At 45.1% G+C, this 1153433-nt stretch overlaps 2 protein-coding genes across 4 annotated transcripts; both read left to right on the top strand.

The window, feature by feature from the left end:
* The first annotated feature begins 321109 nt into the window (after nucleotides 1-321109).
* Nucleotides 321110-885538, top strand: LOC144826527 (stimulated by retinoic acid gene 6 protein-like). 3 transcript variants are annotated; one of them, XM_078684952.1, is made up of 19 exons: nucleotides 321110-321161; nucleotides 448152-448251; nucleotides 499316-499413; nucleotides 541988-542127; nucleotides 559049-559169; nucleotides 560746-560794; nucleotides 598429-598545; nucleotides 598973-599043; nucleotides 668300-668414; nucleotides 674130-674250; nucleotides 705116-705191; nucleotides 719704-719773; nucleotides 719876-719924; nucleotides 753607-753724; nucleotides 765567-765617; nucleotides 772467-772586; nucleotides 813472-813635; nucleotides 835868-836005; nucleotides 878871-885538. In XM_078684952.1, exons 1-19 carry the CDS (start codon nucleotides 321130-321132, stop codon nucleotides 879101-879103), a joined length of 1983 nt encoding a protein of 660 aa, XP_078541078.1. In that variant the 5' UTR covers nucleotides 321110-321129; the 3' UTR covers nucleotides 879104-885538. The 3 variants fall into 3 exon arrangements, with proteins under 3 accessions (XP_078541078.1, XP_078541079.1, XP_078541080.1); XM_078684953.1 differs by lacking the exon at nucleotides 765567-765617; XM_078684954.1 differs by lacking the exons at nucleotides 321110-321161; nucleotides 448152-448251; nucleotides 560746-560794.
* A 33246-nt stretch (nucleotides 885539-918784) lies between these two features.
* LOC144826253 (fibroblast growth factor 4A-like) lies at nucleotides 918785-1149334 on the top strand. The gene is made up of 3 exons (XM_078684619.1): nucleotides 918785-919094; nucleotides 981031-981134; nucleotides 1147303-1149334. The coding sequence occupies exons 1-3, from the start codon at nucleotides 918785-918787 to the stop codon at nucleotides 1147477-1147479; spliced, it is 591 nt and encodes a 196-aa protein (XP_078540745.1). The 3' UTR covers nucleotides 1147480-1149334.
* Nucleotides 1149335-1153433: the final 4099 nt, after the last annotated feature.

Raw genomic sequence — 1153433 nt, 5'->3', positions numbered from 1 at the left:
CTAAGACCCCCTTATGAGGAAGAGTCGAGACCCTTAGGCACAGGTAATCCATTCCTGAAACCTAATTATGGTGAAGGACTAAGTATGACACATCCGACTGCCCCGAATTTTACTCCAACCCTGACTCCGCAAATATTGCATGAAAACTCCATGGAAAGGGCACTGCAGGAGAGAGAGCGAGAGGCCCTGGCCAAACAGAGAACCAAATTAATTCAGAAAATCTCCCAAATCAATACAAGTCCTGAAGCCCTGACCATCCCAGTAACTATTGGACCAGTTGTTCCTTTGTACGGGGATAAACAGGGGAGTCCAAAGACTCCGATCATTACCCCAGCTGTAGTACAGCCGAGGAAAGAGCCCTTAATTGTAGATGATCAAGCGAGTGAATGTGAATCCGTGATTTCTTTAATGGATTTACCAAACAGGGAACCAGAAAGGAATTCACAGAGAAGAAACACTCCTTTCACTTCAAGAGAAACTCAAATGGAATCAACTTCAGGTACTAAAAATGTCACAGTAGTGACTCCTGAAGAAATTGAAAGATGGAGTCGAGAGTTAGAGAAACAAAATCCTCACCCGAAACCATTAGATATTTACAAACTAAGAATAGAATTGGAAGAACTGATGGCTGGAAATGTGGGGTTAGATAGACTAAATACTTTTTCTGAGGAAGAATTGCTGTTTATCTGCAAGAGTATCACCCATAATACCAGGGTGTTCCATGAGAAATTATTGGACACCGCGGCTAGTATGGGAATAGATATTGGTAAATCTAAAGTGTTGCAAAAACCCTACAGAGCAGAGTTTTCAGACAAAGATTTAGAAAACATGAATGTGTCAGGGAAAAAGGTACAGATCAGAGAATTGTTGAACCTGTTACAAAAATGGGGAGAGTTAGAGAAATGGAAAGCCAGATGGGCAAAGAAAAAGGAGGAGATTAGATCAAAACAGATGGCTTCCGAATATGTCTTAAAAGAAGCAGATAAGGCAGAGAAATTGTATCCTATGCGAGAAGTACCAGGTGGAAAATATGTGCAAGATCCATGGTCCCGACAGGATATTGTGTCCTTTACAAATGATTTCCCAAAATTACGAGAAAAACCTGTGGATTGGTACAGGCAGGTAGAAAGATTTGTGAAGGTTCAGAAGTGCCTTTGGAAAGATTTGGATTGTTTCTTTGACATAGTAGTTCCTGTAGATCTGTGGACAGAATGCAAAATTGCTGTTGATTGGCCTAGTGAGGAATTCCCGAGGGACCCTAACACAGGGGCTCCTTCTGCTGAAGTAATGAAAAAATACAACTAGGTAATGTTGCATCTGAAGGGAAAAGTGCCTGCAAAGGAAACTGATTGGACCCGAATAGATAGAACCACCCAGAATAGAGATGAAACTGTGCATTCCTATTATGAGCGACTGTTTCAGGTGTTCAAAAGGTACAGTGGTCTGGACAACATCGAGATGAAGGACATGACCCATTTCATTTACAGGTTTGTATTAGGCTTAAGACCTGAAATGTCACAATGGATCAAAGACAATAAAATCTGTTGGCAGTCAAAACCAATTGATGAGGTTCTGAAATACGCCAAATATTGTGAGAATGAGATGGCTGACAAACGAAAGGCATTGAAGGAAAAGTTCATGTGGGCACAGGTAAAATTGGCAGAACAGCAGGAACAACAGCTAAATAAATTGACCAGTAATCAGAATCAAGGCCCCGGGGTGGGGGAAAACCCAGAGTAAAAATGAGCAGAGAAGAGGCCAAAAAGAAGTTCCCCTGTCACGGGTGCGGACAGATAGGGCACTGGAGAGACGAGTGTCCTCATGTACTGAATGGTAATGTCCAAATCACTGATTTAAATCCACAGACGCAGAATGAGAAACCACGAAAGACCCAGCAACAGGGAAAACAGAATCAGTTGCCTCGTGCACCTAGACAAAGTTTTAGGAGCAAAGCACAGCAGGGTGAAGACACCGAAGTGTGGGAAGTAAGGGAAAATAAGAATGCAGCAACCTCACAATTTCTGTTAAATGACACGTTTCTCTGTGATGACACCTACTGACGGTGCCTGATGGGGGAGGACGAGGACTGCGTGCTTGGCGCCTCCTTGCCGGTGGACCAGTCAGGGCCATACATTGAAGGAAAGGTTGAAGGAAATGACGTCACCTTTCTGTTGGACACTGGTGCTACCCGTTCTACTGTAAGACCAGCAGACGTTCCAAACCTACCCCTCTCGGGAGAAGCGATCCAAGTAGTGGGCATTTCTAATCAGCTAATTAGTACCCCTGTTACAAAACCTTTGGAAATCAAAATTGGGAATTTTAAAGAAATGCATAGATTTGTTGTTTGTGACTCCAGTCCTGTGAACTTATTGGGACGAGATTTGCTGTGCAAAATGAACTGTACTATCTTTTGCACACCAAAAGGCTTCGAAATTCAAACCCCAGGCGAAGATGGAATTTATAAATTAATTTTAGCAAGACTTGACTCAGAAATTAAAAGACTGTCAATGCAGGACTTACCTGAAGAACTCCAAGAGACAGTGAATCCAGAAGTATGGGATTTTACTGGAAAAGATGTAGGAACAATGGAAAATGTTGACCCAATTAAAATAGCCATAAAGGAAAATGCAGCATACCCAAATATTAAACAGTACAAAATGAGTGCAGAAGTAAAAGCAGGAGTTGCCATTGAAATAAAAAGATTGTTAGAAGCAAACATCATACAAGAAGTAATGAGCAGCCCATGTAACTCACCCATAATTGGAATCAAGAAACCTAGTGGGAAGTACAGGGTAGTACAGGACCTGCGCAAGGTTAACAAAATTGTGGTCTCTTGTTTTCCTGTCGTGCCAAACCCTGCAGTGATTCTATACCAAATTCCATGGAATGCTGGATGGTTTACCGTCATTGACCTATGTCATGCATTCTTTTCCATTCCATTGCATCCAGACAGCAAATTTCTTTTCTCATTTGAATTCGACAGTCACGTGTACGTCTGGAATCGCGTCCCTCAGGGGTATACAGAAAGCCCCTCAATCTTTAATCAGATTTTCAAAAAATGCCTTGAGACCCTAATTTTGCCCAGAAAGTCAGTTTTGGTGCAATACATAGACGACCTTTTGGTGGCGTCTAAAAGTCAAAAAGACTGTGTAATTGACACCATTGCCTTGCTAAACCATCTAGGTGAAGGGGGGCATAAAGTATCACCAGAAAAGTTACCATTTTGTACCACATCAGTGAAATATCTGGGGCACCAGATAGAGAGTGGTATCAGGAAAGTCACCTCAGAAAGAATCAGGATAATTCGAAACATGGAATAACCAAATACCCAGAAGGGAATCAGAATGTTCCTTGGAGTTGTAGGGTACTGCAGGCAGTGGATTGTGGGGTTTGCAGTCCTAGCAAAACCATTAATAAAGATGACAAAGAAAGGAGCAAGTGACCCTGTAGATTGGGATGATGAAAGCATAACAGCTTTCACCAAATTACGAGACTGTCTCTGTACTGCTCCTGCCCTAGGAATGCCCGATTACTCAAAAGATTTTGCACTGTTCTGTGACACACGAGATAATTGTGCACTCTCAGTCCTGACCCAAATTTATGGTTTGACTCGACGTCCGGTGGCATACTTTTCTTCCACATTGGACCCAGTAGCAGCTGGATTTCCTGGATGTCTGAAAGCTGTAGCTGCAACTTGCATGAGTCTTGAACAGAGTGAGTCCATTGTGATGGGACATCCAGTAACTGTGTACGTTCCACATTCTGTTGTGATCTTACTGACAAGGACAAAAACCCAGTACCTCACACCTAGTCGGCTGACTAAGTATGAGAGGATCCTTGTAGGTGCAGGAAATGTAACCATCGAACGATGTAACATTCTGAATCCAGCTACTTTACTACCCAGCTCATTTGCAGAGGAAGTGAGGGAAGAATTTGCACATAATTGCATTTATTTGACTGAGTTCAGTACCAAGCCACGCCCAGACATCAAAGAAAACCCTCTGTATAGTGAAGATTGTGAGCTGTTTGTAGACGGCTCATGCATGAGACATGGGGAGGGGGGCCTGAGTGCCGCCTACTCAGTATGCACTCTAGAGCGACCAGTGGAAGCATCCTATTTACCTGGAGTTAAGTCTGCACAAATAGCCGAATTAATTGCATTAACAAAAGCTTGTAAAATTGGGAGAAATTTAAGAATAACCATATATACTGATAGCCAGTATGGTTATGGGGTTGTGCATGACTTTGGCCAATTGTGGCTACAGAGGGAGTTCCTGACTTCTTCAGGCACCCCTATACGAAATGGAAAATATGTACAGGATTTACTGGAAGCAATCCAGTTACCAAAAGAATTGGCTGTGGGCAAGTGTGCTGCTCACAAATCTGGCAATGACGATGTGACAGCAGGTAATTGTTATGCTGACCAGTTAGCAAAACATTGTGCAAAATACAAAATGGCAATCAACATAAAGGTTGGGGGAAACGGAAGCAGCTGCCAACTTCTGATGCTAGAGCGAGTGAATACCTGGGAAGAAGTGAGAGACTTACAGGAAGCAGCAGATCCACAGGAGAGGCAAAGATGGAGAAGCTTGGGTTGTCGTAGGAGGCATGAAGATGGTGTCATTGTTTACCTTGATGATATGCCTGTGTTGCCAGACTGTATGCTTGCTCCTATGGCTAGGCTGATACATGGAGATACCCATGTGGGCAGAGATGCGATGATTTGCATGTTCCGCCAGACATGGTTCAATTCGAAATTCAGAAGTGTAGCAGAGGCACTCTGCCAGAGGTGTTTGACCTGCCAACAATTTAACCCTGGAAAGAAAACTACCAGGGAAAATTGGAAATGCAGAAGGTCATTTTATCAGACTACAACTTGACTTCATTCAGTTGCCCCCTTGTCGAGGAATGAAATACCTACTTGTCATTGTCTGCCTGTTTTCAAAATGGGTGGAAGCTTTTCCTGCACGAAGAAATGACAGCATCACGGTAGCAAAGTTGTTACTTAGGGAACTAATACCTCGTTACGGTTTCCCAGTCTTAATTGAATCTGACAGAAGAAGTCATTTCCAGAATGAAATAATAAAACAGATCTGTGAAGCATTCAAAATCACGCAACATCTGCACTGTGCATATCGTCCAGAGGCTTCTGGAGTGGTAGAACAGATAAATGGCACGATCAGATCAAGATTGGGAAAGATGTGTGAATACACTCAACTGGAATGGCCAGATGCTCTGCCTCTTGTGTTGATGGGACTCAGAAGTACACGGGCTTGAGTCCCCACGAAATCCTAATGGGAAGAGCAATGCGGCAAGCATGGGTGCCTGGATACAAATTAATAAGCATATCTGATGATTTGGTACTGGAATACTGTAAGGAACTGGCTGACCAAGTGCGTTCTATCTCTCGCCAGGTTGGGGGAGAAGACGTCGCCAGGCCAACGACTCCAGCACATAACCTGAATCCAGGTGATTGGGTCGCAATAAAGAAGCACACTCGGAAAAGCTGCCTTGAACCCAGGTGGGGAAAGCCACGACAGGTGATCCTGGTAACCACCACAGCTGTAAAGTGTGCAGGAGTACCTCGCTGGATCCATGCCAGTCACACGAAGAAAGTGACTGAACCAGACCAAACTGAAGCCGAAGGTTGGACAGCTGAAGGATCCCATGACATCGGTCCTGAAGTAGCTGAAGAACAACCGAGCTCCAGTCAAGAAGAGTGGATTCCATTATTCGATCTGACAATCGACCCTATAAGAACTAGAAGTCAAGCCCAGTTAGATAGACATTGGGATAGTGAGGACGAGACAGGGGAAGAAGAAGCTACTCAGATCATCGAAATCCATGTAAAATCTGATTCTGAGGAGGACCAGGTAGGGAGAGAGCAGGTAATTGACACTCCTCCAAGAACACCTGCACCAAAAAAGGGACAGCTAGAAATTAGGGCGGAAGTTCATGCGGAAGAAAGTCAAGAGTTCGAAGAGCATGAACAGGAACAGGTAGGGTTAGACAATTGTGTTCAGGAAGAAGAGACCGAAACAGATCAAAACCAAGCTCAGCAAACAACTGAACAAGGCCAGTTTAGGGACCAGGCAGAAGAAACAGATGAAAGACCTGGACCTAGTCAGTTAGAGGACAATACAGGAGTTGAATTTGATCCAAATGTACCACAACTGAACGAAAACAAAAGAGTGTTTGAAAAAGGCCAAGACACAGTGCCAGTTAAAAGACTTAGAAAAGGTGACTCAGTTCCTCGATTTGTAAAAAGGCTGAGATTGCGTTTGAAGACAATAAACGAAGAGCCTAACCAAATAAATGAGGTTTCGAGTCAAACTGACCCAGTGGTGATAAAACAAAGGAGAAGAAGTGCTTGTATTAAAAAGCTGAATAACAAGTATTCGAGCCCTGAATGGACTTACTATGTACTGGAAGAATTCGAGAATCTAGAAATAAGTGACGCAAGTACTGAAAGTGCCGAAGAATTGATTGCTGAACAAAGCGAAGACGAAGCAGAACCACCCTGAAAAAGTTACTTGAGTAAGCAAATTGTGCAGAGTTACAAAGAGGGGTTGAAGCTTCTTTTAAGCCGAAATGTCTGATTCTTCTGAGAATGGGAGACCGAGACGAAGTTGTTGTAAAACATGCTGCCAAGTATGTTTATGTAGTGTAGCAATAGTACTGATCCTTTGGATAGGACTGACAGTAACCCTTCCGTCTATGATGAGTTAAAACCCGAGTTTGTACCCAAACAATAACTTACCTGATGACACTGTAGAAACGCACACAAGAATTACACCACGATGAGTAGACACTTTGGACAAACCACTTAGCCTGAAACGGAGACAGTTAGATTTAGAAGCACCAGACGAGGAAGGATTACACTTTAACAAAATAAAGAACAAGACACATTTAAATGTTTTCGCAAACCTGTTATTGCATTAGGTAGAAACTATGGAAGTATACGACTGTTATGTCTGCATGAAGCTACCTACTTCTGTAGCTGAAGGCGTGACTTATCATCACCTGCCCTTAACCTATGGAATTTCCTGTAGTATACTAACTAGCTTATATTACAAAAGAGGACCTTTACAGTATTACTATTCAAACTCTGACGTGACATTCTCTGAACTTCCTGTTCGAAGAAACCTGAACCCTGTACATACGACTAGAGATGTAGCTAAATACATGAGTGATTATTTTCTAACTGTAGGAAAAAGTAATATAGATGATGCACAGAAAAATAACCTGACCTGTTCTTTACATGAAAAGGAAAAAGAATTTCTGGACATGGTAGAGAAGAGAAGAGAGAGTTTCCAAAAGAAAGCCAAAGACAAGAACCATAAAGTTCCTCAATGGGCAGAGAGTATAGGGAGCATCCCAAATGGTGGAGCTAATGCTGCGATGCTTCTGGATTTCGAAAAGAAGGGGAAACTCTGTCTTAAAAGGGAAATGACTAGTTATTATAACAATATTTTCATTGGTTCCAGTGAATGCGAACATAATTATAAGGTAATTGGAGGTTGGGGTTTCAAAGATGGGACAGAGCCTGTGTTTCCTGGAATTTATTTTATTTGTGGGAACAAGGCTTACTTCAAATTGCCCGACCATTGGTACGGGAGTTGCTATTTTGGTATTGTCTTCCCATGTGGGGAAAATCACTGGAAACACTGAACAGACTAACCAATTAGTACGTACTAGAAGAGAAAGTGCTGCCGAAATTGTAGGAGATATTTTTAGCGCAATAATACCTGCAGTGGGAGTGGTTCTGAACACACACAAAATTTGCAAATTGTCAACAGTAGTAGATCGGTTATCTACCGACACTGCTGGAGGTTTCCTGATGGTCAATACCGAAATGGTTGCGGTCAGATCAATGGTTTTACAGAACAGACTTGCCCTAGATACTCTATTGGCAAAAGAGGGCGGAGTCTGCAGAATGTTGAAAGCGCAACATAGTTGCACTTACATACCTGATAAAAGTGTGGAAATCCAAAGGTATGTAAGCAACATTGCTAATTTGGCGAAAGAACTCAAACCACTGGAGGTTGACAGTGCCTGGAAGAGACTAACTGATGGTCTCTCCGCCGTAGGTCATTAGTTTGCTAATTTAGGTAGAAGTTTGTTGATTAAAGTACTGATGCCAATTGCAGGAATAGGTTTAGTGATATTCATTATATTCGTCTTTTGTAAATGTCGAAAGCACCAGAAAAAGTATACTGTGAACCAGAGAGGAGTAAAGAGAAATGTGGATGAACTCAAATTAGAAGAAAAGAATAACCAGCTTTATAAAAGGGTGAAAAATTCTCACCCTAATACAGAAACGAAAGAGAAATTGAACCGAATGTTTGAAGAAATTGAATTGGGAAAATTGTGAAAAGTTGGCATCTGGTTCTATTGATTTGTGATGATATAAAATATAATCAAAGAGGGGATTGATGGAGCAAGAATTCGCACGTAAAGCGGCTTGGTTGTATCAAGAACCTCGAATAACATTAATAAAATATAACCAACATGTTTGTTTTACTAATTTCCCCTTTATTCTGACATTTTGGGTGTCCCAGTGACGCTTGCCTATGTGTTTACTCATCTTAACACGCTTGCCACTAAAATGGCCGCTGCTTGGCGGGAGTTCGTCTGCGCATGCGTCGATCACACTCACGTGACGTGACGTACTCGCAGTTCTGGTGGGAATCTTTGCGCTTGCGCATTAGCATTAAGATGGCCGCTTTGTGTTCTCACATGCCGAAGCTTGCACTATCGCTTTCTGCATTTCTGTTCGTTTGCACTAATTTTAATGCTATAAGTTAGTATAACGTAAGGGGAGTCATATAGGGATTCTTGGTATACAGTGTATTCATTTATTTCTATATTCTAAATTGTTTTCCTTTACTTTTCATGTATCGTAAATCATTGGGCCTGGGAGGGATTCAAACCCCATCTTGGAAGTCCCTACTGCGCATGTCATCCTGGCAGAGGGAAGACAACCTTGTACCAGTGGAACCCAGCCAGCTGGCAGCCACAGTCAAGATGCTCATGAGAAATGACCTGCGACCCAGCACGAAGCTGAACTGTCCTGCATTTGACACAATTGTATATAAACTTTGTAGTCTCCATTGTATTTTGTAGAATATGTCATGGGAACCCCAAAATTCAAATAGGCGGTCCCAAAAGATGTAAATTAGGACTTGAGAAAGTAAATCCTGGTTGGTGTGTTGACTTATCCTACTTGAGGACCAATCGAAATTGGGGATTCTTACACTTGCAACATTTGGGGGGTGGTACACTGACCCGAAAACAGTATAACTAGCCTAGGTTTAGCTAGAGAAATTGTCCGACTTGTCCGAATAGCTGACTTGTCACTGACCCAACGCACTCAATAGGTGACTGATACAGAGAGCTGCGGAGCACTCTGTCCGTAATTTCCACAAACCCACGCGGGGTTTTAAAACTCTAAGTGCTGGCGGAGCACTTTGCTGGGGAAATTCGATAACCCAATCGGGGTTCTGGCTGATCGCTGCAAAGAGGGTGGAGCGCAGGCGTTGCTTCCGAACTGCGGGTGCTGGTCTTACCTTGGTGGTCCTGTCCTGATCCTAATCTGGTTTTCCTGTCCTGTCCTGGGGTGTCCATTCTGCACCTGCTGGCCTACTGGCGACTGTCCTTCCTTGGGGTTTCTCCTGTCCTTGACTGACCCGTGGCCAGGGTTGGTCTCCACACCGTTCTAGGTAAATATTAATCTGAGGGAACCCATTTTGCACTCTCCATTTCCTTGCTTTGAATAAATTCGTACTTGCCTTTATTCCTTTTTCTTTCCTTCCCTTTGCTGACAAATGTTAAAGTCCTACATTGTAGTTGTTATACTAGCATGTTCCAATCTTTCCCCATCCTATAAGCACTGTTCTAAATACTACTCATACAATATATAGATGTTCCTTTTCTTTACCCATCCTGTAGTCGATTCAAGTAATTGCACCGTTTTATTAGTATGGTCCATTCTTACTTTACCAATAGTTCCTCTTCATGGGGAAATATTTCACTGTGAAATTCTATGATGTTCCTTATTTTTCCCGTCCTTTAGACATCATACTGAGTCTAAGCTCTGAAACCTATACTAGTATGTTCCCTGTTCTTACCTTCCCTTAAGACTCAAAAATGATTGGCCTGATTTATTTCCTATATGGATATGTGCTCTTTATAATTTTAGTTATTGACAGTTTATTAACTGTAAACCTTATGCTTTCAGAATCTGACTAAACTAGATAAAGGTTTTTGAAACTTCCCGAGTTTGTGGTTATTTTATGAGTGCAAATATAGAAAAGGTATTTTGGTGTCTGCCTTTCTTTTACAGCTAGCTCCCTGATCCATTGTGGTCATTAGGTACCCGTGACAGTGGAATGGTAAGTCGGGTACACTGGAAAATACAATAGGAAGGAAGCAGGGTTACTGGTAGTAGAGTGTAAGGTTACCCGATTAATAAATATGGTAAATTGAAATACATGGGCCCAATGCGTATATGGTAGAATTATAGTCGGGTGACCTGCGCGCTCTCCCAACTCCACTGTGAAAATAGCAGGCTGAAGGAATTTTAATATTTAAATCTACTCAAAGAAGTTGCCTTCTTGATGCCCAACATGAAATCTAATTCCAAATGTATCAGTTGCTCATAGCTTGCTACGCTGCATAGCATGGCAGGGAAAGGGCAGGAATGCACCATATTTAACATTATACAGTGCATTTCTGTCTTTTCAAAAAAGTGCTTATGCGTTGTAAAAAGGATTATGTTTATGCAGGAAGGGGCACCTTCCTCTGAACAAACCATCCCCTGAGGCATTTTTCTCTTTTTGCGTGTACTGCAGAATGCAGAACACATATAAAGAGGAAATAAATGAGGAGAAATAAACATTATTCTCCTTGTTATGCCTCGCCTGGGAAGGCGTAGCAGTTTTGCACATTCCCCGGTCTAACACTTATGGTAAATCTGGGAATGTATCACAATCCATGGGTGTTGTGTGGGAACACCCATGCACTACCCAGAATACCAGCTCTTACTATTGATTATTGTGAAGCCCCAAATGAACTTCACTATTCATGCCGTTTGATGTAAATTATTGCTATGTCTCAATTCTCCTTGTTAACGGAGAAAGTCCATATGACCAACAGTGGGCATTATTTAGCGATTATACTCACAGAATGAGATACAAGAATCCCCTCACTGTAGGGGGCACCAAGTGCTTTAATGTGCTTAACATTTCTCCATTGCAGAGACAGAGTGGCTATGTTTGGTTGCTCTTTCAACTGCATCACCAAGTGTACCGGCTCTGCCTTTTGAACCAGTACTGCACACACCTTCAATGACGCCTGTGCTCTGTAAGTCTCTCTGTACAATAAAGATACCTACCATATTTTAGGAATTGATTGCCCCTCTTCGAGTGTATGTACTTGTCTTATAATTACCTTCTTCTGAAATATTTTATTTTCAAAATATGTTATGGAAATGATTCCCATCTTAATTCTTTTCTTGAAATTTTTTTTTACAATAAATTAATGATTTTCATGCTTTGCATCTGAAAAAAATATATTTGCTGAACGTCTGTTGAGAAATTTCATGTTTTTAAACTGGCTGAATAGTTTTTCTTTATCCTGTGAAAAGGAGTATTTTTTTTCAAAATGTTGGTTCCTGCCATTGGAGAAAAACAAATGTTATGAATTTGAAACACACTTTGCAAACAATTACTTTACATGTCTGTTTTGCAATTTTGCTCATGGTATTTTATTCTTATTGATTTTTCCTGTAACTAATTGTTAAAAAAGGTTGCCCGTGTTAGTGGAACAGTTGCTGAACTTATTTATCTAATGGATTGGCAAATTGTTCTGAATGCTGGTTTATTACCAAGTCTGGTATTTTTTAATGGAGGATAGTTTGATGTTGATCTATATTTTTGAAAAGAGTATGGAAAATGTTTTTACAATGAAATTAATTAACATGTCCTTTTATTCTACTTTGAGACACCTTCCTCGAGTTGGTCAGGGTGGAGTCGGAATAGGCAAACTGCCACTCAGCCGTAGTCCAGCACTCTCCTCAAATTGGCACAGCACGAAGTTGGAATAGTAAATATGCCCCAGCCATTGCCCACCACCTTCCGCGAGCTGCTACATGTCGGAGTTAGAATAGTAAATCTGCCTCCCTATCCGGGGTCCAGCACCTTCCGTGCGCTGGCACCAGGCAGAGTAGGAATAGTAAATCTGAACCCAGCCAATATCCATCACCTCCCCCAAGTTGTAAAGGGCAGAGTAGAAATACTAAATCTCCCCCCCAGCCATTGCCTACCGCCTTCTTCGAGTTTGCACAGGGCAGATAGGAATAGTAAATCTGCCCCCAGTCAATGTCCAGCACCTCCCGTGAGTTGGTAGAGGGCAGAAAGGGAAGAGTAAATCTGCTCCATATACAATGTCATCCACCTTCTCTAGTTGGCACAGGGTTGAGAAGGAATGGTATATATGCCCCATTCATTGTCCAGCACCTTCTCCGAGTTGGCACAGGGTGGAGTTGGAGTTGTAATTCTGCCGTCCAGCCCTTTTCCAGCACGTTCTACGAGTTGACAAAGTGTGGAGTTGAAATAGTAAATCTGACCCCCCAGCCATTGTACAGCACCTTCCCCAAATTTGCACAGGGCATAATAGGATTAGTAAATCTGTCCCCTAGCCATTGTTGAGCATCTTCTCAACGCTGGCACAGTGCAAATTTGGAAAAGTAAATGTTTACCCCAGCCAGTGTCCAGCACCTTCCGGGGTTGGTCCAGTTGTGTGACATATTCTACCTTTTAAAAAAAATAAATATATATATATATATATATATAATACTTTTTTTTAGAACTGAACATTTGAAATACTATATTAATATTTTAAATATAACTTACTTTATTATTTAAAAAAGTGTTTCTTTGTTTGCATCAGGCAAGACGACCAATCTTGAAGTCTGAGTAATTTTTTCACAAATCACTATAAAAGCTATTTAAACACTTTTTCTGAAAATATGTTTGAGTATTAGTAATTTTGAGATACAATACTGACGTTCAGCAATAGAAGGCACTGTGGAAACCAATTCAGTCAGGCAGTTGTCACTGCTCTGTTGCTGTTCCCTCAAGTTTGTGTAGTCACCTCAGTGGTTAATGACACACACATAGCAAAATGGTGGATGCCCATATATATACTACTTTTGAGGTAAAACCTAAATTAATTTGAAAAAATGCATCTGAAAGCTTGAATATTTATCTTTAAAAAACATGACTAAACAGAGTTTACATGGTATATTAATTTTAGTGTTTTAATCGTGACCTTATATTGTCTGGTGGTCCATCTTCTTGGTTGGGGCATGTATATATTGTGTTAAAAATGCGTATTCATGAAACAATTTATGGGTTACACTAAAAAAGTTCATTCACTTTGAAAATATTTTTTGTTATATAAAATAGGTTGTATAGAGATGCTTGGTAGTAATATGCATGGTAAAGGTATGCATAGTAAAGGTAGTTTTAATTATAGTGAATGAAGGTTCATGGTACAGACATGTGTGTGGTAAAGTCATGAGTGGTAAAGGTAGCATGGTAAAAGCTTGCATGATAAAGGCATGTGTTGTAATGTCATACAACCCATTAGACCTATTGACTTTGCCAATTCTTGTTTTCAAGGGATTAGCATCTGGAACATGTTGAGTTTTTAGCCTCATCCCCAATGCAAGAAGCCTTCAACATCATACGCTGATATTGGCGAAGGTTCCACTTTTGAATCACATCGCACTCTTTGTTTGGCAATGACACCCTATTCCATAGCACTGATCCAGATAAAAATTCCATTTACAGCATCATATAACAAACACCAAGTTATACAGACAAAACACCACAAGGAACTTGCCAGCTTCAATTAATTTTAATGTTGCACTGCTTCACACAAACCAATTTGAAACTACATCCTAAACAAACTATTAACTACACACAACCAATCACAGACAAATAACATGCACTATCAATTAATACTCCTCCAGTTCCAAATGAGAGGATGCTGAGTAGATGATAGCACTGCACACCGTAACAGTCTTTGAATGTGTATTACATAATATTACATATGACTTACATGGGTCGAGCACACTACTTTGCCACACTATCAGTGCCTAATTCAAAAAAGAATAAGGGCCTGGTTATGAGATTGGCAGTGTGGGAGCAGGGCGGCACACCATTGCCCTGCTTCCACACCTCCAAACACCACCGCCAACTGCCTGTTGGACTACAAGTTGTAATATGGGCGGGCGTTCCCAGGAGAGCCTTAGGAAGGCTAATGAGTCCATGCTTTATAGGAACTGTGAGTGCAGAAGGACAGGGCACACACCATGTGCCTCCCTGCATGCAATCCCATGCACAGAGGTACCTTAGTTTCCTCACAGCCTCCCTTTTTAGGCTCACCGCTGTGTAAAGGTGGGCAGTGAGGAAACTCATAATATGCTTGGCAGTGCTGCAACTGCACCAACAGCATAATGTGGCCTCAGACCGTTAGGAATCGTGGATCCCTAGCTGTAGCAGTGGTCCTATGGTGGTTTGATGGCCATAGTCATAATACGGCGGTTGGACCGCTGGTGAGGAGGTTTGCCACACCACAACTGTGGGTTTAGAGGTCCAACGGAATGCCATACTCATAATCTGGCCTTATGCATTGGGACCCAAAGTTTCACTCAAAAACCCTTGAACGCCAATATTGAATTTCGGCACACTGAATATCAAGGCTGTGTAGTCTTGATTTGACGTCTTGCCTCTTTATCCACAACCACCAGAGGCTTTCATTCACTGTATCTCACTCTTGTAGGTTATTTTTCATCTCTTCTTTTTCCCTTTGTCAGCTTTTTCCATCTTTCTCTTCCTACTTTTTCCCTGTTTGATTTTCTCTCTCTTGCTCTGGGTCAAAGTCAGATGGGGAAGAATATGGGTCGGTCCTGAAAAATTAGTGCTGGGAGCCCCACCTGCAACCACTTTCTCAAATTAAACAGTGAAGCTAGTCTAGAGTAACATTCATGATTGCATTAACTTTTACGCCTGGGCTTGGCAAAGATACTGCTACTCTTTGACCTTGTATTGTTGATCCACTGACCTTCTCATTTGTTGCGGGTGAGACAAATAACGATATATAGTCAAATGGTCTAGATAACGAGTCTATTACGGATTCACATGGTCTGGATGATGATGCTGCTACCATATTATGAGGCATTGGTGAGAATCTTGACATCCATTCATACTGTTTTGGTGACACACTGCTAATTATCAAACCATCCGCGTTGAAGATCCCGCATGCTGGAACATACTGTGCCCGTGCGAATATCGCTTCTGTGGCACCTCGAGTGCTTTGAGCCATGTGCAGTACTTAGTTTGTAAAAGAATGCGCACAGTCTCGAAGCTCTGCTCAGAAGACTGCATCTGGCACCATTGCATATCAGCACGCCGAATACCAAAGTTGCGCATTCTTTCATCCACTACCAGACACTTCCTGGCCCTTTATCTCAATTTTGCAGGTTCCTGCTTTCTCCATTTTTATGTTTTTTCTGTCCTTATCTATCTTCTTCCTCCTTTGTGAGTTTTTCTCTCCCGTGATCTCAGGAAAAGTCCAGTGAAGACAAATGAGTGCCAATTCCCCAAAAAAATGAGTGCCGGTGTTCCCCACCGGCAACCTTCAGATCAACTTAAGCTCTTCCCATTGGCTGAATGCCTCATTCTACAAAACATTCCATGCTTACTGGAAAAATGAATATGACTACAGGCTTGGAGGCCAAAACGGGGTCATGGTGTGGCGTTATGGCCAGAGCTGCTGACTTTGGAAGTAGGAACCATGGGCCTCATTTATGAGGCTGTGCGTGTGTTTTGCGCTTCGGATGCGTCACTTCGGCGGCGTAAAACATGCGTCGTGTTGCGCACTATTTACAAAGTGACGCATCTAAGCAGATGCGTCACTTTGTAAACCCCTGCGCTACATTTTACCTGCGTCAGGTATAATGTATGCAAGGGGGGCGTTCACACACAAAAAGCCTCGTAATAGTGACGCAGTGAAATCTATGAGATTTCACTGCGTCACTTTTAGGATGCTGTTGCGTCAAAATCTTGCGCCTGCCTCACAGCAGGCGTAAGACTGACGCAAGCCCTTTCACATGGGGCTTTCCCCATGTGAAAGGAAGCATTGTTGGAGTTGCGTCACTTTTGTGACACACCCCAGCAATGCGTGACTTTTGCGCTTACAGATACGTCAGAAATACTGACGTATCTGTAACTCCTTGCGACATGATGCGTCATATTATAAATATGACGCATCAATCATGTCGCAGGGAGAGCGCAGTGAAAAGTGACGCATCGCTGTTTTCACGCAGCGATGCGTCACTTTTCATAAATAAGGCCCCATGTTTGAGTCTGGGCATCGGCTCAACATCCTGTGATTCTGGACACATCACTTAATCTCCCGGTGCCGAAAAAAAGATGAATTTATCCTTGTGTAATGTAGCTGGTGCTAACGTTAAGAGCCCAATACCAGCAGATAGAGTTCGCGTTCTACAAAACTAATAAAAAAAGAATCGGAAAGGCCAGGGCCGGACTGGGACCCAAAACCGGCCCTGGCAAAGTGCTCGGCCAGCCCCCAGGGAGGGTTGGGGGTGCGACCGAGCTCTTTGCCAGTGCCGGTTTTCGGCCGATCTTAAAACCAGCCCCCACCCTTGCGGTTCACCGGCGGTTTCCGCCCTGGGAAAGGCATCACCTGTTCAAGACAAGTCAATTAAAAATGTAACCCTTTCTGTGTGAATCTTTGCAGTGAGTGCCCCCTCAGCACCATCCAATAATGAATAAAAAGGGAAACTGAGAAAAAGTGTAATGAGCACATTACAGCTGGTGATTTCTTTCCTTTCTTTCTTCCAATGTGATTTATAAATAATAAAAAAGGTAATACACTGAGGAAATGTCATCGATTGTAATTATAGGAACTGTCAGCTCTGGAATGAAATAATAACTGGCGAAAGTCATGTATCCTGAATGTGTCACCCTGATTTTATAGGAAGTTAATGAGACATGTGCTGTGCTCCATACATGTGTAGGGTGCAGCATCTATTTGTCCTGGGATGTCTGCTAATATTGCACGTTCGGCTCTTGGTCCAGCCGTCATTCTATGTTGAGCTCGTGAAGGGCACGTTCAATCTAGAACAGACAGTTGTCAGTCAGTATTATCCAGCCAGGGATGGGCGGAGGCACCGCCAGGGCACCTTCACAAGTTTGAGCCTATCCCTTGGAAGGCCAGTGTTGTGGTTAAAAAATATAAATATAACGACCCTCATGCTGCATTTTCTGTCAGTCTCGCGTAGTTAATCAGAGTGAGATTTGCACTTGATCCTTCTAAAACAGGCTCGGTAGTTTTAGAAATGGGTCACGCTTATGCACAGAGCCGTGGTTTTCATGCATTATGCATGATGTGCGTAGGAGCCCACCAGCTTTTAATTGTAACAGGATCTTATCAACAGTCCCACAGGAGGGCTTTACTTGCACGCAAGAGTGACCACTTGGAGTTTCCTGGTAATTAAAGCTGTGGCGTGTGTGCAAGTGTTGAGGGTCTGTGTGAACCGCTTGTGCCCTGATTACATCACTAAAGAATTATAAAAACTTGCCACATCTCGCCATTTATATAAATGTTGTCAAACTCTTGGAAATTCCTCTTTGTATATAGCGCCTACAGCAGAGCAACATTGCATGCATATGCAATTTACTTTTTTATTTGATTTCCCAGATAATGATGCTGCCAACTGATCTTATTACTGGTTATTGTTGGTCTCTTAGTAGACCTTGGGTATTTGCCTGTTTAAGCCTAATATTGAGGCCCTTGTTTGGTCTCCTAGTGTCAGACGCCATGGCCTGCCTTATTACAGCCTTGTTTTTCCACCTGTGAGGCTGCAGTGTTTTTCAACATGGCCAAGCATTCTGGGAAAACACGCCATATCTCTCCTGAGGAGCATCTTCATGGAGTTAACAGTGTGGGATCCCACTCTTCTCCTGCTTTGCATAGGGATTTTCAGGACATGGTCAGATCTCTGTCAGAGGCAACTAAGCTTCAACAAGAGAGATACTTTCACTCTCAGGACATCTGACAAGCCCCTTTTCCTACTCCGTTCTACATGGGCCTCACATGAGTACGATGAGCAAGATGTAGGTTTTCCAGGCGATCCATTTGTACCCAGAGGTAAACAGTTCGTTCCTGTTAGAAATTGGGGTTTCTGGTTGTCAGAGGTCTGCCCCCTGTCCAAGAAGGAACCACAATCCTAGGACCTGATTCACAATGATAAACGTACACATGTTGTGTAAGTTTTAGTTTGTTTGGAAATCAGATATTTGCATTTTAATCGTAAGTTTGCAAGTGTGGAGACTCTGTAGTCGGGCGCAGAACTCCGCATATAAAAAGACATGCGCTGTGTCTTTTAATGAGCAAATCTTTCTGCCCCTACTGCCGAATCTCCACATTTGTACATTTACATTTACAATGCAGTTTTTTGAATTCCAAACAAATGTAAACTTACAAAAAAGTGTAACTTTACCTTTGTGAATCAGTCCCCTAGTCATGGTAGGTCACACAACACAACCTAAATTATCCTGTGCTTACCCTCTGGTAGCATGGCGCAGAGCAGTCGGACTTAACTTAAGAGGCAATGTGTAAAGTAGTTGTGCAGCACTTCATACAAGAACACAGTGAAACCACCACAAAAAGACGCCACAGCAAGTTAGAAAAATAGCTTATGCTTTTATAAATAAAACAGGACAAAAACGACAAAAATCCATCCAGTAGAAGTAGAGGCATGAATTTTTTAAGATTAAATGCAAAATATAGTGCTTAGAAGCAAGAAGCGCTTAAAGATTTAATTGGTAGAGTTGGACCTGGACAAAGTCAAGAATCCAGACTAGCTAGGAATATGCAGTCTGGAAACAGGACACACTTCGGCCCCAGCGCAAGAGTACCTTGACCCATGTCACAACAGCGAGATCTGTCAGTAATGGATGTATGACGGTACCACGCGTACTTTTACAACGCGTACCGTTACAACGCTACTTTTACCACGCAAGTCGTTACCACGACTTGCGTGGAGGGGCGCTGGATAGTAAAATTTTTTATTTACTATTCCAACTCCAGTCCCCGTGGACTCTAGGGAAGGAGTTGGATAGTAAATTAAACTATTTACTATCCTGGAGCGCCCCCCAGCGCAAGTCGTGGTAACGACTTGCGTGGTAAAAGTAGCGTTGTAACGGTACCGCGTTGTAAAAAATGCGTGGTAACCGTTGTATACCGTCAGTAATGCCCACGCAGGTGAGGTGTTGCATTAAATTTCTTCATGCATCTGCGGATATGCGTCATTTCCGCGAGTGAAGCGCAAGTTTCGAAGTGCAGTGATTTCAAATGTGATGCACTGAGTTTCCCAATGCTGTAGAGACGATGCATCGATCTTCTCCATATTCTGACGGCAATGCGTCGGTGCCAAAGCAGTGGTTCCGAGTGTGATGCGAAACTTCCAAGTGCAATGCACCTGTCTGGTTTCCTGTAACAGCTGCAATGCACAGTTTGTTCTCGCAGCAGAGGATGCGTTGGATCCATTGGAAGAAACCACCAGGTCCAATTCCAAGGTCCTGTACTAGGGTGGCACCACTTGGCAGGACATACTCACAAGAAGATGAGCCCAAGCATTGGAACAGGAGGGTTCTAAGTCGTTGTGTCCCTGAGACTGGATGCATGCCAGCAAGCCTTTGGAGCCACTCTGGGTTCAAGTAATGCAGGTCCAGTACTTCTCACACAAGTAGTGAGAGAGCAGCAGACAACAGGGCAGCACAGCATGGCAAGAGCTCAGCAAACAACAGTTCCAGCAGAGTGATAGTCCATGAGCAGCAGAGCAGATCCTCTTCTTACTGGCAGATTGACCACAGATCCAGAAGTGTACTGATTTGGTAGTGACAGAGGTCCAGTACTTATACCCATAGATGCCTTTAAAGTGGGAGAGACTTCAAAGAAAGCTTTGATGTGTACAGAGGTTCTCCCTTCCTGCCCTGCCCCAGGCACAATACAGGTGGTAATCAATGCTTTGTTTAGGTGTGTCAGCTCCTCCCTCCCATCCTGCTCAGAATGGCTCATCTGCATACTGATGACTACTCAGGCACACCTAATCTTCCTTTGTGTTTGACTGTCTAGAGAGAGTGCAGGAAGCCAGCTGTCACCCACCCCAGACGTGTATTTCGGAGACAGGCAGAAGGCACCCAATATAAATGCCAACTTTCTATTTGTTTTTTTCTATTTAAGAGTTTTATATAACACTGGCAAGGCCAGAGGGTATCAAAGCACTTTACATCAGTGCATGTTTATAACAAATAACAAGTATAAACAGAACAGTTAAAATGAAACAAAAACAAATCACAGGTTCAGCACGAGGGAAGAAACATAACAAGGAAGGGGTACATAGAGAAATGGGGGTAGAGATCCTGTCTTGGTGGGCGATTAATGTCCTCCTAGTTTAGATGCTGGGTGAGGAGGAGATCATTTCGCTGTCTCTTGAAGCTCTAGAAGGAGGAGAACGTCCTGATATGTACTTGTATGGAGTTCCAGATATTAGGGGAATTGCTCGAGAAGGAGCATGCCAGGTTTTTTGTTGTTGTGAAAAGTGTGATTTAATATCTAACTTGTCCATAAGTTGTCATTTTAAATTGTGAGTTCAGTGACACTAAACATGAAAAGTCTATCTCTTCACAATTGGGTAATCCCAAAGTTATCCGTTGGGAGTGATAGACCTTGCAGTAGTGAAAAACAAAATTGGTGGTTTTTCACTACCAAGACATGCAAAGTTTAAAGGTACATATCCAGCCTCTTAAATACACTGCACCCTGCCCTGTGGGTTCTACAGGGCATATCTTAGGGGTGACCTATATGTATAAAATGGAAGGTTAAGACCTGACAAGAGGGTTAACTTGCCAGGTCAAAATGGCAGAGTGCAGTTGCACACACAGGCTCAGCAGTGGCAGGCCTGGGACATGGTTATGGGGCTACTTATGTTGGTGGCACAATCAGTGCTGCAATCACATGTACTGCACTCTAATAGTAAAGTGACTTATAAGTAAAGTTAATATGCCAGTTAAGGATAAGCCAATGTTACCATGTTTAGGGGAGAGTACAATGTCACTTTAGCACTTTTCAGCAGTGGTACAGTGCACAGAGTTCTAAAACCAGCAAAAATGAGTTCAGAAAAACAGAGGAATTAAGGTGAAAGGTTGGGGGAAGACCACCCTAAATCTATTAGCCCCAACAGTTCCAGGGAGAGGACCTTCAACCAATGCTCTCCTATATTTCTTCCAGTTTACAATTGCCCACATAGTGGAATTTCAGATACCCTCATACCCGAGGGTACTAGTTAATCCTGTTATCCAGAATGTCCTGTAGAGTGAATGAAAGGATCCAGACAGGGTGTCTGCTCCTAGATTTATGGGTCACCTCTATCCAAGCTGGAGCTACCCCAGTGTCTAATTGTCTAATTATAGACCTCTTACTGGCAAACCTGGTGGGAAAACTGTCCCTTCTGTCAAGAGAATTTTGTCCTCTCTGATCTGGCAGACTAGAAGGTAAAGTGGCCCCTCAAGATATCGCATTCTGGTTGAGCCTTGCTTCACGGGCTGGGATATATTGAGGCTCATGCCTTACAATCCTTAGTAAAGTAGTTTTATGCTGTACCATCCTCCATACAGGAAGGATAAGTCTTTTCCCAGTTAGTAAGCTGAACAGGTGTTCAGGCTAAGTTTGTCTCTGACATTATGTTTGATAACCTGAAGGCTTCAGCAATGGCTTCGGCTGGCGCGCTAGTGGCAGAGAGACATCTTTATATGGGGAATTGGAAGATGGGTCCTTCTCAGAAAAACTGTATAATGAAGATGCCTTTTTCTGGCTCTTTTGAAGATAATTAGAGGAGGTTTGAGTCAATCCTTTAGGAGTGAGAAACATGTGAACCCTTTTTGCCTCTAGCTCCTGTCGGAGGATGACTCCTTCTCTTCCTTCACATCTGAAGGCAACTCATTACAGACAACTGGGCAATTCAGATCATTGCTAAGGGCTATTCATTTCAGTGTCTCTCAAAGTTTTTGTGAACTCCATTTATTCGAACCTAATGACCAGTGTACGAGGTCAAACATATTTCCCTTTCGGACAGCTTTGCCCTCTTAGTGCTTAACAATTAAATTGTTCCTGTACTTACCCAAGTGAGGTGTTTGAGCTCTGTGAAAAACTGGGTTGTTGATTGATTGAAGTGTGAGCCCTGGTCAAGCCCAGCCACAATCACTTGCATTGTGAACCAAAAGAAATCACTAAGTTAGACTGTGCTTAACATCGGGTAGCTTGGCAAATAAAACTGTCAGGCTTAACTTAGAGGCAATGTGTAAATATTTACGCAGCACACAAACAGCAATACATTGAATACAAATAAAAAGAAAAATCACAAACCAATTCAGAAAAATAAAGTCAATTTTAATAATTTATTTAACATCAAAAGGACAACAATCTAAACAGTAGAACCACAATTATGAATTTCCAAAGTTGTTAGCAAAATTAGCGCGTAAATGTTCAAAGCGCCAACCGCGGACATCTAGTCACGTGAGACCGGGTCAAAGTTAAAAGTTAAGGCTGACCGCAACGGAGTTCAGTTCGGACACAAGTTATGAATTCGGACTGGTCAGAGCCTACCTTCTGGCTTAGACACATTTCTGAAGAAAAATATCTGACAAGGTAAAAGTTCAGTGGGGCAAGGCTGCAAGAGTGTTGAGGAGGGAGCGTCATTGTCAGATGGTCTTGGAACAAAGCTGCCGTGAAGATTTTTACCTTCAAACCTAGTCATCAAAATGGAAGTCCAAAATTCCCAATAGGACCAGGCAGAGGGATGTAGTCAAAGACAGTACCACAATGTCGGATATCCCTTTGCCGAAAGACCTCTGAAATGGATTTGTTGTTGCAGAGAAGAACATAGTGCAAGAGATCCAGGCAGTTCTGATGGGTGACGACTGGAGCCAAGACCTCTGAGAACTAACCTAGCTAGCAGCAGCTTAATGCTGCACTGGCGGTAGTTCCCAAAGGGAAGGGCTTCGGGATAGAGAAAGAAGACAAACTGCACTGGTATGGATATGTCTTCTCGCTCGTGTGTGCAGGATCAGGTGCTTTTGGGATAATGCAGTTATCGGGTAATCAATGCTGGGTTCAGGTACACAGTTACTCTGTGGAGGACAGTTATAATTAGTGCAATCACAGATAATGCATGGTAAGACACGATTAATATTCAAACATCGGCAAAGGCATGCCTTGCTACACTAACAAGAGGGCCTGTTAACATCAGAAATTGCGTTCTTTTCAGGTTTTGGCAGCACAATTGTCTTAGATAGGAGACATGGTAGTTTAAGGAATATTAAAACATACTGCTTAGTTCCTGATGGCTGTCCGAGAGATATTAACACATACACACTGTGTTCGAATGCACATACATAGATGTTAATTTATTCACATGAATATAGCATTTACAACACATTCTTTAAAAGTCTTTCCTGTGTCCACATTATCCATTCATTGTAAGGTATGCCATAGGCCGTACTCTAACAAACAACAATGTAGGAATAAGCCACTACATAATGCACAATTCAGTCTCAGGTCTTTGCTAGTCTCAATGCAGTGTGCGTTACAAAAAGCCCAAGTCTTTTGCTTGAGTGCTATTGTACAGAGTTCAGGCACACAAGGGAGGATTGGGGGGGGCGGCCGACCATAAGGAGGTCCCCCCGCTCGGGCTGCTTGGGAGGGGCGGGGGGGAGGGGGCTTGGGGCGACTAGCGGGCATTTTGTTTTGGGCATCTTTTGAGATAGCCCAAAAGCAGTCCAATGTTTAAAAGCATTGGGCTGCTTTTCCCAGCCACCATTTTATCCTTGGTGACCTGGTGGCTAGGAGCGTTAGTTAGGAACTTTTTTGCTTCAAGATTTTCTTGTCAGGCGTTTATTTTTGCTTGGTTTAGGGCATTCTGTATTTAGCGTGCTTTGTTCTAATGCGGTGGAAGATGGCGGCAGAAGATGTCAGGGTGCTCAAGGCACTTAGGCTATTAAGTGAGGCCGGCCGCATGGATTTGGTGTTGGGTGACGTTGCCGTACCGCTACGCCCGGCGCGGCAGGCCTCAGCGGGAGTTGTCACGGCAGTAGCGGCTTGTACGTCGCCGAAGAAGCCCAGGATCGCGGCAGCGTTGGAACGGAGACGCCGCGTTTGCGGAAGTAGGCCCCGGTGCGGCGGGCCCAGCCTGCAGGTCCGGGCAGTTAACAGGAGGTGAGCCTGGGGGTTCAGGAAGGAGGGAGGGCGGGGGGAGCGCGGCCGTATTGTCGGCGGTTGAGACGACAGATGTGTTTATTAGAGAGCAGCGGGCCCTCTCTGCACCCGCGCAGGGAGCTAAACATGGGGGGGCCCGAGGCGGGAAGAGGCGCTCTGCGTCTCTTTCCGCGGTTAGGGGCCTGGATCCCTTAGCGGGGAGGGGGGATTTTGGGCTCTATCGGCTCTCCCCTTCAGGTAGATTGGAGGCAGGAGGAGGAACAGCACCAGCAGCTGGTGCATCCAGCCTGTTTGCAGGCAATTTGCGGGGTCAAGCAGTGTTGCAGGGGGAGACCTAAGGCGAGAGGTCCCAATCTCATTTATTAGGGGAACATAGAGAGGTGGATTTGAGTAGGAGAGGAGGAGGGGAGTGGGCTACAGAGGCAAGGGTCTCAACGGGGGGTGAACATGGTGCTTGAGCAAAGGGACAGTGGTGCAAGGTTTACAAGGTAGGGGGGAGGGATTCAGTTAGCCCTCTTCTTTTTTCTCCGTCTCCTGCTGGAGGTAAGGCTTTCTCAGTTGGTGACAGCTCCCCTGGGGAGGGGTAATGGGCACAAGTTGGAGGGTGGGGGGTTTACAGCCCTTGGGTATGGGTCAAGGTCAGGTTTCTGGGGTGGAAGAAGGTGATGTTAGGGCATATGAGCTGTCAGATGAGGACTTGGATCCGGCGGCGGGGGGCCAAGCGTGGGAGGGCCTGGATGTTTTTCTATCTTGGGCAGAAGGATTGCGGGGCTTGGATGAAGGTGGGCACAGTGAGTCGGTTGCCTTTTCTCGAACAAGAGCGCGTGGAGGGGTGATGGGAAGGGAAAAGGGTTTTGATGGTTCTAGTTTTGAGTCTCTGGGGTCTGTTGGGGAGGGGTTTTCAAGTAGCGACAGTTTCTGCTCCATCGGTGCAGACGTAGTTGGAATGGAGCGAGTGTGAGCTGGAGGGGGACCCTTCCCCCCCAGTTTGCCCACGGGTAAGTAATGTTAGGTCGCTGGCTGTGGGTCAATGCGGCGCTGGGGCTGGAGTTGGCACTTTGTGGAGTGGGCAGGAGAGTAGGCCAGCTAGTTTGCAGCGAGATCCCAGCACACCGGTCCAAATTGTTTCTTCACAGGATAGGGAACGCCACGGGACAGCAGACTCAGTAGGGCGAGTTGCGGCCCAACTGCGCTGAGGAGAAGGGAGGGTGGAGACTAGCGCGGCACATTCCATACCGGTGGGGGATCCCAGCGCGGCCACCACACGAAGGTATAGCGCGACCTCGCTGGTCCCAAGAACCAGCAGGACCCGTTGGTCGGCTGGATCCCTGGATAGGAACCTTCAAGACAGTCAACCCAGGGGGAAGTATTGGCTAGTACAGTCAGCCCCCTCACCTGGAGCATTTTCAGAGGCCACTAGGGCTGGTGTCAGCAATATTGGGTCGGGCAAGGCCCGTAGTGTTGGTTTTGTGTCAGATCCTCTACAGATTGAGGAAGCAATGGTGTTGGATTATGATGACGACAGCTCGAGGAGGGGGAGTTGAGAGACAATGAGGAGGGGGGGTGCCTTCTCATATGTCTTCTAGTGTTTTACAGGCATTTCAGGGAGTGCAACCCAGGAGGGCGGTGTCGTTGGGACCCAGGAGAGAGCACAGCCCCTTGGTGAGGGCTCCTCGGCATGGAGATCGGTGCCTGGTTGGGCACCTTTGTTAGAGTCAGGTGAGAGTGTTGTCCCCCGGGCCCAACCAAAGATGGTGTCGGTGGGGACAGGGGGTGAGGATGTACGGGAGGAGCTGGATGGTAAGCTCCATAAGGGAAAACATGTTAAAGACCAGGATGTGGGTACTGTTGAGAACGTGGCACCAGGTGCTAAAGTGGAGAGTGGGATGAATACAGAACCAGAAGTGGCAAGTAAAGACCCTGTACCGAGTAAAGAGTTAAAGATTAAAAAGTTGCCATATATGGGCGTGATGAAGCTCCTGGGTGCACATTTGATGCTAGCCACGAAAGAGCGAATTTGGAAGGGGGAATATATTGACATTTTAAAGTTACTACACAGGGAAGTGCAATCCAAAGAAGGGTCTAAAGAGGAGTATGAGCTTGACAAGCGGCCTAAGGTTGCCGTTAATGATTGAAAATTGGATGGCAGCATTTCTAATATATGCCAGTGTATATTGCGAGAAATTTCCTGAGCACTGTGTGGCCATATTTAAATATATGGATGTGATTCAGAAAGCACAGATTACAGGGAGTGGGTATGCATGGGCGCAATATGATGAGGAGTTCAGGGCCGGATGGCGTGGGATCCAGAGGCAAAGTGGGGAGAATTGGATTCTGATCTATGGCAGCACACAATGGGGGCATCAGCTGGGGGTAAGACTATATTCACAACAAGCGGTTTACCTTAAGTGTACCGGCCCTTTCAAGGGAAACCCACCCGGGGAGGGGTGGGGATTACAACGGCCACACAAGTTGGGTCAGGGGCATGCTGGGAATTTAACAAGGGCATGTGCATAAGGGAGTATTGCAGGTTCAAGCACGAGTGCTCTCAGTGTGGTAAGAAACACCCTTTGGTTAGATATTGGGGAGTCAAGCCGCAAGGAAATCAGCAGTGGCAGCAGACAGGTGGGAACACAGCAGGGCCCTCACAGCAGTTTCAAAGTGGTAGGGAAGCTGAGGGACCTCAGGTGGCTGGGCCCAAGGGCTCTTACGTCAGTTAGACTGGCAGCATTGAGGGCTAGTTTGCGGGATTATGAAGATTTGGGAGCCAAGTGGGTACTGTTGGAGGGTTTTGAAGAGGGGTTTCGTTTGGGTTACGAGGGGCCACGGCAGAAAAACTTGAAGTCAGCTTTTGAGCATAAGTCAGTGGTGCAGGACAAATTGAATGAGGAAGTGCGAGAAGGGAGGGTGGCAGGTCCGTTTCATGACTGGCCCTTGGAAGGGTCCCCAATCGGGTTGGTGCCCAAAAAGGAAGTTGGACAGTACAGACTAATACAACACTTATCATGGCCTGAGGGGTTTTCTGTCAATGATTTTATTGACGAAGAGGCAGCCCCGGTGTCATATTCCTCAGTTGACGTTGCTATGTCACTGGTTGTGACCGCGGGTGCAACTGCAGAGATGGCGAAATGCAACATAAAATCTGCATTTCGTTTGCTTCCCGTACACCCGGATGATTGGAATCTTTTGGGAATCCATTTTGAAGTTCAATGGCACATAGGCAAGGCTTTGCCAATGGGTTGTTCTATGTCTTGTGCTTTGTTTGAATGTTTCAGTACTTTTTTACAGTGGTATTACACACTGAACGCTGGTCAGAGGCTAGTAACACACTACTTAGACAACTTCTTTTTTGTGGGTTCCCCGGACTCCGCGGAGTACAGGTAGCACTGGACAAGTTCCATGAGCTTATGGGTGAGCTGGGTGTGCCTTTGGCACCAGAAAAAATGATGGGTCCATGTACGACCATGTCTTTCTTGGGCATCAAAATTGATTCCGTTGGAATGCAGGCACGATTGCCAGTTGAGAAGAAAGAGAAAATGTTGGATTTGTTGGAAGATATGCTCTCAAAATATGAAGTAACGGTGAAAGACATACAGGTTTTGTTAGGACATCTCAATTTTGCCTGCAGGGTAGTGAGGGTGGGGAGGACCTTTTGCAGGAGACTGGGGCGTGCTTTGTCAGGACACCATCTGCCTCACCATCAGGTCCGCTTATCGGCGGGGGTGAAGGAAGATCTGTGTATGTGGAGAACATTTCTGCATTCCCTTAATGGTATACCATTGGCCAGGGAAGATGATTTTCAGTGGGATGTTCAGATTTTTTCAGATGCGGCGGGCAGTGATGGTTTTGGTATATACTGGCAGGGCAGGTGGTGTGCAGAGCGATGGCCTGAGCAGTGGAAAGATGGTGGGAGGAGCATCGCCTTTTTGAGCTTTTTCCTGTGCTAGTGGCGCTGTCATTGTGGGGCAAGGAACTGGCACATAAGAAAGTGTTGTTCAGGATTGATAACATGGCAGTGGTTCAAATCATCAACAGACAGTCGGCAAGAGACGAGCAGATTTTGAAGTTGCTGCGGGTGTTTGTTCTTGGTTGCCTGAGACATGATATTGCTTTCAGGGCTCTGCATATCCCTGGTGTGGACAATGACATTGCGGATGATTTGTCTCGTTCGCAGTGGGAGAGATTCCATGGCCTGGCCAAGGAGGCAGACAGGACACCGACACCAATGCCGGAACATCTGTGGTATGTAGGCAACATTGGGTTGTACAGCTGGTGGTAGTTTCGATGTCAGCTTCTATTCGTGCAGCTTATGCTTTGGCCTGGAGGGAATTCTTAGCATTGGGTGCCTGTTGGAGGGAGGAATTTTGGAGGCGCTCAGAGGATGTGATTCAGTTTTTGCTAGATCTTATTGGAAAAGGTCTTTCTAAGGTCACCATCGCAGGAAAATTGGCAGGTATTTCCATTATGGGAAAGCTTTTGTGGGGTTATTCCCCTTCTGCTGGGGAGGTAGGGAGGAGGATGTTGGAAGGATGGGAGAGGGAATGGGGCAGTACATGTTTGGCACGAAGGCCTTTATCTTGGCAGACTTTGGCACGTTTGTTGGCAGTGTTACCCCTCGTTTGCAGGGATGGTTTTGAGGCATGCTTGAATTCTACTCTTATGGTCTGGATGTTTTTTGGAGCCTTTAGGCTTTCCGGGTTGTTAGGTTCCAGGTTAAGAGTAGGTATCACTTGGCAAGAGGTTTTCTTCGCTGAGAAGGGCGTTCATATTTGGCTGGCCTGCGCAAAACAGATCAGAGAAGTCGTGGAAAGGGAGTTTGGTTGGAAGTAGCCTACCCGGTGGTGACATGCCCTTTACATTGGGCTAGGCGTTGGAGGAGGCTATCTGGCGGGGAAGATAGTGTGAGGGTTTTTCGACATGCTGACGGGGTAGGGTGACAGATTATCAACGGCGCATGGTGCTACGTAAAGCCTTGAGACAGGTAGGCCTGGATGGGGTTCAGTTTGGGACACATTCCTTTAGGATCGGAGTGGCAACAGAAGCTGGTAATTGAGGCTGGTCTAAGGGGGATATTATGCGACTTGGGCGCTGGTCATCCAACAGTTTTCAACGCTATGTGCGGAGCGATGCAGAAGAAGCGCTTGCATCAACCTCTTTTTCATGAAGCTCATATTGTTTTTTCTTGTTTCAGGTTCTGTGGCGGGCCCCCACTCTCCGGAGCTGACCATTTGGATACTGGGGCACTCTTTCATAAAATCGGCCCATGTCCAAGCTGGCAGTTGTCATTTCGGGAGAATGTTGGGTTTTAATGAGCGCTTGTTTAAAATTATTTGGAAGGGGAAGGGGGGGATGTTATAGAGGGAGTTGGTTCCGTCTTTGAACAAGTGGTTGGTCGGGGGCCAACGCCCTAGTTGTTTTGTTAATCCATTTGGGGGAAAATTACCTCTGTGGGGCAAAAGGCGTTGTTTTGTTAACCACTTGGATGCTAAGGCTATTTTAGATCTTTAATGCAATTTCCATTGAAATCAATGGAAACTCCATGACGAGCTGGGCTCGTCATGAGCGTCGAAGGGGTTAAGGGCAATGAAAAGGGATCTGGCGCTTTTGAAGGAGAAGTGGTCTGGTTGCCATGTTTTGTGGACTGAGCTTGTACCGCATAGAATTTGGAGGGGCGCGCGGAATCCCAGGGCGATTGATAGGGCTCGTAAGAAGGTCATTCTGGAGATCTCTAGATTTTGTAGGAGCCTAGGATTTGGGAGAGTGTGCCATAGGGATATTAAGTTTGAGTCTGTGGAGTTTTTCAGGAGCGATGGTGTCCACTTATCCAGGATGGGGATGGACCTTTATTTGTTGGAGGTTAGGGAAGTTCTATCTAGGTGTCTTCACGTGCAGGAGCATTCGAGGGTGGACTAATTGTGTGTTTTCATGGAACTGTAGGATTAGTGGATCAGTCAGGCGCTAATAGCGTTTTGGTTGGGGGGCACAAAGGGGGGGGTAGTCTCCTCCCCCCTGGCTTTCTTGGTGGCGGGGATTAGTGGAAGTTTTGCCAGGGTTGGCAGAGTTTTGGTGTTGGCTAGTTTAAAGTTGGGTCATCGACAGGGATGATTTGGGCAGGTTGATTGTTGGGGCACTTACAGAGGTTGGGTGATCGTTAAGTGGTGAAGGGGCAGGCAGGGGAGTTTTGGTATAATAGATGTTCAGTTTTATAAATCTATGTGTTATGCATTGTATTATGATATTGTAATTTTGTAATGTTGTAATGCTTGGGTGGGGGGGCGGGTGCCAAATAACTGTTAGGGGTGGGGCAGGGGACTAGGGGTTAGGTAAGTGTTTTATTTAGTGAGGTTTAGTTTTGTAAGGCAGTGGCCGAGGAGTTTTTAATTGTTATGTGCATCTGTTCCAATAAAATTACAAAAAGGGGGTGGTGATGGACAGAGTATCTGAGTTAATCAGAACACTCCTACCCAGTCAACAGATCAGGGCTTGATCCATCACCGTTTTTTAGCTCACTGCACCATCCCAGTTCAGAACCTGGCTATATGCAAATTAGTCTGTCCCTGGCCCAGTGCATCATGGGAACAGGGCAGACCAAACTACCAAGCCAATTCTTCACTGAAAAGGAAACAAGCTTCCGGGGACCGGTTTCTGGCATTACAGCCGTCTTCGGCCCGGCTTGCTTGAATCCTGATGGTGCAATGAGCAAGGGACTCATGTCTGAGCATACCCTTCCACACTCATGGTGGCCAAAATAATTACAAAAAGGGGGTGGTGATGGACAGAGTATCTGAGTTAATCAGAACACTCCTACCCAGTCAACAGATCAGGGCTTGATCCATCACCGTTTTTTAGCTCACTGCACCATCCCAGTTCAGAACCTGGCTATATGCAAATTAGTCTGTCCCTGGCCCAGTGCATCATGGGAACAGGGCAGACCAAACTACCAAGCCAATTCTTCACTGGAAAGGAAACAAGCTTCCGGGGACCGGTTTCTGGCATTACAGCCGTCTTCGGCCCGGCTTGCTTGAATCCTGATGGTGCAATGAGCAAGGGACTCATGTCTGAGCATACCCTTCCACACTCATGGTGGCCAAAATAATTACAAAAAGGGGGTGGTGATGGACAGAGTATCTGAGTTAATCAGAACACTCCTACCCAGTCAACAGATCAGGGCTTGATCCATCACCGTTTTTTAGCTCACTGCACCATCCCAGTTCAGAACCTGGCTATATGCAAATTAGTCTGTCCCTGGCCCAGTGCATCATGGGAACAGGGCAGACCAAACTACCAAGCCAATTCTTCACTGGAAAGGAAACAAGCTTCCGGGGACCGGTTTCTGGCATTACAGCCGTCTTCGGCCCGGCTTGCTTGAATCCTGATGGTGCAATGAGCAAGGGACTCATGTCTGAGCATACCCTTCCACACTCATGGTGGCCAAAATAATTACAAAAAGGGGGTGGTGATGGACAGAGTATCTGAGTTAATCAGAACACTCCTACCCAGTCAACAGATCAGGGCTTGATCCATCACCGTTTTTTAGCTCACTGCACCATCCCAGTACAGAACCTGGCTATATGCAAATTAGTCTGTCCCTGGCACAGTGCATCATGGGAACAGGGCAGACCAAACTACCAAGCCAATTCTTCACTGGAAAGGAAACAAGCTTCCGGGGACCGGTTTCTGGCATTACAGCCGTCTTCGGCCCGGCATGCTTGAATCCTGATGGTGCAATGAGCAAGGGACTCATGTCTGAGCATACCCTTCCACACTCATGGTGGCCCAACGGTGTTGGATCTAGCCCTGATCTCTTGACTGGGTGAGAGTACTCTGCTTAATTCAGAGACTCTGTCCATCACCACCCCTTGTTGTAAATATTTTTGTCCACCCTAAGCGTGGAAGGGTATACTCAGATGTGAGTCCCTTGCTCATTGCACCATCAGGATTCAAGCAAGCCGGGCCGAAGACGCCTGAAATGGCAGAAACCGGTCCCCGGAAGCTTGTTTCCTTCCTAGTGTAAGAATTGGCTTTTGTAGTCTGGTCTGCCCTGTTCCCATGATGCACTGGGCCAGGGACAGACTAATTTGCATACAGCCAGGTTCTGAAACTGGGATGGTGCAATGAGCTAAAAAACGGTGTTGGATCTAGCCCTGATCTCTTGACTGGGTGAGAGTACTCTGCTTAATTCAGAGACTCTGTCCATCACCACCCCTTGTTGTAAATATTTTTGTCCACCCTAAGCGTGGAAGGGTATACTCAGATGTGAGTCCCTTGCTCATTGCACCATCAGGATTCAAGCAAGCCGGGCCGAAGACGCCTGAAATGGCAGAAACCGGTCCCCGGAAGCTTGTTTCCTTCCTAGTGTAAGAATTGGCTTTTGTAGTCTGGTCTGCCCTGTTCCCATGATGCACTGGGCCAGGGACAGACTAATTTGCAGACAGCCAGGTTCTGAAACTGGGATGGTGCAATGAGCTAAAAAACGGTGTTGGATCTAGCCCTGATCTCTTGACTGGGTGAGAGTACTCTGCTTAATTCAGAGACTCTGTCCATCACCACCCCTTGTTGTAAATATTTTTGTCCACCCTAAGCGTGGAAGGGTATACTCAGATGTGAGTCCCTTGCTCATTGCACCATCAGGATTCAAGCAAGCCGGGCCGAAGACGCCTGAAATGGCAGAAACCGGTCCCCGGAAGCTTGTTTCCTTCCTAGTGTAAGAATTGGCTTTTGTAGTCTGGTCTGCCCAGTTCCCATGATGCACTGGGCCAGGGACAGACTAATTTGCATACAGCCAGGTTCTGAAACTGGGATGGTGCAATGAGCTAAAAAACGGTGTTGGATCTAGCCCTGATCTCTTGACTGGGTGAGAGTACTCTGCTTAATTCAGAGACTCTGTCCATCACCACCCCTTGTTGTAAATACATCTGTTCCAATAAAGCGGCCTTTTACACACACAGAAGTTGTTTGTAGTCTGATCTCCCCCACCCCTCCTTCCCAAGTCTTGAAGCATCAGCGCTGAGGTGATCCGGGCAGCTACAATGTTTTGAAACATGGTACCTGTGGCTTGCACGAAGTTCCGATGCGCCAACCGTGAAGCACGGTGCCAAAAATACCAGTTTGATGATTCTTTTCTGTTTTTCTTTTGTAGATCGGAAGTGTCTGATGCAGAGCGCGCTGAGCGGAAACTAGTTCGGGATCAGGAATGCTGCTGTTCAGGAGCTAGAAAAGTTAAGAGGCGCTGTCCGATGAGGCAAGGCGATTTCTGCACCACAAGTGTGGTTTAAATACCTGTGTATGTCTGCCATTGGTGAACACGCTTCCTAAACATTGTGCTACACATGGAGGGCATGGCAGCAAATAAAGGTTGTGGCGGCTCTCCACGCAGAGTTGCACCTACATGCATCAAACTGGTGTTCTGGAAGTGTCTGCTTCAAAAGGCTCGCGGGTTTTACTTCTACCACTGCCACGAGGGAATACAAACAAGCATTTGCAATTGGTCTCGCATTTTTGAAAGTTACAGCTATTGGCGCTGTAAATGATATTGGTTTTTACTAGAGGAGTCTAGAGAACTAAAAATGAGGAATTACCACTGGTAAGAGAGAGACAGTTGCAGCACTGCCTAGAGGACTTAGAATGAGGAATTACCACAGGGACCACAGAAGCACTGGCAGCACTGTCTAAGGGACTTAGAATTAGAAATTACTGACGGGACGAGAGAAGCAGCTAGCGGCACTGCCAAGGCAGTAGTCTTCAGGGGCAACATTTATAAATTAAAATGTTCCAACTTATTTTCACTCTTTTTCAATTTCAATAATATCTTACTTGGGAAAACCTTGAGAGAGGTACACAAATTACTCCTTGCTGGATTCAGCATGTTGCCTTGTTGTCAGTAATGTGTTGCTTTATGTGGTAAATCATGAATTTGCCACATCTTTCCCCCGCAAACTGTAAGTGGGTAGGAACTGAAAAATTGAAAATGTTGTCCGTAACTTAGAAATTTGCAAATACATTAATGAACGTGTTCTAAAATGCTCAACTAGACCCCACTCCAACACTCCTTTAATATGGTAGCCTCACACTCTGCATTTGCTCATTTAGTAACTCTTAGGTCAAATTTACAGGTCAGAAAATGTGGAAAACTGTTGCAAATAACTTTAGTGCATGTTGGTAAACATGCTTCAATTGCAAATGTAAGAACAAATTATTCCCAGGTTATTGCCCTACAATTTACCTCAACCTATGAGGTGGTAGTAAAAAAGGCTACAATGACAAGTGCAGAAATGGAAGGCTTCAGTTATGCTCCAAAAATGCTAAAGTGGGTGGTAAATGTTGTCACAAACAGCAATTGCCCAAAAAGGTGTTACCTCAATTTAGTGAAAGAACATTAGGGCCCTACATTTTCAGTGGCCCATCTTATTCTTTGGAAGATAAGACTTAGGGCCACTAGAATGATATGATTCCACAGTGCTGAGTTGGCTGCATAATTATGGAATAGAGTGGTTGCCAAAGTATCCCTAATTTTCTATGTGATTTGCAGATATAAAACATTTGTTCTAGCTCAAATAGATCAGATTACTAAAAATGCTGCCTCTTGTTTTGCTGCACAGAAGCAGGCCCTTTAAAGCACAATGAAATGTCAACTTTCTTTTCCTGAGTGCTGCATTTAGGTGTTAAAGGGATATCTCATTGTGAGGTATTTACTAAGAATGTTGTCTAATTTTCAGAAATAAAGGTTTCTCGGTTAATCATGGGTTTGTCACATCTTTCCCAAGCCAAATGCACTTAGGCAGGAACTTAAAAACATACTGGCTAAGTAACGAAGTCTAAGAGGAACGGTTTCTCGTACCATCAAACAATACAGAAAGCAGCCGCGGTGTCATCACATTAGTGCAAACTCGTAGTGCATCAGGAACGCTGGGTGCACTAAACAGTTTGATATGGAAAGCCTGAGTGACTAGAAGAGAGTTAAGGATCAGCACAGATTTGTAAAAGACCATAAAATAGGAAATGTTTGAATTTTAACATTATTTTGGGATTTATTGCCTCTCTGGTGTTTTGCTGGATATATGACTGCTACAGCTGCTTTAGTTCACGCTGGTTTCTAGGCACAGTAATTATTGTTTTAAATGAGCAGTTGTAGAACCTTGGAACAAAACGGGCCTTGGCTTGCCTGTCTTCCATGTCCATTAAGCAGTGTGTATGTGCACGTGCATGCTTCACCAACACAGATTGTATCACACCCACTGTTTCCCCCAGCCTCTCTGTTGGCCACATCACTGGACATAGTACGCGGGTCAATCATCTTTGGAATAAAGGTATCATTTATCCAGTCCTAAAACACCAGGGTGAAACACGTCTAGCTAAGTAATTATCTGATTAATTGGCGGGGAATCAGTCTGTCTTAATGTGTTTTAACATACACACAGAGAACAGCAGTTCTAGGAGAAGCCACATGGGAAGTGTACAACGTGTTTGGAGAAGGCCCACTTTAAAAACTGACTGGCACCGAGGCCCCTGGCCCTGCAACATATTATAAATACTCCATAAGGTGAACATACTTCTGCTGAACTTGGAGGAGTTCACAGCAACAACGGTGCCAAAGACTGGGAATTTCTGCCACCACATTGAGTGCTGAGGACAGAATTAGACAAAGTTTATGAATTAAAAAGAAAAGGTAGGAGTGATGAAAGTGAAACTACTGGGAGAGGGAAATATGGAACATACTAAAAAAAAGTTCCACAATGGCTAACTTCCACAAAAAAAGATATTGTTATAGGTTGTTTTGAAGCATAGTGGCTTTGGGGGGCAGAGGAAGGCTCTTCTGCTCATTACGCGCGTTTTCGTTAGAGATTTGTTCTCCTACAGCCTGATGTTAACAGTATAGTGTGGATTATAGCCCTCTCTGTATGCATTAACGCGTGCATTGAATCATCTGCTGTATAAATTTATAGTGTTATACTAGGATATATTTTTAGCAAGCGCCACAGGAGCTGGCTTCTTCTGAGAGACTGCTCCGGACTGCCAGAAGAACAACAATAAACATTCAACTAACTAATGCATGATGGGTGGCCGCTACTCCCAGGCTCCCCTTGCTACTTAGCCCCCTCACCTCCAGGTGTAAGTCGCATGCCGCAGGTACCATGGCGCCCGCTGCCTCCGGTTTTCCCTGGGCTATGCCCCTGAAGAGCTTTTACAGGAAGTGCAATGGCTCTGAGTGCCGCACCTCTAGCAGCTGCACCAGGGCGGGTACCTCAGTCAGCGCAATAACCTGCTTGGGCATGGTCCCTGCACTGTCACGGCACGGCGTCATAGGCGCCACAGCAACCATAGTCACAGAGGTGACGAGAGCAGCCTTGACTCCGCCCACTGAAGAATAACAATCTCTGTGCACCTACCAAAAATGAATGATTCCTTCTGTAACGTTTGTGGTGTGCACAGGGCTCAAATACCTCTGTATCGAGTTTGCGCTTTATATATAAAAAAAAATGCAAATAACAGACAGGTTGTTTCCCAGTCCAGCAGCGGGGTCATAGAGTGGTATTCACCCAGCCATTGTAAATACAGAGCATCTATCCCTGATAACCAGCAGGGCGGGCACAGTAAGCAATACACAATGTAGCAGCGGCAACCAGAGTCATGGAGGTATGGTGAGCAACCTTGACTCCGCCCACCCAGTCGTCATGAATAACTTAATCTGCTCGCCTACCAAAAATGAATGTGTACTTCTGTAACGTATGTGGTGTGCATGTAAAGCGCTCCAATACCTAGGGGTCCCGCTTCGTCCTGTAAGCTCCCTGTCACCGGAGCTGCTGCTGCGCCCAGAGAGGCTCTTTGACGAGGGCAGACCATCGAATCCCAGCTGAGGGGCAGAAAACTTGCATCCCACACGCCGCACGGGACTCCAGAGACCAGGAGCCCATGCGTGTCTACACCTGGGACGAGCCCCGCCTTCCTGCGCACCGGGACTTGAAAACATCTCGCCGAACCCGCTGGCGCGGGTCCCGCTTCGTCCTGTAAGCTCCCTGTCACCGGAGCTGCTGCTGCGCCCAGAGAGGCTCTTCGACGAGGGCAGACCATCAAATCCCAGCTGAGGGGCAGAAAACTTGCATCCCACACGCCGCACGGGACTCCAGAGACCAGAAGCCCGTGCATGTCTACACCTGGGACAAGCCCCGCCTTCCTGCGCACCGGTACCTGAAAACATCTAGCCGGACCCGCTAGCGCGGGTCCCGCTTCGTCCTGTAAGCTCCCTGTCACCGGAGCTGCTGCTGCGCCCAGAGAGGCTCTTCGACGAGGGCAGACCATCAAATCCCAGCTGAGGGGCAGAAAACTTGCATCCCACACGCCGCACGGGACTCCAGAGACCAGAAGCCCGTGCATGTCTACACCTGGGACGAGCCCCGCCTTCCTGCACACCGGGACCTGAAAACATCTCGCCGGACCCGCTGGCGCGGGTCCCGCTTCGTCCTGTAAGCTCCCTGTCACCGGAGCTGCTGCTGCTCCCAGAGAGGCTCTTCGACGAGGGCAGACCATCAAATCCCAGCTGAGGGGCAGAAAACTTGCATCCCACACTCCGCACGGGACTCCAGAGACCAGGAGCCCATGCGTGTCTACACCTGGGACGAGCCCCGCCTTCCTGCGAACCGGTATATACATCAACATCCGGTTTCCGCAGCGCGGGACGAGCCGGACGAAACCCGGACAAAGGGCGGACAGTCTGTGACAGTCCGTGGCTGAACGTGGTTGGGCCCCACCACCAACATCTGCCTTCGCCCACCTCACATCCAGGTACTGTGCCCAAGAGACAAATAACATGGGGAAGAGGAAAAATACAGAGGGGAAAGCAGAGTGTTCTACCACTCGTGCGAAGAGGAGAAAATCAAAGAAGGTTAGCAAAGCAGTTAGGCATGCAGGAGAGAACTGTGTCATGTCACGTATTGACGAACTGATCGAAGACTGCAATAACATACTTACATCTAAATCCCCCATCGAACATAATGTGGTTACTATCGAGAGGGAGAATGACATAGACCGTGCAAAGAATTGTGACAAACGGGGTCCTATTGTTATCCCTCAAATGTTCATGGATAGAAAAAACAGGGCTAGCTCTGATGCAATACATGGGATGGTTGAAAGCCCCACGACAATGGGTGCAGACACGGGGCAGGTTCGTCTAGCGTAACCCCGCTTGACCCCATTGTGCTTTGCACAAATAGATTTTCTAGCCTTGCTGATATTGACAGTTTTCTTGGTAACAAGGTGGATTCCCAGTGCCACATAGATCTAACAGCTTCTGATGGGCCTAGGGAGGGGACAAGTGTATCAGAAACGAATCCGATTGCAGTTGACTTGGGTGTTAGCAGCGATATTACTTATCTATGCAACCTTGTGAATCGTTTGTGTAATTTCATCCATTGCATCCAAGACAAGGTTGATAACTTAACTACCCAAGTACTTAATGTAATCTCTAAACCAAACACGTGCTCTAGATGTAGGTTAGATAATGAACAGCAGAGCATTGTACTCCCTGAGAAACAAAGATCACTAGCTATACAACCATTACTGCAACACCCTAGGGGTAGTATGAGAGGGAAGGCGGATGCACCATATAGTGCAGTTGTTAGAGGTAAAGAGGCACAACCCAATCCTTTACCCATGAAAACTTCTATTCATAAGCCACTCGAAAGAACAAACAACATTGGTAAAATAAAATCTGATCCTAGACCAACTAATGCCCCCAACACCTATAAGCCCTCCTCTAACAAAACCACAGGTAGTGGCCCGTATTATCCCACCGTATTCTTCCCGACCGATCCAAAGTATATATGGTAAATGTTCCAAAACTGAGCTCAGGGAAGGATATTGAAACCAAAGATTCTCTGACAAACAAAGCCATACATTGGATCAGGTACGAAAGAGGATGTCGCTCTGTGGTAAGGGAAGATATTGTTAGGGCTGACAGACTCTCACACCCAGGATCTAAAACTGACTGTATTGCACTTACGCTAAAAAATTTACATTCAGCCTACAATCTTACATTGCTGGAGTTTAGATCCTGTTCCCCCGATCACTCACTTATCCAAATGAGATCCTCATTGCCTCAAAACTGGTTAAATACCAGGGGAACCCAACTACCAAGGACAGATACGGATAGGTCTGGTTTGGACAATAATGATTGACTTCTACCAGATGTGCCAGAATTTGATCCCTGTAGTCACATAGTATCAGACCCTCCAACTATGCCCCAAGGCCCCTCTATGGGTATTCCCCCTATAACATCGGATTGCGAAATGGGTATGGGGGACATTAGGCCGCTAGATCTGACCTACGAAGCAGGTACTCTAGCGGGTTTTGATGCCTTTGGCTCTATAATATCCTGGAACGTTGCGGGGCTGAGTGCTAGGATGCAAAGCCCAGAATGGGCTTTGTTTGTTAGTCAGTTTACCATTTGCATATTCCAGGAAACTTGGCTCCTTGCCCCCCTGTATTTTCAGGGGTTTTTAAACTTTAGCATCCCCGAAGAAAAGAGTGAACATGGAAGACCCTCTGGTGGCCTTACAATTTGGATCAAGCAGGACTCCGGAATCACTATAAAGGAGTTCCCGAAGAGTCACAAGGACATCCAGATCCTTTCACTTTCCTATAATCAGTTAGAAACATTGGACATTTATAATGTTTACGCTAGAAGTACAGGGGGGCAGAAGTCTGGTATTTTTGTTGCACTCGATGATTTTATGGATAAATACTCCTCTCACTCACGGATAATAGTTGCAGGAGATTTTAATGTAAATTTCGAACCACTATCAAATGACGATACTTACCTTTCTGAGGAACAGGACAGCCAATGGGGGGTCCCTAAACTCGATTTGATCCCAGTCACGAGGTGGACTGATCTGGTCATCCAGATCAATTCCATCTGCTTAAACAAAGGGCTAAGGGCCGCCAATGGCAGAACCCCCAAAGATAAGATGGGCGCTGTCACATTTAAGAGTGGCAAAAGAGAAAGCAGAATCAACTACATTCTAGTCCACTTAGAGCTGTGGAAACATGTAGTTGACATGTCGGTCGTTGACCGCCTCGAGAGCGATCACAACCCTCTATGTATGACTTTCTCATATTGGAAAGTCCCAGTCGCATCAGAGGATTCGAGTATCCTAGCTCCCCAAACTGCCCTCCTCACAAATGATATGCGCCATTTGAAGTGGGCAAAAGTAGCGCAAAGTCAGTCAAACCTTGATTTTATTTGTAAAAATTTACAGCGAGCCACTAAGGAACTGAGCGCCTGTGCTGCTCATGACGCCTCTATGGAAGGGAGTGATAGTGCGGTTAAGGTGCACAAAACTCTCTTCACCCAAATAAAGGGTCTATTTGTTAAATTCCATATTCCGAATAAAACCCCAACTAACTATTCCCCCAGGTGGTACAATAACGACTGTAGAAAGGCCAGGTTAGATTTAGGACAGGCTATCAAAACCGGTTCTAGTGATGGTGTCCGTCTAGCTAGGAGCACATACAAAACCGTAATCCAAAAATCTAAGCGCGCCTGGGATGAAAAAAGATGGAGGGAGCTTAAGGAGGCTAGCACAATCAAGAATTCTAAGCAATTCTGGGATTAAGTAAAATGGGGGTCAGGAGGTTCTCCGGAAAAGCCCCAAAATTGGGTAGCCCAAGGAGATTGGGTGCCCTACTTCATGCCCCAGTATGCCAGAGGGCAGGACCTACCTACATATCGAAGCGAGAGAATAGAATATACCCCCTGGGTGGAAGATGCGTTCACTATTAGGGACATTGAATGCGCGCTGGACTCTGTCACACCTGGTAGAGCACCAGGAATAGACGGCGTCCCAGCTGACATCTTCCTGCATGACCGAGAACCATGGGGAAAGTATATCTTATTACTGGCAAACTCAATAGCCAAAGGATCACCCATACCAAAATCGTGGAAGGGGGCAGAAATAATCCCTGTCTTCAAAAAAGGCGATAAGTCCCTCCCAGGCAATTACCGCCCTATCAGTCTAATCGATACCATCCAAAAAATGTATGGCAGACTGGTATTAAATAAAGTTCTCGATTGGGAGCGCGAGATGCGAATCCTGTCTCATCTTCAAGCAGGGTTCAGGGCATGTATAAGTACAGTGGACCAAGTCCTACACTTTGCCATGCTTCACTGGAAGGTTGTCCAATTGGGAGGGGGTAGTCTGTATGCTGCCTTCATTGACCTGAGGGCCGCCTTTGATCTTGTTCCGCGCACAAATCTCTGGCTTGTATTGAAAGATATGGGCATGCCCCCCACCCTACTATCCATGATTGTGAAATTACACGAACACAACTATGCCCAAATAAGATGGGCACCCCCTGGTAGTGTCACCAACCAGTTCCCAGTAGAGAGAGGTGTGCGCCAAGGCTGCGTGTTAGCCCCAACGCTCTTCTCTCTCTACATTAATAATGTGGCAAAGGCCTTGATCGAGGCAAGTGTTGATGCTCCAATTCTAGCAGGCGCCAAAATACCTATTTTAATGTTCGCCGACGATTGTCTTATTATTTCAAAGACTACGAGTGGCTTACAAAAAGCACTTGGAATCTTTGGAGACTTCTGTATTGATCAGGGGCTCGAAATTAATGTTTTAAAATCGAAATTCATATCTTTTAATCAGCACAAGACATTTAAAGGGAAAATACTAATGAATAAACAACCCATGGAACAAGTAAAATCATTTTATACCTGGGTGTGACCATCCAGCATGACCTGCGATGGAATGAACAGATAGACCTTGCAGTATTAAAACATAGGCAACTTGCCGGGGTATTGAATAGAGAACATGCTAGGTCCCTGACCAAACCACTGGCCCCTGCAATTATGGTCTACAAAGCGAAGGCTATGGGTGCCGCCCTTTACGGTGTAGAAATTTGGGGGCAAGGAAACCTAGGCAAATTAACATGTTCTGAAAACAGCTTTTTGCGTAAACCTGCCACCCTCCCACAGAGCACCCCTATGGGGCCTGTTTTCCTGGACCTAGGTTTGATACCGATAAAAATCATTGCAAACCTTCGCCCGGTATTATACTGGAGGCGAATATGGGTAACACAGGAGCTGGAAATATTTGCAAGAGGCCTCTTGATATTATTAAAAGTGATGTCTTTCACCAGATAAGGTGGCTCTCTGGAATTGGAGCGGTTCTCAGAGAGCTGGGTCTGGTGGAGACCTGGGAGGACCCTGCGAATGCTACTTTCCCGTCAAAAAAGGCTCTAAAGGGCATGTATTTTTAAATGATATTTTCTAAATTGTTTAGGTCTACCCCCCACTTTCATTAACCGGGGTATTTATGGAGTTCAAGGACGAGACATCATTTGAGCCATTCTGGGACGACATAACTAAAACGCTGGATAGAAAGCTTTACTTTCAATTGAGACTTGGCAGTATTCCTGTCAGAGCATTTACATCCAGGTGGTCTAGTGGTGGTAATCCCTTATGCCCATTTTGCCCGAATTCTAGGGAAACAATTAGCCACTTACTCTTTGAATGTCAAGCATACTCTCCACCGCGTAGCGCTTGGTTGCGCCCAATGGCCAAGTTGTTGGGCACTAGGAGTGGACTACTGGCCCTTAGAATCATTTGTACGAATCCCAGCCCCCCAATCTACATAGCAGTTGCCAAATTTCTGGGTTGGGCATGGTTCATCAGAAGTAAATGTATCAAGGGATAAGTAATCCTACGATCAACATTATGACTCATGATGTCCCTAGTCTTGATGAAACATTACTATATGGATGGATTTTAGCTTTTGTAGTATTTCTAAGAAAATCTTATCACTATTTTTATAGGAAGAATTGTGTAATGTTCTGTTTTTATGGCAATCATTAGAAGTAAAACTTCTAAAGAATAAGTAATGTTGTGATTATCTCTATAATCCTTGAACTCCTCATACTTGATGATATTTTCCCGTTCTTATGAATTTTAGCTTTTCTATTGTCTTTGTGTGAATTTTATTCATTCCTATTGCATGAAATGTTATAATGTATTGCTTTTATGACAATCGTCGAATAAAGCTTTTTTGACTGACTGACCTATGGATCGAGTTTGTGCAATATATAAAAAAGAAAATGAATGCCAATAACTGACAATTCTTTTGCCAGTCCGGCAGCGCTACACCTGCGACAGCCAAAATGGAGGAGCTAAACCTGCAATAGCCAGATGGGAGGAGAGGTCATCACACACTGTAGAGTGTGATGGCCAACAAAAATATTCTCTTAGTGAAATCACCAGCGAGGGAGCTAAGCACACAAGGAGGGACAGTTACACAAATTCACAAATAACAAGCCAGCATTTCTGAATGCCACAGATAACAAACAATGGCCATCGATGGGTGTGCCACAAGCCCACTGAAGAGATACAACAGGCTTTGCAGATAGCGCATGCTCTGTCAAGGCTCGACCTAAAAACGTCACACATGTTTTTTTTACCCTACCTCTGCCACCAGGGAATATAAGCAGTGCTTGAGCAATTACATTATATGCAAACCCAAAGCAAATGTTCATAACACAGATCACAATAAGGTTATACATAAAGTGTAATCATTACTATGAACACCAAGTATTATTACACTGGGAGGTGGGTCCACCTTATAATAATCTTGAACATAAGTGTTCTGTTGCACGGTAGAGCATATTAGACCGGACAGTTGCCCCTCCCAAAGGCCACCCAGCTGGGCGGGATCTGTCTGGATGCAATGCGTAGATTCCCCTAGCTAGTTGGGAGTAAACAAAGGACACAGGTTACCATACATTTTCCAAATACTCATACCCTTTCCACAAAATTAAGTAACACAATTGACCCCTGACACATTTGAAGTCACTACATATTTCACATGATCATTCACTAGAATAGTAGGTGGTAGTGTATCTACTTGAGTGTCAGGAAGGTAGGGGTTTATGAGGTATATATGAAAGACCAGATGGATTGTGTATTGGGGAGGTAACTGTAACTTGATTGAGATGGGATTTAGGACCTCAGTGATGAGAAAGGGACCAATAAACCTTGGCTGATGTTTACATAGACAGTAGAGTTTTAGTTTGCATGTGGACAACCACACATAATCACTTGGTTTGTGAATGGGAGCTGGTGTTCTGTGTTAATCAGCCTAGGTCTTTATTGGTTCTTTTGATTTTGCCAAGCACTGTTTAGCACGACCTTGAATATTGTCTAACTGTTGTAGGCACTCAGTAACTGAGGGAACTCATGATGTGTTGGTAACAACAGGCAAGTCTCTAGGATGGTAACCTGCCATGAAATAGAACAATATATATATATATTGGGGCAGAATGAATTCTATGATTGTAAACAAATTCAGCTAATGGGAGTGCTAGGTCCCATTGACTATTGACAGAAGATAGGAGGGAGGAAAGGACCTGCTCCAAGGATTGATTTACCCTCTACGTCTGACTGTTCATTTGAGGATGATATGCAGATGATAGGGCTTGTCAACTCCCAGGGCAGCACACATTGTATTCCAGAACTTTGAAGCAAATTGTACACCACGGTCGGAGATGATCTTAGATAGAAGCCCATGCACCCTAACAACATTTTGGATAAAAATATTACTGAATTCACTTGCTGTTGGTAGACCAGTCAGGGAAATGAAGTGTGCCATCTAAGTTAGTAAATCAACAACCACAAGGGTAGTAGTATACTTATTTGACATTGGCAAAGCTGTGATAAAGTCTATGATCACAGTGTGCTGTGGACTAGAAGGTATTGGAAGTGGTTGTAAGAGACCAGATAGTGCCTGGTGTGGGGTGTTATTTCTAGCACATACTGCACAAGCTGAGACATAGTCCAATGCATCTTGATACATGGTGTCAAACCAGAAATCTTTTTTTACAATTAGCAAGGGTTTTCTGTCCCCTAGGTGACCGGCTAGAAGGAAATTGTGGTTCCCTTGTAGTGCTCTTTGGCACAGTGACTTTGTGAGGAAATATAACAGGTCATTATGATATAGTAATCCATCCTTCATACTGTTTTCGGGACCAATAGGTCACTCCTGGGTGCCCTGTTGTGGAGCCATAGTTTATAATTTGATCATAAAGATGCTTTGATCATAAAGATGTTTGCTGCTACTATTTTACTTACAGGATAATGCTGGAAGGATCTGGTTCTTGTATAATAGTAGAGGTGTGTCCCGACCTGGAAAGGATACCTGATAATAGCTGTGGATCGAGTTTGCCAATGCATTTGGCGTGAGGTTGGTGATTTGATGGAGCCAAAAACATGTAGGTTTTTGTGGTCAGTAAATAAAGTGACAGTGTGTTTTGCCCCTAACAAATGAAGTCTCCATTCCCCAAAAACAAGCTTAATACCCAATAGTTCACTCTCGCACACTGTATAGCTTTCTTCAGTCTGGAGTAGTTTTTTTGAGTAAAATGCTATGGTATGCAAATGTCCTGTTTTAGGGTATTTTAGCAATAATACTCCACCTATCGCTACCTGGGAAGAGTCCGCCTCCACAAAAAATGGTTGGTCAGATCCGGATGTTGTAGCACTGGTGCAGAAGTTAATTTTTTTGTTAACATATGAAGTACTTGAGCGGCTGCTTTGTACTAACAAAAGAGTTGACGCTTTTGTAAGAGTTGAGTAATTGGGGTCATTGTGTAGTAAACGTTGGCTATGAACTGCCTCTATAAATGGCAAAATCAAGCACCAGCTGAACCTCTTTTACGTTGGTTAGTTTTGGCCAGTTAGGGATGGCTCACATCATTTTAGGTTCCTTAGTAATACCAGCGGGTGATAGGAGATACACCAGGGAATCTACAGATTGGGCATGAAATGTGCATTTCTCTAGTTTTGCAAATGGAGCATGTTCTCTCAGGGAGTTGCAGGATTGGTTGGATGTGTTAAATGTGCTCCGTCTCACTATTGGAATAAATTCCGATCTCGTCTATGTAAACAACAGCGCATATATCCAGAAAATCCCAAAGTACTACATTTATAAAGTACTGGAATGCTGCTGGGGCATTGCACAGGCCGAAGAGCATGACAATGTATTCAAACAAACCGAATTTGCTTCTGATTTCTGTCTTCCATTCGTCATCCTTCTTGACCCGTACAAGATGTTAAGCCCCACAGAGAACCAGCTTGGTATAAATAGTTGAATGTTGTACTTGATCCAGTAAAACTGGAATTTAGGGAGCGGATAGCTGTTTTTTTTATGGTAGTCTTGTTAACCGCTCTGTAATCTATGCAGACCCACAATTCCCCATTCTTTTGACAACAAAAAAGAATGGGGCAGAAACAGTCAAGGTGGAATGGCAAATGAAACCCAATTGTATTGTGTTTCTGGTTTGTTGAGAGCATAGACCTACTACAGGGCAATGTGGCCTCTGGAGGTAAATCAATGCACCAATCAAAGGACCTGTGTGGTAGTAGCTGTGTTGCTTTCACTGGGTCAAAGATATCCTGAAAGTCATAGTAGACTTCAGGAAATGAAGGTGCAGTAGGAACCGCAATGACAGCCCAATGAAGGGAGCTATTGGCCCTGGGGCAGCTACCTGGTAACAAGTAGTCATACAATGAAGGGAGTCTAATGTGACAGTCCCAAGTACCCAGTCTATTTTAGGGTTGTGGCATGACTACGAATTGGGGTGTATTTATAAGGTCAAAAACTAGTTTCTCAATATGATTGTTGTAATAATAAGGTAAGGGATTCAGTCCGGAATATGATGAGGCCTTATGATAGTTCCGATTCGTCAATTGCATGGAAAGGTTACAGTTTGTCCTTTAATACTTTTGAAAGCCCAAATTTACTAGGTAGGAGTAAGTCAAAGAAGTTCCCAGTAACATTGGAATACTTTAGCATGGAAAGGACCTATCTCTGTTGTGTGTGTAAAATGATTGTCAAATGATTAGTAGAATGACGTGGTAGTCTGGTTATTGTGTTTGCTAGATACTGGGATATCTGGTGTTCTGTGTTTATTGATGCGGCGACCTCCATACCTGCCAAGAGTGTTCGTTTTCCTACTCTTCAGCTTTATATAGACAGGCCTCATGTTTACGAGGCTTCCTGGGCCTTACCGTACACTCACAGGCAAAACGCCCAACCTTACCACAATAATGACAGCCTACGCTGTTGTTCTTTTTCTTTGGCAAAAAAAGGCCCTTTGATGTTGCCTATTTGCATGGATTCCGTCTCAGGATTTTTTGCATCAGGTTCTTCATGCTCAGATTTCACTACAGTAACTCTTGTATCTCCTTGAAGGTCTTTCCCCCATACGTTCATCCAGTCGATGGTCAAGTTTGACCACCAGGTCTATGAAGTCTGAGCAGTTCTCAGGTAGGTCTACAATGTAAGATAATGCATATTTTAGGTTGTCCCTTAATCCCCAATAGAACAGGGACGTTCTCTTTCCCTCTGGTCTTCTAGTCTCAGCAATACGTTGATTGAGCGGGGTATTATAGGTTAAGAGATTCCTTGTACTCTGCTGAAAGCTCAGCAGCTTATTATCACTAGACTGGATAAAAATGTGCTTGGCTAACAGTCTGGTCATAGCCACCTTGAAGGCGGTCCAGTTGTACACAATAGGATCGTTAGTTTCAATTAGTGGTATGGACTATTCTGCTGCCACCTCTCCCAAATCAGAGATGGAAAATGCAACCTTTGCTGCGTCATTGGGAAAGGCCTGAGATTTGCACAGGAAGTGCAACTGACTCTGACTAACAAAACCTGTATATTTGGCACTATCCCCCAAAAACACTCAGGTGTAGTTAAGGGGGCTGGAGTAGGTATGGCAAGCATCACTTGTAACACGGTTGGTGGATCTAGATTAGAATGCTGTGGAGAAGTGGTTTTACCATGATTCCCTATGCTGGACAGGTGCATGTGAGGGCAAGTGTCCTTTACTGCCTGGTCCCCCATGGGCTAATTCTTGGTTTATATTGTAAAAGTTCACTCCTCAACTCGGAGTTATCTTCCCTAAGTTTATGCATCTCTATTTGTAAATTGTGTAGAACTCGGGTTAGATCCACAGGCCCAGTCTCATCAGCTGCAAAGGGCCTACACTAGGTCTTCTGCATCTGTCTGTTCCTGGGCATCTATGTCATCAAAAGGGAACTCTATTTTTGTGGATTGGTATTCTATCACAAGCCACTCATCAGAACTCCAGGCACTGCCATTGGGGTGACAACTGGACCCAACACCCACTAAAAACTAACCTTGGTAGCTGCAGCTTAACGCTGCACAGATGGAAGTTCCGAAAAAGAAAGGGGGGTTGGGCCAGAGAAAGAAAATAAACCGCACTGGTTTAGATATATCTTTTCATTGGGGTGTGCAGGATCTGGTGCTCTTGGGAAGATGCAGGTATCGGGTTCTCAATGCTGGGTTTTAGAACGCACGTCAGAAATACTTTTCGGAAGATAGCGATAATTAGTGTAATCACAAATGAAGCAGTGTAAGACAAGAGTAATATTGAAACATCACTAATGACGTACCTTGAGTCTCTTACATGAGGGCCTTATAACATCAAATATTGCTGCCCTCATTTACTAGATTTTGCCGTAGAGTAGAGCTGCAGGCCTTCCTGCTGCGCTGCACTATGGCAAAAAAAAGGGCAGGAATATGCCATTTCTATCAGACAAGGTGCATTCCTTTCCTTTTCCACTGCGCCACCGCACAATGGGCTGCTGTGCGCCAATGCAGGCACCTTTGCATCTTGGTGAAAGGGTGTCTGCATTGAGGGGAGGCTATTTCCTCTTTCTCCTCATTTTGCATTCTGCAGCACACATAGAAAAAGGAAAAATGAGGAGAGGCACACGTTTTGGCGCTGCCTCAGATTTACAATTCATCATAAATCTGGGGCAGTGTCAAAAAGCAATGGCTGTTGCTGGAAACGCCCCCAGCAACACCCATTGCACGCTCCTTTAACGCAGAAAACTGTGCTAAGCTAAAGGGGACAATATTTATCACGTAGCACTAAGCCAAAAAAAGTGGCTTAGTGCTGGCTGAAAAATATTGTGCAGGCTCCTGCACCACAGAACATCAGAAAAACTGATGCTCCAGTGGTGCCAGAGGCCTCATAAATAAGGCCCTGCATTCTTTTCAGGTTTTTGGCTGCACACATGTCAGGAGACATGGTAGTTCAAGGAATATTCATACACACTGATTGTTGCCCAACGAATATTAGCACAAACACACTGTGTTAGAATATACACAGTGATAATGCTTAGTCACTGATTGTCCCAGAGATATTAACACAAATGCACTGTATTAGAATACACACACAGCAATGATAATTCGTTCACACGGATATGCCATTTATAACACAGTGCTTAAAAGTGTTTCCTGTATTCACTGTGTCCATTGATATGCATGCCATAAGGCTTACTGTAACAAACAACAATGTAGGAATTAGCCACTATGTAATGCACAATTCAGTCTGAGGTCTTCGCTAGTCTCTGCATAATTACCAAAAGCTCAAGTCTTTTGCTTGAGTGCTATTCTACTCAATTCAGGCACAATTCTAGAAGTGCAAGGGCAGTTTCTATCTGTGTAGAATTCATGTTTTGAGACAAGGGGGCAGTTTTACAAGAAGTAACGCATCTCTGCATATCATCAGAGATGCGTCGGTTAATTTGCGTCACGCAAAAATCCTTGCGCCACCATGGTTGCATTGCATTTACAATGCAGGGCACTGTGTCGCAAGGAATAACAGATGCGTGATGCATCTGTTGGCGTAAAGGCAACACATTGCTGGAGCTGTATCACAAGCACAGCGCAACTCCAGCAATGCTCAGGAATGCCTATTCCGATTATGCTGCATCACTCAGGTTTTGATGGAGTGGCTTTGTGGAAGTGACCCAGTGAAATCTTGTAGATTTCACTGCGTCACTTTTATGAGGCTTTCATACATCGGAAATCCCACCCTGCACACATTACACCTGACACAGGTATTATGTATCGCAGGGCTTTATAGAGTGACACATCTCCCTAGATGCGTCACGTTGTAAATGTGTCGCATTGTTTACGATGCCGCTGAATCAAAAATGTGACGCAGCGGCAGCATAAAAATGTTGCAAGGAGCTTGTAAATCTGCCCCAAGTTCACGATAGCCGAGGGTGCATTGGAAGCGAGCATCACGATCTCATCCTTTAAAGCTAAATTGGATGAAATAAACAGTGAAGTATGCGAAAACAAGGAATATCTAATGAAACAAAAGGTGACCAAACTTCAGAAAGATATTGCCAAATTTAACAAAGAGAAAGTGTACCCCTACCTAAAAGAGGACTACTGCCCCCCAAATGAAGACAATTCTTCTGAGAGCCAGTCCTCTAGAAAGCGATACTCTTCCAACAGTAGTTATTCCAGCTCGGAAAACTGGGGGACTTCACATAACAGAAGAGAATTACCACCAACAATGTATGGATTTGGGGTGCCACCCTTTCAGGGGCCACCAATGTGGCAGTACCCAGGTTTTCCACATGGTCCCCAACAGCCCTTCGCTCCCTTCCAACAACAACCCCCTTTTTAGGCAGCGGCTGGGGCAGAGGGAGAGGAAGAAGAAGTGGAGGACAAAACCAACAAAAACAGGTCCAATGGCAGGACCAGCCACAGCCCCAACATATGGAGCTCAGAAGCCACATGGGAAAGAAAAATTAATAGTTAATCTATCTACCAGAACTATTAGTGAAGCAGAACAGAAGGTTCTAAGCAGAGGACTGGGTTGTGTTCCAACACCCAAACAAGATGAGTTCAGAACGAATTGTGAATTGCACAATTATTTCCGCAAAATACGACTAGAAGCATTCTTTGGAGACAAACCGAATACCCCAAAAAACGATTCTGGTCAACAGAAGTTCTCACCTTCGAGGGAGCAGTATTACAGGAAATAAACAGAAACAAGACCCTACTTTTACCCACTCCCAAAGACACTCCCAAAGACACATAAAGGGACCCTTCCACCACCAGGAAGACCGATGGTATCTCGGATAGGGTCCCTCTTGGAACCACTCTCCAAATTTTGTGATTACTTTTCTTTTTCAAACCATTGGTAAAGGAAAGACCTTCCTTCATCCAAGATACAAGAGATGTTCTGAATCTCATTGCCATGCAAAACACTGAGGGACTCCAAATGAACTGCATTGTCACGCTCGATGTTGAGGCATTATACACTATTATCCCTCATCAGGTAACTCTAGAAGTCATAGATGAAATCCGAAGATCACAAAACTGGGTGTCTCCGACCCCTGTAAGCTTTATAATGGAGTGTGCCAGCATAGCCCTAACCGAAAATGTCTTCCTATATGAAGACTGCCTCTTTCACCGGAAATAAGGAACTTCTATGGGCAGTACTTTCACCCCAAGTCTGGCATGCCTCTATATGTCAGACTTCGAGGCTAAACACATCCTACAACACACTAACCCCTGCAGTGAGAACATCACACTGTGGCGTTGATATATTAATGATATTTTATTCTTCTGGAGGGGAGATAATAAAAGTGTACCTCACTTTATTGACTGGGTATATAAACTCAACTCCGATCTGAGATTCACAGCCAACTCCTCAGAAAAAGAACTATCTTTCCTAGACCTAATGATTATGCTGGCGGACAACAAACTGCATAACCAAACCTTTAAAAAAAAACAGACATCCACTGCCCTCTTCTATACAGTAGTTACCACCCAAAAGCACTAAGGGAGAATCTACTGTATGGACAGTTCTTGCGCGTCCGTCGCAACTGTAGTAACATCAATGACTTCATGACTCAATTTGAGGACTTAGCACAACATTTAGCAAGACACGAATATCCCTTAAGGAAAATAAGGACTGCACAGAAAAGAGCTTGAAATAATCACAGAGAATTGCTCTTAGAGACACATCTTACACCAGAAACTAATGACCTTACCTGTGTTACCACCTATACCTCTCAACCAAATTTGATCAAACAAGTGGGTCAAAAACACTGGAGTATCCTCCAAATGGGCGATCTAACATTCTCCCAACCTGGGTTCATTTTTAAGAGGATGGCTAACCTAAAAGATATGCTGGTTAATATGAGGCCCAAAAGAAAAGGACCCAAACAAAATAGACCCCTGTGGGATTTACCCCCGATAGTAGGCACTACCTCTGTGGCCAATGCCCGAATTGTGCACTGACAAAAACCACAAAAAACATAAAACTAATGGATGCATCAACATGGAAACAGCTAAGAAATACCAATTGCAACACACGCAATTGTGTTTACCTGATAACCTGTCCCTGCCAAATATTTTATGTAGGAATGACAACATGTGCAGTTACATGTGCATAAGAATAACCGTACTCCGAAGCAATATCAGGTGTAAAAAGACTAACACAAAATGTGCATGAATTACTCAACCTTAGGACACACAGCTAATGATCTATATTGGACCATCCTTGAGTCCCACTCCCACCCCCAGTTACCAAAGGAGGCTCTTTTCAGAAAAGAAAAGAACTGGATTTTCAAACTTTCATCTCATACTAGAGGGTTAAATGATGATATCCCTTGGGGTGAGCTAAATGGATAACAACACACTGAGGGGCATATTCTCAGGCACCTATCGCCATGGGAACGTCACTTTTTCTGACATTCCCGTGGCGATAGTGTCAGCGCCTTATTCTCAAGGCAGCGTTAACCCACTTATCGTGGCTTTGAGACACGTTAAGTGGGTTAACGCTGCCTTGAGAATAAGGCCCCTTTCATGCTAAATTTAGCGTGAAAGGGCCGTGCAGTGGGTGTTGCGGTGGGCATTTAACCGCAACACTCATTGTGATCGACGCTGCCACCTATTATCAAGGGCGGCGATAATAGGTGGCAACTTAAAACCAGAAAAATCCTGGTCTTAAGTTGGCAAAACGAGGAGAAATGCTTTCTTTCTCCTCGTTTTTGCTTTTTCCATGTGTGCTGCCTTGTGCAGCACACATGGAAAAAGCAAAATGCCATGGCTTGTTCAAGTACAGGAAGTTGTCCCTTCCTGTACATGAACAAACCTTTTAAAAAATGCCATTTTGTAACTTTGATGTGTGCTGCACAAAGCAGCACACATGGAGGTTACAGAATGGTATTTTAGGATTGTTAATGGGCAGAAAGGGACACCTTCCTGTACATAAGCAACCCTCCCCTGCACACAGACACCCTTGCACTCTGGTGCAAGGGTGCCTGCGTTGGCGCTAAGTCTTGAAACTTAGTGATTATTCACCAGAGTGATTATTCATCTAACTTGCCCTGCACAGCACCCCGGTGGGACCCCCAACATGCCCTAGTGAACTGATTGTCCCCTCATTGGGCACACGTCCACTAAAAAAAACACTGATGGCACTTGGGTCACTTGGGTCCCATTGATGCATACACAGGTTGGGCCCTTCCACTTGTAGTGCACCAAATATAGAATACAAGTACAGGCTTTGATCGCTCCCCCTCCCCCACGCTTGCTGTGACTAAGCAAAAGAACACTAGTAATAGGCTGAGTAATCAGTGCACCAGCCAGTCCAACCAGTCCTCCTCCCCCCTCCCTCTTATGGTCCTATGGCCCGCCCCTCCCTACGAACGTTGGTTTCTGCCAGCAGGTGAAAAATAAGACGATGATAGAATATCGTTTTATTTGTCAGCTGCTGGCTCTGAGCCAGTGGGGCGACACTCCACCATTGCGGAGGAGCCGCATGTGTGGTTACCTAATGAGTGCCCGGGTCTATTTTTTGTCCGAGTCCAACCCTTCTGTCAGCAGTAAAACGTTACCTCTAATAATGAGAGTCTACTAGTGTTCATCTCATTGTGCATGCGCACATTTTAGGTAAGTAACACATGATATGGGTTATACATTCGAAACAGCTCCCGAGGTATATAAAACGGGGACTTAAATAAGTATATATATATATATATTCACTGAAAAAAACATAGGTTTCCGGCCTTATATAGTTAGGAATTAGCATTTTAAAAACCTTTGAAATTCACTGAAAAAACCATAGGTTTCAGAGTTATATAGTTAGGAATTAGTTTTTAAAAAAACTTTGAAATTCACTCAAAAAACTATAAGTTTTAGTGGTGTTATAGTTAGCTGGACATTTTACTCATACAAAACCAATGAAATTGCTCCTATATAGTTAGTTGTACTAACTATATTTCGCGCACCCGCAATCCACTGCTGATGATGTCACATATTAGATCATTCATGACATGGTCAGTGACATCACTGATGACATCTCAAATGACATCACTGATGACATCGCTGATGACATCATACAGTGAATGTGGTTTGCTTCGTTATTTAAATATGCATTATATATATAGCAATTTACATTGAAGAATGAGTGGATATATATAAATAAATATTTGGATGGAGGATTCAGTAGCAGTGCAATTGACTGTTTACTTTACCAATTTATAATGTCTCACTAAATATAGTGGATAGTGACTAAACTGTGTGAATATCTCTATCACTTTGTCAGTTGTTGTGTAAACTGATTCTACAGTTGGTTACTAGCTATGTGAAAGTCTATATTAGTTATTGATTAGTTAACTGAGTATTCGTATGGGAGTGTGAAAGTGTGTGTGGTTCGGTGGGAGGTGTGTGACTGTCCAAAGATGTGTGAATAGTTGATTCAGTAGATATATGAAGTTAAAACTACATGTTCTAACAGTTTGGGTGAGGGAATCTCTTTATGGGTGTGGTGATGAGCAAATATATTTCTCAAAGGTACAGGTCCAACAAACTAGAAAAATAAAAGGCAGTGTATGTGTCAGTTGTTGTATATAAATAAGTATACATAAGACACAATGATTGTGTGAGTGACTGTATGGATAACTGTGTACTTGTAATAATGATTTTATAATTCACTAAGTATGACTTACTATCTAAATGAATAGAAGAAGTGGTGTTTGTATAAGTGATTTGCTAAGTAAATATGTAAGTATGATCCATTGTTTGCATAAGTGAGTAGGATGACTTCATATGTGAATAGGATGCGTGCTGTTGTTTAATGTCGATATAGATGTATAAGTATTTTTGATAGTGTTCTATTGTTCATTGACAGCATGTATGAGTGAATCCATAGGTAAGTGATTAGGTGTGTGTATACATCTATGAATCACTGAGTGGATTTTTAGATACTTGTATTGCTGTGACAATGGATTTAAATATGATACTCTGTATTTTACAAACAGTGATGAAAAATTGTAATAGTGTATGAAAAGGTGTATGTGATTGTCACGTGGATGATGTCATTTGAGATGTCATCAGTGATGCAACTGACCATGTCATGAATGATCTAATATGTGACATCATCAGCAGTGGATTGCGGGTGCGCGAAATATAGTTAGTACAACTAACTATATAGGAGCAATTTCATTGGTTTTGTATGAGTAAAATGTCCGGCTAACTGTAACACCACTAAAACTTATAGTTTTTTGAGTGAATTTCAAAGGTTTTTTAAAATCTAATTCCTAACTATATAACTCCTGAAACCTATGGTTTTTTCAGTGAATTTCAAAGGTTTTTTAAATGCTAATTCCTAACTATATATGGCCGGAAACCTATGGTTTTTTCAATGTTTTTAAAAAAAAAAATGGATTGGTTAACTGGCTTATTAAGTGTATCTTAGTGAATACATATATTAGCGAGTAATGTTTAAATATTTAAATATATGCATGAATGATGTAATATGTGACGTCATCAGCAGTGCATTGCAGACGTGCAAGTTATAGTGAGTCAAACTAACTATAACGTGGGAATTTCAATGGTTTTATGCGAGTAAAATTTCCAGCTAACTATAACTGGTGTGAAACCTATAGTTTTTTCAGTGAATTTCAAAGGTTTTTAAATGCTAATTCCTAACTATAACTGGTGTGTAACCTATGGTTTTTTCAGTGAATATATATATATATAAAATTTCTATGGCAAAATTAAACCCCTTTTTTTGTTCCTTTTCAAATTAATGTATTAAGTGTTACCACTTTATTCCAATCAAGATGACTTCAGGTGTGCCATACTTTTGTCATAAGTAAGACTGTTAGCGTTCTAGTTGTTCTTTAGAACACTCTGGGACATTCTGTCATTGGGCTATAGTTGGGCTACATCTGGGTGATATTTGGGCTACATTTGGGCTCTTTTGTCTTGTTTGGTGGCCATCTTGGGAGACTGCATATCAGAATTTTTTAATGAAATTTAAGAGGATTTGAGAAGTCACTCAAAATGTGCCCTATTTTTTCTTTCTTCAGCACTAATCATAATTTCTATGGCAAAATGAACCCCCGCATTTTGTTCCTTTGCAAATTAAATGTTTTAAGTGTTAACACTTTATTCCAATCAAGATGACTTCAGGTGTGCCATACTTTTGGCATAAGTAAGTAAGACTGTTAGCGCTCTAGTTGTTTTTTAGAACACTCTGGGACATTCTGTCATTGGGCTATAGTTGGGCTACATCTGGCTGATATTTGGGCTACATTTGTTTTTTTTGTCTCTGGTGGCCATCTTTGGGCTACATTGGGCTACATTGGGCTACATTTGGGCTCTAACATATATATAGCCCAATGTAGCCCAGTATATATTTTTTCAAAGTAAATTTTCGTAAAAACCACTGGAGCACATATCTTGAGACATAGCAAAGGCACATCGGGCTACCAGTCCCTACAATTTTGCCAAGTTTGGTGGAAAACCATTCAGCCGTTCGGGCTAAAAGTGAGTCCAACCGCCCTATGGAAATTAACATGGGGAAAACACGTTTTGGGACCCCCCTTTTATCTCGGCCCCCACTTGACGAATCCCCCCCAAACTTTCAGGGAAGGAGCGGAGCGCCGCGAGGAAAAGTTAAGGAAAATTTCAGGAAGATTCCTCAACCGGCGCGAAAGTTATTCCCAATAGAATGTTGCTATTTCCCTATGGAAAACAATCCTAACTATATATACCTACTGGCTATCGCCAATAGGTAATATATATAGTTCTATATTAATGTATTCATAAAAATACATGTGTTTACATACTTTACTGATATAAACATTGCCATGAAAGATAAAACTGGTGTATTAGCATTTCGGGTGCATGTTGAGGTATTGGCTGTGGAGTGGATATGAAATGCTGCATTTAAAGAGGATTTACGACGAATACATTTGGAATAAGGAGTTCCTTTTTCTCGCTCAGCTCAGTGACAAAATACTAAGACTAGAAAGAAACTACACAATATTTTTTTTAAAAATCGGAAAGGCTGTCGCACATTTTGTCTTAAATGTTACTTTCTTTACTGACTTAAGCATTGCCTGCAAAGGTGTCCAAAATGCACTATTTCGCCTCTAAAATGCATTCCTTCTATTTTCTCTGGGAAATTCAACAGTTTTGTCTGTCTTTCGAAACAGCTTCAAAATGTAGTCGGATGCATTCAGACTAGCCACAGAGTTCGAGGAGGATCATGTGTCCAAACAAGTAATTTTACTGCTCATTCTGTGTCGCGCTGGAGGAGACACCACAGGCCTCTTGCTCCCAGTGACCCTTGTCAGACTGATGACTTGTCAGTGAATAAGACAGGCCTGCATCTGCTTTGCCTGTCTCTGGGCTTGGGGGTTTCAGCAAAGCTAATTGCTTATAGCAGATGCTGAGGTGACTGGGGCCTTTTGGTGCTGTTGAAGAGAACTGGCTCCCCTTACGACAGCTACAGCGCGATTGGGGTTTTCTATGGGCCTTTTCTGACTGTAACTGTGCAGACAAAAGCTCATAATTAACAATTTGTTGGATTTGGCCCTCTCTGTGGGGGAATCTCCAAACGTTTTGCCTTTTCTCCTCCGGTTTTTGCTGAACTCCTTTTTCTTGGCCTTAAGACTCTGTGCACTTTACTACTGCCAACCAGTGCTTAACACCTTCGACGCTCATGTCAAGCTGAGCTCGTCATGATGCACAGTGGAGCTGTGCTCATGACGAGCTGAGCTCGTCATAACTGCTGTGGAACGCCCACCCGGGGATAATTCCCCTGCTGGGCATTCCTTAAAGCGGGCGTGGTCATGACGAGCTCAGCTCGTCATGAGCACAGCGCCACCGTGCTGCATGACAAGCCGAGCTCGTCACAAGCACCGCGGCGCCGCAAGCGGCCCCCTCCCCCGCTTCATAGGGGAATTAGCCCCAGGGCAAAGGGGTTAAGTGGCTATGTTTTCTTCTTTCAGCAAAGGAAAATTTGGCTTACACCCAATTTGCACACACAGGGGCAGATTTACAATAAACTAATGCTGTACAGTGCAGCAATTGGCAACAAAAGGGGTTAGGTCCTTTATGTGGTGAGGGCTAGACCTAATAACATTAGTAAACAACACAAAATGCCCAAACCACAGTTACTCAATAAAATCTTTTGATATAGGGTAAGAAACACTTTATTATCGCTTCCCTGGACACCATTATTTTGTGTCAATCATTTTGTATTTTCTATAATTTGAAAAAATTGCTGACAGAAAAAAGACATTGATTGCAAATATTTACAAATATTTACAAGGCTGGACTAATGTTAGCAAACATTAAGAGCAAAGACTATTTACACATTTAGAAATTATTATAACACACAATAGAAAATATTCTCACATCAGACATTATTGAAAAAATAATAATACAAACATATCAATTTACGAACAACAAAAAGCTAACAAACACTGAATGAGAGAAACTAGGGGTTGGGAAGATAAATGATGAAATATCTTGTATATTTTAGTGCTGGACCTGCCGGTCCTAGCTTTAGTGCAACAGTAATACTTTATGTCTCCCAACCAATACTGCCGACGCGTTTCTAGACCAGACTGGAGTCACTGGTCTGTCATCAGGGCTGTATGTATCTTGTATCAAGGCTGCTCAGTGTTGAATTTCAGATCGGGTCTTTTGGGGGTCCGTTTAAATGAAATAACGTGGCCAGGCAGAGAAGCCTTTTACTTTCAGTAGTGCCAAGTGCTGGCAAGGTCCATTAAAAGTGCAGCAAGTCATTTTGCTGCACTGCACTGCATTCGTTTGGAAGCACAGGAATGCAAAATATTTACAGCAATATGTCGCATCACTGTGCTTAGCCCTGTGCTGCTGCACAAACTGCTGTCATGCGCCGATGCAGGCACCCCTGCACCATGGTCCAAGGATGCTGCATCATAGAGATGATTGTTTATGTGCAGGAAGGTGTCCCTTCCTGCATATAAACAATCAGAGATTACGTTTCACCACTTTTTTGTGTGCTGCATTAACACACATAGAACTTGTAAAGCATCATTATTTAAAGGATTGTTTATGTGCAGGAAGGGACACCTTCCTGTACATAAACAATCATTGGAGGTTATTTCTTCATTCTACCTGTGCTGTAGAATTCAGCACGCATAGAAAGAGGAAAACAACTAGGAGAAATTAAAACATTTTTCCTCAATGCGCCTCTCTACGCCTCCCCAGGGGAGGTGTAGCATTTAGACGCATTTCCAGACTTACGATTTCTTGTAAATCCGGAAGTATGTCTAGTTCCATGGGTGTTGAGTGGGAACACCCAAAGCAACAACCATGGAATGCTCCTTTCATGCTAAGTGCTGTGTGTAAAGGGGCCCTATTTACAAGGACAGGAAAAGCTACACAAGCTGGCTTTTCGTGTCCTTGTAAATGTGGGGCAGAAAAGTGCGCTGCTGGTGCGTCACAAAAACTGATGCACTGGCAGGGCAAGGTCCTTGTAAATCTGCCCCTTAATTTGTAAGTCCCTAGCAAAGTGATACTGCCCGCACCCAGGGCCTATAAATCAAATGCCACTTGTGGGTCTGCAGCACTAATTGTGCCACCCACTTAAGTAGGCTATTAAATATGGCTCAGGTCTGCCATTGCAGCCTGTGGGTGCAGTTTTAGGCTGATACTTTGACCTAACAAAATAAACCTGTTGCCGGTCTTAAACCTTCTTTTGTAATACATATAAGTCACGACAAGGTTGGCGTCTCTAAACAGCCCATATGACAGGGTGTAGTGTATTTAAAAAGTTGAACATGTACTTTTAATTTTTACATGGCCTGATAGTGAAAACCTCTTAAATTCGTGTTTCACTACTGCAAGGCCAGCCTCTCCCATTACATAACACTGGGTTACATTATTACATTTAATAAGTGATAACTCTCAGCTGGGATCATGTGGGAATTCGAGTTTGGTGTCTAAAGTATTGTAATTTAAACCCCTCTTTTATGGTGAGGTTGGGATGTTTAAGTCACTATTCTAAAAATGCCACTTTGAGAATGTTGGTATTTTTTGTTATAACCACTTGCTGCCTGCAACCAGTATAGTGGGCCACATGACTAGGTGTTGCTTGCAGTTGGGCTTCGAGTATTACTCCCAGACAGTGAGACAAAGAGGCAAAAGGTGTTGGAAAGATGGGACATCTGTGACTTGATAACACATTTGCACATCGGAAAGTCTCTGCCTCAGCACACTTACAAAGAGTTTCACACAGGTTTTTGGTGCCCCCAGAGAAGCTGGGGCCATGGCAGGGATGCAGTAAATTCCAGACACCTCTGTAGAAGGAGAACTCTAGAAACTCCTCCCACTTCAAAGGGGGCACCAGGTATAAATAATGGACCTTCAGATCCAACTCTTCAGATCACTTCTAGACCTGTAGAAGAAGGACTGTCCAGCTGTGAAGCCTGCCATGCTGACCTGTTTGCTGACCCAGGACTGCTTTGCTGCTCAAGGCTTGGTGTAGCTGTACCAGGACTCTTCTGCTCAGTTGGCTGGTCCTTTGTTTAAGCCCCAGGGACATAACAAGCTTCTTTGACCTTAATGTATCTCCATGCAACTCAACACAGCGGACCTAACCCGCCATTGACTCTGACCCAATGTGATGCAGCTCATCCTCTACAACAACACAGCTCAGCACAAGTACTTGCAAGCACCAGCGGCTCCTTTGATGCTGACAGCCCGTTGCCAACACTGTCCCAGCGCAAAACGTCTTGTATCCTGCTCCGACGCATCACAGCGCAAATTTCTGTAAGCTCCACCAGCTTTCTAGATAACAAAACAGGAGTTTGCATTACAGCTCTTTTTTTTATTGTTATTTCAGCAAATTACAGTTCCACATCATAGGAAATGTCAGCAAACTGTACAATCCCAATAAACGTCCGGTGGAATTTCAAACGTTGTCAAGAGCATTCTCAACATGTCACATAGCAACAAGTAAACAATATAAGATCAAAAAGTAAAAGATAACTTCCTCCTCCAGCTTGTGCTCTGTGCATTCTATTAGGTGGTGCCAATGGAGCACTTGTTTCAGAAGCAAGCTGCGGCAGGTCACTCATTCACCTAGTGCTCAGTCAAGGTGTCAACTTCTGGCCGTCCAACAATGCCACCACCCCTACCATTCGCATCAGGGGGTCTTTGCTGTTTGCCTCTGTGGAGGGTGTGGCATGGCTGCTGCTTGTGTGTGCGTGGATCATGGCTCCCCTTGCCAACAGCTCATCTGCCAGTTTTTCATCATGCCTAATCCATTTCATGCGTACTTCTTCTGCCTCAGCCGAATTGGTCGATTCCCATACCCAGTACGCCGTCAGGGGGGTGTCGGGCTGAGCCATTGAATGGCTACACGCCATTTTTCCAGTCAGTCCGAGAATTGTGAGATCTGGCACCTCTATACCCATTCCAATCTTAGAATAGCAAGCCCCAACCTGCACCATTTTCCAGCCCACAATAGTTCTACAAGGAGTTTGTCCAGTTCCCGAAACACGTCCTCGGGGATCTTGTACATTGTGCCGTGTAACACATAGAGGTATCAGGGCAAAACTACAATTTTATTTCAGGTGATCTTCCCAATCAGGGAGAATTTGAGGGGGCTCCAGAATTTAATGTGGTATTTGAGACTATGTATCACTTGCCCCATATATAGAGTGTGGCAGAGCTGTGCGCCATGTGCATACAGAGGTAGCAAACACTAGTGGTGGTCCAAGGTATTCCAGACTCAAGGAGCTGGGTAGCCTCTAGGCCTTTCAATTGACCCAGCCGGAACAGCACAGCTTTTGACAGATTAACAGACAAATTAACATGAAGGCCAGAAAGTTCACCAAATTCCCTCATTACATTCAATATGATTGGGGTCGATATGTCCGGCTGATGCAAGTACACCATAGTGTCATCCACATATAGAGAAACTACGTGGGTTGTAAGTCCTACCTGTATTCACATCACAGCTCTTTATCGACAGTCATCGAATCTGCCACTGTATAACGCATCTTAATACCACACCCCGGATGGCACCTCCTTGTCAATGGCTCCTCGACGCCAGCCTGCGCATCTTAACTTAAGGACTTTGCATCTTGACGCCCAGGCCACGAGGTACTTTTCAGTGGTCTGAACCCACTCTTGTATCCGGTGCTCCATCGTGGTGGGCCTGAACCAGTCTACCATTGCTAGATAACTGCGGTTGGCACTTTATGCTTATTAGCGCTTGATTTTCATGTGATTTTCAAATTCAATATCTGCGGTTCTACTAATTGGATTCTTGCCATTTTGGTCTAAATAAATTAATTACATTTTACTCTATTTTTCTAAATTGATGTGGCATTTTTCTTGTGCTGTGTTTTAATGTTATTACTGTTTGAATGCTGCATAAATACTTTACACAATGCCTCTAATTTCAGTATCACTGGTTTGTGCCAAGCTACCAGAGGGTAAAGCACATTTTAATTTAAGGTGTGCACGTGTTTCACCCTGACAAGAATTGTGATTGCTGTTGAGTAGGTTTTCACCCCCTCACCCGGAGTAGTGATAGGATGGATAATAAATGAGTGGGAGAATGAATGGTGAACAGAGAGGTGGACGGATGGAAGAAAGGGTGTGATAATTACTGCAAAATTATCTTAATGCAACTCTTCATATTGCAGTCTATCGTGGGAAAATAACGTCAAGTTTACTAAATATTAACAACACGGAGGTACCATGCTATCGGCCCACGACAACACGACAAATGTCTGCGATAAAGTCAACGTGATGCAGCAAAAATGCGAAACCCGAATGCCAAAAAAGTTGTGATGAGGCCAATCGCGATGCAAAAAGCAGCGAAAACCAGCAATAGGCCTGCAAATCCCAGGCGTCATGCAGCAAAATGCACTATAAAAGCATCAAAAAGAACACACCAAAAACAATTCAAAGTATACACGGGAGCAACTCCTACAGTTGAGACAAGGTAGGAGCGATGATCCCCATAATACTTCCTCCTTGCCGGCTGAAGTGCCCATTGTAGAGAGCAAGCCAGCTGGTCTCAAGTGCGGCTGTGTAAGGTCACTTGTAAAACACCAGCAGGAGATCAATATACTGATCAACACCCTTGATTTAGATGTACTATTCCTCACTGAATCCTGGACCCACCCTGACTCTGAGGTCGAACTGGGACTGGCATGCCCAGTCGGCTATAAGGTGCTTCATAAGCCGCGTGTTACTGGAAGAGGTTGGGGTGTTGTATTGGTATTTAAGGATATTTGGAACTTTGTGCAACTCTCTGTTGACAATACTGAGGGCATGGAGACTATGGGACTCTCCTTGATGAGCCCTAGTGGACATTTATTTTCTGGTATCATTTGTTACCACCCTCCTGGTGTGGTGAATTCCCACTTTCAGAATTTTATTAATAAATTGTTTAATCTGGCACTCACACACTCCAACTTGGTTGTTGTAGGGGACTTCTACCTCTGGGCTAATGGAATCAATGGGTCAGCACTTAACGATCTTGTGCAATCATGCGAGGACTTGAGCCTACAACAGCTGATATCGGTCCCTACCCACCAAGGCGGCCAAGTTTTAGACCTCATCTTTGCTAAGGAAAATATAGCCAAAATTGAGACTATCTCGCCTTTGTGCTGGACGGATCACTTTCTTGTCACCTTCTCAGTAGGTATCCCTACAAAAAACCCAGACTCCGCGTTTACAGCCAACTTTCTCAAAGGCAGGGAGTAGAATAAAATGCATGAATTAAATAATAAAATGTCCTTATTTTCTGCATCCAGCGTTTTTGACGCAAGCAAGTCTGTTGAAATCAATTACCAGGAATTCTGTAAGCAGATCAATAAGACGCTTGATCAGTTTATTCCTATAAAAAATCTAAGAACTAAACATAAACAATCTTCCCTCTGGTTTAATGAGAATTTGAAAGCTCTCAGATACAACTGCAAATTGTCTGAAAGAAAATGGAGGAAGGGCTATGCCACGGCCGATAAAGAAGTGTTGAAGGTCACCCTGAACAATTACAAAAATGAAATCTCTAAAGGTAAGGTGGAACTGTCTAAACCTGACTCCTTAAAAAATAAAACGATCGCAACTCAAGAACTTTGCGAGAGTTTTGCTATATTTTTTAGGAGAAAATTTCCAAGACAATAACAGGGTTGGCAGAAAAACAGAATAACTCGAGTAATATGGCCTCTGAGACTTACGATCAGTCATTGGTATGTCAAATAAATGAAGAGGTTCACGAGTACCAACAAACAACACTAAGCCACTTTGTTCTTCCTACAGACGATGAGTTTTACAAACTGGCTATGAGCACTAAATCTGGACCCTCTCCCCCCCAAGATCTAATAGAATCTGCAGTCATTCCTTCAGTATTGGGATGGTTCCTTCTTGCTGGAAACAGGCCTTAGAGACACACTTACTGAAGAAACCTACCCTTGACCCTCAGAGTCCGAACAACTACCACCCTATATCACCTCTCCCCTATCCGGTAAATATTCTTGAACGCCTGGTCAGCAGAGCTTTGTCTACCTTTTGTGAAACCAATTTGAGATTTGAAGATGAGCAATTCGGGTTTCGACTAGGCCACGGGACAGAGACAGCATTGGTTGTGTCCTTGGACGAACTTAGAATGAGGGCAGACAGAGGTCAATCAACTGTGTTGATTATACTCAATATGTCCGCCACTTTTGACACGGTCAGCCACAAAATCTTACTTAGGCGGCTGGGGGAACTTGGGCTGGAAGACCTTGCCTTCAAATGGCTCAAGTCCTATTTGGTGAATAGGCAACAGGCGGTACGACTCCCCCCCTTCTCATCCAAATTTAGAACAATTGAGCACGGGGTCCCTCAAGGTTCCTCCATTAGTCCTATCCTTTTCAATATTTATTTAAGACCTCTGATCCCCATCATTAAACCCTATAACATCAATTTGGTGAACAAATGCTAACGACATGCAGCTCGTCCTATCTCTGGAAGGCAGGGAGTCTGCGTCACTCAGTGATTTTCACAGTGTATGCAGAAGGTGGCGAGTTGGCGCATGGGCAATTCCCTGCAATTTAATGGTGGGAAAACAGAAATTTTGCATTGTACAATGAAAAAAATCCCACACCCACTTCCAGATGAATTTTGGCCTATCCAAGCACACCTCCCATTCCAGCGGCTGATGTGCGGAATCTGGGGGTAGTTTTTTATAACAAGCTGAGCATGGAGAAACATGTAAATCAATTAGCTGATACTTGTTTCTCCCTCATCTAGGCCTTGCGGAAGATCCTTCCCATGCTACCTCTGTCAGCTAGGGACCTAGTAGTCAGAAGCGTCATCTTGAGTCGGCTAGACTACTGTAATGCCCTGCTTCTTGGTGCACCTAGTTTTCTCATCAAGAGACTTCAAAGAATTCAAACAATGGCCGCCAAGTTAGGCTTAAAAAGGAGATGGGATGACTCTGCATCGGCAGCTCTTATCGATCTCCACTGGCTTTCTCTGGCCCAGAGAATCCAGTTCAAAGCTGCATGCATTGTGTTCAAAGCCCTTCATGGACTCGGACCCCAGCCTCTGCTGAAAGAATTTGTCTGGTACTCTCCTTCAAGAATGCTTCACTCTTCCACTGCATATCTGGCCTGTACCACTAGAGTACGAACTTCTAGATTTGGTGGCAGAGCTTTCAACTGGACAGCGGTACAGTTGTGGAATAACCTAACATTTAATATCAGAGTAGCAGAGGAGTTTGTACAGTTTAGAAAAAAACGTAAAACCCATCTTTTTCCCAGGGTGTAGTGTTTATCACTAGTGGTGGGCTAACTCTGCGTGTGTATTGGAACTTCTATCGTCAGCGCCAGGATACCCCTGGGGTGATAGAGCACTTTATAAATATTGGATACATTTCATTACAAAGTGCGTAGCAACATGGATGCACCAGGACCAGGTGCAGAGGTCAACGCGAACCCCACAAGCCCCACAGACCACCAGCAAGGAACAAAGAGGTCGGGGAAGGCCAAAGAGAAGAGGGAGAGGAAGACAGGGTGCAGTCAGCAGGAAAACCAGATCAGCGTCACGGAGGTGACAGAACACTACCATCAACTGACCTACAATTAGACTAGAGTGAATGCAGTCAGAGTGTCGAGAAGGTCAATGGAGGAAGCCATGAGGCGCTGGCATGATGTGAAAAGCAAAACCAAGCACAAACCCGCCTCCATCAGGAAGGCAGCAATGGTGACAGGAGGTGGGAGTCCAGCGCCACAGGAGGAGCTGGAGAAATGAAGGCTACAGTCATCAATGTGGAGGCAATGCATTTAGTTGGAAGTCCGGACTCAGCTAGAGAGGACCTGACACAACATCAACAGGGTGAGTAACAACCAGGGACTTGGGGCCGGGGGGTGATGGGGACAATGGCACACATACACAATGATGTGTAGCACACTTCACACCCACAATGACCCTGGATGATGTCCCTGATCCCCGTGGCACACTGCAGCACACACATAGCAATAACAGCACATCCACATTAACGACAATGTGGTACAATTTCCAACACCAATACTGCAGAACAGAGGACACAACTGGCTCTGCACATGCGCAGAAACAGGCCAACTACATCCAACAGAGCAGGAAACTGTGAGATGTAAATGTAAATGTAAATGTAAATGTAGTATACTTGTAAAGCGCACAGCTGCCCCAGCAACGGGGCGTCCCGGCGCTGTATAACTCTGGGGAACCCGTCCTGGCTTTCCCTGTGGGATGGTCCCTTGCTGGGAGTCCCCAAGGTGGAGCCAGGCATCCCCGGAATTGGTGGGGCCGTTGTGGAGATTAGGCAAGCTAATACCCAGAGTTGCCGAGTGGAACCCCTGATTAGAGTAAGCACCGAAGCGAGAATTATCGAGTCCGCTGACCAAGGTCCACGACCCTGCCGCGTCGGGAATTGAACCCTGGTCCCAGGCTGACTTCTGCTCTCAGGCCTGCCGACTCTAACCAGTGAGCCACACTACTCCGCTAAATGTACGCATACAGCCTCACATCCGTCATGTAATCCAAATGTCCACTGTCCCGCATCAAAATCCAGCACCGCCCAAACAGTCACAATTTACATTGTCATATAGTCTGCATGTAAACAAGAACAATGCACCAACGTACATGTCAACACAATGTCAATATGCACCTCCCCTTCACATTGCAGAGAGACAAACAACACCTCCAGCAGAGCGGGCCAGACAATTCCTCAGTGATGCTGGAGAGAACCAACACACCTTCGACACCGATGCCCTACAACAGCTCATGGACATCCCAGGCAACCCACCACCAGGACCAGGGCAGCCAAGCTAAATAGAGGAGAACCCAGACCCTGCACAGACCACACAGCAGAAAGCAGCCGCCAGCACGGCTGGGCCCAAAAACTTCACCGAGCCACATATGGAATTCCAATGCCAGGTGTCAGAATGCCAAAAGGAGGTGGTCAAACAGGTGCGGTGGGGTCCAAACCCATGGAAGACAAACTAGATCACATACATGGGTGTCTAATTACCTTCAGGGACCACCTACACCCCACAACGGAAACCCACACTGCGACAGAGACACATGCCTTTGCCCATTTCCAGTACTGAACCACACCGAGAGGCATGCTATTATCATTCACACACCCACGCTGGACCTGCGTAAGACAGCCCTGTACACTCCTGTTACCCATTGAGTGAGTGTCGACAAAGCTACATGTCCAAGGTCTAACCCGCTTCCTGCTGTGGCATGTTTGCGTCCGCTGTACACATATGACCCTCATGCATACATTATGAACACAAGAACACGCGCACATATTTTGTGGAACTGGCTACGGGCATGTGCGCCTGGGCCCCTTTATTGGCAGGGCCACATGTACAGTGACGCCTGTGCTAGATGTGTGTGTGGTGAGTGTAAGCCAGCCCTCACGGAGTGGCTGGTGCTGGCAACAACTTGAACAGTGAATACCATTAAAACGGAAACTAAAAACACCAGCATGACAGAGATAACTGCGGAGCATCATGGAGGTAGCCGGAGCAAGTACAGAGGTCACCCAATATGCAAACAGAAGTGTCCGTGAGTTGCAGTGCACTGAGTTTGGGGCAATAGAGCTGAGCGCGCTCATGTGAAGAAATTGTTTAGGATTGTGTCCCTTCGGGATATACCTGATGCAGCTGCAGTGGGGTGTGTTACACCTGCATCATCTTCCTCATCATTGTCCCAGGTCTCACACACTGCCTGAGGTGACATTGCTGTGTAACCTCTCCATAGGACAAAACTCAATCAGTGACGGTCCATGGGTTGCGGTGCACTGAGTTAGGGGCACCTGGAGAGCTGAGCAGGGTATCAGGCACATGATGGTATCCACGACAGGTGTGAGCAACTCCGTTAGTCTGCCAGTACGATGGTTTCGACTCTGGCAGTTGGAGGTGGTCCTGGTGGTGGTGGCATGTGCCTCCTGCGGTGACGCAACATCCGGGCCAGTCAGGACTCGATTTTATGTGTGAGCCCTGGTGTACTGCAGATGAGGCCGGAGGCAGCGGACAGTGCAGGGCCACATACGCATGGTGTCGATGACCCCAAGGCCATCATCTCAGAGGCCATCCAATATCTCAGAAGACAGGGTCCCTGACTTGAGTTGCACAGAGTTAGTGGCCCAGATGTACAGCGGCCAGCACAGGCAGACCGCCATGGGATGGTGACTTGCGGTGCACTGAGGTAGGGCCATGCGGACTGAGCGGGTCCTCATCGATGTCCGAGGTGAATGTGGTGGAGGGTTGGTGGGGACAGGGGGAGGCGTCCTACAGGGCATGATGCAAAGGGCAGAAGCCATCTGGAAGCGGCTAATTGAGGAGTAGAATGCTACAGCCTCGTTATTCCCAGCACTTTGGTATCAGTTACATGAGGATGAAGACAACCCCCAGTTCATAGGCTCAGACGCCACCAAAGTTCAACCAGAGAGTGTCCATGAATGTCGGCAAACAGACTTAGTGGCACCGGGGCTGAAAGGGGATGCAGTCTGCGATGATGCCAGTACAATGATATGAACTCGGCCATTACTTAATCAAGACTCAGTCCCAAATGTGTGATCTACTCGACCGCAGTGTAGGCCGGAGGCAACGGTCAGCAGTGGCTCACAGCCACATGTCGTTGGCTCACAATGCACAGAGTTAGTGACACCATGGCAGTTGCCGGTAGGGTTCGATCACCTCCGTAACAATGATCCTTTTTTTCTTCCTGACTGAAACGCGTCATCCTCTTACACCTCTCCTTGCATACAATGATATGTACTCTGCCATTGAAAAATAAAGACTTCGGGGCATATTACCAAGAATAAGCGAAAATTATCGCCAAGCTTGGTTAGAGGCAATAATTTTATCGCCGTGCTTCGCCTATTTTTATCTCTTAGAAACCTTGCAATTATCAAGGTTTATCTCCTAAGCGATAAAAATCGGCCGAAATGCATGAATATCGCTGTAAAGTCAGCGATATTCATACATTACCGAGCTAATGCTCTTAGCCATGTTATCCACCTACCATTGGATAACATGGCTAAGAACTGCTCTGGGCAGGCATTAGCTTTTGGAGATAATCGCGCTTAGCGCGATTATTTCCAAAAGTAGGTTATAGGAGGTAGCGATGTTAGCGACTGTTTCCTGTCGCTAACATCTTGGCACGCCCACTTTGCATGTCATTAGCGATAAATATCGCTGACATGCAAAGTGGGCCCCAAGATGATCGCTATCTCCTACTAGCTGTCGCTAACTGGTGTTAGCGACAGCTAGGTAATAGGGCGATAAAATTATCGCCGCTTTAGCGGGAAAAATTCCCGCTAAAGCGGCGTTAAGCCCCTTGGTAATATGCCCCTCAGTTCCAAAAAGTGTGACCTACTCGAGCGCAGTAGTCTGCATGGGTCCACAGACACGTATGGTTGGAATGCTATACACAGACTTGGTGGCACCACATCGAAGGGAGTATAGTAATATAAACTCTGCCATCAATAATGTTCTCTGCCATAGTGTAATCAAGACTCAGTTCCAAATGTGTGACCTACTAGTCCGCTGTGTATGCCGGTGGAGTAACGAGAAAGTCAACGAGAAAGGAGTACTGGGGGCCTGTATCGCGGAGGCCATGATGGTCTGAGGAGGCTGCCAGGGTCACGGCCCTCGGGCTTGGAGCTTGCACCGGCGCATGCTGGGCCCTCTTCGACACACGCCAGGGTGGGCAAGACTAGTTCGGGGACCAGTGGCCCGGGATGCAGCAGGTGCACAGGATTGCAGGCAACCCTGCTCATGGCGACAGCGTTGGCCTCGTGGCGGGGTGAGAGGCGCCGCCCTGGCAGAGACATTGGGCATTCTGGAAGAGAACAATGCCCAGAGTTACGTGCTTTTTAGTCACACCCCTACACTGGCCCACTTCGCTCACTCTTGCGGGAGGACATAACAAGATACATTTCTGCAAGCTTCCCCACTGGCTGGGGTGACATGGTTGCGTCCACTGTCCACCACACTCCAGACACCAGTGGAGTATGTCGACATGGATATATGTGGGGTCTGCATACTGCAGTCTGGCCATCACATCCACGCCACACTTGGCATTGTGTACATTCACATTCATCGGTCACTGGCCTCCTTCGCACATGCCTGGTCCCCACCTCTTCCCACAATCTGTTGTTTTGTGGCTGAGGTGCCATGCCGTTGATGGCTTATGTGCATGGCCATCCCAGGTTCCCACAGTAAGTTGTGCTGTTGTGTTTGGTGGGTGGGCATGTTGTTTGGCATGTTGTATGTGAGTTTGTAATGAGTGCATTCCCAGTGTTGTGAGTAGCATGATTGTGGAGTTTAGGTGTGTTCATTTGCTATTTGCCAACGAGCAGTGCATTTCTGTAGGTGCCATCCTGGTAGCACTGATTGATGATGGACTTTCGGAAGATGTAGGAATCATGCACACTGCCTGGGTGGTTGGCTTCGACGTTCGTTGCCAGGGGGCACAAGTAGGACATGCGTGCAGTCAATTGCCTCCTAAGAAGTGTGGAAAGCCAGCTATGGCGTAGATGCCTTGCTTGGTCTCCAGCTGTTCCTGCATGGTGTGGGGGAAGTATAGATAGTGGGGTACCAAGCTGATGCAGGCATCCACAACCGTTGGGAGGAACTTAGATTGGGCTGGCTGTGAGGCTCCTCCGACTCAGGCGGTTGTTGATTAGAAGGTACCAGAGGCCAACACATGCAGCACAGCCAGCAACTTTGTCTTAGGTGGGATGTTGGTTGTCCGCTATGTTGGTACCATCCGTCTGTGGCAATGGTGGTCAGGATGTGGAGGATGGTTGTCCCTTTGAGCCTGGAGTGGGCAATGACATTGTCTGGTGTTGGGTCTGTGAGGTTGGTGTGTTTTCTGAAGGCTGAAGGTTGCAGGCGGTGGCGATCCGTCCACCATCCTTGCCCGTCTGCCACCTTTCTTCCCCCCGCCATATTACAATGGCGGAGGGGAACCGTGGCGGAGGGGAAGACCGTCTGCCGCTTTTTTGCCACGGTCGCTTTGCGACCGCGGTGGAAAAGGCCTGATATGGTGGCAGTGTCTATCAGACACCGCCAGCCATATTAGGATGGGCTGGGAGGAATGCCTTTCCGTGATGGCAATGCCGCCACGAAAAGGCATACGGATCCTGCTTTGGGGGCCCGTTGCGGGCCCCCAGGGTGAAAGGGGGTGGGGGGTGCACATGGGGGGTACCGTTTCACAGCACAACATGGCAGGCACTATGCGGTGCCTGTCATGTTGTGCTGTGAAACGCACAACAAGCATTTTTCACATTGCGGCGGCCGGTGCTTTAAGCACCGTCCGCCGCAATGTTAAAAATGCGGGATGCGCCCGCCACTGTGGCGGGTGCATCCTAATTTGGAGCACGGTTCCTCCGCCCTTGTGGCGGACGGTACCTGACCCCGACAGGATGGCGGACGGACCTAATGGACTCCTTAGTGTCTGTGTAATTTACAACCCTTAAACATCTTCTTCACTGCACTATTTATCCCTACTTTGAACATGTGCAGGCCGGTCTCTTCTTCTGATATTTACGATCAAACAACCAGTCGAGAAGGCCCTTTATTGCAATGCAATGGGTCTCGCATTTGCGAGATTTTAGGCATTAGTATTGACAATGCCTTTTATTTATGTTTTAAAACCCAAAACATAAATAAAACGCATTGTCAGTTACAATGCCAATAGCTCAAACTCGATTGAATGAAAGACCTATTGCATTGCACATGCATATTTTTGTTCATTTATAGATGGAATGGGTGCTATGTAATTCGAAAAGTAAAGCTGCTGTTTTGATTTAGCCATCTTTGGCAAATGACAGGTCGTCAGACTTGATATTTTTCAGACATTGCTGTTTTTTTAGACAGGGCTCACTTATGCCTCTCCCAACAAGTAGAGTCACTTTATTTTACTGTAAATTACAATTGTTCAAGTTGAACTACCAATTGGCCATTTGGACATGAAATCGAATTTTTCATTTTTAATGTGCCTGTCCTTTAAATCATATGAGACTGCCTACACATCTGCCCAGTGTTACAAACGTGTTGGTACAATATGTAAGTGGTATACCAATCATATTATGGATGAGGCATATCAGAAATATGAAATGAACTTTACAATTTTTAATTTCCTGCAGGTATTTTGTGTAACATGATATGTTTTGATTCTCAACTTTTATGTATGATTTATATTTCTATTATATGACATACATATGTAACGCTGGCACAATAAAGTTGCAATATATTGGCTGTGACTAAAGCTGAATACTTTTTCTGCACACTTTGTGAAGGGAGCAATATGTAATTGGGAATGTGTCACTTCATGATGGGCTTTTTCTTCATTGAGGCTTTAACGGGTTTTCTCACAAAACAAATTAAGGATCTGGCGGAGAATGGTCTAGAAGGTGTCCTAAAAATTGAGAAGGAATCTTGTTGCTAGTATTGTATTCTATCTTATGGGTATTGCCAAATATTTTCTTGACATTCTTCCAACAACATCTTCTGCAATGTGCATCTGCCCATCATCGTTTTACAAGCTGCAAAACACCAACTAAACAGCTTAAACTATCCCTCAGGCAATCCAGTAGCAGGTTGGGAACAATTTACGGCTGATTTTGCAAATCAATACTCATCTATCGTACGGCACAGTTCATCTGCCGGCTCTGGTGCCCTAAGGAAGATCTCAAGCTCCCAGAAATCAGCCCTAAAAACCCACAAAAAAGAGATCAACAGACTGTTAAGAATGCTGAGAAAAAGCCCGGGGGACAGGGTCCTTCTTGCAAAACTTCAGAAGGATCGGACGGACCTAAAAAAACTGAAATGGTCAGTCAAAAGATCCAATGAAGACGACCTCTGGGCAAAACTTCATCACGACTCAAAGGGTAACAACAGCACCCAGTTTTGGTCTACAATAAACAAAATCATAAATCCAAAAAACTGCGGAATAACGTCTCACATTACCAAATCTTCTTGGGAATCCTTCTTAGACTCGCACTTTAACCAGCAGGTCGCCACAATAAGTAAGCCCCAGGAAGCCCCAGAGGGCCAACCGCTACAAACAATAACAACTTGGTTAGAATCCGAACCTGGAATCTCCGCGGTTCTGTTTAAACTCATTTCGAAGGGAAGGAAGGATGGTGCTGCAGGGCCAAACAGGATTCCTCCGGCACTGTTCAAACTTGAGCCAGAATACTGGGCAGAAACGCTGACCCCTCTTTACACGTCTGTGAGCCGATCCAGGATTCTTCCTGCATCACGGAGGGGCTCAATCATTTCACCAATTTACAAGGCGGGGGATAGAACGCTGCCAAAAAATTACCGGCTGATAGCACTCCTGGATATTGAGGCCAAATACTTTGCGGGGCTCCTACTGACCCACCTGTGCGAATGGGCAACACACCACAATATAATTCCGCCAAGCCAAACTGGTTTCAGTAGAGAAACGGGAACAACGTCAAACTTGCTGGCAATTTCGCAACTTATCGACAAAGCAAGGGCGACTAAACAGGCTCTCTACCTTTGCTTTGTCGACTTCAAGGCGGCGTTTGATAACGTCAACCGGGGCTACCTCTGGAGAAAATTAGCCTCCTGGGGGATCCCCGACCCCCTATTGCACCTTCTGATCGAACTGCACACCAACACGTGGGTCCAGGTAAAGCTCGGCAACGGCACACACCTTTCCAGGCGCATTCCGACCACCAACGGCCTAAAGCAAGGGTGCGTCTTAGCACCGACCCTTTTCAACCTACTTACAGCCGATTTACCACCTGCCCTAGAAACCTGTAACAAGCACGCTCCACGCCTGGGGGGCAAAGCGCTGCCTAGCATATCCTACGCAGACGACGTGGTCCTGGTCAGCCACACTAAAGTAGGTCTCCAAAATCTCATCAATGCACTGCATGGATATGCCGAAGCGAACCTGTTAGAAATAAACATTGACAAGACCAAAGTTCTGTCTATAAATGGGAACAAAAAGCTGCACACTTGGTTCCTTGGAACAAAGGTTGTCGCAAATTGTTCAGAATACAAATACCTCGGAATATTGTTCGATAAAGCGAACCAACTAGAGGCAATCAAGAGGAAAGGGATGCTGATAGCTACCACGCTTAAACAGCTAAAGTCTAATCTGAATGGTCCCACTCTTCTCCCACTGCTCCGTGTGGCACAAGTTAAGCTAGAGTCATCTATTACATACGGCAGTGAGGCTCTAAAAGGCATAGACGCGAAACTGCTGGACACAACCATTGCAAAGGCCTACCGACTTCTATTTAACCTGCCAACCTACACCTCACAAGCCCAGATCTGGTTAGAGTTTGGACTGACCTCCCAAAAGCTTGCAAGAAGAGGTTCATACATAAAGTGCTGGCAGAAAATAAAGAACTCGACAGAAAATTCACTGAACCATCTGCTATGGCTAGACCTAGAAAAGGGGGTGGTGATGAACAGAGTGTCTGAATTAAGCAGACCACTCTTACCCAGTCCAAAGATCAGGGCTTGATCCATCACCGTTATTTATCTCACTGCCCCATCCCAGCTCAGAACCTGGCTATATGCAAATTAGTCTGTCCCTGGCCCAGTGCATCATGGGAACAGGGCAAACCAAACTACCAAGCCAATTCTTCACCAGAAAGGAAACAAGCTACCGGGGACCGGTTTCTGGCATTTCAGCCTCTTCGGCCCGGCTTGCTTGAATCCTGATGGAGCAGTGAGAAAGGGACTCATGTCTGAGTATACCCTGCCACACCTATAGTGGCCAAAAACGATTCAGAAAAGGGGGTGGTGATGAACAGAGTGTCTGAATTAAGCAGACCACTCTTACCCAGTCCAAAGATCAGGGCTTGATCCATCACCGTTATTTATCTCACTGCCCCATCCCAGCTCAGAACCTGGCTATATGCAAATTAGTCTGTCCCTGGCCCAGTGCATCATGGGAACAGGGCAGACCAAACTACCAAGCCAATTCTTCACCAGAAAGGAGACAAGCTACCGGGGACCGGTTTCTGGCATTTCAGCCTCTTCGGCCCGGCTTGCTTGAATCCTGATGGAGCAGTGAGAAAGGGACTCATGTCTGAGTATACCCTGCCACACCTATAGTGGCCAAAAACTATTCAGAAAAGGGGGTGGTGATGAACAGAGTGTCTGAATTAAGCAGACCACTCTTACCCAGTCCAAAGATCAGGGCTTGATCCATCACCGTTATTTATCTCACTGCCCCATCCCAGCTCAGAACCTGGCTATATGCAAATTAGTCTGTCCCTGGCCCAGTGCATCATGGGAACAGGGCAGACCAAACTACCAAGCCAATTCTTCACCAGAAAGGAGACAAGCTACCGGGGACCGGTTTCTGGCATTTCAGCCTCTTCAGCCCGGCTTGCTTGAATCCTGATGGAGCAGTGAGAAGGGACTCATGTCTGAGTATACCCTGCCACACCTATAGTGGCCAAAAACGATTCAGAAAAGGGGGTGGTGATGAACAGAGTGTCTGAATTAAGCAGACCACTCTTACCCAGTCCAAAGATCAGGGCTTGATCCATCACCGTTATTTATCTCACTGCCCCATCCCAGCTCAGAACCTGGCTATATGCAAATTAGTCTGTCCCTGGCCCAGTGCATCATGGGAACAGGGCAGACCAAACTACCAATCCAATTCTTCACCAGAAAGGAGACAAGCTACCGGGTAAGAATTGGCTTTTGTAGTCTGGTCTGCCCTGTTCCCATGATGCACTGGGCCAGGGACAGACTAATTTGCATACAGCCAGGTTCTGAAACTGGGATGGTGCAATGAGCTAAAAAACGGTGTTGGATCTAGCCCTGATCTCTTGACTGGGTGAGAGTACTCTGCTTAATTCAGAGACTCTGTCCATCACCACCCCTTGTTGTAAATAATGGCTAGACCTAAGCAGCTCTCTTCAACTGCCGGCGAAAACTTTCCTGGAGGAATCCCTGACTGTCACAGGCCTAAAAGAACTATGGGAAACTCCATTACCGCATGTGCAATTCAAGCGTGTTGTAAACAAGAGCATAAAAAGACAATCGCACCTGGAAGATAAAGCGACCTTTTCACAAAGGCGACATGCATGGATGACTTTGTCCACATACAAATCGCCTGGGTTACAAGCATACTTTGGCCTGGGGTATGGCAGGAAATCAAAAGAAGCCTTCTTAAAACATTGGCTAGGAATTCTACCCTCTATTACACATCTGCAACCATGGCTGAGAAGGGACTGCGGGACAAAATGCTGGCTGTGCCGGGCAGAGAATGAAGACTTCGAACAACTACTATGCACCTGCCCAAGGCTGAAAGAGGAAAGAGTAGCCCTGTTAAAAACTGCCTTCAATGAACAAAAAATCCGCACACGCAGACAAGCGGTTCTCGCTTGTTTCGACCCAGGCCTTCCCCCACTAAATGGGAAGTTGGTCAAATTCCTGAAATGTTTGGAACTGAAACTAAAAAATCCGGAAGATGGCACCAGACCGTATTAGTTGAAAATTGGCCAAGACGCCATACTACGACCACACACCCGCACCAAACTGTTTTTATCAAAGTCCTCTTGTTTTAAAAATAATATACTTTTCTTATAATCTTTTATCCGAAGATATGAGCTATAAATGTACTTTTGTAATGGTTTTAATTAACCTAAATCAATAAAAATTACATACTACTACTTACTTACTTACCATCGTCCTTTTAGGTCAAACACCTATAGTTAGCAAGGTATTGCGTCACCCTTGTGCCACATAAGGGTGATGAAAAACCTAAAGGAGATTTATCAAGCCACGAAAGCGCATTGACCTTCATGTATTGATAAATCTGGAGTAATGCAAGTCAGTGCAAATCACTGCCTTGCGTTACTCTGCCCTAGGGAGGCCTTCCATGGGTGGAGTGTGTGTGTTCCCAAGCATCTACCCATGGATTTTGGTTCATTCCCAGATTTGCCATTAGTGGTAGACCTGGGATTGCATCAAAATGCTATGCCTGCCCAGGTGATGGGTAAAGATGAAAAATGTCTTTATTTCTCCTTGTCGTTTCCTCTATGTGTACTGCTCTTTGCAGCACACACAGAAAGAGGAGATTTCCTGCCTACAACATAGGCAGCCATGGCCAGACTGGGAACACAAAGGACCCCTGAAAATACAGCTGGACTGGCCACAGGGGGAGGGGGTATGCTAGTGAGAAGCACTGCTGCCACTTTAGCACTGCTGCCAGCCGGTTTTGTTACTGGGGGCCAATATTGCAGGACTGCTGCAAAACTGGACCCCGGTAACACGACCGGCCCCCACCATTTGAAAACCAGCCCCCACCCTTCCGGCTGACCAGGAAAACGCCCACATGATCACGCCAGGATATCTGTAACTGTGGAATGAGGAGGAAAGGTGGAGTTGATGGAGTATGTTTGGTTGAGGAGCGGGACGCTAAGTTCACCAAAGGAACACTTCTGTAATACAATCTACATCACCTTTGCATTGTATGCATGTTTCAAACAGCTTTCAGAGGGCCATAGGGTAAGCAGGGTTTACTGAAGCCAACCTTTGGGGCTCTGGCCTTTTACTCCTGCTGCCCGGTGCTCAACATACAATGGATCCTGAGTAACTGGGCCAAGTACTATCCTTGTTAGCACTTGACTCTCAGTGACAGTGCAGGTCGAGCAGCGCAAGTCAGTTTGTGGGGGAAGTTGATGGGAGGCATAAACGTGTGCAAGACTCAAAGTGCAAATAGTAATTGCAATAAGTTGTCTGGTTAGATACCTGCTTTTATGGAAAAAAAGTAATATACTAATATAAGCATACAAGCAGAGAGGCAACACACAAAATAATACCCACAGTCTCAGGGTCGGCACGCTAACACTGTCCTAGGTGGTAAGCCCTAGTCTTTCGGTGCCTTCTGGGGGGAGGGTGTTCCACATTCAAGAAAGGGGGTGACTTTCAGCTGTGGCTACTCTAGATTCAACTTCAGCAGTTCTACTGGCTAAGTTTGTGAAAGTCTCTGGCAGGCCTGAAGGCCTCAAACAATCTTATCAAACCCAATGGCTGTCAGCAAGTAGCATATCAGGCCTGCACTGCTGATGTCAGCAGAGCTATATAAGAAGGACCACAGCTCAGATCAGGCAGATGGTGCAGCCAGTCTTCAAGCTTATTCGTCTTCCTTAGAAAAGCCAAAGCTTATTGGAAGCAAGATTTCCTGAAACCAGAGACGTGTTCATGGATGATGCCAGTTGCACCACTTGGCAGCATGAATATGCCAGGTTTTAGACATGGCACAGAGATGGGCCCCTGTGTAATGTATAAAGTTACGTCATACGCCGCGTGGAGCCCCACGCGACGTGTGACGATATGTTCATGAACTCGTGCATAACATGTTATTATACAAATGTTTAGTCATCCGTGCATGGACGTTAGATCTACGGTTTGCCTTTGTAACCGTTGGCTTGCCGCTGATCAGACGCTCCATTGCCGGGTGGAGTTTCTTCATGTGAATAAATCCTTTAACTTAATTAACAAGTGCCTGCTTATTTCACTTGTTACATTTGGCGACGCTGGGGATCAAACTCCACCCTTTCCCACGCAAATAAGAGATAATTAATCACTTACGAGCTCGGATACCGGCACCTCATCTCCGACGCCTCATCTCTTCATCTTCAAGTTTGGCTACATTTTACAGACCCGGAGCATTTCAGCACGTCAGGACATCCAATAGGGTTACCAAAATTGAGAGAGGTTCGTTGATTCGCCACACATTCTTGTTTTGGCCAGACCGAACCTCACCCATTGGACGGTTACAATCGTGCATTTAAAACGCATTTCTATTGGTTGCGTTCGACGAGAGAAAACAAACAGAAAGGTAGACGTTTTTCCCGTCTGGAACAAGGTACTGTTAACCTTTTTGTTTATTTAAAAAAATATGTTCAAGACAGCTCAAGTACAAAGACTTATGCGCGTATGGCTTCAGCGATACGCACGCTCTTAACAATTCACATACTAATGTTACAAACAATTACAGCGATACGCACGCTATTTTATTCAATGGTATTCTCATCAGCGATGCGCACGCTTGAATAAATTACTCTCTGCGTGTCACTACTGCGATACGCACGCTCCATCAGTTCAAGACAAAACTTTATATTCTAATACCATTTCCTTTGTTTATTCACAATTTGGATGATATCCACATTATTTTAAAGTCTGTTAGGAGTTATTTATTTACATATTGGTGATAGCTGCATCATTTAAAGTCTATTAAGAGTTGCCTTGTTTACCTTTCAATTTTAAACATGACTGACAACCAATGGCACCAAATTACACAGCCACCTCCTTTCTTGAGTAAACCAGGGACCCCTAACATTATTTGGTCAGAATGGTTTGATCTATTCGAGAATCATTTAGTTGCCATTGATGCGGCTGGTTACTCTGCACAACGAAAATTTGCATTACTTTTTGGTTGTTTAGGTCAAGCTGGCCAACGAATTTTCAAAAGTATTGTTCCTATTGCCCCTCCTATCTCTCAAGACGAAAGTGGAGATAATACATGGAATATATATACTGAAGCCATCGCTAGACTTAAAAAACAATTTTGTGATGAGCCTAACATCATGCTTGAGAGACACAATTTTTATTCCAGGAAACAGAAGGAGGAAGAGAAGGTGGAAGAATACATTGCTGCGCTTAGAGTTCTTGCTATCACATGTAATTTTGAACCTTCCCCGGATAAATTCATAAGGGATCAGTTTGTGTTCAATTGTGTCTCTAGAAAAATCAAACAAAGAATTCTTGGATGTAAAAATCCATCTTTGAGCGAAGTCATCGACCTGGCTCTCAGTATTGAACGATCCACTTTAACCAGTAAGGTAGTGATGGAACCATCTAAACAAGGAATTAACGCTTTAGACTACTCTGATTCTGACCAGGAAGGTTCTGTTTGTGCAATTAATCCTAAAAACAAAGGTCAAAACAGAAATTCTCAAAAGAAAAAGAACGTTTTCTGTTACAGGTGTGGTTCAAGGGATCATTTAGCAAATGCTACAAAATGTCCAGCTATCAAAAAGCGTTGTTCCATTTGTAAAAAAATAGGCCATTTTCAAGGTGTTTGTAGATTTGCAAAGAAAAACTCTAATATTAATTGCATTGATGTAGATGATTGTGCAAATTCATTTAAAAACATTATTGTAACTCTGGATTCTAATGCCGATGTAGAATCTATTAAGGGTCCTTTATGTTCCGCCATTATTGATAATGTCCAATTACAGGTCATGGCGGATTCGGGTTCGCCATATACCATTCTCAGAGATTCTACTTTTTATGAAAAATGGGACAAAAGAGTTGAATTATTGGAATCTGATGTCAATCCAAGAGCGTTTGGTGAGAAGGATATTAATATGTTGGGTTATTTTGAAGGTTTGGTTCAGTGTTTGGGAAGAGAAACAGTTACGAAAATTTATGTGGCCGAAAAAGGTAAAAACATCGTGGGGTGGAAAGATTTAGCCTTGATGGGACTTTATCTGGTTCCTGGCGACGATAATCCCATCAAAGTTGGAGACTTACCTAAATTTAAAACAGTTTCCAATAGACTTTCTGTGACCAGCATTAAGAATTCAAGTGTAAACATTCAGGACATTTTATCAGAATTTAAACCCGTTTTTGAAGAGAAGATTGGGAGCGTGAAAGGATTCGAGCATAAAATAAGATTAACCCCAGGGGCTCAACCTGTAACACACAAAGTCAGATCAGTTCCGTTGAGCGTTAGAACAGAATTAAAAGAAATGTTAGATGAATTGTGCAAACAAGGTATCATTTCTCCTATTAATTCTTCTCAATGGGTCGCACCAATTGTAGTCATTCGAAAAAAGACTGGAAAAATTAGGATGTGTGCGGATTTACGCTCTTTAAATAAGAACATTATTATCGACTGTCATCCCCTACCAAGAATCCATGAGCTACTAGCAAACATTGGTCAGGCAAAGTGGTTTTCATTAATAGATTTGAGGTCAGCGTACCATCAGGTTGCTTTGTCTAAAGAGTCACAGGAACTCACCTCTTTCATTACTCCCTTTGGGGCTTTCAAATTCCTGCGTCTCCCTTTTGGACTGGCGTCCGCAGGTAGTGTTTTTCAGAAGTTAATGGATGAATTACTACAAGGAATTACAGGCGTCCAAGCATATCTGGACGACATTTTAATTTTTGCAGAAACTTTAGACGAACATAACAAAATTCTCAAAAAAGTACTATCAATTTTAATGTCTAAAAATATGACAGTTAATAAGGAAAAATGCAAAATTGCAGTAAATGAAATTGAATATTTGGGTCATACTGTTTCAGACAAAGGTATTACTCCCGAAGTTTCTGTTGTTAGGGCTATTGAAGATGCAAAACCCCCCCCAGATAAAGACGCCTTGCGATCTTTTCTCGGTCTGGCAGAATATTATGCCAGGTTTGTGCAATCTTATTCGCAGTTAGTTGAGCCACTGAGACAACTTTTAAGAAAAGGGTCAAGTTTCATTTGGACTGATGATTTAAATAAAGTTTTTTGTGAAGTCAAAAAAATTATTGTTTCTGCAAAAGCCATTCATGCATTTAGGGAGGATGCCACCTCGATTATTACAGTAGACGCAAGTATTTCTGGTTTAGGAGCAATTCTTACCCAGAAAGTGAACGGACAGGAACAAACAGTCGCATTCGCCTCTAGAGCATTAAAAGATTTTGAGCAAAGATACAGTACAATAGAAAGGGAAGCGTTAGCTTGTTCTTGGGCGGTTCACAAATTTAAAATGTACATTTGGGGAAGGAAATTCGAGTTAGTTACTGACCACAAACCCGACGCTCCGTTGCCGGGTGGAGTTTCTTCATGTGGAATAAATCCTTTAACTTAATTAGCAAGTGCCTGCTTATTTCACTTGTTACACCCTGGCCAGGAAAGACACAACCCTTGACCACTGCAGGTGAGGAACGGCATCTCTTGATGTCAGGATGTCCTTCTCCGGAGTCAGTTCAGAGGCTACGGAGTTTATTGAGCAAGTTCTGTACGTGCATATGTGTATCCATGCATGTAAGTGTGTACATATGTATATTAGAGAGAAAGAGAGTGAGATTGAGAGAGACAGAGGAAGAGAGAAAGAATGCAGGTATGAGAGACAGAAGAAGCACAGACAACACAAAAGGAATCATGCTGCGCAAACTTTCTATCAAATATGTAAGTAACTAATTCAGGCACATTTGGAGGGCCTGAATTTTACTTTCAGCAATTATATTTAATTATTTCTAGATGATTGTAATCTACGAAAGACATTGGAGTGTACCCACTAATAGCGGTTGTTCCAGAACTTCTTCTCCAACATTCTAATGTTTGTCTTTTTGTTTCTCCTATTTTTAATTTAGAACATTCTGCTCCAGTGGATAGTAGCATTATAGTCTTTCTGCCTACAATGGTTGTTAAAGGTGCTCTCATTTGTTCAGAGGCGGTTCTTCCGGTAAGGCGGAGGAGCGTCGCCCCACTGCTTTCAGAGCCAGATAAATAAAATAATAATAACCTTTATATTATCATTTTATTTTTCTCCACTGGGCTAGGTTACGGCAGGGCGGGACTTGGTCACAGGGGGAGGAGTGGTGGGCACACTCTAAGTGCGCATGACGGTTTGGATGCCATCTTGGGACGGACAAACAGTCATGCACAGTTTGCATGTTCCCCACCAGGTTGTAATACACAGCCCGGTAGGAAGTATGCACAAGCTCCTACTGCCCATGTGAGCGTTCGGCGCTTAGACCAATCACAACACTGCATTGCAGCCAGTGGTTAATTTGTAAAAAAAAAAGTGCCAGGGCTCTAGTCAGGAGGCAGTTTTTGGGGAATGAAACTGATTTGCATATGGTCGGCACTCTTCTGTAATGACATAGACCGCATAAGAACATGGAATGAAACACGTTCAGAATAATTAGCAGGGATTCGTATTAACTCAAGAATTGCCTTCTTTTGTTCATAATCTGTTTTAAGCAAATACATGTCTTCATTAGAGTGTGATTGTGGTCTTTTTTCCCAGTTTCCAGAATTTGCACTTTTTACTTTGAGCAGGATTGATTGTAACATCGTGTGGTAGACAAGGGTGTACACATTGAGCCCATTGAATAAAGTGTGTGCATACGCCGCAGTAAAGCAAATTCCATCAATGCCTAGTATATGTCGTGCAGTGCCCACTGCAAGCCTATGTCCTGCACGTAGCGCACGCAGCCCTTGAGCTGGTCATTTCCCGCTATAGACCTGTAGACTGTGCCGTTCTTATGAAGTGCAGAGAGGGCATTAATCCCCAGTGCTCCGTGCTCGGGGAGTGTGAAGGGCGTGCATACACATCGATCACCTAGTTCACCCTGGGATCATTTGTAAGCTGAATAACGTGGTGAGAAAACGAGCCATGTCAGGTTGTAATAAGTGAGTGATTAGAGACAAAAGGACTGCGGGGTTGGCACCTTCTTAGGGAAAGTCTTGGATTTCAGATCTGCTCCTGGCAGTGTAACGCAACGTTCATTAATGTCCCTGTTTATTTACTCTGTAAAGCACTGAATACTCTGATGTGCCGAGTTACTGAGTTAATTTAATTATATACTTTGACCATCTAGTGAAAGGCTACGCGTACGCCGCATTCACATTGCCATATGACGTGCAGAGTTGTAGAAGCGTGTTATTAAGTACATCCGGCCCGATGAATAAGTACCAGTGCTAAGCACCGGAAAGCTCTGGCACAAATTAAGCACTGATGCAGCGTTGTGATTGGCTAAGAAGAGCCTGTGTGCTTCCAGAAGCGAAGCTAAGGGAAGGCGGCCGTGAGAATGGACTGAAGCTGAGGAGAGACGGCGACCGTGAAAAGGTAAGAGTTTTATTTTTATTTTTTTGTCCCCTCCCGTCCATACCCCCATCCCTCCTGTCCCGCCACCCCAGTTCCCTGAAAGCCTCCACTGCATTTGTTATAGGGTTCAGAGCTTTTAACAATGTTAATAGCCCTTTGTAAACTGCTATAATGCTAAATTCTAGTTGTTATTCTTTTTGTTAGTTATCATGATGATGATAACGAACATTATTAGGATACGCTGAATATCTGGACCATATCTCCACTTGAAATCCGGAGGCTAATGGCGGGGATGGGAAGAGAGAGTTGGAGATGGAGGCAAAAAGGTCAGTGATGGGCGGAAAGAGATGCGTGGCTAGAAAGCACTTCTCTACACATATTCGCTTGAATCTTCATCAGGGGCGCCGGAGAAAAAGCCCTGGCATTTGGATCTTGTCAAGGTGTCCATCGCCATAGCAACAGAAGCACTGCCAAGGAGAGGCCAGCTGATCCCAGGCAGATTCAGTCCCCTTTGGTGACGTTTCATCTTTTGCTAATCGAATTCAGTAACTTTGTCTCATTGACTAAACGTCCTAAGAAAGCTGACCTCTCAAATCCACTTCCCGAGGCAGATAATGATGTCAGGGCTTAACTTCCATTATCTCCCATCACCCCCATGTGTATGAAAAACACCGGCAGTGCTTACCAGATGAAAGTGATGAGTTATTTTTTACATTCCGGAGCGGGGGATCAGCAGATAGTAGCCACTATTGAGAATGAATGAGAGAGGATAAGCGAGGCTTTAGCTCCATCTTCTGGCAGTGTTAAGCAACGACATGCTCCTTGGTTCCCTCGTGAGAACCATCATGTAGCATGTGTACTGTTTTGCCCACATGCATCAAAGTGAATTGCATTCGCAAACAGTGCGAATCGCAAAATTCGGCCGTTTGCGAATGCAATTCATTGTTTTGGGATGCATTAACCTTTTTGGCTTTTTCGCAATTTAAGAAATCTCAATTTATTTGCGATTTCTTAAATTGCGATTGCATTTAAGAAATCGCAATTTTGCGATTTCTTAAATGCAATGCATCATCTTAAAAAAATTGCAAATTCGCACATTAGAAGTGTTAAATTAGCATGAAGTCAACCTTCATGGTAATTTTAGAAAAGTGTCAAAAATGCACAAAAGTGCATTTTTAACACTTTCATTTTACACTCACACATGCCCTTGGGCATATATGTGTGAAAAATGGACTGTATTTTACATTTCAGGGGTGCAGGGGGGGGTCCTTTGGACCCCCCCCCTGCACCCTAGAAATTGCTTTCTCATTTTGCGATTCCTGAATTGCGAATTGCAAAATGAGAATGCCTTCCCATTGATTCCTATGGGCCTCTAGGTCCATAGGAGTCAATGTAAAGGAATTCCTTATTTGCGATTCGCAAAATTGGGAATCGCAAATACGGAAAAATAAGAAATCACAAAAAAATATGCACATTTTTAATGTATAGGTATTTGCGATTTCTAAATTACGATTCCTTAATTTTCGCAATTTAGGAATCGCAAATACCAACAATGATGCATGTGGCCGTTTGTTCCTTGTTGTGACCCCTGTCACGGGTAGAATGGCTATAGGGAAACTGGGGGTTTCCTACAAGGAGAAGGGTATTACTAAGTGGCTTCTTTGGGAAGGGCAGATTAGGCCAGATCTTACTGTTAGGGCCAGCTGTAAATAGGTTTTCGGCTGCGATTTCCTAATTTTGAATTTTTGCTATTCGCTATTTGGTAATGGTAAACAGCATTGCACTACAGTGTGTTTACACTGTTAGTGATTCCCAGAAGGACGCAAATAAAGCTGCCTTATTAATATTCATGAGTGAGGTCGCACGTTGCGACCCATTGGGAGTCGCTAAAATCACAGGGTTGGTGGCCTGCTGGGGTCAGTAGTCCACCATGTCTGTGAATGTTTTTAAATAAAGCAATGTTTTCTTAAACGCTGCACGTTTTCCTTAGAGGAAAATGGGATGCATTTGAAAATTCAAATGAAAAGTTTTCTCTTCATTTTTTAAGAATAGGCAGTGGTTCGTGGGACCACTGCCTGCTCTTAAAAAACGTTTTACATACAATCAAACAGAGGTCCATTGGCAGCCCCTTCCCATTTGTGAATGGGTTACCACCAACTTGGAGCTGGTGGTAAAACACTAATGTTTTGCAACCACCTTTTGGTCACAAAACATTAAAATATACCACTGCGAGTCGGCATTAGGAAGAGACTTATCAGGCACCTGCCTAATACCGAATTGCTGACCCATTTTGCGATTCGGTAATGGGTCACCAAATTGCAAAATAGGGTTTGGTACATGGAAAATGCTTTTGTCTGGTTTGCAAACAGCATCATACATCTTGCCCTAAGTCCTTCGGTTCAGCACTCAGAGAGTCATACATGTCAAAAACAATCTGGGATAGATTTCTGACACAGCTCAAACATGCAGCATTTGCAAAGATATTTTCACAAAAGTTGAAATGTGGCGTGCAGAAAACACTCACTGGCCCAAAGTACATTACAATACACTTTGCGCAATTTATCACTAAAACGATCCAGAGGAGAACACCAAAGATTTCACTAAAGTTGCTTTAAATAATATTCAACTCTACCAATGTTACGCACACATAATGTCACCACTGCACGTCCATATGAAAACGTCACTGGTGTCCTCAGGCAACTTTTAACATGCAGAAAGCAGAAGGCATAACATTTTAAATATTGATGCCCATTGCATTTAGGTGCACTGACAAACGCTCACAAAAAGCCACGTGTTCACTGTCATACAGTTACCAATAGACACAGATGTAGGGACAATGTTCAGTTGATAGTGATGGAAAGGGAGAACTATTTCAGCAAAGGCATTAAGGCAGTGCAGGATTTGTTTCCATGAAACGACATTTGCCTAAATTCCACTTAGTAAGAACACTATCATGACACCTTGAACATCCTGTACAAGGTCTGAACATCAATTGTGCAAATGTGATTGCTTGCTGTTCGTCAATGTGGTGAAGCAGCTATCAATAGAACATAAACAATGGCAGCCTGACTAAGGTTCGGCTTGGAGCAAGGATGCTTTTTGTTATAAATAAACAAGGGTTTAGTCAGAGGAGCACTTGCTGTCATTGCGAGGTCATAAGGTGTGAAATCTCACTATAGTTGCTTGCTGATCCCTCTGTGAGGAGGGATGTCCCACCCGTGACCAAGATGTTAAAAGGGCGGGCCCATATGTTCTTGATCTGTTCTAGAGTTGCAATTCGAGGGTTCTTTTTCTCAGTATGTGAGCGTAGAGGAGAGAAAATCATTAACAAATTAATCAATTATATAAGGAATTTCTCTCACACATAGTAACCTCAGACCACTTTTAAGGTTAGTTAATTTATTACAAAGCCAAAAATACCTGGGCATAAAGACACCTCAAGATGAGAGTGTAGAAATACATTGGAACCAACATAAAGCCAAATGTGCCGATAAAGTTGAGTCAGTGCAACATGCACAAGACAATTAATTCAAGGAATAGGTTACAGAGAATCAAAAATCATGAGTCCAAATTTCCCTGAATCGAGGGTTGATGAATATGAAGCATCAATCTATACCTATACTAACATGACATCCCTACTTAAGCATCACTCAGGAAAAAAGGGAATAGCAGGTGTCAGCATGTGGAGTGTTCCTAAGAAGCCGCTCCACTTTCAGTGAGTCAAATAGCATAAAGATATTGAGACAGAGTTCGTTCTGAGATGCTCTCTCTCCAAAGGCAGAGAAGAAGTGGGGTTCTTTCTCTACTTGCAACGTTCCAATATTAGAGGTATCTTCCCAAAATTCTTTTTGGATCACCCCATCTACTCTGACCATGTTCCCATAGATATTTTTCCACAGGACAGCAATGTTCCTGGATGTTCCGTTATGAAAGTACAACAGCTCTCCTTATCGTCCTTAAGTCTCAATGTATCCTCTTGTTTCCTTGCCTAACTCCAAAAAAACTTCTTCCACCTGCAACACTAATGTTCGAAAGAACGAAATCCAAAGAACACATGAAATTCAAACTGTTAATTCTAAAGTGAGAGCTTCCAGGGAAATGCATTTTAGGCATATAAGACTCAGCTAACATAAGCTAAAAGGAGCATTAGCCTTGTGAAATTGCACAGAAAATAAGGCACATTCAGTTCAAATTGCTACCTTCATAAAAAATGACACAATTATCAAACACATTTAATAATGAATGCTTGTCAGTTGCACAACACAAATTCTTCATGTTAGTGTTTTCTGCTAATTACTGTTGGTTCTTACATTAACTCATCACGTTTACTATCTATAACCTAAATACATCACATTTATGTTATTACATTTCAAAGTCCTAACACCTTATGTTAACATGACAAAGGGTAATCAGCAGGCGCGCTCTACACATGTTATTATAATGCACCCCTAAAAATGTAAATTAATTTTGCACTTTATCAACAGGGACCCCATACTTTCTCTTCAGGTAATTTGGGTTGGATCATCTAATAGGGGATTCTTGACAGAACACACACAAACCCTAGGCACTTAGGTTAGGGAACACATACTAGGAGAACGCTATCTAGATATTGTTTTATATGCTTGCATATATACTTTGTTTTACCAAGATGGTGAGGTATTCATTCTGTTCACTGTCCTCATATTGATAATTGCTCTTATCTGCTTCTGACTATTGATCATTGCAGCACATATATTCTCTACAAGAATCGCATGGTTCAATAAATATTGAAAATGCCCCTCTGTGTTTTCTTTGTATATTTCTCAGTGAGAGAGCATGAGTGACAGAGTGGAAGGGTTCTAGATCTGTTACCAAGATTCCTGGCGGAGTCAGGGTTGTCGTGTTCTGTGGTTGCCAAAACCATTTGCTACATGCCGAGGTTTAGGGGTGCTTATGGTGGCACTGTAAGCTAGCTGGTCTATAGGACAACAAATACTGAGGGGTGCACAGAATCAGTCTAGCACCATCCCAAAGTTTATGTTGTTCAGCAGATGCGCACTTCCTACTGAAAAGTGTAAACTACACAATAAGAGATCGTTCTCAATTGATTGTTTAACAAACTTTAGAAAGACTGAAACAATGAGTTTTGGAGTTTGAAAATTACATTTTACAACCAATGGATGAAAAATTAACCAACTAATGACCTCACCCTACCAAAGTCCTTCCATACAACTTGCAGACAACTCACACATCAGCCAAATCAAATCAATGAAGCTCCCAAGAGAAGCAGTCCTATCTTCAAGGCAATCAAGCACCACATCAACATCTTTGCTGTAGCATAGTGATGCTATACCCACTAATATTCTCATGGTTCTGGGCAGACTACATGCTATTTGGACAGGTGTTAGGTTGTGGTTCTAGGAAGTATGACATAAAATGCAGTGTATTACTGAATGTTGGCAAATAAAGACATACTAGATCACAACTCTTGTGTGTGACATAATCTATCTGCATGATCCAAGGCTCGGGGACACGCCGGGAGGCGTCACCAGGCGCTTTATAAGCCCCTTTAATAATAATAATAATAATAATAATGTGCCCCAAATCAAGGCAAAACAGGTAACGACCAGCATATGTGCTCTACTCCAGCCCATACACAGCCACAGAAGGAATCAAAGCCCCTGCAGAGGAGACTATTTCAAAACACTCACCAATATCTCCAATGAGATTGTTGGCAGAGACGCTGCACTGCGCTCTGAACATAGTGTTATTATTCGGACGACATCAGAAAATAACTATAGCGCCATCGAAATACAAAAGTAGAATGCAAAGAGAAAATCCTCTCCTTAAAGGGCAATTGAAGCCTAATGCAACTAATTTTGCCTGCAAGAGGCTGGTGTTTGCAGAATTTGCTGAGCCACCCCATAAAGTGCCATCAGCAGAAGACACACCCTTACACAATGGCGGCAGAAGGGAGCACTAAAAGCAATGCAACCATGTTCTTGAAGTCACTGCCTCCATTCGACACATCAAAGAGACAGAACATTAGTGACAGGTGGACTGCAAGGATTGAAACATTTGATGACTTCATAGATGAGCTAGAAAAAAGAACATGATAAGAAACTCATCAAATATTTGCAAAACCTTGCAGGTGTTGGATTGAATGAAGCATTAAAGAAAGTTCCACAGAACGGTGGCTTGAGCGCCGCACAAGATGGCGGCTTGACTGCGGAGCTCCGGACATCGAGCGCCGATTCCAGCGGCTTTCTCCTCTTTTACTGCACCTTTTGAGACGCCGACTTCATTTTCCTGCGTCGGAGCATGAGGTGAGCAGACTGACACCGCCTGCGTCCCTCTACTCCGTCTCAATGCATTTTCTCAGTGACTGACGCGGCGCGCTTTCCAGCGGCCGCCATTTTCTTTCAACTTTACCGCGTCTCCGGTCTCTGTCAGCGGAGACCCTGCGCCACGGTGCGGCGCTTTCCTGGTGATCCGTAATTATTGCAGCAAAGATGTTATACGCAATATTCATGCTCCTTATTAGCTGATTCCTCCTGTTGGCGTTTTTTCAGCTTTGGTGCCCCTATTTCCTCACGCTTTCTTCACGCTAAATGCTGTTTTCCAGCTGAGTGCATCATTTGGGCGCCGCTCTTCAATGAAATTCACTGAACAGGATACCATTTGTTTCTGGCTACCCTCAACTATGTCTATCTGTTCCTCCACATGATACAGACGGCCTTCTCATGTTCACCATATGCAGTGTAATTTCCAGTTTGCGTGCACCTTTATTTTATTGATGTCTTTTGTGTGACGCGTTTTTCTTTCATCTGCGTACCACAGTCCTGACATCATTGTGTTGAGCTCTACTTTCCACAACACTGCTATTTTGCCATTTTGAGGGGTACCTTCTTCACACAACTTATATCTTCGGAGTCTACTGGAACATTATTATTTATCTCACGTACCATATATGGGGAAACTGCGCACTCTCAAGTTCACGGCTTCCAAAACCAAACTGCCTCTTTCCTCAGACTCTGATTCGACGACGCAGGCCATGGAGGACACCATTCCTTCTAAAGCGGATATCACTCGTGGGGCAATTCCTAAGTCTACTGTCACTAGTAAACTTCCACAACCTGGCTCCACGAAACGTCACAAGAAAGATCCTCCATCTCCAGGTTCTGAGTTATCATCCGCTTCCATGGACCTGATTCTTGAAGAACTCCGAGCACTTAAACCCTTCATGGCTGAAACTACTAAAACACTGCAATTTCTTCATGATAAATGGTCCACTCTCGAATCCAGAGTCCTGTTAGTGGAACAATCTACGGAAGCTCTACAATCTTCTTGTTCTAGAATTTCTATATTGGAGAAGGATGTCTCTCTCTTAAGGCGGCAGACTGAGGAGTTGGAAAATAGAAATCGTCGCAATAACCTACGCCTTTACAATCTTCCAGAGCTCACAGAAGGGTCCAATCCAACCTCCTTCTTCCAAACCTTTTTACCGAAAATTCTAGATCTTCCACCTTCTGTCACTCTTAACATTCAGCGAGCTCATAGACTGGGTCCGAGAGTTTCCTCCAAACCACGCGGAGTCATAATGCTTTTCCTACAATATACTGATTTACTTCAAGTACTTTCAGCAGCCAAAGCAAAGAAACAGATTATCTGGGAAGGTCATCGTCTGTATCTGTCTCAAGATGTAGCCAAAGTGACAGCTGACCGAAGGAAACAATTTCTGGATCTACGACCACGATTGCGAGACCTTGGTGCCAGATTCGGTCTCCTTCATCCTTGCCTCTTCAAGGTTACATATAAAGAAAAGACAACGACTTTTGACGATCCACGAGTCCTTGAAGAATTCCTCCGTCGACATGAAACCATCAACATGGACACTGCCAGACCAGTTTAATAATTCATGTGTTTTCTTGATTAATTCAGTATTTCTCCTTTTGTTTCCCTACTGTGCCTAGTATCGACTTCCCTTATCCTACTGTTCACACATACCCCTTGTATATTTTATATATCTATTTTGTTATAATGTTACGTAGTTCCTACATTTGGCGTTCTTATGTACTCCTAACCTATCTTCTCCATTTTTGTCTCATCACAGATTATCTCCTTCTGTTCCCCATCCCGGTGTAGTTTTCTGCTCCCTTCAATTGATCCTAAGCTGGTTCCTCCGGTGTTCGATGACGTGAGTTTCTGTTGTTGATGTCGTCCTCTTCTGGCGTCGTCACCCCCCGGTTCTCATTTGTATTTGTTTTATGTCTCTTCTCTTGCTCTGTTCTCTTCTCTTCCTTTATACTCTTTTCTCTCTCTTATATTTTTCTTACTCTCACCTTTTCTCTCTATCTCTCGCATACGTCTGTTCTTGCAATCTTACTACTTCTCTCAACACTATTCAACTACTTTTTTCTTTCACCTTATCTTTTCTTTTATATCATTCTCTTGCTAATGTACATTCCGAGTAGTCACCTGGAATGTTAAGGGGTTAAATAACCCCATTAAACGTCAACGAGTTTTAACGCATTTAACCAGACTTAAAGCGGATGTAGCCCTCCTTCAAGAAACCCACCTTACAGATTCAGAGGCTACTAAACTTAAACGATGTTGGGTGGGTCATGTTCTCTATTCACCTGCTGTAGGTAAGAAAAATGGTACAGTTATACTCTGTCATAAAAAGTTAAATGTTTCAATTGTATCTCAAGAATGCGACGATGATGGTCGTTGGGTAATTGTTAATCTTCTTATAGATACAATACCTCTAGTTATTTTCAATGTTTATGCCCCAACTGGTGTTGACAAACTGTTCTGGCCTGCTATTTCCAACAAACTTGTTACCCTCAATGACCAATACGTTATTCTTGGCGGTGACTGTAACCAAGTTTATGACCCCTTTATTGATAGAAATTCAAAAGTTAAATTTGTTCCTTCCAAGATGCACACCCAGTTTATCTCCTCTATACAGAATAATGCATTAGTTGACATTTGGAGGCTTTGTCACCCTGACCTCAGAGAATACTCTTTTTACTCCCCTACACATCACTCCCAATCACGTATTGATTACCTTTTTCTTAGCAAACCATTGGCTCAACTTGCCATTCATTCAGATATAGGCTCCATTCTAATTTCAGACCATGCTCCCGTTTTTGTAGACATTGATCTTATTCCCTTCTCCCCTCATTCAGGCCGTTGGAGATTTAATAATTCTTTACTCCTTGATTCTAAGTTTTGCACCCAATTTAAGCAATTTTCTACTGAATTTTTTACACATAACCATCTTCCTGACTCCCCCTTTGTTATGATTTGGGACTCGTTTAAGGCAGCTGCACGAGGTTTTATCATTAATTTTGTTTCCCAAAAGAAAAAACAATCACTCTCTAAGTCAACTCAACTCTTGGATAATATTAAGAAATTGGAATATGCGTACTATAACTCAAATTCTGAATCTTCTTTACGTGAATTAATCGCAGCCAAATTTGATTTCAATAAATTCACTACCAACGCCGCCTCTAACTCTCTTCTCAAATGCAATTCCCGCTACTACGGCGGACAAAACAAGATGGGCAAGCTCCTAGCCAATTACCTTAAGATACGTAAAGAACATACAAAAATTGAATCCTTGCAAAACCCAAATGGAGTATCCTTCTTTAAAGATAAAGACATACTTGCTCAATTTGTTTCCTTTTACCAAAATCTCTACACTCCCGAATCTATTCCCGACCCTCAAGATCTTCTTTCATATTTTCAAAACATCCCTCCTCCAGAAGCTTCCCATCTTGACTTTCACTCATTAGACATGGACATTAGCCAATCGGAAATTTCTCATGCAATTTCTATTCTTCGTCGAGGTAAAGCCCCTGGCCCCGATGGTTTTACCATTGAATTCTATAATCACTTCTCCTCCCTTCTTCTCCCAAAATTGCATTCCCTATTCCAATCTTTTGCGGCCTCCGGATCCTCTCAAGGAACTTTCCAAGAAGCATTGATTTGCCTAATACCTAAACCGGAAAAAGATCATACCCTATGTAAGAACTATCGTCCCATATCACTAGTAAACACTGATTATAAAATTTTCGCCAAAATTATAGCTCTCCGACTAGATCCCTTATTACCAGAACTTATAGGTCCTGAACAATCCGGTTTCGTTAAGGGTCGCCTATCATCAGATAATTCTCGTGTCTTCTTTAACATTTTGAGTAAAGCTCCTTCCCTTGCCTCCCCCCTTGCTGCTATTTCCCTTGACGCTGAAAAAGCATTCGACAGAATTGGTTGGGATTTTATGTTTCAAGCTCTCAAATGGTTCGGCTTCCCCCCTAAATTCATATCTCTAATATCTCTACTATACTCTAGTCCCCATGCTTCAATCTTTGCAAATGGTATGATTTCCGATTACTTTCCTCTCCAAAGAGGTGTTCGTCAAGGATGCCCATTATCTCCTCTATTGTTTATTATAGCCTTAGAACCCTTTTTAACTAAGATTAGACTTGATGACACGATTACTGGTTTCCAATATGGTCCTCACCAACAAGCTAAATTATCTGTATACGCTGATGACATTTTATTTTATTGCTCAAATCCTCAATCAACTCTCCCTTCCTTCCTTCGTCAAGTTTCTTCTTTCTCTATCGTCTCAGGATATCGTCTTAACGTAGATAAATGTGAAATCTTACCTTTAAACCCATTATGCCAAAAACATCTCTTTGACTCTTCTGGTTTTTCCTGGCAGCCCATAAAGATTAAATACTTAGGTATCTGGTTTGCCCCCCGTATTCCAGACACTCTTAAATTTAATTTCGAATCTCTCTCTAACAAAATCAATACATCAATAACTCGTTGGAATCCTTTATTCCTTTCTTGGTGGGGTCGACTAGACTCCATCAAAATGATGCTAGCACCCCTAGCCCTCTATTCTGTTTCTATGATTCCCATCCGTATTCCAGATCATTACTTCAAATCGTTAGACTCCCTTCTATTAAAATTTCTTTGGAAAGGCAAAAAATCTCGGATTGCACTCTCTTCCCTGAAAAAAGACAAATCCCTTGGTGGTGTCAAGTTCCCCCACTTTAAGTCATATCATAACGCATTTTCTTTAAAACAATCTATGAGATGGCTCTCTTCAGATCTTCCTCGCATTCCTCCCCTATGGCTCACATTAGAATCTTCTCTTCTTCTTCCTTACGATTTTCGAGAAGTCCTCTCCTTTACCTCTAAGGTGTCATCCATATGTTCCCCCATCATTTCTCACTCTTGTTCTCTTCTTCGTCCATACTTAGTATCCACCTACCCATCTGCTTCCTCAACCCACGCTCAACCTATCTGGCATAATAAATTCCTCAAAATTCGCAACCGTTCCTTATATTGGAAATCCTGGCATTCCCTTGGTCTAAAGTGGATCTCACAACTTCTCTCAGATAATCAACCTCTTTCTTTCCAGGACCTTCAAATTCAATTCTCATTACCTGCCTCATCTCGTAAACAATATTTATCGATACTTCCATCCCTTACTCAATATCTTTCTTCACTCCCAACCTCTAACTCTATCCCTACCACACATCTTTTGATTTCTAATGCTATTGATCAATCTCTTTCTGCGTCATTTATTTATAAATCTCTACAATCCTCTGCTGATCGTTCAAAATCTAAGGTTGAGTTGGCTTGGGAAGAAGATTTATCTCACACATGGTCCATTATTTTATGGGACAAAATTTGGTCCAAGATTCACAGTACATCAAGAGCTGCAAATACCACACAAACCTTATTCTTTATCTATAATCGTATGTTATTCACTCCCTTATTCCTGTCCTCCTTTTCCCCAGACACTCCATCTACTTGTTGGTCCTGCACTTCCCTTTCAGCTGATTTGAAACACATGCTATTTGAATGTCCCCCTATATTACGTTTCTGGCACTTAGTTTGGTCCCAGCTACAGAAAATTTTCAAATTTAAGGTTTCATTCTCCATTTCACACATTTTCTTAGGTTCCCTATCTCCCACCCTTGCTGAATCCAGCTCTAACCACAAATTACTTGACCTATGCATAGCCATTGCTTTCCACCATATCACATCACACTGGAAACAAGCTAATGAGGTTTCTTTCCCTGCATGGTGGAATGCAATTTGCTTTAATCACCGACTTGACACTAATTTTGTCTCTCCTATCTCCTTAGCAATCAAACGTGATCTCTTATGGCTTCCCCTCACTGACTACCTATCTGCAGTTGCTAAATCTCCTTCACCACTTCCAATACGTACGGTTGAAGTTTGTAAACCTCCATGATTGCATTACTTTAATTTATTCGATTACCATATTATCATTTTACAGCTCATGTTTTATCATATTTTTACCCTGTTTACTCATTACCCATTTTTTCATATGTTATGCTTTAGTTTCCTAACTGTAATTCGCTACTTTGTAAGATTGATCCCATTTTCTCATGACTCTTGATTGTTTCTTCATTTTCTGTCTTTGCTTCTTTATATTTCAATAAACTTCAAACTTAAAAAAAAAAAAAAAAAGAAAGTTCCACAGACTGACGCAACATCATACCGAAAAGTGAAAGAAGCGCAGGAAGTCAGGTTCAATCCAATGCCGAATGTTGATTGTGAAAGGTATATTTTCAACAAGGCATGACAGCAGGCCGATGAAACAATGGATGAGTTTGTTGAAAGACTCAACTCACTTATCAAACATTGCAAGTTTTGTGACTTTACTGCTGAAGAAGCCATGAGCCTTAGATTCATCGATGACCGTCTTTAGGATTCATTTAGAAGGTGCATGGAGAGGGAGACGCTCAGTATGGAGAAAATCGTAATGGCTGCAAGTGCTGAGGAACGAGCAGAACAACAAGCCACTGAAATGGAAGCAGGGACAATCAATCAAATTTGGTCATGATAGGTAAGCACAAGACAGGTGAATGTTAGTCGACATCGTCAGAGAAGAATAAGCTATGCTTCCGATGTGAATTTTCATTTCCTCATGTAGGCAAATGTCCAGCCCTTCGACAAACTTCTAAAGGGTGTCAGAAAGAGAACTACTTCATAACTGCATGTCGAGCTCAAGAAAAATCAAGTGCATCATGACAGAGAGACAAGATGGAAGCAAGACCGCACCCGAAGCACTCTTGCCATGCCCACAAAACCAAAAAGCAAAATCAGCTAGATAAGTAGAGACCAGGCAGAATCAATTGTCATCAAGTTCCTCGTACAAAGGTCCTTCAACATCGCTATCAAGCACCAGCAAAGAAGAGGGATGTGTGCTGATGATGGCTACCAAAAATGGCACGCACATATAGGGTTAGCTGCCTTTGAAGGAGACTGAAGTAAAAAAAAAACACCAAAGAGCCGGACCTAATTCGGACACTGTCTCAAAATCACAGTGGAGGTGAATGGTGACCCCAGAACCTTCATTATCTATAGTAGGGCATCTAGTAATATCACACCAGTGGAAAGGTTCAACAGCCTGTTGCCTGTGCCACATATTACTCCTTCTGACACAAAGGTATACACATGGGTAGCTTCTATACCGTTAGGAAGCCAAGCGTTATTCTCAGAGAACATGCAGTACAAAACGATGTCAGTATGAGCCACACTTCAATTTCTGAAAGGCACTTCATCTAGTGCCTTTTTGCTCAGTTTTACCATTGCGGCTGATATGGGGTTGATAGCCCTTAACTTTAGCCTCTGTGCTCAGCCTGAGATTATGAGCCAATTCCTGTTGTTATTTCTTGGCCTGGAAAAGCTCAAGAAAATGAAAGTACAACTGCACAACTGTGAAGACTTTCATCCTGTTGCCCAGCAACACCATAGAGTCGCTTTTCACTTGCAAGAAGTGGTTGAGAAAGAGTTGGCAACACTTTTTAAACATTACATTATTGAACGTTCTCCATAGTAGTTGTACCAAAAAAGAACAGTAATGGAGCAGGCGTATTTATATTGATATGCACCAGCCAAACTGAACCACTGAAAGGGAGAGACACCCTGGACCACATATAGCGGACATGATCATGCAACTGAATGGGGCTAAAGTCTTATCCTGTCTTGACCTAAACAAACGGTGCCACCAACTCGAGCTAGATGAGAACTGCCTATATATTACCCCTTCTTCCACTCATGTTGGGTTGTTCAGAAACAAGAGACTAAGTTTTAGAGTATCCTCAGCTGCTGAAATATTCCAGAATGTTATCCCCAGAGTCATCCTACCTGTTACATATGCTTTTAATTACAGTGACAACATACTGGTTTTTGGGAGAACCCAGAAAATGGCCCTCTCTGAAGGGTCACCCCAAACTTTTTGCATAACTCCTTCTCTTTTTCTGAAGTTCTTTTTTTGAGTCGAATCACTTTACCACTGCTAAACAATGCTAAAGGGCATGTGCTTCCCCCTAAACATGATGACATTGGTGAATACCCAATTGACATATTTAGTTTACTTATAAGTCCCTTGTAAAGAAAGTCGAGGAAGCAAGATGGCGGCCGCTACTGCAGCCGAGTGAGCAGCTGTGTGGTGTCCTACCTGAGGTCCGACCGGCTCGCTGTCTGACGTTGCTGTTTTTTGCTGCCCCTTTCTGAGTGGAATCCTCTCGCTTCGCTGACGCCCTGCTCCCGGGACATTCTGTTGGGTCCTGTTTGGTGCCGTGCTTCAGGGACGGCGTGCTTTCCCCGGTTGAACTCAGCTTAGTTGTGATCAGAGCGGCGGAGAGTTGACGAGAGCCGTGGAGAGTCCCGGTCCGCGGTGGAAGGCGGAGGGCGTGAGATAGCGGAGGCGTGCAGAGGGTGGAAGACGCTGGATTGCTGGCGTTCGGCTCGGAGAACTGCAAGGCTGCAAGGCTGTAGCGGTGGACATGGAAAGTCTACATTCCGGCAGAGGTCAGGGTGGCTACGGAGCAGCTGTGAGAGGTGTGTGATTGAGAGGCGAGACGAAAGACCAGGAGTGGATACATTGTTGCAAATCTCTAGGCGTCTGCTGTAGTCGAGCAGGTTTGCTCCCATTTTCTTCATCGAAGGCACGATTGTTCAGGACATATTCAATAGAAGTTAGTTGTTTGTGAAATTGACTGATATTGTGATTTACTGCTACCAGGCACCGCTACAATTTAAATGATTAACTTACTCTGGCCAGTATAAGGGCATTCAATACAGCTATTCGCTTGCATTCTACCAATTTATTCAGCCCTTTAACAGCCTACGCGATAACTATGGCGCCTAAAGGCAGAGGACCAAAAACAAAAGCTGTTACTAACTCAGCTAATGCTGCTAATACGACGCTTAATAATGTGGAAAATACTGCAGTAACGCCAGCGACAGAGCTTAATTCGCTCAATAGAGCTATTCCTGAGACTCGAGCTCGTCAGCAGAATGAGGTCATTAAGGAGCCAGTAATACCTGATTTATTTAAAAGGAAGAACATAACTACTTCATCCAAGAGCACTACTCAGACACCCCGAGGTCTCATTCAAGGAAATGTGCAAGGAGCTGCTGACCCGTCTGGTGCTGTATCTGAAAACCAGGGTGCCAATCTCTTACAGACCCCTATAAATTCAATTTTGTCTACAACCGGGGATGGAGGGCCTCCCCCCCTTGAAAAAGACATTGATAAAGACTTAGTTGAACTCTGTCAAGCGGTGGGGGAGGTCAGAGTCTCGCCAAGGGTCAATGAAGGGGGCATTAGAGAGAAAAATGGAGTAGTTTTAACTATAAATGATGCAGAATCTATTGAATCGGGGGGCCAATTTTACTCCATGTCTGATGTCTCGTTAGGATCTGATGGTGAGATTGGCGAGGAGGTGATTAATGAAGGCCATTCGCTCTCAAAAGACTGGGCCGATGACTGTAATCAAACCTCCGAGGAAGAATTTCCTGGTCCCGATTATCTGGTGAATGAAGGAGCTCCCAACACAGTTCGTAGGGTTGCGGAGGTGCAGAACCCCCTTGCAGGTGATAATTTAGGTGTGATAGACCAACCGCACTGGGAAGGGGTTGGAGCGGCATCTGAAACTCAGGCTGAATTCCCAGAATTTTTGGAGGGAGATGAGGAAATTACACTAAAATCAATCTATAATTTGCAAACCTCGATGTACAGATTAATTATGGCGCATAGAGAGGAGACCAAGGCAGAAGGGCTCCGTACCCAAGGAGCTGTTCGTAAACTGCAGAACGTCGTTAATCGCTTAGCTAAATCCAGCAACGAAACTATTTCAAGAGTACAGGAGACCGAGGTTCGGATTTCTGCCATGGAAGATGAACTCTCCACACAGAAAAAGTCAATTAAGGACTTGGAGAATACTCGACAAGATATTGACTGGAAATTGACCGACCTGGAGAATCGCGCACGGCGCTATAATTTGCGCATATTGGGGATTGCTGAACAATCAGAGGGAAGAGACACTCGTCGTTTTGTTGTGGACTTGTTCTCGGACGCCTTTCCAGATCTCCAAGGATGGGTCTGGGATAAAGAAATTAAAAGAGCTCATCGCTTTCCTTTTAATCAAAAACGCGATCAGGGGGGTGAAAATAAGAACTCAAGAGCTATTCTCATATGCCTACAAAACTATTTGCTTCGTGAGATCTTGTATGACTTGGCTAGACCTTTAAAGACTAGAAAGGGCTTGGGGCATGAGTTCTTTGTACGGCCTGATTTTTGCTCGGCAACAGTGCAGCAACGCTGGAGGCTTAAACAGCTAATGATTCAGAAAAAGGGGGTGGAATGCCAGAAACCGGTCCCCGGAAGCTTGTTTCCTTTCCAGTAAAGAATTGGCTTGGTAGTTTGGTCTGCCCTGTTCCCATGATGCACTGGGCCAGGGACAGGCTAATTTGCATGTAGCCAGGTTCTGAACTGGGATGGTGTAGTGAGCTAAAAAACGGTGATGGATCAAGCCCTGATATTTTGACTGGGTATGAGTATTCTGTTTAATTCAGATGCTCTGTCCATCACCACCCCCTTTTGTGAATCATTAATCAGCTAATGGCACCAATTCAGTCTAAGGGGGGGCAAGAATTTTTACTATACCCTGCAAAACTCAAGGTGGTGCACAAGGGGAAAACTATTTTTTTTGTCTCTGAGGTTAAAGCACAGCAATTCTTAGATGCAATGTAGCAGAGATGGGATAAGGGTCATACACTTTCCTCATGCTTTTTGTGGTTTTTGTGGTTTCCTCTTTTAGGATTGCTGGGGGTAAGGCACAATATGGGTCTGGTTGGTTCGGGTAGAATCACATAGTTTATACTCACTTTCCATCAATGAGGGCATTTGCCCTTAAGCTTCCAGTGGTGGGGTTATGGGAGGAGGGTGGGCTGGGTGGGGTGGATTGTGGGGGGGGTATGGGTGGGAGAGGGTGTTATGTTGGGTGCAAGGAAGTACAGCTGAAGGATGTTTAGTTTTGATGTTTAGGATTTTTGCGTGGCCGGTGCCAAATTTGGAAATCTTCTGTTATTGTAAGTGTAAGTGTAAGTTTAATTGCAGAATTGTACTAATACAAAAAAATGGTTACATTCTCGATTTGCTCCATTAATGTTTGTGGCTTAAATGACAAAAGAAAAAGGGGTATAACGGCTCAGGTGTTTAAAGCTATGCGGGCAGATTTAATCTGTATAGAGGAGACCCGTGTTTCTTGGAAAAACAGAGGATGGCTCAAGGATCTCGGATTGGAGGTTGTGGAGTGTTCTCGTCAAATCTCTACGATAAGGGGGGTGGCCATTTTAAAGAGGTTTGGGTTGGGGGAAGTTAAGAGAGTTAAAGAAGTCCCATTGGGACGATGGGTTATTGCTGAGCTTAAACTTGGGGGCTCGACCATTACTATTTGCCCAGTTTATGCTTCTACTGTTGATGACCCCACAGTTTTGCATCAATTAAGTGTGGAGCTAGCTTTATGGCCACCTCAGTTAATATTATGTGGGGACCTCAACCTGCATTTGGATGAAACATTTGACATCTGTGGAAATATTGCATATGCAGGGAGAAAAAAGAATGTATTTAAGGCAGTTAAGGGGATGGTTCAAGAATTTCGATTGATAGATGTGGGGTATGAGAGAAGGGGGGAACTTTTAGTTGCCCTTTTTTTCTGCCCCCCCATCAAAGACACTTTAGGCTGGATTATTTTTTTGTTTGCTAGGACTTTATTTAATGAACTTGCTCAAATGGAATATAGGGTGTTACCTAAAATTATATTGGATCACAATCCTATTACTCTTAGTTTTGACTTAAATATTCTATTCAGCCCTCGGTCGTGGTCTTTTGATCGTAAGCTCCTGTTCGATGTATCCTACGTTGGGCATATGAATACTTGGATTCCTGAGTTTTTTGCCAATAATAGGGGATCTGTTTCGGCAGAGGTAGTTTGGGATACATTTAAGTGTGGGGTTCGAGGAGAAACCTTGAGCTATTCAATAAGAAAACAGAGGGAGACTCGAAAGAAAGAGGAAGCAGAGATGAATAAACTGAGACTGTTAGAGATTCACCTCATGCAGGCCTGTAACAAGGGCTTAGCTACAGATAACATTATTGAGGCGCTATTAGCTCATAAGGTCAAGATCCATCAAGGATTTGCTTCAAAGTTTGCCCAGCAACTTGCAGCTTTCCGAACGGAGGTCTACGAAGTAGGAGAAAACTCAGATAAAATCTGGCCAAGAGGGCGAGGCAGAAAGCTGTGTTTGCTAGTATTGATGAAATTAACAATACTGCAGGGGTGACTGTTAACAATACAGCTGACACACTTAAAGTGTTCTGTGACTTCTACTCAAAACTATATGCTGAGGATGTGGTAGGAGATTGCACAGACCGGATAACTCAATTTACTTAATTGGCTTTGAATGGTATTCTATCTACACAGGAGAGGGAGAAGTTGGATCTGCCTATTACTTGGGAGGAGATTGAGCTGTCATTGTTGTCTTTAGCTTCTGGAAAAGCTGCAGGCCCTGATGCCATTCCCCTGGAGTTTTTTAAGCATTTTTGTGGTATCTTAAGATTAGAACTGGTGGATTTATTTCTAAGAGCCCAACAAGGCATTGCCCCTCAGTCATGGCACGACTCTATAATAACTGTGTTTCTTAAAAAGGGCAAACCTCCTCTGCTACCGTCATCTTTCCGTCCCATTTCACTCATAAATGCCGATAGTAAAATCTTTTCTAAAATCCTTGCCGCACGATTATCCAATAATATTTCTCCGTTAGTTTCCAAATACCAACATGGTTTTATCCCCGCCCGTGACACCGCGGATCATATTCGACGGGTGATCACGTTTCTTGATTGGTCCCAGGCAACCCGGTCTAATGTTGGACTCGTATTTTTAGATGCTGAAAAAGCCTTTGACCGGGTTGCCTGGGGCTATCTGTGGGACGGGCTAGCCAGGAAGGGATTAGGCCCAGGTTTTTTAACGGCACTAAAAACTATGTATATCGCTCCAAAAGCTTGTATTCGAATTAATGGCCAACTTTCCCCTTTTTTTTCAATCACTAGGGGCACCCGTCAAGGATGCCCCTGCTCACCTTTACTTTTTGCACTTTATATTGACCCCCTAATTAACCGTTTTAATTTGGAACAAAAGATTAGCCCTATTTATTTAGCCAATACTAACTACCGAGCATTGGCTTATGCTGATGACATTGTGATAACCACCACCGATGTCCAGACTGCTCTTCCGGCAATCAATGAGCTTGCTAAACAATTTGGGTCATTCTCCGGTTATAAACTAAATCTGGAGAAAACACAGATCCTATGCTCTGGAGATAATCCACTCTCGAATATTTCTACCATCTCAGAGGTCACATACTTGGGAATCAAGATATCATTGCCCATAGAGAAAATACCGGAACTTAACATAAACCCCGCGATAGCCCAAATCAATATTATGTTACAGCGCTAAGACCATTTACATCTATCATTGTATGGTAGACTTAATATTTTAAAAATGCTGATCCTACCAAAAGTGCTGTATATGTACTGCACTATACCACTGGAATTCCATCCTTCCTGTTTTAAAAACTTAGAAAGGACTACTTCCAGGTTTTTGTGGGGCTATAAACGCCATCGGAAAGCCCTTAAAAAAATGATACTGAGTAAGGAGTGTGGGGGATGGAATGTCCCTTATTTTTTATTTTATTACTTAGCAGCAACACTCCAATTTATTAGTCCTCTTATAATTGGAGATAGAGTAAATATGCCTGCTTGTCAAACTCCAACTATATTCGAAATGACTATGGGCGAGAAAGTGAAAGGTAGCTTTCTTAAGGTTGTCGAGCCCAGCTACCATAAAAAAACAAAGTATAAGACGTTGAAGGCAGCTTTCGGAGTTTGGCAAAAAGTACGGAAGCACTTTGGCGTATCTAAACTAAATGCCTATACCCCCTTAGCTTCGCCTGGCTTCTTGCCAGCTATTTTTTGTGATTTAACGGTTTATAGGTGGGAGCAGAAAGGACTACGATATTTGGGTGATTTATTTACTAATGGTCAAATTGCTTCATTCCAGGAACTAGAGAACAAATTTTCTTTGGCAAGAAACGACTTTTTTAAATTTCTTCAGATCCGTAGTTTTTTACAGAGTTATCCATTTACTACTTCAGTTAGAATGACAAGAATTTCTTTACTGGAACTTTTGCAGAAAAAAGCCCCTATAGGCTCTCTTTATTTAAGTTTGATTCAAGAATGTGGGGACGATATGGAACAGTGCCAGTTGAAATGGGCTAATAAATTAGGTATGCCCGGTATCGATGTTTTGTCTTCCGTTAAGTGTGCTTCAGAATGTTTAAGTACAGGGATGATGAAATCTCAGCATTTTATGTGCATACATGACCTCTATTACACTCCAAGTAAGGTTGTTAAGTGGAGTACGACCATTGGAACAAACTGCAGTCGCTGTGGGTTTCATGCAGCTAATGATTTGCATATGTTTTTTCACTGCCCTAAACTTAGGATTTTTTTCAACAAATTGAAAGTTTTCTTGCTGCTGTCCTTAACTGTGATATCACGGTAACCACCGAGATGGTGTTACTGGGTATGGAGTCCTCTACCTCTAGACCAAAGCCAGTAACTTACTTCTTATTTATTTGTATGGCAGTAGCTAGAGCTTGCATTACTAGGGAGTGGATTAACTCAGACCCCCCTTCTTTTTTTACTTGGCGTGAAAAACTATTGTTTATGTATAATATTGAGTCTGCCATCCATAAGTTAAAAGGGATCAAAAGAAGAGCACTGGGGGAGAAAATCTGGGCACCAATTGCTGACTGGATCTAATCATTCTGTTTGATTTTTCAGGTCTTGTATTTTGTATGTTTTCAAGCTGAATTTTTGTTTGTTCTTATGTATTGCTGTATTTCCTTGCAAGAAAACAATAAAATTATAAATATTAAAAATAAATAAATAAATAAGTCCCTTGTAAAGTAGTATACCATACACCCAGGGCCTGCAATCTAAATGCTACTATTGGGTCTGCAGCACTGGTTGTGCCACCCACACAAGTAACCTTTCAAACATGTTTCACGCCTGTCATTGCAAGGACTGATTGGACTGTAGGGACAGCTGTACATAGGTTTTCGGCTGCGATTTCCTTATTTTGAATTTTTGCTATTCGGTATTTGGTAATGGTAAACAGCATTGCACTAAAGTGTGTTTTACACTGTTAATGATTCCCAGAGGGACGCAAATAAAGCTGTCTTATTAATATTCATGAGTTAGGTCGCACGTTGCGACCCATTGGAAGTCTCTAAAATCACAGGGTTGGTGGCCTGCTGGGGTCAGTAGTCCACCATGTTTGTGAATGTTTTAAAATAAAGCAATGTTTTTTTAAATGCTGCACGTTTTCCTTATAGGAAAATGGGATGCATTTTAAAATTCAAATGAAAAGTTTTCTCTTCATTTTTTAAGAATGGGCAGTGGTTTGTGGGACCACTGCCTGCTCTTAAAAAATGTTTTACATACATTCAAACAGAGGTCCATTGGCAACCCCTTCCCATTTGTGAATGGGTTACCACCAACTTGGAGCTGGTGGTAAAACACTAATGTTTTGCAACCACCTTTCGGTCACAAAACATTCAAATATACCACTGCGAGTCGGCATTAGGAAGAGACTGATCAGGCACCTGCCTAATACCGAATTGCTGACCCATTTTGCGATTCGGTAATAGGTCACCAAATTGCAAAATAGGGTTTGGTACATGGAAAATGCTTTTATCCGGTTTGCAAACAGCATCATACATCTTTCCCTAAGTCCTTCGGTTCAGCACTCAGAGAGTCATACATGTCAAAATCAATCTGGGATAGATTTCTGACACGGCTCAAATATGCAGCATTTGCAAAGATATTTTCACAAAAGTTGAAATATGGCGTGCAGAAAACACTCACTGGCCCAAAGTACATTACAATACACTGTTGCGTAATTTATCACCAAAACGATCCAGAGGAGAACACCAAAGATTTCACTAAAGTTGCTTTAAATAATATTCAACTCTACCAATGTTACGCACACATAATGTTACCACTGCACGTCCATATGAAAACGTCACTGGTGTCCTCAGGCAACTTTTAACATGCAGAAAGCAGAAGGCATAACATTTTAAATATCGATGCCCATTGCATTTAGGTGCACTGACAAACGCTCACAAAAAGCCACGTATTCACTGTCATACAGATACCAATAGACAGAGATGTAGAGGCAATGTTCAGTCGATAGTGATGGAAAAGGAGAACCATTTCAGCAAAGGCATTAAGGGAGTGCAGGATTTGTTTCCCTGAAACCACATTTGCCTAAATTCCACTTAGTAAGAACACTAACATGACACCTTGAACATCCTGTACAAGGTCTGAACATCAATTGTGCAAGTGTGATTGCTTGCTGTTTGTCAATGTGGCGATGCAGCTATCAAAAGACCATAAACAATGGCAGCCTGAGCAAGGATGCTTTTTGTTATAAATAAACAAGGGTTTAGTCAGAGGAGCACTTGCTGTCATTGCGAGGTCATAAGGTATGAAATCTCACTATAGTTGCTTGCTGATCCCTCTGTGAGGAGGGATGTCCCACCCGTGACCAAGATGTTAAAAGGGCGGGCCCATATGTTCTTGATCTGTTCTAGAGTTGCAATTCGATGGTTCTTTTTCGCAGTATGTGAGCATAGAGGAGAGAAAATCATTAACAAATTAATCAATTATATAAGGAATTTCTCTGACACATAGTAACCTCAGACCACTTTGTAAGGTTAGTTAATTTATTACAAAGCCAAAAATACCTGGACATAAAGACACCTCAAGATGAGAGTGTAGAAATACATTGGAACCAACATAAATTCAAATGTGCCGATAAAGTTGAGTCAGTGCAACATGCACAAGACAATTAATTCAAGGAATAGGGTACAGAGAATCAAAAAGCATGAGTCCAAATTCCCCTGAATCGAGGGCTGATGAATATGAAGCATCAATATATACCTATACTAACATGACATCCCTACTTAAGCATCACTCAGGAAAAAAAGGAATAGAAAGGTGTCAGCATGTGGAGTGTTCCTAAGAAGCCGCTCCACTATCGGTGAGTCAAATAGCATAAAGCTATTGAGACAGAGCTCGATCTGAGATGCTCTCTCTCCAAAGGCAGAGAAGAAGTGGGGTTCTTTCTCTACTTGCAACGTTCCAATATTACAGGTATCTTCCAAAGATTCTTTTTGGATCACCCCATCTACTCTGACCATGTTCTCATAGATATTTTTCCACAGGACAGCAATGTTCCTGAATGTTCCGTTATGAAAGTACAACAGCTCTCCTTATCGTCCTTAAGTCTCAATGTATCCTCTTGTTTCCTTGCCTAACTCCAAAAAACGTCTTCCACCTGCAACACTAATGTGAGAAAGAACGAAATCCAAAGAACACATGAAATTCAAACTGTTTATTCTAAAGCAAGAGCTTCCAGGTAAATGCATTTTAGGCCTATACGATTCAGCTAACATAAGCTAAAAGGAGCATTAGCTTTGTGATATTGCACAGAAAATAAGGCCCATTCAGTTAATATTGCTACCTTCATATTAAATGACACGATTAATAAACACATTTAATAATGCATGCTTGTGAGTTGCACAACAACAATTTTTCATGTTAGTGTTTTCTGCTAATTACAGTTGGTTCCCGCATTAACTCATCACGTTTACTATCTATAACCTAAATACATCACATTTATGTTATTACATTTCAAAGTCCTAACACCTTATGTTAACATGACAAAGTGATATATTCAGGTGTGCTCTACACATGTTATTATAATGCACCCCTAAAAATGTAAATTAATTTTGCACTTTATCAACAGGGACCACATACTTTCTCTTCAGGTAATGGGGGTTGGATCATCTAATAGGGGATTCTTGACAGAACACACACACACCCTAGGCACTTAGGTTAGGGAACACATACTAGGAGAACGCTATCTAGATATTGTTTTATATGCTTGCATATATACTTTGTTTTACCAAGATGGTGAGGTATTCATTCTGTTCACTGTCCTCATATTGATAATTGCTCTTATCTGCTTCTGACTATTGATCATTCCAGCACATATATTCTCTACAAGAATCGCATTGGTTAAATAAATATTGAAAATGCCCCTCTATGTTTTCTCTGTATATTTCTCAGTGAGAGAGCATGAGTGACTGAGTGGAAGGGTTCTTGGTCTGTTACCAAGCTTCCTGGGGGAGTCAGGCTTGTCATGTTCTGTGGTTGCCAAAACCATTTGCTACATGCCTAGGTTTAGGGGTGCTTATGGTGGCACTGTAAGCTAGCTGGTCTATAGGACAACATATCCTGAGGGGTGCACAGAATCAGTCTGGCACCATCCCAAAGTTTATGTTGCCCAGCAGATGAGAACTTCCTACTGAAAAGTGTAAACTACACAATAAGAGATCATTCTCCATTGATTGTTTAACAAACTTTAGAAAAATGAAACAATGAATTTCGGAGTTTGAAAATTACATTCTACAACCAATGGATGAAAAATGAACCAACTGGTGACCTCACCCTACCAAAGTCATTCCATGCAACTTGCAGACAACTCACACATCAGCCAAATCAAATCAATGAAGCTCCCAAGAGAAGCAGTCCTATCTTCAAGGAAATCAAGCACCACATCAACTTCTTTCCTGTAGCATAGTGATGCTATACCCACTAATATTCTCATGGTTCTGGGCAGACTACATGCTATTTGGACAGGTGTTATGTTGTGGTTCTAGGAAGTATGACATAAAATGCAGTGTATGACTGAATGTTGGCAAATAAAGACATACTAGATCACAACTCTTGTGTGTGACATAATCTATCTGCATGATCCAAGGCTGAGGAAGAGGCTACAGCTGGCGATGGGTAGGGGATGCGTACCTGTCGAACACTGCTCTCCTTGGGAGTTTGGAATGGTATTGCTTGTGCATGCTGCATGTGCCCAAAATCAAGGCAAAACAGGTAACGACGAGCATATGTGGATTTAAAGCTCTACTCCAGCCCATACACAGCCACAGAAGGAATCAAAGGCCCTGCAGAGGTGACTATTTCAAAACACTCACCAATATCTCCGATGAGATTGTTGGCAGAGACGCTGCACTGCACCCTGAACATAGTGTTATTATTCGGACGACATGAGAAAGTAACTATAGCGCCAACGAAATACAAAAGTAGAATGCAAAGAGAAAATCCTCTCCTTCAAGGGCAATTGAAGCCTAATGCAACTCATTTTCCTGCAAGAGGCTGGCGTTTGCAGAATTTGCTGAGCCACCCCACAAAGTGCCATCAGCAGAAGACACATCCTTACACAATGGCAGCAGAAGGGAGCACGAAAAACAATGCAACCATGTTCTTGAAGTCACTGCCTCCATTCGACACATCAAAGAGACAGAACAATAGTGACAGGTGGACTGCAAGTATTGAAACATTTGATGACTTCATAAATGAGCTAGAAAAAGAAGATGATAAGAAATTCATCTAATATTTGCAAAACCTTGCAGGTGTTGGATTGTATGAAGCATTAACGAAAGTTCCACAGACTGACGCAACATCATACCGAAAAGTGAAAGAAGCGCAGGAAGTCAGGTTCAATCCAATACCGAACGTTGATTGTGAAAGGTATATCTTCAACAAGGCATGACAGCAGGCCGATGAAACAATGGATGAGTTTGTTGAAAGACTCAACTCACTTATCAAACATTGCAAGTTTTGTGACTTTACTGCTGAAGAAGCCATGAGCCTTAGAGTCATCTATGGCCGTCTTTAGTATTCATTTAGAAGGTGCATGTTGAGAGAGATGCTCAGTATGGAGAAAATCGTAATGGCTGCAAGAGCTGAGAAACTAGCAGAACAACAAGCCACTGACATGGAAGCAGGGACAATCTATCAACTTTGGTCATGAAAAGTTAGCACAAGACAGGTGAATGTTAGTCGACATCGTCAGAGAAGAATAAGCTATGCTTCCGATGTGAATTTTCATTTCCCCATGAAGGCAAATGTCCAGCCCTTCGACAAACTTCTAAAGGGTGTCGGAAAGAAAACTACTTCATAACTGAGTGTCGAGCTAAAGAAAAATCAAGTGCATCATGACAGAGAGACAAGATGGAAGCAAGACCGCACCAGAAGCACTCTTGCCATGCCCACAAAACCAAAAAGCAAGATCAGCTAGATAAGTAGAGACCAGGCAGAATCAATTGTCATCAAGTTCCTCGTACAAAGGTCCTTCAACATCGCTATCAAGCACCAGCAAAGAAGAGGGATGTGTGCCGATGATGGCTACCAAAAATGGCACGCACATATAGGGTTAGCTGCCTGTGAAGGAGACTGAAGTTAAAAAAAAACACCAAAGAGCCGGACCTAATTCGTAAACTGTCTCAAAATCACAGTGGAGGAGAATGGTCACCCCAGAACCTTCATTATCTATAGTGGGGCATCTAGTAATATCACAGCAGTGGAAAGGTTCAACAGCCTGTTGCCTGTGCCATATATTACTCCTTCTGACACAAAGGTATACACATGGGTAGCTTCTAAAACGTTAGGAAGCCAAGGGTTATTCACAGAGAACATGCAGCACAAAACAATGTCAGTATGAGCCACACTTTAATTTCAGCAAGGCACTTCATCTAGTGCCTTTTTGCTCAGTTTTACCATTGCGGCTGATATGGGGTTTATAGCCCTTAACTTTAGCCTCTGTGCTCAGCCTGAGATTATGAGCCAATTCCTGTTGTTATTTCTTGGCCTGGAAAAGCTCAAGAAAATGAAAGTACAACTGCACAACTGTGAAGACTTTCATCCTGTTGCCCAGCAACGCCATATAGTCACTTTTCACTTGCAAGAAGTGGTAGAGAAAGAGTTGGCAACACTTCTTAAACATTACATTATTGAACGTTCTCCATAGTAGTTGTACCAAAAAAGAACAGTAATGGAGCAGGCGTATTTATATTGATATGCACCAGCCAAACTGAACCTTTGAAAGGGAGAGACACCCTGGTCCACATATAGCGGACATGATCATGCAACTGAATGGGGCTAAAGACTTATCCTGTCTTGACCTAAACAAAGGGTGCCCCCTACTCGAACTAGATGAGAACTGCCTATATATTACCCCTTTTTCCACTCATGTTCGGTTGTTCAGAAAAAAGAGACTAAGTTTTAGAGTATCCTCAGCTGCTGAAATATTCCAAAATGTTATCCCCAGAGTCATCCTACCTGTTACATATGCTTTTAATTACAGTGTCAACATACTGGTTTTTGGGAGAACCCAGAAAATGGCCCTCTCTGAAGGGTCACCCCAAACTTTTTGCATAACTCCTTCTCTTTTTCTGAAGTTCTTTTTGTTGGGTCGAAGCATTTTACCACTGCTAAACAATGCTAAAGTGCATGTGCTTTCTCTTAAACATGGTGACATTGGTGAATACCCAATTGACATATTTAGTTTACTTATAAGTCCCTTGTAAAGTAGTATACCATACACCCAGGGCCTGCAATCTAAATGCTACTATAGGGTCTGCAGCACTGGTTGTGCCACACACACAAGTAGCCTTTCAAACATGTCTCAGGCCTGTCATTGCAAGGACTGTGTGTGCAGTTTACAGCCACTTCGACTTGGCATTTTAAACCACATAACCAGGTCTTAAACTCCCCTTTTAAATCACATAGGTTACCCCAAAGGTAGGACCAAGGTAACCCTAAGGGCAGGGTGCTGTGTAACTAAAAGGTAAGACATTTACTTTTAAGTGTCCTGGTAGTGACAAACAACTAAATCCGTGTTTCATATTGTGAGGCCTACTTCTCTTATAGACTAAGATTGGGAATTCCTTAAAAAACTTTTAAGCTGTGATTCCTAATCAGAAAGAATTGCTGCATCATGTTTTATATCTTTGGAATGGCAATGAGAAATCATCTTTAAAGGTAAAGTTGGATTTAACATTACTATTATAGAAATGACACTTCTAGAAAGTAGACATGTCTCAGCTCTTACTGCTCTCTGTGCCTTGCAGCCTGTCTCCAATACGCATCTGGGATGGGTGACAGATATACTTTGTGCATTCCCTCTAGACAGCTACAACCACAGGAAGAGTGGGTGTGAAAGAGAACTCATATGTATTTTGTTAGCTCCTCCTGGGCAGGATGGAGGGGTAGCTGATACTTACATCTGACTTGCCAGTGTTCTGTATCCCACACAGAGGGGTGATTACCCACTATTGATAGTCTGGAGCCAGGACTAGGAAGAAAGGGAGACCTGTGCTCTTCAAGGTCCTGCTTCGAAGTCACCCCCATTTCTAAGGTACAACTGGGTATAAGTACTGGTCCTCAGACCCTACCAAGACAGTACACTACTAGACCTGTAAAGAACTCTGCCAGGAATAAAGACTGCTGAGCTACAAAGATTACTACTCTGCTTAACTGCTGCTCTGGAAGGACTGTGTTTCTTCTTTGCTGTGCTGTCCTGCTGAACTTTGCTGTGTGGGGGACAAGGACTGGACCCATTTCACTTGAACCCAGAGTAACTCAAAGGGCTTATATGTTTGCTTCCTATTCTAAAGGCTCGGGCCATCAAAAACATTCTTCAACTCTGCAAAAGCACCTGGACTCTGCCATCTGTGAGTCCTACCCTGCCAAGTGGTGCCAATCCAGTCCTTGGCCTTGAAAGGTGACTTCTGGTCTCCAGAACCATCAAAATTGGCAGTGATGAATTTACCCTGATCAGAACCAACATATTGCCCTTTGACGCAGGAATAGCAGCAAGAGCTGATCGACGATATCTTCAATGTACTGCGCAGCTCGATGATGATGGATAGTGTGGCTCGAACATTACAAAGCTTGGCCATCTGGCTCTGGAATGCATCGTAAAGGGATTCCTCAATGAGGCCTTCATTGCCAGCGCAGATTGGAACCAACGCATTAAGTCTTCAACTTCGATACTTGCTCCATTCAAGATACTTTTTCAGCAGGACCTGCATGAGTCCTATAGCCAACTTGCTCTCCATTGCAATAGGCCTGAACTTTGAATTTATCCTTGTCCAGCACGACCTCAAGTAACCCCTAAGTGATATTTGCTTCTAGGCACTGCATTTTGATGTAATCTTTAAAAATACATAACTCCTGATCTACTTGAAGTTGAAGTTGAAGTTAAGGTATTTATTAAGCGCACGACTACCAGGCGGTTTCTTGACGCTAGGGATACAGGCCCAGGGGGGTTGAGGGAGGCCACTAGGGCGAGAAAGCTTGTGAAAAGAGGAAAGTCTTAAGCGCTTTGCGGAACTCAAGATAGGAGGCAGAAGACCTGATAGTGAGAGGGAGGGTATTCCAGAAGGTGGGGGCAAGAGTGGAAAACTTCACGCCCCCAGATTTCCTCTTACTAAAACCAGGGACGAAGAGGAGGGACTGGGTAGAGGAACGGAGCTCTCGGCAAGGGGTGTAGGCTTTAATTTCAGAATTAATGAAAGCTGGAGCAGTTCCTGCGCGGGCCTGAAAAGTTGTGCAGCCCATCTTGAAAAGAGCTCGTTCCCGAATCGGGAGCCAATGCAGGGCTCGAAGTAAGGGAGTAACATAGTGTGATTTGGGAAGGTTGTAAATAAGTCGGGCAGCTTGATTTTGGACCGTTTGAAGGCGCCGGAGATCGTAAGCAGGGGCACCATTGTACAAGATGTTGCCATAGTCAAGGCGCGACATGACCATGGCCAAAAGAATAAGTTTTAAGGCGGAAAAGGAAAAAAAACGTGATATCTTTCGGATTGTGCGAAGAAAACAGGAAACAGGATGAGACCACTGAACTGATCTGGGAGTGCAAGGTGAGGTAATTATTAAGTTTTATCCCTAGAGTTTTAACTGAGGAGGAAGGTGAAGGAGAAGTACCCAAGGAGGGGGGCCAAAACAAAGGGGTCCAGGGACTGAAGCTGCCACCTGTAAGTACCAGTTCGGTTTTATCAGGGTTTAGCTTGAGGTGGTTGCAGTTCATCCAGTCCCTGATGAAAATCATAATGGATTGGAAATTGTGGATGGACTCGGGGGAAGAGGAAAGGTTAAAAATAAGCTGGAGGTCATCGGCATAATTAAATACCGTGACCGCCATCTGCTGTAATGCAAAAATAAGAGGGAAGATGTATAAATTAAACAAAAGAGGGGAAAGGGAAGAGCCCTGAGGGACTTATTGGATCTTTGTCGTTTTGGTCTTGTTTTACTCATAACAATGGAACATATTTTTCTAACCCTGTGTGGAGTATTTTATGTTGTTTTAATTTTGCTACTGGGTGTGTGTTGCACAAATACTTCTCACATTGTCTCTTTAGATAAGTCTGACTCCTCTGTGCTAAGCTACCAGAGGCTGAACACAGGTTATCTTTTATTGTGTATCTAGCTTACCCTAACTAGAATGGTGTTTCCTGCTTGCACAGGGTGAATACTCTGACAACCAGAAACCCCATTTCTAACAGAAGGCTAGGAGGTCAGAGAGAGGTTCACCACCTGACAACAACAACAACATGGTGACTTCAGACCGCTCAAAGTGTGCTTTGAGACTCTTGATGTTGAGAACCCTTTGGGAGTTTCCGGGGGCCATGAGGTCCACTAGGTAGCTGACCTTTCATTTCCTCTGAACAATCTCATAGGGCACAGTCTAATGGTCTTGGAGGGCCCTTGACTCCACAGGCCCTCCTCCATTACCCATACTTTCTGTCAAGGCAGAAATTACAGACAGGTAGCTGTTTGGTAATACCACTGCTACATTATTTCCTGGCTGTCTGTTAAGTTTTCAGAAGCTGGCTTCCAAAGCTTTTTCCATTTGGCTCTGGAATACTAGCAAATACCTAACAACCTCCTGGGGGGGAAGCGGTGTCCTGGGAGCTTGCTCCTATCGTTTCCTAACCAGACTGAGAGGTCCCATTACAGGATGAGCATTCAGAAGCTACAAAAGGCTAAATCCAACCCGTTTTCTGGTACCTCTCTGTAAGCAAAGAGTAGGCATGGCAAGAGGACATCTCACTTATGCCTCAGGTAGGCCATTGATCATGCCCTTGAGAGACTTGTTGAATAGCTCAACAAGCTCATTGGTTTGTGGATGGTAGGGTGTGAACAACTTTTAAGTAACTCCACACTCCCTCCATATTGAGTGCATATAGCAGACATGAAGTTGGTAAGCTGTCAGACTCCACTTCCTTGCGGAAATCCACTCTGGAAAAAATCCCCATTAGGGCCTTAGCCACTGCAGGTGCAGTTGCAGGGCTCAGAGGAATGACCTCTGGGGATCTCTGGGCCCTACGATGTCAATGCCCACCCTTTCAAAAGGGGTGCCAATGAGAGGCAAGGGATCCAGGGGAGCTTTCAGCTTCCGCCCTGTCTTTACGCTTGCCTGGCAGGTCAAGCAAGCCCTACAGAATTATCTGAGGAAATCTTCATCTGGGGCCAGTAACAGTTGGGGACAAGCCTGACAAAGGTCTTGTCCTGTCCCAGATGTCCTGGTGGGGGTAGCTCCTGAGCCAGCTCCAGTAGGAAGGTCCTGTAGCATTGGGGAAGAGCCAGTGTCCTTGTTGCCCTGGATCACATGTGCCTTAGGCTTTCCTCCCAAAAGATCCAGTGACCACCAGAGGCATCACCAACTACCTGGGCTTCAGCTTGTTGCCATATACACTCTAGAGCTGGGAACTCTTTATGTGCTTTATGTGCTGTACAGAAATCCTCCCTGGTGAGCCCTCCTTCCATGTGCCATCCTGCAAATTCAAGCAGGTCTCCAAGGGAGGCAATGTCCTCTCCAGGGATCTGGGTCAACCTTCAATGGGACCCAATCCACCTCAGCTGGGTGACATTCAGGTGCTGGTTTCCTATTCCTATGCCCGTGCCCTTCCCTCTTTAAGCAGATGTCTGGGCCTTTTTTCCAGGCACTAGAATTTCATGACTCCCTTCCAGGTCAGTCATGGGCCTGGTGGTAGCATAAATTCACTCAAGCTAACCCCAACATTTCCAGGTGAGACTTGAGCTCCAATTGCTTCCGGATAGTGTGCACAAGTTTATTCCCTAACAAACAATCCACAGGCATGGCGGGGATCACATAAACTTTCAGAAGACCTGGGGCCCCCACCCCTCAAGTGGAACAAAGGCCAGTAAATAGTGACTCTAACGGTTGTCTGCTTCTACAACCTTTTGGAATGTCTTGGGTACAGTCTGCTCTGGGGTCACCATTTGACTCCTTACCATAGTCATACTGACTCCTGGGTCTCTCAGAGCCTCAACACATTGTCCATTGTCAATTGATGATGACCCACTGCCCAGACTTTGCAGTATTGGAAGGCATATGGGTTTTAAGCACCATCTCTACATCACTAAAGGATGCTAGAGTAACCTCATTGAGATACCCACCCCTGCCACTAACTGAGACAAACTCCTACGCAAGCACTACACTAGCCAGTATTCCTGATGTATTTTCTCCAGTGAGAGGCTGTGTCCTCTTGGACACTTGAGATCCCCCTTTTAGTGCCCGTACTCATAGCACTCATAGCACTTGGGGGCTTTGTTCCGACTCTTGCTAGGGATGCTCTTTTTCTGGTGGCCAGATAGTGAATGGGACCCTTTCCCTTGAGAACTGACTTGCAAGATTCTTTTTATCTACCTCTCCCTCTTCTGATGGGAACTCTCAGCACCCTTTTGAGAGTTCCCTCCAGATGTATTTTGGGACACTCTAGTGCTGACACAGATGTCTAGCTCCTCAGCAACCTTCCTGGGATCAGTCAGCATGCCATCAGCCAGGTGTTGGCTCAACTCTGGAAAACAAATATCAAGCATGTGCTCCCTCATTATCAGGTTGGACAGCCCATGATAATCTTCTATCTTGCTGCCCTGTGCCCAGCCCTTCAGTGCCTTGCTGTAATAATTAGGAAAGTCCACAAAAGTCTGTGTGGCAAGATAGTGACTGCCCCTGAACTTCTGTCTATATCTCTTAGGGATCAATCAAAACTTACTGACAAGTATGGGCATCATGGGAGTATGGTGTCTGGTCCTCTTACTCTGATGTTAGGATTGTGTCCCTTCTCACAGTTGACATGTTCCTCCACAAGCTAATGCCCCAGATATCCTCAGGAACCTTGTGCACCCTCAAAGCCAGTTCATAAGCTGAGAACCATTTGTCACCATCATACCCCATCACAACACTGGGTACCAAATCTTTGGGTATGCAGACCCTTACTTCACCAGTGGGCACTGCCTGTTGCTGCTGGATTACATCTGTTTAGATCTGAGAAACAGCTCTCTGAGACTGAGCTGATGGGCCATCCTTCACTCCTCCTATGCAAGTCTTTTTCCTGCACAGCTTACTCTTTCTTTAATTTGGCAAGCTCCTCCTCCTCTCCTCCAGCTCCTCTGGGGACAGGAACCTTGAAGATACCCAGCTACCTGCACGGGGATGAATTGCCAATCCTGTGAGGATGTCCCCCCTCTCCTCAACAGGTTGCAGTTCAAGAGCCTCAGGCAGGTCTTGTTCCAATTCAACCTCAGAATTTTACCCTTCCTCCTCATGATCTGTGGGGGGTCTGGTGGACCTCCACCAATGCCCTCAAAGCCTTGTAGAGCTTTGCTTTTTAGTGCTCCTCTTGGCAGGCAACCCTCTTCTGGTAAAACTACTTGAGCTGGGCCACAGTGTAGGTCACCAGGTTGGCCAGCTCAAACTCCATTTTTGGAGTTGAGGTCACAGACACAATATGCTGGTAGGAATAGGAAGAATTTGGAGAAATCAAAAGGTGCTCATCAGGGAGAATTTACTTAAATTGGTCTTAGGTCTATAGGTGTAGAATAGTAGTGTACACCAAATTGCTGGATAGCACTGCACAAACTGAAGCCCTATCCTCACAGCTGATCACCAGTGTTAGAAATTGGGTTCTGGGCTGACTGTGGTGGAATCCTTGGTCTAACAGTAAACCACAGTCCCTGTCAGGGTAAGCCATAAACACACCCTAAATTAACCTATGTTCGCCTTCTGGTAGCATGGCACAGATCAGTCAGACTACGCTTAAGAGGCAATGTGTAAAGTATTTGTGCAACACTTCAAACAGTAACACAATGAGAAGACCGCAAAAGACTCCACACCAGGTTAGAAAAATAGAACACAATTTTAGAAACAAAACAAGATTAAAATGACAGATATCCATTAAGTAGAGAGTAAGCTATCATTTTTTTGCAGAATAAACTGTAAAATTGTGTTTAGAAGCATTAAGTGCTATTTTAGGATATCTGGTTGTGGCGGATTGGGACACAGTCAAAAGTTCAGGCCAACCGTGATGGAGCACTGGCCGGATACAGGGACCCAGTGAGACCTACTGAACAAAAGTACTTTGCTCCTGGTTGCAACAACAAAGATGCCGGGTGCAGCCAAGTGATGCGTCAGTGTTGATCCTGCAGTTGAGTTGAAGCATTGATTTTCTCTATTCAACAAAGACTATGTGCCAGTTTCGAGATGGAATGGTTTCTCCAAGCAGTAGAGTGAATGCGTCAATCTTCTCTCCACAGCGGCGGTGAGGTCTTGGTTTCGAAGTGGTAGTTCTGATGGCCAAGTGAGGGTTTCGAGTACGATGCACCAAACCCGTTCCCACAACAGTGGCAATGTATCGATTCAGCTGCCTACTTCCAATGATCCATGTGCAGGAGGAAGGTGGTTGGAAGTCTGTTATGTCCTTGAGACTTCAGATCAGGAGGCTAATTGGTGAGCCCTTGGAGTCACTCTGGGCTCAAGTGATGGAGGTCTAGTCTTTACCCACGCAGAGAGAGCAACAGGCAGAAGGGCAACACAGCAAGGCAGCAGTTTTTGCATAACTGCAGACGGGCAGTCCTTCAGCACAGCAGTTAGTCTTCCTGGCAGAGTGGTTTCATGTCCAGAAGTGTGCTGTGTTGGTGGTGTCAGAGGTTGTGTCCTTATACCCAGTTATGCTTTTGAAGTTGGGGAGAACTCGTAGAAAGGGTTCCTGGCTTGGCTCCAGGCTCACTACAGGAGGAGTATGCAGCCCTTTGTGTGTGGACAGGACACAGCATTTTAAGGTGTAACTGTCAGGCTGGGCACATCTCCTCCCTTCCATCCTCCCAGTAAGACCCATCAAGTCACACCTAAGTTCCCATTGCATGTGGCTGTCTCGAGGGAATACACAAAGTTCGCTGTTACCCAACCCAGACAGTGATCCGAGACAGGCAGAAGGCACCAAATGGCTAAGAGCAGGAAAATGCCTAACTTTCTAAAGGTGTTCTCCATGCCACTGGAAGTCAGGCTATCCTGGCTGATGAGGGTTGAAAACCCGAAACCGGTCCTAGGATGCTTGTTTCCAGTCCAGGGAGTACCTGGCCTGGGAGTTCGGGCTGGACTGTTCCCATTGGGCACAGGATCAAGACTGATTTGCATATTGCTGGGTTCAAACTGGAATGGCATGGGGAGCAGAAAAACGATGGATTTAGGCCCAGATCTCTGTACTGGGGTGAATGTATGGCATTGTTCTGCATTCTGTCCATCAATTTTTCTTTTTGCAATTGTAACTTTCTAAAAGTGGCATTTTCAAAATTGTAGCAATAAATCCGACATTGTGTGCCGGTGCTAGGAAAAGACAGGAATGCGCCTTAATATTTAAAATATGGTGCATACTTGCCTTTTCCCTGTCAAGCAGCGCAGGACAGCACAGCAAGGTGGCTGGCTGCGCTGTGTGACTTAATTATAAATATTCCCCTATTTGTCTTGCATTTATCCACAAGGAAAATATTTTCGATAATACTGCATTTCTTCTACAAAGAGCAAGGCAGTATTCTGTATGCACATTGTGGCCCATATTTGTGAAGTCTTTACATTGTTCCTGCGCCACGCAAAGCTATGCAAAGACAATGCAACGGCTTCAGTATTATTTACCAAGCCACGCAAGGCCTGATTTGCATGGCCTTGCCGGGCTTTGTAAAGAAATGTAATGCATTGCAGCTGATTGCACTGTGTCACGTTGTGGAGCATGAGATTTTGAAAAATTCCCAGATTTACAAAGACTTGTAAATTGGGAAGGCGTAATGAGGAGAAATATGTTATTTCCTCTTTCCACGTGTGCTGCACTCGACACCACACATAGAATAAGGGAAATGCCTCTAAGGATTGTTTTTGTGCCGGACGTGTTACTTTATGTCCATAAACAACCCTGCATATAACACAGTCTTCCTTGGGTGCCTGCGATGATGCTAGGCTACACACACTGCCCCAACTCAAAGAAAATGCAGAAATTCTCCATATATTTTAAAATATAAAGCATTTCGGGTCAGATTTATGAGGCCCTTGCGCCTCTTTGCGCCGAAATTGCGTCACTTTATTTGACGCAACGGCGGTGCAAACAATGCACCCTATTTACAACGTGACGCATCTAGGAGATGCGTCACGTTGTAAAGCCCTGCGCCATAAGGAGGCGTTCCTGCGCAGGGGGGGGGCGTTCCTGCGCAGGAACGCCTCCTGAAAGTGGCTGAGTGAAATCTATAAGATTTCACTCAGCCACTTTCAGGCCAATGCTGCGTCAAAACCCTGCGCCTGCTTGAAGCAGGCGTAGGTCTTGATGCAGCATTGTGAAGATGGGGCACCCCCGAGCCTTGCTGGAGCTGCGTCGCGCTTTTGACGCAACTCCAGCAATGCGCCACCTTTACGGCACAGATGCGTCACGCATCTGTGCCGTTTTTGCCCCATGGTGCGCCGCATTATAAATGCGGCGCACCATGGGTGGCGGAGCTGTGGCGCACTGTGGCGCACATTAACTGGCGCATCCCTGGGGATGCGCCAGTTAACATAAATCTGCCCCTTCTTTTCTATCTCTTTCAAGCAAAGCAGGGCAGCATCTTAACTTGCTATCCTGCATTGCGTGAAAGTTTCGTAAATGGAACAAACAAACCTGCAGACCTCTATTGTAAGTGAGCTTTTTAACCTTCGAATGTAAACTACACTTTCGTAGCTGTTTCAAGACCTCAGTGTAGGGCCATGTCTGCAGCTATGGTTGACTCATGATCAGCAGTCATAGATATAATAAAGTGTGATATTGTGTTCTACTGCCCTCTAGTGACTAATTTTGGTTTAATGTCATTTTCCAAATTTTGACATGCGGTGAAACTCTGCAGCTGTTTAATATACAGGACCACTAAATTATGTAACCCTGCAGGATTTGTGTGCGGGGGTTGTTTGACCTATAGATTGCCATGAAAAGGCAAATTATGGTACATAATCAGAGTACGTGCACGATTTGGTTGCATTATTATGCAGACATAATGTCAGGTTAACATCCTTGATTATTAATGCATCATTGTTTCAGAAAATAGAAGTTCCATAGCATTTCACAAATTTACAAGATACTATTCAAAGTGAACATCAATTTATTAATAATACCATCTCCTTCCCAAAACGAATATCAGAGTGTATGTCTTGCACAAAGCAAGCCTACAGGTAAATAATTCTTCAGATAAAAATTGTACTTCGTTTATTGTGTGCATGTCTGCTTTGTTTTCAGTCTTGTTCCTAAAATTCAGTGTTGGCTTGGTGCTTTCATGATGCAGCCTTCAGAAACACTCTATTCGAGCACGAATCAGCCCTGGCGAACCGTTGGGGCCTCATTTATGGGGTTTTGGCAAAGGGCAGCGCCGCAAGACACCTTGCTGCACTGCCCTATGTCAAAGTGAAGGGGCAGGAATGCACTGTTTTTATCCAATACGATACACTGCTGCTCTTTCCCCTGCATTGGAGCTGTTTCAGAAGCAAAGAGCCAACACAGGCACCCTTGCACCATGGCGCAGAGGTGTCTGTGTTGTCTGCAGGATTGTTTAAGTGCAGGGCACCTTCTTGCACAGAAACAGTCCATTGAGGTCTGTTCCTCTTTCTACATGTGCTGCATAATAAAGTTATTTCTCGTCATTACGCCTCATCTCGGGAGACACAAGGTTTTGGCGCATCCTCTGGTTTACATCCTCTTTTAAATCTGAGGAAGTGCCAAAATCCATGGGTGTTACATCGGGAAACCCACCGCAATGCCCATGGAACGCCTCCCTAGTGCAGAGTAAGGCAACTCAGTAATTTGCGTTTCCTTCCCTTACTCCATATGTATGAGGTCATTCAAAGTCACGCAAAGTGGCTTTGTGGGAACTCATAGATATGATTTTGTAATTTGTGCCACTGGAGCATCATGAAAGGTAATGCCACAGAGGTGTAAGGAGCTGATAAATATGCCTCTTCGTATCTGCATATTGTCTAAGTCGCTCAGTAGAGAGACTATCATATTAAAAACTGCAAACCTTAAAAGTGATGCTTACTTTAAATAAATTATGACATAATCATGATTAGGCATTAAGGGCCAGATACACAAAGCCATTTAACATTTCTGTACAGCCTGAATTGCAATTTTGGCCCGTTAAGAAATGCTAATTAGCCTTTTGTCATGTACAAAGGCCATTGGGGGTACAGCAAGGGAGGCTTTAGGCTGAACATCATCTTTGCTTTATCATTTCCTAATTTGCGATTTCCTATTAGGAATCCACGATTTAGGACATTTAAACCCATTCATACCTATGTGCCAGGAACTACAAATATATAAGTTACTTGGTGCCACCTGTCCCCTTCTGGTAAGACCACTTGGGGGCACAAGCTGCTGCTGTGTAGGGGAGTGGCCCCCACCAAGCAGCAGGCCCTCGAGTCAGACGGTCCCTGGCAGGGTGAAAGCTCTTTGCTTGAAGCAACAGCTGAGGCTGGCCAAACATTCCATCCCAAAACAGACCAAGCGTGCCCAATTGATCGAGGTTCTGGCCCTCCCTGGCAGGCTGCCCTGAACAGGGATGCCAGCTTCGCGTCCCTGCTCCCAGTGAAAGCAGGGTCGGAGGAGAGGCCCATCTGAAAGGATTGGGAGGAAAAGGTGGACCCGTGCCCCTGGAGGCCATGGCGGGCAGGCCCTGGCTTTTCCTGCCATAGAATTGCCAGACCTCAAGAAAGCCAAAGAAACCCTCTGCTTAGTAATCCAGATGAAAAATACCTCACTTTCTTGTAATTTGTGCGCACTGGGTAACCCTGGGCCCGCGGAAGCCCATCCGAGGGGCTTGGCCATGCCGTGCTGTAGAAGACAGAGTACAGGATGAGGGGACCCTCCCCCCCACACCCGCCGGGGCCGTGGTAAGAGGAGAAGCCTCGCCAGGCTCGATGGGCCCCCATCATCGGCCCTTGGCAGTGCAGCAGGCCAAAAGACAGAGCCCAGAGCAGGGGTGCCCACTTCCTGGCCCAGTGGGTGCCCTTGGGTCCAGTCGGCATCCTGGACACGGCCGTGTCAAGGAGGCCTCCCCGGACGCACTGGAGCCCGTGCCAGGGGTTGGCCATGCAGTAGGTCAGAAGACGGAGCCCAGAATGAGGGACAACCACCCCAGGGCTCACTGCGGTCCCGGTTAGAGTTTCTGAACAAGACCAAGCAAGGGAAGCCTACCCGGGCCCAATCGACCCCTGTCCCAGGTATTTAGCAGTGCAGCAGGCGGGAGGACAGAGTATAGGGCAGTGTCGCCCTGCAGCCTGGCGGGAACCAGTCGGAGTTCCTGGACCCAGCCACACCACGGAGGCCTCCCTAGGCCAATGAGAACCCATCCTAGGGACTTGGCAATGCGGTGAGCCGGAAGACGGAGCCCAGTGTTGTGTTTCGATTTAGATACCCATACATAGGTTTTCTGAATTTTGCCCTTTTATAGGCACAACTCACATTGCCCTTATTTAGGCATAGAATTCCAGTCCTTATTTAGGCATTAGACATGTTATCCAAATACAGGCATGGTCACCTACATCCATTACAATGAGTTCTTAGAAACCATGGGATATTCCCTGCTTGGATTATTCATTTCTCCAAGAACTCATTTATTATGCATGAACAACTATTTCCTAGGGGTTCATTCATGATGTTCCTCTGCCCGACTCATGGCTCACCATGGCAAGTTCAGAAGGAATTTGAGTCCCCGCCTGACGCACTGACCAGACGCTGTCATCCTCCTCGCAGAGAATCCAGCTTCCAGTTTTTCTGACTCCCTTCACGGGGTGTTAGAAATTGAGACCCGGAAAGAGATTCCAACTTCTCTCATTCTAAGGTATGGCGCAGACTAGAACCTAGAGGGACTTCTGGCAAATACAAACTATAGCTAAACTATACTATAGAAAACAGCACCTACTTCTTACCTTGTACTACACTTAGGTTAGGTACACTAGGGTAGAACTATTTAGAAGCACCAGATGAGTATTCACATTTTAGCCTGTGTTATTTATGTATGTTTATATGAATATATGTCAGAGCTACAAGACCATGCTATCGCAGTATTATTTCTTCTTAATGCTCACGCTGTGCTTATTATATTTCGCATACTGTCTTGCGATCGTAACAGCTCATATCTCTTGCACGAAAAATAAGACTGTTAAATAAATCCTTTTATTGAAACGCCCATCTATCTATTTCTGTGTAACTCTGAAGAAACTAAGCATGCACGATTGACTAAGTGAAACTGTTATCTATTGTTTCCACGATTCTGAGAACTGTTCCGATTCTAAGGGGAAAAAAAGTTGTCATGTTTATGTGTTTGTCAGAAACTATTCTCTTCTTTTTTATTCGAGACGTTTCTAGTGACCTCTGAGTTAGCTGGCACACAAAGTAATTAAGTTTAATATACTCGATAGGAGCATACTGACCTTAGTCCTATGCAAAAACTATAGTGTGTATTATTATACCAATGCACAGAGCCTATCAGGGAAATAGGAACTACACTACACCAGGATGGGAGGAACCCAACCCCGGGGCCTGCCGGGGCCTCGGTCAGAGAATCTGAAGAATGCCAAGCAGGGGAAGACTCCTCGGGTTAGATGGACCCCTGTCCATGGCCCTTGGCAGGGTGGCAGGCTGGAGGATGGAGCCTATAGTGGGAGGGCCCAGCAGAGGCCCCAGGGCTCCGTCAGAGCTCCTGGATCTGGCCAAGCAGGGGAGGCCTTCCAGGGCCAGCAGGAGCCTGTTCCAGGAGCTGGCCACGCAGTGGGTAGAAGACGGAGCCGAGGGTGGAAGGCATCCACCCCAGGGCCCACCGGGGCCCCTGTCTAAGCTTCTGAACCAGGCCAAGCAAGGTAAGCCTACCCAGGCCCAATGGACCCCCGTCCCAGGTATTTGGCAGTGGAGCAGGCGGGAGGACAGAGCCCAGGGTAGAGATATCTGCCCTTGGGCCTGGCAGGGTCCCAGGGCCTGGCCACACCAGGGAGGCCTCCCTGGGATGACGGGAGCCCATTCCAAGGGCTTGGCCATGCAGTGGGTCGGAAGCCGGAGCCCAGGATAGGGGGGCCCACCCCAGGGTCTGAGGGGGCACACCCTGGGACCTGCTGGTGTCCTGGTCAGTGCTTCTGAACCAGGCCAAGCAGGGGAAGTCTCCCAGAACCCAAAGGACACACATTCTGGGTCCTTTGCAGGGTGGCATGCTGCAGGGTGGAGCCCAGGGTGGGAGGACCCACCTAGGACCCACCCTGGAGCCCGGTAGGGGCCTCAGTGCCAGGTCAGACGTCCACCCTTTCAAAAGGGGTGCCAATGAGAGGCAAGGGATCCAGGGGAGCTTTCAGCTTCCGCCCTGTCTTTACGCTTGCCTGGCAGGTCAAGCAAGCCCTACAGAATTATCTGAGGAAATCTTCATCTGGGGCCAGTAACAGTTGGGGACAAGCCTGACAAAGGTCTTGTCCTGTCCCAGATGTCCTGGTGGGGGTAGCTCCTGAGCCAGCTCCAGTAGGAAGGTCCTGTAGCATTGGGGAAGAGCCAGTGTCCTTGTTGCCCTGGATCACATGTGCCTTAGGCTTTCCTCCCAAAAGATCCAGTGACCACCAGAGGCATCACCAACTACCTGGGCTTCAGCTTGTTGCCATATACACTCTAGAGCTGGGAACTCTTTATGTGCTTTATGTGCTGTACAGAAATCCTCCCTGGTGAGCCCTCCTTCCATGTGCCATCCTGCAAATTCAAGCAGGTCTCCAAGGGAGGCAATGTCCTCTCCAGGGATCTGGGTCAACCTTCAATGGGACCCAATCCACCTCAGCTGGGTGACATTCAGGTGCTGGTTTCCTATTCCTATGCCCGTGCCCTTCCCTCTTTAAGCAGATGTCTGGGCCTTTTTTCCAGGCACTAGAATTTCATGACTCCCTTCCAGGTCAGTCATGGGCCTGGTGGTAGCATAAATTCACTCAAGCTAACCCCAACATTTCCAGGTGAGACTTGAGCTCCAATTGCTTCCGGATAGTGTGCACAAGTTTATTCCCTAACAAACAATCCACAGGCATGGCGAGGATCACATAAACTTTCAGAAGACCTGGGGCCCCCACCCCTCAAGTGGAACAAAGGCCAGTGAATAGTGACCCTAACGGTTGTCTGCTTCTACAACCTTTTGGAATGTCTTGGGTACAGTCTGCTCTGGGGTCACCATTTGACTCCTTACCATAGTCATACTGACTCCTGGGTCTCTCAGAGCCTCAACACATTTGTCCATTGTCAATTGATGATGACCCACTGCCCAGACTTTGCAGTATTGGAAGGCATATGGGTTTTAAGCACCATCTCTACATCACTAAAGGATGCTAGAGTAACCTCATTGAGATACCCACCCCTGCCACTAACTGAGACAAACTCCTACGCAAGCACTACACTAGCCAGTATTCCTGATGTATTTTCTCCAGTGAGAGGCTGTGTCCTCTTGGACACTTGAGATCCCCCTTTTAGTGCCCGTACTCATAGCACTCATAGCACTTGGGGGCTTTGTTCCGACTCTTGCTAGGGATGCTCTTTTTCTGGTGGCCAGATAGTGAATGGGACCCTTTCCCTTGAGAACTGACTTGCAAGATTCTTTTTATCTACCTCTCCCTCTTCTGATGGGAACTCTCAGCACCCTTTTGAGAGTTCCCTCCAGATGTATTTTGGGACACTCTAGTGCTGACACAGATGTCTAGCTCCTCAGCAACCTTCCTGGGATCAGTCAGCATGCCATCAGCCAGGTGTTGGCTCAACTCTGGAAAACAAATATCAAGCATGTGCTCCCTCATTATCAGGTTGGACAGCCCATGATAATCTTCTATCTTGCTGCCCTGTGCCCAGCCCTTCAGTGCCTTGCTGTAATAATTAGGAAAGTCCACAAAAGTCTGTGTGGCAAGATAGTGACTGCCCCTGAACTTCTGTCTATATCTCTTAGGGATCAATCAAAACTTACTGACAAGTATGGGCATCATGGGAGTATGGTGTCTGGTCCTCTTACTCTGATGTTAGGATTGTGTCCCTTCTCACAGTTGACATGTTCCTCCACAAGCTAATGCCCCAGATATCCTCAGGAACCTTGTGCACCCTCAAAGCCAGTTCATAAGCTGAGAAACATTTGTCACCATCATACCCCATCACAACACTGGGTACCAAATCTTTGGGTATGCAGACCCTTACTTCACCAGTGGGCACTGCCTGTTGCTGCTGGATTACATCTGTTTAGATCTGAGAAACAGCTCTCTGAGACTGAGCTGATGGGCCATCTTTCACTCCTCCTATGCAAGTCTTTTTCCTGCACAGCTTACTCTTTCTTTAATTTGGCAAGCTCCTCCTCCTCTCCTCCAGCTCCTCTGGGGACAGGAACCTTGATCCTTGAACAGTGATCCGAGACAGGCAGAAGGCACCAAATGGCTAAGAGCAGGAAAATGCCTAACTTTCTAAAGGTGTTCTCCATGCCACTGGAAGTCAGGCTATCCTGGCTGATGAGGGTTGAAAACCCGAAACCGGTCCTAGGATGCTTGTTTCCAGTCCAGGGAGTACCTGGCCTGGGAGTTCGGGCTGGACTGTTCCCATTGGGCACAGGATCAAGACTGATTTGCATATTGCTGGGTTCAAACTGGAATGGCATGGGGAGCAGAAAAACGATGGATTTAGGCCCAGATCTCTGTACTGGGGTGAATGTATGGCATTGTTCTGCATTCTGTCCATCAATTTTTCTTTTTGCAATTGTAACTTTCTAAAAGTGGCATTTTCAAAATTGTAGCAATAAATCCGACATTGTGTGCCGGTGCTAGGAAAAGACAGGAATGCGCCTTAATATTTAAAATATGGTGCATACTTGCCTTTTCCCTGTCAAGCAGCGCAGGACAGCACAGCAAGGTGGCTGGCTGCGCTGTGTGACTTAATTATAAATATTCCCCTATTTGTCTTGCATTTATCCACAAGGAAAACATTTTCGATAATACTGCATTTCTTCTACAAAGAGCAAGGCAGTATTCTGTATGCACATTGTGGCCCATATTTGTGAAGTCTTTACATTGTTCCTGCGCCACGCAAAGCTATGCAAAGACAATGCAACGGCTTCAGTATTATTTACCAAGCCACGCAAGGCCTGATTTGCATGGCCTTGCCGGGCTTTGTAAAGAAATGTAATGCAATGCAGCTGATTGCACTGTGTCACGTTGTGGAGCATGAGATTTTGAAAAATTCCCAGATTTACAAAGACTTGTAAATTGGGAAGGCGTAATGAGGAGAAATATGTTATTTCCTCTTTCCACGTGTGCTGCACTCGACACCACACATAGAATAAGGGAAATGCCTCTAAGGATTGTTTTTGTGCCGGACGTGTTACTTTATGTCCATAAACAACCCTGCATATAACACAGTCTTCCTTGGGTGCCTGCGATGATGCTAGGCTACACACACTGCCCCAACTCAAAGAAAATGCAGAAATTCTCCATATATTTTAAAATATAAAGCATTTCGGGTCAGATTTATGAGGCCCTTGCGCCTCTTTGCGCCGAAATTGCGTCACTTTTTTTGACGCAACGGCGGTGCAAACAATGCACCCTATTTACAACGTGACGCATCTAGGAGATGCGTCACGTTGTAAAGCCCTGCGCCATAAGGAGGCGTTCCTGCGCAGGGGGGGGGGGCGTTCCTGCGCAGGAACGCCTCCTGAAAGTGGCTGAGTGAAATCTATAAGATTTCACTCAGCCACTTTCAGGCCAATGCTGCGTCAAAACCCTGCGCCTGCTTGAAGCAGGCGTAGGTCTTGATGCAGCATTGTGAAGATGGGGCACCCCCGAGCCTTGCTGGAGCTGCGTCGCGCTTTTGACGCAACTCCAGCAATGCGCCACCTTTACGGCACAGATGCGTCACGCATCTGTGCCGTTTTTGCCCCATGGTGCGCCGCATTATAAATGCGGCGCACCATGGGTGGCGGAGCTGTGGCGCACTGTGGCGCACATTAACTGGCGCATCCCTGGGGATGCGCCAGTTAACATAAATCTGCCCCTTCTTTTCTATCTCTTTCAAGCAAAGCAGGGCAGCATCTTAACTTGCTGTCCTGCATTGCGTGAAAGTTTCGTAAATGGAACAAACAAACCTGCAGACCTCTATTGTAAGTGAGCTTTTTAACCTTCGAATGTAAACTACACTTTCGTAGCTGTTTCAAGACCTCAGTGTAGGGCCATGTCTGCAGCTATGGTTGACTCATGATCAGCAGTCATAGATATAATAAAGTGTGATATTGTGTTCTACTGCCCTCTAGTGACTAATATTGGTTTAATGTAATTTTCCAAATTTTGACATGCGGTGAAACTCTGCAGCTGTTTAATATACAGGACCACTAAATTATGTAACCCTGCAGGATTTGTGTGCGGGGGTTGTTTGACCTATAGATTGCCATGAAAAGGCAAATTATGGTACATAATCAGAGTACGTGCACGATTTGGTTGCATTATTATGCAGACATAATGTCAGGTTAACATCCTTGATTATTAATGCATCATTGTTTCAGAAAATAGAAGTTCCATAGCATTTCACAAATTTACAAGATACTATTCAAAGTGAACATCAATTTATTAATAATACCATCTCCTTCCCAAAACGAATATCAGAGTGTATGTTTTGCACAAAGCAAGCCTACAGGTAAATAATTCTTCAGATAAAAATTGTACTTCGTTTATTGTGTGCATGTCTGCTTTGTTTTCAGTTTTGTTCCTAAAATTCAGTGTTGGCTTGGTGCTTTCATGATGCAGCCTTCAGAAACACTCTATTCGAGCACGAATCAGCCCTGGCGAACCGTTGGGGCCTCATTTATGGGGTTTTGGCAAAGGGCAGCGCCGCAAGACACCTTGCTGCACTGCCCTATGTCAAAGTGAAGGGGCAGGAATGCACTGTTTTTATCCAATACGATACACTGCTGCTCTTTCCCCTGCATTGGAGCTGTTTCAGAAGCAAAGAGCCAACACAGGCACCCTTGCACCATGGCGCAGAGGTGTCTGTGTTGTCTGCAGGATTGTTTAAGTGCAGGGCACCTTCTTGCACAGAAACAGTCCATTGAGGTCTGTTCCTCTTTCTACATGTGCTGCATAATAAAGTTATTTCTCCTCATTACGCCTCATCTCGGGAGACACAAGGTTTTGGCGCATCCTCTGGTTTACATCCTCTTTTAAATCTGAGGAAGTGCCAAAATTCATGGGTGTTACATCGGGAAACCCACCGCAATGCCCATGGAACGCCTCCCTAGTGCAGAGTAAGGCAACTCAGTAATTTGCGTTTCCTTCCCTTACTCCATATGTATGAGGTCATTCAAAGTCACGCAAAGTGGCTTTGTGGGAACTCATAGATATGATTTTGTAATTTGTGCCACTGGAGCATCATGAAAGGTAATGCCACAGAGGTGTAAGGAGCTGATAAATATGCCTCTTCGTATCTGCATATTGTCTAAGTCGCTCAGTAGAGAGACTATCATATTAAAAACTGCAAACCTTAAAAGTGATGCTTACTTTAAATAAATTATGACATAATCATGATTAGGCATTAAGGGCCAGATACACAAAGCCATTTAACATTTCTGTACAGCCTGAATTGCAATTTTGGCCCGTTAAGAAATGCTAATTAGCCTTTTGTCATGTACAAAGGCCATTGGGGGTGCAGCAAGGGAGGCTTTAGGCTGAACATCATCTTTGGTTTATCATTTCCTAATTTGCGATTTCCTATTAGGAATCCACGATTTAGGACATTTAAACCTATTCATACCTATGTGCCAGGAACTACAAATATATAAGTTACTTGGTGCCACCTGTCCCCTTCTGGTAAGACCACTTGGGGGCACAAGCTGCTGCTGTGTAGGGGAGTGGCCTCCACCAAGCAGCAGGCCCTCGAGTCAGACGGTCCCTGGCAGGGTGAAAGCTCTTTGCTTGAAGCAACAGCTGAGGCTGGCCAAACATTCCATCCCAAAACAGACCAAGCGTGCCCAATTGATCGAGGTTCTGGCCCTCCCTGGCAGGCTGCCCTGAACAGGGATGCCAGCTTCGCGTCCCTGCTCCCAGGGAAAGCAGGGTCGGAGGAGAGGCCCATCTGAAAGGATTGGGAGGAAAAGGTGGACCCGTGCCCCTGGAGGCCATGGCGGGCAGGCCCTGGCTTTTCCTGCCATAGAATTGCCAGACCTCAAGAAAGCCAAAGAAACCCTCTGCTTAGTAATCCAGATGAAAAAGACCTCACTTTCTTGTAATTTGTGCGCACTGGGTAACCCTGGGCCCGCGGAAGCCCATCCGAGGGGCTTGGCCATGCCGTGCTGTAGAAGACAGAGTACAGGATGAGGGGACCCTCCCCCCCACACCCGCCGGGGCCGTGGTAAGAGGAGAAGCCTCCCCAGGCTCGATGGGCCCCCATCATCGGCCCTTGGCAGTGCAGCAGGCCAAAAGACAGAGCCCAGAGCAGGGGTGCCCACTTCCTGGCCCAGTGGGTGCCCTGGGGTCCAGTCGGCATCCTGGACACGGCCGTGTCAAGGAGGCCTCCCCGGACCCACTGGAGCCCGTGCCAGGGGTTGGCCATGCAGTAGGTCAGAAGACGGAGCCCAGAATGAGGGACAACCACCCCAGGGCTCACTGCGGTCCCGGTTAGAGTTTCTGAACAAGACCAAGCAAGGGAAGCCTAGCCGGGCCCAATCGACCCCTGTACCAGGTATTTAGCAGTGCAGCAGGCGGGAGGACAGAGTATAGGGCAGTGTCGCCCTGCAGCCTGGCGGGAACCAGTCGGAGTTCCTGGACCCAGCCACACCACGGAGGCCTCCCTAGGCCAATGAGAACCCATCCTAGGGACTTGGCAATGCGGTGAGCCGGAAGACGGAGCCCAGTGTTGTGGTAAATAAATAATTAATTACCGGTTCTATTTTTCAGGATACTCTAATAACAGATAGCTCAGTAAATAAGAGTCAAGATTCGAGGTAGCTGAAGTATACAGGCTTTAATCAGGCATAAAAGGACAGGAACAGGACAGCCTGCATGGGAATAGGATAGCAGCTGCCGGGGGCAGGATCTGGGAATTGGCTGGCTTTTAATAACAGTGCATTAATATATATACTAAAAACAATTACATTGCATTCAATACAGTAGGCGTAGCAGTAGGCGGAGTTTGTAGCAGTCGCGAAAGATAAGGCATAAAGTGGGTGTAACAAGAGGTGTGTACAGGGCGTATACATAGACATGTGATGCAAACGTAACAGAATATGTCATAAACGGGGCGGAAACATGGAGGGGGCTACCTGAGCAGCTGGGACCTCTAACCTAGTGGTGCGCGTAAACTGGCAATGACGTGTTACCAGGGAGAACTGGGGGCTATGACTTCTGCACTAGAAGAGGAGACGAAAGTCTGGAGGGTCAGAGCGACATGTACCTAGGCATATCTAGTATCTGGTGTTTATAGTACATGTTGATAGAATCCAAAAGTTATCAGGGTAAAGGCTAATAGACTCTAAGACTGGTGCATGCATTATTCTATATGTAGTGCGTGTGTGAGGAATATTCTATGAATATTAATACAGTATTTCTCTTACATGCAGACATAAAGGCTAGACCATGACGGAAACTATTGATGCGATTCAGTAGCTTAGGAATGCAGAGAAGGAGGGCTGGACTGATAACTAGAAACATAACATACTCTTGGCAGACTGGGAGGCAGAGCCAGGCCTAGCCGGGCACTGCGAGGCATGAAAGTAAGTGAAGGGTCAGGGATACAGGTGGGGGCTGTATCGCTCCTCGGAGAGTTCAGGAAACAGGAGCTGAATCTGAGTCCGGGCCCTTTTGAGGCCTAGAAACGGGGACAATTCAATGAATTAATGTGCACACTGTAGAACGTGGCAACGTAGCTTTACATAGGCCTGATATTCGTTATATTCACGAGGACTGGAAACTGACATACTAGAGATGGACACAACTGTAATTGCGTCTTTAATTGATCAGAAGGGAATACATGCATATCGATCATGCACATATGACATAACATGGGGAACACGTAGGCACATATGACATGGCAAAATTTACTTTTCCACATTCCCTCCTTGTGCCCTACGTTTCCATCAGGAAACATCAATATTCATGATACCATCTATCATTTCATATAGCATCATTTGCTCGTCTCGAATTGTCTTGGAACGGGACTTAGGACTAGGAATACAAGAGGTAGCACAAATGCCGCAAATCGCAGGGCCACATTGTATACAGAGGCAGCAACTGAATAGGATCATTACTGCAATACCTAGAAATGACAATACTTTCCATCCCCAGGCAGATATGATACTCCAGAGCCAACCGGACCATGTCCAGGTGCCTGGATTCTGGTGTAACTGATGGGCAATTTTATGAAGTCTGGTTATAGCTGAATAAACAGACGGCGCGTTATTAGGAATGAAAATGCAGCAACTAGATCCGATGACTCTACATGCTCCTCCTCTATCGGCCAGTATGACGTCAAGAACGAGACGATTTTGGAGCACGACAAATCTCATAGCAGATTGCTCTTCGGTTAAGTTACCTAGAGCAGAAGTAGTCTCATTCACTACTGCTTCAAGGGTTCTGGTTAGTCTACGTATTAACTTACTATTCTGGATAGGTCCTATAAAGAAGAAGAAACCTTTATTGAAATCTTGATATTGTTCTAGAGTAGTTTCAGTTTGATCGACAATCGGGACTCAATCTCCCTTCTATGTCTGACCTGTACTAGATGTGTGTTTCTGTGATAATCAGATGGGGCTAGAAAAACTGGTGGCAGTAGGAAGGCAATGTAACATGTTCCATCCCAATCGAGGGGCAGACGAACATATGCGGTCTGACCACAAACAAAATAAGAATGACGTGATGCTTTGAAAATAGATTTCCCACTGTCACTATACTTGACAGTAGTAGTACAATCACTATGTCCTACATGTGCGGAACCATTATTTCTGACACATAATTCGCCTTTGACTGGTAGTACTGAAATAGCAGGTAAGTCTGGAGTAGTATCAGACTGAACATTCAATACCATAAAATTCGAAGAATAATTACCTAAATTATATACTTCATTTTCTAGATCTAACCCTGTTCTATGGGGGAGACCTTGCTTGTCTGGAAAACATGTTCTATTCAGAAGGGACATATCATTTGAAGATGACGTTAACATGGACCATGCTCCACACGAACCATTATGTGAAAACGGATAAGGAAAGAGTGGCAGAACTCCCTTCGGTGTCTGGAAAGGGGGGAGTCGACCACACACCCAACAATTAGTGGCATTGCTGGTCTGGTGTGAATAGTGTAACATTCGGATGAATGTATTATTACGCATAGCAAGACGATAGGATAGCTCGTGAGGAGGCAGATCACTAAATGTGTGCTCTACTGTAGCATTAGCAAACTTATTTACATGAGAAATTGGAAAACCTAAATGTAGTGCATAACTTGTGCAGGTAACCATCAAACTTAGAAACAATAAGAAACTTAGAAAAACGATACATCTTATAGAGTTTTGACTAACTCTCTCACTATGGGGGTCTATCTCATACATGTCAGATGCCTGTCTAACCGTTTCACCCGAGAGGGACTTAGACAATTAAACTGGCTGACTTATTTTACTAGACCGGAGCTTTAACTTATACTCCTGTTGCGGAGTTTTCTCTAACAGAGGAACTTTCAGTTCAGGATTTAGATCAATATCTGGTTTCAGGCAGTCTTTAGAAATGTCCTTTGCAAATGTTTTTTTTCGGACTCCATGGAACTTCTTTAGATGAGACAGATGGACCCACCCCTTGCGGCCCTCCAACTTCACGGCCGTGCGGGTGGTCAGGAGAACAAGTCGCGTCTCCTTCCAACGAGGCTCCAGCGGACTTGAACGATCAAAGTTCCTTACAAGAACGAGGTCCCCTGGTATGACCTCGTGCGGTTTCACTTCAGTATTGTCTGGAAATGCAGCGGCAACCTGTGAACGACAAGAGTGTAGGGCAGACATCAAGGAAGCTAGGTAATCTGTCAACATATTGCTGGAAACATCTGTAATACTGCGGGGTCTAGGTGTACCCCACATGTTTGGGGGGCGGCCGAATACGACCTCATAAGGGGACAGACCTGATCTGGAATGTGCGACCATTCTCATGTAGAATAAAGCAACTGGCAGGGCAACTAGCCAGTCTACACCTTTCTCTTTGCATATCTTAGCAATACGGATTTTCAGGGTTTGATTATGTCTCTCTACGAGACCGGCTGCTTCAGGATGGCGCACACAATGGAACTTCCACTGGTACCCTAACAGAAGGGAAACATGTTTCATTAACTCGGATGAGAATGGCTGGCCGTTATCAGAATACACGACCCTAGGGAGTCCATAACGGGGAAACAATTCACGAACCAACTGCTTGGCAGTGGTCGCTGCTGTGTAATCTGGAACTGGATATGCTTCTGTCCACCTGGACAAAGCGCATACAACTACAAGGACATACTTGAAACCTCGACATCGCTCCATCTGAATATAATCCATCTGGAGGACTTCAAAAGGGTGGTCAGGAGGTTGGAATCCACCTTGTTCCACCGGGACACTTTTACCTGGATTGAATTGACAACATATCATACAAGTACGGACTTTCTGCTTGGCTGCAGCTCGTAAGTGCTTGTTGAACCAAAGGTTCTGTATACTGTCTAACATGGCTTTTTCTCCTAGGTGTGCTGGACTATGTGCGGTATTGATAATGACTTGAACCATGGAGTCGGGGAGAAACCATGTGGCTTTTCCCTTCGTCACCCATCCCTGATCTGTCTGGACCCCTCCTTGTTCGGACCATTTCTTGATTTCTTCAGGAGTAGCATGTAACTGTATGTCTATGACATCTTGTGTAGGGTCCTTAACTGTCATACAGGTAGTCTGTTCTGGAGTGGATGTCTGTGTCTTGTTAACTGGAATGTCTGGTGTCTGAGCTGTAAGCTTGGCTGTTCGATCTGCTAGATCGTTACCTTGGGAAATGATGTCAGTAACTTTCGTATGTGCCTTGCACTTCATGATAGCGATAGCTGTCGGTAAATGTATTGCATCTAACAGAGCTTGAATGAGGAGACCATGCTGAATCTTGGTTCCATGAGAAGTCATGAAACCTCTCTCCTGCCAGAGTACTCCGAAGTCGTGTACAACTCCGAATGCGTAACGTGAATCTGTATATATGTTTACTTTCAGGTTCTTGGCACGTATGCAGGCTTGGGTCAGAGCAACTAGCTCTGCTGCTGGAGCAGACAGGATGTCAATACGGTGTGTTTCTATAACTTCAGTGTCAGTAGTCACTGCGTACGCGGCTGCTAGTTCTCCTGTACTAGTTCTCATACATGAACCGTCCACATAAAGTGTCAGGTCGGGGTTAGGTAATGCAATGTCTGTCAGGTCTTGTCTTGGCTTAGTCATAGTATTAATGACTTCCACACAGTCATGTGTGGCAGGATTTGAAGTAACTGATGGTAACAGGGTAGCAGGATTTAGAATGTTGCAGCGTCTGATTTCTATGTGTGGCTGGAACAGTGTCAGTTCATAACCTGTTAAACGTGCAATGGTCAAGTGCTGTGTCTGTGTTCGGTTTAAAAGAACTTCCACGGAATGTGGAACTTGTACTGTCAAGGAGTGTCCTAATACTATGGAATCACTTTGTCTGATTGCTAGAGCTGTGGCTGCAACTGACTTGAGGCACGCAGGCAAAGCCTGGGCTACTGGATCTAATGTGCTCGAAAAATAAGCACAAGGCTTGTACTGTCCTGCTTGATCTTGTGTGAGAACAGATAATGCAGTACCATCACGTTCTGTGACAAAAAGTGTAAAAGGCTTACTGTAGTTCGGTGTAGCTAGAACAGGTGCTTGGCATAAGGCTTTCTTTAATTCATTAAAAACAAGAGTATGTTCCTGGGTCCAAGGGAGGACAGTCGATACGGCTGCCTCCTGTGTCGTTAACTGTATTAGTGGCTTGGCTAGAAATGCATACTGAGGAATCCATTGTCTGCAATAAGAAGTGAGGCCAATAAAAGCTCGTACCTCCTTCTGTGTCTTGGGCTGTGGAAGACTCGCTATCAACTGGATACGGTCTGGTGTCAACTGCCTACCCCACTTGGACAGTAAGTGGCCTAAGTAGATCACTTGCTGAACACAGAACTGGAGCTTTGAAGGGGACACCTTGTGCCCCATCTCGGCCAGAAAATACAGAACTGTAAGTGACGCTCGTTCGCAGTTACGTTCAGAACGGGCTGTGATCAGTAGATCATCGACATACTGGAGCAGGGCAGTGTCAGTTGGCATGTGGATATTGTCTAGTTGTCTATTAAGTGCTTGACTGTAAATACTAGGACTTTCTGTGAAACCTTGAGGAGCTCGTGTGAATTTATAGCTCCTTCCATTTAAACAAAAACCGAAAAGGTACTGGCTGTCTGGATGAATGGGGACACTGAAAAATGCATTCTTGAGGTCGATGACAGTGAAAAATGTAGCTTCAGAATCAATGGCTGTCAATAGGGATGAAATATCTGGGACTACTGGATACTGGGGTATGATACATCTATTAAGTTCTCGAAGGTCAATCACTAATCGATATACTGGAGGTGCATTTGGATCAGTACGTTTCATGACTGGAATGATAGGAGAATTACATACATTGGAGTCAGTTTCTACAACCACTCCTTGAGCAATGAGCTCATCAATAATTTTGGATAAGGCTGCTACAGCCTCAGGTGGCAATCTATATTGTCTGATTCGTGGCAAGACTATACCTTGCTTGAGAGTCACACGATGGGGTGTGATTTGCATAAAACCTACATCAGTTGGACCTTGCGCCCATAAATGCTGCGGTACATTGGATAATCTTGGATCAAAATCGCGTAATACATAGTGACCTTTAAAGTCACGCAAAAACAATCGTATTCCTTCTGGAGAGCAGCAAATTACTGCACCTAATTCTTTCAATGTTTTAATGCCTAACAAATTTTCTGGACATGATTTCGTAAGTAACAAATCAGTAGTTCGGGACAATGGACCAACTTCTAGAGTAACTGGCTTTGAAATCTCGTTAACAATAGGCTTTCCTGAAAATCCAAGGGAAACATTTCTAGAGCCTGAGAGCGGAGCCCCTGGAACCTCGTCATGACTGATAGTAGTCCTACTTGCCCCTGTATCAATCAAAAACTTTCTGTCTTTCCCTAATACTTGACTGTGTACATAGGGACCCTCTTGATCTACAGGTATCTCGATGAGAGGCAAGCCTACCTCCCTCTCTAGGCTGTTTCATGAATACTGTTGATACTCTGGATACTCTGTCTGAGCATACTGGTACATTTGCTGTGTAACATGCTGTGTTGCAGCGATAGGCTGCGGTGCTGGAACTGTCTGTTGTGCATTCTGCGGTGACTGAGAAGTCTGTGAGACTTGTTCTGGTCTAGGCGGACGTGGTCTTTCTTTAGTCTTACCAGTAGCTATGTTGTGTTTCAGAACTGCACACTCGTTTATAAAATGACCTGGCTGTTTACAATAATTGCATGTCCCTTTAACGGGAGCTGCAGGATGACTGGCTTGATTCGGACCCCTCTTCTGACTGTCTTGTGGAACAGATTGTGCAACTAGTACTTTCATTTTCGTGTCTTTCATACGTCTCCTTTCGTGTTCTTGCTCTTCCCTGATTCTATTCTGGTGATACTGGAGCATCTGAAGCATTTGTGACGGGGTACTAGCTTGCCAGGTACTTTCGACTTTCAAAACTCGATTTTTAACTTGTGGACTTGAATTCTCGACTAGTTTAGAAACAAAAAGATGAGGGTATGATTCGCTACCTGTCTTCAAACCACTGTTAATAATAAAACATTTTTCAAATCTAGAATAGAAATCACTAGTGTCTTCATCCTGTTTCTGTTTACATGCTGAGATTTCATCCCAATCTTCCTTTTTCGTGGCTAGTAACCTTGGCAAAACTTGTATCAATAAATCGGGCAATTCTTTACATTTGTCCCCAAGACCGGTACCTGGTACTCGTATTTTATCTTCAGCTTCTAGAGCTGTCCAATCAATCTTTTTCTCTCCCACCTCCCATTCTTTTTCCTTGAGTTTTTCATATACCCCTGCGGGCAACAGGACCTTTAACATTTTAATGATATCGGGATATGTGTATTCTCCCATACGGAGCATGTCTTTTAATTCTCGATGGAACCCTGCTGGATCTTTGTCGTGACAAGGAATTAATTTCTTCATCTCTAAGAGTTCCATCTTTGTGATAGGGGTGTAAACAAATACTCGTTCTAGCTCACCACCCGCTGTCCTAACTGGGTGTACTTCTCGTAACGGATGCTGTCTATCTATGTAAAATGGTTTACTTTCTGGAGGTGAGACGTGAACAAAATGCGGATTCAGAAACGTTCTATATTTGTGGCGCTGTTCTAGAATGACACTAATTAAATCGGTACCTAAACCTTTCCATCTATACTGGAGCAACTCGTTCAGAACATCATGTAACGGACCTGGATCAGAATGTTGTCCCTCATACAGTGTAATGAGGTGCTGGATCATATACATACCCACCAGTCGCTGCTCGGCTGGGGGCAGTTTCAGAAACATTTGTGCCACTATTTCATCTGGAAAAGTGGTAGAATCAGTAGTCCATCGGACTGCTGATCGGGCTAGTTCTAGTTCATGCATGGTACTAAGTTCACTATAACCGATACGTGATTTCAGAATGTGATCTGTAGCTTGAAATACTTGTTCAAGATTCTCTTGTTCTAGTGCTGGAAGGTGAAAAACTTTCTTGTGTTCTAGGCGTGAATGTCGGTCTAGAAGTCTAGATTTACCTACATACGCTATTCTGGCGGTATTCTCGTCTTCTACCTCTTCAGTATCAGTGTTGTCTTCTTTCTCGCTTACTTGTGCTGCTTTGCGTTTCTCGTGTAACCTTATTATTTCCTTACGAATTTTCTTGTACATACTCTCTATACTACTGAGTGTCTTGTGTCTACCCTCGGCTATATGATCACTCCACTTTGTCAGAATTCTCATTTCGATCGGATCTTTAGTCGGACAATCTTGTTCCCTTACTAAACAATTGATTGGAAATTTTAATAGCATGAGCTGGGTCTCAGCTTTCCTTAGAGACATGATTTCGCCAATACTTTCTGGATCGTCTTCTGTACGGATGAAACGATATATTCTGTCTATATCTTCTTTCATATTCGGTAGGGTGTCCAAATACTCGGTCACCCGTCTTACACGCAATGAATATATAACCATATTATCATAGCCTGGGACTGGATCATAACGGCATTCGGTGAGAGCTCGTCTGATATCTGCAACGGACTGATATTTGGGCGTACGCTGTAACGCACGTTCATGTAACTCGACTAATGATACACGTTTGTGTGGCGGCGGGGTACCAGGAGGACCTCCCCCCGCGGCCCCTATACTAGAATCGTCGACTGATACTCTTCGTGCTGGCAGAGTGACCGATGTAGCGGGAACTTGTACTACGGGCTGGACCGGGGGTACCATAACAGGTGCTGTAACAGGTGCCCCGGTGGCTGGAGGAACAGGAATTACATTATTTACAGGAGCTGGCGGAACAGGATTTGCATATTCTGGGACTGTGTCGTCCAAATAGGACGAGAGAAAAATATCAGCTGCGGTCGGTTTGTGACGTAGCTTAATCGGAACCAATGTCGGCGGAAAATTACATGGGGCTTCCGGGGTTGCTTTTGGCAAGCCCTCGGCAAGAAGAGGATACATACCCTTAATAAGGGCATTTCTCTGTCTGTCTGACTGTTCGGCTTTAACTCGTTCACCTACTTCGATTAATTCCCTTTCTTGGGCTCTTTCTGAGGATTCTCTACTTAATTCTGACTTTCTGATTTCTTTTTCGGTTCTTTTATGAGATTCTTTGCGCCATAACTCGATGGCATCTTTCTGGGACTGTCTGGATTTCTTTTTCCATAATGCTTCTTCTACTCGCATGATGCACTCGGCATCCCATGTACCTGATACAGGCCATCTATATTTCTCTTCTAGATCTTTAGTATACTCGACCCATAAGTCTAGATATAATATGGCACTTATGCCATGCTTATGATACATAAAATGACCTGGACTGTCCCTAGGCGGGACAGGAACTGCTTCTTCGAGCAGACCTTTTCTGGTTTTTAACTGACGTAACTTCGAGAACAGAGGCATGACTTAGACTGGAATCTGGACACAAATACAATACACGATAAACACAATAATAACTTGAAAACAAATCACTCTTACCACAACATTGAAAACACATGAAATAACATTTAAAATAACAGTTCGGACAGAATACTACCTGGAATACTGAAAACAGCAACACATGAATTTCTCGAGAACAGAACAGAACTTACTGGAATGACTAGATGCACTGCTAAAACAGTACGAAACTTACCGGTCTCATAAAGAGACACGTCAGGACCCGCATCCACCTAGGTGGACACTTCGTGTTGGATCTGTGTACCCAAACCCACGGACCAGAGACAAATTAATTGACCCTGTCTAGATACTACCCCAGCAATGGTACTCACCGGGCAGCAAGAACGGAAGGCCTCGGACTGGACTGGACTGCTACGACGACGGACGGACGAACTTCGGACTTCAGTTACAGGTGGGCCTCCGGATACCTCGGACCTTGGACTCTCGGCTTGGGCTCTGGTCGGGACTCGCCGCGTTCCTCCACCGCCTCGTCTGGACGCTGGACCGCAACCTCCGTCTCCTCCGTGGGCCTGAGGGATACTTGAAGCAGAAATATCTGCACGTGGCCGGTATGGTTCCGTCACGGCTGCAGAGGATCAGGGGGCCTGCGTGGCTTCTCCGGCGCGTGGGGAAAGGGCAAGTCCCTATTCGGGCGCCATTATGTGGTAAATAAATAATTAATTACCGGTTCTATTTTTCAGGATACTCTAATAACAGATAGCTCAATAAATAAGAGTCAAGATTCGAGGTAGCTGAAGTATACAGGCTTTAATCAGGCATAAAAGGACAGGAACAGGACAGCCTGCATGGGAATAGGATGGCAGCTGCCGGGGGCAGGATCTGGGAATTGGCTGGCTTTTAATAACAGTGCATTAATATATATACTAAAAACAATTACATTGCATTCAATACAGTAGGCGGAGTTTGTAGCAGTCGCGAAAGATAAGGCATAAAGTGGGTGTAACAAGAGGTGTGTACAGGGCGTATACATAGACATGTGATGCAAACGTAACAGAATATGTCATAAACGGGGCGGAAACATGGAGGGGGCTACCTGAGCAGCTGGGACCTCTAACCTAGTGGTGCGCGTAAACTGGCAATGACGTGTTACCAGGGAGAACTGGGGGCTATGACTTCTGCACTAGAAGAGGAGACGAAAGTCTGGAGGGTCAGAGCGACATGTACCTAGGCATATCTAGTATCTGGTGTTTATAGTACATGTTGATAGAATCCAAAAGTTATCAGGGTAAAGGCTAATAGACTCTAAGACTGGTGCATGCATTATTCTATATGTAGTGCGTGTGTGAGGAATATTCTATGAATATTAATACAGTATTTCTCTTACATGCAGACATAAAGGCTAGACCATGACGGAAACTATTGATGCGATTCAGTAGCTTAGGAATGCAGAGAAGGAGGGCTGGACTGATAACTAGAAACATAACATACTCTTGGCAGACTGGGAGGCAGAGCCAGGCCTAGCCGGGCACTGCGAGGCATGAAAGTAAGTGAAGGGTCAGGGATACAGGTGGGGGCTGTATCGCTCCTCGGAGAGTTCAGGAAACAGGAGCTGAATCTGAGTCCGGGCCCTTTTGAGGCCTAGAAACGGGGACAATTCAATGAATTAACGTGCACACTGTAGAACGTGGCAACGTAGCTTTACATAGGCCTGATATTCGTTATATTCACGAGGACTGGAAACTGACATACTAGAGATGGACACAACTGTAATTGCGTCTTTAATTGATCAGAAGGGAATACATGCATATCGATCATGCACATATGACATAACATGGGGAACACGTAGGCACATATGACATGGCAAAATTTACTTTTCCACAGTGTTGTGTTTCGATTTAGATACCCATACATAGGTTTTCTGAATTTTGCCCTTTTATAGGCACAACTCACATTGCCCTTATTTAGGCATAGAATTCCAGTCCTTATTTAGGCATTAGACATGCTATCCAAATACAGGCATGGTCAGTCACCTACATCCATTACAATGAGTTCTTAGAAACCATGGGATATTCCCTGCTTGGATTATTCATTTCTCCAAGAACTCATTTATTATGCATGAACAACTATTCCCTAGGGGTTCATTCATGACGTTCCTCTGCCCGACTCATGGCTCACCATGGCAAGTTCAGAAGGAATTTGAGTCCCCGCCTGACGCACTGACCAGACGCTGTCATCCTCCTCGCAGAGAATCTAGCTTCCAGTTTTTCTGACTCCCTTCACGGGGTGTTAGAAATTGAGACCCGGAAAGAGATTCCAACTTCTCTCATTCTAAGGTATGGAGCAGACTAGAACCTAGAGGGACTTCTGGCAAATACAAACTATAGCTAAACTATACTATAGAAAACAGCACCTACTTCTTACCTTGTACTACACTTAGGTTAGGTACACTAGGGTAGAACTATTTAGAAGCACCAGATGAGTATTCACATTTTAGCCTGTGTTATTTATGTATGTTTATATGAATATATGTCAGAGCTACAAGGCCATGCTATCGCAGTATTATTTCTTCTTAATGCTCACGCTGTGCTTATTATATTTCGCATACTGTCTTGCGATCGTAACAGCTCATATCTCTTGCACGAAAAATAAGACTGTTAAATAAATCCTTTTATTGAAACGCCCATCTATCTATTTCTGTGTAACTCTGAAGAAACTAAGCATGCACGATTGACTAAGTGAAACTGTTATCTATTGTTTCCACGATTCTGAGAACTGTTCCGATTCTAAGGGGAAAAAAAGTTGTCATGTTTATGTGTTTGTCAGAAACTATTCTCTTCTTTTTTATTCGAGACGTTTCTAGTGACCTCTGAGTTAGCTGGCACACAAAGTAATTAAGTTTAATATACTCGATAGGAGCATACTGACCTTAGTCCTATGCAAAAACTATAGTGTGTATTATTATACCAATGCACAGAGCCTATCAGGGAAATAGGAACTACACTACACCAGGATGGGAGGAACCCAACCACGGGGCCTGCCGGGGCCTCGGTCAGAGAATCTGAAGAATGCCAAGCAGGGGAAGACTCCTCGGGTTAGATGGACCCCTGTCCATGGCCCTTGGCAGGGTGGCAGGCTGGAGGATGGAGCCCATAGTGGGAGGGCCCAGCAGAGGCCCCATGGCTCCGTCAGAGCTCCTGGATCTGGCCAAGCAGGGGAGGCCTTCCAGGGCCAGCAGGAGCCTGTTCCAGGAGCTGGCCACGCAGTGGGTAGAATACGGAGCCGAGGGTGGAAGGCATCCACCCCAGGGCCCACCGGGGCCCCTGTCTAAGCTTCTGAACCAGGCCAAGCAAGGTAAGCCTACCCAGGCCCAATGGACCCCCGTCCCAGGTATTTGGCAGTGGAGCAGGCGGGAGGACAGAGCCCAGGGTAGAGATATCTGCCCTTGGGCCTGGCAGGGTCCCAGGGCCTGGCCACACCAGGGAGGCCTCCCTGGGATGACGGGAGCCCATTCCAGGGGCTTGGCCATGCAGTGGGTCGGAAGCCGGAGCCCAGGATAGGGGGGCCCACCCCAGGGTCTGAGGGGGCACACCCTGGGACCTGCTGGTGTCCTGGTCAGTGCTTCTGAACCAGGCCAAGCAGGGGAAGTCTCCCAGAACCCAAAGGACACACATTCTGGGTCCTTTGCAGGGTGGCATGCTGCAGGGTGGAGCCCAGGGTGGGAGGACCCACCTAGGACCCACCCTGGAGCCCGGTAGGGGCCTCAGTGCCAGGTCAGAGGTCCTGGTCCCGGCTGAGCATTGGAGGCATTTCAGGTCCGCAGGAACCGGTCCCAGGCCCATTCCTGTCCCAGGCCATGCGATGGGCCAGAAGACGGAGCCCAGGATGGGGGGCACCCAACCCACAGCCCGCCGGGGCCCCTGTCAGAGCTTCTGACCTAGGCCAAGCAAAGAAAGCCTCCCTGAGCCATATGGACCCCATTCCGGGTATTTGGCAGTGCAGCAGACCAGAGGACAGAGCCCAGGGCAGGGATGTCTGCCCTGAGACCTGGTGGGACACTGGTGCCCAGTCAGAGCTCCTGGGCCCGGCCTTCCTGTGGAGATCTCCTTGGGACCGCAGGAGCTTGTAAAAGGGGCTGAGCCATGTGGTGGGCCAGAAGTCAGAGCCTAGGATGGTGGGCCCTCACCCCGAGGCCCGCCGGGGCCTCAGTCAGAGCTTCTGAACCCAGCCAAACAGGGGAAGACTTCCCGGACCTGATGGACCCCAGTACCAGGCCCTTGCCAATGCGGCAGGCTGGAAGGTAGAGCCCAGGGCAGGGCCGCCTACCCCATGGCCTGGCGGGGCACAGCCGGGGAGACCTCCCAGACCCATGAGGAGCTTGTCCATGCAGTGGGAGGGAAGACAAAGCCCAGGATGGAGGGACCCCCACCCAGGGGCCTGTTGTGGCCTTGTCAGAGCTTTTGAATCACACCAAGCAGGGAAAGCCTCACCGGGCACAATGGACTCACATCCCAGGCCCTTGGCCGGCTGAAGGGTGGAGCCCTGGGCAGGAGGGCCCGCCCTGGGGCCCAGCAAGGACCCCAAATCCGGTTGTGCCGCCTGGACCAGGCTGAGCAGGGGAGGCCTTCCCAGGCCCTCAGGAGCCCATCCCAGGGGCTTGGCCATGCGGTTGGCCAAAAGACAGAGCCCAGGATGGGGGGCTTCTAAACCAAGGCCCACCAGGTCAAGCAAGGGCAGCCTCCCCAGGACCGATGGATCCCCGGCTCTGTATTTGGTAGTGTGGCAGGCCAGAGAACAGACCCCAGGGAAGGGGTGTCTGCCCTGGGACCTCGATGGTCTTAGTCGGAGTTCCTGGACCCATCCACACTGGAGAGGCCTTCCCGGGCTCGCGCGACCCTGTCCGAGCACTATGCCATGCGACAGGTCTGAGGACGGCAATCAGGATAGTGTGGCCCCCACCTAAGGGTCCACAGGGACCCCTGTCCTGGGCCATCTGATCGCTGGTTGAAAACTAACAAGCAACACATGGGTCGTCCTGGGTACCCTGTCCCTAGTAATCCAAAGAAAAGCTACCCTCCTTTCTGTAATCCGTGGGCACAAAGTGACACACACCCGACCTCCTGGAACCCTTGCTGGGCTCAGAGAAGCAAATGAGCCCTGATAGGGACTTCCAGGACTGCCCAGCCATCTGGTTCTCCGCCCCTGGTGAAAAGCAAATGGCCAGGCTTAGGGGACCCTGTGGCCTGAGTGCTTGGAGTCCCAGCTGGGTCTCAGGCACGAGGCTGCAAGGAGGGCCCTGACGGAACTCCGACCCGGGGCCCGCAGTCACCTAATCATGCAGGCAAAGCTGGGAGGCCTCCCCAGGCCTGATGAAACCCCACCCTGGGCCTTTGGCAGTGGGACTGCCTGGAAGATGGAGCCCAGGAGCCTTTGGGCCCGGGCAGATCTCCTGGACCTGGCCATCCAGGTGAAGGCTCTCTGGGCCCGTAAAAATTATAATAACACTTGTTCTACCATTGTGTTCCCCTAGAGTTTGGTCCCTAGCTCATCCATCACCCAAGGAAACCTAGCCAACCTAGGGCTATCCAGGGTGGGCTACATTGGGTGGCTCTCACCACGTTTTATTACCCAGAATGCATTGCAAACCTCAAACTTTGACTATAAAAAAAACATTCTCCTCACATTTCTGTGATGAAAACTTCCTTCTACCCGGCATTCCCCCAGGTCTCCTGATACAAATGGCAGGGGAAGCACTTACCCTACTCCCGAGGCTAAAATAAAAATTGAAATCCCACTGCTGTATACAGCAGAGGTATTTCCTGGACGTGCAATGAGAGCAGTTATTTCCTCCGCACATGGCCACCGTGGCAGAGGACGTAACCGTTATGTCTTTGGCACAGAAAGGGGTTTAACTCAGACGGACAGCATCTGCTGCACACTTTGATCTTCAGCCCCAAAACGACTTTGCCTTACTCTGAAAGTTGAAGGAGTGGACTCCCTGAGATTAAGAGTTTAAAAGAGCTCCACCTGCATCATCTCAACCAAAAGTAAACCATCTGGACAGCGTTCAGTGGACTTTTGAGGATTTGAACAAGTGCACTGTGGGTCTTTTAGTCCCAACTTGCCAAAGAGAAACTCAGAGATTCTGGAACAATGGATTGGTGCTGTGGACCCTCAAAGACTCAAAAGAAACATCTTGCCTCTGTCCATTCAATCTACCTCGACAGAAGCAAGTTTTAAGAAGCTCCTAAAGACCTGGCTTTTTATGCAAAAAACTTAAACCATTTCACCAATGCTTCCTGTTCAGCTGACAGCACTCTTTCAGCGCCGGGACACCTCCTTGTGAGGTAGCTGTTCGCGCTATATAAGCATCAGTATTATTATTATTATTATTAAGGACCGCCGTGCTGGACCTTGGACTGCACAAAAGAGGACTGCACTCTTAAGGACTGCACCTGCTGCACTCACAAGGCTACCCAACAAAACGACTTTTTTAAAATTGTTATTTGATGCATGGATCAAGAAATTTAGATTGCCAAAATGTGAGACCTATTAAGTTACAGAACACTGAATCCATAGCTCATAGAATTAAAACTGATATTCGTGTAATACATGCTCCCAAATTATATAGGGACTTTGTTTGATGTTTTAACAGTATTTTGTTGTATTTTCTTTTATTGTTACTTTTACAAATGAGGGGGATGTGTTGCATTCTACATATCCTACATGTATCTTTATATATCTTCCTTTCCTCCCTTTCCCTGTTTCATATTCTTCTTACTGGCATGCCCCCTGTTTACAATTGTTCTCGGTTCTATATTCTTATGGAATGTTCCTGCCTATGATCCCTCTGAGTGAATGCCAGTTGGATCTTGATTTCATCTAGAGTGGATGTGGTAGCCGTGCTGTAAATAAATCCATTTGGAACTCAATTAAGGACTGCTTTCTAATTTAATACTTTAACACTAATCCTAATCTCCACTGGTCTCGCCAACCTAGGCCATTATTGCTTTTCCGGTAATATACAATTACATATCGGCACATCTTCCTTCATATTGTATTGGAACCTGAAAAAACCTTCAATATCTATTTTAGAACCTTCAAAACATTCAGCAATAATATCAGAAGGTTGTAAATTCTCATAACAATACATAGTGCTCACTTTTTCATTAAAATATTGTAAAGTGATAATTGTCCAAGGTGAACCAGAATCTATCATGAGTTCAATATCTCTGTCACCAATCTGAAAAATAGTCTCAGGAGAATACATGTGTACTTCATCAACTTGTGTATTATGTATGATGGATACTACATAGCCCTTGTTATGATCCGAAATTTCTTTGATAGAAGTAACTTTGTTGAGTTCAGAGGTACTTGTACTCCTAGACTGATTGTTGACACGTTTGTCTCTACATACACTTCGGAAATGACCAATTTTCCCGCAAATTTTACATTCCCTGTTAATAGCAGGACATCCTTGAAAAGAAGCAAGATGAAATTTGCTTCCACATTTGTAGCACCATTTACGCATGTTGGAATTTTCATTTCTTTTGTAAGAGTAATTATTAAGAGGACTGCACTCTTAAGGACTGCACCTGCTGCACTCACAAGGCCACCCAACAAAAGGACTTTGCCAATCGTAAAGGAAAGGGAGTGGACTCACTCATCAGCAACAGGTAGAAAAGTGCTGGAAGGGCTAACTGCAGCATCCACAATGAGGAGAACTCCAGCTGACAAGCTTGACCATGATTTTGCTTGGATTGACCAGGTGCATTGCGGGCTTTGTAATCCCAGACCCCAAGCAGAAAACCAGAGCTTCTGAAGCATTGGCTTGTGCTTTGGACCAGGTTCATGCGTCAAGAAACACTTCTGGAAGTCAGTGTAAAAGTGTTACAACGTGGATGGCCTCTTGACTTTGTCCCAGTCCAGCATGACGTGTTTTACTCTTTGAGTGCTATTTGATTCTAAGTGCTAGATTTAGTTTTAATATTTAAAAAATCATATCTCTGGTTCCTTACATTGGATTTGTGTCATTTTAATCATAATAATATTTTCCTTTTTTTGTATTGGTGTTGGGATTTTATTATGTGGTGTGTCTTATGTATTTAATGATTGGTTTTTTAAAAGCTTCCCGCTCCTGTCTCCTAAATGAAGCCTGTCTGCTCACAGCCAGGCTTCCAAGGATTGAGCAAGGATTAATTTATTGAGAACTTAACTGGACCATATATTGTGTTTATGGCTTTACTAGTGGTAGGTACCTACCAACCCCTAGTAAAAAACACCTTAGAACAGATCACAGTAGTTGTTTTTGATGAAACAATGTCAAGAATGATGGATGCTTCTGTCAATAATGTACTACCAGTCCACCATAATGTTATTCATGCTGATATGTGCTTTTTTAATATAGGACCAAACATGATGGATGACTGACGCATTTGTCATAGATGTAGAACTAGTAACTGAAGGCTGCATATAGTTTTTTGGCCTGCTCCAGTCCTGCATTATTTAGCATGGCTGGTGATTAACATAGTCCATAGTCTGCTGCAAAAGCATTTGTTGACTGAAAAACCTGCAGCATTGAGGTATACATTTTTTAAGCCGAGGTCACTTGCCTCCTAACCACCATCTGTAGCAGACTTCCTCCACCATTGCCACTCAATAGCTTCTCCTGGGACCCACCATGCCTGAAGGTGGAGGTGACAGGGCCCCAAAATGTATTCCTTCGGAATTGGACATCTTTGCCGAAGGGGCTCTGACCAACCACAGTCCACTATATGGACCAGCAGACAGTAAGGTAAGCTGCATGCATGAATGTCACTTAAAGTTATATTTATTTTGCCGTTATGAATATTGTTAGTGCCTGGACACTTTTATTTTATCATATTAAATGCCAGAATAGAAATGTTAAAATGGTTGCAAACCCGATAATCTCCAAATGTGTGCTTTACACACAAGATACTGTAACAATAACTGGCGCACCCCTGCAAATCGGCAGGGATGCGCCAGTTATTATGCGCTACAGCTCCGCCATCATGGATGCGCCGCATTTACAATGCGGCGCATCATGGTCCAAAAACGGCACAGATGCGTGACGCATCTGTGCCGTAAAAGTGACGCATTGCTGGAGTTACGTCGCAAGCGCAACGCAGCTCCAGCAATGCTCTGGAGGCCCTATCTGATTAATGCTGCGTCAATCCTTACGCCTGCTTCAGGCAGGCGCAGGGTTTTGACGCAGCATGGGCCTAAAAGTGACTGCGTGAAATCTTGTAGATTTCACTCAGCCACTTTTAGGAGGCGTTCCTGCGTCGGAACACCCCCCCTGCACAGGAACGCCTACATGTGGCGCAGGGCATTACAACGTGACGCATCTCCCATATGCGTCACATTGTAAGTACCCCCACACCATGGAGCAGGATTTGCGCCGCCGCTGTGTCACAAAAGTGACGCAACGGCGGCGTAAATGAGGCGCAGGGGGCTTGTAAATCTGCCCCCAAGTGTCTAATATTTTAGTATTGTCACTTTAGTTTACTTTTAGTTTACCGTGGCATATTAAAAAGGCAGAGCTGTGGGTGACTGCCCAGCTTTCACATGTAACAGGCAATGCATGACCAAAGACCACACATATATATTTTTAGATAATAAAGATCTTCATGGAACAATATTCTGTGCCTGGTTTTACATTTTTCAGACAGTAGTACGCCCGGATTTGTGATGTGATGAAGGCCCAAACCTTTATATACACAACACTAAAAATCTGTCTCACAGTACTTACCAAGCCAGGTATTTGTCAACATAATGTAGTCTGTCATACATTGGTCAGAGCATGCAGGGCCTCGCTTTTTCGTGGGGAAGCTGTGAAGTTGACCAGGGCAACAACAATATGAGGGACACATTGAATAACATCAGTTGTGTCACAAAGCATTTCATGTTTTTGTAATAAGGCTGACAGTATATCTTCCACTTTTGTGATGGAGTAACCTGTCAGCTGAACTATAAATAAGGTCCTAAATATTACTCAATAAATTGTTGAAGATGTGATTATCCATTGAAAACATAAATTGCATCCAATCTTCTACAAGTAATGGTATTGTAACATTACAAATAGGATGTTTGTCACACTACTGATAAAGTATCTCCTCTAAAAAACTTGAAACAAGGTCCTTCGTCAAGCGGTTCATGAGACTCACATTTTTGTGGTGCTGTTCAGATGTGCTGACACACTATTCTATTTGAAACAATCCGTTGCAAGGATAGTATCCCTTGGCCATTGCTTGAGGAAAAAATTTATACTGGATACCCAGATCATGGGCATGTATATGACTACACTATTGTCACAAAGGTGAAATTGCTGGTCTTCACACATATGCACGCACATGCGTGCACACACACAGGTTCATTTTGTTTGAGGTTAGGTCCATATAGTCTGCAAAGTGTGATATTGCTTAGCTACAAACGCTAATGCTGGGCATGGGCTAGAAGTCCACACTATGCATTAAACTTTTCTGTCAACAATATTTATAAAAACAATACAACTATAGGGCACGATTACGCTGCTGTCGGCTAAGGCTCCGAACGTTCGTCAAAGGCTTTCTGACAGCATTGTAATGTGGAGCTCAGATTCCTTTCAGCCCACCTCATTTCAATAGAGGCAGTCCGAAATGAATCTGGCTAGTCATTTTGATTGGCTTCCCCCATCCCCCAGTCGGAATGCTATTAGTAATCCAAAGGGCAGCTCTTTTTGCCCGAGGTATTACAATGTTGGGTTTTGACATTCTTTCTGTGCTGGCCTGTCTGACAGAGAAAGGCTGCCGGAGCTTGACTTTGGGGGCCCCCAGCAGGACCACCTTGATTGCGCGGCATTCGGTTGGAGGCCGAGGGGGAACCTATGGTGCCTCCCTGTTGATCCCTCCACCCGTGGCACTTTCAGGTACCTGCCACTGGGTGCAGGGATGAACTGTACCTCCTATTTTACAATGGAAGTATGTATTCGGCCGGAACACATGCCCCCTTTGTAAAATATAGGCATGCGACCGAACAGTGTTTCGTTGGGTCTTAATTAGACGGTTGTGACCACTAACCCTGTGTTGGTCGGTCCCTTGATAGAGACGATGTCGGGCAGAGGAAACTCACCCAACATCGCAGTGAGGCCCTATATGTGCCTTATTTTGAGTTTTGCAGATAGATACTCCTTCACTCATGTGGCAGAATACACTTAGACCATATTACAAGTGCAACAAAGCATCTCTAACTTGTAATGTGTCGGACAAAATGTATGTTACTTATGTGACTGAGTGCCCCAACCATCAAAGTTTGCTGATGATGCAGTGTTTAAGACGGGTAAATAATTGTGCATATTTGGAAATGTTAGCTTTGCTTGAAATTAGTATGTTAACAGATATTGAGTAAGTATGGGTGAAATTTGCGAATTCGCGTTCCGCGAATTCGCGCGAAATCGAATTCGCAATCCGCAAAATCCACGAATTCGTACGAATTTGCGGATTTTTGGTTTTTTGCGTGTTCGTGGGGTTTTTTGCGTGTTCGTGGGGTTTTTTGCGTGTTCGCGGGGCTTTTTGCGAGTTCGTGGGCCGCTTGCATGGCGAAGTTACCCATGCGGTCGTGTATGGGCACAGCACCCTCTGGTTCACCACTGCCACCCTCTGGTTCATCACTGCCACCCTCTGGTTCACCACTGCCACCCTCTGGTTCACCCCTGCCACCCTCTGGTTCACCCCTGCCACCCTCTGGTTCACCACTGCCACCCTCTGGTTCAACACTGCCACTCTCTGGTCACCCCTGCCACCCTCTGGTTCAACACTGTCACCCTCTGGTTCACCACTGCCACCCTCTGGTTCACCACTGCCACCCTCTGGTTCATCACAGCACCTCTGGTTCACCACTGCCACCCTCAGGTTAACCACTGCCACCCTCTGGTTCAGCACTGCCACCCTCTGGTTCACCACTGCCACCTTCTGGTTTACCCCTGCCACCCTCTGGTTCACCACTGCCACCCTCGGGTTCATCACAGCACCCTCTGGTTCACCCCTGCCACCCTCTGGTTCAGCACTGTCACCCTCTGGTTCACCACTGCCACCCTCTGGTTCACGACCGCCACCCTCTGGTTCATCACAGCACCTCTGGTTCACCACTGCCACCTTCTGGTTAACCACTGTCACTCTCTGGTTCAGCACTGCTACCCTCTGGTTCACCACTGCCACTCTCTGGTTCACCACTGCCACCCTCTGGTTCACCCATGCCACCCTCTGGTTCACCACTACCACCCTCTGGTTCAGCACTGCCACCCTCTGGTTCAGCACTGTCACCCTCTGGTTCACCCCTGCCACCCTCTGGTTCATCACTGTCACCCTCTGGTTCATCATTGCCACCCTCTGGCTCACCACTGCCACCCTCTACCGAGACCTTTTGTGATGCAGCGGCAGCACAAAAGATGCGCCATGGTGCTGGGTATTAACAACGTTGTAAAGCCTTGCGCCATCAGGAGGCGTTCCGGCGCAGGGGAGGGCGTTCCTGCGCAGGAACGCCTCCTAAAAGTGGCTGAGTGAAATCTACAAGATTTCACTCAGTCACTTTTAGGCCAATGCTGCGTCAAAACCCTGCGCCTGCTTGAAGCAGGCGAAAGGCTTGATGCAGCATTGGGGAGATAGGGCCCCCCAGAGCATTGCTGGAGCTGCGTCGCAAGCGCTGTAAATGCGGCGCACCATGGGTGGCGGGGCTGCGGCACACAATAACTGGCGCATCCCTGGGGATGCGCCAGTTATTGTAAATCTGCCCCAATACATTTAGCCAACGAAGGAGCACTTACTGATTAGACAGTAGAAAGTACTCCAGTTGAGTAGAGGTATTGCACAAAAAGGTGGCATCTTCGTGGACAAACACGCAGGGTGGGATTCATTTTGCCCCCTGTTAGACTCGTTTTTTGTGCCCTTCTGCCCTCTGTTAGACTCGTTTTTCCCTTGTTTTTGTGCCCTTCTGCCCTCTGTTAGACTTGTCTTTCCCTTGTTTTTCTGCCCTTCTGCCCCCTGTTAGACTCGTTTTTTGTGCCCTTGTGCCCTCTGTTAGACTCGTTTTTCCCTTGTTTTTCTGCCCTTCTGCCCTCTGTTAGACTCGTTTTTTGTGCCCTTCTGCCCTCTGTTATTCCCTTGTTTTTGTACCCTTCTGCCCTCTGTTAGACTCGTTTTTTGTGCCCTTCTGCCCTCTGTTAGGCTCGTTTTTGTGCCTTTCTGCCCCGTTAGACTCGTTTTTTGTGCCCTTCTGCCCTCTGTTAGACTTGTTTTTCCCTTGTTTTTCTGCCCTTCTGTCCTCTGTTAGACTGTTTTTTTGTGCCCTTCTGCCCTCTGTTAGACACGTTTTTCCCTTGTTTTTCTGCCCTTCTGCCCTTTGTTAGACTGCTTTTTGTGCCTTTCTGCCCTCTGCATCACCACATCATCACTCAGCGCTACCCCAGCATCACTCAGCACCACCACATCATCACTCAGCACCACCACAGCCTCACTCAGCACCACCACAGCACCACTCAGCACCACCACAGCACCACTCAGTGCCACCACAGCATCACTCAGCACCACCACAGCATCACTCAGCACCACCACATTATCACTCAGCACCACCACAGCACCACTCAGCACCACTCAGCACCACCACTGCATCACTCAGCACCACCACAGCATCACTCAGCACCACCACAGCACCACTCCGCACCACCACAGCACCACTCAGTGCCACCACAGCATCACTCAGCACCACCACAGCATCACTCAGCACCACCACATTATCACTCAGCACCACCACAGCACCACTCAGCACCACCACAGCATCACTCAGCACCACCACAGCATCACTCAACACCACCACAGCACCACTCAGCACCACCCCAGCATCACTCAGCACCATCAAAGCATCACTCAGCACCACCATAGCGCCACTCAGCGCCACCCCAGCATCAATCGGCGCAACCATTCAACAACAACTGGTTCAAATATGTTCTCTCAATATTTCACACTTTATTACAAATGTCACAAAAAGATGTTAATATTTCACTTCTGTTCTTGGATTTTCGTCACAATAAAATACACTGAACATAATCTGCACAAAAGTTATTTACAAAAGTTTAAGCTATTGCCATTATAAATTAAAATCACTTTTATTTAAGTATTAATTATTTAAAAAAATTAAAAGCCATTGTAATGTGTAATATCAATACAGCTAAGTCACGTAAATACAAAACATGTTGCATTACAAATGCTATAGGTGTCACATTTGCGAAAGTTATAACTATTGGCATTGTAAATGACAAAGCTATTAATTTAGCTATTTTCAAAACCAACACATAAATAAAAAACAATTGTCATTTACAAGACCAATAGCTCAAACTTTCCTAATGCGAGACCTATTGCATTGCAAATGCTTGTTTTTATATCTGTCAGTGCTTCCTGTTGAGGTTTAATTTTCGTGACAGGCGCCTCATTGCCTACTTGTAACTATTCTCTGACCCTGCTTCAAGGGTCAGAGCAGGGTCAGAGAATAGTTGCAAGTAGGCAACGAGGTGCCAGGAAGCACTTACAGGCTTACAGCAGCAGGTGCCCAAATTGAAGTTAATTTCTTTGTAACCCTTTTGTAAAAGGTTACAAAAAATTAGCTTCAACTTTTGCACCTGTTGCTGTAACCCTGTAAGTGCTTGGCTGAAAATTCGTCCCCACTGATTGGCGGATTTTACCGCGATTTCGCAAGATTCGCAGATCGCGAAATCGCGGAAAATCTGCAAATTCCGCGAGCGGAACAAATTTTCAGCCCATGCTTAATATTGAGCATAATTTGGTGCTTAGCAGATGGGTACTCATTCAAAAAAGTGATAAATATCCCATCAGCCTCATTAAAAAGTGTTATATATTACAAAGTACTTGTAAGAATGCAGATGGGATATCGATGATGTTTATGATAGAGCAACCAGTCTGCCAAATTCACAGCTGGCCCATGATGATATTACATTGTGTGCCCTTTCTTGAGAATATTGTGTAAATGATGGAGCTCTTTGATGTGTGCTTATTCTGTTAGTCCCCTCTGTAGTATATTACTGATGTGTGCACATGTCTGCTTTCTGCTTCCTTCGGAGCAAGCAGGGAAGATGCTGGATGCAGTTTGGGCAACCCTTAGGAGGGCCACTAGGAGTCAGGAGGTGGAACAACTGACACTGAGGTACTCAGTGGCACTGAAGGTGAGGGAGCTGGCCAGGAAGCCACTTCACCATCTGACCAGACCTTTGTGGTGGTGGTCGAAACATCACATGACACTACATATGTTCCTGCGACCACCACTAGCACCAGCACACCACCAACCTCATCCCTGTCCCTCCTGTTACCAAACCAGCACCCAGTTCATAAACAGACTGTAATCTCCTCCCTGGGCATCTGGCTCCCACAAGCACTGGTGCCAGAAGAGGCACTGGTGGTTCTTAAGAACCTTTCTGCGGGTCAGACAGCATTGTTGCATGCCATAGAGGGTGTCAGTCAGCAACTGTCTGAAGCAATTGGCATCCCGGATGACATTCTCCAACCGTGTTGTGGAATACAATGAAAATAGAGGTTGACTCAGTTTTACCTGCATCCAAGTTGTAGGTTTATTCTTGGGAAGAAGTCACAGGATAAACAGGATAAACAGCATAATAATTTATGTAAGTATGTTCAGCTTAATCAGCCCCACAGGGAGCAGCTTCACTGCGTCTCAGCCTACATAAAGCAACTGACAGATAGACTCAAACATACACAAAAGGAACATTCCATGACATCACAGAGACTGGCTGAGCAGCAGAGTACAGGACACAAAGAAAGGACAGAGTAGAGAAGAAGCAAGATATATAACACCTATGTTCCAAACTGTGTGGTCCTGTCTCTGTTAATTGCTCCTCTCACATAATTTCTTCCAACACACCGTCCCCTATTCCTCCTTCTGCCCCAGTACAACCCATGAGTCCATTCCACTACCTGAGCATAATCAAACCCATGGTCCCATTCTACAGCCCACCTCAATTTCTCCTGATGAACCAAATACTCCACTTCTCTCTACCATTGCATATATCCCCAACTCACCCCAATCTCCAGAACAATCCCAAATCCATTCCCAAAAACATTTCTACCCAGAAACCGAAGGCCCTGCCTATCCTCTAAAACAAAATCCATCAACCCCCACCCCATCCAAAAATGTAGAAGCCTGGGCTTCCACCTGCTCCTGAAGGATGGAAAGTCCCACAAGTAAGACATTGCTATGAAGATGTGAAGTCAAGCGCTAGGACTGAAAGTTAAAGAAAAGACCATGATTGGACATTCTTTTTTTTATCCTCACCCCCAAACCTTGATTTGGATTTTTTAAAAATCGATAGACTTATTCCTCCAAAGGATGAAGATATTCTTTGCCCCATTATATTTGACATTTAAAAAAAGTTACAGTTTGAACTTTTGTTTCTGTTGTTTACTTCTAAATATAGTTTCTTTGAACATGTTATAATGTTTACGAAATAGGATTGTGTATCCCAGTATATTGCTTATGTTAATGATTTGCTTCCAACTCCAGATGCTGTGATTTCCTGTGTGTTGTGATGTAGCATTGGAAATACAAAAAATGTTTGTACCCCCTTCAAAGTTAATGACCTCATAACTTTAATAATATTAACTGTGTGAAGCACGTAAACTAATCAACAAATGCACCTTTTAGTTAGACGCTACACGTGGGAAACTAACTGCTATTTGCAAAATTCTAATTTATTAATAAAATTTGAAATAATTTAACATAGGTTTGTGATTGCATAGAAATAAAGAGTAAATTGCATGTATTTTGGTCTGTAGTAGAGTTATATTGCGGCATAGAATGCAGATGGTAAGTAAAATGGCTTTGAATGTCGCTTTTGCTAGGTAATACCTAACACGGGTCATTAGAATCTTGGGCGGTAAATAGAAGGGCTTATTTTCAATATCGAATTTTTGTTATGTTTGCTTTCATATTAGTTCCGATTCGGGTCTGCTAGGCCTCGCCTGCAAAATGGCTGCTGTGAAATGCGACGGCGTAAAAGAAAATTAAGATGGCTCCCGCGCATTTGGAAAATGGAAGTTTCAGTCACAAGTGTATGGCCTATGCCCAGAGTGAGAGATGTCAAGGCCAGCCTGGCCTGCAACAGGAGTGGTGCCAAAGAGACTATCCTAAAAGCATGAGAAAGGATGAAAGAACTGAGTTCCAGAGGATGATCAAACTCATGACTGTAGAAGAATGTTACAAATAGTTTAAAAAAAGTATAAATGTGAACATTTTATGAAGTCGTGTGAACCTCGGAATGAGTCATGACATTACGGACTAGTTTGAGCTAGAAGGACAATGAGGTGACCAGCACCACGCCTCCAATGGGCTAATCAGTGGATGTAGCCCCTATAAGTTTCAATTTTGGGTATAGAAAGTTAGTGAAAGGGTGTAAAAAGAGCCTATGCTTTTGATGAAGTGTGGCTTATTTTTTCGCACCTTTGCTCAGCACGACATGCTGTCAGTTGAGACGATCTTCTTCTTTTATGGGGCAAGAGACTTTGAACTTTGATGGGGAAAAGGAACGAGACCGTAGCGGAAATTCTATCTCGGGAGGGATTCGTCCGAGGAGGTTAGAGGAACAAGTCAGCTTGGGAACCTATCCTAAGATCTGCGGTTCATGTTCTGATGAACCATTCTCATCATCGCCCTATGGCCAAGGGGTAATGAGTATTTTCCATTTTCTAATTTCCTATGCTTAAATGTATTGAAATAATGCTTAAATGTATTTGCCTAATAAAACTTACTTAATTTCAATTTCTCTTAAAATGAATTTAGATAAAATCTTATGAAAATATAAACTTAAGTCTGTGGTTATTAGAATAAAAGTCATGACAAATAAATGTTGAAGGTTTTAAATTGTAATTGAGCTGGACATAATCGCCATCAACTAATTCCTACTAGTTGGTCCATCGACCAAATAGCGGAGTACCTTGATGTTTTTGGAACTGACAGCTGTTATAAATTAGATGTATATAATGTATATGGTTAATGTATAGGTTAATAAGGTATCCCGCATGTCTTGCACCTCCTCTACTTATCACTGAATCGAGGAAACTGTGTGAATATATGTGTTTGCTGTGTTTTGGACCCCATCGATGAGTAAATGGTAAGAGTTTTTTGGGTTAGTGACACGAAAAAAGAGTTTTATGTTAGACCCGGTGCATCAGATTTCTTGGTAGCAGAGTTATGGTTTGTATTGGTCAGTTTGGAGAATATTGATTATCGATTTTTGATCATTAATGTTATATGTTTAACACTACATGTTAAGTTTGTATTACGTTATATGTAGTTGGAATTTTGAAGCTTCTGGGAAGTAGGAAGGTATATATGTGACAAGAGGAGTCACATAGAATTGTGCGTTGTCTGATTTCAATTTAGTGATAACACAGGACTCTGTTATGATATAGAATTCATGTATGCATTGAGTTGAGTGAGACAGCAAAAGGTATTCTTGTGAAACTCTGGTCTTAATTCCTAGGAGAAGAATAGTCTCCGCATGTTTTTTATCCCCAGAGAAACAGGTTTACTTCTTGCTTGAGAGAAGGGTACACTTATCAAACAAATGGTAAGCTTGGATGTTTGGACAAACTATCTCTTTGGTTTAGAGAAACAGACAATGGAAATGTGTTTTGTGTTGTAATTAACCGATTTGTGTCAAGAAAAGCTTATAAAATCAGTGCGGATAATTTTGTAAAGGAGGGGTCAGCAGAGGCAGGAGTAGAGCTGACATCAGCAAGAACCACGCTGGGATTGGACAGTTGCGGAAGAACGTAAGAGGTTCTGATTGGTGCGTTGGTGTGATAGCGTTGGGATAGGTCAGTGTGAGCGTGACGTAAAAGTGTTTTGATTGGTGCGTTAGTGTGATTCGCGCTGGGATAGAACAGAATACTCAAGCAGATTAAAGAAAAGTGTACTACTTTATTTCAGTGAATAATTATGAAAAATGTACTATTATCATGATGGACAAGAACAAGAGAAACCTTCATGGTTTACAAAAGTCAAGAATCTTTTTAAGAAAGATAAAGAGATTGTTACAAGAGAGGGAAAAATACTTCCTCTGCCGAAAACACTAGCATCTTACATGATAACGAAATATGGTTATCACACTTGTATTTGGTTAGAGAATTGGGTGAAATATACTAAAAATGATGGAGGATTGGCATTTCCAGAAACAGGTTTGTTTAGCACAGCTATATTACGAAATCTAAGAGATAGGATGCTGAAACTTGAACCGAGACCTAGACCAACACAATTTGAAGCTTTAAATGTATGGGAAGAAGAGATGTATGAGCAAGGGAGAGAGATACACAGAGATATAAAGGAGGACAGTTATATTCGAGAAAGAGTATGGGTTTCAAACCATGAAAACAGGATGAGACGATGGAGGTACGCTGATATGTCAGATGGCATGTTTCCTATTAGAACGGTTGATGAAATGGTAGCAAGAAAGTGTACTGAGAAAAATAAACATGTATTGCCAGAAAGGAGTGGATATGGAGTTAGAGATACTGAGGACAAAGTGTTGGAAGACATATTAAATCAAAGACGCCCTCCATATCAACAGGCTTCTACAGTGGTGACACCGAATGCACCGCCAATGGAGACTGAAATGAATGAAACCCCAAAACGATTTTCTGAAATAAATAGTCCATCTAATAAACAGAAGATAGCGCAGACTATAGAACCTAATACTTCAGAATTAGCAAGATCAACTAAAGAATTAGCTGAAAAGATAAAAGAATTGACAAAGAATATAGAAGCTGTAACTGTACCGGAAACTATAGGTACTGTGATACCGGTATTTGAGAATAAAAAAAAAAGATGAACATTCATTAACGATTCCTTTAAATTCCAGTATGCAGAAAGTCTGAGAAAAGATTTATCCTGACCTTAGTGAGACAAAAGATTTGGTTAGATCAACTCCACCTACAGATTTAACGATAAATCAGAGTCGGATAAATAGAATTCTTATGGGAACTGAATCAGCAACAGAAACGCCAGAGAAAAGGATATGATAGGATAGATTTAACTAAGACCCCTGTTGGTCCAACTGCAGAAGAATTAAATGAGTGGGTTAGGACTTTGCAAAAGAAAGCTAACGAACCACAACTTTTGGATGTGGTTAGATTAAAAATAGATATGGAAGAACTGATTATTGGAAAAAATGGTACAGATCGACTAAAAACATATCAGGATGACAAATTAATGTTTATGTGCAAAAGTATTACTCGGAGAGCCAAGAATTTGCATGACAAATTGGAAGAAACAACAAATGAGTTAGGAGTAGATTTTGCAAAAATTTGAAGATTGCAGAAACCATATGGAGTAGTTTTCACAGAGAAGATATAGAAAATCTGAACACATCAGGACGGTTAACTCAGATAAAAGAATGAATTGTATTACTGAGAAAATGGGGAGATGTAGACCGATGGAGAAGTAGGTTGGTAAAGAAAAAAGACTAAACGACTGATAAAGCAACATTAGCTTTCCCTGTAAAAGAAAAAGAATACGTGGCAGTAGAATGTCAGATGAGAGAAATTCCGGGAGGAGGTTATGTACATGTCCCATGGTCCAGACAAGATATATTGTCATTTACAAATGATTTCCCAAGATTGCGAGGAAAACCTGTAGAATGGTACAGACAAGTAGAAAGGTTTGTAAAGGTTTCAAAGGTTTTGTGGGAAGATTTGGACGGGTTATTTGAGATTGCTGTACCTGTTGATTTATGGAAAGAATGTAAAATTACAATTGACTGGCCATAGGAAGAATACCCTAGAGATGCAAAAATAAGAGCCCAGGTCCGGAAGTATTGAGGAAATATGAGCAGCCCAAAACATTTTTGAAAATAAGGTTCCTCCAAAAGAAACAGATTGTGTAAAGATCAATAGAACGACTCAGGAACCTAAAGAATCTGTGCACGCTTATTCTGAAAGGCTACTTCTAGTTTTCAAACAGTATAGTGGATATGAGACCTTTAGTGAAAAGGATATGAGTCACTTTGTATATCGATTTGTGTATGGGCTGAGACCTGAGATAAGTAAAATGATTAAGCAGCATATGTTGTGTTATCAATCCAGTACATTAGATGAGGGACTGAGATATGCAAAATATTGTAGTGATGACATCGACGCTAGGCAGCGTAAGCTCAAAGAAAAGGCAATGTGGGCACAGGTGAAAGTTGCAGAACAGCAAGAAGCTCAGATAATTAATCAGATTAATGAAACAGGGCAGACTAAAATGAAACCTAACATTGGTAAAGGAAAAGGTCGTCAGATGAATATAGAGCAAGCTAAAAAGAAATGGCCATGCCATAATTGCAGAAAATTAGGGCATTGGGAGAACAAGTGTAAATTACCACCAAAAATGAATACCGAAAATAAATAATTGAATCCACAGGTGTAGAATGAGGTGAGTTATCAATCACCGCCACAGCAACAGGTAGTTACTCAACAGAGTCAGGTGCCAAAACCAACTTTCCCACAGAGTGTAAATTCTCAGTGCAGTGCAGAACCAGGATTCAACGGTGGAGAGCAGGTAAAGAAATGGCAGCACGCAGCTGCTGTTTCGCAGTATTGGCTACGACCAGATGGAAATGAATTGGATGAAAATTTATGACAGTACCTAGGAGAGGAAGAGAAGTGCATGCTTGGCACAACTCTAGAGGTAGGCCAGTCAGGCCCCTTTGTGGATGTAAAGGTGAATGGTGTAAGTGTTACTTTCCTTGTGGACACTTGTGCTACCCGTTCTACTGTTAGATCAGTGGAAATTTCAAACCTTCCAATCTCAGGAGAATATATCCAAGTTGTAGGTGTGGCAAACAGACACATTAAAGCCCCTCTCACACAACCAGTAGAGGTGGAAATCAGTCCCTTTAAAGAGATGAACCATTTTGTGGTGTGTGATAGCAGTCCTGTAAATCTGCTTGGACGTGATATTTTATGCAAAATGAACTGTACCATTTACTGTACCCCAGGTGGCATTGCTTTCCAGACATCAGATGACAATGTTTTGTATACAATGACCATGTCAGTAATTGAATCAGGAAAAAGTAGCACATTCCCTATGTTTGATGAAGAGAAAATTCCAATGGAAGGAACAGTTAAGACTGAGGTGTGTGATTTTACAGGCGAAGATATAGGTTTAATGAAAGGAGTAAATCCTGTAAAAATTACTATAAAAGAAGAGGCAGTTTACCTGAATACCCCACAATACAAATTGACACCAGAAAATATTGAAGGAATAAAACCAGTAATTGATCAAATGGTTGAGTAAGGGATTCTAAAAGAAATAATGAGTAGTCCATGTAATTCACCTATAATGGGATTTAAAAAGCCTAATGGAACCTTTAAAATAGTGCAAGACTTGAGAAAGGTGAATAAAATTGTTGTCCCCTGTAGTCCAATTGTGCCAAATCCTGCTGTAATTCCGCACAATACAGAATCGTACACAGTTATTGATTTATGCAATGCATTCTTTTCAATTCCATTACAGCCAGATAGCCAATCAATATTTGCCTTCAGGTTTGGCGAGCGTATTTTGGCATGATGCCGAATTCCTCAGGGGTGTACTGAAAGTCCTTCCATTTTCAATCAGATATTAAAGAAATCCCTAGAAAGTATGGAAAATGCCTGGGAAATCTGTGTTGGTTGAATATATTGATGACCTATTAGTGGCATCAAGAACAAAGGAAGCTTGCATTTCTGATACAATTGCATTATTGAACCACTTGGCGGAATGACATAAGGTGTCCCCATCTAAACTACAGTTCTGTCAACAAGAAGTACACTATCTAGGTCATAAGATTGAAAAAGGGATGAGAAAGGTGATAACAAAAAGATTCAGTACCCCCAACGACACAGAACGAGGTGAGATTGTTCCTTGGAATGGTTGGTTATTGCCGACAGTGGATAAGTGGATTCTCATTGATTGCAAAACCTTTGCAGCGATGAACAAAAAGTGTTGTAAAGGACCCAATTGTGAGGAAATGAGAAAGAGATGGAAGCTTTTGAGCAATTGAGAAACAGTTTATGTGAAGCTCCAGCAATAGGCATGCCTGATTATGAGAAATAATTCAAACTGTACTGCAGTGAAAGAGATGGATGTGGACTTTCAGTACTAGTACAGAGGCATGGAAGAATGAGACGACCAACAGTTTATTTTTCAGCTGTTTTGGACCCAGTGGCAAAAGCATTGCCTGGATGACTGAATGCTGTTGAAGCTACTTGTGTACTTAGTACTTATTATTTGTTCATTCTTTAAAACTTTAAACTCACCTCATCTCCCCTCAGGGACCTCTGCTTTGCTCCGTGGCCCCCCGCGCAGCCGAGGTCAACGCTGCAGCGGGCCAGGCTTCCCTCGCTCGCCGCCAACAGCGAGCCGCCCCTTTAGCCACGCCCACCTCCACCAGGCCACGCCCACTCTAGTACATAACGAGGAGCTGAGTACTAGCTCGGATCGCCTGATTCTCCCCTGCCTTCCGCGGGAGCCTAGACTACCGAAGCCTTGTTTTTAAACTTTTAGTACTTATTTTTTTGTTCATTCTTTAAAACTTTAAACTCACCTCATCTCCCCTCAGGGACCTCTGCTTTGCTCCGTGGCCCCCCGCGCAGCCGAGGTCAATGCTGCAGCGGGCCAGGCTTCCCTCGCTCGCCGCCACCAGCGAGCCGCCCCTTTAGCCACGCCCACCTCCACCAGGCCACGCCCACTCTAGTACATAACGAGGAGCTGAGTACTAGCTCGGATCGCCTGATTCTCCCCTGCCTTCCGTGGGAGCCTAGACTACCGAAGCCTTGTTTTTAAACTTTTAGTACTTATTTTTTTGTTCATTCTTTAAAACTTTAAACTCACCTCATCTCCCCTCAGGGACCTCTGCTTTGCTCTGTGGCCCCCCGCGCAGCCGAGGTCAACGCTGCAGCGGGCCAGGCTTCCCTCGCTCGCCGCCACCAGCGAGCCGCCCCTTTAGCCACGCCCACCTCCACCAGGCCACGCCCACTCTAATACATAACGAGGAGCTGAGTACTAGCTCGGATCGCCTGATTCTCCCCTGCCTTCCGCGGGAGCCTAGACTACCGAAGCCTTGTTTTTAAACTTTTAGTACTTATTTTTTGTTAATTCTTTAAAACTTTAAACTCACCTCATCTCCCCTCAGGGACATCTGCTTTGCTCCGTGGCCCCCCGCGCAGCCGAGGTCAACGCTGCAGCGGGCCAGGCTTCACTCGCTCGCCGCCACCAGCGAGCCGCCCCTTTAGCCACGCCCACCTCCACCAGGCCACGCCCACTCTAGTACATAACGAGGAGCTGAGTACTAGCTCGGATCGCCTGATTCTCCCCTGCCTTCCGCGGGAGCCTAGACTACCGAAGCCTTGTTTTTAAACTTTTAGTACTTATTTTTGGTTCATTCTTTAAAACTTTAAACTCACCTCATCTCCCCTCAGGAACCTCTGCTTTGCTCCGTGGCCCCCCGCGCAGCCGAGGTCAACGCTGCAGCTGGCCAGGCTTCCCTCGCTCGCCGCCACCAGCGAGCCGCCCCTTTAGCCACGCCCACCTCCACCAGGCCACGCCCACTCTAGTACATAACGAGGAGCTGAGTACTAGCTCGGATCGCCTGATTCTCACCTGCCTTCCGCGGGAGCCTAGACTACCGAAGCCTTGTTTTTAAACTTTTAGTACTTATTTTTTTGTTCATTCTTTAAAACTTTAAACTCACCTCATCTCCCCTCAGGGACCTCTGCTTTGCACCGTGGCCCCCCGCGCAGCCGAGGTCAACGCTGCAGCGGGCCAGGCTTCCCTCGCTCGCCGCCACCAGTGAGCCGCCCCTTTAGCCACGCCCACCTCCACCAGGCCACGCCCACTTTAGTACATAACGAGGAGCTGAGTACTAGCTCGGATCGCCTGATTCTCCCCTGCCTTCCGCGGGAGCCTAGACTACCGAAGCCTTGTTTTTAAACTTTTAGTACTTATTTTTTTGTTCATTCTTTAAAACTTTAAACTCACCTCATCTCCCCTCAGGGACCTCTGCTTTGCTCCGTGGCCCCCCGCGCAGCCGAGGTCAACGCTGCAGCGGGCCAGGCTTCCCTCGCTCGCCGCCACCAGCGAGCCGCCCCTTTAGCCACGCCCACCTCCACCAGGCCACACCCACTCTAGTACATAACGAGGAGCTGAGTACTAGCTCGGATCGCGTGATTCTCCCCTGCCTTCCGCGGGAGCCTAGACTACCGAAGCCTTGTTTTTAAACTTTTAGTACTTATTTTTTGTTCATTCTTTAAAACTTTAAACTCACCTCATCTCCCCTCAGGGACCTCTGCTTTGCTCCGTGGCCCTCCGCGCAGCCGAGGTCAACGCTGCAGCGGGCCAGGCTTCCCTCGCTCGCCGCCACCAGCGAGCCGCCCCTTTAGCCACGCCCACCTCCACCAGGCCACGCCCACTCTAGTACATAACGAGGAGCTGAGTACTAGCTCGGATCGCCTGATTCTCCCCTGCCTTCCGCGGGAGCCTAGACTACCGAAGCCTTGTTTTTAAACTTTTAGTACTTATTTTTTTGTTCATTCTTTAAAACTTTAAACTCACCTCATCTCCCCTCAGGGACCTCTGCTTTTCTCCGTGGCCCCCCACGCAGCCGAGGTCAATGCTGCAGCGGGCCAGGCTTCCCTCGCTCGCCGCCACCAGCGAGCCGCCCCTTTAGCCACGCCCACCTCCACCAGGCCACGCCCTGAGCATCACTATAAATCATGTGTCTCCCCCATACGCGCAGCCTAAGGCAAGCCTGTCTGCGCCCGTCCGCGACCGGCCGGGACCAGGGGCCACAGACCCTGCCCGTCCCTTGGTCTACACATCCGCTCAACTCTCCGCACTTATGGTCCCTAGCCCGCTCTCCCCTTCCCTGGTGCAACGCATCGACACTCTCGGAATTCTCGAGTCCTGCCCTCCCTGGTTATCCTTTTCTTCTCGCAGTCTCACTTCTTCCTCTCCTATCCCTCTTGTAGTACCCTCACCCCCATCCTCCCTCTCTGCAGCCTCAGGTTGCCTGCTCAACACTCGTTCAGCAGTCAAGCATCAACTCGAACTTTTTGATCTTCTAAGCTCGGACTCTCCTGACTATTTATTCCTCACCGAAACTTGGTTCTCCATCGATTCACTTCCGGATCTCCTGGCCATCCTTCCTGACACCTACTACGCTCTTCGAGCGGATCGTCCGGCCGGAAAGGCCGGAGGAGGTGTGGCAATGATTCTTCGTTCCACCCTTAAATTCCAGCTTCTTGACCACCCACCCATACCCAATGTGGATTACCTTGTGGCTCGGTCCCTTAACCTCCCAGATCCTCTTACTTTTGTTCTTATGTATCGCCCTCCGTTACCCATTCCCCAATTTGTAGCCTCCTTGCAGGAGCTTCTGGCCACCCTGGCGGTCAATAATTCATCAGTCATCCTACTTTGAGATTTTAATTACTGGCCTGACGACCCAAGGGAAAATGCCATATCTAAAGATTTTTCTGCCACCCTTCTGTCCTTAAACTTCAAGTCCCATATCTCAGCCCCTACCCATGTTAAAGGCCACACTTTGGACCAAATATGGTCACTGCGCCGTGAAGTTTCCCCTCCATCCATCTTTCCGTGCATTTGGTCTGATCACTTCTCTATTTCCTTTAGTATTTTTTCTGCCTCTTCCGCTAAACCCCCCCTACTCAAAAATGTGTTAGGCCGTAGCTGGAACCAGACTGACCTCACTCTCCTCTCGACTTCTCTGACCTCCTCAGCGCCTGACCTGGCGGACCTCTCCCTCGAGTCTCAAACCAATGCCATCAGCACCTGGCTCTCTTCTTCCTGTGATCAGGTTGCCCCACTTAAGAAAGTCAAATCTGTCCGAACCACATGACGCTCATAGGTGGTTTTCTAGTGAGCTTAAAGTTCTTAAACTTAATCTCAGGCGCTCGGAACGTCACTGGAGACGAAATTATTGTCCGTTACTCCGCACCAAATATAAAATTTTGCTTAATAGCTACAATAAGGCAATCCTGTTGGCTAAAACAAATTACTTCACGGAGAGAGTTGCTCTCTCTGCAAATAAATCTCGGGAAATTTTTTCCCTTGTCCAGCAACTCGCCACTTCCGATCGTACAATCTCCAGCCCCGCCCCCACTCAATCCCTCTGTCTTACACTTAGCGATTATTTAATCGACAAGATTGCCAACATCAAAGCTAACATTCCTGCAGTCTGTCAACCCTGTGTCACTCCCCCCCTCCCTTGCCATCCTCCTCTCTGGACCATTTCCCTCCCATTTCCATTGACAGATTCCTCTACTTGCTTTCCAAAGTCAAGTCTGGTTCTCCAGCTGACTGTGCTCCGGCCCGGATTCTTAAAGTTCTTTTTACTAGCTGCCCTGCCCCCCCCCTTACGTTGCTCAACACTTCGTTGACTCTTGGTTCTGTTCCCGTTTCTTTTAAAACCGCTATGGTTCTTCCCATCATTAAAAAACCTGGCCTGGACCCTTCCCTCCTTATTAATTTCAGGCCTATCTCCCTCCTTCCCTACTTAGGGAAGATTTTGGAAAGTCACGTCACATCTTGCCTGTCCTCGTATATCGAGGAAAACTGCCTTCTTGCCCCCATCAGGCAGGCTTTCGTCCGGGTCACTCTACGGAGACTGTGATTACTGCCGTTCTGGACGAACTTAAGGAGAAAGCGGACGCCAACCTTCCTCAAGCCCTGGTGCTTCTCGACCTGTCAGCTGCATTTGACACGGTCGACCATGCCATTCTTCTTGACCGTGCCAGCGCAGCAGGCATCAGGGGAACAGCACTTTCCTGGCTGGCGCCCTTCCTTCAAGGCAGGTCACAAGCCGTCCATCTTTCAGGCTTCTCTTCTCCATCCCGCTCAGTCGTGTGTGGGGTGCCCCAAGGCTCTTCCCTTTCCCCCCTTCTTTTCAATCTCTATATCTATCCCCTCATTCTTTCTCTCCGCGAGCAGGGGGTCTCCGTGTATAACTACGCGGATGACCTCCAGCTCGTTTTCGATCTTTCCACCTCTTCGGATTCTCCTCTTCTTCTCAGTTCCACTTTAGTCTTTATTTCAGAATGGATGAGCTCTAACCACCTCAAGCTCAACCTGGATAAGACGTAGCTTGTCCTCACGGGTGGCCCCTCTAATCCTTGGTCCCCAATTCACTGGCCCCTTTCCTTTGGTTCTCCCCCTCTACCGGTTTCCTCTGTTCGTACCTTGGGCATCAAGGTCAGTAATGACCTTACCATGCATGCTCAAGTTAGTTCTGTTGTTTCTTCTTGTTTTTTCTCCCTTCGTCTTATCCGGAAAGTATCCCGATATTTCTCCATGGATGCCCTTAAATCCATAGTCATGGCCCTTATCACCTCCCGCCTTGACTATGGGAATGGCCTCTATGTGGGCATACCAGCCTTCGAAATGCGACGGTTACAGGCCATTCAAAACCAGGCAGCCCGTCTTATTTTTCACCTCCCAAAATCCTCCCACATCACGCCCGTACTCAAGTCCCTTCACTGGCTTCCTGTGCACTTTAGATCTTTTTTTAAATTGGCCTGCTTAGCCTTCCGGGCCTATACTCACTCCGCCCGCTCTTTATTGCTACCTTGATCACTCCCTACACCCCGGTTCGCACTCTCCGCTCTTCATCCCTCTCTTTACTCCAAGTCCCCCGCTTCCGCAAATCCAGAACAGGGGGCACCCGTTTTTCGGTTCTTGCCCCCCAGTTCTGGAATAGTCTCCCTCTCTCTATTCGCTCTATTCCTACCTACCCCTCTTTCCGCAAAGCCCTAACAACGTTTCTCTTCGCCCAGGCCTTCCCTTGTTTGCCCTCTCGGATGCTCTGTAGAGTCAGGCACCAGTTCTCAGCGCCAGGAAGCCGCTTGGCCACAGTGCGCTTTAGCAAGTCCCTTTTTCATTCATTCATTGTGTGAGTCCGGAACAGAGTGAAGGCATTGTGATGGCATACCATATAAAGGTATATGTCCCACATTCAGTTGAAATCCTTCTAACCAGAACCAAGACCCAATTTGTGACCCACAGTCGATTGACTAGATATGAGCAAGTGATTCTGGGTGCCGACAATGTAACATTTGTAAGATGCATAAATGTGAATCCCTCCACCTTATTGCCTGATGCAGTGAATGCAGAAGTCAAAGATGACGTTGATCACAATTGTTTGGGTGTACTTGAATTCTGTACAAAGCATCAACCTCACATTAGAGATGAACCTCTAGAAGAATCAGATTATGTAATGTTTGTGGATGGATCATGTTTGAGGACAAATGAAAGAGTTTTGAGTGCAGCGTATGCTGTATGTACAGTGACAGCCATAATGGAAGCATCTTGTTTGAGAGGAATACGTTCAGCCCAAGTTGCCTAGCTGATTGCTCTGATTTGAGCTTGCAAACTGGGAAAAATTATGAATCACTGTGATCACGGATAGCCAGTATGGCTTTGTAGTGGTTCATGATTTTGGACAGATTTGGTCCCAAAGGGGATTCCAGACCTCTTCGGGATCTCCAATCAGGAATGGTGAGTTTGTGAAAATGTTGCTTGAGGTGATACAGCTGCCTAAAATGATTGCGGTTGTGAAGTGTGTAGCCCACAAGAATGGAGATGATTACATCACAGAAGGAAATACATTTGCGGATGCAATAGCTCAATATTGTGCTAAACATATGAGCTTGATGAATCTGAGAAGGGAAAAAGAACATGTTTCATGTCCTTTATTACTTACTAACGTTGTTGAAAGTTAAGGAAAAGTGAGACAATTGCAGGAAGAAGCGAGTGATGAGGAAAAATATAGATGGATAAAATCAGGTTGCAGACAAAGAGAGGAGGATGAAGTTTGGGTTTACAGGGATGAAAGACCAGTTATGCCTGATAGCATGATCTCTAACATGGCACGGATATACCATGGACAAGCACACATTGGTAGGGATGCAATGATCAGACTTTTCAAACAGATTTGGTATAAACCAAAGTTTAGAATTATAGCTGAAAGCCTTTGCCAACGATGTCATATATATAAACAGTTGAATCCAGGAAGGAAGACGGTAGTGAGTCTAGGAACAATAGGACGAAAAGGAGGTCCTTTTTCCAGAATGCAACTCGATTTCATCGAAATGTTCCCTAGTAACAGATTGAGGTATGTTTTGGTGATTGTCTGTTTGTTATCTCGCTAGGTGGAAGCATATCCGACAAGAATGAATGATGGAGTTACAGTAGCCAAACTCCTGCTGGGAGAATTCATTCCTAGGTATGGTTTCCCAGTAACGATAGAGACAGATAGAGGAAGTCACTTCCAGAAAGAGATTATTCAACTGATATGTGAGACATTGGACATTCAAAAGAAATTGCATTGTGCCAACAGACCAGAGGATTCTGGGGTGGTTGAATGGCAGAATCAAAAACAGACTGGGAAAAATGTGTCTTGCCACAGGACTCAAATGGCCAGATGCCTTGCCACTTGTACTCATGAGCCTAAGGAATGTACCTGATAGAAAACCAGATTTGAGTCCTCATGAAATAATAATGGGACGAGTAATGAGACAAGCATTTGTACCTGTCAACAAACTGCTGACTATAACTGATGATCTTATTCTGTACAATTGCAAAGGATTGGCTGATGTGGTACATTCTGTGTTTCATCAGGTTGGAACAGACGCAAACACGCTTGAAAGACACCCAGCTCATGATCTGAGTCCTGGAGATTAGGTTCGCATAAAAGTACACAGAAGAAGAAATTGCCTGGTTCCTCGCTGGGATAAACCATGGCAAGTGATCCTGATCACTAGCACAGCAGTAAAGTGTGCAGGTGTGAAAAAGTTTATCCATGCCAGCCATACAATCAAAGTTCCAGAGCCTGAAGATCGACATGTGAGTCGGCATCTGGAAATATCAGATACCAGTTTAGCATCTGATACAGAAAATAAATCAAACAGAGTTTCAGATCTTGAAGATCAACCTGTAAGTCGACATCTGGAAAAATCAAACACCAGTTCTGCATCTGAAAAAGTATAGTTTGAAACTGGTGAAGGACAATTTCGGACTCTACAAACCAAACAGAAAATATTGAAAGACAAACTATTGATATTGAAACTGGTGAAACAGAAATAACCCACAGTGATGATGAGCAACCTAGTACAAGCTTTGGTGAAATTCCTCCTAAAAGAACTGAGATAACAAAAGAGGATCAAAATTCAGATGGAGAATCTGAGGTCATAAAGTTCAAAGTGAAAGAAAGTGAAATAAGGTCTGAAACAGATTCGGAGGAGAGTGAAGGAGAAATAAAACAAAGGAGAGGTCCAAGAAAGAGGGCTTGGAAAGTGGAACGAGAGATAACAGAGACTGAAGTAAAAAGGCCAAGAAAAGGAGATAATTGACCCAACAAAATTAAAGGACTGAAATTCAAAATAGTAAATATTAATAAAGATAAGGAGGAACAAGTGAATGAAATAACAAGTCAAGAGAGTCAAATAAAAGAAAATAAAGCGCAACACCTGAATTGACTTATATTGCGCTGCCTGATATTGAGGAAGTGGAAAGCAGTCAAGAAAACAAAGCGGAAAACTGTGAGCAGGAGGACTAAAAGTGAACTGTGTCATACTGAAAAGAATGGAGAAAACAGAATAAGGGTAATTTGACAAAAAATAAAGCTGGAAAAATCAAAGGGGCGTGAAAGCAGCGATGCATCACTTCTCAGTGCGCCCTCCTTGCGACATGATTGATTCATCATATTTACTGTATGACGCATCATGTCGCAAGGAGTTACAGATACGTCAGTATTTCTAACGTATCTGTATGGCGCAAAAGTGACGCATTGCTGGAGTGTGTCACAAAAGTGATGCAACTCCAGCAATGTGTCCATTCACATGGGGCAAACTCCATGTTAAAGGGCTTGCATCAGTCTTACGCCTGCTGTGAGGCAGGCGTAACATTTTAACGCATTTGAGTCCTAGAAGTGGCGCAGTGAAATCTGGTAGATTTCACTGCGTCACTTCTACTACCCTTTCTTGCGTGCGAACACCCCTCCCTGCATACATTATACCTGGTGCAGGTATTATGTAGCACAGGGGTTTACAAAGTGATGCATCTACCTAAATGCGTCATTTTGTAAACATGGCGCAACAAAGCGCATTTTTTACACTGCTGGTGCGTCACAAAAAGTGACGCACCAGTGGTGCAAAAGTGACAGAAGGGCTCATAAATGAGCTCCAAGAAATTTTGCAGGACCAAACAGTAAGCTAAGAGCGGCTGGATTAAAGGACATATTTCCAAGTGTGGAATGATAAATATTTTTTCCTATATATATATATCACCGAACAGTGGTCTAAAATTACCATCACAATTTCTGCCACAAATGCCCTCGGATGGTATTGACACTTTCTCTGATCTAATAATTAAAGATTTGATCACTTTCAGAGAGAGAATAAGACAGTCTTTAGAAAATCCGACAGTCTAACCAAGGCACAGAGGATGGCGATACAAAATCTGGAAGATGATAAATCAGTGATTTACAAACCCTCGGATAAGGGAGGGAATATAGTTTTACTCTCCCAGGAACAATATATAAAGGAAGCCATGCAACAATTGATGGACAAAAGCTGCTATAAACTAACTACCATGGAGAAATACAATGACAGCATTCTCCTACTCCATTCATTGCTCAAGAAGTGGCATGATAGACAAATGCTGGACCTCGACAAATATTTATTTATTAGGACGACTAATCCAATTCTACCAACTTTTTATCACCTACGGAAGGTGCACAAAGACAAAGACAACCCACCTGGAAGACCAATAGTCTCTTCTATGGGTAGACTGACTGAGAACCGTTCAAGATTTTTGGACCATTATCTTTTTGAATCTGTTTTGGGTCTAAAATCTTATATAAAGGACACTAAAGACTTTATCATCCATATCGACAAAGTGAATTGGCAACCAACATACTGTCTAATTGGTCTAGATATCACTAGTCTCTATACTTGTATTGACCACATGCAAGGCTTCGAGGCAGTGGAGTACTTTCTGAATAAACGCCAATTGAAATGTGCCCTACACAATCAGATGCTGCTAGAATTAGTCAAGTACTGCCTCTTTAACAACGTCTTTCTCTTCCAGGGAAATCTCTTCAGGCAGGTCTCCGGAACAGCGATGGGCACCTGCTTTGCCCCCAGCTACGCAAATGTATTCGTTGGCTGGTGGGAGGAGCAGGTGGCTTGGGCACCCGACAAAGTAGAATGATCCAGAAAGATTGTATCATGGTATAGGTACATCGACGATCTATTCCTAATATGGAATGGATCAGTGGATGATGCAGAGAAATATGTTGCATTACTCAATGAAAATCAGGTGAACTTAAGGTTCACGGGACAAGTGAGTTTGGTGGCAAAAAACTACTTACACCTTAAAATTGAGATACAGGATGGCAAGATTAGTACTGCACTTTTCAGAAAACCGACAGCTGGCAATAGTACTTTATACGCCTCCAGCAGCCACCCAGAGAAGCTCAAAAACAGCATCTCCTATGGGGAACTATTGAGATTAAAACACAACTGTACCAACAAAAGAAATTTTGACTTATCAGCTGTAGACAGTATCAACAGATTTGCAGCAAGAGGATACAGTAAGGGGCTTTTGAAAAACACTCTTAAGAAAGTGGAATTCATGCCTAGAAAAGATCTTCTTAAGCCCAAACAAAGAATGATGATGACGGTAGGTTTCGGTTGACAACCACCATATCAAAAGATGCGGGAACTATCAGAAAAATCATGAGGAGACACTGGCACGTGCTGAAAACCGATATTATAATCGGGGCAGACGTCCCAGTGGCCCCGTTAATCACCTTCAGGAATGCATGATCCCTTAGGGGCGACTTGGGACATAGTTTTTTGGACCCAGTACAAGCCAAACAAAGCACACTACGAGAGATGAGAGTGTTTTTCCCTTGCGGAAAATGTAAGGCTTGTGCCTTCAGCAAAAGGACCCTCTCGTATGAAGTTAAAGGTCTAAAGGGAGGTAGAAAAATATTGTCTAAAGTGCCCGTGTGGACTTAGATATATTGGAAGTACTATTAACTGTGTAAAGCTGAGAATCTTAGAACACATGCGAGCCATTGTGAAAAAAGATTTTTCATATCCGGTGGCACGCCATTTCTCAATCAAACACAGAAGTAACAGGGACCTGTTAGAGTACTTCTGCTTAGACTGTGTACCAAGTAACCCGAGAGGGGGAGACAGACTGCTAAAAATAAGAAGACTAGAGTCTAGGTATATAGTAGATCTACAGACTAAATCACCTGGAGGGTTGAACAGTGGGGAAGAACTGGCGGTGCACCTGGGGAATTAGTCTTATATTTCAGTTTTGCAGTTTTCAAGTGTTTTCGGTTCCTTCTTTCTCCCTTGTGTTCTCTATGAAAGTAATCATCTTGGATGACTTTGAATTAGAGAATGGAGGAGGGTGTTTAGTTGAAAAATTGTAACCAATATAGTGCCAAATCAAGCCGATCTACGGCTAGATAGGCCCCATTGGGGAGTTATTTTACGATCTAAGATTATGTAAGGTTGACATGAAATTATTTCTTGTAACATCGTCACGTCATAATTGTGAATATAGTTTATTGCATATGATAATGAATTTGGAAAGTAAGCGATTACTCGATTAGTTTACATTTCCAAGATGGCTGATGCCATTCGGAGAAGGTTACATCACACCTCACTTAGGATTAAAGAATGAATTGTTGTTTTGAAGAAGGGAAATGTTGATAAAATAATAGATAAAACATGTGAATGTATAAATGGAACAAGGAGGGTTAAAGGAACCCATTATGGGTTGCAATTGCCGTTTCCACAGCAAAATTATAGTATTGAAGTTAATGCCAACAATATTATCAGTAATGCAGTATCAGCAAGATAAATTGCAAGAACAGGCTTAACAAAGGGTATATACAAGGAGAAATGTGTTTATATAAAATTTGAAATCCTTGAAAGATGGCGCCCGCTATGTCAAAATCGCGTTAGTCCCCTCTTTGTTTCATGAAATTCAAAGTGATTGGTTTAAATGGCGCCGCGTAATGCTCATTGTATTGACACTGACGAAGGAGTTATCTCCTAAACTCGTTTGTCTCTTTGCTGAATAAATGCCATTTTGAATCACCCCTCGAGTGCTGTATTACTTCCTGCTGATCTGGAAGGTTTGAGGAGCTGGAATATTGGCGTGGAGCAACTACGCGCTACATCACCCGACTAACGAGTGACTCGTGGTCTGGTGCAAACAGAGTGAGAATATATATATATATATATATATATATATATATATATATATATATATATATATATATATATATATATATATTACCTACTGGCGGTCGCCAGTAGGTATATATAGTTAGGATTTTTTTCCAATGGGATTTTTGAAACTTCTATGTCTAATAACGTTGGCGTTTGTGGACGGAATTGGCTGAAATTTTCAGGAAAATGGAACATTTTGTTTCTGAGCAGCCCCTGAAAATTTGGGGGGGTTTCGTCAAGGGGGGGACGAGAAAAAAGGGAGGTCCCAAAACACGTTTTTCCCATGTTCATTTCCATAGGGCGGTTGGCCTCACTTTTAGCCCGAACGGCTGAATGGATTTGCACGAAACTTGGCAAAATTGTAGGGACTGTTAGCCCGATGTGCCTTTGCTAGGTCTCAATATATGTGCTCCAGTGGATTTTGATAAATTAACGTTCAAAAAAATATATATATCTGTAACAGCGCTCCGGGCAGCGCCCCGGTTCGCGTACCTGACACGTAACGGAACTTCGCGAAGCGAAGCTGATTGGCTCTCCGGTGTCTGTCAACATTCTAAACAGTCCGGAGCGGCCACCATCTTGTCTCTCGGTAGGATGGAGAGACAAGAGGAGGCCAAAACAAAGGGGGAAATGACCATAAGGGGGCATAGTAGATCCTCCCTGACCCATTAGGTTTGATGTGGAGGCTTTAAAAGGGCCATGCGGGGCAAAAAAAAAGCGCACCGGGAAGCGGTCTGGGGAGCATACTATAAGGAAAAAAGAATGATAGACTATGATATTTTGAAATACTGTATGTTTATTGATTGTTCTTTTTTTATTTATTTTTTGTTTTTTTTTATTTAAGTAGCAGTATTTATGATTATTAAATATAAATTTATTTTTGTGATTGTGCACAGTATACTATAAGTCTGACTTTACATTATAATCAATTTGGTACTAGTTTATGAATTACATATAAAAATGATTAAAGACTCAAACAATTTTTTATTATTAAATATAATTTTATTTTTTTGATTCTTTTTCAAAATTTAATAGAACGTCTAACATTTGACTGTCCGATATGTCTTCTTTTTGACTGAACATAACTTCCCACATTTGACCGTCCTCATATTGAAGTAAGAAATCCACAGATTCTACACATTGTAGAAGTTCATGGTCTCGTGATTCATCCATGAATTCCAAGTCAATGGGTTCAATGATTTCCTCATTGTTCATCTCTAGGACAATTTCAAAGGAAACGTTCTGTTCTCCTTCCATTTTTGTGCTGAAATTTGCATAAAAAATAAATATATCAGTAGAGATAGGGCACTGTTGGGTTTAAGTTCAGACAGGTACTTTTCAGGCGTGAAGTAGTACTATTAAAAAGTGCCTGTGAAAAAGCCTAAGAAAATTCATAATTATACCGCAGAAACCTAAATCAATCCATAATTATAATAAACAAGCCTTTCTCAATGTCTAACTCTTACAGAGGGATAGTATATAACTATCTGAAAATGTTTTCAAATTTATAAAATAACATCTTACCTTTTAAAAACAAGTTTAAGTTGTCAGTGAAAATGATCTTGCAATGTAGTTCAGGAAGTAGTAGTCAAAATGGCTGTGTTTCTCTCTCTCTCTTTATATATATTCAGGTACATAACCAATCAAATGTCAGGTAAAAAAAGTAGAAAATGAAAGTAACATTTTAATTGGTTGTCAATTCCAACACTTCAGATGTGTTTTGTGAAGTAATTTACCTCAGGGTATTTAGAGAGGTCTACAGGCTAAATGGCTAAATGGAATTCCAATCAAATTTGTGAAAATGGAATCTATATTTGGTGAAAGTGTCTCCAGTGGTTTTTCTGTATATTACTTTCCCACCTTTTTTGAGCGAGCGCTTCCCGGTGCGCGCCCCGGTACGCGAACCGGCAGCGTTACGGGAGTCCTCCATTTTGTGTTTCGGTAGAATTGAGATACAAGATGGAGGGCAAATAATGTTCAGAATGGGTGGAAGGGGGCACGGTAGACGTATCCTGACCCCCTAGGTTTTCTGAGGGTGGCTGAGGAGGCCCATATGTGCGAGAAAAAAACCCATTTTTTTTCAAATTTTCGCGCGGTTAGCGTCCGGTGCGCGTACCGGGTAGCGCTCCGGGGAGCGTACTTTGGTGAAAATTAGTGAAAAAAGTTAGAGTAAAATAATAATTGTGAGGGATCAGATGTAGGGTAGCTCTGAAAAGAGCTTTTGGGTCCTGTGGCTGATGTAGGTACCTACAAGTAGGTACCAATGCACAGTCTTAAATTGAGGATGAAAATTCTGTTCCCCTCATCTGAGTAGTGAACTCCATCTGCTCTGTAGATATCTTGCATGTAGTAACGCAAGTTATTGTTGTAGATGGAGCCCATTCCATGGTCTTTCATGTAAGCTGAAACAGACTTATTTACATGCTTCCTCGATTTCTCAATTTGTGGACAAAATTGGTTGGACCACTTCCATTTCTGTCTTTGGCATATATTTGAATATACCAAGGCAGTTTGAGGAAATAGTGCCATCAATTGCTCAAAGGTGTCCTTTAAAAGCATTTCCAGACCTACCCCAGTCAAAGTGCCCAAGTCATTTCCTCCACAGTGCACAATTAACAGGTCAGGTTTTGGAAAATGGAAAAAGGTTTTCACCAATGGTATCAATTGGTGACATTTTAATCCTCTGTGGCCAATCCAGTTGATTTCCACATTTTGTAAATTGAGGTTTTGTAAATTTCTGTTATCAGCATACCTTTGAGCCCAGTGGATATAACTATGTCCAACAATCCAGACAGAAAACATAGTGAGAGGAGGTTCTGCTGCAGTCAGATGAAGTGTGGTAATGAAATGGCAGTTGAAACAGTAGGAGTATGTAATGAAAAAAACTGTGGAGTTTCTGTGGTAATTAATCAGTAGCAGTGATTGGTGGATTTTGATTGCTGAAAACAGAAAGTTAGGGTGCATGGATGAGTTCTTTGAAAGATGTAATTTGAATGGTCAAGAAAAAATCATTTTATGAAAGATTGCACTGGATACGCAGGTGTACTGAGAGTTCAGAGTTCAATTGAAACATTGTTGTGTGAAGTTGCAAACATGAGAGGTCTTTCAGGAGGTGGTTGCTATGCAAAAAAGGCAGAAAGGGCAGAGGGGGGAAGGGTGTTGATTTGAAAAATGTGAGGGAAGAGTTTTGATTGGGTGACATGAGAGATATGTGTGATGAATTACAGCATTTCTGTGCTTTTTTTGGCTGCAGCCTCTGGAGTGCATACCCTTTGCTCTTCCGAAGACAAATTGGTGTGTGTCTGAGTCTGTTTTGAAACTCAAAAAGTATTTGCTAAGGTGAGAAAAAATTCATTTAATTTAGATAGAGAATAGTATGCTTTTAGGAGAAAATTATGAAGAAAGTTGTGTATTTAAAATGTTGCTTTGTTTCATAGGTTGCTTGGGGCATATTTACAAGGCCTTTGAGTCCCTTTGATGTTATTTTCCCCATTTTAATTTAATTAATTTCCCCGTGGTGCAAGGTCCTTGTAAATACGCCCCCATGTGTGCTTGGCAAATTTAGATTTTGTTTCTTTGAGTTACATAGCCATGTTAAAAGTGATGGAAAAATGGTGCAAGGGCCTTCAAAATACGCTTTCATGTGTGTTAGGGCATTTTAAGTCACTTCCCCTTGAATGTAGTTGAATAACTGCTTTAGTTGATGTGTTTAAAAACGTTTATTGAAGTCATTTAAGTTTCTTGATATGTACTGCTAAAGTTTTATAGGCTGCTTGGGGCATATTTACAAGGCCTTTGAGTCCCTTTGATGTTATTTTCCCCATTTTAATTTTAAGTCATTTCCCCGTGGTGCAAGGTCCTTGTAAATACGCCCCAATGTGTGCTTGGCAAATTTAGATTTTGTTTCTTTGAGTTACATAGCCATGTTAAAAGTGATGGAAAAATGGTGCAAGGGCCTTCAAAATACGCTTTCATGTGTGTTAGGACATTTTAAGTCCCTTCCCCTTGAATGTAGTTGAATAACTGCTTTAGTTGATGTGTTTAAAAACGTTTATTGAAGTCATTTAAGTTTCTAGATATGTACTGCTAGAGTTTCATAGGCTGCTTGGGGCGTATTTAAAAGCCCTTTGAGTCCCTTTGATGTTATTTTCCCCATTTTAATTTAAGTTATTTCCCTGTGGTGTAAGGTCCTTGTAAATACGCCCCCATGTGTGCTTGGCTAATTTAAGTACTGATAGGATGTGCTTCTACATAGGACCTGTGTTGTGTTTTCAAATTATGACCAGAAAATCGTTTTTAAAAAAAAAAAAGTTTTTCACATTTATGAGAAGGTCATATTTTGTGTGCTTCTTTAAATAAATATTGAACTGAGAATATTAAACTGAGGCTTCTGTAAGTGTCAAAGGAGGTGAGTAATGTGGATACAGTCCTCATCCTCTGCGTACTCTTGGATATGCTAGACTAAATCTGCTCAATGAGATAACTAAGCTGAGGAAACACAGGTTATGTGATTCTGAAATGAGGAAAACAAATTCCACATTTTTCAATTACATCACCTGTGTTTCCTAACTTTACGAATCACATTGTGCAGATGAGGTGGTAGGCCTGCACATGTATTATCTCCTCTGTACTCTTCAACAAGCCTAAATTTCATCTGCAACCCTGAGTAGGCCTCACCTCAAACAAACCTCTGGATAGGCCACACCTTATCGTCATCCTGAATCAATCATTTAAAATGTTAGGGGCAGATTTATGATGGCCGTGTGCCTCTTTTGCGCCACTGTGCGTCACTTTTGTGACGCTGCGGCGGTGCAAAAGATTTGCTATGTTGCCACATATTTACAACTTGATGCATCTAGGCAGATGTGTCATGCTGTAAAGTCCTGTGCCACATGAAACCAATGCAGCAGTGATGCAAAAGATGCGCCATGTTGCAAGACAGGCCTCACTTCTTCTCCAACAAGATACATTCAGTTTAAACTGTAAACATTTAGGACTGTGTAGGGGGTATGGAGAAGCTGAATCTTCTGTAAATGTCAAAATTGTTGTATACAGTGCTCAACTTCTGTGTACTCTTTGATATGCTAGACTCCATGTGCACAATGAGATACCTAAGCAAAGGAAACACAGGTGATGTGATTGTGAAATGAGGAAAAGAAATTCCACATTTTTCAATTACATCACCTGTGTTTCCTAACTTTACGAATCACATTGTGCAGATGAGGTTTAGGCCTGTCCACGGACACAGAAGAGGTCTGGCTCTTTGTTCAAGAGTGAAGTGGACATGACTCACTTCATTGGTAGGCCTGCACATGTATTATCTCCTCTGTACTCTTCAACAAGCCTAAATTTCATCTGCAACCCTGAGTAGGCCTCACCTCAAACAAACCTCTGGATAGGCCACAGCTTATCGTCATCCTGAATCAATCATTTAAAATGTTAGGGGCAGATTTATGATGGCCGTGTGCCTCTTTTGCGCCGCTGTGCGTCACTTTTGTGACGCTGCGGCGGTGCAAAAGATTTGCTATGTTGCGACATATTTACAACTTGATGCATCTAGGCAGATGTGTCATGCTGTAAAGTCCTGTGCCACATGAAACCGATGCAGCAGTGATGCAAAAGATGCACCATGTTGCAAGACAGGCCTCACTTCATCTCCAACAAGATACCGTCAGTTTAAACTGTAAACATTTAGGACTGTATAGGGGGCATGGAGAAGCTGAATCTTCTGTAAATGTCAAAATTGTTGTATACAGTGCTCAACTTCTGTGTACTCTTTGATATGCTAGACTCCATCTGCACTATGAGATACCTAAGCAAAGGAAACACAGGTGATGTGATTGTGAAATGAGGAAAAGAAATTCCACATTTTTCAATTACATCACCTGTGTTTCCTAACTTTACGAATCACATTGTGCAGATGAGGTTTAGGCCTGTCCACGGACACAGAAGAGGTCTGGCTCTTTGTTCAAGAGTGAAGTGGACATGACTCACTTCATTGGTAGGCCTGCACATGTATTATCTCCTCTGTACTCTTCAACAAGCCTAAATTTCATCTGCAACCCTGAGTAGGCCTCACCTCAAACAAACCTCTGGATAGGCCACACCTTATCGTCATCCTGAATCAATCATTTAAAATGTTAGGGACAGATTTATGATAGCCGTGTGCCTCTTTTGCGCCGCTGTGCGTCACTTTTGTGACGCAGCGGCGGTGCAAAAGATTTGCTATGTTGCGACATATTTACAACTTGATGCATCCAGGCAGATGTGTCATGCTGTAAAGTCCTGTGCCACATGAAACCTGCGTCAGATTTCATGTGAGCGTTTTGTTGTAGGGTGGCCAGTCATTTGCATGAAAGCCCTGTAAAACTAACACAGTAAAATTAAGAAGATTTCAGTGAGTCACATTTATGGCATTGCTGAATCAAATCCTTACGCCTGTTTGAAACAGCATCGCTGGACATGGTTAAATAATATCTGCAAAATGTTACTCTTGTTAAACAATTTTACAATTATAGTCTCTGAGATTTGTCTCTTACTCTGCAACATCTCATTGTTGTTCTCTTTCTTTAAAGATAACAACAACATCAAGCATGAGTGATAATGAGCAATCTGTTGATCTCGATATTATCATTGAAATTGTGATTGAAACATCAGTGGAAGTAGATCCCTTGGATGATTTAAATCTTGAGGATGATGAAGAACATGATGAGGATGCTGATTTGTCAGAATTGTATGACATAGGGTGAGAAGCTGACCTGCTTGAGCCTATGGAACTATAAACATTTATTTTTAAAAGTTACTGGAAATGAAAAGTAAACATGTAAACCGTTTCATTTAAAATTAAACACAACTTCAAAAACAGCTTGTGTGTAGTGTCTTTAATAAAATAGTCAAATATGCTCATAAAATTAGTTCAGATTCACATATAAAAGACCATAGGTCAAATGTAGAAGCATTCCATTTCTTTGCTACTATTTGTGACTACTAAATTTGCCAATGCACTAAAAATTATTGTATGTAAAATTGACAAGTAGTGTGTTAAATTTTTGACGACTGTTATTGATTTACTGTTTGGTAATAGTGGTTAATAACATTTTTTATTATATTTTACCACAGATTCAACTGCAGATCATTTCAAAATTAGAGAATGCCGTCTAAGGAAAGAAGCCGAAAGGCTACAAAACGTCAAAGACAGCAGATTACTAAATGCTTGCAGCAGTCCTCTACAATAAAATCTCGTCAAGTCACCAAGAAAGCTCCGGGTAAGAGAACGAAATCATTCCTTAGAAACATATGTAGAAAAAAAAGTTTAACTACAGAACATGTTTTAGTCCAGAAAAAGAGAGCCAATTTAAACGGAAAGGAAAGGCCAATCAAAAATGTTACTGCTAGAGCAGGAGATAACTCTGTGCAAGGTAGTAGAAGGAAAAATCAGTTTAGGGACATTCGTAGACGAATGTTCCGCAACAGGATAATTGGCAATTTGTTAAAAAATATTAAGAAAGGTCAACAGAAAGTGGTTTTTTATAAGAGAAAAAAAAAGTTGAGAAAATTATTGATCAGACATTTGAAATTAAGCGAAAGTTATTTATTTTGATAATCAATAGAATTAGGAAACTAAACAAGGCAATTTATGATTTCAAATCAAATAGTAGATGGAAGAGAACAGTTAATCGTAGTAATTTTTGTGAAGTTTTTACAGGAGAATGGATGCATAGTTCAAGTTGTGAGGCATTTTTTAATGAGGAGAGTTATTTCCAGGATAATGATTTGGTGCATGCAGTTGACACCAGTGGTCGAGCATATGAGGTGAAAGATGGATGTGTGGTTGAAAAAGAAAAACTTGTGACAACAGAGGCAGAAGAGGTGTTAGGTGATGAAGTTTTAGGGAGACGTCCTAAGGGTCCAGTGTACACCTGGAAGTGTAGTAGTATTTGCAGTGTGCGACAGGAATCAATTGATTTGTTTTGTAATTTCTTACGTACATATAGTAAGAAAAGTCTGAAACAAAAAATTAAGTTGTTGCAAGACTTAGATCCTTGCAGATTGAGAGAACTGACAGGTTTGCATGGTCATTCATTGGCTTGTCTTTCCAGGAGAGTATGCCAGAGTGTTTTTCATCATTTCAGGATGCTAGCAGTGCATCATAATAAAGTGAGGAAATTAGTTAGAATGTTGTATTATGCTAAGAGTCCAGCAATTATGCTTAAACAATTATGCACTGCTCTTTTGCATGGTTCTGAAGTAGATGTGAAGAATATTTGTGAAGAAATTGAGTTTTGTTACTTTGCAAGTAAAGAGGAGAATGTTGAAATTGACCCAGAAGAAGAAGGTAATGTGGAAGATAGTGTACAGGTTTCCAGTACAGATAATTTTCAGAAGGAAATTGCCACGTTTCAGGTGAAATCAAGTGAGAGGCCTAATTTCACTTGTGTGTGTTGTCGACGCACTTATTATAAGAATCAGACTAAGTTAGTGGATTTATATGCGAAAAGTGAAAGGGAAAATAATAGTGAATGGAAGGATTTCGCAACATACTTGATGGTAGAAAATTGTTTTGATTTGGGATCGGATCAACGTGTGTGTACTTATTGTTGTAACAAATTAAATCAAAACCGGATGCCTGCTAGAGCGGTTCATAATAATCTGGAATTGGTTGAGATTCCTTCTGAATTGAAGGATTTAAATACTTATGAATCTATTTTGATTCAAAGTATCCATCCCTTTCAGGCGATTGTAAGAATGGAGCCAAAGACAGGGAAATTGCCTCCATCAGATTTACAGAGAGGATTAAAGGGAAGAGTTGTTTATTTGCCTCTAGATTTGAAGAAAAACATTAATACAATTGGAGTAGAGAAAGTGGAAGAGGAACCTCTGGTTATCTTAGTTAATGGGGTTCCGACAAAGAGTAAGAAAATATGGCAAGATTTAGTGGATGTTAGGAAAGTCAAAAAGGCAACATTGTATTTGAAGAAAAACAATAAGTACTACAAGAATGTATATGTTGCAGAAGCGGAAGTAAGTGAAGAAGAGGATAGCGATTTGTGTGCTGGTCAAATTGAGAAAGTAGGAGCCTCTAAAAATGAAGAAATATATGAACATTATAGTGTTCATCCTTTGCATTCCAAGGAAGTCATGGGGAATGCTATTGAGTTGTTTCAAATGAAACAAGCCAAAGGAAGTCCCATTAGTGTTTGGGAGGAAAGTTTGGAAGCTCGGCGTTTCCCACAGCTATTTCCAACAGGTCAAGGAGGAAGATATGATGAGCGATCTGATCAAATTCCTGCTTCGGAATACCGGACTTTACGATTGTATGCAGAAGATCCTAGGTTTCGTCAATGCATTCCCTATTTGTTTCATCTACTGTTTGAAAGCGATCTGTCTGGACTGTCATATGCAGTGAACCACATCTTGAAAAGTGGTGTACAGATGCAAAACATCTCGGCAAGTGACTTTATGGATAAAGTCAATGTGCAAGACAGTATTTTGGATTCTCACCTGATTAATCTCATGGCGTGTCAGCGTGGTACTAATGAGTACTGGTACCGTCGTCATGGTGATTTAAAATGTATGCTGAGGAACTTAGGAACTCCCACATGGTTCCTCACTCTCAGCTGTGCCGAGTATGGCTGGGAAGACTTACTTGAATTTCTACGAGAGGCAAATGGAAACATTGAAAATATCGAATTCAAGACACCCGGAGAACTGTGCTCTTTGGATCCAGTGAATGTATGCAGGTACTTCAATCATAGATTTGAAGCTATGATGTCTTTCATCATGAACAAGAAAAATCCACCTCTTGGAGAGGTGTTGGATTTCTTCTGGAGAAAGGAGTACCAAGCAAGAGGTGCTCCTCATATACATATGCTGCTGTGGATCAAAGATGCACCCAAATTTGGAACAGATCCGGATGACTTAGTGATAAGTTTCATAGAACAGTATTCTACATGTGCTGTTCCAAAGGCAAAGGAAGACAAAAGCCTAAGAGAACAAGTTTTACGCTTCCAAAGCCATCGTTGCGGAAAGTACTGTTGTCGTAAATTCAGAAACAAGGACAAGTTCTACACAAAATGTCATTTCGCCTTTCCACGATCGGTGATTTCTAAAGGAAGAGTGAACAGTTTGATGTCTTCGCTGCGACATAATGTGATGAAGAAATCACCCAAAAATACGTACAATTTGAAAAGGAACGAAGAGTCCAAGTACATCAACGACTACAACCCAGTGATTTTGTCCATGTGGAATGCTAACATGGATATACAGTTTGTGGCTGATAACTGTACGGCTGTGGCTCGGTATCTGACATCTTACATCACCAAAAAAGAAAAGACAGAATTGAAGGATATGTGGGAGGACATTTACCATGAAAAGAGCCTCAGTAAGAAGTTGTACAGTTTCAGTCTGAAGATATTGTCGCATCGAGAAATCGGAGCTTACGAATGTTCTGACCGGTTGTCTTCAGCAAGTCTCTATGCCAAATCCAGGAGTATCATTTGGGCGAGTTTTGGTCTTGCTGCAACGCGTAATCGAGTTCTGAAACCTGTACGGGAAATTGAGTATTTGGCGGAAAAGGAGCCAACAGTACAGATATTTTGAAGACCAACATGTTGGATACATATTATCCAAATAGAAGCAGTCACCTCGAGAATGTTTGTCTGTATGAGGTTCTACAAAATTACATATTCAAGAGGAACATCAAAGAAGATATTGATAAAGGAGTGTATGCTGTAATTGGAAGTGAGGGATGTCTGGTCAAGCAAAGAAAATGCCACTTGGTAAACCATCGAAAATTGAGTGGCGAATCTCCTGAAAGAAAAGAGTTTTTCTATTTAGCACTTTTGCAACTTTTCAAGCCTTGGCTTGCAGAAGAGGAACTGCTTGGAGATTTCCTCTGTTACGAAGACTCTTTCAATGCCGCCAAGGAGACCAGAGAATGTTCTGTTTTTCCCAAATATCTAGAAATGTTGAATGCGGAAATCGAGCAGGAAGCAACGATTGCAGCCGAGATTGCTAGAGACAGTTCTCAGGACAGTCAGAGTTCTGTTTCATTGAGTCAGGATCCACTAGGAGGACCAGTTATCAAAAATGAAGCTGCCACTGCCATGATTGAAGTGGAAAGAGCCATGGCACATGCTCAGAAGGATGTGGTTAACTTAGAAGACTTGAGCAGAGGAAAATATATGACGAAGTTACCAACCAAATTGATCATGGATTAAGTCATGAGAAGAAAGAGTGCTCATGTACGTCGTTGAAGCCTGTCCGACTGTACGTGAGTGGAGAAGCGGGAACTGGAAAAAGTTTCCTCATTAAAGCAATTTCATGTTATTTGCAGAAAAGGACTGAGTCATCGCTGTCTTGTGTTGTCACCACTCCAACTGGACTGGCAGCACATAACATTAAAGGTATTACTTTGCATCGTCTACTGATGCTGCCAGTGGAGCATGATAACAAATTACAAGACCACAAGTTATCTGGAGATGCTTGTTGTGAAGTTTCAAGAGTCTTGAGGAAAATGAAACTTCTTATCATTGACGAAGTAAGCATGGTTTCCAATGTCATGCTTGCCTTTGTGCATTTGAGAATGCAAGAAGTTCTCAAAACAGAGTATGATGTGTTATTTGGTGGCAAACACATCATTGTTTTCGGTGATCTTCTGCAGCTGACACCAGTGAAAGGACAACCTGTGTTCAAAATGCTCACGCATGAAGATACCAGGAAGTGCCTAGGGAGCATTGGCAACGTCAATATATGGTTAAACTTCAATTATGCTGAACTGCGTGAAAATATGCGTCAGGCGAAGGATGAAGATTACAAGAATATTCTACAAGATGTTAGAATCGGAAAAGTGACCGAGCATGGGAAAGAAGCTTTACATGCACGATTACTGTCAAATTTGTATCCAGAACAAGACGTTGTGCCTGAGAATATTTTTCAGAAAATTACTGAGAAGAAATCTGGAATATGTTTGATGCCAACTCTTGCAGAATGTGCCATCTTCAACAACAAAATGTTGCATTTAGAAAACCAAGAGATTGTGAAACTGGAAGCTATTGACAGAGTAGAGCATATGGGATCAACAATTATTTTGTCTGAGAATTTGAAATCAAAATTGGATTCAATAGAGAAGACTATATCTAAAACTGCAGGTTTTGAAAAGACTCTGAATGTGTGCTTAAATTGCCGTATAATTTTAAGAAGGAATTTACATGTTGAAAGAGGTCTGGTAAATGGATCAATGGGTAATGTTGTTGATTTTGTGAAATACAGAAATAGAGATGGAATTGAATTTTTAAAAATTAAATTTGATGGCATTGAGGAAGTACAGCTAATTGGTCGTTGCTCTGCTAGGTTTTTGCTTGTAAAAGACTTATATGTTCGCCGTAAGCAGTTTCCTGTTTGCTTGGCATATGCGGTGACAATCCATAAATCACAAGGTTTAAGTGTAGACAGTGCATTGGTGAATATTGGCAGTTCTGTGTTCAAGGAGGGTATGGCATATGTGGCATTGTCACGAGTCAGAACTTTATCGGGATTGTACTTGATTGAGTGTGATGTCACAAACATTTGTGCGGATCTAGATTGTGTTAAGGAATACAATAGGTTAAGAAGAGAGTATGCGCCACATTTGCCTCAATATCCTTTGTTTGAGAAACGTGTGGTAGGCCGGAAACGAAGAAATGTGACCAATAGTAGGGAGGTTGTAGCAAAAAGACGAAAAGTCGATGAACCTGAAATTATAAGCAGAAAGAAAAAGGATTCTGTTGAAGATGTTGTTGGTTTTCAATTTGAAAATAGTTCTGGTGTCAACTACTATGCTAATGTAGTGGTTAATGTTGTCTTTTCTCTAGAAACTTTAAAACAACAGATTGTGATCAATTCGGATCAAAGTTTTTGCTGCTTGCTGAATTCTGTGTTAGAGAAATGTAGCACTGATAGAACAAAAATAGAAAGTGTGTCTGAAATTCGAATTCTGTTAGACAAATGTTCAGGTCAAACGCAATTCTCTCAAAATATTCAGCAAGATTGTCAGGAGTTTTTAATGTATATTCTTGATGTATTGCAAGATGAAGGTGTAGATGTAGATCATCTGTTTGGCCTTTCTTATCAATGGCAGCATGACTGCGAGAACTGTAGGGTATCAAGTACTACTAGTGTAGACTCAGAAAGATTTATATATTTAACTTTGCCAAACAGTATATCAGTGTCCTTTAATAAGCTAGTAAAATCAGCCGATCACAACATGGAGTGTAGCCAATGTAAGTCAGCAATGCTGTCCACATTATTTATACGAACATATGGCCAGTATGTCATTTTAATGTTCCAACGATGTAGGCCTGATAGAACAAAATTGACAACTTTAATTAAAAATTTTGTAGCTTCGCAGTTGTCAATATCAGGAAGGACGTTTTTAACTGCAGCAATTATATATCATGACGGTCCTTCAATAACATCAGGACATCACACAGCTTATTTAAAGTCTAGAAACGGCTGGTCATTCTGCAATGATTCTGTTTTAACTTAAAAAAAAATTGCCTTTTGACCTTAAAAATTCTTACCTGGTGTTTTTAAAACCAAAATTTTAGGGAAAGAATCTCGGGATCTGCTCTGAGGAATTTCAAGAGGTTCTAATGTGTCCTACACTATTTGGCCTTGAGGATAAGTGTAGTACAGAGTAAAAAGTTAAATGTGGAAATGTGGAACATGAGTGAGCAAGAAGGATGAGATATTACTAGTACAGGATTGTGAAAGTGATCTTGAACGTTTTCTTTCTAAAAGTTGCGGAAAAAGAAAATGACGGGATTTGCTTAGAAGAATTCCAAGAGTTATAAATGGCTCTTACACGATTTGGCCTTGAGGAAATGTGCGGTAGAGAGCGAGAAGTCATTTATTGTATGTAACATATTTGTCAAAACGATGGAGCTTTTCTTTCAGAAAGTGGCGGGCTGAAAATAATAGCAGCACAACAGAGTATAAGCTGTTCATAGGACATCCTTTGACGTCATGGAAAGTAAGTTACTTTTAAGGAGTTCTGATTTCTGATTGGTTATGTTATATGGGTTTTTTAAACACAATCATTTTGATTGTGTTTTTTTTCCCCGCTGTTATATGATGAATACCTTCAACTCACTGTTTTTAGTGAAATTTGATACATTCTGAGAACAGCAAAAATAAACAATTTAACATGTTTAATTAATTCTGTACTTTTTGTATTTATGATATACATTGAGAACTGTGCAGGAGGCATGGAAAAAAAACTGAGGCTTCTGTAAGTGTCAAGGGAGGTGAGTAATGTACATTGCTCTGTTGCATACAGTCCTCACCTTCTCCGTACTCTTGGATATGCTAGACTACCTCTGCACAATGAGATACCTAAGCTGAGGGAATACAGGTGATGTGATTGTGGAATGAGCAAAAAAAATTGCACGTTTTTCAATTACGTTACCTGTGTTTCCTAACATTACGAATCACATTGTGCAGATGAGGTTTAGGCTTGTCCAGGGACACAGAAGAGGTCTGGCCTTTGTTCAAGAGTGCAGTGGACATGACTCACTTCATTGGTAGGCCTGCTCATGTATTATCTCCTCTGTACTCTTCAACAAGCCTAAATTTCATCTGCAACCCTGAGTAGGTCTCACCTCCAAAAAACTTCTGGATAAGCCACACCTTATCATCATCCTGAATCAATCATTTAAAATGTTAGGAGCAGATTTATGATGGCCGTGCGCCTCTTTTGCGCCACCGTTGCATCACTTTTGTGACGTAGCAGCAGTGCAAAAGATGCACCATGTTGCAACATGGGCTTCACTTCATCTGCAACAAGATACCGTCAGTTTAAAATGTATATATTTAGGACTGTGTAGGGGGCATGGAGAAGCTGAGGCTTCTGTAAGTGTCAAAGTTGTTGCATACAGTGCTCACCTTTTGCGTAGTCTTTCATATGCTAGACTACATCTGTACAATGAGATACCTAAGCAAAGGAAACACAAGTGATGTGATTGTGGAATGAGCAAAAAAAATTGCACGTTTTTCAATTACGTTACCTGTGTTTCATAACATTACGAATCACATTGTGTAGATGAGGTTTAGGCCTGTTCAAGGAGATAGAGGAGGTCTGACGTTTGTCCAAGAGTGCAGTGGACATGACTCACTTCGTTGGTAGGCCTGCTCATGTATTATCTCCTCTGTACTCTTCAATAACTTAAATTTCATCTGTAACTCTGAGTAGGACTCACCTGAAACAAATCTGTGGATAGGCCACACCTTATCAGCATCTAGAAACAATCATTTAAAATGTTAGGGTTAGATTTATGATGGCCGTGCGCCTCTTTTGCGCCACTGTTCCATCACTTTTGTGACGCAGCAGCAGTGCAAAAGATGCATTATGTTGCAAGATAGGCCTCACTTCATCTTCAACAAGATACCGTCAGTTCAAAATGTATATATTTGGGACTGTGTAGGGGGCATGGAGAAGCGGAGGCCTCTAACTTTATTTCTTTGTAAAATTGGATGATTGTCAATCTTTTCCCTTGTCTTTTCTAATTTTTAAATACATGTTTTAATATTTTTCAAATTTTTGTTCTTTCTTTCACAGATTGAAAGTATAAAAATAACAAGTGACTAAGTTAACGACAATTATAAGGTAAATGTTTTCTACTCTTTTCGTTACATTTCTATCACATTTAACTTCTATTAGTTCCACTGCTTCATTTCTTTAACCCTCAGTTTCCTGCCTTTGCTACTTCCCTCATTCCTTTTTCTATTACTTACTTACTCTACTCCTTCGACTCCTTTTCTCAGTCCCTCTGTTCTCATAGTTCCTCACTCCTGTTCACTCACTCCGTCTCTATTACTCTCACTATCTCTGACTCATCACTCTTTCACTACTTGTTCATTATGCTTTCTCCCTGTAGTTCAAACGCACTAAGGGGCATATTATCAACACAGGCGATAAAATTATCGCTGCTTTTATCGGCAGAAAACTGCTGCAAAAGCGGCTTTAGCGGCAGTTTTCTGCCGCAAAATCGGCTTTATCAGTAGTTTTCTGCCGATAAAAGCAGCGATAATTTTATCGCCTGTGTTGATAATATGCCCCTATGTTTTTTACATTTCTTTGCTGTTTCAATCATTCCTATTCTGTCACTTCTTCTTTTCTGCTTTCTGTTTTTTCTCTCTGTTATTCCACATGTTTTAACCTTAGTCACTATCATACATCTTGTTTTATTCCTATTTACTTATGCTCACTTTTTTCTTAACACTTTCCCTCAGGATTGTTCTTTTAGTCCGGTTCTATCCCTACCTCTCATTCCACATCCTTTACTGTTTTTCTTCTTAATTTGAACATTCACTCACATTCTCTAAGAAACTCTTGTTTATTATTCTTCTACTCTCCTTTTTTTCTTTCACTTCCTTATCTATTTTGTTTTTCACAATTATACCCACTTACATCTTTTCTTCGGTAAATAGATTTATTAAACAGTATCTCTGTGTTACTCCCTCTAGCTGTCTTTCTTTTAACATTACTCTCTGTTTCCTTCTCTTATACTTTCTTTTCGAATTTTTTTCTGGTTCGCTTCCGGTTCGCGTACCGGCGCGCTAACCGGGAAGCGAACCAAAAATATAGAGGTTGCTAGAGTGCTAAACATTCTAGCAATTTTTTATAAAGGGTAGGTAGTTCTGATAAGAACTTTTTTTTTTATTGTTTTTGTTGTTTTATATTTTTTTATTATTTTTCCAAACATTTTTTTACTTTTTTTGTATTTTTTGAACGGGTTTATATATTTTTTTTTTTTTTTTTTAGGGGGAACAACGAAAAACATGCATTAGAAAGGGCTCAACAGGAGCAAAAAAAATTTTTTAATTTTTTGGGGCGTTTTGAGCACTTGTGGTTTTCAAATGCTCTGTTTATCAAATTGATACTCATATTTGCACCACAATAAAGGCACACTATCTTCATGTGCACAAAATTCTGTTGGATGTTTGGGACCGTTTCCCTCGCCTCTGGTCCCAACAGAGTTACATGTGCCGATGTACTGGCCACAGGAGTTGGTGGGTTGTCTTGGAGGTGACGCATCTCTGCAACGCTGTAATTCAGTGGATGCCACCTTTGCATATGACGGTGCATAGTATAGTTACCATAACTATACTTTTTGTCTGTACCTCTAGATAAAATATCTTTACATATCAGGCATGTCACATGACGGGCATTGACTTTATTTTGCCCTGCTGGAAAGGAAAAAAATTGCCATATGAAATGGTTCTTATGGTGGGATTTCCGGGGCTGTTCAGGCAAGAATACTCTTTCTTCTTCCTCTTCTTCCTCCTCTTCCTCAGGGTTGGGAAGGAACTGGGTAGGTGGTCCTCTCTTCCTAGGAGGTGGTGGTGGTGGTGGGGATGCACCAGCTGAAGCTACAACACTTGCCATTGCTAAGTGATGAAACAAGGTCTTCCTCTCACAAAGATGAAAGTCAGAGTGAGGAAACAAGGAGGGGTTTTCATCATTTGGGAAAAAAAATAGTTCTAAACCAATGAAAAGTGTTATTTTTAGGTCACATGACCTAGCCTTACATCATTAGGAACCCAAAAGTGAAATGAACCAATGAAAAGTTTTATTAACAAGTCACATGACCTGTTATGCTTACGTTACGCGCTTCGCGCCGCGCCCCGGATCGCTTCTGGGAAACTGCGCTTCGCGCCTCGCTTCGCGCACCGGAGCACTTCCGGGTGCGCTAACGCGGCGCGTCATATGATGCATTACGCGACAACGCGATACGTCGCGGTTACGCGACGCGTCACGATGTTGTTTTCTAACGCGGCAGTTGCGCAAACAGAACGTTTATCGGTTCGCGGAACGAGTCGCGGCACCAAATTGAGCTAACGGGAAGCTACCCGGTTCGCGGATCGGGAGCGAAACAAAAAAAAAGTAATAAAAAAAAATACATTAAAAAATTGTATTAAAAACATATAAAATATATTTTTCGATTAAAAGAAGAATACATTTTAAAGCTTTTGATATTTGCTATTAAAAAACCATTGAAATTCACTGAAAAAACCATAGGTTATAGACCATATATAGTTAGGAATTAGCATTTACAAAACCTTGAAAATTCACTGAAAAAACCATAGGTTATAGACTATATATAGTTAGGAATTAGCATTTACAAAACCTTGAAAATTCACTGAAAAAACCATAGGTTATAGACCATATATAGTTAGGAATTAGCATTTACAAAACCTTATTTTACTCACACAAAACCATTGAAATTCCATATATAGTTAGTTGCACTAACTATATATCGCGCACCCGCAATCCACTGCTGATGATGTCACATATTACATCATTCATGAAATGGTCAGTGACATCACTGATGACATCACTGATGACATCTCAAATGACATCACTGATGACATCACTGATGACATCATCCAGTGACTGTGTGTTTCTGTAAAGTTTAAATATGTTTTACATATTGAAGAATGAGTAGATGTATAAGTGTCTGGATGAAGGATTTAGTAGGTGCGTGACTGACTGTATGAGTGAGTGATTAAATGTGTCTCACTGAGTGCATGGGTTAGTGACTAAACTGTCTTAATTTGTGCATCATTATGTCTGTTGTTCTGTAAACTGCTGCATGTGTTGATCAGTAGCTATATGAGTAACTATATGGGTTATTGATTGATTGTCCAAGTATTTGTATGGGAGACTGAGTGTGTGTGTGGCTGGCTGGGAGATGTGTGACTCTGTGCAGATCAATGTGTACTTGTATCAATGATTGTATAAGAGAGTAAATATGTGTTAGTATATGTTTGAAAATGTAAGGTACTCTATGTTTAACTGTATAGATTAGAAAATGGAAGTGTGATTGATTATTTACAGGACTGACTAGGTGTGTGAGTAACTCCATGGATGAGTGGCAGAGTGTGAGTGTCTGTATAGGTGTATGAGTGCATATGATAGTGTTGTAAAGATGAGTGATTGTATGGATGAATGATTGTATGGGTGAATGAGTGAATGTGTGTGTAGACATAGGAATCAGTGAGTGCGTATGTAGTAACTAGTATTGGTGTGTCAATGGTTTAAAAAATTATATTCTGTATTTAACACTGGGTGTAACAGAGGTTATATTAAAGTGTGAGGAGATGCATTGTATTGTCACATGAATGATATCATCAGTGATGTGACCATTGATGTCAAATGAGATGTCATCAGTGATGTCATCAGTGATGTCATTTGAGATGTCATCAGTGATGTCATCAGTGATGTCACTGACCAGGTCATGAATGATGTAATATGTGACATCATCAGCAGTGGATTGCGGGTGCGCGATATATAGTTAGTGCAACTAACTATATATGGAATTTCAATGGTTTTGTGTGAGTAAAATAAGGTTTTGTAAATGCTAATTCCTAACTATATATGGTCTATAACCTATGGTTTTTTTCAGTGAATTTTCAAGGTTTTGTAAATGCTAATTCCTAACTATATATAGTCTATAACCTATGGTTTTTTCAGTGAATTTTCAAGGTTTTGTAAATGCTAATTCCTAACTATATACGGTCTATAACCTATGGTTTTTTCAGTGAATATATATATATATATATTCACGCTCCAAATTTCTTTTACTCTTGCAAAAGAAAGGACGGCACTCCACAACTCAAAGACTTTTTAGAATTTATTCATAGATCAAACATAACGCGTTTCGTCATCACGCCTTCATCTGCTGCGACTGGCGCCAAATTCATTAGCATTTTAAATAAAGTTTATCATTGACGTCAATCTAATGTTGAATAGACACAAAAGAGAGACTAAACATAGGTATATATGGCAGCCATCTTATAGTGATTAACTTAATACATGAATTGTAAGGCCTTTATCGACAGACAGACATTTACGAAGCCCTGGATGGGCAAACAAATCATGAGATAACAATTCATCAAATTACTAGACATCGATTGACATTCATTATCAGCATTTAAAGCAATTAATATATAATGCTACAGATTAATCTTGCAAATTCTGACAGGAAAAGTGTTGAAGAACTGGGGGGGTGGGGGGGGAATATTTTGTTGTGTGTATCTGACTTCCATCTAAGCTAGCCAAGATGGCTGGCTAATTCCTCCCCTGTGTTCAATCCTAATGGAGACTTGGTACGGAGATCAATGATAAACCTCGACTCAAGTTTCCTCATTTGTAGCTCTCTGTCTCCTCCTCGATCTTTAAGAGGTATTTGGTCCAGACAATGACATTTAAGGAGATTTCGATCACTACTGTGTTTCAGTGCAAAGTGTCTTGCTACGGGGTAGTTGGGGTCATTGTGTTCAATTGCTCTAGCGTGTTCTAGAATTCGCTTTTTCACTGGGTGAATAGAGCTCCCAACATAGTATAGTTTGCATGGGCATTCAAGACGATACACACAGTATGGGCTGGTATAGGTGAGAAATTTGTTAATTTTCCTCACTGTCCCTGTGTCTGGAATTTCATATGTCAAAACTCTACAACTTGACTGGCAGGCTTTGCATTTTTGACATGGGAAAAACCCAGTCAGGTTTCCCAGTCGTGGTGATCTCGGGATAGTATCGAAGTGACTGTGTATCAAGGTATCTTTTAGGGATCTATTCCTCCTGTGCGTGATCTTAGGATGGGATGACAGTTGCTTACCGATGACTACATCTGTTTTTAAAATGTTCCAATGGTGACTAATGATATTGTGAATCATCGAAGAGTCACATGAGAAGGTCGTGATAAAGCGAGGAGTTTTATCTTCACTGGCTTTTATATATATATATATATATACATATATATATACAGATATTTCTAAATCAAATAGTTTACTATGGCAGAAAATGAAAATAGAAGATCTACGTGTAGAATGTGTTTTTATTGTACATGTCTATTGATGCTTATTTGGTTCATTTTAGCAATAATCATTCCATTTAGACTAAATGCAGAGAATCGTCTGGAATGAACAATAACACGAATAGTGATAGGGCACATAACATGAACAATACTGTAACACTGATGGATAATACTTAAATTCATAAAGAAAGGTCAATTAATGATTTTTCTAAGAATGTTTTTACAAAGCTTTTATATGAATATGTAGATACAAGGGATGTGAGAGATTGTTATGTATGTATACAGTTACCTGCGCCCGTGCAGAAGGTGTAACATATCATCACCTTCCCTTAACGTAAGGAATAACTTGCAGTGTATTGGCTAGTTTATTTTATAAAACAAGCAAATTAGAATATTATTATTCTGACACGGATGATGTTTTTGCTAAAATCTCTATAGTTCCTGGACTAAACAAAGTGAAACCTGGTAATGTTTTTGGAGAATTTTTCTTAGAAACAAAAGAATGAACCCTAGGATATGCATTTAGATACAATCTTACCTGTAAATTAAGGAAAGAAGAAAAAGTATGTTTAGATATGGTGGAAGATAGAAGGGTAAAATTCCAAAGAAAGACAACTGGGGAAAATATGAAAACACCTTCTTGGGGTTTTGAGGAAGGAAATTATGATAAGAGTGATACTAATGTAGCAATAGGATTAGACTTGCCACAGCAAGGGAAATTGTGTATTCATAGAGATAACACTATGTATAACAACTATTTCGTGGGTGCCAGTCAATGCAAAGACACATACAGAATTTTTGGGGGATGGGAATTCAAAGGAGGAAAAGATCCAGTATTTGCAGGGTTCTAATTTATATGTGGGAAAAAAAGCTTATTACAGGTTGCCGGACAATTGGTATGGGACATGCTACCTAGGCCTGGTCTTTCCAAAGATATTTCATGTAGATAGAGGGACTAAAGGAACTCATGAGGCAGGTAAACCACTAACACATAGAAGAAGGGAAAGTTCCTCTGAGATAAAAGGTGAGTTCCAGAGGATGATTAAATTCATGACTGTAGAAGAATGTTACAAATAGTTTAACAAAGTATAAATGTGAACATTTTATGAAGTCATGTGAACCTCAGAATGAGTCAGGTCTTTACGAACTAGTTTGCGCTAGGAGGACAATGAGGTGACCATCACCACCCCTCCAATGGACCAATCAGAAGTGGATGTTGCCCCTATAAGTTTCAATTTTGGGTATAGAAAGTTAGTGAAAGGGTATAAAAAGAGCCTGTGCTTATGATGAAGTGTGGCATATTTTTTCACACCTTTGCTCAGCACAACATGCTGTCAGTTGAGACGATTTTCTTCTTTTATGGTGCAAGAGGCTTTGAAAATTTTGGACTTTGAACTTTGGTAGGGAAAAGGAACAAGACCGTCGTTGGAATTCTATCTTGGGGGGGATCCGTCAGAGGAGGTTAGAGGGACAGACAGTCAGCTTGGGAACCTATCCTGTGATCTGCGGTTCATTTTCTGGTGAACCATTCTCATTATCGCCCTATAGCCAAGGAGTAATGAGTATTTCTCATTTTCTTATTTCCTAAGCTTCAATTTATTGAAATAATGCTTAAATGTATTTGACTAATAAAACTTACTAAATTTCAATTTCTCTTTAAATGAATTTAGATAAACTCGAGTTTGTGGTTATTAGAATAAAAGTCATGACAAATAAATGTTGAAGGTTTTAAATTGTAATTGAACTGGACTTAATTGCCATCAACTGATTCCTACTAGTTGGTCCATCGACCAAATAGCGGAGTACCTTGATGTTTGTGGACCGGACAGCTGTTAAAAATTAAATGTATATAATGTATATGGTTAATGTATATGTGAATAAGGTATCCAGCATGTCTTGCAGCTCATCTACTTATCACTGAATCCAGAAAACTGTATGAATATGTATGTTTGCGGTATTATGGGCCCCACCGATGAGTAAATGGTAAGAGTTTCCTTGGTTAGTGACACAAGAAAAGAGTTTTATGTTAGAACCGCTGCATCCGTTGCATTGCGGTAGTAGTTCATTCCCTTTCCCATGTATTACAGGAACCTGAAGTACTGTATGGAGGGGCTAGTGTATGTGGAATTCACAGTGGAAGTGCGCGTGACTACATTTTAATTTATTATTTGTATTTTAAAATTTAGGAATATCTTCAGATATTTGGGTTTACATAGAGTACATGTAATAGAAAATGTATGCCTACACTTAGGTCTCATACATGAGGACAATATCTGACTTGTGGGTGTGCGTCCTGCACTTGATAATATGTGCTAGATGTAATGAGCAGTGAGTGGTATGTGATAGTATCAACTTTGGATATACAGTTGCATATATATTGTTGTGGAGTGAGTGGTTAGTGGGTAAATGCAGTTTAGGGTTATTACTAGTATGCATAAATTAAAACTTTCTAGGCAGTAGTCAACATATTTATTAACTTCAGAAATGTACTGCCAAACGTATAATTATGATGACTGCTAATGCTATTCAAGTTGTTATGTCAAACCCGAAATCTCTGCTCCAGCAAGTTATTTCCTTGGAATAACAGGTGTGATTTCATGAGGACTTTGCAATATGCGATGTAAGATTGCCTTTCTTAGGGTCTTCCAGCTATCGGCATCAGCTGTATTTTTTTAACATGATTTGATCTCCTTCATTGTTAGTTCACAGTAAATCTTGCAGGTGAGGCTAAGCAGGTGGAAAGGGTCGGAGGGATTCGCCCTTCAGTGAGATGCCTTCATACTATACAATTAAAAAGTCTGCCTAGAGCATTTATTTCAGGTTCAGTATATTGGTTCATCATCTGCAATTGTTTTTTTCCAGACTTGAGGCTGTATAGTAAATGCTTCAATGCATTTAGAAGATTGTGGGGCATAATCTCAAGAACGTGTAATAACGCATCGCAAAAGTAACTTAACGCAACTTCAAACATCGAAGTCTATCGCGGGAAAATTACGCCATGTTAACCAAGCATTCTCAACACGGCGGTACCATCCAGATAACACATCAACTGACTGTGTTAATATCAACGCAACGCCACAAAAAAGCGAAATGCGAATGCAAAAAAGTCTGCGATTAAGCCAATCGCGATACTAAAATATCAGCAAAAACAGGCCTGCAATTCACACCCGCCAGGCGGAAAAATCACCATAAAAGTTGAAAAAAAACGGACAAACAAATGCCAAACAACAGCGAAGCTCAATGGACGTTGCCGGAGGAAGTACGGAGGAGAACCAGAACCCCACAAGTCCCCCGGAGGACCATCCTGGGACCTCTGTGTCATGGAAGGTCAAGGAGAAGAAGAGTAGGAAGAACCAGTTCAGTCCGCAGGAAAACAGGATCCTGATAACGAAGGTGGTTGAACATCATCAACAACTGTTCGTCACCTCCACTGTGTCATTGGCAACCAAAAATGGACTACAGCAGTCCATCGTGGACAAGGTGAATCCAGTGGGAGTGATGAAGAGGACAATGGAAGAGGTCAAGAGGCACTGGAATGATGTCAAGTGCAAAACAAAGCTGAAACTCGCTAACAACCGGAAGGCAACAATGCAGACTGGAGGTGGGAGTCCTGCGCCACAGGAGGAGCTGGACGACATGGAGGAAATGGTGTCCACAGTCGACAGTGGGGAGACGGTGACTGTAGTCAGGGGACCATTGAACTGCTCAACATGACCTAACACAACAGCAACAGGGTGAGTAATGACCAGGGACTGGGCGGACGGGGGAGATGGCCACAATGGTACACATGCCCAATTGAGCTGAGCATATCTGTGGACAAACCATGCCCCTGACACCCAACTCCCACCAAGAGACCACTGTACCCAAGTATGCAACATATCAGCACTGTATAAGCACCAAAGACAAAGGCACATCGCAGGAAAGGGATAAGTGGCAGCAAAACAGAGCAGCCCGAACCTCTCTACTCTGATGACAAAGAGGACCACCACAGCATCGACTCCAACTTCCTCCAACAGCTTGTGGAGAGCCCACAGCCCACTTTCAGGAGCTATACAAAAGGGGGTGGTAATGGACGGAGCATCTGAACCAATCAAACACTCACACCCAGTCAAAAGATCTGGGTTTAATCCATCACCGTTCTTTAGCCCACTCTGCCACCCCAGTTCAGACATGGCTATATGCAAATCAGTCTGACCCTGTGCCTCATGGGAACAGTCCAGCCCGAACTGCCAAGCCATGCCTTCCCTGGACCGGAAACAAGCTTCCGAGGACCGGTTTCTGGCATTACAGCCGTCTTCAGCCCGGCTTGCTTGAATCCAGTGGCAAAGTGAGCAAGGGACTCACGTCTGAGCATACCCTGCCACACTTATGGTGGCCTAAAGCGGTACAAAAGGGGGTGGTAATGGACGGAGCATCTGAACCAATCAAACACTCACACCCAGTCAAAAGATCTGGGTTTAATCCATCACCGTTCTTTAGCCCACTCTGCCATCCCAGTTCAGACATGGCTATATGCAAATCAGTCTGACCCTGTGCCTCATGGGAACAGTCCAGCCCGAACTGCCAAGCCATGCCTTCCCTGGACCGGAAACAAGCTTCCGAGGACCGGTTTCTGGCATTACATCCGTCTTCAGCCCGGCTTGCTTGAATCCAGTGGCAAAGTGAGCAAGGGACTCACGTCTGAGCATACCCTGCCACACTTATGGTGGCCAAAAGCGGTACAAAAGGGGGTAGTAATGGACGGAGCATCTGAACCAATCAAACACTCACACCCAGTCAAAAGATCTGGGTTTAATCCATCACCGTTCTTTAGCCCACTCTGCCACCCCAGTTCAGACATGGCTATATGCAAATCAGTCTGACCCTGTGCCTCATGGGAACAGTCCAGCCCGAACTGCCAAGCCATGCCTTCCCTGGACCGGAAAAAAGCTTCCGAGGACCGGTTTCTGGCATTACAGCCGTCTTCAGCCCGGCTTGCTTGAATCCAGTGGCAAAGTGAGCAAGGGACTCACGTCTGAGCATACCCTGCCACACTTATGGCGGCCTAAAGCGGTACAAAAGTGGGTGGTAATGGACGGAGCATCTGAACCAATCAAACACTCACACCCAGTCAAAAGACCTGGGTTTAATCCATCACCGTTCTTTAGCCCACTCTGCCACCCCAGTTCAGACATGGCTATATGCAAATCAGTCTGGCCCTGTGCCTCATGGGAACAGTCCAGCCCGAACTGCCAAGCCATGCCTTCCCTGGACCGCAAACAAGCTTCCGAGGACCGGTTTCTGGCATTACATCCGTCTTCAGCCCGGCTTGCTTGAATCCAGTGGCAAAGTGAGCAAGGGACTCACGTCTGAGTATACCCTGCCACACTTATAGCGGCCAAAAGCGGTACAAAAGGGGGTTGTAATGGACGGAGCATCTGAACCAATCAAACACTCACACCCAGTCAAAAGATCTGGGTTTAATCCATCACCGTTCTTTAGCTCACTCTGCCACCCCAGTTCAGACATGGCTATATGCAAATCAGTCTGACCCTGTGCCTCATGGGAACAGTCCAGCCCGAACTGCCAAGCCATGCCTTCCCTGGACCGGAAACAAGCTTCCGAGGACCGGTTTCTGGCATTACATCCGTCTTCAGCCCGGCTTGCTTGAATCCAGTGGCAAAGTGAGCAAGGGACTCACGTCTGAGCATACCCTGCCACACTTATGGCGGCCAAAAGCGGTACAAAAGGGGGTAGTAATGGACGGAGCATCTGAACCAATCAAACACTCACACCCAGTCAAAAGATCTGGGTTTAATCCATCACCGTTCTTTAGCCCACTCTGCCACCCCAGTTCAGACATGGCTATATGCAAATCAGTCTGACCCTGTGCCTCATGGGAACAGTCCAGCCTGAACTGCCAAGCCATGCCTTCCCTGGACCGGAAACAAGCTTCCGAGGACCGGTTTCTGGCATTACAGCCGTCTTCAGCCCGGCTTGCTTGAATCCAGTGGCAAAGTGAGCAAGGGACTCACGTCTGAGCATACCCTGCCACACTTATGGCGGCCTAAAGCGGTACAAAAGTGGGTGGTAATGGACGGAGCATCTGAACCAATCAAACACTCACACCCAGTCAAAAGACCTGGGTTTAATCCATCACCGTTCTTTAGCCCACTCTGCCACCCGAGTTCAGACATGGGTATATGCAAATCAGTCTGGCCCTGTGCCTCATGGGAACAGTCCAGCCCGAACTGCCAAGCCATGCCTTCCCTGGACCGCAAACAAGCTTCCGAGGACCGGTTTCTGGCATTACATCCGTCATCAACCCGGCTTGCTTGAATCCAGTGGCAAAGTGAGCAAGGGACTCACGTCTGAGTATACCCTGCCACACTTATAGCGGCCAAAAGCGGTACAAAAGGGGGTTGTAATGGACGGAGCATCTGAACCAATCAAACACTCACACCCAGTCAAAAGATCTGGGTTTAATCCATCACCGTTCTTTAGCCCACTCTGCCACCCCAGTTCAGACATGGCTATATGCAAATCAGTCTGACCCTGTGCCTCATGGGAACAGTCCAGCCCGAACTGCCAAGCCATGCCTTCACTGGACCGGAAACAAGCTTCCGAGGACCGGTTTCTGGCACTACAGCCGTCTTCAGCCCAGCTTGCTTGAATCTAGTGGCAAAGTGAGCAAGGGACTCACGTCTGAGCATACCCCGCCACACTTATGGCGGCCTAAAGCGGTACAAAAGGGGGTGGTAATGGACGGAGCATCTGAACCAATCAAACACTCACACCCAGTCAAAAGATCTGGGTTTAATCAATCACGTTCTTTAGCCCACTCTGCCACCCCAGTTCAGACATGGCTATATGCAAATCAGTCTGACCCTGTGCCTCATGGGAACAGTCCAGCCCGAACTGCCAAGCCATGCCTTCACTGGACCGGAAACAAGCTTCCGAGGACCGGTTTCTGGCATTACAGCCGTCTTCAGCCCGGCTTGCTTGAATCCAGTGGCAAAGTGAGCAAGGGACTCATGTCTGAGCATACCCTGCCACACTTATGGCGGCCAAAAGCGGTACAAAAGGGGGTGGTAATGGACGGAGCATCTGAACCAATCAAACACTCACACCCAGTCCAAAGATCTGGGTTTAATCCATCACCGTTCTTTAGCCCACTCTGCCACCCCAGTTAAGACATGGCTATATGCAAATCAGTCTGACCCTGTGCCTCATGGGAACAGTCCAGCCCGAACTGCCAAGCCATGCCTTCCCTGGACCGGAAACAAGCTTCCGAGGACCGGTTTCTGGCATTACAGCCGTCTTCAGCCGGCTTGCTTGAATGCAGTGGCAAAGTGAGCAAGGGACTCACGTCTGAGCATACCCTGCCACACTTATGGCAGCCAAAAGCGGTACAAAAGGGGGTGGTGATGGACGGAGCATCTGAACCAATCAAACACTCACACCCAGTCAAAAGATCTGGGTTTAATCCATCACCGTTCTTTAGCCCACTCTGCCACCCCAGTTCAGAAATGGCTATATGCAAATCAGTCTGACCCTGTGCCTCATGGGAACAGTCCAGCCCGAACTGCCAAGCCATGCCTTCCCTGGACTGGAAACAAGCTTCCGAGGACCGGTTTCTGGCACTACATCCATCTTCAGCCCGGCTTGCTTGAATCCAGTGGCAAAGTGAGCAAGGGACTCACGTCTGAGCATACCCTGCCACACTTATGGCGGCCAAATGCGGTACAAAAGGGGGTGGTGATGGACGGAGCATCTGAACCAATCAAACACTCACACCCAGTGAAACGATCTGGGTTTAATCCATCACCGTTCTTTAGCCCACTCTGCCACCCCAGTTCAGACATGGCTATATGCAAATCAGTCTGACCCTTTGCCTCACGGGAACAGTCCAGCCTGAACTGCCAAGCCATGCCTTCCCTGGACCGGAAACAAGCTTCCGAGGACCGGTTTCTGGCATTACAGCCATCTTCAGCCCGGCTTGCTTGAATCCAGTGGCAAAGTGAGCAAGGGACTCACGTCTGAGCATACCCTGCCACACTTATGGCGGCCAAAAGCGGTACAAAAGGGGGTGGTAATGGACGGAGCATCTGAACCAATCAAACACTCACACCCAGTCCAAAGATCTGGGTTTAATCCATCACCGTTCTTTAGCCCACTCTGCCACCCCAGTTCAGACATGGCTATATGCAAATCAGTCTGACCCTGTGCCTCATGGGAACAGGTTAGCCCGAACTGCCAAGCCATGCCTTCCCTGGACCAGAAACAAGCTTCTGAGGACCGGTTTCTGGCATTACAGCCGTCTTCAGCCCGGCTTGCTTGAATCCAGTGGCAAAGTGAGCAAGGGACTCACGTCTGAGCATACCCTGCCACACTTATGGCGGCCAAAAGCGGTACAAAAGGGGGTGGTAATGGACGGAGCATCTGAACCAATCAAATACTCACAACCAGTCAAAAGATCTGGGTTTAATCCATCACCGTTCTTTAGCCCACTCTGCCACCCCAGGTCAGACATGGCTATATGCAAATCAGTCTGACTCTGTGCCTCATGGGAACAGTCCAGCCCGAACTGCCAAGCCATGCCTTCCCTGGACCGGAAACAAGCTTCCGAGGACTGGTTTCTGGCATTACATCCGTCTTCAGCCCGGCTTGCTTGAATCCAGTGGCAAAGTGAGCAAGGGACTCACGTCTGAGCATACCCTGCCACACTTATGGCGGCCAAAAGCGGTACAAAAGGGGGTGGTAATGGACGGAGCATCTGAACCAATCAAACACTCACACCCAGTCAAAAGATCTGGATTTAATCCATCACCGTTCTTTAGCCCACTCTGCCACCCCTGTTCAGACATGGCTATATGCAAATCAGTCTGACCCTGTGCCTCATGGGAACAGTCCAGCCCGAACTGCCAAGCCATGCCTTCCCTGGACCGGAAACAAGCTTCCGAGGACCAGTTTCTGGCATTACAGCCGTCTTCAGCCCAGCTTGCTTGAATCCAGTGGCAAAGTGAGCAAGGGACTCACGTCTGAGCATACCCTGCCACACTTATGGCGGCCAAAAGCGGTACAAAAGGTGGTGGTAATGGACGGAGCATCTGAACCAATCAAACACTCACACCCAGTCAAAAGATCTGGGTTTAATCCATCACCGTTCTTTAGCCCACTCTGCCACCCCAGTTCAGACATGGCTATATGCAAATCAGTCTGACTCTGTGCCTCATGGGAACAGTCCAGCCCAAACTGCCAAGCCATGCCTTCCCTGGACCGGAAACAAGCTTCCGAGGACCGGTTTCTGGCATTACAGCCGTCTTCAGCCCGGCTAGCTTGAATCCAGTGGCAAAGTGAGCAAGGGACTCACGTCTGAGCATACCCTGCCACACTTATGGCGGCCAAAAGCGGTACAGAAGGGGGTGGTAATGGATGGAGCATCTGAACCAATCAAACACTCACACCCAGTCAAAAGATCTGGGTTTAATCAATCACCGTTCTTTAGCCCACTCTGCCACCCCAGTTCAGACATGGCTATATGCAAATCAGTCTGACCCTGTGCCTCATGGGAACAGTCCTGCCCGAACTGCCAAGCCATGCCTTCCCTGGACCGGAAACAAGCTTCCGAGGACCGGTTTCTGGCATTACAGCCGTCTTCAGCCCGGCTTGCTTGAATCCAGTGGAAAAGTGAGCAAGGGACTCACGTCTGAGCATACCCTGCCACACTTATGGCGGCCAAGAGCTGTACAAAAGTGGGTGGTAATGGACGGAGCATCTGAACCAATCAAACACTCACACCCAGTCAAAAGATCTGGGTTTAATCCATCACCGTTCTTTAGCCCACTCTGCCACCCCAGTTCAGACATGGCTATATGCAAGTCAGTCTGACCCTGTGCCTCATGGGAACAGTCCAGCCCGAACTGCCAAGCCATGCCTTCCCTGGACCGGAAACAAGCTTCCGAGGACCGGTTTCTGGCATTACATCCGTCTTCAGCCCGGCTTGCTTGAATCCAGTGGCAAAGTGAGCAAGGGACTCACGTCTGAGTATACCCTGCCACACTTATGGCGGCCAAAAGCGGTACAAAAGGGGGTAGTAATGGACGGAGCATCTGAAACAATCAAACACTCACACCCAGTCAAAAGATCTGGGTTTAATCCATCACCGTGCTTTAGCCCACTCTGCCACCCCAGTTCAGACATGGCTTTATGCAAATCAGTCTGACCCTGTGCCTCATGGGAACAGTCCAGCCCGAACTGCCAAGCCATGCCTTCCCTGGACCGGAAACAAGCTTCCGAGGACCGGTTTCTGGCATTACAGCCGTCTTCAGCCCGGCTTGCTTGAATCCAGTGGCAAAGTGAGCAAGGGACTCACGTCTGAGCATACCCTGCAACACTTATGGCGGCCTAAAGCGGTACAAAAGGGGGTGGTAATGGACGGAGCATCTGAACCAATCAAACACTCACACCCAGTCAAAAGATCTGGGTTTAATCAATCACCGTTCTTTAGCCCACTCTGCCACCCCAGTTCAGACATGGCTATATGCAAATCAGTCTGACCCTGTGCCTCATGGGAACAGTCCAGCCCGAACTGCCAAGCCATGCCTTCCCTGGACCGGAAACAAGCTTCGGAGGACCGGTTTCTGGCATTACAGCCGTCTTCAGCCCGGCTTGCTTGAATCCGGTGGCAAAGTGAGCAAGGGACCCACGTCTGAGCATACCCTGCCACACTTATGGCGGCCAAGAGCTGTACAAAGGGGGGTGGTAATGGACGGAGCATCTGAACCAATCAAACACTCACACCCAGTCCAAAGATCTGGGTTTAATCCATCACCGTTCTTTAGCCCACTCTGTCACCCCAGTTCAGACATGGCTATATGCAAATCAGTGTGACCCTGTGCCTCATGGGAACAGTCCAGCCCGAACTGCCAAGCCATGCCTTCCCTGGACCGGAAACAAGCTTCCGAGTACCGGTTTCTGGCATTACAGCCGTCTTCAGCCCGGCTTGCTTGAATCCAGTGGCAAAGTGAGCAAGGGACTCATGTCTGAGCATACCCTGCCACACTTATGGCGGCCAAAAGCGGTACAAAAGGGGGTGGTAATGGACGGAGCATCTGAACCAATCAAACACTCACACCCAGTCCAAAGATCTGGGTTTAATCCATCACCGTTCTTTAGCCCACTCTGTCACCCCAGTTCAGACATGGCTATATGCAAATCAGTGTGACCCTGTGCCTCATGGGAACAGTCCAGCCCGAACTGCCAAGCCATGCCTTCCCTGGACCGGAAACAAGCTTCCGAGTACCGGTTTCTGGCATTAAAGCCGTCTTCAGCCCGGCTTGCTTGAATCCAGTGGCAAAGTGAGCAAGGGACTCACGTCTGAGCATACCCTGCCACACTTATGGCGGCCAAAAGTGGTCCAAAAGGGGGTGGTGATGGACGGAGCATCTGAACCAATCAAACACTCACACCCAGTCAAAAGATCTGGGTTTAATCCATCACCGTTCTTTAGCCCACTCTGCCACCCCTGTTCAGAAATGGCTATATGCAAAACAGTCTGACCCTGTGCCTCATGGGAACAGTCCAGCCCGAACTGCCAAGCCATGCCTTCCCTGGACTGGAAACAAGCTTCCGAGGACCGGTTTCTGGCACTACATCCATCTTCAGCCCGGCTTGCTTGAATCCAGTGGCAAAGTGAGCAAGGGACTCACGTCTGAGCATACCCTGCCACACTTATGGCGGCCAAATGCGGTACAAAAGGGGGTGGTGATGGACGGAGCATCTGAACCAATCAAACACTCACACCCAGTCAAAAGATCTGGGTTTAATCCATCACTGTTCTTTAGCCCACTCTGCCACCCCAGTTCAGACATGGCTATATGCAAATCAGTCTGACCCTTTGCCTCACGGGAACAGTCCAGCCTGAACTGCCAAGCCATGCCTTCCCTGGACCGGAAACAAGCTTCCGAGGACAGGTTTCTGGCATTACAGCCATCTTCAGCCCGGCTTGCTTGAATCCAGTGGCAAAGTGAGCAAGGGACTCACGTCTGAGCATACCCTGCCACACTTATGGCGGCCAAAAGCGGTACAAAAGGGGGTGGTAATGGACAGAGCATCTGAACCAATCAAACACTCACACCCAGTCCAAAGATCTGGGTTTAATCAATCACCGTTCTTTAGCCCACTCTGCCACCCCATTTCAGACATGGCTATATGCAAATCAGTCTGACCCTGTGCCTCATGGGAACAGGTTAGCCCGAACTGCCAAGCCATGCCTTCCCTGGACCGGAACCAAGCTTCCGAGGTCCGGTTTCTGGCATTACAGCCGTCTTCAGCCCAGCTTGCTTGAATCCAGTGGCAAAGTGAGCAAGGGACTCACGTCTGAGCATACCCTGCCACACTTATGGCGGCCAAAGGCAGTACAAAAGGGGGTGGTAATGGACGGAGCATCTGAACCAATCAAACACTCACACCCAGTCAAAAGATCTGGGTTTAATCCATCACCGTTCTTTAGCCCACTCTGCCACCCCAGTTCAGACATGGCTATATGCAAATCAGTCTGACCCTGTGCCTCATGGGAACAGGTTAGCCCGAACTGCCAAGCCATGCCTTCCCTGGACCGGAACCAAGCTTCCGAGGTCCGGTTTCTGGCATTACAGCCGTCTTCAGCCCGGCTTGCTTGAATCCAGTGGCAAAGTGAGCAAGGGACTCACGTCTGAGCATACCCTGCCACACTTATGGCGGCCAAAGGCAGTACAAAAGGGGGTGGTAATGGACGGAGCATCTGAACCAATCAAACACTCACACCCAGTCAAAAGATCTGGGTTTAATCCATCACCGTTCTTTAGCCCACTCTGCCACCCCAGTTCAGACATGGCTATATGCAAATCAGTCTGACCCTGTGCCTCATGCGAACAGTCCAGCCCGAACTGCCAAGCCATGCCTTCCCTGGACCGGAAACAAGCTTCCGAGGACCGGTTTCTGGCATTACAGCCGTCTTCATCCCGGCTTGCTTGAATCCAGTGGCAAAGTGAGCAAGGGACTCACGTCTGAGCATACCCTGCCACACTTATGGCGGCCAAAAGCGGTACACAAGGGGGTGGTAATGGACGGAGCATCTGAACCAATCAAACACTCACACCCAGTCAAAAGATCTGGGTTTAATCCATCACCGTTCTTTAGCCCACTCTGCCACCCCAGTTCAGACATGGCTATATGCAAATCAGTCTGACCCTGTGCCTCATGGGAACAGTCCAGCCCGAAATGCCAAGCCATGCCTTCCCTGGACCGGAAACAAGCTTCCGAGGACCGGTTTCTGGCATTACAGCCGTCTTCAGCCCGGCTTGCTTGAATCCAGGGGCAAAGTGAGCAAGGGACTCACGTATGAGCATACCCTGCCACACTTATGGCGGCCAAAAGCGGTACAAAAGGGGGTGGTAATGGACGGAGCATCTGAACCAATCAAACACTCACACCCAGTCAAAAGATCTGGGTTTAATCCATCACCGTTCTTTAGCCCACTCTGCCACCCCAGTTCAGACATGGCTATATGCAAATCAGTCTGACCCTGTGCCTCATGGGAACAGTCCAGCCCGAACTGCCAAGCCATGCCTTCCCTGGACCGGAAACAAGCTTCGGAGGACAGGTTTCTGGCATTACAGCCGTCTTCAGCCCGGCTTGCTTGAATCCAGTGGCAAAGTGAGCAAGGGACTCACGTCTGAGCATACCCTGCCACACTTATGGCGGCCAAAAGCGGTACAAAAGGGGGTGGTAATGGACGGAGCATCTAAACCAATCAAACACTCACACCCAGTCAAAAGATCTGGGTTTAATCCATCACCGTTCTTTATCCCACTCTGCCACCCCAGTTCAGACATGGCTATATGCAAATCAGTCTGACCCTGTGCCTCATGGGAACAGTCCAGCCCGAACTGCCAAGCCATGCCTTCCCTGGACCGGAAACAAGCTTCCGAGGACCCGTTTCTGGCATTACAGCCGTCTTCAGCCCGGCTTGCTTGAATCCAGTGGCAAAGTGAGCAAGGGACTCACGTCTGAGCATACCCTGCCATACTTATGGCGGCCAAAAGCGGTACAAAAGGGGGTGGTAATGGATGGAGCATCTGAACCAATCAAACACTCACACCCAGTCAAAAGATCTGGGTTTAATCCATCACCGTTCTTTAGCCCACTCTGCCACCCCAGTTCAGATATGGCTATATGCAAATCAGTCTGACCCTGTGCCTCATGGGAACAGTCCTGCCCGAACTGCCAAGCCATGCCTTCCCTGGACCGGAAACAAGCTTCCGAGGACAGGTTTCTGGCATTACAGCCGTCTTCAGCCCGGCTTGCTTAAATCCAGCGGCAAAGTGAGCAAGGGACTCACGTCTGAGCATACCCTGCCACACTTATGGTGGCCAAAAGCTGTACAAAAGGGGGAGGTAATGGATGGAGCATCTGAACCAATCAAACACTCACACCCAGTCAAAAGATCTGGGTTTAATCCATCACCGTTCTTTAGCCCACTCTGCCACCCCAGTTCAGACATCACTATATGCAAATCAGTCTGACCCTGTGCCTTATGGGAACAGTCCAGCCCGAACTGCCAAGCCATGCCTTCCCTGGACCGGAACCAAGCTTCCGAGGTCCGGTTTCTGGCATTACAGCCGTCTTCAGCCCGGCTTGCTTGAATCCAGTGGCAAAGTGAGCAAGGGACTCACGTCTGAGCATACCCTGCCACACTTATGGCGGCCAAAGGCAGTACAAAAGGGGGTGGTAATGGACGGAGCATCTGAACCAATCAAACACTCACACCCAGTCAAAAGATCTGGGTTTAATCCATCACCGTTCTTTAGCCCACTCTGCCACCCCAGTTCAGACATGGCTATATGCAAATCAGTCTGACCCTGTGCCTCATGCGAACAGTCCAGCCCGAACTGCCAAGCCATGCCTTCCCTGGACCGGAAACAAACTTCCGAGGACCGGTTTCTGGCATTACAGCCGTCTTCATCCCGGCTTGCTTGAATCCAGTGGCAAAGTGAGCAAGGGACTCACGTCTGAGCATACCCTGCCACACTTATGGCGGCCAAAAGCGGTACAAAAGGGGGTGGTAATGGACGGAGCATCTGAACCAATCAAACACTCACACCCAGTCAAAAGATCTGGGTTTAATCCATCACCGTTCTTTAGCCCACTCTGCCACCCCAGTTCAGACATGGCTATATGCAAATCAGTCTGACCCTGTGCCTCATGGGAACAGTCCAGCCCGAAATGCCAAGCCATGCCTTCCCTGGACCGGAAACAAGCTTCCGAGGACCGGTTTCTGGCATTACAGCCGTCTTCAGCCCGGCTTGCTTGAATCCAGTGGCAAAGTGAGCAAGGGACTCACGTCTGAGCATACCCTGCCACACTTATGGCGGCCAAAAGCGGTACAAAAGGGGGTGGTAATGGACGGAGCATCTGAACCAATCAAACACTCACACCCAGTCAAAAGATCTGGGTTTAATCCATCACTGTTCTTTAGCCCACTCTGCCACCCCAGTTCAGACATGGCTATATGCAAATCAGTCTGACCCTCTGCCTCATGGGAACAGTTCAGCCCGAACTGCCAAGCCATGCCTTCCCTGGACCGGAAACAAGCTTCCGAGGACCGGTTTCTGGCATTACAGCTGTCTTCAGCCCGGCTTGCTTGAATCCAGTGGCAAAGTGAGCAAGTGACTCACGTCTGAGCATACCCTGCCACACTTATCGCGGCCAAAAGCGGTACAAAAGGGGGTGGTAATGGACGGAGCATCTGAACCAATCAAACACTCACACCCAGTCAAAAGATCTGAGTTTAATCCATCACCGTTCTTTAGCCCACTCTGCCACCCCAGTTCAGATATGGCTATATGCAAATCAGTCTGACCCTGTGCCTCATGGGAACAGTCCTGCCCGAACTGCCAAGCCATGCCTTCCCTGGACCGGAAACAAGCTTCGGAGGACAGGTTTCTGGCATTACAGCCGTCTTCAGCCCGGCTTGCTTGAATCCAGTGGCAAAGTGAGCAAGGGACTCACGTCTGAGCATACCCTGCCACACTTATGGCGGCCAAAAGCGGTACAAAAGGGGGTGGTAATGGACGGAGCATCTAAACCAATCAAACACTCACACCCAGTCAAAAGATCTGGGTTTAATCCATCACCGTTCTTTATCCCACTCTGACACCCCAGTTCAGACATGGCTATATGCAAATCAGTCTGACCCTGTGCCTCATGGGAACAGTCCAGCCCGAACTGCCAAGCCATGCCTTCCCTGGACCGGAAACAAGCTTCCGAGGACCGGTTTCTGGCATTACAGCCGTCTTCAGCCTGGCTTGCTTGAATCCAGTGGCAAAGTGAGCAAGGGACTCACGTCTGAGCATACCCTGCCATACTTATGGCGGCCAAAAGCGGTACAAAAGGGGGTGGTAATGGATGGAGCATCTGAACCAATCAAACACTCACACCCAGTCAAAAGATCTGGGTTTAATCCATCACCGTTCTTTAGCCCACTCTGCCACCCCAGTTCAGATATGGCTATATGCAAATCAGTCTGACCCTGTGCCTCATGGGAACAGTCCTGCCCGAACTGCCAAGCCATGCCTTCCCTGGACCGGAAACAAGCTTCCGAGGACAGGTTTCTGGCATTACAGCCGTCTTCAGCCCGGCTTGCTTGAATCCAGTGGCAAAGTGAGCAAGGGACTCACGTCTGAGCATACCCTGCCACACTTATGGTGGCCAAAAGCTGTACAAAAGGGGGAGGTAATGGATGGAGCATCTGAACCAATCAAACACTCACACCCAGTCAAAAGATCTGGGTTTAATCCATCACCGTTCTTTAGCCCACTCTGCCACCCCAGTTCAGACATCACTATATGCAAATCAGTCTGACCCTGTGCCTCATGGGAACAGTCCAGCCCGAACTGCCAAGCCATGCCTTCCCTGGACCGGAAACAAGCTTCCGAGGTCCGGTTTCTGGCATTACAGCCGTCTTCAGCCCGGCTTGCTTGAATCCAGTGGCAAAGTGAGCAAGGGACTCACGTCTGAGCATACCCTGCCACACTTATGGCGGCCAAAAGCAGTACAAAAGGGGGTGGTAATGGACGGAGCATCTGAACCAATCAAACACTCACACCCAGGCAAAAGATCTGGGTTTAATCCATCACCGTTCTATAGCCCACTCTGCCACCCCAGTTCAGACATGGCTATATGCAAATCAGTCTGACCCTGTGCCTCATGCGAACAGTCCAGCCCGAACTGCCAAGCCATGCCTTCCCTGGACCGGAAACAAGCTTCCGAGGACCGGTTTCTGGCATTACAGCCGTCTTCATCCCGGCTTGCTTGAATCCAGTGGCAAAGTGAGCAAGGGACTCACGTCTGAACATACCCTGCCACACTTATGGCGGCCAAAAGCGGTACAAAAGGTGGTGGTAATGGACGGAGCATCTGAACCAATCAAACACTCACACCCAGTCAAAAGATCTGGGTTTAATCCATCACCGTTCTTTAGCCCACTCTGCCACCCCAGTTCAGACATGGCTATATGCAAATCAGTCTGACCCTGTGCCTCATGGGAACAGTCCAGCCCGAACTGCCAAGCCATGCCTTCCCTGGACCGGAAACAAGCTTCCGAGGACCGGTTTCTGGCATTACAGCCGTCTTCCGCCCGGCTTGCTTGAATCCAGTGGCAAAGTGAGCAAGGGACTCACGTCTGAGCATACCCTGCCACACTTATGGCGGCCAAAAGCGGTACAAAAGGGGGTGGTAATGGACGGAGCATCTGAACCAATCAAACACTCACACCCAGTCAAAAGATCTGGGTTTAATCCATCACTGTTCTTTAGCCCACTCTGCCACCCCAGTTCAGACATGGCTATATGCAAATCAGTCTGACCCTCTGCCTCATGGGAACAGTTTAGCCCGAACTGCCAAGCCATGCCTTCCCTGGACCGGAAACAAGCTTCCGAGGACCGGTTTCTGGCATTACAGCCGTCTTCAGCCCGGCTTGCTTGAATCCAGTGGCAAAGTGAGCAAGTGACTCACGTCTGAGCATACCCTGCCACACTTATGGCGGCCAAAAGCGGTACAAAAGGGGGTGGTAATGGACGGAGCATCTGAACCAATCAAACACTCACACCCAGTCAAAAGATCTGAGTTTAATCCATCACCGTTCTTTAGCCCACTCTGCCACCCCAGTTCAGACATGGCTATATGCAAATCAGTCTGACCCTGTGCCCAGGGTCCAGCCCGAACTGCCAAGCCATGCCTTCCCTGGACTGGAAACAAGCTTCCGAGGACCGGTTTCTGGCATTACAGCCGTCTTCAGCCCGGCTTGCTTGAATCCAGTGGCAAAGTGAGCAAGGGACTCACGTCTGAGCATACCCTGCCACACTTATGGTGGCCAAAAGCGGTACAAAAGGGGGTGGTAATGGACGGAGCATCTGAACCAATCAAACACTCACACCCAGTCAAAAGATCTGGGTTTAATCCATCACCGTTCTTTAGCCCACTCTGCCACCCCAGTTCAGACATGGCTATATGCAAATCAGTCTGACCCTCTTCCTCATGGGAACAGTCCAGCCCGAACTGCCAAGCCATGCCTTCCCTGGACCGGAAACAAGCTTCCGAGGACCGGTTTCTGGCATTACATCCGTCTTCAGCCCGGCTTGCTTGAATCCAGTGGCAAAGTGAGCAAGGGACTCACGTCTGAGTATACCCTGCCACACTTATGGCGGCCAAAAGCGGTACAAAAGGGGGTAGTAATGGACGGAGCATCTGAACCAATCAAACACTCACACCCAGTCAAAAGATCTGGGTTTAATCCATCACCGTGCTTTAGCCCACTCTGCCACCCCAGTTCAGACATGGCTATATGCAAATCAGTCTGACCCTGTGCCTCATGGGAACAGTCCAGCCCGAACTGCCAAGCCATGCCTTCCCTGGACCGGAAACAAGCTTGCGAGGACCGGTTTCTGGCATTACAGCCGTCTTCAGCCCGGCTTGCTTGAATCCAGTGGCAAAGTGAGCAAGGGACTCACGTCTGAGCATACCCTGCAACACTTATGGCGGCCTAAAGCGGTACAAAAGGGGGTGGTAATGGACGGAGCATCTGAACCAATCAAACACTCACACCCAGTCAAAAGATCTGGGTTTAATCAATCACCGGTCTTTAGCCCACTCTGCCACCCCAGTTCAGACATGGCTATATGCAAATCAGTCTGACCCTGTGCCTCATGGGAACAGTCCAGCCCGAACTGCAAAGCCATGCCTTCCCTGGACCGGAAATAAGCTTCCAAGGACCGGTTTCTGGCATTACAGCCGTCTTCAGCCCGGCTTGCTTGAATCCAGTGGCAAAGTGAGCAAGGGACTCACGTCTGAGCATACGCTGCCACACTTATGGCGGCCAAAGGCAGTACAAAAGGGGGTGGTAATGGACGGAGCATCTGAACCAATCAAACACTCACACCCAGTCAAAAGATCTGGGTTTAATCCATCACCGTTCTTTAGCCCACTCTGCCGCCCCAGTTCAGACATGGCTATATGCAAATCAGTCTGACCCTGTGCCTCATGCGAACAGTCCAGCCCAAACTGCCAAGCCATGCCTTCCCTGGACCGGAAACAAACTTCCGAGGACCGGTTTCTGGCATTACAGCCGTCTTCATCCCGGCTTGCTTGAATCCAGTGGCAAAGTGAGCAAGGGACTCACGTCTGAGCATACCCTGCCACACTTATGGCGGCCAAAAGCGGTACAAAAGGGGGTGGTAATGGACGGAGCATCTGAACCAATCAAACACTCACACCCAGTCAAAAGATCTGGGTTTAATCCATCACCGTTCTTTAGCCCACTCTGCCACCCCAGTTCAGACATGGCTATATGCAAATCAGTCTGACCCTGTGCCTCATGGGAACAGTCCAGCCCGAAATGCCAAGCCATGCCTTCCCTGGACCGGAAACAAGCTTCCGAGGACCGGTTTCTGGTATTACAGCCGTCTTCAGCCCGGCTTGCTTGAATCCAGTGGCAAAGTGAGCAAGGGACTCACGTCTGAGCATACCCTGCCACACTTATGGCGGCCAAAAGCGGTACAAAAGGGGGTGGTAATGGACGGAGCATCTAAACCAATCAAACACTCACACCCAGTCAAAAGATCTGGGTTTAATCCATCACCGTTCTTTATCCCACTCTGCCACCCCAGTTCAGACATGGCTATATGCAAATCAGTCTGACCCTGTGCCTCATGGGAACAGTCCAGCCCGAACTGCCAAGCCATGCCTTCCCTGGACCGGAAACAAGCTTCCGAGGACCGGTTTCTGGCATTACAGCCGTCTTCAGCCTGGCTTGCTTGAATCCAGTGGCAAAGTGAGCAAGGGACTCACGTCTGAGCATACCCTGCCATACTTATGGCGGCCAAAAGCGGTACAAAAGGGGGTGGTAATGGATGGAGCATCTGAACCAATCAAACACTCACACCCAGTCAAAAGATCTGGGTTTAATCCATCACCGTTCTTTAGCCCACTCTGCCACCCCAGTTCAGATATGGCTATATGCAAATCAGTCTGACCCTGTGCCTCATGGGAACAGTCCTGCCCGAACTGCCAAGCCATGCCTTCCCTGGACCGGAAACAAGCTTCCGAGGACAGGTTTCTGGCATTACAGCCGTCTTCAGCCCGGCTTGCTTGAATCCAGTGGCAAAGTGAGCAAGGGACTCACGTCTGAGCATACCCTGCCACACTTATGGTGGCCAAAAGCTGTACAAAAGGGGGAGGTAATGGATGGAGCATCTGAACCAATCAAACACTCACACCCAGTCAAAAGATCTGGGTTTAATCCATCACCGTTCTTTAGCCCACTCTGCCACCCCAGTTCAGACATCACTATATGCAAATCAGTCTGACCCTGTGCCTCATGGGAACAGTCCAGCCCGAACTGCCAAGCCATGCCTTCCCTGGACCGGAAACAAGCTTCCGAGGTCCGGTTTCTGGCATTACAGCCGTCTTCAGCCCGGCTTGCTTGAATCCAGTGGCAAAGTGAGCAAGGGACTCACGTCTGAGCATACCCTGCCACACTTATGGCGGCCAAAAGCAGTACAAAAGGGGGTGGTAATGGACGGAGCATCTGAACCAATCAAACACTCACACCCAGGCAAAAGATCTGGGTTTAATCCATCACCGTTCTTTAGCCCACTCTGCCACCCCAGTTCAGACATGGCTATATGCAAATCAGTCTGACCCTGTGCCTCATGCGAACAGTCCAGCCCGAACTGCCAAGCCATGCCTTCCCTGGACCGGAAACAAGCTTCCGAGGACCGGTTTCTGGCATTACAGCCGTCTTCATCCCGGCTTGCTTGAATCCAGTGGCAAAGTGAGCAAGGGACTCACGTCTGAGCATACCCTGCAACACTTATGGCAGCCAAAAGCGGTACAAAAGGGGGTGGTAATGGACGGAGCATCTGAACCAATCAAACACTCACACCCAGTCAAAAGATCTGGGTTTAATCCATCACCGTTCTTTAGCCCACTCTGCCACCCCAGTTCAGACATGGCTATATGCAAATCAGTCTGACCCTGTGCCTCATGGGAACAGTCCAGCCCGAACTGCCAAGCCATGCCTTCCCTGGACCGGAAACAAGCTTCCGAGGACCGGTTTCTGGCATTACAGCCGTCTTTAGCCCGGCTTGCTTGAATCCAGTGGCAAAGTGAGCAAGGGACTCACGTCTGAGCATACCCTGCCACACTTATGGCGGCCAAAAGCGGTACAAAAGGGGGTGGTAATGGACGGAGCATCTGAACCAATCAAACACTCACACCCAGTCAAAAGATCTGGGTTTAATCCATCACTGTTCTTTAGCCCACTCTGCCACCCCAGTTCAGACATGGCTATATGCAAATCAGTCTGACCCTCTGCCTCATGGGAACAGTTTAGCCCGAACTGCCAAGCCATGCCTTCCCTGGACCGGAAACAAGCTTCCGAGGACCGGTTTCTGGCATTACAGCCGTCTTCAGCCCGGCTTGCTTGAATCCAGTGGCAAAGTGAGCAAGTGACTCACGTCTGAGCATACCCTGCCACACTTATGGCGGCCAAAAGCGGTACAAAAGGGGGTGGTAATGGACGGAGCATCTGAACCAATCAAACACTCACACCCAGTCAAAAGATCTGAGTTTAATCCATCACCGTTCTTTAGCCCACTCTGCCACCCCAGTTCAGATATGGCTATATGCAAATCAGTCTGACCCTGTGCCTCATGGGAACAGTCCTGCCCGAACTGCCAAGCCATGCCTTCCCTGGACCGGAAACAAGCTTCGGAGGACAGGTTTCTGGCATTACAGCGGTCTTCAGCCCGGCTTGCTTGAATCCAGTGGCAAAGTGAGCAAGAGACTCACGTCTGAGCATACCCTGCCACACGTATGGCGGCCAAAAGCGGTACAAAAGGGGTGGTAATGGACGGAGCATCTAAACCAATCAAACACTCACACCCAGTCAAAAGATCTGGGTTTAATCCATCACCGTTCTTTAGCCCACTCTGCCACCCCAGTTCAGACATGGCTATATGCAAATCAGTCTGACCCTGTGCCTCATGGGAACAGTCCAGCCCGAACTGCCAAGCCATGCCTTCCCTGGACCGGAAACAAGCTTCCGAGGACCGGTTTCTGGCATTACAGCCGTCTTCAGCCCGGCTTGCTTGAATCCAGTGGCAAAGTGAGCAAGGGACTCACGTCTGAGCATACCCTGCCATACTTATGGCGGCCAAAAGCGGTACAAAAGGGGGTGGTAATGGATGGAGCATCTGAACCAATCAAACACTCACACCCAGTCAAAAGATCTGGGTTAAATCCATCACCGATCTTTAGCCCACTCTGCCACCCCAGTTCAGACATGGCTATATGCAAATCAGTCTGACCCTGTGCCTCATGGGTACAGTCCAGCCCGAACTGCCAAGCCATGCCTTCCCTGGACTGGAAACAAGCTTCCGAGGACCAGTTTCTGGCATTACAGCCGTCTTCAGCCCGGCTTGCTTGAATCCAGTGGCAAAGTGAGCAAGGGACTCACGTCTGAGCATACCCTGCCACACTTATGGCGGCCAAAAGCGGTACAAAAGGGGGTGGTAATGGACGGAGCATCTGAACCAATCAAACACTCACACCCAGTCAAAAGATCTGGGTTTAATCCATCACCGTTCTTTAGCCCACTCTGCCACCCCAGTTCAGACATGGCTATATGCAAATCAGTCTGACCCTCTTCCTCATGGGAACAGTCCAGCCCGAACTGCCAAGCCATGCCTTCCCTGGACCGGAAACAAGCTTCCGAGGACCGGTTTCTGGCATTACAGCCGTCTTCAGCCCAGCTTGCTTGAATCCAGTGGCAAAGTGAGCAAGGGACTCACGTCTGAGCATACCCTGCCACACTTATGGCGGCCAAAAGCGGTACAAAAGGGGGCGGTAATGGACGGAGCATCTGAACCAATCAAACACTCACACCCAGTCAAAAGATCTGGGTTTAATCCATCACCGTTCTTTAGCCCACTCTGCCACCCCAGTTCAGATATGGCTATATGCAAATCAGTCTGACCCTGTGCCTCATGGGAACAGTCCTGCCTGAACTGCCAAGCCATGCCTTCCCTGGACCGGAAACAAGCTTCCGAGGACAGGTTTCTGGCATTACAGCCGTCTTCAGCCCGGCTTGCTTCAATCCAGTGGCAAAGTGAGCAAGGGACTCACGTCTGAGCATACCCTGCCACACTTATGGCGGCCAAAAGCGGTACAAAAGGGGGTGGTGATGGACGGAGCATCTGAACCAATCAAACACTCACACCCAGTCAAAAGATCTGGGTTTAATCCATCACCGTTCTTTAGCCCACTCTGCCACCCCAGTTCAGAAATGGCTATATGCAAATCAGTCTGACCCTGTGCCTCATGGGAACAGTCCAGCCCGAACTGCCAAGCCATGCCTTCCCTGGACTGGAAACAAGCTTCCGAGGACCGGTTTCTGGCATTACATCCGTCTTCAGCCCGGCTTGCTTGAATCCAGTGGCAAAGTGAGCAAGGGACTCACGTCTGAGCATACCCTGCCACACTTATGCCGGCCAAATGCGGTACAAAAGGGGGTGGTGATGGACGGAGCATCTGAACCAATCAAACACTCACACCCAGTCGAAAGATCCGGGTTTAATCCATCACCGTTCTTTAGCCCACTCTGCCACCCCAGTTCAGACATGGCTATATGCAAATCAGTCTGACCCTGTGCCTCATGGGAACAGTCCAGCCCGAACTGCCAAGCCATGCCTTCCCTGGACCGGAACAAGCTTCCGAGGACCGGTTTCTGGCATTACAGCCGCCTTCAGCCCGGCTTGCTTGAATCCAGTGGCAAAGTGAGCAAGGGACTCACGTCTGAGCATAACCTGCCACACTTATGGTGGCCAAAAGCGGTACAAAAGGGGGTGGTTATAGACGGAGCATCTGAACCAATCAAACACTCACACCCAGTCAAAAGATCTGGGTTTAATCCATCACTGTTCTTTAGCCCACTCTGCCACCCCAGTTCAGACATCACTATATGCAAATCAGTCTGACCCTGTGCCTCATGGGAACAGTCCAGCCCGAACTGCCAAGCCATGCCTTCCCTGGACCGGAAACAAGCTTCCGAGGACCGGTTTCTGGCATTACAGCCGTCTTCAGCCCGGCTTGCTTGAATCCAGCGGCAACGTGAGCAAGGGACTCACGTCTGAGCATACCCTGCCACACTTATGGTGGCCAAAAGCGGTACAAAAGGGGGTGGTAATGGACGGAGCATCTGAACCAATCAAACACTCACACCCAGTCAAAAGATCTGGGTTTAATCCATCACCGTTCTTTAGCCCACTCTGGCACCCCAGTTCAGACATGGCTATATGCAAATCAGTCTGACCCTCTGCCTCATGGGAACAGTCCAGCCCGAACTGCCAAGCCATGCCTTCCCTGGACCAGAAACAAGCTTCCGAGGACCGGTTTCTGGCATTACAGCCGTCTTCAGCCCGGCCTGCTTGAATCCAGTGGCAAAGTGAGCAAGGGACTCACGTCTGAGCATACCCTGCCACACTTATGGCGGCCAAAAGTGGTACAAAAGGGGGTGGTAATGGACGGAGCATCTGAACCAATCAAACACTCACACCCAGTCAAAAGATCTGGGTTTAATCCATCACCGTTCTTTAGCCCACTCTGCCACCCCAGTTCAGACATGGCTATATGCAAATCAGTCTGACCCTCTGCCTCATGGGAACAGTCCAGCCCGAACTGCCAAGCCATGCCTTCCCTGGACCGGAAACAAGCTTCTGAGGACCGGTTTCTGGCATTACAGCCGTCTTCAGCCCAGCTTGCTTGAATCCAGTGGCAAAGTGAGCAAGGGACTCACGTCTGAGCATACCCTGCCACACTTATGGCGGCCAAAAGCGGTACAAAAGGGGGCGGTAATGGACGGAGCATCTGAACCAATCAAACACACACCAAGTCAAAAGATCTGGGTTTAATCCATCACCGTTCTTTAGCCCACTCTGCCACCCCAGTTCAGATATTTTATTTATTTATTTATCGATTTATTGAGCGCGGTTGCTGCCCGGAGGCGTCCAAGCGCTAAGAATTCAGACAGAGATGTGACGGGCAGAGATACGAGGGCTAGATGGGTTTGGCGAATAATATTGTTTTCAGCTTCTTGCGGAATGAGAGCAGGTCGGGTGTGGATCGAAGAGAGAGGGGGAGGTCATTCCAGAGCTTGGCGGCGTTCAATGAGAATAGTCTGCCTCCAGACCTAGCTCTCTTAACTCTGGGAACGGTTGCCAGGCAGGCATCCGTGGACCGGAGGTTCCTGTTAGGATGGTATGGGGTAACCAGGCTGTTGTTAATTGCTGATCCGGTCTTCCAGAAGGCCCGATGCGTAATGCACAGTGCCTTAAAAGCCACTCTCTGCCTCACTGGCAGCCAATGAAGGCTTTTCAGGGCGTGTCTGGCAGACTGGGATCGTGGAATCTGGAGTATGGTACGTGCTGCGCAGTTTTGTACCACCTGCAGTTTCCGGAGGGTCATCTCAGGCGCCCCTAGGTAGAGAGCGTTGTTTGAGTCCAGACGGGACTGGATGAGGCCTTGAACCGCCACCTTCTTGGCGTCCAGGGGCAAAAGTGGGAGGACCTTCCTCAATGATCTAAGTAGGCCAAAGCATGTGGCGGACAGCCTGGTGGCCTGAGTGGAGAAGGAGAGCTTATTATCTAGCCATACTCCCAGGCTCTTCACACTATCCTTGGGAGTGGGGGGGACACCTAGGCCAGCGGGCCACAAGGAGGTAAAGGGTACTGGAGAGGCTGGGCCTAGGAGCAAAAGCTCCGTTTTTCCTCCGTTCAGTTTGAGGGAGGAGTTGGTCATCCACTCCCTTACGTCCTCCAAACAGTTCAGTAGGTCAGCCGAGGATTGCCTGTTGTTCTCTCGGGACAATGAAACCACTAGCTGGGTGTCGTCGGCGTACGACACGATCTTAATGCCGTACGGTTCGACTACCCCCGCCAGGGGTTTCATGTATACATTGAATAGTACAGGGCTCAAGGACGAGCCCTGCGGTACTCCACAGCTGAGTGGTCTGCTGGTAGATATTGTGTCGCCATCAAAGATCTGAAAGGATCTGTCAGCTAGAAAGGAACTGAACCACCTTAGTGCATCTCCCGAGATTCCGATGTTCTGGAGCCGGTTCAGCAGGGTGGTATGGCTGACCGTATCGAAGGCCGCGCTTAGATCAAGGAGGATCACTGCCACTGATCCTCCCTGATCCATGATCCTTCGTGATTCCTCGGCGACTGCTAGCAGGGCAGTTTTGGTCCCATGTTTTGGTCTGAAGCCTGTTTGGGACTAAGCATGAGCGCAAAATCCGCTCCGATCGCGGATTTTTCGGATTTTCGGTAAATCCGCGATCCGCGAACTCTCGCGAATTTACCGAGAATCCGCAATCCGCGATCGGAGCGGATTTTGCGGTCAAAAGTTCAAGCCCCATGTAAATAATTTACGATGGCGCCGGCAAGCTGCCAGCGCCATCCTCAAATGGTTACTTAATTAGCTTCGACAGGAAGCTCTAACAGATAAGATAAAGCAGGGGCTCGAGCGCCTGCTTTATTTTATCAGTTGGAGCTTCCTGTTGAAGCTAATTAAGTAACTTTTGCAGGATGGCGCTGGCAGCTTGCCGGCGCCATCGTAAATTATTTACATGGTGTCTTCTTCTTGAATAAATATGAAGGGCAGGGTTCATTCTGGCACGACGGTCCTGGCACAAAAAAAAAACCTCAACAGGAAACACTTGCAGATATCAATAACGCATGTGCCCTAGTTGAAGCTTAAATTCAGTGACTCATTCATCAGCCCAAAAATAATCGTGAGCGCCCCCGTCCGTTTGGCCCCGCCCACACACTCGAGGTGTGCACCGTCTTCCCGCCATTTACCCACTATGATGGCCATTTCACTACAGGGACCCCTGCGCACTTCGGCGCGATTGCATAGTAACACACACTTGGTCGCTGGAACTAGTTGAAGTGCAAATGCAGTGACTCATTCATCAGCCCAAAAAAAATTGTGAGCGTTGGGAGGCTGGGCAGATGTGCCTTCTTCACAAATATTTATACCATCGAAAATCCGCTGTGATGCTGGCCAGATGCATTTGCATCTTTGACTTTCACGAGCGCAACCCCCGTGCTGTTCCTGTGACCAGGGGGCTTCTGTCTCTTAATCTGCTGCTCTGATCGATCTCTGACCTTTAATACACACAAGAGGCATGTGCGCTCGCATGGAAGCCCCGTCCGTTTGGCCCCGCCCACACACTCGAGGAAGCCCCGCCCCCAAAACCGCAGATCCGCTAAATCCGCGGATTTTGCGGATCCACGATCCGTGAATCCGCAAATTCGTGAATCGTGGATCCGCAAAATCCGCCCATGCTTATTTGGGACGTGTGAAGCAGAGAGTGATTCTCTAGGAACTGGACCAGTAGGGTATTGATATATTTCTCCAGCACCTTGCCAGCCCACGGGAGAAGTGAGATGGGGCGGTAGTTGGAGTGGTCAGCAGGGTCCAGGCTAGTTTTTTTTAAAAGCGCCCGTACCATGGCTTGCTTCCAAGCGATGGGGACTGTACATGTAGCTAAGGACAGATTTAACAGTTCCAAGATTGCGGGGAGGATGACTTCACCTGCCTGTAACAAGATTTCTGGAGGGGCTGGATCGCGGGGGGAGCCCGACTTTACTTGGCGTGCCACTTTGTCTAAAGTATCAAGGTCCAGGAGGGGGAAGTGATCAAGTGTATGCTCAAGAGTCGGCTGGCCTGGTAGGGGGAAGTTTTCCAGGTGAGATGAATCGGACGCCTCGTGGATTGAGGCCGTGGCTGGAAAGGTAGAATATATGTTTAGTACCTTATTATAAAAGAATTCCGCCAGCTCGTCACATTGCTCCTGGGTCTTAATCAGAAGGGGAGCAGTGACGACACTGGTAGATTGTTTTATAATATTAAAAATTTCTTTGGGCTTGGATTTAGATTCCAAGATTTTGTCAGAGTAGTAGCGTGCCTGAGCTGTCCTAACCCCTTCTTTATAGACTCTGATCGCCTCTCTATAGGAAGTCTTCTTTTCCGGGAGGAAGTCCAAGCGCCAGGCTCTCTCTTGTTGTCTGCAAATACGTTTTAACTCTCTTAGCGAGTCGGAAAACCAGGGGGCTGATTTCCGCACTCGCTTTGAGGACGATCTGCGAAGAGGCAGGAGTGGATCCAAGGAGTTTGTGATCCAACTTACATAGTTTTCGTAAGCCAGGTTGGGGTCTGGGCAATGTGGCGGGCGAGTGGAGTCTAGCTCACGTCTCCACAGTTCCACGGGAAGTTTTGGCCAATTTCTCCTCATTGTAGTTTGAGGGGTAGGTTGGGGGGCTTTGACGGTGACCCAGGAGAACGGGACCAGAAAATGGTCGGACCATGGGAGGGGGATGGGTTGGTCCGTGATTAGATCCATACAATTGCTAAAGATAGGATCCAGAAGGTTGCCTTTTTCATGGGTCGGGGCAGTAACCAACTGGACCAGTTGGAGGGCTCCCAGGTCATCTAATAACTCCATGGCGGCATGGTCAGATGGCGAGTTAAAATGCAGGTTGAGGTCTCCCAGCACCGTGTGGTTGGCCGACTGTAAAATTCTTTTTGCTATAATCTCTGGGATAGCTCCAAGGAATGATTTAGCAGAATCAGGGGGGCGATAAATCAAGGTACCTGAGAAAGAGTTATTTGCATTAAACTCAATGCAGAATTCCAGACTCTCACAGCCAGGGATAGTGTCTGCTGTAGTGCGGCAGAGGTACTGGTCCTTTGTAATAATGGCCAGACCACCCCCTCTCCCTACCGGTCTGTCGAGTCTGTGAATGTGATAGCCAGTTGGTAAGGCAGCGACTATATCAGGCTCTGCTTGAGCCGTGAGCCATGTTTCTGTCAGAAAGAGCACGTCTGGTTTGAGCTCCTCAAGTAGCATGGCAATTTGTATGCAGTGCTTAGGTAGTGAGCGACAGTTTAGTGCATACATGCTGTATTTCTGAGCTGGGGCCAGCGGAATGTTCCGGAAGGAGTGCTTACAGTCTGGACAGTTAAGGGGAAGCTCTGTGGGGGCATATCTATGCGTGCACCGGGCAGCGGTGGTTCTTCCTAAACTGTGTAGGGCTGTCGCGCTGTAAGTCCTGTCCTGAGGAGTAGGGGAGGCAGGGTTCATGGCCCCTGGTCCCGTCTGGTCGCGGACGGGCGCAGACGGGCTTGCCTTTGGCGCGCCTTCGGCGCACCGCCGGCGCGCCCGCTGCGCCTGTCCGCTGCGCCTCCGGAAACAGCACATTATTATATACGGTCGAGAGGGGGGTGTGGCCTAACTCAGTGGGCATTGCCCGAAGGGTCGCGCTGGCTGTCCTCAGCCCGCCTCAGCGCCTGACTTGGCTACGCGAGGGGGTCAATCAACCAGGAAGCAGTAGGTAGAGTTTTTAGGAATACAGTTTATCACACCACAATTCTAAACGTAATCTTTAAAAATTGCAGCAATCACAGTATTCTATACAACAAAATTTCTAAAAGTAATCTTTAAAAATTGGCGTTTTTCTGGCTCTGGGCTTCTGCCTCACGAGCTCTGTCTGTTATCAACCGCTGATAGGAAGCGCGCAAATTTTATAGCGTGAGCAGGGGGGGCGTGGCCTAACTCGGTGGGCGTTGCCCGAAGGGTCGCGCTGGCTGTCCTCAGCCCGCCTCAGCGCCTGACTTGGCTACGCGAGGGGGTCAATCAACCAGGAAGCAGTAGGTAGAGTTTTTAGGAATACAGTTTATCACACCACAATTCTAAACGTAATCTTTAAAAATTGCAGCAATCACAGTATTCTATACAACAAAATTTCTAAAAGTAATCTTTAAAAATTGGCGTTTTTCTGGCTCTGGGCTTCTGCCTCACGAGCTCTGTCTGTTATCAACCGCTGATAGGAAGCGCGCGAATTTTATAGCGTGAGCAGGGGGGGGCGTGGCCTAACTCGGTGGGCGTTGCCCGAAGGGTCGCGCTGGCTGTCCTCAGCCCGCCTCAGCGCCTGACTTGGCTACGCGAGGGGGTCAATCAACCAGGAAGCAGTAGGTAGAGTTTTTAGGAATACAGTTTATCACACCACAATTCTAAACGTAATCTTTAAAAATTGCAGCAATCACAGTATTCTATACAACAAAATTTCTAAAAGTAATCTTTAAAAATTGGCGGTTTTCTGGCTCTGGGCTTCTGCCTCCCGAGCTCTGTCTGTTATCCTATATGCTATATGCAAATCAGTCTGACCCTGTGCCTCATGGGAACAGTCCTGCCCGAATTGCCAAGCCAAGCCTTCCCTGGACCGGAAACAAACTTCCGAGGACAGGTTTCTGGCATTACAGCCGTCTTCAGCCCGGCTTGCTTGAATCCAGTGGCAAAGTGAGCAAGGGACTCACGTCTGAGCATACCCTGCCACACTTATGGCTGCCAAAAGCGGTACAAAAGGGGGTGGTAATGGATGGAGCATCTGAACCAATCAAACACTCACATCCAGTCAAAAGATCTGGGTTAAATCCATCACCGTTCTTTAGCCCACTCTGCCACCCCAGTTCAGACATGGCTATATGCAACTCAGTCTGACCCTGTGCCTCATGGGAACAGTCCAGCCCGAACTGGCAGGCCATGCCATCCCTGGACCGGAAACAAGCTTCCGAGGACCGGTTTCTGGCATTACAGCCGTCTTCAGCCCGGCTTCCTTGAATCCAGTGGCAAAGTGAGCAAGGGACTCACGTCTGAGCATACCCTGCCACACTTATGGCGGCCAAAAGCGGTACAAAAGGGGGTGGTAATGGACGGAGCATCTGAACCAATCAAACACTCACACCCAGTCCAAAGATCTGGGTTTAATCCATCATCGTTCTTTAGCCCACTCTGCCACCCCAGTTCAGTCATGGCTATATGCAAATCAGTCTGACCCTGTGCCTCATGGGAACAGTCCAGCCCGAACTGCCAAGCCATGCCTTCCCTGGACCGGAAACAAGCTTCCGAGGACCGGTTTCTGGCATTACAGCCGTCTTCAGCCCGGCTTGCTTGAATCCAGTGGCAAAGTGAGCAAGGGACTCACGTCTGAGCATACCCTGCCACACTTATGGCGGACAAAAGCGGTACAAAAGGGGGTGGTGATGGACGGAGCATCTGAACCAATCAAACACTCACACCCAGTCAAAAGATCTGGGTTTAATCCATCACCGTTCTTTAGCCCACTCTGCCACCCCAGTTCAGAAATGGCTATATGCAAATCAGTCTGACCCTGTGCCTCATGGGAACAGTCCAGCCCGAACTGCCAAGCCATGCCTTCCCTGGACTGGAAACAAGTTTCCGAGGACCGGTTTCTGGCATTACATCTGTCTTCAGCCCTGCTTGCTTGAATCCAGTGGCAAAGTGAGCAAGGGACTCACGTCTGAGCATACCCTGCCACACTTATGGCGGCCAAATGCGGTATAAAAGGGGGTGGTGATGGACGGAGCATCTGAACCAATCAAACACTCACACCCAGTCAAAAGATCCGGGTTTAATCCATCACCGTTCTTTAGCCCACTCTGCCACCCCAGTTCAGACATGGCTAAATGCAAATAAGTCTGACCCTGTGCCTCATGGGAACAGTCCAGCCCGAACTGCCAAGCCATGCCTTCCCTGGACCGGAACAAGCTTCCGAGGACCGGTTTCTGGCATTACAGCCGCCTTCAGCCCGGCTTGCTTGAATCCAGTGGCAAAGTGAGCAAGGGACTCACGTCTGAGCATTCCCTGCCACACTTATGGTGGCCAAAAGCGGTACAAAAGGGGGTGGTAATGGACGGAGCATCTGAACCAATCAAACACTCACACCCAGTCAAAAGATCTGGGTTTAATCCATCACCGTTCTTTAGCCCACTCTGCCACCCCAGTTCAGACATCACTATATGCAAATCAGTCTGACCCTGTGCCTCATGGGAACAGTCCAGCCCGAGCTGCCAAGCCATGCCTTCCCTGGACCGGAAACAAGCTTCCGAGGACCGGTTTCTGGCATTACAGCCATCATCAGCCCGGCTTGCTTGAATCCAGCGGCAAAGTGAGCAAGGGACTCACGTCTGAGCATACCCTGCCACACTTATGGCGGCCAAAAGCGGTACAAAAGGGGGTGGTAATGGACGGAGCATCTGAACCAATCAAACACTAACACCCAGTCAAAAGATCTGGGTTTAATCCATCACCGTTCTTTAGCCCACTCTGCCACCCCAGTTCAGATATGGCTATATGCAAATCAGTCTGACCCTCTGCCTCATGGGAACAGTCCAGCCCGAACTGCCAAGCCATGCCTTCCCTGGACCGGAAACAAGCTTCCGAGGACCGGTTTCTGGCATTACAGCCGTCTTCAGCCCGGCTTGCTTGAATCCAGTGGCAAAGTGAGCAAGGGACTCACGTCTGAGCATACCCTGCCACACTTATGGCGGCCAAAAGCGGTACAAAAGGGGGTGGTAATGGACGGAGCATCTGAACCAATCAAACACTCACACCCAGTCAAAAGATCTGGGATTAATCCATCACCGTTCTTTAGCCCACTCTGCCACCCCAGTTCAGATATGGCTATATGCAAATCAGTCTGACCCTGTGCCTCATGGGAACAGTCCTGCCCGAACTGCCAAGCCATGCCTTCCCTGGACCGGAAACAAGCTTCCGAGGACAGGTTTCTGGCATTACAGCCGTCTTCAGCCCGGCTTGCTTGAATCCAGTGGCAAAGTGAGCAAGGGACTCACGTCTGAGCATACCCTGCCATACTTATGGCGGCCAAAAGCAGTACAAAAGGGGGTGGTAATGGACGGAGCATCTGAACCAATCAAACACTCACACCCAGTCAAAAGATCTGGGTTTAATCCATCACCGTTCTTTAGCCCACTCTGCCACCCCAGTTCAGACATGGCTATATGCAAATCAGTCTGACCCTGTTCCTCATGCGAACAGTCCAGCCCGAACTGCCAAGCCATGCCTTCCCTGGACCGGAAACAAGCTTCCGAGGACCGGTTTCTGGCATTACAGCCGTCTTCAGCCCGGCTTGCTTGAATCCAGTGGCAAAGTGAGCAAGGGACTCACGTCTGAGCATACCCTGCCACACTTATGGCGGCCAAAAGCGGTACAAAAGGGGGTGGTAATGGACGGAGCATCTGAACCAATCAAACACTCACACCCAGTCAAAAGATCTGGGTTTAATCTATCGCCGTTCTTTAGCCCACTCTGCCACCCCAGTTCAGACATGGCTATATGCAAATCAGTCTGACCCTGTGCCTCATGGGAACAGTCCAGCCCGAACTGCCAAGCCATGCCTTCCCTGGACCGGAAACAAGCTTCCGAGGACCGGTTTCTGGCATTACAGCCGTCTTCAGCCCGGCTTGCTTGAATCCAGTGGCAAAGTGAGCAAGGGACTCACGTCTGAGCATACCCTGCCACACTTATGGCGGCCAAAAGCGTTACAAAAGGGGGTGGTAATGGACGGAGCATCTGAACCAATCAAACACTCACACCCAGTCAAAAGATCTGGGTTTAATCCATCACTGTTCTTTAGCCCACTCTGCCACCCCAGTTCAGACATGGCTATATGCAAATCAGTCTGACCCTCTGCCTCATGGGAACAGTTCAGCCCGAACTGCCAAGCCATGCCTTCCCTGGACCGGAAACAAGCTTCCGAGGACCGGTTTCTGGCATTACAGCCGTCTTCAGCCCGGCTTGCTTGAATCCAGTGGCAAAGTGAGCAAGGGACTCATGTCTGAGCATACCCTGCCACACGTATGGCGGCCAAAAGCGGTACAAAAGGGGGTGGTAATGGATGGAGCATCTGAACCAATCAAACACTCACACCCAGTCAAAAGATCTGGGTTTAATCCATCACCGTTCTTTAGCCCACTCTGCCACCCCAGTTCAGACATGGCTATATGCAAATCAGTCTGACCCTGAACCTCATGGGAACAGTCCAGCCCGAACTGCCAAGCCATGCCTTCCCTGGACCGGAAACAAGCTTCCGAGGACCGGTTTCTGGCATTACAGCCGTCTTCAGCCCGGCTTGCTTGAATCCAGTGGCAAAGTGAGCAAGGGACTCACGTCTGAGCATACCCTGCCATACTTATGGCGGCCAAAAGCGGTACAAAAGGGGGTGGTAATGGATGGAGCATCTGAACCAATCAAACACTCACACCCAGTCAAAAGATCTGGGTTTAATCCATCACCGATCTTTAGCCCACTCAGCCACCCCAGTTCAGACATGGCTATATGCAAATCAGTCTGACCCTCTGCCTCATGGGAACAGTCCAGCCCGAACTGCCAAGCCATGCCTTCCCTGGACCGGAAACAAGCTTCCGAGGACCGGTTTCTGGCATTACAGCCGTCTTCAGCCCGGCTTGCTTGAATCCAGTGGCAAAGTGAGCAAGGGACTCACGTCTGAGCATACCCTGCCACACTTATAGTGGCCAAAAGCGGTACAAAAGGGGGTGGTAATGGATGGAGCATCTGAACCAATCAAACACTCACACCCAGTCAAAAGATCTGGGTTTAATCCATCACCGTTCTTTAGCCCACTCTGCCACCCTAGTTCAGAAATGGCTAAATGCAAATCAGTCTGACCCTGTGCCTCATGGGAACAGTCCAGCCCGAACTGCCAAGCCATGCCTTCCCTGGACCGGAAACAAGCTTCCGAGGACCGGTTTCTGGCATTACAGCCGTCTTCAGCCCGGCTTGCTTGAATCCAGCGGCAAAGTGAGCAAGGGACTCACGTCTGAGCATACCCTGCCACACTTATGGCGGCCAAAAGCGGTACAAAAGGGTTTGGTAATGGACGGAGCATCTGAACCAATCAAACACTCACACCCAGTCAAAAGATCTGGGTTTAATCCATCACCGTTCTTTAGCCCACTCTGCCACCCCAGTTCAGATATGGCTATATGGAAATCAGTCTGACCATGTGCCTCATGGGAACAGTCCTGCCCGAACTGCCAAGCCATGCCTTCCCTGTACCGGAAACAAGCTTCCGAGGACAGGTTTCTGGCATTACAGCCGTCTTCAGCCCAGCTTGCTTGAATCCAGTGGCAAAGTGAGCAAGGGACTCACGTCTGAGCATACCCTGCCACACTTATAGCGGCCAAAAGCGGTACAAAAGGGGGTGGTAATGGATGGAGCATCTGAACCAATCAAACACTCACACCCAGTCAAAAGATCTGGGTTTAATCCATCACCGTTCTTTAGCCCACTCTGCCACCCCAGTTCAGAAATGGCTATATGCAAATCAGTCTGACCCTGTGCCTCATGGGAACAGTCCAGCCCGAAATGCCAAGCCATGCCTTCCCTGGACTGGAAACAAGCTTCCGAGGACCGGTTTCTGGCATTACATCCGTCTTCAGCCCGGCTTGCTTGAATCCAGTGGCAAAGTGAGCAAGGGACTCACGTCTGAGCATACCCTGCTACACTTATGGCGGCCAAAAGCGGTACAAAAGGGGGTGGTAATGGACGGAGCATCTGAACCAATCAAACACTCACACCCAGTCAAAAGATCTGGGTTTAATCCATCACCGTTCTTTAGCCCACTCTGCCACCCCAGTTCAGATATGGCTATATGGAAATCAGTCTGACCATGTGCCTCATGGGAACAGTCCTGCCCGAACTGCCAAGCCATGCCTTCCCTGTACCGGAAACAAGCTTCCGAGGACAGGTTTCTGGCATTACAGCCGTCTTCAGCCCAGCTTGCTTGAATCCAGTGGCAAAGTGAGCAAGGGACTCACGTCTGAGCATACCCTGCCACACTTATAGCGGCCAAAAGCGGTACAAAAGGGGGTGGTAATGGATGGAGCATCTGAACCAATCAAACACTCACACCCAGTCAAAAGATCTGGGTTTAATCCATCACCGTTCTTTAGCCCACTCTGCCACCCCAGTTCAGAAATGGCTATATGCAAATCAGTCTGACCCTGTGCCTCATGGGAACAGTCCAGCCCGAACTGCCAAGCCATGCCTTCCCTGGACTGGAAACAAGCTTCCGAGGACCGGTTTCTGGCATTACATCCGTCTTCAGCCCGGCTTGCTTGAATCCAGTGGCAAAGTGAGCAAGGGACTCACGTCTGAGCATACCCTGCCACACTTATGCCGGCCAAATGCGGTACAAAAGGGGGTGGTGATGGACGGAGCATCTGAACCAATCAAACACTCACACCCAGTCGAAAGATCCGGGTTTAATCCATCACCGTTCTTTAGCCCACTCTGCCACCCCAGTTCAGACATGGCTATATGCAAATCAGTCTGACCCTGTGCCTCATGGAAACAGTCCAGCCCGAACTGCCAAGCCATGCCTTCCCTGGACCGGAAACAAGCTTCCGAGGACCGGTTTCTGGCATTACAGCCGTCTTCAGCCCAGCTTGCTTGAATCCAGTGGCAAAGTGAGCAAGGGACTCACGTCTGAGCATACCCTGCCACACTTATGGCGGCCAAAAGCGGTACAAAAGGGGGTGGTAATGGACGGAGCATCTGAACCAAGCAAACACTCACACCCAGTCAAAAGATCTGGGTTTAATCCATCACCGTTCTTTAGCCCACTCTGCCACCCCAGTTCAGATATGGCTATATGGAAATCAGTCTGACCATGTGCCTCATGGGAACAGTCCTGCCCGAACTGCCAAGCCATGCCTTCCCTGTACCGGAAACAAGCTTCCGAGGACAGGTTTCTGGCATTACAGCCGTCTTCAGCCCAGCTTGCTTGAATCCAGTGGCAAAGTGAGCAAGGGACTCACGTCTGAGCATACCCTGCCACACTTATAGCGGCCAAAAGCGGTACAAAAGGGGGTGGTAATGGATGGAGCATCTGAACCAATCAAACACTCACACCCAGTCAAAAGATCTGGGTTTAATCCATCACCGTTCTTTAGCCCACTCTGCCACCCCAGTTCAGAAATGGCTATATGCAAATCAGTCTGACCCTGTGCCTCATGGGAACAGTCCAGCCCGAAATGCCAAGCCATGCCTTCCCTGGACTGGAAACAAGCTTCCGAGGACCGGTTTCTGGCATTACATCCGTCTTCAGCCCGGCTTGCTTGAATCCAGTGGCAAAGTGAGCAAGGGACTCACGTCTGAGCATACCCTGCTACACTTATGGCGGCCAAAAGCGGTACAAAAGGGGGTGGTAATGGACGGAGCATCTGAACCAATCAAACACTCACACCCAGTCAAAAGATCTGGGTTTAATCCATCACCGTTCTTTAGCCCACTCTGCCACCCCAGTTCAGATATGGCTATATGGAAATCAGTCTGACCATGTGCCTCATGGGAACAGTCCTGCCCGAACTGCCAAGCCATGCCTTCCCTGTACCGGAAACAAGCTTCCGAGGACAGGTTTCTGGCATTACAGCCGTCTTCAGCCCAGCTTGCTTGAATCCAGTGGCAAAGTGAGCAAGGGACTCACGTCTGAGCATACCCTGCCGCACTTATAGCGGCCAAAAGCGGTACAAAAGGGGGTGGTAATGGATGGAGCATCTGAACCAATCAAACACTCACACCCAGTCAAAAGATCTGGGTTTAATCCATCACCGTTCTTTAGCCCACTCTGCCACCCCAGTTCAGAAATGGCTATATGCAAATCAGTCTGACCCTGTGCCTCATGGGAACAGTCCAGCCCGAACTGCCAAGCCATGCCTTCCCTGGAATGGAAACAAGCTTCCGAGGACCGGTTTCTGGCATTACATCCGTCTTCAGCCCGTCTTGCTTGAATCCAGTGGCAAAGTGAGCAAGGGACTCACGTCTGAGCATACCCTGCCACACTTATGCCGGCCAAATGCGGTACAAAAGGGGGTGGTGATGGACGGAGCATCTGAACCAATCAAACACTCACACCCAGTCGAAAGATCCGGGTTTAATCCATCACCGTTCTTTAGCCCACTCTGCCACCCCAGTTCAGACATGGCTATATGCAAATCAGTCTGACCCTGTGCCTCATGGAAACAGTCCAGCCCGAACTGCCAAGCCATGCCTTCCCTGGACCGGAACAAGCTTCCGAGGACCGGTTTCAGGCATTACAGCCGCCTTCAGCCCGGCTTGCTTGAATCCAGTGGCAAAGTGAGCAAGGGACTCACGTCTGAGCATACCCTGCCACACTTATGGTGGCCAAAAGCGGTACAAAAGGGGGTGGTAATGGACGGAGCATCTGAACCAATCAAACACTCACACCCAGTCAAAAGATCTGGGTTTAATCCATCACCGTTCTTTAGCCCACTCTGCCAGCCCAGTTCAGACATCACTATATGCAAATCAGTCTGACCCTGTGCCTCATGGGAACAGTCCAGCCCGAACTGCCAAGCCATGCCTTCCCTGGACCGGAAACAAGCTTCCGAGGACCGGTTTCTGGCATTACAGCCATCTTCAGCCCGGCTTTCTTGAATCCAGTGGCAAAGTGAGCAAGGGACTCACGTCTGAGCATACCCTGCCGCACTTATGGCAGCCAAAAGCGGTACAAAAGGGGGTGGTAATGGACGGAGCATCTGAACCAATCAAACACTCACACCCAGTCAAAAGATCTGGGTTTAATCCATCACCGTTCTTTAGCCCACTCTGCCACCCCAGTTCAGATATGGCTATATGGAAATCAGTCTGACCATGTGCCTCATGGGAACAGTCCTGCCCGAACTGCCAAGCCATGCCTTCCCTGTACCGGAAACAAGCTTCCGAGGACAGGTTTCTGGCATTACAGCCGTCTTCAGCCCAGCTTGCTTGAATCCAGTGGCAAAGTGAGCAAGGGACTCACGTCTGAGCATACCCTGCCACACTTATAGCGGCCAAAAGCGGTACAAAAGGGGGTGGTAATGGATGGAGCATCTGAACCAATCAAACACTCACACCCAGTCAAAAGATCTGGGTTTAATCCATCACCGTTCTTTAGCCCACTCTGCCACCCCAGTTCAGAAATGGCTATATGCAAATCAGTCTGACCCTGTGCCTCATGGGAACAGTCCAGCCCGAAATGCCAAGCCATGCCTTCCCTGGACTGGAAACAAGCTTCCGAGGACCGGTTTCTGGCATTACATCCGTCTTCAGCCCGGCTTGCTTGAATCCAGTGGCAAAGTGAGCAAGGGACTCACGTCTGAGCATACCCTGCTACACTTATGGCGGCCAAAAGCGGTACAAAAGGGGGTGGTAATGGACGGAGCATCTGAACCAATCAAACACTCACACCCAGTCAAAAGATCTGGGTTTAATCCATCACCGTTCTTTAGCCCACTCTGCCACCCCAGTTCAGATATGGCTATATGGAAATCAGTCTGACCATGTGCCTCATGGGAACAGTCCTGCCCGAACTGCCAAGCCATGCCTTCCCTGTACCGGAAACAAGCTTCCGAGGACAGGTTTCTGGCATTACAGCCGTCTTCAGCCCAGCTTGCTTGAATCCAGTGGCAAAGTGAGCAAGGGACTCACGTCTGAGCATACCCTGCCACACTTATAGCGGCCAAAAGCGGTACAAAAGGGGGTGGTAATGGATGGAGCATCTGAACCAATCAAACACTCACACCCAGTCAAAAGATCTGGGTTTAATCCATCACCGTTCTTTAGCCCACTCTGCCACCCCAGTTCAGAAATGGCTATATGCAAATCAGTCTGACCCTGTGCCTCATGGGAACAGTCCAGCCCGAACTGCCAAGCCATGCCTTCCCTGGACTGGAAACAAGCTTCCGAGGACCGGTTTCTGGCATTACATCCGTCTTCAGCCCGTCTTGCTTGAATCCAGTGGCAAAGTGAGCAAGGGACTCACGTCTGAGCATACCCTGCCACACTTATGCCGGCCAAATGCGGTACAAAAGGGGGTGGTAATGGACGGAGCATCTGAACCAATCAAACACTCACACCCAGTCGAAAGATCCGGGTTTAATCCATCACCGTTCTTTAGCCCACTCTGCCACCCCAGTTCAGACATGGCTATATGCAAATCAGTCTGACCCTGTGCCTCATGGAAACAGTCCAGCCCGAACTGCCAAGCCATGCCTTCCCTGGACCGGAACAAGCTTCCGAGGACCGGTTTCAGGCATTACAGCCGCCTTCAGCCCGGCTTGCTTGAATCCAGTGGCAAAGTGAGCAAGGGACTCACGTCTGAGCATACCCTGCCACACTTATGGTGGCCAAAAGCGGTACAAAAGGGGGTGGTAATGGACGGAGCATCTGAACCAATCAAACACTCACACCCAGTCAAAAGATCTGGGTTTAATCCATCACCGTTCTTTAGCCCACTCTGCCACCCCAGTTCAGACATCACTATATGCAAATCAGTCTGACCCTGTGCCTCATGGGAACAGTCCAGCCCGAACTGCCAAGCCATGCCTTCCCTGGACCGGAAACAAGCTTCCGAGGACCGGTTTCTGGCATTACAGCCATCTTCAGCCCGGCTTTCTTGAATCCAGTGGCAAAGTGAGCAAGGGACTCACGTCTGAGCATACCCTGCCGCACTTATGGCAGCCAAAAGCGGTACAAAAGGGGGTGGTAATGGACGGAGCATCTGAACCAATCAAACACTCACACCCAGTCAAAAGATCTGGGTTTAATCCATCACCGTTCTTTAGCCCACTCTGCCACCCCAGTTCAGACATGGCTATATGCAAATCAGTCTGACCCTGTGCCTCAGGGGAACAGTCCAGCCCGAACTGCCAAGCCATGCCTTCCCTGGACCGGAAACAAGCTTCCGAGGACCGGTTTCTGGCATTACAGCCGTCTTCAGCCCGGCTTGCTTGAATCCAGCGGCAAAGTGAGCAAGGGACTCACGTCTGAGCATACCCTGCCACACTTATGGCGGCCAAAAGCGGTACAAAAGGGGGTGGTAATGGACGGAGCATCTGAACCAATCAAACACTCACACCCAGTCAAAAGATCTGGGTTTAATCCATCACCGTTCTTTAGCCCACTCTGCCACCCCAGTTCAGACATCACTATATGCAAATCAGTCTGACCCTGTGCCTCATGGGAACAGTCCAGCCCGAGCTGCCAAGCCATGCCTTCCCTGGACCGGAAACAAGCTTCCGAGGACCGGTTTCTGGCATTACAGCCGTCTTCAGCCCGGCTTGCTTGAATCCAGCGGCAAAGTGAGCAAGGGACTCACGTCTGAGCATACCCTGCCACACTTATGGTGGCCAAAAGCGGTACAAAAGGGGGTGGTAATGGACGGAGCATCTGAACCAATCAAACACTCACACCCAGTCAAAAGATCTGGGTTTAATCCATCACCGTTCTTTAGCCCACTCTGCCACCCCAGTTAAGATATGGCTATATGCAAATCAGTCTGACCCTCTGCCTCATGGGAACAGTCCAGCCCGAACTGCCAAGCCATGCCTTCCCTGGACCGGAAACAAGCTTCCGAGGACCGGTTTCTGGCATTACAGCCGTCTTCAGCCCGGCTTGCTTGAATCCAGCGGCAAAGTGAGCAAGGGACTCACGTCTGAGCATACCCTGCCACACTTATGGCGGCCAAAAGCGGTACAAAAGGGGGTGGTAATGGACGGAGCATCTGAACCAATCAAACACTCACACCCAGTCAAAAGATCTGGGTTTAATCCATCACCGTTCTTTAGCCCACTCTGCCACCCCAGTTCAGACATCACTATATGCAAATCAGTCTGACCCTGTGCCTCATGGGAACAGTCCAGCCCGAGCTGCCAAGCCATGCCTTCCCTGGACCGGAAACAAGCTTCCGAGAACAGGTTTCTGGCATTACAGCCGTCTTCAGCCCGGCTTGCTTGAATCCAGTGGCAAAGTGAGCAAGGGACTCACGTCTGAGCATACCCTGCCACACTTATGGCGGCCAAAAGCGGTACAAAAGGGGGTGGTAATGGACGGAGCATCTGAACCAATCAAACACTCACACCCAGTCAAAAGATCTGGGTTTAATCCATCACCGTTCTTTAGCCCACTCTGCCACCCCAGTTCAGATATGGCTATATGCAAATCAGTCTGACCCTCTGCCTCATGGGAACAGTCCAGCCCGAACTGCCAAGCCATGCCTTCCCTGGACCGGAAACAAGCTTCCGAGGACCGGTTTCTGGCATTACAGCCATCTTCAGCCCGGCTTGCTTGAATCCAGTGGCAAAGTGAGCAAGGGACTCACGTCTGAGCATACCCTGCCACACTTATGGCGGCCAAAAGCGGTACAAAAGGGGGTGGTAATGGACGGAGCATCTGAACCAATCAAACACTCACACCCAGTCAAAAGATCTGGGATTAATCCATCACCGTTCTTTAGCCCACTCTGCCACCCCAGTTCAGATATGGCTATATGCAAATCAGTCTGACCCTGTGCCTCATGGGAACAGTCCTGCCCGAACTGCCAAGCCATGCCTTCCCTGGACCGGAAACAAGCTTCCGAGGACAGGTTTCTGGCATTACAGCCGTCTTCAGCCCGGCTTGCTTGAATCCAGTGGCAAAGTGAGCAAGGGACTCACGTCTGAGCATACCCTGCCACACTTATGGCGGCCAAAAGCAGTACAAAAGGGGGTGGTAATGGACGGAGCATCTGAACCAATCAAACACTCACACCCAGTCAAAAGATCTGGGTTTAATCCATCACCGTTCTTTATCCCACTCTGCCACCCCAGTTCAGACATGGCTATATGCAAATCAGTCTGACCCTGTTCCTCATGCGAACAGTCCAGCCCGAACTGCCAAGCCATGCCTTCCCTGGACCGGAAACAAGCTTCCGAGGACCGGTTTCTGGCATTACAGCCGTCTTCAGCCCGGCTTGCTTGAATCCAGTGGCAAAGTGAGCAAGGGACTCACGTCTGAGCATACCCTGCTACACTTATGGCGGCCAAAAGCGGTACAAAAGGGGGTGGTAATGGACGGAGCATCTGAACCAATCAAACACTCACACCCAGTCAAAAGATCTGGGTTTAATCTATCGCCGTTCTTTAGCCCACTCTGCCACCCCAGTTCAGACATGGCTATATGCAAATCAGTCTGACCCTGTGCCTCATGGGAACAGTCCAGCCCGAACTGCCAAGCCATGCCTTCCCTGGACCGGAAACAAGCTTCCGAGGACCGGTTTCTGGCATTACAGCCGTCTTCAGCCCGGCTTGCTTGAATCCAGTGGCAAAGTGAGCAAGGGACTCACGTCTGAGCATACCCTGCCACACTTATGGCGGCCAAAAGCGGTACAAAAGTGGGTGGTAATGGACGGAGCATCTGAACCAATCAAACACTCACACCCAGTCAAAAGATCTGGGTTTAATCCATCACTGTTCTTTAGCCCACTCTGCCACCCCAGTTCAGACATGGCTATATGCAAATCAGTCTGACCCTCTGCCTCATGGGAACAGTTCAGCCCGAACTGCCAAGCCATGCCTTCCCTGGACCGGAAACAAGCTTCCGAGGACCGGTTTCTGGCATTACAGCCGTCTTCAGCCGGCTTGCTTGAATCCAGTGGCAAAGTGAGCAAGGGACTCATGTCTGAGCATACCCTGCCACACTTATGCCGGCCAAATGCGGTACAAAAGGGGGTGGTGATGGACGGAGCATCTGAACCAATCAAACACTCACACCCAGTGGAAAGATCCGGGTTTAATCCATCACCGTTCTTTAGCCCACTCTGCCACCCCAGTTCAGACATGGCTATATGCAAATCAGTCTGACCCTGTGCCTCATGGAAACAGTCCAGCCCGAACTGCCAAGCCATGCCTTCCCTGGACCGGAACAAGCTTCCGAGGACCGGTTTCAGGCATTACAGCCGCCTTCAGCCCGGCTTGCTTGAATCCAGCGGCAAAGTGAGCAAGGGACTCACGTCTGAGCATACCCTGCCACACTTATGGTGGCCAAAAGCGGTACAAAAGGGGGTGGTAATGGACGGAGCATCTGAACCAATCAAACACTCACACCCAGTCAAAAGATCTGGGTTTAATCCATCACCGTTCTTTAGCCCACTCTGCCACCCCAGTTAAGATATGGCTATATGCAAATCAGTCTGACCCTCTGCCTCATGGGAACAGTCCAGCCCGAACTGCCAAGCCATGCCTTCCCTGGACCGGAAACAAGCTTCCGAGGACCGGTTTCTGGCATTACAGCCGTCTTCAGCCCGGCTTGCTTGAATCCAGCGGCAAAGTGAGCAAGGGACTCACGTCTGAGCATACCCTGCCACACTTATGGCGGCCAAAAGCGGTACAAAAGGGGGTGGTAATGGACGGAGCATCTGAACCAATCAAACACTCACACCCAGTCAAAAGATCTGGGTTTAATCCATCACCGTTCTTTAGCCCACTCTGCCACCCCAGTTCAGACATCACTATATGCAAATCAGTCTGACCCTGTGCCTCATGGGAACAGTCCAGCCCGAGCTGCCAAGCCATGCCTTCCCTGGACCGGAAACAAGCTTCCGAGAACAGGTTTCTGGCATTACAGCCGTCTTCAGCCCGGCTTGCTTGAATCCAGTGGCAAAGTGAGCAAGGGACTCACGTCTGAGCATACCCTGCCACACTTATGGCGGCCAAAAGCGGTACAAAAGGGGGTGGTAATGGACGGAGCATCTGAACCAATCAAACACTCACACCCAGTCAAAAGATCTGGGTTTAATCCATCACCGTTCTTTAGCCCACTCTGCCACCCCAGTTCAGATATGGCTATATGCAAATCAGTCTGACCCTCTGCCTCATGGGAACAGTCCAGCCCGAACTGCCAAGCCATGCCTTCCCTGGACCGGAAACAAGCTTCCGAGGACCGGTTTCTGGCATTACAGCCGTCTTCAGCCCAGCTTGCTTGAATCCAGCGGCAAAGTGAGCAAGGGACTCACGTCTGAGCATACCCTGCCACACTTATGGCGGCCAAAAGCGGTACAAAAGGGGGTGGTAATGGACGGAGCATCTGAACCAATCAAACACTCACACCCAGTCAAAAGATCTGGGTTTAATCCATCACCGTTCTTTAGCCCACTCTGCCACCCCAGTTCAGATATGGCTATATGGAAATCAGTCTGACCATGTGCCTCATGGGAACAGTCCTGCCCGAACTGCCAAGCCATGCCTTCCCTGGACCGGAAACAAGCTTCCGAGGACAGGTTTCTGGCATTACAGCCGTCTTCAGCCCGGCTTGCTTGAATCCAGTGGCAAAGTGAGCAAGGGACTCACGTTTGAGCATACCCTGCCACACTTATAGTGGCCAAAAGCGGTACAAAAGGGGGTGGTAATGGATGGAGCATCTGAACCAATCAAACACTCACACCCAGTCAAAAGATCTGGGTTTAATCCATCACCGTTCTTTAGCCCACTCTGCCACCCCAGTTCAGAAATGGCTATATGCAAATCAGTCTGACCCTGTGCCTCATGGGAACAGTCCAGCCCGAAATGCCAAGCCATGCCTTCCCTGGACCGGAAACAAGCTTCCGAGGACCGGTTTCTGGCATTACAGCCGTCTTCAGCCCGGCTTGCTTGAATCCAGCGGCAAAGTGAGCAAGGGACTCACGTCTGAGCATACCCTGCCACACTTATGGCGGCCAAAAGCGGTACAAAAGGGGGTGGTAATGGACGGAGCATCTGAACCAATCAAACACTCACACCCAGTCAAAAGATCTGGGTTTAATCCATCACCGTTCTTTAGCCCACTCTGCCACCCCAGTTCAGACATCACTATATGCAAATCAGTCTGACCCTGTGCCTCATGGGAACAGTCCAGCCCGAGCTGCCAAGCCATGCCTTCCCTGGACCGGAAACAAGCTTCCGAGAACAGGTTTCTGGCATTACAGCCGTCTTCAGCCCGGCTTGCTTGAATCCAGTGGCAAAGTGAGCAAGGGACTCACGTCTGAGCATACCCTGCCACACTTATGGCGGCCAAAAGCGGTACAAAAGGGGGTGGTAATGGACGGAGCATCTGAACCAATCAAACACTCACACCCAGTCAAAAGATCTGGGTTTAATCCATCACCGTTCTTTAGCCCACTCTGCCACCCCAGTTCAGATATGGCTATATGCAAATCAGTCTGACCCTCTGCCTCATGGGAACAGTCCAGCCCGAACTGCCAAGCCATGCCTTCCCTGGACCGGAAACAAGCTTCCGAGGACCGGTTTCTGGCATTACAGCCGTCTTCAGCCCGGCTTGCTTGAATCCAGTGGCAAAGTGAGCAAGGGACTCACGTCTGAGCATACCCTGCCACACTTATGGCGGCCAAAAGCGGTACAAAAGGGGTGGTAATGGACGGAGCATCTGAACCAATCAAACACTCACACCCAGTCAAAAGATCTGGGATTAATCCATCACCGTTCTTTAGCCCACTCTGCCACCCCAGTTCAGATATGGCTATATGCAAATCAGTCTGACCCTGTGCCTCATGGGAACAGTCCTGCCCGAACTGCCAAGCCATGCCTTCCCTGGACCAGAAACAAGCTTCCGAGGACAGGTTTCTGGCATTACAGCCGTCTTCAGCCCGGCTTGCTTGAATCCAGTGGCAAAGTGAGCAAGGGACTCACGTCTGAGCATACCCTGCCACACTTATGGCGGCCAAAAGCAGTACAAAAGGGGGTGGTAATGGACGGAGCATCTGAACCAATCAAACACTCACACCCAGTCAAAAGATCTGGGTTTAATCCATCACCGTTCTTTAGCCCACTCTGCCACCCCAGTTCAGACATGGCTATATGCAAATCAGTCTGACCCTGTTCCTCATGCGAACAGTCCAGCCCGAACTGCCAAGCCATGCCTTCCCTGGACCGGAAACAAGCTTCCGAGGGCCGGTTTCTGGCATTACAGCCGTCTTCAGCCCGGCTTGCTTGAATCCAGTGGCAAAGTGAGCAAGGGACTCACGTCTGAGCATACCCTGCCACACTTATGGCGGCCAAAAGCGGTACAAAAGGGGGTGGTAATGGACGGAGCATCTGAACCAATCAAACACTCACACCCAGTCAAAAGATCTGGGTTTAATCTATCGCCGTTCTTTAGCCCACTCTGCCACCCCAGTTCAGACATGGCTATATGCAAATCAGTCTGACCCTGTGCCTCATGGGAACAGTCCAGCCCGAACTGCCAAGCCATGCCTTCCCTGGACCGGAAACAAGCTTCCGAGGACCGGTTTCTGGCATTACAGCCGTCTTCAGCCCGGCTTGCTTGAATCCAGTGGCAAAGTGAGCAAGGGACTCACGTCTGAGCATACCCTGCCACACTTATGGCGGCCAAAAGCGGTACAAAAGTGGGTGGTAATGGACGGAGCATCTGAACCAATCAAACACTCACACCCAGTCAAAAGATCTGGGTTTAATCCATCACTGTTCTTTAGCCCACTCTGCCACCCCAGTTCAGACATGGCTATAGGCAAATCAGTCTGACCCTCTGCCTCATGGGAACAGTTCAGCCCGAACTGCCAAGCCATGCCTTCCCTGGACCGGAAACAAGCTTCCGAGGACCGGTTTCTGGCATTACAGCCGTCTTCAGCCCGGCTTGCTTGAATCCAGTGGCAAAGTGAGCAAGGGACTCATGTCTGAGCATACCCTGCCACACTTATGGCGGCCAAAAGCGGTACAAAAGGGGGTGGTAATGGACGAAGCATCTGAACCACTCAAACACTCACACCCAGTCAAAAGATCTGGGTTTAATCCATCACCGTTCTTTAGCCCACTCTGCCACCCCAGTTCAGACATGGCTATATGCAAATCAGTCTGACCCTGAACCTCATGGGAACAGTCCAGCCCGAACTGCCAAGCCATGCCTTCCCTGGACCGGAAACAAGCTTCCGAGGACCGGTTTCTGGCATTACAGCCGTCTTCAGCCCGGCTTGCTTGAATCCAGTGGCAAAGTGAGCAAGGGACTCACGTCTGAGCATACCCTGCCATACTTATGGCGGCCAAAAGCGGTACAAAAGGGGGTGGTAATGGATGGAGCATCTGAACCAATCAAACACTCACACCCAGTCAAAAGATCTGGGTTTAATCCATCACCGATCTTTAGCCCACTCAGCCACCCCAGTTCAGACATGGCTATATGCAAATCAGTCTGACCCTCTGCCTCATGGGAACAGTCCAGCCCGAACTGCCAAGCCATGCCTTCCCTGGACCGGAAACAAGCTTCCGAGGACCGGTTTCTGGCATTACAGCCGTCTTCAGCCCAGCTTGCTTGAATCCAGCGGCAAAGTGAGCAAGGGACTCACGTCTGAGCATACCCTGCCACACTTATGGCGGCCAAAAGCGGTACAAAAGGGGGTGGTAATGGACGGAGCATCTGAACCAATCAAACACTCACACCCAGTCAAAAGATCTGGGTTTAATCCATCACCGTTCTTTAGCCCACTCTGCCACCCCAGTTCAGATATGGCTATATGGAAATCAGTCTGACCATGTGCCTCATGGGAACAGTCCTGCCCGAACTGCCAAGCCATGCCTTCCCTGGACCGGAAACAAGCTTCCGAGGACAGGTTTCTGGCATTACAGCCGTCTTCAGCCCGGCTTGCTTGAATCCAGTGGCAAAGTGAGCAAGGGACTCACGTCTGAGCATACCCTGCCACACTTATAGTGGCCAAAAGCGGTACAAAAGGGGGTGGTAATGGATGGAGCATCTGAACCAATCAAACACTCACACCCAGTCAAAAGATCTGGGTTTAATCCATCACCGTTCTTTAGCCCACTCTGCCACCCTAGTTCAGAAATGGCTATATGCAAATCAGTCTGACCCTGTGCCTCATGGGAACAGTCCAGCCCGAACTGCCAAGCCATGCCTTCCCTGGACCGGAAACAAGCTTCCGAGGACCGGTTTCTGGCATTACAGCCGTCTTCAGCCCGGCTTGCTTGAATCCAGCGGCAAAGTGAGCAAGGGACTCACGTCTGAGCATACCCTGCCACACTTATGGCGGCCAAAAGCGGTACAAAAGGGGGTGGTAATGGACGGAGCATCTGAACCAATCAAACACTCACACCCAGTCAAAAGATCTGGGTTTAATCCATCACCGTTCTTTAGCCCACTCTGCCACCCCAGTTCAGACATCACTATATGCAAATCAGTCTGACCCTGTGCCTCATGGGAACAGTCCAGCCCGAGCTGCCAAGCCATGCCTTCCCTGGACCGGAAACAAGCTTCCGAGGACTGGTTTCTGGCATTACAGCCGTCTTCAGCCCGGCTTGCTTGAATCCAGCGGCAAAGTGAGCAAGGGACTCACGTCTGAGCATACCCTGCCACACTTATGGCGGCCAAAAGCGGTACAAAAGGGGGTGGTAATGGATGGAGCATCTGAACCAATCAAACACTCACACCCAGTCAAAAGATCTGGGTTGAATCCATCACCGTTCTTTAGCCCACTCTGCCACCACAGTTCAGATATGGCTATATGCAAATCAGTCTGACCCTCTGCCTCATGGGAACAGTCCAGCCCGAACTGCCAAGCCATGCCTTCCCTGGACCGGAAACAAGCTTCCGAGGACCGGTTTCTGGCATTACAGCCATCTTCAGCCCGGCTTGCTTGAATCCAGTGGCAAAGTGAGCAAGGGACTCACGTCTTAGCATACCCTGCCACACTTATGGCGGCCAAAAGCGGTACAAAAGGGGGTGGTAATGGACGGAGCATCTGAACCAATCAAACACTCACACCCAGTCAAAAGATCTGGGTTTAATCCATCACCGTTCTTTAGCCCACTCTGCCACCCCAGTTCAGACATGGCTATATGCAAATCAGTCTGACCCTGTTCCTCATGCGAACAGTCCAGCCCGAACTGCCAAGCCATGCCTTCCCTGGACCGGAAACAAGCTTCCGAGGACCGGTTTCTGGCATTACAGCCGTCTTCAGCCCGGCTTGCTTGAATCCAGTGGCAAAGTGAGCAAGGGACTCACGTCTGAGCATACCCTGCCACACTTATGGCGGCCAAAAGCGGTACAAAAGGGGGTGGTAATGGACGGAGCATCTGAACCAATCAAACACTCACACCCAGTCAAAAGATCTGGGTTTAATCTATCGCCATTCTTTAGCCCACTCTGCCACCCCAGTTCAGACATGGCTATATGCAAATCAGTCTGACCCTGTGCCTCATGGGAACAGTCCAGCCCGAACTGCCAAGCCATGCCTTCCCTGGACTGGAAACAAGCTTCCGAGGACCGGTTTCTGGCATTACAGCCGTCTTCAGCCCGGCTTGCTTGAATCCAGTGGCAAAGTGAGCAAGGGACTCACTTCTGAGCATACCCTGCCACACTTATGGCGGCCAAAAGCGGTACAAAAGGGGGTGGTAATGGACGGAGCATCTGAACCAATCAAACACTCACACCCAGTCAAAAGATCTGGGTTTAATCCATCACTGTTCTTTAGCCCACTCTGCCACCCCAGTTCAGACATGGCTATATGCAAATCAGTCTGACCCTCTGCCTCATGGGAACAGTTCAGCCCGAACTGCCAAGCCATGCCTTCCCTGGACCGGAAACAAGCTTCCGAGGACCAGTTTCTGCATTACAGCCGTCTTCAGCCCGGCTTGCTTGAATCCAGTGGCAAAGTGAGCAAGGGACTCATGTCTGAGCATACCCTGCCACACTTATGGCGGCCAAAAGCGGTACAAAAGGGGGTGGTAATGGACGGAGCATCTGAACCAATCAAACACTCACACCAAGTCAAAAGATCTGGGTTTAATCCATCACCGTTCTTTAGCCCACTCTGCCACCCCAGTTCAGACATGGCTATATGCAAATCAGTCTGACCCTGTTCCTCATGCGAACAGTCCAGCCCGAACTGCCAAGCCATGCCTTCCCTGGACCGGAAACAAGCTTCCGAGGACCGGTTTCTGGCATTACAGCCGTCTTCAGCCCGGCTTGCTTGAATCCAGTGGCAAAGTGAGCAAGGGACTCACGTCTGAGCATACCCTGCCACACTTATGGCGGCCAAAAGCGGTACAAAAGGGGGTGGTAATGGACGGAGCATCTGAACCAATCAAACACTCACACCCAGTCAAAAGATCTGGGTTTAATCTATCGCCGTTCTTTAGCCCACTCTGCCACCCCAGTTCAGACATGGCAATATGCAAATCAGTCTGCCCCTGTGCCTCATGGGAACAGTCCAGCCCGAACTGCCAAGCCATGCCTTCCCTGGACCGGAAACAAGCTTCCGAGGACCGGTTTCTGGCATTACAGCCGTCTTCAGCCCGGCTTGCTTGAATCCAGTGGCAAAGTGAGCAAGGGACTCACTTCTGAGCATACCCTGCCACACTTATGGCGGCCAAAAGCGGTACAAAAGGGGGTGGTAATGGACGGAGCATCTGAACCAATCAAACACTCACACCCAGTCAAAAGATCTGGGTTTAATCCATCACTGTTCTTTAGCCCACTCTGCCACCCCAGTTCAGACATGGCTATATGCAAATCAGTCTGACCCTCTGCCTCATGGGAACAGTTCAGCCCGAACTGCCAAGCCATGCCTTCCCTGGACCGGAAACAAGCTTCCGAGGACCAGTTTCTGCATTACAGCCGTCTTCAGCCCGGCTTGCTTGAATCCAGTGGCAAAGTGAGCAAGGGACTCATGTCTCAGCATACCCTGCCACACTTATGGCGGCCAAAAGCGGTACAAAAGGGGGTGGTAATGGACGGAGCATCTGAACCAATCAAACACTCACACCCAGTCAAAAGATCTGGGTTTAATCCATCACCGTTCTTTAGCCCACTCTGCCATCCCAGTTCAGACATGGCTATATGCAAATCAGTCTGACCCTGAACCTCATGGGAACAGTCCAGCCCGAACTGCCAAGCCATGCCTTCCCTGGACCGGAAACAAGCTTCCGAGGACCGGTTTCTGGCATTACAGCCGTCTTCAGCCCGGCTTGCTTGAATCCAGTGGCAAAGTGAGCAAGGGACTCACGTCTGAGCATACCCTGCCATACTTATGGCGGCCAAAAGCGGTACAAAAGGGGGTGGTAATGGATGGAGCATCTGAACCAATCAAACACTCACACCCAGTCAAAAGATCTGGGTTTAATCCATCACCGATCTTTAGCCCACTCAGCCACCCCAGTTCAGACATGGCTATATGCAAATCAGTCTGACCCTCTGCCTCATGGGAACAGTCCAGCCCGAACTGCCAAGCCATGCCTTCCCTGGACCGGAAACAAGCTTCCGAGGACCGGTTTCTGGCATTACAGCCGTCTTCAGCCCAGCTTGCTTGAATCCAGTGGCAAAGTGAGCAAGGGACTCACGTCTGAGCATACCCTGCCACACTTATGGCGGCCAAAAGCGGTACAAAAGGGGGTGGTAATGGACGGAGCATCTGAACCAATCAAACACTCACACCCGGACAAAAGATCTGGGTTTAATCCATCACCGTTCTTTAGCCCACTCTGCCACCCCAGTTCAGATATGGCTATATGGAAATCAGTCTGACCATGTGCCTCATGGGAACAGTCCTGCCCGAACTGCCAAGCCATGCCTTCCCTGGACCGGAAACAAGCTTCCGAGGACAGGTTTCTGGCATTACAGCCGTCTTCAGACCGGCTTGCTTGAATCCAGTGGCAAAGTGAGCAAGGGACTCACGTCTGAGCATACCCTGCCACACTTATAGCGGCCAAAAGCGGTACAAAAGGGGGTGGTAATGGATGGAGCATCTGAACCAATCAAACACTCACACCCAGTCAAAAGATCTGGGTTTAATCCATCACCGTTCTTTAGCCCACTCTGCCACCCCAGTTCAGACATCACTATATGCAAATCAGTCTGACCCTGTGCCTCATGGGAACAGTCCAGCCCGAACTGCCAAGCCATGCCTTCCCTGGACCGGAAACAAGCTTCCGAGGACCGGTTTCTGGCATTACAGCCGTCTTCAGCCCGGCTTGCTTGAATCCAGTGGCAAAGTGAGTAAGGGACTCACGTCTGAGCATACCCTGCCGCACTTATGGCAGCCAAAAGCGGTACAAAAGGGGGTGGTAATGGACGGAGCATCTGAACCAATCAAACACTCACACCCAGTCAAAAGATCTGGGTTTAATCTATCGCCGTTCTTTAGCCCACTCTGCCACCCCAGTTCAGACATGGCTATATGCAAATCAGTCTGACCCTGTGCCTCATGGGAACAGTCCAGCCCGAACTGCCAAGCCATGCCTTCCCTGGACTGGAAACAAGCTTCCGAGGACCGGTTTCTGGCATTACAGCCGTCTTCAGCCCGGCTTGCTTGAATCCAGTGGCAAAGTGAGCAAGGGACTCACTTCTGAGCATACCCTGCCACACTTATGGCGGCCAAAAGCGGTACAAAAGGGGGTGGTAATGGACGGAGCATCTGAACCAATCAAACACTCACACCCAGTCAAAAGATCTGGGTTTAATCCATCACTGTTCTTTAGCCCACTCTGCCACCCCAGTTCAGACATGGCTATATGCAAATCAGTCTGACCCTCTGCCTCATGGGAACAGTTCAGCCCGAACTGCCAAGCCATGCCTTCCCTGGACCGGAAACAAGCTTCCGAGGACCAGTTTCTGCATTACAGCCGTCTTCAGCCCGGCTTGCTTGAATCCAGTGGCAAAGTGAGCAAGGGACTCATGTCTGAGCATACCCTGCCACACTTATGGCGGCCAAAAGCGGTACAAAAGGGGGTGGTAATGGACGGAGCATCTGAACCAATCAAACACTCACACCAAGTCAAAAGATCTGGGTTTAATCCATCACCGTTCTTTAGCCCACTCTGCCACCCCAGTTCAGACATGGCTATATGCAAATCAGTCTGACCCTGTTCCTCATGCGAACAGTCCAGCCCGAACTGCCAAGCCATGCCTTCCCTGGACCGGAAACAAGCTTCCGAGGACCGGTTTCTGGCATTACAGCCGTCTTCAGCCCGGCTTGCTTGAATCCAGTGGCAAAGTGAGCAAGGGACTCACGTCTGAGCATACCCTGCCACACTTATGGCGGCCAAAAGCGGTACAAAAGGGGGTGGTAATGGACGGAGCATCTGAACCAATCAAACACTCACACCCAGTCAAAAGATCTGGGTTTAATCTATCGCCGTTCTTTAGCCCACTCTGCCACCCCAGTTCAGACATGGCTATATGCAAATCAGTCTGACCCTGTGCCTCATGGGAACAGTCCAGCCCGAACTGCCAAGCCATGCCTTCCCTGGACCAGAAACAAGCTTCCGAGGACCGGTTTCTGGCATTACAGCCGTCTTCAGCCCGGCTTGCTTGAATCCAGTGGCAAAGTGAGCAAGGGACTCACTTCTGAGCATACCCTGCCACACTTATGGCGGCCAAAAGTGGTACAAAAGGGGGTGGTAATGGACGGAGCATCTGAACCAATCAAACACTCACACCCAGTCAAAAGATCTGGGTTTAATCCATCACTGTTCTTTAGCCCACTCTGCCACCCCAGTTCAGACATGGCTATATGCAAATCAGTCTGACCCTCTGCCTCATGGGAACAGTTCAGCCCGAACTGCCAAGCCATGCCTTCCCTGGACCGGAAACAAGCTTCCGAGGACCAGTTTCTGCATTACAGCCGTCTTCAGCCCGGCTTGCTTGAATCCAGTGGCAAAGTGAGCAAGGGACTCATGTCTGAGCATACCCTGCCACACTTATGGCGGCCAAAAGCGGTACAAAAGGGGGTGGTAATGGACGGAGCATCTGAACCAATCAAACACTCACACCCAGTCAAAAGATCTGGGTTTAATCCATCACCGTTCTTTAGCCCACTCTGCCATCCCAGTTCAGACATGGCTATATGCAAATCAGTCTGACCCTGAACCTCATGGGAACAGTCCAGCCCGAACTGCCAAGCCATGCCTTCCCTGGACCGGAAACAAGCTTCCGAGGACCGGTTTCTGGCATTACAGCCGTCTTCAGCCCGGCTTGCTTGAATCCAGTGGCAAAGTGAGCAAGGGACTCACGTCTGAGCATACCCTGCCATACTTATGGCGGCCAAAAGCGGTACAAAAGGGGGTGGTAATGGATGGAGCATCTGAACCAATCAAACACTCACACCCAGTCAAAAGATCTGGGTTTAATCCATCACCGATCTTTAGCCCACTCAGCCACCCCAGTTCAGACATGGCTATATGCAAATCAGTCTGACCCTCTGCCTCATGGGAACAGTCCAGCCAGAACTGCCAAGCCATGCCTTCCCTGGACCGGAAACAAGCTTCCGAGGACCGGTTTCCGGCATTACAGCCGTCTTCAGCCCAGCTTGCTTGAATCCAGTGGCAAAGTGAGCAAGGGACTCACGTCTGAGCATACCCTGCCACACTTATGGCGGCCAAAAGCGGTACAAAAGGGGGTGGTAATGGACGGAGCATCTGAACCAATCAAACACTCACACCCAGTCAAAAGATCTGGGTTTAATCCATCACCGTTCTTTAGCCCACTCTGCCACCCCAGTTCAGATATGGCTATATGCAAATCAGTCTGACCCTCTGCCTCATGGGAACAGTCCAGCCCGAACTGCCAAGCCATGCCTTCCCTGGACCGGAAACAAGCTTCCGAGGACCGGTTTCTGGCATTACAGCCGTCTTCAGCCCGGCTTGCTTGAATCCAGTGGCAAAGTGAGCAAGGGACTCACGTCTGAGCATACCCTGCCACACTTATGGCGGCCAAAAGCGGTACAAAAGGGGGTGGTAATGGACGGAGCATCTGAACCAATCAAACACTCACACCCAGTCAAAAGATCTGGGATTAATCCATCACCGTTCTTTAGCCCACTCTGCCACCCCAGTTCAGATATGGCTATATGCAAATCAGTCTGACCCTGTGCCTCATGGGAACAGTCCTGCCCGAACTGCCAAGCCATGCCTTCCCTGGACCAGAAACAAGCTTCCGAGGACAGGTTTCTGGCATTACAGCCGTCTTCAGCCCGGCTTGCTTGAATCCAGTGGCAAAGTGAGCAAGGGACTCACGTCTGAGCATACCCTGCCACACTTATGGCGGCCAAAAGCAGTACAAAAGGGGGTGGTAATGGACGGAGCATCTGAACCAATCAAACACTCACACCCAGTCAAAAGATCTGGGTTTAATCCATCACCGTTCTTTAGCCCACTCTGCCACCCCAGTTCAGACATGGCTATATGCAAATCAGTCTGACCCTGTTCCTCATGCGAACAGTCCAGCCCGAACTGCCAAGCCATGCCTTCCCTGGACCGGAAACAAGCTTCCGAGGGCCGGTTTCTGGCATTACAGCCGTCTTCAGCCCGGCTTGCTTGAATCCAGTGGCAAAGTGAGCAAGGGACTCACGTCTGAGCATACCCTGCCACACTTATGGCGGCCAAAAGCGGTACAAAAGGGGGTGGTAATGGACGGAGCATCTGAACCAATCAAACACTCACACCCAGTCAAAAGATCTGGGTTTAATCTATCGCCGTTCTTTAGCCCACTCTGCCACCCCAGTTCAGACATGGCTATATGCAAATCAGTCTGACCCTGTGCCTCATGGGAACAGTCCAGCCCGAACTGCCAAGCCATGCCTTCCCTGGACCGGAAACAAGCTTCCGAGGACCGGTTTCTGGCATTACAGCCGTCTTCAGCCCGGCTTGCTTGAATCCAGTGGCAAAGTGAGCAAGGGACTCACGTCTGAGCATACCCTGCCACACTTATGGCGGCCAAAAGCGGTACAAAAGTGGGTGGTAATGGACGGAGCATCTGAACCAATCAAACACTCACACCCAGTCAAAAGATCTGGGTTTAATCCATCACTGTTCTTTAGCCCACTCTGCCACCCCAGTTCAGACATGGCTATAGGCAAATCAGTCTGACCCTCTGCCTCATGGGAACAGTTCAGCCCGAACTGCCAAGCCATGCCTTCCCTGGACCGGAAACAAGCTTCCGAGGACCGGTTTCTGGCATTACAGCCGTCTTCAGCCCGGCTTGCTTGAATCCAGTGGCAAAGTGAGCAAGGGACTCATGTCTGAGCATACCCTGCCACACTTATGGCGGCCAAAAGCGGTACAAAAGGGGGTGGTAATGGACGAAGCATCTGAACCACTCAAACACTCACACCCAGTCAAAAGATCTGGGTTTAATCCATCACCGTTCTTTAGCCCACTCTGCCACCCCAGTTCAGACATGGCTATATGCAAATCAGTCTGACCCTGAACCTCATGGGAACAGTCCAGCCCGAACTGCCAAGCCATGCCTTCCCTGGACCGGAAACAAGCTTCCGAGGACCGGTTTCTGGCATTACAGCCGTCTTCAGCCCGGCTTGCTTGAATCCAGTGGCAAAGTGAGCAAGGGACTCACGTCTGAGCATACCCTGCCATACTTATGGCGGCCAAAAGCGGTACAAAAGGGGGTGGTAATGGATGGAGCATCTGAACCAATCAAACACTCACACCCAGTCAAAAGATCTGGGTTTAATCCATCACCGATCTTTAGCCCACTCAGCCACCCCAGTTCAGACATGGCTATATGCAAATCAGTCTGACCCTCTGCCTCATGGGAACAGTCCAGCCCGAACTGCCAAGCCATGCCTTCCCTGGACCGGAAACAAGCTTCCGAGGACCGGTTTCTGGCATTACAGCCGTCTTCAGCCCAGCTTGCTTGAATCCAGCGGCAAAGTGAGCAAGGGACTCACGTCTGAGCATACCCTGCCACACTTATGGCGGCCAAAAGCGGTACAAAAGGGGGTGGTAATGGACGGAGCATCTGAACCAATCAAACACTCACACCCAGTCAAAAGATCTGGGTTTAATCCATCACCGTTCTTTAGCCCACTCTGCCACCCCAGTTCAGATATGGCTATATGGAAATCAGTCTGACCATGTGCCTCATGGGAACAGTCCTGCCCGAACTGCCAAGCCATGCCTTCCCTGGACCGGAAACAAGCTTCCGAGGACAGGTTTCTGGCATTACAGCCGTCTTCAGCCCGGCTTGCTTGAATCCAGTGGCAAAGTGAGCAAGGGACTCACGTCTGAGCATACCCTGCCACACTTATAGTGGCCAAAAGCGGTACAAAAGGGGGTGGTAATGGATGGAGCATCTGAACCAATCAAACACTCACACCCAGTCAAAAGATCTGGGTTTAATCCATCACCGTTCTTTAGCCCACTCTGCCACCCTAGTTCAGAAATGGCTATATGCAAATCAGTCTGACCCTGTGCCTCATGGGAACAGTCCAGCCCGAACTGCCAAGCCATGCCTTCCCTGGACCGGAAACAAGCTTCCGAGGACCGGTTTCTGGCATTACAGCCGTCTTCAGCCCGGCTTGCTTGAATCCAGCGGCAAAGTGAGCAAGGGACTCACGTCTGAGCATACCCTGCCACACTTATGGCGGCCAAAAGCGGTACAAAAGGGGGTGGTAATGGACGGAGCATCTGAACCAATCAAACACTCACACCCAGTCAAAAGATCTGGGTTTAATCCATCACCGTTCTTTAGCCCACTCTGCCACCCCAGTTCAGACATCACTATATGCAAATCAGTCTGACCCTGTGCCTCATGGGAACAGTCCAGCCCGAGCTGCCAAGCCATGCCTTCCCTGGACCGGAAACAAGCTTCCGAGGACTGGTTTCTGGCATTACAGCCGTCTTCAGCCCGGCTTGCTTGAATCCAGCGGCAAAGTGAGCAAGGGACTCACGTCTGAGCATACCCTGCCACACTTATGGCGGCCAAAAGCGGTACAAAAGGGGGTGGTAATGGACGGAGCATCTGAACCAATCAAACACTCACACCCAGTCAAAAGATCTGGGTTTAATCCATCACCGTTCTTTAGCCCACTCTGCCACCACAGTTCAGATATGGCTATATGCAAATCAGTCTGACCCTCTGCCTCATGGGAACAGTCCAGCCCGAACTGCCAAGCCATGCCTTCCCTGGACCGGAAACAAGCTTCCGAGGACCGGTTTCTGGCATTACAGCCATCTTCAGCCCGGCTTGCTTGAATCCAGTGGCAAAGTGAGCAAGGGACTCACGTCTTAGCATACCCTGCCACACTTATGGCGGCCAAAAGCGGTACAAAAGGGGGTGGTAATGGACGGAGCATCTGAACCAATCAAACACTCACACCCAGTCAAAAGATCTGGGTTTAATCCATCACCGTTCTTTAGCCCACTCTGCCACCCCAGTTCAGACATGGCTATATGCAAATCAGTCTGACCCTGTTCCTCATGCGAACAGTCCAGCCCGAACTGCCAAGCCATGCCTTCCCTGGACCGGAAACAAGCTTCCGAGGACCGGTTTCTGGCATTACAGCCGTCTTCAGCCCGGCTTGCTTGAATCCAGTGGCAAAGTGAGCAAGGGACTCACGTCTGAGCATACCCTGCCACACTTATGGCGGCCAAAAGCGGTACAAAAGGGGGTGGTAATGGACGGAGCATCTGAACCAATCAAACACTCACACCCAGTCAAAAGATCTGGGTTTAATCTATCGCCATTCTTTAGCCCACTCTGCCACCCCAGTTCAGACATGGCTATATGCAAATCAGTCTGACCCTGTGCCTCATGGGAACAGTCCAGCCCGAACTGCCAAGCCATGCCTTCCCTGGACTGGAAACAAGCTTCCGAGGACCGGTTTCTGGCATTACAGCCGTCTTCAGCCCGGCTTGCTTGAATCCAGTGGCAAAGTGAGCAAGGGACTCACTTCTGAGCATACCCTGCCACACTTATGGCGGCCAAAAGCGGTACAAAAGGGGGTGGTAATGGACGGAGCATCTGAACCAATCAAACACTCACACCCAGTCAAAAGATCTGGGTTTAATCCATCACTGTTCTTTAGCCCACTCTGCCACCCCAGTTCAGACATGGCTATATGCAAATCAGTCTGACCCTCTGCCTCATGGGAACAGTTCAGCCCGAACTGCCAAGCCATGCCTTCCCTGGACCGGAAACAAGCTTCCGAGGACCAGTTTCTGCATTACAGCCGTCTTCAGCCCGGCTTGCTTGAATCCAGTGGCAAAGTGAGCAAGGGACTCATGTCTGAGCATACCCTGCCACACTTATGGCGGCCAAAAGCGGTACAAAAGGGGGTGGTAATGGACGGAGCATCTGAACCAATCAAACACTCACACCAAGTCAAAAGATCTGGGTTTAATCCATCACCGTTCTTTAGCCCACTCTGCCACCCCAGTTCAGACATGGCTATATGCAAATCAGTCTGACCCTGTTCCTCATGCGAACAGTCCAGCCCGAACTGCCAAGCCATGCCTTCCCTGGACCGGAAACAAGCTTCCGAGGACCGGTTTCTGGCATTACAGCCGTCTTCAGCCCGGCTTGCTTGAATCCAGTGGCAAAGTGAGCAAGGGACTCACGTCTGAGCATACCCTGCCACACTTATGGCGGCCAAAAGCGGTACAAAAGGGGGTGGTAATGGACGGAGCATCTGAACCAATCAAACACTCACACCCAGTCAAAAGATCTGGGTTTAATCTATCGCCGTTCTTTAGCCCACTCTGCCACCCCAGTTCAGACATGGCTATATGCAAATCAGTCTGCCCCTGTGCCTCATGGGAACAGTCCAGCCCGAACTGCCAAGCCATGCCTTCCCTGGACCGGAAACAAGCTTCCGAGGACCGGTTTCTGGCATTACAGCCGTCTTCAGCCCGGCTTGCTTGAATCCAGTGGCAAAGTGAGCAAGGGACTCACTTCTGAGCATACCCTGCCACACTTATGGCGGCCAAAAGCGGTACAAAAGGGGGTGGTAATGGACGGAGCATCTGAACCAATCAAACACTCACACCCAGTCAAAAGATCTGGGTTTAATCCATCACTGTTCTTTAGCCCACTCTGCCACCCCAGTTCAGACATGGCTATATGCAAATCAGTCTGACCCTCTGCCTCATGGGAACAGTTCAGCCCGAACTGCCAAGCCATGCCTTCCCTGGACCGGAAACAAGCTTCCGAGGACCAGTTTCTGCATTACAGCCGTCTTCAGCCCGGCTTGCTTGAATCCAGTGGCAAAGTGAGCAAGGGACTCATGTCTCAGCATACCCTGCCACACTTATGGCGGCCAAAAGCGGTACAAAAGGGGGTGGTAATGGACGGAGCATCTGAACCAATCAAACACTCACACCCAGTCAAAAGATCTGGGTTTAATCCATCACCGTTCTTTAGCCCACTCTGCCATCCCAGTTCAGACATGGCTATATGCAAATCAGTCTGACCCTGAACCTCATGGGAACAGTCCAGCCCGAACAGCCAAGCCATGCCTTCCCTGGACCGGAAACAAGCTTCCGAGGACCGGTTTCTGGCATTACAGCCGTCTTCAGCCCGGCTTGCTTGAATCCAGTGGCAAAGTGAGCAAGGGACTCACGTCTGAGCATACCCTGCCATACTTATGGCGGCCAAAAGCGGTACAAAAGGGGGTGGTAATGGATGGAGCATCTGAACCAATCAAACACTCACACCCAGTCAAAAGATCTGGGTTTAATCCATCACCGATCTTTAGCCCACTCAGCCACCCCAGTTCAGACATGGCTATATGCAAATCAGTCTGACCCTCTGCCTCATGGGAACAGTCCAGCCCGAACTGCCAAGCCATGCCTTCCCTGGACCGGAAACAAGCTTCCGAGGACCGGTTTCTGGCATTACAGCCGTCTTCAGCCCAGCTTGCTTGAATCCAGTGGCAAAGTGAGCAAGGGACTCACGTCTGAGCATACCCTGCCACACTTATGGCGGCCAAAAGCGGTACAAAAGGGGGTGGTAATGGACGGAGCATCTGAACCAATCAAACACTCACACCCGGACAAAAGATCTGGGTTTAATCCATCACCGTTCTTTAGCCCACTCTGCCACCCCAGTTCAGATATGGCTATATGGAAATCAGTCTGACCATGTGCCTCATGGGAACAGTCCTGCCCGAACTGCCAAGCCATGCCTTCCCTGGACCGGAAACAAGCTTCCGAGGACAGGTTTCTGGCATTACAGCCGTCTTCAGACCGGCTTGCTTGAATCCAGTGGCAAAGTGAGCAAGGGACTCACGTCTGAGCATACCCTGCCACACTTATAGCGGCCAAAAGCGGTACAAAAGGGGGTGGTAATGGATGGAGCATCTGAACCAATCAAACACTCACACCCAGTCAAAAGATCTGGGTTTAATCCATCACCGTTCTTTAGCCCACTCTGCCACCCCAGTTCAGACATCACTATATGCAAATCAGTCTGACCCTGTGCCTCATGGGAACAGTCCAGCCCGAACTGCCAAGCCATGCCTTCCCTGGACCGGAAACAAGCTTCCGAGGACCGGTTTCTGGCATTACAGCCGTCTTCAGCCCGGCTTGCTTGAATCCAGTGGCAAAGTGAGTAAGGGACTCACGTCTGAGCATACCCTGCCGCACTTATGGCAGCCAAAAGCGGTACAAAAGGGGGTGGTAATGGACGGAGCATCTGAACCAATCAAACACTCACACCCAGTCAAAAGATCTGGGTTTAATCTATCGCCGTTCTTTAGCCCACTCTGCCACCCCAGTTCAGACATGGCTATATGCAAATCAGTCTGACCCTCTGCCTCATGGGAACAGTTCAGCCCGAACTGCCAAGCCATGCCTTCCCTGGACCGGAAACAAGCTTCCGAGGACCAGTTTCTGCATTACAGCCGTCTTCAGCCCGGCTTGCTTGAATCCAGTGGCAAAGTGAGCAAGGGACTCATGTCTGAGCATACCCTGCCACACTTATGGCGGCCAAAAGCGGTACAAAAGGGGGTGGTAATGGACGGAGCATCTGAACCAATCAAACACTCACACCAAGTCAAAAGATCTGGGTTTAATCCATCACCGTTCTTTAGCCCACTCTGCCACCCCAGTTCAGACATGGCTATATGCAAATCAGTCTGACCCTGTTCCTCATGCGAACAGTCCAGCCCGAACTGCCAAGCCATGCCTTCCCTGGACCGGAAACAAGCTTCCGAGGACCGGTTTCTGGCATTACAGCCGTCTTCAGCCCGGCTTGCTTGAATCCAGTGGCAAAGTGAGCAAGGGACTCACGTCTGAGCATACCCTGCCACACTTATGGCGGCCAAAAGCGGTACAAAAGGGGGTGGTAATGGACGGAGCATCTGAACCAATCAAACACTCACACCCAGTCAAAAGATCTGGGTTTAATCTATCGCCGTTCTTTAGCCCACTCTGCCACCCCAGTTCAGACATGGCTATATGCAAATCAGTCTGACCCTGTGCCTCATGGGAACAGTCCAGCCCGAACTGCCAAGCCATGCCTTCCCTGGACCAGAAACAAGCTTCCGAGGACCGGTTTCTGGCATTACAGCCGTCTTCAGCCCGGCTTGCTTGAATCCAGTGGCAAAGTGAGCAAGGGACTCACTTCTGAGCATACCCTGCCACACTTATGGCGGCCAAAAGTGGTACAAAAGGGGGTGGTAATGGACGGAGCATCTGAACCAATCAAACACTCACACCCAGTCAAAAGATCTGGGTTTAATCCATCACTGTTCTTTAGCCCACTCTGCCACCCCAGTTCAGACATGGCTATATGCAAATCAGTCTGACCCTCTGCCTCATGGGAACAGTTCAGCCCGAACTGCCAAGCCATGCCTTCCCTGGACCGGAAACAAGCTTCCGAGGACCAGTTTCTGCATTACAGCCGTCTTCAGCCCGGCTTGCTTGAATCCAGTGGCAAAGTGAGCAAGGGACTCATGTCTGAGCATACCCTGCCACACTTATGGCGGCCAAAAGCGGTACAAAAGGGGGTGGTAATGGACGGAGCATCTGAACCAATCAAACACTCACACCCAGTCAAAAGATCTGGGTTTAATCCATCACCGTTCTTTAGCCCACTCTGCCATCCCAGTTCAGACATGGCTATATGCAAATCAGTCTGACCCTGAACCTCATGGGAACAGTCCAGCCCGAACTGCCAAGCCATGCCTTCCCTGGACCGGAAACAAGCTTCCGAGGACCGGTTTCTGGCATTACAGCCGTCTTCAGCCCGGCTTGCTTGAATCCAGTGGCAAAGTGAGCAAGGGACTCACGTCTGAGCATACCCTGCCATACTTATGGCGGCCAAAAGCGGTACAAAAGGGGGTGGTAATGGATGGAGCATCTGAACCAATCAAACACTCACACCCAGTCAAAAGATCTGGGTTTAATCCATCACCGATCTTTAGCCCACTCAGCCACCCCAGTTCAGACATGGCTATATGCAAATCAGTCTGACCCTCTGCCTCATGGGAACAGTCCAGCCAGAACTGCCAAGCCATGCCTTCCCTGGACCGGAAACAAGCTTCCGAGGACCGGTTTCTGGCATTACAGCCGTCTTCAGCCCAGCTTGCTTGAATCCAGTGGCAAAGTGAGCAAGGGACTCACGTCTGAGCATACCCTGCCACACTTATGGCGGCCAAAAGCGGTACAAAAGGGGGTGGTAATGGACGGAGCATCTGAACCAATCAAACACTCACACCCAGTCAAAAGATCTGGGTTTAATCCATCACCGTTCTTTAGCCCACTCTGCCACCCCAGTTCAGATATGGCTATATGGAAATCAGTCTGACCATGTGCCTCATGGGAACAGTCCTGCCCGAACTGCCAAGCCATGCCTTCCCTGGACCGGAAACAAGCTTCCGAGGACAGGTTTCTGGCATTACAGCCGTCTTCAGACCGGCTTGCTTGAATCCAGTGGCAAAGTGAGCAAGGGACTCACGTCTGAGCATACCCTGCCACACTTATAGCGGCCAAAAGCGGTACAAAAGGGGGTGGTAATGGATGGAGCATCTGAACCAATCAAACACTCACACCCAGTCAAAAGATCTGGGTTTAATCCATCACTGTTCTTTAGCCCACTCTGCCACCCCAGTTCAGAAATGGCTATATGCAAATCAGTCTGACCCTGTGCCTCATGGGAACAGTCCAGCCCGAACTGCCAAGCCATGCCTTCCCTGGACCGGAACAAGCTTCCGAGGACCGGTTTCTGGCATTACAGCCGCCTTCAGCCCGGCTTGCTTGAATCCAGTGGCAAAGTGAGCAAGGGACTCACGTCTGAGCATACCCTGCCACACTTATGGTGGCCAAAAGCGGTACAAAAGGGGGTGGTAATGGACGGAGCATCTGAACCAATCAAACACTCACACCCAGTCAAAAGATCTGGGTTTAATCCATCACTGTTCTTTAGCCCACTCTGCCACCCCAGTTCAGACATCACTATATGCAAATCAGTCTGACCCTGTGCCTCATGGGAACAGTCCAGCCCGAACTGCCAAGCCATGCCTTCCCTGGACCGGAAACAAGCTTCCGAGGACCGGTTTCTGGCATTACAGCCGTCTTCAGCCCGGCTTGCTTGAATCCAGTGGCAAAGTGAGTAAGGGACTCACGTCTGAGCATACCCTGCCGCACTTATGGCAGCCAAAAGCGGTACAAAAGGGGGTGGTAATGGATGGAGCATCTGAACCAATCAAACACTCACACCCAGTCAAAAGATCTGGGTTTAATCCATCACCGTTCTTTAGCCCACTCTGCCACCCCAGTTCAGACATGGCTATATGCAAATCAGTCTGACCCTGTGCCTCATGGGAACAGTCCAGCCCGAACTGCCAAGCCATGCCTTCCCTGGACCGGAAACAAGCTTCCGAGGACCGGTTTCTTGCATTACAGCCGTCTTCAGCCCGGCTTGCTTGAATCCAGCGGCAAAGTGAGCAAGGGACTCACGTCTGAGCATACCCTGCCACACTTATGGCGGCCAAAAGCGGTACAAAAGGGGGTGGTAATGGACGGAGCATCTGAACCAATCAAACACTCACACCCAGTCAAAAGATCTGGGTTTAATCCATCACCGTTCTTTAGCCCACTCTGCCACCCCAGTTCAGACATGGCTATATGCAAATCAGTCTGACCCTCTGCCTCATGGGAACAGTCCAGCCCGAACTGCCAAGCCATGCCTTCCCTGGACCGGAAACAAGCTTCCGAGGACCGGTTTCTGGCATTACAGCCATCTTCAGCCCGGCTTGCTTGAATCCAGTGGCAAAGTGAGCAAGGGACTCACGTCTGAGCATACCCTGCCACACTTATGGGGGCCAAAAGTGGTACAAAAGGGGGTGGTAATGGACGGAGCATCTGAACCAATCAAACACTCACACCAAGTCAAAAGATCTGGGTTTAATCCTTCACCGTTCTTTAGCCCACTCTGCCACCCCAGTTCAGATATGGCTATATGCAAATCAGTCTGACCCTGTGCCTCATGGGAACAGTCCTGCCCGAACTGCCAAGCCATGCCTTCCCTGGACCGGAAACAAGCTTCCGAGGACAGGTTTCTGGCATTACAGCCGTCTTCAGCCCGGCTTGCTTGAATCCAGTGGCAAAGTGAGCAAGGTACTCACGTCTGAGCATACCCTGCCACACTTATGGCGGCCAAAAGCGGTACAAAAGGGGGTGGTAATGGACGGAGCATCTGAACCAATCAAACACTCACACCCAGTCCAAAGATCTGGGTTTAATCCATCATCGTTCTTTAGCCCACTCTGCCACCCCAGTTCAGTCATGGCTATATGCAAATCAGTCTGACCCTGTGCCTCATGGGAACAGTCCAGCCCGAACTGCCAAGCCATGCCTTCCCTGGACCGGAAACAAGCTTCCGAGGACCGGTTTCTGGCATTACAGCCGTCTTCAGCCCGGCTTGCTTGAATCCAGTGGCAAAGTGAGCAAGGGACTCACGTCTGAGCATACCCTGCCACACTTATAGCGGCCAAAAGCGGTACAAAAGGGGGTGGTGAAGGACGGAGCATCTGAACCAATCAAACACTCACACCCAGTCAAAAGATCTGGGTTTAATCCATCACCGTTCTTTAGCCCACTCTGCCACCCCAGTTCAGAAATGGCTATATGCAAATCAGTCTGACCCTGTGCCTCATGGGAACAGTCCAGCCCGAACTGCCAAGCCATGCCTTCCCTGGACTGGAAACAAGCTTCCGAGGACCGGTTTCTGGCATTACATCTGTCTTCAGCCCTGCTTGCTTGAATCCAGTGGCAAAGTGAGCAAGGGACTCACGTCTGAGCATACCCTGCCACACTTATGGCGGCCAAATGCGGTATAAAAGGGGGTGGTGATGGACGGAGCATCTGAACCAATCAAACACTCACACCCAGTCAAAAGATCCGGGTTTAATCCATCACCGTTCTTTAGCCCACTCTGCCACCCCAGTTCAGACATGGCTATATGCAGATAAGTCTGACCCTGTGCCTCATGGGAACAGTCCAGCCCGAACTGCCAAGCCATGCCTTCCCTGGACCGGAACAAGCTTCCGAGGACCGGTTTCTGGCATTAAAGCCGCCTTCAGCCCGGCTTGCTTGAATCCAGTGGCAAAGTGAGCAAGGGACTCACGTCTGAGCATACCCTGCCACACTTATGGTGGCCAGAAACGGTACAAAAGGGGGTGGTAATGGACGGAGCATCTGAACCAATCAAACACTCACACCCAGTCAAAAGATCTGGGTTTAATCCATCACCGTTCTTTAGCCCACTCTGCCACCCCAGTTCAGACATGGCTATATGCAAATCAGTCTGACCCTCTGCCTCATGGGAACAGTCCAGCCCGAACTGCCAAGCCATGCCTTCCCTTGACCGGAAACAAGCTTCCGAGGACCGGTTTCTGGCATTACAGCCGTCTTCAGCCCGGCTTGCTTGAATCCAGTGGCAAAGTGAGCAAGGGACTCACGTCTGAGCATACCCTGCCACACTTATGGCGGCCAAAAGTGGTACAAAAGGGGGTGGTAATGGACGGAGCATCTGAACCAATCAAACACTCACACCCAGTCAAAAGATCTGGGTTTAATCCATCACCGTTCTTTAGCCCACTCTGCCACCCCAGTTCAGACATGGCTATATGCAAATCAGTCTGACCCTCTGCCTCATGGGAACAGTCCAGCCCGAACTGCCAAGCCATGCCTTCCCTGGACCGGAAACACGCTTCTGAGGACCGGTTTCTGGCATTACAGCCGTCTTCAGCCCAGCTTGCTTGAATCCAGTGGCAAAGTGAGCAAGGGACTCACGTCTGAGCATACCCTGCCACACTTATGGCGGCCAAAAGCGGTACAAAAGGGGGCGGTAATGGACGGAGCATCTGAACCAATCAAACACTCACACCAAGTCAAAAGATCTGGGTTTAATCCTTCACCGTTCTTTAGCCCACTCTGCCACCCCAGTTCAGATATGGCTATATGCAAATCAGTCTGACCCTGTGCCTCATGGGAACAGTCCTGCCGGAATTGCCAAGCCATGCATTCCCTCGACCGGAAACAAGCTTCCGAGGACCGGTTTCTGGCATTACAGCCGTCTTCAGCCCGGCTTGCTTGAATCCAGTGGCAAAGTGAGCAAGGGACTCACGTCTGAGCATACCCTGCCACACTTATGGCGGTCAAAAGCGGTACAAAAGGGGGTGGTAATGGATGGAGCATCTGAACCAATCAAACACTCACACCCAGTCAAAAGATCTGGGTTAAATCCATCACCGTTCTTTAGCCCACTCTGCCACCCCAGTTCAGACATGGCTATATGCAAATCAGTCTGACCCTGTGCCTCATGGGAACAGTCCAGCCCGAACTGGCAAGCCATGCCTTCCCTGGACCGGAAACAAGCTTCCGAGGACCGGTTTCTGGCGTTACAGCCGTCTTCAGCCCGGCTTGCTTGAATCCAGTGGCAAAGTGAGCAAGGGACTCACGTCTGAGCATACCCTGCCACACTTATGGCGGCCAAAAGCGGTACAAAAGGGGGTGGTAATGGACGGAGCATCTGAACCAATCAAACACTCACACCCAGTCCAAAGATCTGGGTTTAATCCATCATCGTTCTTTAACCCACTCTGCCACCCCAGTTCAGTCATGGCTATATGCAAATCAGTCTGACCCTGTGCCTTATGGGAACAGTCCAGCCCGAACTGCCAAGCCATGCCTTCCCTGGACCGGAAACAAGCTTCCGAGGACCGGTTTCTGGCATTACAGCCGTCTTCAGCCCGGCTTGCTTGAATCCAGTGGCAAAGTGAGCAAGGGACTCACGTCTGAGCATACCCTGCCACACTTATAGCGGCCAAAAGCGGTACAAAAGGGGGTGGTGAAGGACGGAGCATCTGAACCAATCAAACACTCACACCCAGTCAAAAGATCTGGGTTTAATCCATCACCGTTCTTTAGCCCACTCTGCCACCCCAGTTCAGAAATGGCTATATGCAAATCAGTCTGACCCTGTGCCTCATGGAAACAGTCCAGCCCGAACTGCCAAGCCATGCCTTCCCTGGACTGGAAACAAGCTTCCGAGGACCGGTTTCTGGCATTACATCTGTCTTCAGCCCTGCTTGCTTGAATCCAGTGGCAAAGTGAGCAAGGGACTCACGTCTGAGCATACCCTGCCACACTTATGGCGGCCAAATGCGGTATAAAAGGGGGTGGTGATGGACGGAGCATCTGAACCAATCAAACACTCACACCCAGTCAAAAGATCCGGGTTTAATCCATCACCGTTCTTTAGCCCACTCTGCCACCCCAGTTCAGACATGGCTATATGCAGATAAGTCTGACCCTGTGCCTCATGGGAACAGTCCAGCCCGAACTGCCAAGCCATGCCTTCCCTGGACCGGAACAAGCTTCCGAGGACCGGTTTCTGGCATTAAAGCCGCCTTCAGCCCGGCTTGCTTGAATCCAGTGGCAAAGTGAGCAAGGGACTCACGTCTGAGCATACCCTGCCACACTTATGGTGGCCAAAAACGGTACAAAAGGGGGTGGTAATGGACGGAGCATCTGAACCAATCAAACACTCACACCCAGTCAAAAGATCTGGGTTTAATCCATCACCGTTCTTTAGCCCACTCTGCCACCCCAGTTCAGACATGGCTATATGCAAATCAGTCTGACCCTCTGCCTCATGGGAACAGTCCAGCCCGAACTGCCAAGCCATGCCTTCCCTTGACCGGAAACAAGCTTCCGAGGACCGGTTTCTGGCATTACAGCCGTCTTCAGCCCGGCTTGCTTGAATCCAGTGGCAAAGTGAGCAAGGGACTCACGTCTGAGCATACCCTGCCACACTTATGGCGGCCAAAAGTGGTACAAAAGGGGGTGGTAATGGACGGAGCATCTGAACCAATCAAACACTCACACCCAGTCAAAAGATCTGGGTTTAATCCATCACCGTTCTTTAGCCCACTCTGCCACCCCAGTTCAGACATGGCTATATGCAAATCAGTCTGACCCTCTGCCTCATGGGAACAGTCCAGCCCGAACTGCCAAGCCATGCCTTCCCTGGACCGGAAACACGCTTCTGAGGACCGGTTTCTGGCATTACAGCCGTCTTCAGCCCAGCTTGCTTGAATCCAGTGGCAAAGTGAGCAAGGGACTCACGTCTGAGCATACCCTGCCACACTTATGGCGGCCAAAAGCGGTACAAAAGGGGGCAGTAATGGACGGAGCATCTGAACCAATCAAACACTCACACCAAGTCAAAAGATCTGGGTTTAATCCTTCACCGTTCTTTAGCCCACTCTGCCACCCCAGTTCAGATATGGCTATATGCAAATCAGTCTGACCCTGTGCCTCATGGGAACAGTCCTGCCCGAACTGCCAAGCCATGCCTTCCCTGGACCGGAAACAAGCTTCCGAGGACCGGTTTCTGGCATTACAGCCGTCTTCAGCCCGGCTTGCTTGAATCCAGTGGCAAAGTGAGCAAGGGACTCACGTCTGAGCATACCCTGCCACACTTATGGCGGTCAAAAGCGGTACAAAAGGGGGTGGTAATGGATGGAGCATCTGAACCAATCAAACACTCACACCCAGTCAAAAGATCTGGGTTAAATCCATCACCGTTCTTTAGCCCACTCTGCCACCCCAGTTCAGACATGGCTATATGCAAATCAGTCTGACCCTGTGCCTCATGGGAACAGTCCAGCCCGAACTGGCAAGCCATGCCTTCCCTGGTCCGGAAACAAGCTTCCGAGGACCGGTTTCTGGCATTACAGCCGTCTTCAGCCCGGCTTGCTTGAATCCAGTGGCAGAGTGAGCAAGGGACTCACGTCTGAGCATACCCTGCCACACTTATGGCGGCCAAAAGCGGTACAAAAGGGGGTGGTAATGGACGGAGCATCTGAACCAATCAAACACTCACACCCAGTCCAGAGATCTGGGTTTAATCCATCATCGTTCTTTAACCCACTCTGCCACCCCAGTTCAGTCATGGCTATATGCAAATCAGTCTGACCCTGTGCCTCATGGGAACAGTCCAGCCCGAACTGCCAAGCCATGCCTTCCCTGGACCGGAAACAAGCTTCCGAGGACCGGTTTCTGGCATTACAGCCGTCTTCAGCCCGGCTTGCTTGAATCCAGTGGCAAAGTGAGCAAGGGACTCACGTCTGAGCATACCCTGCCACACTTATAGCGGCCAAAAGCGGTACAAAAGGGGGTAGTGAAGGACGGAGCATCTGAACCAATCAAACACTCACACCCAGTCAAAAGATCTGGGTTTAATCCATCACCGTTCTTTAGCCCACTCTGCCACCCCAGTTCAGAAATGGCTATATGCAAATCAGTCTGACCCTGTGCCTCATGGGAACAGTCCAGCCCGAACTGCCAAGCCATGCCTTCCCTGGACTGGAAACAAGCTTCCGAGGACCGGTTTCTGGCATTACATCTGTCTTCAGCCCTGCTTGCTTGAATCCAGTGGCAAAGTGAGCAAGGGACTCACGTCTGAGCATACCCTGCCACACTTATGGCGGCCAAATGCGGTATAAAAGGGGGTGGTGATGGACGGAGCATCTGAACCAATCAAACACTCACACCCAGTCAAAAGATCCGGGTTTAATCCATCACCGTTCTTTAGCCCACTCTGCCACCCCAGTTCAGACATGGCTATATGCAAATAAGTCTGACCCTGTGCCTCATGGGAACAGTCCAGCCCGAACTGCCAAGCCATGCCTTCCCTGGACCGGAACAAGCTTCCGAGGACCGGTTTCTGGCATTAAAGCCGCCTTCAGCCCGGCTTGCTTGAATCCAGTGGCAAAGTGAGCAAGGGACTCACGTCTGAGCATACCCTGCCACACTTATGGTGGCCAAAAGCGGTACAAAAGGGGGTGGTAATGGACGGAGCATCTGAACCAATCAAACACTCACACCCAGTCAAAAGATCTGGGTTTAATCCATCACCGTTCTTTAGCCCACTCTGCCACCCCAGTTCAGACATCACTATATGCAAATCAGTCTGACCCTGTGCCTCATGGGAACAGTCCAGCCCGAGCTGCCAAGCCATGCCTTCCCTGGACCGGAAACAAGCTTCCGAGGAACGGTTTCTGGCATTACAGCCGTCTTCAGCCCGGCTTGCTTGAATCCAGTGGCAAAGTGAGCAAGGGACTCACGTCTGAGCATACCCTGCCGCACTTATGGCAGCCAAAAGCGGTACAAAAGGGGGTGGTAATGGACGGAGCATCTGAACCAATCAAACACTCACACCCAGTCAAAAGATCTGGGTTTAATCCATCACCGTTCTTTAGCCCACTCTGCCACCCCAGTTCAGACATGGCTATATGCAAATCAGTCTGACCCTCTGCCTCATGGGAACAGTCCAGCCCGAACTGCCAAGCCATGCCTTCCCTGGACCGGAAACAAGCTTCCGAGGACCGGTTTCTGGCATTACAGCCGTCTTCAGCCCGGCTTGCTTGAATCCAGCGGCAAAGTGAGCAAGGGACTCACGTCTGAGCATACCCTGCCACACTTATGGCGGCCAAAAGCGGTACCAAAGGGGGTGGTAATGGACGGAGCATCTGAACCAATCAAACACTCACACCCAGTCAAAAGATCTGGGTTTAATCCATCACCGTTCTTTAGCCCACTCTGCCACCCCAGTTCAGATATGGCTATATGCAAATCAGTCTGACCCTCTGCCTCATGGGAACAGTCCAGCCCGAACTGCCAAGCCATGCCTTCCCTGGACCGGAAACAAGCTTCCGAGGACCGGTTTCTGGCATTACAGCTGTCTTCAGCCCGGCTTGCTTGAATCCAGTGGCAAAGTGAGCAAGGGACTCACGTCTGAGCATACCCTGCCACACTTATGGCGGCCAAAAGCGGTACAAAAGGGGGTGGTAATGGACGGAGCATCTGAACCAATCAAACACTCACACCCAGTCAAAAGATCTGGGATTAATCCATCACCGTTCTTTAGCCCACTCTGCCACCCCAGTTCAGATATGGCTATATGCAAATCAGTCTGACCCTGTGCCTCATGGGAACAGTCCTGCCCGAACTGCCAAGCCATGCCTTCCCTGGACCGGAAACAAGCTTCCGAGGACAGGTTTCTGGCATTACAGCCGTCTTCAGCCCGGCTTGCTTGAATCCAGTGGCAAAGTGAGCAAGGGACTCACGTCTGAGCATACCCTGCCACACTTATGGTGGCCAAAAGCAGCACAAAAGGGGGTGGTAATGGACGGAGCATCTGAACCAATCAAACACTCACACCCAGTCAAAAGATTTGGGTTTAATCCATCACCGTGATTTAGCCCACTCTGCCACCCCAGTTCAGACATGGCTATATGCAAATCAGTCTGACCCTGTGCCTCATGCGAACAGTCCAGCCCGAACTGCCAAGCCATGCCTTCCCTGGACCGGAAACAAGCTTCCGAGGACCGGTTTCTGGCATTACAGCCATCTTCAGCCCGGCTTGCTTGAATCCAGTGGCAAAGTGAGCAAGGGACTCACGTCTGAGCATACCCTGCCACACTTATGGCGGCCAAAAGCGGTACAAAAGGGGGTGGTAATGGACGGAGCATCTGAACCAATCAAACACTCACACCCAGTCAAAAGATCTGGGTTTAATCCATCGCCGTTCTTTAGCCCACTCTGCCACCCCAGTTCAGACATGGCTATATGCAAATCAGTCTGACCCTGTGCCTCATGGGAACAGTCCAGCCCGAACTGCCAAGCCATGCCTTCCCTGGACCGGAAACAAGCTTCCGAGGACCGGTTTCTGGCATTACAGCCGTCTTCAGCCCGGCTTGCTTGAATCCAGTGGCAAAGTGAGCAAGGGACTCACGTCTGAGCATACCCTGCCACACTTATGGCGGCCAAAAGCGGTACAAAAGGGGGTGGTAATGGACGGAGCATCTGAACCAATCAAACACTCACACCCAGTCAAAAGATCTGGGTTTAATCCATCACTGTTCTTTAGCCCACTCTGCCACCCCAGTTCAGACATGGCTATATGCAAATCAGTCTGACCCTCTGCCTCATGGGAACAGTTCAGCCCGAACTGCCAAGCCATGCCTTCCCTGGACCGGAAACAAGCTTCCGAGGACAGGTTTCTGGCATTACAGCCGTCTTCAGCCCGGCTTGCTTGAATCGGGTGGCAAGGTGAGCAAGGGACTCACGTCTGAGCATACCCTGCCACACTTATGGCGGCCAAAAGCGGTACAAAAGGGGGTGGTAATGGACGGAGCATCTGAACCAATCAAACACTCACACCCAGTCAAAAGATCTGAGTTCAATCCATCACCATTCTTTAGCCCACTCTGCCACCCCAGTTCAGATATGGCTATATGCAAATCAGTCTGACCCTGTGCCTCATGGGAACAGTCCTGCCCGAACTGCCAAGCCATGCCTTCCCTGGACCGGAAACAAGCTTCGGAGGACAGGTTTCTGGCATTACAGCCGTCTTCAGCCCGGCTTGCTTGAATCCAGTGGCAAAGTGAGCAAGGGACTCATGTCTGAGCATACCCTGCCACACTTATGGCGGCCAAAAGCGGTACAAAAGGGGGTGGTAATGGACGGAGCATCTGAACCAATCAAACACTCACACCCAGTCAAAAGATCTGGGTTTAATCCATCACCGTTCTTTAGCCCACTCTGCCACACCAGTTCAGATATGGCTATATGGAAATCAGTCTGACCATGTGCCTCATGGGAACAGTCCTGCCCGAACTGCCAAGCCATGCCTTCCCTGGACCGGAAACAAGCTTCCGAGGACAGGTTTCTGGCATTACAGCCGTCTTCAGCCCGGGTTGCTTCAATCCAGTGGCAAAGTGAGCAAGGGACTCACGTCTGAGCATACCCTGCCACACTTATGGCGGCCAAAAGCGGTACAAAAGGGGGTGGTAATGGATGGAGCATTTGAGCCAATCAAACACTCACACCCAGTCAAAAGATCTGGGTTAAATCCATCACCGTTCTTTAGCCCACTCTGCCACCCCAGTTCAGACATGGCTATATGCAATGCAGTCTGACCCTGTGCCTCATGGGAACAGTCCAGCCCGAACTGCCAAGCCATGCCTTCCCTGGACCGGAAACAAGCTTCCGAGGACCGGTTTCTGGCATTACAGCCGTCTTCAGCCCGGCTTGCTTGAATCCAGTGGCAAAGTGAGCATGGGACTCACGTCTGAGCATACCCTGCCACACATATGACGGCCAAAAGCGGTACAAAAGGGGGTGGTAATGGACGGAGCATCTGAACCAATCAAACACTCACACCCAGTCCAAAGATCTGGGTTTAATCCATCATCATTCTTTAGCCCACTCTGCCACCCCAGTTCAGACATGGTTATATGCAAATCAGTCTGACCCTGTGCCTCATGGGAACAGTCCAGCCCGAACTGCCAAGCCATGCCTTCCCTGGACCGGAAACAAGCTTCCGAGGACCGGTTTCTGGCATTACAGCCGTCTTCAGCCCGGCTTGCTTGAATCCAGTGGCAAAGTGAGCAAGGGACTCACGTCTGAGCATACCCTGCCACACTTATGAAGGCCAAAAGCGGTACAAAAGGGGGTGGTGATGGACGGAGCATCTGAACCAATCAAACACTCACACCTAGTCAAAAGATCTGGGTTTAATCCATCACCATTATTTAGCCCACTCTGCCACCCCAGTTCAGAAATGGCTATATGCAAATCAGTCTGACCCTGTGCCTCATGGGAACAGTCCAGCCCGAACTGCCAAGCCATGCCTTCCCTGGACTGGAAACAAGCTTCCGAGGACCGGTTTCTGGCATTACATCCGTCTTCAGCCCGGCTTGCTTGAATCCAGTGGCAAAGTGAGCAAGGGACTCACGTCTGAGCATACCCTGCCACACTTATGGCGGCCAAATGCGGTACAAAAGGGGGTGGTGATGGACGGAGCATCTGAACCAATCAAACACTCACACACAGTCAAAAGATCCGGGTTTAATCCATCACCGTTCTTTAGCCCACTCTGCCACCCAAGTTCAGACATGGCTATATGCAAATCAGTCTGACCCTGTGCCTCATGGTCACAGTCCAGCCTGAACTGCCAAGCCATGCCTTCCCTGGACCGGAAACAAGCTTCCGAGGACCGGTTTCTGGCATTACAGCCGCCTTCAGCCCGGCTTGCTTGAATCCAGTGGCAAAGTGAGCAAGGGACTCACGTCTGAGCATACCCTGCCACACTTATGGTGGCCAAAAGCGGTACAAAAGGGGGTGGTAATAGACGGAGCATCTGAACCAATCAAACACTCACACCCAGTCAAAAGATCTGGGTTTAATCCATCACCGTTCTTTAGCACACTCTGCCACCCCAGTTCAGACATCACTATATGCAAATCAGTCTGACCCTGTGCCTCATGGGAACAGTCCAGCCCGAACTGCCAAGCCATGCCTTCCCTGGACCGGAAACAAGCTTCCGAGGACCGGTTTCTAGCATTACAGCCGTCTTCAGCCCGGCTTGCTTGAATCCAGTGGCAAAGTGAGCAAGGGACTCACGTCTGAGCATACCCTGCCGCACTTATGGCAGCCAAAAGTGGTACAAAAGGGGGTGGTAATGGACGGAGCATCTGAACCAATCAAACACTCACACCCAGTCAAAAGATCTGGGTTTAATCCATCACCGTTCTTTAGCCCACTCTGCCACCCCAGTTCCGACATGGCTATATGCAAATCAGTCTGACCCTGTGCCTCCTGGGAACAGTCCAGCCCGAGCTGCCAAGCCATGCCTTCCCTGGACCGGAAACAAGCTTCCGAGGACCGGTTTCTGGCATTACAGCCGTCTTCAGCCCGGCTTGCTTGAATCCAGCGGCAAAGTGAGCAAGGGACTCACGTCTGAGCATACCCTGCCATACTTATGGCGGCCAAAAGCGGTACAAAAGGGGGTGGTAATGGACGGAGCATCTGAACCAATCAAACACTCACACCCAGTCAAAAGATCTGGGTTTAATCCATCACCGTTCTTTAGCCCACTCTACCACCCTAGTTCAGACATGGCTATATGCAAATCAGTCTGACCCTCTGCCTCATGGGAACAGTCCAGCCCGAACTGCCAAGCCATGCCTTCCCTGGACCGGAAACAAGCTTCCGAGGACTGGTTTCTGGCATTACAGCCGTCTTCAGCCCGGCTTGCTTGAATCTAGTCGCAAAGTGAGCAAGGGACTCACGTCTGAGCATACCCTGCCACACTTATGGCGGCCAAAAGCGGTACAAAAGGGGGTGGTAATGGACGGAGCATCTGAACCAATCAAACACTCACACCCAGTCAAAAGATCTGGGATTAATCCATCACGTTCTTTAGCCCACTCTGCCACCCCAGTTCAGATATGGCTATATGCAAATCATTCTGACCCTGTGCCTCATGGGAACAGTCCTGCCCGAACTGCCAAGCCATGCCTTCCCTGGACCGGAAACAAGCTTCCGAGGACAGGTTTCTGGCATTACAGCAGTCTTCAGCCCGGCTTGCTTGAATCCAGTGGCAAAGTGAGCAAGGGACTCACGTCTGAGCATACCCTGCCACACTTATGGCGGCCAAAAGCGGTACAAAAAGGGGTGGTAATGGACGGAGCATCTGAACCAATCAAACACTCACACCCAGTCAAAAGATCTGGGTTTAATCCATCACCGTTCTTTAGCCCACTCTGCCACCCCAGTTCAGACATGGCTATATGCAAATCAGTCTGACCCTGTGCCTCATGGGAGCAGTCCAGCCCGAACTGCCAAGCCATGCCTTCTTTGGACCGGAAACAAGCTTCCGAGGACCGGTTTCTGGCATTACAGCCGTCTTCAGCCCGGCTTGCTTGAATCCAGTGGCAAAGTGAGCAAGGGACTCACGTCTGAGCATACCCTGCCACACTTATGGTGGCCAAAAGCGGTACAAAAGGGGGTGGTAATGGACGGAGCATCTGAACCAATCAAACACTCACACCCAGTCAAAAGATCTGGGTTTAATCCATCACCGTTCTTTAGCCCACTCTGCCACCCCAGTTCAGACATCACTATATGCAAATCAGTCTGACCCTGTGCCTCATGGGAACAGTCCAGCCCGAACTGCCAAGCCATTCCTTCCAGGACCGGAAACAAGCTTCCGAGGACCGGTTTCTGGCATTACAGCCGTCTTCAGCCCGGCTTGCTTGAATCCAGTGGCAAAGTGAGCAAGGGACTCACGTCTGAGCATACCCTGCCGCACTTATGGCAGCCAAAAGCGGTACAAAAGGGGGAGGTAATGGACGGAGCATCTGAACCAATCAAACACTCACACCCAGTCAAAAGATCTGGGTTTAATCCATCACCGTTCTTTAGCCCACTCTACCACCCCAGTTCAGACAAGGCTATATGCAAATCAGTCTGACCCTCTGCCTCATGGGAACAGTCCAGCCCGAACTGCCAAGCCATGCCTTCCCTGGTCCGGAAACAAGCTTCCGAGGACCGGTTTCTGGCATTACAGCCGTCTTCAGCCCGGCTTGCTTGAATCTAGTGGCAAAGTGAGCAAGGGACTCACGTCTGAGCATACCCTGCCACACTTATGGAGGCCAAAAGCGGTACAAAAGGGGGTGGTAATGGACGGAGCATCTGAACCAATCAAACACTCACACCTAGTCAAAAGATCTGGGATTAATCCATCACCGTTCTTTAGCCCACTCTGCCACCCCAGTTCAGATATGGCTATATGCAAATCAGTCTGACCCTGTGCCTCATGGGAACAGTCCTGCCCGAACTGCCAAGCCATGCCTTCCCTGGACCGGAAACAAGCTTCCGAGGACAGGTTTCTGGCATTACAGCCGTCTTCAGCCCGGCTTGCTTGAATCCAGTGGCAAAGTGAGCAAGGGACTCACGTCTGAGCATACCCTGCCACACTTATGGCGGCCAAAAGCGGTACAAAAAGGGGTGGTAATGGACGGAGCATCTGAACCAATCAAACACTCACACCCAGTCAAAAGATCTGGGTTTAATCCATCACCGTTCTTTAGCCCACTCTGCCACCCCAGTTCAGACATGGCTATATGCAAATCAGTCTGACCCTGTGCCTCATGGGAACAGTCCAGCCCGAACTGCCAAGCCATGCCTTCTTTGGACCGGAAACGAGCTTCCGAGGACCGGTTTCTGGCATTACAGCCGTCTTCAGCCCGGCTTGCTTGAATCTAGTGGCAAAGTGAGCAAGGGACTCACGTCTGAGCATAACCTGCCACACTTATGGCGGCCAAAAGCGGTACAAAAAGGTGTGGTAATGGACAGAGCATCTGAACCAATCAAACACTCAACCCAGTCAAAAGATCTGGGTTTAATCCATCACCGTTCTTTAGCCCACTCTGCCACCCCAGTTCAGACATGGCTATATGCAAATCAGTCTGACCCTGTGCCTCATGGGAACAGTCCTGCCCGAACTGCCAAGCCATGCCTTCCCTGGACCGGAAACAAGCTTCCGAGGACCGGTTTCTGGCATTACAGCCGTCTTCAGCCCGGCTTGCTTGAATCCAGTGGCAAAGTGAGCAAGGGACTCACGTCTAAGCATACCCTGCCACACTTATGGCGGCCAAAAGCGGTACAAAAGGGGGTGGTAATGGACGGAGCATCTGAACCAATCAAACACTCACACCCAGTCAAAAGATCTGGGTTTAATCCATCACCGTTCTTTAGCCCACTCTACCACCCCAGTTCAGACAAGGCTATATGCAAATCAGTCTGACCCTCTGCCTCATGGGAACAGTCCAGCCCGAACTGCCAAGCCATGCCTTCCCTGGTCCGGAAACAAGCTTCCGAGGACCGGTTTCTGGCATTACAGCCGTCTTCAGCCCGGCTTGCTTGAATCTAGTGGCAAAGTGAGCAAGGGACTCACGTCTGAGCATACCCTGCCACACTTATGGAGGCCAAAAGCGGTACAAAAGGGGGTGGTAATGGACGGAGCATCTGAACCAATCAAACACTCACACCTAGTCAAAAGATCTGGGATTAATCCATCACCGTTCTTTAGCCCACTCTGCCACCCCAGTTCAGATATGGCTATATGCAAATCAGTCTGACCCTGTGCCTCATGGGAACAGTCCTGCCCGAACTGCCAAGCCATGCCTTCCCTGGACCGGAAACAAGCTTCCGAGGACAGGTTTCTGGCATTACAGCCGTCTTCAGCCCGGCTTGCTTGAATCCAGTGGCAAAGTGAGCAAGGGACTCACGTCTGAGCATACCCTGCCACACTTATGGCGGCCAAAAGCGGTACAAAAAGGGGTGGTAATGGACGGAGCATCTGAACCAATCAAACACTCACACCCAGTCAAAAGATCTGGGTTTAATCCATCACCGTTCTTTAGCCCACTCTGCCACCCCAGTTCAGACATGGCTATATGCAAATCAGTCTGACCCTGTGCCTCATGGGAACAGTCCAGCCCGAACTGCCAAGCCATGCCTTCTTTGGACCGGAAACGAGCTTCCGAGGACCGGTTTCTGGCATTACAGCCGTCTTCAGCCCGGCTTGCTTGAATCTAGTGGCAAAGTGAGCAAGGGACTCACGTCTGAGCATAACCTGCCACACTTATGGCGGCCAAAAGCGGTACAAAAAGGTGTGGTAATGGACAGAGCATCTGAACCAATCAAACACTCAACCCAGTCAAAAGATCTGGGTTTAATCCATCACCGTTCTTTAGCCCACTCTGCCACCCCAGTTCAGACATGGCTATATGCAAATCAGTCTGACCCTGTGCCTCATGGGAACAGTCCTGCCCGAACTGCCAAGCCATGCCTTCCCTGGACCGGAAACAAGCTTCGGAGAACAGGTTTCTGGCATTACAGCCGTCTTCAGCCCGGCTTGCTTGAATCCAGTGGCAAAGTGAGCAAGGGACTCATGTCTGAGCATACCCTGCCACACTTATGGCGGCCAAAAGCGGTACAAAAGGGGGTGGTAATGGACGGAGCATCTGAACCAATCAAACACTCACACCCAGTCAAAAGATCTGGGTTTAATCCATCACCGTTCTTTAGCCCACTCTGCCACCCCAGTTCAGATATGGCTATATGGAAATCAGTCTGACCATGTGCCTCATGGGAACAGTCCTGCCCGAACTGCCAAGCCATGCCTTCCCTGGACCGGAAACAAGCTTCCGAGGACAGGTTTCTGGCATTACAGCCGTCTTCAGCCCGGGTTGCTTCAATCCAGTGGCAAAGTGAGCAAGGGACTCACGTCTGAGCATACCCTGCCACACTTATAGCGGCCAAAAGCGGTACAAAAGGGGGTGGTAATGGATGGAGCATCTGAACCAATCAAACACTCACACCCAGTCAAAAGATCTGGGTTAAATCCATCACCGTTCTTTAGCCCACTCTGCCACCCCAGTTCAGACATGGCTATATGCAAATCAGTCTGACCCTGTGCCTCATGGGAACAGTCCAGCCCGAACTGCCAAGCCATGCCTTCCCTGGACCGGAAACAAGCTTCCGAGGACCGGTTTCTGGCATTACAGCCGTCTTCAGCCCGGCTTGCTTGAATCCAGTGGCAAAGTGAGCAAGGGACTCACGTCTGAGCATACCCTGCCACACTTATGACGGCCAAAAGCGGTACAAAAGGGGGTGGTAATGGACGGAGCATCTGAACCAATCAAACACTCACACCCAGTCCAAAGATCTGGGTTTAATCCATCATCATTCTTTAGCCCACTCTGCCACCCCAGTTCAGACATGGTTATATGCAAATCAGTCTGACCCTGTGCCTCATGGGAACAGTCCAGCCCGAACTGCCAAGCCATGCCTTCTTTGGACCGGAAACGAGCTTCCGAGGACCGGTTTCTGGCATTACAGCCGTCTTCAGCCCGGCTTGCTTGAATCTAGTGGCAAAGTGAGCAAGGGACTCACGTCTGAGCATAACCTGCCACACTTATGGCGGCCAAAAGCGGTACAAAAAGGTGTGGTAATGGACAGAGCATCTGAACCAATCAAACACTCAACCCAGTCAAAAGATCTGGGTTTAATCCATCACCGTTCTTTAGCCCACTCTGCCACCCCAGTTCAGACATGGCTATATGCAAATCAGTCTGACCCTGTGCCTCATGGGAACAGTCCTGCCCGAACTGCCAAGCCATGCCTTCCCTGGACCGGAAACAAGCTTCGGAGAACAGGTTTCTGGCATTACAGCCGTCTTCAGCCCGGCTTGCTTGAATCCAGTGGCAAAGTGAGCAAGGGACTCATGTCTGAGCATACCCTGCCACACTTATGGCGGCCAAAAGCGGTACAAAAGGGGGTGGTAATGGACGGAGCATCTGAACCAATCAAACACTCACACCCAGTCAAAAGATCTGGGTTTAATCCATCACCGTTCTTTAGCCCACTCTGCCACCCCAGTTCAGATATGGCTATATGGAAATCAGTCTGACCATGTGCCTCATGGGAACAGTCCTGCCCGAACTGCCAAGCCATGCCTTCCCTGGACCGGAAACAAGCTTCCGAGGACAGGTTTCTGGCATTACAGCCGTCTTCAGCCCGGGTTGCTTCAATCCAGTGGCAAAGTGAGCAAGGGACTCACGTCTGAGCATACCCTGCCACACTTATAGCGGCCAAAAGCGGTACAAAAGGGGGTGGTAATGGATGGAGCATCTGAACCAATCAAACACTCACAGCCAGTCAAAAGATCTGGGTTAAATCCATCACCGTTCTTTAGCCCACTCTGCCACCCCAGTTCAGACATGGCTATATGCAAATCAGTCTGACCCTGTGCCTCATGGGAACAGTCCAGCCCGAACTGCCAAGCCATGCCTTCCCTGGACCGGAAACAAGCTTCCGAGGACCGGTTTCTGGCATTACAGCCGTCTTCAGCCCGGCTTGCTTGAATCCAGTGGCAAAGTGAGCAAGGGACTCACGTCTGAGCATACCCTGCCACACTTATGACGGCCAAAAGCGGTACAAAAGGGGGTGGTAATGGACGGAGCATCTGAACCAATCAAACACTCACACCCAGTCCAAAGATCTGGGTTTAATCCATCATCATTCTTTAGCCCACTCTGCCACCCCAGTTCAGACATGGTTATATGCAAATCAGTCTGACCCTGTGCCTCATGGGAACAGTCCAGCCCGAACTGCCAAGCCATGCCTTCCCTGGACCGGAAACAAGCTTTCGAGGACCGGTTTCTGGCATTACAGCCGTCTTCAGCCCGGCTTGCTTGAATCCAGTGGCAAAGTGAGCAAGGGACTCACGTCTGAGCATACCCTGCCACACTTATGGAGGCCAAAAGCGGTACAAAAGGGGGTGGTGATGGACGGAGCATCTGAACCAATCAAACACTCACACCTAGTCAAAAGATCTGGGTTTAATCCATCACCATTATTTAGCCCACTCTGCCACCCCAGTTCAGAAATGGCTATATGCAAATCAGTCTGACCCTGTGCCTCATGGGAACAGTCCAGCCCGAACTGCCAAGCCATGCCTTCCCTGGACTGGAAACAAGCTTCCGAGGACCGGTTTCTGGCATTACATCCGTCTTCAGCCCGGCTTGCTTGAATCCAGTGGCAAAGTGAGCAAGGGACTCACGTCTGAGCATACCCTGCCACACGTATGGCGGCCAAATGCGGTACAAAAGGGGGTGGTGATGGACGGAGCATCTGAACCAATCAAACACTCACACACAGTCAAAAGATCCGGGTTTAATCCATCACCGTTCTTTAGCCCACTCTGCCACCCAAGTTCAGACATGGCTATATGCAAATCAGTCTGACCCTGTGCCTCATGGGAACAGTCCAGCCTGAACTGCCAAGCCATGCCTTCCCTGGACCGGAACAAGCTTCCGAGGACCGGTTTCTGGCATTACAGCCGCCTTCAGCCCGGCTTGCTTGAATCCAGTGGCAAAGTGAGCAAGGGACTCACGTCTGAGCATACCCTGCCACACTTATGGTGGCCAAAAGCGGTACAAAAGGGGGTGGTAATGGACGGAGCATCTGAACCAATCAAACACTCACACCCAGTCAAAAGATCTGGGTTTAATTCATCACCGTTCTTTAGCACACTCTGCCACCCCAGTTCAGACATCACTATATGCAAATCAGTCTGACCCTGTGCCTCATGGGAACAGTCCAGCCCGAACTGCCAAGCCATGCCTTCCCTGGACCGGAAACAAGCTTCAGAGGACCGGTTTCTAGCATTACAGCCGCTTCAGCCCGGCTTGCTTGAATCCAGTGGCAAAGTGAGCAAGGGACTCACGTCTGAGCATACCCTGCCGCACTTATGGCAGCCAAAAGCGGTACAAAAGGGGGTGGTAATGGACGGAGCATCTGAACCAATCAAACACTCACACCCAGTCAAAAGATCTGGGTTTAATCCATCACCGTTCTTTAGCCCACTCTGCCACCCCAGTTCCGACATGGCTATATGCAAATCAGTCTGACCCTGTGCCTCCTGGGAACAGTCCAGCCCGAACTGCCAAGCCATGCCTTCCCTGGACCGGAAACAAGCTTCCGAGGACCGGTTTCTGGCATTACAGCCGTCTTCAGCCCGGCTTGCTTGAATCCAGCGGCAAAGTGAGCAAGGGACTCACGTCTGAGCATACCCTGCCATACTTATGGCGGCCAAAAGCGGTACAAAAGGGGGTGGTAATGGACGGAGCATCTGAACCAATCAAACACTCACACCCAGTCAAAAGATCTGGGTTTAATCCATCACCATTCTTTAGCCCACTCTACCACCCCAGTTCAGACATGGCTATATGCAAATCAGTCTGACCCTCTGCCTCATGGGAACAGTCCAGCCCGAACTGCCAAGCCATGCCTTCCCTGGACCGGAAACAAGCTTCCGAGGACTGGTTTCTGGCATTACAGCCGTCTTCAGCCCGGCTTGCTTGAATCTAGTCGCAAAGTGAGCAAGGGACTCACGTCTGAGCATACCCTGCCACACTTATGGCGGCCAAAAGCGGTACAAAAGGGGGTGGTAATGGACGGAGCATCTGAACCAATCAAACACTCACACCCAGTCAAAAGATCTGGGATTAATCCATCACCGTTCTTTAGCCCACTCTGCCACCCCAGTTCAGATATGGCTATATGCAAATCATTCTGACCCTGTGCCTCATGGGAACAGTCCTGCCCGAACTGCCAAGCCATGCCTTCCCAGGACCGGAAACAAGCTTCCGAGGACAGGTTTCTGGCATTACAGCCGTCTTCAGCCCGGCTTGCTTGAATCCAGTGGCAAAGTGAGCAAGGGACTCATGTCTGAGCATACCCTGCCACACTTATGGCGGCCAAAAGCGGTACAAAAAGGGGTGGTAATGGACGGAGCATCTGAACCAATCAAACACTCACACCCAGTCAAAAGATCTGGGTTTAATCCATCACCGTTCTTTAGCCCACTCTGCCACCCCAGTTCAAACATGGCTATATGCAAATCAGTCTGACCCTGTGCCTCATGGGAACAGTCCAGCCCGAACTGCCAAGCCATGCCTTCTTTGGACCGGAAACAAGCTTCCGAGGACCGGTTTCTGGCATTACAGCCGTCTTCAGCCCGGCTTGCTTGAATCCAGTTGCAAAGTGAGCAAGGGACTCACGTCTGAGCATACCCTGCCACACTTATGGTGGCCAAAAGCGGTACAAAAGGGGGTGGTAATGGACGGAGCATCTGAACCAATCAAACACTCACACCCAGTCAAAAGATCTGGGTTTAATCCATCACAGTTCTTTAGCCCACTCTGCCACCCCAGTTCAGACATCACTATATGCAAATCAGTCTGACCCTGTGCCTCATGGGAACAGTCCAGCCTGAACTGCCAAGCCATTCCTTCCAGGACCGGAAACAAGCTTCCGAGGACCGGTTTCTGGCATTACAGCCGTCTTCAGCCCGGCTTGCTTGAATCCAGTGGCAAAGTGAGCAAGGGACTCACGTCTGAGCATACCCTGCCGCACTTATGGCAGCCAAAAGCGGTACAAAAGGGGGTGGTAATGGACGGAGCATCTGAACCAATCAAACACTCACACCCAGTCAAAAGATCTGGGTTTAATCCATCACCGTTCTTTAGCCCACTCTGCCACCCCAGTTCAGACATGGCTATATGCAAATCAGTCTGACCCTGTGCCTCATGGGAACAGTCCAGCCCGAACTGCCAAGCCATGCCTTCCCTGGACCGGAAACAAGCTTCCGAGGACCGGTTTCTGGCATTACAGCCGTCTTCAGCCCGGCTTGCTTGAATCCAGTGGCAAAGTGAGCAAGGGACTCACGTCTGAGCATACCCTGCCACACTTATGGCGGCCAAAAGCGGTACAAAAGGGGGTGGTAATGGACGGAGCATCTGAACCAATCAAACACTCACACCCAGTCAAAAGATCTGGGTTTAATCCATCACCGTTCTTTAGCCCACTCTACCACCCCAGTTCAGACATGGCTATATGCAAATCAGTCTGACCCTCTGCCTCATGGGAACAGTCCAGCCCGAACTGCCAAGCCATGCCTTCCCTGGACCGGAAACAAGCTTCCGAGGACCGGTTTCTGGCATTACAGCCGTCTTCAGCCCGGCTTGCTTGAATCTAGTGGCAAAGTGAGCAAGGGACTCACGTCTGAGCATACCCTGCCACACTTATGGCGGCCAAAAGCGGTACAAAAGGGGGTGGTAATGGACGGAGCATCTGAACCAATCAAACACTCACACCCAGTCAAAAGATCTGGGATTAATCCATCACCGTTCTTTAGCCCACTCTGCCACCCCAGTTCAGATATGGCTATATGCAAATCAGTCTGACCCTGTGCCTCATGGGAACAGTCCTGCCCGAACTGCCAAGCCATGCCTTCCCTGGACCGGAAACAAGCTTCAAAGGACAGGTTTCTGGCATTACATCCGTCTTCAGCCCGGCTTGCTTGAATCCAGTGGCAAAGTGAGCAAGGGACTCACGTCTGAGCATACCCTGCCACACTTATGGCGGCCAAAAGCGGTACAAAAAGGGGTGGTAATGGACGGAGCATCTGAACCAATCAAACACTCACACCCAGTCAAAAGATCTGGGTTTAATCCATCACCGTTCTTTAGCCCACTCTGCCACCCCAGTTCAGACATGGCTATATGCAAATCAGTCTGACCCTGTGCCTCATGGGAACAGTCCAGCCCGAACTGCCAAGCCATGCCTTCTTTGGACCGGAAACAAGCTTCCGAGGACCGGTTTCTGGCATTACAGCCGTCTTCAGCCCGGCTTGCTTGAATCCAGTGGCAAAGTGAGCAAGGGACTCACGTCTAAGCATACCCTGCCACACTTATGGCGGCCAAAAGTGGTACAAAAGGGGGTGGTAATGGACGGAGCATCTGAACCAATCAAACACTCACACCCAGTCAAAAGATCTGGGTTTAATCCATCACCGATCTTTAGCCCACTCTGCCACCCCAGTTCAGACATGGCTATATGCAAATCAGTCTGACCCTGTGCCTCATGGGAACAGTCCAGCCTGAACTGCCAAGCCATGCCTTCCCTGGACCGGAAACAAGCTTCCGAGGACCGGTTTCTGGCATTACGGCCGTCTTCAGCCTGGCTTGCTTGAATCCAGTGGCAAAGTGAGCAAGGGAATCACGTCTGAGCATACCCTGCCACACTTATGGCGGCCAAAAGCGGTACAAAAGGGGGTGGTAATGGACGGAGCATCTGAACCAATCAAACACTCACACCCAGTCAAAAGATCTGGGTTTAATCCATCACCGTTCTTTAGCCCACTCTGCCACCCCAGTTCAGACATGGCTATATGCAAATCAGTCTGACCCTGTGCCTCATGGGACCAGTCCAGCCCGAACTGCCAAGCCATGCCTTCCCTGGACCGGAAACAAGCTTCCGAGGACCGGTTTCTGGCATTACAGCCGCCTTCAGCCCGGCTTGCTTGAATCCAGTGGCAAAGTGAGCAAGGGACTCACGTCTGAGCATACCCTGCCACACTTACGGCGGCCAAAAGCGGTACAAAAGGGGGTGGTAATGGACGGAGCATCTGAACCAATCAAACACTCACACCAAGTCAAAAGATCTGGGTTTAATCCATCACCGTTCTTTAGCCCACTTTGCCACCCCAGTTCAGACATGGCTATATGCAAATCAGTCTGACCCTGTGCCTCATGGGAACAGTCCAGCCCGAACTGCCAAGCCATGCCTTCTTTGGACCGGAAACAAGCTTCCGAGGACCGGTTTCTGGCATTACAGCCGTCTTCAGCCCGGCTTGCTTGAATCCAGTGGCAAAGTGAGCAAGGGACTCACGTCTAAGCATACCCTGCCACACTTATGGCGGCCAAAAGCGGTACAAAAGGGGGTGGTAATGGACGGAGCATCTGAACCAATCAAACACTCACACCCAGTCAAAAGATCTGGGTTTAATCCATCACCGTTCTTTAGCCCACTCTGCCACCCCAGTTCAGACATGGCTATATGGAAATCAGTCTGACCCTCTGCCTCATGGGAACAGTCCAGCCCGAACTGCCAAGCCATGCCTTCCCTGGACCGGAAACAAGCTTCCGAGGACCGGTTTCTGGCATTACAGCCGTCTTCAGCCCGGCTTGCTTGAATCCAGTGGCAAAGTGAGCAAGGGATTCACGTCTGAGCATACCCTGCCACACTTACGGCGGCCAAAAGCGGTACAAAAGGGGGTGGTAATGGACGGAGCATCTGAACCAATCAAACACTCACACCAAGTCAAAAGATCTGGGTTTAATCCATCACCGTTCTTTAGCCCACTCTGCCACCCCAGTTCAGATATGGCTATATGCAAATCAGTCTGACCCTGTGCCTCATGGGAACAGTCCTGCCCGAACTGCCAAGCCATGCCTTCCCTGGACCGGAAACAAGCTTCTGAGGACAGGTTTCTGGCATTACAGCCGTCTTCAGCCCGGCTTGCTTGAATCCAGTGGCAAAGTGAGCAAGGGACTCACGTCTGAGCATACCCTGCCACACTTATGGCGGCCAAAAGCGGTACAGAAGGTGGTGGTAATGGATGGAGCATCTGAACCAATCAAACACTCACACCCAGTCAAAAGATCTGGGTTTAATCCATCACCGTTCTTTAGCCCACTCTGCCACCCCAGTTCAGACATGGCTATATGCAAATCAGTCTGACCCTGTGCCTCATGGGAACAGTCCAGCCCGAACTGCCAAGCCATGCCTTCTTTGGACCGGAAACAAGCTTCCGAGGACCGGTTTCTGGCATTACAGCCGTCTTCAGCCCGGCTTGCTTGAATCCAGTGGCAAAGTGAGCAAGGGACTCACGTCTAAGCATACCCTGCCACACTTATGGCGGCCAAAAGCGGTACAAAAGGGGGTGGTAATGGACGGAGCATCTGAACCAATCAAACACTCACACCCAGTCAAAAGATCTGGGTTTAATCCATCACTGTTCTTTAGCCCACTCTGCCACCCCAGTTCAGACATGGCTATATGGAAATCAGTCTGACCCTCTGCCTCATGGGAACAGTCCAGCCCGAACTGCTAAGCCATGCCTTCCCTGGACCGGAAACAAGCTTCCGAGGACCGGTTTCTGGCATTACAGCCGTCTTCAGCCCGGCTTGCTTGAATCCAGTGGCAAAGTGAGCAAGGGACTCACGTCTGAGCATACCCTGCCACACTTACGGCGGCCAAAAGCTGTACAAAAGGGGGTGGTAATGGACGGAGCATCTGAACCAATCAAACACTCACACCAAGTCAAAAGATCTGGGTTTAATCCATCACCGTTCTTTAGCCCACTCTGCCACCCCAGTTCAGATATGGCTATATGCAAATCAGTCTGACCCTGTGCCTCATGGGAACATTCCTGCCCGAACTGCCAAGCCATGCCTTCCCTGGACCGGAAACAAGCTTCTGAGGACAGGTTTCTGGCATTACAGCCGTCTTCAGCCCGGCTTGCTTGAATCCAGTGGCAAAGTGAGCAAGGGACTCACGTCTGAGCATACCCTGCCACACTTATGGCGGCCAAAAGCGGTACAGAAGGTGGTGGTAATGGATGGAGCATCTGAACCAATCAAACACTAACACCCAGTCAAAAGATCTGGGTTTAATCCATCACCGTTCTTTAGCCCACTCTGCCACCCCAGTTCAGACATGGCTATATGCAAATCAGTCTGACCCTGTGCCTCATGGGAACAGTCCAGCCCGAACTGCCAAGCCATGCCTTCTTTGGACCGGAAACAAGCTTCCGAGGACCGGTTTCTGGCATTACAGCCGTCTTCAGCCCGGCTTGCTTGAATCCAGTGGCAAAGTGAGCAAGGGACTCACGTCTAAGCATACCCTGCCACACTTATGGCGGCCAAAAGCGGTACAAAAGGGGGTGGTAATGGACGGAGCATCTGAACCAATCAAACACTCACACCCAGTCAAAAGATCTGGGTTTAATCCATCACCGTTCTTTAGCCCACTCTGCCACCCCAGTTCAGACATGGCTATATGGAAATCAGTCTGACCCTCTGCCTCATGGGAACAGTCCAGCCCGAACTGCTAAGCCATGCCTTCCCTGGACCGGAAACAAGCTTCCGAGGACCGGTTTCTGGCATTACAGCCGTCTTCAGCCCGGCTTGCTTGAATCCAGTGGCAAAGTGAGCAAGGGACTCACGTCTGAGCATACCCTGCCACACTTACGGCGGCCAAAAGCTGTACAAAAGGGGGTGGTAATGGACGGAGCATCTGAACCAATCAAACACTCACACCAAGTCAAAAGATCTGGGTTTAATCCATCACCGTTCTTTAGCCCACTCTGCCACCCCAGTTCAGATATGGCTATATGCAAATCAGTCTGACCCTGTGCCTCATGGGAACATTCCTGCCCGAACTGCCAAGCCATGCCTTCCCTGGACCGGAAACAAGCTTCTGAGGACAGGTTTCTGGCATTACAGCCGTCTTCAGCCCGGCTTGCTTGAATCCAGTGGCAAAGTGAGCAAGGGACTCACGTCTGAGCATACCCTGCCACACTTATGGCGGCCAAAAGCGGTACAGAAGGTGGTGGTAATGGATGGAGCATCTGAACCAATCAAACACTAACACCCAGTCAAAAGATCTGGGTTTAATCCATCACCGTTCTTTAGCCCACTCTGCCACCCCAGTTCAGACATGGCTATATGCAAATCAGTCTGACCCTGTGCCTCATGGGAACAGTCCAGCCCGAACTGCCAAGCCATGCCTTCCCTGGACCGGAAACAAGCTTCCGAGGACCGGTTTCTGGCATTACAGCCGTCTTCATCCCGGCTTGCTTGAATCCAGTGGCAAAGTGAGCAAGGGACTCACGTCTGAGCATACCCAGCCATACTTATGGCGGCCAAAAGCGGTACAAAAGGGGGTGGTAATGGACGGAGCATCTAAACCAATCAAACACTCACACCCAGTCAAAAGATCTGGGTTTAATCCATCACCGATCTTTAGCCCACTCTGCCACCCCAGTTCAGACATGGCTATATGCAAATCAGTCTGACCCTGTGCCTCATGGGAACAGTCCAGCCTGAACTGCCAAGCCATGCCTTCCCTGGACCGGAAACAAGCTTCCGAGGACCGGTTTCTGGCATTACGGCCGTCTTCAGCCTGGCTTGCTTGAATCCAGTGGCAAAGTGAGCAAGGGAATCACGTCTGAGCATACCCTGCCACACTTATGGCGGCCAAAAGCGGTACAAAAGGGGGTGGTAATGGACGGAGCATCTGAACCAATCAAACACTCACACCCAGTCAAAAGATCTGGGTTTAATCCATCACCGTTCTTTAGCCCACTCTGCCACCCCAGTTCAGACATGGCTATATGCAAATCAGTCTGACCCTGTGCCTCATGGGACCAGTCTAGCCCGAACTGCCAAGCCATGCCTTCCCTGGACCGGAAACAAGCTTCCGAGGACCGGTTTCTGGCATTACAGCCGCCTTCAGCCCGGCTTGCTTGAATCCAGTGGCAAAGTGAGCAAGGGACTCACGTCTGAGCATACCCTGCCACACTTATGGCGGCCAAAAGCGGTACAAAAGGGGGTGGTAATGGACGGAGCATCTGAACCAATCAAACACTCACACCCAGTCAAAAGATCTGGGTTTAATCCATCACCGTTCTTTAACCCACTCTGCCACCCCAGTTCAGACATGGCTATATGCAAATCAGTCTGACCCTGTGCCTCATGGGAACAGTCCAGCCCGAACTGCCAAGCCATGCCTTCCCTGGACCGGAAACAAGCTTCCGAGGACCGGTTTCTGGCATTACAGCCGTCTTCAGCCCGGCTTGCTTGAATCCAGTGGCAAAGTGAGCAAGGGACTCACGTCTGAGCATACCCTGCCACACTTATGGCGGCCAAAAGCGGTACAAAAGGGGGTGGTAATGGACGGAGCATCTGAACCAATCAAACACTCACACCCAGTCAAAAGATCTGGGTTTAATCCATCACCGTTCTTTAGCCCACTCTGCCACCCCAGTTCAGACATGGCTATATGCAAATCAGTCTGACCCTGTGCCTCATGGGAACAGTCCAGCCCGAACTGCCAAGCCATGCCTTCCCTGGACCGGAAACAAGCTTCCGAGGACCGGTTTCTGGCATTACAGCCGCCTTCAGCCCGGCTTGCTTGAATCCAGTGGCAAAGTGAGCAAGGGACTCATGTCTGAGCATACCCTGCCACACTTATGGCGGCCAAAAGCGGTACAAAAGGGGGTGGTAATGGACGGAGCATCTGAACCAATCAAACACTCACATCCAGTCGAAAGATCTGGGTTTAATCCATCACCGTTCTTTAGCCCACTCTGCCACCCAGGTTCAGACATGGCTATATGCAAATCAGTCTGACCCTGTGCCTCATGGGAACAGTCCAGCCCGAACTGCCAAGCCATGCCTTCCCTGGACCGGAAACAAGCTTCCGAGGACCGGTTTCTGGCATTACAGCCGTCTTCAGCCCGGCTTGCTTGAATCCAGTGGCAAAGTGAGCAAGGGACTCACGTCTGAGCATACCCTGCCACACTTATGGTGGCCAAAAGCGGTACAAAACGGGGTGGTAATGGACGGAGCATCTGAACCAATCAAACACTCACACCCAGTCAAAAGATATGGGTTTAATCCATCACCGTTCTTTAGCCCACTCTGCCACCCCAGTTCAGACATGCCTATATGCAAATGAATGAATGAAAGGCATTTTTATACCGCGCAAAACTTAGCCCCAAGGGGCATCAAGGCGCACTACAGACAGACATAGAAATCCAAACTCCAATGCCAGGACCAGAAGGCCAGCGGGAAAGCAAAGCCTAATATGCCTGAGAGAAAAGCCAGGTCTTAAGTGACTTTTTGAATATTGCTAAGGATGGTTGACTGGAAAGCTCAAGGGGGAGGTGGTTCCACAGTTTGGGTGCCAAGACGGAAAAAGCTCAAATCAGTCTGACCCTGTGCCTCATGGGAACAGTCCAGCTGGAACTGCCAAGCCACGCCTTTCCTGGACCGGAAACAAGCTTCCGAGGACCGGTTTCTGGCATTACAGCCGTCTTCAGCCCGGCTTGCTTAAATCCAGTGGCAAAGTGAGCAAGGGACTCGCGTCTGAGCATACCCTGCCACACTTATGGCTGCCAAAAGCGGTACAAAAGGGGGTGGTAATGGACGGAGCATCTGAACCAATCATACACTCACACCCAGTCAAAAGATCTGGGTTTAATCCATCACCGTTCTTTAGCCCACTCTGCTACCCCAGTTCAGACATGGCTATATGCAAATCAGTCTGACCCTGTGCCTCATGGGAACAGTCCCGCCAGATGCCAGGAGCAGCTGGCTGAACAGATGCGGGTGGGCTTCGATCGCATGGCAGACAAACTAGATGCCATACGTGGGTGTCTACGTCCCATCAGGAACAACTCATAGTCCCTAACGGACACCCACAGTCGACTCCATGCTCTCCAATGAACCATGGCTGATATTGCCAGAGTCCTGACTCAGAGACAAGAACGACTGACTAGTCAGAGTGGCTTCATCGAGCTCGTCCGGGAGGTGGCAAGCATGTGGAGGCTCATGGAGAACTTGAGTGGGCCAATGAGGAAAGAGCGGCTGCCACGGCTGCACACCAGTGAGTGGTAGCTGGGTTCCTCAATGACCTCAAAACCATCCTCATGGTACTGCTGCCACAAGGCCTGGCTTTGATGCATTGTGCTGCTAACACTATGACCACATCTCAGCCCCCTGAAGTGTCAGTGTCACACAGTGCAGCAGACATTCCACCTCCGGCCCCTGCGGTGTCACTGCCACATGTTGCTGGAGACAGAGCACCACCACCCACACGTGAGGCACATGGTACAGCAGAGGACGAAGAGGCGGATAAAAGCGCCAATGTGGTAAAAAGGACCCAGTAGCATTCATCCCCGCCATATGGCCGGTTTCAGATTGGTTCTGCCCTCTGCATCATCACCTTCCACTGTCCCCAATACACTCTGCAACACTCACTTTGGACCTCAACATGGATAGCCATATTCTGTTTGTTCGCCAATGACACAGCAAACAGTCCCTGAAGGACTCTGGCTGGACCTCCAAGAGCCAACATTGTAAAGTGGGGTTTGCATGGCCCTGTACTGCTCCAGATGCAACACTCCACTGAATGTGCATTAAACATTCCGAATCACACAAAAGTGTTGTGTCTATGGTCTTTCATGTGTGGTAGTATTGATGACTGTAGGGTCAGTAAATTCCCCCTACGTCCATGTGGCTCATGTTGTTGGACTCGGGTCACAAGGTGACACATTGCCGAATGTTGTCCAGGTGGCGCCGACGCAACAGTGAGAACACACGCCTTAGTTACTTCCTTGTCCAGCCCTGTACGGAACCACACCCAGAGCCCCGGGGTCATTGTTCAAATCCTTACGCTGGACTGGCATACGCCACGCCAGCCCACTACGCTTACGCTCTAGGGGGGGGGACAACAACGCTACGTGCCAGGACTTCCCTGTAGTGATCTGCTGCTCACAGGTCTAGTTGTCAGCAAGCCACAGCCACTCCCTCTCGGCTGGTTTACACCCACACTACACCCATCCAGCACACACGTCACAGGACATATGACCCTGCCAATAAAAAGGGCCGGGCGCACGTGCACGACGCCATTTCCAACCTCTCTCTGGGTGTATCCGTGTGGTGTGCATGTAGGCATGGGGGCCCATCGGCCTGCAACATCACATTCCGCAGGCCTAGAGGTGACATGAATAAAAGGCACTGGGAACTCGGCCGCATTGTTGTGAGTGGGCGGTGGCAGTGCTTTTGAACTGCTACGTATGGCGCCTGGTTTTAAAACTGCATTGAGAAATTTTAAAATAGGCGCTTAGCGCGTTTAGCACGCTTAGCGCGTTTAGTGCAATTTGTGTGTGTCAGCTGCATTTTTTTAACAATCTAAGCTTACCTGTTCGGGGGGCTGTTCACTCTGACCAGAGGCCTGTGCTCGATTGAGGAAGGGTAGAGATAGGCACTTCCGGTTGGCTGGGGGGCCGATTAGCGGTCTAGCGCTCTTTCCCTGCAGAGCCTTTCAGGGATAAAAGGCGAATGCTTAAACGGCCTCGCAGTGGATGCACGCAGCGGGCGCACCAAAGGCAAGACCGTCTGTGCCCGTCCGTGGCCGGACGGGGACCAAGGCCAGAACCCCTGGTCGGCCCTCAGCGGTAAGAATTACGCGAACTGTGCCCGCTTATAGCTAGGGATTGCAGGCACAGTATGATGGTCAATAAAGATGGCGCCTACAGACACTGCGCGTTTAGGTGGATAAGGCAGCTAGAGAGTGTTGAACTCTGTGGTGGGCTACTGAATTGTAGATCCCTAAGTAAACACAGAATTGAAATCTTTGCTCTCGGACAGGAAACTTGATCTCCTGTTTCTCACGGAAACTTGGCTAGACACGGATTCTGAGCCAGACATTCTTGAGGCACTCCCCCCAGGCTATACGATAGCCAGAATAGATAGGACGACAGGTAGAGGAGGTGGGAGAGCGGTCATTAATAAAACCCCCTGGATTGCTCCCTTGAACCATTTATGATATGTGAGAGTGAGGCGGGTCTTTTTACGCTTAAAATCAACCCCAACCTCACGGTGACAGGGCTCCTGGTCTATAGACCCCCTGGCCCTCCTACACATTTTCTGCCCAGTTTTGTTGAGAGCATTGCCCATCAAGCTTTAAGATACGATAAACTCTTAGTTTTAGGTGACTTGAATCTTCATCTGGAGGATCCTATGAAAAAAGAGGCCTAGGACCTACGCCAGGATCTTATGGCTTTTCATTTGAACCTTAAATCATGTGCCCCTACACATCAGCATGAGCACTTACTCGATCCTGTGTTTGCCAGTTGGGAGAATGTAGAAGTGACCACCCTCATCCCTGTTCTCTGGTCAGATCATTTTCTGGTTCCCTTTGTAGTGAGGATACCAGAGACGGGAGTGCAGGGAAAAGTTACCTGCAAGCACCCACGCGGTAAATGGAAAAATTTTGTGCGGGATGACTTTAACAGGGCACTGGTGCAGGGGGGACCCCCAGGTCGAACAGATAGCGAAACTGCCTGCCTGAATTTGGAAAAGCGGATAGTTAACGCTCTCAATAAGGTGGCCCCACTGCTCCCCAATAAACCGATGGGGAGGGCACATAAATCTGCACCCTGGTTTACCACAGCTTTGCATACTGCAAAAGCTGAATGTAAACATTTGGAGAGGCAGTGGAGGAAAGGATTTTCATGCCAAGATAGATCTAAGTATAAGGTAGAACAGAAAAAATACTACGGTCTCATTAGGCGGGCAAAGGCCACCTATTATCAGGCAAGAATTGGGACAGCGGAAAACTCCATTAAAGAGCTCTTTCAAGTCTATAAGGAGATCTCCTGCCTTGCAGCCATGGCTACCCCAATAGTTGGCTCGGTTGAGTCCTGCAACCGGGTTTGCTAACTATTTCTCGGAAAAGGTGGAGAAAATCTACTCCTCCTTTCCTGAGATAGTAAGAAGGGGCATGGAATTGAGTAAATGGCTGGCGAATCTGAGGCAGGGCAGAGACTGAGTAATTTTACTATTCCTCCCCCGGAGCTGCTCAGTAAAATTTGTCTCAGCATCAAATCTGGGTCACCAAGAGACCCCGCCTCACCTAAGTTGCTGGGCGAGAGCATGGAGACTCTTGAGTGCCTGGGAGATGGAAACGAGCGGTTGTTCTACCACTCCGGAAGAAGCCAAATATGAGTCAGGATATATTAGAAAATCTTAGACCTATCTTGCTGTTGCCATACTTAGCGAAGGTAGCAGAGAAGGTGGTTAACCAACAGCTCATGACCTATATTGAAGACTCTAGCCTTCTACATCCATCTCAATCTGGCTTCCAGGCTTGTCATTCTATGGAGACCGCACTACTGCTTGCCACGGAATCAATCAGGAAGGGGGCGGATGCTGAACATACCATGGCCTTGATTATGCTGGACCTGAGTGCCACCTTCGACACTGTAGTTCACTACACCTTGCTACACTGCCTGAATAAGGGCGGTGTCTTGGGCACGGCCCTGAAATGGCTGAAGTCCTTCCTGGTTGAGCGTAGTTTTCAGGTTAGACAGGGAGCACACTACTCCAGGGATTTTAAACTGGAGCAGGGTGTGCCTCAGGGCTCGGCCCTCAGCCCGACCCTGTTCAACCTGTACATTACTCCGCTGGCGGAGTTGGCACAGGGTTTTGGTGTGGGGGTCATCTCTTACGCTGACGATACCAAGGTGGTGATCTCCCTGTCTCAGGCACCGGACGTGGCAGCCTCTAATTTCAGGGCATGCATGCAGGAGGTTGCCTCCTGGATGGCTAAGAACAGCCTGAAACTCAATGGCAACAAGACAGAGGTGCTTGTGGTAGGGGGTGATCCGGCAGGTTGGACGTCGGCTTGGTGGCCTCCGAGCCTGGGCCCGACTCCTACACCATGCACCCAGGCAAAAAATCTTGGGGTTTGGCTGGACCCCACTCTTTCCTATGAAGTGTACACCAGACGCCTAGTGGGGAAATGTTTTGGAGTTCTAAAAAACCTACGCAAAACGTTGGATCTACTTCCGATATAGGCAAGAAAGACATTGGTCATACCCTTATAACGTCTCGCCTAGATTATGGCAACATACTTTATCTGTGTGCCACTGCTAAATGTCTTGGTAGATTGCAGGTTATGCAGAATGTCGCCGCACGTCTGGTTGTTATGCAGCCTAGGAGGGCTGCCTCCAAAAGAGCCCTGGATACCTTACATTGGCTCCCAGTAAGGAAAAGAGTAATGTTTAAGGCACTCTGTACTTGCCATCGCATCACCAAGGGAACTGGTCCCTCTTATTTGAGGGATCTTGTCACCAGCTACGTGCCAGGAAGGTCCCTGAGATCGAGCGGGACTGGCCTGTTGAAGATCCCGAAGGTGAAGAGGGCCAGAATGGGAGGCAGATCCTTCCGGTTCTTGGCAGCTCAGAACTGGAATAAACTCCCGCTAAAACTCCGGATGGAGACCTCTGAAGTTAAATTCAGAGCGGCGCTTAAAACCTATCTGTTCTTAAGTTAATCCAGCAGTTGCCTTGTAAACGTAGCACGGGCTGCTTCTTCCGTTCTCACCTTAGCGCGGGGACACGCCGAGATGGCTTAACCATGCGCTTTACAAATTCCTTTATTATTATTATTATTATGATGGCGTCTGCACCAAGATACCCAATCATAGAGGGTCCATGACTAGTGGGACACAGACTTGGTGGCACCGGATACACTGCGGCTGGGACGGTGACTTTCGGTGCACTGAGGTAGGGGCACCTTAAGTGCTGAGCTGGTGTGCAGCCTGCACTGATGCCCCTTCCCGGCGGTCCGGATGCCTCAGGTTTTGTGTGCCCTGCTGGACCGAAGTGTAGGCCAGAGCCAGCGGGCAGTGCGGGCTTACCGCCACGTGGCGTCACCTCCTGGATCACAGAGTTAGTGGCACCTAATAGGCTGAGTGGATGTGCAGCCTGAGATGATGCAGAGTGCACTGGAATGTCCTCTGCCATGGAGAAATCAAGACCCAGCACCAAATGTGTGACCTGGGGGCCCGCGGAGCGGAGCTGCATGATGTGGAGGGCGCCATGTCCGCGGGCTCGGGGCTTGCACCGGCAAGTGGTGGGCCCTCACTTCTACACACCGGTGGCAGCAGGTGAGCAGTGAGGCCTGGGTGGGCATGCACCGCTGGGCGGCGGGAGGGGTTGGGGTGCAACTGCATGGGTGCGCAAGGGCGGGCATGCACCGCTGGGCGGCAGGAGAGGCTGGGTGCACCTGCCTGGGTGCGAAGGGGCGGGTATGCACCGCTGGGTGGTGGGAGGGGCTGGGGTGCAGCTGCCTGGGTGGCAGGGGCAGACAGGCGATGATGTCGCATACAGTTGTATGTACTTTTCCATTCAGATATGGGATGTGGTGAACTGCACTACAGACCGGCACGTGGTTGGAGACACACCGTTGGCAGCAGCTGAGCAGTGTGGCCTGGGTGCGCAGTGTCATTTACAACAAGGGGTGGTGATGGACAGAGTCTCTGAATTAAGCAGAGTACTCTCACCCAGTCAAGAGATCAGGGCTAGATCCAACACCGTTTTTTAGCTCATTGCACCATCCCAGTTTCAGAACCTGGCTGTATGCAAATTAGTCTGTCCCTGGCCCAGTGCATCATGGGAACAGGGCAGACCAGACTACAAAAGCCAATTCTTACACTGGGAAGGAAACAAGCTTCCGGGGACCGGTTTCTGCCATTTCAGGCGTCTTCGGCCCGGCTTGCTTGAATCCTGATGGTGCAATGAGCAAGGGACTCACATCTGAGTATACCCTTCCACGCTTGGGGTGGACAAAATTATTTACAACAAGGGGTGGTGATGGACAGAGTCTCTGAATTAAGCAGAGTACTCTCACCCAGTCAAGAGATCAGGGCTAGATCCAACACCGTTTTTTAGCTCATTGCACCATCCCAGTTTCAGAACCTGGCTGTATGCAAATTAGTCTGTCCCTGGCCCAGTGCATCATGGGAACAGGGCAGACCAGACTACAAAAGCCAATTCTTACACTGGGAAGGAAACAAGCTTCCGGGGACCGGTTTCTGCCATTTCAGGCGTCTTCGGCCCGGCTTGCTTGAATCCTGATGGTGCAATGAGCAAGGGACTCACATCTGAGTATACCCTTCCACGCTTGGGGTGGACAAAATTATTTACAACAAGGGGTGGTGATGGACAGAGTCTCTGAATTAAGCAGAGTACTCTCACCCAGTCAAGAGATCAGGGCTAGATCCAACACCGTTTTTTAGCTCATTGCACCATCCCAGTTTCAGAACCTGGCTGTATGCAAATTAGTCTGTCCCTGGCCCAGTGCATCATGGGAACAGGGCAGACCAGACTACAAAAGCCAATTCTTACACTGGGAAGGAAACAAGCTTCCGGGGACCGGTTTCTGCCATTTCAGGCGTCTTCGGCCCGGCTTGCTTGAATCCTGATGGTGCAATGAGCAAGGGACTCACATCTGAGTATACCCTTCCACGCTTGGGGTGGACAAAATTATTTACAACAAGGGGTGGTGATGGACAGAGTCTCTGAATTAAGCAGAGTACTCTCACCCAGTCAAGAGATCAGGGCTAGATCCAACACCGTTTTTTAGCTCATTGCACCATCCCAGTTTCAGAACCTGGCTGTATGCAAATTAGTCTGTCCCTGGCCCAGTGCATCATGGGAACAGGGCAGACCAGACTACAAAAGCCAATTCTTACACTGGGAAGGAAACAAGCTTCCGGGGACCGGTTTCTGCCATTTCAGGCGTCTTCGGCCCGGCTTGCTTGAATCCTGATGGTGCAATGAGCAAGGGACTCACATCTGAGTATACCCTTCCACGCTTGGGGTGGACAAAATTATTTACAACAAGGGGTGGTGATGGACAGAGTCTCTGAATTAAGCAGAGTACTCTCACCCAGTCAAGAGATCAGGGCTAGATCCAACACCGTTTTTTAGCTCATTGCACCATCCCAGTTTCAGAACCTGGCTGTATGCAAATTAGTCTGTCCCTGGCCCAGTGCATCATGGGAACAGGGCAGACCAGACTACAAAAGCCAATTCTTACACTGGGAAGGAAACAAGCTTCCGGGGACCGGTTTCTGCCATTTCAGGCGTCTTCGGCCCGGCTTGCTTGAATCCTGATGGTGCAATGAGCAAGGGACTCACATCTGAGTATACCCTTCCACGCTTGGGGTGGACAAAATTATTTACAACAAGGGGTGGTGATGGACAGAGTCTCTGAATTAAGCAGAGTACTCTCACCCAGTCAAGAGATCAGGGCTAGATCCAACACCGTTTTTTAGCTCATTGCACCATCCCAGTTTCAGAACCTGGCTGTATGCAAATTAGTCTGTCCCTGGCCCAGTGCATCATGGGAACAGGGCAGACCAGACTACAAAAGACAATTCTTACACTGGGAAGGAAACAAGCTTCCGGGGACCGGTTTCTGCCATTTCAGGCGTCTTCGGCCCGGCTTGCTTGAATCCTGATGGTGCAATGAGCAAGGGACTCACATCTGAGTATACCCTTCCACGCTTGGGGTGGACAAAATTATTTACAACAAGGGGTGGTGATGGACAGAGTCTCTGAATTAAGCAGAGTACTCTCACCCAGTCAAGAGATCAGGGCTAGATCCAACACCGTTTTTTAGCTCATTGCACCATCCCAGTTTCAGAACCTGGCTGTATGCAAATTAGTCTGTCCCTGGCCCAGTGCATCATGGGAACAGGGCAGACCAGACTACAAAAGCCAATTCTTACACTGGGAAGGAAACAAGCTTCCGGGGACCGGTTTCTGCCATTTCAGGCGTCTTCGGCCCGGCTTGCTTGAATCCTGATGGTGCAATGAGCAAGGGACTCACATCTGAGTATACCCTTCCACGCTTGGGGTGGACAAAATTATTTACAACAAGGGGTGGTGATGGACAGAGTCTCTGAATTAAGCAGAGTACTCTCACCCAGTCAAGAGATCAGGGCTAGATCCAACACCGTTTTTTAGCTCATTGCACCATCCCAGTTTCAGAACCTGGCTGTATGCAAATTAGTCTGTCCCTGGCCCAGTGCATCATGGGAACAGGGCAGACCAGACTACAAAAGCCAATTCTTACACTGGGAAGGAAACAAGCTTCCGGGGACCGGTTTCTGCCATTTCAGGCGTCTTCGGCCCGGCTTGCTTGAATCCTGATGGTGCAATGAGCAAGGGACTCACATCTGAGTATACCCTTCCACGCTTGGGGTGGACAAAATTATTTACAACAAGGGGTGGTGATGGACAGAGTCTCTGAATTAAGCAGAGTACTCTCACCCAGTCAAGAGATCAGGGCTAGATCCAACACCGTTTTTTAGCTCATTGCACCATCCCAGTTTCAGAACCTGGCTGTATGCAAATTAGTCTGTCCCTGGCCCAGTGCATCATGGGAACAGGGCAGACCAGACTACAAAAGCCAATTCTTACACTGGGAAGGAAACAAGCTTCCGGGGACCGGTTTCTGCCATTTCAGGCGTCTTCGGCCCGGCTTGCTTGAATCCTGATGGTGCAATGAGCAAGGGACTCACATCTGAGTATACCCTTCCACGCTTGGGGTGGACAAAATTATTTACAACAAGGGGTGGTGATGGACAGAGTCTCTGAATTAAGCAGAGTACTCTCACCCAGTCAAGAGATCAGGGCTAGATCCAACACCGTTTTTTAGCTCATTGCACCATCCCAGTTTCAGAACCTGGCTGTATGCAAATTAGTCTGTCCCTGGCCCAGTGCATCATGGGAACAGGGCAGACCAGACTACAAAAGCCAATTCTTACACTGGGAAGGAAACAAGCTTCCGGGGACCGGTTTCTGCCATTTCAGGCGTCTTCGGCCCGGCTTGCTTGAATCCTGATGGTGCAATGAGCAAGGGACTCACATCTGAGTATACCCTTCCACGCTTGGGGTGGACAAAATTATTTACAACAAGGGGTGGTGATGGACAGAGTCTCTGAATTAAGCAGAGTACTCTCACCCAGTCAAGAGATCAGGGCTAGATCCAACACCGTTTTTTAGCTCATTGCACCATCCCAGTTTCAGAACCTGGCTGTATGCAAATTAGTCTGTCCCTGGCCCAGTGCATCATGGGAACAGGGCAGACCAGACTACAAAAGCCAATTCTTACACTGGGAAGGAAACAAGCTTCCGGGGACCGGTTTCTGCCATTTCAGGCGTCTTCGGCCCGGCTTGCTTGAATCCTGATGGTGCAATGAGCAAGGGACTCACATCTGAGTATACCCTTCCACGCTTGGGGTGGACAAAATTATTTACAACAAGGGGTGGTGATGGACAGAGTCTCTGAATTAAGCAGAGTACTCTCACCCAGTCAAGAGATCAGGGCTAGATCCAACACCGTTTTTTAGCTCATTGCACCATCCCAGTTTCAGAACCTGGCTGTATGCAAATTAGTCTGTCCCTGGCCCAGTGCATCATGGGAACAGGGCAGACCAGACTACAAAAGCCAATTCTTACACTGGGAAGGAAACAAGCTTCCGGGGACCGGTTTCTGCCATTTCAGGCGTCTTCGGCCCGGCTTGCTTGAATCCTGATGGTGCAATGAGCAAGGGACTCACATCTGAGTATACCCTTCCACGCTTGGGGTGGACAAAATTATTTACAACAAGGGGTGGTGATGGACAGAGTCTCTGAATTAAGCAGAGTACTCTCACCCAGTCAAGAGATCAGGGCTAGATCCAACACCGTTTTTTAGCTCATTGCACCATCCCAGTTTCAGAACCTGGCTGTATGCAAATTAGTCTGTCCCTGGCCCAGTGCATCATGGGAACAGGGCAGACCAGACTACAAAAGCCAATTCTTACACTGGGAAGGAAACAAGCTTCCGGGGACCGGTTTCTGCCATTTCAGGCGTCTTCGGCCCGGCTTGCTTGAATCCTGATGGTGCAATGAGCAAGGGACTCACATCTGAGTATACCCTTCCACGCTTGGGGTGGACAAAATTATTTACAACAAGGAGTGGTGATGGACAGAGTCTCTGAATTAAGCAGAGTACTCTCACCCAGTCAAGAGATCAGGGCTAGATCCAACACCGTTTTTTAGCTCATTGCACCATCCCAGTTTCAGAACCTGGCTGTATGCAAATTAGTCTGTCCCTGGCCCAGTGCATCATGGGAACAGGGCAGACCAGACTACAAAAGCCAATTCTTACACTGGGAAGGAAACAAGCTTCCGGGGACCGGTTTCTGCCATTTCAGGCGTCTTCGGCCCGGCTTGCTTGAATCCTGATGGTGCAATGAGCAAGGGACTCACATCTGAGTATACCCTTCCACGCTTGGGGTGGACAAAATTATTTACAACAAGGGGTGGTGATGGACAGAGTCTCTGAATTAAGCAGAGTACTCTCACCCAGTCAAGAGATCAGGGCTAGATCCAACACCGTTTTTTAGCTCATTGCACCATCCCAGTTTCAGAACCTGGCTGTATGCAAATTAGTCTGTCCCTGGCCCAGTGCATCATGGGAACAGGGCAGACCAGACTACAAAAGCCAATTCTTACACTGGGAAGGAAACAAGCTTCCGGGGACCGGTTTCTGCCATTTCAGGCGTCGCAGTGTCAGCACTCTTTCTCCCTGTCCCTCTCTTCTTTTCTCTGTGTCTCTCTCTCCCTCTCTGTATGTCTATCTTTCTCTCCCCCTCTCTGTCCGTCTATCTCTCTCTCCCCCTCTTATCCCCCTCTCTCTCTCCTTCGCTCTCTTTCTGTCCCTTGATGTGTGCAGGACACACCTTCTCATCATGGTTTTTGTCTTGCAGGCTGTGACCTACGGAGTGTCCCGAGGGGTGCCGCCATGTGTCTTCATTTCTGTTATGCGTTTGTTTTAATAAATTCTCATTTGTTGTTTCGAAGATGAATGTGTGATGCTCATTTTTCTGTCGACACTTGCATGTAACCAGATGAGATAGTACATCATCAGGCGGAATGTTTGGTACATGATTCCGAGTAGTCATATCTTTGACCGGGGTGGGAAGGGGTCTGGGGAGGGGAGGCCTCGGGGTGGGTGTTGTGGCCCTCTTGAGTGTACAGGCTGCATGATGAGTGGCTCCATGAAATCTGTTGTTCGTCAGGTGTGGCTCTGGGCTGGGCTCCCGTTCATTGTGCAGGCTGTGGTCTGACTTTACACCAGGTCAGAGCAGGTGTTAGTTTCCTGCTCCTAATGTGCCTTATCGCATGTTTTGTGATCTTATAGCCGATGTGGCTGGTCATTGAGAATGTTGCAGAGTGGTGTGTTGTCGCGGCTTTTTACTCGGGACCGCCAACTCTGCATCTCATTAGCGATAGTTGTGGGGGGCATCTGTGGCGATGTTTTTTGCGGCTGCTATCACAGGTAAACTGGTGCTATGGTCTGTTAGCACCAACTTGTGAATTGGGCGATATATTTATCGCGACTTTGGCCGTGATAAAGTGACGTTAACTGGGCGATAGCTCCTTGAGAATATGCCCCAGTGTGTTTTTGCTCTCTATAGATTACTGAATCTCAAAAAAGGAGATAGCGTGATGCAAGAACCAGGGAAGGACATTTGAGGGACAGAGACATGTCAGTTTCTGAGAAATCTTCAATTTTATATTCAGTTCCCAGCTATCGGTAGGACTGAGGTCTCAGATTTAATTTCAGGACCGGAGGCTAACATTATGCATTAATCTTTTGATTGCCACTCCTGCAGCACTCCTGCAGCACCTTTAAAGAATTTACAAACAATAAAACCACAATCTAGAATTTAAACTCCTTTCAAGCTTGACATGCAATGCACTAGATGTTATACGTTCCTTTTGGATTGGTGATGCTGGTTCTTGTTGGTAGATGAGAAAGAAATAATTATATGATGCTCTGGTATATACTTAATGAAGTAAGGAATGGAAAGGGAATGAGAGGGTAAGGCATGGATTTTTTTTGTGGAAATCTGAATTACTGATTATTCTTTCCTTTTCCGGTTTTTACAGCCCATCTCACTCCCAGAAGTATATCAACCACAGTCCCAGGTGTGTTAGCATGGCTACACAGAAGACTGTTGAGCAGAATCTCCCTTTGTGGCCCCACCTTTGGTAGTGGAGGCCCCCTTTGGAAGGATATGATTAGCATTCATTAAGGATTAGCAGTGAGGGTCAGTCCGGTGAGTTGGGCACAACTCAATGAAAGAAGGACTGGGAGGAAACAGTAATGATGAGCACTGTTCCCTGTAATGTGCGCACCAGCGCCCATGCACCTATGTCTCCCAGAGCCTGCAGTGTAATATGCGAAGCGTGCACACGCAGTTGTGGACAGTTTGCGCAGAAGGATCACATGCACAGCTCTTTCCAATGTTGACCTCCTAGATGAATGTGTGTTGTATAAAAACTGTGTAAAATAACTTATACCTCTCAACATAGCCAGGCCATGCATGACATAAAGTACTGGGGCTCGAGCTCAAACATTCCCATTAATGCGAAGTTGAGTTCTGCTGGTCGGGCCACCAGATAGTACCATTCAGCCAGAATTTTGGAATATCCACAATGAAAACATCTGAGGAAAATGTACCCTGCATACATTTCATTGGAAATAATTTGCATATTTGCTATTTATCCCAAAGTTGGATTTTGCGTAACTAACTATTCGCTGGATCAAGAAAACCAGCCAGTGCTTAAGTTAATCTGAAAAAAAATGAAGAATGTCAGGGCTCTGGTCAGGAGGCCACTGCAGCTTGCACCACACCATGCTGCCAATTATAGTAACAACAAAACTACTAACCATCACACTCCTCCTACATGTGTGACAATTCGGACTATAACAGGCCCCCAAAGCTTTAAGAATGGCTTGGACGGCAGGTAATAATATTTTACAACGTATATTGAATCCTAACGCGCATTTTACAGAATGCATCGGCCTGCACCTCCGTACTCCCCGCTTCTACCGCTGGTAGGGTTCCCCAAACGCCGGGTACACTACACAGAAAGAATGCTGCACATATGGACTGACTCTGCATTGACAGACGTAGGGGAACTGTATTTTAATGGACAATTATAGACATTTGAGGCGCTCGCGACCAACTTCTAGCTTCCCAGGGGACAGTTCCCATTGCATAGACAGCTCCTAGCAGACTGCTGCAAGCAGTGGCAAGCGATTGACACGCAACCCCCCCACACATTCGGTAATCCATGCGGATGGGTCCAGGGAGACACCTAGTCACTTGGCTATATAAAGCCATACGAACCCTTAAACAGCCCACACTTGCACCCCTCAGAGAAAAATGGGAGACCGACTTTCGCAGACCACTACATGAAAGGGAATGGACCAGGGCACTTGAACATACCACTTGAACATACCAAAAAAGTATCCCGCAACTATTGCTTCAAAAATATACAACTGCACATCCTGCACAGGGCTTACCTCACCCCCGAAAAATGACAGAAGTATTTCCCAGCCAGATCCTTCGCCTGCCCCAGATGCCTGGAGCCCAATGCCTCATTTTTACACATGGTCTGGGATTGTCCCTCATTTCACAGTTATCGGAACACGATCCGCACTGCCCTTCGAACGGTCACGGGGCTACGGGATCTAAATAGGTGGGAGGCTAGCGCCCTAGGAATTCATAAGCGGCATAAGCACATGAAGGTAGAGAGGAGATTTGCCTCCTTGATGCTCCTCCTGGCCAAACGGTGCATCACTAAGCTCTGGAAGACACTGGAGGGTCCTCCCCTGGCGGCATGGGTGGGTGCGGTCAAAAAGTGGGGTACAGCAGAAGAAGGGCTACTCCGAGCGGAGGAAGTCCAGAAAATCCGGAAACATCCAATCTCCATGCCTTGGGCCATATTACTACATTCCTTTGCGCAAGAAACGGTAACAGTGGCGGGACCACAGGCGATTGGTTCCCCCCGGGCTCCCGTGAACCAGGAGGATACCCAGGGAGTCTCACAAAGGGCCCAGGCACCCGACAGGTCGCAATTGCCAGCTGTGACTGAATCACCACCACGCTTTCACGTGGACAGCGATCAGTGATCCAATCTCCCCCTTTCCCCGCACCTGCGTAACTCCAGCAAGGTACCCCGCAATGGTACAGCTCCCAGGCGAAATAATACGCGTAAGCATTATATGCGACACAGTTCACCCCAGTTTTATATATCCTCAGTTTGTTCAAGGTTAACACACGGTTGACATTCCATTACCCCTATGGTAATGTGCGAGGGGAGAACAGGCACGCCCCGCAACCTCAGTAAGGTCCAGCGACCACCCTGCGAGCTTGTTAGCTACAATCAGACACAGGCCTCTTGGGCCTGTCACCAGCTGAAAGACTGTACTGGGGGCCTTCATGCTCTAGGCCAACACATTCTACTGCAAGCGTAGGGTATGCTTGTGCGATCGTGCTTGTAAGTCAATATCAACTGCATTACCAGATATGTTGTATGTATTATTAAATAAATGCCAATAAAGAAAGTTTAAAAAAAAAAAAAAAGCTCAGATGGTCCCATAATCTATGAGAATGTTACTGTTTCACTTGGATCCCTCCTCCTTGCATCTGGATCTACACCCTTGTTTGAAATATTATTAAGCTCTCATATGTGTTGTATAATGTCACATTTGCTTTACTTTTCAGTGGACCCTACTGCGGAGGGTGGCAGATGCACAGAAAAGTAGGTATTTAACTGCCATAAGGGCTGCCAACTCTAAATCTACACACCTTGCTTACTCGCTTGATCTAGGATTGTTTGGGTCTCGCCTACCAAACAGCTCAATCTATCTGGTTGTGAATAGACCTATGGTAAACTTGCAGTGGTCTTCAACGCTGCCCACTGCTTCCCATTGGTTGGCTTTATTTTCACTATCAGCTTGCTCATTATTAATTTCCTTGTGTGGGCTTACCTTCCTTTCCTGTTTCCTGTTTTCCCTCCCCCTGGAACATAGCATCTTTACTACCTTCAACCACTTGCATTTCGAGAACTGAATTCTTCATTTTTGTTCAGCACTCCAAGAGAGTGCATGTGTTTTCCAGCTATCTCCCTCGTGTACTTCTCTTCCATATTCTGCTATGCCTTATGTTGCCCATGTGTTTCCTCCCCCTCTATGTGTTTCACGCATCTTCATGTGCTACACCACCACTTTGCTTCTACACTTGTGTTCTTCTGCCCCAGCAGCTCTCCATTGCTTCCCTCCACACGCCTGCTACCCCAGGCTATCTGCTCCCCCTCTTCCAACTTAAAAGCATGTTCGTGCCGTTGGCCCCCCCCCCACCGCCCACCTTCATACATCGTCGTGAACCTCGTGAGTAGTGGGCACGCATGCATTTCAGAAGGCCCAGCCCCTCTAGGCACAGGGGAAGGACGGAGACACCGCTTAGGACAGTGATTGCGACTCATTGGCTCGGAGGGGCAGAAGTGCATGAGTAGCCAGTTCTCGAGCGCTATCCAAGGGACTGCGATGATACGGGCCTGAGTCTCTGCAGGTGAGATCCGCTCTACAGCGAACATGGGAAGAGGGGATAAGACCCAAACCAAGCTCACGTTTGAGCAGAAACGCTCGAAGTCTTAGGATTGTGCCAATGGAGCGGACTTGAGATTGCGCTCCCCTGCTGTGGACGACGCAAATGGGGACATCCGCAACATGCTGCAGTCCATGGAGAAAACGCTGCAGAATGGCATTGCAACGCTGGGCAACAAAATGGACGCTCTTTCCTATAGAATGGACCGAATGGTGGAGCGCATTGACAAGCACGCGGAACGGCTAGATATGTCAGAGAGGAGAGTATCGGAGGTGGAAGAAGCGCACACCACCCTGGATACAGAGCACAAGCAACTGGGGAGAGTGATTAGGGCCCTGCAGGATAAAACGGAGGACTTGGAGGCGCGTTCTCGAAGATGCAACCTGCGGATTACGGGTCTACCGGAAACCACAGCTACTGGCAACATGGAGCAGTTTGTGGAGAAGCTTCTAGTTACTCTGCTTGGGGAAGGGGTCTTCTCAAACATGTTTGTAGTGGAGAGAGCGCATGGGTCACTGGGTCCTAAACCACTAGTAGGGGCCCGCCTCGATCGATAATTGCGAAATTATTGAATTACCACGATCGAGATACGACATTACGGATTGCCTGAGAGAAGAAGATCCTGCGATACGAGGGCGATGAATTAGTGCTCTACCCTGACTTCACGGCGCAAGTCAAAGAGGAAAGACGTCACTTTGCTCCACTGAAGAAGCAACTCAGAGACCCGGGAACTGACTATGCCATGCTCTATCCGGCACAGCTGAGGTTGAACAGACAAGGCCGATCACATATCTTTACGGATCCCAAGTCCCTGCAGCAGGCCATCAAGCGCTGGACGTCGGAACGTCGAGGCTCCCCGGAAAGCGGACTCTTGGAGGAAGTGACTGGTGGTTCACTGGACGAGCAGGACTGAGGCCTAGTTCTGGTGAACACGAGATGAGTATTGTGTGACGGGTTGGGGTTTGGGTGGGGGGATCCACGTCTGGGATATCGGAGGAGAGTCCAACCTGTATGTGTTGGATGGAAAGTGGCCCTTTAGATAAATAACGGGGGGCAATGTGATTTTTGTTATGACAGCTTCTCTTTGCGAGGGGGGAGGGTCAAAGTCTAGTGCGACAGTGTGGAGTAACAGAGCTATGCAGTAGGATAATAACTGGACAATGACTACAGGGCAAAAGGCATTTGGGACTGTTAAACTGCTGGGAGGTGAGCACTGATAATTACTGCAAACTGAGTACTCTGACGCATTTGCGACTGAGAGTGGTACGGTTTCCTGGTGTAGGGGACTGATTCTAGTACGCAGAGCTACCTCCTTAGAGTGCTTTGCACAACGGTTGTGATTCAAGAGGAGGGATTGGGTGGTTGGGGTTGGGGGTGACATTAAATTACGCGGCTAAGTTGGGGGTGGTCAGCTGTGGGAGGTTATGGGAGTTCATGGGAGGAGTTTTCTAAATTCTGGGGGTGAGAATGGGGAAGGAGGGTATTTCTTTTCGATTGAAATGGTTTATGAATGGCCCACACTAAGATACACGCAGGTACAAAGCATTCGAGTGGTTGCGGAAAGGTCACGGAGGATAGTTGCTGCACTGGCGCTGAGAGAACTAGATAGAGCGGGCACACTGGCGATATCACATGGCACAGGGGCTTCCCACACATATGGCAGGGGTCAGTGAGGATACAGAGCGGAAATTGATAGATAGTCTGAGCGCCCTGACATGGAATGTTAGAGGGCTCAATGACCATTGTAAGGTCCGGAAGGTGCTCAATTACCCACACAGGCATAGTATAGATGTGGCAATGCTACAGGAAACACACCTGCCACAGACAAGTGCAATCTTGAGGTGTAAAGGGCTCCTAGGGAATATAAACTATGCAGGGTTTACGACACATGCCAGAGGGGTGATTACTTGGGTGAACCCAAAATGAGCATTCACGTTAGACTTTTTGGAATCGGATCCTAATGGACGCTATGTTATTTCGAGATGTAGGGGTAGAGGGTTGGACTTGGTGATGGTTAATACATATGGCCCCAACTATGACTGTTCTATATTTTTCTTGCAATAAATCACCACGGTACAAAGGTTTCAGGTTGAGCTGATTCTGTGGGGTGGTGACTTTAACATGATCAGGGACCCATGCTTAGACAGATCGGCGGGCCTGCACAGAAAGACGTCTGCTGCTGCAAAGGCGCTAGAACGTGGGATGACGTACATTGATTTAGTGGACGTCTGGCAAGCGCGTAACCAGCATCCTGGGGGTCACACACACTACTCGGCATATCACGTCATACACACTTGCATAGACTATTGGTTGGCTTCCACTGGATTATGGGATAGTATAAGATGCTGTAAAGTGCAGCCGCGTACGCTCTCAGATCATTCGCCGGTCCTGCTCACACTGTCTAGCCCCAAGAAAACGATTCCCCCATTTACCTGGCGCTTCCCACCGTACTCACTGTTGGATCCGGTATTTAAAGGGGAGGTAGCGGAGGCCAAAGAAACCTTCTTTGAGGTTGACGTGGGTTCAGTGGACAGTTTCAAACAATATGGGAGGCATTCAAAGTCTATATTCGGGGTATTGTGATGGCTAAACACTCTGGGGTCTTAAAGGACATACGGCAGAGGTTGGCGACCCTCGAACGGAAGCTTAAGCAACTGGAAGACCAAAGGTATTGGGAGCGGGGTGCTGGACGGGAGGAGGAATTGAAGATCCTGTTAGAAGAATATCACGAGGCAGCGGACAGTGAAATAAAACACCTTGGTAAATATGCAACAGCTCGCACTTATGGTGAGGGAGAGCGACCGGGCTCTGTGTTGGCACGTATCCTAAAGGCAAAGCGAGGAGGGGCGGTACTCACACAAGTGACGTCTGAGGGGGGGACTTACTCACGGAGGAAGCAGATATTGCTGAGCGATTCCGGCAACATTACTCGACACTTTATACACCTAGATCTGCTGAAATGGAGGAGGAAATACAAGATTACTTGGAGCACATTGCGTTGCCTTCTCTATCGGACGATCACAGAGAGTTTTTAATGCTTCCAATAGAAAAAGACGAGATTGTAGAAGCCCTGTCGAGCATGAAATCTAATAGTGCGCCGGGAGCGGATCGTCTAACTGCTAATTTTTATAAATCTTACATAGATATACTTCTGCCTCACCGTGCCACACTTTACGACGACCTGTGTGCAGAGGGCACCCTTCTGAGTTCTATGAGGGAGGCGATACTAGTAGCGATCCCTAAACCAGGGAAACCTCCGGAAAAATGCAGTTCATATGGTCTGTTGTCCCTTTTGAACGTGGACACTAAAATCTTTGCTAAGATACTGGCTAACCGCTTAGCACTTCTTGTTCCCACACTGGTTGCACCGGAAAAGGCAGGTTTTATACCGCAAAGGAATCTAACATATAACATACGCACGGTGTTTGGCACTCTGCAGCACGTGCAGCAAGATGTGAAAGCTGTGGCGGTCTTTTTAGATATGGCAAAAGCTTTCGATTCGGTCGAGTGGCCCTTTCTGCGCAAGGTGCTGACAAGAATAGGGTTGGGGTCAGTTTTTTTGCAACTCTTTGGTACGCTATATCACAAGCCCACAGCGAGGGTGCGTATAGGGAATCTAGTTATTGATAGCTTCCCTATTACTAGAGGCACTAGACAGAGCTGCCCCCTTTCGCCTCTTCTATACGCGTTGGTAGTGGAGCCCCTAAAGTGCACACTGAGGGAATACCACAGCCATGAAGGCATTAGCTTTCCGACTTATAACATTGTAATCTCTACATACGCAGACGACACTCTACTGTATGTGCGACAGACGGAAAAAAATATGACAGCAGTCCTCCGTGAAGTTGTGCATTTTGGGGCCCTGTCAGGACTTAAAGTTAACTGGGGCAAGACAGTGGTCCTTCCTCTGACTCCGGTCACAGAGGAATTCGAGATGGAGTATCCATTACAATGGACCACGGACCCAGTCAGGTATTTGGGGCTCAATCTACATACAAACTCAGAGTTGATTCTGTGGGAGAACTAAGTATGGTTATTGATAAACTGGAAGATGAAGTTGAGACGTGGTGCAAGCTTCCCCTGTCCCTGATGGGGAGGATATCCATAATGAAAATGGTAGTTTTACCGCGGATGTTGTTTCTCTTCATCAATATACCAATAGTCCTCTCCAGATCCTTTTTCCAGAGACTTACGCAGTTGATGCTCAAGCTGGCGTGGGCGGGCAAACAAGCAAGGGTCAAATGGCAGATACTGACGCTGCCATGCAATATGGGTGGCCTAGGAGCGCCAGATTTTGAATTGTACTACAGGGTGGCACAGTGCTCCCACCTACATGCTTGGATACATGATGAGAAAGATATATCGTACCTGCGCATGGAGAGGCTGTTCGCTGCCCCGCACTCGCCCCTGGCGTCCATATTTGAGAACCTGGACCGTAGAACAGGCTATTTATACATGTTATATGCTACTAGGCACGCTTGGCACTACCTGTTCCAACAGCAGGTGGGAGTATTACTGTACACCCCAGCAATGCCCATAGAATGGGTCCGTTGGCTTGCATCGTGCAGGGACAAAGGAGTGGTTAGAGCCTTACAAACGCTACAGTTGAAGACTGCAGGCGATCTTTTTCATGAAGGTGCAGCCAAAACAGGGGAATAGGTGTAGGAAAGGGCGGATGCCCCAACACAACTGCAGAAATTCCAGTTTTATAGGGTGCGCCAAGCTATGATGGAGCAATTTGTGGAGGATATGCAGGAACCCCCAGAGATCCCTGAACTTGCGTATGTTGTAAAAACTAGCTCCCCTCGTAATCTGATCTCCAATATTTATAAGCTGGCAATGTCCCATAGGGTGCATGACGGCCTGGCAGCCAGGCTAGCTTGGCAGATGGACCTACAAATGACAATCAATGACATGATGTGGCAGTACTGTTGCTCGAGTGGGTATGTTGAAGTCTGTAATTTAGATATACTTGATGGTAAATTGTTCTTTTATGTACTGTACCTGAATGATAACTTCATAAATAAATACATTTTAAAAAAAAAGGTTTTGGCGAAGAGGATGTAAAAACAAGACGTATTGGCTTTGCCAATGCTTGTTTTTTGCTGCAAAGACATTCCAGCATTTACTACACATTCTGAGCTACTCCTCAACAAATCCTGATCTATAGAAATGCTTCCCCTTGTATTAGATGGTCTCTTCAACTGTATTTATACAGTTGGGTATTTTACTGTCTACATCATCTTACTCCTCACCTCCACAAAATATATATCAATTTTATATCTGAATGGTCCTCCAAAAATTGAAGAAAATGTGAAAAGCAGTGCAGTGTGTTACATAGTAATAGGAAAGTGAAACCATTTTAGGTCATGAGGACACTAGGGAGCAAGTTAGACTGTACGATGGAAGGAGAGAGTTGAGTGGACAGAGTTTCTTCATAGTTGGGCTCATAAACAGAGGAGCTCTGAGGTCCTTATCAATGCCAGATGAGGGGATCACTGAAGAGAAAGGACTTTAGTTCCTTTCTGAACTTCAAGAGTGATGTGGTGAGCCTGAAATCCAGAAGGGGTTGTCTTGGAGGTTCTGGTGCGTACACTGTTTCTGGTTTTCATTCTTGCATTTCTCGATCTGAAGTCTTCCAATATCATGATTTTCAAGTAGGTGAATCAGTGGACCTGTTGTTACTGATTTGTAGGTTCAAGTCTTAAAGTTGATGCAGTCTTTGATGGACAGCATTTGCAGATTTGTTACTCTCGCTGTGATGTATATTGAACCCTGTGATGAGATGGGCAGTGGCACATCGGATGCAATATGGAGCAAATGCGTAGTGATGCAAGCTGCTGAGTAGGACTTTGCCATCACCCGGGTGGGAGAGGATCAGGGCTTGTGCATTGCTCCTTATTCAGTTACAGCTGTGACTGAGTTCTTTAATTTCTCTCGGTAATTGAAGAATTTGTCCAACCAACCACTGTTCCTTGTAAGGTGACCTTACACTGCCGCACACAGAGGAAACAAAATTTGAGGAAGCATTGGTCACTGCACCCACATGTGCGGTCTGGTTCCTGGCGCACATAGCCTTGGCGGCAGCGCACAGAGACCCTACACTGCCGCACACAGAGGAGAGAAATTAGAGGGAACATTGATTGGTGAGTAATGTGGGCATCAAGACTGATATTCTCATACCTTGCGCAAGGTATACAATGAATATAGGAATGGGCAACCTTGACAGGTCAGATTGAAAAACCTTTCACAGTTGAGTCTTATGACTTTGTTTTCCAGAGATCATATGCTAGCAGATGGTGGTAGAACTTCATCACACAATTGTTTTGAGGTATAAAACATGCACCATACACTCCAGTGTACAGATAGACATATTTGAATTACTTTACATTTTATTTCATCAGAGCGCAACTCACTCCCCTAACCAAGAGAGCCTCTTCTCCAATGTAAAGTCATCTATGTTGTTTCTAGCCATTTATTACCCTCAATTCCACACTGCATTAGACATATAATAGTATATTCTGACAAGAATCAGATAAATACATTGAGGAGTACATGTAACACTGCATCTCTGCAACCTCTTGTATCTCCTCATGAAGATCTCATGAAGATTAGTTTGCCTACTGTGAGGCAGTGAAATGTATGCAGTATCTGGAAACTCAAAGGGCCACTTCGCTGTTTTGTTGATGGTGTCTGTCCCTGGCCAATAATGCCATGGACTCTGAGCCTTCCATAATTCTGACACCAAAGAAGGGAGAGTGAGGGTGAGAGAAACAGGCTTCTCTGTGCCTTTTAATTTGTGTCCGTTTTTAATTGTATTTATAATTATAGTTTATCATTGATAGTCTTATATCATTTAGAGTCATGACTCTGTGGAGTGTATTCTGTTTGTGTTCCTTAAATTAATCTAGGGTCATTTTTCTATTAAAGAAAATCAAATAGTGAATTTAATTAAAGAGTACTCTACTAAAGCCTATCTAAAAGTACAGGTCCTTCCTTTCATTCTTGAATCCTGCACAATGCCCTGTTCATATTCCATAACTCAATACCAGTGCAGACTGAAGGATTCTTTTTCCCCCTCCTGAGGCGGAAGCCGGGAGGTCTCTCCTCTCCACTCTGTGCATTTTTACTTTTCGTGCATTTTAAACGTTGCATTTTGTCGCTTGATTTAATAAGCTTTTGTTACTCTGTCCTGAGACTTCCTTTGCGCTCTGTGACCTCTCCCCCCCTCCCTTCGCCAACAGACAGCTCTCGGCCGAGCATTGACGCCGAGGGTTGGTTTCTGACTTTGGCGGCCATATTGGGTGTGGGCTGGGCGGGGACGAGCTCTAGTGGCGCTTAAAAGGGGCTTAGAGAGCTCAGCGATCTAATTGACTGAAGGATTCTTTTTCCCCCTCCTGAGGCGGAAGCCGGGAGGTCTCGCCTCTCCACTCTGTGCATTTTTACTTTTCGTGCATTTTAAACGTTTCATTTTGTGGCTTGATTTAATAAGCTTTTGTTACTCTGTCCTGAGACTTCCTTTGCGCTCTGTGACCTCCCCCCCCCTCCCTTCGCCACCAGACCGCTCTCGGCCGAGCATTGACGTCGAGGGTTGGTTTCTGACTTTGGCGGCCATATTGGGTGTGGGCTGGGCGGGGACGCGCTCTAGTGGCGCTTAAAAGCGGACGGTCATGCCTCCGCGCAGCGGACGCGTACAGCGGACGCGCCGGACCTGTGCCGGAGTCGTGCCAGAGTCCTGCCCGTCTGCGCCCGTCCGCGCACAACCGGGCACTAGGGCCTATCCCTCTGTTTGTCGATTGACATACTCCTCGGGCGAGTTACACCTGTTACATACTAGTACTCTCACATTACCCTCAACTACCTTAGCTAAGTTAAAAGAGTCTAGTATATTGTCCTCTGATTTGAGTACCACGGGGCGTCACCCCAGCTTGAGGTTAACTTGCCTAAACACTAGATCACTACAAAAACACCACCTTGAAATTTTTACTCTCCTTCAGGATAATGACATTGATATTTTAACCCTCACAGAAACATGGCTGGGCGATAACTCTCTACCTGATATTATTGCCTCTCTACCTAATGACTATGATGCAATTTGGCATAATCGCGCCGACAATGCCCGTGGGGGTGGGGTAGCCATTCTTTTCAAAAAACATCTGACAGCTACTAATACTAAACTAATGGCCAAAACAGTGGATTTAGCGGACATACTCGGGTGAAGATTACACTGAGAAACACCTGCTTGGTCATCCTTACAGTTTACCGTCCACCAAAATCCACTGTAATGTTTAATGACCTATTGACCCCAATTATTTCAGACATTTGTACACGTTATCAAAAGGTCCTAATAACTGGAGACTTTAATGTCCATTGGGACAAATTATGTATAGAGGGAGCAACGCGACTGTTGGAAAATACTATGACCCCACTTGGACTTAAACAATTAGTGGAGGCACCTACACATATCAAAGGTCACACTCTGGATCTTATTTGGACCTCTGAGCCGGCTGTAGTGCTAACAGATATTACACCCTGCATATGGTCAGATCACTACAATATAAATTGTGACATTCCTGTAGATGGCCTTCCGCCTCAACCTCCACCCCTTAAATCCAAAAAAGTTAGACAATGGAAGAAAATTGATTCAGAAACTTTGTCGGACATTCTTCTTAATAACTTACAGTTCCATGATATGCATGGGGACCTGGATCAGGAATATACCTATCTTATGCAAAATCTTGGTCAGGCCATCGATCAAATAGCACGGTAAAGGGAGCTCCATGGTTCAATTCCTCCCTGAGGGAACACAAAATTAAATTACGTCTGTTAGAGAGACGTTGGAGGAAATCAAACGATTCCGTTGATAAAGATCATTATAAAGCGTTTCTTAAACTATATAAAAGCTATATTCAGTCAACTAAAGCGGAGTACTATGAACCCCGAATCAACAACGCGGACAATGTTCAAAAAGAAACCTTTAAGATCTTATCAGAGTTGAGTAAGAAAGTAGAAATATCAGAATCTCCTATTGATTGTAACACCTTTCAAAACTACTTCCTCGACAAAGTACAAACTATTTTGACTGATATTAAGAACACCTCCAGTAATCACCCCTCTCTTCCACATCCCCAACCTCCTCCGCCAATACATACCATCTCTAAGTTTCCCCCGATCGACTCCACGGTCTTAGGACAGCTCATGAATAGAACAAAATCCGGTTCTCCTGCAGATCCTTGTCCTCCCAGTATTTTTCGTATGGCGCTTCCTGCCTTTGGCAGTCACTTTGTCTCCCTACTAAATAAATCATTAGACTCCGGCCAGCTTCCATCTAGTTTTAAAGAAGCTCGAGTCAGGCCCTTAATAAAGAAGCCGGGGGCTTATCCCATCAACCTAAAAAATTATAGGCCTATATCTCAGCTTCCTTTCTTGTGCAAGATTTTGGAACAACATGTTCTGATGTCCCTGTCATCTTTCTTGGAGTCACACCATCTTCTCCACGAACACCAAGCAGGTTTTCGGGCACATCACAGCACCGAATTGGTGATGCTTTCGGTGCTTGATGAGCTCAGAGGTATGGCTGACAGTAAAAAACCGAGTGCCCTGATATTATTAGATCTGTCAGCGGCATTCGATACTGTCAGCCATACCCTGCTCTTGGACAGATTGGCTGCGGTTGGGAAACAAGATGTAGCCTACAAATGGCTTAAATCCTTTCTCTCTGGAAGATCTCAAAGGATTCAATTGGAGGACCGCATATCAAATCTGGGTACCCTGAAGTGTGGAGTCCCCCAGGGATCTGCCCTGTCCCCACTCCTTTTTAATCTTTACTTGCAGCCTCTAATTGACTCTTTAGTTAGCATGGGCTGTAAAACCTTTAACTATGCGGATGATACTCAGTTGTTATTTAGCAGCGAGAACACTGCATCCGCACAGACCCATGCTAAAAAAATACTTAGTCATACAGTGAATTGGATGACAGCAAATTCGCTGAAGATCAATCCTGAAAAAACGGAGGTCCTGGTGGTTTCATCTGAAGCATCCCCTTGGGGTGATTTGTTTTGGCCGCAAGACCTTGGCCCGACCCCTAAACTCTGCTCCAACGTAAAAAGTCATTAAGATCGACCATGAGCTGTCAATGGTCAGCCAGATCTCCTCAGTGGTTGGGACTTGCACTAACTTAATCAGACAGTTACGCAAGTTAGTCCCCTTGCTTGCCCCCTCTACACTCCGGACAATTGTCTAAGCTACAATCATTTCGAAACTAGACTACGGGAATGCCCTGTATTTGGGTCTCCCCAAAACTCTGATAAATAAACTGCAAGTAGTCCTGAACGATGCAGCTAGGCTGATCTTTCGGCTACCTAGACGCACTCATGCATCGCCGCTGTTATGTAAGCTACATTGGCTCCCCATAAAACAACGGGTGGAGTTCAAGAGTTTGTGCATTGCCCATAAGGCTATCTATGGCCAAGCACCGGCTTACATTAAAGAACGCATTGGAGTCTATAGACCGACACGATCATTAAGGTCTTCTAACACTCAATTGCTGTCCTGTCCTCGCTATAAACTATCTACGAAAGGTGGCAGATCTTTTGTCGGCGGTTGCCCCACAAGTTTGGAACAAACTTCCTGAATCCCTTTGCAAAGAATCCAACTTGCTGCAGTTTAGGAAATCTTTAAAAACACTTCTGTTTAGAGAAGCTTTAAGCATTACTTAGTGGTATAGCTTCATGTATCTGTTCCCTTGTTAGCTTAGCTTCTTCTGTCAAAAGGGCCTTGAGACCTGTATGTGATTTGGCCCTATATAAGCTGTAGTTAACAATAACAATAACAATAACAATTCCTAACATGTGTGTGAAATGCACGTAAGTTGTGCAGGAAATGATTCCAGCACCACGGATTTGGAGAGTACTGAGTCACAGCAGGGATGTGCAAAAGAAAGCAGAGCACTACACCACTGGTAATAAAGGATGAGGTGATGACGTGATAAGGTGTCCCTGAAGCCAAGTCCTGATGGAGTGGCGGTGAATGTAGTTGTCTGATTGATGATGTGTCCTTGTCCGTTGGGGAGTCGTGTGAATGTAAAGTTTGATTGTTGCCAGAGAGGCAGCGGCACTCCATCTATAGAGGTGAGAATGAGTAGCTCACAGGAAATTGCCCACGGGACAGCAATTCAGGGCACGAGACATGCAAGGCCGCTTACCGAGTGACTGGCCGGATTATTGGGAACTCAACGACTGGAAGGTGTGGCCCTTGGTCAGGTCTAAGCCACTGAAGAGCAGGCTCCCCAGGCGACAGGCTGTAGTCTTTTCACAACGGGTGTGAGAGGAATTACTGGCACCTGGTTCCACCGATGTATATGCAGGCAGAAAGTGGGTGGCATGCTGCAGGACAATAATATCCAAGTGGGGCCACCATGGATGTCTAAAGGTTCTATGTTACTCCATCTACACTAGTCCCATGGACCAGGAATGATTGCCCGCTCCTGCACAGCTTAGCGTCACACCCAAATGTACCACCCAAGTGAAGGGTGGATGTCACAAAGTGGCTACGCTGGCTTTGGGAAAAAAGTGTGCGCCTCTTTTTTCTGTCAAGGCTCGGTGTATTTAGAAATCTGTGTCTATGTCATTGTGGCGTTGTTATTTACATACCAATATTTATGTTTCCCGGGTATTTCCGTTACTGTTGGGGGAGTTAATAGCTACACCTGGAAAAGGAGTAAAACAGTAAGAAGAAGAAGGAATGAACTGTGTTTTCGAAAACAAGGAATATGACAATGTTGTAGGTGACGCCTACATTATGATTTTTTTAAAAAACGCACATTTTCTGCTCCTGCTTCAATCACCCATTTAGATAAGAAGACAAGTAGTCCAAATAAACATTTTGCAGTTCCTGCGAACCTAACCCCTTTTTCGGACTGCTGGTTTGTAGCGTGAAGCCACTGTCGGTTCACACGCCCTGCGGATGATAAATAAAGTAACCATGACTTGCTTTGGCACCACCAGGCAGTTCGCTCGTAACAGCCCTTCTCTCATTGGTTTGAGGCAGATAACATACGTCTTAATCTTTTACAAGCCTTTTTTCTTGCTTTCTAAATTTGTTTGCAGACACACCTTTGATTTCCATTCCTGCTCTCCTTGTTCAAATGCCACAGAGGTCTTTTTATTCTGCAAGGCAGGCGCCGGGGGAGGGAGCTGGAGCAGAAACGCCATGGCACCGGACTCAACATGGACGCCTCCCACGTGAGTAGATCCGGGGATGAATGTCTGGGGTTCAGCGCTTCAGAAATGTCTAGGAAGAGAATTCATAACGTCAGTAACGACGTGAAGCACTGGAAGCATTCACAATGCCTAGGAAGCTAGAATTGGAAAGAACAACAAGCAAACAATAAGGATGTGGCCTAATCACTAGAGCGCTCGACCTCAAGGCTAGAAATCCGGGTTCGAGTCTCGGTAGAGGCTCAACGTTCTGTGATTCTGGGTAAATCACTTAATCTCACCGTGCCCGACAAAATGAACGTGTCCACATGTGACGCACCTGGTGTTTATGTAAAATATTCTGATCTCGTCGAGTTCGAGCTATATAAACAGTGTAGCATTTGACAATAGTTTATTAGATTAGTATGTACCTTTTGTATAGTTACGTCTGATTTACACGCTCTGTGAATTAAAAAAGGATTTTCGCTTTCCGCAATACACTAGAATCATGGATAACCACACAAGTCTTGTTAATACCCATGGGCGTCCGCAGACATTTGTGGGGGGGGGAGGCAAATTGTTAACGTCATCGCCATCCTCCGACATGATGTGTGCCAGGTGGGGCACGAGAAACACTGGGGCACAGAACTAGGATAGACTCAATTAAATGCCAGGAATCCAGGACATGTGACTGATCCTGCCACAGGCCAAAAAACCCCACCTGTAGGGAAAACGCTAAACTTTCAGACAAGGTGCTTTATCTCTGTCTGCTAGGTGTGCAGACTTCTGGGTCCTCGATCCAACACCAATCAAGGCTGTCTTCAGCACAATTCGATTTTTATCAGAATACTTTAAAACAGCCTATGATTAGAGCACCAGATTAAATATACTGTATGCACAGTGTATGTTAGGGATTATTTGTAGCACACATATTTACCAATATTGGCTTCTTGGTGATAGAATTAATGATAACTTTTATCCAAAGTTAAAGCACAACACCAAAGTTAGTAATAAACAATGCAGCAATCACATACACTAGTGATTTGCCAGTGGGTGCTCTCTTTACTAGAATTCACCGGGCATTGCTAAATTTTACACACATTCAATTAATTTATACAAAATAAAATGTATAGGTCCAAATGTTAGCTATATTTTTTAAAAGAAACTTAGAGTCCCTCTACGTGTAGTCAATGTCAAACTGACATGTGCGCTCGTTTAGGGATACAATAATGGCCAGCTCCCTTATGCAGAAGCCCGGCACCGTAAATGTGTGGCCAATGCTGCGCCCGCAGCTGCGCCACACCACAGGTCCAGGGATGCTGAGTCTTACTCAGTGGTCGAAGTGGGGGAAAAAAGTTGGGGAACAGTGGGTGGAGAATCAGAGGGCGGGAATAACCCAAGGATTGGATCTGTGGGTGGAGCCAGAGGTGTGGCTAGAATGCGCAGACATCCCAATTTTTAGTATTTGTTTGGCATTTAACTGCCCAGTTTAATCAACCAATGGATACACCTGATTATTTAAATTTATAATGAGTTATTGACATTAAATATATTCACAAAGTGGGATATGCTTCTAATCACAGAATGTACCAAATACGATAATATGCGGAAACACAAGCCATTTATCTCCGAGTCATGGAGTTCTGTTATCAGCACTTCACCCTTTTTCAACAACAGTAGTTCAAACATGAATGGCAAAATATCCTAGTTTGCAAATATTTTCTCTAAAATTATGGCTCTGCCATATTACCTCATAATGCAAGATCAGCTGTATGATCTGACCATTTAAACTAATACATTGTTTGTAGCTCAAACATATCAAAAGTTAATATAAAATGTGACTTGTGTTGCTGCGGAGTGGATGGCCTATTGTAAAGGTTGACTGGTCACCTTTCTCACTGCTGCGTTTGTATGTTACACTGGTACTAATAAGGCAAAATCTTTCCTGAGACTGTTAGTATGTGTACACACGTCAAAATAATAAAATATCTCACAATATACTGCATTACGCTGCAGCCTTTTTTAATGCATAATTTAATCAACACTACGGCATAATGTTGTCATCCTTTGCTGCATAATTAATTCCAGTGGCCCCACAGCAGGCAGCACAGGTTAAAAGTGCTTGTGAATGAAGCAGGGAGACTGTGAAGTTTGCAATTTAGGGGCCGATTATGATCGCGGACGGACTTGAGTCCGTCCGCGACCCCTGAGGAGGAGGGAACATCCGCAAGAGCTGCGGCGCTCCCTCCGAGCAGATTACGATGTGACCGCCAGGGAGGTGGTCACATCCTCTATCTTTAACATTGCGGCGGGTGCAGCTTCAAGCTGCACCCACCGCAAGGTTAAAAATGCATGCATCGCATTTGCATGCACAAAGCGGCAGGCACCGCGCGGTGCCTGCTGCTTTGTGCACGCAAATGCAGGGGGGTACCATAGGTACCCCCCATGTGCACCCCCCACCCCCCCTTCACCCAGGGGGCCTGCAACGAGCCCCCAAAGTAAAAGTCTGTATGCTTTTCCACGGCGGAAAAGCTGCCACGGAAAAGCACGTCTTTTACACCATCCTAATATGGCTGGCGGTGTCTGACAGACACCGCCAGTCATGTTAGAGCTTTTCCGCCGCGGACGGAAGGCGACCGCGGCGGAAAAGCTGCGGACGGAATTCCAGACCCACCAGCCATCCTAATATGGCGGTGTGTCTTTGGAGGCTTCGCAGCGTTTTTCCGCATCCTCCGGGCCGGCAGTGGCTTCTGCCTGCCGGGAGGATGCGGAAAAACCGCAATCATAATCGGCCCCTTAGTTTGGTGTGCATGCAAATCCTGCATTGCCAATCCCTGGTGAGTTGCAGCTACTGCTGCTGAAACAAGGCCAATGGAGGTACCTGTGGGTGAGGCAGACTGGCCTCAAGGGCAGGGCCAGCCATAGCACTGGTGGTGTCCTGTGCATTAATGTTTGTTAGTGCCCCCCATTGACCACCTCTGCCATGGATTCCCTCACTACCACGCGTTAACTACGCCCCCCAAGTCTCCATAACTACTCTCTCTCAGATGCATTTAATTTGATTTACAGCGCCACTCATACCATTGTAGGGTGTCAGAGCACTTTACATCACACACATTACTCAGAGACAATCAATATGTGTGTAAATCACTGTATAGAAAATGTTACATAAGACTAAGGATTACAAGGTGTGGGAGTCACATGACAACCATACTAGTAGCCTGTATAGTTTTATAGTGATTGGTCTGGAGAAACACAATACCCGGAATTTAAAACGTAAAACCATGGTTGGGGGTTCTCCTTAATAATCAGAATTGATTTCTGTCCAAAAGAACACTTTTTGAGACATTAGGATAATCAAAGACTGGGGGACGGGGGGGGGACATAATGCTCTAATTTATACCTTGCAATTTGTATGCAGCTCTTAGATGACAGTTAATAGCTCACTGTTCTAAGTTAGGATTTTAACTTATAAACTGCAAGTAACAAAAGGATCTCTCTGACAAAAGCAGTAGCCCACTGACCTATTTACATTATGTGCACTTTGTGATCTGCATGGCGCATGTTCTTTGCAGCCGGTGCACTAACCCTCTGAGCTACCTTTCCATGAGTCAAAACTTCCACTAGACAAAATTCTGATCTCTCTCTAGGAAGAACATTAATCACCAGAGTCATCATGACATTTTTATTGTTGCCGAAAATTGCTGGAGGCCAGGAATGAGGCAGCAAGCGTTTTTAAAACCATAATATACTTGCAAACATGATGCCTTCACCTAAAGTCAGCACCCGGTTTGATCACACTGATTGCACCGCCCTAGAGCTGGCCCTTCTCAAGGGTCCTGTGACCTCAGTGGCTGTTGTTCTAGGGTGTGCTGCTTCATAGGCCTGGAAGGAAGACTGGAGGTGAACTTCAGTATGAATAATGGTGGACAAGCCTTGAAGGTTAACCTACACTTGTCATACTAGGGTCCACCTACTGGTGCGAAGACACCAGGACTTCTAAGGTGTTGCGAAGCCTTCTAAGGTCTAGCATGTGATTGTACTCTCGCAGGAGAGTGGTCTGGTGGGCTGGTTATTAAAGCTGAACCTGTTTCCCAGTTCCAAATTCAGCAGCTCTGACCATAGTTCCACATCCTCTCCCCCACTGAACACAGTACTGCCCCACTGAGAAAAACTTCCACTGTTTTCAACTACAACCCAATTGTTGCCCGCTATAAACACCTGGATGCGCAATTTAAATTACGCACTAGACAAGACCAACATGCGGCCTACAAAAAAAAAGTAACAACATCCTGGAAAAAGCAAACACTTATAGGGAATGCAAAATTTAGCAAACCATGGGAAATGTAAGCAGGAACAACATGGTTACCCTAATGCTTTTACACTCACTATTCAGAAATCAGTGAGTGCTTTTGTCTGAAAAGTTAAGGACACAACTACAGGGCCCTGAATGGACCCATTTCAATGGCCATTGCTTATATCCTTACAAAATATAAGCAATATGGTAAAAAGACCACATCGCTGGACGCAGAGCCGCAGCACCCATTTTGATATCCACACATTGCAGTACCTCCAGGATTGGTGCACTAGTTCCAAGTCCAGGGAAAACAAGACAAGAAAACCAAAATAGCGCTTCACTGGCAAACTCTGTAAAAGTGGCGCTAATGTGTTTCAGTGTGAATAAAATCAGTTTGGCCAGTTTGCTACCACTCTGTCTTACTTTATTTAGTTATTTATCTATTTTTCATATATTTAAAGGCTGAAAATGCCCGGGCATTTCTCCAAAAAGGTTACCGAACAAACAAACTCCGGTAACCTTTTTGGAGAACAAGACGGCTGTAAAACGACTACATAGAGATTGGAAGCACGAAAAAACTAGCAGACCTGGGAAGGCTGCAGTATTATATCGGCCCGGGCATTTTCAGCCTTAGCAACACAATAATAAGCTATTTTGCCGAGAGCATGAAGTGAACTAGTGTTTTGTTACAACATCACACCACTTTTCAAAGGAACTTCTGTTTTCCGTAGACCCAAGATTGTGACGGTCCTGAGGAAAGCCCCACAATTGGGTGGCTCGAAACGCGTCGACCGACCTTCAGTGGCCCTTTGTTTCAATAATATAGGGAGTTGGACTATGTCAGTATAATAAGAATTTATTTCTATTTGTATTTCTTACAACAGAGTCGTAGTTGAATACCAAGGAGGGTACATAAGCTTGCTGCTGTAATAATTTGTCTTTCGACAAAGGGTCATTTTTGCTTCGTTTGTTTTCTTCAATGTTTATGCTTATGCATGTGTGAGTTGGGAGTGAGTGTGACTAGTCAACAGTGTGGAGTGGATGTGTTGTAAATATGTACAGTTAATATTTGTCTTTTTCAAAGTTGTTTTTCTTGTGTACAGTGTTATTTTTGCACCTTTAATCCCAAAGAAAAGTTCTCTAAAAAAAAACAATGAGCTAAAAACCAAAAGTGACTAGTGAACTAAATAAATAAATAAACTAGTGACGTTAGACACAATGGACTCTTTTTGTTTTATTCATATAGGGCCATCAAGGATACTTTGTAAGGCAATTCCAGTATTGGCATTTGTGTTGTTTTTCTACTGCATTTTTGACTTAGCCTTACTGGTTGATAAGTCAAGACCCTGTGTTGTTCATACGATCATGGGAATAGTCCAGCCCGAACTGCCCAGCCAGAATAAACCTTTTGCCATACAACTCATCACTAGGGTCAGCCCTGAACAGCCCAGGTGGCAGGTTCAATGTATTTTAAAGTTAGGACATGTACTGTTAGAACTGGGGGTCTCTAGTTGACAGAGGTAGGTACCACTGTCCAAATAGGGACCCTTGCTTCTAGTCAGGGCAAGGAGATAACCCTCTGAGATAACCCCTGCTCACCCTCTAGGTAGCTTGGCACGAGCAGTCTAGGCTAACCAGTGGCAATGCGTAAAGTATTTGTACCAACACTCACAGTAACACAGTGAAAACACCACAAACTGACTCCACAACAGTTTAGAAAAATAAAGGTATTTTAAACTAAACTACACAAGACCAAAACGACAAAAATCCAACATACACAGTTCAAGAATATGGTTTCAAAAAAGTTCTTAAGGTTGCGTTAAAATTCTTTAGGTTGCGATAGAATTCTCTACGTTGCGATAGAATTCTCTACAGATGCGTGAAAAGTTCACAGTTGCGTCACGTTTACTCATAGTACCTTTTAGTTGCAACAAAGTTCCAAATAGCAGAAGCTGGTGCGGTGGAAAACAAGCGATGCGTTGCTCCTGAGACCCTGGGGAGGCGATGCGACAGTCCCGCTGCAGCAGCGGGCGTGATGCGATGAATCCGGTCTGTATGGGGAGGAAGGCCACTTGTATGGATTCCGGTGCGTAGGTTCTGTAGGAAGTTTGTTCTTGCAAAGGCACGATGCGACAATCTCGTAGGGGCTGCGACGATCTCCGGGGCGACGATGCGCGATCCACCGGTGATCCTTTCTTTCGCAGCTCCTCGATACGATGGTTCTGCGACGATGCTCGCAGCGACGTGATGTGGTCCGCAAGCAAGCGGTGCGGCGATCTCACCCAGCGACGACAGGCTCTGTGACGACACTCGCAGCGATGTTCGATTTTCCCGCACTGGTCTGGTGCGTCCGGCAAACGAAGGATGCGACGTCTCTGGCAGCGGCGTCAGGCGCTGCGACGATCTCGACCTCCGTAGCAGCGGGAAACTTCTCGCACTGTCGGGGATGCGCTCCGCAAGCAAGCGATGCAACACTTTGCAGTTTCAAAAGTCTCTCAAGCCTAGTTTTAAGCTTCCCAGCACAGGTACAACTTCCAGAGGCCCCACAACTGGATCAAGCACTCTAGGAAGGACAGAACTCTCTCAGCAGAGTTCAGGGAAGCTGGGGGTGAAGTCCTTTTGTTCCTGGGACTTCATAACAGGGAGCCAGCTCTACTCAGGCCCTTGGAGATTCCTTCTAGACAGGGGACACAGCTCAGCAGCAAAGTCCTTCCCCTCTCCTTGGCAGCAAAGCAACAGGTCAGTCCAGCAGAGCAACAGCAGGACAGTCTTCCTTCTTCAGTTTCAGCTTTCTCCTTGGCAGAGGTTCCTTCTTGATTCCAGGATGATCTCATTTTCTGTTGTCACGGGTCCTGTACTTATACCCCTAAAGTCTTTGTTCTCTCTGTGCATGTGGGCCCTGAGCCCGGTCTGAACCAGTTCTGGGTGTTTCCTGAGTACTTTGTTTTGCTGTCTTCTTCCTTCCTTTCAGAGTGAGGGGCAGGGTCGTCAGCCGCCCAGCAGGAGGTGGAGCCAGCATTGTGGTAGGCAGGCATAGCCCTATTCAGGTCCAGGTGCTAACTCCTCCCACCACTCCAGTTGCAAATGCAGTCATTCAGCCTAGGGCTGACTCAGCCAGCCTCCTGGGGAATCCCCAGCCCCTGTCACTCTCAAACCAGACAGTCAATACACAAACAGGCCCAGGCACACAGAAGGGTCAGACAAGAGAACAGCAACTTTCTAAAAGTGCTGTTCCCAAACACAGGATTTAAAAACAACCTTTCCTAAAAGATGTGTTATTAAATTCTGAGTTCAGGGATACTAGATACTTATGTCCTATCTTGTTCCTATGGGAAGAAATGCTGTTACCACTGTAGCCAGCATCCCCCATGTTAATCTATGGAGCACAATAGCCTTACAGTAGTGAAAAACGAAAATGGCTGCCATTCATTACCAGAGCATGCCACCTGCACTAGTACATGCTCTACCTTTTACATACACTGCACCCTGCCCAGGGGGGTACCTTGGGCCTTCCATAGGGATGACTGATGTGCACAAAAAGGGAAGGGTTAGGCCTGGTCAGTGGGGACACTGACCAGGAGGACATGGCAGTTCTAAACTGCAGACAGGCACTGCAGTGTCAGGCCTGAGACATCATTTTAGGGCTACTCCTGTGGGTGGCACAATCAGTGCTGCAGGCCCACTAGTAGCATTTGTCATCACCAGCCCTGGCACACCCAGTGCACTTTACTAGGGACTTCATGGTGATACAAATATGCCAAACATGTATATCCAATCAGAATAACAATTTACATAGAGAACATATGCACTTTAGCACTGATCAGCAGTGCTAAAGTGCGCAGAGTCATATTGCCAACAGCCACGGGTCAGGAAAAATAAGGGAGGAAGAAGCAAAAAGTTTGAGGATGACCCTGCAAGAAGGGCCAGTTCCAACATGTACCCTTAAGTTTTACATGTCTTGTAAGTGAAAAACTCTTACATTAATTTTTAACTATTGCACATCCAATGTTTTCCCATAGGATAATATTGGAGTTGCCGTACTTCATTTTATAAGTGCAATTTCCATATGGGAAGAGATAACCAGTCACGTTGAGTGTCTCTTGAATAGCAATTTAAAATTCTAAATTATGGTCAAGTCGAATTTTACATTGCAATTCAGAAAATGCCACATATAGAAAGTTAGATGCGCAACAGGGTGTGATCCAATAAGGCCTCTTTAGTGGGGAGGAATCAACTTCAAAACACAAAAGTACGCAGGGCCCCCATTCAGCCATTTACTTTGAAAAAGAGCGCAAAATACACATCAATCTTGTGTGCTTGAGTATTTATCTCAAATATATTTCATACTTATTTGCTGTTCTCTTACTATCACTCATATCTGTCTGGTACAATCCAAACATTAATATACATAAAACCAAAATAACATAAAACTACTTAATCAAAACAGGTCACAACTCAGAATGACATAAAACCATAGAAATTCAACAATGCTTTTTTCGCTGAACACTAGTGAGTTCTTGCCACTAAGTCCACAGTAGGTCACCCTAGCAAATTGTCCTACCCCTTGTGTAGACATGGGATTATATAGATAGTTTTGTGTTCCCACACTCAGCTTTATCTTTTAAATGGAAAGATCCTTTTCAAAATGATAGCCAATATTTCTATACTTGAGGTGGTACTTCTAATACATCCCAATCAGAAAATACCTCCGCATTTCAACCTCATATAGTGTAGGGGTATGTAGCAACTCTTTTTAGGAGGTCATCATCACCGCTAAGGAAAACATTTGTTCAGTCTAGGTAAAAAAGGGGTAAAAATTTTGTTTTAAAAAGAGACATATAATTGTTTTCCTAAAAGGAAAATACCGATTTATGTATATAATACTCAGTACTTTTGACTTTTAGAAAGTTGGCATTTTCTTACCTTAGAGATTTAGTGGCTGATTACGATGCAATGTGGAAAGTTTATCCCCGACTTCTTCTCAGAATTGGATCCAACCGATTTGCAGTCAGTGGTTCAGTCTGACCGATTACGATGTGACCGAACACTGTTCAGTCAGGGTTCCATCGACTTCTGTGGGAGCCTGTGTTCTGTCCAACCACACAGGCTCCTATGGGGAAATGGTGCGCTTGCGGAACACTCTGCACCCTGTCGCAGGTACCCCACTGTGCCTGCCACACAGTGCAGGGTTTTACAGGGGGTCCCTTGGGTACTCCCGTGACCCCAAACCACTGGCTACAGGATGAAGGAGGGCCTGCTAGGGGCCCCCAAAGTCAGTTTCCGATAACCATTTCGTGTGGACAGACCTACTCGGGAAGGCTGTTGGAAACTGACATCGTAATCGCTCAGTCAGAAACGCTGTCCTTAGAGCTGTACAATGCGGGTCCAAATGACACGTATTCTCCGAGAGCCAGTCGGAACAGATTCGGAAAGACTGTGCGGTTTGCAATCCAAATGCGAACATCGTGTCCACTCAGCCGGATTAGAAACTGACCGAGACAAATGGAAGGCTTCCGATGCGGTCTAGGAGAATCCGACTGTCGGTTGGAGGCTTTCAGCATGACATCTTAATAGACCCCTAAGTGCCCAAAGCCTGTCTTTGGTCACATGACTGGGCATAGTTGAGAGTGGAGCTTTGTGTATTCCTCCTAGACAGAAACACACAATATGGAGCTTATGTGTGCCTGGATGGGCTATCACGGGCAGGATGGGAGGGAGAAGGTGGGTACACCCCCACTTAACTGAATAGGCTGTGTCCTGCCTTTACACAAAGGTCTTCATACCCCCTTAAGTTAGCCATGAGTAAGGGCAATGAATACAGGATGCCCGGGGACTTAAAAGAGAAACCTCTAGATGCTTCTTCCTCACTACAAAGGCACAACTTGATACAAATACTGGACCTCAGACACCAACTTTTCAGTACACTACTGGACCAGTGGATATTCTGCCAGGAAGAAGGACTGTCACGCTGCTACAAGGACTGTCACTCTGCTGGACTGCTGCTCTAAAGGAACTGCTGCCTTGTTATGCCGACCTGCTGCCTGCAACCCTCTTGCCTGGGGAAGACCTAAAACTTCATCTTGAACCCAGGGCCCCCGAGTGACTCCAGGTAGGGGTGAGTAATACATGACACTCCGCCAGCGGAGTTCACTGAGTTTTGGTGACTCTGCTTTACACTTGCAACACAGAAATCCATCAAAATTCTGCTATTTGTCCGATTTTTTGCTCATGCATGACTCTATTAAGAGCAAAAACTGGTGTACCCTAGCACCATTTTAAACCGCTAGAATGGCACCCGGCGGAATTTTCTCAACTTAGGCGGTCGCAACCATTCACGGTGGGAAAGCTGCCACTCACGGTGAGAAGGCTGCCACTTGAGTAGAACATCTACTCGAGTGGCAGCAAAGAAGCAGCACCACAGGACTGATTTAAGACTGCATCCATCCCTCACTCCATCGTGGACAGCCTGAACTTTTGGCTTTTACCCGGTCCAGCGCGACTGGATATGCCCAGTTGGTGCTTTACGCTTTAAGATGCTATTTTTTACTTTAATCTTTAAAAATTCATAACTCTGTTTCTACTGATTGGATTTTTGTCTTTTTCATCTTGATTTATTAAATTAGGCTCTAATTTTCTAAACTGCAGTAGGATTTATCTGGTGTTTTCACTGTAGTACTGTTTGAAGTGTTGCACAAATACTCTACACATTGCCTCTTACCTAAGCCTGACTGCTCTGTACCAAGCTACGAGGGGGTTGAGCACAGGTTAATTTGAGGTTTGTTTGTGCCTTACCCTAACAAGGATGGTGGTTGCTGCTTGACCATGGCTCAGACCCCAGTCAACCAGTTGCCTAATTTCTTACATTACACCAGTACAGTTTCATTGGAGCTCCTTCAATACAGCTCTAATCTGCCCGAAATCACTAATACATATTCTAGTAGGTTTTCTTCTCAGTTCTCACAGGGTATTGCTACCCTTGCTTGCACCAAGCACTTCTATCCTAGTAGGATTATTACAGAGCTCTTGAAATGCATCTCTGCCCTGACCACACCATATGCAGCGGTCCCAGTATGGCTCTAAAGCATAGTCATACACTGCACCTTTACCCTCTTCTTACTTTCACCATGTTGCTATGCCAGAAGGACTCACACAAATCTCTAGTAATGCAGCTCTCCCCTGACCTGTAGGATGCTCAAGAACATCCTTCCTTATCCCAGTAAGATTTCCATAAAGATCCTGCAGTTCATCCTTACCCCCTACTTGCACCCTGTATTTCTTTCCCAGTGAGACTTTCACAGGGCTCTAGCAATGCATTTCTAACCTCACTAGCACCATGCACCGTATGGCCATTACAAACAATTTCATTGAGCATTTACAGGCTAATACTTCAGCTGATCATGCCACCTTATGTTATGTTATGCGAATCTGTATATGCACCACATCCCCCGTGAGGGTATCTAGGCGCTGAGTAGGGCAGGCCTCAGATAGGAGGAGGAGATCATGCCTGTTTCAGGAGGTCGTTCCAGGTCTTGGCTGCAAGGTCTTGGAAGGTCCGTCCTCACTAATGGTCTTCTTGATGAGAGGGAGGTGTGCTCATGCCTGGAAAGCAGATCAAAGGTGTCTGGTGGGTTGGTTGAAGTTAAGGTGGTGGTGGAGGTACGCTGAACCAGTATTGTGGAGACCTTTGTAGGAGAGGGTGAGTTGCTTGAACTTACATCTTACATGTACTGTGAGCAAGGGGAGATTGTTGATATGTGAAGAGATGTTCAGAAAGAGTCTGGCGACCGTGTTCTGGGTGATTTTTAGTCAGCATAGGACATGGGCTAGGATTCCGTTGTAGACAGCATTTCCGTAATCAAGTATACTTATGATATGAGCCTGGGTGACCATTCGTCTGGTGTTCAATGGGATCTACTAGAAAATCTTGCATAATATTTGCAGGATGGGGAAGCATGATGAGTAGACATCGTTGATCTTTCTTCCCATGGACAGGTTGGTATCAAGGATCATCTTGAGGTTCTTGGCATTGTCCACAGGGATGGGGGGCAAGTTAGGAAGGCCACAAAGAGAAGTCCCAGGAGAAGTGGCTGCTGTCAAAGATTAGGACTTCTGCTTTGTCTGTGTTGAGCTGGAGGCAGTTATTTTTCATCCAAGCAGCGATGTTGCTCATGCTGGGTGAGTCAGTAAAACAGAGGATGAGCTGGGTGTTATCAGCATAGGATACTATGTTGATGTGGTGTGCTCTGACATCTGCATCATGAAACCATTGAAGAGTGTTTGCCTGAGGGACGATCCTTGAGGGAGTTTGCAGATTAGTTTCTTGGGTTCTGTGGTGCAGGGGGAAGTCTAACTCGTTGAATTCTTTCCATGAGTAAGGAGGTTAATTACTTGAGGGGCGGTCTGCAAATACGCAGGTGCTGAATGACTTGTGGAAGGCCATATTGAAAGCTGTGGAGAGTCGGAGGATGAGTGTGCCAATTTCTACTCAGTTGAGGAGGCTTCTGATGTCATTGCTGGCCGCAATGATAGCTGTCTCCATGCTGTGATTGGTGAAAAAGTCTGATTGAGAGCTGTCTAAGAGTCAATAGAGTTCTAGGAGGTCTGCGGGTTGGGTATTGATTGCTTTCTCCATGACTTTAGCTGCAAAAGGCAGGAGCGGGATGGGTATGTAGCTGCTGAGGGTGTTGGGGTTCACTGTTGGCTTCTTCAACAGGTCGTTGACTTCTGCATTTATCCAGCGAGAAGGGAATGTCATGGTAGTTAGGGAGGTATTGATGATCGTGGTGAGTGTGGGGGAGATGATAGATGTTCCAAGATTGTATATAAAGTGTGGGCATGTGTCTGAGGAGGCTCCTGAGTGAATGGTATTCATGAGGGCGGTGGATTCTTCATTCAAGAGGGTATTCCAGTTGCTTAACTGCTGCTTGGAGATGAAGGAGGTGTCTGGATGGTCGGGGGAGTTTGTATCAGTATGCTCGTAGTTGTTGGTGTAAGAGGTGGAGGGGGCCTTTGTATGTGGATCTTGCTATGGTGTTTCTGTTGAGACTCCATTTTCTATCAAGTTGCTTTCAGTGATGCTTGGACTCCCTGAAGTCATTCATGTACCAGTTGGATAATTATTTGTTTTTGTAGGCCTTTTGTCTTGTGGGAGTGGTGTGGCTGGCACAGTCAGTGGTCATTTATTGAAGAACTTGGGGCCATATTATCAAGTACAGACGATAAAATTATTGTCGCTGTATCTGCAGGAAACTGCAGCTAAAGCGGCGATAATGGGCTTCATAATATGTTCTTGTGAATTCCCATAGCAGCACAGGATCTGGTGTCAACCTGGGCTGCTATGGAAATTTACAAGGGCATATTATCAAGCCCATTATTGCCGCTTTAGCGTCAGTTTCCTGCCGATAAAGTGGCGATTATTGTATTGCCTGTTCTTGATAATATGCCCCTTGGTGTCGCCATCGAGGTTTCTAGTGTGGTTGGGTGGGAGCTTCTACAGATGGTTGGTCCTGTTTTAGTTGGATATTTTGCCCCAGTGTCCTGATGGTGCTTTGGGTTTTTCTGGCAGGGTAGCTTGGTGAGCAGGTATCTTTAAATGTATGATGTAGTGGTCAGACCATGTGAAGCAGGTCGGCTGGGTCGGTGATCCTGTTGTTGGAGGAGAAAATAGGGCCAATGGTGTGTCCAGGGCCGGACTGAGAACAGAAACCGGCCCTGGCAAACTGCTCAGCTGCCCCCCCCTGGGGTCAGGGGGAGTGCAGCTGAGCAGTTTGCGACGGCCGATTTCAGCCAATTTTTTTTACCGGGGGCCGACATTGCTGACCCCTGGTAACAATAACGGCCCCCCAGGGCCCCAAAACCAGCCCCCACCCTAGCGGCCTACCGGGGAAACGCCCGGTGCCCGCTATGGCCTGTCCGGCCCTGGGTGTGTCCTGCTAGGTGGGTTGGTCCTTAGGAGCTAGGTGACTCCATGGTTCCTGAGGCAGTCGAGGAGGGATATGGAGTTAGGGTCTGTGGTGTCTTCAAGGTGAAAATTTAGGTCCCCTAGGAGGATTTAGTTGGTTGATCTGATGGCGAGGAAAGCTATGATTCTGCAATGTGGTTTCATAATTCCACTTTGGGGACTGTTGGCGAGGACTCCCTTAAGGGTGGTGTTGTAGTCTGTTTATATTTTAAAATGGAGGCGTTCCATGAGGTTGGAGTTTAAGGCTCAGGCCCCATTTTAGTTTCATGTATATAGGAGTTGGCAAGGTTTTGCTGCGATTTGGTGTGTTTTTCACTTGTTTTGGCTGAGCTTTGCTTGTTTTTGAATGGACGTGGACGGGTGGTCTTTGGTTTTAAAAGTCCTACCCGTGTCCTTGATTCAATCAGGGTTTGGCATGGTGAGCTACTTGGGGACAAGTGGGACTTGGGTCCCTCCAAGTTTGAAGAGGATCGATGAAGCAAAAGGGGTTGAAACGGGATTGGGTGTGAAGGCCCGGTTTGCAATCTTACACAATGGGCCAATTTTGGATGTAGTCAAGAAATGCTTTTGGGGTGGTTGCAGTTGCTCCAGGTAAAAGTGGCCTCTGTGAGTGATGGCACAATATGTCTACTATGCCTGTGATTTATTAGAAAGAAATCGATCCAAGGCAAGGGTGGTTTTTGGCCTAGTTTCCAAATGGCAAAACGCCTGCCTTTGGAGCCAATGATATGGACTGGTTTTGCACGTATTTGGTGGTTCTGAGTAAATCTGCTTTGATAGGCAAGTAGCTGGAAACCTCTAGTTTTAATTGCAAGTGATTTAAAGGAAATCAGTCCAGAAGAAGGGGTGTTTTAGCCTAGTTTCTGGACGCGATGTTGGCGCATTTTGAGGCCTAGTGGAGGTCACGGTATTGCATGTTATTGAAATTCGGGGTGTTCCCCTTGGTTGGGAGTAGGTTCTAAGGGTCGGGAGCTATATTGGAAATGTGTACTTTTAGATGAAATTGGAATTTCTGATCCAGGTGGCGGAAAAGGTAGGATTTGGCACTATTTTCAAACCAACACTTTTCTGCCTTAGGCTTACATTGGACCTCTTGAGGTCATTCCAAACGAGCGCACAAGAGGGTGTTTTAGTGCTCAGAGTGAAAGAAGGGATGCGCCATATGTTTGTGGAGGCCGGCGAAGTGTGGGATTGGGTTTGGAGAGTAGGAGGTGTGGGTTTTCTGGCTCAAGTATGGGGAGCTTGGGTTTTTGAGGGCTGGGGCTAGGATTTAGATGGAGGTGGTGCAGTCAGTCCTGTTTTTGTAGATGATTGCTAGAATAAACTTGAAGGTAGAACACTTCATCTCTGTAAAACTGGCATAATTATGAAATTCCCCCCAGTCAGACATGAAATATTCTAGATTATTTGAAATTCAAGAAATAGGCCAAATCTCGCTCTCAGTGGCGGCTGGTATCAGGGTAGAGTGGTGGGTGGAAGGTGGCTGAAGGACAACAGACGACAACGAGAACCCCCCCCAAAAAAACACTTACCTTGTGCTCTCTGCATCGCAGACTGGGTGCTCTTCTGCTGCAGGGCACAGGCTCCCAGATTCCCCACTCCCATGCAATCAATTGTGATGCTGCTCTCATACATGAGAGAAGCATCAGGATTGGCCTGAGCACCCTCGATTTTCAATCCCAGAGAGACTCTCAGCCTGGTCCTTCATGTCTCCTACCCTGCAATGCAGCTCTGATTTGAGACATGCCATGCTCATGTCGTCCAAACTGACATGCGCACTGACAGCAGTGCAGAAAAACTAACCCTCCAGCCTTTCAACGTCTGGCCGCGCCCCAAGACTCGTTCATGTTAAAAAAAAAACATAACCCTCTGTTATTATTGCTTTATTTTTCACGTTTTTTCGGCTGCTGGCTGGGCAACACTCCTCCACCATAGAGTGCTCGCTCTTCCCAACCCAATGATGTATTATCGCACTGACCAATAAAGGTAGCGCTAATGCAGCGAAGAGGGTTTTTTTTTATAACTCAGTAATAATGCGGCGCTCTACCTAGAGTGTACATCTCAAAGTATTGATAACTTGATAGTGGTGTGGTGCGTAAAGAGCGAGCGGAGAAGCCCCTAACCGCTCAAAGGCGAAATTCAAAGAATCCCACTGAACTGAAGCACAGCATTGCTTTCGCACACACAGAACACAGGGTTTCTCACTAGTAATTAAATAGTATAACCACAACAACAGTATCATAAAAGGACAGATGCAGAATCCTGGAAATGTGTCTCAAGGCAGGTCGTTTTAATAAGTCCACAATCAGCCGACACGTGTTTCGTCGTGTGGGCGTAGTGCACAACGACTCTTCAGGGCTGATGACAGAAAAAAACGATATGTGTATAGATTTCGTTCAGAAATTGTTACAGCACTTAACCAAGTCAAAATAGTGGCTGTGTGTGACTGTTCAAAACCCCCATGCCGTGCCGTTCATCCCTTAGAGTTCAGAGTGTGAGAGGGTATTGAATGTGACTCAAGTGACTGTTTTAAGAGAAAGCGTTGAAGCTACATCTATACGTTCACATGATGACATATCGTAAATCCTTATACATATTCTTAGATCATGTACCTCCACATATCCAGAAGTGGTAGGTGCTGTATACACAACAAACATTACAAGTAAATTGTATATCTTAATGTTAATAACGTCTCAGAGTAAGTGTATTTTAAATGATCTAGGTGGACCGCATGCAAGAGAACCGGTGCATGCAGAAGAATCCAAAAGGAAAGTAAACATCACTAGAAGTAGCGGTAAAGGAAGAGAAAGCCTACCTTGTGGCTAGCCTGCACTTATGCAAGTCTAGTAGAATAAATGCTCGTGTGGAAATCAATCTGTTAAAATAACACGACAGCAAAGCATAAGAAGAGGGCAGGAGATTATTTACAAAGAGTCTCTTGTCATTGAGAAGAAAGGGGTCAAGAGTAAGGCTTACCAAAAGATCACTGGGAGTCGATAAGTTGTATGGGTTGTGTATGCCCCTGTTATTGGTAAGACCGTCGAGTTGAAGATGGTCTCCGTATGCTGTGTAAAGAACCAGTATATGGTGTAAGTATCTATAACGTGCTGAAAGCGCTTGTAACACGTACGCACAAATAACCCCCAGTTCCACAATAATGGTAAGATGAGAAACACACTGTACCTTAATACGTGTGTGTATTAAGCTGTAACCGGGAGGGGATCCATTAGAAGTACACTTTTGGTCCTCTGGACGGTTGTATCGCACAGTCCTGGCGATTTATTCTATCAATCAAATTCAAGATAAGAACATTATAGTTATTGAATCTGTAATTCAAAGTTGTTTTTTAACTAGTCAAAAGTTCCTGATTACGAACTCTTGTCTATTGGGTAAAAAAGTGGGGGGACGAGGAGAGTGTTCTTACCTGGAACGTGGTATCCCTCCTCCGAAGTTTCCCGGTCGCCGTTTTCCAGTATACGGACACGTGACCCGGAAACCGGAAGTGTTTTTAAGTCATTGCGTGTAAAACTGCTAGACCGTAAACAAAACTAAGGGTCCACCATTTTGGGCGGTGTTTGCGATAAGTATGTCATTATAAGTGTTTACATCCGCAGTTTGATTTAAGGGTTTAGCGAAGGAGAAAACGGCATTATTTGTAATCGTATCTGCTAAATTAATAAAATTAATAAAGAAAATTCCGAGAATGTGAGGTTGAAACTATCTGTCTACAAATTGTTACGTCTATGTTTGTAATGCCTCTACAAAAGAGATGTGTCTGTCTCGAAGAAATCCGCAGACAGTTTGTTTCCTAAACGATATCTTGTTCATGTGTCATGTATCGAGTTCCAAGAGCTTAACGCTATATGTCGAGATCGATGGTTTGGTTGTCAGCAAAAAGGACAATTTAGGTGCTCTTGTGTGAACTGTTTGAATTCTAGTAGTATACAGAAAATTAGATTGAAAGGTTAAATTGCAAACGTGTGGTTGGTGGTCACGTGATTAATTACAATACATTAACTACACACATTATCTAATACATATATTACTTTCCTTGTTCTTTTGTGTGGAAATCGTGGCATCATGCAATGTGGTGGTGCTCAGTGGTGTCTCTAGTGATTAAGTTGCAATCAATAAAATCATTTGTGACATGAGGCATGGTTTGTACATTACCGTATTCTCCTCATCTAAATTCAGAGAGATATATATAAAATACATTCTTATCATCTTTCTCATTCTATATGTACCCTTAATTATCATCATACTTTAGATCCTTTAATAAAACCTCTATTAACATCACATATGTACAATGCATAGTGGATCCCTAAAAGTTGTTTCAAGAATCAATCGCCCAAGAAGAATTGCATCTCAGGGTCGTAATTGAGCCCGTGTTCCACGCACTGCAAGCGCATGATCCACATGGCTTCCCTTCTTCTCAATGTCAGTTCTCGTTTGCCACCTCTAATATTCAGTGGGACTACATCAATGCCATAGAAGCGGACTTTGATATCATCCTCCATAGGTTGGCATTCTGCAATATGCAAGGCCACTGGATATTTCGGATCCCTTTTCTGAATCGCCCTCATATGTTCGGCCAGTATATCCTTCAGAGCCCTGAGGGTGCTGCCAACATAGATTTTGCCACAATGGCATTCAATAATGTAAACTACGTATTTGGTTAGACATGTTATATTTTGTCTTATTTCATACGTTGTTTTGTCAAAACCTTTAAAAGTTAAGGTTCCATGTTTACTCCATATGCACATGGAACAAAAGCCACATTTATAAAAGCCCAAACTCTTGGTGGTGAGCCAATTCTGCGCTGTGGTGTTCCGAGGAACAGTGGGACTAAGTATGTTCTTCAGTGTGTGGCCCTTCCTGTATGTGATCATTGGTCTGTTCGGAATCCATTCCTTTAGGACAGGATCCGATGTCAGGAGATTCCAATGTCTATTGAAACTCTTCCTGATCGTATGGTGTAAGGCATTATATTCAGTGATTAGTCTCACAGGTGGTTTGGAGGATGTTGTTTTGGTGCGTGTCATAAGACAATCAGATCTTCTGGTGCTTTTGACTTTTCTCTCAGCTTTAGTGATGGACTCTCTAGGGTAACCCCTGTGTAAAAATCTATTGTTCATGTTTACGATACATTGTTCGAATTCTGATTGTTCACTGCAATTACGTCTGGCTCTTAGTAATTCACCATATGGTATGGAGTGTATCTGATGTTGTGGATGTGAACTGGTGGCGTGTAGAATGGAATTACATGCAGTGGGCTTCCTGTATAGTCTACTGTGTAGTCTGTTGTCCTTGACATAGAATTCAAGGTCTAGGAACTCCATTTTAGTAGTGCTGTGTTGCATGGTGAAGCTTATTTCCCATGTGTTCGAGTTTAGATAATCAAAAAAGGAATGAAGTTCTTCCTCGGTACCAGACCATAATAACAAACAATCGTCTATATACCGACCCCAGTAAACTAGAGAGTCAATATATTGTGCTCCCTTGGTACCCCAGATGTATTCGGCTTCCAATGCTCCCATAAAGAGATTAGCAAAGGAGGGGGAACATTTTGAACCCATAGCAACGCCCTTCTTTTGGCGGTACCATTTCCGGTCAAAAATAAAGCAATTGTTATTCAAAATGATGTCCATCATCTTCTCCAGCATTTTAGTGTGCGCCCACAATGAAGCCGGTCTATTGGCTAGTAATCTGCTAATAGCTTCCATTCCCAGTTTGGGATTGATGCTAGTGTACAGAGACACCACATCCATAGTTACCAGAGTGGTGCCCTGTTGCCAATCTATATCCGCCATGATGCCCAGTATGTGTTTAGAGTCCTGTATGTGAGAAGGTAGATTTTTCACAAGAGGACCCAGGAAGAGATCGACATACTCTGCCAGTCTCTCCGTGGGACCTCCTATACCCGAGACTATTGGTCTGCCCGGGGGAAAGGGGAGGTTTTTGTGAACCTTGGGTAAGGTGTATAGCCAAGGAAAAGTGGGTCTAGAGACTTTAAGGTAAAGGTATTCATCGTTGTCCAGAAGACTTGATTGTTTCCAGTTTAGTAAAAGATCATTGATCAAGATCGTTAGGGGACCCATTGGGTTCTGAGACAATGGTTCATAACAAGAAGCATCACTTAATTGGCTTTGTATCTCGTTGTTATAGTCTGTGAGGTACATAACTACAATATTGCCCCCTTTGTCTGCCTCTCTGATAATAATGTTGGAGTTGTTGCTTAGAGTCGACAATGCTGAGCGTTCCCCTTTGGTCAAGTTGTCTTTGTATTTGAATTTCATCTCTAAGTTGACGATGTTAAATATATTTAGATCCTCTTGAACATGTCTGTGGAAATTGTCTATTGTGTTGCCCCCTGGTAGTGTGGGTGTCCATTTCGATTTACATTTAAGACCACTATTCAAGCCATAGTCAGTTTCCACATCTAGTTCTTCTAATAATCTTTCCATGTCGTAGGGACTTTCTTCTATGTCTGTTAAAGAAAGAAGCAAGTGTGTTGTTTACACAAGATATCGTTTAGGAAACAAACTGTCTGCGGATTTCTTCGAGACAGACACATCTCTTTTGTAGAGGCATTACAAACATAGACGTAACAATTTGTAGACAGATAGTTTCAACCTCACATTCTCGGAATTTTCTTTATTAATTTTATTAATTTAGCAGATACGATTACAAATAATGCCGTTTTCTCCTTCGCTAAACCCTTAAATCAAACTGCGGATGTAAACACTTATAATGACATACTTATCGCAAACACCGCCCAAAATGGTGGACCCTTAGTTTTGTTTACGGTCTAGCAGTTTTACAAGCAATGACTTAAAAACACTTCCGGTTTCCGGGTCACGTGTCCGTATACTGGAAAACGGCGACCGGGAAACTTCGGAGGAGGGATACCACGTTCCAGGTAAGAACGCTCTCCTCGTCCCCCCACTTTTTTACCCAATAGACAAGAGTTCGTAATCAGGAACTTTTGACTAGTTAAAAACAGCTTTGAATTACAGATTCAATAACTATAATGTTCTTATCTTGAATTTGATTGATAGAATAAATCGCCAGGACTGTGCGATACAACGGTCCAGAGGACGAAAAGTGTACTTCTAATGGATCCCCTCCCGGTTACAGCTTAATACACACACGTATTAAGGTACAGTGTGTTTCTCATCTTACCATTATTGTGGAACTGGGGGTTATTTGTGCGTACGTGTTACAAGCGCTTTCAGCACGTTATAGATACTTACACCATATACTGGTTCTTTACACAGCATACGGAGACCATCTTCAACTCGACGGTCTTACCAATAACAGGGGCATACACACTTGCCTTACAACCCATACAACTTATCGACTCCCAGTGATCTTTTGGTAAGCCTTACTCTTGCCCCCTTTCTTCTCAATGACAAGAGACTCTTTGTAAATAATCTCCTGCCCTCTTCTTATGCTTTGCTGTCGTGTTATTTTAACAGATTGATTTCCACACGAGCATTTATTCTACTAGACTTGCATAAGTGCAGGCTAGCCACAAGGTAGGCTTTCTCTTCCTTTACCGCTACTTCTAGTGATGTTTACTTTCCTTTTGGGTTCTTCTGCATGCACCGGTTCTCTTGCATGCGGTCCACCTAGATCATTTAAAATACACTTACTCTGAGACGTTATTAACATTAAGATATACAATTTACTTGTAATGTTTGTTGTGTATACAGCACCTACCACTTCTGGATATGTGGAGGTACATGATCTAAGAATATGTATAAGGATTTACGATATGTCATCATGTGAACGTATAGATGTAGCTTCAACGCTTTCTCTTAAAACAGTCACTTGAGTCACATTCAATACCCTCTCACACTCTGAACTCTAAGGGATGAACGGCATGGCATGGGGGTTTTGAACAGTCACACACAGCCACTATTTTGACTTGGTTAAGTGGTGTAACAATTTCTGAACGAAATCTATACACATATCGTTTTTTTCTGTCATCAGCCCTGAAGAGTCATTGTGCACTACACCCACACGACGAAACACGTGTCGGCTGATTGTGGACTTATTAAAACGACCTGCCTTGAGACACATTTCCAGGATTCTGCATCTGTCCTTTTATGATACTGTTGTTGTGTTTATACTATTTAATTACTAGTGAGAAACCCTGTGTTCTGTGTGTGCGAGAGCAACGCTGTGCTTCAATAAAGGTAGCGCTTCATCGAACTGGTAGTGAATGGACATCAGATGACTCTGATGACTCTTGCAGTGCCCCACTCTGTTGTGAGCACAACAAACACAAAACACTTTCAATGGTGAGCCAGAAGAGTGAGTAGGCCTGGTTTTGATTCTGGCAGTGGGCAGACTTAGAGCCTCATTTATTGTTGATCCAACTTGGAAAAACTCTCATCCCTTGAGGAAGTGGCAAAAAAACTGGAAAATCAAATCCACCCAATGGAACCCTTGCTCACCAGATTATCCTTAAGGTGATACAATTTTGACCAGTAGATCCCCTTACTCTGCACCAGTATCTTCAGCAAACCAGATTCAGGAAGCTGGATCCCAAAGGAACCTAGAAAGTCCTCAGGGGCGATCAATGTGACATCTCAGCACTGTAAAAAACTCTGTAAAAGTATGTTAACAAAATTGTGCTAGTGAGGACCCAGCCATACGTCCTTTGTTGTTAAAGAGGAAAGCATCTAACTATCTATCCCACAATTCCTCTTTACATCCTCCACCCGGCCCTACACTTCCCTTTCCTACTTCGTCGTTCTCTCTTTCTCAAAATTTCACTTCCTGCCTTACTATCTCCCCTCTCTATTTTTTTCTCTCCCACTCTTCACTCACTCCCTCTTTCCTCTTGCCTCCATCTTCTCTTTCCAGTCCTTCCTCAATCAACCACTTTTTTCTTTCCCTTCCCTCAGAACCTGTTTTGCTAGCTCTTTTTCCTCCTAGCTCTGACTTCTCTCTCTTCTTTCCTTCCAACTGTCTTTGCCTTTCTCCTCTTCCCCTTTGTCTTTCATCTGACATCTCCACCTCCCCTTTCCCCTTTTTTTTACTTGTCCCAATTTTCCCCCATAAACCCTGCTTTCCTTTTTCTTTTTCCTCCCCTCACCCACAGTCCTTCATATTTTGGGCCCAATTTAGAGTCTGGAGGACAGGGTACTCTGTTGCAAACACAACAGATTACTCTGTTCCCTAAACTCTAGGCCACCTGCCTCACTTAGAGATGAGCGGGATTTTAAGTTTTCCGTCCATGGAGCCAACAGAGTAGAGGCCATTGGAGGAAGGACATTACACTGTCCGCCCCATTTAGTGTCTTTTTTTTCTATCTGTCACTGCGGAGACAGTTTTTTTGTTTTTCTGAAATAAACCCCTCCTAACAAACAATTTTTAAAAAAATGTTTGGTAAATGGCTTTCAAAACCAATTGAAGTTGTCCAACAAAACGCTGTCATTTCTAGATTTAATGGACAGTAGTCCATCAGAATGGCAGGGCTAATGTCGTCCACCACCCTGATGACAGAATTCCGTCTGTCAATTTCAAAAGCAGGACCTTTGTCTTTTTGTTTCCCTTCTCCATTTTTCTCTAGAAATTTCAAAGTCAGCCTATGTTATTCCCTTAGTTTATCTGTGTTCCTTGTTTTTCCTCTTTTCTCACATTTCAGTCATCTCCCTTTTCTCTCTCCTCTTCCAATGTCTCTTATTCTTCACCCCTCTCTCAGATGTTTGTCTCTCCCTGTTTCCATTCTATCGCATTTATAGCATTGTCGCTTCCTCCAAGTCATCGTGTCCTTTTGCTCTTCCACCTTTCATTTGTGTGTCGCTCTCTCTCATCTAATTGCTTCTGCCTCTGTCACTGTTGAGATTACATGACAAAAAGAATTCATTTTAGCCAGAGTGTCACTTATTTTGACTACATAAATGGGTTATTTCATTAAAACTTAACTCGTTAGGCCTAGTAAGGTCAATCGTTTGATATAAAACACGCACATGGATTGTCAAGATTGTTACTTCTTTCTCAGAGTTATTGAAACTCTTAAAAAACACTAAGCACAGGTAAGGGCAAGGTACATCTTTCTATGTGCACACGGATGAGCGGTGGTTGTTGGATGTAGTGTTGCAGGGTTTCTGTACTCACACAGAACTGTGCACAGAGGAGTGGAACCTCGGCAAATTAGGATGTCCCAAAACTTACCTTAGCAACCAACTCACCCCTTACCGAGCTAGCTACAGTGTCTCATTGGACATATCAAACACCCAATGTTTAGACAAACCAGAACATGAACTTACAGTACCTCAGGGTACGTGGGACTCATGAACACTCTTTCGTTATATTATCATTACAAACCAGAACATGGAGTAAAGAAGACACATGTGCATTTGAAATGTTTATTTACTAATGCCGTCTTCTCAGGCGCAGTATCTTTGATAATACAAGTATACTTATTATCAGTAGCAAAATTATCAGCATAGTTACTAAGACATAAAAAGCGAATGGTGACAGCATGTTAACATGCTGTAATGAATAAGAGTTAACAACACTTATATCTCACCCTCCCTAACACATATATTATATTATTATCTAAGAAGGTCTCTTTGGGTTGTTTTAGGGCGGGCCCATACCTTAGTGTCCTAGCATGAAGGAATCACATCAGCATACACCAGCTCTCTCTGCATGTGCACCGCATCAAGTGTGTTAACAATTCTCGTGCAAAGCAATATCAATCCCGCCTCAAGCCCAAGTTGGCAAAGGCTGCACTTGTGTTATGACTATGAAGGCGTGGAGATCAGACCTCATAACAATTCCATATCGTGTTGCTCCTGAAACTTCAGCACTCTCCGTGCAGACATGTTTTATTAAACAAAGCAGATATCAGAGCAATAACATATTATTCTCACATTCACCACGGCAAACCACTAGGTTGAAAGCTAAGTCAACAATTAAGGGTCGTGTGCAGAAGTTGCAAGAAAGGAAAAATGGCGTTTAAATCTGAAATGTACCTATGCTAACTTAACACGAAATATGGATATATAGGAGCTATACAACACCCCCCCATGATCCGAGAACGGACTAAATAAGGTAACAGAAGTGCCATCACATGAGAGCAGAATCCATTTAAAAACGAGCATGAATAAAAATTCAATTATAAAAACTAATGCTAAAAAATAGCCCACAAATATAATGTGGCTCAAGCCAATAGGCAAACAAAAATAAAATGTCTTGACCAAAAGTCAATAAAATCAAGGAAATGCTATCAATCAGCATGCCAATCTGAGGCAGTGTCTATGATAAGACCGTATATGAAAAGTAAGCTGCAACAGCCTCAAGGAGGAAGTCACTGTCCTCATCCGAAAACAGTTCAGCCATCCAGTTTAAAAGATGAAAGGAACATACGTGATCTTCCAGCACCGGATCCTCTATAACCATCAGAGGACAGCTCGGTGGGTTTTCAAGAAAACTTTGTTCCAAGAAATTTCGCGCTGCCGACAACACATCCCAGGGACCCATTAGTCCATGTGCCACCGCCAAGGCCATAATCCTTTCGTCAGAACAAACCAACTCGTGAGCAATGATAGGACTCATCAGTTGATCAAAATCGACGTCAGAAGATGCTGGTCCGCAGAGACACAAATCAATGGCCCAAAGGAAATCACAGGTCAGGCAGCGAAATACAGGCTGGACACAGGTGAAATAGGAGAACCGAAAAGATAATCCAAACGCCGTGCTTAGAGTCGCCAACGGCAGTGTGCCATAATAATCAAGCATGCGGTTGCGAAACCGCGTCAGTAGTAGCTGTGCGTGGTCTTGCACAGGAAGGGCATCCATATTTAAAGAGGCAGAAAACCACCAATGCGCCTGCCGCTAAAGCAAGTAAAAACGGGAACCCTCCAAATAAGGAAGAAAAAATAGAATGGAAGAAAGCAGGGATGACTCCAAAAATCTTCTCAAAGGAAGTCACGAGACCACCGCTAACAACTTTAAAAAAATGTGCTAGGCCCGTTGTGGAGGATGCGTTAAAGATAGAACGGACCATGGCTCCGAAATGCAAGGGCAAATCAGTGTTTAAAAGAGCCTGAACCTCCGTGCGGGTGTTAGCAATGTGAAGCACGAAAGTTTCACGGGCCGAGCTCAAGGCCACCTCTTTCTGGGACAATAGAGCTCTTATTCTAGCCATGCCGCTGAATTCTGCTCCCAAGGTCGGTATCTGTGGCCAAATGGAAGACTCCCTATGTTCACGTGTGGGAGGATAAAGAACATTTCTGCAGCAAATAACTCGCTCACTAACTGTTACTATGAAAGCTATACCTTTAATTAAACCACAACAGTTTTCATTATTGAGCATTAAATAACTACCATTCTCTAACAACTTAAACGTGGGGATGATAGCAGGAACTGGCGTGCCCTGTAAAACGCAAGCCATATTCGGGCGGTCCTTATTACATGAACCGTGTAACTGTATGTGTCTGCACATTAAAGAATGATCTGGCGTCTCAGTGCACTCATCCCCTGTTAGATAAACCTCTTGGTCATCCTTGAAACATCTGTATGTGTATGGGAGTGACCAGACCTCATGAAGAAAACCGCTACCTAAGGGTTCAAAACGACCTATTGGCACATATTTCATACAATTTGAAAACTTATATAAAGCAAAAGGCAGTGTTATTAAACCGTGGATAAGCCACGTAGCAGCGGTGGATTCTGCCACAGAAAAAGGTAAAGATTCCAACCTTTCAATATGTAGCATGGAAAAGGAAGCATCACGCATTGAAAGCAAGCGTTGTTTGTCTGTCAAATTAAACGGTGCAAATAAAGAAGAAACGTTCATGTATCCCCAGGGAACTTTACCCATTTTCAGAGTCTGAAGTGTCCACGCAAACTGCATGATTGAACGTAATTGATTTTGACCATGGTATAATACAGATACTTCATCATGTACAATATCAACAACAGACGACACAATATTATCCAATGTGTAAATTCTTGAGGAAAGCACGTTAATGCTATTGTCAACAACTGCAAGAACTTTCTCAAGATTTGCCTGATCAATAGCCCTAAGGCGTGAAGCAGCCTCAATTTGTGAGAGTTTCCAAATTTCATTGTAAACACCATATAACCAGCGTTTCGACCTGCCACTAGCTGGGCCCTTAATGAAATCATTCAAATCCACGTCTGCATTCAGTTTGGAAAGGTGATACTTAACCGCAGGTAAAGTTGAATGTTTCAGCCAAGCTTGACACAACTTGCCAACTGAGTAAGAGGTGACAGTATGACTCAAATCAAAACGGGGATCAGATCTAACAGTCTTAAAACCGTCAGTTATATTTAAAAATCTTTTTTGGCAAGCATCAGCACTACGGTGCCAAAGCAGCCAACCCTTGGGATTCATACTGGAAATGTTAAAGGAGGAATTCAGAAGCAGAGCCTGTATTTCTCTAATGGACAATTTAGTAAAATTACTCCAATTCTCATATTCCTCCAACTCCGGGAAAGACGGGGTGTTTAACCTTTTAGATGTAGCCAATCCAAAGCACGTGGTCTGGGAAATGGTTTCATTTAAAAACCACATATGATTTGGGATGAGACATGCACGGTGCAAAGCCTCAGTGCCTTGTACCTGCCAGGCCCTTGAGCCCCAAACTGATTTAAGGTCTATGGTATCCTTCCATAACTCATACCCTCCAGTAACTAATTGATCCAGGAAGGCCTTTGAATATAACAATTTTGTATTTGTAAGTCGAACCTTGGACAGTGGCTGTTTGTTAAATTTAAAATAAAAGGACTCGGGATTGGACTGATTGAAGTCAGTGAAATAAGTATACTTTTTTAGAAACGTTTCTGAACTCCCTTGTGTAGGTGCTGGGCAATGTTCCCACTGAGTAAAATTAACCGCATCCCTTCGGGAAGATGTCTTGTGTAAGAAGTGATTGCCATAATGTTGGTAACAGAACAATTCACCATAATTAGCAGATTCTAAATATAAATCCTCAGCATCAAAAGCAGCATAATATTTCAAATCAGAAAACAAACTTTCCACAGCATTAACATCCCAATCATCAGAACGAATGTTTTGTTTCACCACATCCCCCATATTAACTCTTAGTACATTAGGGACATTAACGACTTCCGTTGGACCATGAATCTGAAAACGAACTGCATCCCACGCGATTCCATCCAGAACAGGCCACGCTGTGATGTTAACCAAAGTCAAGTCTCTTTTTAATCTGTGTGTAGAATGTGAAGAGGAAAGTGGGGCCAAAGTTCCATTTAAATGAGTAATGCAAGTTCTCTCCTCGACATAGTGTCCATTCATAATCCGAAAAAAATAAAACACAAAACCAATTGACATAAAAAGGTAAACTGAAAAAAGGACCAGCCAAATGTATATCCAAGGAGGTATCAAAAAATGTTTTTTAAACAGGCTGGCATATACTGCAATTTTAGAGGGTTTTTTCGAGGCAAGGGAAGCAGAGTCAAATGAAAATCTGGATTCCGTGGCTAAACGAGCTTGCAGGTCAGGCATGGACAAATCAGTGGGGTATGTATAGTCTGTCTCATCAAGATTAGTTCCTGGTAAGTTATTCAATAATGGACTGGAAATAGCAGGTAATTCGATGGCCACCTCAGGTTCATTATTAGAAGCAGTGGGCATAATTGAATTTCTCACAATGGAAGGACAGGAAACAGCCGGTGTCATGCTAAGAAGAATCGGCCACTCTGTGTATCTTGACATTGTCAATAGAAATAAACCTGTTTTCCTTACGACCTGGAAGTGGTGGTAGAATGACTGTTCTTGTGCCCTTCACTCCAAGCACTGGGACTGGAGCTCGATAGGAGGGACCAAACTCTTTCTTGTTGTCGATCTTCTCTCGAACCAGTTCTCCAACTTGGGGTAGCCAGCCAACTACCGGGATCTGCAACGCATCATCCGATGTGGAGGGCAAATGTTCCTTTGCAAGAGTGTCTCTCGTCTTTTGTAGATTCTGTAAAATATTGCAATGTTCATCTGCGTCAAAGGAAGTGGCACGAACCACTGAGTCTAGACCGTCAAGGTCAGGGACGAACATCTTGATGCCAAAGAGCATTTCGTATGGGGTCCGCCCACCCAGAGACCTTCTAGGGAGATTATTAAGAGCACGCTGTACGCCATAGAGGTGGGCCAGCCAGTTTCTGCCAGTGCCTATAACTCGGGCTGTCAAAGATTGCTTTAAATCACGGTTCATTCGTTCAACTACACTATTACCCTCGGGTCTGTAGGGTGACGAAAACTTGACTTGGACCCCCATCGAAGTCATGGCATCCTTATACGCCTTAGAGGCGAAAGCCGGACCCTGATCCGAATGGAAGGTACCACAGGCAAAAATCCCTATAAAGATACGCAAATCTCTGATGACAGTCCGGGAATCAGCGCTGCGATGTGGCCATAACCACACAAAGCGTGTGCATGAGTCAACTGCTACTAAGATGTATTTATACGCAGTATCAGATGAAAATGGACCGCAGTGATCTAAATAAACACAGCCTAGTGGTTTATTAGAAATGTACAACTGAGTCTGAGGCGGACGCGTAGCAGTTGAAGGTTTAATCTGCTGGCATATGTCACAAAGAAGGACATAATCACGCGTCTGTTTGTACAGTCCCCGCCACCAGAAACGTTGTTGTAGTTGCGTTACAGTGGCTGAGACGCCCGCATGCGCAGACGCCACACCTTCATGAGCCGCTGTAATCAAGTCTGTTCTGCGATCCGAGTTGGGAATCAGCCGTTCCCCAACATCAGGAATTGTCACAAAAGGAACCTTTTCGGGACTTAAGTGGTATTTATACTTCGAAGGGAATCCCGAAGGATGTTTACTTCCCTTCTCAGAGGCAGCAACCGCTGCCAAGATGTCGCTATCAATCTTGGTTTTAGACCTAGTAACTGCTGCAACTAAGTATGTAGATACTGCTGATTTCGCCGCTTCATCAGCAAGCGAGTTGCCAAGAGCGTGTACTCCCACGCGCTGATGACCGAGAGTATGAATCACATAAACGAGTGGCAACATAGCCTTAAGCTCTGCCACTCGAACCCAGATCATTTTATGTTTTATTGTGCTACCCTTGGAATCACGAAAGTCATTTTGAATCCAAAAGAACAAGTTTTCATTGTAAGACTGGACACAGTAGTAAGAATCACTTACAATTAGAGTAGTAACACTTTGATCTGCGTACTCCAAAGCTAGTAATAGAGCACGAAGCTCTGCTAATTGTGCAGTGCAATCGCCCAGGGGCAACGTGTGTACCTCCCTGGAAATGAACTCGTCATTCAACATAGCACCGACCACAATGGCGCATGCGGAAACGTAGGCATGTTTAGAGCCATGCGCAACCTGCGCTGACCCATCAGTGTAAATGATGCAATGGAAGTCCTCCAAAGGTCGCATCGCCAGAGGAGCAGGATGAACGAATTCATACTGCAAGTACTCCTGTGACCGTAAGGAGGCGTCAAAAATAAACATGACATCTGCGGATGACAATGACGCAGCCCACTGAATCCACCGAGGGTGCAAAGCCTTTGAATTTGGTACACTGGCTTTCGTGACTGCCTCCAAATGAGGACAGGGTGTTACCACTAGCATGCGTTTCCCCTGTGACAGAGCACGTTCTTTTAGAATTGCCATCTGTACAGCAGTTAAAACCTTTTCTATGGTGGGAAACCGCATCTCAGCCGAGGTGTACAAGTGTGACTTGTAAGCAATAGGTACTGTGTCACCTTCATTAAAAGTGAGGTAGGTGAAACCCACCGTCCCAGGAATTATTCTTATTACCAGGTTGGTGTGGTTATCACGAGTCAGTAAATATTTAGAAGCGAGCAGATCAGCCTGCAAGGATTGCAAAATGGCTGAATGCTCAGGCAGCCAGCATGATTTTGAGAAAGTTGGTTGTATCAAAGCATACAAAGGCTTGATACGCTGGGCATATTCCGGAATGTAAGTTCTGCCGAAATTCAAAAAGCCCAGTAAGGATTGTAATTTTTTCAGAGTCGTTGGTGCGCGCAATTGTGCGCACTTCTCCAAGAAGTGAGGAGCCAAACCTCTACCTTCATTGTTGAGCTCATAGCCCAAAAACAACACTGTATGTTCAGCAATGTGCGATTTTGCAAAGTTGAATTTGTAACCCATGTCTGCGAAGTTGCAAACAAGAGAATTCACACGACACAGATGCTCCCAAATATCGTCGTCTGTGAGATATATATCATCCACATACGAAAAAGCATCAGGGTCGAGTGCCTCCAGAATAGAGACAATTCGAGCGGTAAATACACCAGGACTATTCTTGTAGCCCATTGGAAGACGCCGGAATTGCTTTTGGACTCCAGCGCTTGTAAAACTGGTCCATTGGGAGCTAAAGCTGTCCAATCTGTGGGCATAAAAACCATTGGATATGTCAAGCGTTGTCTTGAAACGCTTACGCACGAGACTATCCACTAGGGCAGAGCCGTGGGTATTCTGTACTGCACAGTTACGGCAATGCGAGTTCAAATGCCGGTAATCCAAAACCAAACGATATGATCCGTCAGGTTTATTCACAGTAAAAAGGGGATTATTCATCGGTGACACACACGTTTCAATAACTCCCTGATATTCCAATTGTTCAAGGATTACTGCGACGGAAGATTTGGCTTCACGTCGAATGGGATATTGAGGTTGAGGCTGCGGCTGAGACCGCAACGGAATTTCGTGGCAAGGCGACAATTTATCCCAACCACATTGGTTACGGTACAGAGCCGGCGCGAGAGCCCGAGCCCACTCTTCTGCAAAATGCTGCGCATGCTCTTTCGAGACAGTGTTCGCGAAACTGGGTAGGATTACCTCCTCCCCTCGCGGCGCCGCGAGCACAAAAGGTGGGGGCCAGTCAGCCTCCGAAAGTAAAATATCATATGTGGAAGACAGATTCTCCCAAAATACACCTTTAACGGTACGCTGTATGTCACCTTCAATTAACAGGACGATTTCATATAGTCTTTCAGGGGGAGCAAGTCTCGTATCCGCTGTTTCTATCACAACGTAGACATCAGTCGCTGTCACCCTCAGTAGTGGACGCAGCGCCTCTCTGACTATTGTTATCTCCGCCGCGCTGTCCAGCAAGGTCAGAGCCCACGTCAGATTCCGAAGCCGCGTTCTCACTATCTGTGGCATATCGATGCGCTGTTAAGGCTGCGACTTTCTTTTTCGCAAACTGCGGACGCCTAGGCGTAGAATCCTCCTGCTTCACTGCGCCGTCCGTCTGGCGGGACTGACCACGTCCTTGTTGGCCACCACGTCCACGTCCACCCCCTCCTCCTCCACCGGTTTTCTGTGCCGATGCGTCCTGAAAGGAACGAGGAGAGCGTTGATCAGAAACCTGAAAACGATCAGGTGATTTAATCATCGCGCGGTCGCGCAAATCATAAACTTTTTCGGATGGCGCAGGAGCTTCTATTGCAGGAAAAGAACCCTGAGTCTGCATTGTCTGCTTCCCCTGTGTCTGTTTTTTAGGCCAATTTTGTTTCTTGGACTTTGGCTGGGCATCTGTCACTGCAGATTGCCCCTGTGGTTGTTTTTTCTCCTTCACTGGAAAATATTTCAGACCTCTACTTGTGCGGCCAATCGTTTTATAAGCGGCCACCACAATCTTTGCTAACTGGCGGGGTTTGTCGGCATCGGGCAGAGCAGCCAAAGCATTCGACACCTGAAAGTTAACTGCATCTCCTTTAACATTGGAGAGAATGAGATCACTTACAATCTCAAAAGAACCACACAGGCGCATACCCAATTCAACCGCTGCCTCTGGACCGTGATCATTCTGAACACGTCGAACGATTTCAGGCAGGGCAGTCATAGACGGGGTGCCGAAGCACCTTGTATAAACTGCCGCAAAAGTTTTTCCCCAGCTGTCACAGTCAGCAAGTTCAGGAGTAATATCCTTCGGGAGAGTAATCGTCAACATTCTATGTTTATCAGCAGGAGTAGAATTCGGAAAAACCGCTTCCAGTTGATCAAACTTCTCTGCTAGCCAGAATGGGAAGTCATCGTTGTCAACAGGACGCGCACCAAAAACCGAATTTACCATAACAGGATTGAGACGCATTCCGCCTCGTTCCATGGGAGCGGCCGCACCCCCCTGGGGACCACCAGGAAGATGTCGACCGATGTATTGCACTAAAGCACGAATCACGGAAATGGAAACTACATGCAGCCTGCGAATTTCTGCCAGGGTACAAGCCCCGTGATTCGGGTGCGGGGTAAAGCCACCCAGCGCAGGCCAATTAGTACCTGGAATTGAGAGTGGACCTAACCTCGCACGGGACAAAGAGTGGGGGAGGGCGCCATCAAACCAAACTCGATGCTGCCAATGATCAATAGGTATTTCCAATGCCCTGTATGGCGTATATTCAGCCGGGACATCCGAGGCGGTGTAGGAGTGGTACAAACCAGAATTAGCGTCCACAGCCGGAAACGTAACCCAAGAGTAAAACAACTCGTAAGGAAACGCCGGATCCGCACTCACCACGAAAATCACAGCCATCCCATCTACTGGGACCTGGTACGTCTGAAGATGGTTGCGTATCGCTACGCGACTATGCTGCGCAATAGCCACCGCTGCCGCCATTACAGAATTGGAAACAAGAAAACACAAAGAATACTTTGTAGCACAACTGGGTAGTAATTCAAAGAAACCGTTTAAGTAAGAATCAAGCTTGAATAAAGACCTATTTCAAAAAATAGGTAGGTTTCACCAACACCCCGATTTCCGGAAACGGATGTGAAGGGGTTAAGGCATGAATGATAAACTACTCGAGTGTCATGATATAAGACCACCGAAACCGTTGGGCGCCATGTTGCAGGGTTTCTGTACTCACACAGAACTGTGCACAGAGGAGTGGAACCTCGGCAAATTAGGATGTCCCAAAACTTACCTTAGCAACCAACTCACCCCTTACCGAGCTAGCTACAGTGTCTCATTGGACATATCAAACACCCAATGTTTAGACAAACCAGAACATGAACTTACAGTACCTCAGGGTACGTGGGACTCATGAACACTCTTTCGTTATATTATCATTACAAACCAGAACATGGAGTAAAGAAGACACATGTGCATTTGAAATGTTTATTTACTAATGCCGTCTTCTCAGGCGCAGTATCTTTGATAATACAAGTATACTTATTATCAGTAGCAAAATTATCAGCATAGTTACTAAGACATAAAAAGCGAATGGTGACAGCATGTTAACATGCTGTAATGAATAAGAGTTAACAACACTTATATCTCACCCTCCCTAACACATATATTATATTATTATCTAAGAAGGTCTCTTTGGGTTGTTTTAGGGCGGGCCCATACCTTAGTGTCCTAGCATGAAGGAATCACATCAGCATACACCAGCTCTCTCTGCATGTGCACCGCATCAAGTGTGTTAACAATTCTCGTGCAAAGCAATATCAATCCCGCCTCAAGCCCAAGTTGGCAAAGGCTGCACTTGTGTTATGACTATGAAGGCGTGGAGATCAGACCTCATAACAATTCCATATTGTGTTGCTCCTGAAACTTCAGCACTCTCCGTGCAGACATGTTTTATTAAACAAAGCAGATATCAGAGCAATAACATATTATTCTCACATTCACCACGGCAAACCACTAGGTTGAAAGCTAAGTCAACAATTAAGGGTCGTGTGCAGAAGTTGCAAGAAAGGAAAAATGGCGTTTAAATCTGAAATGTACCTATGCTAACTTAACACGAAATATGGATATATAGGAGCTATACAACAGTAGGTGATATGAGGAATTGCACAAAGCTATTAGGAGCAAGATACACACACGTGAGGGAGTTAGGAGCACACAGGTTAGAAGTGACGGAGTGCACGCAGGTGCGAGAATAACCTACAGGCACACGCACATATCGGCAGCACATATGCACGAGAGAGATATGGCTTAGTAAACATAGCTGCCAGCAAGCTAGGTGCACACACGCGAGGGGTGTATAGGTGCGCACAAGTGAGAGGGAGTTAGGCGTGCGAGTGGTTCACACACACACGAGATGTGACTTGGTACTACATATATGGCGAACATATTAGAATACAGTGAACAACAAAGATCCAAACACGTTGCGTCCATACTAGATCAATACCAGATTTTTATGATAGCCGCATACAAACTATATTTAAATAGAATTAATCTAAATGCAACCTACTTAGAGAGTCACATGTAATTCAGAAAATCTGGCCGAGATAAAAAAACTCCTGAACCTCTGCTGGCCACACAAATCAGGTAATAAACTATACTTTCTCCTCTCAAAACAGGTATCCACGTTTCCTGTGTACGCAGGTAGTTTTGGTGGCAGACGGCAAATAACTGGGAATTGTGTGTGTGATGAGCATGGATCATGTATGCCTCCGACTGGGTCTGCGGAGGCTATGTATAGACTTGTTATGATAGGGAGCCTGCACCAGTGTTCCAACCATGGCTACCCTCTGTTTAATTATTATTATCTTATGGGACATCACTGTGTATATGAGGTTATGCCTGAGCGTATATTGATTTGCCTTTGCAGGCAGACATTCTATCTGACTTTTGAGGCTGTATTTGATCATTTAAATCTTTTTCTCAGAATATTTTATTTGTACCTAGGAATTTAATGATTGTCGTTAGCAAATGATGATCATGCCTGAGCCCTCAAAGCTGTGCCTGTATGTTTCAAGCTATGTTTATGAATATGATAATATAAACTGGCCTATAATATTTATTCGCCTTGCCATGATGACTGTGCTCCCGGCTTTTTGAGATTACACCAGCAGCCTAGCCAATTTAATGATGGGATCTAAAATGCACGTTTAGCTGTTTAGAACCCTTTTTTTCCGTTATCACTTATTGCAGGTTTTTTTAACTTCAGTGATGTCACTACTTGTAATACCAACAGGTTCAAAGAACACTTGATGTGACTTCCGATGATGTCCCCAGGGTCAAAGGTTATATGACAACACTTCCTGTGATGTCATCTGGCTAGACAAACTGCATGTGATGTCACTTTCGCTATCCCAGGCATTTTGAGGACATAATATCCATACGCAAGTATTTTTAGATGTGAGGCTATTCTCTTATTGGCATGAAGATAACATAAGTTTCCCAAACCTATTTATCTTTGCATTCAGCACGGAAACACATATGTTGGAAAAGTATTTTGTTTTGTACCAAGGGTGGTCCTCAGTCTTATATTCCCAAATTCTTACCCAGTTTTTTAGGAGATGCAGGAGTGACTCATAACATCTGCCTTGCTGTACCCAGAAGGTAGAATGACAACATCACTGGAATTAAAGTGCAACAGTAAGCTGTAGGAAGCTAGCTCTGTATATGGTATACCACTATGTCGTTATACTTTACACAGAGTGCAGAGATTCCGCCAGAAGTGTACAGGGCTCAATGCAAACCCACGTTGCTCTATTAGTGGCGGTATGGGCGAGCAGCCTTAGGGCTAGAACAGAGGAATTTAAGACATTTATTGTACTGTACACATGACTATTAATTGAAACACAACTAAAAAAGGAGATCCACACAAATTTTATAAAAATAGGTTTTGTATGAGTTTTATTTTAAGACCAAGATCTTCGCAATAAGTTAAGTAAGTTTTGCTGGCAAAATACTTAAGACGTTCAAAAGTTCACTGTATTTTCAAAGAGTTCAATGTTATCCTATAGAGGAAAACAATAATGTGGTTAGACAGGTCAGAATACAACTTACAGTTCCAGTCTTCAGGACCAAAGTTCAGCAAGGGGCAAGGGTCATGTGAGTACCAAGCCTGTACCACCAGCAGCACTGGGGCTCCTGAGTGCAGACGTCAAAATCAGAGTTCAGCCCGATGCGTTTAAAGAAGACTGGGGTGCTTGTAGCCAAACTGCTTGCAGGTAGGTAACTCGGTTGCAGTGGACAAGCTTTGGAGGTTAGACCAAGTACAGGGGACCACAAAGCAGCACCAAACATGCACCACCAGCGGCACAGGAGTGGCCAAGTTCAGGGTGCAAATACAGCATAGGACGCCCAATGCTTCCAACAAACAGGCTGCAGACGTTGCACCAGAGGTTGCTGGATGAAAGACAAGCAACAGCAGAGATAAATAGAGATGTAGGAGGTTCTTGGGGCACTGTCAATTCAGCTCACCAAGGCACAGGGGCTTCTGGTGCAGGGGTGCCTTTAGATGTTGGGTTCTTCTTATCGGAGCCCGTTGGGTCTAGGAGGGGTCAGCCAATGCAGGAGTAGAGGTCATGATCACTGGGGAACCTGATCTGGGTCGGTGGTCCACCTGGACACAGGCTAGACTCGGCGGGTGCAGAGAGGGCAGGACTTGTGGATCCAGATGGCACCAAAGTCCTTTGGGTTTGTTTCTTGTGGATAGAACTGCTGACTTAGGGAGTTCTGGTCTTTGTCAAGGTCCAGGCAGTCTTCCTCAGGTTTCTGAAAGTTGCTTACTGTAGGACAGTTGTCATCTCGCAGGGTCCTTTAAGCTGAAGACAGGCTGGTAGGGCTGGGGCATGTCAGTAGTTGTCTTCAGGCTTCGCTGCAAGGTGTCTTCTTTGTTCTTCTTCTTAGGTTGCAAGTAGCTAGTTTCCAGATCGGGGGAGCCGCCTAAATACTAAATTTAGGTCTGGTTTAGGGGAGTTACAGGTAGGGCCAATGGGTACCTTACCTGGGGTGACTACACCCTCAATTATGCCACCCTCCTGTGGGATGGGGCATAGACCTAGCCCTGATTGGAGAGGTCTCCCGATCTTCAAGATGGCGGGGATTGAAAGATGCACTTCACCTCACCCCCCCCCCCCCACCTTAGGGGTGTAGTTGGCAGAAGAGGGCAAACCCCCTATTCTCCTAGGGTTTCCTACTGGTTTTCCCACCTAAAGTGAGGTTGTAAAGCAGGGGCTGCCTTCTACTGCTAGCAGCAGAGGCTGGCGGTCACATTACAAAGGCAGTAGGCCAGTGAGGGTTCCCTCTCAAGCACTGTGTCCATCCTGAGTCAGGAGGTGTGACACCTCTGCCCAGGATGTGCATTGTTTCTGGTCCCAAAGAGCAGAGGCTCTCGACCCAGAGACCCAGAAACATGACTGGTAGAGGCAGGCTGCCAACAGCCAGTGTGTGACCACACCAGGCTCGTTAGGTTTTCAGGAGGCAAGTCTGAGGTACCCTCTGAGTACACAGTACAATAAACACAGCACTGACATCTGTGTGGGTTTATTGAAAGGAGTAGTTTGGTATTAAACTCTCCTGGGGTCAGAGAAGCCATCAAGGTGCTGGGTAACTAGAGTTGTCGAGTTTCCAGACCATGTGTTTTCTATGGCTTCCTTAGCACTTACAATATCTAAGATTGGCCTTAAATATTGTAGGGGCACATCTACTCATGAAGATATGCCCACACCTGTGGTATAGTGCACCCTGCCTTATGACTGGAAGACCTGCTAACGGGTTGGCTTACCTATACGTTAGGCAGTGCTAGTTGGCATGCACACAGGCAATGTGTGATGTCTACTTTGTTGTTTTTGTCTGCACCAGGCCATGCATGCTGCATTGGCAGTCTGCATGGCCTAGGTGAGGGGTCACTAGAGGAATCCCTTTAGTCTCAATGCCCTAGGTACCCAGGTACCACTTACTAGTGACTTACAGGGGGCTTGAAGGCTAATTATGGAACAGTTTTAGGGAACAAACACTGGTACTGGGAACCTGGGCAGCAGGGACCCATTACTCTACAGTCAAAGTTGCATCAAAAGCCAGGCAAAAAGTGGAGGGGTATTGCAACAAAACCCCATTTTCTCACAATAGCACTCACAAAATAAATTGTATTTCGTTTGTCAGACTAACACTAAAATTAGCTACAGTGCTGCTGTTCTTTCACAAGCTAATCAGTCAAGTCTCTGTGAACTATAACCTGGTGCACGCACACGCACACACACATTCCAAACACTTTTTATTACCTTCCTTGGCAGCTGCACTGGTCAAGTATGATTGCTTCTCCTCTTCCTCTGTGTTTCTTTGAAGAGAATTCTGGAATGAGGGCATTGGAATTCTTTAGATAAGGAGCTGGCCGGGATACCGCTGCCCCTTCCATGCATCGTCATTGTGTAAACTCTGAGTTTTTGAAGAAAAAACAAGCATTGGCAAATCCGTAGGTTTGGCGTTTGCAACATATTCGCAAATGACAAAGTATTTGAGAGCTGAAGGCAGTGCCCTAACATAAAATCTTCAAGAACAGACTCTGAAACCCTCTTAGGAGGGTGCAAGCTCTTTAATTGATCTAGCTACAGCTGTTTTGATGTTAGCCCTATCTCTCACAATACATATGGACTTATCTCAAGAGGGGTAAAATTAAATGAACTTTTATTTGCTGGTGTACAATACTTCAATGTTTTCGATCTGGAGCAGGCTTTGGGAACCATTTTAATACCTTTACATACAGGATGCACATGCAGTTTGCTACTCATGGGTACAAATATGCTGTGTGCTAATGTATGTAAATAATTTATATCCTGTTGGAAATGTATATTTACCATTGGCAATAAGGCCACTAACGCAGCCTAAGGCTCAGAATAGGTCTTAGAAAATTATTCCCATGGTCAACTCTTGGTAACTTGGCTGCGAGGAGGCAGGCTTAACTTCAAAGACAGGTATGTAAAGCATTTAAAACTGGCAATTCAATAACTAATTAAGACACCAATCACAATAAAAATACCAACACCAATTTATAAAAATAGAAAATACTTGTATCTTTAAAATTACACCAAAACAAAAAAAATCCAATGAAGGGAACCGGATATGTGAATTTCGAAGGATTTAGCACTATATAGCACATAGAAACCTATGGCGCCTCTTGGGACATCTGGTCGCACTAGACCGGGACAAAGTAAAAGTTTCAGGCTGAAAGCGATGGAGCCCTGTGCGACAACCCCTCGTGGTAGGTCTCAGTCAACGTTTTTACCTTTTGACTTAGAAACGTTTCTGGAGCTTTTCTTCCTCGAAGCTTTTAGCCAGTCCTGATTGGGAGAGGGTAAGCTGGAATACCTTGTGACGAGCTCCGGGACAAACCAATGGAAGTCAGACCTCCGGAGTTTTCTAATGGGATGAAGCATAGCCCGAGGCCATCTTGCGGTTGAAAGTGGGCGACTTGACTCTCGTGGTTAATTCCGGTTACCTTTTCTACTTACAGACTTTGATATATTTACAGAGCTTTTGTTCCCGGGGTCCTTCAATGACTTTTCACCAGGCTGGATTTGGTGAGGGATTGCCGGCTTGGGTTTAGACCAGCTCCCGGTCAAACTCTGGAAGTCAGACCTTCAAAGCTTTTTACCGGGACAAACCTGAAGGGCAGGCCAGCTCGCGGTTGGAGGTTGCTGGCTTGGCTGGCTAGGTTGAGTAGGTCCACTTATGGAGCTTTTTTCCAAAGTTGCTCCAAACTTCTGGAACTTCTTCCTGAAGTTTCTTTGAGGGTCCCAAAGTGCCTAAAACTTACTCCAAGGGTCTGATATCAAGATGGTCCTTGGAAGTTTGGGACTTCAATTCCCACAATCCACTTGGACAAAATACTTACAAATCCACTTGTAGTAAACCAGGCTGGGGATTCTTGGTGGTGAAAAGCCCTTGAGTGGATCACCTCCTTCCTCTCTGGATCAATTTGGAGCATGTGCCTCTAACCCTACACCTTGGGCCAGGGTACTCACTGAGGAAATCCTTGTCCAACACGTACATGACCCCCCTGTCCACCTTAGTCAGATCCCATGGTATTAACATCATTTCTTACACTGACAACACTGAGCTAATCCTCTCCCTATCCTCTGACCCCACCACCCCCAAATCAAACTTCCACAGGTGTATGACCTATGCTGCCAGCTGGACGTTGAACAGGTGCCTCAAAGTCAACACCAATAAAACTGAGATACTCATCTTTGAGAGCAACTCGTCCCCATGGGACAATTCCTGGTTGCCAGGTGAACTTGGCACCTCACCCACACCCAGAGAGCATGCAAGGAACCTTGGCATCATACTCGACTGCAACCTCACCATGTAGAAGCAGATAAACGCTGTCTCATCTTCCTGCTTCGTCACTCTACGCATGCTCCGGAAAATCGTCAAGTGGCTTCCCATCAGCACCAAATGCGCTGTCACCCAGGCCATCATCACCAGACACCTGGACTACAGCAACTCCCTCTACGTGGGGATCACCTCACAACTACTAGACAAACTACTGATCATTCAGAACTCATCCTTGACCTATCTAAGAGGACCCGCACCAGCACTCACTTCAGAGCGTTACACTGCCTCCCCATCAGCAAACAGTGCCAGTTCAAACTTCACACCCAAGCCTACAAGGCCCTGCACAAGAAAGGACCAGCCTACTTCAACCACAGGGTGAATTTCCACTGACTCGCAAGACAACGGCATTTCTTGTGGAATTCACATTTGTCTGCATTCAGAGTTAAGCCTGCATCGGTAAACAAAAACATACTTTCATTAGAGCTTTGTCATGTTCTTGGGTATGGCTTCGAAAACTAATATGTATTCACTATAGTTAAAGGCATTTACTACATGCAGTATGATATGGCAAACTACATCTTGGGAAAGTTCTGCGGCAGAGGATACTGCAAAACTCAATCGCATATAATGAAACAGACCAATGTGCATAGTAAAGGTTGTAATTTACCTGGACTTTTTTTCAAGTTCCAATTGATAACATCATTGGCCATGCTCTACCAACAAATTCTTCCTTATCTTATGGTTTTAAATCAAGCCGCAGGGACAAAGGGCACTCCTAATTACAACACAATAATTTCTAAAAATCACCAAGAGATGTTTAATTCTATCACTGTTTTCTTTTACCAAACCAATAAGCCTAGGGCGACTAATAAATCCCAACACCTATGGTTTACCTCAAATTGCAGTGCCGCTAAATCTGGCCTTGTCTCTGCAATCAACAACAACATCAGGCCAGCAATTAAAAAGCTAGGGTAAAATACAAGAACACTATTGCATTGGCCAAGAAAAAGTTGGGAAGCGCAAAAATGGCACGAGCTCAGAAGTGCTTTAAAAAATCACGACCTGAGGACCTTTTGGAATATCATCAATTCAGGGAATCAGGATGGTAAACCAGCAATAGAGCCGAATATTAGTGAAGAAGGTTGGAAGGCCCACTTTGGATCACTTTACACAAGGACCGATGACGGGGAAGGGCTATGAACAGATCTTTACTGTTGCTGGGCCTGATATCTGCAGATACCCCCCAATTATGCAGAGAGAGGTCACCGACGCCCTGGGCATGATTAAACCAGCCAAAGCCGCAGCACTGGACAAGATCCCTGGTGATCTTTTTCGCTCTGAGCCTACTGTATGGGCCCCTTACCTGCCTTCCTTGTTCAATGCTATTCTCCAAGGAATGGCGATTACTAACACCTGGGCAGGGTCCGAAATAATACCAATCTACAAAAAGGGCTCCCCGCTTTCACCTGTCAACTATTGTCCGATTAGTTTGATAGATGTAAGCCCAAAAATAGTTTGCACACGTCCTCCTAAGGCATCTACAGAATTGGATGGAGAAACATAACATCCTTACTCCCCTCCAAGCCTGGTTTCGAGCAAGAACATCAACAACTGATCAGATTTTAAGGCTACAGATGTTACACTGGAAAACTGTTGGTATAGAGGGTGGCAGCCTCTATCTTATATTTGTAGACTTTAAATCTGCCTTCGACCTGGTACCAAGGGACAAACTCTGGGTAACTCTGTTAGACATGTGAGTCCCTGAGTATCTTTGCCATCAATTAAAATGTTTACATGAGGGCAACTTTGCTCGAATTAGATTTGGTAAAAATGGTGAACTTTCTGCCCCTCTGCCTGTGGAGAGAGGAGTCCGGCAAGGCTGTGTCCTGGCCCCAACTCACTTCTGCCTTTTAATTAATGGCCTAATTGAATCATTGAATGCCGGGAATAATATCGATGCTCCCAGGCTGGCAAAACGCAAAATTCCTGCCCTCATGTGATACGCTCATGCTTGCTAAATCCCCTGTGGGAATTCAGAGGACCTTAACAACTTTAGTGCCTTCTGCAAGCAACGAGGACTAGAAATTAACCTACAAAAAACGAAGTACATGGCTTTTAATCTAGGTAACACCACTCGCCCAAAACCTTGTCTGGACGGAAGTCCCTTACAGAGGGTAACCATCTTTGAGTATCTGGGAATTACACTGGCAGAGAGAATGGATTGGGGAGCCCAAATCAGTAAAACAAGCTTGAAACTATCCCAGACTGAGGGGAGTATTTTGAAACTATATAGGACCTGCTCTGATAAACTGGCGAGTCCAGTCGGGGAAATTTACAAGGCACAGGCCAGGCCTGCTGCACTCTATGGAGCAGAATTATGGGGCACTGTCCATCTAGCTAGTTAGCCCGCATTGAGGATTTATTCCCAAGACAACTTATGGGGCTGCCTTCTAGCACACCATTAAAACCTCTCCGTATGGATCTAGGGATTAGACCCATCGAGGAAGAAGCTGCCCTCAGACCAATATTATACTGGCGTAACCTGTGGGGCACCCCTGAATTAGCCCCTTACAGAGAAGAATTGACTGATGTCATGGGGTTGAGAGGTGCAGGGAAGTTGCCATGGCTGTTGCATATTAAAAACAATTTGGGAAGAACTGGGCAGGTGTAGTTTGTGGCAAAATGCAGAAGAAATCTCCCAAACGACTTCCAGAAAAGCCTGGTAGAAAGCTATAGAGTCTAAAAACTCACCCAGCTTGAGAGGAGACCCTCATTGGGAAGACTGACCACTGAGTTTCTGGAAGTAAAGAATGTATATATTTTAGAACCAGTGCTGGACGACATACCGCCGCTTTTGGCTAAAAAGCTTTATTTGCAATTCAGGTATGGAGTCTTTCCTCTGCGATCATTTACAAAAAATTGGGAGGGCCACACAAACGCTGAGTGCCCTGTGTGTAACAACACAGACGTTTCTGAACTCCATGTGGTATTTTTCTGCCAGGGGTACAGGAAGGTAAGGTCACAATGGCTACTTCAACTCTGTAGGAGTTTGGGGTCCAGACACTGTCACAACGTATACAGGATACTAAAATCTGACACGCATATGACCATTGTTTTTTCAATTTCACACTTTTTATTCACCATGTGGTGCATACGCAGAGGCATATTGAAAAAGTCAGTAATAGGGAATGACAATTGCTTATGATATATGTCTCAATTAAGGATTTTCGTACACACAGTACTTATGTGGTCGGTGTAGAGGTGATTGAATTATTCTTATTGACCATTACTCACTGACACTGATTGTATGTAGATTATTGCCTCACAATGTTTTGGCTTTATTTTAATCACCATCTTGATAACTGTTACTGGGGGCTAACATGCGGGCCGAGTATATGCATTTCTATCCCAATATGCACTGCAATTTTAAATTATATTATATAATGGAACAAAAAAATGTCGTTCGGAAATAACCCTAAAATGTATATTGCACATGCACATGCACTTCATGCTCTGTCTTTCAAGATGATTGATTTTTGGACTTGCTGCTCTAAGGCGTGTAATGTAGATCTTTTATTATTGCCTTCTTTTTTATTCGCATTTTATTGTATTTTAAATTGCTATTTTAAACTGTGCTTTTATGGCCAAATGTGCCAAAATAAAGTTTTCTTGAGGAAAATGGTAACATCATTTAAGTAGAGTACAGGGAAGAACTGTGGACAATTTAGTTGAGTTATCATTCATCAGTAGTGGCTCCCCCATCATAACAAGTGGTGAGTTGGGGGAGGTGTGGGGGGAGTGGAGGTAAATAATACAAAAAAGCACTCACCTGCCGCTTCCAGCCACCATCTTGGAGTTCTTCTGCTCTGGTCCCTACACACTTCCTAGGCACCTAGACGCCACCCAAGATGATGCTCTCATACTGATAATACAGCTTGAGAGCAGTGTCATGATTCACCTGAGCAGGCATGTTTAATGCTCGCTCAAGCCCTAGGAGCCTGTGCCTCTACTCCACCCTGCTGGTCATCCTTAGACAGCTTGCCAAACCGTCATGTGCACTTACAGTGTGCAGTACTCCTCCACCTACTCTAATCTTGGCCCATCCCCCCAAACTTGGCTGCGTTTAGTGGAAAGAAAAATAAAATGATAATAATATTGTTTTATTATCGTTTTATTTTTCCTGTTTCCCTCAGCTGCCTGGCTCTCAGCAGGGGGGGCAATGCTCCTCCACCATAGTGGAGGAGTCATCCCTGGTTATCCTATCAGCAATGTGTGAAACTGGATTCTCTCTCTCTCAATGGCATTGTTGGCCTGATGCATGTCAACTCATATGCATACAGCTCCTTCATTGTGTCCTTTGGGCACTACTACAATAGGAGACACCCATGGTGTCAGACCAGTGGAGCGTTCAATGATGTCATGTTTACGTAACAAATTAAGTTCATTTTCAACAGTGTTTAGCGAGTTGCAGGAATCCAGCTCTATGTACTAAAATGAAGTACACTGTGTGGAGAGTCCGGTAAATTTCCAATTGATACACAGGGGTAAAAAGCAGATATCGGTATGCTGACAAAGCTTACACCCGCATTCATCCCGAAGAAAAGTTGGGGAAGAAGCAGGAGGAAAACCAGTGAGAGCCTGGTTAGGGAGGAGGGCAAAAATGAACTTTCTCACACGGCCACCGTCTTGCTTCCGGGCCCCAAGCATTGACTGCCTCATTATCTATGGTATTTCAAAAGCACAACACTTCTCTTCCCATATAAGTGGGATGCATTGTTGTTTCATTCCAAAGTGCCTACCAACATATTTCAGGTTTTGCCCTTTATGGGAGAATGGCTGAGAGTTAAAATTGCGGCATCCAGGAAGATAAATGAGTCCTGGCTCTCATGATTAGCCCACTGCTTTCATCAACTTACAATCGTCTTTTTTTGGGAACACTTACCTATCAGTCGCTCACAAGGTCAAGCATTGTGACAGTATACAAGGCATTGAGAATACACCGGTAGCATTGAACATTCAAGTGCAGGAGGCCACCTACACCCAGCTTTTGAAGCAACATTACTTAGTCTAGAAGAACGTTTTGAAAAGTTTGTCCCTAGAGCTGATTTGGAAAACTTAAATGTTCCATTTCCTGCTTTTAGCATTAAGATCTGTTCTCTCTTGTGTGAAATGCTGGCTCATTGTTGTAACTGGAGGGCATATTAGCAAGAACCTAGTTAAAATTATCGCAGTTTTAGTGGCAGGAAAACTGCCGCTAAAACAGCGATAATGGGCTTGCTAATATGCGTTATAGAATTCCAATAGAAGCCCAGGTTAAATGCGCAGGACATCTAACCTGGGCTTCCATTGGAATTCTATAACGCATATTAGCAAGCCCATTATCACCGCTTAAAAAATATATATATATTTTTATTAACAGTTCAACAAAAATAAAAACATCAGGTGACTTGGCCAATTACACATTTGTCCGTTATGCAGATCCATACTTCAAACAATACATACAAGATGGTGATCAGGGGATCATAGGGACTCCTGCGCCTCCTCTTTTTCTGGACAGGTCGGGGGTGTACAGGCGTCACCTCGGTAACCATTCTAGTCCGCCCATACCTTGCACCACTTTTTGGGACAGCCCCTAGAGACATAGACTGACCTCTCCTTGAACATGCACCAATCCATGTCCTCCGCCCAGTTCACAACCCGGGGTGGCAGTCTAGCTCCCCATAACTGAGCGATGCTGCGCTTGGCTACCATGCATGCCAACGTCACCCACTGTATCTTATACACACACAAATCCATAGGTTCCCAAACTTTTAAAATACACCTACGAGCCTCTGTCCGTAACTCCACCCCCAGGACATCCCGTAGTCTATTGGGGATCTCTACCCAATAGGTCTGTACCTCGCTGCATTCCCACAAGATATGCATGAAAGTTCAGAGTTCTCCCCACCCCCTGCGGCATTCCCCACTCTCTGATCTACTCATTCGAACCGGACGAGGCCCCGTGACAAATGACCTGAGGAGAATCTTTAACTGCACTAACCTGAACCTCGTCTGTATGGCCACCACGCGTGGAGAGGAGACCGACTCCCGCCCGTCCTCATTGTCTAACTCCAGCCCGTCAGCACTCCATTGTGTCCTTGTTAGCACCAGTGGGTCCTCCATATTATTGATGAGTTTTTTTATATATCAAAAAGATGGTCTTCTCGGGGAGGAGACCATCCAACACCCGGTCTTCAAGGGGGGAAGCACCAGGAAGCGACATACCCGCTGGGACGTGCGTAAGCAATGCATGTCTGATCTGGAGATAACTGAAGTGTTCCCTATCATGAAGGTGATATTACTGCTTGAAGGAATCAAACATGAGAACTGTGCCCTTTCCCCAAACGTACTAGATGTGTGTAATCCCGATGAGTTCCCATTTGTTGAACCCCGTGGACTTCCATAGGCTGCCCAGTCTCTCCGAGCTCAATAATGGGGTAGCAAGTGTTAGCTTCCCCTCCCACTTGAGATGTCTGTTGGCCGCATGCCACACCTGTACTGCATGCGCCGTAGGGCCTGTGAAGAAAAATCGACCCGGTCTGGCATACAGTGCCTTGGTAAAATCCCCCCGGGCACCTGCCAACGATCCATAACGTACCCAGGGTCCACTGGGGCCCCGTATATGACTTGAATCACCGCTGCCAGCTGGGAGGCCCAGTAATATCTCCTCAGGTCCGGCAACCCTATCCCCTCATCATACCAAGGGAGGGTGAGCTTGGAACAGGCTATACGGGGCCTGCCTTCCCAGAGAAGCTGTCTCTGTAGGGCCTCTATTTACTTAAAATCGGACGCCGGTACGGGGTCCATGGCGTTCTGGAGCACGTATAGGAATCGGGGAAGAGCCATCATCTTGAAAAGTACAGCCCTGCCAGAAGGGAGAGTGGAAGTGCCCGCCATCGCGCCACGTCTCCTTTAAATCGTGACAAAGGGGGGCCCAAGTTTTTAGCATATCGTGATTTCGGGTTGAGTGTAACATAGATACCGAGGTAACGAAACCCAACCAGTTCAATTTGTATAGGACAGGTGTCCGGAATTACTGGCGGGCCGCCTCTAAGGACATAATGCACTGACTTCGACCAGTTGATTGCAAATCCGGAATAACTCCAGAATATAGCCAGCACATCCAGGAAGCACATCAGGGAGCCCCTTGGATTGGTGAGATAAAGCAGGATATCATCGGCATATAACGAAATTTTATCCTCCCAATCCAGCGTCCACCTCAATCCTCGGATCGACCGGTCCCACCGAACTCAAGCCGCGAGCGGCTCTAATGCTAAGGCAAACAGGAGCGGGGACAAGGGGCATCCCTGCCTTGTGCCACTGCCGAGGGGAAAGTCAGTGGACTTATAATTATTTACCACCACCCTGGCAAAGGGGTTGGCATATAAAAGACGCACCCAATCGATGAACTCTGGGCCAAAACCCATCTTTCCCAAGACTGCAAACAAGTAGGGCCACTCGACCCTATGAAATGCCATAGTGGCATCGAGCGACACCAGCACCACTGGTTCCTGAATCGTCGGGGATCTGCCCAACATTCCATGTAACCTGCTTAGGTTAAGAGTGGTGTACCGACGTGGCATAAAGCCGGACTGGTCCGGATGGACCAGGGTAGTGATGACTTTAACAAGTCGAGTCACCAGCAACTTCGCTAGGATTTTAGGTTCAGCATTTAGTAACAAAATGGGCCTATAGGATCAACACAGTGTCCTGGGCTTCCCCGCTTTGAGGATGACCACGATGTAGCCACCGGTTGGTCATATGGTAGCTGACCCCTCTCCTTAGTCTCTATGAACTTAGATCGAACAAAGGGGGCCAACTTGTTGGCACTCAGTTAATAAAGTTCCATAGGGATTCTGTTCGGGCCCGTAGCCTTTCCAGAGTGAACTCCTCTAATGGTCTGTGCCACCTCATCATTTGTGAATGGGCAATCTAAGTAATCCCGGTTGTCGTCTGACAGTGTGGGCATCTGGATGCCCCTGATCATCTCTGCATTGTCTGCTTCTGAGTATAACCGGGCGGTGGTGTAAACCCCCCTATAGTATGCCGAGAATTCGTCCGCCACTGCCTGTACGTCTCTTATCATACTGGAGTCTCCCCCCTGTAGCTCCGGCACAAGCCGCAACGCCATCTCCACCCTCTCAAGCCACGCAATTAATTTGCCAGCTTTGTCGCCATGCTCATAGATCCTGCTGTGCGTCTCATCATTTTGCACTCTGGCCCTATCTCCAGCTAGGCTCCTATATACATCCTGGCATAGCTTTAATCGATGTATATCATCTGGAGCTGCTGTCCGCGACACCTCCGCCTCCAACCTCATCACCTCCGCCTCTGTCTATTTCTGCAAGTCGTTTCTTCTTTTTCCCGGCGATCAGGGACACCTCCTCCCCATGAACCACAGTTTCAAATGCTTCCCATAGGGTCTGTTCCGAGTCCACTGTGCCACTATTATCCTGGAAATATCTCTCCGTGATTTTAGCAAATCCTTTCTTGGTGGCCGAGTCTTTCAGATGCCATGCATTAATTGGGGCTACTCTCCCTACATTAGCTGAGCCAGTCTCCACCTGGAGCCAAATCGGGGATTCCTCTTCCCAGGTGTCACACCTCACACACCGTGGCAGCTTGGGCTGCTGGTAACAGTATATAATCGATTCTAGACAGGCTGTGGTGCGCAGCGGACACATGGGTGTAGTGCACTCCACTCGGATTACTTAACCTCTATCCATCGACAAGCCCCATCGTTTCCAGGAAGTCTGGGAGCCATCTCTGCGCCGGCCTCAGTGTTCGAGCCAGTTATCTCTTGAGCTCGCCATCCACCACTGCATTGAAGTCCCCCCCCATCACAAGGAGACCTAGTGGCAACGTGATGAAAATCGCGCCCAAGTCCCAGAAGGTGTCTGCCTGAAGACCGGGCGAGACATAGATGGACATAAAGGTAACTACAGCCCCTTCCCACTGTCCCGATATCCCGAAATAGCGACCCCACTGATCCGACCATATGGCCTGTATGCTGAGGGGGAAGGAGTTCTTAACCAAAATGCCGACTCCCCTAGATCCTGTGGTGAACCCAGCATGTGCAATCAACTTATAACCCCCTCTGTGCAGGGCCATGCAGCGGCTACCAATAAGGTGAGTCTCCTGAAGTAGTACAACATCTGGGGAGTGCCGTCTAATCAACTGGCTCACCATACCCCTCTTAAGTTTATCCCCGAGGCCGTTCACATTCAAGCTAAGCACAGAAATCCCCGATCCCTTTCTAACATATGGCATTGAAACGGTATGGATACAGTACAATCATAGCTCTGTCCCCTGCTGTGAAATAAAAGGAAAAAAGAAGATAACATCTTTCAAACAACTTTCCCAACCCCTCTCCCCCGCCCTGCACCCCTGCTCATGGCTTCCGCCTAACCCAAACTGGCAGTGTGCCTGTCGCCCCATATTCTAAACTACCAACTATCTAAAAGTAGAACTGGGGAGGATGTAAGGACCCCGGTAATCCCACACCCCACCCCCCACCTCCCAGGATATCACTGCTCTGCGCCTAGTGCATTGCACACACTTAAGGATCAGGTCGGAAGGAAGCATGTGAGTGGGAGTGAAACCCACTACCTGACAGTCTCAAATGTCACAAACAATTGCAGTGTCCTTCATTCCTGCTCCCGCAGGCTCTCACCACCATCTCCGTCCTGCCCCTCAGGCCCGGCCGAGTTGAGTCTCACCAACCAGTCCAAAGCCACGTCCGGGTTGTCGAAAAACCAGGCTTTCCCCTCAACCTTGATCCGCAGCCGGGCCCGAAACATCATAGCATATTTCAACCCTCTGTCTCTGAGTCTCTTCTTAACTCCAAGGAAACCCTGGTGCTGCTTCTGGACAGCTGCAAAAACAACAGGTGATGGACAGAATGCAGAACAATGTCATACATTCACCCCAGTACAGAGATCTGGGCCCAAATCCATCGTTTTTTTGCTCACCATGCCTTTCCCGTTTGAACCCAGCTATATGCAAATCAGTCTTGACCCTGTGCCCCATGGGAACAGTCCAGCCCGAACTGCCAAGCCAGGTCCTCCCTGGACTGGAAACAAGCATTCTTCTGGACAGCTTGCGTGAAATCCGGAAAGAATGTAAGAGTGGTACTTTCATATTTCAGGGGGCCCCCCGATCTGGAAGCCTGCAGGATAGCGTCTCTGTCCCTGAAATTAAGCACCCTTTTGATCATTGGACGAGGGGGGGATCCAGGTCTTGGCCCCCTCGGGATCCTGTGCGCCTGCTTGATCGTGAAGAAGTTACTCAGCCCCTTGCGCTTGAGATGATTGAGGATAATGTCTTCAATGAACAGGTCTGGGACCGGGACTTCGGCTTTCTCCAGGACACCAATAATACGAACGTTTTTCCGTCTGACTCTTCCTTCATAGTCATCCAGCTTACGATTCGTGAGATCACTAGAGGACTTGACATCACGTACCTCCTGCTGAAGCAGCGCCATGTTGTCTGTTAGGCTAGCAGTTTTGATGTCTAGCGACTTGACTTTTTCACTGGCTTTGGTGAGGTCGGCATGGATGAGATTGACCTTGATGGTTACACCAGTCTATTGTCCAGCAGCTCGATCTTCTGCCCAAGGGATGATTTGACACCATCGATGGCCGCCATCACGTCGAGCAATGTTGGCTCCAGTGGAGGTCCAGTGGAGTCTCTTCCTGCCCCTTGAACTCTCTTTGACTCCGGTGGAGACCCTCTGGGCATCGTGTAATGGTCAAGCTTGTTGTTCTGGATGGGACGAGACCCTCTGGAAGATTTGGAGTGCTGCTTATCACCCTCGGGTTTAGTCGCCATCTGGTAATCTCTTCTCGGGACCCCTGGCCTCCCGGCCATGATGCCTCACCAGTCACCTCCAAGTGACACTGGGTGGCCTGACCGCACTCCCACTCAGCCAACGTCCCCTGAATGTGGGCCCAACGACAATCTACACAGAGATCGCAGTTCAGTGGAGGAGAGGGTCCACCGGGGAACAGTCGGGCTAGAACAGAATAGTCTCAGGGCCCGGAGATCCTAGCCAGCCAACGAGCAGAGGTCAAAGCGGCTCCTGTCCCACTCACCTGGGTCCTCTGGGATCGGTCCCCAGCATCAGGCCAGTGCTCGATTCCGGCTTGCCAGTAGGCATCCCCGACAGAGCTGGTTGTCGGTCTAGCCATGGCCTCAATACAAGCCTCCCGCCGGGGTACGCTCCCCACTGCACCAGGTGCTGATAACAGAAGGCAAGGCGGATGTCACTCCTCCGAAGGGTCCGCCACCGGGGGGACCCCTCCTCGCCTTTTTCGCCGTCTGCAGCACTCCGCAGTCTCCTCTGCCGTCATACTGGGTGGGAGTCCAAGCCCCCACCAGGCAGCAGGCGATCCACTCTTGCCCGATGGCACACCCACCCAGTCTGGTCACCCCACCTCCAACTATTCACCTTTCGACACCCACCAGGGGTGCGCTCCCCACTGCGCAACGTACTGATAATGGGAGGCAAGGCGGATGTCACACCTCCGAAGGGTCCGCCACCGGGGGGACCCCTCATTGCTGTTGCCGCCACCCGCGGCACTCCTCTGTCTCCTCCACAGTGATCCTCATATGGGCACCCGGCTGGGTATTCGGCTCGGGGGCTGCGCCTCCAGAGTCCCAGCCCACACCAGGCAGCAGGTGATCCACTTTTGCCTCGGTCGCACATCCGCGCAGTCCGGGCACCCCACCTCCAACTATTCGCCCTCTGCCTCCGTGGAGGGCCCTCCAGCAAATCCAGGGGGGCGGAGGGCGAGCCAACCGGCCCCCCCTTGGAGCGACACAGGCAGGCCCCCAAACAATCCACCACCCCCGGTTGGGGCAATCCGTGCGCCAAAGTGCTGCCGGCCGCCCTCGAGGTCTTCTCCTCACCTCCTCTGCCGGTACAGTGCCTTCCAAAGAGCTTTCTCGATTTCTCCAGGCGGGGGGGCTCTCGCAAAGGCCCGCTCCCCCACCGTAACACTTCCTCTCCCAACGCGGATGAAATCGCGTTGACACCTGGGCTCAACCAGTAACTTCCAGTCTCAGCCCCGGGTGTTTTGCAACTTGCAGCCGGCCCCCTGGCACACTCGAGTCCCCGGCTCCAGCTGGGCGAGCAGGCCTGGACCGCCGCGATGTGTATCTCCGGCCCCCGATGTCGCAGCGGGGTCGGAGTTTCTTCAAGGTGCGTCGCGCACTTTCCAACAATAGGCGGCAGGGTCAGCGCCCCAGGATGTAGGTCAGGATAGTGGGATAGGGGTCTGGGGCCGACGGAGCTGCGCACCTACGCGGCCATCTTGGACACTAACAAATTGTTTTAAAAACCATTATCGCCATTTTAGCAGCAGTTTCCTGCTGCTAAAACAGCAATAATTTTAACAAGGTTCTTGCTAATATGCCCCCTGGTTATTTGTGCCACTGTGAGAGTGAAAGTGTTTGGTTAGGTGGACGAGCAGATATTTTACACTCTTCCTAAAACATTTTTCTAGCTGCAGTAAAATATTATTTGCTCAGTTCACCATGGTGTGAATCAGCAGCAAGCTGGCAATCTCAGCTTGTTCTACCAAGCTATCTTGAACAAACAACCTATAAAGAAGCTAACATAAAAAATTTACACTATGGCTCTCACTACAAGTCGCCATATGACCCACTCGGTGAGAATATATGGGCAATAAATATCTTCGAAATACAACTAGGTCAGAATTACCAATAACATGCCCTTACTTCATCAATTTACTCATATTCCAGTAATCACCGGGCATGTGTTTCCCATGATAAAGTTTGGAATGTTTGACCTTCCTGAAACTTATCTGGGGAAAACGGCTGGAGGGCAGTGCTAGCCGCCAAACTAGAATTTCCATTATATGTGATTATACAGGCCACTTGTAAAGAGAACATCAGGAAAACTTTCGTAGCGCTCATAGTCAGAGATTGGTGTTTACAGAACCAATTACTACATAGCGTTTTATATCTCACAGTGGTCACGAGATCATGGAAAACTCTTGAGCATTGTGCTCAATCTTCTGTTGCAAGATAAATATTGAGTCAATGCAGAACATAATCAAAGGTAGGTGACCGCAGTGCTCCAATCCCTGTCCTGTAGGAATTTTGCAAAGTTAAGCCTTTTACTAAAGGATGTCACATTGAGAAAGGTGGTGAAACTGCGTTTCTGGATGAACTATATGACAAACAAGGAAAAAGTTCAGCAGGAGTACTGAACTTTAAATCATCCACAAATCAAGCTAATATTAGATTAGGGTGAATCAACTCTCGAGATATCAGGAATGCCCATCCACAGGTAGTGAAATGTTGAATTTGGAACCCGGAATAGTTTATCTTATTTCTATTTCTTATTTCTCTGAAAATTCATTCTACCTAAATTCTATTAATGGGGATCTTCACCCTTCCTCTGTGTTACTCTCTTAAACTTTCTAATATTTTGAAATATGCTTTGTAAGTGGATGATCCATGTTTACAAGCTATCCTTCTTAAGACCTATGGCAGAACCACAATGGCCTAAAATAGTATCTTAATACTTGGCTCTGCATCGTTTATATAATCTTGAATCCCCATACTTGCTTGCTAATTAAGGTGAAGTGCAGGTTTAAAAAGACTGCACAAACCTTTTAGAGTTTTATATGTATTATCTCCGCCCAATCTCCCTTCTAGCAGCCCCTGGCAAAATGCTCGAAAAATTGATACAACGTCAATTGAACAGATTTATCGAGGACAATGAGATTCTGCATGAAACTCAGTCAGGTTTCAGATCGGGATTTAGCACCGAGACTGCCCTCATTGAGGTGGCTGAGTCGATTAGGTGGTCTCTAGATTCAGGAGCATCAGCCATGCTGGTACTCCTGGATCTATCAGCCGCATTTGATACGGTGGATCACGATAGATTGATCTCACGGCTGAAGGATATAGGTCTGAAAGACAAAGCATTGGGCTGGCTACAATCCTATCTTACAGATCGCTCCCAGAAAGTAGCGCTGGGCACCTTCACCTCAAAACCAAAACACCTCAAGTGTGGCGTCCCTCAGGGGTCGGCTCTCAGCCCATTACTTTTTAATGTTTACTTAGCCCCACTCTTTACCTTGATCTCAAAATGGGGAGTGAAGGCGATTTCGTATGCAGATGCTACGCAATTAGTCTTCCCCTTTTCTGACGTATCTGAGGCAGCCTTCAGCAAATTGAGGGGTTGTCTTCGGGATATTTCCAGCTGGATGAATACCAACAAATTAAAACTGAACGCTGGCAAAACGGAGGTTGTCTTTTTTGGCAAACACTATCGCCCTCCCTCTGACCTGTGGTGGCCTCCTGAAATGGGTCCCTCCCCTCCTCCTAGCACCTATGCGAAGAACTTACGGGTAAGATGGGACGAGGGTCTCTCCTTTTCGGCACACATACAACAGGTCAAAACTGGCTGCCTTTTCAAACTTAGGAACCTTCGAAAGTTCCTTGCGCTTTTGCCAGCAGACTGCCGAAATATGGTAGTCCATGCAACAGTTACATCCAGATTGGACTACGCGAATGGCCTATATCTTGGCCTACCCAAATATTTGGTACACCGCCTACAGATCGTGCAGAACGCGGCTGCGAGACTGCTAAAACACATCCCTTTTAGACAGCATGTCTCTCCGCATCTGCACGACCTGCATTGGCTCCCTGTGGCTAGTAGAATAAAGTTCAAAGCTCTAACCTTGGCGTTCAGAGCACTTAAGGGGTCCTGTCCTGACTACTTAAAACTTAGACTCCCCAGGTATCACCAGGAGAGGCACCTGCGTTCTAACGCTCGGCTTCAGCTCCTCGTCCCTCGCGCCAGAAGAGCTAGACTCGGTGGCAGGTCCTTTTCTGTTAGTACGGCAATACTTTGGAATACCCTGCCGGCTACCATCCAAGCTGCCACGACTGAATCCTGTTTCAAGAAGCTACTAAAGACTTGGCTATTTGCCCAGAAAAGATAAGCACTCTCCCTCCTTTTTTTGTTTTTCCTGCCCAACAAGAGTTGCTCACTTAGCGCCAGGACACCTCCTTGTGAGGTAGCTGTTCGCGCTTTACAAATGTCAGTATTATTATTATTATTATTATTACCTCTTTTTAGAGCAAACAACTTTAAACAAAGTAGAGTTGCGCTTCATTTTGAACAATAGCTTTCCAGTACTGAAGTATGTTTTAGAATGAGCAGTTTTCTTATAGCAGCTGTATCTTACTTCATGAGTTTTAACTTTTAGTTTATAAAGCCTGTATATCCCTTAGGTCTACTTTTAATGTAATTGTATTTGTTTGTAAGGTATTTATGCTCGGTATTTTATCTTTTATCATTGTCTATGACTTTCAAATAAAGAATAATTAATTGAATTGGTCTGATTTCCAATTGGAAGCTACACATATCCGAAATCCACAAAGGGATATTATCCCACTACAAAATGCGATGCACATGTGCGCCTCATGCTGCATGTATTCATAGAGAGCATGCACAACATTTGCCCGCAGGACATGGCCAGGAGAGTGGCAGGAACAGATCCAACCATTATTAAAAGGAGATGCTACTGCTTCTGGCCTGTCCCTGGACTGGTTTCCTTTGCACAAAGGTGCCTTTGCAGGACTGTCTTTACGGAAGGAGCAAGTGGAGCTTGGAAAATGAGCATGAGTATGAATTCCAAGCACCTTAAAAGAGAGTATATAACTTACACAAATTGTTCATACACACGCCAGTATGTTTTGGGAATCAGCTAAACAGGTGTAAATTACCACCATTAGCAAACTTAGCTAAAACATTTAGTAATTTACGTTGATTAGTGAGAACTGGTTCTATACTAGCAATCATTCCGTTCTTAGGTAGGCCAAGATATTCCCTGTCTAAAGATGGCGACTGGATTACTTTTCACTGTTTCCGAGTGTGTCCTTTATTCGTGGATTCAGACCTATACACAAGAGACAAGACGTAGGGCATTATTCAGAGAGGGGCCGATGACAAATGCTATGAAAAGCTGTTAATTCGGTTTATTTTTCAATATGACTGCAGTTTATGATTTTAAATTAGCTTATTTGGGCAACTGTCCATTAAACATAGATCATATTCACATTTGAGTGAGATAAAAGTATTTAAAATGAGATAATATATAAAACAGCTACAACATGAAATGCTAACCAACGACAAAACAAAAATAATCTAACAGGGAATCGTTGACAACACTTTTTGATGTCACTTTCTTAATCACCCAATTAAATTGCCCAAGAAAAATTGTTACATTCAATTTCTACATTTTGCATATTAACAAAATAGCTGACTTTTGGGTAAGGTTACCATATTTACAACAAAGCAGGCACAAAATTCTGTGACAGAGAAATATAATAAAAGGGCTTAGAGATTCCAGTCTTAAATGTACGTACTTTAAAATACTGACCCATTGGCAGTGGTCCCCGACCAAATAACACTCAACTAAGCTTAGCTCCAATTCCCTTTGTTGGACGTGTTGAGAACCTGATTGTGATATAGGACACATATTATGGGATTGTCCAAAAATATGCCCCGTCTGGTTTCAGATTGAAAATTGCTTAAAATAATATTTCCCTATTAATATTTCCTTATAAAGCGCTTTTTTCTTTTACATGATTCTTCAGACTCAACCCCCATTTCCAGCCATACCTTTAAGTGGCTTTCCACTGCTCTCAGCTTGGCTAAAACAATGTACTACATTTTGGAAAACAAATGTTATCCCAATCATGACTTGAAGACATGTTTGATTGGCTAAATTTGAGAAAATGATCTAAAATTGGAATGATAACTTACAACAATTTAACTCTATTTGGCCCCCTTTGTTTATATGTGACAATCCTAATTTTGTTTATATATATATATAATTGTTAGATTCATATTTGCTAATGGGATTTTGCACATGTTAGTATTAATGCTTACTTTTATATTTATTTACTTTGCTGAAACAATTGATCTCCTGTATATGTGATTACCGTACTTTTCTGTATCATCTGCACTTTATGTTTATATGATAATACCTAAACAAGGGTCGGTATTTTTTCTTTTTTTATTAAAAAAACCTATCAAAAGAATTGAGATACAAATGCCTAAAGTGAAGGATGTGAACTGAATGTTCAGTTGTCTGTTAATGTTAAATAAAAAACATTATACACCCAAAAAGAAAGAAATTCTTTGTCAAGCACTTAAAACAGAGAGCAAAGAAAGTTAATATGCCTTGTGTTTCATTATACCTTCTCACAACAAAGACAGGTATCCTTGATCCTCAAGTTTTCCAAAAAGGTTTAATTCTGTTCTGGAAACATAATACTTTGGATCAAAGTCGACAGACATACCTCAGGGAAACTAAAACCTTTAGGATCCCCCAATCAATCCTTAGTCAACCAAAGGGTAAACTTGCTATTTAGGTAAACCTTATCCCTTTCTTTAATTGAGTATGAATGCTTGTAAGATTGAAATGATAATGCATTACTGGAAAGAGTCCTCCTACATTTCTCTGTGCTTTGTATAGACAGCTTCACACTTATCTGACTGAGAGCTGTAAGTAGCAGATCCCACTATTAATTGATTGGTACTCCAACCTTTAAAGGATGAAAGGATGTTTGGACCTCAAGGGGTTCAAATGTGTGATCTATAGGTCGCATCATATGTCAGCAGCAAGCACTTAAGTCAGTGAGACATGTTGAAGGCTATAATGAGGTCAACATATAAAATTATAGGATCCTGGAGAACACATGGTATGTACATTAGCACTGAAAAAGCAAAGGTTACAGGGGCATTATAGTTAGGAAATACAATTTTAAAAATACCTTAGAAATTCACTGAAAAAAACAAAGGTTACAGGGATGTTATAGTTAGGCTCAGATTTCACTCCTACAAAACCATTGAAATTCACCAGTTATAATTACTTAAGCTAACTATATCTTATGCCCCCAGAATACACTGCTGATGACCTCACATATTACATCACTCATGACATGGTCAGTGACATCACTAATGACATCTCAAATGACATCACTGATGACATCATCCAGAAAATGACTAACGTACCCTCTCACACCCCATAGAAATGTTCCTTCCCCCGACACAACCATTCACAAATCCCTTCACAGACCCATACCAGTACTAGCACACCCACTCACTGATTCATAGATATACACACACATCCAATTACTTAGCTATACAGCAACTTATATACCCGAATACTCACTAATACAGCCACTGATATATACACTCACACACCCATACAGCCACTCCCACACTGAGTCAGACACCCATATAGCTACTCAGCACACCAACTCACTCACCCATACAGTCAATCACACAGCCACTTACTCATACAGATACTTACACGTGCTCACTCACCTATACAGTTACTGACACAAGCACACACTCATCTCCTACAACCACTCTAACACTCACTCACTCACCCACACAGTCACTTGTATACCCCATCACTCACCTATTCTGCATTTCACATACCCAGTCACTAATCCATATATCACTGACACATCCACTCACTCACCTACACAACCAAACACACACTCACCCATAGAGCCCCTCACACATGCAATCACTAACCCTAACAGCCACAGACACACCCAATCATTCATTCATAGAGGCAGTCACACACCCCTCACCCACAGACACTCAGCCACCCATACAGGTACTTAGACAAGTAATCACTCACCCATACAGCCAATCGCATACCCACTCACACACCCATGCAACCACTGTGACACCAACTGACTGACTGAAACAGACATTCACACAATCAGTCATTCACCCATACATTCACTGAGACACCTAATCACTCACTTATACAGTCAGTCACGCAGCCACTGATAAACTTTTTAAAAACACTCACAGTCACCGGATGATGTCATCAGTGATGTCTCCAGTGATGTCATATGAGATGTCATCAGTGATGGCATGAGTGATGTAATATGTGAGGTCATAAGCAGGTCAATGCATGGCACGAGTTATAGTGAGCTCGGCTAACTATAACTGCTGAATTTCACTCGTTTTGTACGAATGAAACCTGGACCTAACTATATCGTCTCGGTAAACTTTGTTTATGTAGTGAATATATATATATATATATATATATATATATATATATATATATATATATATATATATATATATATATATATATATATATATATATATATATATATATTCTCGCTCCTCACTCCTAATTTCCTCACCAGGAAAAGAGTATAGGCACCCACAGGGAGATTTTCAAATCGGTTTATTTGCAACAAAACAGACGCCTTTCGGATTACCTTCATCAGTGTTTACTGTCGACACTATGAGGGCCCATTTTGAATGTATTTCGTCATAATTCTACAACATAAAAAGTGGACTAGCTGCCAATGTTCAAGTATACGTCATTTGTAAACATGTGTAAATGTTCTTTTCAATGTATAACACATATTTACATATTCACATTCACTTCATTATTTACATATTTACATTTTATATGCAGTCACCTTGATTACATATATTTTTTTCTTTTTTATATTTTGCGAATTAGTTTCTAGCCGCCATTATAATTCAACCGTGTATCGACCATGCCGCTGCTTCCCTCTCAGTGCGCCACATGCCTCACTATATGAGGAAAAACAGCAGAACCAATCATATTTAATGCTTTTTCTACATATCAAATATAAATATATTTGCATGATTACGGCTGTGACTTTCAAGGTGACATATTTCATTTGACTATGAATCAGCAGCTGTCACTATTCTTGTTTCTCCACTATCTAGCCATGGATTGGCAGATTGCTAGTTAATTGCAGCATATAGTTGTTTAATGGATCCTATTTTGATTTTTTATTATTTTTTATTTATTTTTATTTGTTAGTTCATTTTCATTTACCTAGGTGTACCGCCAGCTCTTCTCCAGTATTCAGTCCTTTCGGTGCCTTTGACTGTAGATCAATGATGTAGCGGGACTCCAGTCTCTGCAATTTAAGTACCCTGTCCCCTACCCTAGGTTCTAATGGTACATGGTCTATAGTAAGGTATTGCAACAGCCTTGTTGCTGGCATGTTTTATGGCAAAGAGTCTGGCTACTGGGTAATTGAAATCCTTATTTACAATTGCACACTGATGTTCTAAAATCCGGATCTTGACGCTATGTACTGTACTGCCTATATATCGCTGCCCGCACGGGCAAGTAAGGCAATACACAGCGTGTGTTGTGTGACATGGTAGAAATTTATTGATGATCTTTTTCTCTTTCAGCCCTGGTATGTCATAGGATAACACCTTTCTATATTTAGCACAGGCCTTACACTTCCCACAGGGATAAAAGCCTTTCATATCTTTTATTCTACCTGTTTTTTCAGGGATATTTTGTAGATGACTATGGACCAGCGGGTCCCGTAGTGATCTTGCTTTTTTGAATGTGATAAGTGGGGCCTGTGGAATATCATTGCCAATAATGACATCAGTTTTTAAGATGTGCCAACTTTTTTTTCATAATGTGTCTTAAAGTGTTGGCATCATCTGAATAGGTGGTGATTAGTCTAAATTTTCCTCCATCTTTCTCATGATTATTTTCGTGTTCTTTTTCTTTCTCTTTCAATAGCTCACTTCTTGGAATTTTCTTTACTTTTTCCAAGGTGGTATGCAAAAGATCTTGATTATACCATCTGATTTTAAATCTTGCGATACTGTCTCGTGCTGCTGATATGAAATCACAATCCCTAGAGCAATTCCGTTTAAATCTAAGGGATACTTTTTGCAAGTTTCTGCGGATGGTTACTTTTAGCTTGTAAAATAGAGTTCCCAGCTGGTTTTTTTCCTGAATAACTCTTTCTCTAATTTACCATCTTTCTCAAACATCATTAGGTCTAAATAGTTCACAGTTACGGGGCTTATATCTGAGGTAAATCTAAGATTGATTTCATTTTTATTCAGATGGTTGATAAATTCCTCAGCTGGAAGCACCTGGTGGGCTATTTGGCCCCCAGGGTCCCTCAGGATTGAAGAGGAATTATTTCCTCAACTTAAAATGCGCCACAGGGCGTGTTTGCACACTTCACCACAGGCTCCGTCCCCTGTACTCACCACTGTGTCAATGCGCCCTGTGGTCGTTCTAAGTTGAGAGATTAAGTCCCCTTGAATCCTAAGGGTCCCTAGGCTCAAATTAGCCCACTAGGTACCTCCAGTAAGCGCCACAGAGCTGTGTTGCAGAGAGGTGTAAAAAAGGGCAGGCCTCTAAACACCTGTCTGCAACGCAGCTCCCTGGTGCATACTGGAGATACCAGTTGGGCTAGTTGGCCCTCAGGGACCCTCAGTATTGAAAGAGAATTAATTCCCCAACTGACAACTCGCCACGGGGCGCGTTTGCATAATGATGAAGGAAGGGGGCATGACCTGAGGTGACATGTCTGCAAACACGCCCTGTGGTGCGTTTTAAGTTGGAGAATTAATTCCTCCTCAATCCTGAGGGTCCCTGAGGGCCAACTAGCCCACCAGCTACCTCCATTAAGCACCACAGAGCTGCGTTGCAGAGAGTTGTAAAAAGTGGCATTGCCTCAGAACACCTCTCTGCAACGCTGCCCCCTGGTGCTTACTGGATGTTCCTGGTTGGCTAGTTGGCCCCCAGGGACCACCAGTATTCAAGGGGAATTCGTACCTCATTGCTGCAAGTAGGGGGTGTGGCCTCCGGCACAATGCCTTTTTTTGTAAGAAGGTGGGCTGTGTGGCCCCCCTTCTTTTTCAAATTTATTGGCCCTGTGGATCCCATCCCGCAGGCCCTGCTCCTTAATTTTTTTTTTTAAGTAAAACATTTGGAAGGGGACCGCGTGGCCCCTCTCCCGAGGCCTTAATCAGCCCCGGGGACCCCATTCCCCGGGGCATTGCCTTTTTTTATTATAATATTTTGGGAGAGGGGCTGCATTGCCCCCCTCCTCAGGCCACTAATGGCCCAGGGACCCCATCCTCCGGGGCCGGCCTTTGGTTTTTTTTCTATCAAATTTTGGTGAGGGGGGCCACGTGGCCCCCTTTCGCGGGCCACTTGTAGCCCTGGGGACCCCATCCCCCAGGGCTGGCCCTCTCGGTTGGGGACCGTGGGGGGTACCCAATCCCCCCACGGTCCTGTGGCTCCCCACGTCCCTCGGGAGCCGGCATTGCTTATACACATGCGGAACTGCAAAGATGCAGCGCCCCGTGCGGAAAAGCAATTTGGTTTGCATTTTGAAAAAGAGAGCAGGTTTATCTGCTTTCTCTTTCAAAATCCAAACCAAGTTTGCTATGGCTCCCACCCTGCCATAGCAAACTACAGTGTCCCGGAGGTGGGCCCCACGGGACACTGCAGGAGCCGGCCCTGGTGGCGGTCCCCAGTACCATCACGGGATCCAGGAGGGGGGCTGCGCAGCCCCCTCCCAACATTTCAAAATATATATATTTAAAGTACACAGTTGCAGTAGCAACTCTGTAGTTATAGTTAAGACTCCCAGCTATAGAAATTCCTCAGCAATTTGCTCCCTAATAACTTTGCTCCTGTTTCATGAATCTCCATGAAACGTTTCAGACCTATACATTTTTCTACTTTGGCAGAGGGTGTAAAGTTTTGTGGTGATTTGCCAAGGGGGTGCAACGAGAAAAGGAGGGTCCGAAACACTCATTTTTTCACCACTGCAGTTTCCATTGACATTTTATCTGTGGCTCAACGGGATTCCATGAAATTGTGCAGGATTATACATTATGGTGCACAGATTATCCTAATGGCTATTACAGGTGGCTAGGGTAAGTGTTATTCAGGTCATAAGACATTTAAACATAGTGATATCTGTTGTCATAGTAGTTTTGTGCAATTTCAGGGTATTTCGAAAAACTACCATGGTACATAGCGATGACAAAGCATTACGTGATTGGCTAATGACTGCCTTTACAAAAATTTAAGGTAGCTATTTTGTTTTCAGTACACTTTGGCAGTGTTCTATTTAGATATAGGTAAGTATTAGTGTTTTTTTAAGGAAAAATATTTGTAAGTTTCTTCATGTTTTTTTCAAAATGTACAGAGTACCATGGAACTGCTTTGGAAGTACTGTAGTACTTATAAAAAACATTTAAAACAAATATGCTAAAAAATGAAAAATATACTCTTCTACACATTTCGTTATAAATTAAGTATACTACAGTATAGTTCCATTTTTTTATGTATTTAATTTTTTTACAAAAATCTTGATGGGATACATGGCAAAATCTACAAATTACTGCTTGTATTAAAATATTATTTTTAAAAAGTGTGGTTATCCGTAAAGTGCTATAAATACATATAGAAACATACATACATGTACCTACCTATTACCACTTTAATAAAATGGTACTAGGTTGGGAACAGCAGTACACCCTACTGCTCACCTACATTTAAGGCCCTAACCCAGAACGCCGGTAAAGTGTGTTGAAAACAACCTGGCTGTCTTTAATGTTTTGTAAAGACAGCCATTAGCCAATCACATACAGCCTTCTCATTGGCATGTAATACGGTATACTGCGAAGTTGCAGCAGTATCCTGTGACACAATATATTTGAAGTTTAATAACTTTAACACTATTTACAGCTAGCACCACAACATATCATTTACACATCATAATATGTATTCGTGCTACATTACATCAACATCCATTCACACACTTTCCTGCTACATCTGGGCAAGTCCCACACTCCACTCTATGCCACTCCACGCTGCCCTCCACTGTACATCACTCCACTCTACTGTACACAATTCCACTGTACACCACTACACCACTCTGCTGTACGCCACTCCACTCTTTGATAATCCACACATTATTTAACTGTACGCCATTTCATTCTACCCCCCTACAGTGTTACACCACCCCAGTGTATGCCCTGTTACTCCGCTCCACTGTCAGCTATTTCTCTCTACGACACCACACTTTATGCTATTCTACTGTATAACACTCCTCTGTATGCCTCTCTAGTCTATACCACTACACTATACGCTATTCCACTGTACACCACTCCATTCTACCTACTCCTCTGTACAGTGCTCCACTCTACTCCACTGAAGTGTACGCTATTCTATTGTATGCCACAGACTGTATCTCATTGCAATCTACGCCACTCCATTCAACACCACTCCACTCTATGCCACTCTACTGTATGCTATTCCACTCTATGCCATTCCACTCTAAGCCTGGCACGCTTTACCACTGCATTGTACACTATTCCACTGTACACCACTCCACTCTACCACAATCCGCTCTACACCTCTACCCTCTATACCACTCCAAATACGCTATTCCACTGTGCGCCATTTCACTCTATGCTATTCCACTCTATGCCACTCCACTGTACGTCATTACACTCTATGCTATTCCACTATCCACTCCACTGTACACCATGCTACTTTACACCACTACAAACCATGCTATTCTACTATACACTTCTCCATTCCACACGACTCTACTGTACGCTATTCCACTGTACACCAAATATACTCTACGCCACTCCACTGTACATTATTCCTCTGTACACCACTCTACTCTACCCCACTCCAATCTATGCCACTACACTCTACAAAACTCCCCTGTACACTATTTCACTGTATGCCATTCCACTGTATGCAACTCCATTATATGCCACTCCACTGTGCGTCACTACACAATAGACAACTCCAGTCTACACTGTTCCAGTGTATGCAACTCCTCTGGATGCCACTCCATTCTATGCAATTCCATTCTATGCCACTCCACTGTACGGCACACCGCTATACACTATTCCACTGTATGCTACTCCACTCTATGCCACTCCACTCTACTCCAATATACTCTATCCTACTCCATTCTACGCCACTCCACTGCACTCCTATCTACTTCACTCCACTGTACATTTCTCCAGTCTATATTACTCCACTCAATGCTGTTTCACTGTATGCAAGTCCACTCTATTCCACTCTACACTACTGTGCTCTATGCCACTTCACGTCACTCCACTATACGCTATTCCACTTGATATGGCTCCACTCAACGCCTTTAAACTGTATGCCACTCCACTGTACTCCACTCAACTATGAGCTGCTACACTGTACACTATTACACTGTACCCCACATCACTCTAATACCAGTCAACTCTTCTCCACTCCACTGTACACTATTCTACTGTTCACCACCTCACTCTATGCCACTCCACTCTAGAACACTACACTGTATGCTATTCCACTGTACATCACTCCACGTCACTGTATCCCACTCCATTCTATGCCCTACCCCTATTGGGTAGGGCATAATCCACTCTATGCCACTTCACTATACAGTATTTCAATCTATGCCACACCACTGTATGTCACTCCACTGCATGCTCCTCCGCACTACTCTGTTCCAGTCTACTTTACAGTACACAATTCCACTATGTGTCACTCCACTCTGCACCACTTACCTGTATGACACTCCAATGTACGCTATTCCACTTATGCTAGTCCCTGACACTTCTCTCCACTCTAGCATACTATGCTGCACTCTACTCTACTCCATGCCACTCCCCTGTACAACACTGCATTCCACTGTGTGGCACTCTTCTCTACTGCACTCTATGACACTTTATGACACTCTTCAACAAGCCAGCCCAAGCCACTATAAGATGCACTACTCTATTCTACAACACTTTTATCCACTGTATGCTGCACTATTCCATTTTACTCAATTAGGTGTTTCTTAAGCGTGACTACTCACCTGTAAGTGTCTCAATGCACTGTGGGGTGGGGTCACAGGTTCCAGTCCATCAAGGAGGGTGTCTGTCTAAGAGCCAGGTTTTGAGGTTTCTTGCAAAGATGGGGAGCGATATTGTCTGCCTGAGGTGGAGCGGAAGGTTGTTCCAGGCTCTGGCCACGCGGAAGGAGAAGGAGTGGCCTCCCGATCTGGTCTTTCTGGTGCGGGGGACCACGGAATATGAGTGCTGGGCTGATTGTAGGGTCCTTTTGGGTGCATGGAATTCGAGTCAGCTGTTCAGGTATGCTGGTCCAGTGTAGTGAAGGGCCTTGTGAGCATGGGTTAGCATTTTGAAGGTGACTCTATCTTCAATGGGGAGCCAGTGGAGTGTGAGCAGGTGCTGGGAGATGTGGCAGTGTCTTGGCAGGTTGAGGACCTGTCTTGCGGTGGCATTTTGGATGTTCTGTAGTTTGCGGGTGAGGTTTTTGTTTATTCCGGCATAGTGTGTGTTTCCGTAGTCGAGCCTGCTGGTGACCAGGGCGTGAGTGACGGTCTTTCTGTGTTCAAGGGGGATCCATTTGAAGGTCTTATATAGGAGTATAAGGGTGTGGAAGCAGGAGGACAAGACAGAGTTGATCTGGCGGTCCATTTTGAGCTCTGAGTCCAGAATGATTCCCAGGTTGCGTGCGTGGTCCATGGGGGTGGTTGGGCTTCCGAGGGCGGGGGGTTACTAGGTGTTGTTCCAGGCATCGGAGTTTGGGCCCATGATGAGAATTTCTGTTTTGCTGGTGTTTAGTTGTAGGCAGCTGTTTTTCATCCTTTTGGCGACAGCTTCCATGTCTTCTCGAAAGTTGTGTCTGGCGGTGTTGGGTTTGTTGGATAGGGAGAGGATGAGCTGGATGTCATCTGCGTATGACACAATGTTGAGTCCGTAGCAGAGTTGGTGGTGGGTGTTGGTGGCAGCTCTGAAGTTGTTGTGGACTTCTGTGGATTTAATGTTCCTCCAGGCCTTTTCAAGGCGGCAGCAAGTGTGTCTGGACTCTCGAAGTACGGTGGTGAACCAACTAGCTTTCTTGGCATGGGTATGTTGTTTTTCTTGAGGGGGGCTATGGTGTTGGCACTGTCGGAGATCCATCTGTTCAGGGTTCGGGCTGCGGTGTTGGGGTCATCATTTTCTGAGATGGTTGGGGTGAAGTTGATTCTGTATCATCATGGGAGCAGGTGCTGGTGATGGTGGGTGTTCTAGAGGTGAAGTGGACGCATTGATGGTCAGTCCATGGGAGTTCAGTGGTGTGGCTGAAGGTGATGGAGTTTTCTGTTGTGAAGAGGGGGTCGAAGGTGTGTCCTGCTGAGTGCGTGGGGGTCTCTAGCTGGCACAGGTAGCTACTTGTGACAAATAGGGACCCTTGCCTCTAGTCAGGGTAAGGGGCTACACTCCTAAAATAACCCCTGCTCACCCCCTTGGTAGCTTGGCAAGAGCAGACGTGCTTATCTCAGAGGCAGTGTGTAAAGCATTTGTGAACACATACAGTAGTCAAGCAACAACACTACAGATGGACACCATACATGTTGTATATTAAAAATAAGTATTCTTTATATAGATTTAATACAAGACCACTAACGACAAAAATCTACAATACTGTACTTAAAATGGTAGGTTTAGCTTAGTTCTCTTTGGTTCTTAAAATGCAACACTTTGAGTCAATGTACCTTAAGATGCGACACGCAGGGAAACAAAAGTGTTGCAACGTTGGAAATGTGGCGAATTCCGGTGCAAAGAAATAAAGACGTCAAGTTCTTCTTGACGCGGCACGCTTTTCCGATGTTGCGAGAAGTCTCGGCTTGAGGCGTCAGCTGCAGCGGCGACACCCTTGTTCAGAGTTGCGACGACAGCGGCTTTGGCGGCGACACTCTTCTCCCTTGATGCGAGACGCTTCCGCTCGATGCGACAGCTGCAGCGGCGACACCCTTGTTCAGAGTTGCAACGGCCGCGGCTCCGACAGGGGCATGCTTCTCCGTGGGTGCGAGGCGCTTTTCTTGATGCGGTGCAATGCGTCAACTACAGCGGCGACATCCTTGTTCAGAGATGCAACGGCAGCGGCTGCGATGGTGACATGCTTCTTCTTCGGTGCAAGACGCTTCTCTCGATGCGGTGCAATGCATCAGCTACAGCGGCGACACCCTTGTTCAGAGATGCGACGGCAGCGCCTGCGACTGCGACACACTTCTTCCTCTTGAGTTGCGTTTCCAGCTCCTTGAGACACACAGTCCCTCAGAAGGCCAAAAACAGCAGTAGGCACTTCCAAAAAACTCTTGGGAGCTGGGGGTTGAAGTCTGTTGTCCCGTGAGACTTTAGCAGGAGGCAAGCTATTCTCTCAAACCTTAGGAGATCCTACACAAGTTGAAATAAAGCACACAGAGTTCCTTTCTCCTTTCTTTGGCAGTCAGGCAACCACTGCAGGCCGATCCCCCAAGCAGCGCTTCAGCTTAGGGATAGTCTCTCCTCAGTTTCTACATGTTCCTCTCCTCAGCAAAGGTTTCTTCTTGTTGTCCAAAAGTGATCTAATTTCTTGGGATCAGGGTCCCAATATTTATACCCCAAAATCCTTTGTCCTTTGAGGGCAGAGGGGCCTTTGCCCAGTCCAAAACAGTTCTGGAGCACCCAGTTTACATGACTCCTTCTTTCCTTTCACAGTGCAGGGCAAAAACATAACACACCCCACAGAAGGTGGAGCCAGCATTGTGGAGGGAAGGCACAGCCCTGGAGCACTCTGTTGACATGATTCCTTCTCTCCTTTCACATTGCAGGGCAGAGACATCAGGCACAACACAGGAGGTGGAGCCAGCATTGTGGAGGGAAGGCACAGTTCTGGAGCACTCTGTTGACATGACTCCTTCTCTCCTTTGCAAAAACAACAGGTGATGGATAGAATGCAGCACAATGTCATACATTCACCCCAGTACAGAGATCTGGGCCTAAATCCATCGTTTTTTTGCTCACCATGCCTTTCCAGTTTGAACCCAGCTATATGCAAATCAGTCTTGACCCTGTGCCCCATGGGAACAGTCCAGCCCGAACTGCCAAGCCAGGTCCTCCCTGGACTGGAAACAAGCATCCAAGGACCGGTTTCGGGCTTTCAGCCCTCATCAGCCTGGATAGCTTGATTCCAGTGGCATGGAGAGCACGGGACTCACGTCTGAGCATATCCGTCCCACTCGGGGTGACAAAAGCAAAAACAACGGGTGATGGACAGAATGCAGCACAATGTCATACATTCACCCCAGTACAGAGATCTGGGCCTAAATCCTTCTCTCCTTTCACAGTGCAGTGCAGGGCGGAGACATCAGACGCATCACAGGAGGGAGAGCCAGCATTGTGGAGGGAAGGGACAGCCTGATTCAGGTCTCAGGTGCAACTCCTCCCTCCCATCTAGATGCAGATCTCTCTATTCAGCACTGGGCTGGCTCACCCTGTCTTCTGGAATTCCCCAGCCCAGTCACTCAAACTCCAGACAAGGAATACACAACCTTGCAGAGGCAAGCTTGAATAGTTAGACAAGAAAATACCTGCTTTCTAAAAGTGGTATTTTCAAACACAGAATGTTACAACCAACTTCACTAAAAGATGCATTTTATCATTCTGAGTTCAGGCATACTAAACTTGAATTTCTACCTAGTTCCCTGAGTCGTTAGGAATATAAGATGTAATAATCTAACTGCCCCTTGGAGAGTAGGTAGCCTTGCAATTGTGAAAAACGTAAATGGCTGTAATTCACTATTAGGACATGCCACACACATCAGGGCTTGTCCTACCTTATACTTACAATGCACCCTGCCCTTGGGTCTACCATAGGGCTGTCTGATATGACGACAAGGGAAGGTTTAGGCACTGGCAAGTGGGTGCACTTGCCCAGTCAACATGGCAGTACCAGACTGCACGCAGGCTGTGCAATGGCAGAGCTGAGACACACTTTTATAGGCTGCTTCTGTGGGTGGCACAACCAGTGCTGCAAGTCCACTAGCAGCATTTGGTTTACAAGCCCTGTGCACACTCAGTGCACTGTACTAGGGTCTGACAAGTAAACCAAATCAGCCAATCATGGAGTCACTAATCCATACATCAATTTACCATAGAGAGAGCATATGCACTTAAGCACTGATCCGCAGTGGTAAAGTGCCCAGAGTCATAAAACCAACAAAAGCAGGTCAGACAAAATACAGGAGGGTGGCAAAATGTTCAGGGATGACCATGAAAAAAGGGCCAAGTCCAACAGTCATTATCCGGCAGAGTTCAATGTTGTGGAGGATGTCCAGGAGGGATGTGTAGCTAGGGTCCAGTTGGTTGTCGAGGTGGAAATTGAGGTCTCTCAGTAGGGTGTAGTTGGTGAACACGATGGCATGCGGGGAGATGATGTCTGTGATCGAGTTGGTGAAAACTCCACGGAGTGCAGGGGGTCGGTAGATGAGGGTTCCTTGAAGGGTGGAGGTAGAGCTGGCCAGTAACTTGAAGTGAAGGTGTTCCATCAGGTCTGTGGGCTCGTCTGGGAGTGTGCTCGGGTGGAGGGTGGATTTGTAAACAATGACGGTTCCTCCTCCCTGGAGATCTTGTATCCTTGGGGAATGGAGATGGCGATGTCCGGTCCCGAGGTGGTGTTGGTCCAGGTTTCGGTAAAGAATGCTACGTCCAGGGTGGTGCTGTCGAGGAGGTCCCAGAGTGTTTGTGGAGGGATCAGATGTTGAGGAGGATGCATTGCAGGGTCTTCGGTTCGGTTGTGTTTGTGTGGTCGAGTTGCACTAGGTCTGTGGTCTTGGCGGTGCTGAAGGGTCTGTGGGTGTCGGGTCGTGAAGCTAGCTTGCAGTTGTTGTTGCAGCCTGGGTTGAGAACATTGAGTGCCCCTGGGTCGTAGCATTGGCGGTGCAGCGATCCAGGGTTCCTTGCACCGGTCGCAGTCGGGTCGCTTGTACTCCACTGAACTCCACTCTACACTACAACACGCTATTCCAACCTACTCAATGACACTCCTCTGAAGTCCAATACACTCTACTACAGGACAATTTACCCCACTCTATGGAACTATTCAACACTCCACTCTACACAGCTCCATTTCACCACACTCTACTCCACTATACATCTTCACTGTACAACTCTCTACTCCATTCTGTGCTCCTACCCTACCCTCCACTGCACAACACTTTACTCCATTCTACAACACTTTCCAACAATCCACAACATACTAGTCTACTGTAAAACACACCACTCCAATGTGTAATTATTTACTTGACTCTTCACTATGCCTATTCACTATAATGCAAACCAAGCCACTGTAGCATACAAAGTGCCACAGAACTCCATGACACTTTCCTCCACTATGCTACGGGTGGACAGACAAGGAATTGGCAACATTTGGTGACTCTGTATTACTCCTGTAATGTGAATTTCCGTCAGAATTATGCCATTCACCGCATGGAGGAGTCTTTTCCCTGCAAGGCTGCAGATTAATGCGAGCTGGCAAGAGCAAGTGAGATTTGGCCTCCACTATCGCGATTTTCTAACACGGTGCTCACTGTAAGAGGGCTGCTTCTCGAGTAGATTTCCTGCTGCTTGACTACATTTTCTAGTCGAGCGGCAGCAAAATTAACTTAAATGGCTAGGCGCTCTTGCACACCACATGGTGCCGTTCACATTGATTTTTCAGCACTGTTTGTGCTACTGATGCAAAGAAGGCAGCACAATGTGCATATTTTGCAGCTGTTGGTGGACCTCCATTTTTGGAGTTTTTATGAAACTCTCCAAGTTTGGCCCAGTCCTACATGTTACGTTATGCCCCTCCTCTCCGTTCCATTCCACCGTACACCATTCCACTCCACTCTACACCACTCCACTGTACGCTTTTTGGCTATATGCCACTCCACTGTACCATACTTCACTGTACCACCTTCCACTCCATAACACTACACTCTAAAACAGTACACTGTACGACAAGCTCCTCCACTCTACTGTACCAAATGGTACTTAATGTTGCTTCACTCAACAACAGTAATCTCTATGAGTTCAAAAACATTTTTATTAATAAAACTTTCAAATTCAATGAAAAAAAAAATTAAACCTTTGTAATAGTTAGGAAAACTTTATTCATTCTTACCATATAAACCAAACTTAAAGTACACAAACATAATTTTTACACTTAGACTTATAGCTATACCTTTAATTTATAATGTACAGACCGCTTTTATGTTACTATAACTTTATGTATTCACTGGAAAAAAATCAAAGGTCAGAGTGACATTATAGTCATGAGAAAATGTCAGTAAAAATGTAACATTTTAGAAGTTAAACCAAACACTGAAATTCACCTCTTATAGTTAATAGAATTTTTGCTGGATGTCATACAACATGTCATAAGTAATGTAATATATCAGGTTATAAGCATTATAAGCAGTGAATGGCATTACTTCTATTAACTGTAACTGATCATTTTTTATTTTAATTTAAAATGTTATGTTTAAACTGACATTTACACCTATCTGTAACATCACTTTAACCTTTGTTTTTTCAGTGAATTTCAAGTTTTTTATTTACTGGTAATAATAATATTTATTTACCATACAGTGACTGTTCGCGGTGTGTGGCTGGGTGCAGGGCCTGGCCTGTGGCCGAATCATGTGCCAAACCCCACATGGGAGGCACACCCCTCACACACTAAGAATGCATTTGGCCATGCATAGCTGGGGCTGGCTGCAGGCCCTGGCTGGCGCCCAAGCCCTGCGCCTAACAACCCGTAGACAGCCAACACCCCATTCTAGCCAATCCTCATGGTCCTCAAACAGCCAATATCCCCTACTTTATTTGTGCTGCAAAAGTAAACGGGAGATGCAATGAGCCTAGTGGTAGTACGGTAGCACCACAACACCACGACAAAGCTTTACATTTGACCTTACTCTACCACTTAACCCTTTTTTTGTTTTGTTTTCTACGGCACCGGGACCAAGTCCCCAAGTGATAAAATGGCAGTCACAACTTTCTTTACATGTTGATGCTAGCCAATCATAGTGCTTATTTTGAGCTGAGGGCACTACACTACTTCGAGGTACTATCACTAAGGTTCTGTTATCTAAAATATCTATACATTTTGAACCTATATGTTTCAGAAAATACTGAACTGATTTACACCAACATCCCAAAAGCATGCTTTTCTGATCAAGCTCTTGTTTTCTGGAAAATGTGGTGTACATCTGTTCAATCATTTTGGCTGTAGCGCTGTTCAAAATCCCTGTTGGAAATTGCATGGGCAAAAATGCAGTTTTGGCCCTCCCCTTTTTCCTGAAACTTGCTTGACAGATCTTCCCCAAACTTTTCAGTAAAGAGTTGAAGTGCACAAACTTTTTTTTGTGTGGACATTTTTGTGAAAATTCATCAACCGGCACCAAAGTTATTAGCAAACCAAAAAATCAATTGTATATGTCTGTGTGTGTTTTGTGGTTAGGGATATCATTTTTGTTTCTACTTACCACTTTGAGGCAGTGTGTTTGTTTCCTCGGTTGGGGTCTTTTTTAGGAGAAGTGAGTTGCATGACAGCCACCAGCTTCTGAGGATTTGCGTGGCAGATGTCTTTGGGTGTTAGTGGAGGTGGGTGGAGAAACCCTCCGCTCAAGGGACAACGGTGTCCAGAGCAGAGTTTTACTTTGATTTTAGGAGCTGGGCAGTTTTCTTCTACACTATCTCTTTGAACCTGTTCCCAGACATATGGAATTCGAAAACTGAAAAGTAGATTACGCACACAAATATAAAAATAAATATTCAGGTATGTTAAACCTGTCAGTCTTAGGGTGGTCTTCTCCAAACGTTTTGCTTTCGTACCCTTATTTTTGCTGATCTCTTTTTTGCTGGTCTTAAGTCTCTGTGAAATGTACCACTACTAACCAGTGCTAAAGCGCATGTGCTCTCTCTTTAAAACATTATAACATAGGTTCATCGTTTAGCATATTTAATTTACTTGCAAGTCCCTAGCACAGTGGTGTAATCCCTGGACCTGTACATTAAATTTGACTTGTGGTACTGAAACATTGTTTGTGCCACTTACTTAATTAGCCTTTAAATATGTCTCAGGCCTGCCATTGCAGCCTGTGTGTAAAGTTTCAAATTGCATTTCGACCTTGCAAAATAAATCATTGGCCATGCCAAACCTACCTTTTTAGTACGAGTACGTCACCCCTAAGGTAGGTCCTGAATAGCCCAGAGGGTATGATGCAGTGTATTTAAAATATATGACATGTACTTTTAGGTTTTACATGTCCTTGTACTTTAAAACTCTTTAATTCATTTTTCACTCCTGCAAGGCCTACCTCTCATAGGCTAACATTGAGGTTACGTGAATACATTTAATAAGTGATGATTTCCAAATGGGAACAGGTGATCAGTTCATGTTTGGTGTATTTAGAATTGTAAAGAAAAATGCTCCCTCATGATGGAGTTAGATTTTGTTAGACCTGGCATCCTTGGTGTGGGCTCCTCAGACTTTTTGTCTCTACCTCCTATGTTTTTGACACTGTGATGGATTTCGTTTTGCTGGTTCAGATGCTTTGGGCACTTTGTCACTGCTGATCAGTGCCAAAGTGCAAGTGCTCCCTGGTTAAATTATTACTGTGATTGGTTATCCATGATTGGCATATTTGATTTACCAGTAGGTCCCTAGTAAAGTGCACTAAGTGTGCCAGGGCGGGTAATTCAAATGCTACTAGTGGGCCTGCAGCACTGATTGTGCCACTCACATGAGTAGCCCTAAAATGGTGTCTCAGGCCTGCCACCGCAGGGCCTGTGCGCAGTCTGTGAACTGCCATGTTGTCCTGGCCGACCCTTCCCTTTTCTTACACATTGGACATCTCTATTGTAGCCCCAAGGTACCCCCCTGGGCAGGGTGCACTGTATGTGAAAGGTAGGACATTTACTAGTGTGAATAACATATCCTGATAGTGAAATACTGCAAATTTCGTTTTCACTATTGAAAGGCTATCTTGCCCATAGGATACCTTGGGGAATGCTGTGTAACATGTTTACCTGCATATCTTCCCATAACGGCAAGATAGACATATGGAATCTGGTATCCCTGAACTCAGAATTTAATAACACATCCTTTAGTGAAGATGGTTTTTAAATCCTAAGTTTGGAAATAACACTTTTAAAAAGTGGCTATTTTCCTGTTCAACCTTTCTGTGTGCCTCTTCTTGTTTGTGTATTGAATGTCTGGTTTGTGAGTGATAGGGGCTGGGGGTGGCTGCAGGAAGCTGCGTGAGTCAGCACTAGACTGAATAATCCCATCTACATGGAGATTGTTGGGGAGGAGTAGCACCTGGGTCTCAATAGGGCTGTGCCTGCCTGCCACAATGCTGGCTCCGCCTCCTGCGGTGCGTCTGATGGCCCTGGCCCACACTCACAAAGGAAGTAGAGGTGCACTGGCAGAGTGCACCCAAAACTGGTTTAGACTGGGTCCAGGACCCCTTATACAAGAAGAACAAAGACATTTCGGGTATAAAAGTAGAACTGAGACCCCAGTAAAATTAGATAGGAAACTTTGTGACCAAGAAGGAATCCCTGCCCAAGAATAACAGTCAGGAAGACTGATGAAAAGTGCTGCCATTGCTGAGTGTCAGGCAGCTGAGCTGCAGTTGCTGTTAATATTGGGAAGAAGGACTGATGGACTCTCTGCTGTGTGCTGTTTCCCCCTTGAAGAGTAGCCTTGCTGAGTGCTTTGCCCCCTCTGAAGCCCCCCCTATCTCCATGGGCCTGGGCTGGGATTGCTGGCCTCCTGTTGTAAACTCAGGGACACAAAAGTTTACAAAAAGAAACCATTTTTATCAACGCTGTGTGTGTGTCTCTGCGCACAGCCTGTGCCTTCATGGAAGACTGTCTCTGCCTGCTTGTGATATTTTACCCGGGGTGCTTGTCAGCACACAGTAGGGCTCTACATGAGGTCTGCCCTGAAGAAGAAGGGAGTATTGTGCCAATTTCACCGCCGCCGGCCCCTGGGCCACAAGAGACTTGTGTAAAACTTCACCACCGCCGGTCCATGAACTGTAGTGTGTTTATCTAGGGACCTGTATCGATACTCCTATTTCTGACCCTTGCCCAGTTATAAATCACTAATATCCATACAATGGCACAGAAACCTGTTTCATAAATTAGTCATAGCGCATGCTGTCACATTAAGCAAGCACTATTCCTCCAGCCCCCTAGAAAGCACAACGAGTTCTTAAACAAATCCAAGCCTCGAGCAACCTGGGAAATCCCCGCCTGCTATGTTTTGATTTAGTCCACGAACTCCTGTAAAGCACTGCAAGAACGCTCAGTTCTTAGTGACATCCTTATTGACGTCTTATGTCCATCCTTACGTCAAACCCAGCACCTCTCAGGTATAAATATACCAACGCTGTCCTAAGCAGAGACACGGTGGTGATGAATCTGGAGCAGTGACTACTTGCCGGAGAGCCCAGCTGATGCGAGAGCCCACGGACGCTGCCCCTTCCCTTTTGACGCGCTGATGAAGACGCTGTCTTTTCTCTTGCCGAGAAATCCAGCCTCCAGCGTTTCCAGCCCACCTTCGTGGGTGACTGGGATACCGAGTCCTGAGAAAGAGATACCAGACCTCCAGCCTTCTAAATCCCAGGTACTGAGCTGACTAAACCCTTATAGAGAATTCTTGAGTCAGATTCTTGGCAAAACAAACTTAACTTAAACTGCTACTTACTTACTCCCTCCCATGTATTAGGCTTAGGTCAGGTACACCGGGATAGGCGTAGTTAGAAGCACCAGTTGAGTACGATTAGTCAATGTATATATGTATGTATATCTTTTATCCATTTTAAAGTATCATATGGCTAAGAAACCATATCAATGCTTTTACAGTATTATTTCATAATCCTGCTTTTACTGTATGCACTTTACTTAACTATAAGTATTGCAATTGTAGCGATTCATTTCTCTTGTATGAGAAAAGAGACTGATCAATAAATAACACCTTTTATTGAAAACGCCCGTCTCTCCTTTTCTCTGCAATCTGGTGAAACTTAGTATGCACATATTGACTGAGTAAAATAGCTGTCTTTTGTTTTCACACGACTCTAGAGATATACTCTTGATCAGGGAGAGCAAAGTTGTCATGTTCTATGGTTGTCAGAAACTAAATCCCTTCTTGTCTATCCAGGGAGGTTAAAATCCTCCTCGCCTATTCGAGAAAGTTTCTAGTGAACTCTGAGCTAGCTGGCACACAAAACTTAAGTCTAATATCGTCAGTAGAAGACCTAGTTAACCTCTGTCCTACGTCTATACTATTGAAGATATTATTCCAATGCGCAGAGCCTATTGGGAATATAGGAACTACACTACATGGCGCCCAACGTTTGGTAAGGCGATAAATCTAACGCAAGACATTAGAGTAACTCAGTCGTGCTTTTTCACACAGACCCTTTCTCCCGTAAATACTCCAAAGTCGTCTGGAGTGGGTCAAAGGTTAAAATCTGCCAGAACTTAGTAGAAAGAGATTTCTATGTATAGTTTTTGGTTTATTCAACGTTGAAGGATACAGTGTTCCAAAAATATTGTGCACCTAATTTTTGTTTCCTTGAAAACCTGATCTGCAACAAAAAAAACTTTTTGTCAGTAAAATGTCAGACAATGAAGAAGAAAGGGAGGCAGCTAGAATAGCAGCTCAACTCCTAGCGGATGACACAAGTCTCCTACAGCAAGACCCGGGTGCAATACTCATCCCGGTCAGCATAAGAAAAACTATAACTCTTAAGCTAATAGAAAATGGACTAACATCAAGAGGTGGTACAGTCATATTCGTAATTGAGGCACATGAATATCGGCAGACAGAGGTATTCTATTCATGGATAAACTTTCCAGCAGCAAATGCTGTCACACATGAGTTCCACTATTACAAAATAGAAGAACCACCGTATGAGTACACTCCTTTCGAGGAGGTGGAAATCCCATTAAAATACCAAGAGCACCTGCTCTGGTTTAAAGGCGCCCTAAAACATAATAATCACATCACCAGGCTCGGTCCAATAGGTAGACCAGGAGCAACGTGGCCGGTTCTAGCCGGTTACACACCACATCCAGACATTGAGAAAATGTCTATACCAGAACTTCTAGTCCAACTAAAAGTACTAATTAAAATACACAGACAATTAGTCCAATATGTAATGCGGACTTCAACAGTCCAACCAGCTATTAAAATTCCACAGCTGACCCCTCATCAGGGGAACACGAAATTAAATCACACCGAAGGAACATACAGTCATGTCTAGGTAAAGTACCCGCAAAACGGGAACAAATTCCATTCTGGTTAGCACAGAAAATCACTCAAATAGAGGCGGTATTTCCGGATACTACCCCTACTGAGAAACACAGAATTCTGACTATCTGTCTTCCAATGGGGGTCGCACCACATGTGGAGGACTGTGACACTTGGGGCACAGTCTTTGCTTCCATTTACACAAAAACACATGGTGTTCCATCCATGGCGGTAATACCAGACGTACTAAGACAGATTCAAAATGAATACGGTCCAGAACCTGCTTTAACTCTGGGTATGAAATTACTGAAAGACTTCAAGCAGGTCTCGGCTATATTACTAGCCAACATAAAAGGGGAAGCAGCATCTGTAGCGATCCGCCAGAAGTTGAAAGAAACAGATATAGCAGAACAACCATTTGAACTTGCCAGAATCATAGAAAAATCCTATGAAGAACTAGGAAGAGATAGTTTGGGTGGGAAACCAGTGAAACCCCAACTAACTGAAAATCCTGAAAAGGTATTTATTAAAAATAATCTAACCGCTCCAAAAAAGAGCTGGGATGGAAATAAACAATCCACTCCCAAAGAAAAAAGATTCCAGTCCAGAGGAAGGTCTACTTGGCGGAGAGAAAGATCTCCAGACCAAGGACACAAGTCTCCCCAGAGGGAGCCCTCTGAGAAAAAATACAACCTTAGAAATAGGGATAGTTTGAAGAAACCTGATAGATATCAAGATATTGATACACGTCCATCTCGATCTTTTCAGACTTCCTTGCAGAAATTGGAAAGAAGAGGACGGTCAGAACAAAGGGAAGAGCACTTCAAGTCCAAAGACAAGGAACCTGCTCATCAAAGTAAAAAGTTACAATTTCCAAAGAAGAAGGTAGCCAGTATTAAAGTAATCAAACATGCCGAGGATCCTGAGGACACAGCTGAAAAACGGAGAGTGGGCTCAGACAATGCTAGACAGCGCTGCAGAAGTGAGCATAGCTCGCAAGATCCTGATGAATCATCTGGAGACAGTGGACACGAATGAATACATTCAAGTGGAAACTGCAGACACCAGAGTTAGCAAACCTCATAAAATATACGAAATAACATTATGTATAGAGGGAGATAAGACTAGGAAAATAAGGGGTCAATTTTGGGATAACCTCTCCAAAGGCTATGACATCCTTTTAGCTGAAAAAGACTGGCCACCAGAGTTTGTCAGGGAGTGCCCTCATGGCAAAGAAATGATTATGCCTGCCTTCTCAAATCACATTCCAATACATAAAAAATATACACTTGCAAGAAAGTGGGCAGTAGCCCAAGCTCCTGCATTATATAAAAACCATGTAGGATGGGATGAGGACTCACCTCGTCACAAAATCCAGTTAAAATCTCAACCAACTGCACAAAGGCAGTACCCAATTAAGCAAGAAGCAAAAAAACAGGTCAGGGAGATCTTAGATCAACTTGAATACCAGGGGGTGATTGAAACATGCACCTCACAAATGAACAATCCTTGGTTTCCTATCTCCAAGCCAGATGATTCATATCGTCTAGTTTTGGACTACAGACACCTTAACTCATGTTGCAAAACATTTGCAGTACAAAACTCACACAGTGCAGCACTAATGAATAGCATAGTGCGCAAAAAATACAAAACAACATTAGACATCGCTAATGGATTCTTTTGTCAAAATATAGCACCTGAAAGCAGATATTTGACCGCTTTCTCAATAAATGGCTCGCAGAAAAATTTCTGTTGTTTACCACAGGGGTTCAAGAACAGCCCAGGATTATTCTCAGCGAGAGTAACAGAGTTACTACAAATATATGATGATGAGGCATTATCTTATGTCGATCACATCTATCTAACAGATGATGACTTGGATACTCACTTGAAAAGAGTGAACACCATAATACTTGGGTTCGCAGCAGAGGGTTATAAATTCAACTTCAAAAAGTCAAGAATTGCCCATCTAACTGTCCTGTTTTTAGGATATGAACTATCAAGTGAAGACAAAAGCCTGGCAGACAATTTCCTAGAGAAACGTGCCGTAATCCAAGCACCAAGAACGCTGAAAAACTTACAATCAATTCTAGGTTTCCTGAATTTCGGTAGAACGTACATTATAAATTATGCAGAGAGGGTTAAACCTCTCTATGACCTGATAAGACCAGATTTTAAAACAATCAATTGGGCACAAAAACACACAGAAATTTTGAGATCATTACAAACAGACGTGTTGAGTAAAACGAAATTGGAAACACGCGATAACACACGCAACCTTGTAATCCGAGTCATCCCAGAAAGATGCGGATTCACATACCTGACCTCTAATGAGGGAGAAACGGTACCAATAGCATACAAATCTCATTTGTACACAGAAGCTGAAAAAACATTCAGCATTAAGGAAAACATTGTTCATGCGGTTCAAACAGCTGTAGCAAGAGAAAGAGACCAAGCTGACGGCAGACGGATTACAGTCAGAATAGCAGAATCAGCCTTTGAGGCATTAACAAGCCCATGTAATTTACCTACTATGGCATTAAATCCAAAATGGATACAATGGGAAAATTCTCTTGCAACCGACAAAGTGAAATACTATTTTGACCCGGAAATGAAAAAATTAAAAAATATAGAATATGAAAGAGAATACCCTCTGCCAATCGACATTCTGCCCATACGACAGTACGCTTGTGTAATATATACAGACGGACATGCACAACCCTTGGTTTGGGGAAAACAAGCCTATAACGCCACATGCGAGATTGTAAAAAACGTGTGGCGCGGAGAAAAATTAAGACCTCTGTTAACGAAAACACACTCAGTGGAAAGTAATTCAGAAAAACAAACTGAAATAATAGCGTTAAAAATGGTGCTAGATAATGCCGATCGCGAATTTCCAACACTAATAGTGTGCGATTCATATTACTGCGTCAAATCATACAATAACAATTTACAGAAATGGATTCTAAACGGTTACAAAGATGACACAGGTGCCACAATTAAGCAAAAATCGTTTTGGGAACAAGTAGTTCTTTTACAGAAAGAACTACCAAAGACTCACGTGATACATTCACTGAGTCATGAACGTGATGGCGTTCACGTTGCAGGGAATTCATTGGCTGAAACAGCCCGAGCGGAAACAACTAAATCGGCTTCCGTAGCTACAAAAAAGCGTTCGAAAAAATACATTGACGGGGAAACAATGCTCGCGGTGAAAACGTCATCAAAAGGCGACTGCTCAGCGCTACCCATCACCTTTCCACTCAATTATACATACATAATCGATGCAAACTCCGTTCCTTTTGCTCAAATCCCTGGAGTGGGGGATAGAGTAATCCCAAACACGAACAGGAGAATATTGTTAATAGCAGACGCACATATGGGTGAGGGTCTTAGACACCTTAAGCTAAAGGATTCTCTGGAAGAATTGCAATCCACATACTGGTGGCCAGGAATGAGCCTGCAACATCACATATTTGCAAAAAACTGTCCAAACTGCAACAGAGATCGCAGTGGCGACCGAGACGGTGTTTTGCCATGGCGTTTCGCTCAAGATGGGATTAAACAATAAATATATAAAACCCAGTATGAATAATGCGTCATATTAACATATAGAGACTATCATCACTTAAAATGTAGACCCCAGCTCTCGGCTGACGTCTGAACTGTTATAAAAAGATTTGCGAGTCTATAATGGCATATACGCAAGGGGCATGCTACATTCTGACCATTGTCCTGCCTTTAGCTCTCGAGCTTATGGGGGAGGGGCAAGGCCAGCATGGGCATTGCTTTGCGGGACTCTTATCACTTCCTTCCTGAGGGAAACGGGATGGTGTAAAGAAAAAACCAAGGCATAGAGCAATCTATAACGGCAAAGGTATTAGGTTCGGGGGTTGGGTGGGTCAAACATTTAATAAGTGTCCAACGTAGTCTTAATAATCTGCCAAGAAATTCTCTGAGAGGTCTCAGTCCGTACGAACTATTGTTTGGGACTAGAATGTTGATCCAGGACCTGGATAGTCAAACTTCAGTGGTTAAAGAAAAATGCTTTGATATCAAAGATCGTTTGGCTATTTTACAGGACTTAAACGAAAAAAGAAAAGATCTGAGCAACATAAAATTGAAACAACAGCCAACAACCACTGAAGAAAAACCACCTGTCCCAGCAAGGCCTGTCTGGATTCCAAAAATCGGGGATCTGGCCAGAGAGAAGATCGCGGTAAAGAAGGAATTTGGGCCTTCTTACAGAAAAGCAGTACCTGTCTTGGCTATCAACGGGACAAGATCAGTTGTATTACCGCCCCTTGCTGGTAAAAAGGAGAACCGAGTTGTATCCATCGACCTGGTTAAACCACAATCATGTGGCCGATAATAAGTAGTAGGCCGAGTGGACTCCCAAGAAATAGCAGAACACCAAAGTTTGCTACAAACATAGAGGTTCAAACTGAGAGACTAATCACATTTGAAAAACCTACAGTAAATCAACAAGGACTATGCAACAAAGCCATGGAACTTAAACCTCTTGAAACCCAAATCCAAATCTTACATCAAGAAACACCAGTCTACAATGATGTAACCACAGACTATGCTAATGAAACAAAGAGAATTCCAAAAACAAAAAGGAATCCAGAAGCAATTGAAACAATTGACAGAACAGCATCAGGCTACTTCATCAACTTCGATGATTTTTCTGAGGATCTGAGTGAACCTGAGGAACAGCCAACATCAACCACAACTTTTAAAGACAAGGCTAAAAAACTCTTTCATCAACTAGAAGAAACTTATCTGATTTCTCCATGGATTGAATTTTGGGTGGCACAAGGTGTATTTGTCCTCATACTTTGGCTCATCATGGTACTATACTTGGGACATTTCATTGAGGGAAAATATGTTACAATGGACACAGCAAGTCAGAATATCAACTTGGTCTTGAAACCACACAAGTCTTCACACATTGAGAAAAGAGAACTTTCTTCAGTAAACTTCACAGCCAATCCTATACCCGGTGGGGTAGCATGGGACAAAACTGATTACGAAATCTATGGCCCGGTCGAGCTCTTGAAGTATCCTCATCAATTTAAGGTTTCATTAAGTGACTTTGTAAAACCGAGCACATTCGCTGATGATTGGGACTTTGAAAGTATTAATGATATGATGTCAGATCTAGTGATGTCAGCTAAATTTACAGAACATGATTATTTACAGGGTTCATCTAATTATGACCAGATGTACTGTTACAACCACTATGGTAACCATTATCTGCATAAATCTGCTCAACCTAGAAATGTTTTTAATTATAACCAATGGGAACATTGTGCAACTCCACCAAAAGGCAGTTCGAAAACATTTTATGAAAAATTTTCATAATTTTCAGGGTTTAACACAAGTGATGCAGAAACGTTTTATTTCAAACTGTTAAATAAGACAGGAATGAAAACCATGCTTACAAATACAAAATTAATCTATTCAGAATCATTTTTTGACAAAATGAATACATTCGGTTTTGATTTCTGGAACAATAATATTGAAACGAAAACAATCTGGGGTACAAAAGATTGGCAAGTGCAAGGTACTGATTCCTTATTTAGAGCCTGCATGATCCCAGAACAAATTATATTCTTGAATGACACAATTCAACAGACTACCTGTCTTGGCCTAGTCAAAATTAAAGACTTGAACAAACCGTCTATTCCAAAGCCAACACCTGACAGTAATAGCACTACAGATGTTGAGATAGACATATCCCATATTTTTAACCAAAACAGAACACATCCTGATTGGAAAAAATGGTTGATCTATCCCACAGACACAAATAACTGTCAAGATAGATTCCTGAACAAAATACAGGGGTTCAAATTGAACAGGCCAGACCCTAGATACTCCCAGAGACAACATCCAGGGATTGTAACTACATACAGTGTAGGGAAACTCTGCCTCGAATGGCTACAAACATCCACACTGGCAGAAATTAAGCAACACTTGACTTTACTTAAAGAAGGTGCTGACTTGCGTGATTTCATTATGGGACCACGCAAACAGCGTCAACAACGTTTCATAGCGGCCTCTATATATGCAGCTTACAACGAAGCTTGGAAAGTGACTCAAATTAAGACAGCAGAGAAAATACGGGAAATTGACCGTGTTAATTTGGAAAAATCACTTTCTGTTGTGGACAATGGGTTAATGACTCTGTCTTCCAGAATATATTCACTGGACAGCATTGTATCCTCTGCAATCGATATAATAGAGCAAGACTTACTGATGTTGCAACACGGTCAGTCCCAATTACGTTCTATTGTGCAGCTTGGCTGGACGTTACAAAATCTGCATTCAGGCTACGTGCCTTGGCGTTTAATCAACACAACGTCATTATTCAATATCTTTAACCTTACTGATACACAAATCAGCTTGGCACAGAAGGGTGCAGAATATACAATTCTGAGCATTGAGAAACTTGAGAGATTACCATTGACAATGTCAGAACGACCTGTCATTGAATGGATAATACATGGGATAATAACTATTCCGATAACGACTTTCCAATTTCGATACTGCCAAAAATATATACAGGCAGGCCAGTATGAAAGGTTGGGTAAAGGATACATTAAGTCAACATGGAACCTACCTTATACACACACATGTTATAGTGAAAAAGGACAGAGTGTATTTCTTAGTGGTAACAATTGTGAAAAATCACTAAGTGGTATAAGTTTACATGGGGCCTGTGAGGGGACTTCAAATAACCTTTCATGTCACCAGCTCGGCACACCTGCAACGCGAATAGAGCCATTCTTTAGACGGCTTTCTAACGGGAGCTACATTTTAATTGTGAATCACAGATGTTGTGGCTTGCTGCCAGGAAAACCTTATCTAGTAAGCGTGAGTTCCATGGTCACTTGCTGTGAGCGAGTATTGTATCCAAACGACACTCCAGACAGGGAGGGAAAAATTTGGCCCAGTTTGAAAATCTCTTCTATTCAAATTGATACTTTAAGCAGAATGAAGACTGTGCTCCTACAGACACCAGTTTATTTGACGTCAGCAAAAGAAACGTATGATCTCCAAGTTGCAAGGACAACGGAAGAGATACATGCATTGTTATCGACAAATTGCCCCCTACACTTCGCAGAAATGCTAAACGAAATATTAAACATTTCGGATACGAATGGTATCGCGAGTGTATTTAAGACCGTTTTTTCGGGACTGTAAACCCCATTCAAAGCAGTCCTGGGTATATTTCCCAATTTTGTCCATTCTGTCTTTGGCGGACTTCCACTCCTGTTGGGACTCGTAGCAGGCATCTTATTTTTGCTACTCCTGCTTCGTTATGGCAAGCCATGTCATAGACAAGACTCCAGCAACAATGGAAGAAACGATCCTAGCTATACGCTATCGGGACCGCATAACTAAAGTCCTTGGATTAGCCCGGCTAAGAGATCTGAATATGACCTGGTTTCTTTCGTTCAGACCCATATGGCAGAATTGTGTCTTACCTGTATTGAGGTGCATGCTATGCGGCGAAGAATGCGTGTTGGACACCTGTCTTACACTACAATCAGAAGTACCATTGGCTACAGATACTTTGTTGGGTCCAGTAAAGGCTCATGCATCGTGCTGTCCCCAGCGGCTACCTATCCTGATGACGGCATTCGTGGAGACTTCACCACTACGATTGAAGGGTAGTGAAGTACAAAATGAGAGCAGCATCAACCAGGTACGACCTTCAGTAAGCAATGCTGATCGAAACATCACTGAAAGCGAACATGCGCACGACTGCATGGTAGCGACATTTTCCAACTTGGTCGAACTTTCACCTGAAGCGGTAAACTGCTTTTTTGAAAATCTGTCTGACATGATGTTTTCCCCCGAACAGAAAGAATAACTTTAAGCAATCGAGCACACAGCGTTCCCTGAACTCTGAATTTGGCCTTCAGCTTTAATAAACAGAGCTACTGAGACAATTTGGAACTATTTTTCTTCTTCAACTGAAAACGAAAACGTTTTTCGAATTCCAAAATATTTACTTTTTTTGGGCACTCGTCCTCTGCTTAAAGTAGAACTATTCTTAGAGAACAGAGCTTCTATTTTTAGGAACTCTAGAGACAATAATTTACCTCAGCCTCTAGCATATTTACAAGTAATTGTGTTTATATGTGATGAAGTGGTCTCGCACCTTTTCTTCTGTATTAAGAGCCATTTCATGTGTTATTTTCGCAAATCATTCATGCTGATATAAAATGTGCATCCTTTTTTGAATGATTACACTGCTTGAATGCATACAGTACCTATACTCATTTTCGTGTATTTCGAATATGCCATTTTTCAAATGCAAAAAATGTATTTTGGGGTGGTTCGGTATACACATGCACTATTAGTTATGTTTACTATTACTTAGGTTAGTAAATATGGACATGAATTCGTGGAGTGGGTGTAGTGTGTTTATCTAGGGACCTGTATCGATACTCCTATTTCTGACCCTTGCCCAGTTATAAATCACTAATATCCATACAATGGCACAGAAACCCGTTTCATAAATTAGTCATAGCGCATGCTGTCACATTAAGCAAGCACTATTCCTCCAGCCCCCAAGAAAGCACAACGAGTTCTTAAACAAATCCAAGCCTCGAGCAACCGGGGAAATCCCCGCCTGCTATGTTTTGATTTAGTCCAAGAACTCCTGTAAAGCACTGCAAGAACGCTCAGTTCTTAGTGACATCCTTATTGACGTCTTATGTCCATCCTTACGTCAAACCCAGCACCTCTCAGGTATAAATATACCAACGCTGTCCTAAGCAGAGACACGGTGGTGATGAACCTGGAGCAGTGACTACTTGCCGGAGAGCCCAGCTGATGCGAGAGCCCACGGACGCTGCCCCTCCCCTTTTGACGCGCTGAGGAAGATGCTGTCTTTTCTCTTGCCGAGAAATCCAGCCTCCAGCGTTTCCAGACCACCTTCGCGGGTGACTGGGATACCGAGTCCTGAGAAAGAGATACCAGACCTCCAGCCTTCTAAATCCCAGGTACTGAAGTGACTAAACCCTTATAGAGAATTCTTGAGTCAGATTCTTGGCAAAACAAACTTAACTTAAACTGCTACTTACTTACTCCCTCCCATGTATTAGGCTTAGGTCAGGTACACCGGGGTAGGCGTAGTTAGAAGCACCAGTTGAGTACGATTAGTCAATGTATATATGTATGTATATCTTTTATCCATTTTAAAGTATCATATGGCTAAGAAACCATATCAATGCTTTTACAGTATTATTTCATAATCCTGCTTTTACTGTATGCACTTTACTTAACTATAAGTATTGCAATTGTAGCGATTCATTTCTCTTGTATGAGAAAAGAGACTGATCAATAAATAACACCTTTTATTGAAAACGCCCGTCTCTCCTTTTCTCTGCAATCTGGTGAAACTAAGTATGCACGTATTGACTGAGTAAAATAGCTGTCTTTTGTTTTCACACGACTCTAGAGATATACTCTTGATCAGGGAGAGCAAAGTTGTCATGTTGTATGGTTGTCAGAAACTAAATCCCTTCTTGTCTATCCATGGAGGTTAAAATCCTCCTCGCCTATTCGAGAAAGTTTCTAGTGAACTCTGAGCTAGCTGGCACACAAAACTTAAGTCTAATATCGTCAGTAGAAGATCTAGTTAACCTCTGTCCTACGTCTATACTATTGAAGATATTATTCCAATGCGCAGAGCCTATTGGGAATATAGGAACTACACTACAGAACAAAGTGGAGCTCCGAGGGCTGGTATTGTATCGTCACCAGCGTGCGTGTTAGCCTGGGGCGGGTTGCAAGTCTGCGAGGAGCTGGCGGCTGGGGGCCAGAGAGGCAGTATCATCGTTGTGATTGGCGCACTCTCGCGCATTGTGGCGGGTTTGATTTGATTTACTGACTGTTGGCAGCATCAACGCGCACTCACGCCAAAGCATCACGGTGGTGATTTGTTCTGCTCATCACTGTTGACAGCGCTCTTGTGGTGATTTGGAAAGCACTACTTTGGTGACTTGACTCGCGCTTTGCAAGGGGAGTGATTGTAAAGACAGCGCTCTTGTGGTGATTTCGGAAATCACGCTCTCTTGGTGATGTGAATCCTGCACTGAAGAAGGAGAGGATTCACACCTACAATAAGCCCACAAGTTTTTTTATTATCTCCAGCACATTTTATAAAGAGAATAGTATCAAAGTGAATTTCTGCCTAAGAGAACATTACCCAAGTGAACATTTTTCAAGAGAACATTTTCTAAAATAAGAGTGATTGTGTATGTGCTGTTTAGGATGTTTTAATCTGCCTAATCTATATAAAGTAATTTATATTTTTTATAAATACTTGGTGTAGTGTCCTTTTGTGGTGTTGCGCTACATTACTGTGAGTGTTGGTACAAATACTTTACGCATTGCCTTGGGGATAAGCCTGTCTGCTCGTGCCAAGCTACCAAGGGGGTGAGCAGGGGTTATCTACAATGTGTACCCCCTTACCCTGACTAGAAGTAAGGGTCCCTATTTGGACAAAGGTGCTTACCTCTGCCAACTAGAGACCCCCAGATCTAACAGATTTCAAACTACAATTTTGAAAATGCCACTTTTAGAAAGTTGCATACACAAAACAAAATCAGGTGGTTGTGAGATTTAAACACATCTTTACTTATGCATGAGGTACATTTTAATCAATAATCATGACATCAAAACTGTTTTAGTAATGATTAAACACAAATATTTTTTAAACTTTCTCATTTGGTGCAATAAAAGAAATGATAATCCATATTCAACTCAATGGATATATAGTGAAACATATTTGAAAAACATGTGTGAAATATGGAAAGATAAATCAAATATACATCGTGATAACGCAAACTTTTTACATGAACAAGGCTAAAATGGCATCTTCACCAATCCAAGATTTTACAAGACCAGAGCATTACATTCACAGAAAGTGCATTTAGTACTTGAACTTACTGTTAGAAAGTTGGCATTTTCCTGACCTAGCTATTTATTGCCGTAGCTTTCCTCCTGGTCAAATGACTGGGTGTAGCTGACAGTTGGAATTTGTGTATTCCTCCCAGCCACACACAATAGAGCACTTACCTGCACCGGGATGGGCCCTTACTGGCAGGATGGGAGGGCAAAGCCCTACACTTACACTTGAGTAGGCTGTGTCCTGCCTCCACACAAAGGGCTGCATACCCCCAGTAGTTAGGCTGGTGTCAGAACAGGGAAGGCACGAAGGGGCAGATTTATGTTGCCTGATGCACCACTGCAAATCAGCAGAGATGCACCAGGAAAGATACGGCAGGCAAGTTTATCCTTGCGCCACCCATGATGCGCCGCATTTACAATGCGGTGCACCATGGCCCAGGAATAAACAGATGCGTGTCGCATCTAGGAAGTGAAGTTGGCGCAGTGCTGAAGTTGTGTTGCATGCGGCACGCAACTCCAGCACTTTTCCAACTTGCCCTATCTGTTAACGTTGTGCGTCAAGCCTTACGCCTGCTTCAAGCAGGCGCAGGGTTTTGACGCATCAGCGTTAGTAAAGTGAATCAGTGAAATCTTGTAGATTTCACTGAGTCACTTTCCAGGGGCGTTCCTGCAACGGAATGCCCCCCCCTTCGTGGAAACGCCCACATGAAACCTGACGCAGGTTTCATGTGGCGCAGGGCTTCACAATCTGACGCATCTCTCAGATGCGTCACGTTGTAAATACCCCGCACCATGGGTCATCTTTTGCGCCGCCGCTGTGTCACAAAAGTGACGCAACAGTGGCGTAAAAGAGGCGCAAAGGGCTTGTAAATCTGCCCCGAAGTCTGTGCCCTCCTATCAGAATTTCTGGAAGCTTCTCCCACCTTCCAGAGAAAGGGTATTAGGTATGAATATTGGACCTCAGACACCAACTCTTAAGTACACTTCTGGACATGTGCATAGTTTGCCAGGAAGAAAAACTGTTGCTGAAGAAACTGTCACTCTGATAGACTGCTGCTGTAAAGGACTGTTGCCCCAGTGTGCTGATCTGATGCCCTCTAGAATGGGTGAGAAGGACTGGACCTGCATCTGTTTGTACCCAAGGCCCCAGAGTGATTCCAAGGGCTAGCTGGCTGGCCTTATGTCTTGATACTCAGGGACAGATTGCTCCAACAATGTTGACTCTGGCATCTGGACTCTACTATCTGTAAGTCTACCCTGCCAAGTGTTGTCACCCCAATACTGGACCCTTGGAAGTCCTGGACCCTTGGAAGTGGGCCTCTGTGGACCCAGCAGAAACGATGCATCTCCTCTGCTACTCAGTGAAACTCCAAGTTGAACCGATGCATCACTGCTGCTGCACATATTACATCACAAACACCTGCATCGCCTTCGCAATCCGCAGTCTCTTTGGAACAATTGCTGCAGCGCAGATCTTCAATGCAGGCCCTTGAGTCCCTCGCTGACAGCAGCCTTGACAATGACACCAGACTCCGCATCACAGACTTGCAACTCCTCAGCACTAATACATCACCCCAACTGGGGGATGCATTCTGGATGCTCAACTTGGCATTGCAAGTAGACCTGGGCTGTGAACTCTGTCCGTGGAGTTTGCTGAGTTTTTGGCCCTCCGCTGACCACGCTGAGTTCTGACAAAATTGTGAAGCAAAGTTTTTTCTTTGCTTGCTCTCACCAATGTTAAATTGGCTAGCGCGAGTATGAGCAAAGAAAATCCAATGAAAAACCACCTCCGAATTAGGTTTTTCAGCTCAGGCGGTCACGGATGATCATGACCGGTTGCATTGAGAAACCTTCCGTACACGTTGAGAAAGCTGCAGCTCGAGTAGACATCTACTGAAAGAAACGCACTGATGTGCTGCACCTGATGCCGTTTGCTATCATTTTCTAGCGCGGGACGAACACATGGCACTAAATATCAGTGCGAGTGACCCAAACTAATTTACTCCATTGCTTGTGGAACTCCACGTAGCATGGCAGAGTTTTTTGGTCACTTCACAGAGTTCCGCATAGCAAAACTCCGATAACTCCCCCCAGGCCTAATCGCAAGCCCTCATCAATGAGATCCTCTGCAGGTCCATGCATTGCAGCCTTGCTGCGTCTAGGAACCGATGCATCGCTTCAACTGCGTGATGCATCTTTGAAGTGGATCCTCGCAGAGCATCGCAGCCAAGATTTAAGTTACTTTGTTCAGTAGGCCCTAACTGGGTCCCTGTGTCTGCCCCGCTACACATTGTGGTTGGTCTGAAATTTGTGACTTTGTCCCGGTCTAGCACAACCAGATATCCACAGTTGGCCCTTTGTGCTTGTTGGCACTATTTTCACTGAAACCTGCAGATCTCCGGTTCCGATGATTGTTTTTTGTTGTTTTGGTTTTGTTATATTTATTAAAATAGCAATTTTTTCTAAACTTGTGTGATCCTTTTGTGGTGTGTTTTCACTGTGCTACTGTCTGAAGTGTTGCACAAATATTTTACTCATTGCCTCTGAGTTAAGTCTGATTGCTCTGTGCAAAGCTACCAGATGGTAGAGCACAGGTTAATTTAGGGATTGCTTTTGCTTCACCATAACAAGGATTGTGGTTGCTGCTTGATCAGGGCTCATACCCCAGTCAACCAACAACTCAATTTCTTACAAGGTGGTATTGTATTGTTGTTAAACAGTCAGTTGATGAAGTCACCCATATTTAAGAAAGTAGGACGCCAGTCTACCTTCACTACACGCTATTTGAGGCAGGAGCTAAATAAGGGAAATAGTCGGTGCTCTGTGTTGTGTCAGCAACATTCTGAACAAGAAAGGGACCCACCTATTTGGTTGTAGAGCCACCTCCTGTTCCTTAAAAAAGATGCAAAGGAACTCACTCACCCAGAAAATGGCAGTTTGACTGAATTAACAGATGAATCTGATGTTACCTTAGATGGGGGTGATAAAACAGATCCCTACCTGAGATACAAGGATCAAAATGGGCTCTTATGAGTCAGAAATTTGGTCTAAACCACATATTACGTAGCAGAAGCATACATTTATTCCCATTTAGAAACAAAATCCAGCCACTGTTATATTGTTTGATATACAGCCTGTGTTCAACCTGGTGATCTGGGAATAATTTGTATATAATTTTTAAAGTACTCAAATTTAATTCCAAGTTCACTGGATTTATTGCTTCCCTCTATACGATATCAATGGCACAGGTTATTATGAAGAATAAAGACACCAGTTTTGTGACACATAATAGGGGTGCACGATAGTGATGCCAATGTCCACAGGTCTTTTTGTCCTTTTCATCGAACTCAGAGGAGGCCATATTCAATCTCTTCAACCTGTTCAACTTCCATTTTTCGGTCTCTCTGTGATTAAACCTTTGCCAATGATACTACTCTATTCATACTGACAGACTTAAATATTATAGCTGCAGCGCAAGTGAAAGTGAAATACTATTTCAAGATAGGATGTGGCTGAGCCCAGGTTATAATAGGACATTAATATAATTGACAAACTATTGAGGGACAAAATATTGAAAGATAAGTATATTCTATTTTCGATACCTAACTCCACTTATGTGTGTCTATGTGTGTGTGTGCATGTGTGCGCTTGGGTGTGTGTGTGTATGTGTGTGTGTGTGTGTGTGTGTGTATATATAAATATATTACCTACTGGCGGTCACCATAGGTAGTTATAGTTAGGACCTTGTTTCTGTTCAAAAAGTGTTTCTTCTTTTGCCAATATCTTTGGTGGCATTGAATGAATCTTCGTGACATTTTTAAAACTAATGGTTCACTGAAGTCAGCTCCTGTCTTGAAAGTTTTGGGGTGAATTGTCAAGCGGGGCAGAGAAAAAAGGGGGGGTCCCAAAACGTGTTTTTCCCATGTTAATTTCTGTAGGAATTTTTGGAACAGGCTACAGCCCGAACTGCTCAACGGAATTACACCAAATTGTCTAAATTGGTAGCTCTTGGTTCAGAAAGCGACCTGTTTTTAAATGGTGTAAATCCGTTCAGTAGTTGCTGAGAAATAATATATATTTTTTTTATATCTGAGCTCTGAGGGGGAGCCGCGAATCCTCCAGAACACAAGCTTGATTCTTATTGGCTGCCAACACTCCAAACTAGAATGTGTTGGCAGCCATCTTGTGACTCGGTAACCGAGTCACAACAAAACAGTTAAGCAAATGATACAAAACATGAAAAGGGGAGCAAAAGAAGGTTTTAAAAATTGGCCAAATTTACGCTGGGTGCACGAAACGGGCCGGGAAAATAAAAAAAAGCGAAGCACTGACTCCCGCGCTTTGTTATCCTTAATCTCCCAGGTGGGCTAGGTCCTGGGGGCAATGTGTAATTATATAGTGCGGGACCCTGGGGGCCCCCACTGACCCGGGGCCTGCCACATTCCCGGGGCATTAGCCATAATGTGCGAGGGGCACACAGCCCCCAAGACCCGGGGACCACCACCTCCCCAGGCTTTATTAAAATAAGGGTGGGGCCTTGCAGGCCCCCCAGGCCCCGGGGACTGCCACCTCCTTGGGGCTCTGTCAAATAATTTGTGTGGGAGGCTTGAGCTCCACACACTGCCCCAAGGACCACCACCTCCCCAGGGCACTAATTATTTACATATGGGGTTCGTTGCAGACCCCTGGGCCCTGGGGACCACCACCTCCCCGGGGCTTTAAAGAGTTGGCAGGGGGGGCGTGCTCCCCCTCCCGGAGCCCTCAATGGCCTTGGGGACCACTTCCCCCCCAGGGCCGGCTCCTGCAATTTCCCGGGGTACTTACCCCCGGGACGTTGCCATTTGCTATGGCAAGGCAGAAGCAATGGAATGAGGTCCCCAGGGCCCAAAAAAGATTGAAAGAAGGGGAGCAACACAGCCCCCCTTCTAAATGTGTTTTCTTTAGAAAAGCCAGCATCTCGCCTGCACCACTCTGCAAACGCACCTCCTGGCACGTTCTAAGTAGGGGGATTAAGTCCCCTTGAATACGAAGGGTCCCTGGAGGCCAACTAGCCCACCAGGTACCTCCAGTAAGTGCCACACAGCTGGATTGCTGAGAGGTGGTCTGAGGCCATACCCTTTTTTACACCACTCTGCAAATGCTCCTCGTGGCACACTGCTGGTGGGGGATGAGGTCCTCTTGTGTCCTGAGGACCTCAGAACTAAAGTGGATTTCATCCCCCAAACAGCAGTGCGCTAGGAGGCATATTTGCAGAGTGGTACAAAAAGGGGACGTGGCCTCGGACTACTTTCAGCAATCCAGCTGTGTGAGACTTACCGGAGGTACCTGGTGGGCTTGTTGGCCCCTAGGGACACTCAGGATTCAAGGGGACTTAATCCCCCAACCCAGAAAGCGCCAGGAGGCACGTTTGCAGAGTGGTGGAAAAAGGGGGTATGGCCTGTGTCCACCTTTCAGCAATCCTGCAATCTGGGACATACTGGAGGTATCAGGTAGGATAGTTGGCCCCAAATGACCCCCAGCAGCGAAGGGGACGTTCATACTTATCCAAGAGCATGCCAGGAAGTGCATTTACAGAGTGATGGGGAAAGGGGGCATGGCCTGCTGTGAGAATTTAGCAATCCTGCTGTGTGGGACTTACTGGACGTAATAGGAGGGGTAGTTGGTCCCCAAGGTTCACCTTGATGGCCAACTACCCCTCCTGTTACCTCCAGTAAATCCTACACAGTGGGATTGCTGAGAGGTCTTCGGCGGCCATGCTCACCTTTCTCCACCACTCTGCAAAGGCGCCTCCTGACACAGTACTGGTTGGGGGATGAAGTCCACTTTACTCCTGATAGACTTTGGTGGCCAAGTAGCCCTCCTGGTATTGCCTGTAAGTCCTACGCAGCGGAATTCCTTACTCCACCACTCTGCAAATGTGATTACCCGTTAAAGAAGCATTTGTGATGTAATAGGTCCCGCATTTGCAAGAGTTAGATCTGCTGGTGTTGTACATCTAAATGTTTTTTACTAATGTTTTTTGGAGTGGAGTGGATGTACTTTGTGTGTACTGGAATTAGGTGGCATGTTATGCAGTGAAATTATGTGGATAGAAAGTATGTGGTATTTAGTGTTTAGGGGATTATGTAGAGTGGGATTTTGTGTTGTGGAGAGTAATTATGTGGTATGGTAATCTGTGTTGTGCAGTGGTAATCTCAGGATTAGTCTTCCTCGTTTCCATAGAAGCTAAATTATGAACTCAATGAGACAAAAAAGAAGTAATAACTGAGAAGCACTTCTGGACCATTTTCAGAGGTATGAGCAGGGCCACTGGAATTATGCGACTGTTTGGCTGCACCTACTTTCGCACAATTATACATTTTCCGCTTTAGCCACATAATCCATCATCTGCTGCCTTATCTGCAGATTTGAACAAAAAAATCCATGTTTCTAGATTATAAGCCTTGTTTCTTGCTCAAACATCTCAAACGTTACCAAAAATCCAGTAACAAGTGTTACAGCGTGGTGGAAGGCCCTGTGCAAACCTAGAATGGTCACCTGTTACTTATTGCTAAATGTGGGTGTTAAATTGCTACTAATGGTGTGTAAACCACTCTTGCTTCTTTCTGCGCCTCAAATTGCCACTTTCTGCATTTCTGTTTCTTCTTTCTGCACCTTTCTTTTTTCTGCACTTCTTTTGCCTATTTCTGCTCATCTCTTCCACTTTCTGTACCTCTCTTGCCTCTTTCTACAACTCTCTTGCCTCTTTCTGTACACCTGTTGCCTCTTTCTGTACCTCACTTGCTTCTCCCTGTCCCCTTCTTGCCTCTTGCTGCACCCTGTTCACTCTTTTTGAACCTCACCTGCTTGTTTCTGCACCTCTCTTGTCTCTTTCTACACTTCTCTTGACTCTTTCTGTACCCTGTGTTGTTTTGTTCTGCACTTCTCTTGCCTATTTCTGCACTCTTCTTGCCTATTTGTGCCCCTCTGTTGCTTCATTCTGCACTTCTCTAGCTTCTTTCTGCACCTCTGTTGCTCCTTCCTGCACCCCTCTTGCCTCTTTCTGCACCCCTCTTGCCTCAGTCTGCCCACCTGTTCCCTGTTTCTACACCCCTTTTGCCTGTTTCTGCAAATTGCTTGCTTCTTTCTGCAGTCCTCTTGCCTCCTTCTGCGCCTCACTTGCCTCTTTCTGCAACTCTATTGCCTCTTTCTGCGGTTCTCTTGCCTCTTTCTGCACCACTCTTGCCTCTTTCAACCCTTCTGTTGCCTGTTTCTGCACCTCTCTTACCTCTTCTGCACCTCTCTTGCCTCTTTCTGCACCTCACTTGCTTCTTTCTGCACCCCTTTTGCCTATTTCTGCACGCCTCTTTCCTCTTTGTGCAACTCTCTTGCCTCTTTCTACACTTCTCTGCCCTCTTTCTGCACCACTCTTGCCTCTTTCTGTGCCTCTGTTGCTTCTTCCTGCCCTTCTCAGTTTGATTCCATCTTTCTGCACCCCTCCTGCCTCTTTCTGTACCTTCTTGCCTCTTTGTGCACCTCTCATAACCCTTTCTGTAGTCCTCTTGACTCTGTTTGTACCTCTGTTGCTTCTTTCTGCACCTCTGTTGCGTCGTTCTGCACTTCACTTGCCTCTCTCTACTGCTCTGTTCCAAATTTCTGCATCCCTCCTGCCTTTTTCTGCACCCCGCTTCTCTCTTTCTGCACCTCTCTTGCCTCGGTCTGTCCACCCGTTCCCTCTTTCTCCACCCCTTCCGCCTGTTTCTGCAACTTTCTGGCCTCTTTCTGCAGTTCTCTTGCCTCCTTCTGTATCTCACTTGCCTCTTTTTGTACCTCTGTTGGTTCTTTTGCACTGCTCTTGCTTCTTTCTGAATCTCTCTTGCAAATGTCTGTATCCCTCTTACCTCTTTCTGTACCCCTCTTACCTCTTTCTGTACCTCTCTTGCTTCTGTCTGCACCCTGTTCCCTATTTCTGTACTTATTTGGCCTGTTTCTGCAACTCTTTTGCCTCTTTCTGCAGTTCTCTTGCCTTCTTCTGCACCTCTGTTGCTTCTTTCTGCACATCTCTTGCCTCTTTCTGCACCACTGTTGCTTTATTCTGCACTTTCCATGCTTCTTTCTGCAACTGTCTTGCTTCTTTCTGCACCCCTGTTGTCTTTTTTTGCACTCGTCTTCCCTCATCCTGCACCTCTTTTGCTTCTTTCTACATCTCACTTGCCTCTTTCTGCACTTCTTTTGCTTCTTTCTACACCTCTGTTGCTTCTTTCAGCAATTCTCTTGCCTCTTTCTGCACTTCTCATGTCTGTTTCTGCACCTTTCTTCCCTATTTCTGCACTTCTCTTGCCTCTTTCTGAACCTCTATTGCCTCTTTCTGCATCTCACTTGCTATTTTCTGCACCCTCCTGTTGCCTCTGTCTGTTCCCCTCTTCCCTCTATGTGCAAATCTCTTGCCTCATTCTACAACTCTCTTCCCTCTTTCTGCATGGCACTTTCTGTACCTCTGTTTCTTCTTTCTGCACTTCTCTTGCCTCTTTCTGCACCCGTTGTGCCTCTTCAAACACCTCTGTTGCTTCCTTCCCTAATCCCTGTGAAAAGGTAGGGCCGAATTCGACCAAGAACCCTTCAGTACTTGCCCGGCGTTAGCCGCCTCTCATACCATTCGAGATTACCAAACAAAGAGGCAGGCGCTGGAGATTGGAAGGCAGGACACAGGAGTTTATTCCGACGGAGCAGAACACGTCAAATCAGACAACAGAGTATCTTCTCGAGGTGCTCTAACCGCATCTCTGAGGCCTGGCCTTTTATACACAGGTTTATGGCTTTATTACATACACTGCATCCGTAATGTTTCTTTGAAGGACAGAAAAGACATCCTCGGAATCCCCGGTCCAGGCCCGTTCCCACACACATCTACAGTAGAGTTCCCACCCCGATCTCAGCATGTGGTAGTTATCGCGCAGCTGGACATTCCGCTGGGAACGGGGATGTGTGTGATCAGTCGGATCTTCGGGGTGCGAAAGCATTGATTAATCCCCGCTCCTTTGATGTGAGGCGAGGTCCTACTATAGGGGGCAATAAACTGCATCTGTTGGGCTAGGTGATGGCCTGGGATCAGGCCGGACAATCGGGCAGGGAGGAAGAGGTTATCAAAAGGGCCTGCTCTTTGAATGAGATGAAAGAGCGAGGGGTTCAGCACGGGATGTGGCTCGGAGACAGGGTCACGTTAGAGGTGTGTTTATGGCCCAAGCAGGAGAGACCGGGGGCTGTCGGGGCGCGGGGGAATGCTTGCGAGGCCGGGGAGTGAGGGGGAGAGAGACGCGCAGGCTACTGGCAGTGGGCAGAGAGGCCTCGACACACAAAATGGCTGCCACTTACGTGCATGATGGGGCCTAAAAGGGACAAGATGGCGTGGCCACTGTTTCACGATTTTCACTTTACTTTCAACAGTGGCTGGGGTGAACATGAATGAACGCCGCTTATATATACCTAATTTTAGTCATTTTCCACAGTCCCCAGTTTTTATCATAAGTTAGTTCATTCCTGTTCATGTCACAGGTGAGGATGTACAAGCTGACATTATTTATACAATTCGCTTTGGTAGCCCATATGCATTACAGGCAGATGGAAAATAATTCTGCTATCAATGCAGACAGAATCGTACATAACCATATGTAGTCAATGTGGTGGGCGGGGAGACAGTGCATACAAAATTACATTAGCTGCGTCATACGTTGGACCTTGGAGGCGGGGACATTACATTAGACGATGTAGGAGATTCGTTCGAATACAAACATGATGTCATACAAAAATGTTCCGGCAGGATAAGGGCTATTATCACTTGAGGTCTGGACTCCATGGGGGTCAAAACTAGACAGCATGTTCATGTGCATAACTGGTGTTCTACAATCATCAAGATACAGAGTTAACGCCTTCTTAGTTATCCATGTACAGTTGAAAGTGACCAATGTAAGGTTTCGAAAGCTCAATTGGGTGATAATCAATACAAAGCGGTTGGGAGAGGAATTCAACTTAATACAAGGGACAGTCAAGGGGTGGCAATGTTCAAAAAAAGGGTTCGTCTTTCCAGTGTCTTATTACAGCGAGCCATCACTGGTAGGCTCTCATTGTTTTTCTTCTTTCGTTGGCACTGTTGAGCACCGGCGGTGGAGCTATGCGTCCAGCTCGGATTCAGATTTCGCGTTGAAGGGTGTGGCCACTCTTTGCTCTCGGACCACAGTCCTGTTTGTCCTGTTACCTAACTAATCTACCATAGGTACTTTAGTCGGGGTACCCGTATTCCGTTCTTCTTTCGGGACAAACCCTTATTCTATCTTTTGTGCTGTGTTTCTTCTTTAAGTCAAGTTCAAAAACTCCATATGGAAAAAGGGGTGATGGGGGCGTGCTTTGGGAGGCCGAGGGAAAAGAGGGTGGAGTGGGATCAGGTCTGAAACGGACCAAGGAGGGCAGAAATTTCAAGCAAGTGGGCCCATCACTCGGGCACAATGGGCTGGGACTTTCGGCACAAGCTCATCAACATGCAGGGGCTTCTGGACAGCCCTTCTTTCCTTCACCTTCCACGTTGAGAATGGTGCCTTGTCCCGCAACTCTTTGCTCTGTGGCTCCACCTTGGTCGAGGTCATAGATATTCCCCGATCTGCAGCCAGGCTGTGCGTCACGTCCGGCCCCTCTCCGACGACCGCACGTTATCTTCAAATGAGTACAAAAAACACGTTTTAGAGAACTGGCAGGGGAAGATGTTTACACACTTTAATTTCTCTCCCAACCCCAAGTAGTTGGGGAAACGTTTATTGGTCACGATAGGGTGGATGCTTAGTAATCCTTACATCGGTGTATGCTGTTAACTCATGCATCATGGCTGTGGTGCAGGTCTGCAAGTATCTTTCTATTTTCAAACATCATGTCTGTCTGGTGTTTATTCCTGTTATATTCGCGAGCGTGGCAAGAAGTCTGATATCCAACAATTACATGGTTCATCGAATTCAAACCGGCTCCTCTAGTAGAGACTTGTGTTTTTCTAAAACAAATCCTGTTGAGCTATATTTTTCTTCAAGGTCTGCTAATTCACAAAAAGTGTGAAGTGCTTAATATCATGGGCTTACAGCTACTTTTTCCAGGGAAGGACATACGTTAAGCATTTTTTTTTTCTTTTCTGACAGCAACGGCTAACTTTTATCAGTTTTTGGACGATTTATCTTTAAAAACAAGGTCATCAGCTACAGTCTTTAAGATTTTCTGGGACGGCTGGTTACAGAACTGGGACCATTCTGGAAAAACGGGGACGTTTCGGACATTCTACTTAAGTGCAATGGGCAGTGGTAATCCAAATGATGAGGGTGGTGTTACTAAAGCACTAAAACAAAAGCCACTGACATATAGTTCCCTTTTAAGGGTCAGATTAGGGGACATTAGTCGTCTTACCTGTCCTTTCTTTCTCAGCCAATTAAGTTCCATCATTTTACAGAAAGGAGAGGTAGTAATATGGCAAAATACGATCGTTTTGTTTCTGTCAATTTTTTCAAACACTGTTGTGTCTAAAGCCAATTATACCTGTGCCGGCGAGGTACAGTGTCGTCATTTATTCAAAAGGGAGCAAGGGAGCCCTCAGAGGGAGAGAGCGTCGTGTGCACCAAATAGGCTATTAGTACACGTACAACATAAAGAGAGACAGAGAGAGAAACGTGTATACTAATAGGTTATTCAGTGCACACACATATAGAACAGTACGGGTCGGTTTCACGTATAAAACACAAGCTGAGGGAAAACATAAATTCATAGTTTACGTACACACAAATACCAGATAGGGTGCGACAGCACATACATCAAGTACGGAAACCTAAGACAGAACACAGAGCTATTTTGGGCAAAAGGGCTTTGTCATGCATGTTGCGTATTCTCAGTATTCCCTTTAATTCATTCTGGGGGTCGAGCTCTTTGTTCTCCTTCCTTCCTAATAGTAGACAATTTTTGTTGGTAACCTCGCTTCAAAAATACTTACTCCTTTTTAATTGGTCGGACACTAGTCCAGTCGCGCTTATACTCACGGTGGGGTCTTCCAACATCTAGCAAATGATGATCCAAGCTGAGGTAAAGGAGGGGTGTCAGTCGGACGTGCGATGGTACAATTCTGACTTTTCTATGAGGGTGGAAGAAGAAGGGGTAAATCTAAAAAAAAAAAAAATAACAATATCCCTAATATCTGGGCTGTGGGGGATTCTGGATGAACCCCAACCCGGGGTACTCTTAACTTTTCTTATTTAGTCAGCACATAAATTGACTCACTGGTGCGCATTATTTTGGGTGTACATTTGGATATCGGTTGGGGTTGGGTTCGTCGTACTAAAATAAGCCTTCAAGTTTCTGGTGTAGGCCACTCTCCCATTCGCTAGCTCCAGAGAGAGTCGTTCCTAAGTAAGGAAAGTGCTTATATTTTTTTTCGTCTTTCACATGCAGGTACCATGTTCGGGCTTAATTTTCCTATTCCATTAACCGTTCGATCAACGCCTCAATCATACAAAAAGCATTCTTTTATTGACCCAGACGTGCGCCACACATACGCATTCATACCGTACAAATCAGGGCCCATGCGCACATTCATACCATACAATTTTTCACGCTCCCAGAGATAGCTCCTACATATAATGTATCGTCTCACAGAGCTAGCCTATTTTCCTCGCGTGGAACACGGTGCGGTTTTAGGTCTTCTCCATACTTCAGCTGAAATTCCGATGTAACCTGCAAAAAGAAAAAGAGGGGGGGGCAGCGTTCAAAGCACATCAGCACGCATAAACACGAAAATGTTTTTACCTACCACGTACTTGACTTATCTCTCTGGGATGCAGTCCCTTATGTCTCGGCATTGAAGCCCAGAGGAACTGGTAGTGCGGCAAAGATAACCAATGGTAGTCTGTTCATTACATAGATCGCCCGAGGGCAGTAGTACAGACCGCGTGTAGGAGAGGGTCAAAGGCCAGGGGTATTCAGTATAAGATGGGGGGGTGACGGATTCATGTTTTCATTCGAGGAAAAAGAAAAGGTTTACGGTGGTATAGGGTCGTTCCTGTTCGCAGAGCATGGTATTTAAAAAACAACCCTATCAATCTAAATGACTGTTACGATGCTAGTTCCATATATTTTTCTTTTAAAACCTTGATTGTAAAAATGTCAGCATTCAAATACGGGCCTCCAACCATACAGGCCGGCCACGGGAAACGCATGAGGTAAGGAGAGATTACACTGTAGTATAGGAGTACGTAACGAGCGAGCCATTTAATTCGAAAAAACTAAACGTGACAAACGGTTGCAGGATCAGTGAAGGTTGATTTTATAATTGAAAGTATAACAGGATCAGTTACAATAAAATCGTTCATACGCACACCATGGGCGAGTATCATGAGTAACATTACTTCGGAGCTTTTAATAATACAATAATCAATAGTAAAAAAAAAAACGACATCAATAGGGTTGTCCGCATGCCCAGTCAGTACACTTCCCCGCCCGCCATGTGCACAAAGACCGCATACATCCCCCATAACATCAAGGCTAAGTAACTAGAATCGTCATAAGGAGTTGCCAGTCCCGCCCATACTGACGCCATTTTGGTCGAGGCCAGGCGGGTCCAGAGTATAGTTCGAATGCCTCCAATAACTAGCGGCCGGACCAGAATCCCTTTCGGCAGTTCAAAAAATTCTGTTAACGCCAGTAGAAGGGACAGGCGGCATGAACCACGACATAAAGGCGAGGAAGGCAAAATCTTCCCTACCGGGTCACGCTGAGGTCCCACCGGAACTGATCGAGTTGGCAGTCTTCAGTGTCTCTTAGTAATTCGGACAAAAGCTGGTGTCAGCATGAGAGCATCACCATCTTGTGACAACGTTGTGGCCACTCCGGAGAGCGGGACAGCAGGCGTATCCCTCCACAGATGCGTTGAATCAGTCTTTCCTACGGCACCAGATGTGGATAAGGTGGTGGTCGCCCGGGGCAGCGGCATATCCATGGGGGATAGTCGAGCAACAGTGGCGGTTGCCCCCACCGGAAGCCCGCGGGAGTCGAGGGCCAACGACTCTCGTAGAATCTTTAAAACTGAGAGGACGTCTTCAAGAGTGGGGCTCATGCCCGAGCAGGCAAGCATCCGAGTTCCATGGTAGCCCAGAGCCATCCTAGTGGACCAGGCCCAAATCCGGGGAGCCGGCCGCCATCTTGAGATTCCCCCCCCTCCCGCAGCTGTCCTTCACCACAGCCGCCGGAGCGGGTCCCCCGGCCAGTCAACCGCGGGGGCTCGTTGAGTGGAACGCTAATGGCAGTCTTAGTGCGGGAGAGGAACCTCCACCTGGGGGGGCGGGGGAGAGGGGGCCGTCCGCGCCGCCTCTCCGCGGGCGCCCCACGCCATCTCCTGGTGTAGATATGCAAAATGGCTGAACCAGGCAACAAAGGGGGGAGCCATCAGCAGGGCATCCCCCGCACACAACTTGCTGGACACCACCTCTGGACGATCTGGGGACGGGCCTTGGCGCGTGGTGTTGCCTCCAGCCTATTCGCACAACGGTCCTCCACCCCAGGCCGCCACCAACGCTACCTCGCCGGCTGATGGCTTTTGTAGACTTTCTATAGCCCAAAGCCAACTAAAAAGTAGCCCAAAGTAGCCCAACATCGCTACTTTAAGGAAGGAGGGACAGGAACAGCGTCAAGCAGACGGCGAATGCATTGGGATTGATGTTGCAGCCGGCTGCCATGTAAATATTTGTATAATAAAACGTTTTAACATATTACTTTGCTGGAGTGTTGTATATATTTATAATATTTGCATAGGGTTTGTCGTTATTTGGGCGGGGTGGGCGGCGGAGCCGAGCTGTCTTGCGGCCATCATGGCGTCGAGCTCGGCTCTTCTCACTAGTTTCATATTTCTCATGAGGGGTTGTTCCTAATGTTTCTATTTTAGCGGGGTCAAAAAGATCCCATCAGTGGCCTACTGATTTTGCTCGATTCCTTTTGTTTTCCCTAACGATTTTTATGTTATAGTTTGCTAGCATGATACAGCGGCTAATCCGCATATATGTCCTTTTTATTAGGGGTGTCCTCCGGTGGAGCCGGATGATCTACCTCTAATAACGGTCCGGGCTGAACCAACTACTGAACAATGGGGAGAAGATAGGCATGACGCGTTACAATGGAGACAAAAGTCTGCACTACCTATCCTTCACTATCCACAAAGACTAAACAGAGTATTGCGACTCTGTACTTATTTGTGAATAGAGAATAACCCAAAGAGAACCAATTCCGAACGATCAATGTTCGGATAAACAATCAATCAAATGAGGGATAAAAATAGGCACGACGGATTACAACGGGGGCAAAAGCCTGCGTTACCTATCCTTCACTATCTGCAAAGACTAAACAGAGTATTGCGACTCTGTGCTTGTTTGCAAATAGAGAATGATCCAAAGAGAACCAATTCCAAAACAGTAAATGCTTGGATAACAATCAATCAAATGGAGAGGGAAGCAGGCACGACGGATTACAACGGGGGCAAAGGCCTGCGTTACCTACCCTTCACTATCTGCAAAGAGAGAATACTCCTATTCTTCCCTGTTTGCAGACAGAGAATCTCTCAGTAACAATCAAATGAGTAATACTAGTATTTTCAAACAATCAAACAATCAATTCGCAATTTGTCGTGTTACACGACCTTACCCGGACCGCATGGACAGTTTCTCGTCTTCCGCTTCCAGCACCTGATCGTCCTCTATTCTCCGTAATTGCTGTGGCACTCCTGATGGTTCCCAGTCAGGACCGTAGATCACTCGAGAGAGGTGTGCTCGGAACCAGTGAAGTTCGGATGATCGGCTGCCAGACGAGGGTCTATTGGGCAGGTGCACTTCCCGATCGTTGCAGTCGTTCACTCTGTCGTTGGGAGCTCTCCCACTGGATCCACGTGTCGCTGATGGGCCCCATGTTTGGGACGCCAATTGTGAAAAGGTAGGGCCGAATTCGACCAAGAACCCTTCAGTACTTGCCCGGCGTTAGCCGCCTCTCATACCATTCGAGATTACCAAACAAAGAGGCAGGCGCTGGAGATTGGAAGGCAGGAAACAGGAGTTTATTCCGACGGAGCAGAACACGTCAAATCAGACAACAGAGTATCTTCTCGAGGTGCTCTAACCGCATCTCTGAGGCCTGGCCTTTTATACACAGGTTTATGGCTTTATTACATACACTGCATCTGTAATGTTTCTTTGAAGGACAGAAAAGACATCCTCGGAATCCCCGGTCCAGGCCCGTTCCCACACACATCTACAGTAGAGTTCCCAGCCCGATCTCAGCATGTGGTAGTTATCGCGCAGCTGGACATTCCGCTGGGAACGGGGATGTGTGTGATCAGTCGGATCTTCGGGGTGCGAAAGCATTGATTAATCCCTGCTCCTTTGATGTGAGGCGAGGTCCTACTGTAGGGGGCAATAAACTGCATCTGTTGGGCTAGGTGATGGCCTGGGATCAGGCCGGACAATCGGGCAGGGAGGAAGAGGTTATCAAAAGGGCCTGCTCTTTGAATGAGATGAAAGAGCGAGGAGGTTCAGCACGGGATGTGGCTCGGAGACAGGGTCGCGTTAGAGGTGTGTTTATGGCCCAAGCAGGAGAGACCGGGGGCTGTCGGGGCGCGGGGGAATGCTTGCGAGGCCGGGGAGTGAGGGGGAGAGAGACGCGCAGGCTATTGGCAGTGGGCAGAAAGGCCTCGACACACAAAATGGCTGCCACTTACGTGCATGATGGGGCCTAAAAGGGACAAGATGGCGTGGCCACTGTTTCACGATTTTCACTTTACTTTCAACAGTGGCTGGGGTGAACATAAATGAACGCCGCTTATATATACCTAATTTTAGTCATTTTCCACATGCATGTCTCTTGGTTCTTATTGCACAGCTCTTGCCTCTTTCTGTACCCCTCTTGCCTCCTTCTGTATCTCTGTTGTTTCTTACAGCACTGCTCTTACTACTTTCGGTATCTCTCTTGCAAATGTCTGCACCCCTCTTGTCTCTTTTGGCACCCCTCATCTCTCTTTCTGCACCCCTGTTCCCTCTTTCTGCACTACTTCTGCCTGTTTCTTTACCCCTGCTGCCTCTTTCTGAACTTCTCTTGCCTCTTTCTGCAACTCATTTACTTATTTCTGCACTTCTCTTACCTCTTTCTGTACATCTGTTTTCTCTTTCTGTACCTCACTTGCTTCTTCCTATCCCCTTCTTGCCTATTGCACAACCCCTGTTCCCTCTTTTTGCATCTCACCTGCTTGATTCTGCACCTCTCTTGCCTCTTTCCACACTTCTCTTGACTCTTTCTGCACCCTCTGTTGTTTTGTTGTGCACATCTCTTGCCTCTTTCTGCACCCTTCTTGCCTATTTTTGCACCTCTGTTGCAACATTCTGCACTTCTCTTGCTTCTTTCTGCACCCCCTTCCCTCTTTCAGCACTTCTATTCTCTCTTTCTATACCCCTCTTACCTCTTTCGGCACCTCTATTCTCTCTTTCTGCACCCCTTTCCCCTCTTTCTGTACCTCGTCTTCCTGTTTCTGCACCTCAACTGCCTCTTTCTAAACTTCTCTTGTCTCTTTGTGTACCGCTGTTTGTTCTTTCTGCACTTCTCTTCCTTCTTTCGTCACTCATCGCTACTCTTTCAGCACCTCTGTTGCTTCTGTCTGCATTTCTCTTTCCTCTTTCTGTTCCTCTATTCTTTCTTTCTGTATCCCTCGCGTCTCCTACTCCACCCCACTTCCCCCTTAGTACATCTCAATTGCTTCTTTATGCATTTCTCTTACTTGTTCCTGTTCCTCTCTTGCATCTTTCTGTATCTCTGTTCTGTCATTCTGTACCTCTGTTTGTTCTTTCTACACTTATCTTCCTTCTTTCTATATACCGTCTCTTTCTGTATCTCTCTTGCCTCTTTGTGCACCACTACCTTTTACTGTATCACTCTGTACTGCTCTTGCTTCTTTCTGCACATCACTTGCCTCTTTCTGCAAGTCTCTTGCGTCTTTCTACACCTCTGTTGCTTCTTTCAGTAATTCACTTGCCTCTTTGTGTACTTTTATTGCTTGCTTGCTTCTGCACCTCTCTTCAGTCTTTCTGTACCTCACTTGCTTCTTTCTGCACCCCTATTGCAATGTTCTACATCCCTCTCCCCTCTTTCTGCACCTCTCTTGAATGGATGCTGCATCCCTGTTCCCTCTTTCTGCACCTTCACTGTTTCTGCACCTCTCTTGTCTCTTTATGTATCTCTATTGCTTTGTTTGCACTTCTGCACCCTTTGCACCTCTTTCAGCACCTCTGTTGCTTCTTTCTGCACTTCTCGTTCTTCTTTCTCCAACCCTCCTGCCTCTTTCTGTACCTCTCTTGCCTCTTTGTGTATCTCTCCTACCTTTTTCTGCACCCCCTTGCCTCTTTCTGAACCTCACTTGCCTCTTTCTACTCCTCACTCTCTTCCTTCTGCACCTCTCTTGTATCTTTCTGCATGTCTCTTGCCTCTTTCTGCACTACTTGAGCCTCTTTCTGTACGTCTCTTGCCTCCTTCTTCACCTCAAGTGCCTCCTTCTGCACTTCTATTGCCTTTTTCTGCACCCCTTTTTATTTCTTTTTGCACATTTGTTGGTTCTTTCTTTCTGCACTACTCTTGCCTCTTTCTGCACCTCAGGTGCCTCCTTCTGCACTTCTATTGCCCTTTTCTGCACCCCTTTTGCCTCTTTTTGCACATCTAATGGTTCTTTCTGCACTACTCTTGCTTCTTTCTGCACCTCACATGCCTCTTTCTGTATGTCTATTGCTCTTTATACACCTCTGTTGCTTCTTTCAACAATTATCTTGCCTCTTTCTACGCTTCTCTTCCTTTTTTCTTTCTACACCTCTGTTGCTTCTTTCAGCAATTCTCTTGCCTCTTTCTGCACTTCTCTTCCTTCTTTCTCTACCACTCCTGCCTCTTTCAGTGTCTCTCTTGCCTCTTTGTGCACCTCTCCTATCTTTTTCTGTACCCCTTTTGTCTCTTTTTGCATCTCTGTTGGTTCTTTCTGCACTGCTCCTGCTTCTTTCTGCAGATCACTTACCTTTTTCTGCACTTCTCTTGTTTTTTTCTACACCTCTATTGCTTCTTTCAGCAATGTTCTTGCTTCTTTCTACAACGATCCTGGCTCTTGCTACACCTATCTTGTTTATTTCCGCTCCTCTTTTGCCTGTTTATGCATTTCTCTTGCCTGTTTCTGCACTTTCCTTGCCTCTTTCTACACTTCTCTTGCGTCTTTCTGTACCTCTCTTGCCTTTTTCTGCACTTCTCTTGCTTCTCTCTGCACCTCTTTTGCTTCTTTCTGTGCCATTCTATCCTTTCTTTCTACACCACTCCTGCCTCTTTCTGCTCCTCTGTTTCCTGCTTGTGCATTTCTCATCTGTTTCAGCACTTCCCTTGCCTCTTTTTAAACCTCTGTTGCATCTTTCAGCACCTCTCTTGCCTCTTTCTGCACTTCTCTTGCTTCTTTCTGCACCATTCTACCCTTTTTTGCATCCCTCTTGCCGCTTTCTGCTTTTCTCTTGCCTCTTTCTGCTGTTCTCTTGTCATTTTCTGCACCTATCTTGCTTCTTTCAACAATTCTCTTGCCTCTTTCTGTACATCTTTTGCTTGCTTCTTTAGCTCTCTTACGTGTTTATGCACCTCTGTTGCCTCTTTCTATACCTCAATTGCTTTTTTCTGCACCCCTCTTTCTGGATATCTCTTTTCTCTTTCTATACCTCTCTTACCTCTTTATGCACCCCTGTTCCCCCTTTCTGTACCTTTCCTGCCTGTTTTTGCACCTCTTTTGTCTTTTCAGCACCGCTGTTGCTTCTTTCTGCACTTCTCTTCTTTCTTTCTGCACCCCTCCTCCCTATTTCTGCACCTCTCTTGCCTCTTTGTGCACCTCTTCTACCTTTTTCTATACCTCTTCTACCTTTTTCCGTATCCATTGTGTCTCCTACTCCACCCCACTTTCCCCTTAGTACATCTCAATTGCTTCTTTATGCATTTCTTTTACTTGTTTCTGTACTTCTCTTGCATCTTTCTGCATCTCTGTTCTGTCATTTTGTACCTCTGTTTGCTCTTTCTACACTTATCTTCCTTCTTTCTGTACCCCGTCTCTTTCTGTATCTCTCTTGCCTCTTTGTGCACCTCTTCTACCTTTTACTGTACTGCTCTTGCTTCTTTTTGCACCTCTGTTGGTTCTTCCTGCACTGCTATTGCTTCTTTCTGTACCTCACTTGCCCCATTCTGCACTTCTCCTGCCTCTTTCTACACTATTGTTTCTTCTTTCAGAAATTCTTTTGCCTCTTTCTGCACGTCTCATCCTTCTTTCTGTGCCCCTCCTGCCTCTTTCTGCACCTCTCTTGCCTCTTTATGCACCTCTCCTATCTCTTTCTGTACTCCTCTTGCCTCGTTTACCACCTCTGTTGCTTCTTTCTGCACTTTTCTTCCTTCTTTCTGTACCCCCTTCCATCTTTCTGCACCTAACTTGCTTCTTTCTGTACTTCTCTTGCCTCTTTCTGTACCCCTCCCCCTTCTTTCTGTACCTCTCTTGCTTCTTTCTGTACCCCTGTTCCCTCTTTCTGCACATTTCCTGCTTGTTTCTGTACCTCTCTTGCCTCTTTCTGTTCCTCTGTTGCTTTTTTTGCACTTCTGGTGCTCTTTCTGCACACTTTGCGCCTCTTTGAGTACCTCTGTAGCTTCTTCATACACCTCTCTTACCTCTTTCTGCTCCTCCTTTGCCTGTTTGTGCATTTCTCTTGCCTGTTTCTGAACTTCCCTTTCCTCTTTCTGACCATCTCTTGCGTCTTTCTGCACCTCTCTTGCCTCTTTCTGCACTTCTCAGCTCAAAACCTTCCTCTTTATTAAACAAGACTAACTTCTAAGCTGTCGTATCATGAGGCACTATCCTTTTTTTCAGCGCTTGGACGCCCTAGGGCAGCAGTCGCACTCAACAAAACCCCTTTTCATTTCATTTCATTTCATTTCCTGCACCTCTCTTGCTTCTTTCTGTACCATTCTACCCTTTTATTCTACACCTCTCTTGGCTCTTTCTGCTACTCCTTTTCCTGTTTGTGCATTTCTCTTGCCTGTTTCTGCACTTCTTTATGAACCTCTTCTGCATCTTTCTGCACCTCTCTTGCCTCTTTCTGCACTTCTATTGCTTCTTTCTGCACCATTCTATACTTTTTAGCATCCCTCTTGCCTCTTTCTGCTGTTCGCTTGTCATTTTCTGCACCTCTCTTGCTACTTCCAGCAATTCTCATACCTCTTTCTGCACTTCTTTTGCTTGTTTCTACATCTCTCTTGCGTCTTTATGCACCTCTGTTGCCTCTTTCTACACCTCACTTGCTTTTTTAGCACCCCTCTTATGTATTTCTTCACCCTTCTTTTCTCTTTATACACTCCTCTTGCCTCTTTCTGCACCTTTCCTGCCTTTTTCTGCACTTCTCGCCTCTTTCTACACCTCTCTTGCTTCTTTCTTCAGCCTTCTTCCCTTTTTTGCATCACTTGTGCCTCTTTCTGCTGTTCTCTTGCCACTTCCTTCACCTCTCTTGCCTCTTTCTGCACCTCACTTTCTTCTTTCTGAACTTCTCTTGCTTCTTTCACACGTCTTTTTCTTCTTCAGTAATTCTCTTGCCTCTTTCTGCACTTTGTTTGCTTGTTTCTGCAACTCTTTTGCATCTTTATGCACCTCTGTTGCCTCATTCTTCACCTCACTTGCTTCTTTCTGCACCCCACTTGCCTCTTTCTTCACCCCTCTTTTCTATTTCAGCACGCACTTCTCTTGCCACTTTCTGCATCCTTGTTTCTTCTTTCTGTACCTTTCCTGTCTGTTTCTGTGCCTCTTTTGGCTCTTTCTATAACTCTGTTGGTTCTTTCTGCACTTCTCCTGCTCTGTCTTCACCCTTCACGCCTCTTTCAGGACCTCTGTGGCTTTTTTCTATACTTCTCTTCCTTCTTTCTGTACCCCTCCTGCCTCTTTCGGTACCTCTCTTGCCTCTTTGTGCACCTCTTCTACCTTTTTGTGTACCGCTCTTGCTTCTTTTTGCACCTCTGTTGGTAATTTCTGCACTGCTCTTGCTTCCGTCTGTACCTCACTTGTCTCTATCAACACTTCTCTTGCTTCTTTCTATATCTCTATTGCTTCTTTTAGCAATTCTTTTGCCTCTTTCTGCACTTCTTTTCCTTCTTTCTGCACCCCTCCTACCTCCTTCTGTACCGCTCTTGCCTCTTTGTCCACCTCTTCTACCTTTTTCTGTTCCACTATTGCTTCTTTTTGCACCTCTGTTGGTAATTTCTATACTTCTCTTGCTTCTTTCTGTGCCTCTATTTCTTATTTCAGCAATTCTCTTACCTCTTTCTGCACTTCTCTTCTTTCTTTCTGTACCTCTCCTGCCTCTTTCTGTACCCCCCTGCATCTTTCTGCACCTCTGTTGGTTCTTTCTGCACTGCTTTTGCTTCTTTCTATACCTTTCTTTCATCTTTCTGCCCCCACTTGCCTCTTTCTGCACCCTTCTTCCCTCTTTGTGTACCCCTCTTGCTTCTTTCTGCACCTCTCTTGCCTCTATCTGCACCCCTCTAGCCTCTTTCCACATCTCATGCTTGTTTCTGCTCTTCTTTTACCTCTTTATGTACTCCTCTTGCCTCCTTCTGCACCTCTTTTGTTTTTACTGCACTGATCTTGCTTCTGTCTGCACCTCTCTTGCAAATTTCTGCATCCCTCTTGCCTCTTCGGCACCTCTATTCTCTCTTTCTGCACCCCTATTCCCTCTTTCTGCACCTCTTCTACCTGTTTCTGCACCGCTGCTGCCTCTTTCTGAACTTCTTTTGTTGCTTTCTGTACCTATGTTGGTTCTTTCTGCACATCTCTTCCTTCTTTCTGCACTCTTCACGCCTCTTTCAGCACCTCTGTTACTTCTGTCTATACTTATCTTCCCTCTTTCTGCTAGTCTCTTGCTTCTTTGTACACCTCTCCTAACTTTTTATGCACCCCTCTTGCCTCTTTCTGAACCTCACTTGGCTCTTTCTACACCTCACTGTCTTCCTTCTGCACCTCTATTGCCTATTTAAGCACTTCATTTGCCTTTTTCTGCATACCTCCTGCCTCTTTCTGCAAATCCATTGGTTCTTTCTGCACTGCTCTTGCTTCTTTCCGCACTTGTCTAGCTTCTTCATACACCTCTCTTGCTTCTTTCTGTTCCTCCTTTGCCTGTTTGTGCATTTCTCTTGCCTGTTTCTGAACTTCCCTTGCTTCTTTCTGAACCTCTCTAGCGTCTTTCTGTACCTCTCTTGCCTCTTTCTGCACTTCTCTTGCTTCTACTGCACCTCTCTTGCTTCTTTCTGTACTATTCTACCCTTTTATTCGACACCTCTCTTGCAACTTTCTGCTCCTCTTTTTCATGTTTGTGCATTTCTCTTGCCTGTTTCTGCACTTCCCTTGCCTCTTTACGAACCTCTCATGCGTTTTTCTGCACCTCTCTTGCCTCTTTCTGTACTTCTCTTGCTTCTTTCTGCATCATTTTATACTTTTTAGCATCCCTCTTGCCCCTTTCTGCTGTTCTCTTGCCTTTTTTTGCTGTTCTCTTCTCATTTTTTGCACCACTCTTGCTTATTTCAGCAAACCTCTTGCCTCTTTCTGTACTTCTTTTGCTTGTTTCTACACCTCTCTTGCGTCTTTATGCACCTCTGTTCCCTCTTTCTACACCTCACTTGCTTTTTCAGCACCCTTCTTGCCTCTTTCTGTACCCGCTTTTCTCTTTATACACCTCTCTTGCCTCTTTCTGCACCTTTCCTGCCTGTTTCTGAACCTCTTTTGTCTATTTATGTACCTCTGTTGGTTCTTTCTACATTTCTCTTGCTCTTTCTGCACCTTTTGCGCCTCTTTCAGTACCTCTGTTGCTTCTTTCTAGACTTCTCTTCTTTCTTTCTGCATGCCTCCTCCCACTTTCTGTACCTCTCTTGCCTCTTTGTGCGCCTCTTCTACCTTTTTCTTTACCGCTCTTGCTTTTTTTGCACCTCTGTTGGTTCTTTCTGCATTGCTATTGCTTCTTTCTGCACCTCACTTGCCTTTTTCTGCTCTTCTTGTGCTTCTTTCTGCTCCCCTCCTGCCTCTCTCTGTACCTTTGCTCTGTGCACCTCTCCTATCTATTTCTACACCTCTCTTGCTTCTTTCTAAACCTCAATTGCCTCTTTATTCACCTCATTCTCTTCCTTCTGTACCTCTCTTGCCCCTTTCTGCACTTTGCTTGCCTCTTTCTGCACTTCTCAAGCCCCTTTCTATACCTCTCTTGCCTCTTTCTCCCCCTCAAGTGCCTCTTTCTGCACGTCTTTTGCTTCTTTCTGCACGTCTCTTGCCTCTTTTTGTATGTCTGTTGGTTCTATCTGCACTACTCTTGCTTCTTTCTGCTACTCACATGCCTCTTTCTGTACTTCTCTTGATTCTGTTGCTTCTTTCAGCAATTTTCTTGCCTCTTTATGCACCTTACTTATTCTTTCTGTACCCCTCTTGCTTCTTTCTGCACTTCTCTTGCTTCTTTCTACACCTCTCTTACCTCTTTCTGCTTCTCTCTTGCCTCTTTGTGCACTTCTCTTGCCTGTTTCTGTACTTCCCTTGCCTCTAATGGAACCTCTCTTGCCCCTTTCTGCACCTCTCTTGCCTCTTTCTTTACTTCTTGCTTTTTTCTGCACCTCTCTTGCTTCTTCATGCACGCTTCTTCCCTTTCATACATCCCTCGTGCCTCTTTCTGCTGTTCTCTTGTCAATTTCTTCACCTCTCTTGCGTCTTTCTGCACCCCAGTTTCCTCTTTCTGCACTTCTCTTGCTTCGTTTTATACCTCTGTTACCTCTTTCTACACCTCACTTGCTTCTTTTTGAACCCCTCTTGCCTCTTTCTGCACCCATGTTTCCTCTTTCTGCACCTTTCCCGCTTGTGTCTGTACCTCTTGTGCCTCTTTCTGTAACTCTGTTGTTTCTTTTTGTACTTCTCTTGCTCTTTCTGCACCCTTTACGCTTCTTTCAGCACCTCTGTTGCTTCTTTCTGCACTTCTCTTTCTTCTCCCCACCTTGTGCCTCTTTCTGTACCTCTCTTTCCTCTTTGTGCACCTCTTCTACCTTTTACTGTACTGCTCTCGCTTCTTTTTGGTACCTCTGTTGCTTCTTTCAGCAACTCTTTTGCCTTTTTATGCACTTGTCCTCTTCTTTCTGCACCCCTCCTACCTCTTTCTGTCCCTCTCTTGCTTCTGTGCACCTCCCTTGCCTCTTTCTGCACCCATCACCCCTCTTTCTGCACCTCTCTTGCCTCTTTCTGCACCCCTGTTCCCTCTTTCTGCACCGTTCCTGCCTGTTTCTGCACTTCTCTTAACTCTGTCTGTACCTCTGTTGCTTTTTCCTGCACTGCTATTGCTCTTTCTGCACCCTTCATGCCTCTTTCAGCAACTCTGTTGCTTCAGTCTGCATTTCTCTTCCTTTATTCTGCACCACTCCTACCTCTTTCTGCATGCCTCTTGCCTCTTTCTGTTGGTTCTTTCTGCACTGCTATTACTTCTTTCTACAACCCATTTCCCTCTTTCTGCACTTCTCTTGGTTCTTTCTGCACCTCACATGCCTCTTTCTGTACTTCTCTTGGTTCTTTCTACACATCTGTTGCTTCTTTCAGCAATTCTCTTTCCTCTTTCTGCATGTCGCTTGCTTCTTTTTGCACCCTTCTTGCCTATTTCTGCACATTTTTTGCCTCTTTCTACACCTCTCCTACATCTTTCTACACTCCTCTTGCCTCTTTCACCACCTCTGTTGCTTCTTTCTGAACTTATCTTCTTTCTTTCTGTACCAGTCTTCCGTCTTTCTGCACCTAACTTGCTTATTTCGGCACCCCTCTTTCTCTACCCCTCTCCCCTCTTTCTGCACCACTCTTGCCTCTTTCTGCACCCCTGTTCCCTTCTTTTTGCACCTTTCCTGCCTGGTATGCACCTCTCTTGCCTCTGTCTATACCTCTCCTACCTCTTACTGCACCCCTCTTGCCTCTGTTTGCACCTCTGTTGATTCTTTCTGCACTACTATTGCTTCTTTCTGCACCTTACTGGCCTCTTTCTGCATGTCTTTTGGTTCTTTCTACACCTCTGTTGCTTCTTTCAGAAAATCTCTTTACTTTTCCTGCACTTCTCTTGCTTCTTTACACACAGCTCTTTCCTCTTTCTGCTCCTCTCTTGCCTCTTTGTGCATTTCTCTTGCCTGTTCTGCACTTCCCTTTCCTTGTTTTCTACCTCTCTTGCCTCTTTCTATAGCTCTCTTGCCTCTTTCTGCACTTCTTGCTGTTTCCTGCACATCTCTTGCTTCTTTATGCACACTTCTTCCCTTTTTTGCATCCCTTGTGCTACTTTCTGCTGTTCTCTTGTCATTTTTTTCACCTCATCTTGCCTATTTCTGCCCCCAATTTCCTCTTTCTGTACTTCTCTTGCGTTTTTCCACACCTCTGTTGCTTCTTTCAGTAATTCTCTTGCCTCTTTCTGCACTTCTTTTGCTTCTTTCTATACCTCTCACATCTTTTTACACCTCTGTTGCCTCTTTCCACACCTCACTTGCTTCTTTATGCACCCCTTTTGCCTCTTTCTGTACCCCTCTTTTCTATTTCTGCATGCATCTCTCTTGCCTATTTCACCCATGTTTCCTCTTTCTGCACCTTTCTCGTCTGTTTCTGTACCTCTTTTGTCTCTTTCTGTAACTTGGTTGGTTCTTTATGCATTTCTCTTGCTCTTTCTGTACCCTTTGTTCTTCTTTTAGCACCTCTGTTGCTTCTTTCTGCACATCTCTTCCTTCTTTCTGCACCCCTCCTACCTCTTTCTGTCCCTCTCTTGCCTCTGTGCATCTCTCTTGCATCTTTGTGCACCCTCTCCCCTGTTTCAGTACCACTCTTGCCTCTGTCTGCACCCCTGTTCCCTCTTTCTGTACCTTTCCTGACTGTTTCTGCACTTCCCTTACCTTTTTCTGTGCCTCTGTCACTTTTTCCTGCACTGCTATTGCTCTTTTTGCACCCTTCACACATCTTTCAGCACCTCTGTTACTTCTTTCTGCATTTCTCTTCCTTTATTCTTCAAGACTCCTACCTCTTTCTGCATGCCTCTTGCCTCTTTTTGTACCTCTGTTGGTTCTTTCTGCACTGCTATTGCTTCTTTCTACAACCCATTTCCCTCTTTCTGGACTTCTCTTGGTTCTTTCTGCACCTCAATTGACTTATTCTGTACTTCTCTTAGTTCTTTATATACCTCTGTCGCTTCTTTCAGCAATATTCTTGCCTCTTTCTGCACCTTACTTGCTTATTTCTGTACCCCTCTTGCCTCTTTCTTCACTTCTCTTGCTTCTTTCTACACCTCTCTTACCTCTTTCTGCTTCTCTCTTGCCTCTTTGTGCACTTCTCTTGCCTGTTTCTGTACTTCCCTTGCCTCTAATGGAACCTCTCTTGCCCTTTTCTGCACCGCTAATGCCTCTTTCTGTACTTATTGCTTTTTTCTTTAGCTCTCTTGCTTATTTATGCACTCTTCTTCCCTTTTTTGCATCCCTCGTGCCTCTTTCTGCTGTACTCTTGTCATATTCTTCACCTCTCTTGTCTCTTTCTGCCCCACTTTCCTCTTTCTGCACTTCTCTTGATTCTTGCCACACCTCTGTTCATTCTTTCAGTAATTCTGTTGCCTCTTTCTGCACTTCTCTTGCTTTGTCTGCACCCTTTGCGCTTCATTCAGTATCTATGTTGCTTTTTTCTATACTTCTCTTCCTTCTTTCTGCACCCCTCATGCTTCTTTCTTTACCTCTATTTCCTCTTTGTGCACCTCTTCTACCTTTTACTGTACTGCTCTTGTTTCTTTTTCGCATCTCTGTTGCTTCTTTCAGCAATTCTTTTTCCTCTTTGTGCACTTCTCCTCCTTCTTTCTGCACCCCTCCTACCTCTTTCTGTCCCCTCTTGCTTCTGTGCACCTCCCTTGCCTCTTTCTTTACCCCTCACCCCTCTTTCTGCACCTTTCCTGCCTGTTTCTGCACTTCTCTTACCTCTCTCTGTACCTCTGTCACTTTTTCCTGCACTGCTATTGCTCTTTCTGCACCCTTCACGCCTCTTTCAGCACCTCTGTTGCTTCTTTCTACATTTCTCTTCCTTCATTCTGCTCCACTCCTACCTCTTTCTGCATGCCTATTGCCTCTTTTTGTACCTCTGTTGGTTCTTTCTGCACTGCTATTGCTTCTTTCTACAGCCCATTTCCCTCTTTCTGGACTTCTCTTGGTTCTTTCTACACCCCACTTGCCTCTTTCTGCACTTCTCTTAGTTATGCACACTTCTTCCCTTTTTTGCATCCCTTGTGCTTCTTTCTGCTGTTCTCTTGTCATTTCCTTCACCTCTCTTGCCTCTTTCTGCCCCAATTTCTCCTTTCTGCACTTCTCTTGCGTCTTTCCACACCTCTGTTGCTTCTTTCAGTAATTCTCTTGCCTCTTTCTGTACTTCTTTTGCTTTTTTCGACACCTCTCTTGTATCTTTTTACACCTCTGTTGCCTCTTTCTACACCTCACATGCTTCTTTCTGCACCCCTTTTGCCTCTTTCTGTACCCCACCTTTCTATTTCTGCATGCACCTCTTTTGCCTCTTTCTGCATCCATGTTTCCTCTTTCTGCACCTTTCTCGTCTGTTTCTGTACCTCTTTTGCCTCTTTCTGTAACACGGTTGGTTCTTTCTGCACTTCTCTTGCTCTTTCTGCACCCTTTGCGCTTCTTTTAGCACCTCTGTTGCTTCTTTCTAAACTTCTCTTCCTTCTTTCTGCACCCCTTGTGCCTCTTTCTGTACCTCTCTTTCCTCTTTGTGTGCCTCTTCTACCTTTTAATGTACTTCTCTTGCTTTTTTTGCACCTCAGTTGCTTCTTTCAGCAATTCATTTGCCTCTTTCTGCACTTCTCTTCCTTCTTTCTGTACCCCCACCTCTTTCTGTCTCTCTCTCGCCTCTGTGCATCTCTCTTGCATCTTTTTGTACCCTCTCCCCTCTTTCTGTACTTCTCTTGCCTCTTTCTGTACCCCTATTCCCTCTTTCTGCACCTTTCCTGCCTGTTTCTGCACTTCTCTTACCTCTTTCTGTGCCTCTGTCACTTTTTCCTGCACTGATATTGCTCTTTCTGCACCCTTCATGCCTCTTTCAGCACCTCTGTTGCTTCTTTCTGCATTTCTCTTCCTTTATTCTTCACCACTCCTACCTCTTTCTGCATGCCTCGTGCCTCTTTTTGAACCTCTGCTGGTTCTTTCTGCACTGCTATTGTTTCTTTCTACAACCCATTTCCCTCTTTCCGGACTTCTCTTAGTTCTTTCTACACCTCTGTTGCTTCTTTATGCACACTTCTTCCCTTTTTTGCATCCCTTGTGCTACTTTCTGCTGTTCTCTTGTCATTTCCTTCACCTCTCTTGCCTCTTTCTGCCCCAGTTTCCCCTTTCTGCACTTCTCTTGCGTCTTTCCACACCTCTGTTGCTTCTTTCAGTAATTCTCTTGCCTCTTTCTGTACTTCTTTTGCTTTTTTCTACACCTCTCTTGTATCTTTTTACACCTCTGTTGCCTCTTTCTACACTTCACATGCTTCTTTCTGCACCCCTTTTGCCTCTTTCTGCATCCGTCCTTTCTATTGCTGCACGCACCTCTCTTGCCTCTTTCTGCACCCATGTTTCCTCTTTCTGCACCTTTCTCGCCTGTTTCTGTACCTCTTTTGCCTCTTTCTGTACCTCGGTTGGTTCTTTCTGCACTCTTTGTGCTTCTTTTAGCACCTCTGATGCTTCTTTCTGTACTTCTCTTCCTTCTTTCTGCACCCCTTGTGCCTCTATGTTTACCTCTCTTTCCTCTTTGTGTGCCTCTTCTACCTTTTAATGTACTTCTCTTGCTTTTTTTGCACCTCAGTTGCTTCTTTCAGCAATTCATTTGCCTCTTTCTGCACTTCTCTTCCTTTACCCCTCCTACCTCTTTCTGTCCCTCTATTGCCTCTGTGCATCTCTCTTGCATCTTTTTGTACCCTCTCCCCTCTTTCTGTACCTCTCTTGCCTCTTCCTGCACCCATGTTCCCTCTTTCTGCACCTTTCCTGCCTGTTTCTGCACTTCTCTTACCTCTTTCTGTGCCTCTGTCACTTTTTCCTGCACTGCTATTGCTCTTTCGGCACCCTTCACGCCTCTTTCAGCACCTCTGTTGCTTCTTTCTGCATTTCTCTTCCTTCATTCTTCACCACTCCTACCTCTTTCTGCATGCCTCGTGCCTCTTTTCGTACCTCTGTTGGTTCTTTTTGCACTGCTATTGTTTCTTTCTACAACCCATTTCCCTCTTACTGGACTTCTCTTAGTTCTTTCTACACCTCTGTTGCTTCTTTCGGCAATTTGCTTGCCTATTTCTGCACTTCTCTTGCTTCTTTCTACACCTCTCTTACCTGTTTCTTCTTAACTCTTGCCTCTTTGTGCATTTCTCTTGCCTGTTTCTGTACTTGCCTTGCCTCTTTTGGAACCTCTCTTGCCCTTTTCTGCACCTCTCATGCCTCTTTCTGCACTTCTCGCTTTTTTCTGCACCTCTCTTGCTTCTTTATGCACTCTTCTTCCCTTTTTTGCATCCCTTGTGCCTCTTTCTGCTGTACACTTGTCATATTCTTCACCTCTGTTGCTTCTTTCTGCACCCCACTTTCCTCTTTCTGCACTTCTCTTGCTTCTTTCCACGCCTCTGTTGCTTCTTTCAGTAATTCTCTGGCCGCTTTCTGCACTTCTCTTGCTTGTTTCTACACCTCTCTTACATCTTTATATTACCTCTGTTGCCTCTTTCTACACCTCACTGGCTTCTTCCCGTACCCCTCCTACCTCTTTCTACACCCCTCTTTTCTATTTCAGCACGCACCTCTCTTGCCTCTTTCTGCACCCCTAGTTCCTCTTTCTGCACCTTTCCCGTCTGTTTCTGTACCACATTTGCCTTTTTCTGTAACTCTGATGGTTCATTCTGTACTTCTCTTGCTTTTTCTGCACCCTTTGCACTTCATTCAGCATCTCTGTTGCTGTTGTCTATACTTCTCTTCCTTCTTTCTGCACCCCTCATGCTTCTTTCTTTACCTCTATTTCCTCTTTGTGCACCTCTTGTACCTTTTACTGTACTGCTCTTGTTTCTTTTCTGCATCTCTTACTTCTTTCAGCAATTATTTTGCCTCTTTCTGCACTTCTCTTCCTTCTTTCCGTACCCCTGTTGCCTCTTTCTGCACCTTTCCTTCCTGTTTCGGCACCTCTCTTGCCTCTTTCTGTACCTCTGCCGCTTTTTCTTGCACTGCTGTTGCTTCTTTCTGCTTTTCTCTTCCTTTATTCTGCACCACTTCTACCTCTTTCTGCATCCCTCTTGCCTCTTTTTGTAAGTCTGTTGTTTTTTTCTGCATAGCTATTGCATTTTCCTATATCTCACTTCCCTCTTTCTGCACTTCTCTTGGTTTTTCTACACCTCTGTTGCTTCTTTCAGCAATTCTCTTTCCTCTTTCTGCACATCACTTGCTACTTTTTGCTTCTCTCGACACCCCTCCTGCCTATTTCTGCACTTCTCTTGCTTCTTTTTACACATCTCTATCCTCTTTCTGCTCCTCTCTTGCCTCTTGATGCATTTCTCTTGCCTGTTTCTCCACTTCCCTTTCCTTATTTTGTACCTCTCTTGTCTCTTTCTATACCTCTCTTGCCTCTTTCTGCACTTCTCGCTTCTTTCAGCAATTCTCTTTCCTCTTTCTGCATGTCACGTGATTCTTTTTGTACAACCTGTCTATTTCTGCACTTCTTTTGCCTCTTTCTATACCTCTCCTACCTCTTTCTGCACTCCTCTTGCCACTTTCACCACCTCTGTTTCTTCTTTAGGCACGTCTCTTCCTTCTTTCTGTACCCCTCTTCTGTCTTTCTGCACTTAAGTTGCTTTTTCCTGTAATCCTCTTGCCTCTTTCTGCACCTATCTCCCCACTTTCTGTACCTCTCTTGCCTCTTTCTGCACCCCTGTTCCCTCTTTCTGCAACTTTCTTGCCTGTTTCTGTACCTCTCTTGCCTCATTCTTAAACTCTGTTGCTTTTTTCTGCACTTCTCTGGCTCTTTCTACACCCTTCGTGCCTCTTTCAGCACCTCTGTTGCATCTTTCTGCACTTCTCTTCCTTCATTCTGCATCCCTCCTGCCTCTTTCTGTACCTCTCTTGCCTCTTTGTGTACCTCTCCTACCTCTTTCTGCATCCCTCTTGCCACTGATTGCTCCTCTGTTAGTTCTTTCTGCACTGCTATTGCTTCTTTCGGCACCTCGCTTGCCTCTTTCTGCACTGCTCTTGACTCTTTCTGCACCCCTTCTGCCTCTTTCTGTATCTCTCTTGCCTCATTGTGTACCTCTCCTACCTCTTTCTGCACTCCTCTTGCCGCACCCCTGTTACTTATTTCTGTACTATTCTTCCTTCTTTCTGTACCCCTCTTCTGTCTTACTGCAACTCACTTGCTTCTTTCTGCATGCCTCTTGCCTCTTTCTGCATCCCTCTTTTCTCTTTCTATACCTTTCTTACCTCTTTCTGCACCCCTGCACCTTTCCTGCCTGTTTCTGCACCTCTTTTGCCTCTTTCGGTCCCTCTGTTTTCTCTTGCTCTTTCTGCACCCTCGCACCTCTTTCAGCACCACTGTTGCTTCTTTCGTCACTTCTCTTCCTTTTTCTGCACACCTCCTCCCTCTTTCTGTACTTCTCTTGCCTCTTTGTGCACCTCTTCTACCTTTTTCTGTTCTACACCCCTTCTGCCTCTTTCTGTACCTCTATTGCCTCTTTGTGCACCTCTCCTACCTCTTTCTACACTCCTATTGCCTCTTGCTGCACCTCTGTTACTTCTTTCTGTATTTTTCTTCCTTCTTTCTGTACCCCTCTCCCGTCTTACTGCACCTCATTTGCTTCTTTCTGCATCCCTCTTTCTGCACCCCTCTTTTCGCTTTCTACACCTCTCTTGCCTCTTCCTGTAACCCTGTTCCCTCTTTCTGAACCTTTCCTGTCTGTTTCTGCACCTATTTTGCCTCTTTCTGTACCTCTGTTGGTTCTTTCTGTACTTCTCTTGCTCTTTCAGCAACCTTCGCACCTCTTTCAGCACCTCTGTTGCTTCTTTCTGCACTTCTATTCCTTTTTTCTGCACCCCTCCTCCCTCTACCTGTACTTCTCTTGCCTCTTTGTGCACATCTTCTAACTGTTTGCACCTCTGTTGGTTCTTTCTGCACTGCTCTTGCTTCTTTCTACTCCTCACTTACCTCTTTCTACACTTCTCTTGCTTCTTTCTACAACTCTGTTGCTTCATTCAGCAATTCTTATGCCTCTTTCCGCACTTCTCTTCCCTCTTTCTGTACCCCCTCTGCCTCTTTCTGTACCTCTCTTGCCTCTTTGTGCACCTCTTCTACGTCTTTCTGTACCCCTCTTGCCTCTGTTTGCACCTCTGTTGGTTCATTCTGCACTGCTATTGCTTCTTTCTGCACCTCACTTGCCTCTTTCTGCACTTCCCTTGCTTCTTTCTACACCTCTGTTGCTTCATTCAGTACTTTTTTTGCCTCGTTCTGCCCTTCTCTTCCCTCTTTCTGCACCCCTTCTGCTTCTTTCTGCATCCCCCTTGCCTCTTTCTGCACCCCTATTTTCTCTTTCTACACCTCTCTTGCCTCTTTCTGCACTCCTGTTCCCTCTCTCTGCACCTTTCCTGCCTGTTTCTGAACGTCTTTTGCCTCTTTCTGTACCTCTGTTGGTTCTTTCTGTACTTCTCTTACTCTTTTGGCAACCTTCGCACCTCTTTCAGCACCTCTGTTGCTTCTTTCTGCACTTCTCTTCCTTTTTACTGCACCCCTCCTCCCTCTTCCTGTACTTCTCTTGTCTCTTTGTGTACCTCTTCTACCTTTTTCTGTATTGCTCTTGCTTCTTTTTGCACCTCTGCTGGTTCTTTCTGCACTGCTATTGCTTCTTTCTGCTCCTCACTTACCTCTTTCTGCACTTCTCTTGCTTCTTTCTACAACTCTGTTGCTTCATTCAGCAATTCTTTCGCCTCTTTCTGTACTTCTCTTCCCTCTTTCTGCACCCTCTTCTGCCTCTTTCTGTACCTCTATTGCCTCTATGTGCACTTCTTCTACCTCTTTCTGTACCCCTCTTGCCTCTGTTTACACCTCTGTTGGTTCTTTCTGCAGTGCTATTGCTTCTTTCTGCACCTCACTTGCCTCTTTCTGCACTTACCTCGCTTCTTTCTAAACCTCTGTTGCTTCATTCAGTACGTTTTTTTGCCTCATTCTGCACTTCTCTTCCCTCTTTCTATGCCCCTTCTGCCTATTTCTGTACCTCTCTTGCCTCTTTGTGCACCTCTCCTATCTCTTTCCACGCTCCTCTTGCCTCTTGCAGCACCTCTGTTACTTCTTTCTGTATGTTTCTTCCTTCTTTCTGCATCCCCCTTGCCTCTTTCTGCACTCCTCTTTTCTCTTTATATACCTCTCTTGCGTCTTTCTGCACCCCTGTTCCCTCTCTCTGCACCTTTCCTGCCTGTTTCTGCACCTCTTTTGCCTCTTTCTGTACCTCTGTTGGTTATTTCTGTACTTCTCTTGCTCTTTCGGCAACCATCGCACCGCTTTCAGCACCTCTGTTGCTTCTTTCTGAACCGCTCCTCCCTCTTCTTGTACTTCTCTTTCCTCTTTGTGCACCTCTTCTATCTTTTTCTGTACCGCTCTTCCTTCTTTTTTCACCTCTGTTGGTTCTTTCTGCACTGCTCTTGCTGCTTTCTGCTCCTTACTTGCCTCTTTCTGCACCCATCCTGCTTGTTTCTTCACTATTGTTGCTTCATTCAGTAACTCTTTTGCCTCTTTGTCCACTTCTTTTCCCTCTTTCTGCACCCCTATTGCCTCTTTCTGTACCTCTCTTGCCTCTTTCTGTACCTCCCCTACCTTTTTCTCCACCCCTCTTTTTCTCTTTCTGAACCTCTCTTGTCTGTGCACCTCTGTTGCTTCTTTCTGCACTTCTCTTGCCTCTTGCTGCACATCTGACTTAGAGGTAGTTATAATCCCACTTTCCTATTAAGTATTAGAGCCTTACAAGGGAGGTAATGCCAAAGGGGTACCCCAACCGATAGTGTGCTTTAGTGTATGTAGGTGTATTCTAAGTGTCTTTCAGCTTAGCACTGGCTCCAGGCCTGGTTAGTCAGGGTCAGTTACGACCAGTACCAGTCTTCAAAAAGTTGGGGGCACAGGATGACTTTGCCACAAGGCCTCTTTCTGACCTTCTGTTGGTTCTTTCTGCATATCTCTTGCTTTTTCTGCACTTTTCTTCCTCTTTCTGCACATGTCCTACCTCTGTAGGCATAGTTCAAAATTAGCATTTAAAAAACCTTTGAAATTCGCTGAAAAAACCTTAGGTTTCAGGGACATTATAGTTAGGAATGATCATTTAAAAAAAGTTTGAAATTCACTAAAAAAACATTGGTTTCAGGGATGTTATAGTTAGAAATTAGCATTTGAAATACCTTTGAAATTCACTGAAAAAACCATAGGTTTCAGGCACGTCATAGTTAGAAATGAGCATTTAAATACCTTAGAAATTTACTGAAAAAAGCCACACGTTTCAGGGATGTTATAGTTAGTTGGACAGTTCACTCGTACAAAACCAGAGAAATTCAGATGTTATATAGTTAGTTGAGTTAACTAAAACTCACTCCACCACACTGCACTGCTGATTATGTCACATATTACATAATTCATGACATGGTCAGTGACATCACTGATGACATCACTGATGTCATCTCAAATGACATCACTGATGACAATGTTCACGTGATAAACATGGAATGATTTAACGGTCATGAATTTTGGTTTCATGAAAGCGTTAACCCACTGACAAAGTACCGAAATAGGAGGGAATTTGCTAAATCATAAATTGAGGTTTTGATTTTTAATGACTATGGGCCAGATGTAGGTAAATATCATTTACCTATTCTAAAATACCGAATTTTACCGATTCGGTATTTTAGAATCGGTAAATGATATGTAGCTAATGATTCGGTAAATTTTACCGAATCGTTAAAATTCGGTAAATACCAATCTGTTATTTACCGATTCAGTATTCTCCATTCATTCCTATGGGCCTCAAGGCCCATAGGAATGAATGAGAATTACCAATTCGGTAAATACAGAATCGGTGATAGGGGGTAGACCAACAAGGGTGGCAGGGTGTCACATTGACACCCTGTTGCACCCCTGTATAGTGCATGGGTCATGGGTGCACATGCAGCACAAATACATGCCCTAAGGGTATGTATGTCTGCCACATGGCACAGTTGAAAAAAGCACAAAATTGCTTTTTTTAAGGTTTTCGTTATTTACCACCAACTTGTTGTTGGTGGTAAATAACGAATCCTTACAAGTGAAAAGCACTCACTTGAGTGCTCCCTACATTTAGGATTCGGTAATTTACCGAATCGGTATTTAAGAATTCGGTAATTTACCGATTCCTACAATGACTGATTCGGTAAATTACCGAAGCCTTGAATTAGGCCCCTACATCTGAAAAGCCTAATTTCGGTCGGTAACGGACGAAATTCAGTAATTTCGTCCGTTACCGACCGGAATTAGGCTTCCTACATCTGGCCCTACGTGTCATAAGTGCAAAATATCAGAAATGTTTTGATCATAAAAAACAATTTTTTAATATGTAGTAAAGTTGGATAATAATATGGAATACACTTTTCAATAAACAAAACATTTTTTTAAATAAATCTATGTTTTTTTCTTTCACAAGGCTTGGAACACAGAGCGACATCCCAAATGGTTCATCAGTGGAAGGATGCAAGCCAATGATCCATATGAATTTGTTTGTCCACTTCTCACTCATTCCTGCAGTAAGTTTATAAATGCTTACAGGGCCGGCTTTGGGGCAGTGTGACTTGTGCGGCCACACTGGGTGCTGACCATTGAAGGTGGCCCTGACATCAGGGGGGCAATGTGTTTAGAAATAATTCATGATTGGAAAGTTGAGGAGCACATTTGCCTAGTGGTAGTGAGAGAATCTAAGGGGGGGCATGGGACGTGAGGGCACCAAAATGATTGTCGCACCGGGCTCCACCAGTGCTAAAGCCGACCCTGAATTCTTATATTCATCTACACAAGTACAATATTCTTCTTGACAGTTATTTTTGAGTCTTTCCTTCCAGGAATGCTGCTTTACAAACCTTAGGAAATACAGGCACAAAGTTGTGGTATATTCTCAGTGGAATTGTAGGTTTTATTCTTGAATTAGCCCAGGGAGATATGCAGGTCATGTATGGTGTTTGGATTTTGGCTGTTTTTCCGTGCTAATGTGGCATTTGCTATGGAACCTCAAAAAAAGAAGGTCTCTTCTCAAAGTAATTTTGTGGCCAGTTTTGTACTGGCCAGTTTTGTACTATAAGAGCCCATGTTGATATAACTGCATGCTTAAATGAAATGATCAATGAATCAGGTCCTATTTATCTTATGAACTATAGATACAAAGATTTAGTGCATGCAACCCTTTGTATTACTTTGAGAGTTAACACAGTACATATTTTGTACACCAAATTTGCATTCTACTGTACTTTTTTGTATTAGGGAGTGCAATACACAACACCAATTACACAAGAAAACAACATAAATCATCATCAAATATACTTGAGGCAAAAAACAAAGTCAAATAAAGCCCATGTTTTGACTGCTTTATTGTACAGCGAGTTAAGAGCAGCTGCTTAATATTTGACTGGATGAAGTACTCTTTTCAGTAGTCACTGTAATCCAGACTTAGAAGAAAACAGGACTTTGCTCTCTTATTGGGATTGCAACTATTGTGCAGATGATCCAGACGTTTTACCTAGCATAATTGTTTTAAGATTTAAAATCAGGTGAAATTTGTCAAGCGAAAATTAACATTGTCCATGTTTGCAGCTTGTAATAGAGGTGTATCTGCAGAATTACTGTATTATTTGCCTTTCTATACAGGACACTAATACTGCACCAGTAAAAAATACCCCTTTTCTACAGTATTAGTGTTTCCAAGGAGGATGTTCCCTACCAGGTACACCAGAGCTCTATAGCCTATATGCTCAACATTTCAATAAGCTGTTCTTTCAGAGTCAGGGAGAATGCATGATTGCAAAGTATACCGATAATAAATTGAGTTGCCAAGACAGTGAGCATGGGTATGCCTATTACATTTTTTGGGAAAATGTAAAGTTTTTTGTATCTAGCAATCCAGCATGGATCGATACATTAAAAGAATTGAGTAGTGAGAAAGCGTTTTTTGGAAATCGGAGTAACTAGGCAGCAATTTAAAAATAAAGAGAGAACCACGAGGGAAACAACCTTTTCATTGTGGATTTTACACCGCAATGCAATCACAACTCGGTCACTACAACGACCACGTTGTTACAACTCAGTGACATTACTACACAAGTCATTACAATGACTTGCGCTAGATGGCGCGCTAGACAACACCTTCCCTACTGTTGTCAACACTGGAGTTGGAATAGTAAATCATAATATTCCGAAGTCCAGTGTGCCATCTAGCATAAATCGTTGTAACGACTTGCGTTGTAATGGCACTGTATTGTAACAACAGGGTCGTTATAACAACAGCATTGTGAATGCATCGCGGTGTAAAATCTGCGATGTAAGTGCTATATTCGGACAACTAGGGTGGGAAAGCACTCAGGACTGGGTGGGGGAAGCAACGGGTAGTAGAAGGGGGCAAGATAACAACTTGATACTGGACCTGGGCGGCCCATAAAGGAATAGAAAAGCCAGGGAGGGGTGGGAAAAAGCAATGGAGTAGCTTGGGTGCGGGATGAGGAAGTAATCCAAGCATTCAGGAGGGCAGATGTTGTGGGGAAGGAGCAAAATAGGGCAGTGGCGGCTGCTGTAAAATGAAAGCCGGGGGGGGGAGAGAGGGGAATTTAGGGGAAAAATAATAAATAAATAACAATACCTTATCTGTTGCTGCTGCTGACGGCCATCTTGGTACTTCTCTCCCAGTAGTCGCTGGAAAAGTACAGACTCCCCACCCAATCCTGGTGCTGCTCTCATGCTATGAGAACAGTATCAGAATTGTTCTGAGTGGCCTGGTCTGCCGCTCAGACAGTGCATGGAAGCGTGCAGCTTTTCTCCAATCCGGCTGTGCAGCACAGCTGGGTTGCAGAAAGAGAAGTGCGCATGTCTGTTAGGCTGGCCTAAAATGGCCGCCCAAACTGACATGCACACTTATAAATGCCCATCACTCCTCCCTGACATGCACACTTATAAATGCCCTTCACTCCTCCCTGTCATGGACTGGTCTGCCCTACACACACATGCTTAAGCCAGAGCCCCTTACAGAAAAATAAAATGATATTGTTTTATAATCATTTTATCTTTCTGTGACTGACTCTGACCAGTGGGCGACGATCCTCTGCCATTATGGAGAAGCTGCCTCTGCAGTGGGGAGAGAGCTAGAAAATACATGGACTACTGAAAGAGAGAAAAAAGTACTTGCTTAAGTGTGAGCAGTGAAAGTACAAGTAATCAAAAAGATGCTAAAGAAGTCAGGGAAGGACAAATAGCAGAAGGGGTCGGACAAACAAAAGATGGACAAGGAAAGCCATTGAATACGAAGCAAGCAAATAAAAGTGAAAACAAAGGCAACTCATCGCAAACAATGGGTAGGGCCAAAGCTGATTGTACGTTTTTGTATCGTTCACAATAGTCTTTCTCCTGCAAGAAAGTTGAAATCTGTCTAGTAGGCGAGACCTAATGAAGAAAGGAATCATATGCAATTGTTTGGAAACCAGAAAAATTATAATTTAAAAACTTTAAACTTATGTTTTGTTTAGAACAATAAAGATGATAAAGCACATTACATTAAACTAGAACTGCAGCTGCCTCTAGGAGCGTACAACATAGGCTACAGATGTTCTTTATAACACCATACACAGTATATACTCACTACTATGCATCATTCCATACACCCTTGTTGTGCCTTTCTTTTCGTTATTTAGTATGAAATTGAGCTTTGCATGAGTACCAATTAAATTGCACAAGGAAACATTAATTTGTTTTTGTAGGCGCCTGGAAATTAAGTGATTTCCACAGAATCACATAATGTGGAGCCAACGCAGAGACTCAAACCTGGTTCCCCAGTTCCAAAGTTGGTTGCTCTGGCCGTTACGCCACATCCTCCCCCCTGAACATCACCCTGTGCCCTCCTGATGCACACCACCCTGTGCTTTCTTGAAGGAAGTAGTCTCTATTCTCTGGTGCACATCGCTGATGTTCCAATGCAGCACATCACTATGTGCGATTCCTGTAGCACATCACCCTATGGTATCCTAATGCATTTCGCCCTCTGGTTCACTTCTGCAAATTATTTTCTGCTCCTTGGTTCAGGTGCATATCATCACATGCTTCTCTACTGCACATGACATGCTGTTTACCTATAACACAACTCTACATGCTCTCTGCTATTCATCCACCTCAGCTCTACTGCTACAAATCACTGTGCTCTCCCTAATGCGTTATTCCTTATGCCTTTGACTACACACCACCATATTCCTGAATAATGCATAAATCTGCATCACTTGTTGTGCTATATAACGTATGAGTGTTGTTCCGTGTGTGTGGGGGCCTGTGTGAATTGGTGTCGGTGGCTGTATGTCTGTTGTATAACTAGCTGTTTGTAGGTATGTTTGACTAAATAAATGTCCTCATGTAGATGTGCTTTATGTGTTCATGTATTCCCTACCTTTCTGTGCATGCACAAAAAAAACTGCACCTACTGTTTTTGTCAAATCGTGCTTTCTTTTCAAGATCTCGCAGAGGGAGTGTATGCGTCATTTGTGAGATGTTTCATCCTCACATTAGAGACTTGATCAAAGGTGCCAACAATATTTTTTATAGAGACCTGTGTTGGATCTGGCCCTTTTCAGGTTTATCCCCAAACTTTTTGCCTTTTCCCTCCTATTTTTCTGACCCCCCTTTTTTGTTGGCTTTAGGACTCTGGGCACCTTACCACTGGTGATCATTGCTAAAGTGCACATGCTCTTTGTGTAAATTGTGATTCTGATTGGTTAGCCATGATTGGCATATTTGATTTACTGGTAAGTCCTTTGTAAAGTGCACTGTGTGTGCCCAGAGCCTGTAAATCAAATGCCTCTAGTGATCCTGCAGCACTGGGTGTGCCACCCACATGAGTAGCCCTTTAAACATGGCTCAGGCCTGCCATTGCAGTGTCTGTGGGTGAAGTTTTAAATGGCCATGTCGACCTGTCAAGTGCACCCACTTGCCAGGCCCTTACCTTCCCTTTCTCTATATGTAAGGCACCCCTAAGGTAGGCAAAAAGATACCCCCACTGGCAGGGTGCAGTGAATGTCAGTTGTACGACATGTACTGGTGTGTTTTACATGTCCTGATAGTGAAATACTGTACATTTTGTGTCTCACACTTGCAAGGCCTGTCTCTCCCATAGGTTATCATTAGAGTTGCCTTGTAAAAAGTTACAAGTGTAACTTCAATTGGGAAGAGTTAGAGAATTGGAGTTTGAGTTTCCTGAACACGGGACTTAAACAAACATCTTTTAGTGAAGTTGGTTTTTAAACTGTGGGTTTGAAATTGCCACTTTTAGAAAGTGGGCATTTTCTTTCTTTACAATTCTGTGTCTCTGCTTGCCTGTGGAATCATCATCTGGTTTCAACTGACAGGGGTCTGTTTGTGCATTCACTCTAGACAGTCACACAAAGGGAACTGAGGTGCGTCGGCATATCCTGATGGCCCATCACCAGGCTGATGAGTCTTCCTGAGCCAGATAGAGTGGTGGGAGGAGTTGTCACTGAACCTTAATAGGGCTGTCTGTCCTCTCATAATGCTATTTCCAACCCACTGGAGTGTGCCTGGAGCCAAAGCATGAACTAGTGAACAACAAAGAATTCTCTTTGAAGAATGCCTACTTCAAAGTACAAAAGGGGTATAAGTGTTGGACGAAAAACCCAAAACCTTTTGAACACTTATGGATCGAGAGAAACCTCTGACAAGGAGAAGAGCTGTAGAGCTGCGAGGAGGAGTACTACTATTTTGCTGTGTGTTGCTTTGCAGCGTTGGCCTGCAGTTCCTGCTTCTGCCTTTGAGAGGACAAAGAACTGGACCTTGCTGTTTATCCTGCTTGTGAAGAGTCTCCAAGGGCGTGTATACTTACCTCCTGTTGGAAGTCTCAGGATCATCAAAGACTTCATTTGCAGGATCCCTGACTCCACTGCTATGAGTTCTGACCTACCTTGTGGTGCTAATTCCAATTCTGGCCCCATGGAGGTAGTTTTGCTGCTTGACACCATCAAAATTGGTGCATCGCCTTTCAGCGCCTTTTTTTCTGATGCAGCACAGCTGTGAGGACAAAGATTCCACGCACCAACTCCATGTGGACGAAGAAATCTACACAGTGCCTGCCCGCAGTCGAAGAAACCACAGCAGCCCGAGTTCAGCGCTCTGTGTCTCTGAAGTCTGAGACCTCCACACTGACTCCGACGCAGGCCCTGGTCTGCAGCTAAAAGATTTGATGCATCGTTGGACCTCGGCTGAAGAAATCAATGCAGTGCCTCTTTGCCACCGCTTTATCGACCTTCAGCACGCCTGGATTTGCAAGCATCGCACCTGTGCACCAAGTTTTCTGACGCATCATCCGCAGGACAGAACCATCTTGAATTTTGACGCAACACTTCCCCTTAAAATCAGGAATCGACGCAACACTTCCCCTGCATGCAGCACGACTGACGCATCGGTTCCCCAGGGAGTTAGGAACTGACACATTGCTGTGTCGCATTGCTGTTTTTTCCGGCTCTTCCTTCTTCTGTGGCTGTTTTGCCTTTTGAATTTTGATGCATCTAAAGGTACTTTGTGTAACATCACTGCATCCAGTTTCCTATTGACAACATTACTGAAACCCTCTAAAAATGATATTTTGAATTGTGTATGTTGGATTTTTTTTATTTTGGTTTAAATAGAGATTGTTTATATTTCTAATCTGGCATAATGTACCTTTGTAGTGTTTTCACTGTGTGTCTTATGTACAAATGCTTTGCACATTTCCTCTGAGGTAGGCCTAACTGCTCGTGCAAAGCTACCAAATGGTTGAGGAGAGGTTATCATGGGTGTGTAATCCCCTTATCCTAACTAGAAGGAAGGGTCCCTACTTAGACGGGGTACAAACCTGCCAACTAGAGACCCCCATTTATAACAACCTGCCTTCACGGCTCTCTTGTTTGGTGCATGGCTACCCATGTCTAGTGTTCTCTGCCGCCTTCCACAGAATGGGCCAACCTGCTCATGAAGTAAATTTGCTAAACATGATTCATGATTGATGCAGAGTAGGTATGTTTGGGAAGCTTTCTGTTCAGAATCCTATTCAATACCAATTCCCTGCAAGTCACCTTTCTTTGACTTTATTTTGCATGCTTTTATGGTGAATGCTATCATGAGTGTATTACCAAAATAAAATATGCACACCAAACATTGAGTTAAATGTACCAACATGCAAGGAAAAGAAGTAGTATGATATGGTTCACTGACACAACATCGACTTAAAAAATATTGATGTAAAAAATATTGATGTAAAAAATATTGATGTACCAAAAATATAGAAAAAAATATATAGTTGTACAAAATATCAATTATATATATACATAAATATATAATAGAATTATAAACATTAAATATATTAAATGCCAAAAATTATTTTACCAAAATAAATTAGAGTTAATATACATTTTAACAAGAATAGCAAATAAACGTAATTTAAAAAAGTTAAACACACCTACAAATTTAATTAATTTATATAAATATATTTACTTTAAAACAATTATTAAACTATTCATTTTAATTATTTTATCATTTTAAAATTAGATACAAAATTACATATATGTACATATACCAATAACAAAATATAATTAGAAAAACAGTCCATTATAAATTAAAACCTTAAATTATTTAAAAATATTTAAATTTAAATTTCCCACTACAGTCAGTGCAACAATAGGGAAAGGGTTGGATAGCAGAGGGTTAAACATTATGATTCCCACTCCAATGAGTGCAACAGTAGGGAAAGTGATCTATAGCAAAACGGTTAAATGAGCTATTCCAACTCCAGTGAGTAAAACAGTAGGAAATGGGTTGGATAGTGGAGGGGTAAAAATTACTATTCCCTATCCAGTGAGTGCAACAGTAGGGAAAGTGATGGATAGTGGAGGTGTAAAAATTACTATTTCCACACCAATGAGTGCAACAGTAGGGAAAGTGTTGGATTGCGGATGGGTAAAAAATACTATTCCCACTCCAATGAGTGCAACAGTAGAGAAAGTGTTGGATAGCAGAGGGATAACATTTACTATTCCATCTCCAGTCAGTGCAACAGTGTGGAAAGTGTTGGATAGCGGAGGGATAAACATTACTATTCCCACTCCAGCTAGTGAAGCAGTAGGTGAAGTGTTGGGTAGCGGAGGGGTACAAATTACTATTCCCATTCCAGTGAGTGTAACAGTAGGGAAAGTGTTTGACAGCGGAGGGGTAAAAATACTACTCCCACTCCAATGTGTGCAACATTAGTGAAAGTGTAGGATAGCGGATTGGTAAATATTACTATTCCCACTCCAATGAGTGCAACAGTAAAGAAAGTGTTGTATAGCGGATGGGTACAAATTACTATTCCCACTCCAATGAGTGTAACAGTAGGGAAAGTGTTGGATAGCGGTAGTGTATAAATTACTATTCCCACTGCAATGAGTGCAACAGTAGGGAAAGTGTTGGATAGTGGAGGGGTTCAAATTACCATTACCTCTTCAGTGAGTCCAACCGTAGGGAAAGTGATGGATAGTGGAGGGGTAAAAATTACTATTCCCACTCCAGTGAGTGTAACAGTAGGGAAAGTGTTAGATAGCAGAGGAGTAAAAATTACTATTCCCACACGAATGTGTGCAACAGTAAGGAAAGTGTTGTATAGCGGATTGGTAAAAATGACTATTCCCACTCCAATGAGTGCAGCAGTAGGGAATGTGTTGGATAGCAGAAGGAAAAAATACTATTCCCACTCTAGTAAGTGCAACAGTAGGGAGAGTGTTGCATAGGGGAGGGATAAAATTTACTATTCCCACTCCAGTGAGTGCAACAGTAGGGAAAGTGTTGGATAGCTGAGGGATACAATTTACTATTCGCACTCCAGTCAGTTCAAAATTAAAAACAAATAGAATATTTTTTTTAAATCAAAAAATATTTTTAAAAATAAATTAAATAAATAAATGTATAAATATGTAAAAAGTTAAAATATAAATATATATAATATTAAAAATAAAAACACTTTCTAGGGGTCGATTCCGATCCGGTAAAAAGCGCTCCGAATTGCCGTTCGGAGCGTTTCTCCCCGTACGATTCGTACCCGTAAGCGTCCCCGTACGAACGACGAAGTACGATCCGTACCAGGAGCCGTACTCCGTACGAGTCGTACAAGACACAGTACGACTCTAATCTCCGTATGACTCTCCCTCGGAACCCGCTGTACGCGACATCTGTACTGTTCGTGGCCGATTTTTCCGACCCGGCAAGTACGATTCGTGTTGGGTACGCACCGTATGACCCTTTTCCTACGGGAGCCGAAAACAGTCGTAAAAGCAAAGTTCACCCCAAAACAGGTATGGAAAGGCCCCCCCGGGTACGGCGTGTACACCCCATGATCACAGGGGTACGCGTCGTACCCTTGCGATCATGGGGGGTACGCACCATACCCCATGTACGCTGGGTGTACGGTGCGTACTCCATGTACGCTGGGTGTACCGCACGTACCCCCCATGATCGCAGGGGTACGGCGCGTACCCCTGCGATCATGGGGTGTATGCGCCGTACGGTGTGTATGTGATTGTGCGCTTTTCCGTACGAATCGCCCTTACCTGACGTGGACCGTTCGACTCGCGTCCTGGTACCCCGGTCGGGATCGTACTCATCGGGTCGTACGGCATCTGTACGAGTCGTACGAAAACGGCTCCGGATGCGAGTCGTACGGACGGTGATTTTACCGGATCGGAATCGACCCCATAGTGTTAATTGCATATGAGAAATACCTACAAATATTATATCAAATAAAATAAAAAATATACTTCAAACAAATAAATACTTTAACTAGAAAATATATACAAATAAAAACATTATTTCATACATTTATCTATTTTATTTCCTACTCTATAACACCACACAAATGACAAACCACATCAAAAAAATTATTTTAAAGTATTTCCATAATTAACATAATTATTTAACAATTAAAGAAATATCTTAAAAAAAGAAAAATAATAAAAATACATTAACTTCCCACACTTTAATCCTATAATCCCCACAACACAAAGCTACAAATAACCTGTAAAAAAATTCATTACAGAATTAAAATGTATTTTCAAACAACAAACTATTACTATTAAACAACTAATTGTAAAGGAAGGAAAATGTATTTAATCCCCACCCTTTACCCCTTTAAAAGTAAAAACCACACAAAAAAAAAAACAATTACCCTAATTAAATATCAAGTAATTAATTAATATTAATTAACAACTAATTAATAATGAATTAAACACAAATTACTTCCCACACTTTACCACTATAAACCCCACAACAAACACCAAAAATGAATTACACAATTTCCTTATTTAATTTACAATTAATTTATTAATAATAATTAACATTTAATTCTCAATTAATTAAATATAAATTACGTCCAAGCCTTTACCCCTATAAGCCCCTCAACCTGCACCTAAGATTATTTACATGATTCCCATAATTCATTTTCAATAAATTAATTAATATCAATTAACTAATTATTAATTAATCAAACATAGATTACTTCCCACCCTTTACCCCTATAAACACCAAAATGTGCATCTAAAATTAATTACACAATTATCATAATTAATTACTAAATAATCAATTAATATTAATTAACAGCCAATTAATAATTCATTAATAATAAAAAACTTCGCACAATTAACACTATAAAATCTCAATTAAAAAACATATATATAAATAAAAAATGATCATTATTTATTATAATTAAATTACTTCCCTCCCTATAAACCCCCAACCCACTGCACAACTAAAAAATGCAAAATTAAATTAAAATAAAATGAATAACTACTACAAATTTAACACATACATTAAAAAAATATAAAAAATACATCACATACATTTAAAATATATACAAAAATACATAACACTAATTAAACAATCGATATTTTAAACACTATATTTTTGTAAACGATATTAATGACTTGTATATTTTTAAAATCCACATTTCTTACCTTAAATCAATATTCTTGACAGCGATATTCTTGCTGTCGATATTTCTCACTCACGTTATTTAGGACTCAATATTTCTGTAAATCGAAATTTAAAACTCAATATTTTGTCTGCACACCATATGATATATGACCCTAACAACAATGACATCAAAGAAAGTGCCACTAAGTTTAAAAACATGGGATATGATATTTTAATGGACGCTTGTTGAAACAAGGAGTAGATTTGTTGGTATATGAAGACTGATGATTGTGTTTAAGATTGTTCTCCCTTTTGTGATTGTATTGGTCGCTGATTTATATTGTTTTATGTTTTTGTTGTGAGGTATATGTGTTTATAACTTAACGATGATATGTGACAAAGTATATTGATGTGAAATATATGTGTATAAACAGGTTAAAGTCATATATATTTTTCCAAACTTCTGTGGTATTTGGATGTGGGATTTTTTCAAATGTGGGGTGTATGTATAGTAGAGTTTGTTAGGGATTTGTGTGATTTTTGTGTTTCTAGTCTGAGGGGATTTAATTTATTTTAGTGTTAAGCAGAAACCTCTCCCCTTGGTATGTGGGGTCTCTCTCTAGTTTCACATTACAGTAAGTGCCACCACTGACGTTTAACCTTACTAACATCACACAAAATGATGTACTGTAGTAAAAATCTGCAATAAAGAATAATTGAATAAAAATGCTGTACATACAAAATTGTATTTTAAGTAACTCTCATACACTACCTATGGTTATGCCATAATATGCCTGAGGGACCACCATCATCGGCTAGGGGCAGTCCCACCATATGTCAGACTGGTACAGATGCATTTTTATTTATTTATAATTTTATTCATTCAATTTTATGTGATGCAAACTTGGCCAATGTACATTAGAGCACTTTACAAGAGGAACAATATATTGACAAAGTAGTTTACATCATTGATAAGTAATACAGTAAGGCAAATCTGTAAAATGTATCAGTAGATGGAGCACATAACCTTCTCGAGACAAAAATTATAAAAATATATCAACATGAATTCAGAAACAGAAACCTTGAGTAAAACATTGAGGGCCTGATGTTAGACGAACTGGTATCAAAAATCCTGTCGTAATTTGCAACAATTATGTTTGCACCCAGTAAAGAATGTAGCAATGTGACCATTATTTAAGTTGAGTGGGTTGCAATTCAACCTCCCCATAAATTAATTATGTAGGACACAAATTGAGACTCAGAAGACCCCCCGGATCTGCGAACTTTTTTTAATGCAGCCTGTTTTCTCTTACAAAAAATGGGCTACGTTTTAAAAGAAAAGCTTTCCCTTTTTGAAAAGTTTGCTTTAGAGTTGCCAGTGGATCTGGACCACTGACGACTTCGCAATAAACTTGTTCTTACATCTGCAAATCGGAAGTGTAAAAGAAGTCTAAATGTTGGTTCCAAGATGATACTTTATTAAGTTCCAGATACAATCCAAGTAGATGGTAAATAGGATGTTAAGTAGATATATTGTAGTAGTAATGTAGCCCCATTAGACCGGAGGACAGGGAGGCTGCTCAGCCTGCAATCTTCAACTGACACACACCAGATCTCCAAGCAACCCATGCATTCATGACATCATCAAACAATCTCTACTCAACCAGGCTGAACAGGGAAGAAGTGTCAGAGAAAAAAAGAAGAAGAGAAATAATATTACCACATGATGCATTGCTCTTCCCTTTTGCATTTGCATATCACCCCAATTCGGGCATCAGCAAATTTACAATGTTTTTTGGTGACTAAATTTCAGTCTCAAAACATTGATACATTTCATATCAGTTTGCATGTACCTTCCAAATACAACATCGAAATGGAGTTGAAATCCCATTTTAGGAGTCATAACAGTTTGCCAGTTCCTAAAATGGAATTAGTACATTTAAAAAAATAAAAGTTTGCAATCACAAACTTCGAATCGGAATGTTTGAGACTGCAAAATGCTTTGTATTTTTGGCTCTCAAATTATTAGGTGTTAAATTAATTGTCCTAAGTTGTCTAAGTACTTCAACAATATAGAATTCACTAACTTAATCCTCTTTGCATAATTTCCTTGGTGTTTTCCAATTTCGCAAAATAATTGTTTTAACAATCACCACACTTTAAGAAATCTACTGCGAATGGAACTGATCAAGAATAGATACAGGAGAAGGGTAATTTATTAACATGAGCGTGAGATACTTGAGGATGTATACTTTTAATCAAATTGGCGTGGATTAACATTTCCTCCTGCCAAATAAAAGTAAGAATACAAATATGAACCATATGGATGTGTGTAGCACTGCCTTTCTGAATGTCCAACATTTATTACATTATTTCCGATACATTTTCAGGAGTTTTATTTGGTGACCATTAAATTCACACGTAATTATTTTGATGAATTCTTAGGAACTTCAAATTGTGCCTGGGTTTTGTCTAGTATGCCGATATTTTTAACCAGGAAATTGAGCTTATATTGAATTTGAAGTCTGCTTCACAGCCATTAAAAATCTTTTAATACACTCAATATATCTAGAGCATACGCAATAACGCATGATGCTTTATTAAGTTTTAAATCTGCTTTAAACAGTTAGATTATAAAGTATAAATTCAGAAGACAAAGTGCCACAATGACAAACCTTTTGTTCTGGGTTTGTGTAAGGAAAGTGACGCAAACCAGCGCAGAGTATTATGTTAATATATTTATTGTCTTGCCCTGGAACATGAAGTACTGGGTTTTAAAAAACCCAGCGGTGCCAGGGAGCACACCCTAAGACTTCGACTCCTTCCTGTCCCAGACTACAGAAACACAGAGTCTTCTTGGTGAAGTCAAAGATCGAATTTATTGGCTGCAGTCAGTAACAGGTATCGTAGAAGTACAACACGGTGTATATTCTCAGGAGACTGCTCAACTTACAAAGCCAGCCATCCCTTTTTATACAAAATATTATGCTTTAGGCAAACATTCCTTATTTTACAATTGACCATTCACATATTTCTACGACAAAGAAAAGGCAGAATCATGATGACAAGCAAATTTTTCAGTTTGCCCAGCCCATAATCAATTTCCCGGCAAGGCCCAATACTTTCCATCAGATATCGGTCGGACCCCTAATAAAATCGGGCACCTCCTCATCGTAAAGTAGGTCATAAAGCAAGAAACAGAGACAAGTGTGTAAGAGATTAGGCATAGTTATGTGCAATGAAGGGTTTATGGTATGCTGTGCCTTGATCCTAATCTTGGTCGGCCACTGGGAAAGGAACTGGCCGAACAGGTTTGGCTTCGGGCAGTGGAGTCAGCTTGCCCAGGTCACGCAAAAGTCAGCAAAGGTGTACGTGTCCTTTAAGACTCGTTTTGGCCTTAGTCATCGGCCTATGTGAGGGCAACCACAAAATGGCTGCCATGCACAAAATGGAACCCGAGGGTTCAGGACGGAATCCCTGATTTCAGGGTGATGTCGCCGCTTGAATACGACGAAAATGCTTGTATGTAGTATACTCGTCATTCTCGGTCTGCTGATACCAAAATCGTCATGATACGACAATGTCTATGACACGGGTCCAGAATTTTCAGTACCACAGACCCTCCTTTTGCCCTTACATAGGCAATTAACCTACACTCACGCTAATCTGAGTCCAGGTCTATATTCATAAAATCATTGAGATGTTGCTGTAGCATCATCCTATTACTTAGCTCGTCTCTCGATACAGGTTTCCTTACACATGATGTAGCACAGAGGCCACATATTGCAGGAGCGCACTGTACGCACAGACAGAACATAAAAAGAATGGCTAAGGTCATCCCAATGACCATTAGAATTTTCCATCCCCAGGCGGATAACAGTTCCCAGAACCACCCCATCACTGACCAATCTCCGTTATGCACATGAATAGATTCAGAGATCTTATGTAGTTTGGAAATGGCCTGGTACACTGTTGGGGCATTATCTGGAATGAAAACACAGCAACTTGATTGAATCACTTTACATACCCCACCTCGGTCTGCAAGTATGACGTCTAACGCGACCCTGTTCTGAAGGGTCATAAGGCGATCCGACTGGAGCTCAGCAGTCAAGTTACTAAGGGCACCGGCAGTTTCAACTACGGTGGATTCAACCACCCTTGTCAACTGCCTTATGTTCCTGCTGTTAACCATAGATCCCCAAAATGGCAGAAAACCCTTCAAGAAGTCTCCCAATTCTTGTCCTGTAGTGTCTTCTTTACTGAGGACACCTCTAACTATCCTTGTCTTGTGGTAATCTGCCGCAGCTGTGTAGGTGGGTGGCAACAGGAACAAAACAAAACATGAGCCCGAGAAGTCAGGGGGCAACCATGTGTAGGCTCTATCAATGACAGATGAAATAGGTACCCTTAGCTGCTAGGAACAAAGGGGAAGTCTGAGACGCAAAGACATATGTCTCCGTGCAGATACTCTTTCCTAACTGAGCTCTGGGATTCTTTCCATTACCTTGCAGACATAGGTGACCCTGATGTGGTACAATCCAAATCGAGGATCTCTTTGCTCGCTGGTTTTCACTCAGAGTAACTCCATACCCGGTGACGTTCCATCCAATGTACGCTAGTGTCTCATCTCTCGGGATAGTCTCATAGGAAATAGCTTCTCTAATCATATCTACTATACCCTTAACTAGAGCACTATTCTTTGGATTATCTTTTTCAGACGTAAGGGGTGGACTTAATGAGCATAGATAAACATCGTTCTGAATGCCCATACAGAACCATTATGGCTGAAAGGCAGGACCAAATAAGGGATACCTTTATCAGTAGTATGAGGCATAAGACCACACACCCAACAGTTAGTCGTGTTCACTACTAATTGGTGTTGGTGTAAAAGCTGAACGAAAGAGTTATTGATAAATTCTAATCTCCTAACGGACTCATGTTCGGGTAAAGGGTGAAAAGAATGTGAGGAAACAGTAGAAGGAGGCATGGGCTGTATAGTGGGTGCAAATGTCACTCGAAAATAAAATAAAACATATCCTATTAAAAACATCATTACACTAAGCAACATAAAAATGCATAATATCAAAAAACGTTTCTTGGTCATCATTATACACATTTTGGCTTTAAAGTTCATCTCTTTGGCAGGTCTCTCCATCTCGAAAAACTCCATCCTCTAACCTTGCTGCTCGCGGAGGTAGGGTGTTCCGTGCTAAGGAATGCGCCTGTCAGTCCAGGGAACTCCCAAGGACCAACCAGAACTGTCGACCTTGTGTCTTCGGCCTGCACTCCAAAGACTAGTCGCCCGCGACCCTACAGCTGAACCCGGATGGTGGTTCGAAAAACAAAAATAAAAAAGTTTCTCAGATGAGAGAGCTGCACTTTCAAAAATAGCAAAGAAAATGATTTTATTTGTCCATAGTTCTCGGCCTCAGATTATAACGGCTTTTTCCAGGTAATGTCTGGTCTTGAAACAAGAGTTCAGGCTCGGTGGTGTCCAATCGAATTGACGGTGGCACAGCTTCTTGCAGAAGATTGTCACTTTCACGTTCAAATTTTGTTCCTTTTACACGTGCATCGCTGAAAGGCAGAAAACGAGGCACAGTCTCAGTCTCAGAGTCAGCAATACCCTCCTGGACCCACAGGTCGTACGGCAGAGGCAAAGGGACCCTCTTACAGTGTACGCCGTGGATCCAGTTCCTCTTGCCTTCCACTCGCATGGCGGATCTCGTTGACAAAAGTACTAGGTGGGGGCCGGTCCAGCGGGGCTGATCATTCTTTGTCCGCTGGAAGTTTTTAACCAAGACCCACGAACCAGGATCGATAGTGTGTCCTGGAGCTTCAGAGACCTGAGGCAGAGTATCGTGAACCTGTTGGTGTAAAACACGCAATTTAGCCGTCAAATCATACAAATAATCGAGCAATACAGGGTGTTCAATGTCACTGAATTTTGTCGGCCTAGGCACTCCCCATATGTTGGCCGGGCGGCCGAACACAATTTCGTAAGGACTAAGTCCCACTCGTGAATGCACAGTCATTCTTGTCGATAGAAGTGCTAATGGTAAGGCATCGGGCCATTTAAGGCCAGAGGTTGCTTGTATCTTGGCCAGTTTAAGTTTTAACGTGCCATTGTAGCACTCTACTAGTCCAGCTGATTGGGGGTGATTTGCAGCGTGGAATTTCTGCTGGATTCCTAGCCCTTCACATACTCTCTTCATCACTTGACCCACACATTCACTCCCATTATCACTCCAGACCATTCTCGGTAGGCCAAATCTGGGGAAGAATTCTTTGACAAGGGCTTTAGCTGTGGACATGGCAGTGTTATCTTTCAGGGGATATGCTTCTACCCATCTCGAAAAGGCACAAACAACAACGAGTACGTATTTTAAGTTGTTGCACCTCTCCATGTGGATGAAATCTAGCTGCAAAACCTCGAATGGGTACGTTGGAGGCGCAAAATGACCAGCTGGAGTTGGGGTTCCCCTACCAGGATTGTATTTCAGACACACCATGCAATTCTTGACCACATTTTCTGCACACTTAGGAATTCTAGCATTCTGCCATACTGGGGCCAACGACTTACAGATCCCTTTCACACTGATGTGAGCCATCCCATGGGCCATTGTAACCACTGCAAGCACATATGCATCGGGTAACAACCATCGCTGATGTTCTGACAATTCAACCCAACAACCATTTGCATCCAATTTACCCTTACTCTCTCTCCACACACTCAACTCTTTCTCTGTAGCTTCAGCTTGAATAGACTTCACACTCTCTATCGTATCTTCACACATTCCAATGTCACCAACCCATCTCGCAGGGCCTGCAACATACATTCGACTCATCACATCTCTTGCTGTTTCTTTCGCGACTTCATCAGCAAATGCATTGCCACGACCAACATCATCAGTAACCTTCTTATGTGCACTGCATTTTACAATCGCAACTTGCAACGGCAAAGTAAGTGACTCGAGGAGCTCATTCACCAACTGACCATGCTGAATCTTGCCTCCATGTGAGGTCAAAAACCCACGTTCTTTCCACAATCGTCCAAAGCTATGTGCCACACCAAATGCATACTGGCTGTCAGTATATATGATCACTTTCATTCCTTTTGATAACACACACGCTCTTGTAAGTGCAATCAACTCTGCTGCTTGAGCTGAATTATGTGGCATATGTGCAGCTTCAACAATCGTATGCAAAGTCGTAACAGCATATGCCGCAGTCGTATCACCATTCGGAAGTTTGAAGCATGAACCATCCACCCATAAGGTACCATCACACTTCACAAGAGGAGTGTCTTTAAGATCTATTCTCCCTTTCGTTTCTTCTTCTGTCCTAAGAAAGCAATCATGCTGTTCAGGAACATCTGTCTCTGCTACAATCGGCAACAACGTAGCTGGATTCAACGTGTTGCATCTCTTTATGTGTACATGACTCGCTAAAAGTGTCAGCTCATAACCTGACAATCGAGCACTAGTTAAGTGCTGTGTCTTGGTTCTGTTTAACAAAGTGTCCACTGCATGTGGAACCATTACAATCAAAGTATTATTCATCACCAAACCAGCAGACTGTCGAATAGAAACAGCTGCTGCTGCCGTCGCTCTCAAGCAACTCGGCAACGCTCTAGCTACCGGATCCAAAGTCGACGAAAAATACGCGCATGGACGTTGCTTGTCCCCAAAAGACTGTGTCTACACTGACAATGCACAACCTTCTTTCTCACGGACATACAGTGTAAAAGGCTTACTGTAGTCGGGGGTACCCAACACAGGAGCCGAACACAATGCATCATGCAATTCGGAAAAACTTTTCTGACAATCTTCAGACCATGGAAGGGGATTAGGCGTATCTTTACAGGTCAATGCCACCAAAGGTTTGGCCAGCAAGGAAAAATTCGGTATCCATTGTCTGCAATATGACGTGATACCCAAGAAAGCACGCACTTCTCTCTGTGTCATTGGCACACTCAATTTTGCAATTGCCTGAATTCTTTCTGGGGTCAGTTTCCTTCCCTCCTTCGATAAGAGATGACCTAAGTAGGTCACTTCTTGTCGACAATATTGCAACTTTGAAAGGGACACTTTGTGATGTAAATCAGACAAATGACGTAACAATGACAACGTTGCTTCTTTACAAATATCCTCAGTATCTGCAGCGACTAGAAAATCGTCAACGTACTGAATGAGCGTAGCGCCATCAGGTAGAACAATTGTATCAAGCTGTGTTTTTAAAGCCTGACTATATATTGATGGACTCTCACAATAGCCTTGGGGAGCGCGTTTGAACCGGAAGCTTCGTCCTCCTAAACAGAAGCCGAAAATATCCCTACTCTCCTTGGCAATCGGGATGCTGAAAAAGGCATTTTTCAGGTCAATCACCGAGAACCAAGTCGCAGAAGCTGGAATCATAGTCAATAGGGCAGTGATGTCAGGAACAACTAGAAATTGTGGCACAACGATTTTATTCACCTCTCTAAGATCGATTACAAATCTGTAAACAGGTGGTTGAGAAGGGTCAGTACGCTTCAAAACAGGCAAAACAGGACTATTGCAAACGTTGCCTCTTGTCTCTTCAATTACATCTTTTTCAATCAAATCATAAATGATCGCTAGCAACGCTTTCTCACCTTCACTAGAGATCTTGTATTGGGGAATGCGTGGCATTTTAACATTGGCTTTCAATGTCACAACATATGGCGGTATTTCCAAAAGACCCACATCATTAGGACCAGTAGCCCAAAGAATATCAGGAAGAGACGACAATTCTGTCGGAAGTTTATCCTTTGACAAATACATCGAGGAGACCATTTTCTTACCTAGTGTAAGTTGTACTCCCGAGGGAGAACAATACAAAGTTGCATACAATCTTTTGAACAGATCCAATCCTAACAAGTTCTCACCACAACCTGTCGTCAGAATAAGGGGTGCTTCCAATTCACAAGGTCCAATAGAAAGGGACATAGGACTAGAAATCGGGTTCCTAACCGGGGCGCCAGAAAAACCTACTGAAACATTCATTTCGCCAGACAAAGGTGCGCCAGGGAGTTTAGAGTGCATAATAGAACTCTTTGTAGCACCAGTATCCAACAGAAAAGGCTCTGACACACCTGATGTAATCACCTCAACATAAGGTCCACTCTGATCTACTGGAACTGAAACAACTCCCTCTCTTTGTCCATGGCTGTCCTAGCAATCATTACCCTCCATATTCTCATCTCTGCATAGTAGTCATCAGCATAGTACTGAGTCGTCCTACCGGATGCGTTATTCTGCTGATCAAAACTATTCAATGAATTCTGAGGAGGAAATGGACGTGCGTTCTGGGAGAATCCTCCATGCCCTCTACCTCTAAGAGTTTGTGAAACACCTCGACCTCTTGTGCTAGAAACACCATTCATACGCTGTAACAGAGCAGGGCAGCTACTTTTAAAATGACCCTCTTCTTTGCAATATGCACACTGAATAGTGCCTACAGAAAAACGTTGTTGAGAAAACTCGAACCTTTGCGAGTTTCTCTGAAATTGCTGAGGTTGCTGATATTCACGCTGACCACCACGAGGCGGATAAGCTTGCTGTAAAAGAACCTTCGTCTTTAACTCTTTAATTTTCTTGTCTACTCTATCTTTCTCGTCCTTATCTCTATTTTCATAACACTGCGCAGTAGCCAAGATCTGTGCTGAAGAGAAAACAGCCCAAGAACTCTCTGAATCTTTCAATTTTTTACACAACTCAGGAAGCAAATTGTGCACAAACTTATCGACGAACAACCGTTGACCACCTTCTGTACTCATGTCTTGACCACTGTGGTCGATGAACGTCTCTTCAAACCTGGTGAAGAAATCAGACACGGTTTCTGTTGCAATCATGAAGAGGCAGCAGGATAGTTGTAAGTAGTTTAATGTAGGAGACAGCTTTAACAACCACCAGGAGCAGGTACACAGTCTTAACTGAACATAACATACAATGCAATAAGAATGTCTAGATAGAGAGAAACCATAACAATTCTAATAAGAATATAGAATGTGGAATACTACACACCTTCCCCCCTAAAAAAAACTAAAAAAAACAACAAAACAAACAAAAAAAACAAAATAAAACTCAATGAAAATAATCACGTAGTTTAACAGGAGTATGTTTAAGTCTTACACTCCTTCTTTGGACAAAATCATTAGAAGAATTAGGCAACAGTACAGGAACATTAACATCAAAAGACATTTCATCATGTATGGCAGTGGATTGATTTGATTGATTATTGCCCAAACCACAATTAGACGTAGAGGGACTAGACTGATCATTGCCCAAACCACAATTAGACGCAGAACTATCCACGTTTTGATTTTCGCTATCAAATGTGTCAAGTAACGGAGAATAAGATGCCTCATTTTGTTCACCAGAAACACTGTGCTTGGAAGAGGAATCACCAGTAGTAGGAGGTGAAGTAGTATTCGACTTAGTATCCGCTTGCAAACCAGTAATTATACTTTTACACAACGAGATTCTCCTAAAATTCCATACTTTACCACCCTCAACTCTTACAGCTTTGGAAAAAACTTCAGTAACCATGCATGGTTCTGACCATTTGTTCCATTTGTTATCAAGGGTTCTACCGAATTTAACCCGCACAAAGTCACCAACCTTGATCTTCTGGGAATGATCCTTAGAAGATAAAAAATTCCTTTTCATCTTCTCTTGATATTCCAAAACCTTGTCCTTAACCTTGTCCAGATCTACTGAGGATTCATGGGGAAATTTAACTTTCAACCACCAGGGAATAAGTTTAGATCCAGGTTTCCTGCCTCTAAGTAATTCAAACGGAGAAAACCCAGTAACGGAATTGGGAGAAGTGCGATAAGACAACAAGGTTGAACGCAAAGCCTTCTTCCAGTCTAAACCACTCTTGATCGCTAACTGAATGGACTCCTTGATGACTCTGTTAAAACGTTCCGTTTGACCATTGGATTGGGGATTGTAATTGGATACTCTTTTGTGCACAATACCACATCTCTGAAGAAAAGATAAAAATTCTTTGCTAATAAATTGCGGGCCATTGTCTGATACAATTTCAGCGGGAATGCCCTCCCTGCAGAAAACTTCGTCTAGAAATTGAACAATTTGGGTTGAACCAATTTTATCAACAAGTTTTAACTCTGGCCATTTGGAAAAATAGTCAATAAGAACCACTACAAACACATTTTGGTGAGAAGAAAGGTTAAGAGGGCCAATAATATCGATGCCCAACTTTTTCCAAGGGCACGAAGCACATTCAATAGGAGAAGTACTTACAACTAAAGGTCTAACTACTTTATCACTTTTAGCACAGGGAGGACAAGAACTGACCCACTTGTCAACCATTTTGTCGATGCCAGGCCACCAATAAAATTCGCGAATACGTCTCTTGGTACTGGACATGCCCATATGTCCCTCGTGAGCCATAGAAATAATTCTTTCTCTTAGAGAGATTGGAGGAACAATCTTGTCGCAACGGACAATGACACCTTGGTCAAACATAAGTTCGTCTTTTACCTTAAAGAAAGAAAGGATATCGCCAGACAAATTCCGTTCTTGAGGCCAACCATGCTGTAAATACCTGGTTAACGAAGGTAAACTGGGATCACTTGCCATTGCCTCTCTCCATTCAGGTTCAGAAATACTACTAGAATCTGAGATGTTACTATTATTAACATCATCAATATTGAAGACCACATCAGAATCACAATTTACATAGCTAGATAAAATTGAATTGACTAAAGGCAACCTGGACATGCAGTCCGCGTGCACATTTAAACGCCCCGGGACATATTCGACTACACATTGGAATTCCTGTAATTTTGCAGCTAACCGTGCTAGACGCGCTGTAAGTGTTCTACCACCACCAGCTGCAAGCATGTTGATTAATGGTTTGTGATCAGTTCTTAAATGGAAACGAGTTCCCCAGAGAAATTGTCTAAAATGTTCTGAGGCCCAAGTACATGCTAGTAATTCCTTTTCTATTGTGGAGTAATTGTACTCTGCACCTCGCAGAGTCCTGGATGCATAAGAAACTACATATTCTTCACCTTTATCTTTCTGCATCAAGACAGAACCCAACCCAACATTGCTTGCGTCTACATATACTATACATTCTTTTTCTAGATTGAACGGCTTTAAAAATGGTGCATTGATAATTTCCTGCTTCAACAAATCAAATGCATGTTGGTGATCATTGTTCCATAAATATTTTACATCCTTTTTTAATAAAGACCTAAGAGAATGTACCTTAGATGCATAATCTTTAACAAATTTACTATAAAATTCAGTTAGTCCTAAAAAGGAAACTAACTGATCTTTATTCACCGGTGCAGGAGCTTTAGCTATGCTTTCAATATGATTGAGTTTGGGTTTGATACCCATGGCAGAAATTTCATGACCTAAGTACTGAACTTTACTTTGCCTGAATTTGCATTTGGAAAGCTTTAATGTTAAACCATATTGTTGAATACTATTCAACACTTTCACAAGGTTCTTATCGTGTTCCTCGAAATTTTTCCCATGTATTAAAATATCATCCTGGAAGGCAATTGCCCCTTCGCAACCTTCCAGGACAGTCTTCATGAGACGTTGAAAGACAGATGCCGCACTGGCTAGTCCAAATGGCATACGGCAATACTGGAACATGCCCTCAGGTGTAATGAAAGTGGTTAAAAATTTCGAATCTTCGTGTAATATAACCTGGTGATAAGACCTGGTTAAGTCTAATGTGGAAAAAACACATGCACCTGAAAGGGTAGAAATTAATTCATGTATGTGGGGTAGTGGATGCCTATCGATCCAAATCTCCTTGTTTAAGCTGCGGAGATCCACACATAGGCGAAGCTCACCATTACTCTTAAGAGACAAAACCACTGGCGAAACCCATGGAGATGACTCGACTGGTTCAATTATATTTTTAGAAACAAGGTCTGATAAGATTACTTTAAGTTTGTCACGATAAGCTAAGGGTACATTTCTCACTCGATGTCGGACAGGAATAGCTGATTCTTTGAGTATAATACGGTGTTTAAAATTGGCAAAAACTCCCAAATTATCATTAAAAATGGAAGAGAAGTCTTTTTTCAATTGGAGAATAAAATCATTTTCAGGTGGAACTACATATACAGGAGGGGTGGCATTGGGGTCGAGTTTTATCCCTAAATCATATTGGTGAGGCCAACACAAGATAGACGCACCTTTGGTGGATACATATACTTTCCCTCTAGTAGTTCTTTCTTTAAATTTAATGTCAGCCCATATGTAGCCTTCAAGATCTATTTTCTTCCCAGTGTACCCCCCTGGATTTATATCAGGTGGTAAAAGTTCCATTGAACTCCAATATTTTTCGTAAACATTCTTGCTAATTATAGTATACCAGGCACAAGAGTCAATAAGCATGGATATTTCTTTGCCATTAATAGATATCATGTCACTAGGAAAACCTTTACATTCTGTATCACCTACGCATAACATAGTGTTAATTTCAGATGGTTGCTCGAGATCATCACATTCTTCATATGGCATATAATTAACTTTTTGTGAGGATTTACACATTTTGTTAAAGTGACCTGACTTTTTACATTTGATGCAAATTTTGTTCAATGCTGGACAGCCTTTATAATTGCCAACATGGTCATTAGCTCCACACCTATAGCATATTATTTGAAATTTTCTAGGAAAAGAAGTGTTATTTCTGTTAAAATTTTCCTTCCTAGGAGGAAAAAACGTGGGTTTCTTATAGTTGGTGGGGTTTCTTACAAGGGAAACTTCAGGAATTATTATTTTACTCTTAGTTTCATGACCTCTTATCTCATTCACAAACAATTCAGACTGCTCAATACCTTTAGCTATGTTTAGTACAGCACTGAGTGAAGATTCAGTGCCCATCCACAAGCGTTCTTGAATCTTTTTACTTTTGGTACGCATCATAATTTGATCTCTCAAAACCTGATCAAAATTTATGGTTTCGAAAGCACATGAGCTAGCTAAAGAGCGTAAAGCAGATACGTAAGTTTCAATTGATTCATCTTCTTTCTGAATTCTGGAGTAGAATTTAAATCTCTCCATAACTGTGTTAATCTTCCTCCCAAATCTGATACTCAATTGCTTAATTACCGCTTCAAAAACATTTAAGTCACCAGCACCCACATTTTCAATAGGAGGTAAGCTTTCCAATTCTTTGAGTCCAGCACCACCAAGACAGTTTTTTAATAACGCAAGTTTTCTTTTGGGAGAACATCCATCTTCTTCTACTACATCCACATAAGCCAGGAAAGTCGGATACCAAAGATCCCATTCCACTTTGGGATCACCAGCTGAAGGAAGAAAGTGTGCTGGGGAAGCAATGTTGTTTGACATCTTGTTGTTTGAATGGAATCACAAATAAATAAACTTGTAACAATTAGTCACTGTTGTCTTGTAGGATTCATCACCCTTGTTAAATCCAAGAAGCTTTACATAAAAAAATATATATATATTTTTTTTTTTTTAAGACAAGTTAAAATTGTTCAAAATAATAAATGATTAATATAATGTGGTTTAGAACGAGATCCGAGTAGTGGAGATTGGTGTATGACTGGGCCAGAAACAAGGTCGGAGTAGTATCTGGTCGTCTCGGTAACAAAATGGCTGCTGGAACGCAGCGTTCGACGTTGAGAGCGTGATGACAGCATGCGCTGGAAAGGGACGGAGCAGAGAAGGCTGTGTGCGTGATAACAATGGAGATGTTTCTGCAGCGCGGGACGGTGTCGCGAGCTGAGGCAAGCGGTAGGCTTCGTTTTTCAAAAGATGCTTCCTTTCATAGTGTCAATTCAGGAGAAAGGTTAAATAGTTTTAAAATAGTTTAAAAATTGTGATATTGACACGGAGCTCTACGCGTTGCTGTAAGTGCCAGAAAGTGCTTAAAACAGCGAGAGCGGCTCTCAGGTGTTATGAGCGCGGAAAGTAAATAAGGACAGCCGCGGGTGCAATCAAAGCACTTGAGGGATATTAACAGCCGCTGGTGCAATCATTCAGCACATATACATAGTAAATTAAACGGTACCTTAATATGTAGAAAGGTGAACGCTGTCTCCGTTTTCGTTTTTGTAGTAGAAGGAGAAAAAAAAAATTCTTGAGAGTAAAGATGGGTCCTTTACTTGTTTCTTGATATCTCGATCGTCGCCAAGTTATGTTGCAATCATGAAGAGGCAGCAGGATAGTTGTAAGTAGTTTAATGTAGGAGACAGCTTTAACAACCACCAGGAGCAGGTACACAGTCTTAACTGAACATAACATACAATGCAATAAGAATGTCTAGATAGAGAGAAACCATAACAATTCTAATAAGAATATAGAATGTGGAATACTACAGTTTCCTCTTTCTTCTGCTTACATGCAGACAATTTGTCCCAATTTACACGCATTGCAGGCATTAAAGTCTTCATGTAAGTAACTATCTTACCAGGGAGTTCTGCAACTAAAGGCTCAGGTTTAGCACCACCAACTTGTCGGCCATCTGCAATAGCAATATTAGCCCAGGTATCACCTAACTCCTGCGCATGAACCGTGTGACGAATCAAACCCCATAAAGGCTGTGGAACAACATTTCCAAACAACATGTCGATATCGGCTAAATTCATAATGCATGAGTCTGCAGTCTGAGATAGTTCCTTATAATATCCTGAAGGATTTTTACGGGGGTCAGGCAAAGTCTGCTTAAGGGCCAAAACTTCAGCTCGCTTCCAAGGAACATGTACAAAAACATGATGAAAGTGTGCTGGCACAGCATAGACGTTATTAGCGACATCAGCTGCAACGGCATCCTTCCATACCGGAGGAACCTCTCTCATTGGGTACTGTCTCGCTTTCCTCCTAACAGAGGGACCGGACTCAAACAACGTCCGAGAGATAGCCTCCCTTCTAAATGACAACAATGTCGCAACTGCTCTTTCAACATCGGAACCCACAATCGTTCGTTTTGCAAACTCGAACCGTACACGGCACAACTCAGGTGGATTGGGCTCCAAATCATTATCCTCCAAATCCTCACAAAGAAAAGCACACATTTTATCAAAAACGTATCTTTGCTTCGGTGTTTCCCACTGATGGAAGACATCCATAACAGACTCTAGCTCATATCTTGTGGGGTCTGTAACCCATTTATGTGCCAAATAATCCAACGTTTCCCGCTCTCTAGAGTCGGGCAGTTGACTGCGCAACTGTTTGTGCATTGAAACAGGGGTCATACTTGCTGCCCCAAAAAGAGGAGATAGGAGACTAGCAACAGTGTCAGTCATTCTCTGTCGAATAGAAGGAGGAGTCGACGAAAGAACAGGAGCAAAAGCAGAGTGAGGCAAGGCAGATGCAGATGCCGACGCAGTAACAGGAGGAACATCAGGAGAGGTAGTCGATGCAGTAGGCAGAGTTGTAGGGAGTAATGGCGTAGCAGGTATCAAAGTCGGCGGCCCTTGAGGGGGCTGTGCCGTAGCAGTAAGAGCCAACTGAAGAGGAGCTGGCGGTTGTGGAAAAACCTGAGGCACAACAATCGGAGGTTGCACAACTAAAGGTTGCGGAGGTGCAGTAGCACTCTGCGCATAGGGTGGTGGCGAATTCAATAAATGTGACATTAGAGGGTCTTTCTCAAGTTCTTTTGTTACTTCCTGCTGAAGAGGCGGCAAAACTGGATAGCATTTATCGATTACCATTTTACGTTGCCTGTGCAACTGCTCACTCGCTTGCTCTTCTTCGTTATCTTTATGCTGCATAGCAACTTGCATTATCGAAATACCCTTTTCTCTTTTATTCCTTTTAGCTAATTTAATTTCTTTCTGTTTGGCTTCCTTTCGCCATAGGCGGAAAGAGTCAAACATCGCCGGCCGGGCTTTCTTCTTAAAAAGTCTAACCTCTAGATTATCTAAAATCTCTGCATCAAAACTACCATATTGGGGCCATTTTAAAACACCATCATTCCTGGTGTATCGAATCCATACTTCATTATACGTGATGGGGCCCACGCCGTGCTTCACATAGAGCTCATAGGTTGGAGTTCCAATCGGAGGAACCGGACACGAGTCCTCCAATCAGGAGTCCCTATTACAACCAAGACAAAACAAATTTCCAAGTCTGCTAAGACCAGGCATCTTTGCTCTCTAGTCTAGCTTCAAACTTCAAAGGATTATTGAAATATGATAGCCTCGTGAATACACGAGTCCCTCGGCTTTGGTACTTGCAAGTTCCAAATCAAAGATCCCAAGGGGATACCCAAACTAAGAACCAAACTAAGGACTGGGAGACGCTCCACTTATACTTAACTGAGGTATCGATGACGTCACCAGAAGACTCGTCTATAGTTTCGCTCTACAATTCATCAAAGGGTCCTAGACAGGGCGATAGTCAGGGCAGCAGTCCTTCGTAGCCGTCGGGAAGCGGGGAACCTCGCAGCAAAGACTTTCGGACCACGAACGACATACAGGGGTCGATGAAGTGGTTGGCCTTCCTCCAGAATTTTCACACGAAGCTCCTCACGAACCTCTGGCTTGGACCGGTACCGCTTAAATCGCCCCACGTTGGGCGCCAACTGAAGTACTGGGTTTTTAAGAACCCAGCGGTGCCAGGGAACACACCCTAAGACTTCGAGTCCTTCCTGTCCCAGACTACAGAAACACAGAGTCTTCTTGGTGAAGTCAAAGATCGAATTTATTGGCTGCAGCCAGTAACAGGTATCCTAGAAGTACAACACGGTGTATATTCTCAGGAGACTGCTCAACTTACAAAGCCAGCCATCCCTTTTTATACAAAATATTATGCTTTAGGCAAACATTCCTTATTTTACAGTTGACCATTCACATATTTCTACGACAAAGAAAAGGCAGAATCATGATGACAAGCACATTTTTCAGTTTGCCCAGCCCATAATCAATTTCCCGGCAAGGCCCAACACTTTCCATCAGATATCGGTCGGACCCCTAATAAAATCGGGCACCTCCTCAACGTAAAGTAGGTCATAAAGCAAGAAACAGAGACAGGTGTGTGTAAGATTAGGCATAGTTATGTGCAATGAAGGGTTTATGGTATACTGTGCCTTGATCCTAATCTTGGTCGGCCACTGGGAAAGGAACTGGCCGAACAGGTTTGGCTTCGGGCAGTGGAGTCAGCTTACCCAGGTCACGCAAAAGTCAGCAAAGGTGTACGTGTCCTTTAAGACTCGTTTTGGCCTTAGTCATCGGCCTATGTGAGGGCAACCACAAAATGGCTGCCATGCACAAAATGGAACCCGAGGGTTCAGGACGGAATCCTTGATTTCAGGGTGATGTCGCCGCTTGAATATGACGAAAATGCGTGTATGTAGTATACTCGTCATTCTCGGTCTGCTGATACCAAAATCGTCATGATACGACGATGTGTATGACACGGGTCCAGAATTTTCAGTACCACAAACATTGTCTAAAAGTAATGCAAAGGAGCTTAAAGCACTTTTTTTGGTTTACTCTGCGTCATTGCGGCGTTATTTGGAAGGTACATGAACATTCCCATGCTACCACTCATGCTTTCTGATGCAAAACCTGTCTATCTATTAACAATAGTAGACAGAGGGGCATATTCTCAAGAACGTGTGATAACAATCGCAAAAGTTACTTAACGCAGCTTCTAACATCGCAGTGTATCGCTGGAAAAGTGCGCTGTGTTAACTAAGCATTCTCAACACGGTGGTACCATGTGAAAGTCTCCAGAGAACGCGTCAACTGACCGCGTTAAAAACAACGGCATGCGGCAAAAATGGGAAACGCAAATGCAATAAAAGCTGCGATGAGGCCAATCGCAATACTGAAATCAGTGAAAACCAGCTTCAGGCCTGCAAGTCACCCATGTCAGGTGATAATAATTACCATAAAAGTAGAAAAAAAAGAAGGGTATGAAGAAGCGCTTCAGTCCGCAGTAAAACAGGATCCTGATAATGGGTGTGGTCGAATACCATCAACAACTGTTCGTCACCTCCACTGTATCATTGGCAACAAAAAATGGACTATGGCAGTGCATCATGGACAAGGTTAATGCAGTGGGAGTGCTGAAGAGGACAATGGAAGAGGTCAAGAGGTGCTGGAATGATGTCAAGTGCAAAACCAAGCTGAAACTCGCCAACAACTGGAAGGCAGCAATGGAGACGGGAGGTGTGAGTCCTGCGCCACAGGAGGAGCTGGGCGACATGGAGGAAATGGTGTCCACAGTCATCAGTGGGGAGATGGTGACTGGAGTCGGGGGACCTGACACTGCTCAACATGACCGGACACAACAACAACAGGGTGAGTAACAACCAGGGACTGGGGGTACGGGGAGAGATGTCCACAATGGCACACATGCACAATTTAGTAGAGCACATCTGCGGACAAACCATGCCCCAGACCCCCAACACCCACCAAGAGACCAATGTACCCAAGTATGACACACCTGATCACTGTATAAGCACAGAAGGCAAAGGCACATCACAGGAAAGGGATAAGGGGCAGCAAAAAAGCATCAGGGGCCAAAGCCCCGAAATACAGCACGCTCACATAACATGCAGAGCACAGCAACACTTACAACAATGTGGCACAAACCGCAACACGTCCATAACAGAGCACAGGACACAACTGGTGCCGATTGGGTGTAGAGACTGGCCAAGCACAAGTGGCATTGCAGGGAAAATCTGAGACGACAATGTACAGGTACGAACACACACACGTCTGTTGTGAAAATGTTCACTGTCCCCCATCAAATAGGAAGCTCCTCCCAAACAGCCATGATGTACACAGTCATGCAGTCTTTATGTAAACATGAACAAAGCAACAACACACATGTGAACACATTGTTAAAATGCATCTCCCCTTCACATTGCAGAGGGACAATCAACACCTCCTGCAGGGCAGCTCGACTCTCTCTTCTCTGATGATGAAGAGGACCACCACAGCTTCGACTCCGACACCCTCCAAGAGTTCTTTGTCAGCTTCGTCAACCCATCTCCAGGAGCAGGGCAGCCCAGCTGCAAGGAGGATACCCCTCCCATGAAGAACACATGGCCTTCCAACGCCATGTGTTGGGATGCCAGGAGCAGCTGGCTGAACAGGTGCGGGTGGGCTTAGACCGCATGGCTGACAAACTAGATGCCATGGTGGGTGCTTAAGTCCCATCAGGGACCACTCACTGTCCCTAACGGAAACCCACAGTCTGCTCCATGCTCTCCAACAAACCATGGCTGACATCGCCAGAGTCCTGACTCAGAGACTAGATCAACTGACTAGTCAGAGTGGCTCCATCGAGCTCACCCGTGAGGTGGGAAACATGCGGAGGCTAATGGAGACCATGGAGCGGGCCATTGTGGAAAGAGCGGCTGCCACTGCTGGCCCCCAGCGATTGGTAGCTGGGTCCCTCAATGACCTCAAAACCATCCTCATGGCACTGCTGCCACAAGGCCTGGCGCTGATGCATACTGCTGCTACCAATACATCCACATCTCCACCCCACTGTCAGTGCCACACAGTGCGGCAGGCATTCCACCTCTGGCCCCTGAGGTGTCACTGCCACAGAGTGCTGGAGGAAGGGCAGCACCACTCACACGTGATGCACATGATACAGCAGAGGATGAAAAGACGGATGAAAGCGCCATCATGGTAAGAAGGACGCAGTAGCATTCATCTCGGCAATATGGCCGGATTCAGCTTGGTTCTGCCTAAGCATGGGCTAATTTTGCGAATTCGCAATTCGCAAATTTGCGTATTTGCGAATTCGCAATCCGTAAAATTCGTGAACTTTCACGAATTTGCGGATTTTTTTTGTGTTCACAAGGGTTTCTGCCAGTTCGCGAGGGTTTTTTACCAGTTCGCAAACGCGAACTTACTTGTCGGGTCGCAACGGTCGCGACCATGTTGTTTCTACGTCTGGTTCCTCACAGCACCCTCTGTTTCACCCCTGCCACCCTCTGTTTCACCACTGCCACCCTCTGGTTCACCCATGCCACCTCTGGTTCATCACTGCCACCCTCTGGTTCCTCACTGTAGATTATGGGGGGAAAAGCACACCTGCCCTGCCTCAACTGACATGAATTAATTTGGGGCTGATTAATGTGTCACTGAATTTGAGCTGGCACCTGCTTCCTTAGCTGTAAGTGCTTCCTGATTAATGATGAGCTTGAACTTTTGCACCTGCTAAGTGCTTTCAGTTTTGTAAAATTCGTTAGCACACCTGCCCTGCCTCAACTGACATGAATGAATTAGGGGCTGATTAATGTGTCACTGAATTTGAACTTCCAGTCTGGCACCTGCTTCCTTATCTGTAATTGCTTTCTGTTGCAGTGTAATTTTTTTTAACAGGACCTTTGTGGCATACTTGTAGCTATTCTCTGAGCCTGCTGTGAGGGTCAGAGCAGGGTCATAGAATAGTTGCAAGTAGGCAACTGAACTCTGGAGGGGCCCCTCAGGAAGCACTACAGGGAATGGTTACTAATGATGAGCTTGAACTTTTGCACCTGGTGAGTGCTTTCAGTTTTGCAAAAATCGTTTTTCTGCAATTTCGCGCGATTCGAATGCCGCAAATTTGTGCGAATATGCGATTCGTTTTTTTGCGGCGTTAGTTCCTGTGTTTTTTTGCGTTTTTGCGAGCCGCTTGTAGGGCAACGATGCGAAGTTACCCTAGCGGTCGTACATGGGCGCGGCCATCTTGTTTGCGTGACATATTTCCATTTCCGGGCGCTATGTGTAATCTCGCAAAGTGTGCGGCTCGCTAGTACAAGTTCGCGTGTGATCGCGGGGGAAATCGCACGCGAACTTACCCACGCGGTCGTGAACGGGCGCGGCCATCTTGTTTTTCATTCATTGCTATGGTTCTGGGCATCCTTTCTGTATCCACTCTCAATCTCTGCCATCCTTTGCTTGTTTGAAGTTTTTTTAATCTATTTTACTTATTATCTATCCCTCTATTTTTCTAGCTCTATATTTTTGTGTTTTCTGCTACTTTTGCTTAATTTTAGACTACTTTTTTAAACTTGTTTCTTTTCTTCTTCCCTATTCTATTTCTCATTTCATATTTACCTTCCTTTCTGCCCAGACCATGGTAAAAGGAGCCGGGAAGCAGCCAGAGAAAGGGAAGGGTCCCGCACCCCGTGCCCGGCTCCTGTGCGGGCGTTTGAGGGGGGAGCTAGTGATGCCACGGGAGATTTTTAGCGCGGAGGAGGTGTCCGCACTGGTGTACTATGTACAGCGCCGCCTCCCCAGGACCACCGCGGCAGGCGGCAGAATCGCAAGCGGCTACGGGCTCAGGGAGCGCCGGAAGCGGTGGGAGAAGGTGTGCCGGGCCATGTATGAACACTCTCGGGTCCGGCGCACCTACAACCAGGTCACCCACCGTTGGACGGATCTCCTGGACCGGGAACGCGGCCTGACCGACCTGCTCGGTGTCGAGATCCCCGGGCTTGGTGAGTAGTAGTAGCTATTTCATCACTTCTCTGTTTTCTCCTGCTCTGTGTGTTATTATATTGCAAATTTTTGTTTTTTACCAAGAGCAATAATGCTGCCGATTACATTGTAGGTAAATTATATTTCAAAATCTTCTGTGCATTTCAGGTGCACTGCTCTCCTTCTCAGTAGCGTTGCTACTATGCTTATTTGTTTTCGATTTTGTGTTAATTTCATTGGCCTGAGAAATTATGTATGAGTATAGTTTACAGAACTGCGTAATGCTAGACACTAAGGAGCAGATTTGCAATTACCGGCGCATCCCTGCAAAGTAGCAGGGATTCGCCAGTAATTGTGCGCCACGCCACCACCACCCATGGTGCGCCGTATTTACAAGGCGGCGCACCATGTGCCCAAAACGTCACCGAAGCGTTACGCATCTGTGCCGTAAAGGCGGTGCATTGCTGGCGCAGCTCCAGCAATGCTCTGGGGTGCCCTATCTCGCCAATGCTGCGTGAAGCCGTATGTCTGCTTCAAGCAGGCGCAGGGTTTGAGTGACGCATCATTGTCCTAAAAGTGACTGATTGAAATCTTGTAGATTTCCCTCAGCCACTTTTAGGATACGTTCCTGCGCAGGGACGCCCTCCCTTGCGCCGGAACGCCCCCTGATGGCGCAGGGCTTTACAACGTGATGCATCTCCCATATGCGTCGCGTTGTTAATATACGCCGCACCATGGTGCCTCTTTTGTTCTGCCGCTGCGTCACAAAAGTCACGCAACAACGGAGCAAAAGAGCCGCAAGGGGCTTGTAAATCTGCCCCTACAGACTCAAGTCCAGTCCTTCCTTTGTACACCTGGCAATAAGAAGAAATAGTGGTGGTGGATTGATAGTTTGAGTATTTTAATGACTGGTTAATGTAGTAGGAAACTTTTTAGTGTTGTCACTGATCTAGAATCACGATGGAGTTTGTCTGTCACTTCGCGTGCTGCGGACTGCTGCCTGCCAGTCCTAGGCGAACCTTTTTAGTAGTTTGTTTAGTGAGTTACATAACTTTCCAAGTCGACGGTCCGCAAATCAAGCAATACTAATATCGTAGTAGACCACATGAGATAGGTCAATATATCCCGTGGAATAGTTGTCTATTTGCTATCTCGCCAAAATATTTTGTTATTGTTCTTTTGAAATGTTTTATTTGGTTGATCATCCTTGTTTTCGGGTCTTTCTTTCTTTCATGTTGTACATCAGCTCCCCCCAGGGGCAAGAGGACAGAGGAGGTGGTATCGGCTGCTGCTGCTGCTGTAGAAGGCCAGGATCGGTCAGGCGATGGCTCCTTTGCTTGCCCCGGTAAGTTTTCATTTTAGTACCTATTTTTTCCTAGCATTCCTCATTCGATTTTTTCTAAATCGTCTTTGATCTTCTTGTAGACTGTATCTAAATTCTTATCCTGCCTCTACTATGACTCCCTGTGGTATTATTAGATTATTCTTATTAGTCTGTCTGTGTAGCTAACTAAGATTGCACAGTTGGCAAAAGGTGTTAAACGACACTCCCATTCTAGTCAGCAATAGCTCTATGCACTGAGTGCAGTCCTCTGGGATAGTCCATAATGTCTTTTCAAGTCTTCTAAATGTTTATGCTTTGACAATTCCCAACAATAAAATGTGAATGACCACCAAGAAAGAATAAGATACTACTTTACTTTTGGTTTGGATAGGGGGACAATCCATACTACTACTGTTGCAGGGACAAATCTGCACAAACAGAACTATGGACCCTAAATAGTGCATTGTTTATCAATTATAATAGGTGCAGGTAGACTTTCCACATACCTCAGTGATAACAGACTTCGAAGAACCCCCAATCTCCTTACTGACTAGATGGTGTGGCAGAGTCATTTAGCTCCGGAATTCATCGATGATTGATCCCCAATGATGATTATCCAACGCAGGGCAAGTGTACGGAGTCAGAGTCCAGAAGTGTCAGAGGCACGGACTCATGCTTGCAAATTGCAAAAACTTTTGCTCTTGACCAAAAACCACAGAGTCTATTTAAGTTTTAAAGCTTTATTAAAAGTAAAAACATTTATTAAAATCAAGTTTGTCAAAAAACATAAACGGTTGATTAAAAATGGAAAAGTGCTTAGTGATTTATTTCACACATTTATTGTGGGTGAGCCGAGCCCTCACCTGGTTTGAACTGTAATTTTACTTTTTGGTGCTGAATCGTTGGTCACTCCGTCCTAGTGATGATGATATGATCTTGCTCTTGTTCTTAGAAGTGAAGCTTCTGTCTGTTATGAGAAAAATGGTGCGTGTTAAAAAGCAAGCATTCATCAGTTGTGCCAAAAAGTGCAGCAAGACAACACCCTTCCCTGCACAAAGGGACATTTTTACTTTAGAGTAGACAGTCACAAATTATTAGATTGCTTTGTGTATTCACATTTCTTCATTCCTAGACAAAATACTAGTGAGTGGTGTATGTCTATGACATCTAACATTCTTAAATGTACTTTGTAGGTGGAACATCTGGTGCCGGGGCCAGCGCGGAGGTGGAGGAGGACACTTCTGGAGAGGAGGCGGTGCAAGTGCTGGAGGAAACTGCTGTGAGGGTTGCCACGGTAGTGGCGGGCAGTGGTAAGCTCTTATATTCCTTACTTATTGAGATTGCAGACTGCAGAGTGTGCTCTCTGCACGGGTGTAGTATATATGTTGTACAGTTAAGTTACTATACTGTTAAGAAGACTTTCAAATTTAGAACAAAGTTTTTATCAACCAGGTAGTAGCCTCCTCTAAATTTACTTCAACTCAGTGGTGAATTTTTTTTCGAGAATCCAAATCAGATCTGAGATGAACTTGATGGATGGGATGAACGAAAAGCGAAAGAAGGGTGTAAGTAAGTGTGGAAGGACGACCAAGTTAAAAGTAATGATGACTGAAAAAGAAGAATGATACGTGTTTGATTGGTGCCCGAGGTGGCTGGGAAGGAATATGATGCATGACCGGGTGAAGGATGAAGCAAGGATGGGTGGAAGGAGAACAGCCTGGGTGGGTGAAACTGAAACTGTATGTGTGCGCAATATATCCTTTGGTTGATATTCAAATGCAAGTCAAGCACGGATGTATGGCTTGCGGTTTCCCAAATAAAATGAAAAGGTTGTTTTCCCGTGAGAAAACATAAGGTTTGTCCAGATGAGAGACATGAAGAAGAATGATTGACATACAGTTTGAATGGATGGATGCCTGGATCATGGTACTATCTGACTCTTAGATAGCATATGTGTTTCTAGAGAGAGTAGACGGTCACTGGATGAACTAAGTGTTACTTTGAAGAGCATGTAACACCGCACCCGCACGTACGTTCCAGTGTAGGAAAGGCAAGGAAAAGAAGTTTTAATTTTGTCCAAATACTACCATGAATAGTAGCAGTAGTTTGTATTGCAAGCACAGCATATATCCGGCTATTACGATGGCCACTCACTACCTCTGTTAATAAGTTTAGTAGAACTCGGTCATTCATATCTGGATGTATCACTGTTCACTCAATAAAAAGCAAAGCACCTAAAGTCATCCCATATGTAAGCAAATACATACCATTGCAGTGATAGATAATCAGATTATTTATCTTCTTTATTTTCCTTTTCTAGTATTCATTGGCACTGTAGGGTGAAAGTTAAATTAATTAAGCAGTAGCCCTTGTAACAGAGTATTCTCAGTGCCAGCCGTAATCGAAAAGTAAGAGCATCACCACCTGCATGTACTGGACCGGTACAGTAACGCAAGTCTGTCTCACTCATCATGGCGGGCGTCTGTTTTTCTCGGGTGCAAGTTGACTGCGCTGGCATTATGCCTGCTTGCAGAAGTTAACGTACCAATTTTGCTAAACTAGAGAGAAGAAGAAGAATAAGACTGGTGTACTGTCATAGTCGACTCTAATGGAGTGAGTCCATAGTGCTCCTAGAATTGATTCCTTAAACTCCCACTAATGTTAGAGCAAGGATGAAGAAGTGGGAGGTTAGATAGATACTGGCCACAATAGTTATGTACTGCACTTGCAAGTTGCTAGTTCTACTGTGACACAACTTTCTGCTGAATACTTTTGTGTTAATCTTAAAGAGCATTGGTTACAGACTATGTCTTTCTTTCTTCATATAGATGCTCCTTCCAAACCAACACGGAAGGAGCTGGCTAAAAGGGCCCGGCAACGGAGGCTGGAGGCGACTGTCGCCGAATATCGGCGGCTGGTGGCCCAGGAGGAGGGGGACACGCAGTCGACCACAACATCGACCGGGACAGCTGCATCCTCCTCCGCGCTCCCTGGATCAGCCAGACAGCGCAGCAGGTCTCCAGCTGTACGGAGCCAGGGTACCGCAGCCACCCGCCACCGCCGAGCAGCAAAAAAATCAGCTGTCCCCCACAGCAGTACCAAAAAAAGGCTGCACCGCTTTTCACTCAGGGTGTCCTACCGCGAGCAGGAGCTGTTGAACACCAAAACCCTGCTCGAGACCCTCCGCAAGGAGCATGCCGACCTGGCCCGAAAAGTGAACAGCAGCCAGCAGTAGGAGGAGACTGTCCCTTGCCCCTTTTTTAAAGACTTCCGGGGGGGGGTGGGAATTGGGAGTTGGGTTTTTTGGACTTTTCACGGACATTCGATGGGGTTTGGGAGGGGGGGTGGGTTGGGTCTTGCGGGAGATTATTTATGTTAGGGATATAAATATACTTTAAACTTTATCTTAGCATACGTGTTTTTTACTGCTTTTGAGGCTGGTGGGTGGGGGTTTAACAGTAACTTTGTTTTCCTGAAACTTAAGTGGCATCTTGATTCAAGTTGTGTAAGTAATTGCCCAAATGTTTTCAAAACTAAGTGCCTCTCACAGAGTAAGTGAATTCAATAGTCCTAGGACTTTACTAGTACTACCGTCAGTCTCTCGTCTCTTCTAATATTCCATTATACTACCTCCCCCAAACGCTTATCTTACCTGTAATTTGTGTTTGGAAATAGGGCTAGGCACAGGGCTGGCTACATGGGAAATGGCGATTAAGGTTGGCAATCCTGGGCGGATTAAATTTCATCATTGCGGTGGTACTAGTGGTGTTACACAGTGGCAGTTGCAGCATATGAAAAAAAAGAAAATGAAACCTTGTTTGTCCTTACCGTAGCATTAGAACGGTACGATAGAGAATATAGCAGGTGACAGTACACTAGAACAGTGCCACAATGTAGCCTAACACATGGTAAAGTATTGAAAGTATAACTACTACTTGCGTTGAATTTCTTTGACATTGGCTACTACTACAAGAAATAGTACTGAAGGTGAAGAACACAGCAGCGTAATCATTTGCCACGTCTAGGAGGAGGATATTCTTGATGATCAATCAAGTTGATGGTGCACATGAAAATCTGCTTTCATTTGCCAATAGTCATGGGTCTGTGTCAAGCTGAGTAAGAATATATCCTCGGATTCCTTCACCAGCCTGTTGCTATGACCTTATCCTCCTCAGCAAGTGTGTGGAATTATTGCTGTCATTTAGTCACACATCAATCAAAACCACACAGCCCGGGGGAAGAGGGTTAGGGTTTAGAAAATGGATGGGAATGGGGGATTTTGGGAAAGTTTTGTTGAGAGAAGAAAAAAAAGCACAGCATGGACAAATAATAATTGAAGATAAACAAATCTTTGGCTACAAAGCTATCCATAAATCTTTTAAATGATATAAAGGAAGTGCATGCACTACTGCATGCATGGTTACTGAAAAGTAAGTAGTACTTTCGACAACCGTGAATGAAAGAATGCGACAGTACAGGGCTGCAGTAATTATGCGTTTTCACTTGCCTATCTCTGCACTCAGAGAAACACGTTGTACATTAAATTAGGTTTGAAAAATAGCAGAAGTAAAACCTATACAATGGCTGTAGGGATGAATTAAGAAGCAGAGATCAAAGAAATGCAGAATCACACTCATAGAAGTTCACAGCAATAACATTACTTAAAAGATAACTAGAAAAGAACGGATACTGTATCTGTATGTTGTTGTAGTTGTCCTGTTGAATTTGGGAAGGTGCATGCATCCAACCATTCCTCTTGTTAGCGGGACTCCTCCATTCCATCTGACGCTCCGTCCATCAATGTTGGTGACCAGAAGACACCCTGTCCACTGCCTGCCTGGCGGATGCTGAATTGCGGCTCGCTAATGTGAAGCCTGACTTCATCCTTTTTTCCCTTGCACAGGCTGAAACCCGGCCTGTAATTATTGATGGAAAAACAAGAAGTTAAAATAAAAAACCACTGACAAATAAATATAAGGTATGCACGCTGTGTAGTGCAAACAGTCACACTTTGAGTTTCCTAATAGACAGTACAATATTTTTGAAAGTGCGTACTCTGTCTGAGTCTCCTTTTGAATGATAAATAAGTAAGGGCGAATTAATTTAGCGGATCTTTCCCCTCAAGCTAGGTGTACTGTAAACTGTGTTTGAGAACTAAATTAGACCTTCCCAGCAGTGCTCCCAGACCCTTACCTAACCCAGTCGCAAAATTGTAGAAGACCCCCAATCAGATCTCAAAAAACGTGAGATACTGCTACCTGTCAGAGGCCTAGTAGAAAATGGTGACAAAACGTACTTTGAAAGTAAAGTAGGCCCAAATCCCCCCTTACCCACCATGGATTGTATTCAAACCACTTGCAAGCAAGCAAAAGTATCCATACCCAGCACTGCTCCAAGACTCGCAAACCCCCCAACAAACACCAGGATCCCCCACAAACAGCCCCCCGAAAACGGTAGAGTGAGCGAAATCTCAGAAAATGCAAAAACTTTTTCCCCAGGGATTGTCTCCAAAACACTTTCTTTCGGGTATTAGACCTTCCCAGCAATGGCCCCAGAACTGTCAACCCGGGCGAAAACAAGTTTAACACCCCCAACAAGCCAACAACCTAAAAGCCCCCCAAACAGCACCCCAAAGACAGGCAAGTGATCAAAAGCGCAAAAACTTTTTCTGCTCCGATTTTCTCCAAACCACTTTTAGACGGTATTACACCTTCCAAGCAAGGCCCCCAGACCCGTGAACCCGGGCAAAAACAAGTTCACCCCCCCAAAAAGCCAAAAGGCAAAACCCGGGAAAAGCCACACTTAGAAAACTTTGGGCCTATCTGGAATTCAGTCCAAATGCGCTCTGCAGCTAGGCCCCAACTCCCCTTTTCCACCATGGATTTCCTGTAAAACAAATGCAATCAACATTAGAATGTGCCAGCAGTGCTCACAGACCCCAAAACCCACCCCAACAACCTAAAAGCCCCCCAAACAGCACCCCAAAGACAGGCAAGTGATCAAAAGCGCAAAAGCTTTTTCTGCTCCGATTTTCTCCAAACCACTTTTAGACGGTATTACACCTTCGAAGCAAGGCCCCAGACCCGTGAACCCGGGCAAAAACAAGTTTCACCCCCCCTAAAGAGCCAAAAAGCAAAACCTGGGAAAAGCCACACTTAGAAAACTTTGGGCCTACCTGGAATTCAGTCCAAATGCGCTCTGCAGCTAGGCCCCAACTCCCCTTTTCCACCATGGATTTCCTGTAAAACAAATGCAATCAACATTAGAATGTACCAGCAGTGCTCATAGACCCCAAAACCCACCCCCAACAACCTAAAAGCCCCCCAAACAGCACCCCAAAGACAGGCAAGTGATCAAAAGCGCGAAAACTTTTTCTGCTCCGATTTTCTCCAAACCACTTTTAACCGGTATTACACCTTCCAAGCAAGGCCCCCAGACCCGTGAACCCGGGCAAAAACAAGTTTCACCCCCCCAAAAAGCCAAAAGGCAAAACCCAGGAAAAGCCACACTTAGAAAACTTTGGGCCTACCTGGAATTCAGTCCAAATGCGCTCTGCAGCTAGGCCCCAACTCCCCTTTTCCACCACGGATTTTCTGAAAAACAAATGCAATCAACATTAGACTGTGGCAGCAGTGCTCCCAGACCCCAAAACCCACCCCAAAAAACCTGGAAGCCCCCCAAACAGCACCCCAAAGACAGGCAAGTGAGCAAAAACGCAATATACTTTTTCACCTCCGATTTTCTCCAAACCACTTTTATCCGGTATTAGACCTTCACAGCAATGCCCCAGACCCGTCAACTCACCCCCAAACAAGTAGAACACCCCCACAAGTGCAGAGTCTTTCTTCATTGGGCGTAATCCAGCCATCTGCTTTGAGGGAAATAGGAGTCTGGAGGAGGAGGATAGAGGAGCATGTTCTTGTGAACTTGTGAACCTGAGGAATGCAGACTGCGGCACCTTCAAATCAATAAGCAAATAAGTGAAGACAGTTCTGCTGATGGGCTTGTTTTTGTGATTAGGTGATTAAAGTTTTTTTTATATAGATTTTGCAAACCAAAGAAAGACAGACACACAGGAATAAAAGTGAATAAGGACAAAAAAGAAAGTTAGTGATTCATTGACTCATTTTCAGGGCTCAGTGTCAGGGAAGAAGAGCTCGTCCTCAAACTCTGAGAATTCAGACTGGAGTAGGTCAGTTAACAGAGAAGAACTTCCCTCATCTAAGTTGGTGTCCTCCTCGTCTTCTTCCTTCGTGCATTCTCGTATTTTGTAATCTGGTGGTATGAAGTGCTGATTCATCTTGATCATTGTTAACCTCTCCACATTTTTGGGCGAGAGGCGGGTCCTTTTGGAAGTTACAATGCCACCAGCAGCACTGAAAACACGTTCAGAAGACACGCTTGCGGGTGGGCAAGACAAGTAATTTATAGCCAGGTTGGTGATCTCTGGCCACACATCTCTTTTCCCATGCCAATAGGCCAATGGGTCCTGATGAACATAGACCTCTGTTGAGTCATCCAGATAGGCCTGCACCATCGACTCAAGGTTCTCCAGGGTTCCTCCACTTTGCTTACTTTTTTCTGGGACCTTTTGAAAAGCAAACCCAGGCTGAGTTAGCCAATCCCTCTTCATCACACAATATTACTGTTGTGTCTGGTGCAGATGATACGGTTGCTGGTGTCGTTAACGGCTGAGAGGGAAAATCACTCACTTCTGCCACAGCCACAGATGCAGAAGTGGATTTTTTTTACTCCGGATGGCCTGCTGATGCTGATGTACTGCCTTTTCCTTCAATTTCCTGCCGTTCTCTTTCAAACCGAGTGGCTGACACAGCTAGACAATGTTTGTACTTTGTAACATCTGCGTCATCAAAAGGAAATAATACTCTGCCTGCCACTGCCTTTTTGTACCGTGGATCCAGAATAGTAGCAGAAATGTAATGCTGTTCTGTGTGGATCTTTTCAAGACGTTCATCGCGAAGTAGGTGCTGTTATAACTTCTCCGCCAACTCAAATGCTTCTTGCTTTCCATCTTTTTGAAACGTAGAAGACACCGCCTTCAGTTTGTCCTCTAGCATGCGCAACAATGGGATAGCTTTTCCCAAATTACAGTCCTCCCTGCTGACTGCACGCTTGAAGACCTTAAAAGGACAAAGCATGTCTATCAGGCTTTTAACTAGCTTCCAATGCCCCACCTGTGTCCTCAGGTCTATCATAGGTGTACCCAGTTTTAAGAAATACTGATCGACTACCGCATACTGCTCATACAGACGCTCAAGCATGTAGAAGGTTGAGTTCCAACATGTTACCACGTCCTGGATGAGTGCTTTCACTGGCACTTTACGTTCATGTTGCAGGCACCTCAGCTGCTTCCGGGCCTTAAAAGAATGGTTGAAAAGTGTGCACATTCTTCGGCAGGTGGTCAGTAACTCGTAGACTGGACTTTCTTCATGCAAGAATTTTTTAACAACCAGGTTTATAGAGTGCGCCAAACACGGCACTCTGAAATAGTTACCCTTATCCATGGCCTTGACTACATTGGCGCCATTATCCGTGGAAACATAACCAATCATCCGTTTTCTTGGGGACAGCCATTGAAAGACCTTTGTGTTAAACTCATGCAAAATGTTTTCTGCTGTATGAGTTTTCTCCATGGCAAACATGGCTACTGTTGCATGTTTCCGAGCAGCTTTATAAACTTTGTCCGTGTCAACACCTGCGTTTAGCTTTGCTTTAACCCCTGAAAAAGAGACCCAGTGTGCAGTGATGCACATGTAATCAAGGGCTTGGCAACTGGTCCACAAGTCTGTTGTCAGATGTATAGTGTGAACAGCACTCTCCTGCAAAGCTGCCCCAATCACCTCCAGCACATCTTCATGGAGTGCTGGAACCGTAACTCTGGCAAAATAGAACCGGCTAGAAACCTTCCATTTAGGGCAGAGCGTTGCCACCATTTCAAGAAAACCCACCCCTTCCACAAAGAAAAAGGAGAAGGTCCAGCGCTAGCATTTTAGCCAGCTTAGTGTTATACAGACGCGCCGTTGGGTGGTTGCGTTCAAATGGCGCATCTGAAAACAACATGCTTCTAATGGTGGGCTGGACCATTTTACGGGATGATGATGACTTTTTCGACCAAGTTACGCTCAGTGATGATGATGATGAACTTTTTTGCATTGGTGTCTCACTCTCTCCCACACTCTTAGTGTGGCTCATATATCTTGCAGGGGGTGTGCTGCTGACAGGGGTACTGGGTGTAACTGAAGAAATGTTTGACGCTTCTTCCTCCTCGTCATCATCAGATGAAACATCAACGGATACAATTTGTTGACTTGCAATTCTGGCTGCCTTGATCTCCCTTAGGTGCGCATGCCATTTGACAGTGTGCTGTCTTTCAAGGTGACCTCTCTGGCCTCCGGTACCATAGTTGGTACCAAGCTTACGACGACTAACTCGAACCTTACAAATGGTACAAATGGCTATGTTTTCCCTTGTTGGGCTAACACTAAAAAAGTCCCAAACTGCGGACTTCAAATGTCTTTGGGGGGCGGAGGAGGCGCTACTGGGAATGCTAATGCCAGATGAAGTGGAGGATGTGTGTTGCCGAAATTTACTACGTTGTGCACTTACAGCACCACTAATTGAGGAAATGGAGGTCGAGGTGGATGGAGGTCCCTTCTGGCGAGAAAATATGGAAGCTGTAGGTGGTGGTGTACTAGTTAACTGCATTGGTGGAGGTCCCATTGACACGTCGCCAACGTCACGCTCAGCAGCATTTCGGGATAGGGTAACAATGTCTGTTTGCTGCATGCCCGCTGAGGCTGGAGTGACGTCTATGATGACTGCGTCGTCGTTGTGAGAGTCTTCATCAGCAGGAGTATATGCCACTTCTTGTTCAGCGTCATCATCACACTCCATAACTATGAGACTTTCGGGGACCTTCCTTTTACGCTTAGCTACCTTTGTCAGATCATGGTGTGCCTCACTCTCAGACAGCACTGGTGGTTCCCAATTTTGATCCATATCATCAGAAGGAAGGGGGCTTGAAGAAGATGTAGACACCATCCTTGATCTTTTCCTTGCTGGGGATCTGGAAGACAATGAATCATCAGGAGGAGTGGCTTCCTCAAATGATACCTCGGCTTGAATGTCGATTTCCTGATGTGCCCCTACTTCGGGAGGAACAACTATTGTGGGCACTTGTGCCGCTCCATGCACCTCTGCTTGCCCCTCTCCTTGCGCCGCCTCTCCTTCCACATGTACTTGGGCTTGTACTTGCAGCACATGTGGTGGTTGTTGCGGCTGTGGTTGTTGAACACTTGTCAGATGAGTTACAACAACCTGTGTTGATTGAGGGATGCTGCTACTTTCTTGCGATGAGCCGACATCACTGGTCGATGGTGATTGAACAACTATACTGGCTGCCTCTGCAGCACTCAAGGGCTTGGACCTAAGTTGGCGTGGTGGTGGTGGCACTGAGCCCAATGGAGCGGAGGTGCTGCTCCCAGCTTGGTCCCCAGCAGACCCCGCTGCTGCTGCAGGCGTACTTTTTTTCCCCAAAAAATGTGGCGGTCGGCACACCAGTCTCCTTGGCAAGTGGCGCCACTTGCTTCTTCTGCTCCTTACTGGCAACTTTCTTGCTAGAGGAGCTACGGGCAACTTTGTTTGGGGCCATCTTCTTCAGATGTCAGAACAGCAGGCCGCAGTTGCACAAGTTGCAGAGGTGTCTGTGGCCACACGTGACGTTGTGCTGCACACACCGCAGCAGGACTTCTTCCTGGCACTGATGAGGAACGATGAGGCTGATGATTTGTCTTTCTGCACCTAAAATCAAACGAAGCCGGAGGAACATCAGTTAAATAAATGTTTCATATGTAGCGCTTCAATTAATAGTTTGCAAGTAAGCATTTTTATTATACCCATCCACCAAAATGGAAAGACCAATAAAATGCACCACTGACAGAGTACCCCTGGGCATAATGGATGAAAGAATGGCAGACTGGGTGCAGGCCTATGGCACAACAAAGCACACTGTCTGGCTTCAAAATGGCCCCTAGACCCCCACCCACATGGCCAGGCCCTGCCTGGACCAGGCCTCAAAACGGACCCCACCCACATGGACAGGCCCCCACCCCACCCCAAAAAGTCGAAAACACACATAAATCACCACAATCCAATGCCATCCATGCCCTCCATGATGTTTACATTAAAGAGACCCCACAGAAAGACTCAGTCCATGCACCACTGAGTACCCCTGGGCAAAAGGCCCCAACAACAGCCAAAAAATCGAAAAACACACAAAAATCACCACAATCCAATGCCATCCATGCCCTCGATCATGTTAAAATTCAAGACACCCCACAGAAAGACTCGGTCCATGCACCACTGAGTACCCCTGGGCATAATGGATGAAAGCATGGCAGACTGGGTGCAGGCCTATGGCACAACAAAGCACACTACCTGGCTTCAAAATGGCCCCTAGACCCCCACCCACATGGCCAGGCCATGCCTGGACCAGGCCTCAAAATGGCCCTCACCCACAGGAAAAGGCCCCCACCCCACCCCAAAAAGTCAGAAAACACACAAAAATCACCACAATCCAATGCCATCCATGCCCTCGATGATGTTTACATTCAAGATACCCCACAGAAAGACTCGGTCCATGCACCACTGAGTACCCCTGGGCAAAAGGCCCCAACAACAGCCAAAAAATCAAAATACACACAAAAATCACCACAATCCAATGCCATCCATGCCCTCCATGATGTATACATTAAAGAGACCCCACAGAAAGACTCAGTCCATGCACCACTGAGTACCCCTGGGCAAAAGGCCCCAACAACAGCCAAAAAATAAAAAAACACACAAAAATCACCACAATCCAATGTCATCCATGCCCTCAATCATGTTGAAATTCAAGACACCCCACAGAAAGACTCGGCCCATGCACCACTGAGTACCCCTGGGCATAATGGATGAAAGCATGGCAGACTGGGTGCAGGCCTATGGCACAACAAAGCACACTGCCTGGCTTCAAAATGGCCCCTAGACCCCCACCAACATGGCCAGGCCCTGCCTGGACCAGGCCTCAAAATGGCCCCCACCCACATGGGCAGGCCCCCACCCCACCCCAAAAAGTAAAAAAACACACAAAAATCACCACAATCCAATGCCATCCATGCCCTCCATGATGTTTACATTCAAGAGACCCCAAAGAAAGACACAGTCCATGCACCACTGAGTACCCCTGGGCAAAAGGCCCCAACAACAGCCAAAAAATCGAAAAACACACACAAATCACAACAATCCAATGCCATCCATGCCCTCCATGATGTTTACATTAAAGAGACCCCACAGATAGACTCAGTCCATGTACCACTGAGTACCCCTGGGCAAAAGGCCCCAACAATAGCCAATGCCGTCCATGCCCTCCATGATGTTTACATTAAAGAGACCCCACAGAAAGACTCAGTCCATGCATCACTGAGTACCCCTGGGGAAAAGGCCCCAACAACAGCCAAAAAATCAAAAAACACACAAAAATCACCACAATCCAATTCCATCCATGTCCTAAATGATGTTGAAATTCAACAAAACAGTTGTATCATGCACCCATAACTAACTCTGGTCCTACTGGATACTGTGGCTACCCACAATATATTTTATTTAATGTTCTGAAAAGTTCCAAAATTGTAGTTGCAGCAACTGTAATGCCCCAAACAAACTTACTTGTGAAATTTCTAATCCAAAAGTGATCCAAAGAAAGTCAAAAAGTCCTCAAATCCAAATATCCAGCAGCATCCACAAAAAGGATCCAAATCAAAGTGACCAGGACATGAACAAAGCACTGGGAGGAGCCTGCTGGACAGGAACAGGAAGTTGGATACTTTGGGGCACTTCCTTCCTCCCCCCCCCCCAAAATGGACTCCTTGCAAAAAAAAGTGCAGGCAAATGTCAGGAGTTATTCTGATAAAAATCCTCATTTTCAGAAGGTTTATGCTGCCTGCTGGTGGATTTCTTGTGCAGAATTGCAAATTTTGCAATTTCGCGAGCGCGAGATTGTTGCTGCCCGCCGCATCTACGTGTTCGCAATTGTTTACTCCCGCGATGCGTGATCACGGGCCTTTATGACGTACTCGCGTTGACAAACTCTCGCTTTGCATGGTGGCGGGCCGCGATGACGTAATCGCGGTCGACAAACTCCCGTGGGATCACGCAGCAAGATCCAAAATGGCGCAGCACACGCAAACATGGAGAAAAACAACTCTTCAAAAGCTGAATGACGGTAAGTGAACGCCGCGCGCCGCAATATTGTATTTGTCAAGCGCAACCAAGCAAAAAAATCCGCTGCGTTCGAATTTTCGAATTTTCGGCAAATTCGCGGATTGCGAATTTGCCAAAAATCCGCAAATTCCGCGAGCGGAATGGTTTTTACGCCTATGCTTAGTTCTGCCCTCTGCATCATCACCTTCCACTGTCCCCCATTGCACTCTGCGACACTCACCTTGGACCTCGCAATGGACTTCCATATTCTGTTTGATCGCCAATGATACAGCAATCAGACTGCGGAATGAATTCTTCCTCATCCCTTGGACTTTGTCATTCCCTGAAGGACTCTGGCTGGCCTTCCATGGGCCAACATCGTCATATGGGATTTGCATGGCCCTGTACTGCTCCAGATGCAACACTCCACTGAATGTGCATTAAACATTCTGAATCACACAGATGTGTTGTGTCTAGAGTCTTTCATGAGTGGTAGTATTGATTAATGTAGGGTCAGTGAATTCCCCCTACGTCCATTTGGCTCATGTCGTTGGACTTGGGTCACAGGGTGACATGTTGCCTAATGTTGTCCGGGTGGCGCCGACACAACAATGGGGATACACGCATTAGTTCCTTCATTGTCCAGCCCTCTACGGAGCTACACCCAGAGCCCCCGGATCATTGTTCAAACTCTTATGCTGGACTGGCATATGCCAGGCCTGCCCACTATGCTTACGCTCTAGGGGGGACAACAATGCTACGTGTGCCAGATCTTCCCTGTAGTGATCTGCTGTTCACAGGTCTAGTTGTCAGCATGCCACAACCACTACCTCATGGCTGGTTTACACCCACACCACACCCATCCAGCACACCCGTCACAGTACATGTGACCCTGCCAATAAAAAGGGCCGGGCGCAGGTGCACGACGCAATTTCCAATCTCTCTCGGGGTGTATCCCTGTGGTGTGCATACAGGCATGGGGGCCTAGAGGCCTGCGACATCACATTCCGCAGGCCTGGAGGTGATATGATGGTGTACGCACCATGATACCCAATCATAGAGGGTCCATGACTAGCGGGGCATAGACTTGGTGGCACCGGATACACTGCAGCCAGCACAGGCACACCACCACGGGACGGTGACTTTCAAGCACTGAGGTAGGGGCGCATTAAGTGCTGAGCGGGTGTGCAGCCTGCGATGATGCCCCATCCTAGCGTTCCAGATGGCTCAGGTTTTGTATGCCCTGCTGGACCGCAGTGTAGGCCTGAGCCATCCGGCAGTGCGTACCACCACGTGACGTCGCCTCCTGGATCACAGAGTTAGTGGCACCCATGAGGATGAGCGGGTGTGCAGTGTGCAATGATGCAGGGTGCACTGGTATGTCCTTGCCATGGAGAAATATAGACCCAGCACCAAATGTTAGACCTGCTGGCTCCCGGAGCAGAGCTGCGTGATGTGGAGGGTGCCATGTCCACATGCCCCGGGCTTGGGGCCTGCACCAGCACGTGGTGGGCCCTCATTTCTACACGCCAGTGGCGCCAGGTGAGCAGTGAGGCCAGGGTGTGTAGGGGCAGGCATGCACCGCTGGGCGGCCGGAGGGGCTGGGATGCAGCTGCCTGGGTGCGCAGGGGCTGGGGTGCAGCTGCCTAGGGCTGCATGATGAGTGGCTCCATGGCATCTGTTGTTCTTCAGGTGTGGCTCTGGGCTAGGCTCCTGTACATGGTGCAGGCTGTGGTCGGACGTTACACCAGGTCAGAGCAGAGCAGGTGTTAGATTCCTGCTGCTAACGTGCCTTATCGTATGTTCTGTGATCTTATCACCGATGTGGCTGGTCTTTGAGAATGTTGCGGAGTGGTGTTGTCATGCATTTTGGCACAGGAACACCCACTCTGCATCTCATTAGCGATAGTTTTGGAGGTCATCTGTGGCGATGTTTTTTTGCGGCTGCTCTCGCGGGTAAACTGGTGCTATGGGCTGTTAGCACCAGCTTGTGAATGGGGCGATATATTTATTGCGACTTTGGCTGCGATAAAGTGCCGTTAACTGGGCGATAGCTCCTTGAGAATATGCCCCAGAGTTTTGCTCCAGAAAATGATGCCACTTTGAAGCAGGTCTTAAAAGGAGAAATATTTTTATTTCTCCTTTCTTTGCCGACTTTGCATGTGTTCTACACTGTACAGCACACATACAAAGTAGGAAAAGTTTTACAGTTTGTCTAGACATACGATATTGTACCTGGAGGGTACCCTACAAATATAAAGCCTATGCTAGACTCAAGCAAACACCCATGTGCAATGGTTCAAAGGTGTGTGTGGAGCTTGGCAGCCAGACTATGCACCAGCACTAGGGAGTGGAGAGGAGAGTGCCCCATGCTTAATTTGTTAAAAAAAGAAATATACCAGGGTCCTCGTCAGGAGGCCACTGCAGTTTGCACCATCAATTGCCCATGCCAGTGCTGCAAATGGCAGTATCAACATAACTACTAACCATCACATTCCTATAGGTGTAAAAATCCAAACTATTCCAGGCCAACAAAGCTATAAGAATGGCTTGAGCTGTAGGTATTAGTAATGTTTAATCTATATTGAATTAATAAACAACTGTATTTGTGCTTATGTATATTAATTAGTCAAACAGCATAACCATGTGGCAGACTGTCATAAGTGCTGGTGTTGACATTTAAGTGCCTGTGCTGAGCACTGTAAACCACCAGTTCAAATTAAGCACTGACATTGGCATATCTCTGTAGCTATGGCACTATCCTCCTCTCTCCCTGTCACCCAGCACCCCACAGCTTTGGGCACTGTGTTATGTTGTGTGATAGGGTCGTAAATCTGTCCCAAAGGCTTTCTCTTCTGTCTGAGACTGTGACAGAAAGAATGTTCTTCAAATAATGCTAACTACAAATGTCTTCCTAGTGAAGTTATATTTCTCTTGCAGCACAGGGAGAGTAATAACTATTTGCACTAAAGATGAAGTAAAAGATTCCCCGGGTGCTCCGCTCCTACTTAACGTAGTTAAAGGTTGGATTGTGGCCCACATGGTTATTGGGAGGTTTCCTTTTCACAGTAAATGTTTGGGCACATTCAGCCTTGTCTTTCTGTGCTTTGAAAAAACATTTTGCATATCCCATCAGTGTTTTGGAATATATTCTTTCTAGACCGTGACACTGACACTCTATTATTTGTAGTCCAGTGCTGCTTTTTGTTATGTTCTGCTTTTGTTCATCCACCTATACTGAGGTTTATGTTATTTTGTGTTAAACCATGCTTTGGAATATGTTCTGCGGCTCCATCTATTAAATTCTGGGAGTCAGAGGACAGAAAGGTTTATGACGTCATATTTGTATAATCCGATGGTTTGGCAACAATAACATTCACGACAGCATGAGGCTGCCTCCTGACGTGTGAAACTCGCCTCACTTGAATGAGACTGTATTGGTTAGGTAGTATGAGGAGGGTGGTAGCTCAGGCAAATCGATAGAGCTGTTTCATTTGCTAATGTGACGAGAGATATTAATGTGGTAGAAAGGTGGACAGGTTGCAAGTACAATCAATCTCACTTCTGCAGTAAATTGGCAATAAAATGTATACGAGGCAGAGTATATTTTCTGATTGAGGAAAATCTATTTTTTACATAGGTACTCATAACAGTCCTCTTGTCTTACTTACAACGGCGAACTCGACGTCACCGTATTGATGATAACCTGCCTCTGGATCAGAGATTTGGTATAATTGAGTAAGTACTAATGCACTCCATCTCTTGTTTCTGTGCTAACACAAAGTAAACATACTCCAAATGGCAGTTTCCAGATGCTAATTGGTGGACTTGGCCTTCTCTGCAGAGTTACCACCAAACTTTTAGCCTTCACACCTCCTGTTTTCTGAACTCTTTTGTGTTGGCTTTTAGGACTCTGTGCACTTTACCACTGCCAACCAGTGATAAAGTGCTTGTGCTTACTCCACAAATATGGTAAACTTGGCTCACACCCAGTTCGCACATATACTTTACTTATAAGTCCCTCGTAAAGTGGTACTACATATACCCAGGACCTGCAAATTAAATGTTGTAAACATGTATCAGGTCTATCTCTGCATCCTGTATGCAGTTTTAAACTGCCAATTTAACATGTGTCTGGGATTTTCACCTCCCAGGCCCTGGTCCCAGCATGTCTGCAATTACCAAAGCCTAGTGTGTAGCTCTTTGTGTATGGACAGAGGCTGTCTTTGCATAGCTCTGCCCCCATCCTGTCCAGATAGTCCATCCTGCCAAAAGCCAGTACCCTGATTGTGTGGCTGTCTAGGATGAATACACAAAGGCCAACTTCCAACTACATCTAATCATGTGACCCAGGAATAGACTGCAGTTACCAAAAGGCTAGGACAAGAAACTGCCAACTTTCTAAAAGTGGCAGTTTCAGAATTGTGACTTAAATGCTGACTTTAACATTACAAAGGATTTTACATTCAAATTCTTTAGAAGCCAAACAGAATATTGCCAACCCAAAGTTATCCTATGGATGAGGTAGGCCTCACAGTAGGGAAAAACTAAGTCAAACTGGGAATTTAGAAGTGCAAGTAGGTTGCAATTGCAGGCCTGTGACAAGTTTTAAAGGCAGACTTAATTTAGTGTTGCACAATAAGGGGTCGATTCTGATTCGGGAAAAACCGCTCCGAATAGCCGTTTGGAGTGTTTTTCCCATACGAATCGTACCCTGCAACGTCCCGCGTACGTACGTCGAAGTATGATTTGTACCAGGAGCCGGACTCCGTACGAATCGTACAGAGACCGTACGACTCGAATCCCCGTACGAGTCTCCATCGGAACCCGCTGTACGCGACATCTGTACGGCTCGTGGCTGGTTTATACGACCCAGCAAGTACGATACGTGTCGGGTACGCACCGTACAACCCTTTTTTATGGAAGCTGAAAACAGCCGTAAAAGCAGAGTTCATGCCGAAACAGGTATGGAACTCCCCTCCCGGGTACGGTACGTACCCCCCATGATCGCAGGGGCACTCACCGTACCCCATGTACGCCGGGTGTACAGGGCGTACCACTGCGATCATGGGGGGTACGCACCATACCCCATGTACGCTGGGTGTACGGGGCATACCCCTGCGATCATGGGGGGTACGCACCGTACCACATGTATGCTGGGTTTACGGGGCTTACCCCTGCGATCATGAGGGGTACGCACCGTACGGTGTGTATGTGATTGTCCACTTTTCCATACGAATCAACCTTACCTGACGTGGACCGTACGGATCGCGTCCTGATGCCCCGGTCCGGATCGTACTCATCGGGTCGTACGACGTGGAACGAGTCGTACAGAAAGGGCTCCGGATACGATTCGTACGGACGTTTTTTTTACCGGATCGGAATCGACCCCTTAGTGCTGCAGGCCCACTAGTAGCATTTAATTTACTAGCACTAGGTATATGAGATACCACTTTACTAAGGGACTAATAAGCAAATGAAATATGCCAATCAGATATATGACAATTTTGCGAGGTATTATGTGGTGAACACAAGCACTTTAGCACTGGTTAGCAGCGATAACGTGCACAGTCTTATAGCCAACAAAAACTAATTCATGCTGACCGGTCTAAAGAGTGGGGCTTTACCCCCTTAAACCATTAAACCAATTTCTCACATTGGTGGCAGCATTGGGATTGAGTACTTGTGTTTGTGCAGTGCCACACAGTGATTTAGTGTAAAAATTAAAATGCCATTATGAATAATTAAATTCCAGATTTAGCTTCCGTATAAGTTCTCCTTAACTGGCCATTTTTGCTTTGCAATGACAGGGACTTTAAACTTTTTTTAAATTTTTGCTTTTTCTCCATGCCAAGCCTACCTAAATGTCTGTGCCTATAATGCTACATGGAATTTGAGATCAGCAATCTGGAGATGCTGTAGATATTTAAAAACAAAAAAGTACCAGTTTGCCCATGCACAAATAATCTCACAGGGGCAGATCCACAAGAAACTAACACAGCCCGGTGCCGCACGTCATTTTACTGTGCCGCGCTGCTGTAGTTTTGGAGCACAGGGATTCAACATATTTACAACAATATGTCGCATATCTGTGCTTCCCCCCTGCGTTGGCAGACAAACTGCTGCCATGTGCCGGCACAGGCACCCTTGCACCATGGTGCAAGGATGCCTGCGTCGTGGGGAGATTGTTTTTGTGCAGGAAGAGGCACCTTCCTGCACAAAAACAAACAATTGAGGTGATTTCCTCTTCCAAAGTGTGCTGTAGAATGCAGCACGCATTGAAAGAGGGAAAAAACTAGGAGAAATGAGAAACATTTCTCCTCGTTGCACCTCGTTACGACACCCCTAGGGTGGCGTAGCATTGTGACGCAATTTCCAGGTTTACGATTTCTCCTAAATCTGGAAATACATCAGTGGACATGAGTGTTGCATGGGAACACCCACAGCAACACTCATGTCACACCAAAATACACAGGGTGATTTTACCTGTTCCTGTAAATATCACTTAGCACGCAATGTGATGCACCGGTGGCTCAAGGGGCTTCTAAATCTGCCCCACAAAGTCAAAGTAACATAATGGGGTGTCTTGAAATACAGGGGAGGAAAAGGTTTTCCTTTTTATATACAACACTGACTCACTCTAGTGGTGACATGCTGCTTTATCTGGTTCATTCTGGCTGCTAAAAGTTGGGATAGGCCCAACCGTATTCCAGGGAGCTCTTTGCATATATATTCTTTTTTTGTGACTGGGGATTATTATTACTACTAAAAATGTCTCCACGCCCAGGTATCCCTTTATTCACAGGTTGGATGAGCACTATTAAAATAATTGTACTTATGATAATTATGGGGAGGGACAAAAAAGGAGTACAGGAGTCCTATGACCCTCAGCTTCTCAACATGTTTCTGCCCTATTTTTATGGCCAAAATTGGTCCTAAGCTTTCGTCAGGACAAACAGAATGTCAGTGCCCCCGTGTCATTCTAAGGTTCATTACACCCAATGGCATGCAACCATAATTACAAGTGTCAGTGAAGGATGCTTGCCTGTCCGGGGACTGGTACAAAAGTAGCAGAAACACTAAACCTGTGAACAAAACAAACACTTTAGTATGTAATCACAACATGATAGGCATACATGGAGCATGCTATATGCAGGATTTCCAACATGCTGTTCCCATCTGGTCTGCTTAAAATAAACAGGCAAATATATGTTGTATGTGCGCTGTGAGACCAGTTATAGATCAAATTGAGAACAGGCAACTGCGATACTGTAAAATAAGTGGTCACTGCAAACCATGCGTCAGTTTAAAAACTGTGCTGCGATACGGCGGCGGGCATCATAAAAACAAATTGGGCATGCACGTATCTCCAGTAGTAATGCATGTCTTACCCATACAAGTGAATTACTCAAGTCCCACTGGGTGCAGATGCTGGTTTTGCCCAGTAGTCAGACCCTTAGGTCACAGGGTTCAATGCATCATACAGAAAATAAACAAAGACAGACAAAACATACATATACTGTTAGCAAGCTTACTATGTGAAGCTGGTCAAGAGGGCTGCTGTTAGGAGGAGATAGTCATGATCTAGGTCATGATGTAGCTAGAACCAATAGATATCTGTAATATAGATTCAAACCAGCTGAGCAGGTGTATGTTCTCAGCGTACAGGGACAAGAAACACTGCAACATGGCAGCATGCCATGGTCAGGACTGGAGTACACACTCTTAAGTTTCCAAGGATCCCGAAATTGCCATGTACCGACTTGGTACTGCACTTTCCATCTCGCTATATGAGGAGAAGGCTACCGGCGAGTGTTATCATTGCTGTGATTGGAGTCCAACTGGGCATTCATGTGGGGCGAGACTGACTAATGACTATGTTCAGGTTGAAACACTAGATCAGTGGCTAAGCCCTCATGATAGACCTTATGATTTGGAGATACAAATTAAAGGTAACGTACCACGTACTATTAAAGTAATATTCTGGCAGAATTTAACTAATGAATACAACATTCTCTTGGATGAGGTAGATTGGCTGCCAGAGATTGGGGGATAAGTCCCACAAGGGAAGGATGGAATAACACCTTCCTTTTCCCTTCTTTTTCCCAAGGAAGTGAAAGCGGCATATGCTGCAGAATGGGCTCTTGTGCAAGCCCCAAGCATTGTATCGCAATCAGGCGGGTTGGGATAAAGAATCACCTTATCATGTTATACTCATAAGTTCCAGCCTGCAGGTGCAAGTCCAATACTCTATAAAACATGAACCTAAATGCCTTGTTAGGGACATTCTATCACAATTAGAATATCAAGGTGTGTTTGAGCTTTGTGTCTCCCCTATGAATAATTCATTATTTAGTGTGCTTAAACCTGATAATTCAAATCATATAGTCTTAAACTATCAACATTTAAACAGTCACACATAGATTTTTGCTGTATAAAAGTCCCACATTACAGGCTTGATCAATGATATAGTTCATAAAAAATACAAAACTAAATTGGACTTTTCCAGTTACTTTTTCTGTCAAAATATAGTGACTGAGAGTTGCAATTTGATCGCATTTCCGTCACTAGGAGCAAAACAAAGATTGTGTAGGTTCCCACAAGAGTATAAGAACAGTTCAGGTCTGTTTGCTGCACAAGTGATGCCAATTTTACAAGAAATTGAATTAGAAGCATTGTCCTATGTTGATGATATTTAAATCACAGATGATCATTTAGACAAAAATATGGCCAGAGTGGATTGTATTATTCTGGGATTTACTGATCATGGCTATAAATTGAATTTTCCAAAATTCCTGTTTCTGGGATATGAATTGACGAATTAAGGCAAGAACCTAGCACCAAATTTGTTAGAGAAATGTGCATTTTTGCAACCACCAAATACCTTTAAAAACTTCAATCACTTTTGGGCTTTCTAAATTTTGATGGAATATGCATACCAGATTATGCATAATGGGTTAAACTGATTTTTCTAATAAATATTGGACTTCTGAACATAATACCATTCTCAGAAATTTACAAACCGATATGCTTGAGTCTAAACACTTACTTACTTGGGTTAACACCACTAATTTAGTGATCTGCATAATTGCGGCTTCCAGTGGTTACACATATGTTTTATTCAATGAAGAAGAAACAGTGCTGATTGCTTATATATCACATTCATATTCCAATGGAGAAATGTGTTGTGCTTCCACTGAAATCATTTTGACTGCTGTTTAGACTATTATGCTGAAGGAACGTCTCTCAGCTCAGGGGAAATGCATAATTGTGGTGTCTCCTGTTACAAGATTAGAGGCCATCACCAAGGCCAGCATTCCTAAAGTGAAAGCCTCACATACAACATGGATACAGTGGGCCTCTACCTTGCCAGCTACTGATGCAGATTATGTTTTTGACCCTATTTTGAGATAACTATAATACCCCATGTCTAGTGGAATTCTGCCTCTAGATGAATATGCTTTCATAATTTATAATGATGGCTCAGCCCAACCCGTACCTGTACTCGGCTGAATGTGCTGCATGAAAGATGGTGTATTACAGACACAAAAAACACACACAGAAGCTTTGGGTGACTGTACCACTCAGCTTTGGTTTAAGCATTGCAGAATATGGATTCAGAATGCCCCACACTTATAGTGTGTGATTCCTATTACCACATGCAGTCCTTTAGTTATAATTTACCTTATTGGCACTTGAATGGATAGATTCTAAAGATAATGCTATCAAGCATAAGCTTCTTTGGGGTAAGGTGACAGCAGTGAAAGATGTTTTGCCACAGACTCATCTGATCCACACATTGAGTCATCATCATGTTGGTGTACACATTGCAGGGAAATAGTTGGCTGATGAAGCTTACCAGGCAGGTGTTCAGACTGTATTAGTAGCTGTGATTACTCATTCACAGGCGAGGATACATGATAACATCACGGTTGAGGTCACTGCCTCAGATGGCGTCAAGCTGCTTCCCAAAGGGTAATCAGCAAAAAACTCCCATCTGTTTAGTCCTCAAAATATTTCTTTGACCCGCATTCCCAGGATGGGTGATTGAGGGAAACCCGTTCCGGATTTAAGGTAAGAGGTAACAATAACTGCTCATGAGGGATTGGCATCTGCTCATGCTGGTGTGGCAACTAGTTTCTTCATTACAGAAGAGCTACTGGTAGCAGGGTATTTATACACATACAAAAAAATGAGTCTTTTGATGTGATGTTTGTCAACAAATTAAAAATCCCACCGCAGACACCATTTTTAAATAAGCCATTACAATGTGTCTTTTTAGATCATTGCGAACCACTCCAAATGGATGGTGCCGTTAAATATATCTCAGTGTCTGTTGAATTTTGTTCTCAATTTGTATGGGTGTAGTTACAGAAATCAACTGATGCTCAAACTGTTACAAAAGATTTACAAGTATTTATTGGTACATATGCATTAGCAGCATTCCACTCAGACCAGGGACTGTCCTTTGTCTCTAAGACATACCAGGATACTATACCAGGATACTATGGGTACCCTGGGTGGTACTGTGCATTATTCCACTCTCTATCATCCTGAGGGAAATTTGATAGTGGAATGGAAGAACGGTGATTTCAAGCAGTCCTTAACAGCCAGAGATTAGGTTCAGGTTGTAGTTCAATCCATCACCTGTTTGGAATCCAAAGAGTGTTAAATAATTTGCCTAGATGGTTGTTGGGTGGTAGAACACTGTAAGAGGTATTATTCAGGGTTCAAATGTTTGTTCCAGATCTTGATAACTCTGGCACAGTGGCAGCACATGTGCGCTTCAACATCAATGAAAATATCACTATCTTACAAGAATTTCAAGACTTCTTTGATGTGCACTGAAATGTAAATTCATAACATTCTGCCACTGACGAAGTGAAGGGCCGTGCACCAGTGCCTGTCCTTGTTGTCCAAGGTACTCGTATTGTGATTTTGCCACCTCTTGCTGGTTGCAAACAGAAACAGCTAGTGTCCATTGATTTGATCAAGTTAGAATATGTATACGGTTTTCCGTAGTAGGCCACGGGTGTTCTGGACAGTTCCTTGTCACCTCTCCTTACCATGCATGAAATCCCTCTGCATGCACTAAGTAGTGCGGATCTTTCTAGTCCCAGGCTGAGGTGTTCAGATGCTGAACTTTCAATCGTACCAGTTAAAGATGAATACACAGGATGTATTTTTGATATGAGTCTGCAGTTTTCTACTATTAGAAATACGGTCTCTAGTCGGCAGAGGTATGCACCCTGTCCAAGTAGGGACCCACACGCTAGTCAGGGTAAGTGTGGTATACACTAAAGTTTACCTGTGATCACCCTCTGGTAGCTTGGCACAGAGGAGTTAGGCAAAACTAAAGAGATAATTTGTAAAGTATTTGTGAACACACACACAGTAACACAGTGAAAATACCACACCAGGTTGAAAACATAGCTAATATTTATCGGAGTAAAACTGAGCCAAAATTACAAAAATCCAACACATACAAGTCAAGATATGGATTTGTAAAGGGAAAATGCAGTGCTTAGAAGTCAATAGCTCCAACTGGGGCCATCTGGTTGCACATTACTAGTACAAATCCACAAGTTCAACTCAACCACAATAGAGTGTGGAATGGATACAGGAGTCACGCAGAACCCCTTACAGTACCTTGGATGTGTCAGAAGTCGAAGACAATGCGTGGCACAGAGGAGGTGAGGCATCCTGGATGCCGGTGATGCATTGGCTCTTTAAGGTATTGCAAGATAGTTGAAGCTTTAACGCCCAAGGACAATATACGGTGCAGAAGACTTCATGCGCCAATTGCTTGTGCGAGGCCTCGGATCTGAATGTCTCGGTGTCACAGTGCAATGCTCATTTCTATGGCATCAAATCAAATGGCTGTGCTGAAGGTGATGCGTTGGAGCGGTGCATCATGGACTTTGGTGAGGCAGTGCTCAAGAGGCGCTCTGGTAAATTCGGGCTGTGTTGAAAGTCGAGGTCGTTACAGCGCACACTCGATGAGCGGTGTCCATGGATTCGGTGTATGCAACTGCAATGCTTCGGTTTTGCAGTTAGAGTTGGTGCATTGGCTTCTTAGTTATAGCATCAAATTCACCTCCAAGGGACCAGGACTGAATTTGGCACCACGCGACAGGTCAGGACTCACAGCAGAGGAGCCCAGGTGCTGGTAGCAAGATGCAGGTGTAGTATTTGATGTCCCTGAGACTTCAGCAACTGGAGGCAAGCTCCGAGTCACAAGTTACACTTGTAGAGTTCAGAGTTTAATTCTTTATAGCGTGATTAATAAAAAATCATTGCAACAAAATATCTTCTCAATCATATAATATATAAAAACAGAGAACTCTGTACTGCAAATGTTATTAACAATTGTACCAATACATTAATAAATATGACTTAAAATCAAACATAGACCGGATCATCCAATAAAAACTAATTCTAAGAAGAACAAATTAATTTTTGAAAACCTTAATGATTACTATAGCAAGATATTGCACATATTGTGAATTAAAGTGTCAATTGGCATAGTTCGTAATTTCATAGCTCAAGGACAATAATAAAGTGCATCAATTAGGTCTGACTCAGGGTTGTCTCAGTAATTACTATAGCAAGATATTACACCTATTTTGTGTTAATGTGCCAATGTGCCATAAATTGTAATTTCATAGGTCCAGGACGATAATGAAGTTCAACAAATATATCTGTCCCAAAATAGATACAATAAGTTCAGTTTGTACTACTAGGTATCTGACTGAACAGAGGATCTCTTAAGTTCAGGCGATACAAATTTAATACATCTCAAACTGTCAATATCAAAAAAATTTCAGCTACATATAAAAATGTAATTAGCTGGCATAACAACGGAATCGACTCACCAGATAAGGACCTAACAAGTGCCTGGCGGGCTGATCTAAATCCAATCTTCAAAAACTGGGGTTTTAAATAAATACACCGAATTGTAATCAGTTTAGGACATACATATACTATGTGAACTAATGATTCTTGTGGCCATCCACATCATTTGCAGTTGGCATCCATCCACTGCTCAATCCAAGGCTGGATACACTCTTTTTTGAAACTATTCCCATATGTAGATTTAAAAAGCTATTTTTTATTTTAGCAGAGAAGTATGTCGTCAAATAGGGCTGAATACGTAACGCCTGATACCAATTAATCATATACCATCCATGCTTTTTCCCTCTTACGCGATTTTATGCAACTTAATGGATTCAACTTTAATTTGTTATTTTAAGATCAACTTATAATTGTGCATTGTCAATTCCTGAAGTGCTACCTGCAGACCAATATCCCTTAGGCATATTGAAATAAGATCTCCATTTAACAGTATATGCAGGCTTATTTATATCAATCCAACAATAGTTCCGTAGGGAGGCAGGGGCAACAAAAACAGAGAACATACATTTCAAAAAAATTATGGCTGACACCAAGCTCAGCCTTTGGAGACCAAACTCTAGTCTTAAACCTGCTTGCCCTACTGATATTGGGAGCCCAAAAGTTGATTTAAAAGCCTTGACCACCAATAAATCCAGAAGCTTTACGTCTTTCCCTATGGTAATGAATGAGCCGTATAAAAGAGTTTGATCTAACTTAGATTTCATGACTTTAGGAATATAATCATAAGATTGACAATTCAACAATTTTTTTAAACTTTTAAAAGCATGAATTAAAATCATAATTTTTGCCCTTAGATCTTTAAAATGGCATTTAAAAGAAACTCTGTTATCAAACACCACACCAAAATATCTGTATGTTTTGACAACATCAATTGGTCCTGCTTACACTACATTACAGTGTCGCTCCAATGCTAACCTATGGGAGAGATAGGCCTTCCTCTAGTGAAAAACACATGTAGCAGTTTTTCACTACCAGGACATGCTACACTTAAAAGCACATGTCCTTCCTTTTAAATACACTGCACCCTGCCCATGGGGCTACCTTGGGTCCACCTCAGGGGTGCACAAACAACAAGGAGCTACAGAGGGAAAAATCCAACTAGGTGATACTCCACTCAACAAACAATATCAATACATTGAGACCTGATCTTCAAGGCACATCTGTTGAGGCTAATCATATAGGCGGGGGTAGGGATTCAATTTTTTTTCCCATGTACGCCTCTCCGTTATATTACGAGGTCATAACCTCCCACTTTATTGCCTTAAACTTTTAAAATAATCTCGTTTTTACATATGGCAGTCACCGAACAACACTACCCCTGACCAACGTACAGGAGTACCACTGTGAATGGTGTATCAAGAATGAACCACCTTAATCAAAAAATAGCGAAAGGGCAAGATGACACCTCACTTGTGCACCACCAATGGAGCTTGCTGATTGGTACTCACCAGCTCTGCCCACTTTTTCATAATTGGTAGCCATCTTGCCTTCAAGAATAACTAAAGTGTCCAAAACAAACAAAATAGGTGCTAAGAAGAAAGTGAAGTGAATAAATCACATTACAACAAATGCGACCATGTGAAAATAAAATTGAAATAAGTTGCACTTTAATCAATACCAACTTCATTATTCACTGTGCACTTATTCAAATTAAAATCGGTTGCAAATTATGCATACCGCTTCATACTGACCCGACATGTTTCATTGCCACCACAATTTTAAGGCAATTTCATCAGGGCAGCGAGGTCGCCCGGTACCAGTACTGGACACTGTAATTTTCTTTTACAGGGACATAAATGAGCCACGGTCCTTCATACCAGCTCTTTTCTTATCTCACGCATGAGATAAAACTCCATCTGTGAGTCTTCTCAGTGGGCTTACACTCTGCCGTAGTGTCAATCGACAAGGTCGTATGGAAGCGTGTTGCCTCAACCTCAACCTCAGGGGTTCCTTACATGTAACAAAAGGGAAGGTTTGGCCTGGCAAGTGGGTAAACTTTCCAGGTCAACATGGCAGTTTAAAACTACACACACACAGGCACTGGACTGGCAGGCCTGTGGCAGGTTTGTAGAGCTACTAATGTGGGTGGCACAACAGAGATGCTGTTCTCCTTGTAGCATTTGATTTGCAAGCCCGGGGCACATGTAGTACACTGTACTAGGGACTTATAAGTAAATTAAATATGCCTATCGTGGAGAAACCAAATGGCATTACATTTTAGACTTAAAACCCATGCACTTTAGCACTGGACAGAAGTAACACCAGCAAAATCAAAGCTCAGCAGACAGTCAAAAACAGGTATTCAGAAGCAAAAGGACAGGGGAAACCTTGACAAAAGATGCCAGGTCTAACAAGCTCCTTGCAATGAGATGTTATACTATGAACCACCTTTGGAGGTGCATACCAGCTCTTCTGTGCCTGAAGAGGCCCTGTTTTTACTTAGCCTGCCTCTGGTTACTTTGTCAATATTGATGATTCTTCTTCAGAATCTTTGCATACCTCCTTGTGTTATTCACTGTTCTTTTGGCTGCAACAGACTTACCTGATTTCTCCATGGTTCTACTGTTGAATTTTTCTTTCATTATTTTTTTCTTTTCATCTGGATTGGATTTTTAACGTTTTTTCCAGCTGTTTAATGGACACTGTCTCCCAGATCGTACTTCTCCAGAACTAGTAACTGAGATGCGTATGATCATTCTTGATCACATACGGTCAAAAGAAACTTGAACCTGATGAACAACTGCATTATCTATTCATGATGGTATAATTTGGGCTGAAGTCCTCTTTGAGATTTTTGGCCCTACAGAGAAACTGCAAATTTTGTATGTTTTTAAAATTGCTATGGGTGATGTTATTACACCAGGTTCTATTTCTGACGAATGGGATGTCATGACTCTTTCTAATATGCTATCTAAATTAGAATTATACAGAGTATTTGAATATTAGGATTTATATTTGAATTTTGCATAGTATAGTGAAATGTTTTGTTACCATCATTATGCTTATCACTATTTACACGGAAGTAGTACTCCACATACCTTTTTTACACAGTGGAAACGCTTTCTGACACAACCTGTGAGTAGTCCTAAAACATATTTAAGGAAGCACTCTTACTTTTCTGGTCATGCCTTGTTATATGGCTGTTAGGGTCATTCTTGCCATTGCTAAGTTAGCATGGGCTCTGCTGCCATGATGCTGCTTTTGAGCACATTACTACATGACTTTATTTTGCAATGCTGCGTTTGTGCCTTTCACATGAGAACTGTCTGCTGTCTGCGTTCTCTGCTGTTCCTGGAGTTTAGTCTGAACACAATATGCAAGGCAAGGCTGATAAATATGCCCCTTGGTATTCTGTTCTAGTCAGTCCCTAGCACCTAGACAAAACATGCTAAACACAGCTGCACTGCTGGAAAGCTCATCCTTTTATATTGCGGGATACATGTTATTCACACACACTTGGAGAGAGACCTTTCCTTGGAGAAGAGCTATGTTTTTCCTATGATGTAAACCTATCATCTAGGCTTTAAAGGTATGGGGTCTGCTGACAAAGACTAGAGATCTTCCTTTAAATAATAAACCTCAACTTACCAAGGGGAGGGTGGTTAGGGTTTATAGTCCTTTAACTACTGTCTATATATGATGACATCCCCATGTATATTCTATAGTATTTTAACAATGGTAACTGTTCTAGGTTTATGCATTTTGATGGTAGTAGTGGCTTGTATACTGCATTATAGAGCAGGATAGTTAAAGTAAACATTTTGAACTATACAGTGGCTCTGATACTCCTTATTGTGGCTAATTACTAGTGAGTAAGGGAAAGGGTAAGTCTTGCTACCGCGATTCCTGAGAGAGTCAGGAGTGTTGTGTTCTGGATTGTCTAATGATTTGTAGCTTCTTGATTATGTAGGAGAATGAATGAGACAATATAGCTAGTCGTTTGGGATTTTGGGTACTAAGGTGGTAGGAAGGTACAACCCCTATACACCGAGGTCCTGTTTTCCTGTGCATAGTTCTGTGTAAGTGCAGAATCCCTGCAACAGTCTCTACAGATCCAGTTTCATATTATTATAAGATTATGCTTTCCCTACCAAAGATAAATATGTTCACTCAAACGAAATTGATTTATTCGGATTCATTTATTTCACCATTAAGGACAATATTGAGATAAAAACTTTATGGGGGCAGGTCCAGGTTTCTGATGCTCTGTATAAGGATTGCCTGATTCCTTGCCAAATTATTTTTTAAACAAAACAGTACAGCAGTCTACATGTCTTGGCTTGGGCAATGCTAAACATTTAAATGCAACAAGCATTCCCACAGTAGCGAAATTTGATAACTGGCAACAGTTAATTAATTTCACAGCAGAATAGCTTAATGAAATGATGCAGAATGGAACACTCAATTCTTTAATTTCTGGTTCAGATGGGTGGTTACTATAACCAATAGTGTGTGTAAGGGTTGTTTTTTTAACTCTTCCACTGAGTTTAAGGCAAGCAAGCTTCACCCCCCCCCCCTTATATTCAGTCACAACACTCAGGAGTAGGTACTACTTATAACATTGGAAAATTACGCAGGCAATGACTAGAACATTCCACCTTGTCATCATTAAAAGGCCATTTTTTCCTCCTCTGAGATGATATGGCTTAACAGAATTTTTGTTAGGTCCCAGATCTTCTTTTTTTCAAAATTTTATATATGCTGCTTATAATGAAATTTGTAAGATTTATTCACAAGAAGCCACTGAACAGTTAAGACAAATTGATTAGGAAAACTTGGAAAAGGCGTTGGCAATAATGGCATCACTAAACTGTCAACTCATATTTATTCATTGAATAATGTTGTTCTATCTGCATTTGATATAATATAACGACGCGTCTATGCTTCAACATGACCAGAGTCAGTTAAGATCAATTTTTCAAATAAGTTGAACGTTACAGGTTTAAAATCAAATTGAATACCATTGAATAGAACTGAATTGTTTTTGCCTTATAATTTGAGACACATGCAGAAAAAATGGCTAAAAAAGCAGCAACATACACAATGCTTAATATTGAACATTTAGATAAGTTGCCTTTTACTGTAGCTGAAATCCCATCTGTTGTCTTGCTCATTCACTGTTTCATTTCTCTTACCATTTCAATGTTTCATTATACATCACGTCTTTATACATCATGTCTTGCGAGTTTGGCGGTCCGACCGCTGAAGGACTGCATCAACGACCACTAGAAGACCACTGCACCTGAGGCCTTCCAACAGCCGCATTACGAATTTCCTGAGGAGCCAGCAGTATGGCTGTGGTGGTCCAGGAGCAGTGGGCAATGTATTTCCATATATATATCAATGCCTGTGTGTACATTCCAACTGCATGTGTTGAATACACACATATGCATGATATATATGGAAAGATGCCACCTACCAATTGCCAGAGTCCGACCCATATGTGGGAAGTACCAGTAATAGGTACATGGTACCAAAGCACTTACCTGTAATTCACCAAAGACGAGGTCGTATTACTCTGGGTGAAGATCCTCCAGTGTAGGGGGGACCTGGAAAAGGGGATCCATGTCGAAATCTGCTGGGAAGAACTGGAAAGCGGTGAGTGTGCACCCAAATCCTTAGTCTCCGTCACCACAGTCTACTCATTAGGAAGCCATCTCCTAATACTGACATCTGTACCGCCCATTGGAAGCTGCCTTCCCGCGACCCCGGCGGTTGGCAGTGTGCTAGCGGTGCCCTCAGTCCAGCCCTGGTCTTTGAAAAGGCATTCTGCCCAACTTATAATATGGCAGACAGCTCACCGCCATCGGACCGCCACCGCCTTTTCTCCTCATTCAATACCATTGTATGCATGAGGACAAAGAGGTTTTTGTTAGTCTACATAAATGTGGAACTTCTTTGAGTCACTCACCCATCTGTAAAGAACTAACACTTCATTGAGTTTGTAATGTGACCATGGCTAAACTTGTGTTTTATTTGAAGGGTGTTCCCATGCCATTAATAAAATCTGAATTTTTGTTGCGTTCTAATGGGAACTACTTCATTTTAAACTATCAGAGTTGCTGCCAGATGGAACCAGTTGTTCCTTATGTTGTGAATGTTCCCAAGGTTGTGACTTGCTGCAGAAATATCTTATATCCTCCCAAAAAGTTACTTTGTGGCCGAAAGGTCCCTGTTGTTCAAATTAACTTTGGCTGATTGAGCAGACTAAAAGTCTTAATGTTTCTAAAAAAAAATTGCTCTTGTATCTGCCTAAGAAACATTTGATCTCCAAGTAGCACGTTCCTTGTCTGAGGTGCAATCACTGTTACAACCTCAATTAACACAGCATTTTTGTGAGTTTGTACACTCTATTTTCAATGCTTTACACACCGCTGGAGTGGCACACTTTTTAAAGTGATTAGGTCTGGATTTACTTATAGGTTTCAGACTGTGCTTGGAGTTACTCTTTTTTACATTTGTTGGTTTCAAGCATTTTTGGAGGCATTGCGATTGTGTTATTCTTTCTGGTTGCTATTTTGGTTCTATTTTTATTGCTCTGCAATGGATGTTCCACAACAAAGCCTAATGGTAATGGAATGGCCACACATCCTTCTGTATCATGAAAACATGATACAGTATTTTGGAGAGTCTTTGTTTTTCAATCTGGACAAGAACTGGTCTCTGTCCTTCCAGCCTGTGTGGTTTCAGAGAGTGCTGCCTGTGTTTTACTGCCTATGGTGCTTTTTCAAGTGTGCACTTGGTGTGACTTGCTACACAAATCTTGCCGTCTCCCGTTATAAATCTGCTTGTGTGTACTTTGCGGTCACATCATCTGTTTCGTCCTGTGATGCTGTTCTTTTTTCTGTAAGATGCCTATTATGAGCCACCTTGGCTAGTGCAGATGATCCTGTGACTACAGGTTTCCTGGCGTCTGTATGCTCCTCTGAGTCTGCACTCCTGTCGCTGTTGCCTTCAGCTTCTACAGAATCTGCTGGTGATGACTGTCTTCTTCCCTTGGGTGTTGTTTTTTCAGGCTTCGAATGATTTGTTATCTGCAGATGTGGGTTACTTCCTCTGGCCTGAGGACACACTGGAGATGTATTGGGTGTACATTTTGTAGATTCAGTCTCTCGATTCGGATGTCTCCTAGACTCTTTAATTTGCTTATTTAAAAAAAAAAATGGTTTCTTAATCTTTTGTAATTTGTGGGGTTTTTTAATTTGGCATTTTTACATGGCTTTTTGGCATCAGCTGATGATTTTAAAGTGTTTATATGAAATGCAAGACATTTTCCATATATTCATTGCTATTGCTTATTTTTATATAGTGACCCATCCGACCAAGGGGAGGGTCTTGTAGAGATTGGGGCCGATTAGGATGGCGGACGAACTTGCGTCCGTCCGCCACCCCTGAGTAGGAGGGACCGTCCGCATGGGCAGCGGCGGTCCCTCCATGGCAATTAGGATGTGACCGCCACCCTGGCGGTCACATCCTGTATGTTTTACATTGCGGCGGGTGCTGCTTGAAGCAGCACCCGTCGCAATGAAAAAAAACGAAAGCTGTGCATTTGCATGCACAAAGCAGCAGGCACCGCGCGGTGCCTGCCGCTTCGTGCACGCAAAGGCAGGGGGGTACCATAGGTACCCCCCATGTGCACCCCCCATGCAACCTTCACCCAGGGGGCCCGCAACGGGCCCCCAAAGTGATTGTACGTATGCTCTTCCACGGCGGAAAAGCCGCCGTGGAAAAGCATGACTTTCCCTACATCCTAATATGGCTGGCGGTGTCTGATAGACACCGCCTGCCATGTTAGTGCTTTTCCGCCGTGGTCGCCTTCCGACTGCGGCGGAAAAGCGGCGGACAGATTGTGAGACCCACCAGCCATCCTGATTTGGCGGTGGGTCTTTCAGGCCTCCTCGGCGGATTTCCCGCATACTCCGGGCCGGCGGTGGCTTCCGCCGGCCCGGAGTAAGCGGAAAATCCGCAATCATAATGACCCTCTAGTCTCCATTTTAGCTTTCCTTTTTAACTTGACATCTTTTTCTAATGGCGGCTTGCATATATTTTCTCCAAATATGAGGAAGTGCCACACATGCATTTATTTCTGATAGTTATTGGCAGACTGTAGTCTGCACAATTTGTTCCATGGTCACACCTATTAGAAAGGAATGCCCTTGTTTTTTTTTTGTGCTTATAGGAGACAACTCTTTCACTCTAGAAGAACGAAATACATTTTCGGCATCTCTGGCAAGGAACAATAAGGCTGGTGTTTTAATATTTAAACAGCATCCATACTGAATTCGATGAGAGGCCCTTAACTCTGAAGTTTTCATGGATGCTGCTGTGAACTGTGACTGAGATGCTATTGTTGTTTATTTTATTGTTCAGTTGGTTAAAACCATAACAATATACCAAATTCTAATATTAAAAGTTTGCTACACATAAAAAATTGCGTCTCTATAAAAACATAAAATCTTAGAAGATTATACAATTGTAAAATACTTTTCATATTATTAACATGATTTGACATTCGGTGCATGCTCATGCATGCAGCACAGCAGGCCCCTACCTTTTCCTGAGAAGGAAGATAGCTGTTGGACTGGGCCTTTTCTTGCAGGTTCACCCCTTAAGTTTTTGCCTTTCTCCTAGCCTTTTTTCTGAAATGGTGTTGCTGGGTTTAGGACTCTGGTCACTTTAGCACTGCTGTAAAGTGTGTGTGCTCTCTGTGTTAAATATAGTAAGATTGGTCTACAACTGTTTGGCAATTGTATTTAGCTGTCAGTCCCTTGTAAAGTGGTATCTCATATACCCAGGGCTGGTAAATTAAATGCTACTGGTGGGGTTGCAGCGCTGATTGCGCCACCCATTAAAGTAGCCTTGCAAACCTATCTCAGGCCTCTGCCATGGCAGGGCCTGTGCACTTAGTGTTACTGCCGCTGTAGCGTGGTGCCTAAAGTGTGTGCCATGTCTGTCACCCCCTTCTTTTACTGCATGTCAGTCACCCCTAAGGTAGGCCCTAGCTAGCCCTATGGGCAGGGTGCAATGTAGGTAAAATGTAGGACATATACCTTGTCCTGGTAGTGACAAACAGAAATTGTTTTCAGTGTTAATTCCTGTTATGAGAGGAGCAGCATGGTCAAGTTTAGTGTATTTGGAATGGTAATAATAAATGCTGCGCAATGGTGTGCGCAGATTTATTATAACTATTTTAGAAAGGTACTTTTAGAATTTGGCATTTCTGCGTGCTATGTGTCTGCCTGCCTGATTTGAATCGCATGCCTGGTTTTTGTGTTACAGGGACTGGTGAGGTGGGTGTGGCTCCAGGAGGGGCAAAGTGAGTCAGCACTAGACTGAATGGGACATCTGCATTTGGAGTAGTGGAAGGAGAAGTCCCTGGTCTCTGTATAGGTCTGTGCCTAGCCTGTACAATGTTGGCTCCACCCCCCTGTGGTGTATCTGATGACGAGCCCCCACCTGACAAAGGAGAAGAGGTGCTTTGTAAACAAAGTGCTCCAATTCCCCCCTGAACTAGTTTTGGCTGGTTCCCCCAAGTCCTGTGCGAGGGCAGACAACGCCAAGATGCAATATAAATATAGTGGCTGTGATCCCATGATGTTGTGCTTTTGTGCTTCCAGAGGACTGCTGCTGCTGGGCCCCAGGAGGAAGCGCCACGAGGGACTGCCTCCCTGCTTGAAGGCCCTGTGTGCTGGCCTGCCTGGGCCCAGCCTTTGTCCCCTAAAACTTTAGGACCAGGTGTCCTGTGTGCGCTTAAATAACTCTCCCAGGATGGGGAGAGTGCTGGGGCTTTGCAGCGTGGAGCTGCATTCCATTTAGAGGGAATCCCGATGTGAGGATTCCCCCACATTTTTGCCCAACAGAGCGGGAGCGATATCCCCGCTTTATGAATATTTTAAAGGCGGGTGCCCACCCCATATTGTGGTGCCTTTAGAGCGGGTGCCCACCCAGCCTATCTGCTTGAAAACTGACCAGGATCCCACCCTGCATCTGTACCACGCCTGACTGTGGGCGCGGCCTGCTGACGAGTGCAGGAGCCTCGCGGGCACCATTTCTGCCCCTTCCGCCCCTGGAGTGGAGGGCCAGAGGAGGTGCAGCCAGTTGTTGCTCGGGGGCCCTCGTGACCGAAGAAGAAAGCCCCACGTGTTCCTGGTTACTGGCAAGAGGAGGGGCGTCCAATGCTGGGTATGCGTGGTCCGAGAAGGATATCCCTGTAGATGCCAGAAGCTGCATCAGAAGAGAGGAGCCTCCCCAGAATAGCATGGTGAGTCTGGCCATAGAAGAAGGCACCTACATTGGAGGGACCGAGGGAGGTCCTCCCGCCCTTGGGACATTGCGTTACCGGTTGGTAGCAGTGTCGGCCCCCAGTGCATTATGGGCCTTACTTTTGCTGTGCTTGCAACGTGGGGGAAATTTTGCACTAAGAGTAGTCCCGGAGTAGGGCTCCCCCAGGCACAGGGGTACCAGGCCTAATTTCCACAGCTGCCCTGCCAGACAGTTGGCAGCTGCAACGTTCGGGGCCATTTGTGCTGTAGAGTCCCAGTGGGGACCCTGGAGGCACAGTGAGTGCCAGCGCCATTCTTTTCTTTGGGGGGAATTTCGGTTATGATGAGGAGAAAGGAGTGAGGTACACTCCTGCCCTGCCCCAGCGCCCTTGGATGTTGCTGCATTTGTAGCTAGGCCCTGCCATTTTTGAACAGATGGCATTTTGAGCCCTTGGAGAAGGCCAGTTGGCCAGGGGGTCAGTTCTATGATGATATGGCACAAGGCCCTAATGCAATACCTATTGTGTAATGCATTTATGCTTTTGAGGTCATTGCAAAATGTGTTTAGGCTGGTGAAGCCTAATGCGTAATGTATTTATCCCAATGAGGTTTGGGCCTAATGAGTTTATGGCTAATGTCATGCTATGATATTTTAGGATGGTGTCTAATGCTAAAATATGATAATGCTTAGGTCATTATGGTACCAGTAGTTACTGGGTGTGTTTTATATTTACTACCTGCATTGTGATGGTTCTGACAGTGGTCCGATTGGCCCTGCCTTGTATATAATCCCCTGTGAATATTGCCAGTGCCAGTTGACACAGTGTAAATGTGATTATGTTTCTAATGTGTTGATGATAACACAAAGGCTATTTTTTATATAACCTTGTGTGGAGTTTCTTTTGTAGTGTGCCTAGTGTGTTGCTGCTGTGTGTGTATGTTGCGCAAACGCTTTACACATTGCCTCTGGGATAAGCCTGACTGCTCATGCCAAGCTACCAAGGGGGTGAGCAGGGATTATCTTCAGCGTGTAACTCCCTTGCCCTGACTAGAATGGTGGTTTCTGCCTGGCTTTGGTGCAAGCCCTAGCCAACCAGAAATTCCATTTCTGACAATAGCTGTGCAAGAGACGTGTGCAGACTCAGGTGGGATGCATTTATTAATGCACTAAGACCTGCATGCTGACTCATTATACCAAGGTATGGGGCTAGATCATTCCAACAGGTCTGGCAGAAGGGTACTCCTGATATGCTATTGCTAGTGTAGAGGTATTAGTGATAGAACGGAGTAACATTTGGAACAATTAACAATGTTGAATTGTTTGCGTTTTTCACCATTTTAATAATACTTATAACAATGATGTGTCTCATCTCCTCATAGAGAAAAAAGGAAAGGTTGGAGACCTGTAATGAATTTGAAAAGTCTCAACACATTTCTAGTCTACAGACATTTCAAGATGGACGGTATCCACCTCATGAGCGACCTCCTCTTGAAAGAAGACTGGTTGGTCAAACTAGATTTAAAGGATGCATATTTCACCATTCCTATGGCCGTAATCCATCAACCTTTCCTCCAATTTATGTGGAAAAATCTTCTTTATCAGTTCCAGGCACTTCCTATCTGACTTTCTTCCGCCCCATGGGGTTTTACCAAGGTCATGAGGACGGTCGCCTCTTTCCTGAGAGAAAGAGGTATTCCCCTAATCATTTATGTCGACTACATTCTGATAATGTCTCAAGACCTTCAAAAGATTCTCCTAGATCTGGAGACAGTCATAAATCTTCTAGAAAGTCTAGGATTTATTATAAACAAAGAAAAGTCTATCCTGACTCCCTCAAAATCACTGGAGTTCCTCGGTTTCACCCTAGATACCTCCAAGTGTCTCCTCTTTCTACCTTCCTTCAAAATATCAAAAATTATGAAAGAGATAAGATATATTTTGAGACAAACAGACCTTCCACTGAGGGATCTAGCCAGACTTTTAGGTCTTCTCTCTTCTTCTATTCAAGCAATTTTTCCAGGCTCTCTGAATTATCGGACCTTACAAAGGATAAAAGGGAGAGCCCTGAGATCCGGTCTCTGGTATGAAGATCGAATTGCCCTGGATCAGGACGCCAAATCAGAACTAGTCTGGTGGTTGGACAACCTAGAGGCCTGGAATGGCAAGGCAATCTTTGGTTTGGAACCAGATTTTGTTTTGGAATCAGATGCTTCCCTTCACGGTTAGGGTGCAAGCCTTTTGGATAAGAACACAGGAGGGATCTGGTCTCAAGAAGAATCATCTCACCACATAAATTTCCTGGAACTTACGGCTGGCCTTTATGCTCTTATGAGCTTCAAACATTCCCTCCAGGGGAGGTCGGTCATTTTAAAGATGGACAATATTCCGCGGTAGCTTACATCAATCGTTTGGGTGGTACCAAATCTGCAGACCTTTCCAATCTAGCAAAGAGACTCTGGATGGACTCACAAAATTGCCCTCAGAGCGAATACTTTCCAGGGAAATCGAACATCTCTGCATATTGGAATTCCAGATTCCTATTGGATCACAGCGATTGGAAGCTCAATCCCCTTATCTTCAGTTCCCTGAACAAGATTTGGGGTCCTTTCGAGGTAGACCTTTTTGTAAAATGTCTCACATCTCAACTAGAGAATTATTTCAGCTGGATGCCAGATCCTGGTGCCCTAGCAGAGAATGCCTTCCTGCAACCTTGGTCATGAATCAACGCATATGCCTTTCTTCCCTTTGCCATGATCCAGAGGGTCTTACAGAAAGTGAGACAAAAAGAGTGCTCTCTTGTCCTGATAACTCAGTTTTGGCCATCCCAGGCTTGGTTCCCCACCACTCCGGAACTGGCATGCGAGATTCCATTCCTAATCCCTACTCTAGAGAATCTCCTTACAGATGTAAATGGAGATTCCCATCTCCTAATCCAAACAGGGAATTTGAACCTTCTTGCTTGGAAAGTGTCAGGAGATCTAACGAAATCTCAGGACTTTTGTCTTCGGCTGCAACTCTCCTTAGAGACTCTTGGGCACCAGGCACCCATTACAGATACAATAACATTTGGAAATACTGGGTACGCTGGTGCCTGGAAAGGAATTTGGATTCCCTTCAAGCACCTATCGTTGCTGTAGTAAACTTTCTGGTCGAATTATTTGATAAAGGTTTAAGTTACAGATCTATCAATTGCTATAGCTCTGCCATCTCTGCTGGTCATGGACTTGTCAATGGGAAAACTGTGGGCAAAAATCTAATTGTTTGCAGAGTAATGAAGAGCATTCGTCTAAAGAGACCCCCAAGACCCAAATATGGTACCCTATGGGATGTGAACTTGATTCTAGATCTTTTCAGATCCTGGCATGATAATTCCCTTCTGAATAGAAAACTCCTCTCCATCAAACTAGCAACTCTTCTCAGTCTTATTTCTTGTCGTAGAGTCTCTGATGTCAATGCCCTGGAGATCTCTAATAGATCTTATAACCTATTTGGAGTCAAATTCAAGGTTTACGTTTCGATCCTTGCCTGAAACTTTGTGTGGTCGAGTGCATGAAATTATATGATCAAAGAAGGTCTAGTTTACGTCTTTTCGATGAGAAATAACTACTTATTTCCTTTATTAAGCCTCATAGACCTATAACCTCTACGTCCATTGCTAGATGGGTAAAGACCGCCATGAACTTAGCAGGTATTGATTTGGCAAAATTTCAAGCTCATTCCATTAGACGTGCTATGGCCAGTAAATCTCTATGGTCTGGAGGTAAGTTAGATGATATTCTTAAAGCGGCCGACTGGTTGAACGCTAGTACATTTGCTAGACATTATTGTAAACCTATCGAACATATGTCTAAAGTTGTATTACAAAGGTACCAACATGCATAATGGAGCCTCCGTTCTTGTAATGAAATTGCGATTCTCCTATTACCATGACTAGAGAATCTGGATTTCATTAAAGACACGGAGGCTGACATTATCCCACCCATCCCATTCCCTAGTGTTTGGTGATTTATGATTTATGATTTGTGTTTACATTTATGCCTATGTAATGCTTCATTATTTGTTTACATTCATGCTTCCTTATTTGTTTACATTCATTAATACATGAAATGCTCTATTTTGCTCTGGAGACTCTCATTACTTTCTTTCTTTTTGAGGTAACCCTTCTTCATAACCAGTGCCTAATTTGTGCCGGTGCTTAGCACCGGCACTTATTTTTCAGGGCCGGGTCTACACACGATTGCATGATCACATATGGTGACATGATGTTATAATTACCAAAACTGACTCAGTGACTTGGAGCCGGTGCAGAGTGCTGTTTTGGGTCTCCTTGGTCCCAGTGTGCTTCGGTTGAGTGTGAATGTGAGCCGGAGCAACAGCAAAGTGATTACTGCATCATTAATCATAATGATACTATACTCATATAATGGTGTCATCATGGAGGCGGCGGCGGGCGGGCGCAGCTTTTAGTTCAGTGGACTGTTGTCGGTGGTGGGAGGGAGTCAGACGTTGATTGGGTAGGTTGAATTTGTTTGCGCAAGCTGCGCGCAGATTTTTTATCCGCTTGCAAGGTGCCACACCCGGGCACACCACGGTTCCAGGAGCCCGACCTCGTTGAGGGCAGGCAGCACCAGTCCAGGCGGCCTATTAGTTAATAAAAGCAGTGCCCCGCAGCCCCGGCCAACTACGACGAGTGTACCGTAAGTACTAAGAAGCAGTCAGGCATCATGCCATGCCACATATGACATGCCCAGTGGTGGCGTGTCAGGCACCGGGTAGCTCCGGCTCCATCCACAATTTAATGATGCACTGTTCCTAGCCTTGGCCCGGCCATGGCCGGCCATGCGTACACATTCTGGCCCGGGCCCACGGTGCGCATTAATATATCACAATGGGTCCGCCGCCGATCAGGGTAAAGAAAGCCCTTAAAGTATCCTCAAAAAATTCGAATTTGAATATGCATGCAATGTACCTGGGCTGCCCTGGCTTGGCCTAGTAGTGCTGTAGCAGCCACCGATGCCGTACACATTATCAGGATAGGGTGAAATGCATGCACAAATAAAGAACCTATGGGTCTCGAGAGTCCCTGTGGGCTTCAGTTGAGGCCGGCCGCTGGTGCCCACCCAGGTTAAGTAAGTTGTTAAAAGCTTGTATGGCAGGCAGCAGGTGCGCCAGATGTCTTTCCAATTGCCACGCCCGGGTCGACACTCTCGCACCCCACGAGCCATCAGACCAAGACATTGAGTTGAGGGCAGGCAGGTAGCAGCTGTACAGCACCATTACGTTACTCTGATGGTAAGAGTGATAGCTCTTGAATTAGGAATGATTTGGTGTAGGAGAAGTGTTCCATAACTTTTGTAAAGAACCATGTCAGCTAAACTAGGGTGCATGCTTCAAAGAAATTAATTGATTGAACATTTTTCATCGTAGATGACTGACTGTCAGAGAAAAATGAGTTCAATTGATTTGTTGTCATTTTTTCCACCTAATTTATTTGATTAGGACTTACACAACATTTAAATGAGGTTTACATGTGTCACAATTTTATTTACCATGACGAAGAACGTTACAGAGTATTTAACTCCGGTGTAAAGACTTCGGTTTCAATGCTTAGTGTCATATAGTTCATTTTGTCTATTGGTCGATATCGTGAAAGCCAGCTTTGAAACCAGGGTCGACTGGTTATTTGTAATAACCTTACACTTTGCCACTTGGAACACACTGAGACCAAAGTCTTTCTTTCTGTTCTTGTTTGTTCAAAAGTTGGTTTGAGCCTCTCCGGGAACGCACCTGTGAGGGACTTGATAATCTGCTGTGGATATGACTTTTAACACAAGTACCAGAAGGTGAAACAATAAAAAAGACTGTTAGCCAGACTTACTACGGCCATCGGTTGTGTGCCTTAAAAAACAAGTCAGATGAACGTGAAATAACAGAAAAATGTAAATGTCGAACGCTGATTAGAAGTAAAATGTTTATCAGCATCGAGTAAATACTAAGACTAAGCCATGCTTAGTCTTAGTATTTACTCGATCAATATAGGGGGGTTGAACGATTGGCGAAAAAGAGCCAGACTGATAGAATTTGTTAAATCAGAACCCATTGACATCTTGTGTATGCAGGAAACGCATCTTTCTTGGGCGAAAAGAAAACTGTTAAGATTTGGTGGCTTCGAGATACTATCATGCTCCTCTCAGACTTCAACAATAAGAGGGGTAGTAATCTTAGGTAAAACAATTCTGGGGGGGGGGCTAAACGGGCTAAATCGGATCCGTCGGGAAGATGGGCTATAGCGGAACTAGGGTGTGGATTAACGATCTGTGGGATCTATGGATCAAACCAGGATGACCCTGCAGTGTTTGAAATACTGGAGGGGGAATTGTCAAGCTGGCCTGTACCTATCTTGGTATGTGGCGACTTCAACATATCGGTAGATTTGACTAATAGTGTACCATATACCGGCAGGAAGCCAAGAGTCTCTAGGGCACTCTTATCTATGATGCTATCACATGGCTTAGTTGATATATGGGGTTTAAAACACCCTGACGATCCCGGCTTCACGTACTTCTCATGCCCCCATCAGAAATACTGTAAATTAGATTATGCTTTAATTTCTTCAGGAGAGATTGGGAAGGTTAACATTAAGAAGCTCCCTAAAATCCTCTCCGACCACAATCCGCTAGCAATTAGTCACAATAGCCTAGGTCCAGCTAGGAAGAGAAGATCTTGGACATTCAATCGTAAACTACTGGCTGATGCTTCATTTGTAGAACATCTACGAACTTGGACCCACGAGTTTTACGACGCAAATCAATATAGTGCCTCGAGAAACTCGGTTTGGGACTCGTTTAAAGCAGCGTTAAGAGGGGAAGTAATTAGCTATAACGCCCAGTCAAGGAAAAAACAACAGGTTGATAAGAACAAACTCCTGGGTGACTTGGTTAAGGCAGAAGAACAGCACTGCCTTGAACTGTCACTAGGGAAGGAGAGTACTCAGAGCCAAACCAAAATCTGCCTGATTAAAGCTGAAATACAGAAACAGATGGCTGAAAAGGCATCTACAGAATATTGGACGTAAAGGAAGAAAATTTACGAGACAGGGGAGCAGGCTGGGAGGGCACTGTCTCTAAGAATCAGGCAAGATAGCGTTAAAAATGCCATAACATGTATACATGATGAGGGGCGAGATCATATTGAACCTCAAGATATTATATCGATATTCGCAAAATTTTATCAAAATCTATATAGGGAAGAAGTAGGGGATACACGCCCGAATACCTCCGGTAGCCATTACCTGGACTTAGGCCCCAGGTTGAAGCAATGTGAAGCGGCAAACCTGGAGTCTAATATAACAATAGAAGAGGTACGGGAAGCATTATCTCAGCTGGCTGTAGGTAAGGCTGCTGGCCCTGACAGCATACCCCTGGACTTCTATAAATGCCTGAAGATCGAGATCGCCCCATTTTTATTAGATCTTTTTAATGGAATTATCTGTACAGGTAAAATTCCCGATACATGGAGAGATACTAACATAGTCGTCTTCCATAAAAAGGGAAAGCCAAAAGAAAGCACCGGATCATACAGACCGATCTCTCTTATAAATTCTGATAACAAGCTGCACGCAAAGATCATTGCCACGAGGTTGGGGGGGATCATTGGTGGGCTCGTCTCCCCCTGGCAGCACGGGTTCATTCCTGGCCGTGGAACAACGGACCACCTGAGAAGAGCTATATCTATATTCGAGGCCCATGCCGGGGAGGAGGGGATCGCCATGATCCTCCTCGATGCCGAAAAAGCGTTCGACCGCGTTAGATGGCAATATCTTTGGGATGTACTCCAGGAGAGAGGTTTTGGCCCAAAAATTCTGACAGCTATTAGGGCCATGTATCGTGATCCGCTGGCTCGTATACAGATGATGGGCCTGAGCTCGGATAGAATTAGGATAGAAAGGGGCACCCGTCAGGGATGTCCCTGCTCACCAATTTTATTTGCCTTATATATCGACCCGCTGATCAGGCAGATACTGGTAAATAACAGCATTAAACCAGTAATAAGCAACGGGTTCGAGAGCAAAATACTAGCATATGCTGACGATCTGGCGGTTCTTACACCAGATCCGGCAGAGTCCATGCGAATACTAGTTGAGGTAACTAAGCAATTTGGATTTTATTCTGGGTATAGGCTAAATGAGGCAAAAACACAGGTGGTTTGCTCAAAGAATATAATAAAAATGGATCAATGGTATGTTGACTCTGCTACCTATCTTGGGGTCATTATCAAAGCAGATACAGGGTCAATTATACAAGACAATTTCAACCCACTTCTTAAAAAAATAGAAACAGATTTAAAACGCATGGATGCATTACATTTGTCCCTTATCGGCAGAACAAATGTTCTGAAAATGACAATGCTACCCAAGCTCTTGTATTTATATAGGTCTATTCCTTTCCTAATCGAGGAACGAGTGTTAAAAAAAACGGAATCCATCTTTAATAGCTTTTTGTGGCAATATGGCAAGATTAGAAGGGCAGCCAAATATATGTCTCTCCCCCAGGAACTTGGAGGTCTGGGTGCTCCAAATATAAGATTCTACCATTGGGCCTGTTTAATGACCCAGATGTCTATTTTATTCGAAGCTGTTAGTAGGGAGAGATACTCCTTGGATCCAACCTCAGACCTATATACCCTCCCTTCAATATATGAGCTCCTAATGGGGAAGGAAGCTGTGGGTGCATTACTAAGAAAAAACGGGCGTAGGTTTTTTAAGAAAACAAGGCTTAAGGTTACGCTGGGAGCCTGGGATCTATGGAAAATGATACAGAAATCCCTGCAGATTCCCAGAATCAACAGATATACACCATTAGGGAAATCAGGTTTTTTTCCGAACCTAAGTATAGACGGGGCCTGGAAAGTATGGGAACAACAGGGCATTCAGACCCTGGGGGATGTTACGTGTAATGGCAAGGTTATGTCACTTGAAGCTATTCAGCAGAAATATGATCTACCTACAGGCCACAGCTTTAAGTATCTCCAAATTACACAAACATTCAATGCAGATCTATTAGCCACTGCTTCTCTCCTAGCCCTATCCTTGAATACTTATCGAAGGGTGGAGATAGGATTAGGGTTGTCTATCAGGAGTTGGTGGACAAGCTACCTGATGATCTGGAGAAACATGAGGCAGCATGGGCAGCAAAACTACAAGACCCAGATGTAGATCTTGATAAAGCCCTATCTCTAGATAAGCAGGTACTTAGGTCCTCTAATCTGAAGGCTCAACACTTTATGACTATCTTCAACCTATATTACACCCCCTCTAAGTTATACGACTGGGGTATGAGGGGGGATAGTAAATGCCCGAGATGCCAACAAGACTCGGCTGATCTGTTACATATGTTCTTCTTCTGTGACAAACTTACCACAATTAAAACCGAGATCGAGAAATTCCTAGAGGGGCTGCTAGGCTCGAAGATCAGTCTATCCCCAACAGTTATGATTCTCGGGTTTGATGGTAAGCTGGGTCTGAGTAGTAGGAGAGAAACAGAGGCTCTAGTCTTTCTCGCTGTGGCCGTTTTACGGATCCTGCTATCAGCTGCTTGGAAGGACTCCTCTCCCCCAACCTTCTCAATGTGGCTGGCCAGATTCCTTGCTATCCATAACATAGAATCTTCCCTTTATCTACATAAAGGCAGAAAATTGCGGGATTTTGGCTATAAAATGTGGGCCCCAGTGAAGTTATGGAGGGAGGGCATAGCCGCCAATGTTGCTCTGATTTAAACTATTAATACTCAGTATGAATTTTATCCCTTTTTTTATGACATACATGTACATATCTATATAATGTTATTTATTTCGGCCCTCTATCTTATATATTTTATATATTTTGGTAATAACATTGAATTGTAACTATGTATTTATGTATTGTCAGGATGACCTAATATATGAACTGTGCGATATTAATTATTGTATAACATTTGTAGTTTGCTGTCTCTTTGATACTGTGTCAATTCTCAATAAAAAAAAAGATTAAAAAAAATAAATAAGTAAAATGTTTATCTTTGAGAATCAAAACTGCTGGGTAATAATTAGTGCCTGCTGCTCAAAAGAAACACTAGGGGCAGGTATTGACTAGGTCTGAGTGAAATTTACATTATGCTGACTATATTTGCAAAATTCAGGAACTTCATTTTATGTGAAATTTCTTCAAATATCACATTGTCATTTTGCATAGTTTTTACCCATGAGAGAATGGTTGGCAATGAAAATGTATTGACCAATACGTTTTCTCACAGAACCAGATAACGGAAAACCGTTGTAATTTGAACTGAACAAAACGTGGAATTTCATAAAATGTTTGTGAAACTTCATGAAAAAATTAAGCAATTGTCATTAATCCCTCCCTTTACCTGTTTAATTTCCCTGGGCTGTGTTGTAATGAGAATAATGAGTTACTTATAATTTCTAGAAATACGAAAATCAACAATTTATCTTCTCCAACCTCCTAGCACATTCTGTATGTGCTGTGACAAACACATCTCCGCTCTAACTGTAACTGGGAATATCTTCTTACGAATGGGTCACATAATTAGTGAAAAATGGTCACTACTTTACAAACACTTAAAAGCAAGATCTCACAGACCAATCAGCTGCAATGATTCCCAACATTTCTTACACTTGCACTCATCAAAAGGCAGTGGATTATAATTGTGAGTGAAATAACAAAATGCATCAGTGCAAAAACAAAATTTGTGGCTGGTTTACATAATATATATTATCAAAAAGGGACATGGACGAACATGTCATTTATGTAATTCAAGGAATATTTAAAGGACGATTTTAAGGAAGGGTGCCTGGAGATTGTTATTTTATGCCTATCAGTTCATAAGGTAGCTCTATAACATAAGCCAAGCCAGGAGGATAACCATAATGCATGGAAATGGTTTCTGGAATTTTGTGACTTATGTCGAACTAGACTGGCAAGGGACACCAATAAATCATATTTCATACCTAATAACTTAATAGATGGCTTAAAAGGACACGCTACTGCACTCTACGACACACCACTCCACTCTGATATGCCACTTCGCTGTAATCGACGCCACTATACTCTACGACATGGCACCCTTCCTATGGATCCAAATTATAACTACACACACTCTCACACTCTCCCTCATGCACCCTCACACCCCCTCGCTCCCTCTCTCTGCCCCCCCCTCATTGGCTGGTGATGCAAAGTTATACGGTGATTCATTAAGAAGGTGCAAAGAAAAAAGGAGGGTCCCAAAACATGTTTTTCCACCGAAGCATTTTCCTTAAATGTTTAACTCAGATGTAGTGACAAAATGACTGAATGGATTTAGATGACATTTAGCAAAAAGGTAGATTTTTGGACATTTTGTTTTATTTTGTCACATAAGCTATGTAAAAGTTGTACCCTACGACAGTATTGTCCTTTCCCCGAATCAGCACAAAGAGCACTGGAATTGCACCTTTTCAATGCATTAGTGATTTTAGCTAATTTATTCCAGAATTGTGCTTTAAATGCACTTTTAATTCAATCTTTTTCAAAATGTTCACAGGTCAGGGGTACCTCCTGAAGAACATTGAAACCTGAAACAGGGGTCCCACTGATACTTGGTTCTTTTAAACCAACAATGAAGAAATTGGCACAGAAGCTGAAATATAAAAGAGCATTTTTATTAACCTCAAATGAGTGAGACTATGTCACACAGAAGCCTTAGCAACTGATTGAGGCAGTCTGAGGAGTAGAGAAAACAGAGGCCTTATATATGCTGAGGGTTACATACTCAGCATAAGACCAAGGGGCAGTCCTGGCTCATGTAAGCATTCAAAAATTACTAAGATGGGCATACAAGATCTGCTTGCTCAACAAAGTGGGAGGAGAGTTACTTCTCCATGCAGCAGCAAAAATAGCCTGACAGTTATACTAGAGGAGCAGGTGCATTCTACTAGGTAGGCCCTTCTGGGCATGTGCGAAGGTGGAAGATGCTAAATATAATTTGTCTCTAGGCAGACTTCAAGAGCAGTTAACACTGAGGGAGGAGAGAGCACATGGCAAACAAAATGGCTGCCAAAAATACAAAATAGCTTTCAGCTCATGCTAACAAATCCATCCAATGTTTAACACTCCTATCAAAACCTTACCATGAGGAAGGCTCCCTTGCTAAAATTCATCTGACTTTTCGCAGTGCCAGTTGAGGATGAGGGTGGAGCTAATAGAGTAAGTGGGTGGGGCCAGTGGAGGAAGTAGGTGGAGTCAGAGAAACGTGGGTGCGGCCTCTGACAAAAATTTGAGCACCTGCACTTCATATTTTACAAATTAAGCACTGTTCATAACCTTGGATCCCTTTTGCTGAATCCTTGTTTGGTTACTTTCTTCTTCACGCCTCCATTTGGATCCTTTGGAAGCCTTCAAGTTTTCATTCCAATACCTTTGAACTTTCTCTTTTCTCTTTACCTGTTTTAAAAGAGGCAGATTGTTGTCACGTCATACCATTTACCTTGTTTCAATGTTCTTTATGGAACCTTTGTATTATGACATATGCGGCTGCTTGGAGACTGCAATAAAAGACTTTGCATAATGTCAGCCTCCGTGTCTTTAATGAAATCCAGATTCTCTAGTCATGGTAATAGGAGAATCGCAATTTGTGGAACTAAACCAAAAGTGATGCAAATATGCTACTTGCACATGTTTGCACATACGTACGCATGCCCACATGGTTAATGATCAACAAACATTTTAAGATAACTAAACCACGGAAAGAGTGGCGTAAAATGAGAAAGGAGCTTGGGGGGCAAGAGGACCCTGTGTGGAGGTTTTGAAAAGTGGGAGGAAAAGAGTACATGTAGAAGGGGAACACGGATGGAGAGCTCCACCTTGTGGCCGCAGCAATAATCAGCGTACCCTAGTATGATGTATGCTTTTTACTATTGTTCATTTTGGATTAGCCTGGAGCTCCACCGTTTGGCCTTTTATGATGAGCAGCATACCACAGCATTTTTTACGCTTTTTACTATTGCACATATTGTTTGTTCAATATCCCTATTTATCAGATGCTCTTTTGTATAGTTCTTAGCTGTGCATATTGTACAACTCCATTGCTTAACGTTTACTATCTGTTCACCTTATTTGCTTTCTATCCTTATTGATCTGTTAGCTCTGTGCACTACTCATTCTTGTTAATTTTCTCTGTCTTTGATTTAGAATTGCCTATTATTTACCTACTCTACTCTCAGTCGAATTACATATTTGTGACTTTCTCAATAGAAGCTCACACGCGCCTCAATCTTGCCAATCGTGTTGACCACTATTACATCGTCACACCTTCATAACATCCTGTCCAGCCTTCTATTCAACCTAACACATTGCTCACTGCTCATCGTCAATCCTACACTACACCCAGTCAAGCCTTTTATGCACTCACTTACCTCGCTCCATCTTACAGGTCAACTGTAACCAGACACTAAATATCTCTTACAATGTACCCCCACAAACCCCTTGACACTGGATATCGCCCTAACTTATGGAGCATTGTGTTCCAAAAAATGTCTCCAATGCGAAAAAGAATCTCAAAAACAAACTTCTGAAACAGCACCCGGAAACACTAATAGCTGATACCTACCAAAGCGTCACCAATGTCACCAAGAAAACCAACGTTGTCTTCTATTCCAAATGTCCAGAAAAATGGAAAAACATCTTCCTTCTCCATCCAAAAGTTACTAAGGCAATAAAGATACCCTATGGAACAAAACTGATGATGTCCCCTACCCATCCTTTAGAGGGGAAATCGATATATCCATTTTCAAGACAGGGAACATACTTATACAAGCGACCACCCTCACCTCACCATTTTTGATCGATACTTCCTGTCATTTTTACCCCACTCACACAATAGGGCCAACTGCACCAAATATCTTTCTCACCTTACCTCTGACCTGCAACCCAGAACCATCCCGCCTTTTTCCCCCTACGGATTCACGATCCAACTCTGGGACACCCTTACACTACTAGCAACCCTGCCACCCCCATCAGCACACACCACACAGAAATACCCACTAAAAGGACTTACCTTGTTCCCACCCTAACCAGCAAACACACAGTAACAAATCTCGCTGATGCTCACCTCAAACCTAGTGACGTGGGCCCCAACTTCAGACCATAATGTACTGAACCTTCAGCTGACACACCCTTCCCTACTAATGCAGACCTTATTCAGCTCACACAGACTGTCTACAATCCTAGTCCCAATGACAAGGATCACCCCCATAGCACAGCGCTTTTTTCTCCTTTATACCCGGGCTTACCGCAAATCCTTCCACTCTCAATGTTGGAAGCATCAATAACACTCACACAGATCCTGAACCGAATGGAGAAAAACTCGTTTCTCTTGTGAATGACATAGCGCACCTAAAACAAGATCTCCAGAGAGTTATAAATTGCCTCCAAACACAGGTTCTCCTAGGGCCTTAAACGCATCGCTTGACCCACTACTCCCTTGTGTCGTCTGTCCCACAGACCCCACCATGCTCACTGCCACTTATCCGTACTAGAAGCTGATGCTCTCAGCAAATGTTAACTCACCAAGAACAAGACTATGGTTCCACAAACCCCCTCCACAATTCCATTAATTTTGAGTACAAATAGAATCCCTATAACAATGCACCCAGACCTCCTGCTCAACACACCATCATTCAAACACTACATTCCACTAAGGATAATCCCTGCCCTCTATCATGTATGCTCCTCAACTGTAGATCAGCTACCCAACATGCTACAGATATCGCGGAAGATATACTCAGTGAAGAAATTGATATTGCTTTCCTCACTGAATCCTCCTTTAATGACCACTCTACCCCATATTTGACCTGCTTACTCCACCTGGGTACATATCATTAGACATGACAGACCTAAAAGAACAGGTGGAGGACTAGCCATAATTCACAAAGTAGGAATACATTTTCCACTTTAAATAGCGCAGAATACTCAACTTTTGAATACCTTCGTGTTGAACTAAAAAGCAAAGGCTCCCCTCCTATAAAACTTCACACCATTTACCACCCTTCTGGTGATTGCGCCCTCTTCACAGAAGAGATATCTGACCTAAGAAGGACGTGTTCTTGGGCGGCTTTAACTTTCACTGGAACAACTCAGAAGACACCATAGTCCGGCTCTTCGTGAACCTTCTTGAAATAAACGACATTAAACAACTCTGAAATGACCCTACACACATCAAAGGCTCCACTCTAGATGCGTTTATTACTAAAAAATTAACTGGTCTCTTTAAGCTCGATCTCACCTAGTGACTGGTCAGACCACCCTCTCATACTGTTCAATATCAATACTCCTGTCAGAACCCACCTGACTTAACAAATAAACCTAAGCAGTGGACCAGAAACCTCAAACAAGTCCCAATAACTGAACTGGAATCTAAGATTTGTGAACAACTACATCGCCACCCCCTCACACATACCACTGATGATCTCACTGCCCATTATAACACAGCGATTTCAGAAGTTCTCGACCAAATGGCACCACACAAACTAAAACTACTGACATCAATCCAATCAAAATCTTGGTTTAATTCAGATCCTAACAACGAAAGAAGATAACTCAGACAAGCAGAAAGGACATGGAGACAAAACCTATCGACAATCCACCTAGCACTACTTAAAACTGCAAGACTGTCGTATAAGCAGCACATTTTTAGAGAAAAAGCCTCTTTCTTCCACAACCAAGGGAGCTCTTTAATATTGTCAAACGAAAAAACATATTTTTATCCCGACATAAAATAATCGCCACTAATTAATGCTGTGAAGAAATTGCCAGCTTCTTCACTGACAAAATCGCAAAAATTGAACATTCCTTCTTACAAGTCACACATCTACCCTCCCTCCTAACCATGCTCACAGCACTGACCCATCTCCCTCCATGGCAGCTCCACCTCCAGAACTTATCTATGACCAAATAGCTCCAAAAGTAACTAACAGCAATCATAATCACACCCAACTGAAAAACAATGCCAACTGGTCTGACTTCAAACCCATGACAGAAATTGAAATCTTTAATATAATCGCGAAATTAAAGCCCACTGCACACACTAAGGATACCCTGCCATCCACGATTGTACAAAATCTCAACCACATCATTGCCCCGTTCTGGACAAATATCATCAACAAATCTCTGGCCTAAGCCTGGGCGGAGTTCTGCAATGCGGAACTCCGTGAAGTGACAAAAAAACCCTGCCGCGCTACGTGGAGTTCTGCAAGCGGAGGAGTGCGTTAGAGTCATGCTGTTTGAGGTGAGTTTGAGTGCTGGGTGTTTGTCCTGCGCTGTAAAATCCTCACAAAATACACCATGTGCAGTGCAAGAGGGCGAAGCTTCCTTTCAGCTGAGTGTGGCAGCTTTCTCAACAAGAACTGGTTTCTCAACATGAGTGTTCGCAACCTGCCGTGACCACTCGCATTGAGAAATCTGATGACCCGAATTCAGAAATCTCACCAGGAGGTTGATTTCCCTCGCTTACGCTTGCTAACTAGACCTTGGTGAGCTGGAACAAGGACATATCTCTCTAGGAGGTTGATTTTCCTCACTCACGCATTCCAACTTGACGCTGAAGAGCGAGGAAAATACTTTGCTCCGCGTTTTTGGGAACTCTGCATGCTTTGTGGATTGCAGAAAACTCTGCAAACTCGATGAACAGAGATGATCTCACCGCCCAGGCTTACTCTCACCTCAGGCTGTATACCTGATTCTCTCCAACTAGGACAAATCACACCCATACTCAAAAACCTCAGACCCATCACCAACCTCCTAGCCAAAACTATGGAAAAATGTGTCTTACAACAACTTAACCATCATATAGGAGAATTCAGCCTCCATGACACCTTCCAATCAGGGTTCAGGAAAGGCTGTAGCACATAAACTGGCATGCTCAATATCTCAGATGACATCAACAGATCCTTAGATGATGGAGAGGCATGCCTACTTTTCCTATTCAATTTATCAGTGTAGCGATTTTGGGTAACAAGTACAGGGCAGGGCTTTGTAATAGCAGCAGCACTACATCTCCCAGAACGCCCTGGGCTCTAGCAGTCCGGAACCGGCAATTAGGAACTGGTATTTAAGCACCTCCCAGGAAGTGCTAGGTGCTTCTCAATCTTACCCGATTCCTTGCCTGAACCTGTTCTTCGTTATTCACCGATGCTGCTGGGTTCCGCGGATGCTTTCTTTCCTGCTACTTGGAGGACGCCGCTGCTAGGTTCCGCGGACGCTTTCTTTCCCGCTACTTGGAGGACGCCGCTGCTGGGTTCCGCGGACGCTTTCTTTCCCGCTACTTGGAGGACGCCGCTGCTGGGTTCCGCAGACGCTTTCTTTCCCACTTCCTGGAGGACGCCGCTGCTGAGTTCGGCGGACGTTTTCTTTCCCACTTCTTGGAGGTAGGAACTAGTCGATAGCACGGCCGTGCTATCCAAACTACTTCTTTTGTTTGTTTCTCTTACTTTTACACATCTGGTACTCACAGGCGTACATTACCAGAATAACAACTCCCGCTTTGCAAGAAACAGTGCCTTCTCTGTGGGGATTGCATTACGATCTCAGAACGCCTTGCAAACGCCTATAGACCTTACTTTCCTTAGGGTACTGTAAAGTAACAGCCATAGGATCGTTAAGGGTTTTCAACACTTCGGACATTATTCTCGCCGAAGGATTTCCTGACTTTAGCATTGTGGGGCATCTAGTGAGTATTCCCATAGTTCATCTTGTATGTAACAGTCTAGCGCAATCTATAGTCCTGGGTAATCAGTTTCCTTTTGTTTTCCTATCTACGCTGAGCCAAGAAGAATACCATACTCTAGACCAGACCTAGACGGGTGCCCTATCGACAGTGTCTTTTCTTATTTTGTCCCCTTCCCTTTTCCCCGGAGTGCGATCTGTCCTAAGTGTGTTTTTATCACATTGGGAGTGTTGGCACTTGCGGGAACTGGGAGGCCTCTCTTCAAGCTGTGGTCCCCGCTGGCTAGAAGAAAACAGGTTAGTGGCATGTGCGTTACTTGTTTGGGCTACTAATCGTCTGTTACCCGTGACAGATTGACAAGCCCAAGTTAGTCGCCTAGCCTGGACCATGGGAACCGGTGCGGTATTGGCCTCACTGCTTGAAAGCTTTAACGCTCTACAGCTAGAGGTGCATGCCTCTAGGGTAGAAAATCTAGAGCTGAAAAAAGACATGAATACTATGCGCAGAGAATTCACAGGCATAGTGCGCGAAAGCCCTGGAGCGAGGTCGTACATTAGGGAGGCTACGCTTCCTCCACCAGGGCACACATCACCTCTTCCCTCATCCCCGATCGCATCGGGAGGAGGGTTCTTTACTTCTACTGCCATTCCCCCGAACTCCACTGACCATACACCTACCGTCCATGTAATACAAAATACAGGTATTCCTCTAGCCCCTCCAGAACGATTCTATGGGGATCCTAAGAAATTCGAGACATTTCTGAATCAGTGTAGACTCCACTTTCTTTGTAAACCCGCTGTGTTTCAGGATGATGCTGCGAAAACCGCTTTTATGATGTCCTACATGGGTGGGAACGCTGCAAGCTGGACCATACCCCTGATTGAAAAAAATGATCCTGTGTTACACCAATTCACTGACTTCTGTTCTGCGTTGAGGAAACTGTTTGACCGCAAGTCCCACATGTTGACCCTGGATAAGGAACTACTTACTCTGCGTCAAGGGTCACAGGACCTGTTATCCTACATCACGTCCTTCAATCGACTTATGGTTGAAACAGACTGGCCACAGGAAAAGAGAACCTCCTTGTTTTACCAGGGCCTGAGAGGAGAACTGGAAGACGTGCTTTCCCAAGTAGTCCAGCTACCAGCAACCTGCGAGGAGTTGATCGACCTTACGGTACAGTTGGACCATCGGGTACTGGAAAGAAGAGGGGATCGGAATATGGGTGAGATACGAGGATGGTATCCAAGACCAAAACCCCTTGCGGAGGAAACCCCCAAACATACCGACGGGACCGAACCAATGCAGATCAGGGGAATCAGGGGCCTCCTTACAATGGAAGAACGTGAATGAAGAAGGAAGATGAAGCTTTGTTTATACTGCGGCAAGAGCGGTCACTTCATAAGAGAGTGTAAAGCCAGGGCCCAACAACCAGAGAGAAACCCGGCTCTACGAAAACCCGCTGCTCTGGGAACGAAAGAGGCATCGGAAAACTGAAGAGTCCGAACCAGAAAGAGATCACTGGGTTGGACGAAAGACATACACTGATCTCCTCACTATTAGCCAATACGTTGATGCCAGCTGTGGCCCACATCAACATGACTGTATCTTTGTGGGTTTCTACGGATGATGCCACCCAAGTGGATGCCCTGTTGGATTCAGGAGCTACTGGAAACTACATGGATATTGAATACGCAACCTCCTTGGGGATCGCATGGGAGAAGACTGAAGAACCAGAGCATGTGAAGGCGGTGGACGGATCCGCTTTATCCTCTGGACCAGTAGTAAGGCATACCCTGCCTCTTCGCATGCAAATCAGAGCAGAACACTCCGAGTACATCCAGTTTGATTTGATAGCTGCTCCACAATTCCGCCTAATACTGGGTATGCCCTGGCTGACCTTACATGACCCTGCTGGGAGCTGGACCTCTCGCACCGTGTCCCTGAACTCTGCCTATTGTAAGGAACATTGCAGTCATCCTCTCCCCTTCTCCTCAGAGGCAAAGGAAGAGGAAACCACCGGTGCACACTTCCTGGCCGCATCATGTGCAACGGAACTGACGTGTAGCGCCACCACCCTGCCAGACGACTATGCGGAGTTCCAGTCTCTCTTCAATAAACAGAAAGCCACTCATTTACCTCCTCAGCAGGTCTATGATTGCTACATAGAACTACTTCCTGGTGCGGCCATTCCCTGCAGTCGGGTCTATGCCCTCACCGAAAAAGAAAACCTATATCTGAAGAACTATATAGACGAGAATTTGGCCTCTGGTTTCATTCGACACTCCACGTCACCTGCTTCCTTGCCCTTATTTTTTATTCCGAAGAAGGATTGTGCCGAGTTAAGAATGTGTATTGATTACAGGGCCCTGAACAACATCACGGTCAAAAACCGGTATCCCCTTCCTTTAATCTCGGTCTTGATGGACCAGTTACATGGAGCTCGCTACTTTACGAAGCTGGATCTACGGGGGGCCTACCATTTAGTCAGAGTCAAACGTGGAGACGAATGGAAGACGGCCTTCCGGACCAGGTATGGCCTTTTTGAGTACAGGGTAATGCCGTTCGGGCTTTGCAACGCCCCGGCAGCCTTCCAGTATTTTATGGACGAAGTGTTGAGAGGATTGCTAGATACCATCTGCATGGTTTATATTGACGATATCCTCGTCTACTCTCGTACTCTACAGGAACACATAGAACACGTCAGAGAAGTACTGGGTCGACTGCAGCAACACGACTTGTATGCCAAATTAGAGAAATGCCGCTTTCATGCGCAGGAAGTGTCCTTTCTGAGATACGTGATAAATGCCAATGGTTTTCAGATGGAGAACGGTAAGGTGGAGGCCATCACGAGATGGAAGACCCCTCAGTGCGTGAAATCCGTACAGAGCTTCTTAGGCTTTGCGAATTATTACCGGCGTTTCATCAAAGACTTCTCCAGGATCATACGTCCCTTGTCCAGTCTGTTGAGGAAGAACGCTCCCTTCATCTGGAGTGAGGAAGCTGAACATTCGTTTCAATACTTAAAGGAAAGATTCACCCAAGCACCGATCTTGCGTCACCCTGATGCACAACTCCCCTACATACTGGAAACCGATGCATCCCAATACACTTTGGGAGGGGTCCTGTCCCAAAGGCATCCCTGTACAGGACAAATCCACCCTGTGGCCTACTACACAAGTACTTGTTTGCTTGCTTCTGTTGTCTATTAGGTATTTCTCTCCCTTAACTCATACTGTTCTTATTGCCCGCATGCGGTAATCCAGGCTCATTGGTTAACGAAGTTCTTTGTATTTATTTATGTGTGTACTAAAATCTAATGTGTGTCGCATCATATGCTCAGTGACTTGATTATATTGTGTTTTTCATGAATATGTAAGGCGCTCTGATACCTTCGGGTCTAGCTAGCGCTATATAAAACATAAAATTACAATCAATAGAAAATAAAAGAGCCCCTTCCATACACCCCAAAGCAAGATCGGACGTCAGCCGTGGAAGACTACATGATCCAATCAAAACTCTGACACTGAAATGCACCTGGGACACAACAAACTCAAAAAAGGGAAGAAAGAAATCAGACCAAGAACAGGGAATTGAGATGCACAACAAAGCCCATCCTGTCACGAGCAAGGGGGTGTCCCAAAGTCCACTCTAACTATATATAATGTATTTGAAAAAAATAGATCTCCAACAGACACCTAAAGCTGTCTGCAGCCAAGACCTAAAAACAAAAAGTAGATTTATTTTGGTCAGAAAAAAGTTAGATAGAAAGTGGAGTGTTAAACAATCTTAATATTAGACACTCTTTGAGGAGGTACCTCAGGCAAAAAAGGTGTAGATTGTAGGCTAATTAACCTGCTACCATTGTATATTTTCTTTTAATCTATTTTCCTTATTTAAGAATGTATCAAACTCTCAAGTGGATTGGTTCTTCAATCATTCAATCAGGGGCTTGTATAATGTGGCTACTCACCTGTGAGGGTCTCAAGACACTGGGGGGAGGGAGGCTGCTGGCACTTCTGGGTGTAGGATCAATCAAAGAGCCAGGTCTTGAGGCCCTTCTTGAATTGGGTCTGCAACACCGATTGCCTGAGGTGAAGGAGCAGGGTGGTCCAGGTCTTGGTGGCAAGGTAGGAGAAGGATCTTCCTCCCGTTCTGGACTTCCGATCCTTGGCACGGAGGCTAGTGCGAGTTGGGCAGAACAGAATTGTCTGTGAGGTAAGTGGACTGCGAGGAGGTGGTGCAGGTATGCTGGTCCTTCATCGTGGAGAGCTTTGTAGGCAGGTGTGAGGAGTTTGAAGGTGATTCTCTTTTTGATTGGGAGCCAGTGGAGTTGTTGGGGGTGTTGGGTGATGTGGCTGCTTTCTTGAGCTGTTTCCGGTTGACGCCAGCATTGAGTGTGTTGCCTATTCTGAGAGTTCTGGTGATGAGTGTGTATGTGACCATCTTTCTGGATTCCTTGGGCATCCATCTAAATGTCTTTCAGAGCAGGTGGAAGCAGGCGGAGGAAACTGCGTTGATTTGGCTGTTCATTGTGAGCATTAAGTCCAGAATGATTCCATGGTTGCATGCGTGGTCTGTTGGAGTGGGAGAAGATCCCAGAGCGGCTGGCCACCAAGAGTCATCCCAGGGTGAAGGGGTGAGTCCCAGGATAAATATTTCAGTCTTGTTTGAGTTGAGCTTGAGGCAGCTAATTTTCATCCTAGGTAGCAACGTCCTACATTCCGCTGTGGAAGTTGGTTCTGGCGGTTTTGGGCTCGGTGAGGGAGAAGATCAGCTGGGTGTCTTTGGCATAGGAGACGATGTTGAGTCCGTGGCTTCTAACGATGGCTGTGCGGGGCATGTAGATGTTGCAGAAGTTGGGGCTCAGGGAGGAATCCTGGGGCACTCTGCAGCTGATCTCAGTAGGTTCTGAGAAGAACGAGGTTGTCTGATTCACCGAGACTGGCAGTTGTTCCATTCTACAACTGTGATGACCACATCTACTGATGGTGTTGTTGTCTGTACTTTACCATTTTTAATGACATGTCTTTGAGAAGAGTCACTTAGTCCTCCATTGGAAATGTAGCCGTCGGTCAAAATAAGACAACAGTGCAATTCGCTTAGGACAAAATTGAGCGAAAAATAGACATAAGGTGATCGGCATGAGAGGAATGCTGTTAATACTACATGAAGTTCCGAACTCCTGAATTTAAGTCCCAGTTGCTGTGCTGATAGACATGAATCCCTGGAATGTCCCATTCTTATTTGTATGTTGAAGGGACATCACATAGCCATTCATTTATTCATTAGTTCAGTCATCCATCCATCCTTTCAACCGCTCATTCATTTTGTTATGTCCTCTCCTTGCCTTAATCTTGATTTTGTTTATATATGTGCAGGCCTGCCAACTTTGGAAGTTTCTCTTCGAACCGATGGTCTCTTGCAGCAGCATGCGGTTCAACCGCCACTACAGTATTCCTGCTTTTTATCAAGGGATATCAGAATTACTTTCCATTTACCACTCCAGTGTGGGCAGACGGTAAGACAACACCAGACAGTTTTCTACCTAACACATGACAGACCTGGTAAGATGAAATATTCATAATGTGAATTTAGGGGGTTAATTAAGTGTTTTGCATTGATCTAAACTGTAACAGCACAATATGATGAAAATTAAGAAAATTGCAGTTCTGGACATATTTTTTGTTTTGAAAGGCAATCAATCAAAAGCCCCTAATACATGAAAGGAAATCCTCATTTGGCTGCTGAATACAATTATATCGGCAAAATAAAAACAAATTATAACCAAACAAAGAAAAGGCAGCCCGATCCCCTCATATCAATCTCAACTAGTAATTACCAATCTTCACAGCCTGACCAAATATCTTATTCTTTGCATTACACAGGTTGCAGTGTCTGTTGTGTATAATATCCCAGTCCCTCTCAGCAATACCAATAGCCAGGTGTTTGTTCTTTCCTATGTTTGCCTATTCTGCTCCATCCCTGCATAGCTCTAGTCTCTTCAATTGTTTCTCCATCAGATGTTTCAGAGGCACTTGGATCACATAAACCCCATGCCCATAAATGTTTAGGAATGTGAGCGGGGCCCAAGCCAATCCTCCCCTCTTTTTAGGTTTCGCCTTTACATCGCTTGTGCTGTGCTTATGAAATCGCTTGTATTTGATATATCTTAAAAAGAGGCTCTTATCAATTCCCAAGGCTGAATTACTGTGTTCTTTCACTTTTGTGTGGAACTTTTCTTTTTGTTAACTTCCACTGGTTGTGCGCTTTTACGATACTTCACCTATTTATTTATTTATTTATTAATTTGGTGTTTTATATAGCGCGAACATGACCCTTGCTAGGGTATTAGAGTGCTTTACACTAGCATATCTTTAAACTAGGAACAACATGAATGCCATGCCAATTTAGTAAAAATAATCAGTATACAGCAACAGGGCCAGACTGACTACCGGGCGTCTTGGAATGCTGCCAAGCTGAGTGTTGATTTCACTGGGGCGGGGGCTGCTTTTGTTGATGGAGACCTGCGTGTGCTTTGAAATAAACAAAGCAAAATGAATTTCGTTCAGCACACGCAGGTCCCCATCAACGAAATCAGCCCCCAGCTCAGCAGCATTCCAAAACGCCCGGTAGCCAGTACAGCAATGTTCTAGAAACAGTTGTGCTACAAGGTCATAAGTAATTGTACATTGATTTGTGGGAGAAACATTTGAGCTTTAACATTCATATATACAAGACCAAAATGAGGTTAGTCCATTGTCTTCTTACGTCCATTGAGTACTTCTAACTTTGGATTACACTGATCATGGCCCTAAACAAAACAGATAGATCCTAAAACAAGGACAAAGATAAAAAGGAAAACATTAGGAGGCCAACAGTGACACTCGACAAGAGAAACCTGGGAGGAAACACAGAAAGGCAGACTAACAGAAGACGTGAGCTTTGGACGCTTTGTGCAGTGCTCTATGATCAGTTACAGTAATATGATCTGAGCAAAATCTATTAGTGAGGATGAAAAATGTGTCCAATTACTTTTACATCGGCAGTTGGAGCTGGATCATTTCACCCATGCATAGTGGGGCATGGCATGTGTTCTGCTTTTCACTGCTCCATCTACAAGAGAGCTATGTATTTCCCTATGTATCTTCTGCTTCTGAAATACGTCGGTTGAGACTCCATGGTGGTTGGCTTTCCATTGGTTATATATGTTCTTGCCTACATTTTCCATTCTAGATTATAAATGCGTCCTATTTCATCTACTTTCTCTGGCCATAGCAGATGGCAGGAGGTGCAGAACTGTGCAGATCCTCTCAGCTGCTGTGACTGGGCAGGTGGACTTGTTTTGCTACTCACTCTGCAAAAGGAGCCCTCTTTTCCACTCTTGTGGTTCATTGGTTGAGACATTAGCGTAGCAAAATGGGCCACTCTACATTACTCATGTTTGAGTCTAGGATAAAACTGTGCTATATTTCATCCACTTTCTCCCACCCAAAGAAACTTTCAGGGTGTGCAGAGTTTTGCACATCACCATGGCATGTGTACATGAGCTATTGTGCCTACAATGGAAGCTGTACATTTCCTGCCATACTTCTAATGTACTTTGCTTAAGACATTGGTTTCGTACTATCATCCACTCTATGTTGATCTTTTTTGAGTGGGCCCAAATGTTTTAATCTAGACTACAACATATGTTCTTTCTCATGTACCATCTTAGGTCAGAGGAGAGTGCAAGCTCTGCATAGCCTTCCATATCCTTCCATATGTGCTTTACTATGCATGTGTACGCTGTTTTGTCTACAGGAGGAGCTCTTGTTTCCCCTCCTGGCTACTACGTTTGCAGCCCAGAGGCATTGGCATTGTACTATGGTCTCATAACTTACAAATGACAATGCCTTTTATTATTGTTTTGATTTTGAAGCCTAAATAAAAGGCATTGCCATTTGCAATGCCAGTATCTTAAACTCGTTTGGAGTTTATCACTGCTTTCCTCCTAGCTCTACAGTCACTGCTGTGATTACTCTGTTGCTTCTCATACTACTAACAATAATGTTATGTTACTGCTCTTACTACTTTTTTTACAAATTATACTGTTACTACTAATGTACTAATGCTGCTGTCACAAAGCTACTCACAGCCCTATTACTGCTCTCCTGCTGCTATTCTGTTCTTCTCCTTTATTACTGTTACTGCTATCCTGTTAACTGCCAATACTGCTGTGAGTGCCTACTGCTGTGTATGCTATTCCTGGCACTTCTGTTACTGCTGTCCTACTCACACTTCTGTTACTGTTGTACTCCTCACACTACTATCACTTCTGTTTTACTAACACTACTATTAATGCTCTCTTGCTAACTTTTATCACTGCTCTCCTGGTAACTTAACTGCTATCACTACTCTATTGCTAATGCTTACTGCTTCACTAATAAAACTGCTGCATTACTATTCTGCTACTTCTGAAGTCATTGCTAACCTGCTAACTTACTCATCTGATACTAAACACAGTATATTAATATATTTATAATAGCAACTATACCACTGAGCTCATTAATATGCCAAGACCAATAGTCATGGCCAATTCTTGTTATGTGAGGTATTTGAAAGATAATAATGTGATGATCAGACCAGTCGCAAGAGATGATCTCAATTTTATCGACAGCTTTTTCTTTAGAGATGATCCAGTCTAGGGTAGAGCCTTTAGAATGGGTTGGTAGATGGCATTCTTGAACCAGCGATTGATCTTCAAGTAAAGCTTAGAGTAGATTGATCTGATTGTCAGTATAATCTTCCCAGTGAAGATTGAAGTCTCCTAGGAAAATATAATTGGAATGGGAATGGTGTGATGATTTCTATCAGCTGGTCTAGGAACATGGTATTTTTGCCCTGGGGTGGTAAAATGTGTGAAGTTTGCAAAATTGATTGTTTAAGAATCTTAAGGACATACCGAGATATTCACATGACTCTAGATGATCTGGTTGAACTTTCATAATGGCAATGTTAGACCTATGTATACAGGAGATGACTCCACCATTTTCTGTTTTGCCTGTCTAGTCTCACAATGCAGTAGTTCAGGGGGACTAAAAGATCTAGGCATGGGGTGGAAGAATCAGATAGCCATGATTCTGTTAGGATAGTTACGTTGATTTCCTAGCTTAAAATTAGGTCAGCTATGTCTGCGGTATGTTTCTTGCTGACCGACAGTTGAGTAGTAGACGCAGACTGGATTTCTGTGGTTTGATCGTTAACAAATCTTGCTTTTCGGGAATCAGTATCACATTCTTTAGGTTGTTAAAGTTTGGCATTCTATTGCTAGTGTTTGCAATTCTGCTTGCGTGAATTGGGACTGACTGAATGATATCTTTATGTAACTAAGTGGGAGGATTGAGGGATGGTTTCATATGATAGCTAACGGGTCTATATCTCATTGTTTGTCAGATATCTAAGTTGATTGCGAGGACGGTATAGTTTGCTTGTCACTATCATTGGGATAGACTTTAGTTATTATGGATTTCGTGGGCGGATTTCTGTAGGAGCTCCAATTTTGACAGACATTTTTCTGATAAGAGTAGTAGGTTCTTCATATATCTGATAGCGATTTACATGGCTTTGTAAGTCTTGCTCGATTGAGAGCTGAGATTATCAAGTTCTATACTGGGGTAAGTGGAGCTGACATTTTCAAACTCCATACCAGGTTGAAGAATGATGGGAGGTTGTATGGGTGACCCTGTTAGTATGCTAGCATAAGTTTTCTCTGGGGGATTGGGTCTACTGTTAGTCTTTTCTCTGCATATTTTCTTATATCTTGCTGCTGTTTCGCATTTCTTAGTGCCAGTCGTATGAATACATCTCCAATTATCCTGGTCAGAGACTGTTGACTCCATCCTAACACTAATCACACTGTTTAAGCCCCATTCACCGACAAGATAAGATCTCTTCCTACAGAAAAGGCAGACAGTTTATAACAGTGTGTTGGAATGCTTGCTTTTTATTACATAGTTGGATAAAGCAGCTGCTTTAGACTTAGAACATTTGTGGCATTTCCTATTCATGCCTCAGTACCTTTCTTTGCACTTTGTAGGCCTTATCGGATTGTTTTTTTCAACTTAATCTATTTGGTCATTATGATCAAATTCTAAATGTTTTAATAAACATTGCACATTAAAATAAAGTTAATATACAAGAGCTGTGCTATATGTTACTACTAAAGAGGAAGCCACAGGTGCAGTTACCTTGCAGACAACAGGTTCATGACTTCAACGATGCAGCGGATGCAGTAGCACCGGACCTAAAAGTTGCCAGAACTCATCTAAACACAGAATAATGCTATATTTGACTAGTAAACAGGCAGTCACAATTGCAGTTAGCTTGCAGATAAGAGGGTCATGATTTCAATGGTGCTGCATGTGCAGTGACACTAGGACCAAAAGCTCTAGGTGCCCCACGAAACACCTAAAATTGCTAGATTTTACTACTAAACAGGCAGTCACAAGTGCAGTTATCCAGCAGGTACTAGGGCCATGTTTTCAATGGTTCTGCAGGTTCAGTGGCACCCGGGACAAAAGTTGTCAGAACTCCTCTAAACACATAATATTGTTATTACATCCATTAATTCTATTGTTTCCCTCTTTCATTTCATTATTGCTATTTTTAAGTTATAAATAAGCAGTCACATGTGCAGTTACTTTGCAGGAACTAGGGTCATGATTTCAAAGGTGCGGCAGGGTCAGTGGCACCAAGCCCACAATTTTTCATAACTCCTCTACACACTAAATATTGCTATATTTTACTACTGAACAGGCAGTCACAAATGCAGTTATCTTGCAGGCACTAGGGACACAATTTGAATGGTGGAGCAGGTGCAGTGGCACTGGGCCCAAAAAGTTGTCAGAACTCCTCTAAACACATAATATTGCTACTACAACAATTCTATTGTTTCCCTCTTTCATTTCATTTCTCAAGTAACTGCACAATATATTGGCTTTTTTGTACATAAGCAAGTCATGACACTTTAACAGACTATCTGTAACTTATATTCTACAACTACTCAGCAAGCTACAACCTACAACAACAAAAACAGCTAGTTATTAATCAAATAGGCGAAACCCAATGCGCTTACCAATGCTTGATTATATGTGTACAAAAAGGGGATCAAATTCTTTCAAATCTGGAGACCCTATCCCCTACCACAGCTGTCAGCTACTCCACTGAATACAGTGGCCATACCTTGGACTACCAGAAAGGGATTGATGGTGTAGACTGGACCCGCCACTGCCAAGCCACCGTCAGTCGCTCTGCAGTGAGTAGCTGAGTGAAAAGCTTCTCCCAGTCAGTGTTAAAGGATATTCTCTCCAGTCACCCAGCAACAGGGTCCTGCAGTAAAATAGATTTCCAAAATGATTGCACCTGCACACAAAACCACTACATATGCCCCTTCCTGGCTTTGCCAGTTTTACAGTGCCAGCAATCTGCAGGCAACACTCGTATGGCAGAGCGCTGTACGGGGGTCAATTACCACTACATTATAGTCTTAAACTGTTTTCCTAATACAATGAGCATATAAAGAAGGACATAGCCCTCATCCAGATGTTTGACCAGGAAGAGTAGTCTATGGAAATTCCCAATTCTCCCTCCCACTTCAGAGCGTAACCTATCCGAAGGTGAAGTCTCTAACAATCGATACAAGCAAGTGATCCCATTCCTGGGTACATGTTCTCTCATCAGTGCTTCCAGCTTCCACGGATGTGAACTTGTGCTGGGCTTGGGAGTGGCAAGGTTCGGAGGCAGCCAGAGTAAAAGTTGCATCATAGAGATAGGATGTTTCTTTTTAAGGGACAACCACTGTGTAGGCTCAGCAGGGAAAAGAAGTTTACCCTTGGAATAGAGGTCAGCTAAGGCAGCCGTTCTATTGCTAAACCATTTCAGAAACCCCTTGTCCATCCAGCCTTGGAGAAGGTCAGGAGTAATCAATACTGGAGACATCAGGGACGGGTGTGATGTGAATTTGGAGGTTTCTACACTGGCTGAAATGGGTCAATGCGGTGCACATGGAGAGCAGCAAAGATGAATGTTGATGATGTCACAGAGCAAGCCAAGGTAGCACACAGGTTGGTTCAGTCAAGAAATGAACTCCATCTGCACAGATAATTTCCCACAATTGGGACTGGTGAGGTCCAGAAAGGGACGAAGCTGGGGCGCCCGAATATAACGATTCACTTGCGGAATCCCTGCCCACCCTCTGATTTACTTCTGGAAAGCATTTTATACAATATCCTCGTGTTTTTTCCACCCCACACAAAGGGAAGGAGCTTTCTGTTAATAATCTGGGTAGTCTCCCTTGGTATCTCGGTACCAAGAGTCTGAACCACATGAAGCAGCATGGGCAAAAAAATAATTTCCACAAGATTTCCTGTATCCCCCATCTGTAGAGGTCTTTCCATAGAGTGTCCAATAAAAGTGGGGGGAGGCATTAGCTAGATGTAGATTTTCTCTGCAAGCTATTAGTGTAATTCCAAAATAGTCAACAGAAGTAGATGACACACATATGCCGAATTCTGTCATAGGAGTCATGCCTGCTTCCAAAATGGTGCCAGAAGCTCCATAGCTTAGAGTAATTAATTTTAAATCTGGAACCTCTGGAGAAAGAGTCCAATTCATGGATTAGGGCAGGTATATAGGTCTCAGGTTTGGGAATAAAACATCCGCAAAAAGTATCATTTAACCCCTTCGACGCTCATGACGAGCCCAGCTCGTCATGGAGTTTCCATTGACTTCAATGGAAATTACATTCAAAGCCATAAAACACCTTAGCATCCAAGTGGTTAAATGTCAACTCTACATCCTCTAAGCCTGTGGTCAACAGACTGTGGCTTACTTTGCAGGCCAAAGGCTCTATCTAGGTCCAAGGCAAAATATTAGGCAAGAGTGGTCATCCCTGAAAAGTAGCCCTCCCAGGAGAAATCCAAGACCCAAAAAGTTGTTGACCCAGAGCTTGGTCAAAGGGGAGACAACATTTGCTTTAATAAAACTCTTAATTTTAGGACCCAGCATTGTTGTATACGACACTTTCAACATACCATGCTAGTCTAGCCTCTCAAGAGCCTTCTCAGTGTCTAAGGAGACAAGGATCATGTGGGTATTAGAATCCCTGACTATTTGACATTGGTTAAGTACCAAGAGAATATCGTCCCCCGCCTATATACCATACATGAATCGAGACTGTGTGAGTCGAACAAGTAGAGGCCCGATTTTCTCCGGCTGATTACACAGAATTTTGGTAAAGATTTTTGATTCTGTGTTTAGTAAGGCTATTGGGCTGTATGATTTACAATGTTCTGGCTGGGTCTTTCTTGGCTTTAATAATCAGAGCAGTGTGTCATAGAGTTCGTAATCACTACTGCCCCAAGGGAGGAGTTAATACCTAGGCTAGTGGTTCAGAGAAATTTGGAAACCGATCTGGGCCCATGGCCTTATTATTTGGAAAATATTTAATCAACATAATCATCACCTGAGGATAAATCAACTCCTCCAAAGGTCACGTCACATCAACTGGCAGAAGCAGAAAATCTATCCCAATTTTTCCATTTTATTTGAAATATCTGCGGCATACAGAGTCTAAAAATAATTGGAAAAGGTTTGCAATATATCTTGAATGTATGTAAGTTTAATGCCAGATGGTAAACAATGGAGTAGATTCTATTTCAGTTCTGGAGAAGTTTCAATTTGGAGGCTAACAGTCTACCTACCTTATCTCCTGTATTATCTTATGTTTGTTTAGTCTACGACATACGTCGAGTAGTTTTGCCCATCAATATCTGTTCGAATTCCCGCTAGGTTTAAGTAAAGCTTGGTAGGAGTTTTGGGATCCCTACTTTGCATGTTCTTTTGTCATGGTAAATATTTTAGATTTCAATTCCAGCTTTTGGATGTGGTACGTTTAAAAAATCCTAAAGTTTGTGGATTGATTTCACCATCCATCACAGCTTTGGCTGCATCCCAGTGATTATCAAGGGAGGTTGCAATAAGGTAATTTTGCACAAAATAATGCTGCATGGCCTTCACAACTGCATGTCTAACTGAAGGAGTCCTAAAAGTCATTTGTTCTTTGACTAAAGCCATTTATTGAAGGGGTTATTTTAGAAAGACTGAGTGTCACATAACCGTTATAGGGGCATGGTCCAACATTAACTGTGTACCAATTTGGCTATCTATGAAGGCCTATAAGGTAGTATGTTGCATAATAAACACGTCTAATCTGAAGGGTGTTCTATGTCCATTATAAAATAAGGTGCAGTCACGATTAGCTGGATGGTGCGGACTCCAGATATCAACTAGAGAAGCTTTCAAGGGCAGTTCGTTGTCCTTCAGTTAACACAGGCACATGTTCGAGCAGGACCGTAAAAAAAAATGGGATTTACGATCTGGTGGTCCATATCAACTGACCTGCGTAACCCCAATACCCTGTACTTTATCTTTATTGATAAGAAACCTCCCCTTACCATCTTAATAGTTTGAATTTTTCTGGAAGTGCATCCCTTTTTGAAATAGGGTAGCCACATCTTTGGTCTTTGTTTTACTCAGGGAATGATATTGCATGGGGTAGTGTTGGAGAAGGGACAAGAGACATATTTCACAAGAAGGTGAGTCTCTTGGAGAAATGGTAACCCTACCTTTTGGGTATATAGCAGTTTGATTAGCGTTTTCATTTTTAGTTGGAAATTAAGGCCCTGCATGTTCTGGGTCAAGAATTTAAGGGTGGCCATAGTGACTGTGTAGGTTCTATAGCTTTGCCAGGCTAATCTCCACCCTAGGTAGGAGAAATAAAAGAAGTTACAAGCAGGTACAATTGACAAATGAATTCAAAATTAAAAGAGAACATACTGGGCTTCTATAAATAATCAAAAGAAAAAGAAAGGAGAGATTGTTGGTGACAATGTGAAGTAAAACAATAACAAACAGTGCAAAGAGTAGCCTCTAAGTGGAAACCTAGTTAGGAAAGTATGCACAATAGTGGGAACAGAAGGGCAATCTGGAATAAATCCAGAAGGAAGTGCCAGCCTCCGCATTGGTCCCCAGGCCAGAACAATCAGAGTGAACATGTCAATGTAATTACACATCGTTGGTCCACAATGCACTACAGTGCACCCATATAACGGATAAGGATGCATAGTCAGTCATCATCCGACAGTCCATCCGCCTGCGAACTGTCATCTCGATTGCTCAGCTTTCTTGTTGTCTGTCGTCATTTTGAAGTCTGGCGAGTCCGCCATTGATTGCCACAGCTTGTCCTGGATTGGAGTCTGAGAGGTAGTCAGATCCACATCACGTTTAAGCTGGGGACAAATGTCTTCACCATATGGCATCTGCCTTTAAAGGTATATAGCCATTCGAAGGGGAAAACACCATCTAAAGGAATATAGTTCTTTTGCAAGAAATCAGTTCCTCATTTAAGTTCTTTATGTTTGGCCAGGGTGTAAGCCGAAATGTTCTGAAAGACTGGATGTCATCTCTATTATATTGAATAGTTCTCTGTTAGCCATAAGAAAATCTTCCTTTTGTTTGTGGAAGCAGACTGTGGTTAAGACATGCAGAATTAGATGCTGTTTCCACTGAAAGTCTGAATACGCTAAGGGCCTGATTACGAGTTTGGCGGTGCAGCGGTGGGAAGGCCTTGCTGCCGAACAACTAAACATGTATGCAAACTCCCGCCAGATTATGAGTTTTCTCATGTCTGGCAGGCGGTTATTTGGTGTTCCCAGGGCGGAGCCTATGAAATAGGAACCACAACGGGAACGTCAAAGTCAGTACCTGCTTGGTATGGACAGCTTCAGTCCATGTCACGCAGGTACTGGGGTACATGCACACAGGGGGGCACACCTTGTGCCCCTCTGCAGGAACCCTATGGCCCTGAGGCAACATGTGGCCCTGTAGGGTCCCCTTTTTTACCTCCCCACCACAGTTTTCATAGAGGCGGAACTGCCATGAAAACCGTGGTGGAAAGAAACTCATAATATGCTTGGCGTGACCGCGGTGGTCCCGCCAAGCATATTACAGCCTCAAGACCGCTGATCAACGGCGGTTGCCGCAGTTCCTTGGTGGTCGGAAGACCACCAGCACCGTGCATCATGAGACAGGCAGGCCATGGACCGCCAGACTCGTAATCAGGCCCTGAGTGTGATTCAGTACTATGTCCATATCATCAGAAGCAGAGAGATGCTTGTGAAAATATTGTTGTACATATGCTGGAAGCTCAGATTGCAAGATTGTCACAATAATTCCAATAATGAGTAAATGATTGTGCTGTCTCTGATTTTCATCATATTAGTTTTCCTGCCTGCTGGAACCACTCAAGCAAAAACAACAATTGATGGACAGAATGCAGAACAATGTCATACATTCACCCCAGTACAGAGATCTGGGTCTAAATCTATAGTTTTTGCTCACCATGCCATTTCAGTTTGGACCCAGCCATATGCAAATCAGTCTTGTCCCTTTGGCCCATGGGAACAGTCCAGTCCAAACTGCAAGGCCAGGTCCTCCCTGGACAGAAAACACGCAGGACTCAAGGGCTGCCACCCTTTCAAAAAGCATATCTTGTTTCTGTTTGCGTTATGCCCTCAAGCCCTCCAACTGTCCAGCTGTTGCTCCAATTTGTTCAGATGTTGGTCCAGATCAGATATGGACCCATTGACATCCTGGGGCAATGAAGACATCTCCCTACAAACTTCAAACCTGAAATTATGGAACTAATGTCTCGTGACTAGGGCCGTGAGCTCTGGAGGAGATGGTGGCTCTGGGTCCATACTTTGCCTCAGCTGAGCAGTCTTGTACTGCTTCTGCCCCAGCAAAGCTTCCTTGACATTAGTTGCCTGTTTTAGGTTTGGAGAATGCTCTAATAGTAACATAGAACTATCGATGCTGGAGCAGAGAGGATCTTGGCAGCCCTGCAACAGCAACCAGCACAGCGATAAGGCCACCAATATCTCACCCCTGAAGGCTCTCTATTCCAGTCTTGGCACGCTGTGATAGGTTCAAACCTCCTCTGCACACTTCCAGGTACCAAATTTCCTTATGGGGTAGGAGGGCAGCCATTCCAACCGCACTGCAGTCTCCTCGAACCACACCGACGCCAGCAAACTGTCACCCTGCACAGTCACATGTGCCACTGGGAAGGTCCCCTTTCCACCATTTCAGTCTCTCATGTGCTTGCTGGACTCACTCTGTGGAGAAGTGTGGCTCAATGGTTAGAGCAGGCAGACCTTGATGCAGAGCTCTGGCCAGGGACCAGGGTTCGATTCCCGCCTCAGCGGGTCTCCGACTCATTAATTCCCCTGACTGGATATTCTCGCCTCAGTACCTCTTCTGATCATGGGTCCCCCACTGCAATTCTGGGCAATAGCTTGCTTAGTCTCCACAACGGCCCCAAAAGCGCTGGGATGCCTGGCTGCACCTGGGGGGTGCCCAGGAGTGGACATTTCCCAGGAAAGCCAGGAAGGGTTCCTAAGCGGTATACGGACAGCGCCGGGACACCTCCGGTGGAGGTAGCTGTGCGCTTTACAAATTCCGACATTTACATTTTTACATTTACTCTGTGGGTACGGTCCTACCACATCAGGCTTCTTCTCTGCTGTGTCTTGGTCCAGTGGGGTGTCAAGCTGCAAGTAAGAGTTGATTGGAGGTAATACCCAGCCTCTCAGAACAACCTGGGTTGGAGTCCAGTGGCCATCTTGGGTGTGTTGAGCTCCAACACAGACAGGGGGTTTCGGCTCTTTCTTGTTGAATTGGCATGTCATGGCAGCATACAAGTGGTCATTGCGCATGCTCCAAGATTGTTATCCTTTACCCTCAAATTGAGATATTTGACATCCGGGGATTACCAATGTTAGCGAGGTAGTTCCTTGTGGAGCTTATCACTTTTTCATTATTATGATTCGTAGCAAATGGAAAGCAGCCTTTAGGCAGCAGTTGGTCATTATGAATGTATGACAATGCCCTTTAGTTTTTAAAGAGTACTTAAGTGTATTTAAGCCCTTTGTGTAGTTCAGGCTCATTTCGAACCTAGCAAGGGTCAGTCAGAAAAACTTTATTCAGTTTTTGTTTTGTATTTTAGAAGCACCAGTCGAGTAGTTTAGCCTTTGTTATTTATGTATGTATTTTTATATATGTCATAGCAACAGACAATGCTATTGCAGTATTATTTTATATTACAGTTTACACTGTACACATTATACTTTGCATTCTGTCTAACAATTGTAGCAGTTCATATCTCTTGCATGAGAAATAAGACTGTTCCATAAACCCTTTTATTGAAACGCCCATCTCTCTATTTCTATGCAACTCTGTAGAAACGCAGCATGCACGATTGACTGGGGGAAATAGTTATCTATTGTTTCCATGACTCTGAAGATGTTGTTCCGGTTCTAGGGGAAACAAAGTTGTCATGTTTATACGGTTGTCAGAGACTAATCCCTTCTTGTTTATTCAAGAAAGTTTCTAGTGACCTCTGAGTTAGCTGGCACACACAATTAAGTTTATTTTACTCGATAGAGACATACTGATCTAAGTCCTATGTCAAATCTATAGTGTATATTATTCCAATGCGCAGAGCCTATTGGGAATATAGGAACTACACTACAAGAGGACCACTAGTCAACCAATGGAGTATCTGCCACATTGAGAGATCAATACCTGCTTGATGTGGGGATCATGCTAATGAAAGTGCTTTTGCTAGTGTGGCAGAAGCATTTCACGAAAACTGAATACCAGGCGGCCCACTCAGCATTTTTTCCTATTATGGAATAAACCAAAAAGCAGGATTTGTCTTTGAAATAAAAATAAAAAATGACGACGCTGATGCTCAGGGACTTTTCTCTCTTGAACTGGGCACAATTATTTATTTTCTCTGCTTTTTCAGTTAAAATCTGCATCAGTAGGACTGCCTAAATAGGGTGGACATCCTGATGCACTGAGGATGATGGTCATTTGGTGGATGCACAACCGGCACCAACTATTGTGCACACCAGAGCCTCCACTGGGGAGAGGGGGGGTAGGCTGCACTGAGGTAGACTCTACTCTCAAAAAGTAAAAAATGCAATGGCCTTGATGCACAAGAGAGCGTTTTGCCTGCGTGTGCTGGCCATTGATTGGTGAACTTTCAGTACGAGCAGGGAAATCCAGTAAAATGAGTTTGTGTAACTGCAAAATTGGTGGTTGGAGGCACCTGCCAAATTCTAAATGGCCTGTAAATCAGTATGTTATAATTCCTCTGGATTTTCATCTCACCAGACACATGAGATACATGTTCAGGATATTACTTGACTCTAACAAAAGAAACAGTGGAAAGTTAAATCTAAAAATGGGAATTGAGAAAGAAGATGGGACAGATTTACAAGCCCCTTGCACATCTTTTACGCTGCTGTTGCATCACTTTTGTGACGCAGCGGCAGTGCAAAAGAGGCACCATGCTGCGGGGTATTTACAACGTGATGCATCTGGGAGATGCGTCACGCGGTAAAGCCCTGTGCCCAGCTGCGCCCGGCAGTGGGAGTACCTGCAGGGCGGTGATGTGGGGAGGGGGAGGAGCAGGGTGGGGGGGTAGTAATGTATGGATTACGGAGTTTTACAGGTAAGTAAACATTTAAATATGTACAACGAATTTAGTGCATGTACTGCATCGCATTTGGTGATGCAGTGCACTCAACGAAATTCGTTTTATTTATTTAAATGTTTACTTACCTGGGAAGCTCCGTAATCCATACATTACTACCCCCCTCCCCACGTCACCTCCCTGCAGGTACTCCCACTGCCGGCCGCGGCTGCCTGCGCCAGAAGCAGGCGTTCAGGCGCAGGGGGGGGTTCCAGCGCAGGAACGCCTCCAAAAGTGGCTGAATGAAATCTACAAGATTTCACTCAGTCACTTTTAAGCCCATGCTGCGTCAAAACCCTGCGCCTGTAAGGATTGATGCAGACTTTAAAAGATAGGGCACCCCAGAGCCTTGCTGGAGCTGTGTCGTGCTTGCAACGCAACTCCAGCAATGCGCCGCCTTTACGGCACAAATGCATCATGCATCTGTCCGTTTTTGCCCCATGGTGCGCCGCATTGTAAATGCGCCGCATCCATTGTGGCATAGCCCTGATGCACAATAACTGGCGCATCCCTGCTAATATGCAGGGATGCGCCAGTTATTGTAAATATGCCCCTATGTGTAGCATCTTGGTAATATGTTAACCTTAACAAGTTTGTCTAAGAAGCATTGTAAGATTGCTGTAGTAACTGATTCGCATTCACCATTACCCATGGAAGAAAGTCAGTATCTTAAAGGAAGTTCAGACTTTTGCAGTCAGTCCAAAAAAGACAATTCTTGTTATTCTGTTATTACACATTTTTCAATTAAAGACTTATTTGTTATTTTTTTAGTTGTGGGGGAGGGAGTAAAATTAGTAGAGAAGGCATTATAGAAAATAAAGAAAAAAGGCCTAAGTGATTGCTCTGGTTTTTGGTCAACTTACTAGGAAAGTCATTGTGGAGACCGGTTCTTCTCATTGATTGGTATAGTTTTGTTACTGGTACAGGTTGATAGTAATCAACAACATCATTTTTTAACTCCATTTTGTCTGTCTGATGTTTAAAAATGAATTCAGGTTTTCAGAGGGAACTCCTTACCACTAAGTCTGCTGTTTTGGAATTTAGATGCCTGTTAATCGGAGCTTTTAATTTGGTCAAATTAAGATCCGATCACAGGAAAAGCCAAGAGTTGTATAAATGTCAGTATAATAATTGCTGCCTAGCATATAACAACCTGACATGTGGAGGGAACCCAACCTCAAAGGCCTCACCAGAGTGCGTGGGTCATTTATCCTAAACCTATTCCCTGGAGCGGGAATGGGCACTGGTAAAGGCCAGTTACCCTCTCCTGGTCGCCCCCCTAATGCTTCCAATGACTCAGGAATTGTGCAAGAGATGGGGCAGTAGAACAAACAGGTTTGCACTACCAGTAACAATAACAAAAGAACTGGGAAGGTAGAAGAGAGAGGGAGCAAGATATAAAGACTGACAAGAAACATAGGCAGTGTCATTTCAGAAGGAATCGCCCCCTTCAGGAGCAGTGGCCTCTTCCCGAACTTAAATTATGAAGGAAAACATTGACATCTGTAGCCAGGGATTAGCTAGTAAGCAGTAACTAACAGAGGGGCATATTACCAAGCAATAGCGATAATTATCGCTATTGCTTGGTTAGAGATAAAAATTTATCGCCGAGCTGCGACGATTTTTATCGCAGATAAACCTTGCTATTAGCAAGGTTTATCTCTGAAACGATAAAAATCGGCCGAAATGCATGAATATCGCTGTAAAGTCAGCGATATTCATGCATTACCGAGCGAATGCTCTAAGCCATGTTATCCACCTCCCATTGGGTAACATGGCTAAGAACTGCTCAGGGCAGGTGTTAGCTTTTAGAGATATTCGAGCTTAGCGCGAATATCTCCAAAAGTTGGTAATAGGAGATAGCGATGTTAGCGACTGTTTACAGTCGCTAACATCTTGGCACGCCCACTTTGCATGTCATTAGTGATAAATTTCTCTGACATGCAAAGCAGGGCCCAAGATGGTCGCTATCTCCTACTAGCTGTCGCTAACTGGTGTTAACGACAGCTAGGTAATAGGGAGATAATTTTATCTCCGCTTTCTTGGCTTTTAAAGCCAAAAAAGCGGAGATAAATCCCTTCATAATATGCCCCACAATTTCTCCACGAATAACTGTAAAACAGTACAACGGGGTTGAGTGTGAAACATAACGTTTTAAAGCAATAGCAAAATGATAAACAATGAAAGGCGAGATAAGAAACTCCTTGTCATAATTAAATACAATAAAGGGAAAAAATGATACTAAAACAATACAAAGAGGTGAAGCACTTGCACTAGATTAAATAATACACACTGGAAATGTAGGAATGGAAATATTCTTAGCTGCTGAGATTGTCATGGGACAGCAGAAATCAGGAAACTGAGGTGGCACACCCGAATATTAGAACCCATTAATTCCTCACGACTGAAATGGTTGATTGTAAAAAAAATAGAAAGTCTAAGAAATGTAAACTGAATATGTTGGGGAAAATCTGCAAAGCATGTGTGAATATCCTTGCGGTCTCTTGCTGTTGAATATGTGTATTTATTAGATCATCCGGCACCGCAGGAGTAACAGCTTCACAATATAGCATATGAGCTTTCGTTCGCTGATTGATCTGAGCCTTTTATTAGCCTGTAATACATTTCAGAGCTTGTCTTTCTTATTTGAATAAGTGTTTTTGTCATGGATAGAAAATGTTGCAAAATGCAGGAGCGCACTGCGAATATAGGCGACATTGAAAGGGTTTATGTGATGTGTTTCCAGCAATATTAATAATCAGAGGCGTTTTACTCCAATGTGGTTCTTCTTCTCCTGCAGTTTTCATATACCTTATCTGTGCACTGGAGGCGGGAATCGACTATTACCCATTCTTTGCCTGCCTGTCAACACGCCACAAGCTCATTGGCTCCGTGCTCGGTTTCTGCTACGCCCTCAGCTGGTAATGATGAATCTGTTTTTTATTTAATTAAGAGTTACTTATATATTGGAATTTTTTAAAATCGTATTGCGTACTTCTGGATTTGACAGACTAAAGATATAAACACATGCCTGAAATCTATGGCACTCAGCCTGTAAGCAAAATGATTGCTGTGTAGTAGGTATTAATGAAAGCATGCCGTGATGGGACAGGTAGGCGTGTTTGTCAAGAGTCACAAAATCTCCTCACCCCCAATATTTTTTAGAGTGATTACTGGTCTGAGGCAAGTCGTGCTCATTACATACCCCATCTGCCATCTTTTCCTATTTATCCAATTTGAAGCTACATCCTCTTAGTTCAGGAAGTGCTACAACAAGATACCTACACAGAAAAAGTTTATTTGAATTGTTATATCAGTACTCTACCAGTGATGTCATTATCAAAGTCCTGGAAACATGTTATGTTTCTCAGCAATTTATTATTTGGTTTACAAACATAATGTTCATTAATAAAGGTTCTGGCTTAAAATTGATTAGTTCAGATGTTTAGTGCAGGTGACATGTGTTTTGCTCTTGAATGATTGGCCACTGAGCTTTATCATGGTGTAATAGTACACCTTGATATTCTGGTTCAAGGTTAAAACAAAGTAGGTTAAAACCTAATTTGGTTGAATTCAGGTAAAAACAGACTGAAAGTAACCTGTGTCATTCCAAATGAATGCAAACTAACCCCCCCCACTCCCCACACACACACACAAACACTTACCTGGTGCATCTCCTTAGTATCAGAACAAGGAAACTGTGCGAAAAACAAACATATTTAGACTAGACCAGAGTCAATTTTCCTCCACTGCATTTACTTCACGTACTAGAGTTTCTTTAAATGTTCTTATTAATTATACTATAGATTTGCAGAAAAGTGAGATGATTGTTATGATCTCTCATCCTGCTGGCCTCGTGCATCTCCTCAGGGACAGTCTTACAGAGCGTTGAATATCTAATTTAAGTTACCGGCTCAGACATAATTAAAAGGCATGATTAAGTGTTGGGCGCTAATAGAAAATCCTCCAAATTCTGAAGGAAGTAGTTAATCTGGAGAACAATCTACGGTGGAATTGTATCTATCATAAGGATGGTATGATGAACCAAGCTCGCCTTCCAAAAACCAAGTGATAAGCTACTTTCTGAAGACTTAACTCCTTGGCTTTACACTTCTCCCCCTCAGCAACAAATAAACCCTGATGAGAAGTGAACAGTAGGGTAAGATGTAATATAACAGGGGCATCCTTATGGGGCAGAAGGTGTGTGATGTCACCTGCTCTGCCCATTACATTCTCGTGACAACATCTGTGACATGAAAGGGATCAGTACAGTATCATTGTTCATGATTTGTAGAGTGTAAAGGCCTATAATCATAATGAATGTTCAGCTTTAATTAAACTACTGACCGAATGTAAAAAAAACTGTACAAACTGGGAATCATAGCCTATTATTAAACTAATAACACTGCGCGAACAGTTCTTCAAATTTTACTTTAGCACTAAGTTGCCGATATTTGTGCTCCTCAATGTAAAATACCTTTTATGTGAATTTTGCAGGTTTTGTGTGCAGGTTGTGTACATATTTGACTGTCAGACAAATGAAAACGTAAGTACAGGTGTATTTGTATTCATTTATAGATAAACAGTGGTACCTATTTGCTAGTATTGTACATTAATACAGTAAAAGGGAGCGGTGGGACAAGAGACGTAACAAAGTAGCCATTTAGCATAGTAATATATATATATATATATATATATATATATATATATATATATATATATATATATATATATATATATATTGTGAAAGTGTGTTGTATATGTATTTGGTATTTATTTTGCACATATCTAGCTGAAATATAACAAATACTCTGCACAGTTAATTGACAAAGATATACTCATCAAGAGGTTGTAGAGGTAGCTTGGTACTGACAGTCGAAGTAGCTGTTACTATGCGGAAAATTCCTTTACCACACATTGTTGTTTTATTCCCCAGGCAACTGTACCTCCCATTCCAAGTTCTGCAGGTCACCCTGGAGAATGACATAAACTTTAATGGACCACTGCCTACTTCTAATGAAGACGAGACAACAATTTGGAAAGGGCAAAGGTTCACCAGTTCTTTGGGAAAAATCTTCCCATTTGTAAATGAGTTACCACCCCAACTTGGAAGTCCATAACTTATCAATAGCTCATGACCCGGATTCCGGTAGCAAAACTTCATACATATGGTACCTAATAACAATTTGGAAGAGTCGCCCTAAACACCTCTTTTAGTATGCAATTCAGCATCCATTTCTAAACCCATTTTAGGAGTCGGCAAATTTACAAAATTAAAATACATTTTCGCAGTGGCAAACACTGATTTTTCAAATTGGAGGGGTTTGCAAGGACTTAACAGTTTAGTACATCTGGCCCTAAATCTCACTTTTCTTCAGCTAGTAGAAGGTTCCTCCAAGGTCATTCCTGCAGCCCTCATGTCATTAGGGCAGTGTTCTAGGCACCAGGTCTCCCTCCAACCAGGTCTCTTGTAGAGGACCGTCCTCAGTGGTCAACTGGGCTTGTTGGAGGTCTGCCACTTGACACTTGGAGAGCAGTTGCAGAGCCAGCAGGAGTCAGGAATTCTTGAGTCCATTTCTTTCAGCAGGGTCTTCTTTCTTCAGGTGTAGTGTTCCCAGGCATGTTGTGAATAGGTGATGGTGAGATGGCAGTAGTATCCTATGTATTAACTAGCGGTTGGATAAATCTTCATATCCAGTTCTGTTAACTTCCTTGCCCTATATCCATCTCCTTTTAAAACACCTCCTGCTCGCTTGAAGCATAAGTCCAAAAAGTCTAACCCCTTCTTCAACTACATGGTTCCTTCAATCTCCCCATATCACTCCCCTACTAAGACCTATGTCAGGGATATCATCTCTTTTTCCCTCCATCTGGGTTGGAGCCAGATGGTGTAGGGGTGCTGCGAGAATAAAAGGGAGCACATTCTGTCAGACAAATTTCGGATCTCCAAGTCAAAAGAAGAAGTGTTGATGCTTTTCTTTTTAATCTGACAATTATTTCTGTTCCCTCCCAAATGGTTAATCCCAGTTGACCGCGCTATATCCACGGCAGTCAGACCCGTATTCAGTTTATCTAGAGAACCGCGTTTTTAAACAAGTTTATCCGCATCAACGTGCAGGTTCCTTTAGACGCTCGGACTTTATCTCCTGCCTCTGAGAAACGTTCTAACTAAAAGTAAGAATTTCACGGCGCGTAGCGCTTTTTGTAAGATCAGAAGTGGGCATTTTCGCTCTTTTAAATCTAACTATACCCTTAATAAGAACCTCCATTTTAAAATTTCTAATCGCAAAACTTTCACTGTGTTTTCAATACCAAGAAGTGCCGAAAATAAGGATTTTTATAAAGAAAAGAGCAAAACGCAACCTTTTCATCAAGTTTCAAGGTCCTGGGTATGAAAGTGTTGTTCTCTCCAACAATACGTGAAATAAATTACAAATAATTGATTGACTTTTCCTGACAAAGACACCTTGCCGTGTCGAAACGCTTGTCGAAGAACTAATTTTTGTCATCTCTGTTTTTGTAACAAATGAAATGTTTATATTATTGAAATGTCTTTGTTTTACTATAATTAATTTTATTAAAGATTGTTGTATATTTTAATCTAATTTTTTGAACTTTTTTACTTGCTTACAGTCTCTATTGCAATTGTGTTTGTAAAGTTGCTTGGGAAAGATATTTTCCATTGTAATCCCAGTTTAGTGACCATTGTCGGACAAAACACTACCTGCCAAGAGTGAAAGGCCATGCTATTGTCCTCTGGAGGATTTATGACGTTTCAACGCATGCTTTTACCATGCATGCCTTTATAACGCAGGTATTACAACGCAAGTCGTTACAACGACTTGCGTTGGGGGGCGCTGGATAGTGGAATAGTTTAAATTTCTATTCCAACTCCAGTCCCCGTGGATAGTAGGGAAGGTGTTGGATAGAAAATTAAACTATTCCCTATCCAACAGCGCCCTCCAGCAAAAGTCATTGTAACGTCTTTCATTATAATTCCTGCGTTGTAATCGTAGTGCGTTGTAAAAGTTTAGTTGTAAACGATGTTCCCCCCTCTGGAAAACAAGACTGCTATCTCTAGCCAAACATGTGCATTGGCCTCCAGAGGTGAATTGAGGGAGTAAAACTGGGTCTAAGCCAGTTTTGGCTCAGGCATCACATAGTACTCTTTTATCAAATTACTTTCTACTGAAGAAAAAAAACTTTGATTTCACCTTTATATTTATATTTATATTTTGAAAACTGAAAAAAAGGAACGTTGATTCATTTTGCTAGCATCTTCCCAGGTGGAGATATGACTTGAACATTTTAATTACATTTTGGCCTGTACCTGGAGAAAGTAGCTTAGACCTACACAGTTATTTTTTTGTTTAAATTTCTTTATTGATTTTACAAATGTTCATGTATTACAGCAGTTACAGATAACTGAAATTATATAGTTGCTTCATTCACAATCACTATTTGTCACAAATGTTGCCCCTTTGTACTGCTAGGCTTTTATCTAAAACCGAAGGCAAACAGGGTACAGCATCTGTTATAGCGACATAGTATTGCGTCTACAAACATTCCACTAGAATATACACAGCAGGGCTTGTAATAGCATATTGTCTTGTGAGGAGATTAACAGTAGGCTAGGGGGTTAAAGGGAAGAGGGAATTGCAACTCACTAAATTGGTATATTAAGCGCAGATGGTGTTGCTATCGTTGTGAATGGCATAGGCTCTGTCGCCTTGTACGTTATCAACATTTAATTTACTTTTGTCCCATTAACAATGTCTGTCACCTTGGACACATGTCAGGAATTGCTGTGTGCGCTCTGTGTTCCATGCTGAATCAATGCCCGTTGGGGGTAGGGAGGGGAAGTAGGGGCTCTAGCTATTGTTGGGATCCCTCTGCGTGTTCTTGTGTCCAGCTTGTTGCCTGGGATGAGCCACATGTCTCCGAGTGCTCATGCCACGCGCTTCGGAGGTCCATGAGTATTGTGTCCCAGGCTACGGCTAGTGGTGCCTTTCGTTTGCCAATAGCATCCTCTCGCCGAAGCCCCATGCTTTCGGACTGCGCCCAGCATTTCATTGAGTGATACCATGCCTTCACTGATGAGAGGTCAGTTGCTTTCCAGCACTTGGTGATGAGGCGCTTTGCCCCTATAAGTCCCCGGTCTATAAAGTGGGTTGTCACCTTATGTTTCTTTCATCTCTGGTACATCCCCAATAGGTACACCTCCCAGTTCCATTCCAGTGTGCGGTCTGTGCAGCGTGCTAAGTGTGTTGTGATAATCTCCCATTAGGTTTTCAGCTTGCTGCCTGCCCACAACATGTTTAACAAGTCGCCTCCCACCAGTTCGCAGTGTGGTTACCGTGCATCTACTCAATTAAATATTCTGTTGGTTGAGGCCGGTGTTAGATAAGCCCTTTGTGGTATTGTTAGAAATGGGGTAGCATGGTGCAGAGCGGGCGGGCCAAACTCCAGAGGACATGTGCAAAGCATCCACAGAGTACACACAGGCGACACACAAGGCGCTCCACAAAAAGAGACCACACCAGATTAGGTAAAAAAAAAATGTTTGTATTGTGTCAAACATACTATAGTAATCACAATAACTGCTATACTGCACCAACTGGCGCCAGGGCAATATGTACAAGGGGATTATTTACATGGCAGGGCCAATCGGGCCGCTGCCAGGACCATTGCGAAGGGATAAAGGATAAAGGAAAGAAAAGGTAAGTCCATCAGCTTTAGTCCTAGTGGAAAAAAACAGCTTATCAGTAACATAGGACTTCAGGCCGGAATACCTGCAAAACGTATACCAGGACCTTCGGCATGCACATTGGGCCTAGAAATACAAGATGCGTAATCTGGTGGCCATTGGCATCAAATGCATAAGAGTAGGCTTCGGTCACCTTAGATCCAGCGGAAGTCCCTTACGCATAAATGCAAATAGGCATCAACATTAGGCAGAAACTCCATTAACAATGGGCATTATATTAGCAAATGTTGGGAAAATGAACCAAGTCTAAAAGTTATATAATATTGTATGAGCCTACACCTGGCGTTCCTCGGTATGTAGGTAGGGCTCTCTAATGTTGCCTATTCCCGGTCCGTGCTTTGTCTCTGCAGATCTGCATTCCAGCGCCCTTTCAATTGTAATAGTGGGGATGCTGCATGGGTCCGCAGTGACTCTGCTAAACATATGATAAGATGCCGGCGCACACCATTTTATGTAGATACTAAGCCTACACAGTTATAACACCTTTTGGACATTCAGTCACTACGAATGTAAAGTGTGGCACTTTTTACATACTATCTATTAACCCCTATTGATTTATATGGTACACTTTAGGAGGGACTGATATAAAAAATAGTTTTTTTTTACATGTCACAGACAGTTTTTCTTCCCATCTGTCAGTGCAGTGATTTAAGACTGCAGCCCAGAAAAAAAAACAGTAGTGCTCTTGGCGGCCATATATTAGTGTGAGATATTTGGGTGGTGTAAATACACACTGCACTCCATATATGACATTTTACTTTCATGAAAATGGTGCAATTATTGTGCTAATTACTGTTGTATTATAGGAAAGTTATAAATAAATAACAAGCAAGAACCTAGGAGGTCTATGAGCCAGGCAACTATCTGGCTGAACTGTCAAATCTGTCTTTATGACAGTTGGTGCTGCAGTCACCATATAACAATATAACGAAGAGAAGGAGAAACAAATGTGTAAGTAACCTAAAAGTGATAATGACAAAGGCTTAATCAAGAACTGGTCAGACTAGATCCAGTGCACATGTAGTCTGTGAATAACCATCAGAAAACCAAGTGATCAGTCCTATCATTTGGTCGTTCACACTGTGACCAGGCGGGTCCTTAGATCATCTAGACCTCATGCCACACAGTCAAAGTGAGTACTGGATATGGTCTACAGTCATAATTGGAACTACCAATTGTTGGTCTGATGGTGATGGCTCATAAAAGTGATAAAAGTACAGTGCAACAAAACAGGAAAGTCGCGAGTCTAAAATAGGGTGATATGTCTAAAAAACAACTGTAATAGAAACTAGGCACATCCCCTAAGTAAAAAAGGAACAGCGCAAACGACAGTATGGAACAATGACTATCGCAAAACGGGCCAACATGTTTCTGCCTACCGGGCACAAAGTCCCTTGGCATTCATCAGGGCCACTGCTCTCAAATAGTTGCTACTGTTAGAATGTGTGTGAAAACAATAGTGAAAACACAACAAGATTTCAAAGTAGGAACGATACAACCTGTACCTACAGTTCAATTACTCATCCTCCTAGTCAGTGGACGTTCAAAGTGATCTAGGAAGACACATATATTACAATCTTATTATTAAGTTATACACACATGCTCTCTACTTCTCTTTCATCTCGAATAATTAATTCAAAAAAATTATTTAAAATTTTGCTTGCTTGTGGTAAATAAATAAATAATACCTCTATTTTTGGATGAATAAATGAATAACAGATAGCTCAATAAATAAGAGTCAAGATTCGAGGTAGTAGGAGTTTTGCAGGTTTATTACAGCATAAAGGACAGGAACAGGACAACCTGCATAGGAATAGGATGGCAGGGCCCAGCAGCTGCTGGGGCTGGATCTGGGATGAGCGCGCTAACATTTAATAACAATACACGATCATATATACTAAAACAGTTGCATTACAATACATACGATAGGCGTAGCAGTGGGTGGAGCAATAGGCGTGACGCGTAGCAGTCGCGAAAGATAAGGGTGAAAGTAGGTGTAACAGAGGCGTATACATAGACATGTGATGCAAACGTAACAGAATATGTCATAAATGGGGCGGAAACATGGAGGGGGCTACCTAAGGAGCCGGGACCTCTAACCTGATGGTGCGCGCAAGCTGGCAATGACGTGTTACTAGGAGAAGCTGGGGGCTTCGAACTCTGTGCTAGGAGCAGAGACTGAAGTCTGAAGAGTCAGGGCGACATGTACCTAAGCAGTATCTAGTATCTGATGTTTAGAGAACATGTTGATAGAATCCAAATGTTATCGGGGTAAAGGCGAACAGACTCTAAGACTGGAGCATGCATTATTCTACATGTAGTGCGTGATGAAGAATATTAAATGACCATTTATACAGTATTTCTCTAACGTGGAGACGTGAAGGCTAGACAATGACGGAAACTATTGATGCGATTCAGTAGCTTTAGGAATGCAGAGAAGGAGGACTGGACTGATAGCTAGAATCATAACATACTCTTGGCAGACTCAGAGGCAGAGCCAGGCTGAACCGGGCACTGCGAGGCAGGAAGTAAGTGAAGGGTCGAGGATACAGGTGGGGGCTGTATCGCTCCTCAGCGAGGGCTTCAGGAGACAGGAGCTGAATCTGGTGTCCGGGCCCTTTTGAGGCCTAGAAACGGAGACTTTACAATGGAATAACGTGCACACTGAGAAACGTGGCAACGTAGCTTTACATAGGCCTGATATTCGTAGTATTCACGAGAACTGGGAACTGACATACTAAAGGTGGACACAACTATAATTGCGTCTTTAATCGAACATAGGGAATACATATGCATATTAATCATGCACAGATAACATATGATGGAGGACTCGTAGGGACACAAAACATGGCAAAATTAACTTTTCCACATTCCCTCCTTGTCACTACGTTTCCTTCAGGAAACATCAATATTCATGATACCATCTATCATTTCATACAGTATCATTTGCTCGTCTCGAATTTTCTTGGAACGGGTTTTAGAACGGGGCTTGGGACTAGGAATACAAGAGGTAGCACAAATGCCGCAAATCGCAGGGCCACATTGTATACAGAGGCAGCAGCTAAATATGATCGCTACTGCAATACCTAGAAAGGACAAGACTTTCCATCCCCAAGCGGAAATTATATTCCAGAACCAACCGGACCATGTCCAGGTGCCTGGATCTTGGTGTAACAGATGGGCAATTTTATGGAGTCTGGTTATAGCTGAATAAACAGACGGCGCGTTATTTGGAATGAAAATGCAGCAACTAGATCCGATGACTCTACAGGCCCCGCCCCTATCGGCCAATATGACGTCAAGGACGAGACGATTCTGTAAAACGACAAATCTCATAGCAGATTGCTCTTCGGTTAAGTTACCTAGAGCAGAGGCAGTCTCATTGACTACTACTTCAAGGGTTCTTGTTAACCTACGGATTAGCTTACTATTCTGGATAGGTCCTATAAAGAAGAAGAAACCTCTATTGAAATCTGTATACTGTTCTAGAGCAGTTTCAGTATAATCGACAATTGGGGACTCGATCTCCCTTCTATGTCTAATGTGTACTAGATGTGTGTTTCTATGATAATCAGGTGGGGCTAGGAAAACTGGTGGCAGTAGGAAGGCAATGTAACAGGTTCCCTCCCAATCGAGGGGCAGACGAACATATGCGGTCTGACCACAAATAAAATAAGAATGACGTGAAGCTTTGAAAATAGATTTCCCACTGTCACTGTATTTGACTATAGTAGTACAATCGCTATGTCCTACATGTACGGAACCATTATTTCGGACACATAATTCGCCTTTGACTGGTAGTACTGAAATAGCAGGTAAATCTGGAGTGGAATCAGACTGAACATTCAGGACCATGAAATTCGAAGAATAATTACCTAAATTGTAAACTTCGTTTTCTAGATCTAACCCTGTTCTGTGGGGAAGACCTTGCTTGTCTGGAAAGCATGTACTGTTAAGAAAAGACATATCTGTTGAGGATGACGTTAACGTGGACCATGCTCCACACGAACCATTATGTGAAAAAGGATAAGGAAAGAGTGGCAGAACTCCCTTCGGTGTCTGGAAAGGGGGGAGTCGACCACACACCCAACAATTAGTGGCATTGCTGGTCTGGTGTGAATAATGTAACATGCGGATAAAAGAATTATTTCGCATAGCGAGGCGGTAAGAGAGTTCATGAGGAGGCAGATCACTAAACGTGTGCTCTACTGTAGCATTGGCAGACTTATTTACATGAGAAACTGGAAAATACAAGTAAAACGCATAACTGGTGCAGGAAATCATAATACTGAGAAATAATATGAAACATAGAAAAACGATACATCGGATTGAGTTTTGACTAACTCTCTCACTATGGGGGTCTATTTTATACATGTCAGAAACAGTCTAACCGTTTCACCTAGGGGAGGACTTAGACAATCAAACTGGCTGACTTATTTTACTAGACCTTAACTTGAGTTTATACTCCTGTTGCGGAGTTTTCTCTACCAGGGAGGGTGCAGTATCATTGTTCTTTGCGGGACAGTCCTTGAGAATAGTACTTTGGTAATCCTTCAAATCCTGGGCAATGTCCTTTGAGACCGGTTTCAGTCCATAAAACTTCTTTATATGTGAAAGATGCACCCAGCCTTTGCGTCCCTCCAACTTCACGGCTGTACGGGTGGCCAGGAGGACCTGTCGGGGCTCCTTCCAGCGAGGCTCCAGCGGACTTGAGCGATCGAAATTTCGCACCAGGACCATGGATCCTGGAACGATTTCATGCGGTGCCACCTCGGTGTTGTCTGGAAATGCGGCGGCAACCTGTGAATGACAAGAGTTGAGGGCAGACATCAAGGAAGCTAGGTAATCTGTCAGCATATTACTTGAAACATCGGTAATACTTCGAGGTCTGGGTGTACCCCACATGTTAGGGGGGCGGCCGAAAACGACCTCATACGGGGACAGACCTGATCTGGAATGTGCGACCATGCGCATATAGAACAAAGCAACTGGCAGAGCTACTAGCCAGTCCACACCTTTCTCTTTACATACTTTGGCGATGCGGATTTTCAGGGTCTGGTTATGTCTCTCTACGAGACCTGCTGCTTCAGGGTGGCGTACACAATGGAACTTCCACTGGTACCCTAACAAAAGGGAAACATGCTTCATGAGTTCAGATGAGAATGGCTGGCCGTTATCAGAATATACGACTCTAGGGAGTCCATAACGGGGGAAGAACTCACGAACCAACTGCTTGGCAGTGGTCGCGGCTGTGTAATCTGGAACTGGATATGCTTCTGTCCACCTGGACAAAGCGCATACAACTACAAGGACATACTTGAAACCTCGACATCGCTCCATCTGAATGTAATCCATCTGGAGGACTTCAAAAGGGTGGTCAGGGGGCTGGAATCCACCTTGTTCCACCGGGACACTTTTACCTGGATTGAACTGACAACATATCATACAGGTACGGACTTTCTGCTTGGCTGCAGCTCGTAAATGCTTGTTGAACCAAAGGTTCTGGATACTGTCTAACATGGCTTTTTCTCCTAAATGTGCTGGACTATGTGCGGTATTAATAATGACTTGAACCATAGAGTCGGGGAGAAACCATGTGGCTCTACCCTTTGTTAACCATCCTTGATCTGTCTGGACCCCTCCTTGTTCGGACCATTTCTTGATTTCCTCGGGAGTAGCATGTAACTGGATATCTATGACATCTTTAGTAGGGTCTTTAACTGTCATGCATGTAGTCGGCTCTGGAGTGTGCGTCTGTGTCTTATTAACTGGAATGTCTGGTGTCTGTGCTGTAAGCTTGGCTGTGCGATCTGCTAGATCATTACCTTGAGAAATAGTGTCAGTAACTTTCGTATGTGCTTTGCACTTCATGATAGCAATGGATGTCGGTAAATGTATTGCATCTAACAGAGCTTGAATGAGGAGACCATGCTGAATCTTGGTTCCATGAGAAGTCATGAAACCTCTCTCTTGCCAGAGCACTCCAAAGTCGTGTACGACTCCAAATGCGTAGCGTGAATCTGTGTAAACATTAACTTTCCGGTTCTTAGCGTGTATGCAGGCTTGTGTCAGAGCAACTAGCTCTGCTGCTTGAGCAGACAGGGTGTCAATGCGGTGTGTTTCAATAACTTCAGTGTCAGTAGTCACTGCATACGCGGCCACTAGTTCTCCTGTACTAGTTCTCATGCATGAACCATCCACATAAAGTGTCAGATCGGGATCTGGTAACGGAATATCTGTCAGATCTTGTCTTGGCTTTGTCATGATGTTAACTACTTCCACACAATCAGGCAGGATTTGGATTAGCTGATGGTAACAGTGTAGCAGGATTTAAAACGTTGCAGCGTCTGATTTCTATGTGTGGCTGGAACAGTGTCAATTCATAACCTGTTAAACGTGCAATTGTCAAGTGCTGAGTTTGTGTTCGGTTTAAAAGAACTTCCACGGAGTGTGGAACTTGTACTGTCAGGGAGTGTCCTAATACTATGGAATCACTTTGTCTGATAGCTAGGGCTGTGGCTGCAACTGACTTGAGGCACGCAGGCAGAGCCTGGGCTACAGGATCTAATGTGCTCGAAAAATAAGCACATGGCTTGTATTGTCCTGCTTGGTCTTGTGTGAGGACAGATAATGCTGTACCTTCGCGTTCAGTGACAAAAAGTGTAAAAGGCTTACTGTAGTTTGGTGTAGCTAGAACTGGAGCTTGACATAGGGCTTTCTGTAACTCATTGAAACTGAGTGTATGTTCAGATGACCAAGGGAGGACAGTCGATACGGCTGCCTCCTGTGTCGTTAACTGTATCAGTGGCTTGGCTAGAAATGCATACTGAGGAATCCATTGTCTGCAATAAGAAGTAAGGCCGATAAAAGCACGTACCTCCTTCTGGGTCTTGGGCTGAGGAAGACTCGCTATTAACTGAATACGGTCGGGTGTCAACTGCCTACCCCTCTTGGACAGTAAGTGTCCTAAGTAGACCACTTGCTGGACACAGAATTGAAGCTTAGAAGGGGACACCTTGTGTCCCATCTCGGCAAGGAAATACAATACTGTAAGTGATGCTCGCTCGCAAGCACGTTCAGAACGGGCTGTGATCAGGAGGTCATCGACATACTGGAGCAGGGCAGTGTCAGTTGGCATGTGAATGTTGTCTAGTTGCCTCTTGAGTGCTTGACTATAAATACTAGGACTTTCTGTGAAACCTTGAGGAGCTCGTGTGAACATATAGCTCCTTCCATTTAAACAGAATCCGAAAAGAAACTGGCTGTCTGGATGAATGGGGACACTGAAGAATGCGTTCTTGAGGTCTATGACAGTGAAAAATGAAGCTTCGGAATCAATGGCTGTCAATAGGGAAGAGATATCTGGGACAACTGGATACTGGGGAATAATACATTTATTAAGCTCTCGGAGATCAATCACTAATCGATATACTGGGGGTGCATTTGGATCAGTACGTTTCATAACAGGAATGATCGGAGAATTGCATACATTGGAGTCAGTTTCTACAACCACTCCTTGAGCCATGAGCTCGTCAATAATTTTGGATAAGGCTGCTACAGCCTCAGGTGGCAATCTGTACTGTCTGATTCGTGGTAACACTACACCTGGCTTGAGAGTCACACGATGGGGTGTGATTTGCATATAACCAACATCAGTTGGACCTTGCGCCCATAGATGCTGCGGGACATTGGACAATCTTGGATCAAAATCTCGTAATACATAGTGACCCTTGAAGTCACGTAGGAACAATCGTATTCCCTCTGGGGAACAGCATATAACTGCACCTAACTCTTTCAGTGTTTTAATGCCTAACAGATTTTCTGGACATGACTTAGTAAGTAACAGATCAGTAGTGCGGGACAATGGACCTACTTCTAGAGTAACTGGCTTTGAAATTTCATTTACGATAGGTTTTCCTGAAAATCCAAGGGAAACATTTCTTGAGCCTGAGAGCGGAGCCCCTGGAACTTCGGCGTGACTGATGGTGGTCCTACTTGCCCCTGTATCAATCAAAAACTTTCTATCTTTCCCTAGTACTTGACTGTGAACATAGGGACCTTCTTGATCTACAGGTATCTCGATGAGAGGCAAGCCTACCTCCCTCTCTAGGCTGTTTCATGAATATGGCTGATACTCTGGATACTCAGACTGTGCATACTGGTACATCTGCTGTGTAACATGCTGTGTTGCAGCGATAGGCTGCGGAGCTGTAACTGTCTGTGGTGCATTCTGTGGCTGAGGAATCTGTGAAACTTGTTCTTGTCTAGGCGGACGTGGTCTTTCTTTAGTCTTACCAGTAGCTATGTTGTGTTTCAGAACTGCACACTCGTTTATAAAATGACCTGGCTGTTTACAATAATTGCAGTTCCCTTTAACGGGAGCTGCAGGATGACTGGCTTGATTTGGTCCCCTCTTCTGACTGTCTTGTGGAATAGATTGTGCAACTAGTACTTTCATTTTCGTGTCTTTCATACGCTTTCTCTCATGTTCTTGCTCTTCTCTGATTCTATTCTGGTGGTATTGGAGCATCTGTAACATCTGGGACGGGGTATTAGCTTGCCAGGTACTTTCGACTTTCAAAACTCGATTTTTAATTGGTGGACTTGAATTCTCGACTAATTTAGTAACAAAAAGGTGAGGGTATGACTCACTACTTGTCTTGAGGCCACTGTTGATGCTAAAACATTTCTCAAATCTAGAATAAAAATCACTAATGTCTTCGTCTTGTTTCTGTTTACAGGCTGAGATTGCATCCCAGTCTTCCTTTTTCGTTGTTAACAATCTGGGTAAAACTTGAATCAATAATTCAGGTAATTCTTTACATTTCGCTCCAAGACCGGTACCTGGTACTCGCACCTTATCTTCAGCTTCTAGAACTGCCCAATCGATCTTTTTCTCTCCCACCTCCCATTCTTTTTCCTTGAGCTTTTCATACACCCCTGCGGGCAGCAGAACCTTTAACATTTTAATTATATCTGGATACGTGTATTCTCCCATACGGAGCATGTCTTTTAATTCTCGATGGAACCCTGCTGGATCTTTATCATGACAGGGGATTAATTTTTTCATCTCTAAGAGTTCCATCTTTGTGATCGGGGTGTAAACAAACACTCGTTGCATTTCACCACCGTCTGTCTTAATTGGATGTACTTCTCGTAACGGATTCTGTCTGTCTATGTAAAAGGGTTTACTTTCTGGGGGTGAGGCATGAACAAAATGCGGGTTCAAAAACATACTATATTTGTGGCGCTGTTCTAGAATGACACTAATTAAATCGGTACCTAAACCTTTCCATCTATACTGGAGTAACTCGTTCAGGACATCGTGTAACGGACCTGGATCAGAATGTTGACCCTCATACAATGTAATGAGGTGCTGAATCATATACATACCCGCCAGTCGCTGCTCGGCTGGGGGCAATTTCAGAAACATTTGTGCCACTATTTCGTCTGGAAAAGTGGTAGAATCAGTAGTCCATCGGACTGCTGATCGGACTAGTTCTTGTTCATGCATGGTACTTAACTCGCTATAACCGATTCGTGATTTCAGAATGTGATCGGTAGCTTGAAATACTTGTTCCAGAGAACCTTGTTCTGGTGCTGGATGATGAAAAATTGACTTGTGTTCTAGGCGCAAATGGCGACCTGGAAATCTAGATTTTCCTACATACGCTATTCTGTCGGGATTCTCGTCCTCTACCTCTTCTGTAGAAGAGTCATTTTCTTTCTCGCTTACTTGTGCTTCTTTACGTTGTTCGTGTACCCTTATTATTTCTTTACGAATCTTCTTGTACATACTCTCTATACTACCGATAGTCTTGTGCTTACCCTCGGCTATATTATCACTCCACCTTGTCAGGACTTTCATTTCGGCTCGATCTTTGGTCGGATAATCTTGTTCCCTTATTAGACAATTAATCAGAAACTTTAATATCATGAGCTGGACTTCAACTTTTCTTTGGCACATGACGTCACTAATACTTTCTGGATCATTCCCTGTACGGATGAAACGATATATTCTGTCTAGATCTTCTTTTATGTCTGGTAGGGTGACTAGATACTCGGTCACCTTTCTTACGCGTAATGAATATAAAACCATATTATCCTCGCCTGGGACTGGATCATAGCCACATTCGTTAAGGGCTTTTCTTATTTCTGCAACAGACTGATATCTGGGCGTACGCTGTGACGCTTGTGCATGTAATTCGGCTAACGTTAAACGCTTGTGTGGCGGCGGGGTTTGAGGAGGACCTCCCCCCGCGGCCCCTAAACTAGAGTCGTCTACTGATTCTCTTCGTCCTGGCAGAGTGGGAAATGGAAATGCAGGCTGGACTTGTATGGCGGGCTGGACCGGGGGGACCGTAACAGGTACTGCAAGGGGTACCCCGGTGTCTGGAGAAACGGGGAGTGCCTGATTTACAGGGACTGGCGGAGCGCGAACAGGATTTGCATATTCTGGGACTGTGTCGTCCAAATAGGACGAAATGAAAATATCAGCTGCGGTCTGTTTGTGACGTAGCTTGGTCGGAACTAATGGTGGCGGAAAGTTACTGGATGCCTCTGGGGTCGCTTTTGGCAAGCCCTCGGCAAGAAGAGGATACATACCCTTAATAAGAGCATGCCTCTGTCTGTCTGACTGTTCGGTTTTAACTCGTTCACCAATCTCGATTAATTCCTTTTCTTGGGCTCGTTCTAAGGATTCTCTACTCAATTCTGACTTTCTGATTTCTTTTTCGGTTCTTTTATGAGATTCTTTGCGCCATAACTCGATGGCATCTTTCTGTGACTGTCTGGCTTTCTTTTTCCATAATGCTTCTTCTACTCGCATGATGCACTCGGCATCCCATGTGCCTGATACAGGCCATCTATACTTTTCCTCTAACTGTTTGGTATACTCGACCCATAAATCTAGATATCATATGGCACTTATGCCATGCTTCTGGTACATAAAATGACCTGGACTGTCCCTAGGCGGGACAGGAACTGCTGCTTCTAGCAGACCTTTTCTAGTTTTTAACTGACGCAGTTTTGAAAAGAGCGGCATGACTGAACTATGATCTGGACACAATACAATACACAATAAACACGAGAATCACTTCGCACTCATACCACGACATTAAAATACATGAAGAACATTCAGAATAACAGTTCGAACAGAATACTACCTGGAATACAGAAAACAGAATACATGAATTTTCTCGAGAACAGAACTGACTAGAACAGGAACTAGATGCACTGCTGAAACAGTACGAAACTTACCGGTCTCATACAGAGACACGTCAGGACCCGCATCCACCGAAGTGGACACTTCGTTTGTGGGACTGTGTACCACCAACCCACGGACCAGAGTCAATTAGATTGACCCTGTCTAGATACTACCCCAGCAACGGTACTCACCGGGCAGCAAGAACGGAAGGCCTCGGACTGGACTGGACTGCTTCGACGCCGGACGGACGAACTTCGGACTTCTGTTACGGGTGGGCCTCCGGATACCTCGGACGTTGGACTCTCGGCTTGGGCTCTGGTCGGGACTCGCCGCGTTCCTCCACCGCCTCGTCTGGATGCTGGACCGCAACCTCCGTCTCCTCCGTGGGCCTGAGGGATACTTGAAGCAGAAATATCTGCACGTGCACGGTATGGTTCCGTCACGGCTGCAGAGGGTCAGGGGGCCGGCGTGGCTTCACCGGCGCGTGGGGAAAGGGCAAGTCCCTATTCGGGCGCCATTATGTGGTAAATAAATAAATAATACCTCTATTTTTGGATGAATAAATGAATAACAGATAGCTCAATAAATAAGAGTCAAGATTCGAGGTAGTAGGAGTTTTGCAGGTTTATTACAGCATAAAGGACAGGAACAGGACAACCTGCATAGGAATAGGATGGCAGGGCCCAGCAGCTGCTGGGGCTGGATCTGGGATGAGCGCGCTAACATTTAATAACAATACACGATCATATATACTAAAACAGTTGCATTACAATACATACGATAGGCGTAGCAGTGGGTGGAGCAATAGGCGTGACGCGTAGCAGTCGCGAAAGATAAGGGTGAAAGTAGGTGTAACAGAGGCGTATACATAGACATGTGATGCAAACGTAACAGAATATGTCATAAATGGGGCGGAAACATGGAGGGGGCTACCTAAGGAGCCGGGACCTCTAACCTGATGGTGCGCGCAAGCTGGCAATGACGTGTTACTAGGAGAAGCTGGGGGCTTCGAACTCTGTGCTAGGAGCAGAGACTGAAGTCTGAAGAGTCAGGGCGACATGTACCTAAGCAGTATCTAGTATCTGATGTTTAGAGAACATGTTGATAGAATCCAAATGTTATCGGGGTAAAGGCGAACAGACTCTAAGACTGGAGCATGCATTATTCTACATGTAGTGCGTGATGAAGAATATTAAATGACCATTAATACAGTATTTCTCTAACGTGGAGACGTGAAGGCTAGACAATGACGGAAACTATTGATGCGATTCAGTAGCTTTAGGAATGCAGAGAAGGAGGACTGGACTGATAGCTAGAATCATAACATACTCTTGGCAGACTCAGAGGCAGAGCCAGGCTGAACCGGGCACTGCGAGGCAGGAAGTAAGTGAAGGGTCGAGGATACAGGTGGGGGCTGTATCGCTCCTCAGCGAGGGCTTCAGGAGACAGGAGCTGAATCTGGTGTCCGGGCCCTTTTGAGGCCTAGAAACGGAGACTTTACAATGGAATAACGTGCACACTGAGAAACGTGGCAACGTAGCTTTACATAGGCCTGATATTCGTAGTATTCACGAGAACTGGGAACTGACATACTAAAGGTGGACACAACTATAATTGCGTCTTTAATCGAACATAGGGAATACATATGCATATTAATCATGCACAGATAACATATGATGGAGGACTCGTAGGGACACAAAACATGGCAAAATTTACTTTTCCACATGCTCACCCAACATGACAGGGGACTGGACCTCACCTCACCTGGACTGTGCTCAGGTATACGAGGCCCCGCACTGTGAAACAGATAGATGTGAACAGGAAAAGATATCAAAACTCAGTCATACTCACAGAGTCTAAGATAATCTAATTGTTTACCCTATTCACTATATCACATCTGTCCCATTAAAAACTCCATGGAGGAGCAACAACCTTGGAGTATGACTGGACACCCATTGTACAAGTAAAGGAAACCTGACTGTCGGTTTAACCATTCTACATACACTGTCAGACAGTACAGGTAATCATAAGAAGCAAAACATATAAACTATTGACTGGTTTTAAAAGGAGGAGTCATACATTTCTTAATAAATGCCCCTACTGATGTCAGTTCAAAAAGAAATCCACTCCTGTACTCACCTCTCCGTCGGTGCCACCAGACTCGCCTGAGACTTGAGGGAGGCACCGAACCGGAGGGTGTGTGGAGTTAAATAACAAAACAGAGAAGGGGACTACTTTGCCTTCGTTTTTTAAAAGTTATTGTCCAGTGTTAAAAACGGTATATTCCAGGTGTTATGGACAATAACTACTCTCTTTCTGCATAGTGCTGGATAAAGATGCGCCCAGAAATCGTAGTAAGATGATACATGCCTCGCGAATCCATCCGCATTGGCTCACAGGCATTAGCTAACAAACAGCAAAAAACGGGAGCTGGTATCACTCCGCGGAACTACAAAATGACGTCAGAGCGGCCATTATTGTAGTATTGGCAGTGCGGGCGCTCCGGGCTAGAGACATACTGTGTGTAACGAACCCTAACAGTGTTAGGGAAATATTGCGAACAATCCTCATCGGATTATTACGTTGATTAGAACCAGTAATTGTTAATTGCTGACTCCAAACCCTCAATCCTGTACTGGGATACAGGAGGAAACCCAGAAGCTGCAGGAGGGATATGGTGATAGTACTGGTTGGGTGTAGGATACAGCAATGTAGGATATGCCCAAAAGGATGTAAGGATATACTCATCCATGAAAACCCTGATCAAAAAGCCTATAAGTGCCATAAGATCTTACAGAAACATTGCACAGATCGAGTCATAGGGACACAGATGACACTATTATCATGTACATATAGTCAAGAAAAGCAAGTGGCTAGAGGCAAAAGCAGTGGTCGTCTGCCTATATGCTAATAATGACTCAGATCTTCCTATATATACTCTAGTGTCACTGAATGAAGATGGGCTCTACAAAGAGTACCGTGGTATCTGGTCATTCAGTCCCTTGGTGTCAGCGGAGAGTTTGAAAACCCATTGTTGCTCTCTCTGGAACAGATATTTCGCAATGTTCCTCACATGTGAGGGTATGAAGGGCTTCTCCAAGACAGTCCATGTAAAATCAGACTCTCCATGTTGTTCGTCCAGGAAATGCCTTGTTAATTGCGTCATAGTTTTTTGCACCGGAAGGAGCTCTTATGCTCAAGCATGCGTACTCGCACCCTCCGTGTGGTCATTCCCACATACTGACGAGAACAGGGGCAGGTCAGAAGATATATGAGGTTATCACTGTTACATTAAGTGAAGTGGCTTTGTATCAGGGTCTGTCAGTGCCTATGTTGATCTCGGTGGAGTGTGTTGTTTGTGCGCAAACAGAACAATTCCCACATGGGTGATGACCAATTGCTGGTGGTAAGTCCCAAAGAGTGCCCAAAGTTCTTTTAGGGAAATTTTTGTTGCGCGTATGAATGAGGCGATCCCTAATGCTGTTGGATCTTTTAAAAGCAAACAACGGTGGTGCAATCTGGTCATTGCCGTGATTGAGAATACGCCAATGCTTCCTAATGATTTTCTGTAGGCTGTTACTTCTAGTATTAAAGGTGCTCACAAGTGTCAGTCTGTCAGTGGGGGTTTTTGGCACTGGCGGTTCGAGGAGCGCTTCACGGTTGTTGTTATATGCTCGTTTGAGAGACCATTTGATAAGTGGTCTAGGGTAGTGTCTCTCCACCAGTTGTGACGACAAGTTATTTGCATGGATCTTAAAATCCTCCATCCTGGAGCAATTCCTCCGGACGCGGAGAAACTGACCATAAGGCAGATTGTCCCTCAAGGATTTTGGGTGGTAACTCTCGTACAACAGTAACGAGTTTCTAGCCATAGGCTTCCTATATAACTCACTCTCTGAGGCTTATGTACTTTAGGGAGGAGGTAGAAGTAAGGCATAACCGGGTAACAGAATTCCCGGTTATGCCTTACTTCTACCTCCTCCCTAAAGTACATAAGCCACAGAGACCGCCTCCAGGGAGGCCTATTATATCTGGCTTGGGTTCAGTTTTGGAGCCCTTATCTACTTTTGTAGACTTCTTTTTGAGGCCTATCGTGCAGAGGATGCCCACCTATCTGCAAGATACCAAAGACGTGCTAAGGGTACTCCCCGAAATTGACTTCGATCCTGAAAGAGACTTATTAGTCTCTTTCGATGTTGAGTCCTTGTACACTTCCATCCCCCAAGATGAAACTCTAGAAGTGGTTACATCCATCTTGGGGGATAACATCGGTGACACTATCACTCCTATGACTTTCATCATGGCCTTGGCCACTCTGGCCATGAAAGAGAACTATTAACGTTTCGAGGACACAATATACCTTCAGACCTCCGGAACGAGCATGGGCAGCGTTTTTGCGCCGAGCCTGGCTAATCTCTACATGCATCATTTTGAGCAACAGCACGCGCTTACTCCTACCAACCCTTTCCAAGCATCGATAATATGGTGGAAACGCTATATCGATGACGTGCTGGTAGTGTGGAGAGGGAGCCTTGAATCTGTTAGTGAATTCCATCTTTGGCTAAACGGTAGGAACCAGTTCCTCAGATTCACTTTTGAGGCCCATAGGGAGAGACTGTCCTTTGTCGATCTCTCTACCTACGTCACATCTGCAGGCTTGCAGAGTGAGTTATATAGGAAGCCTATGGCTAGAAACTCGTTACTGTTGTACGAGAGTTACCACCCAAAATCCTTGAGGGACAATCTGCCTTATGGTCAGTTTCTCCGCGTCCGGAGGAATTGCTCCAGGATGGAGGATTTTAAGATCCATGCAAATAACTTGTCGTCACAACTGGTGGAGAGAAACTACCCTAGACCACTTATCAAACGGTCTCTCAAACGAGCATATAACAACAAAGCGCTCCTCGAACCGCCAGTGCCAAAAACCCCCACTGACAGACTGACACTTGTGAGCACCTTTAATACTAGAAGTAACAGCCTACAAAAAATCATTAGGAAGCATTGGCGTATTCTCAATCACGGCAATGACCAGATTGCACCACCGTTGTTTGCTTTTAAAAGATCCAACAGCATTAGGGATCGCCTCATTCATACGCGCCCCAAAAATGTCCCTAAAAGAACTTTGGGCACTCTTTGGGACTTACCACCAGCAATTGGTCATCACCCATGTGGGAATTGTTCTGTTTGCGCACAAACAACACACTCCACCGAGATCAACATAGGCACTGACAGACCCTGGATACAAAGCCACTTCACTAACTGTAACAGTGATAACCTCATATATCTTCTGACCTGCCCCTGTTCTCGTCAGTATGTGGGAATGACCACACAGAGGGTGCGAGTACGCATGCTTGAGCATAAGAGCTCCTTCCGGTGCAAATAAACTATGACGCAATTAACAAGGCATTTCCTGGACGAACAACATGGAGAGTCTGATTTTACATGGACTGTCTCGGAGAAGCCCTTCATACCCTCACATGTGTGGAACATTGCGAAATATCTGTTCCAGAGAGAGCAACGATGGGTTTTCAAACTCTCCGCTGACACCAAGGGACTGAATGACCAGATACCATGGTACTTTTTGTAGAGCCCATCTTCATTCAGTGACACTAGAGTATATATAGGAAGATCTGAGTCATTATTAGCATATAGGCAGACGACCACTGCTTTTGCCTCTAGCCACTTGCTTTTCTTGACTATATGTACATGATAATAGTGTCATCTGTGTCCCTATGACTCGATCTGTGCAATGTTTCTGTAAGATCTTATGGCACTTATAGGCTTTTTGATCAGGGTTTTCATGGATGAGGATATCCTTACATCCTTTTGGGCATATCCTACATTGCTGTATCCTACACCCAACCAGTACTATCACCATATCCCTCCTGCAGCTTCTGGGTTTCCTCCTGTATCCCAGTACAGGATTGAGGGTTTGGAGTCAGCAATTAACAATTACTGGTTCTAATCAACGTAATTATCCGATGAGGATTGTTCCCAATAGTTCCCTAACACTGTTAGGGTTCGTTACACACAGTATGTCTCTAGCCCGGAGCGCCCGCACCGCCAGAACTACAATAATGGCCGCTCTGACTTCATTTTGTAGTTCCGCGGAGTGATACCGGCTCCCGTTTTTTGCTGTTTGTTAGCTAATGCCTGTGAGCCAATGCGGATGGATTCGCGAGGCATGTATCATCTTGCTACGATTTCATGGCGCATCTTTATCCAGCACTATGCAGAAAGAGAGTAGTTATTGTCCATAACACCCGGAATATACCGTTTTTAACACTGGACAATAACTTTTAAAAAACGAAGGCAAAGTAGTCCCCTTCTCTGTTTTGTTATTTAACTCCACACCCCCTCCGGTTCGGTGCCTCCCCCAAGTCTCAGGCGAGTCTGGTGGCACCGACGGAGAGGTGAGTACAGGAGTGGATTTCCTTTTGAACTGACATCAGATGGGGCATTTATTAAGAAATGTATGACTCCTCCTTTTAAAACCAGTCAATAGTTTATATGTTTTGCTTCTTATGATTACCTGTACTGTCTGACAGTGTATGTAGAATTGTTAAACCGACAGTCAGGTTTCCTTTACTTGTACAATGGGTGTCCAGTCATACTCCAAGGTTGTTGCTCCTCCATGGAGTTTTTAATGAGACAGATGTGATATAGTGAATAGGGTAAATTAGATTATCTTAGACTCTGTGAGTATGACTGAGTTTTGATGTCTTTTCCTGTTCACATCTATCTGTTTCACAGTGCGGGGCCTCGTATACCTGAGCACAGTCCAGGTGAGGTGAGGTCCAGTCCCCTGTCATGTTGGGTGAGCAAGCAAAATTTAAAATAATTTTTTTGAATTAATTATTCAAGATGAAAGAGAAGTAGAGAGCATGTGTGTATGACTTAATAATAAGAATGTAATATATGTGTCTTCCTAGATCACTTTGAACGTCCACTGACTAGGAGGATGAGTAATTGAACTGTAGGTACAGGTTGTATCGTTCCTACTTTGAAATCTTGTTGTGTTTTCACTATTGTTTTCACACACATTCTAACAGTAGCAACTATTTGAGAGCAGTGGCCCTGATGAATGCCGAGGGACTTTGTGCCCGGTAGGCAGAAACATGTTGGCCCGTTTTGCGATAGTCATTGTTCCATACTGTCGTTTGCGCTGCTCCTTTTTTAGTTAGGGGATGGCCTAGTTTCTATTAAAGTTGTTGTTTAGACATATCACCCTATTTTAGACTCACCACTTTCCTGTTTTTTGCACTGTACTTTTATCACTTTTATGAGCCATCACTATCAGACCAACAATTGGTAGTTCCAATTATGACTGTAGACCATATCCAGTACTCACTTTGACTGTGTGGCATGAGGTCTAGATGATCTAAGGACCCGCCTGGTCACAGTGTGAACGACCAAATGATAGGACTGATCACTTGGTTTTCTGATGGTTATATACAGACAACATGTGCACTGGATCTAGTCTGACCAGTTCTTGATTAAGCCTTTGTCATTATCACTTTTAGGTTATTTACACATTTGTTTCTCCTTCTCTTTGTTATATTGTTATATGGTGACTGCAGCACCAACTGTCATAAAGACAGATTTGACAGTTCAGCCAGATAGTTGCCTGGCTCATAGACCTCCTAGGTTCTTGCTTGTTATTTATGTGTTGTTACTGGGGAAGTGAACCAGTAGTAGGTCTCAAAAAATCCTTTCCCTTTGATCCTATTTTCTCATTTTTTTTTTATAGGAAAGTTAAACAGGCCAATTGGGTGAAACCAATTTTAGCATTACTATTTTTTTTAGGAGCAAAATACACTTAATAGTGGTGTCACATTGGACGGAGTCCTAATACCAGAAACAATAGGAACCAAAAGGGTGAAAAAGTCTTGGTGATCCGGAAAAATGGCTAGATCCTTAAAGTTCCTCCAATTCTTTCCTCTTCACTCTTCTTCTTTCACAGTTCAGTACCCAGAATGTAAGTTAGTCTTTGAAGAACAAAATGGTTTTGGTAGAGAAAAGAAGTGCCGAGTGGACAAATATGTAGGGGATTTGGAATATTACAAGTTGTCTTCCGTGGTGGAAATTTCAGTTGATAGGTTACAAATGGTTTTTACTCAATTTAGTTGCAGAATAGGGGTTTTCGGGCACTGAACTATATTGGGCCAAACTAAAAAAACACAAGGGAGGTTGCATTGACTAAAAATAAGTTGAAACCAATAGGCACAGACATTGAACAACTGGAATCAACTATATTTTGCACCATAGTAGTTTAGTAGATGTGCAAAAAACACTTAAAGGCAAATGAATCCAGTAACAATTATTTGTAACTCTATTACTGAAATTTTCACAAAGGATAATGAGAAAAGGGACCCTAAAAGTAAATCTGTACTTGTTGGAAACAATGTGTTGGAATTACAAAGGCTTTTCATGGCTTAAACAAAATCAAAACTGTCTAAAACCTTGAAACAATCCTTAATATATCAGGGCCAGTGTGTGGTCTCTGTCTCTTTCCTCCTGGAGCAGGTCAATCAAGATAGGTGACCCTTCTGTCAAGTGATGGTGACTCTACCTGCCATTAATTGGTTATTCATTTAATTATGCATTTGTTAAGAGAGAATACTGTATACAATGATAACAATAGAATAACATTCTCTCTATACCTCATTTATATCTATACATCCCAACGTTCCTGATTTAGTCATGGAACTGGCTATTGCTTTAGCTAGAAGTAATCTTGTTTTAGCTTTCTCCTACCTAACACTTCAACCAACTCAATAGATGATTATTAAGCCCCCCATTATTTCTCTAAATCTGTATTTTAGATTTTCCAAATTATTGTCATATATATTTATACCTCACAGAACAATAACCTAGTACTGTAGAAAGAAAATCTCAGAACCCTACGACTCATTTTTTACCGCAATATGTTAAAGAGTTCCTGTAGGAAAGTCATAATTTTTGCCCTGATAATCTCTACTTTTCTGACTGATGCTAGTGGTTACTGACTCTGAAAGTGCCCTGGGCTCTGCTAATCCCACACAGGATCAGTGTTCTGTCCTCTAAAGTTTTTGGGAAATTGGTATAATTCTAATTGGCAAAGATAACCTACCTGTAAATCCCTATTATTTGGTTAAAGATAAATATGGCAAATAACAGAGGTGCCCCTTGTGATCTGATCTCAAGTCCCATGGCTTTCAAATTTAGGTTCACATTCCAAACCAATCAATCAATCATGGCATTTGTATAGCACACTACTCACCCGGAAGGGTCTCAAGGCGCTGGGGGAGGGGGGGCCATCACTGCTCGAAGAGCCAGGTCTTGAGTTGCTTCCTGAAGGAGAGATGGTCCTGGGTTAGCCGGAGGTGGATGGGGAGGGAGTTCCATGTCTTGGCTGCCAGGTAGGAGAAGGATCTTCCACCGGCGGTGGCTCGGCGGATGCGTGGAACGGCGGCGAGGGCATGGTTGGTCGACCGTAGCTGGCGGGTGGGCGTGTACAAGGTCAGGCGGTCGTTGAGGTACTTGGGGCCCAGGTCGTACAGGGCCTTGTGTGCATGGGTGAGGAGTCTGAACGTGATCCTCTTGCTGACGGGGAGCCAGTGCAGGTCTCTCAAGTGGCCAGAGATGTGGCTGTGTCGGGGGATGTCCAGGATGAGTCGGGCGGAGACGTTCTGGAGCGTTGGAGTCTTTTTTGCAGTTTGGCTGTGGTGCCGGCGTAGAGGGTGTTCCTGTAGTCCAGCCGGCTGGTGACGAGTGCCTGGGTGACCGTCTTCCTGGTTTCAGTGGGGATCCATCGGAAGATCTTTCGGAGCATTCGCAGAGTGTTGAAGCATGATGACGATACGGTGTTAACTTGTCTGGTCATCGAGAGGGAGGAGTCCAGGATGAAGCCCAGGTTACGTGCGTGGTCCGTTGGCTTGGGAGTGGAGCCCAGTGCAGGGGGCCACCAGGAGTCGTCCCAGGCGGAGGGAGATGGTCCCAGGATGAGGACTTCCGTCTTATCTGAGTTCAGTTTCAGGCGGCTGTTCTTCGTCCACTCGGCGACGTCTTTCATCCCTTCGTGTAGGCTGGTTCTGGCGGAGGCTGGGTTGTTGGTGAGGGAGAGGATGAGCTGGGTGTCGTCAGAGTAGGAGATGATGTTGAGGTTGTGTTGGCGTGCAATGGCTGCGAGGGGGCTCATGTATACGTTGAAGAGGGTGGGGCTGAGGGAGGATCCTTGTGGTATGCCGCAGATGACTTCGGTGGCCTCGGATCTGAACGGGGGAGGCGGACTGTCTGGGTTCTTCCGGCGAGGAACGAGATGATCCACTCCAGAGCCTTCTCTTGGATACCGGTGTTGCTGAGGCGCTGCACTAGGGTGCGGTGGCAGACGGTGTCGAATGCCACGGAGTGGTCCAGGAGGATGAGGGCCGCTGTTTCTCCGCTGTCGAGCAGGGATCTGATGTCGTCAGTGGCTGCGATGAGGGCGGTCTCGGTGTTGTGGTTGGCTCGGAGGCCGGACTGCGAGTGGTCGAGGGATCCGTTCGTCTCGAGGAAGGCGGCAAGCTGTCTGTTGACGGTCTTCTCGATGACTTTGGCAGGAAAGGGGAGGAGCGAGATGGGGTGGAAGTTCTTGAGGTCGGTGGGGTCCGCTGTCGGTTTCTTCAGGAGGGCGCTGAGCTAGGCGTGCTTTCAGCTTTCCGGGAAGGTGGCGGTTTTGAAGGAGGCGTTGATGATGTCTCTGAGTTGGGGTGCGACGATGGAGTCGGCCTTGTTGAAGACGTGGTGGGGGCAGGGGTCGGTTGGCGATCCGGAGTGGATGCTGTTCATCGTGCGGGTGGTGTCTTCGGTGCTGACCGGGGTCCAGGCGCTGAGGGTGGTCGTGGGGGGCGATGGTATGGTGGTGGGGTACGTGGTTGGAGCGCTGAAGCTGTTGTGTATTTCGGCGATCTTGCGGTGGAAGAATGAGGCGAGTTAGTCGCAGAGGTCTTGCGAGGGAGTGATGTCGTTGTTTCCGGCGCTGGGGTTGGAGAGCTCTTTGGCTATGCTGAAGAGTTCCTTGCTGTTGTGGGCGTTGTTGTCGAGTCGTTCTTTGAATGCTGTCTTTTTGGTGGTGTGGATCAGTTGGTGGTGTTTGCGGGTGACGTGCTTGAGAACGGTCCAGTTGTCTGTGGTCTGGTCGTTACGCCAGGCTTTCTCGAGGGTGCGGCAGTTCTTCTTGGAGTTCTTGAGTTCGTCGGTGAACCAGGGGGCTTTCTTGCCGCCGTGTCTGCTGGGGGGGTCTTCAGTGGTGCGAGATTGTTTGCGTAGTTGGTGATCCATTGCGTGAGGTTGATGGCTGCTTTGCTGGGATCCGTGGTACTGGCGGGCGGGTTCTGGCTGAGGGAGGTGGTGAGCTGGTCGGCGGTGATCTTGTTCCAGTTCCTGCGAGGGATTTGTTGTGGGCGGTGGTGGGTCGCGGTTCTTTTGAAGCTGAAGTGGACGCAGCTGGGGTCAGTCCAGTGAAGTTCGGTGGAGTGGCTGAAGGAGATGTGCTTGCTGGAAGAGAAGACTGGGTCGAGCGTGTGTCCGGTGTAGTGGGTGGGGGTGTTCACCAGTTGTTTGAGGCCGAGGTTTGCGAGGTTGTCCAGCAGGGTGGTGGTGTTGCTGTCCTTGTTGTTCTCCAGTTGGAAGTTGAGGTCCCCTAGGAGGATGTAGTCAGCAGAATAGAGGGCGTGTGGGCTGATGAAGTCTGCGATGTCTTCGCTGAATCGTGCGTGGTCCCGGGGGTCTGTAGATGAGGGTGCCTCTGAGTGTGGTCTTGGGGTCGGTGTGTATCTGGAAGTGGAGATGTTCGGCGGCGGTGAAGGTGTCGTCGGAGCTGGTCGTGATGCGGATGGTTTTCTTGTGTACGATGGCGATGCCTCCTACAGTCTGGTTGACGCGGTCCTTCCGGGTGATCTTGTATCCCTCCGGGATGGCGATGGCGATGTCAGGAGCAGAGGAGGCGTTCATCCAGGTTTCCGTGAGGAAGGCGACGTCTGGTGATGTTGTGTCGAGCAGGTTCCAGAGTTCGACGGCGTGTCTGTGGACGGAGCGGGTGTTGAGCAGGATGCATTTGAGGTGGTTGCAGGCTTTGCAGGTGAAGGGTCCGTGGGTGCGTTTCGGGGTAGCACGGTAGCATGCTGGTGATCGGCCGGTGTTGAGTGCGTTGAGGGTGGCGGCATTGTAGGTCCGTCGTGAGGTCTGCCGATGGTCGGGGCCAGGGATCCAGGCGCTGGGCGCGGGCCAGGCGCGGACGGGCACCATTGGCGCACCCGCTGCGCGTACGCGCGGACTCTGCCATGAATGGAGAGTGGGGGGGCGTAGCGAGGGAGGAGCAGCTGGGAGGCGGGAGCAGGGTGGGGAGTGGGGAGGGGAGCGGAACGGTGATGCTGGAGGGAGCAAGGGTGGGGCCACGGGGGAGCAGCGGCAGGGAGCGGGGAGAGGGGTGGAGGGGCACAACAGTTGGCGAGAACACAACAAAATACAAATTACTGGCAAAACGAGATCAGGGGCACAACAGGGGCAGATACAATACGGTCAAAACAGACAAATTACTGGCACAACATGCAAAAACGGGCAAAACGGGATCAGGGGCACAACAGGGCAGATACAATACGGTTTAAGGCGAGATCAGGGGCACAGCAAAGGCACAACGGGCAGCGGCGGCGGAAGCGGAGACCGGGCACACCAAGGATGGGTCACGCGGCGGGTGGAGCGACCGGCTCTGACCAGGTCAGGTCAGGTCACAGCTCCCCGCCTCACGGACACAACCCTATGTTTCCAGTGGGAGGGAGGAGCAGCTGGGAAGCGGGAGCGGGGTGGCGAGTGTGGAGGGGAGCGGAACGGTGATGCTGGAGGGAGAGGGGGTGGGGCCGTGGGGAGCAGCGGCAGGGAGCGGGGATCGGGGTGGAGGGGCACAACAGTTGGCGAGAACACAACAAAATACAAATTACTTGCACAACATACAATGCGGGCAAAACGAGATCAGGGGCACAACAGGGGCAGATACAATACGGTCAAAACATACAAATTACTGGCACAACATGCGAAAACGGGCAAAACGAGATCAGGGGCACAACAGGGCAGATACAATAAGGGTTAAGGTGAGATCAGGGGCACAGCAGAGGCACAACGGGCAGCGGCGGCGGAAGCGGAGACCGGGCACACCAAGGATGCGTGGAGCGACCGGCTCTGACCAGGTCAGGTCAGGTCAGGTCCTCAATCTGTAGTTAACAGTCTCGGTTTCAGACTAGATTCATCTTTCAAATTAGATGTTCTGGTTTCCTCAGTAATATTCTCTTGTTTCTACATCCTTAAATCTCTGAAACCTATTTTTCGATTAATGAGTTGGGATGCCAGAAGGACAGTGATTGCAGCCACTATAGGCTGTGGCTAGATGATTGTAGTGCTTTGTATTTAGGTATAGCAAACAGCAAATATAAAGACTACAAAAAGTTCAAAATCAAGCAGCACAGTTTGAACGATTTTCTTATGCCTACCAATACCTTGCTAGGCTTCACTGGCTTCAAGTTAGCAAAATAAATGCCTTCAAAGTACTGTGCATCATTCAGACATGTACACATGGATCTGCCCCTGATGTTTGAAAAAGCGCATTACACTTCATAGTACTCTCAATGACTGTGCTCTTCTAACTCATATACTTCACTCATTCCTAGTTTTAAAAGAACTAGACTAGAAGGGGAAAAAATCGTTCTGTGTTTGCTGCACAGGAATGGAACCAGCTACCACTGTCTCTTAGATTAATTCCTTCACTCCCATTGTTTACGAAAAGGCTAAAACTGTTCTCTTTACTACATAATGCTGTCGTTTGCATCTTGAAGGGTCGTTTACCGTTGCCTAACAGCCCTCACAAAACCATAGCAAATCTGCGCTCCAGTTTTATATGAACTCTTACAGTGCTTGAAATGGAAATGTAGTACACTCACTCCTTGTTTACTGCTGAGAAGTGCTTGTACTCTTCCATTAAAGGCACTGAGCAGTGCTGCGAAGTGCCGGTGCCATCCCTTCCAAAACAAAGAAGAACAGGCACTGAGTACCTGACAGTACCTGCCCGTTTAAAGCGCTTGCTCATAGCTATAACAAATATGCTATTCCATGAGCAGCAGAATGAAATTCGCTTGGAAATTGTGTTAGTCGTGGCGCTCGTTGGCGGCGCATGGTGCAATACTGCCTCTTTGTGGACATATACTGCACAATACTTGGAAAAGTTTCCACTTTAAAAAAAAGAAAATGTCTCTGCCCAAACCCAGGATGAGTTAACCGTTGAAGGAAAACAGATAATATTCCTAATTTTTTCCCAAAATGTTCTAGGAAGAATACACTTGAACAACAAATATATGAATAAATCCAATTCTTGTTCTCAATGCAAACATATCGAAGAACCTAGCAATGTAATTAATAGCCTAAAACAAGTCCAAAAGCAGTTATGATTATAGGGGCTTATTTATAAGCCACTGGCGCCGCCAGTGCGTCACTTTTTTTTTGTTTTGTTTAAGAAATTTGTATTAGCATTTTAGAGTAAGGCATTACATATGTCAGAAACAAATGGAAGATGAAAATATTAAAAAGGATTACAATACATATGCATTGATAAAAAAAAAAAGAAAAAGAAAAAGGAGAGGAGATGCAGAAAGATGAAAAAGGAAAGAGAGAGATGTAAAATAGAAAAGAAGGAGAGAAGAGAGAAAGAAAGGAAAGAAAAGGTCAAAGGAGGAAAGGGAAAAGAGAGAGAGGGGAAGATAAAGAAATAAGTGGTAATGCTAGAAAGTCCTTCAAGGAGGAGAGTTGGAAGAAAGATATGAGGTAAAAGGGAGCCAAAGGAGATCAGATTTAATTTTAAGGGAAACAGAAGAGGATGAAGCGACAGCAATCCTGTGTTCATCGCAAATAAAATTCCACCAAGTATGAACCGAAATTTTAGAGTTATCTTTCCAACATAATAAAATGACTTTAAATGCAAGAGCAATGAACAAGTCCAATAATCTAGCAGAAGAAGAGATAATATCAACATCAGATGACAACGATCCCAAGAAAATAGTCAGTAAAGATAACTGAATAGAGCAGGAAAATATTCGCATGCATAACTTCCAAACTTCTTTCCAAAATGATAAAACTGGGAGACATTCGTATAATAGGTGCTTAAGGGACCCAGTTTCTCTAGAACATGACCAACAGAGGGAAGAAGATGTTGGGGAAAACTTATGAATACTGATAGGGGTGAGAAGGAGTCTATGATAAATGAAAAATAATGATTGGGTAATGCGAGCAGCAGGAGATACTTTAAACAACTTGGACCATATACGATCCCACAAAAGTACAGAGAAAGAAATATCAAGGTCAGTTTCCCATGCAATCTCAATAGGTTTTTTAGGGCGATCGGTACTAGTGGACATTAACATTGTATAAACGAGGGCAGCTTTGGGTTGTTGAGTGGAAAATAAGGGAGAAGTAGGAGAAAGAGATGGTAAAACAGCAGGCATAGAGAAGGAAGCTAAGTGTGATTGAATAGCAGACGTAATAATGATATATTCATTAACAGAAGATGCATGCAAGTTATACAAATTTTGCAATTCTGGAAATGAAATAATAGAGGTATTATCAAAAAATTGATGAACAAATAAAACATTCTTTTCTTTCCAATGCTTAAAATAAAATGATTTGCCCTTATACCGTAGAAATTTGTTATACCAAACAACAGACAATAAAAAACATTGTATAGGAGAAAGGTGAGAGGAAAAGACATTATATAACACTGTCTGGGAGTATTTTAAAACAGGAAATTTGGTTATAAAAGAACAATTTGACATAAAAACAATATGTTGAAAGGAAAAACCTTGGAGAAGAGGGCGTTCAAGGAGAACCCAAGAGGGTGTAGGAGTGTCAGCAAAGTCATATGCCAAAGAAAAAGATTGCTTAATCACAAAAGCGGAGTGATAAGTTTTAAAGTTGGGAAAGCGAACACCCGCTTCAGATTTCGGGAGAATCAACTTATTCAATGCTATTTGAGGATGTTTGTCATTCCATAAAAATTTAGTACAAATAGTGTTTATACGGGAGAAATAGGAAAAGGGAATTTTGAAGGGTAGCATAGAGACGACATATAGAACATGTGGGGCAACCATCATTTTAATAGTATCCAATCTACCCCACCATGAAAGAAAAAGTGGGGACCAAAGTTGAAGAAGGGATTTAAGTTTCAGCATAAGAGAACCAAAAGTTAATTTAAGGGTATCTCTCAGGGAGGGAGCGAACCAAATACCAAGGTACTTGATTTTAGAGGGACACCAAGCAAAATCAGTATGAGAAAACATGAATTGGTAACAGAGCGAGTTAAGTGGGAGGACCTCCGTTTTGGACAAGTTCAACTTATATCCCGATATAGAGGAATACAACTGGACTTCATCCAAAAAAGGTTGAAGGGAAGATTCAGGATTAGACATGTACACCAGCACATCATCCGCATAAGCTGATAATTTAATTTCAGTGGACTGCAATTTAAAACCAGTGATGTTGGGATTAGAGCGAATTCTTTCTAAAAAGGGTTCGAGACAAAGGATAAATAAAAGGGGGAAAGGGGACAACCTTGACGAGTGCCTCTAGATAATGAGAAGGGTTTAGAAAACTGGTTGTTAACAAAAATACTGGCACGAGGAGATGAATAAAGGAGTTTGACCAATTGAATAAAAGAGGGACCAAAACCAAACCAGTGCAGGGTATGAAATAAGAACTGCCAATTATTACGATCGAAAGCTTTTTCAGCATCTAGGGAGAGTGCTGCTAAAGGAACTTTAAGATGCTTGCCGTGGGTAATGACATTGGAAAACATACGGGCATTATCCGCGGCAAGTCTACCCTTCACAAAACCCACCTGGTTCGTGTTAATTAAACGGGGAATAAGGGAATCCAGGCGTGAAGCAAGAATTTTAGCAAACATTTTGCAATCGTAATTAATTAGGGATATAGGGCGGTAATTTTTACACTGGGTATGATCTTTATCAGGTTTGGGTATTATGATAATTAGGGCATCCAAAAAGGATCCAGAAGCCTTTGAATCTGAAATAAATGAATTAAAGAGTTGAAGGAGTTTAGGCGCAAAAAATGAATGGAACATGGAGTAAAATTCTACAGGTAGGCCGACCGGGCCAGGAGCCTTAGAACGTTTGAGTGCATTAATGGCTTGAGTCACCTCTGATAGTGTAATTGATGGCAAAATCATCCGGTAGGGATGGGGGGGGGTGGAAGATCTTCAAAATAGGAGGAGAAATTGACGTCAGTGGGGAGGGTGTCATCAGTGTATAAGGAGTGATAATAGGAATGGAAAACCTCCGCGATATCTGCATCAGCGAACACCAATTTATTGAGAGAATCATTAAAAATTGGGCCTACGTTTTTACGTTCAGACTTAATCTTCAAATAGTTGGCCAACATTTTTCCCGCCTTATTTTGGCCACCATAAAATTTGGATTTAATTTTAAGAAGAGTGTTACATGCCTCATTAGTAATAATCTTATTAAGTTCTGCTTTGGCCAAAATTAAATCTTGAATGGAGGTGGAGGACTTAGAGGAGAAATACACATGTTCTAGGTTCTTAATTTTCCGAAGTTGGTCTGTATAACGAAGCCTGTTAAGTTTCTTTTTCTTAGCAACATAGGATATGGTGAAAGCGCGGAAAGCAGCCTTAAAAGCGTCCCAATTATTTGGAATGGATGTATCAGAAGGATTATTAAATGTAAAGAATTCAGTGAAAAATTCCGTACTTTCTTTCAAAAAAACAGAATCAGATAAAAGAAATGTATTGAATTTCCACTGGCTAAATTGAGAGGAAATCTGGGAAAGGTCAAGGGAGGTATACACAGGAGCATGATCAGAGAGGAATGTGGAACCAATTGTAGAATGTTGAATGGAGGGGAGTAAAGATTTACTAACCATAATGTAATCAATCCTAGAACGGGTGTGATGAACATTAGAAAAAAAGGTATATTCCAACACATCGGGGTTACATAATTTCCACGAGTCATATAAAGGACGTGAGGCAATGGCATATTGGAAGCTCCTATGAGATTTGTCAGGTTGAAATTTACTAGAGGACAATCTACCAGAGAAAGGATCCAACCAGTGGTTAAAATCACCAGCGACAATAAAATCAGGGCAATCAATGGAAGAGATTAGGGTTTTAACAGCGTTCCAAAACTTAGGGTCAGGGCGTACTGGACCATAAATATTTAACAGAACCAATGTCTTATTATGGATAAGAACCTTAGCCATTGCCCAACGTCCTTCATCCTCATGTTGAGAGGAGATAATTTGTACATTCAAAGCTTTGTGAAACAAAATAGCAACCCCTCCTTTTTTAAGAACAGCAGGAGAAAATACAACCTGACCCACCCATTGTCTCTTTAACTTAAGTGATTCAACATCAGAACAATGCGTTTCTTGAAGAAAAACGACTTGAGAACCAAGTTTGGATAAATGTGACAATACCTTTTGACGCTTGACAGGGTGACCAAGACCTCGTACATTCCAAGAGACAAAATTACACACCATTACGGAAAGGGATGATGGATGACACGAGGAGAGAACGCACTGCAATCAGGGCACTACTACTAAAAAGATAGTTCTCACAAAACTCATACAAAAGTAGAAAACAAATAAGACGAAGATAATGGAATACAACATGAGAGAGAACAATCTTGAGAAAGATTGCAAAGGGAAAGAAGAATGTAAAGCAAAGGAGAAAAGGAAGATAAACCCAATGAGAAGAAAGGAGAAGAAGACAGACAGAGAAGAAAGGAGATAAGAAGAAAAGGAGAGAACAAAGAAAAGGAAGAAAAAAGTAAACAGATCAAGGCAAATAAGCCTGATCAGTGTAGCAACGAACCACACATACATCAGGGGCAAGGATAAACCAGGCAGGGGACAGAACCCCATGAGCTACAGAGAAAGGACATAAAAGACAAGAACAGGAAGATATAGAAAGTTGTAAGAGCAAAAAATAGGTGAAAAGACAGAAAAGACGAAAGAGAGGAATCAAAGGTAGGCAAAGGAGAAATGCGGAGACCCATAGAGAGAAGGAGAAAAGTTACATGGCAGAGTAATACAAGAAATAACAGTAAGTAAGATTAGGCAACAGTGTCCATCGATGAAGGAGAGATACTCTGTAGATAGTTGTGAAGTAGTTGAGGGTCATCAAAGGAGCGGGTGCGACCATTATGGGTGATCTTGCAAAAGCATGGATGAAGGATGCCATATTGAATGTTGAGTTGTCGCATAAGAGGTCGGAGATTCAGGAATTCTTTCCGTCGGGCATTAGTCGCAGATGAGAGATCTTGCGAGATGAAGATGTTATGGCCGGACCACTGGAGATGTCGTTTAATCCTGGCAGCTTTTAAAACAGTTATTAACTCCGTAAATTCTAGAAAGAGCATGATAACACCCCGAGGTTTGCTAGAGTTAGAGTTAATATGGCCAAGACGGTGGGCCCTTTGAATGTTAAGGGGGTGTGACGAAGGTTGGAGATCCAAAGGTTCCTGTAGAAATTTTTGTAGAAAAGTCACCATATCAGACCCTTCCACATTTTCTGGAATGCCGTAAACGCGTAGGTTGTTTCTGCGATTATGATTTTCCAAATCCTCCGTGTGTAACTTGAGTTTGTGGATTTCCTTTTCTAAAAGAGGGATTTTATTCGAGGCATCCTGAATGTCACTAACCCTTTGCTCCAAATTCAAAACTTTGCCCACCATAAGGACCCATCTATCTTCAATCTGTTTGAGCCGCTGATTCATAGCAACCATAAATGGTTGGAGGCCTCGAACCTCTTCAAGGATGGAGTCAAGAACCGGATTTGATGAAGACTTAATAGGAGAGGGCGGATCATTCTTGAGTCGCTTAGGTTTAGTACCAGTTTGAGATAGTTTGGAATCATTCGCCATGTTACGTATGTGAACAGGGAACAACAGGTAAAGAAGTACACTGACCCGGAGGTATCAATGAGGAATAATATCAGCCACTCGCAAAAAGATGAGTGCAAAAAGTCAAAAATGCAGGAAACATGCGATGATGGCGCTGAATTGAAGAGAAATACGACAACAAGATGATGCGTTAGAGCTGGAAAAGCAGAAAAACCATCTTCACAGGAAACATTGATAATAGTTAGCACATGAAGGGCATGAAGTAGTGGGGCCCAGATTGATAATACGCTAAGTCATATGAGGCAAAGTGAACCCAAATTCGGCATTCTCAAAATGGCGGCACCTCTTCCTGTCATAGCAGAGCGAATCATATATGCATGTTGGGAGAAGGGCAGCAGAAATAGCAGAACTCCAGCAGGATGACGCACTATAATAGCGGAAATTGAACGTGTGGTAAGGTATGTACCTAACACACTGCGTGGGAGTCAGAGCGGTGAGGGAAAATAGCGACGCGGGCTCAGTGGACAAAATGGCGGCCGCTCGCAATACAGCGAATGGAGAGAATTAGCGCTCAATAAAGCAGACTCCACAAGCAACAAAAGTCATTTCCAATGCCAGCATCCGAAGAAATTAAGAATCAGGGCCAGTACTGCAGCTAATAACTCCCTGCGGCATATATAGCACATGAGACAGAGAAAGTCATTTCGAAGTCAGCATGTTTAAGGTGACGGCGCCTCTCTCTGTCACAGCATCACAAATTAGGCATGAGAAACGGCGGAAAGGTAGAAGAATGACAGCACACCTTCAGAAAAGCTCCATTAGGGTAGAAAAAACTGACTGTGTGGTAAGGAAGTTACCAAACACGCTGCCTTGCAATCAGAGCGGGCGAGGAATCACTGACGCAGTCACGGCGGCCAAAATGGCGGCAGTCTGCGTCGCGATGAAGAGAAAAAATTACCGCTCTCAAATAGGGCTCAACGAGCAACAAAAGCCGAGTCCGGTGGCAGCATCTGGGTCACGGAGCATTCCGCCGTCTCTGGATATGTCTCACTCGTCCAGGAAGCTTGAAGAAGCGCTCTCACGGCATCCGCAGAGAATGTCCGACGCGGAGCTCACGGAGAAGCCGTCCACACCTGTCGGCGCGCATGCGTCACTTTTAAAATGGGAAAAAGAGAAGTGCCAGCGGCGCAGAGGGCTTGTAAATAAGCATCTATGTATATAAATGATTAACATAAGGTAACAAAAAGTCGCCCAAAAGTATAACAACAAAAAACTCCTGCCCTTTTTTGCGAAATTCCATGTACCAAAAGGCAGTGTATGAGTTTAAGCCCCATGTTGGCTTAGGAGGGGTTAAGAGGGTAGGTCTAAGGATGCTGCTGAGACAGCATTAAAACATGTAAAGGAGTAGAAACAGTCTCTGTTCAGTAGTAACAATTGGAGTAAATAGTTCTGTCTGATGTCTAGGAGAGTGACTGCCTTCTTAATCATCGCCAAAGGAGCTATTGCTAGTTTTTCTGAATGTTCCAGAAGAGAGAGGAAGTGAAAGATTTGCATTCTCTCATTTAGAGGTGTAGATCTGTGACTGGGTGGTGAATGTTTGATTTATTCAGCATTCCGCCCATCAACTGTTCTTTTTGCATTTGTCGCCCTAAGTGGGAAGGGTATGCCCAGACGTGGGTCCCGTGGTCCTGACACCACCAGATTCAAGCGAGCCTGGCTGATGAGGGTCGATGAGGGCTGACACCCCAAATCCGGTCCCAGAATGTTTCTATGAGGACTGGCCTGGCATTTCACACTGGACTGTTCCCATGGGGTTCAAGATCCAGAGTGATTTGCACATGGCTGGGTCTAAACCTGAATGCCGTGACATGCAACAAAAGAATAAATTGAACCAAGATCTGTGACGGGGGGTGAATGTTTGATTTCTTCAGCATTCTGTCCACCTGCTGTTCTTGTTGCACTTATTTAGAGGTGAGCAGTAAATCCGGAATATTACCGTACACAATGTGGCAAATATATGAGGATGTACAGCATCCGTTGTGGTGCCTCTGATTCATTACAGACATGGATGAGAAAAACATTTTGTAACCTCATTTACTATGCATTTTATGCATTTATATGTGGAACAATTACCACCAGCGTTTTGCTGGTGGTAACAGTCAATGTTGTTCTGTGGTGTCATGAAGTATTACCACATTTGAGTTGATGTGGTATATGCTGCGGTGAGCCTGTTAAAGTTGCCGGGGTAAATAAAATACTACGCTTTCCTCTTTCAGACACACTTCAGCAAGCTAATTCCTGTGCCTTCTCTGATTTGCTGCCTGGTTCTGATGGGACGCTTCATCCAAATATTTGTTAAATATGTGAAGGGATATCACAGTGCCACAGTTGACGTAAGTAGATTTTAAGTCGTTATGCAGTGAGCCATGCTGCATATGCATGTGTTCCTGAAGTTTAAACTCATTGATGGAAAGATAATGACATATAAAATAGGACCTTGAGAGACCCTGGTGAGACGCCACAGTTCTAAAGCCAGGGGAATATAATTTTTACATAGGTTATCTGTATGTACTTATTTTTAATTAATTGAACAGTCTTTTAGACCGCAACTGAATTTAAATCTTTACTCTTACACTCTGATTTAAAATCTTTGTACTTTAAATGATTCAACTCCATGATTTTTGTATCTATCAAACATTTTAAATACAGACTGAAGGCTGGTTTCTAGTTGGTGCTCTTTTACTGCATGACAGTTTGAGCTATTTTATCGATTAGATATATAGATATTTGTCCACGCTAAAAACTGGTCTCACTTCGTAGGAAGAAGAACCTTTCTTATTGGAACATCAGTACAACTATGTCAAGAATCTATTCAAAGTTCAATCTGACACGTAAGTACCTCACATGAAAAAATTATCAGGAGCACTTTTAATGTAATTTTTACATACTCAGCATTTTTTTGCCATATTATGATGCAGAATATGTGTGTGTGTATGTATATGTACATATATATATATATATCCTTCTGGCGGTGGCCAGTAGGTAGTTATAGTTAGAACCTAGTTTTCATAAGAAAAGCGTTTTTTGATTTTCCAATAACTTTGGCGCCGTTTGATGAATCTTCACGAAACTTTCAGAACTAATTGTTCACTCAGGTCAGCTCCTGTCTTGAAAGTTTCAGGGGGCTTCATCAAGTGGGGGCGAGAAAAAGGGGGTCCCAGAATGTGTTTTCTCCATGTTAATTTCTATAGGAAATGGCTACAGCCTGAACTGCTGAACGAAATTACACCAGGACACAAGTGGATTACATCCTCCAAGCAGCAGTGAGCCAGGAGCCATGTTTGCAAAGTGGTGTTAAAAGGCGTGTGGCCTCGGACCACCTCTCTGCAATCCAGCTCTGTGGCGCTTACTGGAGGTACCTGGTGGGCTAGTTGGCCCCCAGGAACTCTCAGTATTCAAGGGGAATTAATTCCCCAACTAACAACGTGCCAGGGGGCGCATTTGCAGAGTGGTGGAAAAATGGCACGTGGACTGGTATGAGAAGTTAGCAATCCTGCTGTGTGGGACTTACTGGAGGTAATAGGAAGGGTAGTTGGCCCGCAAGGTTGATGTTGGGGGCTAACTAACCCTCCTGTTACCTCCAGTAAATTAGAATTAAAAACACCTTAAAAATTCACTGAACAAACCATATTATTTAGGGACGAATGTAAGAAACTGTCTCTATATATACTGCACCAAAGTGAGGTACAGTGTGTCTGGAGTCCAAGAGTCCCCAAAGGTAGGCAGAACCTTACTCTCTAATAGTGGTAGCTTGGTCGAGCAGTGCTTTTACGTTAATTTTTCTAACACAGTACTGATTGCCTAGAGCCAGCACTGGGACATTTCCTTAAAACAGTGGAGTAAATACGTTTTTGTTATTCGCAGGATTTGTAATAAATATCTTTAGTTTTCAAAACTCCACTCTTAGTCGTTTTTTTGGAGGGAAAATTGCCTATGTTATACTATGGAGGAAAAACAGGTTATCGGTTTGCAGGTAAGTAAACGACTGAGGAAGTTAAGGTTCTGGGGTTAGACTCATGGGTCCCCCAGGGTCAGTGATACACTGAGATTGCACCCTCAGCGTCACAAGGGCAGTCGGGTGCAGAGTGTTGAGGCCCAATGTTATCCTATGGAGGATAGGGTTCTCCGGTTGGTGGCTGCTTGCTAGAAGGCCACACCGCTGTGGGAGCAAAACTTGTAGGGTTTAGGTCAGGTCAAAGGGGGAAACAATTAGGCACAAAAAGTGCACCATCAGCAGCACTTGGGCGTCCGGGTGCATCGTGCTGATTTGAAGTCGGATGCCCTGTTGTTTTCCATGGTTAACCTCCAGTTTGAAGAAAAGCTGCAGACTCAAAGACGAGGATATTCCGGGTGCGACCACCACTTCAAGGGGTAAGTTAGGATATCTTGGCTTGGTTAGGCACTGTTGGCTGGGGCACACAAGGCCAGGGGTCGTCGGGTGCAGGGGTACCTTTTAGTGTCGGATTTTCTTACCCGCTCTGGTCGCGATAGGGGGTCCTCTGAATTGAGGCAGCAGACGTTGTTTGGAGGCTTGAGGCAGGTCAGGAGATGTCGGATCTTGTGTCAGGATTGCTGAGGTGACCTCCTCGGGTGCTATTTCACTCACGCATAGGCCGGGGTCGGAGGGTACAGAGTGTGCTGGATTCACGGTATCTGGCCGGAGCCAGAAGCTGCAGTTTGAACAAGTTCACTGGAGAGTCAGTCCTTAAAGTGAAGGCAGGTAGGTACTCCGGGGTTGTTGGGGTTGCTAGCTGCAGAACACGCCTGGATTTCGCAGGAGCAAGTTCAAGGGGAGGCTGGGCAGTATGGCTGGGGCCAAGTCAGTGGGCGTCATCCTCTTTTTAGCTCTGCACAAACCCTTTGGTCCTTCTTATCTTGTTTTCTTGTGGTTTCTTAATCTGAGGAAGCAAGGTAATGTTGTGATTCAGTTCGTTTACCTCGAACCGGAGTTTACCGTCTGAACCCCGTGTAACGAATCTGTAGCACCTATTGCCGATTCCCCCTGAAGAAGTGCAATCTATGCACGAAATGCATCGGGGATCACTTAACCTTCGGAGCTAAATTACCACTATGACTTTTTGATCCATGTTTTGAATCACAACATTACCATATGACGGAATATGATTGAAATGTTGAACTGTATCGTTACTATGGATAACATTCTTTTGAAGTAAACCAATGAACTACTATGACTACAGACATTCATTTTAAGGAGTGCTTATAACTCGAATCACGCACTTTTGTGCACATCAGAGTGCCCAGGAATTGTCCTTACTGGCTGTAAGGCTTTCTTTGTTCTTAGTTCTGTAGCACCTTTTGGACCCAGAAGGTGTCTTCCTGCGCACCTATTACCATTGGAGAGTATTTACCCCTGGATAATATTGTCTACCCCGGAGTGCAGTGGTCCACAAACTTTCACCGTTAGGTAAAGGGCAGGGACCAATGGGTCCCTTCCATGGGGTGGTTACACCCCCTATTCTGCCACTCTCCTGTGGGAGAGATGGCGGGGACTCAAAGTTGTGCTTCACCTCGCCTCCCCCACCTGAGGGGTGGGGCTGGCATATGCGATCACACTTCCCTTCCTTGCTTGTTTTTCCTGCCAGTTGCCCCACACAAAGTGGGGGGTAGAACCAGTGGAGATCTGTTGCTGAGAGCAGCAAATGGTATAGGGAGGCTCACAAAGGCGGCATGCCTTTGAAGCTTCTCCTTCATGAACCCTGCCCATCCTGGGGGAGGAGCCTTGGCACCTCATCCCAGGATGTGCATTGTTTCAGGCCCCCAAGAGGCTCTCAACCCAGGGGTCCAGAAACATGTCTGGTGGTAGCCACTCAGTTAGGTCACTAGTAGTTGGTCGAATTTCAGGGGGCATCTCCAAGATGCTCGCTGTTGTGCATTTTACATTAAATCCCACACTGGCATCAGTGTGGGTTTAATATGCTGAGAAGTTTTATACCAAACTTCCCAGTCTTCAGTGTAGCCATTATGGTGCTGTGGAGTTCGTAATGACAAACTCCCAGCACCATATAGTCTTAATGGCAGCACTGCACTTACAGTGCCCAGGGATGGACTTTGGCACTGTAGGGGTACAAGGCTAATGTACCTGTACCCTCGCCACCGGCATAGGGCACTCAACTAGAGGGGTGATTGATGTATGCCAGGGCAGTGGTTTGTGGACATGGCACACAGGGATGTGTGCCATGTCAACTCTTCACTTTGATCTGCACCAAGACAATCAGCCAGCAAAGGCAGTGTATGAGTGTCAGGGTAGAGTACCTCTAAGGGTGGCACAACATGTGCTGCAGCCCTTAGAGGCCTTCTCTGGTCACAGTGCCCAGGGTACCTATGGTATAATTTACATGGGGCTGACATGTGGCCAGAGATGCCAATTGGGTTTATTTTGGGGAAAGAACACAGGCCCTGGGTACCTGAATGGCAGGGACCCAGGGCACACCAACAAAAAGTGCATCAGTAGCCAGGCAAAAAGTGGGGAGGGGTTTACTGCAACAGAAACCCGTTATAGTTAGAAATTAGCATTTAAAAAACCTTAGAAATTCACTGAAAAAAACAAAGGTTTCAGGGATGTTATAGTTAAGAATTAGCATTTAAAAAACTTTAGACATTCACTGAAAAAACCATAGGTTTCAGGGACGTTATAGTTAGTTGGACATTTCACTCATATAAAACCAGAGAAATTTGGCTGTTATAGTTAGTAGAGCTAACTATAACTCGTTCCCCCACAGTGCACTGCTGATGACGTCACATATTACATCACTCATGACATGCTCAGTGACATCACTGATAACATCTCAAATGACATCGCTAATGACATCACTGATTACATCATCCACGTGATCATCTGATGCACTTCCTCACACACTAATAAAACCTTTAATACACCCACTCTAAAATACAGACTATCAGGGGACATGTCCAAGATGGCACCCGTGTGGTAGCAGAGTCACGGAGCTATGCCGCACCGGAGTAGCTTTTAGCGGTCCCTGGGTGAGTAGCAGCCCCCAGCTTACAGGAAAGCGGGCAGAAGGTCTGTGGAGCTGTTTCCTACACTCGGGAACCCCCATTGGTGTACCTGAGACCACCACTGACTGCTGTTTGTGACTTTTCAGCGGGCGAGGGGGACAAAATGGCGGCAGCTTAGGAGCCGGTTCTGCAGAGGCCTGGGACAGCGGTGGAAGTTGCGGAGCGAGCGGCGAGTCTACCCGGGACCAATCCGGCACACTGTGACCTTGAGTTTGGAGGACCGCGCAGAGCTTGCGGTGGTGCCCGGGACTGGCGGGGGCACTTTGATGTCCAGGCCCGGGAGCAGTGAGCAGTCCTCCCATAGAGGTGCCCTGAGTGCCCCGAATACCTTGCGAGGTGCCTACTGGGGATCGGAGTTCCTGGAAGCGCTTGGGGGCCAAAGTGGCTTCCCTCAATGTTTCTCCCCCAGCAGTTGTTTCAGCAGGAGAGACCGGCCCGCACGCACATGGACCCCGCAGCAGGTGGGAGCGGGTCACCCCGGGCGGAATCTGCAGCTGGGCTCCTGATAGCTGTGGATGGAAGGGCACGGCCCTAGGGGGTGATCCTGAAGCTGAAATTCCCAAATTGGTGGTGTGGCGCCAGCAGAGAAAACTCCCAACGGCGTGGGAGGTCCACTAGTGGGATTGGACGGAGGGCCCAGTGGAGACGTAGTTAGGCAGACCGGAGTACGGGATATAGCAACTGGTGTCTGCTTATATCATTTACCACATCTGGCCTGCGGCGGTCAATCTCATTGCTGGACTGTGGTGGGCGCCACTGTGCAATTGCTTGTTCTGGAATGTAAAAGGCCCACCTGAGACTGGGTGCAAATACTCTCCACGTGGCAAGCAAGCAGTGGTGGTTCCTGCATTTGGGCCCTCTGCATAGAGAGACTGCGCCCTCTTTGCTAGGGGACACCTGGCTATTGCTCTCCCAGTAGCACTCTCTGCACTGAACCCGGCTGGAATGGGACATTAGCGGTGCCTTCCCTGCCTCATCATGGCCTCCACGCGATCCAAGAAGGACACAGCTATTATTAAGGACCTCCTGAACAAAGGCGCTATCAAGAAGGTGGGGTCTATGGCGGTCCCTCAGGATTCTAGTGCAGCAAGCTCACCGGCCCGCCAAGAAGCTGACGGTGAGGCTCAATCACTAAAGGATTTATGGAGGCATATATTGGCACGCTACGGAGTGATATTGCAACCCTCGGAACACATATGGCCTCTGAAATCAAAGACTTGCGACGTGACCTGGGGAAGCTAGAGCAGAGGGTGGACTCGGTGCAACGCACCACAGATTCCAGGGAGGAGGAGATGGAGGAATGCCGCGGTGAGATTTTGGAACTCAAAGATCACAACGCAGACCTCAACCTACACCCGGAGGACCTGGAGAACAGGTCACGTAGGTCCAACATCTGCATCAAAGGGGTGCCTCTACAAGGAGACGCAAGGCACCTGGAGGACTTTGTTCTATGCCTTTTTCGTCATAATATGCCGGTCTTGGAAGGTAAAGAGCTTCTTCTGGACGGGACACATAGGGCGGGATGCCCCTCCACCTAGCAGGGAACGCCACAGGACATTCTGACGTTTCTCCATAACTACCCCCAGAAAGAGCTAATTATGGTGGTGGTAGAGGACCAGCAACATGTCCTCTTTGAGGGTCACAAGGTCCGTTTGTTCCAAGACCTGTCAGTCATAACACTTCAGCGGCGTAGAGATATGTGACCAGTGACGGCGTTCCTGAGGGACATATGAGTGAAATACAGGTGGGGCCACCCATTTCATCTCATCTTCGCATGGCAGGGGGAGACACGAGTGACACACATGCCCTCGGAGGCAGCAGACATTCTGGGGCTCGATCTGGATCAGGACTCCTCTTTGCCATGCACTAGCACCCAGTTGTCAATTGCGGACACCCAGAGGAGATGCGGCAACAGGAGTGCTCCCTTATCGCAGCATACAAAACCCACGAAAACTGAAAGCCTCAAGGAATGCTCAGAGTTAATATGGCAGCTTTCAGAACCCATCTCTGGAACATGATGACGACTAGTAGCATCCCGCTTGACACATAGCCTTATTAGAATGGGTTGGGTAGCTCCCCCCGGGGCAAATTAGTTCCATCCTCATTGGCCAGTTGTGGCAGGGGTGGTGGTTCTCCACTCTTCCACTCCTCTCCCGCGGACGACCAGTGACATGTACCCTCTCTAAACAATCGCAGGTGCTTTTGTTTCTTCTTTTTGTTCTTTTTGTAATGTTTCCTTAAAGTTTCTGTGCTTTCTTTTCCTTCCAGCAGATTCACTGTATAACCGAATTTGGGGTGGAGATGTGCGGGAGGATTCGGGAGCTCTTACGGCGATTTTGCATTTCATTGAATTATGGTGAAGGTATTTAGCTTGAATGTAACTCAACTTGCCAAGCCAAAAGAGTAGCAATCCTCAACCAACTTAGGTCAGCCTGCTGTGATATGTGTCTTCCACAAGAAATCCATCTGGTAAAACAGGATTGCCATAGAATGAGGTCAAGATGGTTTGATCACCAGTACTGGTCCCCAGGCCCAGGAAAGAAGGCAAGGGTTGCGATCCTTGTAGCCACACACTTCCAGGGGAGGGTTGTAGGGGTACAATCTGATATTCTGGGGAGGCTGTTATCTTTGAGGATGCTTTGGCTCAACATGCACTCACCGTAGCTTCCCTCTAGGCCCCCAGTGAAAGTCAGGAATCCTTTATTCGACAGACCCTAGGTGAGGTACTGGCATCCTCAGAGTCCAGCTTAGTAGTAGGGGTGACTTTAATTTAGTCATGAATGCGGCTATAGATAGGCTCCCTTAACGTTCAGGGTCCAAGGGGACACAGGGGGCCAGCTGGTTAGCAGAAGCGGGACTTATTGACATTTGGCGGGCATTGAATCCACGGTCGGGGTCCTACTTCTTCTCTCTGCGGCACACCAATCCCACGCTAGAATCGATTACTTCTTGACCTCGGCCTCTTTATGTCCATTAATAGTAGGGCCACGATCAATGTAGCAGCCATATCTGGCCATGCTCCGATCCAGTTAGATATTAGCCTTCCGACTACGCACCAGAGCAGCAAAATGTGGCGGCGGTTATTAACTTACGATGCTGCGGCAAAGGAGGTAGAGAAGGCCATTGTAGATTGACACACCAGACACTGTGATCACGACGGTTTGGGAAGCACTTAATGGGGTCGCTAGAGGGACGTACATTGCGATAGCGGACAGGCTTAATAGGGAGCGGGCCTCGAAGAGCACAGCACTTGAGGCCAGTGTTAAGGAGCTGGAGGAGGAATATAGGCATGTAGCCACACATAAAAATCGGCGACAATTGAATGTAGCGCGGAAACAACTGAAAGCGTTAGATATGGACATGGCTGTGTACGCCATGTTGGAAACACGGCAGAAGTGCTATGCTGGGGCAACAATGCAGGGAAATTGCTGCCGCATACGCTGAGGGCCCAGGCACATTCTAGGCATGTAGAGACAGTCATTGATAGCGGCAGACTCCCTCTCACGAGGGATGAAAATATAGCGGCGGAATTCAGCCGCTTTTATGCGCAACTGTACACTGGGGAAGACATTCCCCAGGCAGTTGCCCACCATATATTGAACAGGCTCCCATCACATAACTGCTAACCTTTCACGCTGAACAGTTAGAGATGGACATAACAGTTAGGGATGTGCTGGATGCGATGGGTCGCCTACAAGTAGAAAAAGCGCCGGGAAAAGACAGGTTTATCGCGGCCTTTTATAAACAATATGCATCTCCTTTGGCCCCCATTCTGACACGCCTCTATAACACCTTTAGTGACTCGGGGGAACTCTCTGATTCCATGCACATAGCAGTCATCACGGTGTTACCAAAACCTGGGAAAGACCCGTAATTGTGCACCTTTTACCGCTCTATTTCCCTCTTGAACGTCAACACCAACATTTTCACTGGGACCTTAGCAGGGCAATTGGGCAGGCATATGCCGGGCTTGATAGAGCCCAATCAGTCTGGCTTCATACCAGGTTGAACATGCAGCAATAACACAAGCAGCTTTTCCCTCTATTGAACAAGACTCGGCGCTCTTGGGTTCCGACGGTGTTTCTGTCCATCAACGCCGCAAAGGCCTTTGACTGTGTGCATTGGCCTTTTTTGCCCAGCGTGCTGGAGGCGGTGGGCTTCGGTTCCAGGTTTCGGAGATGGTTCGGGGTGGGCTACGCTGTACAGGTAAAAAACACTTTATCCCCAATTTTCCCAGTTGCGAGGGGGAAGCGCCAGGGCTGCCCTCTCTCCCCTCTTCTATTTGCACTCTGCATGGAGCCCCTGGCAGAATGCATCCATCGTCACCAACATATTGAGGGTGTTTAGGTGGGGGGGCCAATCTCTCAAAATAGCCCTGTACGCGGAAGATGTCTTATTCACTCTCACCAACACGTGTGGTACCCTACCTCCCCTCCTAGAGGAGCTGGCTTGGTTTGGACAGGTTTCTTGCGTTAAAGTAAACGCATCTAAAACAGAAGAAAGCGTGGGCGTAAAATCCGTTCTGCTCGCGGATTTTGCGGATTTTCGGCAAATTCGCAATCCGCGAACTCTCGCAAATTTGCCGAAAATTCGCAAATCCGCGCGAAGCGGATATTTTTTGCTTGGTCGCACTTGCCAAATAGAATACTATACAATTTTGCGGCGCGCAGCATTCACTTACCGTCATTGAGCGTTTGAAGAGTTGTTTTTCTCCATGTTTGCATGTGCTGCGCCATTTTGGATCTTGCTGCGGGATCCCGCGGGAGTTTGTCGACCGCGATTACGTAATCGCGGCTTGCCACCTTGCACAGCGAGAGTTTGGCAACGCGAGTACGTCATAAAGGCCCATGATCACGCATCGCGGGAGTAAACATTTGCGAACACGTAGATGCGGCGGGCAGCGCCAATCTCGCAATTGCGAGATTGCAAAATTTGCAATTTCGCACAAGAAATCCACCAGCAGTCAGCATAAACCTTGAAAATGATGATTTTTATCAGAATAACTCCTCAGGTTGACATTTGCCTGCACTTTTTGGGGGGGGGGGTGGGAGGAAGAAAGTGCCCCACAGTCTCCAACTTCCTGTTCCTGTCCAGCAGGCTCCTCCCAGTGCTTTCTTCATGTGCTGGTCACTTTGATTTGGATCTTGACCTGGAAGGATTACTTTTTGTGGATGCTGCTGGATATTTGGATTTGAGGCCTTTTTGACTTTCTTTGGATCACTTTTGGATTAGAAATTTCACAAGTAAGTTGATGTTGTTTGTTTGGGGCATTACAGTTGTTGCAACTACAATTTTGGAACTTTTTCAGAACATTAAATAAAATATATTGTGGGTAGCCACAGTATCCAGTAGGACCTGGGTTAGTTATGGGTGCATGATGCAACTGTTTTGTTGAAATTCAACATCATTTAGGGCATGGATGGCATTGGATTGTGGTGATTTTTGTGTGTTTTTCGATTTTTGGGGGTGTTGTTGGGGCCTTTTGCCCAGGGGTACTCACTCAGTGGTGCATGGGCCTAGTCTTTCTGTGGGGTGTCTTGAATGTAAACATCATGGAGGGCATGGATGGCATTGGATTGTAGTGATTATTGTGTGTTATTCGATTTTTTTGGCTGTTGGGGCCTTTTGCCCAGGGGTACTCACTCAGTGGTGCATGGGCCTAGTCTTTCTGTGGGGTGTCTTGAATGTAAAAATCATGGAGGGCATGGATGGCATTGGATTGTGGCGTTTTATGTGTGTTTTTCGATTTTTTTGGCTGTTGGGGCCTTTTGCCAGGGGTACTCACTCAGTGGTGCATGGGCCTAGTCTTTCTGTGGGGTGTCTTGAATGTAAACATCATGGAGGGCATGGATGGCATTGGATTGTGGTGATTTTTGTGTGTTTTTCAATTTTTTTGGCTGTTGGAGCCTTTTACCCAGGGGTACTCACTCAGTGGTGCATGGGCCTAGTCTTTCTGTGGGGTGTCTTGAATGTAAAAATCATCGAGGGCATGGATGGCATTGGATTGTGGTGATTTTTGTGTGTTTTTCGATTTTTGGGGGTGTTGATGGGGCATGGCCATGTGGGTGGGGGCCATTTTGAGGCCTGGTCCAGGGCCATGTGGTGGGGGTGAAGGGGCCCTTTTGAATCCAGGCAGTGTGCTTTGTGCCATAGGCCTGCATCCAATGTGCCTTGCTTTCATCCATTATGCCCAGGGGTACTCACTCAGTGGTGCATGGGCCTAGTCTTTCTGTGTGGTTTCTTTAATGTAAGCATCATGGAGGGCATGGATGGCATTGGATTGTGGTGATTTGTGTATGTTTTTCGATTTTTGGGGGTGTTGATGGGGCATGGCCATGTGGGTGGGGGCCATTTTGAGGCCTGGTCCAGGGCCATGTGGTGGGGGTGAAGGGGCCATTTTGAATCCAGGCAGTGTGCTTTGTGCCATAGGCCTGCATCAAATGTGCCTTGCTTTCATCCATTATGCCCAGGGGTACTCACTCAGTGGTGCATGGGCCTAGTCTTTCTGTGTGGTTTCTTTAATGTAAGCATCATGGAGGGCATGGATGGCATTGGATTGTGGTGATTTTTTAGTGTTTTTTGATTTTTGGGGGTGTTGTTGGGGCCTTTTGCCCAGGGGTACTCACCCAGTGGTGCATGGGCCTAGTCTTTCTGTGGGGTGTCTTGAATGTAAACATCATGGAGGGCATGGATGGCATTGGATTGTGGTGATTTTTGTGTGTTTTTCGTTCGATTTTTGGGGGTGTTGATGGGGCATGGCCATGTGGGTGGGGGCCGTTTCGAGGCCTTGTCCAGGGCCATGTGGTGGGGGTGAAGGGGCCATTTTGAATCCAGGCAGTGTGCTTCGTGCCATAGGCCTGCATCAAATGTGCCTTGCTTTCATCTATTATGCCCAGGGGTACTCACTCAGTGGTGCGTGGGCCTAGTCTTTCTGTGTGGTTTCTTTAATGTAAGCATCATGGAGGGCATGGATGGCATTGGATTGTGGTGATTTTTGAGTGTTTTTCGATTTTTGGGGGTGTTGTTGGGGCATTTTGCCCAGGGGTACTCACTCAGTGGTGCATGGGCCTAGTCTTTCTGTGGGGTGTCTTGAATGTAAACATCATGGAGGGCATGGATGGCATTGGATTGTGGTGATTTTATGTGAGTTTTTCGATTTTTGGGGGTGTGGATGGGGCATGGCCATGTGGGTGGGGGCCATTTTGAGGCCTGGTCCAGGCAGGGCTTAGCCATGTGGGTGGGGGTCTAGGGGCAATGTTGAAGCCAGGCAGTGTGCTTTGTTGTGTCATAGGCCTGCACCCAGTCTGCCATGTTTTCATCCATTATGCCCAGGGGTACTCTGTCAGTGGTGCATTTTATTGGTCTTTCCATTTTGGGGGTTGGGTATAATAAAAATGCTTACTTGCAAACTATTAATTGAAGCGCTACATATGCAACATTTATTTAACTGATGTTCCTCTGGCTTCATTTGCTTTTAGGTGCAGAAAGACGAATCATCAGCCTCATCGTTCCTCATCAGTGCCAGGAAGAAGTCCTGCTGCGGTGTGTGCAGCACAACGTCACGTGTGGCCACAGACAACTCTGCAACTTGTGCAACTGCGGCCTGCTGTTCTGACATCTGAAGAAGATGGCCCCAAAAAAAGTTGCCCGTAGCTCTTCTAGCAAGAAAGTTGCCAGTAAGGAGCAGAAGAAGCAACTGGCGCCACTTACCAAGGAGACTGGTGTGACGACCGTCACATTTTTTGGGGAAAAAAAAGTACACCTGCAGCAGCAGCGGGGTCTGCTGGGGACCAAGTTGGGAGCAGCACCTCCACTCCATTGGGCTCAGTGCCACCACCACCACGCCAACTTAGGTCCAAGCCCTTGAGTGCTGCAGAGGCAGCTAGTATAGTTGTTCAATCACCATCGACCAGTGATGTTGGCTCATCGCAAGAAAGTAGCAGCATCCCTCAATCAGCACAGGTTGTTGTAACTCATCTGACGAGTGTTCAACAACCACAGCCGCAACAACAACCACATGTGCAAGTACAAGCCAAGTACATGTGGAAGGAGAGGCGGTGCAAGGGGAGGAGCAAGCAGAGGTGCATGGAGCGGCACAAGTGCCCACAATAGTTGTTCCTCCCGAAGTAGGGGCACATCAGGAAATCGACATTCAAGCCGAGGTATCACATGAGGAAGCCACTCCTCCTGATGATTCATTGTCTTCCAGATCCCCAGCAAGGAAATGATCAAGGATGGTGTCTACTTCTTCTTCAAGCCCCCTTCCTTCTGATGATATGGATGAAACTTGGGAAACACCAAGGCCGTCTGAGAGTGAGGCACACCATGATCTGACAAAGGTAGCTAAGGGTAAAAGGAAGGTCCCCGAAAGTCTCAGAGTTATGGAGTGTGATGATGACGCTGAACAAGAAGGGGCGTATACTCCTGCTGAAGAAGACTCTCACGACGACGACGCAGTCATCATAGGCGTCACTCCAGCCTCAGCGGGCATGCAGCACACAGACATTTTAACCCTAGCCCGAAATGCTGCTGAGCGTGATGATGATGATGGCGACGTGGGAATGGGACCACCACGAATGCAATTCACTAGTACACCACCACCACCACCTACAGCTTCCATATTTTCTCGCCAGAAGGGACCTCCATCCACCTCAACCTCCATTTCCTCAATTAGTGGTGCTGTAAGTGCACAACGTACTAAATTTCGGCAACACACATCCTACAGTTCATCTGGCATTAGCAGCATTCCCAGTATCACCTCCTCCGCCCCCCACAGACATTTGAAGTCCGCAGTTTGGGACTTCTTTAGTGTTAGCCCAACAAGGGAAAACATAGCCATTTGTACCATTTGTAAGGTTCGAGTTAGTCGTGGTAAGCTTGGTACCACCTATGGCCAGAGAGGTCATCTTGAGAGACAGCACAATGTCAAATGGCATGCGCACCTAAGGGAGATCAAGGATGCCCGAATTGCAAGTCAACAAATTGTATCCGTTGATGTTTCATCTGCTGATGACGAGGAGGAAGAAGAAGCATCAAACATTTCTTCAGTTACACCCAGTACCCATGTCAGCAGCACACCCCCTGCAAGATATATGAGCCACACTAAGAGTGTGGGAGAGAGTGAGACACCAATGCGAAAAAGTTCATCACGGAACGTAACTGGGTCGCAGAAGTCATCATCATCCCGTAAAATGGCCCAGCCCACCATTAGAAGCATGTTGTTTTCAGAAGCGCCATATGAACGCAACCACCCAATGGCGCGTCTGTATAACACTAAGCTGGCTAAAATGCTAGCGCTGGACCTTCTCCCTTTTTCTTTTGTGGAAGGGGTGGGTTTTCTTGAAATGGTGGCAACGCTCTGCCCTAAATGGAAGGTTCCTAGCCGGTTCTATTTTGCCAGAGTTGCGGTTCCAGCACTACATAAAGAAGTGCTGGAGGTGATTGAGGCAGCTTTGCAGAAGAGTGATGTTCACACTATACATCTGACAACAGACATGTGGACCAGTTGCGCAGCCACTGATTACATGTGCATCACTGCACACTGGGTCTCTTTTTCAGGGGTTAAAGTAAAGATAAACGCAGGTGTTGACGAGGACAAAGTTTATAAAGCTGCTCAGAAACATGCAACAATAGCCATGTTTGCCATGGAGAAAAGTCATACAGGAGAAAACATTTTGCATGAGTTTAACACAAAGGTCTTTGAATGGCTGTCCCCAAGAAAACGCATGATTGGTTATGTTTCCACGGATAATGGCGCCAATGTAGTTAAGTCCATGGATATGGGTAACTATTTCAGAGTGCCGTGTCTGGCGCACTGTATAAACCTGGTTGTTAAAAAATTCTTGAGTGAAGAAAGTCCAGTCTCCGAGTTACTGACCACCTGCCGAAGAATGTGCACACATTTCAACCATTCTTTTAAGGCCCGGAAGCAGCTGAGGTGCCTGCAACATGAACGTAAATTGCCAGTGAAAGCACTCATCCAGGAGGTGGCAACACGCTGGAACTCAACCTTCTACATGCTTGAGCGTCTGTATGAGCAGTATGCGGTAGTCGATCAGTATTTCTTTAAACAGGGTACACCTATGATGGACATGAGGATACAGGTGGAGCAATGGGACCTAGTTAAAAGCCTGACAGACATGCTTCGTCCTTTTGAGGTCTTCACGCGTGCAGTCAGCAGGGAGGACTGTAATTTGGGAAAAGCTATCCCATTGTTGAGCATGCTAGAGCACCGACTGAAGGCGGTGTGTTCTAAGTTTGAAAAAGATGGAAAGGAAGAAGCATGTGAGTTGGCGGAGAAGTTATTACACTGCCTACTTAGCGATGATCGTCTTGAAATTATCAACACAGAACACCATTACATTTGTGCTACTATTCTGGATCCACGGTACAAAAAGTCAGTGGCAGGCAGAGTATTCTTTCCTTTTGATGACGCAGATGTTACAAAGTACAAACATTGGCTAGCTGTGTCAGCCACTCGGTTTGAAAGAGAACGGCAGGAAATTGAAGGAAAAGGCAGTACATCAGCATCAGCAGGCCGTCCGCAGTCAAAAAAATCCACTTCTGCATTTGTGGCTGTGGCAGAAGTGAGTGATTTTCCCTCTCAGCCGTTAACGATATCAGCAACCATATCATCTGCACCAGACACAACAGTAATATTGTGTGATGAAGAGGATTGGCTAACTCAGCTTGGGTTTGCATTTGAAATGGTCCCAGAAAAAAGTAAGCAAAGTGGAGGAACCCTGGAGAACCTTGAGTCGATGGTGCAGGCCTATCTGAATGACTCAACAGAGGTCCATCTTTCTCATGACCCATTGGCATATTGGCATGGGAAAACAGTTGTGTGACCAGAGATCACCAACCTGGCTATAAATTACTTGTCTTGCCCACTCGCAAGTGTGTCTTCTGAACGTGTTTTCAGTGCTGCTGGTGGCATTGTAACTTCCAAAAGGACCCGCCTCTCGCCCAAAAATGTGGAGAGGTTAACAATGATCAAGATCAATCAGCACCTCATACCACCAGATTACAAAATACGAGAATGCACGCAGGAAGAAGACGAGGAGGACACCAACTTAGATGAGGGAAGTTCTTCTCTGTTAAGTAACCTACTCCCGTCTGAATTCGCAGAGTTTGAGGACGAGCTCTTCTTCCCTGACCGAGCCCTGAAAATGAGTCAATGAATCACTAACTTTCTTTTTCGTCCTTATTCACTTTTATTCCTGTTTCTGTCTTTCTTTGTTTTGCAAAATCTATATAAAAAAAAACTTTAATCACCGAATCACAAAAACATGCCCATCAGCAGAACTGTCTTCACTCATTTGCTTATTGATTTGAAGGTGCCGCAGTCTGCATTCCTCAGGTTCACAAGTTCACAAGAACATGCTCCTCTATCCTCCTCCTCCTCCAGACTCCTATTTCCCTCAAAGCAGATGGCTGGATTACGCCCAATGAAGAAAGACTCTGCAATTGTGGGGGTGTTCTACTTCTTTGCGGGTGAATTGACGGGTCTGGGGCCATTGCTGGGAAGGTCTAATACCGGATAAAAGTGGTTTGGACAAAATCGGAGGTGAAATTTCTTTGCGTTTTTGCTGACTTGCTTGTCTTTGAGGTGCTGTTTGGGGGGTTCCGGGTGTTTGTGGGTGTGTTTTGGGGTCTGGGAGCACTGCTGGGTATGGATAGTTTTGATTGCAAGAGGTTTGAAGCAAATCCATGGTGGCAAAGGGGAGTTAGGGCCTAGCTGCAGAGCGCGCGTGGAGTGATTTTGGAAATTCTAAGTCCCCATTTTTGTAGTTTTGCTTTTTGGCTGTTTGGGGGTCTTCTACTTCTTTCCGCCTGGGTTGACGGGTCTGGTGCCATTGCTGGGAAGGTCTAATACCGGATAAAAGTGGTTTGGACAAAATCGGAGCAGAAAAAGATGTTGCGCTTTTGATCACTTGCCTGTCTTTGGGGTGCTGTTTGGGGGGGGTTCCGGGTATTTGTGGGTGGGTTTTGGGGTCTGGGAGCACTGCTGGCACAGTCTAATGTTGATTGCATTTGTTTTTCAGGAAATCCATGGTGGAAAAGGGGTGTTAGGGCCTAGCTGCAGAGCGCATTTGGACTGAATTCCAGGTAGGCCCAAAGTTTTTTAAGTGTGGCTTTTCTTGGGTTTTTCCTTTTGGCTTGTTGGGGGGGTTAAACTTGTTTTCGCCCAGGTTGACAGTTCTGGAGCCATTGCTGGAAAGGTCTAATACCCGAAAGAAAGTGTTTTGGAGACAATCCCTGGGGAAAAAGTTTTTGCATTTTCTGAGATTTCGCTCACTCTACCGTTTTCGGGGGGCTGTTTGTGGGGGTTCCTGGTGTTTGTGGGGGGGTTTGCGAGTCTTGGAGCAATGCTGAGTAAGGATACTTTTGCTTGCTTGCAAGTGGTTTGAATACAATCCATGGTGGGTAAAGGGGGATTTGGGCCTACTTTACTTTCCAAGTACGTTTTGTCACCATTTTCTACTAGGCCTCGTTTTTGGAGATCTGATTGGGGGTCTTCTACATTTTTGCGACTGGGTTTAGTAAGGGTCTGGGAGCACAGCTGGGAAGGTCTAATTTTGCTCTAAAACACAGTTTACAGTACACCTAGCTTGAGGGGAAGGATCCGCTAAATTAATTCGCCCATACTTATTTATCCTTCAAAAGGAGACTCAGACAGAGTAGGCACTTTCAAAAATATTGTACTGTCTATTAGGAAACTCAAAGTGTGACTTTTTGCACTACACAGCATACATACCTTATATGTATTTGTCAGTGGTGTTCTAATATCACTTCCTGTTTTTCCATCAATAATTACAGGCCGGGTTTCAGCCTGTGCAATGGGAAAAAAAGGATGAAGTCAGGCTTCACATTAGCGAGCCGCAATTCATCATCCGCCAGGCAGGCAGTGGACAGGGTGTCTTCTGGTTACCAACATTGATGGACGGAGCGTCAGATGGAATGGAGGAGTCCTGCTAATTTATTTATTTATTTTGGCTGTTTTATAACGCGCTCTGTTACTACCAGAGTGTCCTGGCGCGAAAAGGAAAACAAAGCAGGTGGCCAAAGCAAACGAAAAAGAAAAAAAATAATAATCTAATAAGCAAACCTAAAAAGATGCGTTTTCAGTGCCTTCTTAAAAGGTATAAAATTCTGAATTGATCTCAGAAACAAAGGCAGAGTGTTCCAGGCCGAAGCCGCAAGGACAGCAATTGACTGGCCTCCAAGGCGCACTCGCCGAAAGCGGGGTACACTCAGTAAATTACAATCAGCTGAGCGTAAAGATCGAGTGGGTGTGTAGCGGCTGAATCTTTTCTTCAGATACGAAGGCCCAAGATCATTGACTGCTTTAAATGCTAATGTTAGGATTTTGAAAGTAATCCTTTGAGTCACTGGTAGCCAATGTAGCTCTTTCAGATGGATTCGTACACTCTCTCTACAGGGCACATTGCAGAGAAGTCTCGCCGTAGCATTTTGGATGATCTGTAATCTAGCGACTAGGAAGGCTGGGGTTCCACTAAGAAGAGAGTTAGCATAGTCGAGCTGTGATAGTATTAAAGCCCTCGCGACCGACTCTCTTGCCGAGGATGGAAGATATGGAAAGAACTTTCTCATAGCCTTAAGAGAACCGAAGCACACCCCTGTAAGTTTTTTTATGTGTGCCTCAAACCTCAGATCCTCCCCAAACCATACTCCCAAGTTCCTTGCAGGGATGGTAACTGAGCTTGGCTGGGGAAAATCCAGAGGCCACAATAGTTCTCTAAAATTAGGCAGAAATAGGCCATACAACAAAATTTCTGTTTTGTCTTCGTTGCACTTCAGCTGAGCCGCTGCTAACCAATTAAAAACTGAAGAAAGACAAGAACAGATAACCCCAGTGTTGAGTGCTGTATCAGGCCATGTAAATAAAAGTTGCGTATCATCTGCATACGCTATAATTTTGGCCCCCATTTGTTCAGCCATCACTATAAGCGGGGTAAGGTACACATTAAAAAGCAAGGGGCTCAATGTGGACCCCTGGGGTACCCCGGTAGTAAGAGGATTGGCCGAGGAAGAAAAAGGTGGGATCCAAACCTGCTGGGACCTATCGGACAAAAAAGATTTCACCCATTCTAGCGCTGAACCCAGCACACCAATCTCAGCCAATGGAGTCAGGAGGAGAGAGTGCGGAACAGTGTCAAACGCGGCAGAGAGGTCCAATAATATTAGAACCGCTCTGTCGCCACTGTCCAAACACTCTCTGTGTTTTCCTCTGTGATCTCCACCAAAGCTGACTGCGTGCTATGTGCTGCACGAAAGCCGGACTGGGCAGGGTGGAGAGCCTCAGAAGATTCAACAAAGGCATTAAGCTGACGAAAAGCAAGTTTCTCTCCAATTTTCGCCATGGCTGGAAGCAGGGAAATAGGCCTATAGTTGCCCGGCACAGCATGATCAGCACCCGTTTTCCTCAATAAAGGAAGAAGCTTTGCCTGTTTCCATTCCTCGGGAACTTTAGATGTTTTAAAGGATATGCCCATTATTTGCGAGACCTCTATTGCCACTGATTCTGCCACTGCAGCCAACACTCGGGCTGGGCATGTATCACCAGGGGCACGGATCTCAGAGACTTAATCACAAGCAAGGTGTCTTCCACTGAGGGGGGGTAAATGTCTCCATAATATGGGTAGGCAATGCTATGGGTCTATCATTATCAGCAGTCCTACTCCCAGCATTAACCGCTCTGAGGCTCTGCTGTATTGTAGCAATTTTTGATAAAAACTTTCACCCTACAGTGCCAATGAATACTAGAAAAGGAAAATGAAGAAGATAAATAATCTGATTATCTATCACTGCACATGGTATGTATTTGCTTACATATGGGATGACGTTAGGTGCTTTGCTTTTTATTAAGTGAACAGTGATACATCCCCACATGAATGACCGAGTTCTACTAAACTATTAACAGAGGTAGTGAGTGGCCATCGTAATAGCCGGATATATGCTGTGCTTGCAATACAAACTACTGCTACTATTCATGGTAGTATTCGGACAAAATTACAACTTCTTTTCCTTGCCTTTCCTATACTGGGACGGACGTGCGGGTGCGGTGTTACATGCTCTTCAAAGTAACACTTAGTTCATCCAGTGACCGTCTACTCTCTCTAGATACACATATGCTATCTAAGAGTCAGATAGTACCATGATCCAGGCATCCATCCATTCAAACTATATGTCAATCATTCTTCTTCATGTCTCTCATCTGGACAAACCTTACGTTTTCTCACGGGAAAACAACCTTTTCATTTTATTTGGGAAACCGCAAGCCATACATCCGTGTTTGACTTGCATTTGAATTTCAACCAAAGCATTTATTGCGCACACATACAGTTTCTGTTTCACCCACCCAGGCTGTTCTCCTTCCACCCATCCTTGCTTTATCCTTCACCCAGCCATGCATCATATTCCTTCCCAGCCACCTCGGGCACCAATCAAACACGTATCATTCTTCTTTGTCAGTCATCATTACTTTTCACTTGCTCGTCCTTCCACACTTACTTACAACCTTCTTTCGCTTTTCGTTCATCCCATCCATCAAGTTCATCTCAGATCTGATTTGGATTCTCGAAAAAAAAATCACAGCTGAGTTGAAGTAAATTTAGAGGAGGCTACTACCTGGTTGATAAAAAACTTTGTTCTAAATTTGAAAGTCTGCTTAACAGTATAGTAACTTAACTGTAGAACATATATACTACACCCGTGCAGAGAGCACACTATGCAGTCTGCAATCTCAATATGTAACGAATATAAGAGCTTACCACTGCCCGCCACTACCGTGGCAACCCGCACAGCAGTTTCGTCCGGCACTTGCACCGCCTCCTCACCAGAACTGTCCTCCACCTCCGCGCTGGGCCCAGCACCAGATGTACAAAGTACATTTAAGAATGTTAGATGTCATAGACATACACCACTCACTAGTATTTTGTCTAGGAATGAAGAAATGTGAATACAGAACCCAATTTCATAATTTGTGACTGTCTACTCTAAAGTAAAAATGTCCTTTTTTCCAGGGAAGGGTGTTGTCTTGCTGCACTTTTTGGCACAACTGATGAATGCTTTCTTTTTTAACACGCACCATTTTTCTCATAACAGACTGAAGCTTCACTTCTAAGAACAAATCATCATCACTAGGACGGAGTGACCAACGATTCAGCACCAAAAAGAAAAATTTAAGTTCAAACCAGGTGAGGGCTCGGCTCGCCCACAATAAATGTGTGAAATAAATCACTAAGCACTTTTCCATTTTTAATCAACCGTTTATGTTTTATGACAAGCTTGATTTTAATAAATATTTTTACTTTTAATAAAGCTTTAAAACTTAAATAGACTGTGTGGTTTTTGGTCAAGAGTGACTGAGCAAAAGGTTTTGCAATTTCCAAGCATGAGTCCGTGCCTCTGACACTTCTGGACTCCGTACTCTTGCCCTGCGTTGGATAATCATCATTGGGGATCAATCATCGATGAATTCGGGAGCTAAATGACTCTGCCGCACTATCTAGTCAGTAAGGAGATTGGGGGTTCTTCAAAGTCTGATATCACTGAGGTATGTGGAAAGTCTACCTGCGCCTATTATAATTGATAAACAATGCACTATTTAGTGTCCATAGTTCTGTTTGTGCAGATTTGTCCCTGCAACAGTAGTAGTATGGATTGTCCTCCTATCCAAAACAAAAGTAAAGTAGTATCTTATTCTTTCTTGGTGGTCATTCACCTTTTTATTGTTGGTAATTGTCAAAGCATAAACATTTAGAAGACTTGAAAAGACATTATGGACAACCCCAGAGGACTGCACTCAGTGCATAGAGCTATTGCTGACTAGAATCGGAGTTTCGTTTAACACCTTTTGCCAACTGTGCAATCTTAGTTAGCTACACAGACAGACTAATAAGAATAATCTAGTAATATCACAGGGAGTCATAGTAGAGGCAGGATAAGAATTTAGATACAGTCTACAAGAAGATCAAAGACGATTTAGAAAAAATCAAATGAGGAACGCTAGGAAAAAATAGGTACTCTATATTAAAATTAAAACTTACCGGGGCCAGCAAAGGAGCCCTCGCCTGACCGATCCTGGCCTTGAACAGCAGCAGCAGCCGATAACCCCTCCTCCTCTGTCCTCTTGCCCCTGGGGGGAGCTGATGTACAACATGAAAGAAAGAAAGACCCGAAAACATGGATGATTGTTGTCAACCAAATCAAACAGTTCAAAAGAACAATAACAAAATATTTTGGCGTAATAGCAAATAGACAACTATTCCACGGGATATATTGACCTATCTCATGTGGTCTACTACGATATTAGTATTGCTTGATTTGCGGACCGTCGACTTGGAAAGTTATGTAACTCACTAAACAAACTACTAAAAAGGTTCGCCTAGGACTGGCAGGCAGCAGTCCGCAGCACGCGAAGTGACAGACAAACTCCATCGTGATTGCAGATCAGCGACAACACTAAAAAGTTTCCTACTACATTAACCAGTCATTAAAATACTCAAACTATCAATCCACCACCACTATTTCTTCTTTTTGCCAGGTGTACAAAGGAAGGACTGGACTTGAGTCTGTAGGGGCAGATTTACAAGCCCCTTGCGGCTCTTTTGCTCCATTGTTGCGTGACTTTTGTGACGCAGCGGCAGAACAAAAGAGGCGCCATCCATGGTGCGGCATATATTAACAACGTGACGCATATGGGAGATGCATCACGTTGTAAAGGCCTGCGTCACCAGGGGGCGTTCCGGCGCAAGGGAGGGTGTTCCTGTGCAGGAAAGCATCCTAAAAGTGGCTGAGGGAAATCTACAAGATTTCAATCAATCACTTTTAGGACAATGATGCATGACTCAAACCTGCGCCTGCTTGAAGCAGACGTACGGCTTCATGCAGCATTGGGGAGATAGGACACCCCAGAGCATTGCTGGAGCTGCGCCATCGTTGCGACGCAACTCCAGCAATGCGCCGCCTTTACGGCACAGATGCGTAACGCTTTGGTGACGTTTTGGGCCCATGATGCGCCGCATTGTAAATACGGCGCACCATGGGTGGTGGTGGCATGGCGCACAATTACTGGCGCATCCCTGCTACTTTGCAGGGATGCGCCAGTAATTGAAAATCCAACCCTTAGTGTCTAGCATTACGCAGTTCTTTACACTACACTCATACATAATTTCTCAGGCCAATGAAATGAACACAAAATAGAAAACAAATAAGCATAGTAGCAACGCTACTGAGAAGGAGAGCAGTGCACCTGAAATGCACAGAAGATTTTAAAATATAATTTACCTACAATGTAATCGGCAGCATTATTGCTCTTGGTAAAAAACAAAAATTTGCAATATAATAACACACAGAGCGGGAGAAAACAGAGTAGTGATGAAATAACTAGAAATAGCTACTACTACTCACCAAGCCCTGGGATCTCGATGCCGAGCACGTCCAACAAGTCGTGTTCCCGGTCCAGGAGATCCGTCCAACGGTGGGTGGCCTGGTTGTAGGTGCGCCGGACCCCATAGTGTTGAAACATGGCCCAGCACACCTTCTCCCACCGCTTCTGGTGCTCCCAGAGCCCTTAGCCGCTAGCGATCTTGCCGCCTCCCATGATGTTCCTGGGGAGGCGGCGCTGGACATAAAAGACTAGTGCAGCCACCTCCTCCGCACTAAAAATCTCCCGAGCTATAACTTGCTCCCCCCTCAAACGCCCGCACGGGAGCCGGGCACGGGGTGCGGGAACCTTCCCCTTCTTGGGGTGCTTCCCGGCTCCCTTTACCATGGTCTGGGCAGAAAGGAAGGTAAATAATAAAGAAGAAATAGAATAGGGAAGAAGAAAAGAAAAGAGTTAAAAAAAGTAGTTTAAAATTAACCAAAAGTAGCAGAAAACACAAAAATATAGAGCTAGAAAAATAGAGGGATAGATAATAAGTAAAATAGATCAAAAAAACTTCAAACAAGCAAAGGATGGCAGAGATTGACAGAGGATACAGAAAGCATGCCCAGAACCATAACAATGAATGAAAAACAAGATGGTCGCGCCCGTTCACGACCGCGTGGGTAAGTTCGCGCGAGATTTCCCCCGCGATCACACGCGAACATGTACTAGCGAGCCGCACACTTTGCGAGATTACACATAGCGCCCGGAAACGGAATTACGTCACGCAAACAAGATGGCCGCGCCCATGTACGACGGCTAGGGTAACTTCGTAAACGTTGCGCTACAAGTGACTTGCGAAAACGCAAAAAATCACGCGAACTAACACGCAGCAAAAAAACCAAATTGTGTATTCGCACGAATTTGCGGCTTCCGAAATCGATCTTGCCCGAATTCGCGCCCTGCGAATCGCGCGATATTGCAGAAAACAATTTTTGCAAAACTGAAAGCACTCAGCAGGTGCAAAAGTTCAATCTTATCATTAGTAACCATTCCCTGTAGTGCTTCCTGAGGGGACCCTCCAGAGTTCAGTTGCCTACTTGCAACTATTCTATGGCCCTGCTCTGACCCTCACAGCAGGCTCAGAGAATAGCTACAAGTATGCCACAAAGGTCCTGCTAAAAAAAATTAGACTGCAACAGAAAGCAATTACAGATAAGGAAGCAGGTGCCAGACTGGAAGTTCAAATTCAGTGACACATTAATCAATCAGCCCCTAATTCATTCATGTCAGTTGAGGCAGGGCAGGTGTGCTTTTCCCCGCATAATCTACAGTGATGAAACAGAGGGTGGCATGGGTGAGCCAGAGGGTGGCAGTGGTGAAACAGAGGGTGGCAGTGGTAAAAAAAGAGAGGGTGCTGTGATGAACCAGATGTAGAAACAACATGGTCGCGACCGTTGCTACCTGACAAGTAAGTTCGTGTTTGCGAACTGGTAAAAAACCCTCGCGGAACGGCAGAAACACTTGCGAACCAAAAAAAAAAATCCGCAAAATTCGCAAGAGTTCGCGAATTTTGCGGATTGCAAATCTGTAAATACGCAATTTCGCGGATTGCGAATCTGCAAAATTCGCCCATACTTAAACAGAAGCCCATCACCATCCTTCGAGAGGAACAAGCCCATATAGAGTCCATGTTCCCCTTTCAGTGGTCACAGCAGGGTATTGCATACCTGGGCATTCAAATACTGCCCACGATAGAAGGCTCGATCACCCATACCTATATGGCCCTGTTGCGTACTGTGCGATCTCTTATTCAGTCATGGCGGGGGATCCTCTCTCTTCGGTGGGCTGCATTGCGGCAGTAAAAATGACCTTGTTGCCGAAGATCCTCTACATCATGCAGGTGATGCGACTGCCGTCTCCCCCTGCCGTCCTGCGACAATTGCAGGAGGCACTGGAAACCTTCATTTGGGCGGGTAAGCATACATATTTGCCACTGGCCAAAGGGGGATTGGGAATACCTAATCTGAAGAAATATTATCAGGCAGCCCAGCTACAATATATCGTTGAATGGCTGCGCCTGATGACAGAAAAGCAGTGGTGCTTCCTGGACCAGGATGTAGCAGGCATCCATGTTTGGAAACTCCTGTGGCTGCAGTGTAAATATCGCCCACCGGGTGTCTATATCTTGCCAGTGGTCCGAGCAACTGTAGGGGTTTGGGACGCGGTGCGTACCACTCACCAGTTATCCACAAATATTTCACCACTCACGCCGATAATTGGAAACCCAGACTTCCCCCAAGCAATGTTTGAGAAAATGTTTGCACCCTGGCAGGAGACACAATGTTAACAGATTGGGAACCTCTTTGATGTGAATGAGCTGATAGATTTTAAGGCTCTTTGACAAGACTTTGGGTTCCCAGACTCAGAATATTGGCATTACTTCGTGGTTCCACACTGGGTATCCCTACCTGCAGCTAAGACTCATGCTAGTAGGAAACTGACGATGTTTGAACGCTGGCTCCTCACTCGGAAGGACGATTCTCGTCTTTTTTCCGATATCTATTCCTTTTTAAATACCCTGCCTGCACCGTTACACATTCCAGCCAGGAAGAGATGGGAGCGGGAATGTGAATGCAGTTTCAAGGATAAGAAGTGGTTAGATATACTACACAGAACACGCACATCTGCTACGAGTGCCGCAGGCCGCGAGACACTCCTAAAACGGCCGCACTCCTGGTATTACACCCCGGCCGCTTAGCTTCATGGCAAAAGGGGAAATCGTGTGTGTGCTGGAGACACTGCGCTCACTCAGGCATGCTTACCCACTTATTATTCATAAAGGGTGGTGGTGATGGACAGAGTATCTGAATTAAGCAGAACACTCCTACCCAGTCAAAAGATCAGGGCTTGATCCATCACCGTTTTTTTAGCTCACTGCACCATCCCAGTTCAGAACCTGGCTACATGCAAATTAGTCTGTCCCTGGCCCAGTGCATCATGGGAACAGGGCAGACCAAACTACCAAGCCAATTCTTTACTGGAAAGGAAACAAGCTTCCGGGGACCGGTTTCTGGCATTACAGCCGTCTTCGGCCCGGCTTGCTTGAATCCTGATGGTGCAGTGAGCAAGGGACTCACATCTGAGCATACCCTTCCACGCTTGTGGTGGCCAAAACGATTCATAAAGGGGGGTGGTGATGGACAGAGTATCTGAATTAAGCAGAACACTCCTACCCAGTCAAAAGATCAGGGCTTGATTCATCACCGTTTTTTAGCTCACTGCACCATCCCAGTTCAGAACCTGGCTACATGCAAATTAGTCTGTCCCTGGCCCAGTGCATCATGGGAACAGGGCAGACCAAACTACCAAGCCAATTCTTTACTGGAAAGGAAACAAGCTTCCGGGGACCGGTTTCTGGCATTACAGCCGTCTTCGGCCCGGCTTGCTTGAATCCTGATGGTGCAGTGAGCAAGGGACTCACATCTGAGCATACCCTTCCACGCTTGTGGTGGCCAAAACGATTCATAAAGGGGGGTGGTGATGGACAGAGTATCTGAATTAAGCAGAACACTCCTACCCAGTCAAAAGATCAGGGCTTGATCCATCACCGTTTTTTAGCTCACTGCACCATCCCAGTTCAGAACCTGGCTACATGCAAATTAGTCTGTCCCTGGCCCAGTGCATCATGGGAACAGGGCAGACCAAACTGCCAAGCCAATTCTTTACTGGAAAGGAAACAAGCTTCCGGGGACCGGTTTCTGGCATTACAGCCGTCTTCGGCCCGGCTTGCTTGAATCCTGATGGTGCAGTGAGCAAGGGACTCACATCTGAGCATACCCTTCCACGCTTGTGGTGGCCAAAACGATTCATAAAGGGGGGTGGTGATGGACAGAGTATCTGAATTAAGCAGAACACTCCTACCCAGTCAAAAGATCAGGGCTTGATCCATCACCATTTTTTAGCTCACTGCACCATCCCAGTTCAGAACCTGGCTACATGCAAATTAGTCTGTCACTGCTCCATCAGGATTCAAGCAAGCCGGGCCGACGACGCCTGAAATTGCAGAAACCGGTCCCCGGAAGCTTGTCTCCTTTCTGGTGAAGAATTGGCTTGGTAGTTTGGTCTGCCCTGTTCCCATGATGCACTGGGCCAGGGACAGACTAATTTGCATATAGCCAGGTTCTGAGCTGGGATGGGGCAGTGAGCTAAATAACGGTGATGGATCAAGCCCTGATCTTTGGACTGGGTAAGAGTGGTCTGCTTAATTCAGACACTCTGTTCATCACCACCCCCTTTTCTGAATTACCCACTTATTATGGCACTGCCCCAAGCTTCACAGGTATTGGAAGGGACAGATATTGACAAAATGTTCTACACCGAAATACCGTGCTTTCCAGCTTATGTTCTACTACGTTTGCCCAATGCCTTAACTATCCCCTCCACTCAGAACGGGGCAAAGCCATTACATTTTTTGTTGCGTGCTGGTCCTGCTGGCTAAATGGGACACTGATGTGGTACCGACCCATACCGATTGGCTCCATAAACTCTGGGTCCTCCTAGGGATGGAGAAATTAACAGCCACAGCCAGATAACATCACCCACACATCCTGCAGACTCAGGGGAGAAGAAAAAGTGAACTCTATGCATTAACATCATGAGCACTTGTTCCTTTCTTTTCAGTTCCTTTCTTTTCAGTTCCATGTTAGAAGTGACTTTGACGTATGTTCCCCTCCCCTTTCTCCCCCCGGTCCTCTCCCCTATCTTCTGATTGTTTTTAAGCCTATTGCACCGGCCAATGGATGCAGGTGCAGGATACTATAATTTGAATTTAAAAATGCTACTGCTTATTCCTCACCGGCAACTGGATGTAGACGATTGCTGATGTTTCCTACCCCTTTCCCCTCTGAAACTAATAAAAAGTTACAATCCTAAAATATCGACTACCAATATCAAAACCATAGACACACCAATAGCAGTCAGTACATACCCGCAAAGGGATTCATACATCTACACACACATCCACCCACTAACCCATACAGTCACTCATACACGCAGTAATTCATCAATACAGCACTGGTATATACACTCATTCACCCATAGAAACACTCACACACTGCCACTCACCCAAAGAGTTGCTCAAAAACCTAGTAAGACACCCAAAGAATTAATTACAGTGTAATTTACTCACCTATACAGTTATACACAGACCACATCACTTATTCATACAGATATATACAGTCTGCAACAATTACTGACATAAGCACACATGTATCCATGCAGCCACTGTCACAATCACTCACTGCCACATATAATCACTTATATACTCCAACACTCACAAATACTGCCTTTCACATATGTAGTTACTTACACATATGCCATTAACATATCCATTCACTCACCAACCCAGCTATACGTACACTCACTCACCCATACACTCCCTAACACTCCCACTCATAAATGCATACACCCAGTAAATCCCATACTCACACATCCATGCAGGGAGTCACACCCACCCACCACACAGACAGAATTGTTCATTTATTGGAGTGCAAAGTAGTAACTTTGTAAGACGGTTGTATGACATTATCACTCCTTACTTTGCCACACATGTTTTTACATCGCAGATTTTACAACACATACCACAATCATGCATTTACATTCACTCATATTTGAAAAACCTTCACCACGCAATCCACTTCTAAGCATACTTGAAACACGCTTGCTGTAACTGAAAAATCCTATCAAAGTCTAACACTACCACCTACCGTTAAAAAATTATACATTCTCAGTATATCAATAACAATATTTTTTTTTAAACAAATTCCATTAGTCGTTTACAGGTTTGGTACTATTTTCAAATATTATATTTTTGGAGGGAGACTGCACAAGCCCCATTTTTTAATTAACCATAAAACTATATAAAGTGTATCACCTAGAGAAACACTACCACCTACTGTTTAAATGTGGGGTAAAGTCTTGCATTGCAAAGACTTGCATGGCAACAGTCTTTTTGATTTAAAAAATGTGTGGTAAATGTTATACGAAGTGAAAACTTCTGAGTAAAGTTTGTTTCCCCCCAAGATGAGTGAGATATTTCTTGTTGTTTCCTGGTCTGAGAGCAGAGTCCCGGTTCGCCCTTTTCATTACTGCTGAGTTTGAAAATGCACAAAATCACCATCAAACTTTGCTCTTTTCGTATTCCCACCATTTTCCAAGTTGATGGACACCACAATTTACCAAAATGACCCAAGCATGTTTCCCACCAATTTTGATGACATGTTCTTGATGCAGTGGAATATGAGGTCATCTCCACCAAAGAAAGAACCACTTACTTCATATAATTTAGAGAAAGTAACCGTGGTGGAGATTCAACTCTTTGCCTGTAGTCTAATCATCTTCTATATAAGAGAAATTCACTCAAAAAACAAAGGTTAAAGTGACATTATAGTTAGGTGAATATGTCAGTGATAACATTTATGTTTTGAAATTTAAAAAAAGACAGAAATGTACCTGCTAACTATAACTTAAGGCACCCCCGTGCACTGCTTACAACTTAACATATTACAACACTCATGACATATTCTATGACGCATAGATGGGTACAGGGCACCGCACACCATGCACGGCCTTTGGAATGCTGTAGGCCTAGTTAGGTATGGTAATAAAATATTACTTTACATTAAAAAAAATGAAATTTACTGAAAAAACACAAAGTTATACTGCTTCATAGTTAGGTATGGTTATAATATTTTACTGAACATCAAAACACATGAGATATTCACTGAAATAGACAAAGGTTAAATTGATGTTACAGTTAGGTGAAAATGTCAGTTACAATGTTACATTAATGTAAAATTCGGTATTTAGGAATCGGTATTTCCCTATTACCTACATCGAGCCCTTCGTCTTTTGTTTACATTTCTGAGGTCAGACGTTATTAGTCGGTCATGTCATTGTAAACATATGTCCACTAAGCAATCTTTATATCACGAGTGCCAGTCCTGATAAAATAGTGGAAAGTCTCAAAGAACGAAGGGATTAGGGAAACAGCAGAGAGATGAGTAGTTTGGATGGGGTAGGTGTTGGTGTAAGCAACAGCCTATGCATCAGGATGGCTACTGCAGGCCTTTGTTGGTAAATGAGATAAACCAGGAACCCATGGGCAGAAGACTTATTGATCAAGTTTAGGAGACAGCTGAAAACATGGCTTTATCTAACCACCCTGTAGACAATGAAGGTGGGACAGCAATTGAGAGAAAAAAGTGCAAAATAGTCTCAGTCCATACACCCAAGGATGAAAGATTGTACTCCATCAATGGTGAAATCAAATGAAATTATTTGATTTGCTTTGTGAATATAAATGTACCTGTGGTTCAAACAGACTGCAGCTTTCTTCTGATGGAGAACAAATTAGCATAAGGGGATCAGTGCGCCCTGCTTATTTTATTGTGCCCCATGGACCACTATTATTCAGGGCCCTATTACATGATGAGGTTTGTCACTTCCTGATCAAGTGATCATTTTCTTGCAATACCAATGCAATTGTGAAATAGTTTTCTCCTATTGGTACTAAACTTCAAAGCTACAAAATGGAAAGGAAATACGACCATCATGGGTTCTCCGAAATTTCTAACTCTAACTCCACCAAATATAAGGTATGCAAAATGATTGTACAACAGAGTGATTTGGCAAAGCATGGGTTGTTGCAGAGTAAACTTACAATTTGGTAAAGAGCATAGTGTGAATGAATGTAAGTCAATGTGATATGCTGGGAATGAACTGCAATAAAGCGCTCTTATCAAACATTTATGTAACTTCAAACCTGGCTAGAGGACGCGCAGCAAGATGGCCGCTCTGCTAGATCGAGCAATCATCCGCCCATTATCTGCTGCATCTGACGCTCCTGCTGATTCTTGGAACCCGGTGTGGGCATTTAGTGACCTGCTGGGGACGTTTTTCGCAGATTGCTGGTTGTGGCTGAATTGTGTGGCGCCTTTCCTGCCTCATTGTCGTGCCTAACATGGCGGCCGCCGCAACATGACGGGCAACTGTGTAATCAACTTCCCTGCCGTCCCCTTACCTGGGGCGGGATGCTGCTATCTGGAGGCGGCTGCTGATCACTCTCCATGAAGACACTGCCGGAGAGTTGCCTGACTGCATTCTGCCTGGCGCTGCTGTGACCTGTGGCGTTCGTGGCGGCGTTGCTGCAGAGGCTTGCTGGAGAAGCTGGGAGCCCGTGGTAGTGGCGGATCATCCGGATTACTGGCGCCGGTGCCCGTCAGACTAATTTGCATACAGCCAGGTTCTGAAACTGGGATGGTGCAATGAGCTAAAAAACGGTGTTGGATCTAGCCCATATCTCTTGACTGGGTGAGAGTATTCTGCTTAATTCAGAGACTCTGTCCATCACCACCCCTTGTTGTAAATATTTTTGTTCACCCTAAGCGTGGAAGGGTATACTCAGATGTGAGTCCCTTGCTCATTGCACCATCAGGATTCAAGCAAGCCGGGCCGAAAACGGCTGAAATGCCAGAAACCGGTCCCCGGAAGCTTGTTTCCTTCCCAGTGTAAGAATTGGCTTTTGTAGTCTGGTCTGCCCTGTTCCCATGATGCACTGGGCCAGGGACAGACTAATTTGCATACAGCCAGGTTCTGAAACTGGGATGGTGCAATGAGCTAAAAAACGGTGTTGGATCTAGCCCTGATCTCTTGACTGGGTGAGAGTATTCTGCTTAATTCAGAGACTCTGTCCATCACCACCCCTTGTTGTAAATATTTTTGTCCACCCTAAGCGTGGAAGGGTATACTCAGATGTGAGTCCCTTGCTCATTGCACCATCAGGATTCAAGCAAGCCGGGCCGAAGACAGCTGAAATGCCAGAAACCGGTCCCCGGAAGCTTGTTTCCTTCCCAGTGTAAGAATTGGCTTTTGTAGTCTGGTCTGCCCTGTTCCCATGATGCACTGGGCCAGGGACAGACTAATTTGCATACAGCCAGGTTCTGAAACTGGGATGGTGCAATGAGCTAAAAAACGGTGTTGGATCTAGCCCTGATCTCTTGACTGGGTGAGAGTATTCTGCTTAATTCAGAGACTCTGCCCATCACCACCCCTTGTTGTAAATATTTTTGTCCACCCTAAGCGTGGAAGGGTATACTCAGATGTGAGTCCCTTGCTCATTGCACCATCAGGATTCAAGCAAGCCGGGCCGAAGACAGCTGAAATGCCAGAAACCGGTCCCCGGAAGCTTGTTTCCTTCCCAGTGTAAGAATTGGCTTTTGTAGTCAGGTCTGCCCTGTTCCCATGATGCACTGGGCCAGGGACAGACTAATTTGCATACAGCCAGGTTCTGAAACTGGGATGGTGCAATGAGCTAAAAAACGGTGTTGGATATAGCCCTGATCTCTTGACTGGGTGAGAGTATTCTGCTTAATTCAGAGACTCTGTCCATCACCACCCCTTGTTGTAAATATTTTTGTCCACCCTAAGCGTGGAAGGGTATACTCAGATGTGAGTCCCTTGCTCATTGCACCATCAGGATTCAAGCAAGCCGGGCCGAAGACGGCTGAAATGCCAGAAACCGGTCCCCGGAAGCTTGTTTCCTTCCCAGTGTAAGAATTGGCTTTTGTAGTCTGGTCTGCCCTGTTCCCATGATGCACTGGGCCAGGGACAGACTAATTTGCATACAGCCAGGTTCTGAAACTGGGATGGTGCAATGAGCTAAAAAACGGTGTTGGATCTAGCCCTGATCTCTTGACTGGGTGAGAGTATTCTGCTTAATTCAGAGACTCTGTCCATCACCACCCCTTGTTGTAAATATTTTTGTCCACCCTAAGCGTGGAAGGGTATACTCAGATGTGAGTCCCTTGCTCATTGCACCATCAGGATTCAAGCAAGCCGGGCCGAAGACGGCTGAAATGCCAGAAACCGGTACCCGGAAGTTTGTTTCCTTCCCAGTGTAAGAATTGGCTTTTGTAGTCTGGTCTGCCCTGTTCCCATGATGCACTGGGCCAGGGACAGACTAATTTGCATACAGCCAGGTTCTGAAACTGGGATGGTGCAATGAGCTAAAAAACGGTGTTGGATCTAGCCCTGATCTCTTGACTGGGTGAGAGTATTCTGCTTAATTCAGAGACTCTGTCCATCACCACCCCTTGTTGTAAATATTTTTGTCCACCCTAAGCGTGGAAGGGTATACTCAGATGTGAGTCCCTTGCTCATTGCACCATCAGGATTCAAGCAAGCCGGGCCGAAGACGGCTGAAATGCCAGAAACCGGTCCCCGTAAGCTTGTTTCCTTCCCAGTGTAAGAATTGGCTTTTGTAGTCTGGTCTGCCCTGTTCCCATGACGCACTGGGCCAGGGACAGACTAATTTGCATACAGCCAGGTTCTGAAACTGGGATGGTGCAATGAGCTAAAAAACGGTGTTGGATCTAGCCCTGATCTCTTGACTGGGTGAGAGTATTCTGCTTAATTCAGAGACTCTGTCCATCACCACCCCTTGTTGTAAATAGCATAGATGGGTACAGGGCACCGCACACCATGCACAGCCTTTGGAATGCTGTAGGCCTAGTTAGGTATGGTAATAAAATATTACTTTACATTAAAAAAAATGAAATTTACTGAAAAAACACAAAGTTATACTGCTTCATAGTTAGGTATGGTTATAATATTTTACTGAACATCAAAACACATGAGATATTCACTGAAATAGACAAAGGTTAAATTGATGTTACAGTTAGGTGAAACTGTCAGTTACAATGTTACATTAATGTAAAATTCGGTATTTAGGAATCGGTATTTCCCTATTACCTACATCGAGCCCTTCGTCTTTTGTTTACCTTTCTGAGGCCAGACGTTATTAGTCGGTCATGTCATTGTAAACATATGTCCACTAAGCAATCTTTATATCACGAGTGCCAGTCCTGATAAAATAGTGGAAAGTCTCAAAGAAGGAAGGGATTAGGGAAACAGCAGAGAGATGAGCAGTTTGGATGGGGTAGGTGTTGGTGTAAGCAACAGCCTATGCATCAGGATGGCTACTGCAGGCCTTTGTTGGTAAATGAGATAAACCAGGAACCCATGGGCAGAAGACTCATTGATCAAGTTTAGGAGACAGCTGAAAACATGGCTTTATCCAACCACCCTGTAGACAATGAAGGTGGGACAGCAATTGAGAGAAAAAAGTGCAAAATAATCTCAGTCCATACACCCAAGGATGAAAGATTGTACTCCATCAATGGTGAAATCAAATGAAATTATTTGATTTGCTTTGTGAATATAAATGTACCTGTGGTTCAAACAGACTGCAGCATTCTTCTGATGGAGAACAAATTAGCATAAGGGGATCAGTGCGCCCTGCTTATTTTATTGTGCCCCATGGACCACTATTATTCAGGGCCCTATTACATGATGAGGTTTGTCACTTCCTGATCAAGTGATCATTTTCTTGCAATACCAATGCAATTGTGAAATAGTTTTCTCCTATTGGTACTAAACTTCAAAGCTACAAAATGGAAAGGAAATACGACCATCATGGGTTCTCCGAAATTTCTAACTCTAACTCCACCAAATATAAGGTATGCAAAATGATTGTACAACAGAGTGATTTGGCAAAGCATGGGTTGTTGCAGAGTAAACTTACAATTTGGTAAAGAGCATAGTGTGAATGAATGTAAGTCAATGTGATATGCTGGGAATGAAAAGCAATAAAGCGCTCTTATCAAACATTTATGTAACTTCAAACCTGGCTAGAGGACGCGCAGCAAGATGGCCGCTCTGCTAGATCGAGCAATCATCCGCCCATTATCTGCTGCATCTGACGCCCCTGCTGATTCTTGGAACCCGGTGTGGGCATTTGGTGACCTGCTGGGGACGTTTTTCGCAGATTGCTGGTTGTGGCTGAATTGTGTGGCGCCTTTCCTGCCTCATTGTCGTGCCTAACATGGCGGCCGCCGCAACGTGACGGGCAACTGTGTAATCAACTTCCCTGCCGTCCCCTTACCTGGGGCGGGATGCTGCTATCTGGAGGCGGCTGCTGATCACTCTCCATGAAGACACTGCCGGAGAGTTGCCTGACTGCATTCTGCCCGGCGCTGCTGTGACCTGTGGCATTCGTGGCGGCGTTGCTGCAGAGGCTTGCTGGAGAAGCTGGGAGCCCGTGGTAGTGGCGGATCATCCGGATTACTGGCGCCGGTGCCCGTCGGTGCCGGGGGCGGTGAGTGGGGTCAGCTCAGCCTGCGGCTCGAACTGCGGAGGCGGGTTGGGCCTGGGTCGGGCCGGGCTCGGCTTGCTGCACCTGGTGCGGGGCTTTTGTCGCTGGTGGTGGAGCGGCCTGCTCTTCGTGTGGCCCGCGGCTCTGGGTGCCTTACCATGGGGATCTTATGTATGGAGCTGGGAGGTAGGAGCGCTGCGGTCGGCAGTTAGGAGGAGGCCTGCTGAGTCAGGGACGGATGTCGGGCGCCTAGGTCAGGCCCATTTTATAATAACTCCTTTGCCTGGTGATCTGATTTGGTGTGTACCCACCCTTCCAGAGAGGATCTGAACTTGGGCAACATCTATCTTGGAGGGCTGCAAGTAGGGGGGCCCTTGTGTGCTGCGATTACTTTACATACCACTTCTGCCCTGTCCCTGCTGTGCCTGAACTGTTGAGGGCTCCTGCTGCATATGTAGGGACATTTCTGCGGCTCTTGTGTCTTCTCCTGGGCTGTGGTGGATTGCGGCCTACTGTGCATCGCGTGCTGTGTGTGTGCGAGGTCCTGTGTGCTGGGGGGATTGCTGGAGCAACTAGTACACTGTGTATCTTGCTTTTGGGGGACTGTCCTGCCTGTGCCCTGGTGTGAACTTGCGCCACTTCTGCACACCTTCTGGGTCTCTGCGAGGTGCTGTGTGAACTTTACCTGTCTTGTGGTGTGGAACACTGTCCTGTGTGGGCCCTGAGTGCTGTTTTTACTGCTGCAACGCTATTACCCACACTAGTTCTTGCAGTGCGATCCTTGGCTATGAGGCGAACGGACAAAAACCAAACTCGACTCACTTTTGACTCACAAAAGGCCACCACGACTCCGCAGAAGGCTGTGTCGGACTCAGAGGAGGACGCTAAATCGGACGGGCCTCCCACATTGGAGTCTACTTTAGTGGCCATGCAGCAAACCTATCAAAGGGGCCATGGCCGCTGTTAATCACATGCTTGGCCACATGTTGTCCCATCTAGAGAAACAGAGCACACCAATGGGGGAGGTGGAACAGAGAGTCTCGGCTTCAGAGGATGGCCTCTCCACGATCTCCGAAAAGACCCTGACATGGAAAAAGTCCTCTCCCTCATCCAAGCAAAGACCGAGGACTTAGAGGCGCGGTCCCGGTGCAATAATATGCGCATCATGGGGCTGCCCGAGTCAACAAATGTGGGCAGGATGGAGACCTATATTGAATGCCTTCTCATAGACATATTTGGCGCTGAACATCTATCCAACATGTTTGTTGTGGAGCGGGCCCACCGGTCCCTGGCGGCCAGACCTAGCCCGGGGGCTCCTCCCCGCCCTGTAATCGCCAGGGTCTTAAATTACAGGGACCGGGACACAATCCTGCGCCTGGCCAGGGAGAAGGAGACTGTGGTGCCTCAGGGAAGTACTTTAGCCTTCTTCCCGGATTTCACTGTGGTCGTTTAAGCTGCAAGAAGGGAGTTTGGGGCAGTGAAGCAATTCCTGTGGAAGGAAGGGGTCTCATACGCCATGTTATATCCATCCCGACTCCGCATTGGCGCTGCAGCTGATAATAGGATTTTCTCCTCCCCGAAGGCCGCGATGAAACATGCCAAAAAACTGAAACGCAGGAAGCGGGACTCTACTGAGGCACAGGATGAGGAGGCGTAGTAGTGCACTGAGGACACCTATGGCTCCATTCGGGGGTATTGCAGTTGACCTTTGTGTCATCATTGTTCATGATGAGATCTTTATGTGGTTTCATGCTGTAATTATTGTTTTCTTTATGCTCTAAAGCTGCATTGCTTATGAGGGCCATTAATTCTGCATAATCTTGAGGGAGGTCAGCTTCTCTGTGGCCCTGGACTAGGATGAGGGGGTTAGACTGCCCCGGATTCCTGGGTTAATGTGGCCCTCACAGTCCTTTTGGTTAATTATATGAGCTGGCCTAGCTGTACTTAGGGCCAGTGGCTTCACATGGTTTAAGTGACCCACTCTTACTCTTTTGAATCTTTATTGACTGTAAACTTGGGCTGAGATGTGTTATTATCGATTGCTCGGTCGACTTCTGCACTGTGGGAGGATTGCGCATATGTGCCCCCCACACATGGGAGGACCCCGTATATTGTGTTATATTGTTGGGGAGGGATGGGCTGGGATGGGGGCTGGGATGGCTTTGGCATAGTTGGGGTGCTGAAATGGGTGGGGGGTTGGAGGGGATGGGTCTGGGGTTTGGGGGATGTTCTTTGTTATTTCCTAGGAGCCAAGGAATGATATGTCGCATTAACTGCAGTCAACTGCTTATCTGCTTTGAATTTGCCACTCAAGGTCTAAATTTCTTGCAGCAGGGTAATGGGTAGTGGTCTCAAGTTTATTACATGGAACGCACGTGGCCTCAATACGCCGCGGAAAATCAGGATGGTGATTGCAGGTCTAGACCGTTTGGGCGTGAGTGTGGCTTTCCTTAAGAAACTCATCTAACTGCTACTTCTGCAACACACATTGGGGGACGTTGGGCTGGCATGAGAGCGTCTTTCTCATATTCCTCATATGCGAGAGGAGTGGTGACCTTAGTGAAGAAGGGGGTCCCTTTTGCGGAAATTAGAACGGAGATAGATGACAATGGTCGACTTGTGATTGTGCATGGCAGGCTGGGTGAAAAAAGTCTGCTGTTAGTGAATATCTATGGGCAGAATGTGGATGATCCTGCCTTTTTTTCAGATGTGTGGCGTAGGATACTATTGTTTCCTCCTGCTGAAATCATCTGGGAGGGGATTTCAATTTATATCTAGATGCCGTCAAAGACAGATATGGGGCTGGCGAAGCTAGGCCAATAAGAGCGTTAGATGTGTTGTGGGGGCTTATAGATCCGGGGCATGTGCACGACATCTGGTGATTGTGCCATTCGGAGGCTTGCAAGAGTACTTTCGTGTCTTCGGTACATGGTTCGTGGTCCCGTATTGATTTCTGGTTGCTATCAGGAGAGGCGTGCCATTGGGTCAAGAATGTATCCCAGGCGGCCCGATCTCTCTGATCACTCCCCGGTGGTCCTGGAGATGATGCTACCAGATTATCAAGTGCAACAATTTGCCTGGAGGCTTCAACCATCGGAGCTTAAAGACCCGGTATTTAAACAAACTTTAGCGGCGGCGATTGAAAATTATTTTAAAGAAAATGACGGTTCTGTGGACAGTGCGGGGGTTCTTTGGGAGGCCTTTATGGTCACCATCCGGGGGCCTGCATAGGGGTGCAGACTGGTGTCCTACGTGACATCCGCCATCGGATACGGAAGTTAGCGGCTGACATCTCCCTTCTGGAGCGTGCTTTTGATGCCGACCCTACTGCAGATAAACTTGCACTGATTGGGGTTCTGGTCGCGGAGCCTAATGAAACTGTAGACCAGGAGTTACGGCACTGCTCAAGACATCGGGTGGCTCGGTATTATGGGGAAGGTGGGCGGCCTAGTCGTTCTCTAGCCCAAAAATTGGCGGAGCCCCATAGTCTGGTGCCCATTCACAAGCTCCTTGATGACACTGGTACGCCTTGCCATTCGACGGAGGTGCTTTGTGACATTGTACTACAGTTCTATAAGGATCTTTATGCTGCTAGGGAGTCCCCTTTGTCTAGGGAGATGCATGACTACCTGGATGATGTGGGGCTAGGGTGGTTGTCCAATGCTCATCGTGAGTATTTGGTGCAGCCCTTTGATGAGGAGGATGTGAAGGAGGCTATAATGGCCTTGCCGACCTGCAAGGCCGCCGGGCCTGATGGTCTGCCAAGTGAATTTTACAAGGCATACGCGTCGGTCTTGGGTCCGCGGTTACTGGAGGTCTATACCAAGGCCTATGATAACGGAATTTTGCCGCCTTCGCTCCGTGTGGCCTTGTTAGTTACTCTGTTGAAACCCAAAAAGCCCCCTAATTAGTGTGGATCTTATAAACCACTATCAATCATTAATATTGACACGAAGATATTGGCCAAAATGATAGTCGCTAGACTCCAGCCTTTAATTCCCTTATTAGTGTTACCGGATCAGTCTGGCTTTGTTATGGAGCGCTCCACTACGCATAATCTGCGCACATTATTTTCCACGCTGCACTATTTCAAACCAGATTTCCAGGTGGTTGCTGTGCTGCTTGACGCAGCAAAAGCAGTTGATTCTTTACACTGGTCATACATGTTCACGGTTCTGAGCAGAATGGGGTTTTCTCACTTCTTTGTGCAGTAGTTTAGAGTTCTTTATAATGGACCTGTCGCTAGGGTGCGGGTTAACGGCAGGGTCTCGTCTTTATTCCCTATAGAGAGAAGCACGAGGCAGGGTTGTCCCCTGTTGCCCATGCTTTTTTCTCTGGTCCTAGAGCCTCTGCCGTGTAACCTTCCTCAGAATCATTCTGCCGCTGCGTTACCATCTCCAATTATCATTAGAGGACAGAATTGCAGTGGCAACAAGCATTTGCAATGCAATAGGTCTCGCATTTGCGAGAGTTTGAGCTAAAGGCATTGAAAATAAAAATGCTTTTTATTTATGTGCTTCTCATAAGCAGAGACTATAAGTACAAAGTGGGTGTTTACGCACCGTTTGCAGGTTTTCAAAACACATAAATAAAAAGCATTGGCATTTACAATGCCAATAGCCCAAACCCTTGCAAATGTGAGACCTATTACATTGCAAATGCTATTTTTCTCAACAGAGATCTTTTTTTGTTACTTGTGGAACTTGTACGTAGCATAGATAACATGGGCTTAAAACCACCTGACAGTAAGCTGAATTCCTTGTGTGTTTTTAGGAGTTTTGCAAGCAACAATAAAAATGACAAGATAACTGGTGAATAATGTTTCTCGTAAAGCAAGATCAGGATTTAGTTTGGTGATAGTTTGCACTTATTATAAAGTAGCGCAGAGGGTTAATATGCGGGTATACGCTGATCTCTGAAGTGAAGCATTTATGGGCCATATTAAACAGAAACACAGCTCTTTACCAATTCTACTTGCAGTCTAGAACATTGGCTGTTTGTTAGCTGGGGTCCTGGGTCTGCAGCTATGGTGCACTTCTCTTTTACTTCAATAAACCGGTTAAACCTTATTGGCAATTTGCCATTTATTTATCATTAGGAGCCCATCCTGTGAAGTTAGTTAGTGCCCTTCCATTTCTGCTGCTTTGCAGCAGTTTTAAGTTGTTTAAGAGGTTCTTTTTGCTCAAATAGGTGGCTTTTTTTAAATTTTCACATTTTCCACTTATTTATTGCTATGAATTTGCATGCAAGAAAGTATCACTCAAAGCCATCGAATGTCTCTCATAAGTAGGCTAAAATTATGAAAATGTCACACATAAGCAACCTGAAACCTTGGCAGCTATGCAAACTAGAAGACAAAACCAAAAGGCCCATGGAATTTCAAACTCTTTTTTTTATTTCTATTCTTCCTTTGAACCTAATCGCCACAAACACGGAATAAACGGCATTCTTTATGCTATGTTTATTTTGCCTAACCAGCATTAATGTCTATTACAATGCTGCCCCAACAAGGGGGCAGACTCCTCTTAGCACTGCAAGAAAGACTGTACCAGTCTTATTCGTTTATACATGTTTAATAAAGTTATTTTGAACAAAAAAATTGTTTGTTTTTGTATTTCAAGTTCATTATTTCATTTTTAACACAAGGTTTTCATGATTGAAAAAGTCTTTGACATTCATATCCAATGCATGTATCGTCAAATTATATATCCCAATGCATTTCGGGCTTGCTTCAGCCCTTCGTCAGGGGATTGCTCTACAGGAAAAAGAAAGAGGAGGCTATCAGCCTGTGTGATTCAGATCTTAAAAAAGCTACTTGAGCATCATGCATGATGTGATGGTGACTGCTAGCGAAGAAATTGATGTGAATTATGATGTCTCCAAAGCACGAACTTTGAGTATAATCATGATCTTGCCATTGTTTTAATTCTTTCCAAAAACCTAGTTTTGACAATAAGCATGAGAGACATCATAATTCACATCAATTTCTTCGCTAGCAGTCACCATCACATCATGCCTGATGCTTAAGTAGCTTTTTCAAGATCTGAATCACACAGGCTGATAGCCTCCTCTTTCTTTTTCCTGTAGAGCAATCCCCTGACGAAGGGCTGAAGCAAGCCCGAAATGCATTGGGATATATAATTTGACGATACATGCTTTGGATATGAATGTCAAATACTTTTTCAATCATGAAAACCTTGTGTTAAAAATGAAATAACGAACTTGAAATACAAAAACAAACAATTTTTTTGTTCAAAATAACTTTATTAAACACGTATAAACGAATAAGAATGGTACAGTCTTTCTTGCAGTGCTAAGAGGAGTCTGCCCCCTTGTTGGGGCAGCATTGTAATAGACTTTGATACTTTATACGCTGTAAGGCACAGACAGCGACACCTCATCAGCACGCCACAAACCATTACACGGATTACCATTCGACAACCGAGCGGTGCAAGTCCCAGCTATATCTTTGTTAGTACACTTTTTCTGTCCACGGATCTGTGCGCGCCACTGGAACAAAAATGAATTACGACACCATATCTAACATGACAGATCTTAAAGCGGACATGTTCGCTTTCACAATTGAGGACGCTAGTAAGATGTATGGCATGATTAAAGAAGACATCGCACCTACAGCCAATGCACGTAGCATAGAAAGTAACATAAAACAGCTACTCTACCTGTTAAAGAAAGAGTCTAACCAAAAACTTCACGCAAGCACACTCGTGCGGTACCATCGGGCCCAGCGGATCCTTAGAGGCCTGAGGGTCCCATTGAAACCTTTGTTGTGTAAAAACAACACAAGGTTTGTTGAGCGATGGTATGCCATCCTCAACAAATGCTCGCTCGATTTAATTCTCCTCATCATAGAGGAACTTTCCAAAACTTTGGAAGAATTGGCAACAGAGATTAAAAACATCAACACAGAATTGACCAATGCCATGGAAGCCGCAGAATTAACCAAAATGTTGGAAGATATCAATGTGCAGCTTGAGAAACACACCCGAGAAACACAGGAATGCAAAATACGAAAATTTAAACGCGACACGATAGACTATAAGCTCGGCGAGGAGTACACGTGGGCTGAGGTGTATGCCTGCCGACGCCCCAATAGATCATACAATCCATACTCAGAAAACTAGACTTCATCATCTGAAGGAGATAGTGGAACCCAGGCAAAACAGAGAACAACCCGCACAGACCAGCAACAACAACAAGCTGGCCCATCTACCACTGCGGTTCATTTTTTGGAACAAGGCAAAGGACAACAACTCGACCCAGGCGTGGCAAAACCTGCAGAGGTGGAAAAAATCCCAGAGGTAGAAAAAACACCAGTCGAACCAGAGAAGAAGAAAGGCACACGCAAAAAGTAATAAATCAAAACAATTTGGTTATCAACATTTCATCATATCAGTTAACCCAAGATGAGACTCTTACCTTACAGAAAGGTCAGTCTTTCGTTCCCACCACACGCACCAACAGTTTGGAACTAGAAGTCAGCGCCTTTAAATTGATACGTAACATACGGTTACGTCATTCTTTTCAAAACAACGAGTCTACATCCACAACTGAAGAAGATAGTTTGAAAGGGCTTCGCCCCAAAAGCACATTCATGGCTCCACAAAGCCATAAAATCATAGATACATTTGAAAACCTGATCAAACATGAAATATCGACTCTTCCATTTCAATCTCCCATCAAACGAAGCAACCTCTCCAAAAAAGAGAGAAACATTCTATAAAAACTGGCGAACAACACATCCATAGTGTGTCAAACGGCCGACAAAGGGGGAGCTTTAGTCATCATGGACGCCACATACTATCACAAATAAATGGGGGAACACACATCAGACATTAATACTTATGCTCCCCTCCAAACGGATCCCACCCGAGAATATACAGATATTCTTAACCAAATCATTCAACAAGCGTTCGACAATGGTACCATCAATGACAAAGTAAAATGATACCTGGCTCCTAACAATCCAACAGCACCAACCATGTATATGGTGCCTAAAATACACAAGCACCCAACTAAGCCTCCATTTCGACCCATCGTGTCGATGAAAGGAAGTATTCATGAAACCATCGGTAAGTTTATCGATAAATATCTACAGCCCTTTGTTCTTGACTCAGGATCATATATACGTGACACCACCGATTTTTTGGTAAAACTGAATACCTGCACTGACCAGTTGTAAGAACAAGAATTGCTATTATGCACAGTAGATGTACGTTCATTGTACACATCTATACCCCATGACCTAGGTATAGAAGCAGTGGAAAAAGTCCTCACAACATCTTCGCTGGACGCAGATCTCCAAGTGTTTTTAATGGAATTACTCGTATTCACACTGTACCACAGTTATTTTACTGTTGATGGCAACTGGTTTCACCAACTATGCGGAACTTCCATGGGCAATTGTGCGGCACCATCTTACGCTAATACGTTCATGAAAGTATTCGAAGAGACACACATTCTAGACAGCGGACCCTGGAAGAGGCATGGCAAATTATATCTCAAGTTCATTGACGATATATTTACACTGTGGGCAGGTACCAGCAATAGTCTCCAGGACTTCTTAGAAAACTGGAATCAGATCAATGATCGCATCAAATTTACATGGGATTATGATGACAAAACCATCTATTTTTTGGATGTAGCAGTGCACAGACAAGATGGCAAAATCTCAACCACGATTTTTCGTAAACCAACTGATCATAACTCTATATTGCATTTCAAAAGTTTTCACCGATCCGGTCTCAAACTCAATTTGCCATATTCTCAACTATTAAGAGTTAAACACATCGTGTCTAGCACTACAGAGAGTGAACAACAACAACGACTCACCCTGGAAAGATTTCAAGCTCGAGGGTACCCAAAAGAAATCCTAGAAAAGGCAGCAGCCCGATGCAAGAAGGCGAATCGTAGCGAATTACTACGCATCAAACCGAAAGTTGAGAACACACGCATGGTAGTAGTGTCCAAATACACTGTCACCAGCAATCAATTCCGAAAAATAATTCTGAAACATTGGCCACTTTTGAGCACAGAACCGGATTTTCAAAACATTTTTGTGCAAACACCTATTTTTGCTTACACCAGAGGTCGTAACCTCAAAGAGATACTTACCAGACCAATGGATCACACAGAAAACTAAACATACAAGGGTATTTTACCTTGTTATAACTGCAGTAACTGCAACAACATCATACCAGGGAACCACAACAATCATCCCATGAAAGGATACAAAGTAAAATTGAAAGTCAATGCTACATGTAACTCTTCCAATGTAATCTACATGCTCAAGTGCCCCTGTGGCTCCTGCTACATAGGCCACACGGAGAGAAAGATCCGCACACGCATTTTGGAGCACAAGAGTAACATTCGGACAAAAAACGTAAAGTCTACAGTAGCAACACACTTCATGGAGAAAAATCACACAGTGGCTCAATTGAAATACTTGATTCTGGAACAAACTAAACCCACTAAACACAGCAAAAATACACTGTTGAAACGTGAAAACTACTGGATCTGCTACATGGCGACGATGCAACCACATGGGTTGAATGATAGGATGGAATTCCTATGTTATTTGTGACTATCCATGCTATGTATGATCATTCATGCACGAGGGAATAGATGAATTGTCAATTAGGAATTCTTACGTATGAACATTGATTGTCTTCGTGAGCATTATACATGTTATGTCACTTCTTTGGGCATTCCACGTTCACTAGCATATTGTAACATCTACACAATTCAAGGTTACCGACTGGTTTTGCACTCAATAACTCACGCTTTTGGGTTAACAATTAAATAACGACCACACTAACCAGCACTTTCACCACTTAAAGATGGCGCCCACTACTACGGGTTCAGTCCATCCTTCATGTTTATAACGATAGTCTCACGGAATTTTTCTGAACGGGTGCACTCGCAGAAGCGCCACGGACATCTACGCGGAGCTTTCCTCATATCCGTGTAAGTACCTCGATATGAGGACATTCTTTTCTACATTTACTGGGCCCACGTGAACTAGCGCTAATACTTGCGTACTCTTTTGCAACTTTTTAGGTTAAGGAACGGACTACATTGTATCAGTGAGTTACCGTATTAACAATGCACACGTTGGTTTAACACCGGGAAGCACAGCATCTACCACATTTTGTTTGAATATCTGATCACCAAGTTTTTCACCTTTGGGACACACTTTCATTTTCCTCCAAAGCACGAACTTTGAGTATAATCATGATCTTGCCATTGTTTTAATTCTTTCCAAAAACCTAGTTTTGACAATAAGCATGAGAGACATCATAATTCACATCAATTTCTTCGCTAGCAGTCACCATCACATCATGCATGATGCTTAAGTTGCTTTTTTAAGTTCTGAATCACACAGGCTGATAGCCTCCTCTTTCTTTTTCCTGTAGAGTAATCCCCTGACGAAGGGCTGAAGCAAGCCCGAAATGCATTGGGATATATAATTTGACGATACCTGCATTGGATATGAATGTCAAAGACTTTTTCAATCATGAAAACCTTGTGTTAAAAATGAAATAACGAACTTGAAATACAAAAACAAACAATTTTTTTGTTCAAAATAACTTTATTAAACATGTATAAACGAATAAGACTGGTACAGTCTTTCTTGCAGTGCTAAGAGGAGTCTGCCCCCTTGTTGGGGCAGCATTGTAATAGACTTTAATACTTTATACGCTGTAAGGCACAGACAGCGACACCTCATCAGCACGCCACAAACCATTACACGGATTACCATTCGACAACCGAGCGGTGCAAGTCCCAGCTATATCTTTGTTAACCAGCATTAATGTCAGAGCTGTAATCATGAGCATGTTTGACCACATCCACAATAAAGAAAATTACCAGGATAGCAAGATACGAGCAAAGGTTGAGTGAACAGTTGATACATATGGGATATGAGCCTAAGTGAAAACCGAAACCAGCGCTTAACCGCATTGCCATTCCTCCAATGAACACAAAAGACCCACAGAAGCGGAGACGACATCCTCCAGTGACAGTAACTGACAAACCGATTTTTGTGATTATAGTGTGTTGCCTCTGTTAACTGCTATGAGCTTGTTTTACTGTCACCACATTGAGTAATATTTCTGCAAATTCCTTTGTCTCCATTGGGCTGTGTTTCTATTTGGCTTTCAACTTCACTAGAGCGGTGCTCAATAGACTCATTTTACAATTGATGTCTGTGGAAACGTCTGCTTGGGCATGACGAGTATTAAACTGGGGGGTTGCAGACGCAGAGCTCAGTCATGTCGTAAATTGAAACAGATAGAGGGCAAGTACGGCAGAGAAATTAGGTGTCCATAAAAAGTGTGTGGGTAGAAACATATGTCCTGAAAACTCTCTTTTGGTACTTATCTATTAGCGTCTGACTCCTTCCCAGCCCTCCCAGGCTTTCACATGTCCATCATGTCTCCAAACTCCCTTCTGAACTACAATGCGAAACAAGATTAAGAGGTCTGTCAGGGCACACAAACAACAGCTGCACGGTGTTGGTGGTGCAACTGACATTAGATATATAGTTCTGCATGCACACTGTAACAAGCTGTGAGACAACGGACAGCGGGGGGGGACACGGACAATGGGAAAGGGGGTGGAAAAGAAAGGCACGGCCGTTTTTAGGTCGAGGACCGCAGTTCGGTCCGAAGATTTAATGTTTTTTAGTTAGGGGGCTTGAACCCGCCCCTCTTCTCCATTGGCTGGCCTCATAAATTCTGGCCAACCATTTGAGGAGAGGGGCGTCACTCCGTTTAAGCTCTGTCTTTTTCGGATTGGGTTGCGTGTTTTTTCGTTTCTTTCTCGCTGTGACATCATCATGAAAAAACATGCCCCCCCAGTCTGAAAAGGCCGGGGCTCTTTCACGATCCCTCCCCCGAGGGAGCTGTGCCCTCTGCTGCAGGCCCTTGTTAGCTGATGCGCCTCCGGCTTCCCTGAGGACCATAGATCACTATCTCCCATCAATCACCCATGTGGTCACTCACACAATCCCAGTAACAGTTTATCAAACCCAGTACCCCCTTCTCATCCATCCCCGCTAACCCTCACCCTCTGCGGGTCTCCTTGGTGACCCAGGGATATAATTAGAGTCTGGGAGCTCGGGGAAAGTCACGTGACCAAAGGATGAACACAGAGGTTGCGGCGGATTAAAATATGTGTCCAGGAGCAACAGCGACGATCTGTCAGTGCAACCGAGGCAGGGACAGAACAGGGCACGAAGGAGCCAATTGGAGAACAGGGACTGTGCGGCGTCGTAATCAAGCAACAGTAAGGCCTGGAGGCGGAACTTCCTGCCAGGTGGTGCTTCCGCTTCCTGTGTGTGCAGTGGAACCGGAGCGGGGAGGAGGATGCGGTGAGGAGGAGGGGGAGGAGATTTAGGGGGTGCGAGGCTTAACCGGTTGCGGAGGGTGTGTGAGTGGGAGGGGCAGGATCTGGCAAGCAGATCTGCTCCTGTCTGTGATGTGACAGGCGGAAGAGGGGTCAGGGAAGAGGGTGCTTGGATGACTTGTGCGTCTCACTTGCTGTCAAATAGGTTTTAGTTCCACTTTCGCGTGGTCACGTCATGTTGTGCATGCTGCAGGGATTGTTCCTTCAACCGTAGTCACCTACTGTACAGCATTGTCTTTGGTTTTATTTGTAATTTGTCACGTATTCTGCTGGTTTATATTTGGTTTTGGAACCTAAATCCTGGTTGCCAATAATTCCTCTGTTAAACATTAAGCAAATTCAGGCCTATTGCCTTACTCGACTTTTCGTTCTGGGTAATGCTGTTCAGCTTTTAAACATCATCATATTTCAATCATATTTCACATCAATTTCTTCGCTAGCAGTCACCATCACATCATGCCTGATGCTTAAGTAGCTTTTTTAAGATCTGAATCACACAGGCTGATAGCCTCCTCTTTCTTTTTCCTGTAGAGCAACCCCCTGACGAAGGGCTGAAGCAAGCCCGAAATGCATTGGGATATATAATTTGACGATACATGCTTTGGATATGAATGTCAAATACTTTTTCAATCATGAAAACCTTGTGTTAAAAATGAAATAACGAACTTGAAATACAAAAACAAACAATTTTTTTGTTCAAAATAACTTTATTAAACACGTATAAACGAATAAGAATGGTACAGTCTTTCTTGCAGTGCTAAGAGGAGTCTGCCCTCTTGTTGGGGCAGCATTGTAATAGACTTTGATACTTTATACGCTGTAAGGCACAGACAGCGACACCTCATCAGCACGCCACAAACCATTACACGGATTACCATTCGACAACCGAGCGGTGCAAGTCCCAGCTATATCTTTGTTAGTACACTTTTTCTGTCCACGGGACTGTGCGCGCCACTGGAACAAAAATGAATTACGACACCATATCTAACATGACAGATCTTAAAGCGGACACGTTCGCTTTCACAATTGAGGACGCTAGTAAGATGTATGGCATGATTAAAGAAGACATCGCACCTACAGCCAATGCACGTAGCATAGAAAGTAACATAAAACAGCTACTCTACCTGTTAAAGAAAGAGTCTAACCAAAAACTTCATGCAAGCACACTCGTGCGGTACCATCGGGCCCAGCGGATGCTTAGAGGCCTGAGGGTCCCATTGAAACCTTTGTTGTGTAAAAACAACACGAGGTTTGTTGAGCGATGGTACGCCATCCTCAACAAATGCTCGCTCGATTTAATTCTCCTCATCATAGAGGAACTTTCCAAAACTTTGGAAGAATTGGCAACAGAGATTAAAAACATCAACACAGAATTGACCAATGCGATGGAAGCCGCAGAATTAACCAAAATGTTGGAAGATATCAATGTGCAGCTTGAGAAACACACCCGAGAAACACAAGAACGCAAAATACGAACATTTAAACGCGACACGATAGACTATAAGCTCGGCGAGGAGTACACGTGGGCTGAGGTGTACGCCTGCCGACGCCCCAATAGATCATACAATCCATACTCAGAAAACTAGACTTCATCATCTGAAGGAGATAGTGGAACCCAGGCAAAACAGAGAACAACCCGCACAGACCAGCAACAACAACAAGCTGGCCCATCTACCACTGCGGTTCATTTTTTGGAACAAGGCAAAGGACAACAACTCGACCCAGGCGGGGCAAAACCTGCAGAGGTGGAAAAAACACCAGAGGTGGAAAAAACACCAGTCGAACCAGAGAAGAAGAAAGGCACACGCAAAAAGTAATAAATCAAAACAATTTGGTTATCAACATTTCATCATATCAGTTAACCCAAGATGAGACTCTTACCCTACAGAAAGGTCAGTCTGTTGAAAGTTAGGCTGAGACCGTCAACATTATCGGCGCCCTCTTGCTCTTCTCGAACCCTTTTCGTGCACGTAAACAGCCGCCATTTTGAACACCATGGCTTCCCGGCCCTTTCCTGATAACCAGCGCGTCTCTCTCTCTCTCTCCCTCTCCTAGCCTCACGGGCATCCCCCGCATGCTGGCAACCCCCTCGCCCTCACATGTCTCGGGTCATAAACCCCTCTTCAGCGCAGCTCTGCCTCGGAATCCCATCCTGTTCCCAGCACGACACCTCCCTTCATTCCTTTCATGGTCCCAGGTCCTTTTGATGCAAACCCCTTTTTCCTGTGTGCCCATTTGTCTTCCCCGTTCCCAGGCCGCCATCTGGCTCTGCGGATACTGTTTATTACCCCCAGTACAGTGGGAAGCTTCCCTCATCAAAGGACCCCCGAGTCGATCAAAACACCCACCCTACGAGATCCGATCGAACCCCACACCTTCCATGAATCGGCGGAATATCCTACTGCGCGATGATCACCACCTGTTGTGACCGGAGTGGGGACTTCAACTGTAACTATGTGTGGGAACGGACCTGAAGGGGAGATTCCGAGGATGTCTTTTCGTACATCAAAGTATTAACGAGAATGTGTTTCATGCAATAAAGTGATTAACTTGTGTATAAGAGGCCAGGCCTCAGAGATGCGGGTAGAGCACCTCAGAACGATACCTGCTGTCTGTTTTGCTGTGTTCTCCTCCGGAGAGAATAAAACCCTGTTTCCTGCCTTCCAGTCTCCAGCGCCTGCCTCTTCATTAGTCAAATACCTTGTGGGTTCAAGAGGCGACACCGCCGGGCAATACTTAAGGATCTTATATTCTGGTTGGTAGTGTCCCCCTTTTACAATTGGCGTCCCAAGCGTGGGGCCCATCAGCGACTCGTGGATCCAGTGGGAGAGGTCCTGACGACAGAGTGAACGACTGCAACGATCGGGAACGCGTCTGTCCGATAGACCCTCGTCTGACAGCCGATCATCCGAACTTCACTGGTTCTGAACAGACCTCTCTCGAGTGATCTGCGGTCCTGACTGGGAACCATCAGGAGTGCTGCGAGGATAACGAAGAAGAGAGGACGATCGGGCGCTGGATTCGGAAGACAAGAAACTGTCCATGCGGTCCGGGTAAGGTCGTGTAAACACGACAAGTTGCGAAATGATTGCTTGATTGTTTAAAAATACTAGTATTGCTCTTTTTATTTATTTGGAGATTCGCTGTCTGCAAACGGAGAAACAACGGGCTCTCTCTTTGCAAACAGTGGAGGATAGGTAGGGCAGCAGTCGTGCCTATTTTTTTTCTCCCCCACTGAATAATTACTTGAAACTGAACTGTTGTTCGCAAAACTATTGTTTTCTGGAGATTCTCTGTCTGCAAACAGGGAAGAGACCACCTTTTTGCAGATAGTGAAAAGGGTAGGTAACGCAGATCTTTGCGGACCTACTCATTCTCCCCATTGAATATTTATTGGTCTTTTGTTATTTTGATCCATGAGGTATTCACTGCCTGCAAACAACGTAGAATAGAAATATTCTGTCCAGTCTTTGCACCCAGTGATAAGATAGGCAGTGCTGACTTTTAGTCTCTCGTTACGAGCCGTCATGTCTGTCTTCTCCCCACTGATTAGTAGCCTGTTTAGCCCGGACCGCTTATTAGAGATGGACCATCCAGCCCCACTGGAAGGCACCCCTAATAAGGACATGTTCATGAAGCATGGATTGACCGCTATAGCCTATAGCAAACTATGGCATAAATATACGAAAAGGGATCAAGAAAGTCAGTGGCCACTGATAGGATCCTTCGATGATGATAAAATAAAAACGCTAGAAACAGCCCTTGGTAAAAACAAGACAACACCCACTATGCTTGACAGTTTCGGCATGTGGCGCAAAGAAACTGAACAACGCAAAAAGAAAACTGAGAGTAGGTTGGAAAAAGAGCTGCGAAAAGCAGCCCACCAGGCTGCCCAGAAACTAGAAAAAGAGATAAAGGAAAGAGAGAAAGCTAAACAGAAACTAGAAATGGAAACACCGAGCCAGTGTCCGGTTAGAACTCCCTCCATGCTCTACCCTGATTTACCCTCAAAACAACGAGCCAACGATGATCTGCTGTTAGGCCCTCCTATCATCTACATGCCCCCTCCATATGCCCCTTCCCAACCCTTAGCGCAGCACGCGCCACCCCCAGGTACAAACGAAAGTACCGCCACAGCTTCGGCCCCAATGGCCTCTGTGCCAGCCGAACCCCTTGTATTAAATACTGCATCAACAACAACGTTAGACGACCATGAGACTCGAGGGGCTGGCCCTGCAAGAACAAGCAGACTAAGCAAAGATGAGCGAGCAGGGATCGACAAAATAGCAAGGACACTGGTAGAAAGAAAGGAAGATGAAGAGTACATCACGGATATGTTCAACTCGTATACAGGGAGTCACAGACGACATTTTACCGTACGACTGTGTTATCATGTCTTGAATGCATACGAGGACCGATATCGAGACAACGGTCCCGGGAGCCTAACGACTCTGTACCGGAAGGTCGATATCGGGGATGAGGGCGAGTGTGATGTGTCGGACCTCCTTACGCGTACGCTTGAGGTTTTCCGCCACCTCACTGAACGAGAGTCGGGAACTAAATCCGCGACCTCCGTAGTGACGAACCATCAACCGAGCAATCTAACACCATGATGCCGATACGAGAGGCTGCCCCTTACTGGGTTCCTCCCCGAGGTACAGGGACTCACGATGATGCAAACAACCAAGATGCGAAGGGAAGGGTAGTGTACAACTGGGTCTACCAGCCATGGGACCGGCAAGAGATTCTGACATTCCGGAAATCTCTACCCGACCTACGTAAAAACCCCACTGCCTTTTATACTGAATTGGGCACAGCCCTGGGTTCAACGATTATGACCCTGGCTGACATCGACTTGTTCTTCGGGTTATGTCTACCAGCTGATGTGTGGAAGCAAATCCGGAAAGTCGACCACCTTGAGCTGTTCGGACATACCTGGTCACAACTCGATGATCTGGATAAACAACGGGGACCAGGACAAAAGCCTTTGAAATCCATTCTAGACCTTCCAGATAAAATCGTGGAGAAATTAAAAACCCTGATCCCAGAAAAGAAAGTGGACTGGTCGATAGTAACGGCCTGTCGCCAGAAACCCCAGGAGGATGTATCGGAATACTTCTCCCGGTTTGAAACGGTGTTCTCCGATTACAGCGGCCAGGACATGACCACTGCAACCGGACACCATCTGTTTGTCCAGAATTATGTTAAGGGCCTGTCATCGGAGATCTCCCAGAAACTACAGGCCATCGAGAGTAGTTGGGCAGCCTCCAAACCTACAGCTATTCTCCAAATGGCCCAATATTATGAACATCAGAAAAATGAAAACGATAGGGCAACAGAGAAAAAGAAGAAGGACTTGAAAGAGAGGGTGATGATTGCCAAACTGCAAGGGGTGACTATAGGACGAGACCCCTATCGGGGAAACTACCAGACGAACGTCCCCAAGACTACATTTCCCCAGGACCGCACTCTGACTTCCTACAGTGGACGCACAGACCTTAGAGAGAACCAGTGTGCTTTCTGCAAAGGGACTGGCCATTGGAAATCCCAGTGCCCAGTTCTTCTGGAAATAATCAAAAACAAAGACCCCAGGGACATAGCAAATGGACTGAGGAATAAGGGACAACAGCGAGGGCCCCCAAATGACACGACTAACGACAGATCAGGCAGACCAAATACGTTTGATCGACCCAGGCAGAACCAATATCAACAATCCGACTATGAAGACGCCCACAACTTCGCATAGGACAGCCAAGGGCAAGGGAGGGATCCAGTTGAGCTCTATGTTGACCAGCAGGGCCCTTACGTCACTGCTAAGGTCCTGGGTACCAAGTCACCATTTCTGGTAGACACTGGCGCAACACGTAGTGCGTTATCTAAACGACTGATTCCAAGGGCACCCTTGTCTGGCTCACTCATAACATCGACAGGTTTCGATGGAACGCCCTCCACCAACCCTTTGTCTGCCCCGATCCTCTTTGACGTAGAAAACAACACCACTGACACCACGTTTTTGCTCTCCTCCAATAGCCCTGACGCCATTATGGGACTTGACTTACTGAAACACTTCCGGGCGACGATCAGGTGTTCTCAAGATGGAGTTCGAGTGTTTCTTTACGACAACCCCGTTCTGCTTAGACATTGCTCTCCCCAACACATGTTTTCCATCACCGACGCTGACGCATCCCTGCTTGACACTCTGCCTCCGTATCTGTGGGCCAAAGCGGATTCGGACGTAGGGCGTATGTTAATTGACCCAGTGCACATTACTGTCCGACCAGACGCAACACTCCCAAAACTCCCACAATATCGGATATCGCCCGAGGGCGAGAAGGCATTGGTAATGATTATCCAGTCACTGATAGACGCAGGAGTGGTAGAGGAAGTGGTTAGAAACATTTGCAACAGCCCTATCTTGCCCATTATCAAGAAACAGGGAGAGGGAGATGAGAAAGCATACCGTTTTATCATCGACCTCCGAGAGATCAACAAAGTGGTGGTACCCCAGTACCCTGTGGTCTCAGACATCACCACCATCCTGACCTTGATTCCTTCTACTGCCACCACCTTCACCGTCATCGACCTCAAAAACGCATTCTTTTCCATCCCCATCCACCCAGACAGCCGATATCTCTTCGGCTTTACCCTAAAAGCCCGCTCATATAGGTTTTGCCGAGCGCCCCAGGGCTACACGGAAAGCCCTAGCATCTACAGCCAGGCCCTAAAAAGACAACTAGATCAAGTCCAGTTACCCGACGGAGTGGTGTTAGTACAATATGTCGACGACATCCTTTTGGCTGCCGACACTACCCCACTAGCGGTTACCGCCACCATTCAACTCCTGCACTTCCTTGCGGAAAATGGCCACAAGGTCTCCAAGAAGAAGTTGCAATTCTGCCAACCCCAGGTCACTTACCTAGGTCACCTTTTGTCCAAAGATGGAAGAAAACTCACTCCTGATCGAATCCAAACCATTCTAGACACCCCTGTCCCTAAGACCCAGAAGCAGGTTCGCTCCCTATTAGGCCTCACCTCCTTCTGCCGCCAATGGTTACCAAACTTTAGCCTCGTTGTAAAACCACTGTTTTCTCTGCTAAACAAAGACGTCCCTTTTCCACTCCCCTGGACCCCTGAGTGTCAAACTTCCTTCACGGAACTGCGAGATGCCCTTTGCTCAGCCCCCGTCCTAGGTACCCCTGATTACAAAAAGCCCTTCTCCCTTTACACTCACGAAAGGGAGGGGTGCGCTTTATCTGTCCTGACCCAGGCCATTGGCCCTAGGCAACGACCGTGCGCTTACTTCTCTGCCACTCTTGACCCTGTCGCCAGAGCCTTGCCTGCCTGCCTTCGAGCTGTAGCTGCTGCTGCAATCTCTATCCGACAGAGTGAGGGGATTGTACTCTCGAATTCCCTCACGGTACTGGTACCCCATGCAGTCGACACCCTCCTGAACCAAACCAAGACGCAACATCTGACGAGTGCACGACTGACTGGATACGAACTGACTTTGCTTGCGCCCCATATCACCCTGAAAAGATGCACCACACTGAACCCGGCAACTCTGTTACCCTTGCCAGAGAACGATCCCAATGTGCACCCTGTACATGACTGCGTGACTCTTACGGACGAACAAACCAGGAGTAGGGTTGATCTCAGAGACACGGCTTTCCCTGACCCCGACGGGGAGCTGTGGGTGGACGGTTCTTGCATCAAACTCCCCGACGGTACCACTTCCGCTGCCTATGCAGTCACCACGGCTCGAACCGTAGTAGAAACAGCCCGCATCACCCAGCGATCTGCCCAGGCAGCGGAACTGATTGCTTTGACACGAGCCTGCGTCCTGGCCACCGGAACCACAGCGAACATTTACACCGACAGCCAGTATGCCTTCGGGGTGGTTCACCATTTTGGGCTCCTCTGGAGGGAAAGGGGATTCTTGACCTCACACGGCACACCCATTTTGCACGGGGATCTAGTCTCCGCCTTAATCGAAGCTGTCCTTCTCCCCAACAAGCTTGCCGTCATCAAATGCCAGGCACACAAGAAGGTGACAGACATTATTGGACAGGGAAATGCACTGGCCGACATCACTGCCCGAACGACAGCTGAAAATAGGACGACAACACATATGTACGTGACCAGGTCACAAGCGGAAAAATGGACTGACGTTAGAGACACTATCAGGGACATTCAAACGGCTTGCACACAACACGAGTTGACTGAATGGACACGGGTGGGATTAAAAGACGATGAAGGCTGCTGGCGGACAAAAGACACGAACAAATGGTTGCTACCTGATTCATACCTGATCCCCATACTGACCATGGCACACTCCCCTGCCCACATAGGATCAGCCCCCATGATCGAACTTGTCTCCAGAGTTTGGCACAATGATAAGATCCCAGATTCCGCCAAACGCCTGGTCCAACAATTCTTAATATGCCTGCAACACAACCCCGGGAAAGGAACTGTAGTGCCCCGGGGGGGATTTGGGGTCCCAAACCACCCATTTGAAGTCCTGCAGATGGACTACATCCAGCTAGACAGATGCCAAGGCCTAAAATATGTACTTGTTGTGGTGTGCGCATTTAGCAAGTGGGTGGAAGCATATCCAACCCGTGACAACACCGCTATGGCCACTGCAAAGGTGCTGTTAAAGGAATTTTTTCCCCGTTACGGCCTCTGTCGTATTCTATGGAGTGATAATGGCCCCCACTTCATAGCCGAAGTTATCCAGCTCATCTTAAAGGGGTTGGGTATTAAACAGAAATTCCACGCAGTCTTCCACCCCCAATCCGCAGGACTTGTTGAGCGACACAATGCCACACTAAAACTTAAACTGGCCAAAATAGTGGCTACCACGGGTCTGAAATGGCCAGACGCCCTCCCACTGGCATTGCTATCGATGCGCTCTACCCCCACCCGACATCACTTAACTCCTTATGAAGTTGTCTTCGGTCGACCCATGAGCGTCTGGTCAGCCCCGAAACCGACCTCCATTCATGACGTCCCGGACGTCCTAATGTCTGATTATCTGTATAAATTGACTGAAACTCTGTCTGTCATTCATCAGCAGGTGCAGCAGGCCATCCCCGATGCTTCCAGGGGTCCGGGTCACGCCATCCAACCGGGGGACTTCGTGCTGATCCGGAATTTTCAGCGGTCAAAGAGTTTGGAACCCCGGTGGACGGGCCCCTGGCAAGTGCTGATCACCACTCGGACCGCACTTCGAGTGGAGGGGAAGAAGCACTGGCTGCACGCCCATCACTGCAAAAAGGTCTCCTCAGCCCTGGCCACGACAGACAACGTCAGTACCCAGGAAGAGCTCCTGAATAAAGACCGACCATCATTGAACTGCTATCCCGACACAGAGACACTTGAACTTTCAAAACATTCTGATCCCACTGTGCCATCTCGAGAAGGGTACTTCCTGCGTCGAAAGGAGGGAGCTTCGGCTAAGTAGGCCACTGACTAGGTTGAAAGGTCTCAGAACCGTGACCCAACACTACCAAGGGTTACCTGGAGAGAGGCTAAACTAAGTCTGTGGTTCTGCCCACTACCGAGCACCTTGAAAACGAAGATGATGGAAGCGCCAGATAGGAAGATGATGGAAGCGCCAAATAAGAAGCCGATGGAGACAACAGGAAATACCCACTACAGAAATCCGAGAACAGACAGACTCCATAGCTCAAAGACAATTGCACTCTTCATCGTAATCCTCTTCTGCTTTCTCCTCATGACCACGCTCTGGATTATGGAAGAACATGCACCTGCTCGCGAAACATTCCTAACCACTGCTCAGCCTACCACCATGAAGGAACATTATCTAATTTCGCTCTCTCCTCAACTAAGAGAGAGGCGAAAGGAATTTTGGAATAACTCTTTCGTACAGCTGCTTCACCAACACAATCTTGCCACCAATGCCACCAACTGCTGGATCTGTGGGTTGCTACCCCATGCCACTGGACATTCAATACCCTTCATCCCTTCGCCCTTCTCTGTTCACGGCTCCTGCCTTGCTTGGCTGATCCTCCTGCAAGAAAGCTATAAGGACAATGCCACCTCCGGCGGAACCGTGACGCATTTCTCCCACGGGGTCCGGCGAAACAAAACGAAGATACACTTCTGCCCTCAGACGTCCAACGATTCAATCCAAATGGACATCCCGGCTAAAGAACGGATCGAAATACAGGTGTTCAACAATCCAACCAGACCCACCTTCTCCTATCTGCGGAAACGAACGGCTGCCACTCTGACTGTGGCCTTGTCGGTCATCAACGTCACAGGCCACATGTGTGTAGAAGGACTTGGGACGCAGCTGGTGGGTCGCAGCGCTTGCCGCTTTACCAGAACTTTGGATTCCACGGATCCACCTTCCTTTGTGTCATCCCCAAACATGTATTTCGTCTGCGGCACCAAGGCCTACACCTGGCTCCCCAAAGGCTGGGGGGGCACTTGTTTCATCTCCTTCATCCTTCCTCCGACTTATGTGGCCCCAGCGAATCACCATAGACAAAAACGAGCCAAAGACATTGAGCAAGCCGACTCAACAGGAGCACAGTTCCTCGATGCTATGAAAGGACTCGTCCCCCTCTGGGGCCCGATGGCAAACAGCCGTGCCATCCGACATCTGACTCAGGCAGTTGAGACAACCATGAACATCACAGCTGGTATCTTTGCTAACAACACTGCCGAGCTCCAAGCGGTCCGTCTGGTGGCTCTCCAGAACCGCCTTGTTCTAGATGTGGTTCTGGCGGACCGTGGAGGAGCATGCCGCATTATTGGGTCCAGCTGTTGTACATTCATACCGGACAACTCGCCCTCAGTGTACAAAGCCATTGAACATCTTCACAGACTCTCTTCGGAAGTCCACCAAGAACAAGAAGGATGGTCGCTTGGTGGTTGGTTCTGGGACTCCGTTAAGAACTGGGGCTGGAGATTGCTCACCATTATCCTGATCCCTGTAGTTGTAATATGTGGTCTATGCTTGGGAATTCAATGTCTGCCACCTTTGTGTTCTTTATGTGCAAGTTGTATTTTCCCCAAAACTGTGGACTTTGAAAACGAACACATGAGAGCGTTATACGATACCGAGGTCAGGAATTTGATGAAAATTGACATTGAGTAAGCAAGTCGGCTAGATATGTTGAAAAGGGAGGACTGTTGAAAGTTAGGCTGAGACCGTCAACATTATCGGCGCCCTCTTGCTCTTCTCGAACCCTTTTCGTGCACGTAAACAGCCGCCATTTTGAACACCATGGCTTCCCGGCCCTTTCCTGATAACCAGCGCGTCTCTCTCTCTCTCTCCCTCTCCTAGCCTCACGGGCATCCCCCGCATGCTGGCAACCCCCTCGCCCTCACATGTCTCGGGTCATAAACCCCTCTTCAGCGCAGCTCTGCCTCGGAATCCCATCCTGTTCCCAGCACGACACCTCCCTTCATTCCTTTCATGGTCCCAGGTCCTTTTGATGCAAACCCCTTTTTCCTGTGTGCCCATTTGTCTTCCCCGTTCCCAGGCCGCCATCTGGCTCTGCGGATACTGTTTATTACCCCCAGTACAGTGGGAAGCTTCCCTCATCAAAGGACCCCCGAGTCGATCAAAACACCCACCCTACGAGATCCGATCGAACCCCCACCTTCCATGAATCGGCGGAATATCCTACTGCGCGATGATCACCACCTGTTGTGACCGGGGTGGGGACTTCAACTGTAACTATGTGTGGGAACGGACCTGAAGGGGAGATTCCGAGGATGTCTTTTCGTACATCAAAGTATTAACGAGAATGTGTTTCATGCAATAAAGTGATTAACTTGTGTATAAGAGGCCAGGCCTCAGAGATGCGGGTAGAGCACCTCAGAACGATACCTGCTGTCTGTTTTGCTGTGTTCTCCTCCGGAGAGAATAAAACCCTGTTTCCTGCCTTCCAGTCTCCAGCGCCTGCCTCTTCATTAGTCAAATACCTTGTGGGTTCAAGAGGCGACACCGCCGGGCAATACTTAAGGATCTTATATTCTGGTTGGTAGTGTCCCCCTTTTACAAGTCTTTCGTTCCCACCACACGCACCAACAGTTTGGAACTAGAAGTCAGCGCCTTTAAATTGATACGTAACATACGGTTACGTCATTCTTTTCAAAACATCGAGTCTACATCCACAACTGAAGAAGATAGTTTGAAAGGGCTTCGCCCCAAAAGCACATTCATGGCTCCACAAAGCCATAAAATCATAGATACATTTGAAAACCTGATCAAACATGAAATATCGACTCTTCCATTTCAATCTCCGATCAAACGAAGCAACCTCTCCAAAAAAGAGAGAAACATTCTATAAAAACTGGCGAACAACACATCCATAGTGTGTCAAACGGCCGACAAAGGGGGAGCTTTAGTCATCATGGACGCCACATACTATCACAAACAAATTGGGGAACACACATCAGACATTAATACTTATGCTCCCCTCCAAACGGATCCCACCCGAGAATATACAGATATTCTTAACCAAATCATTCAACAAGCGTTCGACAATGGTACCATCAATGACAAAGTAAAATGATACCTGGCTCCTAACAATCCAACAGCACCAACCATGTATATGGTGCCTAAAATACACAAGCACCCAACTAAGCCTCCATTTCGACCCATCGTGTCAATGAAAGGAAGTATTCATGAAACCATCGGTAAGTTTATCGATAAATATCTACAGCCCTTTGTTCTTGACTCAGGATCATATATACGTGACACCACCGATTTTTTGGTAAAACTGAATACCTGCACTGACCAGTTGGAAGAACAAGAATTGCTATTATGCACAGTAGATGTACGTTCATTGTACACATCTATCCCCCATGACCTAGGTATAGAAGCAGTGGAAAAAGTTCTCACAACATCTTCGCTGGACGCAGATCTCCAAGTGTTTTTAATGGAATTACTCGTATTCACACTGTACCACAGTTATTTTACTGTTGATGGCAACTGGTTTCACCAACTATGCGGAACTTCCATGGGCAATTGTGCGGCACCATCTTACGCTAATACGTTCATGAAAGTATTCGAAGAGACACACATTCTAGACAGTGGACCCTGGAAGAGGCATGGCAAATTATATCTCAGGTTCATTGACGATATATTTATACTGTGGGCAGGTACCAGCAATAGTCTCCAAAACTGGAATCAGATCAATGATCGCATCCAATTTACATGGGATTATGATGACAAAACCATCCATTTTTTGGATGTAGCAGTACACAGACAAGATGGCAAAATCTCAACCACGATTTTTCGTAAACCAACTGATCATAACTCTATATTGCATTTCAAAAGTTTTCACCGATCCGGTCTCAAACTCAATTTGCCATATTCTCAACTATTAAGAGTTAAACACATCGTGTCTAGCACTACAGAGAGTGAACAACAACAACGACTCACCCTGGAAAGATTTCAAGCTCGAGGGTACCCACAAGAAATCCTAGAAAAGGCAGCAGCCCGATGCAAGAAGGCGAATCGTAGCGAATTACTACGCATCAAACCGAAAGTTGAGAACACACGCATGGTAGTAGTGTCCAAATACACTGTCACCAGCAATCAATTCCGAAAAATAATTCTGAAACATTGGCCACTTTTGAGCACAGAACCGGATTTTCAAAACATCTTTGTGCAAACACCTATTTTTGCTTACACCAGAGGTCGTAACCTCAAAGAGATACTTACTAGACCAATGGATCACACAGAAAACTAAACATACAAGGGTATTTTACCTTGTTATAACTGCAGTAACTGCAACAACATCATACCAGGGAACCACAACAATCATCCCATGAAAGGATACAAAGTAAAATTGAAAGTCAATGCTACATGTAACTCTTCCAATGTAATCTACATGCTCAAGTGCCCCTGTGGCTCCTGCTACATAGGCCACACGGAGAGAAAGATCCGCACACGCATTTTGGAGCACAAGAGTAACATTCGGACAAAAAACGTAAAGTCTACAGTAGCAACACACTTCATGGAGAAAAATCACACAGTGGCTCAATTGAAATACTTGATTCTGGAACAAACTAAACCCACTAAACACAACAAAAATACACTGTTGAAACGTGAAAAGTACTGGATCTGCTACATGGCGACGATGCAACCACATGGGTTGAATGATAGGATGGAATTCCTATGTTATTTGTGACTATCCATGCTATGTATGATCATTCATGCACGAGGGAATAGATGAATTGTCAATTAGGAATTCTTATGTATGAACATTGATTGTCTTCGTGAGCATTATACATGTTATGTCACTTCTTTGGGCATTCCACGTTCACTAGCATATTGTAACATCTACACAATTCAAGGTTACCGACTGGTTTTGCACTCAATAACTCACGCTTTTGGGTTAACAATTAAATAACGACCACACTAACCAGCACTTTCACCACTTAAAGATGGCGCCCACTACTACGGGTTCAGTCCATCCTTCATGTTTTTTAACGATAGTCTCACGGAATTTTTCTGAACGGGTGCACTCGCGGAAGCGCCACGGACATCTACGCAGAGCTTTCCTCATATCCGTGTAAGTACCTCGATATGAGGACATTCTTTTCTACATTTACTGGGCCCACGTGAACTAGCGCTAATACTTGCGTACTCTTTTGCAACTTTTTAGGTTAAGGAACGGACTACATCGTATCAGTGAGTTACCGTATTAACAATGCACACGTTGGTTTAACACCGGGAAGCACAGCATCTACCACATTTTGTTTGAATATCTGATCACCAAGTTTTTCACCTTTGGGACACACTTTCATTTTCCTCCAAAGCACGAACTTTGAGTATAATCATGATCTTGCCATTGTTTTAATTCTTTCCAAAAACCTAGTTTTGACAATAAGCATGAGAGACATCATAATTCACATCAATTTCTTCACTAGCAGTCACCATCACATCATGCATGATGCTTAAGTAGCTTTTTTAAGTTCTGAATCACACAGGCTGATAGCCTCCTCTTTCTTTTTCCTGTAGAGTAATCCCCTGACGAAGGGCTGAAGCAAGCCCGAAATGCATTGGGATATATAATTTGACGATACCTGCATTGGATATGAATGTCAAAGACTTTTTCAATCATGAAAACCTTGTGTTAAAAATGAAATAACGAACTTGAAATACAAAAACAAAATAACTTTATTAAACATGTATAAACGAATAAGTCTTGTACAGTCTTTCTTGCAGTGCTAAGAGGAGTCTGCCCCCTTGTTGGGGCAGCATTGTAATAGACTTTGATACTTTATACGCTGTAAGGCACAGACAGCGACACCTCATCAGCACGCCACAAACCATTACACGGATTACCATTCGACAACCGAGCAGTGCAAGTCCCAGCTATATCTTTGTTAACCAGCATTAATGTCAGAGCTGTAATCATGAGCATGTTTGACCACATCCATAATAAAGAAAATTACCAGGATAGCAAGATACGAGCAAAGGTTGAGTGAACAGTTGATACATACGGGATATGAGCCTAAGTGAAAACCGAAACCAGCGCTTAACCGCATTGACATTCCTCCAATGAACACAAAAGACCCACAGAAGCGGAGACGACATCCTCCAGTGACAGTAACTGACAAAACGATTTTTGTGATTATAGTGAGTTGCCTCTGTTAACTGCTATGAGCTTGTTTTACTGTCACCACATTGAGTAATACTTCTGCAAATTCCTTTGTCTCCATTGGGCTGTGTTTCTATTTGGCTTTCCACTTCACTAGAGCGGTGCTCATTAGACTCATTTTACAATTGATGTCTGTGGAAACGTCTGCTTGGGCATGACGAGTATTAAACTGGGGGGTTGCAGACGCAGAGCTCAGTCATGTCTTGAATTGAAACAGATAGAGGGCAAGTACGGCAGAGAAATTAGGTGTCCATAAAAAGTGTGTGCGTAGAAACATATGTCCTGAAAACTCTCTTTTGGTACTTATCTATTAGCGTCTGACTCCTTCCCAGCCCTCCCAGGCTTTCACATGTCCATCATGTCTCCAAACTCCCTTCTGAACTACAATGCGAAACAAGATTAAGAGGTCTGTCAGGGCACACAAACAACAGCTGCACGGTGTTGGTGGTGCAACTGACATTAGATATATAGTTCTGCATGCACACTGTAACAAGCTGTGAGACAACGGACAGCGGGGGGACACACGGACAATGGGAAAGGGGGTGAAAAAGAAAAGCATGGCCGTTTTTAGGTCGAGGACCGCAGTTCGGTCCGAAGATTTAATGTTTTTTAGTTAGGGGGCTTGAACCCGCCCCTCTTCTCCATTGGCTGGCCTCATAAATTCTGGCCAACCATTTGAGGAGATGGGCATTACTCCGTTTAAGCTCTGTCTTTTTCGGATTGGGGGCGTGTTTTTTTGTTTCTTTCTCGCTGTGACATCATCATGAAAAAGCATGCCCCCCAGTCTGAAAAGGCCGGGGCTCTTTCACGATCCCTCCCCCGAGGGAGCTGTGCCCTCTGCTGCAGGCCCTTGTTAGCTGATGCGCCTCCGGCTTCCCTGAGGACCATAGATCACTATCTCCCATCAATCACCCCTGTGGTCACTCACACAATCCCAGTAACAGTTTATCAAACCCAGTACCCCCTTCTCATCCATCCCCGCTAACCCTCACCCTCTGCGGGTCTCCTTGGTGACCCAGGGATATAATTAGAGTCTGGGAGCTCGGGGAGAGTCACGTGACCACAGGATGAACACAGAAGTTGCGGCGGGTTAAAATATGTGTCCAGGAGCAACAGCGCCGATCTGTCAGTGCAACCGAGGCGGGGACAGAGCAGGGCACGAAGGAGCCAATTGGAGAACAGGGACTGTGCGGCGTCGTAATCAAGCAACAGTAAGGCCTGGAGGTGGAACTTCCTGCCAGGTGGTGCTTCCGCTTCCTGTGTGTGCAGTGGAACCGGAGCCGGGAGGAGGATGCGGTGAGGAGGAGGGGAAGGAGATTTAGGGGGTGCGAGGCTTAACCGGTTGCGGAGGGTGTGTGAGTGGGAGGGGCAGGATCTGGCAAGCAGATCTGCTCCTGTCTGTGATGTGACAGGCGGAAGAGGGGTCAGGGAAGAGGGTGCTTGGATGACTTGTGCGTCTCACTTGCTGTCAAATAGGTTTTAGTTCCACTTTCGCGTGGTCACGTCATGTTGTGCATGCTGCAGGGATTGTTCCTTCAACCGTAGTCACCTACTGTACAGCATTGTCTTTGGTTTTATTTGTAATTTGTCACGTATTCTGCTGGTTTATATTTGGTTTTGGAACCTAAATCCTGGTTGCCAATAATTCCTCTGTTAAACATTAAGCAAATTCAGGCCTATTGACTTACTCGACTTTTCGTTCTGGGTAATGCTGTTCAGCTTTTAAACATTCTAAGCACTGGATTTAAAACCCCAGCACATAAAGTCCTGTCTGCTGCAAGGACAGTCCTGTAGCCCACCAAGGTGTCAAAATGACATTGAATAACTAACAGGTGTAAGCCCCTGCATGTTGTTACCTGTAATAATGTGTTCTTCACTCAGGTTTGCGGCTTGTTTTTGAGGTTTTTTATACCTCGCACTTGTCCCAAGCTCGTTCAGTACTTTACATGAGCACCCGATTATATGACACAAGTCCAGATTAATTTTTTAAACACAGGGAGATTGTGATTTGCCCAGAATCACAAGACGTTGGCCGTACGTCGGGACTGAATCTGGTTCCCAGTTCCAACGTCGGCAGTACCGGCCTTTAAGCCACATATGTCCCGAATTTCAAATGTACTTCATTACTGTACCCAAGAAAGCTAGTTCTTCCTGCCAAGTGACTCCATGTCTTGAATGACGCCATGCTATGAATAACAACATCGGTCAGTCCCGGCTTTTAAATCAGCAGCATTTCTCAAGCTGAAATTTTCGAAATCACGCATTGAGCTCCAAAGCTAAACTGCAGGTGTCCTAATGCAAAGTGCTGAGGGTGCCAGTCTGTGTTTCAGACCCCAATGTCATATCTTTTTTCCTTTATTAGGGGGGTGTGATCGTTTATTAGGTTGAGGACCGTAGGCTGCGCTTGCGCAGTTCAGTCCGAAGATTTAATGTTTTTTAGTTAGGGGGCTTGAACCCGCCCCTCTTCTCCTGCCCTCTGGCTGTGCTTGCTCTCCTGCCCCCTGGCTGTGCTTGCTCCCCTGCCCCCTCACTGTGCTTGCTCCCCTGCTCCCTCGCTGTGCTTGCTCCCTTGCCCCCTTGCTGTGCTTGCTCTCCTGCCCCCTGCCCCCTTGTTCGTTGTGCTTGCTCTCCTGCCCCTGCCCCCTCGTTGCTTGTGCTTGCTCTCCTGCCCCCTCGTAGCTTTTGCTTGCTCTCCTGCCCCTGCCCCCTCGTTCGTTGTGCTTGCTCTCCTGCCCCTGCCCCCTCTTTGCTTGTGCTTGCTCTCCTGCCCCTGCCCCTAGTTGCTTGGGCTTGCTCTCCTGCCACTGCCCCCTCGCTGTGCCTGCCTCCCTACCCCTTCGCTGTGTTTGCTACCCTGCCCCCTCATTCGTTGTGCTTGCTCTCCTGCCCCTGACCCTTATGTGTGGGTGCTAATGCAATAGGTCACCCATATGCAAACAATTAAGCTATTGGCAATGTAAATGACAATGCCATTTATTTATGATTTAAAAGAAAAAAAATGTCATAGCAATGCCAAATGTCATGAGCAATGCCAATAGCTTTACCTTTAATAATGCCGAGACCATTGCATTGTAAATGCTTGTTGTTGTTGATTAGGGGTGGCTACCGCACTGCTTAAAAAGATGAGAATGAAACCACTGTCACAGCGCAGCTAATAACGCACAAAGAGTAGAAGTCCAGAACGGCACATCCAGTCGTTGCTCCTCACTGAAACAAGCTGCTCTCTCACGCACCTCATAAACTGTGTTACGAACGTCTAATAAGCTGCACGGATGCACAATGTTGACTCATGGGCAGGTATACCGTCCTGGTGCCTTCACACTACCTATCCTATAGGGTCCATATAACCATTCTGCTAGCCTTCCCGCAGAGAATCACTACCCCCAACTGACCCAGTCATTTGGCTATTAGCTGCAGTGCAAACCCTACCTTCCCAGCATGCGCGGTCTGTGGTAACAGTACAGAAGCTGCTTAAAATTACAAGTGCGCTTCTCCATGTCTGCCAGACGCTGTGAGAGACAATGGCCAGCGGGAGGGGGGCGGGAAGAAAGGAAACAGGAACACGGTCAACAGGAAAGGGGCGGGAGGATGTAGAACACCACCAATGGGAGGAGGGTGGGAACTAAAAATTTTAAAGTCAACACTTCCAAACTCGGCAGCTGGTGGTGAACGGTGCTAAAAGAAATAGCTGTACTCTGTACTCTGTGCCTTTTATGCCCCGTGCAAAGTTTCCACGCCGGAGTAACAGAGCCGGTCGGTGAACAAGAAAGCAGTTCCCCAGCGCGTACACAGGTGCGAGCGTTACCTGGGGTTGAAGAGGCGAGGCTGTCACTGGCCTGGGGCTCCTTCGGGATTGAGGACACGAGGCTACTGGAAAAGCTGCACGGAGAAGGAGCGGGGCAGCCCTTTCGGTTTCAAGCGCTCGACGCTGATGTCCTGCTGGGCTGCCCCTCTCTTCAGCGGTGACGTGGCTGAAAGGAATCACGGTTCCTGACCAACCCCATGCTTGATAAACAAAGAGCAAGAGGCGGGTGGTGGTGGGGGGTGCAACACCACATAAAAGTGGCGAGTGCATAAAAATGTACGCGCAAACAAGGCCCCATTTAAAATTTTTAAAAAAAAGTAGTCTCTACATTAAAACATGCCGACTTGCAGTGTAGGTTAACTGTAGTTGGTCGATGCTGCTTCCTCCAGAAACGGAAGAAAACGGAAGTGACACATCAGTCTTCCAACCAATAATAAGCAAGATAACAACAGCAATGGCAGATTTTACCAATAGCAAGCAACAAAACAAAGAGAAACTCCGTGGGTGAAGTTTGACTAGTAATACTAATTACTTGATGCCTCGTACAGGCAGCGTGCGCTGCCTATACCAGAGCTAAAAATGGTATTCCTGCCTAAGATGTTGTACTTTTTTATCAACATACCCATTAAACTGAATATAGTACTATTCCGCACACTGCAGACGGCGCTGCTGTCCTTTGTTTGGGGAGGGAAACAACCCCGATGTTGATGAGATCTACTGGTGCAGCCCTATGATAGGGGGGGCTTTGAGGCTCCTGACTTTCGTCTTCATTACCTCTGTGTGCAGGCACATTTTGCCCATTACTGGCACTTCCCACAACGCTTTCAGCCACATGTGGCCATTGAGGCTGATGCTGTCCTTCCCGTACCGGTGCAGGCAATGGTCCTTTCCTGAGGCTCAGGTGGGGTCAGGACAGAGATCAATCCTCCTTTGTGCACGTCCTGAGCTTGGCGGGTGCTAGCCACTAGGGCGCAGCTATCATATTTGTGTGCTCCTCTTCTGCCCATCGCCTCCCACCCGGGAGTGTTGGCGGCACGCGAGCCATCTGCTTTGAGGGAGCTTGCGAAAGCGGGCATGGTCAGAGTGGGGGACCTGTACAAGGAGGGCAGCTTCAAAACCATTGGCGAAGCTCAAAATGGAGTGGAGTGTGGTTTTATGTTCAGCTTCACGTGGATCCGTCAGACCATTCGGGATGTGTATCCAGACTTTCCTGTGGAGCCTGCAAGTCTGCGGGCACTGCAAGCGGTGCTTACGGGTGAGTCGTAAAGGGCTTATCACTAGGCTTTATAACTCTTCCCAGCAGGAATGTGAGTTCGAAGATCACCCATCATGCCAGCGCTGGCAGGCCGCGATGGGTACTCCAATCACGATGGAGGTCTGGACGGCCTGTTGTCAGCTTACGGGCCGATTTACGGCCAACTGCAACCTCAGAATCATCCACTTTAAATACCTGTATCAGGTATATTACTCGCCATTGAGGCTCCACAAGTATGGCTTGAGAGAGACTGCGAGCTGTGCGCGCTGCGGAGCAGTGAATGCTGATTTTTACCATGTTGCATGGCTGTGTGGACCTGTGCTTGCCTTCTGGACTGATGTGACTCGTATTCTGTCGGAGGTGGTGTTGGAATGTGTGGACTGTAAGCCTGAGATGTGCCTGCTTGGTTATCTGAAATGCTTAAAGCCAGCTAATAGACGCATTGTTGCAATCTTCACTTTGTTTGCCAAGAGAGCGGTGGCGTAGAGGTGGGGATCGAGGTCCGCTCCTACTATCAAGCAGTGGCTCAGGGACCTGGTTTACTGTAGGGACCAGTTGCAAGCATTTGAGGAGAAGTTGCCGGAGTCATCCCGACCCAAGGTTTTTAGGGCCCCCTTACGGCATATTTGTTGACTCATCCAGATTTATTTTGAACAGTATTGTTGTATGTGCTGAACTTGCTGTATTGGCATGCTATACCCTTAATGGACAAGATTTAGACTTCTACCAAACTTGTCTCTAATATCACCGTATTTCTGGCATGGAATTCACTGGTTATAATTTGCCTACTGTGTAGGATTGCAGTCATGACGTCACCGCAGAATGGTGCATGTACATATATGTTTGGCCTCCTGGGATAGGGTTTGGGGTGGGATGGGAGGTGGGGCAGTTATTGAGCTCTATGCATTTCATTTGTCTTGAAATGAGTCCTATTCTTGAATGTGTCCTTTCTTCTTTTGGATATGTACTTGACAAAATTGATAAATAAAGTTTTTTTAAAAATTGGAAAGCTGATAAATGGTGTCGGGCACTCAAATTAATGACACCTTAAGGACAAAAACAGACAAAGAGTAAACATTTTGTTGAAAGGATTCAGAAAACACCTTAAACTTTCCCCTTCCTGAATCATAACCACGTTAGGGATTTCAGGAGCCAATCAATTGGAGATCAGATGTGTAAGCAACTAACTCCGTTGTGCTGTTTTCCTATGCTGCTCAGTGCTTTGTCTTCATCCTCTTTGTCAATATTGCCTACGGCTTGTACTATGGTCCCATATGCTCTCACACGACTGTACATTTTTAGTGGAAACAGTGGGAAATCCTGCTTCGCTAGAAGGATTTACACCTGGGACCCCACCTTCAAATTCCCCTTGAGGATGGTTGTGACGGGGATACTGTGCCTGATCTGCCTGTACAATGTGAGTAAACGAGCCAGTTATCCCTTATACATCTGTACCTTGCTGAAGGCTGTGTGAAACAAAGATGGCGTCGCTGCAGGTGAGGATCAATAATGCTGTTTGATGTTGACTAATATCGACTTTAACTCATGATCCCTTGTCATGTTATCGCATAATGATGTTCAGTCATATTGTTTCATGTTGATTCTCACTCATGTCGTCTCAGGTTGCCTCTTACCCGCTCTCATTCATGTCTCAAGTTGATATCAAAAGCTGATGTTGCCAATTTTATCACACAAGAATTGAAATGCAGACACTCTCTCAATTGCAAAGACGAAATGGCAGAGAAGATTGCTTCATGTGCCTCGTGCCTTTTAACAGGCATTCAAGGCAGGCGCCACTCTGACAGGCTGTTATTCCCCTGATCTCTCCTCAGTACCTCAGCCTTTGAATATATTTGTGTTGAATGCCACCTAGAACAGCAACCTCCAGGATCCTAGGCAATGCTTGTACTTTCTAGCTAGAGGAGCAGCTCCTGGCAATTTTAATCTGTATATTCAACCATCCTCTCAAATGCCCTCCTGCTGCAGAATGAAACAAACCTCTTAAAGTTCATTAATAGTTTTTGCCGGTCCTTTTCCTCATCACAGTTCTCAAAACGTGAAGGGAACCGCCTGTGGAGAAAAGAACAGTGTAAACAAAGACCTGACTTTCTAAGCGATAAGTGACGTTTTAACTCTCCTACATGTAGAGGTCGCTTTGTGAAGAATGTACTAATTTGTGTGTCTGAATTGGGATGATGTCACTATTGAAGAAGTCTCACAAAACGTTGCAAGTTCTCGATTCGGAGCTGAACACGGTTTTCAACCGTAGCCCGAGCTACAAGAACTGGGGTAAAATCCAGATATAGAATACCGCACACATCAGCCAGGACAGGGTAGAAAGGAAAAGAACAACTCACATTGCAAATCGAACAGATCACACACAAACACAAGGGGCTTCATTGATGATGTTTTACCGTAGGGCTGCGCCACACGCCTCGCTGTTGCGCTGCCCTACGGTAAAAGAAAAGGGCATGAATGCGCTGTATCTACAAGATACGGCGCATTCCTGTCCTTTTCCACTGCACCGGCGCACATTGGGCTGCTGTGCACCAACGCAGGCACCTGTGCATCATGGTGCAAGGGTGCCTGCGTTGAAGGGGATGATTGTTTTTGTGCAGGTAGGGAAATCTTGCTGCACAAAATCAATCACATGAGGCGTTTACCTTTTTCTGTGTGTGCTGTAGGATTCAGCACACACAGAAAAAGCAAAAACGAGGAGAAATAAATATATACCTCCTCGTTGTGCCTCCCTTACGCCTCTTCGGTGGAGGCTTACGTTTTTGGCGCTGCCTCAGATTTATGATTTCTAGTAAATCTGAGGTTGGCTCAAGATGCTGTGGATGTTGCTGGGAACGCCCCCAGCAAAACCCATTGCATGTCCCTTTAACGCATAAAACTAAGTTAAAAGGGACATTATTTACAAGGCAGCATTAAATCAAAAAAAGTGGCTTAGTGCTGCCTGGTAAATATGGAGCAGGCTCCTGCACCATGGATGCCCAAGGACCTCTGGGGGACATTTAGAACTGAAGTGGCGTAGTGAAGTGTTAGCCATCCATAGCTAAATGTCTCACTCTGCAACTTCAGAAATGCGAGGTTCCACCATATTTAATCAAGGATATAGTGCAGCCTTGCGTTCCCCCCAGCACTGCACAAGGCAGCACACATGGAAAAATCAAAAACAAGGGGAAAGTAAAACATATCTCCCCGTTTCGCCAACTTAAGACCATGTTTTTCATGGGCTTAATTTTGACGCTGCCTCCTATTCACGCTGCCCTTGTAAATAGGGGGCAGAGTAAAAAACAATGGGTGTTGCAGTGGAACGCCCAACGCAACACCCACTGCCCACCCCTTTAACGCTAACCATAGCGTGAAAGAAGGCCTTATTTACAAGGCAGCGTTAAGCTACGTTAAGTGGCTTAACGCTGCCTTGAAAATAAGGCACGGCCCAATCGCCACCACTATGTCACTGAAAGTGCCGTTGTGATGGGGGTAGGGTCTTGTACGTATGTCCCTAAGTATCTGCCACTTACATGTAAAGATACAACAGGCGAACATCTTTCCTGCCCCATGGAAGCTGCATGTTTTTCCTTCTTTCGTGGGGGTAAAAAAATACTGCTCCCGCAATGCAGGGCTCTGACTAGAGACACACGATAATTTAACAAGCTTTGACAAAGACAATAGATCTGGCCATGGAAAGCAAGTGCATAGTTTATTTTGAATTTTGAATTGCAAAATGTATATATATATATATATATATATATATATATATATATATATATATATATATATATATAAATCTATATATATATATAATTCTACTTCGTTTAATTTTTAAGGCGTCATTTTGCAATTCAAAATTCAAAATAAACTATGCACTTGCTTTCCACGGCCAGATCTATTGTCTTTGTCAAAGCTTATATATATATGTGTATGCCGCCTAAGTATGGCAGACATATAAATGCAATAAAACTTTTAAATGACAAAGGAATAAACATTCCCATATAATTTTTAAAGTATGAGTGCTTCCTAGCAAGCAGGTATCAAAACGCTATGTGCATAACCTGGAAAACATGATTCCTATTAGCGTAAAGACAAGAAAAAGAAAAATTAACATTGGCTGTGAATTACTGTAACTCGAAGACACAGTTTAAATACACAGAGTGACTTCAAAAATAAAAAAGTATAAAGAATGGGAAAGCATAAAGAATGGGAAAAAGCACTGGCAATGTAAAATACTGTCATACCAACCCTGAAGTGCAGCTCATTTTATGTGCATTTCGGCAGTTCGGGCTGGACTGTTCCCATGAGGCACAGGGTCAGACTGATTTGCATATAGCCATGTCTGAATTGGGGTGGCAGAGTGGGCTAAAGAACGGTGATGGATTAAACCCAGATCTTTTGACTGGGTGTGAGTGTTTGATTGGTTCAGATGCTCTGTCCATCACCACCCCCTTTTGTACCGCTTTTGGCCGCCATAAGTGTGGCAGGGTATGCTCAGACGTGAGTCCCTTGCTCACTTTGCCCCTGGATTCAAGCAAGCCAGGCTGAAGACGGCTGTAATGCCAGAAACCGGTCCTCGGAAGCTTGTTTCCGGTCCAGGGAAGGCATGGCTTGGCAGTTCAGGCTGGACTGTTCCCATGAGGCACAGGGTCAGACTGATTTGCATATAGCCATGTCTGAACTGGGGTGGCAGAGTGGGCTAAAGAATGGTGATGGATTAAACCCAGATCTTTTGACTGGGTGTGAGTGTTTGATTGGTTCAGATGCTCCGTCCATCACCACCCCCTTTTGTACCGCATTTTATGTGCATGTCACACAAGTGCGCTCACCTATTGCTACACTTTCTATGCTGGGTTGGGCAGAAGCAAAATGTGAACGTTAGTTAAACAGATGAATGGATGAAGAGGGCTGTCCCAAAGTCCCTTACGGCATCTACTAATCTATGAATTTTTCTTCGATGAATATTTTTGATTACATGAGGTGGCAAGTTAAAGCTATGTTAAGGCCATACATAAAAAGGGCGTCTGCAGTATATTGCTTGTCTGGAAGACACTAGAAGACATCTTGTGTGTGACACAGGCACGTTAGTCCATACATTGTTCCTCTTTCCTGAAGCAGTGGTTCATCCTGGGTGCTGATACAGGTACCATGAAAAGATACAGGATGCAGCTGTCTAGGATCTTGACATATCTACACAGGGCATGGACTCAACATTGGAATCAAGGGCAGTCAGGGGTAGTAGCTGCTACTTCTAGCTAGCTCGTTCTTACCCTTAGCACGGTCCCTTGCTACCTCTGGTAATTCTACAGCAATTAGGAAGGTTTAGAGTGGCTACAAATGGGACCATGGATCAATCCTGTGATATCATCAGAGGTTAGACAACCACTGGCATTTTTTGCAAATGAATGTCCCTAGATTAGACTACACATGTACTTTCTTTCGATTTGTGATACTTGTACCGTAACAGCAAGCAAAAACACAAGAGCAGAGCTGGTTCTGTAATGTGCTTCATTGCTAAACTCAAAAGCGAAAGAGTGAAATCACCTAAGACAGAGTGTCCATAATATAAGAATGCATGTAGACTAAGTCTGTGTTTTCCCATATTGGATTGCATGGTGTATTTTTTAGTATGCCTGTCAACATTTGCTTAACTACTGGAGCAGGGGAATAGGGGAGCAGGGGAGTAGGTCTTCCAAATCCAGACATATTTTTACAAGAGATGTTCATAAGTGCCTGCTCTTGAGGGTTGGGATAGAAATATCTTTGGGAGTACCCAGACTCTCTTACATCAAGGGACACTCACACAGTGCTTAAAGGGGCTTTGCTTGACTACGTTCCTCCTCAAACTCCAGTATAGCAGATTCAGAGACAACGTTGACGTCTTGGCCAGAACCTGTGGCACCTATCATGGCATAGCAACTGCAGATACTGATGGATGCTGTGGTTAAAAAAAAGACCTTGAGAAGTTATTTCCATATCAGTTATTTCTTGAGAGACCTAGGCTAGATCCAGAACCAGGAACACTCAATAAAAAGAGTAGATGGAGCTTGCACAGTTTGTCAGTGGGCAATGTGTCCAGGAGGCATTACTTTTTGTGTGTCTGTGAGAGCATTGGCAGGACATATGCAAGCATTTTGTGACACCTACCTATTGGTATCTAAACTCGTTGGGTTACTAACAATTGATGCCAGACCTGAAGTTTAATATAGGAGACTTCCACTGGGGGTGGTATGAGGGCATTCTGAATAAGGGCCTGTGACTGCCTCATCTTGTTCTAAGCACAGATGCTCATTTTAGGGACGGGTACAAACCAAGGTTTGTGGTAGGTGAAAATTCCAGTCCAGTGGCCATAAGGCCCATGCACTCCCCATCCCCAGACCACTCCTCTTCATGGTTCTTTACAAGATTATGTAGGAGAGCATTTCTTTAAGTCTATTGGACATCTTTGGACTCATCAGTAGTGGTTTCGTCTTCTAGAGAAGGATCTGTCTCTACAATCCCCCTCAAGTAGCTAGTGACGTGTTTTCTACACCTACGCTGTCTGTGTGCCTGACACAGCACTGGCATTATCTCAGTCCTGTCGACCTGCCATATTGAAGTCATTTTCAATATATTGTGGGTCTCTTTGCATTCACCGAGGTCTCTCATTCCTCTTTCTTATGATATGCGAAGATCTTTGATTTGCTGATTGATGTTTTTATGTTGAGACTATCAGTACATCTTCTTGGTTAAATTTGTGGACATCCAACTCTTCAGGTAACACTGTGGGGGAACTTGATAAGTGAATATGTATGTCACTCATCTGCTGAGAGGATTAAACAATGCAAGGCTAAGGGTAGTGTGCAAGAAGCAAAAGTGTATATTATGCCAGACGATACGAGGCATGTTCAAGCAGACGAAAGGAAGTTTGTTAACCAGGTTGAATGCAATGTGTTTGACTTGTGTGGAAACTTTGAGATTGACAGAACTGAAGGGAGCATCATTTATGAGCCTAAAGCTACACGGTAAGCCAACCAAGACATTTAATGTTTCCTAATGCTGGCTTACATGCATTAAACCAAGCTAAGTGGTGTTCAATTGGACAACATCATGTTTTTGTCCCTGTGAGAAATAACACAAGATTTATCTTCAGTTCATTCTAGTGGATTTTTATATCTCACCGAAAGCTGTGACGAAGCTGGACACCATTATCCTGGAAGCTGTTAACAAGACATATACTGACGAGACCAAGAGGACTCTTCTCATTCTAAAAGGTCAAGGCATGTTTAAATGCAAGCATTAATTTCTTGTTTGGATGCGTCTTAGCGATGTATTTTGCTGAATGGGCATAGGTCTATCAAGAAAATATAATCTAAATGTGGCCCTTGTCACCTCAGCATTAGTAAATAGAAGGAATAGAGAGTAATAGGCAAGTTTAGCTAGCTTTAAGTAGGTAACGTTCTCTACCTATTAAATAGCCTTTCTTTGCCTATTAACTTCTGATGCGAATGAATCAAAGATATCCGCTGCAATAAAGCTCTGCATCCTTCAACAAACTGAATAGTGTGTTATAGTAAAATGGAGCTGTTACTAACCAATTGCTCATATCAATTCAATTCAATAGTCTTTATTCCGATCACTCAAGATCACAAAAGACAAGAAACAATACACGCAACGGGTAAAAATAAAAACATATAACATTAATAATTCCAAAGTTTAAGCAATAAAACTATTACTTTCCACATATTAAGAAGATATTAAAAAGATCAGTTGCATAACAGTTTATCATATAAATATTGAAAAGTATTATGACTAAAATTTCAATAAAAAACAAAACAGTTATAAAAACATTATACAAACCTCAGAGCTTTCCATACACTGCGCAATGGAAACCTAACCATTTGCAACCGCTATTTTCGGTTACTAAAGAGATCAATTGGAGCACCACCTAAGTTCTAGATTATATTACTAACAAAGGGCTAACCCACCCAATCCAACATTTTACTTATTTATTTACTTGTTGGAGGGTTCACTATGATTGGCGATCTTATCATCTTTTCCTAGATAAGCCACACCCAGCTCAAGAACCAAGCAACGGCTATGACCGTCAGAACATTTGTGTCGGTCGCCAATATTCTCTGTGTGACAGCACTACTTCTAACTGCCAAGTTCTTACATAGCGGTTTCAGCCATTTACATTGTGGCGCCTGATAGGCCTGACAGACAAATACAATGTGAGAGTAGGTCTCCTCCTGCACATACAACTTACATTTGCTATCATTTGAGTTGTGCCATTTACATGTGAATGACTTTATAGGTAATATACCCACCCGAAATTGTAGGTAAAGGTGTCTGTCCCTGGGTTTGGTGATAACGTCCCATTATGGCTCATAATGGGGACAGGGCTTGTGCTCCAGAAATGTCCCTGTCAGCGATGAAGAATCGAGGCCGATATGTTCCTCCTCACCACCATGGATCAGTAGAGTTCCTTTAAATTTTTTGGAGGGAAACTGCTGGCCCTTTGCGTCTTCCCATAAATGTCGCACACCCATATTTATCAGAATGACTTTAATATTTTGCAGCCAATTTATTTTACAGGATGTATCAAATGCCCATACATCGTTTAAGCGGTACAAAAGGGGGTGGTGATGGACGGAGCATCTAAACCAATCAAACACTCACACCCAGTCAAGTACATCCTTTAAAGCAGAGGCATAGTGCTGCATCTCTGGAATAGTCCACAGTCTACGCCAATACGCTATGGGGCGAAACTTAGCAATGTCATCCAGTCCATTACACCTTAGTTCAGAGTAGACTGGCTTTATGGGGGTACTCTGTGGTACACCACTGACATTTCTCAGAAACCTATTTTGAGTTAGGGTTAGTGGAGTTAAGTTATCAAAGCCCTAAAGCTCTGAACAATAGGTAACGGTAGCTATAACTTTAGAGTTGTACATTTTTAGCAATGGAAGTATGGGCTGGGTCTTCGATGTCTTGAACTCTTTCAGCAAGGCGCCAGCCTAGTGGCGATGCTTGAGTGCCAAGGTTTCTATCTGCTGCTTCCAGTTGAGTTTGCTCCCTAGAGTTATCCCCAAATAGTTAAAAACGTCAGTTTGATCGAGTAAGACGTTGTTAAAAAAATACCCTTCCCTCAATGGCCGACATCTAGTATTTAGAACCATAATCTTTGTTTTATCTGAATTAATTACCAGGCCACGATCATTGAAGAATCCTTCAAATCTCATTAGTGCCCTCTGCAGACCACTCGACTTTTTTGAAATTATGAGGGTGTCGCCTGCGAACAAAGAGTATAAGGATTTTTACTCCCGCAAGTGTTGGTGCGTCCGTAGGGAGCGTAGAAAAATAGCCAACACCCCATTGATGAACAATGAAAACAAGGTCGAGGCTAAAACACACCCTTTTTTAACCCCTTTTTCTACAGAGAATTTACTGGTTATATTGCCCTGCGAGCTCCAGCGAACTTGGGCATAATTCTCTGTATGGAGATGCACTACTAAAGATAAAAGCTCTGCAGGCATACCCAGATCAGCGAGCACCCTCTAGAGTTTCGTGCGAGACACTACATCGAAGGCAGACTTCAAGTCTACAAAGGCGGTATCAATAGTGTCTCCCGCCAACAAAACAACCCTCCAATATATCAAAATAAACCAGAAAACCTGGTCTATCGTGCTCACATTAATACTGAACCCTGCCTGTAATGGAGTCAATATATCATTTTCAACAATCCAGTCTTGTATCCTATTTAGTGCCATTCTGGCTTTGTTTTCTGGATGGCATCCATAAGACTGATTGGTCTATAGTTTTTGTAAATGGGTAGAATCTTAAACCCCTTCCAGGTATCGGGGATGGGTGCTCCTCTTGCAATGGCATTTGCTAACATGAGAATATATTCCTGCCAAGTAACCCTGCCATAAAGAAACAAGTCAGCCAGAACACCATGAGGGCCGGGCGCATGGCCACTGGTGACTGCACCCAACGCTTTTGTGACTTCCCCTATGTCAAAGCTTAGCGCAGTATCACATTGCGGGATGGTGTAGGGTTCCTTCTCAGCGCTCTCTATCCCCGCCGCAAATTGGTTAGAGAAGGACAAAACCCACATTTCCTGAGATACAAGGTTATGATGTGCTGGGGCCTGTCCCCTCCTCCCCCATTTAACCTGGTTCCAGAAGGACTGGAGGTTCCTCTCCTGACTGGCTTGATAAAATTCCAACCATCTCTGCTCGTCCTAGTCCTTTTTAACCTTATGAAGTGTAAATTTGTAATTCTGGCGAGCTAACTTAACAGTTGCCCGAACATTCAGTTTTATGGCAGCCGCCAGCGATTTGTAGGCTACCCTACAGTCCTTGTTATACCATCTAGCCTCATTAACCCTTTGTTTATTCAGGGTTTTAACTGGTTTTAAAAAGAAGCATCATATTTTGCCAGACAGGTCCTTGTGAGCCAATGTAATTCTTTTATTTAAACTAGCCTCGGGCGCGGTGGCTTGTAAGTCACTCAGGGTGTTGGAAACTGTGGTCCTTATTTCAGTCAGTACAAGTTCATTACTCACTATCCTATCCCATTTAACCCTCCTTGTACTATTACAAAGCTGAACTTCGCTTGTGGAACATAGCATGGGGGAATTAATGACTATGTCAGGCCCTCAATAATCATCTTTAATAGCAGGGGATTATGGTCGCTTTCAGCCTTCTCCCTAACCTCCATATCCATAATCAAGGACCAGATTTATTAATATATAGTCTATTCCCCTTATTAAAATTGTTAGTCCCCTGCTTATCAGAGAGTGTGCGACCATTTACTGCCCTAAGGCCCTACTCCATACACAGTGCCTTTAACTGAAGAGCTGCCTCAGACCATCACTTGATCGGTGGGAGCTCCAAGGGAGGAACATTCCACAACACATCTTCTTCCCCAGGCAGTTTGAAATCATCTATGTCAAGGCGCTCAAAGGCGGAATTAAAGTCCCCTGCGATAATCAGACTGGAATCATCACACAGTCCCCCAGGAAAAGCCTCCAGGGTGTCACCTGTACCAGACTGTCTTCCACCTGGTAAACCCCTAGCATAAACATTAACAACTGTTAACGAAGCATTGGAGTTAGCTCGTAAGCAAATGGTTATAATGTCGGGAGTATCAATAGGGATTACACGTATACAGAGGTTTAAATTCTGCCTAACCCAAATTACAAGCCCCCCTATTGGTCTACCCTTCTAAACTTGTGTTGCTGGTTTGAAAAAATTGAGGTATCCCAAACGATATAAAGGTTGCACAGACCATGTCTCTTGGAAGATACACTCATCGTAATGATCAATAAATTCCAACCAATCCCTAGATTTCAGCTTGGTTTGAAGCCCCGCTATGTTCCAGGAAATAATAGATTTTGTTGCAGGGGTGCCTAGATTTAGCACTTCGAGGCCCCCGGTTTGTTCTACCAGTAAATGTGTCACTCTGTCATTACACAAATTAGTTGCTTGTGTCATAATTGGCTCATTGCTACCCAACAATGTTTGTTCCTCTGGGGGGATTAGTCAATCACATTAGTCTAATCCATTCATGGGGGCAAATCTATTCTCCAGAATTAATCCCCTTCTACCCAAAGTGCACTCCACTCTATGTGGAGGGTTCCCCCTTCCTCCAGATGTATTAACTTCGGTGTCCCCTGAAGGGTGTGCTCATATCATAAAATGCTTTCACATCAGCTTAACTTTCCACCTGCAAATGTAGTAATTCAGTGTTTCTAGGCAACATTTTTTACAGCATTTGTTCTCTGCACTTAATTTGTATTCTATGCATAAAAAAGACAAAATCGTTTCTATTTCAAAGTTTTCTCTGCAAATATACTTTCATACTCGATCGGTTTACAAAGACCCTAATCTCATGATGTACTAATCTGAAGCTTGCGATAATTACATCAGACACCAAGAAGTGGCGCACGCTGAAATCACTGAGAGAGAGGATGGCTGAGACAGGTGGTGGGTTGCAAGCTGAGTTAGCAGGTGAGGAAGCAGGGAATAGAGGTGTGTATCTGGAGCTGCGCTGCACAGGCTTTGCCCCCACCCCTGTCGCCCACCTACTCCGGAACTCGGACGGAGCATGGAAACTGAGTACCAGGGGGCGGATCGTCGGGTGGTCTGACATGCAACCCATATTGTTTGCTCCACTCCTCTCCCACCTTCACCCACATTCAACCATGAGGAGGAGGAGCAAGGAGCGCTCGCCACAAAATGTAGATTAGAGCTGCTTCTCCCATCGCCTTCTATTTTGTTCTCTTTCGCCCCAATAGTTAACTGTATCGCCACAAAGCCTGCCATGGCTGTGAAGTGCCTCCACATAACAAAGCTTATCACAGCTGATGAAATCCACTGGAACCCAGTCACCAGAGGCTTCATGAAGCAAAGGGAGGCACCAGGTGTTGAGAGGTGAGAGGCGGGGAGCAGCAAGCCCAGAGTGGTGTAACGAAACTTGATCCCCCCGCAAGGTACTGCAGCCCGGGGGACCCCGTACCACATGGGCTGTGGGTGCCTGTGTTACCTCACTGCAAGGCCGGTGAGGTGAGGTTGGCATGGGAAACAGCATTAACAATGCTGTTTCCACAGCGCATGGCTTTACAACGCGGTCATTACAACAACCATGTTGTTACCACGTGTGCCATTACAACGCAAGTCGTATCAACGACTTGCTGTAGGGGCGTGCAACACCAAGGAATGTGTTGAATTTTAAATCCAACACCTACCTGCTGTTGCACAAACTGGAGTAGGAATAGTATTTAATTCTATTCCTAAGTCCAGCGTGGCCCCTACAGCAAGTCGTTGATATGACTTGCGATATAATGGCACGCGTGGTATAAACGCAGTCTTTGTACCAACTGCGTTGTAAAGCCGGGTCTGGCGGCTTAGTGGACAAATGCATCCACTGCGGGGGCCTGAGTTTGAACTCATGGTCACAGGTTCAAATCCCAGCGGGTCCACTCAGCCTTCCATCCATCTGAGGTCGATAAAGTGAGTACCATTAAGTTGGGTAACAATAAACATCTGTTATTCAGTGCGTTGGGACCCATGGGTGATAAATGCACTTTACAAATACATGTGTTATGTTATGTTAAGCATTGCCTTGTGAATGTATGTGTTGAAACGTCATACATTTGTTGGCGCTGACCCACTCCTGGAGAAGCTGTCGACCTAGGCCCAGTTGCGGCTTGTGGTTCTCCCATTTGTACTCGCACCCCCAAGCGTCCACGCGCTCACCTGAAATTAATTATAGCAACTGTAGAGTGTCAAGCAAAAGGACTGTAAGCACCATATGCAGCCCAATATATATCAAGTATTTGGCACCAAGTAGAGACTTGACTAGTCTACACACCCATTTGAATAATACAACACAACCGCAATGACGCAGTGCCTCTAGTTAGTCATAATATTTGGGCCACCTACGGAGCTCATTGACTGTTGGAACCCCCAGAAGACTTGCACGACCTATGCACAGATTATTAGGTGCGTAAGGTACAGGCACTGGGCTCCAAGTAAAAGACAAAAAGCAAAAAACAAAGCCACGTTTGCACACAAGAGGGGTGGTCATTGGTCATTGCACATCCGTGCAGCACCAATGGCCACCGGCAAGACCACTAAGTGTTAGGACAGCAAATAATAAATGCCTAGTGCCTACAGAAGCAGTGCACTAGCTATATCACAAAATTGGTAGTCCTGACAGCCCTCACCAAGCAACCAACAAATATGGTGAAGGCAGTGAAAGGACACCATTGGGCATCAATGGATGTCTTTAACATTGCAGTGCCCCGGTAAAGGGAGCCGAGTCACTCAGCGGAGAGTTAAAGGCCCAAGCAAGTTACCTAATCCAACCCTATATAGGTGGAAACTGTTCCACAGGTTTTCTACCAGCGACGCACCAGCGCAATGGCTAAAAGGAGATCACAGTCAAACATATGATTTACAGATGTAGATCCTGCAACATCAGCTTTTTATATATGAGTATAATATATCGATATATATATTCTTTTACATGAAGCATAAAACATATTAACAATTCAATTCTAAAACATTACATAAATTACCAAACAAATAAAACAAAAAATGTAAAACAAAATAAAAATTCACAAAAATATAAAAATAACAAAATATATAAGCAAATACTATGAAATTAAAATTATAAATATATTGATAAATATATTTAATCAATATAAGGGAATGTATTGGAGTCTGGGATTAATATATATACTATTCCCACTTCAGTTTATGCAACAGTGGAGAAAGAGTTTAGATGAGTTAAATACATTATTCCCAATCCAAACAGTGCAACAGTAGAGAAAGCATTGTACTTTGGTTGGGTTAAATGTACTATTCCCACTCAAGTCTGTGCAACAGTAGAGAAAGCAGTGGACTTTGGAGAGGTTACATTTACTATTCCAGCCCAGTCTATGCAACTGTAGGAAAAGCGTTATACTTAGAGGGGTAAGATTTACTCTTGCCACTCAGTAGGTAAACAACTTCAATTTAAGCATATTACTTTTTAGAATACCCTCATTAATTTAGAAAAGATATATAACTCTTAATATAAACATTATTGCTTAACATAAAATATAAATATTAAAAAAACAGTTATCCAATTTATAAATTTGATAAAGAATGTAATAATTAATTTATCAATTAAAAAATAATGGTTAATTATTACTTAATTAAATGCTCCCATACCCTTACAAACCTAGCACACAAAATATAAATAAAAGAAATAAGTATATTACACTTGACTAATTAATTACATAAATAATTAATGTTATGTTATGTTATGTTATCGAGGCTTATATAGCGCGCAGCTGCCCCAGCAAAGGGGCGTCCTGGCGCTTTCAGCATCAGTGAGGCAGAACAAGCACAACACCTGAACAGCATCGACAAACAACCACCAGAGCTAAACTGAATTAGTAATTGTTAATTAGGTATTACTTAGTTAACTTCTGGCCCTACAAACCGAGCAGCCTACACCGAACAAATAACAAAAATGTACATAATTATTAATCAATTAAATATTTAGTTATAAATTAGTAATTATTCTTTTTTCAATTATTACTGAATTAACTTTCCAACTTTTACCCCTACAAACCCAGCTGCCCACAACTAAAAAATACCTCAAATAAATCAGTATTACATAATATTCAATTCAATAATTTTTAGTAAATTAATAATTATGAATTCATCACCTTCCCACCCTATACCCCTACAAACCCAGTAACCCACACCTACAAATAACCTAAAATATCTGATTACACAATTCACATAAATAATTATCAATTAAATAACTGTTCTTACATTAAACAGTAATTATTAATTAATTATTACTTAATTAACTTCCCACCCTTTCCCCCCACAAACCCAGTAACCCCCTATAAATTAATATTAACAATCTAAAAAATTCTAGATCACTTAAAATTACAAGCTACATTAAAAAATGAATTACAATTACACACACAATAGTAACACATACACCCAATATATGAACTAAAACACATTAATATAAAAAAGGATATTCTTTACAACTTTATTTTTTTAAACGATATTAACATCAACAATATTCTAATCAACAATATCACTTACCTAACTGTATATTGTCAAACAATATTTTTTATCACAATATATTTTTTCTTATAGTTCTGCCTCTTGATATTTACAACTCCATATTTTGTCTAAGTACCCCACGAGGGGTGTGGGGTGCAGTCTGTATTTTCACATTGTAATGTGGAAAACAAAAGCTAAAACATGCCAGTACTATAGCCAGTAAGATAAGTGCAACAGACCCCACCAGCAGTATATATAAATATTGCACCAAAGACACAGTAAAGTCAAAACTAATGGTGAGAGAAGAATACTTGAAAGTATAGCGAGCAAGCTGTTCGGATCAAGTGAACTCATTAACTACCTGTGTAGTAGATCTGCCAGTACTTAGTGATTACGAGAGAGAAGAGTGTGAGTCATATAGTATAACCTCACTTAGGTCATCCCCAACCTACTCCGCATCTCCCAAGCTCGTATGTTAATGTGAATATGAGCACACACGGAAAGATGAAGAGTATGAAGAATGAGAACTCCAGGGCAACAGGGGGCTCGTCAACTATGAACTCTTAGACCACCCAGCTATTTGACATTGCAGAATGTGAGAAGGGGGACAGGCTGGTCAATGTAGCCATGTTGCCAAGCGGTAGCCAAGTAGGAGCATTGAAGAAATTAATTCTTACAGACACTAGCCCACCACAGGGCATTGAATACTTGGACGAACTCCACGACTCTGCTTTGATTGAACTAGTGGAGAACAACATCGACACAAGTTTCGATCTCGCACCATCACTTGTAAAATGACTTATAAAGCGTACAATTACCCGTAGGTGTCATGGCACTCACCCAAGCAAGACAAAGTTGACAACATGAAATACATGGGGAGGGAATTCGATGGGACGGTCTGGTGTCAACTAAAAACTTACAGAGTCACTACTACCATAAGCTGGTTCAACATATCATATGCCCAAATCCACTAGGCAGACCCCCCAGGATATAGCGGCATGGATTAGCAAATTTAGCGGCACAAATATGGAAATTTAGCAGCACAAATATGGAAATTTAGCTGCATTTTTGCAGCACTTTATTTTACTCATAATCATTCATTTTCAGCTTTAAAAGAATGGAAACTGTTTCAGCAGAGTATTCCACTTTGAAATAGGCCCTGATGTGATGTCATTTCCTTTGATGTCCCCTTCCACTACCCCTAGTATTTTAATGAATTGATGCCCATGCTCTAGTTGGCCATGGTACCCCCTCACCTTCCATGTCCAATGTGCCTGTATTTAAAATATATCTTGATGCGTTGAGACAACCCATATTAAAGCCACTTTACTGATTGTGTGTGAGTTCTCATGGAGGAAATAAATAGAAATTTGTGGTTTTGAACATTTCTGACATTCATGCTTCAAACCGTTGTTTACTGAATGATGCATGGCGTGCTGCTTTTGTGAATCAAGGAAGACTAAAATTTGAAGATGTGTGCATTCTTTAGTGAATCTTGGAACGCAATGAGTTAATTCATGCTTTACGGGGATGTTTAAATGCAATGACCCAGAAAGTATCTCCTAGGATCATTAATACTAATAATTGTAATGGATCTATCACAGCACAAATCCAATCAAAAACAGAATGACCTCTAGGTGCTCAACTGACAGGTGGCAAAATTAACCATTGCAACACTACCTATTTTATTGATCTCAGTAGTGTGAAAGGCTAAATTCGACCTCTCTAGATTTGAACCTGTAACCTACAGGTCTAGACCGTTCACCTAACCCTATTTCCACCAGGAACAGAGTAGGAGAAACAGAGGTGGTGAACTAGAATAGGCAAAGTATGCATATTAATGCAAACAATGGAATAGAGTCAATAAGCCCGGCATCTGTTTTGAACAACACTCTTTTGGAAACCTTGCACATGTTTTCTGTCAAACTGCATAATGAACTGTAAAAACGTGAAAGCAGACTTTTGGGCAGAGCAGACCTTAATCTTCATTCTTTCAGTCCTGTGCAGAAGATTCCAGTTTACACTACACGTTTGGAGACTATAGTTTAAAAGACATGACATGATTCACTAATTATGTATTCAAATGTAAATGGAAACCAAATACATCTAAAAAGTCATGTGATGCTGCGGCATGTCTTATTCATACTGTATCTAAATTGGAGCAAGCACGTGCGCGCATCAATTTATTAGATCTGACACAACACAACAGACAGAGGAAACTGTGTCTCTAACCGATGTTTCTATTTGTCTTTGCAATGGATACTTCTCATGCTGCGATAAATGATTCACACTCGTGAAACAAAGAAAGCGTTTGATTCACAAGTGCAAACCACTCACGAACGGCGACCTGCTGAGATTAAAAAAAGGACACTTTACGTAAAAAGAGCAAACACCCAGAGACTCCTTCAACAGACAGGGGAAAACAGGTGCAACGAAGTACTGGGCTAACAAAGACCCAATAAAGAAATAGCCAGGCTGGTGCTGCTTCGTTTGGAATGTATAGAACAGAAAACATCCCTCAGACAGTAAAGCTGGCAAAGTGGCAGTGAGTGTAAAAAGCTCACAGTTGACATCTACCCTCCAGGATTTCGTGGGCACTTTTGTAAAAATCGTGGCATTTTTACAAAAGTGCCGATTTCGCGGCAAACCGCGAAATCGCGAAATCCTGGGGGGTCTGACTAGGGGCCCAAGCATGGGCAACTTGATGAATTCAAGTTCTTTGTGCATCACGGAGCCAATTAGGGTGACACATGAGCCCTGTTCTGAATCTAGGTCCCACCACAATCTCCGATATAGAGGGATGGTCCAAGTTCCTGGTACCTTCAAATGATTTGCTGTCAATCACTTTAACTTCCATGGCAGCATTGCTGACTATCAATCAACTAAAATGGATACTCAAAAATACATTTTATTATTGCTGAACAACTACAAGGGGCTGACATCAAATTGTCCCAATCTGGAAAACAACCTGGCAAAGTTCCCCAGCAAGGAATCAACCACTGCTTCTGCACAAAATAATGAATAAGATATAGAAAAAAAAAGATAGGGACACCTCCTTGAGTGTAACATAAAATGATCTCCAAGGGGCTTGTTTAAGAGCCCTAGCGTCACTTTTGTGCCACCGATGCGTCACTTTTTGTGATGCAGCTGCAGGGTAAAAAATGCACCATGTTGCGTCATAGTTACAAAGTGATGCATCTAGGTAGGTGCGTCACTTTGTAAACCACTGCGCCACATTATACCTGCACTAGGTATAATGTATGAAGTGTGGGTGATCTGACGCAAGTAAGCCTCGTAGAAGTGATGCAGTGAAATGTCACTTCTAGGATGCAAATGCATCAATATCTTACGCCTGCCTCATATCAGGCGTAAGACTGACAAAGCCACATTTGAAATGGGACTTGCCCATGTGAATTGACCCATTGATGGAGCTGCGTCACTTTCGTGACACACTCCAGCAATGCGTAATTTTTGCGCCTACAGATACGTCAGAAATACTGTTGTATCTGTAACTCCTTGCGACATGATGCGTCATACTGTAAATATGACGCATCCAGCATGTCGCAAGGAGGGTGCAATGAAAAGTGACGCATCGCTGTTTTCACGCAACGATACGTCACTTTTCATAAATGAGGCCCTCGATGCGATATGCTGGCTACTAAGGAAAAGGTTTTAACAGGTGGTCAATTGTAGGTGAACACAGTCCCTCACTTGCTTCAACAGGGTCCGTGAGGTGTTCTTCCCTATATATCGATGAGCCTTTGCATCTGCCGACTAGGCTGGAGCCACCTCATAGTCCCAAGCCAGGAGAACACAGTGTTCAATAGATTCCCTTCTTTGGGCATACACAGATTGTAAAGTAAAAAGCCATACGCAAATTCAGCCTATGCTACCTCAATTGATGAACCCAAGACAGGCGCAAAGATTCTAAATCACCTTTCTTGGGAAAATAAGAAAAAGTATAAGAAACAAATAAAATCCAGACCAACTAATCTTCCAAATTCCGTTTCCGTTTCTCTGACTTCACTGAAAAAAGTCAACCAAGGCAATTATAAAAATGGAGGTTCCAAACAAGTCATCATTAACAGAACATCCGAGCCCTAAGGCTGCAGGACACACAGAACCATTATTGAAAGCTACCATCAATATTGGACACAGCTGGTGAAAGGGATTGTAACTGCTAACCAGCATTATTGAGGCACCTTGGGTAAAATCAATAGTAACTATGGAGGTACAGTGCAATTTAACTGGGAAGTGCTCATCAGAGATAACAAGTGCAACTGAGACCCACAATGAGATAGTAGTAATAGAAACAGGAGGACTAGATGGGCATTGTCGAAATGCACGGGATAAAGTAACAAATTGCAAAACTAACTTTGTCTCAGCAGAGATGGGGTTCATTCCACCTTCTCAAGATCGAGATCGTCACATACCACACAGTGGAAAGCAGGCCCGGTAGTGATAACAAAGCTGTTATAATTTGTACTCCTCAGTATACCAGTAAAGGCCCTCATGATGTACTCAACAGAGGTACACTACTGCATTTACTGTCAGTGGTGCCAGCTCTCGCTTCAATAAAAGCAAAAGACGTCAAGTCAGCAGAATTTGTACGCAACCTGATGTCATTAGGGGAAAGACAATCTGAATCCACAAAAATCACATGTGCTCTGTTGAAACTGCCAACTTGATTATAAACCACAGACGTTTTCAGAATGGGACATACATTTCAAAGCCGAGGCCCCCCCAGAGTTCTCCATCTCAATTACATAATGTCTCCAATAACCTAAAGTCAATGCACATGAGAGAGAAGTTCAGATTTGAATCAATCCTCAGAAGCACTCGTGGGAGGTCATCTTGCCATGAAAGTTCATACAATTTAAACATCTCCGAACCATCTATTGGCAGGTGTATATGCAATTACATTTTACATACTACGTATATCCTGATAAACAAGGATTGGTCTTGGATTACAGGTTCTCTTGCCCCTGTGCAAGTGCCGGTTCTGTCGGGTACAGAATTGGTTCTTGGTTTACTGAATACTAACCTATCAAAGACAATACTCAAACCTTTTAGTAATAATTAATGAAAAGGAAAGTGAAGAAAAGAGAAAGATTTTGAATCAAAAACCAGAGCAGCGCCGGAGAGCTACAGAACTATGCTGCTCCTTTGATCTGAATTATTACCATCAAGCACCTTGCTTTGAGTCCAACCCACGGTGGACTAACCCCCAAAGACCCCTAATTCTGGCTGCCCTTGTATCACCTTGTCCTGAGGAAGACCCGCCATGCCCATTACTCAAACACGCACCTCTTTGGGTCGAAACGTTGACGTACTTGCCATAATCCTGACCCTACTCTCTCCGTCCATGTGAAATGGAAATTTAAAATCCCAAACTGTGCAGAGCTTTATGTACCTATGGGTGGATGTCCTTTGAATGACCAGTTTCAACAATTTGTACAGCACTGTATATATCTTGTTTACATTTAGCACTTTTTTCACCATTGGGAAAAATTGTAAGTTCATGAATATTGACAGCCTTCTAATGTCATCTGGACACCATAAAATGTAAAAGAAGATATGGATTTATCTTTAAATACAAATTTTGATTGCTTTAATTTTGGTGTGTTTTTTGATTCCTGGTCTTTGTCTTTTCTTCTCTTTCCTTTTCATTGATTATTACTGAAAGGTTTGAGAATTGTCTTTGATTGGTTAGTGTTAGAACTGGGGGTCTCTAGTTGGCAGAGGTAGGTACCAATGTCCAAATAGGGGTCCTTTCTTCTAGTCATGGTAAGAAGGATGCACTCTTTAGATAAACCCTGCTCACCCCCTTGGTAGCTTGGCGCGAGCAGTCACGCTTATCAAAGACAATGTGATAAGTATTTGTACCAACACTCACAGTAACACAGTGAAAACACCACAAACTGACTCCTCAACAGTGAAAAAAATAAATGTATTTAATCTAAACTACACAAGACCAAAACGACAAAAATCCAACATACACAGTTCAAGAATATCGTTTCAAATGAGTTCTTAAGGTTGTGTTAAAATAATCCACAGTTGCATCACGTTTTAGCCAACAGTACCTTTAGATGCGACAAAAGTTTCAAATGAAAGCTGTAGCATTGAAAAGCAAGCGATGCGTCACTCCTGAGACCCTGGGGAGGCGATGCGACAACCCCGCTGGACGCAACGGGCGTGTTGCAGCGACTTCGGTCTGTATGGGGAGGGGTGCAATACCTTGCGTGGATTCTGGTGCACAGGTTTCGGTGGAAGCAGCCCACAAAAGGTACGATGCGACGATCTTCGGGGTGGCGACTATCTCCGGTGCGGCAACGATGCGCGGCTCAGTGGCGATCTTCTCCTCTCGCGGCCCCTCAATGCGATGACTCTGCGACAACTCTCACAGCGACGTGATGCGGTCAGAAAGCATGCGGTCCGACGATCTCACCCAGTGACGACAGGCTCTGCGACGATACTCGCAGCAATGGTAATCTTCCCGCTCCGGACTGGTGGGTCCCGCAAACAAAGGATGCGACGACTCTGACAGCGGCAACAGGTGCTGCGATGATCTCGGCCTTCGTAGCGGCGGGAATTTCCTTGCACTGAAGGGGATGCGTTCCGCAAGCGAGCGATGAGTTAAACTTTGCATAAAGTTCTTTTAAAATCTTGGTTTCCAGGTTCCCAACACAGCAGAGTTCAGGGAAGCTGGGGGTGAAGTCCATTTGTTCCTAGGACTTTTTAATAGGGAGCCAGCTCTTCTTCAGGCCCTTGGAGATTCCTTCAAGCAAGGGGACACAGCACAAAGCAAAGTCCTTCCCCTCTCCTTGGCAGCGAAGCAACTGCAAGTCACTCCAGCAAAGCAACAGCAGGACCGTCTTCCTTCTTCAATCTTCCAGCTTTCTCCTTGGCAGAGGTTCCTGCTTGATTCCAGGATGATCTAATCTTCTGTAGTCTGGGGTCCTGTACTTATACCCCTAAAAGTCTTTGTTCCCTTTGTGCAGGAGGGCTCTGAGCCCGGTCTGAACCAGTTCTGGGTGTTCCTTTAGCACTTTGTTTTCCTGGCCTCTCCTTTCCTTTCAGAGAGAGGGTCAGGGTCATCAGCCGCCCAGCAGGAGATGCAGCCGGCATTGTGGAAGGCATGCACAGCCATATTCAGGCCCAGGTGCTACGCCCTCCCACCACTCTAGATGCAGATGGAGCTATTCAGCCCAGGGATGGCCCACTCAGCCTCTGGGAGCCACCCAGCCCCAGCTACTCACAAACCAGACAGTCAATTCACAAACAGGCCAAGGCACACAGAAAGGTCCGACAAGAGAACAGCAACTTTCTAAAAGTGCTGTTCTCAAATACAGGATTTAAAAACCACCTTTTTCCTAAAAGATGTGTTATTAAATTCTGAGTTCAGGGATTCTAGACTTTGATGTCCTATCTTGCTCCTATGGGAAGATATGCAGGTAGCCACTGTAGCCAGCATTCCCCATGATAGCCTATGGGCAATATAGCCTTACAATAGTGAAAAACAAAAATGGCTGTTATTCACTCCAGGAGCATGTCCCCTGCACTAGTACATGCTCTACCTTTCACATGCACTGCACCCTGCCCAGGGGGGTACCTAGGGCCTTCCATAGGGGTGACCAATGTGTACAGAAAGGGAAGGGTTAGGCCTGGTCAGTGGGGACACTGACCAGGAGGACATGGCAGTTCACAGACTACACACAGGCACTGCGGCGGCAGGCCTGAGCCCCCATTTTTGGGCTACTCATGTGGGTGGCACAGTCAGTGCTGCAGGCCCACTAGTAGCATTTGTATCACCCACCCTGGCACACTCAGTGCACTTTACTAGGGACTTCTTGGTGATACAAACATGCCAATCATGGATAGCCAATTACAATAACAATTTACACAGGGAGCACTTGCACTTTGACACTGATCAGCAGTGGCAAAGTGCCCAAAGCATCTAAACCAGCAAAAATAAAAACCTAGCACAGCGTCAAAAATACAGGAGGCAGAGGCAAAAAGACTGGGGAAAGATGCCAGGTCTAACACGTGTCCCCTCCAGCTGAAAGTGGGGAGAACTACCCACCCTCTTGGGAGTTCTCTTCACTAAGGTGGAGGAATCTGGACAGACCATCAGCGTTGGCGTGTTCTGTACCAGGGCGTTGTTCCACCGTAAAGTCCATTACCTGTAGGGAGATGGACCACCTCAACAGTTTTGGGTTCCCACCCCTCATCTGCATTAACCATCTGAGGGGCCTGTGGTCTGTCTGAACCCGGAAATAAGTCCCAAACAAGTAGGGCCTCAGCTTCTTCAGAGCCCAGACCACAGCAAAAGCTTCCCTTTCAATTGCACTCCACCTCTGTTCCCTGGGTAGTAGCCTCCTACTAATGAAACCTACTGGTTGGTCCCAGCCCTCGTCGTTGATCTGTGAGAGTACTGCTCCCACACCATGCTCTGAAGCGTCTGTCTGCACTACAAACTCACTGGAGAAATCAAATGCCTTGAGCACCAGTGCTGTACAAATGGCAGTTTTCAGGGCATCAAAAGCAGTTTGACAGGCTTCGGGCCAATTCAATCTCTTGGGCTGCTTCCTTGAAGTCAGCTCTGTCAAGGGGGCAACGATGGTGCCATACCCCTTGACAAATCATCTGTAATACCCGGTGAGACCTAACAAGGCTCTCACCTCTGTCTGGGTCTTGGGGGGCTCACAAGCCAGAATGGTATCAATCTTCGCCTTTAGGGGTGCCACCTAGCCGCTCCCCACCTGGTGTCCCAAATACACCACAGATCCCTGCCCTATGTGGCACTTGCTGGCCTTGATAGTGAGGCCTGCCCTTTGCAGAGCCTTCAACACTTCACAGAGGTGTTGGAAGTGTTCCTCCCACGTGGAGCTGAACACCGCAATGTCATCCAGGTATGCGGCGCTGATTTCCTCCAGTCCGGTCAGTACCTGGTTGACCAGTCTCTGGAATGTGGCAGGGGCGTTCTTCAACCCAAACTGCATGACTCAGAACTGGAAGTGCCCCTCTGGCATTGAGAATGCAGACCTCAACCGAGGGAGGCCTTTGGCTCCCTCGGTTAAGGCAATCTGCCAGTACCCAGAAGTTAAATCAAACGTACTGAGGTACTGGGCAGCTCCAAACCGATCCACGAGCTCATCAGCTCTGGGGATGGGTTGTGTGTTAGTCTTGGTGACCACATTGAGCCCACGGTAGTCCACACAAAACCGGAGTTCTGGAGTGGCACCGGGCGCAGCAGCTTTTGGCACTTAGACCACTGGGCTAGCCGAGGGGCTGCTGGAGGGCTCAACTACCCCTTGCGACAACATCTTTAAAACTTCTTCCTTGATGCTGGCCCTGACCTTGTCAGCTACCCTGTAAAATTTCTGTTTCACAGGCAGACTATCTCCAGTGTCCACATCATGGACGCTTCAATTGGTGACACCCGGGGTCAGGGAGAACAGGGAGGCAAACTGACCTAACACCTGGCGACAGTCCCTCTGCTGTTCTGGGGTCAGGGTGGGCGAGAGGACCTCACCATCCACTGACCCGTCTTGCTCCTTGGCTGCCAGGAGGTCAGGAAGAGGGTCATTTTCCACTTTCATTCCAGCATCTGTAGCCAGGAGCATTGTCACTTCAGACCTCTCAAAGTGGGGTTTGAGGCGGTTCACATGCAAGACTCTCAGGGGCTGCCTGGGAGTCTTCAAGTTAACCAGGTATGTTACTTCGCCCTTGTGCTCCACCACCTCATATGGCCTAGTGCACTTGTCTTGGAGCACACAAGGCTCCACCGGCACCATCACCCACACTTTCTGCCCAGGTTGAAATTCGACCAGAGTGGTATTCTGGTCGTTCCATCTTTTCATTTCTTCCTGGCTAGCTTCTAGGTTTTCCTGAGCGAGATTTCTGGAGCGATGTGTCTGCTTGCGGAAGGCCAGCACATGGCTGAACATATCCTGGGGGTTTTTCCATGGGATTTCTCTCACCCCTCCTTCACCAGTGTGAGAAGTCCTCTAACAGAGTGGCCATACAGAAGTTCAAGGGGACTGAAACCTAGGGAGGTATGAGGCACCTCTCTGTAGGCAAACAACAGGCATGGTAGAAAGACGTCCCACTTCCGTCTCATGGGCTCCGCTAGACCCATAATCATATATTTCAGGGTGGGGTTGAACCTTTCAACCAACCCATTTCCTTGAGGGTTTTAAGGAGTGGTGAACTTATAAGTTACCCCGGATGTATGACGTTACAACGCATACTTTTACAACGCCTACCTTTACAACGCGGTTTTTACCACGCATACCATTACAACGCATAGCGCTTTAGGGTGCTGGATAGTGAATAGTTTAATTTACTATTCCAACTCCAGTCCCCGTGGATAGTAGGGAAGGTTATTGGATAGTAAATTAACCTATTCCCTATCCTAGAGCGCCCCCCAGAGCAATGCGTTGTAATAGTTTGCGTTGTAATGCCAGCGTTGTAATGGTATTGCGTGGTAAAAAATGCGTGGTAAAGGTTGTATACCGTCTTGGATGCTCTTGGTATTTCCAAGCCTTTTTAAACTCATTGGGCAGCTTAAGGAGGACCATATTTCTTGTGCATTTCAGCCTCTCCTATACCTCACCAATATCCTCCATCACTCTTACTACTGAGCCCCACCAGAGTCCCCTTTCTGTCCTATCAGCGCCTCAGCGTTTGTGCTCCTCATTGTTCAATCTACTGTTGAAAATTCATACCAGGATGCAAAACTTGAGTTGAGTACAATCGTACGTATTTCTTTTCTAATTGTATGCACTTATTATTAGTAGCCTTTTTGAGTTGTCTATTTAATTAATTAAAGCCCAAACAGGGCAGACAGGAGTGGCATATACAGGGCTGGTCCCTGCATGGTCATGAAGAAAAGCTAGGGGTAGCTTGAAACATGTCGACCGTTCACTGATCCAACCCACATTACAAGTTGGAACACAGTGACTGAACCCCGTTTTTAACATACCAACCTAGGAGCAGAATAAATGTGTTGAGGCCCACTAGCGATGTATTTTTAACTCACTTACACCCACTCCACCACATCATTTTCCTTTGCACTACACATAGTCCTTCAATAAAAAGAGTGCTCCTACGTATTTCGTCTGTCGCAGAACGCCCCTTTTCGTAGAGAATTGGGAAGCCCCTATAAAGAAGCATGTCACCGTGAGGCAACTCCGGTGAGTGAGGGGACTATAGAAAGAAATTTTTCTTTCCTTCTTGGTTTCCTGACAAATTGGTTCAGCAACCATACCAAGAGCTAGGTCTTAGAACCCAATACCGTGGGCTCGTTTTTTTCATGTCATATGTTAGGAGGACGACCTAGTCTCTCTCCCTCTTTTTTTCCTCTTCCTCCCTCCTTGATTGTACATGAGGAACAAAATGTGCCATTTTAGATAAATAATTAACCACCACTAATATGGCTGTATTACCATTACTCACAGGTAGATTGGTGATGACGTCTATACTAATAGTATGCCAAGGATACGGGGGTAGTTGAAGGCTGTAATAATCCTGCTGGTGCCTTATGTAGAGATTTATTTCTGGCACAAATGGGACAATATGCTACATATCTTTGAACAACTTTTGTTAAGAAGGCCAACCAAAATTGTTTTTTACAATTGTCTAATGTTTTTTGGTATCTAGAATGTCCTGCTAATGCTGCGTCATGATGTCATTCTAAAACTCTTTTTTGAAGCTCCATAGTAGGTATGAACAAAAGAGGGATGTATGACGTTACAACGCATACTTTTACCACGCATACCTTTACAACGGGGTTTTTACCACGCATACCATTACAACGCATAGCGCTTAGAGGTGCTGGATAGTGGTAAGTATGATTTTCTATTCCAACTCCAGTCCCCGTGGACACTAGGGAAGGTGTTGGATAGAAAATTAAACTTATTCCCTATCCTAGAGCGCCCCCCAGCGCAATGCGTTGTAATGGTATGCGTGGTAATGCCTGCGTTGTAATGGTAGTGCGTTGTAAAAATTTCGTTGTAAACGTTACATACCGTTCAGATGTTCCCTTTTTACTAAAAACATAAAATCTGCTTCTGTAACAGGAGCCACTCTTTTATGAGGAGGAAAAATAGGTGGACTTATCATGTCTTTCTTGGATTCTAAGGTATGTCCGTATCGTGACAAGCAACTCATTATCACTTGCTTGAATATACATATGTTTAGCAAACTCCACCGTTCATAACCCTCAAATAGTCTTCCGAATCTCACGTGTATGTGGTCCGACACAGGTCGTAAGCCTCTCACTCGTAACTGAAAGAAGGCATTCTAACGGGTGTTGCCTTATGTATAGATTTATTTCTGGCACAAATGGGACAAGATGAACGGTGGAGTTATGGGTACTTATGAAAAAGGAGCCCAGAGTCCAGTGAGGATTTGGCAATAAACGGATATATCTCCGGATATATCTTTAGAGTTGGATATTTGTTCGTGAAACAACAATGCTGGGCAATTATAATGGAGGAATTACAGTATAGGAGAAAGAAATGATAGTGAGTGAGGAGTTCCATATAGGAACATATTAATATTTACTTACTTTGACATTTGACTTTCAGCCCTGAAGAAGTCAAGGATGCTTTATTTAGCATGACGAAACACGTGTTGGCTGCTTTGAAAATTGTTAATACGTGAAGAAATACCTTACTGATTGTTTTAGATGCACGGACATGAAAATTCTGCTGTACCAACTAAAGAATATCCTATTTAATTTAAATTAAAGATAACAGAATAAATTGATGGACATTGAATACTGTATTTGTGGATGTTATAATCTTAGAGTGCTCAGGGAGGATTCAATTTTTAAACTGAAGAACAGTTTGCACGTGCTCGCCTGTAAAAGAACGCTAAGCACGCTCACAACCGAAAGATCCCATTTGCATCAGAAACACCTTGACTCTATTGCTGTTGAGTCACATGTTTCACGTGTCTGCCAACTCATCGCAAGCGGAATCCCACCCATCCCGAGAGTATTTAAACCTGTCTGACAAAGAAAAAAGTGCTTGCGCTTGTTTTTGTGCATCACTCACCTGTTCGTTCCAGCGCTCCTTCAATCAAGATTCTGGTTCCTTCAGACGACGTGCAGGGTCTCGGATTCCTCTTTGCTTCCTGCCTGCAGATCCAGTTGCTATGGTAACGCCCTGACGCTTCCCTTCTCCTTCCGGCGACCGTGGTTCCTCTCTCAAGGCACTCTGACCTGCAACAATAAGAAAACAAAGCTTATTCAAGTACGACAGATCTTGTTTTAACTTTACTAGGAGTATCGCGCACAGAGGATTTAAAGGTATTTAAAAGACAACCTATTTATAAGAAAGTACTTATCATAAATCCCGAACTGTGAAAAAGGCCAAGGGCCTTTATTCTTGTTTTCTTTCTGCAAAGGCAATGACTTTGGCTGACAATACAGAAGAGGAAAATAAACTGCTTAAAGAACTGAGGGGCATATTACCAACAACTAGCGATATTTATCGCTAAATGGGCTTAGCGCAGAGATAACGTGGTATTAGCAACGTTTATCTCTAAAGCGATAAAATATCCGGCGATAGCGGTGAAATGCGTGAATATCACTGAGAATACAGCGATAATCACGCATTAACGCCAATAGGGTCTTAGCCATAATATCCACCTCACAATGGATATAATGGCTAACTGGTCTGAGAAGGCGTTAGGTTTTGGAGATATTCGCGCTTAGTGCGAATATTTCCATCGCTACGCCTGCGTTGATAATAGGCGTTAGCGATGTTAGCGACTGTTTTTAGTCGCTAACAGGTTGGGTACGCCCACTTTGCATGTCATTAGCGATAAATATCGCTGACATGCTAAGCGGGCCCCAAACCGCTCGCTATCACCTAAAATCTGTCGCTAACTGATGTTAGCGACAGCTTGCTAATAGGGCGATGAAATTATCGCCACTTAGTGGCCGTTTTCGGCCGCTACGCGGCGATAATTTCATATCGCCCGCCTTGATAATATGCCCCTCAGTGATTTAAGACTCTTGCAATTTGTTCCAAGCACATTTATAATTTAGGTTGCGATTATAGGAAGCTTACTTGCCGATTCATAGTAAGTGTGACATATAGTTTCCATAATAATTGAGTATTGAAGTAATTTTACAATATGCTAATTAACACTCTTATTTTATAGAAAAGCTAATTCTGAGAAAAAACTTCTGCTAAAAGAAAGAGGTATAACTAAGAACAAAAGGCTGATAAAGAGGTACTTTGATAAGTTTGTATTAGTGTTATTAAGAAGAACAAATTAAGAACGATAATCTGGTCTAAGGATAGTGATGTAATTCTTTATTGTGAATGCATACAGAATTCCCTCATAGAAGAATCACATGTTACAATGACATATGAGACTTCAAGTAGAAGATTTCAAGGTGTCAACATTAAATCGCAACCAGTGGAGTGTTTTGTTTGTTTTTTATTATTTTGTCCCATTTTTCCCCTTCACCCGGAGGTCTGTTTACGCCAAACTAGGGGCATAGAGAATCTGCATCCTACCTCTCAAGCTGAACTGCCTGGAATTCAGGTGAGTGAAGACTTAACATCAGTCTTAGCCTGAAGTTTGTGAAGTAGTTTGCCAATTTTGATGCGTGCATTTTCCTCAGCGGTAATAATATCTTCTGCAGCTGATACTCTTTTTTGTATGGTATCCAGACATTCCATGTGTTTGTCGAGCTTCTCTGCCATTCTGTCCATGAAGAAGGAGAGGGCATCAATTTTACTATCAATCTTGGATAAACTTCACTGCATTGCCACCAGTATCTGCTTCAGGTCAGAGTCCAATATGTAGTCATTGGACTACGCGCCAAATTCAGAAGTATTAGGATCCGCTCTGCGTCTAGGAGTTTTATGTGGCTTAAACTGGAGCTTGGGTTGGGATTTGTCTGATTTGCTCATCCTGCTCACCATTAGGATCCTCTATAATGAATGCCAAGGCCAGAATCGACCTTTGCAACGCTTGTGGTACCGACAGCCTGCTGCACCATATGCTCGAGTTCTAGTCAAACATTAGCGCAATGTGTATGTTGTGTGTCAGCGCACAGCACTAAATATATATCTTGTGTTCTTGGCCAATCATGACTGCTATACCACAGCGTAGCTTTCCAAAAGGACTGTACCTTCCAGGTCTCAAGTAATATGCAGCCAGTTCGTGCCACAGCAAAATAATCCCAGGCAGAAGGGCCTCAGGCGGTATGGGCGAAGTGTGATGTTAGTAGTTGCGGGAGCTCCCAATCCCCTCGGGTATGCTCCACCGCAAGGCAGGGTACAACAAGCCAATAGTGGACTATGGGGAGCAGCTGAGAATGAGTCGGCCCTCTCCTAACAGGCCCAAAGGCGAAACCACTCCACGCCTCATAGGCCCTACCTCCAGCCGCACCACAGGCTGATGCCAAGCCAAACCGCCTGTCTGCGGCATGGCCTACGGAGGTCGCAGCGGCCCAATTAGGGAGGGCTGGCACCGCTCTGTGCCACCCAAGTTGGCGGCGGTGCAACCAGTCAGACTCACCAAAGTGCCCTCATGCCCATCCTCCTGCCCAACTCTGAGCTGCGTCTGCTACCTCTGGTCCACGATGGTCCACAGCCCAATCGCGCACTCTAAGATCAAGCCACTCCATGTGCTCCACCGGCCACTTCTCAGAGGACGGTTCAATTGCTCTGTTCTCAACCAGTGCCAAAGCTTCAGTGCATCGGGCAGGGAGCCGAAGGATAAACCCTGGGAAATGGGGGACAGAAAATGTGCAATGGGCACAAGGATTCTGGAGGATAGTGAGCTGAGTCACAGGAGCTCTACAGACCAGCAATCATGTTGTAGCCAGGCAAACTATGCCCCACCAACCTTATAAATACTCAATTGCAAAGTTCTCAATATCTGACAATGTCATAAAAGGGCACAGCACTGGAGGATTTAAGGGATTACACCAATGCTGTCTCCCATTTTTTGATTGTGAAGATTTAGCTCTTTAAAAACCACTACATAATGATGCAGTAACAGTCCACAAACTGCCTACTACTGCAATTGCATGTTGACTGTTTCTTTCGACTAGGGTTCAACAATATATTATACCCTATCAATACATATACATGTGTTTCTATCAATACCAGCTATCCGCTGCCAAACATTAGGGTAGATGGCTTTTCAAACCTGTGCAGACAGAATATCATTGAATATATGGGTAGGTATGGATACCTACAACTTTTTTCAATTGGTCAATTTGCCAAAACACTCAAGAGGACTCACCTGTGGCCTACTGTTCACAAAGACGCCTGAATACACACAGAATTACAGCCATCCTAGTCTGATCATGGTTAAAGCAACTTCTTCACTGACCCTCCATCTAATCTTCACTGGACTGCACTGTCTAACGAAATATGAACAAATAAAATATTGAGGCCATCACTCAGTTGTTCCTTAACTCACCCGATCCCCAATGACAGCATCTGAAGATGTCTCAGCTAGACCTGGGTGCAATTTTAGGTATTCCGGCCTAATCTTGCATTATTTCATTTTATTCTTGTACCACAAATTTCTTGAAAATATGGCATTACTCCACACTGTTTATTTATATGGCATTCATGGTAAACATTTACAAGGAACGCACCATTTGAAATAAAAATGTACTACAAATTAGCGTGATCAATGGGAATTTTTTTGTACTAATTGTGGACTTGAGTGCACATTTGATGCTAAAATACAGCACCAAATGATATTTTTGCATAATAATTTAGCAAACACAAATTGGAAGAATTTTGCACTTCAATCTTAGCACATCTAGAAATGAAACTAACCTCTGAGCTTGTTAGCTTTGCCCGCATTTCCTTTTGCAAACTGAATCCTGTGAGGGTGAAAAAATGGTTAATGGAAAACCACTTGTTAATTAAAGGGCCACTGGATTTATGTGGGTCTACTACCATGGCATTTCCTGCATCATAATAGATTTGCCACACTTGCCACATAACCCGTAATTTTGCGTAAATTGCAGATTTTAGCAAAAATATATTTTCTACCTTGAAAAGGTACAAAAAAAGCTACCACGTGGGCTGGCTTGCAGTGGCAGGTCACCTTTCAATTGCTGACTGCTGTATTTAGTTGTTAACCTGATACTAATTATATGAAACCTTTGCCAAAAACAATATTAACATGCTGATAAATTACAACATAGTGTTACAACACTGCAACACAATGTGCTGTGTTATGCCACATAGTTTGCCTGTTGTTGTCATCTGATTTAGTCAACCCTGCCACAAAATTTGGTCCTCCACTGCTGTATTATTCTAGTGACCGTGGTTAAAAGAAACGAAAAGGCATAGTACTGAAAAGATGTTGGAGTATATTTAAACTGAAAGATGAGAAGAGGACAATCATAGCACGGCAAACAGTTTGTTGATTAAATGTTTTGAAAAACAGACACTTTTTGGCACAGCACTTTCCCTGTTTTGTAAAAGAAAGCAACATCTTGCTGTATTTTAACTATTTTCTCAGATGTCTCCAGAGTAACTCACAAACCTTGGGTACCTTTACAATCACCAACATATGCAGAAAGGGTATGCATGTATGACCTGGATATCTCTTTTGGAAAATAGTTTCAATTGCCAACCTGTAAAGTGCCTGAAATTTTAAGAAAAGGCTAAGTGCAGGGATGGCGCAGTAGAGGGATGCTTATCTCTTAAGGGATTCAAGATTACACATGTCTCATCTTTTAATTCTGCAAATACATTCCTTCAAAGATAACTACATTATGATGCAGTAACAATCCGCACACCGACTAACCTTCCTATCACACACTGATTGTGTCTTTGCCTTTAACCCTGTAAAGAACTCTGCTGCCTTTTGACTGTTTGTGCTATAGAAGTGCCACATTCTGGCATGCACTACTTAAGTACAAATATACATAATTCTGACAAATACCTTCTATACAAGGTTGTTTATAGTCCAACTAGCTATTTTGTCTGTTCAGCTATCCATCCAGAAAAGCCTTGCAATCTTCTCTTCAGAGCTCCTAGTCGTCATCCAACACATACCTTATTTATTTATTTATTTATTTATTTCTGTAGTGTTTTATAGAGCACGAACGTGACCTGTTAGGGTATCAGAGCGCTTTACAGAGATAACAAGCTAAAAACAAAGATAAGGAGCAGATGATCATGAAAACACTTGAGGGAGAAAATACAGACAGGAGCAAGGGAGGATTGGACAACATCAGCCTCTGCCCAGTAAAGTAACAGCAAAACACACAAGATGATGGACGGAATGTTGCACAATGGCAAAACATTCACCTCTAGTCACAGATCTGGGTTTAATCCATCGTTATTTTGCTCACCAAACCAACCCAGTTCAGACATGGCCATATGCAAATCAGTCTGTGCCTCATGGGAACAGTCCAGACCGAACTGCCAAGCCATGTCTTCCCTGGACCGGAATCAAGCATCCTAGTACTGGTTTCTGGCTATCAGCCGTCTTCAGGCAGTATAGCTTGACTCCAGTGGCGTAATGAGCACGGGACCCACGTCTGGGCATACCCTTCCCACATAGAGTGAAAAAGCAAAACACACAAGATGATGGATGGAATGTTGCACAATGGCAAAACATTCACCCCCAGTCACAGATCTGGGTTTAATCCATCGTTATTTTGCTCACCAACCCTCCCCAGTTCAGATATGGTCATATGCAAATCAGTCTTGACCCTGTGCCTCAAGGGAACAGTTCAGACCGAACTGCCAAGCCATGGCTTCCCTGGACCGGAATCAAGCATCCTAGTCCTGGTTTCTGGCTATCAGCCGTCTTCAGGCAGTATAGCTTGACTCCAGTGGCGTAATGAGCACGGGACCCATGTCTGGGCATACCCTTCCCACATAGGGTGAAAAAGCAAAACACACAAGATGATGGATGGAATGTTGCACAATGGCAAAAAATTCACCCCCAGTCACAGATCTGGGTTTAATCCATCATTATTTTGCTCACCAAGCCACCCCAGTTCAAACTTGGCCATATGCAAATCTGTCATGACCCTGTGCCTCATGGGAACAGTCCAGACCGAACTGCCAAGCCATATCTTCCCTGGACCGGAATCAAGCATCCTAGGACTGGTTTCTGGCTATTAGCCATCTTCAGCCAGGATAGCTTGACTCCAGTGGCGCAGTGAGCACGGGCCCCATGTCTGGGCATACCCTTCCCACATAGGGTGAACAGCAAAACACACAAGAAGATGGACGGAATGTTGCACAATGGCAAAACATTCACCCCCCAGTCACAGATCTGGGTTTAATCCATCATTATTTTGCTCACCAAGCCATCCCAGTTCAGACATGGCCATATGGAAATCAGTCTTGACCCTGTTTCCACATGGGGAGCTGCATCTTAGCAGCTACCTATGTGGAAAAGCAATGCCGGCTCCCGCAGGAGGCGGGGAGCCAGCGGGACTGTGGGGGAATTGAGGACCCCCACACGGTCCTCAACGAGAGGCCAGGCCCCGGGGATGGGGTCCAAGGGGCCATAAATGGCCCAGGAGGGGGGCCACGTTGCTCCCCTTCAATAATTTTTTTTTTTTAAAACATGCTCTTGCCCCAAGGGATAGCCTTGGGAGGGGGGCCCACGTGGCCCCCTTCCAATTTTTTTAAATAAAAAAACAATAGGCAGCTGTGTTGCAGAGAGGTGTTCGAAGGCCATGCCCCTTTTTACACCTCTCTGCAACACAGCCCTCTGGGGCTTGCTGGAGGTACCTGGTGGGCTAGTTGGACCCCAGGGACCCTCAGGATTCATGGAGACTTAATCCCCCAACTTAAAGCGTGACACAGGGCACCTTTGCTCAGTGGTAAAGGCAGGAGACGGGGCCAGAGGTGACGTGTGCAAATACGCCCTGTGGCGCGTTTTAAGTTGGGTAATCAAGTCCCCTTTAATCCTGAGAGTCCCTGGGTCCAACTAGCCTACTATGGACCTCCAGTAAGCACCACAGAGCTGCGTTGCAGAGAGGTGGTCCGAGGCAATGCCCCATTTTACACATCTCTGCAATGCAACTCTGTGGCATTTTCTGGACATACCTGGTGGGTTAGGTGGCCCTCAGGTACCCTCAGAATTCAAGGGAACTTTATCCCCCAACTTAAAAGGGCCACAGGGCGTGTTTGCACATGTCACCTCAGGCCCCCACCTCCCTCCACCAGTGTGCAAACTCGCCCGTGGCGCATTTTAAGAGCTTTTTTTAATCCTCCTGTACTATTATGTACTACGGTCTTACAGAAGAGATCATGCTAATCACAAGGGTACCCCAACCAAGAGTGTTCCCTAGTGTATGTAGGTGTTTTAACTGTATTCTAAGTGTGTTTTAGCATAGAAACGGGCTCTAGACCTGGTTAGTCAGAGTCAGTTACTACCAGTCCCCGTCTGAAAAAGTTGTGGGCACAGAATGATTTTGAAACAAGGCCTCTTTCTGCTCGTCTGTTGGTTCTTTCTGCACATGTCTTGCTTCTTCCTGCACTTTTCATGATCTTTGTGGACACCTGTTGCTTCATTCTGCATTTCTTTTTTTTCTTTCTGTGCGTTGTTTCTTCTTTCATCACATGTCCTACCTCTGTAGGCATAGTTAGAAAGTAGCATTTGAAAAACTTTTGAAATTCACTGAAAAAACCATAGGTTTCAGGCACGTTATAGTTAGAAATTAGCATTTTAAAAACCTTAGAAATTCACTGAAAATAAAATAGGTTTCAGGGGTGTTATAGTTGGTTGGACATTTCACTTGTACAAAATCAAAGAAATTCCCCGTTATAGTTAGTTCAGCTAACTATAACTCGCGCCCCCACAATGTACTGCTGATGACATCACATATTACATCACTCAAAAATGGTCAGTGACATCCCTGATGACATCTCAAATGACATCACTGATGACATCATCCAGTGACTGTGTGTTTCTGTAAAGTTTCAATATGTTTATTGAAACTTGCAGGGGCACAAGTTATTGTTAGCTGAACTAACTATAACGGGGGAATTTCTTTGGTTTTGTATGAGTGAAATGTCCAACTAACTATAACGCCCCTGAAACCTATGTTTTTTTCAGTGTAAATATATATATATATACTATATATATATTATAGAGGCTATTAATAAAATAATTGCTTTCATACATGATTTTCATAGAAAGTCATAGGCGTGAATAACTGGATTCGAAATCGGGTTATTGACTGCTATGTCATAACATTAGTGGGAAATTGTAAGAAATGGGATTATTTGTTGAAGAGAGTGGGAGCCAACTTCACATGATAATCACAATCCTTGTCAGGGTGTACCACAAATGTCAATAAATACACTTGTGTTTACCCCTCTGGGTGCTTGGCACAAAACAGACTGGCTTAACTTAGAGGCAATGTGTAAAGTATTTATGCAACACTCAACCAGTGATAATGTGAAATCCCAAACCAAGTTAGGAAAACAGAATATTTTAATGAATAAAATGACACCCAAAACAAGAAGAATACAATTATTAGAACAGGAGATGTGAATTTGTAAAGATTTAAGTGAAAATAGAGCCAAAAAGCATTAAGTGCCAACCTCGTTTATCTGGTCTCATTAGATTGAGTCAAAGTCAAAAGTTCAGGCTGACAGCAATGGATCACCGTCACATGCAGAGACCAGGTTTGTGCCTGTAGAAATTTTACCTTGTGACGAGTCATTGGCAGGGCAAGCTGTAAGCTGAATCAAAAGCAGGGTTTGGCGATAACAGGTTGCTAGTGAACTGGGTCCCGGTGAGGTTGTCAATGAGATTGGAGAGTTCTGAGGGGGCAAAGTCTGAAGTTCATGCCCAGTAGGATGTTGAGGATGGCTGGATGCTACTCAATGTTGATCCTGGTGAAGCCACCTACAATTGGACTTGGAAACGTTTTGGGAAGTCTGATCTCATTCAGCGAGGCAAAATTGACAAGTTGAATTTAATGTTGGCAGTTACTGCTGCAGTTTCGGTACGGCCTCTGAAAGTTTCAAAGTCTCAATTCTTGCAGTCTGTGGACAGAAGGAGTACACTCTAACGCCAGCCAAGGGTCCATGACCTATCTGACACAATTTGGGGGTAGGACTCCCTCCAGCAGAGACAAGCAGCAGGGTCCAGGGCAACTCCGGTTTGCACTAGTCAGCTGGATAGTTGGAGGGAAAGGCTCAGGGAAGCTTGTTGTGTACCTTTAGCTCAAACAGGAGGTCAGCCAACTGTGGTCCTAGGTTCAAGGAAAGCAGGCCCTGTCTTCCTTCAGGTTTCAAACAGTGGGGCAGTTCAACTTTAGAGGCTACGCAGGTCCTGGTGTGTTCTGATGAGGGATTCTGGGGATGCCAGTTTATGCCTGGAGCCAATCTGTGGGTTAAGGTCAACACTGTCAAGTATGTGACAAGTATGCACTTCAAAACTGAGACAGAGACCTAGACTCCAAAACATAATTTTTACCTACACAAATTGTACTGTGCCTGGTTCATTATGTCCAAGATTTATTTAGTCATTGTTCATTGTTGATCTGACTGTTTTCATCTTATTTTTCTAGAGAGCTGGTTCTACTCTGCCTTTCCAGCCATCGTTCTTAGTGTTACCTACATTTTCCGCATATTTGTGTGCTACAGGTAAAACCACCACTATTTTTCATTCACCTGATAGGCAAACACTACTAATAATACTAATTACTTTTATGTTGGATAATTTAATTGCATGAATAAAACTCCCAGGAAGAAATGAAGAATGTAGGTTGCAACAATTATAAACATTCATCTATGCTTTAGCTATATTGTAAAAAGTCTGCTTGTTTGTCTTGCTAGAAATGCACCTATAACTTTCAGTTGTTGCTCACTTATAGAAGAAATAATATTCTGTGTAAGTGGGATGGGGTTTGGGTGACGTTCCTAAGAGGGGCTGACTTCACGGCACTAAGACACACACCCTGGAGAAAGGCCAACAGAGAGATGTGGACATCTTTAGACAGCTTCCTTGACCCCTACCAACCACCATAGTGAAAAATAATAAAAATATATATTTTTTAAAACACACAAAAAAAACATACTTCATGGCACTGTTTCAAGTACTTGCTATCTTCAATATATGACTTCTTACAATTGCGCGGCATGCCGTTGCACAGAGAAACCCAGTTCCACAGTCAGATCTCATAGAGAGGCCCCTCAGCAGAGAAGGCACAGGTGAATAATGTTGAGGGCGTAGGCCAGTATTTACTCAGTGCTCTCCAGTTTCAATCTCCTTATTGAATATTAACTTAAACAGCTTGTATTGCTGCAGCATTATTTGTACTTCAAACAGATGTATTGCATAGTGATCGTCTCATCTTACTCATCTTTTAGAGCACCAAAATCGCTCATATTATGTTTTAACTTTTCTGATTACATCAAAAATCTTTTATAACAATTTAACACAAAATGAAATTGCTTTACGTATTAAACTATGTCTGTCATATTAGCTTTTTCGCCCACGCAGTCATTAACTATATGAGCTCCAGATCTCTTCATAAGCTTGCAACTGTTCAGTTGATAAATCAATCATTTATGTGATGCCATTTCATCATTGCATCTGTCCATTCTACCATTGTTGGAGGCACTATTATTTTCCAATGCCTCAACATACCTAATTTGGCGACGGAATCTAGCCGTCTTTTTGTGATTTTCACTGGGATATTGCACGTATCATTGAGTAACGCTCGTTCCATTGAAGACTGATGTGCTTTCACTTGAAGCTTTCATCTGACGCCAGACTGAGTTCCACTAAATCTGTATCGTTGGACAATGCTCCAGAATGTGTGCTGCATCTTCCCCAGCTTGGGCATCTCCATTACGTCACATCACGAGCCATCTTTTCTCTATGCAGTTGTGTGACAACAAATGCCAGTCATTGATGAGTTAAACAAAGCAGAATTTCAATTGAGCTTGATGGAGGCCTAGATCATGGCTAGGCAAAAGATTCGATGATTCTGAATTAGTAAAGCTGTCCATGTGGTTGCCATTTACATAAAGATATTTCGCAATTGTTTCTCCAATTAATATCTCAAATAAACATGACACTAGCGTTTTGTAGCTACCCCAATATTTGGTTGTCTAGTTTTCGAGTCCACCAGGTTTTCGGTTGCAAGTATTGAGTAGACTCTAATTAAATTCTATGTACAAGTCTTGAAAAGGACTTGAAAACGCTTTCTAAATACACATGATAAATATTCAGAATTCATTTCTGTACCCATGATAACCAGTTGATCACATAGCCATTGATCTGTATCTTAGCATTGCTCCAAAGGGGCAATGCTAATTCAGAAAACCATTATGCTTTAGAGTTGTGTGACCACAGACCCGTATTCTGTTAAAATCAGATTGTCTTTACGGTCAGTTGTGATATGCCATATATAAATCACCTGTGAACCCCCTTGTAAGGTGACGTTCCATAATAAAGCAATCTAGGATTTCTAGTTCAGAATTAAAGGGGTGTGTTAGTTGTGACAAATGGTGAGCAATGTGTACTGTTCTAAGTTTCGATGATGGAGACCTTAAGAAGTAGTTGCAGCACTTAGTTTACTTTTGCCAGATACAGGGCCTGATTTAAAGTCCGCAGGATGGATTACTCCTTCCCAAACATGACAGATGGCTTGTCAGCCATATTACAAGTGCATTATATCCTGTGGAACCGAGTTCCTAGCAGTTATCTTGTAAAATTCTACAGGGATGATGTCTTTTCCTGTGGCCTTTCCTGTAGATATTGCCCTAACCACTTCCACAATTTCCTCTACTTCGATTTCACTATTTAGGACTTCACTGAGTTAAGTTGTAAAGTTTTGGATTGGTAGTTAGTTCATGAAGGTAAAACAAAGAGGTCACAACCACAAAAAATAATGACCCCCCCATGACTTGGGAGAAAACTTCAAAGGTGTTGGGGTCATTAGTTGTTTTTATTTTTGAGAAACAAATTCCCGCTTTGGGAGTTTGCTTCTAAAAAAGGAAAAAACGTTGGGGCGTGGCCAACTAAAAGACCATGAATTTATTATGCCATGAATTCAATAATTTTTAGGGGAGAAGTTTTCATGTGGAGCTAGATGTTTTCTTTGTGGAAGTTATAGGAGACTTTGAAGTACATGAGGATGTAAGATAAAGGCTTCATGTAACCATTGACAATTGAAGAGGGAAGGAGAGATAATACGCGATAGAAACCTGCTGCTAGCACATTGCAGGTTGCCAGAGATTGCCAGTTTTATGTATTGTCAAAACAACGAAAGAGTGTACCTTCTCAGGGGCAGAGCAGGCATGAAGAATCAAACTTGGTTCTTTAGAAAGACCTCACTCACCAACCTAGTTGGTGACATGCTTCATCATCGGGACCACCAGGAGAGGCCGAGTGCCACCCTGGTGTGCTTCAACACCAGAATTACTGCGGAGCAGGTTTGTGTTGTTAGAGTGACAAGTGAAAGTGACTGTGTAGTGGTTAAAAATGCCTAGATTGTGTCCAAAAATAATTTTATTAGTTGGTCAATCAGACACATATAAAATGAGGTGTGGGATGTGTAAACTGGATAGATTGTTCAGCTATATCCCATTGTGCGTGGTCAACATGTTTCTGCCTATATGATGCTCTATATACTTCAGGATCAAAGTGTGAATCTCGGCTGTATGGGCGCGCTAAGGCCCATCCTTAGAGAAATCGAATTATAGCTGTAACAGAAGACAAACAATGACAAATACACAAAAAAAAAACAATGATTATTCCAATTGCGACACTCATGTTTTTGTCATTTGAAATTTCTCATGCACTGGTGCTCTTCAAAGTGCACCGTAACGGTAACTCTAAGAGCAGGGGTGTACTATGGTGAATAGTAACGTGCACTTGTATTCACATCCATACTAATATTATAAAGAGAGAGCCCAAACCTTTGAGGCGGATAATCTCAGTAACCACAGTACCAATCACAACACCCAATACAGCGTTGGAAAGGGCAGTTGCAGCAGAAGAACATAGGCTATGCAGACGGCCACCATATTATTATTATTATTTTATTTTTTTTGCAGAGTTTTATATAGCGTGAACTTGACCTTAACTGAATCAGGTATCAGAGCGCTTTACATAGCACCAGTTACGTTACATGAGGACACACATTCATTTTTGTTAGGCACGGGAAGATTAAGTGATTTGCTCAGAATCACAGGATGTTTGGCATCGTTACCAAGACTCGAACCCAGATCCCCAGGTCCGAAGTCGAGCGCCTTAGCCGTTAGGCCAACTCCTCTATACATTTAAAAGGTAAAAGAACCGTTCCAGCAAAGTAGTCCCTTGTGGGCGTGTCTGCGTTGTGCTGTGGGCGGGGGCTGGGGGCGTGAACTAACGCTGGGGGCCTGTGGAACGGCCATCACATAATGGGCTGTGGGCGTGTGCTGGGGCATGACAAACGCTGGGGGCATGTGTCCGCCCTTCATGCCATGTGAGTCGTACATACAAGCGCCAATTGCGTTGATGCGCAGCATCAAGGGGCACGCTGGGGGCGTGACACGTTGGGGGCGTGAGAAACGCTGGGGGCGTGTATCCGGCCTTCATGCCATGTGAACGCAATTGCACCGCATCAAGGGGCACGCTGGGGGAGTGAGAAACGCTTGGGGTGTGGGCTACGTTCCGCCCTTCATGCCATATGGGTCGTACATTAATCAGAAGATCGTCTGCTGTGGCCAGGTACTGGGGGCGTGACAAACGCGTTCACCTGGAGGCCTGATAAGAACATTACTGCAGCCTCTCCTGTGCGCTGTTACTGAACTCTCTCATTCAACGAAATTACACGCGCCTGCTACCATCAACCAGGGTTCTAGCCGGGCTCAGGTGGCGAATCAGTACACTAATTACACGCGCCTGATAACATCAACCAGGGCTGCAGCTGGGCTTCAAGCGGGGGAACACGCGCCTGCTAATATCAAACAGGCCTGCATCTGGTCCTCATGCGGGGGAACACGCAAATGAGCATATCTGCGGGGACAATTACTGCAGCCTCTCCTACTCGCTGTCACTCAACTCTCTCATTAAACGGATTTACCCGCGGCTGATAACTCTCTCATTCAACGGCATTACACGTGCCTGCTAATATCAACCAGGGCTGTAGCCGGGCTCAGGTGGCGTATCACTACACCAATTACACGCGCCTACTAACATCAACCAGGGCTGCAGCTAGGCCTTCTCCGTCCCTATTCTAATGAAACAAAAGATTTTAAAATAAATTGCCCTTGCCAAATACACACATTACACACATTCTATTTCATACCCGGACAACGTCGGGACGGGCTGCTAGTTATCAATAAAGCCAGCTTATATTGTGAAGGTACCTTATTTCAAGCGCTATATCACCTACACGCCAGCTAGGGCGTTAACAGTATCAGTAATTCTGTGGAAAAACGCTATCTGTATCTAAGGAACAAGCCGGTGTAACAGGGCGAGTGTAAATGACACAATTAGAAGATATCTGACATGAGGTTTAATGGGTCTCGGAAGGGGGTGGTGGCAAATTGGCACACCCTGTGTGTAAAAAAGACGGGGGGAGGAGGAAAATCAATTCTGTTACCAAACGGCAAGCGGATTACTTATCTCGTGTTGTTGCAAGGTTTTGACTCACGCCGTCAGCCCTAGGCACCCACTTGATACCTGCTGCCACCCTTATTAACCGTACCCCGTGGATGGGTGATCCAGTCTCCATTGCGTTGTTTTAAAGGAAAGGGGAAACTAAGGAACGCCACCCGAGCGGGGGAGTGGGCGTATCTGTACGGGTCTTCGTGTATTCCTCTAAGAGGCTACATTAGACTGAGCCAATCCTGAATCTGGTTTCTGGAGTGAAGGTTCACTCAGCCAATCGTGGAGCTGAGCAGAATTCTGATCACAGAAGCAAGCTGTAATTAACTGGACAGTTAATTCCAGTATTCTGTAAAACTTTATTGGTATCGGTCAACTCCCTGTGCCAATCCTGCGATATCTCTAACAAAAGAGAGGGACCCCACAGCCCAAAAGGGTAGGGTACCCGAAGACAAGTGTCAAAAAGAAATTCCCTTTTGGGTGCAACTTTATATCATAGAAACACTTTCTAGCCACAACAACTCATTATAACAGGAGCAAAAGGAAAAATGTATTAAAATAAGACAGTTTATTCAATTGAATTTGTTAAAAGGCTTATCATTTCTTGTCATCAGACACAGTTAAAAACAACACAAATTATACACAATAAAATCTCATTACAATATACAATCAATTATCACAAGTGGGAAACAGAACTTAAAGAATAGATGAATCCTATTAGCATGAGGTAGGTACACTAGCCACACTTGTAATCACACTCTGATATACGACTAGTTTTTTCAGTCAGAGTCGTTGTCACCAAGACTTAAAGTACAACAACTCAAAAAGGGCATTGACGTGTTTCGGTGGGCACAATGTTTAGCAGCCAACACCTTCTTCAGGATATAATAATTGAATCCCACATTAATATAAAACATCTGCAATGCAAGAAAAAGTGTCTTAGATAAGCATAGCTACAACATTTTACATTAAATACAATCATGAGCAATATTTCAAAAAACAAATCCTAAATGCTCCACATTGTAAACTCTACACATCATTCGTACATACATAAATCCTAAAATTTCATCAAAATACACAGTCAGGTTAAAAAGCCTTTCGTTTTACATTATCTGTTATTTAATTAATAGTGACCACCATGCAATTTCATATTTGACATATGTGTCCTAATACTGGAGCCCATTAAGTCTCACCAGCAGGGCTCTGTATTATTAAAACTTTCCATATACAGAGATCCTGTGATGTTTCATATTAACTATTGTACTATACACCGTGGGTAAACCAATAATTACCTCATTCGGAGATGGCTCGGAATCGCATGTCTTTCCGGATTGACAATTTGATACCACTTAGATGGCTATCTAAATATTGGAAAAGGGACGTCATATGAGTACTAAAGTTCTCCGGATATATAATATACACTGTGCGATATATCCCATCTACGGCACAAACCTTTTAGTTTGGCGCAGTTTTAAGAGGCCGCTCTTGCACCCGACAGCGGTACAATCATCTAGTCTGAAGGGGTAAATCAAACCAAAAAGTAACTTTTAAAGGGAGGTAACTATCTCTGAATGACAGAGCCAAACGGCATACATCACAATATAACCTCATAGCAGATAAACTGATATTGCGTATCATTACTCTATTGGTTTTTCTTCACATAAAACGGAAACCAATTTGCATCAAACATCGCATTTCAAAGACTAACAGAAACGCGAGCATGCTAGACTATCCAGTAAGAACTATTTCACGCATCACAAAACGGGGCATGCCATTACTTTATAGGTTTATATTCAGATAAGGCAAAGGCCAATTTGCATGAAGCGTCGCTTTCAGAGACTGACATAATGCTAATCAACATGTCAAGCTAACCCGTAATCTCTTTTTTGAGCATCACATATCGGGAAAATAGTCGCACGTAATCCTAATCGTACAAGTGTTCGAGGGAATTTTTATATACACATTTTGGCCCGACAAACAAACATTCAGTGTTACGACTCATTTCCTGTGAATATTAGTGTATAGCGTACCTTACAAACTGTCAGTGGAGGATCGGCCATATTTTTCAACTAAAAAGCGAACGTGTGTAAATAACTCCACGTTGCGTCGGGTTACTTAATAGTCCCAGTCTCGACCGCCAGCGGTCTACATGGGGACAATAAGCAGAAAATAGGCACAATATATTATAACGCTGTCTATGCGCTAAGCACTATCCCGAACTAAAAGTTAATCCCCAAGCATTCTTTTACCTGTTACTTTTGAGAACAGCTCTTGGGCAGAGCACGCACCTCATGTGCTTGATCAACCATTGATCATGGCTGCCCATATATAAATACTCTAAGCGGTGTCTCTCTCTCTTGTTGATTTTCGGCTTTATGTATTGACAACAGTTTTCTGTGTCTGATGTAAATTAGCTGTGACATCTGCTATTAATCCCCTTATATGGTTGAGGATTTGAAGCTAGCTGATAGGTAAATGGGGATAGTGTGGTAGGAGTCACATTTTTCAAGGATGTAGAAAGCAACATCGAGTATCCTTGCAGTCGCAGTGCTGCATCCTGCCATGAAGCCTCACTGGAGTTCATCTAATAGGTCATTGTCACTAACAAAGCATTGAAGCTGGCTCTCTATGCAGATCTCTAAAACCTTAGCCAAGAAGGGAAGTTTGGAGATCAGGCAAAATGTATTCAGGTCCACCGTATCTGCACCAGGATTTATTTCATAAAGGCATGATTAGAACTATTTTTTAATACTCTGGGGCTATATTCCTTCAGATAAATAGGGGTTGCACGGGAGGAATGTTCAGTTTTGGAAATGATATTTCACAGTTCTATTGAGGTTGGAGGGGGTTATTTGAAGGAGTACCAAATCAACTTGTTGGAAGGTGATGCTGAGTTTTTATGGGGTGTGTAAGGGAGACTTCAATTTCTTGACTTTGCCTACAAAGAAATTGAAAAACTTCTCACACCTTTCCTGGAAGATGATGGTGCCTTTCTATGATGTGGGGACATTAATCTCACTTTCTTGAGATAGGTGTCAAGTATGAAAGAGATCGCTGTTAGGTACAGAGAAAGGTAAAATTACTCAGCCACTTTCTACTTTTTCATGCAGTGTGACTACACTCTCCTGGAGGTTGTCAGAGGTGGGATGTGTTGGTGGTATCATCACGGGGGGCGCCTTTTCCAGATTTTGGAATGTTGAATTTAGCTATTTATTAGGATTACTGGAGTATCAAGGAAGGAAGCTATATGTTCCAATAGCATTTCAAGTGTATTTTAAATCTGTATTCTTCTGTTTACGGCCATAAAGTTCTTTACTATGTTTGGTTTCCCCATTTTTTCATCAAAATATTCATTGATCGCCCATAATTTATACCAATTATGCATCATTTATGCAAAATGGATGTGAGTTGCACTCACTTAATTGATTTGCTTTGAGAATGTTTTTATGTTCTCATATAACTGTCTTTAAAATCATGTGCCCATAAGAGATGCAGACAATACGACTCTTTCAAGGAGTAAGTGAAAGCGTCACCTGGACAGGTCTGTGTTAATTGTCTCGAAAGTGCCCTTCCCTTTCCTAAGCTATATAAACTGCATTGGCAGATTCAAACTTATGACCTACTGCAAATCCCTGCTGGGGCGCAGGGCATAAACAAACCAAGCTGTTGTGACATTGAGCAGAATTGCCTCCTGGAGCTAAACACGTTTATGGTCTTGACAGGATCACTCTTCATCAGGGATGAATGATGAAGAGTGAACGTAGTGAGGGGTTCAATAATTTCTGGGTTCAGCACAGAGCCCTAAGCACTGTTGTGCACAGATACTGGTGCATCCAGAGTGGACGCACACTGGATTCATGGGTTCGCCTTCGCTCTAAGAACAAGCCGAGGCAGTCAAATATAGTCACAGTAAATCTTTAAAACATTTTTGGGGAAACCACAAAAAAACATAAGTGGGTCTAAATAGCTTTACAAAGATGCAATCACTGCTTAAAATGAACAGTATGCAATAACGATGCATACTGGAATTTTTCATCCCCACACTCGATGTTAAAACCAAAACTACAGGTCCCAGAATAAAAAGCTCAGTTGGATAAAAGCCATTTGTCACATATGACGTGGTTACACTCGACTGCTTTTACTCAATAGGCATTGGCCCTTCTTTTCAGGCTTTACTCTGCCATTGAAAATGTTCAGATTAAATTATGGTGTAGAGGCTGCAGCTATGGGCTGAGTGCAGCAAACAAAAGGTTAATGGGTTGTAGGTCCCTCTGCCTACTGCTCTAGGCCCCAAAAGCCCCGTCCCTTTGTTAGCTGTCTCCTGCGGTGATGTGGGGGGAATCATATTGCCGAGTGAAATCTCCGACCTGCCCACCTCTATTAAATAGTGCCTCAGATACCAAGCATGGGTGAGGGCGGACTAAAGTCACACCGTTAGCCACACTATCTGCCTATCACGAAAATCTTTTTGTGCCGGACATCACAATTTATTACTGACAAATGTTTATACGGTAAAGTTAAACATTGGTTACCACTACAACTTCAAATTCAGTAAATATAAATATATTAGTGGTGGACTAGCACCAACGTCGAAACCCAATACTGCTGCAAAATTATTTCTCCGAAATCCAGGTTGAGTAGAGCACTGTAAGAGCTAGGATTGGCTTCTGATGTCTGGCTTCCCACCTCTGCCTAAGGAAGGCCACATCAAATATACGAGGTTTCATGTCAAACTACTTACACAGATCGCTTTGTGCCAGAGGTACCAAATATCCAGTCGTGGATGGGGGCGGGGTGTCGCACCATGGGAGGGGGGGTGTCGCGTGGGTGGGGGTCAAGCGGGGGGGGGGTGCTTTAAAATAAAATAAAACTCTTACCTGGTCCACTCCACCTCGGGTCCGTTGGTGCCTTCAACAGCTGCATCAGTGCTGGTAACTGGCAACCCCTCTCAGCCAATCCAGACGCTGCTCCAGCAGCAGCATCAGGATTGACTTGAGTAGTAGTGCGCATGTTCTGTTTAGGGCTTAACAATTTTTGCTACCAGCCCGAACATGCTCACTAGGCTGCTCATTAGAAGAGCAGCATGGATGAACCCTCGATCTTTTAATGAGCAGCGTCAGGTGCGCATGTTCGGGGTGGAAGCAACATTTTTAAGCCCTAAAAAGAACACGCGCACTCTTGCTATGCGCTCCGCCTACCATCTGACGTAGATGCACTTACACTGAACTACTGCTGCCCTGCCCCTTCTGACCCGACTGCCTCCGGGTCCTGGGATTGTCATTTGGAAATATTAGAGACTGAGAGTAACAGACAGCAACAGCACGCACGCTTGTCACTTAAGTTCAAGTTCAAGTTCTACAATTTGTATAGCGCACTACTCACCCAGAGGGTCTCAAGGCGCTTGTGGGAGAGAGGTGCTTTACTTATCAAATATCCAAGTTTTAAGTTGCTTTCTGAAGGAGAGGTGGTTCTGTGTAAGGCGGAGGTGGGTGGGGAGGGAGTTCCAGGTTTTGGCCGCTAAGTATGAGAAGGATCTACCCCCCATGGTGGATCTGTGTATGCGTGGAATTGCGGTGAGGGCTTGATTGGATGATCGTAGTTGGCGGGGGGGGGGTGTAGAAGGAAAGTCGCGTGTTGAGGCATTTGGGTCCTAGGTCGTAGAGGGCTTTGTGAGCGTGGGTAAGGAGACGGAAAGTTATTCTTTTGTTGACAGGGAGCCAATGGAGGTCTTTCAGGTGGTCGGAGATGTGAGCCTGTCGAGGGATGTCCAAAATGAGTCTGCTGAGGCGTTTTGGATACGTTGGAGTTTTTTCTGTAGTTTGGCTGTTGTTCCGGCATATAGGGTGTTTCCGTAATCCAGTCGGCTTGTGACCAGTGCGTGGGTGACCGTTTTTCTTGTTTCGGTGGGGATCCAACGGAGTATTTTTTTGAGCATGGGTAAGATGTTGAAGCATGATGATGAGACGGCGTTGACTTGTCTGGTCATTGAGAGGGCGGAGTCCAGGATGAAGCCCAGGTTACAAGCATGGTCTGTGGGACTGGGTGCGGTTCCCAGGGACGGTGGCCACCATGAGTCGTCCCAGGCAGAAGGGGATGACCCTAAGATGAGGACTTCCGTTTTGTCCGAGTTTAGTTTTAGGTGGCTGTTCTTCATCCACTCGGCCACTTCTTTCATTCCTTCGTGTAAATTGGTTTTGGCGGTGTTTTGGTCTTTGGTGAGGGAGAGGATCAGTTGGGTGTCGTCTGCGTAGGAGATGATGTTGAGGTTGTGTTGGCGTGCGATGGATGCGAGGGGGCTCATGTAGACGTTGAAGAGGGTGGGACTGAGTGATGAGCATTGTGGTTCGCCGCAGATGACTTTGGTGGCCTCTGATTGAAAAGGGGGGAGGCGGACTCTCTGGGTTTTTCCGGCGAGGAACGAGATGATCCAGTCCAATGCTTTTCCTTGTATTCCGACGTTGCTGAGGGGTTGTATGAGGGTGCTATGACAGACTGCGTCGAAGGCTGCGGAGAGGTCGAGTAGGATGAGGGCAACTGTTTCTCCGTTGTCCAGTAATGTTCGGATGTCGTCGGTTGCTGCAATGAGGGCGGTTTCGGTGCTGTGTTTGGCTCGGAAGCCGGACTGTGAGGGGTCGAGGGATTTGTTGGATTCCAGGAAGGCTGGGAGTTGACTGTTGACGGCTTTCTCGATGACTTTGGCGAGGAATGGGAGGAGCGAGATGGGGCGGTAGTTTTTAAGTTCGGTGGGGTCTGCTGTGGGTTTCTTCAGAAGGGCGCTGAGTTCGGCATGTTTCCAGTTTTCCGGGAAGGTAGCGGAGTTGAAGGACCAGTTGATGACATCTCGGAGGTGGGGAGCGATGATGGAGTCTGCTATGTTGAAAATGTAGTGGGGACATGGGTCGGTTGGCGATCCTGAGTGGATGGAGTTCATCCGGCGGATGGTGTCTTCGGTGGTGATTGGGTTCCAGTCGCAAAGGTTGTTGGAGAGCGGTTTAGGTTCGGGGTAGGGTGGAGTGGGTTGGTCTCCGGACTGATTTCCAAAGCTGTTATGTATTTCGGCGATTTTGTTGTGGAAGAATGCGGATAGAGAGTCACAGAGGTCTTGGGAGGGAGTGATGTCGTTGGTGTCGGCGGTGGGGTTAGTAAATTCTTTGACGATGTTGAAAAGTTCCTTGCTGTTTTGGGTATTGTTGTCAAGTCGATCCTTGAATGCTACTTTCTTGGTGGATCGTATCAGTTGGTGGTGTTTGCGGGTTGCGTTCTTGAAGCTGGCTAAGTTGTCAGTGGTTGGGATTTTTCTCCAGGTTTTCTCGAGAGTACGGCAGAGCTTCTTGGATTTTTTGAGGTCATCGTTGAACCAGGGGGCAATTTTGCTACCTTGTTTGATTAAATGGTTTTTCAATGGTGCTAGTTCGTCAGCGCTGTGGGTGATCCATTGTGTGAGGTTGGTGGCTGCTTGGTTTGGGTCCGATGATTTGAGAGGGGGGTTTTGGTGAAGCGATGTGAAGAGCTGGTCTGTGGTGATTTTGTTCCAGTTTCTTCGAGGAATCGGTTGTGGGGGGTTGTGGGTCGTGGTCTTATTGTAGTGGAAGTGAATGCAGCTGTGGTCCGTCCAAGGGAGAGCTGTGGTGTGGTCAAAGGAGAGGTGCTTGCTGGAGGTGAAGATTGGGTCGAGCGTGTGTCCGGCAAGGTGGGTGGGGGTGTCAATAAGTTGTTTGAGTCCGAGATTGGCCAGGTCGTCTAGGAGGGTGGTGGCGTTGTTGTCGTTTTTCTTTTCCAGGTGGAAGTTGAGGTCTCCCAGTAGAATGTAGTTCTCGGAGGGGAGGGCATGTGGGCTGATGAAGTCGGTGATGTCTTTGCTGAATTGTGTGCGGGGTCCTGGTGATCTGTAGAGAGGGTGCCTCTGAGTGTGGTCTTGGGGTCGATGTGGATCTGGAAGTGAAGGTGTTCGGCGTTAGCGAGTTTATCGTCTGAGCTGGTCATGATACGGATGGAGTTCTTATAAACGATGGCGATGCCTCCTCCTGTTTGGTTGGTGCGATCTTTACGGATGATCTTGTAGGCGTCCGGGATGGCTATGGCGATGTCGGGTGCTGATGAGGCGTTCATTCATGTTTCTGTAAGGAAGGCGACGTCCGGCGATGTAGTGTCGAGTAGGTTCCAAAGTTCAATGGAGTGTCTGTGGACAGAGCGGGTGTTGAGCAGGATGCACTTCAGGTGGTTAGTGTCGGAGCTCTGTTTGGAGTTTGTGGATTTGGTGTGGGTTCTGATGCACCAGAACTTGCAGGATTGGCAGGTGAAGGGTCCATGGGTGTGTCCTGGTGCGGCTCGGTAGCAGGTTGGGAGTCTGCTGGTGTTAAGGGCTGCGAGCGTTGCGGCGTCGTATGTAATGTGGGCGAGATGGGATATGCGGGGGGCAGGGGGTCTGGGGATGGGCGCGGTCCAGGCGCGGACGGGCGTAGACGGGCTTACCTTTGGCGCACCTTCGGCGTGCATAGGGCGCGACCGCTGCGCGTGAACGCTGCGCGCAAAATCATCTGTCATATGTGGCTAGTGGAGGGGGAACGGGCGAGGGAGGGCCAGCTGGGAGGCGGGGGCGGGGCGGAGAGGCGGGCAGTGAGGCACTACAACAAACACCAAAATGGCTGCGAGCCAAAATCGAAACTGGATTGGGGCACAAACCTACGAAGCGCTATGTAGTGGGCAGAGGCACCGGCACAATCAGGCTACAATCAGGCACAAAATAATTAATATAGTCAAAGGCAGCAGAGCACCAATCAATGCTAGTTAATGCGAGCTTTCGCTAATTAGCGCTACGATATGCAGGGGCAAAGCGAACTATAGCACAGATTAGACAGAGCAATTCGAGCAATAACAGAGGTCAGTCAGAGCAGTGCGAGGCAGTGAAGCGCAACGATACCAACGGGAGCAGCGTGAGGAGCGGCCGCCTCTGAAGGCTTCAGGACGGTCACAACGGACTCAACTCAAGTCGACAGGTTGTACCTCAAATTACTTAGTGGGGCAACACTCAAGCGCCCTAATGGATGCACCGTCCCTGCCTCTTCATATTTAGGGTGTCCCTCTATTACTGTGCTTATCCATCATCTGTGGTTCCTTAAGGGGATTACGTTTTGAGCAGATGCTTGAGCGTGGACAAAAATTGTTGAATGTCTCGTCCACGCTACTTGAGTGTAAGCCCATTATAACTGTGGAGGGTGGGACAACCCGTCTTCCCTAATCAGACTGTATATGTACACTCTGACGAGAAAGGACTGGCCAGCTGCCAAGTTTTTGATGGCTGTCCGACAGCCCCCAAACTCTTAACACAAGCCCCCCTCGCCTCCCAGTTTGTTCTAAAGTTGCCTCTATGAAGTATGGTGTCAGGGGTTTCCAAATGCTGTTACCTAATGGCATTTGGTTACATATTCCACTCTTCTATCAGGTCTTTGGCCGAAAGTTGAATGCATCCATATATAATTTCAATACAATTTGCATTTCTGTAAAATAATTACCTTTCGATTATGGCTTTGTTTACTTTATTTTCACATTCAGGGCCCAGATAAAAAGTCTATTTAAAGGAGAGAAGAAATATATGCCAATAAAACGCCCTCCTGCAGTTCTGGTGAGAGTACTTTCTTCTAAAGATGTTTTCTGCTTTTTTACAATGTTATGCCCTGATATATTACAAATTATGCTGACACATACATAAACATATTTATTGCAGGCAGCAAGCATTCGATATGCTGGATATCAAATTGCTTACTTACTGTGGGGTAAGTCAAAACCCCAAAAGAGAGTATTTTCTACTTATTTGCAAGTTTTTGTTCATGTTTATGTGCCTGACTTATCTGATCCTTCTTAGTTCCCTATAAATGGTACATTATTTACTGGAATTACTTGTTTTCCCTGTTCAATCACTTTTTCTTTTCCGGGATACACCTGCTTAGACAACACTGTTGCCTTTACGTTGCTTACAAAAATGTTTGCTGCCCCTATTCTAAATTTAAACATCAAGCAGTCTCCTTATTCCGTTTCCTCTCATCTAGACAGCAATTTCACTGTGCCTCATATCGCAATCTTCTGAATCACATCTAGGATGACTTTCTTGGATGTTAATCTACAGACACACCACTCACTCCAGTTTCTTTCTTCATCACATATGATCATCAGTCATTTATCACCTAGACTCATTTCACTAAATTATCCTTTACATTTGGCACAGTTGGCCCATCATCCATCATGAAAATGTTTGCTATGCTCAGAGTAGGCAGAACTGCTGAAGGCTAGTACTTGTCTTACCTTTCAATTCAATGCTTTTGCATTTCTTGGTATGCCACGCTTTATATCCACCTGGGTAACTTGGTGAGCTCAGCCACAGGTAGAGCTTTCTTTAAGGCAGTCATGAAATATTCTACAATGCATTGACCTGTAGTCATAGCAGCGTGGTGTTATGGTGATGGGAGCCCCTACAGCTTGGAAAACTGTGAAGTATTCATTATTCAATGAGTGACCCAAAAATTGGTAAGATTTTGTTCAGAGCTTGAAGTATTGCCTCAACTGAGGTGCTGGGCTATGTAATGACTTCTAGAATTCAGGAGATTTTATTCATGAGGATAAGGAAATATCAGCCTATTGGGATGGGTCTGAAATGTTCAATAGCAAATGCATCCTAGATATTCTCTGTCAGTTTTAAAATCATAAGAAAATTGGGCAGCAGTTCTTTTCCAGACAAGAATAGCAGACACTGATCCTCATTTCAACATGGACATTGAAAAATATGAAATATTACTTGTGTCACAGTAGACTTTTGGCAGCCACTGTGCCAGTAATGGAGCACGACGGTGCTCTAAAATTGTAGGGGTGCATCACAATCATGGATAGTCCGCACCTGCATGTATTCTTGTGTTGCATTAACGTTGATCATTAGAATTGTGTCGTAATAATAAAAATGTGTAAGTGAATGAATAGAAAAGTAATTAGTGCTATGCAAGAAAAATGAAATGGCGTTCATATTTGCAAACTGTAACCTTCAGTGTATTGCATTTGCCTAACGAAAAGCTTATGTGTAATGTAATGCATTTCTGATTTAAACATGCACCATGATGAAGATTACATGGGGAAATGATAAGTTGTGCTTAACGTGTAATAATTGTAAACGTTTGCAAAGCAAAGCATTATTAACATATGTGTTTAATTTGTTGTGCAAAGGCCTAAATAAAATTGAGTAGGCCTGAAATGTAATTTCCCAGGTAGGCTCTCGCATTTGGAGGTAGTCAGCGAATTTCATGTGTATGCAAAGATGTTTTATTCTCACGTTTCAGTTGCAGGTGGAAGAAGCTGCTTTTGTGAGATAAAACTAACATTTTTTGTTTTAGGAGTTAGGCATGGAGGAGAAGAGTTACTTTGTAAAAAGAAGGTCGATAATTAGGCCTGTGTTCTTTCTCGCTGAGGAGGCCTTGGAAGCAAGGTCATCGGACTACACTTGGAGAATGTGAGGAAGAATGGTGGAAAGTTACCTAGGAGAGGTGTCCATTAGAATGAGGTGATCTGTGGGTGTGTTTTTACATCTTTGCATTTTGTATTAGGGACAGTGCCCCAGGGGTTGAGTTAGGAGAAGGGGCTAGGAAATCGATCTGGAAAGAGCATCTTAACAGGAGTTCTGTAGCTTGGGCTACCTGATTTACATTGTGAATGTACTTCTTACAAAGTCTTCATGAGCTGACACCTTTAACTGACTTTGCCTGGGAAATGCTAAGTAGGGATGTCACCTTAGAGATAGAGTAGGGCTCACTAATGCTTTCTACTTTTCAGCCAAAGATGAAGTCTGACTTAAATATTGGAGCAGTCCTTGCTTGCGTTTTATTTTTGGAGCTTTTTATTCTCTTCATGATTTATCGGATTAGGCTTATTATTAGATACGGCTTTGTATTAATTCCTATGTATTTTTACAACCTCGTCTTCTTGAGGTGCTTGTATATTCAGTTGTTTTTGGCTTTGTAATAAATCCTTAACCACATGAGCGCTAGCGAAATTCCCCTCCTGTGCTCTTCTTTACAAAAACCCATTATTCATGACGAGCTGGGCTCGTCATGAGCGTAGCAGGAGGCTACCTCATGACGAGCCCAGCTCGTCATGAGCGTCGAAGGGGTTAAACCGGAGTACGTAGTCTGTGATCATTTGAGCCATAGTCATTACAGAAAGTTGAATTGACTAAAATGTGTTCTTCTCCCCATTACACTTCTCAGCATGTAAATAAGATACATCGACCTAGTGTTATTTTGGTAGTGGAACCCGGCCTTATCACCAGTGACCATCATGGGCAAGGTAGACAATTGGGGTCTGGTTTACAGTTTAGCAGACAGCGTAATAAGTCACAAATGCTACAAGTATCCTGACTGCCAAACCCTCACCCACTGCCTCATTTAGAGATGAGCAGATGGTGCGTTTTCCATCAACAGAGCCACTGTGTAGCCTTTTAAAGGGGCCATCGGCGAAAGGACATTACACTGCCTGCCCTTTTTTAGGGTGGATAGTATCATGGCTTTTTTTTCTACCCATCACTGCCAGAAAAATACTGGAAAAAACTGGTAAAATGAAAGAAGAGAGTAAAAACAATAATAGCCCCCACACTCTGGGAGAAAACTCGACCAATCACCAAACTTTAAACATTTTCAGAAAGCAACTCTCAAAGTGGGATTTTGGCCCTCCACCGTGGGTTTTTTCACCCAGAATTTCAGGGTCATTATTGTGCTGTGTCCCTCACTACCAGGTTTGTCCTGTTGGTGACTGACAGAAAAAAAGGAGATTGCACTGTCCATCCAAAATATGGTGGACAGTGGAATGCCTTTCCTCCAACCATTGGGCCATCGAAGACAGCTTTCTGTTGATGGAGCCAAAGGGACAACAGGAACAGTAGTAAACTTACAGCCTGACTATTTCTAAATGAGGCAGAAGAACTGAGAGTTACAGGGCAAGGTACTTTGTTCCGTATATGTACTCTGTCAGCCAAAATTAGGCCCTATTACATTCTGGGGTACCTATTGCTAAACTGAAACAGCAGGTTCAGAGGGGCCTGTCACTGCAACCACACAAGTGATTTTCCATTCACTTTGAGCAAGAGGCACACTAGTACTTTAGGCTTGTTAGCAGTAAACCAAGTCTTTTTTTCTAGCTTGAATCTTCATATTTATATTACCACTCTCAGTCTTGTTCCTCTTCCTGGCCTCTCATGGGTCATGTCCACACTCACAAACATGCATTTACACATGCACGCCCACATGTCCATACACAAATACTCCTCGATGTGACGTAACTTTTAGACTATGTAACATTCACAGTTGCAAGAAATATTTGAATTTAAGAAAATGCCCCTTTAGCCTCCGTGTGATCAGATACAGCTGAACGAAACATGTAATATATACTGTACACTAATGCAGATATAAAACTATTTATAGGTAAAATATGTTAAACATTGTTAAACTCAGGATGTACAGATGATTTTGACGATGGTGTCCTTTTTACACCTATAATTCTACCTTCCCCCAGAGGGCAGGCCCTGTCCTGGTGCAGTATCTCCTCACCATGTCTACAGCTCTCCTCTTCTTGTGGCTATACTGCAGCTTTACGGCAATTAGGCAAAGCTCTCAGTTGAGAGCTTTACTTTCCGTTTGAATGACGGAGGGGCTTCACTGGAGATTTCTATGACTCACTGTATTGGGAGGGGTGAGGGACTGAGTCCTGGGTTTAAGCTAGGCGAGGACAGTGGCTGTTTATTTAAAGACCTAAAGTTAATGGTTATCAGGCATCCCTTCCATCTATCCATATTATTGGAACTACTTACAGGTTTTACTGCACTGCCACATACCACTGACCAACGAATGACTTGAATTTAGTCCACCACTGCAGGGCCCAGTAAGCCCAGTACTAAGACTGCTTTTTGACATATGACAATACCAATCAGATATAGGATGATATTACCAAAGTCCATTCCAGCAGATCTCTCCACTGTGTCTCTCACCAACCTATGCCTGCTAAGGACCATACACTTTAAGTAAAATATCTCAGAATGGACATCCCAATGCAGTCATTCGATTAGTGTGCTATGGTCATTACATATACAATAAAGGGACCTACAAAGATGTCCAATGCTGCTGCTTTCTGAAAACCATAAACTGCATGTCTCTCTCTCACCCTTCTTCATCATCACACTTCCAAGCACTGTGTCCCATAACATGATAATCGCACCTGAGAACTTATCGTGGATGTATGACGTTACAACGCAGGCTGTTGCAACACCTGCCTTTACAACACGGTTTTTACATCGCAGTCTATTACAACGCATAGTGCTTTTGGGTGTTGGATAGTGAATAGTTTAATTTACTATTCCAACTCCAGTCCCCGTGGACACTAGGGAAGGTTATTGGATAGTAAATTAACCTATTCCTTATCCTAGAGCGCCCCCCAGCGCAATGCGTTGTAATAGTTTGCGTTGTAATGACCGCGTTGTAATGGTAGTGCGTTGTAAAAGTTTTGTTGTAAAGGTTGTTTACACTTATCGTGAATGACATGGAAACACTTCCCACATAGGATCAAAACAAAGAAAACACACTACCAACCACAGACCCTACATGATGGACATCGCACCCATGTAGGCAAGCACTTCAGCACCACACATCAGGGTCCTAAGCACAATGTAAATGTTGCAATACAAAAATCTCTGTTGTGAAAAAGCTAAGCCACAGGGCTCAGTCCCTCGCCCCTCCCAACCCAGTGAGGTACAGAAATGTCTTTCAATCAAATTGACAGTAAATCTTCCATTAACACGGCTGATGTAAAACCTAGAGGATAGAGTCTCACATGGTGAGGAGATACTGCACCTGATCAGACCCTGTTCATTCAGATATGTATAATTATAGGTGTAAGATGGACAACCAAAATAAGCGTTCAAAGTGATCTGTACATCTTGTGCCTCAGTTAAACAATGTTTTAACAAAATTTTACTCATGAAAGTTTTTTTTATGCGCATTAGTATATTGTTACTGTAAATATTGCATGTTGTGCTAAGCTTTACCCGTAGCATTTGGAGGTGGAAGCAGCATTTTCCTAAATTTAAAAATATATAGCACTCTGTACTCCAACAAAAATGTAAAAAAGTTTTCTCCCATTGAGAGTGATTGGGTAGGGTTCCCTGTTTCCAATCTACTCTGAAACCCTTGGTCAATAGACCATTGGTGCCTGCTTAAAAGTGTAGAAGGGAGGAATAACTTTTCACAACAGATTTAGCAACACAAGACCATGACTCCAAAGAATCGCAGACTCCGGATTCTAGGTTAGTCAGTTTATTACAAAGTCAAAAATAACTGGACATATAAGCACATCAAGATGAGGTTGTAGTAATGCATTGGAATGAATATAAAGCAAAACCTGTGTGCAATATTTAGTCTTTTGATCATGAAAAGGATGACGAAATTCAATACCAAAACGCAGGTAATAAGTGTCCCCACGTCAAGATCAGAATTCATTGAAGGCTCGTAAGTGAAAATAATTAGTCTGTCCCTACACTACTACTAACGTGACATTCCCCAGGCAAGTCAGAAAAAGGTGTCAGCACGTGAAGGCTTCCTATGAAGTACACTCACGTTGTATGGGTCATGTAGTCAAAGGCTAAAGAGCTTGTTCTAAGAAGCTCCTTCCCTCAGCATCGATCTCCTCTCTTCTCCTAACTCAACCTCTGGGGCACTGTCCCTAATTCCAACACCAAAATCATAAAACACGCCCATTAGGCATCATCCGATTGCCCGTTGGGCAACTCCTCATAGGTGATTTTCCATTTAGTTTCAATACTCCCAGCTCCTGGATCAATAACCTTGATTCACAGGCCTTCTCCAGTAAGAAAGAACACCGTCTCACATTATCAGCACTCATTGTACACATGTATCCTCTCCTCCCCGAGCCTAACTCCTAAAACAAAAGCGTTTTTCAAACTAACAAAGATGAATTTCTCCACCTGCAAGAGAAACATGAAAAAAGACAAATTCAACGTGCAGATGAAACTCAGCTTTTAAATCCTATACTAGAGCTTCCAGGGAGAATGCATTTTAGGTCTACAGAAATCGGCCAACATAAGAGCATGGCACATACGCCTTTTTTTTTTTTTTTTTTAAATTTGTTTTATTGTTGCATCGAAGTATACAGTACATCGTGAGTCAGCCGCTGACGTGGCCTCAACATTCAGCCATGCGTGCAACGTGTTTTTTGTTTAAACAACTGGTACAAAGATCCATTCCCTCCAAACATCAGTACATACCATGCAACCATGTGTGCAGGTCGGAAGACCATTAACTTGTAGAGCAAGGAGGACAGTGCGTGTTAACAGGAGTATAATGTCCCGTCTCAAAGGGCGGTGGAACGGGGCCTGTATAGTCCATGTAATGGTGGTACCAGAAAACGGGGGGGGCAAAACCGTGGGGGGGAAGCATGTAGGCGCTAGTGTGGTGGAAATATCGGCGGTGGGCGTCGGGGGGGGGTGGGGGGAGACGAACCCAAGGGGGGCTATTCAGCCCGCATTCCAGGAGGGTGGGAAGTCAATCAGGATGCAGGGGGTATCCGGAACCTGCCTCAGGGAGGGGGACAACAGCCAGGCGTAAACGGTCTTCTCGGGTCGGGGGGGGAGAAGGAGTAGGGGGGTCACCCATTCGCGTGGATTGTCGAAAACTGTAGAGAAGCATGGCCCATTCCATGGAAATGGGAAATTTACGCGCACCCTTGGCTTCTTCTTCTCTAAGAGCATCTTCCTCCGCCGCCGCCCATTTACTGACCGCCCCCGTCCATGCCGCTATAGGGGGACCTTCCGGGGAGCGCCAGTGCATGGCTATGCATCTATTCGCCAGCAGGAGCGCTAAGGACACGAAGCGCCTATGCACTGGGGCTTGCTTAGGGACATGGAGGATACCTAATGCACTGGATTCCCAGGTGGATAGTGTAGTAAGACCTGTCAGGTCAGACAGTGTGTTGTGTACCGCTTGCCAAAAGGAGTGAAGGTCTGGACAGCTCCAGAACATGTGGCGAAAGTCTGCGGCAGGGGAGCAGCATCTGGGGCATAAGAATGGTGTGGAGGGATAGAACTTCTGCAAGCGCGCTGGGGTGAGGTACGCCCTGTGGAGGATATAGTATTGGATGTTCTTGAAGCGGGCATTCCTAGAGACGCGTTTAGGAGCCTCGAGCGCTTTAGTCCATTCCGAGTCATGTAGTGTGCGACCTATGTCCTCCTCCCATGTAGCCCGCAAGGTTGTCAGAGGTGCTTGTGAAAGTTCCCGAATGGATTTATACAGCCAGGTAACTAAGTGGCGTCCCACCCCCATACGCAGGACAGCGTGTATTACTGGATGCGTGTCTGGCTCGCCAGTGTAGAGGTTAAAATGGGGCCGGTATCCGGCAATCAGCTGTCGATACCTGAGGAATTGGCCTGGGGGGAGCCCGTATTCAGCGGTCAAGCGGTCAAGTGATTTTAATTGGCCGTCCTCAAATAACGATTCCAGATCCGTGATGCCGCAGTGCGACCATTCGGTGAAGGATGGCGCCGTAAAGTAGGAGTCTTGCCTGGGGCTGCCTATCAATGGTAACAACGGGGAGTACGGAGGCCTGTTAGGGGACATTCGGTGGATCCGCATCATGCACCGGCGCGCTATCGCCACCTGGAGGGGGTACGTACGTCGAGGCTTGGTTCCCGGGAGAAGAAGACGGGTGAGTTCCGGGGTTGCGATTCTGCCCGTCGAGGTGACAGTCTCCTGAGAGTAACGGTCCGCCGTCCAGTATGACAGCCATTGGAGTTGTGCCGCGAGGAAATATGACTCGAAGGACGGAGCTCCGAGCCCTCCCAGTGTCGTAGGAAGTTGAAGGGTTTTCAGGGCGACCCTATGGCGGCCCTCGCCCCAGATAAGGGTCCCTAGGAGGGAGTCCACATCGCGGAAGAAGGATCTGGGCGGTATTACCGGCAAATTCGTGAAGTGGTAAAGGAGTCGGGGAAGCATAATCATTTTGGCTAGAGCTATTCTTCCTATCGGGGCCAGTGGGAGCTTATTCCAAAAAGCGACCGCCGGGCGTAGACTGGCAAGTGCCTTACGGTGATTCCCTTCGAAAAGGTCAGCTGGGGAGTGATACAAGCGGACACCAAGGTAACGGGGGGCTTCCGCGGACCATGAGAGGGTGTGCGCTCCGAGCCCGACCTCCCGGGGGGGTAGGTTCGGGTGTAAGGGGTAAACTGTGGACTTGTCCCAGTTCACCTGCAGTCCCGAGGCTTCTGCGAAGTCCGCTAGCGCCGTCCCTATAAGGGTCATGTCCGTTTCGATGTCTCGGACATAAATGAGAAGATCATCCGCGTACATGGATACGCTATGCGTACTGTCTGCAAGTGGAATGCCCCATTCCATCCCCTCCCGACGGAGCCGAATCGCCAGCGGTTCGACTGCGAGCGCGAATAAGAGAGGTGACAGGGGGCACCCTTGTCTCGTACCTCGCCGAACTGCGAACGCCGGTGATATGCGTTTCCCGATACGTACCCGCGTGGTCAAGTCGGTATACAGGAGGCGTGTGTACGCCATGAGCGTTGGGCCGATATTCAGGCGTCGCAAGATCGAGAAGAGATAGGGCCAGGTAAGGGTGTCAAACGCCTTCTCCAGGTCCATAATGAGGCAGGCGGCGCGGGGAAATCTGTCACGTATCTGGTCTTGAACGTGGAAGATTCGGCGGAGGTTCTGGGAGGTGTTCCTACCCGGAACAAAGCCGCATTGGTCTGGGTGGACTAGCGGGCGTATGATTTGCGCGTAACGGTCAGCCAGAATTTTCCCCAGGATTTTACAGTCGGCCGACAGGAGCGTGATGGGGCGATACGACCCCATGTGGAGTGGGTCTCTGTGGGGTTTGGGAAAGGTGACAATCACGGATTCCCGCAGTGACTGGGGTAATCTCCCTAGATGAAGAGACGTCTCGAGCACCTGTGATAAATGGGGGACGATTAGAGGCGAGAAAGTCGAGTAGTATTCCAGCGGGAAACCGTCCAGTCCCGGCGCTTTATTCCGGGACATGGCGCGAATTGCCTGGGTAATGTCAGAGGGTTTTATCCTGGTGTCGAGGGCGCGCTTGTCTATGTCCGAGATTTTGGGCAGCGTCAGTGGGTCCAAAAAGCGGTCCACAGAGAATGGGGAGGATTGGGTCGGGGTCCCGTACACTTGCGTGTAGTGGCGCTGGAACGCTAGGAGGATCTCGGCCTGCGAGCGTACCAACACACCATCCGGGGTGACAATATCCGTGATCGGCTTGATTTCGGTGTCTTGTCTCGCCATCCAGGCTAGCAGCGTTCCAGTCTTGTCTCTGTCCTTATGAACCCTAGAGGCGTAAGCCCTAAAATTGTATCTGCGGAGGTCGGCGCAGGCAGTCTGATACTCCGTCTTCGTCTTGGCCATGAGTACAGCGTGTTCCTCCGAGTCGTCAAGCCGTTTAGTAAGCGCGGCCAGAGATTGTTCCGAGGTTTGGAGCGCCCGTTCCAAGGTGCGACGCACTCCCACCACCTGCTTGATGCATTCCCCTCGCGCCACCACCTTAAACGCATCCCATTCAACCAGTACCGACGATGCCGTATTAGTGTTGTGCGCAAAATAATCGCGAATACTGGATTCGTGTGCGTCTCTGAATACTGGATCTGAAAGGCAGTCCCTAGGGAGGCGCCAGGTGGGGACAGGTGGGTGCGGGGGGCGCCAGGTTAGACGGATGATATGAGCGTCATGATCCGAGAGGATCCGACCTAGGTAATCCATGGAAGTGATCTTAGGGAGGATAGGTGCAGAGCAGAGGAAACGGTCCAGGCGGACCCTAAGGTTATGTGGGATCGAGTGAAAGGAGTAAATGCGAGCCAGTGGGTGTAGGTGTCGCCATGCGTCAGTGAGTGCCCAGTGCGTGGTCCATGCTCTGAAGAGTTCTGCCTGTCGGGGAGCCGGGGAGTGTGCGGGGGGAGGATGCGAGCGGTCTAGGGTGGGGTCCAGCGTACAATTATAGTCACCTCCCAATACCCACGGAACTGCAGTGAACTGGGCCAGAACGCCCGTGAGGTGATCCCAGAATTTATCCTGATCTATATTGGGGGCGTAAATGCTGCCAAGGAGTATACCCTGTCCATCAAGTATTCCCTCCAGGAGCGCATACCTGCCCTCTCTATCTATCACCCGTCTGAGCTCTCGGAAGGGAGTACCTGGCCTGACCCAAATTAACGCGCCGCGCGCAAACGCTGAATAGTGTGTGGCACAGAAGGTCCCTCGCCATTTGAGCTGCAGGCGAGAGAGTTCAGTGGCGTTCATATGCGTCTCTTGCAGGAACGCAATATTGGCTGACATACGCTTAATGTATGAGTAGACAGTGTAGCGTTTGCTGGGCGTGTGCAGGCCTCGCACATTCAGTGTGAGGATATTAATGTCTGACCGTGAGTCTGCCATTCATACGGTGACATGAGTGGGAGAGGGACCCCCTTGAAGCCCCCGTCGGCCGCCAGTGTGTATGTGTTTCGAGTATGTCCAGTGCGCCATGCTTCCACAATCATGGGGGAAGGACTCAGGGAATTAACCGTAAACAGAACTTTGGGTGGGAAACAGTCCCAATACTGAGGATAGTTCACCGGAGGTGGCATATCCAAACAAATGTCCCACTAGGGGAAAAATACAACGGGTAACTGCGGGGGTGGCAGCGTGTGTCGCTGCTGGGCCTGTGCGCGGGTCGGGCTCTGGTAGGATAAGCGTCTATCGCTCACAAGCGCTCACAATTATTAAACAAAACAGTCTAGGCTCCTAGACGTCGCGCAACACAATAGGTCACCATGAAAAGGATATAACAGTGAAAAGTTCTTTCATCATGAAGAGGTGCCAGGTTGAGTGGCCAGGGTAGCGTCCGAGGTTTGTATCATAACAAGGGGGGAGGAGATTGGTCCAACTCCCGACATTGTTCCGTCGCTGTCCCGGTCTTTCTCTGGGGTGAACAAGTGTGGATGACCCTCCAAATCCGACACTATGGGTGACGTGTGTAGGCCAGTCACCGCTCTTGCATGAATGGCACATACGCCTTATGAACCCATATATTAATGAACATTTTCTAAGCATTTCTAAGTCAACACATCACATGAGCTCATCATATACATGAATACTTGTAAGCCTTGTGTACATATTCTGCAAGTTAATTTTTCAACTAAATACGTGTGTATTGCAACATCAATTTTCTTCATGTTATATGCAAATTATCCCTAACACGACACTCTTTATATTATTACAGTACACATTCTACTATCATATGTTAATACAACAAAAGAATAAATGCAGGTGTGAACTACTCATGATTATGATGTACCCCTAGAAATGAAAGAGCCCAATCACGCTCTATCAGTCCCCCCCAATGATGACAAGTGTCATCACAATCAATCACAAATCCCTGTAGAGAGAACCGACCTAAACAGGAGCTGTAGCCGTTCTTCCCTGCCGGAACGACTCTCGAATTTTGAGATTCTCATAGTAACTGTCCTGCAGTCTCTCTATTCTCCTCTCCCGCTCTCTAAGAGATCTCTGCCATATATAGGCCCTAACCTCTCCAATGAAAAGAAACACACAAACTACTACTATGATTTTGGCCTTCAGAATGTAACCAAGAATACCCTTGCCAAGGTTGGCAATCCAAATCCCAATCTTTCCAAAGCCTTTCCCAACCTTGTCCCAAACTCTTTCCGTTGCCAAATCATGCACCTCATGGTGAATCTCAGTGATGTTACTTATATAATTCCCCAGATCCTTACTATGGTCTGGGATATAAGTGCAGCACTGTTGGACCCTCAACATTTCACAGACTCCGCCCTCATTTGCTAATAACGCATCTAAAGCAAGGCAGTTTTGCATCACCATGGCTCTTATCTTCATCTCTCCTTCCACAAGCAACAAAGATTGAACTGTATTTGCCGACAACTTATCCACAATAGTTGACAACCTTCTAATCTTTACATAATTCAGAACCCCTTCCAAACTTGGTATCATTGCTCCAAATGCATCTCCAACCTTGCTTCTCGCTATGGTGTAGTTCACCTTCCAACAGGCCCAAAGCTTCAACGTGGTAAATCCTAGGAAACACAACAGCCATATAACATGTGCCATTCCAATTCAATAGCAACTGCACATACTCATTTTTCCCACAAACAAAATACACATTCGGTACCACTTGAACCGCTTCTTGCGAGAACTTCTTTGCTGTGGCTCCCACAAAGATCTTATCAAATAAGTCTGCACCTGTCTAATGCAAAGTTTCCCATCGCTGGTGAAAGTCCAAGGCTATTGGACCATTACTCCCTTCGCCTTATGTGCTAACTCCTCCTTGGTCCTTTAAAAGTTTCCTTCTCTACTATTAAAGTTACCAGCTAATTGTCTATTCCTATCTTCTACCCGATCTATGAACTTCTTTTGTACGTCAGCTAACACACACATTAATTTGTGACAATGAGCATAAGCTGTATCTAATGTAACTGTAGGTATGAAATACTTCCCTATTTTCTCTTACTACTTGTAATAATCATACTTATTCAGGTGCTTATAAGCTGGAACTTCAGAAAGCACCACATCATAGTTCAAGAAATAGTATTCATAATGATCTTTTTTCCGTAAAACATGCTAAGCAATAAACTACATGCAATACCATACGTCAGGGGAAGGTGGTGATAATGAATCCCCTCCTCCACCCGACGCAGGCAACTGCGTACACACATAACAATCTCTCACATTCATCATTTTCACATACTCATACAATAATTTTGCATAGGCATTCAACATTTAATCACTCTTAGACAAATCTACATGCAACATGCAACTAATTTGATCTATCATAGCTTTATCTGGTTCTAATTTACCCTTTTGTGCTAGAAGTGGTAGGTGTGGATGTCCCTTGCATTCCCACTCCATCAACTTCTGCATCATGTGAAATTTTTACAGAGACTATAAAGACTACTGCTATCATTACTATCACTCTTGCTATGAGTGTACCTGATCGAGCGCGCGAGGCCACCCGGCCAATAGTTTCGCCGTTTCCGGCTTCAGGGCCCATATACTTTCCAAATCACCATATACATCGATCGGGTGACTTCACGAGCTCTACCAGGTTGAGTGTGTGTGTGTTCCCTGCTACCAATTTTCGGTGCACCCGACTTACCATCCACCGATGCGGGTGCCTAATGACCACAATGAATCAGGGAGCTAGCTGTAAAGGAAAGGCAGCAAAATACAAACCCAACCAATAACATTCAAATACTGTTTAAATGACCACGGACAACTGGAAGTTTTAAAAGGTTTATCTAAAGTTCAATATTTTCTTGCATGAGGTACAGTAAAATAAGGCAATCAATAACCAAGATAACGTAAATCACATAAGCATGAAGAAATAATGACAGAGTAATCATCAAGGTACTAAATAAAATGTAGCGAGAAAAATACTATGCAAGTCAGTATTATCTAGACAGGGATAGACTAAGTGTGGGTGACTATAGGGGAGTTTATAATGAATAACACGCTTCACTTAAGGTGAAGGGGCCTTTGAACAATCTAGGCAACGAAGTTGTAGACCATATCAGGAAATGACACACTGCTATGCAAAATATAATTTCTAACAAATGAGAAGGCATAGGAATAAACTTATGGAAAAATATAAATGACTTTCAATAGTTGCAGAAAGGCATGGAAAATATCACATGTGCAATGTTGAACTTTATTAAAGCAAAAGTTAGAAATTCAGAAGGTGCAAGATTTTAAGAGTTTTCAGAGCAATATTTACCTAGAAAGGTGTGGAAACCAAACCCTGGCCACGGGTCAGTTAAGGACAGGAAACCCTCAAGGAAGGATACCCCTCAAAGGACAGCAGGTGCAGAATGGACACCAGGATAGGACAGGATACCCTCGGAATAGGAATCAGGACAGGACCCTCAGGACAGGACAGCAAACCCTCAGGACAGGACCCTCTTCAGGACAGGACCCTCTTCAAGACAGGACCGGAACCCACAGTTCGGAAGCAACGCCTGCGCTCCACCCGCTCTGCAGCTATCGATCAAGACCCCGATTGGGTCAGCGAACTCCCAGCTAAGTGCCTTGACAGCACTTTAAGGTTCAGTAGAACCTTAGTCTATGGTCAAATTCGGACAGAGTGCTCCGCAGCGCTCTGTATCTTCAGTCACCTATTGAGTGCGTTGGGTCAGTGACAGGTCAGCTAAACCAGACAAGTCGGACGGTTCACTAGGTGAACCCAGGGTAGATATACAGTTTGGGGACAGTGTACCACCCCCCAATGTTGCAAAGTGTCAGAATCCCTCAATTTAGATTGGTCCTAAGGTAGGGTTTGGGTAACACACCAATCACAATACACGAATTGAAGCCTTCATTAACATATTTGGGTACCGCCTAGCAGGTTTGGGGTTCCCATGAGAAGTTACACGGCAAACAATAGCGCAACATTACAATGTATCATATAAGGAGCCACATTCGCTGTTCTTGCAGGGCAGAGGTGACTTTCTCAGGAGCATCTCGCCCATCACTGCCAACTGGCTATGTTCCATCAGCCAAGGTCCCTCGTGCTGCCGAATGTCGCACAGGCGCAGAAGGGACCTCCAATATGGCTCTCCTCTCACTCAGACCCCCATTTCCCGCGGTACATGAAAAGTAAGCGAAAACAAATTAATACATAATAATGTCATTATGAAAACACATCACAGGGTTTGTACTTTTAAAATCATCATCAAGAAATAAACTTATTGCATAAAATGTTAGCTACATTGACACGGACACAAGAGCAGTGGCACGAGCAGTACCACATGATAAGCACAGCTATGAATTACGCATGCGCATAACTTTCCCTCCACTTCTGCAGACGCGTCAGGACACGTGAGTGTGGCTGACGCATGCGCAGTAACTAAAATACAAGCGGCGGCCATATTTTTAGGGACACGGATTAATCCATTAGAAATACACATAGGCAAGCTTCGGGAACTTTACTTAAACTAAATATAAACGTTAGTAAAACATACACGGGTTACCTTGTTACACACAAATGAGGTTCTTGATTTCGGCAAGCCGCAAAATATGCGAAGCTTTGCTTCATCAATCCCCTCTTTGATGATATCTACTATCATCACAAATTATAATGGAACCAGATGCCAACTTTCTTTCACACTTTATAAAGTTCTATTTCTTCCAGCAACCGTTCTAACTTTTCTCTTTCAGTTTTAGCAGGGTGAGAAGTCTTCACCTTTTTGTATATCTGATCATTCACTTCCTCTAATTCAATCTCATCCACACTTCGTTTCACTCCTCTTGCATTTATCTCGTGCTTTTTGGTGCGCTTGCGGTATTTACAGCATAAGAAAATGGAAAGTATAATAAGACCTATAATACCAATTGGCATCAGAATTTTGAATAATAAGCTTTTACCTATGCTAGCAAGCCAATGACCTACATTTGAGAGACCATCTACCAGTCTCTTCCAGGCACTATCAACCTCGAGTGGTTTGAGTTCCTTTGCCAAATTAGTAATGTTTTTCACATATCTTTTGATCTGCACACTTTTGTCCGGAATATAAGTGCAACAATGTTGCGCCTTCAACATCCGGCAGACTCCGCCCTCTTTCGCTAATAAGGTGTCAAGAGCAAGTCGATTTTGTAAAACCATTGATCTGATCGCAACCATTTCGGTATTGACCAGCAGAAATCCATGAGCTGTTTCAGTAGACAGCACATCTACTATAGTAGACAATTTGCAAATTCTGTGAGTATTCAGAACCACTCCCACTCCAGGTATCAGTGCACTGAAAATACTACCCATAATTTCACCTATACTTTCTCTTTTACTACGCACTAAGCCATTAGTATCTTCATTGCTTCCAGCTTTTCCATTCACATGGTATATTTTCGGGAAAACAATGCCAAAGTAGCAGCTTCCATACCAGTGATCCGGCAATTTGAAATAAGCCTTGTCCCCACAAATGTAATAAATTCCAGGAAACACAGGCTCTGACCCATTTTTGAAACCCCAACCTCCAATTACCTTGTAATTATGTTCGCATTCACTGGAACCAATGAAAACATTATTATAATAGCTAGTCTTCTCGCGGTGAAGACATAGCTTGCCTTTCTTTTCAAAATCCAGCAACAGAGCAGGACCCGCTCCACCAGATGAGGTGCCTTCCATGTTTTCTGCCCACTTTGGCTTTTTCTGACTTTCGTCATTAGCCTTCTTCTGAATTTTAATTCTCCTTTTCTCTGCCATGTTCAGGAACATCTTTTCCTGCTCACGCAAAGAACAAGTCAAGTTATCTCTGTGTGCGTCTGCTATGTCAATGTTCCCTATAGTCAGAAAGTAGTCTCCCATATATCTTATGGTGTCAGTTTTGGTATGTACAGGATTCAAGTTCCCACGTATAGGAAGTTCAGAAAAAATCACGTCATTGTTAGAGTAATAATACTGTAACGGTCCCCTTTTGTAAAATAAACTAGCTAAAATGCTACAGGAAATTCCATATGTCAATGGCAGATGATGGTATGTCACGCCTTCAGCCACAGAAGTAGGTAGCTTCATGCAGACATAGCAATCTTCAATTTCCATAGTCTCTACATAGTGTATTAACAAGTTTGCGAAAACATTTAAGTGTGTCTTGTTCTTAACTCCATGATAATGTAGTCCTCCCTCATCTGATGCTTCTAAGTTCTGTTTTGTTTGTCTCAATGCTCTTTCATGTCTTTCTACACTCTGTGTTGTCAACTCCTCACTGTCAGTATTTACAGTTTCAGCAGGGACAATGTTAGTATCTTTACTTACAGCAAAGGGAATGAAAATTGTTAATCCTATCCAGATAACTATCAGTACTACTACACTACATATACACACCTTGCAACACGTCTTAAAACGGCTGCAACTAGGACTACCATTCACTGTTGAATCAGACATTTTGGCTCAGAAGGAGTGTTCTCACCCCTCTTTTTGGCTTTTTACACAACTAGCTTACTTTGTGCAAATTCACGGTGGTTCGTCTTCCTCTTCAGCTGAGTACTCTGGGACAGGTTCCCCGTCGCTCACGTCAGTTATATCAAGATCTTCAAGTTCTTCCAAAACCAGTGTCCATTCAGGAGACTTGTACTTTTTGTTTTGTCTTTTTATTCGCTCACTCCTTCTTTTGGAAGAGTCTTCTTCTTGCTCTGCTATCCGAGCACTTCTTCTTGCCTCTGCACGTTTTTCTTCCACTGTCTTTATCCTAAGTCTCAATCTTTTTACAAACCTAGGCTCAAGGTTGTTTCTTTTCTTTAGTCTCTTAGTCGGTACTTGGACTTCACTTTCTTTTCTTATTCTCTTTTTCTCTTTATCTTGTGGTAATTCTTCTCCACTTTCTTCTCCTACTTCCCTTATCTGGCTAGTTCCAGGGCTAGCATCAAATTCTTCTGCCTGGTTGCTAATCTGGCCTTGTTCAGGAATATTTTGTTTTTGGCTTTCGATTGTCTTTATTTCTGTTTCTGTTTCCTGAACCCGTTCTTCTAACCCTCTCTGATCCTGTTCAAGCACTTCGATCTCTTGATTTTCTTCTGCTCGAACTATCACTCTTTTTCTAGTCTCTCCCTTATCTGCATCAGGTGTGCGCGGTGGTGTATCAAATACCTGCTCCGTCCCTGTCTGACCTTCTCCTTCCTCAGTTTTGATTTGAATCTCAAGCGGCTGAGGTTCTTCGCCTGTGCCTTGCTTTTCCTGACTAGTCCACTCTCTACCTTCACTAAGTCGTTCTCTTGTTCTGATAGGATCTTCAGTCAGATCAATCATCGGTATCCATTCTTCTGGCCATATGCTTGGCAGCTCGTCTTCAGCTACTCCTGGCTCAGTTTCCTGGACCTCTTCAGCAGGCTGGATTCTTGGCAGTTCGTAGTCAACTACTCCTGGGCCAACGTCTGCTGTTCCTGCAACCTGACTGGTGCTGGGCTGCTCGTTGTCAGTTGCTTCTGGTCTGGCTCCTTCAGGGTCCTCTGCTGGTTGCCCTTCTTCTTCAAATCCTCTGTCTGGCAATACCTTCTGGGTGTGTCCAGCGTGGATCCACTGAGGAACACCTGCGACCTTCACTGCAGTGGTTGTCACCAGGATTACTTGGCGTTTCTTTCCCCACCTTGGTGCCAGACAGCTTGATCGAGTGTGCTTCTTTATTTTGACCCAATCTCCTGGAACCAAGCTGTGGAGAGGAGTCGTTGGATTGAGGATGCCGTCGTCTCCAATCTGGCGAGAGATAGAACGCACTTGGTCACCCAATCTTCTGCAGTATTCAAGCACCAAATCATCAGTAATACTCAACAGTTTGCTTCCTGGCACCCATGCTTGTCTCATCACTCTTCCCATAATGATTTCATGGGGACTTAGGCCTGTCTTGCGGTCTGGAACACTTCTCAGTCCCATCAGGACCAGGGGCAGGGCCTTCACCCAGGTCATGCCAGTAGCATCTGTCAGCTTTGCTAGTCTGTTTTTGATAGTTCCATTTACTTGTTCCACTATTCCAGAAGCCTCTGGGTGGTATGCACAATGGAGTTTCTGCCTTATTCCAAAGGCCTTACAGAGTTCAGCCAGTATGTCATTCTGGAAATGTCCACCCTTATCTGATTCAATAATGCATGGTATTCCGAACCTAGGTATCAGTTCTTTTAGTAAACACTTCGCTACTGTCAGTGCGTCACTTTGAGGAGTAGGGTAAGCTTCTACCCATTTTGAAAATACGCAAACAATGACAAGGACATATCGTTTCCCTTCACAACGGGGCATGGTGATGAAATCAACCTGTATCTTTATAAAGGGACCCCCTGATCTCCCAATCTTGCTCAGTTCAACCATTGTCCTCTTGCCTGGGTTCATCTGTTGACATGACAGGCACCTCTGGCAGAGGGACTCTGCTACCTTCCTGAACTTTTTACTGTACCAAGTCTGTTGAAATACCAGAATCATGGCATCCCTACCAATGTGTGATCCTTCATGTATTAATCTAGCCATTGTGCCAAGCAAGTGTCGGGGTAACACAGGCATACCAGTTGGGCCCAAGATGACACCATCCACACGTCTCGGTCTACATCCATCCTCCTTCCATTTCTCTCTTTCTTGCCAAGGAGCCGACTCCTGCCACTCTCTCACCTCATCCCATGTAGGCACTTCCTCAAACACCTGAAGCTGGCAGCTGGTTCCTGGCCCCCCTCGTTTTGGATTTACAATATATCGATCTTTGGCACACCATTGAGCCACTCGATCAGCATAATCGTTTCCCAGTGATACTCTGTCCATGCTCTTTTGATGAGCGGTACATTTTACCACTGCCAGTTCTTTGGGCAACTGGATGGCCTCTAAAAGGTCATGAACAACTTTTGCATTCCGAATGGGAGTACCTGAGGAAGTCATGAATTCCCTCTGTAGCCATAATTGGCCAAAGTCATGCACAACGCCATAACAGTACTGACTGTCAGTATACACTGTTATGCGTAAGTCCTTCCCAATTTTGCAAGCCTTTATCATGGCTATCAATTCGGCTACTTGTGCAGACTTGATGTTATATAGGTAACCTGCTTGTTCAATTTTTGTGAAAGACACTACTGCATAAGCAGCACTCAAGCCTCCTAATTCATGTCTTAGACAGGAACCATCCACAAATAGTTCTTTATCATGCTCAGGCAATGGTACTTCTTTTATGTCTGGGCGTGGCTTAGTACTGAACTCTGTCAGGTCAATACAATCATGTTCATCATCATCCCCACCTTCCATTTCCAAGGGGTCGGGGAGTAAGGTGGCAGGGTTCAGAATACCGCACCTAACAATGCTTACATTTGCTGCACCCACAAGAATCCTCTCGTATTTAGTCAGCCGACTAGGGGTGAGATACTGTGTTTTAGTTCTGGTCAATAGAATTACCACTCCATGTGAAACATACACGGTCACAGGATGTCCCATGACAATGGACTCACTCTGTTCCAAACTTGCACAGGTAGCAGCTACTGCTTTCAAACAGCCTGGTAACCCAGCAGCTACTGGGTCCAGTGTGGCAGAGAAATAAGCCACAGGCCTTCTGGTCGTGCCATGTTCTTGAGTCAGGACAGACAATGCGCAATTATCGCGAGTGTCACAGAAAAGGGCAAACTCTTTGGAATAATCTGGCATTCCCAACGCAGGGGCTGTACACAGACAGTTTTTCAGTCTTGTGAAAGCCATTAGACTTTCATCGTCCCACTGTACAACATCTGGCATTCCTCTCGTGGTCATTTTTATCAAGGGCCTGGCTAAGGCTGCAAATCCCAGAATCCACTGCCTGCAGTACCCTAATACACCCAGGAACATTCTGACCTCTTTTTGAGTACGGGGCAACTGCATTTTTTGAATTATTCTCACTCTTTCTGATGTGACTTTTCTGACACCCTTTTCTATTTGGTGTCCCAGATATTTTACAGATTTCGCACAGAACTGTAGTTTGTCAGGGGCTACTTTATGCCCTTTCTCACACAGATGATTTAGAAGGGCAATGGTGTCAACTACACAGTCCCGGTGACTTTTAGACGCCAGTAGAAGGTCGTCTATGTACTGCACTAACACAGAGTTCCCAGGTAAGATCAAAGTCTCTAGACATTTTTTCAAGATCTGATTAAAGATAGAGGGGCTCTCTGTATACCCCTGAGGGACCCTGTTCCAACAATACACGTGACCCTCGAAAGCAAATGAGAAAAGAAATTTGCTGTCGGGGTGCAGGGGTATCGAAAAGAATGCATGACACAAATCAATCACAGTGAACCATTCAGCATCCCAAGGAATCTGGTACAATATCACTGCAGGGTTTGGGACAATAGGGCAGCAAGGAACCACAATTTTGTTAACCTTTCTTAGGTCCTGCACTACCCTATACTTGCCACTAGGCTTTTTGATGCCCATAATCGGTGAGTTGCATGGGCTGCTCATCACTTCCTGTATGATGTTTCCTTCCAATAATTTTTGTATTTCCAGAGTGACACCTGCTTTCACTTCAGCATTCATTCGGTAGGGCCTAGTGTTAGGATATACTGCATTGTCCTTGATGGCTATTTGTATGGGGTCCACATCTTTCATCAACCCCACATCCTTTCCAGTGAAATCCCACACCTCTGGCTTTACAGCTTCCTGTAGTTCTTGGGGCAAGTCCTGCAGGGTCAATCTTTTAATTTCTGAGTCAGGTCTAAGCAACAATAATTTATAAATGCCGTCTTCATCTGGGGTCTGTATTTCAACACCTTTTGGTGTGCAAAAGATGGTACAGTTCATTTTGCACAGCAAATCACGTCCCAGTAGATTCACTGGACTGGTGTCACAGACGACAAATCTATGCATCTGTTTAAAATTTCCAATTGAAATCTCCATTGGTTCGGTAACAGGAGTACTAATCAATTGATTAGATACACCTACTACTTGGATATTTTCTCCCGAGAGGGGTAGGTTTGGAACGTCCACTGTTCTTACAGTAGAACGGGTAGCGCCAGTGTCCAACAGGAAGGTGACATCATTTCCGTCAACCTTTCCTTCAATATATGGTCCAGACTGGTCTACCGGCAAGGAAGCGCCAAGTACGCACTCCCCGTCCTCCCCTCTCAGGCCCCGTCAGTCCTGATCGTTACAAAGGAAGGTATCATTTAGCAGATACTGCGAAGTTGCTGTATTTCTGTTCTCCCCGCTTTCCCAAACCTCTATCTCTTCATTTTCTGCCTGTCTTCCCCTGTATACCTGCTTGGGTGCTCGAGGCACCTGAACTGTTTTTACCTGGGGTTGAGTCTTTCTTGGTCTTTCTTTCTGCGTCTGTGGAGTTAAATCAGGAGTTTTCTCATTAACATCGACTAATTGGGGACACTCGTTTCGCCAATGTCCAATTTCGCCGCACTGATGGCAGGGAAATTTTTTCATAGCCTCTTCCCTGCTAAATTTGGGCCGGGGCTTTCCTCCACCCCCTCCCCCAGGACCTTTGTTCTCAGCATTTTTAACCATGTTACTCAATTGTTTTTCCTGTTGTTCTGCGAGCTTCACCTGAGCCCACATAACCTTCTCCTTAAGGGCCTTTTTCTTTTCTGCCATCTCGTCCTCGCAGTACTTAGCGTACCGCAAGACCTCATCCATTTTCTTAGTATGCCAACAGATTTTATTGTCTTTTATCCACTGACAAATTTCAGGTCTTAAACCATTTACAAACCTGTAAATAAAGTGCGTCATATCTTTCAGGTCGATGTTGTCAATACCACTGTATGTTTTAAATACCTGCAATAACCTCTCATAGAAGGAGTGCACTGTCTCGTCCCTTTCCTGTGTTGTTCTATCTATTTTTGTCCAATCAGTTTCCTTTGCGGGCACCTTTTCTTTCAAATGCTGAATTACCTGCTCATATTTTCGCATGACATCCTTTGATGGCTCTCCAGTTTCCTTGTTTCTGGGGTACTCCTCACTCGGCCAGTCTATGTTTATTTTACACTGGGTCCATAAATCTACTGGAACCACAATGTCGAAAAACCCATCCAGGTCTTTCCACAGACATTTCTGTACCTTCACGAACCTCTCCACCTGTCTGTACCAGTCAACTGGTTTCTCTCGTAATTTTGGAAAATCGTTCGTGAAGGACACAATATCCTGCCTAGACCAGGGGACATGCACATATTTCCCTCCTGGAACTTCGCGCATGGGGCATAACTGTTCAGGCTTTTCTACCTCTCTTAAAGCAAACTCGGGAGTCACTTGTCGGGAGCGAACCTCTTCCCTCTTTTTCGCCCACCTGCTTCTCCATTTTTCCACATCTCCCCATTTCTGCAGTACCCCCATTAATTCTTTAATCTGCAACTTCTTCCCTGCCACATTCAGGTGTTCTATATCTTTGTCTGAGAAGTCTGCTCTGTACGGTTTCTGTAAGGGTTTGGATTTTGAGATATCTACCCCCATACTAACTGCTGTTTCGGTCAGTTTTTCATGGAGCACTCTGGTGTTCCTAGTAAAGCTTTTGCATATGAACGACAATTCTTCTTCAGAGTAGGTATTCAATCGATCCAACCCCACATTTCCTGCCATTAATTCTTCTATTTCGACCCTCAGCTTGTAGAGATCTAAAGGCTTTGTTTGCGGAGTCTGCTTCTCTAATTCACGACTCCAACTCTCAATTTCATCCGGAGTTACCAGAGAGACATTCCTGGTACCTGTTGCTGTCTCTAATTTAATTTCTTTTGTATTAAAAGGGTTATACCTCTGCTGTATTCCCTTTCCAGTCTGTTTGTTTGGTAATTCCAAAAACGCAACTTCAGACTCGCACTCACTGGACTGATCATCTATGATGATCGGTTCCTGTCTCGGGGTTGCCATGACTGGGGTCATAACTGGAGTAATCGGATTTCCCTGACCATTTCCGTATAACGGGACCACCGGTCCAATAGTTACTGGAATAGTCAATGCCTCAGGACTGGTATTTAACTGAGAAATTTTCTGAATTATTTCTGTCCTTTGTCTAGCTAGAGCCTCTTGCTCCTTTTCCACTAGTACCCTTCTTAAAGTTGTATCATGTAATATCTGTGGGGTCAATGGAGGAGTAAAACTCGGGGCAGTAGGATGCGTTTCACTTGGTCCTCCCCCATAATTTGGTTTCGGGAATAAAGTTCCAGTATTAAAAGACCTGCGCTCTTCCCCATATGGAGGTTGAACAAAAGGCAGTCCTGAATTCGATGGTTTCTCTTCGCTTTCATACAAGGGTCGGGGAAAAAAGGTTTTCGTACGTGAATATTTTTCTTCCTGGCTTGCGGGTACTTTGGGATATATATCCCTTGTTTCCGTCGGTTCGGGTTTTTCAGGATAGGGCAATACTTGACCACCCCCTCCCAGTCCCAGGGACCTGTCTTCTTCTTTTAGGAAGTGGCGTCGGGGAACATCTCCTACACTGGAAGGTCGGGTTCCCTCACTGTAAGGTGGCGGACTTCTGGTACAGATGTCATCTATTAATTCATCATCTGAACCCCCCAGGGCCCCCCAATGCTTACATTTTTCAGTACTTTTCTCACCCGCTCCAATGTTATGACATGCCGGCATCATGGGAAACAGACCCTCAACAATCATGCTCTGCCTCCACTGTTTCATCCTTTTATCCCTGGATTCCTGTTTCTGCCTGGGGTACCACTTGGTCAAACCCTTGTCCATTCGGGGTCTTTCTCTTTCAAAAGCCTCAATCTCCCATTCCTCTAATGCCTCATACTGCGTTAGTCTTGGTCTGGGATGCAGTTCATTCATTCGGGTTCTTAAATTAAATAAGATCCTACCATTGAAAGTACCATCTAACGGAAAAGCCAATACTCCGTCATCTTTTGTGTATTTCACCCAATTCTCCAGCCACACACAGGTATTGTACCCTCGGTCAAACATCATGAATGAGGCGGGAGTATTGGGTGCTGGGACAAGAACACCTTCTCTAGATTTAATCGGTTTGTCCGTTTTAAAATAATTTTTCACCTTACTTACAAGGGACATTTTTCTCTTGGTTCCGTACATAATATCGTATCTATTAGCCTTCCACTGATCCCTTTCAAACCCTAGATGCCTTGGATCAGGTCGAGTCTCTGTAGTCTGCGAGTGCCACATACGACTTCTGCGCTAACTTTGTTTACAAACTACCTCCAATCAAAACGCGCTTCAGAAAAATCGTGCAACCAATGGGTGCGCGACACAAAATAAGCTCCGCCAATGGGTGCGCGGCCCCTTCGTGAGACAGTTCCCACGCTCCGGCGCTCACCCCTCCTTTACAATTTCAGCTCCGCTACCCGCCCGCTGCTTCTACCAATCCCAGCGCGGCACAGAGTGACGTCAGAGGCGCTTCGCGACTGACTCCCTCCCTTCACAAGGTAACGGAAACTTTCTTTCTTTTAAAGTGCTCAGTGCTTGGTTATTTTACAACAAATACACATTCGCCACAGTGCTCAAGTGTCTAGACAGAGAAAGAATTCTTTTACTGCAAGTAAACTACTTCCATTTACTTTTCACTTGCTGCGGGCAGATCTCTTCCGCCTACCCTTCACTCTAGCATCGGTGAACCTGTTATTCCCCTAAACTCATCCACTTCTTTCCGGGATATATTCCGAGTTTAAGGTTTCTCAGCGGACCCCTCTGCTTTCACGCTAGCTCCGAGGAACCTGCTACTTTTCCGATGTGACCCTTACTAGGTTACGCCACTATGGGAATTTTGCCAATGAACCCCGTTACTGTCATTTATTCACACATGTATTCAGAAAACCCTAGTTAGTGCTTCCCGGTTATCCTAACCTGCACCTAACTTTCCTCGAACCTGTGACCTCAGGACAATGGATTCTATTCACCACTTGCCCTTTCAATTCCCCGGGGAGTTCGGACAACATACAACTAGACGATTGACAATTGCATGGATTAGTACATATAACAATATAAGAACAAGAATAATGGCAATACAGTAATTCATGAATTTCAGCAGCGTATTCACAAGAGAGTGATCAGTTCCCTCAGAACAGCCGCTCTTATAGCAGCATTAATATAATAGCAGCTTCCGACTTAACTAGTCCAACTAATCCTGCCTAACCTTTAGCTAGTCCCTAACCATCCTCTAGCTACCAGAAAACTGATCGAGCGCGCGAGGCCACCCAGCCAATAGTTTCGCCGTTTCCGGCTTCAGGGCCCATATACTTTCCAAATCACCATATACATCGATCGGGTGACTTCACGAGCTCTACCAGGTTGAGTGTGTGTGTGTTCCCTGCTACCAATTTTCGGTGCACCCGACTTACCATCCACCGATGCGGGTGCCTAATGACCACAATGAATCAGGGAGCTAGCTGTAAAGGAAAGGCAGCAAAATACAAACCCAACCAATAACATTCAAATACTGTTTAAATGACCACGGACAACTGGAAGTTTTAAAAGGTTTATCTAAAGTTCAATATTTTCTTGCATGAGGTACAGTAAAATAAGGCAATCAATAACCAAGATAACGTAAATCACATAAGCATGAAGAAATAATGACAGAGTAATCATCAAGGTACTAAATAAAATGTAGCGAGAAAAATACTATGCAAGTCAGTATTATCTAGACAGGGATAGACTAAGTGTGGGTGACTATAGGAGAGTTTATAATGAATAACACGCTTCACTTAAGGTGAAGGGGCCTTTGAACAATCTAGGCAACGAAGTTCTAGACCATATCAGGAAATGACACACTGCTATGCAAAATATAATTTCTAACAAATGAGAAGGCATAGGAATAAACTTATGGAAAAATATAAATGACTTTCAATAGTTGCAGAAAGGCATGGAAAATATCACATGTGCAATGTTGAACTTTATTAAAGCAAAAGTTAGAAATTCAGAAGGTGCAAGATTTTAAGAGTTTTCAGAGCAATATTTACCTAGAAAGGTGTGGAAACCAAACCCTGGCCACGGGTCAGTTAAGGACAGGAAACCCTCAAGGAAGGATACCCCTCAAAGGACAGCAGGTGCAGAATGGACACCAGGATAGGACAGGATACCCTCGGAATAGGAATCAGGACAGGACCCTCAGGACAGGACAGCAAACCCTCAAGACAGGACCCTCTTCAGGACAGGACCCTCTTCAAGACAGGACCGGAACCCACAGTTCGGAAGCAACGCCTGCGCTCCACCCGCTCTGCAGCTATCGATCAAGACCCCGATTGGGTCAGCGAACTCCCAGCTAAGTGCCTTGACAGCACTTTAAGGTTCAGTAGAACCTTAGTCTATGGTCAAATTCGGACAGAGTGCTCCGCAGCGCTCTGTATCTTCAGTCACCTATTGAGTGCGTTGGGTCAGTGACAGGTCAGCTAAACCAGACAAGTCGGACGGTTCACTAGGTGAACCCAGGGTAGATATACAGTTTGGGGACAGTGTACCACCCCCCAATGTTGCAAAGTGTCAGAATCCCTCAATTTCGATTGGTCCTAAGGTAGGGTTTGGGTAACACACCAATCACAATACACGAATTGAAGCCTTCATTAACATATTTGGGTACCGCCTAGCAGGTTTGGGGTTCCCATGAGAAGTTACACGGCAAACAATAGCGCAACATTACAATGTATCATATAAGGAGCCACATTCGCTGTTCTTGCAGGGCAGAGGTGACTTTCTCAGGAGCATCTCGCCCATCACTGCCAACTGGCTATGTTCCATCAGCCAAGGTCCCTCGTGCTGCCGAATGTCGCACAGGCGCAGAAGGGACCTCCAATATGGCTCTCCTCTCACTCAGACCCCCATTTCCCGCGGTACATGAAAAGTAAGCGAAAACAAATTAATACATAATAATGTCATTATGAAAACACATCACAGGGTTTGTACTTTTAAAATCATCATCAAGAAATAAACTTATTGCATAAAATGTTAGCTACATTGACACGGACACAAGAGCAGTGGCACGAGCAGTACCACATGATAAGCACAGCTATGAATTACGCATGCGCATAACTTTCCCTCCACTTCTGCAGACGCGTCAGGACACGTGAGTGTGGCTGACGCATGCGCAGTAACTAAAATACAAGCGGCGGCCATATTTTTAGGGACACGGATTAATCCATTAGAAATACACATAGGCAAGCTTCGGGAACTTTACTTAAACTAAATATAAACGTTAGTAAAACATACACGGGTTACCTTGTTACACACAAATGAGGTTCTTGATTTCGGCAAGCCGCAAAATATGCGAAGCTTTGCTTCATCATACCAATCACACACTTTGCTCTATGGTTCAGATTTCCAGACACCATTTTAATTGAGTCGGTTCAGCACAGTAAGAGGAGCAACGTAAAGTCTCTTTCTCTGCCTCTGCCTCTGATTGCTTTTCAACAATGTTCACGTACAGTTTCTTAGAGTCTTGGTAATCAATTTCACAGTTCACTGTACAATTATTTACATATTTCAAAAGACTTCCTTAGCCCTTTTTCTTCTTCTAGTGAATGTCCCTAATTGTATTTTTCTTCCACTCGGGCTTAGGTTATCTTCTTTAAAGCAAGCGTTTTATTTACAGTTCACAGTTTAATCAACAGTCTCTTACAAGCTCAGACACGCTGAAGAATCTCAAGACTAACCGTTGCAATCTCCTGAACTGGTGGCTGAAATCCAAATGTTGGAAAAGATAGATCTCGCAGTACCAAAATTCTCACGCCACTCAATATTGGAGGATTTGGTACAGTCACAGTCAACACCCCTCTCTTTCTAATCCAGGAACTACTGGTTCAATCTCAATCTTCAGATCTGGAACATGCTGACCACTCGTGAAGACCTCAGTCTCCCGGTCTGCACTGTTCTCGGCATCTGTGATCAGATAGGTCCACTCTGGGGCAGCGTACCTGTGGCAGGGCACCTTCGCTCTTCTCGATCTCCTCAGGTCAACCTTGTGACTGCTCTGCACCACTTAACTCTGATTCAGACATTTCAGACACATGAGCAAAATCTCTTTCATATGCCAATCTCAAGTTTTGCCACTTCTGTCTCACAGACTATGATTTTCTTACAAACTCTGCTCTCCTTCTTTGCACGTGACCACTTTCCGCACCAGTTCTTTCCAGCTGAGTCTGACTCTGTACTACTCGCAACGTTACAGTTTCCCTCAGAGTCGATACCTGGGCCTTGTATAGCGTGATTCCCCTCGGCTTGTTCTGGTGGGTGACCAGCATTGTCAATAACCCTAACAGCTTGCCTTGTCCTCTCCAGTGGCCTCACAGCCACGGCTGGAATTCCTACAGAGAGAGGAGCTGTTTCTGTCAAGATTTCTGAAACTCTGCAGGTGTGTTAGGTGTGGATCCAGTTTGGGAAGCCTTCACACTTCACAGCTGTGTTCATCACCATAATGACTTGGTATGGACCTCTCCAGTAGGCATCAAGACAGTTCTTCCTCACATGCTTTCAAACTAGGAGCCAGTCACCTGGACACAGGTCATGGCAGTGGTCCTTCGAGGTCGGGGCAGTCGAAGCATCAACCTGGTGAATTGACCACATCAGCCAGTCCTTTGCAATAATCAAGGATCAAATCATGGGTGATGTTTATCAACACTGTAGACGGTACTGCTGGCAAACGCATAGCCCTCCCCATCAGGATCGCGTGTGGTGAGAGGCCTTTCATCCTATTGAGGATGCCACCACACTCTTCAACACCAACAGCAAGGCATCAGGCCACTTCAGGGACGTGGAAGAATAAACCTTTGCCATTCTCAGCTTGAGAGTTCCATTGATTTGACAGATGCCGCTGGTCTTTCGCAACAGTGCAATCTCTGATCAACTTGTAATGCAGTACAAAGCTGTGGAAATGCTTTACTCTATCCGACTCCAATGAAGTTGGAAATCCAAAGCATGGAATCAACTCTCTAAGTAACAGCTTTGCTACTGTGTGACTATAACACCTTCTCATTGGATATGCTTCCACCATCCGTGAGAAAACACACGCCACCACCAAAATGTACCTCAATCCTCCCATGGGCAATGCACATTATCACAGATATTTATTTTTGTCGTTGCAAGGTTTCTAACAATTGTCTCACATATTCTCCATTTCTGATGGGGGAGTCTGATGACGTTAGGAACCCCTCTGTGACCATAGCTGTCTGAAGTCATGAACCACTCCAAACCCATATTGGCTATTGGTGAAGATGATGACTCGAATCTGATCAGAAACCAGGCATGCATGAGTCAAGGCAATGATTTCAGCCACTTGTGTGGAGTTTACTCCCTGTAAATAAGCAGCTTCCACAACTCCAGAAATCATACAGACAGCAAACACTGTTCTCAAATAACCCACATTGTCCCTTAAGTATGAACCATCTACAAAAAGATTTCATCTGATTCAGGCACAGGTTCATCAACAATGTCTGGTCTCGGTTTGGTGCAAAGTTCAGTCACATCGAGACATTCATGGTCTTCACAATCTTCATCATCATTATTTGGAATAGGCATCAAAGTAGCAGGATTCAGTACAGAACACCTCTTCCGAGTCACATTCTCTGAGGCAAGTATGACTTGCTGATAGCGTGTGAGTCTGTTATTCATCAAATTATGTGTTTTGGTTCTAGTCATCATAAGATCAACTGAATGTGCAACATATACAGTGAGAGGATGATCCATCACAATACGCTCACACATTTCAATGCTGACATCTGTTGCACCAACAAACTTGAGACATCCAAGCAACGCTGAAGCTACGGGGTCTAACATAGCAGAAAGGTAGGCAGTTGGTCTAAGGACACCTCCATTAGTCTGTTTGAGTACTGACAGTGCGCACCCCTCACAACAAAATAATGAGAATGATTTATTGTAATTAGGCATTCCTAGAGCCAGAGCGTGACACAGGCTTTCTATCCGCTCCATAAAGGCAGCCAAACATGTGTTATCCCATGTAACCGGATCACTCACATCTTTGTGTGTCAAACTCAGCAAAGGTTTCACATTCAATGAGAAGTTGGGAATCCACTGACAACAGTACCCAACCATTCCCCAAAACATCCTGGCTGTTGTGTGGCAGGCGCAATCATTTTCATGATCGCCTCAATGTGGTCTGGTGACACCTTCCTCTTGCCTTTCTCGATGCGATGAACTAAATACTGAACTTTAGGCAAACAGTACTGGAGTTTGCTTGGGGACACCTTGTGTCCATTCTCTGCTAGGTGATTTAAAAATGCAACAGTATCAATCCTACAAGCTTCCTCCATTTCTGATGCGATCAGGAGGTCGTCAGTGTACTACACGAGAATGCAACTCTTGGCAGCAAAAGACTCTCAAGATTCTTCTTCAAGATCTGATTAAAAATAAATGGGCTCTTAGTATACCCATATGGGATACAACACCATGTTAACACATGATTTTCCAGACGGAAAGTGAATGAAAATTGGCTTTCTTTGTGTTAGAGTATCGAAAAGAACATCTGGCATACATCCATCACTGTAAACCATTCAGCCTCATAGGGAATTTGAAACAGAATCACTGATGGATTCAGTACCACAGGAGAACATGGAACTACAATTGTGTTGACCTTTCGAAGGTCCTGCAGGATTCTGAACTTCCCACTTGGCTTCTGCAATCCCATTATAGGGGAATTACATGGGCTCCCAATTATCTCCTTTAAAATGCCCTGTTCGATCATGGATTCAATCACAGGCTTGATCCCTGCCACTGTTTCCGGTGTCAGTTTGTACTGGGGAATTCTTGGCCATTCAGCATTTGGCTTGATCTGTATCTTGACTGGTTCAACACCTGGGATCAGTTCTAGCTCTTCTCCTGTGGAATCCCACACCTCCGGAGAGACTGAGTCCCTCAAGTTGTATCGCAAATCTTCAGTTGGCATCATGGGAAACATCTCTATGCAGAGATTCTTATTCACCATTTTTAATGCAATGTCATCATCGTCAGTCTGCAAGTCCATTCCCTTGGGTGTGCAATAGATAGTGCAATTCAATTTGCACTAAAGGTCACGACCCAACAAACAGACTGGGCTCAAATTGCACACCACAAATTGGTGTTCGATCCTGAAAGGTTCTTATTCTCACAGGGATCTCATCTGTCGATGGATGGCAGTTCACTTATTAGCAGCACCTACAACTTGGATCGATTGTCCAGTGAGGGGTAGGTTTGTAACAACTGCAGACCTCACAGTAGAACAGGTAGCACCAGTTTCATTCAAGAATGTGTTGTGATGACCATCCGCATCCTCCTCCACATACGGTCCTCTCAGGTCTACCACTAAGACTGTTCCAAGGGTACAGTCTTCCTCCCCCCTCAGGCTCCGTCATTGCAACAGATCTAGATCGAAGTCATCTAGAGTTTCTGGTACACTTAATTTCCCTGTGGGATCCTCGGAGGTTGGAGAACTTGCACCTGTGGACTCAGGCACCCTCCATGTACAGGCCTAGGCCTCGTCACAGCATTTACGACCTCAGGTACCTGCCCTATCTCCTCATCTTGGATCTGATTCACTGGATTTAGTTGACACTTGTGCTTCCAATGCATGATTTTGTCACAGAAATTACATGCAGTAGTTCTCTTTAGGGCACCAACGTTTCCCTCTTCTCTGACCCTCATGAATCGATGCATTCTGACTCCCTCCATGACTGTTTCCTTGCTTCCGTCCCAATGTCCCTCCACTCAAATGCACTAGGTCTACCTTATCTGCATTTCTCATCTGGACTAGCATTAGCTTATCCTTCAGTTTCGTATGTTTCGAGTCTACCTCATCACTACAATGTCTGGCATACCGTAGAATCTCGTCTACAGATTTATTTTGTCAACAAATCAGATGCTGCTGGATCATAAAGCTAATTTCTGGCCTCAAACCTGAAAAAAATGTGGAAACTAACAGTCCCAATCCCTTTGAATCTAAAGTATCCAGCCTACTGTACCTTTTGGAGGCTTGTAAAAGCTGCTCATAGTAAGCATGTACCGATTCCTTGGGCTCTTGGCTAGTCCGATGTATTTTGACCCAATCGATGTCTTGGGGAAATCTTGGACTGTAACCATGTGTTTACCTGCTCAAATGTTTTCATAACTAAAGGTGAATTACCATGCGTAATGGGGTTTTGGTTGGATTCAACAGATGGCCATTCAACTCCACAAATCTCTTGATACCACAATGTCAAAACAAAGTGTTCAAATCAATCTACAGTACTCTTGAAATCTTGACAAAGCCATCAACCTGCTTGTACCATTCAACAGGCTTTTCCCTCAACCGAGGAAAATCATTTGTAAATGCTGCCAAGGCACCCCTTCTCCAAGGTACATGCACATACTCTCTGCTTGGTACCTCTTGCAATGGGTAAGCCTCTATTCCTGCTGCCAAAGATCCCCATAAACATTCTGTGAGTGCTGTTGCTTCAACAATCGTGTAAAATCCTGCTCTACAAACAAATTCTATAAATAATTTCCCTGAGAAAACAGAAGATGCCATGATTAACCCTTTTCATCACAAACGTTTGTGGGGGCAGAATCCGTATAGCTGCACTATCTGAAAAAATACTGAAAAACGGAAATGTCCTTGCATCTCATTATGTCTTTCACTGAAGTCACTTTCTCCCCATCTTTAAAGCATGGAAGTGTTTTGACAAAAAGGGATACATTTTCATTTTCAAGCATGCCATTTGGATGTCTTTCTCTTCCAGAGATTTAACTGAAGTTGTTCTTGCCCCTTGGAATGTTCCTCTAAAATACTGTACCTTGGACAACAGATCTGCACCTACAAAAACACATGTGGGCTTGGGTATGTAACAGGCAACATGGGTCTGAGGTGTTTTGGGTGTCGCCAAATATCCGCGTAATGTATGTGAGAATTGCAAGTGCTGGTACCAGCCCGTCTGCGGCTGTTTTTATCTTATTCACCTTTATTTTGACACATACTTATTTTCTTCTCTTCAGGATACCTGATTCTTCGCATCCTGTACTTTTTAATAAGTATTATCATTGCCTTTGGCATTGTAGTGCCCATTCAAGACGGGCAAGGAATGCAGCTCTTGCAAGGCATCGGCTATACTTTGTAAGTATCAAGTGGACCTGGATGTGGCAAAATGTCTTTGGATGATGCATAAAAAGGATCTGTATGAAGGGTTTGGTCCAGATGCAAGATCTATGATTTGGTATGAGGTGGTGTCCACTCATTGGGTGCCACCAGCTGATTGCTCGAGACAGAGAGAGAGAGAGAGTCACACTCACAGCTTGTGAAAAGTTGAGGCAGTTGCTTGCTAAGAGAAGGCTGAGCTGGCTCAACACCAGTTGCTTGTAAAAGGTGATAACTATTCTCTGATATGTGATTCAGCCTTGAAAGAGGTTTAGATACATCTCAAAATTGTTTAGTCTTACAAGTTTAAAAGAGACAATTCAGCATATAACTATATCCTGGCCTTGATGTCCCGCATGAACTGCCAAGCTTTGCTGCTGGAAAAACCCAAATGGAAAGTCCTTGTGAGGAGGAAGGTGAAGTATAAAGGTGGGCTACCCTCATTGAGACTTGCATGGATAGACATCTTTGTTTTGCAGCCTCTCTGGAGGTCGCTACCATAGTAAAGTGACTGATTGTTAGGATCATACACAGAGTGGAAACTGCAGAAAAAATGCGGGCTATTCACCAAAATGCTACACTCACCTGGTACCAGCTAGTAAACTAGCAAAATCAATGTTTGGTTGTGCATCTGAGCTTGGTATTAGCCCAAAACCTAGTTAAACCTAGTTAGTTAAATTGTTCATAACTTGTGGATGCTCATACTAAATTAATATTACTTTATGCATTATTATTATTATTATGTTTATTATTATTATTATTATTATTATTATTATTATTATTAACAAACATTTATAGAGCAAATAGCTACCCTGAGGCATCCCAGCGCTGGCGACTGAACAGAAAACAGATGAAGGTATAGGACTGATTGCTGAAATAGCTAGGGTTCTAAAAAATTACGAAACGGAAGGAGATGAGGTTCAGAGCGGAGGACTGGAGGTAATTTATTCCAGAGCTTCGTCACATATAGGAAAAGGATCTTCCTCCACTTCTTGTCCTCCTGATTTTATAAACGACTGCCAGATTGAGAACAGCCGACTGCAGGTCCTTTTTAGGCCGGGAGGGGGTAATGAGGGACTTGTTAATAGCCGGCCCCTCTCCCCACAGTCTTATGAGTAATGCAAAGGGCCTTACATTTTGATCTTTTGGAGATTAGCAGCCAGTGTAGAGTTTTTAAGACTGGCTTGGCTGATTTAGTTTTTGGGATTCCCAGTAACATTCTTGTGGCACAGTTCTGAGCAACTTGGAGCTTCCTTAATGTTGCTTTAGAAGCCCCTAAGTAAAGGGAATTGTTATAATCCAATCGTGAAAGGACCAAGGCCTGGATCAGGATTCTTTTTGCAGCCATTGGAAGGAGCGGGAGGACTTTCCGAAGAAGTCAGAGTATGCCAAAGCAAGCCCCTATCACCCTAATAGTAAGTATGGGCGGAAAATTCGTGCCGCTCGTGGGATTTGCAAATTTTTTGCAATTTTGCGAATCGCCCGAAATTGCCCAAAAATCCGCAATTCGCGAGTTGGTGGAAATTTTTTTCTTGTTCGCACTTTAAAAATACAATCTTGCGCGCGCGGCATTGATTTACCATGATTCTGCGTTCGCTGATGAGTTTTCCTCCCTGTTCGCGTGCGCTGAAAGATTTTGGTAGCTGGCCGAGCGACGCCGCGATCACGAACATGTCATTGCAACCTAAAACAGGAAATTGCGAACGCGAACACGTCATTGTGACCTGAAACAGGAAAAAAGCATCGCGAGCAGGCTGGTTAAGTGGAAACAGCATGTTCGCGACCGTTGCGACCGCATGAGCAAGTTAAAAAATCTTGCGAACTTGCAAAAAAAAATAATTTCGCAAGCTCGCGGAATTTGGCGTATTTTTGCAAATCGCGATTACGAATTCGCAAATTCCGCCCATGGCTGGTGGTCTAACTTAATGGAGTTGTCTAAGCAGACACTCAGATTCTTTATCCTGGTTTTAGGTGTTAGGGGAGAGCCTAGGCACTTGGGCCATATCAGATTAAGGTCCATGCTGGAGTGGTTGCCTAGGAGCATAAGTTCTGTTTTGACTCTGTTCAGTTTGAGACAAGAGTGCTTCATTCAAGAGGCAACTTTCTCCAGACATATTTCGAAGTCAGAGGGAAAGTTGCGGGCCCATTAACTGTTCTGAACAGCTGTGTGTCATCCGATCTTAATCCTGTGAGGTAGGATGATGTCCGCGAGTGGCCGTATTTACACATTCAATAGTGTAGGGCTCAACAGGGATCCCTGCGGGATTCCACAGCTGAGTCTCCTAGATGTTGCGCCCCCTGAAAAAACTTGAAAGGTTCTATCATCTAGGTAGGATTGTATCCAGGAGATTGCCTCATCTTGGATCCCTAACCTCCTGAGTCTCTCCACTAAGATGGTAAAGTTGACTGTGTTGAAGGCTGAACTTAGATAAAGGCGGATGATGACGACTGCTCCTCCTAGTTCTAGAATTTGTTTAGAGTCCTCGACCACAGCAAGAAGAGCAGTCTCAGTTCCGTGCTTAAGGCGGAACCCAGTCTGAGTGGTATGCAGTAGGTCATGGGTTTCCAAGAAATTGGAAAGAAGAGAAATCACATATTGTTCTAATATTTTTACGAACGCTGGCAGCAACGACGTAGGGCAATAATTGCCCAAGTCCTCTGGATTTAAGCTAGGCTTTATCAGTAAGGCATTTACCATGGCATGTTTCTTTGTGCCAGGGACTGATCCCGTAGGAAGGATCTCGTCTCCTGCTTTATGAAGAATATATGGAGGGTCTGGCTCTAGATGGGAGCCTGATTTTATGTATGAAAAGATTTCTGTCAGCTTGTCCTAGTTGATAGCTGTGAATTCCTTAAGCATGTGTTCTGGATGGGATGAGACCACGTCCGTAGATAGGCGATCACAAGGGCGGGGGGAGTTAGGGAATGTGGCATATATCTTTTGTATTTTATCCTAAAAGAATTCTGCCTGTGCATTACACAATTCCATGGGGGCCTCACAGGCTGGTTCATTTTTTGGGAGCTCTAGGAGATCCTTCGCTATGCAAAAGATTTCACTGGGGGTGTTGGTGGCGAAGGTAATGATAGCTTCGTAGTAACTAGCCTGTGCTATTTTTGTTTCCTCCAATTTGTTGCATGTCTGTGAGTTTTCGCAATTCTGGGGGGTACCATACAGTCTTTTTCTCTCTAGTTTTGTGGCTGAGTTTGGCTGGGGCGACCCTGTCAAGGGAGGACTCAATCCAATGGGTAAAATTTTCCAAGGCTGTGGTGAGATTTAGGTTGGCTTTAGGTTTAGGATTTTCAAGAGCCGTAATCCACGGGTCTACAGGAAGTTTTGCCCAAGGGTGTGTTTTCCACTAAATGGCTTTAACACTCGGATCGTAGCAGAGGGGTTATACAGAAGGGAATCAAGAAATGGTCCGTCCAGGCGATGCAGATAGGATTACTCACTGACATTTCAGTGTGGTTGCTAAAAATGGGGTCTATCGTATGGCCTTTCTTGTGTGTAGGGCCAATTCCTTTTTGAGCAAGTTGGATAGCTAAAAGGTCATGGGTGAGCCCAATGCGTCAACCTTATTGGGGTCATCAAAATGTAGATTGAAGTCAACCATGAGGGTGGCATTGGGGGCTCTGCCCACCAATGTAGCTGCCACCTCAGGAAGAGATTTAATAAATTGACTTCCCCCTCCTGTGCTGCGGTAAATGAGGACTCCAATAAAGTAGTGGGTGAAAGATAGTGCCATGTTAAAAGAAAGACTTCCACACTCTGAAATAAGATTAGGGTAAACCCTGCATTTAAGAGTATTTTTATGAATTATGGCAATACCTGCGCCTTTCTTTTGTCGCAGTCCTTCCACTTGATAGAATAGCCCACGGGCAGAGTTTGTACCAGATCTAGTTCTGATGCATGTGTAGCCATATTTCCGTCAGTAATAGTGCATCTGGATCCTCGTCTTCCAGGAGCATTTTAATCTCCAGGGAGTCTTTTGGTAGGGACCTACAGTTGAGGAGGAACATTATAAATGTACAGTGATGCTGAACCTCAGGGAGTAATTCATGGTGTGGGCGGAAGCTAAACATGCAATGAGAGGACTCTGTCTCCTTGCTGAGTGGGAGCATTGAATGCTGACAGTACGTTTTATAACTGGGTCTCCTAAACTTTAGTATCTCCTGGCGTGAGTAGACCGTTCTAATTAAAGATAGAGGGGCAAGGGTTCTATAAGCCCAAAACCAAATAGTTATAATTGGTTGTTTCTTGTAGGTTTACTTTTGTTTTTGTAAAACTTCTAGCATTAAGTTTGCAAACTATATTCAGAATAACATGAGAATTCCTCAAGTATTCATTTATGATTATTTTATGTTTCCAATTATCAGTCCATACGTGTTTCACCCGATACGGTGGCACAGAGGCATAGGCAAGGCAGTTGTACATTTATTACAAAAATCATCAAAGAGATATTGATAGTTTACCAATAATTGAAAAAGGAAATAACAATCAAAGTAATTAAATATACAATACAGAGGGCGGAGGAAAATGTATTATATTAAGAAGGGAGACAAAGCGAATAAGAATTGAAAAATGAAAAAACACAAAAGCCACAGGAGAAAACAACGAAAAAGAAAAAATATATCTATAATTAGCAATTGGTATTTGGAAAACAATCATCTGGTCCTTATTGGGTGAACACTGGACAATTGATAACAAAGCTTGAGAATCAGGGTGCTTAGACACGTGATGCAAACCTTGTGAGGATGTGATAAGGATCCTGAACAAGCAGACGTAACCTGAAATTAGAAGAGCAAGCTTGCCTATATTTGTAGAAAATGCAACAGGGCTATGAGTATAGTACAGGCATAGTGAGATTCTATAGAAGGTGTACCTAAGAAACTCGTCTGGTTCATTACAAGAACATTGTGTGGCTATGGTCAATAAATGGTGAGAAATACTCAGAATTTTGGTCCGCAATGCTAGGAGATTGGGTGTCTATGTCTAGAAATTCAAGATTTAAGCTAGCAATCAGAACAAGTGAGAGGGTTAGCTAAGAAAAGGGGGTAAAACTTAACATGCACATCGGTCCTGAGAAATAATAGTGTACAGGGCTTATCTAGGAAAAAAACAAGGGGTTTCATACAGTGGTTGTAATATAAGTGTAACAGTAATGTAAATAAATTGAGACAAAAACTTGAGTTGCAATACTTGTGTTTGTCTTATGGTAAGACCTACAGGTAAGTTTAAGTACGTTGTGGGCTTCTGAATCCCTAGTCAAAGAATAAAGATTCAGAGGTATCTATCTGCAGGTAAAAAGGTGCACAGAAATAATGATAGTCTGGACAGTGATCTCAAGGTGGAGGGACCCTCACACAAGCACTTACAGTGGTCATGTAGGTATCTGTCTTAAAATCAGCAGGTCAGATGGGCTTGTGGTTGAAGTTTGCTCTCGCAGTTGACTCTTACGGTTGAGCCTGTCCCCTTATTGAACTTTTTCCAAATTTGCTAGGGAAACGTACCAAACCCAGATATATCTGAAAGCTAGACACCCAGGTGATTCAGGGGAGGTGTAGCTTATGTTGATCTCCCAACGTTTCCCCATCCAGAATCCCCTGCAAACCTTAAATTTAGCTAAAGAAAATATTCTAATTTTGCTCAAATTTCTGTGTGGGAAAGTTGTGGGATCACCGGGACGCCACAAATTTCCTATCACCCAGCATTCCCACAGGTCTCCCAATAAAAATGGTACCTCACTTGTGTGGGTAGGCATAGTGGCTGCAACAGGAAATGGCCAAATCATACTGCAGAGACTTTAAAATGACTTAGCATATAACAACCTGGTTTTGCAAGCAGGGGTCACCTGGGGATTTGGCCCAGGGCTCGGTGGCCATCTAGGGAAACCTACCAAACCCACACATTTCTGAAAACTAGACAGCTTGGGGAGTCCAGATCTAGCTGAAAACATCAAAATGTTCTCAAATTTCTATGTGGGAAAGTTATGGGATCACAGGGCTGACACTAATTACCTACCACCCAGCGTTCCCCGAGTCTCCTGATAAAGATAGTACCTCACTCACGTGTGTGGACCAAGTGCATGCAACAGGCAACAGGCAAGGGCCCAAAACACTCTGTTGTGACTTCAAAATTACCTATCACAAAACGACCAGAATTTGCAAGGGGGGCACCAGGGTTTTTGGCCCCGGGCCCGGCGGCCATCTAGGGAAACCTACCAAACCTCCCCATTTCTGAAAATTAGACACCCTGGTGAGTCCAGGGAGGTATAGATTGCGTGGATCCCCCAACAATCAATAAAGGAAAATATCACTTCCTTTATAGAAAAGTAAACTAAGATATCTATAAATCCCCAAAAAACAATCCATCTTATCAAGATCAGAATCCATATATTATTAATGGCAAACTTCAACTCCAAACATTGTTATAGGAACTCACCTATACCCCGAGTGAATCAATAGTGAAGTTGAAGAAATCATTAAAAAGTAAATTTGGAAGGCAATATTCGAAGCTGAGAGAATAATAAAAGTGTACAAGATCAACAAGCTTGGCCTATTAAATAAATCAACTACCTACCAACAAAAATATATTTGGAAAAAACTCACATAAACAGAATGAATCAGCTTGTGGAATGTCTCAGAAGAGAAAAACGAGTCAAAAAAATGGAGAGTACTTCTGTATTTATGTGCACTTGGCACCAAAAACAACTCTAAAAACTAAAAGGGTAACTATAGCTGCTAGTTAATTTAATGGAGGTCCAATATTTAACTCTAGGTCTCCCTTCATAATTACTCAAATGTGTATGATTTTAGAACAATGCAGAAGTGGATTAATCAAATACCGGGAGCAAAAGAAAGCACTTACAAGCAATTCTATACTCATTACTTAAGACCTCTTTTCTGGTCATCTAACATCACCAAAGCAATCAGCAAGCTTGGCAAATCTGCCATACCGGGGGACTCCACTTACCGGCTTTCAACGTGGCACGCCAGTCGTCAACGCTAATGCTGTTGACGCCCAGAGGCACATAAATTCCCTCATGGTCTCCTGCAGCACAAGACAACAAACCTGCCATACTGGGGGACTCCACTTCCTGGCTTTCAATGCAGCATGCCAGCCACCAATGCTTTTGCTGTTTGGCGCCCGGAGGGGCATAAATTCCCCCACCGTCTCCCGCAGCATCTGCACCTGTCAGAGACAGGAAGAGGCAAGGCAGGGCCACCCCCCTTGGCCTTAACTCTCTTATTTGACATGTGGGTAAGACTTTAAGATTTAAACACATTTTAATGGCACTCATCTGCTTCTAGTCCCTGGAGGGGGCATCTATCCATGTATTTTGATTAACTCAATGTAGCCACCCGCCATTAGCTGTTCTTGGTGCACTGGACAAAAATGGAACACCCCTTGTAGGACTATTAGACTTTTTTTATTCATACAGATCATCTGTGTTCCTTTTATTTCTTACTGCCAGGGGTTTTGGGTGTACTTGTGATAAATTTTACATATGAATATTGAAGATTTAGCTATTAAATTGTTTGCCTACAATAGGATTATTACGTAACCCTTAGCAGGGTGGCGAGTGTTGAGCACCCATGTGATTTCTGGCCATTAAAACCCCCTATTGTTCCACTTAATATATGGGCCATTCTTAACTATTTTGGTACCTAGATTGCATAATTCACATTCAAATCTGAGATGGTTGTACGTTGATTTTACAGGGGTGTTTTGTTCTATAGGCCGGTTTAGGCTGTATAATGGGGAGGCGTACCTACCCTCTGAAACAACTACCTCTGCCCATAGCTACCCCTTATCATCATCGCCACCCACCTCAATTGATAGGGTGTTAAAGTGGGCCATAGGGGTTGTAAAATACAGAAATAGAGCTCACTGAAAGGCGCTTGTCACTAACTCCTGATTTACATATTTCAGTGTCTGATTTATGTACTTCGCAAGCTGCCACCCTAGTCCCTTCAGCTTAACCACTCTCATCCCCACTGCAAGAAGTTACACCTAAAATAGTAGCACAAAAGGGGAGAAATACTATTAGTGCTCCAAAGAATGGGAATCGCAAACAAACAACTGTAGAGGGAGCGAAAAGAAAGAAAATAGGTGAGGAGTCATCATCTAGTGTAGAGGTTCGGGATAACCCTGATTCAAATGCAGGTTGTCCTCTGCATATTAGACTAGACACTGATTATCCTACCAGGGCATTGAATTTGTTGACTGACCCACAGAACCAACTTAGAGCCATTGTAAGGGAAGAACTTGCCCCCCTATTCAATTGTATAGAAAGTGGTAACAATGGTGGGTAGCAGGCAAGTAAACACCGTCGTGAGCAGTACTCATGTATTAGAAAGGGGGGATGATTTTGGCTGCCAGGTGGCCATTTTAAACCAGACACCCCCGGATGGGTTGGGTGTGCAGAGGGGCTCAGACACCACCACAACACAGGAGATAAGGTATTCAAATGTCAATAATCACCAGGCAGGTAAGAATTCCAATCATGAGGCCAGACACAGAATTGTAGCACCCCCCAAGAGGTGAAGGGCAACCACAGCTTGCCTCCACATGGACTCAAGGAGACCGTAGGTGGGTTGGTGAAGGACGAACACATTGCTGATAGGCCTGAAGTAGCGAACTTACTGAACATAAAATTTACCCCCTGCCTCTTCTCCGTACATAATTATATTGACAGGTTTACCGGCAATTAAAAGTGACCAGAGGGAAACACAATTGGATCTTGGGAACAAATGCCTGATCTGGCTAGCGAGGCACAGGCAGTTTGACTATGACAGGGCAGGGGAAATCCAGATGGTCCGTAGAGTTGGCTGGGTGGGAAACTGACAAAAATCGATACAAGGGGACTGTGTAGTCATAAACTTTAAAAATCCCCAAATCGCCAGTAGCCTACTCAACCAGAAAATGTGCCACCAGGAGTCACTGACAGGGATTCGGCCCTTTGCACTGGACTTTTCAAAACTAATTATCAAATGTCATCTAGGGCCCACATCACCTCAGAAGCATGCAGATGGCAGTTAATGCCACAATCAAAGTAAAACAGCTCCCATCTTAAAAGAGACTGGAATAGTAGGAAAGAGTTTAGAAATACAGAAGAAAAAGAGATTGGAGCCATATAGGTTCAGAGTACTTGATTCAGTGTACAATGTTATATTGTGTAACTGTTAACATTAACAGAAATATCACAACAGTACCTGATGGACATATATAAATATGAATCTACATTCAAATGCAGGAAATAATGTTAATAAAATCCTAACAAATCTATGACACCCACCATATCAAAAACATGACATAAGTTGGCTTTTACCGAGTACAAACATTCTTTAAAATCAAACAGTACAAAGTGACATGAATGTCATGTTACATGTAAAAAGTCAAAAATGCTATTAGTGTGTTGAATTGTTAGTCATATTGCAACAAGTCCCATATTCGAGGACTGGCAGGTAACAGTATCTTCCCCCAGAGTAGTGGCTATCCCAGCGCGCATACGATTGGTACAGCTGAAGATCCTTCACAGGATGTATATTACGGGACCTCGATTAGTACACATGGGGTGGTCTGACACTGGAGAATGCAAATGGCACTGTGACCTCCTGGGCACGTTCATGCACATTATTTGGGAAAGTGAACACATTAACTCCTTTTGGCTTAAGGTACATGCCACGATTAATGAGGTACTGCATGTCTCCCTCCGCCCAGAGGCGAGGCAATGCCTCTTGAATGTTTGGAAACCCATAGATCTCAACACTCACCAGACACAGAGGGCCACATTGGGGTTCATGCTGGCAAAAAGAAACATTGCCCAATAATGGGGGGCAAAATCACGCAGCCACTCTAGAGAAAGGAACCTTGATTGGTGCATGCTTAGAGAACAGACAGTGTACTTGGCAAGGGGATGCCCTAAAAAGTGGTCTCGTATATGGGGCCCGTGGACTACCTATCGTGGTGAGATTTGTACACCGCCTCATTGCAATGATCAAGATGACTTACCCTCCCCGTGACTTTTCTCTTTGTGTAATGATTGTCTAATTCCCCGTTTGTACTTATTGTAATGTATACATTGTCTGATCCTCTGTATTGTCCATCTACACCGATGACTGTTTAATAAAAAGAATTATATATATTTTTTTAAAACAAGTCCCATATTATTTAGAATGTCAAATACAAACATTATGCTGCCTTGCAAAATGTTCTAATGATTATGACTGTATAAACTTACAGGGTTGTACCTTTAATCATAGGGCTAGGCCCTATTCAAACTCCCAAAACCTCACAAATGCCAGTACTGATATACCTTCACCCATTCATTCCAATCCGTGATCATACAACTCTATTCTTATGATCACTTAAAGTAGTGTTTCTGAACAATTCTTTTAATCTTGTTAGACAAGGTGCCAAAAGTGGACATACATAGTAGTCTAGTGCTTGTGGATGATGACTATAACAAGGTATGTTTATCTGTTCTTTTGGTGTATAAAGTGGTGTATAGTTTCTCAACTTTAATGGTTATGTCCAAGATAGCTGAGGCAGATGGGATTTAATTCTAGTGTGAAACACTGGATGTTATTAAATGATGATCTTATCTTTCATGATAAACCTATGTTTGTGATTAAAAGGAGTTCTAATTGAAACGATAGACTAGTAAAAACGTATCAATGGAATACACCTTACAGCAATTGCTAAATCATCCCCAAATTGTTGGACATTTCTTCTGTGGAGACAGCATGGCATTTAATACCTGTAAATACATTGGTAAAACTAAGCAACCAATACGTAAAAGGATTTTGCAACATCAGGCATGCGTTAGGTGCAAAATTGAGCATGCCCATCTGGTCGAGCATTTCTCTACCATCATTCATTAAACCAGAGGCATGAGATGGTGGGTAATTGTTGTGATCAAACTGAAAGCCTGACCAACAACCCTAACAGCTTATTTACAATATATTGAAAACAGATGAACCCGGAAGTTGACAGTGTGAAATGTGGTTTGAACATTGCTTTAAAGTAGTCCACTTTAGACACTCTTTAAAAAGTTGGATATGATTGTTTATGTATCATGCTCCATTTTCTAAGATCTTAATTCTGTATATTTCTGTCTTGTCATACATTGTAATAGTGTTTCTGACTATAACTTTTTGGAAATATTGAATGACTTGAAGATTCATATAATTATTAATTTTCGGTTATATTAATTGTAGATATTTTGCCTTATTCGATGGCTCAAATCTCTTTTTTCATCTCTGTATTTCTAAACTCTTTCCAAATATGCTATAGTCCCATTTGAGAATTATGACTGGAACACTTGCTTTTCACTTTTGCGTCACTAGATGACCAGATGGGCATTATTTAGTAATGAGTATAGAGTTGTTTGTAACAACTTTCTCTTGTTACCAGTACTTGATTAACCACCTTCTACGCACTTTAGTTTTTAGAGTTGCTCTTGGCACCAGGTACACATAAATATGGAAGTAATCTCAGTGTTTGTTTGACTTGATCTTCATTTGTGAGACATTCCTTAAGCTAAATCATTCAGTCTATATGAGTTTTTCTCCATATATTTTGGTTGGTTGGCAGTTGATTTACTTGAGAGGATAACCATGTTGATCTTGAACACTTTTATTATTCTTTCAGCTTCAAAAGTTACCTTCCAAATTTACAATTGATGATTTTTTTCAACTTCACTATTGACTCACTTAGGGTATGGGTGAGTTTCTATAGCAATGATTGGAATGGAAGTTTTCCACTAATAATATATGGATTGTGATCTTGATTTAATTGAATTTTTGTTTTGATTTACAGAAATCCCAATAACCATCTTTATTGTAAAGGTTATCATGACTTTTCTCAAAAGTGAGTGATAGTTCCCTTTATTGATTTTTGGGACTTTTTGTATATATTCATACTTTAGTTTGTCTCTATTAGGTTTCACTTAAGTACATTCACATCTTTCTTTCCTCCTGTTTTTCTCAACACATGCATGTTTTGCACTTTAGGATCATGGCCTCTGATATCATCCAGGTGCATATGTGGATCAATATCCTTTTTTATACACTCTTTAATACTTTTCAGTTCATGTGGGAGTCATCGCTGTAATTCCAATTTAATATGGTTGTCCTCAGGGTGGTCTTGCGGACTAGGAACAATCGAGACTGAAACGTTGACGCCGAGTACAACTCCTTCCATGCAAAATTATCGGTCTTTCACCATTAAAAAATTTTTGGGTGTGAAGATATTGACATCATTAAACAGAGTATACTGTACAGGCATTATTTTTTAACTTCACTACTTTGACTTGCTTCAAAAGATATATGTTGATATGAAATTTCTTGATTTGAACTCCCAAATTATTTATATTGAATATCAGGATCTTTCTCCAATCTAAAATCTGTTTGAGTCTTTTCTTCAATTGTAATTCCTTCATTTAGTACATGCTGAGTTGTGGCGTGATTCATTCTCCACTGTCAGTATTGGGACAAATAACATAAGTTAATGTTTTTAAAAATGTGTATTCTAGAAACGATTCCCTTGTTGGCCCTTTACAAGCAGTTTAGCAAAAGACACACCATTGATGGACGGAATGCAGAACAAATATAAACATTCACCCCAAGTCAAGAGATCTAGGTTAAAAACCATCATTCTTTTGCTCACCATGCCACCCCAGTTTAGACCTGGCCATCTGCAAATCAGTCTTGACCCTGTGCTTCATGGGAACAGTCCAGCCCGAACTGCCAAGCCAGGACCTCACTGGACCAGAAACAAGCATCCTAGGACCCATTTCGGGGTTTCACCCCTCTTCAGCCAGGATAGCTTAATTCCAGTGGCACAGTGAGCCCAGGACGCACGTCTGGGCATACCTGGCGCACTTAGGACAAGAAAGCAAAAGACACACAATTGATGGACGGAATGCAGAACAAATCTAAACATTCACCCCCAGTTAAGAGATCTAGGTTAAATCCATCATTCTTTTGCTCACCATGCCACCCCAGTTTAGACTTTAGACCTGGCCATATGCAAATCAGTCTTGACCCTGTGCCTAATGGGAACAGTCCTGCCCGAACTGCCAAGCCAGGTGCTCACTGGACCGGAAGCAAGCATTCTAGGACCGGTTTCGGGGTTTTAGCCCTCTTCAGCCAGGATAGCTTGATTCCAGTGGCACAGTGAGCCGAGGACCCACGTCTGGGCATACCTGGCGCACTTAGGGCAAGCAGTTTAGGCAGGTAAAGAAACCAGAAGTATTTTTGATTTCTTCTTTCATTTTAGTGACCTTATTCTCAAAGTGTGAAGTATAGTTGTTGATTGATATTTGCTGCTCTTCTAAACCCAATTTGGAGCTAACCATTGCTACAGACATGCAGTGCAGGGTTACTTTTTAGCAAATGCCAGTGTTTTTTGAGTATTTTCCTAATGTTAGTGTGGCCATTATGGAATCAGTTCATGTATATTGGTCTTGATTTGGTTTTTTTTCCCTCAGAATGGAACCTCAGTCATCTCCCTTGATTTCATCTGCAGTTTAGTCAAGCATTAGAAGGCTGTAGCCTCTGTCACTTAGTCCCTGTTTGATCCCCTCACTGATAGTCTTCTATGTCTCTTCTGAACTACATTTTTCTTGGCTCTAAGTTATTCTCCTTTGGGTATTTTACTAATTATACTTTGAAGATGACAGCTGTTAGCTCTTAAGGTTGTGTTAGCAGCAGTTTCTTTCCTATGATTCCTAGTTTGTTTGTCTGTTTAGATGGTTAGATCAAGGAAATCAAAAGTTTCCTTTGAGATTGTGTAGGTGATAATGGTGTTGCAATCATTCAAATTCATTTGTTGAATATAGTCTTCTAATAGTGTCCTGGGACCCTGCAATATTCATTAATATGTTGTTGAGATATAACGATCACAGAAGATGATCTGTTTGTGTAAATGGTGGTACTTGTCGGCCAAGAGCAATTGTCTTTCAAGCTCTCCCATCAAAAGACAGACATATGATGGAGCAGATTTTGCCACTCTTGCTGTCCTTTACAGCAAAGCTCAATGCAATATTCATTGTTGACACAAAAGATGTTGTTTCTCTGGAAGTCCAACATTTCTAGGATTATATTGTTACTTTTCCAATAGTTGGTTGGTAGCTTCACAGCGAATATTCCACCCTGATTGAGGTGGTGTAGAAATGGACTGTATTTATGGAAGCTAGAAATAAATCTTCCTGCCAATCAATGTGTTCAAGTTTTTTAGTATGCCGGTGACATCTCTGATATAAGAGTATTTTCATCAGAGCTTGGAATTGGTAATTGTAAGACATTGGGTTATTAGAGTTACAGTAGAAGCCCCTCTCAAATAATAAGCACTTGTCAGGGAGAACCACAGAAGTCACTAAATAAACCAGTCAGCCTTAGCTTAGAGGCGATGTGTAGAGGAATTTATGCAGCACTCAAACAGTAGTATGGTGAAAACATAACAGAAGAAAATCCCAAACTGGAAAGAGTGAAGTTAATTTTAATAATTAAAATGACACCAAAATTACAAAAATCTAATCTATTGAACCAGAGTAATGAATATGTAGAGTTTCTAGTGAAAGTGGCAACAAAAAATCAAAAAGCACCAAATGAGATTATCTGGTTAGTCCGGTTCGGATCAAAGTCAAAAGTTCTGACCGATCACAATGGAGCATGCGTCAAATAAAGGGGCCAAGTTTGTTTTACCTTCTTTGAGCCCAACTCCACGCACAGATCTGCAGAGGAGCTTCCCATTAGTATTCAAAGCAAAAAGGAGCTTGGGCCCCATAGACAGTTGATGTTTTCCGGAAGAGTCGGTCATTGATGGAGCTGTGTGTGGCAGTAGAGGTGGAAGGTCACCATTAGCACTGGTTCTCAGAGCGGACATGAAGAGGAGGACATGAAGTGTCAGCAGGCGTCTCAGATAGTCATTATGTGACACAAGGAGTACATTCACGAGTTCACAAACAAGCGAAAAACCTCTGGATCTTCACCTGGAACTCAAGACTTGTAGTGTTGTGGCAGGAAGAGTACTCCCCGATGCCAGCCAAAGGACCAGGACCTGGAAGGGCAGTTCTTTTAGATCAGGACTCACTCCAGTAGAAGCCAGCAGCAGAGCTCAGGTAGGTCCAGTTGGTTCTGGTAAGCTGGGCAGTTGCGGGGGAAACTTGTTGTGTCCCTTTAGCTCAAAGAGGAGGCCAGTCAACTGACAGTAGGGGTCACTTCTACAGAGCCTTGGATGAAGGCAAGCAGGTCCAATCTTCAGTCTTCAGACAGCAGGGCAGTTCTTCTTATGAATCTTCCACAGGTCCAGGAATATTCTGGTGAGAGGCTCTGAGTGTGCTATTTTTACACAGTGAGAGCCTGTGGATGGAGGATGGCATATTTGTTTAACCATACCCCTTTCCTAGGTTTAGCTGCAAACTGTTTAAAGTAACAAAGGGCTGGCAAACCTATGTGTGAACTTCATTTGTCTGTGGCAGGACAAGCAGCATTTAGAAGTCAGGAAGGGCTGAGGACAACCCCCTAGGATTTCCTGCTCAGGAGAGGAATACCCTAGCCCACAAACAAGGTCCTTTTGACCCCCTGTCTAGAAAAAATATACAACACTTCACAGGATTGCCATTCAGAGTCATTGTGCCCTGGACACATTTGCTTAAGGCAGAAAAATGCCAACTTTCTAAAAGGTACATTTTCAGAATAGTAACTTAACATCTGACTTTACCTTTAAAGAGAATGTTCAATTACAGTTCAAATGAGGGTAAGAAGTATTTCTCTATCTGTTCATAAACTGAAGTTATCACTTATTAAGTATAGGTATGTATAATAAGATAACCCAGTTTGAGTCTATGTGAGGGATAGCCCTACTACAGTGAAAAAATACTTTTCACTGTCAGGACATGTAAAACTTGAAACCACGTCCTACTTTTTATAAAACATACACCCAGCCCTTTGAGCATTTAGGGCTTACCTTAGAGGTGACTTACAAGTATTAAAAATGAAGATTAAGGACTGGCAAAAACATTTAGGTTGAAATGACAGTTATAGGCCTGAGACATGTTTTGCCAGCTACTTTACGGGGTGGCAAAATGAGCGTTGCATTTGTAGCATTTTATTTACGGGCCCTGGGTACAGGTAGTATCATTTACTAGGGAAATATAGTAAATTGAATGTACCAATGAGTTGTCAGTCACTTTTGCCATGTTTACAAGGGTGACACAAGCGTTTTTCCACAGAGTAGCATGAGTAAATGACAACACAAACAGGTTTGGCAAAAATCTGGGGTGACTTTGCAGAATGGTCTTTGTCAAACGGTAATCAATACATTGTGTATATTTAGAGCTGAACAAGCTACATCCTGCTATTGTGGGTCTGCCATTGGAAGGGAAACCCATATTGTGAGTTTTGGGTAGTAGGTTGAGTGTGGTCATAGTAGGGTGAGCTATAGACAGGAACTGCTTTTCATCTAATGTTAGTAGTCTATTTCGGTCCCACACCTCAAATTTTTGTTTTAGTTGATGCCAGTATAGATAGCTCTGAATGTTATGTTTATTGACTAAGAACTTGGAATCCGACCACCTTGTTACAGTTACTATTTAGCCTAGCTGTAGGTCGAACATGGGAATTGTAACTCACATTTTGATCTCTGTTTATTGATACTACCAATTCACTTACATTACGGCCACCTTATGGAACCTCTTGTTCTTATCCCAGATATGTTACATATAACATTATTCCTCAGGACCAATGTAAGGTGTAAGTCTTGCCCCCTTTTAATGGATAGTGCTGACACATACTAGCCTGTTTGTTGCAAAATTATTGGTTGTCTTTACCCATGTTCCCCCTAGAAATAGATCCCAACCTCCTAGCATGGATTGACCCAAATTAGGAGAGTTTCTCACATTTTAGTCCCCATAGCCATGCAATGCCCTTTAAAGAACCTGACTATTTGCCTAGGTCATCTTTTATACTATCTAACTGTGCCTGCAGGGGAGTTACTTGGTCATTAAGATTGGGGATATGTGAGCTTCAGATTTCCTAACAGTCACGCCGGTATCTTGTTAAAATACGTTATATGAAAAGCAGGATATGAGAGGGGCTTAGGGGGAGTGGAAAGAGAGAGGAGGGTGGATCGTTAGGGGAATTTATAACACAACATTTTTCAAACTAATGTACATTTTTCAAGGTCTTTAAGAGAGTGAGAGAGAGTGTGTGTTTGTCAGTGAGGGCTTATAAAAATCCCAGGTGAAATCCTACACACGCTTTCAGTTGGGTATGATGATTGTTTCCTGAATGCCAACTGCTAATTAAAAATAGATATATTTGCTTTTTTGTTGTTTTCTCCTATTTTTCTTCTGGTTTTCATTCCTCAATTTGTATTCACTTTTTCTTCCTTCTTATTATAAACCATTCTTCTTTAGTTTACTTAAAGAGATTGTTAGTTTTTTGTTCAATAATTGCATTACTTTCCACATATAGTTTGATTTTCTACGAAGCATACTGCAGTCTTTAAAAACTATGGGGCAGATTTAAAAGCCCCCTGCGCCTCTTTTATGCCACCTTTGCGTCACTTTTGTGACACAGCGGCGGCACAAACCCAGCACCATGGTGCGGGGTACTTACAACGTGACGCATCTGGGAGATGGGTCACATTGTAAACCCCTGCGCCACAAGAAGGCGTTGCTGCACAGGGGGGGGGGGGCGTTCCAGTGCAGGATCGCCTCCTAAAAGTGGCTGAGTGAAATCTACAAGATTTCACTCAGTCACTTTTAGGGCCATGCTGAGTCAAAACCCTGCGCCTGCTTTAAGCAGGCATAAGGATTGACGTAGCATGTTAGTGATAGGGCACCCCGAGCCTTGCTGGAGCTGCATCGCGCTTGAGACGCAACTCCAGCAATGCACCGCATTTCCGCTGAGGTTGTGTCACGCAACTGCTCATCCGAGCGCCACGGTGCGCTGCATTGTAAATGCGGCGCATCAGTGGTGGCGCACGGGTGGGCAGATGCGTCGCAACTCTTCTGGCGCATCACTGCTGATTAGCAGAGATGCGCCTGAAGTCGTAAATCTGCCCCAAACTCCCTTCGACTACGCCATACTCCTCCCTGATGCCCCATTCACATTCTGCCATATTTTTGTTATTATTACAGCCCACCTCCCTCACGTATCATTGCAAGAAATGTTGCAATACTGTCAATTTCCGAACATGAATGCAGAAATGAAGGTATGATGTACCTTGCATGCTTCAGTCTTTTCATTCAATTCTATTTGCAAGGATTTACAAAGGAAATTCTACCCCATAAATAAGAAAACAGTGTGAAGGACTTGCATAAATCCATGCGCACCACATCTCTGCACTGTACCACATTAGTACATCTGTGAAAGCACAACAATTAGCAGTGTTGTGTGGTACAAAACTGTGTAAACTTCTGGACCCAAATGACACATTTTTGCTGAACACTTTTTACGTGCACTTACAAACTAAACTCCTAACAAGTAACAGTAACACACATTTCCATACACGTTTTCAATAGGTACATGAATGTGAACAGAAATAAAAGGACATGGCTACACGAACCATCCAAATTACATTCCAGTTAAGATGGACACCAGGGATTCATTAAGCCACTATTACATTATAATGATTTACTTAAGATGTTTGTAAATGGCAAAGCTCCTAAGACTTTTCAAGACACTGTTTGACTCTGTTCTTTGAATGTAGGCTTGGAGCGGTACTGATGGCTGTGGTGATAATCGCACAAGTCCTGGCTTCTCAGTTTTTCTTTCTACAAGACAAACTTTACCCAACTGACAGCGCCAAGCCATTAGCAATAAACAACAGGTAAGTCAGACAAGGTCTTCTGGTGTGTTGTATGGTTGGGACTACTTAAAGCACTTTCCCGTCTCTTACACTCACGATGCTGTATGGTAAAGCAGGAGATGGAGTCGGACTCTCTCATCATCACTGACGCTTAATTGTTATGAGCTCTTGAAATCTCACAAGTATTCTGTAACAGGAATTGAGTACCCTGACAGATAATAAAACAAATGTTGTTTTATATTTTCCTAAAGGTCTTCTCTTTGCCTTTAAATGTAGCTATTAAAACGATGGACAGACACTGTGAAGCCAAAGGGGTATAATGAAACCGGCAAACTGTTATTTTGGACAAGATTACACATTTACCAGTGATCAAATAACTCTGAGTCCACACTTTAATGGGGTTGGGCAGGACGGGTACAATTTTGTTGAAGGGAGAGAGATAGAGAACTGGGGCATGCTGATGAGGTCAGTAAAAGCACCAAGAGAAAACGAGGGCCTGTAACATCTGGGCTTCTCCCACAGAGCTGTGTGGCCATAAGGACCCTGGCATTTTCCCTCGCAGCTGGGGTAGCATGGTGTGGCAGCATGAGAACTTAGCACCGATGGGTGCCTATGAGCTTGCCTTAACCTCTTAAAATGCCAAATGATGCCCACATCCACGTTCGTGGGAATTCCCATCATGCTTGGTGTCTAAGTGATTGCTTCCGGGAGCTGCCACTACTGCGTGGAATGGCATCTGATGGTGTCAGAAGGTGGAGGGGAGAGTTATGATATGCAGAGACTAATGTACTCGATGGCAAGGCTGGCTACGTGCTCTCGGTGAAGACACCGGCTGCAGGACAGCCGCACATGACCCACTGTGTCCTCTGGAGGTGAGGTGCATGCAGTTTGACTAGGGGAGAGCCAGTGTTTGCATGGGGCAGCATACTCTCTCCCACATCCCCATCATAATAGGATATGGTAACCTCAAAGGGCTGCTTGGTGCCCCCCACCCCGGAGGAAGGTGAGCACCTGCGCAACCGTGGAAGTGGCCTACCTAGGTGTGGGTGCAGCTTGTGGCCGATCTAACACTCCTCCTTTTAGCCACGGCATAGACTCTGTTTTAAGCTATGGATATTGATTTGCCTAGGAATCCACCATGCATCATGATTAGGGCTCCCGGTTTTATGGTATTTATTTTTTCTACATTTCCGTCTGTATTTATCCATATTTATTTTTTGCCAATTGTTTTTGTATTTATCCATTTCTATTTTGTGTTTTCTGTATAAATGAAGCTGCCATTGGTATTTTTCCACATTTATTTGACTGATAAATGTACATTCGCATTTGAATGTCCAAAAGGTTTCAACTGTATACAGTGCAATAGCGTTATATGAAAACACTTGCATTGCAGATTAGCATAAATAACTGTAGATCTGCACTTAATTAATCTTAATTAGGACATGTGTTGTCTTTTTTCATCTCCCCTACCTCTAAATCTGTACATCTACTGACCTGGCACTCATGATTGACAGTAGAAAAAACATCCAAAGAAGACATATTTTCCGTATTTTTCTGTATTAAAAAATAAATACAGACAGGAAAAAAATAGTTTTCTGTCTGTATTTATCTGTAAAAATCAGTAAAAACGGAAAACTGGGAGCCCTAATCATGATGTAAGGAGACTAGGCGGGTCTGTTGGAAATCTAAGGACGTCAGCAAAACTTACTTAACTTGCCAACGGCATTCAAGGTATCTCCTCCCCTGCAACATAGTGAAAGAAAACCTAACCTCCCGGCATATTTGGGCCAATGAAGCTCTTTACTTCCAAGAAGGCGCACTCCTGCTATAACCTCAAAAATTCATCATAACCTGCTGATAGGAGAAAGCTTCAAAGCAGTGGATCCAGAATATAGCCAGAATGCTCCACTCAGCATTCAGGAGCGAAAGGGAAACAAAAGCCCTACTACCAGTGCAAGTAGTTCACTAAGATTATCCTCTGAATTACTGTGACTCCAAGGCACTAAGGAAGTTATACCAAGCACTACTGTTACCCCAGCACAAGAAATGGCAAGTCTCTGTGAAAAGCCCCCATACTCCTATTTGGTCCCAAAGCTTCAAATGTATCACTGGTGGGAGGGCAAAGTTATTCCTCTGTTAAGGTAGACAGAAGATAAAACAAAAGAGCCGCATTCAGACTCTAAAGTTATGCGACTATTGCCAGAACCTCATGAGGGGACTGATTCACAAAAAACGCTGGGGAGCCAGGTATCTCCAACCCTCCAGCTAACACAAGTCTCTTACCATTGATAAGTTTAAAGTCTGCCCTGGCTAGCTAGTTCTCAGAAATACTAGTAAATAATACTCAGCTGGGGGTATGCTTCAACAGATTCTGGAAGAATTAAAGCTCACTCAGAAGTGCAGATGTAGATGAGTAACATTAATGATTACTTGCTCCAAATCAATTCAAGTTTAGTGCAAACAGAACAACACATTTCGAATTGGAGGACTTTCAGAAAAGCTCTGATTCTCATGCAGCTAAAAATAAACGAGAGATTGTAGAGATTCAGATGAAGCTTGACAACATGGAAAATTGACCCAGATGCTCGAATTTGCACTTTTTAGGGATACCAGAAGGGCAAGAAACTGGCCAGTATTCAATTAAATTTATTTTGAGTTTGGTTTGGCAATATGTTCTTCCAAAGAGTCAAGCTAACACAGAAGATTTTTCCTCTGAGTTCCCTCTTGTCAGCCCTCGAATACCAGAGATCCTCGTACATTCCTGGTTATTTTTTGGGATTTTCAGATGAAAATAAGAATTCTATCTGAGGCTATAAAGTCAAAGAGATTTCATATATTGAACAAGAGACATTTTAATATCTTTTCAGACATGTTCGCGTGGTAGCCAGTCATCAGTGAGAATTCAAATCAATGCTTGAACTGTACTAAATACAAGGCATCCAGGCCGCCAGGGTGCAGCAATCTAAATTGAAGGTTCTCCTGAAAGGTCAATTTCCTGTACTGAGGTCAGTGGAGCAAGCTACTGAACTCCTGCAGCAGCTGCATAGAAAGGAGCGATCAAAATGAAAGGGGCAGGTAGGGAGCAGCTATGGACTCAGGCTTGTATCGTACGGCTTTATAGGAGAACCACATAAGTGAAAATGTTAAGGAACAGTCTTCCTACGATTGACACATTAAAAAGCTGTTGCTAGCCCTGGTGGACAGTTTCAGGCTGCCATATCAAGGCACTCAGCAAAGGGGAGGGCGAGGGCAAAGGCAGCCTCCTTTGAGAGATCCAGGGCAAACTGCATTATGAGGTGGAGAAGAAGGAGACAGTGGGGAATGGGGTTGAGGGATGAGTGTGGTGGTAATTGTAGAGGGAAAAATAGTTTATCAGGTCAATGGTATTATATGGCTCATAGACGATTGAGAATCCTCTCATGTAATGCTAATGGTCTCAACGATAGATGTAAGCTTTGGGCAATGCTCTCCTGGTTTAGATCGTTACAGGCAAGTATAAATCTCTTTCAAGAGACACATTTAAAGAATGAAGCTCCCCCATTGAAAATCCCTGGCTATATTCAGAATGAATTCTATGCTTCTTTGAATGCGGCTATAAGGGGGGTGGCTGTATTAGTCATTAAGGAATTCCAGCGCAAAGTACTCAAGCTCCACAGAAATATGGGTGCTGGGTGGATTTGGGTGCAAATTAAAATTATTTTGATCCAGTTGATTTACTTTGCTAATTTTTATGGCCCTGTTAAGGACTCACCCCAGACTCTCCAATCTTGATATAATTTTCCATAAGAGGAGTCCGGCCCTCTCGTGATAGGGGGCAATTTTATTATTCTCCCCAATATCACTCTGGTTTAATTCCATGCGGGAGTCAAGTCTAAAACCAAGAACAATCACTGAGGAAACTCCATTGCTACAATTAGAAGAGGAAGAGAATCGCCATAAAGCAATTACGGACGTGGCCAGCACTGGCAATAAGGCGTCCCCCCCAAAGAATCTTCAATAGGAAATGACCCATTAAGAAGGGCCTGCCCACTAATCATAAAATCAAGTACACAAAACAACTCGGAGTTCCCTGGCAATGATCCTGCTGACCCTGTTGTACCCAGTCTCAACCAGGCTCTGCTGCACCAAGAGCCCCATCCAGGACAACATCAGCACAAATACTGCTATACCCGGAGTACGAATCCCAGGGACAATGTGACATTCTAAATAGAGGCAATATCCTAAAGTTATGTTCACACCTGCCAGGCTTAGAAAGCGTGAATTCAACGGATATTGAGACAGTGCCCTTCATAGATCCCGCTTTGGGACAAAGAAATGAGCCACATTGGTAACCTTCTTCAACATCAAGTTGCTGATCGCGAGTATGGAAAATAAACCTTCAGGCTAGATTCTCAACGTGGGGAGGTTAGGTTTCTCATTACGAGTGGTCGATTATGCTCATGACCGCTCGCGATGAGAAACTACCAGTCCGTGTTGAGAAATCTGCCGCTCGAGTACAAATTTACTCGAGCGGCAGAAAACGACTGCTTACACTGTGCAAAATGCCGTTTGCAATGATTGCACAGTGCAGACAAGCATCCGGCACTGTGCAATCAGTGCGGACAGCATTTTCCCTACCGCACTGCACAGTTCACGTAGCTACGCGTAGTGTGCGTAGTGAGACGTGCACTTCGCATAGCTACGCGTAGAGCTACTACGTAAACTACGCCCAGGGTTAATTAAGATCTTGTTCCGTCTTCAGGATCCAATTATGTCCTCGTACAGATGGTTGTCAAGGAAACAAGACAACAAAGATCGCGGTACGCAGGTTACGCATACGTGATGCGATGATGTTCACGTTGCTGACGTGACGTGATGACGACAGTGTATGCACAGGCCAGTGCCTGAGTGTCGTCACGCGATGAAGGAGAACCGTTGGGAAGGCGAATGGGAAAATAAGGCTAAAACTAGGTAAAACCTTACTGAATAGCTTGAATAGCACAACGGAAGTCTCAGAATCTCCAAGATGTGTTGAGGCTTGTTGTACGATAGTTGCTTGCTTCAGATTGTTGCAATAATCATTTCCGTGGGTCCAATAAAAGGGGAGTTGGTGGTGAGCTTGTTCCCACAAGCGTCACTCGTCACCAGTGTTACTTGGACAGACACTGGTAATCAATAGGAAGATTTATTGTCTTCAGGATATACCACCAACATCTGCTGCCAGCCTGTCAGCTCTCCTGGCTCTAACTGCTACACAGGAGAGACTGCCATGGAGATAGAACTTTGAGGCACATGCGGAAGTACAGCAAATTAATAATCAATCAATCAATCAAAACATTTATAGAGCGCGCTACTCACCCGTGAGGGTCTCAAGGCACTGAAAAGGGGGGAGGGGGGTGCCGCTAGTGCTCGAAAAGCCAGGTCTTGAGGTGTTTCCTGAAGGTGAGATGGTCCATGGTCATTCGTAGGTGTGCGGGTAGGGAGTTCCATGTCTTGGCGGCCAGGTAGGAGAGCGATCTTCCTCCGACGTTGGTTCTGCGAATCCCTGGGACGGTGGCGAGGCTGGCGGAGCGGAGTTGGTGGGTGAGAGTGTGGAACGAGATGCGGTTGTTGAGGTATTCGGGGCCCATGTCATGGAGCGCTTTATGTGCGTGGGTGAGGAGCCTGAATGTGATCCTCTTGTTGATGGGGAGCCAGTGCAGGTATCTCAGGTGGGCAGATATGTGGCTGTGGCAAGGGATGTCTAGGATGAGTCGTGCGGAGGCGTTCTGTATGCATTGTAGTCGTTTCTGAAGTTTGGAGGTGGTTCCTGCGTATAGGGCGTTTCCGTAGTCCAGTCGGCTGGTGACGAGGGCCTGGGTGACCGTCTTTCTGGTTTCAGTGGTAATCCATCGGAAGATCTTTCGGAGCATGCGCAGGGTGTTGAAACATGATGACGAGATGGCGTTGACATGCTTGGTCATCATGAGGGAGGAGTCCAGGATGAATCCCAGGTTGCGTGCGTGGTCCGAGGCTGTCGGTGCGGAGCCCAGTGCTGGGGGCCACCAGGAGTCGTCCCAGGTGGAAGGGGATTGTCCGAGGATGAGGACTTCCATCTTGTCTGAGTTCAGCTTCAGGCGGCTGAGCTTCATCCATTCTGAGACGTCTTTCACTCCTTCCTGTAGGTTGGTTTTGGCGGTGGCTGGGTCTTTGGTGAGGGAGAGTATCAGCTGGGTGTCGTCGGCGTAGGAGATGATGTTGATGCTGTGTTTGCGTGCGATGGCGGCAAGGGGGCTCATGTAGATGTTGAAGAGGGTTTGGCTGAGCGAGGAGCCTTGGGGTCCGCCACAGATGATCTCAGTGGCTTCTGAGCGGAAGGGAGGGAGGCGGACTCTCTGGGTTCTGTCAGAGAGGAACGAGGTGATTCATGTCCAGGGCCTTTCCTTGGATCCCTGTGTTGAAGAGGCGGGTTATTAGGGTGCGATGGCATACGGTGTTGAAGGCTGCCGAGAGGTCCAGGCGGATGAGGGTGGTAGTTTCTCCATTGTCCATCAGGGTCCTGATGTCGTCGGTGGCTGCGATGAGGGCAGTCTCGGTGCTGCGGTTGGCTCGGAATCCGGACTGGGATAGGTCGAGCGAGTTGTTTGTCTCGAGGAAAGCAGTCAGCTGTTTATTGACGGTCTTCTCGATGACTTTGGCCGGGAAGGGGAGCAGGGAGATGGGGCGGAAGTTCTTGAGGTCTTTGGGGTCCGCTGTGGGTTTCTTCAGAAAGGCGTTGATTTCTCTGTGCTTCCAGCTCTCGGGGAAGGCAGCTGACTCGAACAAGATGTTTATGATGTTCCGGAGATGGGGGTGCGATGATGGTGTCGTATTTGTTGAAGATATGATGGGGGCATGGGTCAGAGGGGGAGCCGGAGTGGATGGAGTTCATGACGTTGGTGGTGTCTTCAGTGCTGATGGGTGTCCAGGCGCTGAGGGTGGTGGTGGGGGGGCGTTGGTTCTGTGACTCGGGCGGGGTTTAGGGTCCGAAGCTGTCGTGTATGTCTGCGATCTTTCGGTGGAAGAACGTGGCGAGGGAGTTGCAGAGTTCTTGTGACGGTGTGATGTCGTTGTTGCTGGCACTGGGGTTGGGGAGCTCTTTGACGATGCTGAAGAGTTCTTGCTGTTGTGGGTGTTCTTGTCTAGTCGCTCTTTGAACGATGTTCTTTTGGTGGTGCGAATCAGCTGGTGGTGTTTGCGGGTGGCGTTTTTGAGGGCTGTCATATTTTCTGAAGTCCGATCATGGCACCAGGTTTTTTTGAGGGTCCAGCAGGATTTCTTTTGATTCTTTGAGGGCGTCTGTGAACCATGATGTTTTCCTGTTGCCGGTCTTGCCTGGGGGGTTCTTCAGTAGAGCAAGGTCGTCGGCACAGTCGGTTATCCATTGTGCGAGAATGTGGGCTGCGTTGTTGGGGTCGGCGGTGTCGGCTGGCGGGTTCTGGCTCAGTGATGAGAGGAGCTGGTCTGTGGTGATTTTGCTCCAGCATCTGCGGGGGATTTGTTGTGCGTGGTGGTGGGATGTATTCTTTTTGAAGGTGAAGTGGATGCATCTGTGGTCGGTCCAGTGCAGTTCAGTGAAGTGGCTGAAGGAGACGTGGTTGCTGGCGGAGAAGATGGGGTCGAGTGTGTGGCCGGCGAGGTGGGTGGGTGTGTCCACCAGTTGCTTGAGTCCGAGGTTGGCCAGGTTGTCGAGCAGGGTGGTGGTGTTGTTGTCGTTGTTTTTCTCTAGGTGGAAGTTCAGGTCCCCTAGGAGGATGTATTCTGGTGAGGCTAGGGCGTGCGGGCTGATGAAGTCGGCGATTGATTTGCTTAATTGTGTGCGCCGGCCTGGGGGTCTGTAGATGAGCGTTCCTCTCAGGGTGGTCTTGGGGTCGGTGTGTATTTGGAAGTGTAGGTGTTCGGCGGCGGAGAGTGTGTCTTCGGCATTGGTCGTGACGTTGATGGTGTTCTTGTAGATGGTGGCGATTCCTCCTCCGATTTGGTTGATGCGGTCCTTCCGGGTGATCTTATAGCCATCCGGGATGGCTATGGCGATGTCTTGGGCCGAGGACGCGTTCATCCAGGTTTCCGTGAGGAAGGCGACGTTTGGTGTTGTTGAGTCGAGGAGGTCCCAGAGTTCGATGGCGTGCTTGTGGACGGAGCGTGTGTTGAGGAGGATGCACTTGAGGTGGTTGTAGGTGTTGCTTCGTCTGGCGGGGGGGGGCAGGCTTGGAGGTGAAGGGTCCGAGGGTGCGTTTCGGGGAGGCTTGGTAGCAGGCGGGCGGTCGTTCGGTGTTGAGTGTGTGGAGGACGGCAGAGTCGTATCTCAGTCGGGTAGTCTGGCTTCGGCGTGGGCCAGGGGTTCTGGCGCTGAGCGCGGTCCAGGCACGGACGGGCACAGACAGGCTTGCCTTAGGCGTGCCTCCATATGAGGGGTTGTCGGAGGGCGGAGCAGCTGGGAGGCGGGAGCGGGGTGGCGAATGGGACAGCGGGGGCGGGGCCGCAGGGACGCAGCGGCGGGAAAGGGGACACTGAAGTAAAAAAAAAGGGGGGGGAACGGGGGCACAGGGCAAGACAGCGGAATTTAACAATGCAATACAGTACAATATAAGGAGAAAAACTCAAGGCAGCAGTGAAGGGGTACAATGCAAAACAGGGGGAGCACCGAATCAGAACGGGGGAGGGGGGCAAGGAGGGTGAGAATTACGGCAGAGAGCAAAGTAAATGAAGCAGGCAACAATGAAGGGGGCACGGAGCAAATGGGGGAAGAGGCACTAGGGCACATGGCCCACCAGCAGAGCAACGAAGGAGAGGGTTACCAGGGAGAGGCCCGGGAGGACTCACTCAGCGCGAGGCAGGAGCAAGGCGACAGGGGGCAGAGTCACAGCATCGCAGGACGACCGTGTGGCGGCTGGGGGGGCAACCTACCTGCAGGCAGCGTCATTTCCCACAAGGGAGTCCAAGCGTGAGGTGGCTCAGGCAAAATATAATCTTCAGGATCACTTCACTTTAAGGGAGATATTGAACCACAATTCAATTTTGAAAAAATATATGAAGTAAACATAAATATAGGTAAATATAGGTAAATACTTGGCTTGGTCAGTTAAGCGCAGATCTAAGGTCAGTTTTATTAAGTAGATTCAAGATCCAGACACAGACAGGCTTGCGACTCAGCCGCAAGAAATAATATTTGTTTTTTATAATCATTGTACAAAGCTCTATTCGGACCCTCATAACACATCGTTGGCGATGGTTGAAAGATGGTTAGTGGGTTATAATATCCCCTCAATAAGCCCGGAACAAGGGGAAGCACTGATTGGTCCAGGAGAAGCATAGGCTGTTAACTCTTCCCCCAATGAAAAAGCTTGCGGCAACGATGGGATCCCTGCAGAAGTATACAAGCTTTCCATGCCACAATTGAACAAATTCTTAGTTAGTTTGTTCATTAGAATTTTGAACTGGGGGCGAAATTCCTAACTCATTTACACACTCGGTAGTTGTTAGCTTTTTGAGTAAGGACAAGTCGGAAAAGCATGTGAACTCTTATCGTCCTTCAGCTTACTTAATTGTGACTATAGGCTGTTCACGAAAATCATAGCGAATCTTTGTGCAGTAGTAGTCCCTTCAGTCATTCAAAACGATCAGAATGGTTTCCTTATAGGTAGAAATATGGCAAATAACACACTAGTTAACCCAGGCAATAGACTACTTTACAGTAGCACATCTTTCACCGGCCTTCCTGACAGTAGCCCGGTAGGACTCAGTGCTTGGCCAACTAGCACCTTGAGACCCGCGGGCATCTATCTGGGGGCACCTTTTCTGCTTGAGGGGCAGTGACGGTGGCCAGGCACAAGGGACACCCATGTGTGAGCCTTAAGATGCTGGCCATGAGAAGGAATTACATTAGCCACAGTGCGGTCTGAGGCATTCCCCACTGTGGCGCTTGAGTGGTGTCTGTGCCTCTCCTGAGGGATGCTGTCATGGAACATGGGACCCCTCATGCTGCGAGGTGAGCTGCAGGCCTCCATGGTGGGCGGACCTGCGGGTATGCCCCCCTCATGTTCTAGTGGGCAGCCTGGGGTGGAGTAGCTGTTCCAGCTGGAGCTGCAAGATTGGGTTTTCTTGCACCCTCCTACGAGGAGCCTTCAACCAGGTGGGGGTTGGGGGGCTCCTGGATGTGCCCCGGACTGGGTGAGGGAATATCACTCCAGTGGAGTCCTAGTGAGTGGAAAAGGTCCCGCTGGCCTGTGTCTCTGCACTTCCCCTGCATCCAATAGCCCACAAAAAAAAAGAAAAAAATGAGTGGACTCCCGAGGGGTTTGAAACAGTTACTGCTATGCGCCAGAGCTATGTTGTGCCTGCGGGCCCCCAGGGAAACTGCCTTGGGTGACAAGATTGGGCCTATTGCTGGCAGAGGAGTTGTGGGGGCTCCAGGGGACTGCCAAGGACTCACTGTTGTAGTGGGTCACTCATGCGGGAGAAGGCTAGTCCCAGTGTTGACCTGCCCGACTCTCTGTGCTGCCCCCTCTTCTGGCAGGCAAATGATGGACTTCAGGGGCCACCTGATCTGACCCCTGTTGGTGACAAGCCCAAAATATATGGGTGTGTTCCTGAGGGGGAAGGCCTTGACTGCACTCCCTCAGACTAGCAGTGGCAAATACCAGTCATGCCCTTGATGCTAATTGGTGAATATCCAAGCAGAAACCTTGCGTGGCCCGGAGTGGCTTTGCCTCTGAGCAATAGCCTCTTAGCTGAGTGGGATGAGTTCAAGAGGAGACATTGAAGCACATGCTTCCCCCATTCTGGTTGGTTGCCCTGGAGAGGTGCATGTCCAGAGCACCTTGGATTGGCCGCCGCTGCTTCTGCTGCAGCTGGAGTGGTGCCTGCCTGCTCACCGAGCCACTTCTTACTGGGGCATATCTAACTGCCCTAATCCTGCAAATTCATTTGGGGCACACAGACCTGCCACTGCTTGTACTGCCTTGTGGCAAGGCGGCCAGTACCACATCATCTCCCTGCCTTGCCTGCATCTAAACGCCTCCTGCATCAGTGCTCTACAGGGGAGGGTTATGATATACCTTTAGAGAGACCACTAGACCAGGGAGCGGACTGCTCATGCTGCCCCAGAGCAAGTGTACCAGCTACCTAGAATGCTTGATCCTTCTATGCTCTGCTATCTTCCACTTGGCAATGGGGCAGGACTGGCCTCCACAACCAAAGGTCGCCTATGCCAAAATGGTTTACCACACCGGCGTCTGGTATCTGCGGGAGATGTTGGACTTCCCTTACCCCGACTAACTCAGCCAGACCTCCACGGACTTTTGGAGGTACCGTAAACTAAGGTTGATAACATCCGCAGTGGGTGACCAAGACATAGGCATGTATTTCTACAATTGAAGTCAATGTGGAAAAGCTCAAGTGCCAGGTTTCTAAACTCCTCTCCGTGGTGGCTGTGCTAGATGGCAGTGCGGAGGTCATTGGAAATCTCTCAAGGTGAAATCATTTATGTCTCATCTGCCTCACAGATGGGGTGCAGGGCATTGGGATGGGAGATTTCCTGTAGGAGTAGTTCAAGTCCTGGATCCCGGCGGAAAGCTGTCCTGTTGCTTTGTGGTATGGCAGGAACACCGGGACCTGACAAAGAGAACTGCGCTGGGAGCTCCCCCTGTCCGGTGATAGTGAGGATTCCCAATCATCACGTCCAAGATGCAATCCTTCGCGAAGCGTGAAAATCAGCACAATCTCAGATACCACAACGCAAAGATCCTATTCTTCCCAGACTACACAAGAGCGGTCCAGCAGCGGTGCTGCTCTTTCAAAGAATTTGGGAAAAAGCTCCAGGAGCTTAACATCTAATATGCACAACTCTTCTCGGCCCACCTCCTGGTCATCTTTGACTCATCTGCCTAGTTCTTCGACTGTATCGACCAGGCCTGGGAGTGGGCGAGAATGGGATACATTGCACCAGAAGGGTTCTGTTAACCAGGTGAATTTGGAGGATCCTCTTCTGCCACGTCCAGCCCGTGCACCCAGAGGCAGCGCACTGGGTCCTGGAGAGCCCATTTTGGTCAGAATGTGAGGCTAACTTCTTTGAGCCCCCACCCCCATGGGTGAAACTTCGGCCACAGTTAAGGTGGAAGTGAGTCTTTCTGACATGTCAGCTATTTTCAGAAACTCTGCCAGACCTGTGATCTGTTCCTCTCTTCTTTATTCTATCAGTATTGCCATATTATGAATCTATGCTTCAGCTGCTAGAGAATGCTATCAGGCAAAGTTATCTGACATCGGGGTGACTGGGGACTATATATTGTTCCGTTGTGTCTTGATTGGGGTGTTTGTGTCTATGTACACAGTGGGGTGACAGATACTTCTAGGGGGGTAGAATAAGGTTGGAGGGTGAGGTGGACGCATCCTCTGCTGGTTTGTGGATTATGCAGGTTGTTGGTTCCTGTTTTCAGTTTATATTGTTGAGCTTGATGCACATGCATAGTGCCTCTTGGTACCCCACTGGGCACCTCTTGATGACTCCTTGGGTGAAATGGCTGGACCCGTAGCAGCTATCCCGTTGGGGAAGTACACAATACTCAGTTGAAATGTAAATAGGCTCAATGATAGAATCATAAGGAGGGCCCTTCTGGCTTATGCTAAGTGCCAAGTGACAAGGCGCTCTTGTTCCAGGAGACACATCTGCTGGTCAGGGTTTACCACGCGGGATTCACAAAGGGCTCCAGTAATGTGGCGATGCTCCTCCATAAGTCCTTTCTTCTGACTGGTTATACAGTACACTCTGACCCACTGGGACGGTTTGAGGTCTTACAGGGTACCTTGGGTACTGTGGAGCATCTATGTGCTCCCTTGACTGCTTAGTGACACACTGGAGGCTGCTGTGGTCTGTTTACTGAGGCTGAAGCTGGCTTTACACTGTTGGTGGGGATTTCAATGCGGTGATGGACCCTGAATGGGATACAATCTCTGGCTCCAAGGTGGACTGCTCCACTTCCTGAGAGACTGGATGACTGTGCTAGGACTGGTAGATGTCTGGTGGTGGCAGTACCAGACAGAACAACAAACAATATGCAGGATCGCCGTTTCAGTACTATGCCCAGTTCTGAAGCCTGATTGGCAGTCATCTAGTAATGAGAACTTAGCGATGTGCTGACTCAGTTGGCCCTGCACGCATTTCTCAATAAGTTTGGCAAGTAGAGGGATGTTGGTCACTGGTCGATAGTTCTTCGGGTCTGTTGCATCCGCTGTCGGTTTTTTGATGATGGGAACTACCTGCCCAGTTTTTAGGCAGTCAGGGAGGGTTCCTTGTGCAAGTGAAGCATTTATTATCTCAGTCCAGATAGGAATTAGGGTGTGGCTGATTTCTCTTACACACTTTGCCGGAAGAGGGTCTTGATAGTGGTTGTTCGGTCTGAGTTCTGCTAGCGTTTTGGCGATCTTTCCCTGGTCGTATAGTTCAAATGTGTCCCAATTTGCCTTATTTTTTGTATGAGGATCTTCAGTTGTCGCCTTGGCTTCATTCATAGGTGAGGGAAGTGTCGTGAGGTTAGCTGCTGCACTTGTGAGCTCATCTTCTAGTAGTTTGTTTTTTTCCGTGAAAAATGAAGAGAACTCCTCGCAGCTTATGGGAGTTTTTGAGCTCTCTTGAGACGTTTTGGCTAGTTTATTAGACTGTTGTTTTAAGATCTCGAAGAGTTTTCTTGGTCTGTTTGTGGCATTGTCAAGTTCAGCCCTTATATATTCTTTTTTGGTGTTGATTATCTTTTTGTTATATTGTTTTCTCGTTTTTCTGAGGTCTTTCAGCTCAGGGGAGGAGGGATGTTGTCTCCATTTCCTTTCAGCCATTCTCAGTTTTCGCCTGTCTTCGTTCAATGATTCATTGAAACAGGGGTTTTTTGGTTTTTCAGAGACATTTTTCAGTTTTTGAGGCAGGGTGTCGTTGACTATATTACCGATCGAGGTTATGTAATGATCCGTCAGCTCATTGACATTGACATTCTGCCTGTTGTTACGAGGCTTCAGGTCTTTCTCGCATCTTTCCACTAGTAATTCAATATTGGCTTCTTTTGTGTCTCGAATCAGTTTTTTGCACTTGCGCGGTTGCACGGTCTTACCTTTTTTCATTGTGGGTATCGCGAATGTTATGGCGTGATGGTCCGACCAATCACACGGGTCTATAGCAAGGATTGAAGTCTCTTTGTTTCTTGAAATAATCCAGTCAAGAGTCGCTCCTTGTGAGTGAGTGGGCTGGGTGCATGCTTGCGTAAGGTTTAGCTCATTGAGGAAGTCTTTAATCGAGTTCACCATTTTGTCGTTGCCGTCGTCCCAGTGGAGGTTAAAGTCACCTAGGAATATGTTGTTGGCATCCGAGTTAGAGTTGGCAGTTATAATCTCTATTAGTTGCTCTGTGAACTTAGTGTTCTCTCCCGGTGGGTGGTAGAACGCATGCAGGTTATAGCTTTGATTATTTAGTGATCTTATGTTAAGACCAAGGTATTCACAGGATTCCGTGGGGTCAGATTGGAATTGGTTGACCTTAATCTCGGAACGGTGAATGCATGCTATACCTCCTCCCACTTTCCTTGGTCTGTCTAACCTGACAATGTTATATTGAGGTGGTACTAGGAGATCAATGGTAGGAGATGATGATTCACTGAGCCATGTTTCCGTGAGGATGGCCAAGTCGATTTCCTTGTTGATGATGAGGGCGGCTATATCTGACGCATGTTTAGTTGCCGAGCGACAATTAAGAAGTAGGCATTTCAGGGCTTTCTGTGAGTTAACGGGGTTTTCGTTTTCAGTGTCGATTGTAGTTACCTGAATTTGTTGTAAGTTGTGGTGGATTGCTTTCCTGTCATTCTTTCTGGACGTTCTATTTGAGTCGATCGGTACAATTTCGATATACTCCTCCTTTCCATGAGCCGGTTGTTCATAAGATTGCAGTAAGGCCAGGGCTTCTTTATTTGTTAAGGGATTGGTCCTGTTTGGTCTGTTGGGTCGGAGTACAAGATTCTGGATTTGTGCGACCTTCGTATGTGTGTTCATCGTCATCTCCCAGATTTTCTCAATTGTCTTTGCGACATTCATCGAGTCTTGTGCCAGGTTGCTTATTAGTTTCTTGAGCTCGTAGACTTCTTTCGATGTTCGGGCAGATTTCTTATGTGAAATAGACCTGGCTGTATTCGTTCTACATTTTGCCCTCCTCCGTGACAGGTCTCTTCTCATTGCTACCGGTCTTACCGCTGTATCCTTATTTTTGATATGATTCTTGACTTTATTAGGGGTGTCTCCATTGCTTCCTATGATATTAGGTGTAGAGGGTGTTTTAGTGGATAAAGATCTAAAGGACTCCAGATTCGCATTCAAGGGAGATTGGGGAATGTTGATAGCCTCTGCCCTGTTCTTTTTGTGGTTATCTACATAGGCGATCTCACTTGGCGCTGAGCCACCCTCTTCAAGTGTTGTGGCGTCATGTGGTATCGGCATCGGCATTTCTATTTGTGCCTGGCTCTTCTCTTTGTTTCGAAGGTTAGGAGCTAACCCTATCCTTTTAATCTCCTTCTCCGGTATGGCCATCGTAATTTCAGGTAGATCTCCGGTGTTAGGGATTAGAACGTTCCGGCAGCCCGTTTTGTTGGCTACTCTGGAGACAGAGTTGTTTATGTCATTTGTGATATCTGGTGGAGTCAAGTTTTGTTGGTGATTAGGTCTTTCTCCTTGGCATGTTGGTTGTGGTGGATCTTGAAGGTTTATGTTTGGTGTGCCATCAGTATTGGAAGAAGTGTTCTTGACTATATTGACTACTCGTTGGGTTCGAGGTGTCTGGGATCTTAAGTTTTCTGCTTCTATTTTTAACGTTGAGAATATTTTGTCAAATTTTTCTAGCTCTCTGTCAGCTGCTTGGATGAGTACAATTCCATTTTTGTATATAGTTATGTTTAGGACAGCTCTGCACCATGCTGAAGGTTTGCTCCTAATTTTTGTGCCGTGTGGGATGTTGGTTATATTTTCAATATTTAGTCTTTTTGTCACGACATTACGCCAGGTCGCCGTTCTTCTAGTGAAGAATATCAGGTCGTTTATGATAATGCCCCTATCTGTGTTAAACGAGGGGTCCAAGAACAGTTGTTCTGGATGTTTCTTCAGTAAATTGTGTTTGACCTTTTTTGCCGCGTTCTTAGAAATCTTGGGTGGGTATGTTATTACTTGCGCGTTCATGTCTTCACGTTCAGTGTACCTGACCAACATAATTGTTCTTTAGTTCGTGTAGATCTTTAAGTGTTTCTAGTTTCTGTTCTTCCAGGTTTCACTGAGACCACCTTATTATCTTTTTTAAATTATAGCTATGATCTCATTACTCTTTCCACTGTTTTACCTGATCTCTTTCATTTCTCTTTGTAAGCTGCTACTATCTTAGCCCTTTTTCTTTATTCCCACACTTGTCCTCTTTATCTTTCCTTGTTTGCCTGTGAATCTTGTGTGAGGATGTTTTGTTATTGATGAGGTTGCTCCCAATTCCAAGATGGCCGTTTGTTACTCTATCTGAGTGAGAGCTGAACAGTCTCTTCTCTCTTTCCCAGTGAGAGCTGAAGTCTCTTCTCTCTTTCCCTTGCTTGAAGTCCTCTCTCAATTGCCTTACTTTGTAGTTGTTGCGATAAAAGTCCCTTTTCACTTTCTCCTCTTAGTCCTCTTATGTTTTCCTTTCTGCCTGCTGTGTTTATTTTGGTGTAGTCTCTGTTTCATGCCTGACGATGTCAGAAACGGCCGCCATTTTAAGGTCAGGCAAGCCGGACCTTATTTACTCCGTTTATATGATTGGTGAGTCTTTCCAATTTATATCATCTAGTCATGCGCTGCTTGTTAGTGGTTGGTAGCATCAAGTCCTTCATTACAATTCCGAGATTGCAGTCCGTATGTATTTCATTTGTCCGTTCTCGCCGCCATTGTTAGATCAGGCGGGACGGATCAAATCGGACTATTCCTGTCTCCCGTTATATGTCCTTGGATGCTCCAAAGGAGGGGGGATACGCGGAGGGGTTAGGATGCCCCTACCTTTATTTGCGCAGGCTCGCTCTCCCTGCCTCGATCTGCTCTCCCCGTCTGCCGTGTCCAGACCATGCCCGTAATCCTCCCGAAGCTCCCGGACTGCTACTCGCTTCTCCTGTAGCGAGGCAGATCAGCGCAGCTCACTGTGCCCAGCGCTGTGTTGCTGGTGCTGCTGATGTCTCTCTCTTGTCTGTTGCTGGCTGTGGACTCTTCGTGTCCAGCTCCCGTCCGCCATATACCTCTGTCCTGCAGTCCTGCAGTCATGGAGAGCTGGTCGTCCGTAAGTCGAATCTCGTCGTTTTCTTTTCTTCTCCGCTCCGTAATGTACACGCTCTGTACACGCTCTGTTCCAGGTCGCAGATAGGGTTTTTGCAGGGATTTTTCGGGGATTAATACCAAATTTGGTGATCCCTAATCCCGGAGCTCTTCCCTAGAGCTCCTGTTCCGCGGCCATCTTGGACCTTTCCTTACAATGCCTTACAAGCCCTAGACCAAAATCATGCGTGCCTGCTGATCCTACTAGACTTGTCATCAGCATTTGACACTGTAAATCACGAATTATTGATGACCAGGCTACGTGACAGGATGGGCTTATCTGGAAATGTACTGAATTGGTTTAACTCCTTCCTACAGAACAGGACACAACTATTCTTGGTCAACCAAGTAATCTCCTCCCCGTGCCCTAACGCAATAGGGGTCCCACAAGGCTCATCGTTATCCCCAGATCTATTCAACTTGTATGTTGAACCTCTCACGGAGATTCTCCGTAAATCACAGATCTCCTATCACATGTACGCAGACGACACGCAAATATATATGAAGATCGCCTGTCGGGATGACATTGACCTAATGAATGAAACATTAAAGCGAGCGTTACAATGGCTAACAGCTAATCATCTAAAACTTAATGCCGACAAAACAGAATTCCTACTAATATCACCTGGAAGGAGTCAACCAGAGGTAAAAGATTGGACTAAATTGGTAACTGCTCTGAACTGTACTCCGACCCTAATTAACTCAGCTAAATCTCCAGGAATCACGTTAGACCAGAACCTTGACATGAAAGACCACATCAACACAATGGCCAAGAGCGCCCGTTTCCACCTGAATTATCTTAGAAAACTGAAACCCTTTATCTCAGAAGCAGATCTAAAACTGGCTATCCAATCTCTAGTGATCTCGAGAATTGAATATGGCTGCACCACGTTAGCTGGCCTACCAAAAACATCCACTGCACCACTAAAAGCCTGTCTCAACGCTGCAGCAAGACTCATCACGGGAATGAGGAAATTCGATCACATATCTCCCCACCTACAGGCTCTAAACTGGCTACCCTACGAAGCGAGAATTAAAATGAAGATGGCCTGTATTACCCACAAAGCGGTTCACTACAGCACGCCTAGATATCTAGCCAAGAAAATTAAGCTATCGGGAGGCAACAGACCAACGAGAAGCGCCAAGGAGCTGCTACTACGACCGGCCTTCTTCCGGAAGAAAAAGACCTATGACCGAGCATTCTCCGGAGCCGCCCCCAGAATCTGGAATTCACTCCCTCCTAACATCAGGGTGATTCAAAACACTGTAAAATTCAAACGGGAACTTAAGAACCACTTGATGAGTAAATACCCTACATAGAGATACATACCGACCATTAATATTAACACTCAAGACAAAGAAGATCGGACTCATCAGTAATATTCTGAAGATCAATTAGACAATGACAATGACTCGATCAAACAGCGGCTACACACCTTAAGGTCACTTCATATATATGTAAACTCTACACTATATCTCACAACCATAATGATATAATTCTCTACCCTACTTGGTTTATCTTTTTAATCCTTGCCACAAACTATACCTAGCCAACCCGTATTGCTGATTATTCATGGAACTGCACTGATAATACTATGTAACCATACCTCACCAAACCTGACGATATGACTACGACACAAGCCAAGCCTATGCCCCTCCTAAGGCTAATGTCACAGGCGTTAGGAATATATATTTATTTAATCACCCCTGATAGCATATCGCCTACTACCTCATATATGTGTGTTATCATAATTTGCTACTATAATGTCAATCTGTAATTTGTAATCTTTTTTATGTTTTTATGTTTCTATGTTTTTATGTTAAGCGCTCTGATACCTACGGGTCTTGTCCGCGCTATACAAAACTCTACAAATAAAATAAAATAAAATAAAATATATACTTTCACTCATCTCCCCATGGCACATCCTCATGACTCATCTATTATTTGCTACCATCCACAGCGGGGAGCCAAGCAACACAGACACAGGTCTTTCCCAGGACACTCTTAGACTACTCCCAAATACTACTGACAGTAGGTAGACACCATAGTGCGGAACGGGGTGTAGATAGAGTGAATGCCTGGTGACTGTTGGACAGGGAGTTTGTAGAACATATCCGTAGCTTGATTGCCGATTATTTTGAAGTCAAAGAAGTCACCATGCTGTGGGAGGCCTTTGAAACAGTCCCTAGGGGTAAAGTGTGTGCCCTTATTGGCAAATGTAACGGACACAAAGAGGCACAACTGGTCCAACTAGAAAATGACATTAGAGACCTGGACCGAAGGACCTCTGATAATTCATCGCTCAAAGTCCAAAGAGACCTGCATGACTCTCAAATAGAAATTGATGGATTCAGCAGCTCTGAGCCAGCTTCACTCCCAGGGTCGGGTACACAAATCAGGTAATAAAGCCGGCAAGTTGTTATATTGGCTAATGGCAACTTCATTGCCCTACAGCCTAATAATGAAAATGTGGTTGATGCAGGGAGACGTGTTGAAGGAGGCGGAACTCCTGGCGGGCGAGTTAGCCTGCTATTTTCAAGCCCTCAATGCCTTTCGGAGCCTCGTGCTCTGGAGCGGGCAAACCCTCTCATTCGCGATCTGCCTGTCTGCACGCTCTGCACAGGGAAGAGTGCTGACCTTGATCTGCCATTCACTGAAGAGGAGCTCCAACAGGCAATATATTGTCCATGCTAGCTGGGAAAACCCCGGGCCCCAACGGCTTCCCACTGGAGCTCTATAAAATATACTTCCCCTTGCCAATCCACCACCTCCTGTAGTTGTACGCTGACACCTATGTAAAGAGGGAGCTCCCACAGGACCTCTGAGAGGCAACTATCTTGGTAATACTGAAGCCTGGCAATCCCCTGGAGGAGTGCAGTTCCTATCAACCCATCTTTCTTATTAATTTAAAGGTGAACATTTTTGCCAAGGTTCTGGCTGTAATTCGCTCTCTTGTACACCCAGACCAAAATGGTTTTATGCCAGGGAGGAGCACAAGACATGGCCTCACATGACTTAATCTGGCGTTGTTTTTTTTACACAATAGAGAGTGAGAGAAGAGCAAGTCAGTTGCAATCTCCCGTTTATAATCTTAACACATATAAGCAACCGCAGGACCTCTGAGAGGCAACTATCTTGGTAATACTGAAGCCTGGCAATCCCCTGGAGGAGTGCAGTTCATATCAACCCATCTTTCTTATTAATTTAAAGGTGAACATTTTTGCCAAGGTTCTGGCTGTAATTCGCTCTCTTGTACACCCAGACCAAAATGGTTTTATGCCAGGGAGGAGCACAAGACATGGCCTCACATGACTTAATCTGGCGTTGTTTTTTTTACACAATAGAGAGTGAGAGAAGAGCAAGTCAGTTGCAATCTCCCGTTTATAATCTTAACACATATAAGCAAACGCTGCCTTGAGAATTCGCCTTGGGAACTTGGGGTTTTCTTCTTAAAAAGTACTCTGTCAGAATGTGATGAACTCACTCCACTTGCTTAGATAGTACAGGTATCCAAAGATATTGGAGTTGACATGTTTATCATCGGCTCCTATCAACACCTGGGTGAGATGATACAACCCAGGCAGACTCAACCATAGATGAATGGGGGTTCTTAGATAAAGCAATACTGGACATGCAGGGATCCAGATGAGTGATGTTTAGAAATACCTCCAAATATACCCAAAAACTATGTTTTATTCCGAGGATACCTGGGGTATGTATAAAAAGTAAATGTGTTGGGTTTTACTGAATATGATGGTTCAGTTGTACCCCTTTTAAAGTTCCAAAATGCTTTGGCCCTTGCTAGGAGCCCCTGTGGTCTGGGCCTTCGTCAGGGCTATTTATCTACGTTTTTTATCCCTGCTGCTCTATTATGCACGCACTCCATGCACTATTGTGAGGCCTAATGCTCTCACCTGTCTTCTTTTTTCGTCCGCAATGGATTTCCCACTGCCGTCTTTTTTCAAGGGACATGCGGAATAGTTGGTAGGTGCTGCCTTATAATTTATATGATATATATGAAAGCATTCTTTTTATGCAACATAATTGAGTAAAATCATGTTGAGGTCATTGATTGAATACATTTATGGTCTGAATCGCTTGATTTGAATTTTGAAAATCAATTGCAATGTATACAAACTGTGCTGCTACAGCAGAGAAAAAAAAGATGCCTTAAGATCAAAGAGTGATGTGAGCCCAAATAGTAGGGGATGCAGAAACGTTATGAGCTGGCCCTGTGGGAGATGGGAAGTGATATCAGATATCAACGTGGGAGCCCAGCCTCCCACCAAAACCTAAAGAAGACTCATTCCTCAATATCATCTTGTAATTAACCCGCTTCCATTTCCAAAGTATGGACTCAACAGATGTTTGCAGTTAAAAGGCTGCAGCCATTTTTGATACTTACATAATGTTGACGAATTGTGAAAGGAGGGTACCACATCAGATCAACTGATAAATGTTAATAGTGGGAGAAGAGTGGTCATCTAACAGCCATATCTGGGTCTTTAAATGCTAAGAGTGCATCAAGGTCAGTGCATCTGGCAGTAGAGTGCAACGTTAGCCTTAATTTAATGCTATTTAACTCCCCGCCCTGTGCCCTGCATAGGCTGCTGAGATGTCACAAGCAGCCACTCCGACCTGTTACTTCAGTCCTCCTCACAAGGGTAACGTTGTGAACCGCTATCCTACTCAATATTATTTAGTTACTAATGTTCTACTGAATAACATTTAGGGCCCAATGTAGGTAAATCTTTTTTACCACTTCTTAAATACCGATTCATACCGAATCGATATTTAAGAAGTGGTAAAAAAGAGGAGGGGAGATGTAGGTATTTCAGATTCGGTAAATACCGAATCGTTAAGATTCGGTATTTACCGATTCTGTAAATACCGAATCGGTAATGCCCATTGATTCCTATGGGCATTGAAGCTCATAGGAATCAATGGGCATTACCGAATCGGTATTTACAGATTCGGTAAATACCGATTTCAGCAAGGGTGCAGGGGGTGTCACTTTGACACCCTCTGGCACCCCAAAAATAGGCATGTGCGCCATGTGGCACACAGACATGCCCTAAGGGCATGTCTGTGTGTCACATGGCACAGGTGTGCATGCACACATGTGCATGCACACCTGGATTCGGTATTTTACCACCCAATTGGATTGGGTGGTAAAATACCGATTCTTAAAGCCCTGTGGCACTCTGACATGTGCCAGCTACATCTGCATTTACAGAATCGGTATTTTACAGAGTCTGTATTTGCCGATTCGGTAATTTTACCGAATCGGTAAATACAGAATCGGTAAAATACCGATTCTGTAAATGCATGCCCTACATCTGAAAACCCTAATACCGGTCGGAAACGGCCAAAATCGGCCGTTTCCGACCGGTATTAGGGCTCCTACATCTGGCCCTTAGTTACCAAGTTCAAGTACAATAACTGCTTAACACACCCGGGCCAGATTTACCAGTTTATCCCGCAGTGCAGCAGCCGCAAATGCTTCGCTGTGTGAGAAGACGAGAGCAGGAGAGTGCCATATTCACAGAAATATGGCACTCTCCTAATGCTAGCACAGAAATGTGCGGTCCTGTGCCACAGACACAACATTGCTTCATAGTGCAAGGGTGTCTCCATGAGTCTAGTATAGGTTTTGTACTGGAAGGATTACCTTCCAGTACAAAATACTATGCTTAGACTTACTGTAAACATTTTCCCACTTTGCATGTGTGTTGTAGAGTTCAGCACACATGCTAAGTCAGAAAATAAAGGAGAAAAAAACATTTTTCCTTCATAGCGCCTGTCTGAAATGGGCTCTATTTTCTGATGCTGAATGCTGTCTACTATTTTAAGTAAATACGGTCTACAGTCAGAAACCTTGGGTTGTTGCATGGGAACGTCCATGCACCACCCACGGTACGCCCCCTCAGCACTAAGTAATGCAAAGCAGAGCTATGCGCTGCTTTTCATTATTTTCAAAGTGATTTTCCAGCATAAAACAGGTTTCGTGTTGGAAAGTAAATAAGTAGCAAAAGATTTTGTGTTGTTTTGCATAAGTTTTTTGATGCAGTTACCATGTTAAATCTTAGTAAATAGGCCCCCTAGTTGTAACAGCAATGCATTACCTTCCTCTAAGCATGTGATGGTTGGTTCTGCTGTACATCCCAACTGCACTGAGAGACGGTGTGGCAGCACCTTTAACTCATGTTTATTGCACAGAGAATACTTGTTCTATCTCTGATGTACTACATGAATATCTAGGTTATAACATCTAGGATGCCAGCAGACTAGCACCTCAGTTTGCTTGCACTGCAGCTATGGGCAGCCAGGTGAAGATCGGCAGACAAGAGAGACATTTGCTGTACTTGCTCTCTAGGTATATTTAGACAGCTTCTGCTGTTTGACACACCTTATTTCATCAGTTCTACAAATAAGTAGCACGTGAATTAAATAGAGAGATTATGGGTTGTGGCTTATTCCCCTTCAGTCACTGGCTTTCATGTGCTTTCAGGACTTCTAATTGCACACGTGAGCTGCCAATCAAGGCCAGGGTGGTGACATTGTTCCATTTATGTTCCTTTTAGGTTTTGGTAATGGGGCTCAAAAAGTCCTTTTGTTAAACTGCATTTTTGTCCTTTTGTTACACATGATTAGTGGCTTTCAGAGTCAGTGTGTATTATTTGATGTATTTATTTTAATGACTCAATTACCTTTTGATTGCTGATTTATGTCTCTCTTGGTCAGGAAGTGTGAGCAGATTGTCTTAACAGGCTAAGGCATCCATATTGTTATTCGCTAATAACTATTATTTGCTCATTTATTAGATCTTGCCTAGGCAGTGCATACACTGCATGTGCTGTCTCTTCGAGACATGCTGTATCTAGGATATGGGCTTCAAACATTGGTTCCTCTTAGTGTCTTTTAGAAATGCTGGCTTTTCATTGATGAATACACTTAGTAGTCCCTCCTTTTGGAATTGTATCCTCCCAGGAGGACTGCCTCTGTTACATGTGTTCCTACTCTTCATGTTAGTAATACTTTGAGAGCACTCTTTTTATTGTTTGGGTGACCTGCCTCTGCTCGTTACGTTTTCTGTTTACTTGTTCATGAAACTTCGGTCCACTTGCCATCCCTTAATCTCTCTGTGCCTCCCGCTTGCCCCCACAACATTGCTCTCAAGCCCTTTGCCATCCTCTAATCTCCCAGTGCCTCCCACTCACCGGTCCCACAACACTGTTCCTGGCCCTCTAGACCACTGCTCGTTTTGCTTGTTTTTTCATTAGTTTAATTTACGCTTCATTTTCCCTGCGGTGTCCTCATTTAATCTCCCCTTGCCATCTACTTCCACCCCCCATGACACTGCATGCCTGCCCCCACTTTCGAGATTGCTGCATTGATTTCTTTTGTTAATTACACATGTAAACAAGCATTGAAAATGTAATAAGTCTCGCCTTTTAATAAGTTAAAGCCATTTGCTTTGATAATGGTATAGTATAGCAAAGCAAACAGCTTTCACTTAATAAAAGGCGAGACCTAATGCTTGTTTCTTCTGTCACCCTATCTTTTGTCTACCTCTCTCCATCTGCTTCCCTTCCCCTCTCCACTTTCATTCTATGCCTCTCATTCTTCTATCTCGCTCTCTGTTTCCCTCCGTCTCATTTCACACTGTCAGCCTCTTACCCTATCCCCTCACTCTTATTCCTTTCTCTGATGCCTCTTCCTCATCGCACATCTCCTCCATCTTTACCCGCCTGCCTCTCTCACTCCCACACCATGGCCTTCCTCACATGCATTTCGCCCTCACCTGCCTCCTGCTCTCCGCCCCTATCCCTTCAGCGTGTCTCTCTCGCCCTGTCTCAAACATCCCTCTTTCCTCTTATGCCTGCCATTCCTCTCCCCGCTGCATTTTTTGAAAGTTGTGACATCTTTCCAAAACAAGATCTACTGGCTTTGCCAATGAGACTGCAGTCAAGCTCAATACCAACACAATCAAAATCCCAATTGTCATTTGGTGATTGCATATGGTATGGTATGCATGACTATCAAAAAGCCATTAGCTTGATTACGGAGTTTAAAGTCTGGTTAAGTATTATGATGAAACAACACTGGAAAAAAAGTTGTTTTGCACTGTTATGTCACCAGGGAAATGTTCACCTGAGTCTCCAAAGATGTGACCAACTGATAAAATCACAACAAATGGTCTACTCTGCCTTTTCCTTCCCCTGGACCTGCATTGCCTGCAGCCTTGCACTCACTGAGAAAACAAGGCAGCACTAACTTGATTCTCAGAACGACTATGTGAATGGTATTGGCTCTCTTCTCAATGGAGAGCAGAAAGCATAGCTTCGAGTAGTGAGGGAACCTGCAAAGGGAGGTGTGGGAGGCTGGCCGGAAGCCGTACAACTTAAAAATTTGGGCAAATAAGGGTAGGGCTGTTATTGTGGTATCACTGGGTTGCAGGACACTAGGCATTATTACTATTTGGGCATGAAGAGGACAAGCTCTTGGGTACAGGTTGGCGAACCACTTATGGATCGAACCAGAGACAAGCTGTGATATGGTTTTTCTCTGCCACCCATGCACCAAGAATTGTATGTTAAGTCTGAAAACTTGAGCTTGCTCCTGGTTTTCCTATTTGATTAAAGTGTGAGATCCTGGACAAACATTTTATTTTACAAAGCCTCCTTTTTCTTCTTTGAAAAATTAAAGTACTCGATGGGCTCGGCTCTGAACTCTGTGGTGACGCTCTAGTTGTTGTTGGCGTGCGCCGGATCCGGAAGTCCCCGACCGGAACCGGAAGGTGGCCATCTTGTGTGGCGCTCGCAGCCCTCGTGAGTGCACGCAAGCCCCGGCGCTCCGGGAATAAATACTTAAACGGGACCTGGCTCCGAGCATTATTGGGGGGTTAAGGATAGTTTTACAATGGCGACAAGGCGGGACCAGAGCCTGCATTACCAACAGTGGCACGAAGAAAAAAAAATACTTCAAAAGAAAAAAAAAAAAAAACGAACCCACCGGACCACCCCAGCACGGAGCATCAGGCGCCATTCTCGGAGCGCGGCAGAGGGCGAGTGCCGGCAAATTGGCCCAACGCAAGCTCAGTACCTGCGACACCGCGCTAATTACGAGACGCACAACCAAATCCTCAAGGCGTCGGCGAGAGCGAGAACACTGCTCACCCAGGTGCAGACAATCACCTGACGCGACCAATGGAAGATGCACAACCCAGGCATACCTACCCCACAGCCACGGCAAGCTGGCGGATCAGAGGGGGCAAGTTGCGGGGCCCAGCATAGCAGCCTGAGGTAGGTCACAAGAGAATTCAGCGTCGGAGGGAACTGCAGAGGGCGCAGGCAGTAGAGAGCACGACGAAGAGAACGGAGACACAAGACAAGCGCCAGGCAGCCCGCCCAACCACGCAATTCCCCCCCCAGGCGGTCCCGAGGGGCAACAGCAGGATGGCGACTCCATCCACTGTCCTAACCCACATGGTGCCCTTCCTTCCAAAGAGAGGAGAACCCACGATGCCCTGGGAGGATTGGAAGCAATACTTCCTGAATTATTTGGAGGCCTTAGAAGATGAAAGTGAGGCTGCGTATATGAGCCCGAGAAGAAGAAAGATACTATTACACAATCTGGGCCCGGAGGGACTGAGAGTGTTTGACACCATAGTCAAAAGCCCAAGGGACGCAACTGATACGGATGTGTTCAGACATGCCATAGAGGACCTGGACGCACACTACAGGCCTGTGGTTTGCGTGGCTATTGACAGACACAACTTCTTCCAGAGAAAACAAGGAAATGGAGAGACAGTGGATGAATACGTAGCGGCGCTGCAGAAATTAGCACTCACTTGTAAATTCGGGACCCTCCACGACGAGTTGGTAAGGGATCAAATCATAATGCACACGACGAGCACACATGTTCAAGAAAAACTGTGGGTAAACGGGGACGCTCCCCTAAAGGAGGTATGGGCCTTGGTGAAGAAGGCGGAGATGTCAAAACGATGTGCACAGGCAGCCAGAAAAGACAGCGGAAGCACGCAAACAGTCTGCAAGGTCATGATAGACAACAAAGGGGATAAAGCGCGGCAACGAGAACCAACAAAGGGTTCAGACTCCAGGAGAAGCCAACAAACTGGGGGAGTAAACCCGAAGACGGGTAGAGGAGGAAGACCAAGCTGCTACAGATGTGGAAGCGGATTGCACTTGGACAACGACAAAATATGCCCAGCGTTCAGGGCGAAGTGCGCGTTCTGCGTTGTATTCGGACATTACGAGAAAGTGTGTCGTAGGAAATCCAAGGGAGCCACAGTCAAATACATAGACCAAGGAGACCAGGAAGAAGAAGAAACGCAAGAGGAGGAAGGTGACCTGGAGGAACTCCTCTACATCGATGTCCAAGTCCTGCACGTGGGATGCAAAAAAACTGACAAGCCGAGACTCAACATGCACATGGGAGGAGTACCGATTGAAATCGGTAGCAGACTCAGGAGCCCCCATCACGATTGTTCAAAGACAGGTGTGGGAAGAGAAGTTCATGTCTAAAATCAAGGAGGAACTACGTCCTATGGACGTGAGACCAGTCACCTACACGGGACAGAGAATACCCATGCTGGGCTATTGCCCTTTGCTGTTCGAATTCAAGGGAAGACAAGCCAACTGCAAACTATACGTAGCGGAAAAAGGACCTTCGGTGCTCAGCTGGAAGGATCAAGGCGCCCTGGGGATCCAGTTGAATCCAGGAGGCATCGAAAAAGTGCTGCTGATGAACATGGAAAGAGGACGGGAAGGTGGGGCGTGGCACCGAGAATATCCAAAGATCTTCAGTGGACAGATAGGAGAACTCGCCAAGTTTAAGCACGTAATACGATTGAAGGAAGGAGCGAAGCCTGTCATCCACAAAGTCCGAGACATACCCTTCCACTGCAGAGAGGCAGTGCAAGAGGAACTTGACAGATTGGAGAAAAGTGGGGTGATACAAGCCATAGACAGTGCGGAATGGCTATCGCCTTTAGTGGTAGCCCAGAAGCCAAATGAGAAAGTGAGGTTATGTGTAGACCTCAGGGAGCTTAACAAAAACATTTTAGTAGACAAATTCCCACTCGTATCAATGAGATGCTGGCCATGACAAAAGGAATCAAGTGGTTCTCGACAATAGACCTATCATCGGCCTACCACCAGGTAAAACTTTGTCCGTCCAGCGACCATCTAAAATCCTTCATAACGCCATTTGGGTGTTACAAGTTCGTGAGAATGCCGTTTGGACTGGCATCTGCGGCCACGGTGTTTCAGAAACTGATGCACAGACTCTTTCAAAGGGTGGATGGAGTTCAATTTTTCCAAGATGATATCCTCGTAATGGGGAAATCCAAACAAGAGCATAACAATAAACTACACACTGTGCTATGCACGTTACAAGAAAACTGACTCACTGCGGAATGGACAAAGTGTAAATTTGGGGTCCCCTCAGTCACCTACCTAGGTCATAAAGTCAGCGAGAAGGGGATCAAGCCGAAGAGAGCCAACATGGAGGCGATCCAGAATGCACCTGCCCCAGAAAAAAAGGAGGATGTCCGATCATTCCTGGGCATGGCCGAATTCTATAGTAAATTCATCCCCAACTTTGCCACCAAGACGCACTGCCTACGCCAGTTGCTGAAGGAGAGAAACGGGTTCAAATGGACCAAACAGGAGCAGGAGGAATTTGAAACCTTAAAGCGGGAAATGGGCAAAGCCATTCCACTTGAAGGATTTGACCCGGCTGCAGATTCCTTACTTACCACCGATGCCAGTGATAGGGGCCTAGGGGCAGTGTTAATGCAAAGAACTGACAAGGGAGAGCTAACTACAGTCAGCTTCGCATCCAGATCCCTGGCTCCAAACGAAGAGAAGTTTAGTGTCATCGAAAAAGAGATGCTAGCCGCGGTGTGGGCGATGGAACGTTTCCGCCAATACCTGTGGGGAGCCAAGTTCTTGGTCCGCACAGACCATAAACCTCTGGTTAAGGTCCTGACGTCCAGTGGACATGCGCATGCCACACCGAGAATAGCAAAGATGACACTGAGGCTGTTAGACTTCGTGTACGAGGTGGAGTACTTACCGGGGCCCCAGAACAAAGTAGCAGAATTCCTGAGTCGGGCGGCAGCCAAGGAAAGAGGGGAGGAATAGGAAAAGCCGGGATGGGAAGGCTACATGGTAGCGACCGTACAGGACATGGAGCAAGTGATCAGTGCACAGGAATGGGCAGAGGCCTACAGGCAAGATGAGGATTTAGAGGCGGTCAAAGGATATGTCATCCACGGGTGGCCAGAGAAGAGGCACCTAAAAGAGGACTTGAGGAGGTACTGGGAGGTGAGAGAGGAGCTGTCACTTGGGGAGGACCCCCGGTTCCTGCTCAGGGGAGACAAAGTCATCCCCCCCGGGGTCTCATTGACCACTTGATGGCGTTGTTGCATGAAGGAGACCAAGGGATCACGAAGACTAAAGCCCTAGCTAGACAGGCGTACTGGTGTCCAGCAATTGACGCTCAGGTGGAAAGATATGTTAGACAATGTGACTCATGCTCCAAGGCGGACAAGTCCCAGGTCATGCTGAGGCCACAGTTAGGGAAGTTCCCCATGCCTGGAGGACCATGGGAAATCGTATCCATCGACATCATTGGACCGATCCTGAACGTGGAAGGAGTACAGAAGTATGCTATAGTATTGATGGACAGGTACTCCAAGTGGCCGGAGGTAGAAGTGAAGGACACAGTGGACTCCGAGGCGGTGATAACGTTCTTGAACACCGTATTCACAAAGGAAGACATCCCCAAGGTGATAACGTGCGACAATAGGCCACAGTTCGTCTCAGCCAAATGGGAGGCCTTCATGGCAAGGAATGGAATAGAGGTCAAGCACACTCCCATATACCATCCAGCTGGAAACGGGCTTGTGGAACGTTTCAATCGAGTAATAATGAGAACAATTCAAGCAGCCATATACGATGGACTTGATTGGGAGAAAGAATTACCAAAGATGCTATGGGCCTACCGCATTACTCCAGGCAGCAAAGGGTACAGCCCCTTCAAAGTGTTGAGGGGTAGGGAGCCGTTTACCAAAGATAACATTGCTTGGAGGCAGATGGTGGTGCAGAGCAAATGGTCACCGGCAATAGTAAGGAGGAATCTAGAGAAAGCCCAAGAGACCTACACAGAACAATTCAACAAGAGACGAAATGTGCAAGGAGTATCACTAGAGAAAGGCGACTGGGTGAGAGTGAAGGTGGCGACCATGAGGAGGAGAGGAGAGAGCAAGTTCACACCACCCCTGCAGGTAGTGGAACCATACGCCCGGTCAGCAGTGCTCTGTGACGGCAAGGTATGGTCGCAGGATAGGATGGCCAGATGCAGCAAAATACTGAAATGGACCACAGGAGCAGAAGAAGAGGTGGAAGGACATACGGAGATGGAGAACGAGGAATGTAGAGGAAGGAGACAAGAGCAAGTAGAAGGAGGGACACAGCAAGTGGAGGAGGAAGAGAACACGTACGGCGGGAGCAACAGAGAGAGAGAGAGAAGGGGAAATACGAACTGGAAAGGAAACGATGAAGAGAGGGACGATGGAAAAGGTGAAGGAACGGAAGCGCGAGGAATGACCGCCATGCCAGACTCGCAAGGAGGCGAGAAGGTAGAGGGAGTGGTGAGAACGAGAGCAGGAAGAATCGTGAGAACTCCCAAGAGGTTCGAGGACTTTGATATGGACATTAAGTAAGACTGTTTATTTCAATTCATTTGTCGATTGCATAAAGGGGGGAGATATGTGGCGACGCTCTAGTTGTTGTTGGTGTGCGCCGGATCCGGAAGTCCCCGACCGGAACCGGAAGGCGGCCATCTTGTGTGGCGCTCGCAGCCCTCGTGAGTGCACGCATGCCCCGGCGCTCCGGGAATAAATACTTAAACGTGACCTGGCTCCGAGCATTATTGGGGGATTAAGGATAGTTTTACAAACTCGGAGCTGAAGACCTGCAGCAGGGCCTTGCCCACCCATCTGCCCATGCAGTAGGTCTCGAAGTAGTAGGGCCGCACCTTGCGCAGGCCGCCCTCCAGGTAGCACTGCGTCTCTTGGAAGTGTTGCTCACTGAAGCCCACCCCTGTGTGCTGCTTCTTCGGGGGCCGCACATAACGCTCCCGGGGGACCGAGCTCGGCTGGCCGCGCAGCCGCTTAGAGGGACAGGGCTCGGGCATCTCGCTCTTCCTCTTCCTGGCTCCTACCTCATCCATCAAACCACGGAGGGCTCTCCAAGCACCGCTGAAGTTCAACACAGATCTACGGTTCGAGCCTGGGGACAGTGTGAACCAGATACAGCGCATCGGCCCTCGGAGCATGTGCCTGACGGCGCCGTCACCTGCTAACGAAGTAGACAATAACTTACAACAGGAAGGAAAGAGGTAATCATGTTGAGCAGAGAAAAAGGAGCGGAAGATATGTTGATTGTAGCTCCACTACCTTCAAAGCATTCTTTGCCTAAGAGAACGCCCAGCTCCCCAACTCAAGGTGGTCACGTACCATGGGGGAGAACCGCACCAAAATGAAACCACTGCAATATATTAAATAACAACCACGCATTTTATGAGCAAAATCTACCATGATCAGCAAAGAGATCTAATACTCTCTGGGCAGAACGTGTTGCATGAAATCCTGGAAATCTTTCGGTGGAGTCTGCCTGCATTTATCTGACAATCCAGCAGAGCCCCTTGTTAATCCCATGCGTAAACCACACTTGCTGTCTTGGGTGGAATGTTAACAGAGGATTGGCAGCGCCACTGCGAGCTCGGATAAACAGGCCTGTGCCGATATTCCGGATTTTAAAGCATACACACTACGCACCCTAGCATCCCCTTTACACTGGGGACAAAAGAGCACCCTTTTAAAAAAATGGGTAGATTTTAATAACACCTCTCAACCACATTTGCAGATTGTTCCTTCAGTAATGACTTTTGGACAAGATAAACACCAGAGACAAGTCACAGAGAGAAAAGAAGCCCCTGGAATTAAAAGGCTTGTCTCTGTGTACTGTTTAAACACAAGTTGCCTAAAATACCCAAAGGCCTGCTTTTCTCAAAGGTTTACCAGAACTGCTTGCAGCGGCTCCAAAAATAGTTGAAACTTGAAAGGATTGTGGGAAGGGGCGGAGTGGCGGACCTCTGAGAGCTCTCTTCTGTGAGACGTGCAGCTATGCGCAGCTATGCCCTAGGCTCGGTGCATCACACTGCATTTACCACTCTTTGGTAATGCTCGCACTACACACGGCTGCGCGTGCCACTGCCCCATGGTGCCAGGGTCAAAGGAGCGACTGTACGGAATGGCCTGCCGCACCATGTGTTTCCAACCTCTGGAACACGAGTCTCCTTTGTGGCTCAACAGAAACAATCCAGCACCAACAGCCTCAAATGCGCTGCGCTTGCCCACCAATAGAAACTGGAGCGAGGAGGTAGGGGAGACAAAGCCAACATGACCCTTGGCTCCGCTCTCCCTGTTAATTTATTGGCTCGTCCGCCTCTACCACTCACCTCGCTCGCTTGGGTAATATGTTAACTCGCCTACTTCTACCACAGGACGCCGCTAGCAGCCTCACCCGGAACTATCCCCACTATAGTGACCTAAGTGCCCCTGCCCCCTCAACACAGCCAGCACCTACGAGCCGTCCCCAATCAACACCTGATGATCTCAGGTGAGTAAACTCTGTCCTCGTGACTCATGTGACTTCACTACCGCGATCCCTCCTCAGGTTTAATAAATGGAGATCTTACTTCCATGCCCGCTGGCTCCTCGCCTCAAGCGTCTTCACCCCCCAGTGTTCTAGCCCCCACTTCCCCGATCGCTTATCTCGCTTTTCAGGTGCCCTGTACCCCAGGTGCCCCTCACCTCGTTCGGTGACCTCAATCGTCATCCCCGGATTCCCCCACCCACCTCCTCTCTCATACATTCTTTGTGACCCAGGCGGCAGTGGGGGTGTGGGGAGCATGGCACAGACCTCAATTTTAAAGGTCCGCGCTGCCGATCGATTTCTCGCAGATACTGGGTTATTTTTTTTTTCTGAGTGCAGAACAACCAGCGGGGGTGTGACCCAGATGGCAGTGGGGGCGGGAGGAGCATGGCACCAACCTCAGTTTAAAGGGACCGTGCTGCCGATCGAAGTGGCCAGGTAGGAGGCGCGTGTTATCTGAGTGCGGACATCGAAGAGAGAAGTGATTTACTACCCATCCTCAGAAACCAGAAACAATCGCTCTCGAGACTTTTCTGTCTCTGCCATCCCACTTGGATGGGCTCGGCCGGACTCCTGCTGGCGTAAAAGGTTTATTATCTTCTTTATGGGGCCATCTGTTTGGACCCATAAAGAAGATAAGAAACCTTTTACGCCAGCAGAAAGTCGGTGCAGCCAGTCCAAGTGGGGCGGCTCTAAAAGAGAAAACAGTACATCACTGTAAGCTCTTTTCCCATGGCTGACCACAGTTTAGCATGAATGGTGAAGCCAGCCAATGGAAAAGAGGGGCGGGGCTTAAATCCCGCTAGTGAAAGTACTCAAAAACATAAAATCTCGCCAGCGATACTGCGAATGTGCGCAGCCTACGTTAGCCGAGACCTAACCAGCGAGACTGCGCATGTGCGCAGCCTAAGCTAGCGGAGACCTAAAAAGTATCTTTTGTGGCCAAAAGAGGCCCAAGCGAGCACATACAGACAGCCTATTGTACTGGACACTTTCCCTCATTCATGCACATTAGAACAGTAAACATTGCTGCACCCACAATAATGTGCTGCATAGATAAATACAAATAAGGTCCCAAAGGCAAGACCAACTGCATTGCAAATGCTTGCTTTTAACTTTGCTGCCACAATAACACTTTGGATTTACAACTTATTTTATTCACAGTGCAAACACATATGTAATGAAAATACTGGCCCATCATCAAAAGTATCTACTATGCAATATTTCGCTTTTAAGTTCACCACTTACTATGCAAACCTCATCTTTTGACTCCTTTTCATAACACTCTTGCTTGAGGGCGCAGATCAACTCAGCTAATGCAGCCTGCTCAGCAAAAGGGTCCTACTCCCTTCTGCTGTATTGTTGTAACCCAGGATGTCGCTTCATTATGGGTTTTTCATTTTAGGATAGCGTGAGCAATACAAACAGACCGCCAACTATAACTAAACACTGGCCTTAATATAAACCCAGACCTATTAGATTTGCCAAGTGTGTTTTAGTTTTACTTTGTCAACGACATCAAAATGAGCGGCATTCTAACTAACCATAGAGTGCATATTTTTTATTTTGTTCGTCAGCACCATTTTCATGATTTAAAAAAAAAAAAAAAATAAGAATTTATGAGAAAATAATTCAATTAAAGATTGACAATGCAAGATTAAACTGCTGAAATAAAAATGAAAACTATACTGTTAGCTCACAGTATAGTATATATAGCAGGAGATAAATCATAGCCATATCGTATAATATCACTAATTAAAAGTGTCTGTTTTTGTCCTAGAAGTTTAATGTTGGTACTGTGGCGGGAATGGATGAGCATGATTCAATCCTCTTAATGCTCCAAAAATATAAACTTAATCTAGGCATCAGGGTTCTAGAGCTTGCACTGATGTTTTTAGTTCGTCAGTGACAAGGAAGGATTGAAGTTTCAAAGTAGTTTCAGTAGGTAGATGGCTCCTTTTGCCAAATTGTTTATAATGTGTGCGTCTGTTAGTATGACATTTGCATTGAGTGTAATGCCCAAAATAGGCAGTAGCTGAAATCCTTTCCTAAGATCTAGCTACTTGTGTAGAGTTTATCAATTAGTCATTTAGGAGGTAATTAGGATTTCACACACCTGAAATGTATATGCTAAGAGCAGCATAGCCCCTTCAAGAACTTGCTGCGCCCCAGGCCATCTGCACTATGCCCTTTAAATGACCTGTATAACCTTTTAGATGCCCATACTGTGACGGGCAATCCCGGAGTGAGTGTCACATGTGTGCCACTTTACTTGATGCTAGGCTGACCATGCTCACAGGCAGCTTTGCCGGGAATCTCTCTTGGCATGCAGATCCATCCAATAGCATGGAGCAAAAGGAGAGGGTGGATATACCTTATGTAAAATTATGGATGGGTAACTGTTAAGAAGGATGTTTTTCATAAACGAGTACTAAGTAACATTAAGGAGAGAAGGAGTAGCGACAAGTATGGCCTCCTGCATTTCATCTTCTACAGCTGACATTAGCTGAGTAGGAGTAGAGAAGTCATAATGTGTTCCCCCACTGTGTTCATTAAACCTGATGTTCTGTCAGCTGCCCCATTCTTCATCTTTCCATTCCTCCTCTCCAGCACTTAGAGTTTAAAAATGGTGTATGGCATCCTACGATCCCTCCCTCCTCCCAGAGACACCTTCAGCAGTATCCTCTCTAGTGCCGCTGGTATGCAGCCACACAACCAAACACCCATTGCCCAAATATAATGATCTCCCTTTTCCTACTTGTTATACTTCGCTTTTTTTCGATTGCCCTTTCCCACAAATTTACTTTGTCTCGCACTCTGATTTACCGACCTCCAAACTATGCTGGAAACTGGTGTGCCACCATTCCAGACCTACTGGCCCCTCACATTTTGAAATCTGCTAATTTCACACTGCTCAGGGATTTGAACATCCATTTGGAAGACCAAAGTGTAGCTAGGATACTATTTTTATTGAGGACTTAGGAGTGTTGAACCTGGCACTGTGTAACTCTGGTCCTACCCAAGAATCTGACCACCTTCTAAATCCACACATCCCAAATATGAGTCCCCTATACCTTTGATCTATTCAGATCACTTAGCTGTTCCTTTTGCTATTCAGATCTCGACTAACCGTTTCTACAAAGCTCAACAAAACAGTCACTAAGTCCATGATCTGGTCTAAATTGGATGTCCTGTCCTTAAATGTGCAGCTCCTGCATTCCAAACCTGCTCGAACAGAGAAAGCTGATTATGATCAGGTCATTGTTGATAGATGGTTTGCTAAATCATTCTGCCACCTTCCTCAGTTCATTCAGCTAGATTTCTCCTGCCGGTCCCCTATGTTCAATGAATCCATCCGACTAGAAAGAAAGTGTTGTCAAACGCTAGAAATACTCTGGAGAAAATCCTATACTGAAGATGCCAAATTGAATGATAAATTAGCTATTAAAAACAGCCAAACTATGGAAATTCTTGGTAGAAACCCTACTCCTAAAATTGGGGAAAGATATCAGGAATTGAATACAATATTCTCAGATGATATGGATAACAATCAGTAATGTGGCAGGGTAATCTCGGGGTACAGCCATCAATCCCCCCATATGCGTATGAACTATCTCAGATATGTTTCATGTCTATTAAATTACATGCCCAGTTTTACAAAACATTCTGTTCCCTGTAATATACCCCCTATAAAATAGCTAAATGGGGAACCGGGAAGGGGACCACCTGCCCACGCTGCACACTGTTCGAGGCAGATATTGTCCATATGTTCGCTTCCTGCACCACACTCTCTAATATAAGAACAGAAATCTCTGATTTTTTATCAGAAGTACTCCAAGTTAGAATCAATATCTCAATTGAAGAGATCATATTCAGGGTATCAAACCATAACCGACCCAAATATATGCAGGGATTGATTTTTATAGCTATGGCTGTATTCCGACTTTGTGTGGCTTCCTCATGGCTAGATCAGAACCCTCCTGCATTCGTGCAGTGGAGGGCTAGGCTACTCGCGACCTGCAGTCTGGAGGTAGCCATTTATAAAAATAAAGGGCGGAGTAAAAAGATAAGGGGGATGGCGATATGGGAACCTCTGCTCCGGTGTATTCAAAGTCATTCATAGGGATAGCTCATGTAAATATGTGTATATATCATAAAGAACGGCAGTTTACCTGTATTGAATTGTCATCCTGCAATGAATTATATTATTACCAAGCTTTATTTGATTAGCTATATTTCATGTGTATAAGGATTTCCGTTGTTTTTTTTTACGCCTACGATTTGTATGTAATAATCTATCATTGGTATTTTCTTTTCTTCTGTATTACGCTTGAGATCTTGGTCTTCTGGAGGGTGGGGGGGGGTGTAAGATGGAGAAAACTGTGAATAAAGACTTAAAAAAAAGGGGAAAAAATAAAAACAACCATGCACTGTGTTTTCTGATAAAATCATGAATGCTCACAACTGTCCCAAATTACTCTTTAAGGTGGTCAGATAACTTTCTGGCCTCTACAATGTGTCTGCAGCTCTCCCACTCTCTCAGATTTAGTGCAAGGAGCTTGCCCAGTTCTTCATCAAAATGGTGGCAGACATCCATCTTCATCTGTCCAAAAGTGTTAAGGGTAATCCGTTATTTAGGGACACAATCTGTGCTTACCACGCAAATCACTCACAACAAAAGATTAATGACAGTGTGAGGTGGTCTGATGTTATTCCTTTTATGTCATCCTGGCTTAACTTTCCCACCTTCTCCACTATCCTACAACCCATCAAGTGAGGTTCCCCATTAGACCCTTTACCACCCTCCAAGCTTGGCTTGTTAGATCCGATGCAACTACAGGTGGTGTTAAATCTTTTGAACACCTCTCTACATGATTGCCTTACTCCACAGAGCTGGAAGCACACTATTGGTCTTCCGCTCTTAAAAAAAACCTAACCGTGACTTGTCGATTTGGTCTTCCTTTCAACCAATATCTCTGTTACCCGGACTCTCCAAAATTTTGGAGAAGCCTGTAAATGCACTTCTTACATCTTCTGTAGAAGCCCAAGAGTTTTTTTCATCCTTCACTGTCAGGTTTTAGTGGCAGAAATAGCACTAAGTATGCCCCCTTAAAGTCACCGAACATCTCAGACGACTACTGGATGATGGTAGTATGGCTGCGCGTATTCTGTTACACCATAGTACAGCTTTAATACTGTGTCTCACTCCATCTTGCTCGAACTTCTGACATATCTGGGTCTTGAAGGAAAAGCCTTAATTTGGCTACCATCTTTTCTTAAGGACCGCATGTTTAAAGTCTTTTCAGCCAACGCTAGATCCGAAACACTGGCCTTAACATCAGGTATCTCCCAGGGTTCTGTGCTTAGCGAATATGTGACGTTACAACGCGGTTTTTACACTGCAGTACGTTACATCACAGTTATTACAACGCAAGTCGATACGACAACTTGCGCTGGAGGGCGCTGGACTTAGGAATAGTATGATCTACTATTAAAATTTCAGCCTACGTAACAGTGGGGAAGGTGTTGGAATAGTAAATCATACTATTCCTTAATGTATAGCGCCATTCAGCGCAAGTCGTTGTAACTATATCGATTTGTAACATCTGTGATGTAAATGTACCGCGGTGTAACAACCACGTTGTAAAGGTTCTTGGCCGTGCTATGCCCTCTGCTATTAAACATCTACATCCACCCTTTGGCAAATGTAGTGGAGAGCTGCTGTTTGACCGTTTTTTTTTCGCAGATGACACCCACATTTTTTTTCCTTGTCAAGTGCATAGGATCATGGAATTTCTGATCTTAACCTCGGCTTGAGTCAAGTGCTAACTCTCTTGAGCTTAGCGGCGATAAGACGGAGGTCATGGTCCTGTATAAGCACACTCAACTCTGGGGCCCCCAACACTGGCCAGACTCTTTAGGACTTCTCCCCATTCTGTCATCCCAAGGTTAAGAACCTAGGTTTTGTTCTTGATGAAAAACTATCGATGAAACCTAAGGTGTCTACGGTCACCTCCACTTGCGGACACTGAAATGGGTGCGGAAGGTCATTTGAATGAATCCAAATTTGTCCAGAGGTCTGTGATTCAGGACCTGATTAAATCTAGATTGGATTATGGCAACATTCTATGGGCCCTATTATGATGGCGGACGGACTTGCGTCCGTCCCCCACCCCCGAGGAAGAGGGACCGTCCGCATGGGCAGCGGTGGTCCCTCCATGGCAATTAGGATGTGACCGCCACCCTGGCGGTCACAGCCCCTATCTTTAACCTTGCGGCGGGTGCTGCTTCAAGCAGCACCCGCCGCAATGTTAAAAAATGCATGCTTACCTTTGCATGCACGAAGCTGCAGGCACCGCGTGGTGCCTGTCGCTTCGTGCACGCAAAGGCAGGGGGCTACCATAGGTACCCCCCATGTGCAACCCCCACACCCCCTTCATCCCTGGGGGTCCGCAACGGGCCCCCAAACAAAAGACCGTATGCCTTTCCACGGCGGAAATGCTGCCATGGAAAGGCATAGAAACGCAGACATCCTAATATGCCTGGCGGTGTCTGATAGACACCGCCAGCCATGTTAGAGCTTATCCGCCGCGGTCGGAACGCGACCGCGGCGGAAACGATGCGGACTGAAAAAATATCCCCCCCATCCTAATCTGACGGGGGGTGTTTCTTCAGTCCGCAGCGGATAATCCGCATCCTCCGGGCCGGCGGAGGATGCGGATTATCCACAATCATAATGGGCCCCTATATTTGGGAATGGACCAGGGATCTGTAAGGCTTCTGCAGATGGTCCAGAACTCGGCACCCAGATTGCTGTTTCAACTTCCTAAGCACACTTCAGTCTCTTCCTTGAGCTGCAGTGACTCACAGTCTCTAAACAGGTTCAATTTAAGGCTCTGTGCTACATGTTTAAGGCCAAAGATAGATTAGGTCCATGTTACAATCAGGACCTATTGATACCTTACATACTTTATCGCTACTTGAGATCTTCCAATATAGCCTTTTGCATTGTACCTAGGTTCCATCTGGCCCGGAAGGCATGGCGTTCTTTCGCAGCGTTGGGTCCTAGACTGAGGAACTCTTTTCTCAAATCCCTCAAGCACTGTACGTCTTCGCTTGCATTCCGCAAAGGCTTGAAGACATAGCTATACTAAGTTGGCAATCTGTTGTTTTTGTCATGCTTAGCTTTTTGGGTAGCTGTGCACTTTATAAGACGAATAAATAAATGAATGAATAAATAAATAAACAAATAAACCAAAAATAAACAAATGCCAGACATCCTGCCACTCATCCTCATGACCCTCTGCATTATACCAGCCCCCTTCCTAAAATGAATTTAAAAAATGGTGTCCTTTCACCCACTCCAAGCCACCCTCTCTTCTACACCCTATCCTCCCCCAGATATATAAACATTATAGTTGGTCTTCTACATACCCATCATGCTCTGTGTCTTTATGGTCCTAATGTTTGCTCTCTATTCTCCTTAGAACAGAGAGGCAACGCATCACTAACAGGCTCTCTGAGAGCCGTGTCAGCACAGCATGAACGTTCCTATGACATCCCAACAAATGAAAACAACTGTTGTTTCTCACTGCTAGGAAGTAATAACAATGAAGAACCAGACTTCAAATCTATTAGTCTATTAGTCTACAGAGGAATTTATACATAACATTATTGTTTTGTTAACCAACAAATTGTATGTCTCCATATAGGACTGATATCTCAAAGTTTGACTGCTAAATTTCTTTTGTGGTGCTTCTTGTTTTCTGTTTTTCATTTTAATAAACATTGTGATATTTGTGTTGCATTTCAGGAGAGCTTTCCAGAATTTCGGCTATTTCTTCTTGTTTTATTCCGCAATGCTCGGCTTTGGAACTTGTGTACTACGGCTGATTATAAATATATTTCTGAGCAGCTGGTTGTTTGCCAGAATTGACAGACCTCTGTACCCCAGAGGATATGAGTCCATCGATATGGGTACGTATATGATTTTGCAATTTTATATAGCGCGGACATGGCCCAAAGGCGGTTTACAACAGTAGCATGATTCAAGGGTAAGTTACGGTTATAATAATTACATTCAGACATATTGCATCAGTAGCTGCGACCAGGACAAAAGCAGCCATTGGATAGGGTGGTGCACGGTTCAAGCATTAATTAAGATGGTGGGAACACGCAATGAAGGTAATTAGTCTCCTGGATAGAGTACTTAGGTATGTTTGAAGGTGATTAACCCAGGTGTCTGTCAAATAGGAGGAGCTTGAAGTCCTTTTTGAAGATGACTATGCAGGCTGTTAGGCGAGCAGAGAGAGGTAAGGAGTTCCAGATTCTTTTGGCACTACCCGAGAATGACTGGCTCATGTACTATTCTCGACTGATGGTGGGAGGTTTCTGGAGCAGGGATTGGGCATTTCTGGAACACCTATGGAAGCAACTGTTCCATAGAATAAGCAAGTACCCTAATGAGGTTGGTCATAAAGGGAATACCATTACAATATTCTATTACTGTGGACTTGGTAGTGTGGCTCGGTCTTCTTTTAGGGTACTTATTGGCTGTTAGTCAGTGATAACCTGGGCCGAAAATTGAAGCAAATAGTGCTTTACAAACACGATGTCCCAGACAACAATAACATGATCATATATACACAGTGTTCACTATACTATGACTGCTAGGCGCAGTAACAATAGTAGACCCTGTCTCCCTATTTCTCATGCCCCTCAGACACAGACATTTTCCCAGAAGAAACATTAGCCCAATGGCCAATCATGATTTTAAGCTTTTTGCTATCATAGGGTAACATATCTGTTTAAAGAATATGAGAAGAGTCATATGGAAATATCTGCCAAAAATCAGAGGATATACCTTCTGCCTTTGCACCGTAGTCATCACCTTTGGAGTGAGGCGGATGGCAGCCATTCTGATGTCAGAAACTTTTGCAGCCTGCATTTCGGCCATCCACACCTTCAGCATGGGTACGTAACTCCACTAGAAATGATGGTGCTTAAACACTAAATCTAGAGAGGCTGAATCGCCATCATGTCAGAATGAGTTAATTTCATGAAAGTCTGACAGAAACTAACAGACTTTCATGGATTTGTAAGTATAATTTAATAACATGCTAGAACGACACAAAGCTCTACACAACGCCGGACCAGCATACCTCAACGACCGACTCAGCTTCTACACCCTCACCCGCAGCCTCCGCTCTACCAACCTCGCCCTCGCCACAGTCCCTCGCAACTGGAAAACCACAGCCGGTGGCAGATCCTTCTCCTACCTCGCTGCCAAGACCTGGACACTCTTCCTACAAGCCTACGACAGACCCAGGACCTGCTGGCCTTCATAAGACTTCTCAAGACCTGGCTTTTCGATCAGTAGCTGCCCTCCCCCTATGCCCCCGGCACCTTGAGACCCTCACGGGTAGGTAGCGCGCTTTACAAATAAAATGATTGATGGATTTAACCCAGATCCCTTGACCGGGGGTTAATGTATAGTTTATTCATCATTCCGTCCATCATTTGTTTACGTAGCACTTTTCAACCTAAGTGGGATGGGTATGCCCAAACGTAATACCCCAAATCTGGTCCCGGGATCCTTGTTTCCGGTTCAGGGAGGACCTGGCTTGGCAGTTCGGGTTGGACTGTTCCCATGAGGAATCGGGTCAAGGCTGATTTGCAAATAGCTTGGTCCAAACTGCGGTGGCGTTGTGAACAAAAGAACAGTGGATTTCACCCAGATCTCTTGACTGGGGTGAATGTATGATTTATTCAGCATTCTGTCAGTCATTTGTTTGTGCAGGAAAATCCAATCAGCATGTTAGAGAGACCAAATATTTGGGCACTGACAAAGTACCCAAACCGTGGGGTAAAAGTGCTTACATTTTGTATTGCAAATGACACCATACAACACAGGCATTGATGGATTTTATGCTCAAGGCTTCCCAACTATGAATATTTTCCATTGGCTGATAGAGCAAATTTGTTTTGGAATGCTCCATCATCTTAGCAGATATCCTTAAATGCAGCAGATTTTACTCCACCTCCTTGTAGGAGGAGGAAAATTAGCCACAAAAGCAGTACTCGTTGGCCTTAAGGCCTGAGAAAGTACCCATTGTCGATAATCTCACCAAGAGTTCCAGCAGATGATTTTAGCACTGCGGAGTCAGGACTGAAATGGACCTGTCGTCAAGACAAGTGGGCTTGTACCGCAATAGAGAAATTTGCTAATGACTGTGTCAGTCAGAAAAAAACATAATACTTCATTCTCCTACCAATGCAAATAAGTCCCTGTTCAAAGAAGGTCCAGTGGAAAAGGCAAAGGGCCTAGAACTGATTCCAGTAGCCAATGGAAAGGTAATGGAGTCTATTCGGAGTCTCAGAAACCTGAGCAAATTTTCAAAGGTTGAAAAATCGCCTTTAACACCGTGTTATGATCAAGTTTTTGCATCACCCTGGAAGGAAGCACAGGTAAAAAGCATTGTCATAATCCTGTCTACCAGAACCTGAACTCGAATATGTTGGCACATAAAAGTAAGAATATTACATAAAATGCTAATATGTTAAAAGCAATTGGTGTTATAAACAAGAACATTTCCTTTCTGTGCTGTTATGCTTCTAATGGGTGACCATAAGGCCTACACACGAACCATGATTTACTTTTATATCAAAATTATGACACAGGTGATTAGTACTACACAACACAAGTGATTACTATTTGTTTCTCAGATTTTATTTGCCTTAAAAATATTATTTTCTTTTTCAATTAAAAACATAAATTGGTCAAGCATTCATTATATATTGTGGTCAAGATCATGTGCTCTGGTACATGTAAAAAGAATCTATCTAACAATTCCAATTTACAGTTACTATCTCAGAGTCACTGATCCTAATGCTTTAATCAAAACTTAACTTAGATCACAAATTAGTAGATAAACCTGAAAAATGAAATCAATTAAAAACATAATACATAAAAAGTCCTTTGTCGACGCATTTCGCTGCTTTTGTAGTGATGTAACACCTTCCTCAGGACAGACGAATTAAAAACAGGTATGGTCTTCTTTCTACAAAATGAATGCACATAATTAATTTACGCTTACTAGAGAGAACGTGTAGTAAGACGAGTTGTGTACTAGTTGTGTCATGATTGGAAGAATTTAATTACTTTCATGAACTAACAGGCTTACTTTGGTTAGTTGACTATTGGTCCTTCTCATCAATTAAGGCCAACGGATATTCATTTTAAATCGGGAGCCAGTCTAATAAAAGCTCTCAGAGTTTCTGTAATTCAAGAGGGTAGTATTAATAATAATAATAATAATAATAATAATAATCCACATTTGTATAGCGCACAATCACCCGTTAGGGTCTCTAGGCGCTGGGGGCCGTCGGGAAGATTAAGCAAGCTATTGCCCAGAGTCGCATGGTGCTGGGCTAACCTGCTGCCAGAGCCGGGGATCGAACCCTGATCCCCAGATTCCAGCGTCAGTCGCCCTGGCCGCGGCGCCACACCTCTCCTATTAGAGTAATATTAGAGTAAATGCAACTATCTTTACCCGTTCGACATAAAAATGGATAACATGCCTACTTACTTAAAAACGGGGAGACTCGTATTTATAGTGTCGAATTGATCGTTACTGCGTCTTTCAATCTGCGCAGAACAGCTGATCAATCAATCAATCAATCAATCATAGACATTTATAGAGCGCTCTACTTACCCGGAGGGTCTCAAGGTGCTAGGGGGGGGGTGCTGCTACTGCCCGAACAGCCAGGTCTTGAGCTTCTTCCTGAAGGCGAGGTGGTCTTGGGTCAGGCGCAGGTCGGTCGGGAGGGAGTTCCAGGTCTTGGCAGCCAGGTAGGAGAAGGACCTTCCTCCTGTTGTCGTTCTTCGGATGCGGGGGACGGCGGCGAGGGCGTGACTGGCTGATCGGAGGTGTCGTTTGGGAGCGTAGAAGTTGATGCGGTTGTTGAGGTAGCTCGGGCCTTGATCGTGTAGGGCTTTGTGTGCGTGGGTGAGGAGACGGAAGGTGATTCTCTTGTTGACCGGGAGCCAGTGCAGGTCTCTTAGGTGTCCGGAGATGTGGCTGTGTCGTGGGATGTCGAGGATGAGTCTGGCTGAGGCGTTCTGGATCCGTTGGAGTCTCTTCTGGAGCTTGGCGGTGGTTCCGGCGTAGAGGGCGTTGCCGTAGTCCAGTCGGCTGGTGACGAGGGCCTGGGTGACAGTCTTCCTGGTCTCGGTGGGGATCCACCGGAAGATTTTCCGTAGCATGCGCAGGATGTTGAAGCACGACGAGGAGACTGCGTTGACTTGCTTGGTCATGGAGAGGGAGGAGTCCAGGATGAAGCCCAGGTTGCGTGCGTGGTCTGTCGGTTTGGGTGCAGTTCCCAGGGCGGGGGGCCACCAGGAGTCGTCCCAGGCGGAGGGCGAGGATCCCAGGATGAGGACTTCCGTCTTGTCCGAGTTCAGCTTCAGGCGGCTGGTCGACATCCACTCGGCTACTTCTTTCATTCCTTCGTGGAGGTTGGCTCTGGCGGCGGCGGGGTCGTTGGTAAGGGAGAGGATCAGCTGGGTATCGTCGGCGTAGGAGATGATGTTCAGGTTGTGTTGGCGTGCGATGGCCGCGAGGGGGCTCATGTAGACGTTGAAGAGGGTTGGGCTCAGCGAGGATCCTTGGGGTACGCCGCAGATGACTTCGGTGGCCTTTGATTTGTACGGAGGTAGGCGGACTCTCTGGGTTCTTCCGTCGAGGAAGGAGATGATCCATTCCAGTGCCTTCTCCTGGATTCCGACGTCGTAGAGGCGCTGCACTAGGGTGCGGTGGCAGACGGTGTCGAAGGCCGCGGAGAGGTCTAGGAGGATGAGCGCCGCTGTTTCTCCGTTATCCATCAGGGTTCGGATGTCATCGGTGGCAGCGATGAGGGCGGTCTCGGTGCTGTGGTTGGCTCGGAAGCCAGACTGTGAGGGGTCGAGGGATCCGTTCGTCTCAAGGAAGGCGGCCAGCTGCTTGTTGACGGTCTTCTCGATGACTTTGGCTGGAAACGGGAGGAGCGAGATGGGGCGGTAATTCTTCAGTTCGGTGGGGTCCGCTGTTGGTTTCTTGAGTAGAGCGCTGAGTTCGGCGTGCTTCCAGCTCTCAAGGAAGGTGGCGGTGTCGAATGAGGTGTTGATGATGTCCCGCAGGTGGGGTGCGATGACAGCGTCGGCCTTGTTGAAGACGTGGTGAGGGCAAGGGTCGGTCGGAGATCCGGAGTGGATGGAGTTCATCGTGCGGACGGTGTCTTCGGTGCTGATAGGAGTCCAGGCGCGGAGGGTGGTGGTGGGGGGCGGTGGTTCGGTTGAGTCGGGCGTGGCGTTCGTCGGTTGGGTGTTGAAGCTGTTGTGTATGTCCGCGATCTTGTTGTGGAAGTAGGAGGCGAGGGAGTTGCAGAGTTCTTGCGATGGGGTGATGTCGTTGTTTCCGGCGTTGGGGTTGGAGAGCTCTTTCACGATGTTGAAGAGTTCCTTGCAGTTGTGTGCGTTGTTGTCCAGTCGGTCCTTGAATGCAGTTTTCTTGGTGTCGCGGATCAGCTGGTGGTGCTTCCGGGTGGCAAGCTTGAGGGTGGTCATGTTGTCCGGTGTTGGCTCCCTTCTCCAGGCTTTCTCGAGGGCTCGGCAGTTCTTCTTGGAGCTCTTGAGTTCGTCGGTGAACCATGGGGCCTTCTTGCTGCCGGGTCTGCTGGGCGGGGTCTTCAGTGGGGCGAGTACGTCCGTGCAGTTGCTGATCCACTTCGTGAGGTTGTCGGCGGCCTGGCTGGGGTTCGCTGAGCTGGCGGGAGGGTGCTGGCTCAGGGCAGCGGCGAGCTGGTCGGCTGTGATCTTGCTCCAGCTTCTTCGGGCAACCTGTTGCTGGTGGTGGTGGGTCGTCGTTCTTCTGAAGGTGAAGTGGACGCAGCTGTGGTCCGTCCAGTGGAGTCCAGTGGCGTGGCTGAAGGTGATGTCTTTGCTGGATGAGAAGACGGCGTCGAGTGTGTGTCCGGCGAGGTGGGTGGGGGTGGTCACCAGCTGCTTGAGTCCGAGGTTGGCGAGGTTGTCCAGCAGGGTGGTGGTGTTGCGGTCGTTGTTGTTCTCCAGGTGGAAGTTGATGTCCCCCAGGAGGATGTAGTCAGCGGAGGGGAGGGCATGCGGGCTGACGAAGTCGGCGATGTCCTCGCTGAATCGTGTGCGTGGTCCAGGGGGTCGGTAGATCAGGGTGCCTCTGAGGGTGGTCTTCGGGTCGGTGTGGATCTGGAAGTGTAGGTGTTCGGCGGTGGTCAGGATGTCGTCTGTGCTGGTCGTGATGCGGATGGTGTCCCTGTGGATGATGGCGATGCCTCCTCCTATCTGGTTGGCAGTGCGGTCCCTCCGGGTGATCTTGTAGCCCTCTGGGATGGCGATGGCGATGTCGGGAGCTGAAGAGGCGTTCATCCAGGTCTCCGTGAGGAAGGCAACGTCTGGTGCTGTGGTGTCGATGAGGTTCCAGAGTTCGATGGCGTGTCTGTGGACTGAGCGGGTGTTGAGCAGGATGCACTTCAGGTGGTTGGTGCTGGTGTTCGTCTTGGCGGGTGCTGGTGCGAGGCAGGTCCGGATGCAGGTGAACTTGCAGGACTGGCAGATGAAGGGTCCGTGGGTGCGTCTCGGGGTGGCACGGTAGCATCCCGGGGCTCGTCCGTCGTTGAGTGCGATGAGGGTGGCGGCGTCGTACATCCGGCGGGTGGGCTGGGGTCTGCGGAGGCCAGGGGTCCTGGCGCTGGGCGCGGGCCAGGCGCGGACGGGCGCAGACGGGCTTACCTTTGGCGCACCTTCGGCGCTCAGTCGGTGCTCCCGCTGCGCGCGTCCGCTGCGCGGTCGCTGAGGGGGCGTCATAAGAAGGGATCCTGGAGGGCGGGTCAGGCGGGAGGCGGGGAGCGCGTGGGCCTATCGGTAGGCGGGGGGGCGGGGTCGGGTCAAAACCGGCGCGAAATCCAGGCGGCCGGCCCTGCGGCGGCTGGGGCGCCGGGCTGGATCGGCGATCAGGCGGGCGGCCCTGCGGCGGCTGGGGCGCCGGGATGGATCGGCAGCAGGCAGCAGGTAAGTGGCAGGCAGCAGGCGGGGAGCGAGGGGGCAACCAGGCCGAGGGCACAGTGGTCGCTCTAGATCGGTTCTAGTACACCGGTTGCCTATATGGGTTAATCAAACATTGTATTTAGGATCTGTGTATTACGTCCTTTCTGTACTGATATTCCATAACTCCTGATTGGTGTAAATACATACCTATAAATTTGAGACATATCGCTTAATCCAGCTTGTTATCCTCATGCTGAGAATCGGTTTTGGGGCGATAGTCCCACTTCTTTCTGTAAAACCTAGATAATAAAATTTGTTTATTACACATGTCTCTACATATATTGTCGAGAACATGAATTATTTCATTATTTTTATTGTTATAGGTATGGGTCTAGGGTTTTAAATCCTCATAAGAACCCGATTTTGAGCACCCAACATGTAGAGTATCTTTCTCAAACTGCCACCGATCCACTTTTCCCGGTGGAATACTAAGTGAACTGGTGTCAATGGGAAAAAGACCAACGCCTTCCCGAGTTTGGTATCTGGCGTGTACTGCCCTTGTGTGACGCTTCATGGCTGTAATGAGCCTCACAAGGCAGTTGGCGTATTGGCTATTAGCTTCTCAAAAAGAGCTACTAGAAATCGGTAGATTGGTTTAAATTCCTATGATTTAGATGTTACTTAAAACATTAAACCCTGCATGGCTAGTTTCACTTTGTTTTAAATGCTGCGCCTACTCGTATTTTTTACGTTTAGATTACTATGGTCGTTGGCGATAATAATCAACATTTACAGTTTACAATTTAGAATTTGAAACCAAGTCCCAACCCTACTAGACTCCTAATATTTAACAATAGTGTATAGAATGTCGATTATCTATTGTTGGTAGGTTATTGTTAATACTCTCAATATCGGTAACCTAATTCCTTTTGATCAAATGTGTAGTAACACATTCACATATATTCTATGTTTACTCGAATCACAATCTATTTTTTACGGACACGATATTATAATCATATTTTTCTAAAACCAATCACCTTGTTGGGTTGCATGAGATAAATGGTTTTTTTTGCCTCTCTCTATTGTCTAAGCGGGGTAACCCTTAAACTTGTGTAATGCAGGTCTTGCTGCATTAGCTGTCATATCATTCAGTGCAGGGTGTCCGTCTTCTATTTATGAAGTTCACTTGCCATGATGACAAATCATTTTCTAGCACTAATCTGAGTGCCTGCGACGTGTTAATGTTGTACATGTGTCTATTCGTTCGTACACAGAGTGCCAAAAATACAGGTGCACATGAATATACTTTTAGGCATGCATATCGTATTAATCATTACGAATCTCCGCAATGCATTAATGATGTTACAGAACATCCCTACTAATACATTGAACTACGAATACATTGTTTACATTAGGTTTGTTGTTGTTTCTTCTCAAGACGTAATCCTAATAGGAGAAACATTTACATTCAAATACAATATTATCTCTAATATTTATCTTTTTATATATTTATAGTACACCATCTTATGGATTGAGATAAATACTGCTAGATGATGGAAATTTTGTGCACTTTTTTGCAGTATTACCAGGGCTTTAACAGCGTACATTTATCATTAATATTGCGAGCTAGGACCGTACGGTACCCTTCATCAAACAAAACAACTCATCAGAATCATGTAGTTTTAGTCATAAAAGTGTATCTGGTTTATTTTGGTCAGTATTTCTTCACTAATCCTACCTCTCATATGCATATAAATATCTAAATATTTATGTGGTTAATTAATACTCTTTTTCGAATCAAATGGGGCACAGTTATTTATGTTGTCTCCTGTTGTTGAGACAATCTGGACCTCGTCTCTGCTGATACTATAATTGGGATAATGGTTGACAACATGTATTATTTTATCATTCTATCCCATTCTTCACGGCCATTAAGTCCTAAGTAGTAAGATTTGAATTTCGACATGAAGAATTGTTCCCTCTGCTTGCGTTTCTTGTTTTGGTCACCTCTTCTAACAGATATTTTGATTTTCTCTAGGATGAACCATTTTATATCATCCAAACCATATTTTTCAGAAATCCAATGCTCTACCAAGGGTGCATTCCTTTTGTGATTTTTTATTGCAATTGGTGGCCACGGAGTTTACCTGTTTCCTGAAATGCAATTCTCTGTCAATACAGAACCCAAGGCTTTTAACCTGGATCACTGGGGTGGGAGGATATCCCATTTGAGCTAACCAAACCTCATAGTTCCACAATTGTCTTGGTCACGGATCAACACATCTATCTTTTTGGCATTCAGCTGCAGCATTTTCCTACCTCTGTGGGTTTGATACTCGTATATCCACATCATAACTTGCATATACGTAACATTATGTGTCTTCCTCCCACTGTCTTCAGAGAGTCTTAATTTGAGCTATGTATCACAGGCCATAAACAAGTCAGAGGAGATCACTTCATCTGGCTGTCACCCACCTGAAAGATAGACCCCAGACCCTCCACATAAAACACATGAACAAAGCGCTTCACAAACAAGGACCAGATATGCTGCCCATAAGAAACAAACCTTTGCTACGATAACATCTCAGAGTTCATTGACTTGCCAAGGCAGTCTCCTCACAACTGTATCTTTGCTAAATCAATTTAAAGATTGTAGCTTGGAAACTTCCACTTACTTTTCCAAAGGATTTATATGAAACCCACTACTTTGCAACTCTCCAAAAAGAGACACTACTATCCAGGAAAGAGGCTTGGTAATGAGCCTGGTTTGAGAGCTGCACTGTGGTGGAACATTCTAAGTGGATGAGTGGTATATCTTTATTCCTTCAACCAGAGGGTAATGTCCCTTCCTAGAAATCCTGCATGAACTGTGTGGCATTAAACAACAGATATGGTCAAGATTCCAAAGTGCCTTACTCTAGTCACTTCATTGGTATGATCAAACCCTTAGCTGAGGGAATTAAAAACTCTACAACTTCATTCCAAATCATGCTAATGAATTCTGCATATGGCTGCCATTGAGGTGACATCTCAAAATTCCTGAGTTGTTCCAAAAACCGTACAATATATTTTACCAGCGTGGCCAATACATTGAATAGATTTTTCCCTAGATGTTTGCCAGCATTGCCGACATACTGGATATTCTTGTTAAGGGAAATAAGCTTGGGACACTCGAGAACACTGATGTGACCACCAATTATGTGTTTTGGCAAAGTTTCTGGCACGTCTCAACCTTTGATGGTTTCCCACACACAGCGTGGGGAGGGAATTTGGGGTAAGAATTTGAATTTAGTGTTATGTTTTTGAAAATATCATTATTAATGAAAAACTGCAATGCATCAATTTTCTGTTGAGTATGTTAATGTGCTTATTGCGCATTCACAATGCGATTGTGTGTTTCACAGCAATTTTGGTATATGTTATGTATTTACAAAGAGCTACTTTTCACCATTACAGCTGTTCCTTTCTGTCTGAGCAAACACTGAAAAACACTGAGGGGCAGATTTACAAGCCCCTTGCAACATCTTTACAACACCGTTGCGTCACTTCTGTGATGCAGCGGCGGCGTAAACAATGTGCCACTATGCAACATATTTGCAGCGTGACGCATCTAGGGAGATGCGTCACGTTGTAAAGCCCTGCCTTACATTATACCTGAGTCATGTATAATGTATGCAGGGTGGGCGCTCCGTCGCAAGGAATACTCGTAAAAGTGACGCAGTGAAATCTTGTAGATTTCACTGCATCACTTTTACGACCCTGCTGCGGCAAAACATTATGCCTGCTTATAGCAGGCGTAAGGATTGACCCAGCACAGCAAGTATAGGCCGCCCCTGAGCAGTGCTGGAGTTGCATCATGCTTGCAGCATGACTCCAGCACTGCATCACGTTTACACCAACAGATGCGTGACGCATCTATCTATCCTTGCGCCATAGCGCGCTTCATTGTAAATGCATTGCATCCATGGCGGCGCAAGGGATTTTTTACGTCACACAAAACACCTGCTGCATCCCTGCTAATATGCAGGGATGCGCCAGCTATTTTAAATCTGCCCCTGAAAAGTCATTTGAGTAATAATTTTGGTGCCTAATAAGTTCAATCTCTGCCACATTTCTTTTGAAAGTTGGCAGAATTGTACGCCAATGAAAACATTCCATAAAACTTGCCCAGCTTGAGGATGAAAGTTGCTTATCGAGCGGCGTCTAAGACATAATAAATACGAGCTATTTCATTGACATTGTAAGAGTAGCATGCTTTAATGATAAGCAGATAGCACCATTATCAGAGGGTCCTGGTGGACAAGCAATAGCAGACTCAATCAGTCATTTGTTAAGCGCACTACATACCCGTGAGGGTCTCAAGGTGCAGGGGGGTTCGGGGAGAGGTGGGGGCCGCTATTGATCGAACAACCAGGTCTTTAGTGTCATCCTCAAGGTCAGCAGGTCTTGGGTCTGTCGTAGGCTGGGTGGGAGGGGGTTCCATGTCTTGGCGGCGAGGTGGGAGAAGGATCTCACGCCGGTGGTTGTTCTTCGGATGCACGGGACGGTGGCGAGTGAGAGGTCAGCGGAGCGGAGCTGGCGGTTGGGGGTGTAGAAGGAGAGCAGTATGTTGAGGTAGGCTGGGCCAGTCTTGTGGAGTGCCTTGTGTGCGTGGATGAGGAGCTTGAAGGATATCCTCTTGTTGACGGGGAGCCAGTGCAGGTTTCTCAGGTGGGGGGTGATGTGGCCGTGTCGTGGTACATCGAGGATCAGTCGTGCTGAGGCGTTTTGGATGCATTGTAGTCGATTGATGAGCTTGGTTGGGGCTCCCACGTAGATGGTGTTTCCGTAGTCGAATCTGCTGCTGACGAGGGCCTGGGTGACTGTCTTTCATGTATCTGTTGGGATCCATCTGTAGATCTTGCGGAGCATGAGGAGGGTGTTGAAGCAGGAGGAGGAGACAGCGTTGGCTTGCTTGGTCATTGAGAGCGTTGAGTCAAGGATGATTCCGAGGTTGCGTGCGTGGTCGGTGATGGTCGGGGCTGCCCCCAGTGCTATTGACCACCAGGAGTCGTCCCAGGCTGATGGGTTGGAGCAGAGGATGAGGACCTCTGTCTTTTCCGAGTACAGCTTCAGACGGCTGATCTTCATCCAGTCGGCAAAGGCCTTCATTTCTTCATGGAGGTTGGCTTTGGCGGTAATGGGGTCCTTGGTGAGGGAGAGGATCAGTTGAGTGTCGTCGGCGTAGGAGATTATGTTGAGGTCGTGCTGTCAGGCGACGTGTGCAAGCGGGGCCATGTAAATGTTGAACAGTGTCGGGCTGAGGGAGGATCCTTGGGGTACGCCGCAGATGATCTCTGAGTCTTCGGAACGGAACGGGGGAGGCGGACGATCTGGGTTCTGCCTGAGAGGAAGTAGGTGGTCAATTCCAGAGCCTTGTCTTGGATCCCTGCGGCATGGAGGTGTGAGCGTAGTGTGCGGTGGCAGACGGTGTTGAAGACGGCGGAGAGGTCTAGGAGGATGAGTGCTGCAGTCTCCCCGTTGTCTAGCAGGGTCCTGATGTCGTCGGTGGCAGCGATGAGGGCGGTCTCGGTGCTGTGGTTGCCGCGGAATCCCAGACTCTCAAGAACAATAGATTATACCACACATGTAAATACACTGGGGCTTATTTATGAGTCCTTGCGTCACTTTTGTGCCGCCTGTGCTCACTTTTTGTGACACATCAGCAGGGTAAAAAATGCGCCATGTTGCGTCATATTTACAAAGTGACGCAAGATGCGTCACTTTGTAAACACCGTTGCGTCACTTCTGTGATGAAGCGGCGTCGTAAACAATGTGCCACTATGCAACATATTTCCAGCGTGACGCATCTAGGGAGATGCGTCATGTTGTAAAGCCCTGCCTTACATTATACCGGCGCCAGGTATAATGTATGCAGGGTGTGCGCTCTGACGCAAGTATGCCTCGTAGAAGTGACGCAGTGAAATATATGAGATTTCACTGTATCACTTCTAGGACGTGAATGTGTCAATATCTGACGCCTGCCTCACTGCAGGCATAAGACTGATGCGAGCACAATTGAAATGAGACTTGCCCATGTGAAATGACCCATTGATGGAGTTGCTTCACTTTCGTGACACATTCCTGCATTTTTGCACCTACTGATACATCATAAATACTGACGTATCTGTAACTTCTTGCGACATGATGCGTCATACTGTAAATATGACGCACCCAGCATGTCGCAAGAAGGGAGCAATGAAAAGTGACACAACGCTGTTTTTGCAGTGATGTGTCACTTTTCATAAATGAGGCCCAAGGTACATGCTTTCAGCGTAAGACACCTCTGGACAGAAAGGCAGATAATGTGGGAGCTGTGACAATTTTCCCTGAACTATACAAGATTGTGCATAGTTCGCAGGCCTTGAGCAAAAATAACAAAGTGATGTGCTTTGTGTCCCAGAAGCGCTTGCCCGTCAAGCGTTCTGCGATTCCTCCATTAAGGGAATTATAGAAAAAAAAAAATATGCTCTATAAAATCAGGCACTGGATTTGAGGCCACCTGAAGTATGACATCTACTGATCCTGCTTTGTTTTTTTGATAAAAAAACAGGGTCCCTTAGTCTTCTGGGGGGAAATCGCAGTTTCATTTATTAAGGTTAGCTTTGGGCGGTTTGCAAAATATTTGGTCTAACTACTATCTAGTAAATAAAGTAGTTTAATAACTGGACCATATGATTTTCTTAAACTCTGACAAATGATGAAAAAAACAAGAGACTTTGGAGAGTTTGGAGCGTGAATTAAGCGTTGTGTTGATGCTTATGTTCCTGCCAACGTCTATCATGCAAATGAGGCTTCGAAAGGAGGAATGCTTCAATCCTGAATTTAATGCTATTCATGCCCTGCCTGTAGAATCTTACTGTGACGACATGTTATAGAATGTTGTGAGTCAAATAATCACAGTTGTCTGGGCTGAGCAGGATGCTGACTGCTCCTGGTGGGGTCTCTTGTACCATCTTAAATAAAGCTACCTGAAAATTGTACTTGACTCAATCACTCAAGTTTTTGGCATCAATCCTGAAGCGAACCTGTGTCTGTCACCTCTTCAAGAACCTGGAGCAAGTTTAAAAATAAAGAACCTGCTGCAACTCAAGTTAAGTTAACCCAACTGGCGTCTTGACCCCACCAGTGACCTCCCATTGGTCGCCCCCAGCAGTCTGCCAGTTGTTCCTCTGCGTCTGGGGAAGTGCTACTTCAGGAGCTGCCCATTCAAGTTTGGGCGTCTACTACCCACTACCTCTATGCGTCTTGTTTTGTAGTGAGGATAAGCCTGCCATCTATCAGTGTCTCCGTTGTGTGCTGTGCCTTCAGTGAGGGTAAGCCTGCCAACGTCCGTGTCTTGTGCTGTGCCTTCAGCGAGGGTAAGCCTACTCTATGCTGTCTGGTAGAAGTGTGTTTCTCGCTCAAAGCCACGTAGCCTGCTATTTATCATCATCTGTTCCATGGAGAAGAAGAGTGCTGCTTGCTCTTTACTCCTACATGTGCTGTGCTTACATTGAGGGTAGGCTTTCCATTTATGTCTACACTTCCCCTGACATCAGTCTTCTCAGATACCCAATCTGTGTGTGAAAGTCGTGGTCTGACAGCTGGATTTTTCTACAATCTTTTCAACATCAAAGGTGAGCTTATTTTTGATTTTCTTGGGGTCCCTCGTTATCCCTGGACATCTGCCTGTTCAACCGTCATGGCCCCTTTCCACCCTCTTTCAAAACAAATGTAGCGCAAGGCATTTTCTCACTGGCTCATCTTGCGGCGTCATTCTCCCCCGCGGTGCTTACCACATGCCCTCAGTGACGTTTCCTCATTCGCTACTCATTCAGCTGAATGTGCAGTGTTTTGCAGCGTTATTACCGCTAGCCACTCGGTCCAGCGTCACCGGTGCGCATCGCCATCTTTGGAGTGGGAATCATTTCTCTTTGTTCTTCCCAAACATGTCTCGTTTTGCCAACCACGTTGTGCAGATGTTTTACTAATACAGTTTTTGCATCTTAAGAAGCTTGTTCAACATTGTGGTGTGTGGCCTGCTCCTTGGACAACTGGTGGGGCCCGTGAATGTCATCTGACAACCATGTTGCTGGTTCACGCTGGATCACACTTCTGCTTGTTACAGTCCTTTACAGTTATGATGAGATGAGAAGTTCTGCTGTTTTGTCATTTCTGCTTTTCAGTGGATGGTTTTAGGAAGCACTGCCTTATTACAGGTACTCTTTTTCCTCCCTTCTATCACTACTTAAACGATACCTCATTTGCTTCGTTGGAACATTTGCCTGCCGATGTCCTCATTTGACATAGGATAAGCTGTTAGTAATTTCAAAGGTCAATCTACGAATATTAAAGTACTCTTTCTTTCCGTGCCTGTAACCCACATGTCGCAAGCTTCATCTGTTTCCTGACCACAGTGACTACTTAATTTATTTTAACTTATTGTTTTCTTGGGACAGTGCATCTTTTCTAGTGTTTTTAGTACTCACAATTAGCTAAGCGTACATTTGTGGTATGCCTTGCTCGTCTACAGAGCTCATACACTGTTTGTTTTCCATGTATGCACAGCGTTTGATAAATACAAGAACAGGTTATGGGTTCACACCCACATGTTATTTCATGCACACATTGCCCCACACTGGTCTGTTGCACAGTTTACCGTGCACATCTTATTCCCATTGCTACAGTTGCTGTGCACAATGTTTTAACTCCACACGACGTGTCGCATGGGTTCCAGTCCCGTTGCTACAGTGCACTACTGGTGTACAACGTTTTACCTCCACTCGAGGTGTCTCGCATGGTTTCTATTCCATTTGCTCAGTGCACATTGTCTCTACCTCTCCACGAGGTGCGTCCTTATGCAAGGGTTTTAGTCCTTTTTGCATTATCATATGGGTCACTACCCATTTCTGTTTGTTTACATTATTCAACCTTTTAGTCTCATCTGCTCGTTTGTTTTTTAAATTATGCATGTTAATTGTCTCCCTACACTGGGTCTGCAATGGGTCTTAGTCCCGGTTGCAGCGGTGTGGGGAAGGTCAACCACGGGGCTTCTTCTTGGAGCAGACACAACATTACGCGTGTCTTTTTTCCTGCTGCACCTGATGAAGCACGATCTTACAGAGTGGAGGTTGGCTTCTAACCAGCGGGTACAGTTCCCTTAGAACCACTGTAATCGTAATCATAATCGTAATCATACGTTCTTGTATAGCGCCTTATCACCGTGAGGTCTCAAGGCGCTTGCTTTGGGAACCCGTCCTGGTCTTTCACTGCGAGATTACCCCTACTGGACATCCCCAAGGTGAAGACCAGGCATCCCATCGCGGTGGGGCCGTAGTGGAGATTAAGCAAGCTATTGCCCAGAGTTGCAGAGTGTGAACCCACGATTCGAGTAGGCACCGAGGTGAGAATTATCGAGTCCGTGGACATTATGAGCTCAAGACCACTGTATGGTGTAGAGTTGCGCACATTACCATTAGTTGTAGATAGTTTTGTACAAACAGTCCTGAGGAATTGCCACAGATCATTCGTGACTACCAGGCGAGAAACATGTTGACCACCTAGGAGTAGAGCGCATTTCCCACACATTGTAGCCATATTATCCCCTCTCCTGTATTCTTTTTAACCAGGCTAGGGTTCTCCCTGAATAAAGTTATTTAGAGGTATCCTACCGAATGTTCCCTCTATTTTTTTTCCTCTCTGTGCGGCAGTGTGAGGTCTCTGTGCACTCCAGCCACGACAATGTGCGCCAAGAACCCAACGTGTGGGCGCAGCAACAGGGGTTCTAACATCGGGGTTCCTGATTGATTGTGCACCTAAGTACTAGAAGTCAGGAGGCCTGTTTGATAGGCAGGCAGGGCTGAACTGGGAACCCAAAGTACCCCTGGCAATTTTGCCGCACTGGCTCCCACCCACCAGGGGTGGGATAGAGGGGGGGCGGGCAACTGTCAAGCACTACTGCTTAAAATCGATCTGCGCAACTGGTGCTTTTGTTACTGAAGGCCCATATTGCTGCATCGCTGCAAAACTGACCCCAGTTACAAAACTGACCCCCAGCCTTCTAGCCTCCCAGGCAAACGTACGATGCCTGCTAAGGCCAGTCCAGCCGGGGGAGGGGGGAGGGGTGATTGTGTCATGTTTGAAATGAGAAAGTGCAGTGCAGAGCATCTGCAACCACAGCAAAGCTACGCTAATATATGTTAGGAAACCGGGGCAACCGGCCTCCTTCCACAGTGCCAGTGAACCTCTTCTTTCGTAACTAACTACACAGTGGCGGTTCAGGGACATCTTAAGGACTTTGAGCGCCCTATGCCAAACGTATTTTGCGGGCCTCTGTGCGGATCAGCTTTGAATTTATGATCCAGTTTCAGCTTTCTCGTGTTCTTTTGGCCAGATCGTAGACAGTGCACAGACACACTGGATCACATTCCAAATGTGTTTATAGTTATTATTCAGGGATAGTGATGTCTTTTTCCAATATTGTAACACAGTAGAAGCTCAGTAATACTACTTCAAATAATGACTGTGACATCCTCCCATTTCTCCTACCTGATATCCTGTTTGGATCTAAAATAAAAAATAAAAAACACATTTGTCATAAAATGTCTGTAATATAATCTCACACATTACCCAGATTAAAAATAAATGCAAGGAAAATGCTATTTGCAATCATTGTTTAAGAATTATTCAATGTCATCAGGGCATGACTCTGCAGAACAGAGTTGGCTCTACCAAAGAGGGGGTTACTCCACTCTTTAAAACTGATAATCATGAGTTCACTTATCAGATCTGAAGATGGTTTCCTGGATACGCAGGGGAGGTAATGTACGTAGAAGTCCACCATGTGTGCTTTCAGAGTCAATAATATATTACAGCGATTCTGAAAGCACACATGGTGTTTTTATGCTTGCTCAGGGCTTTAAGTGGTATGAAAAAAATGGAGGTTCTCTCAAAGGGGCGTGCCTGATGTAATTAAGGGCGTGGCTTAATAACATGTAAGCTAAAAATCTATGCTTAGAATAGTGTGCCACCTGACGTTATTGTGCTGCCTCTGTCCAGACATATAATACAACAACTAAAATTATACCTACAACAAGCCAGGACTTTTGACTTTGTTATTGGTTGATAGTTGCATAAGATAAATAAGCAACAACTACGGCTTTGTTGAATGTAATATTAACCACCAAACCTCCTACATACTCCCTCACCTCACTTCCTTACCTATTCCTCTTCGTAACTCTCTCTCCACTCTCCAAAACCTATACCGCCTTTAATGCCCCTGTTAAGTCTACCTCTCCCCCTATCACCCATTTATTTATCCTCCACTTTGCACCCCCGTCCTCATTCCAGTGTCAAACGCTTAACACAATCCGCTCATCATTCCCACTAAGGCCACTCGGGCTTTGTGCTCAAATCTACGCTTTCTCATAACTCAACTTTCTTGCTCACATCCATTTTCTCAGACGACTACAGTTGACAATAGTCCAACTGTTACCCCTTCTTTTATAATCTCTTCTTAAGTTTCCTCCTCATGATCATCTTTACCCACCTGCTATACTCTTTCAGTGCTTCCTTTAAGGGACACCCCTGCTTCCCTTCTGGCTCCCTCCCCACGGTACACTTTTCTTCCTCTTCAAGCTACCTTACATCTTTTCATACATATCCCTGAGCTCATTTCCCTGCAATGCCCATTGTCCAGCTCTCCAGCCATAGCATGTTAACGTGTCCCTTTACGTTCATGCCTCTTACGAGTTTCTCTACTGCCCCCTCTATTCTATGTTTCTACATCAAAAGCATCACCAACTAAGTTTCCACAGCGAGTCCGAAGGAGGCGACCTAGAACTACAGCTCCCAGAAGCCACTGGGCAGTGAAAAGAAATGCTCACTGCGGAGGCATAGCTGCCCTAAAGAAAAATAATCATCCGGATTCTGCCATCCCTCTGGATCATCTCCCCTTCTCATTTCCATCGCTCATGCTTGTGCTTGAAGGAGCACGGCTGCGGGCTGATTTTGGGCCATAGTGAAAATATTTGATAATTGCAGCACCGTAATGCGCTGCAATTAACATAAATATTTTCACATTGGCCCACAACCAGTCCACAGCCCTGCTCCTTTAAGAAAAGACTTGCATCAAGTAAAAAAAAACGAAATGTAAAGCACACATTGTGCTTTTGAACTTGCTGCATTTCTTCTCTTAAAGGAGCACGGCTGGTGGCTGATTGTGGGCCATTGTGAAAATATTTATGTTAATTGCAGCGCATTACGGTGTTGCAATTAACAAATATTTTCACAAAGGCCCACCAACATCCCCCAGCTGCGCTTCATTAAGGAGGAAATACAGCAAGTGCAGGAGTCACTTGAACCGAAAATTATAATTTTTCCCACCGCTCACGTTATAAAAGCGGCGGCGTGAATCATTTCCTGGTTTGTGCTGTGGGTGTGCGCTCCACATCCAGACTGCGTGCTCGGAGGAACAAACGTGCGCGCGGTCACGCTCGTTGCTGGGAACACTGATCCCACCCCTGTTTTACTATGCACATTCCACTTTTACATCTACACATCCTAGGCCCCTTACACGCACAGCACCTATATGGCAAGGAACAAAAGATCTCTGCTAAAGAGCCCCTTCATGGGTGCTCGTCGGCTATTGCAGCGCCGACCCAACAAGGAGCAGGCCCTTATGATGAAGCATTCTACCTATCTTGCTGGTTGTGTGAGGGCTCTAGTTCGGAAAGGAGGAATTCCTCTCAATCAGAGGACTTCCGAACAAACTTTCATCATACATCCCTTTAATTTGTGTTCCATGACCCACTGAGGAACTCCGTACTTTTTCACAGTCTTAGTCCCATTTGGCAGAAGTGGGTCTTAGTCGCATCTGCTCATTGTACTTTCTCTTGTGTTCAAAGTTGCTTTTACTGTTTTGGGTTATGTCATGAGTTTCTACTCATACGTGTTAAGTTAACACAGTCACATTACTGCAGTGCACGGCGTGGAAGTTCCTCTTAAAGTTGTCCTCACACGGATATTGTTCTTCATTTTATTTTTACTCTACATAGGGTGTGTATGGGGAGTACTACCATTTTGTGCACATGCAGTTCTGGTTTCAAGGGTGTCTTTCCTTTTTGCATTATCATATGGGTCCCTACCCATATCTATTTTTTATTTTTACATCACTCAACCTCTCTTAGTTTTCACTATGTCAACATTACAAGTACTATTGTTTCTATGGGTCCTAATCCCATCTGTTACTTCTATAATCCCTTGTCATTTTAAGTGTTGCTGTAGGGCTATAGTACTCCCAAACTTCACATAGGTATCTTATTATTATAGTGCATATTATATTTAGACTGTTGTCTTTACATTATATTTTTCATTTTGTATTGATGATGGTGTTTGACTTGGGTGAGGATTATCTTTTTACTTTTCCTCATCTTCCTTGTTTTCTTCCTTCATTTCTGTTCTTTTGGTGATGTTTTCTCCTGCTGTATCGTGTGGATTCTGTCGTGTTTTCTTGCTCTGTTGGTTTTTCATTTTTCAGCCTCCTTATATTCCTGTTTTGGCCAGTGGGTGTGTTCTAGGGCAGTCATTCGTGCTTCCTCTTCTCCTCTTCTCTGACTATGTTTTTCTTGCCTTTGCTTTTGTGTAAATAAGGGCAGATGGTTCTTATGTTCTTGTTTTCCTCTTTTCTTTGTTTCTCTCGTCCTTATTGGTTGCTCTCTTCTTTCATTGGTTTGTGGTTCCTATTTCCTTTCTGTTTCTCCTCTTAATCTTTCTTCTTCTCCCATGGTTGTCCTTTTGTATATTTGGCAGAAAGGGGGATATGTTATATCCTGAGTCTAATGCTATTCATGCCCTGTCTGTAGAATCTTGCTGTGATGACATGTTATAGAATGGTGTGAGTCAAATAGTCACAAATTTCTAAGGCAGCTGTTAGCATTACCATCTAGCACTCCACTTCTTCCTTTAAGGCTTGATCTGGGGGTGAGACCTATCGATGAGGAGCTAGCGCTCAAACCTCTTAGGTGCTGGCGTAGGCGATGGGCAACACCGGAGCTGTTAAACTACAGGCTGGAACTCAAAGAAATACTAACTTTTTCTAGGGCAGGGAAAATTCCTTGGCTTATGTTTATAAAGAATGAATGTGTAAGGCTAAGAGTACCTGTCCTATGGTTTTATCCAGAGAGGGGTTGCAAAATGGTTACAGGCAAGTTACTTACGAGGACATTCGTTGATAATAAATGTACTGCTGCTTTGTTCAATCCCCATGCTGGCATTTTAACTGATTCTTTTTTAGAGATCAAAGATTTTTATTACTTTGAGTATTTCATGGATGACATTTATCCTATTTTAGCAAGGAAACTGTACGTACAATGGAGATATGGTACTCTACCTTTGTGAGACTTCACTAGTAAATGGTCTTCCGCTGCTCCGAAAAATTGTCCTGGGTGTAACTTTGACATGGAAAATGATCTGCACGTTCTCTTCTTTTGTCCAGCATACTGCAAGCCCAGGAGATTCTGGCCCGTACCCTTGTGTAAGAACTTGGGTTTTGCACAGTGTATGCATGCTTTTAGAGTACTAAAAAAAGATACAACCAGACCCATTGTGTTTGCTGTTTCGCAATTCCTGGCAGCTATGTGGTATAAGTGAAGGCATTTAATTGCCAGTACATGATGATTGACCTATAGCTATCTGTAAGACACTGTTTTCTCTTGAAATCCTTGCAAACTTTTTATTCTATGGTCTTATATCAAACTATTTTATTGTTTTTATGTAATAGTGGTCTATAGCAATGGTATTAATTCATCATGTCTTGCTAAAATGAATTGTATTGCCATCCATGTATATTGCCTTTTATATGTTCTTGTATTTCTTTTATGGCAAATGCCGAAATAAAGATTTCTTGATTGATTGATTGATTGATCAAATAGTCACAGTTGACTGGGCTGAGCAGGATGTTGGCTGCTCCTGGCGGGGTCTCTTGTACCATCTTGAACAAAGCTACCTGAAACTCATCACTCATACTTGACTCAATCACTACAAATAGTGATATGCATTTTGTGTTAGATTTGAACATGTGATGATTCCAGAGCGATGTTCATTCCTCCTTACATTTTCTGTCCATCCTTAGGTTACTGCACATGGGTTGGAATGTTGCGCGTGGACTTCTACCACACTCATCCCGTGGCTGTGGCTTTTTGCAACCTACTACTGGAAGAAAGAGAGTTGCGTAAACAACAGGCTCAGCCCGATGAGTTGGCACCTCCAGGTAATCCGCATCAAAGAAATAACTTATGTCGAAACAGCTGTACACGTTCATGCTTCCAACTTTGGGGTTGGAATCTGGCATTCCTGACGGGGTGCACTACCTAATAGTCATAAGTGCCCTAACTGGGTTGCTGCATGATAATATTTCATTAGCACACCACACGTGTGGGAGGCGAGACTGGAACTGCCACCCTAACCCATACATTGGTACCAACAGGTGACAAACTGATACTGCAACCGTCCTAGTTTTGACAAAGCTTTGCAAATGCTGAACAAATCTGTTCTGAGGGTCGTTGGTGGGCGTCCCCCGATCAAAGGACCAATCTTCATTCCCCACAATGCAGATGTAATGTGTGAATGAGGTTGGCTAGGTGAAAGACACATTGCGAAATTACATATGTCCCACATGATGTCTGAATGCTAATGCACTGCTGGGTGAAAAGTGGGCAGGTGGGTGGAGGAGATGGCCCCAGCTATGCACCATCTCCACACCCACACCATCTCCGCCAACCAACCCACGCCTTTGTTGCATGAGCAGAATCTAGTTTTGAAATGGTATGTTAGCTGGAATGTCATTAGTGGAGTCAAGATGATGCCATTATTGGTGTCAGAAGAGAGGACTTTATTAAGTGATGCATAAGATAAGGCAATGTCTTTGTAATTTGAACAGTCATTATAAAATTCAAGTAGTGCCTTTACATTCTTCAATAAATACTTCTATTTTTTCTGTAGCTAAATCCAGAATTACATATAGATTAATAAAAGACTATAGAAATCTCACTAGCCATAATAGATCTTATACCTAGTAAAATGCACATAATGTTGGACTTCTGACAAATCTTATGCGTCAAAAAATATAAAACAACCCTTGCCATCAGTAATGGTGTCTTTGGAAAATTGATCACTTTTGCAGCAAAATATTTGGCAGTATTTTCTCTATGTTTACCTTAGGGGCTATACAAATAGATAGTTATCCCAAGTATTCAGGAGCTCTTACACGAGGATGCAGAAGTGCTTTCTTATATTGATGATGTATTTTTAAATGGCGATTTGCTGGAGCACCTTTGTGAGGACAGTATGTTTACTATTATTGCGCTAGAACATATCTCGAAATGTAAAATTGCATTTTAAACTGTCTCTTTCTCGGGATATTACTTACTATAGCTTTCATAAAGAAGAGATATGCAGCTCAGAAAAACAAGATCGTTGTGGTGTCAGCATCACATACGGCGGAGGCTGCAATGAAAGCGAACATTTAAACTCCCAAAGTTTACAACTTCACAACGTCATTGGATGCCATGGCCTGCAAAGCAGGGTGCATTCAAGTACACAATATCCATGCCAGCAATGACTTGGGAATCACGAGCTTTTCACAGTACCAACAGGCAGAAGCAAGAACTCCACCCATATTAGTTTTAGGTTCATATCATACCATACTTTATACTGACAGGTCAACACCTCCCGTTGTAGGCACAAAGTACAAATACGCTTTTGCTTGAGCACTGGGGGAGGGAAATCTCGAGGGTACTGAGTTTGAACCCCTTCAAACATATACAAAAACCCTAGGTGACTCCACTGCTCAGTTAACAGAAATGCAGGTTTTAGCGTTATCCTTATAGAAAGCCAACCAGCAGGTACCTACCCTCACAGTTTCATGCTCAGCTTTCTTTGTCCAGGGATTCTGTGAATAATACATATTGGCAGCAGAACATTTTAAAGATTCAAAGGAATGACAAATAAAAGCAAATAGATTTGGGGATGAGAGGGATGATTTCAAAATAATCAGCTCTTTTGGCATAGGCAGCAGATATGGGCGCACCTGAGTGTTACCACTGCAGCATTACCTGTGTATGATGACTTTCTAGAGTGCCACACACTCCAGAGGTAATGCTGCAGCAGTCTCTGATGTGAGAAGAATGGTCGTAAGCAGCTGTTAAGTGGAAGCCTTAACTAGGTCAAAAACTAAGATTGATCCAGATATGTCATTAGGAACATTGGGGCATATGTAGGTAGGCGAATTTCAGCGTTTGCGAATCGCAAACGCCCCTTTGGTATATAGGTGGCACTTAGCAAAATAAGGAATCGCAAAAAGTGTGATTCCTTATTTTGCTTATAGCATTTAAGGAATCGCAATTTTGCGATTCATTAAATGCTATGTAGGGGTGCCTTACAAATTGCGATTTTGGCGTAAGGAAGTACTACTTCAAGTAGATGGTATTTTGCGATTTCCTTTAAAAATGCATTAATAAAAAAAATTCAAAGTGCCATGTGGCGCACAGACATTTCCCATTAGGGCATGTATGTGCGCCACATGTACTTACAGGCACATTCCAGGGGTACAACAGGTGTCCTTTGGACACCCTGGCACCCTTGGAATTGCGATTCTCAAATTGCGATTTTCTCACAGAAAATCGCAATTTGACAATGTATCCCCATTCATTCCTATGGGCCTTTGGGCCCATAGGAATGAATGGGACACTCATTCCTTAATTGCGATTCGCAATTTGCTAATCGCAAATAAGGAATGTTAGAGATTCACAAAAAAATTGCGAATTGTTACCTACATAACATTTTGCTATTCTCAAATAGCGATTCCTCAAAAATGGCTATTTGAGAATCGCAAAATGGAAATTACCTACATATGCCCCATTGATCCAACATAATCCCCAGATCGTTTCCCAGTTAAGTCAAGAGTTATGTGAAAAGTAAAGTACAGCCTTTTAGAGTTCTGTTCTTTAACATATTAACACAAGCCTGGACTTCTCGTCCCTGATGTGGACTTCAGCATGCCTTAACAGTTGTAAAATCTAACCTGGCGTGAATAATTATAGACACAAATTTCAATTTGTCATTATTTATGAAGAAGACTTTCTCTAAATGCAGTGGTACACAGAGGAATTCACGGTGGACTCAGTGACTGTGAGGCATTAAAGTTCTGTTATTTAATGTGAATTTGTGGAGCGCGGCTAATCACTAATTTCTGGGAAATTAAAGAAGCCCCATATCATCCCTCCTCGCCAACACACTTAATGACTTAAATGGGTTGCCTTGGTGAAACCCAGTGGTAGATTGTTACCAAACATGTCTTTGAGCAGGACAGCCAGGTAACTACACTTTTGTCTCTTCTGGCTAAAGGGCAACATTCCATATGTCTAGTGACTCGGGTGCTGTTATGCAAACCTAATCATGCAGCAGTATTCTTTTTGAAGAGAAAGGGGTTCGGCCAGTCTAAAATTTCAAATAAGCCTTACTTGCTCAGTCTTTTTATGATGGTAGGAATATGAACTTTAATATTTATTTTATTGACTGAGGTCTATAGATTCCTGGATGAAGTTATGGTGTTCTTCGTAATATCTAGGAAAATTATACGATCTGATCTTGGGGTAAATTTGTTAGACCTCCACTTCTGGGTTGAAAGGTGACCAACTTGAACTTTCTACATTTGTAAATAGTTTTTCTGTCTGAGGAATAATAGACTTCAAATTGCTGCAAGTTTCTTCGTCATACTTCTCAGACTGATGGACTGCAACATTTCTTTCTCTGAGACAGGCACGGATATCTTTTGACTTACATGTCATTTACTACCCTTAACCTGAATGACCCAGACCAGGGTCTGATTTTAAATATTTCTGGATGATCAAGTAAGTCTGTAGACTCTTTTAGCAGTGCTTGATTACCTTCATAACTGATATGGACATATTAAGACTGTGCTTTTCTTTCACAAAAGATTTCTAAGTGTTGGTTCTATTATTTTAATAAATGATAACAAAGAGAAATTTGTGTGTGTTACATGTCACATGATGTTGGATTTTCTATGGATTTATGGCCTTGAAGAGGACTAGATGAATGTCAAATTGGTCTTAATATTTAAAAACATACAGCTTTAAGAGGGTATGCTTTCTTTTTCAAACCACTGCACACACACTTTGAGATTAGGGGGCATACATACTGACAGTTTCCATCCCGGGGATTTGAAATTATTACATCTCTAAAGAGAAAGTTGGAGGGAGTTTATTAGGGAAGTGAACGATGCACTCGCTTCTGCCATTGCTGGAAAAACTGCAATGCTAACCTTGCTCTAACAGAGCTCCTGTTAGCCATTGATTTATTTTAAAGAAATATATCTTACAATGCACCAATTGTAAGGTAATTACACCTTGTACAATCATAAAGCCACAGCCTTCCATGCTCATATAAGCATCAAAACCATTTGACGTGGTGTATTGATATAATCTCCATAAACCAATATAAATATATTTTGGTAGCTTTTAACTCTTGTGTTAGATTTTTATGGGTGTTGCCAAAACACATGCTTGCAATTATGCAAGAGATTTGATCACAGGGACTTTCAGAAGTCCATGAGAAAGTGACAGAAGTGTTCATGTGAGAGCATAATGATCGCAGGGACATTCAGAAGACCAAGAGAGAGTGGCCAAGGAGTTCATGTGGGAGCATAAAAGGAGATCAATTTTGGGAAGATTGGAGGGCTGTGTATAATACTCACATATGTTGCACTATCTGTTCCGGCTCGCGGATTGCTTGGGCTCGTGGACTGGGCTATGTGCATAGTTCTCGAGCCGTTTGAGTGTGACGGTTTCCCCGGCTGCGCTGGTCGGATTTGCTCCTACCTTGTATCCAAAATAAACAGTTTATCTACTGCAACTTCATTGGATTACATTTATTTATTCCATTTTGGCGGCGAGGTTGGAAGCCATGCACAATGATATAACTATGACTGGTGTAATCAGGATGGCTAGAGAAGGTGTATATAGAGAGAGCACAGTATCACCTAATCTCAGACCCTTTGTACAGTTGCAGGACCAAATCTCTATATTAGATGACCATGTTGTGTTGAGAGGTGAGAAATACATTCCTCCGGAGTCATTGAGGACTCAAGTGATTGCGCTGGCTCATGAGGGCCATCTAGGCCAAACGTTGACTGCCAGAGGCTCAAGGTTAAATTTTGGTGGCCAGGAATAAATGCCCAAGTCAAGGAGTGGATAGAGAAATGTGAACCCTGTAAGGAATCTGAGAAGCGGGTGCATGTTGGTCTTTTACCCATTTTACCCATTTAACCTCAACAAGTTGTGGGTGAGGAGAGTGTTTGGCAAAAGGTTTGTATGGACTTCAATGTTATGTTAAATGTAATGTTAAAATTCTGGTAAAGTGCACTTACACCCAACGGTTTCATGGCGCTGTGAGCGAGAGAGGACTGACAGTCAGAAGTCGAGGCAACAGAGAGAAGGAGTTTTTAGTCGTAAGCTTTAGAGAACAAGAACGTTTTCAGGAGGGACCTAAAATGGGCATAAGAAGTGGTGAGTCTGAGCTCCAGAGGGAGTACATTCCAGCGCGAGGGGGCGAGAAACGAAAATCTAAGGCCACCATGCTTTTTGCGCTTAAAAGTGGGAGTCGTGAGGAGGGCGAGATGGGAGGAATGAGGGCCAAGGCCGGCCAGGGCTTTAAAGGTGATGCAGCCTAATTTAAATTCACAACGATTGGCAACCGGGAGCCAGTGAAGGGTTTTAAGCAGGGGACGAACATGGTGGTGTCTGGGCTGATGAAAAATTAATCTCGCAGCCTGGTTCTGTACCAGCTGCAAACGGTTCAGCTGGTATGCAGGAATTCCGACATAGAGGGAGTTAGCGTAATCGATCCTGGAGATTACAAGTGCCAGAAGGGCCAGGATAACGGCCTCTGTAGTGAGTAAGCGAGATATTTTGCGGATCTTTCGAAGATGGAAAAAGCTAGAAGAGATCACAGCATTAATATGGGGCTTCATCGAGAGGTCCTTACAAATAATAACTCCCACACTCTTAGCAGAGTTGACAGGGCGAGGAGGAGAGCCAAGACACGAAGGCCAGAAGTTGGAACTCCAAGGATTGGAAGCGCCCCCGATCAAGACCAACTCGGTCTTGTCGGGGTTGAGCTTTAGAGGATTTTCTCCCATCCAATCACTGATAAGGCACAAGGTGGACTGAAAGTTGTGAATGGATTGGTCAGAGGAATCAATGTCAAAAACCAACTAAATGTCATCCGCATAATTAAATGCAGTGACATTGCTACCGCGCAAAGAACGAATAAGGGGAGTGAGGTACAAATTAAAAAGAAGGGGAGAAAGGGAAGAACCTTGAGAGACACCACATGTGAACTTAACTTTTTCCGGAGAAAAGTGGGAGAGACGAACTGCCTGGTGCCGATTGCTTAAAAAGGAGCAAACCCACTCAAGGGCTGGCCCCTGGATGCTGGCATCTCTGACACGGCCGACCAGAATCTCGTGGTCGACCGTGTCAAAAGCAGCCGACAAATCCAAGAGCACCATGGCCTGGCTAATCTTAAGGTCTGCCCCTCTCCGCAGCTCCTCCATCACTGAGAGTACAACTGACTCAGTCGAATGGGCAGGTCTAAAACCAGCCTGTTGGGAATCAAGGAACTGAGTATGTTCGATGAAGGAGCTCAAAAAGTTAGTGACATGGGCCTCCAGAACTTTACTAAGGAATGGAAGGAGGTAAAATAGGACGAAAGTTACTCATCAGAGACGGATCGGCATTAGGCTTCTTTAGGATTGGTACCACTTCGGCGGTCTTAAAGGAGTCGGGGACCAAACAGAATCGAAGGGAGTTGTTGAGAAGTGTCAGGGGCGGCTTTGGACAGGCAGTAAAGGCCTCTCGCAGGACATGGGGGGGGGGCAGCAATCTGTGGGGGAACCCGAGGCCACCTTTTTTATTAGAACAAAAAATTCCTCCTCCTCCGAGATCGGGGGTATCTGTACAACTAAATGGGGACTTGGAGTGGCGGGGATAGTGGCGGGGATCAGTGTAGATAATGGCATACGGCGAGAAATACTATTTTTAATTTTAACAATTTTATCCACGAAAAAGGAGTTAAGGGAGTCACAAAGTGCTTGGGAAGGAAGAGGTTTAATGGTCACCCTATCTGGGTGTGACAGTTCTTGCACAATGGAAAAATATATTTCACCATAGTGGCAGAATCTACAATTCTTTTTAGAGAAATATAAGGTTTTAGCCTGAATAATGCTTTGCTTGTAATCTTTAAGTAGGGCCGTAAATGCTAATTTTTTCTCGGGATCATAGTCTCACCTCTAGCGACGCTCAGCCTGCCAAAGCGTAAGTTTTTTTCCTTTGAGTTCTTCTGAAAACCATCTTTGCGCATCATGGGGGAGTTTTAATTTGACACGTTTAAGTGGTGCCACGATATCACTAGCTGATTCAAGCCAGTATCTCAGGTTCAAGGCCTGGGTATCTGGGGAATCACACTCAGCAGGCGCAGAAGCGCTGAGCAGGGTGCAAAATTCACTAATATCAGCCCTATTCCAGTTCCTATTCAGAAAAGGAGGTGGTGATGAACAGAGTGTCTGAATTAAGCAGACCACTCTTACCCAGTCCAAAGATCAGGGCTTGATCCATCAAGAATTGGCTTGGTAGTTTGGTTTGCCCTGTTCCCATCATGCACTGGGACAGGAACAGACTAATTTGCATATAGCCAAGTTCTGAGCTGGGATGGTGCAGTGAGCTAAAAAACGGTGATGGATCAAGCCCTGATCTTTGGACTGGGTAAGAGTGGTCTGCTTAATTCAGGCACTCTGTTCATCACCACCCCCTTTTCTGAACTATTCCAGTTCCTGGCCAAAAGATTTCCCTCAAGGGTTAGGCTAATGTGGGATGCAGTGACAAGGGAGAATGAAATAATAAAGTGATCAGACCATGGACAGGGAAGAATAAGAGGTTGGGAGATGTCCAAATTAGAGGTCCAAACCTGGTCTAGGATATGGCCTTTGATGTGCGTTGCTGATTGAATGTGTTGAGAGCAATTCATGCCGGCTAAAAGGTCAGTAAGGGCGGACGAGCAGATGCTCTCTCTAGCATCAGAGGGCCAGTAATTAAATCGACTATGATCAAGATTTTAGAGTTATTAATCACCAGCTGGGAAAACATGTCACCAGTGACCGGAAACTGGGCATGGGCTGAGGGGGCCGGTATACAAGAACGCAAATGAGCGGAGACACAGAGGATTAAAGTCTTAGGATAAGGCAGTCCACCAGGGGGATACTGGCAGCATCTAGTGATGAGAACCTGGTAGGGTGTTTGATGATAGCTGCGACCCCGCCACCCGGCTTGCCAGAAGCCTTGTTGGCCTGGAGAATGTAATAGCCCGGGGAGACTGCCACCAGAATGTCAGAGGATGACTCCTCGTTAAGCCAGGTTTCTGTTACTAACAGTATGTCAGGTTTCTCGGCGTCCAAGAGTTGGAAGATCTCTAACTGGTGTTTAACCAGCAAGCGGGTGTTCAGATAACTAACCATGAGGGTGGAGTTAACAGCTTTTTTGACAGGGCGTGGGAGAGCAGTCCAGGGGACATGCATGGGGGGAGGTGGCAGTGCTGCTGCCAGCGGGGAAACAAATTCATGAAAGTCTGTTCGGGGACAGAATATTCCCAGGGAGTCTAGACGGGTTAGCGTGGTGGGACTGGGGAGCCAGTGGTCTTCACCAGCATTTCTCCTTTCAGATACTGGCACACAACTCACATCTAAGGAGATGGAGCACTATTTTGAGGGCATTGGTTTGAAGCATTTACATACGTCATTATATAATCCACAGCGAAATGGCTTATGTGAAAGAGTTAACAGACTTATAAAAGGCACGATGCAGTTGGCTGTGGTGGTCAAGTCCTCTGTGCAACATGAGATAAAAGAAGTGTTGTGGGCCTACAGCACTACAGTGCATCAAGGAATGACAAAATCTCCTTTTGAACTTATGAGGGGTAGATTAGCTGGTACAAAGTTGGTTCCCACTTTGTTGTTTAAGCCCAAGTTGGGAATTTCTCCCTATAGGCATCGCTCAGATACTCTTAAAGGTAACAGACGTGTGTGTCCAGGAGACTTGGTAATGGTCAAACCTGGTGGTATACACCGAGGTTTTAACAAATTCAGAGGGCCTTTCTGTGTGGAGTCAGTTGGTGAAATTTTTTTTAAATTACAGAATGGCCACTCATGGAACAACAGAAGGGTTGCTATGTACCAGAAGCAACACAATCCACACTTAGATCAGCCACATGCTTCTAATGATGTTCCTTTTAGTGGTGGTAATGGCAAACCAGTTCGTGAATGGTACTTGCTTATTTGAAAGATTTTGTATGATTGCATTTTTTCAGTTTTATTTTATTGTAGGTTGGGAGTGGGGTTATATACTTCTGCTTCTGTTGTTGAATGTTATATTTGCATTATTAATTTTCTTAATTGTATATCTTACGTCATAGATGTTCTTAGTATATGTCTTCATATTTATGTCATTGCTATGTAATGTTATCAACTTTCCTTCATTTGTTTTTGGAGGAAGGGGGATGTGTAAACTTCCATATGTTGCGCTCTCTGTTCCAGCTTGCGGATTGCTTGGACTTGTGGACTGGGCTATGTGCGTGGTTCTCTAGTCCGGTGTTACGCGTGTGGCCGTTTGAGTGTGATGATTTCCCCGGGTGCGCGGGTCGGGTTTGCTCCTACCTTGTATCTTAAATAAACAGTTTATCTATTGCAGCTTCATTGGATTACACTTATTTATTTCACTGTTGCCATGAATTATCTTGTGAGTTATAGACAGAGTTTTGAATTGAATCCTCTTTTATACAGGCAGTCAATGTAAGGCTGCCAACGGCAGACTCGCCTACTGATATTTGGGTATTTTGCATAAAACTTCAGCGGCGGCTTTCTGGACTACCTGTAGTCTTTTAGTAACATACTAAGGACTTCAAATGTACAGGCTGTTACTATAGTCTAGCCTAGAACAGACTATACTCTTCCCCATCACTCTCTTTGTAGACAGAGGACGCCAATTAAGACATTTCTTCAAAGATCTAGGGATGCCAAAAAGACTCCTGAGAGTTTGCGGGCCTGAATTTCCAATCAAGCTTGTCATCAATCCAGAAACCCAGGCTCTAGAAGGCCTGTGTTGGTTTGGGACAATTACCTAATTGCACTGGCCAATCTATTTCTAACCATTTTGAGGGGTTGTTTCCCGTAATCATGACTTCAGTCTGTCTGCTATTCAGTTTAAGCAAATGAACAGATATCCATTCAGTGACCTTTGTTAAGCATTGGCCAAGCAGGTGCTGGATATGAATAGGGATGGGATTGATTGTCATAATAATTTGTGTGTCGTCCACATACGATACTAGATACAAGCCAAATGACCGAATGATCTCTGCCAGGGGGCTGACCTAAATATTGAAAAGCGTGGGACTCAGGGAGGATCCCTGAGGCACCCCACAGGTAAATGAAAAAACATCAAAAGAAAATACTTCCAAACATACCATAGTAGTATAGGTTGTACACTACTCGTCACCATGTATTTTTTGACAGGTGGTCACACCCCCTTGGCCACGCCCCATTAAAAAACGTATAATTTTTTTTACAGTATATAAAAAAGTATATTAAAAAAAAGTATATTAAAAAAGTATAAAACGATAAGTTAGGATTTGTGAATTCAGGCATCTAAAATTATACATTGATGAAAAAAAAATGTAAATTAAGGCGTATAAAATGATACGCCAACGAAATCAAAAGAGCGTAAAATGATCAAACATGCCTGGGCATGTCTTGTTTTAGGGGGTTTTTATGGGGCTCCGTAAGCCGGATATAGGGAATTACAATGATATTTCATGCATTTCATATCATCACATTATTGAAAAGAATAAAGAAGATAAAATTGCTTTTTCTAAATGTAAAATCAAAGCTCTGGGAAGTTTTATTTTGGGGTAGTATTTGCAATTGAAATCATGTTTTACATAACAGAAAATCACTTTTTTTGTAATTACAGTTTTATTATCTGGAATTACGTATACTTGACAACATTTTAGTGACAATAGAAAAATTGAAAGAAATTCCAGCCTCTGGTTAATGAGGTAACGGAAGTTATCAAATACATTATGCTCAGGGGCGTATAAATCACAGTATCAAAAGCAAACATAAAATAAGCGGAAGTTACATAAGAAAAGGAATCACATCTTTTTTTTTTGGTACTTAGTAATAATCACAATAGTTATAATAGAATTATAATGTATAGAAAACACATATTCCAGCTTATTATTAATGAGGTAACTGAAGTTATCAAATACATTATGCACCGTGGGCATATAAGTCACAGTATCAACAGCAAACATAAAATCATCAGGAGTTACATAACAAAAAGGAATCACATCTTTTTTGGTACCTAATAATAATCACAATAGCTATAATACAATTATAATGTATAGGAAACACATTTTACAGCATTTGATTAATGAGGTATTGGTAGTTATGAAATACAATATGCTGCGTGTCATATAAATCACAGTATCAACAGGAAACATAAAATGAGGTACATAAAAAATCAAGAAACCAATAAGCATATTATCAGCACCCAGTAATACGCGGTAGGGCCACCAGGCCTAAAATCATACAAAACTACAAGGTTTGATAAAAATGAGGTAGCTACATAAAACAATATTTAGTTACCACAGTAATAAACACAGATCTCTATTATACATCATGGGTGCTAATCAGACAACCAAGGAGATCTCTTGAACAGTTTTCTTTTTTTTGGCGGGAGTGCTTGGACGGGTGTGGTTGTGTGGTTATGGGGTCATGAGCATTATCAGCGGTAACTCTGTAGGCGTGCAAGTGTGCTCTATGAGGGGCATGTGAAAATGTGATGTGGGGGGAGAAGGAATAACAAAAGGTGCAACGGTGTTGTTCTTTAAATCTTCTAAGTAGATACGATAACCAGCGTTGCCTAACACCGATGTCGGAATGTTCCGTTCTAAAGACGTGTCACATAATTTTTCCTACTGCTTAAAACGCCAGCTCACGTAACATTACTAAAAAACCTTTTGACCGAAGAAGCAAAAGACTTAATTAGAACCGCATGTTAGAACATTGCAGGGTCTCAAGTCTCATTTGTCTTTCTTTGACTGCCTGGGCTGGTAAAGCTGACCTCCCTGATAAAGAAGCATTTAACCTTTGAGAGACAATCCTATTAGACAAGCATATTCAAAGGAGCTAGAGGCTTATATAAAAAACAACAAAACACTTCTTACCAGCAATTCCTGTTCCTCAGACATGATGTTCATAAATGAAAGCTGTGCTCAGTCAGCAAGGGCTGAAATCTTTCAGGGTTTTCAGCTTTCTCAAGCTCCTGAAATGGTGGAAGAATGAAGGAGTAACTGGCACCGTTGGTTGGAGAGTTGTAGCTTTCCTGAGAGCTTCAGCCAGAATGTTCTCACAGACATCACGTTTTATATCTAAAAACTGACAGTTTTCAACCACAATTCACAATGCTATGTGTTTCTTCATGTGTTAAGAATGAAATGGTACAGACCTCGGAAAACATGGCACCCGCGGGCTGAGCGGCAGCGCGCGCCTTCACCAGAAACCTCCGTATCTTTCCCCCCCACTATGCCGCCTTTCTAACAGTGCAGGGGTATCGACGCCGGAATGTGTGGAGATTGTATATCTCACCTTCTTTGGTGCCATGCTGTGCTGGTTTTCCTCTAAATGCACTTTAAAGATCTGGCTTCCGCTCTCACTCCCGGTCTCTCCCTGCCGCAGCGCTGGTAGTTAGCAGCCTTGGAGTTGAGGCGGGGCCGCAGAGCGGCAGCCCGTGGCCTCCTGCGGGGAAGTCCTGGTAGAGTCAGCACAAGCACAGGCGAGAGCTGCGCAAATCAATGCAAGTCTGTTGCTGGTGTGCCGAGCATAGGCGACTTCTTTACCACCGCGGTCATTTCTTCGGATATTTCAGCTGCGACTAAGGCCTCGGTGGACGGACTGTGTGCAGTTCTCGACGCTGGAGCTGGCAAAGGAGAGACTGGCAGTGGGACCGTGGCATCTGTAAGAGGCGACAAGGGGGGCTCACGCCGGTCTGGCTCACGGGCTGTGGTAGGTGACGGGAGCTTTCCGGTGGAAGGTAAGAGCGCAAACAAACAGGCTAAAGGCAAGCCCAAAAGAGGCAGGGGGAGGGGTGGCAAGGCTATTCATGCCCCCCAAGGTATAGCGACAGAAGATAACAGTGAGACCCACCTAGGGGGCCCTGCAAGGGGAGCAGAAAGTAGGACCAAGCTAGCTGAGATATTTGAGACAGCCGAAGGGGGGAGTTTAAAGCAGAAAGCAGGCCCTAAAAAAGCTCACAGATAGGTCAGATCATCATGTATCACTCCCTCACTGCGCTCCTTCTTTAAAGTATTACCTCAGGTCTTAAATATTCAACAAAACTATCAAGAGACGCCCTCTACAATAAATCCCTCAGACCTCTTAGCTCTAACCCGCCAGTCAACTACTAAGAAGGCTCCTTACTCACCGGTGTCACCTGTGTCCCGAGCAGCTTCCTTCGCCGACACCCCCGAAAACCCCCAGATGGCAGGGGTAGTTGAGGTAGCCGAGTCAGCCAGCCTCCAGCAGGCGCAGGAGAATTGTGTGCTTGTTACCCTATCATCGCCAGACCAAGTCGAGGCTTCGACACTTGGTCAGATTGAGTTAGGTGAGGCATCTAACGCTCCCATGGCTCAAACGTCAGCAGTTTTTGCATCATCATCAGAGATTGGAGGGTCTGCGGATAGGGGCGATACTGCCCTAGCCTGCTCCTCAATTGAGACGCTGTTGGCCTCTTTGAAGGCAGACATAAGGATGGGATTCTTAGTCTCATCTGAAAACCAGACGGAGATTAGGTCTGCCTGCGACATCTTGGAAAAAAAAGTCGACCTGCTAAATGAGAGAACAGAGTCATTGGAAGGATCCGTTGAGGAGCTTAAGGCGAATTTAGGATCTGCCGAACTAAAAATACAATCTTTATGAAGGGAGGGAAATGAGATCCGTGAGAGGGTTGAGTCCTTGGAGAACCACTAAAGGAGAAATAACCTCCGGCTCTTGAAGGTTCCAGAGGGAAAAGAGGGGAGTGATATTAAAACTTGTGGTGAGCCTTTTAAAGGGCGCTTTAAATCTGGAGGAGACAACGGAAACCCTTGAGAAGGACATCCAAAGGATTCATAGGGACCCTTTCCGCCTAAAGCCTGGCAGATCTAAGCCCAGAAAAATCCTTATAAATTTCCTTACTTACGCGCTCAAGGAAAACATTTTAAATCTTGCCCTAAAAATGAAAAAACGGTAAAAGGCCCGGACTTCCAGTTTGACATTCACTCGGACTCGAAGTCCACGCTGGATCAGCAGTGGGAGCTGGGGCAAAGGATGGAAAAATTCAGAGCCTTGGGTGCCACAGTCCAGATGAGGTTTCCTGCCTTTCTTAGAGTAATGTACAATAACAAGATGCACAATCTCAGATCACCTCTTGAGGCAGACGAGATGTTGGAGTCACTGAAGGACCTCGTACGGGGGACAGGAAATTCGATGGGGGTGTGAGCTGATCTAAGTTGAAGTTAAATTAGCGGCCCCTAATACAAGAAAAAGAAAGAAATATAAGGGATCAGGGTTTGTGGGCACTGATGGTGATGGTGACACTTATAAAGAACAAAAGTTTAAAAGAAGGAAAAAAAAATTAAAATAGGAAAAATAATAAAAGGGAAATGAGGAATAAATTTTTTTTTTACATGTATAGCAACCCCATTTTCTTTTCTATGGATAACTAACTACACAAATATAGTGAGACTGTGCAAGCTTTAGTCAAGATATAGTTTGGTGGCAGGGGGGGGAGAGAAGGAGGAATGGATGGCTGAGGGCACAAAAACTGGCAATACATCAGTCCAGTGTAAGTAGGGAAGGGTTTTCCAGGGGGGTAAGGGGGTTGTCACGTAGGGTGGTAGGGTTAGGGTTAAAAATGCAAAAGTTCCTCGCAGGCCAGAGTCCTCTTACCACTTTAAAAAAATTATGTTTGACCACCGATGGGGTTAGAGATATTAAGGTCAGGGCATTTCCAGTCAAAGGAATCTACGACAATAAAACTTCAGGGAATCTGGATGGGCTAGTGAGGAGTATTGTGACGAGATGACACAGTTACAATTTTTATCCTGGAATGTCAATGGCCTGCGTACGAGGGGCAGAAGAAGAAAGATCTTTCAATATTTAAGAGACTCCCCGGCGCAGGTCATTGTCATTCAGGAGTCACATCTCCTCAAAAATGAAACATTAGAGATTTTAAAGAAAGAAAAGTGGATAGACATCTTTTTGGGCACAGACCAAACAGCAAATATTAGGGGTGTCTTATTTATTTTTAAGAAACAGGCCAAGGCTCAAATAGTTGAGTTCAGGGAGGACAAGAGTGTTAGGTGGCTTTTGGCAAAGGTTCTGTTGGATGGCCTCTTATATACCCTGGTTGGGTATTACGGCCCAAACCAGGACGATCCAGCTTACATGAATATTATTTGCGACCATCTACTAGCCTTTCAAGACCCCGTAATTTGGGCTGGTGATTTTAATATCGTTCTAAATCCAAAACTGGATAAGTCTCCAAGCTCTAGAGCCTGTGCATTCTCAAAATCCAGGCAGGCACTCTCAACAATAATGTCGCAAATAGGTCTGGCAGATGTCTGGAGGGAAAGGGCGGGAGATAAGTTAGGGGTTTCTTTCCGCAACTTTAAAAATAAGCATCTGTCCAGGATCGATTACGTGTTATTTAGCTATAGCCGTAATGATCTAGTAAAAGACATTTGTTATCTCCCCTCACATCTTTCCGATCATTCTGCTATAATATTCACACTAAAAACAGGTCAGCATCACACCCATATCTCCTGGTCCTTTGATCGCACTATTTTATTGGAAGAGGAAGAAATTAACTTCCTCCGATCAGAGACCAAGCACTTTCTGGAGATAAGTTTAGGTTCAGCAAATATTTCGACTGTGTGGGATGCTTTAAAAGTTGTTTGGAGGGGCTGTATTACGAGCCGAGACTCCTATAGAAGGAAAAAGTATAAAGAAAGTATTGAGAATCTGGAGGCAGAAATTAAACACATTGAGAACAACTCAGGTGCCCATATTAGCTCAGGGGAGGAGCAAAACAGATTAACTACACTAAAATCTGAATTGGACAGCCTTTTACAGGCTAGGGTCGCTACAAGGTGGGAAGCGAGCAAAAACTGTCAATATGAGTTTGGTGAGGCAGCTGGAAAGATTCTTGCCTGGAAAACTAAAGCCGATCAAGCACGGAACTACATTAGGGAGATCAGGGTAGAAGGGGAATCAGTCCCCGCTTCTCAAAGTTGGACATAGGTTGTGCATTTCAGGACTTTTTTCAGGCCATCTACAAAGAGGACATCTGTGATGATCAGGCGGTGAGAGATGCCTGGCTCGATAAAATTTCTATGCCAAGGCTTTCCTCTGAACAAAGTATGGCTCTGGTGACAGAGATTACTGCAGAAGAAATCAAGAAGGCAATGGGTCAAGTGAAGCGTGGAAAGGCGGCTGCCCCCGATGGTTTACCGGGGGAATTATATCGGGAACTCAGTGAGAAGATTACCTCAGTTTTGGCTACTCTCTTTAATAGCATTCTCTTGGAAGGAGTGCCCCCCCAAAGTCTTGGAATGATGCCACTGTAGTCTTAATACCAAAGCCAGGAAAAGATCTAAAGGAATGTGGCTCATACCGCCCAATATCGCTTCTTAATAGCGATTACAAAATCTTCGCTGGTATTATGGCTAGTAGGCTGGGGGGGGTGGTTAGCTCAATAATCCATGAGGACCAAAGAGGTTTCATTAAAGGCAGAAATTTAGCAGACCTCACACATGATCTAGTCGGGGCTATCGATATCGCCTCTACTTTTTCTCTCCCGTTGGCCGTTTTTACCCTGGACGCAACCAAGGCCTTTGATAGGGTGAATTGGGCCTATCTGGCCGCGGTCTTGAAAAAATGTAACCTACCTGATAGCTTCTGTCGCATGATAGCTCTTCTATATAAAGCTCCAACTGCTAGGCTATCTGTTAACAACTCTTTGGCAGAGCCTTTTAGTATCACAAGGGGAACGAGGCAGGGCTGCCCGCTCTCCCCTCTTCTCTTTAACCTTTACATTGAGCCGTTCGCTCAGACTCTTAGAGAGGAGGTTGGAATTTTACCTTTTAGTTTTGGAGGGTGGGAAAAGCGGGTAGCATTATATGCTGACGACATTCTTATAATGACATCGAACCTGGATACAGCATTTCCAATGGTAATTAAGCGGGCAGAGGAGTTTAGCAAGTTTTCCGGTTACAAAATAAAAGCAAACAAAACGGAAATCATGGCTTGGAATATCAATAATACTCATCATGACGTGGTTTCTCCCATGCGATATCTGGGAATTAGAATTAGCCAAGGCGTCAGCAATATTGCTGCCCAGAACCTAGAACGAGTACATGAGGAATGTCAAAAAAAACTAAAGGCACGGTCTCACCTTCCCCTCTCCATTTTGGGGAGGACTAATTTAATTAAGATGCCTATCCTGCCTAAATATACTTTTCTGTTTAATTCCATCCCCCTGGCTTTTGATACTATTCAAATAGATAACTGTCAATGTGAGTTAAATTCCTTTGTTTGGAAATACGGGGCTACTAGACTGGCCTGGAAGAAGCTGAGGAGAAGGAGGGAAAAATGGGGGTTTAACACTACCAGACCTGCAGTACTACGCAAGGGCGTTCATGCTATCTTTTTCTGGAATGCTCTTAAAACACCTTCAGTCTCTTCTAGGGGTGAGATGTTTCGAGCCATGTTAGAGGGAGCCGATCTTCCACCGGACGGCTTCCTCTTTAAATTTGGAGATCAGAAATTTAAAAAAAAAGTAAAATCAAAAATTCTCCAATCATTGGCCAGAAGCTGGGCTAAGTTAAGAAAGCGCATAGGGCTTAGCTACTTTTCTAATCTAGCACCTATGTGGGACTCGCCAGGCTCTCCACCGTGCCTTAAAGACAGACCTGCTAGTCCGATAAAGGAGGCTGAAATGTTGTATTGGGGAGATTTGCTGGCAAGTGGCTCAATGCTATCATGGGAGGATTTGCGAGAGAGAGTAGGGCCAAATCTCTCGAGATTCAAACATATGCAGCTGACTAGCTGGGCTCAGGCGCTGAGTAGGAAGGGGGTCCCTTTGGGCATTTCTAGAAATTTGGAAAATCAATTAATGACAAGATCAGGGGGTGGAAAGGAGGTCTCCTGTTGGTACTGGTCAATCCTGGAAGAGATAGAAGGAGACTTCAATCTTGCCGAGGAGCTATGGGGAGGAGAGGTGGGTGCACACTGTGAACAGATGTGGCTGGATTCTTTTAGCTTACTGTATAAGACTGTCAAGCCAGCATGGTTGAGGCGAAACCACCTTTTCACGTTACACCGTGCATGCTTTTCCCCCCAAAAGCTGGCAAAGTTTTGTCCCGGGAAAAAATGCAATAATCGTGACTTATTAGAGGCATCAGATGTGCACATGTTTAAGGATTGTCCTGCTATCAGCTAGTTCTGGGAGGAAGTGAAGAATGCCCTGAATTCTATACTTAACACTACACTGAGTATTACTCTCCCTTTAATCATCTTTGGGATTGATGAAAAAATTTCCGGGCAGGCCAGATCTTTCCTCTTTTTTGCAATCCTTTTGGCGAGGAGACAGATTTGCAGGTGTTCGGTGGATACTAAACCCCCTACATACACGGGATGGTTGACGTCCCTATATGAAGTCTCAAAGATCGACCTGACTAGATCTGGTAGCAGGAAAAAGTTTGCATTTTGGGACCTCCTGGTACAATGGAGCTAGGACTTCCGTTTAAAAAAAAAAAGTATTTATTTATTTATTTTCCCCCGGGTCCTATGATTATGCCTGTTCTCTGCTCCAAAGACCTCAATGCAATGGCTCTCCTCGGTGAAATTGAGGCCCAACGGGTCGTTATATACCCTGTTGGATTGCAGGTCGCCCGCTCTGTGCTGGTTTCCCTTCTCTGCCAGAAAGTTATCTGTGTCTCGGTCTGGTTGCCAATCTTTCAATCTCCGGCCATGGTCAAATAGACACATAGCGGTGGTCGGTGGTCTCTTGCACGGGGGCAATGGCAAATGAGGACAAAAAAAAAAGAATTAAATGGTACACCCTTCTAACACTCTAGGCCCATATACCGACAATATCCTCTCTAAGTATTTCTGAATGATATGAACAGCTGCGCTTTAACACGGCCACGCGGTGCTGAAAAAAGTCAGACCATTACGTGAACTTAGGCCCATTTTTTTAATTCATATTTTCATTCATTTTCTCATAATCTTTTTTGGGGCAGATATGAACAGCTGTGCATTAACATAGCCGCGCGGTGCTGAAAAAATTCAGACCCTTACGTGAACATAGGTCCTTCTTTTTTTTATGTATTTTTTTCATAAATTTTTTGCAGCCCCCTGACTCTAGGCCCATATATGGACAATATCCTCATAAGCATTTCTGAATGATATGAACAGCTGTACATTAACATAACCACGTGGTGCTGAAAAAAGTCAGACCGACACGAAAAGTTAGTGCCATTTTTCATGCATTTTATTTAGATAAATTTATATCACAGGGTAAAATGTTCGGTACAAATGCGCTTTTAAAAAGAACTTGCAGAGGCCTGCTAGTTATCATAAATACAGCGCACACGTATATTATGAGTGAATGAAATACAATTGTGCACTGGTCTCTTATTTACACCGCCTCTTTTCAATCTGCATAATTCTCTCATCACAAACCTTGTTACAAGAGCATCATTCGCGTTTAAATCTGCTGAATACATTTTAAAAATGCTTTCAAAGTCTACACCGCGGCATCTATGATATGAATAAAACAGACAATGTGCCCCACAGGTGAATAATGCTTCGTCCTGAATCTGGTTATCGCTAAATGTTATGCGGTCTGCAGAGTTTCTTTTTAAAAATGTCCATATGGTATCGGGGTACAGATAACTGTTTGGTGGCAAACCGTAGGAGTAAAAAAACTCTGAGTCCTTGTCCGTTAGAAATATTGCTAACCAGTGCTTGACCCCTTTGCTCTTTACCGTCTGTATTGACTATTAAATGAAGCGGGTGTTGATATTTACTCAGATACAGCGGTAGAGTGTCAGCTGCAAATACACCTAAAAATGAATGTTTAGCAGTCTCGTCTTTGGCGTGAAAACGTTCCAGTTGCGACGTATTCATCACATATAGTCGATTAGTACCTCTCTCCTATGGTCGATCTGTATAACATTCTGAAACACGGCGTAAATCAGGAGGTTTATGGTAGACAGCAAAGCGGCGCTTAAGTGGAGTTCCAGACGCACGTTGCCTGATTTTTGTAAATGGTCGCTTCCAGCGTCGTTGTCGTGCCTAGATCGAAAGCCAACACAGAATAGCCTATTGGTGTACTCTATGCGGTCCACAAAGAAGGGTCGGTCTGACGCGTACTTCCCGGCAACCTGCAGCGCGCCCAAATATTGTCTAGCCACGCCCCCAGTTTCAAACGAAGACATGTATGGTTTTACAGGTATAGCTTGACCGTCTACAGAGACTGCTGTGAGATATATTATAATGCTTAAAATTAAAAGGGTTTCTTCCATATTCACCGCTAAATGACGCGTTATCGACCAGCGCTACAATGACAGTTCTTGGCAAAAATCTGAAGAAAATATTCTTTGTATTCGATAGTAGAGCTCCGGCCGGATGCTGAACACCTTAAGCTCCACTCTTTCAATGGGGTACATGGCATTACTGGTTAACAAATTCTCTGCGTGAGATAAACGCACCACAGGGTTCACTTTGACGCGTTTCACAAATAGCGATGCTGATAAGATATGCACTTTGTCATTTTCAGCGTCTCCGCTCATTAAGAAAAAAGTGTCTTTATTTCGAATAAGTTTAATCTTCACATCTATACCGTTAAGCATTAATTTGTCTTGGAAAAAGAAATCGCTGTGTAATTAACCAATCAGTTCCACTTTACGTCTTCAGGCTGTAAAGCTCACGCTACTCTTAAACCCTGCATTAGTGCCATTTAAAGTCGTGTCCTCGTGCTCTCCAGCGGTGTCTCTGTAGAAGAGACCTGCTGAAAGTTGGCATTTCAAAGCGGGGTCCCCATAGTTGAGTACGGTGTCTAAATAAGCCCTGCATGGGTAGGAGTTGTTTGACTGGCTGATGAGTCGATCGCCGAGGCTCACGTCCAGTTGGTTAAAGAGTGATGCTCGGGGGTATGGAGAAAACTCCACACGGGCAGCAGCGTCCAGATCAGACCGTTGTTGTTATTAATTTTGCACGAAAGATAAAGCAGCGTGGCTGAAATTTCCAGGTAGACATCTGACCGTGATATGAAGAACTCTAAGGGGGCGTTGTCTGACAGGGCCGAAAGTGGCGGTACTTCGACATATAGAGAACTTTCAATGCTGGTTTGCGTTGGTGGTACTTGGAATAGGTCCAACTCAGACTTTGCCCATTCCTGGGAACCACAGGGGATGGAGGCCAAGGTCCGCTTTTAAAATATGTTGCCCTTAGAGACTCGTTTTTTTCCACGTCTACTCCGGGTCATAAGCGATCTCATTTGAGCCGGTCAACGGTGCTTCACATCGCTTTGAAGGAACGCTGGTGGGCCCCTTAGTGACACCCCCCTTTTTCTCTTCCTGCCTCTTTCAAGATAGATTAAACCTGAACCTTATTGACCCGTTTTGTTGAACTTTTTCATCACCGCACCCGAAACGTGTCCTACAACGTCTTGGGCAATATTTGATGTCGCGGTTTTCACATGCGGTTTTGCCAGTTGGAATCCTCTTCTTAAAAGCGGCACCGCTTTTCTGAAAAGACTTCTGAATATACCACCAACATCCTCCCGATACATAATAGGAGCCCCGTGGAACCCCGGGAGCCCTGAGCCGGCTTGCGCTCTATAGTAATCCATATAGAGCGATGCATCGCCGTAATTTTCAGGTAAAATCATTATTCTAGTACACTTCACCGCATCGTAGATGGAAATTAAGCTTCACTACGACTTTACCCACTTTAAATCTTATATTAGCGTTCAAATCACCCTTCAGTTCTAAAGTTATTGTGTGGAAATGTTTTTTGCTGATCGCAATGTAGTCTCTTTTGGTGTAAATAATGTTTATCATGCTATTATTTCTGCCTGTGATTGGTGAACAATAGGCGTCAGCCCCAGCACTGGCCCCAGTTTTTCACGCACCAAAATACCGTAGTCTTGCACATTCTTGAACTGTACTTTTCTAAGTCATGGCTCCTACTTTAATCTAAAGTCTATAAGTTCTGTGATGTTAGCGATGGATTTATTCATTACGTCTACAATGTCTCATATGTTGTCATAGTGACCCGGAGGGAAAGAAAGTTCATGGGCGCTTTCCTTCCTGCGTACCACTGTAAATCTAACATCCTCGGTTTCAAAAGTATCCCACGTGTGCGGGTACTGAATTTCTGTTAGGGCTAACTCACAGTCGCCTTGTAGATGTATAGGTTTCGCTAGTTTCACTGTAAAATTAGAAATGTTATTAGGAGCGTTACTCGGGAGCATCAGATGAAAAGGTCCGACCTCAATGGCGCTTCCAAGGTACCTAAATGCTTATACTGGCTGTTGTAGACTTTGTATATCCTTTAATTCACCCTCAGAAATGCAACTATTAAATTTATCAGGCCACACCCTCCATTTAACTAGGCACTGCCTTCACTCACCGCTCCTCTTCTTCGCCAAAACTTTCTCAATACGGTACCAGCGATCTTGATCCTTTTTTATTTTTTGGAGCTCTTCTTTGTAAAAACATCCTTCGACCTCCTGTCCCTCACAGTCTTTTAAGTTGAAAACCGTAACGCCTGAATGCGTGGAAATCTTGTCTATCACAAAGATCTCATCTGTAAAAGTCTGCTTATACCCCTTTTGAAATACACCCTTGCATCTAGACACCCTAACATGATCACCTTTTTTGAACGTGCTTTTTGAAACAGGATTGTTGTTGAACGCGGACTCGTACACAGTTCTCCAAATTTTCAACTCATTTTGCAGGGTTACTTCTACCGGGGCCGTCTTAATGGTTCTATGATAGCTATGATTGTAGCTTTCAATAAAATCTTATAAACGATCTATATAACGAAACGTGTTGTACGCCGTAAAATATCTCCAAATTCGAGCCTTGAGGGTTCTGTTGAATCTTTCTACAATCGCCGCCTTAACTTTGTTGTTTGTGACTATGTTTTACCCCATACTACTTCAGCAGATCTTTTAGCGTCTTGTTTTCAAACTCTTTTCCTCTATCTGTTTGTTACTCTTTAGGGATTCTTCCGCCGCTGAAAATGTAATCAAACGTTTTTGTCACCAAACTCCCTGATTTTTCTTTCAAACCAACTGCGAAAGTATACAGTACGTCTATCACGGTTAATATAAATTTTACACCATCTTTAACCGACGCGTGTTCGCGGTCTACTTGCCATTGATGATTTAAGCCGCTGACTAAAACACAACGTCTTTGATAGCGCTTTCTGGACCCCTTATGTAGCGTGTAGGCATATTCGCCCGATAACCAGTGACGCACTTGAGTTCTTTTAACAGTGTAGTTGTGGATTTTGCTATCCTTGTATAAGGCGTCTACACCTCCAAAACTACCAACCTTCAAGGGGTTGTAATAAACTCTTTTGAAATGCTTCTGCATCGTTGCGCTTCTTGAACTAAAATACTGCAAGCCCTACCTCCACGCCACTACTCTATTAATTCACGTTTGTGTTATTTATTATTTTTCTTGATCATATAATCAGGCCTAGAAGCCGGTTTATGCTGCAATAGTAGATTATTTAATAAAACATGAATTAAACAGCGTAGGATTTAAACTGTGTAATATAGGAATGTACAACGGTATAAACGATAATAACAACAAATACATAGATATTTAACACAATGCTCTCAATAACTCATGACGTAGAATCAGCATGTTGATTTTGCTAGCTGTGTACGACGGTATCTGTCTTCTTGCATCTTCCCCACGCCCCCTCATGAAGGTTTGACAATACAAATCGGATATTGTATTCATGAAATTGAAAACTGTTTTTTATTCAGAGTAGTGCGTAGGGTGCGAAATGTCCGCGTGATATAATTGTCGACGCAGTCTTCGAGCACGTTGTCAACGTGCAAGAATTATTTTCTGTTTTCAAAGTTGTAAAAGCCTCTAGTTTTCTGACTCAGCTCTTTTTCAAACGCTTCAATGACTTCACATCGCTTGTTACGGCATAGTGATGTTGGGCGAAACATAGGTTTGGGGTACGGCATCTTTGCTCTGATCAGAAAATAAAAAGCATCTTCCATGCATTTAGCGCTCGGCCGTACCACGCTCTAGACCATGCGTCGAAACAAACTATCCTAAAACAGAAAAACAAACATACATAATAGTAGAGAACACGAGCATCAACATGTTTTCATTTACGCGTCATTAATAAATGTCATGTTTTGCGGTTTTAAACTCCTACAAAGATACTTGATCTTAAAATATCTACGATAATTCTTCTTCCTCAGATGCTGTTTCATTATCGATCTTATGTCTTCATCACCCGCGTCATACATAGTTTTAACATTCTCTGACGGGGACTGTACTCTTTTAATATACTTTAAAACATTCACAGTCATCTTAATACAATCAGTGGGGAGAAACATTTATTTCACGCCAAAGACCTCCCCCAACGCGACCATAATTTTATGGGGGTCCATCTTACAACATAGTTTACGTTTCAACCTATCTTCATAATCACAACCCATAGTGAGACAGCCGTGATGCAACTGACTCAGGTCATCAATTTTACAAACTTTGCAATACCACCCCGCCTTTAAGCATAATTTTATGATTGTGGCTATCGCGGTCAAAAGTGTGTGACACTGTTCCGTGCCCCAACTTTCACCACGTCAAAGTTGTACAAAGGCGTCTAGGCGCTTACAGCTGCAGTTTTTATGCGTAACAGCAAGTTTTTTCTGTCTAAGCAGCAGAGACATGAGAAACGTAGTGATGGATGTGTAACTTCCATAGTCGTGCTAGCGGTTTTGTCGCCTGGGGCTCTTACTCCTCTCTTTTGCTGATAAAAAGAAAAAAGGGTTTTTCAACCTCAAGCTTCCTCATAACTACACGCCTCATCATCACACTCTTAAACGCCCCAAAGGTTTGCTAAAAAGTCGTGGTTCGTACTTACTTTTGTTTTCCAACTTCACACTTTTCTTCTTGAGCATCGGTTGACTTCTCTGGCTCGTTTACAGATTCTTCTCCGGAATCCATCTCTGTACAGTCGCTAGAGTCCTCAGGTTCAGGCTCTTGCAGGTAAATAGCCTTGTCTTCTTCACTCAGCTCCGGTCTTCCTCTGCCGTCTGTAGCATCAGGGGTATTGTTCGGTGTTTTACCAACACGCCCAGCCGCCTCTTCACCGGCGCCGGTCTGAAGGTTTATATTCAGCAGCGCCGTCTCTGCGATGCCTGTCTCTGGCTTTTTATTCAGCAGCATCGACGCCATCTCAGCCATAGTATCCACAGGCGTTGTTGGAGCGCAATTTTCCTTATCACTATCGGCGAGTTCTGCTGCATCATCTGCCGCGTTTGTGGCTTCCTTCAGCATCGCTGTTACAGTTTCTCCAAGGGGTCCAGCTTCCTCGCTACTGCAAGACATTCTCAAAGTTGTCTTAAAGCTCGAGTTTTCTTCGTCTGAAAAAATCTGGGGTTTCTTAACACACTGTCCTCGGAATGCTGGCTTATATCCTCTGTGAAAGCGCTAGACACACCCCCGGTATGTTTGTAGACTCGTATTTCACACTACAACCACTTCTTAGCAACCTCCCAGTATGCTTGCTCATTTTACGTGCTTTTGATTTTGTCGACGTATCATTTTATATGCCTTAATTCACAGATCATAACTTATCGTTTTATACAATTTTTTTTCATCAACGTATCATTTTATATGCCTTAATTCACATATCCTAACTTATCATTTTATACGGTTTTTTTAAAGATTTTTTTTTAATATACTTTTTTTTATATACTTTTTATACACTTTTTTTAAAATATTTTTTTTTCTATTTATTTTTTAAAAAGGGGCTTGAACAAGGAGGATTGGCCACCTATCAAAAAATACATGGTGACGAGTAGTGTACAACCTATACTACTTACCATAAAACATCTGTCTGCCAAGTAGGCTGTAAGCCAATTTAAAGAACAGTCCACAATTCCCACTTCTTTTAACCTCTTGATAAGAGTGGTGTGCGAAAAGGTATCAAATGCTACACTTAGATCTAACATGATCAAGAAGGCAGTGCCACCCCTGTCCAGAATTCTCATTAGCTTTTCAGTGGCAGCAAGTAAAGTAGTCTCAGTACTGCTCTCCTTCCTAAAACCTGTTTGTGTGGGATCCAAGATGTTATATGTTTCTAGATAAGCAGATAGATGTCCATTCTCCATTGACAGCATTATCAAGTGACAATGAAGGTATAGGCTCAGCCGCTTCTCTAATTGTAGAAGAAATTAATGTGGAATTCAGTAACAAGGCTTTGATTGCTTCTGTTCTAAAAATGCTTGCTTCTGCTTCTACATTTCCAATTCTGCAGCCTATTGCTTCATTTCAGGGTATCAAGTGGACATCACCCCTATAACACACCAAACTTAACATCATCATAGAAAATCTTTGGGACAGATTGCAGATATTACATGGACAGCTATGGCTACTGAACAATTCATCTCCTGGATCAGTATACAAAGAACTACTATCAAATTCCCATCTCACCACGTCCAAATGAATGGACTGACTGTTAACATCATTGGGGAAAGTGGAACTATCAGATACGGAGCTCTACTAAGGTGGTAAATGTACTGCTCTTTTGTGAAACATCAAAAGATTTGCAAACATCAACTTGTACCATTCAACCGTCCACTCAATACCCATACCCACTAGCGGAGCAGCGGCTTTAAATCCACAGCCTGTCCCAAAACCACAGGTTCTCAAAATCACTTCAATATTAGTTTGCATCCATTAATCATCATGAACTATTCCCTCAAGTTCATTTGTTGCACAATACTACATTTGTTCACAAATGCTCTTCCACTCAGAGTGTCTTTTAGATGTGCATGGATCCTTTATTCTTCATTTACCAAATTTTCCTATAAAAATTCACTCAATGTTATTCATTGGTTGCCAATAAATAAGATTGAGTGAATTTGTTCAGTGAAAATGTACTGTTGGTTTTAAAAAAGGTCCCTTTTACAGTGCCTACCAGACAGGTTCTCACAAAATTCTTCCCAAAGTGATCTCCTTAATATATATATATATATATATATATTTTTTACCATTTTATCTTTTGTACTGTCTACCTATATTCATATTTTTCTTTATTTTTACTATTTACCCTTCAACTCCCTTACCATCGGTATCTTTTACTGTCTATAGTTTTATATCCACCACCCCCTTTTTTTCACTGTTTAGTGCTTATTGGTTTAGCAGAAAGGGGGATTGAACATTGTTGGACCTGTCAAACTTATGGTGATCATACCCCAACTGTTTGCCTTCACTCCTCCTGTTTTGCTGAATTTGTGTTTGTTGTCATTTATTTATTTGTGGGTTTGTACCGCGCTGGACTCGACTCCCGAAGGAGTATCTCCGGCCTTTGACAGCTACAGCATGAAAAGAGGGGATAAACCACGGAGTTAGCTTCAGATTATTATTTCTAAAAATAGGAACGTTTTAAGCTGTTTTCTGAAGGGGAGGTGCTCTCTGCATTGTCTGAGAGACTTTGGAAGACTATTCCATAAGGAGGGTCCTGCCACAGATAAAGCTCTGGTCCCATGTCTGGCTTTCTTAGCCCTGGGTACACAAAGCAGGCTTTGCTCGCTTGACCTAAGAGAGCGAGTAGGGACATAGGGGATACATTTGTTTGCCAGATATACTGGCCCTAGTCCATTTATGCTTTTGTGGATTATACAGCATATTTTAAATGTGGCTCTCTGTTTGACTGATAGCCAGTGTAGTTTCACCAGCAAGGGTTTAGATGGAGTTCGAGGAGGGGCGTTCAGTACCAGGCGGGCAGCTGTGTTTTGGGCCACCTTGAGTCTAGCCATCGCCCCATCACTTACAGACAATAGTAGGCCGTTGCAATAATCTAGTCGACTTAGGACCAGTGCCTGTACTAATGTCCTTCTGGTGGAATCCGGAAGCAATGGGAACACTTTCCGTAGCAAGCCAATGATGTGAAAGCAGGAACCCACCACCTGACTGCCATGTTGTTTCAGTGAGAGTTCCTGGTCCAATCGTACTCCCAGGTTTTTTACTACCTGTTTGGGCTCAGGGACTGGGCCAAGATCTAAAGGCCACCAGTCCGGAGTCCACAGGAGTTTGGCCTCACCGAACAACATGACTTCCGTCTTTCCAACATTGCATTGCAAATAGTTGGACGACATCCAGTATGCCACCGCTTTCATGCCCTGGGAAAAGGAGTTCTTGCCCTCAGTGGTGAAAGATTTAAAAGGAAAGAGGAGTTGGGTATCATTTGCGTATGATACCGGGATGAAACCATATGTTCTCATGATGTTAGCCGGGGGTGCCACGTAGATGTTAAAAAGGGTCGGCTCAGACACGAGCCCTGTGGCACCCCTTTGGAGATCTCCACCTCCTCTGACCGATATCCTCCCATAGTCACACATTGGGTACGGTTGGACAAGAAACTCCTCAACCATGCTACTGCCTTGTTTTCCAGGCCGGTGTTAATATGTCATGTGACACGGTGTCAAACGCCGCGGACAGATCCAATAGCACCAGGATCACAGAGAAACCTCTGTCCTGGAACATATGTAGATCGTCCGCGACTGAGATCAGGGCGGTCTCGGTGCTGTGCCTAGGCCTGAAACCTGACTGGGAATAGTCCAACCCTCCTGCTGATTCGATATAATTGGACAGATGTTGATTAACAAACTTCTCAGTGAGTTTGCTTAGAAAGGGGAGCAGGGAGATGGGCCTAAGGTTAGACAATTCAGTCCAGGGGGTAGCAGCATTTTTCCTCAAAGGCCTGACCAGTGCCCTTTTCCACCTTAGAGGAACCTCTCCTGTACTAAGAGAGAGGTTTACTACTTTCTGGATCCCAGGACCCAGATCGGCAGCGAGCATTGGCATGACACGTGCAGGGATAATGTCTGTTGGGCACCCACTCTTAATCCGGGTGATTAATGCTATCACCTCCTCAACGGAGATAGGAGGGAATGTTGTAAGGGAATGAGTGGAATGAGGTTGTTCTTCCATACTCCTTGGGGGGGGTAATGACTTCCCCATGAGATTGGTTGGCACTGATAATTTTATCGTATATACCATCTATTTTTTTCAAGAAAAATTGGGAAATGTCATCACATAATTGCTGCGACACCACTTCTGCAGTTTCACAGGCTGCAGGTTTGGTAAATGACTGCGGGATTTGATATAGTATTTTCGGGTTGTTCCCAGCCGCAGACAGTTGTGATGCAATATGCCCTTTACGTGCGGCACGAATGGCTTTGTGATAGGCCGCCAGGGAATCCTTATCATTTTTCTTATTTTCAACCGAGCGAGATGCACGCCATTTCTTTTCTAGTTTCCTAGTGATTTGTTTGAGGGATCTTAAGTGCTCCGAAAACCAGACTTCTTGTTTGTAAGCTGGGCGTGGTTTAAAGATTTTTAGCGGAATTATATCATTAATTGATTCCGCAACTGCACCTTTGAGTCTTGTCAGAGCAGTTTCTACATCTTCCATGGGGCCAGATATGGGTTCATTGTATCTCTTTTTAAATGCCTCAGTAGTCAATTTGTGCCATGGTCTCCTATTTATAGGTAGGGCAGTGGGCCCTGTACGGGGCAGGTTGATGGTAGGGATGTAGAATTCCATGACAAAATGATCCGTCCATTCTACCTGGTATGGGGGCATACACTTGATATGGGGGGAGTTAGATAAAATTAAATCCAAAGTGTGCCCTGCCTGATGTGTGGGGCCACTGTTGATTTGTTTTAAACCCAGTGAGTCAAGATCCGTGAGTAAAGTTTGTGCCTCATAACAATCCTTTTGCTCACTGTGGACATTAAAATCTCCTAAAAGTAGGAAGTCATTACTATCAAGCACATAAGGTGCTAGGGCCTCCATGAGCGAGACAGAGAAATTAGTACACGGGCCCGGCAGGCGATAAACCAAGGCTCCTCTCCGGCTCTCTTTAGGCATAGAGTCGATTTTAAATATCAATCAATAGGAGTCTGTGCATTTTACCACTGGTAACCAGTGCTAAAATGCTTGTGCGCTGTCCCTTAAACATGATGAAATTGGCTTACATCCAATTGGCACATTATAGTTACTCGTAAGTCCATATTAAAATGGTACGATAGGTACCCAGGGCCTGTAAGGTAAATGCTACTAGTGGGCTTGCAGCATTGATTCCGTCACCCACTTAAGTAGTTCTTTAACCCGTTGCGTGCTAGCGTCAGCCGTTGGCCGACGCGAGCACTACCTCTGGGGTGCTGCGCACGACCAACGGCAGACGCAGCCCCGTCCACTCCGTGGAACGCCAGCACCGTCATGGAATGTCCGCCACGGTAAACGGGTTAAACATGCCCCAGGCCTCCCAATGCAACCCGTGTTTGCAGTTTAAACTGCCATTTCGACCTAGCAATATAAACAGTTTGCCATGCCTAAATCTTCCTTTTTAATACATACAAGTCACCAAAGGGTAGGCTTAAACAGCTCCTAGTGTAGGGTGTGCTGTATTTAAAAAGTTGGATATGTACCTGTAAGTTTTACATCTGCTAGTCGTGAAACACTCTCAAATTAGTTTTTCACTACTGTAAGGCCTACCTCTTCCATAGGATAACGTTCGGTTTCCTTATTACATTTAATACATGAACATTTGATTGGGAGCAGGCAGGAAACTCAAATTTGGTGTCTGAGGAATTGTAATTTAAAACTCTCTTTACCAGTAAAGTCGGAAGTCACTATTCTGAAAATTACACTTTGAGACAGTTGACAATTTCTTATCCTAACAATTTGGTGCTTTAGTCGCATGAATAGGTGAAGTTGGCCTTTGTGTATTCCTCCCAGGCAGTATCACAATAGAGAGTCTGGGTGTTAGAAAGATGGGCTATCTCTGGCATGATGGAGGAGGCAGAGCTGTCAACTACTACACTTCAAAAGCACTGGCCCAATTCACACATAAAAAGGAATTCACACTAACCTGTTGTGCCCCCAGACTGTCTAGGATCAGGGCAAGAAGGTAGGAAATTCCAGACACTTTTCGAAGGGGAAAACTCTAGATGCTTTTTCCACTTTAAAGGGGTCACCAGGTATAACAATAGGACCCCCAGACCCACTCTTTAGTACACTCCTGGACCTGTGGATACTACAGATGAAGGACACCTGCTGCCCTGCTGCTTGAGGCCTGTTTTGCTTTCTGAGAAGGATGACTGAACCTGAACCTTTTGTCCCAGGCTAATGTTAATCCAAGGGTCAGCTGACCGACCTCCTCCCCTGAGTTACAGGGACACAACAAGCTCCAGAGCCTCTATGAAGCTGTCCAGTTGACCTGCTGTAATTGGACTGGCCTGGACCTGCAACTGGACCTGCCTGAGCCCTTTTAGCCTCTGCTGGAGTGAATTCCTAATCCCCAAGAGGTGCCTTCCAAGTCCCGGACTCTTGAACTGGCATCAGTTGTGTTCCTCCTTGAAGAAAAGGAGAAATCCTGAGTTTTTGGGCTCTTCTCAACTGCAAACGGACTCGTTTGTACCAAGATCTTGCCGCCCCCGTCTACCTCCAACACGAAGCTCCAGTAAACTGTACTCTTCCCGGTTCAATGACCGGCAATGCTAGATCTGCACTTTGCACTACAGCACTGACAGCCTGCAGTGACCGCCAAAGTAAATCTCCAGCAACAACCATCTGTGCTGCCTGACTGGTTCTTTGCACTTCAGTGATGAATGTCCATGACACGCAGTCTGCTCTTTGTGCTATAGCGATGACTATCCATGAAGCTCTGCCTCCTCCTAGTGGCCTCCTCCACCGCGAACAGAATTAATTGTGCTGACTATAGAAGATAACTTTTTCAGAAAGACTAACCTGGTCCCTATATCCGGCCTGCATTCCAGCACGTTTTGCTTTTGGCCGCTAGATTTACCCTAAATCGTTGAAAGTGCATATCTCACGTTTTACTGATTGGATTTGTATCATTTTGCCGTCAAATAATGTATTATATTTTATTATAATTATTCTATATTAGTGTGAGATTTTGTTTGTGTTTTGTGTTTTCGCTTCACTGTTAAAGTGCTGCAGAAGTGCTGTACAATTGCCTCTAAGTGAAGTCTGACTGCTTTTATGCCAGGCTACCATAAGGTTATGCACAGGTTAATTAATTGACTTGTGTTCACTCTGACAAGGATTGTGGCTACTCCTTGAGAAAGGATCACACCCCCTCAACAAGCAACCCAATTTCTCACAGACATTTACAACACCTGTATTACAACAAGAGTTAACTAAACATCTGGAATCCAGCTCTCTTCTTGAAGGGGACAAGGGAGAACCAAAAGTCAGGACCAGGCAGCTGGATACAGAGTGGAGAAGCAAACTACTAAAGTTGGGATTTTCTTTGCAGATTTCTCGATCTTGTCCTGCATTTTTATTTCATGTGAGTCTTTTGAGACATTAAGGCATGGTAGACTGGCTGATGATGGTTGACTTGTATTCTTGTGCAGGATGCAGCGACCTAGGCAAAAGTATGGAACTGGACTAGTTTGGAAGTAGAGGTGTGGACAAGGATAGGATTTGGGAAGAGTTACACATAGGTTTGAGCATGCACTAGGGAATGCGAAGATAGGGGGTGCTCTCAGAGAAGAGACTGTGTTTATTTTGAGGCTATAATTTGGTGCTTTGTCGGAGTAGCCTAATCAGCATTGCAGTCTTAATAATTTTCATTTTGTATCTATGTATTAGGGGAGGGCAATAAATTCCGCTCAGCTGGCACGGTTGGAGCAGTTTAGGTCACTCCATGTCATGCATGTAACGCAGAGATCAAGACAAATTCCGCAAATGGCACATGGTGGAGTTTTTACTTATGTGCGGCTCACCAGCAGTAAATTGGCATGTGTGAGTGAGATTTTGATTCCCCTAGGAGGGCCCTGGTGAGATTTCTCCAATGCAGGCGGTTGCAGGAGTGCACGCATGTTCGCAGTCAGAAAGCTGCAACTTGAGTAGAAAATCTAGCTACTCGAGTGGCAGAAAAATCAATTGGTGAAGCAGTGCTCTCTGACATGCCACGTCGTGCCATTCACACTGATTTTTCATCACAGAATGAGCACCCTGTGATAAAAGTCAGCATGAAGTGCCTAATTCCCCCCGTTTGCGTAACTCCGATGAACCTCGCTGAGTATTTGCCGCTGGCACCGCGACACGAAGGGGAGCATGGGGGGACAGCGCCCTAGTCCCACACGTCTGGCGAGCATAGCCTGCAGCGCGCCCCCCTGTGCCCCCCCCCCCCGGCCAACAGCCAATGGGGAGGGCTCTTCTGGGGAAGGGGGAGGGCACGTCCAAAGGGTATATGACCTGGCCAGCAGCTAGGCTCGGCCTTTCTTTCCCGCGCCGAGGCTGCTCTGCGCTGTAAGCTGCGCTGTAAGCGCTGTCGTCGTCGTAGGAGTTAAGGTATGGGGCTGCATACGCCTAGTCTCCCCCGGCCTGATCCCTGGACATGCCCAGGTTGATTGGGCCCTGTGGTGTCGACCACGGGGGGGGCTGGGGTTTGCTGTACGCGGGTATGGGCTCGGTGGGTTTTAACAATTAAAGAAATTAGTTACAATATGAGAATTTCTCAATTTAAATAGCATGCGCAAAGAAAACAGCCTTTCCCGCACGTCTCTGGCCCGGCAGGGCATCCGAGGGCTCCAAGCTTTTCGATCGACGCATCCGAAATAGCGCAGTTGGGAGAACGTTAGACTGAAGATCAAAAGGTCCCTGGTTCGATCCCGCGTTTCCATCTTGCGTATAATAGCGCAGTGGGGAGAGCGTTAGAATGAAGATCTAAAGGTCCCCGGTTCGATCCCGCGTTTCAGCAGATTCCTGTGGCCTTTGTCGGCCGCGCTCTTGCAGGGCACCTAGGCCGGCCACGCGTTGGTACGCCGCCATTACCGGCCACGAGTCACCCACAGCTTGATGGTCGCACATGATGTAATTTCAGTCTCTGCCCATCTTGTTTGTCCTCACCTCTGGTTTCTATTCTTTTCGTTTTCTTTGTGTTAAGTAATTTTGGTGGCGTACTTTTGATTGGTGTGTTATGGGCGAGACAGTCATACAGACGGGGGGGCTAGCGCTGTGCTCGCGAGCCCGCCGCCAGCGGGCCCACTCAGCCCATCATCCTCCGAGGTCGATAAAACAAGGACCATTGGTTGGGTTACTATAAACAATAGTTATTCAGTGCCTTGAGACCCATGGCTGATAAGTGCGCCTTACAAATGCATGCACTATTGATGTTGTGTTATGGCGGGCTTTGGCGCCACCAGCGATGTTAACTAAAACTGTCTGACCGCTCGTCTGCGCCGGAGCCCTCGGGCACTCTGGGGTGGGTGACCGTGCCACGCCGGCACTACAGCTGACTGTAGATGGACACTCATCCTCAGAGCGGTAAATTCGGGGTGCCTTGGGCTCTGAGCAATCCTCGTCTTTGTGAGGTGGCCACCCTGTGTAGACCCGCGGGGACACCATTTGCTGCCAGACACAACGGGGTGCCCGATTGCAGTGGATCGCCCGGGGCGTGTGTGGAGGTCACCTCCTATGTGCCTAGTGAACGGAGTGTGCCGGCCACGCCACCGGTGACGTCTCCGGAGCTGCGCGCTCGGACGAACGCGTGGAATGCTTTGAAGCTGCTGACCCACACGCGTGGGTGCCGGGCACCTCATGTGTGTGGAACGGAATCGCCTCAGGACAGGCGGGCCAATGAGCCGAGCAGACCTGTGGGTTCATGCGGCTGCGGCGGAGACGCACGCAGCCACCGAGAAATGCATCGATGTGGTGCGCATGGTGAACAGGCACGGCTGCCCCCAAGATTGCAGTGGAGTTGGGGTTGCCCGCTCGATCGGGTGTGGCTGGCCCGGTGAATGTTTTCTCTCGAGGGCGGCTAAGAAAGATTGCTGCCCTAACCAGTAGCGGCACGTTAAATGCCTCAGCACTTCCATTGGGCACTTATTAAAAGCCAACATGGCGAAGGGGTGGGCGAAGAGTGAGTGAACAATAGGGAAATTGAAGGAGAACTGATAACACGTCCGCCCCCTCCGGACGGGACCAGTGCTGGATGACATGTGCTTGGCTGCCACCTGCCGGCCATCACTGTGCCGTGCAGCGTTGTTGATTACAGTTCGTAGCCGAGTTTCACGATCGCTAAATATACATCAGAAAACTTATTTTCTATGATGTCTTGTTTACCTTTAAAGAGGATATCAAAAAACAAACAAAAAAAACACAAACGTTTGGTTAAGTATTTATCACACGCTTGATACCTGAGGCTACCAGCACACTTACGGGCTACCCTGATGCCCTGCGATTGATGAAAGGAGGTCTCTCTCATTAGCTTGCTCGATGAGTACTGTATTCCTTCATGCCTTTAGCCAGTACTACAGCACCAGAGTTGTGCCCTTGCCTTTTGTCGTGGTGAGTATTTGTGAAGTTGAAGCGAAAAGGAGGAAGAGGTAGAAGTTCATGTGTCAGCATGTTAGTGCACAAGTTCCGATGGGTGCAACGTGGGGTGGCGAGGGGACACCCGTTATGCAACCAGCCACAGTGTTTTCTTGTGAAGACCACACGTGTGGCAGGCAGGGAGCAGCCCACATGAAGGGGTGGGAATGACCCAGCCTTTGTCCTTGCTGAGGAGGCCTCCTGTCGTAACAAAGGAGTGTCCAGTGGGCATTTAGAAGCACAGATCCGGGACGGTAAACGGGCGCCCTCGCGAGGGGCGCAGGAGGCAGCAGTGAGCGGCCCATCCTGTGCGTCAACATAGAAATGGGGGGGTGGGATGCACAACGAAACTCACGATAATTATACAATGTTAAATTATATGTAAACCCATATGCGTGCAAACTGGCTGTGTGTCATGCCTAAATGACACCATTTAAACTACAACCACAATATACAGGGAGACCTTTCCCCCCCAACGAGTGCACAGCAAAATGTTTGCCATTCGGCGTATTCTGCCATTTAGTCATTTCATTTATTTATTTATTTTTTTAACCATTTTATGTCCATTTGCTTTTGACATTTGTTTCAAACTCCTTCCGTTTTTAGAAAGTCCACAAGTGGGAATGCTACGCCATTTTCCCAAGTTTCTCTTGCGCGTCAACATGCCAGCATCCATGAGTCTGAGCGCGCACGTGGGGTGGCTTGCTACATGGACGCGTGAGTTGCGCGCGAGCATTGGGTGCCGTGTGCATGTGCGAGTTTCCGTGGCAATATGTGGGGCTTGCGTTTGTCAAGCTTATTTTGTCTTGAGGGCTCTGGCAGTTTATGCCATACCCTCAACACACTAACCGTAGATCACCTTAAATGACCCCCTGCGTTAGTTCCAATACGACTTCAGAAGACGTGCAGCCACAGAATAGGTTGTCATGCGGCCCGGTAATACTGACGTTGAGGACAAATGTCAGTTATAAATAAAAGATCGACAGCGGACATTAGGCTGAAAGTTACGACTTTTCGAGTAAATAGTGCAGGGGCTTTAATTTACTTTGGGGGCGGAGACACCTTGAAACTATTAAAATTGATTTTCCAGAGTGCTCTTTCACATCTTCCGAATGAGACCCCCGATGTTATCTGTTCATGAGGTGTTATGCGCAGCGACAGCCCACCCTGGGGGAGCGGGGTGCTGAGGCGTTGAGCGCTGGGATGTAGGGCATCATCGGAGTTGAGGCTGATGGGGTCGGGGACTCCGAGAGGGCCGGGTGTCTGCAGCGAGCAGTGCCATAAACGACCCAGCATTTGAATTGGTATGCCATTACAGGCGGCTTTATGCGTCGAGCCTGGTTTTCAATCGCTAGATGTTTTCACATTGTGTTAGTTTCCCCAGTCCCACAGGGGAGGGACGCAGCCGCAGCGAGCAGTGCCATAAACGACCCAGCATTATGAATTGGTATGCCATTACAGGCGGCTTTATGCGTCGAGCCTGGTTTTCAATCGCTAGATGTTTTCACATTGTGTTAGTTTCTCCAGTCCCACAGGGGAGGGACGCTGCTGGGAAGATTAGCTGTAAACTGATCAGCAGTTGATAAACACGATGACGTGAGTTCAGATAATATGATTTACAGGACATCCCTTGTTCATGTTGAACATTTAAACGTGGCCATTTGAGCCTAGTACGTTATAACCGGTCGGACCTTTGCGTGTAAGCGTGGCCATTTGTCTCACACTCTTTCTTGTTATCAGTCTATCAGTCTTACTACTTGTATATCACTCTCTACTTCACAATCTCTCCTGCTCGCCTTCACGTCACCTACTATTGCGCCTTTTGCAGCCAATCAGCGACCCTGTTTCAGGTCGGTCGGGTGATTGCTTTTCGATATCGGTCAACTAGAGTTAAGGGCCGTAAACGATGGGGTCTTCATAATGTCGTTCGTTTGGCTGTAATTTGAAGTTTCTAAACTGACCTGCGTCATAAGTCTTTCCAGACACTCAAGAGAACGGTCAGAGGTCAGATCGTGTTCAATTGTTCTCATGCCTGCAATCACTTCATTTACGTCATGATAGCTTCGACAAGAAGAGAGTTGTAGTCGCTGTGGCGCATTGATTCTGGCTGCGGGGGCAGAAGGGCTTGTTGCTCAGTATTCCGGTACCGACCGGCTTGTAACACGACCATGGGTCCCTACGGGCTTGGCAGTGAACAGTATTGGTTCAGTGCATTACATTACCAATAGATACTTTCTGCCTATTCCGGCTGCCGGCAGGGATGTTTACGCTAGCATGAAAACAGCGAAGCATGGATGCGGTAGCGCCAGATCCGGCCGCCATTACCGGCCATGCGGTATGACTCTAGTAATGGACCTAGCTTTACATCGTATCTCCGATGAACGGGTGAGTTGAGACGGCTACTTTCTATTCGGAAGATGAGGTGCCTCAGGCAGCCCTACGGGTCTGGAAGGAGATAGAGTACCTTCTCAAGCTCGTTCCTATTTCGTCCCTCTGCCCTCAATTTAACACTACGCATTAGCGTCTGGGAATAAATTGGGTAGAAAGTGTGTATTGTTCATAAGAGGCATTTCCATAGTTCCAGGAAACAATGGAGTATTGTCGCCTTCTCTAATGATGAGACTTGCCTAAGTGTTCGAGTAGATAGATGACAGACAAGATGTGTGTATGACATTGTGTTTAAATTATTTAAGTAGTCAATGGCAGATGATATGATTGCCATTGGCGACCGCGCTAATTGTAGCGACCTCGCAATGATGAGAAGCTGAGTTGGATCTTCTGGGATTCGAAAATGTGATCCTGCAGTTTGAGACAATCTCTGCAGTAGCACAGCTGTACCAACCCTATGATCCTGCAGTTTGAGACAATCTCAGCAGTAGCACAGCTGTACCAACGCTATGAGCGATCGTTCAAGGAGGGACGTAGTTCAGCTCCCCGCCGGATCGTATTGTACCAAAGGCAATTTTAAGCACACAGTGAGGTCAGAACAGAGGCCCTGGGCGAGAGTTCTTTAGGTGAACCAATACTGAGAAGATGCCAGCTTTATTTGTGTGGGTTGTTTATATAGCGCAAACTCGACCCGGAGGGTCGGAGCGCTTTAGATGAGCGACAGTTGCATTGCAGGCGATCACGTTGAATTTGGGCAAGGGGAGATTGAATTATTAGTATGGCATTAAGACGGTGCACCTATTGCAACAAAAGGAAATGTTAACGATTGCAAGAAAAGGAAATGTTAACATATTATAGCATTTCTCTGCCATTTGTGCAATGAGTTAACTTGCTGTGTTTATATAAACACATTTCCCATGTGTTTTGGTTTGTGCTGCAACTAATATAGCAGTCATGAAGTATCATCATGTCTTGCCTTTAGCCCCGCCCCAGTTTCCGGAGCATAAATCACTCGTGGGAAAGGAAAGGGTTTTAACTGCCATCCTTTCTGTTGAAGCAATCTTCAGGCAAGGATGGCTGATCAGGGGGGATTTACCCAACAGTTACAATTTTGATGTCTTCCAAGTATGGAAGAGACAACACGCATTACAATGCAACGGTCTCGCCTTTGCAAAATTTAGAGCAATGGGCATTGTAAATGACACAAATTATGTATGTGTTGGTCTTTGAAAACAGACGAAGGGAAAACAGCATTGGCAGTTTGAGGAACGTGCGAGGCAGTTGGAACACAAACTAAAGTGTGCACGACGAGAAAAATGTTGTTCTTTCAGATCACGCCAAATACAAAAGAGTACCACACACAGGTGCAAGGATAATACTGCAATAAATGGCAAATACTTCACAGGGACTGCACCACTTTTTCCAAGGCAGGATGGGGAGCGCTTGGAGGTAACATGCACACGATACATGGACATACATTGCGCAAGGGGGGTAATTACAGCAGTATACATGAAGGGTTACATGAGACGGCGAGGGTACAAGGGATAGGAGTACCACCACATATTAGGTGTATCTGCCAGGCCATGCTATAACCATTCAGGTAATGACCTTGCAGTGTTTAGCCAGGACATGCACTGTCATAATTGTTTCGGCTACTGTGTTCACGCAGCAAGTAATTAATCCTGATCACAGGGTGACTTCCATAATGCTTTCGCTTGCTTGGTCACATATCACGGGTTTTCCAGCACCAGATACAGTAAGGCAAATAGGCACTGGCCGAAAACAGTTACGCTTGTTCATTAAGCAGATAGTAAGAAAGGTGTACTACTATGACATCTTGAAATAACACCCTTAAGTTCCCTGAGGGGAAGGATGGAGCATGAAGGCGAGGTCATGGCACTGAAAGGCCTCTAGCAACTATACCGTATTTACAACATTACACGGGATGGAGGATTGCCGGAAATCCATTGTCTTAATGACTACTATGCCGTGCCCGCCTTACGGTTACATGTTACAAAAGAGTACTAAACACAAGTACAAGGATAATACTGCGGCAAAATGGCAGTGACTTAGGATAGTCATGCCTTGACTTTGTTCATCCTACATATAAGTACAGGCACTGTAAGATTGCCAGATGTCTTTCTCTGTCCTTGTACTTACCCAAATAACGTTGATGAAGCACTATTCATTCCTTATAGCACTACTCTTCTCATTACAGGATGGTAGAGCGCTTTTAGTAACATGCACATTATACAGGTACAATACATTGCGTAAGTGGGTAATCACAGCAGTATACATAGTGTTCATGTGACGGCGAGGGTCACAAGGTACAGGAGTCCAATATCCTTCATAGTCCACGGTGGTACGTTAGAAGGATTCTAGTTATGAGCTGCAAGTAAAGCTATAACAAATACGAATTTAATCAGTCATCTGTTGATACATGATGGCTTTTCACTGCAGGCATTAACGTTATGCCTGCCATACCCATCTCTTTTGGTTCCTGGGATCAATATCACCGGTCTTCCATTAGCATCCGATAAAATCTTGCAAATAACATGCAGAATGCAACAGAGAAGCAGGGACCAAGCGAGGATGTGCGGCCCCTCTTGTAGATATTGACAGCTAATGCCAAACAGCTTAATTCAAACTGCGGGATTCACAAGAGGTGGAGGGCCCTGGGCCAGGTACATATTAAGCGGGCGCCCTGAGTCAGTGAATTATGGGTTATTCAGGTCCCAAGGTGGCGAGAGCAATGTTGTGGTAACTAGTCCTGTGTGTGTGGGACCTACCCTTGTAGCATAATCAAGTGTGTGCAGGTTCAGATGGGGCGTTTCCATGCGACAACTGGGTATCCAGTATGTAAAAGCACTTTGAGGCTCAAACAAGTATAGCACCCTGTGTACAAAGGTGTCTTTTCTACCTGTACCTACGCATCCCCATATGAGGTGCGGCTTCTGTAACTAAGGGCGTGTCTACGCAATCCTCATTAGAGGTGCGGCTTATGGAACTTAGGGCGTGTCCTAAGAACGGTTGTTAAAATATCTCCATAGTGGTGTGGCAAAGGGGACTATGATAGAGGTGCATGAAACAAAAGTGGAAGATGATAGAGGTGCACGAAACAGTGTCAGAAAGCAGATAGGTGGGTGGGGGGCTCTGTCATCGACGGAGGCCTCCTCCAGAGCTGTGGCGGAGTACAGGGCGATCTGGAAGCAGATGGACAGTAGGGGTACCTCTGCGGCAGAAGGATACAGTCTAAATACCTCTGCCTGGCACAGTAGGGTGCCCGAGCCAAGAACCTGGAGCCGAGGGGGTTCCAGGAAACAGCGCCGGCGCCCCGTTACTCCTTCGGGCGGTCGGGGGGCCTGAACCGACCGGGGGTGTGCCTCATCTCCCGCCCTGACAGGGGGGGCGGGAGTCTAACGAAATAAAGTGATAATGTACTGCACCGTCAGAGCATCGACTCGCCGTGCAAGATGGCTCCTTGGGCATGCGGGTCAGCGAGAGGCTGCTGCATTGGATCGCCTGTAAGATGACCCACCTATCAGTACCTGTGTTGTACGCAAATAATCCTGCATCACTGGTTTCCCACAAATATGTCTCATGAGTTTCCTTGGCATGTAAGTGTAATGTGTGCAGGGCGAAGCAAGCACTGATGGTGTGGGCACTATGCCGCTGGCACCGCGACACGAAGGGGAGCATGGGGGGACAGCGCCCTAGTCCCACACGTCTGGCGAGCGTAGCCTGCAGCGCGCCCCCCTGTGCCGCCCCCCCTGGCCAACAGCCAATGGGGAGGGCTCTTCTGGGGACGGGGGAGGGCACGTCCAAAGGGTATATGACCTGGCCAGCAGCTAGGCCCGGCCTTTCTTTCCCGCGCCGAGGCTGCTCTGCGCTGTAACCCACCCTGAACCCTGACCCAGCTGCAGAGCGGCTGGCACAGTTGTTGAATACCTTAATGATCATGTCTTATGTTGCAGGCGGAGTCACAGGGCGATCTGGAAGCAGATGGACAGTAGGGGTACCTCTGCGGCAGAAGGATACAGTCTAAATACCTCTGCCTGGCACAGTAGGGTGCCCGAGCCAAGAACCTGGAGCCGAGGGGGTTCCAGGAAACAGCGTCGGCGCCCCGTTAGTCCTTCGGGCGGTCGGGGGGCCTGAACCGACCGGGGGTGTGCCTCATCTCCCGCCCTGACAGGGGGGGCGGGAGTCTAACGAAATAAAGTGATAATGTACTGCACCGTCAGAGCATCGCCTCGCCGTGCAAGATGGCTCCTTGGGCATGCGGGTCAGCGAGAGGCTGCTGCATTGGATCGCCTGTAAGATGACCCACCTATCAGTACCTGTGTTGTACGCAAATAAACCTGCATCACTGGTTTCCCACAAATATGTCTCATGAGTTTCCTTGGCATGTTAGTGTAATGTGTGCAGGGCGAAGCAAGCACTGATGGTGTGGGCACTATGAGTAGCTTTGTGGAATTCTGTGATCTGTATTTCGTGAGATCTGCCCACCCCTACTTTTTATGTCACATAGTTTGCCCTTGATATTTAGTACCCTTATATCTAATCATTCATATTTTCAGCTATTTGATTCATTTTTACATTCTATTCTTACTGTTTTACGCCTTAGTATTCTTGGTGCTTCATGTTCCCTATTGTCTTTTTAATTTTGGCATTTTATAACGCTCATACATGTTACCTTTACTTTCTTTAACCTACTTCATTATTTGAAATAAACTATAAGGTGGTTTTGTTACCATGCAAGAACTCCAGTAGATTAGTTGGTGCCGTGCAAACCACATATTTCAAATCGTACACTAAATTACGTGACTATTTCTGACCTTTTGATTTAGTGCTGTAAAATGCACTACAAACACCCTTCTTTGGTTCTTCCCTACAGATGTCCTTGAGGCTTGCAAAGGAAAGAAGTTCAGAATAAAATGGTGGCTGATGTACACCCTGCAAAACAATCCTCGACTAATCATGGACAGGAAAATAAGACGCTGCAACGCGGGTGCATTTCCAAAGGGAAAGGAGGAGCTGGAATGTCTAATGATGTCCTCGGTACGATCACGGAGATTGAAGCAAATTAAAACTATTGTTCCAGAGCGGCAAAACAGCCTGGAATCATAGATAAGACACACCTGTGAATAATGTTAAAATAAAAGTTGTGAAAGGATTAAAACAAAAGGCATTCACTTAAACTCATATTTCTGTTATTCCCTAATTTCAGGCAAAACTTGTCTGTGGCCATTGTTTTTCAAATTCTGTAGACCCTTACTGTGGTAATGGAAGGGGGCTTATGTCTTTAGGGGGGATGCCCTTGTCACTTTACTAGTTTGAGGATCCTCCAACGGGACCGTCAAGTTATCGACCATAGATCAATCTGTTAAAGGGGGGGTCACCAGATGGGGTATGACAGAGCAAGGCTACTCCTTTCTATTATACCCTCTGTTCTATCACAAGCACTTCCAATTGTCATGAAAAGCCACACGTACTCAAAACGATAGCCAAACCCACGCCTCATTGCGTCTAGGATAGTGCCATTACACATTCGGCTCTAAGGCTTCAACCAGGTTTTTTACATTTTGAAGGTGGTGATGGTGAGTGCAGGAGGCACTTTAAGAAGTGGTGACCAGGGAGCACTCCTGCTCTTTGTAGGGGAGGAATATATAAGGAGTAATGTACATTACTATGTACAGCTGACTTGGCAGCTTTCCAAAGCCAGGTTGGTAGTGCCTGTAGGCTCCATTGGCAAAGACAGGTCAATAGTGCCTTCATGGAGAACCAAGCATAGGAGTCTATCTCCCCCTTGCCAGTTCATGTTGGGTGCTCTCACAGCTCCAGTGAAGCTATGGGCCCCTGCACCCAGGGTTCTTTTCCACAGGTTGTGTTCTGTTCAACCTTCTTCCAGCTGCCTGAGAATGTACAGAATGTCCTTGGCTTGTGGTTTACTCTCTACATCCGAGACCTCTTTCAGCCTGCAGACCAGAGGTGGTTTGCCTATGAAGCCTACAACTGCAGTATCTGATGATCTGGTATCGCCCACCTCACTTTGTGCTTCTGCACAGAGAGGAACCAGAGGCAAGCAATACAATAAAACTGTTATTCTCACTTCATCTTTCTTGTTAGAATGAGCCCAGAAGGAAAGCCTTGCTCTTCAAAGGTTGACTGGCCATTTACCGCAGGAGGAAGGAGCATACACACATTTTGAGTTAGTCGTCCCTATTTGAGGGGAACCATCGAAAGGGGAAGTTAGTTCCACAAGCTCAAGGTAAATAGTGAACCTATGCTTCGATACCTTTGATTCCGCAAGGCAGTCCATAGAAGTCTGCCCCATTTGATCTATGTGAGCGCTTAGTGGAAGACTGAGGAAGAATCTCTAGCTTCTACTGTTTGAACCCTAACACCAGCCACATTTCTCTTTGTCCCCTTCTAGAACAAGGAGTCCTGTAGTCCAGCAGCAAAAGTAAAGCAAAACTGGCAACCTGTCAAAAACCCAACTTTAGCTCCAAAGGCACTTATGTGCCAATTTGTTGTTGGCTATGCGTGCACCAGAATGTGCTACTACTTAGTGCACAACCCATCGTCTTCTAAGTTGAGGTCACAACTCCAACATATCTGCATCAACCACAAATAAACCGCCTCTAGTAATATTTCATGTGAAGCTATCGGTTTCCTCATTCACCATCAAAAGGGAAATTTCACAACTAGGGGCCTCATTAAGATGTTGGGCAGAAACTTTCAGACAACACCGTATCGGATTCCGGAAGCGAATGACTCGCAGTCAGCAGTTCCGCCTGACCGGTTACGATGCGACCAAACACTGTTTGGTCGGAGTCCCATTAATCCCTATGCGAGCCCGTTTTCTACCCGACAACACAGGCTCCTATGGGGAAATGGGGTATTTGCGGAAAACCCTGCACACTGTCATAGGCACCACACAGTGCCAGCCACACAGAACAGGAGGGGGTCCCTTACATATCACCTCAGTGCCCAACCGGAGGGATCTGGATGAAGGGGGCTATGCTAGGGGCCCCCAAAGTCACTTTCTGACAGCCTTTTTGTGTCAGACAGGCCGATTTGGAAAGTCTATTGGAAACCGGCATTGTAATAGCTTGGTTGGACACACTGTTCATAGAGCTGTGCGATGTGGTTCAGACTGACACAAATACTCGGAGAGTCAGTCGGAACCGATTTGGAAAGAACATGCGGTGCGGTGTCTTGGTGGCAGTGGGCCTGTGGTCCCTGTGCTCAGGATTTTCCTCTCTTTTTTGGGAGGTGCCTGGTATTCGGGGGGCAGTCTTGGTATTTGTTCTCCGGTGCACGAAGGATTCGGCTGTTCTGTTCCTACTCTGTGATGGTGCTCTTTGGATGTTCGTGTGCGCCCCTCCTCCTTCTCTGTATTTCCTGATTTGTCCCTTGGATTTGATTCCTCTTCTGGCATGGAGGCTGTTTCCTTTTGAGTTTGCCTGTGTTCTCATGCTGGGTTGGTTGCTCCGCTGCCTACTTTGCCACTCTTGTTTGGCCATTGTGGGGTCTTTCTCCGATTTGGGGGGGGGGTTCTGTGGCTGGGGCTCTTTGCCTCCCCCGCTTTTTGCCCCGTTTCCGGGGTTCTTTTTCGGGAGTTGTTTGTTCTCTGTCTTGGCTTCATTCCTTTCCCCTTTTCCAGGGGTACACCTGTTGGTTGGGGAAACTCTGGTGTCTGTGTTTTTGTTGTCCACTTTTTGTTATCCTTGTTTTTTTGTTTCCTCTGTTGCTCTTGTTTGTCTTTCTGGACTGTTGTCCGGTTCCTGGGGTTCTCGTTCCCACTTTCTTTCTGTGCTGTTTTCCCCCTTTCCCATCCTTAGCATTTGGCGTCTTGGCTCTTGGGCGTTTGGCAATGGAATCTTGGGAGCTCTTCTCTGTTGGCTCCTGTTGTTCTATAGTTCCATTGGGTTCCTGCTGTTGCATCTTCTGCTGCAACGGGGGGTCCTTTTGTGCAGTGGGGGTGGTTCATGGGCTGAATCAGTTGCAGGGGCTCTGTTTATGCCTCACGCATTTTTGGGGGCTGATCTAGTTGCTTCAGCTTTTCCCTCTTGGCTCCTCTGTAGGCTGTTTCTTCTCAAGCCTCTGGCACGCCGATGGATGTTTGCATCTTTAGATGTTTTGTACTGGGGTCTTGCCTTCCTCGTTTTTTGCTTCTTTTGTTGTTTCGGCCTGTGGCTTGCCTCCTGTTATTCAGGGAATTGCTTTTCCCTTTTTTCCTTCTGTTGGGCCTGCTCTGTGTGTCTTTTCACTGGCTTTTTCTTTGGCCCTTCTTCAGCTCTGGGTTTAGGAGTGCTCGGGCCTCTCTTGGTGTCCTGATCCTCTTTTCTGTTTCTTCCTGGTTGGTTGGCTCATATCTTAGGTCTGACCTTGGTTCTTCCTGTTGTTCAGACGTCTTTTTCAACAGGAGCGTCTTTCTCTTTTTCCTGGTGAGGATGTTGGTCATTTGTGTACCCCAGGAGCCCCTTTCTCTTCTTGGTAAGAGGGTGTGGCTGTTTTTTGTCAATCTTTGGTGTTCTTTGGGTCTGGCTCCTCCTGTCTGGGTTCAATGGTACTCTCTTTGCTGTTTACCCTTCTTGACCGGTGCTGCAGGTGTTTTGTCTCCTGCAGCTTTGTCGGTTGGCCTCTTGGTTTTCGCCTCCGTGTTTATTCAGCATTTTCGGCTGAGGGAGTTGCATGCTTTCATGGCCGCTTTTGCTGTGGGTTGTTGGGTCTGCTGCCCTTTCATGAGATTGCTCTTGCAGAGGTCTTCCCTGCTATGTCAAGCTTCCTTTTTTGTTTTAGCCTTGTTACATCCTCATTATTTAATGACTGGGACGAGGAGGACCTATGAGGGGGTAATGTCCCATTACTTACCGGGAATCTTCCTTACCTCGATTAAGGTCCTTCTCGTCCCAGCCATGTCCCTCCCTCCCCCCTCTTTTGTTGTGTCTGGTCTTGTTACCAGCAGGCATGGAGGCAGGTGGGGGGGTGCCTTTATTCTATTGAAATAAAAAACAATTCTACCGTGCTAGAGTGCCTGTCGGGAGGTGGGACCGGGGGTCATGACTGGGACGAGGAGAACCTTAATCAGGGTAGTGAAGATTACCGGTAAATAACAGGACATTTTCAGCCCTGATGTTTGACCAGGGCTGCTATGTCCTCCCAGGACGGCCTCGAGAAGAGAGGGCGAGGATGGATCAGGGGGTGATCAAAAAGGGGGTTAAGAGCAATGGATACTTAATGAAGCCTAAGGTGAGAAAACGTTTCATAAAGAGAAGTATTTTTGAAAAAAGAAGAATACATACAAAGATCTTGAAACAGGAAGGTCTGAAATACCAGCGGTAAGTGCTGAAGTGTTCTGCAACAGGCCAAGTAACACAAGCACCTGCATCCACCCCCTGTAGTGCAGATGGTGTGCCTCCCTTTAGAGGGGCCCCTTTCAGTGCAAGATCTATGAATATATCAGATATGGGAGCCTGAGGAGGCCCTCACTGTCTTCGCAGGTGGTGGGGGCATCATTTTGTGTTATGCCACTGTGACAATCCGCACACCAGGCCATGAAGAAAGAGCCACTTTGAGCTTGATATTGAAGACCGAGTGCATAGCCTCACTCTTACGTCGCTGGAGCTTCTCCACGTCACTGGAGTTGTCTAAGGTTACCTTGGATGAAATGTGATAGCAACTATGTGAACACGCGGCATGCCCAAAGATCTTCTCCTTTAACCAACCTGAACTGGTATGCGGCTTTCTTATTAGATGTGATTGTACAGTACAGTTTGTGCTGCGTTGTTTCTCTACAGCAATCTCATCTCATTGCCCGCCAATCCATGCGGCAGTACGTGTTTGTTCGTGTTTCAGTTCACTGGCATCCTTGGGGCGGGCACCCACTGCAGGATATGCGGCACACTACTGTCACAGGCGCTGCACCTAAATCACAGAGACCTTTATTCTGAGAACGGGTACAGCAAGAGGAGCTCTCGCATATTGTCTTTCATTCTCAGTGTCTCTTAGGCCAGCTTCAGCTGCCGCGACTAATACTGTTCTGGTCAATTATCATGCCATTCGTTTTCCTAAGCAATTTAGCGGTGATATGCTGCATCTGTTTTGAAAAGCAATCTCTGCCCTTTCAACCAGTGGGCTGTTTAACCCTTTATTCTCTACAGAAAAAAGGCAGAAAATCGAGTACTAAAATTTTGTTTTGATTTTCACAAAATCTGCCAAGTGGCACTAGGACATGTGATACCATCAGCCATCCCTGGTTTATCAGCCAACAGCCCGTTGCATTATGTGTCTTACAGTTATGCTTTTAACACTTTCATGACAGGTTCAATACCCCAGAATGCACAGTGATGTTGGCAAAATTGCCAAAACTGACTGAAGGTGGGATACAGGACATGAAGTCGATTGTCAGTCATGTTGCTAAAAAATGTTCATGTCCATTTAAAAAAAAGAAAAATATTGTTTCCCGTGTAAAACTAAAAGTAAACACGGCTCTCATATTTTGTGGGGTGGTTAGTCTTTCATTCACGTCATGTATTAAAACAAACATTGGCAATGAGAATCGTTTTGTCCTTTGTGTACTAAAGGTTTTATACCGAGCTTCACAACACACCAAAGACACAAGACGATCAGCACAGCCTTCCCTAAAACAAAGAAAAAGTGACGGACAGATGGCAGTAGCAGTAGTAACTTCACACAATCCTGTCACTCAGAAGGAACAAAGGGGTACAGGTGGCTAACACGCTAAAGAAGTGGTGTGCGGATGACAGGAGTTAAAGGACTGTTGTACACTCTCAGCAAACAGACATAAAAATGTATAAAAGTGATACAAGCGTTGGTGGTGGGTTCTGTGTCCAAGTATTTGCTTGCTGTATGGAGTATAACATCACAAACATTAACTTAGGTCATGGTACTGTTTTATTATTGTTTTAGATGATGTTTTGTTGTATGTAGACTTTTTAATTGATGTTTTAATGATGTATTATTGTGACAGACATGTTTGCTTTTTTTCTTTTCTTCTAATTATTGCGCATTTGTGAATTCATTTTATTAATCGATCTGCCAAAAACACGTGTGGCATGCTTGATCAGTGTGTTCCACATCTGGCTGTGGGAGCATCCAATGGTACTGCTATTCACAGGCGGCCCATTATCCTAGTTATTGGTTACCTACTTGAGTGAGGGTATGCTCCTTATGTGAATATTTACCCTATTTTCCCTCGCTCCCATTGCTCCTTAATATCTTCTGTTTTTGTAATGATCTAATCATTAGATGTATTTGTATAATCCTTGTTTTTCCTCTTCCTCGCAACGATCTTTCATGTACATTTTGTAACGTTTGTAATATGCTAAATGCTAAATTCCTCATGTAAAGCGCTCTGATACCTCCGGGTCTAGCAGCGCTATATAAAACTCTTAAAATAAATAAAATAAATAAATAAATGTTCTCTATTGTTAGACCTATGTTCAAATTGTGCACATGAGCTAAAAATGTTTTTAATTGTGTACTGTCTACCTTACCATAAGATTGAAATCAGGAGGAATAAAGTGTTGAAAATATCCTAGTTGTATCATAAATGTGGCAACACCAATGTAAACTTCCTATTCAGAGGACAGCTGACGACCAACATTTCTGTACATCACAGTAACCAAAGTCGGATGGCGCTTCTCGCTGACGCGTAGGTCCAGGTGATGCTCCTCCCCCTCGATTGATGGCGGACGCTGAGGTTTGGCGCGCTGCTGCATGAGAAGATGCCAAGGAGCTGTGGGTCAAAACCAGGCAGAAAAACTTCACCGAGCACGGTCCCAGCTGTTCCCCGGCACCCGCACGGCTATTTGTGTAGTGATTTTGGCTAGCGGAGACAGTGATGGTGCACGGCGTGGAGGTCGGCTCAGGAACTTGATACCGCTAGCCACGACGAGAACCACGGTTTTTTCTGTTTTTTTCGGATCTACGATGGCGACAGCTACAGAGTTGGCGTTTGTGCTTGCGGCAGAATGACAGAGAAGTGCGGCTCAAATAAGAAGGCTGGGCTGCGAGTATTACGGGAGAATGCTACATGAGTCCTACATGAGAAGTTTACTGAGACTGAATCTTAAAGTGATTTGTGCAATAGCATAAATAAGTGAATAAGTGAACAGCAGGTGGCTGTATAAAAATTCCCTCAGGAGGTGAGAGCTGGGAGAGTGGTGTAAACTATTAAAAAATTGATGTGGAGTATATTCGGGACTGCTGATTAAAAAGACTTGTTTAGGAAAACCATAGAATTTTGGGGAATTATACTGGAGGAGTTGGGAGGCTATCAGAAAACAAAAAGAAACAATGAGCTAATATTTAAAATAAAAAATTGTCTACGGAAGGAGAAGGAGGAACAGGAGGCTGGGAAAATAGGATTAAAATCCTTTACGTGAAGAAAGTAGAAATTGGATCTTAGACTACGAAGCTCAATCTAATAAGCGACACAATGAGAAACAGCTTAAGCTGGCGGCTGCAGCAGCAAAAGCGGACGTTGTGATTGCCGCAAAAAATAAAGCATGTTCAGCGAAAGCTAAACTAAATCAGTCTAAGGGGAGTAATACATTATATCATGCTGACTCCTCCTTCAGCTCTCAAAGTTCAGGAATTGAGGATTCCCTTTTAAAAGAGATAAGATTGGTGGCTCCTGTAGCAGTTGCTCCTTAGGATCCAAATTTTTCAGTCAGGGATCTCTGATGTTCGGCCGAACTAGGAGCTGAGAGATGCCAGAGTTGTTCCTCTTTTCGTGAAGAAGATGGTACCACCCATTACTTTGTCTGGTAAACCGAAAAACTATGTTCTCGTGCAAGATATTGTGCAGGATATTGTGGGGGGCACAGGGGATCCAACAGCAGGAGCCTTTCCAGTGGAATCAGTACCTTTTTTGGAGGCTCTCTCTTCTTCATCTTCAGGGTTGCTGTCTCTAGGGAGAAACCCTGCACAGGTACAGGTACAGGTTCCTTCCTAAGCCCCTTGACTCCGATCAAACTTAATGCTGTGACTATGGCAATGGGCACTGAAACCCCACTCCCTCAGTCCCCGCCCTCTCTTTTCAATACCAGCTCTAATGTTCTTCAAATGCAATCAAATGGCACCACCGTGGCCCAGGCTCAGGGTCAGTCAGACAAGCAAGGTCAGCAGCCCCCGGTAGAACAGTTAAATCTCTCAGCTCTCCCAGGGTCCCAAACCTTGCCAGAAAGTAGCTCTATTTTATTAGATGCCGGGGCAGATCCGGAATAATGGCGGACATCAACAAGGATCCGAAGAACCTGTCTTTGTATTTCAGAATGAAAAAACTGTCGCATGCCAGATGGATATCAAAACTATGTTAAATATGATTCTTGAAGAAATCAGAGATATGAAGAAAACACAGCAGTTAGAAATATTATCGATTCAGCAACGTTTGGTAAAAATAGAGGAAGCAGTTGCTAGTCTTCCGGGGCCTCTCCATGAGGCTGAGTCGAGGATCTCTTCCCTTGTGGACCAAATGATTGGTGTTGTTCAACAAGTAGATTCAGTGTCCCGTGAAAAACAATAATTGAGAACAAGATTGAGGAACTTGAGAATTTTTCCCACCGCTCTAATCTTCGGATAGTTGGCGTTCCAGAACGGCTTGAAGGGGGTGACACTCTTAAGTGGGTAGAAACATTTATAAAGAAGGCTGTGTGTCTTGATTTTTCGGGGGACTTAACACTAACTAGGGCTCACCGGGTCCCTGCCCATCTTGAAAAGTTCCCCCGCACAATACTGGTCAACTTCGCGGATTATCGCGTAAAGGAAAAAGTTCTGATTAAGGCAATTCAGTCGAGACAGTTTGAAACTAAAAATGGAGTAAAATGCAGAATATTTTCTGATATGTCGGCAGCGGCGGCCAGAAGACGAAAAGAGTTTGTCAAGTTACTATACTTGTTTGAAGATCAAGTGGCACAAGCTTCGATTGCACAACAATCAAAACTTAAAGCCCTTGTCCATGGAAAGTTTCATTTATTTACTCATCTAGAAGAAGCGCAGGAGCTGCTCAAGACAATCTCTGCTGGAAGATAATTGACTGGTTGCTCTCTTTGTCGTTTTTTTAAGAATTGTTTTTTTTTTTAATATCTGATTTGGTGACTTAAGTCTCTTAAAGATTTGCATTTATTTGAGAGGGGGGAGATCACTTTGTGGTGCAATATCAGGGCACCAGCATGTGTTTTGGGGGGGTGGAGTATGTGGTCAGCGCTACAGCCACATTTCCTAAGGGGTGGAGGTTTTTTTTGAGGGAGGGTTTGGGTGGTCGGGGTAAGTTGGACCCCTGCAACAAATAATTTGAGTTTTTAAAGTAACTAGCCACCTAATCAACCCACCATATTTACGTCTGTTCAGAATTCCATTAACGTTTACAGAAAGAATTTGGCAATTACTGGGTGAACTCATTCTATCAAATAAAAAAAGATCAAAAACTCAACATACTGCAATTCTATTCTAAATTGATTCCTGTGCTGTTTAGTGCCTTCCTTATAGCACCTGCTTGAGTTCACCCAGTAATTGCTAAATTCTTTCTGTAAACATTAATGGAATTCTGAACAGACGTAAATATGGTGGGTTGATTAGGTGGCTAGTTACTTTAAAAACTCAAATTATTTGTTGCAGGAAACTCATTTAAAATCTAATACCCCAAAATGTTATATTCCAGGAATGTTTTCAAGGGTAATTTTCGCTTCAGCAGGTGTTGCAATGCGGGGATGGCTATATATTTTTCTCGTGAATTTGATTGGGTGTTTCTTCAGGAGCAAAGGGATCCACAGGGAAGGTGGATGTTGGTTCAGGTGTCATTAAATTGCCAGCTTTTGAAATTTGTCAGTTATTATGGGCCAATATCTGATGACGAATCTGCTTTACGTACACTTAATAAACTTGTAATTGGGGTTTCGGGGCACATTGTGTTTGGGGGCGATTTTAACTATATTCAGGATTTGAAAATGGATACTTCAATTAGAGGGAAAAAAACGATTGAAACCCAAAACGAAGAAGCTTTTTGATGCATTGGTAGATGACCACCAGTTAGTTGATGCATGGCGTTTTCCTAATCAAACCGTTCGTCAATATACTTGTTCTTCACGCCAACATCAAACTGCATCTCAAATTGATTCCCTATTGTTGTCACGCTCACTGATTTTTAGAGATGCAGAAATTGGTGCCTACGCTTTCTCTGACCACGCTTATGTTCAAGTATGTATAGAAGTGGGCTCCTCTAAAAAGCGCAGGTCCAAGTGGCCGATGGACCACCTTCTTCTGCAAGATCCAGTCTGGCTTGAGGAATTTAGAGGTTGGACAAAAGATTATTTTTTAATAATGAAGGGACTGCTGATATCTTTTCTGTCTGGGGGGCTTTTAAGGCTGCAGCCCATGGGCAGATGATTGCCTCCTCTGCTAAGAAAACCAGGGAACGTTTAGATAAAATAGTACAGCTACAGCAGTCGTTAATCCATGCTGCCAACCCTGTGGGCCCCTTAAATCGGACTCAGCTGGAACAGGCTAGGAAGGCTTTAAGAGATTTTTTCATTTTGGAAGAAATAAATAGCTCCCAGACTTATTCCCAGAAGGTCTATGAAGAGAGTCAAATGGTGGGTAAGATGCTCGCCTGGTCAACTCGGGCTTGACAAGAATCCGCTTGCATTCTAGAAATAGTAGATCCCCAATCTAATACAGTAGTTACTGATATATTCCTAGAATATTTCTCAATCACTTCCAACAAATTTATATTACTAATCATTTGGTTAATTTCGAGTTTTTTTGAAGAGACAGGGTTCTTTATTTGGATAAAAAATATCCATAAAAGTACACATCAAAAATACCACGACAATACAAATTATTATAAAAGAGCAAGACGTAAAAACAATGAATAGATAAAAACTTCCAAATTGCATTATGGGACTTCAATAGCATACTTATGTTAAAAAAAGCTTGATGTGCAAAACAACAGTGTCAACAATGGCATTTAGACAAAAAAAGTTTGTGGGCATGGCGATAGCAATATTATGCTAATAGATACAGTCAAGTGTTCAACAACTAGCAGCAGTTTATGGTAAAGTGCAGTCAGACGTAAACAATTTTAGTAGCATAAAATAAAGTGCGGTTTGGTGTAGACTGTTTCTTTAAAGCTAAAAACATTGACAGGCCCTTCCGGTTTATGGTAAAGTGCAGTCAGATGTAAACAATTTTAGCAGGATAAAATAAAGTGCGGTTTAATGTAGACTGTTTCTTTAAAAATAAAAACATTGACAGGCCCTTTCGGTTACTAAATGAAATTGCGGTATGCATAACGTATTAAAATTGTAAGGCCTATGTTTAAAACTGTATTTTCTGGATTCAAAGCTGTAATAATTGCCTGTCTACAAGTCCGGGTTCCCAGCCTGTTCCATTTCGAGTTGATTGAGGAGTTTTTTGCCTCAATTCAAGTTCCTAAAATATTGCAAAATTTTGTGACGATGCTGCAGATGAAAATGACAGAAGCCGAGATAGCGGCCGTTATTAACACTTTGGCGGGAGCAAAAGCTTGTGGCGAGGGCGGGTTTCCGAGTGAACTCTATAAATGCGTTGTGAAGGAGTTGGCCCCTTTTTTGGCAAAGTTATTTCATTATATTAAAATGGGTGGGGTGGTGTCTCCTGAATTTAAAAAAGCGATAGTAGTTAGCGTTTGTAAAAAAGGGTAAACCCTCTCATAATTTGAATTCTTACTGTCCAATCAGTTTATTGAACACTGATTATAACATTTTCATGAAGATTTGGGCACAGGGTTTTACTTCTGCAGCTAAGGAAGTGATTCATGTTGATCAAACAGAGTTTATTGCTGGCTGAAAGATGTCGACCAATACCCGCTTTTTGATTCCAGCTCTTGAATTTTTTAATATGAATAAGACTTCTGCTTGTATCATGATGATAGACGCAGAAAAAGCCTTTGATTTAGTTAATTGAGATTATCTATTTTATGCACTTTCTAGGTGTGTTTTTCCACAATTAGTAATAACTATGATTAAAAATATTTACCAGCGGTACAGGTTCAGAATATAGTCAACGGGGATCAAGCAGGGTTAATAAAGATAAACCGTGGGACCAGGCAAGGCTGTCCCTTATCACCTCTTTTGTTTCCTTTTTTTAGCGAACCTCTTGCAATTAGATTATGAGCTAATAAGAACATTAGAGCCCCAATTAAAGGAATGGCAAAACTGAAACTTTTTGCTGATGATGCTATTTTATATGTATATCCAGAAAAGGTAAATTAACAGTCAACATTGGCGGAGTTCAGGAAATTCGAACAAATAGGGGCTATAAATTTAATCCTTCCAAAACTGAAATTTTAATGTTAAACTCTGGGCCAGAGTGCCTTCCAGAAGAGCTAAAACAACAAGTAAGAAAAACTGATCCCATTAGGTATTTGGGAATTTACGTCACAGGTCACTATGGGGAATTGGTTAAGACTAATTATGAAGCAGGTAACAAGCTTCCTGGAAGGAACATGGCGGCGGACTGACGCCGGTCGTGGGAGCTCTTGATCTGACCAGGAGTTTACCCCGAGCTAACTGACGTTCTTTGACGCGGATGGACCCGATTCTGGCGATGAGAGCAGGGGGGTTCCTCTGCACCCGTTATTGATGATGCCCGGTTGACTTTTTTTCCTTGTTTTTCTTTTGTTTCCTCGTTGCTTCGCTTGTGTGCTGGTGCGTATCGGCGGAGCCGGGCTTTGAGACCCGGGAGGCTTGATCCGCATGGGAGCAGAGACGGATGTGGAGGCGGAGCCAGAGGTGCTCGAATTGCACGGAGGCCATGGAGAGTATCGAGCAAGACTTTGGAGGAAGATAAGGTCAGCGGTGGCAAAAACTGATTTCTGTGCTCCTGAGGGGCGAGGAGCTGCTGCAATATGGTCAGTGGGGGCAGGGAGGGGCTGTATACAGCAATATCTTCAAAAGTTCATTGGTGTGCCGTCACAGAGGGAGCTGGGTGTTTTTCAGGTCCTGCCCATGGAAAAGGACTCTCCTGCCACAGGTTTTGAGAGTATAGATACCGTTGCGAAACAGTGCCCAGCCACGAGTCCCAGAGCTAGGGAAAAGACTGCAGCTACAGAAGACGGGGGAAGGGAGAGAGCGTTTCCTGTCAAGAACAGGTACCAGCTTTGCTCCCAGTTAGAGCTGCAGAGAAAAGATTTACTGGTTGCCCAGGGGCGAAGCACGGGGGGGCGGGAGCTGTTGTCCCATTGACTCCTCTGAAAAAGAAAAAAGAAAAAATACGAAGGTGGGGGAGTTAAAAAAATGTAAGTCCCTGAAAGATCCGGCCACCCCTATAAACTACGCCCTCGCTCAAATCCTATTTTAAAATAATGGAGTAAGGGGCGGAAGTCTCCCTCTGTATCTTCCTCTATACAGTCTCCCCCTTCTATCTCCATTAAAAATCGGTATTCTCCCTTAACCAGCGACCCAGATATTGGAGAGGAGACCTACCCTACATCAGAGATATCCAATCTCCCGGTTTCATCTGTGCCTACCACCCCGACTCAGTATCCAGATTTAGACCCGATCCTACTTTTAGTGCTAACATTAATACTTGTACAGTAGTCGGCTCTCCATCAGTCCTATGCTTAACATCGTGTACTGATGTAGAAAGTGGGGAAAAAATTAACCAAGGTGCTCATGGAGCAGGATCTGAGGATCTGAATAGCGTACAATTACAGCTGGAGCTCCTGCTACAGTTCCTTATAGGGGACTTACTTTCTAAATGTGACATTTCCGAGGCAAACCAGAAAGGAATCCACGAGAAGTGTGAAAACCTGGAAACTAAAATGGATGATATCTGCAAGCGAACTGGGGTTCTGGAAAAAGAAGTGGCTACGCTCTCAGAGATAGTTCAAGGGCATGCAAAAGACATTTGTGGGGTTAAAGGCGCAGAATAAGTCGCTCCAAATGGACATCGAGAGGCTCGAGATTCATGGCAGAAGGAACAATTTCAAATTTCTGAAGTTTCCTGAAGGGGCAGAGAGTGGGGATGTTAAATTATTCACCAGATATAGACCTCGAGAAAGAAATCCAAAGGGTCCATAGAGATCCCTTTAGGCAGAACCCTGATAGGAAAGCTCCTAGGAAAATTTTAGTTAATTTCCACACTTACGCAGTCAAGGAGCTGATATGGGGAAGAGCGCTTACTGACACGTCACTCCAATCTGACTCTGTGAAATATCTTATCCGCTCCGATGTGGGCAAAATAACAGCACAAAGGCAATGGGAGCGGGGGTATAGAATGCCCGAGTTAAGGAGCCTGGGTGCGCATGTCCAGATGAAGTTCCCGCACTACTGAAGGTGATGTGGAGAAACAAGCTCCACAATTTTACTACCCCCCAAGAAGTTGATACATTTCTGATCCTAATGAGAGAAAACTCTCATTAAGGGGCCATCTAGCTGGGCGGTTAGGCTTGAAGCTGAGGCCTTAGTGGCACACTACATGGAGTCCTCCCATCTTATATGGTTAAGTATAAGGAGAAAACAAAAGGTTTAAATAGTGCCGCCTGCATAGCCATTTTTGCTGCCACGCTACTTGCCTGCCTGCCATCCGGGGGAGCTCCGCTCCAGGAGCATCGGTCAGGAGACTTCTGCCTGCGGGGACCGGGACGGGACTGCGAGACCCAGCATTCACAGCGCCTTGACCAACACAGCGCAGCTGGTGTCTCTTCCCGCCCCCAGCACTCCCGCAGGCTAAAAGCGGCTCGCGGACCCTGCTCCACGGGTGCCGCCTGCATAGCCGTTTTTGCTGCCACGTTACTTGCCTGCCTGCCATCCGGAGGAGCTCCGCTCCAGGAGCATCGGTCAGGAGACTTCTGCCTGCAGGGACCGGGACGGGACTGCGAGACCCAGCATTTACAGCGCCTTGACCAACACAGCGCAGCTGGTGTCTCTTCCCGCCCCAGCACTCCCGCAGGCTAAAAGCGGCTCGCGGACCCTGCTCTACGGGTGCCGCCTGCATAGCCGTTTTTGCTGCCACGTTACTTGCCTGCCTGCCATCCGGAGGAGCTCCGCTCCAGGAGCATCGGTCAGGAGACTTCTGCCTGCGGGGACCGGGACGGGACTGCGAGACCCAGCATTCACAGCGCCTTGACCAACACAGCGCAGCTGGTGTCTCTTCCCGCCCCCAGCACTCTCCACTTAGCCCCGCCCTCCCACGCGGACCACGGGACGCGCGCGGGACGCAGCTCGGGGCGAAGACCGGGCAAAGAGCGGGCCGTTTGAGGCCGTTCGAGGACGGAAAGGACTGGACTGGGCCTGCCACTTTGCCCGTACAACATTCGAAGTAAGCCGACATAAGTAAGACTATACTACCCATTATACCTAAGCAGTTTCCCTGTGATCGTATTTAGTGCGCACTGCGCCGGATGGACATTTGTTTGCGTTATATAGCAGTGTTTACTACCATTTGTTAATATGCCTAAGAAAATCGTCCCTGGAGCCTCAGATACGCTTAACACCGTAGATAATTACTTAGTGCAGGTGGTAAATAAAATAAACAGTGAAAGAAGGCAATCACTAGGCTTGAGTCAATCCCCTGTTCTTCACTTAGGGAGTCCCTCCACTAGTGTGCAAATGATTGATATACCATCACAAGATCCCAGCACGAATATCTCTGATAGCAACCTCCTAGACATTGAAAGCCTTGACCAAAGCGCAGAACCGTTGGTTGACTTAGAGGGAAATGCAGATTCTGACCACGAGTCCCATGTGGAATTTATAGCAGAGGAACCCTCACCCCCTGTGCCTGTGACTAGGGCGGTGAGAAACTGCAGAAAAACTCAGCCCAAACGCGGGGGGCTACGGACAGGGAGGAAAAGGGCCGCGTCTCCACCAAAGTCTAAGGGAAAAAAATCGGAGGATGAGGAAGAAAACCTTAGACAAATTATAGATGATGACCTCTTCAACAGAACAGCGAACATGATAGATCTAAAGATAAAGACTATTATTAAGCCATTGATTGGGAAAATTGATAAGCTTACCGCAGAGGTGAAAAGGACGGGAGGATTGCAGTGTAAGTTAGCAGAAGAAATAGAGAATGTAGTCACCATTGTCTCTAGACCAATAGATACTGTGGAGGGAAATAGTAATAATAATAATAATAATGGGGGAGATATAGATACAGTAGCAGATGAAGGCTCATTAGAGACCAACCCGCCTGGTCAGGTACCACCAGTCGTACCTATCCAGCAAATAGCGAGAGAGGCCCCTATACCTTCATCTACTGTACCAACATTGCCATCCCTAGGGGACGACTCATCACAATTTATAGTGGAAGCCTCACCACTGGTACTGGTACTAGCTAATGTACCTATCCTACCCCCTGGCCAGATAGAATCCATTTCATCCCTGACAAGCAAGGCGTTACACTGGTTGACAAGTAATATGCAGATGGCACATTATGGGAAAGAGCAGTTTGGCAGGGGAAATTGTAATGGCGAGGAGGATGACATGGATAGGGAACAGGCAAACATTTTTTAAGGGGGACTGCGTAGTGTTAAATTTTGCTAACGCAGCCGTGCTCCCAAATGTCCTGTCAAACATATCCCCCCCCCAACGAAGAAGTGAATCCATAATCCCCCTTTCCCTAAAGTTCTTCTATAGTGAGCAGCAAAATGTGATCCACCCAAATACCCTAAGATTAGGTAGGCCTACAAGAAGTAACAGATGGGGTGGGGGTCTTAGACCTATATATAATGACCATGGTACTGGCCCAGTAGATAGATTTGACACAGGGCCAGGTCATCATCAGAATGCGTTATTTTCTAAAACCCCCAGATCAAACTGGTATGCAACGAATAGGTGGGGGGTGGGTGCCCAGGTAGATTACCGGGGGCGCTGTGGAAATGGGTTCGGAGCCTGGTTGGGTGACGAGCAGTTCCCGATGCGCCCCAATACCCCACTATCTAGGTGGAACATAGCAACAAATGGATGGGGATTGGGGGTCACACCCCATGATTGGGGGTTTGGAAAAGTGAATAGGTATGGGGTTTTGGCAAACTTAGATTCATAGCCCGGGGCACTAGGATTCTGGTAAACCTCAACCTGTTCCTTGATTTTTGGGAAAACCTATAGGGGCCTTTGAGTCGATCTGTGGGCAGGTGTGGCAGGATCTCCTGGCTAAGCCAAGGAAAGGAGCACCGAACAAGAAGCGCTGGTTTCGGGGCACATTGTGTTTGGGGGCGATTTTAACTATATTCAGGATTTGAAAATGGATACTTCAATTAGAGGGAAAAAAACGATTGAAACCCAAAACGAAGAAGCTTTTTGATGCATTGGTAGATGACCACCAGTTAGTTGATGCATGGCGTTTTCCTAATCAAACCGTTCGTCAATATACTTGTTCTTCACGCCAACATCAAACTGCATCTCAAATTGATTCCCTATTGTTGTCACGCTCACTGATTTTTAGAGATGCAGAAATTGGTGCCTACGCTTTCTCTGACCACGCTTATGTTCAAGTATGTATAGAAGTGGGCTCCTCTAAAAAGCGCAGGTCCAAGTGGCCGATGGACCACCTTCTTCTGCAAGATCCAGTCTGGCTTGAGGAATTTAGAGGTTGGACAAAAGATTATTTTTTAATAATGAAGGGACTGCTGATATCTTTTCTGTCTGGGGGGCTTTTAAGGCTGCAGCCCATGGGCAGATGATTGCCTCCTCTGCTAAGAAAACCAGGGAACGTTTAGATAAAATAGTACAGCTACAGCAGTCGTTAATCCATGCTGCCAACCCTGTGGGCCCCTTAAATCGGACTCAGCTGGAACAGGCTAGGAAGGCTTTAAGAGATTTTTTCATTTTGGAAGAAATAAATAGCTCCCAGACTTATTCCCAGAAGGTCTATGAAGAGAGTCAAATGGTGGGTAAGATGCTCGCCTGGTCAACTCGGGCTTGACAAGAATCCGCTTGCATTCTAGAAATAGTAGATCCCCAATCTAATACAGTAGTTACTGATATATTCCTAGAATATTTCTCAATCACTTCCAACAAATTTATATTACTAATCATTTGGTTAATTTCGAGTTTTTTTGAAGAGACAGGGTTCTTTATTTGGATAAAAAATATCCATAAAAGTACACATCAAAAATACCACGACAATACAAATTATTATAAAAGAGCAAGACGTAAAAACAATGAATAGATAAAAACTTCCAAATTGCATTATGGGACTTCAATAGCATACTTATGTTAAAAAAAGCTTGATGTGCAAAACAACAGTGTCAACAATGGCATTTAGACCAAAAAAGTTTGTGGGCATGGCGATAGCAATATTATGCTAATAGATACAGTCAAGTGTTCAACAACTAGCAGCAGTTTATGGTAAAGTGCAGTCAGACGTAAACAATTTTAGTAGCATAAAATAAAGTGCGGTTTGGTGTAGACTGTTTCTTTAAAGCTAAAAACATTGACAGGCCCTTCCGGTTTATGGTAAAGTGCAGTCAGATGTAAACAATTTTAGCAGGATAAAATAAAGTGCGGTTTAATGTAGACTGTTTCTTTAAAAATAAAAACATTGACAGGCCCTTTCGGTTACTAAATGAAATTGCGGTATGCATAACGTATTAAAATTGTAAGGCCTATGTTTAAAACTGTATTTTCTGGATTCAAAGCTGTAATAATTGCCTGTCTACAAGTCCGGGTTCCCAGCCTGTTCCATTTCGAGTTGATTGAGGAGTTTTTTGCCTCAATTCAAGTTCCTAAAATATTGCAAAATTTTGTGACGATGCTGCAGATGAAAATGACAGAAGCCGAGATAGCGGCCGTTATTAACACTTTGGCGGGAGCAAAAGCTTGTGGCGAGGGCGGGTTTCCGAGTGAACTCTATAAATGCGTTGTGAAGGAGTTGGCCCCTTTTTTGGCAAAGTTATTTCATTATATTAAAATGGGTGGGGTGGTGTCTCCTGAATTTAAAAAAGCGATAGTAGTTAGCGTTTGTAAAAAAGGGTAAACCCTCTCATAATTTGAATTCTTACTGTCCAATCAGTTTATTGAACACTGATTATAACATTTTCATGAAGATTTGGGCACAGGGTTTTACTTCTGCAGCTAAGGAAGTGATTCATGTTGATCAAACAGAGTTTATTGCTGGCTGAAAGATGTCGACCAATACCCGCTTTTTGATTCCAGCTCTTGAATTTTTTAATATGAATAAGACTTCTGCTTGTATCATGATGATAGACGCAGAAAAAGCCTTTGATTTAGTTAATTGAGATTATCTATTTTATGCACTTTCTAGGTGTGTTTTTACACAATTAGTAATAACTATGATTAAAAATATTTACCAGCGGTACAGGTTCAGAATATAGTCAACGGGGATCAAGCAGGGTTAATAAAGATAAACCGTGGGACCAGGCAAGGCTGTCCCTTATCACCTCTTTTGTTTCCTTTTTTTAGCGAACCTCTTGCAATTAGATTATGAGCTAATAAGAACATTAGAGCCCCAATTAAAGGAATGGCAAAACTGAAACTTTTTGCTGATGATGCTATTTTATATGTATATCCAGAAAAGGTAAATTAACAGTCAACATTGGCGGAGTTCAGGAAATTCGAACAAATAGGGGCTATAAATTTAATCCTTCCAAAACTGAAATTTTAATGTTAAACTCTGGGCCAGAGTGCCTTCCAGAAGAGCTAAAACAACAAGTAAGAAAAACTGATCCCATTAGGTATTTGGGAATTTACGTCACAGGTCACTATGGGGAATTGGTTAAGACTAATTATGAAGCAGGTAACAAGCTTCCTGGAAGGAACATGGCGGCGGACTGACGCCGGTCGTGGGAGCTCTTGATCTGACCAGGAGTTTACCCCGAGCTAACTGACGTTCTTTGACGCGGATGGACCCGATTCTGGCGATGAGAGCAGGGGGGTTCCTCTGCACCCGTTATTGATGATGCCCGGTTGACTTTTTTTCCTTGTTTTTCTTTTGTTTCCTCGTTGCTTCGCTTGTGTGCTGGTGCGTATCGGCGGAGCCGGGCTTTGAGACCCGGGAGGCTTGATCCGCATGGGAGCAGAGACGGATGTGGAGGCGGAGCCAGAGGTGCTCGAATTGCACGGAGGCCATGGAGAGTATCGAGCAAGACTTTGGAGGAAGATAAGGTCAGCGGTGGCAAAAACTGATTTCTGTGCTCCTGAGGGGCGAGGAGCTGCTGCAATATGGTCAGTGGGGGCAGGGAGGGGCTGTATACAGCAATATCTTCAAAAGTTCATTGGTGTGCCGTCACAGAGGGAGCTGGGTGTTTTTCAGGTCCTGCCCATGGAAAAGGACTCTCCTGCCACAGGTTTTGAGAGTATAGATACCGTTGCGAAACAGTGCCCAGCCACGAGTCCCAGAGCTAGGGAAAAGACTGCAGCTACAGAAGACGGGGGAAGGGAGAGAGCGTTTCCTGTCAAGAACAGGTACCAGCTTTGCTCCCAGTTAGAGCTGCAGAGAAAAGATTTACTGGTTGCCCAGGGGCGAAGCACGGGGGGGGGCGGGAGCTGTTGTCCCATTGACTCCTCTGAAAAAGAAAAAAGAAAAAATACGAAGGTGGGGGAGTTAAAAAAATGTAAGTCCCTGAAAGATCCGGCCACCCCTATAAACTACGCCCTCGCTCAAATCCTATTTTAAAATAATGGAGTAAGGGGCGGAAGTCTCCCTCTGTATCTTCCTCTATACAGTCTCCCCCTTCTATCTCCATTAAAAATCGGTATTCTCCCTTAACCAGCGACCCAGATATTGGAGAGGAGACCTACCCTACATCAGAGATATCCAATCTCCCGGTTTCATCTGTGCCTACCACCCCGACTCAGTATCCAGATTTAGACCCGATCCTACTTTTAGTGCTAACATTAATACTTGTACAGTAGTCGGCTCTCCATCAGTCCTATGCTTAACATCGTGTACTGATGTAGAAAGTGGGGAAAAAATTAACCAAGGTGCTCATGGAGCAGGATCTGAGGATCTGAATAGCGTACAATTACAGCTGGAGCTCCTGCTACAGTTCCTTATAGGGGACTTACTTTCTAAATGTGAAATTTCCGAGGCAAACCAGAAAGGAATCCACGAGAAGTGTGAAAACCTGGAAACTAAAATGGATGATATCTGCAAGCGAACTGGGGTTCTGGAAAAAGAAGTGGCTACGCTCTCAGAGATAGTTCAAGGGCATGCAAAAGACATTTGTGGGGTTAAAGGCGCAGAATAAGTCGCTCCAAATGGACATCGAGAGGCTCGAGATTCATGGCAGAAGGAACAATTTCAAATTTCTGAAGTTTCCTGAAGGGGCAGAGAGTGGGGATGTTAAATTATTCACCAGATATAGACCTCGAGAAAGAAATCCAAAGGGTCCATAGAGATCCCTTTAGGCAGAACCCTGATAGGAAAGCTCCTAGGAAAATTTTAGTTAATTTCCACACTTACGCAGTCAAGGAGCTGATATGGGGAAGAGCGCTTACTGACACGTCACTCCAATCTGACTCTGTGAAATATCTTATCCGCTCCGATGTGGGCAAAATAACAGCACAAAGGCAATGGGAGCGGGGGTATAGAATGCCCGAGTTAAGGAGCCTGGGTGCGCATGTCCAGATGAAGTTCCCCGCACTACTGAAGGTGATGTGGAGAAACAAGCTCCACAATTTTACTACCCCCCAAGAAGTTGATACATTTCTGATCCTAATGAGAGAAAACTCTCATTAAGGGGCCATCTAGCTGGGCGGTTAGGCTTGAAGCTGAGGCCTTAGTGGCACACTACATGGAGTCCTCCCATCTTATATGGTTAAGTATAAGGAGAAAACAAAAGGTTTAAATAGTGCCGCCTGCATAGCCATTTTTGCTGCCACGCTACTTGCCTGCCTGCCATCCGGGGGAGCTCCGCTCCAGGAGCATCGGTCAGGAGACTTCTGCCTGCGGGGACCGGGACGGGACTGCGAGACCCAGCATTCACAGCGCCTTGACCAACACAGCGCAGCTGGTGTCTCTTCCCGCCCCCAGCACTCCCGCAGGCTAAAAGCGGCTCGCGGACCCTGCTCCACGGGTGCCGCCTGCATAGCCGTTTTTGCTGCCACGTTACTTGCCTGCCTGCCATCCGGAGGAGCTCCGCTCCAGGAGCATCGGTCAGGAGACTTCTGCCTGCAGGGACCGGGACGGGACTGCGAGACCCAGCATTTACAGCGCCTTGACCAACACAGCGCAGCTGGTGTCTCTTCCCGCCCCAGCACTCCCGCAGGCTAAAAGCGGCTCGCGGACCCTGCTCTACGGGTGCCGCCTGCATAGCCGTTTTTGCTGCCACGTTACTTGCCTGCCTGCCATCCGGAGGAGCTCCGCTCCAGGAGCATCGGTCAGGAGACTTCTGCCTGCGGGGACCGGGACGGGACTGCGAGACCCAGCATTCACAGCGCTTTGACCAACACAGCGCAGCTGGTGTCTCTTCCCGCCCCCAGCACTCTCCACTTAGCCCCGCCCTCCCACGCGGACCACGGGACGCGCGCGGGACGCAGCTCGGGGCGAAGACCGGGCAAAGAGCGGGCCGTTTGAGGCCGTTCGAGGACGGAAAGGACTGGACTGGGCCTGCCACTTTGCCCGTACAACATTCGAAGTAAGCCGACATAAGTAAGACTATACTACCCATTATACCTAAGCAGTTTCCCTGTGATCGTATTTAGTGCGCACTGCGCCGGATGGACATTTGTTTGCGTTATATAGCAGTGTTTACTACCATTTGTTAATATGCCTAAGAAAATCGTCCCTGGAGCCTCAGATACGCTTAACACCGTAGATAATTACTTAGTGCAGGTGGTAAATAAAATAAACAGTGAAAGAAGGCAATCACTAGGCTTGAGTCAATCCCCTGTTCTTCACTTAGGGAGTCCCTCCACTAGTGTGCAAATGATTGATATACCATCACAAGATCCCAGCACGAATATCTCTGATAGCAACCTCCTAGACATTGAAAGCCTTGACCAAAGCGCAGAACCGTTGGTTGACTTAGAGGGAAATGCAGATTCTGACCACGAGTCCCATGTGGAATTTATAGCAGAGGAACCCTCACCCCCTGTGCCTGTGACTAGGGCGGTGAGAAACTGCAGAAAAACTCAGCCCAAACGCGGGGGGCTACGGACAGGGAGGAAAAGGGCCGCGTCTCCACCAAAGTCTAAGGGAAAAAAATCGGAGGATGAGGAAGAAAACCTTAGACAAATTATAGATGATGACCTCTTCAACAGAACAGCGAACATGATAGATCTAAAGATAAAGACTATTATTAAGCCATTGATTGGGAAAATTGATAAGCTTACCGCAGAGGTGAAAAGGACGGGAGGATTGCAGTGTAAGTTAGCAGAAGAAATAGAGAATGTAGTCACCATTGTCTCTAGACCAATAGATACTGTGGAGGGAAATAGTAATAATAATAATAATAATGGGGGAGATATAGATACAGTAGCAGATGAAGGCTCATTAGAGACCAACCCGCCTGGTCAGGTACCACCAGTCGTACCTATCCAGCAAATAGCGAGAGAGGCCCCTATACCTTCATCTACTGTACCAACATTGCCATCCCTAGGGGACGACTCATCACAATTTATAGTGGAAGCCTCACCACTGGTACTGGTACTAGCTAATGTACCTATCCTACCCCCTGGCCAGATAGAATCCATTTCATCCCTGACAAGCAAGGCGTTACACTGGTTGACAAGTAATATGCAGATGGCACATTATGGGAAAGAGCAGTTTGGCAGGGGAAATTGTAATGGCGAGGAGGATGACATGGATAGGGAACAGGCAAACATTTTTTAAGGGGGACTGCGTAGTGTTAAATTTTGCTAACGCAGCCGTGCTCCCAAATGTCCTGTCAAACATATCCCCCCCCCAACGAAGAAGTGAATCCATAATCCCCCTTTCCCTAAAGTTCTTCTATAGTGAGCAGCAAAATGTGATCCACCCAAATACCCTAAGATTAGGTAGGCCTACAAGAAGTAACAGATGGGGTGGGGGTCTTAGACCTATATATAATGACCATGGTACTGGCCCAGTAGATAGATTTGATACAGGGCCAGGTCATCATCAGAATGCGTTATTTTCTAAAACCCCCAGATCAAACTGGTATGCAACGAATAGGTGGGGGGTGGGTGCCCAGGTAGATTACCGGGGGCGCTGTGGAAATGGGTTCGGAGCCTGGTTGGGTGACGAGCAGTTCCCGATGCGCCCCAATACCCCACTATCTAGGTGGAACATAGCAACAAATGGATGGGGATTGGGGGTCACACCCCATGATTGGGGGTTTGGAAAAGTGAATAGGTATGGGGTTTTGGCAAACTTAGATGATTGCGATTGACGTACGGGGGATCTAAATACGTCAAAAAATGGTCCGAGGGTCTCATGTATAATAAGCAATCCCAAAGATAGGGGCAGAGGACTTACAAATGGCATAAATAAGCACGAGACAACCAGTTTTGAAGGCCGCAAAGCGCAGGTTGCCCCAGAAAGGGTAATTGCTCCTGACCAAATTTTGGCCGAGATCGTCGGTGGCTCCTCTAAAGAGAATGTCAATGATAATGATATTTCCCATGACCAGTCAAACACAGCAGAAATAGCGTGTAACGTATCGGCTAATGGAACTCCCTATCTACGAGCAGAGGAGGGGGCTCCCTTGACCGATTCTGTGGCGAAGAGAACAATAGAAACCTGCAAAATACTAAGCTGGAACGAAGCGGGACTCTATTATAAACGTAACGATAAGGAGTGGTTAAGCTTTGTTGTGGGGCACAATATTATTGCACTCCAGGAAACTTGGTATACAACCACTAGCTTTTGGTGTGACGGGTTCACTAGCTTTGCCAGGGCGGCTATTCCTAGCCGCGTTGGCAGAGCTAAGGGCGGCTTGTTGATGTTGTTTTCCTTGGAACTGAAGGGCTCTCTAAAACAGATTAGTACTGACTCGCACAACATCCTCATTGTTGAGAGAGAGATTAACCCTACTAGGAGGTCCTTATATATTAATTTTTACAACGCAGGGAACAGGGACAATAGCGGTAGCAATATTGCTACCCTAGATGCTATATTGAGGTCAGGTAGTCAGAACACCCAGCTTGACATAGAGTATATTTTACTAGGTGATTTTAATATCCATCCCTGCAGGTTAGCATGCAGTTCAAATGACAAGGATTGGGGCGAAGGCCCCGAGGTACCTCACTTCGAACATACCATGGAAGGAGAGGAGTTAGAAGATCTTTTGGCAAATTTCAACCTGTACGAACCAGAGGGTGGCCCAAGAATAGCTACCTTTACTGGCACTAATCCCGGAACTATAATTGATTACATCTTTACCACACAAGGTATCTTAAACCGGGTGATTTCCTACTGTACTCTGCCATCGCATCATAGCGACCACAACCCTGTTTTACTCGAAGTGGCTTGGGGAGAACACATGGGGCCAAATCCAGGTAAAGTGAGGCCGGTCCACACTTTGCGTACCTCTGATCAGGGTAGGAGAGTTAAGTGGGCTAAAGTGGCCCCGGAAAGCTTCTATGCGGAGGTTTTCCCAAAAATCAAGGAACAGGTTGAGGTTTACCAGAATCCTAGTGCCCCGGGCTATGAAACTATAGGGGCCTTTGAGTCGATCTGTGGGCAGGTGTGGCAGGATCTCCTGGCTAAGCCAAGGAAAGGAGCACCGAACAAGAAGCGCTGGTTCGACACCGCATGTTCAAATGCACATAGGTCCTTGATGGTAGCCCTGAAAAAAACACCTAGGGTAAGGGCTGAGATTGTTAGATTGAGGAAATGCTATAAATCAGCTATAAAAACCAGAAAAGAGAGTATTAAACGGGAAGCTTGGGAAAATCTCCTCTCCGTGGCTGTCCTGAAGGACAGCCGGAAATTCTGGGAAATAATCAAACACCCATTTTTCTCTGATCAAAATAACGAGGCCATGGACTGTGTCATCCCAGATGACAAGTGGTTGACTCACTTCAAAAATGTGTATGGAGATGATGATCGGGCAACCCAAGATGTGTTGTTGGCCACTCTGGACGCGACTCCAATACATTTTTTCAGTACAGAAGTGGAGAAAGCAATCTTGGCCACAACCAAGCACAAGGCCCCGGGCCCTGATGGGGTGCCAGCAGATTTTTTCATACATTCCCCAAAACTGTGGGCAGAGGTACTGGCCAACGTATTTACTGCCGCTAATAGTAACCCTACACCATCCTCCTGGGACATTTCCACCATCATCCCGATTTTTAAAAAGGGCCAGCGGGACGACCCCGGGTGTTATAGGCCCATATCCCTCTTGGACTCGTCGGTGAAGATCTTAGGCAGAGTCCTTTTGTCCAGGTTGAGGGATAATGTCGAGAGTTGTGGAGGGTTGTCAGAGATCCAGTATAGGTTTAGAGAAAGGAAAGGTACAATCGAACAATGCTCCAACCTACACCTGCTCATATCTAAGTACACGGTGGCCAAGGAGGGGCCCTGTTTCTAGCATTCATGGACCTCTCCTCGGCATTCGATTTGGTAAACAGGGCGAAGTTATGGAGGATCTTGCTGGAGTTGGGGATTGACGAGGCATTAGTAAGATTCATGGCTTCCCTACATCAGGAGCTTTTTGCGGCCGTACGGGTCACCAATGAGGGCAGGTGTACGTCTCTCTTCAAATACCTGAAGGGGGTAAGGCAGGGTTGTATATTGGCCCCCCTGCTCTTTACCATTTATATTAACGGCCTGGGTGCACATCTGGAGGAGAATGAAGTCGACGTTCCGCGTGCAGGAGCAGTTAAGATCCCAGCGCTCCTGTACGCGGACGACGCCGTGCTAATTGAGCGCACGGGTGTCGGCCTACAACGCCTCTTAAATGCTTTTGGCACCTTCATGGAACAGCTTGATGTAAAAATAAATGCCAGTAAGTCGCACACCATGGTGGTGGGCCGAGAAAGCAGCAAGAGAAGAACAAAAACCTTCACGTGTAGAGGGGATATGGTTTCTAGAGTTCCCACTTTTCCCTACTTGGGGGTCCTTTTTGATTAGAGAGGAACTTGGGGTCCTCAAGTGAGGGCAAAGAGGCTGGCGGTTACCAGATCATCGTCTGCCCTCATGGGCTTTGCGGGTAGGTTAGGTGCCAGGCCCATGAAAGCGTTGCTAAAAATTTATAAGAGTAAACCTGTTGCTCTTGCGTCATATGGTTCACCACTCTGGGGCTACGTAAATGTGGAACCAATCCAGAGAGCGGAGAACAGATTCATACGGACACTCCTCTCTGTGCCGCAGTCAACACCAACTTACTCTATACACATGGAGGTGGGCTTAGATTTCCTCACTGATGGGTTGAACATGGCCCCTTTGATCTTTTGGTTAAAGACGTGGCTCAATGAAGACCTTCCACTGAACCATAAGATCATGTCCGACGTCCTATCCTTAGACCATTTTAAAAAGATCCCTTGGTTGGCCTATCTGTTGAAGGCATTCTCAGACCTGGGACGCCCAGAGCTCTTTACTTCCCCCCAAGATATCAAGGCCCAAGATATTGATCTCGTTAAAAAGCACTTTATGGGGAGGGCAAGAGCATCCCGTGAGGAAAGGGAATTAGTGAAACCATCAGTAAGGGGTCATTACTTACTTGTCAATTCATTTTCTTTAGCACCTTACCTTGGTTTCGGCACAATCCCATTTCATAGGTTTCTTTTAACTAAGTTTAGGTTTAATTTGTTACATTTTTATTTAGGCACTTCTAAAACATGGGAAAAACCGGAATTAGCCTCACCCTGCAGCTGTGATCATTTCTCACCCCAAGATACTATGCATTTTGTTGTGTTTTGTGGGTTTTATGTAGAGCCAAGGAAAAAATATCTGGTACCAGTTTTGAAGGAGGCTGTCATTATACAAGTGAGACCGGCTCTGCTCTTTTTACATTCATTGCCCAACATACGTATAACTTTTTGTATAGCTAATTTCTTGGTAGCTGCAGCGAGGATGAAAAAATATACCCATTAGATCCATTGTACCCCCTGTATGCCTTGATTTGTTTTAATATAAATGGTTTTATTGTCATAGCTTAACATGTATGAAATGTCCCTAAACTCTTTGTATGAAATGCTTTTTAATTTCTTTGTATGACTTTTAATTGAGTCGAATAAAGATATTTTGACTGACTGACTGACTGACTGACTGTTTAAATAGTGTAGAGAGTTAAATAAAATGCAGATTGGAAAAAAAAGAGGGGAAAGAAAGTTTGTATATAATTATAAGAGGGTTGCAGCATGTTAGGTATCAGGTTTCATGTAAGGGGGTTTGGTCCTGATGTCGGATCAAGGGTGGTCCTAAATAGGCGACAAGGATCGCCAAAGGAAAGAAGGGTGGGTTCCTCGGGGGGGGTTGGAGGAGGCATGGGGGGAAGGGGGAAACTGCGGAAAAATAGATAAAATGTATCCTCATACAACTGTGAAGAAAGAAAATTACAATGGCCGTGTGGGAACAGATTTTAGTCTATATAAGGGAGTCCCAAGATGAATAGCACCATTAATAAAATCAAACTAATTATCTGGAATGTGAATGGGTTAAGAGATCGGAGAAAGATGTCTAGAGTGAGTGAATTTCTCAACAATTGTAAGGCCCATATTTGCTTTCTAGAAGAAACCCACCTAGAAGCACAGGAGTGCAAGTTGAGGGTTCGGCAAGCTTAGCTGGGTCCAAGATCTTCTTTATTCCGAACAAAAGGGCAGCACCAGGGAGTTGCAATAATAATCAGAAGCAATGCAGGAATTAAAGTGGAGAAATTCGAGACGGACCAATCTGGGAGGTGGTTGGTGGCCTCACTATCAATAGGGGGTTCCCCACTGGTGTGTGCAGTTTACTATGGGCCGAATCAAGATAATCCAGGGGCCCTCCTGAAACTAAAAGCTAGCCTTTCTGGTACAGCAGCACCCATCATCTTAGGGGGAGATTTTAATTTGATATTTGGTGAATTATTAGATCGCACCTCAAAAGCCAAATACACCCCTGCTCGTAAATCACACCTGGAGCTCAGAAATAATATTAAAGATTTCCACCTGTTAGATATTTGGAGAGTCGAAAACGGACGTAAAAGGGATTTTTCCTTCTACAGTCGGAAGTATAGACATCACTCCAGAATTAATTTGTTCCTGTTGGATCAGACCATCTTTTCAGCAGTAGATTCGATTTCATATATTCCAGCTATACTCTCTGATCATTCTGCGGTGGAGTTGATCATTAACTTTAAACAAAAAGAATGCCAGAGAAGGTGGACTCTGGATAGATCCCTATTACTGATGGAGGAGGTCAAGCTGGATTTAGCGACCCATTCAGAGGAATATTTTAGGCATAACTGTGGTACTGCAAATGACCAGGTTGTCTGGGAGGCTCTTAAGGCCATTTTAAGAGGACTATTAAGTACGATGATGATTAGGGAAAATAAATCTAGGAGAAGGCTGGAGGAGGAGTGCCTCTGTAAGATTAAGGAAAAAGAGCAAGAAGTTCAGAGGGCCTCAGCAGGTCCACCAGAATATAGTACCACGCTTGCAAAGTGAGTTAGATGGACTGCGGGCAGAATTTCAAGCTAGTATGGACAAGACTTTAAAGGAGAGGTGGGATGCTAGTAAGCTCCAAAACTTCTCTTACGGTGAAAGATGCGGCTCTCTTCTTGCCTGGAAAACAAGGACAGATAGGGTAAGAAATCAAATTAAAAGTCTATCTCAGAGCAGTAAAGGAACCATTTTATATGATGATGACCAAATTAGGGAGGAGCTAGAGTATTTATGCATTATCTGTACAAGGAAGACACTGACTTCACACCCCAGAGAGCTAAAGAATGGTTAACCCCTTCCATGCTCATGACGAGCTCGGCTCGTCATGCAGTACACTGCTTGTGTGCTGATGACGAGCTCAGCTCGTCATGAACAATGGTAAATATGGATCTGCAGCACAGAGGATGAATTGCTGTAGCATTCATGTGGTTAAACCAGTTATGTCTCCCCCAGCTGTCTGTTGCAGATAGGGCCTTCTTATGTTCCAGCATAACAGAGGGTGAAGTCAAAACTCAACTAAAGAAAATGGCATGGGGTAAGGCAGCCGGCCCGGATGGGCTCCCGACTGAGGTATATCTTGTAATACTCGATAAGGTTGTACCTGTGTTAACAAATCTCTTTAACAGAATATATCTGTTGGGTGAGGCCGTCCCAATGTCCTGGTCGGAAGCCACAGTAACTCTGATCTTGAAAGCCAACAAAGATCTGTTAAAAATTGAGTCATACAAACCAATTTTGCTGTTAAATACGGATTACAAAATTTTTGCGGGGGTTTTGGCAGCGAGGACAGCAAGAATTATTTAAACAATAATACATCAGGACCAAAGGGGTTTTATCCCTGGTAGGCAGTTGAATGAACTAACTTTTCAAGCTATCGGGGCAATAGATGTGGCGACGGATAAGAAGCTCCTACGTTAGTTGCCATTGATGCCGCTAAGGCTTTTGACCAGGTGAACTGGTCATACTTATGGGAATCCCTGTCTAGTTTTGGTTTCCCTTGTAATTTTGTTTCAGCGGTTAGATCTCTTTATTCTGGCCCCCAGGCAAACATTTTAGTTAATGGAGCTCTGACGGACTGGGTTACCATCTCTCGTGGCACTAGGTAGGGATGCCCCTTGTCACCTCTATTGTTTAATCTTTACATTGAACGTTTCGTCTGTCAGCTTAGGTCCGACTCTCTGATTAAACCTTTTAAAATTGCAGATCTGGAGCTAAATTTTGCTTTATACGCCGATGATCTGCTTATGTACACAACCAATGCTGCGGAAGCTATCCCTAGACTAGTGGATCAGGCTGAACTTTTTGGGGAAATCTCGGGTTACAGAATAAACAACGATGAGACCGAGATTATGGATTGGAACCAAGATGTGGAAACACAAGGGATCATGCCTCGAATGAGGTATCTTGGGATCCATTTGGCCCAGAAAATTGAATATATATCTAAGATCAACTGGTCTAGGGTTTTTAAAGACGTTTGTAGCTTGCTTCTGCGGTGGTCAAACCTCCCTCTAATCATCTTCGGAAGGGTGAACTTGATAAAAATGATTATCCTGCCAAAGATAACCTTTTTATTTAATTCAATTCCGCTATCTTTCATGGCATCGGATATTGCGAAACTGCAGGGGAAAAATGGTTATTTTATCTGGAACACTAAGTCCCCTAGAATCTCCTGGAAAAAGCTTATAAGAAGTTTAAACACAGGCGGTCTGGCTCTACCAGATTTACTTATATACTGCCACGCATTTCACTTTAAAATTGTTAGAATACTGGCTAACAAGACAGATGCATTCTCATTGGGTTTATTGTTTCAGGATTTACTACATGATATCGCTCAGGGGCAAGAGTTTTTTCTTATCAAATTTGGGGACCCAAAGTTCTACAAGAAAGTCAGGCTTAAGATTCTGGGTGCTGCTTTGAAGAATTGGCTTTACATTAGGAAAAGTCTTAAAATTCCTTAATATACATGTCAGGTCCCAATCTGGGACTCCCCATGCACCCCTGACTGTCTTAGAGATCAACTGTCCTGGCCACTGAAAATGGCAGGCTTTCTACTCTGAGGTGATCTCCAGAACGAATCGCAGCTGTTGAGCTGGGAGAGCCTCTCAGGTATAACAGGTGGCACACTTACTAGATTTAAGTACTATCAGCTGTCAGGATGGTGGGCAACGAATTCCTGGGACCATGAAGAAGCAAGCTTCAAATTTGATTTGGTTTCAAGGAGGGGAGGATGAAAACGGGAGATTTCCTTTTGGTATTGGGCCCTTCTTGAAGCTGGGGGAGTGACTGAACCCTAACTTCAAAAACTATGGGTTAGTGTCCTTAGTGCCAATACTAACAATATCGGGGGCATCTGGGAGGATTATTTCACTATGTTGCAGGCAGTGGTTAAATCCGCTGCTCTTAAAGGAAATCATCTCTAACTGCACATAGGGTATATTGGACACCTGGCAAACTAGCTAAGGTGACAGGTTTAGAATACCTTTGCCCTAGGTGTAAGCACCCGGCTGCGGACGATCTCCATATGTTCATGGACTGTCCGGGGATTTCCCACTATTGAGGTACAAGAATTCCTAGAGGATGTGCTCCATCAACAAGTGGAGGTTAATCCTAGGACAATTTTCTTTGGCCTTACGACAGACTACCGCCTGAACGATCCTGCCTCAAAATTCATCTTTTATGTCATAATCCTGGCAAGGCGAGAGATATGCAGGGCCTGGAAAGCTGCCCCAATATTTGTGGAGTGCCTGAAACATATAATTTTTACAAGTGAATCTGATATGGCCTTTGATAGTACGAACTACGATAAGATCTGGGCGGCCCTAGTGGCCTGGCGAAATAAGTAAAGGTGGTCCTATGATTTTGCCTGGGTTCTGTTGGCTCTTTGTCTCCTAAGTAACACATGGTCCTGTTGGCGGTGTGAACCGGAGTGGATTAAGAAAACAGTACTGGCTTGAGGGATTTCCATCTTCCTCTTTTCATAGACCTTAAAGCCAGGGTTGGAACAGGTTGGCCAGATGAGAAGGGATGTATGTTTCCCATCAAGAATGCCCATCACGGTGTATGAGGATCAAAAAAATAATAATAATAATAATTACGAAGCCACTAGTACTAAGATTCAGAATTTGTTGAATAAATGGTCCAATCTTCCTTTGACTTTGATATGACGAGTGGCATTACTTAAGACGTCTATTTTACCTCTTTTGTTTACAAATATTCCGGTTAAGGTTAGCGTTAGTTTTTTTTAAAGGAATGGATGCTATGATTAGATCATTTGTGTGGAATGAAAAGACTGCTAGAGTTAAGCTCAGCTAATACTCAGTTGGGCAGGTTGGCACTTCTAAATATTTGTTTATATTATGATGCATCACTTTTTGATTATGTAGCATGTTTTTTGTCTAAACCTTATCAGGTCGATAATTTTTTCATCAGCAAGATGATCCAAGAGGCCGGAACTCAACTCCCTTCTTTTTTAAAGACTGTGAAACTCCCAAAGAGAACTCGATATAAAACATTATTAGATTTTTCAAATCGACTGTGTATGGTTTTTAAACAAAAGGATCTCTCGGGGTTATTTTCTTTAAAATTAATCGAGTGTCGAGATTTAGGTTTATATATTCATTCTACTCATTTGAAAAAATGGAATGACTCTGGTGTAGGGGTTTTGAATCAATTGGGGATCCAGGGCAGGCTAATTACTTGGGAAGAAGTTCAGGCTAGAATTTTGGGTCCCAATAAACCTTCTTTTTTTGAATTTATCCAAATTATTAATTTCTTGAAAAAATATAATTTTATTTTTAACAAAATTGCTTCCACACTATATGTATTGAGATTGTCTGGAGTGGGAAATTGGTACCGTTTATTGAATTATCAAGATGAATCACCATTGGTATTAAAGATGTTGGAGAAAGTCGAAGCTCATACACAATGCTTTTTTTCGTATCATGGATGGCAAAAAATCGCATCTTTAGGTAATAAGGCTTTGAGAGCTGCTAATTATAAAAGAATGGCATTTTTTGCTGACTGGATGGTATATTACACTCCAGAAGCATTAAATAAAATATATCCAGAGGTGATAAATAGATGTTTTTGCTGTGGTACTTTAGCAGAAGGGGGATGGCGTATGACCGCACTGCTCACAGCGGGAACGGGGACTAGGACCAGGCACCACTCACGAGTGCTGGAAGCCCCGATATCCCGCTCGCGAGCATAGCGCTGCTGCTGACATAGCGCAAAACGGGCGGTGCACTTAACTGGGAAGATAACTGGGGAACCCCCGGAGTGCTGTTAGAGGTGAGTCCACGAGTGTGTATGCGGCGCGCCACCCTGGGGACCAACTGGCTGTCTCTTGAGAACCATTGAATAGGCACCATCTCGGAGAGAGGACGCAGCGGCCGCCATTTTGAGGGACTCCTCGCGCATGTAAACAAATGTGGGTGCCACTGCTACGTGGGGCGCTATAAGGTGTCAAATACCATCGGGGTCACTATATTACAGCTTCCAGCGCCCCCCCTGTGGAGAAACCGTGGGTTGGGCCTGTGACCGGAACACATCGAGTGCCAGCGCTCACACGTGCGGAGGACGAAGAGGCTGAAAAGCTACAAAGCAGAGTTGCGGTGCAGCTGTGAATGGGTTTGGGGGTGCCTGAAGACTTGCATTTGGACAAACCCTGCTGTGCCCAGTGCGAGGGGAGGTCTGGCAACGCGAGACTGGGTGCACCCACAACACATTGATCTGGGGGCTGGAGAGGTGTGCTGGAGCAGCTGCGGCCCAGTGACATGAGATAGAAGTGGGACAGGGTCATAGTTGGCTGCGCTCAGTGAGAGAAGGCGACTGACCTTGCGAAGCTGGGTAGACCTCCGGCAAATTTACCCCTGAGACTCGAGGAGTTGGCTGGCGAGACTACAGAGTAGTACAAGAAGTGAGTGCTGGACAGAGAAGTACGCATTAGGCCCCCCCACGATAGTGCCAGCATGGGTAAACCAGACATAAGGCAGCCAAAACTGAATTTTGAAACTGCGAAGAGAGGGTCGTGTGGTGTGCACGATGGTCAGGACCTGGAGAGGAGAGAAGAGACCCAGAAGGGTGCCAATGCACAAGCCTCGGATGTGCAGAGCATACTGCAGGAGGTGAGACAGGGATTCGCCACAATAGTGGATAAAGTAGACAGAATTTCATCAAGAATGGAACCACCTCCTGATCCTCACTCTATTCTGGCGGAGTCCAAAACGCATACATGACCGACTCCCGGTGGAGCTGCTCCGACAGCTATAGGGGAGATTGGCTCTGGCACACCGCTATGGCCGTCACCTACCCAGCCGGACTTTGGACATTTGTCTCATTTTCTTCCCCGCTGCTGTCTCCTCCTGTGGTTTACCAGCTTTCCCCGTACTTTCTGATCTTGATTTTCATGTTCACCTGGTTATTTTTTATTTTTTTTGGAAAATTATGTAAAGCCATTGAGACGACATGGCCATTGCCCGGTGGAGCCGCTTGGTTTGGCTATAGAGGAGTCTGGTGCCCGCGGCCGTCACCTACCCAGCCGGACATTGGTGCATGGCACTCCTCGTCCTTTCGCTGCTGTCTCTTTATATCTTCCTCCGAGGACCTCCTCTCCCTCTCTCAGAATCCCTTTTCTTGTCCCCATCTTCCTTCTCACCCACTCCTCTGATCCTGACCTGACATCTTGTTCCGTCCTTTGTCCGTTCCTTTCTCCCTGCTTCCACTCATTCCCACGTTTCCCTTCTCTTCTCCCCCTTTTCCCTGACCCCTATTTTCCCTCGCTCCCATTGCACCTTAATATCTTCTGTTTTTGTAATGATCTAATCATTAGATGTATCTGTATAACCTTGTTTTTCCTCTTCCTCGCAACGATCTTTCATGTAAATTTTGTAACGTTTGTAATATGCTAAATGCTAAATTCCTCATGTAACTTGTAACTGGTGTAATTCTATAATTTTGTGGAAACTTATATAAAGTTGTTGAGACGACATGGCCGATGCCCGGTGGAGCCGCTTGGTTCGGCTATAGAGGAGTCTGGCGCCCGCGGCCATCACCTACCCAGCCAGACATTGGTGCATGGCACTCCTCGTCCTTTCGCTGCTGTCTCTTTATATCTTCTTCCGATGACTTCCTCTCCCTCTCTCAGAACCCCTTTTCTTGTCCCCATCTTCCTTCTCACCCTCTCCTCTGATCCTGACCTGCCGTCTTGTTCCGTCCTTTGTCAGTTCCTTTCTCCCTGCTCCCACTCATTCCTACGTTTCCCTTCTCCCTCTTTTCCATTACCCCTATTTTCCCTCGCTCCCATTGCTCCTTAATATCTTTCGTTTTTGTAATGATCTAATCATTAGATGTATTTGTATAATCCTTGTTTTTCCTCTTCCTCGCAACGATCTTTCATGTAAATTTTGTAACGTTTGTAATATGCTAAATGCTAAATTCCTCATGTAAAGCGCTCTGATACCTCCGGGTCTAGCAGCGTTATATAAAACTCTTAAAATAAATAAAATAAATAAATACATTTTTTTTCCTTTTCTAAGTTAAAAGTTTATTGGGAAAAAATATTTGCATATTTTAGTGGCACAATCATGAAAATTTATGAACCTTCAGTAGAAGCTGCTCTGTTTGGCATAGGTATTAGGGAGGTTATACGTTCCGATTCTCAGGAACGTTTTCTCGCTATTGCTATGTTGGTTGCCCGTTCATTGATTTTACAAAACTGGAGGTCACTGGAAATACCTTTGTTTGAGAAATGGCTGAGTAAAATGAAACATATAAAATGTTTTGAAGAAGCGTATGCTTAGCGGGTGGGGGCAATTAAGAAATTTTCAAGGGTCTGGGAATATTTTGCTGATTGCTAATTTGATAATGGTGTCTTTCTTTTTTTGCTGAATCAGGATGCGATTTGTTCACAGTGTACATTTTTGTGATGTGTAATTAATGGCTGTCTCTTTTTGGCTCTGCTGAATAAAAAAAAATTAAAAAACAGAGGAAAGCTATATTTTACCCCTTCTGATGACAGGCACGGGTAGGACAGCAGCCCAAGCTTGTTCCATCATAGAATATGAACATATCGGGCAGCAAAAGTACAAGCCTTGCTTCCTCACAGAGCAGGTACTGCATGACAGTAGCAATGCAAGCTGCCCTGTCTCACAGAAGACAGCAAATGCAATCAGCGTCCTGAAAGTTCTGCTGCTCTCACTTGGATACCTGCTGTTTGTGTGGATTTCCACGTATTGAGAAGCAGCCCCTAACTAGTAGGTTATTGGTATTTGAAGCAGCCTCGCTACAGCGTAAGTAACTGTTCTCATAGACAGGCGCAACCTCTTTAAGAAGGTTTTGAATGCATGTGCAACAGCCGCTGCGCAAACCCTGACGCAGTGCTGCACCAGTTCACAATATTGAGGGCTGCTACTGTTTCAGATGATCCTAAATTCGGTGCAACTGAATTCCTAAATTTTAATTCTGAACTCTTAGGAACTGTTTTAATCACCAGGAAAGTGTTTTAAGCAAGGGATCATCTGAGACGGAAAAGGCGGAAAATCAAGAAGAGAAAGGTAGGAAAATAGGTAGGAAGAAGTGAGGAAAAAGATCCTTCAAGAGTGAGGTAACGAAAAGGAAGTGTAGGGTGGCTGAAGAAAGATGCATGAGGTGAAATCAAGTCTAGTCAGGCTTGGTTATCTACAACTTGGCAACCCCTGCCTTAGTGTAGCAAGGGGGGGAGGGTGGTCTGACCCAGACAGCACGAGTTTGAGGAGGACAGGTGCACTGGTATTGGATTTAAAATACAACACCTCCCTGCTGTCGTGCAAACTGGAGTGGGAATAGTAAATAAAACTATTCCTAAATCCAGTGCGCCCCCTACAGCAAGTCGTTGTAATGACTTACGATGTAATGGTATTGCGTACTAACAACGTGGTCGTTGTAATGACTGCATTGTAATGGCATGCGATCAAATCGCATGCGTTGTAAGGAGCTATATTTAGCTACGCCACTGGGCCTTAGGCAGCACCAGTTGCAGCTAAAAACAAAAAAGAAATCAGCCCCTGTCTTTTATTAACTGTCTATCTGATTTTTCAAAGGTAACTTTTGACTGCCTGTACTGAGCATGTCGTGATCAGAGGCAGGTGTGTGACAAGTCTGTGCAATAAGCTGCACCGAAATGGGCACAAATGGCATCAAAGAGATTGCCCCAATCCTATGATAAGTTGGTGACGCACTATCAAAAACAATTCCTATTAGAATTCTTAGATCCAGGCTTCGATTGGATAAAAGAAAAGACACTAGTGATCAAACACAGTATCCAGTGAATAGATCATCCAACAGCACGAGTAGGTTTGACCAGATGGTTTACATTTCTAGCTGCAAGAGCAGATTTGTGTACAGTCAAACATGATCACTGGATGTATGACGTTACAACGCAGGCTATTACAATGCCTTCCTTTACAACGCGGTTTTTACATCGCATACCATTACAATGCATAGCGCTTTTGGGTGCTGGATAGTGAATAGTTTAATTTACTATTCCAACTCCAGTCCCCGTGGACACTAGGGAAGGTGTTGGATAGTAAATTAAACGTATTCCCTATCCTAGAGCGCCCCCCAGCGCAATGCGTTGTAATAGTTTGCGTTGTAATGACCGCGTTGTAATGGTAGTGAGTTGTAAAAGTTTTGTTGTAAGTGATGTTTACCATGATCACTTACTGCTCGTTAGCCTTCAAAACTGCAAACGGTTGGACTGAGCTACAGAGTGGAAACCTGGCAAGTGGAGGTGAATGTGCTAGGCCTAAGGATGTATAAGGTGTCAAATCAGCACTGCAAACGATTAGTAGAGACAAAAAGCATTGGCAAAGTCAAAAGATCTCGCCTGTGCAAAATCTATTGACTTTGTCAATGTGCTTTAGCCATGTTGTACGGCAGTGCTGCTGCAGTGCAGCAAGGCTAAATGTTAACCTTGCTGCACTGCTCCACTGATGTGGCCAGGGCTGACCATGCAATAGTGATTTATTTTCTGACAGGAGGGGGAAGGGGCACATAGCAAATGGTGGCGATGGGAAGGGATCAGGGCAATGACAAGTAGGAGGAGGAGTGGGGCTACAGGGCAGACAACGGCGGAGAAGGGGAGTGGGAGATTGGAGAAGCAAGGATAGGGAGAGGGTGGGGTAGGACTAATAGGTCAAGCAACAACACTGGCGGGGATATGGGACTTAGCAAGCAAGGATAGCAGGGCAACAACGTGGGAGTGGGACCATGCAAACAATGAAGGGGGAAGGGTGGAGAGGGGAATGCAAGAAGCAATGGTAGGGGGGAGAGGGGAACTGGTCAAGCAACACCGAGGGTGGTGGGAGTGGGATGGGGCAAGCAACGACAATGGGGCAACACGAGAGGATAGGACAAGCAACCACAGAGAGGTAAGATGGGAGACAGCCAGCAAACACATGTACTCTTATACAGTGCTGCAAGTGAAAAAGAAAAAACTACCTCCGAAAAAGCGAGAACGGTGGAACTGCATAAGGATGCAGCACTTGGGCTAGGCTCTGGGGAATAGACAAACACACAAACAGGATGTGAAGCTGGCATGTGCTGACCAAAGAGAAGCAAGAAAATTAGAGTGGTGATGAAGTAAACTAATGGTAAGTAATGGGTGGGCTCAAAGTGCCCTGTCCGTAAACAAAAAGGCAAGACCAATAAAGCAGACTGCCTGGCTTTACTATTGTAAGAAATATAATGCACATCCTTTTACATTATATTCTGTTTAGTGTCTCTAAAGATAACCAGAGTTATGATGAAAACGCCACCTTGACCTTTTCTGACATTTGGTCAAATGTTTCACTTGTCCTTTGAAGCACTAAGTGTCATAATGTGTTACTTGCGCTTTTAGAGAGGAGAGTCTGTTTTTTTTTTTTTTCAACTGAAGTGCTTTAAACTTCAATTACTTTTTCGTTTGGTAAATTGAAAGTGCGTTTGGTTAGATTTAACTTCTGCATCTCATTATACTCTCCCTATAAAGCGTCAGACATTTTGGATTTGCAAACCGCCTCAAGGCCAAAACTCAAATCTAGAAGATGCCTGGCCTGAGGATGACAGGTGGCAATAAAGTTCGAATGTACTTTGTCTGAGGTGACATCACCTCAGCCCCTCTGCTCTTTGAGAGACATCCCCGCGCAGAGTCTTTCCGCGGTTCCGCTTGGGAAGCGAGCTCTGATCTAAGTATACTGAGGCTGAGGCGGGGTATTTTTAGAGCCATTGACACCCCAAGCCACGTGTACCCATGTTGATCGGGATGACTCTTGCACCGGCCCTCTTGCCAGTCGTGCTCCTGGGGCTGCTTTCCGGGCTAGCGCGCTGCTTTCCCATGCCATCCCCGGGGAACGGCACCCTGGAATGGAGCTGGGAGACCCTGTACTCCCAATCCCTCGCCCGGCTTGCAGGTGGGCAGAGGACAGACGCCCACCACTACGGCGAATATCTGTTGGGCATCAAGAGGCTTCGGAGACTCTACTGCAATGTGGGCATCGGGTTTCACCTGCAAGTCCTGCCCGATGGCCGGATACATGGCATGCACAGCGAAAGTCGATACAGTAAGTGCTCATTTTCCTGGAATACCGAACAGGATGTACCCTCGGCCTTGAACGCACTCAGCAGGCACATCAGCATTAAGGGGACATTGCATGACGCACCACGCTATCCCTCTGCAATTCTGAGGGCACCTGTGCAGGACGGAAGGGCAGTGGGGACAACGTTTATATGTTTTGTTGATTTGTCTAAGTCACACCTGCTGCAGCTCTGCAGGGACTGCATGTGTCCTTAGGACAGATGTAGTGATCAGATAATAACTTCATTAATGCTGCTCCACCCAGAAGTGGCATTAGTTTAACTAATTGAGAAGAAAATGTTAAATTTCCTATTGACAATTCATTCCTTCGACTATCTTAAACTCATAGCCGTATGTTGCGTTTTTTTGTGATTATATAAATTGTGCACGCTGGGTGGGTGTGTTTTCTGAGTCACACTGTGTGGATGGCACAAAAAAAAATGCAGGAAGAGGAGCTTTGGCATACCGTTAACGTGATATTACTAGATGACCATGTGACAATGTGAGGCACTTTTGCAGTTCTGAATTTTTGTTTATCGAACTATTGTTTTCAGATGTGTTCGCGCAAGGCTACAATTCCCAAACTGTATTGCTACAGAAATCTTAGTTCAAAAAACAAGTTGACCCGATGACATGGACTTCTTTAGATTAAATGACGTCAAATCAAATAATACTATTGCAAACAAATGTATTTTCCAATCAGGCATTGTGTACATTTCAATGGTATATGATTCGAGCTTTTACCCAGTGGTTGCAGAGTTCTTTTTTTTTAAATTGACCCTTAACCCCACAGTGAATGTATTTGTGGTGTAACTCTAGAGGGCTGGTGACTCAGTCTGCAGTAATAATCCCCTTCAGAGCCTCTGACTTGGACTGGACCGAGCATCACATGTCCCTGCACTATAAGAAGTACTTGAACATTCCTCTCCCTTTATATACTACAGTAACAACACCGCACGGCTTCCCTGCGCTCGGTTCTGAGCACACTGGGCTCTCATCTGGTAGGCGGCCAAGGTTGTGGGGGAGAAAGTGAGCTGGTTGAGGCGAGGGGGTAGCATGAAAGGCATCTCTTTGAGAATTAACCCCCTGGCCCTACAGATCCATTCGATATCCTATAACAATACAGTCTCTGCTCAGCCCGGAGAACACATGCCGCGCATGCCTCATACCAACATGGCCGGGCTTGAGTTTTATTGTTAAAAGGAGGGCCACCTCGAGACAAATATAACACTGTTCGGACCGAGGATGATTAAAACATCAGTTGCCAAGCTTTGTCTGAAAGGGGATGCGCCTGACCGCTGTATTGTATGATAATGATGTAGTGTGAATGGCATTGCCTCGCCAATGTTTTGTTTAGGTCTAGTGTTGTGTCAATAACTTTTGATTTGACTAAATTCACATATATACATATGGTTTACCTACTGGCGATTGCCAGTAGGTAGTTATAGTTAGGACCATGTTTCCACATGAAAAGTGTTTTTGACTTCCCAATATCTTTGGCGCCAGGTAACGAATCATCCCGAAATTTTAGGAAAAAAGTGCCCCAGTGATTCTTGTTGTGCATGGTAAGTTGGGCCAAGCAAAAGAATGGGTTAAAAAACATCTGTTTCCCATTTTAAATCCCATAGGAACTTTAAACGCGGCTACAGGCCAAACTGCTGAACGGAATTACACCAAATTTGGCAGAATGCTAGATATTGGTTCAGGGAAGTGACTTTTTGTGATTTGGTGAAAATCTACTTAGTAGTTATTAAAAGAAGTTCACATTTTCATATAAAGAGACGCGAAAGCTCAGCGAACCCTCCGGATCTCATGCTGAGATCTGATTGGCTGCCACCACTTCAAACCAGGATGTGTTGGCAGCTATCCTGGGACTCAGCTTTAGCAAATAAACATAGAAAAAGAAAAGGGACAAGGTAGGAATACCCTGACTCCCTAGCCTCTTGGAGGGATCTCAAGCGACCCTGTAGTGCAAAAAAGCATATTTGAAAAATATTTGGCAGGAGCTGCGCTGGACCTGCGTCTCTCGCCAAAAATATTTAAAAAACAGAAGCACAGGTTCCCGCACTCCTTTTATCTTTAACTCCGGGTGGGCCAGGTCCTGGGGGCATTACCTTATCTAAATATGTGGAGGGTGCTGGCACAGCACTCCCCACCTTCCTGGGGACTGCTACCTCCCTGGGCAAAAATGTAAATAAAATTGGAATGCCCATGTGGTCCCCTCGCAGCCCCGGGGACCGCTACCTCATCGGAGCAGGCCTTACTACAACAAAGGAGAGAGCCATAGATGGCCCTGGGAAATGCCACACCCCATGGTCGCTCCTGCTTTGTTCTGGGATGCCCATCCCCGGGACATAGTTGTTTGCTCTGTCTTATCTGGTGCTTTGACGACTCCCGCCAAGCCACAGCAAATACTCCGCTCCCAGCAGTGAGAGCTGAGAGATGCTCTTGCTTGCTTAAAGTGGAGTATTCATCTGTTTCCCTGCCCGCTGTCAAGCGAGCAGGGAAACAGACAAATTGCTTTCAGAAATAGGGAGCTGCATGTTTAGTAGCTCCCTGTGTCTGAAAGGAATGGCGGCTCTTGCAGGAGGCGGGAAGCCAGAGGGACTGCAGGGGATTGCTGATAGGTTGTCAGAGGACCGCCCCATTTCTCCATGACTCTGCAAACACAACTCCTGGGGCACTACTGGTTGGGGGCTGAAGTCCTCTTGGCTGCTGAGGGTCCTTGGAGGCCAACAACACCCTCCGGTTACCTCCAGTAAGCCTCACACAGCAGGATTGCCAAGAGCTCATGAGAGGCCCAGCCCTCTTTCTCTACTACTCTTCAAAGGCACCTCCCTGCACACTACTGGTTGGGGGATGAATTCTCCTTAGCGGCTGAGGAACCTTCAGGACCAAGAGCCCCTCCTGTTACCTCCAGTATGTTCAACACAGCAGGATTGAGGAGACCTCATTCGAGGCCCACTCCCTTTCTCCAACACACCCCAAACATCTCTCCTGGTGCAGTACTGGTTGGGGGATGACGTCCCCATGGATGCTGAAGGTCCTTGAGGGGACAATACCCATTCTGTTACCTCCAGGAAGTCCCACACACAGCTCAGTTGCTGAGAGATCATTAGACACCCTGCCTCCGTTCTCCACCACTCTGCAAATGCACCTCCTGGCACCCTATTTGTTAGGAGATGAAGTCCCTTTCGATGCTGAAGGTCCTTGGGGACCAAGAAGCCCTCCTGTTACCAGCAGTAAGTCCCACACCGCAGGATTGCTGAGGGATAGTTGGAGGCCCCTTCCCCTTCCTCCACCACTCTGAAAACATGCCTAGTACATGCCTAGTAGTTAAAAGACCATAGAAATTCACTTATAAAACCAAAGGATATATGGAAGTTGTAGTTTTTTTTTAAATGTAGAAAATCACTAAAAAAATCAAAGGTTACAGGGAAGTTATAGTAAAGCTCAGATTTCGCTTGTACAAAACGACTGAAATTCATCAGTTATAGTTACTTGCACAAGAAATAACGTATGCCCCCACAATGCACTGCTTATGACCTCACATATAACAACACTCATTACATGGTCAGTGACATCACTGATTACATCATCTACAGAACCACTCACACACTCACTCATAACCATATAAAACCTCTTGTATGCCCACTCACACGACCACACAACCATTCACATACACATACATATACCCAACAAGTACGTACACAACCACTCACTCCTCTATAGAGCCACTCACACACCCACTCATTCATCCTCTTGAAGGTAAGGATAAAGTTTCTTCTTGTCGTAGAATCGGACGTCGCGGGCCAATTTCTCAAGTTTCTTAGTCTGTGCGGTAGTCTCGAAGTCTTGGAGAGTAACGACTAGTTTGGTAAGAGCTTCCATAGCGTTGGTGAGCGTGAAATCCCCTACAATTTCAGCCTTTAGTGCCGCAATCTAACGTGTAAGGACCTGAATCTGTTCGGCAGCCGTCTCTACTCCCAGCACCATTCAATGGGGGAGCAATTGTTTGCAACAAAGCTAAAGCCTTCCCTGAATTTTGGAACGTCCACAAATATGGCAGGTTCTATCTTGATTTGCAGTCCCACTGGGATGATATTGGAGTGAAGGTATTGTGTAAGTAAGTGTCCGTGGAGTCTTGTTCTAATCAACTACTTCTCCAAAAGTTCTAAACGTGCAACTTTATCATTGAGTGTGAAGTCAATTACTGGCGTGTTAGATGAAAGAAAATGATTGACTGGATTTTGTAGTAATTGATTAATATAATCCTCTGTATAAGAAGGTACTTCATTATCCACCATTGTGGAAAATACGAATGAATCAATAAGAAGGGAAAAAAAGACCTCGCAGGCCAGCGCCTCCTCGAAGTGCGTTACAAAAGTGGGGTCAACCCAAAGAAAGTCACTGGGACCTGGGTATACAGTTTTGTAGTAAGAAGGGTCCCAGAAAGGGAGGACAGATAAAACAAGTCAAAAGAGATTTAAAGATATCTGGAGAGTTTGGAGTACAATGTTATTTATTCACAGAGTACTTAACCATATATTTGGTATACATTGCATGAGAAATACCCATTGGTATGTAATTGTGCCCAAATTGGGGAGAGGGGTGATGTGGTAGGAAGTGGTGTAGGATAGGAAGCTTAGTGCAGGTCAAAAATACATAATATACAGACAAACAAAATTCTTGGCTTCCCACGGGAGCCAAGCATTGTTAGAATTGGGGGTCTCTGTTTGGCACATGTATACACTCGTGACAAACAGGGACCCTCTCCTCTAGTCAGGGCAAGGGAACTACTCCTCAGAATAACCCCTGCTCACCCTCTAGGTTGCATGGCGCGAGCAGACAAGGCTAATCCTCAGGGCACTAAGTCAGTTAAGCATTTATGACCACGTACAGTAAAATCGCAGACCCACCACAAATGGACACCAGGCGTAAGGTTTGTATCAAAAATATGTATACTTTATGTAAAAATATGATACTTCTGCAATTTTATCACAAGACCAGATAACAATATATAAATATGGCCACAGTATGATGGAATGAATAGAGTTTTTTCAGTAATCTTTACCAATGCTTGTTCGGCGATGCGATCCCTTTATCAGTGTATGTAGACAGGGAAAACAAAACGTTGCTGACTCTGGATCCAGATTGAGTACACTGTACTGGGGGGCAAAGTTCCGAGGTGTTTCAGGTGCGACCCAGGGTGAGGGTGAACTCGGGACGGGGCCAGCGGTTCTCCTTGGGGCTGTCCTGCTCGGGACCCCCTCGAGTTGCAAGGCGGGGGAGCAGGGACAGTGTGGAAGGGTGCATGCGGTCCGGAGGTTTGAGGTTTGAGGTGACTCACGAGGTAAGGCGCCGTTCAGACCTGCGGGACGCATCCTCTGAGCACTCTCGGGGGATACGTGGTGTACTCGGCGGAGTACATGAGGAAGATGCTTGGCGGGTTCGTCTCAGTCTGCGGGAGGTTGCAGGGCGCACTCCTCTCCGTCCGCGTCGTACGGGGATGATGGAGACGAGTCCGTTACTTGGTGGACAAGTGGAGGCGTACCGCGGTGGCACCTAGCGGCGGGTACGGGCAGTACCGTCAGCTCGGTCAGGTGCGGTGCGGACGCCTCTAGGTACGAGGCATACCTTTCGGCCTGGTTGCGCTGGACAGGTGCGGGTGATCTCTAAAAGGAGGTCAGAGCAGACGGGAGGTGGCCGGTACGCGGCAGGCGTGCGGGCGTGTCTCATCTCCGAAAGGGCTCCGGGCTCTGGAAGGCTGAAGCGGCCAAAGTGTGCGGCTCCACGGAAGGAGGGGGGCAGGGTGCAGGTGGGCCAGCAGAGCGGGGCACGGCTCAGTGGTGAGCGGTACGGCTCGAGGCAGGAGGGCGGCCAGGCACAGGCTACGAAAAGGGGGGGTGAGCGAGGCACACTTCAGGCGCGGCTCCAGCGGCACGAAGAGATCAGGCAAATCCAAATAACACGACAGGGAAGGCAGATAGAGTCCACTGGTCCTGAGACTCTGTTCAGGGGCAAGCTAAAGATGAAGCCCTTGGAGATTTGTTTAAAGCACAAATGAAGCAAAGTCCTTTCTGGTCTTTTCCTCTCCTTCCTCAGCAAGGCACCACGGCTGGCCAGTCCTTCAGAGCTGGGAAAGTCTTTCCTCCTTCAGCTTCTCTTGGTCCTTCTAGTCGGGCAGAGGTTCTTCGTGGTAAAACAGGATCTAATTTCTTAGGAGCAGGGCTCCTACATTTATAGTCTGTTTTTTGTCTTTGCAGGCCAGGGGGCCTGAGCCTGGTTCAACCCAGTTTTGGAGCACTCTGTTTACAGGAAGCTGCCTTCTTCTTTCAGGGTGCAGGGCAGGGACATCAGACGCTCCACAGGAGGTAGAGCCAGCATTGTGGTGGCAAGGCACAGCCCTATTCAGAGTCAAGGGGCACTCCTCCCACCTAGCCTGGGGGTAATCCCTCCATTCACCACCTGGCAGCCCAGACTGTCCCCTGGAATTACCCAGCCCTGTCATTCACAGAAACCAGACAGCAGATACACATCCTAGCAGAGGCGGGTTGAAATGGTCAGGCAAGCAAATGCTAACTTTCTAAAAGTAGCATTTGCAAACATAGGATATTAAAATAAACTTTACTAATATTTTATTATTCTGAGTTCAGGCATACTAAACTTGACTTTCTACCATTTCCCTGAGCCTGCTGGGATTATAGAGCGTAATAATTCCAGCAGCCCATTCTGGCCTATGAGAACAGGTAGCCTTACAATAGTGAAAAACGAAAATGGCTGTAATTCACTATTAGGAAATGCCACTCACATCAGGGCTTGTCCTACCTTATGCTTACAATGCACACTGCCCTAGGGCCTACCATAGGGTTGACTCACATAAAGTAAAGAGAAGGTTTTGTGGGCTGGCAAGTGTGTGCACTTGCTCAGCCAGCATGACAGTACCAGGCTGCACGCAGGTTCTGCAGGTTCTGCAGTGGCAGACCTTAGACACATTTTAAAAGGCTGCTTCTGTGGGTGGCGCAACCAGCGCTGCAGGCCCACTAGCAGTATTTGTATTTACAAGCCCTGGCACTCCTGGTGCACTTTACTGGAGGCTGACAGCAAATCAAATGAGCCAATCATGGAAATCAATTACGGGTACACTTTACATTGGGAGCATTTGCACTGCGGCGCGGATTGGCCGTGGCGCAGTGCCCTGAGCAGCGAACACCAGCAAAACATCTGAGGCACATCAGCAAAAAGTGGAAGGGAGACTCACGCCAAGGTGCCAGGTCTAACACGTGTCCCCTCCAGCTGAAATGAGGGGAGAACTACCCTACCCTAGGGAGTTCCTCATTACTAAGGCGGAAAAACCTGGATAGACCGTCAGCATTGGCGTGATCTATGCCAGGGCGATGTTCCGCCGTGAAGTCCATACCCTGTAGGGAAATGGACCTCCTCAACAGCTTTGGGTTCTCACCCCTCATTTGCATCAACCATCTGAGGAGCCTGTGGTCTGTCTGAACCCGGAAGTGAGACTCAAACAAGTAGGGTCTTAGCTTCTTCAATGCCCAGACCACAGCAAAAGCTTCTCGCACAATTGCACTCCACCTCCGTTCCCGTGGAAGTAACCTCCGACTGATGAAGGCTACAGGTTGGTCCCAGCCCTCCTCAGTCATCTGTGAGAGAACAGCCCCTACACCATGCTCTGAAGCATCTGTTTGTACTAGGAATTCTTTGGAGAAGTCAGGAGCCAGGAGCACGGGCGCCGTGCACATGGCAGTCTTCAGGGTGTCAAAAGCTTTCTGACAGGTGTCAGTCCAGATCACTTTCCTGGGCTGCTTCTTAGAAGTCAGCTCTGTCAAGGGTGCAACAATGCTGCCATACCCCTTGACAAACCTCCTGTAGTGTCACACTACCGTAGATTGAGGGTCACGAGGGAAAGTTTATAGACCACTAGGTATGCATTCCCTAATACAGATACAGCAACACAAGGTATACCTATAGTCTAAGAAATGTGTCAATAAGCATAAGTGGTGTGTCTCTCAAAATTTACCACAAGTGGAAAGGTTAAGGGAAAGGGGAGACATCCCTTAAGGATAAGAACCCTCACTCACCCGAAGGTGACATGCTTCATCATTGGGGGTCCTCCTTACCAATGCTGAAAACCTGGTCAACATTGGGAGCTACTACTTCGGGATTACTTAAGGAAGGAGCTCAGAGATGGTTTGATTGGTAAGGAATAGGATGGTACTCCCATATGAGAGCTGTAGGGTGTAGTGAGGTGTGCAGCGCTGTGAAAGAAGTAAGTGGTGACGTTAAAACTGCCTAGGTAGAATCACAGAACACTACTTTAATTATGTGTTATACCTGACAGGATTAAAAGAGAGAGAACAGCACAGTGGTATTGATTTAAAACCACTGTCACTCAGTGGTCGACATGTTTCAGCCTGTTGATCACTACCCGTGTATCAGCGGCTTTCTTCAGGACCAGATTGATTAAGTGAAATTGCTGCTGCACTGTTAGGTGTAAACCATATGAAATGATCATAAAGATTATTTATACAAAACCGGTATTCCTGCTTGTCTTGTCTGTCAGTTCATACCCAGGTATCTATAAATAAAAACACATGTGGTAGGAAAGGAGAAAGACACACAATATACTAAGCTTAATAATCACATTTACTACACTAGTCAACATGTCACTAGTGTTATACCGTTTGTAACTGGTATCAAGGACTTACCCTCAAATGTAGGATATTCCTGCCTCACCTCTACCTGGCAGACTGCTCTGGGAGGAGGCCCCGCTCTGCGGGAAAAATTATATGTATAAGTGTCTGAGGAAGTACACTCTTCTGTATGTATAAATCTATACACTATCATGTTTATGAGGGTCTGTAACATTACACCCATGTGGATACACAAACCACTTACATTGGAGACCTGAGACACCCAAGCCCAGTGATTACATAGTACCACTTCATTAAGTTCTAGAAGCAAGTGTATGTGGCATGGCCAGAGAGGTTATCAAAGACAGAACTACTGTTTACAAAGTGAGAACAGTGAAAAAACAGGGAAAAAAAGAGAAAAAAAGAGAAAAAAACGTTTAGGTGTTAAAACTTAGTCAGAGGAAGTATCTTGAGACCTTACCTATCCGTCGGTACCTCGACACTCTCGAGAGCCAGTCCCGGGAGGTACCGACTGATAGTTCGACTGTGGCTTAAATAGTATAAGTTTAATTAATCGCAGCCTTGAGAGCGGGGTCCTAGCAAGCTGTAGTGGGCTGAGGATTGCCTGCATACTCGCTGCGCATGAACCGAGAAAAACCACTACCCCTGCACGCATCATCGCTTTTGAAGAAGCAGTGTTGCATGACTTCAAAGGAATTACGAACAGCAACCCAAAACAGTTCCAAAATATGACCAGAACTGAGAAAACGGCATTACAAAATCTGGCTAACAATTCTGAGTTAGTTATAAAACCTGCTGATAAAGGGGGTGCGGTGGTACTTCTTGACAAAGACACTTACAGAAATGAGTGCTTACGACAATTAAATGACATCAAATCTTACCGTAAAATACCAATGGATCCGACCAAGCGCCTGACAAATGAGATCAGCATTAAAGTGGATGAAGCTAAAGAAAAGAAATGGATCACTGACCATGAGGCTTCGTATCTAGTGGTAAACACACCTATAACACCCTACTTCTACGTATTGCCCAAGATACACAAGGTTGCCAGACCACCACCTGTTAGACCCATTGTCTCCGGGTTAGGTTCCCTGTTGGAACCCTTATCGACATTTGTGGACTCTTTCCTTCGGCCACTGGTAGCCCAGATGCCTACCTTCATTCAAGATACAAAGCACCTACTCACTGACATCCAAGGTTTACCATTTGACAAGACAACAGAGTGGCTTGTATCGTTTGACGTGGAGTCATTATACACTTGTATTCCACAAGAAGACACTTCTCGCTCTGATGCTACCAAGAGGTCAGGAAGAGGTTTGGTCTCCTCCTCCATCCCATCATCGGTTGTCAAGAGCATGCCCACTTCGGATCTCTCCAAGTGGGGCTTAAGGCGGTTAACATGTAGGACCCTCAAAGAGTTCCTGGGAGACTGCATGTCCACCAAGTAGGTGACAGGACTCTTGCGCTCCACAACCTCAAATGGACCTGTCCACTTATCCTGAAGTGCACAAGGCTCCACTGGGGCCAAGACCCACACCTTTTGTCCAGGTTGAAGCTCTACCAGAGTGGCATTCTGGTCGTACCACCGCTTCATCTCTTCCTGGCTGGCTTCCAGGTTTGCCTCAGCAAGTGTGCGACCCATGGGCTTTGCCTCAGCAAGTTGCCTGAATCGCCTGGTCTGGTTTCTGAAGGTTTCCTGGGAGATTGCTCCCAGCCTTCCTTAATCAGACTCAGAGCTCCTCTGACCGGGTGGCCATACAGAAGCTCAAAGGGGCTGAACCCTGGAGACTTCTGTGGCACCTCACGGTATGCAAAGAGAAGGCATGGCAAGAGGACATCTCACTTACGCCTCATGGGTCCTTTCACGGACCATAATCATGCCTTTTAGGGTTCTGTTGAATCTCTCAACCAACCCATTTCCTTGGGGGTGGTAAGGTGTGGTGAACTTGTAGGTTACACCACACTCTTGCCAAAGGGATTTCATATACTTGGATATGAAATTGGTGCCCCTGTCAGACACCACCTCTAGAGGGAATCCCACTCGGGAGAAAATTCCCATCAGTGCTCGTCCCAAACACGGGGCAGTCACTGTCCTCAGAGGGATGGCTTCAGGATACCGGGTGGCATGGTCACCAAGACCAGGATGAACCTGTTGCCCATGGCTGTCTTGGGGTCCAGAGGCCCTACAATGTCAATACCCACTCGCTGGAATGGGGTACTGACCACAGGCAAGGGCTGGAGAGGAGCCTTGTGCTTCCCTCCACTCTTACCACTTGCCTGGCAAGTCTGACATGATCTACAGTGAGCATCTGAGTTTCTGTGCATTTGGGGCCAATAACAGTGGGTGACAAGCCTGTCATAGGTCTTGTCCATCCCCAAATGTCCTGCTAAAGGCACATCGTTAGCCTGCCCCAGTAGGAAGGCTCTGAACTTCTGGGGTACCACCAGCGCAAATGCTGACCCAGGTTCAGCAACCTTAGGTCATTCTCCCAGTAAATGAAATGTGTTCCAGACTGAACACCATTGGCCTGGTCTGCAGCCTGCTGGCGCATACCCACGAGAGAAGGGCATTCTTTCTGCTCCCTGCAGAATTCTTCCCTCGAGGGGCCTCCTTCTTGCTGCCAATGGGTCAGCTCAGGCAGGTCTCCCAGTTCAGCTATTTGTTCCCCGGTAGGCTCCAGGGCATCCCCCTCAAGGTCTGCTTCCTCATGGGCTGTGGGAACTTCAGGGGCTGGTTTCCCGTGCCCCCTGTGCCTTCTCTCTAAGGCCGGTTCCTGGGCCTCTCCTTCAGGCTCCAGGGTATCTTGAGCACCCCTACTGGCTGCCATTGACCGGGTGGTCACGCACGCCCAGTCAGGTAAACCCACCATCCGCAGGTGAGTTGCTTTTTCCACCCTTTCCCAGGGGGAGCACTCCAAGTCATTTCCTAGCAAACAATCAACAGGCATGGCAGTTCTCACAGCAACCTGCACAGTACCAGAGACCCCCCCCCACTCAAAGGGAACCTGAGCCATTGGACAACGGCTCTCTGAGTTGTCAGCATTGACAACCCTGCAGTAGGTATGGGGTACAACCTGCTCTTGAGACACCAGGTGCTGCCAGACTGCAGTCACACTGGCTCCTGTGTCTCTAAGAGCCTCTACTTTCTTTCCATTGACGGTCACTACTTGCCCATATTTCTTAGTGTTGAAGGGTAAGTAGTTCTCTGGGACCATCTCACTGTCTCCTAAAGAGACTAGGGTCATCTGAACAGGATCCCCACCCCCTTGGACTGCTACTTCCTCCCCAAAATTAACACTAGCCATTTGCCGGGGTGGCGCACCAGTGGGTGCGGATTTTCCAAACAGGCGACACTTAGGGTCAGTGGCAAAATGACCGAGGTCACCACACCTGTAACAATTGATGGGCCCTCTCTGAACAGGTTTACCTGTCGGGTCCGATCTGCTTCAGGGCTGGGGGAGGCTGAGAACCTTTCCCTTGGTTCCCTTGGGGATTACTTTGGGGGCCTTTTTGGAACTCTTTCTGTTTACCCCTGTCCCCCCCACTCTTCTGCTGGGGACCCTGCCCACCCTGGGCTGAGTCGCTCACTGGACCCTTGTGGACCCTGCTGCTGAGCCAGCGATCCGCCCCCGCAGCAAGCTTCCTCGGGTTGGACAGCTTGCTATCAATTAGGTGCTGGCGTAGCTCAGGAAAACAATTACTGGACAAGTGCTCCCATGCCATTAAATCAAGAAGCCCTTGAAAATCATTTACTTTGCTACACTTCACCCAACCATCCAGTGCTCTGTAGAAAAAGGTCACATACTCCACATAGGTACCCCCAGGAATCTTAGTACAACCCCTAAATCTCTGTCTATACATTTCAGGGGTTAACCCAAACCTGTTCATTAAGGCATTCTTTATGTGGGAAAAAGAATTGTAAACTTTGGAGGGGAGATCTAACAGAGTGTCCCGCCCCTCAGTAAGGAACCGCCCCCACAACCCCACTCCCCAATCCATCTCAGGGACCCGGTGGGAGGACATGGCTACCTCATAGGCCTTGAACCACTGCCCTATGTCATCCCCCTTAAAGTATTCCTTTACTACATCCTTAGGCATTTACACCCTTGACTCTACCTGCACCGGCGTTGTGCTACCACCGGAGTGAGTTGTGTCCAAACTTTTGGCTTTCAGCTCCAACTCCTTCAATCTCATGTAATGATCCATCTGTAACTTTTTCTCTTCCATTGCCAATCTTTGTTTCTCCATTTCCTTTTGTCCATTTAATTTCGCCATCTCCACTTCGTGTGCCATGGTTGCTGCCCTGTCTGCCAGCTCCTCTGGCAACAGGACTCCGCTCAAATCAGCAATGCTCTCTGGTAGTTCCAATTCCACCGCATTCTGTGGATCCCTTGACTCCTTCCAGGCCCTACTTAGGGTCCTCAGCGACTTTATGAAGTAGGGTTTCCTTTTGCATCCAGAGTGGGAAACTCAGAATTTCCTGCAGTGGCCTTTCAATTGCTCTACTGTGTAACATTTCAGTCCCTGGTCTTCCCAATCTACTTCATCAATCCCAGAGATTATGGAGGGTGCCCTTCCAGCAGGGAGTGAGCCAGTGTAACAGCCTGAAGTTCCCGGGATCGAGGATAAACATGAGAAGCAACCTTGGAATAGCAAATGTAGTATTTATTAAAGGAGTAAGAAATAAATGGAGTAAACCGAATGGTAAAGCATACAGTACATAACATAAGGAAATAGTCAACGATACGCTCGTGCAGCACTAGAATGTCTTACCGTCCTCCGCATGAACACCAGTCCCTGTGTTCTCCAATGGAGGGCACCGTGCTAAGAAACGGCCGACAATGCCGTTCGAATGCTGCGCAGGGTGTATAATCAGGGAAGTAGCCTTGAGTCCAGTATGGGCGCTCTATCGCTGAGGCAACGAACTTGGGAAAGCCCAGCCGGACTCTCAACCAAGCCGTTTGAAGTCAGAGCCAGAGAGCAGCCGCTCAACCTTCTCTGTTCAATAGAGACACCCCAGGGTTCATTCATAGACCAACACTAGCCTCCTTTGTCTATGTACCAACAGGGACGCGGCAAACACCTCCGTGGAGTGCGTCCCTGTTCTCCCTGTAAGTATTACGAAATGGAGGCAGAGAGCAGCCGCTCGATCTTGCCTTCGCTTCTCTGGAAGTAGTCTGGTGCGACGCTACGCTCCACCAGTTCACCGCAGCTGAGACGCGGCAAACACCTCCGAGGTGTGCGTCTCAGCTATAACAAATTGGGCAGAGAGCAGCCGCTTGATCTTGCCACCTGGTGTGAGAGCAATCCTCTAGATCTGTTGCTGAGACGTGGAAACACCTCCACGGTGTGCGTCTCAGCCCGCCATGAAAAAGGTCACGAAGTGAGACTAGAGAGCAGCTGCTCAATTCTTACATCCGTTGACCTTCGCTCCGATCTTCGTCTTCCCTACGGGGTCCCTCAGTACCAGTTTCTGCGGCTGAAGACGATGTCGGCAAGGTTCAGAATATCCGATGCTGCGTCCTCGCTGCGATACGTTTTTATGGTGTTTTCCTGTTCGCGCTCCTCCCTTGAGTCCCGCTAGGCATGCTGGTACTCGTAGTCCAGCACCGATCCTCCTTGTGCAGGATCGCGCTCGTCTTGACCAGCGGATAGAGGATGGCAGGGGTGAGGGAATCCATGACAGCCAGGCATGACTGCAATGATTGGAGATCTCTCAGCAAAATTAAAACAACAATAATCTGTGGCTGCGTTATAGGTCTGCTCTCACTATGTGGTGATCAATAATTTACTGTACATAAATCATAAATGCAAATTCGAAAATCCCACCGCTGCCACCAATGTTACAATTGGGGGTCTCTGGTTGGCACAGGTATACACTTGTGACAAACAGGGACCCTCTCCTCTAGTCAGGGCAAGGGAACAACTCCTCAGAATAACCCTTGCTCACCCTCTAGATTATGTGGCGCGAGCAGACAAGGCTAATCCTCAGGGCGCTAAGTCAGTTAAGCATTTATGACCACATACAGTAAAATCGCAGACCCACCACAAATGGACACCAGGCGTAAGGTTTGTATCAAAAATACGTATACTTTATGTAAAAATATGATACTTCTGCAATTTTATCACAAGACCAGATAACAATATATAAATATGGCCACAGTATGATGGAATAAATAGAGTTACTTCAGTAATCTTTACCAATGCTTGTTCGGCGAAGCGACCCCTTTATCAGTGTATGTAGACAGGGAAAACAAAACGTTGCGAACCCTGGATCGGTTTGAGTACACTGTACTGGGAAGCAAAGTTCCGAGGCGTTTCAGGCGCGACCTGTGGTGAGGGCGAACTCGGGACGGGGTCGGTGGTTCTCCTTGGGGCTGTCCGGCTCGGGACCCCCTCGAGGTGCGAGGCGGGGGAGCAGGGACGGCGTGAAGGGGTGCAGGCGTTCCGGAGGTTTGAGGCGACTCACGGGGCGAGGCGCCGTTCAGGCCTGCGGGACGTATCCTCTGAGCACTCTCGGGGGATACGTGGCGTACTCGGCGGAGTACGTGAGGAAAGTGCTTGGTGGGTTCGTCTCGGTCCGCGGTAGGGTGCGGGGCGCACTCCTCTCTGTCCGCGGCATACGGGGATGATGGAGATGAGTCCGTTACTTGGGGGACAAGTGGAGGAGTACCGCAGTGGCACCTAGCGGCGGGTACGGGTAGTACCGGCGGCTCGGCGGGTGCGGTGCGGACACCTCTAGGTACGAGGTGTATATTCCGGCCTGGTTGCACTGGACAGGTGCGGGTGATCTCTAATAGGAGGTCGGAGCGGGCGGGAGGCGGCCGGTACGCGGCAGGCGTGCGGGCATGTCTCACCTCCCAAAGGGCTCCGGGCTCTGGCAGCGGCTGAAGTGGCCAAAGTGTGCGGCTCCACGGAAGGAGGGGGGGCAGGGTGCGGGCGGCCCAGCAGAGAGGGGCACGGCTCAGTGGTGAGCGGTGCGGCTCGAGGCAGGAGTGCGGCCAGGCACGGGCTGCAAAAAGGGGGGGTGAGCGAGGCACACTTCAGGCGGGGCTCCAGCGGCACGAAGAGATCAGGCAAATCCAAACCACATGGCTGGGAAGGCAGATAGAATCCACTGGTCCTGGGACTCTGTTCAGGGGGCAAGCTCAAGATCAAGCCCTTGGAGATTTGTTTAAAGCACAAATGAAGCAAAGTCCTTTCTGGTCTTTTCCTCTCCTTCCTCAGCAATGGCACCACTGCAGGCCAGTCCTTCAGATCAGGGACAGTCTTTCCTCCTTCAGCTTCTCTTGGTCCTTCTAGTCGGGCAGAGGTTCTTCGTGGTAAAACAGGATCTAATTTCTTAGGAGCAGGGCTCATACATTTATAGTCAGTTTCTTTTGTCTTTGCAGACCAGGGGGCCTGAGCCTGGTTCAACCCAGTTTTGGAGCACTCTGTTTACAGGAAGCTGCCTTCTTCTTTCAGGGTGTAGGGCAGGGACATCAGACGCTCTGCAGGAGGTGGAGCCAGCATTGTGGTGGCAGAGCACAGCCCTATTCAGAGTCAAGGGGCACTCCTCCCACCCAGCCTGGGGGTAATCCCTCCATTCACCACCTGGCAGCCCAGACTGTCCCCTGGAATTCCCCAGCCCTGTCACTCACAGACGGAGCATCAGAACCAATCAAACACTCACACCCAGTCAAAAGATCTGGGTTTGATCCATCACCGGACTGGACTGTTCCCATGAGGCACAGGGTCAGAGCTGATTTGCACATAGCCTGTGTCTAACCCAGGGTGGTGTAGAGTGCAAAAAAACGATGGATTTAGGCCCAGATCCTTGTACTGGGGTGAATGTATGACATTGTTCTACATTCTGTCCATCAACTGTGTTTTTTTCAATTTTTACCCCGAGTGGGCTGGGTATGCTCAGACGTGAGTCCCAGGCTCTCCACACCACTGGAGTCAAGCTATCCAGGCTGATGAAGGCTGATAGCCAGAAACCGGTCCTTGGATGCTTGATTCCGGTCTGGGAAAGACATGGCTTGGTAGGTCGGACTGGACTGTTCCCATGAGGCACAGGGTCAGAGCTGATTTGCATATAGCCAGTGTCTAACCCAGGGTGGTGTGGAGTGCAAAAAAAACGATGGATTTAGGCCCAGATCCTTGTACTGGGGTGAATGTATGACATTGTTCTACATTCTGTCCATCAACTGTGTTTTTTGCAATTTTCACCCCGAGTGGGCTGGGTTTGCTCAGACGTGAGTACCAGGCTCTCCACACCACTGGAGTCAAGCTATCCAGGCTGATGAAGGCTGATAGCCAGAAACCGGTCCTTGGATGCTTGATTCCGGTCTGGGAAAGACATGGCTTGGTAGTTCAGACTGGACTGTTCCCATGAGGCCCAGGGTCTGAGCTGATTTGCATATAGCCAGTGTCTAACCCAGGGTGGTGTGGAGTGCAAAAAAACGATGGATTTAAGCCCAGATCCTTGTACTGGGGTGAATGTATGACATTGTTCTACATTCTGTCCATCAACTGTGTTTTTTGCAATTTTCACCCCGAGTGGGCTGGGTATGCTCAGACGTGAGTCTCATGCTCTCCACACCACTGGAGTCAAGCTATCCAGGCTGATGAAGGCTGATAGCCAGAAACCGGTCCTTGGATGCTTGATTCCGGTCTGGGAAAGACATGGCTTGGTAGTTCGGACTGGACTGTTCCCATGAGGCACAGGGTCAGAGCTGATTTGCACATAGTCAGTGTCTAACCCAGGGTGGTGTGGAGTGCAAAAAAACGATGGATTTAGGCCCAGATCCTTGTACTGGGGTGAATGTATGACATTGTTCTACATTCTGTCCATCAACTGTGTTTTTTGCAACTTTCTAAAAGTAGCATTTGCAAACATAGGATATTAAAATAAACTTTACTAAAATAAGTATTTTATTATTCTGAGTTCAGGCATACTAAACTTGACTTTCTACCATGTTCCCTGAGCCTGCTGGGATTATAGAGTGTAATAATTCCACAGCCCATTCTTGCCTATGAAAACAGGTAGCCTTACAATAGTGAAAAACGAAAATGGCTTTAATTCACTATTAGGACATGCCACACACATCAGGGCTTGTCCTACCTTATGCTTACAATGCACCCTGCCCTAGGGTCAACCATAGGGCTGACTCACATGAAGTAAAGGGAAGGTTGTGGGGGCTGGCAAGTGTGTGCACTTGCTCAGCCAGCATGACAGTACCAGACTGCACGCAGGTTCTGCAGTGGCAGACCTTAGACACATTTTAAAAGGCTGCTTCTGTGGGTGGCGCAACCAGCGCTGCAGGCCCACTAGCAGTATTTGTATTTACAAGCCCTGGCACTCCTGGTGCACTTTACTGGCGGCTGACAGCAAATCAAATGAGCCAATCATGGAAATCAATTACAGGTACACTTTACATTGGGAGCACTTGCACTGCAGCACAGATTGGCCGTGGCGCAGTGCCCTGAGCAGCGAACACCAGCAAAACATCTGAGGCACATCAGCAAACAGTGGAAGGGAGACTCACGCCAAGGTGCCAGGTCTAACACGTGTCCCCTCCAACTGAAATGTGGGGAGAACTACCCTACTCGACAATCAGAATAGGAATGGACACTGGTATCTACTATAACCATTGGTTATATTTGAAAACCCTCATAGACGCTATGATCTTGATGATGCGGTGTATATTTATTATACGCCCCTTATCCAGCGTCATGGCATAGTCATCGGGTAATCAAATGACGTGCTATATGCCTGCCTCACCCGAGGCAACCTCTGGTAAGTGGAGAAGTGTCCAGAAATTTCAGGGACACCAACAGAGGGATGATGCGTAGAGCAGACAAAAAAGTTGTTAAAACAGTGTCACACCAAAAACAAAATTTATTTTAAAGAGGTGGGCACTGGTGGTTAAAAAATACTGCGATATATAGGGTAACCGAGTTACTGGATTACCATATGTCTCTATAGGTAGGTCGACATGTTTCAGCTCCCTTTGGCCCGGCAGGGTCTGTGGAGCTTTCGTCAGGACAGGTAAACAATACAAAAAAAGTGGTACTCACACAACTTGTGTCGTTTCCAATTTTTAGCATGAAATTCTCATACTGAAATTCCTGCATTATGGGAACATAAACAAACATCATTCTATTCAATGAGAAAGTCATAATTGCATATAGCACAAATTTAAAAGCTCATTTTAATTCGCAAGGAGCTTGTGTTGGTGGTGTGCAAAACACTATAAGCACTGGAACAGAATGGAGCTAAGAAGAGAAGAGCAAATGGATCTGAGACTAAATACTGTATGTCACGATTGAACAAAATTAGAAATAGGTCTGGTTGGAGGGGCATTACTCTCACAGGGAGGTTAAGTGGATTAGCATATCGTAAAAAGTCTGTAAAATGTAGTCAACTAAAGCTAAACTGATCATACATTGCTCTCTGTATATGACGTCATTCACCAGTCGCGCAAGAATCAGCGTGTAGGAGATTTATACAGCCTGCTTAATTCAATAGTGGAGTGCGTAGTGATCTACATATAAGCTGTGTGATAGAAAATAGTAAATAATACAACATGCTTACTGTCAGCGTGTACCTAGTATAAATACCTTTATTAGAAGTAAATTCCTCCTCATCAGGGTGCTGAGGGTCGCTTTTTAGTGGTCCGTGCTAGGGTAATGGAGACATGAGATGTTGCTAGCAAAGCCCCATTAAGCGTTTTAGAACGAGAAATCTTACTGGCAGTTTAGTTGGTAAAAACGCCATTCTTACCCACGTGCAGGAGATCGTTTGTGCTCCTAGTGCTGACTCTGCCCCTGGTTGTGGGGGTGGCCACTCCCCCCCGCCTTTAACAAATGGCATAAAAATAGACAAGGGGCTAACGGTGGGCCACGGAAGTACCTAAAAGATGGTGGCTCTTGAAGTAAAAAACTTTATTCATACTAGCGTTTAGCATCAAGCCTTCGGGTTGTTATCAGTTACAGATCGTTTTGTTCCAAAATGCTGGCCTTGGTGATACTCTCTAAGTATTTTAGGCAGATCATTCTGGAGTTGCTAACAGATTTAGTTTACATTCAGTATAAATGTCTATCTATCGTTAGTATTAAAAATGTAGTTGCAGCAAACTATTAAGGGAAATCGACAGTATCTTGTAGATGGATTCTCATTCAGACCCCACAGTAACATATGTTTAAGGTAGATCATGCACATTTCTGCTAAGACACTTGCGCGCTAATATTAGTCTGAACTAAGGGATAAGTGAAGATACATAGTCCTGTACAGATATTAACTCAAGAGTTATGATGTATTATATGCATATTGTGAATCTTACAAAAATATAGAAATATAAAAATGTAAGAAGAACCTACTTGGCATGGGATGTATCATCTTATTGTCAATATCAACCATCTAGTCCTTAACGCGGACAATGTGATTTAGTATAAGGCCAGGCTAGTAGAACTGATGCCATGGAATGTTATCATTCATCCCTGTTAGGTGGGTTCTGAGACGGTTCACCCACCTTTGTTCCTTTTCGAACAATATCTGTTCTGCATTGTTATTTTTGGCATGGAGCATTTCTGAGATGGTCCATCTTAGATCATCGCATGTATGTCCTGCTTCTACAAAGTGAGTACAGAGCTTTGTTGTATTTTTCTTTAGTCTAATGTTGCTCCTGTGTTCTCCTATATGCAGTTTCACCTTTCTGCAGGTCATCCCCACGTATTTTTGTTGGCAGGGGCATGTGACTAAGTATACCACATGTGTGGAGTTACAATTCGTATGTTGTCTTTGAGTCCAAACAACATTCTCAGTAGGTTGTAATGTTTTGGTAGTGTTGGTGAATTTACAGATTCCACACATCCCACAGGGATAATGGCCAGTTACGGGGGCCATATTTACATCTCTGAGGGTGGATTTTGTTAACCTTTTCCTTGGGCGTGTGTGGACTAACACATCTCTAAGATTCTTGGTCCTCCTATTTGCGAATCTTGGTTTAGGCCAATTATAGTTGCCCGAAGTGATAATTCGCCAGTTCTTTCTTATCAATTTTTGGACATCATAGGTTGCCGGGCAGTAGGTGGTAACACAGGTTACAAGATCTTTAATCGGTTCCTAGTGATTTCTCTGTAGAAGACATTCTCGGGGCTGATGTTTTGCTCGTTTTTTGCACTTGGAGATTACTGAGGGTGTGTAGTCTCTAGCTCGCAGTTTGTTGCTTAGAACTTTCGCTTGTTGTTTGTAATCACTATCTTTGCTGCAGTTGCGTTTGTGTCGTAAGAACTGACTATAAGGGAGGTTGTCTCTGAGAGGTCGTGGGTGATAGCTCAGATACAATAGAAAACTATTCTTAGCTGTTGGTTTTGTGTAAGTCTTAGTCTCTAATTTGCCATTTTCAGAAAAAATTGTTAAATCCAGGAAGTAAATTTTTTGATTGCTTGAGGTAAAAGTAAACTTGAGCCAACGGTCTCTTCCATTTAGCCACTCCAGGAACGTAGTCAGGTTTTTGTTGACATCCCAAATAAGCAAAATATCGTCGATATAACGTTTCCAGTATAATATACTGGAAACGTATGGATTGGTATCGTTTAGAACAAATTTTTGCTCAAACTGGCTTACATACAAACCAGCTACCGACGGAGCGAAGGCGCTGCCCATGGAGGCTCCATGACACTGTAAAAAGAGTTGACCGTTATATTCAAAATAGTTCTCTTTTAGAGCCAATCGGCAGCATTCTAGAATGAAATGACGGAGGGTCTTATGTGGCCAGTCTTCCATGAAGAGGAGATCTTCAAGCATTTGCATCGTGTCATCTTGGGGCAGACTTGTAGACAAGGACTCGACGTCTAGTCCAACTAAAATCATAGTCTTGGGGTCGAAATCCTTGTTGGCTATCTGGATCAGGAGGTCACGGGTGTCCTTCAAATAAGTCGTGGTTTTCTGGACTAGGGGTTTCAGATACTCATCTGCAAACTTAGAGAGGGGCTCCAGCAGCGATCCAATACCCGAAACTATCGGGCGTCCCGGTGGGGGGGACTTATTTTTGTGAGTTTTGGTAATGAGTAAAAGAATGGTACTTTGGGTCCTCTGGGTGTTAGAAAATCGGCTTCCTTCTTGGATATCCATCCATTGCCCTCTGCCTCATGTGTCATTATTGCGATGGTATTGACCAGTCTTTCTGTAGGGTCTGAATCTAGTCTTTTGTAAAAGTTGACATCGGACATTAGGGCCAAACATTGTTGGTTATAACCTTCTTTTGTCATAATAACCACCCCTCCCCCTTTGTCTGCCGGTTTTATGACTATATTGTCATTGTCTCTTAGTTCCTCAAGGGCTCGTCGTTCCTTATTGCTGAGGTTTTGATAAGTTTTTTTCTTTTTGTCCAAATTATCAATCCCTTTTAGAATGGCCTGTTCGAAGGTTTGTATTTCTATCGGAACAGCGTTAGTGGGTGGAGAGAATTTTGATTTTCTTCTCAATGTAGTATCTCCTTCATTGGGTTGAGCTGGAGACCCATCAAAAAAAGCTTTCAACTTCAAGGTTCGGCAAAATTCAGACACCTCGCATTTGAGTTTGAAAGGATCCAGAGGGGGAGTTGGTACAAAACCAAGACCTTTATTGAGGATGGTCGTTTGTTCATTTGTCAGGATAGTGTCTGATAGATTCACAATTAGTGACTCTTCTTGCTCATGTCCGTCTGGGCTGATGCCATACTGCGTGTTTGGACATTGGGTAGGTGGTCCTGCCAGGTCAAATTTTTCTTTCTGCCTCGGGATTGATTTTGGCCTCTTCCTAAAAAAGGTTGTTGTGGTTGGTGTGAGTTGGTAGTAATCGGCATCTGTTGATTCCCCATTTGTGGCTGCTGCTCTGTGCCTGGATTATAGGGGTTCATCCATCCACCAAAATGTGGCATAAAAGGTTGAAAGAACGGCATTGGATTCCCGTGAAAGAAAGGTGGTCTCTGCCATCTGTTTCCTCTGCGTGAGCCTCGAAACCTAAAATTGTTACGGCCCCTTCTCGGTGTTGGTTGTTCTGAGTTACCTTCCGAACCATCAAAAGACCACCCAGTCGATTCGGCATCCGAGACATTATCTGTTCCTGTATAATCTTCCTTCGAGTAAGGATGCATCCGCTCTTGGCTGAACTTTTTGAGGTCCTTCGCCAACTTCTGCAGTTTGTTTTGCATTAAGAATTCCTGTGTTTCATCCATCTCTTTCACAATCTCTTCTAGGCGTTTTTTGTAGATCAGAGGGTTGATGCTTTTTTTCAGTTCATTTTCACAGGTTTGTATCTCCACTAGTAGTGCCTCTGAAAGTCTCTTGGCTGTTTTGACTATAAGGACTAGATAGTCTAAGGAGCATTTCCAGGATATAGACGACCAATCTCGTCGAAGCGCAAGGTCATGGAGAAAAATTCTAGGCGCATTGGATACCCATAGGCCTCTCGGTGCCGTTTTGGATCTAAGGTATTCGGTCATAATAATGACATGTACGGCAGTCCGAATCTGTTCTCTTTTTTTGTTGGTTAGAGTGTCCCATTCATCAGTCTGCGAGATGGCTTGTGTTAAATCCGCATTTTGTAGTAGGGGCTGTGCCGCTTGGATTTCGTCAATGTCACTTCCAGTAAAACTCAGACCACTATTATTCTCCATCATTCCCCGCTACCCCAGGTAGTTCCTCATAACTAAGGTGGAAAAACCTGGATAGACCGGCAGCATTGGCGTGATCTATGCCAGGGCGATGTTCCACTGTGAAGTCCATACCCTGTAGGGAAATGGATCACTTCAACAGCTTTGGGTTCTCACCCCTCATTTGCATCAACCATCTGAGGGGCCTGTGGTCTGTCTGAACCCGGAAGTGAGACTCAAACAAGTAGGGTTTTAGCTTCTTCAATGCCCAGACCACAGCAAAAGCTTCTCGCTCAATTGCAGTCCACCTCTGTTCCCGTGGAAGTAACCTCCGACTGATGAAGGCTACAGGTTGGTCCCAGCCCTCCTCAGTCATCTGTGAGAGAACAACCCCTACACCATGCTCTGAAGCATCTGTTTGCACTAGGAATTCTTTGGAGAAGTCAGGAGCCAGGAGCACGGGCGCCGTGCACATGGCAGTCTTCAGGGTGTCAAAAGCTTTCTGACAGGTGTCAGTCCAGATCACTTTCCTGGGCTGCTTCTTACAAGTCAGCTCTGTCAAGGGTGCAACACTGCTGCCATACCCCTTGACAAACCTCCTGTAGTACCCGGTGAGTCCTAAAAAGGCCCTCACCTCTGTCTGGGTCTTTGGGGGTTCCCAAGCCAGGATGGTTTCAATCTTGGATTGGAGAGGCGCCACCTGGCCGCTCCCCACCTGGTGTCCCAAGTATACCACGGAACCCTGCCCGATCTGACACTTGTTTGCCTTAATGGTGAGGCCTGCCTTGCGCAGTGCCGTCAACACTTCACAGAGGTGTCGCAGGTGTTTTTCCCATGTGCTGCTGAACACTACGATGTCATCCAGGTAGGCGGCACTGAACTCAGCCAGTTCAGCCAACTCCTGGTTGACCAATCTCTGGAAGGTGGAAGGGGCATTTTTCATCCCAAATGGCATAACCCGGAACTGGAAATGCCCATTTGGTGTGGAGAATGCTGACCTCTCTCTGGCCCCATAAGTCAAGGCGATCTGCCAGTACCCAGACGTCAAATCAAATGTGCTGAGGAACCGGGCAGCCCCTAACCGATCAATGAGCTCATCAGCTCTGGGGATGGGGTGCACGTCTGTCTTTGTATCTGAATTGAGTCCTCTGTAGTCCACACAGAACTGGAGTTCGGGTGTGGCTCCCGGCGCTGCAGCCTTTGGGACCAAGACCACTGGGCTGGCCAAAGGACTGCTGGAGGACTCAACCACCCCAAGAGCAAGCATCTTGGAGACCTCCTCTTTGATGGAGGCCCTGACCCTGTCAGTTACTCTGTAAGCCTTGTGCTTTACAGGCAAGCTGTCTCCTGTGTCCACATCATGGACGCACCAATCTGTGAGACCAGGAACCAGGGAGAACAGATCAGGAAACTGCCCAAGCAATTGGCGGCTGCCATCCTGTTGCTCAGGGGTCAGGGTGGGTGAGAGGTTAGCTCCATCCACTGACCCATCTCGCTCTGAGGCTACCAAGAGGTCAGGAAGAGGTTCGGTCTCCTCCTCCATCCCATCATCGGTTGCCAAGAGCATGCACACTTTGGACCTCTCCAAGTGGGGCTTAAGGCGGTTAACATGTGGGACCCTCAAAGGGTTCCTGGGAGACTGCATGTCCACCAAGTAGGTGACAGGAATCTTGCGCTTCACAACCTCAAATGGACCTGTCCACTTATCCTGAAGTGCACAAGGGTCCACTGGGGGGAAGACCCACACCTTTTGTCCAGGTTGAAGCTCTACCAGAGTGGCTTTTTGGTCGTACCACCGCTTCATCTCTTCCTGGCTGGCTTCCAGGTTTGCCTCAGCAAGTTGCCTGAATCGCCTGTTCTGGTTTCTGAAGGCCAGCATGTAACTGTATACATTCTGGGGAGGTTTCCTGGGAGATTGCTCCCAGCCTTCCTTAACCAGACTCAGAGGTCCTCTCACCGGGTGGCCATACAGAAGCTCAAAGAGGCTGAACCCTAGAGACTTCTGTGGCACCTCACGGTATGCAAAGAGAAGGCATGGCAAGAGGACGTCCCACTTACGCCTCATGGGTCCTTCCAGGCCCATAATCATGCCTTTTAGGGTTCAGTTGAATCTCTCAACCAACCCATTTCCTTGGGGGTGGTAAGGTGTGGTGAACTTGTAGGTTATACCACACTCTTGCCAAAGGGATTTTGTATACTTGGATATGAAATTGGTGCCCCTGTGTGACATCACCTCTAGAGGGAATCCCACTTGGGAGAAAATTCCCATCAGTGCTCGTCCAACCACGGGGGCAGTCACTGTCCTCAGAGGGATGGCTTCAGGTTACCGGGTGGCATGGTCCACCAAGACCAGGATGAACCTGTTGCCCATGGCTGTCTTGGGGTCCTGAGGCCCTACAATGTCAATTCCCACTCGCTGGAATTGGGTACTGACCACTCTTATCACTTGCCTGGCAAGTCTGACATGATCTACAGTGAGCATCGGAGTTTCTGTGCATTTGGGGCAAATAAAAGTGGGTGACAAGCCTGTCACAGGTCTTGTCCATCCTCAAATGTCCTGCTAAGGGCCCATCGTGAGCCAGCATCAGTAGGAAGTCTCTGAACTTCTGGGGTACCACCAGCGCACGGGGTGACCCAGGTTCAGCAGCCTTAGGCTCTGAATACAGCAGGTCATTCTCCCAGTAAATGAAATGTGTTCCAGACTGAACACCATTGGCCTGGTCTGCAGCCTGCTGCCGCATACCCACGAGAGAAGGGCATTCTTTCTCCTCCCTGCAGAATTTTTCCCTGGAGGGGCCTCCTTCTTGCTGCCAATGGGTCAGCTCAGGCAGGTCCCCCAGTTCAGCTATTTGTTCCCCGGTAGGCTCCAGGGCATCCCCCTCAAGGTCTGCTTCCTCATGGGCCATGGGAACTTCAGGGGCAGTTTTCCCGTGTCCCCTATGCCTTCTCTCTAATGCCGGTTCCTGGGCCTCTCCTTCAGGCTCCAGGGTCTCTTGAGCACCCCTACTGGCTGCCATTGACCGGGAGGTCACGCACGCCCAGTCAGGTAAACCCACCATCCGCAGGTGAGTTGCTTTCTCCACCCTTTCCCAGGGGGAGCTCTCCAAGTCATTTCCTAGCAAACAATCAACAGGCATGGCAGTTCTCACAGAAACCTGCAGAGTACCAGAGACCCCCTCCCTCTCAATGGGAACCTGAGCCATTGGACAACGGCTCTCTGAGTTGTCAGCATTGACAACCCTGCAGTAGGCATGGGGTACAACCTGCTCTTGAGACACCAGGTGCTGCCGGACTGCAGTCACACTGGCTCATGTGTCTCTAAGATCCTCTACTTTCTTTCTATTGATGGTCACTACTTGCCCATATTTCTTAGTGTAAGAGGGCAAGTAGTTCTATGGGACCATCTCACTGTCTCCTAAAGAAACTAGGGTCATCTGAATAGGATCCCCACCCCCTTGGACTGCTACTTCCTCCCCAAAATTAATACTAGCCATTTGCCGGGGTGGAGCACCAGTGGGTGCGGGTTTTACAAACAGGCGACACTTAGGGTCAGTGGCAAAATGACCCAGGTCACCACACCTGTAACAATTGATGGGCCCTCTCTGAACAGGTTTACCTGTTGGGGCCCCGGTCTGCTTCGGGGGTGGGGGAGGCTGAGAACCTTTCCCTTGGTTCCCTTGGGGATTACTTTGGGTGCCTTTTTGGAACCCTTTCTGTTTACCCCTTCCCCCCCACTCTTCTGCTGGGGACCCTGCCCACCCTTGGCTGAGTCTCCCACTGGACCCTTGTGGACCCTGGTGCTGAGCCAGCGGTCCGCCTGCTCAGCAAGCTTCCTCGGGTTGGACAGCTTGCTCTCAATTAGGTGCTGGCGTAGCACAGGAAAACAATTACTGGACAAGTGCTCCCATGCCATTAAATCAAGAAGCCCTTGAAAATCATTTACTTTGCTACCCTTCACCCAACCATCCAGTGCTCTGCAGAAAAAGGTCACATACTCCACATAGGTACCCCCAGGAATCTTAGTACATCCCCTAAATCTCTGTCTATACATCTCAGGGGTTAACCCAAACCTGTTCATTAAGGCATCCTTCATGTGGGAATAAGAATTGTAAACTTCGGAGGGGAGATCTAACAGAGTGTCCCGCCCCTCAGTAAGGAACCGCCCCCACAACCCTGCTCCCCAATCTCTCTCAGGGACCCGGTGGGAGGACATGGATACCTCATAGGCCTTGAACCACTGCCCTATGTCATCCCCCTTAAAGTATTCCTTTACTACATCCTTAGGCATGTACACCCTTGACTCTACCTGCACCGTTGTTGGGCTGCCACCGGAGGGAGTTGTGTCCAAACTTTTGGCTTTCAGCTCCAACTCCTTCAATCTCATGTCATGATCCATCTGTAACTTTTTCTCTTCCATTGCCAATCTTGGTTTCTCCATTTCCATTTGTCCATTTAATTTCGCCATCTCCACTTCGTATTCCCTGGTTGCTGCCCTGTCTGCCTGCTCCTCTGGCGACAGGACTCTGCTCAAATCAGCAATGCTCTCTGGTAGTTCCAATTCTACCGCATTCTGTGGATCCCTTGACTCCTTCCAGGCCCTCAGCGCCTTTATGAAGTGGGGTTTCCTTTTGCATCCAGAGTGGGCAACTCTGAATTTCCTGCAGTAGCCTTTCAATTGCTCTACTGTGTAACATTTCAGTCCCTGGTCTTCCCAATCTACTTCATCAATCCCAGAGATTATGGAGGGTGCCCTTCCAGCAGGGAGTGAGCCAGGCATGACTGCAATGATTGGAGATCTCTCAGCAAAATTAAAACAACAATAATCTGTGGCTGCGTTATAGGTCTGCTCTCACTATGTGGTGATCAATAATTTACTGTACATAAATCATAAATGCAAATTCGAAAATCCCACCGCTGCCACCAATGTTAGAATTGGGGGTCTCTGGTTGGCACAGGTATACACTCGTGACAAACAGGCACCCTCTCCTCTAGTCAGGGCAAGGGAACTACTCCTCAGAATAACCCCTGCTCACCCTCTAGGTTGCGTGGCGCGAGCAGACAAGGCTAATCCTCATGGCGCTAAGTCAGTTAAGCATTTATGACCACGTACAGTAAAATCACAGACCCACCACAAACTGGACACCAGGCGTAAGGTTTGTATCAAACATACGTATACTTTATGTAAAAATATGATACTTCTGCAATTTTATCACAAGACCAGATAACAATATATAAATATGGCAACAGTTTGATGGAATGAATAGAGTTTCTTCAGTAATCTTTACCAATGCTTGTTCGGCGATGCAACCCCTTTATCAGTGTATGTAGACAGGGAAAACAAAACGTTGCGGACCCTGGATCCGGTTTGAGTACACTGTACTGGGAAACAAAGTTCCGAGGCGTTTCAGGCGCGACCCGGGGTGAGGGCGAACTCGGGACGGGGACGGCAGTTTTCCTTGGGGCTGTCCGGCTCGGGACCCTCTCGAGGTACGAGGCGGGGGAGCAGGGACGGCGTGGAGGGGTGCAGACGGTCCGGAGGTTTGAGGCGACTCACGGGGCGAGGCGCCGGTCAGGCCTGCGGGACGCATCCTCTGAGCACTCTCGGGGGATACGTGGCGTACTCGGCGGAGTACGTGAGGAAAATGCTTGGCGGGTTCGTTTCGGTCCGCGGTAGGGTGCGAGGCGCACTCCTCTCCATCTGCGGCGTACGGGGATGATGGAGACAAGTCTGTTACTTTGGGGCCAAGTGGAGGCGTACCGCAGTGGCACCTAGCGGCAGGTACGGGCAGTACCGGCGGCTCGGTCGGGTGCAGTGCGGACGCCTCTAGGTACGAGGCCTACCTTCCGGCCTTGTTGCGCTGGACAGGTGCGGGTGATCTCTAATAGGAGGTCGGAGCGGGCGGGAGGCGGCCGATACGCGGCAGGCGTGCTGGCGTGTCTCACCTCCCAAAGGACTCCGGGCTCTGGCAGCGGCTGAAGCGGCCAAAGTGTGCAGCTCCACGGAAGGAGGGGGGCAGGGTGCGGGCGGCCCAGTGGAGTGGGGCACAGCTCAGTGGTGAGCGGTGCGGCTCGAGGCAGGAGGGCGGCCAGGCATGGGCTGCGAAAAGGGGGGGTGAGCGAGGCACACTTCAGGCAGGGCTCCAGCGGCACGAAGAGATCAGGCAAATCCAAACCACACGGCAGGGAAGGCAGATAGAGTCCACTGGTCCTGGGACTCTGTTCAGGGGGCAAGCTCAAGTTCAAGCCCTTGGAGATTTGTTTAAAGCACAAATGAAGCAAAGTCCTTTCTGGTCTTTTCGTCTCCTTCCTCAGCAAGGCACCACTGCAGGCCAGTCCTTCAGAGCAGGGACAGTCTTTCCTCCTTCAGCTTCTCTTGGTCCTTCTAGTCGGGCAAAGGTTCTCCATGGTAAAACAGGATCTAATTTCTTAGGAGCAGGGCTCATACATTTATAGTCAGTTTCTTTTGTCTTTGCAGGCCAGGGGGCCTGAGCCTGGTTCAACCCTGTTTTGGAGCACTCTGTTTACAGGAAGCTGCCTTCTTCTTTCAGGGTGCAGGGCAGGGACATCAGACGCTCCGCAGGAGGTGGAGCCAGCATTGTGGTGGCAGCGCACAGCCCTATTCAGAGTCAAGGGGCACTCCTCCCACCTAGCCTGGGGGTAATCCCTCCATACACCACCTGGCAGCCCAGACTGTCCCCTGGAATTCCCCAGCCCTGTCACTCACAGAAACCAGACAGCAGTTGCACATCCTAGCAGAGGCGGGCTGAAATGGTCAGGCAAGCAAATGCTAACTTTCTAAAAGTAGCATTAGCAAGCACAGGATATTAAAATAAACTTTACTAAAAGAAGTATTTTATTATTCTGAGTTCAGGCATACTAAACTTGACATTCTACCATGTTCCCTGAGCCTGCTGGGATTATAGAGTGTAATAATTCCAGCAGCCCATTCTGGCCTATGAGAACAGGTAGCCTTACAATAGTGAACAACGAAAATGGCTGTAATCCACAATTAGGACATGCCACACACATCAGGGCTTGTCCTACCTTATGCTTACAATGCACCCTGCCCTAGGGCCAACCATAGGGGTGACTCACCTGAAGTTAAGGGAAGGTTTTGGGGGCTGGCAAGGGTGTGCACTTGCTCAGCCAGCATGACAGTACCAGACTGCACGCAGGTTCTGCAGTGGCAGACCTTAGACACATTTTAAAAGGCTGCTTCTGTGGGTGGCGCAACCAGCGCTGCAGGCCCACTAGCAGTATTTGTATTTACAAGTTCTGGCTCTCCTGGTGCACTGTACTGGGGGCTGGCAGCAAATCAAATGAGCCTATCATGGAAATCAATTACGGGTACACTTTACATTGGGAGCACTTGCACTGCGGAGCGGATTGGCCGTGGCGCAGTGCCCTGAGCAGCGAACACCAGCAAAACATCTGAGGCACATCAGCAAAAAGTGGAAGGGAGACTCACACCAACGTGCCAGGTCTAACAAGCATGAGTACCACAAATGTTCATATAATTTTTCAAGCAACCAGGCTTCTGAGGTAAGCTGTGTAATTCTTGCTAGGGTTTAGACGCTGGTATGGGGGGTAGTTGTCTGCGTTTCGACCATGACAGGTGTAGGGTAATTGTTGCCTCACAAACGGGTCTTCATCAGGACGGGAAAGAAGGGGTTGGGCAGATTTCCTAATGGGTGGCATAAAAACAAAAATTAAAAAGGGTCCTCATGGTATCCCGGAAAAAACAGGGGATTAGGTATACAGAGGATCATTACATGATTGCCAAGTTATACAGAGCACCAACAATGCTGGTTGGGGACTAAACATGGGAACACTTACTGCTTGCAAATGGTTCAAAATAAAACAATGAAACAATCATCAAGCCGTCACAAAAACTAGGCATAATTCTTATGGACTGATAAACATTCCTAGCTACATTGATCATTGAAAGCTGGGGACTAAGCATGTATGCACTTAATGTTTGCTAAAGGAACTTCAAAATGAATAATCACAGATAGACAGAACACCACCAGTGCTGGCTGTGGACTAAACACGGAAACACTTACTGCATGCAGAAGGTTCGAAGTAATTCAATAATCAGGCCGATAAAATAACCTTCACGAAAAACAAAGGACCCTGGCATGCTTCAAGCAGGATTGTAATGGTCTGGTAGCAAACCCTAGCTATACGATTTACCATCATTAAATGCGAGCACTTACTGCTTGCAAAAGGAACATCAAAAAGAATAGTCAGGCCATCAGGAAACGTTCCTAAATGGACACGGTCCTCTAAGGGGGTAAATAAACCTCGTGTTAATTATGTAAGAAGTTGAGGTTAAAGATTAACGTTGTTTAAAAAAAATATATATACATATAACAGTTACCTTCAAACAACTGAGGCTGGAGCTACACCTTGTGGTGGGCCTCGGGATTGTTACGGGCATACGTTGCCGCCGAGGGCTGGAAAATAAATATAACGGGGGATCTGTGTTAGAACGATATTTGTTACTGAATCAAGGGGCAGAGTCGAAAGGGCCCGGGGTTACCTGGCAACGTGACGGATTCCATCTGGAAATACCGGGCTGTCGGCTTCTAAGCTCAAGTCGAAGTGTGACGGCCAAAGGTAGAGATTGACAGGGAGTTTTGCCAAAAGGACCCGTGTGACGTCATGATCAAAATGGTAGAAAGACTAATGCTCCTGGTAACCATGTTAACTCTAGCAATGTTCTTTTTTTTGGGATTAAATATACAAAAAAAAGTCCAAATTCAATAAATGGCAAGGAAAAATGTATTGCGCGTACCAACCAAACATGGCGGTAAGCGCATGTATAAACAAGTCCCGAAAGGATTCAGGAGGGGAGGCATGAATCATACACATTAAGTTACATTGGTGGCAAAACGTGGATAGCCAGACATGGCAGTGTGACACATAGTGGCAGTAGTCAAAAAACCTAAATTAAATGAAAGTAATCCAGTGTTGGCTCACAGTGCGGACCTGTCGCGCAGGGTGGTACAAGCGCTGAGAGGTCAAACACACAAATTAGACAAAAATGACAATTCATGCCTCCCCTCCTGAACCCTTTCGGGACTTGTTTATACATGCACTTTGCCGCCATGTTTGGTTGGTACGCGCAATACATTTTTCCTTGCCATTTATTGAATTCGGACTGGTTTTCTGTATATTTAATCCCAAAAACACGAACATTGCTAAAGTTACCATGGTTACTAGGAACCTTAGTCTTTCTACCATTTTTTATCCCCAAAAACATGAATATTGCCCTTTTTAATTTTTGTTTTTCTGCCACCTTTTAGGAACTCTGCTCAACCACTTTTTTCCCGTCCTGATGAAAACCCGTTTGTCAGGGAACAATTACCCTACACCAGTCAGGGTCGAAAGGTAGACAACTACCCCCCGTACCAGCTACTAACCCTAGCAAGAATTACACAGCTTACTTCAGAAGCCTGGTTGCTTGAAACATTTTATGAACATTTGTGGTACTCATGCTTGGCTCCTGTGGGAAGCCAAGAATTTTGTTTGTCTGTAAATTATGTATTTTTGACCTGCACTAAGCTTCCTATCCTACACCACTTCCTACCACATCACCCCCTCCTCCCCACCCTTCCCCTCATTTGGGCACAATTACTTAACAATGGATATTTCTCATGCAATGTATACCAAATATCTGGTTGAGTACTCTGTGAATAAATAACATTGTACTCCAAACTCTACAGATATTTCTGAATCTCTTTTGACTTGTTTTATCTGTCCTCCCGTTTTGGGACCCTTCTTACTACAAAACTGTATACCCAGGTCCCGGTGACTTTCTTTGGGTTGACCCCACTTTTGTAACTCTATGTCTTAAGTGAGCACCTTAGATTTTTCTCTTTTCTTTCTATAATTGTATATTGTATATTATATTGTATATTATATGCTACTAATTTTTTGATTTGGTGTGTGTTTATCAGAAATTACATTGATAACTGTTTTTTTTTGTTTTTTAAGAATGCTTTGAGTTGGCACAAAAATGTGAGTGGGTGTATGATTTTCTGAGTGTATCACTCAGTGACTGAGTCCATAAGTTTCTTAGAGATTCTGTGACTGAGTGTGAGAGTGACTGTATGGGTGTGTGAGTGGGTGGGTGTGTGAGTAGGTGGATGGGTGTCTGAGTGGATTGGTAAGTGGCTGTATGAGTGTCTCAGTGGGTCTGTGAGTACATACATGTGTATGAGTGGGTATGTAAGTAGGTGCATGGGTCTCTGACAGCCAAAGCCCATGCAGGTAAGAGGAGAGGGGCCAGGTGGGGGGATTTCAACAGACGACGAGGGAAAATTATTTAATTTTTCCTCATTGTCATCTGTTGAAATCACCCCACCCGGCCCCACCACCCCACCACTCACACCTGCACAGGCAATGGCTGGTCTCTGAGTAGGTCAGTACATCGGTGTGTCACTCTCCAAGTGAGTCTGTAAGTGTGTGCATAGGTACCTGAATGGATATGTGAGTGAGTGCATGAGTATCTGAGTGGGTATGTGACTGGATGTATGAGTGGGTTTGTGAATGGGTGTATAAGTGTCTCAGTGAGTTTGTGAGTGTGTACATGAGTGTGTAACAGTGACCGGAGAGTGTGTGCAACTATATATATATATATATATAGTTGCACACACTCTCCGGTTTACAATGACTTCACGATTGTCGCCATGTCCCTGTGATGGTCCACGAGGGGCCACACTGGCGGTCACGGTGGCATCACAAATATCATGCACGATCAAAAAAATCAAATTTCAGACAGATAACTTGTGTCACTAATACACCATATTCTCAAACATGGGTTCAGAGTATCTTCAGACTGACCCCTTCTTTAGCTTTCACAAATTGTCACCCCCAGGAACTATTCCCGAGCAAAAACATTGTGGCTGCAACTTCCTGTTCACGTTGTGTCCAGCCAATCAGAGCATTCCCATTAGTGCACCCATCCGGAATTAATCATAAAACTACCGCGAAATATCTGCAAAATATCTGCGAACAGAAACATATCTATAATATTTGGCTTAAATTTCTCAAAAATTATGGGATGAATGTTCACCACATAACAAAAAACACAATCTGCGTAACAACATCTACCATTCTACTAAATTTGGTGTAGTTCTGTCCAGCGGTTTGGGCTGTACGTTCGACAACACGTTCTTATGGGAATTAACATTACAAATGCACCCTTTTTTCGCGCCCCTATTTCTTGGTCCCCACAGCATGGATCACCCCCAAACTTCCCATGGCATACAGAACCTGCTTTAACACTTTAGGTTTTGAACATTTCATGAAAATTGGTCAAACATTGCCAACGTTATATGCAAGTCAAAAATGCCTTTCCTATGGAAACTGGGTCCTAACTATAACTACCTGCTGGCGACTGTAAATATATTCACTGAAAAAAACAAAGGTTACAGGGACTTTATAGTGAGGCTCAGATTTCACTGATACAAAACTAGTGAAATTCAGCATTTAAAATTCCTTAAGCTAACTATAACGTATGTCCCCACAATGTACTGCTTATGACCTCACATATTACATCACTCATGACATGGTCAGTGACATCACTGATGACATTTCAAATGACATCACTCATGACATCATCCAGTGAGTGTTTTCTAAAAGATTTGTGTGTTGAACAAATATAATAAGGCAGCACAAAAGGTAAGTTAGTATACTTTTTGTACTACAAATGAGTTATTACTTTTTTAGCATAGTTTATTTGAGTAGCTGTGTGACTGTGTGTATCTGTGTGTGAGTGGGTGTCTGTGACTGTACAGGTATGTGTGTGAGTGGCTCTATGGGTATATAAGTGGGTGTCTGAGTAGCTGTGTGGGTAACTTAGTGGCTGTGTGAGTGGTTGTATCCATGAGTGAGTGGGTGTGTGAGTGGCTGGGTGAGTGAGTGGCTGTGTGAGTGGCTGTTTGGGAGGGTGAGTGGGTGTCAGTGACTGTAAGGGTGAGTGAGGGAGTGTCTAATTGGCTGTATGAGTGAGTGATTGGGTGTGTAATTGGCTGTATGGGTGAGTGAGTGACTGAGTGAGTGTTTGTTTAAGTGAGTTGGTGTGTGCAGCTGTAGGGAACAGTGAGTGTCTGTTAGATTTGCTGTTTGAGGGAGTGAGTGGCTGTGTGAGTGGTTGTATGGATGTGTGAATGGGTATCTAAGAGGTTGTATAGGTGTGTGAGTAACTGTGTGAGTGATTGTATGGGTGAGTGAGGGGCTCTGTTGAGAGGCTGTATGGGTGAGGGAGTAGATGTGTGAGTGTCTGTATAGGTGAATAACTGGGTGTGTCAGATGCTATATGGGTGGGTGTGTGGCTATGTGAGTGGATGTATGGGTGAGTGGCTGGTAGTAACCAAGCTCTCTGAGTTTGTGTGTGTGAGTGGCTCTATGGATAAGTTAGTGGTTGTGTAAGTACTTGTATGGGTCTGTGAGTGGGTATGTGAGTGGGCATCTGAGAACTTGTATGGGTGCGTGAGTGGGTGTGTGAGTGGTTCTGGGAATGATGTCATCAGTGATCCCCCTATCTTATTTTTATGGACCCTCCGTTCCCACTGAGAGGGATACTTTTTCACTGAGAGAGGTACCTAATCCTTGCCCCTTGGGGAACATAAGGCTGTTCAACAGATTTGAGGCTTTGTTGGGGCTGTGGGATTGCGACTGACGGTATGTGTCCCGAAGCCCCGTCTCGAATAGTATAGTCCCAGGAAACGGGGAAGATGTAGAAAGGAGGGCTGGGAAAGTGACTGCCCAGGGAAGTAGGTATGAAGGGAATGGTGGCAGCAGGCAAAACAGCACATGTCTAGGTAATGTAGAGGTGGTTAAAAGAGAGTGCCCATTAGTAAAGCAGAACATTGCATAACAAGCCTCTAGTGTATCTCCTGTGTCAGGAGAATTTGTTCTTAGATAGGATGGGCCAGGGTGCCAGACAACCTTTATTTCATGGAATGTGGCGGGCTTGGGGTCTAAACTTAATTCACCCGCTTGGATGGAATTTATTGACAAATTTGATATTTGTCTCTTACAGGAGACCTGGGTGGTTGAACCTGTGTTTAAAGTGGGTTATTTGAATTTTTTTGTTCCTGCGGTCAAAAAACAACTAGGTCATCCTATGGGTGGACTAGTGGTATGGGTTAGGCAGAGCCTTAAGTGTTATACCCAATTACTCCCTGTGGCAAGTAGTGATATTCTTGCTGTTAGGTTTAGCTTTCCATCGAACTTAAAAATCGATATTTTTAATGTTTATGCCAGGGGCCTACAAGGTGGTAGGAAATCTGATGTTGTAACAGATCTGGAAATATTGCTTCAGGCTACCCCCACTAATGTACTGCCATTAATAGCAGGAGATATTAATTCCACTTTCGAGCCACTTGGTCTTGATGATATGCATTTAACAGAGGATGAGGATTCTAGGTGGGGAGTCCCTCAACTGGATAGTAAACCTATAAGAAAATGGACAGAGGCCGCTATTCAGTTGAAGGATCTCTGCATGGGGAACCAGTTGAGGGCTGCTAATGGCCGAACATTGTCGGACAGGATGGGTAAGGTAACTTTCGATAATGGTGTTAGGGCAAGTAATATTGATTACTTACTTATTCCCCTTAAGTTGTGGTACACTCTTCTCGATATGGAGGTAATGGCCCGTATCGAGAGTGACCACAACCCCCTGACCGCGGTGTTCAACCTGGGTGTACATAAAGTGGACGAAATGTCCAGGGGATCTATTCCGCCTGACTTAGTAACAACAAATGATGAGCGCCACCTTAAGTGGTGTCAAGTTGTAGAGCATCCGAATATCATGACTGACATTGAGTTCGGTTTGGAAGGTGTCCTAGCAACTATGGAGGTGGTTATAACGCATGGGTCCTTGTATAAACCTTTTATGGATGCCCATGATAACTTCTTCACCAAATGGAAAACTTACTTCTACAAACCTAGCCAAGGTAATAGAGCCCCAACTCGCAAAGTGGATAACTGGTATGATGGCTCATGCCGTCAAGCTAGGGGGGAGCAGGGTGAAGCATTAAAAACTAAAGATTTTAGTGAAATAAAGCTAGCACAAGCAAATTATAGGCACAAACAGCTCGTTGCTAAAAAAATATGGGAAGAAAGAAGGTGAAGGTACCTTAAGGCGGCATGCGAGTCCAAGAACCCAAACATTTTTTGGAATCTTTTTAAATGGGACAGGGGTGGGCATCGGAAGAGCCCTCAAAATAATGTTGCTCAAAGCGCATGCGTAGATTTCTTCAAGCCTCAATATGCCAGTAGTGAAGCTGGCAATAGTTAGGGGACTCATGTTCACAATTTTTACAATGAGGCTGCCTTCACTGTAAGAGAAGTTGATAGGGCGCTTGATCTAGTGACTGAGGGACGCGCACCAGGAATGGACTGTGTGCCCGCCGACCTATCTCTAAACGATAAAAAAAATGGCGGCTTTACATTATGTATCTGGCAAATGCAATAGCTCAAGGGATGGCAATTCACATTCGTGGAAAGGTGCTGAAATAGTGCCTGTTTGCAAAAAAGGGGATAAATCGTCAGCAGGCAATTATAGACCTATCAGCTTAATTGACTCCATCCAGAAAATCATGGGACAGCTGGTTTTGGGGACAATCCAGACCTGGATGGATGATTATAACATCCTGAGTCACCTCCAGGCTGACTTTAGACCCAAGACCAGCACCATAGACCAGGTAGTCCGGTTTATTATCTTATACTGGTGCACTGTGATTTTGGAGAAAGGTACTTTATACGCCTTTTTTGTTGATCTAAGGGCGGCTTTCGACCTGGTTCCCCGTAACAAATTGTGGCGAGTCCTGGAGGAACTAGGGATGGACCCGAGCCGTTGAGCTTGATCGTCCGCTTACATGAGGACACATTCGCTCGGGTTCGGTGGGGACGACAGGGAGAGGTTACGGAACCCTTCCCTGTTGAGCAGGGAGTCAAGCAGGATTGCGTTATGGTGCCAACCTTGTTCTCGCTCTTCATGAACGGGGTGGCGGATTTCCTCTCCTTGGTCCCGACCGATGCCCCTGTGATGTGTAGTGAGCGAGTCCCGATCCTCATGTTCGCGGATGACACCTTGATAATCTCTAAAACGCCAAGTTGGTTCCAATGTGCCTTAAGGTTCTTTGAGGTTTTTTGCTTGGACCGGGGCCATGAATTAAATACAGCAAAAACAAAGTTTATGGTCCTTACTGACCGCAAGCCCCTTGGGTCTGCTAAACCCCTTAGGGGGAAGATATACTTGAATAACTCCCCGCTAGAGCGGGTTGACGCCTTTATTTATCTGGGGGTTACCCTCCAGAGAGATTTGGGATGGACTAGCCAAATAGATCTAGCAGTCCTAAAACATCATCAGCAGGCAGGTTCTCTTCTCAAAGGGTTTAATTCCTCAGTATCAAAACCCATTAGCCCACTATTAGAGATATATGGAATGAAGGTGCTAAGTTCGGCCCTTTATGGAGCAGAACTTTGGGAGTTCGAAAATTTAACAAATTTGACGCTAGCAGAAAATGAAGTTTTGAGAAAAGCTACTAGCGTTCCGGCAAGTACCCCGCTGATACCATTAATGTGGGACCTTGGAAAAAAATCTGTCCAAGATCTTGCTTCCCTACGTCCGTTACTTTATTGGCGTAGGATATGGACCACAGGAGAATTGCAGCATTATGCGGGGGATTTAAAGGAAATAATTGCCAAAGATTCCTCCCACAAAATATACTGGCTTAAGGCCATTAGGTCCTTGCTGTTCAGCCTGGGAATGGGAGAACTTTGGAACGACCCTGCAAACGCTGTTTTCCCCTCCCAAAAAATTCTGAAGTCAAAGTATTGGGAGACGGTTAAATTAAAAGCATGTACAAAGGGTCTTCCTTTACATCTAACAGGTCGTTATCTGGAATTTAAGGATCAGCCGAAGCTGGAATCATACTGGGAGGCCATAGAGAAGCAGTATGACCGCAAACTCTATTTCCAACTTAGAGTAGGCACCCTTCCAACAAGGTCATTTACAGCTAAATGGCAAGAGAAAACGATAATGATAAATGCCCTAGGTGCACGGACAAACAAGAGACAATAAGCCATCTTGTCCCCTTTATGTTGCTCCTAGAATCGCTGGGTGTGGGCTTTCCTTTGCTCAGAACATCGAGCCGGATTGAGAGAGATTGTCCCCCTCCACAGCCTTCTCACAAGGTATGAGACTGGTGCTCCTCTTCCAAGGCCCTGGCCGCCGTGCGATATGTGGAAGAGCAAACGCCACTGCGCTTAAGAGGACACACGACGGTGCTCTGTTCCTTCCGGATTGTTGCCTTCAGCAGCCCACCTTCCTTGATTCTGCATTTTTCCATTCCCGACGCGTTTCAAGGCAATACGCCTCTTATTCATGGGCTTCAACAAAGGCACAGAAACGCTCACCTGACTTTCACTACTTTTATTTCAATTCGGTGAAATACGCCCTCAGTGGGCGTGGCTTGTGCTGATTTTAAAAGCATTTTGGGAAATGCAGTCCATGCAGGTAAGTTATGTCCCCTTGCAGAATCAAAAATGCAGAATCAAGGAAGGTGGGCTGCTGAAAGCAACAATCCGGAAGGAACAGAGCACCGTCGTGTGCCCTCTTAAGCGCAGTGGCGTTTGCTCTTTCACATATATATATATATATATATATATATATCCAACAAAGTTTGCCCAAAGCAATGAGAGCGCACACGATTTCAGAAGAAACCATCTGGTTTATTTCAATAAAAAAACGAGCAACAGCATCCATCTTTGAATTCATTCCGTCCGACGCGTTTCCTGGCTCCTGCCTCTTAATCATGGACCTTTTCATAGACTCAGCAGCTGACTCTGATTGCTTCATTTGGAACTGCCTTCTTTACATACCCCAGTGAGCCTCGCTGTTTACGTCACTTTCTCCATGCATGCTAGGATTTGTAGTCCCAATCAGAGTCCATTATTACCTTCCAGTAGGTTCTGCTTCGTGTATGACTTTTTTAAAAGTTAATTTAGGAAAGTTCCTATTCCCCTCCAGTGGGTCATGTTGCTGCGCCCGTTTATATTTTCTGCTTCTGAAATGCTGTGAATCAAGTCTGGCACAGTTCCAACTTGCAGCCTCTCACTCGTGAGTTTGGAGATGGCGCAGCTCTCCACGGCAGGGCTGCCGTGTAATTAAATCCAACAAAGTTTGCCCAAAGCAATGAGAGCGCACACGATTTCAGAAGAAACCATCTGGTTTATTTCAATAAAAAAACGAGCAACAGCATCCATCTTTGAATTCATTCCGTCCGACGCGTTTCCTGGCTCCTGCCTCTTAATCATGGACCTTTTCATAGACTCAGCAGCTGACTCTGATTGCTTCATTTGGAACTGCCTTCTTTACATACCCCAGTGAGCCTCGCTGTTTACGTCACTTTCTCCATGCATGCTAGGATTTGTAGTCCCAATCAGAGTCCATTATTACCTTCCAGTAGGTTCTGCTTCGTGTATGACTTTTTTAAAAGTTAATTTAGGAAAGTTCCTATTCCCCTCCAGTGGGTCATGTTGCTGCGCCCGTTTATATTTTCTGCTTCTGAAATGCTGTGAATCAAGTCTGGCACAGTTCCAACTTGCAGCCTCTCACTCGTGAGTTTGGAGATGGCGCAGCTCTCCACGGCAGGGCTGCCGTGTAATTAAATCCAACAAAGTTTGCCCAAAGCAATGAGAGCGCACACGATTTCAGAAGAAACCATCTGGTTTATTTCAATAAAAAAACGAGCAACAGCATCCATCTTTGAATTCATTCCGTCCGACGCGTTTCCTGGCTCCTGCCTCTTAATCATGGACCTTTTCATAGACTCAGCAGCTGACTCTGATTGCTTCATTTGGAACTGCCTTCTTTACATACCCCAGTGAGCCTCGCTGTTTACGTCACTTTCTCCATGCATGCTAGGATTTGTAGTCCCAATCAGAGTCCATTATTACCTTCCAGTAGGTTCTGCTTCGTGTATGACTTTTTTAAAAGTTAATTTAGGAAAGTTCCTATTCCCCTCCAGTGGGTCATGTTGCTGCGCCCGTTTATATTTTCTGCTTCTGAAATGCTGTGAATCAAGTCTGGCACAGTTCCAACTTGCAGCCTCTCACTCGTGAGTTTGGAGATGGCGCAGCTCTCCACGGCAGGGCTGCCGTGTAATTAAATCCAACAAAGTTTGCCCAAAGCAATGAGAGCGCACACGATTTCAGAAGAAACCATCTGGTTTATTTCAATAAAAAAACGAGCAACAGCATCCATCTTTGAATTCATTCCGTCCGACGCGTTTCCTGGCTCCTGCCTCTTAATCATGGACCTTTTCATAGACTCAGCAGCTGACTCTGATTGCTTCATTTGGAACTGCCTTCTTTACATACCCCAGTGAGCCTCGCTGTTTACGTCACTTTCTCCATGCATGCTAGGATTTGTAGTCCCAATCAGAGTCCATTATGTAAACGAGAGGCTGCAAGTTGGAACTGTGCCAGACTTGATTCACAGCATTTCAGAAGCAGAAAATATAAACGGGCGCAGCAACATGACCCACTGGAGGGGAATAGGAACTTTCCTAAATTAACTTTTAAAAAAGTCATACACGAAGCAGAACCTACTGGAAGGTAATAATGGACTCTGATTGGGACTACAAATCCTAGCATGCATGGAGAAAGTGACGTAAACAGCGAGGCTCACTGGGGTATGTAAAGAAGGCAGTTCCAAATGAAGCAATCAGAGTCAGCTGCTGAGTCTATGAAAAGGTCCATGATTAAGAGGCAGGAGCCAGGAAACGCGTCGGACGGAATGAATTCAAAGATGAATGCTGTTGCTCGTTTTTTTATTGAAATAAACCAGATGGTTTCTCCTGAAATCGTGTGCGCTCTCATTGCTTTGGGCAAACTTTGTTGAATATATATATATATATATATATATAGCAGATATGCCTGTTTCACCAATCCGTGGTGAAGGAACATCAGGTAAGGACCTCTTGTCGTGACTTATTTTTCGAAATCAAAACAGATCAAAGGAGGCAGCAAACCAATTATCCAGTGAGATGTATTTATTTCACAAAGACGAAATAAAAAGACATGGTGTCGTCCATGACCTGTTTCACTCCTAAAAGGAGCTTGTTCACATGACGCGCCCCGTAGATCAACCACATTTTATAATCAGTGCACAGGTGATATCAATTCAAACACACAAAAAAAGTGCAATAAAGAAAATAGAAAAAAGACTATGGATAGAGCCATATTGCATATACATCGAAAAAGAAAACCTTATTGTTTTCAACATGTTTACAAAAAGTTTCAAGTTAATACAGAAAAACAAAAACCTCCAAATTAATGACAGATCAAAATTGCTCGTTTCATAAAAAAACAATGTTCATAATTCATTTTGACCAATGCAAAGATATCAAAAAAATGACCGACTAGTGTCATATTATATCAATACATCCTAAATATTCATCATTAAATAATGATTCAAATTCGCAATTATTTTAGTAAATTTCAAAATATAGAAAAATGAAGATAATAGACAAGTGTCATAATCTCAAATGCATAATAATGGTCAACCAGTGATAGAGCAAAAAGTCAATAATAATGTCGGATCAAATCAGATAATATTCATCAAGTCCATCATTGATATAGCAGATTTTTAGATATGATCCATTGGGGGTGTGTTTCCTTCTGAAATCAACAGGTTCAGTAGACAGTAGATAGTCATATGGTGAAATATGGCCTAAAAATACAAACAACAAATATAATTATTTTTTTTAAACGTATATAACAAAACTAGAGCATGTTAAATCAGATACAAAATAATAATGTTAAAAAAATCTTAATAGAAAGCTGTAGCAGAGAAACGTAAAGAACAAAAAAACAAAAACAAACTAATGTGGCCAATATTATCTATGCTAATCATACTCTACATAGTAACATCTTGAAAAAGCACTTTATATTTTTCAGAAATCAGCAGATGTGTTCTAGAAACCATTAAAAAATGCACTCAAAGTATCTCATAAGGAACCATATAATACAGAAATGCTGTTACGAATACAGTCAAGGTGCCATAAACTACAGGAAGACATGCAAATCTTCCGTAAGATTCAGACCATTGGGGGCTCTGGTGTCAAGTAACAGAATAAGATGTGCCTCCTTTTGTCTCAGTAGACGTTCACGATTGCCTCCCCGACTGGGGACAGGTACTGAGCATAAGACCGTATACTGAAGATCTTTTAACTGGTTATTGTGGACAGCTTTAAAATGTCTTGCAACAGGATAATCGCTGTTGCTGTTCACAATGGCTCGTATATGCTGTAATATACGTTGATGCACAGGGAGTTTTGTGCTCCCTATATAATCTAAATTGCAAGAGCATCTTAATTTGTAGACTGCAAAGTCTGACCTGCAAGTCAAATGTTCAGTTATAGGGATTTTTTTGTTACTGAATGCTGATGTATAATATGTTGAATTGCAGGCAAAAGTACATGCTCTGCATGAAGTGCATTTAAAAAAACCAGTTTTAAAGAACCACGGTTTCTTTGGTAAGACTTCCGGCATTGGTCTATCTAAGGCATCTCGCATTGAAGGAGCACGTCAAAATGTAATTGATGGTAATGTAGGTAACATAGGGTTCAAAATGTTGTCAGTAAGTACGATTGGCCATTCAGAACAGATGATACGGCGAATGGCCCTTTCTTGCGTGCTGAAAGTAGTTATTAGCCTTATAGTGCATTCAGTGTGTACATTCTGGACCAGTTTTGGTTCTAGTAATGTTTTACGATCTAAGGATTTTACCTTGACAAGAGCCTGTTCCAGTATTTTTCTAGAGTATCCCCTTCTGAGAAATCTTTCTACAGACTGCTCTAAACAAACGTCAGCTGCTGTTGTGTGACCGCAAATGCGACGAATTCTAATGAACTCGCGGTATGGGATACTGTTGATGGTATGATTTGGGTGTGCACTATGAGCATGTAATATGGAGTTTCCTGCAGTTGTTTTGCGGAAAAGTTTGGTCTTTAATTCAGCATTCTCCACATACATTTGCACATCCAAAAATTCTGCCACTTCACTATTGATAGATGCCGTAAACTTTAGATATAACTCATTGTTGTTAATTTCACTCACAAAGGTGCTAGCCTCTGTCACAGTTCCATTCCAAAGAATACACACATCATCGATGTAACGCCAATAGTGAGAAATGTAAGGCAACCATTTGGCATGTGTGACACTGAGAACGCGCTCCTCCCACCAGCCAACGTGTAAACACGAATAGCTGGGGGAGAAGCACGATCCCATTGCCACCCCACGCAACTGTTGGTGAATGTTACCCTGAAACTTGAAATAGTTTGAAGTTAGACATATACGTATCATTTCAAGCAGCATTGAATTATGACCACGAAATACAATATCACGTTTGTTAAGGTAATACTCTGAAGCCTTTAAACCATGAGAATGGTTTATCGAGGTGTACAAAGACTCAATGTCCATTACCAAGAATATAAGATTAGAATGCCAACATACATTTGTAACCTTATTCAAAAAATCTGTGGTATCCTTAAGATACGAGGGCAATGAAATCATAAAGGGTTGTAAAAAGAAATCAACATATTTGGAGATTTTCTCATTGATACTACCAATTGCTGAGATGATCGGACGACCAGGTACTGGGGATACTGACTTATGAATTTTTGGGAGGAAATACAAGAATGGTGTGATTGGATTTTCAACATTTAAAAAATTTAACTCATTCTTGGAAAGTAGGCCTGATTTGTACCAATTTGATAGTTTTTTACGGGTGGCCACTTCTGTGTTAACCATAGCATGTTGGCTAGATGTTGTATAACAAGAAGCATCTGAAAGATGACGGGTGGCCTCAACAAGGTAGTCAGTTCGTGCCCAAAGAACAACATTGCCTCCTTTATCAGAGTTTTTAACTATTACCTCCCGATTGTTTTGCAGTTTTCTCACCAATCGGTGGTATTGTGTGTTGAAGTAATTAGTTTGTCTGGTTTTATTCAAAACTCTACGATTTAAGATCTTAAGTTCAGTAATTACCCTGTCACTGTACACGTCCAAAGCATCCCTAGGCATAACAGGAAGAAAGGTAGATTTGGGTTTGAACAGGCTGGGGGCAGGTGAATTGACTCTTAGAACTTGGCTCACAGTGGGACCTCGCTGTGAGTCATCTTCATATGCCAAGTCATAAAGATTCTGTAAGCCCCCAGAGTCCCCAACTTGTATTGGTGGCAAATTATCCTCACATTTTTACGTTCGGGATTTAGCTTAAAATATTTCATCAATTTGATCTTCCTGATGAATTTAAAAACATCAATACGTGTTTGGTTATATGAAAATCTGTTTTTTGGACAAAAACTCAAACCCAACGATAATAACTGTTCCTCAGCTTTAGTAAGAATAGTATCAGTAAGATTTACCACTGTATTTTCAGTGATGTCAGTCACTTTCTCCAATTCCTCTTGGTTTTTGGTTGAGAGGTATTTTTGTTTGTATCTTCGTTTCCTTGCGCGCCGGTTTTTGCTCTTTGATTTACTGGCTTTGATGGAGGATTGCGGGAGTGCAGGGAATATCGCCGGTCCTCGTTCACAAAATTAAGTTCATCAATTAGAGAAAACCTTGCAAGACTCGATAAACCTGGTTGCATGGTAGTTGAGTTTACATCAGAGTCGTTAGAAGAAAGCGAGGTAACAGAGGTTAGAGAAATTGTGTCAGAATGATCTTGCGGTATTGAACTTGTGTCATTACTGCTTGCTGCACCACATGCGCTAGAATTCGGTTTGTTGTTGCCAGCCATTGCCTTACGTTTGTAGTTGTCATATTTTTTAGAAAATGTAAATATACGGCCGGCTGCATAATCATCTCTGTCACGTGCGAATTTGAATACCTTTCGCTCTATAATTGTTTCCTCTAGTTTTTTAATCCTCACATCAATTTCCACTTTGGTCTTTTCTATCAGGTCAGTTTCACCAGTCGCTTCTAATAATGTGTTCACTTTGTCAATTTCCACCAAGATTGCATCGCGGTCAATTTCCGCATATTTGATTATTATGTATCATATTCATAGAGCTTTTCAAGTTGTTTATTGCCCATTCCTGCAACATTTCGGGATTTGGATTTTCGTAGGTCGGCACAATTAAAACTCGTAAACCACGTGGGACCCTATTGACATCACAGTATTTTTCTAATGATTTCTTTTCCCACCATTTGGAAAGTTCATTACGCAAAAGCTTTTCAAGTGTTTTCAAGAGTGATTTGACATCTTTATTTGTCTCAGTTGCAGTGTTCTTTGTCTGTTGATTAACCACTGTCGGTAAATTTTCAAAACGAGCCTCTGCCGCGCTTTCGCGGTTCCGGAGCGCGTCGCTGGATATCATCATGTGAAAGCAGTTTAGCCTGTCAATATATATTGAATATAGTCACGGATAACAAAGAAATAGAAGGTAGCTGCCTTAATTAGTTACGGGCTCAAAAGTTCAATAGAGCCTTTCCGAGCTCGCAAAAATGTCACTATCGCGCAACCCGCCTTGTGGAAAAAAGAATTGGAAAAGATGGAGAACGTTCAATCGCAAGAGCGTCTTACCGGAATCGGTGCCGGAATCCATGTCAGTCAGCCGACCGACCGGTCAACCAGCTACCACGCCGTTCGACAACTCCTGCTCCGGCCGTTAACCTCTCCAAAATCCAAACGTATTCCAGGCAGGGGGCACAGCAAAGCACGACTCGAACCAATCCAATAGTCGATACGTAGAAACGTAGTGTGCTGCAACAACGCAGTGCCTCAAAGAGCAGGAGGGTCCAAAAGCCGGAAGCAGCTTCTCCGGTGTTTAGATATAGCAGATATGCCTGTTTCACAAATCCGAGGTGAAGGAACACCAGGTAAGGACCTCTTGTCGTGACTTATTTTTCGAAATCAAAACAGATCAAAGGAGGCAGCAAACCAATTATCCAGTGAGATGTATTTATTTCACAAAGACGAAATAAAAAGACATGGTGTCGTCCATGACGCGTTTCACTCCTAAAAGGAGCTTGTTCACATGACGCGCCCCGTAGATCAACCACATTTTATAATCAGTGCACAGGTGATATCAATTCAAACACACAAAAAAAGTGCAATAAAGAAAATAGAAAAAAGACTATGGATAGAGCCATATTGCATATACATCGAAAAAGAAAACCTTATTGATTTCAACATGTTTACAAAAAGTTTCAAGTTAATACAGAAAAACAAAAACCTCCAAATTAATGACAGATCAAAATTGCTCGTTTCATAAAAAAACAATGTTCATAATTCATTATGACCAATGCAAAGATATCAAAAAAATGACCGACTAGTGTCATATTATATCAATATATACTAAATATTCCTCATTAAATAATGATTCAAATTCGCAATTATTTTAGTAAATTTCAAAATATAGAAAAATGAAGATAATATATATATACAGCTCCAAGATGTGTCCATCAGTCGAGTCTCACTCGGCCAACAGCAGCAAGAGAACTCTCCTTTCATGGTATGGACGGGTCCTGCTCAGTCATTAATCGCCTCTGTGTAGGTTTGCCTGACGCGTTTCGAAAGCTCCTCAGCTTTCTCTTCAGAGGCTTTCACGGAGGATGCGTGTATATGACGTTCCCATTTAAATACTGCACTCCCTCCAATGGGACGTGCATTATGGGAACTGTAGTTCGTAATCTCTCATCCCCCAAATGGCTGCACGCATTATACTCTGTATGGGCGGTCCCGTCCTAAATCCTCTTCTGTTGACCCACATTTTCGATTTGGTAAATACCTCGTCGAGTGGCCCCCTGTTTCCTCGGGGTTGGTGCAGACTCCGTGGCAGGACGGCCGCGAATACATACAGCTCCAAGATGTGTCCATCAGTCGAGTCTCACTCGGCCAACAGCAGCAAGAGAACTCTCCTTTCATGGTATGGACGGGTCCTGCTCAGTCATTAACCGCCTCTGTGTAGGTTTGCCTGACGTGTTTCGAAAGCTCCTCAGCTTTCTCTTCAGAGGCTTTCACGGAGGATGCGTGTATATGACATTCCCATTTAAATACTGCACTCCCTCCAATGGGACGTGCATTATGGGAACTGTAGTTCGTAATCACTCATCCATGTATGGGTGAGTGACTGGTAGTAACCAGGCTCTATGATTTTGTGTGTGTGAGTGGCTCTACGGATAGGTTAGTGGTTGTGTAAGTACTTGTATGGGTCTGTGAGTGGGTATGTGAGTGGGCGTATGAGAACTTGTATGGGTGTGTGAGTGGGTGTGTGAGTGGTTCTGGGAATGATGTCATCAGTGATGTCATTTGGGATGTCATCAGTGATGTCACTGACCATGTCATGAGTGATGTAATATGTGAGGTCATAAGAAGTACATTGCGACCGCGTGAGTTATAGTTAGCTCAGGTAACCATAACTGCTGAATTTCACTGGTTTTGTACAAGTGAAATCTGAGCCTAACTATAACTTTCCTACAACTTTTTTTTTCACTTGCATACCAAAGGTTCTAGGGACGTCATAGTTAGGTTCAGATTTCACTGAATTTCAGTGAATATATATATATATATATATATATATATATATATATATATATATATATATATATATTACCTACTGGCGGTCGCCAGTAGGTATATATAGTTAGGATTTTTTCTCTATGGGTTTTTTGAAAATTCTATGTCTAATAACTTTGGCGTTTGTGGACGGAATTGGCTGAAATTTTCAGGAAAATGGCACATTTTGTTTCTGAGCAGCCCCTGAAAATTGGGGGGGGGTTCGTCCAGGGGGGGTCGAGAAAAAAGGGGGGTCCCAAAACGTGTTTTTAACATTGAGTTTTCCATAGGGCGGTTGGCCTCACTTTTAGCCCGAACGGCTGAATGGATTTGCACGAAACTTGGCAAAATTGTAGGGACTGGTAGCCCGATGTGCCTTTTGTAGGTCTCAATATATGTGCTACAGTGGATTTTGAGAAATTAACGTTTAAAAAAAGATATATATCTGTAACAGCGGACCGGGCAGCGCTCCAGGACGCGTACTTTTCGCGCAACGGAGCTTTGTGAAGCGAAGCTGATTGGTTCTCCGGCGTCTGTCAACATTCCAAACAGTCCGTAGCGGCCGCCATTTTGTCTCTCGGTAGGATCGAGAGACAAGAGGAGGCCAAAGCGAAGGGGCAAATGACCATAAGGGGGAATAGTAGATCCTCGCTGACCCCCTAGGTTTGATGTGGAGGTTTTAAAAGGGCCCCGCGGGGCAAAAAAAAAAAATAATAATAATAATCGAACGGCTGAATGGATTTGCACGAAACTTGGCAAAATTGTAGGGACTGGTAGCCCGATGTGCCTTTGCTAGGTCTCAATATATGTGCTTCAGTGGATTTTGAGAAATTAACGTTCAAAAAAAGATATATATCTGTAACAGCGCACCGCTTCGCGTACTTTTCGCGTTACGGAGCTTTGCGAAGCGAAGCTGATTGGCTCTCCGGTGTCTGTAAACATTCCAAACAGTCCGTAGCGGCCGCCATCTTGTCTCTCGGTAGGATCGAGAGACAAGAGGAGGCCAAAGCGAAGGGGCAAATGACCATAAGGGGCATAGTAGATCCTCGCTGACCCCCTAGGTTTGATGTGGAGGTTTTAAAAGGGCCCCGCGGGGCAAAAAAAAAAAATAATAATAATAATCAAACGGCTGAATGGATTTGCACGAAACTTGGTAAAATATTAGGGACTGGTAGCCCGATGTGCCTTTGCTAGGTCTCAATATATGTGCTTCAGTGCATTTTGAGAAATTAACGTTCAAAAACAAGATATATATCTGTAACAGCGCTCCGCGGAGATAAAATTATATCTGTATTACCTAGCTGTTGCTAACACCAGTTAGCGACGGCTAGTAGGAGATAGCGACCATCTTGGGCCCCACTTTGCATGTGAGTGATATTTATCACTAATGACATGCAAAGTGGGCATGCCAAGATGTTAGCGACTGGAAACAGTCGCTAACATCGCTATCTCCTATTATCAACTTTTGGAAATATTCGAGATAAGCGCGAATATCTCGAAAAAGTAACAGCTGCCCTGAGCAGTTCTTATTGCAGATTTATGCGATTCTTTGCCCATGCAACCTGATGTACATTGGACAAACGCAGCAAAAAGCAAAGAACCGCATCTTCCAACACTGCAGCAGGATTCGCTGCGCAACCTTAGGGGCCCCTTTGGTTGAGCACTTTACTGAGAAAAACCATCCCCCAGAGTCCATTCGCTGGTTGATAATTGAAAAAATCACCCTCGGCCCCCGGGGTGGTAACCTAGCTGCCGCACTGGACACAAGGGAATGCAAATGGATGCAGAAGTTTCAAACCATAACCAAGGGACTTAATGAACTGGAGGCCAGTTTCTCGCAGATGGCGGGACTAAATCCCGAATAGACCCTGGGAATAATGCCTTTTGTCCCCCCCTGAATCCACACTGTGTATTACTATCATTAATATACAACATGACATCACACAGAACTGCTTCGAGAACATCCATGTGGAATGTATACTATGTGTTGTAACTTGTTAAGCATCAACGTCCATATGTACTTTTCTCCATATGCTGCTTTAAATCTGTAGAAGTGTATTACACTGTATTACCACCTGTTTTTCCCTTCCCCGGGGAGTGGTCCATAAGAAAATATATGTATGGATGCCTTTGAAGCATTAATATCTATGTACATAATGTCTGGTCTTAGACATGTTAATTTGGTGGAGCTAAATGCTTGGCGATCCATTGTTTAATATCAGGCTATGTAATTGGATGTAGTCTGTCTGCCCCGTGACTGGTTAATACAAATGTAGAACGGCGCGCATAGACGGTAATGCCACACCCCCATATGCCAGGTAATACCCTGCGACATCATTTGAGATCTCTTCCCCTCCCCTGGAATGATCGTCTTCGATCCGATGACGAACAGCCAGTTCTCTTCCCCAGAAGGGGACACTACCCCTTTAAGCAAGCCTCTGGGAACGCGCGAACCCAGCCACGATCCCATTGGACCGCCGGGCCGAGCCCCCTCTGCATCTAGCCTTCACTGGCATTGAGCGCCTGCACCGCGAGTCTCTTCGGATGCAGGCTGCCGGGAAGTAATAGCGCTGATGCGCGCTCGCATTCAAGAAGGTATGTACTGCCCAAACTGGCCACTCACTTGGTCGGCCACACTCACTGTAGCTCCGGACTAGCGGATCTAGTAAACTTAACCCAGTTCCGCTTTATATTTATTTTTAGTAAAACGTACCGGCACTGAGACCCCCACCGCGAGTGAACACGCGTTTGGGATAACAGGGTGGCATTGACAATTCAACCCTGCAAGGTAATTGATGTATTACCAATTTTTTAGTTATTAAGTGCATATTGGCTGTAGACCTGATTTACCATCACGGCAATCCCATGCTCAAAATAGCCTCCCCTTCTGTTTTTAGACAAATCACCCCCATCGAGGACAGATCTACCTGTGCCTAGTTTTCGCCGGCACACCAAGTAAGTTCCTCTATTTACTTGCCCCCGTTATAACTTTTGATTTAGCAAAACATAGGGCCCTGACGGCACCTATTCTATTATATTTCAGTTCCATTGGAGCATTTGAAAGCCCCTCCTGCAGACGGCACATTCATTGACCGTCGGCTGATGTAGGTAACTACCCACATCACCATTTTGACAATTATCACCACGCCTGTTCACGCTTGTAAAATTCTGATTTATGTATTTACTTACCCCATAGGCTCTCTTTCCTCTTCCTGACGAAGACCCCAACATGAGGCTGTGAATCACCCTTCTTGCGTATCAGGGGTCGAAACGTAGAAATACGCCGTTTTTCCTTGACACACCATAGGAGCTAATTAAGAGATGTATTCTCATAAATCTATGCGTGATGTAAAATTGGGAACCTTTGCCCATTAGCTTGGTTGTAGAGGTTTTTTCATTTTTAACTTGGATGCAACTATTTATGTCACAACACCTTTACTCTGTCCCCCTCACTTATTCACCTACCCTTCCCTTTTCACAGAGAACACCGATTTCGAATACGGAATGTAATGATGAAACAATTACATGTCTTTATCATAAATTGCTCGACACAATTTTGGCTATGAATGAATAAAACGCCTGAAAGAAATACAAATAATTAAATTCTCTTTTGATTGGTTTAAACTTTAAAGGTGAACATGGTCCTATCTGAATTTGTATATATATGTATATTACATCTGCCATACTCAGACCATCCTCATTTGTACTGAGCAGTTCTTAGCCATGTTATCCAATGGGAGGTGGATAACATGGCTAAGAGCATTAGCTCGGTAATGCATGAATATCGCTGAGTTTTCAGCGATATTAATGCATTGCGGTCGTTTTTTATCATATTTGCGATAAACCTTGATAATAGCAAGGTTTATCTGCGATAATTTCTGACGGTAAAAAAATCTTTGCAATGCATCGTTAGGGATAAATATCGCTTAACTTTGGTAATATGCCCCAACGTCTGTTAACGTTCGATTCAAAGGAAATCAGGAAGTGTTGAAAAACATTGTCTGCGCCATCTTGTCTTTTTTCAAATGCCACACTTTTGTCGTGCACGGCAGCCATTTTAGATGCCTTGACCAGACCCACTCTGTGCACGCTGTCGATCCTTAGCATGGCTCCCCACCCTCGCAAGCATCTCACCCAGGCAGTGGTCACCCCCGCTCTCTGTCTTATGCATGGGTAATAAACCTCCCCCCATCTGCGCTGCTCTTCCCTGAGAATCACACCCTGTGCCCGCCCGACACCTCCCTTTCGCCCTATTCACTACCGCACCCTCTGACACTCCTTTTCCTCTGTGTCCGATTGTCCAGGCCGGTCCTAGGCTATCAGCTAGCCCTGCAGATGTAGTTTATGGCCACAGCTGTAAAGAATCACCCCTCTTCAAAGGAGTTATAGTAGATCAAGGCCCACACTCGATGAGATCCGTCACAGCAGAAGCGTTTCTATTATCTGAAAACCATCCTGTATTGTGATTGGGGAGGGGACCGAGCGTGAAGCGGAAGATTCCAGGGATGACTCTTTGTACATCAAAGTTTTTACAATTATGTGTCACATTAAAAATATATAGCACTCCGACAAAGTAGTAAGATTATAAAACTTTAATAATTTATAAATATATACAAGAAAACAAAAATAGTAATAACATATAAACATTTTTAGGGAAAAACAACGAAGTAGCGGTCGGCTGTGCGAATAGTCCCAACGCAGCACAACGTCCAGATTTCCGGCGTGGGGCGTCGCGGGGGGTGGGTCATCAGTAGCAAACTGTTGTGCGAATAGTTCCAAGGCAGCAGAACGCGCCGAAATCTAGATGACACGAAAGTGATGTCTAGTAAGTTGCCACCCAGCAAATAACGGCGTGGGGCGTCGCGGGGGGTGGGTCATCAGTAGCAAACTGTTGTGCGAATAGTTCCAAGGCAGCAGAACGATGGCACCAAGGTGATGTCCAGTAAGTTGCCGCACTGGTTTTGGTATCCTACAATGCTGCTCCGAATAACGGCGTGGGGCGCCCCGGGGGAGGCGGCGTGAATGGGCCTCTCCAGGTGGAGTGTCATCTGTTGTAGTGGGGCGCCCCTTTACCGTTTCAGTTGCCATTCCGTCCGTTTTTGGTCCACTGTGTCAAAAGCCGCAATTCAGCTGAGTTGCGCCCACTCTTGCGGTGCAGCGATAGGCGGCTGTCACAGGACTCTCAAAATGGCGGCAGGCTCTTTCCTTTTTGGGCCTGGTCCACTCAAATGGCCCTGGGACACCTTGGAAATCGGACGCTTGTCTGCTAGGTCTTGGACCCCATTCTCGAAAGCGTCCCCTCCGCCTTGAGAATTCATCAAAAGTTTTGGGGGCCCCGACTCCTGCAGGCTTCTGGTGGGGAGCGGCTGCCATGATTGCTCGCGGAATGACCACGACGGAGCTACGAGATGGTGGTGCTCTCATGCTGACGCCAGTTTAGTCTGAAACATCCAGAAACAAGGTGGGGCTTTCATCGTTTGGGAAAAAAAAAAGTTTTCATCCAATGAAAAGTGTTGTTTTTAGGTCATATGATCAAGCCTTCCATCATTAGGAAACCAAAAGTAAAATGAACCAATGAAAAGTTTTATAAACAAGTCACATGACCTGTTATGCGGCATAGGGTATAAAATGCGGAGAAAATACGTTGGCACGTGAGGCGGCGTCAGTAGCGGACCGATGTGCGAATAGGCCGAAGGCAATACAACGCGCCAAGATCCGGATGGCACCGAGGTGGTGTCCAGCAAGTTGCAGCACTGGTGTGGCCATCCTACAATGCTGAAAGTCGGCGTGGGGCGCCCCGTTGGCCTGTGAGTTTGCGTCAGTAGCGGACCGATGTGCGAATAGGCCGAAGGCAGCACAACGCGGCAAGATCCGGATGGCACCGAGGTGGTGTCTAGTAAGTTGCCGCACTGGTGTGGCCATCCAACAATGCTGAAAGTCGGCGTGGGGCGCCCCGTTGGCCTGTGAGATGGCGTCAGTAGCGGACCGATGTGCGAATAGGCCGAAGGCAGCACAACGCGCCAAGATCCGGATGGCACCGAGGTGGTGTCTAGTAAGGTGCACTGGTGTGGCCATCCTACAATGCTGAAAGTCGGCGTGGGGCGCCCCGTTGGCCTGTGAGTTTGCGTCAGTAGCGGACCGATGTGCGAATAGGCCGAAGGCAGCACAACGCGCCAAGATCCGGATGGCACCGAGGTGGTGTCTAGTAAGTTGTCGCACTTCTGTGGCCATCCTACAATGTTGAAAGTCGGCGTGGGGCGCCCCGTTGGCCTGTGAGATGGCGTCAGTAGCGGACCGATGTGCGAATGGGGCCAAAGGCAGCGCAACAATATTTTCTGATTTGAAGACACCACAAGGCGCTGAGATGCCAAGATCCGGATGGCACCGAGGTGGTGTCTAGCAAGTTGTGGCACTGGTGTGGCCATCGTACAATGGTAAAAGTCGGCGTGGGGCGCCCTGTTGGCCTGTGAGATGGTGTCAGTAGCGGACTGATGTGCGAATGGGGCCAAAGGCAGCGCAACAATATTTTCTGACTGACACCACAAGGCGCTGAGATGCCAAGATCCGGATGGCACCGAGGTGATGTCTAAGTTGCGGACTGATGTGCGAATGGGGCCAAAGGCAGCGTAACAATATTTTTTGTATGGAAGATACCACTAGGCGTTGAGATGCCAAGATTCGGATGGCACCGAGGTGATGTCTAGCAAGTTGCTGTACTGGTGTGGTCATCCTACAATGCTGAAACTCGGCGTGGGTCGCCCCATTAGCCTGTGAGATGGCGTCAGTAGCGGACCGATGTGCGAATAGGCCGAAGGCAGCACAACGCGCCAAGATCCGGATGTCACCGTGGTGGTTTCATAGTTGAGAGGCACTTCATCTGCAGTGGGGCGCCGAGATCCGGATGGCACCGAGGTGATGTCTAGCAAGTTGCTGTACTGGTGTGGTCATTCTACAATGCTGAAAGTCGGCGTGGGGCGCCCCATTAGCCTGTGAGATGGCGTCAGTAGCGGACTGATGTGCGAATGGGGCCAAAGGCAGCGCAACAATATTTTCTGAAGAGAAGACACCAAAAAGTGCTGACATTCCAAGATCCGGATGGCACCGAGGTGGTGTCTAGCAAGCTATGCAGTTGAGTTGTGTGCGCACTTGCGGCGAATAGGTCAAAGGCAGCATAACAATGTTTTCTGAATAGAAGACACCACAAGGCGTTGAGATTCGGTTACCACCGAGGTGATGTCTAGCAAGTTGCCGCACTGGTGTGGCCATCCTACAATACTGCTCCGAATAACGGCGTGGGGTGCCCGAAGGGGGGGGGGAGCCAGCGTGAATGGGCCTTCCTAGGTGGAGGCTCGTCTGCTGTAGTGGGGCGCCCCTTTACCGTTTCAGTTGCCATTCAGCTGAGTTTCGGCTGCTCTTGATGCTACAGCGACAGGCGGCTGCAAGAGGACTCTCAAAATGGCGGCCTGTTCTTTGGATTTGGGCCTGGTCCACTAAAATGGCCCTGGGACACCTTAGAACTCGGACGCTCGATTTTTTTTTCCTTTCCTGTACATGCAAAAAAAGGTAAATGCCCGGTACGTTACACGCTTCATCTGCCACGATGAACTCTCCAGAGGAACCGAAAAAATATATAGTTGTGGTAACTATACCATGCATCGTCATATGGAGAGGTGGCACCAATTAATTATAGTGCTGCATAAAAGAGAGATTTGGAGGAGAACCCCTGACCTGCTAGTACATTCATCAAAGAAGTGGCACTGAGAGCTTCAGAGGCAAGGGAAACGGTCCCAAATATTTAGAAGAACTTTGGAAAGATTAAAATGACATGTTTAGATTGTGGCAAATTAATTTCATGTGGACAGATGAGTGTTACTCTAATAAATACAGCATATGAACATCATCATAGTCGATGGTTGGTAGAGACATTTTGACTATATCCTGGACCTGCCCGTCCTCGCCCAAAATGGCGCCGGAATAAATGGGACTCGTAACTCCTTGTTGTGTACTGGTTGCAGAACCTTGAATTCACGAGATACGTATGCAGTTTTGAAGCACATGGCGGGCGGGGACGAGAATTGATTGAATATTTCGACATCCGTATTGATATTAATTTCTGATGTGTTATTGATTACTGTACTGTTGAAAGTTCGAATTAACGTCACCCATGGTACTTGCCCGCAAATGTATATCTAGATAATTTTATTGTAACTGGCCCTGTCGTATTTTAATTATAAAATGTACGTCCACCGATTCCGTAACTGTTAGACACCTTAGTTCTTGCAACCTAATGGCCCGCCCGTTACGTTCCTCTACAGTGTAAATGTCTATTCATCATATACGATTACAGTTTGCTCCGTGGCAGGCCCACGTGGTTATAGGCTCGTATTTGTATAATGAAATTTTCACAATAAAGGTTTTTAAAAGAAAACATGGTAGTAGTATATACATTGGTAAAGTTTTTAATAATAGTGACTGTTTTAGAATCATTAAAAGGCAAGTGAAATAAAGCAGACCAATTACATGAAGGGTAAAAGGTATAATACGAAGGAACGCAGTAAAGATAAATGGTCAAGGGCTGTTGTGTTTTCTATTCCTGCAACATAAAGTGATCGATAAGAATCTCATATTCAGGCGTATCGGCGACTAAGACAGCAGGTCGACCCTCTTTTGCTCAACGGCTCCGTCATGGGACGAAGAAACGCTCTTTTTCTCGAAAAAAGAATATATTTTACTTGCAGGACAGTTGTAAAATTTCCGGGAAAGTACATTAGCCTGGAACATTATAACATATATTTAAGAAAAAATAATGTTCGGAAGTAATGAAAAGCGTAATTTTTAGGTCATATGACCAAGCCTTTCATCATTACAATAAGAAAAGTAAAATGAACCAATGAAAAGTTTTATTAACAAGTCACATGACTTGTTATGCTTACGTTACGCGCTGCGCGCCCCGGATGACTTCCGGATGCGCTAACGCGGCGCGTCATATGACGCATTACGCAACAACGCAGGTACAGAATATAGTCAAAATGTCTCCACCAACCAGCGGTCGGAACACAACCCCTTTCAGCAGGCTAAATAGTTCTGTTAAATGACAACAGAAGGGACAGGCAACAAGAACCATCAGTCAAAGAGGGGAGGGCTAGTTCTTCTCTACCGGGTTACATTGGGGCGCTACCGGAACTGATCGAATTGGTAGTCTACAGTGTTTCTGGATGTTTCAGACTGAAGCTGGGGTTAGCATGAGAGCAGCACCATTTCGTAGCTCCGTCGTGGTCATTCCGCAACCAATCATGGCAGCCGCTCTTTATCGTTATTTTGGGCGGGGTGGGTGGCGGAGCCGAGCTGTTTTGCAGCCATCATTGTGTGGAGTTCAGTTCATCTCACTAGTTTTGTATTTGTCATGAGGGGTTGTTCCTAATGTTTCTATTTTAGCGAGGTCAAAAAGAGATCCCATTAGTGGCCTACTCATTTTGCTCCATTCCATTTCTTTTTTTTTTACACGATTTTTCGTTATCTGCAAAGACTAAACAGAGTATTGCGACTCTGTGTTTGTTTGTAAATAGAGAATGAACCAAAGAGAACTAATTCTAAAACAGTAAATACTTGGATAACAATCAATCAAATGGAGAGAGAAGCAGGCACGACGGATTACAACGGGGGCAAAGGCCTGCGTTAACTACCTTTCACTATCTGCAAAGAGAGAGTACTCCTAATAGAAATGAGGGGGGGGGGCACCATTCAAAGCAGATCAGTGTGCATAAACACGAAAATGTTTTCACTTACCACGTACTTGACATTCGACAGCTTATGATATTTGCTATTAAAAAACCATTGAAATTCACTGAAAAAACCATAGGTTATAGACCATATATAGTTAGGAAGTAGCATTTACAAAACCTTGAAAATTCACTGAAAAAACCATAGGTTATAGACCATATATAGTTAGGAATTAGCATTTAAAAAACCTTATTTTACTCACACAAAACCATTGAAATTCCATATATAGTTAGTTGCACTAACTATATATCGCGCACCCGCAATCCACTGCTGATCATGTCACATATTACATCATTCATGACATGGTCAGTGACATCACTGATGACATCACTGATGACATCTCAAATGACATCACTGATGACATCACTGATGACATCTCAAATGACATCACTGATGACATCACTGATGACATCTCAAATGACATCACTGATGACATCTCATTTGACATTACTGATCACATCACTGATGACATCATTCATGTGATAATACGATGAACCTCTTCAGACTCTAATATAACCTTAGATACACTCAGTGTAAACAGACACTCATAGACTGTCACTCATCCATGGAGTTACTCAGACACTTAGTCAGTCATGCAAAGAATCAATCACACCTCCATTTCCTCAACTATACAGTTATACACACCTTACTTATTCAAACATATACTAAAACATATTTACTCACTTATACAATCCTTGATACAAGTTCACAATGATCCATACAGCCACTCACACATTCACTGGCTCTTATGCACAGTTATTTATATATGTCAACTCTCACATGTACTGTGTTTTACATATGTACTTACTTTGACATGTAGCACTGAGATATCCATTCACTCACCAATACACTCATGCACACAGTCAACCGCCCATACAGCTGTTTCCACATGCACTTTTGAACCCATACATCTAGTCAATCAACTGCTCACACATCTATGCAGAGAGTCATACACCTCCCAGCCACCCAGACACACACTCAGTCTCCCATGCAAATGCTTGGGCAACCAATCAATAACCCATACAGTTAATCATATAGCTAATGATCAACACATGCAGCAGTTTACAGAACAACAGACATAATGATGCACAAATTAAGACAGTTTAGTCACTAACCCATGCACTCAGTGAGACACATTTAGTCAGTCACTCATACAGTCAACCATGCCCCTACTAAATCCTTCATCAAGACACTTATACATCCACTCATTCTTCAATATGTAAGACATATTTAAACTTTACAGAATTATACAGTCACTGGATGTAGTCATCAGTGATGTCATCAGTGATGTCATTTGAGATGTCATCAGTGATGTCATCAGTGATGTCACTGACCATGTCATGAATGATGTAATATGTGACATGATCAGCAGTGGATTGCGGGTGCGCGATATATAGTTAGTGCAACTAACTATATATGGAATTTCAATGGTTTTGTGTGAGTAAAATAAGGTTTTTTAAATGCTAATTCCTAACTATATATGGTCTATAACCTATGGTTTTTTCAGTGAATATATATATATATATATATATACTGAACACCAACGTTGGCTTTGTCCCGAGCCTCTTATTCGGCGGGCCCACGACAGGGATAGCCACCCCCTAAAACACGAACACAGGGAAGATATATATAGAAGTCTTTTTTGTCCGAAACAGAAATGGATTACTTTATAGTTTCGGACCAGTTGTGCAGGGTTGTCCACTTGGGCTATACTCTATTTGCTGATCTTCACACAAACCATTAAAGTGCATTTTGTATTTATTTTGGTGACGAAGTTGCCTTTATACTTTACCCACTTGGGTTTGATTAAATAAAGTGTTTACCAGGCTTGGGGGCTTATCAGCCTATGTCATGTACTTTACTTTCGCCTTAGGCTTGGAATAGGAACTCGTAGCTCAACATGTTTGTGCAGCTAAGGGCGCGTTAAACTTGCCGTGTATTACAACGGTTCGCGCCTTGCAACCACCATTGAACTCGAACCGAGTCAATTTTGTTTATAATTATACTCATCATTTGCGGCATTTTGTTATTGTGGCCACATGCCTTTTTTATGGATACGAGTGAATTTCCCAATTCAGCCTTGATGGGAGACATATATATCCAACATGTCCAGTTAGGGTGGACATGGTTCTTTGCACATAACGTCCGGTATTTTCTATTCCACGTTTATTTACATTGAAAAATGTTTCTCTGTGGGCTTGCAAAATAAATGTATATAATGATTTACAAATCTTTTCTTTAATTGCTAAAAACTTTATCGAGATGAAATGACTTACAAATTTCAAATGTTGAAGTATGTCTTTTATGTTTGAATCACGTGATTTGCACTTTATTAGTTGTCTTTGAAACACAGTTTCTTGCCCGTGAAGAAGGAGTGTGTTATACTCCGAAACACGTCGGACATTGTGTCTAATAAATCCGCACAAAAAATAGAGGCCCGGCTCCAGTGTTGTCCTTTACCTTGGATCGAAGGCAAGCTACATTGGTGACAGTGTGTTCATATATATATATATATATATATATATATATATATATATATATATATATATATATATACGTGTATATATATATATACATTCACTGAAAAAAAACAAAGGTTACAGGAACATTGTATACATATACTTACCTATAGGGGCTTTCAATTAGCCCTCTTCATCGATTAGTCTGTTGTTTCGCCAGTCGGATTTTTCTTCCACCCAATACAGCATGAAGCAGGAGAAAAAGTCACATCAGTCATTGGTTAATTTCACTGTGAGTGACGGAATTCTGCTCTTTCATGGGGTGCACATCCACACACAAAGTATTCCTTTTCAATGCCAGGAGCTATTATGGAAATATGTTCTTTTTGAGACCCAAAAAGATTTTTGCTTTCAAGCATTTTATTTTTTTAATAGTAAGGGCCCTTCAGCTCCTCCAACAATAAAGTTTTCAAAAACCATGATAAAAACAAAACATGTATTTACAAAGCAAGAATACTGACAGCCGATGCCAGACCAACTGGCTCTTCCAATGCTTGTTAGAAAATGTGGTGAGCATGGTGTGGTGCGCGAATTGATGCTCTGTATGTTCAACCAGGTTATGGACCTGGTTTCTTACTAACAAACAGTGTGATCTAGGAGAATTATTTTTTTTCTACCCCAAATGAAATACTAGGTCAATAAACAGTTGAAACAAAGCATGCCTTGGAACTTACAATACGTTAATGTCTGTTAGTGGAGATATTCATACCTGATCTGTGTTACTTGTATGGTTTTATGGTAGGTCTGCTGGAAATCTCGCCCGTGGAAAGAGGGGTAGTCTGCATGTTTGGAGTTCAGAGTGGATTGTTCCTAGCCATGAACAGCAAAGGCCGACTCTTTGGATCTGTAAGTAACATGGGGTCTCCCTATTGGGAAGTGGGGGGCTCTTAACATTTTTAGATGCAGCATCAATGACAAATGTTTATAAAAGTCCAAATCTGACTGTTACTTATAGCATCTCTTGAACACTGGTTTCAGATTAATCATGGTCCTTTTGGGGCCAGATTTGTCAACAGTTTGCACTGTTACAAAGTCAGCAAAAGAAACATAAACCGGCATAAAGTGTTGGATTGCTATTTACTTTACAACCTACAAAACTTATTTTGCACTGCAAAGCTGACTAAGGGCCATATGTATGAAGCAAATTCGCATTCGCAAGGGCCGAAATTCGCCGAATTTCGGCCTTGCGAATGCGAATTAGCAAAATGATATGTATGAAGTAAAATCTGGTGCAAAATAAGAAATCACAAAATTTGCAATTCCTTATTTTGCAATTGCATTTAAGGAATCGCAAATTTTGCGATTCCTTAAATGCAATGTGCGAAGCCAAAAAAATTAGCAAAATGCCCTTAAGGAATCGCAAATTACCACCAATTTCTAGTTGGTGGTAAGTTGCGATTTCTTGGAAAAATGCACATTTCAGCATTTTTCAAAGTGCCATGTGATGCACATAGGGCATGTATGTGCGCCACATGTGCACCCATGCATATTTCAGGGGTGCAACAGGGTGTCCTTTGGACACCCCTACGCCCTTGAAATGATTCTCAATTTGTGATTTTCAAATTGCGAATCGCAAAATTGAGAATACCTTCCCATTCATTCCTATGGGCCTCCTGGCCCATAGAAATGAATGGGAAAGTATTCCTTAATTGCGATTTGCAATTTGCTAATCGCAATTAAGGAATAATAAGAATTCACTAAAAAAAGTGAATTTGTACATAAATACCAATTTGCGATTCTGAAATAGTGATTTTTTAAAAATCGCTATTTCAGAATCGCAAATCGGTACCTTCATACATATGGCCCTAAATGTAATGCAAAGCAGAGCATTGAACTTCTTTGCATCACTTTCCATGAAGGTGGTGTCCAATTGATAGTACATGGGCTTTCCCATGCAACCACACGTACTTTGTAGACAGGGTTTTGTGGCAAACAAATGCACATTTTCGAGGTCAGTGCAAATAAGAAGAAACGTTTTCATGTCTCAAAACTTTTCTAATTTTTCATATATGCTCCATTGCACAGCATACATACTCAGTGAGAAAAATTGAAGCTAGTCTAAGCATAGCAATTTGTACCGGAACTCTACCCTTCCAGTACAAAGCCTATTCTAGACACCCACAGATTCTTAGCTTTGTTGTGAGTGGGTCTTAGAGATCAGCCCAAAAACTCCTATTATTGCCACAGAAAAGAGAATTTAAAAGTACATCAGATCATAATGGCAATATTTTGATTTCTTTATCACCAACACGAAGTAATTGTTGGCATTGTTTTGTTATTAAGTTGCTCAGCAGTGTGTTATTGAACCCATGAGGAGATTCATAATCTCCCATAATAAAAATCAGGAATATTTCTTACAAGTGCACAGAGAAACGTTTGTTGAAAGTGGGACCAGAAGCAAGGTGACATGAATGACATGGGGACCATCAGCTTCTGGAGTACAGGTTGAATTTGGATGTAGGATGCTTGTTATTAGCCAGTTACTCATGGCAATGCTCTTTGTTAAGAGGTTTTGAGGGGAATACACCTTTCAGCACATTTAAGTATGAAAGAATTCAGCCAAGGTCACTGATGTTTCCCTCCTTGCCAAATAGTTGTTATTCAGATACTAGATAAACACTACTCTCCATGTGCAGGCCTACTCTACTTACACTTCAATTTTCCACCTCCATAGAACGTTATGAACCACATGAGGAAAACAAGCTGGGGGACACACTGCCTATTTATTGCACCACCGTGCAGTTTGACTGTATTTACCTGTGTGGCTTGGAGGAGCTTCTCCAGGTCCCTCGGGCTCGAGTAGATCATGGTTCACGTTTGATACACTGCTGTATTCTTACTCTCATCATTTCTTAGTGTGTTCTTCACCTTACATGGCTGCTCCATATATCATTGCTTTGAGGAATCAACCTTCATCTGCTGTAGGGGTAGAAGATGTCACTCGAAGAGCAGGAATCTGCATCAGATCAGTATGCACAGTTGCTTTCCAATTTCTCAAGGAGTATGATTCACCCTCCTAAAACAAATAAGTGCCAGGGCTCTCGTCAGGAGGCCACTCCAGCTTGCACCATCCATTGCGACTGGTAGCGCTGCCAATTATAGTGCCTACACAACTGCTAAACCCCATACTGCTAAAAGTGTGAAAATTCAGAATATAAAAGACCCCCACAGCTCTAAGACTGGCTTGGGAGCCGGTATTAGTTGTTTTAATGTATATTAGAACACTGGAAATGTTTCAATACAATATTTTGAATACAATGGAGTGCTCTGAGCTTCTACAGGCCAGTAGAAGCCCGCAGAACAACATTTCAATGTTGTTATACTTTCACAGCTGCTGCTGTGAACAGAGGCCTTTCGGAGCACGAGGGGATTTAAACCTCCTCAGGCTACAGAGGCCTTTGTTTTGACTAATTAGAACATTCTGTCCTCTAGGGGACGGAATGTTCTAATAGCCTAAGAACTCTCCTTAGCAGGCTCTACCGACCATTAAATGCCCGCTCCCTTGTTAAAGACCCTTGCCTTCGGCTCGGGCCCTTAAAGCTGAGGCAGGCCTTTAATGGTTGGAAGAGCCTGGCTAGGTCAGGCTCTAAGGCTATATTGAATTAATAAACATCTGTTGTTCTGCTTATCTTTAAATGACACAAACAGTTCCATCATGTGGTAGGTGCCATAAGCGCCAGTGTTCATAAGCAAGTGCCGTGCTGAGCGGCAGAAACTACCGGGTATAAATTAAGCACTACCCTCGGTCCTGTAAAATTGCCACCCTGAGCCCAAGCACCCTAACGAGGATAGTGTAGTGGGGCTCCTAAACAGATTCATGCATGTTCATAACCTCCTGACTCCTCTCTCTATCTGGTGCCCCAGATATTTCACTGATTTAGTACAATACTGCAATGTGTCAGGTGATACTTTGTGTCTACCTTTTCCTAAATGATTCAGCAAAGCAATTGTATCAGTAACACAGTTTTTTGGATTCTTAGATGCCACCAATAAGTCATCTATATACTGCACCAGGACTGATTGTCCGGGCAATATCAAAGATTCAAGACACTTTTTCAACATCTGATTAAAGATCGATGGACTTTCTGTGTACCCCTGAGGGACGCGATTCCAAACATAGATATGGTCATCGAATTTGAATGAGAAAAGATACTTACTATCCGGGTGCAGTGGTATTGAAAAAAATGCGTAGCAAAGGTCAATTACGGTGAACCAGCCTGCTGCCCGTGGTATTTGATATAAAATCACAGCAGGGCTTGGCACAACGACAGTTTTATTAATTTTGCAGAGGTCCTGTACGACCCTGTATTTTCCGCTTGATTTCTTGATGCCAATTATGGGTAAATTACATGGACTGCTCATTATTTCCTGCAAAATAACTGATTCCACTAGACTTTTTATTTCTAGTGCGACTCCTGCTTTTGTTTCTGGGCTCATTTTATACTGTTGAATATTTGGATAAACTGCACCTTCTTTTACTGTCACTTTTACTGTGTCAACATTTGCCATTAATCCTACATCTTTTCCTGTGAAATCCCACACTTTAGGATCTACTGTATGTTGTAATTCTTTTGGCAAGTCTTCTATGGTAAACTTTTGTTTTTCTGTTTCTTGTTTTGCTAGCATAATTTCATAAATTCCATCTTCATCTGGAGTTTGAATTTCAGCACCATTTGGTGTACAAAAGATAGTGCAATTCATTTTGCACAACAAATCCCTGCCTAATAGATTTACAGGACTGGAGTCACATACAACAAATTTGTGTATTTCTTTAAGATTGCCTATTTTGACTTCCATCGGTTCTGTAACTGGGGTACTAATTTGTTTATTAGAAACGCCCACTACTTGGATCGCTTCTCCCGCGAGGGGTTGGTTTGGAACGTCTGCTGTTCTCACAGTAGAACGGGTTGCACCAGTATCCAACAAAAAAGTAACATAATTTCCTTCAACTTTTCCCTCATTGTATGGACCTGACTGATCTACCTGCAAGGATGCGCCAAGTACGCACTCCTCGTCCTCCCCCCTCAGGCACCGTCAGAAACTATCTTCATCAAAGTATGAGTCGCTCGAAAGAAATTCGGGTGTCACTGTGTCCCTTTTACTACTTCCTTCCCAAATTGTGGTATCTATACTGTATGCTGGTTGACACTCAGGGTTTGGCATAGGCGCCAATGGTAACTGATTTTGTATTACCTGTTTTTGCTGCTTTTTCGATACCTCATTCTGCATCTGTGGATTCAAATTATTATTATTATTTAACACAGCCTTACACTCGTTCTTCCAATGCCCCAACTTGCCGCACCCATGACAAGGACATTTTTTCTTAGCCTCTTCTCAATTAAATTTAGCTCTAGGTTTATTACCATTTCCATCTCCATGGGTCTGAATGTTTTTCAATTGAAGTTCTTGTTGCTCTGCTAATTTTACCTGTGCCCACATTACTTTTTCTTCTAAATTCTTTCCTTTATTATCCAATTCATCTTCACAATATTTTACATATTTCAGTATTTCATCTACAGGTTTGGTATTATCCTTAATCCATTGTGAAATTTCTGGTCTTAATCCAGACACAAACCGGTAGATAAAATGCGTCATATCTTTGGTGTCAATGTTTTCTAAACCACTATACTGTTAAAAACTTGTAAAAGATGTTCACAATATGCTTGCACAGATTCAGCTTTATTCTGTGTAGTTCTGTCTATTCTAGTTCAATCTGTTTCTTTTGGAGGTACTTTCCCTTTCAAATACAGTATAACTTGATTATACTTCCTCATCACCTCCTCCAATGGTGCTCCTGTTTTCGCGTCTCTAGGATACTCATCATTTGGCCAGTTTACTGCAATTTGACATTCTTAGCCACATGCATCATTGTAGGAATTTGCGATTCCTAAATTGCGAAAATTAGGGAATCGCAATTTAGGAATCGCAAATTCCTATGCATTAAGAATTCGCAAACGTTTTTGCGATTTCTTAATTTTCCTTATTTGCGATTCCTTAATTGCGAATCGTAAATAAGGAATCGCCTTACATTGATTCCTATGGGCCTAGAGGCCCATAGGAATCAATGGGAAGGCATTCTCATTTTGCGAATTTGCAATTAAGGAATCGCAAAATGAAAATGCAATTTCAAGGGTGCAGGGGGGGTCCAAAGGACACCCCCCTGCACCCCTGAAATGTCACGTAAGTATATTTTACTCACACACATGTCCCAAGGGCATGTGTGTGTGTAAAATATTTGTTTCAAAAATGCATTTTTTTGCTTTTTTGAAACTTTTTGCAAATTACCATGAAGGTTTACTTCATGGTAATTTTCCCCTTCCTAATTGCGAATTCGCAAATTAAAAAAAATCATGCATAGCATTTAAGAAATCGCAAAATTTGCGATTTCTTAAATGCTATCGCAATTTGAGAAATCGCAAAAAATTGCGATTTCTTAAATTGCGAAGAATGAAAAAAAAATGATGCATCCCAAAAAAGGTTTTTGCATTCGCAAACGGCCAAATTTTTCGCCGTTTGCGAATGCAAAAAAGCTTGATGCATGTGGCCCTCTGTCCATAAATCAACAGGAACAACATTGTCAAATAATCCATCTAGATCTTTTAATAACACTTTTTAAACCTTTACAAATCTCTCGTACTTTCTGTACCAATCTACAGGTTTTTCTCTGAGTTTTGGAATTTTATTTGTAAATGACATATATCTTGTTGGGACCATGGAACATGCACATAACCTCCACCTGTTACTTCTCTCATTGAACACAACCTTTCTACTTTTTCTGTTTCTTTCAACATATATTCTGATACAGTGTTTTTCTCTTGTGCTTCTTCCATTTTCTTTAACCATCTAGCTTTCCATCTATCTATGTCACCCAATTTTTGCAACAATGATAACAGTTCTTTAATCTGTAATTTGCGACCTGACACATTCATATTTTCTAAATCTGTGTCAGAAAATTCAGCTCGATATGGTTTGAGTAACACTTTTGATTTACCAATGTCAATCTCCATTTCACCTGCTCAACTCGTCAATTTTTCATGAAATGTTTTTGTATTTCGGGTGATACTTCAACATATAAACAACAAATCATCTTTATTTAATACATTCAATCGATCTAATCCCACATTTCCAGGAATCATTTCTTCTAATTCAACGCTTATTGTCTTTGACTGTGATTTTGGGTTTTCTATTTCTCTGGACCATCTTTCAATTTCTTCTGGAGTAACTACAGTTGCACTTCTTTTACCTGAAGAGTTTTCTATTTGCACTTCTCCTGTTTTTACAGGTGTAGTTTTTCTAGCTGAGCTAATTACTGGTTCTCTTATAGGTAGATCCATCAAAGAAATTTCTGACCCACATTCACTTGCTTGGTCAGCCACTATTAATGTTTCTTTCCTTGGCTGCACCACAGGTGTAGTTAAAACAGGAGGTCTGGAACTGGGACTGGTCTGTTTTTCTCCATATAAAGGAACAACTGGACCTATAGTCACTGGAATTGTCAAGGCTTCAGGACTAATATTTAACTGTGTAATTTTCTGAAGTAACTCCTTCCTTTGCTTAATTATTGCTTCTCGTTCCTTTTTCTGCAGCACTTTTTCTAATGATGCCTCATGCAACAATTGTGGTACTAGAGGTGGCTTTAAAAATGGAGCACTAGCATTTGTCTGATTCTGCTCCTCATTATAAGGTGGCAGATTTTTCATTAATAAATCCTCCAAGTAATCATCTTCTGGATCAGCACTTGTCATTAAACTTTTAGTTTTCTCAGTACTTTTACTCCCTGTTTGTTCTTCTAATGCTCGGACAGGATATAATCTTTCCACCAGCATGGACTGTCTCCATTGTTTCATCTGCTTATCTCTTGTCTCTTTAGTAAATTTAGGATAAAATGTACTAATACTTTTATCACTTCTGGATCTGTCTCGCTCAAAGGCTTCTGTTTCCCATTCCTCCAATGCCTCATATTGGGTTAACCTAGGTCTTGGATCTAATTCATTCATACGTGCTCTTAAATTGTACAAAACTCTACCATTAAAGGTACCATTTTTGGACCAGGGGCCGGCATCTTCCTGACTCATCTCTCCCATTCAAGTTAACCTATCTCCCGCAATGACGGGGAAACCAGAGGGCGAAAAGCAGAAACTTAAGACCACTCGGCAGGGTGGCTATACCCAGACTAATATCATGGATCGATATGCCCAAGCTAAGGGATTTTCCGGCGGATCTGGTAGGTCGCAGGAGGACACTAGAGATCCACCAACTTCGGCCAATGAACAGACCCTGCAAGATGTCATGGCCGCTATTGACGGGATTAAATCCTCATTAGGGCAACAAATGGAGTCTCTCGCCCATAAGCTCGATACTGTGGCGATAGATGGCAACCTGATCCGCACGGACCTGGCAAAAACTAATGAGAAGGTCAAATCACTGGATATCAAGGCTTCTAGTCTGACGGGTGATGTCGCTGACCTACAGACGGAGGTCCGTCACTTAAAGACCTCCAGTGATCTCCTCACACGTCGTCTGGAGGATTATGAAGGAAGGGCCGGGTGGAACAATGTTCGTATTATTGGTGTCCCGGAGAAGGCAGGGGATCCTGCAGCTGACCTCTTTGTTGAGAACCTTATTGTTGGACACCTCGCACCTAAAGGATTGAGTAAGTTCTTTACGGTTGAACGGGCTCACAGAGTTCCTGGCGGCAAACCGAAACTGGGTGCCCCACCGTGGCCAATCATTGCGAGAATTTTTAATTTTCGTGATAGAGACGCTATCCTTCAGGCCTCACGGATGGGTGGACCTACAAAGTTCGAAAACACAAATATCAGCTTCTACCCGGAATTCACCCAATCTGTCCAGAAGAAGGGACTCGGTTTCCTGGGGGTGAAAAGAAGACTGCGTGATATGGGACTCAAATATGCCATGCTTTTCCCGGCCAAGTTGAGGATTGAACATGCTGAGCGAACTTATTTTTTTGATCGACCAGAGGTGGTGGCCAAATGGCTGGACACTCTACCTAGTCAACATCCATCGGAGGAGCGATCTGGCGGAGCAGAGGGCGGACAGGCGGAACAAGAATAGTCGCCGGTTGCTTGGTTCCTGGGGTATTTTCGTGGACCTTGGACTGTGGTTCGATAATCCTGACATGTGATTTAATGTACATTTGGGGGGTTGCGGGGCTATTGGTGGGTCTTTTTTCCTCCTCTGAGTGTCTTTTTGTAGTTTAGTTAAATGTGGGGGCGACAGGCACACTGCAAGTTTGGGTGGCTTTTTAGTCTAACGCAGGGGTGCAGGGTGGGGGGCTTTGTAACGGGATGTTGGTGGGGGATGGGAGGTTCTGTTGGGGTGTGTGTATGTTTTCTTGCAAGGTACCATATCCTTAAATCGTTTCATCGAGGTGTTGAGTTCTTACTGGGGTTGGATTTTCTTTCTTCTTCGGGATGGGGGGTAGAGGGCTGAAACTAATGAGTTGGAATGCGAATGGGCTGGGGGATAGGATAAAACGTGGGGTGGTGTTGCAATTGTTGAAACGTCTCTCCCCTGATGTGGTCCTTCTTCAAGAGAAGCACTTGATTGGTAATACTTGTCATGCTATGAATAGGAGGGGGTATCATCTGGTTGTACATGCTGGGTTTTCCTCCGGCTCTAGAGGGGTTGGAATACTCATAAAGAATTCTCTCCCACTGGAGATTGACTCCATTGTTCTCGATGATAGAGGGCGCTACATCGCTCTTACGGGAAGATGGGAGGGCTGCACCCTCTCTCTGGTCTCGGTATATGTCCCCCCTGGCCTGCAATCAACTACTTTCGCGCACTTGGGGCGGATCGTTCTGGCTCTCCCTGAGGGGTCACTGCTTCTGGGTGGTGATTTTAACGCAGTAGTTTCCGGTGTGGTTGATCGACACCCGCCCGAGATCTAAAGGGATAACAGAACTGGCTCCATGGATTCCTTGACACTTTGAGTCTGGTAGATTGTTGTAGGTTGTTACATCCTACTTAACGGCAGTATACGTTTCATTCGGGCGCTCACGGTAGCCTCTCCAGGATCAACTATGTTTTGGTACCGGCTGCGCAGGTTCTTTCTGTCACTGAGGTCAAGCATTTAGCTCGGGGAATTTCGGATCATTCTCCACTATGGCTGCGGATAGCTTTAGATTCCGGGTCCGAGGGACGGGTTGCCCCGATTAATCCTTGGTATTTCCGAAACCCCACAACTCGCGCTGCCCTGGTAAAATCTCTTGAACTGTATTTTTTGGAAAACAAGGGTTCTGTTTCATCAGCGGTATCGCTTTGGGAGGCTTTCAAGACCGTCCTTAGGGGTCAGGCCCTGTCGTTGATAGCGGGTGCTAAGAAACGGAGAGATGAGGAGGTGGTTAGGCTTGAAACAGAGATCGCGGACATGGAGCTTGACCTTAGAGCGGGGGGTCACCCATGCTAAGACCCATGTTTTGCGACTAAAACAACTTGAGTACAGGACATTGGTTACCGACACGGCTAAGGCCATGAGTAGGGAGCAGCAGGGACGTCTGTATGATGTGGGAGACAAAGCTGGTAAATTGATTGCGTGGCTGGATAAGAAAGATCGAGCTAATCAGGTGGTGCCTGTGATTGAGGCAGATGCTGGTGTTCGGATCTCTGACCCTAAGGAGATAGTTCAGTGTTTTGCAGATCACTTCAAATCGGTGTACTCCTCTGTGTCTGAAAGACCGGAGGAGGACTCACATCTATTGTTGCGAGATATTGCTTTACCGCGTCTCTCTGACATTGATAGAGACCAAATGGACGCCGCTATAACACCTGATGAAGTGGCGCTTGCGATTCGTTCCTTGCGTTCGAGGAAAGCAATGGGTCCCAATGGCCTTCCTATTGAACTTTACAAGTTGCGCCCTGACAAGATGGCTCCCTATCTCCGGGATATGTTTCTGGAGTCTCGGGAATGTGGCTCTCTTCCCCCGTGATCAGCGTTTAGCGACTATTGTGGTGATCCATAAGGAAGGGAAGCCGAGAGATAAGTGTGCATCGTATCGACCTATATCCCTTTTAAATGCGGAACCTAAGATCCTTGCGAAAGTGTTGGCTAACCGACTGATCACGGTAATTAGCGAGTTGATACATCAGGATCAATCCGGTTTTATCCCGCATAGAAATACTGCTCTGAATCTTAGGCGACTGCACGGTGTTCTCACGAGAGCTGCGACGCTGCATGAGCCTGCCATCTTGGCGTCGTTGGATGCCACGATGGCTTTCGATACTGTGGAATGGCCGTATTTATGGGCCGCGTTGGCTAAGTTTGGGTTTGGCTCCGTTTGGTCTTGGGAGGGGAACTCATCAGGGTTGTCCTCTGTCACCGCTCGTGTTCGCTCTAGCACTCAAACCCCTCGCCGCGTGGATCGGGTGGGAGCCCTCGATGAAGGGTATTCGGTGGGCCCCGGAGTTTGAAGATCGCATCTCGCTTTATGCAGATGATATCTTATTGTATTTGACTTCGCCCCGGAAATTCCTGATAGTATTGTGCGATGTTTTGAATTCATTCGGCAGAAACTCAGGTCTAATCATTATTTGGACCAAATCCTATCTTTACGTACTTTCAGGTGATGTCCCTCTTCTCCCAAATAATTGTCCCATCCAGATAGCGCACACAGGGTTTAAATACCTCGGTATCTACATTTCATTGGACCCCACGACTCGGTATGAGCATAACCTCCTCCCTCCCTTGTCTAGATTGAAACAAGATGTCGCATGTTGGCGTAAGCTTCCGCTTTCACCGTTGGGTCGTGCGGCTCTCTTTAAAATGATGTCTCTGCCTCGTTTTCTCTATGCACTCCAAAACACTCTTGATGTAGTTCCGGCTAGCTATTTCCGTGCAGTCGAGGGTCTTCAAAGGAAGTTGATTTGGGATGGTAGACCTCGTATTGCACTTGCTAAACTGACGCTCCCATGGTATGACGGGGGATCGCTCTCCCTGATATAAAACGTTACTATTGGGCATCTCAATTTGGAGCCATCAATCATGGTACGTATGGTCCCGAATTGAACCCCGCCTTTGCAATGGATAGATGGCTGTTACCTGGGGTAACTATTACAGGGCACTATATTCTAGATCAGGGATTAAGGACTTGTCGGGACCTACCAGGACGGCAGTGCGTCTGTGGCAGGATGCAACTAGTTCGATGGGGTGGAAAGACCGCTTGACTCGGGCAACCCCGCTCTTTGGCTCTGATAAACTGGGTAAACTGTGGAAGATCAAGGGATTTGATAAAAGGGATCTCATTGGTATCAGTAAGGTGGGAGACCTCTGGGTAAAGGGCCAGATTAAATCGTTTGAAACGCTAAAGAAGGAGTATGAACTAGCTGATTCAGAGTACTTCCGTTATGTTCAAGTTCGCCATGTTTTGAGGTCGGTTTTCCCAGTGGGGGAGGTATATCCGGAGTCGTCCCCGCTCGAAGATCGATTGTTAGACGGTCATGTGCCCGATAGTACTATCTCCTTAGTCTATAAAAAATAATAAATGATAGGTCGGATCTCCTTTTGCATCTTCGTGACTTGTGGACCCGTGACGGCCTTGAACTGGATGACGAGGACTGGCAATCTGCGATCTCCTCTCCCAAGGGGGTTGCAATACCAGCTCGACTCAGACTGGTTCAACTTAAGATTCTTCACAGGGTATATGTTACGGGCCCCCGATTGGTACACATGGGCTTTTCTGAGGAGGGTTTGTGCAAGCGAGGATGCGGCCAGATAGGGACACTTCTTCATATTATCTGGGAATGTCGTGAGGTTGCCGCCTACTGGAGTGGGGTACATGATGTAATGAAGGAAGTAACAGGGGTTGCCCTCTTACCAGAAGCTAGGCGATGTCTATTGAATGTTTGGGAACCCACGGATTATAACGTAGCCCAGACACAATGGGCGACCCTGGGGGCCATGATCGCCAAGCACGATATAGCTCAATTGTGGGGATCCCAAAAGCCACCTACAGTTGCATTATGGAAGGAAAATATGGACTGGTGCATGTTCCGAGAAAAACTGTGTATTTGGCCCGGGGTCGGTGCGGAAGTGGTGTAGAATATGGGGACCCTGGAATACCTACCGTGGAGATATTTGTGCACCGCCTATCGCAGATAATACTGATGTCCCACCTTCCCCCTGACCATGCATTCTGACTGCCTATTTGTATGTGTATTGATATTCCCTTTGTCCTCCCCCTCTTCCCCTTCCGTATATGGATTGCTGATTTCATTTGTATTGACTCCTCCTTCCCCATTTGAATTGACACTTTGTGTAATATATTCTTTACCTTGCTGTTTTTATATTTTCAATAAAAAGAAATATAAAAAAAAAAGGTACCATTTTCTGGAAATGCCAAAATTCCATCATCTTTTGTATATTCTATCCAGTTTTCTAGCCATATGCAAGTATGGTAGCCTCTTTCAACCATCATGTATGATGCGGGAGTATTCGGTGGTGGAATAATACTCCCTTCTCTGGTTTTAATTGGTTTATCCTTTTTAAAGAAATGTTTAACTTTCTTGACAAATGACATTTTTCTTTTGTCTCCGTACATGATATAAGGTCTCCCTCTTATCATCTGTTCTTTAGCAAAACCTAGATATTTTCTATCTGGTCTATTTCCTATGAATTCTGGATCTAAATGCCACATATATTTTATGCCGCTTTACTTCGTGATGACACTCAGTTTTGTTTACAAAAAACCTCCAATACCAAAACGTTTCTTATTTTCACTGACCAATCAACAATTAGAATCCAAAATATTTTCAACCAATGGTTGCGCTGCTTTTTCTCGTGAGACAAGTTCTTGCGCTTCGGTACTCACCCCTCCTTTAAAAAATTACCTCAGCTACACACCCGCTGTACTAACCAATACCAGCCCGGCTCTGAGTGACGTCAGCACAGCTCCGCAACTGACTCCCTCCTTTGCAAGGTAATACGAGAGATTTATTTTAAATGCTCATTTTCATTAATTAACAACGTAAAAACATTTGCCACTGTGTCCGAGTAACTATTTAGAAAGAAAAGAATAATTTATATTCACTGCGAGTAAATCCCTTCCGTTCACTCGTCATACACTACAAGTAGATCCCTTCCGTCTACCTTTCACACAAGCATCGGAGAACCTGTTATTCCCTCAGGCTTAGACTTTCTAGGTTATGCAAGGCCAAACTTTCATCAACGAACCCCTTTGCTGTCAATCAAGCTTAGAAGAACCTGCTACTCCTCCAGTGTGACCCTTTCTAGGTGATATCACACCAAAGTTTTACTAGCAAACTCTTTGCTATCATTTATTCACACATTTATACAGAAAAAAATCCCTAAAACAGTGCTTCCGGTTTTACCTAACCATGCACTTACTTCCACAGACAAGTGACCTCACTACAGAATGTTTTCCATTTACCACCTGTTATTCTGCCTCCGTGGATTCCAGACAAAACATAAAAACAGGTACGAACAGTTTTTTTTAATGCATAAAATCAATAAAATAAATAACTAATAATCAATCAATAATCAATTTTTACTATCTACCTATCTACACTAATCCCTAACCTTGCCCCTGCTACCAAAATAACTGATAGAGCGCAGGCTCACCTGCTCAACATACTCATCTTGGCCCAAATATCTATGTATACATTAAACAGGTAAACCTACTCTCAATCAATTGGGGTTTTTACCATTTGGATTTAATACCCGTTATCTTACCAATCCACGTCACCGATACCTAAAGTCCTAAAGTATCAAGAGAGTTAGAGAGAAAATAGGTAGCAATAATAACATTTAGCATTTTATAAATAACCACAAACTCGGGAAATGTTTAAAATCTTTATCTAAGTAAATCTTTTTTAATAAGTCATAAAACATGAAACTCAAATTAATTTCTTATTCTGTTTAGACTAATGCAGATTTTAAAACATAAATATTTCAGAATGATTTGGAGAGACAATGTCATTAAGCATTTGAACAGAGGGTGGGTAGAGAAAAGGGAAAACAGTACAATGACAAACCCACACTTAATAGTTATCTATTTCGGTGTGATGACCAACCCTGGTCATAGGCTGAGTCAAAGAAATAGAATCCCAAAGTTCAGGTGCCAGCAGAAAAGAACAGGTGCAAGCCAGAATCAGGACAGGGTACGGACCAAATTTGATCAGGATAGGACCACCACAGGCTAAGACTAGCACCACAGTTAAAGTTCAAAACGCCAGCGTTGTAAACCCTCTCTGCATCTAACAGTCAAACCCGGATTGGGTCATCGATCTCCTCGCCAGAACCCCGATTGGGTTATCGAATCTTCTGACAGAATGCTCCGCCAGCAACTCTGCTCCCGATCACCTATTGAGTGCGTTGGGTCAGTGACAGGTCAGCTATTCGGACAAGTCAGACAATCTAACTAGCTAAGCCTACCCTAGTTAAACTATTTTTTAGGTCAGTGTACCGCCCCCAAATGTTGCAAATGTGTGAATCCCACAATTTTATTGGACAAGGAACGAGGAGTAGTCATCACACCATATTTTTCTAGAGGCAACTTGTCAATCATGTATTCATGACATTTCCTCCCATAACTTTATCAACCCATGTTCTTTTTATTCCTCCCGGTAATGAAATGTATCAAATGTTTTATTTTATTAAACAATTTTATCAATTCAGCTTACTCTGTAAAGGCAAGAAGTTAATTCTTCTCTGCCTTCCATGTCCGTCTTGGCCATGATTCAAGGCTACAGCTTCTGTGGCTTCAGGACATTTGTCACAAAGGCGCAGTCTCTCCAAAGATGGAGTTCAGCAAAGCGTTAAGGCCCATTCAGTTTATCATGTAAAAATAGAAAAGAACAGTTTTAGAGACACAGAATAAATGAACACACTGTATACCATTTCTTTCTACTCTATTCCCATTATTTTATTTTAACTATTGTGCAGATATTAAGCAAAAACAAACAGCTTAGCAAAGCAGCGATGCAAGCTTCTTCCACATAAGGACACATAAGAGCCATCTATTGCGCAGAAGCAAAAGTTTTCCCACCAAGCATGTCACGTGGGCATGACAGACGCATGCGCAGTAGAAAATCCTGTGTAGCAGGAGCCATTTTAGTGCAAGCAAATTATAGTTAGTAAAAGCACATTGACAAGCTTCCCTTAGATATCTAATATGTCGTGTAATGCAATATTAATAAGACAAAACATGTTAGTTAGTACATTAATATTATTATCGAAAGGGTTGAGTACGAGCAAGTCACTTTACGTGTAAAACCTTGCTCCATCATAGGCACTGCGCGGTACTTGTCACATTGTGCAGGGAAATGCACAACATGGCCATTTACCATTGCGGCGGGTGCTGCAGCCAGCAGCACTGACGCAATATTAAATTGCCAGATGCGACCACCGCAGTGTTTGTCACATCACAATTAGGGGTGCAGGACCACCGCCGCCATGGCAATCATAAACGGCCTCTAAATGTGCATAGACATACAGCTTTACTGATAAAACTATATTGCACACAAATGATGGGTGAAACGGGTTTGAGTGAATATTTCTCATTTGTGCATTACCAAGTAAAATATGTTGATCTGTTTTGGTCCCATTAAAATGTTGTTTCCATCACACTCCAGCATTACAGAAAATGTGCTCATTTTTCTTGCCTAAATGCTAAGTACAGACCATTTGCGTTTATTCAGCTTTGCTGTGTATAACAAATACATTTACATTCTACAGCCCTTCCTTTCACTCTCCCTGTACCCCAGCAAGATTGTCACATAAATCACTTTACTTTTCTTTCTCTGACAACAAAGTGAGAGGTGAACACCAAGTTCTATGTTAAAAAAAAGCAGAAATTTTTCAGAATTCACAGCTTGACACTTGACCTCCGTCTTCGAAGCTCAGCATATGTGACAAGATAAATGCAGAATAGAAAGGCATCTGTAATTATTGCTTTTCTGATCCACCTAAAATCAGTTATAGTGGGTTGTGACTTACGTTTTGAGAAATAGTGGAATAGAGCATAGGTAAGAAGAAGAAAGGAGAGACACATGAGAGAACAAATTGGATGATGGAGAGATACAGGGAGTAGGGAAAATATAGGAGGGCATAGAAATATATGAGGTAATTGTAAAGGGTGAGAAGGTAAGGGAGAGAAAGTTTGGGTGGTAACATGATCAACAGCAGGGTTAAGAATGGAGTGAAACAACAGAATAGACAAATAGAAGGGACAATACTAGGAATACTGAGAACTGTAGAGCGATACAGGAGAAAGTGTGGTAGGGATCAATGGTGGATATTTGATATATAGAAAGAAAGTAAGAAAGCAAGAAGGGGGAGTGAGGAGACAGGGCCGAACTAGCCATAGCAGGCATCCGGGGTTTATCTGGGAGGTTGGAAGGGTGGAGGTCGGTTTTGCAGCAGTGGGGTCAGGTTTGGAGAGGTGGGGGGTGCTTTTGGTCCTGGGGGTCGGTTTTATAGTGATGCAATATCGACCTCCATTAACAAAAGCAACGGTGCTGGGGGGAGGTTTTGTTAAGCAGTAGCGCGTCATGCTTGCTACCCCTCCTACGGGGCTCATGGCCAGTCTGACTGAATTGCCAGTGCTCCTTTGGGTTCCCAGTCCGTCCTTGTAAATAGATATGCAATAAAAGATATACAGCTACTGGGAGAGAGAGGAAAGATAGGTAGAGTGCAGAGATAGAGAGCAAGTGAGAGGAGAGTAGCACAACAAAATGCAAGGAAGATTGTAGACATACGAGTATAATGCAGAAAAGTAAGGGAAATTGTATATGGAGTAGAAGATGGGGCTTCAAAGAGACAAGAATGGAGAAGGGGAAGGCTAGAGAGACATATTTTTGGTAACAGAAACACCAGTGGAGAATGGAGAGAGGAGTGAAGTGGACAGATAGAAGGGAGTGGGGAAGAGTGAAATGTGGAAGACATGATAACATTGAGGAAAACCAAGAGAAAAAGTGGTTGAAGATTATCAGGGAAGATGCAGGTGTAGGGGGTGTTAAGGTACGTGGAATCAGGAACATATCTATAAATAGTGCAGCAGGTACGGAAGCACTGGGGTATTGTGGGCCCACTGTATTCGATTGTGACTGTGTTTACGTTAATGGCGCCCTTGCTTTGCCACTGCCTTTCTGATAGCACTCCCATCAATTATTTAACCAAACTCAGGAGCAGTTATACTAACAATTTATAATGGGTTGAACTTCATAAAAGTGATGCAAACTGGTGCAAAATGTGTATTCGAAATGTACATTCTAGTGCAAAACTTGTTTTGTAGCTTTGCATTTTTTTTTTTTGCAGAGTTTTATATAGCGCGAACTAGACCCGAACCGAATCAGGTATCAGAGCGCTTTTACATATTTTTCCAGTTACGTTACATGAGGACACACTTTCATTTTTTAGGCACGGGGAGATTAAGTGATTTGCCCAGAATCACAGGAGGTTTTGGCGTCGTTACCGAGACTCGAACCCAGATCCCCCGGTCCGAGGTCGAGCGCCCTAGCCGTTAGGCCAACTCCTCTCCCCATGCTCATGTACCACCCATGGTAACTCCCCCAGCATTACTTTGCTTTAGGGGGAGTCACATGGGTGGTACATGAGCATTTCCACGCAACTGCCGAAAGGGATTTGTGTAAAAAACAATCTACTAACAATAGTAGGCAGAGGCTTACACCAACAATCTCAAGAAATCATTATATCACCCTTTTGGCCCTATATAAGAGATCCATTCTGGCAACAAAGAAGGCCTATTTCTCGTCTAAAATTCAGATCGCCGAAAATCGGCCCAGAGAAATCTTTGCCATTGTTCAAGATCTAGCATATTCTGATAGGGCCTCACTCAAACCCTCTCCCTCACAGCTCCTTTGCGATTCCCTTAAATCTTTTTTCTTTGATAAAATCAGCGCGATCAGAGCCAATATTCCCTTCCCGTCCCCCTCCTTCATTAGTCCTTACTGTCCCCCAATCGCTGCGCGTCTGGATTCTATCCCTCTTCTCACAGCTGACTCTTTCCTGTCCCTTTTTCCCCTGGTTAAGTCTGGCTCCCCTCTGGATCCCTGCCCTGCTCACATTCTGAAACAGATCTATTCTGTTTGCCCCTCATCTCCCCTTACCTTTCTTAACAGCTCACTTTCCCAGGGCATTGTCACTCCTTCACTTAAATCGGCGGTAATTTTACCCATCTTAAAAAAAACTGGCGCTGACCCTTCTGTTTCAGCCAACTACCGCCCCATTTCACTCCTGCCTTTCCTGGCCAAGGTACTGGAACCCCATGTAGTAAGAACTATGAGCACCTTTGTGGAAAGGAACAGTGTCTTGGCCCCCAGGCAGGCTGGTTTCCGCCCGCACATTCCACGGAGTCCGTGGTTATATCGGTCCTGGACAACCTCAGGGAGGGTATGGACACTAGTCAGCCCCAGGCCTTGGTCCTCCTCGATCTCTCTGACGCGTTCGACACGGTGGACCATGCCATCTTACTTTCCCGTGTCGGAGCGGCGGGAATCGGGGCCTCGGCCTTGGTCTGGCTGTCCTCCTTCCTGAGTGACCGCACTCAAGCAGTCCGCTTGGGTGACTATTCGGCCGACTTTCGGCCAGTACAGTGCGGGGTTCCCCAAGGATCCTCACTTTCCCCATTGCTATTTAATTTGTACATTGCCCCTCTTATTTTTGCTCTACAACAGCTGGAGGTCTCTGTTTACAATTATGCGGATGACCTCCAGCTAATTTTTTCTTTATCTTCTTCCCCTGCCTCAATATACAATTTTCATTCTGTTATGACCTTCATTCAGGACTGGATGAATCACAACCACCTGAAACTCAATCCCGACAAAACGGAATTGGTGTTGACGGGTGGTTGCTCCAGTCCATGGTCCTCTCTCTTTTGGCCCCCTTCTTTAGGTCCCCCACCTATTCCCTCCTCCTCTGTTAAAACTCTCGGTTTCAAACTCAATGACCAACTTTCCCTTCACTCCCAAGTTAGTGCGGTTGTATCTTCAGCTTTTCTTTCCCTCCGGACAATCCGTAAAGTCTCCAGGTTCTTTTCCCCTTCTGCCCTTAAACTCATACTTCTGGCGATGGTGACATCCCGCTTAGACTACGGCAATGCCCTTTATTGTGGCATGCCGGCGTACCTCGTGAGGCGTCACCAGCTGGTCCCGAACTAGGCGGCTCGCCTGGTTTTTAATCTATCTAAATCACATCACGTCACGCCCCTTCTTAAATCCCTACATTGGCTCCCCGTACAGCAACGTGCCCTGTTCAAGCTGGGCTGCATCATTTTCAATGTCCGGTCTGCTTCTGCCCCCGCATTCATTGGTTCTGCAATTCACGCTTACACTCCATCTAGGGAATTGCGCTCAGCCACCCAACAACTTCTCGTAGTCCCTCGCTTCAAACGAAAAAAATGGGGAGATCCTGCCCTCAGTACTCCCTTTTCCGCAAGGCCCTTAAAACTTTTCTTTTTACTCAGGCCTTCCCCTCTTAATTGCCCCCCTGGTTTCCTAGTCTTTTCTGTTCTTTGGGTTTTGTCGTACTGCATAGCGCCATGAAACCGCTGGGTGTACGTGCGCTCTAGAAATTTTTTTAAACTCAACAAATAACACCTCTTTGAGGTTGGCGTTAACTTGGAGAAATGCTTCTATTTCTTCACACTTTTAGGACTTATCATATGTACTGCACTGTGCAGCACACATTCAAAGTGGTAAAACTTTAATTATTTTTCAATGTGTAGTATTTTGTACTGCAAGCTTCCCCTTACAGTACAAAACCTACACAAAACATAATGTAGGTGCTAGGTGGTTTGGCTGTGCACCAGCCTCTAAGGTTCGTCTCCAGGCTTCTCCTTGCCTAATTACACCCTAAACTTTCTGCTGCAGCTCAATCTTTTTCTTTCCACTTGCTGCTTAATGGTTTAGCCCACTCAGGCACATACCAATATTTCTTACACATCCACTTCATCATCTCAACTACTACTTAATGTAATATCTTTACTGATGCATGCCATTTTGATAAATTACCTCATTAGTCAATAGGATTGAAGCATCTTAGATATCTTGACCACCACAGCCCATTGGGCTGGGGAGATGAGCTTGTTTTTGCATTAATTACTTCTTTAAAACCTTCTGAATTCAGCGATGTACTTCTCTCTGCCCTAATTCATTGCTATCTGAAATTCAGAACTATATTCACCATTGCAATCTTTGTATTCTTCTATATTGTCTTTTAATTCTGAAGCTTCTTATGCAGCCCAATCCTCCAATATTAAGCTCCACCTGATTTCAAGATTTGAGCTTACCACCTGCAGCATCTTCACTCAAGATAAAGGTGAGAATGAATCGTGAGCATTGTCCCATTGGTCCAATCCACAGAGCTCCTTGAACTTAATTTTTTTCATGCTCTCAAACTCCATCTCCATTGCACGATTGTTCACATGCCTTTAACTAATCATAGCACACTTCTCTATTTCCCATTTTGATTCCACATCTCAGTGTGGGCCCCTTTTGTAGTGGAGCTACCATCTTCCAGCCATGGTAGAATCGTAGCTAACTAGTTTTCTACTAATCTTGTCAATTCTTTACCTTCTTTCTTCAATAAACCAACCACTAGGAATGCTGCTTTTTATCGGACTTAACAACTATGGACCGAGATTTCAAAAAAAGAACTACATGTTGCACAAAAACTATGACCTTCTTTTCTGCCTACAAAAATGTACCTTGGCTTCTTGCAGGCCCTATTTCCACACATATATCTTGTTTACTCTCTAAAGTCTATCTCTCCCAGAAGAAACAAATCTACAGTTACTCATTTAGATGCATTGAGTCAGGAATTCTCTAATGTTTTTCATTGAATGAGTCTTTTTGAGATGTATTCATTGTGTAAGAGTGTGTGTGTGTGTGTATGTTGTTCAAATACTTTACTCATTGGCTCTTTAGATCATCCTGACTGCTCTGTGCCAAGCTACCAGAGGATGAACACAGGTAATCTTTTACTGTGTATCTAGCTTACCCTGACTAGAGTGGTGGTTCCTTCCTGGCCTGGGTGCATACCTAAGCCTACTAGGAATCCAATTTCTAACATTGATGATCAGTGGTGCGGATTAGACTGGTGTTTGTGCAATACTTTACAGTAATTGCTTAGCCACTGCCTTTCTGATGACACTCCCATCAAGTATTTAACCAAACTCGGCGGTGTGGTTAGCAGTCGAGCATGGCGGACGCTGAGCTTGAAAGCTCCCAGCCCGGAGCCTGTACATTCTGACACAACTATCTGTGTCCTACTGATTTTGGCCGCTGTCACTCGGTGACCGGACCCTGCCGACCGTGGGATGGCGTAGACTCAGAGACTACTGCTCTACCCTGTGTACGCCCTGCTATCAGCGATATGGAGCCGGGAGCTTCGCCTCCACAAGATAGCGGACCCCTCCTTTGTTTGAGCCTGAAGAGACGGAGCCCAGTATGGACAGTCCTGGAACCACGAGACACAGTAACGGTGGATTCCAGGCTGACCTGATGTGGTAGGCTTGTAAAAGCTGTATGACTGGCTTGCGTGGTGCCCCTGTGATGATCTAACGGGGCTGTGCATTGCCTGGAGTGCCCGATTGTGTGCATGTCGGGACCGCTGCCCCGTCTGCTTTGTGCCTCGCTGGGAACAGGGGAGAGTCCAGCGCTAATAGGCGGGATGTGGCCTTTGATTATGAAGAGCAGGGGGTACACAGACTAGATTGGGGATTGCATGGCTTGGGGAAGCTTGAAATGCTGCATCACTAAGCCTCAGCCTGAAATGCGAGCTACAGTAAGGAATAGAAGTGGACACTGTACCTACAAGCCATGCTATCCTATTAGTGTCTGTGATGGTTCTACTGGGGCTGGTTTGCAAGGAGAGAGCAGATTGCCCACTTTGCGACCTGAGGATTCCGCTCTATAATTAAGAATCATCCGGTTTCCCTTATTCCTATTCTGGGATACACATTGGTACAGCATCACAGCAGGCAGTGGCCCCTTCAAGGTGCCCTGTGGATGACTAAGTGGGTGTGTCTGGACACTGAGGGTCCTCGTCAGGAAATACTGTGTCTACTCCTGCTGCTCATTACTTCTTATAGGTGTTGTTGTTTCGCTATATGTGCCAGAGCTGGCGGTGGACTCAGCAGAGGTATCTGGACTCTTGAGTTGTGTGTGGAGTGGAAGGAGGAATGAGGTGACGCTGCTACACTTTAGTGACTCTTTAAACTAGTAAGTGCCGTTTGGCATCTTCTCCTTAACGTGCAAAACACCTACTGGCTATTACCCTGTGCTGAAGTTGAACACATGCATAGGTCCACAGTGGGCCGCCCGAAGGAATGCAAACCTCAAGAAATTGACGATGCTCGATCATCCTCTACTACCGCACCCACAAATGGTTGCTCCCCCATTGCACAACCTGCGCCTCCAGACAACTTAGCCGCTATTCTTCAGGAAATAAGACAATCTCATGCCTCATTGGAGCAACAGTTGGGTTAATTGGCGGTGGAGGTGACATTAATTGGGGACGACCACAGGAAACACTCTTTTAAAGTGACTACTAATAAGGCGATGCTGCAGGGGCTCCTTCCTAAGCAAAAGAGCACTATGCAGACTTAGACAGCACCAACTCTTGACCTTGCAGGACGGCATGGAGGACACTCAGGGCCATGCACACCGTAATAATGTTCGCATTGTGGGAATCCCGGAGAATGCAGAGGGTCAAAGTACTACATAATTCTTTGAATCATGGCTGCAAACTTTTGCAAATGGGTGACAGTTTGGCTACATTCAGGAGTACCATTTGTAGTGCAAGAAAAGAGTATAGAAGGGAGATTTGTGTTGCTGTGAGGTGAATTGGATGGCAAACCCATAGATTTGAGCGGTCTATATGCCCCAAATATTGATCAGGACCACTTTTACAGTCGGGTAAATGCAGTATTGGCGAACTGGTCCGACCAAGCATGGATATTAGGAGGAGATTACAGTGCAGTACTAGACGTAATATTGGACCGTTCACGTCCCCCTACAGAGGGAGCTCATACAAAACGACTGCAGCTTCTCTGAATAATTGGTCACATGGGTGGTCTCTTATGGAGGTATGGCGGAAACACAAACAGGGGATGCAAGAGTACTCCGATTACTCGCCAATACATGACTTACATACGAGAATTGATCATAGTTTTTGCAGTGCATCGCTTATAACGCAAACTACACATTCCTTTTAAGTGGGCAAAACAATATCTGACCACAGTGCGCTGAAAATGACATTTGAATGGGGCGGGGTTTCTACCCTAGTGCCCACATGGCGGCTGAATCTACTGCATTTAGAGGACTTAAAAATGTTTTGTTTTTTTAATTGAAGTCCTTAATTGCAATTCCAAATTATAAATATTATACAGCCAATCGACACTTTTAAAACACTTTTAGCATAGAAAACATTTACATAAGCCTGATAAATAAGTCATACATCAAGCAATCCAAAAGCAGGGAATTAATTAAAATCACAATATAAGCATATAATGTGCTGTAGAACTTTAAAACTACTACATCAATTAATAACAATAATTCCTCTCGATTTTAAACAAAAAATGCCCCCCAGATCTTATTAAATTTTCTAGTACCTCCCACTCGTAAAAAGAAGATCCGCTCATTGCTTTTAATCCTTTTCATCTTATGAATTCACTCATAGATAGATGGGATCTGCTCTGTACGCCATTGTTGTAACAAAAGCGATCTAGCCACTGCCATGGTAATGTATAACAATTTAGCCATCTGGTCAGAAAAAGAAAGATCAGGATCAAAACCGTACAAAATTAATTTCCCATTCACTACCATCTTGATACCATATTCGATCTCAAGATAGCTGAAAATCTCTTCCCAAAATTTAGAGATCTTGGCACAATGAAACATGACATGTGACCAGTTAGCTGGAGAATGATGAATACATCGAAAGCAATGTGGAGAATGATTAAGATACTTTTTGGAGATAGAAAAAGGTGTTCGGTAAAGTAGCCACTTACTAAAAAATAGCATTCTCCGCCAATTTGCCCCTCGTAATGTGCTAAAATTTAATTTATTAACCACTGACCAAACATTCAGAGGCATGGCCTGATTTTCCTGATCTAGCCATTTTTTATTCGCCTTCTGACTGAGATCCACCTTGCTGCTTTGAGAAATGACGCTTCCGTACCCCCGGTTTTCTATTGGGTACTTCAACTAATAACTCATTGCCTAATTGACTTTGTTGGTCCAACTGAGTAATATCCAGTTGAGCAAGAAATTTGTACAGAATTGTATATGACCCTAGTAGAATGAAGTTCCTAGTAATCAATTGAGACATTTCCACCAGGGTGATCCATTTCACATTTCTCAGAAAATCTGAAACTTTCAAAAATCCTACAGCAGCCCAATTAACAGCAAGATCTAAGCATTGTGTAACACCAGCCAGTGGCAGAATGCTGGATAATAAGGTTGTTGAATTAATCACGGGGATAAAATATCTTTTAAACAAAGCCTGACGTTTAAAAAAAAAAACACTGTAGGGACTTATAGCGAACTCATTTGGGAGATTTAAACATCTGCAGAGGAGCATGTATCTGATTTTCTTTGCACATTAGATCAATAAAAGTATTTATAAATAGTTTTTTTGCTTGTAATTGAAATTTAAATCTGGATAAGTACTGTGCAAAATATGCGTTATAATAATCCCTGAGATTTGGAAGGGCAAGCCTTCATATAAGGTGCTAAGTGCAATACAAGGCATTTACTTTGCCCAAATAAAGGCTGTAAACATGGATTCAACTCGAGTAAGAAAAGAGCCTGGCAAAGAACAGGAAATGGTTGAAACCCCAAAATAAACAGGGGAAGAACAGACATTTTGATTAAAGCCACACTGCCTAAAATAGATAATGGCAGAGAGTTCCAACGTGAAAACAATGCCTGAACCCTTCAAAGGAGGGAATCAAAATTCAGATGATATAAATCCCTGACAGATGCTGAAAAAAATCCAAAGCTGCGCCCCCGCATTGTAGTATTTCGGTTTTCTTTTTATTTATACAATATCCCCCTAAGGCCTAAAAGTCCTCAAAAAGCTGAAATACTTTAGCTTGGAATCTCAATTCAGGTTTTATAATAAGAATGATGGAATTGGAGGGGGTATTACAGCACAGTTCCTTATTGCTATTGCCAAAGGCTCAATGAAAAAAGCAAAAAGGACTGGCGAAAAAGAACATCCTTGTCTTATGCCTCGTTTAACTAAGACTGACCCAGCCACTGAGGTGTTGATGATTACATTAGCTTTGGCATTGGTATTTAAATTACGAATCAAGGATATAATTTTAACAGAAACCCTAAAGTGACCTAAAATAATAAACAATGTCTCCCACACCACAAGGTCGAAAGCCTTTTCAGCATCTAATAAAAAAACTAAAGCAGGTATCCCCCGTGTCTAAAAATAATCCAAAGCCACAATTAGACAATGAGTATTAGTAACTAACTGTCTATCCGCGATAAAACCTTTCTGATCTGGATGGATCAATTTCGCCGTACATTGATTAAAACGTAATGACAGTAGTTTAGTCACTATTTTGTAATCTGAATTTAACAATGTTATCGGATGATAAAAATTTGGATCTTTGCTATTCTTCCCCTTCTTCAAGAAACTTACTACATTATCCTGTCTGAGGATTCTAGTATTGTCCCTCCCTCTAGCATGGACTTTATTAATGTTAGAAAAAAATCAGCAAATGCACAAAAAAAGACTTCAAAAAATTCCGATGGAAACCCATCCGGGCCGCAGGCCTTACCATTAGGAAGATCTTTAATAACTCTCTCTAATTCATCCATAGAAAATAAACTAGCCATGGATTGTTGTTCTATTTCTGAAAGTGTAGGTAGTTCATTATTATGTAAGAAAGTTTCTAACAAAAGGGTATCTACTCTCTGGTGCTGACCATAGATAGATTCATAGTGCTTAAGCATTATATCTCCTATTTTAATCGGGTCATCTGTTACTGAATCCGTGAGAGGACATTTTAACGCTTTAATTTGGGGCAGCCTGTTCCCTAGCCTGCCAGGCCAAAAATCTACCCGTGAAATTGCTTCCTTCATATATCTTTTGATGTTGTTGCTGAAAGACAACTTCTCCCTGAGCATAATAATTAGCACAAAGATCACGTTTGGCCTGATCCAGCTGATGCTGATTGGCTATAGATGTATTATATAGCATTGTAGAGCTAAGAGCTTGCACATTTTGCTCTAAATTTCTCTTCTTAGCTCTAATTTCCTTTAAATTGTCCGCATCCTTTCCGATGATTATTCCACGGATAAAGGCCTTAAGTGAGTCCCAAACTATGTTTAATGGAGCAGACTCACTATTTCGAATAAGGAATTCTTTAATCTCTACCTTCATAAATTTAACCCAGACTTCATCACTCAAATATTGTCTGTTAAAAACCCATTGTTTGGGTATTTTTTCAGAGATTTCTAACTGAATCTCTAGAACTAGCATAGCATGATCCGAAAATCCATTATAGAGAATCTCTGCTGACTAAAACAGAGATTTCTAGAGACTAAAAAAAATCTATGCGTGATGAGGACCTAATTCTGCCTGTCCAGCACGTAAATTCTGCTTTAGCTGGAAACTTCGTACGCCAAGGATCGTGCAAATCAAGGGTGACTCCATAATTTTGCAGAATTTTTAAGGATTTAGGCTTTAGTCTGAGTAGAGGAATCTATTATAGGGTTGATAAGAATATTAAAGTCACCCCCAATTATCATATCACCTATAACAGTCAGTAAAGATTGAAAGAGCTCTTCATAAATCTTAAAATTGTCGTCGACCGGCGCAGTTTAACTGTACATGTTATCCAACACCAACGCCCCAACTGATTGCTTTCAGAATATATAACCTCTTCTTGAATGTTTTTGTTTTTAAAGAAAGCTGTCCCTCTATGGGACGCAGAGGATATGAAAAACCTCGGTATGATGCCCAGGCCCTAAACATAGAGAAATCGGATAGTTTTATAGATGAATTATGAGTCCCTTGTAAGAGAATTACCGAGGGCTTTATTGTTTTGATACACATTTCTATGGCCCGCATTTTTTTCTGATTATTGAGGCCATTAACATGAAATGATACCACTTTCAGTTGTTCTTTGCTACTCATTAAAGCAGTCCTAACAAAGTTTGCATCCATTTCGCCCTCAAAAGGAAATATAGAAAACCTAGATTGATAAATAACCAAACAAACAAAATAAAGGACTTCTTTTTTTTTTTTACTTTTACTCCCAACCCACCTACTGTGACCCTCACCACCCTCCATAGTGCTCCTGAACCAACCTCCATGCCCTTTCCCCCCAGAATGTGATCCTTCCTCCCTCCACCACGCCAACCACATGGGGAACGGAGGCTATTGAGTACCACGCCTCCGTGTAGCCTCAGGTGATCTCCGGCCCGCCCCACCCTAAGCAAAGGCATTCGGCAGACTGGCGTTTCGTCTCCAAGCTCTGTAACTGTTCCGGCATGAGACAGTAAAGAGGCCTTGGATCTCCACGGGGCTGCTCTCCTTTTTTAGCGGACAGAAAGTGTTTTCTGGCAGAGGCTTTTGGCGGCTTTAATGACACGACTGGCGGGCTTTGCTCAGTTCAGTGTCCGGCGACATTTCTCTGTCTGAAGGAAATCCTGTTTGGCTCCTGTTCTAGACGACAGGGAATGCTGGAGTTGCTGGAGTTGCCATCAGAATTGGGTTCTGTAGCGGCCGGCGGAAGAGGTGAGTTGAAAAGAACTCAGAGAGCTGAACTATCCTCTAAACATCTGCGATTGGAGAAAATTGAGGATGTAATTTCAGTTTCCCACTTAAACTCCAGGAAGCTGAGGCTCGGATATCAACTCTAGAGGATCAGATGACGGTGATAAAGGGAGAAGTTAAGGCGGCAAGTAAAAGCAAGCAGGCACTCGAAAATAAACTGGGTTAGTTGGAAAATTATACGCAGAAATCCAACCTTTGAATAGTTGGAGTCCTGGAAGGGTTAGAGGGCTCTAATACTGTGCAATGGGTCACTTCATTCATAAATCAAAAAGTCATTCCAGGGTTTGAAGGTGACCTTACTATCTCCCGGGCGCATCAGGTACCTGCTCGCCCATTTCCTAACTCTACGTTGCCACGCACAAAATTATTAAATTTTACAGATTATCGTATAGAAGAAACAATACTATCCAAGGCAATAGAACAAAGACAGTTTGCAGTTAATAAAACAACAAAGTGTCGAATCTTCTCGGATATGTCTGCAGTGGCGGCACGTAGGAGGAAAGGATTTGTGAAAATTCTCCATCCGTTTAAAGCCAATGGAGCATCGCCCAACAGTCTAAACTGAAAGTCCAGGTTAAAGGCAAATTCTATATGTTCTCTGATTTAGATGAAGCCCCCGGAATTTTTAAAGGAGATATCACAGGGCCATGAGGGTTGAATGAAAGAAAGGAAAGTTAAGACTTCTGTTTTACCAATAAGGTGTGTTCAGTATAAGGACTGAGCTTTATTTCTTAACTCTTGCTATGAATATTTGGTCTGTGTGTCGGAAGTCAGCAGGTTTAGATTCTGGATTCACTATTTTTCTACCAGATAATCAATTAATTAATGGAGGATATGAATGTATGTACATTTCTTCTCATTGCTGGGGTGGTAGAGGCGGGATCACATTGGTGTAATAACATGGCACCCAGGTTGCTAGGGGGAAGGGAAATGTGGTTTGCATTTAGAGGACGTAGTATTTAAAGATACGTTATCTAGCACAATAACACAATATTTTAGAGAGAACACACACGGGCACAGTAATGAGTACTGCAACAGAGTGGGAAGCATATAATGTGGTGGTAAGAGGTGCATTCTGACAGTTCAAAACTGATGCAGGTCAATCAATTATGATAAATCCTGTGCATTCTTTTTTAATGATGTGACAGATGCATTAAAGATCCCTTTTGGCACCCAACATATACCAATATCACAATCCACTTTTCAATACTTGGGGATACAAGTGTATCGAACCACTCAGGATCTTAGTGACGACAATCTCCAGAAGGCGATCGCGTCTTTGGGATCGCAGGTAACATTCTGGATATCCCTTCCCATGTCATTTGCAGGTAGGCTCGCGATCTCCAAGATGGTGGTACTGCCACAACTGTTATACCTTTTTACTAATCTACCAGTGAGATTTCCAGCCACTGTCTTTCAAACGCTTAACACATTACTGACTAGTTTAATTTGAGGAGCGGGCAGACGCCGGCTGAGTTTAAAAAACCTCAACTCCCATCGAAAGCGTGAGGATTATGTGAGCCTAATTTCTATGCCTACTGCTTGCCTCCTCAGCTTTAGTGGCTATCTTATTGGTTGGCAAACCTAGGGGAAATTCTATACACACCTCAAATGCTGCCACAGAGTAGACTACACCGATGGTTGTGCTCGAATACGGCTCTCCCTCCTACATCTAATGTACTGCTTAGGACAGCCTTAGACAACTGGAGGAGAGTGCTCTGCTATATGGCAGCTGCCTCTGCATATGCATCCAGTATCCCATTACTGGGTATACCCACGAACATTGGAACGTTAACAACCCGGCAGTTGGATCCCTGGGTACAATCTGGAGTGGGCAAAATAGGCGACCTGTTTGGGGGTGGGATGCTATTCTCACATACTAATTTTGTTAATGAACAGGGAGTAGCAGAAACGTTGTTTCTGTTGCATGCTAGTCTAGCACCTTATGTAAAGGAAAAATGGTCACCCCAGGGAATAGAGCCTATTAAAAATTAGCTTGTTCACCTGATGTATCTTATGGGAACAGGCAGACATTTTATACGCTGGTACATATGCACCAACTGCCCCCTCTGATTAATGTGCTTGATAAATGGGAACAAGACCTTGCCCAACCTTTGTCGTACGGGGAATGGATGACTGTATTAGAATATCCGAAATGGGTGTCTTGTAACACCCGATTAAAATTCATTCAATATATTGTTACACAGCTGGCATCTCTAACACCACATATTATTAACACTATATACGCGGGCGCAAATACCCTATGTCATAGATACGTTGACCAAGATGTAGACCTGGTACACTTGCTGTGAACCTGTAACAAAATGCGAGGGTACTGGGAGCACATAGCACGAATACTAAAAGATACACTATGACAGTGTGACCTCAAATGATTGAAGTTTATATTTTAGGGTTGTACAAAAGGTGGAAGGCTGTGAAGTCCAAGCTAAATTTCTGGATCTGGCCTTGCTGCTGGCTAAACAAGGTATAACTAGGAGGTGGAAATTTCCAACAGCACCTACTTTTTGGACTTGGAGGGACGAGATAATTAAATGGGGACTGGCGGAAAGTGTGGCTCTCCATGCTGAGGAAAAAAGGTGTCTACGTAAAAATCCCATAGCCATGAGCTGGGACGCCATAATGGAATCTTTCAAGGTGGCTGATGTCCCTTTTTCTGGAAATGCATAATATGAATCCTATAAACATCTACATATATAAAATAATTGCACAAACTAGCACTGCTTATAATGATTGGTTACGAGGTCCTTATCAAGGTAAATTTCAAAGCTGTGATGTAGTTTGTAGGATACATTCCACTGTTTGGTACAGATAGCTTGCCACTCTTAAATTAATTGTGTCTTTTTCCCTTCTTTCAATATGTTAAATGCAGGCCACGTCAGCAAAGAGGGCTGGGGGGATAGGTTCACAGTTTTTGTTCTAGTTATAAAAAAAATGCATTTTCCACAACAGACTCTTGCTGCAATTTAAGCGGTGACTAGAACAAAGGTTTCAGCACAAAGACAAACAGAATTACTTGCTGGATTGGTTAGACTATAGAATGACTTGCTTTATAACTCTAATTAATATTGTATTGTTGTACCTAAATGACACTTGTCTGAAAATTTAGAATACCTGTATTATTTGCTGTTATGTTGAAAATAAATAAAATATGTTTTTACAAAAAAAAGCATTTAACCAAACTCAGGAGCAGTTATACTAAACAATTTGCACTGGGTTGAACTTCATAAAAGTGATGCAAAAGGGTGCAAAATGTGTGTTTGAAATGAACATTCTAGTGTAAAACTTGTTTCGTAACTTTGCATTACTTTGCTTTAGGGAAAGTTAATGTTAATGTTTACCATGGGTGGTACATGATCATTTCCACGCAACTGCCGAAAGGGATTTGTGTCAAAAGTAATTTACTAACAATAATAGGCAGAGGTTTACACCAACTAATAATGCTTCTTTGAGGTTGGCGTTAACTTGAAGAAAGGCTTTTATTTCTTCACACTTTTAGGACTTTGCATATGCACTGCCCTGCACAGAACACATTAAAGTGGTAAACGTTTTACAATTTTTAGAATTGTAGTATTTTGTAATGGAAGCGTCCCCTTACAGTACAAAACCCACACTAGACATAACGTAGGTGCTGGGTGGTCTGACTGTGCAGCAGCCTCCAAGGTTCGTCTCCAGGGTTCTCCTTGCCTAACATACACACTAAACTTTCTGCTACAGCTCATTCCTTTTCTTTCCACCTGCTTCTTAATGGTTTAGCCCACTCAGACACCTATCAATATTTCTCTCACATTCACTTCACCTTTCTCTACTACTACTACTTAATGTAATATCTTTACCAATGCATGCCGTTTTGATAAATTACCTCATTAGTCAATAGGATTGAGGCATCTTAGATATCTTGACCACCACAACCCACTGGGCTTGGGAGGTGATCTTGTTCTTGCATTAATTACTTCTTTAAAACCTTCTGCATTCAACATTCTGCTTTTCTCTGTCCGAATTTTTTTTTGTTCTGAAATTCAGCACTATCTTCATCATTGCAACCTTTGTATTCTTCTGTATCATCTTTTAATTGTGAAGCTACTTATGCAGCCCAATCCTCCAATATTATGCTCCAGCTGATTTCAAGTTTTGAGCTGACCACCTGCAGCATCTTCACTCAAGTTAAAGGTGATAATGAATCGTGGGCATTGTCCAATTGGTCTAATCCACAGAGCTCCTTGGGCTTAATTTTTTAATGCATGCAAACTCCATCGTCAGTGCACAATTGTTCCCTTGCCTTGAACAGATCATAGCACAATTCTCCCTTTCTCATTTTGATTCCACATCTCAGCGTGGGGCCTGTTGCGATGGAGCTACCATCTTCCAGCCATGGTAAGATCGTAGCTACCTAGTTTTCTACTTATCATGTCACTTCTTTACCTTTTTTTTTCAATAAACCAACACTAGCAACCATGATTTTCATTGGACTTAACAGCAATGGACTTAGATTGCAAAAAATTAACCACCTGTTGCATAAAAACTATGACCTTCTCATAATAACTAAGAATGCTCACAAGATTTCTGCTTACAATATCTATCTTTGCTTGGTCCAGGCCCCATTTCCACAAACATATCTTGTTTACTCTCTAAAGTCTATCTCTTCCAGCAACAACTCTACAATTACTCATTTAGATGTGTTGAGTCAGGAATACTCTAATGTTTTTAATTGAATGAGTCTTTTTGTGATGTATTCATTGTGTAAGAGTGTGTGTGTTGCACAAAATGTTTTACTCATAGGCTCTTTAGCTCAGCCTTACTGCTCTATGCCAAGCTACCAGAGGGTGAACACCAGAGGGTTATCTTTTAGTGTGTATCTAGCTTAACTTGACTAGAGTGGTGGTTCCTTCCTGACCTGGGTGCATACCTCAGCCAACCAGGAATCCAATTTCTAACATTGATGATCATTGGTGAGGATAAGACTCGTGTTTGTGCATATCTATGAAGTAATTCAGTGTTCATTACAATTCTATACAAAGACCATTACACATTTTTTATTTTACCCCGTTCTCTCTTAATTGGTAATTTTAGTAAATTTGACTCCTGCTTCACGTTCATAAATTTTGGACTATTTGTTTTGTGGTACTTGTGACTCCTTATCAGGATGTCCATGAATCTCAATTCCTAGCATACTACACTGGGAGTGAGCTGAGGGAGTTCTGCAAGGAAAGAGGACTGAATGTGGGCAGGAAAGCTTCCACAACAGGCCGACAGATAGACCTCAGAGATTATGATCAATGCAGGAGGTTGCAAGCAACAACAAACGCTGGGAACCCTGAGTGAGAGGCGGACATAGTGTACGTACCAGGGGCCTCAGTCAACTGGGAATCCAATTTCTAACAAGCTCCTTTTCCAAGAAGATAGTGTTCAGTTGTGCCTTACTTTTGCCTTCAATACAAAAATCTGGCTTAAGTTGTTCTTTAAACCTTAGTGGTGATACTGCAATCGATTATTAGGAAGTTAACTGACAGACTGCTGCTGATGTGTAGGCTGTAGGCTTTTAGTCAACTATTGTCTTCCACTAGGCTGCTCAATTGTCACTCAGAATATGCTACTTCTCACCATGCACACAAACTAGGTCAATCTGGCAGCCCACTTCAACCTTTCCATATATATTACCTACTGGCGGTCGCCAGTAGGTATATATAGTTAGGATTTTTTCTCTATGGGATTTTTGAAAATTCTATGTCTAATAACTTTGGCGTTTGTGGACGGAATTGGCTGAAATTTTCAGGAAAATGGAACATTTTGTTTCTGAGCAGCCCCTGAAAATTTGGGGGGGTTTCGTCAAGGGGGGGCCGAGAAAAAAGGGGGGTCCCAAAACGTGTTTTTAACATTGAGTTTCCCATAGGGCGGTTGGCCTCACTTTTAGCCCGAACGGCTGAATGGATTTGCACGAAACTTGGCAAAATTGTAGGGACTGGTAGCCCGATGTGCCTTTGCTAGGTCTCAATATATGTGCTTCAGTGGATTTTGAGAAATTAACGTTCATAAAAAGATATATATCTGTAACAGCGGACCGGGCAGCGCTCCGGTTCGCGGACTTTTCGCGGTACGGAGCTTTGTGAAGCGAAGCTGATTGGTTCTCCGGCGTCTGTGAACATTCCAAACAGTCCGTAGCGGCCGCCATCTTGTCTCTCGGTAGGATCGAGAGACAAGAGGAGGCCAAAGCGAAGGGGCAAATGACCATAAGGGGGCATAGTAGATCCTCGCTGACCCCCTAGGTTTGATGTGGAGGTTTTAAAAGGGCCCCGCGGGGCAAAAAATAATAAAAATAATAATAATTGAACGGCTGAATGGATTTGCACGAAACTTGGCAAAATATTAGGGACTGGTAGCCCGATGTGCCTTTGCTAGAGAGGAAACCACAGCCATTTTGTGATACTACTGTCTGAGGTACATTTGTGAGGAATTTTTGGTGGTGAATTTCTGGTGTTTGATTTACACAGTACTAACACTTCTCCTACTTTTAAAAAGGTGAGTTGTTAATTTGTAAGGGGAACTATGTTGTACACTTGAAGATAATTTGAAAAATGTTTTCTGTTATTTATTTGCAGTCCTTCTGTTATACTAAATACTTGATAAAGTTAGTTTTATATTATGTATTACTAAAAACGATAAATGAAAGTGATTATTTTTTTCTGCAATTTACAGCAAGCAATTTCAAAATAAAATGGCTCACAATGAAGAGACCGTGGTAATTTCTTTTGAATTGTCCACTACATTGATTGAAATTGACAGCACCAATAATGAAATATTGTCACAAGGAGGAGATGACTTGAATGATTCCACTACATTGATTGAAATTGACAGCACCAATAATGAAATATTGTCACAAGGAGGAGATGACTTGAATGATTTTTTGGATCAATCTGTTGATGGCGAATTTATCGAATGTTTGGAGACCATAGAGTTACAAGAATCATCATTGCAGACTTTTAATGAGGAGATTCCAGATGAGATGATTGAAGAGGAAATTACTGATGAGGACATGTTACTAGTTCTTTCAAATTTAGAAAATTCAGAAGAATAAATTTATATTTAGAAATCAAAAATTGTTTGAGACATTATTCATTTTTATTTTTAATTTATGAGGTTGTAGCGAAGTGATTGTAGTATAAAATGAGACTTATAGTATAGAGTGCAACATTTTTATGTTACATGGTAAGTTTACTCATATTTACTTCCCTTCTCCCACTATATTATCTCCAATGTGTATTTGACATCTCTTCTTCATCTCCGGCCTCCTTTCTCTCACTGTGTGTCTCTGATGCATCTTATCGCTGCTATTTTGTGTAATTACAGAAGAGAGTAAAATAAAATAGTTCGGAACGTGAAAAGGGGGCAAAGTAGAGTACCCCTCACCCCCTAGGCCTTCTCAGGCGGTCCCAAAAGGATCAGTTTCTGCTTTCCTGAGAGATTATGGTATGAGTTCCATATACCACAATAATTTGCATTACAACATGCAAGATATATATCTCCTATTACCAACTTTTGGAGATATTCGCGCTAAGCGCGAATATCTCCAAAAACTAACACCTGCCCTGAGCAGTTCTTAGCCATGTTATCCAATGGGAGGTGGATAACATGGCTAAGAGCATTAGCTCGGTAATGCATGAATATCGCTGAGTTTTCAGCGATATTAATGCATTGCGGTCGTTTTTTATCGCATTTGCGATAAACCTTGATAATAGCAAGGTTTATCTTCGATAATTTCTGACGATGCTTAGCGGTAAAAAATTTGTTGGTAAGCATCGTTAGCGATAAATATCGCTTAACTTTGGTAATATGCACCAACGTCTGTTAACGTTCGATTCGAAGGAAATGAGGAAGTGTTGAAAAACATTGTTTGCGCCATCTTGCCTTTTTTGAAATGCCACACTTTTGTCGTGCACGGCAGCCATTTTAGATGCCTTGACCAGACCCACTCTCTGCACGCTGTCGATTCGTAGCATGGCTCCCCACCCTCGCAAGCATCTTCCCCAGGCACTGGTCACCCCCGCTCTCTGTGTTATGCATGGGCAATAAACCTCTCCCCATCTGCGCTGCTCTTCCCTGAGAATCACACTCTGTGCCCGCCCGACACCTCCCTTTCGCCCTATTCACTACCGCACCCTCTGACACTCCTCTTCCTCTGTGTCCGATTGTCCAGGCTATCAGCTAGCCCTGCAGATGTAGTTTATGGCCCCAGCTGTAAAGAAACACCCCTCTTCAAAGGAGTTATAGTAGATCAAGGCCCACACCCGATGAGATCCGTCACACCACACGTGTTCCTACTATCTGAAAACCATCCTGTATTGTGATTGGGGAGGGGACCGAGCCTGAAGCGGAAGATTCCAGGGATGACTCTTTGTACATCAAAGTTTTTACATTTATGTGTCACATTAAAAATATATAGCACTCCAACAAAGTAGTAGGATTATAAAACTTTAATAACTTATAAATATATACAACAAAACAAAAACAGTAAAAACATTTAAACAACGAAGAGACCGTGGCAATTTCTTTTGAATTATCCAATACATTTATTGAAATTGACAGCACCAATAATGAAATTTTCTCACAAGGAGGAGATGACTTGAATGATTTTTTTGATCAATCTCTTGATGGCGAATTTATCGAATGTTTGGAGACCATAGAGTTACAAGAATCATCATTGCAGACTTTTCATGAGGAAATTCCTGATGAGGACATGTTACTAGTTCTTTCAAATTATGAAAATTCAGAAGATGTTGCCTGGGGGTGGGTCGTCAGTAGCAGTCTGTTGTGCGAATAGTTCCAAGGCAGCAGAACGCGCTGAAATCTAGATGGCACAAAGGTGATGTCTAGTAAGTTGCCGCCCAGCAAATAACGGCGTGGGGCGCCGCGGGGGTGAGTGAGTCCAGTAGGCACCACAGGTATTCTTACCGGCATTGCAGAATTACTGCTGGGGACAATGCCTGTGCTGTAGCAGGGTCACAGCAGAAACAAAAAGGATTCTGTTGAAGATGTTGTTGGTTTTCAATTTGAAAACAGTTCTGGTGTCAACTGCTATGCTAATGTAGTGGTTAATGTTTTGTTTTCTCTAGAAAATGTAAAAGAGGGGGAGGCAGTCCAAAGTTCTGGTAAAAGGGCAAAGGAAAGGATCGGTGGTTTGAACTATCAGTCAAAAAGGGGAGGGGGTGCAACAATTTTTCCTACCGGGTCACAGTGTGCTTTCACCGGAACTGAGGTTTGCAGGATTCTAGTAATTCAAAGTGAGGCTGGCGCCAGCATGGGAGCGCCGACGTCCCGCGGATACAGTTTCGTCACTCCACGGGCGATCATGGCAGTCATTCCCCATCGGGGGTGTCTGCGGGGGTCGGAGACTCCCGCGGCTCCTCTAGAATCTTCAAGGTCGTGGAGGACTACTGTGGTGGAGTCAACCAGTGACCGGACCATTTCTTTATGCTGGGCCCGCTCTTGCCACGTCGATCGCCATTTTGAGAGTTCGGTAGCTACTGGCGATCGCGGGGTCAAATGAGCGGACGGGCTCCACCCTGCCGGGCGAGACGTTGCAGCATCGCCACAGTGGAAGAACCCTTTTCCGGGCGCCTGGAGCGCTGAGGGTGCAGGTGGGAAGCCTCCACTGGGGAGGCGGGAGAGGCCTGTTCGCACCGTCTCTCCCTCCCAGTGCACCCCACGGCGTCTCGCTTGAGATTTGTTATGGCCGGACCAGGCGATGAGGACGAGGGGGGGGGTCGGAGGCATGTGCAAGACATCCCCCCCAGTGTTGTCAAAGCCATTATTCAAGAAAGAAGAAGTGTCCCGTCCATCTTCGGGCCGGGCTTCCGGTGGATGTCGGCCGGACGCCCCTTGCTCTGGCCCCATGAACGGGTTCCTTGGTTTATCGGCTGCAGCCGGATCCCATCGGCCCCGGCCGTTGGTGGCCGGACTGGTAGAGAATGTGGCGGGACTACCTGAAACTGTCAAGGGCCACCGCGGCCGGACTGGGAGAGAGAGGGGAGGGTCGAGGACACGGACATTCCCCCCCCTGCAACTCTCCAGCGTTGTCAATCCCCCTGGCCGGGTCCCGCTGGCCTCGGCCTCGGCCTCTCCTCCGGCTACACCCTACGTGATGATCTCCGAGGCGTGGCAGCAGGATCCGCCTTATATGTGTTGCTTCCGGCTGGGCGTAGCCGAAAACCTGTTGCCCTTTGGAAGTTTCTAGAATGGGGCGGATGTCTGCTGACTTCTATCTTTCCCAGTTTGCCGTTATTTGGCCGTGGCAGGCGGTGGGACAGACACGTTTTGGGGCAGTGAGGGGCGATGTTTTCAGGTTTCTTATTACGGGCTTACTTCTAACGTTTCTTGTTTCTAGGACAATAATAGGTTTTATCATTACGTATTGTTATCGTTTCTTTGTTTGTTATTTAATAAAAAGTTCATCAGTGGCCTACTGATTTTCGTTTTCCTATTCTTTTCTTTCCAGGTTGTTTCATGCTAAAGTTTCTGTTAACAGGATACAGTGATCACTTCGTTATTATTGCATATGTCCTTTTCACTAGGGGTGCTCTCTTGTTGGGCCAGATATCTCTAGTAAATGGTCCGGGTGAAACAGGTGCATCAATCAGTGGGGAGTAGATAGGCATGACAGATTACAACGGGGGAGAAAGGTCCACATTACCTACCCTTTCACTACTTGCAAAGATTTTCCTACGTTTATTTGCAAACAGGGAATACCTCCAAAAAGAACTAATTCCCAAACAGTCAATGTTCGGACAATCAATCAATCAATGAGGAATGAAATAGGTACGACGTGTTAAAGGCTTGCGTTACCTACCCTTCACTATCTGCAAAGGGAGAGAGAATATTCCTATTCTTCTTTGTTTGCAGGCAGAGAAGATCCTTAAGAGAACCAACTTCGAACAATTCAATGCTCGATTCAAACAATCAACAAGGGGTACTGTGAACACAAATGAACGCCGCTTATGTACATACACATTGCTATTTTCAACAGGTTGTTCCTAATGTTTCTATTTTAGCGAGGTGAAAAAGAGATCCCATTAGTGGCCTACTGATTTTGCTCGATTCCTTTTGTTTTTTTACACGATTTTTCGCTATCTGCAAAGACTAAACAGAGTATTGCGACTCTGTGCTTGTTTGTAAATAGAGAATGAACCAAAGAGAACAATCAATCAAATGGAGAGAGAAGCAGGCACGACGGATTACAACGGGGGCAAAGGCCTGCGTTAACTACCCTTCACTATCTGCAAAGAGAGAGTACTCCTAATAGAAATGAGGGGCAGCATTCAAAGCAGATCAGTGTGCATAAACACGAAAATGTTTTTACTTACCACGTACTTGACATTCGACAGCTTATGATATTTGCTATTAAAAAACCATTGAAATTCACTGAAAAAACCATAGGTTATAGACCATATATAGTTAGGAATTAGCATTTACAAAACCTTGAAAATTCACTGAAAAAACCATAGGTTATAGACCATATATAGTTAGGAATTAGCATTTACAAAACCTTGAAAATTCACTGAAAAAACCATAGGTTAGAGACCATATATAGTTAGCTGGACATTTTATTGACATAAAACCAATGAAATTCCATATATAGTTAGTTGCACTAACTATATATCGCGCACCCGCAATCCACTGCTGATGATGTCACATATTACATCATTCATGACATGGTCAGTGACATCACTGATGACATCACTGATGACATCTCAAATGACATCACTGATGACATCACTGATGACATCTCATTTGACATCAATGACCACATCACTGATGATATCATTCATGTGACAATACAATGCATCTCCTCACATTTTAATATAACCTCTGTTTCACCCAGTGTTAAATACAGAGTATAATTTTTGAAACCATTGACACACCAATACTAGTTACTACGTACGCACTCACTGATTGCTACGTCTACACACACCTTCACTCATTCACCCATACAATCATTCATACATACAATCACTCATCTTTACAACACTATCATATGCACTCATACACCTATACAGACACTCACAGTCTGCCACTCATCCATGGAGTTACTCACACACCTAGTCAGTCCTGTAAAGAATCAATGACACTTCCATTTTCTTGTCTATACAGTTAAACATAGAGCACCTTACATTTTCAAACATATACTAACACATACTTACCTTCTTATACAATCATTGATACAAGTACACATTGATCTGCACAGAGTCACACACCTCCCAGCTAGCCACACACACACTCAGTCTCCCATACAAATACTTGGGCAATCAATCAATAACCCATATAGTTACTCATATAGGTACTGATCAACACATGCAGCAGTTTACAGAACAACAGACATAATGATGCACAAATTAAGACAGTTTAGTCACTAACCCATGCACTCAGTGAGACACATTTAATCACTCACTCATACAGTCAGTCATGCACCTACTAAATCCTTCGTCCAGACACTTACACATCCACTCATTCTTCAATATGTAAGACATATTTAAACTTTACAGAAACAAAAAATCACTGGATGTTGTTATCAGTGATGTCATCAGTGATGTCATTTGAGATGTCATCAGTGATGTCATCAGTGATGTCACTGACCATGTCATGAATGATGTAATATGTGACATCATCAGCAGTGGATTGCGGGTGCGCGATATATAGTTAGTGCAACTAACTATATATGGAATTTCATTGGTTTTATGTCAATAAAATGTCCAGCTAACTATATATGGTCTCTAACCTATGGTTTTTTCAGTGAATTTTCAAGGTTTTGTAAATGCTAATTCCTAACTATATATGGTCTATAACCTATGGTTTTTTCAGTGAATATATATATATATATATTACCTACTGGCGGTCGCCAGTAGGTATATATAGTTAGGATTTTTTCCCTATGGGATTTTTGAAAATTCTATGTCTAATAACTTTGGCGTTTGTGGACGGAATTGGCTGAAATTTTCAGGAAAATGGAACATTTTGTTTCTGAGCAGCCCCTGGAAATTTGGGGGGGGTTCGTCAAGGGGGGGCCGAGAAAAAAGGGGGGTCCCAAAACGTGTTTTTAACATTGAGTTTTCCATAGGGCGGTTGGCCTCACTTTTAGCCCGAACGGCTGAATGGATTTCCACGAAACTTGGCAAAATTGTAGGGACTGGTAGCCCGATGTGCCTTTGCTAGGTCTCAATATATGTGCTTCAGTGGATTTTGAGAAATTAACGTTCAAAAAAAGATATATATCTGTAACAGCGGACCGGGCAGCGCTCCGGTTCGCGGACTTTACGCGTAACGGAACTTCGCGTAGCGAAGCTGATTGGCTCTCCGGTGTCTGTCAACATTCTAAACAGTCCGGAGCGGCCGCCATCTTGTCTCTCGGTAGGATTGAGAGACAAGAGGAGGCCAAAACAAAGGGGGAAATGACCATAAGGGGGCATAGTAGATCCTCCCTGACCCCCTAGGTTTAATGTGGAGGCTTTAAAAGGGCCCCGCGGGGCAAAAAAAGAAAAAAAACATTTTTTGTTTTTTTGCGTGGGTAGCGCCCGGTTCGCGAACCAGGAAGCGTTCTGGGCAGCGTACTATAAGGAAAAAAGAATGATAGACTTTTCAAATACTGTATGTTAATTGATTGTTGGTTTTGTTGATTATTTTTTAATTTTTTTATTTTTTAAGCAATTATTTATTATTGTAATTGTGTTTCAAAATTTAATAACATTTCTAACATTTCACTAGTTTATGAATTACATATAAAAATGATTAAAGACTCAAATAATTTTTTAATATTACATATAATTTTATTTTTCGGATTGTTTTTCAAAATTTAATAGAATGTCAAACATTTGACTGTCAGATATGTCCTCTTGTTGAGTGAACATAACTTCCCACATTTGACCGTCATCATAATGAAGTAAATGATCCACAGATTCTACACATTGAACTAATTCATGGTCCCGTGATTCATCCATGAAATCTGAGTCATCATTATCTTCAATATCTTTTTCTGTGTTGTTCTCCAGAACAATTTCGAAGGAAATATTCTGCTCACCTTCCATTTTATTGCTGTAATTTGCATAAAAAATAATTATATCAGTAGAGATAGGGCACTGTTGGGTTTAAGTTCAGACAGGTACTTGTGAGTTTATAACAGAGAAGTAATCTATGGGCACTGTATGGTTTCAGGCGTGAAGTAGTACTATTAAAAAGTGCCTGTGAAGAAGCCTAAGTAAATTCATAATTATACCACAGAAACCTAAATCAATCCATAATTATAATAAAGAAGCCTTTCTCAATGTCTAACTCTTACAGAGGGATAGTATATAACTATCTGAAAATGTTTTCAAATTTATAAAATAATATCTCACCTTCTAAAAACAAGTTTAAGTTGTGAGTGAAAATGATCTTGCAATGTAGTTCAGGAAGTAGTAGTCAAAATGGCTGTGTTTCTCTCTCTTCCTTTATATATATTCAGGTACATAACCAATCAAATGTCAGGTAAAAAAAGTAGAAAATGAAAGTAACATTTTAATTGGTTGTCAATTCCAACACTTCAGATGTGTTTTGTGAAGTAATTTACCTCAGGGTATTTAGAGAGGTGTACAGGCTAAATGGTTAAATGGAATTTCAATCAAATTTGTGAAAATGGTAGGGATTGGTATGTAGTATGAGCTAATCTATATTTGGTGAAAGTGTCTCCAGTCGCTTTTCTGTAAACTACTTTCCCACCTTTTTTGATGGTGCGCTTCCCAGGGAGCGACCCTGTACGCGAACTGGCGAGCGCCCCGGTACGCGAACCTTAAGCGTTACGGGAGTCCACCATTTTGTGTTTTGGTCGAATTAAGATACAAGATGGAGGGCAAATATTGTTCAGAATGGGTAGAAGAGGGCACAGTAGACTTATCTTGACCCCCTAGGTTTTCTGAGGGTGGCTGAGGAGGCCCATATGTGCGAAAAAAAAACATTTTTTTAAAAATTTAGCGAGGTTAGCTCCCGGTTCGCGTACCGGGTAGCGTCCCAGGGAGCGTACTTTGTTGAAAATTAGTGAAAAAAGTTAGAGTAAAATAATAATTGTGAGTGATCAGATGTAGGGTAGCTCTGAGAAGAGCTTTTGGGTTTATGGTACATTTAGGTACTTATAAGTAGGTACCAATGCACAGTCTTAAATTCAGAATGAAAATTCTGTTGCCCTCATCTGAGAAGTGAACTCCATCTGCTCTGTAGATATCTTGCATGTAGTAACGCAAGTTATTGTTGTACAGGGAGCCCATTCCATGGTCTCTCATGTAAGCTGAAACAGATTTGTTTACATGCTTCCTCGACTTCTCAATTTGTGGACAAAATTGGTTTGATCACCTCCATTTCTGTCTTTGGCATATATTTGAATATACCAAGGCAGTCTGAGGAAAAAGTGCCATTAATTGCTCAAAGGTGTCCTTTAAAAGCATTTCCAGACCTACCCCAGTCAAAGTGCCCAAATCATTACCTCCACAGTGCACAATTAACAGGTCAGGTTTTGGCAAATGCATAAAGGTTTTCACCAATGGTATCAATTGGTGACATTTTAATCCTCTGTGGCCAAACCACTTAATTTCCACATCTTGTAAATTGAGGTTAGGCAAATTCCTGTTCTCAGCATACCTCTGAGCCCAATAGATGTAACTATGTCCAACAATCCAGACAGAAAACATGGTGAGAGAAGGTTCTCCTGCAGTCAGATGAAGTGTGGCAATGAAATGGCAGTTGAAAAAATAAGAGTTTAAAATGAAAACAACTGTGGAGTTTCTGTGTTAATGAAGCAGTAACAGTGATTGGTGGATTTTGATTGCTGAAAACAGAAAGTTAGGGTGCATGGATGAGTTCTTTGAAAGATGTATTTTGAGTGGTCAAGAAAAAATCATTAAATGAAAGAATGCACTGGATATGAGGTGCACTGAGAGTTCAGAGTTCAATTGCAACATTGTTGTGTGAACTTGCAAACACCAGAGGCCTTCAAGGAGGTGGTTGCTATGCAAAAAAGGCAGAAAGGGCAGAGGGGGGAAGGGTTTTGATTTGAAAAAAAGTGAGGGAAGAGTTTTGATTGGGTGACATGAGAGATATGTGTGAAGAATTACAGCATTTCTGTGCTTTTGATAGCTGCAGACTCTGGAGTGCATACCTTTTGCTCTGCTGAAGACAAATTGGTGTGTTTCTGAGACTGTTTTGAAACTCAAAGTATTTGCTAAGGTGAGAAAAGATTTCTTTAATTTAGATAGAGAATAGTGTGCTTTAAGGAGAAAATTATGAAGAAAGTTGTGTTTTTCAAATGTTGCTTTGTCTCAAGTGTTTTACAAATAGATTTTGTTTCTTTGAGAAATTGTAATTGGAGAAAATGTGAAGTATTAGTACTGACAGGGTTTTTTTGTGCATAGGAGCTGTGGAGTGTTTTCAAATTATGACTTGAAAATCGTTTTTGAGGAAAAGGAATGGTTATAATATTTATGACAAGGACATAATGGTGTATGCTTCTTTATAAGGCAATTGAGTGTCTCTGATGTTATTTTTCCCATTTTAATGTAAGACCTTTCCCTGTGGAGCAAATTGCTTGTAAATATGCTCCCACCTGTGCATGGCAAATTTAGATTTTGAATGTTTGCGTTACATAGCCATGTTAAAAGTGACACAAACATGCTGCAAAGGCAATCAAAAAACGCTTTTATGTGTCTTAAGGACATTTTAAGTCATTTCCCCATGTGCAGTGTTTTCAAATTTTGATTTGAAAATCGTTTTTGGGGAAAAGGAATGGTTTTAATATTTATGACAAGGACATAATGGTGTATGCTTCTTTATAAGGCAATTGAGTGTCTCAGATGTTATTTTTCCCATTTTAATGTAAGACCTTTCCCTGTGGAGCAAATTCCTTGTAAATATGCTCCCACCTGTGCATGGCAAATTTAGATTTTAAATGTTTGTGTTACATAGCCATGTTAAAAGTGACCCAACCATGCTGGAAAGGCAATCAAAAAACGCTTTCATGTGTCTTAAGGACATTTTAAGTCATTTCCCCATGTGCAGTGTTTTCAAATTATGATTTGAAAATCGTTTTTGGGGAAAAGGAATGGTTTTTAAATTTATGACAAGGACATAATGGTGTATGCTTCTTTATAAGGCATTTCAGTGTCTCTGATGTCATTTTTCCCATATTACATTAAAAGACCTTTCCCCGTGGAGCACATTCCTTGTAAATATGGTCCCACCTGTGCATGGTAAATTTAGATTTTGACTGTTTGAGTTACATAGCCATGTTAAAAGTGACCCAAAAAAGTTGCAAAGGCTTTAAAACAACACTTTCATGTGTCTTAAGGACATTTTAAGTCATTTCCCCGTGGGCAGTGTTTTCAAATTATGACTTGAAAATCGTTTTTGAGGTAAAGGAATGTTGTTAAAATTTATGTGCGCCATATGCCCCCAAATTTCTTTTTCAGGGGTGCAGCAGGGTGTTCTTGAGACACCCCTGCACCTTTGGAAAAATTCCTAATTTGCGATGAGCTAATTGCTAATCGCAAATTGCACCTTCATTCCTATGGGCCTCCTGGCCCATGGAAATGAATGGGTAATTTGCAATTAGCAATTTGCTCATCGCAAATTCGGAATGGTAAAGAATCGCTATTTATTCCTTAAAATTCGCTATTTAGGAAATGCAAAATAGTATGATGATACATATGGCGGTTCATCTCTAACAAGATAAGAAGCTTAGGGATACATTTATGATGACTGGCGCAATGAAGTGGACATCACTTACTTCATTGGTAGGCCTTTACATGTATTATCTCCTCTGTATTCTTCATCAAGCGTAACTTTGATCTGCAATCCTGAGTAGGCCTCACCTTAAACAAACCTCTGGATAGGACACACCTTATCGTCATCCTGAATTAATCATTTAAAATGCTAGGGACAGATTTATGATAGGTGTATGCCTCTTTTGCGCCACTGTGCGTCACTTTTCTGATGCAGCGGCGGTGCAAAAGATTTGCTATGAGGCGACAAAATTACAAATTGATGCATTTAGGCAGATGTGTCATGGTGTAAAAAAACCGTGCCACATGAAACCGATGCAGCAGTGATGCAAAAGATGCACCATGTTGCAAGACAGGCCTCACTTGGGGCCATATGTATCAAGCTAATTAGCATTCGCAAAGGCCGAAATTCTGCGAATTTCGGCCTTTGCGAATGCTAATTAGACAAATGGTATGTATCAAACAAGTTTGATGCAAAATAAGGAATAGCAAAATTTGCTAATCATTATTTTGCGATTGCACTGAAGGATTTGCAAATTTTGCGATTCCTTAAATGCAATGTATCAAACAAAAAATATGCAAAAAATGCCATTAAGGATTTGCAAATTACCACCAACTTCTAGTTGGTGGTAATTTGCGAATTCTTTTCAAAAAGCTTTTTTTCCAAAAAACAAAAGGTGCCATATGACGCCCATACATGCCCTTAGGGCATGTATGTGCGCCATATGCCCCCAAATTTCTTTTTCAGGGGGTGCAGCAGGGTGTTCTTGAGACACACCTGCACCCTTGGAAAAATTCCTAATTTGCGATGAGCTAATTGCTAATGGCAAATTGCACCTTCATTCCTATGGGCCTCCTGGCCCATGGAAATGAATGAGTAATTTGCAATTAGCAATTTGCTCATTGCAAATTAGGAATGGTAAAGAATCGCTATTTATTCCTTAAAATTCGCTATTTAGGAAATGCAAAATAGTTTGATGATACATATGGCAGTTCATCTCTAACAAGATAAGAAGCATAGGGATAGATTTATGATGACTGACACAATGAAGTGGACATAACTTACTTCATTGGTAGGCCTTTACATGTATTATCTCCTCTGTATTCTTCATCAAGCGTAACTTTGATCTGCAATCTTGAGTAGGCCTCACCTTAAACAAACCTCTGGATAGGCCACACCTTATCGTCATCCTGAATTAATCATTTAAAATGCTAGGGACAGATTTATGATAGGTGTATGCCTCTTTTGCGCCACTGTGCGTCACTTTTCTGATGCAGCGGCGGTGCAAAAGATTTGCTATGAGGCGACAAAATTACAAATTGATGCATTTAGGCAGATGTGTCATGGTGTAAAAAAACCGTGCCACATGAAACCGATGCAGCAGTGATGCAAAAGATGCACCATGTTGCAAGACAGGCCTCACTTGGGGCCATATGTATCAAGCTAATTAGCATTCGCAAAGGCCGAAATTCTGCGAATTTTGGTTTTTGCGAATGCTAATTAGACAAATGGTATGTATCAAACAAGTTTGATGCAAAATAAGGAATAGCAAAATTTGCTATTCCTTATTTTGCGATTGCACTTACGGATTTGCAAATTTTGCGATTCCTTAAATGCAATGTATCAAACAAAAAATATGCAAAAAATGCCATTAAGGATTTGCAAATTACCACCAACTTCTAGTTGGTGGTAATTTGCGAATTCTTTTCAAAAAGCTTTTTTTCAAAAAAACAAAAGGTGCCATATGATGCCCATACATGCCCTTAGGGCATGTATGTGCGCCATATGCCCCCAAATTTCTTTTTCAGGGGTGCAGCAGGGTGTTCTTGAGACACCCCTGCACCTTTGGAAAAATTCCTAATTTGCGATGAGCTAATTGCTAATCGCAATTTGCACCTTCATTCCTATGGGCCTCCTGGCCCATGGAAATGAATGAGTAATTTGCAATTAGCAATTTGCTCATCACAAATTAGGAATGGTAAAGAATAGCTATTTATTCCTTAAAATTCGCTATTTAGGAAATGCAAAATAGTTTGATGATACATATGGCAGTTTATCTCTAACAAGATAAGAAGCTTAGGGATAGATTTATGATGACTGGCGCATCACCAGTGATGTGCCAGTCATCCTGTGCCGCTGTTCCGCCACCCATGGTGTGCTGCATTTACAATGCGGCGCAGCATGGGGCAAAAATGGCACAGATGCGTGACGCATCTGTGCCGTTAAGGTGGCGCATTGCTGGAGTTGTATCGCAAGTGCGATGCAGCTCCAGCAACGCTCAGGGGTGCCCCATCTCCACAATGTTGCGTCAAGACCTATGCCTGCTTCAAGCAGGCGCAGGGTTTTGACGCAGCTTTCTCCTATCTGATTGTAAATGCGGCACACCATGGGTGGCAGAGCAGCGGTGCACGTTAACTGGTGCATGCCTGGGGATGTGCCAGTTAACATAAATCTGCCCCTTTACATTTAAGTATGTGCAGGGGACACAGAGTCGGTGAGGCTTATCCAAGGTTAAGAAGAGATGAGTCCTGTTCAGTGAAAAATTAGACATAGGCTTCACCTGCTCAGCATCGCTGGACATGGCTAAATAATAGCTGCAAAATGTTACTCTTGTTAAACAATTTTACTATTATAATCTCTGAGATTTGTCTCTTACTCTGCAACATCTCATTGTTGTTATCTTTCTTTAAAGATAAAGACAACATCAACATGAGCGACAATCAGCAATCAGTTGATTTAGACCTCATCATTGAACTCGTAATTGAAACATCAGTGGATGTTGATCCCTTGGATGATTTAAATCCTGAGGATGAAGAAGAACGGGATGAGGATGCAGATTTGTCAGAATTATATGACATAGGATGGGAAGCTGACGTGCTTGAGCCTATGGAACTATAAACATTTATTTTAAAAATTTATAATAAATAAAAAGTAAAAATGTAAACCGTTTAATTTAAAAATAAAGACACCTTCAAAAACAGGTTATGTGTAGTGTATTCAATAAAATATTAAAATATGCTCATAAAATTAGATCAGATTCACATATAAAATAGCACAGGTAAAATGAATATAAATTCCATTTCTTTTCTGCTATTTCTGTATTCTAAATTTGCCAAGGACTAAAAAATCTTCTATGTAAAAATGTCAAGTAGTGTTTTAAGTTTTTGATTACTGTTATTGATTTACTGTTGGGTAATAGTGGTTAATAACATTTTTTAATATATTTTACCACAGATTCAACTGCAGATCATTTCAAGATTTCACCATGCCAACCAAAGAAAGACTGAGAAAGGCTGCAAAACGTCAAAGACAGCAGGTCAATGAAAAAAAGCAGCAGTCCTCTAACAAAAAGATTTGTCAAGTCACCAAGAAAGCACCGGGTAAGAGTACAAAAACATTCATAAGAAATATCTGTAGTAAAAAAAATATTACTACAGAAAATGTTTCAGTCCAGAAAAAGAGAAGCAATTCAAATGGAAAGGAAAGGCCAATGAAAAATTTTACTGCTAGAGCAAGAGATAACTCTGTGCATGATAGTAGAAGGAAACAACAGTTTAGGGACATTCGTAAACGAATGTTCCCCAACAGGATAATTGGCAATTTGTTAAAAAATATTAAGAAAGGTCAACAGAAAGTGGTTTTTTATAAGAGAAAAAAAAAAGTTGAGAAAGTTATTGATCAGGCATTTGAAATTAAACGTAAGTTATTTATTTTGATAATCAATAGAATTAGGAAGCTAAACAAGGCAATTTATGATTTCAAAAGAAATAGTAGATGGAAGAGAATAGTTAATCGTAGTAATTTTTGTGAAGTTTTTTCTGGAGAATGGATGCATAGTTCAAGCTGTGAGGCATTTTTTAATGAGGAGAGTTATTTCCAGGATAATGATTTGGTGCATGCAGTTGACACCAGTGGTCGAGCTTATGAAGTGAAAGATGGTTGTCCAGTTGAAAAAGAAAAACTTGTGACAACAGAGGCAGAAGAGGTGTTAGGTAATGAGGTTTGAGGAAGACATCCTAAGGGTCCTGTGTACACCTGGAAGTGTAGTAGTATTTGCAGTGTGCGACAGGATTCCATCAATTTGCTTTGTGATTTTGTACGGTCATTTAATAAGAAAAGTTTGAAGCAGAAAATGAAGTTGTTGCAAGAATTAGATCCTTGCAGAGTGAGAGAAGTGACAGGTTTGCATGGTCATTCACTGGCTTGTCTTTCCAGGAGAGTATGCCAGAGTGTTTTTCATCATTTCAGGATGCTAGCAGTGCATCATAATAAAGTGAGGAAATTAGTTAGAATGTTGTATTATGCTAAGAGTCCAGCAATTATGCTTAAACAATTATGCGCTGCTCTTTTGCATGGTTCTGAAATAGATGTGAAGAATATATGTGAAGAAATTGAGTTTTGTTACTTTGGAAGTAAAGAGGAGAATGTTGAAATTGACCAAGAAGAAGCGGGTAATGTGGAAGATAGTGTACAGGTTTCCAGTACAGATAATTTCCAGAGGGAAATTGCGACGTTTCAGGTCAAATCAAGTGAGAGGCCAAATTTCACTTGTGTGTGTTGTCGACGCACTTATTATAAGAATCAGACTAAGTTAGTGGATTTATATGCAAAAAGTGAAAGGGAAAATAATAGTGAATGGAAGGATTTCGCAACATACTTGATGGTAGAAAATTGTTTTGATTTGGGATTGGATCAACGTGTGTGTACTTATTGTTGTAATAAATTAAATCAAAACCAGATGCCTGCTAGAGCAGTTCATAATAATCTGGAATTGGTTGAGATTCCTTCTGAATTGAAGGATTTAAATACTTATGAATCTATTTTGATTCAAAGTATCCATCCCTTTCAGGCTATTGTAAGAATGGAGCCAAAGACAGGGAAATTGCCTCCATCAGATTTACAGAGAGGATTAAAGGGAAGAGTTGTTTATTTGCCTCTAGATTTGAAGAAAAACATTAACACAATTGGAGTAGAAAAAGTGGAAGAGGAACCTCTGGTTATCTTAGTTAATGGGGTTCCGACAAAGAATAAGAAAATATGGCAAGATTTAGTGGATGTTAGGAAAGTTAAAAAGGCAACATTGTATTTGAAAAAAAATACTATAAGAATGTATATGTTGCAGAAGAGGAAGTAAGTGAGGAAGAGGATAGTGATTTGTGTGCTGGTCAAATTGAGAAAGTAGAACCCTCTACTAGTGAAGAAATATATGAACATTATAGTGTTCATCCTTTGCATTCCAAGGAAGTCATGGGGAATGCTATTGAGTTGTTTCAAATGAAACAAGCCAAAGGGAGTCCCATTAGTGTTTGGGAGGAAAGTTTGGAAGCTCGGTGTTTCCCACAGCTTTTTCCAACAGGTCAGGGAGGAAGATATGATGAGCGACCTCATCAAATTCCTGCTTCTGAATACCGGACTTTGCGATTGTATGCAGGAGATGCTAGGTTTCGACAATGCATTCCTTATTTGTTTCATCTCCTGTTTGAAAGCGATCTGTCTGGACTGTCATATGCAGTGAACCACATCTTGAAAAGTGGTATACACATGCAAAACATCTCGGCAAGTGACTTTATGGATAAAGTCAATGTCCAAGACAGTATTTTGGATTCTCACCTGATTAATCTCATGGCGTGTCAGCGTGGTACTAATGAGTACTGGTACCATCGTCATGGTGATTTAAAATGTATGCTGAGGAACTTAGGAACTCCCACATGGTTCCTCGCTCTGAGCTGTGCCGAGTATGGCTGGGAAGACTTACTTGAATTTCTACGAGAGGCAAATGCTAACGTAGAAAACATCGAATTCAAGACACCCGGAGAACTGTGCTCTTTGGATCCAGTCAATGTATGTAGGTACTTCAATCATAGATTTGAAGCTATGATGTCTTTCATCATGAATAAGAAGAATCCACCTCTTGGAGAGGTGTTGGATTTCTTCTGGAGAAAGGAGTACCAAGCAAGAGGTGCTCCTCATATACATATGTTGCTGTGGATCAAGGATGCACCTAAATTTGGAACGGATCCAGAAGACTCAGTGATGAGTTTCATCCAACAGTATTCTACGTGTGCTGTTCCAAACGCAAAGGAGAAGAAAAGCCTAAGAGAAAAAGTTCTACGTTTCCAAAGCCATCGATGTGGAAAGTACTGTCTTCGTAAATTCCTAAACAAGGACAAGTTCTACACCAAATGTCGTTTCGGCTTTCCACGACCGGTGATTTCTAAAGGAAGAGTGAACAGTTTGATGTCTTCGCTGCGACATAATGTGATGAAGAAATCACCTAAAAACACATACAATTTGAAGAGGAACGAAGAGTCTAAATACATCAACGACTACAACCCGGTGATTTTGTCCATGTGGAATGCTAACATGGATATACAGTTTGTGGCTGATAACTGTATGGCTGTGGCTCGGTATGTGACATCTTACATCACCAAAAAAGAGAAGACAGAATTGAAGGATATGTGGGAGGACATTTCCCATGAAAAGAGCCTCAGCAAGAAGTTGTACAGTTTCAGTCTGAAGATGTTGTCGCATCGAGAAATCGGAGCTTACGAATGTTCTGACCGGTTGTCTTCAGCAAGTCTCTATGCCAAGTCCAGGAGTATCGTTTGGGCGAGTCTTGGTCTTGCTGCTACGCGTAATCGAGTTCTCAAACCTGTGCAGGAAATTGAGTATTTGGCGGAAAAGGAGCCAAACAGTACCGACATTTTGAAGACAAACATGTTGGATACATATTATCCAAATCGAAGCAGTCACCTCGAGAATGTTTGTCTGTATGAGGTTCTTCAAAATTACATATTCAAGAGGAACATCAAAGAAGATACTGAGAAAGGAGTGTATGCTGTAATAGGAAGTGAGGGATGTCTGGTCAAGCAAAGAAAATGCCACTTGATAAACCATCGAAGTTTTTCTATTTAGCACTTTTGCAACTTTTCAAGCCTTGGCGTGCAGAAGAGGAACTGCTTGGAGATTTCCTCTGTTACGAAGACTCTTTCAATGCCGCCAAGGAGACCATAGAATGTCCTGCTTTTCCCAAATATGTAGAAATGTTGAATGTGGAAATCGAGCAGGAAGCAACGATTGCAGCCGAGATTGCCAGAGACAGTTCTCAGGACAGTCAGAGTTCTGCTTCATTGAGTCAGGATCCACTAGGAGGACCTGTTATCGAAAATGAAGCTGCCACTGCTATGAATGAAGTGGAAAGAGCCATGGCACATGCTCAGGAGGATGCGGTTAACTTCGAAGAGCTGGAAAGACAACTCAACGTTGAGCAGAGGAAAATATATGACGAAGTTACCATGCAAATTGATCATGGATTAAGTCATGACAAGAAAGAGTGCTCATGTACGTCGTTGAAGCCTGTCCGACTGTACGTGAGTGGAGAAGCGGGAACTGGAAAAAGTTTCCTTATTAAAGCAATTTCATGTTATTTGCAAGAAAGGACAGAGTCATCGCTGTCTTGTGTTGTCACCGCTCCAACTGGACTGGCAGCACATAACATTAAAGGGATTACTTTACATCGTTTACTGATGCTGCCAGTGGAGCATGACAACAAATTACAATATCACAAGCTATCTGGAGATGCTTGTTGTGAAGTTTCAAGAGTCTTGAGGAAAATGAAACTTCTTATCATTGACGAAGTAAGCATGGTTTCCAATGTCATGCTTGCTTTTGTGCATTTGAGAATGCAAGAAGTTCTCAAAACAGAGTATGATGTGTTATTTGGTGGCAAACACATCATTGTTTTCGGAGATCTTCTGCAGCTGACACCAGTGAAAGGGCAACCTGTGTTCAAAATGCTCACGCATGAAGATACCAGGAAGTGCTTAGGGAGCATTGGCAACGTCAATATTTGGTTAAACTTCAATTATGCTGAACTGCATGAAAATATGCGTCAGGCGAAGGATGAAGTTTACAAGACTATTCTACAAGATGTTAGAATTGGAAAAGTGACCGAGCATGGGAAAGAAGCTTTACATGCACGATTACTGTCAAATGTATATCCAGAACAAGATGTTGTGCCTGAGAATATTTTTCAGAAAATTACTGAAAACAAATCTGGAATATGTTTGATGTCAACTCTTGCAGAATGTGCCAAATTCAACAACAAAATGTTGCATTTAGAAAAGCAAGAGATTGTGAAACTGGAAGCTATTGACAGAGTAGAGCATATGGGATCAACAATTATTTTGTCTGAGAATTTGAAAACAAAATTGGATTCATTAGAGAAGCGTATATCTAAAACTGCAGGTTTTGAAAAGACTCTGAATGTGTGCTTGAACTGCCGTATAATTTTAAGAAGGAATTTACATGTTGAAAGAGGTCTGGTAAATGGATCAATGGGTAATGTTGTTGATTTTGTAAAATACAGAAATAGAGATGGAATTGAATTTTTAAAAATTAAATTTGATGGCATTGAGGAAGTACAGCTAATTGGTCGTTGTTCTGCTAGATTTTTGCTTGTAAAAGACTTATATGTTCGCCGTAAGCAGTTTCCTGTTTGCTTGGCATATGCGGTGACAATCCATAAATCGCAAGGTTTAAGTGTAGACAGTGCATTGGTGAATATTGGCAGTTCTGTGTTCAAGGAGGCTATGGCATATGTGGCATTGTCACGAGTTAGAACTTTATCGGGATTGTACTTGATTGAGTGTGATGTCACAAACATTTGTGCGGATCTAGATTGTGTTAAGGAATACAATAGGTTAAGAAGAGAGTATGCGCCACATTTGCCTCAATATCCTTTGTTTGAGAAACGTGTGGTAGGCCGGAAACGAAGAAATGTGACCAATACTGGGGAGGTTGTAGCAAAAAGACGAAAAGTCGATGAACCTGAAATTCTAAGCAGAAACAAAAAGGATTCTGTTGAAGATGTTGTTGGTTTTCAATTTGAAAACAGTTCTGGTGTCAACTGCTATGCTAATGTAGTGGTTAATGTTTTGTTTTCTCTAGAAAATGTAAAAGAAGAGATTGTGGTCAATTCTGATCAAAGATTTTGCAGTTTGTTAAATTCTGTCTTAGAAAAATGTAGCACTGATAGAACAAACATAGAAAGTGTGTCTGAAATTCGAAATCTGTTAGACAGATGTTCAGGCCAAACACAATTCTCTCAAAATATTCAGCAAGATTGTCAGGAGTTTTTAATGTATATGCTTGATGTATTGCATGCTGAAGGTGTAGATGTAGATCAGCTGTTTGGGCTTTCTTATCAATGGCAGCATGACTGCGAGAACTGTAGGGTATCAAGTACTACTAGTGTAGACTCAGAAAGATTTATATATTTAACTTTGCCAGACAGTAAATCAGTCTCCTTTAATAAGCTAGTAAAAGCAGCTGATCACAACATGGAGTGTACCCAATGTAAATCTGAAATGATGTCCACATTATTTATACGAACATATGGCCAGTATGTCATTTTAATGTTCCAACGATGTAGGCCTGATGGAACAAAATTGACAACTTTAATTAAAAATTTTGTGGCTTCACAGTTGTCAATATCAGGAAGGACTTTTGTAACTGCAGCAATTATATATCATGATGGTCCTTCAATAACATCAGGACATTACACAGCTTATTTAAAGTCTAGAAATGGCTGGTCATTCTGCAATGATTCTGTTTTAATTTTCAAAAATAAATTGCCGTATGACCTTAAAAACTCTTACCTGGTGTTTTTAAAACCAAAATTTTAGGGAAAGAATCTCGGGATGTGCTCTGAGGAATTTCAAGAAGTTCTAATGGCTCCTACACGATTTGGCCTTGAGGATAAGTGTAGTTCAGAGACATAACTTCTAACTATAAGACTGGACGTCATGGAGAAATAAGTGCACTTTGAATGAGTTCAGAAAAACTGTTTCTTTTTATAAGCTAATTGAAGCAGCCAATCAAAACATAGAGTAGAGGGAATGTAAGTCTGCAATGCTGTCTACTGTTTTACATTGCTTTGTGATTAAAAGTGATGTAGAGAATTAAATAATTGTAGTAGTCATAGAGGTAGTGTAAGTCTGCTTCATAGTAAGCAGTATCAGTGTCATAGGAAATGTAGAACATGACTGAGCAAGAAGGGGAAGATATTACTAGTCCAGGATTGTGAAAATGATCTTCAACATTTTAATTGTGAAAGTTGCGGAAATACAACATGACGGGATTGGCTTACAAGAATTCCAAGAGTTATAAATGGCTCTGACACGATTTGGCCTTGTGGAAACGTGTGGTAGAGAGCGAGAAGTCATTTATTGTATGTAACATGTTTTTCAAAACGATGGAGGTTTTCTTTCAGAAAGTGGCGGTCTGAAAGTAATAACAGCACAACAGAGTGTAAGCTGTTCATAGGACATCCTTCGACGTCATGGAAAGTAAGTTAACTTTAAGGAGTTCTGAATTCTGATTTGTTATGTTGTATGGGTTTTTTAAACACAATCATTTTGATTGTGTTTTTTTTTCCCCGCTGTTATATGATGAATACCTTCAAGTCACTGTTTTTAGTGAAATTTGATACATTCTGAGAACAGCAAAAATAAACCATTTAACATGTATAATTAATTCTGTACTGTTTGCATTTATGATGTACATGTAGAACTGTGTAGGAGGCATGGAGAAGGTGAGGCTTCTGTAAGTGTCAAAGTTGTTGCATACAGTGCTCATATTCTACGTAGTCTTTCATATGATAGACTACATTTCCACAATGAGATACCTAAGCAAAGGAAACACAGGTGATATGATTGTGGAATGAGCAAAATAAATTGCACGTTTTTCAATTATATTACCTGTGTTTCCTAACATTACACATCACATTGTGTAGGTGAGGTTTAGGCCTGTTCCAGGAGACAGAGGAGGTCTGACATTTGTTCAAGAGTGCAGTGGACATGACTCACTTCGTTGGTAGGCCTCCACATGTATTATCTCCTCTGTATTCTTCAACAAACCTAAATTCCATCTGCAACCCTGAGTAGGACTTACCTGAAACAAATCTGTGCATAGGTTACACCTTATTGGCATCTTGAAACAATCATTTAAAATGTTAGGGTCAGATTTATGGTGGCCGTGCGCCTCTTTTGCTGCATTGTGGGTCACTTTTGTGTAAAAGATGCACCATGTTGCAAGATAGATTTCAGTTCATCTCCAGCAAGATACCATCAGTTTAAAATGTATATAATTAGCACTGTGTAGGGGGCATGCAGAAGCTGAAGCTTTTGTAAGTGTCAAAGTTGTTGCATGCAGTGGTGCACTTCTGGGTACTGTTTAATATGCTGCACTACATCTGCACTATGAGATACCTTAGCCTAGGCAACACAGGTGATGTGATTGTGAAATGAGGAAAAGAAACTCCACATTTTTCAATTACATCACCTGTGTTTCCTAAGTTTACGAATGACATTGTGCAGATGAAGTTTAGGTCTGTCCACGGACACAGAAGAGGTCTGGCCTTTGTTCAAGAGTGAAGTGGACATGACTTACTTCATTGGTAGGCCTTCACATGTATTATCTCTTCTGTATTCTTCAACAACTCGAAATTTCATTTGGAACCCTGAGTAGGCCTCACCTCAAACAAACCTCTGGATAGGACACATCTTATTGGCATCCTGAAACAAACATTTAAAATGTTAGTGTCTTGCGACACTTTTGTGAAACAACAGCAGTGCAAAAGATGCACCATTTTTTAAGATAGGCCTCACTTCATCTGCATCAAGATACTGTTAGTTTAAAATGTATATCTTTAGGACTGTGTACGGGGCCTGGAGAAGCAGAAGCTTCTGTAAGTGTCAAAGTTGTTGAAAAACTGTTTGTCCTTCAATCTTTTCCCTTGTCTTTTCTAATTTGTAAATACATGTTTTAATATTTTTCAAATGTTTGTTCTCTCTTTCACAGATTGAAAGTATAAAAACAAAAAGTGAGTAAGTTAATGACAATTATAAGGTAAATGTTTTGTACTCTTTTCGTTACATTTCTATCACATTCACCTACTAGTAGTTTGACAGCTTCATTTCTTTAACCCTCAGTTTCCTGCCTTTGCTACTTCCCTCATTCCTTTCTCTATTACCTACTTACTCTACTCCTTCCACTCCTTTTCTCAGTCCCTCTCTTCTCATAGTTCCTCACTCTTGTTCACTCACTCCGTCTCTATTACTCTTAGTGTCTTTGACTGATCACTCTTTAACTACTTGTTCATTATGCTTCTTCTGTGTAGTTGAAGCACACTCAGGGGCATATTATCAACACAGCCAATAAAATTATTGCTGTTTTTATTGGCAGAAAAGTGTTGCAAAAGTTGTTTTAGCGGCAGTTTTCCACCGCAAAAGCGGCTTTAGCGACACATTTCTGCCGATAAAAGCTGCAAAACTTTTATTGCCTATGTTGATGATATGGCTCTATGTTATTTACATTTCTTTGCTGTTTCAATTAATCTTTTTCTGTTATTTTTTCTTTTTTGTTTTCTGTTTTTTCTCTCTGTTATTCCACATGTTTTACTCTGAGTTTGAACATTCACTCACATTGTCCAAGAAACTCTTCTTTGTTATTGTTCTACTCTCTTTTTTTTCTTTCACTTCCTTATCTATTTTGTTTTTCACAATTATACCCTCTTAAATCTTTTCTTCGGTAAATAGATCTATTAAACAGTATCTCTGGTTTACTCCCTATAGCTGTCTTTCTTTTAACATCACTCTCTGTTTACTTTCCTTATACTTACTCTTCTTTTTTTTATTTTTTATTTTTGGTTCACTCCCGGTTCGCGAACCGGGAAGCGAACTGGGAAGCGAACTAAAAGAAATAGAGCTTGCCAGAGTGCTAAACATTCTAGCAATTTTTTTTGAAAGGGGAGGTAGTTCTGAAAAGAACTTTTTTTTAAATGTTTTTGTTGTTTTATATTTTTTTTATTTTTTGAACATTTTTTGTTTTTTTTGTATTTTTTGAACAATTTTATATTTTTTTTGTTTTTTTGGGGGGGAAACAACAAAAAACAGGCATTGAAAAGGGCTCAACAGGAGCAAAAAAAAAATTTTTTTTTGGGGCGTTTAGGGCAATTATGATTTTCATAAGCTACATTTATTAATGTTATGCTCATGTTTCCACAGGAAATCAATGCTCCACAATACAAACAGGTGAACTTGAAGTGTGCAAAGTTCTCTTGAATGTTTGGCACGGTTTCCCGTGCCTCTGCTCCTGACAACGATATTTGAGAAGTTGACCTGGCCACAGGAGTTGTTGTTGGGTTCTCCTGCTGGACACGTATCTCTGCCCGGCTGTAATTCAATGGATGCCACCTGTTCATGTGCCGATGCATGGTATAGTTCCCATAGCTATACTTTTTATCAGTCCCTCTTGATAACTTTTCTTTGCAAATGAGGCAGGTGACATACCTCGCATTTACTTTCTTCTGCCCTGGAGGGAGTGAAAAAAACTGCCAAATGAAACTGGCTTTCCTATGGGAAACCCGGGGCACCTCTTCCAAGAACTGTGGTCCTTCTCTCTCCTCTTCCTCTAGTTCTTCCTCTTCCTCCTCTGTGTTGGTGATGACCTGGGGAGGTGGTCCTCTCTTCCCATGAGGAGGTGGAGGTGGTGGTGGGGGTGCACCAGCTGAAGCAACTACTGAAGCCATTGCTCAAGTATGAAATAAGGTCTTCCTCTCACAAAGATGAAAGTCAGAGTGAGGAAAGAAGGAGGGGTTTTCATCATTTGGGAAAAACAATATTTCTAAACCAATGAAAAGTGTTATTTTTAGGTCACCTGACCTAGCCTTACATCATTATGAAACCAAAAGTGAAATGAACCAATGAAAAGTTTTATTAACAAGTCACATGACCTGTTACGCTTATGTTACGTGCTGCGGAACGCGCCCCGGATCGCTTCCGGGTCGCTGCGCTTCGCGCCTCGGTTCACGCTCCGGAGCACTTCCGGGTGCGCTAACGCGGCGCGTCATAAGACGCATTACGCGACAACGTGATATGTCGCGCTTCCGCGACGCGTCACGATGTTCATTTCTAACGCGGCAGTTCCGCAAACGGAACGTTTACCGGTTCGCGGACTGGGTCGCGTCATCAAGGTGAGCTAACGGGAAGCTTCCCGGTTCGCGAACCGGGAGCGAAGAAAAAAATATATAAATTTTTTTTTTATTAATAAACATATAAAATATATTTTTGGATTTAAAGAAGAATACATTTTACAGCTACAGATATTAGCTTTTAAAAAACCAATGAAATTCACTGAAAAAACCATAGGTTATAGACCATATATAGTTAGGAATTTGCATTTACAAAACCTTGAAAATTCAATGAAAAAACCATAGGTTATAGACCATATATAGTTAGGAATTAGCATTTAAAAAACCTTATTTTACTCACACAAAACCATTGAAATTCCATATATAGTTAGTTGTACTAACTATATATCGCGCACCCGCAATCCACTGCTGATCATGTCACATATTACATCATTTATGACATGGTCAGTGACATCACTGATGACATCACTGATGACATCTCAAATGACATCACTGATGACATCACTGATGACATCTCAAATGACATCACTGATGACATCACTGATGACATCTCAAATGACATCACTGATAACATCTCAAATGACATCACTGATGACATCTCATTTGACATTACTGATCACATCACTGATGACATTATTCATGTGATAATACAATTAACCTCTTCAGACTCTAATATAACCTTAGATACACTCAGTGTAAACAGACACTCACAGACTGTCACTCATCCATGGAGTTACTCTCACACCTAGTCAGTCATGCAAAAATCAATCATACCTCCATTTTCTCAACTATACAGTTATACACACCTTACTTATTCAAACATATACTAAAACATATTTACTCTCTTATACAATCCCTGATACAAGTTCACAATGATCCATACAGGCACTCACACATTCACTGGCTCTTATGCACAGTTATTTATATATGTCAACTCTCACATGTACTGTGTTTTACATATGTACTTACTTTGACATGTAACACTGAGATATCCATTCACTCACCAATACACTCATGCACACAGTCAACCGCGCATACAGCTGTTTCCACATGCACTTTTGAACCCATACATCTAGTGAATCAACTGCTCACACATCTATGCACAGTCATACACCTCCCAGCCACCCACACACACACTCAGTCGCCCATACAAATACTTGGGCAACCAATCAATAACCCATATAGTTACTCATATAGCTACTGATCAACACATGCAGCAGTTTACAGAACAACAGACATAATGATGCACAAATTAAGACAGTTTAGTCACTAACCCATGCACTCAGTGAGACACATTTAATCACTCACTCATACACTCAGTCATGCACCTACTAAATCCTTCATCCAGACACTTATAAATCCACTCATTCTTCAATACGTAAGACATATTTTAACTTTACAGAAACATACAGTCATTGGATGTTGTCATCAGTGATGTCATCTGTGATGTCATTTGAGATGTCATCAGTGATGTCATCAGTGATGTCATTTGAGATGTCATCAGTGATGTCATCAGTGATGTCACTGACCATGTCATGAATGATGTAATATGTGACATCATCAGCAGTGGATTGCGGGTGCGCGATATATAGTTAGTGCAACTAACTATATATGGAATTTCAATGGTTTTGTGTGAGTAAAATAAGGTTTTGTAAATGCTAATTCCTAACTATATATGGTCTATAACCTATGGTTTTTTCAGTGAATATATATATAGATATAGATATATATATATAGATATATATCTATATCTATATCTATATCTATATATATATCTATATCTATAAATATATATATAGATATAGATATATATATAGTGGGGGCGTGGCTTGGCAGCCGATGGAGGTAGACGCGTGAGCGCTGAGCTCCACCGTGGCCTCCTCCATTTATCCTGGTGCTGGTGATCCTGGTGACCTTAGAGCCCTGAGCTTGCCCGCATCTCCTCCTGTGAGCCTGGGGGCCTGACCGGAGACGGCGGGGACGGATCCCTGACAGCGCGGCACCCGCGCTGCGCCCGGTGTTTGGTGGGCCGAGCCGGCCATCTTGCGGCCTTGACGCTCGGCCGCATCCCCGGTCTCGAGTACTCCAGTGGCCGGCCCGCGGCGACACCTAGCCGGCCGCCGGCCACCACGGGGCCCGGAGCCCGGGATTTTTGAGCCCGCCGCGGCGGCGGGGCTCGGACTCCTTCACTGCGGAGCATCAGCGGGGACACAGCGGGGGCACCTGCCGGTGAGCGGTTCTGATACCAACTCGGCCCGGGGGGGCCTGCTGCTGGCCGGACAGGGAGCGTGAGGCTGCGCTTGGACTTGGGCCTCTCTCCGCGTGGCCTGATGGGGTCGCGGCTGCCCGGCGCTGCCCCTGCCAGCCTGACTTTGGGAGTTTCTACCGTGCGCCATCTGTGGAGCGCGGGCTTGGGGTGCAGACCAGCCCTGCGCGACCCGGGATTGAGCTGGGTCCGGACCCTGTGCAACCGGCCTGAGTGGGGGTGATCCTGCGCTGCTCCCTGGCCACCTACTATTGAGGGACTCTGCCACCGCCGGGGAACCTGGTGCCCGGCTCTGAAGATCCCCGGGGGGACTGTTTCTTGGCGCCCGGGCGCGCCTTTCCCTGCCCCTGCATCATTGACACCCTGGAGAGCCGCCCCTGCCGCCATTTTGGGCTGGTGGCCTTGTACTCTGCTTGCAGACTTTGGGGAGCGGTGCACTCAGAGGGGCTCCGTGTGCTTGGTGGACCGCGAGGCGGTGGGTAGGGCCCGGGTGCCGGCGGCGGGCGGACCCGGGGGACGCGCCGCGCGGCGAGCGACCCCGAGGACTGCGGCCTGGTGAGTTGGACGCAGGAGAAGGCGCCGACCCTGTTGCTGCGAGGGCGAGACGTGGCCACCCCCATGGGGAAGCGCCCCCTAAAACCCCCGCCGGAAGCTGCTGGGGGGCCGGCGGATGATCGGGGCCCCACTCTGGAAGCCATCCCGGCGGCGGGCCTACCGCAGAGCCAACTGGAGCAGATCCTGAAGGCCATTGCTGACACCAGGGAGGCCCTACATCATGACATCGGGCAGGTGTCCACGAGCCTGGGCCTATTGCGTGCAGACCACGGCAAGTTGGCGGATCGGGTCAAGGAGACCGAGACCCGGATTGCTGAGCTGGAACCTTCGTCGAAAGCGGCGGACGCCTTGCTGGGGGAGCTGCAGCAGAGGGTGCACATTCTGGAGCAGCGGGCGGAGGATGCGGAAGGGCGCAACCGCCGCAACAACGTTCGTGTGGTGGGCCTGCCGGAGAAAATTGAGGGGACCGACATGTTGGGCTATCTGGAGGCCTGGCTGCGAGATGTGGTTGTTCCGGAAGGGCTCTCGCCGTTCTACACCTTAGAACGTGCTCACCGCGTGCCGGCTCGTCCCCCGGCCGAGGGCCGGCCTCCCCGCCCGGTGGTGGCACGGTTGCTGCATTACAGAGACCGGGACCTCATTCTGCAGAGGGCGCGAGCTCTGGGACCCTATCGAGTGGACAATGCCCAGGTATCCATATATCCTGATTACTCCTTGGAAGTCCAGAGGCAGCGGTCGACTTTTCTGGCGGTCAAGAAGGCGCTCCGGGAGGAGGGCATCCGCTACTCTCTCCTGTTCCCAGCCCGCCTACGGATCATGCTAGATGGCAAGTCTTCCTTCTACGACACTCCCGACGACATTTGGAGCTGGCTGGAGCTCTACAAGACCGGCGCGGATGCTCTACATGCGACCGGGGAACAGCGGCGGGCGCCGCCACGGCCCAGGCGGGGTAGGAGGCGCAAGAAACGACCACCCAAAGTTCGGACACCCACGGTCTCACAAACTGAGCTGGAGCGCAGAGATGCCCTCCGGGCGGTCTCTGACATCTCCCAGACATTGGACGCCGCGACGGCTGGGGAGTCGGGATCTCGAGGTGGCACCGGCGGGGGGTCCTCGGAGGAGTCGGTGATTGGAGACCCCGCGCCACCCCATGTCACGCCTGGAACTGCTGATGGTTTGCTGGACGAGTGTGGCTAATGCACCCCTGCAGTGGTATCGTATAGCCTGCTGTGTTCCTGACCGGGGTTTGGGGCTGGGGCGGTATTGACCTGTTGGGCCTGGAACTGGTGTTGGGCGGCCGACCTCTGTGGTGATGGTCGCCTTCCTTATGGAGGGGATGCGGGACACTTGGGGCACGAGGGGGAGGCCTAACTGGCTTGAAAGAGTGAGCTGTTTGCGGTCTGCTGAGGAAGGCGACAGGCCACCCCCTCTTCTCCCACACCTACTGTGGGACTCTGGTAGTTGCCAGAGACTGTTACTGTTGGGAATTGCTCATTTGGATGGGTTTCTGCTGTTGGGGACCTATTCTGGGGAGGGGTGGGACATGGGGTTGTTGGGGACTGTCGGGGTTTATTTTTTGGGGAGTAGCCAGTGTGCGTGCGAATGCTGCTTTCTTTGGGGTTGTGTTTGTCGTGAGGAATGGGGACCCTCCTTGAACTGAAATGTGTGACCTGGAATGTGAGGGGCCTGAATTCCATGCTGAAACGCCACAGGGTTCATGCCCATCTTGTTCGCAGGGGGGTTCAGATTGCCTTCCTGCAGGAGACCCACATTGATCTAACTGAGGGGCGGGCTCTGCAGCGCAGATGGCGGGGGCATATGTTTTACACCACCTACTCGGCCTTTGCGCGGGGGGCTTTGATATGGGTCCGGGCGGGGGTTCCTTTCCAGCCTCTGGTGACGATAGTTGACCCCGAGGGGAGGTTTGTTGCTGTGCAGGGCCGCCTAGATGGGAGGGACGTGACGCTCTGCAGCGTATACGCCCCTAACGTAGACCAGCCTGCCTTCTTTGCGCGACTTTCTGGGAAGCTGGCGACTGTCCTGGCTGGTACGGTCCTGCTTGGGGGGGATTTTAACTCAGTACTGGACGTGGAACTGGATCGCTCACACCCGCCCCTAGCGCAGGCAGCAGCTCACAAGTTGGCGCAGAGTAGGAGAGCGTGGCAGAGTAGCTGGGGCCTAGTCGATGCGTGGAGGACCCACCACCCAACGGAAAGGGATTTCTCCTTTTACTCCCCCCCACACGATCTGCATGTTCGTTTAGACGGCATTCTGTGCTCACTGGACATCCAGAGCCTGGTCCGCCACAGTGAGTACTTGACTAGGACGGTGTCTGACCACAACCCTTGCCTGGTGACGATACAGTGGATGAGGCGACGCCAAGCTATCCCGACGTGGCGGTTGAATCCACTGACGCTGGAGGACCCGGCGTTTAAGGCCAGTGTACGTAGCGGGGTGGAGGGATACTTTGACACCAATGTGGGCACGGCCTCCAGCCGGGCACTGGAATGGGACGCCTTTAAGGCGGTGGTTTGGGGCGTCTGTATTTCGGCTACTGCGGGTGTCCGTAAAACCCTACTGCAGGATGTAGAGCGCAGTGAGGACCGATTGCGCGCTGAGGAGAGGCGCAGCCACGCGGACCCTGAGGCTCATGGAGCGGTCTCCGAGGCTCGAGAGGTAGTGGCGGCAGCACTGGAAAAACTGCGCTGCTTTGATTATAAGGAGTTCCTGGTCCGGGCTCACGCCGAACGCGACAAAGTGGGTTCGCTACTGGCGTGGTTGGCCAGCCCTGGAACCCGAGGCTCCCCTATAGTGGCGCTCGCCACTCCGGAGGGGCGCATGGTCTACACGCAATTGGACATTAACGACCAATTCCATCGGTATTACGAACATCTTTATAGGAGTAGGATGCCGGACCCCCCGGCGGAGCTGGAGGAGTTCCTGGCGGAGGCGCAGCTGCCCAGGCTCGATCCGGAGCACGCGAAACAGCTGGGCGGTGATATCTCCGTGGGAGAAATCAGAGTGGCCATCAAACACATGGCCCGCCGCAAGACTCCGGGTACGGACGGGCTCCCGATCGAATTTTATGTGGCCTATGCGGATGTGCTGGTCCCGCGACTACAGGAGGTTTATCAAGAGGCCTGGGACACGGGGCGCTTGCCGGCGTCTACACGCGAAGCCTTAGTGATACCCTTACTGAAGCGTGAAGGTGATGCGAGCTGCCGTTCGGCGTACCGCCCGCTCTCCATGCTCACCACGGATTACAAGATCCTGAGCCGGATCCTCGCGACGTGGCTCCTCACCCACATGCGTTCCTTGGTGCATGGCGACCAGGCGGGCTTTATTCCTCAACGCACCACCGCCACTTGTGTGCGCCGGTTGCTCCGGATCATGGGAGGGGAGGCCGCTGACTTTCCGAGTGCCGCGGTCCTCTCGATTGACATCGAGAAAGCTTTTGACAGCGTCGAGTGGTCGTACCTGCTCCGTGTCCTGGAGGCCTTTGGACTGGGCGAACGCTTTGTGAAATGGACTGCCTTGCTCTACGCCGCGGCCACGGCCCGTGTCAAAACGGGGTCCACCATATCAGCCTCTTACACGGTGGGTAGGGGGACCCGACAGGGGTGCTCTCTATCCCCCTTGTTATTTGCACTGACCATAGAGCCACTGGCTGCGCACGCCCGGCTGGGCAGAGCATATGCAGGGCTCCCGCTGAGACCCGACACCCACTACATCTCGCTCTATGCGGACGACTGTCTGTTGTTTCTGGCAGACACGGGCGACTCCCTGCGCGGGGCCGAACGGCTCCTGGCGGATTTTGGTCATCTTTCAGGGCTGAGAGTCAACTGGGGGAAGTCTTGCCTCTTTCCGCTGACTCCGGGGGCCGGTGACGCCCAACCGGAGGGTGCCCTGCGATGGGAACACCATTGCCTCCCCTATCTGGGCACTTTCATCTACCACTCACCCGCGGTTCTCCTAGACGGTAACGTCAACAGGGCAATTCGGAATCTTCAGGGTTGCATGGGTTTCTGGCGGACGCTGCCGCTCTCAGTCGCGGGACGAGTCGCGTTGCTGAAGATGGTGGCACTTCCCCGACTGCTGTACCTGTTTCGCACCCTGCCGGTCTGGATCCCCGCGTCAGTTTTCACCAGACTCCGCTCCCTACTGACGGGGTTCATCTGGGGTTCGGGTAGAAGACGGGTTGCGCTGACCACATTGATGCGCCCCAGAGCGGACGGGGGCCTTGCTGCCCCGGATTTTGAGTGGTACTACCTGGCGGCTCAACTGCAGTGGCTCACCCAGGCGGTGGCCTTGGAGTTCCGCGGCCCGGACGATATGTCGGGCGGAGTGCTCCCGAGACACTTCCTCTCCTTTCTAGTCTTGTTCCAGAAACTGGACCTGACTCAGCTCACCCTGGAGGAATGGACGATTCGCAGCTGTTGGCTTCGGGCCAACAAGCGCTCCGGTGCCGTTCGCCCTTATGCCCCGGAAATTCCGCTCGGGATGTGCACAGCCTTCCCGCATGGCGGGGACTGGTCGGCACTGGCGATCTGGGAGGAGCTTGGCCTGCTGATGGTCGGCGATCTGTACAAGGATGGCTGGCTGATTCAGTTTCAGGAACTCCGAGACTCTTACGATCTACCGAGGGGTGGATATTTGCTACACGCTGCATTGGTGGCTGGTATTCGCCGCTACTGGAAGTGTGGGCTCACTGAACCGCAGACTTCGGAGTGTTGCCAATATGTAGTGACGGCCGCTGGCACCTACAAGGCTGTCACGTGCCTTTATCGACGGCTGTCGACTGCTGCCCTGCGACCCTTGGATGGGCTGCGAGCCAAGTGGGAGGGGGACATCGGGCGGTCTATTCCTGACACGGCGTGGACACAGCTACTGCGCAGGGCATGGAAGGGCACGAGGAACGCCAGGTTCCAACTGGTCCTGTTTTTTACCCTGCACCGGGCGTACCTGACGCCGACGAAACTCTTGCAATACTTCGAGGGTGCGTCTTCGCTTTGTCCTCGGTGTGGGACTGCGGATGCGGACTTCGCCCACATGTTTTGGACTTGCATCAAGCTGACGGGTTACTGGGAGGCGGTAATGTCCTGCCTGAATGCTGTCACGGACCGGCAGATCGCTCCTGACATGGGTACATGCCTTTTACTGTGGTTCCCGCACACCCCCCGCACTCGAGTCACCAGCAAATTCTGTGACTTGGGTTTGATTTTAGCTAAACGTGAAATCTCCATGCACTGGAAATCTACTCAAGGCCCCAGCTACGCGCGTTGGAGGACCACTTTAGAGCGCTGGGCGAGAGCGGAGAGTACATTGCGGCTGCGACAGGCTAGGAGCCTAGATAATGACAAGGGGCTGGAGGTGGCCAGGGCGTGGGAGGCCTTGGTGGTGGCGCTCCAGCAGCCGGATGGAGACCAGAGTGAGGATGAGGGAGGGACTCCAGGGTGAGGGCACTGGGACCGGGATTTCTCGCACACCAAGGCGCACACACTACTTACTATTACTGATAGCAACCTTGGGGGTCTTGACACTCCGTTGTATGACACCATTTACCCTTTACTGTGGTCCCTGTCCAGGGCGGGCGGGGATACCATATTAATGACTGGAAGGGAAGGAAGCGGCACACTGGCTACGGGGGGGACTACAGGGTGGGGTGGGCACGTTGGGGTCAGTTCTATAAAAAAGGTGTCTTGCTTGAGCTGAATTGATTTACCGCATCATTCACTGATGTCTGAGTTGCTTTTCTGCTGTAATGTATCCTCGGCACTTGATTACCAATAAAAAATGTTTTTACCAAAAAAAAAAAAAAAAATAGATATATATATAGATATAGATATAGATATATATCTATATATATATATATTACCTACTGGCGGTCGCCAGTAGGTAGTTATAGTTAGGATTGACTCCCATAGGAAATCCGCAACATTCTATTGGGAATAACTTTGGCGCCGGTGGACGAATCTTCGCAAATTTCTAAAAGAAGATGGCCCGCTCCGCTCTGCTCCTTCCCTAAAAGTTTGGGGGGGATTCGTCAAGCGGGGCCGAGATAAAAGGGGGTCCCAAAACGTGTTTTCCCCATTTTAATTTCCATAGAGTGGCGGGACTCAATGTTAGCCCGAACGACTGAAAGGATTTCCACAAAACCTGGCAAAATTGTAGGGACTGGTAGCCCGATGTGCCTTTATATGTCTCAAGATATGTGCTACAGTGGATTTTGAGTAATTTAGGTTCAAAAAAATATATATATCTGGGCGGAGCCTAACCACACATCTGATCTGATTGGCTGTCAGCACTTCATCCAAGAAGTGTTGGCAGCCATCTTGGGACCAATATACATGATAGCACCTCATTAAAAAGCATTGTAGTTAATAGAGGGTTTTAGGACTTTAGTTACATTATAAATCATTTGTTGATGGTACCATACTCATTTTAGGAATTGTGGTGTGTGATTTTACCATGTGAAAAAGCCTTCTGCTGTGATATCATGAATCATGTTTGAAAGAAAACTAATATCTCATAATTTTCCCACAGTGGTTTGGAAGGAAATCTATAAGCTAAACTGAAAGCATATTTTCTGTAAATACACATTATCTTTCTCAGTCATGTGAGAATGAAGTCTGACATTCTCAGTAAAACATGTACATCCAACAAGGACAGAGACTGTCAGTTGATTCCTTTGTGATCTACTGCAGCCTCCTAGAGTGTTCTAAAGAACGACTAGAGCGCTAACAGTCCTACTTATTACAAAGGTATAGCACACCTGAAGGCATCGTGATGGAAATAAAGTGGTAACTCTTAAAACATTTAATTTAAAAATGAGGGGGTATATTATGCCATAGAAAGTATTATTAGTGCTGCAAAAAGAAAAATTAGGGCACATTTTGAGTGACTTCTCAAATCCTCTTATATTTCATTAAAAAATTCTGACATGTAGTCTCCCAAGATGGCCACCAGAGACAAAAGAGCCCAAATGTAGCCCAAATATCACCCAGATGTAGCCCGAGTATAGCCCAATGACAAAATGTCCCAGAGTGTTCTAAAGAACAACTAGAGCGCTAACAGTCCTACTTATTACAAAGGTATGGCACACCTGAAGCCATCTTGATTGGAATAAAGTGGTAACTCTTAAAACATTTAATTTAAAAAGGAACAAAATGAGGGGGTATATTTTGCCATAGAAAGTATGATTAGTGCTGCAGAAAGAAAAATTAGGGCACATTTTGAGTGACTTCTCAAATCCTCTTCAATTTCATTAAAGAAATTCTGACATGCAGACTGAAACATGCACTTTGAATACCAGCAGCAGACTTCCCTGGTGAGCAGTAGCTTTACTACAGTGATCTAATGAGCAACTAGAGTGCTAACATTCAGAATTTATGGCAAATGTGTGACACATCTGAATGGCTTCTTGATGGAACCAAAGTAAACAAGCATTGAAAATGCAATAGATCTCGCCCTCGTTTAAGTTAAAGCCATTCTGTTTGTAATGAGGTGGCTTTTTAGCTTTGCTTTTATTAGTGTTTTTTAAACTTTCCTGTAAATAACATGCATCTGTATGCATATATGTATATGTATGCATGCATTTATGTTTGTATTTATATAGATATACAGATTATATATGTTTATATATGTATGTATATACATACACATACATATATATAAATGCATATGCATATATATGCATATATATATGTGTATATGTGTGCGTGTAGAGAGAGGTAGAGAGGTAGAGAGGTAGCGGTAGAGAGGTAGAGACTAGTAGAGAGAGAAGTAGAGAGAGGTAGAGAGGTAGAGAGTAGAGAGTGAGTAACAGAGAGTAGAGAGTGAGTAGTAGAGAGTAGTAGAGAGCAGTAGAGAGAGTAGCAGAGAGTGAGTAGTAGAGAGTAGTAAAGTGAACAGTAGAGTGAGTAGTAGAGAGTAGTAGAGAGTGAGTAGTAGAGACTAGTAGAGAGTAAATAGTAGAGTGAGTAGTAGAGAGCAGTAGAGAGTGAGTAGTAGAGAGTAGTAAAGAGTGAGTAGTAGAGAGTAGTAGAGAGTGAGTAGTAGAGAGTAGTAGAGAGTGAGAGAGAGAATAGTAGAGAGTAGTAGAGAGTGAGTAGTAGAGTGAGTAGTAGAGACTAGTAGAGAGAGAGTAGTAGAGAGAGAGTAGTAGAGAGTGAGTAGTAGAGAGTAGTAGAGAGTGAGTAGTAGACTGAGTAGTAGAGAGTGAGTAGTAGAGAGAGAGTAGTAGAGAGTGAGTAGTAGAGAGTAGTAGAGAGTGAGAAGTAGAGAGTGAGTAGTAGAGAGTAGTAGAGAGTGAGAGAGAGAATAGTAGAGAGTAGTAGAGAGTGAGTAGTAGAGTGAGTAGTAGAGACTAGTCGAGAGAGAGAGTAGTAGAGAGTGAGTAGTAGAGAGTAGTAGAGAGTGAGTAGTAGACTGAGTAGTAGAGAGTGAGTAGTAGAGAGAGAGTAGTAGAGAGTGAGTAGTAGAGAGTAGTAGAGAGTGAGTAGTAAAGAGTGAGTAGTAGAGAGAGAGTAGTAGAGAGTGAGTAGTAGAGAGTAGTAGATAGTGAGTAGTAGGGAGTGAGTAGTAGAGAGAGAGAAGTAGAGAGTAGTAGAGTAGTAGAGAATGAGTAGTAGAGAGTGAGTATTTGAGAGTAGTGGAGTAGGAGAGAGTAAGTAGTAGAGAGTAGTGGAGAATATTCCAAAGTTTGGCACAGCACCACTTGCACAATAAGTCCAATCAAATCATATCTCTTAGAGTCCTTATTGAAGCGCTGAATCTTGGTGTATATTCAAATGCTTTTATTTTCCTTAAGTTTATGTACCACAGCCAGCCGGAACGTTTCGTTCTGTACAACAGAACTTCTTCAGGGCGTTCTTATTTCCTTCAAGTTATGTCGGTATCCTGTTGTCATATAACTAGATATTTCTTCCAAATGTTAGACGAGACGAGACGTAAGTACATTCTTATTCAAAGTGACTAGGTATCAATTTTACCCACACAATTCGGGCAGACTTGAGTAATTTATAGCATCCTCAAAGTCAGTCTTTCAAAAATTTCAAAGTATAGGACATGATAATCCAAATCTAAATGTTTCTCAAGAAAAGTCATTTTCAACCGTTCGGAATGTCGGTGTTTGGGCAGATATGACCCAGGGACCCCCAGTCTGCAAGGGGAGTTAGTCCCCCCTCTGCAAACGCGCCAGTGGCCTGCGTTGCAGAGAGGTGTAACAAAGGGCATAGCCTCATTACACCTCTGTGCAATGCAGCCCCCTGGCGCATAATGGAGGTTCCAGGTGGGCTAGTTGGCCCCCAGGGACCCCTAGTATGCAAGGGGAATTAGTTCCCCCTCTTCAAACATGCACGGGGGTGTAAAAAAGGGTGTGGCCTTATTACACCTCTCTGCAATGCAGCCCCCTGGCGCATACTGGAGGCTCCTGATGGGCTAGTTGGCCCCCAGGGACCCCCAGTATGCAACGGGAATTAGTTCCCCCTCTGCAAACGCGGCAGGGGGCTGCATTGCAGAGAGGTGTAACAAGGGGCATAGCCTCATTATACCTCTGCAATGCCCCCTCTTCAAACATGCACGGGGGCTGCATTGCAGAGAGGTGTAAAAAGAGGCGTGGCTTCATTACACCTCTCTGCAATGCAGTCCCCTGGCGCATACTGGAGATTCCTGGTGGGCTTTCAGGTCTTATATAGTTAGGAATTAGCATTAAAAAACCTGCGAAATTCACTGAAAAAAACATAGGTTTCAGGCCTTATATAGTTAGGAATTAGCATTTAAAAAACCTATGAAATTCACTGAAAAAACCATAGGTTTCACACCAGTTATAGTTAGGAATTAGCATTTAAAAAACCTATTAAATTCACTGAAAAAAACATAGGTTTGACACCAGTTATAGTTATCTGGAAATTTTACTGACATAAAACCATTGAAATTCCCACGTTATAGTTAGTTGGACTCACTATAACTTGCGCGCCTGCAATGCACTGCTGATGACGTCACATATTACATCACTCATGACATGGTCAGTGACATCACTCATGACATCACTGATGACACCATCCTTGTGACAGAGTGACAGACCTCCTTTCAGTGTAATGTAACCCTTGAAACACATATTCAAAAATAGAAACTAAAATGTTCAAAAAAATAGAGATACCCATACCAGTTACAACAACCAATTCAGTAATACCACCATCTATATACACATCCACTCATTCACCAACAGTTCTATATAGTCACTCATACATATATTCACTCATCATATGTAGTGAAACACCTATACATCCTGTTACACACCGACAGTCATCCAAAAGTTACTCACACACATAATCACACATGCAAATAAACTATTGAACATCCATTTATTTGCATATACAGCTATACACACACTACCACCTTACTTCTAAGGAAACTTACACATACTTACTCTCTTAAACAATCACTTATAGAAACACATACTTATTTAAACAAGAACTCTTTCAATCTCTCACTCTCACATATACTCACTTATATACATCAATACTCACATATACTAGATTAAAACATATGTAGTTACTGATAAAGACACTAGTGAGACAGTCATTCACTCACTAACACACACATATACACACTCATCCACCCATACAGTCCTGCACATATGCTGTCTTCAAAACACATACAAACAGTGAGTCAGTCATTGATGCATCTATGTGCTAAGTAACACCCCCACCAAACCATACGGACACTCATACTGATACAAAAAAAACATCTAATAACCCATATACACACACATGTAGCTACTCACCAACCCATGCAGCCACTTATTCACTAAGTGAAACACTGATACAAACATTTAAATATTTAAACAATATTCGCTAATATATGTATTCACTAAGATACACTTAATAAGCCAGTTAACCAATCAATTTTTTTTTTAAAAACCATCCATTAAGACACTTATTTAAACATTTATTCTTCCATCGACCTTTACATATACATATATAAAACATATTTATTTTTCAGAAAGACACACATTCACTGGATGGTGTCATCAGTGATGTCATGAGTGATGTCACTGACCATGTCATGAGTGATGTAATATGTGACGTCATCAGCAGTGCATTGCGGGTGCGCGAGTTATAGTGAGTCCAACTAACTATAACTTGGGAATTTCAATGGTTTTATGTCAGTAAAATTACCAGCTAACTATAACTGGTGTCAAACCTATGGTTTTTTCAGTGAATATATATACATATATATTCACTGAAAAAACCATAGGTTTCACACCAGTTATAGTTAGCTGAACATTTTACTCATACAAAACCATTGAAATTCCCACGTTATAGTAAGTTGGACTCACTATAATTTGCGCACCCGCAATCCACTGCTGATGATGTCACATATTACATCATTCATGACACGGTCAGTGACATCACTGATGACATCGCTGATGACATCTCAAATGACATCACTGATGACATCACTGATGACATCTCAAATGACATCACTGATGACATCACTGATGACATCATCCAGTGAATGTGTGTTTCTGAAAAGTAAAAATATGTTTTATATATTGAAGAATGAGTGGATGTATGGGTGTCTGGATGAAGGATTTAGTACGCCCGCAATCCACTGCTGATGATGTCACATATTACATCATTCATGACATGGTCAGTGACATCACTGATGACATCACTGATGACATCTCAAATGACATCACTGATGACATCACTGATGACATCTCAAATGACATCACTGATGACATCACTGATGACATCATCCAGTGAATGTGTGTTTCTGAAAAGTAAAAATATGTTTTATATATTGAAATATGAGTGGATGTATGGGTGTCTGGATGAAGGATTTAGTAGGTGCGTGACTGACTGTATGAGTGAGTGATTAAATGTGTCTTACTGAATGCATTGGTTAGTAACTAAACTGTCTGAATGTGTGCATCAGCATGTCTGTTGTTGTATAAGCTGCTGCATGTGTTGATTAGTAGCTATATGAGTGGTTATATGGGTTATTGATTGGTTGTCCAAGTATTTGTATGTGAGGGTGAGTGTGTGTGTGGGTGGCTGGGAGGTGTGTGACTCTGTGCATATATGTGTGAGCAGTTGATTCACTTGGCATATGGGTTCAAGAGTGCATTTGGAAAGAGCTGTATGGGTGGATGACTGTGTGAATGGGTGTGTTGGTGAGTGAATGGCTATCTCAGTGCTCCATGTCCAAGTAAGTAGTGCATGTGAGAGTTGGCATATATAAATGACTATACATGAGAGCCCGTGACTGCGTAAGTGACTGTATGGATTAATGTGTACTTGTATCAGTCATTGTAAAAGAGAGTAAGTATGTGTTAGTATATGTTTGAATAAGTAAGGTTTAGTGTGTATAACTGTGTAGTTGAGGAAATGGGAGTGTGATTGATTCTTTGCATAACTGACTAGGTGTGTGAGTAACTCTGTGGATGAGTGTCAGCGTGTGAGTGTCTGTATAGGTGTATGAGTGGATATGATAGTTTTCTATTGATGAGTGACTGTATGTATGAGTGATTGTATGGGTGAATGAGTGGATGTGTGTGTAGACCTAGAAACAGTGAGTGCGTATGTAGTTACTGGTATTGGTGTGTCAATAATTTCAGGAATGGTAGTTTGTATTTAACACTCGGTGTATCAAAGGTTAGATTAGAGTGTGAGGAGGTGCATCGTATTATCACATGGATGATGTCATCAGTGATGTCATCAGTGATGTCATTTGAGATGTCATCAGTGATGTCATTTGAGATGTCATCAGTGATGTCATCAGTGATGTCACTGACCATGTCATGAATGATGTAATATGTGACATCATCAGCAGTGGATTCCGGGCGTGCGAGTTATAGTGAGTCCAACTAACTATAACGTGGGAATTTCAACGGTTTTGTATGAGTAAAATGTTCAGCTAACTATAACTGGTGTGAAACATATGTTTTTTTCAGTGAATATATATATATATATCATTTGAGTGATTGCATTCGTATTGTACACATTTATACAGCCAGTTAAATTTCAAATGATTATGTTGAAACAACAACCCTCAGCTCTGTGATACATTCAAAATAGTTACATTTGACTCAAGCAAGCCATCTACATGTTACTTATATAGTCTTCAAGCAGCTGGCTCTGTGTGGGGCATCTACTAACAAACTGAGGTACGACAGCTTAATGATAGACTTTTTAAGCAGTTTCTTCTGACTCAAGAGAGGCGTTGAGTAAAGCCTTAAAAGACTGTAGCCTTGTGAAAGATTTAACGTTGTTGCTTCTGATTTTAGAGGGGCATCTGGTAATAACTTAATGTTTTGAATCTATGGAAAATACCAGACCCATTGGCTCTGTCAATACTGTCCTTTCTCAGATATGAGGAAGCCACCCAATCCTGTTTTTATTCTTTGCTTTTAGGTAGTCTTACAAAAAAGGCCTAGATGAAACACTGTCAACTGACTTGGGACAAGTTGAGATCGCTTCTCTATTTCTTCTTATTACTATCTTAATTGTCTTCTTCTCTCCACATGTATGTCCTGTTACAATTTGGGGACTCTCATTATATGATAAAAATCATGGTGTATTTGAGCTATACTTTTCGAGTGGGGAAGTTCCATCAGTCAGACATTTGATCAATAATGTACTGTATGCATCTGTATTTGCCTAAAAATTTACAGGACCCTTTACACTAAAATGGTATAGGGTGTATGCTTGAACATAACAGCTTTGAACAAGCAGAACATTATGTAGGTCCAGCTTTAAGCCCCCATTTCTATACAATATAATACATCTATATAAAATAGCACAAGCCAGTAAAATCTGTCATACCTGGTAAAATCGTTGTATGGGAAACATCAATTTTGTATGGACTTCAAAATCTGAGTGTAAAACCAGACTGTGAGAGATAGTTTACACCAACCGTGGCCTCTCTACTACATTTTTACAAAAATCACTATATGCCAACTTTATAGCTCCAGTAATAAGCCAGTTCCTCATTTAGACCCCCAGATCATGGTTAACACCTCAGATCTTAATACATGTGTAAGTATGCAAACCATAGGCAAGCCTGGTTTGAGGATGTAATCATTAAACCTGCAACCATCAACATTTAAATGAGACCCACAACTAGAAGGGGACAAGCCAACAAATTAACAGGGAGAGCCAAGCCATGTGTCAACTTTGGCTCCAAGAACACATACACGAGTAAAGCTGTGAAAATATTTAACATGTAAATCATGCAACAACCATCATGTTAGAGTATGATAAGGTGTCTTTAAACTTCAAGACAGTATAATTCTTTAATACATGCAAATGTGTCACTTTAGTACATCAGATTATTTTAAAAGTATTTATGAGAAGTGAGAGTTTTTAAACATGAACTGAGAAACATTCCTGCCTACACCCTGATGACACTGCTCTTAGTGATGTAAGAGGCACGTCAGCTGTCATGTGTATAGTACCAATGGCTTAGATTCACATTATAGATGGAGCATCATTATTGGTGATTAAATCAAACACAAGACAGGGTTTATTGTCTAGCGACATCCTGAAATTACCTTTAGGAAGCTGCTCTCATATGTAATAACTAGCAAAAGAACGTCAAATCAAAGAAGCATTTGCCTAGGACCACACAATTTGGTCAAATAGGAAAGCTGAGATTGATCTCAGACTTCCTAGTTTCACATTAATTCAGCCACTAGATTAGTCCCTGTGTCTGACATCAAAGGTTAATGCTTTGTGCTTAAGTCTAGGAGAATGACATTAGAATCTGGGTGACAGGAATAATCCACTTTTTAATTTGGGTAGTTTTACATAGGCAAATCTAGCCTCAGGACATAAAAGTAATTTACTACACACTAAGGGGCTCATTAGGATGGCGGACGGACTTGCGTCCGTCCGCCACCCTAGAGGAGGAGGAACCGTCCGCAGGGGCCGCAGCGGTCCCTCCAGTGCAATTAGGATGTGACCGCCAGCCTGGCGGTCACATCCCCAATATTCAACATTGCGGCGGGCGCTGCTTGAAGCAGCACCCACCGCAAGGTTAAATATGCATGCTTAGCATTTGCATGCACAAAGCAGCAGGCACCGCGCTGTGCCTGCCGGTTCTTGCACGCAAATGCAGGGGGGTACCATAGGTACCCCCCATGTGCACCCTCACCCCCCCAATCTCCCTGGGGGCCCGCAACGGGCCCCCAAAGAAATCACTGTATGCCTTTCCACGGCGGAGAATCCGCCGTGGAAAGGCATCTGTTTTCCGCCATCCTAATATGGCTGGCGGTGTCTGATAGACACCGCCAGCCATGTTAGAGCTTTTCCGCCGCGGTCGGAAGGCGACCGCGGCTGAAAAGCTGCGGACCAAATTTGAGACCCACCGCCATCCTAATTTGGCGGTGGGTCTTTTGTGCCTCCCCGGCGGTTTTCCCGCATCCTCCGGGCCGGCGGTGGCTTCCGCCGGCCCGGTGGATGCGGGAAAACCGCGATCCTAATGTGCCCCTAAGTTAGACATTTGTTTTTGCAGCACAGGGAGATTTGCCAGGATTTACAGAAAGATGAGATAAGGTCAAGATTTAAATATGCCAAACACATATTTGGTACTAGGTAGCTTTAGCCACATCACAATCCATGAAAGCCTGGCTCATTTTGGGCTCAAGGTTTCAAGAGGACCTCAAGCTGACCCCAAGCCAGGCATTTGGCTCAAGCTTGGCTCATGCTTTCAGTAGCTCGCCCACCTCTACCTGCAATCATTCAACATCTATAGTGTCCCCTGGCACAGGTTATCACCCAGTATCCCATGCAGTTCTGAATGCAAGCAGATGACATCCAACTCAACATCCTTGTGGGGAAACACAATGCACAATGCTGCATCATCAGATCACCTACTACCTTCAAAACTTAATTTGTGGGATGGAAGGGAGCTGTCTCTACTTGAATGGGTCAACAATGAAGTCCCTAAAGATGGAGAGACACTTGACAAGCTCCCTTTTACCTGGCCCAAGGCAATAGGAGGCATCCAGATTACTACCCAACCAGTAACAAACCTTGGAGTATGGTTTCACTCTAATCCTTCGCTTACCCATCAAATCCCGGTAGTTTGCTGTTACTAATGCTCCACCACAGCATTGACTTGACAGGAGCCTAGGTCTAGGTTCGACTGCATTATTGCAATATTCTCTATACCAGAGCCCTAAGAAAGACATCTTGACTCTCCTCAGCAGCCAGACTTTATTTTAACATGAAGAAAGAATTTCATATGACACCAAACCTGCACTGGCTGCCTGTGGCTCACAGAAGTAAACTCTCTGTGCCATCTGTTAAACACAGAACCTCAAACTATAGCCTCGAACCAAAATATCTCTGCCCAAGTTCCAAAACTTCCATCAGCATACTGAGATCAATAATGTCAGCCTACTAGCTCAAGACTGATTCATCTAGGAGAATCGTATGTGTGTGTGGGTGTGTGTATATATATATATATATATATATATATATATATATATATATATGTGTGTGTGTGCGTTTATTACCTACTGGCGGTCGCCAGTAGGTATATATAGTTAGGATTTTTTCTCTATGGGATTTTTGAAAATTCTATGTCTAATAACTTTGGCGTTTGTGGACGGAATTGGCTGAAATTTTCATGAAAATGGCACATTTTGTTTCTGAGTAGCCCTTGAAAATTTAGGGGGGGTTCGTCAAGGGGGGGCCGAGAAAAAAGGGGGGTCCCAAAACGTGTTTTTAACATTGAGTTTTCCATAGGGCGGTTGGCCTCACTTTTAGCCCGAACGGCTGAATGGATTTGCACGAAACTTGGCAAAATTGTAGGGACTGGTAGCCCGATGTGCCTTTTGTAGGTCTCAATATATGTGCTACAGTGGATTTTGAGAAATTAACGTTTAAAAAAGATATATATCTGTAACAGCGGACCGGGCAGCGCTCCGCTACGCGTACTTTTCGCGCAACGGAGCTTTGTGAAGCGAAGCTGATTGGTTCTCCGGCGTCTGTCAACATTCCAAACAGTCCGTAGCGGCCGCCATCTTGTCTCTCGGTAGGATCGAGAGACAAGAGGAGGCCAAAGCGAAGGGGCAAATGACCATAAGGGGGCATAGTACATTGTCGCTCACCCCCTAGGTTTGATGTGGAGGTTTTAAAAGGGCCCCGCGGGGCAAAAAAAAATTAAAATAATAATAATCGAACAGCTGAATGGATTTGCACGAAACTTGGCAAAATTGTAGGGACTGGTAGCCCGATGTGCCTTTGCTAGATCTCAATATATGTGCTCCAGTGGATTTTGAGAAATTAACGTTCAAAAAAAGGTATATATCTGTAACAGCGCACCGCTTCGCGTACTTTTCGCGTTACGGAGCTTTGCGAAGCGAAGCTGATTGGCTCTCCGGTGTCTGTAAACATTCCAAACAGTCCGTAGCGGCCGCCATCTTGTCTCTCGGTAGGATCGAACAGCTGAATGGATTTGCACGAAACTTGGCAAAATTGTAGGGACTGGTAGCCCGATGTGCCTTTGCTAGGTCTCAATATATGTGCTTCAGTGCATTTTGAGAAATTAACGTTCAGAAACAAGATATATATCTGTAACAGCGCTCCGCTTCGCGGAGATAAAATTATATGTGTATTACCTAGCTGTTGCTAACACCAGTTAGCGACGGCTAGTAGAAGATAGCGACCATCTTGGGCCCCACTTTGCATGTGAGTGATATTTATCACTAATGACATGCAAAGTGGGCATGCCAAGATGTTAGCGACTGGAAACAGTCGCTAACATCGCTATCTCCTATTATCAACTTTTGGAAATATTCGAGATAAGCGCGAATATCTCCAAAAAGTAACAGCTGCCCTGAGCAGTTCTTAGCCATGTTATCCAATGGGAGGTGGATAACATGGCTAAGAGCATTAGCTCGGTAATGCATGAATATCGCTGAGTTTTCAGCGATATTAATGCATTGCGGTCGTTTTTTATCGTATTTGCGATAAACCTTGATAATAGCAAGGTTTATCTGCGATAATTTCTGACGGTAAAAAAATCTTTGCAATGCATCGTTAGGGATAAATATCGCTTAACTTTGGTAATATGCCCCAACGTCTGTTAACGTTCGATTCGAAGGAAATCAGGAAGTGTTGAAAAACATTGTCTGCGCCATCTTGTCTTTTTTCAAATGCCACACTTTTGTCGTGCACGGCAGCCATTTTAGATGCCTTGACCAGACCCACTCTGTGCACGCTGTCGATCCTTAGCATGGCTCCCCACCCTCGCAAGCATCTCACCCAGGCAGTGGTCACCCCCGCTCTCTGTCTTATGCATGGGTAATAAACCTCCCCCCATCTGCGCTGCTCTTCCCTGAGAATCACACCCTGTGCCCGCCCGACACCTCCCTTTCGCCCTATTCACTACCGCACCCTCTGACACTCCTTTTCCTCTGTGTCCGATTGTCCAGGCCGGTCCTAGGCTATCAGCTAGCCCTGCAGATGTAGTTTATGGCCACAGCTGTAAAGAATCACCCCTCTTCAAAGAAGTTATAGTAGATCAAGGCCCACACTCGATGAGATCCGTCACAGCAGAAGCGTTGCTATTATCTGAAAACCATCCTGTATTGTGATTGGGGAGGGGACCGAGCGTGAAGCGGAAGATTCCAGGGATGACTCTTTGTACATCAAAGTTTTTACAATTATGTGTCACATTAAAAATATATAGCACTCCGACAAAGTAGTAAGATTATAAAACTTTAATAATTTATAAATATATACAAGAAAACAAAAATAGTAATAACATATAAACATTTTTAGGGAAAAACAACGAAGTAGCGGTCGGCTGTGCGAATAGTCCAAACGCAGCACAACGTCCAGATTTCCGGCGTGGGGCGTCGCGGGGGGTGGGTCATCAGTAGCAAACTGTTGTGCGAATAGTTCCAAGGCAGCAGAACGCGCCGAAATCTAGATGACACGAAAGTGATGTCTAGTAAGTTGCCACCCAGCAAATAACGGCGTGGGGCGTCGCGGGGGGTGGGTCATCAGTAGCAAACTGTTGTGCGAATAGTTCCAAGGCAGCAGAACGATGGCACCAAGGTGATGTCCAGTAAGTTGCCGCACTGGTTTTGGTATCCTACAATGCTGCTCCGAATAACGGCGTGGGGCGCCCCGGGGGAGGCGGCGTGAACGGGCCTCTCCAGGTGGAGTGTCATCTGTTGTAGTGGGGCGCCCCTTTACCGTTTCAGTTGCCATTCCGTCCGTTTTTGGTCCACTGTGTCAAAAGCCGCAATTCAGCTGAGTTGCGCCCACTCTTGCGGTGCAGCAATAGGCGGCTGTCACAGGACTCTCAAAATGGCGGCAGGCTCTTTCCTTTTTGGGCCTGGTCCACTGAAATGGCCCTGGGACACCTTGGAAATCGGACGCTTGTCTGCTAGGTCTTGGACCCCATTCTCAAAAGCGTCCCCTCCGCCTTGAGAATTCATCAAAAGTTTTGGGGGCCCCGACTCCTGCAGGCTTCTGGTGGGGAGCGGCTGCCATGATTGCTCGCGGAATGACCACGATGGAGCTACGAGATGGTGGTGCTCTCATGCTGACGCCAGTTTAGTCTGAAACATCCAGAAACAAGGTGGGGCTTTCATCGTTTGGGAAAAAAAAAAAGTTTTCATCCAATGAAAAGTGTTGTTTTTAGGTCATATGATCAAGCCTTCCATCATTAGGAAACCAAAAGTAAAATGAACCAATGAAAAGTTTTATAAACAAGTCACATGGCCTGTTATGCGGCATAGGGTATAAAATGCGGAGAAAATACGTTGGCACGTGAGGCGGCGTCAGTAGCGGACCGATGTGCGAATAGGCCGAAGGCAATACAACGCGCCAAGATCCGGATGGCACCGAGGTGGTGTCCAGCAAGTTGCAGCACTGGTGTGGCCATCCTTCAATGCTGAAAGTAGGCGTGGGGCGCCCCGTTGGCCTGTGAGTTTGCGTCAGTAGCGGACCGATGTGCGAATAGGCCGAAGGCAGCACAACGCGCCAAGATCCGGATGGCACCGAGGTGGTGTCTAGTAAGTTGCCGCACTGGTGTGGCCATCCAACAATGCTGAAAGTCGGCGTGGGGCGCCCCGTTGGCCTGTGAGATGGCGTCAGTAGCGGACCGATGTGCGAATAGGCCGAAGGCAGCACAACGCGCCAAGATCCGGATGGCACCGAGGTGGTGTCATAGTTGAGAGTTCTGAGCAGCGGTTGTAACACTGTCTGAAGCTTATTTGCAGCTGCTGCAGCTTCACTACGCGCCAAGATCCGGATGGCACCGAGGTGGTGTCTAGTAAGTTGCCGCACTGGTGTGGCCATCCAACAATGCTGAAAGTCGGCGTGGGGCGCCCCGTTGGCCTGTGAGATGGCGTCAGTAGCGGACCGATGTGCGAATAGGCCGAAGGCAGCACAACGCGCCAAGATCCGGATGGCACCGAGGTGGTGTCTAGTAAGTTGTCGCACTTCTGTGGCCATCCTACAATGTTGAAAGTCGGCGTGGGGCGCCCCGTTGGCCTGTGAGATGGCGTCAGTAGCGGACCGATGTGCGAATGGGGCCAAAGGCAGCGCAACAATATTTTCTGACTGACACCACAAGGCGCTGAGATGCCAAGATCCGGATGGCACCGAGGTGATGTCTAAGTTGCGGACTGATGTGCGAATGGGGCCAAAGGCAGCGTAACAATATTTTTTGTATGGAAGATACCACTAGGCGTTGAGATGCCAAGATTCGGATGGCACCGAGGTGATGTCTAGCAAGTTGCTGTACTGGTGTGGTCATCCTACAATGCTGAAACTCGGCGTGGGTCGCCCCATTAGCCTGTGAGATGGCGTCAGTAGCGGACCGATGTGCGAATAGGCCGAAGGCAGCACAACGCGCCAAGATCCGGATGTCACCGTGGTGGTTTCATAGTTGAGAGGCACTTCACCTGCAGTGGGGCGCCGAGATCCGGATGGCACCGAGGTGATGTCTAGCAAGTTGCTGTACTGGTGTGGTCATTCTACAATGCTGAAAGTCGGCGTGGGTCGCCCCATTAGCCTGTGAGATGGCTGTTCTTTGGATTTGGGCCTGGTCCACTAAAATGGCCCTGGGACACCTTAGAACTCGGACGCTCGATTTTTTTTTCCTTTCCTGTACATGCAAAAAAAGGTAAATGCCCGGTACGTTACACGCTTCATCTGCCACGATGAACTCTCCAGAGGAACCGAAAAAAAATATAGTTGTGGTAACTATACCATGCATCGTCATATGGAGAGGTGCCACCAATTAATTGTAGTGCTGCATAAAAGAGAGATTTGGAGGAGAACCCCTGACCTGCTAGTACATTCATCAAAGAAGTGGCACTGAGAGCTTCAGAGGCAAGGGAAACGGTCCCAAATATTTAGAAGAACTTTGGAAAGATTAAAATGACATGTTTAGATTGTGGCAAATTAATTTCATGTGGACAGATGAGTGTTACTCTAATAAATACAGCATATGAACATCATCATAGTCGATGGTTGGTAGAGACATTTTGACTATATCCTGGACCTGCCCGTCCTCGCCCAAAATGGCGCCGGAATAAATGGGACTCGTAACTCCTTGTTGTGTACTGGTTGCAGAACCTTGAAATCACGAGATACGTATGCAGTTTTGAAGCACATGGCGGGCGGGGACGAGAATTGATTGAATATTTCGACATCCCTATTGATATTAAGTTCTGATGTGTTATTGATTACTGTACTATTGAAAGTTCGAATTAACGTCACCCATGGTACTTGCCCGCAAATGTATATCTAGATAATTTTATTGTAACTGGCCCTGTCGTATTTTAATTATAAAATGTACGTCCACCGATTCCGTAACTGTTAGACACCTTAGTTCTTGCAACCTAATGGCCCGCCCGTTACGTTCCTCTACAGTGTAAATGTCTACTCATCATATACGATTACAGTTTGCTCTGTGGCAGGCCCACGTGGTTATAGGCTCGTATTTGTATAATGAAATTTTCACAATAAAGGTTTTTAAAAGAAAACATGGTAGTAGTATATACATTGGTAAAGTTTTTAATAATAGTGACTGTTTTAGAATCATTAAAAGGCAAGTGAAATAAAGCAGACCAATTACATGAAGGGTAAAAGGTATAATACGAAGGAACGCAGTAAAGATAAATGGTCAAGGGCTGTTGTGTTTTCTATTCCTGCAACATAAAGTGATCGATAAGAATCTCATATTCAGGCGTATCGGCGACTAAGACAGCAGGTCGACCCTCTTTTGCTCAACGGCTCCGTCATGGGACGAAGAAACGCTCTTTTTCTCGAAAAAAGAATATATTTTACTTGCAGGACAGTTGTAAAATTTCCGGGAAAGTACATTAGCCTGGAACATTATAACATATATTTAAGAAAAAATAATGTTCGGAAGTAATGAAAAGCATAATTTTTAGGTCATATGACCAAGCCTTTCATCATTACAATAAGAAAAGTAAAATGAACCAATGAAAAGTTTTATTAACAAGTCACATGACTTGTTATGCTTACGTTACGCGCTGCGCGCCCCGGATGACTTCCGGATGCGCTAACGCGGCGCGTCATATGACGCATTACGCGACAACACAGGTACAGAATATAGTCAAAATGTCTCCACCAACCAGCGGTCGGAACACAACCACTTTCAGCAGGCTAAATAGTTCTGTTAAATGACAACAGAAGGGACAGGCAACAAGAACCATCAGTCAAAGAGGGGAGGGCTAGTTCTTCTCTACCGGGTTACATTGGGGCGCTACCGGAACTGATCGAATTGGTAGTCTACAGTGTTTCTGGATGTTTCAGACTGAAGCTGGGGTTAGCATGAGAGCAGCATCATTTCGTAGCTCCGTCGTGGTCATTCCGCAACCAATCATGGCAGCCGTTCTTTATCGTTATTTTGGGCGGGGTGGGTGGCGGAGCCGAGCTGTTTTGCAGCCATCATTGTGTGGAGTTCAGTTCATCTCACTAGTTTTGTATTTGTAATGAGGGGTTGTTCCTAATGTTTCTATTTTAGCGAGGTCAAAAAGAGATCCCATTAGTGGCCTACTGATTTTGCTCGATTCCTTTTCTTTTTTTTACACGATTTTTCGTTATCTGCAAAGACTAAACAGAGTATTGCGACTCTGTGTTTGTTTGTAAATAGAGAATGAACCAAAGAGAACTAATTCTAAAACAGTAAATACTTGGATAACAATCAATCAAATGGAGAGAGAAGCAGGCACGACGGATTACAACGGGGGCAAAGGCCTGCGTTAACTACCTTTCACTATCTGCAAAGAGAGAGTACTCCTAATAGAAATGAGGGGGGGGGGGCACCATTCAAAGCAGATCAGTGTGCATAAACACGAAAATGTTTTCACTTACCACGTACTTGACATTCGACAGCTTATGATATTTGCTATTAAAAAACCATTGAAATTCACTGAAAAAACCATAGGTTATAGACCATATATAGTTAGGAATTAGCATTTACAAAACCTTGAAAATTCACTGAAAAAACCATAGGTTATAGACCATATATAGTTAGGAATTAGCATTTAAAAAACCTTATTTTACTCACACAAAACCATTGAAATTCCATATATAGTTAGTTGCACTAACTATATATCGCGCACCCGCAATCCACTGCTGATCATGTCACATATTACATCATTCATGACATGGTCAGTGACATCACTGATGACATCACTGATGACATCTCAAATGACATCACTGATGACATCACTGATGACATCTCATTTGACATCATTCTTGTGCTAATACGATAAATCTCTTCAGACTCTAATATAACCTTAGATACACTCAGTGTATACAGACACTCACACACTGCCACTCATCCATGGAGTTACTCACACACCCAGGCAGTCATGCAAAGAAACAATCTCACCTCCATTTCTTCAACTATACAGTTAAACACACCTTACTTATTGAAACATATACTAACACATATTTACTCTCTTATACAATCCCTGATACAAGTTCACAATGATCGATACAACCACTCACTCATTCAGTGGCTCTCATGCACAGTTATTTATATATGCCAACTCTCACATGTACTGTGTTTTACATATGTACTTACTATGACATGTAGCATTGAGATATCCATTCACTCATCAATACACTCATGCACACAGTCAACTGCCCATGTAGCTGTTTCCACATGCACTCTTGAACTCATACACCTAGTGAATAAACTGCTCACACATCTATGCATAGAGTCACACACCTTCCAGCCACCCCCACACAAACTCAATCTCCCATAGAAATACTTGGGCAACCAATTAATAACACATATAGCCTCTCGTATAGCTAATGATCAACACATGCAGCAGTTTACAGAACAACAGACATAATGATGCACAAATTAAGACAGTTTAGTCACTAACCCATGCACTCAGTGAGACACATTTAATCACTCACTCATACATTCAGTCATGCACCTACTAAATCCTTCGTCCAGACACGTATACTTCCACTGTCATTTGAGATGTCATCAGTGATGTCATCAGTGATGTCACTGACCATGTCATGAATGATGTAATATGTGACATGATCAGCAGTGGATTGCGGGTGCGCGATATATAGTTAGTGCAACTAACTATATATGGAATTTCAATGGTTTTGTGTGAGTAAAATAAGGTTTTTTAAATGCTAATTCCTAACTATATATGGTCTATAACCTATGGTTTTTTCAGTGAATATATATATATACATATATATATTCACTGAAAAAACCATAGGTTATAGACCATATATAGTTAGGAATTAGCATTTACAAAACCTTGAAAATTCACTGGCCCCACGCCGGAAATCTGGACGTTGTGCTGCGTTGGGACTATTCGCACAGCCGACCGCTACTTCGTTGTTTTTCCCTAAAAATGTTTATATGTTATTACTATTTTTGTTTTCTTGTATATATTTATAAATTATTAAAGTTTTATAATCTTACTACTTTGTCGGAGTGCTATATATTTTTAATGTGACACATAATTGTAAAAACTTTGATGTACAAAGAGTCATCCCTGGAATCTTCCGCTTCACGCTCGGTCCCCTCCCCAATCACAATACAGGATGGTTTTCAGATAATAGCAACGCTTCTGCTGTGACGGATCTCATCGAGTGTGGGCCTTGATCTACTATAACTCCTTTGAAGAGGGGTGATTCTTTACAGCTGTGGCCATAAACTACATCTGCAGGGCTAGCTGATAGCCTAGGACCGGCCTGGACAATCGGACACAGAGGAAAAGGAGTGTCAGAGGGTGCGGTAGTGAATAGGGCGAAAGGGAGGTGTCGGGCGGGCACAGGGTGTGATTCTCAGGGAAGAGCAGCGCAGATGGGGGGAGGTTTATTACCCATGCATAAGACAGAGAGCGGGGGTGACCACTGCCTGGGTGAGATGCTTGCGAGGGTGGGGAGCCATGCTAAGGATCGACAGCGTGCACAGAGTGGGTCTGGTCAAGGCACCTAAAATGGCTGCCATGCACGACAAAAGTGTGGCATTTGAAAAAAGACAAGATGGCGCAGACAATGTTTTTCAACACTTCCTGATTTCCTTCGAATCGAACGTTAACAGACGTTGGGGCATATTACCAAAGTTAAGCGATATTTATCCCTAACGATGCATTGCAAAGATTTTTTTACCGTCAGAAATTATCGCAGATAAACCTTGCTATTATCAAGGTTTATCGCAAATACGATAAAAAACGACCGCAATGCATTAATATCGCTGAAAACTCAGCGATATTCATGCATTACCGAGCTAATGCTCTTAGCCATGTTATCCACCTCCCATTGGATAACATGGCTAAGAACTGCTCAGGGCAGCTGTTACTTTTTGGAGATATTCGCGCTTATCTCGAATATTTCCAAAAGTTGATAATAGGAGATAGCGATGTTAGCGACTGTTTCCAGTCGCTAACATCTTGGCATGCCCACTTTGCATGTCATTAGCGATAAATATCACTCACATGCAAAGTGGGGCCCAAGATGGTCGCTATCTCCTACTAGCCGTCGCTAACTGGTGTTAGCAACAGCTAGGTAATACAGATATAATTTTATCTCCGCGAAGCGGAGCGCTGTTACAGATATATATCTTGTTTTTGAACGTTAATTTCTCAAAATGCACTGAAGCACATATATTGAGACCTAGCAAAGGCACATCGGGCTACCAGTCCCTAATATTTTACCAAGTTTCGTGCAAATCCATTCAGCCGTTCGATTATTATTATAATTTTTTTTTTTTGCCCCGCGGGGCCCTTTTAAAACCTCCACATCAAACCTAGGGGGTCAGCGAGGATCTACTATGCCCCCTTATGGTCATTTGCCCCTTCGCTTTGGCCTCCTCTTGTCTCTCGATCCTACCGAGAGACAAGATGGTGGCCGCTACGTACTGTTTGGAATGTTTACAGACACCGGAGAGCCAATCAGCTTCGCTTCGCAAAGCTCCGTAACGCGAAAAGTACGCGAAGCGGTGCGCTGTTACAGATATATATCTTTTTTTGAACGTTAATTTCTCAAAATCCACTGAAGCACATATATTGAGACCTAGCAAAGGCACATCGGGCTACCAGTCCCTACAATTTTGCCAAGTTTCGTGCAAATCCATTCAGCCGTTGGATTATTATTATTATTTTTTTTTTTGCCCCACGGGGCCCTTTTAAAACCTCCACATCAAACCTAGGGGGTCAGCGAGGATCTACTATTCCCCCTTATGGTCATTTGCCCCTTCGCTTTGGCCTCCTCTTGTCTCTCGATCCTACCGAGAGACAAGATGGCGGCCGCTACGGACTGTTTGGAATGTTGACAGACGCCGGAGAACCAATCAGCTTCGCTTCACAAAGCTCCGTTGCGCGAAAAGTACGCGTCCTGGAGCGCTGCCAGGTCCGCTGTTACAGATATATATCTTTTTTTAAACGTTAATTTCTCAAAATCCACTGTAGCACATATATTGAGACCTACAAAAGGCACATCGGGCTACCAGTCCCTACAATTTTGCCAAGTTTCGTGCAAATCCATTCAGCCGTTCGGGCTAAAAGTGAGGCCAACCGCCCTATGGAAAACTCAATGTTAAAAACACGTTTTGGGACCCCCCTTTTTTCTCGACCCCCCCTGGACGAACCCCCCCCCAATTTTCAGGGGCTGCTCAGAAACAAAATGTGCCATTTTCCTGAAAATTTCAGCCAATTCCGTCCACAAACGCCAAAGTTATTAGACATAGAATTTTCAAAAAACCCATAGAGAAAAAATCCTAACTATATATACCTACTGGCGACCGCCAGTAGGTAATATATATATATATATATATATATATATATATATATATATACATATTCATATATATATTCACTGAAAAAACCATAGGTTTCACACTCGTTATAGTTAGGAATTAGCATTTAAAAAAACCTTTGAAATTCACTGAAAAAACCACAGGTTTCACACCAGTTATAGTTAGCTGAACATTTTACTCATACAAAACCATTGAAATTCCCACGTTATAGTTAGTTGGACTCACTATAACTCGCGCGCCCGCAATCCACTGCTGATGATGTCACATATTACATCATTCATGACATGGTCAGTGACATCACTGATGACATCACTGATGACATCTCAAATGACATCACTGATGACATCACTGATGACATCTCAAATGAGTAAAATGTTCAGCTAACTATAACTGGTGTGAAACCTATGGTTTTTTCAGAGAATTTCATAGGTTTTTTAAAAGCTAATTCCTAACTATAACGAGTGTGAAACCTAAGTTTTTTTAATAACTGTTTTTATAACTATTAATTATAATATTTTTTATAACATTTTTTTTTCTAAAATTAATTTTTCAATGTATTATTCCTTTTTTTTTTTTTTCATCATTTTACCTCGGAGCGCTCGGGGTACGCGCACCGGTACACGTAGCGAGAGCGCTATACCGGCGTGCGAAAAAAAATATAAGTATGTATTTAAAGTAAATAATAATGCAAGACATTCAGTGGCATGCTTATAAAAGTAGTATTTTTCATTTTAAATAACCGTATTTTAACTTTAAACGCATTTCCTAAAATCTAACAAAATGTCATGCAGGCGCGCCGTGTAAGCGCCCCCGGAAGCACCTACGTACGTGCCGCGTAAGGGCCTACGTACATGCCGCGTAAGCGCCCCCGGAAGCGCTCCGCCGCGCGTAGCGTAAGCGTGTCAAGTCATGTGACCTTAAAATAACACTTTTCATTGGTTGTTAACAGTTTTTTTTACAACTAATGAAAACCCCACCCATTTCCTTCACTACCTCTTTCACTTTGGAGAGAGCAAGACCTGTTCCCTTTTTCACCTCTTAAATTCTTTGGAAAGAATGGCTGCAAGAGCACCAAGCAGCAGTGACTCTGATGAGTTTCTCCATGAAGGAGCACTTCATCTGGAAGTTTTTTAGCATTCCAGAAGGGGAGAAGAAAGTAAATGCTCTTAGGGTGGAATGCAAGATATGCCACACTTTTCTGTCACGTGGTGACCCCAGAAAAAAATACAGTTTTGGGAACTCCACCATGATAAGACATGTGCAAAGAAGGCACCCCCAGAACTATGCCCGGGAGAGTGTCAGGGACCTGGCACGGAATGCACGGAGAGATGGGGCCAGCACCTCGACTGGTGGTGCAACAGCTTCTGGAAGAGATGGTGAAAGAATGATCCGGAACGTGCAGCCACAGTTTGCACGCATCAAAATTCTATGCATGGACTGCGATGAACTGCTCAGTTATGGGGAGCAGAGTATTGAACTCATTGCTCGGTAGAGAGAGGAACACCGCTGCCCTCCCCATCCCTAATTTTTCACCTTTTTTTTTGCTCCTGTTGAGCACTTTTGGAATCCTGGTTTTGTTTTTCCCCTGTAAAAACTACAAAAAAATAAAAAATCGTTATGAAAAAGTTTAAAAAAAACATAAAAAGAAAAGAAGAAAAAAAAAAGTTCTTTTAAGAACTAACTCCTATTCTCCAAAAAGAGCTACATTCTTTACAGATTTTGCAATTCTTTTTTTTGAGAATGTGTACTGAATATATGAATGAATGAAATGAGTGAATGAAGGGGAGAAAGTGACAGAGCGAACAAGTGTCAGAAGAGGAGTGAGAGAAGGTGAGTTGTAAACAAGAGTCAGTTGAAGTGGAGTGAACGAACTAGAGTGACAGGGAGTGACGGAAAGAAATGAGTCAAGGTGAAAAAAGGGGTTTGATATTGAGGGAAAGAGGGTGAGGGAGGATAAAGTAATGGGAGTGTGAGTAAGGCTAGTGGAGTGAGGAAGAAGGAAGGTGGAGTGAGTGAGAGTGAGTTGATGACAGTGAGGTTTTGAAGATGAGTGAGGGTGATTGAAGGGAAATGAGAATGAGGGGACAGAGGGAGTGACGGTAATACAGACGGAGTGAGAGGAGAGCAGTGAAGAAGTGAGAGGACAGAGGGAATGTGAGAAGGAGTGAGTGAAGTGGAGTAAGGTGAGTAAGGGAAGGGGAATGAGTGAATGAGCGAAGGAAGGGAAGAGAGGGGACAGGAAGTAAAGAAGGGGGACTGAAAGAAAGTGAGTGTGGGAGGGGAGGGAGGGAGAGGAGTGAACATGGGGAATGACGATAAGTAAGGCAAGTGCAGTAAGGCAACGGGGGTGAGGGAGGGTGAGAGAAGAGCAGTGACGTTGAAGAAAGAAGAGTGATAGAGGGTGGATAAAGGCGAGTGAGCGTAAGACAAAGGGAATGAGGTTCGATGTCTGTGGCCCCTGTGTCAGGGTGGTGCCTCTTCACGGCTGAGATGGCGTTAATCTGATGCAAAGCAAAGTTTCCCGGTTCGAAGGGCACACCAGGCGCAGATTAGTGAGAGCAGGTAGCATTTCTTTATTTCAGAAAAGATTCAGAAATGCTGCCTGCTCTCACTAATCTGCGCCTGGTGTGCCCTTCGAACCGGGAAACATTGCTTTGCATCAAATTAACGGCATCAAATTAACGGCATTAACCATCGAGTCTTTGGGAAGGAACAGACATGCAAAATTATCAGCATTCCTGCTTTCAGAGGCCCACAGGAGGGCAAATGACACAATTAATAATCATCGTGTGGAAGCGCAGAACTTACTAAAGGACAGACTTTGAAAATGAGGGCATTTTGGACTGAAAGTACTATACATCCCAGCATGCAACATAATGAACTCACCTGTTAAAAGAGCATGCTGGGACAATGCCTTCTCAATACTGCGCAGCCCATGGAGATGCCTGTGAACAAGGAGTCTTTACTCTGAAACGCGTTAGGTTTTTGAATCTTTTTGGAAATAAAGAAATGCTGCCTGCTCTCACTAATCTGCGCCTGGTGTGCCCTTCGAACCGGGAAACTTTGCTTTGCATCAAATTAACTGCATTTCAGCCGTGAAGAGGCACCACCCTGACACAGGGGCCACAGACATCGAACCATCGAGTCTTTGGGAAGGAACAGACATGCAAAATTATCAGCATTCCTGCTTTCAGAGGCCCACAGGAGGGCATATGACACAATTAATAATCATCGTGTGGAAGCGCAGAACTTACTAAAGGACAGACTTTGAAAATGAGGGAATTTTGGACTGAAAGTAAAAGAGCATGCTGGGCCAATGCCTTCTCAATACTGCGCAGCCCATGGAGATGCCTGTGAACAAGGAGTTTTTACCTTGAAACGCGTTAGGCTTTTGATTCTTTTCTGAAATAAAGAAATGCTGCCTGCTCTCACTAATCTGCGTCTGGTGTGCCCTTCGAACCGGGAAACTTTGCTTTGCATATATATATATATTACCTACTGGCGGTCGCCAGTAGGTATATATAGTTAGGATTTTTTCTCTATGGGTTTTTTGAAAATTCTATGTCTAATAACTTTGGCGTTTGTGGACGGAATTGGCTGAAATTTTCAGGAAAATGGCACATTTTGTTTCTGAGCAGCCCTTGAAAATTTGGGGGGGGTTCGTCCAGTGGGGGCCGAGAAAAAAGGGGGGTCCCAAAACGTGTTTTTAACATTGAGTTTTCCATAGGGCGGTTGGCCTCACTTTTAGCCCGAACGGCTGAATGGATTTGCACGAAACTTGGCAAAATTGTAGGGACTGGTAGCCCGATGTGCCTTTTGTAGGTCTCAATATATGTGCTCCAGTGGATTTTGAGAAATTAACGTTTAAAAAAAGATATATATCTGTAACAGCGGACCGGTTAGCGCTCTGGTTCGCGGACTTTTCGCGCAACGGAGCTTTGTGAAGCGAAGCTGATTGGTTCTCCGGCGTCTGTCAACATTCCAAACAGTCCGTAGCGGCCGCCATCTTGTCTCTCGGTAGGATCGAGAGACAAGAGGAGGTCAAAACAAAGGGGGAAATAACTATAAGGGGGCATAGTAGATCCTCGCTGACCCCCTAGGTTTGATGTGGAGGTTTTAAAAGGGCCCCGCGGGGCAAAAAAAAAACAAAATAATAATAATCGAACGGCTGAATGGATTTGCACGAAACTTGGCAAAATATTAGGGACTGGTAGCCCGATGTGCCTTTGCTAGGTCTCAATATATGTGCTCCAGTGGATTTTGAGAAATTAACGTTGAAAAAAAGATATATATCTGTAACAGCGCTCCGCTTCGCGTATTTTTCGCGTTACGGAGCTTTGCGAAGCTGATTGGTTCTCCGGCGTCTGTCAACATTCCAAACAGTCCGTAGCGGCCGCCATCTTGTCCCTCGGTAGGATTGAGAGACAAGAGGAGGCCAAAGCGAAGGGGGAAATGACCATAAGGGGGCATAGTAGATCATTCCTGACCTCTTAGGTTTGATGTACCATTTTGCCAAGTTTGGTGTAATTCCGTTCAGCCATTCAGGCTGTAGACGTATGTAAATGTCCTATGGAAAATTGCATGGGGAAAACACATTTGAAAGTGTTGAAATTTAGAACCAATTAAAATGTTACTTTGGTTTTGTATTTGTGTGTGATGAAAGTTAATTGGTTATGTATATATGTCAAATGAGAGGAAACCACAGCCATTTTGTGATACTACTGTCTGAGGTACATTTGTGAGGAATTTTTGGTGGTGAATTTCTGGTGTTTGATTTACACAGTACTAACACTTCTGCTACTTTTAAAAAGGTGAGTTGTTAATTTGTAAGGGGAACTATGTTGTACACTTGAAGATAATTTGAAAAATGTTTTCTGTTATTTATTTGCAGTCCTTCTGTTATACTAAATACTTGATGAAGTTAGTTTTATATTATGTATTACTAAAAACGATAAATGAAAGTGATTATTTTTTTCTGCAATTTACAGCAAGCAATTTCAAAATAAAATGGCTCACAATGAAGAGACCGTGGCAATTTCTTTTGAATTGTCCACTACATTGATTGAAATTGAGAGCACCAATAATGAAATATTGTCACAAGGAGGACATGACTTGTATGATTCCATTAGATTGATTGAAATGGACAGCACCAAGAATGAAATATTGTCACAAGGAGATGACTTGAATGATTCCACTACATTGATTGAAATTGAGAGCACCAATAATGAAATATTGTCACAAGGAGGAGATGGCTTGTATGATTCCATTAGATTGATTGAAATGGACAGCACCAATAATGAAATATTGTCACAAGGAGGAGATGACTTGAATGATTCCACTACATTGATTGAAATTGAGAGCACCAATAATGAAATATTGTCACGAGGAGATGACTTGAATGATTCCACTACATTGATTGAAATGGACAGCACCAATAATGAAATATTGTCAGAAGGAGGAGATGACTTGAATGATTTTTTTGATCAATCTCTTGATGGCGAATTTATCGAGTGTTTGGAGACCATAGAGTTACAAGAATCATCATTGCAGACTTTTAATGAGGAGATTCCAGATGAGATGATTGAAGAGGAAATTACTGATGAGGACATGTTACTAGTTGTTTCAAATTTAGAAAATTCTGAAGAATAAATTTATATTTAGAAATCAAAAATTGTTTGAGACATTATTTATTTTTATTTTTAATTTATGAGGTTGTAGCGAAGTGATTGTAGTATAAAATGAGACTTATAGTATAGAGTGCAACATTTTTATGTTACATGGTAAGTTTACTCATATTTACTTCCCTTCTGCCACTATATTATCTCCAATGTGTATTTGACATGTCTTCTTCATCTCCGGCCTCCTTTCTCTCACTGTGTGTCTCCGATGCATCTTATCGCTGGTATTTTGTGTAATTACAGAAGAGAGTAAAATAAAATAGTTCGGAACGTGAAAAGGGGGCAAAGTAGAGTACTCCTCACCCCCTAGGCCTTTTTAGGCGGTCCCAAAAGGATCAGTTTCTGCTTTCCTGAGAGATTATGGTATGAGTTCCATATACCACAATAACTTGCATTACAACATGCAAGATATCTATCTCCTATTACCAACTTTTGGAGATATTCGCGCTAAGCGCGAATATCTCCAAAAAGTAACACCTGCCCTGAGCAGTTCTTAGCCATGTTATCCAATGGGAGGTGGATAACATGGCTAAGAGTATTAGCTCGGTAATGCATGAATATCGCTGACTTTTTAGCGATATTCATGCATTGCGGCCGTTTATTATCGCATTTGCGATAAACCTTGATAATAGTAAGGTTTATCTTCGATAATTTCTGACGATGCTTAGTGGTAAAAAATTGGTTGGTAAGGATCGTTAGCGATAAATATCGCTTAACTTTGGTAATATGCCCCAACGTCTGTTAACGTTCGATTCGAAGGAAATGAGGAAGTGTTGAAAAACATTGTCTGCGCCATCTTGCCTTTTTTGAAATGCCACACTTTTGTCGTGCACGGCAGCCATTTTAGATGTCTTGATCAGACCCACTCTCTGCACGCTGTCGATTCGTAGCATGGCTCCTCACCCTCGTAAGCATCTCCCCCAGGCACTGGTCACCACCGCTCTCTGTCTTATGCATGGGCAATAAACCTTCCCCCATCTGCGCTGCTCTTCCCTGAGAATCACACTCTGTGCCCGCCCGACACCTCCCTTTCGCCCTATTCACTACCGCACCCTCTGACACTCCTCTTCCTCTGTGTCCGAATGTCCAGGCCGGTCCTAGGCTATCAGCTAGCCCTGCAGATGTAGTTTATGGCCCCAGCTGTAAAGAATCACCCCTCTTCAAAGGAGTTATAGTAGATCAAGGCCCACACCCGATGTGATCCGTCACAGCACACGCGTTCCTACTATCTGAAAACCATCCTGTATTGTGATTGGGGAGGGGACCGAGCCTGAAGCGGAAGATTCCAGGAATGACTCTTTGTACATCAAAGTTTTTACAATTATGTGTCACATTAAAAATATATAGCACTCCAACAAAGTAGTAGGAATATAAAACTTTAATAACATATAAATATATACAACAAAACAAAAACAGTAAAAACATTTAAACAACGAAGAGACCGTGGCAATTTCTTTTTAATTATCCAATAGATTTATTGAAATTGACAGCACCAATAATGAAATATTCTTGTCAGTAGCGGTCTGTTGTGCGAATAGTTCCAAGGCAGCAGAACGCGCTGAAATCTAGATGGCACGAAAGTGATGTCTAGTAAGTTGCCGCCCAGCAAAAAACGGCGTGGGGCGCCGCGGGGGTGAGTGAGTCCAGTAGGCACCACAGCTATTCTTACCGGCATTGCAGAATTACTGCTGGGGACAATGCCTGTGCTGTAGCAGGGTCACAGCAGAAACAAAAAGGATTCTGTTGAAGATGTTGTTGGTTTTCAATTTGAAAACAGTTCTGGTGTCAACTGCTATGCTAATGTAGTGGTTAATGTTTTGTTTTCTCTAGAAAATGTAAAAGAGGGGGAGGCAGTCCAAAGTTCCGTTAAAAGGGCAAAGGAAAGGATCGGTGGTTTGAACTATCAGTCAAAAAGGGGAGGGGGTGCAATAATTTTTCCTACCGGGTCACACTGTGCTTTCACCGGAAGTAAGGTCTGCAGGATTGTAGTAATTCAAAGTGAGGCTGGCGCCAGCATGGGAGCGTCGACGTCCCGCGGATACAGTTTCGTCACTCCACGGGCGATCATGGCAGTCATTCCCCATCGGGGGTCGGAGACTCCCGCGGCTCCTCTAGAATCTTCAAGGTCGTGGAGGACTACGGTGGTGGAGTCAACCAGTGACCGGGCCATTTCTTTATGTTGGGCCCGCTCTTGCCAGGTCGACCGCCATTTTGAGAGTTCGGCAGCTACCGGCGATCGCGGGGTCACATGAGCGGACGGGCTCCACCCTGCCGGGCGAGACGTTGCAGCATGGCCACAGTGGAAGAACCGTTATCTAGGTCGTTCCGAAACTGTGCAGCACTGTAGTTGTTAGGATGCCACCGCCTGGAGCGCTGAGGGTGCAGCTGGGAAGCCTCCACCTGGGGAGGCGGGAGAGGCCTGTTCGCACCGTCTCTCCCTCCCAGTGCACCCCACGGCGTCTCGCTTGAGATTTGTTATGGCCGGACCAGGCGATGAGGACGAGGGGGGGGTCGGAGGCATGTGCAAGACAACCCCCTCCAGTGTTGTCGCAGCCATTATAAAAGAAAGAAGTGTCCCGTCCGTCTTCGGGCCGGGCTTCCGGTGGATGTCGGCCGGACGCCCCTGGCTCTGGCCCCATGAACGGGTTTCTTGGTTTATCGGCTGCAGCCGGATCCCGTCGGCCTCGGCCCCCCGACCGTTGGTGGTCGGACCGGAAGAGCATGTGGCGGGACTACCTGCAACTCTCAAGGGCCACCGCGGCCGGACTGGGAGAGAGAGGGGAGGGTCGAGGAGACATTCCCCCCCCCTGCAACTGTTCAGCGTTGTAAAGGCAATCCCCTGGCCGGGTCCCGCTGGTCTCGGCCTCTCCTCCGGCTACACCCTACGTTAGGATCTCCTGGCCGAGGCGTGGCAGCAGGACCTGCCTTATATGGGCTGCTCCCGGCTGGGCGTAGCCGGAACCCTGCCCCACCTTGGAAGTTTCCAGAGTGGGGGTGGATGTTCTACTGACTTGCATTTTCCCTAGTCTATCGATTTTTTTGGCGTGGCAGGCGGTGGGAGAGCGAGGGGTGATTTGGTTTCTCTTACTGTTTTTCTGGTCTCTCACCACTGGCATATTTTAACGTTTTCTTGTTTCTAGGACATTAATAGGTTTTATCATTACGTTATGTTATCGTTTCTTTGTTCGTTGTTTAATAAAAGTTCATGTTCATCAGTGGCCTACTGATTTTCGTTTTCCTATTTTTTTCTTTCCAGGTTGTTTCATGGTAAAGTTTCTGTTAACAGGATACAGTGATCACTTCGTTATTATTGCATATGTCCTTTTCACTAGGGGTGCTCTCTGGTCGGGCCAGATGACGTATCTCTAGTAAATGGTCCGGGTGAAAAAGGTGCATCAATCAGTGGGGAGTAGATAGGCATGACAGATTACAACGGGGGAGAACGGTCCGCATTACGTACCCTTTCACTACTTGCAAAGATTTTCCTACGTTTATTTGCAAACAGGGAATACCTCCAAAAAGAACTAATTCCCAAACAGTCAATGTTCGGACAATCAATCAATCAATGAGGAATGAAATAGGTACGACGTGTTAAAGGCTTGCGTTACCTACCCTTCACTATCTGCAAAGGGAGATAGAATATTCCTATTCTTCCTCGTTTGCAGGTAGAGAAGATCGTTAAGAGAATTAACTTCGAACAATTCAATGCTCGATTGAAACAATCAACAAGGGGTACTGTGAACACAAATGAACGCCGCTTATATACATACGCATTGCTATTTTCAACAGGTTGTTCCTAATGTTTCTATTTTAGCGAGGTCAAAAGAGATCCCATTAGTGGCCTACTGATTTTGCTCGATTCCTTTTGTTTTTTTACACGATTTTTCGCTATCTGCAAAGACTAAACAGAGTATTGCGACTCTGTGCTTGTTTGTAAATAGAGAATGAACCAAAGAGAACAATCAATCAAATGGAGAGAGAAGCAGGCACGACGGATTACAAAGGGGGAAAGGGCTGCGTTAACTACCCTTCACTATCTGCAAAGAGAGAGTACTCCTAATAGAAATGAGGGGTGGGGGGCAGCAATCAAAGCAGATCAGTGTGCATAAACACGAAAAAAAAAATTCTTACCACGTACTTGACATTCGACAGCTTATGATATTTGCTATTAAAAAACCATTGAAATTCACTGAAAAAACCATAGGTTATAGACCATATATAGTTAGGAATTAGCATTTACAAAACCTTGAAAATTCACTGAAAAAACCATAGGTTATAGACCATATATAGTTAGGAATTAGCATTTAAAAAACCTTATTTTACTCACACAAAACCATTGAAATTCCATATATAGTTAGTTGCACTAACTATATATTGCGCACCCGCAATCCACTGCTGATGATGTCACATATTACATCATTCATGACATGGTCAGTGACATCACTGATGACATCACTGATGACATCTCAAATGACATCACTGATGACATCTCACTTGACATCAATGATCACATCACTGATGATATCATTCATGTGACAATACAATGCATCTCCTCACATTTTAATATAACCTCTGTTTCACCCAGTGTTAAAAACAGAGTATAATTTTTGAAACCATTGACACACCAATACTAGTTACTACATACGTACTCACTGATTCCTACGTCTACACACACATTCACTCATTCACCCATACAATCATTCATACATACAATCACTCATGTTTACAACACAATCATATGCACTCATACACCTATACAGACACTCACACTCTGCCACTCATCCATGGAGTTACTCACACACCTAGTCAGTCCTGTAAAGAATCAATCACACTTCCATTTTCTACTCTATACAGTTAAACATAGAGCACCTTACGTTTTCAACCATATACTAACACATACTTACTCTCTTATACAATCATTGATACAAGTACACATTGATCTGTACAGAGTCACACACCTCCCATCCAGCCACACACACACTCAGTCTCCCATGCAAATACTTGGGCAATCAATCAATAACCCATATAGTTACTCATATAGCTACTGATCAACACATGCAGCAGTTTACAGAACAACAGACATAATGATGCACAAATTAAGACAGTTTAGTCACTAACCCATGCACTCAGTGAGACACATTTAATCACTCACTCATACATTCAGTCATGCACCTACTAAATCCTTCGTCCAGACACTTATACATCCACTCATTCTTCAATATGTAAGACATATTTTAACTTTACAGAAACATAGTCACTGGATGTTGTCATCAGTGATGTCATCAGTGATGTCATTTGAGATGTCATCAGTGATGTCATCAGTGATGTCACTGACCATGTCATGAATGATGTAATATGTGACATCATCAGCAGTGGATTGCGGGTGCGCAATATATAGTTAGTGCAACTAACTATATATGGAATTTCAATGGTTTTGTGTGAGTAAAATAAGGTTTTTTAAATGCTAATTCCTAACTATATATGGTCTATAACCTATGGTTTTTTCAGTGAATTTTCAAGGTTTTGTAAATGCTAATTCCTAACTATATATGGTCTATAACCTATGGTTTTTTCAGTGAATATATATATATATATATATATATATATATATATATATATATTACCTACTGGCGGTAGAGCGAGACTTGGGGAGGGGGCAGGAGCCAAGAGGAAACAAGGAGGGGTTTTCATCATTTGGGACAAAAAATAGTTCTAAACCAATGAAAAGTTTTATTAACAAGTCACATGACCTGTTATGCTTACGTTACGTGCTCCGCGCCGCGCCCCGGATTGCTTCCGGGAAGCTGCGCTTCGCGCCTCGTGCACCGGAGCACTTCCGGGTGCGCTAACGCGGCGTGTCATATGACGCATTATGCAACAACGCGATACGTCGTTGGGGCTCCACCGGAACTGATCGAATTGGTAGTCTACAGTGTTTCTGGATGTTTCAGACTGAAGCTGGCGTCAGCATGAGAGCACCCCGTGGCTACGTCGTGGCCATTCCGCGAGCAATCATGGCAGTCGCTCCCCACCGGAACTCTGCGGGAGTCGGGGGCCCCGGTGACTCTTGTAGAATCTTCAAGGCTGATGGGACGCTTTTGGGAATGGGGCCCATGCCCCAGCAGTCAAGCGTCCGAGTTCCAGGGTTGCCGAGAGCCATCCTTGCTGGCCAGGCCCAAGTTTGTGGAGCCGACCGCCATTTCCTGAGGTCCGTGGCAGCCGCCTGTCGCTGTATCGCAAGAGTGGGTGCAATTCAGCCGGATGGCGGGTGAGACGCTGCAAGAGCAGGCGTAATTCAGCTGGCCGAGCGAGGCAATGTGCCGCAGGAGCGGGCGCAACTCAGCTTGTCGAGTGAAGCGCTGGGGTGTAGCTGAGAAACCTCCACCTGGGGAGGTGGGGGAGGCTTGTTCGCACCGCCTCTCCCTTCCAGTGCACCCCACGCCGTCTCCTGGCGCAGGTATATGTGATGGTTGGACCAGGGCACCGCAGGACGTGTCTTTAGGTCAAACCCTCAACTATGGCACCCAACATCCAGGACTTATGCCATTTGTGCAAGGCAGTGACATCGAAGCATGTCAGGTACCAAGCATATCCAGAGTCCTTCCTACAGTCTCTGCCTTCCTTCTTACCTAGTTTTGGTTTTTTCACTCCCACTCCAGGCTTTTAGTCTGTGGATGGAAAACTATGAACCTACACTCACCTATGAAAATCTTACTATTGATGCTTGACTGAGGCCAAGGAGATCAGAGTGCATGAGTCTCATGCTCGATCGATTGAGCTGGCCGGATCAGGCAACAAGAAGGTGGTGGGGGTGGCGGCATCAGCAAGGCATCCCCCCATACAACTTGTCGGACATCACCTCTGGATGTACTGGGGACGAGCCTTGGCGCATGCTGTCGTCCCCGGGGTATTTGCACAACGGTCCTCCACCCCTAGGCCGCCAGCTATGCTACCTCGACAGGAACAGCGTCATGCATTTGGATCGATGTTGCAGCAGGCTGCCATGTAAATAGTTATTTAATAAAACGTTTTACCCTGTTACTTTGCTGGTGTGTTGTATATATTTATAATATTTGCATAGGGTTTGTCGTTATTTTGGGCGGGGTGGGCGGCGGAGCCAAGCTGTCTTGCAGCCATCATGGTGTCGAGCTCGGTTTCTCTCACTAGTTTCATATTTCTCATGAGGGGTTGTTCCTAATGTTTCTATTTTAGCGAGGTCAAAAAGACATCCCATCAGTGGCCTACTGATTTTGCTTGATTCCTTTTGTTTTTTCTAACGATTTTTAAGTTAAAGTTTGCTAGCACGATACAGCGACTAGTCCGCATTTTATATATATGTCCTTTTTATTAGGGGTGTCCTCCGGTGGAGTCGGACGATCTACCTCTAATAAACGGTAAGTGTTCCTCTGAAGGAATGCGTCTTGAAAGTGGCTGACTGTAATGCATGATATTTCACTCAGTGACTTTCAGGCCCATGCTGTTTCAAAACTGTGCATGTGCTTGAAGCAGGCGTAGGTATTGACGCAGCATTGTGAATATAGTGCATTGGTGAGCCTTGCTGGAGCTGCATCACACTTGCGATGCAACTCTAGCAATGTATTACTTTTTCAGCACAGATGTGTTACGCATGTATGGTGTTTTTGTACCATGGTGCGCCACATTTCAAATGTGGCACACCATGGGTAACGGAGCACTAGCATACTGTGGTGCACATTAACTGGTGCATATCTGGGTATGAAGTAGTTAACATAAATCTGCCCCATAGGTTACAAATCCGCGTTTAGTAGAGTGTTCGGCCTTTGTAGTGTTATGTTTTTTCTGTTATTCTATGGAGGTATGTAATATTGCAAGATTTTTGTCACGAAAAAGAAGCCATGAGTATTGGGTTTGTGAAAGATTGCAAGATTTTTAAAATTAAAAAGCAACAACTATGGCATTGTTTAATATAGTATTGTAAATACTTATCTTTAACAATGATGAGAGAGTAAAAAAAGGTTAACCTGATGTTTTAAAGTTATTCACAGGCTTCTTTAGAGGAAGTGTTCTATATGATTGTAGCGTGGGTGTTTCACTTTTTTATAGGTAATAGAATGCATTCTGTATGCTGTAGCAGGAGGAGTAGTACATACTTGAATATTCTTCAGTGCTTATTTTCATTTCGTAAGTGGTATTGAGACCGACACAGAACTTCAATGGATCGGAGGGGCTGTTCCTGTGCATCTGGAGGACTGCCAAGCCGTTGCAGCAGTGGGAGTGAGGCCTCTCACAGGGGCGTAGCGCAGCTCCTTTTGATGTTCACAATTGCAGATAACAGGGTAGAGATGTCCGTGGAATTTATGGATGGTTAGTCACACGAGAGTGTGCGCGGCGCCCCTAGCACCTCATTACGGCACACAGGGGAGCCGCGTTGCACAGTTTGAGAATCAGAGACTTAGGAGATAAACCTTCATAATAGGAAGGGTTCTAAGCGATAAAAATCGCCGGTGCTCGGCGTTAAAAATATCACTGCTATCGGTGGAATTTTCCACGGTGTTAGTGCTTCAACAGCAATGGGAACACATATCTGATAGAAAATCCTGTAACAATCTCAGTATTTCACATTATCGCGTGAAAAGAAAGTCTTCCGAAAGATGTTGAACGTTGTTCTCTTTTGAGAGTAGAAAACATAGTGAGGGAAGTGGGTGGAGTGCTCTGTGTAAATTGCAGAATAGAAACTACTAAGAACCAATTGGAAGTGTTGTTTTCAAGTCACATGACTTCACATGCGCGTCTCAGGACGTGTACGCGGTGACAGTATCTGGTCACGTACGTCATTTGGAAGTAGCGGTCTAATTCAGTGAAGTTTCAAAACGTGAAAAGGAGTAAATCCAAACACATCCGGATTTAATATATCTTCTGAGCTCGATTCAAGCATACAATTGTTAAAGTATAAAACCTTTTATATTTTTTCTAAAAATACCAAGGTGTGTACATTCGGTCACGCACGAAAGTTTAAAAAGACATTCGGCTCCATTTAATGAAAATTTTCATAATAATAAAAAAGAAGCCTAGGTTTAGTCTCTTTGACGTACTATAAGTTCTTTGATAGGTCTATGAAGAAATTTAATAAGTTGCAATTGCAAAGTTTTCACGAAATATATAGGCGGGTGCGCGCACACGGTCGCGCACGAACGAAAGCCAAAAAAGCGGAGATAAACCCCCTTTATAATATGCTCCCGGAGCTCTTTTTGGTACAATGAGTTAGTTCTGAAAAGAACTTTTTCTTTTTTTTTTTTTTTTTAAACAAGTGTTATGTTGTTTTTGATTTTTTAAACTTGCAACAACATTTTCATGTGTGACACAGGATCAAAATGAAATGAAGAAATTTATCTTTTCTCGGGGCATTTATGACTCTCAATTTTTAGTTTAGTAAGAATGAGGCTCTGCTCTCCGTACAGAAGAAGTTCTCCACACTCGTTGCATTTCATGTGCACCTTTGCAAGATATGGTCTCAAGTCCATCACAGCACTCGATGGAGATACAGGTCGTCCACCAGAAGATGTGCTGGCCACCTCTGATGGTAATAGCGTGGCCAGGGCTCTTGTCGATGCCTGTGCAAATTCCACAGGGTGCACTTGTTTGACATGCCGCACCATGGTATGTATGGAAAAGGAATATTTTTTTGTTGGATTTCCTCTTGAGAGAACCGATTTGCATATCGTGCAGGTAACTTTTGGCGCATTCACTTTCTTTTGTTCTTCAGGATAAGTGAAAAATTGCCAAATAAAAGATTCCTTTTTTCTTTTTAAAGGTAGTCGCTCATTTCCTTCAGATTCGGAAGATGAATGCGGAACGGCAGCCATTTCAGCAAAGTTTTCCGAAAGATGTTGAACGTTGTTCTCTTTTGAGAGTACAAAAGATAGTGAGGGAAGTGGGTGGAGTGCTCCGTGTAAATTGCAGAATAGAAACTACTAAGAACCAATTGGAAGTGTTGTTTTCAAGTCACATGACTTCACATGCGCGTCTCAGGACGTGTACGCGGTGACAGTATCTGGTCACGTACGTCATTTGGAAGTAGCGGTCTAATTCAGCGAAGTTTCAAAACGTGAAAAGGAGTAAATCCAAACACATCCGGATTTAATATATCTTCTGAGCTCGATTCAAGCATACAATTGTTAAAGTATAAAACCTTTTATATTTTTTTTTAAAATACCAAGGTGTGTACATTCGGTCACGCACGAAAGTTTAAAAAGACATTCGGCTCCATTTAATGAAAATTTTCATAATAATAAAAAAGAAGCCTAGGTTTAGTGTCTTTGACGTAGTATAAGTTCTTTGATGGGTCTATGAAGAAATTTAATAAGTTGCAATTGCAAAGTTTTCACGAAATATATAGGCGGGTGCGCGCACACGGTCACGCACGAACGAAAGCCAAAAAAGCGGAGATAAACCCCCTTTATAATATGCTCCTGGAGCTCTTTTTGGTACAATGAGTTAGTTCTGAAAAGAACTTTTTTTTTTTTTTTTTTTTTTTAAACAAGTGTTACGTTGTTTTTGATTTTTTAAACTTGCAACAACATTTTCATGTGTGACACAGGATCAAAATGAAATGAAGAAATTTATCTTTTCTCGGGGCATTTATGACTCTCAATTTTTAGTTTAGTAAGAATGAGGCTCTGCTCTCCGTACAGAAGAAGTTCTCCACACTCGTTGCATTTCATGTGCACCTTTGCAAGATATGGTCTCAAGTCCATCACAGCACTCGATGGAGATACAGGTCGTCCACCAGAAGATGTGCTGGCCACCTCTGATGGTAATAGCGTGGCCAGGGCTCTTGTCGATGCCTGTGCAAATTCCACAGGGTGCACTTGTTTGACATGCCGCACCATGGTATGTATGGAAAAGGAATATTTTTTTGTTGGATTTCCTCTTGAGAGAACCGATTTGCATATCGTGCAGGTAACTTTTGGCGCATTCACTTTCTTTTGTTCTTCAGGATAAGTGAAAAATTGCCAAATAAAAGATTCCTTTTTTCTTTTTAAAGGTAGTCGCTCATTTCCTTCAGATTCGGAAGATGAATGCGGAACGGCAGCCATTTCAGCAAAGTTTTCCGAAAGATGTTGAACGTTGTTCTCTTTTGAGAGTACAAAAGATAGTGAGGGAAGTGGGTGGAGTGCTCCGTGTAAATTGCAGAATAGAAACTACTAAGAACCAATTGGAAGTGTTGTTTTCAAGTCACATGACTTCACATGCGCGTCTCAGGACGTGTACGCGGTGACAGTATCTGGTCACGTACGTCATTTGGAAGTAGCAGTCTAATTCAGCGAAGTTTCAAAACGTGAAAAGGAGTAAATCCAAACACATCCGGATTTAATATATCTTCTGAGCTCGATTCAAGCATACAATTGTTAAAGTATAAAACCTTTTATATTTTTTTTAAAAATACCAAGGTGTGTACATTCGGTCACGCACAAAAGTTTAAAAAGACATTCGGCTCCATTTAATGAAAATGTTCATAATAATAAAAAAGAAGCCTAGGTTTAGTGTCTTTGACGTAGTATAAGTTCTTTGATGGGTCTATGAAGAAATTTAATAAGTTGCAATTGCAAAGTTTTCACGAAATATATAGGCGGGTGCGCGCACACGGTCGCGCACGAACGAAAGCCAAAAAAGCGGAGATAAACCCCCTTTATAATATGCTCCTGGAGCTCTTTTTGGTACAATGAGTTAGTTCTGAAAATAACTTTTTTTTTTTTTTTTTTTTTTAAAACAAGTGTTATGTTGTTTTTGATTTTTTAAACTTGCAACAACATTTTCATGTGTGACACAGGATCAAAATGAAATGAAGAAATTTATCTTTTCTCGGGGCATTTATGACTCTCAATTTTTAGTTTAGTAAGAATGAGGCTCTGCTCTCCGTACAGAAGAAGTTCTCCACACTCGTTGCATTTCATGTGCACCTTTGCAAGATATGGTCTCAAGTCCATCACTGCACTCGATGGAGATACAGGTCGTCCACCAGAAGATGTGCTGGCCACCTCTGATGGTAATAGCGTGGCCAGGGCTCTTGTCGATGCCTGTGCAAATTCCACAGGGTGCATTTGTTTGACATGCCGCACCATGGTATGTATGGAAAAGGAATATTTTTTTGTTGGATTTCCTCTTGAGAGAACCGATTTGCATATCGTGCAGGTAACTTTTGGCGCATTCACTTTCTTTTGTTCTTCAGGATAAGTGAAAAATTGCCAAATAAAAGATTCCTTTTTTCTTTTTAAAGGTAGTCGCTCATTTCCTTCAGATTCGGAAGATAAATGCGGAACGGCAGCCATTTCAGCAAAGTTTTCCGAAAGATGTTGAACGTTGTTCTCTTTTGAGAGTAAAAAAGATAGTGAGGGAAGTGGGTGGAGTGCTCCGTGTAAATTGCAGAATAGAAACTACTAAGAACCAATTGGAAGTGTTGTTTTCAAGTCACATGACTTCACATGCGCGTCTCAGGACGTGTACGCGGTGACAGTGTCTGGTCACGTACGTCATTTGGAAGTAGCGGTCTAATTCAGCGAAGTTTCAAAACGTGAAAAGGAGTAAATCCAAACACATCCGGATTTAATATATCTTCTGAGCTCGATTCAAGCATACAATTGTTAAAGTATAAAACCTTTTATATTTTTTCTAAAAATACCAAGGTGTGTACATTCGGTCACGCACGAAAGTTTAAAAAGACATTCGGCTCCATTTAATGAAAATTTTCATAATAATAAAAAAGAAGCCTAGGTTTAGTCTCTTTGACGTACTATAAGTTCTTTGATGGGTCTATGAAGAAATTCAATAAGTTCAAATTGCAAAGTTTTCACGAAATATATAGGCGGGTGCGCGCAGTCGGTCGCGCACGAAAGCCTGGAAATGCGCTATCCATTTTATTGAGAACTGTTGCCGAGAGTGCGCACACCGGGTCTCGCACGAAAGTTTAGAAAGGTTATTTTTATTTACAGACAAATTTTAATGCGTTCAAAAAAAGGCAAGGTACAGACTTTCTAATTCTGTATCGCTTTACAAGGAGTCTCTATGCAACTTGAACAGTGAAGAAAACGGCTTGTTTCCGAAAAAAATATTGCCAGAACTTTATTGACAAAAGTATAGGTTGCATACACGAGATATTTCTAAATTAGCATTTTAAAAAACAATGAAATTCCTAACTATAACGTGTGTAAAACCTATGGTTTTTTCAGTGAATATATATATATATATATATATCAAACACTCTGATTTTTCGTGCTCGCGAACGACAGAGAAAAGAACACTTGCTTGTTTCCTCTAGAAGCAGGTATTTATTTTTCAATTATTTTCCGTGAACTGCCATGTGTAACCAGACGCGTTTCGGCGAACGCAGTCGCCTTGCTCACTGGAACTAAAGTGCTAGGTGACCCAACAATTTTTTATATAAATAATTCAAACACACTAACAACCAATCTTGTGCAGTGGAGGTCACATGGTTGATACTAATGGAAGAAAGACTTTCAACACTATATACGTATTAACAATGGCAGGGGCCACATTGAAATTTACACAATGTAATGAAAATAATATCTGTACAAATACAAATACACATACATTGGAACCAAGGTTTTATCTAACATGCATAACATTCTGATCATCAGCGGTGATTACCATTCTGCAATATGAAAAACCAATGGTACTGAATATGACCAAATAAAACATAACAGGTTGCATCAAGATTTGATTAAACAGGAGGAGGAGCTTAGCGCGCACCCAAGATGGTCGCGTGAGCTCAGAGCTCCCGGACCCTCGCCACCTCCACCGATTATCCTGCACCTTATCCTGATTTGGACGACGGGCTTTTGTGGTCGTGACCCTGCTGATCATTTCCTCGTTTCCGCATTTCGTCTAGGCTCCCGGGAGCCGGAAATATGGACTTTTGACCATCTTTGGCCTGCTCCATGGTACTGCCCCGGGCTTGCTTTCCCTGCCAGCCGGGTGGTAATTGAATAACAACGGCACGTGTGACTCTCCCCTGCCCGGTCTCCAACTTTCAGTTTCGATTCCGGTGCCTCCACCTCATGGACTCTGCCTTGGTCGCCTAGGTGATTTGATCCTCTCACCAGGCCCGCAGGTGCTTGGCGATCCTGGTTTTTCCCTGCTTCTTGACTGGTGGCTGGCCTTTACCGATTCTCCGACTTGCTGAGGGCACTTCGAGTGTAGCCATTTTCACTAGGTCTCAGAGTACCCCTCGGGGCGCACGACCCAAAATGGCCACCAAGCCCGAGGGAGAAAGATGCAAGACCAGACCGGCAGCTCGAGGAGGCTCTGTGCAGTCCAACGTCATGGATCGATACACCCTCACTAAGGGCTCTCCGGGTGGACCGAGCAAACCCCCTGCCAACCTTGGGGATGACTCCCTGTTGGATGGAGATCTGTCGTTGAAAGACGTCATGGGCGCCATTAATGGGATGAAGGCCACGCTAGGACAGCAATATGAGGCCCTGACCCATAAGTTGGACACAGTTGCCATAGATGTCACCCTGATCAGGGCGGACCTTGCGAAGACTAACGAGAAGGTCAAATCCCTAGATCTGAAGACATCTAGCCTTATTACCGACGTCTCCGAATTACAGACTGAAGTCGGTAACCTGAGGTCCGCCCGTGACTACCTCTCTCGACGCCTGGATGATTTTGAGGGCCGCGCTCGACGGAACAACGTCCGACTGGTCGGGGTACCGGAGACGACGGAATCATCATCGGTGGATCTACTAGTGGAGGACCTTGTCCTGAATCACTTAGCACCCAAAGGCCTTAGCAAGTTTTTTGCAGTATCCCGGGTGGCCCGCCTAAGCTTGGAGCTCCCCCGCGGCCCATCATTGCACGGATCTTTAACTTCCGTGACAGAGACGTGATCCTCCAGGCTTCCCGCACATCGGGCCCTACGGCTTATGAGAATGCTTCAGTTAACTTCTAACCGGACTTCACCCAGCAGGTCCAGAAGCAGCGCCTTGGATTTCAGGGGGTGAGGAGGAGACTGCGGGACAGAGACATGAAATATGCCATGCTTTTCCCGGCTCGCCTGCGTGTGGTCTACAATGATAGGACATTTTTCTTTGATCATCCTGGAGCAGCCAGCGACTGGCTGGACTCACTGCCCCCTCGAGAACAATTTGACCGTCCTGATCACTCCGGTGGTGCGGGGGACGGCCCGGTGGAGCAGGAATGAGGAGCGAACTCGGCTCCTGGGCCGCCATGTTGACTTTTGGCAGTGGTTTTATGCTACGCAACTATTGTTTGCTATTGTGTTGTCAGAACGGGGTGTGGGCGGGGGTCGGGTGAATCTTCCTCCTCTGGGGTTCTTTTCGTAGATTAGTTGTATATTAGGGCGACAGGCACACTGCAAGTTGGGGTGGCTCTTGAGTCTTACGCAGGGGTGCGGGGTGGGGGGTATGATGATGTTTTGGGGGGTTGAGGGGTTTCGATTCTTGTTTCTTTGTTTTTTTCAAGGCACTGTACTGATGATCTTCTGTATTTACGTGTTGCGTTGGGGGTGGGGCGGGCCTTGGGGTGGCCTGTGGGATGGGGATAGGGGACTACGTATACTGTGTTGGAACGTCAATGGGTTGGGTGATAGAATTAAGAGGGGGGTGGTTTTGCAGATGCTGCAACGCTTGTCTCCGGATGTGGTTTTGCTTCAGGAGACGCATCTGCTCGGCAACACGTGCCCTGCACTGAATAGGCGTGGCTATCGTCTCATTGCACACTCAGGTTTCACTTCTGGCTCCAGGGGGGTGGGTATTATGGTTCGGACCTCCCTCCCTCTCGCTGTGGACGATATTATACTTGATGATAGAGGGCAGTACGCCGCCATTGTTGGGCGCTGGGAGGGGAAGGTGATTACTATGTTTTCGGTCTATATTCCTCCGGGCCTCCAAACTACGACTTATGCCGATCTGGGAAGAGTGATTCTGGGGGTCCCCGAAGGTTTGCTGGTGGTTGGGGGGGATTTCAATTCGGTAGTGTCTGGGACATTTGACCGTTACCCTCCCCGTGTTATCGCACAATCTCAATCCTGGTTGGGGGACTTCCTGGAGGCGCTGGGGCTGGCTGATTGCTGGCGTTTACATCATCCTGGGCAACGCCAGTATACCTTCCACTCTGGGGCCCACGGTAGCCTTTCGAGACTTGATTATGTACTGATGCCCTCCTCTCAGGCTTCCCTTATAAGGGAGGTTAAACATCTGGCCAGGGGTACCTCGGATCATTCCCCGTTGTGGTTGGTTGTGAACGCACATCTGGGTTCGGAGGGTCGTCTCGCCCCGATTAACCCGTGGTACCTCCGCGATCCTAAGATCAGGAAGGAACTCCTTGCAGCGATCAATCACTACTTTATTGACAACGTTGGTTCAGTGACCTCTTCTGTTTCTCTATGGGAAGCATACAAAACTGTAATTCGGGGCCAGGCCCTCTCATCGATTGGCCATGTTAAGAGATGTAGGCGGGAGGAGGTTGTCCGTCTTGAGTCTGAAGTTTCCGCCCTTGAAGGGGAGTTGGATTCTGGGGTCTCCCCTGAGAAGCTGCACCTTCTGAACCTGAAACAGCTTGAATATAGAGCGCTGGTGACTGATGCTGCGAAAGAGATGGGTCGTGAACGGCAGGGGCGGCTGTATGATGTGGGTGATAAGGCTGGGAAATTGCTGGCTTGGTTGGATAGGAGAGAATGTGCGAGTCGAGTAGTTCCTGTTGTGGTGGATGAAAATGGTGTGGATGTCACTGATCCAGCTGGAATCATGACGCGCTTTGCTGACTATTTTCGGGTGGTGTACTCCTCGGTGTCAGATCGGCCTGAGCGGGACTCCCACTTGCTTCTGCGTCATATCTCGCTCCCATGCCTGTCTGATCAAGAGAGGGATCTGTTGGAAGCTCCGCCCACTGCGGATGAGATTGCGACCACTATCCGCTCGATTCGCTCGGGGCGGGCCTCGGGCCCGAATGGGCTCCCCATTAAACTTTATAAGCTCTGTCCGGATGTACTGGCGCCGTATCTCCGATCGATGTTCTTGGAGTCACTGGAGGAGGGGTTTCTTCCTCCTGACCAGAGACTGGCCTCCATAGTAGTTATCCATAAGGAGGGTAAGCCGCGTGACCGTTGTGAATCCTTTAGACCTATTTCCCTGATCAATGCTGAACCTAAGATCCTAGCCAAAGTCCTTGCTAATCGTCTGGTGTCTGTTATAGGCGATCTGGTTCACCCGGACCGAAACACGGCACTTAACCTTCAGCGACTGCATGGAGTCCTCGCGAGAGCGGGGACTCTGCGGGAGCCGGCCATCTTGGCGTCCTTGGACGCCACCATGGCGTTTGACACGATCGAGTGGCCTTATCTTTGGGCGGTCCTCAGTAAATTCGGTTTTGGACCCGCCTTTATTCGCTGGGTGCAATTGCTCTATGCTGACCCCTTAGCCAGGGTGGTGGTGAATGGGCGGGCCTCGACCCCCTTTGCTCTTGGTAGGGGGACACGCCAGGGTTGTCCTTTGTCCCCGCTCTTGTTTGCCCTAGCTCTGGAACCACTGGCGGCTTGGTTGAGGTGTGAACCATCCTTGAAGGGAATTAGATGGTCCCCGGACTTTGAGGATCGGATATCTCTGTACGCAGACGATATACTTTTGTACCTTATGTCACCTCGTAAGTCGTTAATCGTCCTTTTTGATGTTTTGACTTCATTTCATAAAAATTCCGGTCTAGTTATCAACTGGTCAAAATCCTGTATTTATGTTCTTTCCGGTGACGCTCCACTTTTGCCACGTGGCTGTCCCATCTCGGTGGCGCTGGAGGGTTTTAGGTATCTGGGGATCTTTATTACCTTGGACCCCACACTTCGTATATAAACGCAATTTGCTGCCCCCCCTCCAGCGCCTCCGTGCGGATGTTGGAACGTGGAGTCGGTTTCCTCTCTCTCCTCTGGGACGAGCAGCGTTGTTTAAGATGATGTCGCTCCCCCGATTTCTCTATGCGCTTCAGAATACGCTCGATGTTGTACCGGCTAGCTATTTTCAGGAGATTGAGGGCTTCCAGAGGCAGTTGATATGGGGGGGACGGTCTCGCATTGCCCTTTCGAAGCTTACACTCCCGTGGTACGATGGCGGCATCGCACTCCCTGACATCCGTCGCTACTACTGGGCTTCTCAGCTGGGGGCCATCAATCATGGCTCCTACACTCCTTCGCCAAATCCGGCCTTCGCGATGGATAAATGGTTGTTGCCCGGTGGTGACTACAACAGGGCTCTATATGCGAAGTTGACCGTCGGGTCACTTACGGGGCCCACTAAAACAGTCGTGCAGGTGTGGCATCGGGCCACGGCTGCTACAGGCTGGGCTGATAAGTTGACCCGTGCCACGCCGCTTTATGCCTCGGATAAACTTGGCTCCCTCTGGCGGTCGAAGGGGTTTGATCGATGGGACATGATTGGGATCAGCAAGGTTGATGATGTATGGATCAAGGGTAGGATCAAGTCGTTTGATGAAATGAAAGTTGAATATGGGCTGAATGATAGAGAATCCTTTAGATATGCGCAGGTCCGACATGCGGTCCTGTCTGTTTTCCCCCTGGGCTCGGATGTTCCGGAAGCGTCCCCGCTTGAGGATCGGATACTGGATGGGCATGTCCCGGATAGCACGATCTCCCTCATTTATAAAAAGTTAATCAATATTAGGATTGATCTATTGGATAGCCTTCGGGAGTTGTGGACTAGTGATGGTCTGGAGCTGGATGATGAGGACTGGCAGGCTGCGCTCTCTTCTCCTAAGGAGGTAGCTATTCCGGCACGCCTTCGATTTGTCCAGCTCAAAATTCTTCATAGGGTATATGTGACTGGTCCGCGTCTGGTGCGCATGGGATTCTCGGCGGATGGATTGTGTAGACGTGGTTGCGGTATGGTGGCCACATTCCTACATATCATTTGGGAATGCCCTGCTGTACTACACTATTGGAATCGTGTGCATGATGTAATGAGTGAGGTTATGGGTGTGCGGTTGAAGCCTGAAGCGCGGAGATGCTTGTTGAATGTTTGGGAACCGAATGATTGTACCCAAGCGCAGCTTCGATGGGTGACACTGGGTAACATGATAGCCAAGCGTGACATTGCCCAGCTTTGGGGCGCTCAGAGGCCTCCTACGGTTCTGGCATGGCAACAGAACATGGACTGGTCCATGTTTCGTGAAAAGACTGTGTATGTCTCCCGGGGCAGACCTGGCAAGTGGGGGAAGATTTGGACTCAATGGAACGCGTACCGTGGAGATATATGTACCCCCCCTTTCGGAATTTGATACCGACTTGTCTTCCTCCCAACCTGATGTTTCCTCCGCAGAAGTATAGATCTATTGATTGTTTCTGTTCTCCTTCTCTTCCCCCCCATCCCACAGTATATTTTGAATGCAATACTGTAGCTTTATGTTTGTACCCCCCCCGCAAAACCACATGATGACATGCTTGTACTGGACTGCCTTGTTTTCTTTTGTTTTTCTGTTTTCTTGTTCTTTATATTCAATAAAAAAGTTTTCAAAAAAAAAAAAGATTTGATTAAACAGATTTGTCATCTTTCTGAAAAAGATAAAGGCACATCTCTTTAAAGAGACCTGCCCGGTCATCGAAGAAACCACCACAACTACCTCCCCTCCAAAAAGGGACAGTTCATCACCAACTAGAAATCGATCTGAAATATATCTGATTTTCAATGCTCAACTGTTTCAGTCTTCAGACTTTTTAGGCCTGCACCTGAATAACAACTGCAGTGTTACAAAGTGACATTCTATCACAAGCCAATTGGAAACTGAAAAATTTAATTAATTAACTAACCTTTGCAACACAAATAATTTAGGAACTGATTAATGCTTAAAGCATTGTAAAGCATCTTTTGTCACCAAAGAATGTGCTTTATTGCATTAACCTGAAATCATTCACATTTCTTTGTTCAGTGCTCTTCAGTTGGAATGCACTAGAAATTGAAATTATTAACCATGCCCTCTTTGTAGTGTAAATCAAGGTATTTATTTAAAAGTTGTTTGCAAACAACATACTTGAAGCCAACAGGTGCTTTAACCAATGCAGGTAGTGGCGGGGCTTTCTCAATGGTAGGAGTAAATATTTCAAGAGCAGGCAGGGAACACATAAGCATCATGACACCCTGGGATTCATTGTAAACTTTGACAAATCAGTCAATAAAATGTTACTATCAAGAGTATGCTCAATTTTATAACGTACTGTGCCAGTGAATATCTATGGACGATGGTGAAAATGAGTGCTTTATTTCTTTGCATGTTCTCTTTTACTGTTATTCTTTTCTTTACCACACAAAAGTGATTCTGTTTGTAACTTGTAGATTTTAGGATTTAAGTAACTCAAGTCTACATTAAGTACTGTTTGAGTTACCTGAGAGTTCTTCTGGTGTTTTCCTGTTGTAGGGTGGAACATAGGAAATTTAGTCTCATAGATAGGGCAATTAAAATTAAATTAAGGCTGAATGTAGTAGGGTGTGCAAAGCTTGCTAACAGAGCAATAGTATACTTAGCATTTGCACTTCATAAATTCATGTTTTTCAGCCCTATTGTCTGTAGTGTTGTGGGTTGGTTGAGTCTTCTCTTATCTGGACCTGCTTGAGAGGCGTTCTATGTAAATAGTTCTGCATCTGCTACTCGCCTTGTGCAGTAGTCAACATGGACAAACTACTGTAAGTTGGTATGTGGAATCAATGATATTTTGAAATGGTGTATTGGTGCATTCCTGTGAGCAATCAAGAAACAAAGCTTTGTCCTGGGTGCTAGAGGAGAGTCCCAGGATTCTGTAAAGTGATGCTAATCAAGGTGTGTTTCGGATATTGATATATATAATCCTAACTATATGAAGTTACAGTTATATTCACGTTTCCTTTGGAAATTGATTGTTTGATTTGCTTATAACATTGCAGCGGTTAAACAAATCTTCACTAAACTTTGCTAAAGAAAAAATTCTAATCCACCTGAGCAGGGGCTGAGAAACAGGGAAGTCCCAAAACATGTTTCTCCATGCAATTTTGCACAGAAGAAATAGACAAGCTGTAGCCAAAACAGCTGAACTAAATTACCCCAAATTAGGTAGAATTTTTTTTTTTTTAAATTGCATGCTCCTCGCCGTTTTAAGTAGAAGCCCCCCTGGGTGGGCCAGGGTCTGAAGGTTGGCACAGCACAAAAATAAGGGGAGGGGGAATACGGGCCCCTTCCTGAGGCATTTTAAAGACCCAGGGGCCCCATACTCTGGGACTGCTACCACTTTAATGGAGAGGTGGCATGCAGCCCCCTCACTGAGCCATTGTAAGGCCCCAGGGGCCCCACACCCACAGGACTAATTTGCTTTTCATGGGGAGGGGATGTGCAGTCCTCCTCTCTGCCCCAGTACATGACCCCACGGACCACATCCTCCCAGGGCCTAAATTATGTTACTGTGGGTGCCCCAGTCTCTTCTCTACACGCCCTCCTACTCTTTAAAAAAATGATTAACCCTGGGTAATGGCATTAAAGGGACTAGTGGAGGGGAGCTGCAAGCCCACTTGCATTTAAAAAAATATAAATAAAGCTGTAAAATGAGTAGTCACTCATTTCACATCCACTGCTACAGCTTGTGGTGTCCCTAGAAGGGGAAGGGACATAACCAAATTTTTTTATGTTGTGATGTGCTCCATGCAGCCCCCTAATAACATTTAAACACATTTACAGTTAGCCTCCTGGGTCATTGAATTTATGACACTAGGAGAGCTTCTGATTTAAGCATTTAGAATTGGAGCTGTTAGCTGTTCAGATGGAGAGCGGGGACCCTTTGTGGTTGGTTCTATATATGCGTTTTGTGGACTGAAAAATTAAAAAAATGTATTTAAAGACATGTTAATGAATTTTTTCAAAATACTTTATTGACAATAATTGGTGACAATCACTATTGTGAAACATTGCTATACGTTGAATTACAAGATATGCATTTGGTTATAGTTATTGGGGACTTTTTTGACAAAGACAATAGGGCCGCTTTATGTATGTTCTCATGCTGACCCCTTGATAAAGTTTTTTTATATTTTGGTGTTCCGATGCCTTGACAAAGCCAGTAGGTCTGCCCAACACTGCAAGGGGTTGGGCACAGGGCCTGGCCACAGTGCTGGCCCTGTGCCTAACCCCACATGGTGATGAATATGTTTACTTTACGTCATAAAAACATAGGGATTCCAAAAAAAGAGTAAAGGTTAAAGTTATGTTATAGTTAGGAATTGTAATGATAGCTTACTTTACATTAAAAAAACATCTTAGAAATTCACTGAAAAATGAAAGGTTAAATGGATGTTATAGTTAGGTGAAAATGGCATTTAAAACATAACTTTTTAAACTAACCAAACAACTGAACTTCACCAGTTATCTCAATTAACTGGGACTCCTGCCCCACAGTAACTCATAACCTAGCCATGCACTGCTAATTACCTCACATATTACATCTTGACATGTTGTATGACATCATTGATAATATCACTGAAGCATCTGAAACGACATAATTGATGACAACACTCTGCATTGTGTGGGGTAGAAGCTAAGTTACTATCGGGCACAAGTTATGATTACTTATGATAACTATTATTGTTGAATTTCAGTAGTTTTGTTAGTGTAAAAGGTTACATTTTAAACGACTTTTTCACCTAACTATGACATCCCTTTAACCTTTGTTTTTTTCAATACATTTATAAATATAGATGTGTCTCATGTTGACAGGAGAGTTCTCAGATTCCTGTTGAGTCTATGGCTGCCGTGTTATAGCAAGAAGGGGTAAAAGTCAGCCTTCATGAGATAGCAAGACTAGTGGTGATATAACAAGGGCTCTCTTGATTATGGGACATAAAATCCCCATCTATATTTTTTTCAAATATACGTAGGCAACATATTTAGGAAAAGCTATTTGTTTTCTTAGAGTTTTGGAGTATTATTGATGATACTTATCCAATTATGGTAAAATATACAATATTTTCTCTGAATATTCTAAGGGTAAAATCATCTGTAACATGTACAGACAATACAGAGCAGAATAATTGAATCAGCCATTAATTAGCTTAGGAGATCCCAGAGAAATATGTGTTTTTAAAGGTGAATTTCAATATCCTCATACCATATCAAACTCATGTTGTCAACATTTTTAAGCCAAAATAGTTTTGTATAGAATTGTTTTGTGGCAATTAAAAAACATGGATTCACAGAGTTAATCCTGTTGAACGTGCAGTCAAATATATGTACTTATATTTTCTATAATTAATAGAGAACTAATTATTATAATCAGGCTTTGTTGAATATATCAAACAAGTGAATAAATGTGATATCTAGCAAATTCCATTTTGATATCATGATTAATTGTCAGATTTGTAATAGTATCAGAGTTAAGTCTCTCAAGGAACTGTTTTATTAAAAGATGTTTAGAAAGGTGATTCCTGTATTTGTTCAAGTTTCGCACTGAACCTAGCAAACCTATATTTCCATACTTTTAAAAATATCAAGGTTCCTATTTATAACCCCTACTTGAGCATAATCTCTATTTGAGTTACTATATAGAGGAAATGTTCATGATCTGGAAGGTAATGAACAGTCATTCACAAACTTAATGTTCCAGCTAAGGTCCACTTACTATCAGTAGGACACATTAAGCATTTCTGGACCTCTAGATCATGGTCAAATAAGAGGTCTAATTAATACATATCAACCGACAGATACAAATTCCCTCTCTAGTTGTAACATTTGCCACTCAAAGGACCTTAAAGCAAAAAGAACATATGATGTACTGAATGCAGAACAATGCAAATATTGCATTGCAGAAAAAAGCATCCTGGGACGTGGCATGGTGAGCAAAAAACAATGGATTAAACCCAGATCCTTGTGACCGGGTGTGAATGTTTGCATTTTTTTTAGCATTCCGTCCATCATTAGTTTTTTTTGCTTTTGTCACCCTAAGTGGGAAGGGTATGCCCAGACGTGGGTCCCATGCTCACTGTGACGCTGTATTCAAGCTAGCCTGGCTGATGAAAGTTGAAACCCAGAAACCAGTCCCAGGATGCTTGTTTCCGGTTAAGGGAGGCCCTGGCTTGGCAGTTCAGGCTGGACTGTTTCCATGAAAAGCAGGGTCAAGAATGATTTGCATATGGCTGTTCCAAACTGGGGTGGCATGGTGAGCAAAACAAACGATGGGTTAAACCCTGATCCTTGTGACTGGGGGTGAATGTTTGAATTGTTCAGCATTCTGTCCCTCATTTGTTCTTTTTATCCAAAGGACCTAAGCAAAAATAGTCACTTTTTGCATTTGGCAAAAACTATACAATCGTCAAGTCTACACCAGATCAGCAAGGCAAACCCAAAAGTATCCAGTCAACCATATTGCACTTACCACAGTTCCAATAACATGTCTTGTGTGGTTAAGCAGAGCGAGTAAATACTCAAAACACTTTAATGAAAAAACACTTGATCCGGACTAAGGAAGCCAGGAAACAGAGAAGTCAGATAAATTAAAATACTGATTTTGTATCATATTTATTGTTATGTGGGTCTGACAATAAGAAAGATCAAGGTACACATTTCTGAATACCAATGTATCAACTGCAGTGGCCTCCTATCCAGGGTGTGAACTGTGAAATAAAGCAATATTCAGTGTATAGTGGGCTCCGCAGGCCTCTAGGTCCCTATGCCACTGCACCTGCAACATCACTGGTAGGTACGCCCCTGGCTAAATTATACATTAGAGGTCAACTTGATAATATGCACAACACTTGTCCCTACAGATCAGTTGACCCACTAAATGGACCTGTTAGTCATTCTCAGTCCTCGTACTCTCTTTTCTGTGCCACTGGACATGTCCACCAATCGATCTGTTACTCATTCACAGTCACGGTACTCTCTTTTCTGTAGCACTGGACTTGTCCACCAATGTGTAGAGGGACCCATTCAAGTCAACTTGGACGCCCTTACCTGCTTTCTGCCACTGACTTTGTCGACCCCTTGTGGGAGCTGCCTCCTTGCTCCAAGGACCCCTGACGCTGCCGGCCACCACGGCGGAATCTTCCCTCTGCCACTGCCTGCCCCTGTTTGGACGCGGACCACCGGCTGCTGCACTGCATTTCCCACTGGGCAGCGCAGCGCGGCGAGGTCTCGCGTGAGGAGGGGGGACCAGGCATACAAAATCAACGGAGGGCTCCCGCGGCACGGGACGCCCTTACCTGCTTTCTGCCCCTGACTTTGTCGACCCCTTGTGGGAGCTGCCTCCTTGCTCCAAGGACCCCTGACGCTGCCAGCCACAACTGTGGAATCTTCCCTCTGCCACTGCCTGCCCCTGTTTGGGCGCGGACCACCGGCTGCTGCACTGCATTTTCCACCGGGCAGCGCAGCGCAGCGGGGTCTCGCGTGAGGAGGGAGGGCCAGGCATACAAAATCAGCGGAGGGCTCCCGCGGCGCGGGATGCGTGCGGGACACGCGCGGGCTCGCACAGGCATAGCCTGGGCCAAGGGCGGGCCCGTCCTTGCCCGTCAGTGCCCGACTGGGGCCGGGCCGGGCTAATCCCCTTGGTTTTGTTTCTTCTTTCCATTCTTGGTACAATCATTTAATAATTAAGCCTATAATTATTACTGCTGGAAATTTCATCTAAATTAAAAGTAGATCCTATTCTAAGTAAAGTGCACCCAAGTATTACCAACAAGAGCAGGTTCTTACTTATAAGCTGAAGTGCTGGGCAAAAGGAAGCATGCTAGCCCCAAATCTAATGGAGGAGGGAGGGCTACTATGCACTCGCAACAAACATTGTTGAGCCACTTAACGGGCGCAATGGGAGCTTTAGATACCCAGATAAGCTCAGCAGAGGAACTGATTAAGGCTAACTCCTTGGAGTCTAACCGTTCAGCTACTCTGCCGAGCCCTAGACAAACAGTATCAAAGGAAAGCGCCATGAATGGCTGCGTTCAGCATATCGCAGATAGAATCACCCTAAGTGATTCAGATTCCTCCCAACAACCGCCCCAAAAGAAACACAAAAATCCGACTTTCGAGGGTAGTAAGGTCCCGTTGAATTCTACAACCCATGCTGCTATACATATGCCCTTAGTAAACGAGGAGGAAGCAGTAACCCCTGAAAGGAAATATATTAAACAAGGAAAGAGGAAAGTGGGCTCCGGAAAAACTTCTACAAAGTCTCAAGCGAATAACGATAGGAGCACGGAAACTACCAATAATGATATCAAGTCCCTAAATACAGTGGTGGAAAGATTAGACATGTACTTGAGGATAAGGCTGGACCAAATGGAAATCAGATTGACCCAAATAGAACAATCCATATCTACGAATATAGGGCATTCCAAAAACAACACACACATTTCTTCCAACAAACAAGGTCTAGCAAACGAGGGGGATAATCAGACCAATGGGAATCCAAACAATCATGAGAACATTAACATTAGGTCAATTATTCCAACACTTAATACTCCCTCAATCATAGCCCCAGGAAAGGGAAACAACCTTGTTAAGACAACTACAGATATTACTCAAACAGACACCTTTGCCCACCCCCCTCGCGTACATCCGTATTCCCTTCCCAATTCTGATATTCAGTCCAGGGCTAAAACAGGAGTAGGTGAAATTCTCAATCTCCCCCCCGCGGTGACTCCTTACATAATAGTGCTGGCAAATGTTCCACGAAAGCCTCCTTTAGAATTAGAGGGGTGGGAATCACTTAGAAACAAGGCTTTACACTGGTTAGGATTAAAAACAGGCTTAAATTATTGCCTATTAAGAGAATTTAAAATGTCCAGAAGAGTGCAGTGGGTGGGAACTGGCATAAGATCTTTCCAGGGAGACTGCATCGTACTCACTTTTAGATCACCTATGTTAGTCAAAAAAATTCTCTATGATCTGGTAAGTAACCACATCGCCAAGGATGAGATAAATATAATCCCATTGGGTTTCTTTTACCCCCCTACGAACTACACACAACACACTTCTAATTTTGTTCCCATAAAGAGATATGATCCACTCCAGGCATTTCATATAGTAAATAGATTTAATATACTTTCAGGACTGGAAGACCAAGACTGACTGGCTAGGAGGAAACCATATGGTATGGCTTCTCAGAGACGAGAGATAGAACAAATTCAAGACGTTGCGGTAGAATCCACAACCGTACAGCTTCCTGAATTAAGTATTACACTACCTCCCAAGGGCCCCCAAAAATGGTATATCCAGCCAAATCCACACTAAGTCTAGTTTTCTGGACAGTTGCAGGTTTGAGAGCCAAATTAAATAATGAAATTTGGATAAATTCAATTAATAAATTCAATATTCTATGCCTACAGGAGACCTGGGCAACATCGACAATGTATATCGAGGGTTACAAAAGCTTTTACTCTATGGCGCTCCCATCGACGTCCGGAAGAGCAAAAGGTGGTTTGGCCATTTTTGTTTCTAATCGCTTTAAATTGGAGAAAATTGCCCAAACCAAAATAGAGGTAAACTATCAAATTATTACTTTGAGTGTAGATAAAACCAACCTTATTGCACTGGTAAATTTTTACAACAACCTTAGACAGGATGAAATCATTAGCGTAATAAGAGAGATACACACTTGCCTACAAGACTTAAAAAGAAAAACAAGGAAGGATTTGGTTATAGTATGGGGGGGGGGGACTTTAACCAATACATCTGTGGCCATAGCTCCGGTTCAACATGCGGCCTCGATGATGAAAATCAAATCCCACTCACCCATTTTCTCCACACCCCGATGGGGAATTGCTTAAATGAGAAAATGTTTGACCTTGAGATGGGAATGGCAAATGAGCTTGTGAATCCCCCAATTGCCTTTACACGCACTTATAATGGGAGAGGATTATTTAGTATCATCGATTATATCTTAATTACTACTGCTTCCTCCTCCCGATTATGTAACTTCGTAACTCACGATATCGCACTTAGCAGTTAGAGGGAATACTTTAAATATCCTGGGGCAGGCAACACTGTCCCTTAATAGAGTAAATGGCTTCGTACTGAAATGGGAAAAAATAGACCCAGTAAAAATCACAACCAAGATAGTGAAGAACTCTTATAGGGCAATCGAAAAATGTCTTGACTCCATTAGCGAGCATCAGGTGGTTTCGAAAAACTTTCAGATAATCACCCAATCAGTAAAAGAAGCCCTTAGTGCTAATGCAAGATCTAAAACTGCAAAAATAAAAGGATGGTTTAACACAACCTGCACAAAGGCATACTCTAAATTAAAAATAGCCCTCCATAGACAAAATAGGGATAAAACGAAATTACAAACCTTAGAAGAGAATACAACAACTCACTAAAAATAAGGAAAAAGGAACTGAAAGATGAGTTATGGGCACGACTCCATGAAAGCTGTGCCACGAAGGATAATACTGCCTTTTGGGCCATGGTTAAAACTCCCTTTCTAGTGGACAGCACCAATAACCACAAGATAGAGGTAGCAATCGATGAACAATCATGGGTTAACCATTTTGCTCCAATTTTTGGCTTACCTCATGAAAAAGACCCTCTCTCATCGAAAGAGAATGGGGGAAGTATTGTGGAAATTGATTCATCCTCCTTCCTAGTTCACCTTGATATTACTCTAGCGGAAGTAGAGCTAGCACTACTAGCAAGTAAGAGCAGCAAAGTCCCAGGCCCTGTGGGGTCCCCGTAGATTTTTATAAACCAAACTTGGAAGTGTGGACCCCTATTTTAACTCGTGTTCTGGAAGCATCCTGCATGATGGGATTGCTTAACACATGGTCCGATAGCATCCTGGTCCCAATTTTCAAAAAGGGAGACAGGCAATCCCCCTCCTGCTACCGCCCAATATCAATGTTGGACTCGTTGGGCAAGGTGGCGGGCGGTATTATCCTAGAGCGACTCCAACTTTGGGCTAATGAGAGCAGGGTTCTATCGGACCTTCAATTCGGATTTCGCGAGGGCTTAGGTACCACAGAACAGGCACTAAATTTAACACTTTTAGCAGGCAAATATGTATCGGCCAAGGGCAGGTCCTTGTACTTGGCATATGTCGACTTATCAGCAGCTTTTGACTGCGTCAGCCACAGCAAGCTATGGTCTTTTTTGCAGGATATGGGGGTAGAACCATCTATAGTAAATTATATACGCGAACTATATTCTGAAGCAAATGCCCGAGTGAGGTTGGGAACGGGAGGACAATTGATGGCGCCGTTCGCTGTACAGCGGGGAGTAAGGCAGGGCTGTGTCCTGGCACCCTTTCTTTTTACACTCTATACCAATGGTCTTGAGCAAGCCATGCTGAAAGGGTGTCGGGACCTACCACAAATCTAAAAACGCCCCATACCTGCCCTGCTCCACGCGGACGATATGGTGATATTAGCCCGTACCCCACTAGAATTGCAGCGCGTCCTAGCTAGATATTACTCATACATGGCTGATCTAGATTTGAAAATTAATATAAAAAAAACCTACGTCATGACGTTAGGCAGTAAACCACACAGGTCCAAGCCAATCTAACATCAAGCTGGAAAGTGCAAATACCTACCCCTATCTGGGGATAGTGATAGATAACAAGCAATCATGAAAACAAGCCGTTGACACTAGGAAATTGTTGTTCACTAGGGCAACTGCGGCTTTAACCAGTTTTTCGCACAGACTGGGGAAGCAGCCTCCAACTGAACTAATTTATATTTACAAGGCAAAGTGTATAGCCACTTCAATCTATGGGGGGAGTATGGGGTTATGGGAAGGTTGACTCTATTCAAAAAGTGGAAAACTCATTTATCAGATATCTTCTTGCACTGCCACAGGGCTCTGCAACGTATTCCTGCCATATGGAGTGAGGCCTGCCATTCCTGACAGATCTGGTAAGAGTCCAGCCTCTCTTGTTGTGGCATCGAATATGGACATCCACCAAAACATCATTCTGCCAAAATCTCATTCTGGATTGTCTTTCACTGGAAAATGGGCACAAGATAGGCTGGATTGCTTACATTAAGAACTTTTTTTACGATCTGGGAATGGCAGACTATTTCCATACGCCCCTAGAAATTGCAGGGATGTCTAGAAAATCTTTTAAAATAACTTTTATGACCCACTTAGAGCAGCTGCGATTAAGTAAAGAGGTGACAAAAAAAAGAGTACAACACTCGCTAATGGTTCAAACAACCGTGTTCGTTCAACCATACCTTACATTTAATTTAACCACCTATGAAAGGCTACTTCTAACACAGTTTAGGATGAACATCTTCCATCACTTTGTCACCTTTCCCCGAACTAATGACTGGGCGAGAACCCTATCCCCCTGCCCCTGCGAAGATTTATCTCTTCAAACGACCATCCACGTTGTTCTGTTTTGTAAATTCTATATAGTTCAAAGGAAACGTTGGATAATCCCGATCCTAAAGTCAATGAGTTTACGAAGATGCCGCCCAGCATTCCTTGGACTGCAATTTTTAGGGGAAGAGTATACAGCGAATCAGGTAGCCAGATTTTTTAAAGCAACGCTGAGATGTAGGGCCAGTCTAGACCATAGTATGAATCTGATATGCTCATTATGGATCTGTATTTGTTTAAATGTCTTCCCCAATATTTTGTCTTTTTCTTCTTTTTTTATTGTTATTTTTATTGAGCCCGCTAATCTGACACCATTTTTAACATATCAAGACATTGTTTTGTACCCCAAGCTGCTAATGCTCATGTACATAGAACGTTTTTTAACAATTTTACTGTATAATCATTGTTTTTATATGCACTTTTATGGTTTTTCTAATCTATGAAAACCGAATAAAGTTTTTGAATTTGAAGTTGAAGTCAACTATAATTTCGAAACTAAAATGACTATTTTGCCTGGTTTTGAAATACCACTAAGAGGCACTGAGGTATTTTGAATTTGTTCACAGTTATCTGTGGTCCCTAACTCCATAACATGGAAATAGTTACATTTTAGGTTGCCAATCTGGATGTATATTCACATGTTTTTCCTGGAGAGATGTATATATTAATGTCACCATAGAACCGCCGCTCTTTCGATACTGGTTACCTTAACCATTCAAAATTCTTTTCAGGTTAACCATACCACTGTTGTGAAAATTGCTTCTGAACTGTTGTGATATTCGGTGTACGCAGAGATATGATGATGTATAAACATGAAGAGTTCCTAACTTATGATGCTAACTTCATGGACGGAAAGCTTCATTTAAATTCCAGTTCTCAAACTTCAAAACAATAAACTGGTCTTGATTGTGACAAATGTAGGATACTTTGCTCACAGTAAAGGCTAGTTATCAGTATAGGGCATCCACCTATATAGGTTTTAACATTCACATGGGTCTCAAATATGGTGAATTAAAATGTTGGTAACCGCCGGACATGCCACATGGACGCACATATAATCGAACCATTCCACAATGGAACAAAGCCTGTCATGAAGCAAGCCCTATCATCTATGTAAGGACTTGATGCCCCTTCAAATAGATCCCAAAACTAATGTTTTTAATACCATGGATTTGTAACTGAGTACAGTGGAGGCCCGAGCTTCAAGGAGAAGTTCACAGGTTAGCCAATGCTTAGGTTCTTGCAGACACTATAGGGTGGGTTATTTTCCCGACCCTGAAAATTAGAATGATTCTTTTTCAGTCCACTTTGTATTTAAAGTGGTAATCCTTGACCTTTGACTTTGTTATGGCAGTATGAATATCAAATGTATATTCTGGAACTGTGAGATGTTTAGTTGCGTCTCAGGTATTGGGATGTGATACCCTTGTAATGTTCCTAAGTTTTCTGCAATGGCCATTGATTGGCTTTTGCTCAGTCCTTCTTTTCTTTGTCTCTTCTAAATGTCTAGTGGGATGTTTTGGGTATGGAGGAAAAGAAACCTCCTAGATCTCATTCTGTTGCTAAGTTCTAGAACTGTGCTGCTTCTTTTAAAAAAAAATTTTTTCGTAATTCATGAGCACTTCTTCTCCTGTCCTAAATCATAGAATTTTCTTTTAATCTTTTGGAGTAGTGGCAATTGAGCACCTTTAGCATAAAACCATCGTTACAATTGCATTACTGAACTGAGATCATGGATAATGAATGCTTTAAATTTTCCTCAACATTCAATAAGTGCATCATGCTGCATTGCCTATGAGTACAAAGGTAGTGCTTCAATTCTAGATGTATGTCAACTGATATTGCATCAGAGCAATTGGTTGGTGATCTACTCTAAATGAGAAACCAACTTTAAATATTGACCTTCTTTAGCAACATCCATTCTCTACAAAGAAAGTGTAACTTTCTAGAAAGGTTTAAGAATATCATCTAGATTTCTGCAGTAGGTTGTTAGACTTGTTATTAGTTATTGCTTTTCAGCAAATTACTATTAATTGGAAATATCTTCAAGTTTTTCTTTTAAAGGTTGATGGCATGCTGTTTGTTATCGCCGTCGATTGGATAGAGCGTTTGTGGGCTCCTCAATGCATACAATCAATAGAGACACATTTTGGCTCCCAATAACTACCAATTTAAACACTGTTTCTGAGATTCTTTTGCACGTATCTTCTGTCACATCAGAGAATTTTAAACCATCTTAAACACCTTCTGTACGTCTACTCATACACAACTTGCTTGGTCATTTACTTCTTTAACTTTTTTCCTAATAATGCTATTATTCCTTCTTATTAGTTTTCTCTAATAGTTCTACCTCGTCCTCACAATTCTATTACTTGCTTTTTCTGTTTCTTCTACTTTTGTATCTTTATTTTTCCTGTTACGCAGTTCTTCCTATAAAAGTTAAAAATAAGCTTTAGTGTAATACTTACTTAATATAACTCTACATGTATTGTATTCTCTTTTTCCCATTGCTTTATTGTTCTTACATGATGTTATAAGCTACACATTTTTCTTGTACCTCTTTGTTTTACATTTTATTAACAAAATAAAGCTTTTCATATTAAGATTATCATATAGGTTTCTTTATTTGGGAACATTGTGAATTTAGTTACTGTAAAATAATTCTCTTCAATTTGCTTTGCCTGTGTTGAATAAGCGCTTTGTGTGATGTGAACACTTTTTCCCGTCTGTCCTTTCCTTCTACTTCGGTATAAGGTAGCAAGGGAAATGACCTTTGATTAATTTATGTAGCATTAAGAAGTGAGGAGCAACACTAGTCTCTTTTTTATGCCAGAACAGGGCATAATAGTCCGAGTAATCTCCTGGTGTAATATAATTCAAGTGGAGTAAATAGACTAATCAACTGCAATACAATGCAGGGTAAATAAATCTAAGTAATCAACCATATTTGAATTTAGCCATGCAATCATAATAATCTTAAGTAATACATGGAATATTAAAGTAGTTAGCTTCACTTTCTATAAATCCATTCTTTTCGATATGCCAATTGCCTTATCCAGTATTGCCCTATCCAATACTCATTCACATATGTAACCTAATACAAGATGATGTAGTTAGAAGAAGCTTTTATTCAATTTAATGCATGATAAAATATTAATAGCCTTACACTACCATCCAATGCTGGGGGAAGAAATCAGAGCAATTACTTTGTGAGAGGTGTGGTGCCGCGGCAAGGGTGACTGACGTTGGTATCTGGGGATCAAGGTTCGATTCCCGGCTCCGGCGGCAGTATGTGACTCTGGGCAATAGCTTGCTTAATCTTCCTGACGGCCCCCAGCGCCTAGAGACGCTTACGGGTGATTGTTCACGCTTTACAAATGTGGATTATTATTATGTGTGAATTAATGCGGAGCAATGCAGTCAAAGTTGTCTCCTCTACTTCAGTAATCTAATGCGGAGTAAAACAAACAACACATTTCTTTTACTAAACCAGAAAAAGCTAAAGTTATCAATGCAATATTGCTTCTTACTATATTGTAGGGTAAAACATTCAGAGTTCTGTGTTCTACAGAAGAACGGATTAATGGTTTTAAAACTCTTCTGTCATGAATAACAGAGCGAAGTAGTGAGTTGTTTTTCTTTGGTCATGTTATGAATGTTAAATGATTAAGTGTAACGTTGTTTCATAATTTAGTATGAGGTTACGAATTCTGAGTAATCTCCTGGAGGGCCACAGGAAATATGCGACTCTGTGGCCTTGGTGTTTTTAAGTTTTTTCCCCATAATCTATTATCTGCTCATTTCCAGAAATTATCAAACAAATTGCTTCTAGCTCAAACATATGAAAAGTTACTGAAAAGGCAGAGCCTTGTTGCTGTAGAGTGAAAGGCCTTTCACAGAAGACGACAGGACATATTTCAACTGCCTATTGCTGTAATTAAGCGTTAAACTGTTACCAATGTGGTGGTAATTTTTGCCAGTCAGCCTTAACATGTGTAAAAAAAATATATAACTTACACAGTAATTAACGGTTCTCGATTTTTTTTAACGTGGCTTGACAGTGAAGCGGTCCCTTGCTTATTTTCAATAATTAATTGAAATATAAACAGAGTGGGCTTTGGTTCCCCCCAGGACAGCATGTAATTCAGACCTTGTGCTACTGGCTATTTGATTTATCATTTAACCTCTCCCGGAGTACTTGCATTGCAATTCTGAGGGACTATTTTACAACTCAAAAGTACACTGAATCATCATGCATTAAATTTGTTACATGGTTCAAGCATTGTATACAGAAAGCAATCATGATTTTCTTTGTGTTTTGTTTACATTTTTCCAGGGCTCTAAATGGAATCTAGTTCTATTATTTTTGCCAATGATTATCGAACAAAGCTGTCAAATCTCGTGACAATACAAGCTAAATGACAATGTACAGATATTGCAAGCTGCCCCATGTTAGATGTATCTAAATAAGACACAAATATTCAAAAGAAACAGTGTTTACAGCCTAGCTTTGAATGTACGACAATACGTTTGATTTGATTTCATTAAAAACATGTATATATTTGTTTTCCTGCCCCTAAATGACATGACATTTACAACACGGTAGGAGTTCTCACTATTTATATAACAGAACTTACAGAGATTCGAAAATGGTAAAACCATAAACGGCTCGGATGAGCACTCCGGGCAGAGGCTGTCTTCATTTAGACATTTCAGTGTAACAGTAGCACGTTCCTTTTAATGACATTAACAATGTGTTGTTCTTAAATAAGGCAGAACATGATGAGACTCCGGTGGCACATTTCGTATTTCACAATATTTCCACTATGATGTGCGACATTTTTCCTTCAATTTAATTAATGTACCTATGCATTAGTTTATATGGTGAATTTTATAAATTGTGGATTTTGCTTTGCACAGTTTAAGCATTATACATGGTTTATCTGTAAAATTTCCGATACTCTATTGAAGAAAGCATGTGTTCACTGCATAGGGTTGTTAATGTATTAACGTAATGAAGAGTATTTTGTTTATGTCTACTGTGACCTTTAGTGGGAAGGGCTACATATACTGTAAATTATGGCGCCAACCAGATTGACAAAGGCTTCTTGCATTCCGAAACCGTCTCTTATCTCAGGGGTCGAGGGAGGACCTGTGAAAATAAATCTTTACCATATCGTCAGTAGGTAGTTATAGTTAGGACCTATTATCCATAGGAAATCCTCAACATTCTATTTAGAATAACTTTGGCGCCGGTTGATGAATCTTGGCGAAATTTTCAAAACTTTTGGCCAGCTCCTGTCTGCTCCTATCCTGAAAGTTTCACAGTGATTCATCAAGCAGGGGCCGAGAAAAAAAGGGGTCTCCCAAAATGCGTTTTCCCAATGCAATTTCCTACAGGACCTTTAGCCGCAGCTACAGCCCGAACTGCTGAACGGAATTACACCAAATTTGGCAAAGAGGTAGTCCTTAGTTCAGACTCGTGCCTTTTGCTGAAATGGTGTGAATCCGTTCATTAGTTCCTGATAAAATGACAGTTAAAAGCATTTAAATATATATGGGCACGGTGGATCCGCGCTTAGGTCCACGTACCCTAAGCGCAGCCTATGCGCACCCTGCCACGCATGAGTTGTATTTTATTTGGCTGTCGACACTCCAAATCCAAAAGTGTAGGCAGCCATCTTGTGCCACAGGGCGCGTTTGCACAATGGTGAAGGAAGGAGGCGGGGCCTGAGGTGACATGTCTGCAAACACACCCTGTGGAGCGTTTTAAGTTGGGGAAAAAATTCCACTTCAAACCTGAGGGACCATGGGGGCCAAGTATCCCACCAGGTGCTTCCAGGAAGCGCCACTGCGCTGCGTTGCAGAGAGGTGGTGCAGGCTGTGCCCCTTTTTACATCATTCTGCTACGCAGCTCTGTGGCGCTTACTGGATGTACTACGAATTCCGATTTACTCACCTGTTATCAGGAGAGACCTCAGTGCAGCATCTTTGAGCCCAGTCCTGATCCTGAAAAGTAATTCTAACCATACTAACCAGTAACTTGAATTTCCTTCCATAGGCTACATTGACTGGTTTCACTTGGAAATTCTTCTAAGTGTGAAGTTTTGGAACTTTTAAATATTCACCTAAAATCATCCGAACAACGAATTCCGATTTACTCACCTGTTATCACGAGAGAACCCAGTGCTACATCTTTTAGCCCTGAAAAGTAATTCTAACCATACTTACCAGTAACTTGTATTTCCTTCCATAGGAATCCATTGTCTGGTTTTCACCAGAAAAGTTTCTAAGTGTCTATTTTCACAAACTACAAATATTCCTAAAAAATCGCATGTATGACTTAAACACATTCTTTCAACTGTTTAAAAGAGATGCACCAGTGCTTGATCCAGGATCCACCACTGAGTAAGAAAAAGTAACAATAACACTACTTACTTGCTAAGTGAATTTCCTCCCTTAGGATAACATTGGTGATTCTATGTGAAAAAGTTTCTGTCAACTTTTAAAATACAATAATATTCCTTAAAAATCACTACTGTAACCAAAACGCTTTTACTCAACTGTTTACAGGAGATGTCCGAGGACTGCATCTAGGATCCATTCCTGTGGTTAGAAAAGTAATCCATAAAATAACTATTTGCATTTAACTAGAAATTCCTATTCAGCTCAATGTTGCATTGTGTTTGAAATTGTGTTGCCCATTGCAACAACTGTAACTACTGTACTTAAAAGTCTATTGACTATTTGCAAAGTATTTAAACTATAGTAATTCATTCTGAGAAAGTATATTTTGTAATGTAATTATAATGTAATTTAACAAATAAAATATCTAAAAATAAATAGTTTAAAAAATGTAGTAAATCAGTATCAAAAAAATAAATATAAGAATTAATACATTTAAAAATTGTCATTTACAAAACCTTTGAAATTCACTCAAAAACCCCTAGGTTTCAGACATGTTAAAGTTTAGGAATTAGCATTTAAAAAACCTTTGAAATTCACTGAAAAAAACCATAGGTTTTAGGGGTGTTATAGTTGGTTTGACATTTCACTCGTACAAAACCATTGAAATTCTTCCGTCATAGTTAGGTGTACTAACTATAACTCGCGCGCCCGAAATCAACTGCTGATGATGTCACATATTACATCATTCATGACATGGTTAGTGACATCACTGATGACATCACTGATGACATCTCAAATGACATCACTGATGACATCGTCCATGTAACAATCTGATACATCTTATCATACACTAGTATAACCTTTCAACACTCATTATAAAATATGGAGTACCATATTTGAAACGATTAACACACCAATACAAGTTTCTAAAAACCCACTCAGTGATTCCTACATCTACACACACATCTGAACACTTACCTATAGATTCACTCATACATGTTAACAAAGATCAATAGAACACTATTAAATATACTTATACACCTACATCGACATTACACACCAGCACACATCCTATTCACTTATGCAGTCATCCAACTTACTTATGCAAACAATTGATCATACTTATATTTACTAAGCTACACACTTATACAAACACCACTTTATTTATTAATATGGATAGTAACTCATATTTAGTGTATTATAAAATCACTATTACAAGTATACAGTTATCCATACAGTCACTCATACAATCAATGAGTCTTATGTATACTTATACACTTATATACAACAACTGTCACATTCACTGCCTTTTCTATTTCTAGTTTGTTGGACATGTATCATTGAGAAATATATTTACTCATCACCACACCCATAAAGAGATTCACTCACCCAAACAACTGTTTCCATATACAGTCTTAACCTCATATACCTACTAAATCAACTATTTAAACATCTTTGGACAGTCACACACCTCCGACCCAACACACACACATTCATTCACTATCCCATACAAATACTCACTTAACTAATTAATAACTGATATAGACTTTCACATAGTTAGTAACCAACTTATGTAGAAGTGTACACAACAAGAAATAGAGTGATACAGGTATTCACACAGTTTAATCACTATCCCACATATTTAGTGAGACACTTTAAATTTGTCACTTATACAGTCAATCACATTGCTACTAAATCCTCCATTCAGACACTTATACATCCACTCAGTCTTCAAGGCAGATTCCTATATATATATATATATAATACTTATTTAAATATTGAACCAAACCACATTCACTGGATGATGTCATCAGTTTTCCGTTTAAGAAGAAGCAGAACTCTGGCCTGGCTGGAGACAAGCCACAAGCAATTCTTATCTGTCTAAATAATTCTTTGGGCCAGGAAGAAAATCTATGATCTCGCTGGCTGGATAGGAGGAAGGCTGGGAAGGGTTGTGAATTTTTCGTTAGACCAGATTTTTGCCCAGTACCTGTTGAGCGGAGGTGCCAGCTCCACCAGCTAATTGCTCCATTTCAGGCTAAAGGTGCACAATCCTTCCTGCTCTTCCCTTCCAAATTGAAAGTAATCTTTCAGGGGCAAAATAAGTATTTTGTATCTGAGGTCCAGGCGAAGGAGTTCTTGAGTTCTAATTAGTTAATAATTTGTCTTTTCTGTTTACCATGGTCGGGGTACCTGATGTTGATGATGCATTATAATGAGGGCTGGGCTGATATTTCTCTTTTTTTTGCAGCTGTGTTAGGCATTCTCTTGTTTAGGCGATCAGCTCTGGTCCTCAGATGTCGCTAAAGGGGAGGTAGGATCCAGGGGAGAGTGGGGGGTACCAACCTAAACCATCGCAAGTACCTCGGTCCTGTTGCCATATAAGGGGAGTGAGGGGGACGGGGTGGGGTGGGTGGTTGGGGCCTGGGCTGGGTGAGGGGGGAGGGTGTCTGGGTGTGGGGGGTACAGTGGGTCTGGTGGGTGAGTTTATTTTTGTTTCTAGTCTTAGTCGTGGTACTAGTGTTGTAAGTGGTAGCAACAGTTTGTTTTCTATTCTTGGGATCATGATTAAAAATATGTTCAATGTCAGTGGAAAGCAGGATGTGCGTTTTTTTTTTGTTTAGCTAATGGGGCAGAATAGACGGAGACACAGCTCATGGAATATCTGCGGGCTGAATGATGGGAAAAAGCGTGCTTTGTTGTCAAAGATTGTTCAAACAATGCAGGTTGAAATTCTGTGTCTGCAAGAGACCCATATACCATGGGGGAGGCGCGAACCCTTGAAAATGCCTGGCTATGATCATATAGCTTGTCTCACCAGACATCTATGATTAGATTTGTGGCCATTCTGCAAAAAAAAAGGAGCAGGGATTAGTAAGAAAGTTATAGAGGGTAAGGCGGGCAGGTGGGTGATTGCTGAAATTCTCATCAATAATAGGTCTTTTGAAGTACTGGGTTTTTAAGAACCAGCGGTGCCAGGGAACACACCCAAAGACTTCGAGTTCTCCTGTCTCAGACTACAGAAACGCAGAGACTTCTTGGTGACTTCAAAAATCACATTTATTGGCTGCAGCCAGTAACAGGTATCCTAGAAGTACAACACAGTGTATGTTCTCAGGAGACTGCTCCACATTACAAAGCCAGCCATCCCTTTTTATACAAAATATTATTCTTTAGGCAAACATTCCTTATTTTACAGTTGACCATTCACATATTTCTACGACAAAGAAAAGCAGATTCATGATGACAAGCCCATTTTCAGTTTGTCCAGCCCATAATCAATTACCCGGCAAGGCCCAACACTTTTCATCAGATATCGGACGGACCCCTAATAAAATCGGGCACCTCCTCATCGTAAAGTAGGCCATAAAGAAAGGAACAGAGACAGGTGTGAGTAAGATTAGACATAGTTTTGTGCAATGAAGGGTTTATGGTATGCTGTGCCTTGATCCCTATCTCGATCGGCCACTGGGACTGAAACAGGCCGAACAGGTTTGGCTTCGGGCAGTGGAGTCAGCTTGCCCAGGTCACACAGAAGTCAGCAAAAGGTGTACGTGTCCCAAGAGATTCATTCGGCCTTAGTCATCGGCCTATGTGAGGGCAACCACAAGATGGCTGCCATGCACAAAATGGAACCCGAGGGTTCAGAACGGAATCCCTGATTTCAGGGTGGTCTCGCCACTCGAATACGACGAAAATGCTTGTATATAGTATACTCGTCATTCTCGGTCTGCTGATACCAAAATCGTCATGATACTGCGATGTTTATGACACGGGTCCAGAATTTCAGTACCACAGACCCTCCTTTTGCCCTTACATAGGCAATTAACCTATACTCACGCTAATCTGAGTCCAGGTCTATATTCATAAAATCATTGAGATGTTGCTGTAGCATCATCCTATTACTTAGCTCATCTCTCGATACAGGTTTCCTTACACATAATGCAGCACAGAGGCCACATATAGCAGGGGCACACTGTACGCATAGACAGAACAGGAAAAGAATGGCTAAGATCATCCCAATGACCATCAGAACTTCCATCCCCAGGCGGATAACAGTTGCCAGAACCACCCCATCAACGACCAATCTCCGTTATCCACATGAATAGATTCAGAGATCTTATGTAGTTTGGAAATGGCCTGGTACACTGTTGGAGCATTATCTGGAATGAAAACACAGCAACATGATTGGATCACTTTACATACCCCACCTCGGTCTGCAAATATGACATCTAACGCAACTCTGTTCTGAAGAGTCATAAGACGATCCGATTGGAGCTCAGCAGTCAAGTTACTAAGGGCACCGGCAGTTTCAACTATGGTGGATTCAACCACCCTCGTCAATTGTCGTATGTTCCTGCTGTTAACCATAGGTCCCCAAAACGGCAGAAAACCCTTCAAGAAGTCACTCAATTCTTGTCCTGCAGTATCTTCCTGACTGAAGACACCTCTAACTACCCTTGTCTTGTGGTAATCTGCCACAGCTGTGTAGGTGGGAGGCAACAGGAACGAAACAAAACATGTGCCAGAGAAATCAGGAGGCAACCATGTGTATGCTCTATCATAGCAGATGAAATAGGTACCCTTAGCTGCTAAGAACGAAGGGGAAGTCTGGGACGCAAAGACATATGTCTCTTTGCAGATACTCTTCCCTAGCTGAGCTCTTGGATTCTTGCCATTACCCTGCAGACAGTAGTGACCCTGATGGGGTACAACCCAAATCGGGGAGGATCTTTTTGCTCGCTGGTTTTCTCTCAGAGTAACTCCATATCCGGTCACGTTCCATCCAATATACGCTAGTGTCTCATCTCTCGGGATAGTCTCATAGGAAGTAGTTCCTCTAATCATATCTACTATACCCTTAACTAGAGCACTATTCTTTGGATTATCTTTTACAGAACGTAGGGGGTGGACTTCATGAGCATAGATGAACATCGTTCTGTATGCCCACACAGAACCATTGTAGCTGAATGGCAGGACCAGGTAGGGAATACCTTTATCAGTAGTATGAGGCATAAGACCACACACCCAACAGTTAGTTGTGTTCACTACTAATTGGTGTTGGTGTAGAAGCTGAATGAAAGAGATATTAACAAATTCCAATCTTCTAAAGGATTCATGTTCAGGCAGAGGGTGAAAAGAATGTGAGGAAACAGTAGAAGAAGGCATAGGCTGTGCAGTGGGTAAAAACGTCACTTGAAAAGAGAATAAAACATATCCTATTAAAAACATCATTACACTAAACAATATGAAAATGCATAGTATCAAAAAGCGTTTTCTGGTCATCATTATACATATTTTGGCTTTAAAGTTCATCTTTTTGGCAGGTCTCTCCATCTCGAAAAACTCCATCCTCTAACCTTGCTGCTCGCGGAGGTGGGGTGTTCCGTGCTAAGGAATGCGCCTGTCAGTCCAGGGAACTCCCAAGGACCAACCAGAACCGTCGACCTTGTGTCTTCGGCTTGCACTCCAAAGACTTGTCGCCCGCGACCCTACAGCTGAACCCGGATGGTAGTTCGAAAAACAAAAATAAAAAAGTTTCTCAGATGAGAGAGCTGCACTTTTCAAAAATAGTAAAGAAAAATATTTATTTGTCCATAGTTCTCGGCCTCAGATTATAATGACTTTTTCCAGATAATGTCTGGTCTTGGAACAAAAGTTCAGGCTCGGTAGTGTCCAGTCAAATTGTCGGTGGCACAGCTTCCTGCAAAAGATTGTCACTTTCATGTTCAGAATTTGTTCCTTTTACACGTGCATCGCTGAAAGGCAGAAAACGAGGCACAGTCTCAGTCTCAGAGTCAGCAATACCCTCCTGGACCCACCGGTCGTACGGCAGAGGCAAAGGGACCCTCTTGCAGTGTACGCCGTGGATCCAGTTTTTCTTTCCTTGCACTCGCACTGCCGATCTCGTTGACAAGAGGACTAGATAGGGGCCGATCCAACGGGGCTGATCATTCTTTGTCCGCTGGAAGTTTTTTATTAGGACCCACGATCCAGGATCGATGACGTGTCCTGGATCTTCAGAAACCTGAGGCAAAGTATTGTGAACCTGTTGGTGTAAAACACGCAATTTAGCCGTCAAATCATATAAATAATCAAGCAGTACAGGGTGTTCAATCTCACTGAATTTCGTCGGCCTCGGCACTCCCCATATGTTTGCCGGGCGACCAAAGATGATTTCATAGGGACTAAGTCCCACTCGTGAATGCACAGTCATTCTTGTCGATAAAAGTGCTAATGGCAAAACATCAGGCCATTTAAGACCAGAGCTTGCTTGTATCTTGACCAGTTTCAGTTTTAGTGTGCCATTATAGCACTCTACTAATCCAGCTGATTGGGGGTGATTTGCAGCATGGAACTTCTGCCGGATTCCTAGCCCTTCACATACTCTCTTCATCACTTGACCCACAAATTCGCTCCCATTATCACTCCAGACCATTCTCGGCAACCCAAATCTGGGGAAGAATTCTTTGACAAGGGTTTTAGCTGTGGACATGGCAGTGTTATCTTTCAGGGGATATGCTTCTACCCATCTCGAAAAGGCACAAACAACAACGAGTACGTATTTTAAGTTGTTGCACCTCTCCATGTGGATGAAATCTAGCGGCAAAACCTCGAACGGATACGTTGGAGGGGCAAAATGACCAGCTGGAGTTGGAGTTCCCCTACCAGGGTTGTATTTCAGATAAACCATGCAATTCTTGACCACATTCTCTGCACACATAGGAATTCCAGCATTTTGCCATACTGGGGCCAACAACTTACAGATCCCTTTCACACTGATGTGATCCATTCCATGCGCCATTGTAACTACTGCAAGCACGTATGCATCGGGTAGCAACCATCGCTGATGCTCTGACAATTCAACCCAGCAGCCATTCGAGTCTAATTTACCCGTACTCTCTCTCCACACACTCAATTCGTTCTCCGTAGCCTCAGCTTGAATAGACTTCACACTCTCTATCGTATCTTCACACATTCCAACGTCACCAATCCATCTTGCAGGGCCCGCCACATACATTCGACTCATCACATCTCTTGCTGTTGCTTTCGCCACTTCATCAGCAAACGCATTACCGCGACCAACGTCGTCAGTAACCTTCTTATGTGCACTGCATTTCACAATCGCAACTTGCAACGGCAAAGTAAGTGACTCAAGAAGCTCATTCACCAGCTGACCATGCTGTATCTTAGTTCCATGAGACGTGAGGAACCCACGTTCCTTCCACAATCGTCCGAAGTTATGAGCCACACCAAACGCATACTGGCTGTCGGTGTATATGGTCACTTTCATTCCTTTTGATAATACACATGCTATCGTAAGTGCAATCAACTCTGCTGTTTGAGCTGAATTATGTGGGATGCGTGCAGTTTCAACAATCGTATGTAAGGTCGTAACAGCATATGCCGCAGTCGTATCCCCATTCGGAAGCTTGAAGCATGAACCATCCACCCATAAGGTACCATCACACTTCACAAGAGGAGTGTCCTTAAGATCTATTCTCCCTTTCGTTTCTTCTTCTGTCCTAAGAAAGCAATCATGCTGTTCAGAAACATCTGTCTCTGCTACAATCGGCAATAATGTAGCTGGATTCAACGTGTTGCATCTCTTTATGTGCACATGACTCGCTAAAAGTGTCAGCTCATAACCTGACAATCGAGCACTAGTTAAGTGCTGTGTCTTTGTTCTGTTTAGCAAAGTATCCACTGCATGTGGAACCATTACAATCAATGTATTATTCATCACCAAACCAGCCGACTGTCAAATAGAAACCGCTGCTGCTGCCGTCGCTCTCAAGCAACTCGGCAACGCTCTAGCCACCGGATCTAAACTTGACGAAAAATACGCACATGGATGCTGCTTGTCCCCAAAAGACTGTGTCAGCACTGACAACGCACAACCTTCTTTCTCATGGACATACAGTGTAAAAGGCTTACTGTAGTCGGGGGTACCCAACACAGGAGCCGAACACAATGCATCATGTAATTCGGAAAAACTTTTCTGACAATCTTCAGACCACGGAAGGGGATCAGGCGTATCTTTACAGGTCAATGCCACCAAAGGTTTGGCCAGCAAGGAAAAAGTTGGTATCCATTGTCTGCAATATGACGTGATACCCAAGAAAGCTTGCACTTCTCTCTGTGTAACTGGCACACTCAACTTTGCAATCGCTTGAATTCGTTCTGGGGTCAATCTTCTTCCCTCCTTCGATAAGAGATGACCTAAGTAGGTCACTTCTTGTCGACAGTACTGTAATTTAGAAAGGGACACTTTATGATGCAGATCAGAAAAATGACGCAACAACGACAAGGTGGCTTCTTTACAAATCTCCTCTGTATCTGCAGCGACTAGTAAATCGTCGACGTTCTGAATAAGAGCAGCACCATCAGGTCAAACAATCGTATCAAGCTGTGTCTTCAACGCCTGACTATATATTGATGGACTCTCACAATAGCCTTGGGGAGCGCATTTGAACCGGAAGCTTCGTCCTCCTAAGCAGAAGCCGAAAATATCCCTACTCTCCTCGGCAATCGGGATGCTGAAAAAGGCATTTTTCAGGTCAATCACCGAGAACCAAGTGGCAGAAGCTGGAATCATCGTTAATAAGGCAGTGATATCAGGAACCACTGGAAACTGTGGTACAACTATTTTATTCACCTCCCTAAGATCAATCACAAACCTGTAAACAGGTGGCTGAGAAGAGTCAGTTCGTTTCAGAACAGGACTATTGCAAACGTTACCTCTTGTTTCTTCAATTACACCTTTCTCAATCAGGTCATGAATGATCGCTAGCAACGCCTTTTCACCTTCACTAGAGATCTTGTATTGGGGAATACGTGGCATTTTAACATTCGCTTTCAATGTCACAACATATGGCGGTATCTCCAAAAGACCCACATCATTAGGACCAGTAGCCCAAAGAATATCAGGAAGAGACGACAATTCTGTCGGAAGTTTATCCTTTGACAAATACATCGAAGAGACCACTTTCTTACCCAGTGTAAGTTGTACTCCCGAGGGAGAACAATACAAGGTTGCATACAATCTTTTCAACAGATCCAATCCTAACAAGTTCTCACCACAACCCGTCGTCAGGATAAGGGGTGCTTTGAATTCACAAGGTCCAACAGAAAGAGACATAGGACTAGAAATTGGGTTCCTAACCGGGGCGTCAGAAAAACCTACTGAAACATTCATTTCACCAGACAAAGGTGCGCCAGGGAGTTTAGAGTGCATAATAGAACTCTTTGTAGCACCAGTATCCAACAGAAAAGGTTCTGACACACCTGATGTAATCACCTCAACATAAGGTCCACTCTGATCTACTGGAACTGAAACAACTCCCTCTCTTTGTCTATGGCTGTCCTAGCAATCATCACCTTCCAGATTCTCACTTTCTGCATAATAGTCATCAGCATAGTACTGAGTCGTCCTACCAGACGCGTTATTCTGTTGATCAAAACTATTCATTGAATTTTGTGGAGGAAAGGAACGTGCGTTCTGGGGAAAACATCTACGTCCTCTACCTCTAGATGCTTGTGGAACACCCCGACCTCTTGTGCTAGAAACACCATTCATACGCTGTAACAAAACAGGGCAGTTACTTTTAAAATGACCCTCTTCTTTACCATATGCACACTGATTAGGGCCTACAGGAAAACGTGGTTGAGAAAACTCGAACCTTTGCGAGTTTCTCTGAAACTGCTGAGGTTGCTGATAATCACGCTGACCATTACGAAGCGGATGCGCTTGTTGTAAAAGAACCTTCGTCTTCAATTCTTTAGTTTTCTTGTCTGCTCTATCCTTCTCCTCCTTGTCTCTATTTTCATAATACTGCGCAGTAGCCAATATCTGTGCTGAAGAGGAAACGGCCCACGAACTCTCTGAATCTTTCAATTTCTTACACAATTCGGGGAGCAAATTGTGCACAAACTTGTCAACGAACAACCGTTGACCACCTTCTGTACTCATGTCTTGACAACTGTGGTCGATAAACGTTTCCTCAAACCTAGTGAAGAAATCAGACACAGTTTCCTCTTTCTTCTGCTTACATGCAGACAATTTGTCCCAATTCACTCGCATAGCAGGCATTAAAGTCTTCATGTAAGTAACGATCTTGCCAGGAAGTTCTGCAACTAAAGGCTCAGGTTTGGCACCACCAACTTGTCAGCCATCTGCAGCAGCAATATTAATCCAGGTATCACCTAACTCCTGCGCATGATCCGTGTGACGAATCAAACCCATAAAGGTTGTGGGACAACATTTCCAAACAACATGTCTATATCAGCTAGATTCATGAAACATGAGTCTGCAGTCTGTGATAATTCCTTATAATACCCTGCAGGATTTTTACGGGGGTCAGGCAAAGTCTGCTTAAGGGCCAAAACTTCAGCTCGCTTCCAAGGAACATGCACCCAAACACGCTGAAAGTGAGGCTGAACAGGTGGATTAGCTGCTAGATCCCCTTCTTTCCAAACTGGGGGAACTTCTCTCATTGGATATTGTTGCGCTTTTCTCCTAACAGAGGGGTCAGGTTCAAACAACGACCGAGAAATACCCTCACTCCTAAACGACAACAATGTCGCAACTGCTTTTTCAACATCGGAACCCACAATCGTGCCTTTTGCAAACTCGAACCGTACACGACACAAATCAGGCGGATTGGATTCCAAACCATTGTCCTCCAATTCTTCACAAAGAAAAGCACACATTTTTTCAAAAACATATCTCTGCTTCGGTGCTTCCCACTGATGGAAGACATCCATAACAGAATCTAGCTCATATCTTGTGGGGTCTGTAACCCATTTATGTGCCAAATAATCCAATGTTTCCCGCTCTCTAGAGTCGGGCAGTTGACTACGCAGCTGTGTGCGTGTTGAAACAGGGGTCATACTTGTTGCCCCAAAGGGAGGATACAGTAGACTAGCAACAGTGTCAGTCATTCTCTGTTGAACAGAAGGAGAAGTCAACGAAAAAACAGGGGGAAAACAGAGTGAGGCAAGACAGGCGCAGATGCAGACGCAGAGGCAGTATCAGAAGGAATATCAGAAGAGGTAGTCGATACAGTAGGTAAAGTCGTAGGAATTAAAGGCGGAACAGATAGCAAAGTCGGCGGCCCTTGAGGGGGCTGCGCCGTAGCAGTAGGAGCCAACTGAAGAGGAGCTGGCGGTTGTGGAAGAACCTGAGGCAAAACAACCGGAGGTTGCACAACTAAAGGTTGCGGAGGTGCAGTAGCACTCTGCGCATAGGGGGGTGGCGAATTCAATAATTGTGACATTAGAGGGTCTTTCTCTAGTTCTTTTGCTACACCTTGCTGGAGAGGTGACAAAACTGGGTAGCATTTATCAATCACCATTTTACGTTGCCTGTGCAACTGCTCACTTGCTTGTTCCTCTTCGTTATCTTTATACTGCATAGCAGCTTGCATTATCGAGATACCCTTTTCTCTTTTATTCCTCTTTGCTAATTTAATTTCTTTCTGTTTGGCTTCCTTTCGTCATAGGCGGAAAGAGTCAAACATCGCCAGCCGGGCTTTCTTCTTAAAAAGTCTAACCTCTAGATTATCTAAAATCTCTGTGTCAAAACTACCATATTGGGGCCACTTTAGAACACCATCCTTCCTGGTGTATCGGATCCATACTTCATTATATGTGATGGGGCCTACACCATGCTTCACATAAAGCTCATAGGTTGGAGTTCCAATCGGAGGAACCGGACACGAGTCCTCCAATCGGGAATCCCTATTACAACCAAGACAAAACAAATTTCCAAGTCTGCTAAGCCAGGCATCTTCGCTCTCTAGTCTAGCTTCAAACTTCAAAGGATTATCGAATATGATAGTCTCGTGAATACATGAGTCCCTCGGCTTTAGTACTTGCAAGTTCCAAATCAAAGATCCCAAGGGGTTACCCAAAACTAAGAACCGAAACTAAGGACTGGGAGACGCTCCACTCATACTTAACTGAGGTATCGATGATGTCACCAGAAGCCTCGTCTATCGTCTCACTCTACAAATCATCAAAGGGTCCAAGACAGGGCAATAGTCAGGGCAGCAGTCCTTCGTAGCCGTTGGGAAGCGGGGAACCTCACAGCAAAGACTTTCAGACCACGACGACATACAGGGGTCGATGAAGTGGTTGGCCTTCCTCCAGAATTTCACACGAAGCTCCTCACGAACCTCTGGCTTGGACCGGTACCGCTGAAATCGCCCGACGTTGGGCGCCAAATGAAGTACTGGGTTTTTAAGAACCCAGCGGTGCCAGGGAACACACCCAAAGACTTCGAGTTCTCCTGTCTCAGACTACAGAAACGCAGAGACTTCTTGGTGACTTCAAAGATCAAATTTATTGGCTGCAGCCAGTAACAGGTATCTTAGAAGTACAACACAGTGTATGTTCTCAGGAGACTGCTCCACATTACAAAGCCAGCCATCCCTTTTTATACAAAATATTATGCTTTAGGCAAACATTCCTTATTTTACAGTTGACCATTCACATATTTCTACGACAAAGAAAAGCAGATTCATGATGACAAGCCCATTTTCAGTTTGTCCAGCCCATAATCAATTACCCGGCAAGGCCCAACACTTTTCATCAGATATCAGACGGACCGCTAATAAAATCGGGCACCTCCTCATCGTAAAGTAGGCCATAAAGAAAGGAGCAGAGACAGGTGTGAGTAAGATTAGACATAGTTGTGTGCAATGAAGGGTTTATGGTATGCTGTGCCTTGATCCCTATCTCGATCGGCCACTGGGACTGAAACAGGCCGAACAGGTTTGGCTTCGGGCAGTGGAGTCAGCTTGCCCGGGTCTCACAGAAGTCAGCAAAAGGTGTACGTGTCCCAAGAGATTAATTCGGCCTTAGTCATCGGCCTATGTGAGCGCAACCACAAGATGGCTGCCATGCACAAAATGGAACCCGAGGGTTCAGAACGGAATCCCTGATTTCAGGGTGGTCTCGCCACTCGAATACGGCAAAAATGCTTGTATATAGTATACAAATCATTCTCGGTCTGCTGATACCAAAATCGTCATGATACGGCGATGTTTATGACACGGGTCCAGAATTTCAGTACCACACTTTATCTGTGTGCACGATCTATGGGTCCAATCTAGATGACCGTGGAGCTATTAGACATCTAAATATCGAATAAGCAACATGGCCACACCTAATGTTTTTTTGTGGGGATTTTATTATCAATCTGTCAGGCCAATTTAATATATTGAGTGATCAAAAGTATTCTGGCAGGAAATCTCGGGTTTTCAAGGCTCTTCAGAGCATGGGCTGGTTGATGCTTGGCACTATCATAATCAAGACGATGATGGCTATACTTATTACTCCGCCCCCCTTAACAAAATGGTCCTCTTAGACTATGTCTTTGTTTCTGATCAGCAGGTAGGGGCAGTCACTATAGCCACCCTGCCAAGGACCTTATCAGATCACAATGCATTGGTAATGGAATGTCCCTGGGAGCGCGCTATTAAATTTCCTACGTCCTGGACATTCGAAAGAAAGTTCCTTCTGGATCAATCCTATCGGGATCATATGGAATCCTGGATTGATGAATTCATGAATATTAATAGGGAAACTGCCTCAGAATGCATTGTTTGGGACACGTTCAAGGCTGCATTGCGTGCAGAGACTAAAAGCTTTGAAGCTTATCACTGGTAGGGCATTCAGGCGCAGATTCAAAACTGTTTCGAAGAGCTACCGTGGCAGAGCTGGAATTAACTACTAATATTCAGCTTGGTCTAGAGACCGATCAGTGTCAGAGGGCGGTAGCCATACTAAAATCTAAACTCCTGGAGTTTTTCCGTCGAGATTTAGTCACAAAATATGTGCAATTTCGAACGCTGATGTATGAATTTGGCAAAAATTCGGGCAAAATTCTTGCCAAAAGATTACTACAGAAAAGTGTAGCAGGGGTGTATCCAGGATATACCAGTGGGGGTAATGGATGTTTTTAAGAGTTTTTATACTATGTTATATGATGATGACCCCCGTAGCTCCCAAAGTGAGACTTTGGTGGATGATTTTCTCCAGACCCTTGACATCTCGGTGATCACGCCGGAGCAGAATTAGTTACTTTCTGCCCCAATTACTTGGGAAGAGGTTGAGGTTGAGTCAGCAATTAAATCTTTGGCTAATGGGAAGGCTGCCGGTCCGGATTTTATTCCTCTAGAATTCTACAAGACGTTCTCTGCACTGATCCGGTAGGATATGCTGTTAGTATTCAGGGCCGCGCAGGGCGGTGTTATACCGGACTACTAGCGGCAAACTACGGTGGTACTGTTTAAAAAAAAAAGGTAAGCCTGAGCTAAACCCTTCTTCCTACCGCCCAATTTCATTTATAAATACCGACAGTAAAATATATTCTAGAATCTTATCCTCCAGACTTGCACAGGTCATCACTCCCCTGGTTTCGCTGCGCCAGCACAGGTTTATCCTGGGCAGGGATACATCGGACCATGTACGATGAGCTATTGCGCTTTTGGACCTGGCCCCAGACCACGGGAATCTCCCCTTGGTTTGATCCTGTTGGACGCCGAGAAGGTGTTAAACAGAGTCTCCTGGGGGTTCTTGTGGGCTGTGTTGCGCTGGAAGGGTTTTGACACTGAGGTCATACAGGCCATTCAGTCATTATATATCTCTCCAATTGCCACAATTCGGATCTCTGGGCAAGAGTCAGGTTGCTTTAACATCAGCAGGGGTACCAGACAAAGATGCCCCTGCTCGCCCCTGCTCTTTGCCCTGTATATTGGGCCATTTCTTAGCAAAATTGAAGGGAGGGAAGGTATCAGTCCGGTCAGGGTTAGGGGGGGTAAAGTATAAGACACTGGCTTATGCCGATGATATTGTGGTCTTGACCAATGATGTTGGATCTGCTTTCCCTGCCTTAGAGACCCTTGCTGCATAATTTGGGGTACTTTCAGGTTATAAGTTAAACATCGCAAAAACTCAGGTGATCCAGTTGGATGCCATGCCCCTTTCTGACGTGTCTGTTGTTACGGAAGCAACTTATCTCGGGGTCAAAATTTCCTGTGCAGTTGCTGAAATTTTGGATTTAAACTTTCTTCCAGTTGTCGACTCCGTCAATACTAAGTTGGAGAGGCTAGACCATCTCTATTTGTCATTGTATGGCTGCTGTAATGTTCTGAAAATTTTAGTCCTTCCAAAGTTTCTTTATTTGTTCAGGATCATTCCTCTGGAGATCTCACAGACAACGTTGGCCAGGGCTGAGAGGATTTGTCTTCACTTTCTCTGGGGATACCGCCGGGCTCGAAGAGCGGCCAAGTGGACTTGCCTTCCTATGGATCGTGGGGGCTGGGTGGTCCCTAATCTTTTAATCTATTACTGGTCTGCCATGTTACAACATTTTGGGTCACCATTGCTGGGTGATCGGGCAGATGTCCCCCTGTGTACCAAGCCGCCCATCTATGAGATAACCCTGGGCGAGGCTGCTAAGGGCATCCTAATGCGTGTGCTGAAGCCTAGCTATTTAAAAAAAAACTGAGGTTCAAAATTATTTGGGCTATGTTTCAGTCTGGCAAAAATGTGCCACAAGCTCATTATTTCTAAGGTTAATTTTACACGCCTTTTAAAGCTGTCGGTGTGTTGCCATTTATATTCCAGGACAATGTCATTTTCAAATGGCATGAATTATATTGGGGACTTGGTTTTTAATGGGCAGTTGGCCTCTTTCTCCTCTCTAAGGGAAAAGTTTCATATGCAAACCAGAGACTTTTTTAAATATCTCCACCTCAGGAGCTTCTTAAATAAATATCATCATAATACTCCCACCATTTATGATAAAATTAACCTAATTGAACTGGTTTAAAGGAGGGCCAAAATAGGTATTATTTACCAACATCTTTTATCAGGCCTTCCTGATGACCTGGAAGCTCAGAATATTAAGTGGGCGGGGAAATTGGGTATGGCAGGATTAGATTTGCGACCAGAGCTGGAATTAGCTAGCTATGTCCTAGTGTCTGGCAGCCTACGGACGCAAAGTTATATGGCTATGTTTGACTTATATCCCACTCCTGCTAAAATTGATAAATGGGAGGGGGGGGAGTAAGGGAGATTCTTGCTCTAGGTGTAGATTCCAAGCGGCAGATGCAGTCCATATGTTTTAATCGTGCCCTAATTTGGGTGACTCCTTGGGTGATATTGAGGCTTTTATTAATAAAGTGCTTGATATTCCGGTGGAGATCTCTCAAGTGTTGGTCATAACGGGGTTGCGATAACTCTGGAACCACAGAAAGATCAAGATATATTAGCGCATTTATGTTTATAGCTATGGCAATGATACGGCTCTGCATAACTTTGCAGTGGCTAAGTTCGGAAGCTCCCACTTTCTTAAATTGGAGAGCTAGGATGTTAAGGGGGAGAAGAAGGCGTCCACTGGCTTCTAAGATATGGGCCCCTCTAGAGCAGTAGTCCAAACTGTGAGAAAATCTCTTTATTTGTTATTCAATATTTGTTTCCCATTCTCGACTATGTTTCTTATATTTCATAATGCTTACTACTTTAACTTTTTTTGTATTCGCTCCACTGTTCTTGGGTTTTTTATTATTATTTTATTTCGTTCTGATTTAGATTTATATCTTTGTGAATAGTGTTACCACGACTTGGTATATTTTGAGTTGGGTATTTTTTCTGAAAAGTATTAAATAAAGTTAAAAGAAAATCTTTGTTCTAACTATTTCTGTAAACAGTACTGATTGTTTTAACAACACATACAAATATTTGCATAAATGATATACATTCAGCATAAATGTTGATAAGAAATATTATTATTATTATTATTAGCAGTAGTAGTAATAATAATAGCCATTATAATAATAACAACAACACACTTGTAAAACTGTTTTTACAGTTAAGCACATGCTTGGAGGAAAAGCAAGACTGATTTTGTGGCAAGGCTGCAATTTGTAAGATTATTGCTCTGTGTTGCTACATGAAAATTGATATTTGCCATGTTTGAACATAAGTGATTAATGGAATGTTTTCATTAATACTTCAACTGGTAATTACTCAGGTTAACACCCTAGTTCATTGTTATTTTGCATAAGATGCCAACTGAGTATGGACATAGCCATAAGCAAATTAATCTCAACCCTGCCCCAATGGGAAGAGTCTAGTATGCACTGCCAGACCAGTTCCTCCCTGAACGGGAACACAAGCAACCCAGGTCCGTTTTTACGCTAGTTAGGGCTCATCAGTCAGGTATAGCTTGGTTCCAGTGACACATCCTGTGCATGGGACCCAAGTCTGAGCATATCAGTCCCACTTAGGGCAGCACACTGAAGTATACAAAGAAGTAATGGATGGAATATTTGAATTTTTCTCAGCCACTGGTAAATACTTGGGGCTACATCCCAATCCATTATTCTTTTTTCATACCTCACCACCTTCACTTATCTGTGCTTTACCTTTTTCTAGAATTACCTTTTAAACTGTGGGCCTGTGCAGCATCCAGTTGAAAGGACCGACGGCCAGATTCATCAAACCAAAATCCGCTCGCAGAGGGCCAGATTCTGAGAATCTGGCCCTTTGCGAGCGGTATTTTTGCATTTGGGATGCATCATCCCAAATGCAAAAATCTCAATTTTAGAAATCGCTACATTGCGATTATTTGCATTTAAGGAATCTCTATTTGAGATTCCTTAAATGCAATGCATGAACCATTTCAAAATTGCAAATTCGCAATCTGGGGCCGCTATTTACCGTGAAGTCTAACTACGTGGTAAATAGCAAAAACTTAGAAAAATGCACTTAAGTGCATTTTTCTATGTTGTATGTTGCACACACACATGTCCTTGGGACATGTGTGTGCGCAACACCAATGTAAATTACCATTTCAGGGGTGCAACAGGGTGTCCTTTGGACACCCTGGCACCCCTGAAATTGCTTCCTTATTTGCGATTCGCTAATTGCTAATCGCAAATAAGGAATGACTCCCCATTCATTCCTATGGGCCGTTAGGCCCATAGGAATGAATGGGATAGCCATTCCTTATTTGCGATTAGCAATTAGAGAATCGCAAATAAGGAATCAGTAGAAATAGCAAAAAATATTGCGATTCCTACATGCATCCCGTTTTGCGAGTCTTTAATAGCGCATCCTTAAAATTCGCTATTAAGGACTCGCAAAACATGACTTTGATGAATCTGGGGGTAAGTCCTATTGAAAGCATGCACATATGTATTATCTGCACACTGGTGTGACATATAAGCATACGTATGAATTTACTTACAGAGACATGCTGATGCAAGAGTAATGCAAACCAGAAATAAGATTATAAATTACATTTGTACAACATGAAATTTATTTTATGCCTACTTACCAGCAAATCAGGCTGTAGCGTGCAGAATGTGAAAGTTTATGATTTTAATATATTCACCCATTTCCAAGTTATGAAAGATGTCATTAAAAGACAGGAACTATCGAGCAACATGTTTGTTAGAATTCACTTTGAAATCAGCAATCTATGCCAGGCCTGGTTTTGCTACTGTGGGAATCCCAAACCCATTGAAAATTGCAACATATCCATTATAAACGTACTAAACCGGCAAAGGAATGAGACTGCATTGGTAGCTGTCACTAAGGACATTAGAATGCTCTTGGTCAAGGTTGTTCTAATGTCCTTTTTCTTTTACTTCTGTCAACTCCCTTAGATATAGTTTCCCATTTACTTATGGTCAATAGCCTCTTTCAAAAAGGTATTTGTGACACAGTTCTCTCCTGGATCAGCTTTTTCCTCTCTCACAGGAGCCAATCTACCCCCCTCTTCAAATCCTCTCTTGCTCAACTGAACTTCAGTGTACCTGGGTACCTCCCTGAGTCCCACACTATACAATCTTTATATCTCTCACCTCACTCTATTTATGCATTCATTCAGCCTTGACATACTATCCTATGCTGATGACACATAGATTATTCTCTCCATTTCAGCAATCCCAAGCAAACGCAGTCCAACCTACATGCTTGTTTACCTGAGGGTTGTTGCCTCTGACATACACCACAACTGTTTAAAACTCAACAGTTACAGAATGGTGTCCAGCTGATCAAGGGCCACCTGCAACTCTGGCAGACTCAGCCAATAATCAAGACATTGTCTTTGAGAAACCAATCACTTTTAGGCAGCAAAACACATTTCCAAAACTTTTCTCAATGTTTTTTAAAATGATCAGAAACATTGAGCCTCTCCTGTCTTTATCTGCTGCCCATCCACTCTCTCATTAGATCTCGTCTGGACTACTGTAACTTCAACAATTATGGTCTTCCAGACTTTCTTTTCATGTGTCTCCACGTTAACTAGAATTCAGCAGCCAGACTCCTACTCAACCTCACGGCCACTTCATCCACCTCCTCATACTTGCAGTGCCTGCACTGCTTGGTCATAAGAAAGATTATTACATTCAATGTGCTATGTACTTCCTCTGTTCTCGTTCGGTCAGATTGGTTACAGTACCCCTCATCAAAAAATCTCACCTTGGTGGACAATCTTTCTCCTATCTAGCTGTAAAAGGTTGCCAGAAACTCTAGTTTGAGCTAAGTCCATCACATCCCACTGTGTCCACGGCTTTTCTCACTATTCCCTCTCTCTTTGGCATCAGACACCCTTCGGGGTAATAATGATGCTTTACAAATACCCTTAACATAACATAACTATTGATTCACATATGTAGGTTCATTTTCCTTCTGACATACTTCTTTGAGTTACCAGAAAATGGATCTTTCACAGAGTTGGTAGAAATTGGTCGCCAGCTAAAGTTTTGGGGCTTTTTTATCCTCAAATTTTGGGAGAGTTGATAGTAACAATTTCTTAAGATGTAAAAAACAATTCTCATTCATAATGTATTTATTTTAAAGGTATCTTAGCTGGGTGAGTGCTATTTGGCAGCAACGTGGTATAGGGGCACAGGGGACAGGGGGCAGAGAAAGAGACTGAGAGTGTTGGGGGAATTCCGGCGTGCTGGGTGCGGCTTATGGGTTGCAGTTGGGTAGCAGTTTGAAGCCCCAAGTAGCTGAGTGAAGTCGGTGAAGTTGGCGACCTTCTGCAGTAATTCCAGTTTTCTACAACTGCCAGTAACTGGTGTCGGTAATGGAAAGATTATTTTGAAGTTGCATTGATACTCACTGATATTCACATTAGTATTTGCTCTTACTCCTACTCTCCTACTTACTTATCGACCTTACACACCTTAGTTGGCAAGCTGTTTGTTACCTGTTGAGGCTTTTATTGTCAAGGCCATACTTTCATTGGATAGCCTTGACAAAATTACATTAAGGAGACTACTTTCTGAAGCCTGATTGCTACAACCAATACCTCAAATAACCTCCTGAAATTAAAAAAATACATCTATAGAAAGAAGTCTCAGTTGTCTGATATGAAGTCTCATTCTTCAATTTTCACTTTTTTTCCAAGGAGTGCTAAAGTGAAAGGAAATAAGGAGATGGCTATTGGTAGAGATCAAGTAGCTGACATGCTCTTAGACTCTTCACTGGCACATGGGGCTTCTTCATGTCAGCAAGCCCCAATTGGCAAAAGTTTGCTCCCTTCTACAAAGTTAAGTGTAGTAGAAGCAGCTGCAATTGGAGAAGTAGGGGTAATATCCAGGGTAAAAATCCCTTATAGTGACTTTGAGATGGGTTATGTCGAGGCTGAAATAGTGTTTTCTACTCCAAATACTTATATTGAATCAAACTTTGGAAGTGGTTTGCCTGGTACTCGGACTAGTTCCAAGTCCTGTTCAGGTAGATCTTTCGGACTCTCATCGTGGGCAAGATGTCTCCCCCACTTAAAATAACACGTCTCATATGGAGAATTTTTCCGACCCTATGATGATTTGCACAGAGGGGAACACAGTGTGGGTGGACTTTACACTACCAGACATAGATGTTATTGACAACAAGAATCGGCTGAGAGCAGCATGTTTGAAATCGTCCACTGTTTCAGAGGGTGCAGACTTGGGCCAGGTCTCTCACAGTGCTTTCCCAGTCTCCCTTCCTTGCCTGCTTTGTATAGTAATACACCTACTTTAAGGGTCTCTTAGCTGAATTCAATGAAATGTGAATCATGTGTGTTGTGAGAGGCACAAGAGTTTGTTCAGCCATTTAATCTGGAAGGGGAAGGAAAAGGTGTGGGGAAATATGTCATCTAAAATTATGTTTTGTATCGAGAAAGTTTTATATTCTATTTTATCTTTATTAGAAAGATAGGTCTCTATTCTGATCACAAGTTGGATGTGTTGTGTCCAATTCTTTTGGAGATCCAGCACCATACCTCCTCTGGTCTATGTGAAATGCAGGGACAAAAGGTAAAATAGTTGGAATAGCAGGTCACCTGAACTAATTTGGTGCTTATTGGGGGGGGGTAAAATGAATTGGAATTCAGGTGGGTAAATCCTGCAATCTTGGGGTTTCTCCCTCTCTCTCTGCAGTAACAAATGGAAAAACTATGGCCAAACAGGAGGACGATAATGTGTTTTCATTAGAATATTTATTTCAGAGGTACTGTCACGATGAGCCAGGGGCAAAAGCAGGGGAGAATCCTCTACCTGGCTTTTCGATTTTTAATAAAGGGTTAACACTTTCTGGCGGTGCTACTCTCCCTCATGTTTAATCTTCTGTTGATCAACCTACGGTGCCCTCTCATGAGGACCCCAGGGTGTGGGGGCTACCTCAGGGTGTTTTAGGGTAAAACGCCTTAAGGGGGGAAAGAAACATTGTATTATGAAATGCAGGTCTAAGGAATAAAGGTTTGCAAGTGTTCCGTGTAGTCTGTATCTCCTAATTAGACAAAAAATACTGAAATGTTGAATAATGTTCTTTTACACCCAGGTTTGGTGCAGAATTGTTCAGGAATATCTAACCCACGCCCACCCTTTAACCCCTCCCATGCTGGTGACGAACCCCAGCCGTCACGCCCTGCGGTGAGCGTGTGCGGATGACGGCTGGGGTTTGTCAGGGCCCCGCCCTGTTCTTTTGTTTACCGCACAGCGGAAAAATCGTGGCCGCAGCGAAGGGAATAATATAGCAGAGGTGCCAGGTTCAAATATTTCCCGACATGTAGAGGGGGAGTTGCCATTACAGGGATGACTACCAATGTGATCCATGATGGGACAAATTATGTTTGTCAAAAGGGTGATTGTGGGAAGGGAGTAGAGAACCTTGGACCATAAAATGCTGAAGTAAAGCATAGTGGCTCCCAAGCAGAGGGGTGGAATATAGAGAGGCCATCATTAGTCTCTCCCTCTGGGGAAATGCCTCCTCGGCAAGAACTAAGGTCTGTGAGACCAACCATTTTTCCCTCTGCCGCAGTACCCTCCTTTAGGGCCGGTCAAAGTCTGATAATCATATAGGGGGTCCGGAAATTGGTTTTAATTCAAATACATTGTATTTCGTCTCTCTGTATGATTGCGAATTGGGCCCATGTAATAGACATTTAATTTTACATCTATTATTGGAAATTGAGGCCCTGAGTTTGGTAACAAGTAAAGACATTGTTTATATAGACCCCTCTCCTTCTATTCTGAGTTGAAGGGTAATATTTAGCTCTAAGATTGTAGTAAGGCTGATCTTAGGGAATGTGGATTACTTTCAGAAAAGAAGAATTGATGTCCTTCCGATTGAGCCAATTACTGAGTTTTATTGTAATTGTTCAATGCTGGATACACATGGTACACAGGACCCGAATTACAGGAGAGAATCTGTCACTTGAAAGGACATTACCATATCCATAGGTAGAGACATGAGGAGGAGAGTCATAAGTGTTGTGGAAAATGAGGATCCATGTGCATAGGAACCCATAAAGGAAGGTGAGATCTCTAATTGGAGTTAGGTAGCTGGCACACTGACTGGGGAAAAAAACACTGTAAAGCTCCCGGTGTTGAAGTGGTAACCCTTAGGGTAAACTATTATCCTGGAACATGGCGAGCCTAGGTCAATCTAATCTAAAATCGAATTTTGTAGCGCACCTTAAGCCATTAAATATCTGCATGCAGGACTCTTGAGTTTGTTCTGACTTTAAGTGTGAGATTTGTTTTGTTTTCTCTAGTGTAGCAAAACCTTTTGCAACAGGTCGGGCTGTTGTAGGAATCACTATTTTACTTAGCAATAATATTAATTGTAACCCAAAGATATTTGTTCACCCTCAACTATATATATATAGGTTTATAAGCAAAAAAGATGACAACCCTTCAACCTCAATAAACAATGCTAACTTTAAGCACATGCAGTCATCTTTTTTGCTTAAAAACCTTTACATTTCCCCTGGAATGTCTCACGCTATCCTAATCGATTCTGTGTTTTCACTTGTTCATAGCATAAGACGTCTGAAGGAATGTCCATTTGTTATTATTGTAGGGAACTTCAATGCTAAAGTATCAAATTATACTTGCATGATCTTTGGTAATACTGAAATGGATAAGGTGTGGTACATTTCTGAGGCTGTTGTACCTGAAAAAGCTTGATCGATAGGTGGAGCGTGTGCTTTCGGGAAAGCCTGTGCTTGTATGAATTTTTTTCTGAAATGGCAGACTTCCCCAAAACTCTCCAGCTTCTTATACTTTTCATTCCCCTCATGGACAATATTTAAGATACTATGTGGTAGAGTCCCATCAAATGTTCAAAGTTTGAACACAATTGGAGATTTCTGGGACTGACTAAAGTGACCATAGTATTATTTCAATGTCCATTGATTTGGAGCTTAAGGCTCTTGATTATTGAGAAAGATAACGTGTTCTGTAATAAATCTAATAGGCGCCCTTTTGGGTCAGGTGAGAACATAAAGAAGTTTGGCTATATTATTAAAAGCCTGAGACCTCCTGACTCGTCATTTGATGACCCTATCTCCTGGTTCAAAAAGATGAGAACATTTGTATGAACTTCTGGAAGCAAAGCTATAGGTAACATAGCCAAATCATCTTTTAAGATCTCTTTGGCAATAAAATTGGTTAATTGTGAAATAAACTCCCTTGTTGGGAAGTTATTGACATTTTCTTCAATTATGAGGCAGGCAGCAATTAATCACCTTGAGCGTTAAATAACAAGATTGAAGGTGGCTGAACAAAGAAAAGAGGAGGACAGGAAATGGATTTATTAGAGGGAAGTCACTACTTAATTTAATTCTTATAAATATTGGGCTTTAATAACCCAACACTGTGACCCTAGAGTTACTGCGGAGGCTATTCCAATATCGAATTATGAGTAGACGAAGTACATTCTACAATTGTATATCTGTAATTGAAGTAACAGTGGCCAGTTTGTGCCTAATTTTGAAGTAGATTTGCGGGAAATGTATGGCCTGCCAACCTGTGAGGCGATTGAGGGATTCAGTAAGGGTTCAGAACTTCAGGTGCTATGGGCCCTGATGAACTCCTGATAGAACTTGATAAACAGGAAATTTCCTTTTGGGCTATTTTTTATGTCCACTGTTCCAGTTATTGCTATCTGTCTGGTGATATTCCATCTTCCTGGAAGAGAAGTATCATGGTACCCTCATATAAAAAAGACTGGTTTGCCCTCCTGGACGCGACAGGAAAATTATATGTCAAAAGTATATTACTTCATCTTCATGAACGGACATTTGTCAATAACCTCATGCCTGCCGAGCAGGCTGTTTTTTGTTAGAACTGTGGTACTCTTGATAATATTATGGCCCTTCATACCTTCATTGCAAAGTATCCTGTGACAAGGGGTTCGCCCATTTACTCCACTTTTATCGATTTCTCCACAGTGTTCAACAGTGTTGACCGAGGGGCACTGTGGAGAAAATTGTCTGCACTAGGGATCTCTGCTCATCTTTTGAGACTAATAATTACTTTCTACTTGTCTACTTGGACTCAGGTCTTAATGGGAGGGAACCAAGCTTTGTCCATTAGAGTGGTGATGCACAATGGCTTAAAGCAGGGATGCCTGCTTGCGGCTCTTCTTTTTTCGCTTTATGCTCACGATTTGCCTCATAGAGTTGCTCAGCTAAAGGGGGATCCACCTAATTTAGTCTTAATGAATGCTGGCTCTTTTCTTTATGCAGACAATGGTATTTTGTTGATGCTAACCCAATAGGGTTTCATAGGCATCTCTGTGTCCTGGAGAAATGTGCTTAAGTAAAGTTGATTTTTAAAACGAAGCGGTGTAGATTTAGGCAACATTGTAATTGGTCCCTGATGAATGCCCAGGTGGAAGTGGCGCACCAACCGTGCAAAATCTTTTCAAGTAACTGCCTAGATCACATAAATCACTGCAAAAGTAAGGCGCTATTTCAGGCCTTAGCTATTTACAGATTGTATAAGTGTTGAGGACTAAGGCACTTCGCACAAGCCCCTCTCGGTTTATAAGACAAAATGACATGCTTCACTCAGTTATGCCTGTGAAGTGATGTAACGAGTGGCACTGGTACTTTTTTTAGAAAGTAGAGGGGCGAATATGGCGCCAATTTTGTAATTTGAATTATTTGGCTTCTCCACCTGCTCTTCGGCTTGAATTCGGGTTACCTTCCACAATTGTGCTTGCTATGGCAGCTGTCCTGAGGTGCAGGAACAGTTTACTGGGTAGTGAAATGGGTTCTATCCAAGCTGCCTTAAAGCTTGAATTTGTTTAGAGCTTGAAAGGAAGTAGTGCACTTTATTCAAATTAAATAAAAGCTCTGGAAATGTTTGAGATCAGTCAGAACATGGATGCTCCATTTCGAAAACCCCTTTTAAAACCCTGGATAACAAAATCTTTGCACATAGTCAGTAGGGATATTGATATTTTTCTTTGTTCACAGCATGCAAGGAATGAGGTTATAAAAGAAAGTAAGGAAACAACGTATTCAAAAGGGGTCTCAGGGGAAGGATTTTTAAAGACCTCGTGGTATCAAACCCCCACTAACAATGTGCCATAACAAAAAGAATACCACTGGCCTATTAGTGCATGAACATATGAATAAGAAATATGTCTGTGGTGAATCTGGTTGTGTTGCAAGAGAGAATGAAATGAATCCCATCAGCCCACCCAATGGCAGAGCTTCATCATCTGGGATTCGGAAAAGATGGTGGTCAGACATATTTCTTATTCATATGTTCATGCACTAATAGACCAGTGGTATCCTTTTTATAAAAGAAAGTAGCATCTGTAAAAACAAAAACCCTGCGTGTCACTAAAATACTTTACCTGATCATTTGAACTTTATAATTTTTCATATTGTAATACAGTGTATTGTATTTTGTATGGTTTTAAGCATTGAACATAAATTGACAGTCTTGCATATGTGCACTATTTAAGATCTTAACACTGTATTTACTATTGATATTGCATATTTGTACTTATTAAGGCTGTGTATATTCTCTGTGATGGTGTTTTGTACTAGATTTATTACTTACACAGACTTAGGCCATCGGATGATAATGCCTATGGATTTTTTCATGCCAATTTTTTATGGATTAAATACTTTCTTTTATTATGGTAGTGATACGTATTTTCCTTTAAAAACATTTCTTGTGAATGATTTTCATGTTGATGTATTGAAGATAGGATGAATTGTTATTACCTCCCGTCCCTCCCTCGCCTTCCTTCAGTACAAATGAGGCCCCGCCTCCCACCCAGACCCACCCCCAGCATAAAAACTCTGCCCGCTCCCACCTCCACCTGTTTTTTTCTGTCTCCCTAGTGAGTCTAACCTTTTCAGCTCCTCCCTGTGGCGGTGCCGGGGAGTCTTCGGTCTGGTTCTCTGCTACGGCGATGCCTTCTGCAGCGTTCTCCTGGCGTTGCCTCCTCTCCTTGTCTCCCTCGTGGTGTGGGGCGGAGCGGTGGCTCGGACGGTCCTCCTGTGGCTGGGGCTGCGTTTTCGGGTCGGGCTGCGCGGCTGCCTCCTCCCGGTATGCTGTCTTTCCAGGGACCAGTTAGGACGGGTTTGTGCCCATTTTCTTTTTGCTTTCTTCCATCTGGGGCGTTTCTCTTGCCCTGCAGTGGTGTATGCCGGCCTTGGTGCTGTGCCTCGGTGAAGACCTTTGGTGGCACTGGTTTTCACTGGTTGGCTTCCATTCTTGTCCTGTCTCTGCTCCATGCTCCCTTTGGCCTTGTCGGTTGTCTGCCTCTGGGTCTGCTCCTTACGGGGTCGCATGGGGTTGGTTGGGGGCATGCTGGTGTCCTCTCCCTCTACTGCTGGGTCTCCGGTCCCCCTGAGGCGCCCTTGTCGCACTGGGCTCCGTGGGGGGTGTTCTGCCTTTCTTATCTCAGGATGGTGCTGGACTTGTTTGTGGCTGCCCTGTCCTGTGTTCTGGGGTTTGGTTGATGCCTTCTGCGTCCCCTCCTCAACCGGCTGGTCCTGAGTGCGACTGGTTCCCGTCGGGGTCCTTGGTTGTGGATCCTTCTCCCGCCTCTGGTCTGCGTGTGGCTCTGGGGTGGTGAGCGTTCGGGCCGTGGGTCGCTGGACTCCTGTGCTGGCCGGCAGGGTTTTTCCTCTTTCCTGCTGGGCAGGGCCTGTGGGTTTCTTTCCTTGGTGTTCCCGGCCCTCCCGGTTGGTCTTGCCCTTTTTCCCGGGGTAGGGGTTGGTGCTGTGGGTGGCGTGCATTGCTCGTACTTGTTGTATGTACATTATGCGTGTGGCTTTGTCCACTGTGGTACTGCCCTGCTGACAGTTGCTTGTCAGTTGCCTGTGCGGCCTGCCGTTGGCTGTCTCTTCTCGGCCCTCCTTCTTCCTTCTGCGCTGTGTTAGTCCTGATTGGTTTCCGGTTTCTCTGCGCGCTCTGTTTGCGCCTGGGCGTTCGCTTCTGAGCTGCGCGTCCCTCTCGCACCTCCAGTGGCTTTGCTTCTTGGTGGGGGTTGCCCCTTTCCTCCGGTTGTGCTGTTGGACTCTGTCCTGGCCGCACCGCTTAGTGGGTCTGTTGTTCTGCTTGGCTGCTGCCGTGGTGCTGGCTGGCCTGTTCTCTGCTTCTTCTGTGCCCTCCTTGGTGTGGGGTTTCGTGGAGTTGGCGGCGGCGGCTCGGGGTGGCTGGGTGTCGCCGCCTTGGGCCCTCTGCTTGCCTTGCCTGAGATGGGTCGTCCTGCCTTTCTCACGTGCCATGCACTAGGGCCTCTCCGTTATCCCCGCAGTGGGTGTCTCCTCTGCCTTTCGGGTGGTAGCGGTTTTGGCCATTTGTTTGCCCTGGCTTGCTGCCTCCTTGTCTGAGTGCCTGGTCGGTTCCCTGTCAGTGGGTGGTCGTCATTGGTATTTCCTCCTCAGTGGCAGCAGGACGTTTCTATTAGCGGGGTCCTGTGTGCCGTGGTTCATGGGTGCTGGGTCAGCTCGATGCGGGTTCCTCCGGTTCGGGGAGGGTTCCTCTGCCGGTGCCCCTCTCCGGTTCCTGCTGGGTGGCTCTCCTGGACTGGGTGTCCTGTTTGCTTGACATGTGTTCCATCTGCTGGGTTCCTGTCGGTGGGGCTCGGGTTTTGGGCCCGCTCCGTTTTGTTGCTGGGGCTGGGGTGTCCGGTGGCTTTGTGCCAGTTCTGGTTCTCCTGGGGTCAGCTCCTCGCTTCGGCCGTTTCCCTTCCGTGTGTTGGCCCTTTGGGCTGCCTTTCTGCAGGCTCTACCTGGCAGTTTTCGGCGTTCCCTGGGTATTGGGGGCGCTTCTCTCCGCTTCCCTGGTGCTGCTTCTTTTCTGTGTTTCCTGTGGTTCACTGTCTAGTACGCATGCTTTCTGGGTTGCGTCCTTCCCCTTTGGCCTCGGTCCTTCGCCCTGGGTCTTCCTGCATGTCCGGATGCTCTCGTGGCTCTCCTTCATGCTGCAGGGGTATTCCCTCTTCCTTCTCTGGGCATGCGGCTGGAGTGTCTTTTTGCTCGGTCTGTTCAGAAGGTCCTTTGCGGTTCTTCTGGTGATTGGGTTTTTGGTGGCCCAGAGTGTGTCTTCACTGGTCCCCTCTCTGGGCCTGGTGTTTGTCGGGGCTCGTCTTCGGACTGTGCTCAGCCCCGTTCCCTTGTCCGGGTGCCTGGTCTCTCTTCCTTCGTGGGTTTGGGCCTTGTTGTCCCGGGGCTCCTCGGGGGGTCCTGTGGCTTCGGGTGCTGGGGCGCCTGGCTTCTGTGTTGTTTCTGGTTCCCTGGGCTCGTTTTCTTCTTTTCTGCCTGTCCGTCTGGCTCCTGTTGGGTTGGTCTCCGGGGTTTGTTGTCCCTGCTGCCCTTGTCGGTCCGTCCCCGGGGGTGCTCTCCTGGTGGCTCGGCCGCTGTTGCCTTCTGGCTGGGTGTTCGCTGGCTCTTCCGGCTCCGGTTGTGGTGGCTTCGGTCGCCGGCCTGTTCTGGGCTTGGCTGAGGTCGGTTTGGGTTCCAGTTATGGTTCCTGCTGCTCTCCCGGGGGTCCACTTGCTGGTGGCTGTTGTGTTGTCGGGGCTTGCCCTAGTGCCCTTTCGGGGGTCTATGCGGATCTGAGGGTGTTGGCTCCGTTGGTCGTTCCAGTGGGTTGGTCCTCTGCCTCGATCGGGTGGGTCCTGTTTCTGGTCCTTGTCCTTGGTTGCCTGCGTCCTGTTTCTGTGTACTGGTGTCTGGGTGTTGGGTCTGTCAGCTCTCTGCCTCTGTGAGTGGCTTGTGTGCTGGAAGTTCTGCTTTGCTGGTTCCTTGCTTCATCCTGGGTTTTCTCTCGACTTCCCCTTCCCGGCTTTTCCACTGATCTGGCCTTTCCAGTGCGGGCTCTGTGCTCGGGGGTTGCTGGCAGCTCCCTGTTGGCCTTGGGCTCTTTGTTTTCCTCTGCTGTCTGGGCAGTATTGTGCTCGGTGGAGGTTTCTTCCGGTGGCTCCGTGCCCTATGGGGTTTCGGACTCTTCCCACAGGTTCTGTGCAGTGTTTGAGCCTGGTGCCTGACAGTTGTGCGCCTGGATTTGGCTGTGTTGGGGGTTCCGGTCTGGTTGGCGGTGGCTTGCGGGCTTCCCGTCGGTCCTCCTCTTGGCTGTCCTGTGCTTGGTGTTTGTGGGCTTTTAGGCCTGGTGTTCTGCTCTGGGTGTTATTCCCATGGTGCTGGCCTCCTTTTGGTGTGGCGGTTCCCTCCAGCTGGGGCTCTTCTGGGGTTATCGGTGGCCCCTCTGTGAGTGCGGTGGGCGTCTTTCCGGCTTCTTGGTGCTCCTGTCTTCCTTGCGTGTTGCCTGGGGTCTGTTGCCTGGTTGTTTTTCCGGTTCTGCTGTGTTTGTTTCCCCGCCCTGTCGGGTCCTTGCCTTCGGGGTCTTTGCTGCTGGGGTTGGTTGTCCTATCCGGTCCTCCCTCTGGGCCCCTTGCGGGTCTTGGGGTGCAGCTCTTGCCTTTTGGGTTTGCCACCCACATGAGCCTGGTCAGGTGGCTACCTAGCCTGCTGCACGCACTGTAGCGGCCTGTGTTCCAGTTCTTGGTCACGGGTTCATATCCTCATGTGTCCTCTTGGCCTTTCATCCTTGGAGAGTCGGTGTGGTTCGTAGCTCTGCTTTGGACTGTCGTCGCCCCTGTGGGGCGCTTGGGGTTATTGTGGGCCCTGTCTTGGACGTTTCCCATCTGTCTGGGATGTTCGGATCTGTTAGTTTTGGGTCCGGTTCTGTCCTTTGTCCCTCCGGTGACTCGGCGTTTTGGCTCTGTCACGGGTTGGTTTTGCCTGTGTTCGGTCCTGCTCCTTCCTTGACTGAGGCTCGTTTGCTCAGTTTGACTGTCCGGTGCCTTTCTACTGTGGTGCCTGCTGGTTGCTGGGTCCTTCCGGGTGGAAGTCTCTTTGTTTGTTCGCTTCGTCCGACTCAGGTTTTGTCTGCCTTCCTGGTAGTTGGTTTCGGTCCACAGTCTTGGTGGCTTTGGCTCTTGTGGGGGTGGTTCCTCCTGTGGGGGTTCGGGCAACAGAGTCTTGTCCTCTTTCAGAGGTCTGGGATGTTGATCTGCTGTGTTTGGGGCACTGTTTTGTGTTGTCACTCAGTTGTCCATCTCTGTTTTCCTCTGTTTGCTATGTCCTCATTTGTACTGAAGGAAGACGAGGGAGGGATGGGAGGTAATGCGTCCATTTCTAACGATAATTGCATTACTCCTAGTCCTACTCCTCTGCCTTCCTTCGAGGTCCCTCCCTCCCTCCCGGTGCGGTTCAACTGAGTGCTAGCTCGGCTTGTTTATGTACAGGTGGAGGTGGGGGCGGGCAGAGTTTTTATGCTGGGGGTGGGTCTGGGTGGGAGGCGGGGCCTAATTTGTACTGAAGGAAGGCGAGGGAGTAGGACTAGGAGAAATGACATTATCGTTAGAAATGGACGCATATTCTTTATCTGAATCACTGTTGAGTTTCATAACATAATAAATAAAAATTGAATTGAGAAACAATTTCACCTAATCTGTTTAATTGAAATTTTCAGAAACCAATTCATCAAATATCTTTGTGTCTGAAATTGGATTTTGCATACCTATTTTTTAAGGTGTATATATAATGGTTGCAAATCTTACTTTCAGAAACAGATTTGTTTGAAGTATTTTTTTTTCAGTATTTTACTTCAGAGTACATTATTTCAGATTTATATAATTTACATTGTGAAGCAATTACTTTGGATGCTTTTAACTCGCGGACCCATGACAACCCCATAACACCATTAATCCCTCCCCCAAAACCACCCTCTGCACACCTAAACTATGCCCATCTCTGAGCTCTAAAATATCTCACCAGCCTAAACTCTGCCCAATCCTAAACCCTAAAAACTCTTTACCTCCCTTAACCTCTGCCCATGACTGGACCTTAAAAAGCCTCACCAACCCTAAATTACACCCATCCATGAACGCAAAAACATCTCAACACCCCCACACTCCATCCATCCCTAAACCCTAGAAACTTCTTACGCCCATAAACTCCACTCATCTGTTCACCATGAACACCCCTCATACCTCTAAAATTAACCCATTCTGAGGCCTAGAAAAACCCCTCACCACCCCTAAACTCCATCCATACTTGAATCCTAAAAATCACTTCCTATGCCAGTACTCCACCGATCCCTGACTTCTTAAAGCCCCTCATCATTGCTAAATATTACCTATCCCTGAACCCCAAAGCTCCTCAGTAATCCTAAACTCTATCCAGGTTTAATGTAATTTGGATTTTTCTTTAAATGCATCTTTTCTTTAAAATGTTTCCTTTAATTTTCAATTTATTTGTGTTTCCTTGAAATAGTTTTTCAATGATTTTGTTTCCTCCAATGAGGTTTCACAGTTTTTGTTTTCCCATTAATTCATACAAATCATATTTTCTAAATATAATCTAAGTGTACACATATTTTTAAAACAAATGGCATACTGATAAATACCCTGGACTATTACGGAACAAGAAGTATATTTTTTCGGGGTATTTAAGATGTTATGTTATGTTATGTTATGTTAAAATGGTTTTTATAGAGCGCACGGCTACTCAAAAAGAGTGTCCCGGCGCTTTTAATTAAGGTAGGCTGCAGTAGACTAACATAACACATTAAGAGAAAAAGTGTCACAGACAGAAAGAAAACAACAAGCAAAAAGAGACCTACTGGGTAAACAACCAGGTTTTAAGGTCCTTTCTAAAAGCTAATAGGCTAGTGGCTCCCTGAAGTATAAGAGGCAGAGAGTTCCACAATTGTGGCGCCAGTAGTCCAAAGGAGCGACCTCCCAAGCGCGCTCTCTTCACTCGCGGGACAATCGCCAGAAATAGGGATTCTGATCTCAGAGAGCGAGCCGGTCGGTAGAAGGCAAGTCTCCTTTGGAGGTACTTTGCTCCCGTCGCATGGAGGGCCTTGTATGTCAAGATGGCCAAAAAGGTAAGTTTGTATGAAGAGCCAACAGTAACATTGTCAAAGCAATCTCTACCATTGGGTTTGATAAAAAACCCTGACAGATGGTGTTGAAGCTTGACAAGGATGAAAAGTGGATCTTAGTGTTGTACCGCCTGCCGTAAGGTACATGGTCTTAAGCTTAATCAGTTAACAGGAGCAGACCAAGAGTGGAGTAGGAAGTGTAATATAAAAAAAGTGATAAATTATGTTTTAATGAAAATTATCTAATATTCATATTATTTATCAGTAACGGCATTTGTTTTATGGTTTCAAAGAAGCTAATGGTGTTAAAACAACTATGAATCAACAATGCTGGCTCGTTCTGGTCTGACAAACTGTTTTGTGAAATGCACTTTCTTTGCTGTCCTGATCAGGACCGAGAAGGTCAGACTCTAACTTAATATTCTACCTTTCACATTTAGAGATTTTCTGCAGCATCTCTCAGTAGGACATTCTTAAAAGCAGACTATAGAAGTAATGTGCTTTATTAAAAAAGATTTTCAATGAGATTGTGAGAATGCAAACTCCCTAATGGCCCTGTAAGCCACGAGTGAGGACTTTCGTGGGGAGCTTTGGCAGTTACTTGTGAAGTATGTTATGAACAATCATTTTGAAGCTTTGAGAGATGCAGTTTGTGGTTAAGAGCCTTCCATGAACAGTGATGTTCAGAGCTGTGGGACAATTTGGTAGTAGACAAACACAATTTACAAAAAACTGATCTGTTTGTTAGATAAATCCAGGTATAAAGGCCCTGTGTTATTTCCTCTTTTATTTTGTATAGTGTTCTCTATTTCTCGTATGTTATTAAGTTGTTACACACAGTATGAACACACCTATGCATTATAGAAGTAACATTTCTATCAAATCCTGTGCTGAAGGTTATCTTCCACCACGCACCTGCAATTCTGTCTCTTAGCTCGTGTGAAGTGGGAGGGTCTCCTGTCGGAAGGAGTGGCTTTAATTTTCATAAATAACAGAGACTTGATGAATTGATGTTGTAGATTTAGAATATTGACACAAATCCCTTGGTAAAAAAATACTTTCTTGGCTAAATAAGAGACATGTTCCAAACTAAAAGAATTGACATGAATATATCTCTGTTTTACATTTTAGAAATATTTCAGTGATGAGTGCAAGTTCAAGGAGATGCTTCTACCGAATAACTACAATGCGTATGAATCTTGGCGTTATCCTGGGATGTACATCGCCTTGAGCAAAAATGGGAAGGCAAAGAAAGGAAATAAAGTTTCTCCTACCATGACAGTAACACATTTTCTTCCCAGAATCTGACTCCTCTTTTAAAAGTCAACTTCCAAACTTTGAAAATGATCAGCAAAAAACTTAATGCACTTTTACTGTATAATTTTACACCCAAGTATGTGTAAAATATACAAACGAATGACTGAAATTTGTATATATTGCTCAGGACTATTTAATTTATGGATTCATCTATTTATTTTTTTAAACGGATAGACTTTGTTTTATGGTGCAATCAGAAGCAAGCTTACTATATATTTATATTTGTTTATTGAAGCTGTTAAATGAGCTGCTATTTTGTGATGAACACAAATTAAGTGATTTTTGGCATACAGTTAGTTGCACCATTAATACTATTTAAGGGACCCCAGTGACAAATGTATATATTTTTTTAAATCATCCCCAGACAGCCGGTTGATCTTCTCAGGTCTTTTGCTTTCAGACAAATGGCATAGTAACTCCTACTGTAAAAGATCAGCCTACCTGCTTCCAGCCTCTTGTGAGGTTCCAGAGATGAAAGTGAATCTGTATTGGGTCACAGGCAATGCTGTTGATCAGTTTTGGCCACCATAGGTCTAAAGGGGCTGGATCCTTCTCTGAAATTTAGGACTATCACGGACTAAACAAATAAGTAGCTTTTAAATTAATTGTATGTAAATTTATCGTCTGCGACATCCTTAACATCTGGCATGAATCTACCATTCCGAGACATGCGATGGATGCCTGCATCATAGCTGACCAGCCTTCAAAGCATCATTGAAAAATATGTTAATTTTGGGTTCATCTGCAGCACACCATCTCACCAAGTAGGCCCTAACTCTGGAAAACTCTAATGGCAAGGGAATAGAACCACTAACTTCCTATACTCCGCTTCAACTCACTGGCTATTTTCCAAAAAAGCTCTGTGGGGGATCAACCAGCTGCGCGGATTCCAGCAAGAAAGTTTTTTTTTTTTTACTGGGGCTACCCTTCTAGTACAACGTTCTCAATATACACTTTGCTGCTTTTATGTATTGCCTTCGGTTCTCTTTACGTGTGTTTCCCTTTTAGAAATCACTAGTTCAAATGCTGCTGTGTCTAAAATCTTGATTACATAACAAATTAGACTTCTTTCCTTATAATAACAAATGATCATATTTATTCATACACCTAATTTATGTTGTAGTGATATAGCAGTTTAACCAAACGAGAAAAAATATGTATTCGTCTCAGGATCCGCTGACTTGCAGTATTGTACAATCCTTGTGAGTGTAACATGGCCTTAAGGTATACAACATTGGCAAGTTTTTGTGTTTTAGAGGACTGTATATTTTTATATTTATATTTAAGCCTCCTAAAATCTGTCTGTATTTTCCTTTTTCTCCTATCTGACGGCTTGTTTGGTGCTATTAATTTGTGTCTTCTCAAGAAGACCTACTGTTATAACACAATATTTGATCAATGGCATTAGCACAACGTAAATAACAATGTATACATTGAAATGCGTCTAGATTGTAGTAAATTATTTTAATCGGGAGAGAAAGGAGTGTTGAAGTACATGGTCTGCACTCTATCAGTCTTGTGGAGGAACCCATAACCACAACTTCATAGCATTACTATTTTAATTCAACCGTTTGGAGCTCTGCCATGTGTTATAAGCTGCAGGTGGGGAAAAAGTACGAAATAAAAGAGTGGGGGCAGGGTCAAAGCAACTTAAATATTTCAACACCATCTATAGAAATCTTTGACTTCCTCGCACTTTTTTGTTAAACTTTTCTAGGTTTAAAAAGGTTAGAAAAATATGTAGCTGCAGCATAACTAATAACATCCTCTTTTAACAAAATATGTACCCTATTTCCACAGCTTACTGCTTATCAATCAATCATAAGTAGATTAGTTGAGAGCTACTTGTCACCGTGAGGGTATCCAGGCACTTATCTATATGTTTAATTTAATTCAACAAATCAGTGTTCACTTTTCCACCACTTACTGGACAAAGTGGTGGTACTTTGGGGCATATTACCAAGATTAAGCGATAATTATCGCTTAACACGGTTAGCGGCAATATTATTATCGCCGAGCTCCGCCGATTTTTATCGCAGATAAACCTTGCTATTATTAAGGTTTATCTCAAAAGTGATAAAAATCGGCCAAAATGCATGAATATCGCTGAAAAGTCCGCGATATTCATGCATTACCGAGCTAATGCTCTTAGCCGTGTTATCCACCTACCATTGGATAACATGGCTAAGAACTGCTCTGGGCAGGCGTTAGCTTTTGGAGATATTCGCGCTTAGCGCGAATATTTCCAAAAGTACGCCTTTGTAGGTAATAGGAGATAGCGATGTTAGTGACAGTTTACAGTCGCTAACATCTTGGCACGCCCACTTTGCATGTCATTAGCGATAAATATCGCTGACATGCAAAGTGGGCCCCAAGATGATCGCTATCTCCTACTAGCTGTCGCTAACTGGTGTTAGCGACAGCTAGGTAATAGGGCGATAAAATTATCGGCGCTTTAGCGGGAAAAATTCCTGCTAAAGCGGCGATAAGGCCCTTGGTAATATGCCCCTTTGTTTGGTTAATAATGGCGAGTCTAAAATGGTTCTTGATATTTTGGAGGTTTTCAGATGGGCTTGTTGAACTGGGAGGGCATTTTCAAATATTGGTCAAGCACTTATAAGGAATGGCCACTGGCACTAATCCAATATGTGTGTACCTAACAATTAACTATAATATCTAATAGTCTCTCTGTCCGTTTTTAACCTCGACATAGTATTGTAACCCTATTAAATAGACAGGTTGTTAGTCAATTTTAGTTCACACTTTATTTCTAATCTTCTAACTCACTGACTGGAAATACACTCATGCCCCCAGTCATCCATTGGTGATTAAAAGATTTCTGGCCAAGCACTCTCTTGCAGGCCATTGGGCATTGCAGTGCCAGCCCAATGAGGAGAAAGCCCAATGATGAAGCATGCCACCGTCGGGTGGGTGAAGGCACCTGCTCATATGAGCGCATGCTCCCACTGACTACATTCAGACCCCACTGAGAGTCTGCCAGAGTCAGTGCGGAACAGTATACTCCCACCGATTTCCCAGTTCGAGATTAGAGGAGACTGTATACTGGACCAAAAATCTCTTCGTTCTTCCTTATATAGATGCCTTACAATGAAGGCAGTGTAGAAGAGGTAGCCAGAGAATGGTATGTTAGTTTGTTGGGGAAATTGAAAGGTTAGTTTGTTTGAGCTGGAGCTATGAACTATGCATAAGGTTCTTCTCCATGTTCCGGGGCTGCAGCATTGATGTAATGTTGGGGATACAGGTTTTCATTCTGAAATCTGTGTTTGTTGGTGGTTGAAAAAGATCTGTATGCTAAGTAATCAACCTCACACAAGATGAAGTTACTGTAACGCTAGTTAGAAAAGATGAGAACTTCGGGGACCCCATGGGAGGTGTTTGGAAACAGAAGAATAGACAGGGAGGAGGCTTAGGCAAACACTAGTGATTTTTCTAAACTAGATCCAAGAGTCACTTTAAAAAGTCAAATTTTTCTTTTTTACACAATCTGATATACTGCCTACCTCAAGTTACAACAGGCCAGTAGTTTTAAAGACAAAGACACCCAATTGTACATACACATACATAAGCTGATGTATTTCACATGAATACTGTTCCGACACAATTACTGTGTGATATTCTACCCAGGCATTATCGTAGAAAGTTTCACCCATAGATGTTAGTTACCCTGTTCGCATTGAGGTACTTCTCTAGCTCATTGAGGTTTTAATTAAGCTAATTGTAACTGCAGAGGAGGTGCCATTCTTTAGGAAGATTCACAGGGGTTGCCACGTGCGCACCATTTTTTCCTCATTTGATTCTTATTTTGTTATGCTTGGTCGATCATATTTGATTTTTTTCAGCGTGCAACCTCGCAAACGTGGCCTGCCCAAATGCCTCATATATGAATACATATCAAAAAGCTGGAGCGACATTTCACTCCATCCGGACGCACAGCTTATATTCCTTAGTGTCTTCATTCAAGTTCATTCTTTAGGAAGAGGCAAAATTGGATTCTACGTTGGAGAACACAGGGGTGAATATATAGAATTTAGGGAATTTCATATTAGCATCTTAACTCACAGAGGTACCAAAGTTGATGAAAGTGCAGTCACAGAACAACTACAAACTCAAATATGAAGCAAATGTAATCACAGTACAGGTTAGATACGCAGACCAAAACAATACAAGTATTCGTACGTTCTCAAGCACAAAGAAAATGGAATCACAATACAGTTAGGTGAGCAGACGAAAACAATAACAGGTGTCTCTGTTCAAAGACCCGTGGCTTGCAGCATATGCCGTGGTAGGTATGGAAAGATCATATTGATCAGTCAGAAGAATGTGGAACCATCAGATCCTGCTGTCTACTACGTAGGAGGGCAGGGATCTCATGAGCCATAATTTGGAGTGCTTGACCTAGTGCTATTTTCCATTTCCATGGCTGCCCCCATTACTTTTAAGTGCAAAGTATCACAGTGATCTGCATTATCTCTTCTTCTGTCCAACCATTGTATTCTCCAATTGGCAGATACAATAAGATCTTTGGTTTGATACTCAAATTTAGCTACCTATAGATGGAAAACACAAGTACGTCAAGATACATTAGAGCCTGTGTTGTTTCTAACGAGAGAGGAGGAGACAAGTGGGAGAAACGTTGGGCATACTAGCCACCCATTGTAATATAGGAAACAAAATAACAAAGAAATAGGGGAGAAGCACTGTTACGGCTGATGGTAAGTACTTGTGGCTACTGAAGTTTTTCCAAATGGTGATGGTTGCAAGGAGAGCAATCAAACTCCACCATAGAAGCACTGATGCTAACCAGAAGAAACTAAATCAATCGAAAACCACAGTTTTAATATTGAGGTGGACACTTTCTTGGGAGCGAGACATGCACTGCTACTATGAGTATTTGACAATCCATTGGATTTTTGTTTTCCTACGAACTGAAAGCTCTGATCATTTATTAGAGCATTGATTAGAGTATCATTGTGAATCTTGAGTCGTCAACCAAGCATTTAGACCACCTGCAGTATATTTAAAAGTCCTCTGTCAGATGGAGGCAGCACCCCATAATTACTTGTTGGCTGCAGCAGACAAGATGGCGATAGTAAAAGTAGACTAGATAGTTCACAACTCTATCTGATAATCTCTACATTTATGGTCTAAACACCTGTGCTCTGTTCACTCTGGAAGTGGGGCATTTCAGAGTGGTGTTAAGGGGGATGTTCTGTGATTTCCTAGTACTGCGGTGCATCACGCTAAAAATATGTTGCGAGGGATCAGGGGTGAAGGATAGTATTGCAGGGGTTAGCTATGTTAGGGATTCCAGTGGGAGAGAGGGCAGTAGTCTAAAGTCAACAACATTCCTGAAGATTATCAAACCTATCTGTGCGTTAAAGCCCCTGTGTGTTGCAAAAAGTCAGCCTACGAAAAGCAGGCAATAAATAGTCTGGTGAATTGAGAACATGCCATAGGAACTTTCACACCTGGAGATTTGCATTGGGGTTAATACTGGTGAAATAATTTTGTATCTGTAATTACTAATACTCCAGTTATTTGTAATTTCAGAATGTAGAATTACCACAGTATTCCAAGTAATCCAATATGGGATGGGGAATAACATCAGAAGTCTGTGTTTCGACACTGACCTCTACATGCCATTTCCAAAATGTAAGTCCATTTTCCAGGGAACAAGTCCTTCAGACCTAGCATGTAAATTTGTTCTCTGAAAAACCATCAGCAATGTGCTGTATGGTAATATAACCCATGTGAAATTAACTATTATTTCTAATACTAATTAGGGCATACAATCCCTCTTCATTATTAATATGCTAATCAGATAGAGGGCTATAGTGTTTGAAGCAGTGTTCTGTTTGTAACCTGTAGGTCATAGGCTCAAGTACCAGTAAGACAGCTTGGTGGGTTAATCCACTTGCTGTACA

This window comes from Lissotriton helveticus, chromosome 3_2 (assembly GCF_964261635.1).
Source record: "Lissotriton helveticus chromosome 3_2, aLisHel1.1, whole genome shotgun sequence".
NCBI lineage: Eukaryota > Metazoa > Chordata > Amphibia > Caudata > Salamandridae > Lissotriton > Lissotriton helveticus.
Note: the sequence above shows the minus strand (reverse complement) of the source record. Positions and strands in the feature narration are given on the sequence as shown.

What these genes read in the sequence shown, in the direction of transcription:
- LOC144826527 (XM_078684952.1), top strand. Translation starts at nt 321,130, where the DNA reads ATGGCACCGGACTCAACATGGACGCCTCCCAC. An exon ending in CGCATATTTGTGTGCTACAG is followed by an intron (nt 705,192 to 719,703) that starts GTAAAACCACCA and finishes TTTCACATTCAG; the next exon opens with GGCCCAGATAAAAAGTCTAT. An exon ending in ATATGAGTCCATCGATATGG is followed by an intron (nt 813,636 to 835,867) that starts GTACGTATATGA and finishes GTCCATCCTTAG; the next exon opens with GTTACTGCACATGGGTTGGA.
- LOC144826253 (XM_078684619.1), top strand. Translation starts at nt 918,785, where the DNA reads ATGTTGATCGGGATGACTCTTGCACCGGCCCTCTTGCCAGTCGTGCTC. An exon ending in GCACAGCGAAAGTCGATACA is followed by an intron (nt 919,095 to 981,030) that starts GTAAGTGCTCAT and finishes GTTTTATGGTAG; the next exon opens with GTCTGCTGGAAATCTCGCCC. An exon ending in AAGGCCGACTCTTTGGATCT is followed by an intron (nt 981,135 to 1,147,302) that starts GTAAGTAACATG and finishes TTTACATTTTAG; the next exon opens with AAATATTTCAGTGATGAGTG.